General features: G+C 47.1%; 3 protein-coding genes across 4 annotated transcripts; all 3 read right to left on the bottom strand.

The window, feature by feature from the left end:
* Positions 1 to 221434: 221434 nt before the first annotated feature.
* PLXNA1 (plexin A1) lies at positions 221435 to 728771 on the bottom strand. Of its 2 annotated transcripts, XM_085624414.1 has the most exons (32): positions 727476 to 728771; positions 662356 to 662538; positions 490169 to 490309; positions 461030 to 461130; positions 452113 to 452236; positions 451325 to 451478; positions 449536 to 449635; positions 428912 to 429026; positions 400383 to 400583; positions 339842 to 339938; positions 338975 to 339165; positions 324875 to 325026; positions 317225 to 317351; positions 315444 to 315580; positions 314714 to 314881; positions 313920 to 314013; positions 313045 to 313284; positions 309120 to 309263; positions 307111 to 307345; positions 301038 to 301180; positions 286602 to 286858; positions 266192 to 266258; positions 256354 to 256500; positions 256094 to 256150; positions 247609 to 247768; positions 246599 to 246702; positions 245272 to 245368; positions 236920 to 237110; positions 232512 to 232681; positions 229346 to 229558; positions 227686 to 227836; positions 221435 to 222290 (listed from the first exon to the last, which is right to left on the bottom strand). In XM_085624414.1, exons 1-32 carry the CDS (start codon positions 728625 to 728627, stop codon positions 222195 to 222197), a joined length of 5709 nt encoding a protein of 1902 aa, XP_085480540.1. In that variant the 5' UTR covers positions 728628 to 728771; the 3' UTR covers positions 221435 to 222194. The 2 variants fall into 2 exon arrangements, with proteins under 2 accessions (XP_085480540.1, XP_085480541.1); XM_085624415.1 differs by lacking the exon at positions 256094 to 256150.
* A 107847-nt stretch (positions 728772 to 836618) lies between these two features.
* On the bottom strand, positions 836619 to 838052 carry LOC146797406 (zinc finger MYM-type protein 1-like). The gene has a single exon (XM_085627601.1). The coding sequence runs from the start codon at positions 838038 to 838040 to the stop codon at positions 836619 to 836621; it is 1422 nt and encodes a 473-aa protein (XP_085483727.1). The 5' UTR covers positions 838041 to 838052.
* A 156599-nt stretch (positions 838053 to 994651) lies between these two features.
* Positions 994652 to 998569, bottom strand: C9H10orf67 (chromosome 9 C10orf67 homolog). Its single transcript, XM_085624413.1, has one exon. It carries the CDS (start codon positions 997647 to 997649, stop codon positions 996036 to 996038), a length of 1614 nt encoding a protein of 537 aa, XP_085480539.1. The 5' UTR covers positions 997650 to 998569; the 3' UTR covers positions 994652 to 996035.
* Positions 998570 to 1153433: the final 154864 nt, after the last annotated feature.

Here is a 1153433-nt window from a genome sequence, read left to right as displayed (position 1 = left end):
AAACATGCTGTGGAGCTTGCCAGCTCCAAGTTGATCAATGAGCTCATCAGCTCGGGGGATGGGGTACGAGTCAGTCTTGGTGAGGGCCACGCTATAAGATGTAAGGACCACGCTACGGGTGCAGACGGATGCCGTTTACGAATTATGACTGGCTAACGCCTAAATCCCCCTAGGAGATCAATGATGAAAATCGGATCAAAAACAAATAGGGACATCAATACTTTGACTAAAACACCATTTTGAAACAATTGAGGACGCTGTTCTGGGAGGGAGTGACTGATCGCTGATGTTTACCTTGACAAATATAAAGAAGATTAGTTGATAATTTACTTGCCCTGAAGAAGTCCTTAGGGACGAAACGCTTTGGCTACGGTCGTGTGTTTTTTAAGAAGATTATGAATAAAGAACATTTATACAAGACCTGCTGAATGAATCTGAACTCTTGTTATACTAGACCTGTTTTGATATTGAGTGGAGTGCTGGATCATTTTGTTCTTGTCTAAAATTGGGGGATATTCCCTAGGAGGCTTAGGGGTATTGAGCCTCAGGTCCCTGGCACCCTGAGAGAAAGATTAACTATAACCCGATTGTATGATAGGTGCAGTCACTGTTGCCCCATACCCTGTTTTTCTCTGTGTTCATATAGTCTTGGTGAAGGCATTGAGCCCACGGTAGTCAAAAGAATCGTACTTCAGGTGTGACACCGGGCAGGGCAGCCTTGGGGACCAAAACCACTGGGCTGGACCAAGGACTGTTAAAGGGCTCAATCACCCCTAACTCCAGCATCTTAGAGACCTCCTCCTTGATGCTGTTCCTCACTCCATCAGACAACCTATAAGACTTGTGCTTAACAGGCAGGCTGTCCCCAGTGTCAATATTGTCAGTGCACAATTGGGTGACTCCAGGGATGAATGAGAACAGAGAGGCAACAGCCCCAGCAACTAACAACAGTCTCTCTGCTGTTCTAGGGTTAGAGTAGGACAGAGAATCACATCCTCTACGGACCCATCCTGCTGTTTGGAAGACAGGAGGTTGGGGAGAGGTTCACTCTCCTCTTCCACACACATCATCGATGACCAAGAGCACGGAAAACTCAGACTTCTCAAAATGTGATTTGAGGCTGTTCACGTGTAGGAGCCTCAAAAGATTCCTAGGAGTGTGCAAGTCCGCAAGGTAGGTGACATCACCCTTGCGCTCCTTCACCTCAAATGACCCAGACCAGAGGTCTTGCAGAGCACTGGGCTCTGCCGATACCCTCACCCACACTTTCTGGCCAGGCTGAAACTCAACCAGAGTGGTATTCTGGTCTTACCATCTTTTCATGTCCTCCTGGCTAGCTTCCACATTCTCCTGGGTGAGTTTCCGGAAGTTAGGTCCCAGAAGGCCAGCATGTAACTGAATGCATCCTAGGGTGGCTTCCTAGGAGCTTGCTCCCAGCCTTTCTTTACCAATCTAAGAGGTCCTCTCACAGGGTGCCCATAAAGAATATCAAAAGGGCCGAATCCTACCCCCTTCTGCGGTACCTCCCTATAGGCGAACACAAGGCGTGGTAAGAGGACATCCTACTTACACCTCATGGGTTTGAAGAGACCCATTATCATGCCCTTCAAGGTACAGGAATGGGCTTCCTCCAAAGGTCGTCTCCTGGGCCCATCAAGGATGGGGCCGCTCGGCCTTTCATGGTCATTTGTTCAGAGGTCAGTACCAGCAGTGGCTCAGGAAATAAAGATACGGTTCATCCTCCCTTCATCATCCAAGGCTAGCTGAGGAAGAACATAAAAAGAATCAACAGACTCATTTACAGGTGAGCTCTGGAGCACAAGTGATTCCATGTTAAGGGGACACCTTAGGGCAGTACAGATCGAGCTGATGAAAGTCATCTAAGGATGCCAGGGCTTTGAAATGGCAGCAGGGCTTCACTTAGAGTTCTGGGTCATACCAGGAAAGGCAAAAGCATCCACTTCCCATCAAGTTCTCTTGGGAAGAGCCCATGCAAGTGGATGCAGAAGTGAGAAGCTGGAGAAACAAGCATTTGCAATGCAATAGGTCTCGCATTTATGAGAGTTTGAGCTATTGGCATTGTAAATGACAATGCCTTTTATTTATGTGTTGTTTTTAAAATAGATTAATAAAAGGTATTGTCATTTACAATGCCAATAACAAACTCTCGCAAAAACCTGAAAACTGTTGGTAATCACAATATTTTACGGTTGCTAAGAGCCGGCCTTGGCATACAGGGAAGTATCAAACTGCATCCGCTCTTAACTCCAAGGCAGACATAGATTTCATTGTCCACTATCTGTTAATATCAATTCCTTTGACTGCACACTGAAGCATCCCAAAGCTGCATTGTCTAAGCACTCCTGTTCAACTTTAAGTGTATGCCCCTACTAGATCAGATCATATCCTTCAACTTTACCTGTTAAAATGTCACTGACGACATACAGTCCACGGTAAACCTAGAAAAACCAAAGAGCCCAAAATCATCAGGACTTGACCATAGTCTGCATGCCACAGATGAATGGATGCTGTGTAACCATCTAAACAGTTCCTCCAAAAATGAGATTTTAACCTGTGGGCAACAGGGAAACTTCCAACCTGCAACCATAAGCGCCAAGAAATTAGAGACCCCATCATCAAATGAAGAAAACAATTTCTGAATAGCCACAGATGCCAACCTTTCACTGATGCCTCTAGGAAATCAAGTGACAAGAAGCAACTGCACAATGTGTGCAAAGCAACGCATTGCCCCACACCTAGACTAGCTGCAGAGACCACAGGCCACTTTCACCCTTGTTATGTTGTGAGAAGACAATGCAAATTAACTGTACCAAGCAACTCAAAGGTGCTCAAGAGCATTACACAAGACAAAATCCTTTGAGCGGGTGCCCAGCCCGCTTCTACATTTATTTTAACTCTCGAGGGAGCCTACCCCTCTTGCCGCCGAGAAGCAATCACCGCTGCGGCCCTGTTCGGCAAAACCGGAAGTCAGGCGCCCTTGCCCGGGACGTGGGCGGGGCCTGCTCCGGCAAGAAGAGAAACCAGCGTGCCGTGCTAACGCGGGGCTCCCATGCTGAAGGGAGAGCCCCGCGGTGGCGGCCGGAGTGGAGAAAAGCCGTGGGTCCCAGGAGGAGGCCCTGGTGAAGAGTGCGGGCGGCCAAGGCTGCCCAAGGCAGCGCGGGGCTCCCAGGAGTGCAGGGAAGCCCCGCAAGAGAAGTGTTGCCGCCGCGAGGAGGAGCCCCCACCAGAAGAGAGCAGCCCGAGTGAAGAAGGGCTGGGGGGCTGCGTGTTGGCTATTGTTGGTGCATGAGCGAGGCACAGTGTCCTTTTCGCATTCTGAGCGGCCCGTCTTGCAGCGGGCCGCTCCACCCGGGATGGCATGTGGTCGGAAGGGGGACAGGAGATGTGCACATCGCGTGTGTGGACGTGCGTGTTCACATGTGCGTGCACAGGCACCAATCGCCCTGCAGGTGCCCATCTCCTGTCCCACTTCCGAGGCAAGTCAGCAACAATAGATCTCGCTGGCGACAGCGCTTTCACGCTGCGTTCGCCAGGCGAGACCTAAAAAGGATGAATGATTCGTGATCTACTCCATTACAAACAATTTCCAAGCCACCTTGTTGTGGTTAAGTAAATAGGATTAGAGAAGATGAGAACAGTCAAATCTGTGACACGTAAGCATAAGTATTCTTTATCAACACTTCAAAATGGAGAATGTGTACCCTGTTCAGAGACACAGCAATAAAAGATGTCTGGTTGGCGAGGCCGGACCTGATGTACCCGAGACCTGACAGTCCTGGAACCTCTTCACAGGCACTTGATTTGAACTATTTTCTCTTCCCGGGAGTTCACCAAGCTTCTCAAACCAGAGATAGCCTACCTCACGGACAGGGTATGAATATGATGATATACTTAGATGGCATTATCTTCATGATGGAGGAGAAGGGCATTTTCTACCAGCAAGTCTCTTTGGTCATATTCCTTTGGCAGGGTCTGGTTTTTGTGAGAGGTTAAGTGACGTCAGCAATTCTGTTGGTTCAGTGCTTGGTATTACTAGGGCCCGATTCACAGAGGTAAACTTACACTTTTGTGTAAGTTTATGCTTTTAAAGTATTCACAAAACTACATTTTAATAGTAAGTTCACATTTGACTAGACCCCGCAGGCAGGGCGGAGACCTCCATACGTAAAAAGATAGGACAGGCCTATATTTTTATGTTTGAAGTTCTCAGTGACCCTATTCTGTGCCACAGAAGGAACTGCGGCCTCCTCTCATTGGCTGACTCATATCAAGGTCAGCAGTGGGAGGAGATGGCAATGCTAATCCTCCAGGAACACCGAGGATACAGTTGACTGCTTTAAGCAGTACAGTGCAATAAATCTCCGACACCACTCTTATTAAATTCACTGCACTCCACTCCAACCCTAGTATACTCGGCACAATTGGACTTATTGTTCCATGGCCTTCTTACAGCTCTATAGGGCCTCAATAGCATAGCATGCCCCTACCCCAAATAAGTCTAGCAACTGCTTCCATAGCTCCATCGTGTTTAGTAATCTTTGATCACTTTGTGTTATAAACAAATTAATTTTTACTGCACTCTGTTAATACAGCATTCGGTAGATTATGGTACAAGCGCATTATTTCTATATCTATACAGAGAAAATTGCGGCCAATGAATTGCATAATTCCGGTGACCCTGACTATCGTATGTAAGAATAATTAGTATAACCTATGTACACAATCTTCAACACTATTTACAAATCTGAACTTAGGGCCAGATTTAGACCAGGTATATTTTAGATGTAGGTGTATTGGAGTACTAATATCCTGCCATACCGGGAGTCTGCCACCCTCCAAATTTAGGGCTTCATTTACAACATTTTGATGCCAGGCAGTGCTTCAAGGCTTCTTGCAGCACTGTCCTGCGTCAAAAGAAAAAGGCAGGAATACTCCGTATCTATGAGATTTGACATATTCCTGTCCTCTTTCACAGCGCTGACGCACAAATGGCTGCCTTGAGCCAACGCAGGCACCCTTGCATCATGGTACAAGGGTGCCTGCGTTGAAATCGGGTTGTGTTTGTGCAGGAAGTGACATCTTCCTTCACAAAACAACCAGTGCACCTGCCCTGGGGCGGCGCATGGTTTGGATGCATTTCCAGCTTTATGCTATGTTGTAAATCTGGGAATGTTTAAAAAACCATGGGCGTTGAGTGGGAACATCCACAGCAACCCCCATGGCATGCCTCCCCATGCAGTGTGAGGCAACACATGCAGTGTGAGGCAACGAGTGACTTGCGCTATGTTGCCTTACACCATTTCTATGAGGCCATGAAAAGCAACGCAGGGTGGCTTTCTGTGGTTTCGTAGATATGGGTAAGCACAGCGCGCCGCGGAAACGTCAAAAAAGTGGTGTTCTGTCGGCTCATTGGGCTTGTAAATAAGCTCCCTAAGATGTCTGTGGCCCAGCCGACATATCTTAACATTGGTAGGAACTGCTGTTGTGGTAGTTCCTGTCAATGTATTAAACGTTTGACAGGCAGCTCTGTCAAAAGGACAGTACCATCTGTCAAACTTTTAACATGTTTTTGAAAATACATAAACTAATGACCACTACACTATGGGAAATATCTCCCATGGCGCGGGGGTTATTTTGGCAGTACGGAGCAGTAAAAACGGGCAGTTCGACTGCCCACTCTAAATTGGGTGAGGGTCGAATCACCAAACCTACGACGGCCCTCACTTCCTCACTTCGGCGAAGGAGTATGTCAGTGATCAAGACAGAGAAGTCTCCGTTGCTGATATATTTGAGCTCTGCCTGTCCGTAAATCCGGCGGGCAGACATTCACTTTGGCAGAGGGGGAACATCGTCGCCGGTGTGATGGAGTACCGTCTTTGCCAAACCCTAAATCATCCACTTAGCCTCCACATCTTTTCCCAGTTCTATGGTAAATTGGCACTTGAAGGTTCTAATGGGAAACCAGAAAGTATATGTTGTGCAAGGTGTCATCTCACCCACAGGCATAACATCTGCCTAATGTCTATTTTTATATGTCACACCTCTCTGCAGGACCCTTGCTCTCCCCAGGTCGGTGACTGATGCTCACTGCACACTTTCCACATTCTGATGAGGAACCATCAACAACATCCCATAAAAGGCACAATATCATACGTCACCACTCACAATTTAGACAGGAGACTTCTGATTTCTGAAGCCAAAGAAATAATCAACTGCCTCCAACTTCTGACTTCGTGCACTTTTAATGCAAGCTCGTAGAGCACTTAAATGGTCCCTTGTTCTATAAATCTCTATTAAAGGCGCCCACGTGATGGCATGGATGCGCAGTGGCATAACACAAAATGGTGGGGCTCCCCTGCAGAATGGGATGAGGGTCCCTGAGTCTCATATATCTCAGAGATATTGATTGGCCTTGGGCTGAATGAGGGGGGCCTTGAAGGGTTGGGAGCCCCCTGGAGGATTGAGCCGCCCCCCCCCAACTACTGCGTCACAGGGGCTACAGGAGTTTCCATTTTGCCCCTATGAATGCTATATTTTCCCCAGTCATAATTCCACACCATACACAAGGGCTTATTTGGCAGTCCCTTGTGCTGCCGCTATGTCACTTTTTCCCAAATTAAAAGTGGCGCACCGGCAGCGCAAGAAGTTTGTAAATATGCCCTTCAGGGTGCACATCCCTTCCTGGCACTATACGTCACCCATAGGGAAGGAGGGTGGAGGCTCCTGCTTCACCAAGCACCTATCCACAATAACATATGGCTCACATCTGGAGAATAGGGTGAGGGTCCCCGAGTCTCACGTATCTCAGAGATATTCATTTGCCTTGGACTGACTTGGGGGGGGGGGCTTGAAGAGTTGGGAACCCCCTGGAGGGTTGAGGCCCACCCCCGACTGTGCCACAGGGGCGGCATCCATTATGACCCTGTGGATGCTATAATTTCACCAGTCATGATTCCAAGCCGCACTCAGGATGCACATCCCTTCCTGGCACTATACGTCACCCATAGGGAAGGAGGGTGGAGGCTCCTGTTTCACCAAGCACCTATCCACAGTAACATATGGCTCACATCTGGAGAATGCGGTCCCTAAGATGCTCTGCCCAGTTCTTTTCAGTGAACCCACACTTGATACCCAGGCAGTTGTGTGTGATTTTGATGCTGCTCACAAGCCCATGGCTGCAAACTCCGTGACTTGTATGTTTAGTAGGAATAGCGTTATAAAATTTGTCAAAAAAGCACAAACAATTTCAGATTAATTCTAAAACAGCCCCACAAAATTTCTTGTGAATGCTAATAATGCTTGAAGGAGCCGGGTTCCACGTTGTAGACTTACTCTGGAGCCCCTGGTGGATGGCTCTTTGTTGCCTGCTTGTAAGTGTGGAGGGGAGAGAAAATCATTAGCCAATTGTGCATTACTCTTACACATGATGGTAAAGGAACACAGACTCCTGAGCTAAATTTAGTAAATTTATTATAAAGCGCAGAAATGTTAGATATACAAACACCTCAAGACGAGACGGCCTGGTCACCCCCACGCTCCTGTGCCTGCTGCCGCTCCCGCTGCCCCAGCCTCCCGAGGGCCGCCGAGCCCACACCTGCTTTTCCCGCCGCCCCAGCCCGTGGCCCCGCCCCCGACAGCCGATTGGACCGCGCTCCCGCCTCCCCGCAGACCCTCCCGACCGGCTCCCTTCTTAAGGGGAGCCAGACCAAGATCTAGGGAGTGACCACAGCGCCTTCGGCCTGGTCACCCCCACGCTCCTGTGCCTGCTGCCGCTCCCCCAGCCTCCCGAGGGCCGCCGAGCCCACACCTGCTTTTCCCGCCGCCCCAGCCCGTGGCCCCGCCCCCGACAGCCGATTGGACCGCGCTCCTGCCTCCCCGCAGACCCTCCCAACCGGCTCCCTTCTTAAGGGGAGCCAGACCAAGATCTAGGGAGTGACCACAGCGCCTTCGGCCTGGTCACCCCCACGCTCCTGTGCCTGCTGCCGCTCCCCCAGCCTCCCGAGGGCCGCCGAGCCCACACCTGCTTTTCCCGCCGCCCCAGCCCGTGGCCCCGCCCCCGACAGCCGATTGGACCGCGCTCCCGCCTCCCCGCAGACCCTCCCGACCGGCTCCCTTCTTATGACGTCCCCAGAGCGACCGCGCAGCGGACGCGCGCAGCGGGAGCACCGATTGAGCGCCGAAGGTGCGCCAAAGGTAAGCCCGTCTGCGCCCGTCCGCGACCGGATCGCGCTCAGCGCCAGGACCCCTGGCCCACGAGGACCCCGACCGACCCGCCTGACGTACACCGCCGCCACCCTCATCGCACTCAACACCGGCCGATTCCCAGGATGCTACCGAGCCACACCACGACGCACCCACGGACCCTTCAGCTGCCACGCCTGCAAGTTCACCTGCATCCGGACCTGCCTCGCACCAGCACCCGCCAAGTCGAACACCAGCAGCACCCACCTCAAGTGCATCCTGCTCAACACCCGCTCCGTCCACAGACACGCCATCGAACTCTGGAACCTCCTAGACGCCACAGCCCCGGACGTTGCCTTCCTCACGGAGACTTGGATGAACGCCTCTTCAGCTCCCGACATCGCCATCGCCATCCCAGAGGGCTACAAGATCACCCGGAGGGATCGCACCGCCAACCAGATGGGAGGAGGCATCGCCATCATCCACAGGAACACCATCCGTCTCACGACCAGCACCGACAACACCCTGACCACTGCCGAACACCTGCATTTCCAGATCCACACCGACCCGAAGACCACCCTCAGAGGCACCCTGATCTACCGACCTCCGGGACCACGCACCCAATTCAGCGAGGACATCGCCGACTTCGTCAGCCCGCATGCCCTCCCCTCCGCTGACTACATCCTCCTGGGGGACCTCAACTTCCACCTGGAGAACAACAACGACCGCAACACCAGCACCCTGCTCGACAACCTCGCCAATCTTGGACTCAAGCAGCTGGTGTCCACCCCCACCCACCTCGCCGGACACACACTCGACGCAGTCTTCTCTTCCTGCACAGACATCGACTTCAGCCACGCCACAGAGCTTCAATGGACGGACCACAGCTGCGTCCACTTCACCTTCAAAAGAACGACGACCCACCACCACCAGCAACAGGCTGCCCGCAGAAGCTGGAACAAGATCACAGCCGACCAGCTCGCCACCTCCCTGAGCCAGCACCCTCCTGCCAGCTCAGCGAACCCCAGCCAGGCCGCCGACAACCTCACGAAGTGGATCAGCAACTGCGCGGACGAGCTCGCCCCGCTGAGGACCCCGCCCAGCAGACCCGGCAGCAAGAAAGCCCCATGGTTCACCGACGAACTCAAGAGCTCCAAGAAGAACTGCCGAGCCCTCGAGAAAGTCTGGAGAAGGGAACCTACACCGGACAACAGAACCTCCTTCAAGCTTGCCACCCGGAAGCACCACCAGCTGATCCGCGCCGCCAAGAAAACAGCATTCAAGGACCGGCTGGACAACAACGCACACAACTGCAAGGAACTCTTCAACATCGTGAAAGAGCTATCCAACCCCAGCGCAGGAAACAACGACATCACCCCATCGCAAGACCTCTGCAACTCCCTCGCCTCATACTTCCACAACAAGATCGCGGACATACACAACAGCTTCAACAACCAACCAACGCACACCACGACAGAACAACCACCCCCCACCACCACCCTCCACGCCTGGACCCCGATCAGCACCGAAGACACCATCCGCACGATGAACTCCATCCACTCCGGATCACCGACCGACCCCTGCCCTCACCACGTCTTCAACAAGGCCGACGCTGTCATCGCACCCCACCTGCGAGACATCATCAACACATCCTTCGACACCGCCACCTTCCCCGAGAGCTGGAAGCACGCCGAACTCAGCGCTCTACTCAAGAAACCCACAGCGGACCCCACCGAACTCAAGAACTACCGCCCCATCTCGCTCCTCCCGTTTCCAGCCAAAGTCATCGAGAAGACCGTCAACAAGCAGCTGGCCCCCTTCCTCGAGACGAATGGATCCCTCGACCCCTCACAGTCTGGCTTCCGAGCCAACCACAGCACCGAGACCGCCCTCATCGCCGCCACCGATGACATCCGAGCCCTGATGGACAACGGAGAAACAGCGGCCCTCATCCTCCTAGACCTCTCCGCGGCATTCGACACTGTCTGCCACCGCACCCTAGTACAGCGCCTCAGCAACGTCGGAATCCAGGACAAGGCTCTGGAATGGATCATCTCCTTCCTCGACGGAAGAACACAGAGAGTCCGCCTACCACCGTACAAGTCAGAGGCCACCGAAGTCATCTGTGGCGTCCCCCAAGGATCCTCGCTGAGCCCCACCCTCTTCAACGTCTACATGAGCCCCCTCGCGGCCATCGCACGCCAACACAACCTCAGCATAATCTCCTACGCCGACGACACCCAGCTGATCCTCTCCCTGACCAACGACCCCGCCGCCGCAAGAGCCAACCTGCACGAAGGGATGAAAGAGGTAGCCGAGTGGATGACGACCAGCCGCCTGAAACTGAACTCAGACAAGACGGAGGTCCTCATCCTGGGCTCTTCACCCTCCGCCTGGGACGACTCCTGGTGGCCTCCCGCCCTGGGCACCGCACCCAAACCGACAGACCATGCACGCAACCTGGGCTTCGTCCTGGACTCCTCCCTCTCCATGACCAGACAAGTCAACAACGTCTCCTCGGCGTGCTTCAACATCCTACGCATGCTACGGAAGATCTTCTGGTGGATCCCCACCGAGACCAGGAAGACAGTCACCCAGGCCCTCGTCACTAGCCGACTGGACTACGGCAACGCCCTCTACGCCGGTACCACCGCCAAGCTCCAGAAGAGACTCCAGCGGATCCAGAACGCCTCAGCCAGACTCATCCTCGACATCCCACGAACCAGCCACATCTCCGGACATCTGAGAGACCTACACTGGCTCCCCGTCAACAAAAGAATCACCTTCCGCCTCCTCACCCACGCACACAAAGCCCTACACGACCAAGGCCCGAGCTACCTCAACAGCCGAATCAACTTCTACGCTCCCAAACGCCACCTCCGTTCAGCCAACCACGCCCTCGCCGCGGTCCCCCGCATCCGAAGAGCGACTACAGGAGGAAGGTCCTTCTCCTACCTGGCCGCCAAGACCTGGAACTCCCTCCCGACCGACCTGCGCCTGACCCAAGACCACCTCTCCTTCAGGAAGAAGCTGAAGACCTGGCTGTTCGAGCAGTAGCGGCACCCCCCCTACCCCCAGCGCCTTGAGACCCTACGGGTATGTAGTGCGCTTTAGAAATGTCTTTGATTGATTGATTGATTAAAGGTACATGGGCACTGATACAAAACCTAATCTACGAGTGAAATTTAGGCGGGGCAACATACACAGAATGACCAATTCAAGAATCAGCACACAGCTAATTATTGCCTTCATTGAACGTTTGTAAACAAAAGCATTATTCTGTCCCTACATTACAGCTAGTATGACATCCCTACTTAAGATTTCCCCAGGCAAGTCCCCAGAAAGGTGTCAGCACGTGAAGTCTTCCTAAGAAGCACACTCACGTTGAATAGGTCGAGTAGCAAAAAAGCTTCAGTGCTTATTCTAAGATGCTCCATACTCTCCTGGTATAGCAGAAGACCCCGGACTCTGTCCCTAACCCCAGTACAAAAGTCGAAAATCACACCCCCAAACACATCACAAGACCACCTCATCTCTTCACCACGCCTTGTAGGTAACGTTCCATGAAGCAACGGTGCTTCCAAGCTCTTGCTCGATTACCTTGGTTCCCAGGTCTTCTCAGACGAGAAAGAACACCTCCTACATTATCAGAGCCGCTGTTCCAAGGTATCCTCTCCTCCCTATGTCTAACTCCTGAAACAGGCTCGTTATTCTGACTAACAAGGACAAATTCTTCCACCTGCAACAGAAACGTGAAAAGAGGAAAATTCCCCAAACACATGAATTCTAATAACAACCTTTAACATGAGAGCGAACAGGGAGAAATACAAGTTAGGCCTGTGAGTTCAGCCAACATAAGAACAGTACACAAGATTTAAAATACATGCATATATGGGTCATTAATATCAACACGATATTTATGAAAACGAATATCGAAAATGTTCATTAGTTATGACTATACTTTTACACGTTTAAACTTCATCTAAACACGTACAATTACAACGTTAATTCTTTGTCTTGCATGTAGAAAATACCTAACACTTCACTTACACGTTATTACAATACACGATCTAATAACCTAATGTTAATACAACAACAGGTTATATGTGGATGCGAACTATCTGTGATTATAATGCACCCCTACAATTGAAAGAGCAAAGTCATGCTCTATCATGCTCAAGGTTAAAAAAGGTAACACAAGGTCCCTCAATCATAATGTCACAAACTAAAACAAAAGCATTTGGTTGATGTGCCAGCTTTGGGCTTGATAGTCCAGCTGATATGCAACAAGCCGCCACATACAAGTGCAAATAGTCTCTGCTTAAGGGCTAGGTTGTAAAGGGCAATGAGCCATACCATATACTTCATCTCATGTGCAGTATCCCGACTCTTTCTATCATAACTCTGCCCTCTTTTTTCCCACTTGGAGCATTTGGTTCGCTCTCTCTGCACCTCTTAGCCTGGAGTTTTTGTTCCTTCACTGTCACCGTCATAAATGAACGTTCATTGGATAGAAGATAGTTGTGTGGGAGTAATAATCAATAAAGGACAGAAAACATTTGGAAACAGAGTGACTGGACGATTGTCTGTCATCAGTGGTGACCGGCACAGGTAACAGCAGTGAAGTGGGGCGGGGTTCGCGTGGTGGAAGTTGACCGACAACGGGATGGTAAAATTACATAAATAAATAAAACAACTCACCTTGTGCTCGCCCATCCCCAAGTCAGCAAGGAAAGTGGTTTTATTTATTTTTTATTTAACTTTACCTCACCGCTCTTACCTGTGCCGGCCAGCACTGTGTAGTGAATGAAAAGTTTTAGTTGTCACGTGTTGTGTCCCAGTTTTCATCTTACTTAATGCCGTTGCCACAACTTGTAGCATGATCTCTTGAGTAGAGAGCCTGATAGTGAAGGCACCTCTAAGTTTCCTACGAGTACTAACAACAACACTGGGCCAGTGGGTACTGCCCTCCGCACCACCCAGATGTGAGCAGGACCACAAATTCAATTAAACAATCAAACAGGACTTGTAGAGCGCGGCTAATCACCCGTGAGAGTGCCCAGGAGCTGAGGATTCTTGCTGCGGAGGTTCAGTCAAACAGCCAGGTGCTTTCCTGAACTCCAGCAATGAGGGTGAGGACCAGAGGTGAAGAGGAAGGTCGTTCCATGCCCTGGCTACAAGGTAGGAGAAGGAGCGACCACCGCTGTTTGTGCGAGGGGTGTCAGCGAGGTGAAGGTAGGTGAGGTGAAGGGAGGCAGAGCGCAGGAGTCTGGAGGGTTGGTGGAAGTTCATGCAGTGGTTTATGTGTGCTGTCCCTTGGTTGTGCAGTGCCCTGTATGTGTGGATCAGTATCTTGACGTGCATCTCTTCTGAATGGGGAGCCAGTGGGGCTTCCTCAGGTGGGGGTGATGTGGGTCTACTGGAGGTCGAAGATGAGTTTGGCCGCAGAGTTAGGTATGATCTGGAGTCTCTTCAGGAGGTGTGAGGTGATTCCTGCATAGAGTGTGTTGTCGTGGTCCAGCAGGCTGGTGACTAGGGCTTCGGTGATGGTACCAGGATGAAGCTGAGTTTACAAGCAGGTCTCTAGGTGTTGGTCAGGGTCCAAGATCTGAGGGCCACCAGGAATCGTTCCATAGGGAGGTGTTGTTCCTGTATTTCCGTATTTTCTGTATTGCTTTCAGGCAGTTGTCTTTCATCAAATTGGCAATGTTCATCATGCACCTGTGGAAGTTGGCCCTCATGGTGGAGGGCTCTTCTGACAGCGATAGGAGGTGCTGGGTGTCGTCTGCATAGGAAATGATGTTAATTTTGTGGGTCCTGATGATGTCGGCTAGGGGGGGGTCATGTAGGTGTAGATGTTGAACAGGGTGGGGCTGAGGGATGAGTCTTGAAGGACACAGCAGATTATGCTCTTGTGTTCAGAGGTGTAGGGAGGATGGTGGATTCGCTGGGTTCTTCTGATGTGGAAGGAGGCAATCCACCTGAGGCTGTCTCCTTGAATTCCGATGTGGTGGAGTCTCTTGATAAGGGTGTGGTGGGAAACGGTGTCAAAGGCTGCTGTCAAGTCGAAGAGGATCAAGGCCATTTTGCCTCAGTCCAGGCGGGCTTTGATGTCAACTGTGGCTTCGATGAGGGTGGTTTCAGTGCTGTGGTTAGCATGGAATCCAGACTAGGCCTCGTCCAGAAGGTTGTTTTTTTTCCAGGTGTTTGGTAAGGTGGTGGTTGATGGCTTTTGGGAGGACCTTGGCAGAGAAGGGGAGCAGAGATTTGGTATGGAAGTTCTTGAGTTTGCTGAGGTTGGCAGGTGGTTTTTTGAGGAGGGGTTTGGCTTCAGCATGTTTCCATTCATTTGGCAAGGTGGCTGTGGTGATGGATGCATTGAAGATGGCGGTGAGTTTGTTACATATTGTCTTGCTTCGAAGGTTGAAGATGTGGTGGGGACAGGGGTCCGTTGGTGCTCCTGAGTGGACAGAGTTCATGATGGCGGTGGTGCTTTGAGTGGTGAGTTGGTCCTAGGTGGTTAGCAGGTAGTCATGGTTTGCCTCTGTGGGGATGATGAGGCTAAGGATGTCGGCGGCAGTAAGTTGTGGATCGAAGATTTTGTAGATGCCAGAGATCTTGTTGTGGAAGAAATCCTCCAGGGTGTTACATAGATCCTGGGGGGGTGTGATGATGTTCTCAGATGCTGAGGGGTTATCGAACTCTTGGATGATGCTGAACAGTTCTTTATTGCGTTTGGCACTGGCCTCAATGCAGTTAGCAAATGCGCTCCTTTTTGTTTCTCTCAGGCGTTGGTAGTATTGGTTGAGCAACGCTTTGTAGGATGTTCAGTCTGTGGTTCCCTTACTGATACGCCAACTTCTCTCCAGTTGCTTGCAGTTGCGTTACATAGTTCTTAGTTCTGCGGTGTACCAGCTTGCCTGCTTGAAGGGGCTTTTTAGTTTAGTGGGTTTGATGGGGGCGACTTTGTCGGTGCAGTCGGTGATCCAGGCAGAGAAGTTCTTAGCAGCCTGTTCTAGGTTAGTGGTGGTGTCTGGATGGAAGGAGTTGAGGGTGTCGGTTTATTGGCTCTCTGATACTTTTTTCCAGCTTTGGTGAGAGGTGCTGGGTGGTTTGATGATGGGGCCAGGGGGACCTGTGATGGTGAAATAGACTATGGTGTGATCTATCCAAGTGAGTTTGGTGACATGGCTATACTTGACTCTGTCGATGGCCGTGAAGATGGGGTCAAGTTTGTGCTTGCGATGTGCCTGGGGTTGGTGACTAGTTGAGTGAGGCCTAAGGTGTTCATGCTTTCGAGGAGGTTGGTGGTATTGATGTCGTCAGGGTCAGTAATGTGGAAATTGAGGTCTCTGAGGAAGATGTAGTGCTTGGAGTTGATGGCATTTGATTTGTCAGGCACCAAGAAGTAACATGGAATTCCACAAGGAGCACACAGATGTACTGGTACGACTGGAAGTGACAGTCCGTTATCTTTGGGAAGACCACATCACTGTGGCCCTCCACCTGGGAGCCAACAGAGAGAGAACTGATACCCATCCCCACCACCCAAGCCAAAAACCTCAGGACCATCACTGACAGTAAATTCGACTTGACCGCTTAAATCAATGCTGACACCGTCTCAACGGTCCATAACCTAAAGAAGCTAGGGAGGATTTTCAAATGGCCCTCAATCAGCACCCGGAAAACCATCATGCACGCACTAGTCACAAGAAAGTTGGAGTATGGGAACAGCCTCTGTGCTGGAAACAACAAAAAACTCATCAGAAGGCTGCAGACCATTCAGAACTTCTATGACGCACTCACAGCACACCACACCTGAAGGAGCTCCACTGGTTCTCCATTCACAAATGAGCACAATTCAAACTCCTCACCCGTACTTTCACGGCACTACATAACACTTGACTAGCATACCTCAACAATGGCATCTGCTTTCACAAACCTCCCAAACACCTCTACTCCTCCGGACTCCAACTTGCACAAATCCCATCCATACAGAAAACACCCGATTCCTTATAAGGCGTACCCTTGATCTCCAATTTAGGAGAGGACTCAAAACTTCCTTCTCAAGCAACCTCTAATCTAGCACAACACGAACACCACCTAAGCCACAGTTAGGACATTTTATCTGGTCTCTACCCCTATTGACCCCACTTTAAACCCCAGTCTCTTATTAAAGGTAACAATCTAAAAACATCTCACCAACACTCCTCTCTTCTACGCCATGTATCATCATGCATTATGTACTGTTTCACTTTATTTTGTACCTTCTGTTCTCCCCTGCTTTTAAATCTAGTTTCATGCTCTTTAGACATCACTAATATAACACAAAACAATTAAATAAAGTCTGTAACGCTCAACATGTACATTTAGGTTCTAAACATTGGCCTTTCATTTACCTGTTACTCTGGTTTGTGCTTCTGCCATGTCTTACTGTGCCTGAGGAGACTACATATTGGTCCTATGGGGCTAAATAAATTGCATAAGTTATTAATGAGCGTGACTAAGAATGGACTGAGAAATTGGCAGGTGGGTTGAATATTCCAATGGGTTAGTACCTATGTTTTTTTGTTTGATATTAATATAAAATGTCTTAATTTGATTGAAAAATGTCCAGACACACAGAAGTGGATGATGACACCTAGAGATGGGATGACTGCTGAGCCATTAATGAGATTTAATATATGTCCAGGCATGGGTCTGCTGGGTATCCTCATGAGACATAAAATGTGCCTACTCCGGAGCTGGGGATCCGGGTTCGAGTCTCGGCGTCGGCGCAACATCCTGTGATAATCTCTTAATCTCCCCGTGCCCATGTACAGTGCCTGGATACCCTCACAGGTGATAAGCCACGCTATATAAATCGACAAACAAAGCAAATTTATAGACCAACATCTGAAGATGCATGTGGCAGGAGAGAAGCCTCAGTCTCTGTTTCCTTGTCCCCTTTGGATTCTTTGTCACTTTTTTAGCTTTTGAGATGAAGTGCTCTGCCAAAGAGTCACACGGTGCATGTGAGTGGGTGGCTCTGGAGACAGAGCATTCCATGCTGTGCCATACCTTGTCTGGTGAGTATATGTATACATTCTAAAAAGGCGCTGTTAAATGGTAGCGGCAATTTCAGTCGATAACCCTTCAAGTATTGCCCGGCGGTAATCGCCTCTCATACCACTCGATAATTTACCAATGAAAGAGGCAGCAGCCGGAGACTGGAAGGCAGGAAACAAAGTTTTATTCCGTCGGAGCAGAACACATCAGATCAGACAGCAAGGTATCGTCACGAGGTGCTCTAACTGCATCTCTGAGACCTGGTCTCTTATACACAGGTTTATTACTTTATTACATATGGTACATTCTTGTTGAGACTTTGATGTACGGAAAGACATTCCTTGGAACCCCCACTTCAAGCTCGTTCCCACACATATCTACAGTAGAAGTCCCCACCCCACCCACAGTAGGAGATGGCTATCACGCAGCTGGATATTCCGCCAATTCCCGGGGGTGTGTGCAACCGGTCGGGTCTCAGGGGGTAGGGGCTTTGATCCACCGTAATCCCTTTGATGTGGGGTGTTTCCCTTACAGTAGGGGCAATAAACTGCATCCGCAGGGCTAGGTGACGGCCTGTGATCAGTTCGGACAATGGGGCGCAGAGGAAGGGGGTTATCAAAGAGAGACATGACCATGTATGGGATGTCGGTCAGGCGTGGGATGTGGTTCCATGGCAGGGTCGCGCAGAAGGAGAAGGTTTATGGCCCATGTATGAGAGAGCGGGGGTGGCCGGTGCGCGGGGGATGCTTGCAGCGCCAGGGGAACGTGCTGGCGATTGACAATGAGCGGGAGAGAGAGTGGGGTGCCTAAAATGGCTGTCGTGTACTCGCTGTGCGTGGCGCTGAGGAGAGGCAAGATGGCGCAGATAATGTTCAGTTTGCAGGCTAAATTTCCACAGTCCTCCCTTTTAACATATCTCGCCAGCTTGCCTGGCCGACATTTACCTTCGTTAACCTTCAGCTATAATATCGTTAATGTCTTTCGTACATTCCTTAAAGATACAGAGTTTTTAGGGCAGGCAGGAGTAATCTGACACATTTGCTCATAGTTACATACAGGTGATAAAGTAGGCGAGGAGGTAGTACATACAAAGTTACATCAGCTGTGCCGCATGTCAGGCCCAGGGACAGGAGGAGGGGAGTTTGTTTGAGCACAAATAGGATACTGTAAAGCAAACAGGATGTTTCTGGCAAAACAAGGGATATTTCATACATTACTTAAGGCCCAGACTTCGTGTGGATCGAAAATAGTCAGTATAGTCGTGTACATGGCTGGTGTTGTATGAATGTCACTATACAAAGTTACATTTTTCTTAACTTCTCAGTGTACAGTCGGAAGTGATTGATGCAACATCATGAAAACTTGATAGGAAGATAGTTAATATAAAAAGGTGGTTGGGAGAGGATTTTCAACTTGACATGGGTTCTTCTTTCCAGTGTCCCTTTTTATAAAGAGCCATCACTGGTAAGCTCTTATTGTTGTTCTTCTTTCGTTGGCACTGTTGAGCACCGGCGGCGGAGCTAAGGTCCAGCTCAAATCCAATTTCTCACGTGGCAGGGTGTGACCATTCACTGTTCTCCGATCACAGCCCTGTTCCTTAACACAGTTCACCATAGGTACTTTGAGACAGGGTACCTGCTTTTTGTTCTTCTGTAGGTAAGTCAGATTCATAATCCATATAAAAGAGGGAGAGAGAGAGAAGGGTGTGACGTGCTTCGGGATGCCGAGGGAAGAGGGGGTGGAGTGGGATCGGATCAAAAATGCGGACCAAGGGGAGCAGAATCTTCCAGCACTGGGCCCATCAATCGGGCCCGACGGGTTGAGACTTCAGGCACGCTGGTCAGTGAGCAGGGGGCCTCGATGTAGCCCTTCGCGCTTATCATCCTGATAATGGTGTCTCGTCTCACGCCCTTTTTGCTTCGTAGCTTCCCCCTTGGTCGATGTCATAGATGTTCCATGGTCTGCAGCCAGGCTGTGCGTCACGTCCGACCCCTCCCTTCCGATGGCAGCACGTTATCTTTAAATGAGTACAAGAAACAAAAATCTTAGAGAGTTGGAAGGATGACATTTACATACCTCATCCTCTCTCCCAACCACCGAGTAGTTGCGGACATGCTTTTATCGGTTGCTGTATGATTGGTGTCTATTAACTCTGATGTTAGTGTGTGCGTTACTAATCTATTAATCATTGCTGTGGTGCAAGTTTCTGTGGGTGTCCCTGCCCATCGTCTGGCCCTCTAGGTGCCGATTCCTGCGCCCGATACTGGTTGCAGGAAGCCTGACATCTGTCAACCTTCTAGTCTATTAAAAATTCGAACCGGCTTCTCCGGCAGAGACTCGTTCGTCTCAACACAAGTTTTGTTAATACATATTTCCTTCCGAGGACTGCTAAGTTTATGAAAAGAAAGTGCGAGGTGCTACTGTCACGGGTTCACGAGTATCCATTTCGGGGAGGAACATAAGCTAAGCATTATTTTTGCTGGCGACAATAGGTAACCCTTTATCAGTTTAGGCGATGTATTATTAGTGAATAAGGTCATCAGCTGTTTCGTTCGAAATACTCTGAGGCGGCTAGTATAGGCTAGTATAGGGCTGGGGTTATTTTGGGAGAACGGGGTGCTTTAGACATTCTATTTCGGGGTAATTGGGCGGGGGTAATTCTGGGCGGTGGAGATGGTGTTGTTAAAGCTCTGAAAAAACGGAAACCACTGACATATAGTCCCCGTGATGAGGGCCAAATTGGGAGACATCAGTCGTCTTACCTGTCCTTTCTTTTCTCAGCCAATTAAGCTCAATATTTGTAGAAAGGAGAGGTAGTAACGTGGCAAAGTACGGTCGTTTTGTTTCAGTCAATTTGTTCGAACACCACCGTGCTCCAGGCCAATTATACACTTACCGAGGAGGTATGTGTCGTTAATTTATTCAAAAAGAAAGAGGGTAAGAAGGCTTTTTAGTGAGGGAGGGAGTGAGAGAGAGTGAGAGAGAGAGAGAGAGAGAGAGAGAGAGAGAGAGAGAGAGAGAGAGAGAGAGAGAGATGTGCATCAAGTAGGCTATTTGGCATACATACGACACAAAACGAGAGAGACATGGGTAAGATAATAGGCCACTTGGTGCACACACAACATGGAGTAGCATGGGTCTGTTCCATGTAAGAAAACACAAGCGGGGAAAAGACATAAATTCGGTGATCACGTACACACAAATGCCGGATAGGGTGTGACAGTACATGCATCAAGCGCAGAAACTTAAGACGGAGACTCAGGGCTACGTTGAGTATGGGGACCTCTCCTTTCCTGTCCTCTTTTCCTATGCATGCTGCGTACTTTCAATATTTTGTAGTTTATCCTAGGGGGTGTCGGACCCTTTATTCTCCTCCCTTTGATCGGTGGGCGAGCACTTCAATCATACAGTGACGCTCTCTTCAAGTGACCTAAGCATGAGATGTATACACATTCATACCGTATAATCATAGCACACACGCACAATCATGCCATACAGTTTCTCATGTTCTCAATGGTGGTCTGCACTTCACGCACTATCTCACAACGTTTGTCTATGTTTTCCCTGATATTGAACTCGGTGCGGTCCATGTCCACTTCATTCTTCAGTCGGAGCTTCGTCGTGACCTATAGAGGGGAAAAAAGAGGGGAGGGGATGTGCAGTATTCAAAAGTACCCTAGCGCGCGCAGACACGAAAAAGTTCTACTTACCACGTACCAGGCTAGTCGCAGGAATGGGTAATACCACAGACCTATTATTCATTTTGTCCGAGACAAAGATGCTCTAATTTATTCATTTCCTAAATTCGGGTTCCCTTGTCATACATGCATTTCTCAATCGGTCGTGTATTAAGGTGCAAGATACCGATACCTTGCGTTCGGCATATACCCTGAGCTATGGTTGACCATTGTTTAACAACTCTTGGAAAAAGATAGGTGTGATGGGTACAAATTCCGTTAATCAAAAAGATTCAGGCAAATGGGGACTGCATTATCTGTTTTCTATTGCTTGGGAGTAACAATCATTTATTCAAAAGAAGAAATCTTTATCAACCTATGTGATTAGTCATGACACTGATTCCGTAATTCTTTCAAGAGGCCTTTTATTTAAAACAATGTCAGTATACAAGATACGGGCCTACAACCGTTCAGGCCGGCCACGGTGTGAGAGGCGTCGAGTGTCATGAGCAACGCTACTACGGCATAAAATCGGTTCCCTCCCCGCCCCTCCCCGACCATCATGTGTGGAAGCATCGCATATATATATATATATATATATATATCTCTTTTTAACACAAATGTCACGTGACTGGAACGCCACAAGGGTTTGTAGGCCTCTCCTACATCGGCGCCATCTTGGGGCGAGGTCGGGCCAGAGTACAGTCTAAGTCTTTCCATGAATTAGCTGTTGGACCAGAATTCCTTTCGGTAGTTCGAGAACTTTCGTTAGAGTCAACTTTGCGTCAGCATGGCGTCACTGCGACCCCGTAGAAATGCCATGGTTCGTTCTTGGGGCGGGGCAGCAGGCGGGTTCTTCCGCCGACGCTTCGAACCAGTCTTTCTCACTGCACCAAGCGGAGGCAAGGTGGCTGCCGTCCGGGGCAAAGAGCAATGGCGGCGGTTTGTCCTTACCGGAAGTCCGTGGGAGTCGAGTGTCAAATGACTCCAGCCGATTCTGCAAAGCTGAGGGGAGCAATTTGTCAAGGGTGGGGCCCACGCCCAAGCAGACAAGCTTTCGAGTCCAGAATTGTCTCACGGTGGGCTTAGGCCTGGATCCGGAGGAGCCGACCGCCGGAGTCAAAAGGCAGCAGCAGTAGCAGCTCTTCGGTACAGCCACCGGGTGGGTCCCTTAGCAGCGACAGCAGAAGTTCGGATGGTATCGCCACCGGGATGATTCCAGTAGCAGCAACGACAGCAGTTTGGATGGTATCGCCACCGGGGTGGGTCCCCGATTACTTGGCTGCGGGGGCCCACTCCTCGCGTCGGGCGCTAGTGGCGATCCTGGTGAACCCGTGCTTGGGCGGTTGTCCGGTGGTCGCGTGCAGCGGCAGGGTGCAGCTCAGCTGGCCGGTGAGTCAAAGACGGTTGGTTGCAGCTTAGCTGGCCGGCGAGTCAAAGACGGTTGGGTGCAGCTTAGCTGGCCGGCGAGTCAAAGACGGTTGGGGTGCCCTCATCTGCTGGCGAGCCTCCACCTGGGGAGGTGGGGGAGGCCTGTCCGCGGCGCTTCCCCCGGCCAGGGCACCCCTCCGTTATTGAAGAAAGAAGAAAAGAATGGGAAGATCCACACGACGTGGCAGGGTGCGACTCAGCAGACCGATGAAAAAGACGGCTGGGGTGTCCTCATCTGCTGGTGAGCCTCCACCTGGGAAGGCGGGGGAGGCCCGTCCGCGTCGCTTCCCCCCTGCCAGGGCACCCTAGCCGTTATTGAAGAAAGAAGAAGAGAATAGGAAGATCCGCCTAGCGTGGCAGACTCCGCCTTGGCGCTGTCAGAGTTTTGGCGCTTCGTGTAGCCTCCGGCCTATTCGCACAACCGTCCGCCACTGCAGTCGATGGATTTTGCATGGTTTTTATAGCCCAGAGCTGACTAAAAGGACCGCCCAAAACAGGCCAATGTTGCAATTTCGAGGAAGGAGAGGCGAGGACGGTGTCACGTGGACGTTAAGGCTTTGGGATGGAGGTTGCAGCAGACTGTCATGTAAATAGTTGTTTTAAAACGTGTTTTAACCTGTTTACCCTGTTGGTGTGTTTGTTATATCTATAAGTTATTAAAATGTTATAACTATACTACTTCGTTGGAGCGTTTGTACATATTTGCAATCTGGCGATGAGCACAGGGATGTTACTGCGTAATCGGAAAAATAACATAGCCCAATTGTGCGCGATCTAGCCCTAGTTTGGTGACGTCGATGGTGGGTGTCAGCAGGCTTCCGTTTGTGCAGGATTTTGTCATGCTTATTGGGCGGGGTGGGCAGTGAGGCAGACATGTTTAGGTAGCGAGAGTAATGGAGTCGGGCTACCTTGTGGCTGTCTCGACCGTGAGCTTGGCTCCTTCCCTTGGTTTCATATTTCCCACAAAGGGCTATCTCCTAGCGTTACTTTAGTTTTTGTAAGGTCAAAAAGGACCCCACCAGTGCCTTTACTATTTTGTCGATTCCTGTTCGTTCATCCTTCGTTAGTCGATTCATTCTGGTGGACTCTTTCTTTCTCATCTCAGGGTCATCCAACGTTATTGCCGACGTTGTGTTCAGTACAGGAGGCTCGGCCGGCGCGGAGGCCGTGAGGACCGAGGCCCCTGTACTGCTTTCGCTCGTGTTTGGGGGTTGTGGGTGTCACACTATCGATTGGGAGGGTGCGTATGGAGGGGACATGTAAATGATCGGGGGACCTAATAGTAATTCATCATTCGTTCGCTGCTTAGAGGACAACTCAGGGTAGAGCAAAGAAGGGGTCCTAACAGCGTACTGGCCTGATGTTTCGGGCTCCTGTCTTAGTTTAGTTTCCCTTCTCTCCTTTATTTCTTCTTCTAACTTTCTAGCGGCAAGGTGAGCTGCTTTTCGTAATTCCTTTTCTGCTTTTACTTCTTCCCTCTTTTTCCGTTGCGTTGCTTCTTTGCGCCACATGCCGATACTGTCAAGCATAGTAGGCGTCGTCTTATTGCTACGCAGAGCTATTTCTAGCACTTCTATCTTATGGTCGTCGAAGGATCCCATCAGTGGCCACTGACTCTCGGGGTCCTTCTTTGTATATTTATGCCATAGCTTGGTATAAGCTACGGCGACTAGTCCATATTTAGTGAACATGTCCTTATTAGGGGTGCCTTCCAGTGGGGCCGGATGGTTCACCTCTAATAAGCGGTCCGGGCAGAACCAACTACCAATCAGTGGGGAGAAGATAGGCATGACGGGTTTCAATGGGGACAAAAGTCAGCACTACCTATCTTTTCACTGCTTGCAAAGACTAGACAGAATATCTCTATTCCTCGTTATTTGTAAGCAGAGAATACCTCCAAAAGAACCAATATCGAACAACTAGTGTTCGGACAATCAATCAATCAATCAATGGGGAGATAAAGATAGGCACGACGGGTTACAACGGGGACAAAAGTCTGCGTTACCTACCCTTCACTATTTGCAAAGACTAGACAGAATATTTCTATTCTACGTTATTTGCAAACAGAGAATATCTCAAAGAGCACTATTCTTCAAAAAAATCAATGTTCGGACAATCAATCAGTGGGGAGATAAAGATAGGCACGACGGGTTTCAACGGGGACAAAAGTCTGCGTTACCTACCCTTCACTATCTGCAAAGGGAGAGAGAGAGTATTTCTACTCCTCCCCGTTTGTAGACAGCGAATATCTCAAAGAGAACAATCAATGAGCACAATCAATGAACAATACTAGTATTCCAAAGTTTCAAACAATCAATCAATTATTTCGCAATTTGTCGTGTATCACGACCTTACCCGGACCGCGTGGACAGTTTCTCGTCTTCCGCCTCCAGCGCCCGATCGTCCTCTACTCTCCGTATTTGCCGCGGCACTCCTGATGGTTCTCAGTCAGGACCGTAGATCACTCGAGAGAGGTCTGCTCGGAACCAGTGAAGTTCGGATGATCGACTGCCAGACGAGGGTCTATTGGGCAGGAGCTCTCCCGATCGTTGCAGTCGTTCACTCTGTCGTCGGGACCTCTCCCACTGGATCCACGTGTCGCTGATGGGCCCCACGCTTGGGACGCCAATTGTTAAATGGTAGCGGCAATTTCAGTCGATAACCCTTCAAGTATTGCCCGGCGGTAATCGCCTCTCATACCACTCGATAATTTACCAATGAAAGAGGCAGGCGCCGGAGACTGGAAGGCAGGAAACAAAGTTTTATTCCGTCAGAGCAGAACACATCAGATCAGACAGCAAGGTATCGTCACGAGGTGCTCTAACTGCATCTCTGAGACCTGGTCTCTTATACACAGGTTTATTACTTTATTACATATGGTACATTCTTGTTGAGACTTTGATGTACGGAAAGACATTCCTTGGAACCCCCACTTCAAGCTCGTTCCCACACATATCTACAGTAGAAGTCCCCACCCCACCCACAGTAGGAGATGGCTATCACGCAGCTGGATATTCCGCCAATTCCCGGGGGTGTGTGCAACCGGTCGGGTCTCAGGGGGTAGGGGCTTTGATCCACCGTAATCCCTTTGATGTGGGGTGTTTCCCTTACAGTAGGGGCAATAAACTGCATCCGCAGGGCTAGGTGACGGCCTGTGATCAGTTCGGACAATGGGGCGCAGAGGAAGGGGGTTATCAAAGAGAGGCATGACCATGTATGGGATGTCGGTCAGGCGTGGGATGTGGTTCCATGGCAGGGTCGCGCAGAAGGAGAAGGTTTATGGCCCATGTATGAGAGAGCGGGGGTGGCCGGTGCGCGGGGGATGCTTGCAGCGCCAGGGGAACGTGCTGGCGATTGACAATGAGCGGGAGAGAGAGTGGGGTGCCTAAAATGGCTGTCGTGTACTCGCTGTGCGTGGCGCTGAGGAGAGGCAAGATGGCGCAGATAATGTTCAGTTTGCAGGCTAAATTTCCACAGCGCAACCCCATGATTCTCTATTGTGCCTCTTGACTCATAGTTCTATTTAAAGTGTTGACGACCCACATCTCCTAAATTTTATTGCCATTGATAAAAAACACAACGTGTCATCTGTCTTCGTTCTACACTGTTTGTAAATGTTTGTGGCTAGGTCGCATTTAATAATGTGTTAGTTGCCTCTTTAATAATTTAGAGGATGTTTTATTCAACATCAAATAAGGGGTGATTTAAAAAGAGTTTATGTTTCACTTTTACCCACCCTTAGGCCATAAAATCCCTCCTAACTCATTTTACCTCTACCTACGACTAACACCTAACATCACCCTAACCTCCCTTTAACTCTACCCACCCCTTAAGCCTAATATCACCCTTACCTCCCTTTTACCTCTATCCACCCCTTAACCCTAAAATTACCCTTACCTTCCTTTAACTCTACCCAGCCTTGATCCCTAAAATCACCCTTACCTCTGTTTAACTCTACTCATCCCCAAATCCTAAAATCACTCTTAACCGCCTATACTTCTACACACCCCTGAACCCTAAAATCTCTCTATCTACCCTTAACTCCACCCACCCCTGAACCCCAATTCACCCTCACCTCCCTTAACTCTACCCACCCCTGAGCCCTCATGTCACCCTCACCCCAAACCCTAAAATCAGCCTTACCAGTCATTACGTCTGCACACCCCTAAACCTTAAACTCTCTCTACCTCCCTTTAACTCTACCCACTACTAAATCCCAAATCATCCACACCTCACTTTACTTCAACCCACCCCTGGATCATCAAGTCATCTTCGCTCCCCTTTACCTCTAGTCACCCTGAGCCAAGGGTCACCCTCATCTCGCTTTAACTCTAACCACCCGAGCCCTCGTGTCACCCTCATCTCCCTTTACCCCTACCCACCTCTGTGCCCTCAGGTCACCCTCACCTCCCTTTACCTCTACCACCCCTGAACCCTCAAGTCACCCTCATCTAACGTTATCTCTTCCAACCCTTGAGCTCTACAGTCACCCTTACCTCCCATACCTCCACCCATTCCTAAACTCTAAAGTCATATTTTTTAAATAGAAAGTATACTATCTAAAAAAAAAACTTACCAGCGTGGCGAAGAACTGCATGGTAAATGTAGAAATACTCACCTTCGCCTCTTTTTCCCCTTTTCCCCCTTCACATGTTCCCTTTAGGCACTGGGACAGTCTTAGAGAAAGTGAGAGTCGTATTGAGACATTGGATGTGCAGTCGCTTGGGAGACATTTTTCTTTTACTTACAGAGGGTTTGAGGCTGCCCATTGCTTACCATTGGTCGGCTTCATCGTCACACTCATTTCCGTGCTTCTCTTTGGTCAGAGACCAAAGACTTCACTTCCTCTTTGAGTGTTTGTACCTACCGTGCAGCATGGCCCAATTACTGCCTCCCTTGCCCAGTGTCCTTCCACTGCTCACTGCTTTCAGAGGAACTTTTATTTCCTCTTTTTTGTATCCCTTCCTCCATCCTGCATTGTTGCCTGCCCTTCCCCTCCCAACCTCCTCCTGCATTGATGCGTGTCCGGTCCACTCTGTCTGCCCCACTGTTGTCGCTTGCCCTGCCACTCCCCACCGCCTCCTCTTTCATTACTTACCCCTCACGTCCAGTGAAAACGCCGCTCAAAGTCAAGCCAACAGGTTTCAAGATGCTGCAAAGATACAGACGACACTCAGTTGTCTGCTCTGTATGACTTTCTTGGTGCTGTCTTCACGTGGAGCCAACACAGCGAACTTCAGCTCAGACAGAAGATAATTAAACTTTTTTGTGAAGGCAGAGAATAATCCCACACGAAAAAAACGATCACACTGTCCCTCGCGGTCAGTGCTGGCTCTGTCATAGCATTTTTTTCTGATTTTCAGCCTTGCTGCGCCACATCAGTGCTGCTGTACAACATGACTAAAAGAAATTGAGTAAGTCAATCGCTCTTCCAGAGGAGCAACCTTTGGCTTTGCCAATGCTTGTTGCTCTTGGAGTATGTGTCACAGAATAACTGTTTTTTTTTAAACAAATACTGTCCTCATTCTTTAATGCCAGGCTTTTTGTAGAACAGTCAATGAATTTTATATTGCATTATGTTAATTTCTTTGCAATGTTTATTGAACTGTTTAGTGCTTAGTTCACATATATCTATGAATTAAAAAAAATTAAGTTGCCAGTTTAATGAGATGGGTTTACTGAATCCTTGCAAAAGAAGGATACTGAAAACAATGGGAAATGGCTAAAGAATGTGATTTCTTTGTTTTAAGGGGCGAGAAAATATTTAAGGAATAGGAGTACAGCGCCCTAATGGAACTCTTCAGGCACCCCATGCTCTACATTGGTAGGGTTTGATAAGAAGCTGGCATGCCTGTAGTGAAGCAGCTGGCACCCCCAGTCTCACCTACATCACCCAGCAGGGGATGAAGATTTGTTCACATATCATTCTTAGCTTAGGTATTCTCATGGAACTAACCCCAGGGAGCAGCAGAGTGTTTGCAGAGAACATTTTATCGCAGCGCGAATATCTGAACGTAGCGCCTCGATGCCGTCCAGAGGGGAAGCTGATGGTGCAGCATGGGATGTGCTGTTGGAATCTGTGCAGGCCTACCCGCAACCCACAACTTTTGGGTATGCACTGTTTCTGTTAATACACTGTGCATGCATGGTTTCAGTTTATTCATTGTGCATGCACTTTCATCTTATACATTGTGTGTGCACTTTTTCAGTTACTGCATCGTGCATGCACTGTTAGTTTATGCATCGTGCATGCACTGTTTCAGTTTATACAATGTGCAAGCACCATTTCAATTAATGCATTGTGCATGCATCGTTTCAGTTAATGCATTGTGCATGCACTGTTTCAGTTAATGCATTGTGCATGCACTGTTTCAGTTAATGCATTGTACATGCACTGTTTCAGTTAATGCATTGTGCATCCACCATTTCAGTTAATGCACTGTTTCAGTTAATGCATTGTGCATGCACTGTTTCAGGTAGTGCATTGTGCAAGCACTGTTTCAGTTTATGCATCGTGCATAAACTGTTTCAGTTAATGCATCATGCATGCCCTCTTTCAGTTCATGAATCGTGCATGCATCCTTTCAGTTAATGCATCCTGATTGGTATCTTATGCAATTTTGACTGAAGTGTACTGGATTCCTGCTGACCAGGTCCCCAGTGCCAGTGCTCTTTCCCTAAAACAAGGTAACTGTTCAATTGTTCCCCAAATGGCAACATGGCAAGACCCTTAGCACCTCGGTAAGTCCCTAGTAAACGTTACCCCTGGTACCTAGGACATTGGTAAAAGAGGGTTTAAGGGCTGCGGCATGTATTGTGTCACCCTAAGGGATCCAATACAAACTCATGTAGCCTGCCATTGCAGGCTACATGAAATGATGCACACGACATGGCACACACCCTGTGTGCCATGTCCCCAGACGCAGCACGAAATATATATGTCACCCTTACAGCAGGCCTTACAGCCCTAAGGCAGGGTGCATTATATTACAAGTGAGGACATATCTGCATGGGCAGATATGCCCCCTGTGCTGTGTAGTTCAATTACTAGATAGTACAAGTGAGCAGGGAAGCCATCTGAAGTACATTTACTGGGCACTTGTCATTACGAGTTCCCCAGCTTCATGATGGCTTCACTGAAACCTATGGTGTTTGGTATCAAACTCCCATGGTCTTGAAAATTCCATACTGATGCCATTAGTGCGTTTATTAAAACATGCACCCAGAGGGCACCTTAGAGGTACACCCTAAAAACCTACCATCCTCTTAGTGGGCTGGCTGACTGGTACAGTCCAGCCTGCCACCACAGATATGTTTCTGACCCCCTGCAGGTGAGAGCCTGCGCTCTCTGCGGTCAGAAACAATTCCTGCTCCAGAGGAAGGTGTTCACACCTCCTCCAGCAGGATGGCTAGTGAATCTGCATACCAAGGCCAGGGCCTTTGATATGCGATCCCGGCTTCCCCCAGACCTGAGAGATGCCACGCCCTGCCCTGAGGCCCATTTGGCACCAGAGCAGGTGGGAAATTAGCTATGCAAGGAGCCGTGGTGCAGTACCAGGCCAGTCACACCCCTAAGGTGGGCTGCCTGATGTGCCCTACCTAAGGAGGAATCCATCACCTTGATTTTGGTGGAATTAGGAACTTTGGGCCAGGGATATGCCCACTCCCCACAGGATGTAGTCAAATAGGGGGTGTAGTGACCCCAAGGACTCCACTGGCTACTACCCTTCACTCCCCTTAATGCCCATAAGTTCAGTATTTAAAAGGCCCCCTAACACCCGCAACTCAGATTCCTCTGACAAAAGAAGAAGGACCAAGAAGAGCCGAAGAAAAGAGCACTGCACACTGCTGGTGGACTTTGGCGCCAAACCCTCCCTGCTCCTGTCCTGACAAACGTGACATCCCGACTCGTTCTGCAGCTGTGCATCCTCCATAAGCATCAGAGGGCATTCAGCATCTCCTTTGAAGTGGAGGAACCACTTCCCTGCAGGCACTGACCAAAAATGTCCGGTCCACCGACGCAGCAGCCACCAAGGAGGAAGTCACCATGCTCCAGGAGGTCAGATCTGTCTTCACATTGAGTGTGAAGATGCCAAGACCGACCGGAGATGCCCTGCACCAATTCCCGGGTTATACGACCACTTGCAGCAACCAAAGCTTGTTTGAAGTCCAATTGAGACTCCAATGGCGAAACAACCGATCAGCCAATGAGGGACGTCAGCATCACAGAGGCCAGCGCCTAGAGTGGCCCAGCTGTCCTGTGTTGCCCCCCTTTGCAGGTGTAACCGAGAACCGTGAGTACCTTTGATGCACGGGTCCAACCGACCAAAATCCTATGCACCCGAGCTCCCTTGCATGGGTTCTTGACAACCGACTGTGCCTGCCTGCTCCCAGGACACTCACAAACAGAGCCCCCAGTTGGAAGATCCTGGGCTTTTACCCAAGTCCCCCTCTGCAGCCTGTTTCTAGGTGGCCACCTTCTTTACCTACGGTGTAGTGCGCACTCCACTTTACGCCACTTCACTCCATTCTATGTCACTCTACGCCACCCCACTCCATGACACTCTTTGCCACTCCACTCTACAACACTCTACTCCATTCTGTGCCCCTCCACCCTACGCCCCTCCACTCTATGTCCCTTCATTCTACACCACACCATTCTACACCATTCTATTCTATTCTACACCACTCTATTCCTCTCTACTCCAATCTAATCCACTCTCCTCTACTCCACAACACGCCACTCTACTCCACCGTATGACACACCCCCCTACAACACTTCACGGTACTCCACAACCATGCACACAACTGTACGCCAGTCCACAACACTCTATGCCACTCCACTCTACGACACTCTCTCTACTCCACAGTACTACGCTATAGCACACTCCTCTGTGCTACAATCTTTTAGCCATGCTGAACAGTAGCCACGCGTGTTGTGTACAACATGGCTAAACACAACTGCAAAGCCAACAGCTCCTGCACAGAAGAGACCTATTGGCTTTGCCAATGCTTCTTTGTTAATTGAGCTCATGGCTTCAGCCATGCACCCCTTTATTTATTAGCCGTTTCTGGGATGCAATGTCAGCTTCTCAGCCACAACACATCTCGCTCCTGACATACCGCCTCATTCTAAGTGCTGTGCAAAAGTCGTGTAAAAAAACTATCATGGAAATACCCTAGCGCACGTACCTAGACTAGGGGTGTACGAATTGTACAAGGAAGAGGGGAAGCACGGGGCTGTAGTGTAGACATAAGTCTTCTAACGAGAGGCTCAGATCTCTAAATACCCGCGTCCAGCCGGTGCTGCAGCGCGTGACCACAGAACAGACCTGGTGCCCTGGGCTTGCATTAAAAGGATCCATCCGTGTCACTTTATGTCCCTGGCGCGGCGGCGCGCGCCCCTCTCCTTGACACGATAAATGTGTTTTCTTTCGGAATTGTTTGTTTGCCTGACTCTGCGGGATCTCCACGGTGCCATCTGCCGTGACCCCTCCTTTTGGGGCTGTTCTGTATTCCATGGCAGCGAACTGTGCGCGCCCTCAGCGCTCACTAGCTGTCGTGTTGGCACCAGAGCTCCGGGAGGGACACTGGAGGGTCGGGGCACCCCGGGACCTGGCTGAGGGTCACTGCAGCATGAACCCTGCCGGTTCCCTACTATTCAATCCCACCAGACGGGTGGAATAGACAACCTCTGACCGAACCCTACTGGAGTTAATGCATCTCTATGGGAAGAGGTGTGTTCTGTCACGTCTCCTCTGCCACTGTTACACCGTGCGTCACAGAGCTTGCGCCCAGGGCACGTCACAGGTCTAATGGCATGGGGGGGGGGGGGGGGGGGGGCGGGGGGATTGTCCATTTACTCAAGCTGCCTAGTGCTGACTGGAGTGTTCACTGTTCAGCTTCTCGACATCTCCTATGTGCCAGTATTTGGGAACGCCTGCCTACCTAGACAGATTTGGAAAATAATCGAAAGGATTTAACGTTTCCGTTAACTTGAAGTGTAATGCAGGAATTTATAAGTGAAAAAAATGCTTTCTTTTTAAAAACATCCACCAGTACAATGTTTGAATAGTTTTTAGAGTCGACGCTTTAAATCCACCATTTTAGGCACCAAGCCCTGCCCTCAGAACAAGACACTTTGAGATTCTTGAAGAATTAAAAGAATGACTTTATTTTGAGGGGGGGATTTTTAAGTCCCACTTTTTTGAACCTCTGAAATGAAACTTGTAGGACTATGGGCCATATGCAGGAAGCCAAATACCGATCGGTAACGGCCGATTTTCGGTAAATATCCCGTTACCGACCGGTATTTAGGCATTTGCTATGTAGGGGGCATATTTCAGGATTCGGTAATTTACCGAATCGGTAAAATCACCGATTCGGTAAATACCGAATCCTGAAATGAGATGTAGGAAACACTCTAATTAGTGTTGTGTAGGAATTAGAATTCGGTATTTACCACCAAATATAGGTTGGTGATAAATACCGAATACATTGCAAAAAGCAATATTTTGCTGAAATAAGAGTGCCATGTGGCAGACATACATGCCCTTAGGGCATGTATGTCCGCCACATGTGCACACATGCAGGAATCAGGGGTGCAACAGGGTGTCAATGTGACACCCTGCCACCCTTGAATGTGCTCCCCCCATTATCGAATCGGTATTTACCGATTCGGTAATGAGGCATACCTTCCCATTGAATCCTATGGGCCTCCAGGGCCATAGGAATCAATGGGAAGTTATGCCTCATTACCGAATCGGTAAATACCGATTCGGTAATTACCGAATTTCTCCGATTCGGTAACATTTACCGAATTATTACCTACATACAATTTACCGATTCTTAAATACCAAGTCGGTAAAATTCGGTATTTAAGAATCGGTAAATTGTATGCCACCTACATATGGCCCTAAGTGAGGAAAAGGTCCCTTGGAATCCTACAGATTAGAGCCTTTTTTCCAGCGCCATTAATAACTAGCATTGGCATAGCCAATAGGTCTCGCTTTTGGGACCTTATAAGTATTTAGTTATGCAGCACAATAGCCTTGGTGCAACAACATCAACTGTTGCATGGGTAAACATTTATAAGGTCCCAAAAGCGAGACCTATTGGCCATGCCAATGCTTGGAAGCTGCCGACTACGCCAGTGTAGTATTCGCGGCTAGTAGCAAGAAGAGGAGTCCAGTCAGGTTGAGTTACAACGTGTAGTTTATTCTCCATAGAGGATCCCATCCACAACTCAGCAGCGTCCTCTATCAACTGCCAGTTTCTTCCCATCACATTCCAGTCCCCTCACTGACATGGTGAAGTTCCAATGACAACATTCCACCACGTCAGCAACAGCAAGCCAGAAAGCATAACAAGATACCACACAGTTGTCTGCATATAAAGTTCAAATGCTGCTGTCGACAGAAACGTTTTAAGGTACGCTTTCACCAGGTAAGGTTTTAAGGTACTCTATTAATCACTTATGTAAAGCACTCACATAGACTTTGTTCTCATGGATAAATGTAGACATCTAATCAATAGTTTAAATGTCAAGGTACAGAGCCGGCTAGATGTCATGTGCGATATCCTGGCCTTTTAACCAACATCATTTCGTATGTGACTCTTTGGTCAATACTTAGAATTCTGAGAAGCAAAATGTAGTAATCGCGCATACAAAGAATATTTATTCTTCCTGTATTCCTCCAAGTAGTTCTTTAGGTACTAGGATGTCTACAGCTGCAGCAGCTACTAATCACTAATGTAATAATAACATTCCGTACCACTGCTTTAATACAGAACCACACATTCTATTTTACATCATGAAGTTCTACATTTTTGCATAATACAATAAGGAATGGACGGATCATTTTCTGATCCCCTTCCTCTGGGCCATTGCACATAGCCCTTTTCCTTCTTCTACAGCTACTCGGAAGGAACGTGTTGGAAACAGCCCACTCCCACTCCGCAGGGTGGTGGTGGACTCCCCGAACACACTGTGGTAGCTTGGCTCGAGTGGTCAGGAAACAGGCACCGTGCTAAGCATACAATATACCCATACAATAACCATGCGTGCATCCGTTCCAAAAACGACTCTACACCGTAAAAATTATGAAAATATCTTTCTTTATCTTTTTCTCTTAGTTGCTGATTGGGAAAATAAATAAGTCAATCACAATATACAAATTTTAAATAGTGCAGGTCAAATAAATATTGTCTGAAGATTCAATAAATAGGGATGATCATAAATACAAGGGACATAAATATAAGTGCAGGTAATACAGGCAATTAAATATTCTGAGGCAATAAATACTGTACCCATAAATATTGTACACCAACAAGTCCTGTGGACCAATAAATATAGTGAAGCAATAAATAGGTAAAAACTCAATAAATACAGTGCCCCCAATAAATAATTAAAAGTATACAGCAACACTCATGTAATCAGATCACTTTTCAATTCTTAAGGGCTGATTTGGCCCAGGCACAGCTTGTAGGGTTGTGGAAGGCTTGAGGGGTTCTACTCCCTGGCTGGGACAAGGCTGAGGCCTAAACTGAGGTAGATCAAGGGGGGAATACCAGTGCCCTGGCTTTCTCTCTCCACACAACCTCTCTAGGTTAGTCCCAATTCACCCCTGGCACAGTCAGGTTGGTTCCAGCACCTCCCTAGCCCTTTTAGAGCAGTCTCTCAGGTCTCCACAGGGCCTTAGGCGCCCTCTACTCCACTTACTGCCCTTTTTCTGATGCTCCGACGCCGCTGGAGTCGTGTCGATGCCGTGAGGTGGTTCCGGTTCGATCTCGGCGGCCTCGGCACAATGTCAGTTCTTTGACGACGCCGGTAGGCGGTTCCGGTCCGATGTCGGCGGCCTCGGTTCGATCTCGACCTCCGATTCGACGGCGTCGGGCAGTCTCTACTCGATGTCGACTTCGGGCGGCTCCGGTCCGATGGCGCTCTCGGCTTCGATGACGTCGGCCGGCCTGGCCTCGATGTCGACTTCCGGCGACTCCGGGGTGCGATCCTCACCCCCGACCTCCGGTGCTCCTCCTCTCAGGTTCCGGGCGACTCCGGAGTGCGATCCTCACTCCCGACCTCCGGTACACTTCACCTCGGTCTCCGACGACTCCGGAGGGCGGACTTCACTCCTCCGATGACGCCGCTCACTCGACCTCGGTTAACTTCCTCCTCGACCTCTGGTGTTCCTCACGACCTCCGTCGGCGCCCTCTCACGACCTCAGGCGGCTCCGGGTACGACGTCTGCTTCTTCAGTCAGCGCCGCTTCTCCACCTCGGGCTCCAGGTCTCAGGCTACTCGACGCCGGACTCCAGGGAAACCAGCTTCCAGGTCAGGATCTTGCTGCTTTCTGCTTCTAAGGCCTGTTCCTGCTGTCCAGGTCCTTAGGATGAGTTTTTCTGGCTTCTTCCCACACAGGGCTACAGGCTGGGATCCATCAGTAGGGACAAGTATCAAGGGTGGGTTCATGGACCCCACTCCAGGCACAAGTTTCCACCCCTGCTGCTTCACTCCTTCCTCCTTCACTGTTGTGCTGCTCTCTCTTCACCAGTCAGGTGCCAACTGCCAGCTCCAACTGCCAACTCTGGCTTAGCTTCCCAACATTCCAAACCGCCTCCAACTGTCACAGAGTTCTGGAATCTTCTGGAATGTTCTGGAAGGTGCTGGTAGGTTCCAGTGGATGCTGGTGATGTCACAGGTGGCCACCATTTTGTGCTCCAGGCCCTCAGACAGAAGTTTCAGGGGTAGATAAAATGGCTCCCTGAATCTGCAGCAACACTAAAAAGTCTGGTGGTTCCCAAAAAGGAAAAATTCAAACAGGGTTTGAGGCAAAAGTGGGACAAAATAAATAATGATGAGGAGGGACCACCCAAAGGGCTGACAGGTCTAACACGCGTCCCCCCCAGCTGAAAGTGGGGAGAGCTACCCAACCCCTTGGGAGTTCTCATCACTAAGGCGGAAATACCTTGAGAGACCGTCTGCATTGGCGTGGTCCACTCCAGGCCGATGTTCCACCTGAAAGTCCATCCCCTGTAGGGAAATAGACCACCTCAACAACTTGGGATTTTCCCCCTTCATTTGCATCAGCCAACGAAGGGGTCTGTGGTCGGTCTGAACTAGGAAGTGCGAGCCAAACAGGTATGGCCGCAACTTCTTCAGAGCCCATACCACTGCAAAGGCTTCACGCTCTATTGCACTCCACTTCTGTTCCCTGGGAAGTAGTCTCCGGGATAGGAAGACCACGGGTTGATCCAGACCCTCTTCGTTGAGTTGCGATAACACTGCCCCAATGCCATGTTCTGATGCATCTGTCTGGACAATGAACTTCTTGGAAAAGTCTGGGGCCCTTAAGACCGGGGCCTCGCACATGGCTTTCTTCAATCTCACAAAGGCCTGCTGACAGGCCTCCGTCCAGACTACCCGTCGAGGTTGTTTCTTGGACGTGAGCTCCGTGAGGGGGGCTACGATGGTACCGTACCCCTTCACGAAGCGGCGGTAATATCCCGTGAGGCCCAAAAATGCTCGGACCTCAGTCTGTGTCTTGGGGGGTTCCCAGGCCATGATGGCCTCGATCTTCGCCTGGAGGGGTTGCACCGCTCCCCTACCCACCAAGTGTCCAAGGTACACTACCGACCCCTGCCCGATCTGGCACTTGCTGGCCTTGATCGTCAATCCAGCTTGTCTCAGGGCCTGGAGAACAGCTTGCAGGTGACGCAAGTGATCCTCCCAGCTGTTACTGAAGACGGCTATGTCATCCAGATAAGCAGCAGAGAAACTCTCCATTCCGGTGAGGATCTGGTTTACCAGGCGCTGAAACGTGGCAGGTGCGTTCTTGAGCCCAAAGGGCATCACACAGAACTGGTAGTGGCCATTGGGCGTGGAGAAGGCTGACCTTTCCCTTGCTCCATCAGTCAACGAGATCTGCCAGTACCCTGAAGTAAGGTCAAAGTTACTTAGATATTGGGCAGCTCCCAGCCGGTCAATCAATTCATCCGCCCTAGGGATCGGATGAGCATCAGTTTTTGTCACTGAATTCAGTCCCCGGAAGTCCACACAGAACCTCAGTTCCGGTTGGGCACCCGGTGGTGCAGCTTTTGGTACTAACACCACCGGACTGGACCAGGGGCTGCTAGAAGGTTCGATCACTCCTAGCTCCAGCATCTTAGTGACTTCACTATGAATGCTGGCCTTCACCTTGTCTGACATCCGGTAGATCTTGGACTTCACAGGTGGGCTGTCTCCTGTGTCCACGTCATGGACGCACAGGTGAGTCCTACCCGGGACAAGGGAGAACAACGAGGAGTACTGCCCCAGGACCTGGCGACAGTCCTCCTGCTGTTCAGGAGTTAGAGATGGGGAGAGAATCACTCCCTCCACCGACCCATCCTTCTCTTGAGACGCAAACAGATCAGGGAGTGGCTCGCTTTCCACGTCCTCTCCTCCGTCAGTCACCATCATCAAGATGACTTCGGGCCTCTCGTGGTGGGGTTTGAGGCGGTTGGCATGCAGCACCCTTAGGGGCTGACGAGGGGTCTTCAGGTCCACCAAGTAGGTAGCCTTACCCTTCTTCTCCAACACCTCAAAGGGTCCTGACCAGCGATCCTGGAGGGCACTAAGCTCTCCTGGTTCGATCACCCACACCTTCTGGCCAGGCTCCAACTCCACCGGGTGAGCATTGTGGTCATACCACGCCTTCATCACTGCTTGGCTGGCTTCCAAGTTGTCAGAAGCTTGCTTCCACAACTTAGCCATTTGGCTCCGGAAGGCCAGCATATAGCTCACCACATCCTGGGGAAGCTTTCTGGGAGTTCTTTCCCATCCGTCTCTCACCAGGTTGAGAGGTCCACGTACAGGGTGCCCATACAGAAGCTCGAAGGGGCTGAAGCCCACTCCCTTCTGTGGCACTTCCCTGTAGGAAAAAAGTAAACAGGGTAGGAGGACGTCCCATTTCCTCCGCAGGCTTTCAGGCAGACTTCTGATCATGCCCTTCAAGGTTTTATTAAACCTCTCCACCAGACCATTGGTCTGGGGGTGGTAAGGAGTTGTGAACCGGTAGGTCACTCCACACTCCTTCCACATCGCCCGCATATACGCTGACATGAAGTTGGTCCCCCTGTCGGACACAACCTCCTTGGGAAAACCCACTCGGGTAAAGATTCCCATCAGGGCCCTAGCCACAACAGGTGCTGTTATGGTCCTCAGAGGTATTGCCTCTGGGTACCGTGTGGCATGATCCACCAGGACCAGGATAAACCTGTGACCAGCTGATGTTGGCGGATCTAACGGACCCACAATGTCGATGCCCACCCTTTCAAAGGGGGTGCTAACGACAGGAAGTGGTTCCAGGGGAGCTTTCAGCTTCACCCCTGTTTTCCCACTGGCTTGGCAAGACACACAGGTCCGGCAGTAGGTATCGGACGACACTTTCATCTGAGGCCAATAAAAGTGTGGGACCAGACGGGCGAAGGTCTTGTCTTGCCCCAGGTGTCCTGCCAATGGTATCTCGTGAGCCAACTCCAGAAGGAAGGCTCGATAACGTTGAGGGACTACCAAGGCTCGCGACGATCCGTGTAGGGGTGCCTTGGGTTCACTGTAGAGGAGGCCATCCTCCCAGTAAACACTGTAGTTCCCTTCAACGTTCCCTGCTGCCTGGGCTTCGGCCTGCCGCCTCAGCCCCTCAAGGGTAGGGCACTCCCTCTGGCCCTGGCAGAATTCCTCCCTGGACGGGCCTCCCTCCACATGCCACTCGGCCGGGATGGGTAGGTCCTCCAGGTTGGTAACGTCCCCCACCGCAGACTCCTGGTCCACCACCTCCGGTGGCCTATCCGTCCTACGGGGTGGGGACGCCGAGGCAGGCTCCTCCTGTCCTCGGTTCTTCCCTTGACTGGCAGCTGGCTGGGCCTTTGTTCCAGGCTCCAGCCGAAATGAACTCCCTCTTCGGGTAGTCGTGGACCTTGTGCTAACACAGGCCCAGTCAGGTGTACCCAGCATCTCAGTGTGAGTCCGGTATTCCACCTCCTTCCAAGCGTTGTGCTCCATGTCATTCCCCAGCAGACAATCGACTGGCACGGCAGGGCTTACGGTAACTCGAAGTGAACCTGCAACCCCCCCCCCATTCAAAGGGAACCTCGGCCACGGGATAGTGGCCTGTTCTGCCGTCAGCCATCGCGGCTGGGTGGAGTACATCGGGAATCACCTGCTCTGGAGACACCAGTTGGCTACGCACCATAGTCATACTGGCTCCTGTGTCTCTCAGAGCCTCCCCTCTTTGGCCGTTGATGGTGACCCATTGCCCATACTTTGCGGTATTTGCGGGCACCTGGATCTTAGGAACCATCTCCCGTTCTCCCAGGGACACTAAAGTGACACCCGCCCACTCCCTTCCCTTAGTTAAGGGCATCTCCTCCCCGAGCACTGCACTAGCTACTCCGGGGGTCTTTCCTCCAGTGGGAGGGGGTGGTCGTTTCTGGCACTTCGGATCTCCTTTATAGTGTCCAACGCCACCGCACTCGTAGCAATGGACAACCCTTGGCTGCTGACTCTGGCCAGGATTAGGGTTTCTGGGTGGGTTAGCCTTAGAGGTGAATCCTGTTCCCTTCCCTTGGAAGTTATTTTGGGGGCCTTTGGAGAACTCCTTTTTCTTTTCCCCTCCCTCTTTCTTCTGGGGGGCGCCCTGTCCGGCCTTTTGAGTATCCCCTCCAGTCCCCCTTGTGGACACCCGGGTACTAGCCCAAATGTCCGCCTCCTCAGCAAGCTTCCGGGGACTGGTCAGCTTGCTATCCACCAGGTGTTGCCGCAGTTCAGGGAAACATTTCTCGAGCAGGTGTTCCTTCAGTACTAGGTCAAACAACTCCTCGTAGTTCCTCACTTCACTGCCCTGAATCCAACCTTCCAGTGCCTTCTTTGCATAGTCCAGGAAGTCCACCCAATTCTGTGTGCCCAGTTTGTGACTACCCCTGAACTTCTGTCTGTACTTTTCAGGTGTTAGTCCAAACTTTCTGATGAGCGCCAGTTTCATGGTGGGGTAGTGGGTCTGCTCATCCTCCTCGAGGGCCAATAAAGCATCCCTACCAGCTGGAGGCATGTACTTGTACAATCCCCCTCCCCAGTACTTCTCTGGATTCCCATGGGCCCTCAACGAGACCTCATAGGCCGCTAGCCACTTGGCGATATCGTCGCCCACCCCATAGCTAGCTACTATGTCCTTTGGCAGGTATGGTTTCCTGGTGATCTCTTGGGTTTGGCTGCCACCATTAGGAACAGGTTGTGCCCCGATTCTCAAGATCTGAAGATCTATCTCTTTCAGTCGCAATTCATGGGCCATCCTCTGCTCCTCCTTCTCCTTTTCCAGCCTTGCTAAGTCCCATGTGAGCTGTCTTTTCTCCCTCCGGTCCGTTAGCTCCACTTCAGACAAGCCACCGCTAGAGGCACTGCTGCCCTTCCTAGAAATGGTTCTGGGCCCTGCTGACAGGTTCCCCACCTCAGGTTGGTACATCTCAGCCCCCTCGGTGTCAGGCTCTCTATCCCTGTCCTCCTCCTCAGCCTTGCTTTCTCGGCGTGCCTCCCCCCAGGCCCTTAAGCTGGTTTGGAGTGCACCCTTCTTTGCTCCTGGGGGACAGTACACCCCCTCCCGCTGGCAAAACTCCCTGAGTTGGGCCACCGTGTACGTTTCTAGATTTTCTAGTACAAACTCCATCTCGCCCACTCAGGTTAGAGGACAGGTTTTTGTGCAGTAACTATGCAGGGGGGTACCTTTATTAATACCTCCTCCCACCACCAGAGTAAATTTGGAAAAAACAAAAACCCACAATTAGGAAGGCCGCTTTGAGAAAACTCCCGGTGTAGGCCTATGGACTACCCACAGTTATTGTTGAGTATACGTAGGCACAGCTCGATCCCACCACTGAACACCAATTTATGTTGGAAACAGCCCACTCCCACTCCGCAGGGTGGTGGTGGACTCCCCGAACACACTGTGGTAGCTTGGCTCGAGTGGTCAGGAAACAGGCACCGTGCTAAGCATACAATATACCCATACAATAACCATGCGTGCATCCGTTCCAAAAACGACTCTACACCGTAAAAATTATGAAAATATCTTTCTTTATCTTTTTCTCTTAGTTGCTGATTGGGAAAATAAATAAGTCAATCACAATATACAAATTTTAAATAGTGCAGGTCAAATAAATATTGTCTGAAGATTCAATAAATAGGGATGATCATAAATACAAGGGACATAAATATAAGTGCAGGTAATACAGGCAATTAAATATTCTGAGGCAATAAATACTGTACCCATAAATATTGTACACCAACAAGTCCTGTGGACCAATAAATATAGTGAAGCAATAAATAGGTAAAAACTCAATAAATACAGTGCCCCCAATAAATAATTAAAAGTATACAGCAACACTCATGTAATCAGATCACTTTTCAATTCTTAAGGGCTGATTTGGCCCAGGCACAGCTTGTAGGGTTGTGGAAGGCTTGAGGGGTTCTACTCCCTGGCTGGGACAAGGCTGAGGCCTAAACTGAGGTAGATCAAGGGGGGAATACCAGTGCCCTGGCTTTCTCTCTCCACACAACCTCTCTAGGTTAGTCCCAATTCACCCCTGGCACAGTCAGGTTGGTTCCAGCACCTCCCTAGCCCTTTTAGAGCAGTCTCTCAGGTCTCCACAGGGCCTTAGGCGCCCTCTACTCCACTTACTGCCCTTTTTCTGATGCTCCGACGCCGCTGGAGTCGTGTCGATGCCGTGAGGCGGTTCCGGTTCGATCTCGGCGGCCTCGGCACAATGTCAGTTCTTTGACGACGCCGGTAGGCGGTTCCGGTCCGATGTCGGCGGCCTCGGTTCGATCTCGACCTCCGATTCGACGGCGTCGGGCAGTCTCTACTCGATGTCGACTTCGGGCGGCTCCGGTCCGATGGCGCTCTCGGCTTCGATGACGTCGGCCGGCCTGGCCTCGATGTCGACTTCCGGCGACTCCGGGGTGCGATCCTCACTCCCGACCTCCGGTGCTCCTCCTCTCAGGTTCCGGGCGACTCCGGAGTGCGATCCTCACTCCCGACCTCCGGTACACTTCACCTCGGTCTCCGACGACTCCGGAGGGCGGACTTCACTCCTCCGATGACGCCGCTCACTCGACCTCGGTTAACTTCCTCCTCGACCTCTGGTGTTCCTCACGACCTCCGTCGGCGCCCTCTCACGACCTCAGGCGGCTCCGGGTACGACGTCTGCTTCTTCAGTCAGCGCCGCTTCTCCACCTCGGGCTCCAGGTCTCAGGCTACTCGACGCCGGACTCCAGGGAAACCAGCTTCCAGGTCAGGATCTTGCTGCTTTCTGCTTCTAAGGCCTGTTCCTGCTGTCCAGGTCCTTAGGATGAGTTTTTCTGGCTTCTTCCCACACAGGGCTACAGGCTGGGATCCATCAGTAGGGACAAGTATCAAGGGTGGGTTCATGGACCCCACTCCAGGCACAAGTTTCCACCCCTGCTGCTTCACTCCTTCCTCCTTCACTGTTGTGCTGCTCTCTCTTCACCAGTCAGGTGCCAACTGCCAGCTCCAACTGCCAACTCTGGCTTAGCTTCCCAACATTCCAAACCGCCTCCAACTGTCACAGAGTTCTGGAATCTTCTGGAATGTTCTGGAAGGTGCTGGTAGGTTCCAGTGGATGCTGGTGATGTCACAGGTGGCCACCATTTTGTGCTCCAGGCCCTCAGACAGAAGTTTCAGGGGTAGATAAAATGGCTCCCTGGATCTGCAGCAACACTAAAAAGTCTGGTGGTTCCCAAAAAGGAAAAATTCAAACAGGGTTTGAGGCAAAAGTGGGACAAAATAAATAATGATGAGGAGGGACCACCCAAAGGGCTGACAGGTCTAACAGAACGTAATTGGTCTAAACTCTCCCGGGCTGATTGGGCATTGACCCTTGAAGCGTCCAGGCCATCTTCTAACCCTGATCCCACCCGAGCCAACCGAAACTATAATAGATGGATTTTAAATTCTTTAGACTCTGTGCTCCCCATAAAGTGCATTAAACCCAAGCGTAGCACCAAGACTGCCCCCTGGTACTCCCAAGACTCGCGAGAAAGCAAGCGTCATTGCAAAAAACTGGAGAGGAAATGGCGTCTGGACTACTCACTCCCCAGGAAAATCGCATATAGAGCTGCGATAAAATCTTATGAAAATTAAATTATAACCTCGCAAGCTGCCTTTTTCGAAAAATAAGATTAACGCAGCAGCCTCCAAGCCTAGGGAAATCTATCAAATTGCAAAAACCCTTCTTAAACTCCCAGAAAAACCTCCTAACCCCCTCAATGCCCAATCCCGCTGCAATGACCTGGCAGAGTTCTTTTACAATAAAATTCAAACTATTTATACCTCCTTTCCTCACACCCAGACCCCCACATCGGCCGCTGAGCCTGTTGAGACAGAGCTTCATCCCTTAGCAACACTTGATAAAATCCCCTCTCTCGACTGTTCCATGTTACAGTCCATCATGCTTCAGGTCAAATCTGGTTCCCCCAACGATCCAGCACCCCCGCGCTCTCTGTTGTCAGTCACCTCACATATTCTACCCACTATTCTGGATCTGCTCAACGCTTCCCTAGCCACCGGTATAGTCCCGCTCCCCTGGAAACAGGTTATGGTTAAAGCTCTCTTAAAAAAACCAAACCTGGACAGAAATAACCCTGGGAACTATCGTCCAATTTCTTTACTACCCTGGCTCAGCAAGATCTTAGAGAAACACGTCAACAAGACATTGACTGAGTTTCTCGAGACCAATCACTTGCTTGACCCCTCCCAGACAGGATTTCGACCCTTGCACGGGATTGAGACCGCCCTTGGTACCGTGACTGAAGAGGCCAGGAGGATTATGGATCAGGGAGGGACTGTAGCCATCTTCCTCCTGGACCTTAGTGCCGCCTTTGACACTGTAAACCATAGCATTCTATTACAGAGGCTTATCAACATAGGAATCTCAACTAATGTTCTCAGATGGTTTGAATCCTTTCTGTCTGACCGCTCCTTCCAGGTCTTTGAGAGCGATGCCACCTCTCCCAGCAAACTGCTCGGATGTGGTGTGCCGCAGGGCTCTTCTTTGAGCCGTACTAACATTTATATGACCCCCCTGTCTGCGATCGTCCGCCCCTTTGGGATAAAAATTGTCACCTATGCGGACGATACCCAGTTAGTGGTAGCCCTAAATCAACCTCACATCCAGACAAACAACAACCTGAGGGACTGCTTAGAAGCAGTTACTTCTTGGATGACCTCTTCTTGTCTCAAACTAAACGGGGACAAGACAGAGCTGATGCTCCTAGGTAACTCCTCCAATACCATCATCAATTCCCTCTGGCCAGTGTGCCTTGGACCAACTCCCATTCCCAAGGACTCAATCAAGAGCCTGGGTATCTGGTCGGATAAATCTTTTAACTTCATCCACCAGGCAGCTAAACACTCAGCAACCTGTGTCGGCATACTTAGGCTCATCCGGAAAATTCTTCCCCTACTTCCCTTTAAAGCCAGACAAATCATGATCCAAGGCCTGACATTATCTCGTCTGGACTTTGGGAATGCCCTTTACCTGGGGGCTCCCCAGGCTACTCTAAATAAGCTCCAGGTCATCCAGAACTGTGCAGCACGAACTCTCCTTCATATTCCTCGCCATCTCTCGGTCAAATCTGAATTAAGGAAACTTCACTGGCTTCCAATTAGGGAAAGAATATCTTCAAGAGCCTATGTATCGCTCATCGCGCCTTTTGGAAAACAGGCTCCACTATCAACCACTCCCTGATTTCTCCCCACCTACCCACTAGACAACTCAGATCAGCTTCCATGTTTCTGACCACGGTGCCCAAAATCAAGAGAGCCAGATCCGGAGGCCGGTCGTTCTCCTACAACTCGGCCAAACTCTGGAACTCTCTTCCTCTACACTTACGCTCAGAATCTAATCATCTATCCTTTCGAAAGGGGCTAAAAACACTGCTGTATAATACCTCAGACTAGGCCCTCTCTCCGTCTATTCACACTCAACTTTACATAGCGCTGGGACGCCTCAGGGTAGCTATCGCGCTCTACAAATGCTCTTTCATTTCAATAAGACCCCATTACTACACAAAACTACAATTCCCAGAATACACAGTGCTGCATACCATCAAACCAGAACAGAACAAGCGTGTTACAAATTTTAAGAAAAACATCTGGCCAGGAAGCGACATATTGTACCGGCCCTAAAATCAGGAGAAGGGGGTAGTAAGCGCTATATAAATACAATTACAATTACTCACCCTCCGGCACCTATTTCAGACACCTCAACTCCTTCAATATCAACATCTGCTTCTTCTGCCATGGCAGGGTCGCCTTCCTTTACAACTCCTTTCGAGCGCGGAGAGGAGACAAGCTGGCCATGGATAAGACCACAGCGTAAGGGCAGCAAGTTACAGCACCACAAGCTGTTGTCAGAAAAAGCAGACATGCTTCCATTGCTCAGAGGCCGCAACAGACAGACGCAGGAAGTACAGCAAAGAACCAATAGGGTGCAAAACATTGCACTTCACAATAAACACAGAAGAAGAACGGTCTTACAGCCTCAAAGCAATAGAACGCTTTTAATGCACGCTGCATTTCTCTGGAGAACCCGATTCTGCGTCTTGAAGATGGATTTGGATTACTCATGTGCACGTTTATTAATACTGGACGTTACTTACAGTCTCTAAATATGCCGTATTTCGTGCACAACGCTGACCGCATTGTTACTTGTGGACTGTAGCAGCCCTCTTGGAATGCACAGTTAACTCCAACAATTGAAGGAAGTGTGCCAAAGTATGCCCCTAACGTCGGCATTAGCAAAAAAGTGGCGGCAGGAGTCTCCAATACAAAAAAAACAAGTGGGGGGAGTGCTGGCCGAGAGCAGGGACGCACAGCCTTTCCCTTGCGGGTGCGAGCGCGATAATTGCTACCATATGGCGCCGCTCGCTCCCGCAAGGGAATCGCCACACGTGCACACGTTGCCATTCTAAGCAATGCAACGCGTGCACGTTTTAGGGCAAAATCAGAATCGATTGCATGAGGTCCCCTCCTATGCAGCGCATGCGCGCTGCGTAGGCGCGACCTAAAAAGCTGCTTCCATCTGGAATTTGGGATATTTTTTTCAGTCCCTTGAAAGGAACACATTTTTTAGTCCCTGAGAGAGAATGTTTTTGGGCCCAAAAAAGGCAAGTGCTTTTTGTGTGTCCTAGACAAAAGTATTTATGATTCAAAGAGCGAAAGCACTTTTTAAGTCTCTAGAATGAAAGTAATTTTTGAGTTACAATGAGGAAAGCTCCTTTTGAGCCACTGGAAGGGAAACGCCTTTTCTGTTCCTAGCAGGAAATTGTGTTTTTATTTCTTACGGTAGAAAGGATTATAGGATCTATTGTGGTAAAGCTCCCTAGCAGTTCATGGGAGAAAAGTTTGTTCAGCTCCTTGAAATATCTTTATTTTCTGCGAGGAAAAACAAACACTTGTCATTCTATTTGAAATACCTTTTCTGTCCCCTAGAGAAATTCTGTAAGGAATTACCTTTTTGAACCTCAGATGAAAGTGCCTATATTATTCTTAGTGGAAAACACAATTTAGTAACAACTACTTTTACTCCCTGACCACCTAATCCTAACACTCTATGGAACTTGAAACATACACTTTTAAAACATCTCAATTCAGGAGCAGCTTCTGAGTCCACTGTGCACCAGGGCACTAGAACTTCAGCCACTGTTCAAGTGTCGGCTGCTGGATAAACAGCTCTTTTTTTATTTATTTTTTATTATTTTATTTTAACAGTTTCATATAAAGGAAAAACAATACATAGAACAAAACATCAAAGAAGATAACATATACATGTATGAGGCATTGTACTTCTGGGATTTAGTCATCCAGGCGGGTGGTTTACATAATGTGTATCTAATAATAATACTTTATTGCGTGATTAAAAATAACCATTGCAAGTGCAAAATTAAAATATCAAAAATTCATTTAAAATAGAACTAATTTAGTCCGGTAAAAGTAGGGATGTCGGGTGGCGCCTGCCAAAACATTATGCCGACGGAGGATCACTGACTGGGGGTCCCTCACAGAGTTTTTTTTCTGCGTGAGCCATGAACCTTACTAGGGCACAGTTTAATTTAGTGTTCTTAGGATCAAAGCAGGCCAAGACTGTTGCTCTACAAGTTCTAATCTTTTTTGTGTTCCAGTGGTGCTTAAGGAGGGCCCGTCTTTTAGTCAGTAATTTTGGGCATAGACATATGATGTGTATAATGTCTTCTTTATGATCCCCACAAAGTCGGCAGAGATCTCTTCCATGCTCTCTTTTCCATTTTGGCAAGTGAACCAACAAGTTAATGACACCCAGTCTCAATTTTAAGAAGCTTAGTTTTGTTCGTGCAGTAAAGGGTACAGTTAGGTACTGCTGTGGGATCAACGAGGCATAGGATTGCAGCGTCAGCCACCCGTGTCTTCTTTTGGCTAGACGAGCCTTGTCTTCCACTATTGAAAGTTGTTTTGTGCTTGTTTTCGCTAGCCGTTTGAATTCCTTCTGTCTTATGTGCATGCTCCAGAGATCGTTTAGGCCTAAAGTTGTTAAGCCTTTTGCCAAATAGTTGTGACCTGCTCGCCATGTGTTTGTGTCGAGACTGGCCCACAGGTGGTTGCCTAGACTTCCCTCCTTAGATGACCTTAGTTTGTGGCAGCACACGAGAAAAGACATAGCTCTGGCGAGTGGTTGCTGGCAGATTCCAAGTACCAATCTGATTTGTGCCGGTGATGTTTGGGTTGGTAACTTGAACACTGATCTGTAGATCTTTGAAATTATTTTGTCCAGTTGGCAGCTGTCTAGTCCTTTGAGGACTTCGCTGCCATAGGTTAGGATAGGGATGATTTTCGCCTGCGCGACCTGTAGTATAGGTGCGAGAGTTGGACCTTGTAGTTTCTTTTGGATTGAGCCAATTGCAAAAGCAAGTGCAGCACCCTTCCTTTTTTGTTCTTCTAAGTGGGATTTGTATTTGTCATTATTATTGTATATGACTCCAAGGTACTTGTGGCAGTTGGATTCGACGATGCTTTCCTTATTCAGGGTCCAGGACAATGTCTTGGCTTTCCCGGGACGAACCGCCAGGATTTTGGTCTTCTTGTTGTTGATCACAAGCTCGTTCTTATTTGAATATTCAAGAGTGGCGTCCAGAAGCCTTTGCATTCCGATCTTTGTTTTGCTCAGAAGGACCACGTCGTCGGCGTATAGAAGGTTTGACAACAACAGGCTGGTTACTTTGGGAGCATGAGAATTGACCTTATTTAGAGCTTCTGGGAGGTCGGATAGAAATAAGTTAAAGAGTGTCGGGGCCAGGACACAGCCCTGTTTTAAACCTTTTCCCGTTGGAATTGGGCGGGATAATCTTGAGCCGTCCCCGACCTTGATCCTGACCCATGTATCCTGATGTAAAAGTTGTATAGCTCTTAGGAGGTCGGCTGGAATGTTAAGGCTGGACAGCTTCTGCCAGAGCTTTGATCTGTTCACGTTGTCAAAGGCCGCTTGGAAGTCGATGAATCCCATATAAAGTGGGCAGGAGCTGAACTTAGCTTGGTCAATCAGACAGGAGAGGGTCATGAGATTGACTGATGTGCCTGTAGTGCTGTAAACCCTGTCTGATTCGGGGGAATAACAGAGTTGTCATCCGCCCATGCCCTGAGTGAGTTGAGCAACACTCCCGCAAAGTACTTAGCTTCGTTATCGATGAGGGCAATGAGGCGGTAATTCCTGGGGGATTGTTTTTCCCCACCTTTGGAGATTGGTACGAGAATTGATCCCCGCCAAGAGGGCGGTATGAAGTTATTCTGCCAAATTGAATTGAATAAGGTGCTTAGCTTCCCAGCCGAGAAAGATGCATCTTCCTTAAACAAGGCTTGGGGGATTCCTCCTGGACCTGGGGCCCCGTCCTTCCGTCCCTTTTTAATCAGTTTTTCAATATCTGCCTTAAGGATTGTTGTATTTTCAATGCTGCTTTGAGGTGGAGGGCTCTCTTTTGTTATTTTCATTTTTGGTTCATCGTTCCGGCATACTTTCATTGGCGGATTTGTGATATTCGGAACAAGTGCCTGGTCGGCAGCTTTATGTGCCGATTTGTCTTCGACTTGGAGCCTCTGATTTTGGATATTTGCATCCCGATCGTTGAAGTGGAGGTGGAGGAACTCCGCCCACTCTGACTCCAATATACTTGATGAAGCGACTTTCGATACGCGACCAGATGCACTATTGATTGTCCTCCAAAACCTTGCGGAGTTGTTTGTTTTAATGTCATGCTGTAGTTTTGCCCAGAACGAGTTCCATTGGTTACTGCGTAGCTCTCTTTTGGCTTTCTTAAGATAGCTGCGGGCCGCTCTCAATTTTGTTATTTTTATAGGGTCCGTTGGATCACTTTTTAGCGCCCGCCAAGTCCGGTTCATGGATCTTGTTGCAGCTTGTATCTCAAGATTCGAGCTGGGCGTCTGCTTCAGCCCAGTCTGGATCGCTTGCTTTACTGGTTGCGCGTATTTGTCGGTAAGATCAGTTGCAAATATTGACCAGTTGGAAATTGTGTCATCCGGGCATCTGCTGTGGCGCTCGATAAATCCTTTGGCCTCTATTGCTACTTGTTGGAGATTATTGAAGGAGCATTTGATTCGTTTTAGGTTGATTGTGAAGCTCTTGGATGGCAGTGCCCTTCCTTCATCGAGTTGCATGACACTGGTCCTCAGCGATATTTCTTGGGGACAATGGTCACTTTCAGTTCTGCTCCCTAGACTGAAGTCTATTATTTGATGGAAAAGAGAGAGACTGGTGAATGTGTAATCTATTAGTGAAGTGCCTTTTTTCGATATATAGGAGAAGCGAGGGGGCTTGTCTGAGGGAAAGCGTCCGTTGAGGGCTCTGAGGCCCAGATTTTCAAGATTGCCTTGAAATGAACGTCCCTTTAGATCGTTCTTGTGCCATCCTGGCCGGACCTGCGGTGGAATCTCCCAAGTGCTGTCATGTGATTTGGTGACCTCGTTTTTCTCTAAGTCTGACATTAGCCACATGTTGAAGTCACCGGTTAGGAAGATTTCTGGATCAAGAGGTCCAGTTTTCACTCTCACTACTGTCGCAATCGCTTCTTCTATAAAGGATTGCCTTGATGCTGTAGTTGGGTGGACATAGGCATTCATTAAGATCAAGATCCAGCGTTGACCTTTTCTAGGGGTGTAAGAAGTTCCCACACATTGGAGACAGTGTGGTGAGCCCAGAAGATCCCAAGAGGTAACTGCGTTTTTAGTTGATATGTAGATTGCGAGGCCGCCGCTTCCTCTTCCCGGCCGATTCAATTTATGGGCTGGAATGTGATGGGTTTTAAAACCTTCTATGTGCTGCGGTTCAAAGAGCCATCAGCCTCATGCATCAACGCAAAATCCAGTCGGTAAAATACCGAATCGCTAATAGCTCCCGGTATTAAGTTAAAAATACCCAATCCCAATGCATCAACCCAAAAGCAAAAATCGCTATTTAAGGAATCCTTAAATAGCGATTCTTTAAATAGGGATTCCTTAAATACCGATTCCTTAAATAGCGATTGCATTTAAGTAATCCCAAAGTGAGATTCCTTAAATGCAATGCATCAAAGTTAAAAAAATAGCGATTTCGCTAATAGGGGGAGCAAATTACCATGAGGATGAACTGCATGGTAATTTGCAAAAACTTTGAAAAATGCACTTTTTTGCATTTTTCAAAGTTTCATGTTGCGCACACACATGCCCTTAGAGCATGTGTGTGTGCAACATATGTGCACATATCATTTTCAGGGGTGCTATAGGGTGTCATTTTGACACCCTTGCACCCTTGAAATTGCATGAGCAATTTGCGAGAACCTACTGGTACTCGCTATTTGCTCATGCAATCTCCGATTCATTCCTATGGGCCTGGAGGCCCATAGGAATGATTGGGACGGCATTCCTTAATTGCTACTCGCTATTTGCTAGTAGCAATTAAGGAAAGTTAAGGAATCGCTATTTGAATAGCGATTCCTACATGCATAGCCTTTTGCTATTCCTTATTAGCGAATCCTTATTTTTCGCTAATAAGGAATCGCAAATGCTAATGTTGATGCATATGCCCCCATGTCTCTTGTAGTAGTAGTATGTCGAATTCCTGAAAGTAAGAGATTGTGGCATTATCCTCCAGTTTACTTGTTAGGCCATTGATGTTCCATGAACAGATCTTTAAGGGAGGTGTATCGTGGCGGTTTTCCCTGTTGGGCTGTCATCGTAAAAGTCGAGTTGTGTTCAGGGTGCCTGCCAACCATGACCATGTTCCGGCCTCTTCCAGATCCCTAAGTGGTGTAATTCCATCTTCTCTTGGTTCCCACTGTTTGTGAGCAAGAGTGGGGGTTTTGTTGCGAGCACCCCTGAGGACCGAATACACTGCACCCCTCCCTGGTCGTCGGTTTTCCTCGCCATGGCTTGCCTGCAGAATGTGTGGATAACCCGGTTCCCTGCCCGGTTTTATCTGTATACCCCATTGCTTAAAGGTGTCAGTTTGCCCTAGGATGATATTCATTGCCTCTACTGAGCTCCAGGTGACCTTTGTTGTTTCGTTTGTTTGGCCCTGACACGGTGGAATAAATTCTATCGATGTTATGTCTTGTGAGGTTATTAGATTTGACAGACCTGATGCTTGAATCAGCTTTATGATGTTGCCACGATTTAGGACGTCATGGCTGCCTTTTGACTGGTATTCTGGATAGAAGTAGGTAAAGCGGGCGTCCCCACTCATTGCTGTTCTTGACTTCCTTGAAGTTGCCTCTGTTCTTTGTGCGCTAGACGTGTGAGCTACTTTTGGCTGAGGGCCCGTGGCTTGGTCTTCATTCTGCGCTCCTACGAGCTTTTCATTTAGCCCTTGTCCCACAGTCCCTTTGCTACTAGCTGGAATTGCGCCCTGTTGGTTATTGGCGCGGCTAATTGTAGATGCCTGATTTGAGGTCATGGTACCACCGAGATGATTTGTCATGGGGCAGGGTGATTGGCTCTGGGTCGTGATGTTCTGCATAATAGGTGTGTTTGGGGGAGCCAGGTGGGTGCTTGTGGTTAGATCTTTTGTCCCACTGTGCGCCCTTTTTCCTGAAGGTGCCATTGCTGGGTCCTTTTCCGTTGTCGGAGGGCTGAAGCCACTCTTCCTTTTTACGCTATCTTGCGTAGTCGGTTGTTCTTCCCTTATGTTTAGTGGCACGGCAGAGTTTTTTGGATCATCGACCCCTGTGGCTGCCGGACGTCTAAAGGTGTTGAACATCGGGTAGAGGCTTAGGTCTTGTTTTCCCCTTCTCATTTTGTTTAGTCCTTTCCGCTTCCTTTGTCTTTTCCCCTTCCCCGAGGGGTCTCCCTGCTCTTGTTCTGTTGAAGTGAGGCAGGTAGAGTTTGCTCTGCTGTTGACCGGAGATGATTGCTGTTCCCTCTTGCGGCTCACGAGCCCAGATAGATCTTGGGGTTGAGGGGAGTTGGTCCCTTCAGCCCCTCTTGGCCTTGAGTTAGGAGCTGTTGTAACTTGAGGATCTTCGCATGGGTCTCCTAAGTCGACGTCACTGCCTTTTCCGGGGATGGGTTTGACTTTTGCTATTTCTTTAAGGTCTACCACTAGCTTTTCCATTATCCCTGGGAGTGAGCTGAGTTTCTCCACTATTGGTGTGCAGTCACATCCTTGTTGCGGGCGGTCTGCCGCTTCTTGGGCTCGTCTGATCAAGCTGTTTAAGTTTGAGATCCTGTCGTCAATTTTGACTACATACACGGCAAGCGTGTTTAGAAGGCTGATTTGGATATCCATTTTGTTCGCCTGATAAGTCATAGCGTCAGCTGACTTTTGAAGAATATCAAGGGCGGTAGCCCATGCCATCTCTTGTGAGGGGCCCGCACTTTTGTCCTGCCTTGGTGACGGTGGTGGCAGCGGATGTCCAAAGGTGGCGTTCCCGTATGAATGCAACATATTTTCCCATTCCTTTGACTCGAAGTAGGAGAGTTCTTTTGTGCTGCCATCTGCCTCAACTGCGTCCTCCGTAATTTCTGTGGGGTCCGGTTTCCTCACTCTATGTTGTTCCTGTTTAGCTGAGTCTATTGCGCCGTCCCCAAGGGTGGTGAAAACTCCTTCCGTCCTCGAAACCGTGGGGCTAGCCATTTTGAGGTAGTTTGAAAATTCGCCATTTTGGCTGCACGGAATGCTGAAACTGACTTTGTTTTGCAAATCGCCTGAGTCGTTTAAATCGTCTGAATTACTTATTTTTTCTCCAATTAGTTCTACTTGTAGGTCCAGTGGCTTATGTGCAGCGTTAGGTTTGGCGACGTAAGATGGTGCTGGGTTGTGTTGACGCACTTGCTCGATTAGAGAGGACTTGATTGCTTCCTCTGGTGGCTTAGTAGTGACGCTGACTGACGTGTAACTGCTTCGCGAGGTCCCCCCATTTGCCGCTGAGCTGCCCTTGATGACTGTTACTAGGGGACTTAGGGGGGTTGGAAGGCCAGCGATGTTCATGTTGCTTGAGAAGATCGCTGAGCCGGCGTCTTTTAAGTAGGTGAATTTTGACGTTATCTTGGGCTTGTTGCTGAAAGGTTTGCAGGCCTTACAGGTAGATTGGGGCGTGCTGTCAGTTGTGGGTTCAGGATGATACAACAGCAGATTGGCTCAGAGTCTGTGTTGACAATCGTTGTTTTCCCTCTGCTTTTCTTTTTCTTCTCGGGAGACCGGGTGTGGCAGGAGAGTGTGGCAGGAGGTGGGCGAGAGCACGGGACCCCCTACCCACACTTCAACTCTACTTCTGCTTCCTTTCTGCCGCTTGTTACAGGTCACAGCCACAGGTCACGGGTCGCAGGTGCTTGCTTCGCCGGCTGCACACCAGGCTAAGGTGCTGTGGGGAGCCGCGCGGGAGGTTAAACACCCTATTCACTTCCCTCGCCTCTTCACGTCTCCCCTCTCCACCAGCTGTAGTAGAGAGCACTGAGGTCACTGCGGCGGGAGGGGCAAGGGGAGGGGAGCGGTGGGACGCGGCTGAAGCTGCGGGCTCTGCAGTCTAGTGCAGTCTAGCGTGGTGAGGCGATGGGGCGGCAGAGCTCACTGCTAGCCCCCCCGCTGCTGTGCCCCACTTGCCCCACTCGTGGCCAGTCTAGTGCTGTCTAGTGTGGCACGGCGATGAGGCAGCAGAGCTCCCTGCAGGCACCTCACTGCTTTGTCCCACTGCAGTCGCCCACTCGTGGCCACCAGCTGTCGCCCTACCTCCTCCTCCTCCTCCTCCTCCACTGGCGTGGCCGTGACTGTGCTTGGACCCGGCAGTAGCTCGGACCTCCCTCGGACCTCCCTCGCCAGGCCGACAGCGCGGCACGGCACGGCTCTCCTCTGCTCCTCTCTGTGTCCTGCTTTGCTCACGGCTCTCACGGCACTCACAGAGACATACTCACAATAAAGAAGCTGCGAAGCACTGCCTCTGTACATAGGTTCTGTTTTCACACCAGAGGTTAAATGCTTTCCGCCTCTTTTACATGATGCTTTGATAACCTGGCAGTATTGAATGCTCCAAATAATGGCAACGCGTTTTACCAAAATGTCCAAGATGTTACTTGCATTGGCACAATGCACTCACACTCCCGCCTATTCCACAAAGCCCCACATTCTGGGTCCACGGGCTTTTAGAGGCGCTCTCCTTTGCCTGTGTATTCCAAATAAATCACACAGTGCATTCCGAAGGGTTCCTTCTTGTAAGCGAAAGACAGACTTGCTGCAGCCGTCAAGGATGCAGGGTGAGTTGGGCCGCCGCTTCCAAACACAATTCAGCTGTAGGAAGTCTCTCTTCCTTAACCACTTGTAGTATGCACTATACCGCTGCAGACCGCCGGGTATGATAACCTTCTATCTTCCTCCGCAAGCTTGCGGCAAGCTGGTCAGACCGAAGCAGGTACACAGGGAGACATCAATAGTACATACATGCAATATATGAAATTCGTTAACTCAAAAATAAAACAATAAAACATTATGGGCATAGCAATATTAGAATTATGAATGTATAACTGTGTTCTTAGGAGATCACAATTAGCAGGAGAAAGTGGTGTGCTGCAGTGCTATATCGCTTGTGTGGAGCTAGACGGCACAGGGGTTTATGATGAAACAATCAAGTGTAAAGAGAATTTCGACCCTTCACCCTTTGTATGTATCATCTACGCGCTAGCGTACGCGTTTGCGGACGCGCCTTAGAGCGCCGAAGAAGTGCCTAAGGAAATCCCATCTGTGCCCGTCCGTGCCAGGCCGGACTAGGTCGGGGTATAGGGCAACACCAATGGAATCCCCTCATCCAAATAGTCATGCTTATAATGCTGACCTGCTAAGGGCTCTTAGTGGTGTTGGGAGGCCCACTTGTCCGATAGAGGCCCTACCAGAAGACATAACTTCCTTCTCTCCCTATTGCAAGCCCTCTAAGCCAGGGACAGCTAATAATACCCGCTTTACTTTCGCCCTGTTAAATTGTAGATCTCTCCCGAGGCACGCCTTGGAGATCTATTTGATCCTAGAGGAACGTGGCCCTGATATACTCTTTTTAACTGAGACGTGGTTGACCGAGTCATCAGACCCGGATATAGTCCAGGCGCTCCCATCCAATTATTCGATCATCAGACAGGATCGTCTGATAGAGAGGGGAGGAGGTGTGGCAATTATATATAAGAACTCCTTTAGATGTAGAACCTTTGAGAGTCCTCTTATAGGGTGTGAGAGTCTGGGCTTTTCTATATCCTTCTCGCCTACATGTACCTTTTCAGGGATTCTGGTATACAGACCTCCAGGTGATCACCGCGATTTCTGTAATAATCTTCTAGATAAGATCTCTATCTCCATTAGCAGTACCCCTAACTTTTCCATCTTGGGTGACCTTAATATTCACCTTGATGAACGCGATGCAGCTGCATCACAATCTTTGCTCGATATCTTGGGATTAGTACACCTGGAACAAATTGTGACAAGCCCCACGCATATAGCCGGGCACCTACTTGATCATTGTTTCACTAACCTTGCGAACATTGCATGTGAACAGCCCCATTTTGTTCCCTGGTCAGACCACGCCCTACTCTCTTTTGTGTGGTCTCCTGAGATACAGAATCACAGGGTCACCCACTCAAAGAAAGTTGGCCGCATCTGGTCTAGGCTACCGGTCAGGGATTGGGAGGCTGCCCTGAAGAGGTGCCAACCTACTCCCCATGAGGACCCAGTGGCTGCTAATGAAGCCTTTGATAACTGGCTTAATTACACCCTAGATGCCACCCTCCCAAAAAAAGAGCCGAGGCATCGGGACGGTCACAATAAACAACCGTGGTATTCTGGAAAACTTAAGGAACATAAGCAACTGTGCAAATGCGCAGAAAGGAAGTGGAGAAAGGACTTTGCTCCTGTTGCAAAAACTGCAAGGACTGGCCCTTAAATGGCTTCACTCCTTTTTATCGGACAGATTTTTCTCCGTCTTTGAGGATGAGGTGTCATCGAGCCAGCTGCAATTGAGTCACGGCGTTCCCCAAGGATCATCGCTCAGCCCTACGTTGTTTAACATTTACATGAGACCTCTGGCTGAGGTGGTGCTTCCTTGGGGAATTCAGCTTGTCACCTATGCCGATGACACGCAGCTGGTTGTTTCTTTAGTAAGGGATGATGCCTTACCTCAGGGGACCAATAATCTGACCCCGTGTCTCACCAAAGTCCTTGAATGGATGACCTCGTCTTGTTTAAAGCTCAATGGAGCCAAAACGGATATTATGCTGTTGGGATATAAAGCTCCAATTAACCTTGATCCCTGGTGGCCGCATTGTTTGGGACTTCCCCCGAAGCCTAAGACCAAAATAAAAAGCCTGGGTGTCTGGCTGGACTCCGCCCTGAACTTCCAACATCAGGCTAATAAAGTGGCCGCGACCTGCTATGGTTTTTTGAGAGCTATAAAAAAAGTCCTAGACCTTCTTCCCTTTGAAGCTAGACGCGTTTTGGTCCAGTAGTTGATTCTTTCGCGACTGGACTATGCAAATGCTATCTATATGGGGACATCATCAGCTACCATAAAAACTCTGCAAGCTGTGCAGAATTGCGCAGCTCGCCTGCTTATGAAAGTCCCCAAATGATGCTCAGCAAAGGCCGCATTACGTTTCCTTCATTGGCTTCCAATTCAAGAAAGAATTGTGTTTAAGACTTTGTGCTTGGCACATAAGTCTATCCACAATGTTGGCCCGCCCATTCTGGACCCCCTGTTCTGCCGCCATCAATCGGTCAGATCCCTAAGATCCAACCAACGAAATTTGCTTGTAGTTCCTAGGGTGAAGTTGGCCCGGATGGGTGGCCGCCGGCTCTCGGTCCAAGTGGACAAAAGATGGAATAAACTCCCCGACAACATCAGGCATGAACCGAATCATATCGCTTTCAGGAAGCAACTAAAGACATTTCTGTTTCAATAATGTCTTCTAAACGTCTTCTCCGGTCTGAAAGCGCTGGGATGCTCCAGGGTAGCCATGCGCTTTATAAGAATGTACTCACTCACTCACTCACTCACTCATCTTTTTAACAAGGTATTTGTATGTATCATCTTTTTAACCTCAGCGACAAACTTTTTGTATTCTTTAAGTGTATACTTATTCTTTTAATTTATAGTTTTAATGCTGGTTTTTAATCTACTTTTATTGTCTTAAAATTGTGATGTTTGAACTTTTATGGCTAACAGCCGAAATAAAGTTTTCTGACTGACTGACTGACCTTCACTCTCCCACTCAAGAAGACAAGGAGACTATGACATCCTCATTGGTCTAGCTGTTCTGGTTTCTTCTGGTCCAGTAATCGCATTAACCATCTGAGCTTTCATAACGTAACATAATGAATTTATGGGGGTTTATCTCTTCTAGAGATCTACAGCCTAAAACCACCAGAATACCTCTGCAACAGCAGTCAACTTACTCCTATACACTCATCCTCATGCCAGCTCGATGTTCCGGCATCTTATCCGTTTACTACAGTTGCCTATCATGCTCCAGGGACATCCTAGCTTTATCACTTCTCCGTTCCTCTTCTTAATTCCATTCTGGAAAACGTATTCTCCGTGGTGGAAACTCAAAGACATGTCTGGCACTTGGGAAAATGTCTCCGACTCATAGAGTCATGGATAGAAACACTCACTGTAACTGTGCAGTGATAAGTGATACCAAAGATAATGCCAGTGCAGCAATGGCCCCACCCATTGTCACTTTCCAGACTTCATCAAGAACTGCAGCTTGGCTCTCTTTCCCTGGTCATACCAGTCATGGTTCTCCAATGTCCAGCCTGAGTTCCATTACCTGTCTGCAGGTCCACGCAGACAGTTCCTTAAATGTTACGGTCTCATAGAAACCATTCCAGGTTGGGTGCTTCCTGTCTATGGTATACATTCCATGCGTTTTATGGTCTACACAGCTTTAAAGGCATCCTCCATTTCACTTCACCTTTTCCAACCCATAGCCTAGGACTTAATCCAGGATTCAGTCTGCGGGTTTCTCATATTTCCAGGGTACTCGAAAGGGTCAACCCTACGAGCACTGATTCTTCATGCTCGTTCTTCTCCATCACCCGTCGGGGGTCCTTTGCTGTTAGCTCCTCCAGTCCTGCCTATAGGGAAGGCTCCCCATCGCACCTCGCACACAAATTCTCTCCGCTCTGCACCTCCTGCTGTGTTGATCAATAAATCAGTTGGCGCATCAGCCTTCAATGATTGCTGGGCCTCCACCGCGGCCCGACAATGTTCTCCACATCTTCATATAACATTTACCCTGCATTGTGGAGAAAAGTGGATTCCTGTTTTTGAGTCATCAAGACACTATAATTCAAAATACCACACTGTTTGCACTCATTCCTGGTCTCTGCCCCAGGTGGAGTTGCACTGATGGCACCAGCACAGGAGGGCTCAAGAAAGAATTCTGCCCTGTGCGGAGCTGGCACAGTCCTCTGGAAAGTGAAGAGCTTCCAGACCCTAAGAGGAAGAGGATTTTAGATTGTAGTGTTTTAAATCAACTGAAATAAGTTTGTGCGTTTGTATCCTTCATTCTTGGTGGTGCCCTGGGTTTTGCCTTCCTCTGGTTCAAGATCTGGGGGTGCGAGGGGATCTCTGTGGAGCCGCGTGAGTTCCTCCATCAAGGAGTAGACCACCAGAGCTGACACAGGCAATAAAACAATGCTAAAGGTGGTGTAGCTCTGTCTAATATTTGCAGCATCGCTGCCATTTTCACTTGAAACAGAGCAGCCAACCTCACTCCATCTCAGGAGCAAGTAAAGTGTGCCCTCCACTTCACCCCAATGAGTTGAGGTTGCATCTGAAAAGGTCCCCCAGCATCCCCGCGATGCTGCTTCTGCTAGATGCTACGTCTGCCCAGACTCCCTTCTTATTCCAGTGTCTACTTCAATTCCACACCTATGTCAGGAGAGGAAGCAAAAGACTGCATGCCTACAATCAAGTGTAAAGAGAATTTCGACCCTTCTCTCTCCCTCTCAAGAAGACAAGGAGACTATGACATCCTTACTGGTCTAGCTGTTCTGGTTTCTCCTGGTCCAGTAATCGCATTAAACACCTGAGGTGTCATAACCTAACAGAATGAATTTCCTATATTTTACTTTATCTTGCATTTATTTTTTCGTTTAAGGTGTGTATGTTATTTTGTATGCATTTACCTCAAAGTGAAAGGCCACCAAAATAGTTGCAGAATATTCTGTCCTTTTTTAGTCACATCTCTGGACCCACTGCACACGGATCGAAGTTCCATGTTTTTTAATGCACTTCGACCTATGGATGACCTGCAAAATACTTTGTATGAGGATGTCACTGAGACCCCTTGTGCCACACGGCTCAGCACACATCAGCTAAAGAATTGTATGTGTCCCGGAAGCTGCAGCAGCCCGTCGCGAGCCTGCATCTGTCACTCGCAGGGCGCAGGGATGCCTGCTCACAGGCATTACCATACATTCTTCCAGGCTGCCCCCAGCTATGTGTTCACAAGATGTTCCAAGCTGTCAGTCCAGGTGCAGCCATGCACACACATTGTATTTATCATTTATAGACATGGGAGACAGCTGCTGAGTGCCAGGGCAAGAACAGCGTAAAACATGGCAGGGTTGTAACCCCTCTCCACCATAGAATTAGGATTGGACTAAGGGGCACATTTACGAGGGCCTAGCGACATGCTCGCATGACGCAATGTGGTGCATGCACGACACAAACCTCGAAGTCACATTTATAAAGCCACGCAAAGCCCCTTTAAGGGACTTTGAAGGGCTACATAAATATGGAGTAATGCAACACAGCACAAATCGCTGCGTTGCATTGCTCTGTCAAGGAAGGTGTTCCATGGGCATTGCGCTGGGCGTTCCCATGCAAATCCCATTCTTTCTGATGCATTCCCTGATATAACCAACCCTGGTAAACCTAGGAATGGGCTAAAAAGATACGCCTCACCAGGTAAGGCGTAAAGAGGAAAATATGTGTATTTCTCCTCGTTTTTTCCTCTTTCTGCAGCACACAAAGAAAATGCATCTATGGATTGTTTTTGTGCAGGAAGGTGCCCCCTCCTGTTCAAAAACAATCCTGCCTACAAGACAGGTGCCCTTGCACTATGGTGTTGGCTCAGGGCTGCGAAACAGCGCCAGCGCAGGGGTAAAGGACAGGAGTGCACCGCGTTGGATAAATACAGTGCATTCCTGTCCTTTTCCTGTGACGCAGACCAGCGCAGCAAGATACCATGCTGCGCAGCCCTTCGCCACAATTCCCATATATATGCCCCTCTGGGTTTATGCCAACATTGGAGATGAGATAGTTGGGCTGTGTGTTTACAATACAGTCTTACTGTTGCCTAAATAGATAGAACGGTCCTGTGCACATCCCAGTGCAATCCAATACCAAACTTACCCGAAGATTTCTTAGCAGATTTTACACAATTTGTAAATTTCAGGTAAGTGTGTTACAGTTTTAAATTTCTGGCAGATTTTTAATATTTTGGAAGTATTCTGCAAATGGCCCGCCTCTTCTTCAATTCTGGGTCAGATAAAAAAGTGTGCAGATGGATCAGAAAGGAAGAAGAAATTTCTAGGGCTAAGAAGAAGGGTCAGAGGGGCCACTGTTCACATAAACTAGCAACACTGCCTGATGTAGGGACAGACTTTTTGTGGACGCTCAGCTGAGTTGCTAGAGTGTGGGCACCTGTACAGTAAGACTTTCTGGGAAGCCGACAAACCGTAATCATTCTGTCACCCATGCAGAGCTTAAATTGTAAATAACTAAGCGCCAGGGCTCAAGGTACTTCACAAGGGCCACTGAAGCTGGTACTACCGGCATGTCACTATAAACAGTGGTTTTAAGTTCCAGTTTTGTCATGTTTTTAAGATATCTTATATTGTTAAATGCTCCTCGAATGATTACTACTGAAAAATACACACACCTATCATGTGATGTATTCTCATAAACACATGTCAGTGTTTACAAATGAATACCAGTGCAGAGCACTGGCAAACACCGGCACAAATTAAGCACTGCACCCATAGAGTCGCTGGCTTACTTCCTATGATGAATGTGGCTTACACACTCAGGAATACAGGCACACAAGGGGGATATAAGACGAGGTGCTTGCGTAAGAGCAGCGAACCTGGCATCATGAGGCACGAGCCTGACGAGAGAAGTGTGAGATGAGAGCAGACACTGACACCAGGAGGCCTCAATAAGCTGAGGACAGATGTGTGCAAGAGGGACAGAGGCCTCATATTTCCAACTGGCACATGTAGGAATGCTGGACATAAATACATATGGCGAGGGCCGTTTTGGTGCACTATATTTAATTATTTTGTCATTAAATTGATAACCACTACATGACATGGGGAGTGTTTTATGTAAGAAAGAATTTCGTTTAGGAAACTACTGAAAACCCATCTATTCTAGAGACACACAGATATTCTTATTCAGAGCAAGGGTCTCACCAGGCCTAGGAGGTCCGTTGGGTAGCCACGCGCTATATAAATCCTGGCAATAGAAATAGAATCAAAGGTTTCTGGAATGAAGGGGTGAAAACTGTGAGTGAAATGACTCGTATGGCTGAGACGAGATCTATGAAACCATGACTGCTCTGTTTACTACTGAAACGGGAACATTGCAAAATAAGATTATGGATGTGGGCATTGGGGATGGTGTTAGCTAAAAAGGAGACTAGCTATACCTTGGGTTTCCCCAAATGCCCCTCAAGTGATGCACTGGAAGAAAGACTTAAGGAAGAGGTTGCATAATTGTGGCCTTTCTAGGCCTTCACTTGCTTCTTAGATAGTCATGCTAGAATGGTGATTCATTCAGTTTTGGTGGCTCTGGAGGTCAGTCATAGATCCCTCTATTGCCATTTACATTGATGAGTGGAGGCTCACCACACTTGCAACCGACTCTGGAACCTGGGGGCTCACGGTTCGATCCCCGGCTCCGATGGCAGATCAGCCCAGCACCATGTGACTCTGGGCAATAGCTCACTTAATCTTCCCAACGGCCTCCAGCGCCTTGCCACCCTCGGGTAATTGTTCACGTTTTACAAATACTGGGCATTTGGGATGGGGCACCTCCCCATTTCAGGTGAAACCACTAACCAGATATTTCAGGTAAAATCAGATAACCGTGCTGATAGTCCATCCTCCCATAGCCTCCACCGGATCTTCCCCCAGAAAACAAGAAGTGGATAGAAGCAGATAAAGAGGATAAAAGTGCAGACCAAAGACAAGAAACCAACCAACCTTAGACCCTGCTAACTTGCAGTGCTACTAGTAGATCTGTTACGGACTAGCAGAGTGGCCGACGCAGGACATATTGAATGAGGGCAGAACCTGTCTTATGGCCCTGATGCTTTGCCCTACCACTTCCTTGTTACCCTCACTTCTTGTGCGCTTCCCTAGCCTGTTAGTGCCCTATTGTCCTCATGTGTTGGAGTGCCTCTGTATCTAATGCTGTGTCCTACCATTTGAGGAGTATTTGAGGGGTGGAGAGGATTTAGGTGTGAATTAGTCAAGCGAAAGGGATCGGAGAGGGCAAATTAGAGTAGAGTCGAGCAGAGCCAGGAGAGACCAGGCAGAAGCTTTAGCTGACCTTTATTGGTGCTGCGGGCTGATAAGGGGCGTACAACAGGGCTTTATCAACATGCCATGCCTATAGCACCATTCATCCCGGCGTAAGTCTGGCTGTTGTTCTTAAGCACCAGATTAGATGTTGATGAGAGGAGAGCCCTTCTCCAATATTCTTTGATCAATGCCCTAGTCAAGTAGACTTCGATAGTGTACTATCTGGAGCAGTGTGGCTTTCAGGCCTATTTTCAGTGTTTGAGTACATCTTCTTCCAGAGCCTGGGTGCCTGGTCTCTCAAATCCTAACACAGAGATGTAAAGGCTTGTTGGATATCTGCCATTGCAAAACACAGTGAGGAGCACAGCGAGATGCAACATTTTATAGACAGACAACACGATTGCCAAATAGTCCTTGTGGGCTGCACAGAGATCATCGAACGTTATCAGTGCACACCCTGGGAGTCAGTGAAGTACTTGCACCGGTACTTTCAACGCCGCTTTTATGCGTTTGTGGGCCTGCAGCACTTCATGCATAACCTGACAGCCTGATTTTGAAGACATTGCAACCTAGCAATGATAGTGTATGACAGTCCTTGTCTAGTCAACAAAGGAATGTTGTTGCCCAAAAAAATTGACAACCACTAATGTACATTTTCACTGTTACTTTTGAAGATTTGTTAGGTGTTCTGTGAATTTGACCTTTTTTCTCCTCGGAAATTTGAACATACGCAGATTCTCACATATGTTTCCAAAGATTTGGGCTGCATCTTTTCCGTACAAGGACATTATCAAATACCCCCAAAAATGGCAATATGTCACCCTTTCTAAATATAACTCAATGCATCCAGATAAGAGAATAAGCTACTGCAGAATTTTTCATCTCCCTTGCCAGAATTAAAAAAAGAAAAACTTTTGAATGACTGAGTTCATATCAACCAACATCACCTTCTTCGGGCTCATCAGTGTGGGTTCGGTCCTGGGACAGCACTGAGACAGAGATCATCCAATCAATGCCGCCCTTTAAATCATAGGTTAATATTGAATCAATGAGTCCATATCAACTACCATCACCTTCTTCGGGGTCATCAGAGTGGGGTTTGACCCGGGGCAGAAGAGGGGAGCTGTTGTCCAATTGAAGAGTCCTGTGCCTGCTTGTCTATCTTGACCTATCAGTCATTCTCCAGACCCACCTCACAACCGTAGGCTCCTCTACAAGCATTGACCAAACACTCCTGAAATGGCTCCTGCGTTTGCTATCAAACACACAGCAATTTGTCATGATGGGGCCCTCCAGGCTCTCTCTTATTCTATCCTGCAGCTTCTTCCCGGTTTCCATCCTCTCACCAATAAGCACTGAGAATTCTGGTTTAGAGCACGGAAATCTACACATAGACAACATATGATTCTAGAGGTTGTGGAAAATGACACTCATTGATTAAGGATCACCAGCCTGTGACCTAGAGGAGAATTATGAGGGTCCCTTCAAAGTTTAGTGAGGGGACTCTTAAATCTCAATAAAGCTGGGAGACACTGATTTATAAAGGTATTCGCCAAATGCCTGCAGTGCGGCTAGAATTGCAGGGGCTGCAAAGCTCCTTTCCAAATCTCTCACCATCACCCAAGGATGTGAGCATCATTTACCAAAAACTGAACACTGCCAAAACACCTCAACCACCAGATCCCAACACTGCTGCATCACCTTGGATTACACAGTCGTAGACTATGTTAATAGGATGACAGACGTAAGCCAGCAACAACTGAACCTCCCCCTGGGCTGGCAGTGTCCCCTTACCAAAATGTCCCAATGTGTCCCTGCAGCTTTTAGATGGAAAGAGAAGACAAGATGTGAGGACTTCTGGCACAGCCCAAAAATACAGAACAGCATCCCTGTATAGATCCACCAAGTATAATCCATTGTCCACATCAGTAAAAACCTGGAGACGCTGCACTTCAATCAATATCTCATCACAGTGAAATTGTAACTCTATTTATTTAGTGCTTACTACCCCTGACGAGGCGCTGAAGCGTTGTAATGAAAGTAGCATGCTATGCCGGGAACCCAAGGATAGTGGTTAATCCAGTGGTTAGTTATAATTAATGTGATTAGTTATGTGTGCGCAACACAAATGACATGCATTTCCTCCAGTAACTTTTAATAGATTATATTAATACCACTTAGGTGCGATCATTAGTGAGGGCTGGGTGATTTCAGGTGAATGGTTGGTGAGATAGATCGGCTGTCGGAGATTAGATAGTGTTAGGTTGCTGGGGAAGGATTTTAAAGAAGGTGAGATGAGGTGAGGTGTCAGCCTAGTGCAGAATTACAATAAGAGTAATGCAGTCCCACCCCCAACCATGCCGACGCAGATGAGTACCATTCCCATCCCTCCCATCTCACTCCCGTGTATAGGTTCAACAACCCCAGTACGTACAGAGCTTTTACGCTTTACAACTAGATTTATACTGTACAAAGCCAACCTATGCACAGGCTCATGAACTACAAACTGCACAACTTAGAGTAAATCAGACACTACTGTGCTGTCAACCAGTAACCCCACAGTTGCATGCATACCTAGGAGTCTACCATCACTTGCTTAGCCCGCCCCGTGCCACTCGTCTGTCGAGCCCATTTTTCGTAAGCAAATTGTGTCATTGTCTTGACCAATCAAGAGACCCCTTGGAACGTCCACTTTTGGCCCGGATTGAGAACGCACATCAGCTTTATGGTTCAACCTAACAGAGGAGGCTCTTCCACTATGAAGGAGGCGCGTCACCCCTCCCCCGCCAGCGGTTAGAAACGCAAAAAATAAAACGATAATAAAATGGGTTAAATCCCCGTTTTATTGTTGTTTTATTTATTTTTTTGTGCCGAGTCTTGGGGCAGGGCCAGGCTGATGACAGGCACTGAGGGGGAGTGTTGAGTACTGCCTTCACTGTGCATGTGGGTTTGGCCGGCCACCTCTGGACGGCCAAACCCACACACGCAGTGAAGCTCTCTCCAACCCCAGCAGGCACAGGCTCCCAGTCTGTCCTGGAGCGCACATCAACGGCTCTAAAACCAATCCTGAAGCTGCTCTCATGCATGAGAACAGCTTCAGGATTGGCCACAAGGCAGTCGGAGAGCCTGTGCCTGCCGGCAGCGAAGAGGCGAGGAGCAGAACAGAGCGATGCTGAATGGCGCCAGGTAAGTTATTTTTTGTGTTTGTCTCCCTCGGCCCCCATACACCCCCCAACACTCCCGCCTCGCCTCTTTTCTTTAACTCCAGCAGCTCCTGTATCCTAACCAGATCCGTTCCTTACTTACAGCCTCTTCATGAACTTTCATCTATGGGACTTGATACCAGGCGCGCAAGGCCCATTCAGCTGAAAGGGCTTCAGCCGTCCCCATCGTGTGTCTCAGCCCGGGCAGCTGCAGGTGTGGCTGATGTGGCATCGGCTGGGCAGTGTCTGGAGTCTTAGCTCTGGCACGCCCGAGTTTTTCACAGGTCTTTAAAGACCATTTGCATATTTACATACTTTTATAAACTGGTTCCTGAGGCTGTTTTTTTCTGGTTCCAGTACCCCCTGGGCCCCCACTCTGCCTATTCCTTACATTTGGATTTTACTTTTACTGCCACAGAGGGAGAATGCATTTCAGTAGTGTGAGAATGAATTTCATGAAAAGGAATATAAATTAGGGTTGCCAAAAGAAAAATTCTAGCCATTTGTTGTTTAAAGAGTCTGCGAAGGCCTGGTATTGACACTAAATAGGGCTATAAATGAAATAGTATGTATTCATTTGTAACGTGACTTTTCAATCTTTGTTCCCTTTTCTGTCATGGATCATTTAGGCAGACCTAGAACACAATTAAAAATGATTTCTATTTATGTTTGCTGTTCCAAGGATGCACAGATAAGTGCTGAAAATAGGCTTTAGCTGACTGCTTATTTTTGTACGGTCTGGGACATCAATATAAAGAGCTGGCAACCGCGATCACAAGACTGGAAGTTTGTTGCAGGATGAGCACAATATTTATTTCAGCCACCCTCGATCCCTGGACCCTGAATAATGCCATAATAGCAATAGTTTAACTTATAACCGAAACCCTACGCCAGCCCCCAATAACATGCTGAGTTACTTCAAATGTCTGGGAGTGCACCCTGCATTCAGACAACTCATTCTCGCCCTTGACTTTCACACTCACCCTGCACTCACAGCGATCACAATGTACTCACACTGATCGCCATGCACTCACACCACCCGCTCACCTGCACTCACAGTGACCACACTGCAATTATGCCACTCGCCATGAACTCACACCGTTCTCCCTCCACTTACCCCATGGTCGTATGAGCACACCACTCACTCTGCACTCACAATGACCACACTGCAATTATGCCACTCGTCATGAACTCACACCGCTCTCCCTCCACTTACCCCATGGTCGTATGAGCACACCGCTCACCCTGCACTCACAGTGACCACACTGCAATTATGCCACTCGCCATGAACTCACACCGTTCTCCCTCCACTTACCCCATGGTCACATGAGCACACCGCTCACCCTGCACTCACAGTGACCACACTGCAATTATGCCACTCGTCATGAACTCACACCGCTCTCCCTCCACTTACCCCATGGTCGTATGAGCACACCGCTCACCCTGCACTCACAGTGACCACACTGCAATTATGCCACTCGCCATGAACTCACACCGTTCTCCCTCCACTTACCCCATGGTCACATGAGCACACCGCTCACCCTGCACTCACAGTGACCACACTGCAATTATGCCACTCGTCATGAACTCACACCGCTCTCCCTCCACTTACCCCATGGTCGTATGAGCACACCGCTCACCCTGCACTCACAGTGACCACACTGCAATTATGCCACTCGCCATGAACTCACACCGTTCTCCCTTCACTTACCCTGCGTTACATGAGCACACCGCTCACCCTGCACTCACAGTGACCACACTGCAATTATGCCACTCGCCATGAACTCACACCGTTCTCCCTTCACTTACCCCATGGTCACATGAGCACACCGCTCACCCTGCACTCACAGTGACCACACTGCAATTATGCCACTCGCCATGAACTCACACCGTTCTCCCTTCACTTACCCCATGGTCACATGAGCACACCGCTCACCCTGCACTCACAGTGACCACACTGCAATTATGCCACTCGCCATGAACTCACACCGTTCTCCCTTCACTTACCCCATGGTCACATGAGCACACCGCTCACCCTGCACTCACAGTGACCACACTGCAATTATGCCACTCGTCATGAACTCACACCGTTCTCCCTCCACTTACCCCATGGTCACATGAGCACACCGCTCACCCTGCACTCACAGTGATCACTCTGCATTCACAATGCACTAGTGCTGTTCTCCCTGTACCTCACCCTGCAGTCACACAAGCACACTACTCACCCAGCTCATGAGACACTTCACTCACCTATCCCCCTCACTGCTCACTCTGCAATCACACTCAAACAAACCCATCACTAAGCAAACATTCATTCGTCCCACTCTGCACTTGCATCCGCAACCAAATTCACCTCACTCACCCTACAGTCACTCCTCTCACGTTACTCTCACACTGTCACATTGCTCACCGTGCAGTCACATGGGCACTCCTGTCACCCACACAGCACAGAGGGCTAATGTGCCTGCTACAAAGAACATGTACCATTCAGATCGCAGAACTGAGTGTGAGTAAACTACGGTAGCCCTATAAAAAAGTGAAATGTTGGTCAGAAAGGAGCTATAGAGAGATGAGGTGATTGTTGGCGAGTGGTAGTGAGGGAATTCATGGAGGAGGAAATGGGAGAGGGGGCGCCAAAAAACACTGCTGCACCGTGCGCGACCAGTGTTAGGGCCAGCCCTGGCTGGGAATCTCAGCCGCCCCCCCCCCCCCCTCTCGAAGTTCGAGTCTAGTTGCGCTTCTGTTTGATACACACCTGTGCAGAAGCGTGTAGCACCTACCTGGAACACTATTGTTACATATAGCAATGCAGCAATATTTCTCAGCAGGTACATAGGTAGAAAGAGGCCACAAAACTCAGTATTAGACGCTGGCAAATATATTCTGCACAAACACTATAGCAATGTTTGCTACTAAAAATAAGGGTGGAAAAAAGAAATCTTCAAGTGACACTTGTATCATTGTTCAGGAGCAAGTGGGTGACGTCAACACGTGTTTAATAAGCAGATGCCATGTGAACTGAACAGTGACTGACTGTCCCTTATGAAAATTATAAAGACAGCATCGGCAAGAACAGCGGGACTGGAACTGTCCTTAATCAAATGAGCTATACATGGCATAGTATTTTGGGTTTATAGCAGGTGTACCTATCTTTATTACCCACATCGAGAAAGCCTCATTAAAAACTGGGCTTTAAGCCCGAGCTTTGTGCATTACAGTGAGTTTAACCGTTTGACTGGGAAGACTATTTAGGAAATAACCGCTTTAAAAAATTGGAAATAACTTAACTGGTGGTAACAAAGTTACTGCTTGGTAATTCCTCGTGTTCTAACAGTTCTTCAGCACAAGCCTTGGCGATAGTCAGTTATGGAATCACCGTGCGGTAATTCTGTGGCTGTTCACATCTGTGGGCTCAACAAAAACGTGCGTCAAGCCGATTAAAGGACATTTTTACCACTCCACTGCCCTATGGACACTAGGCTAGCTAAATACGGTGCGAATAGTAACAGTTGTAAAAATAAGCAGGACTCCGCCGTCAAAGGAGCTCGTGTCTTGCAATAACACCTATATCTGCAGCAGGAACCATAACCCACTGAGCTATCTTGGTAGTTATTTCGTCAGCTGGGCAGACGCTGTTTCTTAGATCTTTCTGCCGATGTGAGCGCCTAAATATGCTTTGACTCCCGTTCCTAGTGCCAAGGCTTCATTTACGTTTACTTGTCAGCCTCAGAAGGAGCTCACAACCTATTTGCAAACAACCAGCGAGGCCGCGTTGTACTTTTCAGCCTTAAACACCATTAGCGTCTCGGCTGTCGCTGCCGCTTTATTTCCGAAGGCTCGCGGGAGCACCCCGGTGAAGGCGCCCTGACAGCGCGTCTCTTGCAATAAGGCGGCCCCGCTGCACAAACATGGAAATGCACTCGCGCGGCCGGCCGAGCGCGCGCTCCGCGTTCCGTTGCGCCCCGCGCGACGCCCTGTCACGAGGCCTCCCTTCCTGTTTACTCCGTCACTCGTGGAAGGTTCCAGATGTTAGAGCAGAGAGCAAGGTCAAGTGAAAGCCACGAAAGGAAGCCATGGTGAACGTGCCATCTTTATTCCTTTCACTTTTTAAAAGCCTGTCTCACACGTGCCAACTTACCCGAACCAGCCGGGAGACTCCCGATTCGTAAAGCCCCAAAAGGCTTTCTTTTAGCTGTTGTAGTGTCGGTAGGCCGGAACAGATGACACCGACACACAGGTATTTTGGTGGGAGCTTTATTGCTATACTTCTGCCCTCGTACTTCTGCTCCTTACTGTCTTTTTCTAACTCCTCCCCTTCCTCCTCCCTGTGCCCTTCCCACATTACCCGTGCTGGGCCGGTCCTCGTGCTTCTCACATCCCACAACATTACATCTCCCCCTTCTTAACACAATTTGAAAACACCCTTGAGGTGTCTGTCCTTATCAAACTAAACAACAAAAGAAAGAAAACACCATTCTTACAATTCTTCAATGAGACAAACAGGTCTTCGATCAATTCGCTGGGGTCGGGGAGCCACCTCTTGAGTCGCCATCTCCCCTTCACCAGATGACGTGGAAGGCCGATGCTCACTTCCTATCTCCGGTGCATTCTCTTTCAGTGCATAATCAGGCACAGCCAACTTTTCTCTGACAGTGGGCGTGCATTTCTGAAAGTGCGACACATTCCTTTTTATCCTCTGATTCAGCTGTAACCATAGTTCATTTTTGTTTGCTCACTAGCAGTGGGCAAGCATGACAGCGACAGTCAGCTTTTCTTGATTGTTCTTGCCGTACCAGCACCCAATCTCCTTCCTGAATGGATGGCTGCGCGGCTTTCCTCCGACTGTCTGCATATTCTTTCATCGTCTCCTTGTTCAGTCTGTCTCTTGCGACTAATTCTTCGTGATCAGAATCTCGATGATTACCATTAGCTATGTCCTCCCAGGCTGGTATGCTTGTGCGCACTGTGCGTCCCAACATTAAGGTTGCGAGACATCTGTCTGTGGTCGTATGTGCTGTGGTTCGATATGCTTGTAATACCTAATTTAAAGCCACTTGAACATCACACTTTGAAAGTTCTGCTTGCTGGATGGATTTTTTTAGAGTGGCCATAAATCTTACTACCATCCCATTGGCCTGCGGCCACAGGGGGGGTGATCTTCCTGTGCCTAAAATTTAAATGACTGGCAAATGCAGCAAAGTCTTGTCCATTATCTGTATTCACCACCTTCGGTATGCCCCATGCTGCGAAGACCTCATCCAACACAGGTATGGTGACGGCAGCTTTGGTTGACGAAATGAGGTGTGCAATCGGGAACCATGAGTACTCATCCATTATGACTAAGGTGTACTTGCCAGACTGCATCAGACCAAAGAAGTCTACTGCGACATGTTGCCAGACACCATCCGGCAGTTCTGACATTTGTAAGGGCGCAGGTGGTTCCTCTCGACTTACTAGCTGACACTGCGGGCAGTCTTTTAGTGTGAGTTCAACCATTTGATCAAGCGTAGGAAACCAGACCCGCTCTCGCAGCGCTCTTTTCGTGGCTACAATACCTCTGTGCCTTACATGCTATAAGTTAATAACTCCTTGGTGCAGCTGTTTAGGAATGATGATTCTCTTGTCTCGTACTAAAAGACCATCTGAGGTAATGGAGAATTCATCCTTCACATGTCTAAAAGAGGACAGTTCATGACTGTCAATTTGTTTGCTCTGTCCGGGCTCTTCCAGATGTCTCCAGCTATTTGTCTGAATACGATGTTTGACATTTCGTAAGGTGGCATCCTCGTTGGTGGCTTAAGGATGGCCTCTAGAGGGACTGCAGGTGGTTTGGCTTGAGCCACTACAAAGTGAATGTATTCCTCCGCTACTGACGGATTTGATTTGAACGTTGACTTAGGATGTCTTGACATGTAGTCAGCAGGGTTTACAGCTTTTCCAGGTTTATGTAGAATGGTATAAGTATACTCTTGAAGACAGATGCTCCAACGCTCTATCCTGGGTGGCATTTTAGCTCAGGGATTTCCAAAAATGGTTAACAGGGCCTGGTGGTCCGTGATGAGCGTAAAGTGTTTGCCGTAGATGAAGATGGGAACATGTTTACAGGCCCAGACTACTGCCAAGCTTTCCTTCTCGGGTTGAAAGTACGCTCATTCTGTGTCAGTTAGGCTTCGGCTGGCATATGCTACGATGTTCCGTTGATCACCCTCTCCGTCATATTGAGCTAGTATAGCTCCAAGTTCCACGGGACACGCATCCACCGTGATTTCAGTTTTTCACCTTGGGTTGAAATAAGCAAGGTTATTGGCAGACTCAACAGAAGCTTTAATCGAGTGGAAGGCTTGATCACATCTCGTGGTCCACTGGAATGGGTGACCTTGTTTGGTCAGCTTTCTCAGAGGGTAACTGATAGTGGCGTAGTCCTTGATATAATGTGACCAATAGCTTGCCATGCCTAGAAACGAGCGCACATCCCCAGCATCTCGAGGTCTGGGAGTATCATTCAATGCTGTGATATTTTCAGGATCAGGTCTCATGCCCGCGCCTGAGAAAATGTGTCCAAAGAACTTCAATGTGGATTTGTGGAACTCACATTTGTCTTTATTTAATGTGAGGTTGGCGTCCAAAAGAGCATGACACACCCGGTCCAGCGCTTTGTCATGTTCTTGTATCCTTTCTCCATACACGAGAATGTCATCACTGTAATTGAGAGTCTTGGGAATGTGATGGATTACTCTTCTGATTGCCTCTTGAAAGATCTCCGCAGCAGATGAGACCCCAAAACTGAGCCTTTTGTATCTGAACAGTCCTTGGTGAGTCGAGAATGTGGTGATATATCTCGATTTCTCGTGAAGTTCAAGCTGATGATAGCCCTTGTTGAGGTCTAATTTGGAGAATATTTGCGCCCCATTGAGTGACGCAATCATGTCACTGATATGCGGTCCTGGGTGTCTCTCTATTTCGATGGCTGTATTGGGTGCTCTCATATCAACACAGAGACGCACTTCGCCAGGGGAGCCCTTTTTCGGTGCTACAACCACCGAAGAGACCCAGGGAGTGGGTCCTGATGTTCTCTCAATGATGTCAGCCAGGAGAAGATCCTGCAGTTCCTCCTCTACGGACTGTTGAAGATGAAATGGAATTTTCCTATGATGTTGCGCTACGGGTGTCACATGTTCATTTATGTGCAAGCAAACTTGACAATGAGCCCGTTTTCCGAGCCGGTGAATAGCTTTGGAAATTTGTGAACTATGTCAGGTTCGTCATCAACTCAGTACAATATTTCTACTAATTGAAGTCGTTCCGCCGTGGGCAGGCTAAGAAGACAATCTGCTTCAGGACCATCAATGACATGAATGCGAGCTGGAATGATCCTATCCTTGTATGTAAGATTAGTCTGGAATTGTCCTAGGCACGGTAAGTGTTCTTTTGACATCCATGTGTAAACTTGCATGGCAGCTTTGTGCAGGTGCGGTTGTAGATCCACTTTATTGTATTCTGCAACTGAAATGTAGTTGAGGGATGACCCACTGTCCAGTACAAATTTGGCCATGTGTGTATCCATTTGTAGATGGAGTCGCAAGTATTTCTTCAGCCTATCAGGATCTGCGACCATGCATACATATTCATCACTGTCTTGAGATATTGGGGATGGTATTCTCGACTCTTGAGATTGTGATCGTCGTGATTTGTATGTGCCATGAGAATGAAGGCTGGATCTTGAGGAGGCTGTCTCTGCGTTCCCACACCGCCTTGGCATGATGGCGAGTGTTGGATTGTCTGGATTGTCTGTAATTATCTCTGTGAGTGTCTTTGCGAGGTGCTTTGCAGACATTCTCAAAATGATTATCCCTGCCACACTTCCTACATCTTTGGTCTAGTGCAGGGAAAGTGTCCGTGTGAGGGAAATCATATCCACAGCGATAACATTTAAGTTGGCGCTCCCGTCGTTTGTCAGTCCGACTGTGAAGGCGACGACGATTTGTACGGTGAGACTGAGTTTTGGATCTCTAGGATCGTTGCTTTGCAGGGGAGTGCCTGTCAGTGGTACGAGATTGAAGCCGGAATGCCTGTTCTCATTTTTCGCCTCTTCCAGCTTCCATTCGCTTTGCATGTTCTTCCGCCTGATCGTGGACTCACGTCATTTCTTCAATCTCGTCAAGAGAGTAACTTTTCTTTAAGAGGCGTCTTCGTAATGACTCAGACTGGCATCCTTCTATGATTCACAGACGAAGAGTGTCTTCCGTCGTGAAATAATAAAACACAGTAATGAGCCAAACGTCTGAGGCACGTGATGAATGTCCTCATGGACTCATCCTTTTCTTGAGATGCCAGATTGAATGTGTACCTTTCATAATCAATGTTCTTCTTGTGAAGAAATTTCCTGTTTAGAGCATCACGCACATCACATTCCGACTGAGAGTGCGTAAGACGACGCACTCTCAGTCGGAAGTTCCTTTATAATCTGACCAACCTCTTCCCCAATTAAATTGCGTAGTGCAATGAGCTGCTGACCTTCATCAGTCACATATGAACCTTTCATGAAGTCCTCAAAATCTTCAAGCCATTCTTGCCAGCCAAGACCCATGCCACCCCCAGAGATGAGAACTAGGGGTTCCGGCAGACGCAGAAATGGGACTCCAATCATGGCGAGTCTGTGGCCTCCTGTCTGGGTTGTTGATGTAGGGGACTCCGTCCTGGTGCTGACGCCAGCAGAGGCATGACGCTGTATCGACGATGGAGACGCAGACATGGTGTATGGACGTGCAGTGCGCAGGTATGTAACGGCTGAGCACAGATATGTCTTACCACTGGAAACTGCGCAGCTCCTTGTCACTTGGCGCGGATGCAGTGAATTTTATAATGTCAATATTTGGAGAATCATGTGGAATCAGCAGCGAGGGACTTAAGAGTACATTAGTCCCAACAATTAAGAAACGTGGATCTGGCACTATTGACATGAATGTTCTTCAGATGTCTGCAGCAAAACTGTGTAGCCCACTCCACTATTGTAAATCAGTCTTTGTTTGCAGGCAAAAATATGCAAAAAGTACTTTAGGGGTGACTTAGAATGATTTTCAGCACTGGCCTGACTTCAATATGGCTGCCGTAACCTCCTCGCAGTGAATTGGTGGAGGCGCCTGACCTCAAGATGGCCACTGGGGGAAATCTCGCTCCTCGCAAGATTATGGGCCAGAATTGGAGTGCAGGCAACGCAGGAACAGGCAGACACCGGGGACTTACTGACATGCAGACGACCGGCTGCCTGATCCACCGCACATATCCCACACAGCCTCAGGAAGCATACGCAGGCACAGGGCAGCAACATAAGCACTGTCCAGCCAAAATCCTGCACGACCGGGGTGGGCTCCCGGGTCACGTCTATCAGTGGCACCGCAGGAGGCACACGCGACCGGGGTGAGCTCCCGGATCGCGTCTATCAATAGCACCGCAGGAGGCACACGCGACCGGGGTGAGCTCCCGGGCCGCGATATCGCACAAGAGCTCCTGGGCAGCGAGGCACTCACCAGCCCGGCAGGGCAGGAGCGGCAGACACGGACCGGGGTGGGCTCCCGGATCGTAGGACAACGCAGCAGTTCCAGGGCAGTGGAGCGCTCAGCGGGACACCCTGGCACCAGTCACTCACAGCCAGGGTCCACGACTACCTTCGTCGCCAGTTGTAGTGTCGGTAGGCCGGAGCAGTTGACACCAACACACAGGTATTTTGGTGGGAGCTTTATTGCTATACTTCTGCCCTTGTACTTCTCCTGCTCCTTATTGTCTTTTTCTAACTCCTCCCCTTCCTCCTCCCTGTGCCCTTCCCACATTATCCGTGCTGGGCCGGTCCTCGTGCTCATCACATCCCACAACAATACAGCTGTCTCCTACACATGGACGTTGATTCACTATAATGCAAGGGGTAGTGAAATTGACATTGCATGCCCTTTGACCTTCACTTTCACTCACACACACACACACACACATTCCCCCTTGGGAAACATCCATTACAACGCGGGCATTGCATCGCAATGCCTTTACATCGTGGTCATTACAACGCAAGTCGTTACAACGACTTGCGTTGGATGGAGCTCTAACCTAAGGAATAGTATGATTTACTATTCCAACAATTCCCTACTGAACGTAGACTGGAGTTGGAATAGTAAATCATACATTCTTAAATATCGCGCCCTACAGCGCAAGGTAACAAACATGATGTAAAATACTGCATTGTAAATGTATGCGTAGTAACGTCATACATTCTCCCCCCTTACATACACCACTCTCACATAAACACTCTCGCATGCAATCACACACACAACTTACATTTAAAATCATTTTTTTCTTACCTCAGCTGTCATGGAAGGTCTTATTCCAGCTACTTGTTCTATTTTCTATTCCACTAATAGTGAATATTCTATTGTTTACTATTGCCTCATAATCTATATTTTAATGGAGCAGGTGAATGTGCATATCTTCTCCGGAAACCTTTGAAAGTTTCTTCAGTTCCTCTTGGTGCCATGTATTAAGAGGCCCTGTGCTGCTATGATGAGGGCGCATCCAAGGTTCCAAGGGGCCAGTGAATCTGCTGAACATGTTGAGGGCCACAGCGGGGCATTAAGACCTCTTCATGCAAGGACACTATTCCCAAAAGCCTCCAGAACAGTTCTCTTGTTCACTGTAATCAATGCAATGCCATACCCCCATAATGAGCATGAACAAACTCTACAAAGGTCATTGTCACTTTATAGGCCTTAGTAAATTGCAATAAAATGCGAGAATGTGTCCTCATAATCACTCTAGTGAACATATTGCTCTTGACTATGAGGGAGACTGTTTACAAAGTTATTCTCAGCAGTAAAAATACGTTTACTGCAGAAAATACCTTGGGGCAGATTTATGAGGTTTTGCCGTAGGGAAGCGCAGCAGGCCTTCCTGCTGCGCTTCCCTACGGCAAAAGAAAAGGGCAGGGATGCGCCGTATCTATAAAATGCGGCGAATTCCTGTCCTTTTCCCCTGCGCCGGCGCACAATGGGCTGCCTGCGCCAACGCAGGCACCTCTGCACCATGGTGCAAGGGTGCCTACGTTGCGGAGATGAATATTTTTGCACAGGAAGGGAAACCTTTCTGTACAAAAATAATCACAAGAGGTTTTTCCTCTTTGTATGGGTGCTGCAGAATGCAGCACACATAGAAAAAGGAAAACACGAGGAGAAATAAAGATATTTCTCCCTGTTGCGCCTCCCTTACGCCTCCCCTGGGGAGGCGGAAGCTTTTGGCGCTGCCTCAGATTTACGATTTCTCGTAAATCTGGGGCAGTGTCAAAAGGCCATGGGTGTTGCTGGGAACGCCCCCAGCAACACCAATTGCATGCCCCTTTAACGCAGAACACTGCGTTAAAGGGACTGATATTTATGAGGCAGCATTAAGCCAAAAAAAGTGGCTCAGTGCTGCCTGATAAATATCACGCAGGCTTCTGCGCCACGGAACGTCACAAAAAGTGACGTTCCGATGGCGCAACGGGCCTCATAAATCTGCCCCCTTGTTTACACTTGACTGTGATTCACATTTACTACTGAGATTTTCTCCACCACGAGTGCAGAGAAATCAGTAACCGTAAATACTTCTCAAGGGGCGGAAACTGTGTGTTCCAACTCATGGTTTGCCTTGGAAGTTTGGGAATTCCCTCAAACACACGTGTAGGCTTTGCCAAAGTTATATGCAGCTTCTTCCCACCTTACAAATGGTCAGTTATTTACTCCACTAGCTCTGCACTAACTCCAAATCCAGGAATGGAAGGGGAACAGCTCCCCCCATATTTGCTGATGGTGATGGACAGCAGCTTTCATCCACACAGAGAAAGGGCATTTCCACTAGATGATCCAGTTCCCCCGTGAAGAATTCCACACTATGCAAAACTCTTCACAGGTGAAAAGGATTCCTTGGGACATGTCGCACAACATTCTGTACTATCCTGGAAACCTGCATTTGGTGACGCTTTCCAAGCATATTATGGGAATAATTGTGCATTGGAAAACATAAAAGTTCGTTCCTGCACAGATGGAAATCTCCACCTGTACTTATATGTTCTAATTCCTAACTGTGCCCCTATGTGACTACCTCTAGGTCCTATGCCAAAGCATGCACCAGAGATAACAAATGATGCAATGGGAGAGACTTACAGCCATTGCCTGCAAGAGTGATACTACAATAAGGAAATCGGAAAGCAGCGTTTTTGGTGGCTTTGATTGATGACAGCTTGATGTCATTGGTGATGTCATATGACATGTTGTGAGAGATATTATGGATGATGTCACTTGTGAGGCTATGTTTTCTCTGAGTATACAAAACAGTGATGGATGGAATGCTTGAATTAATCTCAGCCATTCGTAATCACTCTGGCTGCGTTGCAATCCACTGGACCCAGCTATATACAAATAGTCTTGACCCTGCTCCAATAGGAACAGCCCAGCCCGAACTGCCAAGCCAGGTCTTCCTTGAACCGGAACACAAGCATCCTAGGACCGGTTTCACCCTAGTTAAGTGCTCATGAGCCGGCACTCGGCTTGGTTCCAGTAACACAGTGTACATAGGATGTACGTCTGGGCATACCGTCAAACTTAGGGTGACACAATAAGTATACGAAACAGCGATGTAAGGAATGCTTGAATTAATCTCATCCACTGGTAATCACTCTGGCCAGAGGGTCAAGACTGAGTTGCATATAGCTGAGTCCAAACTGAGGTGACATTGTGAGTAAAAGAACAGTGGGTTGGGATGCTACCCTGAGCTATTGGTGGTTAGACTTATTGAAAGCAGCCTCCCATCACCTTTTGTGAGTTTCATGTTTTTTCTGAGTTATGAACAGTGGAATGGGGCAAAATTATAATAACTGCAGAACATCAAGGCCGTTGTGCTATATTGTACCGGTGAAGTTACTTGAACTGGAATGATTTCAAGGAAGTTGTGAGTTTTGTATTAGTCTTCTGCTCATTAGTGTATCTTAACTTCCAGTAAAGCTTTTTCAGTGAAGTTTGTGAGCTTACTTATGATATAGCAGAATGCATAAAAATTACACGTTTAGGTGCGATCCCCTGTTTACTACATGGACCTGGAATAGTAACAAATGGACAGTGGTTATTCTTTTGTGTTCTAGTTAGATAAGCCCAAGTATAGGCAAATCTTTCAGGTTCAGGCTCCCCAAGCAGAGCTCTACGTCTTGTGCTGTAGAATGCGCTTACTACACATGTTTGGTACTCACAGGGCATAGTCCTGAGACTACGACATGAGTGTAGCACCGAGGGTCTCAACTTTCAGCTGTACATGGTATTCAACTCTTGTGTGGGCTATACACTGGCCAAGGTAGGGCTTTGCAAAGTGTGAGCTCCACTTCCACCAAGGACTGGGAGGGGTGGGGTCAGTGCTTAATTTGAGCTGGTGGTTTCAGGTGCTCCGCACCAGCACATAATTGTCAACACCAGCACTTATTATGGTCTGCTACATGGTGGAGCTGTTTGTCTAAATTAGATATGAACACACCAACAGTTATTTATAAATTTAATATGTATTAAGAATGACTAAGACCTGCTGAACAAGCCATTCTTATAGTTTTGGGGGCCTGGAAAAGTCTGAATTGTCACACTTGTAGTGTGTGATGGTTAGTACTTGTGCTGGTTCTGTCATTGGTGGTGCCGGCAGGGGCAATGGGTGGTGCAAGCTGCAGTGGCCTCCTGACGAGGGCCCTGGCACTTATTGTTTTACAAATTAAGCACTGGCATGGTGTGGAAGGGTGAGGAGGTGGGCATACGGCTGCTGGCCAGGAAGAGCACCTAGGGGCTTATTTACAAGCCCCTTGCGCTGCCGGTGCGTCACTTTTAATAGCGGAAAAAGTGATGTACCAGCAGCACAAGGGGCTTGTAAATAAGCTGCTTCGTCTCTCCCGGGGGGATGCAGTCAAACATCACTCTAAACAACAGAGCGGTGATTCAGTGAAAGGAAACAGGGTACTATAACAGGCAATTTGTAACATCTTCTGACTGTCAAGGCCTGTTTATGAATTGGTGTCAAATATGGGCCCCAAATCACCCCAAAACTTCACTCCGTGTGTGTAAGGAAGTGGGTTTCTGTTGCAGTAACCCCCCCACGTTTTGCCTGATAACTGATGCACTTTTCCTTGGTGAGCCCTGGGCTCCTGCCAATCAGGTGCCCAGGGCCTGTGTTCCTTCCCTAAAAACTGCCTAACAGCCAAAACCCAATTGGCATCTCTGGTCACATGTCAGCCCCTGGTAAGTGGTACCCTAGGTACCAGGGCCTTGTGACCAGAGAAGGCCCCTTAGGGCAGCAGCACTTATTGTGCCACCCTTAGAGGCCCTGTACCCCGACACACACACACTGCCCTTGCAGGCTGAGTGTCTGGGTGCAGAACAAAACAGAGAGTCGACATGGCACACATCCCTGTGTGCCATGCCCACAACACACACTGCCCTGGCATACATCAGCTACCCCTCTAGCTGGGTGCCCTATGCCAGTGGTGTGGGTACAGGTGCATGAGCCCTGTGCCCCTACAGTACCAAGGTCCATTCCTGGGCACTGTAAGTGCAGTGCTGCCATTTAAGAGTATATGGTGCTTGGAGATCATCAACACGAACTCCACAGCACCATGATGGCAACACTGAAGACTGAGAAGTTTGGTATCAAACTTCTCAGCACATTAAACCCGCACTGATGCCAGTGTGGGATTTAATGTACAATGCACGACAGAGGGCATCTTAGAGATGCCCCCTGAACCTAACCTACAATCCACGTCTTGTCTGAGGGGCTGCCTAGGCTGTCACACAGCAGACATGTTGCTGGACCCCTGGGTAGAGAGCCATCCGCTCTCCTGGGCCTGCAACAATGCACATCCTGGGCGAGGTGCTAGATCTCCTCCCCCAGGATGGGCAGGGTAAGCTTCAAAGGCATGCCGCATTTGTGAGCTTCACCAGGCCACTTGCTGTACTCAGCAACTGGCGCTACCGGTTCTGACCCCCACTCTGGTGGGAAGACTGGCCTGAAACCCCAAGGAAGGAAAGGGGATGTGCCAGCCTCTGCCAACCCCACCCCTCAGGTGGGGGAGGCGAGGTGAAGCACATCTCCAGGCTCTTGCCATCTTGAAGATGGGAAGCCCTGCCCAATCAGGACTAGAGTACTGCCCCCCTCCCACAGGAAAGTGGCAGGATAGAGGGTGTGCCCACCCCAGGGAAGGGACCCATTGGTCCCTGCCCTTTACCTACCTGTAACACCCCTAAATTTAGTATTTAGGGGCACCCTGAACCTTCCTTCCTCAGATCCAGATTCCGAAACAAGAAAGAAGATCAAGGAACAAGAAGACCTGCCGTGCAGCTGCTAACAAGAGGAAGACACCAACTGATTTGGCCCCAGCCCTACCGGCCTGTTGACTCTCGAACCTGCTCCTGCTAAACCCCGGCATCTCCAGTGGTCAGCAACCTCAAAAACCCTGGAGGACCTGACTGCCTTGTGACTCTAACTACCTGGGACTCTCACGAGCAGTGGTACTGCTCCAAGTAAGTAACTGACCCCTGGCATCAGCCGGGAACCGCGAACCCTGCATACTCTGCACCCGCCAAGCTGGCCTGTGCTGAAGTGAACAAAGACCCTGAGGACATCCCCCCCGGCGACTGTGACCCCGAGTCCAGCACCCAAGGACCCACCTCGACGCTCCTGATGACGCCTGCAGCCTCAGAACCAGGGACCCCTCCAACCGCGACCAGCAGAGGGTAAGATTTCCCGACACCAAAAGGCACCCCTGCACCCGGTGCCCTGTGGCCCCCTGTGCCCAACTCCTGGGTGCCTACCTATCCTCCAACTACCCAACTTACCTCTCGAAGTGGTGGTCGCACCTGAAGAATCTTCGTCCCCGAGCTTGCAGCCTTTGTTCGTTCTTGGGCTTCTCCATTTAAATCTATTGAGCGCCCGATGGCTCAAAACCACCCTGCACCCAGCCGCCCGAGTGCCCCTGGCAGTGCAACTTCTACTCTAATCTACTTCCCCATTTGCCCTGAGCAAGTGACCAGGAGCCCAGCTCCCACAGCCGCGTGGCCTGCTAGCCAGCAATAAATGCACACTAGCCCCAGACTTGCTGGGGAAGGGAACTAGAGGCTCGCCAGGGTAATAGGAGACGGCCTGCCTCCAACACAAATTGTTAAACACAAATGGGGCCGCTCCTATTGGAATGACCTAAAGAGTGCTGAGTAGTGTTATGTGAATGTGAGTGTGGACATCTCACAAAAAGTTACGGACTGGCCTCACACACCACCTGGTGTCATGCTTCATCATTGGCCAGTCCTCGCTCTCTAAAAACTCGGGTTGATAGAGGGCGGGCATACACCTGACGACAGGGATACACTTCTACCTAAGTGGGGCCCAAAGTGAGTGAGTGAAGTTAAAAGCCATTATAGTAACCTCATTTACTTTTTAATGATCTAGGAGACTATATGGTATATAAAAACAAGTGCACGGCGAAATTGGGAGGGTTATTATCCCCTCGCCGTATGAAATTGGGTCTGAAATTGGGTCGACATGTTTCTGCCTTATGTCAACAGAGGTACTCGGCATTCATCAGGACCTTAGTACTTAAACAAATACAGGGCTCCACTCTTACCAACACTGTGGTTAGAGGAAATCTGCGGTGGAGTGACGTTAGTCACTCTCTGCTGTTTATATGGGTCAAAATTACCCTGCAAAAAAGGAAAAATAAATAACCAACACATACTCAGCAAACGTTAGGTATGGGGGTCATTCATGAAAAAACAAAAGCCACTACTCACATATTTAAGTGCGCGTGGTGCAAGTGTATAACACGTGACTGACATACGTGAATACACAAGTGAATAAAACAAAGGGGAAAATTACTTCCCACTTCTTACCTACAAACTTAACCCTATGTACTTCATGGGAGGGGAAGTAAAAGAGAACTCCTGTAGTCAAACTCTGGAGAGGTAAGCATATAAAGAACAATTTTAGGCAGCATGGTTGAGCCGAAATAAACAGAAAAAGACAGACTGACGTGAAAGGCATCCTACTATGCAGGCATCCAACATCCATTCATAGCCCATCGTCTTACTTCGTCAAGGTGCGTTCTCCGTAAGGGTGGGCGTAGTGGGGCTACGTGAAGCAGCACGTAGTGTGCCCAAATCTACGCACACTACGCGCTTTGCGTAGCCCCACTACGCGCCACCCGCCTCCCGCCCGCCCTCCTTTATAAAAGATAACATTAATTTATAATAAAGAAAATTAAACACCACTTACCTGAAGCGCGGCGTCTCCGGGGCTCCCTCTTCCTGGTTTCCAACTTTTCTGACAAATGCGCATGCGCGGGCATCCGCGCATGCGCATTTCTCTCAAGAAATGCGTATGCGCGGGCGTCCGCGCATGCGCATTTGTCAGAAAAGTTGGAAACCAGGAAGAGGGAGCCCCGGAGACGCCGCGCTTCAGGTAAGTGGTGTTTAATTTTCTTTATTATAAATTAATGTTATCTTTTATAAAGGAGGGCGGGTGGGAGGCGGGTGGTGGGCGGCAGGCAGCTACGCTTCGCCCTCGTGTGCGTAGGCGCTGCCTGCTTTGCCTACTTCGAAAACTGCGAAGCAGGCAGCGCTATGTACACTACGTGGGCGAAGCGTAGTTGTCAGCCCAGGGTTAGTTCTCCGCAGGATCACCTAGCTGTATACTGTGCTCCTCCCCGGTGACAAGTGAGTATGGGTAGGGAAAGTTATTAAATAGCGCCCTTAATTGGTAAAGTGCCGGGAGGGGCCTGCTTACATCGTTGATAAGGAACATCCGTGTGGAATCCGGTGTCCAAAATGCGCCCAGCAATCGTGTTGCCTGATCGGACCTGACTTCCGGGTAGTACGCATTACGGGTCCCCATGGGAACCAGTGTTCAATTACAACATGGTTACACTGGCAATATCTAGATACCGCTCACCCTATTTGTGCGTCGATCCCAATGGGCAGGCCTGTTGCATCTGGTGTATGTGCAAAATGAAGCCGCGTCTATAGAGAGGAATCGACGTCGGCGTCATCCTCTGCGCAGTGGAAACACCATTCAGCGCTATTACCACGAGGGAGTGGCCAACATCGGAAGACTCCGTCCCACTGAACAGAGGGGTCGGAAGTCAGGCAAGTGAGTAAGAAAAACCTTTCGTTAAATCAACTGACCAACTCGCATGTCGAGGAGAAAATAATAAACAGTATATCCGATGCATAGTAAAAGAGGAGTTCCTATATATATTACACATTGAAATATATATAAAGAGAAAAGGTATGTCGGTATTAGGTGCATAAGAGTCCTATATTAGCCAGCAGCCACCAACCAAAGGCCTCCTGCCTCCCATAGGATAACATTGGGCCTAACTCACTCTGCACCCGGCTGCCCCTGTGCCGCTGAGGGTGTAACAATTGTACCTACCTGACCCTGGGACACCCCTGAGTCTATGCCCAGAACCTTAACTCTGCCCGTCGAGTACTTACCCAAAAGCGGATAACTCACTTTTCTTCCATAGGGTAACATTGACTGGTTTCACTTGGAAGGTGTCGAGTTTTGAAACTTTAAAATATTCATCTAAAATCAGCCGAATTACGAAAACGAATTTACTCACCTGTTATCAGGAGAGATCCCAGTGCTGGATCTTGGTGCCCAGCACTGACCCTGAAAAGTAATTACAACCATACTTACCTATAACTTGATTTTCCTCTATAGGATAACATTGCCTGGTTTTCACCAGAAACTCTTCTGTCGATTTTGCAAACTTACAAATATTCGTTAAAAATCGCCTGTATAACAAAAACACATTCTTTCAACTGTTTACAGGAGATGCCCCAGTGCTGGATCCAGGGTCCAACACTGAGTTAGAAAAAGTAACAATAACCCCACTTACCTGCTAAGTGAATTTCCTCCCATAGGATAACATTGGTGATTCTATGTGAAAAAGTTTCAGTCAACTTTTAAAATACAATAACATTCCTTAAAAATCACAACTGTAACCAAAACGTTTTTACTCAACTGTTTACAGGAGATGTCCCAGGACTGAATCTAGGATCCAGTCCTGTGGTAAGAAAAGTAATCCAAAAAGTAATCAATTGCATTTAACTAGAAATTCCCATTGAGCTCAATGTTATATTGTGTTTGAAATTGTGTTGCCTATTGCAACAACTGTAACTATTGCATTCAAAAGTCTATTGCCTATTGAAAAGTATTTATCCAAAGCATCTCATTCTGAGAAAGTATATTTTGATACCTATTGTTGGTTCTAAAATAAAACAACTATATATTTGTATATACCAACCATTGGCCTAGAGTTCAGTTCTTGAGTGTGTGAGACAATTTGCTGACTGAGTGTGTACAACAAATGCTTTACACTGTCCTCTGATACTGCCTTACTGCTCGACCAAGCTACCACTTTAGAGAGTAAGGTTATATCTAACTTTAGCCTCTGCCAAACCTCTGGGGACTGTGGACTCTGTGCACACTGTATCTATTTGGGAAATGTATATACAGAGCCACTTTCTTACAGTGGGGCTCTCTACAAAAAAGACACAGTGGAGAGTATGGTCTGCGGCATCAAAGGGTTTTACTCATAATTGTGTCTATGCGGGAAAACGATCACACATAAGGTCCAAAATTCTTAGCGGGAGGGGCAGCTATGTCAGCACCAAGATGAGATCGCACCTCACCTAGAAAGGACTTTGGCAAGGACGGTGGACAAAATGACACTGAGTTGATCTCCGCCTCCCCCTTTCCTATACTTTGGTAAATTACACACAACTGAAACCAATGGCAGAAATGCACAGTTGTTTTCTTTAATGGGACCAGTGTAGAAACAGGAATGATGCCAGCAAGCAGCAACATGTTCTGAGACATCTTCTGAATACACGGACAACTTATGTCATGCTGTGACGTGTGTTGCATAAAACTTAAAAGTCCTGCACATCAGGCAGGTCATTATTAGGGTAACATTTCAAACCTGTTGGAGGAGGCTGTGCTCAAGATGTAAACAGAGACTCAGGGAAAAATGTGCCATTACCTCCTCGTCAGACCACCCCGCCACCGTCATTGCTACCCACTGCCAACTGGGGATCCGCCAATGTTCCTGCAATTCGCATGGACTCACAATGTGTGCATTACAACTTGCAATAACAAATGCAACTCTCAAGGGATTTTTATGTGCTGTGTTTTTCTCACTCACAAATATGACACATTTTCTCCCTCACAAACTCTTTTCCCCGTACATAATTTTCAAGGCCCAAAAACTGTCTTGCTAATCCTACATCAAACCTTACATTTCTCATTTGTGTAAATTGTGGAGTGCAAAAAATAAAGAAGCGGAGATTTAAGAAGCCAAGTTTTGCGCCGCACGGTACATTTCCAGTTTCTGTGCAACTTTGATGGACCACAAGCAAATGCCACTGATGGGGTTTCCTTTAAAGTGTTTCATAATGTCAATAACGCTATGAATAATTACCATAAAAGGTAAAGTAAACAGTGGCATATGGGTGAACAATGCCCATAGAGTCTTCACAATTTGGATCAGGAGTAACACTTTTAGCACCCCTGAGAACAATGCCTGAAGTAACACACCCCTAGGGCCCTTGATCTAAGATGCACAAGGCCCCCGCCCTAGAGTTTATATGCTACAACCCAATCACACCGACCCTTCCTACCTTCCTCTCCATCGCTGACCGAAGAAACTGTTGCTGTGCACCTGAAAGGTGTGTGTGTGTGTGCGAGTGTGTGCGAGAGTGTGCAAGAGTGTGTGTGTGTGTGTTGTCTCTGTGTCTAATCAACCTGCTGGTTCTTGTCCGAACTGCACCGAAGTAATTAAATGTACCACTTTCGTAAAGAAAGTAAAACAACAGACCAGATTTATCATAGTGTTGCGTTGCCCTTGTGTCCCTAAAGATAATGCAAGGGCAACGCAACGCTAAAGTCAGATTTACGAAGCCAAGCAAGGACACCTTGGGGCATATTTACAAGCTCCTATCGCCACAGGAACATGACTTTTTCTGACATTGTGGTGGCGATAGGGGCTTAGCCTTATTTACAAGGCTGTGTTAAGCCACCTAAAGTGGCTTAACGCTGCCTTGTAAACAATGAAAGGGGTGGGCAGTGGGTGTTGCGTTGAGCGTTCCACCGCAACACCCATTGAGTTTGACGCTGCCCCCTATGTACAAGGGCAGCGTACATAGGAGGCAACACCAAAATTAAGACCAGGGAAAACCTGGTCTTAAGTTGCCGAAATAAGGAGAAATGCCTTATTTCTCCTCGTTTTTGCTTTTTCCATGTGTGCCGCGTTGTGCAGCACACATAGAAACAGCAAAAGGCCATTGATTTTTCATGTACAGGAAGGTCAATAATAAGCAGCACACACAGAAGTGACAAAATAGCATTGAAAGATTGTTTAGGTACAGGAAGAGGGACCTTTCTGTACATAAACAATCTTCCCTGGCACGCAGATACCCTTGCTCTATGGCGCAAGGGTGCCTACATTGGCGCTACACTGCTAAGTATAGCACCAGCCCAGGAGGAAACGGAAGGCTGCAACATATCCTTGTAAATATGGTGCAGCCATGCGTTTCTGAAGTGGCAGAGTGAGGCGTTAAGCCAGGAAGGCTAATGCCTCACTCCATCACTTATTCATACGTATGCCCTTTGAGTGGCCCTGCGGTGCTTGGTAAATCTGGAATAAGTTGCTGCCTTGTGTTGCTCTGACCCAGGGAGGAGTTCCATGGGTGGAGCGTGGGTGTTCCCATGTATCTACCCATGGATTTTGGCGCAGTCCCAGATTTACCATCAGTGCTAGACCTGGGAATGTGTCAAAATGCTACGCCTTCCCAGACGAAGCGTAACAAGGAGAAATATATTTTTTTCTCCTTGTTTTTTCTTCTTTCTACGTGTGCTGGATTCTGCAGCTCACATAGAAATAGGAAAAAGCCGCCGAGGGTCGGTTAAGCAATCCTGCCTGTAATGCAGGCACTCTTGCTCTATAGTGAAAGGGTGCCTGCGTTGGCGCTAGGCAGCACGTAGTGTTTCAGCGCAAGGAGAGGACAGGAATGCACCATATAATGTTAAATGAGGTGCATTCCTGCTTTCTCCCTGTCACGCGACGCAGTGCAGCAAGGTGTGCTGGATTCTGAGGACACATAGAAATAGGAAAAAGCCTCAGAGGATTGTGTTTGTGCAGGAAGGTGTGCATTCCTGCACAAAAACAATCCTGCCTGCAACTCAGGCACCATTGCACCATCATTTCCTTCCTGTGTCTTTCATTTCCCACCTTAATCTCCCAATTTTTCTGCTGTCCCGTCCTATCCCTAGATCGCTTAACCATGAATCTGCTGTATACTGTCCCTCCTTTCTTCTCCTCCAGCCTTCATTCCATGACTTTCTCCTTCTCTCTCAATCCTTCTTCTAACCTTTTTGCGTTCCATATTCTCTTGCCCCATGTCCTTCCTCCTGCGCCTTCCACTTTCTTCCCTCATTTCCTATCCCATGTTATTCCCTCATGCTTATATTCTCTCCCTGTTCCCTTTTTCTCATTCTTCTTTTCTCCACCTTTTCTCTCCTCTTTCCTTTCTGAATATATCTCCTGTAAGACAGTGAATTAGAAATGTGGTGGATGTTAGTCCACCACAGGTAATGCCGTCACTAGCCTGTTAGGTTGAGGCAAAGGTTTAATTAAGTTAAGCCTGAGTTGTACCCTTAGTAGCTATGGCACAGAGCAGTGAGGCTTTACTTAGGAAAAATGCACAAAACATTTAGAAGTACCAAAACAGTAAAAAAGTCAAAAACAGAACATAATAAAAACCCCACTTCAAGTTATAAAAATTGAGAAACATTTAAAAAGCTAAATGACAACCAAATGACAAAAATATAGCAAGTGAAACGGAAGATATATATTTTTAGAGATTGAAGGCAAAAAGTGACAAGATATTGTAAAGCGCCAATCAATAATCACTATTTCCAGTTCACTGGGCTCTAGGCACGATTTTAGCACATCCACAACGGGGCGCAGGTTGGATACACCAAGCATGTTTGCCCAATCAAAATTTTTATCTTCTGAGTTTCTGAAATGAAAGTCGAAATCCTCCAACAGACAGGCGTTAAGCGAGCATCTGAAGCCACTGGTTCAAATTTTAATGAGATCAAATTTTAATGAGATTTCAGAATAATTATTTATTTTCACCACTATGGCTCTCACAATCTCAAGGACAGTACTAATGGGTCAGGACTTACCCCAGCAGAGGCTACCATCAAGGTCCAGTCCTCTTCCAGTTGCACCTGGTCACTGGTCACTTCAGGAAATATGCCTCTTGCATCTGGTTGTGAAACCGTAGCCACATAGGAGGCTAGCCAACGACCCTTGGAGTCCACTTCTTTGTCCTGGGAAGAAGTGGGAGTAGGTACAGCCCTTCAGTTCTCATCACAGGTCTCAAACAGATGGTGCAGTCATTCTCCAATCCTCCACTAAGCTAGAAAGTGTTCTGAGGAGCTGGTGGCGATGTCCATTTTTGTACAAACAATAGCTAGTGAGTAGGGTGTACACTCCCTAACCAATGGAAAAAAAGTTCCTGGGGGCAACCCTACCCACTTTTGCAGCACATCCTGTGTCCTTTACTCTAATCTGTCCCAGAATGCACTGTTCTATGAGGAATCCAAAATGGCACAGGAATGCTACCCTTGGAAGGAGCTTGTGTACCAGGCAGGGTTGTGTTTAGGGAAATGAGCAGCCCACTCCTCCTAAGCTTCCACAAACTGATCCTGGGACCAGCTCCCTTCTGACTCTATTTTTCTCAGAGGACAGCCAGAGCGTTCCACAGTGAAAATATAATTTGGGGGCTTGTCACTGCTGGTACATGGTAACAATAAATTTCTACATGTCCCACTTTTAAATACCATGCACCATACCTTGTTGGCTACAAGGTCTACATAACGACGAGTTGTTAATGTTCAAAACAATTGGTTATTTTTACAGGTATTGCTGCATATTTAAACTGCAACAGTCAGGCTACAATGGTAGGCCTGAAGTTATGTTCTCTTGTGTCATATTAATGGATGGCACAATAAGTGCTGCAGCACACAGGTGGAATTTAACTTTCCATGCCATGGGTGTAGTTTCGGCACAAAGTCCTATGTGCTTACAGGAGAGTTAAAAATACCAAGAAAGGACCAGCCACTTTTTGCATGTTTTAGGGGTCAGTGAATAAACACTGCATACCGTTGAGCAGTGCCCATTGTGCAGACTTAAAAAACAAGCAAAACCATTCAGCAAACAATGGAGGTGACCACACAAAACGAGGCATTTTCTCACATTTCTGTGTTCTCGATAAACATCAATATAAATCAATAGGAAGCAATAAAACTTGGCAAGGGCATCCATCTGAGTAGTGATGTTCTAGCTGCAGAAACATTGTATGACAAACTCCTCACAAAGATGCTCTGGCTCACAAGGTAGTTTATACCCAGATATCCAAGGTGGCTGCTGTCTCTCCAGAACACACAAGATTTCATAGCCTCCTTGGAATTGTAGTTCATTCTCGGAACCCTGCCACTTATGACATTTTCCACGTGCAGACAGCCTCAACCCAGACAGACCCGACACACTGTGATGACTGCCAGTCTTTCCTCACCTGAAAGAATAGTAGGGCAATGGAACTGGAGTATTCCCCATTCGCTCTCATCCTATACTAAGCAGGGTCTCCAGAGCTGCCTGGCTGCTAAGCACTGGGCATCTTGAAAGGAAGCCTGCAGCAACATTGGTTAATACCATCCTCCACAGAGTCCCCTCTCACCGATAGTCAAAGTTCTGCTTTGATTTATTCAACATCTTACTTATATTATTTAACATAACTGCCCACCTACGCTACACAAGCTGAAAGTAATCATGAAAATAAAACTATATCTACTACACACCTCAAGTGCATTGTTTACAAAATCACAGTTAAAAGCGAATAGGCCCTCGGTCCGGGTGACTAAGAAGTACCATATTATGTTATAAAAATGTATTAAGCGCACGAATCATCCCCGAGGGATCTCTCGACGCATGAGCAGCCAACATAGGTCTTAGTTTCATGATCACATTAGAGATTAAACAGCCATGTTTATAAATATTTCTTAAATGAAGATAGATCCCGAGAAAAGAGAAGCTGCAGGTGTAGCTGGTTCCAGTGTTTCTGGCCCAGAAAAGAGAAAGAGTGGCCCCAAGCCTGGCCGTACGAATACGTCTAGGACATAGCAGCAATAATTCACTGGATCTAAGGTAGTGAGCTGGAATGTATGGCACAGCTTGTTTTAAAGATAGCATTGGCCACTCCCTGGCAAGAATTTAAAACCCAGATAGAAAAGTTTAAAAGGGACATGCTTTTTTACAGGAAGCCAATGAAGAGATCTTAATATAGGTTGCAGATAGAGAGCGAGGAGGGAGGTTGCAGACTAGGCGGGCAGCCATGTTCTGAACAACCTGAAGTTTGAAAAAGTGGCCTTTGTTCATTGCGACCAATAAGGCATTCCCGTAGCCCAGGCGACTCACTATCAATACCTGGATGGAGTTTTCCTGGTGTTAGTGGTGAGGTTGCACACTACAGTATACTTCTGGAACATTCTCTGACGGATGGATCGTTGGTTCGTGATTGGCAGTGTAGAGGGAACATCTCACAACAACAATTTATGCAGCAATTTACGTGCCCAATAACTCATGACTCTGAAGAATCACAGACTCTGGATCTACGTTTCGTCTATTTATTACAAAGCCAAAAATAGTTGGACATACAAGCACCTCAAGTCGAGGTTGTAAAGATACATTGAAACTAATACAAAGGCAAACCTATGGACGAAGTTAACTCGATGTAGCATAAACATAATGACAAACTCAAGAACCAGAATGCAGGCAATGAGAGTCCCCACTTCATCTGAGGCTCAGAACTGAAAAGCATTAGTCTATCGCTACACTATCTCTAAGTAGAACCCCTACTTAACATTTTCCCAGGCAAGATCAGGAAAAAAGGTGTCAGCAAGTGAAGACTTTCTAAGCAGGAATCTATGTCATCATCCCGCAGTCTTTTTCCCCACAGGGAATCACAACGCGGTCGTTACAACAACCGCATTGTGATTCCGCATACCATTACTCCGCAAGTCGGAACAACGACTTGCGGAGGGGGGGCGCTGGATGGTGGAATAGTATAGTTTACTATTCCAACTCCAGTCTGTGCGGACACTAGGGAAGGTGTTGAATTTTAAATCCAACACCTCCCCCCCCGCAAGTCGTTGTTACGACTTGAGGAGTAATGGTACGCGGAATCACAATGCGGTCGTTGTAACGACTGCGTTGTGATTCCCTGCGGGGAAAAAGTTTTGCGGTAAACGTTGTTTACCCCTAAGAAGTACACTCACGTTGAATGGGTCAAGTAGCATAAGCTACGGAGCTCGTTTAAGATGCTCCTTCTGCTCTCAGTGTCTCCCCTCTTCTCTCTCTCTCATCCCCCGGGGCACTGTCCCTAACATCAGAGTCACAAAGCACGCCCATTCGGGTCTCCTGATCGCCTCATCCCAATGGACACCTTCTCATAGGTGAATTTCCACTCCCCCTCAGCACTCTCGGCACAATGACCTTGAGTCCCAGGCCTTCTCCAGCGAGAAAGAACACCAACTCCCGTTATCAGCTACTCATGGGCTCACTGTATCTTCTCCTCCCTAAGCCTAACTCCTAAAACAAAAGCTTTATTCTAACTAACAACGATGAATTCACCACCTGCAACAGAACGTGAGGCAGAACAAAATCAAACATGCACATGAAATTCAAACTAACATATTCAACCCCCCCCCCCCTTAGAGAGCATCCAGGGCGAAAAGCATTTCCAGGCCTACAGAAATCGGCCAACATAATAAAATGGCATACGAGCCTTATAACATTGAATATAAATGAATACTTTACCGAACATTTCTAAATCATCAAGTTACGTGAGCACATCAAATATGTCAATACGTGTAAGTGGCGTATACAAAATTCTACACGTTACTGCTTTCAAGCAAGCACAAATTATTCTGCAAAATTGATTTGTGCACATTATGTAAATACGACTTTAACACATAATTTCTATGTTATTACAAAACATTTCCAACCCCCTCATGTTAATAAAACAAAGAGTAAATGCAGGTGCGAACTACTCATGATTGATATGCACCCCTACAGATGGAAAGAGCACCACAGCTCTAGCACGGGTCTGGAGAGGAATCCAATAAAAGGCTTCCCTGAGCATGCACACCAGACCAAAACATGTGCCAGAGATTGAGTTGACATGCTCTTTTATGGAAAGGCTGCCATTAATAAGTACACCTACATTTTTTGCCATTTATTTAGGGGTTGGAGTAGGGCCCAGTTCAGACGGCCATCAGTCGTTAGACTAGACTGCATGTGCCGTCCCAAAAGCAAAATTTCCCTTTTACACAAATTTAACTGAAGAAAATGTTTTGTCATCCAGGAAGCCGCCTTTGTCATGCAGTCTCTAAATTTATATTTGGTGGATTTAGGGTTTCATTCAAACAGTCAGGGAATTGTGAAGCACGCTACTCACCCGTGAGGGTCTCAAGGCGCTGGGGGGGGTGCAGCTCTGGATAAGCAAAGAGCCAGGTCTTGAGGCTCGTCCTGAAGGTGTGCAGAGTAAGGGGGGTCTGATGTTGACCGGGAGCACAGTCCAGGCCTTGGCCGCACCGTAGGAGAAGGCTCTTCCACCCACTCTGGTTCTGCGGATGCGTGGGGTTTCGGCGAGGTCAGAGGAGCAGAGGTTTCTTTTGGGTACATGGAAGGAGACTCTTTTGTTGAGGTATTTGGGTCAGGTGTTGTGGAGAGATTTGTAGGTGTGGGTGAGTATCTTAAAGGTTACTCTCTTCTCGACGGGGAGCAAGTGGAGGTCTTGCAGGTGTTGGGGGATATGCTCATGTCGTGGGATGCCAAGGATGAGTCTCGCCACAGAATTCTGGATGGTCTGGAGTTTGCATAGCAGGGATTTGTTGATTCCAGCATAGAGAGCGTTTACGTAGTCCAGTCTGCTTGTTATGAGTGCATGGGTGACATTTTTTCTGGCTTGGGGGGATCCACTTGAAGGTATTGCGAAGGATGTGGAGGGTGTTGAAGCAGGTGGAGGAGACTGCGGTGATTTGGTGGGTCATGGTGAGGGAGGAGTTGAGTATGATGCTTAGGTTCCGGGCATGGTCCGTAGGAGGAGGGGGTTGCCCAGGGTGGTGGGCCACCAGGTGTTGTCCCAAGGTGAGGAGGTGGGTCCAAGGAGGACTTCTGTCTTCTCCGAGTTGAGCTTCAGACAGCTGCTGCTCATCGTGGCTGCGACGTCTTTCATTCCTTACTGGAAGCTGAGTCTGGTGGCTTTGGGGTCCTTCGTGAGAGAGAGGATGAGCTGGGTGTCATCGGCGTAGGATACTATGCTGAGTCTATGCTGTCTGACAATTGCGGCTAGGGGGGCCATGTAGATGTTGAAGAGCGTGGGACTGAGCGATGATATTTGGGGTACTACACAGTTCATCTCTGTGGGTTTGGAGAGGAAAGGCGGGAGTCTGATACTTTGGGTTCTGCCGGCGAGGAAGGAGCGGAGCCAGTCGAGGGCAGTTCCCTGTATGCCAACGTTGTGGTGTCTGGCTGCAAGAGTGCAGTGGGAGACGGTGTCAAAGGCTGCAGAGAGGTCTAGTAGGATGTGGGCCGCGGTGTGGCCTTGCTCGAGGAGCGTGCTGATGTCGTCTGTGGCGTCGAGGAGGGTGGTCTCGGTGCTGTGGTTACTGCCGAATCCAGATTGGGAAGAGTCAAGGATGGTGTTCTCTTCGATGAAGTTTGTCAGCTGGGCGTTGATGATCTTCTCGATGATTTTGGCTGCGAAGGGAAGGAGAGAGATGGGTCGGTAGTTTTTCAGGTCTGTCGGGTCTGCAGAAGATTTCTTGAGGAGGGGCTTGACTTCTGCGTGTTTCCAGTCGTCAGGGAAAGTGCCGGATTCACAGGTGGCATTGATGGTGCATCGTAGCTCGGGCGCTATGGCGGCTCTGTGGAAGATGTGCGGTGGGCAGGGGTCTGTGAGGGCTTCTGAGTGAGTGCTCTTCATGGTTGTGGAGGTCTCTTTGGTAGTGACCGGGGTCCAGGAGGTGATGGTGGGTTGGCAGTCGTTGCTGGAGGAAAAGGTGGTTTCTGGAGTCTGTTCGCTGAAGTTGTCATAGAGGCTCTTGATTTTCAGGTGGAAGTAGGAGCCAAGCATGTTGCAGAGGTCCTGGGAAGGTGTGGCGTCTGTGGCTTCACTGGGGAGTTTGGTGAATTGCTGGATGATGCTGAAGAGTTCCTTTGAGTTGCTGGATTTTGTTCCAGATGAAGGCCCTTCAGTGGTTTTTCTGTTCCTCCACCGTTTTTCGAGGCGACTGCAGGTGCGTCTGGATTCTTGGAGGTCGTTGGTAAACCAGGTGGCCATCAAGGGGTGTTGTCAGTCGGTGTTGGGGAGGGGTGTGAGCTTGTCTGCACAGTTGGTGATCCACCGGTGTAGTTCATTGGCCGCAGAGTTGGCGTCGGTCGAGGTGGGTGTGGGGGTCATGGATGAGGGTGGAGTTGAGGTGCTCCTCTGTGACCTTGCTCCAGTTACTTCGTGGTGGGCGTGGAGTGGGTTTGTGAGCAGTGACAGTGTTGAAGGAGAAGTGTACGCAGTGGTGGTCTGTCCAGTGGCGTGTTGCGGCTGAAGTGGACGTTGTTCCCTCCTGCGAAGATAGGGTTGAGGGTTTGGCCCTATGGAAATGACAAGATGAGTGTCATCTGCATATGAAATGACATACTATATATTCCGCACGCAAGATTACCAATATCATAGATATCAGTAATTCCGAGAAGTGGAAATACTGTGGCCTTCTGGGCTGCATCCTCAGCAGCCCCTAAGAAATGGGGAATTACCATAGGAAGAGGATTTTTCTCACCCACTCCTCATGGTAATGCCTCATTTTCCAGCCATTTTCCACGCAGATAATATGGTAGCTTTTGCTGCTGACATGTTCGGTGAGCAAAAAATCGAGAATGCAGCGCCTTAGTTGAAATTCCTGGTTCAGCAGATAGTGTGAGTTGCCATCCAAACCAGAAACTCCAGTTTCACATATAATGAGGGCCAAGATGCCTGAATCCAAATACAACATGGTTCACACGGTGCTCAACTCAAAGGATGCCATGTGTTATGCTACATGCAAAACAAAATATCAAATTCTGTTTGAGTCCAGTCCATAAACTCAAACTGTCTCTGTTGTGAGGCTTTGTTGGATTGACAGAAAATACAATGCACACGTTCTGCAATGAGTGCGTCTTTGGAATCGACACTGACTCCTTCCTCATATGGCAGTGAAGCACTAATCAGGAGGATACAAGGATGCTGTTGACATCATTTCTTTAGCCTCACAAAATGTTCACATCTTTGCACGTTAGGCGACCAAGACAAAATCACTTCTGAGCATTGAACCGAGCATGGCGGCCTGATGTTCGAACCAGGAAAACAGCTGCTTTACCTAGAAATGCATTAATTAAACAGCGAAGGGATGGGTCTTTGCATAGCAAGTTATGTGCTCCAGCCTACAGACACCTAAATAAAGGGTGTATGGTGACACAACCTTCATCAGGCTTACTCCACCTGCTTTGGTTGTGTTCTCAAACAGGCTAAGTGTGTGATGCTGTTAAAGCCTCACCATGTCACGTAGGGGTTTAGGATATGTGTGCATACTTGCGGGCAGTCTTGAATAAAAACGGAGTGAACACAATTTATCAGGACAGATGTGTTTTTAAGGATGCAGAATGGGTGTTTTTGAAAAGCAAAATGTAAATTTCAAGACATTATATTGACCAAAAAGAAACAAACCCTTTAGATCAAATAAGTTATCCATAGTTCAACCTTGGCACTTTAATTTTACATGGCCAGATAAAGGTTATCAAACCTGGAAAGAAGAAACAAAGGGGCATATTATCAAGAAACGGCGTTAAAATGATCCCTGCGAAACTGCCACTAAAGCGGCGATAATGGGCTTGATAATATGCTGCAGAGAATTCCCATAGAAGCCCATGTTCTGGTGTCAACATGGGCTTCTATTGGAATTCTCTGCGGCATATTATCAAGCCCATTATCGCCGCTTTAGCGGCAGTTTTCTGTCACTAACGCGGGGATAATTTTAACGTCGTTTCTTGATAATATGCCCCTACATTAGGTGTAACATTTGCCTGTAGCTTAATGCAACCATGTATACAGTTGCAGGGAGCTAACTCTACATTTAATGGCACTGACAGATTCTGGTGCCATCGTTAGCCACAAAACCGACAGTAGATTTGTCACTAGAACCCTGGAATGTCGTTATAGTGGTATAATTAGTTATGTATTAGTTAAAGTCAACTTGGGTTCTCCTGCAGTCACTGTCAATCAACCCAAAGATGTGAAATGTAACTTCCAGAACACTGGGGGATTTTTCTTCGGCCTTGATTGTCATTTGGGTACACTGCAGTCATGTATAACGTTCCTATCTCAAGCTTCAGTTCGCTCTATAGTTTCCAAAACTACCCACCTCCTGCTGCCTCATCTTTACTCTTATATTTTCTTCCCCATCATAGGATAATAACGCCCCCTAACATGTGTTACTGGGGTTGCAAGTGAACACTTTGTGCCATAACCAGACGTAAGAAAGAGGCTGAAAGCTGATTGATTTATAAGTTCACTTAACACCGGGTAAACAGAATTATCAATGTTATATATGGTAGGAGGTACTTCATTACATTTGTTAATAAATACTCCCCCCCCCTAATAGGGTGTAGCACCCCCTAACGTGTGTTAATGGGGTTGCAGTCAGCAAGCTGTGTATGAGCAGAGATGGAGAGGGGAGGAGATGGCCTAACGGCTAGGGCGTTCGACCTCGAATCTGTGGAACCAGGTTCAAGTCTCGGCACGCTGAACATTCTGTGATTCTGGGCAAATCACATGGGGGCATATGTATCAAGCCCTTTTCCCCTTTGTAAATGGGCCGATTCTGAGAATCGGCCCGTTTGCAAACGGCAAAAGGCCTTTTGGGATGTATCATCCCAAAATGGCATCGCAAATTAGAGAATCGCAAAATTTGCGATTCTCTATTTTGAGATTGCATTTAAGGAATCGCAAATTGTGATTCCTTAAATGCAATGTATGAAGCACAGAAAAAGTGCAATTTGGCCGTAAGGAATCGCAAATTACCACCAACTTCAAGTTGGTGGTAATTTGCGATTCCTTTGAAAAATGCACTTTTTTGCATTTTTCAAAGTGCCATGTGACGCACATGTGCACACATACATATTTCAGGGGTGCAACAGGGTGTCCTTTTAAAACCCTGGCACCCTTGAAATTGCATTCTCATTTTGCGATTCTCAAATTACGAATCGCAAATAGAGAATGTCTTCCCATTCATTCCTATGGGCTTCCTAGCCCATAGGAATGAATGGGAAGGTATTTCTTAATTGCGATTAGCAATTTGCTAATCGCAATTAAGGAATGCCAAGGAATCGCAAAACATTTGCGAATTATTTGTTACATCCCGTTTGCAATTCTCAAATAGCGATTCCCTAAAAATCGCTATTTGAGAATCACAATTACAGTATTTGGTTCATATGCCCCTTAATCTCCCCGTGCCTAACAAAAATGAATGTGTCCTCATGTAATGCAACTGGTGCCATGTAAAGCGCTCTGATACCCGATTCCGGGTCAAGTATGCGCTATATAAAACTCTGTGAAACAAAAAAAATGAGCAAACATAAGAAAGAGGTCGAACTTGCCTTATAGGCTCTCCAAACTTGATATATCTTTTTTACGTACGGTAGAACTTACTTTAGTCCTAATAATACAAGGTCACACAATACACCATCGCATCACTTGCTTTAAGTGACATGAGATATCTCCTGTCTCCAGGTATATATACAAATATGGACATGCAACATGGACATCATTGCAAACAAATATTTTAAGCACTTTATTTCAATTCACTTTTAAAGCTTGAGCGTAAATATATGCTGAGATCCAGAATCGTTCATGCGCCCCTATACTAAGGCAGGTTGCATAAATTGCTCAGGTCCCGGGGAGCGGTGTGGCGCAGCGGCCAGAGATGCTGACTCCGGTGCCGGGGCTCACGGTTCGATCGCTGGCGGCAGCTCAGCATCATGTGACTGTCGGTAATAGCTCACTTAATATCCATGACAGCCCCCAGCGCCTGGAGACCCCTAGTTTACAAATGTGGAATTATTTAAATATTGGACCAAATGACAGGTGCAAAGTGTCATTTTTACACTGGTCTATCAGTGCGCATGTCGTTTTTGCATGGGTCAGGCAATGTAAGTGTTGTTTTCCCACAAATCGTCCAGTACAAAGGTCAGTAAAAAGGTTGTACTGCACTAGTGCAAAATTCCTCAGCCCGGCTGCACTTTGTGTAATTGGGCCCAAGCAGTACCTATGCGATTTACAAAGGTGTCATCGCATTGGGTGTGGATTTTCTATTACCAATGACTGCAAATTGTCAGGAAAGTAGTTCAAAAGGAAAACATCTGTATGTAGCAAATATACTATGATTTTTTTTGTCAACATGTTCTGGCACTAATATCCTCAACTCAGAACTGAAACTTAGTAATTTGTGGGAACTTGGGAGTGATGTAATTTTCCTATTACAGATAAAAAGAAATGTGTGACACACTTCAGACGGAAGAAGTGCGCGATAGCGCCTCTCTTATTTTGCAGCCGCGTTTCTAGGGACATTGTGACATTTAAGGGACTTCTTAAGACCTGGCTCTTTAGATCTGCTCTCTAGTACCACCACTGTTATTTAGGAATCACACCTTCTACATAGCGCTGGAACACACTTTGAGTAGCTATCTCGCTCTACCATTCCTTCATAATAAAAAAAATAACGGGCACAATAAATACTTATGTTTATTCTTCATGCACGTATTGCAGGTTTCTATGTATTAGAATATTCGGGAAACAGCCTATACAACGAAGTCTTTACCTCGTTTGCCTTTACCACGCATTTTTTAGCATGCATATTTTTACCGCGAATATGCATTTAAAATGCATGCCAATACCACGCATTTAAGGTAAGTTGGGTGGGTGGGGGTCTCCCCCCACAAATACATTGTTTTTAAATCTAAAAACAATGTTTGGTATTGGCATGCGTTGTAAATGCCTATTCGTGGTAAAAACATGCGTGCTGACAAATGCGTGGCAAAGGCATACGATGCATTTACCTGCGTTGTACCGTTGTACAACCGAATATTTGAACCTTATGATATGCAGGTGTATGTTACAGACACAACCCAATATTTGAACTTGATGGTATGCAGGTGTACCTTACAGACTATGATTACCATAGAACCTAAAGGGTGCACTGTTTCTGAAAGTTTATTAAGTACAAGAAAACCTAATAGCCCATCTGGAATGGGTAGATATGACATCTCTTAAAAGGTGGTCGTTCGTAAGTTATTCTGTCATCACTTGTGAAAAACAAAGCAGAATTCTAGCGTGGCAGAAAATAAAAACCTGTTTTGTTTGTCAGAGATGGTTCACACCCACATACCTGTAGGACTTGTGTTCAATGTAAAAGCAGGGCCACCTATTCTTGCTGTGCGAGGCGAGCGTGACCGACAGGTCCAGCCAGCAAAGTCACAAAAGCTAAGGGAACGATTTATTTTTTGGCAGTCGGGCCGTCCTCTACCAGGGTGGCAAAATAAAATACTGGCGAAGGTCCAAGTGTCAAAATTAGAAATGTCCATCGGGCCGACGGACATTTCTAGCTTTTACTGGAATTGTCGTACGGCAAACTTTCCAAAGTTTTTTCATGTTCAAATACAAAAATCAAAAGAAACCCAATACTTCCTCACCATGGGAACAATCTCTTATGGTTAGGGGGGGTCATGTTTTGTTTTTAGGTCTCGCCTGACCCAGCGCATGCGCTGGTCTGGCGAGATTTATTGAGAGGGCTCCAAAAAGTGCTACCAGGCCAGCCTAGAGCTACAGTGCATGTGCGCGGGCGCGCGTGTCGCGCTTGACCGCGATTACTTTCACTTTCGCGGCCGCACGTCCGCTTTGATGTTTGATCGCAATCGCGATCACTTTCACGGCCGCGCGGCCTTTCATTGCCAATAAGTCTCGCTTTTGGGACCTTATAAGTATTTAGTTATGCAACTGTTGCATGGCTAAACACTTATAAGGTCCCAAAGGCGAGACCTATTGGCTATGCCAATGCTTGTTTACTGTCCCTTAGCGCCAGGGTTTCCCTGGTCGGTGATGGGCAGAAACAAATGGCTGTATGTCCGCACATCCTAATTGGGCAGATGCACACATAGCCAATTCTCCGACAGCCCTTAAGCCGTCAGGCTGTCGAAGTAGTTTGGCCATGGCGGGCATGGAGTAGGCTCTGCTGTGGTCAAACTATGGTCCGCCTGCTTTTAAGTTCGACGGGCAGACCATAATGTTGGCGGTGCGTACACTCTGTCGCTGTTGCGACGGAGTATGCCTATGGCCAACATTGAATCGGATTCTAGCGCCTCCACTATAGCCTTCAATTGTGATTGGTAATGTCCCGCTGTCGACTGGGGTGAAAGTCTCCTCTCTAAGTTCTCTTTCCTTGTGCTTGGCTTTTATAAAATAATTTCACTGTTATAGAAACACTCAGAATCAACAATAATCACAGAGGGATGTAATGCCCTTTCACTTGTTTTCCATCTGTGAAATGGTGTTCTTTCGAACAATAACAATAAACAAGACAGGTTGTTATCAACCTTCCAGAAACTCATCAGAAATCAATACAAATAACGCAGGGCAATGCAGTCAGCGCTTAGATTAAAAACTGTGAATATATTCAAACCATACTTGATTAGCGCGTTGCACAACATAGTAAGGTAAGATAAATACGCTTCCAATTAATCACACATATCCACTTTTAATTAATAGACACATGTAACCGAAGGAGGGCAATGCCCAGGAGACAAAAACATAATATTCATGACAACCGAACATCTGGAACGAGTTGCGGTGAGAGACCTGCCTACGCTTTAATTGCATATAAAATACTATTTTACAGAATCATAGCCCACTTCCACAGTGTAACTCTAGCTCCGAGAGTTTTCAATTGAGTTCACTTGCAAGAATTCCTTTGTATAGTTAACTGTTTCAACAAACTTATAAATACATAGATTAGTGCACGTAACATATTGTTGAGTCGTCTACATTGAAACAGTCTCAAGTTCACCCTAATTGGTGTAGCAGAAAATCATACATAAAATGTATGTACAAAAATAACTTTAGGAAAGCTCTCAGTAGGCAGGGGGCGCAACAGGTATGTACGCCCACCTTTTGCAACCATGGCACTTTGACATAACAGGAGGGGCTGAAGTCTTCGGTAATAACAGAACATACTTAAGAGCCGCATTATTGAGATAAGGAAGCTTTGATTATTCAGCCCCTATAGTTTCTGCAAGTTTATGGCTCTTACACTTACCTCTCAGGATCATATGGATGTCTGAGCAAACACAGTCAAGGAATAGTCAAGAAGTAAAGCCTGACTTGACAACTGATTCCAGATATACAGACATCGGCAAGAAGTAAATGACCATTTTCTAAATGCACAAAACACTATGCATTGTTTGTTCAAGCGATGACAAAACAAACCCCCCTTCTGAAACTGTTACTATGCACAGCTTCTGGAGGTGGGGGTATATTGGAAATATTGTATACAGAAATATGATCTGACACAAACATTATGGCATAAATATAATTTATAAAAATATTGTTCCATTGGATGTAGAGTGTCTTCTATTAAATTCAATGAGTGATATTTTGTAAAGGGTATTTAAGACACAATATTTACATCAGACGATATTGTTATAATAATATTCTGGCACAACACATCTGAAAGCACAACCGGGCCTTACAGATTATTGATCTAGGTTCGATACACATTCACATATCATCACATGTATTGCTCTAAGGGAAGTATGTGATTGCCACTTTAGAAAGAAGCTATTTCCCTGGACTGTTAGGCTTGGCGTATTTAGCTTCTAAGATCCTAGTTCTGCACATGTACAGATCTTTAGGGCTGTTCTGTATTTTCCCTGGTTAGACCCCTGTGCTGAACAGGAACAGTTCCCTTCATGTGCAGAGCCTGCCTCTGCTCCCCACAGACAGACAAGATGGCAGAGGGTGAACAGTGCAAGAGGGCTGTGGGGGAAGTAGCTGGCTGTAATGAGGCTCTTTCTTTTATGTCCATGAACTGTTCCCCTAGCCCAGCTCTGGTGCCACAAGCCTGACCCACACTTAGGGAAATCGCAAAGCCCTTCAGAAGTGTAATTGCAGAGATGACTTCACTGGGATGGCCTCCACCCCAGACTGCCAAAGGTCCACCTGTGGCTGAGGGCGAAAAATGCCAATTATACTAACTTTATACAGAATCTGTGCAGCATCTCACTGTCTTCACCATGAGGGTGGTGCTTGACAGACCGCATTTCTAATGGGGCACTGCAGAGTAGTGCAGATCAGTGTTGGCTCCAGAGTTGGTGTGAGGTTGTTGCAAGCAGCAGCAGTCCACTGTAAACTCTGCTGATTGTCCCATCAAAGTACAACAATTCAATAGCCACATCACATCAACACACACCCTTCAGATCAAGTGAGCAAATATATGACACATCCTTGAGCACAACATTGCATCTTAGGGCCATATGTATCAAGCCCTATTCCCGATTCTCAGAATCTGCCCGTTTGCGAATTGGAAAAAGCCTTTTGGGATGTATAATCCCAAAAGGCCATAGCAAAACAGAGAATTGCAAAATTTGCGATTCTCTATTTTGCGAATGCAATCAAGGAATTGCAAATTGCGATTCCTTAAATACAATTCTGGAAGCACCAGATATTTGCTATTTGGCCTTAAGGAATTGCAAATTATCACTAACTTCAAGTTGGTGGTAATTTGCGATTGTCTTTAAAAAAGCACTTTTTAAATGTTTTTGAAAACTGCCATGTGACGCACATATATGCCCTTAGGGCATGTATGAGCGCAAAATGTGCACACATGCATATTTCAAGGGTGCAACAGGGTGTCCTTTTGACACCCTTGCAACCTTGAAATTGCATTCTCAATTTGCGGTTCTCTCATTGGTAATCGCAAATTGAGAATGACTTCCCATTCATTCATTTGAGCCTCCTATCCCAGAGGAATGAATGGGAAGGTATTCCTGATTTACGAATCTCAATTTGCGATTCACAAATAAGGAATATGTAGGATTCGCAATTTTTTTATCAAATCCTACATACATTGCATTTTGCGATTCTCTAACTGCGATTTGCTAAAAATCGCAATTAGAGAATCGCAAAACTCTTTTTTGATACATATGGCCCTTAATCACTTACTGGGATTGTGGTACCCTAATAGGAACTGTTACTACGCCCCAGCAATGGGCAACCAAGTCCGATCCAAAGACAAAAATTAAAAAGTCCATCTGATCACTCATGAGCACATAGTAAATAACTACAAAGCCACATCACTAAGTAAACATCAAACAAATAGATACATTAAGAAATATTTTATTTGGTTCACAAACAAAAAAATTCTAAAAAGAAATTTTAGGTTTGACAAAAGTTTGGAGAGTTTCAAAATATAATTGTATTTTTAAAAGACGAAGCAATGTACTAGCTTCTAGATTATCACCTTGTGTTTTTTGCTTCTAACGCTGTCTTTTTTGCTACTAACGTACGCCCTTTTTTTGTCAGCACATACCAGTGCTTCAATAGACACTACAAACTGTTCATACTTATTTCTGTTTACTTTACTAGTGCTACTTTGACGAATCAAGATTCGGAAAGCAACTTAATTTTTATCCTCCTACTTCAAATTACTTTATATTTACAACGAATTTTAAATGTTACGTTTTCAATTTTGTTTGTTTTCTATGTATATGAAATGTATTAATCTGCTAATATGATTTAATGTTCTAAACCGTTGTGGACACCCTGAGTTGGTGTTGTTGCCCCAGGAGCGGATCCCATGTCAGGAAGCACTGCAGTGGGGGTCTCCATTGGCTAGGACTGGACTGTAGAGCTCTTGAGATGATACACACTCCCTCTGCAGGAAAGAATGGGAAACTGTGCCATCTGGAGCTCCTGCATTCTGCTCTATTGCCCCCAGGACAGGAGAGATAACATGGTTTCACAGAGGGAAGGTAACGGCGAGGCTCCTTGTGCCTGACTGGGAGATTCATAAAAACACACCAGAGAGCAGAATGTCACAAAAAATGTGCATATCAATATCTTGGCCAAATTTCACAATCATATTTTGATGAATTTACAAATGTGACCCATCATGAATGTAGCACAATGTCATCTGCATTACAATTGGCAATGAGAAAGTTGGAAGCTGTGAAAATATGTCATGTGAAGACAAAGATGACAGAGAAAAAGGAAATAAAAGTGTTGCTGAACTTCACAATTTTAATATGTGGTGGTTTGTAAAGTTTGCTTTTGGACATTGCCATTAGGGTTTCAATTATAAGGGTTACATTGCACATAGCATGCCAGATGGTCTCTGGTTCAAACCCACAAGAAAAAGTCCTAAGCCACAGAAACCAACCTGCGTCCCTATGATGTAAGAAGCTACAAGTTTGGAGAGCAGCAGCTCAGTGCTTAGGTCTGCATCTACACCCACCTAGAGTTTGAGGCACATTGGCAGATGGACAGTTTCGGACACCAAAGATGGCAGTGTGCAGCACTGGGGCACCTGGACTTTGCGCTGACCCGAATAGAGACAAAGGGACAAATTATGTTTCTGCAGACAGAGAGTGCTTCAACAATGAAAGGTGATAGGAGAGATGCAGTTACCAATGTAGTAGCAGAGAACAAACAAAGGGCCACATGTATGAAGACTTTTTGAGTTCACAAATCGGCCAATTCGCAGAATCAGCCCATTTGCAAATGCAAAAAAGACTTTTCACATGCATCAAACTCAAATTGCGATTCGGTAACCTGTTACTGAATCGCAATTTAGGTATGCGATTCGGTATTGGAAAGGGGCATTTTTAGGGTTTCCCTTCCTAATACCGAATCTCATCGGTATGTATGAATGTTTTGCGACCGAAGTGCAGTCGCAAAACATTTGTATTTTTCCACCTACTTCAATTAGGTGGTAACCCATTCGCAAATGGGAAGGGGTCCCCAAGTGACCCCTTTCACTTTGTGAATGTTTGCAAAAGCATTTTTTAAGAGCAGGCAGTGGTCCCACAGACCTCTGCCTGCTCTTAAAAAATGAAAGGAAAACTTTTCATTTTTCTTTTTGCAAAGCATCCCATTTTCCTTTAAAGAAAACGAGCTGCTTTAAAAAAAAATTGCTTTATTTAAAAGCAATCACAGACATGGTGTTCAGCACGCTTTCATACATGCCATTTTAAGATTTCCTAATTGCGAATAGCAAGGATTCGCAATTAGGGAATCGCAAAATGGCTTCTTCATACATCTGGCCCAATATCTACAGAGGTACACATTTTAATGTTAGGGAATGGTTATATATATATATATAATATATATATATATATATCATTGCTATTTCTTGAAGACCAAACTTGCTATTGTATTAGCTGCAAACCTTCCAGTGCCTCAGTAAGCCCAGGAGTCATTTTGTTCTGTGTTGTACATTGCACATTTTCAGTAAGTGTAACCTTGTTTTCAGACTTTACAAAGGGAAAAAGGATTTTGTAAGACTATTGAAGCTAGTGTATGAATAATACCTTTCCTTGAAAGGGGTCTTGCGCTTCCTTGAGGGGAGGACCCTGGCACTTGCACATTAGATTTGTTTTTTGCTGGCGAATAACACGTTTTTGACTGTGATCATGTAGAAAGATATGCATTGAGAGAAATTTGTATATATACCAAACAATTAAAAACTTTTTTGCAGATAGCTCCATGTGACTATTTTCCAGCGAGAGCCCTGGTCAGTTGAAATGGCAATTGGCGTTTGATCTTTGCTTTTTGTATTAAACGCTCGTTGCACTTTAGGCTTCTCGACATGCTTTGTTTTATTTTTAACACTGTGCAAATTTTGTTGCAGAATCTGAGTCTTACTTTCCTTCTGCCCATCAGTGTGTGGATGACATGTAAATAAAAATTGCAAATCCCATGTGTAGCAATTTGCAGAGGCCCTACAGAATTGAGATTCAAATGTTTTTCCTCAATCATTAACTATTACAGAGGAAAGGTAATAAACCCAATGCTGTCATGATCGCAAATTATGTGAAAGACGAATGGAGAGGTGGGCTCACTGTAATGAAGCTAGGTGCCAGACTACCTGTAGCTTTCCCCCCAGTAACTCTCAGGAGGCGCTCAGGAGGTTGCAGAAACCTTTATTACACTTTTATCTCAACTTGCCAAGAGAGCGCCGGGCAACACGCTCCGATCGCCGTCTCTAACTCGCGCGCTATGTCGCGCATGCGCAGTAGCGTCCTAACGGCCGCTACGCACATCGCCGTCTTCACGTAGTGCGCGCGTCAACTAGACCGCGACACTACACTCACAAACTGTAGTTAAAGGAAATTGCATCTTATGGCAACATTTCCTAACACTTTCTTTGCAGGAATTTTTTTGTAGTGATGCCTCATCCAAGATCGCGGTCGCTGTGGACAAATATGCCACAAAGTGAGAGTGAAACTAAAACATTATCACAAGACTTGGAAACTTCATCTTGCATGATTTTGTGGTAGCTGCCATTTTGAATCTTCTTTATAAATAGAGAGAGCAAAGCGAATGAAACAGCTTCCCAAAGTTGCCACCGCAGTCTTGGAAACCCTGGAGTTTCTGGAGCCACCCTTTGTTCTTCATGTTGACTTGAATGTCTGCCACTACTACTGGTCTTGGGGGGGTGATAGGATAGTGTACTTTCACCCATGCCTGTAGCTTCCTGAACAGTAATAATTCCTGCAGGGATTTGCTTATGACTCTACTCACACTATAGGATGAACATTGCTGAACTGGGGATCATTTTATGAGAAGACAAAGACTGAACTTTCTTCTTTTTTCCTGAACTTTATTGGGTTGTGAGTGCTGTTAACTCACCTCGTATGATTCTGTCAGGTTTCGTTTGCTTTTTTATAGAGCGTGCTAAAAGTAGGGTGAGTTCTTTAACACACATTTTTATTATCCTCTCCACAGAGTGTCAGCATGAAAAGTAATCACTGGGTTATTTTTTATTTATAGATATGCTTGCATGTTATAAGAAATTTAAAGAGAGTAGCTGAGAAAGAGGTGTTTGTGAACCAGGTTTCCATTTTGTTTAAAACAAAGTGATATTAGAATCTAGCTTATGATAGTAGTCAAAAGAAAAAGAATAAGTTACATTTTCTGTTGTAGAGCCAAATATGGAGTTGCGCTTACTGAAATCTGTCTGAGGTGAAGAAAGGATCCCACCAGCTATTTTTTCTTTCTTGTCCTGTTCCCAATCCCCCTCTCCCAAAAGGAACTCTAGGGTTGGGTATTTGTGATCCACATTGAATTAGTGTGAGCCTGGAGTGCCTTTTGGAAGAGCTGGAGCAAGCCTTGGTGTAGTCATGGTAATGCTGCAAGGCAAAGACTTCTGGGAAGTCTCCTGAGTTCATGACAAATGTATTTTTTTTAAAAAGACGTGTGCCTAGGCCCCTAATGAATGAACTGCGGATAATTCAATGGATGGCGCCATACGATATAACGCCTTCGATTATAAAAATGGCAGCATTTTTGTTGACAATTTATTATAAGATCTACAACACTGAATGGCAACGCACACGAGATATTAGGGGAAACTGCGTAAGATTTCCATTAGTTTCTCTACATTAAGCAAATAGAGGCAAATATTTAAGATATATCAAATGCATTTATGCACAGCTAGCAAATAATAATCAAATTAGTAGTTTTCTGAGTTCCATGTCCCTACACTGCAGCTACCTGTCACTGTGTATTGTATGCCAAAAAGGACATTTTTTTTACCTTTCTAGAGGAGCCTACAATGAGCACAATAATAAACAGGCATCAAACCCCTTCTCTGTAACACCTCTATTGGCAAAGGAGCATTTTTGCTGAAGCAGAAAAATGGGAACTGACTCAAGTTAATAACTAGTGTTGTGTCAGACTGTGTTCTCTCTTCCCCGTCCCACTCTTACATTCAGTATGAAAAGTAATTATGAATTTACAACAGGAGAAAACCAGCAGCCATGTAACTTTATACTTCCCTTCAAAACCTCCAAATATCAAATTGAAGAATTGCCTTCTGGTTCAATTTCACTCCGCGAATGAAAAGACAAATGCTATATGTGTTCCATCTGAAGGTACCCGGGACACCGGAACACCCATGGAGACAAAAATCCACAAATTGATTATATCAGTTCAATCTGACATTTTTGACATAGGCACATTAAAAAATCACGTTTTTATGACCATCAATACAGTATAAATATTATAGCTCCAGACAAGTGGCACATTCGTATGAGTTAAAGAAACCCCTGGCACAACCGAACCATAATATCCTGCGAGAAACCTACGGTACAAATAAGCAAATCCAGAAAAACTCCTCTTTTTTTCCTTTTTTTTTAGGGTGGTCCCTGGGGGGGGGACAATTATGAATATGGTTCATTGGAAGAAAGAAAAACATATGTATATGTGTTTCACTGTGTTTGAGAATTTGATTAGGCGGAGGGTGTAGCCAAGCAGAAAGATCACTTGTCATGCATAAGGATATCATTCTAAAACAATACCTGTCATTGAAGGTTGGTTGGGTCAAGGCGCTATTGCGATGTAAGCCAAGCTCAATATTCTGGAGGATGGGAACCAGGCTTTTGAGAGTTGTGAAAATGTAGCAGTTCTCTCGTGAATGCATTGGTACAATCAAGGGTGCTGCTGGAGGGATTTGCTAAAGCATAGAGAGAGATTTTAAAGGTCAGTAGACCACACAATGGCCACATTTTGATATTGTTGTTTACTCATGATTGTCACGTAGGCACATGTTTCAGAGAAATGTTGCTTTGAGGAGCAGGCTTCCTGAATAAAACATAGATCTGCCTGAGCACTTCCATGCTGTAGACTGTAAGGAAGAAGTCTAGAACTCCTACCTTTGCCGTGCAACATGGATTTGAACTTTGCGCTTGAGATGGTCCACTGGGCGATGCGCCATAGTAGTTTTTGAAGTCTTCAAGTTTCTCTTGAAGTCTAACATGCCTTCTCAAACTGATTTATTCAAAGATGCATTTTAGATAGTGACAGGTCCGGGTTATTTTTCTGTTGGTTGCCAATCAGATATGCTCATCACTCCATTTGGATGTTGGGGAACAGGCTGCATAATTGCGCCTTCTGTGTACTAAAATCAAGCAATGCATTTGAAGGGTCATGAACAAATAAACCATACAAAATACTAGACAACAGTATGAAATGGGGCAACTATCATGAGATGGTCTAATCACTCTGTCACAATAACTGGAGAAACATGCTGTAAAGGAGGGTAATAAATTCAAAAAGGAAATTCAATTGGACTATCAATTCTTAGACTCCTGATGAGCCTTGATCAGCAGTGGCCATAACAAGGGAACAGGGAAACTCTCCGGACCCATACACAGTGGAAAATCCTACAAAACCTGTGCAGGTCCAAAGCCAAAACGTGGACTAACCAAAGAAAAGTAAAAGGGCCCGTACGGTAGAGGCACGGGATGCACCCCCTCTATCGATACAAATGCCATCAACTGGATATATTTCATGATGCCCATTTTTTGGGTGAAACGGATCGCAATGACATGAAGGTGTTAGTGCTCACAGCAGGAAATGACAACAAATGTGGTTGGGATGGAGTCAGAAGGCGTACCCCTGAACTTTATTTTACCCCTTCTTAAGTTAAAGTGTCCTAAATAGTGGAACCCAAAATATGGCTGTGCCCATTGCCCAAAAACCGTAAACAACGCTGTTGACTAATCATCTCCCAGTAGGCATAGACAAATCTCTATATGCGTGTTTCATCGACTTTAAAAAGGTGATCGACTCCATCAACAGAAGATTGGTCTGGCCAAAACTGAACCAGTGGGGTATCTATAGCAACGTTTTAAAGCAATATTATAACTCTAATCCAGGCATTGATAAACAACATATTTGTAAACAGAGGATTGAAGCAAGGATGCATCTTGGCCCCAACTTTGTTTCATTTGTGTGGCCAATATAGAGAGGACACTACCTCACCCAAGAACATGCCTACGAAGATCACCGGCCATCTGCTACTTGCATTGCAATTTTCTGTTGACAGAGTTATTTTAGACTATAACTCTGTAGGCCTCCAGCACATTCTTAATAATCAGAGTACATATTGCAAAGCCAACAAACAGTAAACAAACCAAAGAAAGACCAAAGTGTTGACTTTCTCGCAGTGTGGCAGTACTAGACAAGCTTGGAAATTACAGTCTCACTTAATCTTCACTACCACATTTTATAAATACTTAGGGGTAGAATTCCCTCCTTCAGGGTGATATAAACTCCACATTCCAGCCCTTGAAAACATAGCAGCAGGGTTAAAATGTGTGTTTGCTAAATTATGAAAACATATGGCAGGCACTTCATGAGAGCCACTCTTCAAAGTAAGGAATACAAAATTCTTAACTTTCTACACTTACAGGTTTGGAGCTTTCCCTGAAAATCCAAATTGCTGGCTAAATCAGGCACAGAGCAAACTCTACAAACTAATATTTAGGTTCCTGAACTTAGCTAGTAAAGTTCAAAATCGACTTGAATTTAATTTACTTGAGCAAACACTGGTATCAAATGCGCCACTGCTAACATATTGGTTCAAATTAAAACATGCCAACAAGGACTCCTTTAAGGTCAAGAATTTGATAATGCAGAAAATACCTCATGGAAGTTAACTATAGACACCATACTGACAGAGCTGAAAATCACAACTCTTTGGGAGTGCAACCAGCCTTATTTAAGTTTTAAGAAAACACTGAACAAGGCTGTAAATGGCATATCCCGGCATATAGATCTGGAATATTTTAAAACAAAGCAACAAGCTAATTCTGAGAAGCCACGAAAGGCCAGAACTCAAGCTGCCTTAGATCTTGCATTTCTGTGGGAGATAAAAAATCATTTTCTACAATTTAGCTTTGGACTATTTGATGCAGAAGAGGTGTTACAAATGTGTAGACACAAAAGACAAAACAAAGGGCCTTGTTATGAGTTTGGCGGTGCGGGACCTCCCTACTCCCGCAGCCCGTGGTTGAACCACCCGACAGTTTAGGAGTTTTCTCCTGTCTGGCGGGCGGTTCTCTGGTGTTCCCACAGCGGTGCCTATGAAATAGGCATTGCAACGGAGATGTCAAAATCAGTATCTAAATCCTGAACATTCGAAGGTAGCCAGACAATAAAAATTTCACAAGCTCACACATGGCATCGTCATCCTTGTTGATTGAAGAGATCAGTGTGTGTGTATATATATATATATATATGACCAAGGGCTAAGCGGCCCGAAACGCGTTTTAAAGGAGCTTTGCACATAACTTGAATAAATAAAAGAAAATCTGGCACCAGCTTAAGAAGTTGTCCGTACCTGTTTTTGTGCGTCCAGTGCGCAACGGAGTGTAATTTGATATACATATATATATATATTTTCACTGAAGAGACCATAGGTTTCAGGGGCGTTATAGTTAGCTGGACTTTTCACTTGTACAAAACCATTGAAATTCCCCCGTTATAGTTAGTTCAGCTAACTATAACTCGCACGCCCGCAATCCACTGCTGATGACGTCACATATTACATCACACATGACATGGTCAGTGACATCACTGATTACATCACTGATGACATCTCAAATGACATCACTAATTTGCAGAGTGCTGCAAGGAGGGGGCGTGGCCTCCGGCACGATGCCTATCTTTTATTTATTTTATTTTTGTAAGAAGGAGGGCTCTGTGGCCCCCCTCCTTTTTCTAATTTATTGGCCCTGGGGACCCCATCTCCCAGGGCCTGCACCCTAATTTTTTTGTTGAAAAAAATTAATTTGGAAGGGGGCCCCCGGGTCATGGTCTTTTTTTTTTTTTATTCTTTAGGAGGGGGGCTGTGTTGCCCCCCTCCTCAGGCCACTTATGGCCCCGGGGACCCCATCCCCCGGGCCCGGCCTTTGTTTTTTATTATTTAAAAAATATATATATTTATAGAAACACCTAGGACATGCTGGACAAACCGTATGTACCTATCACCATGACAATTTGCGTGATATTCATTAAAAGGCGACTATGCATACAATGAATCCACGTGGAATGTATTTACACCGCTAGTGAAGCTCTGACGTGTCTGACGCCCTACCGTGCCTAATCCCGGCGCCCCCGCTGGTGGGTACTCTCCAAGTAGACACCCTTGTTGTTTATTTATACAAACATGGGTAGCTATTGACGGGCACATTTAATACACACGCACACCAAACCATTCAAAGGGGATTCGACAAAAATTCGACCAAGCTATGCAAGAGACCCCCCTCACGGTTAATAAAGCACACATCCACCGCCGGATGTGTAATTCTTTTTATTTTACTCTCTGGAAAGGAGACGAACCTCACTTGAGAGTCACAACGTGCTCCTGGCTGAGCCTAATTCTGTGTTACACCCACCAGTGCCCGCCGAGTGCCACACACCTCTGTGTTGTATTCCACCAGCTAGTGCGTATGCTATGACACTCTCTAGCCCATGTGCACTGTAACACCACCCCGTGAATATGTCATGCCCGACTTGCCTTCGCACGGGTTATATTGCCCCATCTAACGTGCCATCCTCGATACCTATGTTATAACGCACAGCGCTATGCCATACATATTACAATCTGAGATCCATATCTTTGTCACAGTGCATATGCAACGTTACACTCCCCAGCACATATTTTATATTACAACTTTAGAGACTAGTTAGGTTACACAACACTGCCCTGTGCATATTACACTCCAAGGCGCATATCGCATAGCACGCAGTAGTGCCTGTGCCATCTCGCTCTCTCCAATGAATCTGTAATTGCGCACAATGTATTGCATATTTTATTTCACGCCCGGTTCATCTTATATCACACTTTTTGGTGCATAGTTTATATCATATACTATATCTAGTTTTCATTTTCAATCGTGCTCTCAGGACTATGTTCTATATAACACTGCACACTGCGTCCACCTACCCTTTTCACGGGCATTACATTTTGCGATGGAGGGTGGAGGGTCAGGGGCTGTTTCTGCCAAGTGAGCCCGGAGTCACAGTCACAAACGTCCTCTTCTTCCTGAATAAAAGTGAGATTATGCTGCATACTTGTTCACATTTTAAGTAGTTCGGACAGACACACATTTTAAAAACAATAAAGTTCCTAATACCCACCTTCTCTGAACAGTTAGCTTGCTGCCCCATCCACCTCCTCCCTATCCTCTGTTGTCTGAATCCATGGACTAGCCTCCTCCCTCCTGCCATGATGGTCTGATGTGCTGCCACTGCCCTCCATTTAGCATGATGTACCAGTCCACTCCTCCTGCCCTCCATTGCCCAATTCTATGGCCCATAATTGACCTCGTGCTTAGCCTCTGTGCTTAGCTTGCTGCCCCTATTCTCCTTCCCCCCTGCCCTCCGATGTCTTTGTGCATGCCCCTGCTCCATCCTTTTTGCCCACCATGTTCTATGGACCTGACACTCCTATCTACTCGGAGTGTTCTGTTGAGCTGCCACTCCCCTCCCACCTGCCTAGCATTGTCAGATGCCTGTAACCTGTCCCTGCCACCTCCACCCTGCCTGTCCACATGCCATGCCCCTATTCCCTTCCTCCTTTCCTCCATGGTCCATTTTACTGCCACACCCTTCTGCCCTCCCTGGTCTGTTGTGCTGCAACTGCTCCTCCTGCCTGCGCCGCGCTGTCTGTTGTGAGGCCCCTTCCCCTGAACTCGCTTGTCTGTGCCCAGGTCCTGACCCTCCCTTCTATCCTCCATGGTCCTTTGTGCATGCCCCTGCACCCTCCTTCTTGCCCATCATAGTCATTGTGCTGCCACTAACCCTCCCGCTTGCCATGCATGGTCTTCTGTGCTGTCATGGCCCCTCCCACCTTCCCTGTGTGGTCAGCTAGCTGCCCCTGACCCCCTCCCACATTTCCTCCATGGTCTGTGTGTATGCCATCAGAGTCTCACTGTTGCTCTCCATGGTGTGTCTTGTTTCTAGTGCCCATCCTGCCTGACCAAAATGGTCATCTTGCTGCTCCTGCCCTGCCCCCTTGCCCCCAGCCCTCTGTTTCCATGTGCAGAACCCTATTCCCTCCCTCCTGGCTTGGCTGTTCCATTGTAATGCCCCTGATCCATCCCTCCTGCCCTTTATGGTCTGTTATGCTGTTATGCGTGGAGAAGTGTGGCTCAATGATTAGAGCAGCAGACCCTGATGCAGAGGTCTAGCCCGGGACCAGGGTTCAATTCCCCGCCTCGGCGGGTCTTGGGCTCAAATATTCCACGGACCTGATAATTCTTGCCTCGGTGCCTATTCCAATCATGGAGTCCCACTCTGCAACTCTGGGCAATAGCTTGCTTAATCTCCACAACGGCCCCCACAACGCTAAGGATGTCTGGCCTCCACCTTGGGGGTGCCCAGGAGTGGACGCCTCACAGGGAAAGCCAGGATGGGTTCCACAGCGGTATTCGTACAAGCGCCTTGAGATCCTTGCGGGTGAGTAGTGCGCTATACAAGTATCAAATTTACATTTATGCTGCAGCTTTCTCTCCTGTCTGTCCATTATGGTCAGCTAGCTACCATTGCCTCTTTCCCCTCTGCTCTCTGTTGTCCATGTGCATGGTTCTGTCCCCTCCCTATTGCTTTCTATGGATTGTTGTGCTGCACTCCCGTCCCGCATGCCCTGTGTGGTGTATTGTGCTGCTGAAAACCCTGATGCCTGCCCTGTAGGGTCAGTTTGGTGCACCTCTCCATGTCCCTCCTGTCCTCTGTTATCCGAGTCCATGTCCCTACCCCAATTCCTCCTGCCTACCATGATCCAATGTACCATACTTGCGAACATTTTGAACTTGGTAAGAGGGAGATTTTGAAAAAAAAAACTGGGGTATTGATTTTCCCCTTTGAGTTACATTGAAAAAGAGAAGATTGTAGACAGGAGACAGATCAAATAAAGCCCATTTGAGCTTAAAAACATTGGACGTTTCCTGGCTGAAACGGGTCTGTTGGCACGTATGGTTGTACTACCACTGCCTCTTCCTTCTGCCCACAATGGTCTATTATATTGCCACAGCCTCTCTTGCCAGTCCTGTATTGTTGGTTTGTTGCCCCTGCCCCCCTTTCCACTGCCCTCCATAGTCTGTTGTGCTGCCACTGCCCTTCCTGCCTGCCCAGTGTGGTCAAATTGTTGCCTCTGCACTCCCCTACCTGCCTTCAATGTTCAGAGTCCGTGCCCCTGGCCTCTGCCTCTCAACAGTATCCAAATGAACAACTAGATTGCTAACATTCTATATTTATTACAAAAGTGTGGAACGCCTGATGTCATCTTGATGTAATCAAAACTGTAATACCTAGAGCATTGCCTTTAGAAATTAAATATGTGAGAGGGTATTATTTGCATCAAAATTATGGTTAGTGCTCTAAAAATCTAAAATGAGGACATATTTTCTGAGTTTTCAAATAGCGACAAAGAACTTTTAAATTATTTGTAATCTTTATGTTTTTTTATCCAGTTGACCACTTGATTAAATGTTGCACTTAGGGAAAAGGATGTGGTGTTACTTCCAGAGCTGCAGACTTTGCAACTGGGGAACCAGGTTGGAGTTTCTGCTTCAGCTCAACATTCTGTGATTCTGGTCAAATCACTTAATCTCCCCATGTCTACAACCAAAATGAATTTGATCTTGTGTGATGTAACCAATGCTCATGTAAAGCACTCCAATACCTGACAAGTCTGCACTATATAAAACTGCAAATACACAAAAAATAAGTGTTTTGCACACTTCTGTCATTGGTCTACTTGTGGGCTACATCTGGGTGATATTTGGGCTACATTTGGGCTCTTTTGTCTCTGGTGGCCATTTTAGGAGATTTATTTGTTATGAAGTTTCCTAATTTCCTCATTTACTGCAGTCTCCTCCAGTAGGAAATGCTTTCAGTTTTTTACTTTGATTCCATCAAGAAGGTATTCAGATATGTCAAACATTTGCCATAAATTCTGAATGTTAGCACTCTAGTTGCTCATTAGATCACTGTAGTAAAGCTACTGCTCACCACGGAAGTCTGCTGCTGGTAATAAAAGTGCATGTTTCAGTCTGCATATCAGAATTTTTTAATGAAATAGAAGAGGATTTGAGAAGTCACTCAAAATGTGCCCTCATTTTTCTTTCTTCAGCACTAATCTTAATTTCTATGGCAAAATGAATCACCTCATTGTGTTCCTTTTTAAATTAAATGTTTTAAGAGTTACCACTTTATTCCAATCAAGATGGCTTCAGGTGCGCCATACTTTTGTCATAAGTAAGACAGTAAGCGCTCTAGTTGTTCTTAAGAACACTCTGGGACATTATGTCATTGGACTATACTTGGGCTACATCTCGGTGATATTTGGGCTACATTTGGGCTCTTTTGTCTCTGGTGGCCATCTTGGGAGATTTATTTGTTATGAAGTTTCCTAATTTCCTCATTTACTGCAGTCTCCTCAGTAGGAAATACTTTCAGTTTTTTACTTTGATTCCATCAAGAAGGCATTCAGATGTGTCACACATTTGCCATAAATTCTGAATGTTAGCACTCTAGTTGCTCATTAGATCACTGTAGTAAAGCTACTGCTCACCAGGGAAGTCTGCTGCTGGTATTCAAAGTGCATGTTTCAGTCTGCATGTCAGAATTATTTAATGAAATAGAAGAGGATTTGAGAAGTCACTCAAAATGTGCCCTAATTTTTCTGCAGCACTAATCATACTTTCTATGGCAAAATGAACCCCCTCATTTTGTTCCTTTTTAAAAGAAATGTTTTAAGAGTTACCACTTTATTCCAATCAAGATGGCTTCAGGTGTGCAATACGTTTGTCATAAGTAGGACTGTTAGCACTCTAGTTGTTCTTTAGAACACTCTGGGAAGCTGAAGTAGAACACAAAGGAATCAACTGACAGTCTCTGCCCTTGTTGGATGTACATGTTTTACTGAGAATGTCAGACTTCATTCTCACATGACTGAGAAAGATAATGTGAATTTACAGAAAATATGCTCTCAGTTTAGCTTATAGATCACCTTCAAAACCTCTGTGGGAAAAGCATGAGAAAATAGTTTTCTCTCAAACATGATTCATGATATCACAGCAGAAGGCTTTTTCACATGGTGAAATCACCTTAGAACACACCACAATTCCTAAAATGAGTATGGTACCATCAACAAATGATTTATAATGTAACTAAAGTCTTAAAACCTTCTATTAACTGCAATGCTTTTTAATGAGGTGCTATCATGTATATTGGTCCCAAGATGGCTGCCAACACTTCTTGGATGAAGTACTGACAGCCAATCAGATCTCACGATGAGATGTGTGGTTAGGCTCCGCCCAGATATATCTATCTTTTTAACTCAAATTTTCTCAGGAACTACTGAACGGATTTACACGATTTAAGCAAAAGGCACGAGTCTGAACTGTGGACTACCTCTTTGCCAAATTTGGTGTAATTCCGTTCAGCAGTCCGGGCTGTAGCTACGTCAACAGGTCCTATGGGAAAATGCATGGGGAAAATGCGTTTTGGGACCCCCCTTTTATCTCAGCCCCCACTTGACGAATCACCGTGAAATTTTCAGGATAGGAGCGGACCAGAGCTGGCCAAAAGTTTGGAAAACTTCGCGAAGATTCGTCAATTGGCGCCAACATTATTCCAAATAGAATGTTGCGGATTTCCTATGGAAAATAGGTCCTAACTATAACTACCTACTGGCGACTGCCAGTAGGTAATATATAGCCCCCCTCCTCTGGCCACTTTAAGGCCGCGGGGACCCCATCCCCTGGGGCGTGCCATTATTTTTTTTTATTATTTAATTTTTAATTTAATTTGGGAGGGGGGCTGCGTTGCCCCCCTCCCAGGCCACTTCTGGCCCCGGGGACCACATCCCCCGGGGCCTGGCCTCTCGTTGGAGATCGTGGGGGGGTCCTCAATCCCCCCACGGTCCCAGCCGGCTCCCTGCCTCCTGCGGGAGCCGGCATTGCTTCTCCACATGGGAAGCAGCTAACATGTGGATCGCTTCCTGATCTGGAGTGTTGGCAGCCAATTCGAATACAGCTTGTGCACGGCAGGGTGCGCGCTGGGTGCGGGGAGGGTGCGCGGATCCTCCCCGGCCATAGATAGCACTAACTTTTTTACCCTAATTTTCACTGTGCAAACGCGCCACGGGGCGCGTTTGCACAGTGGTGAAGATAGGGGGCGGGGCCTGAGGTGATACTGTGCAAACACGCCCTGTGGCGCGTTTTAAGTTGGGGAATTAATTCCTCTTCGATCCAGAGGTCCCCTAGGAGCCAACTAGCCCACCAGGTACCTCAAGGAAGCGCCACGGAGCTGCGTTGCAGAGTGCTGTAAAAAGGGGCGTGGCCTCTGAACACCTCTCTACAATGCAGCTCCCTGACGCATACTGGAGGTTCCTGGTGGGCTAGTTGGCCCCCAGGGGACCGCAGGATTGAAGAGGAATTAATTCTCCAACTTAAAACACGCCACAGGGCGTGTTTGCACACGTCACCTCAGGCCCCGCCCCCTTCCTTTACCACTGTACAAATATTCCTCTAAAATCAGCCGAACTACGAATTCTGATTTACTCACCTGTTATCAGGAGAGAACCCAGGGCTGCAGATTTTAGACCAGCACTGACCCTGAAAAGTAATGCTAAGCGTACTTACCAGTAACTTGTATTTCCTTCCATAGGAATCCAATGTGTGGTTGCTGGAGCAGGTAATGCTTAAATTTGTATACCCACCCCATTTTGCATGTTGTTTTACTAATTAGATTAATTAACTAATTATAATCGAATTAATGGTTTGGAGTGATGTAGAAAATACTTACCAACCTTACTAATATATGAATTACACGTGGGATTTGCATCTGCATGGCTTAATTAATACGTGAACTAAATTCTGTACGCATATTAATGATAGGCAATTAGAATTTTTCATGATATATGTCGCTTTTAATGTAATGATGTAATTGAGATTTGTGCTTTATTTAGTAAGTATAAACCGCACTGAGTGTTGCTTTTGCTAGATAAATACACACACATATGGGTATTAGCGAGGGAATAACATTTAATTAGTCATTTCTATGTATTAATTACATTTTGTGTTTCTTTGCTTAAGTTGACCTTTTCGAGTGGCCACAAAATGGCTGACTCCTGTACCCGATGAAATCGGCTCCATTGCTCAAGGTTCTGGGTGAAGTGCGCATGCGTCACCGCTAGCAACTGTGGCCTGGACCTGACCCCAGATGAACATGTACCTTCCAAGGACAGCCTGGGACATCGGACAAACATTCCGAACAAAGACTGTTGTGTGAACCGGAATTGACAAGGGTCATAACCCAAAAGACACTTTCGTGAGAACCTAAAAAGGATGATCCCTGATTGTCCAATCAGCGAACTCGGATGCCCAAATTTTGATACTTGTGAACATCAATTTTACCATAAATTATGGTAGAATAGAGAGGTAATTATCGCGTCGTTTTCCAATTTCCTGATGTTATGCTGACGGAGAGGACGGTGACACTGCAGGACAGCTGTTTCCCTGAATCTTTGACAGACTGATCGAATGCCCAATTTCCTGATGAACTGAACTTTCAAATTTGACGGGCATAGATTGTTGAGACTACTGGATTAATTTAGAAGACGATATTTATCCAGAATAGGTAAATATGATGGTCAGCTGCTTGAACAACTAATGAATTTATTTGCATTTAATTAGATAAAACATATTTGAGTCATTACAGAATTGAGTTGGTTTGTTTATTTATGAAAATGTATTAATGTGAAGGGAAAAGAGAATTAGGTAATCATTTAAACAGCAACTAGCAGATCCACCGCCAAGATTATGGGAGGAATACCAGAGATGGAATATAAGGCCTAAATGAGCAACAGTAGGTGGTGTAGACTTGTCACTCATTAGGGCAAAAGTGGTATTTCCTTCTCGTACCAGCGTTTGGAAGATAATCGCCTTCACACGGACTGATGGTGAGTGAATGTTGGTGTTATGGGCCCCACCAGTGAATGTATGGATAGTGTGTGTATGTGAGATCTTTGTTCTGTGATAGAGGGAGGGATTGTGCACTCCACGCTGGAGCAGTTTTTCTGGTAGCAGAATGATGGTTTGCTATTGTTTTGGTTTGATGATTTTTGCTTGTATATAGCTTATTGATTATTGATTGGTATTGATTTATGTACTAACACTCTATGTTGAGTTACGTCGAGTTTAATGTTGTTGGTACGGCTTCTGGGATGTAGGAAGTCGGAAGTTTGTAACGGTTCCGTAGTAGGGCAGAGGTAAGCGCTGCTCTCGGGAAAGACGGAATTGTTGTTGCCCTGTAGGTACACAGGGGAAGTGTGTGACAATTGAAGTTGCACGGCGCATTGTCTGGGTTTGATTCGGTAGCATCGTCGTGTGTTGCCATTAGAGACATTTTCTGTGTGAGAGAAGAGTGTATGATAGCAAAGGTTACCTGTGAAGTTCTGGTCTTAGGTACCAGGGATCCAACTGGCATTCCGATAACGCTTATCACTGGAAAGGTAATAGGTACTCTCTGAGCTTGTTAGAAGGACAAAGGAGAGGTAAGTGCTGCTTTGTTAACGTATGTCATAATTCTGTAGTAGAACAGACTGTTCGCTGTTCTCGGAAAAGACAGGATTCTGTGTGAATGTACTACATTTTCTTGTATGAACGAGCGTTAATGTAAAGGCATTCGGGTTGATTGCGAAACTCTAGGTTTACTTCTCAGGAGCATTGGGTCTCCAGCTATGTGTCTTAAATACTAGAGAAACAATTAGCTAATGCTTGTTAGAAGGGTGAAGTAGAGGGATGTGCTACTTTATCAACGGAAGTAATAATTCCGTAGTAGGGCAGAGGTAAGCGCTGCTCTCGGGAAAGACGGAATTCTCGTGAGAAAGGTCTTTTTGTTGTTCTTTGGTTAGCGAAGCGGACAATGGAGATGTTTTTATGTTGTTACTAACAGAAGTGTAGAAATTGAAACAAAAAAACTTGCTGAGCAGATTTGTAAAGGAGGGGTAGACAGAAGCAGGAGCAGGAGCTGCCGCAGCGGCTGCTGACGTCAGAACGACCGCGCTGGGATTGGACAGTCGGTCAGAACTGTGAAACGCCCCGGATTGGTGTGTTAGTGTATGCCGCGCTAGGAGTGGAGGAAAACAGGGTGACGTAGACGCTCCTTATTGGTGCATCAGTGTGAGTCGGGCTGGGATTTGAGGATTGTGACAGTGACGTGGACGCTCTGACTTGGTGCGTTAGTGTGAAGTCGCGCTGGGATTGGATAGACTAGCGGTACGGTTGTAAAAAGAGACTAGCTATACGCGGAAGGCAAGAAAATGTATTACGATCCACCAGAAAAAGAGAAGAAAACATGGTTAAGGAGAATCAAGAAGTGGTTTAAGAAGGACAAACCAATTAAAACTAGGGAAGGACAGTTACTTCCTCCACCGAAAACCCCTGCATCCTTTATGATTGCGAAATATGGGTATCATACTTTTATTTGGTTGGATAACTGGGTGAGATATACAAAGGACGACGGAGTATTGGCTTTTCCAGAGCATGGTTCATTTAATTTGGCTCTTTTGAGAAATTTGAGAGAAAAGATGATGAATTTAGAACCAAGACCTAGACCGATGCAGTTTGAGGCTTTGACGGAATGGGAAGACGAAATGCATGAACGAGAGAGACAAAGAAGTGGTAGAGGATATAGGTACTGGTTTGGAATACCGTACGGACATGAAACGCATAGTGATCGAATGGAAAGATGGCGGGATGTGAGTATGACTGAGGGTGTGTACCCTGTAAGAACTGTAGGAGAGAATGAAGGTCGAAAGTGTGTAGAAAAGAGGCATAATGTGGAGTCAAGAGGGTATGGAGCGAATGAGTCTGAGGATGATGTTCTTGATGATATGTTCTATAAAAATCCACCACCGTATCAACCAGAACCAGAAATATTAACTCCAAGTGCCCCAATGAGAGAAACGATGCAAATTATAAAATCGGAACCAGAACCCCTAAGTTTGAGTAAAAACAGTGCTACTAGGGAAGTAGAAAAGAGATCGGAAGAAAGAACAGATGGAGAAAATTCTGCAGAATTAGCGAAAACAACCCTGGAATTAACTGAGAAAAGAAGAGAATTGACTAAGAATCTAGAAGCGGTAACTGTTCCAGTAACGATAGGTCCAGTAATGCCTATTTTTGACAAACAGAAGGACAGTGAGCATTGTTTCGACAGTCCCTTATAGAAGTAATAAACCAGTAGAACAACCAAGAGTGAGTCAGAATGAGAATCCATGGAGGCAGACTATGAGTGTAATGGAACCGAGTTCTACAAACAATCCATTTGTAGATCAGAATTGTGCAGAGAGACGTATGACAATGATAGAGACAGTGTCAGAAACACAAAAAGATTTTGGACACGGAAGTATAGAAAAACCAGTAGGACCATCAACAGACGAGTTAAGTGAATGGTTAAGAAGCTTGCAGAGGAAAGACAAAGAATCCCAATCAATTGATGTGGCCAAGTTACGAATGGTATTGGAAGAATTAATAGTAGAGACTATCCCGACAGAAAAATGTAAAACCTATCAGGATGAAGAATTATTATTTTTGTGCAATAGTGTGACCTGGAGAGCAAAAAACTTACATGAAAGGTTAGAAGAAGTAGCAAATGAGATGGGCATTGAAATTGAAAAGGTAAAAGCCTTACAGAAACCATATCGAGTAGAATTCACTGAAAAGGACATTGAGAATATGAACACCACAGGACGAAAAGGTCAAATTAAGGACATAATCATTTTGCTGAGAAAATGGGGAGACGTGGATAAATGGAGAAGCAGGTGGTATAGAAAACGCACTGATGCCTCAGATAAGACATTTTCAGCCTTTCCTTTAAGAGAAAAGGAGACGGTAGTGACAGAGTGCCCTATGAGAGAAATTCCAGGAGGAGGATATGTACATGTCCCATGGACGAGACAGGATATTTTGTCTTTTACGAATGATTTCCCTCGACTACGTGAAAAGCCCGTCGTGTGGTACAGGCAGGTAGACAGATTTGTGAAATTGTCTAAAGTATTATGGATTGATTTGAATAGTTTGTTTGACATAATCGTACCAGCAGATCTATGGACAGAGTGCAAATTAATGATCAATTGGCCAACCAAGGAATACCCTAGGGATCCTAAAACAGGAGCTCCGGACCCCGAGGTAATGAAGAAATATGAGCAGGTTATGGTATTTCTGAAAAATAAAGTGCCCCCTAAAGAGACAGATTGGGTAAAAATTGATCGAACACACCAGGAAAGTAAAGAGTCAGTACATGCATATTACGAGAGGCTAATACAAGCTTTTAAGCAGTTTAGCGGAGATGAGAATCTGAGTGAAAAGGATTTGAGCCATTTTGTATACAGATTTGTATATGATTTACGTCCAGAAATTGGTGAGATGATTAAACAGCATACGGTAGATTGGCAAAACAAGAAAATAGATGAAGTATTGAGCTAAATACTTCAGTGATGAAATTGAAGCAAAACAGCGGAAGTTAAAAGAGAAGGCAATGTGGGCACAGGTAAAGGTAGCGGAGAGACAGGAAGCACAATTGGTGGAACAAGCAGGGTCAAAGCCTAAATTTAATACTGGGAAGTATAAAGGGAATATTGAAGAAGCTAAAAAGAAATTCCCGTGTCATAATTGCGGCAGGATAGGGCATTGGAAATCTGAGTGTAAGTTTCCCCCGAGTACTAACAATGAAAATTCATCATTGAATCCACAGGTGCAGCATGAGGTGAGTGGTCAACTGCAGCAACAGCATTAAGTTGTTCTCCCACAGAATCAGGTGCCAAAACCGCCTTTTCCACAGAGCAGAAACACAATGAATTATAGTAGTGAATCGGGATTCTACAATGAAGAACAGGTAAATAAGCCGCCACGCGCTAGCGCTGTCTCGCAGTATTGGCTGCAACGCGATGAGAGTGACGTAGAAGAGAGCTATTGACGGTGCCGAAGGGAGGAAGAAGAGTGCGTACTTGGTGCAACTCTAGAAGTAGACCAGAGAGGACCTTCTGTAGATGGGAGGGTTAATGATGAAAATATTACTTTCCTAGTGGATACTGGTGCTACTCGATCAACTGTTAGATCAGCTGATGTTAAGAATCTTCCTCTCTCGGATGAAACGATCCAAGTAGTTGGTGTGTCTAACAGACAGATTAAAACATATCTTACAGGCCCAGTGAAAGTTAGCATAGGGAAATTTTCAGAAATGCACCGCTTTGTGGTGTGTGACACCAGTCCTGTGAATTTATTAGGTAGGGACCTGTTGTGCAAAATGAATTGCACTATATTTTGTACTCCGGATGGAATAGCTTTTGAAACGCCAGATGATGATGTATTGTACAAGATGACCATAGCTAACAGAGAAAATGAAGTTACTGAAACATATGCTGTATTCAATCCTGATGAATTACCTAAAGAATTGAGACAATCTGTAAAAGCAGAAGTGTGGTATTTCACTGGAGAAGATGTAGGACTAATGAGAAATGTAGATCCAATCAAAATAACTGTAAAGGAAGGAGTGACATATCCAAATGTTCCGCAATACAAATTGACACCTGAAATAATTGAAGGTGTAACTCCTGTAATAGAGAAAATGATCAGGCAAGGAATTTTGAGAGAAATAATGAGTAGTCCATGTAATTCACCGATAATGGGACTGAAAAAGCCTAATGGGAAATTCAGGATAGTGCAAGATCTGAGAAAAGTGAATAAAATTTTGGTATCATGTTGTCCCATTGTACCAAATCCATCAGTGATTTTATATCAGATTCCCCATGATGCAGAATGGTATACAGTGATTGATCTGTGTCATGCTTTCTTTTCCATCCCATTGCATCAAAATGCAGCCAGTCAGCAAATTTTTGCATTTCGTTTTGGTGAGCGTATTTTGGCATGGTGCCGAATCCCACAGGGGTATACAGAAAGCCCCTCAATATTCAATCAGCTATTAAAGAAGTCTTTGGAGAGTCTAGAAATGCCAGAAAGCTCTGTATTGGTCCAATACATTGACGACCTTTTGGTGGCATCAAAAACACGTGAAGCCTGTGAGGTAGATACAATAGCCTTGCTGAATCATTTGGCAGATGGAGGACTTAAAGTGTCACCAGCGAAACTACAGTTTTGTAAGAAGGAAGTGCAGTATTTGGGACATAACATTGAGAAAGGACTAAGGAAAATAACCATAGACAGAATCAGAATAATAAAAGGAAGGAGAGCTCCCATGACTCAAAGAGAAGTGAGAATGTTTTTGGGAATGGTTGGATACTGTCGTCAGTGAATAAGCAACTTTTCCTTGATCGCAAAACCTTTGGTGCGATTAACGAGAAGTGATGTGAAAGATTCCATTGAATTAAACAAGGAAGAATTGGCAGCATTTAGACAATTGATAGATGGTTTGTGTGAAGCACCTGCGTTAGGTATGCCTGACTATGAGAAAGAATTCGAGTTGTATTGCAGTGAGAGAAATGGATGTGCACTTTCTGTGTTGATCCAGAAGCACGGAAAACTGAGAAGACCAATTGCATATTTTTCATCAATGCTATATCCAGTAGCTGTAGGTTTACCTGGATGTTTGAAAGCGGTGGCTGCAACATGTCGAAGTTTGGAGCAGGGTGAAGGAATTGTGATGGGATATCCATTGAAAGTGTTTGTACCCCATGATGTAGCAATTCTGTTGACAAGGAGTCGTACTCAGTATATGACACACAGTCGGCTGACTAAGTATGAAAAGGTCATATTGGGTGCAACTAATGTGAGTCTTGCAAGATGTTTGAATGTGAATCCTGCAACTTTGTTGCCTGATGCTGAGATTGTGGAAGTAAGAGATGACGTAGATCATGATTGTTTGGATGTACTTGATTTCTGTACAAAACCACGACCAGATATAAAAGATGCACCTTTGCCAGAAAGTGATTTTGTGATGTTCGTTGATGGGTCATGTTTGAGAACAGATGAAGGAGTGCTGAGTGCAGCGTATGCAGTATGCACAGTCGCAGCAGTAATAGAAGCATCATATCTGAAAGGAGTGAAATCAGCCCAAGTAGCAGAACTTGTGGCTTTGACTAGAGCATGCAAGATTGGGAAGAGTGTGAGAGTGACTGTGATAACTGACAGCCAGTATGGCTTTGGAGTCGTCCACGACTTTGGCCAACTATGGCTACAAAGAGGTTTCCTGACCTTGAGTGGAACTCCTATTAAGAATGCAGAAGTGGTTGGAAAGTTGCTTGAGGCGATACAGCTGCCTAGACAATTGACTGTTGTAAAATGTGCTGCTCATAGTCAAGGTGGTGATTATATCGCCACCGGGAACAGGTACGCCAACGACATGGCACAGTATTGTGCACGAAATCAGAATTCGGTCAATCGGGCTAAGGAAAGAGAAATGTCTTCTTGCTCATTGATGTTTACTAACATTGTGGGAACTTAGGAAGAGGTAAGACAATTGCAGGAAGAGGCAGGAGATGAGGAAATGAGACAGTGGGTAAAAGCAGGATGTGCCCCAAGGGAAAAGGATCATGTGTGGGTCTATCGAGATGGAAGACCAGTTATGCCTGATAGCATGATGTCTACCATGGCATGGATGTATCATGGCCAGGGACATATTGGGAGAGATGCCATGATCAGGCCATTTAAGCAGACCTGGTACAATGCAAAATTCAGACTTGTAGCAGAAAGTCTTTGTCAAAGATGCTTAATATGTCAGCAATACAATCCTGGAAGGAAGACAGTAGTGAGTCTAGGAACAATAGGTCGAGAAGGAGGGCCTTTCACCAGAATGCAAGTAGATTTCATTGAGATGCCTCCCTGTAACAGACTGAGGTATGTTTTGGTTGTGGTCTGCCTATTCTCTAGGTGGGTGGAAGCATTCCCAACAAGGAGAAATGATGGGTTGACAGTAGCCAAGCTACTGCTGAGAGAGTTCATCCCCAGGTTCGGGTTCCCAGTGACAATTGAGTCAGACCGAGGAGGACATTTCCATAATGAGATTGTAGGATTAATTTGTGAAGCATTGAATGTACAACAAAAACTACATTGTGCCTACCGACCAGAGGCTTCTGGTGTGGTTGAACAGATGAATGGTACTATCAAAATTAGAATAGGGAAAATGTGTTTGGCCACAGGTATGAAATGGCCTGATGTCTTACCTCTAGTACTCATGACAATTAGGTCAATTCCAGACAGAACTACAGGATTGAGTCCTCATGAAATAATCATGGGACGTGCTATGAGACATGTGTTTATACCAGTCAACAAGCTGATGACTATAACTGATGACATGGTGTTGGAATACTGTAAAGGCCTGGCTGACGCAGTTCATTCTGTGTTTCATCAGGTTGGAGCAGATGCCACCACACTTGAAAAGAAGCCAGCCCATGATCTGAGCCCAGGTGACTAGGTAAGGATAAAGGTCCACAGAAGAAGAAATTGTTTGGTCCTAAGGTGGAGAAAACCACGACAAGTCATTCTGACCACGACCACAGCTGTGAAGTGTGCTGGACTGAAAAACTGGATCCATGCAAGTCATACGTTGAGAATTCCGAATCCGGTGGACAGCACAGGAAAAGAATACTTTGATTAATCAGAATCAAGTACTGAGTCAGATGACAAAGGGTCAAAGACACAAGAAAACTCTGAAAGGGGGGAAACAGAACAAAGTTCAGCTTTGGTCCCCAGAAGTAGCTCTCTGAGAAGAAGATTGCAGATTTCTGAATCCAGCGATTCTGGAAACGAGCAAGAAGCGCAGGTTTCTAAAAAGGAACACAGAAAGAAAAAAGGAAAGAGTGCTGAAGACACAATAAGAGAAATTCGTGAAAAGGAAGTACCAGATGAGAGACTGAGAGAAATTCCACCTGAAATAACAAATTTAAGTGAACAAGGGACAGGTACAGAGAGAGAGGGACAGAATTCTGCGGAAGACCCCCGAGGAGGTGTAGGGAACTACAACATCCAGTTAGGTACAAGTAGCCAGCAGGAAGATTGCGTGTCGGAGATCCGAGGAGGGACAGAAGTAGGAAAAACAAAACAAGTGGTGGAAGAAGAAGTCGCTGAAAAGACAAAGCAAGTTGAGACAGAGTCTGAAGAGAGTGAAAATGAAATACCCGAAGGTCGAGTTCTAAGAAAGAGAGCTTGGAGGAATGAAAAGAATGACAAAGGGGGCAAAGTAAAAAGAGTTGCAAGAGATGATGTTTGGCCCAATAAAATAAGGAAACTGAGATATCGACTGACATGAGTGAATTCACCAAGAGCTGAACAGGTGAATGAAGTGACAAGTCAAGAAAAATCAAAAGAAGACGAATTAACTGAAGACAAAGAGAGTAAAAGAGCAAGGAAACCTAACCAGAAGTATAAGTCACCGAAATGGACATACGTGGCTCTGCCTGAAAAGGGAGAAGAGGCAGATAGTCAAGGAAATCCAGAGGAGGCTGTACTGAAAGTGGTTGAGGATGAAATAGAATCGAAAATCATGAGAGTTCTCTTGTCCGACATTGGAGAAGAAGAAACGGAAGTTCAGGAAAATCTGTATTTGGATGACGAGAGGAGAGTGAAGAATGATGAGATGCCAAACTGAATAAATCAAGAAAACTATTGATGAAGAAACAAGGTATTGAATTAAAAGCTAGAGACTGGTAGAACCAAATAGGTTTTAGAACCTTAGGTTAGAAAAACTAGTTGTGAAGTAAAAGAGGCTAAGTCAAAAGACACGGTCCATTTTCACAAAGATGGCTAACATAGAAAGTAGTAAAGGTAGATGTACATTCATGAAAAGATGGTGTAAAATGTGTTGTTGTTGTACAGGATTATTAATGCTTTTATGGAGCATCCTTGCTCTTGTCATTTCTTTTAAGGTCACTATAGATACATTAGAAGGAGGACATAGTGAGAACAAAACTAATATCGGGAAAATTCCAAAGGTAGTTCCAACTAGAATAGATAATAATTATTTGTATAAAGACAAGTCAATAACAGATTTTTCTAATAATGTGTAAATTATTTTATGAATATGTAAAGACCATGGATGTATGGGACTGCTACGTATGTATGCAGTTACCTGCATCTGTTTCTGAAGGAGTGACATCATCACCTCCCGGCAACGTATGGAATAACATGTAATGTAATAGCTAGTTTATTTTATCAGACAGGGAAATTAGAATATTAGTTTTCAGATGTAGATAACATTTTTGCGCAAGTGCCTTCTTATAATAAATTAAACAAAGTAAAACCTGCTAGGGTATTAGGTGAATTTTTCTTAGAAACTAAAGAACTAACATTAGAGTATATTTTTAGAAACAATTTGTCATGCAGTTTGAAGAAGGAGGAAAAGACATTCTTAGGCATGGTTGAAGAAAGGAGATTGAAAATGCAAAGAAAAGCAGCAGAAGGGAAAGTGGAGAAAACAGTTTGGGATATAGAGAAAGAAAAACATTTGAAAGGAGAAGCTAGTCCAACTATAGCTTTAGATTGGCCTCAGAAAGGGAAATTCTGCATTCGAAGGAATCAAACTGTGTATGATAATTATTTTCTAGGTAATAGTGAGTGCCATGATACAGATCGAATCATGGGAGTATGGGGATTCAAAGGTGGTAAAGATCCAGTCTTTCCTGGATTGTATTTTATTTGTGGTAACAGGGCATATTATCGTTTGCCAGACCATTGGTATGGCACATGTTACGTAGGCCTGGTCTTTCCGAAATGTTTTCATATTGATAGAGGAGAAGATGGTGTACATAGCTTAAGTAATCATTTTAGCCAGGACCAAGAGAGAATCTTGGGCAGAATTTGTAGGTGATATTTTTGAGGCATTGATACCAGCAGTGGGAATAACTCTGAATGCGAACAAAATTAGAAAATTATCAACAGTAGTGGATCGCTTGTCAACAAGCACCACTGGAGGATTTTTATTGGTTAACACTGAAATGGTTGCCATGCGTGCTATGGTAATGCAAAATCGACTTGCCCTTGATATATTATTGGCAAAAGAGGGTGGAGTCTGTGGAATGCTGAAAGTTCAACATTGTTGTACTTACATTCCTGACGAAAGCAAAGATCTGAAAATTTATATTAAGAATATTACTGAATTGCATGATGAACTTGCACCACTGGAGGTTGAAGGTGTTTGTGAAAGAATTGGAAAGAAAATAGCTGCTATTAAGAATTTCTTAGTGAAAATAGGTAGTACTCTTGTAGGTAAAATATTGTTTCCATTAACATGTGTAATTTGCATAATTTTAGTGATAAGATTAGGTTGTATTTGTTGTAAAAATAAGAAAAATAAGAAAAGAATAAAAAGCGAAAAATCAAAAAGAAAAGATAAGAAACAAGAAAGAGAAATTGAGGAAATAGAATTGGAGGAGTGGAAGGAGAGTATGTATGAATCAGCAAAAAGAGAAGACGTAGGTAAAACTGAATTATGATTAAGAGCAAGAAAACATTTTAAAGATTCCGTAAGACAGAAAAATTTTGGGTGGTTTGGTGATAAAATCACCAAAGGGGGGATTGCTGGAGCGGGTAATGCTTAAATTTGTATACCCACCCCATTTTGCATGTTGTTTTACTATTTAGATTAATTAACTAATTATAATCGAATTAATGGTTTGGAGTGATGTAGAAAATACTTACCAACCTTACTAATATATGAATTACACGTGGGATTTGCATCTGCATGGCTTAATTAATACGTGAACTAAATTCTGTACGCATATTAATGATAGACAATTAGAATTTTGCATGATATATGTCGCTTTTGTGATGTAATTGTGATTTGTGCTTTATTTAGTAAGTATAAACCGCACTGAGTGTTGCTTTTGCTAGATAAATACACACACATATGGGTATTAGCGAGGGAATAACATTTAATTAGTCAGTTCAGTTCAAAAATCTTTTATTCGGTTTGCATGACACAACCATATAAGCTATACAATATATCAACATTCATAAAATTCAAAATTAAAATATCTGTACTCCTCTTCATGTATATTTATTACAAACACAAGATTATCAATGTTCCTCCACCTCTATAATTATTATGACACATGTTCTTGGTAGAAACATCAAAGTGCATTGTGCTATAATGTGCCAAAATCCAGATGTACAAATGTCCATCTGACTAACTATTACAGTACATAAAACTGTGCAAATTTGCTATAAAATGACATATGCTTATGTGCAAATTTGCTATTTAAATCAGAATTTCATAGTACTATCGACTTTCTAGCAGCTCTGCATTTCATTATAAAATTGGCTACATAAAAACAGATATCTGGGCTCTCCAACTTACACAGTAATTTCATAGCATTTGCAGTTAGACGGGTATTATATTTTAAAAAAATCGGCTTTATATAACATTTCCTAAGTGATACATAAAATTTACAAAAAAGTAAAAAATGGCAGCAACTCTGGTTAGAAATATTATCATATGGGCACTTCACTTTGGAGCTTTTTCCCATAACCGGGAAGGCTACGAGATGGTGAGCGATTCCCAACCTAAGGCGTATTAATACAAATCGGTGCGAAGATCTTGACACATCTACCAAATACTGCTGAAGCCCACTTTTAAGTTCAAGTTGCCTATAAAACACAAGTGTTCTTTGGGTCCCAATTAATTTTTTAACTCGTTCCCCCCTCTGATAGTACATAAAAGAATCTTTTATCTCTTTTTTAGATAGTGTTATTGGGTATTCAGACTCATCAAGGATATTAAAATCAAATAAAAGGTTATACCGTGGTTGATGTAACTTATCCACGGTATACGGGTGCAAAAGTCCAACTTTAAGCAGTCCTTAATTATAGACTGTGTAAACTCAGTTTCACTCTTAGACCAAATAGAACGCCATAAAAGTAAGGGCCGCAAAGCAGCCAAATCAGAAATATAATTAAGACCAGTTTCCAGATGACTTAACTCAGTGGAGGCTGAGGCTGGTGCACACAGCAACCGTTTAAGAAAACTGTTTTTGTCTGATTGGACTTGGTCAGCGGGATAATGGCCCCATATTCCAGCCCCATATTCCAGCCCCATACAGGGCTGAAGAAATACATCTTGCATTATAAATGCTCACCATGTCCCTTATCCTCCTATCCCCTAGTTTAGCTGCAAACCTAAATATACCATTCGTATTCCTGATCATTTTATATCTGATATTTTCATGTTCTTTGGTCCATTTACCACTTCCAGCAAAAGTAATACCTAAATAAAAAAAGATGTGACTGCATGAATTTTAAAACCATCTAAAAAGAAGGACCTTGATGAGCTCGACTTTTTGCCACATGTCATAGTAAAAGTTTTTGATTTTTTAATTATGAGTTTCCTGCCTTTGATAAAATCTGTAAAATTATTGATGAGCCGTTGAAGGCCTATCGGGGTACGGGATAATAAAACAACATAGTCGGCATATAATAGTACTGGTAGTGCCTTTTTATCTATCATTGGTGCGTCTGCTGGGATCTGACTTAAAACCGTAGCTATTTGATTAATAAATAAAGAAAATAAAAGGGGGGCCAAAACACACCCCTGCCTGATACCTCTTCTTACATCGAAATAGGGGGTTCGTTCGCCGGTTGGCCCATATCGTACACTACAGGATAGTCTCCCATATACTCGTGCCAAAAAGAACACTATCTCTTTCGGGACCCCGGATTCAAGCAGTACGGTCCACAGAAGAGAGTGGTCCACAAAGGCGCTGCTTAAATCAGCAAAACATAAAAACGAGTTACCCCCTTTCACTGATGTATATTTATTAATTAACAAATCAAGGTTCACACATTGTTCAAGGGTACCTAGGCCTTTCCTAAATCCATATTGAACAGGAGTTAAAAACTTATAGTCCAAGGCCCAGATTTCCAATCTTTTTAAGAGGACCCTGCTCATAACCTTTGAAGAATCCAATAAAGATATTGGACGATAATTACAGGCTTCAGAGCGGGAACCCTTTTTATAAAGTGGAATAATTAAAGATTGACCCCAAGATATTGGGAAATTCCCTAAAGCCGCTATATTAAAAACCCTTGTAAGAAATGGGGCCCATAAATCCATTTCATTCTTATATAAATCGATTGGGACTCCGTCCGGACCTGGTGCTTTTCCCCCCTTACTATTAACTAGCCCTTCCAGTACTTCTTCCACTTCAATTAGCATGGGCAATGTAGGCCACGTAAAATCACCATTTGATAGTACAGTTGGGAGCACCCTATCTGGGTTAAAAATATTAGTAAAATGTTCAATCCATTCTGTACAATTCACGTGAGACGTTAATTCTGGGGTGCATTTGTCTTTTAAGAAAGGACTATTTACAGTTTCCCCAAAAAGTTTACTATTGTTGGTATTGGCTGCCAGACTTAGTTTGTCCCATGCATCCGCTTGAAGCTCTTTTTTGTGGGTCATTATAACTTGCTTATATTCAACATGCAACTCATGTATATACAATTGGTTTTGAGGTTTGGTCCCCAGCGCCAGTTTCAATTTCTGCAATGCAAGGGTACATTTTGAGTCGAACCACCTCGAGCCAGTTTTTTTCGGGTTTTTAGTGCTTTTAGTTAGTAAAGTCTTTATTGATCTGTTAATATCGGAAGGTATCGGGGAGGATCTCTTCACTTAGGCAGTAATCAATTCCTTTCCTACAATTTGTGACCACTTCCTTGAATTTTAATTCTCATGCCATTAGGCCTAACTGGGAGAATATCTGAGATACGATCCTCGGTATTCACCAATTTATTACCCCAGTCTAAAAGTACTATAGAAATGCTGTTGTGGTCACTTACCACCTGATATCCATAGATCAGTATAGAAACTATTTTTGGAAATTAAAATATGATCTATTTTACTGGAAGCATTTCGCCCAGTGAAAGTTGGACATTTAATATAGCCCTTTCTCATCGAACAGTCTAATAAGTCTAGATCGAATTTTGCCATTATCATATTTAAAGTCATACCATAGCTGCAGTGAGGAAAGTGTAACAAGTCATCATTATTCCCATTAATGTTACTATTTACTTTCATAAACCCACATGAATTAGTTTGTGTTGAAAGACATGCTCGTATATTAAAATCGCCTGCCCATAAAATAATGGCAAGTTTACCAGAGAGTGCCAATACCCTATCTATCTCTTTTTCCAGTGTGTCTAATAATCCTCCCCTATCATTGGTAAAGGTAGAATTATAATAGTTAATTAAAACCAAATCCTTGCCCTTTGGGAACTCAAATCTCAGTACTTGGCTATGATTATGTATAGATGAATAACTTATAATTTTGCACCCAAGTAATTTATTTGATATAAGCAGCAGCAAACCTCCCTTGGCTCTTCCTGCTATGGAAGGAGTCGCACTCAGGCAATATGATGAATATCCTTCAATTGCAACCGGGACTGTACTCCATGTTTCCTGTAGGCAAATGAAATCATTGCCACAGGAGATAAAGTCCTGCCAAAAAGGGGAATCTAATTTTTTACCAAGACCTGCAATATTCCATGTTATAAATGTATAGCCCCCTTGTATTATTGTTGGCATTCTTTGGCTAGTAATAGAATTTGTGGTTGCAGCTACATTCGCCGAGGTCTCTACATTCTGTAACCCAATTACTAATTCATTAACATTATTTATAACAACAGAGACGTTGCTCCCAATGCTATCATAAGCTATAACCGCCTGCTTGGGGTCTATATATGGGAGTTGTTCTTTACTGATTTCATTTCCCCCTTCGGTTGGTCTGTAGGCTACTCTCCTATCTATTTCATCAGTTGGGGATACATCCTCAAGTCTCTCACGTCAATCATTATCCTCCATAGGACTCAGGGGCTGGAATCTATTGTACACCGGGATAGAAAAACATGTAGGTCGAGATACTAATGGGGGCACTGGATTGGTGTTTGCGTAGTATGTCTTTTGATTAGCAACATAATCACTTGCTGGCAAATATCTATAAAAATAACCCAATGGCAATAGTGTTGTATTAAAATCCCAACATGAAGGCGGAGGAGCATTAAATAGGGATTTATACGCCCAACCTGGTGATCTAAAGTTAATTATTATACAGTCACCATCAACATTTTTGGGGAATGGGCCTATCCATCCAACTCTTTGGGTAAGTATAATCTGATCAGCCCCATTTGTGGGAAAGCCACAATTTTTGGATAACCAATACAGTGTTTTATTTTTTAGAGCTTCATTAGTTTCTAATTGTCCTTCCCGTAATTTGGGTACATTAGAGAGAACAGCAGACATATGCCCCGCATTCTGGTGGTAAATTAATGACTGCTGGTATATGAGTATTTTTAGGATTATCTATATTACATGTCCTTCTTACCTGCTCCAAAGTCTCTTTCCTTTGATTTCCTTTACCAATCGTTCGCGTAATTCTTTCCTCATAAGGTATTTTATTTAATTCCTCTAAATTTCTCCCATTATCTGAATTGCTGGCTGTAATTATACCTGTACTAGGGCCAGCCAATGCTATTTTTGGCGAGTTATTAGTTGCCAAATTAGTGGGGACTTTATTTGTTGTCACGTTAATCTGATCTCTTAGATTAACTATATTATCTTGCGATCTATGTTTATCCATGTACCCATCAAGTTTATGTACCTCTCTTGTCAAAATATCAATTTTCTCATGTAATGGCCGAATTAACTCGGTTATTTTCTCAATAAGAACCTCCATATTAAAAGAACACTTAAGTTGCTCGTTATTCAATGTAGCTTTCTGTTTTGTCAAAATCCCTCTTGTAACTATTTGCTTTCCTTTGGCTAACCTGCTATTTCCCTGGCCTGTGTTTCTCCTTTTACCCCCTTTAGTTGAATGCATGGCTTAATTAATACGTGAACTAAATTCTGTACGCATATTAATGATAGACAATTAGAATATTGCATGATACATGTCGCTTTTGTGATGTAATTGTGATTTGTGCTTTATTTAGTAAGTATAAACCGCACTGAGTGTTGCTTTTGCTAGATAAATACACACACATATGGGTATTAGCGAGGGAATAACATTTAATTAGTCATTTCTATGTATTAATTATGTTTTGTGTTTCTTTGCTTAAGTTGACCATTTCGAGTGGCCACAAAATGGCTGACTCCTATACCCGATGAAATCGGCTCCATTGCTCAAGGTTCTGGGTGAAGTGCGCATGCGTCACCGCTAGCAACTATGGCCTGGACCTGACCCCAGATGAACATGTACCTTCCAAGGACAGCCTGGGACATCGGCCAAATATTCCGAACAAAGACTGTTGTGTGAACCGGAACTGACAAGGGTCATAACCCAAAAGACACTTTCGTGAGAACCTAAAAAGGATGATCCCTGATTGTCCAATCAGCGAACTCGGATGCCCAAATTTTGATACTTGTTAACATCAATTTTACTATAAATTATGGTAGAATAGAGAGGTAATTATCGCGTCGTTTTCCAATTTCCTGATGTTATGCTGACGGAGAGGACGGTGACACTGCAGGACAGCTGTTTCCCTGAATCTTTGACAGACTGATAGAATGCCCAATTTCCTGATGAACTGAACTTTCAAATTTGACGGGCATAGATTGATGAGACTACTGGATTAATTTAGAAGACGATATTTAGCCAGAATAGGTAAATATGATGGTCAGCTGCTTGAACAACTAATGAATTTATTTGCATTTAATTAGATAAAACATATTTGAGTCATTACAGAATTGAGTTGGTTTGTTTATTTATGAAAATGTATTAATGTGATGGGAAAAGAGAATTAGGTAATCATTTAAACAGCAACTAGCAGATCCACCGCCAAGATTATGGGAGGAATACCAGAGATGGAATATAAGGCCTAAATGAGCAACAGTAGGTGGTGAAGACTTGTCACTCATTAGGGCAAAAGTGGCATTTCCTTCTCATACGAGCGTTTGGAAGATAATCGCCTCCACACGGACTGATGGTGAGTGAATGTTGGTGTTATGGGCCCCAACAGTGAATGTATGGATAGTGTGTGTATGTGAGATCTTTGTTCTGTGAAAGAGGGAGGGATTTTGCACTCCACGCTGGAACATGGTTTTCAGCATTTTCAGCAGAAAAGTTTCTAAGTGTCTATTTTCACAAACTAAAAATATTCCTCTCAAATCAGCCGAACTACGAATTCCGATTTACTCACCTGTCATCAAGAGAGAACCCAGGGCTGCATCTTTACCAGCACTGACTCTGAAAAGTAATTCTAAGCGTACTTACCAGTAACTTGTATTTCCTTCCATAAGAATCCTTTGTGTGGTTTTCACCAGAAAATGTTCTGTGTCCATTTTTGAAACGTACAAATATTCCTCTAAAACCAGCCGAACTACGAATTCCGATTTACTCCCCTGTTATCAGGAGAGAACCCAGGGCTGCATCTTTTAGCCCAGCACTGACCCTGAAAAGTAATTCTAAGCGTACTTACCAGTAACTTGTATTTCCTTCCATAGGAATCCATTATGAAAAGTTTCTAAGTGTCTATTTTCACAAACTAAAAATATTCCTAAAAAATCGTATGTATGACTTAAACACATTCTTTCAACTGTTTACAGGAGGTTGGCCAGTGCTGAATCCAGGATCCACCACTGAGTAAGAAAAAGTAACGATAACACTACTTACCTGCTAAGTGAATTTTCTGCCATAGGATAACATTGGTGATTCTATGGGAAAAAGTTTCTAAGTGTCAACTTTTAAAATACAATAATATTCCTTAAAAATTACTACTGTAACCAAAGTGCTTTTACTCAACTGTTTACAGGAGATTCTAAGATCCAGTCCTGTGGTTAGAAAAGTAATCCATAAAATAACTAATTGCATTTAATTAGAAATTCACATTGAGCTCAATGTTGCTTTGTGTTTGAAATTGTGTTGCCCACTGCAACAACTGTAACTACTGTACTTAAAAGTCTGTTGCCTATTTGCCAAGTATTTAAACTAAAGTAATTCATTCTGAGAAAGTATATTTTGTATTGTAATGTATAATGTAATGTATAATGTAATTATAAAAAATATATCTAAAATGAAATAGTTTTAAAAATGTAGTAAATCAGTATCATAAAAATCAGTATAACAGTTAATACATAAAAAATTGTCATTTACAAAACCTTTGAAATTGACTGAAAAAACCATAGGTTTCAGGCCTGATATAGTTAGGAATTAACATTTAAAAAACCTTTGAAATTCACTGAAAAAACCATAGGTTTCAGGGGCGTTATAGTTAGCTGGACATTTCCCTCGGACAAAACCCTAGAAATTCCCCGTTATAGTTAGTTCAGCTAACTATAACTCGCGCCCCCGCAATGCACTGCTGATGACGTCACATATTACATCACTCATGACATGGTCAGTGACATCACTGATGACATCACTGATGACATCTCAAATGACATCACTGATGACGTCATCCAGTGAGTCTGTGTTTCTGTAAAGTTTGAATATGTTTAATATATATAGGGAAAGGCCTGTTGAAGAATGAGTGGGTGTACAAGTGTGTGAATGGATGATTTTCTAGGTGCGTAACTGACTCTATAAGTGAGTCATTAAATGTATCTTACTGCAGACTAGTGACTACACTGTGTGTCTGTATGTGTCTGTGTGTTGGTGTATAAGTGGCTGCATGGTTTTGTGAATAGCTATATGAGTGTACTGTCTATATGGGTTATTGATTGGTTGTTTGAGTATCTGTATGGGTGCCTGAGTGTTTGTGTGGGTAGGGTGTGTGTGACTCTGTGCATAGATGTGTGAGTGGGTGTTTCTATGGGTGCATGGTTTTAAGAGTGCAACTATGATGGACTGTATGATTGGGTGAGTGCATGTATGGGTGTGTTAGTGATTGAATGTATATCTCAGTTGTACATGTGTCAGTAACTACATATGTGAAACGCAGTGTATATGTGTGTAATAGTATATAACTATCTATATGTGAGAGTGTGTGATTGCAGGAACGGCTGTATGGATGAGTGTGTGCTTGTATCAGTAATTGTATAAGAGCATCAGAATTGTTAGTATTTATATGAGTAAGTGAACTTGAGTGTGCTTAACTGTATAGGTGAGTAAATTGGACTGTGAATTATTATTTGCATGACTGACTAGGTGTGTCAGTACCTCAATTGATGATTGGCGGTGTGTGAGTGTCTATATAGGTGTATAAATGCATATGATAGTCCTGTACAGAGTGACTGTAAGTATGAGTGACTGTACAGGTGAGTGAGTGGAGATGTATGTAGACCTAAGAGTCAATGAGTGGGTATGTAGTTATTGGTATTGGAGTATCTATGGTTTTCAAAATGGCCGTCTGAAATTTTGAGTCGGTGTATCAAAGGGTATATTAGGGTGTGAGAAGATGCACTAATTTATCACATGGATGACGTCATCAGTGATGTCATCAGTGATGTCATTTGAGATGTCATCAGTGATGTCACTGACCATGTCATGAGTGATGTAATATGTGACGTCATCAGCAGTGCATTGCGGGGCGCAAGTTATAGTTAGCTGAACTAACTATAACGGGGGAATTTCTAGGGTTTTGTACGAGGGAAATGTCCAGCTAACTATAACGCCCCTGAAACCTATGTTTTTTTCAGTGAATATATATATATATATATATATATATATATATATATATATATATATATATATATATGTTCCAAATAAACAGATGTCGTGCGCTCTCAGGAACAAATGATCCAACACAGATGGCAGAACAAACGGGTGTTTATTCACAACGCGTTTCGACTTGAAAAGCCTTGCTCACGTGAGCAAGGCTTTTCAAGTCGAAACGCGTTGTGAATAAACACCTGTTTGTTCTGCCATCTGTGTTGGATCATTTGTTCCTGAGAGCGTACGACATCTGTTTATTTGGAACATTAAATTTCCGGCGTGCTCCGCCGGCGTGTGCGCCAGCTTTCTCGGGTCCCAGCAATCGGAAGGAGCACTGTCTTGGAGTATATATATATATATATATATAACTCCAACAAAGAAGTGCGCCAAAACCCGGTTCCTGGACAAATGTGCTTTATTTCAAATTGGAGTATGTCTTATGGTGTGGTATGTGATTAGGAACATCTGGGACATTGTACTTAAGAGGATACACCTTTGAAAAAAGCAACTGCTGAAACGCGTCAGGTGCCTCTGTCACGTGGTTGCCTGTGCCAATTGAAATAAAGCACCTTTGTCCAGGAACCAGGCTTTGGCGCACTTCATTGTTGGATTGTTTATTACGGAAATCGCTGTCTTCCGCATTTGCCATGACCGCCCTGCAGGGTTGGGGGCCCCCGACAACAGCATCTTTTTTCTGGTTGAATATGTATATATATATATATATATATTCACTGAAAAAACCATAGGTTTCACACATGTTATAGTTAGCTGGACATTTTACTCGTAAAAAACCATTGAAATTCCCCCGTTATAGTTAGTGCAGGCAACTATAACTCACGCGACCGCAATCCTCTGCTGATGCTAATACTGTATTTAGACACTTATTTGCCCAGGTCTTCTTCCATACATTTTTAGCTATACATATATTACAAATATTTTTTTTCATAAAGACACATATGTCATCAGCAGAAGATTGCGGTCGCGTGAGTTATAGTTGCCTGCACTAACTATAACGGGGGAATTTCAATGGTTTTTTACGAGTAAAATGTCCAGCTAACTATAACATGTGTGAAACCTATGGTTTTTTCAGTGAATTTGCAAGGTTTTTTAAATGCTAATTCCTAACTATAACGTGTGTGAAACCTATGGTTTTTTCAGTGAATTTGTACGGTTTTTTAAATGCTAAGTTACTTTACGCCATTTGTGGCGTGCGCGCCCACTTAACGCAGTTCGTTCCGTGCGCGCACGGTGCGCTTCGCGCACCGTGCGCGCACAGTGAGCGCACCGCGCGCCCACTTTACGCAGTTAGTGCCGTGCACGCACGGTGGGCACGCGGTGCGATGACAAAGCAAGAAAGCACGTCAACAAATCTGTTTCTGCTTTCCTCCGTGACTATGGTATGGGTGCCATTTACCACAACAACTTGCGTTATGACATGCAAGACATTTATAGAGGAGATGGTGTGCACTTCAATGATGAAGGGAACAGAGTCTTCCTCTTGAACCTTAGACTCTGCATCGGTACTTACTTGTAGGTACCACTAAAAAATCATTTCATAAACACAACGGCTCTTTTTAGAGCCCCCTAATATCTAAACACTTAAATCTGATTTTCATTTTTTTTTTTTTTCTACCGTACGCTTACCGTAAGCTTACCGTACGCGTACCCCGTGATTTTTTTTAAAATCAATAAATGTTTTCTTTGTACTTTACAGTCCTTCTTTGACCCCCTCACAAATGTAAGGGGGTCTGTAACTCTCCTCATTGCCCCCTTTTCTTGTTTTCACTCTTTTTTTTCTGAGTGAAATACACAAAATGGCGGCCGCCGCTTCCTGGTTTCTGCCGATTCGAATGTTTACTAAGATCTAAGAGCCAATCAGAATCGCGCTCGCGCACGCCACCGTACGCTTACGGTAAGCGTACGGTAAGCGTACCGTAAGCGGGCTCAGATATATATATTGATTTAAAGGCTATTTTCTCAGAATCTACTGAACAGATTTACACCAAACCTACAAAAGGCACTTCCTTGACCTAGGGACTACCTCTCTGCCAAATTTCGAGTAATTCTGTTCAGCCGTTCGGGCTGTAGCTCGTTCTAAAGGTCCTATGGAAAAATGCATGGGGAAAACGCGTTTTGGGACCCCCTTTTATCTCAGCCCCCGCTTGACGGATCCCCCCGAGACTTTCAGGGTAGGAGCGGAGCGTAGCGCCCCACCTATTTTGAGAAATTCGCGAGGATTCATCGACCGGCGCCAAAGTTATTCAAAATAGAATGTTGAGGTTTTCCTATGGAAAAGGGGTCCTAACTATAACTACCTACTGGCGACCGCCAGTAGGTAATATATATATATATATATATATATATATATATATATATATATATATATATATATATATATATATATATATACACAAACAGTTCAATCCAAAGGAAAGAGGCGGCACACAATCCGAGTGATGCGAGTGTTTTAATCACTTGTAAAACAACGCATTTCAGCCGTAAACGGCCTTTGTCAAGTTACCAGAGTGTATCACGGAAGTTGGTTAAATGTCATGACGTCACAATAGACGTAGAAAAGATACTTTGTAATGCCGGTTCCAACAAAGACAATACTTAAAATTAAACAATTTGAGATTTCAAATTCAATACCAATTGCGATTAAACTAAAAGTAAAACAGTGCTGTTAAACAATAATACAGAACTCTGACCCCTACTTCTCATATGACACAGGACACATAACGAATGGCATCATCTTTTACACCAAAAGGAGAGCACAATGGTGGAAAACCTTCCTCACCCTATTCTCAATTGGATCCACTAAGAAAACTGCTCATGGTCTTACACTATCTATTATTCCCTCCCCGTTCTACAAAGCGACTGCTACAATTTCCATTTATCATAATGGGATCATCCTCATGCAGACATCAGACCATAACCTTAATATACTGGACTACATCTTCCCGATCTTTACAGCAAAGGTTGCAAGACCCTCTCCCACCTCCCCAACAAACCGCTCTCCTAACCCTCTGACTGACTCCCTACCCGATGCCCCATCTAGTCATGCTCCCTTGGTATCCCATAACTCAAATACATCCACCCCAGGCCTAACCAACATACCACTAAATGGCATACATATCCATTATCCCGACTCCCCCCAGCACCACCACAATTTTTTACAACTTCTACTATACCCACCTCACCTCATCCTCGCATCACCTCACACCCAGCCTTCCCACACTTTCCCTCGCCCCCCACTTCTACTCCCCATCTCCACAACCACATCTTCGTCACCTCTTCAGATAGTTCACCCCTCCCACCTCCCCCATTAATTCCATTCCAGATGATACTCCAATCTCTCCTTACACAACTACTCCCAATAAGTCTGCAGTCCCATACTCTCCCCCTCCCTGCACTACGATTCTCACCGTCCCTCCTCCTACAACCCACACCAATACCCCCTCACATCCCCACTCTACTCTCTTTCCAGTGACTCCCACTCTGCATCAATGCCACATAATCAATCTAACACCCCTAAAGCACACTTCAATACCCCTTCACGTCCCCTCTCCACCCCGCCCGTCCCCACGGACTACCACCCTGAAAAACCACCATTCTTCGAACCAGTTCACGTCACACCCCGGGACACCACACAAGCCACAACCCCTCCTCAATTACACACAGGCCAGGCTATTAATATGATAACTTCTACATATGACCCCAGATTAGATGAGATATTACTATCCTTACAACAAATAAAAGAGGACATCCAAACTCTTCATGTCCTGATCCGGCAACAACCCAAATCACAAGCGAAACCCATTCAGCGGTCATGTACTAGCCCCTCGCCTCAGGTACTCCCCAGATGGAAGACGGTACCTTACCCCAATGCCTCATCCCGTCCAGTCAGGGAAAAGAGAACCCTATGACCTAATGATCTTACTTCCCTACTTCATTCCTACGAACCCCCTTCCCTACCCTCTAGACCTGCGCATACGGAGAATATTATTATTAGTATTAGGAGCTTATAAAGCGCACTTATACCCAAGGGTCTCCTGGCGCTGCACACTGAACTTCCCTGGAGAACGAGGGCTCAGTCCATAAATAACCAAGTCTTCAACCCCCTCCTAAAAGAGAGGAGCTCCTCAGCTTTCCTACTGTGCGCCGGCAGGCTGTTCCAAGCAATCGCCGCACCATAGGAAAACGTATTTCCTCCCCAGCTGGCCTTTTTTATCCGGGGCACAGCCACTAGTTTGCTTTCGGCGGAGCGCAGTGCTCTCCCTGGCACATACCACTTGAAACACTCATTCAAAAACTCTGGGACACTGCCCTTCAATGCTCTGAATACCGTGCACAGCGCCTTAAATTGAACTCGTCTGTATACCGGCAGCCAGTGCAGTTTCCGTATTCCTTCTCGGATGGGAGGCAAACTTGGGAGTGCCTGTTAGCAGTCTCGTCGCCGCGTTTTGTACCATCTGTAGTTTGTGCAGATGTTTGTTTTTCAGATTCAGGTACAGACTGTTACAGACTGTTACAGTAGTCCAAACGCGACAGAATAAGTGCTGAGACTGCTAACCTGAAACCATCCATAGGAAGAGACAGTTTTATTTTTCTCAATATCCTAAGGATATGGAAGCATGTTGAAACTACTCCACTAACCTGCTCCCCAAAATCCAGTTTCTAGTCCTACAAGCCTTGCGAGTAGGAACTGGTGGCTTCCCCAGAGGATCAGGCCACATATCCGGAGTCCAGATGTTAGGATTATTCCCGAATATCATGACCTCGGTCTTCCCTGCATTCAATTTAAGGCAGTTCGAGGCCATCCAGCCCGCAATGTCTTTCAGACAATCATGGCACCTCACAGCCATATCCACTTGTGACTCTCTTTGTATAGATAACACAACACAGAAACTGTCCTTAATCTAACGCATCCATTCCATTGCATCCAGAATTACAAGACACACTCCCAGAGGTATTGTTGAAAACAACCTAAGAAAAGTACCCATCTCCTACGACGAGAAAACCACTCCAACCAAGGCCCAGATAAAATGTATCCTACTAAACTGTAGATCGACAGCATGTCATGCTGCCGATATAGCTGACCTCATTATAACCAATGAACCCGACCTTATAATTTTAATGGAAACCTGTCCAAACGAATCATCCACGCCAATCCTAGACATACTAGTTCCCCCAAACTATCACATCACAAGACTAGATAGACCCAATAGGCTTGGTGGTGGTATTGCCTGCATCCATAGGAACAACCTCTCGGTGAACCGCTCCAACACCCCGGTGTACTCCTCCTGTGAATACCTTTGCCTACACATCACTAGCAATAACAAGCCAATATACTCAATACACTCTTTCTACCATCCTCCTGGTAACAACCTTACCTTCATCGAACAGATGATGGATATCTTAGCCACAAATGTCGGACAACAGAATACACACATCTTCCTGGGGGATTTCAACCTCCACTGGAATGATCCCGACGACCCAGAGGTCAATAGCCTCAAAACGTTCCTGTCCGACCTTAATTTGTCCCAAATCTGTGACACACGAAAAAGGCTCAATCCTGGATCTAGTAATTTCCAAAGCAGACTCTACCCAGCTGGAATCTATTCTCCCTTACGATTGGTCCGACCATTACATAATTACTTTCCATATCAGGGAAGTGGTTAAACTACTCTCTGTCCAACCATCGAGAACGAAAATCTGGAAGAGGAACCTGGAAAACATCAATCCTGCCGATCTCGCATCCACTAGTCACATCCTCACACCCCCACCGGATGGATCAAAGGATGTACAGGATATAACCACTCACTCAACTCCACAAATATCCAATATCACATGTACGCTGACGACACACAGCTCTACATTAAGGTACACTCTCCTGAAGACATCAAGTCCCTTAACTCAACGCTCCAAAAAACACAGACCTGGCTGGCTAGGAACCATTTAAAACTAAACACACTAAAGGCAGAATTCCTCTTAATCGCTCCCCCCAACCAAACAACTATTATCCGCAAGTGGATGAAGCATCTAACTGCACTCGACGGTCAACCTCTCATCATCGATTCCGCGAAATCCCTAGGAATAACCCTGGATAATAAACTAAATATGCAGAAGCACATCAACGCTGCAACTAAAGGAGCACATTTTCAGATAAACACCCTAAGAATATTGAAACCCTTTATACCCGCAAATGAATTTAAACAGGCAGTCCAAACTCTAGTAATTCCCAGAGTCGATTATGGGAGTGTAGCTCTTTGTGGCCTTCCTAAATCAACGACCGCTCCACTAAGAGCCTCAATTAATACAGCCGCTAGACACATCACTGGCAACAAAAGAAAATGCCACATTTCCCCTGACCTGCATGCCCTCAACTGGTTACCTTTTGAGGCCAGAATCCATTAAAAATCACCTGTATGACACATAAGGCATTCCAGCACAAAACCCCGAGGTACCTAGCGGAGAAACTAGTGCTATTGGGTGGTAACAGATCGATCAGGAGTTCTGATAATCTTCTACTTAAACCACAACGTTTCTCCAAGAAGAAAACATATAATCGTACCTTCTCAGGAATGGCTCCCAGGATTTGGAACGCCTTACCCCCAGGAACGAGACTTAATCCGTCCGCTGCTGTTTCTTATACACTCTTGTAGATATATTCTAACCTCTAATAGTTACCAGTACTGTATTCACATAATTCTTTGTATTTATTTGTAAATGTCATCCACCTATATTTGCCCTGTAAAGCGCTCTGATACCCACAAGGGTCTTGTTCGCGCTATACAAAACCGTCAAAATAAAAAATAAAATAAACACATATTTGAGACAGCCTGAATAGATTATAAGTGACTTCAACGGCATATGTGTCACGCAACCTTCTAAAACATCCAAATGTATGTAATCGTCAGCAAGAATTGCAAATACGGCCTGGTACTATTTTATTTCTATGGCACATAATTATCGTAAAACATACGTTTATGTAATGCAAATGCATCCTAAGGTATTTCCCAACCGATTGTAATAGCTCATTCAAATACATAGCGAAATCACAGTATCCTTTGATAAATAAGTCTTCGTAAGGATATACTCTGGAAAACAAATATGTGCCACCAATCAAATTCGTATTTACAAAGTATTTTTTCTATGTCTATTGTGACATCATGACATTTAACCACCTTCCGTGTTACACTCTAGTAACTTGACAAAGACCGTTTATGGCTGAAATGCGCTGTTTTACAAGTGATTAAAACACTCGCATCACTCGGATTGTGTGCCACCTCTTTCCTTTGGATTGAACTGTTTGTGCATATTAGTGGTTTCCACTACCACAGCTGGCCTGGGCACATATCTAGGCAGGCGTGCGGCTTTTGGCAGACACTTCCACTAGAATATATATATATATATATATATATATTCACTGAAAAAACCATAGGTTTCACACATGTTATAGTTAGCTGGACATTTTACTGATAAAAAACCAATGAAATTCCCCCGTTATAGTTAGTGCAGGCAACTATAACTCACGCGACCGCAATCCTCTGCTGATGCTAGTACTGTATTTAGACACTTATTTGCCCATGTCTTCTTCCATTAAATTTTAGCTATACATATATTACAAATATTTTTTTTTCATAAAGACACATATGTCATCAGCAGAGGATTGCGGTCGCGTGAGTTATAGTTGCCTGCACTAACTATAACGGGGGAATTTCATTGGTTTTTCATCAGTAAAATGTCCAGCTAACTATAACATGTGTGAAACCTATGGTTTTTTCAGTGAATTTGCAAGGTTTTTTAAATGCTAATTCCTAACTATAACGTGTGTGAAACCTATGGTTTTTTCAGTGAATTTGTACGTTTTTTTAAATGCTAAGTTACTTTACGCCATTCGTGGCGTGCGCGCCCACTTAACGCAGTTTGTTCCGTGCACGCACGGTGCGCTTTGCGCACCGTGCGCGCACAGTGAGCACGCGGTGCGCTTTGCGCACCGCGCACCCACTTTACGCAGTTAGTGCCGTGCACGCACGGTGGGCATGCGGTGCGCTACGCGCACCGCGTGCCCACGTTACGCTGGATGGGCCATGTACGCACATGGAGGACATATTATGCGCTTCGTTGTGAAAGGTAATCTTTTAAATTTTCATTAATTAATATATATATATATCGATGAAATGTCTCTTGAAATCTTCTCCATCAGAAAAAAGACAAAGCGAACCCAGGTATGGTGCAATTAATTTATTTTCATCCCGTGCCCCCAGCCATAACTCGTTTCAGCCCACGTGGGGCCTTGATCACATGACCGTATATTATATATATTTTTATTTTTATTTATTTTTTACTGAAAAAAACATAGGTTTCCGGAACATTATAGTTAGAAATTAGCATTTAAAAACCTTAGAAATTCACAGAAAAAAACATAGGTTTCAGGGACGTTATAGTTAGTTGGACATTTCACTCGTACAAAACCAGAGAAATTCGGCCGTCATTGATGACACATATTACATCACTCATGACATGGTCAGTGACATCACTGATGACATCATCCAGTGACTGTGTGTTTCTGTAAAGTTTAAATAAGTTTTATATATATATGCCAAGGTGTTTTGAAGAATGAGTGAGTGTATGAGTGCCTGCATGGATGATTTAGTAGGTGCGTGACTGACTGTATAAGTGAGTGATTAATCGTGTCTTACTGAATGCATGAGTTAGTGACTAAACTGTGTGAATTTCTGTATCAATCTGTCAGTTGGTGTGTAAGCGGCTGCATGGGTTGGTGAGGAGCTACATGAGTGTCTCTATGGGTTATTGATTGGTTGTATGTGTATCTGTATGGGTGTATGTGTGGGTGGGTGACTTTGTGCATATGTGTGTGAGTGGGTGATTCTCTGGGTGTATGGGTTCAAGAGTTCATCTATGAAGGGATGTATGGGTGAGTGAGTGTGTGTATGGGTGTTTTGGGGGGTGTTTAGATGTGTCAGTGGTACATGTGTGAGTAACTACATATGTGAAAGGCAGTATATGTGAGTGTTGAACTATATAAATGACTCTCTGTGAAAGTGAGTGATTGTGAGACTGGCTGTATGGATGAGTGTGTGCTTGTGTCAGTGATTGTATAACAGAGTAAGTATGTGTTAGTATCTGTATGAATAAGTGAGGTGGTGTGTGTATAATTGTGTAGGTGAGTAAATGGGAGTGTGATTGATTCTTTGCATGACTGACTGTGTGTGTGAGTAACTCTATGGGTGAGTGGTGGTGTGTGAGTGCCTGTATAGGAGTATGAGTGCATATGATTGTGCTATATTGATGAGTGACTGCATGTATGAGTGAATGAGTAGATGTGTATGTAGACCTAGGAATCAGTGAGTGGGTATGTAGTAACTGGTATTGGTGTGTCTTTGGTTTCGAAAATGGAAGTCTGCATTTTAGAGTGGGTGTATCAAAGGTTATATTAGGGTGTGAGGTGGTGCATCAGATTATCACGTGGCTGATGTCATCAGTGATGCCATTTGAGAGGTCATCAGTGATGTCACTGACCACGTCATGAGTGATGTAATATGTGACGTCATCAGCAGTGCATTACGGGGGCACGAGTTATAGTTACCTCAACTAACTATAACAGCCAAATTTCTCTGGTTTTGTACGAGTGAAATGTCCTACTAACTATAACATCCCTGAAACCTATGGTTTTTTCAGTGAATTTCATAGGTTTTTTAAATGCTAATTTCTAACTATAACGACCCTGAAACCTATGTTTTTTCAGTGACTGTCAAAGGTTTTTTAAATACTAATTTCTGAATATGCCTACATAGGTAGGACATATGCAGAAAGAGGAAGAAAGGTGCAGAGAGAAGCAAGAGATATGCAGAAAGAACCAACAGAGGTGCAGAAAGAAGCCTTGTTGCAAAGTCATCCTGTGCCTCCAACCTTTTGCTGATAGGTACTGGTGGTAACTGACTCTGACTAACCAGGCCTAGAGCCAGTGCTATGCTAAAAGACACTTAGAGTACAGTGAAAACACCTACATACAATAGTAACACTATGAGTTGGGGTGCCCCTGTGATTGGTATGACCTCCCCTGTAAGGCCCTAGTACATAATAGGGCAGGAGGATTACAACTACCTCTAAGTCAGATGTGCAGAAAGAAGCAAGAGAAGTACAGAAAGAAGTAACAGATGTGCTTAAAGAGACAAGAGGGGTGCAGAAAGAGGCAAGAGCAGCGCAGAAAGAAGCAAGAGAAGTACAGAAAGAAGAAAGAGAGGTAGAGAAATAGGGAAGAGGGGTGCAGAAAGAGGCATGAGGGATGCAGAAATTTGCAAAAGAGGTGCAGAAAGAAGCAAGAACAGTGCAAAAAGAACTAACAGCTGCAAAAAGAGGAAAGAGGGGTGCAGAAAGAGGTAGGAGAGATGCACAAATTGGCAAGAGAGATCTAGAAAGAGGCAGGAGGGGTGCAGAAAGAAGGAAGAGAAGTACAGAGAGAAGCAACAGAGGTGCTGAAATAGGCACGAAGGGTGCAGAAAGAGGCAAGAGAAGTGCAGAAAGAAACAACAAGGGTATAGAAAGAAGTAAGAGGTGTAGAAACAGGCAGGAAAGGTACAGAAAGAGGGAACAAGGGTGCAGAAAGAGGCAAGAGAGGTACAGAAAGAGGGAAGAGGGGTGCAGAAAGAGGCAAGAGGAGTGCAGAAAGAAGCAAGTAAGGTGCAGAAAGAGGCAACAGAGGTGCAGAAAGACGCAAGAGAAGTGCAGAAAGAGGCAAGAGGATTGCTGAAAGAAGTAACAGAGGTGTAGAAAGAAGCAAGAGAAGTGCAGAAAGAGGCAAGTGAGGTGCAGAAAGAAGCAATAGTATTGCAGAAAGAACCAACAGAGGTGCAAAAAGAGGCAATAAAGGTGCAGAAAGAGGTATGAAAGGTGCAGAAAGAGGCAAGAAAGGTACAGAAAGAGGCAGGAGGGGAGCAGAAAGAAGGAAGAGAAGTGCAGAAAGAGGCAAGAGAATTGCTGAAAAAAGCAACAGAGGTATGGAAAGAAGCAAGGGAAATGCAGAAAGAGGCAAGTAAGGTGCAGAAAGAAGCAAGAGCAGTGCAGAAAGAACCAACAGAGGTGCAAAAAGAGGCAATAGGGGTGCAGAAAAAGGTAGGAGATGTGCACAAAGAGGCAAGACAAGTACAGAAAGAGGCAGGAGGGGTGCAGAAAGAAGGAAGAGAAGTGCAGAAAGAAGCAACAGGTGCTGAAAGAGGTGCAAAGGGTGCAGAAAGAGCAAGAGAACTGAAGAAAGAAGCAACAGAGGTACAGAAAGAGGCAAGAGAGGTGCAGAAACAGGCAGGAAAGGTGCAGATAGAGGGAACAGGGCTGCATAAAGATGCAAGAGAGGTGCAGAAAGAAAAAGGGTGCAAAAATAGGCAAGAGGGGTGCAGAAAAAAGCAAGTGAGGTGCAGAAAGAAGCAAGAGAAGTGCAGAAAGAGGCAAGAGAATTGCTGAAATAAGCAACAGATGTGTGAACAGAAGCAAGAGAAGTGCAGAAAGAGGCAAGTGAGGTGCAGAAAGAGGCAAGAGAGGTGCAGAAAGAAGCAAGTACCGCCACCACGTTGGAACACGTGAAGCTGCATTTTTGGGAACATTTGAGCCATTTGAGCTAGAAACAAGGTTTTTTTTGTTCAAATCTGCAGATTAGGCCGCAGATGATGGAATATTTGGCAAATGCAGAAAATGTTTAATTATGTGAAAATTGGTGCAGCCGAACAGTCACATAATTCCAGTGGCCCTGCTCATCCCTCTGACTATGTCCAGAAGTGCTCCTCAGTGGTTCCTTCTGTTTTTTGTGTCTCATTGAGTTCATAATTTAGCTTCTATGGAAAAGAGGAAGCTGAGGTTACCACTCCACAACACAGACTACAATACCACATAATTATTCTCCAAAACCCCATAATTCCTATACACTAAATATCACATACTTTCTATTCACATAATTTCACTGCAAAACACACCACATAATTCCACTACACACAACGTACATCCACTCTACACCAAAAAAACATTAGTAAAAAACATTTACATTTACAATGCCAATAGCTCTACCACTCACAAATGCAAAACCTATTACATTGCAAATGCTTCTTTAACTAGTAGTCGCGTTTGCAGAGTGTAGAGAAAGGGTGCTGGGCTTCTGACCAGCGCTCATGAATTCCGCTGCATAGGATTTACAGGAGGTACCAGGAGGGCTTCTTGGTCCCCAAAATCCATCAGGATTAAAGTGGACTTCATTACCCATCCCGTAGTCTGCCAGGAGGTGCGTTTGCAGAGTGGTGAAGAAAGGGGGCGTGACCTCCGAAGATGTCTTAGCAATCCTACTGTGTGGGATTTACTGGAGGTAACAAGAGGGGTAGTTGACCCCCAAGGACATCTTTAGGGGGCAAATACCCCTTTTATTACCTCCAGTAAGTACCACACAGCAGTATTGCTAAGTTCTCATAACAGGCCTCGCCCTCTTTGCCCACCACTCTGCAAACGTGTTCCCTGGCACGTTCTTGGATGGGGATTGAAGCCCCCTTCGCTGCTGGGGGTCCTTAGGGGCCAACTAGCCTACTGCTTACCTCCAGTAAGCCCCACACAGTGGGATTGCTGAGAGGTGGACACAGGCCATGCCCCCTTTCTCCACCACTCTGCAGTCCCCTTTCCTTTCCTCATGAGGGTCCCTGGGGACCAACAAGCCCTCCTGTTACCTCCAGTAAGCCCCATACCACTGGTTGCTGAGAGTGCTCAAAGGCCGCGGCCCCTTTTTACACCACTCCGCAAACACAGCTCCAGGCAAACTGCTGCTCGGGGGATGAAGTCCACTTGTGTCCTGAGGTCCTCAGCACACAAGAGAACCTCAACGCCCCACCAGCAGACCACCAAGAGGCATGTTTGCAGAGTGGTGTAAAAAGGGGCGTGGCCTCGGACCAACTTTCAGCAATTCCACTGTGTGGGGCTTACTAGAGGTGCCTGGTGGGCTAGTTGACCCCATGGACCCTCATGAATGAAGGTGGCTTAATCCTCCAACTTAGAACGTGCCAGGGGGCGTTTGCAGAGTTGTGCAGGGAGAGGCGGGGCCTCCGGCAATATGCCAGGCTTTTTTAAAATCAGTTTTTTGGATGGGGTGCATGTGGCCCCCCCTTCTCTTTATTATTTTTGGGCCCCTATACCCGCGCAGTCCCTGCCGGCTCCCCGCCTCCTGCGGGAGCCGCCATTGCTTTTCGACAAGGGGAGCTGCTAACATGCAGCTCCCCTTTCCCAAAAGCAATTCTGCTTTGCTTCTTGGAAGCGAGAGCAGGTTTCCTGCTCTCGCTGCCACGAAGCAAAGCAGTGTTCGCTATGGCAGGGCGGGAGTTGTGCTCCCGCCCTGCCATAGCAAACGGCAATGTCCCGGGGGTGGGCACCCCAGGACATTACAGGAGCCAGCCCTGGGGGGTGGCGGTCCCCAGGGCCAAGGAGGGTTCCAGGAGGGGGCCCGCCTCCCATAGTATGCCAAGCTCCAGGGAGGTGGTGGTCCCTGGGGTCTGCAACGGACCCCATATTTAAATAATTAGTGCCCCGGGGAGGTGGTGGTCCCCAGGGCAGTGTAGGGGGCAGGAGCCCCCTCACACACTCCATAATTCTAATTTAAGCCCCAGGTGGTGGTCCCTGAGGCTTAGGGGGGCCAGCGTGGCCCCCCGCATATAATGAACAATGCCCCGGGGAGGTGTCGGTCCCTGGGGCAGCGAGGGGGGCAGAAGTCCCCCCACATATTTGTTTTACAAAGCCTGAGGAAGGTGGCTGTCCCCGGGGCTGCAGGGAGCCCGCTTGCCCCCTGCAAATAATTAGCATATAATTAGCATAGCCCGGGGAGGTGGCGGTCCCCAGATTCATGCACCCAGTTATAGTCACCTTACCTAACTATAACTTACACCCCTGCAATTCACTGCTTATGACTTCACATAGTACATCACTCATGACATGGTCAGTGGCATCACTCATGCCATCACTGATGACATCATTCAGTAAGTGTAAGTGTTTCGTAAACATTTCTGAGACTTAAAGATATATACTAAGCTATTGCATAGTATTCTTTCTGTACTCCTAATGAGTGATACTATTTCTGACATATGACATCTAAGTGGCTTTGTGACTGTCTGTATCAGTTTGTGAGTGAGGGTTTGAGTGGCTGTATGGGTGTGCGAGTGGTTGTATGGATCTGACAATGGGTGTGTGAGTGACTGTATAGATCTGCCAGTGGATATTTGAGTGGCTGTATGGGTTTATGAATAGGTTTGTGAGTAGTTTTCTGGGTGTGTGAGTGGTTGTATCGGTGTGCAAGTGGTTGTATGGGAGTGTGAGTAGGTGTCTAAGTAGCTATATGGGTGTGTGACTGGGTGTGTGAGTGGTTGTATGAGTGTGTGAGTGGTTGTGTGAGTGGTTTTATGGGTGTGTAAGTAGGTGTATGAATGATTGTATGGGTCTGTGACTCAGCAGTGTGAGTGCTTGTATGGGTCTGTGAGTGGGTGTGTGAGTGGTTGTGTGCATGTGTGAGTAGTTCTGAGGATGATATCACCAATGATGTCATTTGGGATGTTATCAGTGATCTCACTGACCATATCATGCGTGATGTAATATGTGAGGTCATAAGCAGTGAATTGCAGGGGAGCATGGTATAGTTAGCACAGGTAACTATATCTGCTGAATTTCTTTTTTTGTGCGTGTGAAATCTGAGTCTAACTATAACGTCCATTAACCTTTGTTTTTTTAAAGAATTTCTAAGGTTTTTTTCAATTCTATTTCCTAACTATAACGTCCCAGTAACCTTTGTTCATTCAGTGAATTTCCATGTTTTTTAATGCTATTTCCTAACAATAACATTCCTGTAACTTTAGTTTTTTTTACTGAATTTGGAAGGATTTTTAAATTTTATTTCCTAACTGTAACCCGTAACCTTTGAGAGTCTGCGTAAGAGTTGCTGTATAGGTCGGTGAGTAGTTGTATGGGTCTGTGAGTGGGCGGCTGTGTGGGCCTGTAAGTGGGTATGCAAGTAGTTTAATAGGTGTGTAAGTGGCTGTGTTAGTGGCTGTAGGGGCTGGTGAGTGAGTGTGTGAGTGGCTTTATTGGTGTGTGTGTGGGTGTGTGAGTGGCAGTATGGTCTGGAAGTGGATGTATGAGTAGCTGTATGGGTCAGTGACTGGGAGTGTGAGACTGTATGGGTCTGTGAGTGGGTGAGTGAATGTCTGTATGGGTGTATAAGTGGGTGTGTGAATAGTTGTGAGGGTATGTGAGTGGGTGTGTGAGCATATTTGTGAGTTGGTGAGTGGCTGTGTGAGTGGCTGTATTGGTCTGTATAGGTCTGTGAGTGGAGGTGTGAGTAGCTGTATGGGTGTGTTAGTGGGTTTGTAAGTGGCTGTGTGGGTGCATGAGTGGGTTTGTAAGTGTCTGTATGGGTTTGTGAGTATTTTTGTAGGTGTGTAAGTGACTGTAAGCATCATTAATGTTGTGTGTTCAAAGCCATGTGCCAAAAAGCCCTCAATACAATATTACACAAAATGCACACCCTGAAAAGAGAATTTATACAACTGACACCGACCAAACCACATGGGAAAATGCATGTTGCCTGAAAAAGAATACAAAAAAGTAATAGGAAGAAAAAAGAAATAGGAATGAGACATTCTGGGCAAAACTAATGTTTAGTGCAAGGCAAACCAGCTCAAGCACCTTCTGGGAAACAACAAATACCCTGAACAGGCCAGTGCATGTTATAAACTAAAAGGTCTGCAAACAAGATTGGGCTGAATTCCTGACCAGGAGGTTCATGGGGATACAACTCCAGAACCATCGTCTTCCTTGCAATCAGACACCACTAACCATCGAGATCAGGAGACAGGGAATAAAACAACAGTAAAGTCCAGCAATGAAAGAAACAGCACCCTCCCAGTAAAACAAAAAAACATAATGCGCTGACATACTCAGCAGAAGAGGTAACCAACATAATATGCAAAGGCAGAAGGGATGGTGCAACAGGACCCAATGCATTCCCCAGGCCATTTTCAAACATGTTCCGGCTTTTTGGAGCAACTGTTTATCTATTCTATTTAAAGAAGCAAAAATATTCAGGTCTATGCCACCCAGCTGGCAAGGCTCAATTATCACTCCAATCCATAAAGGTGGAGACAGAACGAACCCAGCAAACTACAGATTTATAGCATTATTAGATACTGAAGCAAAGTACTACACTTCCCTGAGCCTAGCAGACCTCATCGACTGGTCGGATAATCCCAACTTGATCCCACCCAATGAGATACACTTCGGAAAAGGGACAAGAATGATCGCAAACATTTTAGCACTCTCACTAATTGCAGAAAAGTGCAAGCCAAAAAAGCAAAAATTACATCCTTGCTTTATAGACCTAAAAGCGGCCTTTGACAGCGTAGATCGTCACATCCTGTGGAGAAAATTAAGAGATTGGAATTTCCATGGAAGAATACTGTAAGCAATAATGTTATGTTACTCCCACACTGGGATAAGAGTGAAGGTGGGTGACAGCTCCAGGATTTCAAGAAAGTTGATTACAAACACTAGCCTGAAACATGGATGTGTGCTGGCTAAACACCTTTTTAATCTGTTCATGTCTGATCAAACACCGTGGCTTAATCAGATCAACTCCCACCCGCCACACTTGGGAAAGAAAACCTTATCCCATTTTTCATATGCAGACAATGTGGTACTAATGAGCTTAACTAAAGTTGGTCCCCGGAGGTCACTTACTGAAATGCATGAATGTGTTATTGCTAACAAATTGGAAATTAATACATCAAAAACCAAAACCATGCTGATCAGCAACCACCCAAGCCCTCTACAGAAAATCTGGTTAGATGGGATACCGCTGGAAGAAGTAACCAGTTACAAGTACTTGGGAGCTAATATTGAATGCAGATTTAATCACCTTGAACAGAAGAACTACATGTCACAAAGAACCAGCGCACTAGCCTTCGCTTTCAGCACACTGGCCAAGAAACTGGAGGGTCCATTTTACAAACCACTGCTATCCGTAATAGCTGCAAAAATGTTACCAACGATATCCTACGCCAGCATCGTCTTACACGGAAAAGACTCTGCACTATTGAATAAGTTGCAGGTCACAACCTATAAACGGATCTTTCAACTACCTCAGAATGCATCACCCGTGCAGGTGCGCTTGGAATTTGGGTTAACAAATGAAACAGTAGGGAGAATGTACACCACAATAAAATGTTGGTTCAAAATAAAACAAAACTCTGTGCATTCCCCATCAACAAAGCTCTATGGTCAGAAGTTGAAAACAATAAAAAAAATCTATATACAATCAATATCTCTTTGAATCTTTAACAACCACTAACACAGTTGAGTTATGGAACAAGAATCAATTTTTTACAAACTTTAAACACATTTCAAATAAAGCTGCAAATATCCACTCCCTGTTGATAGTAAAAATAGCTTCAGCCACAGATCAAATGCTTGGATGATGATTAAAAACTATAAGACTTTAAAACCGGCACCTTACTTAAGTCTTACATTTCCGGTACACCTAAAAACCAACTGATGGCACTTCGCTTTGGCCAGCTACTGTCAACAGATGACCTACCGAGTTGGAAGTAAAACGGGCCCACAGCATGCAGACTTTGTGGCAACAAAAAAGAGGATTTTATTCACCTAATTTGTATATGCCCCTATCTGCATACAGCATGTGTCATTTTACTAAGAAATGTCTTTATCACTAAAGGAATAAGGACATGTAGAGAAGCTATCATACAAGGGCTTGACCCGTTAGATCCCCAATTGAACTGCAAATTGGTAAAATACCTTAAAATTCACAGTCCAGGAGGAACATTGATTTTACCATAAACAGAAAATTTCTATTTGACATTTTTTTTTTTATTATTATATTTGAGAAGACAATATATGACTTTCCATAATGACTGACTATTTACTAACTTACTAACTTACACATGCCAAGTCAGTCTTTGGATTTTTTGAATTCCTGAAGGACGCCTATAAAGTAACGATTAAGGATGCCTTGTCGATGCTTTACATCTACTTTTCAGGGTTCTCTCATATGGCACACTGCACATTTTTCATACTTTTGCATTTCAACCAGTGTTTAGCTAGCTATCTGGATTACTGGAAACACAAAATTGGAAAAGGCCCAACGTGATAGCCCTAGCCAGTACAATGCACTTTACACTCTTTCAATATGAAGAGTAACTGGCTCTTTTTTGCACATTTAATCAATATCTAGATCTTGTATTTATTATGACATGATTCGTGAATGAAGTCTGTGTTTATCTTGCTCATTTTGCACATTTAATTAATTTTTAGATGAAGTACTTATCATGCTTCAGTTTAAGAATTAAGCCTGCGGGATAGCTCAGCCAGCACAATGCACTTTACGCTCTTACAACATGAAGAGTTACTGGCCCTTTCTCGCACATTGAATCTATTTTTAGATGCAGTGTTTATTATGTCTCTACTCAAGGACGAAATCTGTATTTATCTTACTTATTTTTCACATTGAACTGACTTTTAGATGAAATGTTTATCATGTCTCAATTTAAGAATGGAACCTGCCTTTTCCAGCTCCTACTAGCTATGCACCGTACGCTTTTAAATTACGAATATCATTTGACCATTTCTATATAATGATTAATGTTAGACGAAGTGTTTATTAAGTCTCATTTCAACTATGAAGCTGTGTTTCAAACAAAAAGAAGCCTGAACAGCACACCCTTGTATTGATTTGTCAGTCCAACATTATTATATGCCGATTAACACATGCAAAAGCAAACATGTACTGATTGGTACATATGAAAGCGACAGAGGTCAATTCAATCAGTAAGTAATCTTCGTGTCCAACAGAAAATCCAAACTCAATCAATTTCGTAGATTCTCATCTTTATTGTTTTTAAAAGAATTCCCAGCACACGATCTAGCCGACACGTGTTTCGTCTGTTATCAGACTTTTTCAAGGCGATCAAAAATTAGAGAGCATCAATGATTGCTAGTCCCAACAACGGTGGAAGGAACCTCCAGTCAAGCCTGATGTAGAATGACCGGCGACACCTGCAAATCTACAAACAGAATGTCCACTGAGCAGGTGTCTTAATAATTCCATTAACGGGCATCTGAAATAACCTGTACGGTGCAGTACCGGAATGAATCTATAAATAATGAGTAGCTTCTAACACGTGTGCAGTCCGATTAGTGTACGGCAGCCTTCCAGCACGCTGTAAAAAATAGAAGTACATCTCCATGATACGAGTGTACCTGACTCTTCTTAAACGGTTCTTAAGAGCATCCGGTGGCACTACTGGCTTGCGGCAAAGTGAAAATGTGTTTATCTTGTTTCTTTTATGCCAAAATTGTTATGATTTTGATTAACTAAACAATAAAATGTACCTTACCTTGTGGGTGTGTGAGTGGCTGTATGGGTCTGTGCGTGGGAGTGTAAGTGGTTTTGTGTGTGTGTGAGTGAAGGTATGAGTGACTGTATGAGTGTGTGGGTGAGTTTGTGAATGGCTGTGTGGGTCTATAAGTGGATATGAGAGTGGCACAATTAGTGTGTGAGTGGGTATCTAAGTGTACGTGCGAGTGTGTCAGTCGCTGTGTAAGTGACCAGGCCAGAATGGAACCTCAACTGCCCCTTTATCCAACAAGAGTCCACAGTTTTGCACAAAATATCTACCCAACTGGGGTACTTTCTACTGGTTATTTAGTAAGTGGTAATTCGATGGGTAAATGCCAAGCGAATATTCTATGCTACAGCTGCGTAAAGGACCAGGAGGATATGTCTCCATTGAACTTCTGTGCGTTTAATTTTAGCACTGTGATTGTTCCTCAAGCGTCTTCTCCCAGAAATTTGTAATAACATGAATTCTCCTATAGAGAAGATGACGAGACTACAAAGAGGTGAATCTCCACCAGACAAGGATATTTCCTATGACTATATAAAGTAAGTTCTTCTTTGTTTGGTTGAGATGTCCTCGTATTCTTCAGCATCACGAAGGTGTCACCAAAATTGGTGGGAAATGCGTTGAGGGACCTTTCAGTAAGCTGCCCATCATACTGGCAAAAGGCGGGAAGACCTCTGCATACTACTAAGGTGGATGGGGTGGGGCCAAATGGGCGAGGCTTCCAGGTGATTTTGCATATTTTCATACTAATTTAAAGGGAGAACCATGGACTCTGCTCTCACCAGGAGAGGACAAGAAAGAACCCAATTGTCACACTCACTACAGATTATGCTCCCATAGATCTACGATACATCCACCTCCACCAAGGAGGTTCTTTAAAGAGAGGGAGGAAGGGCATGCAGCCCCTTTAACCAGGAAGAATTTGGCCCCGGAGACCACATCCTGGAGCCAAGCCAGGGTGCCCAGTGTGCAGTGTTTGGGACCTCGGGTGGCTTAATCTCCCTGTGGTCCCTGCCGGTTCCCTACCCCAGCGGGAGTCAGCATTGCTCCCACACACAGGGAGCAGCCAAAAATGCAGCTCCCTGCACGTGTGTCCGCTCCCAGCGAGCGAGAGCAGATTTCCTGCTCCCGCCCGCTGGGAGTGGACTTACTGTTTGCTCCCGCTTGTCAAAGCTCCTGCCAAGTGAGAGCAAGCATCTAGGTCCTGAGGATGAGCACCTCAGGAAATAGGGAGCCAGCCTGGGGCTGGCGGGAGCCAGCCTGGGGCTGGCAGTCCCCAGGGTTATTAATGGTTCCAGGAAGGGGTTTGTACAGCCCCCATCCTTCGTTATTATAGGGCGTGCCCCGGGGAGGTGGTAGTCCCCGGGACTGAAAACAGTCCAGGAGAGGGCCCATGCAGGCCTTCCCCTTTCCAAATATGGCCATGCCCTGGAAGGATGGTGGTCCCTGAGGCTGTAAAATACCCGGGAAGGGGGACATGTGGTCCCTCTCCCCCTTTAACATCAATCGGCCTGGCCCCGAGGAGGTGGTGGTCCCCAGGGCCATAAAAGGCCTACAGAAGGGGCTGCACGCCCAATCCTCTCAAATTTGCACATTGGCCTGGCCCCGGGGACATGGCAGTACCCAGGGCCCATATTGGCCAAGGTGAGGGGCCGAATGGGCCCCCCCCTGATATATATTTAAATGTGCCCCAGGGACCTGGCCCATCGGGGGTCTGAAATACAAACAAGCGATGGAGACCATGCTTTATTTTTAAAATAGTTTGCTTGATTTTGCAAATCCGCCTCAATGTTTGCTGCAGAACTTTTTTAAAAAAATGCTTTTTGGCTCAGACAGAGTTCCTGGGGGCCCCAGCGCCAGGTTAATGGGTCAGGGTATTTCTCCTCTGACCCCTTTTCTTTATTTTTTACTCTGCTTTGTTACTCAGCTGAGTCCAAGTCCTAAAAAGGTTGACAACACTTCCTGTTTGAAGTGTTGGCAGCTAGTCAGATCTCAGCATGAGATCGGTTGGATTAGTGGAGGGTCCCCGTCCCTAGCCATCTATATTTCATTTGCCTTTAATATCTCAAAAACTACTGAACAGATTTACACCAAATCACAAAAAGCACGCTTTCTGTGCCAAGATCAAGCTTTCTGCAGAATTTGGTGTAATTCTGTTCAGCAGTTCAGTCTGCAGTCATGTCTTAAATCTCTATGGGAATTAATATAGGAAATTCACTTTTTTTGACCCCCCTTTTTCTCAGCTCCTGCTTGACGGATCACCCCGAAACATTCAATGCACACCTAGAAGCATTAGTCCACTTTTTGAAAAAATAAATTGTGATGATTTGTCTAACGGCACCAAAGTTCTAAGCAAGTGAAAAAAAACCTTTTCTTATGGAAAATACGTCCTAACTATAACTATCTACTGACGGCCGCCGGTGGGCAGTATCTATAAATATCTATATATCTATCTATCTATCTATCTATCTATCTATCTATCTATCTATCTATATATATATATATATATATATATATATATATATATATATATATATTTACAGACAGAAATGTCTTAAAAATAAAAAATGCCATAAAACTGGAAGCCTCATGAATAAGTATGTGATTTTCAAACATATAAATGTATGGACAAACTATATGCTATTGAATAAGTAAGACGCAATCAAGAATGGTTTTAGTTGACCATCAATAAATTTGATTTTTTACTTTAGTCCTTTTCATCTCCCCTTTGTTAAATTCTGCTGCACAATCTTTACCACCCAGGCGCTTAAGGTCACTAGGCGGGAAACGTCAAACTCCAAATGTAAAATGTGTCTACTTTTAGCTGAAGATTACTTTGTTGCAGCTTTTGACATTTTGGGCTTTTGTCTCCACCGCTGCCTGCGCACCTGGGAGGGGAAAGCAAGCGTCATTCAGTGCGGCGCGCGGCCCTCTGGTCCTGCCGACGGGGGGGGTCCTTTGTGCAGGTGGTGGCAGCCCGCTCGCCTTCCCGCCTGCTAATGTGCGCCAACCTTTGCAACCATCCATCTCTTTTCCCGCACAACACTAATGTGGAGGGAAATAAGAAGGGAATGACATTTCTCTAAAGGCCGAAACCTAAGTGGAATGTCATTGAAAGTACAGCAATATCTGTTTTTTTATATATATTTGAGTGCTCTCTGGAATTGGCAATTTATATGCAGTTACAGCAAGACATGCTTTTGCTGAACACACTTTAGAACAATTTTATTACCTGGAGGTATTTTCTGCAGATGGATAAATTGCCTTTTTTGTCTGGGTGCAGGGATGTCAAGCTGAACCCCTCTGCAATGTATTCATCATTTAATAGTCAGAAAGACATATAGGAAGTACACATATGGTAGGCTGCTAAAATAAGGCGTTAACCTAAAACACTCACAGCATTGTCACTATCTGCTCCCCTAGGGTTGTCGGCTCACTGATTCCAGATGAACACACACTCTCTCTTCCCATAAGGATTCCCATCCGGCTATCCCAAAGAGTTGCACACCTACTACTCCCACTGATATGCATAGGCATTAAAACAGTGAAAACTTCTTTTTTGTATAGGGTGCCATAAAATATCCCTTTCTCTTTGCAAAACACGCAGGGGCATATTATCAAGGCGGCGCTATGAAATTATCGCCGCTTTTGCGTCCGTTTTCGGGCAAAAAGCGGCGATAATTTAATCGCCTTATCTGCAAAGAGACGCTAGCGCGTGTTTTGCTGACTTGGCGCCCGTTTCCAGCACGCCTAACTTTGCATCGTTAATGAGATGCAAAGTAGGCGTGGCTGTGAAACCAACCAGGGAAAATATCGCGAAGACAGCTTCGCAATATTAACAAGGAAGGGTAGCGATTTTTTTCATTTTAATTTAATTTTAAAAAATTTTACATTTTATCGATTACATTTTTTCATCGATATCCACACTATCTCTGGAATTTTTATCGCCTCGGCGATGCGCGTTGTTGATAATGCGCTAACCGGGCGATAAATTCCAGAGATAGCCAGCGATAGATATGCATGCGCTAAGCGCTCTTTGCGATATTTCTCGCGGGCCCTTGTTAATATGCCCCGCAAATAGCAGTTGTTATCATTACCCAATATAATGCTACATAAGTTATTATACTTAAGTTATTTTCTTTGGAAGGATGGAAGGCTGAGCTGGCCCTGCGGGGATGCTCTTAAGAACTATTGTCATTCATGAGAAAATTAAGTCTCTGAGCCATCTTGATGGCAATTGTCCCACAGTCAGAATTATTCTTACTAAAAGCTCTACTTGTTCCCAATGAAACCCATAGTTGTTGCCCCCAATAAGAGAGACATGTTTTAGGTTTTTATTTTATACTTATTCCCAGTAGTCATGAAGTGCTTATGCTACCAAATTTGAGGCAATTTGTGATTGTGATGAGGGCAGTGGTTAAAGTGTACAAAAAAGTATCTGAACTTTGAGCCTGAGAGCAATGTTTAGTTCTAAAGTCCTGGAAGCTCACATCGCACAGGAGGTGAGCTCTCATCTGTTTGACTCCAAATGTTTACACCCTTATCAAGCAGGGTTTCAACCAGACACAATACGGAAACAGTGAATCTATCAACTCTTGGTGATTTGAGAAGGGACCTGGATGATGGTCACACTCGAGTCTAGATCCTGCTCAAATTAGCTGCGGCTTTTGACGTGGTCAAGCACAAGATCTGATTGGGTCGGCTGTGAGCAGTAGGGTTTACAGGGAGCACTTTTAACTTGTTTGCCTCTTTTTTGTGGAGAATAGGATGTAGGCAGTTCAACTTACTCCATGAAGGGCATCAGATTTAAAGATTGATTGTGGTGTTCCACAAGGGTCTGCTCTCTCACCCTGTCTTTTTAACATCTATACCCATTCTCTAATAAGTGAGCTGTCAAACAGATCGTCAGATCTTTAACTATGCTGATAACTGTCAGCTCCGACTTCAGGTTGATGTCTCGCCCCCAGACCGGACAACTTCAAAGACATGATGTGCTTTGTCAATAGATGCTTGAGACATAATCACCAAAAACTGAATGCTGACAAGACCGAAAATGTGGTGTTAGATCATAATCCTTCAATATGGTCCAGCCACTATTGGCCGTAAGGGGCGGGGCGTGCTACCATCCCTGAAGAATCTGTAAAAAGCCTTGGAGTTCTAATAGACCAACATCTGTCCTTTAGATTTCAAATAAATGTGTTTGGGTCCTCGTTCAACCTCGAAATGGTTGAATCCAGAAGATTCAACCAGTTCTCTCTTTTCAAGCTATGAAGACTCTTATGGCAGCTGTTATCGGTCCAAAGCTGGACCATGCAAGCAGCAAACACTTTGGCCTCCCTAATTGTGATAAAAAAGGCTTCAAGTGATTCAGGATGCTGCGGACAGGTTGGTTTTTAGAATTCCTCGGAGAACAGCTTACCTGAAGCTCCTTCATTGGTTGCCAATCAGACGGTATATTAATTTAGAAAGTTGTTGCCTTATCTTCAAGGCAGTACAGGGTCTGGCCCCAGATTTCCTAAGTGACCACTTGGTTAGATATGTTCCAGTGAGAGCTCTCTGATCGGCTACTGCCAACTTTTTTGTGGTATCTAGATTTCGAAAATAAAGCACTGGAGGGAGCAGATTTCAACAAGGGCAACAAAGGAATATTATACTCTTCCAGCTGAGATTTGCTCAATTAAGGAACTGGCTCCGGTCCCTCAATTTTGAGAACCGGAAGTTAATTTTCAACCTTAAACTTTGACGCAAAGCAGAGAGAGAAAGGCAAAAGGGCGAGGGAAGTAAGAAGGTTAAGATAAGAAAACAGTGACAAAGGCAGGGAGCAAAATATAAAGGAATTGTAAGAGTAAGATAAGAGACAGGAAGTATAGGGTGGTGGAAGAAAGGGGCATCAGTGGGAATTAACACTAAGCAGCCTAGGTGTTCTGCAACCCTGGTTTTGGGCAGGGCCAGTTGTGGACCCCTAAGAAAAGCGTTTGCCCGCTTCCTTGATAATGTTTACAAATTAAGCAGTGACTATCCCACTTCTGCTGGTGCAATGTCTAAGAAGATGAGTGGTCCAGTTCTTGGTGCATCGTCATACCTAGCTATAGACAGACTGTAAGCAGTTCACTGATATCAGACAGAAAACTTCCCGGTCTATTCAAGGTGTGAGCTGCAACCACTGTTACATCTGGGGCTCAATGTTTTCTGCTGCAAAAATAAGGCTTTTCATGTTTCTCAGACACACTATCCCTCGCCAACGGATGACACTTTTGGCAATAAAGTGGTGACTCCTTTCTTCTCTCCTAGTGCAATACATTGTTCTGTACCAAGTAGAAGCTGATGTTAGCCACTTTTGACCTTCCGCCAGCATATAAATCCTTTGGAAACGCCCAACATCCAAACCCCCCCCCCTCGTTTTTTTCTATAAGGCTGTTTAAGTGACTAAGAGCTGAAACCCTCATTTGAGTTGAAATGTATGCTTCTCACGCTGTCGGTTGACGATGCTGACATAAAATATTGAATGGCGCCTTCAATGTTGTGCTGTCCACACTGAACCTGCAGCCAAAATCTCTCCCATCTCCCCTGGTGCCCCTACCTCAATCCTATCTACTGGGCTTGGGAGCTGGCAATTTACCCCCACACCTCTCTCCAGACTCGCCAGGGCTCTGTGACCATTCTCTGTGTCCAGTAAAACCTCTGGCATATCCTAACTCCCATCATGCACTTCACGGTGGAAAGTACTCCCTAGAGATGGAGCCACGCCCACTTCCCTTATTATAACGCTAAGTGAATGGAGACAAACCGCCCACCAGGCTGCTTTTAACAAGAGGCTCTCTTAGGGTGGGAGTCCTCTACAGACGTCACTAGCTACCGTATGGCCTCTTCACCCACAGCACCCTCAAATCTTACTCCCAGCATCATCCAGAGCCATATAAGATTACCAGAGAGCTGCCTGTTTCCAAACTTCACATCTAACGGTGTTTGGCTTCCCAGATTGTTTGCAGCCTCCTGGAAAGTGATAGAATGTCTTTGCTTCTCTTCTAATTGAAGGTTACACCAGACAAGAAGGTCCACATGTATTTTCTCTTCGTTCATTACATCTGTATTCGGCTTCACGATAGACCTTCACAAGGTCCAGGATGAGAGGTCCTGGAAAGACTGCAGCTCTGGCCTTACATTGTAATGTATCTCAGCTCTTCAGTAAATTTATTTCAGTTTAGCAAACATTCAGAACCTTAAGTTCTGGGCCAGAAGGGTTCTGAAATATTCTACCGACATTTTTAAGATTGTGATCCACCATTATTGAAGTGCCCCTTCTAATCTGCCAGCAGGGGGCATCCTTACCTCTCATGAAATGACAGAGATATGAGGATCTTGGAGCAATCCTGCTCTTCTTGTCAGAGGGTTAAGCCATTACTGAGCAGTTAATCCCCTGGACCCGGGGTCATCCCTGAAGCATTAATCGTAAACACTGGCAGTAGTAATGGTGCCTGCTCCATTAATGGCCCTTGGTTGACTGTCACTTCAACACCATTGCCTGGTGACAGGTACCTGTTTCTTCCCATGCTGATAGCCCTCCAAGCTACCTTACCCATGATACAGGACACACATCACACACCCCAGTCCTTTTCATTCTTCTGCAGGCCACCGCGGACATGTCCTCCACTGTCAACGTCTTCAGATGTTGTCACCCTTTCCTCCTGCTCACTGGTAGCGTGTGGGAGGATGGCACTCCCATTTTCCCACAACTACCATTCTACCACTCCTGGACCTACAGAATGACCACTGCAACTCACAGGCTGACCCACATTACAAGCTGCTGTTACTTTCCACCAGCAGGAGTCTCCAGTTTCCCTGGCCAAAACAAAAACATATGGATGTTGGGGGGCTCCATCACTAAACAGGCATTGCTCCATTCAAATCTCAAGCCATCTAGGACAAGGCTGTGGCCACCTCTTAGCATCACAACCATTACTGCAGGAAGTATTCTCATGTTGTTTGCTGCTGTTTTCAGTATGTTTTTTTCTCATGTCACTGGTGAAAGCACCTATTCTTTTATTTCCCCTCTGGAGGTCCAGGGCCTATTAATTCACCTGGTCCACAAAGTAGTCCATCATGGGCAGAGTGATGTATTGAGCTCAAAATTTAAAGAGGACAAGTAGACCACAGAGGGAGGAGGGTGATGGGATATCTATCAAAAACAGATAGTTGCCGTCTGCCTGTCCGCCTCTTGTTTGCCCCATGCCTCAGTAGTGGAGGGGGGGGGGAGCTGGTGTTACCGATGACCGAATCATTAGCAGGTCTGGTCACTGGAAACCACCTCATGATGAGCCAAACACCGGTGAGAAGTGATCAAAGGAGCAGCTCAAAGCAGGGTCACCCATTCGATGTACTTTCCATCAGCATCCAATGGTCGTGGGCAAATCCCTCCTGCCTCTGAGAGTAAACTCCTAGCACGTGGGATACATTACATACGTTATTCCAGAAGGTGGAACCCCACTGTGGAAATGGCATGAGAGTTGACAGATCTGCCATGCCACCATGGACCTGTTGGTATGGAACATTTTTCCCCTGAATCGGCTCCTGCCATGCATGCGGGAACCACTTTAGGGGAAAATGTCCACAAAGATCACAGATGTCTTTAATCTAGACCAGGAGGTACTGCCTCTGGCACACCAGCCGGGCTGGGCCGCCTAGCTTTAAGTCCAGTCATAAAAACTAAAACTGAGTTATCTATTCATAATGCTGATATGATAAAGATAATATCTGGCAATCTTAATTATTGACTGCTAGTAACTTCATTTCTTCTCACGAGCTGCAGTATACTTAAGATACACCTACTAAACATTATTCGAAATACATACAAAGAGTCTATGTTTTCTTTCTGCTGATGATGATTCCAATTTGGTACATCCTCATTGCCTCATAAAATATTCTTGCAGTATGTGTTGGCCTTTATGTATTACCCCCAAACGGATATGCCACGTTATTTTGCATGCGTATACAACGCATGCCATTACAACGCGGTCCTTACAACGACCACGTTGTTACATCGCATACCTTTACAACGCAAGTCGGAACAACGACTTGCTGTAGGGGGGCGCTGCATGTTGGAATAGTATAATTTACTTTTCCAACTTCTGTCTGTGCAACAGTAGGGAAGGTGTTGGATTTTAAATCCAACACCTTCTGCCCCCTACGGGAAGTCGTTGTTCCGACTTGCGTTGTAATGGTATGTGATGTAACAACACGGTCATTGTAACGACCGCGTTGTAATGGCATGCGTTGTCTTGCATGCGTCCTAAACAATGTTTACCCCTCACACAGTATCACAATAGAGAGTCTGGGTGTTGGCATGGTGAGACACTTTGGCTTAATGAGAGGTGGCAGAGCCGTCTCCTAGCACACTTGTACTTCAAAGGCACTGGCAGAGCACATTCAGAAAGGACTTCACATAGCCTATTGTTCCCCAACCAGACTGATAACAGGGCTAGGAGTCAGGTGATTCCAGACACCTCTGCAGGAGAAACTCTAGAAGCTTCTTCCACTTCAAAGTGGGCAAGAGGTATAAATATTCGACCTACAAACCCAACTCTTCAGATCACTTCTGGACCTGTTAAAGACTCACAAGATGTACTGCTTTGCTGCGCCGCTGTAAGAAGGTCTGCCCAGCTGCTCTGCTGAAAGGACTGCCCAGCTGCACTGCCTGCAAGAAGGACCCGCCTGCTGCCCTGCTGCCTGAGGAAGAAGGACTGGACCTGCACCTTGAACCCAGGAGTGCCAGAGTGACTCCAAGGGCTTCAAAACCCTTGAAGCCTGCACCTGGACTCTGCCTATTGTAAGTCCTACCCCCCTCTTACCCGAAAGTGGTGCCTCCCCAGTCCTGGACCATTGGAAGTGGGATAAAGGTGCTCTGCCAGCCCAGCTGTGGTTCTCGTCCGAACCGACTCAATATGATGTAACCCGACGTAGCTCCTTATTGAAACCAATGCAACTAGATGCAGGATTTCGCATCACAGCCCTAGCAGCTCCCTGTTGAAACAGACGTAGCATAACGCAACTCAGCGTACACCACACCTCTCAGCCCTCACAGCTCCTCATTGGAGCAGTGGGGTGCAATTTGATGCAGGACCCAGCATTGCTCCTCGAAAGCACCACAGTGCAGCACAACCTGCGGTATCCAGGACATAAGGTACAATTCTCAGTGAGTCTAACCTGGTCCCTGTATCTGGCCCATAGTCCATCGCAGTCAGCCTGAACTTGTGACTTTGTCTTGGTCCTGCACAACCAGATAACCACAGTTGGTACTTTCTGCTTCTAGTCACTATTTTGCCTATATCCTTAAAATTGCATATCTCCATTTCTACTGATTGGATTTTCATCATTTTGGAGTTATACAATTTATTGGTGTGGGATTTTCCTAGTGCTGTGTTTTCACTTTATTGCTGTTTGTTTGCATCATAAATACTTTACACATTGTCTCTGAGTTAAGACTTACTGCTTTTGTGCCATACTACCAGAGGGTTAAACACAGGTTTATTTAGTGACTTTTTATGGTTCTCCCTGAAAGAGATAATGGTTTTTGATTGAGAAGAGCTAACATCACCCCTCAACCGTTAACCCAATTTCTCACGGGACATAATAAATGAAATTCTTAGTTTAAAGTTACCTTTCTCTATTACAAATATATTTTCAGTTGCGATGAGTTTCCACCCAAATTTGAGTTGTAGAAAATGTTAAATTCATGCTCACCAACAATGTACTTCCTGTTAGAATGATAAACAACAACTATATTGTTATACATTGTGTAATTGTGTATTTTTCAGTCATAGGGTAGATATAGCCTCTGCTGTTTATGTTAACAATAAGATCACAAGAGATTTGTTCTGGCTTCCTTTCATACATTTTCTCATCATAGACTGTAGGAAAATAGTAGTGTATCATGTGTTGTGGTTACTAAGTCTCTACAAATGTTTACGTAGTTTGGGTATTAGTGTGTTAGAATTCAAACTAATATTTAGACCGTACAACTTTTTAATATTTTGTAATAATTCAAAAGAGGCAACCGTGTACATATTTATATGTATTTTAATCCTTTTTAATTCCTATTCTTTTCTGCCTTTCCAATTTTCTCTTCTTATATGGTATTCTAGATCCAATTAGGATATCTTTTGGCTTATAAGATTCTATCAGATTTATTATACATACATTAATAATTATAGTTATTTATACAATAAGTAAATTCCTAAATGAAATAGTTATTTATACAATGATCGCATTGAAAAATATATTCCAATTGTTTTATTTTTTTTATGGCTTTAATGGTCATTTTTGGAAAAATTGAATTGTAACTTATTGTATTCTGTTCCAATACTAATTAATTTATTATAAGTTTCTTGCCTTAGTTTTCAAAATCAAATAAAACATTTGTAATTTTTTTTTTTAAAAAGCCTCAGAATGACCCTTAAAGGCCACCCACTCTTTGTACCCAGTGTGTTCCCAACAGAACATCAGTAATCCAGGGGTACGGAGCTCATTACCTTGAATCCCCTCCGCCCCACAACACTCCATTCTCTTCATGATTTCCCTCTCTGCAGTAAAGCAATCAAAAAACAGATTCTCACCTGTCCGAAAATGCCAATAATGTTGTGTTATGTGCTATGGGTGCAGCATGTATGACATGGAAAGTGAGAGGTGGAACCCACTGGCCCTTGTTTTTCTACCCATGGGTGGTAAGTACAAAGTTATGTCAATCAGGTAAAATAACGTCATACTTTGGAGGTTTATTTTGACTAATTTGCACCAAACAAAAGTGTGAAAAGTATACTTGCATTGAGTGATTGGTGTGAAAATCCAGTTTCTGCACTGCATTGTGTGCCAGTGCAAACTTTGCTCTTCATATGTGCACAGTTGTGTAATCTGGCTCCAGGAAAAGGTCAAGAACAGGTCAATGGTCCTAGAAAACTATTCGCATGTCTGAGAACCACCTACTGCAGGAAATGAAGGAATATAAGAGGATAATCTACACATAAAGGAAGCAGAGAAAACACGTCATCATGAAGCGATATCAGCTATTTCGAGGAACGTTTACATCATCTGTGATAAATAGAAGTTCGTAAAAATTAAGAACTTGTTCCTAAGACGTTGTTATTTCTAGATAATACGATTTCCTTTGAACTATAAGGTTTACAAAATTGAGGGGCATATTTACAAGGAAATGGCACAGCACAGAGCTGCAGCAAATTTGGCAGCGCCACGCTTTGCCATTTCCAAGACGCATGGATGCACTGTATTTACGACAATACGCGCGCTCCTGTGCTTTGGCTTGCGCTAAAATTAGCTGCCTAGCACCAATGCCCACAGCAACGCCCCTTTCACGCAAAGTGATGTGTTTAAAATGGCCGCATTTACAATGCGGGATAAGATACTCAAAGTGGCTTAACTGCGCATTGAAAATATGGAGAAGGGCATCGCACCACCAGAATGTCGGTAAAAGTGACATTCTAGTGGCGGTATCCCCTTGTAAATATACCCCTGAGTTTGCAATTGGCATAAAATATTAGCAACAATTTGGTGAAGTCTACACTTTTATATAGGGGTGAGGAAGTGGGTGTGCACAGGGGTGTAACATGGGCCCCCGAAGCCCATGTTACACTAAGGCCAATGAATGTTTGTGAGATATGGGAGACTCAGGGGCAGAGCCCGCCTTGGGCATGGGCGAGCTGGGTTGGTGCCTAATATTCTCAGGGGCGCAGTAGGGACAGTGACGTAGCTAGCCTGTTGGCCGCCCGTGGTGGTCCCTGCATTTGCCGCCCCGTATTGAAGAGCAGAGGGGGTGCAGGCCAAATTCATTTCTCTGATGCCCCCGCGACCGGCCGCATTGAAGAGCGTTTCCCCGGTAGGCCGCCAGGGTGGGGGCCGGTTTCGGGCCCATGGGAGGCCGTTTTTGTTACTGGGGGCTGGCAATAACAAAATCGGCTGTAACCGGCCATAGAAAACAGCTCAGCCGCAACTGCCCCACCGGGGGCTGGCAGAGCAGTTTGCCAGAGCCAGTTTCAGTTCCAAGTCCGGCTTTGACGGCAGGTAACAGAGGGGGAGGCTGCTGCCCCCAAAACTCGTGCTGCCCGTGGCTGACCGTGCCCCCTCCCTCTGCTACGCCACTGAGCAGGGAGCTGCCTGACTTAATGTCATGTAAATAGCAGCTTGTCTATTCCACTTTGTCTCAATCGGGTCCCGTTAAAGACTTTGTAAACAGCCCTTAATGTACCTCAGCGTCATTGTTAGCACCCCATCAACCCCCTGCCCTCCTCCCATCTTCTTCACAACTCCTGTGGTCACATCACAACGCCAAACACCACCCACCACCCTCACCCTCTACACACACACAACAAACAAAACAATGCTGGGGCCAGCATCGGACATGCCGCAAGTATGGCGGTCGTGCCGGCTCCCGATGACGCCATGGGGAGGCGGGCCAGGCTGCGCACAATGTGACGTGATGGGCACGCCTCCCTGGTGATTGGTTGGGAGGCTCGTGAACCGGAAGTGATTGTGATCTCTTCCGGTGCACGCATTGGCCAAATGCTGGGAGTCGGTTAGAACCGGCTCCCGGCGTGGATTTCAGCATAAAAAGCGGGGCAGCGGAGAGATTGGCCTTTTTTGCTAGCCGCTCACGCAGAACTCCTCGCAGCCTCACTAGGAGGCTTAATCGAATTTTCTTCTTTGTTTTTACAGGTCAGCGCTCAGAACAGCTGGAGCTTCGGTTCGTTCGTTGGGGGGCAAGTTATTTCTCCTCGTCCTGCAGGGTTCCAGCCATCGAGGCAACAGAAGCAGCTGGAGCTTTGGTCCCAACGTGGCCAATTTTGTCTTTGTGCTGCAGGTTTTTCCGGAACACCACCAGGAGACTGTGGACAGTGTGTGCTGTTTTTCGAGGTGAAGTTACAGGCTCACAGCTTCAGAGAGAACAAAGGAGAGGAAAAGGACAGCACCAGCAGAAAGAAACAACAGGAGAGCTGGAGGTTTTTTCTTGGGCTACAGCGCTCGTGGTGAATTTAAGGGGACACAGACAGGCCTGCATTCTAGCGCTTCCGGGAGTCAGGCGGGTTTGAGAATACTCACCTGACCCACTGGATTAGCTGGTGGACATGGCTCTGGTTGCGTGGATGCTTGTGGCCGGTCTTGTACCCCCTTCAATTGCCAGGTAAGGGCCTGGGCAGTGTCCCAGGCCGGGTTGTGCTGTGGGGAGTGTTTCAGTGACTAGTATTGGTCTGTATAATTTGCAACAAGGGAGCCCTAGCTGTTTGGGGGGAACTAACAGATTGGTGTATTTGTTGGCGCATCTGTGCACGCGTGTGTCAGGCATTTTATCTATTTATAGGTGCTATGGCTTCTAAGGGAAAGCGTGGGAAGCAGCGCTCTTGCATGGAGAACTTCATGGAAGGGATGATGCAAAAAATGGTGGATATGGAGGATAGACTGAAAAACGTTGATGAAACGGGTCAAGCTATTGCGGATCTGAGGGATAGAGTTGATGGGCATGAAGAGGTGGAGGACAGGCTCAGAAGAACCGGGGTGGCTCCTAAGGCAGCATTCCCTCCCGTGCCCAAAAGGAGCAAGACCAAGAAAGGAGGGGCACCGAGATTAGGAGAGGGAGCGAATGGACCCATTGAGACAGTGGCCCCTGTGCCAGCACCGCAGGCAGTTGGGGGGGGGAGCTGGTGCCAGCTGAGGGAAGTACTCCACCAAGCAGTGGTGGGGGGATACTCCGTTACGCACAGGGGGGCAACCGGGACCGGCAGGTAGTGGCCCAATGACCCCAGGTGTCCCGACGGCTGAGGCCCCTTTGGGGGTTCCCCCAGTTCAGCAGGATTTGGTAGCCAGTTTGGCAGCGGTTCTCCCCTGGTTGGAGAAGGTGGGGAACTGGTCCCCTGCAGCTGGGATGTCTGGCAGTGGGGAGAACTTACTTGATAAGGCCAGGCAGATAGTGGCTAAGTTAGACGGGGTGTCAGGCGGTAAGCCAGGGGAAGGGCAGGGAGCTCCATACCCTGTCACTCCAGTGTGTGGGGCAGCCACCCTGGGGCCAGCAAAGAATTGCCAGCAGTCAGCACAAGCGTGGATGCAACAAAGGAGAAGACAGCAGTGCCAGCAGGGGCAGCCACACCAGGTAAGCGGCAGACATTGGCAGTGTTAGGTGTGGGTGAAACACACACGCCCAGGGAGAAGCCGGCAAGGCATGTGACCCAGGAAATGAAAGTAAAAGTTTGGAAAAGAAGTTATGTTAATATGTTTTCTTTGCTGCTTAATGAAACTGAAAGGGAGGAGGCCAAGAAAAAGAAAGATTGGATGCTCCTGAGGAAATGGGCAATTAAACTGCAGAAATATAGGATTGTGGAGTCTTTGATTCATTGGGTGAGGGGCTTCTCAGTTTATATGGCAGTTATGGCTGACCGGTTCCCAATCCTAGCAGCAGACATGGCGTGCGACCAGAGCAGAATTACTGGAGCACATGACAAATATGGTGGGGTCGGATGGAAAGAGTATGATGAGGATTTTAGAAGAGCGAAGGCTTCTGATCCTGACCTCACATGGGACCAGATTGACATGATTTTTGTGGTTAGACCACTTAGGGCATGAGGCGCAAGACAGTGCCAAGAGCCTGTCCTTTCGGTCATTTCCCCCCGCTAGCTCCAGTAGTGGGGGAGGGAAAAAAGGGGCATGTTGGGACTTCAACAGACGTACATGCACTAGGGCTGCAGGCACGTGGAAGTTCAAGCGCTCATGCTCTTTCTGGGGCAATACATCCCACCCCGAATCCAAGTGTTTTAAGAAATCAAAGGATAGGGGGGGAAGAAGCAGGATTGATGGTATTTCACCTACTAAAGCCCTTCTCCCATAATAACAAATGCCTTGATTCCATGGTTAAATAGATATAATTGTCCTTCATCTGCCAGGTTGTTTCCAGAAGGTTTCAGGGATGGTTTTAGGATTCCCGCTCCAGACTATGTAGGGGCACCTGAATGCAAGAATCAGCTCTCGTTGAGGGTCAACCCAGGGGTGGCAGCAGCAAAAATAGGGAAAGAGCTGCGCCTGGGCAGAATTGCAAGCCCATTTGACAGCGTTCCATTAAAAAATGTTGTCTGTTCTCCTCTGGGGGTGGTTCCTAAAAAAGAACCTGGGGAATTTAGGTTGATTCATAACCTGTCTGCACCTAGGGGGAAATCCTTGAATGATGCTATTGATGATGAGCTGTGCAGCGTCAAGTACTTATCCTTTGATCAGGCTGTTGAGATGATCAGGGGCTTGGGCCCTGGTGCGATGCTGGCAAAGTCAGGCATCGAGTCAGCTTTCCGCTTGTTGCCAGTCCGTCCTTTGGATTTTCATCTTCTGGGTTTCCAATTCCAGGGGAAGTACTACATGGATAAATGCATGCCTATGGGTTGCTCGGTCTCCTGCGCTTACTTTGAAAAATTCAGATCATTTTTGGAATGGGTTTTAAGACAGGTGACAGGGCACCAGTATGTTTTGCATTACCTTGATGACTTCCTTTTCCTGGGGGCCCCAGGCTCACAGGAGTGTGGGTGGGCACTGCAGGAATTCTGCGCGGTTATGCAGGTTTTTGGGGTACCACTGGCTCAAGGGAAGATGGTTGAGCCATCTACACTGATTGAATTCTTAGGGATAGAGATGGACTCGGCCCAGGGTTGCTCACCGCTACCCAAAGAGAAGACCACGAAGCTCAGGTCGGCTTTGCAGCAATGCTTGGCAAAAGAAAAGGTTACACTGCACCAGCTGCAGCAGACCGTGGGTCAGTTAAACTTTGCTTTGCGGGTCATCCCTATGGCACAACCATTTGAACGATCCATCTCATAAGCCATGTCAGGTCTCAAAGAATAGCACCATCACACCAGGCTGTCCGGCGAGGTTAAGCAGGATATGCGGATTTGGATAGCATTCGTGCGTGACTTCAACAGCACGGTTCTAAGGCCCGGTCCGCTCACGCCTTCCGCAGTCAGGTTTAATGACCGACTCTGCAGGTAGTGAGGGTTTTGGAGCTATACTAGGTACTGAGTGGGTGGCACAGCGCTGGCCGGCATGGTGGATTCAAGACGGGTTATCATGCAACATTGGGTTTTTAGAGTTGTTCCCCATCTTTGTGGCATTGACGGTGTGGCCAGAGCAACTGAGGAATCAATCGGTGGTCTTTTGGTCAGACAACATGACGGTAGTAGAACATATTAATCAACAGGCAGCACGGTGTAAGATGATCCAACGTCTGTTGAAGGAAATTATTTTGTTGTGCCTGAAATTGAATATGCAATTTACGGCTAAGGATGTCCCGGGGGTGTTAAATCACGCTGCTGATGCGCTCTCTCGATTTAAGATGCAGGTATTCAGGACACATCTCCCAGCAACGGCAGAGAACCCGACACCTTTCCCAGAACGCCTTTGGCAACTTGGTGCCCGCAACTACCAGACCTCGTGGCAGCCAACCTAGCGCCCAGAAACAGGACGGCGTACGAAGTGGCGTTTTGGGATTACTGTAACTTCTTGGGGACAGAATTGGGGGAGAGGTGGCATGACACAGGGGCAGTTCTCTCTTACCTGGGATCATTAAAAGCTGAGGGGAGCTCAGTAGCAGCAGCAAGCCGTCACGTAGCGGCTATCTCTCTCTTCGCAGAAGCAAGGGGGCGGAGGGACCCCACTAATACTTTTACAGTGAGGAAAGCTTTGAAGGGGTGGCAGCGCCTCCAAGGCTTACAGCTGGACACTAGGTGGCCAATAGGGGTTAACACCTTGGCCTCGATACTTGGGATTCTGGGTCAGGTTTGCAACACTGAGGCGGAAGTTTTCTTGTTCAGCGCCACTTTCTCACTGGCATTTTATGGCGCTTTTAGGATTGGGGAACTGGTGTCAAAGAACAAACAGGATAGGCAGGGAGGACTGCAGTTTAACCATGTCAGGAAACAAGGCTGCTCCTTGTTCATATCCATTCAGAGATCTAAGACCGATCAGGAGGCCCGGGGGGAGGGGGTGGTACTGCATTGGGCACAAGTGAACCCTTGCTGCGCCATCACCCACCTCAAGGCCTTCTTGGCGCGCAGGCCCAGAGGCGCAGGGGGGCCTTTGTTAATTCATTCTGATGGTACCCCACTCACGCGATTTCAATTTAAAAGGGTCATGGATATGGCTAAGCAGAAGGCAGGTAAACCCTAGCAGTTTTGGTACACACTCATTCAGGATAGGGGCTGCCACCGAAGCGGCGGCAAGGGTTTTCACTAAGAGCGAAGTTCAGAGGATCGGTAGGTGGTCCTCTAACTGCTATAAGCACTATGTGCGGCTGCATATGCTGTAAGATTGCACAGACGGGTTTTGCTGATGCTAAGTTTTTTTCTGTCATTTTACAGTTTCTCAAGCCTGTCACGCAGGAGGGAAACTGGCGGCGGCGCAGCAACAGTCTGGATCTACGCAGAAACAGGTGCACGCCTGGGACCAGGGAGCACGCAGTGTGTGGGTCATTGGTCATTCGTATGTGAAACGTTTGCACGCATTTTTTCTTTCAGGCAACTACGAGCAGAGGGCAAGGCAGGCTGGTTTTAGGGCATCCTTCCATGGGCAGGGTGGACTGCGCTTTGACCATTTCAGGGGTTTGGTGTTAGATGTGGTGGACAGGGAAGGGGCTCACCCTAGGGTGTTTATCCTACACTTGGGAGGGAATGATCTGGTACATCTGGGTAGGCGAGGTCTGGTTGAAACACTGATCACTAAGGTGGGTTGGTTGGCACGGCTATGTCCGGGACCGTCCTGGCGTGGTCACATATGATTCCAAGATTCCAGTGGCTGGGGGGTGGGGAGGGAGTCTGTGAGGGCATTCAACCACTCAGTGGAAAGGATAAATAACAAAATGGATAGGTTATTCCGAGCCCCACACTTACGGACGATCGCCCATGGGTGCATCAGGGGGGAGCCGTTCTTCTTAAAAGACGGCGTCCACTTGTCCAAATTGGGTAATGAACTCTTCATGGAGAACCTTCTGGCTTGGTTAGTTGGGTCAAAGTACAGGGCATGACCTTCATTTGAGTGATGGGGGGGCCTGATAGTCGGGCAACTATGCAGGCATGTGGCTGTAAGGTCATTATTGGTGAGCTTAAATTTAAGGTCCTTAGCGGGCAGTGCCATTCTTTAATGGGTTCGCCAAGGGGGAGGGACAAGTGGTCTCTCATGGAACTCCAGGGGCAGTTACAGCCGATTGGCTGGAAGGATGTGGGGGAAGGGGAGCTACGCTTTCCAGTGGGCTGGTTGGCCACCCAGCACGCGCACAAGGGCGCAAGTAAACTGCGCGTAACTGCAAGGGCCCCTTATGGAGATAATCTGTGACGCGTAAGGGGTGCTCGGGCGGGGGGGGAAGTACCCTTCCAGTGAACGGGCCCCATTGCGCATGCGCACTTCGGTTGGAGTGCGGGCATAGTTTGATCAGGATCTGGGGACCAGTCATTGACCTTGCCGTAGGCTCAAATAGGGATACGCAGAAAGATAATGTTATTTTGATTATTGAATGCTTAGCTACGGAAAGGATGTCTATGTATTAGAAATATGCTAAGGATAGCATACAAGACATATGTACCTATCAATGTAATCAATGTAATACACTGGACTTTCTGCATATTGTGTGCATAATGTATATAAATGTTTTGAATCTTAATTTTGAATGTCAATTTTAAAAAATACGGCCGGGGTTTATCGACCCCTAATCCAAAAATGCCTTGTGATGATTGACTTGACGCCTTAGGGGTAAATGGGAGGTGGGCAACTTTGGCACCGGGGAAGGGGCCATCACTAGGGGTTGTAAGGCAAAGGAAGAGGGGATCTAGGCCGTACCTGGCCATACCGAATTTTCTTTCCACCCAGGGCACTGTCACGGACAATCCTACATAGGGCGGGTTCTGCTCAAAGGCCCCTCTTCACTTCTGCAGGCTGGGGGGGGTCATTTTGCGTTACGTCACAAGTTTGGGTGGCACTGTAATGTTATAGAGGCTGTTTATCCCTTTAAAAACTGTCTTAATTTTTATTAAGATTTTGGATTATTATTCTGGCTGAGGGACTGTAATATATGGAATGTTTTTTCAATAAGGCAGCGCGTTGTAAAAAAAATAAATGTAAAAAAGCAGACAATTTCGGGGAAAATGAGGAGCCTGGGGGCTGGCGATCGAACACCGTCTCCGAGGCAAGTCTTTCCTCAGTAATTACTTTCATTTGTACCCGAACATTATGCTCAGTGGGTGATCCCGAGTTATAAACCAGCTGGAACCAAACTTCCGCTGATTAGTGCTAGAAAGTTGGAACAAGTGAGATGTGAGCTGCAACCCCAGAGGGATCAATTTAAGAGCAGACCAGATACAGGGCTGCTTGGCCAGGAGAGATCCGCGGTTCTATAAATACCTTCGGCGCTGTCACCTGTTGGCAAGCGCCTCGTAAATGCTCCTCAGGCGCTCCCCGGCTTGGCCCGGCGCGTGACGGAACGCGGTGAGGGACAGGAGGGTGGGAGGCGAGGTTGTGGGTGCGCAATACATTGTCCTGGCAACTTAATTAAGATAGCGAAAGCAATCAAGAAAAATAAAGATAGCCCAAAGTTAATGTCGACCATTTTGGACTGAATTGGTTGAGCTGGGCCTGTAAATCCATATGATTGTCGGTGGTTGTTATTTTTGAAAAATGTTTATTTAACAAGATACGTGGAGGCCTTTGCTATCCAGAGTTTAAGCCAGTGATAAGGAAGAAAGAGGGTACGTCTTGCTGTCTTATTTGCTGACGCCCAGCAGTTTTCTCAAACCTTTAATTAAATCTTTCGGCATTCATTTCCTTGTAAACGGAACTGCCATTAAATTATAAATAACAGGCTCCTGTGAAGCCAAAAGGATGTTTCAGCTACAATTTTTTTTTTCTTCGGCCCAAACAGTCATTTTTTTGCCTGGCCTTCTTCGGTATAGTTATCTGAATTCTGGTGAGGGTACAAATGCTTACAAAAACATACTAGAGGTCTTAACCTGTTCCCTTTCGTCAGTGACAATGTCTCTGGCGAGGGCGAGCCCAGGCTTTATTTGTGCAGGTGCTAAGTGGTTGTAGGTGGTGGCCAGGGCGCCCATTTATTGGACCTTGGGCCTATTTTTCACCATTAGACTTTGGCCCCGAGCAATAGCGAGAAAGGCTGAAGAGGGAGAAAGATTGGAAAACCAGTGACAAAGAGAAAGCAGGGATGGAAAAGAAACTGCAAGAGTGAGATAGAGTGACAGGAAATGTAGGGTGGTGGAAGAAAGAGGCACGAGGTGGAGTCAAGACTAGACAGATTGACTATTCAAGAACCTCAAATTAAGGAGGCACTCCTAAAAACAACTTTAGGCCCCTGCACTTAATTGTTTTTTTTTAGCTTTGCTTTTTTTTTTACACATTAAGCACTTGGAACCAGTACAAGCCTCGCGGGAGACGTAACGTTGCAGAAAGCCCTACAATAGCTCGTTCTAACAGTCGACATCACCACGTTTAACTACTCTGTGACTATAAGGCACGTATCTTCAGGGAGGAGTACAGGGTGGAACACCCCCCAAATAATGACTTAGTCAGTCTTGCCTGACAGTTTAAGTCGGATCGACTGTCTACAGCAGTGATTTCCAAACTTTTTAGAACCACAACACACTTTGTAGAACAGCAACATTTTGCGCCCTACGTAGCTTTAATGGACATTAGGAGGCAGATTTTTTTAATGTAACTAATGCATCGTGAGGTGGGTGGTGCATTGCCATTTACAGGCAGCACATTTGCCATTGAAATGGCCACTAAATTTGAGCAGACATGCAGTTGTACTGATAAAACTAGATTGCACACAAATTACAATGTAGAAATCAGGTTTCAGCGAATCTGCATCATTTGTGCGACACCAAGTAAAGTGTTTTGATTTGTTTTGATTTTAGTAAAAACTTTTCACATCATGCATCATAATTACAAAAATCTGTGCTTCAATTTTGCTTTCGTAAGTGCTGAATGTGTACAATTAATTTTCAGGTATTTATGTTTGTTGGCGTGTCACAAAAAATGACATCCTGCAGCTTTTCTCTTCACACACACCTGTACACCAACATGACACAACGAGACTCCTCCATGCTAACTAGTTACTCGACCCCCAGCCTAGATTGAATTCCTCCTGCTAGGTCGCCACACTGGTCGCCACCACGGGTCAGTATGTAGCATGTTCAGCTGCTTTTTACAATTCATGGTGACCTGAACACTAAGCAGCCGATTCCGATCCGGCCGCAAAAACTACGAGCCGTACGTGTGTTTTCCGCCCGACTCGTACTGCTGTACTAGCGAGCAAGTACGATGCGAGCTACGTGAAATTCACCGACCAAGTCGTTCCCGGGTCCGAACCACTCCGTAAGTCTCGGCCGTAAGCTAACCGTAGCGTGCAATGGATGCGATTTACGACCGAGCCAGTATGATGCACGCGCCGGACAGCTGGTGCGAGCCGGAGTGTCCGGCTCGCAAAACGTCCAGGAAGTTGTTTTTGGGGGTCCGCGTCGGACCCCCTGTCACTCGCAGCCCTACAACTCTGACACAGGGGGAGACCCAAGGGTCTCCCCAACACAGGCATGTACGGTGCGGATGGCACCGAGGAGTACCCACTGTAGGGGGCGCCCTTGTGCGAGACGTACCTATTCAGTCAATGAGAGCCCATGTACGTGTCATACGACCGGCTCCCATTGAATTCTATGGGAGTCCGACCGAACCGAGTCCGGCAACATACGGCCGCATCGTACTCGCTCGGTCGGACTGCAGGACTCCGGCTCGGTCGGAAAACACTCCGGATCCAGCTCGGTCGGAGAGCATTCCGACCCGGATCGGAATCGGCACCTAAGCATTTTGGTAATTAATTTCCCTCTTTAGGATTCCTCACTATCAGACTACCTAGGACTAGTTAGCTAATGCTGCAGTCTCTTCCTCAGGACCGCTGGCCACAAGGATCGTTATTTACTTTCGTATTCGCTACGTACCTTAGCGCTTCTTCTGGGGAGAGGAGTACGACTGGTATTCTTCCACAAGGTAATCACTCACTCTCGAGTAGAGGCCACATATGATACACGGTAACATTTTTCCTTTATGTTTAGGGGACTAAGTGACACCTCATCTATGATTCTGCCAATTACCAAACAATCTCCAAGCTTTATTTCCCCATACCATGCAAGTTTCGACTCAATCTCTCATACATCCCCTAACTGGCAGGTTCTTCTCCTACATAGTCTTATCTTGCTTTTATCAAAATTTTCAGATACTCTCCACTCTGGGCTCCCATCCTGATGATGACCTCAATTTAAACGAGGTCGAAACGCCATGGACAACAGACCTATACAGACTCTTACCAGATTGTTAAAATTGTGTACAAAATGAGTCATATGTCTTTTTAATAGTGACGTACTTTGTATTTTTTGCTTATCTCATCACCGCTCCCTGCACCCCTTCTTCACTAAAAGCATGAGAACCAGGTCCTTCCTGTGCAAACGAGTATACGTTGGATTTAAAACATGCAATGAATAAATTAATTAATTGCAAAAGAACACATCTCTCTAGTCTATTCTCAATATATGCCTTGGTATTTTAAATGTATACACTCTTGATCCTGGACTACGAGGAACGAGTTTATTTCACTATAGAGAGTCAAATCCTAGTGGACCATTGTTTATTTAACATATTGTTGGGAAGTCTCAGCCTCACACTCTCCTAACATTATTGACTAAGCTACGCCTTCGGTGACCATCTTTGCTAGGAGCTGACATTCCGAAAGACAGAACATTCCAGTTTGTTCTTGGTGTGATGTCACACTGTTCTGTTTGTTCTGGATTGCATGCTGTTGGGGCAGTTAATGTCTCCAAAGGTGTTTAACTTCATGAATCTTTATTCTTGTAATGGAAGTGCTCCCGGGAGATCAAGGCGTTTCAATGCATGGACACGTTTATTTAAAATATCTTGTGACAAGAATGGTGGCTCGGGCACAGACTTAGCCTCTCCCAAAAGTAGACACCACAACTCTGAGTTCACATGGCTGTGATATAAAGTTCAGCTTAAATGGCTGCCTTTAGGCAGACAGAGTGAATTTTAATTTAGTCACATCAATGCCTATTGTGCATTTTTTGTATGCAGTGCTTAATTTGGGCCGGTGGTTGCAAGTGGTCGGTACTGGCTCTGCTTTTTAGGGACAGACACTTATTTTCCATCAAAAAACTTTGATACAGAGTGAGAGAGAAGGGCACAAAAAGGGAGAAATAAGGGGGAAGAGAAAGATAGCAAAACAGTGACAAAGGCCCTTGACAGTATTATAGTAGGTTACATCACCCCGTTCGCCAATATGTTTCGAAGTTGTATTGAGGGACCGATGCTCTAATTCCACTGTAGGCATCATAGATGGATTCATTATCCCATGATCTAATCACACACTATGTATCAGACAGAGGTGGATTCATTGCCACATGCTCTATCTGCAAGAATATGTTTCACACGTGGAACACCACTCCATATTCTAATTACACAAGTTGTATCATCATTAAAATTAATGCACCATGCTCTAATCCAATAATGTACTTCAAAGATGCATTCACCAACCCATTCCCTAATCTGTACATCATAGCTGAATACATTGACCTGTATTGTAATCATCCAGTGCCTATTATACATAGATTTACAGCCTCTTTTTAGAATTGCACACAGTATGTGCCTGGTGTGTATTCAACGCTTCGAGCACTAATTACGGCGCAATGCATGTCCACAGCAGATTAATCTCGATCTTCTATATCGATTTTATATTTAATATATCCACATGCAATAATATACTACGCATAATACTGGTGAGCTTGCAATTCAATCTTGACTCAGACGTTATGCAATATGGCCCACATGTCATAAATGTATTACTAAGTAAAATACTGTGGCACAGAAGATTTATGCTAATTAATGACATATCTCATCAGTTCTCACAACAGACCTGGTCCATGGCATGTGATAACTCTCGTTCTCTCTGTCACATGGCACATTATTAAGTACATGTTTACGTTCCTGCAGGGACTGACGTGGTTGCAGGTTGATGGATGACTAGTTTGGTAAATTGATCTCTACCGTCTGGTCCTTATTTTTTTTTTATTACTCCCTAAAACACATTTGAAGCGTAATCAATGTCTGTTACTAATGGCCAAGAACAACTCCAGGGAAGGCATTTTACACACCATTAAATCCCAAGTAATTGAGAAAATGGAACGGTGAGGTGCATTCGTGCATGAAGCTGCCGCGAGCTGACGAGTCATTGCCATGCAGACATCCAAGGCCATGAACAAAAGGGGACATGGCTAAACTTTATGATCCGAGGGGTTTGAGGGCAGGTTCGCCCATCGATGACACCTGCACACCTTCCTGATGATTTCTCTTTGAGGCAGTCTGGGGGGCCATCTTTGATCCAGGCACCCTGGCAGGTATACCTGCACACCCTCCTGATTATTTCTCTTTGAGGCAGTGTTGGGGCCATCTTTGATCCAGGCACCCTGGCAGGTAGGTTTCTCAGCTGCAGCAATCAATGAAGCTTCGGTATCGATTGCCACACTTTGCATTGCTCGGCATTTCTACATTTAAAGATCTGAGATACATGCTGATCAATAGTCTGCTTTGTTTGGTTTCTGCTGGATCTCCAAGAAAGTGTGCTAACAGTTGAGCAAAAAAAATCCGAGCAAGCAACAGCTGTTGTGGCAAAAGTTTGTTTAATAAATAAACGTAACCAGACCGTCCTGTATTTTACCCTGCTTCAGAGTGATTTTTAAAAGAATGACCACATATGAGTGAGTTGTTAGTTTTCACCAAATCTACAAAAGAGGACACAGAATGAAGTAAGTTTATTAAAAAAAAAAATACAACGGACGTATGTACACCACATGAAGAGAGGAGAGTCGACGCCACAGATGCTCATCAAACATGACAGAAAGGTTTCTGGACGTCCTCAGGCTGATCACTGGTAGATTGTGCTGCTAGGGCAATTATTTATGTTTTATTATTTTACTTATTAAGGGACAACACATCTATTTCCTAAGACTGCATAACACGAATACAAAGTATCCCAACTATTATTAAGAAGAGCGCATGGACCAGTTGAAGGGGTAAATCTCCTTACGTTTTCAGGATAACCAAAATGCATATGCATGAGGAAAATTATCAATGGAACTTATTTGCATATTTATTTGTCGCACTGATACAGGTACTTAATTCTCCAACAAAGGCTTTACTACTTCCACACTAAATCATTGGATTTTTCTTTAGCACTCAACGCTGATTCAGTTCCAATGTCCTGACATTATTAAGGTCCCTCCAGGAGCCCAACATCATCTTTATTGCAGGATTTAACAAAGAAAGGAGTTTAGTGACGGCTCTACACATATTTGAGGCTGTGTAATGATCTTAGTAGGCAGATGAGGGGGGTGGGTGTGTCTGTATGTACAGTGCAGAGACACAGACACACAGATATACACAAATATATATATATATATATATTCAGTGAAAAAACAAAGGTTAAAGGGACGTTATAGTTAGGTGAAAATGTCAGTTAAAGCATACCATTTTAAATTGGGAGGGTGTAACTCCTGTAATTCTGTGTAGGGTATTCATGCAGAATTACCTAACAATTCCGCAAGATTACGTTTGCATTACAGGAGAAGAGTAATTCTCCAACACTTTTTTAGCAGAAAAATGCCCCCTCGTATCCAAAATAGATTCAAGGATGCTTTTTGTGGTAAGAAGTGGAGCTAAATACAACAGAACATGAATAGAGAGCACAAGCAGCTGCTCATGCTCGCCGTGTGTGCTCTGGGGGTAGGACTTTCCCCCAACTTACTACCAGCAATTAGTGCTATTTTCTTAATGTGAAAGACACCCTTGTATCGAAAATGGACGCATGGATGAATTACCAAAATTACTCTGATTACTTCGGCGTAATCAGAATTCTGCCCAAGCCTAGTCTTAAATGAACAAAACCAGTGAAATTCACCAGTTCTAGTTATCTTAAGTAACTATAGCTCATGCTCCCGTCATGCACCGTCTTGCCATCAATGATCTCATTTAAATGTTGCATTGATGTTGTCAATGATATCATCGACATGTCACAAGAAATGTAATAGGGCAGGTCATTAGCAGTGCATGGCGAGGGCGCCAATTATAGTTACTTTAGGGCACGAGCTATAGTACCAAACCAGAAAGTATCCATATAGCGCCCATTTTACCATTATTTTTTGACACTGTGCTTAAGAGGAAGGGGACATATGTGTCTCAAGGGCTCTCCTTTTCTGGATTAGGTTATGGTCAACCCCTGATTTAATGCCATACAGAAAAGCCCTAGGAGGGACTACTGACATTGATAAGTCACTTTCTTTACCCTTGATACGTCATAAAATATTGCTTCAAGATCTTAGGAATGGAAAGTATTTGGAGCGGCTCATTATCCATAAACAGGGGCATCCAGGTTGCCAAAAATACACTTTATGAAGTTATACAACAGAACAAGGTCATAGAAGTTTTGAACCAAACAGCTTGACAGATGGGTTCTTGAATCATAAACCATTTTCTGTTTTCAAACCTGCCGACACTATTACTCCTTTTCAAGCTAGAACTTTGTATATCAAATTCAGGTTGGGCACCTTGTTTCGTGGTGGGTTTATTTGTAAGTTGAAGCATTGAAGCACAACATGTGTATATATATATGTGTTCATTTTGTACAGATGTTATGGAGTATGTAGACCATCTGCTATTCTTCTGCACGCTCTACAAACGGGCAATAAGGAGATGGCTATGACTGCTCAGTTTGAGCTTTGGGATCAGGCATTAATAAGATGCTCCCAGGATACTACAAATGCACATACACAGTGTTGTTACAGTGGTGTCATTTCAGATGTCATTAGCGATGGCATCAATGTAGTCATTGATCATGACATGCGTGATGTAATATGTTAGGGTACGAGCAGTGCATGACGAGGTCCTGAGTTATACTTACTGTAGGGCACAACTTATAGTTATTTGTGATCACTATAACTGGTGAATTGTAGTGGATTTGTTAGTATAAGCATTATACTTTAACTGTATTTTTCACCTAACTATAACGTCCCTTTAACCTTTGTTTTTTTCAGTTATTATTTGAGTTTTTTTTTACATGTATAATAAGATATAATTACAATTTCTAACAACGTCCCTTTAACCTTTGTGATTTTTCAGTTACTAATCGAGTTTTAAAAAAATGTATAATAAGATAGAATTACAATTCCTAACTAAAATGTCACTTTAACTTTAGTTTTTTCAGTGAATTTCTATGTTTTTAACATTAAGAAAGATGTCCATCGCCGTGCATGGCATGGGGTTGGGCATCAATCCCCTCACTTTCTAAAGCTGCGTGCAGTGTCTGGTGGGGGGGGTGCAGGACCCCTCCAATGCGCCCAACACCCCATTTTTGTATTATATGTTGTGCCATGGATCTGCTGCAGTTCTCCAGGGGTCTGCACTAGTGATTCACTGAACCCCCAAAAACATTTTTACATTAGCCCTAGGGGGGAACCAGAGGTTCTACTTACCCATGGGGTCTGGGTGCCCCTACCCAGCCCACTTATATCTTATTTTCTTCTTTTTTAATCAGACTCCTGGACCGAGTCCCCATGTCCTAAGATTACAGCTGCAACTTTTCGTTCAGGTTGCAGCCAGCCATTCACAATGAGTAGATTTTGCAGATCTGCGGATTCACCAGGGTAGAACCTCAGTGTGAAATACACATATATTTTGAGCCTAAGGGCTTGATTTAGATCTTGGTGGCTCTACCGTCATCCCGCCAAGGCGGCGATTCCAAGTACTTTGTTGAGCTGATGGCATTCCGCCCACCTTATTTAGATGTGGCATCACCAGACTGCGGTCAGCTGGGTCACCAGTCTTCTCAGCTGCTTAACAGTACTTTGTTGCTATCAGGCTGGTGGGTTTGCACCAACCCCATTTAGATGTCCCGTTGTGCTGGCAGTGACCTGGAGATGGAGTCCTAATGGAGTGAGGCCATGGGGGGTGTGAAAGCAGGTAAGTACTACTCATCATTATCTCACTGCAAATATATGTTCAGTGACCTGGAGATGGAGTCCTGATGGAGTGAGGCAATGGGGGTGTGAAAGCAGGTAAGTACTACTCATCATTATCTCACTGCACATATATGTTGTGAAACTGTCAATATGTTAATGTAGGTACTGTGTAATGCCCTTTTTTGAAACATATAACATTGCACACCAACAACACACTGTTGATGTACACCCACAGATTCCAGCGACAAAGGTGGCTTAGCATCGTGGTCAAGTAGGATCACAGAAAGGATCTGGACAATGGAGTTCAAGATGTGAATCACGTCTTATGACCTCAGAAGGGTGTCACTTGGGCATAAGGGAAACTTGATCATGTGCACCCTACTAGACCGGTTTATGGCTAAGTCAATTCCAGGTGCCACCCTAGATTTTTGAGGCAGTAGGGGGGCACCTTGTCACAACAGTTATTCTGTTTACTGTCCAAAGCTCAGCACTTCTTGAATTGCCTGTGCTGATCCTATATACCCCCAGTCAGTCAGTTAAAAAAAAACACATGGGAAGCTCAGGGGCAGAGCAATGGCCTGGCCACCCAATCAGTAGCTGTTATTGCAGCAGCTTTGATTCACCCTCATAAATCCTGGCTTCTCTTGGCATCGGGTGGAGAGTTATCTAGGTGCTACCACTTGTGTTCTTTACCTGAGACTAAGAGTCTCAGATGAACAGATTGAAATTACTGATGCCCTAATTTTTTATGGCCATGCCGATTAGGTTTTTTTGCACCTTGTTAACCACTAGTGTTGTATCATTAATAAATTACCAAATATCACACAGTTCCATCCAGACCACGTGCATTCTAATTCTTGCTATGCACACCATTTTTCGAAAAACTTTTGTTTCTTGGCCATACAACTTTAACAACATCCAGCGTCTGGTTGCCATCCCTTGAGTTCAAAACATGATCTGCAACAATTGTTATCACTGCAACTTCTCGGTGTTGTAACAATTCTTTTTCAAAATGTTTCAAAGTGACAATCCATGGGTATGCTAAACCGTGAACACAATTTGACCCCGAAACAGAGTTTGATGCTAGGGCCTTCTTCAGGGTGAGTAAAATGTTTGTCCAGTAAGGGTTCTAAATCAAAATAGCCTAAAATCCAATTGGAGCGGATTATGAGGATAGAAGAAACATGCCCTTGCTCGCGTGCTAGTCCCTTTTGTGAGAAAATGCTTGTTACCCAGTGCAGAATTAGGCTTCTGTTTAGTAATGGAAATTGTGCAGAGGCATAAGAGGTCCCTGTTGCCTGATCTTGCATGGAAGAGAATGAAGCATTGCAAAGCAGCCATCTCATTCTAACAAACCAACTGCAGGTTCACAAGGGAGGAGTAAGGCAACAGGCATCTGACATAAACCAAGGGATGGCTTTCTGTCTCTGTTCTCTCCTGTCCCACCTCCTCTTCAGGACCACACCACTGATGAGTTGTGGCCGCCCCCAATACCACCAGCAGGCAGACTCTGCACCCTCCACAGCACTACATCACCGGGTACCCAAGACATCATGGCGCCACAGACCCTTGGGAATCAGACGCGAGGGTCTTATCCAGTTGTAGTCTTCTTTGTGTCCTGGGAAAATAAAACTACAAGTAAGTACCAGTCCGGAATGACTAAGCAGTGGACTGAATGGCCTGCTCTTGCTTAACGTGGAACATCAGATCATGTTTGTCTGCAGCCTGCATCTTCCGGAACCTGAAGGAACGCCTAGAATCCTAGTGCATTGAAACAGCACCCCACCTCCCCAGCCCTAAGGGGACACCCCATCCCATACCCTGCACGGATCCGAAAGTTACTCCAGCTGCCTACCTCCTATAAGACAGTCATAGTACTCGCCCCTCTACAAATTATCATGGTTATGTTATAGGTTGGTTGAGAATAATTTGAGAACAGGAATATTTTTAATGATGTCCCGAAGCCGATGAGAGAAGAGGCTGAGCAAAAATGTACAGGTAAAAATGTCCACTTCCTGGCGGCAGCAACTCAGCAGTTGCAATCGCCAAAGGAGATTGTTCTTGCTATAGGGATAGTTAAAAGGAACTGGTCATTAGACCTTATGTTATGACTGTGCTAGCTACATTTCAAAGCAATGAATTCTGAGAGGATGGATAAACAGCTCTGCGAACCATAACCACAGCCTTAAAAGCAATTTTGTGACGGAATTGAAGTCAATGTTGTTTCAAGAAGGAAGAAACGTGGTGACGTCAGGGCGCTACTCAAATCCATTGGGTTTCAATGTTTTGGACTCAATTGGAATTAATCAATTTATTTTACCGGCGCTGAAAGAGGAACTGAATTACCGCCGTCATGACGATATTGTATAAGTGCATTCATCATGGGAACGTGGAATATTTTGTCAAAGAACAGAAGGGTGTTAGAAAGTGTTTTTAGCTGGGAAAAACAGGAACTCAACACTTTCGCAACATGGAGGCCCAATGGGAGGTTAGATTCAGGAAGCACTTTGCGTGTGTGCGTGCGTGCGTGTGTGTGCAGATTGAGGCATTTTTTGGCTGTTTTGTTTGTTGTTATTATTGCTTTTCCTTTTTAGTGGTCGTTATTTGAGTTGTTGCACAATGGACATTATTTCTAATATTCTAATCTTGCCAGGTGTTTCTCATTTCAAGTCCTTCCTGATGTTTTTTTTTTAAATACTGCCTGTTGATCACTATTTAAAATCCTGCCCGTTTATCACGATTTTAAATCCTACCTGATATTTCTTATTTTAAATCTTATTTTAACAACTTTGTTTTGGTGTTGAAGCAAAAAACATGATTTTAAGTCTTAAAATAAGGTAATGACTATAGAACCTATGTGTTGGTGATGATTTTAAATCAAGTCTGCAACAGCAGCTGAGCCAATACATCACCAACTTCCACCTACTAGATGACTTCCAATCCGGTTTTAGGCCTGGGCACAGCACGGAAACCACCAGGCTCCACATCATGGAGGATGCACTCCAAACCCTTGACCAAGGCAAAATCTGTCTCCTAATCCTCCTAGATCTATCCTCGGCCTTCGACACGGTCAACCATGAAAAACTACTCGAACGCCTCAAACTCAGGCTCTGTTCTTGAATGGTTTAGGTCCTTCCTCCATAACCGGTCAAAAGGTAACCTGTCTGCTCCCTCTCAGGTCACGGTTGGAGTCCCCCAAGGATCAACCCTGTCCCCCACCCTCTTCAACCTTTACCTCGAACCGCTTGCCGAAGCACTACACACCGCAAATATCTCCTACCACATGTACGCTGACGGCACCCAGATCTACATCAAAATCTCCTCTCTCGAGGAAATTCTTTCCCTGAATGAAGCCTTGAAATTGACTGTCCAATGGCTGTCCTCCAATCAACTCAAACTCAATGTAAAGAAGACAGAATTTCTACTAATTTTCCCACCCAAAACCAACCCTGAGGCTCCGGTATGGATTAAGGCCATCACAGCCTTAAACTGCCCTTCGACCATCGTGGACCCGGCCAAATCTCTTGGAATAACCATTGACTGCAACTTGAACATGCGGGACCACATCAACTCGATGGCCAAATAAGCCAGATTCCACCTGACCTGCCTAAGGAAACTGAAACCCTTCCTTGATACTCCAGACCTAAAAATGGCAGTCCAGTCACTAGTCATCTCTAGACTGGAATATGGCTGTTCTGCCCTCTCGGGTTTACCAAAGATCTCCCTGACACCTTTAAAAGCCTGTCTCAACGCGGCCGCCAAACTACTAACAGGCTCAAGGAAATTCGACCACATTTCACCACATCTGAAAGCTCTGAACTGGCTTCCTCTACAGGCCAGAATCCAACTCAAATTGGCATGTATCACGCACATGGCATTATACTCAAACTCTCCTGCATATCTTGCCCAGAAACTCGAGATATCCGGAAGAACCAGAGATATCCGGAGGAACCAGAAACTCCCGGTCCACCAGAGACCTCTTGCTCGGAAAAAGAAAACTTGGATGCCAAAACCTTCCTAATGGGCAAATTCCTCGTGTAAATTTTGCCTTCTAATCACCCAGAGACCTTGCTCTACTTCCGTCTAATGCATCCCCCTGGAATACCCAGACACTATCCACCCGGCACCTCCAGGCATCCCACCATGGACCCTGGGACCTTCGTTTCTCGTAAAATGTAAATGTACTTACTTGTCCTTTTTATCCCTTATGTATCCAGCCACCCCTCCAAGTCTTTTGTATACTACTGCTGATGCCTGTAAAGCGCTCCGATACCCTAACGGGTCAAGTTTGCGCTCTATAAAAACTCAAAAATCAATTAAAACTGCTAACTCCCGGAGGAGCATTATTGCTATCCTAATCTTATGCATTATGGGGTCTTATTGCTACTCAACTCGAAACAGGGGGAAACCGCCTTTTCGACGCAACCGTTACAACGCATGCGATTACATTGCATGCCGTTGCAACGTAAAAGGTGTGCAGCAGTGGGTAGAAGGTGTTGGATTTAACTCCAACACCTTTCCTACTGTTGCACACACTGGAGTTGGAATAGAAAATGTATCTATTCCAACTTCCAGCGCTCCTCCGACAGAGAGTCGGGGTAAAGTTTTGCATTGCAACGGCATACGATGTAATCGCATGCGTTGTAACGTCACATATTACAAAACAGGCAATATTACTGTATAATAATCATTGTTTTTATCTTGCCTGGCACAATCATTATTCCGATTACTTTCCAAGAGTGAGCTTGTACCCTGCCACAGAAGGATGTTTCAATGCATGAACAGGAAAAAAAAAAACGATTTCTTCTCAATGTCTGTGAGGCTGGTGGCCTCTTTTGGGAAAATTCCAGTTATGTTTTTTGTGTCAAAATTACCATTTGCCAGGGGTGGCAGAATGTAGCACTGGCCTTGGTACCATGGGGCCCCCAAAACAAAGTAACATGATGTGCTTTGTATCCGCTTCCCGGCACAGCCAGTTGAGTCTCATCCGCTGGTGAGGTGGAAGAGGCCCTTCATGAAAGATTGTCAGTTTCAGAAACCCTAAAGTAAGATGTGTGTAACTGGCCTACATGAGATGGTGAGTTGTGCGGTTCATGGGTGGCAACCAAGGGTAAAGGATAGCTTGAGGAAAAACTGCAGCCAGCGCTGACTGCTGGGCTGTGCTGCCAGGCAGGGGTCACCAGCAGAGACGTACTTGGTCAAACTGACCACAGCCACAGAAGGGTTGTTCCTTTGATCCCTTAGAACATACCATTACCCCCTCATGGGTCCTCCGCATCCCAGTCTTTGCTATGTGAGGCAATCCTGCCACACGACAGTCAAATTAGCACGTTAGTGTTTCATTCACTTTTATTCGAAAAGCCCCTCCCACCCACCGCCATGCCTGTTATCAACAAGTCCAGACACAAACACAGCGGGAGGGATCAGAACTGGGACGAGGAGGACCCTAATCAGGGTAATGAAGATTACCGGTGAGTAACAAGACATTTCCTGCTAGCAAGTTGTGGTTGCCATGCCGAAGGCTCCAGAAAGATCTGCGGAATCACAGTACAAACGCGATCTCGGTGCGTAAGCTGTAAGTCACTCATGTATACGATTGACCACCAGTGTGATTAGAAACTCGATTGCATAGTATTGGAAAGATAATGGATAGTAAGGTAGTAAGGTGTCCTAATTGGATAGTGTGGGACAGAAAGAATTATACATCACAGGTGTTACCAAATCCATTTATAAAAACAAATAAGATTTTAGAATCATTAAGGCCTCTGGGCCCAGTTTATTTATCAAGCATTCCTCCTGTAGTCACAATTTCTGATCTTGCTACTTTAAGTATTGTCCCCCCTTGTTTATTTTTTGTTAGCAGAGTAGGAATGTGTGGACGGGCTCTGTTTTGCAATGCACCTCTTACAGCATCATTGGCTCTGGCACACAGAATGGCTCTCAGGCACACGGGTGTGGGCAACCTCTGGGGCTTTACTTCTTATGAAAGGCTTCCTTGAACCAGCAGAGGAGCTGCAGGGGTGGCAGTAAGACATGAGAAGCCGCCATACTTACTGGCAAATGTAGAGCCCTGGGGAGGGCAGGACTTGCCTTGCCCACTTACAGGAAACGGGGGGGGGGGCGCGTGGAAAATGGGAAGGTTGTTACCCTCTCATGCCCAGCCCACAAGAGAGGCTTGGCAGTAATTGGAACGAACACAGCCATGGGGAGGGCTGTCTAGGGGTTGAGGGGCAAGCAGCCGGTGCATTCCAGCAGTGGTCTGGGCCAGAATGAAACACGAGTCCGTTTACACTCTTTGGCTCTGCGTGGTGACGGTCCGGTGTGTTGAGTGCACAAGAAGAGATTGACATAAGGCGTGTGCATGCCCCCAACGCCAGCATTTTTACTTTTGTTATTTTTAAGCTTTTGATTTCTATTGCATAAGCTGGCACAAAAAAATATTAAGTGGAATGCTTCTGAAGGACAGATCCAGTGCTTAATTTGTAAATGAGTGCTGGTACCCACAGCCGTGCTCAGAAGCCCACAGCTGGCACTATCATATGTCGGCGGCAAGCACTATTAAATGTCAGCACACCGAAATCCAAGGCTGCGTAGTCTTCAATCCAACTCATGCCTCTTTAATTCACTACCAGACACTCCCTGTCCTTTATTCTCACTCTTGCAGGTCCCTACTTTCTCCCTTTGTGGCGGTTTTATTGGCTTTCTCTTCCTCCGTCGTTTCCATTTGTGTGTTTTCTCTCTTTTACTCTTGGCAAAACTCCACAAAACATAAGTGCCGGTGGCCTTCACCTGCTCACGTGAACCACTGGCCAGAAGTATTGGCTTTGCCAATGTTTATTTGAAATGGAGAGCCTCAGCACCAATACTATATATGAGAAATTGAATGGGTTTATTTATATGGTGGTGTTTTTATCAGTATTTAAGCAAGAGTGTTACATTTAAAAGAAGTAGACCCGATGCGCGGTTTTGAGGAGTTTGAATAATTCCGTTTACAACAGCTTTTTACGTTGAATTATAGATATATCGATGTTGTGGTTATGTTTTATGGACATGTGCCCAAATAAACATTTTAAGAACACAGATGGCGAGAGCAAGTCTAATTATGGTTGAGTTGCGACGGGCAGAGGAAAAGGACATTTTATTTTTGCTCATCACTGGCATGGGCGGACAAATATGACCATAACTCGCAGACACTTGACCTGTCCCTCTGGAGTTACTCGGTCGAATTGTGTATTGATCGGTCAGGGGATTTTGTGGCTGGACAAAGTTATTTGAGGAAACCTGTATCCTCATTACAAAAATGTGTTTGGTCTTTTTCATATATGGACTGTTACCAGGTAAATGTGACTCCACAGAGGATCCAAGACCAACAAATTAAAAAATATTTGCATCTGACTGGCTGAGCATTTCCTCCAATGAGTGACTTGGAGATCCATGGATCCCAGAGAGATCTGTGGACCTCAGTGAACTTACTGGCTAGTCATAACAAGCACACAGCAGCTCCCCAGCAAATGATACTGGGGATCTGTGGATATCAACAGATCCTACTTCAGCTGACCTTTGAGACAAATAAAGATGGCAAACAAAACAAGCATTGGCATAGCCAATAGGTCTCGCTTTTGGGACCTTATAAGTATTTAGTTATGCACCTCAATATCCTTGGTGCAAGTGGGGACAGAATTAAGTAAGTGTACGCCTGGCTAGTGACCATGAACCGTATTCACACTACAGGGAACGAAATGGTGGAACTGGACACAGAAATTGGGAGTTCAAATGGCCGGCGATCGACAAATGTAGATCTTCTAGCAAGTGCAACAAGCATTGGCGAGCGATGCGCTTAATGAGCATGAGGAGGAAAGCCTCTGCTTGTAAGCGCGCGCACATGCACTGGAGCTCTAGGGCGGCCATGGCAGCATTTTTTTGAGCCCTCACAAAAAGTCTCGCCAGACCAGCGCATGCGCTGTGTCAGGCGAGACCTAAAAAAACATAGAATGATGTAATTGGCCTCGAAAGCTCCCTAACCTTATCGGCCGGTTGAGCCCATGGGACAGAGCAAACTCATTGGCTGGCCGCAACATGAAAGAAAATGTTGCAGTCACAATTACAGGACATGGGAACTTGGTCCCTGTGTCCTGAATAGAATATGAATATATATATATATATATATATATATATTCACTTAAAAAACCATAGGTTTCACACATGTTATAGTTAGCTGGACATTTCACTCGTAAAAAACCAATGAAATTCCCCCGTTATAGTTAGTGCAGGCAACTATAACTCACGCGACCGCAATCCTCTGCTGATGACGTCCGGTATTACATCACTGTATTTAGACACTTATTTACCCATGTCTTCTTCCATTAATCTTTAGCAATACATATATTACAAATATTTATTTTTCATAAAGACACATATGTCATCAGTGATGTAATATCTGACGTCATCAGCAGAGGATTGCGGTCGCGTGAGTTATAGTTGCCTGCACTAACTATAACGGGGGAATTTCATTGTTTTTTTACGAGAGAAATGTCCAGCTAACTATATATAACATGTGTGAAACCTATGGTTTTTTAAGTGAATTTGCAAGGTTTTTTAAATGCTAATTCGTAACTATAACGTGTGTGAAACCTATGGTTTTTTCAGTGAATTTGTACGGTTTTTTAAATGCTAAGTTACGTATTTATTATTTTATTTTTTTCGGTTTTTCACCGTGCGCGCACCGTGCGTGCGCTGTGGGCGCTTCGCGCACCGAGCACCCACGGTTCGCAGTTTAAAAAAAAAAAAAAAAAATTGTTTTTTTCTCCCTTGGGGGTCCTTCTGTGACCCCCTGACCAAGGCTAGGGGGTCAGGAACTGTCCACTCTGCCCCCTTTTCACGTTCTCCGCCTTTTTTTTTCACCCCCTCAGACTGCGAGAGACAAAATGGCGGCCGACACTTCCTGGTTTCGACCGATTTGAATGTTTACCGACATCTAACAACCAATCAGAATTGCGCTCGCGCACGGCAGTGTGCGCGCACAGTGCGCGCACTGTGCGCGCGTATAGATATTGATATGCTTTTAAATGCTATTTTCTCAGGAAATACTGAACAGATTTACACCAGACCTGCAAAAGGCACTTCCTTGACCTTATGGCTACCTCTCTGCCAAATTTCACGTAATTCTGTTCAGCCGTTCGGGCTGTAGCTGCGACTAAAGGTCCTATGGAAAAATGCATGGGGAAAACACATTTTGGGACCCCCCCTTTTTCTCGGCCCCCGCTTGACGAATCACCCCGAGACTTTCAGGGTAGGAGCTGAACGGAGCGCCCCATTTGTTTTGAAAATTTCGCGAGAATCCGTCAACTGGCACCAAAGTTATTCAAAATAGAATTTTGAGATTTCCTATGGAAACTAGGTTGTAACTATAACTATCTACTGGCGACCGCCAGTAGATAATATACACACATCCCAATTTGTAAACAGATGAAACGCACTCTCAGGAGATAACGCCAAAATGTAGTTTAATCGGTTATGCGTTTCGACAGCGTAGCTGTCTTGCTATATATTAGGGGTGGAGTAGGGTTACCCTGACCTAACCCTTATGGCGGGTGTCCTAGAAACCCACGTCCCTACCGCAGCCAGTACGGATCCCTGTGCTCCTGTGGGACTGGAAACACTGTAAGAGCTAGAACCCCCCCCCCCCCCAAAAAAAGTAGACTAATATAATAGGGGGAGTGGGGGGGGGGGGGGAAGTCTATGGGCGGTTAGTCACCCGTATGGGGACAGTAGTGGGCTGATGGACTTCAGCTGTGTTCAACAGTGGTATGCCCAGCTGCTGGGGTTTGGTATGGTAATAAGTTGTTTACTTTAAATAAAATAACAAATAAAAATTGAAATTCACTGAAAAAACAAACATTAAAGTGATGTTATAGTTAGGTATGATAATAAGATCTTAATCTAAATTAAAAAACAAATCTTAGAAATTGACTAAAGAAACAAAGGTTAGACGTTCTAGTTAGGTGAAAACATCACTTTACACGAAGCTTAAGGGTAGCCTCAAGATATCATAGAAAATCTGGAAAACCCTAGAATCTTTTATTTGGGACCCGCGTCGTACATAAGACAAATATATGTGAATAATTGTTATGTTTGCCACTATTTGAGCTTGGTCCAACGGCTGCTATGCCTTCCGCTCTTTCTTTTCTCTATTCCCCTTTCTTTTTGCAGGTTTGTCTTTCTTCCTCCAGCTTGGTGGTAATCATTTGCAGTACTTTGGACCTGTGGAATGTCTATGCTCTTATATTATGTATGCAGGCGTTAGGTCTCTTCTGTCATTTATTTCTAGAACTCTTCAGCATTCGTTATATTACGTTATTTTATTCAGTACATTCGCTCAGTGGTTGCTGTATTTCCCCCTTGGTGCATGGTTTTCTAACTTGCTTGATTTCAAGCATCACTTTGTTCTACTTCTGTCTACACCCCTGTGCCAATCCCGTTTTAATTCTTCTGTATTGTTATGGGGTCGTTCCCAAAAATATAATGAAATAGGGAGAGAGGGGGGGAATCCTCGCTATCAAATCCACCATTACGAACTGAAACCTAACTCAAATATTTTAGATCATGGATCTAACAGAGACCACAAGCTGCGCAGAGAAACGAAACAGCCTCATTTTGGATGCAGAAGCAGGACTTCGAGTTAGATGTACAAGGTGGGCTACTGCCAATCGCAGACAGGGGGTGGGGTGGAGGAGACATGCCGGCAGCATCAATTATAGGGTTACTGAAATGGTCATTGACAGTTGACAAACTGCATTGCATGCTCATGAACGCCTGGCCTTTCGGGCTGGACTATTCTCATGAGGCCCTATGAGTTCCCAGGGTCAAAACTGATTTGCATCTGGCTGGGTCCAAACTGAGGTGGCTTGGGGGCAAAAAAACAAAACAAAACAAAAATACGATGGATAGGGATGCGGCCTAGATTCCAGGGGCTGAGATTAATTCAAGCATTCCACCCATCACCTTGTTGTTTTAGTCATAAGATTTCAGCAGTCACCAGGAGGGGGGGCTGTGACTTGTAGCTCCCATACACTTTCCTAGGATGCCAGGAAAAAGGGCATCAACGTTCTATGATCAAAGGAAACCATTTCACCCCATCTTAACTGTTTTATTGAGTGCCGGCTACTTCTGACACAACGCGTAAACTTTATCAGTGGGCTGTCATTCACTCAGCACGTGCTGCTTGCAGTTTTTATTTTTTAACAAAAGTAGTGGACTCCAGGGTCAGCCTTTACTCTTAACACACAAAACTATTTCCTTTTTAAGAAAACAAACAAGCAGCACAATGTGTTTACCTGGTGATGGGCGGAAGAGCACAGGTTAAGATGCTCACCAAGGTATCCTGCTGTTTGTGTTACAATGGTTTCTCTTTGAAGGGCCTCTAAGCGTCATCTTTTCCTAAAGAGGAACGAAATATATATGGTTTTATCAGCAGCAAAGTTCTGTGCTGGGCTCAGAGTACCCTTTCCTGTCAGGTAAGGGACACATCATCTCACTGTGCGATGGTGGTGTGGGATTTAGGGCTAGTGATGACCATTCACTGATTGCTCTCTGACCTCCATGCCTTGATGTTCCCACCACAACCAGTGCCAACACAGATCCTGCTGCTTTGCTGTCACAGAAATAGGTCTACCATATATCCAACAACCAAAGCAAGGAGGAGAGAGTACTCTTTTTAAGTCACCCCATTTTGTTTGTTGTGGTTTTACCTTGTTTCCTTTTGCTTGCCCTCTTATACTTACTTATTTCTGGTTATCTTTCTATACCCTAACTGCAGGTTTGTATCTTAGACTATAGATGGCATCGGATGTGATTTGGCTGCTGCCTGATGGTATTTGACTTATGCTGGTAGATGACGCGGTGATAGCTTCTTGCTCCCAGGTTGACCTGGATTTCCTACTGCACAAGTGCATTCTCAGTCCATGGGTGCTAAGGTGATCAGCCTCATTGTGACACGCGCAGTCACAGCGCTCGTTCTCCTTTGGCGGCTCAGCGCAGGACCATCCACCATCTTTGAGGTAGGGTCGGTCTACATCAGGCTAAATTAGCCGAGCTACGATCTTCCTGAAAATGAGTAAGTGGACATTCGTTATGAGTACAAGGGGTTTATCATCTCCTCCTGGCCATTAGGCTTGGCAGGAGGCAAAGTCTATCTGGCTACTTGGAACAGACCAACAAGAAAGGTCATATCAGTGCTTGCATTCTTCAGCCTGAGCAGCAATCGGATGGCCACAGAAGCATATTCAACGCATCAACCAGACGGCAATAAGCCTACTGCACTATTTTCAAAGAACACCTCAGACTAAGCTGACTTGTATGGTATCATCACGCCATGAAAAATTCAGAGAACTGGTGAAGAAGAAAAAATAGCACCTCATGGGTCACTGTAGTTCACCCTTTACACGAACAGTGCTTTGGGTGAAGGGTCAATAGGCATCACAAGCCTTTAATGTATTATTTTTTTAATTGAATTTTATAATTCTATAGAACTTTACTATCCACGACGAAGCATTGAAGCGCTTTGCGGAGAGTAGCATGCTACTGCAGAACCCAAGATTAAAGTTAAACAGTTAGTAGATTAGTAATTTGTGCTTTCTTTTTTCTTGTGGATTAGTTGTGGTAAATTTGTGCTCTTGAGTCCTTGTACGTTTAGCAGCATTTTGAGAAGGGATAGAATAATGGGAGTGGATTAGAAAAGGGAAGTTGTGAGTTGTAATTGGGAGTAATGGACATGTGCACCAGTTCGTTGGGGGGAATTGTCTAAAAAAAAGGAGTGAGTTTGGAAAGGACCATAAACGAGGCACAACAAATTGTGTTCTTCAGGTTTATCCCGATACATCACTCAGGTCCTCTCTAACCCGAATTATTATTCTTGTGAAGATGGTAGCCCATAGCTGCTATGGCTTTGACCATATTGTTATTCAATTTCAAACAGACACAACATAGGTATGGCACTTGCTCTGCGTATTTATGCCACTTGCTGCAGTGGAACTCCAGTGAGTGACGATGGTCTGTGTGGCAAGATAAAGTAATGGACAATAGGTTCAGCCAGTCACTGATGTGTGTCACATTCACCCCACTGGTGCCAGCACCGGCAGATTCTTGTAAACTTCTTGCCATGCATCACCATCCATTTGTGCCTCTGAAGGAGCCCCACTTACCACCATCAACCTCCCTTCCACCCCAGTCTCTGCTGAGATCAATGGAAAAACTCGAAAACCTTTATTTTAGAAGAAGTTCCTAGTAGGTCTACAAGGCCCACCTTCAATTTAAGTCCTTTGTACCGAAGTTTAACCCCATCAAAGACAAATGGCATATAAGTCTACAGTCGGGTAGCGAGATGCACCTTAGACCAGCAGGGCCACCAAACAACTTTTGGAAATTAACATCCTCCAACTTAAGTGTATAATAAGCAAAATGACCAGCAACAAAGGCATTCTTTTAGGCCAATCACAGTATATGAGCATGCAACCACGAGCACTTCATTGTGGCTTTGCATTTGGTTTGTGGTTACGACTCCTTCGTTTAGAGGAGTACAAAACTTGGACTCAAACCCTCTTTCATGAAAGATATTAGCAAGTTGGTTTAAGAGAGCTTGTGGCTCATTTGTGCACCTCTGTACCATTGTGCAGGCTTGAAATATTGTCATTGTGGACTAGACCAAGACAATACACTTACCTTTGATAACTGTCTTTCTGATGGATACTCGGTGTACCGGCAGATTAATAAACTATTGAATCCCCACTAGGTACCAGATTGCATCAGGACAAGTTACAGTAGCTCCCTTGCACCAACAGGTGGCGCCTAGACTCTGACTTGACTCTGGGATGCTCCTTAGATATGATGTCACAGAACTGCATATGGTGCCACCCAAGTGTGCCGACAACGGTTCCTCTAAAGTATACAAAAAAGCAATGGGTGGGATCCTTGAATTAATCTCTGTTAATTACTCGGGCCGCTTCACAGTCCATTGTTATTTTGCACACCATGCCATCTCGACACGGGCCAGACTGCCAACGAAGTCACTGTTTCACAGGGCCAAGATACCCTCCAGAGTGAGTCATGCACTCTACAAATACCCATAATGTAGCACCTCAGTTTGGACTCAGCCATATGTAAACCAATCTGGACTCTGCTCCAATTGGAACAGTCCAGCCTGACCTGCCCGGTGAGGTCCTACCAGAACACAAGCGAATGAAGACCAGTTGCGCCCTGAGTGTAACTCGTCAGTCGGGTGTAGCTGTGTTCCAGAGGCAGTGAGCATCAGACCCACATCGGGGCATACCAGTCACCCTTGCGGCATTGCACAGAAAAATAAGCACCTGTGTAAAGCCTGCCTTTGGCATGACCAACAGCCAAAGAGTGAACAAATGAGTCAAACTCATCTCAAAATGCATAACAAAATGAGGCTTGAGCAATGATATGCTGATGAAGTAAATAAAAGCCAAATCAGCCATCAAATGACCCTTACCAGCGCCAACGCAAAGACTTGCTGGTCCATAAATAGAAGAAAAGTGCAACATCACCTGAACGCACCGCGGCGGATATCATCTTTCTCATCAGGAACAAAGCATGAGAAACCTCCAAAATAAACAGTCTTAGTCTTGGGGCGTCAAGATGACATCCAGCACAGGCAGGTCAAACTAATTCTGTTTGTCCCACTCAGTCTTCAGGCGTGCGGGTGGAGTCTCAGTGGGAGGGGAAGGAGAAATCCTGTATCCAAATCCCCTATCAGGAGAGGTCCTCTGAAGTGGAAACACAATAGGTGGACAAAGGAATAGGTGGAGAAGAACTGAAGTGCCACAAATTTTTCAACCAGTCCTATGCGATGACGATTACTTGCAATCGATTCTAACACAATTGACTCGGAACCTGAGGGATAAGCGGGATGGGTGGGAACGCATGGCAATGTTTAAAGTCTAAGGGAGAAGACATCTCCCAGGGTTCCCTTCCAGCAGAAACAGGAAAGTGCAGAACATAGGGAGGTAAGAGCTCCTATGAGAGGTGAATAGGTCCAACAGAGGGGTGTTCAAGAGGGTGAAGTTGGACTGAACCACCTCTGGGCGGAGACTTCACTCTTGTTGGCAAGATGACTGATTGAGCTTGTATGCCTAGCTATTCAGGGATCCCGCCACATGAAGCATGACCAGCCACAGATGGTGAAACTCATCCCAAAAGCTTCAAAGCATCCAGGCACTGGGGGTGTGAGCCCACACCACCCTGTTGTTGGCATACCACATCATGGTCATGTTGTCTGTTAGAACCGGAGATCACCGACCTCAGATGGAGTGAGAAGGCTTTGAGGTCCAGGCAGATCCCCTGAAACTTGAGCAGGTTGATGTAGGACTGCAGCTCTGTGGGAGGGAACAAGCCACTGATCTCCAAAGATCACAATGACCGTCTCAGTTGAGGGAGGCGATGTTGGCCATCACAATGGCAACAGCTCACAGACTGTAGAAGGGCTAGTGATCTGTTATCCTTCACCACTGCCTCCAGAGAGACTTAAATGTTATCTGCCAGTGAGCCCACTGAAGGCAGAGGTACCACTGACGTGCTCACATGCCCACCAAGCGTGGGAACCAGGAAGATGCAAGAAGTCTACAAACTCATAAGGCACACGGCTGCCATGGCAGGAAGAAGTACCCACTCCAGACACATTGGGATCATAGTTTAAATGTCCCGAACTTGGTGGGTGGCCGAATTCCCTTGAGAGAAGCAAGTAGTGTCCAGCTACCCCCGATAAAGAAGAGATGCTGAGTGAAATAGAGCAGAGGCTTGGGGGTTAATGGAAACCCTCCGGGGTAAAAGAGCAGGGAGATTGTGGCCTGACACAAGCAACAATGCGCCAGCCTTCAGAAGCCTTTAGTCAACATTCAGGAATAGAAAAGATCACTGACCAGAGAAGATGAACCACGGCTACCGTCAGATCTTTCATACAGTCACGAGGTACTCATGTTGGCCTGAATGGGAGGACCACAAATTGACAGCGGGCAGAACGCACTATAAAACGCAGTTACCTACTGTGTGACTGCAGGATGTCTATATGAAAATATGCCTCATGCGAGCCAATGGAAACTCCAGCTCCAGAGCCAAAAAGGTACTGCTCAAAGTAAAGCATCTTGAATTCCTCCTTGCGAAGAACTAAGATCGAGATATGAAGATCCAGAATTGAACAGAGACCCCCATCGACCTTTAGAACAAGGCAACAGGAATACCACCTCTGCCTGATCTAACTCTTCACAACCAATGTAATTGCCCCCAATTTTCTCAATAGGACAAGAACCTCCTGCTGCACAACGCAGGCATGGTCAGCCGAGGTGACCGAGGGAACGGGTGGTGTGAGGAGGCAAGTCCTGGATGGGGAGAGTGCAGCGTGGCTCTACAATCTGGAGGTTTCCGATGGTCTGTAGTGATGGACTGCAAGTTTACCAAGCAAACGGGATACCTCCCGCCCTCCCCCCACAGCTGCAGGTGCACCCTTCAAGGTCAACTACAGCAGTTTTGCAGGAAGGGCTGGAGTGAAGGACAAAGCTGTTGCTGCCCTCAATGAATTTTTGAGCCAACATGCCCCCTGTAGCTGTGATAAAACGTGTTGGGCTGTTGCACTGGCTTTGAAGGCTGGCGTTGTCGAAAAGACTGGCGTTGTCGAAAAGGCAAGCAACTGAAATATCTTCTGAACTTGTGGTGCAGCTGGTAAAACTGGCACACAGAGTAAGACAGCCTCGAAGAGCGGGCCATGACACAACCCTGCTGTAAGTGCTCCAGGGTTGAATCAGCCTTCTCACTGGAAGGAGGGACTCCACAATCATGGAGGCAGGCAGCAGTACTTCCAGGACAAAGTTAGCTTTGTTTTCCTACACTGTTGAAGGCAATTCAACAACTTCAGCAGAATTTAGCAACATTGACAGAAACGCCCTAAAGTGCACTATATCCCCACCTCAGGGGAAGTACCAGGCCAGCGGCATTCTGCAGGGCCAAATAGGCAACCACATCTATGACAGAAAGTGGCAAAAGATTGTCTCGCTCCCTTCCTCCTGTCATCATCATCATCATGGTAGACTATGTTTGGCATTTTATGTGGTCCGAACCAGAGCCAAATGGCTCCTCGAGATGACTAATGACAAATTCTTGACAGGGGCGACACTGTAGTACTGCTGATGTTGGAACTCAGTGTGGCGTTCAACACTGTATATCATAACAGTAGGGAATGCACACCTATTTTATTTTAATCAATTATTTATCCAAATTACTGCGATGTTGCGTGCTCCTTGAAGAAAGCACCTTGCCCAAATGGCGTTTTAAGATAAGGTACTGTTATTTTTGGGGCAACTTTTGCCGCAATTCAAAGGCACAGTGTTGCTATTGCTTGTTTCTTGCATATTTCGAACCATTTTCTTCAATTTTGCACCATGTAATCATTCTCTTGTTCCATCACTGTATGACACAAACCTTTATGTGAACGGCTGTGGAGCGGAGGTGTTGGCTATAAGGCTTTGCAGTGGTTCACCTCTTTTTTGCAGGAACGCACCTTTCAGGTGTCACAAAAACCTTCCCACTCAGGCTTTTTCGCTGCAGCAGGGGGTGCCTCAGGGCTCTTCTTTGAGCCCTTCTTTATTCAATCTATATGTGTGCCCCCTCGTTAAAATCATCAAGCACCACGATTTTAACATATCGTACAACAATGCTACTCAGCTGATTGTCACCCTGTCACAGAACGCAGTCAGCATGGCTGCGTCACTGCGGACCGGTCTGTCGGAGGTCGGTCACTGGATGGATCTCAATTGCCTTAAATTAAATGCTGGGGAAACAGAGGTCCACATCCTAGGCAAGCAACCTTTAATCTAGTTACTTGGTGGCCAGACCCGCTCGGACCTTCCCCTTCCCCAAAGCGAAGAACCTATATGTTTTGTCGATGGAAAACTCGCCTTTGATAGCCAGATTATGGCTTTGGCAGGCAAATGTTTGTATTTTACAAACTCAAAAAAAAATAATCCTTTGCCTCCTGCCTGAATATGCTGGGAAAACAGTAGTCCAGGCACTTGTCACATCCAGGCAGGATTACTGCAACGTCCTGTACCTAGGAGTTTCACAATCCCGGCTGATGAGACTTCAGCGTGTGCAGAACGTTGCAGCCCATCTGCAGCTGAACCTACCTAGACGGACCGCCATGGGATCTGCGCTCTCAAAAGGACACTGGCTACCACTGAAGCAGCTCTTTTAATGCCTTGTGTTCTTGCTACAGGGTCTTTGCGACCCCCATTAGCGTCCCTTCATCAAGCCCTACTCTCTTGCAAAGAACCTTAGATCTGCAGGGGCCCTGCGGGCCTGCATCCCCACTGAAAGGAAATGGGTGCTTACATTAGGGGCTGCTCTTTCAGTTTTTTAGGTCTCGCCTGAGCCAGCGCTTTAGCGCTGCTCTGGCGAGACTTATAGTAAGCGCGTTTTGGAAGTGCAAACAGTGGCTTTGCAGGCCTCCAACTACAGTGCATGTGACCCGTCCGGGCGCGCGCACCATTTGGAGTCCTGAAACCACTCGTTTGCTTTCACTTTCGCCGTGATGGAAACCCTTCTCCAAGCCCTGCCAAACATACCCCGTGCACCTCCTTCCAGATCTGTCCTTGCTAATCACCCGAACGCACTCGGACAATTTAAAGCAGAGTTGTATTTTTTTATTATAAATGAGAGCAGTCTTTAGTTGTTAATTGTCCTCTTGGTTTGCTCCACACACGCTCCGTCCCTGCACCTCCTTCGAGATCGATTCTTGCTAATATAGCACTGTTAACACACACGCTCCGTCAGGGCACCTCCTTCCAAATCTGTTATTGCTAATCAAATGCATTTTCGTTTTTGCTTCCGTTTAAACAAAAAAAAAATATAACCATTTGGCAGCCTGCGTGCCCGCCTCCACTCCCCCCTTCCACTCCCCCCTCCCACTCCCCCCTCCCACTCCCTCTTCGTCAGCTTCAGAGCACGCTTGTTCAAAGTGCTGCCGTGGCCTAAAGCTACTGTGCACGTGAACGTGCACGCGCGCCCTCCGTTGCACGCGATCGTAATCGCGATTGCGATCACTTTCACTTTCGCGGCAGTTTCGCGGCCGCGGTGCCAAAGCTTGTTTAAATGTTGCTGACAGACCTTGTTCGCTTCACTTCTCCTCTCCTGTTATCTCTCTGCTGTCTCTCTCCTGTCTCACTCGCTCTCTATCAAACCCTCTTTCCCGTTACTACTTCTCTTTTCTTCCCTATGTTACTTTGCATTGTCCCTTCCCCCATTGTCCTCTTTCTTCTCTCTCACCTGCCTGCCATCTCTTTTCATGTTTTATCTCCTTGTCACCTCTCCCTGCGCCATGTCCCCTCCTCTCTTTTGAATGCATTAAGTTTACCTCTTCCTCCCGTACCTCTTTCCTTCGCTCCTCCCTTCTCTGTCCACGCGTTCGCTCTTCCTCTCACCCTGACCTGTCTTCCCTTTCATGTCTCACCTCCTGTCGGTCAGAGAGACTCTTTCTTAGACAGACTCCGGTTCACCGCAGAGACTGGCCCCGTCAGCCACAGATGCCCGGTACTGCTCGCAATATTGTTACAGCTGTAGAAACGAGGTTAGTAAGCGGGTGAATACAAATTCTGCCCCTCCACCCCCGCCCCATTAGGCATCGTATTGATCGAAGGTCATATAATTACTTGATAGCCTTTCTAATTTACCGAGTACCATCGTGGTTTTGAAAATTTGTAAAAAATGTGAGACATACATAACTGAAGCTTTTTTTTTTCGAATGCACAACCAACTGATCGTTCTAAAAGTAATCTAGAACATTCACTGAATGAATTGTAGACGAAAGCTTGAGTTTCCAAAGCTAAAACTGTTGCTTTTTTGTATCTATACAAGTGCTATACTTCTGTGCTTTGTCACAGCTGTGATTCGGTGTTTCCAAAACCTCATAAAAAGAGGATTTAAAGTGCTTTGAGTGGGCGCCGTGACTGTGGTGACTTTTTTCTGACCGACAGTTTTGCTCTTGCCTCGGGTTAATCCCGCATTTAAAAGGGAAACATGTTCATTGCCAGAAAACACTGTGGTGGGTCCAGTGCCTGCACTTAATTGCATTTAAAGTGCCTTTGTAATGTTATTGAGGTCTTGGGGAAGGGAGCTGGACAGCATATGAAAGGATAGTCCAGGTGTCATTGCTAAGGTATTTTTAGAGCCGTTCTGTATCGAGTTTCACTCGAGTAACTTTATTTATTGCTCAGCAGATTAGTGAACAGTTGGTTGTTCAATCAAAATCTAGATTGCCAGTTGTACTGCAGGCTGTATACATTATACCACGACGTATGTAGGATTTGAACTCTGCATAAGCACCTAGTTATTCAAGGCACTGAAAAGCCACCATTCTACCTTGTAGGGGACGATGCTGCTAAAATAAAGGTATCTCGGGTTGGAGGGGCTCTTTCGAAATTACATTACACAACACTTGTTTTAGGGATCCTAGACTATTTATCTGGTGCACACTGTGTGCTCATGGGGGTGATTAGTAATATGCGCAGGGGCTTGACCATATGGATGTAGAACTGATTGAGGCATTGTCAGTAAGCTGTGTACAAAGCACAGCCCTTGCGAGTACAACCCACGGTTTGCTCAAAATATTGTGTGTCAATAGCACCACTATTTCTTGGATTCGATAACCTTAATGTTGAGTCGATGTTTTTTCCTTTGAACCAGAGTGTACGCATGTAGACACAATTATTCTGTAGAGTAATCCCACGAAAAGTTTACTTTTTCAAAAGTAAAAAGTCCTAGATTATATTGTACTATTGACATTTGAAAAATGTGCATGCAGGGCTGGCCCAAGACCAGCTACCAACATATGGTACGCTCGTTTTTATTCATCTGTTACTTAAAATAGCATTTTGTTCTTGCTTGCTTTTTTGCCGCATCCAGATGCGGTTTTTCCTCTAGCATGGCTTCCTAGTGCTTTCGTCTGCTTGGGGATGACTCTCCAAATACTCCTTAGATTTGATCGCAGACTGGAACCTGGTTCCGCCTGTAGCTTTGTGGGTATGGTTTTGTGCTGTGAGACGCCTTTCTGCTTGGTGGTTCTGTTTTATTGATTGTACCGTAGATACATATTATGGCATGTGAGAGGTGAGTGTAGAAGGCCTCATTGATTTGCTTTCACATCTTCTAAGTTGGTAGATCTGCTCAGTGCTCATTGGGTTAAAACCAGCTGCCCTGTTGTAGTTGTGTTTGTGGCAGTCTGAGGTATAATAGATATGGGCGTGGTGTTGTAAATAGTGTTATTTATGTTTTGAGTTGTGTGTCGCACCACCTTAACGCCTCACATACTCCATCACTAATAACCCACCGTGATCACTAGACACTGGATATATGGGGGAGCCCTCAAGCATAGTTGAAGTGTGTGCACGCCTCTGCACCTTTCAGCAGGTAGAAATAATTCGTGGTCTATCGCTTATTCGTTTTCAGTTTCACGGACTCTAGATTTTATTTCTTGCTCCTGTACATTTCTTTGCTCTGCTTTTCGTCTGCTGAGTGAACTCGTGCATTTCCTGCCCCTCTGAGGTTAAAGTAGTTTGGGTAAAGGCTGCTCCAAGCCCTCTCCTCGCTGGCTGAGAGGTAATTGTTGGCATTCAGTTTTCACAGAGCTCGTCGCTCTGGTTCGCAAGCTTCCAGGGTATTTAACTGATCTGTTTTTCCAGGATCTTTGTATGGATAACTGTAGCATATTAAAAACAAGCATTTGCAATGCACTAGGTCTCGCATTTGCGAGAGTTTAAGCTATTGGCCTTGTAAATGACAATTCCTTTTATTGATGTTTTAAAAACCAACACATAAATAAAAGGCATTGTCATTTACAATGCCAATAGCTCAAACTCTCGCAAATGCGAGACCTATTGCATTGCAAATGCTTGTTTAGCATCCAAGCTGTGGAACTCCCTCCCCCTCCAACTAAGACGGGCAAAAGCGGAAACGCGGTTTCATAAAAACACAAAAAATTGGCTGTTCAGGTCGGCTTGATTCTGCCGTATTTCTCCGATCACCGGGAGCTAGACCTAGAGCGCTGGGACGCTTCATTAGAAGTAACTAACCACTCTACAAATTACATTATTATTATTAATATCAGGCAAGGGTGTCGGGGGAGATTATTACTCAATCCCCTGCTGCGCCTTGCGTGTAAACCTGATTGGAATGTCCTTTGTCTTCTGAGAGTTCATCCAATTTTGTAACTGATCCCAAGTCACCAGAGGTGTTGAGGGTACGCCGGCATTTGCCGAAGGAGGTGGAGCAATTGGCAAGACCTTCAGCAGCGCAAGAGGTACCGGCAGCTCCTTAGGGCCCGAAGACGCACCAGAGGGACCAAGAACAGTGTAGATGGTCAGCCTATCGTGATTGAAAGCTGCGGTCTGACCAGGGTCAGCACCAGGTACCAGAGACTCCAGAATGGGAGTAGGACGGCTACAGGGCCCCGGGCTAGCTGCATCTCCACCGGTACAGTCTCCAAGGACAATGTTGAGGGCAGAGTTTGTGAACAATGCTGCTAACTGAAATAATAAATCCATATTTGTAAAGCACGAACATATCACCCCTGAAGGTTTCAAGGCGCTGGGGGCCGTCAGAGAGATGAAGTGAGCTATTGCCCAGAGTCACATGATGCTGAGCTGCTACTGGCGATCGAACAGTGAGCCCCACGCTCCAGAGTCAGCCGCTCTGGCCGCTGCACCTCAGCTCTCACTGAAACACCTTCTCAAATGGGATAAACATTGAGATGCAGAAGAATTCCTGTTGCAGTGTCTTTGTGATGATTTATCCTTGGTAGCAGCCCGCTTCGAAGACTTACTTGTTAAAATAAGCTGAAGTGAGATCTGGAGTGGGACATGGGGTGACGACAGGCTCCGCATTCACCATGGGCATGGGCCAAGAAGAGCTTCACCTCTTGCTCCTCAACGGCCTTTGCATGCTTGCAGCTACACTTTTCACAAGGCTTGGAGTTGTACGAAGGGCCACAAGCCCCAGAGCAGCCACTGCTGCTTTCTGGAAGCAGCATGGGGTGGTGAGGGGGGGGGGGTGGAGGGATCACAAAAACAAAAATCACTTACCTCCCGGCCGGCCGCCGCCTCTCCTGCATCCTCTTCCTGGCTTCTTGTAGGAAACAGGAAGCACCAGGGCTCCCACGCTTCCCGCAGCCAATCACAACGCTGCAATACAAAGTTTTGATTGGCCCGAAAGCCGTGACGTGGCCCTCAGCCAGGGACTGTAGGGGTGGGCATGTTCTCCATGCAGGCTGTAATGCAGCCTGCATGGAGAAGGGGGAAAGTGTGCATGACTGGTTTGGGCGGCCCGGGAGGGTGGGCCAAACAGTCATTGCGCACTTAGGAGGATTGTACCACTCCTCCCCTGCTCTTCAGCCCCGCCTCCTCACGCAAGCTGCTGCAGCGAGAGGACAAAGTAAAATGATAATAACATTAGGTATAATTTTATCCTTTTCCTTTGTTTTGCTGCTCTGAGGCAGCCGGGCGACGCTCCTCTGCCTTAGCAGACCGCCATTGCACCAGAGACAGATGCTATGAGGTTCCAAGAGGGACCTAGGTTCGTGGCATGAATTATACTGTTCAAACCAGGGCCGGCTTTAGCGCTCGTAGCGCCTGGCAAGACAATTATTTTTTTTTCACCCCCACAGCTCTTAACCGCCTCCTTGGATTCTCTCACTACCACCGGGCAAAAGAGCCCCTCATCTCTGCAATCATAAGTTATTACTAAACACAGCGGCCCCCTGATGTCAGCGCCCCCCTCCACAGGTCAGCGCCTAGTGTGGCCGCACCTGTCGCACTGCCCTAATGCCGGCCCTGGTTTAAACTCAGAAATACACAGAAGAAAGCGCCACCTATTACACGAGACAATTCAACTTTTCCTGATGCAGTGCGGCTCCTGCAGGAGATTCACGAAGTGAGAAATCTGCAGGGAGAAGCATCAATCAGAAAGAACTCTACATTTTACAAAACTAGGTCTTTACAACTGGATCTTGGGTCTGCCCATCTGAGAGCACACAGCTGACCATGGAGGCATGCTACTCACGCTGCGGTGCACTATGGATTTACTTAAGCAGAAAACTTGCTAACTCTGTACCAGCAGCTCTGGTCATACAGCTGATCACACATCAGTGACAGAACTCAGCACATAATTGACTAGAACGCCTGTCAAACAATTCACCATAGCGGCCTGGAAACAGACACCTTAACAAAGAGCACATTCACTCTCTTTGTGCAGTCCAAAAGCTGTTACACATTCTTTAATCAAAACACTTAAAGGAGTGGGTCTTGTGTAAGAGAAGCCTATGGGCTCTTTCTCAATCAAGACCGATGGTTTATTTTTTCCCTGCTTGAACAGGATGCTTCCCCCTTGCATTGTGTGGCGTGGTGGTGGATTGTGGACGCGGGCTGAGGAGCATGTGGGCACTCTCCCCTGGTTCCGTTGTCTACACCGTGTCATGATGGTTTGATGGGGGTGAAATTAAGTACTCTTCAGCTGCTCTGAATAAGCCTTCATTGTATGGCGACGTGTCGAATGGTGGGCTAGTGCAGACCACCCTCTAGGTACCTACCACAATGTCTCTGCAGCATGGCGTCGTCTAGGCCTCTGCACATGATGGTGAAGCAAAATGCATGTTCCACCCAACAATGCAGTCCTGAGATTGAGGCTACTCCAAGACTATGCCTATTGAATATTTGGGAAAACACTGACCTGACTAGGCCGGAGCGACTGTGGGTCACCCTGGGTTGCATGGCCGCTAAGCGTAACATCGCGAGAACGTGGAAGGGGGGAGTTGACTTGAAATGCTCGTATTGGGAGTCCGATATGGACTGGTGTATGCAGGCTGAGAGAGCGGTGTATGAAAGCAAGGGTTGTCCGGGCAAGTGGACGAAAATGTGGGCCCCCTGGAACGAAAGTAGATGTTGGCTGTGCACTCCCTTTAACAATACCTCTCCGTTCGCTGTTGACAACGAATCACTGTAGTCCGTGTTCTTTGAAGTCAGACCCCAAATAGGATCTCTGGATTTCAGCTCCCGTGTAATGTGCCCCTTAGTGCCGTTTATGATTATTTGCTGGCCACATTTGATTTCATCCCAATTGTATAGTTTCATGACTACTTTTTTGTATTTGTGTTGTTTGCGATATTATTTGATCGGTCTTATTTTCTTAATAAAAATATTTTAAAAAACAATGCAGTCTTACAAAAACATAACACATGGTTGGACAGATCCGTGGGCTAGGGTATCCACTCTCCCCCCCCCAAAATGCCGTGTGGTCGGCTCCTGGTGATATGGTGATCATGAGACAACCATGAACTGCTACAACATGGCGGTCTCAGGGAGGGCGCGGACTCTCCGATAAAACCTTGAGGGGGGCGCCGACTCGCAGCAGTAAGCCCGCCTCATGCAGCAGAGCAGGCTGCCTGCAAGATGATCGACTCAGGAAGCACACACGATTATGACAGTCAGACCCAACATTGTGATTTGGTCAAACAAATCTCTGAATTAAAAAAACAAATCAAACAGGACAGGCAGGCTGGTATTATTTAGCAAAAATGTTTAATCTCTTCCTGATGCGCAGTTTTTTTCTTTTATTTACAAGTACTAAATCTGAGGAACATTAAAATAGGAAATAGCAGGATATTTACACAATTGATCGCACGGAAACGGCCAAACTGGCACCGATGCTTCAAGTTTGAAACAATCACAGAAGGAACGTCTCAGCACTCTTGACTTACTCGGTTACCGTTCTCTACCTTCTTGTAACTTGTGACGCGTCATTGATACGTCGAAAAAAAAAAGGAACTAATTTGAGTCCAACCTCCTGGCTCCTGCCCAGCCGCCTCCCATCTCTCTGCCCTTATGGCAGGGCATTAACATAGAAAACGTCCTAGGCAGGAGAAGCCTTTAGCATTATATCCCCTCTTGATACACAAAGAAAAAGCGGATGGCAACGTACGCATGGCATGAAGTGTTGGGCACCGGCAGAACAATCTTCCCTCCGGTGTTCGTAGCTTTGGCATTCACCTCTCAAACAGGTATCAACGCTGCCTTTGTGACATGTTTTTAGTGAAATGTGTGTGGCCAACAAAAGTAGGTTTCTGTTATTTCTTCCCACGAACATCTTACCCTGCTAAGTGTAGACTGAAATGTCTTTAACTATGACCTTCCGCCCAGCAGACCTGGATTGTCTTGTCTTTGTGCCACCCAGCAACAACTAGGTTTTTTTTAAATTCAAAATGGACGCCTGGCCACCAGGGGCGTAAAGCAGACAGAGGTGAAAGGGCGAAAATGCCAAGAATCCTTACAAGTCATGAGTGGCACTGCCAAGGGTGGGTATGGGGCTTAGGACATTCACAGTAACGGCAGTGGGCAGCAAAGTGGGCAGCAATGCAAGTGTGCGAAGGAGCTAGAAGTATTAGTGCAGTGTAATAACTCCGTGGCAAGGGAGGGGAACCCTACCAAACCAGCACATTCAGCGGACGGTCGCACGTGCTCACTATTTTAGTCTGTTGCATTCAGCACTATTTCTTAGCGCAAAATTCATCTGTGTGTCCATTTTGGACGCAAGGGTGCATTTTGTTCGAAGAAAAGAGCGTTAATGCTCGTTGGGGGGGGGGGGTATCCAACCCCAAGAGCATCTCATGCTTGCCATTCATGTTCTGTTCCATTTAGCACTCTCTCTTGGTGCAGAATGCACCCTCGTGTCCATTTTGAATGCAAGGGGGATATTTGGGCCATGAAATAGCACTAAACACAGAATTACTCTTCTCGCGGAATACTTAGGTAATTCAGCATGATTACGCTACACTGAATTAGAAGAGTTAGGCCCACCCCTACTCGAGGTCACACTGCTTCTAACAAATGACTTTGAATCTGCACTACCAAAATCTGGCACCTATCTTGGAGTTGTGTGAAAATCTCTGCCTCAAAACCAAGGAACCCAATTTCTCGAAAAATACACCATGAAAAACAGGATTACAAATTTTAGGGAAAGGGTGGCAGTGGCGCATACCGGACTAACACAAATATTTTGGGATGTTCGAGAGGGGAGTTTATCATTTCCACACCCCTCAAATAAAATGAGCAAGGATGACAATTTAAACAAGCAATGGCAAAGATAAACTGTCTATTCTGGGGGAGCCCACATTCTTTTTGCAAACTTGTGCAGTAGGCATCAAAAGTTTTTAAAAAAATGTAAAAGATGCAGCCATACATGGGTGGTGTGCATATATTTGTAAAGCTAAATAAATAAAACCCATCACCAAAATAAATAAAACAAATATAAAATGAAAAGCAAACATGAAAGCAGAGATATGTCCACCAACCTTGGCACTCAAGTAGGCTGCATTCTTTGGGTGGGTGCACACAAGCAAAATGGCATCACTTAAAATGAAGAGAGCCAGTGGCTGAAGTGGACTGATCCGTTGCCCCATGGTTTATGCTGTGGGGGATGGAGGGCAAAGGTAAATGACATAACAAAAGATGGAAGAGGTCTGACCAAAAGTCTCTTTTTTTTTATATATATGTATGTCTTTTTTTATGAATTTTGAAAAACAAGTGGCTGGCAAGATAGCCAAACTAGGCTCAATGCAACACCATAAAGTGTAGTCATGGTTTTGTGGTAATGTTGAAAAAATGTACATAAATTAATGCATAGCAAGAATCACCTGGTCCCCAGCTGCGTATTATAAAGAGCCCTAAATGGGATGCAGTGGGCCCCTCACACCTCAGTCACTGCACTAATAATGGCCACGCCCCAGGGTATGAAATGCTCTTTTACCTTACACTGATGCGGCATTAGAAGGGAATGTGGTGCCCGTGTCAAACTTTTATTGTGAAAATAACACTCTGAAACACGCCCTTGTGCAAGAGGATGGGACACTCAACAACCGCTGCACGCAAACTGATACCCAGAACAGAGGTGTTTGACCCACATGCTTGTTACACAAATTATAAAGATTTCCACTAGGTTTTCTTATTATTAAATTAGTGCAGTGACAGGAACCATACACATCACTGCAGATTTTAACAGCATGCTTGATGAAAAAAAACACACTGTGCCCCTCATGAACATGACCACTCATCAAAGCAGGCTGCTGCCCATTGACAAGTCCATGGCTGTAAGGAAACGTTTCCGAATTAATCGAATTCAGTAGTGAATTGCAAAGGTGAAATAACCACCAACATTCCCACTCCACTTTTTGCTCGGGGAACAGCAAAGCTACCAAATAAACTTTTTTTTATTGCTTAAACGCTTATGTCCAATTAATCTAGAAATTTAGAACACGTCAATGGATTAGTCGCGTCCTCCACAGATGTATAGGTTGTCTGTTCTATAGAGATTCTTCGACAGGCCGATGCATTTCAAAAGCCAGAAAAGTTTTGAAATAGTCATTGATCTCACACTGACTGCTTGGGAAATCTCCCATTTTTTAACAGGCCAGACGTGCGACTGCCTTGTCCCCACGTTACAACGCTTTCTACCACTTTCACATACACCAGAGCACACCAGCACCCGTCAGAAAGCCCCCAATTCAGTTCACCTCCCTGCACCTCTATAAACCAGGGAAGAGGAATGGCCATCAGGGATTACATTAAACAGAAATGGAATGGGGGTGAAGGATCTCAACGCATTCTATGTAGAGCTCTTTATACTACGCAACTGGGAATGTCCCTGACATGAGTGATAAGCCCTATACATATTTGGCACTTTTCTATTGACTACTTTGTTAATCAACAACTTCAATAAGGATGAACTGGTGCCAAATTGTGGACAAGTGTGGGCAGCAATGTGAATATATATGGTGTTTCTACCTTATTTCAGTTCACAGAGTACTGTATTTATCTGAGCTCTTTGTGCCTTTCAAGTGCTAATGGAGAGAACCACCATTTGCGTATAAGATGTGCTTTGGTTTTAAAAACAGACAAGCTTGTCATGATAAGACTACCCTTTGCTGTGGGAAACGGCATGGGGACAACGTTTGCTTCAATACGCTACAACTAAAAAAAAGGTGCAGACATCCACACCCTCTGACAAGTGTGAAGCATTATACCTTGAAGTAAAAATCTAGCAATGCGTACAAGACCTACCATGGAACGCACATCTGTGAGGCCATTTCATATCTAATGTAGGTGTTATTTTGGTAGTGCTGCATCTGCCTCTGATTAAAGGCAAAATAGAAGTAGCTTGAAAGGGTACACAGATGCCATCACTGATGGTCCTTTTAATAAGTTATCTGTATTATTTATACTGTGATAAGATGTCAATATGTTCTTCTCCGTTAACGAGACATCTCACTAGGGTCCCACATACTAACAAGTCAACTATAAGGCAGAAGGAAGAGTGGCTCGTAGAGGTCTTCAGAGCTCGAAAATGTCATTATGGGAACCAATTTGTTCCCTTGCTATGTAGTGTTTACATTCTGTGAAAAATAGTTCTTGGTAGGGACATTGAGACACAGTAAGATCAAGGGAATGGCCCAGGATCCATGATGATATTATAGGTTTTTAAATGATTTGTAAATCTAAAATAATTAAACATTTTCTAAAATGTATTTCAAATTTAGATAAGGGATGTATTAATTATAGTATCATGCCTTTACAAAAATCCAGGCAGAACTTATACCTCATAATGCATATGGCTGTCAAATTATAAGACTTCGCTTTAAGTTTTCATTTAGTGTTAAATTATTTAAGAGGGAACTTGGTATGTTTGCATAACTCCACTTTAGAGTTTCAACCTCTGTTATTAGGTTCCCAGAATTGCTTTCTTATTAACATTTAAACTAAGCGTAAAACACAGATCTAAGAAGTCTCTACCCACGCCAGATTTTCAGGCTAACAACTACAGAGTGGAACTCCATTTAGGTTAATGGTATCATGAACATATGGCCAGGACTCATCCGGCTTGGATCTATGTTGTTCCCTCTAGTTGTAAATAAACAGCTTGGTAAAAAAAAGGTTCAGTGCCATTAAATGTTCTTTAAAATTTGTAATTAATAGTAAAATATTCAGACTCTGTGCTCTAAAATTTTAACCTCTTTGGTGAGAAATATATCCATAGCTCTCCGTTTCCTTCAAATCAACGCAGCCAGGTCAGCTCCATTTGGGAACCAATTTCTAATATAATATTGGGGCAATTATACTGGCTTCCTTAGCTGTGAATGCCTTGAAACGGGGCAACTTTGCTTCGAACTTGAAGGATGGAAGGAAAAAAGTGGACAACTTAGGACATCTGAAAGACATGCAAACCAACAATACAGGAGGAACAAAGAGCATTGCACCTTGAGAAGCTCCATTCTCCCTACTTAAATCATCATTTGTTTGGTCACCCTTCCGCCCTACACCTACACCCACCAACAATGTGTTTTTGGCACACCTGAAGACCTGGTTGCGTAAGGCCCAGGCAACACCGTGGAGTACCAACGCAGACTTGACCCCTGGCATAGCCCTGCATTATGCGCCCTACTGTGGCACCAACCTGGGGGGTCAATATTTCTTTAACTCAGACACTTCAAAATGGGAATAAAAATTATGACAAAAAATGGTGTTAACCCGGTGGCCATGTTTAAAGTCCAAAGCAGAGTGTCCTGTGTGTTCCTGTCAGGATGACTTAAAATGTATAAATGCTGCTAAAGGGGTCAACAGAGGATATTAAAAAATAATATCAAATGAAACCTCATCTGGGGGGAAAGAAACCGCAGAAACTTATCTTCAAATGTGTATGTCTTAGACCTAAAAACCAGGAAAAAAGGCTTGAGAATATACGTCCATTCCATTAAGGTAACTTTTTTTGAGAACTCTGGTAGAATCACAAGCGACACCAGAGCTGTCCGGGACCATTTCTGTATTGCTGCTGTAATGATGGGTTCCTCCAAACCCCCTTCACTGCAGGTGCCTAGCTGTGCAAAGCATTGTGGGGTCTCTCCCCTCTGTACCATTATTCGTATTTGAAATCATGAGGAGGCACTGTGTGCGAAGGGGGGCTGGAGCGGCTGCCTTCATCCATGCTGTTCCCTCTTTAAAAGGAATGGAAAATGTAAAATAAAAATTGCTACTTTGTCATGAACTAGTTCAGCCTCCCCGCTCGCATCTCGGGGATCTGCAGGCAGTTAACCATTCCTATGCTGCAAAAGCTCCTTTGTTTTTGCTTGTAACCCTTATGCCGCAAGGCATGTAACATTTAAATAATAGCATATTTTTCCTAACAAAAATCATTTGTTCTTTTTTTCTCCACTAAACGACATTCAAATAAAACATGGCACAGGACACGTTCAATGAAATAGCAAAAACTTCGGGAACTTTGTCTTTTTTTTTTTCCAACAGTGGGAATTCTGTTTGTTCGCTTCATTGTTTCAAAATTAATCATTTTGTTCTCCTGTCCTCTTTTTTTCCTGTTAAAGTTCATTTTTTGATTTTTCTTAAAAACTTCTATTTTATGTAAATTGTGCAAATATAGCAGTAACACTAGTGGCAGGAGGCCAGAGAGAGAATGGGCAATCGAAGAGACTGGGGGGTGGGAGGGAAGGGAAAGGAAAAAATAAAAAAAACAATCCTAGAAGTCAGTGCAGTCTCAGCCGGCCTTCGTTATGTGAGCTGTGATGTCACATGAGTACGGGGGAAAACCAGCCCTGCTGCAATGCGCACACTTCCAGTTGCACCGCTGACATTCTTGGTGGTGGTTCTGTTTTTTGCATTCCATTTGAGATCTTAGCAACTACTTGTTCAGCAAAATGTCTCCTACGCCACTCCTTGAAATGGCCGACTAGGTCTTTTGTTTGTTTCTTTCCCATTTGTTTTGGAGGCCCACGTGAGATGAACTCCGTTGAGGGCGGGTCGGAGTGCGGCGGTCCAGTCGATCCATGGGATGCAGAGTATACTGCGGCTGTGCCGATCGCCCGCTGTCCTCTCTCAGTTATGCACTGCTAGAAATAAAATCCGTCCAAGGGGCAGAGCTGGTACTTCAACTGCTTAGCGCCATCGTGTCGATGACCTGCTCAAGTTTACTCCTCAGTCGCTGCCTCCGGGCTGACTCGTCCTTCTCCAAAGCCGTTAAAATCTAAGGGTTGAGAAGCAAAGAAAGGGAAGAGTTACTGAGGAGCAGAACAACCCAGAACAAGCAGCAGCCAAGACAAAATGGCTTCAGAAATAAATGAAGCCCGCGTGTGTGGGCTGCCAACTTAACTGTCTTATGTTAAGAGATCCTGCACAGTACCGGGTACAAGTACTAGTAAAAATGAAGACCTGAAGCATCTTTTTTTTTTTTTAGACAGACCTCCTGACCTTCCCAACATTTTTCGCTCTCAGTCTAATGGGAGGAAAACGGTGATTAAAAGCTTCTTGACACAATAGCAACTCTATAACATTTATTAACATGATATAAGCAAACTGCCCAAAGGTGAGGAGCGGGACGAGCACCGGAGGAAAAGGATTGGGAAAAAGACATGGATTGGTGCATGTTACCAGGAAAAAATGATCTATAATGGCAGAGGATGCCCCTGAACATTGGAAAAAATCTGGTCTCCCATGGTGGGAATTTCATGGGCTGGTGGGATAGACACTGGGTGGAAAGTGAATGCTGATTGGATGGTCCCAGTGGGCTTGTATGTGATTTGTTCCCTTTATCTGTCTGATGATTTGGTTTGATTGTACCTCATTGACCAGTCGAGATGTGTACTGCCCTAAACCTGCCATTGGTTCGTACAGTAATGCTTCTTTATGTTTTGAAAACTCAATAAAAAGATTATTTTAAAAGAATATTATGAGAAAAGTAAAAAGTTATAGGGAAGCACAGATTTACTATTCTCAACTTCAAACTTACCTTGACAATATAGTTGTAGTTGATAATCAATGCTGCAGATCGATATTTCACCCTCCTCCCCCTTAAATACGTACTTGGGGGGAGAAGACATCAAGACTTGTCTCACCGTCCCCTTCCAAAAGGAACCAGCCCACCCCCCATCCACCCTTTCATTATAAATTATTTAATAAGTAGCAAAGTCATACCGCTCTGAAGTACTCACAGTCTGAAGTACAAACAATTCCACCTTGCTTCCATCGGTGAAGGTGATGATTCTGGCGCATTAGACAACGTTGGGGTGCATAAAATTGAAAATTCTTTTCGTATCCTTATGCAAAATGTACTTAGTTGACATCATGGGTGAAAATGTACCAGTAGGGTTATACCCAGGAAGGAGGTTGATTTGAGCACAAAATATCCCGCGGCAGCAGATTTACCACTTCCGCAAGACAGTTACCACATGAAAAAGTCCCCGGTGAGTGAAGAGTTCAGAAACTTGGGGAAAACAAAATTGGAAACAATTCCCGAATTTCGTGCTCTGCGAAATACATTATTTTTGCGCGATATCACTCGTGTAATTAAAATACTGCCAGTCTTGTACACAAAGAAAACAGAGCAGAATACTGAAAGGGTAAACAGGCAAAAATAAAAAATTGACAAAAAGGGAGAGCTGGCCTTCTCCATCTCCAACGAGCAAAGCCTCGGTCAATAAAAATATATTAATATCAAGTCTGAAGGAACTGCCTTGGGGGCTATCTCTACCGAAATTCAATGTAGCAGAAGAACGAGCAAGAGAGAAAATTCAGACTCCAACAAGAGAGTGATTGATAAAAGGAAGTGGACTGTCTTCACCGAAAGAGACCTGGTCATTGAAAATAGTGAACAAAATAGGTGGAGTCTCTCTTCAGCAGAATGGACCTATCACATAAGCAGTATATAAGAAGTGTGTCTGTAGTGGGTGAGGACCTTTGATGACCAAGAACCAATAAACCTCTTACGGAGAGGAGGGATTATTGCACACCAAGAAGGACCTGGAGGCCAGACTTTCTGTAAGGAGGGACTATTCAATAATTAAAGAGCTGCAAAGGGGAATTCTCTCCAGGATAGGCCTAGACTATCTAAAGGTTTACAATGGAGATATTAAGTTTTATAGCTGAAATATAATGTGTTGGAACTCCCACGTGCCCCGGGGAGCGAAACGCGTCACTGCCTCTCGTACTAGGCCTGCCCCAAAGCCAAGAGTGAAGACATGTCTGTGTGTGCATTATAAATGAGAAGTAGGGAAATTAATGAGTTCTGAACAAAAGCTAGAGGGGACAATGCCCAAGACATGGCCACAATCATGCAATAAATAAGAGTGCTCGGCGGGGAATGGCGACTGCTGCGCGGCATCTCACCAGGGTGGCGACGGCTGATCAGTGTTTATTATTAGTTGCGGCGTCTAATCACGGGAGGCTCAAAGTCACTTTTCTTAGTAACAGCGCTAATCTGCATACCGCTCTGTGCAGGGCTGGAGAATGCTAAACAGCTCCAGAGCCATATTGGAGTGGGAAGTTTGATCTGGCTTGGAGGGGGTGGGGGAGGAGAAAAGGGACGGAGGTAGGCACGCCCCTGTTCCCTTCAGAAATCCGTTATATACAATCTAGGGATCAGCAACAGGAACCCTCATTCACCGCCAAGGGATCTTCTAAACACACAGCTTAAAAGTGTACCTTTCACATGAGTGCCGCATTTAAGAAACACTATTTGAGGCACTTTTCCCTTTACACACATACAGTACATTTAAAAAAGTATGAGGAATGGCAACACATTCAAATCTGCTTTTTTTTTACCATGAAATTGCATAAAGTTGGGATCACAGCCTCAAAAGAGAGACAAAAGGGGATTGGCTATTAACAATGCACACCACTAACAAAATACTAATAATTGTGCCAAACTGCCCACTTGTAATTTGTCAAACAAATTCTGTAAAACAAAGGTTAAAGCGCTATAATATAATTAAACCAATCATGCTTACTACTGCAAATCTGAAAAACCAACAAGCAATGGCCAAAATGTTGCTTTGAAAACGCTTACGCACCCGCGGGTAGCCAACTTTTAATGTTTTTGACATACGTTCTCATTGTTTTAGATGGCAGACACGTTTAGAAGCAGCACGATTATCTTGGAAAAGTTAAATAAAGTATTGGTAAGCCATTAAAAAAAAAGGCCTCAAATTAAAGCAGTGCCCGCATTCAACCAACGACTGAATATGTCTGGAGATCTCAGTAGCACCGCGGCGCCCTGAAGATAGTTGTGACAAGTGCCACGGCGTCTAAGCCTGGCTTTTAGCCAACAGCACTTTTGATGCCAGCAATGGCAACACTTACAATGTAAAAAGTGAAACTCCAGGCTACAGCTTCCAATTGGCTAGAAGACTTGTTCTAGAATGAGCTATTCCAGACCTGGCACTAGTTTCCAACTCTTCTTAGGTCTGCGTCAGATCAGAGAACTTTGATAGCACGTTGAACATACCACTGCATGGTATTTGGTACGCGGGCCTTGACTACGCGGTCTTAATACAAATGCTTCACAAACGCAGACAACAAAACTCTTGTAGTCTCCCAAGCGGCATTCATCCTCCATCAGATAATCAGGCGGTGAGCAACAAGCCGTTGGGAAATTTCCTCTTGTAAGCAGGTGAGTTTCCTGTCAAAGAAGTCTGGTACTTCGGAATCCGCAACCTGTTCTGCTGTGTTCTTATTAACGATCTTTTTATCTGGCGTCGCGTTGAAAAGTTACGCTAGCCCAGGAGGTCTACCAAGAACATAAAGGAGATAAACGCCTGTCGGGAAGGAAGGTGCGAGAACCCGCCATTACAGGGACTCAGGCACTCAAAGCAAAAATAAATTATGATTTTCATTCACAGCCAATGACAACATATTATTTCTTCTGAACAACAGGCAGGATTGTTCGCCCTCGCTCCTTGCCAGCGAGGTAGCAATCTCTTCTTTGTTACTGCGTTTAATGATTAGGAGAGGACAAAGGCACAGCTGCCATTCGTTAATCCCATTAGAGAGGAGAAAAGAGATCCACGAAAAGTTGTGAAAGGGAGAACGGGCTCCGCGCGTAAAGTGGCGGGAAAAGGGGAGGAGTTAGGAACACAGGGCGGGTAAGGAAAGAGGAGGGGCATGTTACGAAGGTAAGGAAGAGCGAGAAGGCGATGCAGCACGAAGATGGGAGTGCGGAGCGGAAACCGGTGAAGGATGGATGTTGAGTAGTATGGAGGGTGGGAGGGAAGGGGCAGGGCATGGGCAGGACATAGGTGAGTTTGAAAGAGGGAAGAGAGAGGGTGGGGCATCGAGGAGGTGTCTGAGACAGTGTGGCAGACCGCAGAGAGGAGATTTGTGGAAAAGGTAAGAAGGTGTTGAGATAGAAGGGTTTGAAAGATACATGACATAAAAAATGTGGTGTGGGAGAATGTCAAGTGAGTAAATTACATAAAGGGAGGCAACAGGTGTTGATACCAGAATAAAACAAAACAAGCGTCAGACAGGAAAAGACTCAAAGAGGCAAACTGGAAGCTAATTGTGGAAAGATGGGAGAAATATGCAGTGGAAGGGCAAGAGAAAAAAGGCAACTAATGTAGAAAGATATCTAAAATAAATAAATAATAATAAATCAAGGAAAGGGACGTGGATAGCGGATACAAAGCCAAACAAGATAGTAAAGAGTTAAATTGGGTCAGGAGAAAAGCGAAGAAAATGAGAATCGGAGTAGGAAAGAAGCGAGAAACATGGTGGTAGGAAGGAGCTGAATAGAAAATGAGGGGAAACAGTGGACAACCAAGAAGGAAAGAATAACAGAAAGAGGTGTATGGATGTTAATTCACCTAAATGCCATGGGTAGCAGCAGTGACATCATACAGTCAGACTACTGACACCACAGGTTTGATCCCCAGACCCTCACTTAAGCAGCCCCAGTTTTCTATTTGCTGCAGACTTAAGAGAAGGCAGCTATAGTAAACTAAAGCAAGTAAATAGAGAAATAAGATTCATTTGTTTCCTTTCTGCTCCTGCCGTTAGCTTCCATTGGCCCTTAGACCAGGTTCAGTAACAGCATTACAGAAGGTACCAAATGGCAGGAGAGGAGAAGCAGCTGCTGTGACTAATATTGATATCCAGGCAGGAGGCCCTTAAACATAGCCCGTCCACTCTAGCAGCCACAGGGCATGCACCACAGCCCTATTGCAGTACTTTGAGATGTTAGAGTAGTGACCCACTGATGCTCAAGAAACCAAAGGACTTCCCCACTCCTCCAGGAAGATCCAGAATTTGAGACATTTCACAGATTCTCCTTCGTACCACTTCGGGCCAAGAGTTGTCATCGATTTGTAGATGCGATGAAGCCTCCATTTCTTCAAAAGCATATGGAAAATCCATTGCGGCACCACACCCAGGGCTACTGATACATATGTGTACTTCATGCATCAAAGGACAACAGACCACGGTCTACGAAAGCCCACCTGCAGCTAAGGCAACCATGCACTGTGATAACCGAACAGCGGGTGGCGCTAGAGGAGTGGTAGACATATCAATGCTTCATAAACCAATGGAAAAAAAATAAAGCCCAACCTCAAATATTCCATAGTACACACGCAAGGGGGCGCACATACCTCATCTCTGTACTTTGTGATGTACGAGTAGATTTCATGCAGTGCGCTCATGCTGTTGAACTGGCTCAGGTGTAACCGTGACTGCTCGGCCAGGTACGCGCTCATATCCTGGTCACTGATCACAGGCATTTTTGCGATATCTGCATAATATCTGTAGATAGAAGAAACATTAACCGTTAGTAACATCTTTTGGGGACCTAGGGACTGACAAGCAAACAAATGTGGAGTAACCAGCCTCATCGAAGCAGACAGGCTTATTTTCCTCCCCTGGCGGCCCACCATATTGGGTAGATGATTTCAGGGTTAGCATATATTTCTGCTACTGACCCTCAGATCCCAGTAACCCCTTTACATCTGGCTTGTGATCTTGTAGGTAATGTGTACGGCAACTGTTCAACTTAAAGCACTCCAAACGCAAGTGAAGTTTGGTCCGTGCTTTGTCCTTATCACACAAGATGTGAAATGAGACGCAAGGCATCATGTTAACTCACCTCAGTCTGGCCCGGTCGTCTTCACAAAATATATGATTTCTCGATTTGTCATAGTCTTCAAGGCGCTCTAAGGAGCAAAATGGAGGGCTAGAACAGGGTTCTAAGTTCTTCATCTAACAGACTCTAAAGAGTGCTGGGTCTTAAGGAGGACCTTTCTATTAGTGTCTCAAAGATCCCAAATCCACCCCACAGCGGGCTTCATCTATGCTCCTGGTATGAACACCGGACCATCCTGAAATGGAATCACTTGCTGTCAATGAGAAGCTTTCTTACGGTGTCATCTAAATCTAGAATGAGCAAACAGAGTGCTTCTCTTCCAGGCTATAAAATGTCCCAAAATCATCCCAATCCTTGTAGGGACAAAGGGCTTCTTCAATGGGGCTGATAATTATAAAGTAAGTGGCCCATACAAAATACTGCACTCTATCTACACTATTTGCTTTTCTCTCCCAAATCTGACAAGCCCTTCCTGGCTGGTTCTCACCCACCATCCAAAGTGCTTTCTTTGTGTATTTAAAAAACAAAAATTATAATAATTTGGGGGTCAAAAGTTTTTTTTAGGAGAGCATTAGCCAATGCTGCAATTGCAGAATTCCAAGGCTGCCTAGTGTTGATTCCACCTCATGCTTATTTGTTCCACGTCCCTACTCTTGTCTTTTTATATCCCTCCTGCAATTTATTTTTCATATCCGCTTCCTCTATTTGTCACAATTATCCTATCTTTCTCTTACTTGTCAGTCTTTTTCTGTCTTGCTCTCGGTCAAAGTCTAATGATGAGAAACAAGTCCCCAAAAATGGGTGCTGGGGCCAACCACCGGGAAAAAATATTACGCACAGGCACCCCACTCATTCTCCTGAACAGGTTTTGAATGGATGTTCCCTTCCCACTAAGATTATGTTAGTTGTTTATTTCCATTAACATGTTTCGGCATTCACTCGAGATGCCAAGAACGCTGCTGTTCTCACATCCATTTTCATCAAAGGTTTGCCACCAAGAAGGCAGCATCCCAGTCAATTTTTCAAGTCTCGACATGAGATCTTTCCCATACAATGAGTCCAGGTGGAACTTATTTACACAGACAGCGGGGAAACTGATAATATGGTATTGGCTCATCACCACAGGACCTATGTCGGCCATCCCTGCCCATGACAGGCCTTGCTCGACTCACCTTTCCACCCAGCTCTTGTAGTTCGGGATGTCCTTCGCATACAGTAGTTTGTTGGAGGGGGAATCCTTGCCCAGCTTGTGCTCCGACGTCGAGCAGGAGTCCATGAACGTTTGCGCCACCACCGACAGGCAAGCGTCCGTAATACTGTTCTTGTGAATGTCGAAAACAAACTGAGGGTTTTTAATCACGTTTACCCAGAAACGAAGAGGTAGACTGAAAGAGAAAGCATTAAAAAAACAGTCAGATGTATTCGGATATGGCGGGCATCAAAATACCACCGACGGGCAATTGAGCACAAACAGCAGCAAACGCACTCTAGCTAAAATGGGACACGCATTTGGTAGGCAAGTCTTAAGGTTTCATCATAGCAGCCAGGCTCTTGTCCAGCTTCATAATACAGGGACCAAACCCCCAAGGATTCCATGTCACTGTTGGTGCAGCATTCATAGGAGGTACTGTTTACCGCTGGAGTGGTACAGGCGTGCATAGTACTGCACTTCAGTTCAACTGACCACAGGTACTCCCTGCGTAGTCACCGTTCTCGAAAGGCAGCAGGTCAAACAGGGAAGGCTTACTCCAAGAAGGTATGCTATGCTAAGAATCATTTAGTTTTGTTGGTTTCTTATACAAAGCAACTCGTCCTGTGCAAGCCACATTATTTCAAGCACTGTACGAATGGGTGCAAGCCTAAGCAAACAAAAACAAATTTAAATTTTTTTTTTTTTTTTAAACTGAACTTATGAAGCTATACCTCCACCGTTACAAAACAGATCTCAGGACAAGAGGACATTAATCTTTAAACTAGTTCAGAAAATTCTCTGTGGCAAGAAGGCTGGCACGAGACCACACAGCAACTCTCCAAACCCTCTCTAGACTGTGTGATTTTTGTTTTTAAAGATTTCCCCATTTCTACAAGATCTGATTATTTCTAACAAGCATACAGACACGGGAGAGTGGACACACACACAAGCATAGGCAGGTGGGAGCACTACAAACGTTGTATGCCCAGAAAAGGCATCGAATTCAGATAAAAACACATCCATGAAAAGATGGGAGACAAAAATAGTGAGGCATTCAGAAAGTCTGGGAAAAACAGGAGTGCAGGAATACTCCGGGAATGCATCAAGTGTTGGCAGTGAACGTGAAAATGGTAATGTAATTGCATTTATGAAGTGCTTACTACCCCTGACAAGGCCGGTGGGCTGCCAACATTGATCCTTTTCATTGGTTGCCTTGTGGCGGTATCTGAACTGCTGACGCGCACCTCACAAACATTTGGCTGATTCAATGGCTGCGTTTGGTTGTCTGCAACAAGACACCTTGTGACGCGCGAAGTTCCACCATCGCAGACGCCACAACGCATGCAAACACCTTCATATTTTATTCTCAGCATGGAAGGAATTAATTCCACAAAAGGGATTAACCCCCAGACAGATCTGCAATTTATCACTATGAAAGAAGGAGCATCGTTGAAGCCCCAGAGCGGCTTCCTACGCACCGCCCCTCGCCCCAGTGACCGTTCCGCTTATAAGACTGGAGCGGTGTCTCTTCGGCCACTCAAGTGTGCGCTTGTTCCTGCTGGAAGGGAGGCGTGTTGGACCACGATGCTCTACCAGGCTCCGAGTTGCTGGGCTGTGCATAAACATCTGGACAGCACAGCAGAACGTCAATGCAGGGCAAGGTCTCAGAGAGACAACACCACTGCAGGCTGAAGAATATGTAGCGAGGGCCGGGGTCGCTGGCATTTCATTGTTGATCTGAAAGGTGGGAGAAGGCAGGAGTAGAGTGGGGTTTGCATTTCCTTCCCTTCTAATCACTGAGCGATTAACCACTGTGCTGAACAGACAGCACATGCAAATTACCAATGTATAACAGGAGTGGTATACAAAGCATGTCAATCAAATGTCGGCCACCCAAGGCCCGCCACTCTCCAACATCAAAAAGCGCACATGCTATTCTACATAGACTGCACAATTCAAAGTCTAATATAGCGACACATACAATACACTCACACCCAGAGCAATTGCTTACTTCAAAATCCGTACATATCTGCTAACTTACATTCCCTAGGGACCCAACCATAATCCATGACCTCTTTTCCCACCAACCTCCTACCCACCCAGTCGTCTACCTGTGGGTTGCGCCACCCGCCGCCCCATATGCGTTCACTACAACACACTATAGCAAGAGTCACTACTGTATACACCCACATCAACCACACAGGCCAATGACCAAATGTACCCACACCAATAATTCAATACCTACTCTTAGTTACCTAACCAATCCAAGTCCCCAAGCTACACAACATGCAAACTACCAAACTTGTATTTCATCATCATCTTAAGACATTAGTGTGTCTGTCCCAAGGTATCCAACTGCCCACAAACAATAAGACATCAGCACTTACAGAATAAGTCTTCGGTCCCATTCTCACATCAAATCACCCTATCTGCACAAACATACAGACACTCAAATGTCCATGCCACCCATTCATGGACCAGACTTCGCTTCTGCACCTCTGCTGCTGCAGATAAAATTCAATGATTTTCCCAGGAGGACACCTGGAGAAAGCAAAGGAGTTTTCCAAGCTCAGGTGATGCCCTGCATCCGTGCGGAGAGGATTCTGCACATTTAAATCCTATCAACATGAACAACTTTCCCTGAACAATGCATGTTGGCTTTCATTAAAGTTCTTTTTATGTCTAGATGATCATCTAAGAGAAGGCGTCTAAAGCACAAACATTTTCTGAGAGGAGGTTCATTCCTAGGAAACCTTCCTCCCTTGGGTGGACAATGCATGTTACTTTCTTCCTACGCACTTGTGAGGCTGGAGTACAAGGAATGGTGCACAAGACACTGGCCAGTATTAAGTTATCTACCTGTAACACTAGTTCTCTGTCATGGACATTTTCCATAAAGTCACAAGTGGCACACTGTGACTATATGTGTCTTGAAATAAAACTCCAAAAACACCTTGTGTTGTAAGACTTGGTAGTTGACCAGCACCGTGCAGATCTAAACAAAATAGATTGACCAAAAAGGAAATGGACGGGCTATCACAAAAACAAAATCCACACTCTGGCAGTAAATCTGTTGGATTATTAGGAACGTTAGAGAAATTAACTGAAGATCCCTCTCTGGAGAAAGTCCATTTAATCCCACTTACCAGTTACTTTTCCATGTGTGCCGAACATCGTAATCCGTGATTGAATGTTTGTCTGCTTGTTCATCAAGGAAGTCGAACATATACTTGATGGCAAGCGGCAAGGCGCTACCACGGTGTGCAGTGCTGAATATCGTCTCAAATAAGTCATCTACAAACTTTTGTAAGGTACCCTGAAAAAAGAGGGGAAAAACAAAATGAGCCAAAGGGACATCAGGACGTACCAGGATCAGTAACAAACGACCGTATCAAACATTTCTTTCGCTTGTCTTTTTCTTCCTCATTTCGAGTGGGTTTAACTGAGTAACACGAAAGTAAGATGGTCGAAAGAGGCAACACGGAGTCTGTACATTCAAGATGGCCGCTCTGACTGTTCTAACTCTACGACTCAACACCACCTCCTGCACAGGCTGGGCTGAAAACCCTCCTCCAAAGAAGAAGTTTCATACACGCAAACACTGCCGGGTCAAGAAGGGGATCCCTCAGACATGGATTCACTTCTAATCCCAAAACTTTTATGTTCTTTGACTTGAGAGGCCCAGTAGCCATGGAAATGTATTCAGTATGAACATTTCAGCAAGCAGGAGACCATTACAGAAAACAGCCTTTTTATGCACAGTCCTTTCGCTACAATGTCTCTTGCAGTAAACAACAAACAGGACTAGAACTGTTTTCATCTCTGGCAATTATTTTATGGAAATGAACTTGGGGCGCTACTCTCGAGCCTGCGGCAGAGGGTTGTGTTTTGACGAACCCCCTGCCGTGCATGGCAGGAGGGTTGGCTTTACATGATAAAACATTACTTTATGTTGAAAAAAATAACCTAGAAATTCACTGAAAAAAAAATAATCAAAAGTTAGTGACGCAGTATAGTTAGGAATTATAACTATATCCTATTTTACATTTGTTTTAAAGTTTAGAAATCCATTGTAAAAACCAAAGGTTAAAGGGACGTTATAGTCAGCAATTTTAATTGTAGCCTATTTTACAGTTTAAAAAAATCTTAGAAATGCACAGAAAAAAAACAAAGTTAAAGGGATGATATAGTTAGGTAAAAATGTACGTTAAAACTTGGTGTTTTAAACAAACAAAAACAAAGAAATTCACCAGTTATACTTATCTCAAAGAACTAAAACTTGTGCCCTAAAGTAACTATTACTTGTGTCCTCGCCATGCATTGCTACCTATGACATCACTCATGACATGATCTATGACATCACTGATAACCTCGCTGAAACATCTGAAATTACAACATTGATGACAACACTGTGCATAGTGGGGGCGTGAGTTATAGTGCTTTGCCCTAAAATAACTATAACTGGTCAATTTCAGTGGCTTTGTTTGTTTAAAATAGCATTTTTTAACTGACCTTTTCATCTAAAGTCCCTTTAACCTTTGTTTTTTTTCCTCAGTGAATATATTAATTGCCATCGATGGCATTCGAGAATCCAGCCTGCAGCTCACACTCCAACCTCATCTGAGCGGTACGGACTCATGGCGCTATCTCATTAACTACCCTTTCTGACTAGGTGTTTTTGATGGGGAAAACGTTAAAAAACACCTGCCAGATTTACTAAAAGCTTAATTATGCTATAAATGGATTTTCAAATATGCTCCAAAGAATAATGAGTCACAGGAACACAAAGAAAATAATTTCAAAAGTGCACAATAATTAAACCTTCAAAAACTAAAAAGGACAAATGTACCCCCTCAATCCACAGGAACAACTGCTTTAATGACTGTTGCCATCTCGGTAATAGGAATAGAACCTTCACCCTAGACCAATCTTGGCTTCACCTTTCATGCTCTAACTGCTGATAAACTGCAGCGAAGCGTCGCAATTGCAGGTACGAAGTCGAACTACTGGCGTTTTTTCTAGATTTGGTTTCAGAAAGTATGGAATAAGCAAAAAACGTATAAAAATGAGTCCTTATTCAAAATGCATAACTAATAACGTTCTGCAATGAAAATGAAACCAATTATGCTAAATGGCGGACTTTCTTCCAACTCCATTAAACCTAGCAGGAGACACCGCTTACCCTATGCCCATGCATCGCAGTGGCCTTCTTGGCGCACTTTATGGAACAGAGCTATGTTATATAGAGAGCTTATAGCCATGTTTATAGGTTCCATAATTAATGTCAGTTTTCATATCCATGCAACAAGAACCAGGCTACTTCCTACCGGACGGGCGCGGACCTCCATTGAAGGCAGCCATTACAGAACAATAGCCGTTAATTTGGGTCGTCGCCCATCGATCGCTTGGCCTCTCCGGGTCTACTAGCGCTGACGGTGAGCTGCTGCTAAATTACTACGTCAATCACAGCGGGAGCCGGCAGCGCTAGGGAAATCATTTACTGCATTAACCGTAAAGCTGGGATACATTTTTTGCTTTGTCAACAGGACTTGGGCAAGAACAGGCTTTCACGCTGCTTTCACGGCGGGCAAGCTGATTTTTTTTCTCCAAAATTGCTTATTTAGATGAACACGCACTGAAGACAGAGGGGGTGGGGCTGGGCTTCCGTAAGGGTGTGCCACAGTAAGCAGCTAAAAGATGTGGCGCCCCCGGTGTATGTAACTGGTAATGCAGCCATCTATATATATATATATATATATATATATATATATAGCTTAGGGAAGTTGAGGAGAGAAGCAGCATGGCCAGAGTTACAACTCGACTCACCCAATGCTAAATGTCAGTGGCTTAAGCTGTAGGGCAATAGATGATCTCAATAAATGTCATGTGGCTTATCCATTCTTCTGCTCAATTGTGCATGCAACTTCTAAACACCTGAATAAAAAGGGCAAATATGATGTTTGTGACAAGTGCAAAATGAAGGAGTTCTACTCTTGTGGCAGTGCAGGATTTGCATGTGCCCACACAAAGGCAGGCAGGCAGGCACACACACACACACACACACACACACACCCACCCAACCACATCCACCCACCCACCCACCTCTCTTCTAAAACCCCAACAAGTTGGGCACTGCACAAATATGTACATCTCAAGACACTATGTTAGCATAAACTTCACTAGATGAAATCAAGCTTTGACCAGCAGGGGGCTTGGAGGAAATGGAAACTGCAATCTATTCGTTTATTAGAAGCGTTGTACACTTGTTACTAAGACACAGTTTGAAGGAGGTGAGAAAGAGCACATTCAACGCACACGGGTGTTACCCCGTGTGCACCATCAAACTGAAGACTAAGCAGTGTGGAAGGAAAAAAAGACAAGGCAGCAAGATATGTTTTCCATCAATGTACCCAGAATCTGGACCAATCCCCATGTCTATCGGGACCTCCCTAACGCGGCTGCAAATAAGGAAAGAGTTGAAAACTCACCACTTTAAAGAACACTACACCACAAGGCATTAACCGTAGACACCCTATCTGAATACATAAATAATTGGATACGCAAGGAGTCCAATTGGTAGAACCCCTGGGAGTGCTGCGATGAAGGGAGGTGCATTACAAGCCGGCCTTCTGGCTGTCGTTTGGCACCATCTGGCCAGCAGCGGCAAGCCAGATCTTGAGCATAAGGCCTCTAGGAGCTTCAGAGTAGAGAGAGGAGAGAGAAACCCGTCCCGACCATAAGAGCAGCAAAAGAGGAAGGGCTTCAATCTTCCGCAGGGTTGTAAAAGGTAGCTTTAGCGCCTCATGTGCAGCTTTCCATTGGGTACTTGACGACAGCTAAGCTTTTCCATTTCTGTTCAGTGGTCCACGAGTACCTTTTCTATGTCCTTTGCTTGAAGCAGAAAGGGGGCGTGTCCTGCGTTGCCTGGTGACAGTACATGACCTGCCTGCATCGGCAACCAACGCTTGCTGCTATGAACCGGGCGATGCCAGTGAGGCCTTTATGTCTGCCTGAACCCCTCTGACACGTCAGCCCGCTTCAGTTTTTCACTATCATTGACAATTCTCGTCATTCTAAGAGGTGGTGAATTCGATTTTTCAATCAAGCGAGGTTGGTCATAATGGATTGTATCCGGGAATAACTGCTTAGATACACTAGTGACATTAGAACAAACTGTGAGGCTCACTTCTGGTTTTTGTAAGAGCAGGGGTAAAGATTCTCTCTACTCTGCCAAAGCTGTGCCACCAAGAACTCTGCCTACGATTCAAGTGCCCAAGATCGCCACTGATACCAGACAGCAACTGCCCCTACTGGAACTTGGTACCACATTTTACAAAAAACAGGGCTGCCATGAAGTGCAGAGTGCGTAGGACTGCTGCACTATTCACTAGAGAAAAAGAGGAGTTGCAGAACACGTTGGCAGCTTGCTTCTAGAGTGAGTTGCTTGGATCCACCTTTCAAAGCCAATCAAGGAGCAACACACGAGGTACGTTCAGGACGGCTGACTACTCCGAGTACTTCTGCCTTCCACCTCTCAACTTCCTTTGATCTTACCTTGGTGGCCAGCAGACGCGTCAGATAAATCTCCGACACCATCTTGCTGCCTCGGTCTCCTTCCCGCTGGTCCAGGTGATCGTGGTTCTTCACCAGGTGCCAGAGTTTGGTGCCGCTCTCCAGGTCTGGCGTGATCATCGGCGTCCGGGACCGGAGACTGTCTGGGCTGCTGGCGGTTCGGAGCATGCTCTCTACAGGGGGATAAAACAAGAGAGGGCAGGCATCAGAAAAAGGATGAAGGGAGGGTGAACATCATCACAAGATGGCAGTTTGATGGCAAGGTTGTTCATTTGCCCCAGCCTAGAAGGGGTACTTCACTGGGATAAACACAGCCCCTCAAGACTCATTTTATGAAAAGCCATGAAACCTCACTTCTTTCATCACCAGCAATTTATGAGACCCAGCAGAGCTTACCCCACACTTCTGTCCCTCCACCAAGTGCCTCCTGCAACAAGCTTATGAACATATGAAAAGAAAAGAAAGACCCTGCAAGTGCAGTGCGCGATACACAAAGTAACACGATGCTACACAATTACTTGGATGTGCAGGTCCCCCATATCATGCCTTTTATTTTCTGGCCAACAGCCACCAGACAGCTCACACGCATTTATTGTGCAGCCAGTGTGATACAATCAATTTACAGAAACAGGTAAAAGGGTCAAACTCTTCGAGGTGTGGGTCTGGCTCTTGTTGGTCATATGTCCATTTAAATGGCAAGCGATAGACGACAGTCACCTCTGGTATGTGATGCGAGTGCGTGTATGGAGAGTGTATGGGCGTATTGTTGTGAGTGAGTATGGTGTATGCATGGGTTTACTGTTGTGTGTCTGTGTGCGGATTTGCAGTCTATGTATGGAGTGTGGTTTTGGTATTGAGTGTGCATGGAGTATACATGGTTTTGCTGTTGTGAGTCTATGTGTGACATGGTTATTTCTTTGTTGTGGGTCTCTGTATGGTCTGCCCTCTACAGCAAGTACAGTGTGTTTGTGCTTTGGTGAGTATCAAAGGTGCAGGCCGGTGTAATAAACACCACCTCTTTTGCGCACCTCATTCATGTGGAGTGCAGGGGAGGATCAGTCCCGAGAGTCTCCTTGAACAAGTGACTGACTCGTGCAGAGAGTATTTTCAAATGTTCACTGACCTTCAGAGAGACCCACCACTTGGACCGTGCACATAATTATGGACTGGGCACACTACCAGTCCTCCAACAGCAAATGTAAGTACCACTGTTTCCTCACCCTGCCCCATTGGCCACCAGTTTCGTTAAGTTTACTTTGGCTGGTGTTACTTTATTGCACATTGGTCTAGAGTCTAGACTGAATACTGTTGGGGTGGGGGTGGGGCACAGAGCTGAATTTAGCATTATTACATTTTTTCAGTAAATGCGAGTGCCTCCCCACATGCAGTGCACATATTAAAGAGACACAACCAGTGTGGCATACGTTTCTCTGGAGGAAGAACCACAGATGAACAAGAAAGTGAGTAAGTCTCCAAATCAAAGACAACACCTGTGTCCCTACCCTCTGCGAAAGGGTGCATGTGCCCATGCCTCCGGACAAGCACGCTACTACCAGCCTGAACCACTTGCAGAAGCTGCCTACATCTCCTTTACAAGGGCATTCCCACGTGAACGGGGCTCCTTTCCAGACACCGGCTCTTCCACGGCAGGGATCCTCCTGTACACCCTACTGAAGCTTTACTCTCGCAGCACACATTTTACACTTCCTGTTCCTACTCTTTAAAGTTCACTGAGCAGCCCTCCATGAGGCAACAACTCCCAGCTGTAAGGATGGAGTCAGGAACTACATTATTAATGACTTGCAGGCGTGGCCCCCCTGAAGGCTTCCTACAGAGAATCTTAAATTCACTGCCTGAATTTCATTACGAGACAACAGCAGGGTTAGATTCTTGGGGATAATTTATCAGACCGAAGCACAGTGCTGCCTGACTCCTCTGTAGTCATCACAGATTTTTGGGGTGCTTGTAGAGGGTATTAGGTCAGTGTGTTTTGAAAGCAGAGGCAATAAACGGAGGGTAAAGAATGCTGGTTGGGGGGGTGGGTGGGAGGGGCATCACTTGAGTAGAAGCTGCAACGCCAGACAAGTCTTACCCTCTGGCCACCATGTTTGTTCACGTTGTACGTACCTACAAGGTGCACATAGGTCAGAGTCCAGAAGAGCCCCAACGTTTCCCAGCTTTATTTTTTTACTACAGCTTTGGTGCCTGTACACAAGATGGGTCCCTGTCTGCTCAGTCTCCCAGAGGGCAGGGGTCGGTCTGTGGTGGTCATTCCTGCGACCTGTGCCCAAGGAACTCCATTACTCACACAAACAATACTCAAAGGATGCAGTGGGAACGTCAAGCAAGTGCTGCTCATAAAAAGCAAAATGGCTGCCGCATTAAAGAGCCCTTCTAGTGAATGATGTCACAACAGGTTTTAGACCCAAACAAAGAAAGACCGAGAACTGTTGGTTATTGTTGATGACGCCAAATTGGGTAAGAGAACAAGCATTTTTCTTTACACTGGATGCTGACGCGCCCATTAAAAGTGCCCATATCCTATGTGGCGGTCAAACCATGCTGCGTGGGACCAATGCAAAAGGAAACAGCCCATCTGGAGCTGGCATCCAGCTGAGCATCCTTCCCACCATGCACAGCGTTATTTAAATCCCACCAGGCACGTGGACTCGGGCCCCGGGACGCTGGCCTGCCGCAGTCATGACATTTTCAAGCCAATTATGATTCACATAATGAATTTCAGCATCACCATAAATTTCCCTTGATTTGAAATGAATTCCTCTGGTTTAATTAGAGACACTGAATAGAAAATGTATTTGACCTCAACACTGTCCTTTGAATGAAAGCAAACAACTGTCAGGCAACTTCTGAACACGGAGGGCATGTCAAGTGTGCACTAGGAGGATGGGAGAGCGCTGCTTCTGCTGAGGGCGCACACGGGGCGCAGACACGGCCGAGAGCAGCAGAGCCCGGGGCGCAGCCACGGCCGAGAGCAGCAGAGCCCGGGGCGCTGCCACGGCCCAGAGCAGAGCCCGGGGCGCAGCCACGGCCGAGAGCAGCAGAGCCCGGGGCACTCCCACTGCAGAGATCATTGTCCGGGGCGCTGCAGCTGCTGAGGGAATACTAGTTCGCTGGCTGCATTGACAACAGGGAGGGTGCCCCGATAGAGTGGGTGCCCCTGACTGAAGACAGGGCTGGAGCTGCCCCATTCAGCAGGCGGGGGCTTGTGGGGGCGGGCTGCCCCTAACAAAAGACGGAGCGGGGGCATTCCCCGCCCATGAGAGGAGAGGTCACGGCTGCCTCCGCTCCAAACATCAGACGCAGCAGAGGGGCTGCCTCCACCAACAGACCAAGCGGGGGCAGCCGCCACCCCTTAGAGAGCAGGCTGTTGGGAGTGGTTGTATGATTTTTTACAACGCATTCCGTTGTAAAGCATGCGTTTACCACGCATGCGTTACAACGAGAATGCCATTTAGTACGCATAACCTTTACCTCGAAAATGCCTTTAACACGCATGCTTTTACAATGTTTTTCGTTGTTAAACCATGCATGTTAATTGCATTTTCTTGCTAAAGGTTATCTCCGATCTCTTCCCCTTCTCCATATACCGCTCTGATCCCCACCCACAAACCCTTTTTTTTAAATACCCCTCCCTTTAACCCTATTTTACCCCTTCCCTACACAACCCCCTCATCCCTTTTTTTAAATTATAAATACAAATATCCCCTTACCTCTCCAAGTTCTTCTGATGTCAGTTCACACGTCGTAAAGAGGAACCGGAAGTGTCCTTCCGGTTCCTCTAACGACGCCGATTGCCTCCACATCGCGACTTCAACTGGTGAGTTTTTTTTGGGGGGGGCGGGGGGGGGGAGGGTGGTAACCCCCCCCAACCTCCCTTATTTTCTCCCGTTTTTGGGGGGGTGGAGACCCCCCCCAAGCCCCCTTACCTTTACCACACATGCCTTTACTACGTATCTCGTGGTAAAGGTATGCGTGGTAACCACGCATGCGTTGTAATGCATGCGTGGTTACTGTTCTGCGTGGAAACGGCCGCGTTGTAGTGACCGTTTCCCGTTGGGAGTCTGTCTTTGCAGAGTTGGGGGGGGGGACGGGGGACTGTCCTCACCACCGAGAGAGAAACTGGGGTGTCAGTGGCTGCCTCTGTGATGCTGACCACACAAGTGGGGGGTCTGTGCCCACCGCTGAGCGCACACAGGGGTAAGAGTCCGTGTCCACCGTCAAGCGCACATAGGGGAACGGACGGACGGACCAAACAAGGCCACTGCCTCTACTCCGAGTAGACAAACAGCTGTAAGGGCAGACCCCACTGCATTGAATCTCCTGAGAGCAAACAGCAGCCATACTGACCTGTCTCTACCAAAAGCAAACAGGGGACCTGTCTCAATAGATCAACTAAGAGCAGAGAGGTGCGCTGCCTTGCCTGGTATTACCACACCGCCTCTAAGAGTGCAGCACACGCGTCCAAGGTTTGTCCCTGGAGCACGGCCTCGACTGAGAGCAGACTGGGGCGATGTAAGGGCAGAGTCTGCTGCACTCAGTCTACCGAGAGGGGACAGAAGTGCTGCAAGGGCCGTCCCTGCCTCATCTGTTCATAAGAGTCAGGTACTGCAAGATCTGTCCCTGCTTCACTACCACTGAGAGCACAATGATGGGCAGTAAGGGCATAGCATCTTAGACACCATACACCATCCAAGGCCCGTCCCGGTTTCACTACCACGGACTGCACAGTGATGGGCAGAAGGTCTGTCGGTGCTTAGCATCTTCGCACCCATACACCATCCAAGGCCCGTCGATGCTTCACTACCACTGAGAGCACAATGATGGGCATAAAGGGCTTAGCATCGTAGACCCCATACACCATGCAAGGCCCGTCCCTGCTTCACTACCATTGGCTGCACAGTGATGGGCAGAAGGTCTGTCGGTGCTCAGCATCTTAGACCCCATACACCATGCAAGGCCTGTCCTTGCTGCCTCACAGCAGGGAGAGGCGCGACAAAGGTTGCTTCTTCCTCACTACCTTCGACAGCACAGAGGCTCTGCAAGGCCGGTCTGCGCTGCACCAAATATGCTTAGAGTTGACCGACGCGCCACACAAAACTGAACTTGTAATTCAGTGGTCCTGACAGCAGGCTCCTAAAATTTTTTAGGGCCTATGCACTTCTTTTTGTTTTAAAAAATGAAGCACCGCCTGCCATGGCTGTCACTTTTCAAAAGATTGCGAGACAACAGAATGCAATGCGACAGACTACAGGGGGTGTGCAAACATGGCAGACTTTCATAGCAATGGAAATGTCCTCTACTTTGAGGAAACATCAGTTTTGGGGCAGCACCTACTTACTCTATGCACGGTTTACTGATGCAACACGTTAGACCAGGAGTGCCCACACTGAAAGTACCAGCCTTAACAAGGGATGGCAGAGTGACGTCACCAATTCACAGGGTCCTGCTTGCCGCGACAACCCAATCAAACCTCACGACTCAAGACAAGTTGAATGCCTGGAGCCACAAAGCAAAGATCAATGATCCATGGAAGGCCCTGGTGATTGTAAAGATCCCAGTAAAGCCACATTTCAGTTACTGCAGTCACCTTTTTTTTACTCTGCATAACTTTTTACACCACCTAATTGACTCTTCTGGCCTTTTATAAAATATATTTTGAGTACTCTGAATATTCTGCTTCTCAAGGTTGCAAGTTGAATGGGGAAGACCTATTTCACCTAATTTAGCAGTGTCCAGTGAGCAGGACATTCAGTGAGGACATTGGGACAGGATTCCAAAGTGTTGATGGTGTTGGTCAAATGGTTGCTAAGGAACCAAAGGCATATAGGACAGGTGCTCTCGCACCAAAGGGAGGAGACACCAGGCATTAGCTTTCTCTAGGTTTGCTATCGTATTCCAAAACACGAACACCAATGGGCCAATCCTAAACAGGCACGCGGGCTCAAAGACGCACAAGAGTGGTTAATAGTGGTGGATATCCACTGATGAGGAGAAACTGATAGAAGATTGTAATGACCGGAGAGAGGTAGTTCGTTCACTGCTGTGTCCCCCAGACAGGAGACTACCCAAGACATATTAGGACATTAAACGCCCAATGTTGTACTAGGTTAGATGGTCATTGAATCTGCTGTTCTCCAATGCGTCTGAGGTTCGGTAACGGAGTCCTTCTTAACACTGCGTCCAGGGACCTTGGGATTTTATTGGGATGCTTCTACACTCACGTAAGTGAAAGATAGCTGGGTACCCGCAATTATGTCACTTCCTCCTACAAACTCTTGTTGTATCCATTCAATAAGTAGATTTAAAAAGTATAAGCATGGGACCTATGGGTCACACTTACACGCCTGTTTTGCAACACTTTATTTATGTGTTTTTATATAGCACAGACATTACCCAAAAGGGTCACAGTGCTTTACAATATAGTGAAGAACGTTACATGAGAAATTCAGAGGTGCAGGGTAGTAGGAGACAATACGTATAGCCACTACAGCTACTCATGCTGAGTTACATATTTACAAATTACATTTTCATTACAGATTATATAGTTAGAAAAGTTAAAGCGATTAAGGTTACACTGATCCATATTACATACTTCCAGTCAAAGCTGAAAGTTCTTCATAGCTCTTAAAGGTTTCATTTAACAGTCAGGCTCACAGACTGAATTTGATGCCGTATGCCTCATGGGGGAGCTTTGCTCTCCACTTTGGCAGAGAAATACAGACCCAGGAGTATTTCCATCCAAAGCTCATCTGCAGCCCTCCTGTTGTTACGGACACCAGTCCGTAGTAAGCGAAGTGGAAATCTGTGTAGCACATTCACAGCTACACAGGTTGGCAGGCGTTTTACAAGAGGGCCAGACAAACAGTCCTGAGCATTTAGGGAGCGCAACCCACTCCGCCCCCTGCTGCGGCCCGCCCCGCCCCTGACTACAATAGGAAAAATACAATGATAATAACGTTACGTTACTTTCATTGTATTTTTCCTTTTGAGCAGTGGGGCGACGCCCCTCAGCCTTTGCTGATGAGCCGCCACTGATGTCAATTAGGTAGATGAGGACCTTATAACTTCAAGATGCAGCAGGGTTGCACCTCTAGGGGCCATCGAGTGAATTATGTCGCAATACTTCTCAAAATCCAGCTGACATCAAAGCAACATACTAGATTGCCTATTATGATGCAGGACTAGCTAAAGAGAAGAAACAGTTACTACCCTTAGATGGCCTGTTTAATGTATACTTGAGAGGAAGCCAACTGAGTACGCCATTTTGGGAACAACTGGTTAGATTTCTACGCTCCCACAACTAGCCACCAGTAAAATGGAGATTGGCTTTCAATGTGGCTAGCTAGGGTCGAATAGTAAGATCAAAGGGGCGTCGCTATCATGGGCTTTTGGTGGGAAAACGAAGTCTGAGGCAGCGATCAAGGGACAAAGCTTCAAAAGGAAAAATTAGTGGCCCCTTATGGGATATACATTATTAGAATGGCTCTGGAGACACTGCCCTCAAGATTTGGAGGGGGATGTGCCTCACCGAAGGCCATATTTAGCAAATCGTATTCACGAGGACTTTGTCCAGATGTAGAAAGTTGAATTCACCTAATGTGGTTGTCTACCATTATTGCAAGCCGAGTGATCGAAATTACATTTCCCCTTGATCGACTATGCAAACGACCACACCCACAAACCCCACAGCACCTAATGAAGAACATATCCGCGTGCCACCTGGACTGAATTATCTCCTACACACACATCCCCTGGGTTTCCCGCTCTCACCAGGGCCAGAACCAAAGAGGAAGCATTTCAGAATACCTGGCAAGGTCCAAGCCCACCAAAGTAACACCAACTGAGCACGTGCAGCAGAGCCCTCCTTTGCCAAGAAAGTGCCATGGGTGACCCAAATGTGGCGTTCAACATTTTTTCCCTCTCTGTTCTCTTTTGTCTCTCTTCTAAGCGCTATAAATATAAGTAGTTATTTAGGGGGGGAGCAATATCATTTATGCAACGCATGGAGATTAACAGGCACCGGTGGCCAGGAATAAAAATAAATGAATAAAATACATTTTTTAGGCAAGGTCAGTGTACCCCGCTGAAATTAGGCACCCTGGGCCTTTGCCTTGCCGTCTTGGACCACAAATTTGTACTCAGCTGGTATCGAGTTATTGAAGAACAAAGCTTTTTCCACCAAAGTTACTGTTCTTAAAATCACTTTTATGTTACCCACGCCTAAACGCCCACACAACCAATGTGTGGACTCTTTTCCATAGTGCAAGCAAGCAGAAACCATGGCAGTACTGTGGCCAAGCGGCCTTCACTCACCGTATCTGCTGAGGGATTTGGTAAAGGTGGAGGAGTTGGAGATATTATATGCAGAGTTTTGTTTGGGTACCAGCGCCACGGAAGACCCATCCGCCACCTGAAAACAAAAGGGCACACAGCATGAGAATACAACAGAGAGCATGGTACACCACCATACAAGAAGCTGTCCCCGGCCCCATCATGATGGCTCAGAGGCAGCCCTGGTCCACAGAGTAGCCAAGGAGACGAGACACTTCATCACTCTGCAGCGCTCTCAAGGTGTCCTATGTTAGGTGTGAGGAGTTTATCCAATTCTGGTGTCGCTCTAAAGATTCTGGTGCTTGTACTTTTGATTTGCCCCATTTTCAACGCGGAATCAGACATCCATCATATCACGATACAAACAGGACTGGGTGAGCTTCCCGCACCCGACATGTTTTGGCTTGAGTTCTCTGCATAGCTGATTAACACAGCTACAGAAAGGCCAGATTTAGCATTTCATATATGAACCCTCAGCAAATGTTGCCCTCACGCCTCAAAGACTGCACAGGTCCTTCTATACCCATCTAACCTGACCTCTTGTAAACTTACTCTCACAACCTGTAAAGCACTCCGATACCCTTGAATCTAGCTAGGGCTATACAAGACTCAAAAATAAACTTGTATTATGCACGTGTAACATACCTGTTCCTTGGTCAGGCATCCTCTAGACTTTGACCAACATCCAATGACTAAAAAGACCAGTACCAAACTAGAACCTTACAGCCTCCTTAACTTACCCACTAGGGCATGTGTAGGAGGCGCTCTGTAGGCTTTTAACACTGATCACTGCCCCTATGCTGACACCGAGACAGCTGTACAAGATCCTGACTGTGATCCCCAGCACAGCGGCAACAGTTGGACCTCTGATGCGGTGGGGGCTACACTGTGCTCAAACAAGACCACACGGGAGGTGGATACCCACAGCCTGATCACTGAACTTACCCTAAGGCAGCCTAATGGTCAGTAACTATGACCAACACTACTCCATTTATGCAGCTCATTGCGTGCTGTTTCCAATCAATTTCTTGGCAAACATTTGCGCAAACGAGCATCTCTGTGCGTATTATTGGTTTTAGGATTGTTGGCAGGCAACGTTCTTGGGCGTTAATATTTTCACATCTGTGATCCTTGAGAGATGCTTAAGCCAACTTCCCAGGAAAGTTTCACAACACCTGACTAAGGCCAAGGGAGGCCGATAACCTCGGCAACGCTGCAATGGCGGAGCCACCGGGAGAAGTCTGCTTGTCGTGGTCACCAGGCAGATTGCGCCGCACCCTCCGTGCCCACCCAAAAAGAGCTTCCTCACCTGATAGTGGGCTAGGGTGTTGAGTCGTTTCCAGTCGTTGTCTATCTTGGTGGTAACATCTTCATCCTGCAGTATGATCCGTGCCATCCTCCCCTGTCGCCACTCTGTTGGCGATGCAGAACAAGAGAGAGAAAGCAACAGGTTACAAGTTGGAACACCGAGGCCAGCTCTAGATCCCCCAAAACCAGTGACTGACTGCTGAAGCTATACTGACACAGGATCTGGCTACATAAGAGCCCGCCTTGAGGCCACACCACATAATAAAAGTCTCAAAAAATACTCTATTTGGACAATATTAAGCTGGAATCAGAAGTGTACCTGACTGCCCAAAATTTGAATCTGTTCTCTCCTCCAAAAGAGTTAGGATTACGGTAGCAAAAAGACTGCATGTGGAGGAAATCAAGTTAACTCAAGGTAATTTGAACATATTAAGTGAATCTTGGCATGAGGCTGTGGTCGATTAAACCCACTCTGAAACCACAACATACATGAACCACAAAATTCCAACATTTAAAGATACATAAATACGAGCACAGGATCACAACAAACTGTAGTCACATGAAGGGGGGGGGGGGGCTCTAGATCATCAGACAGCAAAGCAACATGAAAAAGACAGGTTCGGACAACTCCAGGGCAGATGCTCTGAACCACAGCGCATGGTTGGTGGTCAGGGCTGAACGGCAGCGCAAGTGTCTGAACTTCAACGCAAAAGCAAAATTCTCAAATAATTCATGTAGAAATTGGATTTGAGGACCCCAAAGTAGATATGCTGGTAGTTGTAACTCATTAGTGAGCATGGAGAATGTGTGCTAGGAACAAGGTTGCTGGCTCAAGGTTAACAATTCGGTTAAAAGCAAGAGCGAGCAGCGCAGCTTGCCGTAATAAGCATGCTGGCCTCGACAGATAGTTCCCTGTAGTAAAAGGAGGCGTTGCACCAAGAAGATCCATCACATCGGCTGCCAGGGCTTGCATACCATGTGCTCCACCACATAAAGGCTCTGCCATCTCACCTAGGTCCATGTCGCTGGCTTTCGGTCGCTGCGAATACGGCACGCCTTTGTAGACCGCGTCCAAGAGCTTCTCCTTCACCTGCGTGATGGTGTCACAGTTCAGCACCTTGACTGGGATCTCCTGCCCGTTCTCATTTTCCGGGTTCACACAATTCAATGTCTGTTGGGGAAAGAAAGACATGAAGTTGAATAGTCTCCTTTACTTACCATCAAAATCTCAGTAGACCAACCACACTACACAAGGTGCAGAAATACAATCACTGCTACCTACCCTTCCGAGTATAGCATACGTTCACAGACTGCCCACTGCTAATATTTAATGCGATAAAGGTATCTTCCCACATACAGAGTGAATTATGGAGTGGGAGACGTTCTAGGCTCCTCAAGGAACGTGGACAGTTGGCACGGTCGGGGATAGGTGTGGAGTGGTCCACTTGCCCTGGGATCAGAAGTAGGGTTGGTAGGTGGACAAAGGTAGGTTGGAGTTTAAATATTTGCTGAGTCTAGTATGGTGGCGTCTCGGTTGCAGTTAAGATGCAAACTAAAGAAGACATTTCAGTTCCAAATGTTATACAGCAGTAGTGGATAATTCGTTTCCTTCTACTTTGTCAATGGAGTTCACGCATGCTGCCACAATGTTCTGAAAGAAAAGTTTCTTAGATTTGGAATCATTTGAAGTGTCAGAAGACAGAGTAGCACACATTTAACAATGGTTTTTCCACCGTGAACAGCATCAGCTTGGAATGACGCATCGAAGTTGTTTTTGTAAGTACTGGTCACGTTTTTTAGTTAGGCAGAGTACAGAGGGCTGGACTAGTTTTAGGGTAGACAGTGAATGACCAAGGAAGTTGGTCATTCGTTGCCTCGGGAGGAGTAGTAGGAGTAGGGGAGACTAGTGGATCATGAATGGTGAATGTAGGCAAGTCCTGTAAGAGAACAACCACCAGAATGTATACGATAGGACAGCATGGACCGGTAAACCCAGAAAGTCAATTAGGACTAGTAGATTCAAGACATGGAAGTATAGACTGATGAGTGGATTCAACATAGAGGGGGCCGCACATCTAAACTAGAGCCCCATGCATCACGGGTGCTGCGAAGTGGATGCTGGGAAAAGGCTGGCATTTTAAAATACATTTAAATAAGTATTCAGAGGGGCAGGGAGGTCTTGGGCTCAGAGGGTGTATATATTTTTTAAGATAGGGGTACAAAGTCTGATGCATCAATTTTCTGGTCGCGGTAGTTTATTTAAGATGAGATATCGCCAAGTGTAACTAATGATTTCGAAACAGCATCACAAAAGTTGACTTTTACACACAATGCTTAGGTCTCTCACAGGTTGTCCCATCTCACCAAACGAACTACTTACATCAGGATAACAAGGCCAAACATACACATGGAATACAAAGATATAGATCTGGGACGAATGGCAGAATAAAAGGTATTCTGCATTATAAACACTGCAGAATTGTTTATGTGGGGTTTTCAGAGCCATACAGCTGTGCTTGTTCTCCAGTAGGAGAATATACTAAAATGGACTTAATCTGGTATGTTATATAAACCTTCTAAATTATGACATCATCTTTAAAGGCTATCAAGAATACCTCAGTCTGGATTTACGCCAGAAGGACATCACTGCCTGCTAAACAAGGCTTTGACCTTGGTACCCAAAGAGAAGTTTTTGGGGAGGAAAAGGCTTTCCATACACAAGGAGACATTGAAACTAATTAACCAGATGCTGAAAACCGCTTTAATTAGTTGTCATTTCGATGTATGCGTTTGATATTTTACTCGTCCTACAGCACAGAGCGTGATATAAGCAATGTCGAAAATTTTCAGCACTGATCCATACTATCTTGATGTCGTTCATTTTCATAGAGGATCACATGGTGTTCAACATCCACACTGATAGCATCTACCCCGTTCGTTTTGCCGTGGAGATACCCACGAGTCAATTATCCCATTCGACTTGTCAGCAAAAGACAATTTTACAATAGTTTGCCGTTGCGGCATCAGTCTTGGAAAATATACATTTTTCCTGCTAGAGCTGGAAGGAAATTATGATGAGGAACTACTACTGCCATAGCTTTGAGCTGGTTAATGTGCAGTGCCACATACTGTGGAGAAGATAGTCCAACAGAGGAATTTATCCAGTGTGAGTATTTAAGAGAAGGAGAGATGCAGATCTATCCAAGCAGCGCCCCAGGAAGACTTAATACCCTTTAAGAGTGAAAGCGGTATGCCCTTTGTTGGATACAGGCAAGATTTGGGTTTGACAAACACCGCTCCCAAGAGCCTAAACCAAGAGGAAGAATTAAGAGGTGATCAGCGTTCATAAAAATGGTGGGCTGTGAGTTTAATCACACGCTCGCTTTGCGCACCTCAGGGCTCCTTTCCATGGCGAGAGCGGCAATCTTTTCAAGGGAAGATATCCCAGTATCATCACTTGGTAGTTGCTGATAACCAACGGAGTGGATTCAAGACAAAGTAAGATGCTGAATTGGTACTAATGGCCTCGAGTGGTATTTCTTAGTATTCTTGGGCAGTGTTGTGCCCATTACATTCAGTTCTTTACTAGATGGTGTTCACCCTCCAAGTGTTGGTATTCAAGCTTCTCTTCCTTTGTGTGCATTTAGAACGAAGGTCCTGGTCATTATAGAACGTCTAGCAGAAGACATTTTTCTGGGGAGGAAAACACCAAGTAAAAATATGGAGTTAGAAAAAAATTGAGGCACAGAGTCATACAGAAAGTTCTTCACTTCTACCACAATCCAAAAGCCGAGTGTGGGACACAACGGAAGTGGACTTAAGACTCAGGAATATCTCTGTGACCCCAAGCTCTCTTTATCTAACTGAGATGTGCATGGCTTTGTTCGTGCTGGTCACATAGGTTTGCACCACATCTGGCTTGTGGACCCAATATCCTCAAAGCTGCTGGATTTCCAAAGTCTTCGGCACATTAGCTGCTGCTTCTGTGTCTTTCAGCTGTCTGAACCAAGAGGGCGGGAGAGGCAAGCCCATGAAGGGAGTCACTTTGTACTTCAATCCCAAATCCTCAAATGTGTGGAGGGTTTGTCCCTGCCTGCAGAGGCCTACCGTGGATTTAGTGCATGACAGGTATACTTATAAAAAGCACATCAATGTCCTTGCAGCTTTTCATCTTGGTGGAACTCGAGAACATGACCCACGATGTCCCAAAGACTTTGAAGCTAACCTAAAAGGAGAGCCTGCTGAACTTGGGAGGTCTGAATAGCAAAAGGACCCTAGAGCAGGTTTTCCTTTCCAAGTGATAGTTTCACCTCGCTCCCTGTAACACAGGGTGAGTAGGCCCATGTATTGGTGGAGAAGTGGTGCTGAATCTTTACAACGGCATAATCCAGATCGAAGGCTCCGCACCATTCCCGTAGCCTCACAGGCAAGCCGGGGAGGACGGTGAGAAACAGAAAGAGAGGGACCTCATACGAATCAAGGGTACAAAGAGAAAACAGTAGTAGAGCTGAAACCTTCTCGAAACAATCTCTATACAAGGCCTTCACATCAGACCTACAGAGAGGTGGGAACCTCTTGCATGTTGAACATTCCCCATCAGAAGCTGAAGATGCTCAGTGTGCATCCCACGCCCTCTGAGGTTCCTCAGCATAGACACAGGTTCATGGCCCATGTTGGGTTTCCCTTAAGCTGTTTACCGTCAGTAAAATCCTCATACCTTTTGGGGTAGAACAGAAAAACAGTGGCTGGAAGAGAGAGCTCGAATCTCAGCAACAGCAGGCATCGCACATTTAATCAAAAGTAAAGTCAAACAAATAGAAGGCGGCCCCCGGCATTAAAGGTTAATGCAGAACCCTGCTGCTGCAAACTTTTGCCTACAGTGAACCAGTCTTGTGACAATTTAATTGGCGCAATATTTGAAAACCTTCACACTGATATCTGGCTCAATCTAATCAAATTCTCCAAAGCTCATGAATAAAAATTAGCACTACAGATATCCTCCGAGACAACTCCGCGTATTCCAATCCGGTAAAAGTTCCATGACTCTGAAAAGCCCCAGCCAGGTGAAAAAAACACCTTTGTTGTCATACCTACTGGCAAATATCAACTATAATTCAAAATGAAATGAGAACCATGCCATACGAGGTCCAGGAAGAATTGTAAACAAAGGCTGCCCTCAGGACATTCGCGGATTCAAATTCTGCACTTGCATTTGCCTCTAATACACATTCTCCTTTGCGGAGAAGCATGTACCTACTTTCAAAGACCTGCACGATACCAACCTTAGAGTGGCACAGAGCAGCTTTTTTTCCTGCAACTTTCAGGGGCGAGTAGGTCCTGGGAAAAAGCCTCGGAGAAAATGTGTTCCCCAATGGCTAAAAAGTCGTAAGACTTAAGAAAGGTGGCTTGCTCCCCCAAACAAATAAAATTCCCACCAGGTTTAGGGAGGTTATACGCAGGGCCACTGGAATTATGAGACTGATTTTTGCTTAATTAAAGATGTCACATAATCCATCATCTGCCGCATAATCTGCAGTTTTGAACAAAAATAATTTTGTTTCTAGCTCCAATGGTTCAAAAGTTACTGAAAATGCCGCGATGTGTGTTGCCACGCAGTGGAAGGGCCTTTGCAAAGCTGGAGTGTTCACCTTTCTGTTGGTCATTGCTATGTTTGAGTGCTATACTGGTGCTAACGAGGTGCAGCCAATGCCAAGACAGTGTTACCAAGTTTAAACATGACAAAATAATGAAGTACTACTACTACAAAATGTGCAGCATTATGCCGCATAATTTGCCTCTCTCCTGCCGCATAATTTTCTCAACCTTGATGCAAAATTTGCCCCTCTCCTGTCGCATAATTCAAGTGGCCCTGGTTGCGCGGCAGACAGAACATTCATTTGCTTCTTCGTCAGTGCCCATTTTTTATGAAGTCCGGAAAAATAAAGTGAAGTGAGTGGGCAAGAACAAAAATCAGAATACTAGACATTTAAAATAAATACGAAAATTAGAAATATAAAGTCAAAACGTATCCGAAAGTGTAGAAAATTCTAAGATGTCAAAAAGGTATAAAACGGAAAGTACAACTTAATGCCACTGTATGGTCCAAACGGACTCCAACATTATTACTAGGCCCATCTTTCATGGTAGAAAAACAATTCTAAAATGCTGCTGCCTTTTATAGATCTTTAGGTCTTCTGTTGACATCAAAGTTAGTGACTGAATAAAAGACCAAGCTTTTTCAATGCGGTCTCACAGAAAATTCGGAATACACTACACATGCAGGTCCAAAGATGACAACATTCCCTTCATTCGTCTGGTTGTTGTGTCATCCAAAGCAGAGTTGGTGCTAGTTTATGCCTCGGGGTTACCTCTGACCTGTGATGGATGTGAACGCGCAGCAAATTAACTTTACCACAGTTCAGAACATCCACCTAACAACAATGGAGCCCCAAATGGAGAGGACTTCTTAAACAATTGAGCAGTCTTAAAATAGGATTGCCTTAAAATCCATACCATATGGGAATACAAAGTACAAGCACCCAACATATTGTGCATGACTGCACCGCAAAAAAACACGGGATTACTACGTGATGCAGCATTTTTGTTTGGAAATACATCTTTAGATGGGGGAAATCGCAACACAGCGTACCACAGATCCAATGTTCTGACTGATTCCATACCTAAAGTCTACTTATACCTCTTTAGATCAAACGTATCCGACTAGAATATGTAGCATTGTGAACAACCTGTGCGACCGATACTTTGAACCCACCAAGCACTGGCTCAACCAAACGCGGACTGTACTGGAACCGGTAGCCTTTGAGTCCCACCTTAAACAAGAATCCCATCAAAGGACAGTGATTACAAATCGTGGCCAAGCCAAAAATTGGAGGAGAGATATTAAGTCTTTATTCAAAGAACTGAATTTGCTATGTTGGCGAAGCACCTCTTTATGTTATGCCAGACTTAACCTCTTCTGTGCCCATGACGAGATAGTCTCGTCATGGAGCACGGTCGCGCTGTGCCCATGACGAGACTATCTCGTCATGAAACCCGCCCACTAAGGAAACGCCCGGCACAGGAGGGGGAAAGGGCGTGGCACCGAAGGGGTTAAGGTCAAAGGACTCATCCCCGCACCAAACCTTGTGATACTTGATAAGTTTTCCCTCCCTGAAGTTACTGCTTAGAGAAATATTACATCGTGATAAAAATTAAAGGCGGGACTAGCGGTACACTAAATGCTGATACAACTCTTTCACGTTGCCTTCCTCATGGTGCACACAAAACAGTTCCTAGACTCTGATAGACTATTCCATGTGTGTGTTTCACACTTCAACATCATTTTTTATGTCAGTAAGATGCAGGGTTAATATAATATCACGGCAAATCGTGAAACGGCAGCATCAGTTTGTCCCTGAAACATCCACTATGGCCCACTGTTAGAAGAAGGGAGAACAGCAGTGAGAGGTCTAGCCTGGAGCGCAGAATATTTTTCCACGGGTTATGGGAAAATCTTAATCAGAAATCGTTTTTTGTTTTTTCAAACCAGGAATGGTATTTTACATCGTTTGCCCATCACCAACGTGCCAACCCTCCCCAACTCTTTAAGCTTCCATTAAATTTCCCGACCACTGTCATTCTCTTTCCTTATTAAATTAATTTAAGAATCTTTTCCTGCCCAAGGCTGATTTGGGTCCCAATCTTTCAAATTTCTTAAGCGCCATTTTAAAATATATCCATTCTGCATCATCTTATGGTCGATCGCTTTAATCTCAATTTTAAATTTCTTACCATAGCCATCTTAAAATCTTTACGTCTATCTCCCTTCAAATTTCTTCCTTTAGCACTACCTTGAAATCTTCAACATTAAGATTGTATTAAAATTCTTCCCTCTAATGCGATCTTAAAATCTCTTCCTTTACTACAATCCTATTTTTTCCCTTCTTTTCCAATCTTAAATTATTTTCCTTTAGTCCCATCTTAAAATCCTTCATACAAGCCCATCTGAAAGTCTTTACCTCTAGACCATTTTAAAATATATTGCTTAAGCCCCGCCTTAAACTCACCTCCTTTAACACCATAAAATGCTCCTTATTTAAATCCATCTTTAAACCCATTCCTTTGGTGACATGTTTAAGTCCATTTGACCACCCAGCCACTGTGCTCTTGCCCACTTTCCCCTCCACATTCTGTGACCTGCCCATTCTTAAAATACTGGCAGCCATTTTGTTCTCAATGGTTCCTAAACAAAATTAATTACTTAACAGAAATAAATAATTGCTATTTGTGAAAAGGGTCTGAAAATGATCTTGCACCAATAATAGAGCTTAATAAACAGGAGGGGGGACAATGATACACACAGATTTGTTTGATATGCCATTAAGTGTATACCACATATTATACCCTGGATCTTTGTAGCACATAATTAGAATATAATGCGACCGTGAGTGATAGTCCAGATGCAAGTACGGTCCAGATACAAATACGGTCACGGATGCTACAGAGGAGGACTACAAGGAGGCACTGTTGGATGGGCTGCAACATCTCTGCCTTCTTTGATAACATTGTAAATGTATTTGAAGACATTATTGCGGTCTGGTACAAGAGGCGAAAGGAGTACTCCGTGACAATGAAACATTCTTGAACCAATGTACTAAAAATTCAACAGGCCATAAAGTGACATTAACCGGGAAATTAATGTAATTCAATATTAATGTCGCTCACAAATGATGATTTTGCTTCAGTACAATATTATAAATATTTTTATTTGAAGAACACAACCTAAAACGTAAAAAAGAAACCCTACATTGAACTCCAAGCCTTCAATATTTTTTTCCACCAGACTCAATTTAACAGGTGTAGTGAAACGGTCAATGTTGCGGGCCAACCCAAGGAGTTACACCGCAATAAATAAATGTGTTGGAACTAGTGGCACAGGAACCACAATCACAGGAATTGTGAAATATTCAAATTTCTGATTGCTCAGATTAAACAAAATGTGAAATCTGTAGGATTCAGAAGCAAAATTTCCAACTACAAAATCAGAACTCCAATTTGTTAATTGGACATTCCAAATGCTCAGCTTTCACTACAATGCAAACTGCTGACTATCTGCAATTCTAAAAAAAGAATCTTTGTAGTATGGTTAGAGCAATGTCTTACTTTGTGATTAATAGTCAAATTCCAATACACACGCACAAAACTACAACTTTTTGATCCTCAACTAGAAGTATGTGCAACATGGCCATTCACTAAAGTCTCGTCAACCTATCCATGCCAAGTGGGTAAAGCAGAGATGCGCATGCGTACAACCATGAGGCATAAGGCCTAGGCAACTCAGCCGACTTTGGTACACAAAATGGATTGAAGAAACCAGCCACAACAATATCTTCGAAGAGTTCACTCTCAACCAGTCGGGAAAAGGACTAGCTCTAAGTCAACGGGCTCGGTTGTTTAAATTGTGTGCAGGAGCAAAAGGTGCTGCGAAGGAACTTACTTGAGGTGAACGGCAACATGGCTCGTCGCTGAGCGCGACTTCGTCAAGGCAAGGTTTCTTCAATCCATTAAGTGAGCAGGGCAGATTAGTGTTTGGTACGACAGATAGGGAGAGAAAGAAAGAGAGAGAGACACAAATGAAAAACACACTGCTCTCTGCTTAAGCACCTCAGCACTTTAAACACTTTGTTTAAAAAGCTGCACTTAGCGGCCCTGATTAAGGTATCAAGCCCTCCTCTTGTGAGGCTCTCTTGCACTAACCAGCATTTTGTAGTCAATTTGCTGCCGGATCAGCTTGTCTTCGCTGAGGGAGTAGCGGGCCTCGCCGGTAATGGCGTCGATGGGTCCCTTTTCCATCTGCTGCTTAATGGCACAGTACAGCATGAACAGCGGCTCGCCGGCACACTCCTGGTGAAAGAGTAAGTAGTAACAGGTCAATTGGAGTCAAAGTTTTGTGTGTTAGCAGATCCAAAGAATACAGCAAAAGTCAATGCTCATTCATAACCACACATCACAAAATGCAACAAAATTACACTATCAAATTCTGAATTGAAGAAATGAGCCTGCAGAAGCAGGAACACAGAGGTCAACTGCAAGTATAGCCAAGGCTAATTTATTCTGCACATCTGCCTACACCTCTGGCAGACAACACAACAGTATAGTGGCAAATCAGTGACTTCGGTAGCAGTTCACAAGCTGGATGCAATGTGGTAGACTGATAAAAATAAGCAGAGGCAGATAAGGTTTGTTTGGGGGTATGCAGTCTACATTTTATATCCAGCACTCAACTCTTTACTCGTGTCTCCCGCCCAACCCCATGTCAGCATAAAGAATCTAAAGATGGCAGACATGGACTGAGGGATTATGGGCCTGCAGTCTGTGTCATAGTGCAAAACATTAGCTCTGCGTATGAGAAACGTCCACAAATGTTTTGAAGAAGTTTTCTGGAGCTAACCAGTAAATGGTGGAAATGCATGTGAATCTAGAATAGATTCACACTGCAAAATGTATTTCTTGGTCACCTCAACAGCTGCTCTGAAAATGGATCCGCATGCGGAGTCTACAGTTGAAACAAGCCACTGAAGTCTAATACTCTCAGCAAGAAACATTTATTTATCAACGGTCTTTGGACTTTGCCTTATTTTTCCACCACACACATCCCTCGCCACATGTTGAATTCAGTCTTCTAAGTACCGATAAACTTAAAGCATATAATCACCTTGGATTTCTTTCAAAAACCATTCACCACTCAACACATCTCCACGAGCGCGCCAAATACCGATGACCGAGTAATAAACGCTTTAAAAAAGTACAAATGGTCTCCAAATCGGACTCTTGATGCACTTAATTTTGGAAGTATTGTTCAAACACAAAAACTTATTAAAAAAAAAAATTGCAGCACCAGTTAAATAAGTTTGACGCTGGTTAAGTCAGGGGGGCCCAAGACAGGTCCAGGTGGGCTGGATGCCTGCTAGAGTTCAAAATATCCATATAAGATTCATTTACAATATAGGATTCTACATTGCACTTTAGTCAATGGTTATCCTAGAAATCTGCCCCTCTATCTTGGACAGCACAGATTTTTATGCAGAAATACGGCCATGAGCCGATGAGAATATGGTCAGGGCTGTTATGACTGGCCATGTTATAACTAGGGAGGCAAGTAGAAAAATAACATTGCTAGCCATTTTGAAGGTGAGTACTTTGGGGGGCTGTCTATTAGGCCAGCGTGGCCTCTATAAACAATCAACTCTGAGTGGGAGGCACCCGCCATATTCTTCCAAAGATACAAAGTAAAAGCCCCAAAACATTAAGGGGTGTGACAGTCTACACGCCCCTTGATTTAAGGACATGAGACTGCCACTCAATGGGCTCTGGGATAGAGGTGAAATATTGAATATGGCCAAACCAGAGATCGAGAAACAAGGATAATAAATCCTACACGATATACCTTCAAGGCGAAAGTCGCCGGTCTATTGACCTCCTCCAAGTTGTAGAGGATGTTTGATTAACTTCTTGGTACCAAGATTCTGAAAATATTATGCCTGCCAGGCCAGTACATTTAGACGCAGTCATGGGAGATGGACGACTGATGTCTATACTGCATAGCTGCTGTGGTAACCTGGCGGATGCAAGTTGAATTCTGCCAGAACAGATGGTATTCTGCAAATCCGGTATTCCTGCAGAAATGCACCACGGGGGCTTGGTGGGCAATCAGACCAGTTCAACTTTTAACAGAGAACAGACGTGGGTCCACAGGTTTTCATTCTGCAAGCAACTGAATTTTTTTGTTCAAGATTTGTCCAGAGAATACATTTGGCTTTTGACTGGAATATTTCTAGGGGTTAAAAGGAATTACTAAGGGATCTGTTTGTTGGTCACAGACCATTTTAAGACTTTGGAATCTGTGAGTCAGCTTTTAATGAAGGACTCGATTGAAGTTTAACAAATGTGCCGCTCTGAAAAGCTGATCAGAAACCATTGCGTATAATGAACCAGGTGCAGTGACACAGCGGGTGACTGTCTAACTTCATCAATAGTTTCTTCGGGAGCTTAGCAAGTGTTCTTTGGAGTGGGCAAATCTACTGTTTCATATGCTAGCATGTGCTCTCTGGTTTGCCTTTTCCCTCCGTTTGTCCTTTTTTGTACACAATTTCGACAAGGCGAGTTGGGTGCAATGATTCATTTCCTATTCTTAATTGCTTCTTGAGGATAGGTGTATATTTTGTGATTGGCCAATCAGACGATGCACTTCCGAGTGAATACAGAAAATATTGCACAACAAGAGAAGGAAGGCATTTTTAATTTTTTTGCTGAACATGATAATTTTATTGTGTGTGGAAGATGCATGTTACAATCTCCAATCCTACAAACTTTGTCCTTGAAAGAAATATGCACATTCACTTTGAAGGGCGGTGGGGTGAAGGGCACAAGTGACTGTGCAGCTAATCTAGGCTGGGGGCTCTTGAATAGTTGTCATTTGAGAGGTTGATTTGAAATCATGTCCTGGATGGATGAAGTTGGCCTTTGGCTGGCTGTGGACTCGAAGTTCTATGAATGAACATCAGAGGTGAGGTGGGCATGAGTAACGAAGCTTCTTTGACTAAACACTTGCCTTTCTCGAATGAGTGCTTAAAAAACTTGACTTTTGGCTGGAGAATACCGGGGTCATGTGACAGAACACTTTTCCACTTAGTAAGGTTGGGGTTACACCGTAAAGGAAATGTACTAAGAGATTGGCCAATTCTCAACATAGGTGTGGTCTGATGAGTTCAGAGTTGACTTGTGCTCTATGGAGTACTGTGATTAATGACGTACACAGAAAGACATTACTTTGTGGGCGGACCAGCGGAGGGCGCTGGACGAGTTAGGGGGGAGTGCAGAACCTTTGACAGTTTGAGGTACCTGGAAGGATCAATGCTCAATGGACACTTTACATTTGGGGTGAACTCGTCAATTTTAATTTTGAAAAACAGGTGGCCATGTTTTCTGAAAAAGACAATATTTCGGATATTTAACTTCCCAGATTATCCTGTTTATAATTTTGAGATTGTCCAATTTAAGTACCTATGTGAAAACAGAAGAATAATCAAAAGTCAATGACAATGCAATCAAGTTTTGTTCATTGTACCTCCATCCCTGGAAAACCCGTCACAATAAACTAAAAGTCCACAGGATGATTGAAAACTGAGAAAAAAAAGCTTTTTCCCAAAGGAAATCTACCAGCTCTAAACGTGAGGAGGCAACATTTACAACTCAGATTATAGATGGTAATTGGGATTTCTATAGCGCATTATCACCTACTTTTAGATTACAAAGGTACGTCGTTCTTTCTGGTTCCAAAAAAAAAAAGTGTCTCTGACTGAAAGCTTATGCATTTTAAATCAATTTTAGAACCCGTTTTTAATTAATTAAAGAGAAAATAAATAGTTACATGCTGTCTATCGAGCCTTTTCAGCTGTCTGAGGACCTATGTCTAGTTACATCAGACTACATTTTTCCAGTTACTTTATACTTTTGCCTATGGAGTGAATCCCAATACAGAAATCTGCATTTTCATGTAAAGTAGAAATTGAAAAGGGGTGGGGGGGAGGTGGGGGGAGGGTTTCCATGTCAATTTTTCCCCCACCTCTTCCCATTTAAAAAAATAAATAAATTGTACTTTGGTGCAAAGAGCAAATGCTCTCCCTGTCACCATATGTTGTTAGCATCTCGTTAGCATCTGCAGTAATTAAAGAGACAGCTGCTAACGAGCAGGAGCGGGCATGCATCATCTCCAGACCTTCTGACAAGGCGCTTGTCTTTGAAATGATGTTTCATTTGCAAACTTGGCTTCATTAAGTCAGCTCGGGGACAGGGGAAGAGAGCGAGGGGGGAAGAAAAAGGATGGAGGGGAAGAAAGACGACCCAATTTGGCTGGAGCGGTGTTTATTAATAGCGGCTTCTCGTAACAGGAGGCGCGAGTGATGATCGCGAGGCAGCAACCCCGATCAGCGGTTGCATTTCATCAGGATGAGTCTGCCAGTGCATGAGGGAAGCAACGCTCTTGCAGGATCAGACCGCTCTTGTAGGATCAGACCGCTCTTGTAGGATCAGACCGCAAGGATCATGGATGGAGATGCCCTCGCGGCCTCATCTGAGTACCACCTGCCGCTCTCCTGGTGATAGCCTTGGAACGAGGATTGGGGGTCCACAGGGCAACTACTCATCCCGCATGACAATGCCAGGTTGAGAAAGAGGTACCAGGAAAGCAATGGATAGCGTGAGCTCTGCAGCAGACCAGGAAAGCAAAGGACAGCGTGAGCTCTGCAGAAGACCAGGAAAGCAATGGACAGCATGAGCTCTGCAGGAAGACCAGGAAAGCAACGGCCTACGTGAGCTCTGCAGAAGACCAGGAAAGCAATGGACAGCGTGAGCTCTGCAGAAGACCAGGAAAGCAATGGACAGCGTGAGCTCTGCAGAAGACCAGGAAAGCAATGGACAGCGTGAGCTCTGCAGAAGACCAGGAAAGCAATGGACAGCGTGAGCTCTGCAGAAGACCAGGAAAGCAATGGACAGTGTGAGCTCTGCAGAAGATTGATTGATTGATTGATTGATTGAGGTACTTATAGAGCGCAGCTATCACCCTACGGGCATCTTGGCGCTTGCATTGGGAACCCGTCCTGGTTTTTCCCTGTAAGATAACCCGTACTGGGCATCCCCAAGGTGAAAGCCAGGCATCCCGCCGCGGGGGGCCGTTGTGGAGATTAAGCAGGCTTGTTGCCCAGAGCTGCATAGTGTGAACTCGTGCTTAGAGTGGGCACCGAAGCGAGAATTATCGAGTCCGTGGACAATTGGGTTCTGGACCCTGCCGCGTCGGGAATCGAACCCAGGTCCCGGGTCTGATCTCTGCTTCAGGGTATGCCTCCTCTAACCAGTGAGCTACACTTCTCCACAAGACCAGGAAAGCAATGGACAGCGTGAGCTCTGCAGAAGACCAGGAAAGCAAAGGACAGCGTGAGCTCTGCAGAAGACCAGGAAAGCAATGGACAGCGTGAGTTCTGCAGAAGACCAGGAAAGCAATGGACAGCGTGAGCTCTGCAGAAGACCAGGAAAGCAATGGACAGCGTGAGCTCTGCAGAAGACCAGGAAAGCAATGGACAGCGTGAGCTCTGCAGAAGACCAGGAAAGCAAAGGACAGCGTGAGCTCTGCAGAAGACCAGGAAAGCAATGGGCAACGTGAGCTACGCAGCATACCAGGAAAGCAAAGGACAGCGTGAGCTCTGCAGAAGACCAGGAAGCAACGGACAGCGTGAGCTCTGCAGAAGACCAGGTAAGGAATGGGCAACGTGCGCTACGCAGCATACCAGGAAAGCAATGGCCAGCGTGAGCTACGCAGCATACCAGGAAAGCAACGGCCAGCGTGAGCTCTGCAGAAGATCAGGAAACCAACAGACAGCATGAGCTCTGCAGAAGATCAGGAAACCAACGGACAGAGTGAGCTCTGCAGAAGACCAGGAAAGCAATGGGCAACGTGAGCTACGCGGCAGACCAGGAAAGCAAAGGACAGCGTGAGCTTTGCAGAAGACCAGGAAAGCAAAGGACAGCGTGAGCTCTGCAGCAGACCAGGAAAGCAACGGCCAGCGTGAGCTCTGCAGAAGACCAGGAAAGCAATGGACAGCGTGAGTTCTGCAGAAGACCAAGAAAGCAACGGCCTACGTGAGCTCTGCAGCAGACCAGGAAGCAACAGCCAGCGTGAGCTCTGCAGAAGACCAAAAAAGCAATGGCTAGCGTGAGCTCTGTAAAAGACCAGGAAAGCAACAGCCAGCGTGAGCTCTGAAAAAGACCAGGAAAGCAACAGCTAGCATGAGCTCTGCAGGAGACCAGGAAAACAGTGGCCAGTGTGAGCTCTGCAGAAGACCAGGAAAGCAATGGACAGAGTGAGCTCTACAGAAGACCAGGAAAGCAACGCACAGCGTGAGCTCTGCCGAAGACCAGGAAAGCAACGCACAGTGTGAGGTATGCAGGAAACCAACGGACAGAGCGAGCTCAGCAGAAGACAAGGAAAGCAATGGACAGAGTGAGCTCTACAGAAGACCAGGAAAGCAACGCACAGCGTGAGCTCTACCGAAGACCAGGAAAGCAACGCACAGTGTGAGGTATGCAGGAAACCAGGAAAGCAACGGACAGAGCGAGCTCAGCAGAAGACAAGGGTAGCAATGGACAGCGTGAGCTCTGCTGAAGACCAAGAAACCAATGGCTAACGTGAGCTCTGAAGAAGACCAGAAAAACAATGGAAAACGTGAGCTCTGCAGGAAACCAAAAAAGCAATGGACAGTGTGAGCTTTGCAGAAAACCAGGAAAGCAACGGCCAGCGTGAGTTCTGCAGAAGGCCAGGAACGTAATGGACAGCGTGAGCTCTGCAGCAGACCAGGAAGGCAATGGACAGCGTGAGTTCTGCAGGAAGACCAGGAAAGCAATGGACAGCATGAGCTCTGCAGAAGACCAGGAAAGCAATGGACAGTGTGAGCTCTGCAGAAGACCAGGAAAGCAATGGACAGTGTGAGATCTGCAGAAGACCAGGAAAGCAATGGGCAACGTGAGCTACGCAGCATACCAGGAAAGCAATGGACAGCGTGAGCTCTGCAGCAGACCAGGAAAGCAACGGCCAGTGTGAGCTCTGCAGAAGACCAGGAAAGCAATGGACAGCGTGAGTTCTGCAGAAGACCAAGAAAGCAACGGCCTACGTGAGCTCTGCAGAAGACCAGGAAAGCAACGGCCAGCGTGAGCTCTGCAGAAGACCAGGAAAGCAATGGACAACGTGAGCTCTGCAGAAGACCAGGAAAGCAATGGACAGCGTGAGCTCTGCAGAAGACCAGGAAAGCAATGGACAGCGTGAGCTCTGCAGAAGACCAGGAAAGCAACGGCCAGCGTGAGCTCTGCAGCAGACCAGGAAAGCAATGGACAGCGTGAGTTCTGCAGAAGACCAGGAAAGCAACGGCCAACGTGAGCTCTGCAGAAGACCAGGAAAGCAACGGCCAACGTGAGCTCTGCAGAAGACCAGGAAAGCAGCAGAGCAGGACAACCCTCGCCGCTGTGGAGCAGGACAAGAGAGCATCAGTGACTGTGAGCTGTGCAGCTCAAGGGTCCTGGCCAGGGTGAACTCTGCAGCAGGAGAGAACTACTGGATGCGAGCTTTGCATCAGGACAAGAAACCCACTGCTGACGTGAGCTCTGAAGCAGAACTCGTTACTTCTAGGAACAGCCCCTTCCCCACCAGTCGCAGCCTAACACGCTGTGAACTGTCTTCTACTTCTCGCATCTACTCAATCCTACAATACTTTTGTTTTTCTTTTCCAAGATGTACATGTTCTAAATTAGTGGGAGGAGTAAAACACATTACAAAACACTTAGCCAAGTCAAAGTTCAGCTCCTCTATCCTCTCCAAGATCTGTCCCTGGTGGATCCCTTCCTAATCCCTAGGCAACAGACACGAGGGTGGTCAAAACCACTGCCTGGCCCGCTTCTCTGCACTGCCCGTGTGCGACTCAAGGTGTTGCCGCTCCCGTGGAGGACACAGGCCAATCAATTAAATGTCTGAGTTTGACGGCGCAGACTGCCTATTGGCAGGTTTGACTAACCAATGGGTGATCACAGAACTGTGCCCCTAAACTGCCCTGAAGAGTGTGGAAGCACAGGATTCAACACAGGCTAGAAAAGGCAATATTTCAGGGGCAGCACAATCTAGCGGGCAGGGATAACCATCTTCCCATTTTTGTCCTCAGGACCGGGGGAGGAGGTGGCAATGGAGAAACCCCAAAGTTCACAGGTCTTGGAGATCTGCGAAGTTAGGATCAGGTAGTAAACTGAGATGCTCACCCAGTGGCCAAAAATAGCAAAACTATATGTACCCTATTAAAAAAAAATCCTAGATTAAAAACGAAAATAATTCAGCAGGCCAGTTCTGGGCACTTGCTTCGCGTTATGTTCGCTTATTTTTTAAAACGTATGAACAGAACCAGCGACTGTTTATTTTTACCCAGAATTCAGAGCGTCCAAAATAACAAACACCACATTTTCGCTTCCATGAAAATGTCTGGTAATTACGATTCATAGAATCCAAGGGAGTCCTTGGCGTGCCCTCACACTGTGTGTGCAGAACTCGACTCGCAGACCATTACAGGAAATTATCAGTAAATACAATTGCGGAATTTGCATATCTGGGGGGTGAAAAAGATGTAAACGGCAGACTGAAGCCCTCCAAAGCGGTATGAAGAGAGCTGCTCCCATGCAAAGTGTCCTAGTGACACGCGCCAGCTCATCAGGCAGCTAATACAGTGAATTTTTCAACACTTGAGGTTTTTTTTTTCCCGCTTCTCATTCTCCTGCAATGTCTCATTAAGGGGTTGATAAATGCCACTGCAGGCCGCAGAAGGCGCTGGGCCTTGGATTTGATTTCCAGCCTGTCAGAGCCTCTTTCAAGGGGGAAAATGAAATCATTGCAAGGTTTTATTTTATCAGAGGCTGGAGATGGGAAGTGGTTTAGAGGCGGAACACGCAGGTGGGTGTTTCGACAGCACTAGGGCTTGGAGTTATCCCCAGATTGCATTAGGGACACTGAGTGCCATTACAATAACGCGTCTTGCCCTACGGCTACCGCCAGCTGAGCTGAACTCAGTGGGGGGGGAAAAAACAAATATAAAGAAGGCGGGAAAAACCTACAGCTGGCATACCTGGATGGAAACCTCATTTCTTAGGAGACAGGTATGACCATCTAAATTTGTTTCTCTAAGGTGTGGTCTGATGCAACCTCACTCATACGTCTCCACCTTCGCATAACACTTCATGTCGATCTAGACGAGTCTCACTGGTGCCTCACATAAACTTAAATACCCTCACGGGTGACAAGAGCTTTACAAATCTAATGATTGATTGACTCCATGGTCTCTCTCCAGCTATGCTGAGAAGCACCCCAAGAAGTCGCAAGGTATCTGCAAAAAGGTCCATGGATTTTCCATCAAGTGGGGTGTCCATGAACACGTCCAGAACTCTAGAAACGTACAAAATGATACAATGAGAGCCAGCGCAACGCCAGATGCAGGCCTGCCCATAGGGGTCCCTGTAGGAAGAATTTCCGTGTGAATTAATGTATTCAAATCTTAACCTGAATGAATGAGAAAAATTGACAAACTTTGACCCAAAATTTTGTTTTTCAGAAGCCATTGCAAATACTCGTGCATTGGTGGATAAGTTAAGTCATCTCCATGTCCTTGAGGATTTAATCCTTGGTGTTTTTATAAATATGGGTTAAGATCAAGATGGCAATTTAATTTTATGAGACATATTTACATCAACTGTATCCTAACTTGCGTCACAGTGGACCGGTCCAAGTGAGTTGAGATGCAGGGCGTCCACTGTACTTGTGATCGCAAGGATCTGAGATACTTCGCTAGCATCATTTTTTAACTTCTGCTAATGCAAGCCGTTAGTGTGCAGCTGATCACCGGTCCCTTTCTATCACATGTGCACAAGAGCATCACCATCACAACAATGTCAGCATCACATTGACAGATCCTCAACCCAGGCCCGCTTCCGGCAACAGACTGGTCACTGTACTTACCTTTAGGAACTTGTACAGAAGAAACGTGAACCAATTGGTCAGCATTTTCTCAGCCACCGACTCCGTTCTGCAAGAAAAAAATGTAAGGGATTATAAACAAATTTTTAAAAAGGCACAGTGAAGAAAATGTATCAAATTCAATCAAATTACTGCACGTGTACGACATATGTAATGGTGACAATAACAGTGTATAGAATTATTCCATTGCATGAGATACACATAGTCAGACAGAAGAATCCAGGAACAAAACGTCACACGTCCTTCTTTATAGAGAACAAAGATGAAAGAAAGGCCACACAATGCTGCTTATCTCACTGTAAGAGCAGCCACAGTCTACGCAGGCGGTAAAGCGTGCCATAACAAGAATTAGTGAGCTTGTTGTGCCGCAACAGTAACAAGCACTAAATCACAAACATTTCACAAGGAAATTCAACCTGGGATATTGGCCAAGTACTACGTGAAATGCGATTGGTGGTTTCAGCCCAGCTCTCTGAGTGGCTGGCAGGCATCTCAGGATGCTGAATAGAGCTAGGAGAGTTATTTCACCGTGTGTTTCTGAAGCACCCAAACTTTGACACTCCCCACTGGAAGAGGGGAAATAGGCATCTAGTCATTGCACTGCCGTACACTGGTCAGGTGCTCAGAGGTTGAGAGGGCCGCTGTGCCCATGAACTGCTAGCCACTGCCCTAGCCAAGAGCACTGAAGTTCCATGAGCCAGTTCGATTAGCAGAGGGCAGTATTTAAACGGTCAACTTTATTTCCCAGTTTCCAGTACAAGGATATCCGCGCAAGTACAAATGCACACAAGTTATTTTAGAAAAGGGATATCTTGTTAGCATTTCATTACATTAAAAACCCTCATGATGACTGGCAAATCCATTTCTGAAAATAAGACTCAAAGAACAAATTAGAGAAAATAGATCCCACCTGTGAAATATGGACCAAACTACCAAAACCTATCACCAAAACTACTCGTGCGTAACTTGCTGTAGCTCCCTTACAGGCAGAGGCGTAGCTAGAGCTTGTGGCGCCCGGGGCTATCCCTCAGATTGCCGCCCCTGGGGGAAGGGTGCTGGGGAAAAAGGACAGCAAGCACTTCAAAGAGGTCCGAGAGACACGTAGTATCGCCGCTAATTGTTTAACCCGATCATGCAAGTTACATGCACATACATGACACGTCCAAAACTACACAGTTGAAAACACCGGTTAGAAATGACTTGTCTCAATGGAAATCTCTACATGAAAGAGTCACAATATATGAAGTAAAAAAAAAATCTGAGACCTTGTCATTCTTTCATACACCTTGACTTCTTTGACCAAAAGAAATTATCAGAGCCAACGGTCGACTAACCCCTCGCCATGGATAAAAATACACTCCAAATTTCGAAAGGTTGTGTGAATTAATTTTGCATTAACTACTACTAAGGATGATGTACAGATAGCCATTTGGTTCCTACTCAGGGTTTTAGCCTGTATGTTACATTAGTAGATGTGCCAGTAAAAGTCAAGGTAAGTTTCTATTTTTGAATCACCAGGACTCTGACTGAAACAACCAGGCACCCAGTGAAAGACACCAACCAGGGCACAATTCCGGGGTGCACAGCATCCACCCACTATTTTCACAGGGTGAACGCCGTCCACACTACCAAGAAGTTGGGCCCCACAGAAATATGCTGAACTTGTCTAGGTGTCATTTTCAGACTCCTAGACACTTTCAGAAGCACCTGCACATTGTCTGCTTTTCATTCCCAGCAGCAAAGTGCAGGCAGCGAGGGGAGATTTTTTATATTCATCTCCAGCTGTACCAAAGATAAAGGCCAAGTTAAGGGGCCATTAGACCTCCTTTTGATCAAGTGGCCTGGAACCTCACACTTAAATATAAATACAACAAAGGGAAACGAAAGCACACAGCTTGTTATCTCTTCACAGGTACTTTAGAGAGGCATGCTTTTGACTTTGTGAGGTCCCTTTATGTAAGTGCACGAACTGTAAGTATCTCAGATGTGTTGGTCTGTCCCAGTACTTACCCACAACTTAAATAGCACTATTTTACTATCTTTTATAACGCTACACATCCCAATGCAGGGTGTCAGAGCGATTTACATAACATACAGATTGAAAATAAATCATGCAAGAGTGTAAATCAGTGTACAAGACGTGTTGCATGTGTCAATTAGGTTTAAAAGATGTAGCAGTGACATATCCTACATAGCTCACTGTGCTATATTAAAAGACTTACTATTTATGAACTGCAAGTAACAAAAGGATCTGTGTAGTAATCTTACCTAGCTACATTTAAAAAAATCTGTCATCTGCATTTTACATGATGTGCTTTGCAGGCACATTAACCTTCTATACGACAGATCTGGGACTATCTGAAAACAGAAATTTCTCCAACCCCTCCAGGGTTATCTCACCAATTATTATTCCCTGATAGTTACTGGGCACCTCTGCAGCAGATGTCTTAACCCTATAAAAATATTTGAAAATGCAGACTTTGTAACCAATTAAGCATAAAAGATCTAACATGCTTCTCCTTGTTGCCAATCTCTTTGTGGCGGGGTTTTAAAAAAAAAAGGTAAAATTAGTCGAGGCCCAGATTTTGCATCAGGATTGCGCCACTTTTTTAGCACAACCCAAAGCAAAATCTAATTTGGTAAATCTCATAATGGGCTTAAATGCACTCATGATATACCTAATAAAAAACAAATGTGTGCGACTGGCAGGCATTACATTACCAAACAAGCACACAAGAGGCCACAAGAGCCTGCTATTGAAAAGCAACAACTCAAGAAGATGTCAGGAGATTAATAAATAGGTCTTTCACAGTGATACTCGCACTACCTAAATCTGCGGGTCCAGAACAGCCTGGTATTGTGCGCATTCTTACTCACACAAGAAACACATCGTCCTATAATACGATACGATGCCCTACATAGGGATGAGTAGCACTACTAGGTGTGTAACTTGTCACTCGCTGTGTGACACTAGAGATATTTATGCCAGGACATCAGGGCAGGCTCTGGTTATGCTCATGGCACTACAAATCTGAATGCCTCACGTGCACCCAGTAATACCCCTTCTACATTGGTGGGGTCCAGTAAAAATCTGTGTTGTCTATTAAACTGTTGTCTTGTATTGTCAGTGGCTCTTATTGCACAGCTGCGCTCCAGTAGTTCTAGAGCCTAACCGCAGGTCCTTGCTCTTTTTGGTGTTAATTCTTAGCGGAGCCATGTGACCTACTTTCTAGATGTCCATAGCTGTAATTTTAATTATAGTCAGCTGCAGCAGGCATTTGCATCAGTGTTAGATCTTCTGAGAGTTTCTCGTTGCAGCAGTGCTAGATCTTCTTAGAGCTTCTCGTTGCTCAATTTATATTTATGTTTCCTCATCTTCATTGCTTGATTTTTGCTCGCAAGAAAGTGTCACTCATAGTGGTTGAAATGTCACTCATAACCACACTGAAATTATGAACATGTCAAACATAGCAATCTGAAACCTTGGCAGCTATGAATGGCATGTGCATGATGTAATTTACTTACTGCCTAACTTGGTTAGTCCCCCCACTTATTTTTAAAGGACTTGTGAACTGTCTGCCTCTCATTAAAGATCCTTTCCTCTAGTCCTGCCAAGTGCCACGCATCAGGCGTGACCCTAACGCATTTGAAGGCAAGGCCCCGCATCACCGCATTAAAATTAATTATCATGCATAATAGCCCTCCCTGTCCTCAGCTGTCAAGGCTGGAGGACTGCTGTATAATAATTTGCACTGCATGAGGAAAGCTGTCTGCGCCGGTCCGCGCTGGCTGTTAGGTGTGTCATACATTCAGCCGCACTGCGCAGCATTCTGAATCATGTGAGACACGTCAGGAGAGTGACTGAATCATTTGCCTAGTGGCTGTGCCGCTTAGACAGGACAGTGAAAGGTGGGCTGGGTTGGCGCTCTAGTGCTCGCACCGTTTCATCATTCTGTTGTGCTCCGATGTGGCAGTCATATGTACAAATTCCTTGTTAATGCCGCCACTCCGGGGGAACAGGGTGAAATAAACTCCTCAACAGTGAAGAGTGAAAGTACTTGGCCGATTTAGTTTGGAGCGATGTGGATAGTTACTACTGAAGGTGGGCAAGTAGTGGCATAGTTAGGGATTGGGGGTAGCAAATGGTATCGCTAGTGTCCTAATATTTAAAGTTCCTGCCCCCCCAGCCCTTGTGCCCCATCACCATGATTGAGAGCAAGGAAGTTCAGGCTAACGGAAGTGAGAATTTCTTATAGTGCCTGACAGGCGCGCAGCACAACGGCCGCGCGTGAGAGAGTGCCTGCAGCTATAACTCTTGAGAATGCGGCACGAATCCTTACCAGGGAGCAGCCATGTGGCTCAGCTCTGGCCTTTACAGTGGTGGTGCTCCAGCTCGCTCTGTCCTGTACATTAGTGTCAAGCTATTTAGCACCTATGACACACTTATGTTTTAAGAACTTAAGCCACTTAAGAACTTCATGCACCAGCTTCCCATGGGGTGATATTTTAAAACCCGGGACATGTATCGGGTCTAGAGATTATCAACAAGTACTTACTTGCACCCACTGGGGTGAGCCACTTAAGAACTTCATGCACCAGCTTCCCATGGGGCGACCCGGAGGAGGAGCTAGCGATGTGCGCTCCATTGCGGTTGTTTATAAAAAAGGCTCCCTCGAGCTTTGAGCTGACGAGCTCCTGGACGACGCACCTGCGTGCCTGTGTGGGCACTGAGGCCCTTGACGGTTGCTTGGCGGCCCTCTCTACCACCCCTAACTATTTCTCTACTGAGGAGGGAAGTTATCCCGAAACCCGAGCCATGTCTCGGGCGATATTTTAAAACCCGGGACGTGTATCGGGTCTAGAGATTATCAACAAGTACTTACTTGCACCCACTGGGGTGAGCCACTTAAGAACTTCATGCACCAGCTTCCCATGGGGCGACCCGGAGGAGGAGCTAGCGGTGTGCGCTCCATTGCGGTTGTTTATAAAAATGGCTCCCTCGAGCTTTGAGCTGACGAGCTCCTGGACGACGCACCTGCGTGCCTGTGTGGGCACTGAAGCCCTTGACGGTTGCTTGGCGGCCCTCTCTTCCACCCCTAACTATTTCTCTACTGAGGAGGGAAGTTATCCCGAAACCCGAGCCATGTCTCGGGCGATATTTTAAAACCCGGGACATGTATCGGGTCTAGAGATTATCAACAAGTACTTACTTGCACCCACTGGGGTGAGCCACTTAAGAACTTCATGCACCAGCTTCCCATGGGGCGACCCGGAGGAGGAGCTAGCGGTGTGCGCTCCATTGCGGTTGTTTACACTTATGTTTTAAATTTATATTTCCTGCTCGTCAGGCCCTTGAGTTAATTACACCTCCTGCGCGGAGTTATATAATTAAGGGAGGAGGCCCGTGTTCAGCCTGTCACCTCCAGACCCTTGACACTTGCTGCATGCTGAGATTCTATCATGGTGGGTTCTTTCCGGTCTGTGTGAGTCTGAGAGCAGGTGCTGAGTGTATTTAAAAGACACAGGGCGCGGCTCTCAAGACCGCGGTGCCACTTGACAGCTTGTCTCACCATCGTCAGTCTCTACGTGATGTATCCCAATTGCCAGCAGCTGTCTACAGCCAAGTAGAGTGACACTCCAAGAGACTACAGGGACCCAAGGCCAGCAGTCTCTGTCTTTATATCCCTAGCTGCCGCACTATGACTCACAGACTTGGCAAGTGTACAAAATGAAAGCTGCTGAGTGCTGACATTATAAATGTTCCTGCTAAGGTCGGAGTTTAAGTTTTAATATCATAATCATGGTTAGATATTTGTTTTACGATACGATTAGGTTACTAAGGCACTTCCGTTTCTCATGCTTTACAGCACTTTCAAAATCTTCTTGCAGTTTTTCATTGCTGAAATGAGTGTAAATTCTGATATATATATATATGTTTACCTCATATTCATTTTGTTTGCGTGAAAGTGTCACTCATAGTTGTTGAAGTATCGATCATAAATAAAAAAAAATATGAAAATGTCACACATAGCAATCTAAAACCTTGGCAGCTATGTTCCTTCCCTCTGAAAACCGTTTAGCTCTTACTTCACTCAGCCTCCAGCAACACTCCACAGTGGTGGCAGGCAGAGCCAGGGTCTCTATGGCAGGGGTTGGTTCCCTTCTGCTGCAGCAGCAAATCGCCCAGCACTGCCACTGCCCCAGACTCCACTCCTCATGAGAGCGTGTAGTAGTGAAGCGCGTGACGCGTCACTGCTATGTTCTTAGCGCGAGGGCTGGCCAAAATGATGCCCAGGGCCGTCATTGGTAGCGCTGGCACGCAACAAGATTGACGGCCCTGGAACGGACCCACAAGCAACTACAATAAGCGCAGTACATCGGGCAGCAATTATAATCACAGAGTAATGGGAAACGTTTACGAGCCAAAAATAATTGTACCGGGAGGTCAGTAGAGACATGATTGGCAGATTGAAAGCGAGAGGATATAGCAAGAGCACGATCAATAGGGCAGTTCACAGAGCTGATAACAGAAGGAGGGAGTGCATTCTATTGGGAAGAAAAAGGGTCGAAATCAGTTAGAAAGGTCAGACACCTAGGTTAGTAACAACATACAATAATGAACATCTATATGTTGGTAACAGCATGAGAAAATATTGGCACCTCATTAACAATGACCCAGTAATAAGACAGGATGCACCTAAGAACCCAATCATCACTTTCCGTAAAGCTAAGTCAGTGCGAGCCTATCTGGTTAGGAGTGACATGCCCAAGGAGAAGCCCAAGTGGATGTCATGAAGCTGGGATTTTATAAGTGCAGGGCCTGCAATGTATGTAAGCAAAGGTAATAAATTCAAAGCCTGCTGGTGCTTTACCAATACAGACCCTTTACGCGGGGCGCCTCTGTTCGACTGCCTGCACGGTGAGATGAATGCAACCATGGAATGAGAAGGGAGAACTATAGTAATGCAGATTACAAATAATTAGAAAAATACTTCATCATTCTCTTCTACGGCATTACATCAGGGAATACCTAAACATTATACATTCAGTCTCATTCCGTACACCAACATGAAGATGCACACCACATCATGAACTGCTTCTCACACTCCTTTGGCAATGACACACGAAACAACAATGGACAACAGGGGCAGTAATCTCTTATCACCAGCCTCCTACCAGTAGTGAGCGGCAGTCCTGGATAGCAGTGCAATGTATGTCAGGCAGGCAGGCAGCCTCATCCACTTCAACGCCCCCCTTCCCCCAGGCAGTCACACTCTAGCAGAAATGAGCTAGATAATTCTACCTGCACTCTGGCATGGGCCAGAGAATTTTTTTTTATCCCGCGTCGGTGCACCCTACGAAGGGGAGGGCTCGTCCACGGCTGGATCCGACCCTGAGCTGACAGAGCTCATTGGAGTCCTTCCCTCTATCCGCCATTCAGGTCACGCACCACGCGCACCACCACTACGCTACGTGGTTCTGGGTGCGTGCGCGCAGGATTCAGGAAGCAGTAGTTGCAAGGAGGGCGTGGCACTGGTGGCCCTTTGCGGCGGCCGTTCTAATTTATTTGGGGACACCGACACTACTGTAATGACTGACAGTAGTGTCAGTGAGTGTCCCAAATAAATTATAAAGGCCGCCGCAACGGGCCAACAGTGCCACGCGGCCGCCGCCCCCAGAATAGTGCCGCCTGGGGCGGACCGCCCCCACCGCCCCCCCCTAGCTACGCCGCTGCTTACAGGGCCTCAAGACGAAAGCAAGAGGGCAAAGTAGTGGCCCACATCATCAAACAGCAGGAACACCATGGAAGGTCCTCTCACCATCCTCTGTAGACATGACACCCAGCCCTGCTGAAGGCAGATGGCTCACTGCAAACCTGATGCCACATGCCCATGCTGCTGCTTGACTGTCACTCAGATCACCTATGCATGGCTTGCAGAACAGACTCAAGGGGGAGCTTCAACCGAGGCAAAGACCACCCCTTCTCAAGCTGAAGCCATTGACTGCACCAGAACCTCATCCCGAGAGGAGCTGCGATCACCACCAAAGATCAGAGTCTTGCAAGATGGACTCTGAGGACCAAAACAAGGCCTGAGATGAACAGCTGTGGGTCAGGCTTCCACTGCAGCATTCAGAACTGAACCCACAAGTGTGCCAAGACAGTAACCCAGGTTTTATAACCACACGTTTAGTGATGGAATGTGCTGTGCATCTCTAGAAGCGTGAATGCCTTCCTCACCATCACCAACAGGATCTCAAAAGCTTAGTTTTGTGTGCTTCTGTATAGGGCTGCCTTAAGGGCACTGATCACTCCTTTCTCTGAAACCCATACGCAGGGGTTTCAAACCTTTTCTGTACTGAGAGCTACTTATGTTCAATGAAACGCATTGAGAGCTGCTAATACTATTAGTGTTGTATAATTTCAATTTTTTTATATGTATAATAATTCAACCAAGCAAAAGCTTTCTAATTTAATAAGCTGGGCTGCACACAGGTTGCCACTCAGAGGTAGCTGGAGAGCTACAGTAGCTCATCAGCTACTGGTATGAGAGGAGACCCCTGCCATAGTGTTTTTTTATAAACTATCCTACATTTTACCTTTGACCCTATGCCACTTTCACTGGGATGGGGGGGGGGGGGGTGTAATGGGAGTGAAGTTGAGGATGGAAATGGTCAGTCCGAAGTAAAATGAATTCTATTTTGGGAAGTATGTACACAACAAATATATTACATTCAATCCAGATTAGCTAAATCCACAGAGAACTTTTACACAGGACTGCACAAAACAATATTTTCTTCCTCCATGGCGGGGCCAGCCACCCTTACACCCGCCACTTCCAGACACTGCTCGCAATAGCAGCACCGCCGAATGAACGACCTCCAGGAAGTCCCTAGAAAAGTAATTAAAAGACTCCTTAATTAACGGACCTTATTAGTTCTAATTTGGTAACCTCTTCATGAAATCCCATTAAGCGGCCTGGCTGCTTCCCCTCCATTGCGGGAAATGCGTCACCTGCGGAGTTCGGCTCCTATTCGGGCAGTCCTGGAAAAGCTTTATTTACAGCACAGCTTGGCAGGCACGGAGTCATGAAGCGGAATTTAAGATATGTGGGCCATCCAAACGGAGACTTGTGCCTCAGCGCTGCAGGTCACAAGAGTGACCACGAGAGTGGACTCACATGACTTGTGGTTCTTAAAGGGGGCGACTCTGCGAAAGAATGGCAGTGTCGGAGTTGATGGTGTGGCTTTCCGCTTTTGGGTCCGTACTGCCCTACACTTCAACATGCAAACAAGACGGAGTAAATTGCGCAAAGTGGTCGAGCTCAAAGTAGGCTGATATTTTACCCCGTGGCAGTCCGGAGACAGTACTCCGTACTCTATCAGATTTCCAACCCCAGGTAGGGTGCAAGCTCAACCAAAAAAGAGCTGATAGATTTGTGTTACAGCCTCGCCTGACAACAGGTCAGCATGACACTGTCCTCCATTAAGAGACGGAGGTCCCCGTCTCTCTTGGGTCAAGGTCTACAATCCTTAGGTCCATGCTTTGAATGTCTTTTTAATGAACACCATTGCCAAGACTATCCCAGGATGCCAACTTTGTGAAGTTCTTCAAAAACTTCCAATCTTTGCTAAGGCTGTATAGTTTAAATCTCAAGAACAAGTCCGTCAAAGTAGGATTAGCCAGAATAAATTGCAGCCCCAACTCACTTTTAATGTAGGAATTTACTTGTAAAAACATCTCCAGAGAAAAGTGATCCCACAAAAAAGTTTACAAAACTTTGGAACCTCAGTGAATCTTGTAGACTTAACTCAAAGTTTGCCCCTTCTACTGCCAACCACCATATAAATGCCCCCAAGATGAGGCAACAACAAGGGTTCCGTTAGAGACCACTTGCACTGTGGGAAGGAGTGAAAATTAAGAACTCTCTGCTGGAAACCTTTAAGGAAACACAGCTACACTGTGGTACTGATACTTTGAGTAGCGCAGTACCAAATGTTGCTAATCAGCAGGCCCTACTGTGGTAGGGTCAGGCACCTATTCAAGGAACACACAAAAGTGCCACCATAACCAACAGCATGCATTGCTCCTTCACAGTCCTCGCTTCGATGGTCGAGCGGCAAGCAGAGATTGCAAACCGGGTGTTGGTCCTTTTTCAAGTACTTGTGGTGGCAGTTTGAGCAGAATTTGAACGGAGTCTTGTCCATCACCGCGACCAGGGAGGCCCCTGTATGCGCATTCTCCTTCGAAAAAACGTTGAATTCTTTGATGTTCTCTAAACTGTTGTCAAGCTTCTTCCTTTCGTCAATTCTTCTCTCCAAAGTTCTTGGAGCTCCTTCCTGTTGATTCAGACCCAACGGTGGAAAAAAGAATCTGAAGATGGCGACCAATGGTGGGAGCTTCCGGAGGAAGCGCGTCCACGTCACGAAGGACACCAAATGGTGGTATGTCAAAAAAAAATAAAAAGAGAAGAAATACTACAATTCCGGACCCAACCACTAGATGGCGGAATAATGATGCACAGCATAGTGAATCTAGAAAGATTCACGCTGCAAAACCCCTGCATCTTTTGCCAACTGCTGTCTTCAGTATCCTCAGGAAGATTTCTGACAGTCTAATTAAGCCTTGTTGCTTCTCCAACTGCACAATGCACAGGGAAGCCTCCAGGATGGAGTCCAGTCAAATTACTTTCCAGAATTCGTCTGGCAAGAAGCTTTTTAAAGTATTTATCGGACAGATCTGAAAGATGTTCTGGCTGGCATAAAGGCTGATAAATCATGGCACAGACTGCAATGTTAGGCTAAAAACTAGGGTTACGGCCTAGGTTATCCTAAACGAGTAACTTACTGTTTGTCTCGTGGGACCTGTAGCGCCGCAATAAGGTCCAAAAACTCTATTCCACACTAGCTTTCTTTGGACTCTGCAGGAAGGGAAATCTTAGAGGGGATAAAGTGAAAAAAAATCTGTATGGATTTAACAAGATTGCTTCTTTTCAAAGCTTCTTTGGGTTTCCTCGTGTGCCAGGTTTCACTGCGGAAATTAAGTGAAAGCAAAGGACTCATGAAGTTTGCATACAAAATAATGCCTGGCAAAACTGCAGCGTGTTCATCGCTCTAACCCGTGACCGCTCAGTCCAAGCAATTGTGGGACTGTGTTTTTTCACAATTATTGTTACAACTTTTCATCTTACAAAGAGGTCGGTGAACAAACAGGATTTCCTGCTTGGAGAAACCTGGTAATGCCCAGCTCTTTACCAAGTAATGGCAGCCAGGCCCTTGCCACTGCAAGGACACCGCACGCGGTGACTTTCGCAGCTTCACCATTTAGTATAGAAAATAAGGATGAAGCAGATGTAGGCATGGAGTCAGAGATGGAATGTTTGTGCAAAGCAACACTTTGTCCATCAGCCTTACCAAGCAAACAGAAGAGACAAGGAAAGGAGAGGTAAAGAAGTAACATCAAATATTCCTAGTCATGAAAATTGCGTTATTTTCCCAGTGAGAGATAAAATAGCCTAACAGCCAGGATTAGAAGGCACAGATGAAGAACCTTTCCAAAAATTATAAAAGGGAAAAAACGTACAAACTATTTTCTTTTTTTTTCAATTTTCTAATTTCTTTTGAAATGTTCGTAGGGACATTTAGGGCACAATCGACACATGACCACCTAAAAGCATTTATCTTACAGTACAGAGTACTTTGGCTTCCAGTATATTTCCTACAATTTGCACCAAGAAGCATGCCAGACATAAAATGAGAAGTCCCCAACTTATGTAATTTCTTTTATCCGTTTTCCCCTATTATGAAACTATTTTTGAGGCGGTGGTCAAAATCTTCTCGATGCTAAAACAAAAAACATCTAAACTCAAAGGGCAAATGAACTACAAAAGCAATTCTCACATTTTTTGGGAAGAGTTAACCCTAAATGCCCCGTCTCACTGGATGAAAAGGCCATTTAAGGCTTAGCACCAAGTAGGCAGGCCCTCGGCACATAAGGGGTCTGCAGAGCCTGGTTCACATCAGAGAAGTCACACAGGGAGGGGGTCTGCTTCCCACCTCTGATCCGCAGAAAAGCTTTATTTACAGCACAGCTAGGCTGGCACGCAGCCCCAAAGCACAATTTATGTCAAGGCGGGTGATCAATAGAGAGAGGATGGGAAGATATCGAATCAACAGCAATAATGTATTTTTCAGCTGAATGCCGGCTCTCCAGCCTGAAAATCAATGCTGCGAGATGTAATTCTTTTCTCTGCCCTAAAACAGAAACACAGCCTATTCTGCTCGAAATGGATTTGTGCTTTCGCTGTAACCGCGCTTCTGGTGGTGGTGGTGGTGGTGGTGGCCGTAATCTTCGTCCGTGCCCAAGGGAAAGCGGATGAGCACATGACAATGTCAGTACAGCAGGCTAGCTGGTCCTGGCATTTGGAAAAAGGGTGGGGGAAATGACACAAAAGAGCAACCATCATAATTCTTTGCTGCATAGAAGGTGTGGGATGTCCACCTTTAAAAAGAAAAGAAAAAAAAAACTTCAACATTTCTAGGCAAGTGTGCAATGTTAATATTCAGTTTGACAATAGAATTGTTTTAGGGACTCCTGGTGAGATCTAATCTAGGTCAGAACTAACCATTCTAAAAAATCTTAATAGCCAAAATGTTTATCAGGAACACATGAAAATGCTTTTAAAATGTCATCTACAGTTTGCTTTTTCACAAACATGTTTCGTCACATCATGTTTTTTAAAATGGTCTCCAGCAAAAAACAACTTCAAGGAACAGGTCTTCCTCACCCAGTTGACCAGTCTTCTGCTGTCCACGCCCAGAGGTCAAGATGCCAAAGAGAGGTGACTGGACCCAGTGACCTAGAGTGAAGTTGGGATCACTATGGCCAGAACATATATTTGCTGGGGTGAGTAGACACCATGGTCTCAGTCAGGGATCTCTTACCTGGCGGCACATTCTTTTAGTCAGTATGGATAATTGTGGCTGCTCTTTGGTTAATGCCAGATAATTTAACGACATCATGTTGTGAGATCCCAGAGAAAAGGAATTTTTCCTGAATATTCAAGTGCTCTGTTTCCATACATATGCACCGACTCAGAGTGCACTGCTTGACATGGTTACCGACTGGTAAATAGGAATTAAATGGATCAGATTCTCAACGTAGGATCTTGCCTTGATGTTCCACACATCATGGGATCCATATTTGTTTTGCCTTCAAACGATCACAAATATTTCTCTGATGGGGTCATCAATGTTGATGCTTCTGCTGACAATGGCTGGACATGGTATGCTGTAGAAGCGAGCCCGAACTCTGCAACAGCGAGCACTGAAGGTTGAGAAAGATGCCGGAGGGCATCAAACTTATTGCCAACTCTCTGCTTTCCATCAGTGCTTCATCTGTAGACCTGTGTGCTAAACAGGGCTGCTAGAGGGACAGAAAACACGAAGTGCCGGCGCTGTGTCTGTACAATGGTGTAGTACAGAAATGGGTAAGAGGGGGCTTATCATTGCATAAAGAACCTTACCTTTCAAATCTTGAAAGTAAAGAGGCTTTGTAACATTAACACTACATGATGATCTACAAAAATAATATATACACACACACACAAACACACACACACGCCCCCCCCAACCACCAACCCTATATAACTAGTTCTCTCTGTAGTGCTTTACATATTAAGTCCTTTGCCTCCTCTAGTCCGCTTTATTTATTGCGACCGGTCAGAATATGCTACAGCGCCGCGCTCAGCGGCACCCCTAGGGAGGGACTTTATCACAGCAGACATGAGGCGAAGCTGGAAAAGCTACAATTTATGAATTGTTTTCCACTGGTTGTGTGGCTCGGCTCCCAGGATTTATCACAGAGCGGGACAGAGAAAGCATCAGAGCCATCTTAAAATATTGATGGGAGAGCTGTGTCTGCCGGGATCTGAGAGACTATCCTCACACCCCACTTGGCTACCTGCTGGCCTCCTAGCATGAACTTCATGCTCAGTTGCAATCTGATATGTCCTCCCTTAAATGTTTCATGCTTTAAGAGAGAAACGCAGGCTCACAAAACAAAGACAGGACTCGGAGTAAACAGTTCTTTCGGGGAGTAATTCTTTTGAGGTAGCAATTCTGTGAGGCCCGAGTTCTTGCAGAAAGCAAATCTTCGAGGGAGCGATACATGAGCTGTGATAGCTTCACACGGACTAAGGATGCTAACAGAATCCTACTACCCCCACTACATCGAAATCATGGGCTCAAAGAAGGTTGTATGATATTACAACGCATTCCGTTGCAACGCATGCCTTTACCACGCATGCGTTACAACGAAAATGCCATCAGTACGCATAACCTTTACCACGAAAAATGCCTTTAGCACGCATGCTTTTACAACGTTTTTCGTTGTTAAACCATGCATGCTAATGGCATGTTCTTGCTAAAGGTTATCTCCGATCCCATCCCCATTTCCATATACTGATCCGATTCCCACCCACAAACCCTTGCATTAAATACCCCTCCCTTTAACCCTAATATTTTACCCCTTCTCTATACAACCCCCTCATCCCTTATTTTTTTTTTTTAATACTAATATCCCCCTTACCTCTCCAAGCGCTCACCTCCAAGCTCTTCCGATGTCCTGTCGCACGTCGTAAAAAGGAACCCGAAGAGTCTTTCCGGTTCCGCTAACGACGCCGATTGCCTCCACATCGCAACTTCAACTGGTGAGTTCTTTGGGGGGGGGGGGTGGGGGGGGGGGAAGAGACCCCCCCCCAAGCCCCCTTACCACACATGCCTTTACTACATATCTCGTAGTAAAGGTATGCGTTGCCGTTTCCCCTCAAAGAAGCGACAGGACACATCCTTTGACTTTGTTCACATTAAAGAAACCGATAAAAGATGTTTACACCAAATGACTGGACAACTGGATTTTTTAAAGTAGCCCTACTGAAAACTAAAGTCTTATGGTTGTTAACAAACAATCATTGATCAAAAGCATAAATAAACAAGTTTCTCATCTAGGGTAATACTGCAGTATCCACCAGAAAAAGCACTACCGAAGGGAAGTTACCTATTTTGGATGGATATTTCGAACCAAAGATTCCTCACCTATAGAGTAGATACCAAAGCGGTAACACCCTAAGGTGGAGGGTCTGGGGAGTGACTGGGACCACAAAGTCCTGTAGAACCGAAAAGGAGAAATGTCCTTCACATCGGACCGGACTTGCAAGGCAGTAGTGCTTCATGAACATATGCACCGATGCCCACATCACAGCCTGGCAGATGTCAAGGACGGGCACTCACTGGTGGAATGGGCTCTCACCTTACGGACGCTGCTTTTTGGCAGAGCAGTTATTAATGTAGAAGACTAACAACCTCTTCTGCACAGCCTATCCTTCGCTTCGGAGAACCCCACAATAAGTGGACTGTCCACCCTATGGATCTTTGTATGACGGAAGCAAAAGCATAAAGTTCCTCTGGGGTCCAATCCATGGCGTGTCTCAACCCCTTTTGAGACCCAAGGATGGTGGAAGAGTGATGGATTGCCTAACATGGAAAGGAGTCACAATATTAGGCAGGAAGTCTGCCTGAGACCTCGGCACCAGTTTGTCGATATAAAAGTGGCGCAGTGGTTGCGCAGACAGTGCCTGAATTTACTCACATGGCTGGCTACAGTGATCACAATGAAGAAGACAGTCTGCAAGCTCAAAAGACGGAACGAGCAGCTGGCTCGAAGGGGGTAAATATGAGAAATGTCAAGACCAAGTTAAAATCCAACTGGGGCCTCACAAATCTTTTGGGGAAAAAATGGCATCTCAAACCTTTACTAAACCGTATCACAATAGGTGACTCAACACGAGGACACTAGGGGCCATATGTATCAACATCTCCCTTTGCGATTCTCAAATAGCGATATTTTGAGAATCGCTATTTGAGAATTGCAAAACAGGATGTATTTAAAAAAAATATATATATATATATATTAAATCGCACACATTTTGCGATTTCTTAAAATTCCTTAATTGCGATTAGCAAATTGCGATATCGCAATTAAGGAATACCTTCCCATTCATTCCTATGGGCCAGGAGGCCCATAGCAATGAATGGGAAGTCCTTCTCAATTTGCGAATCGCTATTTGCTAATCGCAAATTAAGAATATTTCAAAGGTGCAAGGGTGTCATGATGACACCCTGATGCACCCCTGAAATCAGCATGTGTGCACACATGGCACACATACATGCCCTAAGGGCATGTATGTGCACCACATGGCACTTTGAAACATGCAAAAAAGTGCATATTTCAAAGAAGTCGCAATTTACCACCAACTTGAAGTTGGTGGTAATTTGCGATTTCTTAAGGAGAAATCACACAACTTGGGTGCGTGTTACATTGCATTTAAGAAAATGCAATTTGAGATTTCTTAAATGCTTACGCAAACTTAAGAAATCGCAAATTTAGCGATTCCTTAAGATTGCGAGGCAGAAATGCCTCATACATCTCCTTTTGCCATTTTGTATTCGCAAACGCTGTTTTTTTTGCGATTCGCAGAGTTTGCGAATACAAAATCGTTTGATACATATGCCCCTAGGTCCTGTAAACTTAAAGGCTGAAAGGGCCAATAAATTCTCATACATAGTGCCAACTGCAAGACAAAGACAAATAATAGGCTATCCAACCGTTTTGCGTGTAAGGGGTCTATACTGCAAACTCCACGCCAGGTCACAGATCTGTCCCAGCGCTCGGCAAAGATTGACTTTGTGGAAGGGTACCCAGCGGCAAGAATGACATCCACTACTTCAGGAGGGACATCAAATACATTTAACTGCCACCGCTCAATCTCCACCCAGGTGTAGATTGTACATGTTTGGATAAAGGACCCTGGCATGACAGACGATGCTCTAGAAGTGGGAGCCTGGTGAGAGGGCAGATACTCATGTCCAGAAGGTCTGGGTTTCACACTCTCCCGGGCCCTAGTAGGAGCCACTAGAATGACCTAGGCCCGCATTCATGATCGTCTTCAGAAATCTGGGAAGGAAAAGCAGGGGCAGGAAGGCACACAGGAGTCTCATGGTCCAGTCCAGCCAGAACAAGTCTCCTAGGGAATCTTTTCATGGGAAATCCAATGTGCAAAACTGGTGAGACTGCACGTTTTCAACAGTGGCTAAAAGAACTAGCATGGCTCTCCTCATTGGTGGTAGATGCCCTGCGCCACCTTGGCAGGTAGAAGCCACTTTTGATCTGTTTGACATCGTCAAAACTGAGCTCGTCTTCTGTGGCATTCAGCCCGGAAAATGCCTGAACTCTCCTGTCCGCTCAGAAGGTACAGCGCCTCCTGGCACGGGATCTGGGAACCTACGCTGCCCTGCTAGTTGCAGCACTACATGGCTGTAGTACTGTTGGTAAGAACCTGCACCAACCATGAAGGACGGCTGGAAGGCCTTCAATGCCAGGCGAATGCCTCACAGCCTTAACAAAGTAATATGGAGCCGGCATTCGCCCTGAGCCCAGAGTCCGCAGACCTCCCCCTCCCACAGTTTACCAGTCCAAACCAGTCACTATCGTCGGCTCTGGATGGGGGAGCGAGAGGGGCCGGTTGTCTGATCAACTGTGTTTAAGGAGTCACCACCGCAGATCATGGGAAGTCCCTTCGGGAATCTGGATGGACTCTGCTAGGTTTCCACAGTTGGGTCCCACTCTGTGACATCAAATTCCATTGCTGAACCCTAGCGTGCCATCTGACACAGTTGACCACAAAAACAAGGAGGCTAAGAGGCCAAGAAGCCTCAGAGTTGCTCTAAGCAGGATCCAGCACAGAGGCTGAAACATCAGATCAAGATCATTGTCCGAATGTCCTGGACTTGCTGCAGTGGAGGGATGGCCTTGAATTGTACTGTGTCCAGGAAACCTCAAATGACAACCTCTTTGAGGAAGTCAGGTGGGATTTAGACTGGTTTGTGAACCTCAACAATGCCAGAGTTTCCGTCTGGGGGTGGCCTACAACTGGCTGTGGTGAGCCAGCCTTCAACAGTCAGTCATTAAGTTGGGGGGAAAACAAAGCACCCCGAAGGTGTGCTGTGAACACCTCCACAACTTTTGTGAATACCTGAGAGGCACTAGTGAGGCCTAAGGGAAGCAAAGCAAACTAAAAATTCCAAATTAACTAGAGCTGTAGAAGAGCATATCCTGGAGTGAAGCTTGCAAATCTCCTTGGTTTTGTTTGGAAACTATAAATCCAGCACTTGAGCTGCCCTGTGAACTACAACTGCGATTGACGTCCTTTCTTCAGTAGGTGGCCCAAGTGGCGAATCATCCCTTTATACGTGGAGCTGGGAAGGTATCAAGTGCACAGGCCTCTTGCATGGCAGTGTATAAGGTTCCATTAGCATAATGAAGAAGGAGCTCACCAACATCTCCTTCTGGAGTGCCTTGGTCAGAATCAGAACCAAAAAGATAACAGAGGCTCTTCTTGGTACAATCACCTTGGTAAAGGTGTCAGGGCAGAATCAGGCTGAATGACAAATGTTTGTGCATTTGCTATTTCGCAGCACAATGTCTGTCAAGATCGGGCTGAGGTCGGTTTGGGTTGGGCGTTGGAATCATGATGAAGTTATCTCAAGTCGGCACTGGGGACAGCCGCACCAACGTCAAGAATATGTGGCCCTGGGCAGGTGTAAGTGCCAAAGGCAATGTCAGTACCAAAGACAGTAAATAGTCCGAAACAGGTCCACTGGGGTCAGTGGGTGCCAGGGGAGGTCCTACTGGTGGAAACCCAATTGGAGGCTCCTCGATCTCTGCGGCCTAGAGGCGCGTATGGGAGGTGCATAAAAAATATATATATATATATGTGTTTTATATAACGCAAACTAGACCTGAAGAGATCAGGTATCAGAGCGCTTTAAATGAGCACCAGTTTCGCTACAGATGGACACAGTTATTTTTGTTGGGCACGGGAGATTAAGTGATTTGCCCATAATCACAGGATGTTTAGCGCCGTTGCAGAGACTCAAACCCAGTTCCCCAGCTTCGAGGTCGACCGCTCTAGCCGTAAGGCTACATCCTCTCTCTGCTTTTATGTGGCTTTCCTGCGTCACCTCTGGGGTGGTGCAGATCTGTTATGGATTCGCATGAGCCACCTCGTGGCACACAGGAGCATTACTGAGAGCTTTCCATATCCGGTCTGATGGCGGTAAAATATTCTAAAGGTGAGGAATCTGCGATTAGAAGTATCCATCAGAAACCCAGCTACTAAAGCTTGTAAAAACTAAGCACTGAATCAAAAAACGTGTCCACTTGCAACGACCTTCCCTTGACAATTTAAGATGCGCACTCCAAGAAAGGGTGAAAGAGGCACAATGTGTGCAAAGAACGGCTCTCATTTACCCTTGGGTGCAGATCTTTAAGGTAAAATAATGACCGAATATATAAATATTCTGCCACCGTAAACCATCTCTCACAAAAGCAACGAGTACCACCGCCCTCGTAGAGCACCAAATGCCACAATTGAGGAATATCACCAACACTGCTATTTTAAGGACCATCGGAGGAAATTACACCCTCCCTTAAGGTGCCATCAAACACTTTTTAATAAAGCAACAAAGCGGATATTAACAAACGCAAAAAAATAAACTCCGAAATCACCATACCGAGAAATACAGCACCCTGGTTTCTGGGTTTTCATACAAAATATACTTTAAGGTAAAATATCCAAGGGAAAAGCAAGCAGAGATATTTTACAATATTTATATTTTCAAGCGCCCATGCAGTCCACCTGTGTAACCCTCGCGTGCAGCACCTATAGATGCTATTTTGTCTCTGGCTTGGTTTTAGTTATACGTCATCTTGTAGGTGCATCGAGTCATTGAAGGTCTGATCCCTCCAGCTCCAAACTTTAAGGGGGTTTGGTCAGGTAAGCACTTCTGATGTAGGGGTGCATCCCCAAATGCAGCAAATGTTTTCCACACTTTGTGCAGCAACTTCAACCAGTTTACCAGCTTCTTCTCATTTGCTTACTTTGCAGTACGTTATTAAACTTATCATGCATCTATTCAGCGTGGACCTAGCCTAACCAAGTGTGTGACTTAAGAAAAATAAATTAAATGTTTTTTTATAACAGTAAGAGAAAAGGAGGGAGACTGAGATGAACTGGAAAAGAGTTCCATTTCGGAGGTACGGTGGTGCGGAGTGAACTGAGGGGAAAATGTGGTTGCTCGCAACATTAGATCTCTGTTCTAGCAAGCCCTAGAGAGATTGATTACTTGCCTTTGCAATAAGAAGGCTGCAACAGCTTCACTGTTATGATGGGGAAACCTGGAGGAGCATGCCACTTTTTACGTGCCCATACAAAACGCCCATGTTAGTTTTTACCCGTCGCCGCTGCAGATATTACTGCCGGGGACATGGACTCACCTTCGCAGCAGCAGCTTGGGGTGGTTCTTGCTCTCCAGGTTCTTCTCGATCAGGTCGGAGAGCAGCTGCTTCAGGACACCCGTGGCGTACTCCATCTCCCCCTGCAGCGCAGTCATGATCAGGGACGCCACGTTGCCTCTGTCGCGCATGGAGAAGCTGCGCTGAGCTTCCAGGGTGCGGATGAAGGTCAACAGGAAGTGCTTTTTGGTCAAGAGCTGTCCGAAGAGGGTCAGGGACTTCTCAACGTTGGCCTGGACCTGAAAAGTAAAAATAACACCACATTAGATGACACTGGTCCACAAAAGCACAATAAACTGAGTCAAAGCTACTTTTCGGGACACCCTTCGTCTCTCCCACTCAAACAGGAAGTGCCATGTCTCGTACTACCTGCATATGTGCTAAAAAGGGTGCCACAGAGTGAGCTTGATGTTTCATCTACTTCATTCTCAATTTTTCAGAAGCAGGGAGTCCACAAGCTCATAAAACAAGGAAGTCTATATTCTGCCCCTTCCCATGACTATTCACCGGCCTTTACCTCTCCTTAAAAGATCACTACCACCCTTCTTCATCTAGGTCCACGTCGCTATTCCCCAAACATCACTCATTTGACTCCAGAACTCAAATACGGCAGAATCAGAAATAAGTGATGTCAGAGGCACAAGGACATAGCTGAGCAGCTGTCAATTGGGACTGCTCTGCAGACACTGGGTTGAGTAACGCTTGTAGTCAATATTCCAACATTTGGGAAATTTATAACAAAAATATAAGATAACAATTCGGTGTTCTCGTTTCAGAGTTGGCCTATGGCTAGGGTGGTCGACTTCGAATCTGGGGAACTGGGTTCGAGTCTCCGCAATGACGCTGAACATCCTGTGATTCTGGGCAAATCACTTAATCTCCCTGTTCCTAACAAAAATGAATGTGTCCTAATGGAACGCAACTGGTGCTATGTAAAGCGCTCTGATGCCCGATCCAGGTCAAGTTCGCGCTATATAAAACTCCGTAAAATAAACAAAAAAAATAACAACAACTTCCATTCGATTGACCAAGCCCACTCCTGCTCTTCCATTTACCCCTGCAATGTCTGTATTGTTGTTTGGTTATAAGCGCCACTGTGTTTTTTTACTAATGTATTGAAATAGTGATCTTAATAGTAGGAGTTATTGATACCCAGCCGAACAGAATTTATTTTATTTTAAAAAAATAGGGAATATCTGAGACTGCGGAGCTGAAAAATCAAGCCAGAGGCTTGCAAGATAAACCTAGATCTTTTGGACAGCAGCAAAAAGGTGGAAAGTTTAGAGGTAGTTATTCTTAACTATAATTTCTTCATGTCCAATTCCTTAGTTTTTTGTTTTATCCAAATGCAAACAAGTCATCCAACCAAATTGATAAACAATAGTTTCGGTCAATGACAAATCCCATAGCACACAATAGTACCCTAAGAACCAAACAGTTTTGTAACTTCACTCCTCACGTCCATCACCCATGGCCAAAGCTTTGTTCAGAGTTTCTATCGATTGAACATGCTTGGGTCATGTATTCCGATCAGGACAGTAAAAATAGACTCTAAAGTGCTAAATGTCCAGTTTCAAGCCCTCTTGGGGTTTGCGGGCCCAATCATTCCCAATTTTTGCTGGCTGTTTCTGAGACACCCCCATTCTGCCTTTAGCCTTCTGGAGATATGTTCCCCAGAAATGGACCCAACAGTTCAGATGAGGCCTCAGTGTGGATGTGTAGAGGGCCACAGTTGCAACTGCGACAATAAAGTGGGGGTGGGCGACTTCTGCATTTGTCTAAGATCCGCTCTCCAGCAAGTTCTTTGATAAGAGGAGCAGCAAAGTATTCCAGGTTGTACACAACCTGCAATGCAAGAGCGCGGGAGAGAGTTGTAGCGTGAGAAGTTTTAAAAAACTAAGTTAATGGGCAGTTGAGATGGACACGGAATGTTAACACTGTTTAGTTAAAACTTAAAGACACATATAATTTACAAGCTAAGTTAGTAATTTAATAACCTTCAAAATTATATATTATAGATATATATATATATATATATACACATACATACATACATACACACACACATATACATATATCTTCGCCATAAGCAAACTCTTCGACAGACGAGGAGTTTAATATGGACCATTAACTTAAATAAAATGGGGAAGCCCCTCTCCCTGGGCATCCAGATGATAACCTTGAACATCTGTACTGCAGAGACGGCGAAGGCCTCTTTTGGAAACAAGCAGAGCATCATCAGGTAAACATCAAGTCACAGTTTGATATTCTGGCTCGAACCTCGGCTCTATTAAATTAGTTCAGATATTAGTTCTTCCCTAAGTGCTCTCCGCAGCTGAAGAACATCCACCTGGGATATTAATCACTGAAGTATTGATAATTAATTCGCCGGGAACGTTCGCAGCTCAGCGCAGGCGCGGATTTTTCCAAGTGCTTGGGACTATAAAAAGACTCTGGCATGTCTGCAGCAGCCATTGACTCAGAGAGCAGCCACCGCTGGCAGCAGACTAAGAGGAAGCTGGTGACACAGCAAGAAGTCCCTTTCAATCAAATGCATACAAAGAGAAGGGATTGGGGCTGTTTTAAGGTATGTTAAACATCATGGTACCCTCCTTGTACCTAAAGACGGTGGCCAATCGTGCCATAACTCACAGAACAAAGCCACAGATGCTTCGGTTTAATGTTACAAAAAGATTAACTAGTCTCCTCTGAGTTTGTGATCCATCCTCACCATATCCCCTTATGAGTGGGGGGGGCTCAAAGACATGGAGCTGCCACATTAGGTAACTTATAAGAGGGCTATGCCCCCCCCCCCCCCGTACTTGGCATCACCACAAACAAGCCAAATGGGCCTAAAACTGCCAAGGAACCCAAAACCATCTTCGCCCAGCAGTTCAAAACACCAATTTGCATTCATAGGCCCCATTCTGCTTCCTCTGGGAGGTAAATGAACAATGCGGAATTAAATATTTAATCAGGCGTGCTGTCGCACATGGGTGGGGGAGCCGAGGAGGGGGGGGCTCGGCGTTAATGATGTTCGTACTTGGCCTGGAATTACTGCTGGGGAAAGATTCATGTTCAAGTGTAATAGCTGTGGCGGCACTTGTTCTGATTAAAGAGCTGAATAAAAGACAACCTGATTAAACTTGTATTAGGCCCACAGCATTATATTGGTTTTATTTAATATTTCGTCTGCCGTACAACAATCGCTGCCCCCGTGTAGCTGTAATATCTTCAAATCCCATTAAGGGAGAAGCTCAAACTCAACACAGACAAGACGGAAGTAGCGATCTTCAGCAAAGACACCCAAGTCTGGAACTCTACCTTGTGGACTGTCGAACTCGTACCCAGAGCAACTAACGCAAAAGCACCTCGGAAGAATAATCGACAACTAACTCACCGTGGCCGGCCAAGTGAATGCAGTCTCAGCCTCCTGCTAACACAAACTCAAAATGCACAACAAGTTCTTCAAATGGTTCTTATCTCCCCTCCCCCCACCCCTCCAACACTTGCAGAAGCGTCACCCAAGCCCTCATCAGCAGAAAGCTGGACAACGGCAATGCGTTCTCCGCTGGTATCAACGCTCAACTGACCAGAGGACTCAAGACCATACAAAACTAAGTGGCCAGTCTCCTGTTAACTCCAAGCTAGCCGGAACCTACCCAGGATCCCTCAAGGCCGGTTGTGCTACCTAGGAACCTTCAACTACTGTACTCGCCTGTAATTCTGACGCCGGCTGCACCAGCCAGGAAGAATCAACTGTGGTACTCTCCAAGAACACTCAGGCCTCCCATGCTACCAAAGACCCCTCAACTGCTGCTCTGTACAGGACCCCTCAGTCCTGCTTCACCCTTCAAGAATCCCTGGGCCAGCTACAATCTTCAGCAATACTTGGGCCCACTGCATTCCAGTGAAGTGGGGATGCTCAGCCTATTGTACTCTCCACAGTGCAATGAAGCAGGGATGCTCAGCCTATTGTACGCTCCACAGTGCAATGAAGCAGGAATGCTCAGCCTATTGTACTCTCCACAGTGCAATGAAGCAGGAATGCTCAGCCTATTGTCCTCTCCACAGTGCAATGAAGCAGGGATGCTCAGTCTATTGTACTCTCCACAGTGCAATGAAGCAGGGATGCTCAGCCTATTGTACGCTCCACAGTGCAATGAAGCAGGGATGCTCCGTCTATTGTCCTCTCCACAGTGCAATGAAGCAGGGATGCTCAGCCTATTGTACGCTCCACAGTGCAATGAAGCAGGAATGCTCAGCCTATTGTACTCTCCACAGTGCAATGAAGCAGGAATGCTCAGCCTATTGTCCTCTCCACAGTGCAATGAAGCAGGGATGCTCAGTCTATTGTACTCTCCACAGTGCAATGAAGCAGGGATGCTCAGCCTATTGTACTCTCCACAGTGCAATGAAGCAGGGATGCTCCGTCTATTGTCGTGTCCACAGTGCAATGAAGCAGGGATGCTCCGCCTATTGTCCTCTCCACAGTGCAATGAAGCAGGGATGCTCAGCCTATTGTACTCTCCACAGTGCAATGAAGCAGGAATGCTCAGCCTATTGTACTCTCCACAGTGCAATGAACCAGGAATGCTCAGCCTATTGTCCTCTCCACAGTGCAATGAAGCAGGGACGCTCAGCCTATTGTACTCTCCACAGTGCAATGAAGCAGGGATGCTCCGTCTATTGTCCTCTCCACAGTGCAATGAAGCAGGGATGCTCCGCCTATTGTCCTCTCCACAGTGCAATGAAGCAGGGATGCTCCGCCTATTGTCCTCTCCACAGTGCAATGAAGCAGGGATGCTCCGCCTATTGTCCTCTCCACAGTGCAATGAAGCAGGGATGCTCCGCCTATTGTCCTCTCCACAGTGCAATGAAGCAGGGATGCTCAGCCTATTGTCCTCTCCACAGTGCAATGAAGCAGGGATGCTCAGCCTATTGCACTCTCCACAGTGCAATGAAGCAGGGATGCTCAGCCTATTGTACTCTCCACAGTGCAATGAAGCAGGGATGCTCAGCCTATTGTACTCTCCACAGTGCAATGAAGCAGGGATGCTCAGCCTATTGTACTCTCCACAGTGCAATGAAGCAGGGATGCTCAGCCTATTGTCCTCTCCACAGTGCAATGAAGCAGGGATGCTCAGCCTATTGTACTCTCCACAGTGCAATGAAGCAGGGATGCTCAGCCTATTGTACTCTCCACAGTGCAATGAAGCAGGGATGCTCCGTCTATTGTCCTCACCACAGTGCAATGAAGCAGGGATGCTCCGTCTATTGTCCTCACCACAGTGCAATGAAGCAGGGATGCTCAGCCTATTGTACTCGCCACAGTGCAATGAAGCAGGGATGCTCAGCCTATTGTACTCTCCACAGTACAATGAAGCAGGGATGCTCCGTCTATTGTCCTCTCCACAGTGCAATGAAGCAGGGATGCTCCGTCTATTGTCCTCTCCACAGTGCAATGAAGCAGGGATGCTCCGTCTATTGTCCTCACCACAGTGCAATGAAGCAGGGATGCTCAGTCTATTGTCCTCTCCACAGTGCAATGAAGCAGGGATGCTCCGCCTATTGTCCTCTCCACAGTGCAATGAAGCAGGGATGCTCCGCCTATTGTCCTCTCCACAGTGCAATGAAGCAGGGATGCTCCGTCTATTGTCCTCTCCACAGTGCAATGAAGCAGGGATGCTCCGTCTATTGTCCTCTCCACAGTGCAATGAAGCAGGGATGCTCCGTCTATTGTCCTCTCCACAGTGCAATGAAGCAGGGATGCTCAGCCTATTGTACTCTCCACAGTGCAATGAAGCAGGAATGCTCAGCCTATTGTACTCTCCACAGTGCAATGAAGCAGGGATGCTCAGCCTATTGTCCTCTCCACAATGCAATGAAGCAGGGATGCTCCGTCTATTGTACTCTCCACAGTGCAATGAAGCAGGGACGCTCCGTCTATTGTCCTCTCCACAGTGTAATGAAGCAGGGACGCTCCGTCTATTGTCCTCTCCACAGTGCAATGAAGCAGGGATGCTCCGTCTATTGTCCTCTCCACAGTGCAATGAAGCAGGGACGCTCAGCCTATTGTCCTCTCCACAGTGCAATGAAGCAGGGATGCTCCGCCTATTGTCCTCTCCACAGTGCAATGAAGCAGGGATGCTCCGTCTATTGTCCTCTCCACAGTGCAATGAAGCAGGGATGCTCCGTCTATTGTCCTCTCCACAGTGCAATGAAGCAGGGATGCTCCGCCTATTGTACTCTCCACAGTGCAATGAAGCAGGGATGCTCCGTCTATTGTCCTCTCCACAGTGCAATGAAGCAGGGATGCTCCGTCTATTGTCCTCTCCACAGTGCAATGAAGCAGGGATGCTCCGTCTATTGTCCTCTCCACAGTGCAATGAAGCAGGGACGCTCAGCCTATTGTCCTCTCCACAGTGCAATGAAGCAGGGATGCTCCGTCTATTGTCCTCTCCACAGTGCAATGAAGCAGGGATGCTCCGCCTATTGTCCTCTCCACAGTGCAATGAAGCAGGGATGCTCAGCCTATTGTACTCTCCACAGTGCAATGAAGCAGGGATGCTCAGCCTATTGTCCTCTCCACAGTGCAATGAAGCAGGGATGCTCAGCCTATTGTACTCTCCACAGTGCAATGAAGCAGGGATGCTCAGCCTATTGTACTCTCCACAGTGCAATGAAGCAGGGATGCTCCGTCTATTGTCCTCACCACAGTGCAATGAAGCAGGGATGCTCCGTCTATTGTCCTCACCACAGTGCAATGAAGCAGGGATGCTCAGCCTATTGTACTCGCCACAGTGCAATGAAGCAGGGATGCTCAGCCTATTGTACTCTCCACAGTACAATGAAGCAGGGATGCTCCGTCTATTGTCCTCTCCACAGTGCAATGAAGCAGGGATGCTCCGTCTATTGTCCTCTCCACAGTGCAATGAAGCAGGGATGCTCCGTCTATTGTCCTCACCACAGTGCAATGAAGCAGGGATGCTCAGTCTATTGTCCTCTCCACAGTGCAATGAAGCAGGGATGCTCCGCCTATTGTCCTCTCCACAGTGCAATGAAGCAGGGATGCTCCGCCTATTGTCCTCTCCACAGTGCAATGAAGCAGGGATGCTCCGTCTATTGTCCTCTCCACAGTGCAATGAAGCAGGGATGCTCCGTCTATTGTCCTCTCCACAGTGCAATGAAGCAGGGATGCTCCGTCTATTGTCCTCTCCACAGTGCAATGAAGCAGGGATGCTCAGCCTATTGTACTCTCCACAGTGCAATGAAGCAGGAATGCTCAGCCTATTGTACTCTCCACAGTGCAATGAAGCAGGGATGCTCAGCCTATTGTCCTCTCCACAATGCAATGAAGCAGGGATGCTCCGTCTATTGTACTCTCCACAGTGCAATGAAGCAGGGACGCTCCGTCTATTGTCCTCTCCACAGTGTAATGAAGCAGGGACGCTCCGTCTATTGTCCTCTCCACAGTGCAATGAAGCAGGGATGCTCCGTCTATTGTCCTCTCCACAGTGCAATGAAGCAGGGACGCTCAGCCTATTGTCCTCTCCACAGTGCAATGAAGCAGGGATGCTCCGCCTATTGTCCTCTCCACAGTGCAATGAAGCAGGGATGCTCCGTCTATTGTCCTCTCCACAGTGCAATGAAGCAGGGATGCTCCGTCTATTGTCCTCTCCACAGTGCAATGAAGCAGGGATGCTCCGCCTATTGTACTCTCCACAGTGCAATGAAGCAGGGATGCTCCGTCTATTGTCCTCTCCACAGTGCAATGAAGCAGGGATGCTCCGTCTATTGTCCTCTCCACAGTGCAATGAAGCAGGGATGCTCCGTCTATTGTCCTCTCCACAGTGCAATGAAGCAGGGACGCTCAGCCTATTGTCCTCTCCACAGTGCAATGAAGCAGGGATGCTCCGTCTATTGTCCTCTCCACAGTGCAATGAAGCAGGGATGCTCCGCCTATTGTCCTCTCCACAGTGCAATGAAGCAGGGATGCTCCGTCTATTGTCCTCTCCACAGTGCAATGAAGCAGGGATGCTCCGTTTATTGTACTCTCCACAGTGCAACGAAGCAGGGACGCTCCGTCTATTGTCCTCTCCACAGTGCAATGAAGCAGGGATGCTCAGCCTATTGTCCTCTCCACAGTGCAATGAAGCAGGGATGCTCCGCCTATTGTCCTCTCCACAGTGCAATGAAGCAGGGATGCTCCGACTATTGTCCTCTCCACAGTGCAATGAAGCAGGGATGCTCCGTCTATTGTCCTCTCCTCAGTGCAATGAAGCAGGGATGCTCAGCCTATTGTCCTCTCCACAGTGCAATGAAGCAGGGATGTTCCGTCTATTGTCCTCTCCACAGTGCAATGAAGCAGGGATGCTCAGCCTATTGTCCTCTCCACAGTGCAATGAAGCAGGGATGCTCAGCCTATTGTCCTCTCCACAGTGCAATGAAGCAGGGATGCTCAGCCTATTGTCCTCTCCACAGTGCAATGAAGCAGGGATGCTCCGCCTATTGTCCTCTCCACAGTGCAATGAAGCAGGGATGCTCAGCCTATTGTCCTCTCCACAGTGCAATGAAGCAGGGATGCTCCGCCTATTGTCCCCTCCACAGTGCAATGAAGCAGGGATGCTCCGCCTATTGTCCTCTCCACAGTGCAATGAAGCAGGGATGCTCCGTCTATTGTCCTCTCCACAGTGCAATGAAGCAGTGAAGCTCATTCTCTCCCGCATTGACTATGCCAATGCTTTGTACATTGGCATCCCTGGATATCTGTTAAAAAGCTGCAGACCATATAGAATGCCGCGGCTAGACTTCAGTTTAATATCTCTGAAGATCAAGCGTAAGACAGCATTTACGACATCTGCAGTGGCTTCCTGTGGCCCACAGAGTGCAATTTAAAGCCCTCACTCTGGCTGACAGAGCCCTGCACGGTCTTGGACCAATGTATATCAGGATGCGTTTTGCTTTCTATGTCCCCAGCAGATCTTTGCGCTCAGCCACCCAACGACGGATGGCGATCCCCCGATTTCGCAGGCCGCGGCTGGGGGGGTCAGTCCCTATCCGTTAAAGCAGCTATGGCATGGAACTCCCTTACCTTGGAATTACGGTATATCCAGGACTTCAGACTCTTCAAAAAACAACTTAAAACCTTCCTTTTTAATCAGCCGATTTAATTCTTCACTCCACTGGGTCACGGTTACTTTGTGCGCCAGGACACTCGAGTATTTGTGTGCGGTATAAATCCACTATAACATAACATAAGCCTCCTGATGAGGGCCCTGGCACTTATTTTGTTTTACAAATTAAGCACCGATTGAAACAGTAATGCTCGTTCATGCTGTATTCGGTATTGTAGTTAAACAGATACTATATTCTTCTTCATCAGGCCCAGTGAGGGTTAAATGACCCGTCCCACTGCACTCTCTAGTGTAGTAAACTTGGAGTACAGAGTCCCGCTGCAACAAGCACTCCTCGTCATTGGCCCTAGTGACACAGCAATGGCATTGTCTGCTGTACTGATTGCAAAGACCTTAGATTCAGTCCAAGTCACCAGTTTGGAGTGCTAGTGACTTGTGTGGGAGACCACAGCTGCCCTCCTCTCATCTCTGGCCATCACACTTCGGCCAGTGAGTGAGATGACTGCTTCGGATGTGGTCTGAGTTATGAACACTTGGGATTCAGAGTGAGGCAGATACTGCAGCCGGGACTCCAGCTCTCAGCCTACACATTCACAACTATCAAAGTGTAAACACAAAACATGGAAGTGTTAAAAAACGAAGCTCTTACATGCATGACAAGAGGTTACCATGGCTGAATTGTACAAAACACCTTACCATGCAAGTTAAAAAGAGGAATTTTGCAACTACGGGGTATCCGTTTCACATAGTAACTATTTTATCAAACGGTGGACCGGTCTACATAGAAAATGCAAAGATCCTCTCCAGGCTCCGTGATAAAGGACTGAAAGCCCTAGACCTAGTGGCATTTAGGGATTGCTGACCGGTCAAAACCTCAGATCCAACAGGCCAGTCCTCCCCTAACAGAAGTTGAATCAAGCTGTTACACTGTGTTTCTATCTTACGCTGCTTTTCTGTAACGCAAGGTTCACCAATTACTTGACCTTTTGGTGCTGGTGAAGCATCTATTGACCTCCACAGTAGTTGCTCTTAGCTTAGAGCCAAGCTGATAATGGCCTGTATCTAAATCAAGCAGACGAAAGGCTGGGAATACTTTGGGTTGTTGGTCTTTGCTTTGCGGGAGCAGCGAATTTGAGAAAACCAGGGCTCGTGTACGGTTGTTGGCTACCAAAGGGGGGAGCTTCTGGAGGAAGCCTGTCGACGTCACAGAAGGGCAGCAAATGGTACAACGTCGTCGACGCCCACCAAAAAAAAGACATATTACAATTCCGGACCCAACCACTAGATGGCGGAATAATGCATAGCATAGTGAATCCAGAAAAGATTCACGCTGCAAAACCAGAGAACGTGTAAGGCTGTTAGTGGATCGGAAGGGGAATGTGCGCAGTCATCTGCTCCAATGCATCAACTTTCTGAGAATAGATGTTACGAGGAGTCCGACAGGATGTGATCCAGGTGGTGAGGCGACTATGACTACAATCCTCTAAATCCAGGTAGCCATCTGTGGAACAAGTGGGCAAGTGAGGATGGTCTAGAGTGTCTGTGGTGTACTATACTGGAGGGATCCAGCATCTAGTCGGTGAGGCCAGAGGAGAGAACCTACCAGACGAGACAACTAGTAACTAATCTGAAAACAACAGGTTTGCAGATTTACTCTACTAAATTCATATGTTGTGCATATTATAGCGAGAAAGTGCAACATATTTTGTTAAAACTCAAACTTTTTAAGGTCTTAAAGCAAAGCTCTTTTGATTTTACTTGCGTATTATAGGGGCTTTCAGCCAGCCCTCTTCATTTAGCCATTGGCTAACTTCATTGTGAGTGATGGCATTCCGCCCTTTCACAAGGAGCACAATCAATCACAAAGTAGTTTCCTTAAGTGCCAGGGAGTACTATGGTAAAGTGTGCTTTTTAAAACCCCAAATAATTGTTGCTTTTAGCCAATTCTTTTTGTTTGGTTTCGACGAGAGCCTCTCAGCTGCCCCAATAGCCTTTTGCAGCAAAAAAAAAACATCCAGCATTGACAAAATCTCATTGACCAGACCTAGGATCACACCAGTATGGTATACCAGACGTACCAGCTTTGCCAATGCTTATTTTGATTCTAGAATTTATGTGGGAGAGGTTTGGCTTCACCGTGGCCAGTGGTTGTTACCCCAGAGTAAACCACCTTTGCTTGTCGGCAGTGGCCAAGCCTCCTGTCTCGACTTCAGCATCCTGCAAAGTCCGAATGCGTCATAACGGTCTGCACTGTTGCTGCGTTTCAGCTAGGAGTCTGTCCGGCTCCTAAAATTGATGGCAGACGTTCCTCTTTCACAGTTTAGGTTAACATTCTCTAGTTTTAAGACCACAAAATGGTTTGCATTTTCATGAACTCCTCCTATAAATCTCTGGTAACGTAACATATCAGGGCTTGGAGCCCATCACCTCTCACATCCCTTGTTCCAATGCAATTAGCCAATGCTAACCTGAGACAGCATAGCTCATCCTAAATACTGGCAAAGTGTGAAACACTACCATACACAAAAAGCCTTTGTGCAACAAGGGCATTTTGTATATGGTATTGATGCGGATTGGAGGGTGCCCTTGATGTCTGTTGTACCCTCTTTGTTGAATAAAAGTGTGATGAAAAACCCTGTGCGTGCACTTTGGTCACTTTCGCACCAGAAATTGCAGGGCAGTCGGAAGCCAACTAACAAGTGCCCCCAGTCACATCTTCGTGCACGTGCAAGGAGGAGAGCACCCACTTCCAATAGGAAAGCACAATAGAAATCCTAGTGTCGCAGGGAGGATCACAAAGATTGACAATCAGCAGGCCTATGGGCAGGCACTATGGAAGATTACGGACAGACCTCAGGTCCGCCCCTTTTGCATTCCATTGGATGTGAAGTTACTAGGCCTGGAAGAGTATTACAGGAATCATAAGGGGCCAGTAGCCTTCTTACATACAAAAAATGACAAATTTAAAAGATCCGCATTGGTTCATCCCTTGTCCTGGTGGTTGTCGTAACAGCAGCAAGGGTTAGGTGCCATAAACAGTCACACTGGGTCTGAAGGCGCAGTCTTCACGCACAGTAAAGAAAGGCCTCATCAGATGTACCACCAACAAAGGGAAATGTCCCTGCGTATCAACAATGTGGGAGTCTCCCCCAAACGACAACAGCCTCACCTCGCGTGGTAAGCATAGCGGATCCATAGATGCGCCTTTTTAAATGTGTAGATACCAGTTTCACAGATGTGCACGCCTAGGGATGCGGATTTAAAAAAAATTTAAAAAGCCAATTTATGCCATTAAAGTAGTATTAGTGAATAGTTTAACTTATCTTGAAAATCCGCTTGAAGGGCTACTTCTATCAATTTTCCAGAATCAAAATTGCTTTTTAATGACTTGCAAGCTGTATTGTATTGATTCCCACTCCACACTCGGGCTAGATTTGCTGCTGTTCCCAATGTGTGCATTAACTTTAATGTTCCAATATCATGTACATTTTAGCTATCGCTGGGGGTGTGGCTCAACAACAGCGTGCGGGAGGGAGGTGGCCTAGGAGGGGGCTCTACAGGGCCCCCCCCCCCATGTTGTGCAAAGAAGAGATGCAGGCAGATGTGGATGGACATCAACTTCTGACATGGCTGCCAGAGGCCCTCTAGTCGCAGTAATTAGCTGGGACCAAATTACTTATCGGAAGGAGCGCTGAAGCCCGCGTCAGGACGAATTAATCAGCGGGGTCAAATAGGTGGCCACGGCACGGGTCGCTAGCCAACTCTCCAATCACAGGCTGCAAAAAGCCAGCTAAGTGGAATTGGACTCCGATTAATGCAAGGACGCATGCACTAAATTAGGCAGATGAAGGCGCAATGAGTCACGGAGGGAAGCGGGCACAGCATCTAGGGTGGGGTGGGGGAGGGCGCAAAGTGGGAGACGACCCAAGACAAACCTACTGGAAACGAGTAACCAATCATGCAGCAAACAAAAGCAGTTGAATAAAGCAAGCGCAGTAGAAGATGATGGCCACGATACTAATATGACGACTGGTAATGATGTCAATGCACGCTGCCAAAGCGCACAGGCTTAATTCTTCCGAATCACACAAGGGCCCGAAGTGCAGCAAAACAAGAGGAGAAAGTTAGCATAAGATGGGGAAGAGTTAGAAGAGGGGTGACAACTAGAGCAGGAGAGAGGGATTTCAGCTAGACCAGGAAGTGCAGAGGAGGGTCAACTAGACCAAGAAGTGCCAGAGGAGGGGCAGCTAGGCCAGAGGAGGGGCAGCTGGGCCAGAGGAGGGGCAGCTGGGCCAGAGGAGGGGCAGCTGGGCCAGAGGAGGGGCAGCTGGGCCAGAGGAGGGGCAGCTGGGCCAGAGGAGGGGCAGCTGGGCCAGAGGAGGGGCAGCTGGGCCAGAGGAGGGGCAGCTGGGCCAGAGGAGGGGCAGCTGGGCCAGAGGAGGGGCAGCTGGGCCAGAGGAGGGGCAGCTGGGCCAGAGGAGGGGCAGCTGGGCCAGAGGAGGGGCAGCTGGGCCAGAGGAGGGGCAGCTGGGCCAGAGGAGGGGCAGCTGGGCCAGAGGAGGGGCAGCTGGGCCAGAGGAGGGGCATCTGGGCCAGAGGAGGGGCATCTGGGCCAGCAAGTGCAAGAGGAGAGGCATCTAGACCAGGGGGAGCCAGAAGTGGCGGGAAGTCTAGCAAGGGATGTCCAAGAATGGATGGCAAACAGACGGCAGCTAGAGCAGGAGAGGTGGCCTGGGGAGAATGACAAAGGATGGCACACACAGAGGGCACAAACAGATGGCGCCTATAGAAAGGAGGAGAAGCTGAAATGGCAGTCCGAGAAGTGGTTGTAGGACAGGTCGAGAGGTGGATGTATGACAGGTTGGATCGGGAAGAGGTTGGGGGTGGTATCGCGAGAGAGCAAAGTATGTCCACTGGAGCAAGAGGAAGAAAAAGGCTGTCCAGCCAGAAGCAGAGGCCAAGCATAGAATTAGAGAGGGGAGAAACCAAAGGATGGCAGCTCGTACAGGGAGTGAGGCCAGGAGACGGGCGCTCGAGCAGGACAGGGGGATGCCAGCTTGATTATGAGAGGACAGTAGGTGATGCATCCATAAGTGGGGTACAAAGAAAGGAGAATTGCACAGTTGATGGCAGATGGAGTGGGTTATCGATAGCATGTTTGAAGACACACTCGGCCTTAATCTACTTCTTGACAAAAGAGAACAGTTGCTGTGCAGAGCTACGTGAAAGCGCGTCGCACAGTACCGCGATCCCCTGCGTGTAGGTTTCATGCTCTCCTTACCTCCATCTCCTTCAGCACCGGGTGGTCTTCGATCCCTGGGAAGAGCACCCTCATGGCATAGGTGCGATAGTCCAAGAAGGGAATCCCAGCCCCGTCCAGGTCGTTGGTAAGCTCGTGAATGTCGGTCTGCAACTCAGCAAAGGCTGGAGAGGAAGGAAAAAAACAAATCAGGATGAGAGAGCAAACCGCAGTATTCATGCTGCAATATAACATACTACAGCAGAAAATGAGAGAAGACAAGGTTGTCTTTAATCATGTCTGACAGAATGCATCCAGTGCCACTTTAACTAAAGTTCAAGTTCAACGATAAAAAAAAAAAAAGGTTTACACTATAAAAAACTGGAAACGAAACCGTTCACGACAAACCTCAAACTCAGATTGAACCCAAAAAGGTGGGAAAATCAATAACTGTTCTTGAGATGTTATTGATGTCGTCCAGGTCAATGGAGGTCAATCATACGATTATAATTCCCCGACTCTTTAACAACAAGTATCAGGAAAACCCTGATCGAACCACCCCTATCACAGTCCAAGGTCAACAGACCACGACTGGACCTTCCATAGTTCAATGGAAGGCCAGTCTTGTGTAGAGTTGAGGGTCTCCAATTGCCCAAAGCCTCTTCCAACCGAAACTCACTATTGAAAAGGTATTCCTCTTCTGCCAGCCTTACAGTAGTCCGGTCGCTGTGCTTTGTGGTCCGAAGGTTCATGGATACACAAGCTGAAATAGCTCAGTGTTTTCCTACTGGCACCCTCAACAGTGCTCAGGTGGGAAAGCCGCAGCCGACCTGTAGGGTCGGCCACATTACTCCGCGTACTGCCTGCAGGTGAAGGACACTAGAGGACAAACGCCCTGCCCTCAGACAGAGGAATACACTGGTGTTTGGTTTTAATGGTGTGCACTCGCAACAATGGCCATGCAGGAATTCAGGAAACCTCTAAAGGTGCCACCATGAGGTGTACAGCGAACCTCGTGGTTTAAAGTAAACCTAGTAAAGGTCCAGTCGCAGACCTCCAACCTCCTTCGGTCTTTCTGCAAGTTAAATAGCTGACTCGCCCTCAACGGTTCGCTCCCCTTGCTGGCAGGGACCAGGCGGTTTAAGTGCAGAACACAGCAGTGACATCACTGTTTTATACCACCATTGAACTGTGTGACCATCTGCCAGGGTGAGGAGATTCTAAAGGGTTTGAGTAGACTGTGCACCTAGAGTGCAGTCAGTGTGTGCTACATTCAGCACAACATGCCACTGAACAGAGATTCAATCCAGACCACACCAGTAGTGGCAAACACCGCAGACAGCCAACGTGAGGCTCAACACTGTGTAGGAACCCGGGTGTTGCAAGACAGAAGGAATGGGTAGCTGCGACGGGTCTGGTGCACTGCATCTTGCATCGCCATCTAAGAAGCATGGTCAGAGATGTTCACTGTAGGTCTGGGTGTGCATGATCCATGCCAGATGTTTAGCATTACCAATAACTGTCAATTTTATTTAGTTTAAAAGGAGGCATGTTTTTAGGTCTCGCCTACCAGAGATTTGTCAGCTTTCATCCCCATCAAATCTTGGCACCCACCTCCCAGAGCTCTATTGCGCCCCCTACTTCCACGCTTGGTCGCCCCCTTATGTGCTGCTTTATGTTATATTCCACCTGCCCCCACCCCATGCGCTCTGTGTTGCTCCCTCACAAACCCCGCCGACCCCTCATCCACTGCTTCCTCCACCTTGAGCTTTTTTAATATTGTTTTATAAATTGCCCCCCAACCCCCTTCTCTCTTCATTGCGCCCCCACCACTTGTGGACATAAGCAAACAAATAAAGCACTGTTTTTTAATTGCCTGGCATCTGAAGTTTTCAGCTGGGCTGGGCTGTTCTGTGATTAAAAATGATGTTATTCACTGATCCAAGTGCTGTTCCCCTTCTTGGATTAATAAATTAAAAAAATTGAGATCAGGCCAATCAGTAAGTGCACACATTTGTCATCATGCATGCGCGGGCCTGCTGAACGACATAAGGTTAGTGACATCATGGTGCATAGCCTCACGTCATGGTGTATTTTTGCTTTTTTTTGGCAATGCTGCAAATCCTTCTCAAAAAGTATTTCCGAAGCCATTAGATCTCAAAGGTGAGAGCTCGTAGCTTTGACAATGCTTGTTCTTGCGTCGACCTCTTGAAAACTTGGCAGAGGGCAGGCCTTTCCGAAATACGTGCAAACCGCTGGTCGTGGCCCTTTACACCTTCTGATGCACACACTTGCTGCTGCTGGTCGTCACTGTCCACATTAATGGTACCCATTTCTTTTGTATTTAAATTGCTGAAGGCTTATCGCTCTGCAGGAATTTCCCACGGAAAAAAATGTGCCTTTAGCAGTGCTCAGTGAACCCTGACGCAGCCCTTTGTTACTTGCAAGAAATGAAAAGTCCCCGCGATGAGCGTGGTCTCCTCAATCTCGATTCATAAAAAAGTTATATTAAAATGCTGAGGGGGCAGAGGCAAGGGAAGGGGCTTCTGCACCAGACGCGCATAGCGGGGCAAAGGGAACGACATCTTAGCAGGGGGAAGGAGAGCGGTATCCAAGTCATCTTCGGTTTTAATTAAAAGTCCATTTGTTTGATCTCGCGGCTGCGGGGCGCTGGTCGCCTCTTGCTGACACGTGGCGCCTCTCGCGGCGCGCGCGGGCACGTTTCCCGCCCATGGGCAGGTCGGCGTTGGCAGGGTCGCGGCCCCGGGCCTTGGCTAGCAGCGATAATGGCCAATTAGGCCCATCTGCCGGAGCCGCAAAGCGCCCTCTCCAGGTTCACAGCAACCTCCCGCTTCTAATGAGCCGAGGGGGCCGCCTCTGCGCCTCTCTTCCCCGGGGGTGTTGGGAGAAGTAAAGGGATGTGGAGGAAGCGCAGAATTCCTCCTCTGTAGATGGCGTCAAGGCGGGGGTCCGTGGAGGCCAATAGACCCCCGCCCCCCCTTTCGAAGAATGGTAGGTGCCATGTCAGCGAGTGGCACAGGTGCTGGGCTACACCATGTGACCTGAGAGGGGACCATGCGTGCAGCCAATAAACAGACCGGGTCGATGCGAGCACAGCAAGAGGCGGTCCAGGGGTGTGCACTCAGTGCAGTAGCTGGACACAAACCATCACGATTTTTTCTACCCCTCTTCTCGCCTGCTTGATGGAAACCTACAAAGTAACAGGTATGAGGGCACGCTGCCCTCACTGCTAGTGGGCGTGCTGTCAGCCAGGGAACAGGTGGATAGATCCAAGCTTTGCGCTCGCCTGACCAAATTTTGAGCTCCTGAGCAGACGAAGATCTTTCCTGTGCCATGTGTGGCTTTAGACATGTGCTTCACGCTAGCTTGATGCACTATACATCTGGACATTCATGCATACGTGTAATGAGTACGTTCCGACCACGACTGCTCTGCTGTCCATTCCCTTAACTAACTCGCCGCTCGTTCTTGGTGAGTCTACGACCAAAACCACTGGAAATAGTGTTTTTCTAGCTCATTTTCCGAGGCTTTGAACTGCCGGCGTCCATTAATGGGCGTGGAAACACCCTAGCACACAGGCACCAGCTTCAACAAGCTTTTTGGGGGGGACTGGATGGGGTTCAAAAGTGCCTCACAGGTACTTTTCGGCACGAGACCCCGCCCCTTTCAAGGCCCGGCCCCATCTCACATGGCGGAGATGGTTTTTCAAGTTGGCAGGTATGGTACAGTGCTACTTCACCTTCACATTTAAAGACTGGCAGTGCATGTAACAATCCTCCCGGGTGGCACATGCCCAAATAGGTAAAGAGACTGGCTATAAAACACTTCAACACCAATTACAACATACATACACCTATGTACTGAGGTTAACCATTAAGTGCTGGTATGGAGCACCAGAAACCACCGTCTCAAATTAAGCACTGGAAGATGTACTGACAATCGCACAGAAGTGGGCGAAACTATACCCCTAGGGTGCCTCTTTGAAAGGGGGAAAAGGGCGGCCTCATAGTCGCCCACTGCAGTCGCCTGCAGGGAGATCTCGGTCACCTTTCAAATGCTGGACCGGTTTCCACCTGCACCGTGAAAGGCAGGCCAGTGTCTTCAAACAGTCAGTCCGACTTTCACTAATGCACTGCTCCCGGAGGAGGCACGCGGTTGCAGCTGAGCAGGGGACAGCACATTTACTGTGTTGCGGTCAGTGCTTTAGATGGGCAGGTACTGTCCGGTACGGAGTACCTGCACTTCTTGAATTTGGAAGGGAGAGTACCTGCACTTATCACCACTGCTGCAATACATTTAATGGGAGAGTACTGGCACTTGAAGAGCAAACAGGCACTCTAAAGCGCATGTGCAGTTCTATAGTTTAATTTAAAGGCACTAGTTAGGGCGCACTGACCAGTCTGCCCCCTGCGCACCCAGCTAAAGATGCACCCAGGCACAGATGACGACATGGCACCTTTTCTGGACTACGGGCCCTGCCTGGTCTGCAATGCTGAATTCAGAACCAGTGCAGAAGTGCTGACTGCTTCGAGGTCATACCAGTGGCAGAATTAATTCTAAACAAATAGTAACAAGATATATGTTGGGGGAAAAAAAAAAACTATCTGTGCACGTTAACCACCACAGTGATTCTTGCACTCCCAAGATGGCAATAGGACTCGGACTTGCAGTGTCAGCTTTTGACGTGTGTGACCTCCGACGCCCACCACTACCAGCAGAGTGAAAGCAACAGAGGAGACCGTGGTGAACATGGGAATGAACTATAGTCTCGCGGTGTGGACCGTGGGAGTAAAGGTGTTAGAAGGGCAGGAGTGTAAGTTCATGCCACGGAAGGAATTGAAAAACCTTATGGATTCTTCAGCCAAGTTACTGAAGATGGAATCCTTGGTTCATCGTTTAACAGCACTGTGTGACCCTGGGCAAATCACTGGCAGCCACAAGTGAAGGTGATTAAATGTAGGTGAACAGCAACATCAAATAAAAAGCAAACGTTTATACATAGTTGTCATAACAGATGAGCTCGTTCATATCGGAGTTCTTTCAGGTTTCTTCCCACAGATACATTGGCCTCTGGAGGCGGATATGTGAGGAATGTCAGTAAATATGATATAAATATTAGCAACAGCATCATTCATCTCTTGCAGTGCGCCCTATAGAGGGTTCGAATCCTGAACATGTGGGCGCCTCGGTCATGTCTATATGTGCACCTCTGTATACTACTATCAAGGCCATGTTTGCCGCTTCAGCACGCGGCGCTTCAAAAACAAGTGGTTTTACTTCGAGTTACTTTTAATTGTTGAATTTCCCTCATACCGGAATTACAAGAGAAAAATAAGTCGCAAAAACCAAGCCATTTTTGAAAATGCGAGGGCAGCAATAAATAGCTAGAAAAGTACAGCTTTCAGCATAACAGGGTGGGGTGACTCTTGACAATGGATGGGGGGGGTGATGAGCTGGTGGGGTAAACAAAGGACCAACCCAATAGGCCCAACGCGTGGCAACAATATCAAGCTTTACACGCATTTTTAAAGTACCATCCAGGCTGGGCATGGGGCAGAACCATGGCATGTGCTTGAGTGATGCAAGGAACTCTAAGAGACACACATCGCAAAGACACAGAAAGGGCAGAGTTTGGGGGAGTGGGCTGACTGGATGGGCATGGTAGACTTGTGTGCTGTTTCACTAGAAAGTATCTGTGCAATGTTGTAGGAAGGGCAGAGAGCCATGGGGAGCGGTATAACTTTCTTTTTATTGGGTCTAAATTTGTGGAGGAGCAACGGTAGGTTGTGGAGACCGAAAAGCTAACGTTCTAGAGAACTGCGATTGCGCTGTCCAAGCCATAGATTTTCTTTTGATGTCATCTGGCAGGCGCATGCGCCCACTGTGTGTTGAGTTCCGTTCCCTGTGGCAAGCTAATACCATCTACCACTCCCGCCAAAATGTGAACGAGCGAGCTTTACTCATACGTCCATTAGAAAAGTATGTACAATTACAATAAAGACACATTGACCTGAGCCCGGGGGGCCCATTCACAGGGGACCCCAGACCTCAGTCATGCCCCGCCCCAGGGGTGCGTCTCGTGGTGCCAACATACCTTCCTTACACTCCAAGGCTACGCGGGACTCCAGGTTGTCCATCTGCAGCTGTAGGCGTTTCAGGGTCCTGTCCGCGTCCCTCGACTTGCGCTTGTAGGCGATGAGAACGATGATGATGATGAGCAGCAGCAGGCCGCCACCCCCGCCGATCCCAATGATGGCGGGCAGTGTGAGCAAACTGTCCGAGTAGATCTGAAGCATCCCAGGAGAGTACTCGAAGCCGCCAACTTTGATCTGGGAGGGTAGACGCAAGTCATATTGAAGCATGCAATATTCCTTCCCCACACACTTATCCCACCCAAACGTCTCTGCCGCCCGCAATAGTTATGCCGTTGCAATCCTCCTAAACAGGAGTCCACTAAATTTGTATATTCTTTTTTACAACACTTAAAAACGGTTCTGAATTTACAATAATATGACTAAAAAGTAGTTTCCAACTGCAACTGATTAGTGAAGAGAAGACATGTCAGCAAATCAAAAAAAATTCCAATTTTCAATGCCACTCAGCAGCTCACTCCACCAGGCCACATCTTCACCACCTACCAGTTCCCCTGACATCAGAGCCTAAATCTTATTTTATTACTGGTGAGGTCGTAGGATTTCAGATTCTTGCTATTCAAACTAAGTAAATGTCATACTAAAAAAAAAAACCCACAAAAAACAACACAAATAGAAAAAAAAAAAAGGGGAGTCTGTAGCTAAAATTTAAAGTCATCTTCCAAGCAGCTACTAAAGGTTGAGACTTCTGGAGGATCAGAACCAGAAAATGTTCTGGTAGCAGTACAGAACACCGAGTAACTGGACTTAAGTAACACAACAGGCAATCTCCCAGCGCACATTAGTTTTGGGTCAAACCAATAGCTGATCCAGCATTTCAAAGGTGGCTCCAGCGGGAAGCCTCTCCTAGGCATGATCACAGGCACTGTGTACCCCATCGGCTCTGGTGACACTGACGGAGCCCCTCCTCAGCCAGCTTTTACAGGTAGTCCCATGTGTTCTCTCCATCATTCGAGGTAGGAAACCACCGCTAACCAAACCCCTAGAGGACCCACGGTAGGCAAACTGAGTTCTCAGATCCACCCAAGCCCGTCAAACTCTAGTAAGCCATCCCGGAAGAGAACTCTTTGAACTCTCACATTCACCAACATTTATTTTATATGGTCCCTAAAACAGACCACAACAGCTTAGTTGTGCCCAAGGGGACACGCAGCTTTGTCCTCTCACCCAACCTTCTATCCTCCAGAATCACTGACAATAAGGGTTCGGAAATGAGTCTCTGTTTGAAGACGTGTGGTTGGGCTATAAAACCTATTGTGACATCTTCAACTATTGGCCCTTTCACAGCTCATTACTTCACATGCCTTGAAAGCTGCAGAGTTACATTGGGCACTCGTGTTCAGCATGTCCTCTAGGAGGGCTGACCGCTGCTGGTCATGTCGTTTATACGGCTGCTCAAAGAGCACTTGCACTATGTAATAATACAGCATCAGCATTCCACATCATAGTCGCACAACGCCTTGTGCCCAAAGTTCTAGAAACCCAAACCGACCAAGAGCAGTGAACGCATGCACTACACCCGCGTAGCACCAAGACTAGCTTTAATCCAGCCATACAGAGAGCGGTCACTAACACATGCTTTTATCGCCTCTTAGTAATCCCTGCCTACAGATATCTCTCTCTCGATCTACCTGCCAACCTACCTACACACCCCAAAAAATAACGTCTCTTGTCCACTCACCAAATAAGCACAGTGCTCTGAGACAAGCTTAAAAAATGCTTAAAACAAAGGAAAGTGCTGGCCCAGTGAACTGAGAATCTTTGTAAACACTGATCATTCAATCATTCCTTCTCCCACTCATACTTGGATTTTGAACCAGTTAGTACTAAAGCTTATGCATTAATGGCCAAGATCAGTTTGAGGGTCCCTGTATATACTGAGTTCTGCTCTTATTCCAGACCACGACAATACAGTCCACTGACAATATTTTTAATTTTTATTCTCACTTACTGTCACTTTGTGCTGTCCGGTGAGGTTCGGCGACTCGCACAGCAGCTGGATCTCGGAAACAGTGAGGACACACGGGGTGTCGCCAATCAGCACCGTGTAGTTGAGGCGAGAGTTTCCAGGTGCAAGCGGCATCAAGTTCCGCCCCTTTAGACAACAGGGAGAAGAGACATTGTGACGGTTCATGCTGCCACTATCCAAAATCTCATATCCTAGGCTCGGTTGTGCCTCCTTACCATAAAATCACCAGGCAAACCCCTTCCACCTTGAACCAAATTGGCAAGTGTAACAAAAAAGATTTTATAATAAACCGCAACATTCCACCGATGCTTCTAAAATGTTTGCTATGTTCTGCATTACCACAGTTCTCACTTTATACCTCAGAAGGGTTAAATAATGACTCCAAACATAGGGCAGACTCTGCACATAGCAAATACCTTGATGCAACAAGGTGCGGAAGCTGTTGTTAACCAGAAAAGAACAAAGACACCCACTGGTTCCACCATGCTGCTATAGTATAAAATACCCTTTCCCCATTCCCCTAACATAAGCCTAAAATGTGGGCATTGGTATGTAAGGTGCAGTGGGGGCATGTGGAGATACATTATATGTATATTTTCTTTTATTAGATCGAAACCTGTGGTTTCATATCTACTATTTGCCTGAGAACACTTTCTCGTACTTTGCAGATGTGACAGTCCCATGTATTCTGGATTTAATCTAATGGGAGGCCTGGTCTCGGCCTGATTTCTCTCCGATGGGAAACAGACCCAATACAGTAAAAGGCTCAAGACCTGGCCCTTCGATTGAACAGATCACCACGAAGCAGTTAGCAACTCCAGCGCCTTGAGGCCATCACGGGCGATTTGCTGTGCTTTATAAATCCTTGATTGATTGAAACGATCCCAAGACCCATTGCTAGCTGTACCTTGCAGACAACAGCTTCAAAAACCTCATTTGCAAAAGCAGAATGCTCTTTTAACAAGGCAGGCCATTTTTTCACTAAAAAGCCACCTTCTAAACTCTACAAGTAGGAATGAGAAGTGAACAGTCTAAGCTAGTATTTCACTAAATGTTTGCAATATACTTTTCTCATTTAGAAAATAAGAATGTGTCCTGCTGATTGCAGCAAAACAAACATGCGATATGTAAAGCCCATCATGGGTGGCATGTATCCTGGCAAAACAGAGGCCTTTCTGTTGACCATCACAAACCACTAGCGATTGGACTTTGTTGTCTAGGTCACCAGGACTGCTCACTGGCACTATGGGCAAATGGGACATACTTACCAGTTCTGTATCTCTTCTCTGTTATATATATATATATACACACTGTATATGTTCAAATAAATGGAGCCCTCTGCTGGCAGTGGAACCAAAATGTGATTTCACGACATAATAAGACTATGATTAGATTACCAATCTAAAGCAGAAAAGTGAAATGTACAAAATGCCCAGAGCGTGCCCAAGTGCCTGCGGCAGGAATCCTGTCCTCCATTTTGTGACGGCAAATCCTCTCAGCTCTGGTTCTGCAGCCGGCAGTTACAAGGACACTGCCAAAGCATCTGATGGACGGGCACAGCTGCCGTTGATTTTAATTAAAATGTTAATGCCAAAATGTACATATAGGCAGCATTCAATAAGTAGCGGGCACAGACTGGGGTGTAAACTCAGAGATCGGTGCACTCTGTGATCAATTCCTTCTGTCTGCCGCCCAGCATACCTCAATCAAAAAGTCTGCCAATATTCATCGAACCCATGCATGTGGAGTCAACACAATCCCTCAGTTGGCTTGGAGTGCAGTTACCTTGTCTGGGGCAGCATGGGAAACTGCTTCATTTGTTTAAAACACGGCAGCCATATGCTGGCTGTTTTTCTCGTACTTCACAAAGGGAAAGCAAAAGGCATTGATTGTATCAGCGAAAAAGCCTCAAGCATCCTTCCTGCTGCCAACAAATCTGAGCATCGGCAGGCTGGACGCCGAGTGTGTGCGACAGTCGAGACCCTGTGATTTGGCTGCGTCAGAGTGTCCCAGGTGGCAAAAGGAGTCACCGAGCCCAGGCACCTGCGATGCCAAGGTTGGATGGTGCCAGGTACAGCTGTCACTACAAGAGTACATCAGAGATGCGTCCCTGTGTTCATTAGTTCATATTGTACAACACCCGGCAGCAAACCTAAGCGCTTTTCTAGGGGTTTAGAAATTCATGCGCTAAGTGGAAAAATCAAGCCCGCCGTTTGGCCCAGAAATAATCTATAAACAGGGAAACTCCAGCCATCCTTTACATGGACTGTTTGTTAATTGTTTAAAAAGCACCCCGACTGAACGTCATTGTTTCATTAACCTGAGGGCGGGACTTCCTGTACATAGCATCAGAACAGCCAGTCAGGAAGCCAGCCAGCTACCTTTTGTGTACCAATTATTTTATTGATAAAATTAAGAATTAGGAAATAACAGCAAACATAGTGGTATGCAAGTCCAGCGTATACCCATATAGAGATATAAAGATTGAATATGATACGTGCACCAATAGCAAACAATACTTATATATAATATTGAAGAGAGATAGAAGAGAGGGGTGAGAGACTAAGCAATAGAAGGAAGAAAGTAAAGAGGAACGAAAGGACAGAGAAAGAAGGGAAGAAAGTCGAATAGTACAATGCAGGGAAGAGAGAGGGGAAGGGGAGGTAGGGGTAGTGAGTGCAATGATGGTAATGAGGAAGAAGCAAGGCTAAGCGAACTTTGAGAGAAGGGGGGCATCTTGCAAAAAGGGGGACCATATAAGAAGAAAAGTAGCTGCTTTGTCCATTAAATTGTAAATGATCTTTTCATATGATGCGGTCTTGTACGTATCCGCAAGCCATTCGTCATGTGACGGCAATTGTAGAGAGCGCCAATATCGCAAAATACAGATTTTTGGCAGCTGTAAGGGCAGTGACGAGCAATCGGTGAGCATGGCACGTCAATTCGGGAATGACCGATAAGTCATGGAGGAGAACTATGGGGCCTGGAAGTGGCGAGGGCAAATCTGTAGCTTCCCGGATCGTAGACTCTACTTGCAGCCAGCTACATGAAGGGAAAGAGAAGGCTCAGGCATTACTTAAAATGTTCTTTCCACCGAGCACTGCCTGCCTACACAGGACTTTGAATGTAAAAAATGGGCATTAAAAGTTTAATTAAGGAAGGTCATGAGCTGACTCGTCGTACGTCAGCGAAAGACGAGCCTTGACTAGCACTTGTAACTGACTGCAAAGCTACATGACCAGCTCAAGTGAGCAAAGGAATCAGTCTGAGAAATGATTATGCCAACGAGTTAGTACCTAGGTCACAAGAGGGCTGCTACTACTACAAGTCTGAATGTAGGGGTATAGACACAGGCAATCTGGGGGGCAGGACCTCCAGGTCTTAAACAGAGATCGACTCTACATCAGGGTACAGGTAAACTGTATCTGAACCACCACGTCGGGTGATGCACGCCAGCCGCCAAGATTCACCGGGCACCCCTAAAACTTGATAGGTGCCTCCACAGGAAGCGGCTATCTTCAATAGTGATGGAAGGAACCATTAGCAAACCAGGATGATTCATTGCAAACGGGCAGGTGGGAAGATAGTTACTGCGGGTGTAAACACCATGGACGTATCTATGATCTTTAATTGCAATGTGTTTGAAACTGTCATGCTATATACTTCTCAATAAACACAAGGATCTTTAATACTATGAGCATTCATGTCAAAAGATGAGTGACATGCCCCCAAACATCACACAGTGCTCTTGCCCCTCAGAGAGTGAATTATGTGGATGGTACAGGTAGCAAAGGAACCAGGATTCGTGGCCGAATTGATGTCAGCGGCGGAGTGGGCAAAATCCACACATGTGAGACGGGGTTTAGTAATGACTCCCAGAGTGCAGATGTACAAGGGTCCACCTTACCTTGAGGATCAGTGGGGAGCTGGGCTTCAGCTCCAGGGTCCCCGTAAGGCTCAGCGGCTCAAAGACGGGGTCCGGGTAGTAGACGAAGCCGGTGTTGTTCATGATCAGCAGGGCCTGCACATTATCCATGATGAAGCCAATCTCATCTGGTCGGTCGCCCATCTCCGGAGGGATCCTGGTAGGATTGTCGATGGAAGGAGCAAGGCACACCATGGTGGTATCATTGTAAACAGTGCAGTTCTGGAGGGGTGAAGACATAACATGTGTATTTGTAAAGCGCACGTTCACCCAGGTGTATCTTGGCACTGAATTCCAGATGTTTATTGTTACCCAATTCAATGGAACTCATCAGGGTCCGTTCCAGCTCTTTACGACCCCTGATGCTAAGTAGGCTGAATTGTCAATGTTAGCTTATCATATTTTTCCCACATGCCCTTTAAATTTTTTGGCTCTAAAATGGCATTCTATAATTGGAGGACATTAGCCAGAAACCCAGAGAGCGAAGCAGCCACATAACTGAATGGAGACCTTGTTCAAAGAAGTGTTAACCAGACCCCTTTCAGATTACACCGGAGGCGTATCCCAGGATGGCACTTTGTTTGTTATGGCAGAGATTAAGGGTACTTTTCCTTATCTAAGCATTCGGGGAGCATTACAGCATGGTGGCTGAAGACCCAGGGGTAGACTAAGTGAGGAATGTCAATGTTGCACTTGCTTACTCTAGGGAGGGAGTACCACTGAAGGGAGTAAAGCTTTACCTGGGTGTCCCTTCCATCAGGCCTACCTATGCAGGAAAATCGACATCCCTCATTCTGCTCAAGGCAGACAGACATTTACGTAACATGCAAACTCCCCTTTTCAGCAGCGTCACTTACGTTCTCGCGCTCTGTGCTTCCGTACTTGGCTCGTATTCTGGGGTCCCTGATTGTACCCAAGTTGGTTCCAGTGACAGTCAGCGGGGTCCCTCCGCTGAAAGAGGACAATAAAGAGAAAACGATTGAACACTCGCGACTGAACTATAAACACACATGCACACAATGACCGAGCTTGCTGCAGTAAAGTGCAGGCTGCAACCCTAGACATGCGCACAAGCAGAGCGCCGGAGCCAGCGTTTCAATCACAGCATACAAAACAGCAAACAATACAAGCTGGGGGGGCACGTAGTGTTCGAATCCCTCCACTCAAGAAGTGACCACAATACGCTGGTCAGGTCTGAGAAACAAGCTATGAATACTAAAGGCAGAGGTTACATTACTGCTCAGAGTCTTACAGACCTACCTGGTGTAGTAACCTTGCTACCTCATGTCATGACTCTTACTCCACTTCCGGCTTGTGGAAGGTGCACCAATATAACCATAGAGCAGACTTTACGAAAGCTACCCCTGGTATTGAAAGAAAGCACTCACAACCTACATAAACATTACTTTGGGACCAACCACACAGGTACAGGGAGGAGCTTTCTTCTCATAGAGCAGAATAATGGCCGCCATTAAGGGGGCCACAAATCAAGCCCAGGGGAGGTTGTGGGTAAGTGGCCAGCTTCACTGAGATTAGGTGAAAAGGTGTTCCAACAAACCAAAACACAATTTGCGCAGTCCCCATTGGGTGGACATTTGGTTAGCTTTGCATCTCGATGTGGCGAAGAAGGTCACCTATCCAAGGGACCCACCTGTTGATGCTCCACTCGGGGTCCATCTTGAGGATGGTGGGATCTTCGGTGTAGTTGTACTTCACGGCGCCATTTGCAAGCACTGCGCGGTTTATAGTGATGATGATTGGTGCAGGGGCGGCCACCACGCCTGGCGGGGTTTTACAGCGGATCTCAGTGGCACTTCGCCTAGGACAGGAGAATAGAATAATGTATGTACTGAGGCTGGTAGTGCCACAGAGGCTAAGAAGGTGAGGGCGAAGGGAGGCAGAGATAGTTATAAGGCAGGGCAGGTCTCGGTGGCTGTCTCGGATGCCAAGAGACAAGCAAGGGCAGGAATTCTTCTAAAACCATCAAATATGGTCTCATGGACATTGGCAGCAGGGTGGCAAAATGTTATTTCATCAAGTGTACCAGAAATCCAAGCACTAGCCTGTATCACAAGGATGACAGGGCAAATAGGAACTAGAAGGGCAAGGGCGGGGAGGCAGGTGAAGGGCAAGCAGGGAAGGGTGATGGGGAAGGGTGATACGGAAGGGGGAATGGGAAGGATAGGTGGGAGGAGGAAAACAGGGAAGTGGGTACAAGCGGGCAGGTTGGTAAAAGAGGATAAACTGAAAATGAGGAGGATAAGGGGTAAACAAGGAGGGCAACGGGCATATATAAGGGCAGAGAGATTAAAGGTGGGCAGGGAGCATAAAAGAGAACAGAGAAAGGCACATCAAGTCAAGGCGACATCCAAATCGCTCACCTAGAAAACAGGCAAGGCCGCCCACCAATGGTGACGGCAACATCACTTCCCGCGTTCAGGTGGTTGCCATGGATGGTCACCCAGGTCCCTCCAGAGACCGGTCCACGGGATGGCGACATGTTCGAGAAGGAGGGCATCTGATTAAAAGAAGAAACAAGAGATAAACAAACCCATAGAAAACGCACCCACCGGTCGATCCCAAGGAGCTATGGATATTGGTCAGCGGAGGAAATCAGTGGCTGAGGGCAGGACCACCCTAGGAGCAGCAGGAGGCCACAGAGAATATCATAGGAGGAGAGGACAAGAGTACTGCCCATTAGCGGATATTCCTGATAATACAGCGCGCTTCATGGAAAGAGCACACCTCCACAGGAACCAAAAACAAGGTAGAAAAGCGTACACTGTCCCTGGAATTCAGTTCTCGCCTTCGCTCCGGTGTTAAGACGAGACCCGTAGCTCCTCAGGGATCAGACGAGACTGTACCCAAATGTTAAAGATATGTAAAAGGAGGTTAAAAAAAATAATAATAATAATAAACCCACCAAAACAAAGCAAACTGCTTCGGCTACCACAAAAACACATGAGGCTATTTGGCAGTATAGGAAGTCTGGCTATTACAAGGACTGCCCGGCTACATTACTGTGGACAATCTAGATAGGATTCTAAACATGGAGGTCCCACATACCTCACCCGAAACTTTCTATAGCTTCCCATGCTTTATCACATACATCTGTGTCTACCTCCTAGGGCAGCGGCACTTTATGTCTACCTCCTAGGACAGAGGCACTTTATGTCTCCTAGGACAGAGGCACTTTATCTGTGTCTCCCTCCTAGGACAGAGGCACTTTATCTGTGTCTCCCTCCTAGGACAGAGGCATTTTATCTGTGTCTCCCTCCTAGGACAGAGGCACTTTATCTGTGCCTACCTCTTAGGACAGAGGCACTTTAGAGGAATGTAATTAACAGACAGGAAACATTTGTTTTGTTCTTTTTATAAAAAGTGCACAATGAAGTTCAGATTATTTTTAAGAGCTCACAGTACACTGCAAATACAGCACAATTCGAGATTTCCCAAAGTCACAAGTGGCTTGAGTGGGAAAGGCCAAATTAAAACTTGGGGAACATGGTTCTTCCATTAACAGCGGAGCCCCTTAACTCCGCAAGTTCTGTCGGTCAAAAGCATATAGTGCCTTAAAACAGGAGTCTGCAGTCTCCTGCTTCACCGTGGACTTTAACTTGGAAAAAACATCTCAGTCTAGATTTGTTTACATAGTTTCCCTCTTAATTTTTAACATGCAATTAATATTTGTTATTTTAAATTTCTGCCAGGCTTCTAGAATCTCATTCAATTTGACGATAGCCATGAGGCTTGCAGTTTGCGTACAAAAGAGCACAGGTCTCAGAATAAACAAATCCATTGAACTTTTCAAAGCGTCTTCGTTGACTTTGAAAATGTGAAAAAAAAAATCTGAAATTTCAATATACAAAATTCATGAGGTCACATTTTCCTTCTACAGTTTAATTTTTCGATTCAAAGGTGGAGAATGAATTTGCCCCATGCCCAAACGCTTCCCTCCCCTTTCCTACTGGATTTCTTTTTAGTTTCTCCATCGCCTTGTTTTGAGATGCTCACAGCATAAGACCGTAGGACGGATAAACAGTAAAGGGCAGCTGCAATTCTTAATTGGTTCAAAGAATGACAGCAAAGGTTTTGAGTGGATATATCAAAAAGTAAACCAAGAAAAACTGGTAGATTAAAAAACATCTGTTTCATAACTTACCACAAAGGTGAAACCTTTGGGTGCGATGGCCTTGTAATCAGGGGAGCAGTCCCGTACGCACACTTCCACTGAGACAGACAACTCTTGGCTTCTGGTGCCACTAGCATCACTGATCTCGCAAACAATTCTAAAAAACAGAGGGGTGGGGGGGTAGTGAAAGAAGAAAAAGGTTTCAGCATGATGGTGAGTGGAAAACACAATAGTGTTCAAGATGGCCGCCTACAGCCCCTCAAGATGGCCGCCGACAGCCCCCTCAAGATGGCCACCGACAGCCCCCTCAAGATGGCCGCCGACAGCCCCGCAAGATGGCCCCGACAGCCCCTCAAGATGGCCCCCGACAGCCCCTCAAGATGGCCCCCGACAGCCCCTCAAGATGGCTGAGAGCCCTCCTATGCATCAAGTAAAAATAGTGGATTAATACAGAAAATGTATCTTCCAAAGAGTGCAGCACGCAACCCGGCCGCAGATTTGTAAAAATAATTTACACTAAAACGGACTTGAGCATCAAATCTTCATCACTGGGGCAAATTCCCTAAGGTTTTGGTGTTTCGCGAGATATTGTTGCTTAGACCCTTGTACCTAAAGGTTAAGGGTACCTTAGGGGGACCAGGATATAAATACAAAACCTGAAATGACTGCCCGTACATCAGTTAAGCTACTGTGGTAACATTATCTCCCACTATAATGTCTGAAAGGTGTGACAAGCAATACAATGATGGAAGAAAGGCTTGAATTCAGCTCAGACCACATTGTTTTTTCCCACTAGGTCATCCTAGACAGAGAACAGCGTTTGTAAATCAACCATGGTCCTGCTGCAGTGGGAACGGTCCTGCATGAACTGCCAGACCCAGTCCCCTCCAGATGGAAATTCAAGTAACCACAGAGCAGTTTAGGCCTTCTTGCGTCTCGTCAGTGAGGCAGGACATTAAATGTGAATGAGCGACTGCATGAACATGCTGCAGACTGAGTAGGTCTTCGGGTGATTACTGGAGCAAGGACCAAGAGAGATGAATTTTCAGCAGTAACTGTGTAATTGTTTAGGTGTACAGGAACGTATTTTTTTTAACAAACTGAGGCCACGATTAGTATGTTTTAGACATGATCGTAATGTGTTATTAAATTGGCCCTACATGATGATGTATAACGGCACTTTGTGTCTTGTAAGGAGATGTAACATTTTTGTTGTTCAAGAACGTGATAGTCCGTGTGTAATCATTACTGGGGTCATTAGCAATCCTGTACATTGTGCAATGTGGCACTGTGTGTAGAATCATGCTGCTACCCTTAAGAGCATATGGCAGGGTGGGAACAGAGCACAGTCTGGAATTACCGGTCACTCACTCTCAATTTAGAAATTCACCCCCGGCCTCAAGAGACTCCTAAAGTCTTCCACAGCAGCTCGTAAAAAAATTGTTAGTAACACCCAAAAGGTGCCAGGCTGCTCATCGCATTGACAAGGGGGGGGGCTGCATCCTTCAAGTCAACCTCAGCTGAGAGAGTCTCCACTCCCCTACATTTAACCAAGCTGCGGAACACTTCCGGTTAGTTCTTGGATGGAAGACTGCCTGGGACTACCAGGTGTTGTAGGCATGCCTATCCGCACGCCACTGTGGATGGGCCGGATATCGGAAGCCGGGTTGCATGAATACAATTTGAACCTCTGATTTACGATTTGTAGTAAAATCTCCATCGCAGAGCGATCTTACTAGGTGTAAGGTCGAAGGACTAACTGCAGAGATGCCAACCTCTCCTAACCCTTCCTACTCGGCCCTTTCCAACTCATACCTACAACAGCCTCACAAGGGTGCTTTGGCCTTACGCCCAAGTCTCCCTCTTCCTCGGCACAGGGATTGGACATTAAAATCGTCCATAACTGAACAAGCGTCCCCTGGCAGTCCTAGACCCTGGTTCCACTGCACCAACCTAACTACTGCCCTACCTAGACCCTGGTTCCACTGCACCAACCTAACTACGGCCCTACCTAGACCCTGGTTCCACTGCACCAACCTAACTACGGCCCTACCTAGACCCTGGTTCCACTGCACCAACATAACTACGGCCCTACCTAGACCCTGGTTCCACTGCACCAACACAACTACGGCCCTACCTAGACCCTGGTTCCACTGCACCAACACAACTACGGCCCTACCTAGACCCTGGTTCCACTGCACCAACACAACTACGGCCCTACCTAGACCCTGGTTCCACTGCACCAACACAACTACGGCCCTACCTAGACCCTGGTTCCACTGCACCAACACAACTACGGCCCTACCTAGACCCTGGTTCCACTGCACCAACACAACTACGGCCCTACCTAGACCCTGGTTCCACTGCACCAACACAACTATGGCCCTACCTAGACCCTGGTTCCACTGCACCAACACAACTACGGCCCTACCTTGACCCTGGTTCCACTGCACCAACACAACTACGGCCCTACCTAGACCCTGGTTCCACTGCACCAACACAACTACGGCCCTACCTAGACCCTGGTTCCACTGCACCAACACAACTACGGCCCTACCTAAACCCTGGTTCCACTGCACCAACACAACTACGGCCCTACCTAGACCCTGGTTCCACTGCACCAACGTAACTACGGCCCTAGTAATACTCGCACCAGTTCGGACTGCCAAGCTCATTTTCTTGAGGCCTCGTAAATACAAATATTTAACAAAATGTTTTCTGACTTTATAAGAAAGTGTCATTTAACCTTGGATTCATTGAGAGTTCGCAGCTGTGACCTCTATCTTGCCCCTTGTGACCCCTGACACTGTATTTGCAACCCCTTAACTCTAAGGTGGCAAAATCAGTGCCAGACACAGAGTGGGCACCTTGTTCTTATGGGCATCAGTTAGCGCGCCAATCTCCTTGTTTTTTGGGCATTTTGTTTATTACACTAATAGTGAATAACAGTATATTATTCACTATTATGGTGATACATTTTGGAGTACAATTCGCTAGAATATGACCCTTCCTAGCAGCTGAGGTGAGTAAAAAATGCTTTTAAATGTATATTATGTGAGTGTGTTTATGTGAGAAGAGTGTATGTATGTGTGGTTGTGTGTTTATGGGTAAGCATCTGTGTGTGTGAATGTATAGGTCAAATTGCGTGTGATGTCACTTCCCCTACCCCTGGCCTTTCGGTGAATTGAAGTTCATACATTTAACTGCAACCTTTAATCTTTTCAATTCGAACACAAAATCCAAAGAAATCGGTCATTTTTAGGTCGGGCGGAAGTGGTGTTTGGGTCAAGAGTCAGGACGCTCCGCTTCGACAGGGGACATGCTGCGGACGTCTAATGTTCCAGGTGAATGGCTGCCTCAAGCTCTAGGGCACGCGCACCGCCGCTGGAGATGCAAGACTGACGCATGCGCAGCGCCCCTCTTAACAGAGAGACGGGATCCTTGCACACCGCAAAGACTGGCGCTGAGTGAGAGCTCCCGCGGTCGCTTCTTTCACACGGACGAGCCAGTTATGGTCTAAATTCTGTGGTTCAGAAAATAAACACATACATCGCACTCGACAAGTGTGTGTGCGCCTCCGTTAGCAAGTTAAGACTTTGTAATGGTATTGGTGATTGATAATACATTCGCTCTTATGCAGATGAGATCGCTATGAACCCCAGCTTGTCGCTTGGTGCACCATTAACCGGTGTCACCGTAACACCAATCAAGGGTGGTCGTTGTACCTCAGAGGTGGAGTGGACATGTCCTACTGAGATCCAAACGTAGGACTTGCAGTTTACCAACTGATCTATGGAGCAGTGGAATTAACCCACTGAGCTGGCCTACAAAAGTGGTGGCCGCCACCGGCCTCCACTGGAGACGTAGCCTTCCACAGATGCCAACACAATGTTAGCGAAGAGGTTTATTACCACCCGCTGAACAGGCAGGAGCTCAGAACATAGTACGAGGGCAGCGCTGCCCGTGGTACTCCAGGGGGCCCGTGGTACTCCAGGGGGCCCGTGGTACTCCAGGGGGCCCGTGGTACTCCAGGGGGCCCGTGGTACTCCAGGGGGCCCGTGGTACTCCCCCACAAAATATAATACGCCTTCATCCTCCATTCACCAATCTTGTGGGGGGAAGCTGGAGCAAGCAAACACACAGCAACCACAGGTGGCGTCATTAGAGGAGAATACTTAACATCAGTAAACATGGGAGCGCTTCAACCAAAATGCCTGGGTATCTTGGCACCAAGTAGTGCCCTTGGTTGAGGTAATCGCGTCCAGGGAGGTGGAGGTGAAGCAATATCGCAGGACATGAGCCTCCCCTCCCTTCCCCAGGGGTAGAGATGGGCTGCACTGTGGTTGCTGGTGATGGGACACCAGCCTGGGCAGCAGACCTTAGGGCTGGGGGCAGAGAGGGCATTTAAGGATGCGTGCGCTGTACACTGGCAGTCCCTGGGTGGATACACAAGACAGCCGAGTGGGCATCTGCAGCAGGTAGAGTCCAGGAGGGAAAGGCAGACTGAAGCAAAGCAGAAATTTTCCAAATACTCGGATGAATTATCTCTGAAGACAGGAGGCCCCATCCCAGGGCAGATGGCTTTTCACTCCTGGAAGGAGGATGAAAGGGGGACCCCTTGGAGACCTCAGTACAAGGAAGGAAATAGGAAATGTCTTAAGTCTGCATGATCTGTAGCGACACGCATGCCGGATTCGTATGGCAGCATGTGGGGAGGGGGTGGGGTGGGTACAGGCCTCTGCTTTTCTACTGAAGCTGGGTAAATGAGTCATTCATCCCACTGCGATCTCTCAAGGCCCTGCCTTCCTCGGGCACCCTTCGGGCTTCTCTGTGGCAGGGTGAAGTACGTCTCGAGGCCTACGGAGGAGAAACACCACTTCTCCTCGGATGAAGCCGTTTAAGTATGCATGGACCCATCTGCTAGGCTTGGTATCAGCCATTGTTAAATTAATTTATTACATCCAATCCGCCTCTTGTTTTAACCCCACTACCCGAGCTTTATTTAGAGCGACTTGGCTGGTTCCCTGGGAGTGTGCGGTGAGTCCGGGGCTTGAGCTTGCCTGTTTGTGAAGGTAACACAGTGGGTTCCCTTTCCAAGATGGCACCTTCCCTAATACGGCATTCTAGTCTCTTTCCGGTGAGTGACCCGGAAGTCCTTATACCACTGCGCGCTTGCTCCGGTATATCACACGCCCACTGATAGCACAACATTGTGAATCCCGGACCGGCGACGTGGGGTAGGTCTACCGCCACCTCCGTTTTTGGAAACCCGTGCGTACTACCATTCTTTTTCCTCCCCCTTCGATGATTAGTTGTGCCGCGACCTCCCACATACTTGAGACCACTTTGTATAGGATCGCCGTTCGCACAACTTTGCGGCACTGACTCTACGACGGTTTAAAATAGCAATGCCCAGGAATAATTAACTCCACTGCATTGGCAACTGCGCGAGTCTCTGCGCGTATTGATTGGTTGATTGCTTCCATCATAATTATACGTTGTTTTTTAGTTGGAGACGCAGTTTGGCGTCCCCGTGTGAGGCACTGGCGGGCTATGTTTACAACCCTGTCCTCTCCCTTGTGGGACTGTGGGTGATATTCTTGCTTGCAGAGGCACCACGCGACGTCTCTCTGGTTTCATGAATATTGTTATCATACATTGTGTGCCTTACTATGGAGGCGTGGCACTGCTATGGTTTATTTTGAACCTTTAAGTTTCTTAAGTGACATTATGGGCCGCTGTGTCTTTTATGACCCCGGGCGTTTGGCACCGGGCTCTGCGCGCAATCCACGTGTATCAATCATGTCTCCCTTTGATTTTATTTTTCCAATATTATTAGGACACTACAACTTAGTGTCTCCACTAGCCGGATCTGAAACACCAATGCCATGACCCTAATGGGTGAGTGAATTTTCTTGTGTGCTTCTCTTGCTGCATTCATTTTTATTGTTCTCAGATTCACTACATAAAAGACACGTCATCATGCATGTCATGAACCTTGAAGAGCATGAGTTTTGCATCAAATTCACGTTGCATGTCCTGTCATGAAGTAGTGAATAATATATTGACTTGTATTGATAAATTTGTCAATCTGTTTTTTCCTTGCAGGTTATGTTTTTTGAGTTACAGGTACCACACTTGCTTTGGGTGCTGTAAGGGTGGTCAATTGTATACTTTACCTTAGACCATCACCACTTAAGTGTAGGTCGTTTTTCTGGTCCTGATGAATTGCCGTCTAATTGACTCCAAGGCAAGAAACATGTCGACCATTTGCAGACGCTACATACCAGTATCCTTGGAATTGGTTATAGCGTTGGTTTGTCTCATTATTTTTAATTAGGGTTGGGGCCACGTTCATTAAAAAAATTTCTGAGTGGACCACCTCCCCTATTTTAGATTCTTTACACACACATCATTATCACCTACACCAATTTTTAGGACCCTCACTTGCACTTCACCAATCGGCTTCTGGAAAAAAGATCTCCGTCAGGAAGGCCCCAATTCGGGTGCCGATCGGGGATTGCAGCGCCGCCCCGATAAGGAGCAGACCCGATGATGAAGCATGACACCTAGCTGGCTGGGTGTGTGAGGGTCTTATTCCAACAAGGAGAAGTTCCTTCTCCCCTCTCATACTCTAGGATTCACTAGAGTTCACTCTGCATACACATAGCCTGCCTGCATATTAGGAACTGCATACTTTCTTTGTTAGAGCTCTATTTACGGACCTGTATGCTGGACCTGGTTATCAATTGTCCGTTTATCCCCCCCTTTTGAAATAAGGCTTGGTATCGCTCACATCCCAAGAGGGAGCGCCAAGCAGCGTGGCCAGTGACCAAGGAAAGCGAGCTACTCCAGCCAGGATCTGCTGAGCCCACCTTGGGAAGCGCGCTTCTAGCCAAGGGCACGCTCTGCAGCTTTCCAGCGATGACCGAAGACATTAGGGACCCAACAAGGCACAGTGACCTTTCAGCATCCATGTCCCTTGTCTTAGTACAGTAAGGCCTAGTCTGGATCTGGGCATGGAATCTCTGGTAGAAGTCATACCTACCCAGGGGTTAATTCAGCCAGGTGGAACATGGCGAGGGGCCCAGAGACCCTCTCCGCTGATCTCCAGGCCCCTCTTCACCTTGGTGGTCCAGACGAAAGGTGATGATCTGGCCCGCTAGATCGCCATGGCACTTAAGGACAAAGGGGCAACAGTGAGTGGTGCTATCCAGACAGGTGGCAGGGCGCAAGGTTTCTGGCGCCATACAGGAAACAAAAGATTTTTAGTAGGATGGAGCTTGCACAAGGGACTAGGGCCTCTCCCACCACAAAGTACAGTACAATCCGCGCCTTACAGCCCCTCCTGGAGGCACACGTCAAAACCAACTGTGTACAAAATAAGACCAAAACAACAAACTAATATAACTCAAGAAACTCCCATCTGAAGCGCTGACATCACACTCTTTTGATGTACATAAGATTATAACTGAAGTTACAACACCAGCCCTTATGGGGTAGAAGAGACCCCATCGGAGTGTGTTTACCCACCCTCACAGTGTATGAGACCCCATTGAAGGGAGCTTACTACAGAGCCATACCCTACGCGTGCTGTACACCAGGCCCCTTTTGAGGCGTCTACACTCTAGAGAAACCCATCTCCACAAGGACATAAGTGGACACAGACTTTATACTCACTGCTCAGCGCTGATGTATTCGCTCTCTGTAGGCACACACATGACCCGTCCAACTCGCACCCCCAGGCGGATGTCCTCAAAGCGCAGGCCCAGGTTTTCACCGGCGATGGTCAAGCGGGTCCCCCCTTGCTTGGGGCCGGTCTCTGGAGACAACTGTAGGATCAAGGAGAAAAAAAGAATTAATAGTGGATAAGAGATTAACCTGCTGGGTGCAATCCTGCACTATGGATGGACGAGCCACGAGGGCCGTCCCGGTTCAGCTCCATTCTGGAGGACACACTCAGGAAGGAACGGATTCCTCTAATGAGATCAGAATTCACATCTACTCTACAACAAGGTTCACCAGTCACACCTACTCACCCACATCAAACTGGCATCATGACTGTCTCACCCAGAGCCGGGGCAGGACACTTAGCGGCTTGTATGGTTCATATGTATGAGTTGACCTATGGTCTACTTATATGAAGCGCAGAGTTCTTCCTCAGCAGGAGCGTCTCTTGGTGCGGTACAAACAGATGGCATACCAAGGTCGGTGACCCACCCCGAGCAGTATCCTGCCAAAAGCTAAGTTTTTCCCTTTCTGCTGAAATATAATAGATGCATGCATTCTTTCGAAGCATTAGACAGTAAACTTCAAATTTAGGACCCTTGGACTACGAAAGGCCTGACATGTGTCCCTCCACATCCCCAAAAAATGGCTAGTTTGAAAGACGGCATAACCATCTTGGGAATTGAACGAAGGTGGGCCTGCTAAGGACCGCATCGGAGGAAGCAGCCACGAAGATGGGAGAGCTGCTATAAAAGAGGCAGCGGACAAATCACACTGCTTCAGAAAGAATTCTGCAGCCTATGGGAATCCAGTGGAACATTTTAATTCCAGAGGAGATGGACTCAAACTTGCAATGTCCACAGGCGACCGTAGCGGTGGCGCTTTGTACACGTTGAATTCTGCCCAAGACTGGTTTGCGATGTGATAAACATGGAGGAGGGCTTTCACAACAGTCATGATAACTATTCCAATCAAGAAGGGGTCACGTGACCAAGGCATCTCACGTGGGAGAAGCACATTCAAGTAACTGACCAAACTTGGCCAGATAAAGAAGGGTCTGTGTCAAGGAGAACATGCAGATTCCGGACCTGAGAGGTGGGTGCAGGAGCATTGATCATTGGTGAAGCCCTGGACTTGGTGTACCAGTAGCCGATCAATTTTTTTTATTACAGAAAAAAATCTCCGGTTCAGATGAACTAAATCTTAGGCAATTGGCGAACATCAAACAATGATGCAGTTTCTTCCCAGATGGAGCCCCATGAAATTGACCACTTCATCCCCCCCACCAACCCCAATCTCCAGAATGTCCAACAACATATGTGCGTCATTCCGGTACAAGGACAGAGCCAAGTCTGGTCCATGCAGCAGGTGAACGAGAGGCGCTAGACAAATGAACAGGCAGAGCGCTGAGCTCTGGAGACCCCCAAAATGGCGGAAGACAGAAGAGAAAGTTCCCAGCTGTACTGCGACAGAAAGCATAAACTCCAGCGCACATTAGCGCCACTGATGTGAAAACCAGAGAGGCGCTACAGTAGAATGTGGCGCTCGACAATGTTGAATGCAAGGTAAGCCCGCTCACCACCCTTCAAGGATCTGTGAAGCTCGTCCAGTAAACAAAAGTCCACCGCCTGCCTCTACATGACGAACCAGGCTGAACGCACCCTTCTGAGGAGTAAGCGGGGTGTCTGTAGGCCGCAGGGTGTCTGTGGGCCGTGAACTCCTGCAGCTGACAAGTACATTTTTCATCAAATTCTCTGGGACGTAATAAAGCAGGGACATGGTTCTACAGTGAGCTGGCCCACCACCCTCTACAGAGAGCTTCTGCAAGAGGACGAGCTTAGAAGGACGTGTCCTAACGAGTAGGGGTCACTAACGACGCCCAGTAGAAGAGTGTCTACAGCCTCCTCAGTCTGGACAGGACTCCAGCCGGACAGACAGCACGGAGGCAGTCTTGCGCAATGTATTCTGCTGTGAACACAAGGGACGAGCGATGTAAACCCGGGCCGGTACTCGCACCATGAGCGCTCGACTGCCCCCCGAGTGCTCCAGACTGCATCCTCTGCTTTTAAACCCTGGTGAAGGCGACAATCCGACCACAGGCATTTAAGAAATAAACAGGTAAGTAAGCCTTTATCTTTTGCTAGTTTTAATGGCACCTGTCAGCAGATGCGGACGATTGACATGCTACAAACGAAGATGTTTGAGATTTTTTTTTAAATAAACATAAAAACAACACAAAGCCCATTTATCCAAGGTTTAAGCTGAATGGCAGGTGACAGGTGCTCTAAAGGTGCATATTGTCTATTACTATCCACATGACGTTCCTGAAATGACAAATTAATAGTAGCCGTGGAGAATCAGTCCAACAAGCAAATTCACATTCAGAGATGGAAAAGCAATAAAACGCGACCTTTCCGCGGGTGGGGCGGGGCAGTATTCCCCCCCCGGGGGGGGGGGCGTACCTGAAGTGTGACGAGCGTTCCCTCAAATCTGCACACGACAGAGCCAGTACGCCCTCCACCTTACTCGCTCTCTCAGGCGCATCTGGTAAGGACGGATATTTGGTAGCCACGCAACCGGTTGTGACATCACAAGCACTCACTGTTATATCATCTTGTCACGAGACTACGCTGGAGATTTTTAAAGGGCCCTCAGTCCTTTCCTTCGGTCTTGGACTTGTGATTTTCTTAGGGCTAGGAGTGTGCTCAGAATTACTGAATGTAAAATATGGGTGTTTCCCTGTGAGGCTCACAACTTCAATTGTGGCTGATTCCAGAGTTAAAGTGTTTGTTTAAATAAGAATACGGCATAGCCGACAAATTATCTCCTGCCAAATATTCAAAATGTCATGGCAAAGTCAAAAGTACACATTTTTCCTGTGAACTCCTAGGCCTCAAATGCAGTGGTGCCATGCACGGTGGTGGTGTGGGGAGAAACCGGATTTAAAAACATGTCCTGTTGCTGTGACAACGTTTAACAACTGCATTAAAAAATGGGTAATAATGCCACGGGGACAGACACCTCCCCGGGTAATTGTTGTAAATGAACGAACAGGTGGTATTTATTAAGATGGTAAGTTCAGGAGTAAAAGTACAGAGCCCCGCCAGGAGCAGCCTTCCTGCTGCTTAGCCCATGCGCCCACTGCCAATCTCACTCATCCAACATTCCGCTGCATCATCACGCTCCAACATTCCACACCGCATTCACGCTGGCTGAGCAGCAAGTACAACAGTAATCAAATGTTTTCATCTGCTGGGAGAGCCTAGGTTTTATTAAATGTATCGAATACGTTTGTTAATGACATGCACGTGCCAGTTTTGGGAGGTGGCAAAAAGTAATTTGCTCTCCCCGATCCCCTTCGCTCAGATGTGCCTTGGTGCAGCGCACAGCAAAGTCAGGGGTCATGGGGTGTCCTGGTCAGATTCTGAAAGGGAGACACGCTTCCCCCCCAGCATACGTTTCCAGACTGGTTAGCAGCCCACGTTAAGATGATTCTGGGTAAGGTTTACTTGACATTATAGTCCATTTTCCATCTTGATGTAGCCACGTCATTTTGTGCCTCTTGTTCACTGACAAATTATAGTCTAACTTCTATGTCACGCTCAGATTTTGGTTTCAAGAATCTGGTTAGAGAAATTGAAGTATTCATGAAGGCTTTGGACCCGAGTCACCCTTACTGGAAGAGAGCTATGCCAGTCCAAGCCCATCCCGTAGAAGCAGCAGCACCACCACCACCACGGCAACCACCACAATAGATGGTTTCACCCGCTACAGGAAAGGGTGAGCCCAAGTTGGGCTCTGCCACAAACTGTGCTACCTGTACGCTGGTGCTGCGGCCAGCTCCACCACCATTGCGATACAGTATTGGCGCAGAACAGGCCCTCCCACTACATGAATGGAGGTGGCCATATGGCCTTCGGTCCCAAATTGGGCTCCCTTGAGGCTGGTGCCGCCAGTACCACCCAGTACAGTAACAGAGGGCTGAAGTGGGGGTTCAGTGCCACGGTCCTCTTCCAGGCAGGTCAGAAGGTCTATCCACTACGGTAGAGAGGCGACCCCCAGTTAGACTTTGATCCCAACTTGTGCTTCCTGGACACAGGTGCTGCCAACCACAGCCAGCCTGGTATACCACTACCACAGTGACATGGTAAATACTGTTGCCGGGCAGCCCCACCCATGAGAGTAGTCGGGACTTCCAAATGAGCATCAGTCCCAGTATGTCCTCCATGGACGCAGACGCCACCAATCCTACTATGCCCAATGGAAACGCTACCCCAGGGCAGCGGGAAATACTGCAGCAGGGAAGGCACAGCTACCACACTAATGGAAGTGTCCAAGTGGATGTCAGTTCCATCTCTGGACACAGGTGCAACCAGCCTTAGCGAGCCAGGTCCATCCACCACCACCCTGTGACAAAGTAAATATTGCCACAGGGCAGGCCTTCCCACCGGAGTAACAGAGGAGCCCAAGCGGGCTTCGGTATCGGCACGTCTTCCCTGATCGTAGACTCCGCCAGCCCCAGCTTGAGTATCAAACGCCGCCATGGAGGGCAACGGTAAACATTGTCTCCAGGCAGGCCCACCCACTAGAGTAACAGAGGTGCCCGAGCGGGCTTCAGTCCCAGCACATCCTCCCTGGACGTCGACTACGCCTGTCCCAGCTTGAGTATCAGAAATCCCGCCATGGAGAGCAATGGTAAATACGGACGCCAGGCTGGTCCGCGCACCAAAGAAATAGAGGAGCCCAAGCAGGCTTCGTTCCCAGCATGTCCTCCCTGATCGTCAACTCCACCAGCCCCAACTTGAGCATCGGAAACGCTGCCATGGAGGGCAATTGTAAATGCTGCCCACTAGAGTAATAGAGAAACCCAAGCGGGCTTCAGGCCCAATAAGTCCTTCCAGGACGATGGCTCCACCTGTCCCAGCTTACGCAGCTGAAATGCCGCCAAGGAGGGCAATGGTAAACACTGCTGCTAGGCAGGTCCACCAAATAGAGTAACAGAGGTGCCCAAGAGGGCTTCAGTCCCAATACGTCCTTCCTGGACATAGGCTCCGCCAGCCCCAGCTTGCGTATCAGAAACGTTACCATGGAGGGCAATGGTACACTCTGCCGCCAGGCAGGCCCACCCACTAGAGTAACGGAGTTGCTCAAGCGGGATCAGTCCCAAAAGATCTTTCTTGGACGTAGGCTCCGCTAGTCCCCGCTTGCGTATCAGAAACGTTACCACGGAGGGCAATGGTACACTCTGCCGCCAGGCAGGCCCACCCACTAGAGTAACGGAGTTGCTCAAGCAGGATCAGTCCCAATAGATCCTTCCTGGACGTAGGCTCCGCCAGTCCCTGCTTGCGTATCAGAAACGTTACCACGGAGGGCAATGGTACACTCTGCCGCCAGGCAGGCCCCCCCACTAGAGTAACAGAGTTGCTCAAGCTGGATCAGTGCCAATAGATCCTTCTTGGACGTAGGCTCCGCCAGTCCCCGCTTGCGTATCAGAAACTTTACCACGGAGGGCAATGGTACACTATGCCGCCAGGCAGGCCCCCCCACTAGAGTATCGGAGCTGCTCAAGCGGGATCAGTCCCAATAGATCCTCTTGGACGTAGGCTCCGCCAGTCCCCGCTTGCACACCAGAGCCTGCAGAGGCTCGTTTAGCAGAATTATCTCCAATAAGGCGGGCAGGTGTGGCATGACAAAAGCCGTGCGCTGACGGATGAGCAGCAGAGAGGCGGCCCAGCAACACCAATAACGAGGAAATTATAGGCAATTTTACAGGAGCCTCCGACTGCCTCAAGCGCGGCCTGTCACACACCTGCAGGCGCTAAATTGAATTAATGTGTCCACAGGAAGAGCCTCGGCTCCTGATCATTAGCAACCATCTCAAACCTCCTAGGAGATAGGCCTGCATGGCTCGTGGAAGCCTCTGGAAGGAGGTGATTACCTCATGACTTGACGTATGACGGGCAAGAGCGGGCAGATGACGTCACAAGGCAAAATAGACATTTTTTAAAGGTCTATGGATCCTGCCCTGTGTCTACCTGCTACAGTGTTGCGGATTTCCAAGATTCCACTTTACATGGACTTTTCCATTGGTTTAATAATTTTTAGGTCTGGTTAGATACTACTTTGGTTTTAAGCAAAATATTGCACCGTAACAAACAAGCACTGTCAAAGTCAACAGGTCTGACAGTTATTTTTTCCTGTTTTTGATGCAAACACATGCCATGGATGTAAAAAGAAAAAAAAACATGCCAAAGATTAAATGTGGCAGCCAAATGCCTGCATTAAGAAATCCAATTAAAAAAAATAATCAATGTGTATAATTTTAACATACCAGTACGGATGCTTACTAGCAGGCAGGAAACATCTCTTTCTTTTTAATGCACATTTGTAGAAAACAGGATTCCTACTGGTGCAAAGAAAAGACACTTTTGGCTCTGAATTACTCTAACATGAAGAATAGTTTAAACACACAATGCTGGCAAAAAAAGGGACAGATAAAGGGACGGAAATAAAAAAGATTGAAAAAGTATACAATTGGTCTACCAACGCTGGCACTTTAGTGCACTATTTCTATTGGTGGATGTGCACGTGATCAGAAAGGACTGTAATCCCTCTCAATGTAAGAGGCATAATGGCTGCACGCTTTACGATGCGGCAGGTGGAAACAAGATGGTGCTTTCTGAGACCCAACACCTTTTGTTAATATACAATTGTAGGAAGAGCACCGTGACATCATCCGCTGCATATCCTACTATAGATTTACTAATGATAAACCAACATAGTCACAAAGTCCCATTTAGATGCAGACTACGTTTTATCGTGTATTAAGAGTTATTGGCCGATAAGCTATCTCACAAATCCCAAAACGGACATGCAGTGACCAGGAAAACAAGTTGTGGTCCACCTATAACTCTCAGGGTGGACTATGCCGCGGGCGCTGCCTCTTTCTAGAGTCAAAGGTACCATGTACGGCTGTGCTTCATGTGACCAAATGACTACATGTCACTGGGACATCAGTTGTCCAGTACTGGGCCTTCTTTTTACCAGGATTTACTGACCGGTGTATTGGTGCAATTGGCAGAATGGAATCAAAGTAGTCCTCTCCTACCCAGAATGCACTGGTTTTGACTCATCTGGTCACTCTAGCTGTTTGCTCTCTAAACTAATCCACTTCTACTATCAATAAAGTTCTAATTTTTCAGCTTTTACAGATAATAATAGTCAGAAAACAACGTGTTTCCTCTATTTTTAAAAGTGGGAAAATGCAGAAAATTGTGCTTGTGGGTGACTCTCCGTGCTGTCTTTCGTGATTTCCAGGACTACATCCGAGCAGCTAGACAGCACAGGAAGTTTAAGAAAACAAAAAAAAACAGGTAGAGATTTACCAAAATAACCTATTTGTACTATAATGCTGAAATTTACTTGTGAGTGTAATGTTTCGCTATATTTGGCAGCTTAACATTCTAAAACAAATCAGGTAGAAAAGTATGAGTGCATATTTAGCAGTTAAATAAATGTGGAAATACACCATTTTACGACTCCATTTATTCTGAAAAAAAAAAAAAAAAGATAACTCCCGATAAGATGGCAAAGAATAAATATAGATAAATACGGACACCCTTCTTGCTCCCTCCTTCAGGCCCGCTCCATAACCATGGTGCTCCGACGCAGTGAACAAGTCCGGCTTATTTTGATTCCGTGACCCCAACCGGTTTGTGGGCTCGTTGACTCAGACTTTTGTGGGTCCCCGGATGTACTATCTTCCATTGCCGCTATGCCTCACCGGATCCGTTTTCCAGCCTCTTGACTCAACCCCCTCCCCCACTACCTTCTATGCTCCATGGGACTTGTTTCTGTGTTATTCTATGCTCTGGTAACCTGATGTAGTTCTGTAAAACTGTTTTTCTTACGCCACGCTCATGTAAAGCGCTCTGATACCTCGGGTCTAGCCAGTGCTATATAAAGCTCCTCAAATAAATAAATAAAATAAATAAAATAAATAAATAAAATAAATGTTTAAAAAAATGAATACCATATTACCGGGAGCCTTAAATATAAGAATTTGCAATGCTACAATGTTCAGATACTCAGAATGGCACCCCTATCTTAAGGTGCCACTGTACAACTTAACTGGCTGAATTGATAATGCCCATGCAGCAGAAGCCAATATTTCCGAGTGACAGAAGACGTCACCAGAAGACCGTGCCTCCTGTACAGGGTTACTTCTGTGATGTTCAGTGCGACATGCAGAGGCGGAGAAGGAGCAAACAAGCTGCAGTGGTGAGGACATGAAAGAAACAAGAGCACAGATTAAATAAACTGATTCTGTGACTATCGATTTTAATAATCTTTAAGATTATGTTACAGAGATGTGTGAACAGTGTGATAGATCTTAATCAAAGCCACCACGCGGGCCACCGAGGCATCTAGATTCCCTGTGAGTGCAAAGGGCACAGTCATGGGGTGCATGTCCGCTCCACAAAAGGTCAAACTCTTGGCTGGGAGCACACCGCCACTCCCGCTTTTATGCAAAACGTACACAAAGCACGTAGCGCGGTTCCATCATTTTTAATTGGTTTCACCAGGGTACTTTTAAATAAAACAACAAAAGGCTCTTATGGAGAAAAATAAAGAAATACAAACGGCGCTCGGCCTTCAGATATGCAAAACTATTCTGAGAGAGAGGGGAGATCACAAGCTCCCAGAGTCTGGATTGATCTGGCTTCTGATCGCGTTTTAAGTCCTTTTTCTCTGCTTCTCATTGCAGCTGTGCCGCGTTCAGACACTGAGCGTATACAATAGTCAGTTTGGGAGCTCACTATCAAGCCCACTCTCAAACAGAGGAAGATACAGTGAGCAGCTGATAAAGACAAGGCGAAGGGAGGGTACCGTTGAGACAAACAACATGCCTCCATCATAATAATAGATAAAGAAAATGCTTTGCAATGCAGGAGTTTCACAAATATTAAAGCTGTAAAACACAAGTACTTGTCAACGACACTCGATGGCTAAACGCAGGCTCTCATTTAGGATTGCCTAAAATGTATCAGTCTCCATCACCACTCAACACGCCAACTTCCACACAAGTGCCGGCTTTAGCAGCGGATAAACAGGTCTTGTCCTAAACACTCCTATGGAGAGAGAGAGAGAGAGAAAGTCACACACACACACACACACACACAGAATCACCGAAAAGGTCTCCAAAAACTAACAAGCATTGGCAAAGCCAAAAGGTCTTGGTATGATGATCTAATGCATGCATCATTAGCACTAGAGTGTAAGACACAAAGGAGGGAGCCAAGCAGAGGAGATGTTGTAAAGTAGTCGCTCATGTATTTAAGTGCAAGGACTCAAGTGAAGGTGGAACAATACACCCAAACAGCCAACGGCTTTAGATGAGAGATCAATACTCCACGGGTAGGAACCAAGACGCGAGTGACAAAGACTCAAGACAGTGGATGAAAGAGACTGAAGCCAATAATCAACAGGGGTGGATCCAAAGTCCAATCTCTATATATTGTCAGCAAAAGGTCAATTTGACAGCAGTGCTATCAAAATCCAGACTTAAAAATAATAGAACCCAAAAGCTATAATATAAAGTACTCTCTGTTTAACACCTTCCATGAAGATGGAAAGGACTCCTTGGATTTTTTTTTTTAAATGCTAGTCATGCCATTTACTGCACTGTCACAGATTCCTAATGTGCGACCATGCACAATAGGAAGTCAAAAAAACACCTGAGACAATACTGTCAATTGAAGTAAATTTTATACGCTGAGAGCAAGGTATTCCCTATTTCCGCGAGGCTATATCCGAAATGTCATATTTGTAATTTGACATTTGTGGGATTTGCTATTCCCATTAGACTACCTTTAAAACCTCATCTGGGCCAAAAGGTATCGTGCCCCTTAGTGCGGCTTTCTTTGTGCATCAGGAAAGCACGATGAGGGAGGGCAGTGGCGTAACGAAACTTGAGGGTGGGGCCCCCCAGCAAAGTTCACAGAAGGGGCCCTCCACGCTCCGGTGCCCTGCCGTCGGACACCACAGGGGCTATTGTTATGCCAATGGGTCATGGGCCACAGGAACCTTTCAAGCCTTCTGAGATCTGTAATCCATAATAACCAGGTGGAAGAGGAACATACAAGGATAGTACATCTGATGATTAATTTACAATGGAGTGAAAACTGAACTATGTCAAGGGGAAGGGGTGAGCAAGGATGATATCTGTGCTTCTTTATATCCGCGATGTATTATACGCTCCGCCACAGTTAACCATGCCATGCCATGCTCTGGAATCCTGATGTGACGGGTGCGGCGACATTCTGGAGTCAATTGTGCTAGAGTAGACACAGGGATCTCCCACACCCTGAGAAGACGCATGTGGAACTTGAATAAATTACTTGAAACTTTAATTTGACATCAACACTCACTTTAGCAAGCTACCGGAGGCCCCAGCTTACACAGGAAGGCGAACGACAATGTACCACATGGCAACAGAATAGTGGTTGAAAACAAATCTGTGCCGACAGTGGTGAATACCGTGACAAATGCGGCAGGTTCACAAGTCGGTTTCAATTCACACAAAGGCAATTTATATTGTGGATAGTACGTCGTAAGATCTTGGGGCTCCTTCCGGAATCTGCAAGGAAGTCTGTAGTCCAGGGTCTTTTGGGGTCTAGACTGGACTACTGCAATGTACTCTACCTTGGGGTCTCCCAGGGCAGTGAGAGAAGGCTCCAGAGGGTACAGAACGCTGCCGCTAGGATGCTTTTGGACATCCCTACATGTACCTCCACTGGCACAGCCCTTGTAAAGCTTCGCTGGCTTCCACTTAAGGAAAGAGGATCTTTCAAAACACTCGTTTCTGTCATAAAATCCTAAATCGGCATGGTACTCGTTACCCCTTAACTTTAATCAAACCTTATCACCCTAATAGGAGTCTGAGATCTTCAGGGAGCGCTTTGATCCCGAAAATAAACCTAGCAGGAATGGGAGGTAGCGCCTTGAGCTGCTTCGCCTCTAAGTTTTGGAATTCACACCCTCTTGGCCCGAGAATGCAGCCTTCTGAAGTCATGTTTCGGCATAAACGTAAGAGCTGGTTTTTCAGACAAACCCAATTTATTAATTAGTGAAGGGCAGGTTCTTGGGGCCACTAGCGTTGGAATCTAGCGCGGGGACAGCCGAATGGAGTAACCAGGCGCTCTACACATTCGATAACATAACAAGGATATAAAAAAACTTACTGTTGTGTACTTTCAATAGAAAGTAATAATATTCCCTATTTTCTTGTGACTAAAGCCTTTTTGTGTGCCATTCTTTTGCAGAGGCGGTTTCTGATGCTTTTAATTACCAACTCAATTTATTCCGCAGCGTAAATATTATCCGGTTCTTCCGCGTCTTCACGGAAGACCTGCAGCAACATTTACATCAATTCATTTAAATCACTCATAACGCAATAGTCAATTAATGTGGAAGTGCTGTGGGGCTATTGTAAAGAAGTTAATTATTTAGGACTGGTCCTGCGTGCAGCTGATCTCCAGAACCACGCTGGTGTTCACAGAATATCCAGAATCCGCGAGACGATGCTTAGTAGGGAAGAAAAGTCTTACAGGGAGGCTGGGATGCAAATTCTGTCAACAAGATACTGGCTTTTGATGGACAGGGGATTAGGCAGTGTTTAGAAATGACATGTGCATAGAAGAAATCCCTCAGAAAGAAACCTTAAAGGAACTAAAGCATTTCATATGTATGACATATTTTTGCAAGCTCTTGAAAAAGGCATTTAGAGGGTTTATAAGATTGGAAGGCTTGATTAGGCTGAAGGGGGCTATAGAAATGGCTACCAACGGCTATGAAGAAATTCCTGGTCGCATTTCACCATACGAGAAACCGCATTACCGGAAAAGGTTACTTTTCTGTGACCAAAGTTTGCAGTTTGAAACTATTCTAGATTCCCATGCTGTGCACCATTCGGCCACCCAGTGACTGGATTGTGCCTTTTCTTTATTCTTCTGAAGTGAACTTTTTTGTGATTGGACAATTGAGTCAATGTGACTCAATGTTGACTGTGAATCGATACCTCCTCCCCCCCCCCCCCCCCCCCAAATGAACCAGACAGGGTCAACACTCAGTAATGGAGTAGGCAAGATTTTAGGTTCTCGTGTGGTCAGTAGTGAAGGGTGGAGGTATCTGAAAATTAAGCAGGACGTCTCACCCCCTGGGAAGCACCCCAAAAGACCTCTAATCACTATGTTTAATGTTAGGGCTAGCAACAAGGGCGGTGGCCACTTCCTTATATGAACTTCTAAACACTGCAACAAGAAAAACTGTACCGGGATGTGTGCGCGCCAAATATTTGTAATATAAGTATCCCGCGAGTTCAACAAGGAGAATAGTGAAATGGTCTCACCCTTGAAGAATGCAGGGGAGGGGTATGGAAGACCATGGAGGGGTGGGTGCCCAAAATCCACTCCTATCGAGGCCAAGAGGCTATCAGTTACAGCGAGCACGTGGCTCTGTTCCAGGCCCTGTAACTCATAGGCCCCTGTCCAGGGGAGTCTGGCCCACAATCCTTTGCTGCATGCATCCTTTCAGAGAGACCCCGCCCCCATCTCAGCTGATGCAATCAGAGGCGAGCCCAACAGGCATGTTCACATTTATATACGTGGGCTGAAGAGAAGGTCGGGGAGGCATGAGAACAGAAGACCCTGCAGGGGCAGAAGGATCTCCGCCCACACGGATGTCCTTAAAAATGCGCAACAGAACAGACTCGTAAACAGGCCACCACCAACAATCTCCAAATACAAGGGGCATTTCAGGGACACCCTATGGCTTTATTTGGACTTCATCGATATCGGTTCCTGATTGGAGGGATGCACCTTACTGTTGTGTACTCAAGAACATGCTTTAGGAATAGGAAGACAACTTTTATTCTGGCATCCACGGGCACAGAAATCTTTCACATGGCATCTTTGTGGCTTTCACACGCGGATTAGTTCCGCTTCATCCTGACTACTTTTTATGACGAAAAACAAGACAGTGCCTATGCTTTTAGTACACACATGCAAGCCTTCATGCACGGATAGGGCTCGTGAACATTCCTTCTCATATGCTAGTGAACACACACACACTGGCTGGCACGTTGTCAAGAATAGTGCTCTTGCGAACAATCCCTCTCACGTGCTAGTAAACACACACACACACTGGCTGGCACGTTCAGTCAAGAATAATGCTCTTGTGAACAATCCCTCTCACGTCTAATGAACACACTCAGGCTGTGCACAGTCACAGATAGTGCTCGTGAACAATCCTTCTCACGTACTAGTGAACACACGTGCAGGCTGTGCACATTCGGACATGGATAGTGCTCTTGCGAACAATCCCTCTCACGCGCTAGTGAACACACACTGACTGGCACGTTCAGTCAAGAATAGTGCTCTTGGGAACAATCTCTCACGTGCTAGTGAACACACACTGACTGGCACGTTCAGTCAAGAATAGTGCTCTTGGGAACAATCGCTCACGTGCTAGTGAACACACACTGACTGGCACGTTCAGTCAAGAATAGTGCTCTTGGGAACAATCTCTCACGTGCTAGTGAACACACACTGACTGGCACGTTCAGTCAAAAATAGTGCTCTTGCGAACAATCCTTCTCATATGCTAGTGAACACACATGCAGGCTCACATTCGGACATGGATAGTGCTCTTGCGAACAATCCCTCTTACGTGCTAGTGAACACACACACTGACTGGGCACATTCAGTCAAGAATAATGTTCTTGTGAAAAATCCCTCACGTCTAATGAACACACTCAGGATGTGCACAGTCACAGAACAGATAGTGCTCGTGAACAATCCTTCTCATATGCTAGTGAGCACACGTGCAGGCTGTGCACATTCGGACATGGATAGTGCTATTGCGAACATTTCATCTCATATTGCTAGTGAACAACCCCACACACAAGGTCGCCTGGTCTTGCACATGCAGGCTTGTGCCCAAGCACGAGCACCCAGCCCACGCGAGCCCCTCCCCTCATGACGCTCCGCTTACCTTGAGGATCTTGGGGTCCGTGCAGCGGCTGTTGCCATAGCTGGCGTGCATCCAGCTGTTGTCATTGGACGGGCAGTGCTGACGTAGAGTGCACTTCTTCTCCGTCACACACCAGCCACATTCGAAGTGGGGGTCCGCCTTCAGGCACAGGCCGCAGCTGCTGCGCATCGCGGAGCACTTGTACAGGTGAGCTGGCGGGAAAAGAAGGTCACTGGTCAGCCTGATCTGCTGGAGGGAGGGGAATCCACTGTGCCAGGGGCACTGAGCAAATCGAACTACACCCCCCAGAAGGCATCACGGATGCGGAAGTGCACTGAGAGCACAGTCCAGGACATGCGCAGTCCCACAGTCCTGGGCATGCGCACTCTCACCAGGGTCCCTACTGCTTGTGTTGTTGAAGTTGGAAAATCATTTGTCCCGCCAAAATGTGCTTGTGAAATAACCCTGCTAGCAAAGTTGAGCGTGGCACGTCAAGGATGCTTTGTGCAGTACGTGATACGCAGGTGTGTGTGAGCAGATTAATTCCACACACTAATCTAGAGTTCAGGTGTACATTACCGTCGCGTGCAGAATGAAATAAAGGCTTGCAGTACGTGTCGGTAGCAGGATTCTGCCACAGGTAAAGTACATGTTATCTGTGCACATAGGGTGTGTTTAATGCATGCAAAGGAGTAAAGCGTGCATTACCGTGTGCGCCATCTGCAAATCCTGTATATGCCAGGCACTGGTAGCAAACCTCAAGTACGTCAAATTAAAGAAGTAAGGCACATGTTACATGCACATGTCCACAACTTGATATGTGCACATGCTACCCATGTTCAGCTGAAGTGCAGGGAACAACGCAGGACCAACACCCAAACCACATACCTTGGATATTCTGGGGGTTGTCGATGACGAAGTTCCCATTCCACACCACCGACAGGTTCACCGGGAGGTCGCTGATGTCATCACCGTCATATGAGTACTGCAAAGACAAGGGCAGAACTGGGCTTACTCACATGTATGAATACCACTCGGGCATAAAAGGACTCACGCGCACTGATATGCAGTAGGCAAAAAACAAAACGGGTTTACTGAGATGCACAACTGTGTGCCTACCACAAGTACCGAAACTAAACAACCTGGATTACTGAGATGTGCAATACATGATAAAAATAACTAACAGCCATGCTAATTTAGATGTGGCACAGTGCGCATGTTGTACAGTTTATGTCTGTATCACATAGCATAGATAAAAAGTGTATCTGTTGTCAGGGATGAGGATCGGACAAAAGTCCCCCCCACGCCCCCGCCACAACCATCAATCGCCCCAAAGAAACATTTGCATCCCGTCTGACTTTCAATGAGTGAGAACATTGAACAATACCTGAAAAGGTAGGATTTTAGCAAAAGGTCTTAACTTTTCTGGAGAGAAGGTGAAAACCTTTGATTCAAGAGGACTAGTATGATCAATAAATTCAGACAAAAACTACATCATAGTGCAAAAAATAATCTGCGCCAGATAAGGTGACAGGTTAAAATTACCAGATGTTTACAAAAATAAATAAAAATGCCATTCCTTTACGTATCTTGTTCAAAACAAAGAAGTCAGTGTGTGGTGCCATTTTGAATGATCTTCCAATAGACCTTTGGGGAGTGATGGAATCGTGGCTAGATCTTAGAGGTATGCAGGTAGTTTAACCAGGAGGAGTCTTTCCTGCAGCCTGCAACACCACCTCCAGAACTTCAAGGCCACGCTTTGGAGCTCTGTCTATGACATCTCAGTACCCAAAATGCAACAGAGATCCATTAGCAGTGGTTCTAAACAGGGTTTCTACCTACGTTTCCAATTCTGAACCCTAGAAAGATAAAAACAAGAGCATTTAAAAAAATAAGATAGTCATTAGTTGATTGGAGCATTTTCCTCAAACTGAAAAGCACCTTTAAGACCCCAATATGTCACTGAAGGAGTGGGGAGGAGAAGATTTGGCTGCCCCTCCTCACTCAAACCTTAGTATGGTATGTAAGATCAATACTCATGCGGTGGGTGCTCCGCGGGGCCGGAGGGTCAATCAATAGGGAAACAGGAGAGACAGTCAGAACTTTCCCTGACACGTAGTGACCTCTTTCGGAGAAATCCCCCTCTCGCTTCTCTTGAGAAAGACAGACACGCAATGAGTGATATGAGGGAGAATCCAGTGCCCTCTCTAGTTGGTTTGGGAGCCGCAGCGGCCATGACCACAGCCACGGAGGCTAGGAACCAGTTATCTCTTCGCCCCTTAATGGACTCAAAGCCATGATGGGCAGAGCGGGGAACATGGCTGAGGTTCTGAGACAAGCTTTTGCTTCCTCTCTGGGGTTACCTCCAGAGTCAGTCGCATTGGATCTTAGCTTCTAAGTGCCTTTTCTGCTGGCTGAAGAATAACAAGCATTGGCAATGTCAACAGGTCTGGCATTCAAAGAATGTTGTACTGTAATGAGAAGCATTACAAGTAAATACCACAGGAATAAATATATATTTGTGTGGAAGCAAAGAACTGTAGAATGATATTGGTGTAGGTTAAAAGGTCAAGTGAAAGTTGCACTACTAAGCCAGACCTAAAAATCCTTGTAAGTTATGGACTGCTCTCCTCCCATCTGCCAGGGAAAAACAACACATTGTTTAGTTATCTAAGACACTTTAATAGCATTACAATGTCATGTGTGCGTCCCTGAAATTTCACGCCCAGGCAACTGGATAAACAACATAATCACATCTGTGAGAAAGGAAAGCACTTCTTTGTGGAAGCACACAACTTCTGTCCAAGCGAAACATGTACTCCTGGCTCCCAACACGTGGGCAGAGCCGAAGCCCTTTCCTAATAATGCTCACATAATGGTCTGGCGACAGTTGTGCTGTCACGTCGGGTCATAACAATGAACTGCTGCTACTCAGCAGTGTAAGATGGGTCAACTGAAGATTAGCGCCGGAGGTGGGCGACTGAGCATCTAACAGGACATCGGAATGACAGGATTATGAAGCCAGAGAGAGGAGAGGAGAGCCAGCAGGAAGTTCAGCTGGGCAGTGGTGTAGGAAGTCGGAACTGGAAACGGGTGTCATCAAGAGTGTCCAGATAAAAACATATAGACAGTATAAAAAAATCAAATTCAAACTTTCGAAAGTTGTGATGAGGGAGAGACTTTCCTTTTTTTTAAATTTTTTTTTATTTGTCAATGATTAGGTAATACATAGTACAATCAAATACATCATAACAGTATCAATGCCGCATACCGCCAATATAAAAAAATTATATCACAGATAAGGTATAAAACTAGGAGCACATAGGAAGAGATCAGTACCGAGATATATTCTAGAACCTCACCCTCTTATTTACACCACATTAAGTATCCTAGAGTTTCCAAGAGGCTATCTAAAGCCAAGACCCCCATATTTTATTACATTTAACAACTGAGCGTATGCCTCTTGACTTAGCCAGTGCCTGTTCCATATCATGTGTCTGTTGGACCAAGAGCCACCAATCCATCACATTTGGAGGGTTTGGCGATATCCATTCTCGAGCAATGATCAGCCTTGGAGAGACTTTCCAATGGTAATCAAATCCTAAAAAATGATGGTTTAAAGAGGACAGGCTTAGAAAAAGAAGACCCAGTAAAAGGTATCGCAAGTCAGACATTTTCTCCTAATTCAACAATACGAAGAATTCTGCACACTTGCAGCTCTATATAAACATCCTTTCTCTATAATATTAGCAGCTGAGGAAAGCAGGCAAACACTTGACTTTAAATGAATCTACTAAAAAATACTGACAATCTCCGCAACTCAAATGTCTACAAGCATCTAAACCCGCTGCTCAGGAGTTGCCACCGAATATCCAAGGCTGGGTATAGGGCATATAATCTCCAGACTCACAGTATGTTGGGAGTGAGTTTGGCTGGAAATAAGAATATAAAATAGTCTGTCCTTTTAGTAGGGGGTGTTTTTTTGAAGGTGGAAATGTTGGCAGTCTCTATTCTGAGTAGATGTTGGACGGACGTTGTTACTTCAAACAATGTTTTACAAAGAATTGTAGGCGCCTAAATAGGACTAAAACAAGTGTGCGGCAAGGTTCAAAGTGAACTATTTATATAACACAGTGGCGTGAAGTCAGCTTCTCTCTCATTTGCATGACTTCCCATACCATTTCTTACATCTTGCTTCATCTAGCACACATGTTAACTTCGAATCTTCATTCCCTCATCTTGTAGCTCCTTCATTTCTGGCTAGTCGGCATCTGCGCATGTCCGCCAGAGGTTGGCTTGCCAGTGGCTACGCTGGGCTTTTAGTATAGAACTGGAATATAATTCCGAGTTCAGGGTGTTCTAGAGACCTGCTACGGGTCCTCTCGGATTGTTCTATATATTAATGTATTTATATAGATGATGAGGTCAGAGGGTGCAGCTGAGTTCCTAGCCAATGTTTTTTGTCGAGGCATTTAAAAGATAAGTGATGCACTATACGTGTTCGGCGTATCACATGTTTCAATATGCGGAGTCCAAGACCCCCTGAAGTCATGTGAACCCAAGATGAACTCTTGGTCTGACTCCATCCCACAGGAAGTGCTTAACCTCACGATCAATTGATGTTAACCCGTCCCAGGGAACCATCAAAGCGTGCTCAGGACTTAATCGAAACGTGGGTCAATCATTGTAAGTTTGATGGCTTGTACTTGACCCAGAACAATAAGTTTAATGGCTTCCAACTTTGGAAGCCAAGTTTTATTTAACGCTGTAAATGAGAAATGATCGACTTCCACATACTTCAAGCCCAGCGTTCAACAGGACTCCCAAGCATTTAAGATTATGTGTGACCCATCTAAAGTTGTATGATCTAATGATTGAACTGCCTCTCTTGTGGTGTCGAGAGACTTGGGGACAGATGTACACTTCGAAATCGATGAGATTTCATCGTTGGTTAATGTCATCTTCTTAAACTAGAACTTTAGCCTCTCCTGCTGACGTCTGAATTCCAGTTATGGTTGGAGTCGGTCTTAAGGCCATTGCTAATCGTCTAGTACTAGAAGAGACACCAGGTGTTTAAGGGATGCAGCCGTCTAGTTTTTCAGAAATTAATCAGATAAGAACCCACCACAGGTCGCTTGTGCTATTGGGCTATAACAGAGCCGAAGAACCTTCAATGTGAAGCGACCGCTTATGTTCAACCTGTCAAGGGATCTGAATAGATAATCCCACCCCACTCGGTTGAAGGATCAAGGGAATCTTATCTCCGTGATAAATGAGAGAGTGTTGGGAGATGGTGTCTCGAATGTCTACCTGGGACAAAAACTACTTTTGGGTCGTGCATCAGTGTGGGAATGACTTTACTTCATCTGCTGGCCAGTATTTTTGCCAGGATGTCCACGTTTGATTATTGAAATGGGTTGATGGTGATTTTTATTTGGTTTGGGTATCACCCTTATTATTGCTCTATGACCGAAAGAGTGGAACCGTCCCATGTCTTGGGCGTCCTTAAAAGCCGATGTGGAGCATTGGAATGATTTCACTGCTCGCAATTTTGTAAAATTCCCCCGAGTATCCATCTTTCCCAGGTGATTTGTTACTGGGAAGAACAGATATTGCCTCTCTAATTTCCTGAATGAAAATTTCACCATCAAGCATAGTTTTCCTCCATTCGATGATCAGCTGTGATACGGACATCCCAAGTTTTCCAAAGTGTTGACAATATCCTGCGTGTGTCAGAAGAAGGGTGCCATTCTCATCACAGAAGGCATGAAGTGCCGTTTGGGAATACCTCTGTATCATATGGAAAGCCATTAGTATGCCCACTTTCTCGTACTGTTCATAGCAGCAGTAGCACAGTACGTATATCGCTTATTCTGCTTTGTCTGTGTACAAAGAGCCTAGGGCCATTTTTTCCTTGATCGGGTGGTGCCTTCATTCCTTCGTGGGATGGGATTTTTATTTCTGTGTGAGGAACCTATTTGACTACTCAAGCGGTCAGTCTTAAAGTGCCGTTTTTGCAAGCTAGGGCACTTTCTCTCATTGGGGAGACTTTCAAGGCAGCTTTACCACCGGCCCAAAGGGACTGCGTTATGGCCACAGAATCAATATATTGCTGACGGAGGTCATATAGTTTATCTTCCAATAATTTATGTCTAGAAGTATTCAGACTCTAAATGAGCAGGCTGGGATGATGCACCCTGTATCTATGTGCAGCGTAATATGGGCATGACCAGATTTTCTTGGTCTAAGGTGCACCAGCTTGAAAAAGCAAATAGGTCAATGTCAGATAAAATGTTATTTGCAGATGTTGCAGTATTTTTTTTAGCTTGATGTCCTCTTCCAGTTTTAGCAAATTTTGTTTTTGTTACACCTGCACTATATATCTGGCATTATGGAAGTGGCAATCTGGGCCGGACTGGGAACAGCAACCAGCCCTGGCAGATTGCTGCTCCCCCAGAAGCACCGCTCCCGCTTTTGTTACAGGGGGCCGATTTTGCAGCACTGCTGCAAAACCGGCCCCCACGGGCGCAAAACCAGCCCACACCCTCTGGCCCACTGTGGAAATGCCCTGTGCCCGCTACGGCCAGTCCAGCCCTGAAGACAATAGGCAACAACGTGGAGCAAGGGAACATGGGGAAATACTGCTGTCCAGAATGAGTTTACCCTTTCCCTGTTTTTTTTACGCTACTCTTGCACTTTTAGCGCACCTTGCGCTGTCATGTTTGCACTACATATCCGGTTTTAGGGACACGTCATTGTCAGATAAAATGTTAATTGCAGATGTTACAGTACGATGGCTGTTGAGAAAATGTTTTTTAGCTCGATATCTTTTTCTTCCAGTTTTAGCAAATTTTGTCTGGTCATATCTGCACTTTATATCTGGTATTATGGACGGGAAATGGAAGAAGAGGAGAAGGGTGATACTGTTGCCTAGAAATGAGTTAACCCTTTCACGGTTTCTCTTTTATGCCACTCTTGCTCTTTAAACGCAAATTGTGCAGTCACATTTGCACTGTATTTTCGGTTTTATTAAAGATATTGCAAGATGCAATGTGAACAAGATAATACGGGATGATATTGGCCCCCTGAAAGAGGTTATTGTTTTAATTTTCTGTGAACTTTAATTCTTCTTTTCTGATGAGTAAACTTATGGTTTCAATTAACAAAAATAAAATTGACTTCCTTGGTCTAGGATTTCATAATTCGGGATCTTGGAATATAGCAAGCCTGAGGTCAGAAAGTAAACCCCTCTAGAGCTCGCCCAATGGACACCCAAGAGAAAGGTGTCATCTCTCTTTTTGCGGTAGAAGACACCAAGTATCTATGAATGCTTGGTTTTGTACAACATCATCTAATAATGCCTTTTTGGAATAATTATTTCTCTCAGGGGGCCCTGTTCCTGGGGGCAAGAGAGAAGTTCCAGTCCCCAATTATTCCATGTCTGGTTTTGCTGAATTCCATCAGCAGGCAGATCAATGGTTTTGTAAAAAGGGACTATTGAAAATTTGGGTGCGTATCCTGATCCAATGATCAGCACGTCATTAGCTACCTTCATCTTGACAAATACACAGCGGCCAAATGGATCCTTCCAGGTTAATCTTTTAAGATTAATTGATTATGGAAGGGGATCACAACACCACAGTATACTGTGTTACTATTGCTCGACTGAGATGCCGTTCATGGTCGTCAGTATAGCAACTACCATACCCATCCACTCTATTTACTTTATCTGTTTCAAAGGTACGTTTCTTGCATGAGAGCGATCTATGCGCTTTGCGGTCAAATTAAGTATTTTTGTCGTTTTTCTGCAATGCAAAACACCTCTGACATTTAATGAAAAGATCTTCTACGGGTTAGGTTTTTTTTCCCGCGTGTTGAGATGTCGTCCCATAGTCGCTCTGATAACAGTGTAGGCTGTGGTCACACTCTAGGCATGGCACTGTTCTTGTGGTTATTATGAAGACACTCTTCCCCAGAGAGAAGAGGATGCCAAGTAGAGGAGGAGTAAGTTGAAAGGTCAGCCTCCAAAATCTCACATGGCAAAACTCTTAAACCGGTGGGCTAAACTTCCCTTCTGGGGGGCACTGACCCTTCAGTTCTTGGCATACAGCTGGGCACTTCGAACGTAGTTCAAAGAAAGCTGGATCCATGGTTTCGTAAACTAATCACATTTATAACGCAAGATCTATGGGGTGTTTTGGGTCCGATAATTTCTAGGATTTTATGCAGCCAACGGAGCAAATGCAAGAATGCTATTCTAGAAGAGCCTTCCAAGCTCTGATGCAAGATGAAGCACAAATGGATGCGCCGTAACTAAATAAACGTGATTCACCCCCTCTCACCAGAGCATATTAAAAATGTTCATACTGGGCAATAATTTCAACTCTTGAGACAAAGGAAAGTGAACTGTAGGCGCTCGGTAAGAAAGGCCTTGCAGAAGGGCATAAGACCCTCAACCAGCACAATGACGCTGCATAGGCCTGAAGTGCTTGTGTGATGCTTTGGTCCAAAGCTCTTCACAGGGCATCCAAACAAAGATGAGGGAAGACTGCTGAATACTGGACCTTCAACAAGAAATCTCAGGGTATTAGACTATGTTCCAGTGGGTTTTAGAAGTTCAAATGGAGCCCTTTGAGCAATCTTTGGTCCCGTTGTAAGATGACATTGTGTTGTGTCGACTAAGGCTGTAACCTTGCGGGAGAGCAATAGGCAGACAATTCAAGACCATCCATCTGCATGAGAAAAGTAAAAGACGAAAGAAAGAAACAGAAGCAAGATTTAGCTGTGATGAGCCGAGCGTGGCGCCCTAAGTGAAACTGGCATTTCCAATTTGTTCTCCGACACGTCTCATTTGGGACCCCGGCATCTTCTCAACACAACCCAGCCTGTAGCTGTCCGAAGACGGTATTCACATCTAGCGGCCGGGTGCCTCGATCAGTCGCTTGAGGATGGAGGGAGGGACCTAACTGCTTATAATCCGGCAGCTGAGAAGGAGAGATCTAATGCTGAACACGACTGGGGAGCTCTTCAACATGCAAGGTCAGGATCAAAACACGACACATCAAACCATTCAAAATAACCTCATTGCGGTCAAATGTTGCTCTCGCAACAAAGGTCGGGCAGGTGTTTCTAAGGACTTTCATCTGTATCGAAGGGAGCGAATCAGCGTCTTCCTGTTTGCATTGAATTTAGGTACCATTGGATAGTAGTCGTGGACAAGTGCCAAGACCCATCCATCGCCCGATAGCTGTGGTTTCACAAGATAGTAACGGTGACGTGAACAACAAGCGCCTCGCAAATCCCAAACAACCTTTATCAAGTTCTGCAGTGAAATTTTTAGCATTTAACACTTCGTTATCAAAGGATCACAGTTGATCGGGTTGGCACTTTAGAATATTTTTTTATTCTAGTTTGTTTAGTGTACTTTACTGGTGCTTTAAGAGCCAAGCCAGGAATGGCTGTCACATTATTATACAAATATTGACAATTGTACTAATTTGTTGCCTTATGTCCCCGGAATGTTGGCGACCATGTGAAAGTCTAGGACCATAAAATAGCAGGGCAAAGTGGAGTCCACCTATGGAATTATAGCGAAAGAGTTACTCCAAATGGAAGTGGGTCGATGATTTAGTCCCTTATATCCCTGTGGTGCAGCGAGAGCTGCAGGGGGCGGTGCGTGCAGCCAGCAGAAGACCAACGCGGGCCCACGTGAGCTTTAGAGCCTTATACATTGGCTCCTTTTGAAAAGAAGGTATAGGGAAAGTCTAAAGTCCGCCCCAAAACATATAGACGGCAGATTGTGGAATACTACAGCTCCGCCAACCGCAGCCAAGAACGCCCATTATAGTTAAGGGGTTCGGTGTACCTAGTATATAAAGGGATCTCTCACCATAATGTAGGAAAACACTTCAAATCGACTATGCATTATTTTTTTGTACCCGACAGATCTAGTTCTCTCAACCAAGCCTACACCCTCCATTCAGAACAAAAGTTAACCATAATATTCAATTTTACATACAATGTACCTGATATTTTCAATGCATATATTTACATATCCATATAATTGGATGTTCCACACCTTTATAAGTATGTAGGTTTATATCTATCGAAAATACACAGATATTGACCATTCTAACAGAATTAAAATCGTAAATATTAAACAAAATATAAAAACAAAGAGAACTTGTGTTGTGCAGTGGGAGGGTCACTGGACCAGCTGCTGAAACACTCATCGCGGAATCCTGTGCCCTTGTTTGGTGCCAGCCTGATCCTTCGTCATTCTACGCAGATAACCTTTCGAATGACAGGGTATTCCTAAACAGACCCATACTAACCCCAATTCTGCACACAAAAAAAAAACCTCAGCATTCCTTATACCCCAATTATGATATCACTTGTATAGGGGAGTCGGCCATTTGCTTGACGTCAGTGTCCCCGTAGCAGTCGGGTGTATTGCCCAAACATTTCCCTTAAGAGTCTGGTCGCTTTCTTCTGTATTTTAGACATGGGCAGGACAAGCAAGGGCCAGACGTGGGACAGATGTCTGAATTGCTCGTGTCTCATAAGGACGGGCTCCAAAATACAGTCATGACAAGCACTTTCAATCTTTAAATGTACAACAGATGAGCTGATATATAAAATCTGCTTTTATCACACACCACACCTCACGTGTCCCCTGGAGGCTTGTATCCCAGACCACCACCTTTGGAAATCACGAGGCTGCTTTGCTAAAATATTCTATCTGGTGGCACTGAGGTGTTGATCCTAACACCAGTCTGTATTTGTAATGTCAGTAGAAGGCATGACATTAACTTTGTGCCCCGCCCTTGTGTGTTAAGCCCTCCCCCACGCTTTGCAAGGTAAGGCACCAAATTAGCAGGAGAACTGTTCAGGAACCTGGGTGCATTCAATAGCCTTAAGCTCCGCCCACAGCCACATGGACAAGATAATGGTATAAATATTAAACACTCTACGAGTTCCCTTCCTGTTACCTCTGAGCGAGTCTTGACCTATGGGTCGGCTGTGTTTGAGCGCCCCCTACAGCTGACCCTGGCTCTTGTTCATCAGCTTTAGTGGTATGATGAGCATGGCGGTGGTGTTTTAAGTCACCTGTGACGACAGGTGGTGGATGGTTGGCCAACAGACCTTGTTAGCGGGATGTGGGGCAGTATATAACATCACGTGTATTTGTAAAGCGCTTGTTCACCCGAAGGCATCTTGGTGCTGAATAACAGATGTTTATCGTTACCCAACTCAATGGTACTCATTTTATGGACCTCAGATGGATGAAAGGCTGAGTGGACCAGCCAGAATTTGAACCTGTGACCATGAGGTCGAACAAAGGCCCCTGCAGTGGATGTATTAGTCCACTGAGCCACCAGACCCGGCATATATAGAGTAGCAGCCTTTCGGAAGGCCAGGGTTGCTTTCTATTCGGCCTCGTTAGAGACCCAGGAGGTCAGGTTTTTTCTGGACTCAACTGCATAGCCGCTCTCGATAAATTGGAAGGAATAACAGCCAATATATTCGCTAACAAAGGTCACAAGTTTATAATTACTCAGCCAAGCACCCTAGACCGATGCATTATGAGCATGCTCCGCCATCTTAACCCCCATCTGCCCATCAATGTTTCGGTACAGCATAGGATGCGTTTCCGATATGCCCTCAAAGAATTCATACACAAGTTACGGCTGACAAACACTCAATCCTAAATAAGCAGAAGAGTACCACGTGTTCCGGTACCCCGTATATCTGGCAAGGCTCGTCGCCAACGTCCAAGTCATCGCGACACCATCGTCCCAAACGTTTGGCCTTCATTTGACAGCCTAACAGGTTTGCTTCCATTGACCCAACTGGACGGGCAACTGTTTGCAGTGATCTACAATACATAAGCCCATGACCTCAGACCTGCTGCCCCACCAACATGGCGTGAGGTGGCAGCACGCGTCTGTCTGCCTGGCGGGCGATCACCCATCCGAGAGGAGGCGGCGGCAGCGTCGCATTGTCAAGGAAAACTTTACAAATAGAGCTCGTTATGGCACTTTGTGTGCAATCTCCCTCTCGTTCTGGCTTCCATTGATTAGGGAAAATATGTTCTTTTTTGTCTCTTTATGTTCTAGTCAATGCCTCCCTGAATTTCTTTATATGTGCTTTGCTATTGATTATTCAATAACAGTACAGAACGCAGAATGGTCGGCAGTGAGTAGTTGGGGACGCGCTGCGGATGCTAACAATCCAACGCTGGTGCGGGCTGGAATACAATAGCACGACAAACTATCCAGCCGATTCGCTGTTTTTCATCTGGTCGGAAGTAATTCGATGCACAGCAGTTCAATCAATGGATTTGAAGCTGGGAGCTGCCAGTTACCAGCTCTACCAGTGGGCATCGATCTTGAGCAAGTTCATCTCTACCCGAGTTACAGATCTGCGCTGCAGGAGCGCAGGCGCTGTATCAAACATGAGAAAATACAAGAGGGTGCTCTGAACAAGACTATGTGCTGTGTTATGAGGGTGGTCATTGGCAGCTTACTGGGTACTGATAAGTACATTTCGGTTTTTCAACAGAAAAGAATGTATTTATATATATATATATATATATATATATATATATATATATATATATATATTCACTTAAAAAACCATAGGTTTCACACATGTTATAGTTAGGTGGATATTACATTTAAAAAAATGAAATTCCCCCGTTATAGTTAGTTCAGATAACTATAACTCGCGCGACCCCAGACCACTGCTGATAAAGTCACATATTACATCACTCATGACATGGTCAGTGGCATCACTCATGACATCACTGATGACATCATCCTTGTGATAGAGTGGCGGCCGCGCAAGTTATAGTTATCAGCTCCTACCCTGAAAGTCTCAGGGCGATTCGTCAAGCGGGGGCCGAGAAAAAAGGGGGGTCCCAAAACGCGTTTTCCCCATGCATTTTCCCATAGGACCTTTAGTCGAAGGTACAGCGCGAACGGCTTAACAGAATTACTTGAAATTTGGCAGAGAGGTAGTCCTCAGGTCAGGGATGTGCCTTTTGCATATATGGAGTCAATCTGTTCAGTAGTTCCTGAGAAAATTGCATTTAAAAGCACATATATATCTATAGTCACGCACCGTGCGCGCACCCTAACGTGCGCGAGCGTAATTCTGATTGGTTGTTACATGTCGGTCAACGTTCGAATCGGTCGAAATCAGTAAGTGTCGGCCGCCATTTTGTTTGTTTTCAGTGCGAGAGTGGAAAAGGAAGGTGGCGAATGTGAAAAGGGGGCAGGGTAGAGAGTTCCTGACCCCCCTAGCCTTGGTCAGGGGGACCCTGAAGGACCCCGAAGGCAGAAAAAAACATTAAATCTTTTTTTTTTTTTTTTAAATCGCGGGGTTGCGTGCACCGTGCGCGCACGGTGAAAAACCATTTAAAATTTTTTTTTTAAAATTTAATACGTAGTTTATTGAAAAATAAATATATTTAAAAAAATACATACATAACTTAGCATTTAAAAAAACGTACAAATTCACTGAAAAAAACATAGGTTTCACACACGTTATAGTTAGGAATTAGCATTTAAAAAACCTTGAAAATTCACTTAAAAAACCATAGGTTTCACACATCTTCTAGTTAGGTGGATATTTCACTCGTAAAAAACCAATGAAATTCCCCTGTTATAGTTAGTTGAGATAACTATAACTCGCGCGACCGCCACTCTATCACAAGGATGATGTCATGAGTGATGCCACTGACCATGTCATGAGTGATGCCACTGACCAGGTCATGAATGATGTAATATGTGACGTCATGAGCAGAGGATTGCGGGTGCGCGAGTTATAGTTATCTGAACTAACTATAACGGGGGAATTTCATTGGTTTTTTACGAGTGAAATATCCACCTAACTATAACGTGTGAAACCTATGGTTTTTTAAGTGAATATATATATATATATATATATTCACTGAAAAAACCATAGGTTTCACACATGTTATAGTTAGCGGAAATTTTACTGATAAAAAACCAGTGAAATTCCCCCGTTATAGTTAGTGCAGGCAACTATAACTCACGCGACCGCAATCCTCTGCTGATGCTAATACTGTATTTAGACACTTATTTGCCCATGTCTTCTTCCATACATTTTTAGCTATACATATATTACAAATATTTTTTTTTCATAAAGACACATATGTCATCAGCAGAAGATTGCGGTCGCGTGAGTTATAGTTGCCTGCACTAACTATAACGGGGGAATTTCACTGGTTTTTTATCAGTAAAATTTCCGCTAACTATAACATGTGTGAAACCTATGGTTTTTTCAGTGAATTTGCAAGGTTTTTTAAATGCTAATTCCTAACTATAACGTGTGTGAAACCTATGGTTTTTTCAGTGAATTTGTACGGTTTTTTAAATGCTAAGTTACTTTACGCCATTCGTGGCGTGCGCGCCCACTTAACGCCACCAAAAGCACAGGGGGTGGGGTCAATGTGGATAGTGGTTTTTTATTTCGATTTTATATTTTTATTTTTATTTAATGCAATTTTTTTTTTTTCCATTTTTTGTAAGCCTTTTTTTAATAATTTATGTACTATATCCTGCATTATCGAAAGGTTTTTTTTATGCATTTTTTTCCGTGCGCGTACGGTAAGCTGACGCTACGCGCTTGTAAAATACGCGTACGGTAAGCTGACGCTACGCGCTCTGGACGTAATTAGTGCAGCGCGCCTACGTGATACGTGCGTGCCGTACGCGTATACCCGGAAGCAACGTCGCGGTTATGCAGGGGCGTGTAATGCGCATGCGCGATACGTGATACGTGCGTGCCGTACGCGTACACCCGGAAGCAACGTCGCGGTTACGCAGGGGCGTGTAATGCGCATGCGCGAAAGTGACGTAAGCGCTGCGTAAGCGCACCGTAAGCGTCACGTGCGCGCACGGTAGGCCATGTGACTTACAAAGAACACTTTTTATTGGTTGAAATTACTTTCACTTCCAGAAACTTCCCACACCACACCCATTCCCCTCTTTACTGCTTGAAAGAACACTTTTCATTGGTTGATACTACTTTCAGTTCCAGATTCTTCCCACACCACACCCATTCCCCTCATTTCTGCTTGTGATTCTCTAGGAGCAGGAGCTGGATTGACATTGGGATACAATGGCAGAACAGCAGAGCTCTTCTGAGAGTGAGGCCAGCAGCACCACCATGATCCAGAGAAGGAGGAAACAAAAGACTTCTTTTGTATGGGAGTATTTCACTTTTCCAGAGGGGGAGAAAAAGGTCAATGCTCCAAAGGTCACTTGCATACTTTGTGATCGTGTTTTATCAAGAGGAAATCCAAGTAGGAAATATTCCTTTGGAAATCACTCTATGATGAGACACCTTCAGGACAAACACCCAAGGACCTTTGCTCGACATACTGGAGAAAACTCTTCAGTAAGTCACCAGAGCCCAGCCTCAGATGCTCAGCCGAGTACATCATCGGCAGCTCAGCTGAGCCCTTCCTCTGTTGTTGGAGCATCACCTTCTTCTTTTCCTTTGGACATCAACCCTCGATTTGCGAGTGTTGAAATGAGGTGTACAAAATGTGGTGGTCTTATTGTTTTTGGGGAGGTCAGTCTTCCCCTTATTAACAATAAGATAGACCAGCATGTTTGTAGACGCTCATAATACTCCCATTCTTTCTTTCCTCCATCCCTGTATGAACCCAACGGCTCTTATAAGAGCCAACCTTACCTCACAATTTTTTTTATTTTTTTTTAAGCTTCCCTTTTCGCAAAATTTTTTTTACGCGCATACGGCGATTTTTCGAAAAATAATTTTTTTTTATTTTTGCCCTTGAGGGTCCTTCTGGGACCCCCTGACCAAGGCTAGGGGGTCAGGAACTGTCGAGCCTGCCCCCTTTTCACATTATCCACCTTTTTTATTCACCCCCCTGACAGTTCGAGAGAGAAAATGGCGGCCGCCGCTTCCTGGTTTCGACCGATTCGAATGTTTACCAAGATCTAACAGCCAATCAGAATCGCGCTCGCGCCGCCACCGTACGCGTACGGTAAGCTTACGGTAAGCTTACGGTAAGCGCACCGTAAGCTTCCACAGATATATATATTGATTTAAAGGCTATTTTCTCAGGATCTACTGAACAGATTTACACCAAACCTACAAAAGGCACTTCCTTGACCTGAGGACTACCTCTCTGCCAAATTTCTAGTAATTCTGTTCAGCCGTTCGGGCTGTAGCTCGTTCTAAAGGTCCTATGGAAAAATGCATGGGAAAAACGCGTTTTGGGACCCCCCTTTTATCTCAGCCCCCGCTTGACGAATCCCCCCGAGACTTTCAGGGTAGGAGCGGAGCGTAGCGCCCCACCTATTTTGAGAAATTCGCGAGGATTCGTCGACCGGCGCCAAAGTTATTCAAAATAGAATGTTGAGGTTTTCCTATGGAAAAGGGGTCCTAACTATAACTACCTACTGGCGACCGCCAGTAGGTAATATATATATATACACACATACATATGTTACATTTATTCTAAGCACACCTATATATACACATTACATTTATTCAAAGCAAAAAATCTTCCAGTCGGCGACCCACTACAGGAAGCCGCAACTAGCGTGGATCCAAAGGGGCGTGCTTGGGTGGGGTCGCATCATGGCAGCCCATTCTACTTCGAACGCAGCACCACAACCTACAGCCCATCGGGGAAGAGCCAGAATGGCCAGTCCGGAATGCACTTATCTCTTCATTTTCTGTTACGAGTAATGTCCGGAGACTCCAATTTGAAGAGCAATGCTATTGCAAATTAACTCCTAAGGGATTGAGGGCGAGTATACAGACACATGTCCATCGCAACAGTCGTTCTGTGGGATATGAAGGGAGAGTGGGAAGTTCCACTGGGGCAAGGGCCCAAAAGATTTGCAAAAAGGCACAGGGGTGTGGAATCCTACTCAAAGGCCAACCCAAGGCCGATTCGATTCTTCAAGGTTTTTTTTGTGTTAGTTCAATTAGCAGCAAATTAGAAACTCCTTATTTATTCAAGTACACTATCGGTTTTTAACAATTCCCGCACTTTCTGAATGCTCTGCGTTTGTGGGGTTGATGGGTGGCCCGAGTGAGAATGACCCCTTCAAGATATTAGTGTGACTCTGTGACACGGATGTAGGTTTGTTTTTATGCTGGCCACCCCTTCACGTATGTCCATCACGTCATCCCCATGAGCATCACAGGCTGCCTCCAATGGCGTTTTCTCAGGTTTGCAAAACTTCCTGCCCCGAAAACCGCATGCATGTGTCCAAGGTAAGCAGCCATCTTGCCTTCACATCACGTGCGACGCCGACCTCAGGTGTCAAGAACGGTCTACGTCAGCTGTCTGTGCTGGCGCAAGGAGCAGGGCTGCGGAGAGCATGGCAGCCCCCGAGCCTTCGCAGTCATCACTCACTCTCGCTGGGCTTCCAACAAGCTGACATCCGAACAGCCCATCACGGCTCGCCATCTCCTGCCTGTAATGGGAAAACTTGGTCCAGCGAAGGCGCCCAGGTAAGAAGCGATCCATCATCCCCGCATCCAGGGCCCTCCAGGGGCAGCTGGACAGCTCAGACTCTCCCCCGCCGCCCCTTCCACCTTCCCGACCCCGCGGGCCTGCATTAGGTTCCAAGATTGCAAGCGGCCGGCAAAATAACACACTTCGCGAATGCACCTTTCGGACGCCATCTTGCTGACAGCTGCTTTCACGCACCATTTGATGGTGACTTTATGAGCGTTGCTGCTGGAGAGCGGCCAGACGCTTCCATTTCTCACTGGGAGGGACGCACTGTGGTTTGTTTGTTTAATGGTCCTGCGGTGTTCATAGTTACACCCGGGTCACCTTCCGGGGCACGGTGGGTCAAGCCCCATGCTGCCACCAAGCAGCTGCGTCACGAGCCAGCAGGCCTGCGTAAACGACAACACATTCAAACGTACCACTCGCGGAACAGAACCGGAAGCAATGGGCTGACCCCGAAATTACTACAATCGCAGCTTTTCTCTGGACTCCCACCCACAGGGAAGGAAGCAGAATTACGCGAGCAGAGTTTGTAAGCCTTAGGTCACATCGAAGTCTGGTGGAAATTACTACAATCGCAGCTTTTCTCTGGACTCCCACCCACAGGGAAGTAAGCAGAATTACGCGAGCAGAGTTTGTAAGCCTTAGGTCACATCGAAGTCTGGTGGACTTTTCTGTGTTGCTACAAGATAATACATCTCTTGGAGAAAGGGCTGACAGAAGGTTTACACCCTTTTACTTGACAAAAAATGGAATATATAAACGAGAGCATCCAATACCAGTCTGGTAGTAGTTTACAATTTGTACTTCTTTATAACTGAGATACAATACTCGCGTTATTTTTCTTTGGGGGGTAAAATCAGTTATGTGCACCGCCTCCATGCTGGAAACCTCTGTACAGGAGGTGGTGTTTCATAGTGGATTCAGCCATGCTGGATATATTTTTGTTCTATACAATGGCAACTTTCCAGGGCGCGTGGCCATGTGTAAGATGCATGCACATGTGTACTGTACAACAACTGAGATTTACCTACTGGAGGGTGAAATGGCTGTAGTATAACAAGGTGCCCCCAGTGACACGGTTATCGTACAAGTAGCACGTCTGGTAGAAGGCGCTAGAATACACCTGAGACCACACAAAGGTGGCCCCACCCTCTCGCGCATGGGCACGTATAGGTGGAGTCCCTCTTTGGAGACCAGGCACTGTGGTGGCACACCAGAGTACACGCACGACAACGAGCCACAGACCGTGTTCCCTGGAGGAAGACGGGTCTTGGTGGTCCACACCCATTTGTGGCTAGAAGGTCAATAAAGAGCGGCCCCTGGGATTCGATGAGGCCGTTACTTACCTGTAACAATAGAGATGAAGCTTGAATTTCCTAGATTCACACGTTGGGCGTCTTTTCCGCCATCTAGTAAGGTGCCAAATCAACCACTCGGGGATATATAACATGTCTCCGATGAGAATACAGATAAGGCTCCCCAAGTAAACCTGGTACCATTGCCTCGCCCTTAATTTGGCCCAAAAAAATAATAGTTCACCAGGTCTTATTATTTCTACACACACTGTTATTCATAGCAAGTGGAATGATGCAATAAATAATGAGAAAGAAAATCAGGATCATGTGATGAGGGCAGAAGAAAATGGTACACGGTGTGATGCACACAAGTAATACAAAGGAAGTGATGTGGGCAGGTGGCAATTACAGAGAAAGTGCTCTATATGGAAGAGTATGATACAGGATGTAATGTAGACACAAGGGAATGATGCGGGATAGATGCAGACGGATAAGAATAACTCAGGAAGGGATGTAGCTGGGAGAAAATACTGGAATTGATGCAGAATAATCAAAAATGATGCAGGAAGGGATGTAAATGGAAGGGAATTATATGGGAAATGATGGATATGGAAGGGAATGATACAAGAAGTGATGAGGAAGGAACAGACTAAACGGAATGATGCAGAATGCAAACTAGACAAAATGGAGACTATGGGAAGTGATGTTTCCAGAAAGGGTTAAATAGCGTCGTGTGGGAGGGAGCAGAACAAGAAGTAAAGAGAAAGGACAGATTAAGACAAGACGTGATTTAAGGCAGTAAATGATGCAGAAAACTATGAAGGAAGAAGGGAAAACTGGAAGGGACGAGGTTGTAAAAGTTTAAGACAGGCACAGATATCAGCAAAAAACAATGCTGTGGGAACAAAGGTAGACAAAAGGCAAGTGATGTAGGCAGATGTATATTGTAAGAATATTTGTAGGCAGAAGTGATTAATAGAAGTCATGTCGGCAGAAGGAAAAATAAATTATACAGATGGAAGCAAATGTCGTAGGACGTGGATGTAGGTAAGGCGAGGAAGGCGTAGGAAGAGAAGTACACAGAAAGGAATATTGCAGCTTGTGATGTCCATAAAACATATCATATATTTACAGCTCGGACTCCACCTCATAGTTCCGGACTCAGTGCCTCAAACACTGTAAAGAAGGGAGTTGTGAGCTATATCACCACAGCAGAGGAAACCAATGGTAGAGGAAACAGACTAGGGTAGAGCAGCAACTCCGCACAGAAGCTGCAAGGCTAAAGCCCTGTCGGCAGGGACGTAGCGGTAACGGGATCTGGATCCAAGTCGTGGACTCGGTGCCTCAAGCAAAGTATGCCATAACACTACGGCAGAGCAAACCAATGGATTAGGACCCGACTAGGGTAGAGCGGCCACTCCGTAGGGAAGCTGCAAGGCTGAAGCCCTGTCGGCAGGGACACAGCGGTAACGGGGTCTGGCTCCAAGTCCCGGACTCAGTGCCCCAAGCAAAGAATACCATAACACCACAGTAGAGCAAACCAATGGCAGAGAAGACAAGGGTAGAATGGTCGCTCCATTGGGAAGTTGCAAGAACAGTCGGCTGGGATGCAGCAGTAAGGGAAATGGGGAGGCTATTTGACTATTGAAGTCCTTCTTAAACAACTAAACCACACACTGAAATATTTTAAAAAACCAGCAACGCACATGCTGACGTATGTAGTCTTCGTAGGCCTGCTATGTGCCGCCAAGTTGCTTCAGAAAGTAGTCGACAGCCGGGGAGAACTTCCACACACTAGCTAAAGGGGATACAGAACTCAAACACACGGCGACTCCGCTGTACGGCTCATTTTTTTATTTAGAGGAAACAATCATAAAACAACTCATTAAAATGTTTCTAGAAGTTCACAGTTGGAGGCAGAAAAAAAATATTATGGAGAATCAGAAGAGAGAATGATACTGGAAATCTTACAAATCAGGAGCACTAGCAGCGATGAGAAGGGATGACTGTAGCACAGAAGAATTCATCCCTCCTACACAGACGAAGTTGGCTGGACTGCGAGAGGTAAGTTGGGTAGCAGTCTGCATCACGACCAATTCCTGAAGATGGATGCGCGTGGGTACGAGCTCTTATTTCTCTCGGTGAGTGGCTTAATCCCACTTGAATCAGGGTGAGAAGGAACTACACTAGACTTATGCAAATATCTACATCTCCATTTCATTTCTAGGAAAAAAGGCTCGATAGTTCATAGGTTGGCCAACTCATGCCATGTCATCAGGGCCACCATGTTTCTAGTGCGAACCCTTCACTTGACAACCTAATGCTCTTCGCATGCTGTAATGTTGGCGTGCCCCCCCCCCCCTCCACTAATTAGACTCACACACCTGGGAGCAATGATTTAAAAATAAAAAAAACAAGACTGGAAACGCAGTCCTCATCGCATGGTCTGAAGCGGCCAACCCTAGTGCATTAACACTCGGCCAATGGTGAGTGTGCAAGCAGACGGAAACTTAAGAAGGCCAAGACATAATTTACCTGCACTAACTGTAAGGTGGTTTGCTTTTATATATTTGCATTCTCGCCATTACAATATAAAACTGAAAGACCACTGAAATTCCTAAGATACGCTCAACTCTGCAACCCGGAACTCGCTCAAGAGCCATGCAGACCTGAGCCGGCACAGTAAACACAACGCTGATGACATCAGCCTTGACGTGACCGGCCAATCACAAATGACAGACTCTGGTACAGGTGAGATTAGGTATCACTTACACCAACACCATCTATGTGTCGACTAGGGCTACGGTATTAATTACTGGATTCAGTATGTCATGTTAAGCAATGATGCTGGATTTTGAGGGGTTCCTTATTAGTATACATTTTGTGATGTCATAAGCATTGCATTTGGTACGCGAGTTACTGTTTGCACGGCTGTTGTACACGTTGACCTTAACTGGAAAATGTTGCAGTTTTTTCAGTTTTAATTCACAACCACAATTACTTTAACTGAGTTTTAGTGATATATATTTTTTTCAGTATGTGAGATATTATATATTATAGGGTGAGGTGTGAGTGTGAGGGTGAGGGTGAGGGTGAGGGTGTGTGTGTGTGGGTGTGTGTGTGTGTCGAAAAAAATATAAAGCTTAAAGGGGCGGTAAAGTTAGGAGAAAATGACAGTTAAAATGTTTTATTCTAACAAAACCACTGAAATTCACCAGTTCTATTCATCTCAACTAACTAGAACTTGTGCCTTAAAGTAACCATAGCTTGTGTCCCTGCCTCAACAGTGTTATCAATAATGCCATTTCAGATGTCATCAGGGATGTTATCAATAGGACCATGTCATGAGTGATGTAATATGTGAGGGTACAAGCGGTGGAGGGCGAGAGTCCGAGGTGTAGTTACCTTAGGGCATCTGGGGACCTGTTTCGCGCATTAGTCCCATGACCTCTCAGAAGGGCGACGAGCGGGGCCCTAACTGGGAGAGAATATGCAGAGTTGGGGCGGTATTCATTATTTCTAAAGTTTCAAACTCGGCCTTGAGGCTGTGCGCATGGATCGGATTGGTTGTTTGAGGGAGCAACGTGCTGTATCAGTTGTGCCTTTCCTCATCCACCCCACCCCTGTGCTGTTTGGAAAGTTTTTTGCAGACCTCACCCGCCTCCCTGGATTCAAAGCACAAAAACAACTAAGAGAAAATGCATTTTTGGTGGGTCTTTGGCAGCTTTACTCTTACTTGTAAACAGTCCCGTTCGCTCATGGATACACATTTATCCTGATGAGATTATGCGCTCCCTCCGTTAACTCACTCCGCGCAGCGCAGCAGTTGCGCGCCTCGCGCAGCGCTTGCTGCTCAGTGCCTGCACTTAGTGGCGCTGCAGGAAAAGGCCAAAAGTCTGTTTGAAACCGAAACCAATCAAATACCCCGGCGAACGACTGCAGTCTGTCCGCGCGTAATGATGGAGCTCTTTGTGCAGCCGCCAGGCCCTGGCGGGAGACTCGCAATCAAATGTATTTACACAAAGCAGGGTAGATGTGAAAATAGAGCGCAAGATGTATAGAGTGAAAGGTGTATTCATTAGGGCAGCCCGAAGCAATGCGTCTCTCCATCAAAGGCGCAGAAGCCCTGTGAGGAGAGTTGTCGGCTGGGCGACTCCAGGACAACCTGTCCGCCAGCGCTGCACCCCGCAGAGGCTGCAAGAACCCCAGGCTGATGACCCAGCGGGCAACTGGCCCTCTGATCTTCCAAAAATTACAATACAGGCTGGAGCCGGGGTTAAAGTGAAAGGCAAGCTGCTTAGAGCTTAAAATGGCGGCGCTCACATTCCAACAGGGAGGGATTAAACTATTTCATGTGCTTGGCCTTGTGCAGCGCCCTTCAGGGCAGCACTTTCTGCAATGTAAAATTAATACTTTTCAACCCATTTGTAAAATACTTGGTGAATTATTACATTTCTCAGAAATATTCCAGGATTGGAGTTAGAATAGTTAAGATGCCCCCTTGCCTTTTTGGGGGACAGTAGTACGTTCCCCAAATATTCGAAGGCTGGGGTTAGACTAATAAATGTAACCTTCCAGTGTTTTCTACATATACTGCTGTCCTGAGGCAAGAAACCTGGTTGGGAAGAGCGAAGGGCGCCACAAAGTCTACGCTGTATGCTTCAGGAGCGTTAAAGCAAAAGGTCTTGAAGTGGATGGTCATACATGTACACACATGTCAACGTGGTCCTGTGGCGGAAGAAATAAGGCTGGAGAGTGGGTGAAGGAGATAGTCTGATGCGAAAATCACAAACTCACAAATGGCGCGACCAGGGCCATACAACCATAGTAAGGCAACAGTGAAGTTAGTTCCACCTCGCTTAATGCCACAACACATCAAGCCACACACGAAGGACTCCCAACTCTGTAGTTTTCCACACGCCGACTCCACTAACGCAGCAAGCTCATTGGGTAGCCCGACCCAGAGACTGGTCCTTTGTCCATACTACCTCTTAGCAACGTACCCGATACTACAGCCTTGAATAGAAATACCGACGACTAGTTCGACGACAAGGAGGCATCTTACACTGCAAGTTCTGGGATGCACAGGTCTATGGACAATGACAGGTGACCGCTTGGGCCTTGAGTCCTAGTGGTGCACTCAGACCCCGCCTTGTGCTGGCGGTCTTCACTCCCCACTCACCAGAGACTCCTGTGAGGTTGAAGGAATGGCCATTACACGTATGACAAGTCCAAGACATCGCTAAGGCGGTTTATAGTACTCTCTCTGGAGGACTTTGCTGGGCAGTACCATTGTTACCCAAGAATCTCGCTCACTAAGTAAATGTTCAAGCTTCTGAAAGTTGACGCATCAATTGGCAAAGCTTCTCAGCACATGCAGTTTCTCATTGTGGCGTTTCTGGTTGACAGAGCACCACTGAGCGGCGAGAAAAGACTACGCTCATTTACAGTGTCTCAAAGCCACCCTACATCGGTATTTGATCTACTTCTGTATAAAACAAGTTCCTGTGTTCATTATTTTTGAAGACTTGATAGCTTAGTCAAGAACATCTCATGTGTGGTGTTCGCGTTTAAAAAGGTTAGATTAGGAGCTTCACAACCTGGGGAAAGGACTGGCCCCTTAAAAGCTTGGGCTGCACACTAAGCATATGCAAAGGAAAAGGCCTTCAAAATGCCTTAAAATGAATTTTGATGGTTTTACAACTTGCAGAACCTTAGGCTACTGTATGCAAGATTTCACGCCGGCTGCTACCTGTGATGCAATAATATCAAGTCCTGCACTGAAGCAGCTTCCAAATCCCAGGAGCAAGGAAACTTGACCGCACAATGTGGAGTTAACTGGGGTGGCACGGCGAGCACACAAATGATGGGCTAAATCCAGATCTGTGACTAGGGGGGGAATGTTTGCATTGTTTAGTATCCATCCATCATCTATTCTTTTTTGCTTCTGTCGCGCTAAGTGCGCCGGGTATGCCCAGAAGTAGGTCCCGTGCTCGCTGTGCCACTGGAGTGAAGCTAGCCTGGCTGGTGAGGGGCGATACTTCAAAACCGGCCCTAGGATGCTTGTTTCTGGTCCAGGGAGGACCTGGACAAGCAGTTCGGGCTAGACTGTTCCCATTGGGAGCAGGGTCAAGACTGATTTGCATATGGCTGGGTCCAAACTGGGGCGACGTGGAGAGCAAAAAAATGCTGGATTAATCCCAGATCTGCGACTGGGGGTGAATGTTTGCATTGTTCAGCATTCTGTCCATCATTTGTTCTTTTTTCCCTTAAAATCTAGGTCTGCACGCCAAACACATGCAAAAGAAAAGGCCTTCAAAAGGTCTTAAAATTACTTTTAATGGTTTTACAACTTGCAGAACATGACTATGCATGATCTCACGCCGGCTGCTACTTGTGATGCAAGAGCATAAAGTCTTGCACCGAAGCAGCTCTCAAATCCCAGGAGTCAGGAAAGTTGACCGTACAACATTGAGCAAGGCCAAGCTGCCGCTCCTGAGCCCAGCAAGTGGTACACGGCTAAGCTTGTATGCTAATATCCTCCCATTTGACCTCATTACGCCGTCTTCACCACAGCCTGATCTTTGGGGGTCACCGCATCTCGGGGCCAAAAAGCCTTGCCGACCATGCTATCAAAGGCCGAACAAGCCAGCCATGTTCCACTTGCGTAAGGTCTCCTGGTGTTGGGTCGCGCTCTCTGTAAACAACGCTCCGCTTTCTAGCGGAGGACCTTTTTTAATGAGAGCCCGGGGGCATTTCGGCGAGGCAGCTCTCTGGTAAAGAGCAACATGTACGGAGCTTCTTCATCGCAAGGCCATCCCATGAGGTTCTCCTCCAGGATCCAGCTCGCTTCTCTCCACCTGAAGCCACGCAACACCATTGCGCAAATTCTCACGTATGCACCGCCACATCACCCCTTTATCTATCCCTCTTCTGATTGCATTTCTGCAGCATGGGTACCTCCACAGCTGCGTCCCATTTTTCCTGCAGTTGACGACCTCACCTTCTTCTTTGGCGTGCTGGGGGGACGGCGGGTAATGCACATGGCGTCTCGACGGAGCCCGGCTGCAATTCATCATCATTTTATCTGCAGCAATTTAATTGGATCCTATCAGAGTCTCCCGATACTCCCTTCGCACTTTAAACACTGCTGCAGGGAAGATAAATGCGGGCCGCGCTCGGGGAGGGGGGGAGCGGGAGAGCCAGAGGCGCGCTCCCTCAATGCGCATTCCGTGTATTGTAGGATTCAATTTTCATTTACATGGCCGTATAATTACAGAATACATGGAGGTGGGCGCTCACAACGACGTAGGTTGATTTATGTTCAACTGTAAACGTAGCATGCAGCACTTTCAGCGACGCAGGCGCGCCAGTGCTTGTGCTATGCAGGCCGTACTGGTTCTTAAATTTATAAAGATCTATAACCTGCTGTTTGAGAGCCTAGACCAATTTGGAATGGTCAGATGGAATACCACCAACAAGCACAGCGACACTATTTCACCTTCGTGGCAGATAAAGTCACACCCGCCATCTCCTTGCTCCCACTAAGCCCATAAAACCACTGCCTTCCTCAGTCTGAGCCCCCTAACACCCAGACGTTGGCTGTGGGGTCTACACACACCCCACAGCTACTCAAATAATGGACTCACCATCCATAGATACAAACACACACAGAGTTCAACCTGCGTCACAAACTCCCGACTCGTCGCGCATTACCATTCGAGCACTCATCGATCGTCGCAGCTCCTAGCGCTAGCGGCGTCACCTCGGATCACGACGATTGGCTGCTGCATTTCCTGTATTGGTTTCTGGCTGACATGGCCATTACTCAAGCCCCATGTGAGACAGAAAATGAACTGGCGACAAAATCCATTTTCCTAGCCTTTCCGCCTCTTCCTTCAAAACCTTAAATGTTCTGCGGGTAGCGAAGCGAGGCTTTCGACCCCTTCAGAGATATACTGGGTATATTTACAGCGTCCTCCGAGGAGACGCTCCCAGAGCCTCTACTGCTGGGGTAGTTGGTACGTTTAAGAATAGTGACTGAGCGACTAACGAGGCACGGCTTCCAAACCCTCAATGCACCTTCCATGGCACGGTCTGATACTACTACAGCTGGACAAATTCCATCCTTGGACCAACTCCTCTAGCTGAACACCACCACATCACACCTGACCGCAGGTTACGAGACTGCAGGTATAGGCAGCGCATGACATGTTATCAAGCGTGGTCTGATAACAGAGAGGCTCCTAAGAAAGACACTAGGTAAACTCAAAACGAGCAAAGGTGCAATCGTAAGGCCGGTTGGGAACATCAACGAAGACCACCCATTGGACGGTATGAACAAGAGTCTCGTGAAATTTAGTAGCATGGTTTGAGGGTGACGGTATGACTTGGTCAGAGCCCACTGCTTGGTCAGTCACTTGGAGGTCACTGGCAAGTATATTTAGCGAACTCGCACCTTCAGTCAGTAGAACAGGTATCGCAACATGCAGAGACCCCAGGAGACCATTCCAAAATCTGGTCCATTTGCTCGTGAGTGCGCCTTCCCACCCACCCCAGGTGATCAGCCCAACACATACAGGGTCTTGATTCCTCATGCACCCCAGTAACCCTTTCCCACATGTCTACTGATTCCATCATTGCCAAAGCTCGTTTTTGGACTGTACCGTACCGAGATCCTGGACTGTCTACCCTGTGTGGACCATAGAGCGATTTAAAGGAGGTTGTCGAAAGGAAAGGGATCCAAACAATGCTCCTTGGATTTAGGGCTGTGTGGTGGCTTAGTGGACTAATGCGTCCACTGTAGGGACCTGTGTTTGACCTAATGGTCACAGGTTCAAATCCGGGCAGGTCCACTCAGCCTTTCATCCTTCTGAGGTCGATAAAATGAACAACAATGAGCTGGGTAAAAACAAACATCTGTTAATTTAGCGCCAAGATACCCTTGGGTGAATGAGCGCTTTACAAAGACATGGTATGTTATGACATGGTTTAATTGACCAAATCCTACCAGCATTCGGGGAAACTCACCATTTTTCGCCACATTCACGGGAATGACCTATGCTCTATGCTCAGAAACCGGGTTTACAGAACCGCACACACTAGCAGACATGGCGAGAGGGAAACGTTAATCTAAAGTACGTACAAAGTTTGAAAAGGGAACACCACCAGGGATTTGGAATGTGCCATCCCATGTCTAGGGGGCACTCATGACCAGGGTGTCCCAATAATGACAGATTAACCTCCCCCGCTTAAGGATAACAGACTGTCCAGTGCATAGTAAGGAGCTTCTGGAGACTTCTCAGAGGAACATCTTCACCCACATTTTTATTTTTATCTCTCGGATGTGGACATGCCACAATGGGAGATCTGAACCCCCAAACATCCACCTCCTAGAAAGACAGCCAGTCTATGGGGGTGACTGGCAGTGCAGGATGTCAGGGTCACACTCATGGAATGCACACCCACATTCCTCTAGAGTTTCCCCAGGAAGAACATTTAACACATCTGAAGATGGAGTAAGTGTGCTGGACAAGAGGTGCGTGTGAGTTCTTTGTCCATCTTATACAGATGTTCACCAAGCACATGTAAGAGCACTCAAGGATCAAGGGTGTTCCACTTGAGTGTGCGGTCACTTGAACAAGCTTCTATCTGGTACAGATGTTCACCAGGCCCAGTGCATGATCAGCCAAGACCCTGTAAGATATTTTTTGTGTGCGTGTGGTCACTTGCTGCATACTAGTTCTTCACATACAGATGTTCAAGACATCTGTGCTTTACCAGCAAGTAAAGTCACTGCTTGGAGGGGGCTCCTTGGAGGTATCCACCACGAGATATATCTGGAGTACCAATGCTTAATTTGAGCTGGTGGTTTCTGGTGCTTAGTATCAACACTTAACACCTGCGCTTTTCATGAGCACCAGTTAAGGACATTCATTTACGAGGAAATTGAGAGATTTGCTCAGAATGTTGAGCTTGACGCTGAGACTCGAACCTGGTTGTCTAGCTCCGAAGCTGGCAGCTCTGGCCATTACCCCTGTTTTAGGCGGTGCCAACAGGAGAAATGGACTGGTGCAAGCTGCCTCCTGACAATAGCCCCGGCACTGTTTTTTTTCTTTTTACACATTAACCACTGTGGAGTACCAACACTGGTGCACCTTACTTCCTGGCTGGCACTTGAATGACCCCTTTAAGAGGGCAGCTGCATTCTCATTGGCTGGCCTGAAACCTACCGATGCCTGACACAAAGGAGGGCAGGTCCAGATGGGGCTGAGGCTGCCAAACCACAGGTTCTTTCACAATCAGCACCAGGGCTTACGTTCTCCAGAGGAATTGGGCCAACCGAGTGCACCTGCTGAGTCACAGGACATCCCGCCATATAAAATATGACAATCCTGTATAAAAGCGACAGAATACGCAAACATCTATCGAGAACAGAGTACGCGCACAGTGTGGGAGGGGATACTTGGGAGGGCTTTTTAGGTCGTCAAAACAGTCGCATTCGGGGCATAAAAAAGTATGAAAATGTGTGAGGGCTTCTGCAGGGGCCAGAACTGTGAATATTATTTATTTCCTCAGCAAGACTTTCCAGTCGTTTCTTGTGGTTTCCACTTACAGTTTGAGGGGGACAGGGTTCATCAACAGTCCTCCGTGTTCATTTCTTTAGATGTTCCTACTGGGGCGTAGTCTGCTTCTAAGAGCTGGCGTGCGAAGAGAACAGAGCTGGGGCACTTCAAGTTAACACTGGTTGCCCAGGATCACACAATCTGGTCATAACGGGCAAGCAGATTTACAACTCCAGAGAACAGTTTTGCCAGCAAGGCCCTTTACCATCAGAACCTGCTGGCATGAGGGCTTAGTTTGAGCCGGGGGTCGTAGGTGGGCCCACCGGCGCTGATTTACGGGGACTGGGACTTATTTTTTATTATCAGACATTGACAAAAACGAGAGAGAATTTTTTTTTTTTTTTAAAGTAGAGTAAAGCATCAACACAGGAAAGGAGGAGTAAGAGAGGGAGAAACGGTGCCAAATGAGTAAAGCAAGGATGAAAATGAACGTGCCAAAGTGAATTAAAACGGCAAGGAGAGTATGCCAGTGAGTAAACGAGGCAAGGAATTGAATCAAGTACGAGATCGAGGACGGCAGGCTGCTAAAGAACACTTAGGGCACCGGCACTTCTCTCTTTACAAATTAAGCACTGTCATGCGGCAGTGTTTATCCTTTAGACCGCCTTCACAAACACCGGAGCCATGACGGCCGGCGGTACTACGCCGCGCGGAACCTGCTGAACGCTGACGGAGATCCTGCGCGAGAGGATGGGGGGCGAGAGGGTGAACAGCCTGGCACCCGGGGGGAGAGCGCGCGGTGCCACGGCCTGTCGCCAGGAGCCTCCGCGAGAACCACGCACTTCATCTTGATAAACTCCCGCGCCGGAGCGGAACCAATTCTGCAAAACTCGTTTGTCTTCCTTTATGATTGCTTAAATGTTTATTGCTTCTGAAATTGAGAGGCTGGTGGAACAGGCAGGCACCGCCGGCAGGGGAGAAGGCTCGACAGACATCAACCCCGCACCCCCAAGGGCCAGTCAACAAACAGTCATCACGAGATGCCAAGCCGTGCCAGCCAGGCCGCTCTGGGCAGGAGAGGGTGTGGTCTCACAGCTAGACTGCCGACTTTGGAGCTGGGAAAGTCGTCTCCACATCCTGCGATTCTGGGCAAATCACTTAATCTCCCCATGCCTACCAAAAATGAATGTCCTTGTGTAACGTAACTGGTGCTCATAAATGTAAAGCGCTCCAATACCTTCGGGTCCAGTTCGCGCTATATAAAACTGCAAAAAAAAAAAAAAATTCAAATGTGGAAGGCTGAAAAACCTGAACCAGGCAGGGTGGGTAGGAGCCACACGTCACCGTACACAAACTGAGGTGATGCATCTAATGGTGGCCAACACAAATACACAACCAGTTCTCTCAGCGGGCACTTTGATGCCAGGCATGTTTAATACCCATAAAATGGGTAACAGTACAACTATTGTGCCAGATCTTTTCTGCTGTGCCCTCTAAGCTCCAAGGAACCCCATGCGCATCTACCTCTTGCCCGCAACATACCCCCACCTTGTTTTAGAAACACAACCGGGGCTTTAAGTGGGCCGGGTCTCACCGGTGCTGAGCACCGGCAGTTTTTTAAAGGGGGCCTCGAAACGGGTCTCTATCGGGCTCTGTTTTGTGCCCTGGCACAGGCGGTCCGTTTTTTCCGGACTACAGTGACAGCAGGCACATCGATGTGCACTGCTCACACTTCTCACTAGTGGAGAAGTTACGGCATGACGTCATGCCAGGTGAGCCTTGATGGGGAAGGGAAATCCTTTAAAGAGAGTCATGGTCTCTCTGGAGTTCCCTTCTCTGTTTTAAACTCAGGAGCAGCAACATTGTTGTGGTGTCACCAGGGCTTTAAGTGAGAGTTTTTTCAATATTATTTACAAGCCTTAGTTGCTGCTTATTTATCTTGTGCAACTAACAACCATTGACAAAGCCAATAGCCCTGACTTGTTGTAGGTATGATGCTACTTGTATCATAAATCTGGATGCAATGACAAACAGCAAAATACAAGTCCGGCGGCACACTATGCTAGGCACAGATTTATAGCAAATGTGTTTTTAAGCCACGCCCCATTGAGACCCCCCCCCCCCCCCCCCCAAGTTTTTTCATGTCACTTAAAGCCCTTAACACAACCACGGTGGAATATGAGCAGTGCATCTCCTCGATGGTATTTTTACCACTGAGGAGTTTTCAGCAACTACCCTGGGCAATTTCTGAGCATGGACAGGTGCTTAAGATGAATGGTGGGTGAGACTGCGGGGCAAAGGTTGAAACCAAAGTTTACCATTTAGTCACCAGCATCACCAAGCAACACTTGGGGACTTTGAAGATTTAAAATAAAGGTTTTCTTTAGTTATCTACTCTGCCCATGTCCACAAGACAGGTGGAACCCACCAGCCCTTCAGACCTTCATGGATGGCTGAGTGGATGAGCGAGTATGCTTCTGTAATATATTGAACCAACGAGGATGGTGGCTGGTGAGGTTCAAACATCTCCACAGAGGTCCAGGGGACCAGCTATCCTAAGTGGTAGAGTTCTTATACAGCGCAGTAGCCGCCATTTCCTACATCACTTGGTGCAGGTTACTTTGGTACCTCCGTGGCACCAGCTCTAGAAGCCAGAAGGGCTAAGTGTGCCTCCCACCCCTTGTGAAATAACAGAAAGGCATCCCTGCAGAGAGCAGGGTCCGTCACACAGAAGGCTCTTACGCCAATCCCATGAAGAGCATCCGACCACCCCTGATACCAGTAACATCGGCTAAGAAGCCTCCCAAAATCCTGCCAGCTTTGTCCGCTACCAGTGGTCTGAGAGCATCTGATGCTAAAATGTTTGCCATCCTGCTATGGGACTGGCGAGGAAGCGCCATGGGGGTAGGTTCATGTCATGGAGCCCAAATGGAGGATCCTGGTCTGACCAGACGAGGGGGTCTTTCGGTGAGTAATCTGGGATCTCAATTTTGATGGCCAATAAGAGGCCAACTAGGCATTCTGCTCAGCCTCTTTATGCAAAGAGACGATTCTGGCCGTGCCATATCACCATATATGAAGTGAGCTGAGAAACAGGAGCATTGTTTACTTCTAATGTGCTAGGATGCAGGAGTTAAGTGAAGAACTACCCCATCTTCAGATCAAATAAAGCGTTCTCTACTAGAACAAGTAGGGAAAATCTCTTCATTTTCTTGTGGTAAAAAAAAACATCTAGTTACCTCCTTTGTGGACTGGAGTAAAAGAGCAAAACTGACCCTTGACCCTTTTGTTATGATGCAAATAAGCAAAAAACATTAAATTAACCGAGTTTTGCTATATAGCTTGCCTTCTGGTACATTTCGATCCCGGGAACAGCAGTCACTACTCCTGTTTATTTTATCGTCCTCTGCAGGATGAGAAGCGCACTGGGGGTTTGATGACCTACGGGCGACATCACGTTTACTCACTGAGTTTTCTTTGTAACAAAGGGATTCGCTGGCTCTCGCCTAGGGATGCGATGGAAACCAGTAGACGGGCCCCAACTCCTACCACTGGATTGGCGTCTTCTCCTCAGAGTACACCATGTAGATAAAAACACCACAGGCCCCCAAATTACAATCCTACCCGTCTGGAGGCTTTTTTCACCATCCTGTTTCGAGGTCTCCCCTGTAGATGTCAACTTGGCGGTCCTGAGGGCTGTCAGAGGCTTGAGAAGAAAGCGGACAGCGGGAAATAACTGCTAGAAGCCATGAGCCGCATAACGGACACCCCAGGAGTTGATCCCGCCATTGTCCAACACAACGTATCAAAGTCGCCATGGAGGCTTCGAACACCTCCAGCAGCCCAATACAGCAGACCGCGGAGAGCAAAGAACCCTGGGAGGTAGGCCAACAGCCCAGACGCCCTTCATCACAAGCCGCCTCCTCAAAGACCATAGCGGCGGCATCTCCATTCCTGTGTCCCATCTGTAGGAACGGCGATGGCATGGGGAGAAACACGAGCCCATGCTCCCTTCCAAGCCTTAATTAATATCATGAGCCCGGGGGCCATTAAAGAGAAGCTTGGAGCTTACCCGCTCCCACTGGCCCAGAGGACACGGACTAACATGGCCATTAAATGCATGAGACTATTATGGCTGCGAGGTGGCTCACTCGGGCCAGGCTTCCAGCACTAATGCCGGTACTGCATAGGACACCCGCGGCAGCGACAGCATCAATAATGCAGGTGTCGCATCCTAGAAGGTCCTGCAGGTGGGAGCGGGGCTCCGTAACACTCAAAGTGAGAAAAGTCTTCAAGGGGACAACCTAGTCCTAACCCACTGCTTACACGGCCAATGCGCTGCCACTGGTGGCCGCAACTGCCCCTGTGCAGGGACATCATTTGTATAGTTGAGTTAGGTCAGCTCTATATCTGCCCCTCAAACTTCCCTAATAACCTGGCGCCTTCCAGCTCCCCGTCAGTGAAACAAGTTCTTCTAACAGAGCGATCGTTTTTCATTGTATCTACTTTGGGGCTCACTTGAGCTTCAAACACCTAGCCCACGCTAGCTCACGCGTGTCCAATGAAGGAACAGAGAAGCTAAATCCATGCACTATCTTCAAGTTAACCTCAGACTTCGCAAATGTGTCCCACATGCAGTCAAATAAACACATTTTAGAGACCGAAAAGGGCGAGAAACAAAGAGGAATGGAAAAGGAGGTTTACTAGGTGGTTTTTATAGGGAGTCAATCGTGTTCAAGCAGCGTTAGGGACCAGGAACAGCAAAGGCGGGATATTAGGGCTTCATATTCAAAATTACATGAGCAGCGCGCCTCACATGCACCCCCCCCCCCCCCCCCCACCCAACCAGCAACCTGGCCAGGCTCCCATGTACCACCCTCAAACCTGTCCCTAGGGCCACCGACATAAAAGCGTGCAAGCACTCATCCCCGGCCCCACCTACTTCTGGACCGTCACTCAAACCATCATATGCCTTTTTCTGTTTTACTACAAACTAGACAAATTCTGACCTCCAGGCCAACAAATCAAAAAAGCAAAAAACATGTTCATGGCTGTCAAATGAATATGCAAACGGCTCGCATCCCTGATCAATAGTATGCAAATCTGGCACATGAATATTCATTTGGATACAGTGAAAACAACAGTGGCTTGTTGCTAGCAAGGCTCAGAGTGGAATGAACGGGGAAATCTAGCGCCCATCTGAACCGTTCACTGGGGGTCCAGGCCGCAGCCGGGGGGCCCCTTCTGGGCAGCCCCGGCTTGTCCTGCAATAGCCTCAGAGCAGTTCTTTCCATCCCCGTCGAGCGACCCCTGCAGGTGAACAGCAAGCACCTCAAAAGTCTTTGCATCTGTCTCTATGAAGGGACAGAGACTGCGCAGTCAGCAAGTCACGAGGCCGTCAACGTCACCGTCTCCTCTACAAGCAGCAGACGGACCACTGGCCAGGTTATCAGTCAGCTGTGTAGGAAGAGGCAGACGGACAGACAGACAGACTCTGCTTGGAAAGAAGTGAGAACCTTTTATATAAATATCAGTGTTAATAATTGTGTTCCAACAATTTACTAATGGATTAGGACCGATTAGAGGATTATTGGTAAACTGCGTTTGTTTAATTTAACCTCAAACTATCCACACAAAAAAAGGGTAGGGGCAACATTTTGTTATAATGTTTAATTGTCATACTGATGTTACCCATGTCCGCTTTTCTCCTGGCAAAATAAAACAGAAAATATGATACAGCCATGTAATCACTTGCAATAACATTCACTCACAGATATAGCTTAAGGCCAATAGGTCTTTTTTTGGTAAAAGGCAATATAGGGCAGTTTGAGGTGGGCGTGGGGGGGGGCGGGGTCAAGACCCCTAATAAGGCTTTTCCACTTAATAGGGTGCAGATGCAGCCATGGTTTTAGAAGGCTTACGTGGTGACACGCCACAGTTCAAATAGCGTGGGTAGATAGGAGCAGGGCCAGCAAATTATGCGAGTTGGCGGCCATTGCGTTTTCCCCATAATTATGGATTTGCCACATAACCTGACTGCTGCATAATCTGCAGATTTTAACAACAAAAAAATGGTTTCTAGGTCAAACGGATCAAAAGTTACCGAAATCACGGCGACCCGTGTGGCCGTGCAGTCGAAGGGCCTTTGCAAAAGTTTGACCGGTCATCTTTTAGTTGTTTATTAACTGTGTTTGGATATTAAACTGGTACTGATGAGGTGAAAACTTAACTCAGTCAGCCGTAACATGTGAAGAAAAAAGTCAATGACAAACTAGAACTTCTGCAAAGTGTGCCGAATAAGGATGCAGGATTTACCTTCTCTTGAGGCCCACTTTAGCCAACCCTGTTGGGTACTTCCAGGGGCCCTGGCTATGGGCAATGCCAAGATATACTGGGGGTGATTGGTAAACTCCTGCCTAGACCCCGACACCTTCGAGTCGGAGTTCCGTAGCTTTGCTTGCAAGGTGCCACAAGAAGGGATATCAAAGTATTAAGCAGGTCTGCCCTGTCTCCTAGTTTCTCAGTCGCGCAAAAGGGACAACTGAGCGGGTCTGTGCTCCAGCAGCAGAGAATCTACCAACTATGTCACAAAAGCAAAAATAACAAAATGGTTTCTGCACGAACACCTGCACGCAAAATGAACTACTAATTTACACCTGATGCCAAAGGATTACTTCCGAGTGCACAACGGGATAGTCCAAAGTCAAAGGTACCCGACCTGGAGGCTACCAGGATCTGGTAGTGGGCGGCATGGCGTCACGGCCAGATACAGCTCCTACTTTTCATCCAAGTCCAAAGGACGTGGTAGGAGCTATTAATCATTCTGGAAACTTATATTAGCGCCCGCAGTAACACGCTCTTTCCCCTCCTAAAGGGTAATATAATTTAGGGACTTGAAACCAGGGCTTTAAGTCGGCCGGGTCCTGCCGGTGCTCAGTTCTTATCGGGGTCTCCATTTTTACCTGGGGGGGGGGGGGGGGGGGGGGGGGGGGAAGCTGAACTCTGCAATAGTAGCACCGGTCACTGCTTTTTATTTAACTTCAAAGAGACTCGTCTTCCACTTTTATATAGTGCAAACGTGGAGCAAACATGAGCACAAGTTACATTACACAAGGACACATTCATGTTTTGAATCACAGGATGTTGAGCCGATATGAGGCTCAAACCGGCTTTCTTAGCTCGAAAGTCGGCAGCTCTAGCCTTAGCCACAACCTCACCCACAAGAACGGAAGCATTTTCAATAATATATACAACAAAGTCATAGTTGTTGCTTATTTGTCTTATGCACTTTACAACCATTGACAAAGCCAATAGTCCTGGCTTGTTGTAGGTGTAATGTTTACTTGTGTTATATATATGGATGAATGGTCACAGTCTGACACCAAAGGGTCTGAGAAGCAGAAAAAGAGGTGGTTGAAACCGTGTGGCACCAGGGCGACCGCAGCATTCCTACACCAAGGCCCATATTGAAATGGAAAAATACTTTGCACCCCCACTCCAGGGGTGAAGCTGAGGTGACGTGGCCGCCTACAGTCAGAGATAGTCCTGATGGGGGAGGGGCGTGAATGCCCACCTCACCTGCCCTCACAGAACATCACATGCAGGCAGGGCTTTAAGTGGGCCGGGTCTGTCTGGGTCTGAGCACCGGCAGTTTTTTAAAGGGGGCCTCGAAACGGGTCGCTATCGGGCTCTGTTTTGTGCCCTGGCACAGGCGGTCCTTTTTTTTCTAGACTGCAGTGACAGCAGTCTGCTGTCACTGCAGTGCGTAAAAAAGTGTCAAGGCTCAAGACAGAGCCCTATAGAGACCCGTTTCGAGACAGCAGGCACATCGATGTGCACCTGCTCACACAGCTCACTTCTCACCAATGGCGAAGATACCGCATGACCTCATGCCAGGTGGGCCTTGTAGGAGATGGGGAAATCCTCATTGAGAGTCATTTTCTTTCTGGATTTCCCTTCTCTTTTTGAAACTTAGGAGCAGCAACATCGTTGTGATGTCACCAAGGCTGTAAGTGGAAGCTTTTTCAATAGTATATACAAGCCATAGCTGCTGCTTATTTCTCTTATGCAACTAACAACCATTGACAAAGCCAATAGTTTTGGCTTGCTGTAGGTATGATGTTACTTGTATCATATTTCGGATGCAATGACAGAAACAGCAAAATACAAGTCGGGCGGCACACTATGCTATACACAGATTTTTAGCGTTCGTGTTTTAAGCCACGCCCTTAATTACATTGGCCACGCCCCTTTGAGAAACCCTCCAGTTTTTTTATCCCACTTCATCACACTCTTGCTACACCAGTTGTGCTGTGGCCAGCTCGGCTGCAAAGTCCTTGTGACCTGGTGCGGGTCACCACGCCAGGCCATGCTGCCAGGGCCAGACTGGGAACGCAAACCGGCCTTGGCAATTGAGTCAAATCGATGGAGGGTGAGATGGGGGGCTGGGGGGGGTGTGGAGGAGGTAGGGAGAGATGAGGTGGGAGCAGGATATGAGCGTGGAAAACACTGCGGCAGCTTTTATTACAGGGGGCCGATATTGCAGCTATGTCCCGTAACAAAAACGGCCTCCACCCTGACGGTCCACCAGGGAGACGCCCAGTGCCCGCTACGGCTAGTCTGCTTGCTGCTAACTGTCCTGGGTAGAGGTTCGCCCCTACACGCGCTGATAAATATATCTTTCTTTCCACTCAAATACGTATCACAATCACAGCTTCCTCCAGGTATCCACCAGCCTGGGGAAAACAGGAACTTCCGGGATCCTGGTCTGACGTCATGCCGTGTAGTGCAGCTGCTCCAAAAGAGCAGATGAAAACAACTTACTAACCAGCAGGATGGCTCAGTGAGATGAATGCTTGCTGTCGGAACTGGTGAATACAAGAGGCACTTCGACGGTTTGTGCGCGGCACAGCGCATAAAAGGGTCTGTGCGTCTCCTTTCGCGTCTTAACTGCATACTTGACGAACACCTCCAAGTTACTGCAGGGGCTGCGATTGCGCACAGCAGACCTCGGACACCGGGCTGCAATTGCCGCTTTGTGCTTCCGAGCTCTGCTATCAGCAAACTGACTTACATACTTTAAGTTAATGTATACGTTGCCAGCGCATGTAAGAAACGCACAGACCCCTCCTGCTCATCGCAGAAAACTGGCTGATGATACCACCCAGGGCATTACTTTAAATCCATATAAAAGGCCATCTTCCCCTTCTCTCCTCCTGCAGGCCGGTACACGAGTCCTATTACACAGGGTAACAGAAGCAACTGTTCTTTCCAGCACTAACTTGGCCTTCTCTCTTTCCGTAGATCAGTACGCCGAGTACCATTACATTGGTAACAGAGAAACTTATGTGGTGACAGAGGCGGCGAGTGACTAGGTTGCACAGAGCCCGATTTGGTTGAAGCAAAGGCCAACATAGGCTTGCAGAACCATATAACCAGCCCTTTTAATATATTCTATGGTCAGCGAGTGCAAAAAGAACAACTGATGGACAGAATGCAGAACAATGTCATACATTCCCCCCAGTACAGAGATCTGGGCCTAAATCCATCGTTTTATTGCTCCCCATGCCATTCCAGTTTGAACCCAGCCATAGGCAAATCAGTCTTGACCCTGTGCCAAATGGGAACAGTCCAGCCCGAACTGCCAAGCCAGATCCTCCCTGGACTGGAAACAAGCATCCTAGGACCGGTTTCGGGGTTTCACCCCTCATCAGCCAGGATAGCTTGACTCCAATGGCATGGAGAGCACGGGACCCACGTCTGGGCATACCCTTCCCACTTGGTATGCCCAGACTTCCTTGCACCCAGGTTTAGGCCAGTCTGCACACTGTCTCGTGCAGCAAAGTGTTAACTCCTGAGCTGCTGTCAGCGCTCGGATGTGGTCTCAAGCACACCAGCCCTTCAAAAGAGCCAAGTTACCGCAAGAAGACGCGACAGGTAGCTTCATCTCGCATGCAGGTGCCTCCGCGCTGTCATTCCCTCGCGCAGAGGGACGTCTTCACGACACTCTCGGCAGGCCGCGAGACTGACAGCTCCAAGCTGTCATTTAAACCCTCTCAGTCCAGACTTTCAAAACCCTAGAATCCTAAGAGATGGAACAGCAGGGGGGATCTGCTCACAAAACCACCCAAGCATGACAGCAAGACAAGTCAAGACTTCATAAAGTGCTGCAGAAAGCTATACAAGGACAGCCATCGCCGCCCCTCCCCCTTACTAGCACCCTGCTCGCTTGCGACAGCGCTACCTTAAACAGGCGGGGATCTGCAGGCCCAATAAGGCCCCACTGGCAAATTACTTCTCCAGATGCATCACTGACCCAAAATAAACTCCAAAACCCTCATAGACATCACCCAACTCGAAAGGAAGCCATAACGAGTGTTGACCAAGTGGTTAAGAACATACAAGCAAAATCATGGCATAGCTCCTCCTCATGCGAGCTATGGCAACAGGCAACTGGGAGCTGGAAGAGACTTCAACCTTAGCCTCAAGAGTGATGGTGAGAAAGGAGAAGTACATTCTTCGCACAGCCCATCAGCATTACCCTACTAACAAACATCATGCAGGGGCGTAACACAGGACCCCGCATCCCCCGCAGTGCGGGGGGGGGGCCCCGATCTGCAGGAGGCCCCCTCAGCACAGTACTCTGGCCTTAGCGCTCCGGATTAAATCCGGAGCGGGGCCCCTCCGTGTCCATTGCAGGGGGACCCCTTGAATTTTCGTTATGCCACTGACATCATGGTTAAACAAGCACTGAGAAAGTCAACAGGTTTAGCCTGCAGACTTTTGCCTTGTCTTGTCATTATTTTTGAAAAACCTTATTACTGGGGTAGCTGCCACTCTCTCGTCGATCCAAAGAAAAAAATAGCTAAAACCAAACATATTTTAGTGTCAAATATCACACATTTCCATAGTAGTCCCTGCCCCTTAGGGGACTAATTTGTGTCTGGATGTAGACCTTGTAAAAAGGGGGGAATGTAGTCACTGGCAGGGAATTTAGATGGTACGCGCCTTCAGTGGGCCGACTCATTGCTTTGTGTTGTAGAAGAAAGTGAACGATGCAATAATCGGCCAATGTATGAAGAGGGCAGGTCCAAAGCTCCTATAATTTTTTCTTAAATATACTTCGGATAATAAAAGGTTTTGGCTAACGCCAGACCTAAAAACAGTTCTACAGACAACGGTGTGAAATTTACTTAAACGTTTGAGATTCTGCTGTGCATTCCATTGACTATCCGCGAGTCTAACCGCAATCAAGGTTGTCAGGGGCCTTGTCGTCCCACTGTCCCACCCCTACTGACCGAGCCATACATTTAGGGGTCTTAGATGACAATTATTTAACCCTAAAATCCCAGATCTCTGCTATAGTCAAAGAATTCTTTATTTCGGCCACGGAGGCCATATAAGCACAAGTAAAAGTACAGTAAGATTCATGCATTTAAATTTCCCGAATATAAAGTGCATGTGCATTACAATTTCAGTAATTCCGAATACATTTTTCAAAATGTAATAAATATATATAAATACACATATGTAACATTAAAATGTGAGAAAATTAGGTTAGAAGAAATTAGTCATCACAGAAATGGGCTGAAATGATCGAATTAGGCAAAGCTTTAACATGGCTCGACGTGCACACCACATAGAAAATAAATACCGGGACACTGAGTACACAATAGGCATCAGCGCATCATATTTCAGTATCCTATAGGCCTCTGCACAGTGATTTGTTCCGAGGTTTCTACATAACTGTAGTAACCATCGGTGTCTCGCCTTCTTGTATGCCGAGCAAAAGAATAACACGTGTTGATCCGTCGCCGATATGTTATTGCAGACCGGACAACCCCGAGTCGGAATGCTCCCCCCCCAGTTGTTTATAAAGGCACGTAGTGGCAATACTCCGTGCCTAAATTGAAGATGGAGCTTTTTGGCAAGGGCAGGCTGGATGACCTCAAGGGCAGGTTCTAACCTGTTTTGCTCTTTAACCTCAATGAAGGTTGCAGTCAATATACCAGTCGCAGTTTCCCTCTTTATCCGATTGAGTCTGTATTCCCTGAACATCTTTGACAGGGCCTTCCTGGACATTACAGGAAGCTTCCTTCAGCATTAGCCCATAGGTCGCCCAACCCCATTGCTTCTAGAGAATTCTGGATATAGACCAGCCATGGGATTTTACTAGCTCCCTGTAAATTTAGCGCTTCCTTCAGCTCTGCTCTAAAAACTGCTAATTCTGGGGTACTTCATAAACATCGCCAATGTAAGAGGGGTCTGAGGGCAACTTCCTCTGCAATTGGGCCACCCCTAAGATCCATTCGTAGTGGCGCTAGTGGTGTACTTTTGGGAAGACCTAAGAGTTGCAAAGGAATTCTCATTCTTGGCTAGAGGGTCGGATGGCCCCAGATTTCTGCCCCGTACAAGGCCGCCCCCCCTACCTTGAACTTTATAAATTTCCATCACTGGTCCAACCATTTTATAAGTGCACTTCCTGAGCATCTTTGCTAACCCTCCCGTTGTCTGGGCGTTCTTGATTTGTGCACCCCACTCCATTTGCTCAGTGAGTGTTATTCCCAAGTGTTTGAAGACGGTCACTTTCTCTAATGGTTTCCCATCTAACTGAGGATTTGGTTGTGTGATATTTCATGCATTAAAAGCCATGTAATTGGTTTTCTGTGAGTTTATCTCTAAACCCCTGCTTTTACAGAATGAATAAAAAATGTCTAAGGCCCTCTGTATTGCCATAGGGGACTTAGATAGTAGGAGGGTGTCAACGGCGAACATTAAGGAAGGTAACTTGAGGTTCGCCAGCCTAGGAGCATCTATGTCCCTCCCTGCAATCAAGACCTCCACAAGGCCATTAATAAATAAACAGAAACGGGTCGGGGCCAACACACACCCTTGTCGTACCCCTCTATCTATAGATATGGAGTCAGTGAGCTCACCGTTTTTCCCGTGCCCGATTTGGGCAAAATTACATTAATGGAGCCGTTTCATCTGATGGCAAAGATACGGAGGGGCCACCAGATCTAGTAGAATGGTCCACAATTTGTCCCTGGGGACCAGATCAAATGGCGATTTTAGGACCACAAAGATCAAATAGAGGCTGCCACCCTCCAAAAACACTGTCTTCCAGTACAGTAGTTGCAGCCTAAGAATGTGATCTATACTCCTCCATCCAGCTCTCTAATCGACCCAACAGCACTCGTGCATATATCTTCTGGGTGACATCTATAAGGCTGATTGGGCGATAGTTAGCAGTGAGCCCTTTTTATAAATTTGGATAATTTCCACTCCCAGCCAGGTCTTGGGAATCGACATTCCCTGCATGAAAGCGTTAAACAGGGTCCATATGTATGGAGCCCAAATATTTGGCTCATTACGGAAGAGGTCGTCTGGGATCTTGTCTGTCTTAGTCAAACGTTTGTGCCGGATACTTCGATTGTTGAGGAAATGTATCAAACCGTTACCTTGGCATGCTCAAACAAACGTGGTCCAGAACGGACTACGCAAATGTGCGACACAGAGGACTCAGACTACCTGTTGCATAGACTACAAAACGTCCAGAACATGGCCATTTGACTATTATTTAAGCTCCCAAAACACAGCTAGGTCAGTCACTACCGTAAACCGTTACAGTGGTTACCGGTGACTATCATCTTCAAAGCATTAACAGTGGCACACTCAGCTTTTTATAAAACGGACCCTGCCTGCCTGCTAGATAGATTGACCAACTTCTGCCCGCAGAGACCTGCGTTGGCAGTCCGCTCATTCACTATCCATCCCACGCACAAAAAAGAAAAGGTGGGGTGGCTCAACCTGCTCACTGCTGGCGGTCAAACTCCGGAATCATCTGCCTTTTACCCTCAGACGTCTACCTGACAAAAAACTGTTCTGTAAGCACCTGAAAACCCACCTGTTTAATGAATAGATGGTCCCGGACCTGAATATCTGCCACTTGCCTAGCGCCGGGACACTCGTGGAGTTGCCACGCACGCACTAAAAATTCTTTCAATCATTCATTCAATTCGGGCGAGATTGTGCCCACTGTGCACAATCTGCACTTTGTGCATGTACACAAGGGCGACATGCTGGGCTGGTGTATGTACAGGAATGTGGCGTTATGCATTAATAGTTATTCCTCCTGACATTTAGTGAGAAGTTGCCGAGTTTTTAAAAAATATTTCAAGTGGACATTTGAGAGATAAATCTTGTGGCCATGCAGAGACTTTTTAAAATTATTAACCCCGATAGCAGAGGCATTGCAGCTGTGGTGGTTACATATTACCCATGTAGATGTATTCCAAATTGATAAAACGTTTTTACATTACTGCTGGCGACCCTGCCGGAAGCAATGAAGTGATCGCTACTGGTAATCTTGCTTATGGTCGCCACTAGTGTAATTCTGTCTGATATGGTTACTCCTACAACACTAATATTAGTAGCTTAAAAGGATTTTAATTTAAGATACGAAGCTCTTATTACAGAAAAGGTTGGCGACCCCTGTCCTAGTCTAACAGAAAGCGGCTTCACTGATGACACCCTACACCACAGGCCGCGCCACACATAATGACAACTAGAAGACACTGCATGGAAAAGACTATGACGGCTGCTAAATCCCACACTGACGCAGGGTGCGGGTACAACCAGGAGTAAAACATGTGAGGAGCATATATGGAACAAATTGGTGAAAAACAAAGTCTGGCTGATAGAAGAGACTAACGCTAGGGAAAGGAAGCAACAAGGGAAGAAAGAATAAAGGAGGTAGAGCGAATAAAAGAATGCGAGAAAACCAGGAAGGTTCGTGGGCAGAATAAAGAGCAAAGAAACTGATTCCAAGGAAACGTAGAGTCTGGAGAGACGATGGAATACACCAGCATTCAAGTGCACAGAAGCTCAGAATGTTTTTCCTTAATATGCATGTATGAATGAATGTATATGCTATTTCCATTGCACAAAGGCAGAAAAGCGCTCTATGTGAACAAAAAGAAAAAAGTCTACGAGTAACAGAAGGAGTAGAGTAGTGGACATCTGATGCGTTGTGATGTAGAGTTCTTTAAAGGGTAGGGTCTTCAAGTCTTTCCTAAGTTGTTCTAGATCCTGGGCAGGGGCGTAACACAGGCCTCCGCATCCCCCGCGGTGCGGGGAGGCCCCCAAGCTCCAGGGGGCCCCCTCCACACAGTACTCCGTCCTGAGAGCTCCTGACTGAGCTCGGAGGAGGACCCTCCATTTACCTTGCAGGGGGGCCCTTCAAGTTTCGTTAGCCACTGATCCTGGGTGATCCATCATAAACTAATATTTCTAACTTTGAATTCCAGCGAGTAAGCCGGAGCTTCTCCCGTCTGAGGTGTAGGCTCAACATTGCCTCAACCATCCACAGCCAGCTCAAGATCTTCCGAGGAGCGTTTCACTCCGTCAGGAAGAACCCGGAAGTAGACGGAGCGCGAGGGACAGCCGTGGCGTGGCGGTCCTCCCACGAGACGGCTGGATCATCAATACATCAGATCGGTTTCTCTCTCGGCTGGAAAGCTCTGCAAACAGCATTAATCCACCAAGATCTGGAGCAATGAACTTCCTTCATGGATTTCATGGCCCAATCGACCCGGCTCAGCTTCACGCACTTGTGCGCCACCCGCTAACGCTCAGCACGCCTCCTCCAGGGACTCCGCTCTGGCAGGAGCTAAGCTACTTGACATGAAAGAGAAATGGGCAGGCTCCAGAAACTGTCACCGAGCGCACGACTGCCGGGCCCAGTGACCCCGGGCACACATTGCTGCATTGCACCAGGGAGAGGCCGGGACACAGGCCAAGTTGGTGCGATCTCGGCTGATTAAGGCAGATTTAAGCCCATCTTGCTTGACAGTTCCTTCTGCTACTATACTGGACATGACAGAGCTGTGGAGTTGCAAATCTCCTGGGGGACGGGGTCACGTCTGACACTGGATAAAGCGCTCTAGTTCTCCGCGCCACTGAGGCAGAACAGTTCTTTGTCACTTTGTCTCTGGTGTAGCCACACACACTCTTTCCGCCTCCCAGGCACTAACAGACTTGCACGAGCCTAAGCAGCGGGGTCTCCAAATAACTCTGTACCAGGGACGTTGCACGATAACAAAACCTCAGCAAGCAGAGGGCAGATGTCGATTTTTCAAAATCCAATTTCACAAGATCAACCGGTGCCAATTTCCGTGTGGACTCCTTTCCAGATAGAAGCCGCTCCTTGCAGGGTTCGGCCCTCCTGACTTTACGGAGGATGCGGACACTGCAACTGGTGACCAGATATCACCATTCCAGGGACCCCAGAAGGAAGGGACCAACTTCCAGGACCCGAACGAGGATCACGGCGTACTGTTCCAGATATCAGAGAGAAGAAGGTACTAGACTGCCAGAGATCCCCACAAGGGTCTACCTTCCAGGGATCCCACAAGGGACCACCTTCCAGGGATCCGAGAAGGAGGCACGGAGTAACGTCTCAAACATCTGAGACAGGAGTAGGGACTACACTTCCAGATATATCTCAGCAGGGACTACATTCCAGGGATCCGAGAGGGGAGCAAAGGGTACTCTTTCAGACAGCTAAGACGGGAGTAGGGGCTATACTTCCAGGGATCTCGGAGGCGGTTTCCCATCTCAAAACCACGCAAGGTTTCCTTTCCCTTTCTTGATGAACAACTGTTCTTAAGATTCCAGTGGGAGCCTCTCCTCCAACCCAACTCGTTTCTGGTGGATGCTGCTGGCAGAAAAGGGACCAACCAGAGCGCCCTCTGCGTGAAGTAACCACCTACAACTAGCCATTTCAGCCCACATCACCCTGGATGACTAAAAGGGCTCTGAAAATGACAAAAAGCACTTGGTTCGCTTTGCCTGGCCGACATATAGTAACTGTTAATGCAGCGCCTGTCTCAGGTGTGTGTTTTTTCTCTGAATGGCCTAAAAATGAGCCCATTATACATTTTCCTAGGTTGTAGTTAAGTTATGGATACAAAACAAAACCTAAAATCCAGCCGCGGCTGCTAAAAATCCCTGAAATTCACCCGATAGGGTGAGCTCCACAGTAAAAACCTTGCGCAACAGCCAGGCAAACCATAACACGCACACCAAATGGAATACTCGTGACCTCACCCTTGATGTCATAGGTCAGATTATCAAAGTCACAAATGATCCTACAGGTCAGATTACATATCACACCACCTACCACTAATGTGATGATTCTAACCATATTATGTGTTGGTTTTAATATGTGCTGTTAAGGACACTGCGATTTTAGATGCTATTTATTTCTATAAATGTGTGAGCTCACAAATATAGCATTTGCTGTGCGCGTTCTGGTTTGCTTGGCTGTCGGTCGAGTCATAAATCGTGGAGATAGCCATAAGTGGGGCACTTCAATGGTTTTCAGGTAACTGCTGTGACCCGCAACTCATGAGTCTAAATCCCAGTACAGCCAACTCAGCCCCTCATTCTTCCAATGTCGGTAAATATAGTATGGTATAATTAAGGAACACTAATATGGACAGCCACAGCCCTTCGGAAGTACACAATTGAGTCATGAACTGCTCTATAAAAAGCAAGTTATATTTTAATTTCAGGAATATTTCGGAAATCTCATTAATTTCTGCGTGCGGATGGCAGACTTGGCTTGCAGCCAGGGCTTAGAGACACTGCCTTTTAGTCCAGAGATGCCATTAGCAGGTGCCCTTGGTGCATATCGTCTTTAACCAATCGCAGGAAGGCAGCTACAACTAACAGGGCCGCGTCCATTGCGCCCCCAGATGCGGACCAGGCGCACATTAGCCCCCCGCCTCCAGAAGGCCCCGCAGGCCGACAACAAACCCCACAGCGTGCACTGGGAGCGAAAGCCGAGTAATTGGGAGCCATTTTGCCCTTTCATCTGAGCTTGTCTTTTCATGACAATCCCACGGAGCCGCGCGCAGCCGTCGCCTTGATCTGCGCCTCCTGACAATGTTCAAAGAGGCGGATTACGGGGGTTTATTTTAAACAAAGTCACTTTTCAACTTCCTTCACCCGTCTGATTTTTCAAGCCAGCCAGCCCCCCAAAACTGAAGCTCATTAGCTTTTGTGTGTTGCCGTCTCGCGGAGGAGGGATGGAACCCTGGCAGAAGGCAGGTCCTATTCTCGTAATCCGAGTAATTAGGTATTTCCAGCTCGCCTGGCTGTGTGTGCAGGTCTGTCCATGGAGCGATCATGGGCGCGCATCCAAGGTTTCAGCAGGAAGGTCCAAAGATGCTCCCCTAGGTAGGATCCGTGGCAGATGTTCAGGATGTCCACATAGGACTCTTTACAGGCAATTAGTCTACAGAATCCTCTATGAAGTCACTGGTTCTCCTGAAACTCTGACGTGGAGGGAGTCCTCCTTGGCGACCCCAGGGCAATCCTGCTTCACAGAAACAAACACCGGTGGTGCACCGGTCTTCCCTCTATCAAAGCGTTGGGCTTTAAGTGTTGGAGAACGAAGGCTGTGTGGACACAGAGGAGATTACCTCTTCCATGGATTATCGTTTGACCGCCTGCCGGAGCGGTCGACAGTGGTCATGTCTTTTGAGGATAAGGGCGCTTCTCTCGATAGGTTCAGAAGAGATTCCAGTGCTGGCTATACCAAACGAGCTATGGTATAGAGAACTTTTTCAGATATCACAATCTTTAGATACACAAGAGAGCAGGGTTTGCGTAAAGTTGTGCTAAAGGGTTCAAGAGTATTTTTCAGAGCATCACACTGCGTAACCTCCAAAATGTCCTTCACTGTAGAAACCTAGTGTCCGGATGATGGAAACTCATTCTTCTGGGGGAAGGCTCTCACTTGAGTGTGTAGAACAATCCTTTTTGTCGAATCCGGAACCTTCCTGTATCTCACTAAATTTTGTCACTGATGGCACACACCTGGCATCGCTGAGGGCATCACAGATCTTCATGCCATGTAGTCATTAGCACCCAAGATGTTATAAAATGGAAACATCTCCATACCCTTGAACTCCGCAGATAAATTGTGTGCTATGCCAGCGAACATGTAAGAACAACATCCTGAAGTCCCGGCCTTCGGTTTTGCACATTATTTTCATGCATGTTTGTGCAACTAGATCGTGTGCGAACAATGACTACAACTCCCAGAATGCATTTGCAGTGAAACAAAAACCAGAGTGGAGCACTGTTATCCTTGGTGACCTGGAATTACCAAGAACACTCAAACCTCAATCTTCATGCGACTGGCCTCTTGGTGGGGTCTAGAAATGTAAAATCCTGACGAGAGTGAACGCACGCCCGCTTTGTCTCAAGGCAGGAATATCTGCTGTGAAGCATCTAGGAATGCTCTCTTTTTAAAAAATGTCTTTGCAATGGGTAGGCTGGAGACTGCTCATATAGGTTTTCTTGTAGCACTAGTAAAAGTTGCAAATTTGGGCAGCCTAGCCTACTGCAGGAGTGACGTTTCACTTAAGGGAAAGTTTTTAGATTATGTGAGACTCTGAAGTGGGTGGCGGCTTGAGAAAATATTCTGGAAGTGACATCTCAGCATCAGACTGCAAATCAAACACTACTTTAAAATATAAAGATACGGCACAAAGACTAAAGAGGGTATACGGTTGGTTGTCTGCCAATAAGGAATTGGGGATCATGTAACGAGTTTATGTACTGTATACCAACATGTCGAGTGTGACATAACGTACATGGTGCGATAATGCCAGTCAACAACATGGAGTGTGGAAGCCCGGCCTTTAAACTTCAATGATGTATAGAGAGTGGTTCTGAGGTGTACAAACAGAAATATTTGATTGACTGTCTACTTCTAAATAGTTTTGGTCTGCCCTTTGCAAGATTTGCGCATTTCCTCTGCTGTGTGCTTCAACTCCCACTCATGTCCTGGGGAGATTTGTGGCGGGGTCCTCAGATGGTCTAATCCCAATAAACCCCAAGGCCGTCTCCTGTTGATGATCTCATTAAAACATCACAAAATAAAATGATGGACGGAGTGTTGAACGTTTTCAAACACTTACCCCCCGTCAGCACGTCACTTCAGTTGGGACCCAGCCATATGCAAATCAGTCTTGACCCTGCTCCCCATGGGAACAGTCCAGCCCAAACTGCCAAGGCAGGTCCTCCCTGGACCAGAAACAAGCATCCTGGGACCAGTTTCAGGGTATCACCCCTCGTCAGCCAGGCTAGCTTGAATCAAGTGGCGTAGTGAGCACGGGACCCACGTCTGGGCATACCCTTCCCACTTAGGGTGCACATAGCAACATCACAAAATGAAATGATGGATGGAATGTTGAAACTTTTCAAAGATTCACTCCCAGTCAGATCTGGGTTTAAACCATTGTTATTTTGCTTGCCACGTCACCCCAGTTTGGACCCAGCCATATGCAAATCAGTCTTGATCTGTCCCCAGGATGCTTGTTTCTGGTCCAGGGAGGACCTGGCTTGGCAGTTCAGGCTGTACCGTTCCCTGAGGAGCAGGGTCAAGACTGATTTGCATATGGCTGGGTCTACACTGGGGTGGCGTGGTGGCCAAAAAACGATGGATCAAACCCAGATCTGTTGACTGGGGGTGAATTTTTGCATTGTTCGGCATTCCGCCCATCATCTGTTCTTTCTGATGATCGCATAACTACAGGGCTTTCTGGGTAATAGTGGCATGTAATGCGGACTCTCAGCGCTCAAAATCCATATCTATTACAAGGAGGCAGAAACAATTGCCCACCTTGGACACCATTCCAAATCAGACCACTACCAAGTTAGGACTGAGAGGGCCCAGATTACCCCAAAATGAAATGTCAGTGACTGGAATCTGGGGTGGCCAGAGAAACTGATCTTGTGATCCGGTTTATGGTCCAATTTTTTCTCCTATATCGGGTATCAGAAAAACAGCCAAAGATTAATGAATGAAAACACTGGCACACCGTGACGCCCTCTTTCCCGCTGAGAAATAACTGCATTACAGGGCATGCAACGTACCGCTGTCGTGGAAAATCCTAAGGCGCGCTGAACAAAAAAAATGAAAAAACACCACCGAAAATATCCCTACAACTTTGTCAATTGGCTGATTAACCCCAAATTTTGCAAAAATTGAGCATAGGCCTGCAAATTTTATCAAGCTTATTGAAACTTGTTGAGAGGCCAAATGTACAGCCCCCAAAGTATTATTTGGTGGGGGACTGACGTGCAGCACTGTCCAATTGCAGATGCCAAAAATACATGCACACATACCACTATTTACTGTTACTATATTCACAATTATCAAATTAGTGATAATGGTGAGGTAAAATGTAATCTGACATATAAAATAATCTATGACATCGGTACCCTGATCTGCAATATCAATATTTAATCAAATAAATGAGGCACAGGGGTGTCATGGTTAAATTATGAAACATAATAACTTTTGAAATTGCCCCTTAGGGCAGAAATGCAAACATAGCATATGTCACAGCAATGGGTGTCAGAAGCACTACTAACATATGTGTCCCCTCTGCAGAGAGCGCGCCCCTGGGACAGAGGCCTGTTCACTACTCTCTACCTACTTCAAGGTGTCTGACTCCTCCCCCAGAGGACTCATCTCAGTAGCGGAGAGAGCGCTCACCCAGTCCTCCTCCAGTAGGCCAGCTCCCCCACCTGTCAGCACCCCTCATCTCCAGCCTCCAAGAGTGCGGTACACCACAAGCAGGCTTAAAACCACAAAGGAGGCCGGCATTTAGCAATGTATGGACCACTGCTGTGAAAGAGCCCCATTGACAAAACCTATCACCACGCAAGGCTCAGAGCAAACCTTTTCAGAAACTCAGCGAGCCCACAACACCAAGCCAGGAGGCGCTGGGGAATATTCAACCTGCAGAGTTGTAGATTTACAAGTGCATTCAATTGCTGGTTTAATCCACTGGTGTCGAACATAGGACGAGGGGGCGGGTGGGGGGTAGTTGAACACCAGAGTTTGTATATTTGCAGAAGAGATAGTAGAAAATACCCCGAACCATACATACAGTATAAGAAGAATATGGAAAGTTGCTGAGAAGTTTGGAGACAATATTATAGAAACACTGGACCACAGGTCAATCACCTTTATATGGCCACAGTACTGTGAGGGGGCTTGTAACATACTTTTAATATAACATTGGGGGTATTTTATTCCATATATTACATGACCACATTACTTACTAGACCTAGAGTTCTCCCACACTATTACTATTGACCCCAAGTCTGTGTTGTTTGGAGACAGTCTGCCAGTCGTACGTTTTGTAAATAGCACTTTGGGATTTCTGAGCCCAAATTTACAATTTAAACATCTCAACTACCTACAAGGTCCAAAATGTAACGTTTTCTTGGATAGGAACCTAAGATTGACAGGAAGTGCTAACTTGGACATGTGTGTCTTAGTAACAGTGGGGCAGCTTTTCAAAATACAAATGTTAAGCCTGATTTGCATACAGCGGCCATGTTGTTTTTTGATTAAGTTAGCAGAGGAACATACTAACACTAGTCACGGCTATCACATGTGGAGCTGAGCTCTGAATGCTGTTGCATCGACCTGTGCTCTGACGCAGGGCTGCTGCCGGCGAGACTGCTCTCCACAAGGTGTCCGTGCTAACGGGCAATTACTGCTAAGCAGCCCAAGCTGCAGACGTCTGCACTCACTTTCCTCAGACGCTGTGAGGAAAATGGTGCGCAAACACCAAGCCCAGTCTCTGTACTTCATGACACGTAGGAGTTTACATTTTCATGTCTCGCCTGCAACAGCAAATGCGCTTTCGCTTGCGAGAGATATTGTATACAAGGGGCTTTCAACGCGTCCATTGCTTAACATTCGCTGGTTTCATTGTTACTCTTATTTGCTGATTTCTAATTGGCCAGTGCATGCTGGCTTCATTTCCTCTTCTTTCGGCTGGAGCACAGACCAAGTACCAATTCAACTTGATTGCTCTCCTTCCGCAGATCTTGCTGTGACTGAGGCACTACTTTTATTTTTTCTTCTTCCCGGTCATCCCTGTTGAACCTCTTGCTATTTGTAGCTAAGTTTTACTACAGCACACACACTTCAAAGAAAGCCTTCTCTCCTTTGAAAAGTATGTTTATTGTGGAAGCAGATCACATCTGTTGTCAAATATATTTTCACTAAGATATGGGTGCAATTGCTATTTCTATGTGGTAGGATTTTTGTAAAATGCCATTTTTTTTTCTTTTCCACAAATAGGGAGATTAACTGATTTGCTCATTATCACAGGGGTGTTCTGTCGAGACCCAACAAGCATTGGCAAAGCCAATAGGTTTCACTTTTGAGACTATTAACTGTGCCACTGTCTTATTTGCATGTTGTACACCATGGTCAGTCCTGACTTTGCCAATGATTTGTAGCCCTGCAGTATAGCAGCGCGGCAGCTGTGCAACATGGCTAAAAATAATAATAAATAGGACTATGATGTATCCAATACTAACGCACTTAACCCTGGCTGTGTCATAGCGTTTTTTCACAATTGTTTTAGCCACACTGCAAAGCATCCGCGCTGCTGTACAGCATGGCTATATTGCCAATAGTTCTCATAGGCAAGACCTATTGACTTTGCCAATGCTTGTTCTCGCTGGCTTTCCGTGCACAGAGAATGTACTTGAGCGCCAGCTCTGTGTTGTCCTCTAGGGCAGGTTAATGTGATTTCACTACTCGCTTGTAATAAGAAAATGACAAGCAAGTAGCAATGTGATTTTCTCACAGTAGAAATATTCTGAGATGAGAATGCAAATGTAATATGTTAAAAACTAGGAGCTTAGTAAAACCAGAGTGTCTTGTGCACTCTGTAAATATGCACACCACCGGGCACAGAGCATGTGCCCTTTTCCAGCTGACCACATTAACTCACCATCCACGGCTTTTATAACAGGTTCCACAGCTGTGCCTACTCTTATCCTCTCCGGAACACCTACAGTGGCTTCAAACATTATGCACTGCACGCAGCGGTTCACACTACACCCATTTCAATCATGCATTCAAGGAGCGCCCTGGAAGCCAGTGCAAATCTAAGCGCTACATGAGGTTGTTAGGACCTGGAAGTGCTACATAAAGCGACGCTAGGTACTCAAAAACCCAGAATGCCCTTTAGTCCTCACTTCTGAAGGAGACTCAAGAACCGGCTCTTCGACAGAGACACAGCGCCCAGATACCCCTGGGGGGGGGGGTTGTGTTGCGCTTCACAAAGGCTGTTGATTGCATGCTCATAAGGGGTAGAAAATGTAACTTCTTTCCCTACCCAGGGGCTATCCTTAAAATCAAGCATTGGAGCAGGCCCTCCCAGACCATGGTGGCCATCCCTAGTTTGAAGAAGTCCTGGGCCGCTTCGGAGACCCCCTCGGTGGAGCGATGCAATGGAGTTAGGGGCTAAGGCAGAGGACATTGACCAGACCCTCCAGCTTTTCGCAATTAACAAAATTATCGCAAAATCAGCTGAAGAGCGCGATGACCGCAATATTGACCTTTTGGGCCGAGAAAAAGGTCTCCGGCAGGCAGCCAAAAAGATGGTGACATCTTATTGCCTGTACGCGCACACGTCACTACGTGGCGCAGTACAGCTGCAATAGCTGCCTGATTACTCCTGCGGGATGAAGGCATCTGTGTCCGTGGCCCGTGCACTTTGGATGAAGAAGAGGCGAGTCTCTGACTAATAACCTTGCAGAAATGTGAGAGGGGTGAAACGAAATAACCCTTTTTAATCAAACTTCAGAGAGAAGCGGGATTGCACCTTCCAAACCCCCCTTCTTCGACCTCTCGTGTCCGGTCTGACTTCAGGACCAACCCTGCCTCTTCCGAAGTGTTGCGCCTAGGTCCATTTTCACCACCCGTCGCCACCTCTCTTTTTCTGTGTCTATCCCTTCTCCATCTCAACTCCGACACAGTTTCTGTCTGTCTGCTTTCTGCGTATCTCGCTCTTTATCTCTCTAGATACCCCCCCCTTGCCGTCTCTTGCTCACATTGCACTCTTTCCCATCATGTCTCTCCACTTTCTGTTTCTAGAAGACAGACGGATATGAAGAGATATGTTGGCGTGAAGAGACAGCATTGATACAAGACAGCTGTACGCATAAGTGAATAGATAATACAATGGTTTCTGGGTGCAGGGGAGCAGCTTGGTCAGTGAGATGGGGGGGGGGGTGGTTGTGCTTTAGATTTTCAGAAAGTCAAGCTGGCATTTAATGTTAAGGTGCATGAGGGTTGCGTAAGAGGCAGTGGAAAGGGAGAGGATCAGTGGGGTTGCTAAGTAAGAGAAAACAATATTTTATAAAAATAACCAACATTTTTGAAGACTTTCAAAAGTGAGTGTGTGTGTGTGGGTGGGTGCGGTTATGTCTCCTTACAACTCTTGGATGACCACTATTGCTACTTGAATGGGGCTGTGCCAGTGAGGTAGCTTAGGAGGTTAAAGCGCCCGCAGCAGAAATCTGCTTGCAAGATTCAAGATAGGTTTGTATAAAGTAATACTTAATTTTAGCTAGAGTTTACTTGCGTATTTTTGCAATTTCTTAGCACTGTATCTATTGGGTGTTTTACCCTGCCATATAGCACTCGATTAACCCAACTACAAAATCTATATGAAAGTCTGTGTCAGCACTGCCAGGACTAAACCTGGTCTGCACAAGGATCTCTGAACTGGGTGTTTTCTCGCTGCAGTATTTTACACAACAGTGACCACATCCAGGGCTGGCTTTAGCGCTGGTGGGTGCCTGATGCCACAGTTCTTTTGCCGCCCCCTCATTGACGTCTTTTTGCACAAATTCCTTTACTACCACCCAGTGCTTCATTCGTGAAAAAAAAAAAAGATAAGTGCCAGGGCCCTCTTCAGGTGGCCACCGCAGCTTGCATCTCCCACTGCCTCTGCCAGCTGCGCCAATGACCGAACCAACACAACTCCCAAACATCACACCCTACAAGTGAGACTGTTCAGATTATTACAAACCCCCAAATCTATAGGATTGGCTCGGGCGGCTGGTATTGGTCCCTTTTAAGGAATATTGAATGAATAAACACTATTGCTGTGTTCATCATGAAATCAGAAATACAGCAGCACTATGTGGCAGACTGTCATCAGTGCAGATATTGACAATTAGGTGACAGTGCAGAGCAAAAATTAAGCCCTGCTACTACCCTCCAACTGTACCCCTCATACCTCCGTAGCCCCTCTCTGACATGCATTTCATTTTTATAGCGCTACTCATAGTTCACTCACACTCAGTTCTACCATCTCCATCGTACACGTTCTTTGCCGCAGGCCATGCACCTCCACCAACTACCATCCTACGCCCTAGGGCGCTTGATGAAGAGGTATCACGCCTCATGGGTCCAGGTGGCAGCAGTGCCCCAGCAAGGGTGCATACATGGGCACTAAATCATTTCCAGGGAGAAATAGGGCCCCCTCTCGCGAAGTTAGGATTAGAGCTGTGCTTCTGTAGAGTTGCAGGCACTTTAAACATGTCTATTCCACAGTGGAATACTCTGCTACTACGGTTTCCATGGATTTAAGGCTGAAAAAGAATGATAACGAGTTAAACAAAGAGCCGCAATAATGCCGCTAAATTTCCATTTTTGTGCCACTAAATTTCCATAATAATCTGGGGGTCCGATTGACCAAAAGAGTAAATTAAATGAGTACCATTAGATTGGACATCTTTGTGTAAAAGATGTCCAATCTAATGGTACTCATTTAATTTACAGCGCTAAGACACTAGAGCAAGGTAAAGGAGCTATAATAAAGACAGTCCCCACATGATGTAATTTTGTCCTGTGTCCACCAGTCCTTATAGAGGCTGGCCCTTCAGTGCACCTGGAGACTGGCACATGGCGGTCTGCGTGGCGCGCGCTCCCTAGCCTCGCACCAGTATTCATTCTACATATTGAATGGAATGTTATTAGTGGCCTATCGGCGTAGCAATATTTATGTGGAAAGCGCTAACATGGTCCAAGAGGAAGGACCACCGGGGAAATGAGCTCCCGGCATTCATCCATCACGCGGCGTCTGCGGAGGGCGCACGCGCTGCAGTGCGCGAGACAGCAAATCAATCCATGGGCCCGGACTGAGCCAGGTAAGCAGCACTGAGCTGGGATCAACCTCGCGCGCCTTCTCCTGGCACGCGCTTGCGCAGCTCCACGCACACCGGCGACACCCCAGGCGCACACCTACCCCCTCTACAGGAGGGGGTAGGTCACCATTACTCAGAGAATCATTGAGGGACAACTAGAAACTAAGAAATGCAAACGTATGGGGTGATTTATAAAGGAAGCCAACTGCCAGCTTTTTATGTGGTAATTATTTTCAGGGACTCTGTTCGGAACAACTTTCGATTTTATGACCCATTTTGCTAAATTATGCCCCGTGATGTCAAACAATATTGAATATGTTAAAGTTTCAATTTGAGATACATAATTAAGATGGGGGCGGGGGAGAGAGAGGGAGGGGTGGGAGGGGGGCGCCCCCCTTCCCCCCCCAAACACACAAAATAAAGAAAAGTGAGTGCCCTGGGCAAGCTTGGATCAGGACATCTTCAATGACTCCTCAGTTCGACAGACAACGGAGAAACTGAAAATGTTAGATTTGCCGAGGGTCACATCATGTGTTCTAGTGAGGAAGACTGGCAGGGCTTAGAATCGACGAATTGCGTCATGTTATGTGAGGGCTTAGTGCCCGGCCTCTGTACCAAGCAAACACCCCATGAGTCTGCAGAAGAGAGCATCACTTATAGATGCCACGAGACACTGCACATCGCTGCAAATATTGAAAACTGTGGACGACGAGGAACATTTATTGACGATACCAGGGGTGGTGTAGTCTACTACGCGCAAAAAACGATCACATGACGTTTGCACAACAACCGAAAAAGGCCTGTCAGTGTGCGTGCAGCCCGCTGTCCCACGACGCCTCGGAGGTACACCGTGGGTAGAAACCAATATACAGTGACTTGAGCAGAGTGTCTCCTCTCTGGCGCCATCCAGTGGCAACAAAATACAGAAAAGCAGAGCTTAACAATTTACTGTGCAAACTGTACACGAGGCACCCTCTCTCAGTGGGAAGCCGTTCAAGTCAGGTCTGTCCTATTTATTACTGCAACACACCAGCGTCACAAACCAACGCAATTGTCATGCGTGACTTACCACTCGTGTACATTTGTCACAAAAGATGTCAAATTAATCATTTCATTTACAAAAAAAAACATATAAACAGAAGCTAACTTACAATTCATGGGTTGTGTTAGACGTGCGAGGGCCCAAAAAACGAAAACAATCTTTTCGAACAAGGGTTTCCCAACCACCCAAGAAGTGCGGGAATGGACACCGGAGGGCCAACGCAAGGGAAAATGGAAAGAACCTTGCTAAATAAAACAAATAAATGCCAATCCTTTGTTTTTCTCAAAGCAGTGTCCAATTGTTGAGACTGGCAAAAACCCCAAGAATGAAAGCAAAGCAGGATTGTGTAGGAGGCGATAGAAATGTGACCAAAATGTGGGACGACCCAACCAGGAACAACTGTAGTTCCCAAAAAAGAAATGCATTGATAAATAAATCAAGATAATTCTAAATTCATTTGTTTCTTGCCAGTGGACAGACTAGCTTTTCAACAAAGAGTTACATTTGTAAAGTCGCAATGCGGACACATCACACTGCTCAATGCCAAGGACGTGTATAGTTCACCCTGTCTTGGCTTTCAGCCTGCAATCTGGAACCCTTAAGCCTTACTTGGAACATCTTAAACGCATATATCTGTGGAAATACCAGTGAACCAGTTATGAATGGGTTCTACTCGATTCAGTTGCTGCAACGCCTGGTCTGGTGTGCAGGGTTCAGCTTTGTCTAGGGACGGTTTACTGCATCTAAATTATATTTTCAGATCTCATTTTAACCAACAGAACTTCACTTCCCCCACTGCACACAATGTAATAATGTTTATAAACCTTTGAGCCATGCCTGGACTCCTCTCCTGGAATCACACAGTGAGATGCGCGGAGCTTCCAAATCCCTTGCGATATCCAGTGTCGCGTAGCGACACCAGGGCCCTTTTGCCATTATTTAACGTGGAAACTGTGATTCCACCTCACTTTAAGGCTTAGCCCCCACCTGACTATCTTCATACCTGTAGGATCTCTAACTTCTGGTCCCAATTAATGGTTTGGATCAAACATTCTCCGTCCTGATGATGACCCAACATTACTAACTGGCCGAAACGGTGTCAATTATTGTGTTACATGCTTCTATAGGTTACATTTGTCTTTACACTGTGGGATCACTGAGCACTTTGTATTATAAATTAAATATGTATTTTTGAGGCAGACAAGTTTGTTACTTATTTCAAACAGCTGATTTGATAGTTGATTTTTTTTATATCAGAAAATTAATGATAAACATTGCAAGCAAGAGATGATGGTTATTCCACATTGATCGATTAAGTGAGATACCTCTTCCACTTGGAACCATTGTTTCGTGTCATGTAGACTGCCTCGGGTCTTGGGCGGCTTTCCGTAAGCAGCCCCTGTTTTCTATAAATTGAGGAAGTGAACACCATATTTAACTAGTCAAGTTGAATTCACACGATGATAAAGAGCATGCCATTGGCATGCCGTCTCTCACCAGCTCTCATGCGTAATCTGCCTCTCTACATTGGAGGGCGACACCTCACCAACAAGTGCCTCATGGATGTTCAGCTCTTACAAGAACACGGAGTTCCTCCAGGGTGACAGACCTACTCACTCCCAGAAAGAGTTAAAAGGACCATACCACACAAATATGTCGTCCTAATGCTCAATTAAAAGGATCATACCAAATAAGTCCTCCTGATGGTCAAATAGCATCTTCATATTACATCACATGAGGCCACACAGGGAGTCTGTTCTCCGTACATGTCGCGGAATCAACGAAAGAGCCGAAACTTTGTGTGTAGGGTAAGGTCAGCCTCACAAGTGCAGCCCCAATGCTTGTTGGAGGGTCTCAACCCCTGCGCAGGCCTGGGGTGCAATGTCAACAACCTAAGAGCTCGGCCACGTTACAACATGCCTGTGATCTTGCACTAAAAGTGTAACACCACTAATTACCCCACATGGCATAATTTCAGGAATTTAGCATAACATGAAATTAAGCGACATTTGGGCATCGTAATGGAAGTGTCGCCCAGGCCTATTTTTAACCTGGGATTGCCTCAAAAGACAATATGCAGCTGCCCTAGGAATGGAACCTGGGCATGTCAAGACCTCGTCTCGCCATCACACACTTTCAGAACATTCAATTGCTGGTCACATGATGAATAATGGGTTAAAAAAGCAACCTAGAGAAAGAAAAGTATACTTAAATAAACAGCAATGGGATACGTGCTCTCGGTTGCAAAGTTGGCAGCTGTTAAGAGTTCTTTGGTCGACAAGACCTTTAAACAAAACATGTCTATGATCACACAACATACATCAGCAATTACATTCGGGTCTAAAACAAACTGGTATGCAAATATTTGAAATGCAACCTTTAAAAAAACCAAATATAATATAAACTACTTAATATACTCTGTACACATTCTGGTGAACTTTATTGGACCCCCAAAACACTGATCGGCACCCTGAAATGAAAGAAGCAACCCGACCCAGAGTGCCAACCAAATTACAATTCCAAGAGGTCTCCTGGCAGGGGAACATTGGCATCAGCCAGATGGCGCACATAGGGATGACCAGAGAACCCATGGGCACGCGCACCGCAGCTTGTGCCCCACACTACACTCAGAGGCCACAAGGACAAGTCACAAAAAAATATAATCACAAGTGTGTCCAGAGTGCAGCGCACAGGCTGCTCTGACGTCGCTACTAGTGCTGGGAACTCTCCATTGCCTCACGGCCGCATTAATGCCACAGGCTATGTCTTCACTGACATTGTACAGAGATAAATGGCGCAGGCCAAAGGTTAAAAGGTCACGGGGGCCCCAGAGAAGTGGTCTTCAAAGGTTTTTTTTGTTTTAATTCCAAAGTACTTTATGGATAAGTTGCCATGATGCAGCAACGCAGAACACATGTTGGAAAAGGCAGGTAAAGTGAATTAATCTCTTGTACAAAAATGCTTAATGTAGTATAAGGGAACGAAGGCAAGAACTAAGCATAAAACAAAGCATAAGGTAAAACAAATCCTGAGAGTCATATAAAACATAAGAAAAAAAACCAAGTCAAGATAATACAATAGTAGACATGGCAATCCAGGAACTGAAAGTGGCAGCAAACCCATTTTCGTAGAGACAACACTCTAGAGACGGGCAAGAGAGAGTTTAGTGGAGCGTAATAACTATGAGACCACTTCATGGCGTGTTGAGGGATCCATGGTGGTTTGGTATTGGCGAAATAGTGATCGAGTGTCTTCCACACAGTTCTGGCTGGGGCCTCCAAGGGGGAAACTAGACGCTTAGACCTGACCAGTGCCTACTAAACGACCCCTGTTAAATCTGAGCTCCTACGAGCCCCATCATTCCATAAGAGATGCCGGCCTACAAGCAAGGCTGACACGCCAGCATCCCTCAAGACCATGCTTTATTTGGTTACTTTCCAGAGGCCCCCGCAGTGGTACAGAACATGTCTACCCTGGAGCCAGTATCACCGGCTAAGAAAAAAGCATCCGATTCTACCCATCACTGCCAAGGCCACACACAGCCCCAGGAAGGACAAGACGACCCATGCCAAAATCGAGTCAATGCCAGCAACGACAAGCAGCCCCTGGCATAGGTGCCTCGGATGAATCTTCCTGGAGTAGACCTGAGAAAGTAGGCACTAGTCATGGTCCTCAAGGGATCGAGCTGAGCGGCTGGTGAGGCAGAGGCGGTCACCCCCAGGCCGAGCCCCTCTGACCATCTCCTGCTAACATTCGCTTTCATAGGTGCCGGGCCGCAAGGACCTCCTATCGCCCCTTGAAACCAGTGTGCCACAGACCAATCACTACAGATAAAAACAAACCGTACAGCAACTAGAGCAGATTGGAACAAAGTGAGAAAGGCGCGCACGGCCCCAGGAAGAGGATGGCGGAGCAAGCCGCGCAATGGGCTCAGACCTACCGACGTGTTCTGGCACTGGATGCTGCTGCTGTTGAAGCGCAGGGCGGTCACCTTGGCTGGCTCGTTGGGGATGTGGAAGATACACTCGTAGTTGCGCTGGCCCGACTGTGGCTGTGGCAGGTTCTTGGCGGTCAGGGTGATCGGCTTTACCACATCCACTGGGATATAGATCTGGGTAGAGGGCAGGATCTGGGGGCAGTCCTAGAAGAAAAGAGGATGAGAATCAAAACACGGACCGTAATTCTAGCGCACAAAAACAAACTGAAGTCTTTTGGCACTTAGATGCGTCCATATTACAGCCCAATTCTATGGTACACCAGTTACTGACCTCAGGAGTCAATAGGCTAGTTAGAATTCAAACACAAGACCTGGGGATAAGTATATATATAAAGTTTGTTCACACATTAACCCATCGTACAACAGAAGGCATTCCCCAAGGTTGATAAGGGTATGTGCCCATCCTTCACAGGTTTCAGGGGTACAGAGCACACACAAAGTATATATTGCCTTTTGCATAAGTAGTGACAATGAATATGGCCAAACTGAGGGTAAGCTGCTAAATGGAGCAATAGCAGAGCAAGGACGCCGTGGGTACCCTCGAGTGCCAAAAACAACAGTCCAAGTCTTGGTTGGTGTGGATACTTGTTTATTTAATCATTTCACCACTCTAGCCAACATGTGTTTCATCTTGTTAAAATACTTCCTCAGGGCACAACAGTAAAGTCAATCTTCACCTTCCAAGTAAAGATCAAGATAATAGTCGCAAAATGTGAGAGCCGTTACCAATTCGTTTGCGAGTGCTCTTTGTATTGACTCTTTAGGCCCTATGAACTTTCTCACTCTGAAATAGAGATGCCACTGCATAGACCACTCTCTAATGAATTGGTAATGACTAACCGATGAGATTATCTTGCAGCTTTACTTACTAGGAAGGTGAAGATTGACTTTACTATTGTGCCCTGAGGAAGTCTTTTAACAAGACGAAACGTGTTGCCTAGAGTGGTGGAATTATGAAATAAACAAGTATCAACACCGACAAAGACTTGGGCTGTTGTTTTTGGTGCTCGAGAGTATCTGTTGCTTAATTTGAAACATTTCCGTCATTGAGAAGATTGCACAGTGCTTTCCTACGGCATAAATGGGGATGTGAACGTACAGTTTATTCTCCTAGTCGCCACATTAGTATTGAAGGACGCCATGGTCCCCGGTACAAGCAAGGAAACTGGCCCTTTTAGCTGCTGTGGGGGTTGTACAATACAGCAATTATCACGGTTCAATGGGCACCTTCGGGCTCTGGGCCCCGGTGCCACGGCATCAGCTGCACCAATAGTAGCCTCACCCCTGAAAAAGAGAACCAGAGCATCCAAGTTACTCCCCCAGTACCAACAAGGAGAAATGTATTATGGATTTCTAATTTACTATAATATGTGATCCTGGGTACAGCACCGTCTTCGAGCTTCCACGTCCTTATCAGCCAACACTGAAAGCATCTAACAAGTGGGCGACCCTAGTATTAGGCTGTATAGATGTACATTAGGACTAAATTATTCTGTCTCAAGAAGACATCATTTCCACCTAGAATTGTAAACAAGTCAAATAAGGTTTACAGGAGCACCCATTTCATTTTTTCTGCGGGCTCCCAACACTGGCCATGTCAGCAGCGGGGCAGGTACACGGTACGTCCATCACTTTGTTGTTCACTGTTAGTGGAGCCATCAGGAGGCACAGGATTGCCCTGGGTCTACATTAGCTCGGGGAGAAGATGCAATAGTGAATGCCACAGAGCACACTGTAGCTGCTCAGACCCCTATGCCACATGTCTCTGAGGGAGGCAGGAGAAACGATGGCTTCAGGATCTCCATTTGGAAATGAGACACCCCCACCACCTGCCCGTTATTCTATCGGCGTTATGAGCATTTTTGTAACCTGTCCATCACATTCTGCTCCTGGCGGTGTAAATGGATGGGAAAGGGCGGTCCAATACATGCCCATCTCATCTGCATTACACCTCTGCATCAAATGCTGGCGCATATGACGTCCTTCCGTCACCAGGATCCGGACGGGCAGCTTCACCCCATCCACCTTGATATCACAATAACTCACAAACACCTCAAAGTGCTGCAAGATAAAGGTGCATCGAATGAAACGCAACAGCATCCTTTAAAGATGTCCTTTAGAGATGCTTACAATGGCAAGAAGCAGCTGTAATGTTCAGGGAACCGCAGAACTGTCTCACAAAGTACATGATCCTTGTACAGTGAATAAGGCAGAGGCGCAAGGCCACAGCCCTCAGCGTAGAACATGCGGTCGCCATAGTGATATGCATCCTTGACACCGAATGGATTCAGCACCAAGGCCCTCCATGAACAGACAGATCATTGCTACAGAAGTTACAATGCACGTCAAGGTTAACATATTAACTAGAAAAGCATAAGAGACGCGGATTCCAACGCATCCGGAGGCGACATCATGGGTGAAGGCCAGATTCAACCCCAGGTCCCATCCAGAACCACCAAACCATAGAAACATAAGGGCTTTGGTCATCGCAAAGACAAGACGTAGAATATTGGTACAAGAGGAACAGATAACTGGTTGGATATCATGAAACATAAGGCTTACGTTGTCGCAAAGACAAGACTGAGTTTGGCAACGACATCAACAGATAACTGGGTGTATATTGTGCCAGGTAGTAGTGTCGTTGAGAAGACTGTCTTCATCGGATGGAAGACCGGGAGTTCGTTCAGCGACATCTAGGGCTCACTTCGAGAATTTTAAGACCCACTCCAACAAAAGCTCCCTCGTGAATAAACGGAAAAATGTTTTTTTATCACCACTCGTTTGAAACTCTCCCTCTAATTTTGACTTGTTTAGACCCTGCCTAAGCAAGCAAGCTGTGCTTTATTGACATATTACCATCATAAGGAAGGGGCTGCGGTACTAACCAAAGGACAATGGAGGAGATACATTTGCAGCCAACCAAACAGCACCACCATAGAGTAAATAAAAAAGAAAGCAACACAGCCAATGAGCTGATGCTCTAGCTTGAGAGCTGTGCGGGGCGTACGCAACAGACCTGTTACAAGAACTTCAATGTCAGAGACCCATGTGCACCCAATAGAGAAATGACGTCCAGGCAGGACAATACCTCATCAATGACTATGAGGATCACAAGTGTTCCTCCCGCCTCAGTCACGCAGGGAGGATCCGCTGACTAGGTCTGTAATCCATGGGCCAGTGGAAGGGAGCAAGAGATGAAAGGCTGGTCTGTGGACAGCCACAGACACCAGCTCTGTGGAAAGTAGCGTCACCAGTATCAGCCATATTGTGGAAAGACACCTCATCGACCGATGGTGAAACTGGATGTCTTGGTTGGGTCGCCTCACATCTGCAACCTCCCATGGAGACAGCTGCTAGATTAAATGCAGGTCTCATCGAAGCCGGCGTGTGTGCGTTACTTATCAAAGTTATGAGATAATTTTCCAGATGTCTTTGTTCTATGCATTTGTAAAGCGCACTTCTACCGCAAGCTTCTTGGGGAATTCAAGAAGAGGTTCTGATGTGCAGTGTGATGTCGTTCCACACTTGAGGAGCGATGTAAGAGAATGCCCGTCTCTGATCTTGTTCTGTGTATGCGTGGGATGTGCAGGAGTAGGGAGTCCTGCAGAGCAGAGGCATGTGGGTGGTTAGTGGGAGGAGATGTGACAATTCAAGTAGGTGGGACCCAAGCTGTATAGTACCTTGTATGTGTGTGTGAGTAGTCTGAAATAAGAGAGTCTGTTTGTCGGGAGCCAGGTGAGTTCCCCGAGGTGTGGTAGGATGAGAGTTCTCCGTGAGAGGTTGAGGATTAGTCTGGATGCCAAGTTCAGGATGGTTTGTAGTCTTTTGGGAGGTTGCTTGGCTATTCCGGTGTAGAGTGTGCTCCCCGTAGTCCAACTTGCTGGTGTTTGGGCCGCGAGTGCCTTTTCGGTTTTGCTTGGGACCTATTTGAAGATCTTCCTCTGCATCTTTGGGGTGTAGAAGCGCTATGCAGTGATGGCATGGACTTGTGCGGTCATGTCCAATTTGCTGTTGATGATGAATCGGTGGTTCCTGGCATGGGTGTGGGTCAGAGTCAGCCGGACAACCCTTGGACTCCCACTGCGAGTTGTTTCTGCCTAAAGTTACTACTGTCTTGTCCGAATTGAGCTGGAGACATTTGGATTTCATCCAGTTGGCGACTAAGCTCATGCAAGCGGGCAACGTGCTTGTTGTGCTTTGGGGGTCTGGTCTGAGAGGAAAAGTACGAGGTGCGTGCTGTCAGCACGGGAGAGGATGACGATGTCTTCCAGCTTCTTTATGTGAGGCCTCACTGCACTTCCATCGAGACGCCCCCAACTTAGAAGGTATACATCACTTCCATCCTGGAGATGAAAATAAAAAAAAAAAAAGATACCTAATAAACTATGGGTGAGGATTCAATAAAAGTCCAAAAATGATACCATGACACGGCGCCTTTAAGAACAATTTATTTTTGCAGAATACACATCCTGTTAGCATATGCCAAGACCACCTACGTCTAGGGACTGCTAATTCTGCCCACAGGCTGCCAATGTGCCAGGCAGAACTAAGCAGCCAGTGACGCAGTGATGCCGGGAGCCTTGACACAGGAACGCAATGCTCCGCTCTGCAGGACAAGGAGCTGGCACAGGAAAGGGCCATGCAGACCCTGGCAGCGAGCTTATGTCAATCATTTTGTAGGAGCCAAAGAAACTCAGCAATGACGCAACCATTGAGGAGCAAAAAATAAACAAGCGTTCAAGGAAAGCCTGAAAGGCACTGAAGAGAACGGAAGATTTGACACAAAGTTGCCGCTTTCACCACTCCTAGACCAGAAATCGCCCAAAGCCCACTGGCGGCCTTCATTATCGGCTTGTAGGCTGTGTGAAACGGGGCGATGCTCTCAGCCAGGTTTGCAGTGGGCAGACGTCTAACAGGGTCGGACTAGGACAAAAAATAGGCCCGGACACCAAAATAAAAGCGGGCGACATTAGCGAAGCACATAGCTAAAAAGTGGCAATACCAGGGAGATCAACAGAAAAGACGGGCCCACTTGGCCATAAACCAGCTCACAACTGCTAAAAAAAAAAAAAAAAAAAAAAAACAGCCCAAGCACTGATCTGTCAGACCAGCCCATTGGGCACTGCCTGATTGCCCTATAGGACAGTCTAACCCTGGTGTCTACTATCCAAAGGCCATCACAACCTGTGTCTGATAAGTCAGCCCACACTTCACTTCCTGACAGAACAAACCATGCCCCCTCTCAGGAGAGAAGTATCGAACATGCCAGTCAGATGCGTTTTGCCAGAGGGAAAAGATAAGTGCTAAATAAAACGGGCAATAGTGAAGGGCCCTGGTGCACATTATGGTTTAAGGTGATGCTGGGAGAAAAAAAGGGGCAACCTCACCCCAAAAGTAGTTTGTAGAAGTCCCCTACCGCTCTTGAAATTGGACCTGCAAGAGGAAAGGTCCTGGGCTCCAGACACCACCATCAAAGTGGGTGAGCTGGACAACAGCGAGCGTATGTACAAGTGTTTGCCTTCGCTACTCAGCAGGTAATGACCTATGGTACAATCAGTCACGATTTAACATGTCCCGGAGATTCATCATGAACTCAAATAATGAACACCTGAACCTCAGTGGTTCAAATGACGACATGGCCTTGTGTGGCAACAGATACCCATGCAAACCCAACGCTTACTTCTGCCATGAGGGCTCCCTCCCCATAGCACCGACCACCACAGCTTTACTTCCCATCCCCTCAGACCTTGGGTCCCACTACAGGATGGGGGACCCTCTGATGTGGACTCCTCCAGTGAATACAGTGTGCGATGTGTCCACCCTCTGAGGTGTATTGTGCCGCCTTGTCAGAGGGTCAGCTTCCACTCTGAATGTAGATACCGCTGTCCCATCCTACCAACCTCTTCGAGCCAAAGAACGCTGCTGACGTGCAGTGCAAACACCTCGAGCCGCCCGTCCCACTTCATGCATGGCACTGCCATCCAACCTTCCTGAAGTCTTTGCCTGTGGGTGAAATGTAGCCGTGTAGGAGACACCAGAAGCCGGGAAGCCCATTTGATGCACGATGCAATCATCCCACCTTCCCAACTTTGGGCACTCTGCAGCCACCGAGGAGGCACACCAGGAACATGGAGCCCTTCTCAGTGGTTGGCATGATCGTGCCACCTTCCCAACCGTGGACCCTCTGCAGCCACCGAGGAGGCACACTAGGAACCTGGAGCCCTTCTCAGTGGTTGGCATGATCGTTTCCACCTTCCCAACCGTGGTCACTCGGCAGCCACCGAGGAGGCACACGAGGAACATGGAGCCCTTCTCAGTGGTTTGCATGACCGCGCCACTTTCCCAACCGTGGACCCTCTGCAGTCACGGAGGAGGCACCAGGAACCTGGAGTCCCTCCCAGTGGCTGGCATGATCATGCCACCTTCTCAACCGTGGGCCCTCTGCAGCCACGGAGGAGGCACCAGGAACCTGGAGTCCCTCTCAGTGGTTGGCATGACCATGCCACCTACGCAACGTGGGCCCTCTGCAGCCACAGAGGAGGCACCACGAAACCTGGGGTACCTTTCAGTGGTTGGCATGATCATGCCACCTTCTCAACCGTGGACCCTCTGCAACCACAGAGGAGGCTCCAGGAACCTGGAGTTCTTCTCAGTGGTTGGCATAATTGTGCCACCTTCCTAACCGTGGGCAGGCACTCTGCAGCCACAGAGGAGGCACACCAGGAACATGGAGACTCCCTCAGTGGTTGGCATGATCATGTCACTTTCTCCACTGTGGGCACACTGCAGTCATGCAGTAGAGACAGGAAGGCGGGAGTCCAACAATGCGAGACATGAAGATCCCGCCTTCCCAACCTCTTAGATAGAGGGTGCACCACAGCACACAGGGGACGTGTCACGATACAGATATCCTGGTGCAAGTAACACAATAACTCCACCATCCTCGCCTTGCGAAGCGTGAGATAAACAAGTAAGCTGGAGTTCTATGCAAGCATGGCTCAACGTCCACACCTTTTCTACCTCTTGGGTCGACAGGCCACGCAGCTATGCAGGAGGTGTGCCCGCTCGGACCCTCGTGACCCATGCAAGATCCAGGACAATTATCCCATCTTCCAACCACTGGGACCCCGGGCACAGTACAGCCTGCTGGAGACAGATGGGGAGCCTGCTGGGGTTCCATGAATTCATGGCACAAGCCTTCTAAAGTCTAGACTCGGCATACTGGAGCCATGCAGAAGATGTGCAGGGCATGGATTCCTGGCACAGTCCTTCCAACTCTAGCCTCTGATCGGACAGAAGCCATGCTGTTGATGTGCAGGGCACCTGGAGTGGCACGGATTTATGGCACAGTCCTAACTCTATATCCTGGGTGCACAGCAGCCATGCTGGAGATGTGCAGGGCACCTGGAGTGGGACGGATTCATGGCACAGTCCTAACTCTATACCCTGGGTGCACAGCAGCCATGCTGGAGATGTGCAGGGCACCTGGAGTGGCACGGAATCATGGCACAATCCTCCTAAACATTTTTTTTTTTTTTGCAGAGTTTTATATAGCGCGAACTTGACCCAAATCGGGTATCAGAGCGCTTTACATAGCACCAGTTGCACCCTACAGCCGATGCAGTAGATATGCAGGGCACCCGGTGTGGCATGGATCCATGGCACACTCCTCCTGAACTCTAGGCACACTGCAGCACTGCACGAGACCCGCCAGGGAGCCCGGCTGGATTGCTCCTGTGAACCAGGGATGGCTCGTTCGTCGCTATTCACCACCTGCTCCAACAGATCCAGCTCTCTGCAGAGCAGATCTGTGCAGATCCCGAGAGACCGGGGCCGTGCCAGAAGAAGCTAAAATAAACACTTCAAAGTGAAAAACAGGGCAACTCCCTCAAGGGCCTGTATTTCTGCGCGGCCTGATGCAACGCAGACGCCTGCCTTGCAGGAGGCCGTGCTGGGAGGCTTCCGAGGAATGCATCGCCCCCATGTGCTCCAGGTGAGGGGGCGTGGGCGCTGGGGCAAGGCAGCGCCAGGAGCAGGAATAATAGCATGTTTTTGAGTGTAGCCGCCTCAAGGCGCTGGACGGCATGAGGCTCACGCCGCAGACTGGGCGCGTCCCTGGACGATACCGTGGGATCACTGTAAACAGCAACAGGGTGGTGGCATCAGGTGCCAACCCAAGTGCCCCTCACTGGGGAGGGATGGGAGAAGCGGTGCCAGGGAAACTCGGCCTGCTCTGCAATGCCCGTCATGTCTTCGAGAGCTGATGCCCTGCAGAAAGGCGGAGCGAGCAGCGTCAAGGACGCTGCTATGGAGTCAAGTTTTACACGGAGACCGGGCTCGCTGAATAACCAGGGGTTATTAGCTGAATAAATTAATGAATGAATGGCTGGATGTGCGGGTCCAGCATTCACCTGCACCTGGGCATTCATGGCCGCTGCAGCTAACGACAGCTGTGAGTTCCTTGTGGAGTCGGCTCACGGCTTGCAAAGGCCGCCCCGGTGTTTTGTCTGTTTTAGGCCCCGTCTGTTAAGCCACATTTCTGTGAACTAGCCCCTTGGCACCCAGAACATTGTTCCCTTTGAATCCTGCTGCATCGAAGGACTGCGAGGTTCTGACTTTCTGATTCCTAGGACCGTGTTTTGAACGTAGAATCGGGGGTCACTGGAAATATATTTTAACTGGGAGTATTTGTGAGGGGTTTAGTTTAATCACCACTGCAACCCTAGTGACAAGAGGCGAGAATAAACAAACTTCAAAGCGCACAGAGGGAGCTGCGGCGCGTGAGCCCGGAGAGATGACGCAGGCAGGATGCTAAGAGCTTCCCACACCAGTTGGCATTCGGCAACAGGAAAGTGCCCAGTGGAGTTGCGAACAGCAAGGGTAGGCGCTGGTGACGCGCTGGGTTCAGGATGAAATGCTGAGCGCGAAAGGAAGGCGAGTGCGTGACCGCAGTGACAGAGGGTTGAGGCTAAAGGTGAAAATAGACAGGAGAAGGGCAAGAAGGACTGTAACCAGAGTAAGAGACAGCTGCAGTGAGGATACAAGGGAATGTCTCAGTTCACGTGGAATGTGTGTGTGACAGAGGTGTGGGGACAAGGGACCAGGGGGTGAAAGGTAAAATATGTGCTGGGTGCAAGGAGCAGTGTGGTCAGAGCAAGAGGTGGAGAGTTCATACAGCCACAAACAGACAGTGAGAGAGGTGCAGTGGAGATACAAGGGAATGTCTCAGTTCACATGACGTGAAAGGAAGGGTAACAGAGGTATGGATACCGGAGCGTGAGGGTGAAAGGTAAAACACGAGCTGGGTGCAAGGAGCAGTGTAGGAGCGTTCATACAGCCACAGAGGTGCAGTGGGGATACAAGGGAATGTCTCCGTTCAGAATCTATAAGGGTAACAGAGGTGTGGATACCAGAGCGCGGCGCCTTAGGTACAGGTAGAATCTGGCCTGGGTGAGGGTGACGGGGGGGGGGGGGGGTGAAGGACTTCGGAGCTATCTCTGGAGAGCGGGAGGACCGTGCAAGGAGTGAGAAATGGGGATCTGAGAAGTGAGCCGCAGGTTTGTTCATCTGATATGAAATACTGTGCTATGGAGTATGGAATGTCGGCATTGAGCAGGAGAACCAACATTCCCTCGTCCACTCATGAAGAACTGGCCTGTGTTGGAGGAACGCTCCTCGAGGAGCGCGGAGATTGGAACCCGTCCTCTAGCATAGGACTGGGTCATTTTGTGAACGGGGGACCATTCGAGATCAATTTTGCAATCCAGGGATCCACGTGGAGGAGAGCTCGCGAGCAGCCTCCCCGCAGGTTCTCTGGAGGTCACAAGGATGGGCTTTGGGCGCTTTGGACAACTGATCTGTAGCTCACTAGAAGGTCGCGTTGTAGGATCTTCCAATCTTTACCCGTAGCAGGGGTGTTTAACGAAGAGCCGGGGGAGGGATCTTCCCCACGACACATTTTCAGGATATCCACACAAGATAAATTTACCTGCAATGAACCTAAATGGAACTCAGACACATTCAAGGTTCATCCCAAACATCTGGACAGGATCTGGCACTGCTGGAGCTATGCTGGACACCTCTGATCGACAGCATTTATAATCCAAACACACACTATCAGAAGCGCCTTTCTAGTTGGCCTTTCAGATCAATAAAAATATTATTTTATCTCTCTAGGAGCATCGTGACTGGCTTTAGTGCTTGTGCAAAAAAGAGGGGCTACTGGTGACCACAAACCCTGCCATGTGTTGTCAACACTGAGAAGGTGGAATGGCTGAGAGTTCAAAGGTCGACGCTGCTGCCATTTTGAGGCGGCTGTGGAAGAGTTTAGGATTCGATGACTGAGGGTATCCCATGAAAGACCTGCTCCACACAAAGCAAATCGAAAATGAAGTTGTGTGCCTATGAAGGAGATGTGGGCTTGCAGCTGATTTGGAATCTGGGTCCCGGCTCTGGTACTTGACTGCAAGTCCTGTGACCCTGGGAACACCACTCGCTCTCCTTGCTCCCAAAACTAAGTATGTATGAAACATAATGCCATTATGAAATACAAACGAGTAAACCTGCAGCTGATGCCAGAGTTCTGTTGCTGGGGTGCTATATGCTTCAATATGGAGCCTTCAAGCCCAAATCAACAAATACCAACAGGTAACACAAACAGAATGAAAAAGCGCACCTTCGCTAAAACAGAAGTGCCTGAACAAGGGGGGCTAACTCGCCAACGAGCATCTACAACCTGGCCGAAGAATGCTTCACATTTTGGTCATTTACAACGAAACGTAAGCACCTGCTCTCTCGAGTTATTCTCAACCTCGTGTCCTTCTTAAGAATTCTCCCCTGACCTTTCCACGAGCTGAAATAAATACCATGTTTCTTAAAATACGGGACCCTCGCAACCTGGCCAGGCTGCTGCTGTCAGCACGGAGCAGGCCTGCGGGGATGGGGCGGCGGGCGGCCGTGGCTAGCACTTGGGCTAACATGTTGCTCTGTAATGCAACCAGGCCAGCTGACATTTAACTGGCCTCGCGTAGGGGCGGGGGAAGGGGGGCCCTTGAGACTGAGCGCGCGTCCGCCAGGCCCCGGGACCTGCCCAGTGCCCATGAGATGTGATGGGTTAGAGTTGTACGGTATCTAGTAGATGCTGGAAAAAACACACTTTTAGAAATGAAACATTGTCTAACCTCTTAAGCCATGAGAATGAAGTGTGGGGCCGGGGAGGAAGAAGGGGGGCTGAAGTGTAGGGAGGAGGGTTATGAGCGACTAGTCTCCTGCCTCGCCCATGCTCTCTTGCATGGGGGGGGGCAGAAGAAGGGAAATGAGAGGGCAGGAGGAGACAGGGTGGTGGCAGGAGGAGAGAGGGAGGGCAGAGAGGGAGGAGGGAGGAGAGAGGGAGGGCAGAGAGGGATTGCAGAGAGGGAGGAGGGAGGAGGGAGGAGAGAGTGAGGGCAGAGAGGGAGGGCAGAGAGGGAGGAGGGAGGAGAGAGGGAGGGGGTGGGGGCAGGAGGAGGGAGAGGGTGGGGCAGGAGGAGGGAGAGAGAAGAGGCGGCAGGAGAAGGGAAGGGCGGCTGCAGGAAGAAGGTAGGGGGGCAGAGAAGGCCGAGAGCAGAGAAGGAAGAGTGAAGGGGGACAGAAGGGAGGGGGAAATGGAAAGAATGGAGGACAGGAGGAGGGGGGACTTTAAGTAGGCGGAGGGCACTTCGTGGGATGGTTACACAAGGCCATTGCTCATTCACAAGCTTCCTCTGCATAAGCAAACATACGTCGTGACTGCCAGCAAGACCAAGGTTGGCACGGACACACCCCCTTTGGTGGCCCGTAACACTCCTCTAGTCTCGTTCCACTCTTGGGGTACCACAGGGCACCATCCTTTAGCCAGTTTGAACCCGCTCCTTTTTTCACAGGTCCGTGAGCTGAGACAATCTTCAGGCATGTATGTGGAAGGCGCCCAGAAGACCTGCGGTGGGTTTTAACGAGGAGCTGGGCCCCTGGGAGATTAAATATGGATAGTTGTGGCCGGCCCTAACCAGTGGTTAACCAGGATTAAGGAGTGAGATCAACTTAGTCATCAGACTAACAACCCCCGCTCTGACTCTCACCTCCTCGCGTTATGTTATGTTATTTTAATTTATTCAGCGCACAGCTACTCGGAAGTGTCCTGGCGCTAAAGACCGCTGGGGAATCCCAGCTAAGGGAAGCCGCAGGGGTGAGCACTCACCTCTCTTGCAAGGTAAATAGGTGGGGGTATAACGGGCCGTCTCCGGTGTCAATGAAACTCATTTGGAATCTGTATATACACCTTGAATTCTAGAATAGACAAGTGTTTTTTTTGTTGTTTTTTTGAATGATGGTTACATGGACTTCTCTTTCCATCATTCTTATCCCTTCCATCTTGCTACCCCTCCAACTCAAACAAAGAATTGTGATGAAAGTGAACAAGTGTGTTTTCACTGACCCCATAGGACGCCGCCCACAAAACACGTCCTCTGGAGGCAGATGTGGACTGTGATGTTCAAGAAAACCACTTGTTTAATTGCTTCTTTTGGTACCCAAACACCTCCTGTTCTCTAGATTTTCACTTCTCTGCCTGGTACCACTATTCCCTTTTAGGTTTTATTAATACAAAAGGTCCTAGTCAACACCCTCCAAACTGTTCATTGGTGGTTTGACTATCAGTGGCTCTGGGTCCCTGGACATACATACCCACATGACCTTTGGACTTTTGGACTTGTGCACAGTCCGACCAAAAATCTGAAATGCCTGCGTCCAAGGAGCTGGTAAACTGACCAGCGAGGCTGTACACACCTGCTCTCAGGGTGGTCGGTCGTCTCTGCTGGTCAAGAGAGGACAGGAGTAGACAGGTAGAGAGAAAAATGTTACCTGCCGACGAGGCTGTGGCCACACTGGTGCCTTTTATCGTATTGTTTGGGATTGCCTGGTAGTGCCTGGTGTCTGGGTGGCGGTGACTGAGTGAGGTATGCGGGGCATCCCTCACCGCCTCGGCGGGGTCTCCTAAATGTTTGGGAGGAAACGGATTGGCTCCATATGGAACATATATGGATTGCCCTGGGGTTGGCTGTAGCTAAACTGAATGTTGCTAAAATGCAGGGTATGGAACAGGCGCCACAATTGGAGGACTGGAAACGTGATATGGACTGGTGTATGCTGGCTGAGAGGGTGATATATGAAGGCCTGGGTCAGCCCCAAAAGTGGGCAAAAGTTTGGGGACATTGGAATGACTTTAGAGGTAACATATGTGATAGCCTAAACAATAGAGTGGTGGCACGGTTGTATGCATGTTCAAACCTCATGCGTGCCCTATCTCAAACATGCCACATATTTACTCAGTGCTACAAAGGATAAAGGGCGGCCACCACTCCCTTCTGATATCAGGAGAAGCATTTCCTGAAAACAAATCTACAGTTTCCTGAGCACCTTTGTATTAAATAAATGTCTAGTCCTTTAGTTGCCCACAGTATGTAATTTCCTTTTCTTTTTGTTATTCAGTTCCAAAACCGTCTTGACAGGTGCAAACAATTATAGAAATAGCCATATGTGATAACCTAGCCCCCCCATCTCCTTTGGTGACTGGATGCTTAAGGCAGTTCCATTGAGCAATGCTGCAGGTTGTGTTGAGGGATGGGGTGGGTGGGACAGAGTGGTATGATGAGCTATGGAGAGGATCTAAATGAATAAAACAGTGCGCAGTTTCGTTTTGTATGTATTTTTAATTACAATTGTCAATAATAAGATTTGTGTTAGAAGGTGGTTCTGACGCTATGGGCCGCCCGGATTTTTTGCTTTTTGAGCACCTGATTGTTGAGCTTTTACTGTGGGGGAGCCTCATAAGTTGAGACTCACCCACAGTGAACTCACGGTGTAAGAGACTGCATGGGGATTTTACTAGTGTCCCCCTGGCTTGACCAGGCTGCTGCGCAGCAGCTGGAGTATGGGGCACCGGGCTGGTTACATGCAGACACATGTGTACATGCGTGTGCACACGTGTACGGGCTGCGCAGGGGAGATTCCTAGCGTGCGCAGTCCAGGAGCAGCTACAAAGTGAATGGTGTGGCAGGACTTATGCAGTATTGGGTGGTGACATGGAATAGGCTTTATACCCTGGAAAGAAACATGCCAGGGTAAGGCAGTGTGTCTTACTGTTTTTTTACTTCATTATTCCCCTATGGGAATGTGGAGCCTATGGGCTAGACTAACTTCCATTAGGCCTACAGATTCCAGACACGCGCTTAAGTCCACTGTAGCGGATGTGAAAATAAGTATTCTGCAGAGTCCAAAGTCATATTTGTACTGCTTTTGGGTCATCCAGAACTGTCATATTTCTCTGAGTCAGCCATGACCAGACCCAGGCTGAGGGCTGACCTCAGCTGGATGGATTGATAACCTTTCTTCCACAAGCGAGGGCTTCCTCTCCATGAAGAGATGCTGGGTGGGGCTACAGGCTCATCCATCACTAGGTGCCAGGCACCAGGCTGCACCAAGGAGGGAAGGAGTTGGGTTTCAGGGGCCATCTGGCCAGAGACACTGGACCACGGCATTTTAAACAAACCCAGAGGCTGGACAAAGAGGGAGCAGGGGCAGGGAAATGATGTGTCGCTGTTTGATAGGACCAACAGGGACTTCCTGCCAGCCCCCTACTCAACTTTTAAAAAGTGCTTGCACAGGAAGAGAAGTTCTCTCTGGGGTGTGGTCTGCTGAGGCTGAAGGTGCTGGAGCCTGGCGCAATGGGCAGTTGGAAGGAGAGACCCCCTGACTGCCCCCAGGATCCTACCCGCGCCAGAAGAAGAGCCCAGGACCGGTGCTCAGAAGCAGGGGCCTCTGCGCAGGGAGAAGAGAGGCCCAGGAAGAGAGCCAGGTGAAAGGCTGGTGCAGGGAGCCAGTGAAGACCGCTCCCTGCAGAAGGCACCCTCTTGGAGACCCGGAGGAGGAAGGAGAGTGCTCCCAGTGGCTGGGTGACGCCACCAGGAGCAAGAAGACACGAATATGTGGCAGATCGGACCCCCAGAGGCTGATATATGGCCCCCAGAAGGTAGGCGACCTTTGACCCCTAAGAAGACCGATGACAAAGAGCGTGGGGCTCCGCTGCTGGTCTCAGAGATGCCCCCGGGGTGGGTCAGGTCCCGGGAGCTGCCCCCAAGGAGAAGTAAAGATGGGGAGCGCCGCCGCGAAGTTGCCCTGCATGGGGGCTAGGAGCCCCCCCTGGCCCCCACCAAAAATGGAGGCGGGGAGCGCCGTCGCGCCCCCCCCCAGTGAAGAGGGAAGCCAGGGAGCGCCGTCGCGCTGCCCGTGAAAATGCCCCCACAGGGTGCCAGGCGACCACCCTGGCCCCCAACAAAGATGGTGATGGGGTGCACCGTCGCCCAACCCCGTCAGGAGGAGGAGGAGGGGCCCGGGACCCCATCTCTGGGCCCCGAAGTGCAGACGGGGGAGTGCAGTCGCACTCCCCTGCAGCCAGCGTGAGCCTCGGTGTCTGCCCACCGGAGCGGGCAGACCTGACCTGCAGCGCCGGCTCCCGCGGCAGCACGCAAGGGTGCTGGCCGGCGGGGGGAGCCGGGGGTGGGCTCCCCAGGCTGCCCTCCAACGGGAAGTCCTGCGGGGGTCCCGGGTGGGACCTGGACCCCGAGAAGACCCAGAACAGGTGCCAGGGGCCCGGGTGGGACCGGGCCCCCCAACCAAGACTGACAAAGCGGCGAAGCGCTAGCACCACCAGCGCGGCTCTCCCCGGCACAGCGGGAGAGCCGCTCATCTATTATCCACGAAAAGGCGCACGAAGCGCCCCACAATGCCTTGCCAGGCATTTGGAAATCTGCGGTTTTGGTGCTCGTGGCCCCTAGAAGAGGGGGGGGGATCACCTTCAAGTGAGAAAAGGTGCTGGGGGAGCTGCTGGAGAAGCGCAGTCCCCCCCCCCCCCCCTGTCCTGGGAACTTGAAAGAATAACCCCTCAAGGGCACAACCATCATTAGAATATCTCTTGGGCTGGAACATTGGTTCTACAGCTAGGGATGTTGTAAAAAATGCACTAAGGAATGAAGGGCTGAGTTGGGGCTGTCTGGAGAAGGGCATCCCCTGGAGGCGAAGAGGTGTAATTGCACAAGTAGCTCTGAAGGTCTCATGGGTAAAGTGAAGTACTGGTGTAAGGTGATGTCATAAGCAAAAGGGGGGTTATGTGACCAGACATTCCTGCTAGGGTGTATGGCTGTATAGGCATAATCCTGTGATTTCATCTGTGATGCCTTTAGGGGCTGTAATTGCAATGCATTCTAAAGATCCACAAATGTGCTGAGTACTGTCATTCTAAAGTGTGCGTAAACATGGATTCTTGCTGCTGCGCTTAGGTGAAGACCCCAGACTGCCAGCCCTTAAGTTATAGAGGTGCATACTTTATGGTCAGCAGGAGATGCTCAGTCAGGGTCATGTGTCACCAAGGCAGGTTTACCCCTTTTTTAATGCTTGTTGAGGTAATGGGGTGGGTCGCCACTGGGATGGTGCCAGTGCGCAGGGCCCTCGCTCCAGGTCATGTTCAACTTACTGCATTGGGGGCAAGATGACATGCATACATGGGAGTGGTGGTACTAGACCCCACCCCCCCCTGCGTGAGGGGTGGAGAGGTTATGCAATGTCACAAAGTAATTCCAACAGCTTATGTTTATTTGTAAATTTGTGCACAGTATTGAGTGGTGTGTGTGTTTAATAAATGTACTCTTACTTTTATAAAGCAAAGTACAGACTGGACAATCAATTATTGAGTGTTATTTTTGTGCGCCTGCAAATGGCGATAACTAGCCCACACCACCTCCCTTGAGTAAGCCTCAGACTGCTCTGCAACACTACCCTCTCAGAGTCAGGCGCTACAATTGGGTGTTTGGCTCCCGGTGAAGGACAAATGTAGTCATGTTATTTGTGCAGGCCTCACAGATGCTGCCTCGCTTTCTAGCATTTTTTTTTTTTAAACACAAAGAAGGAGGACAGGAGGAATAGGCAGGGGGTTGACCATTTACACAACAGCCTTCCTCACTGTGACAAATATATGGGTAAAAAGGCTACACCGAGCGCATAGTACCGTTTCTGTTTCCTACAGGCATGCTCTGTTGGTAAATTCAGTAGAAGGAACACATTGATGCATCGTTCATATGGGTGCCCTGTGCTGGCTGGCCTGACTCTGGGTGCCAAGTGTGCCCCCGCACCTTCACAGCCAGCCGCCTGGAGTGCTAAATGCCATGTTTGCCTCTGAATATTAGGAGACCTCTCGATGATTCTTCAGCGTGACACGTGTCCCTGAACTCTCGCGCCTTTCTCATCCCATTCACACCGAAGAGCCTTCCACCAATCAGAGCCCGTCGGCTAATCTCCTCAGCTCAGGCTCTTTATTAAAAGATAATTCATTTTTAATTGTACATTTTGGTCTTGCTCCCTTACCCCTCTAGCAGCTAGCTGCTGCTAATGGCCTGCCTGGTCCCCTGGTAGGGCTCCGTCTGCAGAATAACACCACTGCTCCTCTGCCCTTGTTCACAGTTTTGCAAAAGGCAGGAAAGGTCAGAGAAATGAAAGGAAAACACAGGCGAGCTGTGGGTCCGCCTAAAGGCTGCGATGAAGACCACTCCAAAGAGCATTGTTACTTGAGAAAACAGGGCACGAGTGAGGTGGAAGATTAGGGAAGGCAGTGGGTGACCCTAGCAAAGAGTTGGGTGCAAGAAATGGGAAATAACCAAGGGCAGTGGAAAAGAATGCGGGAGTACTCCAAAGACAAAAATAAAATGGGAATTAGCCACACGAGAGCAGCAAAAAAAACAAAATGGTGAACTCCAAAAAGATGCAATAAGGTGACCCACAGAAATAGAAGCAAGAAATGAGATGGCCACATGTGACAGAAGTAAGCCATGGGGTAACCCCAAGAAAAGGCAGAACAAATATGTCACCCTAGGGCTTAGAAGCAGGAATTGGGGTGACCTCCAAGAAAGAGAAGTAAGACATAGGGTGAGCAAAAAAAGATGGTGCAGGGAACGGTCTCGGAGATGGGTGCACGGGATTGGGTGACCTAAATTGGCATGAGAAAGAAATGGAATGATGGCAAGAGACGACAGCAAGACGTGTTGAATCTATGGGCCAGGACAAGTTTCTTCAGACAGGACCATGAAATGGATTAATCCAGTCACACTTGCAAAAAGTGCGCTGATCACGGCATGGGGGGCTGCTCGTGATGGTTTGGTCAGTGGTGCAGCTAGTTCTGAAGAAGGTGCAGGTCTGCAAAGGGAGCCAGTGCCCCTCCATTAGGGTGGAAATGAGGCGAATAGAATTCTTCAGCCCGGGATGAGAGACGCTGTAGCATGCAGGCCCCCTTTAGGCCTGAAAAGTAGTTCTAAAGGGACTTTCTGGAAGAAATGGTGTCACTTTCTTTAGAAGAGAGCTGTTATCAGGCATTTTATTTTTTGTTTGTGGCAATGTGTCCCTTGAGGGTGAGGGGTTCAGAACGCAGCAGCAAGGTTCGTTGCTAATGCCCCTAGGCGCTCCTCTGGAACCACGATCAGGAAACACCTTCACTGGCTACCGGTGTATGCCAGGATAAAATTTAAAACCCTGATCCTTATCCATCGGGCTCTTCACGATGCAGGGGCCGAGGGCATTAGGTCTCTGTTGTCCTATTACACCCCAGGCAGGGCCCTGCGATCCACCAGTCTGAAGTTGTTAATCGTCCCCCCCGTTGCGAAAGCAAGGTGGGGAGGCAGGGCCTTCTTCGCCCTTGACCCTAGACTTTGGAACGAGCTTCCCCCTGACCTTAGGAATCAGGATTCTCTTATTCTGTTTCGTCGAGCACTTAAAACTTTGCTCTTCTCTGAAGCCTATCCCTAATGTCCTTTTTCCTGCGAATTGGCTGATTGTTTCCATCAGTTGCGCCTTGACGTCCTTGGGCAAAGTTGCACATTACAAACAGGACTACCGCAGGCGTAGACACAAGACATGGGTCTTGCTGAAGAGACAATGAGGGAAAGGCGAGTTTACAAGCGCTGGGAAAGGAAGACACTCACTAGGAGTGTGAGGAAGAGACTACTCTGTCTAACAGGATGGGAAAGATGAGAGAATGCCCCATCTGTAGGATGGGAGACAAGCTGCCACCCTGAACCTCTGTCTCCTGACCTACAAAAAACAGAAGGGACCTTCCCTTTAGGAAAAGAAGCCGCACATCCTCCTAAAATCTTGGCACTCCAGCAAAGACCCCAGAGTAGGTAGAGGCATGGCCCTCCATCTGTGCAATGCTAGGCCATGGAGGCAGCGACCTATCACCCCTCACGGTTAGAGTTCTGCATCTTTCCTAAGCTAAGAGATGGGCAGCCCCTCTCATGCCCATCTGTAAGCTGGGAGAAAGGCAGTAACTTCACCTTCACCCAGGCAGGGGGAGGCTGTGACTTCCCTTCAGGTGTAACAGGACCACAGTACATGGTTACTAGTCAAGTACCCGCTGCAAACCTTAAGAGTGACTGACTATGTTAAAGTAGGCTGAAACAGAGTAGAAACCTTCCTAGCTGGATCCGCGTCTAAAATCTAAACATCAAGGCCAAGAGAGGATGCAGACAGCAAAACACTGGCCCCTTGCTTCCGAAGGTCCTGGTGTACGGACGTAGACCTTTCCTATCGGCCAGGCATTCTGTGCAGAGGTCTCACTTAGGGTAATAAGGTAGGGGCTTGCTCCTATGTACACACTCAACGGCACCCCTGCTGTGATGTTAGTCCATCGTGAATGCGGACGGTCTGAAGGCAGTAGTAGACTGATTTTGAGGTGCAGGAGTACAAAGCCATAAGGTTGGAAAATGTTCAAACAACACTGGAATGTTGAAAGATTCCACTACCCTGGTACTTGCAGTGCATTCATGACAGTGCTTAATTTGAGACAGTGGTTTCCGGGGCTTGGCACCAGCACTCAATAGCCAACACCAGCACTTAAGGCAGTCAGCCACATTGTGGCGCCGTTTGTCCAATTTAGGGATGTGCACAATCACAGTTTAATAATTCAATATACATTGAAAATGAGCATTACCTGCCGCCCGACCCATTCTTATAGCTTTGGGGGCCCGTAGTAGTCTCAATTGTCACTTTTAAGGGTGTGATGGTTAGTAGTTGCGTTGGTACAAACATTGGCAGTGCTGGTTGGGGCAACGCGTAGTGCAACCTACAGTGGCCACCTGAGGGCGGCCCTGGCAAATTTTTATTTTTCTCACAAATTAAGCACCAATGGATTATAGTATGGGGCTTGATTTAGGAAGGAGGGCGACAATTCGCATACAGCAACTAATCCCTACATAAATAAAACTACACAAAAGAAGAAAAGAGAAACATTAGGGCATAGGCGAGGGCAAACATGAACAGGGCTGTAGGAAAGAGCGCGGCTTCCCAGCAGGCAGGGACCTCTGAAAGCACAGTACCACTGAGGCGTGTGTACATGCACCAGTCTGATGCCAATGTCAGTGCAACCCTGGTCCTTCTCTAGGAAGGGAAAGTAACTGTTGGAAACCACTGGAGGCGGCTAAAGCGAGCCCAGGAAAGTTTTAGGAAGTGGGAACATCTGTGGCACAGAGGGAGCTCAGAAAAACAAAGACACAGGAATATGAAACAATATAAAGAGGCAAGTGGAGCTGGCTAGAAATGCCTCGCTAAGAAGGAGACCAGCGACGGAAGAAACACAAGAATGCAGCAAAATCAAAGCAGACAAAAACCCAAAGATAGGAACTCCAGACGGAAGGAGCGGCAGCTAGATTTGGATGTGGGCAGAAGAGTGCGACGTCTGCCTGATCCGCGGATTAATATTTTATTCAAAAAGCCTCATTACGCGCAGCCCGCGCCACTAATTACCGAGGAAGGCGTAGAGCAGCCAGGAGCCCCATCAGGCACATCACAGCGATGCGGCTCTGGGTGCAGACGGCACATCCAGGCGCTGCGACAAGACTTCTATCGCTCGCAGCCGAGGCTCAGAAAAACACATCCCTTCCTGGTCCATTTATCCCCAGGAATGGCTCATTTCTATCCAGAGCAAAGAAACATTCCGTTCTTTCAGCACGCACTCTCCGGTGGCTGTATATATCAGGGGGGTCCAACATGTGTCCGGGAGGGCCGGATCTATAATTACTTCCACAAAAGACACATTTACAGTGCATCTACATGGAACTCATTGACGGTAAGTGGGTACCTGGAAACACCCCTCAAAGCTGCGTTTGACACCCCTGCCGAGAGTCTAACTTCAGACGGCTGATATCACTACATACAGATTGTACACCTTACATCGACCTTGTTTCACACCTCATGCACATCTGCACTGCGCACGACAAGTGACATCAACACATACATATTTATACTGTACCTCACAGACAAATGTTTACCTTGCAAGAACAGTAGTGCGCCTCACAGATGCATACCTTACAGGACCAGAGGCATCCACACATACATCTGTGCCCATTGCATGTACCATCAATACTGGCGTACGCCTTTCATGGCCATGGGTGCACCACACCTACATTTGTACACCTTACATGTACAGAGGCGTCCCTTACATACACATTCATACCTTACTGGAACAGTACTGCACCTCAAATAAAGACCTCACGCATACCTCATACCGACTTGTATACCTTACATGAGCAGTGATGTATCTAACATACTTAATTTCACAGTGCAAAAACAGTGTCTCGCATGAACAATGGTACCCCTCACATAGCTGTGCATGCCTTACCTGAAAAGTGGTGACCTCACATACACCTTACGTCAATGCATCGGTATACATTACACTAGCAGTGGTTCGGCTCACAAAGACCTCTTTGCCATACATGTACAGTGATGCACTAAATGCATATGTGTACATTACATGACAATGGTACCCCTCACATAGCTGTGTATGCCTTACATGAAAAGTGGTGGACCGCACATACACCTTACGTCAATAGCGGTGTACCTAACATGCATCAGTGTACATTACACTAACAGTGATTCGGCTCGCATACAGTTCTTTACCATACATGTACAGTGATGCACCACATGCATCTGTGTACCTCATATGAGCAGCTGTGCAGCTCACATACATCTGTATAGCTTATGTGAACAGTGATGGGGAAGAGGTGTGGCGCTGCGGCTAGGGCGACTGACGCTGGAATCTGGGGCTCAAGGTTCGATCATCGGCGGCAGGACAGCCCAGCACCATGTGACTCTGGGCAATAGCTTGCTCAATCTTCCCGGCGGTCCCCAGCACCGGGATGCCTTCGGGTAGCTGTTTGCGCTTTACAAATAGTGGACGTAACTTACACACATTTATATAGCTTGCATGAACAGTGATGAACTTCACATACATCTGAACACCTTACAGAAACAGTGGTATATGTCACACAGATGTGTACGAGACATGAACAGAGATGTAGCTTACATACACCTGTAAACCTATTCTGAGCTTATAAACCTTAACTGAACTCTGCTGCACCTCATAACCCCACACACACTGTACATAAACAATGCATTGCCTCATACATGGGTATAGCTTAGATGAACAGTGGTGGCCCTCGCACATACCTGTGCACCAAACGTGAGCACCAGTGTGCCTCGAACTTGTTAAATTCACAAGAGAAGAGAGTCGCACTTATGTACATTCCACTATCCTGCACGGCGCACACCTCGAGACACAATATTCAGCGCCCCTGGAAATACGAAACTCTGCGGCATAGGAGTTTTCCGCAAAATGATGGACGAGCAGCATTTGCCACGGAATCCACAGTCTGCAGATTTTAACAATAGATTAAATGGTTTGCATCTGAAACGGATCAAAAGTTTCTAAAAATGCAGTAACACGTGCTGCTGCGCACAGGAAGCCCCTTCACAAGGACTGGGTGTTCAACATTCAGCTGCTGAGTCTTGTTTTGAGAGTTAACCTGATACAAATGATGTGAAATCTTTGCCCATACAGTGTTAGCGTGAGTAAAAATAACAAAATATTGTAGTAATACCATCATAAAAATGCCACGTCACGCCACATAATTTGCCTTTTCTTGATGCAAAACAGTCAACCCTGCCTCATACTTGGGTCCTCCCTGGCTGCATAATTCCAGTGGCCCAGACTACATTCCTCACATGTGCAGCGCACAGGTTGTAAAATATTTCAAGTCAGTATGGACATTACAAACAACAGGTTAACAAATAAAACCTGTAACTGAACCATTAAAGGGAGTCATTAAGGCAGCAGGAACCAGAGCTGTTCAGAATGCATGCACGTGGTCACCTTATGTTGGGGTGTAAATACATTCACCTCGCATACACCTGGACACTGCTCGGCAACAACCTCCACAGACAACAAGTATCACTTCATAACCTGTGCTCTGCTCAGCAGCAACACCCAGACACAAGCATCACGTCATGCACCTGGACTCATCGCTCAGCAGCAACACCTAGAGACAAGCATCACTTCATAACCTGGGCTCTGCTCAGCAGCAACACCCAGAGACAAGCATCGAGTCATACACCTGGACTCTGCTCAGCAGCAACACCCAGAGACTAGCATCGCGTCATACACCTGGACTCTGCTCAGAAGCAACACCCAGAGACGAGCATCACGTCATACACCCGACTCACCGCTCAGCAGCAACACCTAGAGACAAGCATCACTTCATAACCTGGGCTCTGCTCAGCAGCAACACCCAGAGACAAGCATCGAGTCATACACCTGGACTCTGCTCAGCAGCAACACCCAGAGACTAGCATCGCGTCATACACCTGGACTCTGCTCAGAAGCAACACCCAGAGACGAGCATCGCGTCATACACCTGGACTCTGCTCAGAAGCAACACCCAGAGACGAGCATCACGTCATACACCCGACTCACCGCTCAGCAGCTACACCCAGAGACAAACATCACTTGATAACCTGGGCTCTGCTCAGCAGCAACACCCAGGCACAAGCATCACTTCATAACCTGGGCTCTGCTCACCAGCAACACCCAGAGACAAGCATCGCGTCATACACCTGGGCTCTGCTCAGCAGCAACACCCAGAGACTAGCATCACTTCATAACCTGGGCTCTGCTCAGCAGCAACACCCAGAGACAAGCATCGCGTCATACACCTGGGCTCTGCTCAGCAGCTACACCCAGAGATGAGCATCGCGTCATGCACCTGGACTCTGCTCAGAAGCAACACCCAGAGACAAGCATCACGTCATACACCTGGACTCACCGCTCAGCAGCAACACCCAGAGAAAAGCATCACTTCATAACCTGGGCTCTGCTCAGCAGCAACACCCAGGCACAAGCATCACTTCATAACCTGGGCTATGCTCAGCAGCAACACCCAGAGACAAGCATCGCGTCATACACCTGGGCTCTGCTCAGCAGCAACACCCAGAGACAAGCATCGCGTCATACACCTGGGCTCTGCTCAGAAGCAAAACTTAGAGACCAGCATCACGACCTATACCCCGACTCACCGCTCAGCAGCTACACCCAGAGACTAGCATCACGTAATGCACCTGGGCTCTGCTCAGAAGCTACACCCAGAGAGGAGCATCACGTCATACACCCGGACTCTGCTCAGTAGCAACACCCACAGACAAGCATCACATCATACACCTGGACTCTCTGCTCGGCAGCAACACCCAGAGACAAGCATCACTTCATAACCCAGACTCTGCTCAGCAGCAACACCCAGAGACCAGCATTTTGTCATACACCTGGACACGCTTCTCAGCAGCAACACCCACACACAAGCATCACGTCATACACCCGGACTCACTGCTCAGCAGTGTAGTGCTAGAGGCACTCTTGTGGTTTGACACCCAGTGATGACCTTTGACTACCATTATTTTAACTGACTTTAGTGTGTTATTTCATTCTAGCCTGGATGTACGACGGTCCTGCATATGCTTGCTTCTCTTACAAGTTTCTTTCTTGAAATCTTGCAGTCTTTCAGTGGGAGCTGTCACGGAGTAGACAGCCTTGCCAAGAATGGAACGTGTGGGATGTGCATTTGAAAGATTGAAAGGGAGAGAGAGGTGTGGAATGTGCTCTTTGGTTTCAAAGTGCAGTGTTGTGGTCAGTGATGCACACATATGCTCGGTGTTGTACATTGAGAGATGAAGTGTGTGAATCTATAAGCAGTTGTGCAAAGTTGTGCATTATGTTGTACATTAATGAGAATTATGAAGTGCTTACTATTGGCTTTGACATGTCCTCATGTCATCCTTTTCTCCTGGCTTTGCCTTGCTTCAGCTTTTCTGTGTGCACAGAAGTGCTTGCAAGTTGCTTGGGTTAATCACGTTCAATGTCTTTCTGTTTTTGTGAGGGATTGTTTATGTATTCTGAAAGGCTTTGTGAGCTTCGTCAAGATAGAGGCTGGAACATGGGAGATTTGGAGAATAGGACATTAGAACTCTTTCCTGCCATGGGAATGCTTTCTTGGAACCTGGCCAGTTCTGGTAAGATTCCTCTGGCCCTGGGGAAGGTCTTTCTCGAACCTTCTAGTGTGTTTAAAGCTGAGGGTTGCTGATTCGGAAACCGGGAGTTTGGAATCTGAGTGGGGGCGGACGCATCTACCTCAGAGAGTGGACCCTGGTTGCTGAGGCTCTCAATCACGGCTGTTTACTTCCACAGTCTGAGATGCAGTGTTTTGCACCAGGTGATGTATTGAGTTTTGGTTATTGCCATTGTGATGTTTGGCCAGTGGGCTTTGATCATTGGAGGTGTTTTCTTTGTGATGTAGGAGTGATATATATATATATATCTTTCTTATCTCTTGCAGGACGTCCAGTATATTTGCTTGAGTCTTATTTCATATTATTTGCTGCCTGTTTATTCATCAGTATTAATCATGCATTATATTTACCAAGTGTGTTATTACTGCTTGCATATAAACATATATATCTCTTTGTGTATTTGAATCTTGTGCATTTGACATCTGGGAAAGCCTTTCTGTTAGAGAGCATTGTGTAAAATAAAACCACAAGCCTTATTCTAAGAAAGAGAGTCTTTGCATTTTGTAAAGTAAAACCCTTTTCTAAAGGTGCTGTGTTAAAGTCTTTGGCTGCGCCGGGTGTTGGGCTACCGTGTGGAAGATTCTGTATTATCTGATAGGCACAATCAAGGCAAGCAGCTACACAAAAAGACAAGCATTACGTCATACATCTGGACCCAATGCTCAGCAGCAACACCCACAGACTAGCATTACGTCATACACCTGGACTCACTGCTCAGCAGCTACACCCACATACGAGCATCACGTCATACACCTGGAGACTCTGCTCAGAAACAACACCCAGAGAGGAGCATAACATACGCCCGGACTCAATGCTCGGCAGCAACACCCACAGACGAGCATCAAGTCATACACCTGGACACTGCTCAGCAGCAACACACACAGACCAACATCACGTCATACAACCAGACTCACGACTCAGCAGCTACACCCAGAGACAAGCATCACGTCACAAACCTGGACACTCTGCTCAGCAGCAACACCCAGAGACTAGCGTCACACCACACACCTGGACTCACTGCTCAGCAGCCACACCCAGAGCAGAGCATCACGTCATGCACCCCGGCTGTAAGAGTGCTCCTAGCTGCTCATTAATAGAGGGCAAATTAGAAATCTGAAGAAACCATGCCCCACACAAAGAACAATTAGTTACAAGCAAGATGGAAGGGCTAAAGCCAAGTGCAACAGGACCTCCAAGATGGCAGCAAGGAGACAGGAGTAGCTGCACATCGAACAGAAGGTAGCGCTCTAGCTTCTATAACCTACTTAAGGGAAGAGGTGCCACTGGACACCAGGAAACAGGAAGCCATCACCCAACAAGTTAAAGCAATTCTAAAGCTTGAACTAAAGGTACCTTTCTCGCAAATGTTACGCAGAAAATTTCTAATATAATATGATTTTAACAAAATTTGTAATACCTTACCGACAAAAAATAATATTATAAATGTTGAAATAAGCAGTATGTAGTGTGGAGTGTATAAGTAAATGCAAATAAAGATATACATAAAAAAAAAAAGAGTCATTAGTTGTTAGGAATCATGAACTAAGTTCATAATAACAATTACAATAGCAATAAATGTCTCATCTTGAACTAAAATCACGGACTAGTGAACACCAACCACTGTTCATGTAATCGCAAAGGGCGCCACAGCTCTATAGATAAAAATCCAAAGTTCCACTAGTCATGAAAAACGAAACCTAAGGACCCACACTACAAACAAAGAGCTAAGGACACACTAGACATAGTAAACGAGATCTAGGAGCCTACAGAGCAACCAATAACTAAGGGTCCGTAAGAACTATGGTAACATTAAGCGTAGGAACCACTGGCTACTCCATATCAATAAGTAGGGTAACAAAATATACTGTAGACCTAGGCTAGGGGTCCAACCAGCTACTCTATACCAAGCATAACAGTAAAAAAAAAAAAGATACTGTAAACATAGGGTCGAGAACGCCAGCTAGTATGCATCAAGAAGTGTCGCAGTCACAACCATATGACCCAGGGCTCAACAGCTACTCCATACCGCGAGTAGCAGAACAAAACTACTGTAAACATGTGGACAGGCACCCACCAGCTAATCTGTACCAGCAAGGTACCAAAAGCTACTGTTAACAGAGCCAGGGCCCCACTAATAGCAGTGAGTCCAGGTGTGACTTGATGCTCGTCTCTGGGTGTAGCTAATAGCAACTGTATTTAATCTAGCGCTTACTACCCCTGACAAGGAGTCAATGTGCTTTTCGGTGACGATTACGCTAGTTTGGAACCCAAAGGATTAATGGTGGAATATTATAGGGAAATATAACAAGTTGTTGATTCGAGCAGTGGACATGAGAGTCTGTTCGTTGGATTGAAAAGGATAAAGGAGGGAAGAGTTTAGAAACTGTTATTTTTGAGATCTGATTAGTTAGAGGAGGTTTGGAATGAGTCAAAGGAGGGATAGAGGAGGGAAGAGTCCAGAAAGTGATATTTGGGTAATCAGATTAGTAAAATGAGGTTTGGGATGAGTCAAAGGAGGGATATAGGAGGGAACGAGAGCTAAGGAACCACACTGTGAACAAGAGTGAAGTCTCCTAGACGACTGCAGATTAAGAGAAAAAGCAACTCTAGCCACTGCACAGAAAGAGCCTAGGTGAGACTGGTATTATAAACGTAGCGCTGCCGGTCCGCTGGCTACCATTCACTTGCAACAGTTGTTTCAATAAAGTGAGTTGCGAGATCCCCCTTGAATGAAGGGACCGGTTCCACAATCCTAGGGACTGAGAAGAACGGCAGGAATTCTTCAGAGACCGGCAAATTAGGTAGCATCATAGAGTGCACCTCATATCTAAACCAACAGCACCCGGAAGCCTCCCCCCCCTCCCACCAACCCCCATCCCCCCCATCCATCAACAGTCTTAAGCATACAGAAGCAAGAACCTGCAACACAGAAGGTCCTCCCATCCCAACTTCTCTTTCCAAGGACTTACCTCCGATATGTTGACTCGTCCCTCCTGAAACGAGCAGTCGGCGACGTTGTGCGTGCACACGTGCCTGTACTTGCACCAGTGGCACGGGAAGGAGCCGTTCACGCAGGACAGGCACCTGCAGGGAACCAGAGAGAGAGAGAACTGTTAGGCTCGGGAGCAACAGGGCACAGCTTCATTGCAGAAACGGAGTCGCTTGCGTTCAAGAAAACCATCCGCAGGACTCTCCTGAGGAAGGCTAGCATGAAACAATTTGCAAGCCGCAACCTCATCGACTCCAAGAAAATGGGACTTCTAAACTGTGACCTCCTCAGAGACAATTAACTGGATTCATGCACAAATTAATTACACAGCAGTTCTTAGACATTATGCCAATTAACACATTGAGCAGTCAACATAAGCACAGGCACTGGATGACGAGACGTGCAGTGGCTTCTGTGTGCGCGGGCCTGGGTGTGCAGGGGCCTGGGTGTGCAGGGGCCTGGGTGGGCAGGGGCCTGGGTGGGCAGGGGCCTGGGTGGGCAGGGGCCTGGGTGGGCAGGGGCCTGGGTGGGCAGGGGCCTGGGTGGGCAGGGGCCTGGGTGGGCAGGTATCTGTAGCAGCTCTGCTTTGAAGGAAGGATACTCCGGGAGCACGGGGGTACTTAAAGACCACCCTTTCCACCCTGCACCTGCGGAGCAGGTTTAAAAGCACCTATGTAGGCCTACAGTGTTATAGCCGCACACCGTATGCAGAAAAAGGAAAACGGAAGGAGAACGTGTAAAATTAAATTTAAAAATAGAAAAAGGTTAGGAAAGATAAAAATAAAACCTCTAAATAGCAACCACCAAACAAGTGCTCTCCCGCAACGAATGCCTACAAACATCCCCACAAAACATACGAAAGTCAGGGCAGAAAATGTACTCAAACAGAGGCAACAAGAGCCATTTTAAAATAGACCAGCTCTCTAGGACCAGGGAAAGGCCTGTACTTTCAAGAAGAGCAGGATAATGTGGGAACCTCTTACAGATGAGATGAAAGTGACCAGGCGGAGATGGCTGACCAGGACACCTCAAAACAATGACAACGAATATACAAGTAGGACTCCCGAGCATGACAGCCTCAAGGGGCGCGCAAATTCACAACCAGTTCTGTAAAAATATTGTTTATCAGGCGTAGCTCTTTAATCATTGGAACAGCATTTGTCAGAAAAAATACAATTATCTAGTTTTGTAGCGTTTTTTGCTACGCCCGGGTGTCGTTTCTCGGCTCTCAAACGTTTTACAGATAAGAAAAAAATAGGGAGGAAAAGTGGTTTGTCCAAGATCATATGCCTTTGACAAGACTACCGAAGTCTAATATCTCGGTTTAGCAGTTTAGCTTCAAGGGTATCCATTCTATGAATAGTGACTAAGTTCAATTTATTTTAATTTGTGATAATGTAGTCTTGTGTACGTGCAGAAGTCCTGTTTTAATATTCCCCATACCTATCGGACTACTCTCATTGTTTCAATTTAAAAAAAAATCTTTGGGTGAGTTGAAGGTCACATAATGTCAATCTGGGTGATCCGTGTCAAAAGAACACAGGCTGCACTCTTTCTCTCACGTCATAGAACTCTGCTGAGCCTTGTCAGAACAGCCAGGGGTTACATTCTGTGGACTTCACGGATTTTGTTTTAGTTACTGTGATTTTTTGAGAGAAAAAATAAAGCCATATTTTATCAGAGGAATAGGCGACTTCAATGTGGAATGCATTAATTAAAAAAAGAATACAAAAGAAAATTATGGCATTCTGCCAACATAATCCCGTTTTGCACCAGGCCATGTCTTTTCAGTTAAGCAAACCCACGGAGAGGAAATTAAACACAAACCCGACCCTGAAATATTTTTGACTTAAAGGTCCTTCTAAACTCAACTTTTGTCACCTTAAAACTAAACCATAAAGGCAACTGTTTGATACGGTTTTTTAAGTGCCTCGTCTCGTACATGAATGTTGTTCGCAGGCGCCATTTTAGGCGCCTGATTTCGGATGTTTTAGTGGCAAAAGTGTACAGACAGGTGAGCAGACGTCACAGAAGGGCCAATACACCTCAGTACAAAAGCTGAGGCAGCGACGGAGGAGGCAGAAACTGGTCCCCGAAATGTGCAATACCATTTAGATTTTAAAGACTGCATTTTATTGTATGCTAGCTTGTGTTTAGTGCCTCTTAGCTGAAACAAGCCTCACAGCACTTTGGGCGGGCAAGTAAAAGGATACGATTGGGCTGTGCTTGGTTATTCGAGTGCTGATTTATAATGTCTGCTGCTGTACAGGAAGCCAGTCTTAAATAATGCACACAGCTCCAAGACAAGCGCTTGATGGAGATTTGTATTACATGACGAGCATCTCGGAGATGACGTGTAAAAATAAGTTATGGGATCTGCTTAAGACCAGGCTGCTGGAACCAGAATGTGGTGGATGCAAGGGAGAACATTTCTTGGGACAGTATTTCAAAGTACACTTGGGTGTAGCCATCATTGGTGCAGCAGGTGCAGTAGCACCAGGGCACACGTGTGCATCTCCTACTGATGGCTCTTTTAGGCCTTGTTTAAGACAGTGCATGCAGTGTTTGTTCCGAGACATTTTGTTAGCTTACAGTGGGCTTAGAGCCAAGCCTTTATTAACCAGTTTGGCTTCAGTGTCACTTTATGTGCTTGCTTCTATTTCGTTAGTGTGTGTAGGCTTCACAACCTATTTTTGGGTTTGTCCCTTACCTGGAGCATGGACCCATTTCTTCTGTCCTTCTACTGCTCCCTTTTCAAGTGCTACTTGTTTTTAGGTCTCGCCTGACCCAGCGCATGCGCTGGTCTGGCGAGACTTATTGAGAGGGCTCCAAAAAGTGCTACCAGGCCAGCCTAGAGCTACAGTGCATGTGCGTAGGCGCGCGCGCCGCGTTTTGCCGCGATTACTTTCACTTTCGGCCGCAGGGCCACTTTGATGTTTGATCGCGATCACTTTCACTTTTGCATAGCCAATAGGTCTCGCTTTTGGGACCTTATAAGTATTTAGTTACGCAACTGTTGCATGGCTAAACACTTATAAGGTCCCAAAGGCGAGACCTATTGGCTATGCCAATGCTTGTTCTTTTTGTTTTAGCACTGTAGGAGAGTTTGTTTTCCGGATGTCTCACTCGTATGCTCTCTTGTTCATTATCTCCCCTCATGTTCCTCTCGCTCTCTCTCTCTCTCTCTCTCAATTTTCTCCCCACTAAGTCTCATCTGCTCTCCATGTTGCTTCATCTCACCCCCACCTCTGTGAGGTTTTGAGCACACCCTCCTCTTACTACATCCCTCTGTGTTACTTCCCCTGTTCCTCCCCCCACTCACACTACGTTTTTTTTTGTTTGCCAATCCACCCATGGGTCAGCAAACAAAAACAAACCACTGGAGTCCTTTGGTAGGTGCGAGCATGCTTGGTGCGCATGTCCAAAAAATGCGAGCCCAGCTGTGTATGGCTTTTTTTTCTTTTCAAAAGTCATGCTGCACAGCATCAGGAAAGGCAAGACTTATTGGCTTTGCCAATGCATGTTTTACTACTTAACAGCGTTGAGAAGGAGCTCAATCTGCCCAGTTTGCTTTTGTGATGGTCCCTAGTTCCCTTGTCACCCATAAGCTCTTTGTTGCCCAGTGGCCAAGTATGAGCTACGCATTTAAATTAAAAAAACAAAAACCATATACAATCCTCATTGTAAGGCTAACCACTCACCATGTATAAGAGCTCAACTCAGATTCACTACACGTATGTTTATATTAAGCTGTCCCCATGTAAATATGGCACAAATGTGGCAACGGGGCCCACATTGGACGCTGAACACACCTTTGCTCAACCTACAATTCAACAATCCACTCCTTGGACCATGGAGAGTCGATGCACATGGATATTAGGAAAGTTGCCTGGACTATTCTGGAGAAGGGAGGAAGTTCTGGAGAACTGAGAAAGCTCTGGAGAAGGGAGAAAGTTCTGGAGCAGGGAGGAAGTTCTGGAGAAGGGAGGAAGTTCTGGAGAAAAGAGAAAGTTCTGGAGAAGGGAGAAAGTTCTGGAGAAGGGAGAAAGTTCTGGAGAAGGGAGAAAGTTCTGGAGAAGGGAGAAACTTCTGGAGAAGGGAGAAACTTCTGGAGAAGGGAGAAAGTTCTGGAGAAGGGAGAAAGTTCTGGAGAAGGGAGAAAGTTCTGGAGAAGGGAGAAAGTTCTGGAGAAGGGAGAAAGTTCTGGAGAAGGGAGAAAGTTCTGGAGAAGGGAGAAACTTCTGGAGAAGGGAGAAACTTCTGGAGAAGGGAGAAAGTTCTGGAGAAGGGAGAAAGTTCTGGAGAAGGGAGAAAGTTCTGGAGAAGGGAGAAAGTTCTGGAGAAGGGAGAAAGTTCTGGAGAAGGGAGAAAGTTCTGGAGAAGGGAGAAAGTTCGGGAGAAGGGAGAAAGTTCGGGAGAAGGGAGAAAGTTCGGGAGAAGGGAGAAAGTTCTGGACTACTATGGAGAAGGGAGGAACTTCTGGAGTAGTCAGAAAGCTCTGGACTGTTCTGGAGGAGGGAGGAAGTTTGGTAGATGTGAGGAAGTTCTGGGCTATTCTGGAGAAAGGAGGAATTTGTGGAATATTCTGGAGAAGAAAGGATTTTCTGGAGCAGTGAGGAAGTTCTAGACTACTATGGAGAAGGGAGGAAGTCCTGGAATATTCTGGAGATGAGAGGAAGCTCTGGAGCAGTGAGGAAGTTCTGAACTACTCTAGAGAATGGAAGAAGTTCTGGACTGTTCCGCATAAGTGAGGAGGTTCTGGACTGTTCTGGAGAAGGGAGCAAGTTCTGGAGCAGTGAGGACGTTCCGTAGCACTGAGGAACTTCTGGGCTGTCCAGGAGAAGGGAGGAAGTTCTGTAGTAGTGTGAAAGTTCTGGACTATTCTGGAGAAGGGAGGGAGTTCTGGACTACTCTTGAGAAGGGAGCGAGTTCTGGAGCAGCGAGGAAGCTCTGGACTGGTCTGGAGAAGTGAGGAAGTTTAGGACTATTCTGGAGAAGGGAGGGAGTTCTGGAGTATTATGGAGAAGGGAGGGAGTTATTTATGGAGCAGTGAGGAAGCTCTGGACTGGTCTGGAGAAGTGAGGATATTCTTGACTATTCTGGAGAAGAGAGGGAGTTCCATAGCAGTGTGGAAGTTTTGGGCTATTCTGGAGAAAGGAGGGAGTTATGGACTAATCTTAAGAAGGGAGGGAGTCCTGGAGAAGGGAGGGAGTCCTGGACTAATCTTAAGAAGGGAGGGAGTTCTGGAGCAGCGAGGAAGCTCTGGACTGGTCTGGAGAAGTGAGGAAGTTTAGGACTCTTCTGGAGAAGGGAGGGCATTCTGGACTAATCTTGAGAAGGGAGGGAGTTCTGGACTAATCTTGAGAAGGGAGGGAGTTCTGGACTAATCTTAAGAAGGGAGGGAGTTCTGAAGAAGGGAGGGAGTTCTGGACTAATCTTGAGAAGGGAAGGAGTTCTGGAGAAGGGAGGGAGTTCTGGAGCTGTAAGGAAGTCAGCATTAGAACTCCGATCTTACGATTCCAAAGCCAGCAACTCATGTCTGAACAAGCAGAGGTCTCTGGAAGAAATGGCCGTCAGGCAACAGTACACAACAATCGTCCCAGATACGGGGGTTTATAATAATAAAATGAAAAGACGGCATAGAAGTGCTGCCGCATAGGTCAGCCCCCGCCTCTCGGAGATGCTCTGTCCTCACACGGCCTAAACTTGTCCATTGTTCCCGGCCTACACCGGGCTGGTGAATGGAGCACTTTGTGATCAGCTTAAGGCAGAAACCCCTTCTGCTAATTGAACAAGGGCACCCACAGCACTTAAATCCCTGCATTAATTCAGAATCATTCATATGAAAATTAAAGGTTGAAAAAAATTAACATTTCCGCCGTGCATCGGTTTTCTTCCCTTCACAATGAAGTGCGTGCGCAGGCCTCTCGCTCACGCACTTTTTTTCAAATATCGGTCGAAAATGTGTTTGCAATAATTTGATTTAATGAGCTGCGCCGGAGGCTTTGAAGTTTTTAGTGTCACAGAGGAGCGGAGGCAGTTTATGAGGAGAAAGAGGCCTTTGTGCTCAGGGCGGGGCGGCCGGGCCTATTGTCGCCAGGAAAAGAATGAAATCTTTCGCATCTTTGTGTGAAATGTTTTTTTTGCTTTGCTTTTAAGTGAGCACCCTGGCGCAAGTTAATGCGGGCCTGTGGCACAGCGAGTACCTCCAACTGCATCTAATGCGAAAACAGATCTGTTAAACTGGGCAGGGGCGGCCAGTAACTTTACCATGGAGGGGGCGGGGCCGCACGCACACTCACACCCAAGCATTCACACCAAATGTAGCAAATGCACGAAGGAGCCCCGCTCACCCAGAAAATCTCACCAGCAGATATTTTCTTCTCGAACCACACTTCTGTCAGTCTCACTTCTTTATGCAAAGTCGGAGTTTAGATTAAAAAAAAAAAAAGTCAGGCGAGATACCGGCAAACAATATATCACTCTAAAACCATCATTTTGCTTTTTAAAGTAATTGGCAAAACTGTGGGAACAAAATATGGGACTTCCTAAACTCCTATGGGGTGGTGGTGGGAGTACAAACTCTGCAAGAGGCCCTTATCACTACGGCTTCCTACCCAGAGGTGTTGTCCATCTGTCTGTCCTCTGGGGAAGACAGTGAGCAGGGCCTCTCGCCTCCTTTCCACCAAGTGCTCAGACCCTGGGACATGTCGAATGACAGTTTCCAGGGCCTACAAAAGAGCTGGTTACGTCATAGAAATGATAATATGGAAGGAATGGGGTGTGGCAGATAAAATCCCCCAATAACATGTCCTTCATGACCGCATTTTCCAAAACAGATCGGGTTCAGCAGTGGGCTATGACGTGCCAGTTTCAGAAATGAAAACACATTTTATTTCACCTCCTTCAAGTATGGTACATTCCAATGACATAGCACTCACTTTAAGAGGCTGCTGGGGACCACAGGCCTTCAGAAAACCTCATGTCCCTCTAGCCCAATCCGCTTTCGCTTATTTTTCTTGCGCGGCTGGCCAACAGTTAAAACCATGAATTTACAGTATTTCAGAACTGAAAAGGAGGTTGGCTGACTTTCCAAAAGACCAGCCAAACTTCAAAATAAACTCAAAGCGCATTTGTAAAATTTAGGGATTCTGAAATTTGTGACCGCGTATCTCACAGCTCCATGATGCACTGAAAGTCCCAGCAGTAAACTTAAAATGCCAAAATGATCAGTGAAAGGGTCCGAGGATTAGAAACATAAGTTGTCAGTTAAAGCAAATGTATATTTTGCAGTTAGCTTAGTGGTAAAAAATACAATTTTAAAAATAATAAAATTCCCTACATGATGCCCTATTTCTAGAGCCAGGTGCCTATTCAAAGGATCCAGAGACCTTTCGAATTCCTTTTTGTAGAGAAAGGGGTTGGCAGTCCCCATAAAAAACAACTCCTTATGTAAGTACTCTCCTGTGAAGCTACAATTCAAAGCCGGAGTTGTGTTGACCACAAAGTCCGGGGAACAAACTCGCCCTGCACCCCCGAACATCATCCTCTCTCCCTGAATTCAGAAAAGGACTCTAGACCTGGCTCTTCGGCTGATCCCAACAAGAACCCGGCACCCGGACTCCCTCACAGGTGATAAGTCTCGCTCTACAAATCCGAGCTGATTGCTTGTTGGGGCAGTAGGAAGGGACTGTTCGCTGATTCTTAATTAAAAGCTGTCATAGTTAAAAACGTTTCACAGACCTCTCTCCAACAGGGCGAGACATGCAATGTTGCCTCTCCAATGCGTCAGAGTGCAGCTCCCACTGTGACCCTCGCAGCACAAATACCACAGTTTTTCAAGCATTACAGAAGAGAGAAGGGACAAAACTTTAAGGGTTGGTTTTGCAATGGAGTTAAAATAATGCAGTCTAAGCCGAAGACCTTCTCAGCAGTAATGGGGCCTCCGTGGCGGACCCTAGTGGGCGGGAGAGATCTGGATTAAATGCAGCCATGGGAGCCTCGCTCCTAGTTTGGCTACGCATAATTTGACCCCCCCCCCCTCTTCTAGTTCTCACAGCTGCATAAGGAGAAAGAGAGACTAGAAGATACCTGTATGGACCCCTGAAGGGTAGTGAAGAAGGCTCAGTGGGGTACTGCACCTGCCACCACGGTCTATGTGAAGCCTGAGCGCTAAATTTACAAATCCCACAGCAGGAAACTCACCAGTCTTATTCTTTTTAGGGGAGATAACGTTAGTACAGCTGAATTATGAACGAATAATATGGCAGGGTTCAAGAACTACATAAAAAAACACAATACTTATTATAAAGCAGTCCATCTATTGGAGAACGAAGGAGTACTTTATTCAGGCATGCAATCGAATGCCAGGAAGCTAAACTCAGAAGAGTATTTTGGGGAACCACTGGCACCCAGATAATGGAGGGGTGTCAGAAGAAGAAAAGATCTCAAGTTGTCCTATATAATATGCAAGGCCACTGGAATTATGCAGCAGGGGAGCACCAAATGATGCTGCAGGGTTGAGTAAATCAGCTGCAAGGAAAGGCAAATTATGCGGCACCTTTTTTTGATACCATTACTTCATTATTTTGTCATTTTTACACATGGCAATAGTATCCGGGCATGATTTCACTTCATTAGTACCAGTTTAACAACCAAATACAGAAAAAAAACAACCAAAAGATGAGCAATGAACCCCTGCAAAGGGACTTCTACTGCGCACAAACCCACATCATCACGTTTTTAGGAACTTTAGAGATGTATGAGCTCAAATTAATATTTTTTGTTTAAATCTGCAGATTATGCAGCAGTAGATGGATTATTTGCCAAATGCAGCAAATCAATCAAGGGAAATTGTGGCATCACATAATTCAAATGACCCTGATTATATGCAAGTATCACATTTGGTTTTTTCTCTTTGCATTCTTGGACTTGTAGTTTGATGCTTGTAATAGCAAAAGAAAAACAGCAAGTAACAAAATACAAATAGAACAAGCATTTGCAACGTCAACAGGTCTTGCTTTAATCTGACAATAACACAGGCATGACTACATGTTTTGCATGCATACATGTTATTTACCACATTAATGGAAGGTCTATTGACTTCTCCAGTGCTAGGAATAATGTAGGGATGGCTTTCTGTATGGACGGTTATAGATGCTAATGAATGGAACATTACAAACAGTTTCATGACTGAGTGCGCATTTCTAGTGGACGAACTTCCTAGAAAGCAGAATACACCATGCAGTCAACTGCATATGGTGAGTGAAATACTGCTCTAGGCCGATGTAAAGCCAACTCTACATAGATCGTAAAACACACCCAATATGGCGGACGTTGGGAGCCTTGGCAATGGGATCAAAGTCACCAATCCTACACATCTCATGATGTGCTGCAGATCACCTGGGAAGCAAACTCCTTATGGGAACTACTCTCTGTGCGGCAATAGCGTAATTTGTCCAAAGTCATAGGACTAGCAGAAGTTACATGATAGGCACTTTAAACCATTGCGAACACCACTGAAGTGTCAAAACAGGACTTTCGACACCGATGACACCACAGGTAGTGGATCCAAACATCTCACTTTAAGTGTGATGCTAACAAATGCCTTCAGCATCTGAGAAGCATAGAAAAGAAGGGTGTAAAATAAAGGGAACCTTCGGGGTCCATTTTAAAACCGTGGATTAGCGGACTAATGCGTCCACAGTAGGGACAAGCTATGTTCAACCTCATGGTCACAGGTTCAAATCTGTGGGTCCACTCAGCCTTTCATCCATTTGAGGTTGATAAAATGAGTACCATTGAGTTGGGTAATAATAAACATCTGTTATTCAGCACCAAGATACCCTTGGGTGAATGTGCACTTTACAAATACACGTTATGTTACAAATACACAATTTAAAGTGTGTTGGTTCCTGTGGGTATGTACCCACCCACAGTTCCGCTCTTGTGCCAATCAGACACAGCTAAGTGGCCCACCTAAAAGCTGGGTCTCGGAAGCCAGAGGGGGTTTGAGGCATAAAAATAGGGTCGCCATTGCACCCCGCGGAACAGCTAAACAGCGCTATGTGAGGAATAAGGGGGTGAAGTAAAAGAAGAAATCTTTCAGAGAGGATGTCCGACTCAAGCCTTTGAGGCACACTTTGTGTTTAAACCCAGATTCTCCAATGAGTAGCTCGTGAGCTACTGGTAGCTCTCCAGCGACCTGTACGTAGCTCTCGTGTGCATCCCAGCCTACTTAATGTTAAGATTTCGCTTGCAGGAATTAATATATGCAAACCAGAAATGAGAGTATATATTTGAGATGTTTGGAGAAAAATGGCTGAAATTCCAAAATATATTTAATGCTTGTATTTGAGGGAGTCATAAATCAAGTGATGTTAGGGAGACCTGTTTATACTATTACATTGGACCTATGGGCATTGAAGTCAGGGCTGTTGTGTATTACCTATGTAGAGGCATTCCAATGTGACAATTCCATGTTTACATTAATGTCACCAGTCCTACTTAGTGTACTGCGGTGATCACTGCTGGCAAAACCTGCACATGGGGTTCACTAATGTAATCTTATCTGGTGTGGTCACTATCATAAAACCAATAATATTATGAGTCCTGGATTATTTTCATTGATCAAAAGTGGCTCTTGTTACAGAAAAGGTTGGCGAAACTTTGTATGAATTTTGCTAAGTGTAGAAACCCTACTAGACAAAAAATGTCAAATCTGTTAACAAAACTGAGTTGAAAGAATAAGTTAAGACTGATTTAAAATAAACAGCCAGAGAGCGACAGGCCTTGCCCGCCTGTCTGAAGTCGGTGGGGTGCTGTACATTCATGCGCATTTGAATACAGAGGCGCGGTTAGTCATTTTCAGAGACAGATCGACGGATATAATTTTATTTACGCTGGAGAGTAACTAAACAAATGGCCCTGGCATTCAGCGAGCGCATTCATTTAGCAGATTTACAGTTCTAATTAAATAAAGTGAACGGGGACAGGGACACAGGCATTCAGCATGGCAAGCGACTGACGGCGCCCCCTGCGACAGGCTGGTAGATTACCGTCTCTCAGACCTCACAGGAAACTGGGATAAAGACCAGTCTTCTCAGGTGAATTTCCATAGCAAGAGAAATGCAAACGAGAGCTTGTGCGGACTACCAGGAAGACCGAAAGAAGACAGCACCCCGGGTATGCAGTCTTTGCCAACGAGTATAGGAGACACGTCATGATGTGCTTGTGCTGTCTCTGCCAACAAGTATAGGAGACATGTCCCGGTGTGCTTGTGCAGTCTCTGCCAACAAGTATAGGAGACATGTCCCGGTGTGCTTGTGCTGTCTCTGCCAACAAGTAGAGGAGACACGTCCCTGTGTGCTTGTTCTGTCTCTGCCGAGTAGAGGAGAGACATCCCTGTGTGCTTGTGCTGTCTCTGCCAACAAGTAGAGGAGACCAGTCCCTGTGTCCTTGTGCTGACTCTGCCAACAAGTATAGAAGACATGTCCCGGTGTGCTTGTGCTGTCTGCCAACCAGTATAGGAGACATGTCGCGGTGTTCTTGTGCGGTCTCTTCCACCATGTAGAGAAGACACGTCACGGTATGTTTGTGCTGTCTCTGCCAACAAGTAGAGGAGACATGTCCCGGTGTGCTTGTGCTGTCTCTGCCACCATGTAGAGGAGACCATCGCCGTGTGCTTGTGCTGTCTCTGCCAACAAGTAGAGGAGACACGTCCCTGTGTGCTTGTGCTGTCTCTGCCAACAAGTATAGCAGACATGTCCCGGTGTGCTTGTGCTGTCTATGCCACCATGTAGAGGAGTCACGGCACAGTGTGCTAGTGCAGTCTATGCCAACAAGTATAGGAGACACTCCCCCTTGTGCTGTCACTGCCAACAAGTAGGAGAGTGATCTCCCAGTGTGGTTATGCTGTCTCTACCAACAAGTATAAGAGACATGTCACAGTGCGCTTGTGCGTTCTCTACCAACTAGTTGGAGACATATCCCGGTGTGTTTTTGCTGTCTCTGCAAAGAAATATAGGAGACACGTCATGGTGTACTTGTGATGTCTCTGCCAGCAGGTCGGATAAACACCAAAAAGCTTGTGTTGTGTCTCACAGCAAGTTAAACACACACATACACACGTCTGTGTACATGCGTCTCTGACAACCAATAGGAAATACACGGTAGTCTAATTGTGCTGTCTCTACCGACAGGTAGCATACACATACCATAGTCTACATGTGCTGTCTCTGCCAGCAATTCCCACCTCTATTGCTCACATTAGAGTGCAGCGCAAACCTTCAAGCTTTTACTACATGCACGTCTCCAAAAAAGTCCCCCCATCCTCCATTTTGGATGTCTAGTACTGATGGACACAAGCTTAAAGTGGGATAATGAAAACACAGTGGCGTGCGCGGTCCTCTAAAAGGGGCAGGGCAGTAATTAATTATTTTTTATAAAGAGTGGCCAAGGCCCTTTGGGTGTCGGAGTGCTGTACGTGGTCAATAAACAGATAAGTAGATAAAAACTGAAACAGGGCAAAGGAAAAAGTGGACCGTTCCTACGCAGAGGGATTTGAACAGAGCAAGGGGACAAAAAGTGCCTATCGGAAACAAAAAGCAGCACAGCAGTTATGTGCAGACGGACCGATAGCTATATCTATATCTCTGTGTATGTGTTTATACACACACACACACATATATATATATATACACACACACACACACACACACACACACACACACATATATATATACATCTCCTCCTTTGCTTGTGTAGCAGCTGCCGCACTCCAGAACAGAGGGCGCGTCGTTCTAACGGACCACCCAAGCACGGTCCGAACAATTGCAAACACTTCCTCGACCACCAAGGAATAACAACGTGGTGTTTTGACAAATTCAGGGTTCATTTGTTAGCTATATATGTGTGTCTACCTTGTGAGAATGGAAACTAACGTTGAGCCTTTACGCCAGAACCTCAATGGCCCTAGGAGCTGAAGCAATCCCACCTGAAGGCTGACAGATGCTGCACGAAGCCTTATAAACAGACTCAAACTGAGGCTCCAGAACATTCTATAGAGCTAGCTCCTCTTCCAGTCTGCTGTTTTAGTACTGCCTCACCTGCTCTTCTCAGCCTAGCTGATGAGGTGATGGAATGCCAGAGAATGACTGACTACGGGGCTTCGTCGGCAGCTAGAGAGTGGCCCAAGCAGAGTCCTCTAGATCAGGGTGTTTTAAGTAATCAATAACCACCCCCAACCCATACCAGGTTCAAAATTCTGGTTAGTTTGCTTTTTTTTTTTTTTTTTAATATGCCGATAGTAGCAGCTCATTCTTTCTAGGGAAGTGTACGATTGTTTCGATAAATGCTTTCAAAACGTTTTATCTTACTACTATGATCTCTCAAATAACACCTTCTGGACTCTTTCCTCTTCCATTCCTCCATTATCTTATTCAATCTAAACAGACTTGCATGTCCGCGGCTCAAATTAACTCTTATTTCCCTAGAATAATCCACCACTAAACCTTTTAGGTTCCGGAGTAGCGTGCTACTTGTCGAAAAGTAATTTGACGCCTCGTCAGGGGTAGTAAGTGCTCTATAAATACAATTAAAGTATGTGTGGTTAATACGGAACTGGCGGAGGGGGGTGAAGTTGCCTCAACGGAAGCCCACAGAGCATGCGCCTTTGGGACATTCTAGCACTGGAACGCATTCCAAAGTCTCAAACTAATCAAGATAAAGACATTAAAAAGGAGTGGGCTACTGTGTTTACTTACTGAACACCAGGGCCACTAAAAAGTAACTAACCTGTTCCTCAGACAGAAGTCAATGAACCTCTTTACATACAGAAATGTAAGTAGAAGTCGAACTTTGGAAACTGTTGGTGGGGGGTGGGTGATAGCCCAGCTTACGCAACTGCAGTGAGCATTAAATATTTGTTCCAGTGCTTAGAAGATTGAATTTCACCTTCAGGCACAATTTAGAGACAATGTACAGGGGAGGTTAGGAATCTTTTTTGGGTGGGGGTGGTGAGGCGGAGGGGGATGGGAGAGCCGAGACTGAAGGCCTCTACATCTGTACTGAAAATGTATTTTATTCTTTGGAGCTACTTTCTATGTCGACCACCAAGTTACTAATCTTGAATTTTGATCATAACAATAAAAATGTTTGGAGGGAAAAACATACATTATCCGTGTCCGTGAAAGAGTAGACAATCAAACCGGTAGACATGACCTCTTATAAACAACTCCATAACAGATAGTATCATTCCAATCAGGAGTTGCAGGGTTTTGAGGGGGGGTTATATTATCAATGAAAAACAAAGAATATAGTAGAAAAATTACATCTCACGCATTATTATAGTACAAAACAAAAGGGAATCCTACCGGAGACTAATGCCTTCCCCATCAGCTGCCCTGGCAATGCCAGCGGCTTTACCACGCCTTCGTTTTGTGGCAGAGACAGGACCTGGGTGCCACTCTGATTTAACAGCGGAAACTCCTTTGGCTGGACTCTGTCCGTCTGTCCTGCTCTAGAGGCTTGGTCTGTCATATAGGGTGTGGCCCGAAGTATGTGAACAAGGATCCAGCGCTTGGCACAGTATGCCATCTGACCGGTATTTGGTTGGCTCTATGCATGCATCCTCTGATTGCAACCAATCAGATCACAAAACAACAAACATATAGGCCTCCCTAAAACAAGACAGGCCTATGTCTCTGTCACCGCTTGCTATTCTGTATCAAATGAGGAACAGTGGTATTTTTGCAAAGTATTCAACATAAAAATGTTTCGATTCTGAAAAAGACGTGAATAAAAAAATTACATCAGGCTGTGCCATTGATACTAGTTTAATTGCAACCAGCAATTAGCACTGGCAGTACCCAATGCTCTTAAAGGAGTGCTTAATTTGTGCCGGTGCTTTCCAGGGCTCAGCACCAGCACTTAATTGCCAGCACCAGGGCTTATGACTGTCTGCCACATGGTAGGGCTGTCTGCCAATTTAGGTCCGAGCACAACAACTTCTGTTTATTATTTCAATTTAAATTTAGAATTATTAGTATTTGCCTCCACAGCCATTTTTATAGCTTTGGGGGCCTGTAATAGTATGAATGGTCACACTTTTAAGAGTGTGATGCTTAGTAGTGTGTTGGTGCGGTCATTGGAAGTGCTACCAGGGGCAACGGGTGGTGCAAGCACTAGTGTCCGCCTGTCGAGAGCCCTGGCACTAAGTATTTTACAAATTAAGCAATGTCTTAAAGCCTTGATAGACCCCAGATGTCCAGTCCCAGCACAGAGGACCCCCACCTAAATCCTTAGTCTCTTTTCTATTTCAAGTTGCCAGTACAGAAAGCAACTCTTGTCGGGGGTGCCCACTACAACCCAACTGCTACCAGCTTAAGCCATCTACTCTCTGCAGATGTTCCAATCTCTGCAGGGGGTGCTAGGGATTTGCTTGGTACCACCAAACCTCAAACAAAAATAATCCTGCTTCAGTGTTCGAGCAAGACACCCTCCTGAAGGTAACACCGGAAAGATGGAGGCCACAAGCACTTTCCACAGACCTGCATGGTGCTGCCAGGTGTTGCACGGTATTTCAAACTTCACAAGATCACACAGTTAAGACGCATAGAATAATAAGGTGAGTTGGAAAGAATTTTCTAGGATAGGTTGCTGCAAGCTGGTGTGGTGGTTCCAAAGTGTCAGAACCATTCCAGGTTTTGCAACCTCCCTAAAAGTGGAGGCAGTTCAGGCCCCTTTGTGATGATGGCAAGTGCAGGTGTGACCCAAGGTAACACGTGAAAACGCTAGCCGGGTCTAAGGAATGGCCATCTCTGGTTGACATGAATCTGGGAGCGATCTCCGGGGTGACGACAGCACTTCTAACATCTCTCCAGCCTCTACAACCACTCCTCTGCTTCTAGGAGCTTCCCGTAACAATGTTTACAAGGTTGTAAGGTCTGTTTCTGCAAGAGATTATGGACTATGGATTTATGGGTTTCGCCACTCCAGGCCCACTGAATAAATGGGATTTGGGGCGTAAATTCTTCAGGATGCTAAACAGATGTAGATGTCAACAGTTTGGGTGAGGAGCCCTTCTAAATGAACCCCGGCGGCTGAATACAATGTGTGTACTACTCATAGAGGATAGGTGCTTTCGAGTCATGTCAGTATGGCCATTCATCGAACCTCCTTCCTAGTAACCATGGATCCCGGTGCCATGTTTCCCCCATGAAAATCCATGTCAGGTGTGTACCACACCTGCTCTCAGCACCCTCATCCAGTTATCAAGAGCCTGCGAAATACCGCTCAACGTCCTAATTAAACGGCAGCCGACCCTCCATTAGCTCCGCGTCAATTAGATCGCGTGACTGCACAGAAGGTTGCATTCTGCTACAAATGCTACAATGTTACAAAGTATTTGTTTACACTGCATGCAGGCTAACGGCGAATAAACCATTAGTAACAATCTAAATACTGAAAATCTGCAAGCTACCTGGATTTTCTTGGGTAAATCTCTCAGTACACACCCCTGTGCCTCCTGGGTTGTTAAACGGTGGTCCAATCCCGTTCTCCGCTTCAGCACACTCCAGTGTTCTTCAAGGGGTCTCGTGTAGGCCATGCCGCGCGCAAAACAGTCAACAAGCAGCCTTTAAGGGGGAATACAGCGTCAGGGTTTGTAGTGGAAATTATTCAGTTATGAAAAAAAGGGGGAAAAGACAGCAACCGCTCTGTGGAAGCCAAAACTCCGCCTACAACACGCGCAAAGCATTCCGTGCCATGGTGGTCATCACAAATGAGATGCTTTACTGAACTATGATGGAGTTGTCTTCATATGTAAATGGGCTGTCGCAAAGCACTTGACCTCTGACCCATATGGACTCAAAAGGCGCGAGTCATCGACCCAAGTACAAGTGCCCTGTTTGTAAGAGGCATTATGCAGCACAATGAGGTAATCATTCTGTTGGGGCCATTTAAATGTATAAGGGAACATACAATAAAGGGTCATACCGTCTAAAGTCATCCACGTAATGTCCGCTAAGAGCCAAGCCAAGATCTACCGATAAGACAACAGTCGGAATTCACAGAATAAGTGATCTGAACATCGGTCACGAGGTCTAAACTCTCGCCCTCTGGAGCAACGAGCCATAATGGGAGTCTTGTCAGAAGATACCAGCCGAAGAGCTTGTGGCGCGTGGCGCGTGGACGGGCACCAAGTATGGCAGAGTTTGGAGGTCCCGTGCCCTCAAGAACTACGCCTCTGGTTTGGCCTTTTCGAATGCAGTTGGTGAACATCGGATTGTTACTCAACTCAGGCGGGCAACTAGAGCCACATTTCGGGGGTGGGGGGGGGAGAGAGGGGGGGGGGGGCTGAAAAAGATTTCGGGGGAGGGGGTGCTAAGTCTTCCAGCCATAGGCAGAGTGGCTGTAAAGAAGGGGTGAAAACACAACAAAAGCCTCATTAACGAGTAAATGGTCTTTTAAAGACCCGTGAAGTACTCGGGTCCAGCTGCAATTAGAGGGACGCCAGCCCGCGAGGCTGTCTCAGCCGGGCTGACACACATGACGGAGGGGAGGGTGGGTTAAAGCCCGGTGAGCCCAATGGGTGTTGCGCGCCTGACTCAACTGATGGCCTTGAGCATCGACTGAACCCCAAGGAGTGGGTCTAAAGTGGGGTAGTGAGCGTTCTTTTCATGTCAAAGCTGAGCCTCCGCGTTTGTTTTTGCATCAATTGATTTTCGTGGTCGGTGGAGCATGTTGCCTAGTCTGGGTGTGCAATGACCGGTGCTCTGGGGACCGCAATAAATGGTTGAAACATATACAGCTACATACAGGCGTGTACACACACACAGCTAGATGTATAGACCTAAACACGCATATGCACCTCTACAAATACGTGCACACCTATTAATATGTACTTGCAAAAACAATAAAGTCCATCACGTCATAGAATTGTTTGCACGTGAACGGATCGGATGCAGTAAAAGTTTGCACGAACAGGAAAGGAAACCAATGTACGTAGGGACACGCGTGCACATGCACGTACAGAAACGCACGCACATATAGCCCCAGAGGCATTCAGGAACCAATCAGAACCGGTGTCGGCCCTCTGCTCGAGGTTTCACCACCCGCCGCACAGTAAATCAAGGCGCCTTCATCTTGGCGACGAGACATCCCAGATCGTTTGTTCTTGGCAGGGGTCCCAGATCCCTGGGGTTAGAAACCTACTCCCTGGGGATTCCCACGCCACCCAGGGAGAAGCTCCCCCAGTTCATGGAACGAACATTCTCTCGAGCCAGACTGATCTGGGAGGGAAAGCCGTGCCGCACCCCACAATCTGAGGCGTATCGGGCAACAGGGGCGTAATGAGACTTCCAGGCACAGGGTGCCTCTGGAAGTCTGGGGCGGGACCACTCCGGGCAGGCGCACGCGACATGCAACCGACACTCGCCCCGAGGTGTGCACGCGCGTCTATGGTGACTCAGACTTTCATCCTTCTGAGACTTCCTCATTCACATTAGTTAATGACGTGCTTTGCTACCCAAAAGTTTAACATTTAAAAGGGAAACGTGGATACTTTAATAATGTTTCCATTAAACATCCGAACTCGTATTGTTACTAAGCGACCAAACCCTGATCTATCCACAAGTTATAACACATCTCACCACCGTTTTAGGCACTTTACCAACCACTGCCCCCCCATCCGAGGACGTCCCCCCCGCAAAGCCACCTGCACTGGCAGAGCGCCTACATTTCTACTGTGCATCAAGCGCGGTCAGAAAACCTTACCGTAGATACGTTATCAGCAACGTATGACCCACGTGAAACATGCAACTGTCATCTATGCACCCCCCACATATTTAAGATGTCATTGTTCCATCGAAATTAGCACCCCTCTTCAGTTGCCCCCTGCCTAGTTCGCCTATATGGAAAGACCACCACAGCCAACCACCCTTCTGCAATCTATAGCGCTCTCGAAGAAAGCCACAGAGACCAGGCTCTCCGGCAGGATACTCGCGTATCCCTGAAAAAGAAACCCTGGAAGGAGCCATGAATATTGATAGAATATATATTTCTACGCAGAGACGCGCGCGGTGCCATCCAGGTACCCGCGCCCCCAAGGAACAGGAGCACCCGGGGCCTTCCTGCCTGGAACAAGCAGAGCCCAGAGGGATCCGACGCCTCTTCCATATAGATTTTTCATTTTTTTAATGTAAAAAACACAGCATTGAGGAAATATTTAATTACACAGCTATCAAAGAACCTTGAAGTCATTCCAGAGTTCTTTTCCCCTTCAATATGAAAAGCCTTTTAGATTTACCCACAAACAAGTTAATTGAGCTGCTCTCTATGCAAATGTATGCAATGGTATTTCAGAGGCGGATATTAATTTGAAAGTGCGCGCTTCCTTCCCTCTCCGCTGGGTTTTGAAGGAGGGTAATGAGAAATTCAGGATGGCGGCTGATGTCACTCGCCCGAGCGCCAACAGGGATGGGGGCTTGGAAGCGTATCACCAAGCCAACATCCGCGTGGCCAGCGTGTGCACAAGGCGGCCATCTATGGAGAGCGGCGGGTCCAAGGTGGGGCAGAGGTAACCAGGACCAAAGAGTCTTAGGTTAATCTTTCAGCCATCTTGTAGTGACTGAAGGCACGCTAGAATCCCAAATCATTGTCTGCTTCACTAAGTACTGTGCCCGTACGGTGATGACGCTGTGACCGCGTACTTCCTTGGGGGCCAAGGACAAGCCGGCAATATGGGCGATTATACAATAGGGGCAGTGATGAGGCTGTATTAATCCTAAGAAATCGACATATGTCTAGTTCACAATACTGGAACTTACATAAGACAAAACACTTTCTCTGGAGTGCCATGCAAATTCACAAATTCTCAATTTATCGATCCAAAAGAAATTTGAGATCTAAGGATCAATTTTTGCTCTGCCCATGCCGTATTCGCACAGTCCGACATGGCGGTCGATCCTTCTCTTACCTGGGCCCTTTTCATTGGGACAGGCTTCTGCCTTACAGTCACGTCTACTCTGAATTTGTCGGCTTCAAAAAGCTACTTAAAACCTGGCTGTTTTGACCAGATTTCTTCTTTTCTCCTCTGAGACTGCGCTTCAGCGCCAAGATATCCCTGCGGGGGTGATTTGCTGCGCTATATTAAGTTTCGATAACGTAACACAGTAAATAACGATTGTATAACAGAGGTATAGAACACAACAACAGACTTGACACTCACTTCATCATCCGGGATGCATGACATGAGGAGCGGATCCTGCCTTAATTCAAACTTGTTGCCAGCAATTTACAGAAATCTCAGCCGTAATCCTGCGTAACTGCACAATCCCTACAGACAATTTTATATTAAAACACTGGGAAAGTATAAAACCAAAACGAAAATCTCCTAAAGCACTACGTGGGAGTCATCAGATAATGTAAGAAAACAGCCTCCCTGAGAAACACATGAACCATTACAGCAAGTCCAAGACCATCACGATGGACGTCGTCAGAGTGATACGGCAAATCAGACATGTCAATTGTTCTTCGCACGGCTGCCTTAGAGTAATACGGCATCTCAACATGTCTATGTTTAGAGTTATAAGGAAAGCAACTTACGACTGATGAACACTGCAGTTGTAGAAGACAAAGTCCACACTGGCAAATTTCTTCCCCGTCTCCTTCGATTTCAGGTAGAGTTTCACCACCCTCTTGTCTCCTACGAAAAGTAAAAACACTAGTTAAACTCTGCAATCTAACAGGTCAGACTAATCCTTTGGACACAATACACGTCTTTACCAGAGATCCCCCGGAAGGTCTGGATAGGAGATGGCCGCATTGGGATATTGAGAAACGCAGATGTGCTGCAGGTTGACTCTGAGGTCAGACACCGTGGACGGCTGGTGTCTCACCTTGAATCAACTCCAAATGGCATTTACACGAATGGCATAAGTCTGGTTGTCGTGCGGAGATGCATATCTAATTAAGATCTGAAGTTCAGAAGCACCATCTATTTAACCTGCGGTCCAACTCTGCAGGAAGCTGCAACCGGGGAGTGCAACAGTTTTGCCTTGTGGATTTTTTTCTCACAAAGCCTATATTTTGAATTTGAGAAAATGAGCAAAACTTGTCGTGGAAGATTCTAATGACAACCCCCTCCACACCCATCTCGATCAAGAATTTCCATAGTAACATTATTTCGGGCAAGGGTCAAACGCAAGAGCGCAACGCCTGCACAGAGCCAGACTGTGCTCAAAATCATGACAGCCAAAGAGAAGACATGCAAGTGGCAGCGCAGAGCAGGCAAATTATGCGCTGTGAAGACTAATGAGAGAAAACAACTTGGTTATTTGGAACGCCCCCTGCTCTGTGAGGAGGAGAGGGGAGTATTAATAGATCTCGTCAGCCTGGGTGGAGAGCAGAGGTGGCAGCGATTCAGCCTGAGGGCTGGACTGGCGAAGAAATAAGATGGCGCTTATAGGGGCGGAACTGCTACCTCTTCTCATCCCAGCCGCCCACTGAGCACAGGCCACATTAATAGAGTGCACCTCTGCCTACTGTCTACTAGAATACTTCACTCTACTCTCATGCGACTCTACTGCTAGCATGTGAGAACAGACTCCAAAACATCTCTTGCAGCAACAAACTGCAGAACAGGCCACCGAAACCTCAAGCTTCTGTAAATAAGAAAGTAGGAAGCTGCACCCAACATTGACCCCCAACTATGCTAGGGCATGCGATAGAATAGAAAGTGACCCCATATAAAATAAGCAGGACCTGGGTCTGCTGGACTGAATATTTATTAAACAGGTTGCAATTTTTAAATGGAGAGAATGTGGCCTAACAGCTAGGGCAGACGACCTCGGAGCTGGGGAACCAGGTTCGAGTCTCGGCAGGGATGCTCAACATTCTTGGCAAATCACTTAATCTCAACAAAATACAAAAATGAATGTTTCCTTCTGTAACGTAACTAGTGCTCATGTAAAGTGTTCGGATACCTTCGGGTCTCGTTGGCGCTATATAAAACTCCACACCCAAAAAAAAAAAATTAAGGTCGAGATTTTATCTGTTGTAGGTGTCTATGCTTAGGCAAAATACATTTTTGTAGCCTATTTTACCATAGACCCGGCCTACTACACAACTACTCTTGCCACTGGATGGTTCTGATATTTTTTTATAGTCATCCAATGGGCAGGAAGTAAAATTAATTCAATGAATGGGAATTTATCCGTTCAGTCACAGCACTCACCATTCCACATAAAGGTGAGGGGATCCTGTTGGGGTCTTAGTCAAGTCAGCCTCGTACTCACCTCTCCGTGATACAAGAGGGCCTAGCGTGTTAGAAAATAGATACCACCCTCTGCCCTAGAAGCGCGTGTGCCAGATGAGTGACAACCACGGTACTCACCTTGGCCCCTGGTGATCGGAATGATGTCCTTTGCCGATGGGGAGCTGCAGTAGATGCTGCCGTCGCTGATCCGACCTTCCGACTCCGTAAAATCTTCAAAGGAGCAGTTCACCCCCAGGGACAGATCGGGGACGTTCCAGGCCTGGAGAACCAGCTGCAAAGTACAAGATAGGAAGATTGGAAACAAGGACAAAAATCAAATGTCTCAAAGATGGAACCACCACCAGATCCAACCTAATATCCTCCGACAATCCACCCTCCCCCTCAGAACCCACAAGCACCCTCCTAGGACAATGAAGGACGTCTGATAGGCCAACACGCTCCAGGAGGTTTCATGGTACCTCTTAAGCGAGTGTGTTGACCAGTCGTGGCCACTTTTGTTGAATGTTAAATGACCAAATAGTGCAATGCCCTCATCACAGCTCAGGACGTCCAAGAGAGACAAGACTTTCAGATTCAGACGATGACTTAAGAATAAGTCTACATGTTGATGGTCAAATAGTCATATGGCCCATCTTTAGCAGAGCAAATACTACCAACGAGCTATGAAAACCCCTCATGTTGAGAATATGGTCGTGAAGTAGCCCCCATTTCAGTACAAACTTTTACTAAAAACCATTGTTGAGAACTCCAGCCGAGTTTGACAACTTTGGTGTTCAAGGCCAAGATGTGGAGATGGGGCCTGTGGAGGTCCCGGACAAGTCAGTCCGCACAATGCAATACTCATTAGCCAAGGGGTGTGGAAAAGACCAGGCTGGGCAGATTCTTAGTACTCTGCCTCCACCTACCGGGACCTCGGACATGGTGACCGAGATGTTCTTGGGCTGGACGGACAGCTGTACACACTGACGCACGTCTGACGCAAACCGCTGGGGCTCGTCCGCACGTTCACACCGGTCCTTCCGGGAACATCTGAAAGAAGAGACAAATTCTCATCACAACTAGCAGCAACCAAGTACACCCACCTTTGAACATTGTACGCCTGCACCCACTAAGTAACCCAAAAAAACAAAGAAAGAAATATAATGCATGAAATAAATGGTTGGATTCTGCCCTGCCAAAACAGCTAACATTGGGGACATTTGAAAAGCCACATTTACACCAAAAGGAACCTTTCAGAGAAACCCTTGACCCTCGCTGTAAAATTGCTTTTCATGAGGACCACACACAAGAAAAGAGGCAAAAACCTGCAACGGATTCTCACCCTTGCAAGAACATTTTCTTACAAACCCCAGTTGCAGGCCGGTGCAGGCAGGTCAGACTGATTTGCATATGGCCATGTCTGAACTGGGGTGGCAGAGTGGGCTAAAGAACGGTGGTGGATTTAACCCAGATCAGTTGACTGGGGGTGAGTGCTTGCAATGTTCAACACTCCGTCCATCATTTCCTTTGGTTTTTGCTTTGTTCGTCATACGTTGGCAGGATATGCTCAGACGCGAGTCCCTTGCTCACTTTGCCACTGGATTCAAGCAAGCCTGGCTAAAGACGGCTGAAATGCCAGAAACCAGTCCTAGGAAGCTTGTTTCCGGTCCAGGGAAGGCATGGCTCGGCAGTTCGGGCTGGACTGTTCCCATGAGGCACAGGGTCAGACTGATTTGCATATGGCCATGTCTGAACTGGGGTGGCGGAGTGGGCTAAAGAAGGGTGATGGATTAAACCCAGATCGGTTGACTGGGGGTGAGTGCTTGCAATGTTCAACACTCCGTCCATCATTTCCTTTGGTTCCGCGGCCTTTCCTATTGTGTGTTCTGCAAACTAGCTGGTCTTTGACAGCTACGATGCAGGAGGGGTCACAAAAGTACAGCAGAATGACTTCCATGGCCTACCAAGCTCCGTTATGCAACGCATTCAGGGTAGGACATTAATGAGTGCAGTAAATTTAATCACAGGGCGATCTGGGACATGCACGAAGAGTCCAAGTCATACAAATAGAAGATGCAAAGTGTGCAGGCTTGCTCAGCAGAGCAGTGCACATGTAAGCACAGGGCCTGCCCAGACGCATGGGTTGAGTGCAGGGACACGCACCCAGGATCCAATGTTTGCAAGGTGGCCCATCTCTGACCAGTTAGGGGATGTCCCCAGGTGCAGGGCCTAGCATTAACGAGCACCGCAGATTCTATCCAAGTGTCCAGCTGGGAGTGCACAGAACAGATTTACATGCAGCGCCTAACTAGGAGTACGTGCCAAATGTACCAACCGCTGGTTTATAGAGGAGGATTCAGGGACTCCGGACCCGTAAATTGGACTCTCCTCTCTAACAGAATGACATGCTCCAGCAGTTACAGATAAGAATGAAAGCATCTCGAGACAAAGGACAGGGCTTGGGAAAAGTCTCCTGTAGAACGAATAAGGAAAAAAATATGCAACTGACCTTGAAAGTCCCAGAATTAAAAATACCGAAGGGAGTAAATTGTGGAGGTTTGTCCATAGTGGCGCCAGGGAGCTGCCCTGCCAACATAAAGCCCATTTCCTGCTCCAGCTACCAGCTGGACATTACAGCTGTGGCAAGTAAACAATCCCACAATCCTTTGTTTATCGGTAATGGGGTAAGTGAAAGGTGTCAACCATGACCACTTACGCTTCCACCTCGTTGTGCGCTGTTTGCGGAGTCGAGGATCGTGTCACAACCAGAAGGCGCCAAAGTCACAACAGAAGACTTACACTGGGGTACACAATGATTGTAATTCTACTATTTTGTCTCCATTTTAGGAACTACTAGGGCATTGCATGACCCCTTGTCGTGGCGCTCCGATGTCCACGCTGCCTCATAAGACAAAGATGTTTCCACCATGGACAGAAGGGGTGCAAGGGGCACTTTTCTTGCCATCGTCACTCGAGAGCAGGTGACACCAATGAGGGGCCGTGCAGTCAGGGTAGAGTTTAACATCTTGTAATGGGAAAGATACTTTCTTCCTGTTGAAGACCACATTGTTAATGACGTTTCTGGTACAGGGGCTGCATAGGCAGCGCCCTCAAGAGTCCCACAAAGACAAGAAAACATTCTATACGAATGCTACTTTTCAGCAGCTTCGAGTGAACAGCCAGTTTGTGAACCCAAGACTAAAGCAGGAAGATGGGGGATCAAACCAGGCAGGGGTCTGGTGTTTATTTGACCAATCGGCAGTGATGTGGAGAAGCGGAACGTGCTGAGCATCAAAGGCCGCCTTTGTGCTAGTATATTTTTTCAACCTGGCTTTGCACGGTTCGCCTTTCAAAGGGTGAGATACTGATCAGAAATAGGAAGGACTATGTTTGTGAGAAGAAATAGCACTTCCTTTGAGCAGCAACAATATCCGGGGTACCACCTTCTTCAGAGAAGGGACTGCTGTGTTTTCTCGGTACAATGTTCATTTGGGAAATGGTCCTGCAGAAGCCGTAATGTGTTACATATGGGTAACCCATTGTATGCGTTTGGTGGGTGCGATTATGACTTGGGGGCTGCGGGTCATTTTCAAAACAGGAATTATGCCTGTGGCATCTTTTAAGTTGCTTCTAGTTTCTTTTCTTTAAATTTATGCTTCAGAATTTAACCCCTCCACACCAAACCTCTTTCAGTGCCGACACATTCCAGTTCGAATTTTTACGTTGCGTCTCACTTCTTTTGTAATCCAACAGCCGCCACTCAGTAAAAGGCGGGAGACTTGTTACATGTTCCTGCTGAAATACATAGTGTTTAGGCAAGACAGAGTACGAGTTTGGCTCAGTGCTGTAAACATCTACCATCATTCGGCAGCTAGGTGAGGAGTGGGGTGTACCTTATTTAGGGGTACATTATAGCAGTATGCTGTATTCCAGCTTGCTACAAGAGTAGCATAGTTTGAGGGAAGCATACTTAGAAAGGTCATTCCTAAAATACGAAGAGAGTAAGAGGCACTGAAGCTTTGCTGGGCTCGCTTCACCTGGTCGCCAAGCCTCCATTAGAACCAGAATGATGCCCAAGTGGCAGGTGAAGAGACGGGATCAAAGGCTGCGCGCGGGATAGCTCAGGGTATTTGTCGCAGTATACCAGCAGGGGTGTGCTATAAACTGCATCTTACATGGTATTCTGTAGAGTGCGGTCTGGAGCCCTAACAAGGCTAAACCTCTCTCATGGCTTTTGTTTCACCACCCAACGCATTCTGGGAGCTGTAGTCCTGGTTCACCACAACTGGAGTTTGAGATTACAGGGAACACTTGACTGGATTGTGGAGCCCCCTCTCCTATGCAGCCATCTGGTACCCTGGGTGGGGCTAGGAAGGATCCAGGGTTGCAGCATCATCAGAGCAGGAGGTCCATTGGAATCGCTGCTTGGGGCCACTACACGCCTTTCCAACCCAGGGGCCGTTTTCTTTGATTACATTAGGGGCTCATTGCTGAGATACTGGAAGGGGATCACCATCACACCTTAGCCCCAGACCGAGGAAAACACCCCATTAGGCTTGAGACACACTGGTGAGTAGTTATGACACATGATGTAAAATCAAAGGTGGTCGGCATTGCTTTTAAAAGTACAGGAGCGATTAGTGGTAAGCAAGGACCCCTGGTCTACACTCCACACGTACTTAACACAATGATACGAGGGCAGCAGCCCATCGCCAACTGGAAGGCAGGTACCACAACCTCCAACATATCTGTTGGACACATGTGTGAGCATGCCATTGGCCCATATGGAAGGAAAGCTCTTCTTGCAACAGGAAGTCCCACCTTAAAAATAATGGTTGCAACTTAAGCTCCATGTTCGCTTAGTGCTAAAAACTCAAAGAACAAGTCTTTTATTACTAGCCAAGTAAAACATTGTGTAGCCCGAAAGAGCTTCTCCTAACCATCCAAAAAGTGATAAATTAAGGACGACAAGAGGATTGCGTTCTGCTTAAGAGGGGCTCTCTGGAACAGGCATTGGCCTCTCCAAGCTGAGGACTCTCCAAGTTCCTCTCCATGGAAACTGATAGAAGAATTGGACAACGCCCAATGGGGAGTCCTCAAATATTTGTGCGACTATTTTGAAATGGTGCAGTTGTGGTGAAGCTTTTTCAGCTGCAAGAGTGACTGTGGCTCTGGGGCCACTGACAGGACCCAAACGTGTCACCAGTCCCGACTGGAAGGTGACCGTTAGCGGTAGAGTCCAGGGGTGTAAAGGTAGTCTCTGCAGTACAGAGGGGTGCGGGTGGGGGGTGGAGCACCTCTTCAGAGGTTCCCCATTGAGCCCAAGACGAATGAATATCTGAGAGACGTGAGAGATAGCGGCTCATCGTGTTCTGCAGGTTGGCCCATCATTTTCTCTTGCACCACTGCTGGAACGAACCAAGTCTTTAAGTTGAGATGTTTCTGGCATCATAAGAGTTGGAAGGAAGGTTCAAACATTTCCAGAATTAGAACAACCTGCTGCCACACCCAATGTGACTACATCGAAGTGATTAAGATCTCTTTATACCTCTGAGGCTAGAAAAGGGCTGGAACATGCACACTTAAGGTACAGGTCAAGGATAGGATGAAGAAAACAAGAAAGCTTCTCTGAAGTGCCAAGGGGATTTTCTGGAGTTGCTTTTGGCACTCACCAGTTTCACTGTAAGGAACTCATGACGCCTACACGTTTCGGTCTGTTGAGGTGCTCTCCATGCAGGTCTTCAGCTGGAATTCGTTCTTCACTACTCTGGTAAGTTCAGCTTCCCTTCTTCTGGTAAGTGGCCATGCAGTCATTCTCCAGGCTCCATGGCTTATCCCCGGGCTTACGGAGGACCATCAGCCCCAAAGGTTTTGATCGCTGGCAAATGTCATCTCACATCGATGTGCAGAGCCTGCCGACTGTCCAGATATAAATGCAATTCTCATCAACTGAGAATTTTGTACATCTCATTCTGAAGACATCGAGAGGGAGATGGTGAATGCCCAAGACCTTGCATAGTGTAAATTTAGAAATTGTCCTTCAGTCGTGGGGAAGCATCTCATACATATTTGTCCCGCCCAAAAAAATGGTGATATGAATCCAGATCGGTGCAGCTGATGAGCTTAAGTTTCGAGGTGACAGGAAAGAACAACGAAAGCGCTGGGAGATGGAGCAGTCGGCCTGTGCTAAGAGGACACCTAGCTTCATAACATGAGCCAGGGTTTCTCCACTAACCCACAACATGACTCCAGCCTTGGGATGAGGTTGAGAACAAGGCAACAGGTAGCTTGACAAGTCCATCAAGAGACAAAAAGCCTGCAGAGAGACCATCACTTTGCACAGAGATGCACTCCGTGCCCCAAACGGGCACCCCACATTCCTATTCACCACAAGGAAGCACACACAGTTGCAAGTTACAGGGTTTTGGGTGCAACTTTACAAGGGAGGGGCATGTAAGCTTTCTCCACATCATGGGCGCAGGTAGGAAAGCCTGTACACCTGGATCATAACCATAACTGCTCTCACCATCAGACAAAGCATCGCCTGGTACCCGGAGGCAGGTGCCTCCACTGTGGTTTGAGACACACTTGGAAGCATATCTTTCAACAGTCAAACCTCTCTTGTTGAAAGATGAATCGCCTGCAAATGGCTCCCAGATTGTCGAGTCCACTAGAGGAAAAACAAAGCTGGTCTGGAAAATGGACAAGGAGGGCGAACTCGCCCATCCAGTACCTGCAGATAACATCCTCTCATGAGTCCTGGTGGCTCAGGCATGAATTTACACGTAGGACTGATCTAGCACAAGGACTTAGCAGTACGGAGAGAGAGAACTGATGGTGTGAAGTGCAGGGACATTCGGCTCATCGACTTGTCACTCTAACAGCTCTGCCTGGGCATGGAATAGAATGCGTGTGGATCGATAACTAAACACAAGCAGCACGCAAGCAGCGCGCAAGAGCAAACACAGTCGCATCTGATCGTTTGCACTCTACGGTAGACGGAGCAAGCGGAGTAATCCTTGGGGGGAGTGTAAGTGAATTTCTCTCAAACAATCATGTACATCATTTCAATAATTCATTTAGAGGCGAAAGCATTAAAAGTAAGTGCATTTGAGGCTTCAGAGGCCATTTTTATATTTTTAAACTTCTATCAACATAAATCTAGGATTTGAATGAAGATGAGAAATGCCTGCCCAGTCTAAATCAGTCATTTCTTGCCTTTGCCCAACACAAGAGGGTCTGCATGGTTCCCACTTAAATCCTGCTTTCGCAAGACTGTCTGCTATTCCTAATGTTACCTTTGAGTGGCCACGCCTCCTGCCACTAACATAACTTGATCTTGCTGGTGGTCAAGTACAAGTCTATGAACAGAGTTAAATACAAGTAGATTGCACGTCTCGAATAAGCAGAGGCTAGATACAATCCGTTTTAAGTGAAAATCTGCGTCTATAGGAAATGCGTCGGGTTCCGGAGAGGAGTAAACACGGCTGGGGAGTGCATTGTGGGGCAACACATTGTTGGATGAGCAGTACACTGCTCTAGAAGGGACAGTCACTACATGGGAGGACAGTGGAAGTATGCACAGTGACGTAGTGTGGGCGGGGCCACAGGGCGGTTGCTCGGACGTAAATTCTTAGGGGCATTCTTAGGGGAGCACAATTTTAAAAGTTAAGTGGAAGGATCCTTGCCTTGCCCTAGGCACTGGCAGTCCATATAAACATGAGCATTACGCACTGCAGAAAAGGCAGAGCTGAGGGTAGAGTGAAAGGTGAGCGAGCAGGAGGCAGAGCTCAACGGCAGCGCTAAGGCAGATGAAGAACAGGGTGGAGGGTGGACGCCTTCCCTTTCATGAACCTTTTCCATGCTCTGCGTGTAGATGGTGGAGCTGCTCCAAACACGGGTCAGTGGTGGATGTGAGGCACCCAAGAAGGAAACGAGTGATAGAACTAGCTAGCACGCCAATCCCTGGGCCAATGGTGAATTAGCTGCACCTTTTCTTATGCGACGTGGTGGAGAGTGCTGCAGAATGGGAGTTTGCAGTCTGAAGCGACGACTCCCAATATGCTGTGGAATTCTGGTATAGAACGCAAAGCTGCACTCTTAGATGGTGAGCTAGTGTGTACTCGGTCACCCTAATTGACCTGGAGGTGTCTAGAGTCGTGTGAGCCATTGAGATTTAAAATTTGAGGCGTGCACCCACCAAGTGCCCGCTAGATTTTTTATGGTTGTTCAATAGGATTCTGGTTGCTTTGCATAGCAGGAACCCTGGAGGTCACTTGAGATGGGAGCCCTAAGCACAGGCATTAGCACAGCCCAGCCGTGTAATCACCACCACCCACATCAGGGGATAACGCTGAGGAACAGAAGCCGCCACATTATGGGGCTCACCAAATTGAGGTGGTGGTTACAGTTCCTCAGCCACTGACTTGTTTGGGATTATAGCCAAGGAGTCTGTTTTGATACCAATGGCGCAAGTGGAATCCCATGTGGCGGGTGCTACCTCTCCGGCGTCGGCATACTGGAAGTCAGTGGGAAGGAGTTGGGCCTCCACCAATGAGGGACAGGTTGTTGCCTGTTATTACGCTGAGGCATGGAGCGGTGATGGAATGCATGGTGGAGGAAGATAGATCAGGTGCCACTTGGAGAAGATCCAGTTAATTAACCACGATGGTACACCCCCGACCCATCAACATCCGCCACATGAGGATGTAGCGATGCCGACTTATTATAGATGCTGTCAATTTAGGATGATGTCAAAAAAGACGCTCAATCAGTTTAGCGCGCACCACTGAAAAATACAATGACCTGCTGGTCACAACTATGAATCCTGGCAAGGTCAGCTCAGCTGTCTGCTTTTTCCCCCCTTAACCTTAGAAACATTATATTAAGTAATAACATAGTGCTTACAAGTCACTGACGTATGATATTGAGCGCTATATGAAAACAACCATTGGCAAAGCATCAGATGCTTGTTTTGCTACAGTTCTTTCAAAACGTAATTTTTGTGGAGTCTGCTGGACTCTCGTCAATCTACACCAAACAGCTAATCACAAGAATATCTCAGACTCAAAAATCACCTATTGCCATTACAGTAAGGGGACTACTTTGTAGGTGGATGTGCTCCTTGTGAAAGGGCAGAATGCAGCCAGTCACAGTGAAGTTAGCCAATGGCTGAAGTGGGCGGACCCACTGGGCCCCGCTCTAATGGGTGGAAGAAAACTGTGAATGACATTAACAGACCAATGGGTGAGGAGGGCTGGCGAGAGACATAGGAAAGTAGCCATTTTATACATATAACTTTAGTAAAAGCAAAAAATCTTGATCAATCCTAGACCTAAAATAGACCTTACTGACGAAAGGAGACTGGATTAAGTAGAAAATGTCTTTCAGGGACTGTGAAACTGATATGTGCCATGGCCCAAAGAGATTTTCTGCTAACAAGTTACCTACTGGTATCTTGTGTGATTTTTATTTGCTTGATACTGATAGGTGTAGAATTTTCAAGTGATATACTGCCCACAGGCATTTCGGGTAATTTCACTTAAAGTCTAATTTTAAAAAAACACATAAAGGGAGAGTTCACACATTTGCCAACAGCTAAAATGTGCATAGCTCTACAGACCTTAATAACCTTCTCATTTTAAAAGCATCAGCTTGTCTACACTGCAAACAGCTCCCCTTTCATTGCCCCCCCCCACCTCTCAAGGTGCGCGCAGCTAAGAAGCATTCTCCAGGTGCAGCCAGTGCCTATTTTTAGTGTAAGAGTAAGTACCACTGTCAGCAGATGCCGAGCTGTGCGTCTTTCTGCGCCCCAGGGGTGCCCCGCGACCGCCAGGTACTCACGTGTTATGTAGGACACACCAGCCGCAGTGTGGGTCTTTGGACCCCAGACATGCCCCACAGGTCACGTACTGCTCACAGCTCTCCACCGGGACCCTCGTCACCTGAGGAAGAGAAGCGGGAAAAGAGAATTATGGCCCATTCCTCCAACTCACCATCAACCGCAATGCCCTTGAGCACGTGCAAAGTGAGACAATATGTTAGGACACACATCTCACAGCCCAATCACAGCCCACTGCACACGAAATGTCGAACGTTAATGAGATTGCAAGGTGAGCTGAAACATGTCATGGGGGCACAACATTTTATGTTTTTAGACATACACCCGAAGCTTCCTGAAGGTTCACAGAATGCGTAGCAATAGATAGAATTACTAACAGGGAAAGGCGAAATAAAAACCACAAAAAATACCATCAATCCAATACAGCAACACATAGAGGGCATTAAATTAGGGGAAAAGGGGGTCAAAAACCCTTCCAAGTGAAACCAAGTACAAAGAATGTCCCCAGAAACAGGTATGGGTGGCAAATCTCTTTTAAAGGTGAAAGTGTTGGAGCTAGACTGAGGGAGAGGCGGGCTTCCAAAATCTGGGAATGTCAACTGAAGGAACGGGATCAGCAGTATGTGGTTTTTAATGATTTGATGATTTTTTTTATTTTTACTTTTTTTATTTTTTTTTTCCAAACGTGAAAACTCCAGTTGGCCACTAACCAGTGGCTTGTACCGGGGAGATTTATTTGGTGGCAAGTTTTTGGGACAGCAACTGCTATGGAAAGCCTTCCAGCTGCTTCACTGCTGTTTATTCGGGGCCACTAGTTTAAGCAATTACTACTAGTAAACAGTAGGATTACAAGGTTTTTGCTGCTGGGCATACGCAGTGCATCCAACCCCCCTATTCCAACCCGGAAAAAAATCTGGAATAAACCAAGTCTAGTCAGAACTATGGTCGTTTTCTCCACTGCCCTGACACGCTGGGTGGGGAATGTTTAAGTCTCTGAATCTATCCCCAGGCCCCACCGCAGTCAGGTGGTCTACAAACCCATTATGCTTGTCGACCACACAAACAGACCTGAACTCAACACAGCATATAACCTGCACCAAGCCGCCTCTGCCGACCTACCCCGCAGCCCTGGCCCACGCAAGCCCCTCGCCTGCAGCTTTGGTCTGCACCTGCCGCATCTGCCAAGTTGCCGACAACACCTCCCCTCTCTTGCAGCTACAGTCCTTGCCACTGTGTTTCCAGACAGTGGAGACTGAAGGATGAACTTCAGTGGTGGAAACGGGTCAGACGACCTCCATACCTACCTCTAATGGCCAAGCATCCAGGACCAGGATTGCTAGTCCAGGCTCCAGCACCATCTGGAGCGGAGCCTCCAAGAAGGCTTAGGTTGCCCTGGGCAGTGAAACTCCTCGGTGGATGCAGTGTCCATCACGTGGACTGGCAAGGAGTATGCCTGGACCTGCAGCTCAAGAATCCCAAATGCAAGCTAAAAACTCACTTATTCTATGTGACCCCAGCCCTGCACACCGCACCTCAGGGACACTCCATTAAAACCAACATCTTAAGACAAATTTGACAGTAAAATGAACAAATTGATATCACAAGTCTTGTTTGTTGACGGGCGCGCAACAGCAGCAAATCTAGTCTCTGCCTCTCCCTAAATGCGCTTGACACCATGCCCAGCCTTTTGCCTCTGAGAACCGTAACACCACGCGCACCCACCGTGTACTCACACCATGCCCAACTCGTTGACTTTCGATGCCCTCACAGTAACGCCAATCCAGCATCCCCTAACCATGCCAGCACCAAAACCATGCCTCCGTACGTCCATCTTTAGGAACACAGCAACAGCCGGGGCTATCCGTGCCCTCTCAGTGCCGGGTCCCTCCGCCTATGCCTGTGATGTCACACCATGCACGATGCCTCTGATGTCCATGACTGCAGAGACACCATCACTGGCCACTTTGTCTCCCCTAGACTAGCATAACGCCTGGCTCCAAGGTCTCCCTGTGCACATACAGTGATATCATGATCCCTCCTTTGTTTATGCGCCAGCGGGGACACCAAGCCGCTAGTTCTTTGTGCCTATAGAGCGACACCAGGCCCACCCCATGTCTCTGTGCACGCATGCCGACACCAGGACCGCCCAACATCTCTGTGCATGCATACCAACACCAGGGCCACACTACGTCTCTGTGCATGCATACCAACACCAAGAGCGCCCCAAGTCTCCATGCATGCATACTACACTGCACCCACCTTTCTCGGTGGATGCGCACTGACATCATGCTCACCCAACATCCCGGTGTGTGCATATGGACACCGTGCCCACCCTTCTCTGTGCATGCATACCAACACTAGGCCCTCCGCACATCTCTGTGCACACATACAGACAGCAGGCACATCCTACTTCTCTCTGCATGTATATTGACACATGCCCATCCTTCTCTGTGCACGCATACCAACACCAGTCCCACCCCACGTCTCTGTGCGAGCATCAGGCACTCAAACATGAGCCTTGGCCCTGGCAATGAATCTTCCACCAATGTACAACAACAATAAAAAATGTTTAGATAACTGGTGATTTATGATCCTGCTGGAGAGCAATCATTTGTCTGTTGGTAGTTTTTAAATGCAGATAAACAATGTTATGTTGATAGTACAGTGGGTTACTGCTATTCTCAGAGAACCTCGTGTTACTTGCAGTTCAGAAGTTACAATCCTAATAAAGGACAGTGCCCTATGAACTGTCATCAAAGAGCTGCATACAAACTTCGCTTTTTTGTGTTGTGATATAGTTAGAACTTCTCCAGTCTTTCATTATTCTAATGTTGGTGAAAATGTAATGTAATGTAGTGTGAACTTGTATAGCGCGGCTACCACTCCAAGGAGTATCTTGGCGCTAATCCAACCAGATGAAGTAGTTGGCAGAGGCGGACACATTCACGCTAAACGCTAAATATCTACACCATTGCTGAGCAAGCTGCATCAGTAAGGGAAAAAAACCATGTTTTTAGAACCCTCCTAAACTGAGTTTCCTGAGACAAGGATCGTATAGAAAGAGGAAGCTTATTCCAGGCCTTAGCCCCAAATACAAAAAGAGATTTACCACCTTTTGTGGCTAGCTTGAATCTGGGCAGTTTATTTGGGCAGTTTTACATTTTTATCAGTAAAGCTGACCCCCAACTACTGGAGTACTCTTTAAATCCTGAGTTTGTGCTTCTCCAGACCAAACCCTCGTAAAATACACTGCCCACCAGTATGGATGACATGTGATTTCTACACCTTGTAATCCTCATAGGCTTATGTGACATTCCCCGTAGACTGATTTATCGTCTCTGTATAATGTGTGCGCGATGTAAAGTACTGTGACACCCCATGATATGAGTAGCGCCACACAACAAATGAAAAGCATATGAGAGCGGGGCAACGGAGAGATGAGGGGCACTAGTGGAGGGTGGCAGTGAGGGAAGCCGAGGAGGTGGTCATGGGGTGGGGGTGGAGCTATGGAGAGATGAGGGGCACTAGTGTAGGGTGGCAGTGAGGGAAGCCGAGGAGGAGGAGGTCATGGGGTGGGGGGGGCTACGGAGCGATGAGGGGCACGGGTGGAGGGTGGCAGTGAGGGAATCCGAGCAGGAGGTCATGGGGAAGGGGGGCTGTGGAGAAATGAGGGGCACTAGTGGAGGGTGGCAGTGAGGGAAGCCAAGGAGGAGGTCATGGTGTGCGGGGCGGGCTACGGAGAAATGAGGGGCACTAGTGGAGGGTGGCAGTGAGGGAAGCCGAGGAGGAGGTCATGGGGTAGGGGGGGAACTACGGAGAGAAGAGGGGCACTAGTGGAGGGTGGCAGTGAGGCAAGCTGAGGAGGAGGTCATGGGCTGGGGGGAGCTACGGAGAATGAGGGGCACTAGTGGAGGGTGGTGGCAGTGAGAGAATCCAAGGTGAGGTCATGGGGGTACAGAGAAATGAGGGGCACTAGTGGCGGGTGGTAGTGATGGAGTCTGAGGAGGAGGTCTTGAGGGGGAGGGGCTACAGAGAGACACTTTTGGAGGGTGGTAGTAAAGGTATCTACAGAGAAAGAGGTCATTGTTGGTGTCCCAAAAAAGACTTTTGCACCTGCACTAAAGCCAGCCCTGTCATGGCATTTCTGTTTTCGTTTAGTTAATTAACATTTGGGTGATTAGGAAAACTGTGGAGCATACTTTAAAGTGCGTGCTAATTACATTTACTGCTAAATTCAATGTTTCAAGTTTGAAGGTCATTTTACTAATTTTTTTACCAGGAATAATGAAAGTGGAACCAGATGGTGGCTGATATGGGGCTGGGGCCCAAGGTCAGCTGTGAGATAAGATGCACTGAAGAGGGGTGGCAGAAAAGTGGATAATCAAGTCTGTAAGGAAGCGTGCTGCAGAGTCTGGGGTCAGGTGGAGGTAGTAATGAAGAGGGATTCTCCCTGAGGGAGCTCGAGTAGTGTCACTTGCCCGATACTCCCATCTTAGGAATCGCCTCTTCCCATCAATGGGACATTACATGGAAAAAGAACACTTTTTGAGAGTGATAACATTTAGAAAGATTTGGAAAAGAGTGCGTTTTACTGGGCCTTGTAAGACTAAGAAGAGATAAAGGAGGGCCCGGAAGCAGGCCTTGATAGATATACAAGTGACAAATTGGGCAAGCAGTGGCCCACCAGAATGCACCCTTGGCCCACTCAAATAAAAGTTCCTGGAGCCGGGCCTGGCGCGCATACTGACACCTTGCCCACCCCATGCCTCTGTACATGTATACTGTCACGTGCCCACCCTCTCTGTGCATGCCCACTGACACTTTGCACACGCTCTGTGCACGCTGCACGCTTACTCGCACCATGCCCAGCATGCCACAAGCAGTGACACCACGGTGCCACCATCTCTCTATAACTACAGCGTCACACAATGAACAAACCACATTTTCCGCCTCGCTATGCCCGCGCAGTGCCCATCACACTCACTCACGCACCTGCAGTATGAGCTCTCCTGCCCCTCACCCTGCCGCGAGCCGAGCCCACTCTTCACACTGTCACCTTCGATGATGAATACCTCCCAGGCTTTACCTACCGGCTGCGGGCACAGCGTCGCCAACAAATGACTGTCACACTCCGGCACGGCGCTACGCCGCTGCCTACCTCAGCAAGTCAGGCCCTCGTCATCAATCACAGGCAGAGAAAGTAAAGACTCCGAGGAAAGGCCGACTGTCACCACTCGGCTCCTCCAGCAACATACAAGGCGGCAAATAACACAAAACAGGCGGCAAAACCGACATGGCGCCCCCGAGCCACGTGCGCGGGCCTGCATCTCACGCGCCAGCCGAACTGCTCAAGCGTAATTGCTGCAGGGCGCGGGCCAGGCAGCCAATCGCCACGCTCCGCTTCGCATACTAATGTCCGCACCTGCGGTGCACGCTCTCTTGTCATTTTCTCCTTTATTTGGCGCAAACTAAAAAATGTATCCACGGTTATAAATCATGACAGGCGGTGAGGACTCCTCGAGATGGCAGGCGCTGTCAGCAGGCAGGTACCGCGCACCTTCTGTGTAATAAAGGACCCATCGCAGGTCCTCGGCGGAATTTAAAGGTATCCTGGCCCTGGCAGAACGCTGACAGGTTCGAAATGGATTCTATAAGATCCATTTGGCAGCGTTTTGTTTCAAGTCTCCTCGCTTACAATGATGGTAAATGCCACTGACTGAAGGCTTTGGCGTCTATGACACCAGCGTCCTTTGTACATGTATTCAAAAGTCCCAAAATCCCCTATGTCACAACTGATTCTAAAAGAAACCATCTACAACTGGTCAAAAGGAATTCTAGCCATTGGCCGCGAGTGTAATCATTAAGCACAGGCCGCCTGCATCATCCGATGTACTGACCGTTATTTTTGCATTTACTATCAGCTTAGCCAGGGCTTCGGATGGCTGTTTTCTAAGTCGGGGATGCTGTGAGGTACAAAGCATTGGTCACTTACAGAAGACATGCTGTGCTCTCTCCAGTGTTGCCCTAATGTATCGGGGGCCGCCCTCAGCCAAGGTGCACATCTGATCTACTGCAGACGCAGCACAAACCAGGGCAGAGGTGCAGAGGGGAGGCCATATATGACGACATTCGCAGACACAGGCAGAAGGGCCCTAAGGCTATTAGAACATTCCACCCATTAAAGATCCAACTAACAGCCTGTTTGGGGTTGAAAAATGTAAGGAGGACCTCGGGTGCCAAGAGTTGGGGTATATAACAGAGAGGCAGAAAGGGCACTTCCTGTCCGTAATGGGCAAGAAAACTTATCCTGGCTGCCCCGGTAGCAGGGCGCGATCAAGCGGGATAATAACGCGGTTATGAGAAAATAGGAGGCGATAAATAGATGTTTACAGTTGTAAAGGGTAGAGGAAGGGAAGGGCAGAGGGCAGCACAGGAGAGAGATGAGACGCTGTAGGTCACGGGAGAGAGATGAGATGCTGCGGGTCAGTCAGAAATATTGCTTTGCGCAAAGGGTAATTGGACCGCGCAGCCAGGACCGCACAGCCAGTGGTAAAGTCTGAGGCTGTGTGAGAGGTGGGCCGTGCTGTCAGCGACGCGGGAATGGTGGCAGGAGCAGACCAACGCTGCAGGAGAGGGGCTGGCGCAGACCAACGCTGCAGGAGAGGGGCTGGCGCAGACCAACGCTGTGGGAAGGTGGCTGGCGAAGATGAACGCTGTGGGAGAGGGGCTGGTGTAAACCAAAGCTTCAGGAGAGATGCAGGCATGGGCCAGGGCTACGGGGAGGTCGGCTGTGTGAGGGGTGGCCTGCTGCAGGCAAGTGACACAGGGGAGGTGGTATGACATGGGAAAGTCCTGCGGGACAAGTGGGCCGCACTGCCAGTGGCATCGCAGAGGTGGGCTGGTGCAGGCCAGGCCTTCAGGAGAGGTGGACTATCTGCCAACATCACACACGAGGTGGGCTGGCACAGGCGGAGTGCTGCAAGAGGTGGGGCTGGCACAGGCGGAGTGCTTCAAGAGGTGGGGCTGGCACAGGCGGAGTGCTTCAAGAGGTGGGGCTGGCACAGGCGGAGTGCTTCAAGAGGTGGGCTGGCACAGGCGGAGTGCAAGAGGTGGGCTGGCACAGGCGGAGTGTAAGAGGTGGGCTGGCACAGGCGGAGTGTAAGAGGTGGGCTGGCACAGGCGGAGTGCTGCAAGAGGTGGGGCTGGCACAGGCGGAGTGCTGCAAGAGGTGGGGCTGGCACAGGCGGAGTGCTGCAAGAGGTGGGGCTGGCACAGGCGGAGTGCTGCAAGAGGTGGGGCTGGCACAGGCGGAGTGCTGCAAGAGGTGGGGCTGGCACAGGCGGAGTGCTGCAAGAGGTGGGGCTGGCACAGGCGGAGTGCTTCAAGAGGTGGGCTGGCACAGGCGGAGTGCTTCAAGAGGTGGGCTGGCACAGGCGGAGTGCAAGAGGTGGGCTGGCACAGGCGGAGTGTAAGAGGTGGGCTGGCACAGGCGGAGTGCTGCAAGAGGTGGGCTGGCACAGGCAGAGTGCAAGAGGTGGGCTGGCACAGGCAGAGTGCAAGAGGTGGGCTGGCACAGGCAGAGTGCAAGAGGTGGGCTGGCACAGGCAGAGTGCAAGAGGTGGGCTGGCACAGGCAGAGTGCAAGAGGTGGGCTGGCACAGGCAGAGTGCAAGAGGTGGGCTGGCACAGGCAGAGTGCAAGAGGTGGGCTGGCACAGGCAGAGTGCAAGAGGTGGGCTGGCACAGGCAGAGTGCAAGAGGTGGGCTGGCACAGGCAGAGTGCAAGAGGTGGGCTGGCACAGGCGGAGTGCTTCAAGAGGTGGGCTGGCACAGGCGGAGTGCAAGAGGTGGGCTGGCACAGGCGGAGTGTAAGAGGTGGGCTGGCACAGGCGGAGTGCTGCAGGAGAGGTCAACTGGGCCTCCACGTGAGGCAGCCCGGACGCAAGGCGCCATCTCATGGCGAGACTCGAGCAGCGGATGGGGTTGGGGCTCATACTGAACTCATTCCTCACTGCTCAGCACTTGGGCGAGATGATGCGACCACAACAGACTCACTCAACGGTGTGGACAAGGCTTCCTAATTCAGCTTATGATAAACTATTTTTCCACAAACATCTGCTTATTGTTTTGAAAGACCGTTTGGTACCTCCTGCTGACCAAATAATTTCCCTCTGCACCAAGATTACCGTTTCTCTAGCTGATAAAGTAACCATATCTAGAGATGAACACCAGATTAGGAGCTCCAACATCAGCAGATTAGAGACAAAATACTGCAGGAAGGAGACAAGAAGACAGCGCGTCCCAGACTAGGTCCCCAGAATCTGGGAGAAGATCCCCTCAGACATGAGAACAGCACCACCGCCCCCACAACTCGGAGAGGAAACTGAAAACTCAAGTTTTCCAGGAACACAACCTCAGAGCGGCCTTCTGTAGCGCTCCTCCCTCCTTCTGCCGCCCCGTGTGCCCTGCTGGGACCGGCCACTCGTCCAGCGCATTGTTGCTAGCCAGCGAGGTTTGCTCTTTAAAAATACCAAACCTGTAGGAATTACTTTAGGTTCAGTATCCCTCCCACTTCATCCTTCGGCATAACCATGCTAATTTTTTTATGCTTTTTAAGAAAGTGAGATGTATTTATTTGTTTGGTAATGCTGTGGACCAAAAGGCCTAAAATGACCCATGGGTGAGCACTACCTCAAGCCACTGGTACCAGAAACAACACTTCAAGACAAAACGCACCCCACGTGCAAAGCCGACTGCAAATGGACCAATGATGCTTTAGAGACGGGGCGCTGCGAGGGTCAACCCATCCTTATAGGCAAAATAGTCAATCACCTCGAGTGCACGGCCAACCGGAGGTCCAAATTCCAAAGAAAATAATAATCATTTTCTTTTAAAATGAAAAAAAAAATGAGGGTGCCAGTTGCTGGCAGTTAGTTTAGGGCCAGGGATACCCCTGCTGAACATATGGTAACCCACCGATAGGTAAACTTGTAAGAAGGACTAGCTTGGCACCTAGGGCCCGTCAGTAACCTGGTCCATGATGCCCTGCGCAGCTGGGAAGGAAGCCCGGATACTGGGATACAAGGCTTTCTTTAGGAATTCTTTGTTTATACTGAGTGAGACTTGCAAAGTGGTGGTAATTCAATGCTACACAGCAACTAATCGCCATTACGGTCACCAGCTCCATGACAATAATGTTAATGACGTCAGGAGGTACACAAGTAGGACATAGGCTCTACCAGCGCCTCTTGTCCATCTGTGATCTGCATACAGATCTGTACCACAGGGGCTTTAACTCACGGAGCTATCTTGCTGCCCTGTAAGCATACACGTTATTAAGGAAACAGCTCTATGTCCAGCATCTTAGTGTTCAGATGTTCTGATTGTCCAAGATTCTGCAAGTAACGGGCATCTCACATACTACACAGGTGCAGCATACAGTGTTCAGATTTCTAAGCATTCAGCTTGTTAAGAAATGCTAAGATCTGAATCTTGGTACCCAAAGAATTGTTGCCAAGAGGGGGTGCACGCCTGTGACGTGTGTGGCCAAATATAGAGTCATCCCAAGGTCCATCTGGGTTAACAGAAGATTGTCCCTGGATCTAACGTATTGAAACTAAAACTAATTCATGTGACTTCTAACCACGCCTGGGCATGCAAGACGTTGTTTTAATGATAGCCTGGCTGCTCGAGACACTCACGTCAGCCTCGGCTTACACTATAAAAGGAACAGCTGATTCGTTATTGCTACAAGATTTATTCGGCAGAATAAGGATTTTTTTTCTACAACGTGTATCCCAGGGTTTGCAAGTTCATGTCTGAAAACCAGAGAAATTAGGTCCGAGGGTGCTAGGATAAGGGGATGTGGACGGCACAGAAAAATATTTTAGCTGTTTGTAATATAATATGCAAATGTTACCTTTGCTAACTAACAGAATTGCAAAGTAAGTGCAGCTATTCAACAACCGAATAAGCAAACCTCTTTTGGCATTGAACTGTGTAACCAACACAATTTGTAGAGCACGAAACGTCATCCTGACCACTCCAGACTGACTGCTGGTGCAATTTTAGATAATAGTAATTAAGGGTGGACCCACAGTAACCGCCAGGATGGAGGTAAGATCAGTGTCTGGATCAAGATGATGCCTACCAACAGATGCCTAATGATGAGTACAATGGATTTAACCACAGGGATGGCTACCAATGGCTGGCTGATAAAGGCCATCTCTGGTTGGACCTCGCAAGGGGCACCCAAGAGCTTACTGGCGATTCCCATCAATGGCTGCTCCACCAAGATGTTCACCGATGGCTGGCCAAAGGTAGTCTTGAACAGCTGAATCCTGGTGACACCAACCAAAGGACCGCAATAATGGCAGCCATGTTTGCAGCACAATGACGTCAACAAATGGCTGACTAATGATGGAACCACAAAGATGTCTACCAGTGGACGCAGAATGAAGGCAAACAAACAAACATTGGCAGCCCATTACCTTTGCTAACACCCCATCACTTCATCTTTCACAAATCCAAGACCACCACCAGTTTGGTCTGCGTCTGCGCTTCAGTTTGGAATTTACGGTCTACAAAGGTAATCCCCAAACTTTTGGGTGAAAAAAATATTCAATCATGAAAAATATGTGATGACGTGGCGCCCCCGGCCTCCCCTAGCCCCAGCATAATTGGTTGTTGACCCGCCTAAACCGGAAGCACTTCTAGTGCTTTCCGGTTTGCGCGTACAGTCAACGTAGGGCAAGCCGGTCCAAACTTCTCTTTTCGCCGCTCCCCAGCCTTTGCAGACTAAACGACGGGTCAAGGCCTCAGTCGGAGGCCCCCAACGATTCTTTTTCCCCGCCCGCCATCCCCTAAGGCAGACATTTTGGGATTTTGTATGTTTTATCTTTTTCCATTTCAGGAGGAGTAATGTAATGAAGTCTATTTGATTGAGTTGTCGTAATGTTAAAATAAAAGTGTTTTCTTAACTAATTTTTCAATGTTCAGGACATATGTTTTGTCCTATTTTATATGTGTTTTCCTTGGTCAAGCGGGAAGGTCATGATAGGTTAGTATTGTTTTCGGTCCTTAGCGGGCAGCACCATTGTCAAATGGGGACGCCCGAGGGGGAGACAGAGGGTCTCTCATGGAACTCCAGGGGCAGTTACAGCCGGAAGGGTGCGGGCGGAAGGGAAGTCTCGCTTCCAGTAGGCTGGTTGGCCAATCCCCGCACGCCCATGAGCTCAAGGGCACAAGGATGCATAATTGCAGCGCCCCCTTTATGGAGTTAATGTTGAGGGCGTAGGGGGGGCCCCGGGGGAGGTATCCATCTGGTAAGCTGGGCCCTCCTGCGCAACGTCACTCCTGTAGGAGTTTTTTGGGACTTCGCTTGATCTGGGGCCGCCACTCACTGACCTTGACGTAGCCTCGAACAGGGATACGCAGAAAGAAATGATCTTCATTGCTTCGCTTACGATAGGAATGGTGATGTATTAGAAACATGTTCAGGTTAGCCAATTGACATCTTGTACCCATCAATGTATTGGACTTTCTGCGTATTGTGTACATAATGTAAATAATATTAATTTTAATGTTTGAATATTTTATGTAATAAAATACGGCCAGGGTTTACGGCCCTTAATCCAAACAGTGGTGGTGATTGAATTGTTTGATTGTTGCCTGGGGGAAAGGGTGGCGGTGAGCCCCACGTGAGCGGGAGCCGGGAGGGTCCCCACCCCAAGGGTCTTTTGGTTAATGGGAGGAGGGGGATTTAGGAAGTACCAGACCATATAACATTAGCATATATAAAGCCATGAAGGGAATGTGGTCGTATGTAACCAAACTTCTTTTTTGAGCATAAGGAATTTGACTGCTACAGAAAAAAAGATAAAACTGGACTATAGGTAACCTGTGGGCATTATGTTTTTTCTGTGGAAGGAATAAAGCACACGGCTGTAAACTTATAGGAAACTTCCACATGGAGCATGGATGCAGGGCATTGCTGTGTGTTTTCCATCCGCAGCGGCAGTCTTCCTGCAGGCTGTCTGCACAGCTTACTGATATTGTATTTTTAAATTAGTCCTCGCTGCCAGCCTCACAGCTCTGTAAATAGGTGCTCTATTACCAGACGCAATACTGCTCAATATTCAACGCTGAAATGATGAACGGGTGAGCAAGCATCCTGGGCTTCGAGCCTGGGCGATGCGCGTGCTGGACAGAGATCTCGGCAGCAGGTGCATTAACCCGATCAGCTCTCACTGACTTTGAGGCTCCGATTACATGCACTGCTCGCTAAAGCCCATATGCTATCATTCCCGTGCTTGGCGTAATCCAACCCCACCGGGGGGGACCTGGAAACCCCGCGCCAAAGACCCCCGGACCAGAGCCAAGGAGGTGGCGGCGCAGAATGGCGTCCCGGTGCCAACTTCAGCACATGTAGCACCTGAAAGGACGCGGGCCTCCTCGGCAAGCCCAGGGGGACCGCAAACAAGCAGCAGGCGCAGCAGGAACAGATGCCTTCAAAATGGCGTGGAGTGGAAAAAAATATCAAAGCGCCGCATTCGTAGTGCTAAGAGCCAGAGCGCTAGCCACGCGGCCAAAGGACGCCGTCCAAATCATATACGGCGGTGAAAAAACATTACACATATCGACCTTTGAAGTGGTGCAGAGTATGAAGTGTATTGTTTGCTAAATCTATTAAGAGATTGTACATACAACTGACATTTGCATCGCTTTCGAAAGAATTAAAGGGTCTTGGTACAAGAGAGGTGGACGCTTTCTCCCCCAGCTAAATCTTCACTAGGGGCAGCTGGGCGCTGGCCGCTGGGCGCACCACCGAAGATCTTGGAGGAGGGAGCGCTGTCTGTGGGGGGAGAGTCTCCAAAAATATTATAAGTTTAGAGAACATTGTACTGAGATATGCGCTCCTGGGACTCGAGCGATGAAGGGAGCTCGCTGGGGTGTCACAGGTGAACCAATGGCAAGTCACGGGGAAGCGTGTTCCTATGACGTTTTAAAGCACTTACAGCGTTCAGTGGTACTTCAAAGCACACACACACATCAGAGCACTTTTCGGTATAAAAAATTAACAACATCGGAATATGCCATGTCCCAGAATTATTGCTGAAAAGAGGAGCATCTCTTAGGGGCAGCAGTTACTCCCACTGGCAGTGGTGGCTGGTGACATTTGAAAGTGGTGGGACGTAAAATTATTGCCGTACTGCACCGCGGCGAGCGAGCGCAGCGAGCGAGTTCGAACAACCTACGGGTGGTTTGGGGGATCTCCCCCGAGAAAATTTTGAAAAAGAGAGTGGTTAAATGGTGCATTTTCAAGCAAATTTGAGGAAGCAGGAAAGTTAATAGAGCAATACGAGCTCTTAGAATATCTGCCCCCATCCATGACTTTCTGAACCATGACAGCTTGTTTCAAATCTGCCTGCACCCACTGCTTGGTTAAGTAGGCAGCTGTCACAATCCCATGTGCAGTCATATTTTTTTTCATTTCCCAAAGTTATGGCATATCGTTGGGAAATGAAAAAAAATATGACTGCTCTGCTATGGTAAATTGATAAAAATTCCACACAATAAAAACAACAGAATACGCGATCAAGCCTAGCTAACAAGCAGATGTTTCTAGATTGCATTACGTCTGATAAACAAGGCACAGCAGGAGAACTTTGACCTTCCAAAACAAAATGTTATGAATTTAGGTAATCATTTGCCTTTGTGACTAGCATACACGGTACATTGCAAGAGTTAACAAAGCGCTGGGCAAAAAGAGCCTCAAGGCGCACACATCCGTCCAACATCTTAAAAGGTAAAGGTTTATCATTTAAAGCAGAATGCAGCGAATAAAATGACATTTTAACATCTAACATGCAGTTCTAGGTACCTGTCAGTGCACTGCCCAATGTACTTTACTGATTTCCACGCAAACCACTAAGATATATTGCTCTGTTCAAACTCACCCCCCCATGTTATCGCAACAGCAGAAATCTCTGGCAAGCCACAAACAAATGTATTCTCAGCACAGCAGCTCTTCAGGTAGAAGCATAAAATAGCACTATATTTTTAACATTTCGACAGTCTAAAACCTTATATAAAAAGTAATAATATACGTTAGGTTGAGAAAGAGATGCATGAGGGTGCAAGGGGTGGAGGGACTGAGGGTTGTCACCCGGAGCGACTAGTGATGCACGCTAAGTCACTCAAGTTCTCACCGCCAACTGTGTTATGGGAGAATATGTTATTATTACAGGGAGGGGCTGTGCTTTTTGATTTGGGAAGTTCTTTTTTTGCGCCTTTAAATCATTTGGACAGCAGTAGATGAGAAAGGCAGAAGGGTGTCTGCACACAAGCTTTTCAATAATTTCTATCCAGGACAGTATCATTTTTTCCCATATGTGAGATTGTGATATTACCTTTACCTGCTTGTGAAGAGATGCTCGACTTTGAGCTATAACTGTACATAAGATAATGTAGCTTTCACTAAGGGCTTTTTATGTTTGTGTAGTAATATTATTGTACCTTTACTAGACCATCGAAGTTGTTGTGTATCGGAGAGTGTACTACAGTGCCTTTGAAAGATAATCCCCATAGGTAATGCACAGAAAGGTTTAATGACGCAAACTCCTTGTTCTTTTGCGCTGACACATGCAAACACTGTAATAGACCCTAACTGCGTGTTCCTCCTCCTATCACCAGATTACATTAGCAACCCTTGACTTCATCAGTCCGACGCAAAACGTGTCATGTCTGCTCTCCACTTCACATTTACAACTGACCTGTCCTCTGCATTTTGACAAAGCAGCAATAATTCAAAAACACAAAGGCACACAGATTTTGCCAGAAGTAACATAAACATTCACACCAGTTAATAGCCCCTTTACCAGTCAGTCAGGTCCTACGTGTATGCCGTTTTGACAGTATAGGCTGCGCTGCATTGGTAAATGGAAACACAGTGAACGCTATGCTTACCCACTTCACCTTTGGAATGTAATACAATTATTTCTTGCAGGCTTTTTGCAGCCTGATTACAGACACTAGACAGGGAATGAAAACGTAGTTGAAAATGATTGACGAGACACCACAGATATAAAGAAGTGACGTTCATTTCACGTATATCGGACTTCACTGGAGACAGATAATCACAAAAGCAGTCCGAACAAAGAAAATCAGTGTTGCCTGTGGTTGCAGTCAGCTAAATGATGATTGCATTTTTACCCTAATGTTTAAATTTCACTGAAATTAGATTACGTATTTGTGATTTTCCTTGTTTGCATTTATGGCTCTGTACTTGAGCCCCGCCCCCTCTCACCGCTTGAGCATCACCTAACTGAATATCTACCTCAATTTAAATGAACACACCAGGACAGGTTTCTTTGCTGAACAAGAGGCGTCCAACCTGCATCCCGGAGCGCCCTCCACCATATTACTGCTGCCCTCCAACTAATGAAGTGTTTAAGGGTGGGGGTGAACTATGCCCATAGTTTTAGCATATTATGTTTGTGAGGGATTGGTGATGGGGCAGGGGCGTGTGGAAGGTGGGAGGTACTACATTCGAAAAAGCTTTCTGGATATAAACCGATTTAAGCAGTTGTTACTGAGTCGCGTGTTTCTCGCCAGTGCTGGTGCTTTCTCATTGTGCGGTCCTGTTTTAAAGGGGGTCAGTCTTCCTCGTTGCCTGTATGCTCGAGGGAGGAAGGGGGGGGGGGGAATCACGGAGGGGGGGGGGGATTAAACAATTTAAAGACAGTAAAACTTACCTGAGTGCCTGGTACCGCCTCCGCTGCTGGCCGGTCACGACTCACGCTGTACTGGTCGGCGTGTTCCTGCTGCAGGAACCGGAAGCAGCCAGCTTCCCTCCCTACGCAAGCCAATCGTCGTGATTGTAGGCGCAGGAGGAAAGCGCCCCAGCCGGGACATTTTATCTGGATAGAGAACAATGGAGCGTGGGCGGTCCTGCTCGAGGGCAGGGGGGAGTGGCTTGTCCACTGTTGTGGGTACTGATCGTTTGGTCAGCCCTGGAGCCGGCCAAACGATCAGTACCCACAACAGTGGGTAAGCCACTCCCCCCCTGCCCTCGACCAAGACCGCCCACCCCCAACCAGGCACAGAGGCACTTCTGCTTTCACGCAATGCGAGAAGGCAGAAACATAATGGTAGTTTTTACCGTTTATTTTTCTGCCTTCTCGCACCGCGAGAAAAAAGCAGTGGGGCGACGCCCCCACGCCCAAATGGGGGAGCCGCCACTGCCCACTGGCTATTTGCACCGCTTGTGACAAAGTCTATAGTCGGTAGTGGAATGTCTGTCTCGCTGTCAGTTTGCATTAGCCAGCTTTCTGTTAAGATGGCTTAAAAACCAAACAAAACATACACACACACCCACACACTTCACAGCAATCATCTGACATCACTTCCTGTGATGTCACAGGACTGAAGAGCATGGGATGTGACTTCTACCATCATACATCCAGGAGTTACCCACGCATCCCATCAGTGCCATAGGTCAAGACTCCCACATCTTCAGAGAGTTAGGCCAAGCTTCTCATCCATGACGATAGACCAGGAGTCTTTCACTTTAGAGAGCTACACAAGCCTGTGTTTCCTGAGAAGAGGGCAAGACTTCTACAATGTCAGCGCTACCCAAGCAAATCTTCCATGAAGATACCTCATGAATCTAATATCTTCAGAGAGTTATGCCAAGCTTCCCTCCATTAGGATAGGGCAACTGCCACATCTTCTGAGAGTTAAGTAGAGCTTCCCCTTCATGAAGACTAGACATGACTTCAATACTGTCAGATTTACCCAATCTTCCTCCCAATGAGGATCGAACATGACTCCTTTACCTTCTGAGGGATAAGAAAAGCTTCCCATCCATGAGAATAGGACATGATTTCCATACTTTCAGAGTTACCTAAGCTTTCCCTCCATGAGGATCAGACATGACTCCCATACCTTCAGTTACCCAAGCTTCTCTTCCATGACGCCCATGACTCCTGCTACTCAAGCTTCCTTCTATGAGGATATGACGTGGCTGCTGTATACTCAAGAGTTACAAAAAGGTTCCCTTTATGAAGATAGGCCAAGAGTCCCATGTGTTCAGAGTGAGTTCAAGCTTCCTTTTGATAAGAGGAGACCAAGAGAAATGGGGAAAGTTTTCGTTAGACGCCACAGGTGAGGATTTGAAAAGTTCACTGAGCCGGAGCTTCTCCTCCATGCCATAGGCCAGTGATTGCAAACCTCCAGAGTACTGAGACAAGCTTCCCTTCTTGGAGGATAGGTCAAAGCTTGCATGCTTTCAAGAAGTTACCCAAGCTTCCCTTCCATGAAGTTGTGGAATAAGTATGTCGTACCACGCGAGTTAGCCCCAAGCTTCCATTATTTGACAACCCCTTAAAGGCTTTCTGAGCCTGAATCTCACACATATGTACGCTTGAGATTGGCTAGAATTTACAAACATCGGTACAAAGCTGCCGCTATGAACCTTGCTTAGTTTAACGTTGTTATACTGAGGAATAAGAACCTGTATATATCCTTTGAAAGGCAGCAGCAGGGAGCGATTGAAAGGGTGTGGAGATAGAGCTCACTTAATAAGCATGAGGTCAAGCAAGTGTTCGTTCCAACTGCAAGAAAACTTAATTTGATGGCTCGGATTGTTCGGTCTTGGAATACTGCTGGCAAAGAATGTGGGTCCGAGGTGGCTGGAACTGGGTAAACCCAAGAAGGGACTCTCAATGGAATGCAGCCCTCGCGGTTTTAGCAGAGATTGTTCACTCCGGTCAGGTTAAGCTGTGCATTCTGGGACTTGTAGTTCTGTTTATTCACTTATAACATCATGGATACGGGTCACAGAACAAAAGCAAAAAAAACTGGACCAAATGAGCGCGAGTAATTTGAGATTACCGCACTGCGTGCCCCAGGGCAGATTTCTACGAACCCACCCGCCGGGGGTCCGCCATCTCACACCGGCTCAGCATGCCACACGCCTCGCTGTCGCATGGCTGAGCAGAGCCCCTGCTCCCACCTCCAGCCCACAAACCCTGCCTCATTAGCATCAGGATCCGGCGCGCTGCAGACGCACATCCATCACCGTATCCTGCTGCCCTCGCCTAGCAACCGCATCCTCGCGCGGCGGCGGGCGCCAGGGGTCAGAGGTCGCTGCTGCTCTATTGGCTAAGCCGACTGTGGACGCCGGGTGGGAGGTGGTCCTGACGCAGCGTTTCTCCCACGGTGAATCCCGAGCGTGGCTGGGGAGGTCCCAAGGACCCCACGCAGCAATCAACGTGTCCAGCCCGCGTTTACTGCTAGGGAAGAGGGGGAACAAAGGCACGTGCCACTATGGGGAGGACAGGGAATGCCACTCACACTCGAGGCTGCACGTGACATCACATTTGTTGGTGGCTATAACAGAAATATAACACGGCTGGTGGCTATAACAGGGATATAGTATGGGCTGGTGGCTAGAACAGGGATGTAGTATGGGTTGATGGCTATAACGGATATAGTATGGGCTGGTGGCTAGAACAGGGATAAAGTATGGGCTGGTGGCTAGAAGAAGGTTATAGTATGGACTGCTGGCCATAACATGGTTATGGTATGGGTGTGTGGCTAGAACATGGGTATAATATGGGCTGGTGGCTATAAGATGGATATAGCATGGAATGGAGGCTTTACAAATGACAGTATCCGATGGAGCCTGTACACACAATCTCACATAGGCACGTGGCTGTACAGTGGCTATATGTAATGAGGAACATCCCTGGACACAAACTGCTTGAATAGTTACACATTCATTGAAAAAGTATGAAGCCCTGCGTATAACTCTAAATAACTCAATACAACACTCTAGTATGGACCGGAGCTGGTATACAAAATGTTTTATGTGATGTACAGCAGCAACTTGTAATGGTTGGTATGCACGCACAATATCACATGGGCAGGTGACTGTACAATTGATAAATTATATCCTGGTGGGTGTACACACAATAGCACATGGGCAGGGCCATTAGGGTGGGCTGGTGCCTTTATAATGCAGAGGGTGTCTGGTGTGGCCGGCACAATGTCACGGACGCTGGTGTCTGTACAATGAATACAATATGGGATGGCGACTATGCACACCATATCCCTTTGGGGGATGGTGGTACCATGGATATAGTATGGCCTTGTGACTATACACACAGTATGGGCTGGTGATAGTACAATGCCCACACTACGGACTAGTGGCTGTACAACAAATATACTACGGATGGAGGCCCCACACGCACAATAGTGCATCAGCGGTTAGCTGCACAGTGGACACTGTATGGGCTGGTTGCTGCACACAAAGTATCACGGAGGCCGACAGGTGTACAAGGGCTAGAGCATGGGCTTGTGAGTATGCACTTTACATGGGCTGGTGGGTATGCACTTTACATGGGCTGAGGGTATGCACTTTACATGAGCCGGTGGGTATGCACTTTACATGAGCCGGTGGGTATGCACTTTACATGAGCCGGTGGGTATGCACTTTACAAGGGCCGGTGGGTGCCTCACAGATGGAGTTTGGGCCTGTGGCTATACACACAATCTCACAGGGCTTGGTACAATGGATATACTGTGGGCTGGCGATTGCCCAATCAATAACCACGTTATAGTGGCTATAAGCAGAATATTCCATTAGCGGGTCACTGTGCAATCAATGTAGTATGGACCGGTTGCTGCAGACACAAGAACACATAGGCTGGTGGGTGTACAATAAGAGGCTTGTGGCTATACACACAATATCACATAAGCTGGTACCATGGATATAGTATGTGTTGGTAGCTGTATACAAACTATCACGGAGGCGGACAGGTGTACAAGGGCTTTAGAATGGGCTTGCGGCTATACACTTCACAGGCGCTGGCAGGTGCACAATGGATGTAGTATTGCCTTGTGGGTATACACACAATATCATATGGGATGGAAGGATTAATTGTGAGCTTGTGGCTTTACACATAACATAACATGGTCTAGTGTCTGTAGAATGGCCAAATAACGGGCTGCTGGCTATTCAGATATCACATGGCCTGGTACAATCGAAATACAATGGGCTGGCGACTGTAAAAACAATATCTCACGGGCTTATAAGTATAAGCACATTATCCCACCGGTGTATGACTGTACAGTCAATGTAGTGTGGACTGGTTCCTGTAGTGTAGACAATATCACATAGGCTAGTAGGTGTACAATGCACATAGTATGGCCTTTTCGGTATAAACACAGTATCACATGAGCTGGTACAAAGAATATAGTATGGGCTGGTGACTTTATAGGCAATATCACATGGTCTGGCAAATCGACACAAGAAACACATGGGATGATGGACGTACCCAAGCTATCTCCGGTGCGCACGCTAAGGTGACAGTGCAGTACAAGGGGTATCAAATTTGTGGCTGTGCACAAGATATTGTAGGTGCTTGTATAAGGGCCTACGGGTCTACACATGATTAAATAGTGGGAGACTGCACAGTTTCACAAGAGCCACACTGCAACCTCCATTTAAATCACACTGCACTTATTTTTGCCCCCTGTAGTGCTCCCATGCTAAACACGCCCTTTTCTGGCAGCACGCGAGCAAAGCATACAATGGACAGCAAAAGCAGATGGAATGCAAGGGGCAATCAGAGCATCTTTCCTCTGCAATAGTAACAAAAGGTCTTCCCCGAGACTAAGCTCTCTTCAGCTAGACCTAAAAAGTGACAACGCACAGGACATTGTTCGCTTATTTTTGCAGCTGTGACATACGAAGAGGACAGACTTCTCAGAAAGGCATTTCCTTAGGTTGCCGGATGTTTGCCCAGTGTAGATAAACAGGACACGCCGGACAATGAGCTTGTTAATGCTTCTGTGTCGGTAGTCCGTGTCCTTCAGTGTGGCCAAAATGGACCTTTAAAACCAGTGGCGCATGAAAAGCAGGAAATCTGGCAGACATACAGACTGGAGCCTGCCTTAAAGAAGTTCAGTGCACACCTCTGGTGGCGACAAGAAGGCCTACTTACGCCATGCGTGGCCTTGGGCAAGACGCTCATCTACGCCAAGGCAGAGCTGCACAGTGTGCTGGGCCTGAGAGATACTCCTGGAACATCACTATGTGCTTAAAAGCCACAGATTGCACTGGGGGGGGAAAAAAACTAATAATGTAGAGTACCTCACAGCAGAGAAAAATGCAAAACACTCACCAAACAGACAGACTATAAAAACCTGGCCGCTCAAGTCATACCCAAGAGTGTAGAATTTGACTTGGAAGAGACTGAAAGGCACCTTTGCCTACGAAGAGATAGACCAAGCTCCCCATCAATGCCATAGGCCACGACTCCCAGCCTACAAAGACGACACCTACTTTGCCAGAGTTACAGAGAAGGAAGTCTTTGCTAGTACAGCTAAAGAAAAGCTGTGTCATCAAAGGACACCTGCCAGAAGCCGCAGCGTGGGCAGCAAAATGTGTATTGCGCTACCTAAAAACACAGTGAATAAGAGTTACCTACACTACAGCCTAGAAACTGGAAAGGCAAGAGAGTGGAATAGTTCTGGTTCTTCACAGATTACTCCGATAACTCCGGTCTTGCCAATAAAGTACTCTGCAGTTCACTACACTGCAAGCAAATCAGGAGCGAGGGTCTGTTTCCATGCTCGGGAGGCACAGACATGGGCACAAGGTTTGTACTCCCACCGGAGTCCCCTCTGCTGCGATCAACATAACGTGGACAGCACTACAGAGCCTAATGCCGTGCACAAGAAGTGTTCAACGGAACAAAGGTCACGGCTCAAGGATCTCTGCATTAGAGCTGGTCGCTGGCAGCAGGGTGCTGCAACAGGTGACAAGTACAGACAGCCACACTGGAAAATGAGAACATGCGTCTTAACGTTCTGTGTCATTTGTATAGCGCCTCGTGTCACTGGTGAGGGCACACAGCTCTCCAGCAGACTAGAGACCTTTCCATTCATTGCATATGGTTAGTAGAGTGGCTTAACAGTGTGACAAATGTGGGAAGAGTTTTGGGGTCCTGTAAAAGGCTCGGAGGAGGGGCAGTGGTTAGAAGTAGGCGTTTACTATCCAAGTGCTGGTGTTCCTCAACTGCAACGAATACCGCTGCGCTTAGAAGTGCAGTCTTCTAGCACCCAACTCGGAGCTGCTCAACATGGAGGCAAATTGTAGACGCGTGTGAGCCACGCAGAGGCATTGTGCCTACAATTACCATTTGCAGGCGGGAGCCTGCCCCGTATGCTGTGCGTCGCTGATAGGGAGTAAAGGAGAACACGCCCCTCGTGGGCAGTAGCTTTCCACCATACAGTGTTCAGGGGTGGAAAGGGGGTGTAAAGGTGTTCCCGACACGAATAGAGTTATCAACATACTACAAGGCCTCACATTGCCACCGAGATGTGCGCTGGACAGGTGTATACACTTTGGCTGACTGGTATATAGCTCAGTTGGCTAAAGCACCTGTTGATATACACAGACAAGCTCAATGACTCGATGTGCTCGAAACTGCCTATGTGCACATGCCTACTTTAAGAGCGTGTGCACCCATATAGCACAGACTCTGCAACTAAAACAGTTTCAAGGCGCTTCCTGGTAATACGGTGAGAACGTGGCTGCAGAGCATGAAATCTGGAAATGTACGTCCGTCTTTAAATTGCTCCACAGACCGGGGTGGAGACCGGACACAGACCGCTAACCTGGGTGGAATCTCGAGTACTCATGTAACCCAGGCATTATTAGGTACCCTACTGGTAGATACATGGCAAGGGTGACTGCAGGTCTCAGCCATCCTCCCGTGTCATCGGGCGTCAACCGATTGACCCGCAGAACCAAGACCCACTGACAAAGGGGCCACCCCATAAAGGCATTGGTCATCGTCACATTCACTGAGTCTGCGATTAACAATTGGTGCAGTCCAAAGGTGGCCTAGAATGATTTGTCAAGGGCGGACAACAGGAACATTCTCGGAACGATGCAAAAGCTGGGGGTATACCATAGAGACCTAACCTGTGGAGTTAAAGACTACACACAACTCTACAACTGGGGCATTGATCTACTGAACTACCTTCCTGGATTACTCTGGGCTGGTGTGGCGGGCAGGCGGCACTTCACTGGAGGTGCACCCGCTATTGGCCTCTGGAGGCCGTTGACAAATGCAAGTCTTTATTTATAGAAGGGGGCTGTGCGCAGTCAACAAGAGTTATTTTGTTGTGTGTGTGTATGAGTTTAAGTGAGCGAGAACCTTACCTCCGCTGCTCAAGAGAAGGAAGACGAGGTAGTCTGAGCTACAGACCTGGACAGGGACTAATTCAGAAGTAGGTGCGCGGCTTGTAGGTGGCAGCAGGAAAATAAACAAGAGAACCTCCAAGTATCAATACTATATTGTGTTTTTTTTTGTTTTGTTTTTTATACGCAGTATAATATCCCCTTGAAGTAGCTTCGGGGTGCTTTGAGCAGATATACAAGTAAAGGGGGAGAAAGTTCCAATATTGATGGCTAGAAACAGCTAGTCGCGTCTGCTGGTAGAAGCCTTCCTCCGATATTCTGAGGTAGGAATACAAAGTCTTAGATGGTTCTGTGATGCTCCGGAAGTCTGAGTTAGTGAAGGCAGTGGCCGGCCTTGGCGTCTGACCTGCAGAACAACCGAACCAGGTGAGTACATGTAGCGAGACAGTATTACCCTCTGCAACAGATTTAGGAATATATTTTAGGACCCTCTGAATTTCAGAAATTAATTTATAGCCGGAGAGCTCTCTCCGTATGCAGCACCTGGCACCCAGGCCGAGCTCCTGCAGGCCACCTGCCCGCTTCCAGGCGCTCTCAAAGGGGTGATTACGAGTAATCGTTCCGAGTGGCCGGGCTGAGGGCTTCTCACTGCAGCCTGAAGTGCGGATGGATCCGCAACGAGTGCGGAAGGACAATCAGTCTTTGGACTCCATTTCGAGGCCTGGTCCTCGACGAGGGCGGGCTGGCTGGAGCTCAGCCGGGCGCACGGCACTTACACGGCTCTCCAGCGAGTAGTGCCCTCGTTGGCACATCTGCCGTATGGGGCGGTGAGACCTAGCGCGTAAGGATGGCAGCCGGGGGTCATTAAACCTCCATTGTCTGTGAGGGGGGGGGCAAGACCTGTCTGCGCCAACCGGGGGGTACTGCGATACAAGGCTGCCGCGAGAGAAAACGTGCCCTGGCACCCACCAATGATGCAAGCTGCATTGGCACAGCCCGGTGCCAAACCCACGACATCCTGAATGCGGGAGAGCGGTGCCAAGCTAAGAGCTGAGGACAGCACAATGTGGCAGCCATCACGCAGCATACCCCACGGGCGCACTCTCAAACTCTGGTGCAAAGTGAAAATCAAGTGCACGTGCAGGGCTGAGCTAGTAGTGTAACCCTACCCCAAATTAAGCACCTTTCACCAGGTACTTTCTTCTGCCCTCTACTGCCTGTAACGCTCACGTGCCTGTTCGTCTCTGTCATCTCTTCAGTGCCCCTCTTCTTTCAGACTCAACAACCTCCTAGGATATCCAGACGATTCTCACTTTCGTGCCTCTAGAATCCTCCGCTTCGTCACTCCTTTCACGCTTCAGACATTGCTCTCCTCTGGTCCTCCTCCATTTATAGCTCAATCCTACTAACCCTTCAGCTTCTCTTTGTTTCCATCCGACTTTAGACTCCGCGTTCCTCGCGCTTCTATGACCACCCTTCCTACCTTCTGCTGCCTTCATTTTCATCGATTATTCTCACTTCCTACGTATTGTTTTTAAATGTACCCATTCTCTTGCCCTCCCCCACAACCCCATCTGTTTTGACTCGAGGTTTCCATCTACTCTCTTCTTACGGAACCCGAGGCCCACCCCTTTCACCGGTCTGCACCCCCAGATTCTATCCACATTGGTGGGTGCACTTACCCACCCTAGCCGAGGGCCTAGGCATCCAATGAGACTCCCCGGACCCCATCAGACTGTGCAGAGGGCAAGCACCTGGCAAACCACGGTCCCCCCAGGATCCATGGCTCGGTGCCAGCTTTGGACAATCTATTCTACAACCTGTGGTTGTCAATATTAGGATTACAAGTGTTTTGGGGATGCAACCCAACTCAAACTACCCCACTCTCTTAAAGACTGTCCCTCAGGTGCCCCCCACCTTAACTCAGAACCATTGTCCCTAGACGGCTACACCAACGTGGCCCAAGCGACACGACCCTAAAGTCTCAAGAAGTACCTAATGGTAAGAGGGAGTCAGCCAAAGTCCAACTGGGTCAAGACGCAGTCCCCCGAATACTGGTCGAACCTAAAATGCGCATCTGCTCACATCTCACGAATGGTAGGGCTGGAGACAACCACCATTTCTCTCAGCTTTGTACCCTATAATCAGTTTATGGTGTTTAATAAAGTGTTATTGCTTCCCAATAAATAACACTGGTGTGACAATATTTCATAGGTGCTTAATAATTCTGTTATCATGAATTGGCATTCATCTGTGAACTGTCTCCCATGAACGAGGCTCGACTACTCGATCAACCAATCCCAGTGAAACACGAAAGCCAACACAATCCTATTCATATAGAATATATAAAATGAATATTCAGAAAATAAGAAGAGCTGAATCCTTAATGATCCTCAGAAAAAATGAACTTTTCTCTTCAAACAATATCTGACCGAATACTGTTCTCCTCGAGACATCAACTTATCTTCAGTTGAAGATCCCGCCTCCAGCATCTCTTTTCTTGCATAGCCGATGTTACTCCTCACCTACAGGCACTTAAGAGTCGATCATCATCCCTCGGAATATATCTTAGGTTGCTCCATCTCGTTCTTTGTAATGAAGTACAGCGGCTTCACATTGTTGGACATACAGTCCACAAATACCCTCGGCTACATTTAATATCATTTGGGGTTTCCTCAAGCTGCAAAGATCTGGGGTCAGCCTCAAGAGTGCGCGACACCATAAAGGTGGTCTTGGTACACTCAATCGTTTGCACTTCCTGCACATCATGGGAGAGGCTCTCCTCCCGGACCACCTCATCGATGCAAAAGTTGCTAGCTCTTGAGACCTCAACAAACTGGATCCTTCCCAACTCCACCAGCTCGGTCTCCATTCTGGACCACAACCTGCGGCCGATTATGGATATGGGTAAAGCGCGCTATCACTGCAAGGGTCTTCTGGTGCGGAGTAGGTGCGTGCGCCTACCCCTGGTTAATGGAAAAGCCAGGCCTTCAACTTCTTGTGGGATTCAAGAAGAGAGGAGGAGGCTCTGATGTGGCGTGGGAGGTCGTTCCGCGCTTTACGAGCGATGTAAGAGATTGGCGTCCTCCTGATATGCTTCTGTGTATGTGTGGGATGTGTGAGAGTAGGTGTCCTGAGGAGTGGCGGTCTCTGAGTGGACGGTGGAAGAAGATGAGACTGTTCAGGTAGGTGAGGCCCGAGTGGCGTAGTGCCTTGAATGTGCGTGTCAGGAGTTTGAATTAAGCACGTTTGTGTATCGGGAGCCAGTGATGCTCTCGGAGGTGTGATGCGAGCTCTGTGCGAAAGGTTGAGGAGGACTCCGGCTGATGAGTTCTGGATGGTTTGCAGTCTTCAAGTGAGTTGCTTGTTGATCCCGGCGTAGAGGGCGTTTAGCCCCCCTACCTGCCCCAGGGTCCCCTTCTACCCCATACCACCCAATGATGCCCTGCCTAGCGACAACGGTGACGCTGCCGGCATCGCTGCTGGTTCGAAGGTCAAGTTGCCCGCGCGCGCTGCTCATGGAGGGTAATGAGAAGGAGGCAATTACGGCGAGAGGCTTTTGACAGCCCCGTCAGCGGCTTGCTGAGGAAATGATGAATACGGCAAGCAGCTACTTACCAGAAATGAAATGACTGGCATGATTTTATTATTTTTAGTTACTCTGGGCTCTCGGGCCAGAGTCCACGCGCAGGCGACTTCTGCCTTCATTTTCTCAGAGACCTCAATCAGTCGCAGCAGGAGAATATTATTTCTCATTTAAATACCTGTTAATAGATGTTATTCAGCCTGGAGAGTAAAACACTTCAAGGGTAAACAGCAGAGAGCTGGTGGAGGTGTGGAGAGAGGCAGTCAGCTGCAAGTGGCGGCTGCGACGCTGGGCGACGGGGCTTTCTAATAATGTAGTGTATTTACATCGCTTAAGCTGCCAGCTGTATTGCTTCTAGGCACTCATTTCAACTACAGACTCCAGTTCAAAGGTCTTGTTAATACCACACAATACTCCTATCCTACACCTCTGTGTCAGCTCTAAAATACTTATGTTACTTGGGGAATTGTGCAGCACACACAAAGCGCATTGTCATTTCATAAATCCCACAGTGCGACAGCACCCATTTACAGAGAGGGATTCACGAAAGTAGAAGTCCATCTTGTCAGGACTAGGATACAGGACCTGCAGGTAAAATGCAACTATTTACAGCAGGCGCACAACCACATGGACTGTTTTAGTGGAAAAGGGATTGTGATGCGAATCAAAACGCACCACAGTGTAGTCTTTGCCTTCACCCTCCCATGGTTCTTCACTCCTCTTCCGAGATGCAATGTTCCACAGCTGAGCCCCGACGGGAAGGGTTCTGGGCTTACACCGGCCGCAGACCCCAGCATCGGATGGCCAGGTCTGAAGCGGCCGCATGGAGAAGATGGACTCCGCACGGTCTGCAGCTCAGAGTCGCTGGATCCAGAAAAGTGCCATCACCCAAACATTCACTAGGCCTTAGATAGCCGGACGTGGATGATGGGAGGAAAAGCATGTCACTGACCTAGCCCCAGCCCTACCAGTCTGCTATGTAACCTCCCAGTGGGGCAGCCTGACTCTGGACACCCACATCAATGGTCACTGACTATCTTATAAGGGTTATTCAAATGTTTACTCCTTGTTGTAGGGGCTCAGTCAATACGGTGACAGGTTCTACTTGCTTCTTTATCCTATGTACATACACACATATGAACAAGCATGTAAGCTTCAGGGGCCTGAGATGCATTAACTGCTTCATCCTTTCTGGACTTGGACGCCCCCCAAGAGAGAGATAGACAAAGGATACATTTTCCCGACCACATTTCCCTCAGCTTTGCATTCAATTTGAATGAATTTGCTTGTACAGTTTCCTAGTTGAAATGTGTGTCGACAGCTCTTGCCTTTGGTAGGTGGTGGTCTGCTCATGTTTTTTCACATGGTGTCTTTAAAAAATATATATATTTTCTTTGCCCACTGCTTCCAAACCATCTCTCTATGGGAGAGTGGGGGCCAAGTCAACACAGCAATGGAGCAGGTTTTTCATGCTTCTTAGTTGATTGACAGCACGTCACCCTTAAGCTAATGTTTCATTTTAACTATTGGTGTAGCACTTGTTCTGTTGTAGCTTCGCATGCGATGCCCTCTGTCGCCATCTAGTGCTAGGCCCGCAGTACTACAAGCTGGTATCTACCCTCTCCACACCATATATTCAGAGGTTCGTCCTGCCCTCGCCTACAGTTTTAGGGTATCTGATAAACGTTCCTCTGCAGGCCCAGCTTGTACTAATATGGGGTGTGCTCTCCGCTTCTGAAGGTGATCTCCTGCTGCATGTGTGCGCGAGTGTGACGCAGTCATGGATTGGCCTGGCCCATTTGTCCTACAGAGGTGCTGCCCTGGTGCACCAGTGCCCCTCACACTGATGCCTTATCAGCATCAAGGAACGTCTTATTTCACCCTGCATTTTATTTCTACCTTTTTCGACTTCTTAAGCACTCTTAACAGTGCCCCGTGGATCACATGCTGAGATAATGCACCATCACCACTAGTGTCCGTCCTCTCACGGAAGTTGGTGCCCCTCTAGTATTCAAGAAATCTACCCTTATGGAAAAGACCCTCACGAGATTTCTATCCAGAGAGTGATGCAACTTCCTGTGATGAGAGTCAAAGGTCATGTCATTGTAGGGACAAAGATGGATTGTGATGGGCATTCCGCAGCCCCTTGCACTATAGTGAATTAAGTGCACACCAGCCAACACCATCGCTAACCTTATGTCATCTCTGGCTTTGGCTGACGACTAGGCGCCCCTGATCTGAACCTTCTGAACCCCAATAACCCAGAGCGTAAACCACACCACCATCCATTCCAAAGATCTGGACCACTCATGACTTCCGAGCAGTACCCCAGTGCCTACCTGCTTCTCCGTCATGGCGTACAGGTACTGGCGATCGGGGCTGAGCACCAGGTCGCGGAGGATGGGACTGCCCTCGTGCACCACCACATTCTCATACTGAAAGGTCTGAGGCTCCCTGGGGTTCGACAAATTCACCAGGATCTGAAAAGGAGAAGAAAGCACACATTAGGGACACGTATGAAGAACAGATTATATACAGATTTATAACCATGCATTGTATTAATATACAGCTAAACATGTATACGAGGCCGACATTCACCAGACAATGCATGGATCAAGAGGACAACGTTCCTTTTAAGTGCGTGAGAATGTTGTGCAGCTGAGGTGTACCCCATGACCCATATACACATTTCCATGCACTATAGACGTCTATATGAATATGTATTGCTCGACCAACTGCTATATATTTACAAGCAAGCTTGTCTTCCCCTTCAAACCAACAGATGCCAAAAGCTGCTGAGATGACAATCTTTGGTTTCCGCGCGGAAACCGGAGTTTAAAACAGGGCCGCTGACCCCCACGTCACACCACTGGTTGCATCTAAGTATCAACAGCTGGGTTACTTCCCTACCTACGGCAGACACAAACTACATTGTAGGCATGCTCCTACAGGCACGTGCGTACATATTAACGAGCTGTTCATGAGAAATATTTTCACGATCCTTTCAGAAGGCCAGACAATGTTATTTTGATTTTATTGGGTACCTCACATCCTCTAATCTAATGCTTCGAGCTGGGGTGTCCAACAAGTGTCAAGTTGGGCCAGCTCCATGCCCGATTTTCAGGATAACCTGTGTGCAATTAAACTGCACTTAATTGTGTGACGTTTTTTAAACTATCCTTTTTCAAATCAAAATAAACTCACATGTCCACTGCTCAAAATTAACTTCATATCTCCCTATAATAATTCACCACTAATCCTCTGTGTTCGAGCAGCGTACTCATCTGAAAAAGCGCTTGGACGCCTGCTCAGGGGTAGTAAGCGCCACATAAATGTAATTACAATTATCTCACACCCATAGCCTGAAAATCTGGCGCGGGCCTGTCTCCCCTCGACCTAGGCTGGACGTGCATGGCTTAGACAAATATGACGCATGCGCTCTGCACATGCCCTGGCGGGCGCGCGCCAAGGACTGGTGAGATACGGCCTCTATCGCCCATAGTGCTCTTAAAGTTAAGGCAGTAAAGCTGCCACGGCGTGCCATGCTGACACCAGGCTCTGCATCCGCCCGCGGGGATGGGGCGCGGTTGCCACGGCAACGCCATGCAATATGTAGCACCTTCGCATCCAATGGCAGGCACGTGGGGAGGCGCTGGGAGCGCGTTTATCAGTGATCAAAGGAAGAAAACATGTTTACCAAGGCCGGATCCCCCTCGAGTGGAGTTCTGTTCAGAAGTAATTAGAAATGCTTCATATTATAGCCCTCGACGTCGAAGGACGCGCGCGATCCGCGCCGTGGTACCCGAGACGCCACCGCAAGCTGCACCGTGAACCGGGCCTGACATCTGAGACGTCGTGGAGTGAAGACCCCTGGAGCCAACAAATCACACGGCTGCTGACTGTACAACGAGGGGCTGTTCTGGAGCAGTGCTCTGACGCCGAAGGACAGTCTAGAGGGGTGACGAAACAGTGAAGGGTATGAGGGAAGTCCACATAGAAACAGTACAGTATTATGTTTCCAATTTTGGGTGTTTATAGCGCTGCGCCGGGCAATAACTTGGCCTTCTAACGCTATGTGCAGACTCCGGACTGTGGTTTCGATTCATCCAGTGGAGGCTCTCGACAGGGGGCCTTAGTCTCTACTGCTTAATCAATGAAGATGGTTCGGAGGGTGTAACTGACCCCTCTAGAATGTGGAGTGGGTAGTGGCTGTCTCTGGGCGCTATTATGCAGGGGTCCCGATCTGATGCGGAGGGGGGGATGAGGGGGCTGAGTCACGTGCTGCAGTGAGAGACGGTGTCTTATATGGGACATATTCAGAGGAAGCAGATTGACAGCCAGAGTTCATGTAATAAGTTTGAACTTAAGGGGGTGCACGAGAAAGACACCGGAGAACAGTAGTGAAAACACAAGGATGACACTGTACACCACGAGGGTCTGTATACAGAGTAGACTAAAGCAGGTCCAGTGATTATTTAAAGTCACATGCTGCCTTCGGAGGTGTCCCTGCATGGATGAATTCTGTTAGCGCCTCCTAGTGGCTGCACTCAAACGCAGCTCAAAACACTGGGCCTACCAGAGGGTCTCACTGCAGCTCTTCTGCAGCCGACGCATGCAGGGAGGTTCCTGCTCCTATTATCAGGGGTCAGTAGAAGCCTGGTGTCCTAGGCTAGAGTCCGGACAGGGACTCCATGCCTTTCATTCTCCAGGAGGTAAACAGATCCGACAGAGTTTCTGCCTCTCATGCTTACAGAGGTGATCAGATCCGGAGGTGTGTCTCTGCCTCTCATGCCTCCAGACAGAGGTAATCAGACCCGGCAGGGTGTGTCTGCCATTCAAGATTCCAGAGGTGATCAGATCCAGAGGTGTCTCTTTGCCTCTCATGCCTCTAGATAAAGGCAATCAGACTTGGCGGGGTGTCTCTGCCTCTCATGCTTCCAGAGGTGATCAGATCCGAAGGTGTCTCTCTGGAGAGACAGCTGTTAGCCTCAGAGAGCCGTCAGTGAAACTCGCACACTAAAGAGACAGCGCTGAGGATAAGAGCGGTCAGTGAACCACGCTCTATGGAGAGAGAGCTCCGAGCATAAGAGCTGTCCGTGTACCTCGAACTCCGGAGAGACAGCTGTGTGAGCATCAGAGAGCGGTCAATGAAGCTCGCTCTCTGCAGAAGACGGCGGGTTCACCGAAGGTTCACGAAAAGGTGTCTCCAATGGCAGCGTCTTAACTTGCAGCACGGGGCCATGCCTCCTAGGATGAAAATCGCGTTAAGCGCTGCTAAATACACTCCCGCTACATCATGGCGCTGTAACCGAGTTAAGAGCCCCCCGGTAACGAGGACAAGAGCCGGGAGGCCACATGCTTACCGGATAATTCCATAACACAATTGACACCCCCAGCCCACGACACACATCTCTCGGATAATGCAATATTCTGCGAGCCTAGTACAGCCCCGCAGCCGCCTCGCCAGCAAGCGTGCTCGGCACCCCGGGGAGGCTGCCTGGGGGTGTGTGAAACAATAGAAAAGGGGAAAACACGACCTGTGTTATTAACTTAGTGTTGTGTCCTGCTGGACACAGTCTAGTGTTCCTGCCAGCCACTCCCCCGAGGGCTGGCCCACACACACCCCCTCACCCATCCAACACGGGTGTCACCGGTCAGGTGACCCCGCTAATAAAAGGGCCCGAGTGCACGTGCTCGCGGCTAGTCATCCGTACCACCTATCCATGTGTCTGTGTGGTCGTTCATCTTTTATGTGGGCCTAGGGCCCAGAACATAACACTGGCGACGAGCGGGTTTTTCCCGCGTGTGCAGCCGCCGTTTGTGAAGGTGGCGTGCTGCCTGTGTATCGGGCGACCCCTGCAGCTGGCACAGATCAGCTGACGATCCGCGGGGTGTGCACAGAGCCCTGGTGTGCACGTGCGGCGATCGGGAGCCCGCCACGTGCTTGCAGTGGCCGTCAATGCATGGCGGCACCTAAACCGCACGATTGCTGACCCTCCGGTGCGGCGAGAGAGGAGCCGGTGGCGAGCCCTGCCGCCAATTTGCTGAGCCCCCAACAGAGGCACGAGCTGAGCGGAGCCCACCCGCATCGGCCGGGATGACCCAGCGGCCGCAAGGTGAGCCTCCTGTGACACGAGGGAGAAGGGAGTAGCCGCCCGCCTCAGCGAGGAAAAGACATTGTGCCCACAAGGGGCCAGCCGTCTGCGGTGCCTACTCAAGCCCCGGCGTAGCGCATGCATGAGAGAGGCTGCTGGGCGGGGAGAGACAGGAGGAGACAGCGGCCGGCAGAAAATGAAAAGAGGCCCCCATCGGAGTACACCGACATTGGATGTAGGGCTGCGTGAGCGGCCGTAATGCCGGAAGGGCGCGGCCGGTCCGTGGTGTGGTAAGGACCCTGCTCATCAGGAATACATGGAGGATCCACTTAAAAAAAAAAAACCAAAGAACAATAAAGACAGAAAGAGATTGCTAAACCTTACCGCGCTGTGCACAATGCCTGTGGAGCCATAGGAACTGCCGGTGCGGTACACTGGGACCCGAGGACGTCCGGGGGTGTCTGCACCTCGAGGGACATCGGCCGGTGTAGAGGGGAACGCTCCGTGCGAGTTGCCTGTTGGTTCTTGCCTGCAGAGACGCGACGTGCTGCAGAAACAAGTAACCGATCAAGGTTCCAGGGTGAAAGTAGACTGCGGGGGACAGCGTTAATAAGCCAGCAGCACCGCCTAGTAGTCTGAAGTGGTACCGCACCGAAAGGACCTACCTGGAATTTGACGGCAGACAGCGCTAGGACCTACCTGGAATTTGACGGCAGACAGCGCTAAAAGCAGTCACTGCGGTGAGAAGGAGAAGGCTGCTGTCTGCCCCATAGCATTTTCACTGTTTTGGCCTCTGCACTGGCATCCCCAGCCCGCGCAGCTCAGTCATAGAGAAATAGCTGCAGCGAAAACTAAAGGAGCGCCACCTAGCACCTACTGGTGGCACCGCACCCAGACACACACCGGTGCAGAAAAGAACCAAAGAAACTAAATTTCTGAAAACTCAGGCCCGTTTAAACGAGTCCCAAACTCAAACTCCAGCGAGGCCCGTATGTATGCCCCCCTTACAGAGCGGATGTCACTGACAGAGCTACGCCAGTCCCGCACCCTCACTCGCCTGTTATGCAGCATGTATGAAGGAGATGTGGTAAGCGCTGCTGTCCAAAGCCTCTGAATATCCGTAGCAGCACCCCCCTGGCAGGGGAGAAGACCAAAGCTACACCTGCTCCCAGTGCCACCCCTCCTGCACATCTTTTCTCGGTGAGGCCCACAATCCTCAAGGAAACTTGCCGTGGCTGGAAGGAGTGGTGGCTGCGGCGCCACCTGGCGGTCATGGGATACACTGCCATCGGCCCGAGTACTGAGGACGTGGCCCGGCCGCGAGTGTCACAACGATGCAACTAAATCAAACGGACACCCATCAGAAGGCATGTTGTTGAAAACTGGCACTGTGTCCCTACCTGCATGTCAGCCGGAATTCATCCTTTCATGCTGCCCACTTTTGTTCCTCTCACCAGTTTTCTGTATTTTTTCCTGCTGCCAAGCCTTCTGCCCTAGTGTGGTACGCCTCCACCGTGCCACCTATCAGCTACCTAGCACACGGCATCCTGGCCTGCCCTGCGTGACTGCCCGTAGTGCACCTTCACTCAAGAAGAATCCCAGGGGAAGTGGGAGAAATGCTGAAAGCCATAGGCCCATCCTGTAAGGAGGAGGGGAAGAGTCCTTCGTCTCAGTTCTCATAGCACTGACAAGAGTGTCTGCAGTGCTACCTACAGTTTGACTGAGCCATTGCACCAGAGTCCAGCACACTGCAAATAAACAGCCCCAATTACACATTGATGCTGTGCTCAAAAGTTTCCCTGTTTGCCCTGATCACCAAACAGCCTGCCGTGTCCGGTGACATCGCCAAGGGCAGCCAAAATAGCGGCTACTGCTGCGTGCAGAGACCAACCCAAAGAGATGTTTGCACTACGCCCCCATCCCCTGGGGATGCCCGTCTGCCACCGCATGCAGCCCAGGCAAAGACGGAAAGTACTGCATGGCCCCTAGTGGCAAGCCACAGCAAGGGTGATGATACAGGCAGACAGGGTGTCAGCAGAGAACGCCCTGGAAGAGACTGTGCATGAGCACCACGGGTATTCCTCTGAAACAAGGAAGGAGTTCAGTGCTCCACAGAGGCGATACAGCAATTTTTCCGATTGTCAGTGGCAGGAAATACAAGAGAGGAGCGGCAACCGTGCACACGGCACAAGACAGACTGAGTGTCCACCCGTTTGGGCGCGCAGGAAATGATGGGCTGTACAAAGTAGTCTGTGCCAGCCAGCTGCCAGGCACCGAAAGGCCACCATTGGCTCATCAAGGAGAATTTCACAAGGAGTTACCAACCCTGCCAAGCATGAAGAAACCAAGGCAGGATTCAATGGCATTACGGCGCATTCTCAAGGTGCAAGAGCAATGCCCTCAAGCGAAGAGTAGGTGGAAGGGACATTACCCGCCATCTGAAAGTACAGAGGAGAGAGGTGCCCCGTGTGGCCTGAACGCAGGAAGGAGAGAGATCGTAGTCAACCTACCTGCACCAACATCATCCAGCAGTGGGCCAGAAACTATTCAGAGTGCCTCCGATACTGCCTTAAGACTGTGGTGTGCAGCAGTTCTCTACAGGCATGAGGAGACTCCTGCACTCCAAGTGGCGCGCCGCCACAACTGACGCAAGAGAAGGGAGATACATACCTCCCAAGCGATCCGAAATTACAGCGGGAATACTCTGTCAAGGAGAGGAAGGGTATGGAAGGTATTACACAACGGATCCATCAAAACTCATCTACCTCCACTGCCGTCCCTGAAATGGCTGACGCACCTGAGAAGCACAGGTGTGGAAGCACGATGCTACTGCAACACAATGCCATTGCAGCATGACGCTACTGCAACACGATGCCACTGCAACACAATGTCATTGCAGCAAGATGCCACTGCAACACGATGTCATTGCAGCAAGAAGCGACCTGCATTACGTGGTCTGTTGACACATTCTAGAGAAGATAAGGAGTGGCGAGATATAGGACAGTGAAAGTCCTATTCCAGGAAAACGGACGACAACAAGCGAACAGTGGGAATCAACAAAAGGGGACTAGAACAAGTACTCGCACGATGACCTGAGTGCACCTTCTAAGATACGACAGCCACTGGGGTGGGGTGACATCATTCTTCATAGTGACCGTCATCCCAGTGGCTGTCGTATCTTAGAAGGTGCACTCAGGTGATCGTGCGAGTACTTGTTCTAGTCCCCTTTTGCGCATGTTTCTGATCCTGGTAGCGAGAGCATGTTTTCTGACCAAGACACCTCCACCCCTGAGGTTTGCACGAGTGACGAGGCAGTGGCTCCAGAGTCAGAGCCCATATGCAGTCCCAGGGCAACACATCCAAGGGGCCTCCCAGAGCGTGAGAGCTGGACCTTACTGTGCCCCACCAATGGATTCCAGGAAGTAGCCAGGTCATCTAACCGAGAATTTCAACAGGTCACGGAATGCCAAGTCTGTCGTCAAAGGATCAAGCGACGCAATCGTCCGGTGTGGCAGTGGACTCATCCATACGCTCCTGATGCACCCATGTTGAACAATAAGCACTAATCGCCTCGCAGCAAGAGTATGCTGGACTGATTAACATCTCGTAGGTGGACCGTTCCTCAACTGAAGCGAAGCTGAAAGGTCCGGATATCATCAGCACTGTGTTCGTCCCCAGATATGCCTGGTTAAAGTATGGACATGTGCCAAGATGTCTTGATGCTCACAGCTGCACCTGTCCACCGCTGTCCTGCGAACTACATCTCTGAACTGTGAGGTTTTTCCTTTTTTTTTCCATTTTCTTTTAGTTTGTTTTTCTCATTTTCTTTCCATAGGTTGGACGTTTTTGTTTGTTGTCTTTTTTTCGTTTTATTAAAATTTGGGAGCAATGTTGTGTCCTGCTGGACACAGTCTAGTGTTCCTGCCAGCCACTCCCCCGAGGGCTGGCCCACACACACCCCCTCACCCATCCAACACGGGTGTCACCGGTCAGGTGACCCCGCTAATAAAAGGGCCCGAGTGCACGTGCTCGCGGCTAGTCATCCGTACCACCTATCCATGTGTCTGTGTGGTCGTTCATCTTTTATGTGGGCCTAGGGCCCAGAACATAACACTTAGGAGAAAGGATGGACAAGGCGGGCCTCACTTCGGGGGGCGTGCACCACTGGCCAAAGAGCGCGCGCAGAGCCACCAGGCACCTGCTAGGGAAACAAGCGTTTGCAATGCAATAGGGCAATAGGTCTCCGATTTACGTGAGACCTACTGCATTGCAAATGTTTGGCAACTTGACATCACGGACAAGGGGAGGGAAGGGGAGGGAGGGCGGGGGATTGAGAAGGCACGGACATGGGGGGGGATTGAGAAGGCACGGACAACGGGAGGGCGGGGGAGGAGAGAAGGCACGGACAGTAGGGAGGTGGGGGAGGAGAGAAGGCACAGACAACAGGAGGGAGGGTAGGAGGCACCAAAACATGTAAGCAGCAGCTTCTCGTCGGCAGCCCCCCAAACTCCATCCCAGCTCGGCCGAGGGGAGGAAGCGGTCCACCACTGGCATGCCACCCACCAGGCGCCCCTGCTGGAGCATTATCCAGGCTGTTTCAAAAGTGAAAGTGGACGTGGCCGCTAAATGTAAGCCAAGTATGTCGTCCCCCTAATGGAGAAACTTAAGGCAATAGTACACGCCCGTGTAACAACCAAGTAAAGGGGCCAGTAGCCATGGGAGGATACAAATGACAACATGGCTGTACTAAGGAGGGATTAACAAGCCTCAAAGAATCAGAAGGCAGCACTTACAAAGGACAATCACACAAGCCAATGAAAAATAAGGGCGGGGGAGTGGGCGAAGCTTCTCTCCGTACTGAACTACCACAGCTCTTCGCAGAGCAGCACTTGCGCGCTAGCTCACGCTCAACCTAAAAAAGAGCAAGCCAATCACTTTTCATTATCATTCATGTGGGACTAGGCGATGCTGGCAGGGTGTGGGATGTGAGCTCGAGAGAGCAGCAGGTCAGCGAGGCTGGTGGACCTCTAAAGGCAAGGCCAAGGCCCACCACCACAAAGATGGCCAGCAGCGGTAGTACGTAGACCAAACCAATCACGCATGCCAGACATCTGCTTTTGGTGCGAACCCCATCCCCAGGGGGGTGCTTTATTGCAACACCTGCTTGTTGGAAGGAAGAAATGGGCCCATGTCCATCTCAGTAGCAGTCGGCAGAGCGCTCCACCTGGTAAATCAATCAAAAAGTATTTGTATAGCGCCGCACTGACATTACTAGGGTTATCTGGGCGCTGAGGAAGTCCTGTCCTTGTAGAACAGCCAGGTCTTGAGTCTCTTTCTGAAGTCCGCCAGGGAGGATGCAGTATGGAGTCGAAAGGGCAGGTCGCTCCAGGTCTCTGCGGCAATGTAGGAGAAGGAACGACCACTGCTGCGGATGCTTCGGATGCAGGGAATGTGCGCGAGGGCGAGAGATGACGAATGAATGCATCACTTGTATCTCAAAGGCAATGGGTGAATGTGCCTCTCCTCACCATTACCGCTCAAAATCACAACATTTTCCAAGGAAGCAGTGAATTTTATTTACTCACTGAAAAGTGGGTGTTTTAAATATACTTAGCAAGGTAAAAAGGCAATGTGTTTTCACTTTCAGTGAATTCCGAGCTCAGTAGTGGGTAAAGTGAACAAGGGTAGAAAATGGCAATAGATTGGCTTGTGTAGGCCGTGTGCCCGCGAGGGAGAGAGGAGGGTGAGGGGCGCACAATGGTAGTTTCACCAGGGAAGCAAAAACTCTAGTGCCAGTCACGGCAGAAGTGCATAATTTATCAAAACGGTTGAATACATTAATATATTACCGATAATATAATTGTGGGCAAGGGCCAAAGGCTAGATTTCACCTCACAACTGCTTCTTACACCACTATACACTTCTTGTGACTGCTTCTTACACTACTCTGCACTTCTCAACTGCTTCTTACACCACTATACACTTCTTGTGACTGCTTCTTACACTACTCTGCACTTCTCAACTGCTTCTTACACTACTCTGCACTTCTCAACTGCTTCTTACACTACTCTGCACTTCTCAACTGCTTACTCTGCACTTCTTACACTACTCTGCACTTCTCAACTGCTTCTTACACTACTCTGCACTTCTCAACTGCTTCTTACACTACTCTGCACTTCTCAACTGCTTACTCTGCACTTCTTACACTACTCTGCACTTCTCAACTGCTTCTTACACTACTCTGCACTTCTCAACTGCTTACTCTGCACTTCTTACACCACTCTGCACTTCTCAACTGCTTACTCTGCACTTCTCAACTGCTTACTCTGCACTTCTCAACTGCTTACTCTGCACTTCTCAACTGCTTACTCTGCACTTCTCAACTGCTTACTCTGCACTTCTCACACCACTCTGCACTTCTTACACCACTCTGCACTTCTTACACCACTCTGCACTTCTTACACCACTCTGCACTTCTTACACCACTCTGCACTTCTTACACCACTCTGCACTTCTTACACCACTCTGCACTTCTTACACCACTCTGCACTTCTTACACCACTCTGCACTTCTTACACCACTCTGCACTTCTTACACCACTCTGCACTTCTTACACCACTCTGCACTTCTTACACCACTCTGCACTTCTTACACCACTCTGCACTTCTTACACCACTCTGCACTTCTTACACCACTCTGCACTTCTTACACCACTCTGCACTTCTTACACCACGCGACTGCTTCTTACACCACTATACACTTCTTGTGACTGCTTCTTACACCACTATACACTTCTTGTGACTGCTTCTTACACCACTATACACTTCTTGTGACTGCTTCTTACACCACTATACACTTCTTGTGACTGCTTCTTACACTACTCTGCACTTCTCAACTGCTTCTTACACCACTATACACTTCTTGTGACTGCTTCTTACACTACTCTGCACTTCTCAACTGCTTCTTACACTACTCTGCACTTCTCAACTGCTTACTCTGCACTTCTTACACCACTCTGCACTTCTCAACTGCTTACTCTGCACTTCTTACACCACTCTGCACTTCTCACTCTGCACTTCTTACACCACTCTGCACTTCTTACACCACTCTGCACTTCTTACACCACTCTGCACTTCTTACACCACTCTGCACTTCTTACACCACTCTGCACTTCTTACACCACTCTGCACTTCTTACACCACTCTGCACTTCTTACACCACTCTGCACTTCTTACACCACTCCGCACTTCTTGCGACTGCTTCTTACACCACTACACTTGTCGCTACGGCTTCTTACACCACTCTACACTTCTCACGACTGCTTCTTACACCACTATACACCACTTTGTGTCCGTTTAGCTCACTCTTGCCGGTTTTATTTCATCTAAGTTTTCATGCTTTGTCACTGTTTTTACATCTCATTCTCTCTCTCATCAGACTTGGACAGACAGTCCAAGCCCCTGGAAATGACTGCCGGTACCCATCACTTGGAACCAGCGGCACTAATTAAGCAATGCCTGGCAGGAAAGAGGAGGCAGTAAGCTAGAGCAAAAGAGATCAAAGGGCATAGAATGAGGGGCAATTAAACAAAAGATCATGTGAACGATGATAGAAATTAAAGGGGCAACAGGAACAGGAGGGCTGGAGACAAAGGGGCCTGGAAACCTTGTCCACCTTGAAGACTGCCACCAGGGGCACCAACCCGTGCCAGTTCCACGGGGTAGGTGGGCAAGCTGCGATGGGGCAGCACAGTGCTGGGTTGCCTATGCAGTCAACCACAGAGACTGAACTCCTGGGACAGCCTGACTGAACCAAGTGTGATCTGCGGATCATTCCTTGGAGCCAGTGTGAGGAGAGGAGACCCCGAAAGCACCAGGGGTCTGGCAGGTCCCAGCTCTCCGGCGCAGCTGCACCGCTCTGCTTCCCTCCCCCTTTCCCCGAGTGTTTTCTCCTGCTTTTGCCTCTTTTTTTGCTGCTTTCTTCCTTTCACTCGGTTTCTCAGAGTGCTTTCTCCTTTCTCACTGCAAAGCAGCTTGCAGCTGCAGCACCTTGAGGCCCTCACGGGTGATTGGCAGCGCTTTATAAATTGATTGATGGGTCTGTGGAGTGGGCAGAATATACCACCCAGACCCCTAAACAATAACGTTCCAGTCAGCAACCCTCCGCCACACCCTACTGTGCCGCCCCGTGTGGCCTGTGTCAGAACAGTCTTCAACAAATCTTCCCTTTGTCTCTTGCTCACGTCCCACTCTGTTTCTCTGAGACCGTGCTGTGCCAGCATGAGAGTCCAATGCCCCCTTCTCCCCGCCTCCCTGGTAAGGCACAGAGCCGCAGATGCCATCGCCAGCGGCACAGATGCTCAAAACTTGCAGGCAGCGCGTCTTCCATGTCCAGCGATGCGCGTCCTGTGGCGCGCGCTGGTTCCAGACTCCAGCCTGGGGCTCTTCCCTTGGATGTCTTCCCCGCCTTATGTACTCGGCTCAGGCATCGCAGCAGAGTGGCTTCTAGGCGCAGGTGCCTCCGCTCGAAGCCCTGGCACACGGATGCTGGTCTGAGTATAGCATAAGGGCCGCCGCCCTCCACGACGAATGCATTGTTGTAATTCAGACACCTATGCGGGCACTCTCTGGACATCAGCCAACCAGTGGCCTTGATGGAGTCCGCAAGATAGCTCAGTGTGTTAATGCACCTACTGCAGAAGCTACGCCCATGTGTAACCTTGAGCATACCGATTTAATTATCCAGTGAACTGGCACGGCCTTTTATCCTTCCTAAGTAGATGAAATGAATACTGTTGAATTTCTACAACCACAGAGTTCAAAGGCCAGAGGCTGCAAGTGATATATAAAAACAAGCATTGGAAAAGCCAATAGGTCTCCCCTATGTGAAAGCTATTGGCTTTGTCACTGTTTTATTGTACAGCAAAGTTAGAAAAAAAAAGTTCTATGACGCGGTCAGCGCTGGGCGCATCATAAGATTTCTTTTTGTTATGGCAGGCCGGGGTGGACAAAATGGACAACGGGAGAATGGGTCATAATGGGCAACAAGGACAAGTGGAGGGTGGTACGTAACAGCAAAAGGACGCTAAAAAGGCGCAATGACACGGCTAGGACTGGACGCATACCAGCACCTGCACAGTCGGGGTCAAGTCGCCGGCCATCTGCGCAGCCTTCCTTCCAAGCCATGAAATGCACGTGGTGGCAGAGCCCACATCTGGGCCCTTTCCTAGGGCATAGCCACAGAAGTACACAAATCCTAAAATCTATTTTCCAACACCAAGCACACTGAAGTGTTTTACCAACCAATGTGAACGCGCTATAAAAGAGATCAATTACATTATTGGAGCATTTAAAAGACCTGCAGACTATTTACTTAACAGATTGAAAACTTTCTACAGTACAAAGATTCAAGCGCAAAAAAAGGCAAATGGATGAAGGTCAGAAAGCGTACCCCCTGTGGAGGTGCAGGACAGAAGAAACAAACTAAAACCTTGATTTTCAAGGCAGGAGCTTGAAGATAGGGTTTGCAATTCTCTGAGAGGCTCGAGGGCTGACGTAGTTAAACATCCTAACATTGGGGAACTTTTTATCACGTGGGCAAAGTTCATGCAAATCCAGATTGTTGAGATTGTTGGCCTGCGGTTAGTTCGCTGACTTTCCTGTTTGTTACAAGTCACGACCATGGCAAAGTTTTTCTAAGCAAGCAGGCAATGTTTGCTTAGGAGTGCTAGCTGGCACCGAGGTGTGTGCCACTTTCTAAAAAAAGGCAAGTTTAAAACTGTGTGGATTGCTAGTTTCAAATAGGATGCCATGTGCAGCCTTTTCTTTTTCCTCGAAAGAATGTTAAGTTTGCGGATTTCCGAATTTGCATGTCAACCATGTGTCATTATCGTAGTATGTACGGCAATCACAGGAGGTTTGTGAAAGAGAAACAGACATTTCTTACAATTCTATGCGGAGTAAACAAAGATCCATTCATTGTGGTGCTTACTAAAGGCAAGTTAAATATTATTCGTCAGAAGTGGCCAAAATTAGATGGGTGAAGTAAAATCTGGGCCAGAGACCAGAGCATGTGAAAAGAAGCTAGCCACATTGAGGGCTCCAGGGTTTACAGACCCAACTAGCCGGCCTCAAGTGTGATGAAGGACTGTTCTCCAGGGGTAGCAGCCATGCCAGATTTAAGGGATCTCCTCTTAGGATACATTTGCATAGAAATGTTCTAAATGGTAATCGCAACCTGTGGCTATCTAGAAAACCTGGTGCCACTGCAGCCCATGTGGACCGGAGCTGGACCCCTGTCCCTCCCCCCCCCCCCGTTGACAGGAGCTGGACACCCCCTGTTGACAGGAGCTGGACATCTCTTGCCCCGGTGCTACCACAATTTACACTTTAATATGGCAATGAGTGCCCCTAGGCTGGGACCTCACAAGGCCTAAGGGCAGTCCAGTCATGACCGCTCAGAAAGCAATTTAACATTGTACACTGGGCTCGAAAATGCAGTGGAAATTGATTATTGATTCAGCGTAAAGGATCGAAATGAGATGTTATTAAACTGAACATTCGTTTTATTAAGTGGGAGTATGAGGTCAAAACCACCCAAAAATTTAATGGTATACTTTGGAATAAAACATTTTTAAAAAAGTGCAAAGAAACACCAGAAAAAGGAGGTAAACCCCCACTCTAGTAAAGTTGGGACTGAAAGTATTTGCATGTGGTGCAGGTCTGTGCCACTGCACTTTGCCAGGTATGAAAACACAACGCTTGCAAACCTAATTAATGAACCTGGCTTACCAACCCAACTCAACGCATGAATGTGTGGACCTACTGTTGATTGGCCCACTATGCGATAACAGACAATCAGGCTGACCAATCCGCAGCCTCTAATTACACTGTGCCTGGGCCTTCACTCAGCAGGGACTGCTGCCTTTTGACCAGTACCTAAAGTAGGAAACGTGTGTGCAAAAGGATCTTCACCACTGACTGTACTTTAACTTTCTAGCAAATATTACAATAATATAAATACGCGACTTCAGTGCACTACATTTATGAAGCACGTGGGTGATGGCTGTTACAAACTCGCCATCCAGCATGCGACCTAGCCAGAGACATAGGACATGAGTTGGCTTTCAAGCAGTAAGCATCCTTAATTCTGCTGCAGTAATATACAGCAACGGTGAGACTAAAATCAAGCATTGTCAAAGGCAAAAGGTTTGATGCTGGCAGTCATTCCCTGAGAAAAATCAATAAAATAAGCTTACTGCAGTGCAAAACAATTAAAAAACACTTTATTTGTATATATACAGGTGAATAAGTAAAATTAAATGTGTGATGGATTCCTACGGAGACGAAATGAAACACACAGATACCATTAGAAAGAAGGTGAGATGTTGGAGGGCTGATGCAATATGTGATTGACAATGTCTCAAGCCAATGTCAGAAGACACCAGTGCTAAAGATATCCAATGGCTGAAGGAGAGTGAATCGCAGCTCCGTAGAGCATGCTTGGAACACAGCCGGTCCCATGAACAGTGCATGCACCATTACAAACCGAACCACAGACGTGTGGAATCTCAGGGGTGGGGTGGGGGTGGGGGGGGGGATGGGGGAGATCTAGGAGATGAGCTACTGTGTAGAGAGGAGCCGGGTCCCTAATCCCGGCTTGCTCTTTGACCAGATGAAGTGATCTGGGGCTCCTTATGTTTCATAGTCATGATCTACAATCGACTTCAATGTGCTACATGAAACGGGGCAGTTACACTAATTAAACACGCCCTCCCTCACTGCTGATAAATCCGAGTTTGGGAGATGGACAAAGACTGAAGCCTCAGTAGGGGTCGGGGCAGCTCCTGGGTTATATCTCAAAGAAAGGGTCGGTAAATGTCCAGAATCTTCCAGCTCGCAGTACTAGGAGCGGTTATGAGCTTCAGACTCCGCCCACTGCCCCCATCCTTCCGGACCTCTCCACACAGAGCCGTGCGAGACTCGTGCGTGCAAGGACAGCCTCAATGACAAGCGCCGACCCACTTAAGAGCGGCTGATGAAGCGGGGCTCCTAGCCCCAAAGCCGAGTAACTGGAGCGCAGCCTCGGCAGAGTGGCCCTGGAGGCGACCAAGTGCAGCTGGTCCTAAAAATACCAAACCCCAAAACAGCCGCTGTCCGCTCTGTCCTTGAGGCCAGAGGTCGGCGTTCCTCAAGCTGGCTTCCGGGTGGAACATTTACTGCGCTTTCCAGAACCCGGGGCTGTGTGTGGAGAAACAGACGACGGACTGACTGCTGTGTGGTTTACAAAACATTAATCGGAAATAAATCCTCTGGGCTGAATTACGAAGCTAATGAACGGATGCACAGTGTGCAAAACATAAGCATGTCCTAAGCATGACATGTGGTAAACCCAAGAACTCACTTTATCAGCACCATCAGATCGTCACTTCCTTTGGGAGAAAAGGTTTTACTTCCAGCAGGAAAAAAAAAGGCAACGGTGTGCTTAGTAGAGACTTCCAGGCGCGACCGTAGTAGATACGGTAGCCAAAGCAGAGCGAGAGATGGGGAGCACTTCCTGCCCAGGATCACACAAGGCGATCACTAGTGAAATCCAGTTTCATAACTCGGGTCTTCTTGCATCCGGGGTCCTCAGCTTAACCCCCTTCAAAGGTTTAACACAAGCCGAAATGTCTTGTGAATAGACTGGTTTCAATGTGACTTAAGACACTGCTGGATAAAAGGCAGGAATACAACTTGAGTACTCAGACAAGCCTTCTCGAAAACAAACACATTTACGAAAAACATTTTTTTTATTTGAAAAAGTAAATAAGGGGCAGGTGGGTGAGAGGGTAATTCCAGCAACCACATCGGGCTCCAGTGACAAGTGCAGGCAATAGCACAGGCGACGCAGAAGGACTAAAAAAATAATGCTGGTATGCAGCTGCAGAATCGAGGAGAAACAGGGACTCAAGGCACACAACAGGTAGGAACGTCTTATTTAAAGAGAAATATTTTTTCAAGCCTTGCGAAAAGTTAGAGAAGTATAAAGAAAAAAAGTAATTAATGGAGAAACACAGCATCTCTTTAAGGAAAGACAGGTGATCAGGGACTGATTTTGGAAATACAGATTTGAGGTATAATTAATTATTCCATGTTGTTGCAGCAGCGATCAGCAAATTACTGGCCAGAAGGCAAGTTTGGCCTAAGAAAATTACCATTTGGGTGGCACAGCCAGGTTTGAAAATAATCCTATAATGAAAAGGTAGCAATTCCAAAGGGGAAAAAAGAGACTAATTTAAATTTCAAGTGTCAAGGATGAGACGCAGAGGAGAGTTAGGAGTAAAACCCATTGTACTATTCATCATCCTCCGATTTGTAACTTACATTTAGTGGTCTCGTACATGATTTTTCTGTGTCTGTGAGGTAAACAATTTCCAAATACACTTGGACTTGTACTTCATTGTATATACTCGCAATATTAATGGATTGCTTTGGATTTTTTTTTTCTCCAATTTTCATAGGTTGCTTCCTCTATATTTTTTGTCCTGATGAAGACCTGTTAAGTTACTTGAGGAGCCGAAACACCGACTTATTCAATTCGATTCAAATCACTTTATTTGATTAATAAAATATCAATCATAAAAGTACAAAAATGCATCACAGTTGATAATCAAAAGACCAGAAAAATTCATATCAGCAAATGGTCAGTTTTCTTGTTCTCTTAGATGGATGTAAAAAGAAAACAACAAAACTAAAAACAAAGCTAAAAATAGAACAAGCCATGGATAATACATACATAAAAACCACATAGCAGTATAATTAAAAACCCATCCAGAACAAGAGAGCTCGGTAGACAAAACTCACAACAGTTTATTAAGCTAATTTTCCCTTAACGAGCCTTTGCCTTATCCTCCAAGCATGTCCTAAAAACTTTGCTGTACCACAGGTAACACTTGGGATTAGCGTCTCATAAATTAAAATGCGTAAGGCCACCCGATGGGATGAACAGCCCAAATTAGAACAAACTGGTTTTAGCCACCTGGACCTCACTTGGCTGTATGCCCTACAAGCAAAGATAAAATGTGCTGTAGATTCCGTAGGGCAAGCACAGCCCGGGCAGCCCTCATTATTTCCCGATTGGCCGCTCCAACCATTCTGGAAATCTCGGAGGGGGAGTGTGCCATACCTGAATTTCAGGTAGAGCACTCTGTCCCCCGGGGACTCAATGAGGTCAAGGAAGGGTTCCAATCTTAGGGTGGGCTTAACATCCAAGAATCTCTCCGACAGAATGCCATTATGATTTTTATTGGTCATGGCGGAAATCCAGTCCCAGTAAAGCCTTTTCACTAGGGGTTTGGGCGGGGGCATCTGGCTCTCCCAAGCCTGGTCCAGACCAATTTCGACCACTAATTTCTTCAAGTTGGACACCCAACCAACCTTATGGCATGCGCCCAAACTTATCAGTTCTTTTAGACCGGATGCATAATGGCATAGGTCAGAAGATCTCATAAGCCGGGTCCAGTATAACAGAGGGCGCAGCCTCGCCACTTCATTAATTGGGTGTCTCCCAAGGTCGTAACGGAGAGGAGTTAGAGGGGTGGATGGGGGGAGCGAGACTAGGTCACGAAAAAATTTGTTTTCTGATTTTACTAATTCAGAAAGATTATCAAACCCCCAGAGTTCCGCCCCGTATAGGCACCCAGGCAAAGCCTTACCCCTCATATACTTTAATAGCTGGGGCTACAGGTCGACTGTAGGAGAGTCTCTGGTGCCTCGCTATGGCCCCAGAAATCCGTTTGTGGTTCAGGACCATTTTGGTCAGGTGGGGTGACCATTTTAGTTTATTGTTCATCCTTACCCCAAGATAATCAAAGGCCTCTACTAACTCCAGCGGGCTGTCATTCAAGTTAAATTTGTTTCTGAACCTTTTAGATGGTGCCAAAGCCATTCGCTTGGTTTTAGCTATGTTGATAACCAAGCCTCTGGCTACGCAGAACGAGGTGAAGCGATCAAGGAGTTTTTGCAGGCCCATAGGGCTCTTGGAGACCAGAAGGGTGTCGTCCGCAAATAAAAGAGTTGGTATTTTTTCCCCGCACAGGGTTGGGGCATCGGCCGCGTCCTCACTCAAATGGTCCGCCACCCCATTTATATAGAGAGAGAACAGGGTCGGCGCCAAAACGCAACCCTGGCGTACTCCTCTCTGGACAACTATTTTCTCGGTGAGCTGGCCCTGCCCCCCCCACCTTACTCTGGCGAAGTTGTCTTCATGCAGGCGCTTAACAAGAGACAAGATCAAGGGAGGAATTCCAAGATCGAGCAAGACTTGCCAGAGCTTGGAGCGGGGGACCAGATCGAAGGCTGTTTTTAAGTCTATAAAGGCCAAATACAGGCTACCCTTCTCGATGGTTACTGTTTTCCAATGGATCAGGCAGAGTCTAAATACCTGATCCATTGTGCCAACACCACATCTAAATCCAGCCTGGAAGTGGGACAAAACACCCTCCTCATCCATCCATCCCTTCATCCGTGTTAAGAGGACCCTGCCAACTATTTTTTGAATGACATCGATCAAACTAATCGGTCTGTAATTGGCAGGATCCTCTCTATCCCCCTTCTTGTAGATGGTCACCACCTCGGCCCCTTTCCATGATTCAGGTACAGGATGGCCAATTGCTATGAGGTTTAGTGATCTACAGATAAATTGTGCCCAAAGGTTTCTCTCGTGGATCATGAGATCACCCGGGAAGCCGTCCGGACCAGCTGCTTTACCGGGCGCAATTGAAGCAATAGCTGTGAGAACCTCATTGAGGCCAAAATGCTCGTTCACAGATGGGGCCGATGGGGGTTCTAAATCATACCCTTGCTCGTGCGGGGTGCACTCTGGATCACCCATGTATAATTTCTGAAAATGCTCGAACCAGTCTCGCCCCGAGATATGGTTCGGTAATGGATCAGCCCCCCTCCTTGTGCCAACATTAATAAGATCCCAAAATAATGTTGCGTCCTTCAGCTGGGCAGCAGATTTAAGTTATTATTAACTTTTTGGCTGCCAAATAGCGAGTTACCCAAAATGTACTCAAATTCGGAGTCCTTTACTTTGGAAATTGTTTCACTACTCAGTTGACTATGTTGATAGACTTTCCTTTGTAAATTGCACCCGCACACCAGCATTCACCACTGTCACTAATCACTTTCACTGCGCCGTTTAATGGAGCACCTATTGCATTTCATTGAACTGATAATACTGGACAGTAATTCAATTTTGCTGTTTAATCTCTTATAGATGAGTCGTACATCTTGTTTTTACACTTTAGAATTTCAGGCTCAAACTCTCCCTAGGAAACCATTGTTGTCTTTTGTATGTGATGATGCAAAGTTTCCAGGGGTACCATGTGGCCCCATAGTACTTGAAGGCAAATCAGTATTGAGCCCCAAGAGAGCCCATAGGGCATGGAGGAGTATCCGGAGGGCAAATCTGAACCAACTGGGAACAGCCAGACGAGGGAAGCCGCCCTCCAGGTCAATGCAACCACGGTCAATGGGAGGTACACAATGGTTAACAATGTACCTCATGATAAGCCATAACAAAGGCCTTTGAGCGCTGGAGGCAAACTAGACAACAAGTGCCACCAATGCCCATCACAGAGAGCACAAACTACCACATTAATGGTACCAGAGTGAGTGCTGCCACAAAGAGAGAAGCCAGGTTGATACGCTTGAAAAGATGGCGAGGATAGAGGTGATATTACGTACACACACTATTTCAGGAGATCAACTGGAAAAGGTGCACCAGTAATAGGGTAGATCATGGGCGGAGAAAGGGTCATATATTCAGAAAGACTTGTCCAGATTAACAGGTTTCAGGAAGGTTCCAGTTTAACATAGAAAACTGAAAGTTACCAACAGCGCTGGGAAGATTGACTGAGCGCTCAAGAAAAGGGGGCGCAGAGATTAGGAGCTGGGTTTCACCAGGGACCCAAAAAGACTTTTCACTTCAGAAATTGTCGCAAACTTAATCAAACTCATACCAGGCAGGAATTTTACAGAATGTTGGAGAGGCAAAAAAAAGTGGACAGGGGCAGATGATTAGCATGAATATTAAAAAATAAATAAATAATAATAATAAAAAAAGAGTGGCTTGAATTCTTGAGGCAAAGAAATTGATAAGCTCAAATTTGAATGGTGAACGAGAAATAAAAGTGAGTTGGTACCCTGCCTGCTCAACAGAAAAAGAACGACTGAAAACCCCAAGGGTGAGACAGAAGACCGGTGAACCCATCCAGTAACGTCTGAAGTCCTTGAATCTAGTGGATTTGCTCCAACTTTTAGGAACAGGTAATTTCAATCCAGGCGGCGAGGCTAAAGCGATTTTCTTATGGGAGAAAAATAAATCTAATAATGAACCATGTGATGCCAGCTCTCTTAGAAATGTGGTTCTAACCAATTATTAAGGGATATGGTTTTGAAAGATTAACTATCTTTTTTTTAAAATTGACACATTTTTTACATACTTTGGGATTCGATGTAGTTTGTGACGGGCAGTGGTCTGTGCTGAAAGGGAAAGGCGGTAACAAGGAATTAAATGTTGGCAAACACAATGGCATTCAGTTAATCGATTCCTGAATGATAAAACACTGACTCTGTATTTTTAATTTACAGCAGTGACCAATAATTTCTGCAGATATCTCCTCAGCGGGTGCATCAACCTACCGAACTACCTTACAAGATGTTCTCAGCACTGGGAAACAAGTAAAACGGATGCGATAAGGGAAGCCCTTCACATCCAGAATACCCTTCGTTGCCTCCCATCACGCTTTCCACAGCTTGCCTATTTACTTGTTACAATAAAAACATTAACAAATTTGCATATCCTACAATTAGGCTAAGAGCGGAAAAAGCAAAAACCAATAAAAACTGGCAGCGCAGGGTGAGATCGCTGCGCATCCGTCGCTGGGGCTGATTAGGATGGAAATGTATGCGGGATTACCAACAAATGGCGCCTGCGTTTAATTAGAACACCGCTCTGATTCACCGCCAGCGTCAAGATATCATCGGAAGATTATTTTTAGGCACTTTTAGAAAGCAAATGTACTTAAAACCTACACCTTGTGCTGGTTCCTAGAGATTCAAGAATTATCTGCAAGCTCCCAGCAGCCCCTGCTGCACAGTAAGGCGTTTTGCTTTTATCTGGGGTAGCGCCGACGGTTGTGAGAGATATCTGGCAAAATATAAATTTTCCTCCCCTGCCTAAGTATCCAGATGTGCGATAGACCCTCAGTGAAGCCTAGTCAAAGGGATCGCCATGGATCCCAATCTAAGGGGGCAGACGGAGACTTGCGCCTTCCAGAAGACACCTTTTTACACGTGCTTTCCCGTAGTGGTGCTTTGTATATTCTGTTTATTGTTTATTGATTTTGATAGGCGCCTTGATACCTTCGGGTTTAGTCTGCGCGTTATAAGTTGCATAATAAATAAATAAATAAATAAACTCCTTCTGAAGTTTCAAGCCAACAGAAAGTTTAGCATCCAATGTGTGAAGATCTACAGAAGCGATAAGAAAGCACCAACAGGCGGATGAGCCCCATCTTTGTTGAAGCTCCAACAGATATTGAGACCCTACAAATGTTCCTTACAAGGCCCTCTCGCTGGATGATCACATCCGCTCTGAAAAACTTAGCCCAAAAGACATTTAAAAAACAGTTTTTACTTCTCCATGCACTCAACACCCTCTTAAGTCTAAGACTGGATCGTACACCTACATGAAGTAGGCTATCCCCCCCTCCCCCCCCCCTGCCCCCCCAACTTCATGTAAAAAAAACAAACAAAAAAATCACTATGACCGAGCACGTCTTCAAGTTGGCAAAATTGGTCTATCACGTAAGGAAACTGAACCCACACATCAATCGGGCCCAGCCCCCTCTCCACACACCTCTCCTGAAGATTTCACAACCATGGTACAATGCATGGATCCTCTTACATCTAGATGGAGTAAAGTAACACTTGCAGTTATGCCCCGAAATACATGTGTTCCAATCCAAGCCAAACTGCAGTACGACTGGTCAGATGGGCAACGAAATTGGACAACCTCCGTCTCACACTTAGAAGTCTCCACCGGCTACCTCTACAAGACAGAATCTAATTCAAGGGGGCGTGCTTGAACTTCAGAGCCCTCCACTGGGGACATCCTAACCACCTTAAACAGAAATTAAGATCCAACAAGAGAAAGGATCACCTGGAACAAGTGGCAACCTATACTGCCGATCCCAAAGTCAGAAAACCAACTTTGAGCTTTGCCATCTCTGGGCCGCCTCCCTGGCTTCGGAACACCCTTTGTGATGTCAGATGACTGGAATCCCACCATCCTGGAAAACAAGCCCTAAGACCTTCCTAATAAAATTGCTTCTCTAGACCACAATGTTGTCTATGGTCTTTTAGCTAGTAATAACAAGATTGGGGAGTGTAGAAGGGGGGGCCCTACGCGGGCACTGAGGTGGATACGTCCTCCACTAAGAATTAATTATTAAACATAAGGATCCACCTCTGGAGAAAGAGGTACAAAGAGACTGGGTATAATATAATGGGGTAATGGCAAGCGTGAGTGCCAATATGGTTGGGCACACACAGTGTTGTTTAAATACCCCTCACACACCAAAAATGGCCCATGGTGTCATACTTCATCATAGGGGTCTTCCCGCCCTGCTGCGGGACGGGGCGTGCTACGACCTACGACTACGCGGGAGCACTAATGATAAAGTGCTATGTGTGATGCAAAGGGAGGGTCTGGTGTAATTGTAAGTATGTGTTATTAAAAAGCACCTGGCCCCTTAAGACAGAAAAACTTTAATGTGTCCAGGGAGGCTGGTACTACTAAAAAAGTGGTGCGGAGTTTGCCTACGTAATGTGTGGTTACTCCTCGTGAGTCAACATGTTTCGATGCGGAGCATCTTCATCAGGACAGGGAAAGATCCCTCCAGAATAGAAAGCATTAGCTTAATCATATGACTATAAGTAAAAGTGAAAATGCAGTCAATGATGCGTTTATATACAATACCTAATCGTATGTATGGGTATCTGTAAAAAAGAATAAGAAATTTTGGACACATTCAGTGTCCCTGGAAACAGAGCGTAGTACCTGTAAATACAATTAATGCGCCACAATGTGATCAATACGTGAACATTTAGCTATAAATCTAGCTTTAGCAGGAAAAAGGTGCAGTGACCTGTAAAGAAAAGGCCAGTACAAGACACTACAAACAAAAAATCTTTTTTCAACCACCTGGAATTTCCATACTCCCAGGAATTTGGTTATGGAATGCATCACCTTAGCCCTTAAGAAATTTTTTTTCTTGTACCAGGATGTTCACTACCTACAGAGACACGGTACTAGCATGGGGAGTACCTTTGCGCCGAGTCTAGCGGGCCTGTATGTCCATCATCTGGAATCACAGAAAATACTTCTAGAGCGCAACCCATTTTTCAATAACACACATAGCACTTTATCATTAGTGCTCCCGCGTAGTCGTAGTTCGTAGCACGCCCCGTCCCGCAGCGGGGCGGGAAGACCCCCATGATGAAGCATGACACCATGGGCCATTTTTGGTGTGTGAGGGGTATTTAAACACTGTGCGTGCCCAACCATATTGGGACTTACGCTTGCCATTACCCCATTATATTATACCCAGTCTCTTTGTACCTCTTTCTCCAGAGGTGGATCCTTATGTTTAATAATTAATATGGTCTTTTAGCTGCAGACTGTTGCCTACTACAAACGTGATGTAGGGAAAGTATCCCATGATAACGGTAGAGCGCTCCGCTGTCCAGATAACCTGGATCATGCTAGATGCATATGCAGAATACATGAAAATGAGACAAAAATATATTTTGTGGGTGTGAAATGTGGTGTGTTGGTGGAAGAGGAATGGATAAGAGATGTACCCTAAAAAGGTATGCGAAGGTTTGGGTGAGGAAAGATATTGCAGTGGTGACGATACAAACGAACACAATTGTGGTAATGGTTTCTTTTTAATGAGGTTGATTTAATATCGCTCTTAAATGTTCACGTGGATTTCGCATGAACTTCTATGGGTTGTATCTACGTTACTACGAGTTGCAATGACAAGTTTATTTCGGTTAATTAAAATCATAAATTTACACATCACGAAGCAATGGATTAAAAAGATTCACAGAAACGTAAAACAATTAACTTCTTTCAGGGGAGCAGTATCTCCCCGTACGGGTGGCTTCTTTCCGCCCCCGCGCTCTAGGTCACCTGTTCTAAGACGGGAGGTGGTAAAGGGGCACACAGTCGCAGGATCTGCTCCACCACCACCACCACCACCACCACCTCGTCCACATTTTACCAGGAGTTGATCTTAAGTCTGAAAGCTACCACAGACTCTGAAAGACGACACTGGGCAGGAGGGAGGGCCCCGCAGGAAGCGCTTCCTGGGTATCCTGAATATTTACAAGGCAACAATGTCATCTGCGAAAGGGCAGCGATCTAAACCAATGGTTGTTATGGGGGCCCATGTTGTGGGCAAATCCCCTGTGGAGAATACAAATGCAGGGCTGCCTCGAATAAAGATAGGACTACAAATAACCCTTTTATTGCCAGGGTTTTCTATAGCAAGTACATTGTTGACATTTGGGTATTTCCACCTCAAATAAAAGTCAGATTTCTAGATTGAAATTAATTAGCAACAAGGGGTTTAATTTATACATTTGAGAAAATATTCTACTACAAAGATTTAGAAACAAAATGTGTACATTTGCCTGCATTATAGACTTGTTGAGATGGACCCAGCAGGCATAGATATCTCTGACAGCGGAAACTCAACACAGCATGTGTATCAATAACACCCCGAATCTACCTGAACAAACAAAGGGGAACGAAGAGGGATCGTTTTTAGTATAGGAACAAGGAGGGAGTGGTTTATAAGCCTCAGCCACCCTCAAAGGACTGTCTGGCCAGTTATCCACTAAACGCAACCGGTCCAAAACATGGCCGCCTAGGAACCACCCAATGCGTCCCTCCACCACCCCGTAACCCTAAAACACATGCATAGCTTATCACACAAATCCCCCCCCCCCCCGCACGGCGCACACATTGAGGTGCATCAAGGCTGCAGCGTCATACTGTGCATCAGCCTACCCACACATACCACAGATACACCTACCCAGCTGTACCACGCATAACCCTATCCAGACATACTACCACGCATAACCCTATCCAGACCTACTACCACGCATAACCCTATCCAGACATACTACCATGCATAACCCTATCCAGACCTACTACCACACAACCCTATCCAGACATACTACCACACAAACCTGTCCAGACATACTACCACGCATAACCCTATCCAGACATACTACCACGCATAACCCTATCCAGACCTACTACCACGCATAACCCTATCCAGACATACTACCACGCATAACCCTATCCAGACATACCACGCATAACCCTATCCAGACCTACTACCACGCATAACCCTATCCAGACATACTACCACACAACCCTATCCAGACATACTACCACACAACCCTATCCAGACATACTACCACACAACCCTATCCAGACATACTACCACACAAACCTGTCCAGACATACTACCACGCATAACCCTATCCAGACATACTACCATGCATAAACGTATCCAGTTATACCACGCATAAAACCTTCCTAGACGTACCACACATAATCCTACTCAAATCATCTTTAGGATTGACTTCCACACCTTCCATTGAAATTGTCATAATTTTTCATTATCCTTTTTTCATTTCTTTTTTATTTAGTCTGAAGTAATACTCTGATTCTTTCAACACATTACATATGTCCTGACTCCTCAGTCTGGTCAACTAAGATTTTCTGCAGGATGTCGATCTGGTAATTACTCAAGGGAGGAAGAGGAGAAGCAAAGTTAATACCTAGACTCCATTTCTGAAGTAAATACTCTAAGACTTTGGAAAACAAAGTAAAATAATAATCTAGAAATTGATCAGCAGAGACTTCTCAGTCTGAATTGACCTCAGATTTACACATTAACCCCCGACATCTACCCTGCGAACAGGCCTTTTATTTTTTTACTGCCCGCACCCACCCCTGTTTTTCCTTTTCGCTGCATAGGTTCCTCTTAACTCCAATCCGCTGACGTGGCGCTTGTCCACGACAGACGTAAATATATATTCAGTGGCTGTACAGGTGCCATCTTGGGCCGGGGCCTCTTCGAAGTCTCAAGCCACCAGAAGGAGGCCACGCTTTGGGCGCCTCTCGTCGCCATGATAGTTTCCGCCCCCTCCCCTCGATTGAACCCTCGATCGATCGCCCCCTCCCGCACAGCGCCCCGAACGCGCCAGAATCGGTAAACGAGCCCGGCTGCCGGGGCGGCAGCGTTTATTGGATCGATAGCACGCGCCGCACTCCCAGAATACTTTAAATGCTAATCGGAAATCAACCCTCGGGTCAGCGGTGACACAGACGGATTTATTTGGGATTTTTTTCCCGTCTAATTACAGCGCGGATCAGATCGGGCAGCCACACATCTACAAAGGGGTGATTTTTTACTTTCTTCGCGCTCAAGTTCTGTCGCATTCCACAGTAATTGCATAATTACTTTCTCACACAGACAACTGCAGAAAACAAACGGCTATTCTTTGAAACAAATGTGCTAGTTAGGAAAATATATATAAATATCTATCACGAGTAATGGGATTAGAGTTTATTTTATTTCGTGTTTACCAAGGTTTCACATTCTTTCCTAAAATAAGTAAAGCGGGGGCGTGGCCGGAAGTCGGTTTGTATTCGTCAGTTTAACACGATAGACTACCATTCATTAAAACGCCAGGGGCACCGGAAATGACCTTGTGGCCCTCCTGGCTGCCCCTTAAGTGCGCCCTCCCATTTGCTACTGAGGGGCCGAGGGAGGGGAATTGAGTGGAAGATACAGGAAGTGAACGGGGCTCCGAAAGTCTTGCGCACATCCTGTTCCTGATACTGCCTTCACGAGACCTGGAGTAGCAAACAACGGTAAATGCTACCCCATGCAACATCGAGAACCCCCCGCCCCACGGAGGACATTAAAGTAGGCCGAGGTGTACTAGAATTTCAACAGGGTTCCTGTTCTGGTTGAGACCCAGCCTCTGTAAGCTTTTCACGGATGGCTTCTAAGATTCCAAGGCCGTCATAGCTCTGATAATATCAAACAAGCATTTGCAATGCAATCAGTCTCGCCTTTGGGACCTTATATGTTTTTAGCTATGCAGCACCTTAGCCTGGGTGCTGAAACATCTACTGTTCTTTAACATGGAGGAAAAGTAGGCACCAAACTGTGTGACACGCCAGGTATGGGAAAGCATGGCGAGAAATATTGCCTTTCAGCGGGAAATGGTATAGTCCAAAGCTCTGTTTTTAATATAAAATCAGGGCCTTCGGTGGACATAACAAAATACAAGATTTAAAAAAATGATTTTCTATGGGGGCTCGTGGAGGACAATTTCAATGGACTGGAATCCAGGGAATTCTAAAGGGATTCTGGTATTACTGACCTCTGCTGGTCAATTTCTATCAAGAAAGTTAAATAGAGGCAGTTGCCAGAAAAACAAAAAAGTCCCTCAGCAGAAAGCAATTCTGGCATTTTACTGACCTCTTCTGGTGGTTTTCTATCAAGACAGTTAAATGGAGGCAGTTGAACAAGCAGAAAGAAATTCTGGTATTTTACTGACCTCTACTGGTCGTTTTCTAACAAGACAGTTGAACAAGGAGAAAGCAATTCTGGTATTTTACTGACCTCTGCTGGTTGTTTTAAATAGAGGCAGTTGAACAGAAAAAAAAGTCCCTACGCGGAAGCAGACAAGTCCTAGGGCTGATCTCCAATGCCCACAAAGTACATACACATATAAGTATATACAAGAGGTCTTGAATGCTCGACCTAAAAATGTTAAAGTGGTAAGATTACAAAACAAGGTCACATTGTCCAACATGTGGCAGTTGATCATTAACCACTCGACCTTCAGTCTCGGGGCTCATCATGCCCTTGGGGTGAGGTGAAAGGCCTTAACTGCTCTTTCCTGATCCCCTTTTTAACAACCAATGGGGTAACCCAGTATCCCTTAGAACCTGGGCAAACTTATATAAAAAACACAAAGGTTCTGTCGGGTAAAAAATGTCTTACTAAACACACAGCAAAAGTCTAAGTAAGTCATAGGTGACACAAGAAACAGAAACCGAATTTTCTAGTATTTTTAGTTTTTATATTAATTCAAATCCTGATCCCCAGCAGCTTCCCTCAGGCCCAGGCCACCTACCTGTGGTCTACCCATGCTTTGCTTCTGATGAGCTCCAACAACAGGTGAATCCTGAGCGTGCCCATTGTAGGTGCAAACAATGCGGTACTAACACTAGAATGGGGTGCTGGGCAACAGGTTGAGTACAGGGTACTGCCAATGGGTTAAACGAAGGAAAGGGGCTAGCCAGCAGGTTGGAAGAAGGGGGAGGGAAGTTAGAAGCAAGGCACAGATAAGCGTCAGGTTGGATGCAGAGGGAAGCTAACAGGCAAGGCACACAGGAGGGAAGCTTGTAAGTAAGGCATCAGGTTGGACTTAAAGTTGGGCATAGGGTAAGGCAGGTTGGACGCAGGGAATGGGCATCAGCTGGGTGCAGCAGGATGGAAGTTACAAGGCAAGGCACAAGTAAGGCATCATGGCTGGGCGCAGGGGCCAGCCATCAGTTTGGGGGAATGTGGGATTGAAAGGCAAGCAGCACCTGCAATCGATGCGGACAAGGGATGTCGAAGTGTATATGGAGTGACAGTGGAAGACAGGTAGACGAGCATAGACCACCTGCCTCACAGTAAACACTTGGACACCCAAATGATGGACAGAATCAGGGCCGGATTGGCCATAGCGGGCACCGGCACTTCCCCAGTGGGCCGCAAGGGTGGGGGGCAGTTTTTTGTTACAGGGCCGTTTTTGCAGCATAGCTGCAATATCAGCCCCTGTAACAAAATCGACCAAACCTGGCCCTAGCAAACAGCTCGGCCGCACCCCCAACGCCCCCGGGGGGCCAGCCGAGCACTTTGCCAGGGCCGGTTTTTGTTCCCAGTCCGGCCCTGGATGGAATGCAGAGCAAATCAAACATTCACCCCCAGTTAGTAGGTCTGGGTTAAATCCATCATTCTTTTGCTCACCATGCCACCCCAGTTTAGACTCAGCCATATACAAATCAGTCTTGACTCTGTGCCTCATGGGAACAGTCCAGCTTCCAAACGGTCAAGCCAGGTCCCCCTGGACCACAAACAAGCATCCTGGGACCGGTTTCAGAGCAGCACCCCTCATCAGCCAGGATATCTTGACTCCAGAGGCACAGTGAGCCCGGGACCCACGTCTGGGCATACCCGGCGCACTTAGGCCACAGTAACCACAGGCACTGAATTAACCAGTCCTAAGCTCCAGAATGGACAGCAGACCAGGGGCAGAATGGACAGCGGAGCAGGGAGTGAGCATGGAAGGACGTCCAACACGGAGCAGGCCGAAGAGAGCAGGTGGCACTCCCAGCATTAGACGGGCAGCTGCACTCTCCAGAACCCGCCATGTCACCCGACATTAACACTCGCCTTCGGTTCCAACAAATGAAACCAGACATTAATGGCGAATTTACTCCGGGGCCAGGAGTACAAGGCTCCCGCTGAGAAGTGCCACATCGGTGCCAGCAGCATGGTCCAATGCACACTGGCAGGCTCAAGCTCTGAATGATGGCACAGCAGGTGCACGTGGGGACAGGAGGGCTGTGGGTACCACTCAGGCCATCAACCAGATGAGGCAGATTCGACTTAACATGGGAACAGCTAAAGAGATGGTTATATCAAAGGAGGGGTTAATCCTACAAACATGGAGGGGTGTGCAGAGTGCCACGCAGAGCCCCGGAAGGGCACAACACTGTGTGGTGCGGTGTTTAGGCTTTAAGATCTGTTGTAGGACAACGCCAGTGTCAAAAGGGTGGAGACAGAGGGCTTGCGCTTTTCAAGAAACTTAGAGTTGGTGGCTGTGAACTACAGACCGTCTTGGAGAAAATCATACAATCCAATTCAACAAACCCTTTTGGTGTCTCACAGCCAACATTTGACGCAAAATGGTGCGGTCGAAAAAAATCATTAACATGAAAGAAACGCTCATGGCTTCCTAGCTTATGCAAATCCATCTCAAAATCAGGTTTTGAGTAGAAGGCGTAGTCCTTCGCTAAAAACTGTTAAGTTTTAACTGATAAGGATCCCCTTAAAGTTTGTTTTCTGAAGTAATGAAACTAGATTTGAATTTTTTTTTAAATTCAAAGTGAATCCATGTAATGTGCATCGCCTTGAAGCTTAGCTACTATGAGCCGTTGAATGTTAGAACTGGCTTTTAACACTAGAACTTTGTCTATAGTTAGGGTCACTGGAATTATGTGGGTCTGCGGCTTTTTTTTTTTGCTTAATTATGGATATCCCACATTTGCCACATAATCCATCATCTGCTGCGTAATCCTCTACTTAAAAAAAAGAAAGTCATTTTTTGCTCAAAAGGATAGAAAGTTACTAAAAAATAGTGGCAACTTTTTTGCGCATAGTGAAGGGCCCTTTGTAAACGTTATCTAGTCATCTTTTACTTGCTTAATTCTGCATTTGGTTATTAAACTGGTACTAATTAGGAGAAATCTTTCTCCAGACGGTATTACTATGTGTACATTTATAATGAAGTATTACTATAAAAAAAAAAATGTGCCACATTATGCTGCATAGTTTGCCTTTCCTTCCTGCATAATTTAGGAAACCATGCCGCATAATTTGGTGCTCCCCTGACAATTCCAGTGGCCCCGTCTATGCAATTGTTACACTATGTTAATGTGTAAATGATTACGCGGTGGCTGTTCCATTGGCGTTGATGTTGAAACAGACTGTCCGTTTTTAGGTTGCGTAGCTATGGAGTATTAAAATGGCAAACCTGCCTGCGAAAAGGAACATTACATCTGAAAACCCCATATAAGCTAAGAAGCCATGTCTATGAATCTCCAATCAAACCACGGAGCTGTGTATGTACCCCAATGAGCCGCGTGTGTACCCCAAGGAGCCGCGTGTGTACCCCAAGGAGCCGCGTGTGTACCCCAAGGAGCCCTCACACCTCCGGTCCTGTGGACAGTGCAACTTTGGTAAACCACCCAAAGGTCCCCGACCACTCCCCTCTGGCATGAAGCATCTAGAAACCATTTTAATTTTAATTTTTTTCTTTTTTTACTCCACCCGATTACGCATTATTTCCAATCTTGGAAACCACTACTAATACAAGTCATTTATCACAGAGTCGTTTTGACCATTGTAATTAGCTCGGCTTCGAGACTCAGCCAAGTGTCCAGCCAGGCCCAAATGAAATATTAGAGGCGGTATTTGAGCAGGTCGGCCAACTGATGACCCCACTTGAGGTATGGGCGCTGGCGGGGGGTGTTTAAAGCATAGGAGGAGGTCGACAAGAGTAGTCACACTTTCCATCACTTACACTGCTTTATAAATTCTACACAGATCTTGACCTGAAATTCCGCCAATCAGCAGCTATCGGCAGTAAAATGGAAAACCTAAGACCCCAGTTTACGATTCCCTTTAGGCCCGAGATCCTGGAGCCCCGGATAGATTTTATTTGTAGAAGGCAGAGCTGCTGGACAGGGATAGCCCTCCTCAAACATCCCCCCAACAAGGCCAAACGTCTATGATAATCCGAGTGACTGCCGGTAGAGATGTCCAAAGGGCCTTGAAACTGGCTACGCCCCTTCCTGTAATGTGTGCGCCTAAAAAGGGTCCATTCTAGACACACAATTGCACTCCGTATGGATTGTGGCTGGACAGGGATGAAGGCTACGGTACCAAGAGCACACTGAGTAGACTGGACAGACCATCTTCAAGAGTTTCAGAGATTGAAGGACACAACCCTTCACCTAGGAGGCCATTTAAATACCTTGAAGTATCCGCTAAGGCGACCACAAGGTTCCAGTATGAGCGGGCGAGTTACTTGTCCTCCAATACTTAAGAGATTCAGAAGACACCCCAGAGCTCAGAAGACCCTGCTGGACTCAAGGCCTCTGAGCACGTGCCAGAGTGGACATTTGAGGTGCGAATCGCAGAGGCCCATGACAACAATCTTAGCGGGCGAAAACATTTTGTGTTACACCAGTGGGTGGCGCTACAGTTGGGAGATTTACTCCGACACGCTTTAGGGTCTTGGAGTACTGTGGCAAAAGGAAGGCTTGGAGTGGTCTTTCAAGGCCAATGGGATGCATTGTTTCTAGTCTTTTCCTTATGTGAGATGCCTCTTTAAATACCAAATGCATCGAGCTCTCTGATTGGGGGAAGATTCTCTGGGCTCCTGGAACCGTGTGTTGAAGGATAGAGAGATTTTGGCCTGTGGTTATCGATTCTGCATTTGATGTAATGTACTGTGCAAGCCGCAGTACACTTTAACTCCTTTTCACAGAGAGCTCGTCTAAATGTGCACTCTTGCATGGTGCCAATGACTTCAAATCCAAGGCTGGTGCTATCGACGACTAAAGGCAGGCTGGCAAGGTAGGGAACATGCGACTCTCCGCGGACTGTTCTGAAGCGAAGGTTAGATGTGTTTGGAGGGGGGGTAGGAGATCAGGAACCACGGGAGTGCCCTCAGGGATCGGATCTGCAGGGTAAGTGAGATGTGCCCTGGGTGTTGGTCCACAGGTAGGTCAGATGTGCCCTCGAGATGTTGTCACCCTCTGTGCTTAATTTGAGCAGGTGGTTTGCGGTGCTGGGCACCGGCACTTACTTGTCAGCACTAGCATTTATGATAGTGTGCCACATGGTGGTGCTGTTCGTCTAGTTTAGAGATGCAGACAGTTGTTTATTGATTCAAAGCACATTAGAGCCTGGAATAGACTGAATCGTCACACTTAGAGTGTGGTAGTAGCTGTGTTGATACTGTTAATGGTGGCGCTGGCATGGGCAATCGGTGGTGCAAGTGGCAGTGGCCTCCTGGCACTTATTTTACAAATTAAGCACTGCACATCACCTCTCGGTCGGGAGGATAAATGCCCTTCCAGGACCCCAAAACACACACATCTGCAAGGCATTACAAGGGCCTGGTCTAATTCAATTCCAAGATTTAGACGAACAAGAAATGAAAATATTTAAAACCAGAGACCAAGAATGGCCAGAGCAGGGAAAGCACAACCTGTCCCTGTGGGCCAGCGACACAAAGCTGTCGGCCATCTGGTAGTGCGGAGATCTGCACGTGGTGTGGACTCTTACTGAAATTACAATGCGCATTTTAAAACTAGTAATGTATACCTCCTGACGGAGTTGGGGGAAAAGCTTTGCTAGTGAGTTAATGCGCCCCCTCTTCTCCGCTCCACCTGGTACGTTCCCAATCCACCCCCGCCGGCACAGGTGCGCAACACTCGTGGTACTGACCCTCCCCCACGTCCCAGCTCTGAAACGAGCGGGGTCCCCTCTCCTGCCTCAGCATCCTGCGCCTGGCTCCCGTTGCCATGGCGACAGCATGTGTCCCAGCAGGCCTGGAACAGCTGGGGAAGGGGGATTAAAAAGAATTAATAACGGAGTATGACAGGAAGGGATGTTAGGACCGTTGGCAAACTTTGAAAACTTTAAAGGGTAAATAAAGGCGGCCCGTGCGCCAGGCAGGCTGGCGCAGAACAAACAGGGCCGGCGCCCCGGGGCACCGGAAGCCGCTGGCATCCATCCCCGCTCCAACATGCTGTTTGCATTACTCAGCCACGTCATTTGTTTGAAACGCTGCTATTTATTTAACAATGAAGTCGAAAAATTAAAGGCAAATAAACAACCCTGTTGCGGTCACGGTCACCGGAGGACTCTGTCTTCAGCCGAGCTAAGGAAAGACCGCTTGGGTGGGGGAGGTGGAGACGCACTATTGCCCATTTCACCGTGTGGTGCGCGTGCTACCCATCCCTCGGAGTGGTGCACGTGAACTCCTTCCCTTTGGTATGGAGCACTATTAAGCCCCTCCCCAGGTGAGGGGCACGAGTAGCTCTTTCCCCATGTATGGAGCACGTGAAGTCTCCCCCCTCACTCCCGTGGAGTGCACGTGCGGCCCAACACCCCTCCCCGCCCCTCCTTGAAGGCTCTCTCACGGTAAGGTGAATTCGGCCCGCCTCCCCTAAGCACTTTGATTCAACCATGACGTTTCTATACTCACGCGTGCGTGACCTCTTGAACCTCCACTGATGACGCAATATTTTTAACTGCTGAAGCCCTTACGATGCACACAAAAAAAATATTGGTGTTTACAGTCCACGTGCATGCAGTGAGCACATATTACGCATCACAGTGGCTGCCGGGTGTTAATTTACACAAGCAGCCGAAAAGTTTACAGTCCGAATGCCTGAAGTGAGCACGTAATACTAAAAGTCCAATGTACGCAGGCATTGTACACATGTAAACGCAATGAAAGAGCCCAGTGTTTACACTGTGTGCGCACCCAAGCTGAGCACATAACATTAGCAGTGCAATACTTCCAGTCCGACTGCATAGAAGAAGCGCATAATACAACAGCGCCATGTTTACAGTCGGTGTGTCTACACAGAGCTCTTAACTCACACAGTCCAGTATGAACAGCCCTCTGTGTGCCCACACAGAGCTCTTTGTACAAACAGTTCCGCATGAACAGTCCGTGTGCAATTAAGAAGCACATAATAAAACAGCGCAGTTTTCAGTCTACACCAAGCTTTTAATACAGTCCCTGTGAACAGCCCTTTGTGTGTCTACACCATCTCTGAGTGCAAACAGTTAAATGTGAACAGTCGACGTGTACACAAACAGCACATAATAAAACAACGCAATGTTTACAGTTTGTGTGTCTATACCAAGCTCGTAATATAAACATGTCAATGGGAACAGTCCACGTGTTTATAAGAAACACATAATAAAATAGTACAGTCTGTGTGTCTACACCGAACTCTTTATACAAACAGTTCAATGTGAACAATCCATATGTGTATAATTAGAACATAATGAAACAGTCCAGAGTTTGCAGTCTGTGTGCGCCAACACTCGGCACGTAACCCCGACAGTGCACTGTTTGCAGCCTGGGTGCAGATATGAACATAATGGACACTGCAGTGTTTACATCCCTTCTGTGCCTACCCAGAGTACGGAAGAACAGTCCAAGGTTAACAATGTATGTGTAAATACGATACATATAACATTGTCCTATGTGTGGAGTAGGTGTCTCTATGTAGAGTGCATAATACAGTGTCATGTGTACTGTGTGTGCATAGACACAACCTAGTAACGTGTACAGTCTGTGTACACAGTATATCATGGTGTCCTTTTACATCTACAAGTTTTACATTCTATACATTTACACAAATAGTGTACAAGTTTTACAGTCTACGCCTGCCTACAAACAGCACAAAGCCAACAGTTTTGTGCTAACACGGCGCCTTCGTACACAAACTAATCCCACGGTGTAGCAGCTTACTAGATAATCGAGAAAGCGCTTGGGCCCCACAAGGGGTAGAAAGGCGCTGTGTAAATACCCATACTGTTGAGTAGGCACGATCAGAACAGGATTGGCGCAAAGCGCAATATACTATTCTGACTGTTAATGTGTGTGTCTGAGAAACCACTTCATGTGTCTGCGTAATATATAATAGAAAACCCGCTGTTCACAATACTTGTGCATACAATAACCACGTGACACAAACAGTGCAACACAACCGGTGTCTACACAATAAGTGCTATACAAAAACAGGCATCGTGTATTGTGATTGTCTGTACAAAGGTCAAGATACATATAGTGCCGCATTTACAGTGCGTCCGCCTGCATCAGGCACAAGATATGAATAGCGCCTATTCTCAGATTTATCCTGCACACTTTAGGCGCTTGACAGGGGAGGAGACAGCAGCAGCTGGACCCTTGGCTTGACGTGGATGCTGGCAGAGGAGGCAGGCCATACGCAGAGGCAGCCTTGCATCATGGCTGCCTTGTGGTCAACCACAAATGGCCAAAAGATGATGCCAGATTCCAACAAATTGCCATAAAGAAGGCCATGGGTCAGAGGTGAAGAGAGCGTCTGAACTTCAAAATGTCATTTTTACAGGAGCTCCGGAAATCTTTGCGTCAGGGTGATGTGCAACCACTGAAATGCTAACCTGTAACCCAGAAACTAAGCAGGAACATGTAATGGGGTACCAGCCCACCAACACACTCATTGCAGGCCTAAAATCAGTTTAAAAAAGAAAGACGCACACAACCCCTCCCTATCTTTAGGCATTACCTTCCACGGTACAACGACCTGGCAGCTAAAGAAGAGATGTTCTGCCAATACTGACCTTTCGGGACAGAAGTGTCTCTTCTGGAAATTGTAGGTTTTTTGTTTGTTTACTTCCAGTATCTCAATTCTTTATTGATTTTTCAAAAGAGGAAAATAATATAATAAACTGCGTGTAGATGTCATTAATTCTGGGTTTTTATTGTACAAAACGTCTGACCCTAATTACTATGAGCGGGTTCGATTCAAGATAGTTAGGGACATTACGAAGGTTTGGCATGACATTGGTAAGGAGTATACACTACCAGATTTGCATATATACATTGCAATATGGGGAAACCCCTGCTGCATAACATATTTCACGGCTATGTTGGGAAAGAGTCGCAGCGCCAGGGTATAGTACAGCTCGGCCAACTGTGTGATGGACCGGGATTTCGATCAATTTTATCGCTGAAAGAAGATTTTGGGTTGTTACAGACCCATTTTTATAAGTATTTGCAAGGAAGGGATTTTTTCATTTGTAGTTGGGGCCTATTAGAGCTATCTAATCCCTCTGAGGTACCATCTGTATTTTGTCGTACTTAAAGGCCGAGGAACTATTGGCAATCTTATAGAAACAGAAACTTATAGCAGCTGTTCGTGATGATGGCATACAGATAGCAGCTAAGCTCAATCGGATCTTCAATTTTAATATAACCAAAGAGGAGGTGCAGGAATCTGTAGAAACTATAGATTCTGCAGTGATCTCAGTTAATTTGAAACTTCAGCAACATAGAATTATATTTATGCTTTATTAAAACCCAGAGCGAATCTCTAAGTGGGCTAACACTCAATCCGCTGCGAAGTCACGTTGTCCGAAGTGTCAGGAATATGCTGCAGACCCGCGTCACATGTTTATCACGTGTCCAATGCCGGATACACTTCGGTCCGATGCAACCCTTGCAACATTGGCTGGCCACGATAACCAGATTTCAGAGAAGGAGATAGTAGTTTTGGAGTGGGGTGGTCTTCCGAAATCATTTGCTTCAATCATTTTGGTTTGCGCCCGTTTATGTATCGCTCGATTTTGGATTCAAAGAGCGAGTCCAAATATTAATGAATTTTGGGTCTTACTAAGGGAAATTTACGAAATGGCATTAGCTAAAGCCAGAGGTCCGCATTGTTGGTTAAAATTTAGAAGGGTGTGGTCTAGTCTTCAATGGGACTAAGAATCATTGGTAATATATATATTTTTTTATAATGGTCTGCTCTCATCCTATATGTGTGGTAACTGTTAAAGGGCATGTTTAGTATTTTGTTCCACTCTGTTCTCATGCGCTCTGATGATGATCATTGGTACTTTATTTACCGTCTTTTTTTTTTTTTGCTTTAATGTATTTATGCATGTGGCTGAAAAAATATGAATAAAATCTAAATATATATATATATATATATCTTTCATTCATCATTGCATAGACTTGAAGTATAAGTATGTGATGTGCACTGAAAGGTTAAGACTGGCTGTTGGGGGGGGGGGGGTGGAGGGGGGCGGGGTCTCATATCACCCTCCCTGCTACAAAAAAATCGTTAACTGCACTAGTTGAGAAGTAGTTGTGAAGCTATTAGTTGTAGAGTCGGGGTCCATGTGCACTGAACTTCAGTACCCTGCTTGACGACACAATGATCTTGGGCGGGTCAAACCTTGATAGCGCCTAGAAACAGGCAGAACGCAGCATCAAGCGCTACATAGGGCCAAAAGACATGTCGAGGCCCACTAGGCGCACGTCAGTGTCCCAGAGCACAATGGACCTTTCACTTCACGTCTTTCAGTCCCAGCAGTGGTTGGGGAGTGACTGAGGACAGGCAGACGGGAGCAGAGCCCACATGGCAGGGCTCAGCGCCGAGCAGGCCCCGTGACGGGGCCTCCAGTCACGTCCGCCGGCTTGTGATGTGGTGAATGCCAGGAATGCAGCAGCGTCCGGTTCTTATCACACACGGAGCGGGTATCCAGGGAGGTGATGAGAGGCAGCAGAGGGGCAGGCCAGATGGGAGCACATCGCGGCGCGCGCATGCGCGCAGTCACGGGGTGCACTACTGAAGAGTCTGGAAACACTGTCCATATGGGGGAAGCACACCCAGGCTCACACATGCGTGCATTAATGGGGTGCACTGTTCAAGGGTATTGAAACACTATCCATACGGTCCGGAACACACCGCGGCGCACGCATGCGTGCATTTATGGGGGGCACTGCTGAAGGGGCTGGAAACACTGTCTATATTGGGAACACACCACGGTGCACGCATATGTGCATTCATCGTGTGCACTGCTTAAGGGCCTGGAAACACTGTTCATATGGTGCACGCATATGTGCATTCACCGTGTGCACTGCTGAAGGGTGTCGAAGCGCGGATCATTCTGTAAACACCGCATGCATGCATTAATAGGGGTGCACGGTTTGTTTAGGGTCTTGGGGAACATACCAAACCATGCACGTAGATTAATTGAGTCGCTGTGCTTTTTTGAGGGTCCCGTACTGCTGGTTGAAACATGGCCCATATGGGGAACACATCAAACTGCGTACATAAATTAATGGGGGGCCTTCTGTTTAACGGTAATGAAACAGTGTCCACGTATGGACACATTTCCCCGCATACGAGTGTCGTCGAAACACTGCCCATATGGAGTAACAGTGGCACCCATCAAACCGTCTCCGTGCATTAATTGTGGGGGTGCGCATGTTTGACGGTATCGGGTGCAACACAGGCATAATGGGGGAAAACAAACCTATGTATATGCATTAATGGGGGGCTCCGTTTAACGTTGTCTCTATGGGAAAGATCACACCGCATGCATGCATTAATGGAGGAAGCTCTGTTTAAGGGTGTGAAAGCCCTGCCCATATGGAGCACAGTGGAACACTATACGTTAATGGGGGTGCTGCCTTGTTTAAGGGTCTAGGGTGAAATGGTGTCCCCATCAGCACAGAGCTCGACTCTTGGTGATGCTGGAAATGCTGCTGCCCGAAATGTTTAAGGTTCAGTGCCACTCACGGATTCCAGATGCACCCACGAGACTCGTCAGACTCTGGAACAGGCCTCAGGTGGTCACTGCATGGCCGGGCATCACCCGGCAGCAGGGGATGGGTGCAGCTGCCGAGAAGCGCCAGCAGAGGGGGCTGCTGCCCCAAGCGATGTCTGCCGCACCACACACACAGTAATGTAGCGCCCGCAGCCCCTCTCCAGCGGCACATACCTTTAAAAGAATGTTTTCTACTCGTCAGTGTCCCAGGGAGACACGCCAGCGCACACCAGGGACTTTTAAGGGCATTAAAGACCGCCTGGCAGTGCCACCCAGGCACGCGGCTCGCCTTTCTACCACCATGCGCAGAAACAACGTTCTCCAGGAAATGGAATGAGGCCCGCGTGCCAAACAGTGTTTGCGCACATTCCTGGCTCCGGAGGTACGGCCACCTGGATGTCAGCTAGGATTATTATGGGATAGTGCAGGGGCGCGCACTGCCTCATGGGAGGTGCATGCTCTCTGACGAACCCCAGATTCCCTGATCTGTTGCAGCGTTAAGACTCATGTCTCACTCTTGAGTGTCACACCTTGCAGCACAGTCTCACCGATGGGTGTCTTCCCTGGAATGGATGTGGCGTAAGGCCAGAGCTGTCAACTTTGGAACCGAGGAACCTGGTTCGATTCTCAGCTCAACATCCTGTGATTCTGGGCAAATCACTTAATCTCTCTGTGCCTACAGATGAAAAAAAGGCAGTGTCCTTGTGTAATGTAACTGGCGCTGCTCATGACAAGGCCCCAATACCTTAGGGTCGAGTTCATGCTATATAAAACTGAAAAAAGACACCTCCCCATAATATCAGTAAGGTGCTGTCGAGCCCTTACTTGTCACAAACACCGCACATGCGCAGTCGGTTCACCAGCCTCAGGTTTGTCACACAGCTCATCACTATGCACTAAAACACTGAATAAACCAATCACAGCCTTCGTTCTTGCATAGCTTAGGATGTTCACTAAAGCATTACTAGGCCTTACTAATATTAGAGTTGAAGGGCCTGTATGTGTATGATGTCACAATACATCTAAAACCCCAGCAGACCTCATCAGCATTCTAGAATGCCGATTGTCGGGGGTTGTTTGCAGGGCTGGGTAAAAACAAAGGGTTCTATTCTTAAACATGGAATCTTTAAGGAAGGCAAATTGTCACACGCAGCAGAAGTGTGTGAGGGAAATTCACAAGTAATGAAAACGCTGCAGCTTTTCGGGCATTGGTTGCGGTCCAGACGCTGCTCTCTCTGGGCCGCTCTCACCGAGCAACCCTTGAAGAGACTGCCGACCATGCAGATTGATGCTGCCAGACATCCTCAACACACATCAATACCCCATCCCAAGAAGGGCCCCTGGTTCCCAGAGCAGAAAAGATGCCAATTCAAGATGCTGAGCCACACCCACAAAGCCCTACACAACCAAGGACCAAGGTACATCAACCACCAGCTGAACTTCCACCAACCCTCCACACATCTGGCTCCGCCTCATCCTCCTTGGTCACACCCCCCATCAACCGTGGAGGACGCTCCTTCTCCTACCTCGCTGCCAGGTCCAGAAACAACCCTCCCCTTCACCTACGTACCTCATCCTCTCTGCTGGATAGGTCCTGGCTGTTCAAGGGAACCCTGCCCCGCAGCAGGGTTTTCCCTGCGCCTCGATACCCTCAGGGGCAACAAGTTGCACAAGTACTGCTTGAGTGAAACTGCAGCAGCTACATCTATGCAGGTACTCGCTCGCCAACAGATCTGGGGGTGCAACAGATCGGGGTTCACGGGTGCTGCACACGAGCTCCCAGGCCGTACTTACTCAGACTCACGCGCTGAGATGCAGCTCTACCAGCACTCTACGACCACTCTGCCGCCTCCACTCAACATCCAGATCACAAAACAAATAGTAGGATTTTTAAAAATATTTTCTGACATTTCTCTTCTAAATGTATTTTATCCAATACGTTGGAATAGCCTAGGCCTGTAATCTCTACTCTCAGATTTACAAGGGCCGACACCCCCATCACAAAGGTGGGTTAAAAGAAAGGATATGGGGTGAATATCCAGAGGCTGGGGGGAAGTGCGCGCCACAGTTGCAAAGAATCCATTGCGTCACTGATCCTTTGCGTGACGCGTAAATAATGCGTCAGCTCTTCAGTGTAGGCACTTAAAGACGTCGAGATTACGTGGCAGTGTTTTATTAAGTGTTTGGTCATCGCACACGGTGGGGGCACAGTCCGTGACAAATATTCCGTTTTAGATGGTTATTGTGGCCGTGCTGTCCCTCGCGCCAAGAAAAACATGCTCATATTACGTCTCAGGATATGACAACCCTGCTCCCTGCAGGGACCGTGACAGATCTTCCTCCAGTGATACAAAGCAGCTATTTATGAGACATTGTTAAACAATGGGCGTGTAACCTTTAGCACACTCATCGGAATGTGGAGAATGCCACAGCCAATCAGATCGCTGGGATTGCAGTCGTGATTTACCTGAAGCGGACACGGCTGAAGCTTTCCAACGCGAGGCAAATGAATGGGAGGAAATCTTGGCGCATACTGGAGGGCCAATCACTGACGTGTCAATCTCTGAAGCGCCAATCACTGAGTCACCCCGGAAGCTGGCCAATAATGCTGTTTATTTTCCATTATTGTTGTCAAGATTCACAACGGCGGACTCCTAGTTCTGCACCTCACGCTAGTTCCAGTAAGTCTTGTTCCTGCGCAAACAACCCCAGCGGCAGCCGTTACGTGACGCCTATGTGCTCCAGATCCAAGATGGATTACAACGAATGGTGGGTGCGCCAAGTAATGAAGTCCAGTAGGCCGCGAGTAGTGTAAAAAAGTTCTTTATTTCAATTTCATAAATCAATTCAGTAATACGCAAAGCTCAGCCAACGCGTTTTATTCCCTCGAGGGGATCTTCATCAGGGCTTGTACGTCAATTCTGATAGTGTTCAAAAGATCAATTGGTCGTTGAGAAAGTTCAATTCCAGTGTATTGCTTTGAGTGCTCACAGGCATAATAAGCAGGGCTCGAGTCGGGGTACAACGCGGGTGGACGGCGTCCCCCCACTTATTTTACCGGGTTTTAGCGGGTGGACGCCGTCCACCCTGCCCAAAAGATGGAGCCGGTACCCGAGCCTGCGCGCGCGCTCAGCACTCACCAAACCTAACCTTCTATTGTCGAGAGAGGGCGAACAGAGCTCTTTAAGTTGTTTCACGTTGATGGAGCCGTTCAGTATGACAGACGGGCGCTCGTGGCCGTATATATGAAGAGGTCAGTATGTGTTTATGCATTTCAGACGGAGACCGGCAAATAACATTCTCCTTTTCCCTTTGAACCTGCCCCCATGCCTTCTAACCTTTGTTAATTAGTGGGGACTCCATCTCATGACGTCACTTCCGGCTGTGAGGTCACTTCCGGTGACACCACCTAACTTGGAGCGTCCCCCCACTTCTTTTTTTAGGACTTGTGCCCTGATAATAAGGCCTGCATTAAGAGACCGACAAACGTGCTTGTCCGGTCAACACTCCAAAAGAGTTTTCGGAGAATTGACCGGACGAGCACCTTTGTTGGTCTCTTAACGACCAATTGAGCTTTTGAATCCTCCAAACTTTCAATGAATTCTTTGTCATAGTACAAGTGTCACGTGCCTATCACTTTAGACCAAGCGAAGGATGTGTTCGAGAGGTATCCCGAAGAGGTTCTAGGCCCCCCGTGCACTACTGATGCCAGCTGGGGTCTCCTCTAATGTCCTTGAAGAGCTTGGTTACCTTCACTTCCAGGCCCGAAGGAGGCCTGTGCAATGACCATACCTGTCCTCGTGATGCTAGTAAACGCCACACACTTAAGGGTATAGAGAATTTATTTTAGGATTCAGAGGGGGTCTCGACATGAAATGGATTTTGCGAAATGTAACTCGAGGCGAAATCTGAAGGCATGAAAGCGAAGGCCGCCCTATTAAAAGAACTATCTCTTGGGACTGGTCTCACTCGCATACGTTTAAGATGCTGAAATCCCAAACTCTGAATTTAAACAACCCCAAGAAGGAAGCAATCACCAACACTTGGCATCTCGAATCATCCCAGAGAGACACTTGGTGGAAAGAGACAGCTGTCAAAACATTTTCCGCCCACCCCCAACTTTTCATTGGGCGAGATGGAACAGCAGGAGACAATCTGTTATAGATTCACACACAGTGCACTACTCTGCCATCTAGTGGTTAGGTTTGGAAGTGCAGCCAAGAATGAATGTTTTCTTGACTCTGGACATCGACGAGGCGGAGTTTATACCATCAATGTGATGTCAACTGTAGACACACAATGCATCCATATTTGACCTCCATTTTGTTTTTTGTTTTATCTCCCACGAGTCATTGTTTCTGTAAACTCGTCACAAAGTTATCATATACAGATGTTTTTAAGTTTGGAGTGTGAACACGCCCCTCTCGGAGATTAGGTGAACACAACAATTTAAAGGCCCAGAAAACAAAACAAGCCATCAGGTTGTAGGAATACAGTCTCCGTGGTTTTACAGGGCGGCCAGAACCCTGACGGCGAGAATCGTCACAAGCAGTGAGTCAGGCCTGGGTGAAAAGAGCCCTTGAGCGTGAACGCCTTTTCACCAATAATGATTTGATCTCTTAACTTAAGCCTTGTCGACAAGTCCTTACCGCGCTGATCTATTCTCACCAAAACCCCCTTTTTGACCAGATCCAAGGTGGTACTTTACCGCCTGCAGCAGAGTCGGCACTATGTGTCGAGGGAGGGAGGCTTGGGCTGAGGCGACTCTCTTCCTGCCACGTGACTAAAGCAATAATGCTCAGACTGATCGTCTGTGTGCATTTAATAAAATGCTGGTTTTCTTAACGCTTAAAACTTGGAAAACCACCTTTCCTTTTAGTCACAGCTGAAATCGCGCCTTCGGTGGTCTCCCTCCTAGCACTTATCCCACCCCTCGCCTTCACGTCCAGTGATAGATTTAGAAGTAGCTAGGAGTGGGCCAGGAAGGACGGAGGACGCGCCGTCTTCTGAATAACTGGTAATAATTCGCATTTAATAAAGACGGATATAAACCGAATCTCAGCGCTGGACCCGGTGTCGCCGCAAGCGAGACGAGATTGGAGCTTTAATTAGATCAGCGTAATAAAGCGAAAACAGGGAGCCGCTTCATCTAAATCAATGTTCATAATGCCAAGGAACGGCGGCCATTTACAAGCTCTGACGGGCCTGGCACCGTTTAATCGGAGCCAGTCCAGCCTGAGCGGTATTAATGGGCCCTTGCCGCACGCTGGCAGATGACTCCGCTCCTGCGGCAGGGCGTGCGCGCCCCCCTTGTGTGTCTGGTTCCGCAGTCGTGCGCGTCTCACCGCGCAAATACGAGAGGATGTGGCGTGGTGGACAGAGCTGCCGGCTTAGGAGCTGTGGAACCAGGCTCGAGTCCCGGCGTCTGCACAACATCCTGTGATTCTGGGCATATCACTTAATCTCCCAGTGCCTACCAAAAATGAATGTGTCCTTGTGTAAAACTGGCGCTCATGTAAAGCGCTCGGATACCTTCAGATTCGCGACATATAAAACTGCGACAACGAAAGAAAAAAAAGAACCGGTGAGAGTGGGTGGTAGTGGTGCACGGGCCGCAGGTCTGTGGAAGTGTGCACAAGGCAGTAGAGGTGTGTGTAGGCAGTGGAGAAGTACTTGCCAGTGGCGCTGGGTGGGCCTAGGAGGTGGAGCACGATGTGCTCATATATTATCACAAACAGCAGGAAATAAAGAGATAGTGAACCCTCACACGTGTCTGCGTCGTACCTCCGCCGACACTACAGGGTCCATTTGCACAAAGGATTCAGTGCCTGTAAGCGTTTTTTCAAACAGGGCAAAGAGGAGAATTCCGGCAGAGAAACTGGTCCTGAAACGATCACCTGCAGAGGCTGACATGCATCCTTGCATAAACTGAGTTTACACTCATGATGCAGACCACCTAAACATATACACCAGGAGACCGCAGGAGGAGGAACGCGCACCAAGGACCTTGCACTTTGCACTTTCTCCAGAGGCCCTGACCTAAAGGCACCCAGCACTTTGACCCTGGTCCCTGGGCGGCAGTGAAATTGACGGCGGCGGTCCCGCTTCGCGGGAGACCGCAGGAGGAGGAACGCGCACTAAGGACCTTGCACTTTGCACTTTCTCCAGAGGCCCTGACCTAAAGGCACCCAGCACTTTGACCCTGGTCCCTGGGCGGCAGTGAAATTGACGGCGGCGGTCCCGCTTCGCGGGAGACCGCAGGAGGAGGAACGCGCACTAAGGACCTTGCACTTTGCACTTTCTCCAGAGGCCCTGACCTAAAGGCACCCAGCACTTTGACCCTGGTCCCTGGGCGGCAGTGAAATTGACGGCGGCGGTCCCGCTTCGCGGGAGACCGCAGGAGGAGGAACGCGCACTAAGGACCTTGCACTTTGCACTTTCTCCAGAGGCCCTGACCTAAAGGCACCCAGCACTTTGACCCTGGTCCCTGGGCGGCAGTGAAATTGACGGCGGCGGTCCCGCTTCGCGGGAGACCGCAGGAGGAGGAACGCGCACTAAGGACCTTGCACTTTGCACTTTCTCCAGAGGCCCTGACCTAAAGGCACCCAGCACTTTCACCCTGGTCCCTGGGCGGCAGTGAAATTGACGGCGGCGGTCCCGCTTCGCGGGAGACCGCAGGAGGAGGAACGCGCACTAAGGACCTTGCACTTTGCACTTTCTCCAGAGGCCCTGACCTAAAGGCACCCAGCACTTTGACCCTGGTCCCTGGGCGGCAGTGAAATTGACGGCGGCGGTCCCGCTTCGCGGGACGCGCGCGGGCGCGCCCGTGCGAAGACCGGGCCAAGACGGGCCCGTCTTAGCCCGTCTTAGCCAGGCATAGACCGGGCTGGGCCTAAGACTTTGGTTTTTGGTGTTTTGGCCCTTCTACCTTTGAACATCCTTGTCTTACCAGCTAAGTGGTTATTATACTGCTTTTTATAGTTTATCTGAGTTACTACCCTGTGGTATTCCTCTTTCTTATTGTCTGTTTTATCATACTTTAGCCTTTTAGTCTTCCCTATTTAGATTTCACACAATGACTAAGAGAAAAGCTGTAAGTTCCCAGTCTAAGAAACAGACAAAAGCGGGGGAGGGACCCTGCGCCTCTATTTTAAATTATCTAACCGGCGCAATGGGAGCCTTGGAGGAGCAAATAGTGTCGGTTGAAGAAGCCATCTCTCGTGATGGCACGGTTGTTACAGTCTGCTCAGGGGACTTACCGGCGAACCATAGTAATCAATCGGTGGCTGACCATATTGTGACGAGTAATGGGTGTGTACAAGACACTCCAGATCATATATCCTTTTCTGAACAGGACGCTGAACTACAACCACCCTCTAAACGTTCAAAACACCCAATTACAAACGCACGTTTAGCGGTAGATTCAACCCCGAGGGCTAAAGTCAATCTACCTAAACCCGGTCCCAAAGGAACTAACAAGCCCCCTGCAAAAAAATCTAAAAAAGCATCGTGTGATTTGGAATTTACCTCGTCCCATAAACCACCCCAGGCTAGTTTATCAGCTATTCAAACCAAGTTAGAGGCACTGGATACCTTTATTAGGGATTCCCTCAGTAACATCTCCACTAGGCTTGGTGTAATCGAAGAGGTTATACTTGAATATCCCGAGCACGTTATTACTTCCGAAGTGCCGACATCCAACTCTATCGTACCTATAAACCGGCCAAATAAAGACAAAGCTGAGATCGCATTTAGATCTACCAACACACAGTCGAACAACACCAGACATCCTGGTGTGCGTTCACTCACATCGCAGGGTAGTACCTCAAATTGCTTACATCAAAGGCAAACCCTGCCAGACCACAACATTGGTGACGTCAGTAGACACAATATGGTACCAGCTGCAAGCCCTGTGCCTGCACAAACTGCCCCTTTCCTCGACCTACCGCCCCCCGCGACACCCTACACTGTGATTCTAACCAACGTACCAAAACTCAGAGTTGACCAGAACGAACCCTGGCAGGAGTTAAGAAATAAATCCTTGGCGTGGCTGGGTTCTAGGATCGGTGAAACAGGCAGATTGTTTGCGGAATTTAAAATGGTAAGAAGGGTGGGCTGGGTGGGAAGAGATTCTAAAAATTTGCAAGGTGATTGTGTGGTTTTGAGCTTTAAGACACCTCAATTTGTTCAATGGATCTTGGGCTCTATGGAATATCACTCACTGATCCCAGGCAACATTGGTGTGGTTCCCCTGGGTTTCTTTTATAAGCCCGGTGCCTCAGGAAAAAGAGCTCCAAACAAAGACTTTGGCCATTCATATCCTATACATACATATAACCGATTTGAGTCCTTGCCCCCTCTAGAAGATGTAGACTGACATAGTAGACTGGTCAAGCAAGGGGACATTTTGGACCAAACACCTGGGGCGGCGCCATCGCCTAGTACAGATGAAATCTGCATGCCACTTCTCGATAATAATGTACGGCGAAGTGACATGGCTTGTATTATACCTCTCCGTCCGGACTTAGTGGGAAGTTCAAGCTTAGATTCTATAATTCCCAAAACTACCCTAGCACCTGACTTCACGACCATGGGTCCCCAAACTTGTATGTCCCAGTTGTCACCTATGGAAATTGTGGTTCATGACTGTGAGGGGGAGAATGCAAGAGTTAGTCCTAAAGGTCTTCAAATTGCTTACTGGAATGTAGCAGGACTGAAATCGAAATTGTCAAATGGTATCTGGCTGGACTTTATACGGATTTTCGATATTCTTTGCCTACAGGAAACTTGGCTAGTGGAAACTGTTCACCTGGCTGGTTTCAGAACCTTTTTTACACCAGCAGTTCCATCCTTTTCCGGTAGAGCAAAGGGTGGCCTTTGTGTTTATATTTCCAATTTATTGAACTTTGATAAATGTAACTTCTTTGATGGCCCCTATTACCAAATTATCGGCCTTACTTGTGATCGTCATTTGAAATTGATAGTAGTAAACTTTTATAATAATGTTCCTCAGCCACTATTTGTGAGCACTCTAAAAACCCTTCTAGAAAAGCTGGAGTGGATTCAGGATTCCCAGAATAAGGATGCAGTCCTTTTGTGGGGGGGAGACTTTAATTGCCCATTATGTGAACATACAGGTAAAGGGCTATGTGGCTTAACTCACGATTATAATGACGAAGATTGTCTGCCACATTTTGCACACACAATCCAAGGAGAGTTACTTAATGATGTTTTATCAACACTGGATTTGGGCTTTTGTAACATGTTAACTACCCCTCCAACTGCGTTCTCTCCAACATTTAATGGTCGTGGTGCCTCTTCCACAATAGATTTTATATTGTCACATAACAGGCACTCTTCTAGAGTTATGAATTTTTATACACATGACCTAGCCTTAAGTGACCATTTCCCACAAAGTACATGCATGATGATGAAGTCCCATCCATCTGGCAAGAGGGGCAGAGATCTCAACAATATTGATAACATCAAACTCACCAGACAGAATGGATACGTACTAAGTTGGGAACGAGTTAATCCTGAAGAATTTCTGGGTACATTAGTCAGAGATTGTTATAGTAACATTGTAAACTGTCTACAAGATCCAGGTGATTATAGAGCCATTTTGGAGAATTTCTTAATAATAGGAAAATCTATTAAAAAGGCTCTTTTTGTTGAATCTAATAAAAGTAAGGCTACAAAGTCTGGGTGGTTTGACCACATATGCACTAAAGCATATTCAAAGCTGAAGCAAGTGCTACATGCCAATCCCAAAAACCCAATCGATGTTTCCAATGCTAGGAGGGAATATAAAATCGCTTTGAAAAATAGGAAATTGGAAGTAAAAAAGATATTGTGGTCCACTCTTCAGGAAGCGGCCTTATCGAAAGACTCGGCGGCCTTCTGGAAAGCCGTCAATGCTCCATTCCTAATTAACCAGAATAGGGCCACCATTGAGATTGCAATACCTGAAAAAGAATGGATTAGTCATTATATGCAGCTTTATAGTTGTCCTATTGACACTGAAAACGCCCCAGGCCTAGTGGATTTTGAGAAGCCCCCGCCGGGTGCAGAATCCGCAACTCATCTGGTATTTGAGCCCCATGAGGTAAATGAGGCCATTTTGGCTTGCCAACGGGGCAAGGCACCAGGTCCGGATGGCATCCCTGCGGACCTTTTTAAATGTAATCCTGATTTATGGGGACCTCTTTTAACCTTACTTTTTAATGCTTCTAGTGCGTTAAGTCTTCCTCCTACCTGGTTAGTCTCTATTTTAGTTCCCATTTTTAAAAAAGGCGATAGAGCTAACCCGGCATGCTATCGTCCAATTTCCCTGTTAGACTCTTCGATGAAAATTGCTGGTCGAGTGGTTTTAAACAGATTACAAGAATGGGCTGAAGACACTGGGATTTTAAGTGACACTCAATATGGATTTCGCAAGGGTATGGGGACAGTGGATCAGAGCCTTAATTTAAATCTTTTAATTAATAAGTATACGACAGCGAAAAGGGGCAATTTATACTTAGCCTTCGTCGATTTATCTTCAGCATTCGACTGTGTCGTCCATGATAAGCTATGGGCAATCCTAGAAGACTTAGGCGTGGATATTCCCCTAATTTCTTTTCTCAAACAGCTCTACGCAGGGGCCAAGGCAAGGGTGAGGTACGGGACTGAGGGTCAATGTACTACTGATTTTAGGATAGGTAAGGGAGTGAGACAGGGTTGTGTTCTCGCTCCCTTCCTTTTTAATCTTTATATTAATGGTTTAGGTAAACACTTAGTACTTAATTGTATTGACCTTCCTCAAATAGATTCTAGACCCATTCCGGCTTTACTATATGCTGATGACGCCGTGTTAATGGCCCGTACTCCCCTTGCCCTACAACGTGTTGTCACTGCTTTTGAGAATTTTATGACCAATTTGGGACTCACTATTAATGTTACCAAAACATTTGCTATGTCTTGCGGTACTAGACAGAGTAGAACCCCTAAGACCATGTTTGTATACGACAAACCTATAGAGTACACCAAATCATTTGCATACTTGGGCATTTTATTTGATAATAAATTGAGTTGGCATCAAGCTGTGAAAGCTAGGAGGATCCTGTTCGTTAGAACAGTGACTGCCCTACATAATTTTAGCAAAAAGTTGGGCAAAAGGCCCCCCTACGAATTGTTAAAAATATATAACGCAAAATGCGTCTCTGTTGCTACTTATGGAGCAGGTGTCTGGGGGGTCGTTGATGTCACTACCTTACAGACGGTGGAAAATAAATTTTTAAGGTTTTTTATTGGCGGTTCCAGAGTCCACCTCAACTTACTCATGCCACGTAGAATTAGGAATTGGTTATTTAGAAGACATTATCAAAACACAACCAATACTCGAGTGGCACAGGATTTGGACCTCGGATAATCTGGCTCTGAACCGCTCTATAATCCTTGACCTTTTAAAATTGGAAGGGGTCTTAAAGATTAGATGGCTAACATACGTCAAATCATTCTGTGGCAAATTAGATCATTGTGAGTTTTACGATAACCCCACAACCTTGGCCGGGATAGCGAGAAAAGATCTGAAAAAAATGTGTTTGGATTACCTAAATGATCACAGATTGGCCATTGAACTGAGGAAAACATCAGTCCAGAGCCACCAGTTGATTTCTACTCATTTATCAATTCAACCATATATAAAACTAGTAGATGGTGACTTTAATAGGTTTCTGTTAGTTCGATTTCGCCTGGGAATTATTCACAGGCTATTAAGTTTCCCGGAACGGAACGACTGGTCCAAACAATTATGCAATTGTCCCTGCGACGATATCTCGACTCAATCGACGTTGCATGTTGTTCTTCTGTGTAAATTCTATTCCATTCCTAGGAAAAGATGGATTTTGCCAGTCTTGAAATTGTTTGGCCTCAGGCACTGTCGACCTGCACTTATTGCTCTACAAATGTTAGATACTGTCTTTGCTGTAGCTTCAGTCAATGCTTTTTTAAAATTTATCTTCAAATCAAGGAACCAGTTGTTAATGTAGTCATATTTGTTTGTGTTTTTAACTTGAACTGTGATATCCATGCTTTTATGATTATTGATTTTAATCGAATAAAGCTGTATTTGATTTTGATTTTTGATTGATCACAAACAGCCCCCCTACTTTTGTCAAAAGACATTCTGACAGCTGAGATGCCTCTGCTAACGTAGAGGGAGAACGTCTCCTGCAGCGGCGGCTCCTCCACTAAGGCGCAGGAGCTTTGTCCCAGTGCTTTTCAGCAGTGGGAAAAGGAAAAATGAAATGATAACTCTCGGTTATCATCATTTATTTTTCCCTGCTGAAGTTAGATTTTTGGGGGGGGGGGGGGGGGAGAAGAGGGGTGGGCTTGACTGTCATCAGCGGGTGGAGAAGTCGTTGGGGCACCTAAGAGTGTATGACGTTTTGGGCCGGCCAAACAGTCATGCACACTTCGCATCTTCTCCACCAGGCTCTACTGCACAGCCTGGGTGGAGAACATGCACAGGCTCGCAGTCCCAGTCTGAGCGACGAACCTCGGTGCTCGGACCAATCACGACACTGCTGTCATTGTGATTGGCTTACGGGAGCCTGCGTGCTTTCTGAGAGAGGAACTGAGGAGAGACTACGTAGGAGAGACGGCTTGCAGAGGTAAGTGAATTTTATTATTTTCCCTCCATCCCCTGCCGCCCCCATTCCGCACCAGCCGCCACTGGTCTCCTGTGCTGTGAAGCCAGGAGAGGGACGGACAGCTAAACAAGAAGCAAGCCTTCCTGCCAGGCTACCTGCTGACAGAAAGAAATGTAAATGTGTGCAACTGTTGAATCTACAAATGTAAAGGCTGCTTGGGAGCCATTAGCTTTAATTGATGGAGTCCCTTGAAACTTTGGGATAACAGATCTTTTTGAGGTTTATTGTAGGGGTGCTACCAGTGGAACTGTGTGCGTGCTTTAAAGGACAGTCATAAAAAAAAGAAGTTTGCTCTAGTTACAGTCTAAGTATTAGTAAAACCTATATCTTTGAAACTTTTTTATATTAAACGTCAATCTTTTTGCGCTGTTTGTGGTGGCCCATCTTGAACTGTGTGTAATGTAAGGTTTATAGAATGACTTGCACACCCATAGTGCTCTGTCACAAGCTGGTACCTCCTGGCACTGAAAGTGCACAGTTCACTATTCCCCACTTCACCAGCCTGTATTCAAGTCTGTGGCTCTCTGGCTAGGCACGCACACACCTGCAGCGATCACATTAAGAAAGAGATTTCATAACATAAAATTGTGCATATCCCACCTGTTGGTTAAGCTTCAATTTATTTTCCATTTAAAGCGCGCATGATTTTCTTTGAAGTTACCTGGAGGTGAAAGACCAACAAAAGAGTCACAGAATATTTTGTTGGTTTCAACGTGCCTTTGACCACGCCCCCAAGCTCACTGACCCCGCCCCAATTGCCCTCAGGATCACAGTTTCCATACCCTTTTTAGTGCACTTCAACCACTGGGTGGGCTTGTGCAGGGCAGTGGCGTTCAAATGAAGAACAATGGTTTTGTTTGATAGCGTGGAAAGTAGCAGGCAACCAACCACTGTATGGTGGAGGTGCTTGGAGTATAGGTGTGTGGTGCTGGCATGTGAATATAGTGGGGAGGTGCATAGGAGAGGTATGCAGAGGTGTGGTTTTGGGAGCTACAACTATTTTGGACAACACAAAGTAAGTGGAAGTGAGCCACCGAACCCGCTTTCCTTGGGAAATACTGTGGTTGTTGATTTCTGCTTCTACCACCACCAGTGCTGGGGTTAAGCCTTTAAGCTCGGCCAGCGCTACCACTGGTGAGCCAAAGCAGCTTTCTAGGCCTCAGCCAGTAAACACCTGGTTTGGGGCCCTGCAGGCCGAGCTAAAGCACGTCAAACCTCTCAATGCTGCTATAACTGCTTGGTTCACACACACCAACTACCATGCAGCACACAACCACTCTGGCTGCCCCCTCGCCTTCCATGAGATTTCAGAAGCACGGATTAGTGAGTTTCTGGACAAACTTTCAAATCTCAAAACACATTACTCCTTTAGACTCCTGGATTACGAGATCTGTGAGTGAACACATTCACTAAGATCCTGGAAGGCCCAAAAACCAGCACGGCAGAAGGTGCCTTTCCAGGTAAGGGGTGTGGAGACGACACAAGGAAGCGCCTCCTTTCACTCACCCTCATTCCCTGCATCCGCAAAAGCAAAACTGGAGGTCACTCTTTCTCCTACATCACACCCAAGACATGGAATGGCCTCCCTCAACACATCAGAGCCTCCACCTCACTTATTGAGTTCCACAAGAAGATGAAGTCTTGGCTCTTCGTACGAGCAACTTGAGCACCTCACACTTACCAAGTGCCTGGATACCCTCTCTGGTGATTAGTGCGCTTTACAAAATAACATAACATAACTCGTTCATTGAGATCAGACTGGGTGAACCCCACTAGTAATCGGATCTGTAACATTCAGGTTGATAAACATGCCCCACCTGCCAATCAGGTTGACAAACATGTCCACGCCTGACATTTGGCGCCCTTAGCTACCTCACCGACTCACCCAGAGGCACAATGAGCACGTTGTCTTGTATATGAAAGTTGTTTCTACTCAGAGGATCCAGACTCCAGAACCTTTTATGGCTAATCACGCTTCGAGGTCTGTTCAGCCTGTCCTGCCTAGTGACAGCTCTTGCAACTAGAACTCCACAAAAATTCCGATTTAGCTACAGATACATTCTCTCCCCCCCCCCCCCCCTCCAATTCTTCACTCTCTTGTAATGCTCGAGGTTTGCTCCTTCGCACCCACTGGAACTCTCTAGAAAGGATTTGGAAGTCCGGGCATTTCAAGAAGCATATTCAAAGCTACCCTAAAAGGTAAAGATGTCAGGTGTATTTTTGGACAAAAAATGCCCTCGTCGGGTGAAGTGGCGTCTTCTGTACAGTTCGCATATAGTTGTGGAGGGCAATGTCTACAGTCTGTCATTCCAACAGCACTTAATAGCGGGTCTTAACCCGTTTCTAAGCACTCCCGCTGCTGCAGATATGGTCCCCTGAAACAACGCGAGATTAACTTGTATTCCCAGGATCAGAGATGTGGCTAACGAAGGGAAGCGGAGAGTCGCCGCCTTAGCCACCAGACCACAGCTGAATTCAGTGTTTGAGGTCTGTAGCGCCGCGCGGCAAGCGCTACGGGAAACTAGAACAAGTCATTGAAACCGCCAGTCACCCTGAAGATTAGACTGCGGTGAGAGGTGAAGGAGACGCTTCTAAACCCTCACCAAATCAGGTCTGGAGTTTCCGAGGCAAGGCAGTTGTACTAGGGCGTCACCCAGACCAGTGGCAGTGCCCAAAAATAGCCTTTGTGTGTCTGGGGACCGGTACTGGTCGGTAATTTTATTTGGCCTGCAAATATGAAAAAAAAACAAGCATATCGTTCCTTCCTTTACGGAGAGCTTGGCTCCAGTCCCGTTCTTTCAGCCAACAGCCAATGCATTCTGGGAGTGGTAGTCTTTATTCGCTTCAATTAACAAATCGGACCAGACTGAAATAGCTTGGAAAATGAAAGGTCGGCCTGGAAATCAGGTGCCCCAGCAGGTAGAGGGCAGTCCAAAGAGCCCACTCTGAACGTGATCCCACTCACGGTCTGAGGAAACCATAAAGCGCCTTGTCACATTTCAGACTTTAGGCACTATGTCTGGTTTTACTCACAATATATGAAGTCTCGCCTAGGTCCCTCGCGTTTCTGTCTCTGGCGGTATTTTATCTATAATCCCCCTCCCCAAGCGACAGCCCCAGGCCCACCCCTGCCAGAGCCCATGCCAGCTGGACCCTGAAGTAACTCTGCTTGGTCAAGGTTTCAGACGACGTGCTGATGCAGGCCTGGGCACCGTGCCAGCCACCTCCCATTGTGCGCCCTGCACACAAGACGTGTCCGCATTCTTGTGCAGGCGGCTTGTTGGAAGCGGTCTCCCTGCAAACACCCACCCTATCTCCCTCCCGCAGAGAGGAGCAGCACCCAGACAAAGCCCTCCTTGTTCCCGGGTCTCACGTGCAGGCCTCATCCCACCCATTGGAAAGCGCTGCCACCCGAGCAGAAGACAACACGGGCCTGGAGGGCCTCGCCAGACGCACCAGAAAACACAGTGTCTAACAGGAGGAGGCAATCTCCCCCCCCCCCTTTACTGCAGCCGTCCACGTGCGGGTATTAACACCCCCAAACACCGCGTGTGCCCTGCAGGGGCGTGCACCCCATTACACACAGCGCATGCTCATCAAAGCGCATTAACGATCGCTCAGCGAGTTAATGCAGCTGCAGCAGATTAGTGCTTGCATTTTTTTGCTGCAGGTTCGAAATCATGCACGAGGACAGTCTTTCAACCAGTCGATGCAGATAAAATGAGTGACGCCCGAGCAAGGTGTTAGCAAACACAACAGGATGATGGACAGAGCGCTGTAATTTTTCAACCACTCATCCTTAGTCACAGATCTGGGCTGAATCCATCATCGTTCTTTCGCTCACTTCGCCACCCCAGTTTGGACCCAGCCATATGCAAATCAGTCTTGACCCTGTGCCCCATGGGAACAGTCCAGCCCGAACTGCCAAGCCAGGTCTTCCCTGGACTGGAAACAAGCATCCTGGGACCAATTTCTGGGTATATCACCCAGGCTAGCTGAATCTGGTTGCACAGTGAGCATGGGACCCATGTCTGGGCATACACTTGGCCACTTAGTGTGTACATAGCAAATGCAACAAGATGATGGACAGAGTGCTGAAACCTTTCAACCACTCACCCCCCAGGCATGGGCCCCTTGCTCACGGTCTCACTGAATTCACACTATCCTGGCTGATGAGTGATACCCCGAAACTGGTCCTAGGATGCTTGTTTCGGTCCAGATTGGACCTGGCTTGGCAGTTCGGGCTGGACTGTTCCCATGAGGACCAGGGTCAAGACTGATTTGCATATGGCTGGTCCACACAAGTGGTATAATGAAACCTGACAGGGCTCCCCTGCAAAGTGCATGCAGCCCCCCCCCCCCACCAGATACTAAGGAGCTCTCAGACCAGGGCACTGTGCTGAGAGGGCCCCTGGAGCTCGGAGCCCCCCACCCCGCACTGCAGTGGCCCTTGATACGTCATTCGCTCGAACTGGGGGCGACGTATAAAAGGCAAAATAATGCTGGATTAAACCCAGATCTGTGACTGGGGGGGAATGTTTGAGATGATGTCCCCTGTGTTAACAGCAGGCTGGAGCCAAGAGACTGGATGCAGGTGGGACGTACACGTCATTTCCTGCCTGAAATTTGTATTGCACCCCCTGCCAGGGACCTCATGCTCGGTCTTCACTTGTTTGCATACTGGCAATACATAGATAGTACTTTACACATAGCAGAGCGCTGCATACATTTACATTACGTGTATTAAAATGCGAGGCTGATGGAGAAGCCATTGTGCCCAGGATCACACTATTACTGCTCAAGTACAGATTTTTAGGTTAAGCAGTACACCACCAGACACCATATTCTCCCTGAACCTTCAGCAGAGTAAGGTTTTAAAGCAGCCGAGGGTAAGTCACTGTCCAGTGGGTAGATATATTTCTGCCCTCTCCCCCCTTCTTAAACTCCAGCAGGAAACTACATGAGCAATGTCCGATACATAGCTCCTTCTCTGATAACAAGGACTTGGTGGGTAAGGCTGGTTGTGCGGCTCTGGGAGATCTGCCACTGCAGAACTATATGGCGACTTGGCCTAGAGTTCAAATCAATTTCAATGCGCCTCATTTTTATCAACATTAGAAGGATGAAATCCAGAATAGTGCCTAGCTGGGTAGGAAGCAAGCAGTGGTCACTGTAGCCCACTTTATGTGGCCTTTCTTAAAAGAAAATCATACTTCTTTGTGTAATCTTTATCAAGCTTTGGCCTCTCTTAAAAAAGGTACCATGCTATATTATCTTATCACGCAAGCAGTGTACACAGTTTGTTTTATTACTTTGTTATCGCTGTTCACTGTGTAAACATTTTATCACAGACAACCGTATAATTGTTTGATCTTCTTTTCAGCCTTCTACAAAAGTTTTTAATCCAACTATCCTTTAGTCTGTCACTTAGAACTCCGTATCTTAATTGCAAGCTATTCATTTTACTTTGTTTTTACACAGCACATACTACCACCGAGGAGGATCGTGAGAAACCTGCTACTCCAGAACCCAATATTGGATTCAAAGTTAAATAGTTAGTAGATTAGTAATATGTGCTTTCTTGGCTTACTCTGGATTCGTCGTGGTAAATTTGTTACGTTGTTGAGTTATCATGCATTTAGGAGAGCTTTTAGTAGGGACAGATTGAAGGAATTGGACTAGAAAAGGTAAGTTGTCTGTTGTCATCGGGAATAGTGGACAGATGTGCAAGTTCAGTCAATTATGTGAAAAGGGGGAGGAAGTTTGAGGAGGACGTTTGGAAGTTCATAGTAGTCAGAAAAGAGGAGTCCGAGAGAGGCGGTTGGGACAAAGGTTGAAGGGAATAGATTTCTTCAAACAAAGAACTGAAATTAACGTGTAAATCTATAGAGACATACCCACACATCTGAATATGTAGTGAAATCCATACATACATAAAAGTGTATACATACGTCACTTAGTAACGTTTTATTAACAGGCATAATCTCCTCTATATATACACCCATATGTACATAGAAGCAGAAATATGTATTCCATTAACCCTTGAGCGCACTATAAAAGTTATTATATTGGCTATCGGGAAAGTATGAATATTGTTGTATACTTTATTGGTAATTCCAACCCCTGTTAAAAAGCAACCCATGCCCCCTCAAGATGGAACAGGTAAAGCTGCATATGTTAACAGAAGAGGCTACTTATGAAAGCATAAAATAAACTGCTGCATTTTAAATAACATTACAACATGGGATTTAGATTGAGGTACACTTTATGCTAAAGAACGAATTAGATAAAAATCAGATATTAAAAAAAAGTTAGTATTCGCCGGCTGGTAGAGGCTGCCATTGTTATCCGCCATGTGACAGATGAGACAGACATCCTAATTGTAGTAAATTATACATCTCTACCACCAGCAAAAGACATGAATGTGAATCCTTCAGGAAGCGCAGAAAACCTGATAAGATCACAAAGTGAAAACGCATGGAAGTAAGAAGCGGTCCCACATGCGCGGCAGCGGAATGTCCACAACACAAAGTGGAGACGTCTTTCTTTCAACTGACCCGCTACATCAGTGAACGAGACCCACGGCGCAACATTAACAAATCAGTATTGGCTAATAGTCGTGAAAATAGGTCAAATTCAGGTATCTTGTTAGCGGACTCCTGAAAAACCTAGTGCCGGGTTGTACCACAAACCCAGAACTTTTCAATGGAGTCTGTGATTTTTATGGACAATGTAATCACCAAAATTTGCTCCTGAATAGATAACCCGATTACAAACCTAAGGTCAATCAACTTTACGCTAACTGGTAACAGGGAGACCACATAAAACGGTGGGTTAACACTGTGTATAAATGCAACATGAACTCGCCCAGCCTTCCATCCTCTAGGAGAAACATGGGAACTAATCTAGTCATCAAGCTATTTACTCCAAACCAACAATCTTTGGACCAACAAAGACAGCCATGCAAGAAGGAACAATATCCCGCAAGTCCCACATGGAAAAGCACAAAACCTACATCTAGTGACACGCGAGACAAGTGACTCGTCAAGGACCAACCCAACAATGCCAGACTAGAAACCAAAGCGCACTGTAGACCTGATAAATGACCTGCTGTCAGCCAAGGAAGGTGATAAAAAATGACACCACTCACAAGTTACGTATTCAACCGTGGTCAAAGGCCCTCTTTGCTGCTCATTGGATGATGCCTCCAGTTCATCCTCTGCTTTCGAAGCAGTGGTCCTCGCTTCAGGGATCTGCATTTCCCTAGTACAGGATGGAGGTGATTTTTTAGGGATGGGTTTTGTAGCCCACATCAGGTCTTCAGATCCACACACACAGCTGTCCATTGACTGTAAATGGCAACACTGCCCATCTCTTGAAAGAGTTCTTGGCCACCAGGAGCCAGCATGCACCTTTTCCGAGCACACGGCTAACTGGTGCACAGAGCCACATCTGAACCTCATTCTGGGCTGTAGCTGAAATACAAGGCACAGCAAAGCAACACAAAACATCACAAGGTATCACAAGACACTATAAGCCAGAGGTCATTGTTGGCCAATGAGCGCTGGAGCCAAGCCGCGCTTTCAGGAAATCCAACACCAGCTAAATTTACAGAAATTAATTGTTTACATGGTCTTCTATGTGGTTAGATTGAAAAATGTGGCACAGAGCCAACCATTGTGAAACATCGGTGAACAACCCCGCCATATAACAAGGACAAGTTCTTATTCGGAGAGCTTTCCCAACTATATTTTAATTCACATGTCAAAGTCTCACGAAAGAAGCAATTAATGTAAATACAGTCCTGAATTATCAACTAGATTGCGTTCCAGATGCCATTTCACAATTATGTTCACTATATTATCATTCTGAAATGGTCCAGCCCCGAGAATTAATATAGGCGCAGCAGCGGCCTGCTTTGAGTACCTGGCGGGAAGATGGACAGCGCCTACCTTGGCCAGTGAGACAAGACTAAAGCGCTAGGTGAAGATAGCTGGGGTGTCTGCATAAAAAATGCTTTATGCTCCATCAATGTGTTAAACCCAAGTCTTGTGAATAAACAAGACTGAAAGGACAATTAAAACTATAGCAGTGATTCTGACCCTAGGGTCTCTGGCACCTAGTGAGGGGCGCGACGGCAACCGGTTAGAAAAGTAAATAATGGCAAAATAAAACGTAAATAAATAAAAAATTTAAAAACCGATAGGACAACTGGTGTCCTAAATTGAAGTAACAGCATACGCTGTGGAACAGATTCTACATTCGGAGCACAAACATAAATTGATATGCTATTTTCTCGTATATTACTCTGTGTTTTACAGAAAAAGCCACATTCTTAAAAGCTCCATGCTACCCATTACATTTCGATTTTTGTAGTACGAGTGAAAAAGAACTGTCAGAATGTGTGTATGTTTAAAAACCAGCTCGAAAGACACTTAATTTTAAAGAATCCAAATTTAATTAAAAACTGTGGAGAGGACAGCGGTTTACCTCATTGAAAAAGTTCGTTTTTAAAGAGATTTTATTTGAAATATGTGCGCCATGTAATGGTCGGACCTCCAGTCGAGGGTCTGCGGATGCCCATGCACTTGGAGTTAGGTGGTTCTCTACACACACACACAGACAATCTGATTCCCGGAAGCCGATATCCAGTCCCTTCCACATAGCTCCTTGCGGCCTCTCCCACAAGAAGCAGGCGTTTTGTTTGCAGTGAATAACAGGAAGTGGTAATGGGCCTCTGAGCGGTCTATTTTTGGAGACGGTCTCACCAGAGGGCCGGAAAGGTCTCTATGTCCGCCCTGGAGCAGGGCCCCGGGAGCCTTGGTTTACAGGGCTCTCTTTCTCTGCCCACCTCAGGGCACAGCTCGGGTTCCGTCTCACAGATAAACATCTTCGCTCGGATGCTGACGGGAGCTTCCTTCCCAAGCAGTGTCAAGATCCAGAGGGCTGGCGGTCACCAGTGTGGAGGTACACACTGCATTATATGAAAAGAAGACTGCCACAAATGTAAAGCCCGGGGCATAGTGACATTTATAATAGAGGATGAGGCGTAAGTGCCAGAACTGCTGACTTTAGAGCTGGGGAGCCAGGCCCGAGTCTCGGCTTCGGCTCAACATCCTGTGATTCTGGGCAAATCACAAGCTCCCGGTGTCTACCAAAAATGAATGTGTCATTGTGTAACGGATGCTTATGTAAAGCTCTTCGAAACCTTGGCGGTAGAGTTCGCTCTACATAAAATTGCAAAACAACAAACACACAGTGAAGTGGGCTTTCATACTGGTTCTTTAATTATCATACCAGGCTAAATGGTACTTCCGTTAATAGCCCGAAGTGTAAAAGGATGCTGCGAGCAGACAGATGTGTGCATGTCTCCGCAGCAGGCACTCAACCCACCTAGGAACTTTACCTGTGGTTAACTCCAAGCTTCTTTTGCAGACCACCGCCGTCTGCTTTCACATTTCTCACGAGTTTATCTCAAATATCTGCAAGGGTGGGGCTCTCTTGGGCCTATTTTGGACACCCTCTACCACCCTTTAGAGTTAGCTTGTCCAGATACCGGGGATTCGAAGAGCTCTACCAGATGTCAGTGTTACGTCGCCAGCTCCCGCGGCCTTGGGTATTCAGTGCGTCCGTGGACATAATGAAATCACAGCAGCGACTGGCCGCTATAATTAAAACTAGAATTATCGCCATTCCCTGCCCTTTGCCTCCGTAAATACCCCGAAGGCGGGTGCAGGGCAGGCCTCTCCATTTACCTCCCTGAACCCCTTAACGCCAGGCTGATGGGTGGGAAAGAGGGAAAATGTTTTGAAAAGTAGTTTGTTTTCCTTTAAAAGCAATTAATCAGAAAATAAGGCTCGGCGAGGGCTGCCATTTAACCCCTTGCGGGTCTGCTTGGTCCAGGCAACCTCGACCCCTGGACATCTGGCAAAGTTTACAAGAAATTACACAGGCGCCTATCCCAATTCTCACCAGTCCAGCAGCGCCAAAAGGCGGGAAACTTATTAGTGGGCACTATATCCTTTACTACACCCGCACACAAGCATGCCAATGGTGCCAGCCAGGACATAACCTAGGTACCACAAATGAGAGCATTTGGGGGCGATTTTTTACACGCGGCTGCCCCACCCCTTTCCTTCTAGGAGCGAGGGACACCACAGAGAAACCTCAACTTGCAAACTGGGCCTCTTGTGCAGAAGGATGCGTCACGCGCGGCACACGTGCACGAGCACTTGTAAGCAGGGCTTTAAGTGGGATGAAAAAAGTGGGCAACGGTAACCCCGCCCTCTCCTACAACCAAAGAGGAAACCAACCCTATAATAGTAAACAACACCTATTGGGCACAAGAAAAACTAAATCCATGAAAATGTCCCCGCAAAACAAGCAGTTAAAGGGACGGGGGGGGGGGGGGGATCATTCACAGCAGCTGTCAGGACTGGAGGGGGGCGAGAGGGCTAGTAAAGAGAGGGAAGTCCAGTCCCTCTAGCCTCCACAGCACTCTGCATCCCTGACGGTGAGAGAGACGGTGCTTTCTGGGTGTTGGAGTCTCCTGTGCTTCCAATAAACTGATTAGATTAACACACCTGAAATCAATGACTTGTGAGTGAAACGTTCAGCACTGGAGACCGTGTCTGTTGTGACCCCAGGGGGTAGTCAGGACAGCAACAGACACCCCGGAGGACTTGCTTCCGGTGCAACCTGCTGCACTCCGATGCGCTAAAACTGCACACAGCACAAGAGCAGAGAGACTGGACTCCAAACGACGAACACGCTGCGCTGGGCCCACCTAACTGTACCACTGCAATGCCCACCCACCATGCTTCTGGCATTTGGTTGACAGTGTGGGTGGGTAGGGGCTGTACTCCCGGAGGTTCCCAATCCAATGGCCCAGAATAAAACCCATCAGCTCTCACATGCAAGGCGTGATTGCCCAGTGGAATATGGCAGTCAACGAGTTAAAAGACTTGGGTCTTTTTACAATTATTTTCAGTTGTTTAGTTCCACTGGATCAACGGAAGAGAATCTGAACTACAAGCCCCAGAATGCAATAGGTTGCAAACTAAAATGCGGAAGTGGAGTCAACTGCTAACCCTACTTACGGATTTTGGGCTGCTGGGAACGTTACTCGACATCGAGTGACGATCACACACACGTGGTAAGACACCTCCCGCGCCTGCGCCACGCACCTCCGAAACATACTCCCACCTCCGCATGCGCAGCATTTCACCCATGCAATTTCCCAGGCACGCGCGCTAAACTCTTGAACTCGCGCAGGCACTGAAAGGGGTTATTAAAAAACAATTTCGAAAAGGTATCCGTTTAAAAAAACCAATAAAAATAAAAGGCAAAGGTTTTGAAATTAGACTCCCGGTCCCTTACGTCAAATAAAGGGAATACAAATTGTAAATGAGACATAATTACCTTGACAAGGTTGAAGCGGGCGCGCGCCTTTTGCGGCGCTACAATGCAAGCTAATCACGCATGGATCAGCAACATTACTTATAATTAGCAGTCTGGATTTAAAAACACATAAAGACGACCGTGCAGTGTGGGGGGAGGCGGGTTATGGCTCCGGGCGGGCCCATCCTCACAGTAGCGTGGCAGCGCTTGTATGGCAGCTCGAGGCGCTGGAACCGGCCTCTGAGCACCGAGGAAGGCCCAGTGCTGGGGAAACCCGGTTAGGCAAACACCCCCCTCCCCCACCACCCACTGTTATCAAGAGGAGCAAAGTATACAATGGGGCGGGATTTGGGAAGGTCCAGTGCTGGGGGCACGCGGGCCCCTGGTACCACCAAGAGTAATAAACGATATCGGGTGAGGCCTGGACCCATGCCTGGAGCTGCAAGCACCGATAAAAGCCCAGAGTTGGGGCACCAGGCCAGGAAGGAGATCAGAGCGTCTCACACCCCCGTACCACCAAAAAGGGAGATGGAGGGTCCCAGATCTATTCTAAGTAATAGCCCCTGCGCCTCTAAGAGTGGACCTGGGGGTACAGAAGGCGGTCCAGAGCTGGGAGGACTTCCGGGCTGGCATGGCGGTGAATTCCACTGACCACATTAGGAAAAGGGACTACCTAATGCGGGCCCGGATCAGAGTAACACACCGCCTGAAGCGGGCACCGCGGCGACCAGGCCTGGGGGCATGCATGAAGCACCGAGAGCAGGAGGTGCCCAGTCCGGCATGACATAGATGAATCTGTATCTGCCAGAGAGACCCCCTCGCCACCCCTCAACAGAGAAGAAAAGACCCAACGAGGCCCCACATTCATGGGGCAGCTGGAACCTTTCCGACCAGCGAGCCCTGAATCCATCTACCCACCCGGGATCAATTACTTGGAACGACAAAACCGACTGTTTTTCCCATACTTGGTTTTTTCTTCTTGAGCAACCCTCCCCCTCCCCCCCCCCCCCTTTTAATAATTGTAAATCCCAACACATGTATGTCTGGGTCTTTATGATTTTAAACTGGCAAGCCAGAATCGGCTTTTCCATTAAATAGTCACACGGTGGTAATGCCCTCTTAACTATCAGGCAGGGAACGGGCCACACAAAGGCCAGTGGCTCTGGGCATCTCCAGCAGCGAGTCATCAGTCACAGGAACAGCATTGGTCACAAGTCCTATAAAAAAAAGTGGGGGGACTGACCAAGTAAGACAATATGCAATTGACCTCATGACGCCACGACGTAGCGCTATAAAATAAATAAAATAGTGCTATTTAAATTATTTGTGTAAATACTGGGACAGTCAAACCCATCTGACAGTCTTACAGTGTCTGCATTTATATACAAGGACAGAACAAAGGCGCATGACTCTCTTAAGTACCTTTGCAGAGAAGGCAAGCGGTGTGCCTTTGTTTCCCTCTGTGGCATTGGCATTTAAATTTAAGGTTCCAGGCGCCCCCCCAGTAAGCATTTGCAAACAAAAGGAGGCCGGATGGCCCCTTAACTTCGGCTCAGCTGAAGGTGAAAAAAGGCTCCCATGCAGGTGGCTGAAAATTACACCGGGATAAGTTCAGCATATTTCTGTGGGGCGCATCTTCTTGGCAAGGGGGGACGGCGTCCACCCTGTGAAAACTGTGGGGGTACCTGGATGTACCCCCGACTCGAGCCCTGGTCTTGGGGTTCCATCTTTAGAGAGGCAGGGGCCCGAGGGTGAGGGTACAGGGGCCCGAGGGTGAGGGTACAGGGGGCCAGAGGGTGAGGGTACAGGGGGCCAGAGGGTGAGGGTACAGGGGGCCAGAGGGTGAGGGTACAGGGGGCCAGAGGGTGAGGGTACAGGGGGCCAGAGGGTGAGGGTACAGGGGGCCAGAGGGTGAGGGTACAGGGGGCCAGAGGGTGAGGGTACAGGGGGCCAGAGGGTGAGGGTACAGGGGGCCAGAGGGTGAGGGTACAGGGGGCCAGAGGGTGAGGGTACAGGGGGCCAGAGGGTGAGGGTTCAGGGGGCCAGAGGGTGAGGGTTCAGGGGCCGGAGGGTGAGGGTTCAGGGGCCGGATGCTGCCACAACACACGGGCTTCCCATCTAAGTTCTGCCTGGGCTCTAGGGACAGACGCAGGGGCAGGAAGGTGACAGTCCAACTCCTGCTTTCAGGGCCATAAGAGGAAGAGGCTGGCTTGTGTCACCGCCTTGTGACTTGTGACAGTTTCTCATGGACTAAGTCACCACATCTTCCTCTTCATGACGTCAGATTAAAAATAGTAGGAAAATGTGCCCGTGGGAGACTCTTCAACACCCCGCCCCCCGCATTACAGTTGAATACTACGGCCAATGCATGCAGGTCTATGCCACACCCTCATGCCAGCTTTCCACCAGCCGCCTTCAGCCCCCAGACCAATCCTTCCTGAATACATAAGTGCCCTCACACACATGGAGGGTGGCACAGGACAGATGCCCAACGCCTTGGCATCGCATTAACGCATCTCCCCAGCACCAAGGCCTCCTACCTTATTCCCACTGGACCACAGGTGTTTATCTGTTAACCACATAAGGCCCTGTATCACAACTCACCTTTACTAGCACGGATAGTAAACATTCTAGGAGAAACAATCTCTGCAAAATCAAAGAACAGACTCTTGAAATTCAAGCAACAAAAACCCTCAACCAATCCTTTCCTGGGGCTGCTCCAAGGATCTGGAAGAGAAACCCTTACAAGAGCCGTCAAGAAAGGGGTGGACGAGTTTTTATCAGGTTCAGCATGGCACGAGGGAGGCAGCACTCTATGGACTTTATACCTTATGTCACAGTTGGCCAAGCTCAGTCACCATAGCTTAGAGTCACTGGTGGGCAAATAATTAATATGAAAAACCAGAGCTAGTAATCTCTGCTCATTAATGCCACGAGGCTGTCACCTTCCTGTTAGGTAGGGATGCAGTGCATGTATTGGGTGGTCATGCATCCTGGCCGCATGATGTTGCCATTTATTGGATCCCGGCGCATGTCGCTGAAAAGCGCTCTTTGTACTCTTGGCTGTATATACCAGTGTAGTCAAGAGTGCTATAAGATAGTCGACACTATATAAAAATACACAATATATACAGGTTCTATACTATTCCCTCCGAAACGGCCTTATACAGTGAAACTACAACTTTTTTTTTCCGACGTGGGAGTTGGTGGGGTGGTATTGGCAAGAGGACTGTCTATTGTGTGCTCGAGTGGGATGTTGAAATCCCCTGCCACAATCGTGAGTTCGTCTTGAGGGAGTGTGTCTAGCGTGTCTGATACTTCAGTCCAGAACGTAGGGTCATCTGTATTAGGGCCATATATGTTCGCTACGTGGAACCGTTCCTCCCTTCTCGTCAGGTGTGTCATTAGGAGTCTGTCCTCCTTGTCGTGGGAATGGGAGTCTATTGAAATTTTCGATCTTTTGGATACTAGGGTCAGGCCCCCCTGCTTATTTTTGTCGGCTGGTGAGCAAGCAGTTTGCGCTATCCACTTGACTCTGACTAGCTTGGCATCTTCCTCGGCTAATTTGGTTTCCTGTAGCAGGATTATATCGCCTTTGGTCTTTGCTAGGTAGTCCACTATCTTTCTGCGATTAATGGGATGGTTTAGACCCTTGACATTGAGGGATATTATATTGAGGTCAGAAGTCAGGGTGAGTGTTTTGTTAAGAGCCATCAGGTGTGGTGTGGTGTGGTGCGGCGGTTTTGTGAGCCCAACACTAAAGATTCTCTGGTGTTGTCTGTATTTCTGTATCCCTATGTGGACCCCTTCCATTATGTATTGATTTGAAGGGTTTGTCAGATAACGTGTGCAAGAAGGTGTGAAAAGAAGAAAAGACTGGAAAATAAAGAGGACAGAAAACTGAGAGACCCTAGTGCGGCTCTCCCCCCCCCCCCCCCTTACCCCCCTCCACCCCACCTCACCCTATGTGTACTATCTCCCCACTACATACTGGACACAAGCTCTCCACAACGCCCTCCATAACCACACATTATGCTTTTCCCATTTTCCCAGACAGCCTCCATACTATGTTCTGTAAAACACTTCTGCGTCATGGCTGCCACAAAGCCCGAAAACGGTTCCCTATTAGGCTTCATAAGGATGCAACTTCATGCACACGTGTATTGCAACACCATACACTACTAATAATGCATACCTCACGTCCTTGTAGTAGGCACTCAGCATATAAGTCCCTACAGCATGCCTACAGATGCATTTCCTCTGTGCTGCAGCAGGTGGACTTCTGAAGGCCTCTAAATTGGGATAAATGGCCTGCCGGAAGGCTGGGAGGAGTTACTGTTCTGGAAGTGGCAGACTGAGGCCTGGGGTGAGATTTCTAAAGGCTGGTCGGATGGAGTGGCCTGGTTTCTGGAGTCCTCTAGATTGTGCCGATTCAGGCTGGTGGGCAGGGTGTTTTTCTAGAGGCTGGGGGTGGGGGGGGGTTATTTCCTGGATGCTGGGGATTGAGCTGTTTTTCTAGAGGGTGGGTTGAGTTATGTTCTGGATGGTGGAGGGAAGAGAGTCATTTTTCCTGGGAGGGGCGAAGGGAGTTGTTTTGTGGAGACTGGTGGGCAGTTTCCTGAAAGCTGGCAGTTTTGGGGAGTGGGTTCTGAAGGGCAGCCGATGAGGGCGGAGACAGCAGTTGTATTCAGGAAGCAGGTAGGGAGGAGTTGTGTCAAGGCCAGCTCTTAAGTTGAGCTGGTGTTTTCCGGTGCTCGGGCACTTAATTGTCAGCACTGGCGCTTGTGACAGTGTCACAAGGTGGCACTGTCTAGCTAATTTAGAGATGACCACAACAACAGGTCATTAATACTTCAATATATATTAAAAATGATATTACCTGCCATCCAAGCCATTCTTATAGCCTTGGAGGCCTGAAATAGTCTGAATTGTCACTCTAGTTGGAGTGTGATGGTTAGTAGTTGTGTTGTTACTATCACTGGCAGCGCTGGCAGGGGTGATGTGTGGTGCAAGCTGCAGTGGCCTCCTGACCAGAGCCATGACCCTTACGTTTGACAAATTAAGCACTGGTCAAGGCTGGTGAGCTGCATCGAGTTGTGTCCTGGACGTCCGCACATTGAGCTGAGCTGGTTTTCTCGAGTGTGGGGGTTTCGAAGAGTTGCTTTGGCGAGACTGGTCTGACGTGTATTGGGGTACATTTATTGGCAGTTCACGAGTGGACGGGATGGTATCTGTTAGCCTAGATGTCGGGGTGAGTTTCTGGAACCCGTCAGGCCATAGAGAAGGTTTTCTGTCGAACAGTAGGTTATGGGGAGTGTTTTTGCCTGGAGGCCGGTAGGTTTGTCCACGTTGTTTTTTGTGTTCAGAATATTTTATTGAATTTTTTGATCAAATACAACTAAAAGAAAGACAACACAAAATATTATGATTGAGCAATAATACCTAGATAACATTGTATATCATAATCAAAATCATAGAAAAAATTATCTTAGGTAATGAAAAAAATACATATTCAAAAGATACAAAAAGGGCGGAAAGAAGGAGGGGGAGGGAAGCAACAAATATAACAATTAACGTAGAAGATGCAAACAGAGCTACTATATATTCAAGGCTGGCAGGTTAGGGTGAAGAGTTATCAGGAGGACACTTAAGAGGGTTGTTTTTGCACCTCTTCAGATAAAAGGGAGGTCTGGCTGTTGAATGCGGATTGGTTTTTCAGCTGTGGACGATTTATGGGTGTTTTTCAGGCGGTTTCCAGGGTTTGCTTTGACAGGTCGCGTCACAGAAGCAGTTACCAGCAGAGCTTCCGCAGAGTTGCGGTCCAACACTTCACCCACTATACAACAATACACAGAGGAACCCTAGGAAACCCCACGGCCTCTGTCCTACTGTCCTTGACAAAAGGAACCCACCTACAGGCCCTCTATGAGATAATTGCGACCACCTCACAGGGAGAAGCCCCCCACTCCCTGCCAGGGCCAAGTAAACACAGTTCTCTAAACACCTCTCATTCCTTTCCTCATCCAAAACCATTTGCCACTTTTTGAAGACGCGAAAAAAGAAATAATTCTCAATTATCCTCGCGCAATGTGTTTAGTTAAGCTCTGGCTTGCTTCCCGCCTGGCCGCTCCGAATCCCCAGACACTTTTACAAAGCTTCAAAACTTCATAACAAATTCAAGAGAACGACTTCCAAGATTCCGGAACGCTGCCAAACGCCCCCATCCCCCCATCCTGCTCCCTTTTCCAGTTAATGGCTCGTTAACATTAATCTACGTTTTCTCCCAGGAGTTCTCCCTTCCAAACTCAACGAAGACCAGAAGTTGCCTCAACTGTGATGGCGCCCGCCCCGCTGCCATGGCAACAAAACCAGGGAATCAACACAAAAGCAGGGCCAAGTACCGCACGCATTCCTCGACCCTCGAAAAGTTATGAAAAATTGGTTCCCTTCTTCCAAGCGCCAAACTAAAGAACTGAAGGGAAAAACATTGTAATATTGTAAAGAATGTAGTTAGCTGAAAAATAAGGCCACTTTTCGGGGGTCTAAGTCATTCTGTAGCTTAAGAAAAAAAAAAGCAAAGCGGATATGTCGTGCCCCTAAAATGTGCATCAACTGGCTTTACCAATACCTTTTCCTCAATCCTATGCGAAGTTATGATGCCTGACCCGCGGCAGCCAGTATGATGCCTGACCCGCGGCAGCCATTTTTAATTTACCAAAGTAACATGGCAGATGGCCATTTTCGAACAGGAAATTGTAGTGAACAAATAAAACTAAAACAAGTCATGCACAGCACAAATAAGTACATAGATTTTATTTGAACTCCGGATGGGGAGTGAGGCAGGCAGGACTGAAGAGAGCAGGTGGTGGGCATGGAATGAAAGAGCAGGTGACTGGCCATCATAGAAAATACACTAAATACAACTAATTGCATGTATGCTGTTTTTATCTACTGTTCATAGTGATAATTACACTTAAAAAATGTTTTTTTTAAAATGTTTTTTTTTTTAAGGTGGATAATGAAAATGAACTAAATTCGAAGTCAATCATTGTGAACCTTCAGCGACTCAATTTAAAATTGGATTTGCGATATAAAAAAGTTTTGCAAGTATTTCTATTACCCAAAATATGTTACGGATGGCTAGATCTGCCTTACCTAGATTGGAACTTATGACCTCCAGAGCACCCCATTTGTCAAAATGTGGAACCCTTGTTAATGGCTCACCACTGTGCGCGCAGCAGTGCCATCTGGGGTGCATCACCCCAATACAGCGCCCAACAAGCTGAGTATGAGCCAAGGAACAAAGACCTTCCCGCCTCCAGCATTCGTCATCTTCAGCCGACAAAAACAGAGCTCTGGGAGGTCCATGAAGACACTGGAAGCCTGGACTGCAAAATACAGTAAGGATTGTGAGGGCAAGAACAAATGATGCTTCACTGGACTTAGTTCATGACAGCCAAAATGTAACTCACTCGAGGCACTAACTCGGCTTCCATTTTAAAAAGTGCTCTTTCATTTATCTACCTTTCATTCAATTATATTGGGGTGCCCATTATTTACTCATCTGATGACATCTTCAAATGTTATCGGAGTAAACAACTAAGGCTTCTGGCTGGCATCCTCACAGCCCAATTCTACTCTGGGTTTATTTTGTGCAGAGCGTCCAACCAGGCCATGACCTGAGGACCCCCCCGAGCACAATCAGACCACGGTGAAGTTCATCGGGAACCCACCAGATCAAGGCTGGGTGTCATCACCGACCACAGCCTAAGGTCATCGAATACAGTAAGTCCACGAGCTAACATGGCCTAAGGCAAGAGGTTCTTAACTTGTGGTCTGGGGACCCCCTGGGGTCTGTGAATGCGAATATTAAAAGATTGTATGTACAGTGTGTATAAATAAAGAAGCAAAATGTAAAACTGAAAACATTTTAATGTTCTGTAAATGTGAAGGAAAGGAATGTGAAATCGGAGGCCAAAATTAAGTTGGGGTCCGCAGATTGAATCGTGGGAGCATGGCGAGTCCATCAAAGAAGGGTATTTATTCCTCGAACGATGCCAGGCCTCAAATGAATTTAGAAAAGCTCAGATCTTCCTAATAAAATGATGATTTTTTAAATATGGGTTTGTGAATTTAAACCGTTTCATCATTTGTGTATTTGTCTGATGAACACTTGTGCCTGTATTTTTCTGTATTGTTTTGATTTTCAAATCATCAAAGCTGCTTAGCCCGGGGTTCACGGCTTCCAGCAATGACTCAATGGGGGTCCCTGGATTCTAATAATGATTCAGGTGCGGTCCATGGATTCCAGTGATGCTTTAATTAGGGGTCCACGGTAGTTAGAGGGTTAAGAGCCACTGGTCCAAGGTCATCGCACTATAATGAGACCATGGCCTGAGGTCTTCAGAATCCATCAGACATGGATGAGGGTCCTCAGAATACAGGACCACCATGAGTTGAATGTCATCAGAAGACCAGGAGACCATTCACGGAGGCAATTAGAATACAATCAATGCATGGCCAGAAGTCATCAGGGTACAATCACACTATAGATTTCGGTCATTTTGACACAATTAGTCCATGGACCGAGGTGATCAGGATTAAAAACAGCCAATGGACGACGAGTCATCCGGATACATTCATACAATGGATTGACGTCATCAAGATACAGACGATGGACAGAGATGGTCTGAGGTCACCAGACTATAATAAGGCCATAATATGAGGTCTTTGGAATACAAGTAGACCACGGGCAGTTGGCCTCAGAAGGCAAAACCAGCATGGATTATTCAAATTACAGTACAAGCAGCAGACCATACACGGGGGTCATTAGAATACAAGCACACCATGCATGGGGGTCATTCGAATACAAGCAGATGGTACACGGAGGTCATTTGAATACAAGCAGACAGTACACGGAGGTCATTAGAGTAGAAGCAGACCGTACACTGAGGTCATTCAAATACAAGCAGACCATACACATAGGTCATTAGAATACAAGCAAGCCGTACACTGAGGTCATTAGAATACAAGCAGACCGTACATGGAAGGTCATTTGAATACAAGCAGACCGTACACTGAGGTCATTCGAATACAAGCAAGCTGTACACTGAGGTCATTCGAATACAAGCAAGCCGTACACTGAGGTCATTCGAATACAAGCAAGCCGTACACTGAGGTCATTCGAATACAAGCAAGCCGTACACTGAGGTCATTCGAATACAAGCAGACCGTACATAGAAGGTCATTTGAATACAAGCAGACTGTACACAGAGGTCATTAGAATACAAGCAGACCGTACACAGAGGTCATTAGAATACAAGCAGACCGTACACAGAGGTCATTAGAATACAAGCAGACCGTACACGGAGGTCAATAGAGTAGAAAAAGACCGTACACAGAGGTCATTAGAGTAGAAGCAGACCGTACACAGAGGTCATTGGAATACAAGCAGACCATGGATGTAGGTCATCGGGATAAACAGCCCATGGACTCGGGTCGATCGGCTACAACCAGACCATGGACAGAGGTCAAGAAGATATAATCAGTCCATAGCTGGAGGTTCTCCAAAGATAATCAAAACCATGGCCCGAGGTTGGGGTACAATAACACCATGGACTACGGTCTTAGTTAGGATCGACCAGACTACGGACTGAGGTTGTTTGAACAAAATGACTCCATCCTATCGAATTCATCACTCCGTAGGTGACGTTCATCCATGCACAGTCAGTCAATGACTGGAGTTCATGAGAATCCAATAAGACCATGGCCGGAAGTCACTAAGTCACTGTGAACGGTAAGCGCACACACCCATGAAGAAGGCTCAAATCTTCTGTGATTTCTCAAACCCAGAGCCCACTGCTGCAGTTAGTTTACACCTACAATTGTGGCTGGAAAGCTGGCCAGATGGATGAGTGAATTAATGCTCACCACTTACATCTGTTGAGATCTGAAGGTCACCAGTTTGAGTCTCAGCCAGGCTTAAACAGCCTTCCATCTTTCCAAGGTCGATAGATCACACAACAATGAATTGGGCAACAGGTAGAGCACTTATTTACAGCCCTACATAAACAAGTTATTATTACAGAAATGATAAAGGTGGCTCAGTGTGTTGGGTCTTCTAGAGATTGTGCGTAACCCGCAGGTCAGAAGCTGGAATCCCTGCATGGCTGACTCTGTCCTTTAACCTTCCAATGGCTGCGACGATCAGTGGGCTAAGTTTGTATGTATGTATCCATCCATCCATCTTAGCGCCCTATATGAAATTTTAATTAGGGCATTGTGTGCCCGCCGCCAACCTCAGTTATTGAAAAGGGCTTTTACTAGCCGGTAATATTCGCAGGGAAAGGTACTAATCGGTATAAGATAAAGGAAAACCCCTTGTGGTGGGCGCAATTTAAATCAAATATTATATTTGAAAAATAGCTCGGCCGTCTTAACAAAAATGGTCACTCTCGGCTGAATAGAACAGTTCATAACTTAGAGAAATAGGAGTAAATTCAAGGCAATGTACAAAAAACCTGCTCAGGTGTCAAACGTGTTGCACGCCAATTTGCTTTCTGTAATGGTCAACTGGCAGCTATGATAGAACACAACAATTTTGCACAAAAATAAGTATTTTAAAAATGTATATCTGTAAAGCTACGGGCAATGTTTATGTAAAACCAAAAATGTGAGCGCACGGAGGCTTACAGCTCCCTCGGTGGCGGCTTGCTCTATCCAATGCTAAGCCCGGAGGGGAGAGGGCAGGAATTTGAGTGCATTCAATTCTTAAAATGGAAAAAGCTAGCGCACGTTATTCTTTTAATATGGAAACAAAATTGAACCCACCAGGAAAGCGGGGGCAGGCGCTCGGGCAAAACAAGGTGATTTCCAAGGAAATAAAGATGTAATATAAAAGGGTGGGGAGTAAAGAATGGAGACATGGCGCAGACTGCCGGAGAATGCAAGTCACCACTGTGACTTCATGAAGCAGTTATGTGCTATACTGTGAAAGTAACATCAACTAGTACTTTTTATAGGCCTTAAAAGAATAAATGTTTGAGTCTGCCCCTCAGGACTTTGGGGTGCCAGATTTAATGGTTTCGTGGACTAACTCCTCGGACCTGTGTTTAACCCCAAGGTCACCAGATTGAACCCCCGAACGTCCACTCAATATTTCATCCATCCAAAGTCAATGAAATGAGTGGCACCGAGTTTGAAAATGATAACCGCATAGTAACTTGGCGAGCAAATAGACATCAAATTCTGGCCTAGGCATGTCCCTGCAGGGAAGTGATGGAAGGAATTCTTGAAACAATCACAGCCACTCACAATGGGTGGGTGAGTGACACTACAGCCATTTGCAACTCTGCTTTGGCCCTGCCACTGCCTCAACTTCCAGGCCACGTAACTTACATATGCAAACACAAGCAACCCTGGGCCAGATGTTGGCCTGCTCACGCCGTGTGAGGCATGGCTCGAGTTCTGTAGCGCAATGAGGCTCTGGACATGGCCATCACACTTAAGGTGTCCACTGCAGCTAAGTTTGCTGCTTGGATTAGTTTCTGCCGCTGGCAATCACTTTTTGACGCATTTCATTCTATTTTTAGCCCAATTAGTCATTTTTCAGAGAGACGAGCAACAGGGACCAGTCTCTTAGTTCGGACTGGACGGTTCCGACAGGTGGCAAGACTGCCATATGGGTGGTCTCTGTCTAGAGTGCACAGGGTCATCAAATGATGGAATGGAATGCTCCCCGAGCAAGTGTCCATCACTTCAATAGGAGGGCTGCTCTCAGCATCTCCAAAGTGAGTGCACCTGCTCTTCGACACCTCTGACCACTCCAGTCACGTGCCCAGTTCTCATTCCTCAGCATGGCCAGATTAAGGTTTGTTTTATCTGTATTCCTAGCAGTCACGCCTGCCACCCAGGGGGTCAAGCCCGCTTTCTGTCGCTGCCACTATTTCCATCTCGCCAGTCACAGCCTCCATCACTACCATAGCACTTTAAGCATCCACTCACGCCCTCTGCGCAGGAAAGGACACCCGACTCCACAGGGTACTTTCACATTTTGTGCACTGGCACGGTGAGGGGTCATCGCCTCACCACTACCCTCAGCATGCCTAAAGTACAGCCACTATCACTGCTTTTACAACACCCCCTCCCCCACACTTTTCCACATCTGCTTTGTAAGGAGTCGTCTCCTTTCCAGAATGCTCCCCCATTTGCGTCGCCAACTTTGTCTGAAGGCCCCGTCGTCTTCGCATCTTCATCCTCACCTCCCCTTTAGCCGGGGAACCCGCCAATCTTCCCGCCCCGAGCACGAGGCTGCCGGGGGCCAGGGGGCATTATTCCCAGACACGGCGGGGGCACAACGGCACAGGCGAGGCTGGTTACCGCCGGCGCGGCCTAGGAGATGGTGGAAGCCGCAGCCTCGCTTCGTGCAGCAGGCCGGGGAAGCCATGCGGAACACCTGGGCTGAGCGCGGGAATCCGAGGGGAACAATTATCCCGAGCGAGGGGTTAGCCAAGGAAGCAGAAAATTGCAGCGCGCCGACCCTGAAGGGGGGGACGTGGGCCCGATGCGTTCCTGTAATGTGAGATTACTAGAAGAAAGAGAGAAAGAGTCCTTGTGCTGTCGGTGCAGGAGACATGCGGGATGCGGCAAAGTGCGTCATCAGAACTGGCAGAGAAGTTGTTCAACACAGGATGCGTGAATTTAAGAGACGGGTTCGCAGGGCACAAGTCCTAAAAAAAGAAGTGGGGGGACGCTGTCACCGGAAGTGACGTCACAACAGGAATCTCATGAAAAGAAGTGGGGGGACGCTGTCACCGGAAGTGACGTCACAACAGGAATCTCATGAAAAGAAGTGGGGGGACACTGTCACCGGAAGTGACGTCACAACAGGAATCTCATGAGTATTCATATGCCTTTAGATGACGGGGCATTTCACAGCACGGCTACCCCTGGTCTGTTCCTCGATGTCCTTTGCAACCCCCCCTCCCCCCCCACTCCCCCGAGGGGGTGCCCCAGTTCCAAGCGTTAACCGCCAACGCCTGCTCGCTCCGCCTCCCAATCACTCCAGCCTGCACACACCACCGGTGCCTCTTAAAGTCTCCAATTACAAAAATTAACATATCTTTGGTAATTTACGGGAAACTTCCCTCCCACCCGGGCTCTCTGCTCACACAATGCTGTCCAGCTTTTGGGCAGGGGGGACGGCGTCCACCCGGAAAAACCTGGTAAAATAAGTGGGGGGACGCCGTCCACCCGCGTGGTACCCCGACTCGAGCCCTGCGGGTTCGTCTCTAGCATCCCACGGGGGTCCCGAACAACTCAGTGTCATGCAGTGCCCCTGTGTGACCGACAGGAGGCAGATGAATGTATATCGGTAGAAGCATAAGGATGAAGGCAGGCAGGGAATTATGCGGCAGAGGAAGACTAAATCATAAGCCAAGATTGGCTAGACTTAAAAGGACACTTATTTTTGCACAATTCACCACATTTCGTGGTAGTATTTACAATTTTGTCATTTTTTTACACTCTTACACTGCCTGGGCAAAAGGTTTCACTTCATAATTGTCAGTTTAACACCTACATTCAGCAACTGTAAGTGACCAGGTAGACTTTGCAAAGGGCATTCGACTGCCTAAGGCTCTAGAAACAATTTTTTTGTTAATATCTGGATATTATTCACCAGATTATTCATCATGTGGCAAATATGGCGAATCCATACGTATGCAGAAAATGTTGTGGCCACAGAACCGCATCACTCCAGTAGCACTGGAAAAAAGTGGCTTGGAGGGTTTGTGGGAATGTGTGTGGGGCAGATAGATAAGGTGGGGACCAGGCAGACTACAGCACATGCGCCTCACTTAGAGGTATGTCCCATTTCTTCGAGAAGGCACAGTGACTGTTGCCTCAGAAGGAGGAACGGCACAACGCAAGCACATCACTCATACCTGGCTCCCCCATTCACAAGCGCATCCAATTCAAACTTCACGCACACATACAAAACCCTACACAACACAGGACCAGAATACCTGAACAGCCACAAACACTCACCAACACACCCTCTCACTCGCACCCACTACCCGTATCCACAAAACCGGAGGTCGCTCATTCAGCTACATCACAACCAAGACATTAAATGACCTTCCTCGACACATCCGAGCCTCTTCCCAACTGCTTGAGTTCCGCAAGAAGCTGAAGGCCCGGCTGTTCGTATAAGCACCTTGGGGACCATACACTTGCATACCTGCACAAGTGCCTGGATACTCTCTCTGGTGATTAGTGCGCTATACAAATCAACAAAGTTATCAGTGAATAGGTTCATAAAGGAGCCATGGTGACCGGCGGCTCAGATGCGAGGGCAGCAGTGTACAGAGTCACTGCATTAACCGTAAGACCAAGTAAAAAAAATCAAAGCGGCGCAGTGACGGGCAGCTGAGATGGGAGCTTGTGACAGATACCACGGACTGCACGTACGATGAAGTGTGGTGTGGGTAGGTCAGATGAAGTGCCGCACTTGGGTAAACTTAAGTTACCAATGCATAGGTCTATATTCACAAAAGACAGGTAGCTCAGATGGAAGAAAGGCACACATTTATAGTACTTAAACTGAAACTATGTTTGTAGGTGGGCTTAAAGCCCCAGTGGCTCTGATGGAAGCCCGGCTCAAAGTTACAACAGATACCAAAGGCTAGATTCACAAAAGACACATGGGGTTCGGTAACTCAGATGGAGGCCCGACACAGTGTAACAGATACAAAAGGCTGGATTCATCCACAGACATCATGGATAGCTCCGATGGAAGGATGGCACAAGGGTACAAAACTGATACCACTGGCTATGTTTACAAACATGGCCATCGCAACACGTACATCAGAAGCCTGGCAAAGGTACAATAGATCCCAAAGGCTAGATACACAGGTCATGCATGGGGTTGGCTAGCTCAGATGGAAACATAGCTGCCTCAATATCTCACGCAATCACCGTCACTGCCTCAAATCAGGAAAGACCTTAAGATTAGGCTCTTCGACTGAACCAGGGATCTCCCCTCCCCACAGCGCCTTGAGACCCTAACGGGTGAGTAGTTGCACTTTAGAAGAAACCGGATTATTTGCAGATGGGAAAAATGCCGGGCAGCTCATAGAAATGTAACGGCGCTATTGAACCTTCACATTTATATCTACCAAGTGGTGCCTTGCCACACCCACGGTGACCGCTGAGTCACATTGTGGCTTGGCAGAGATCCCTATGAAACACGGGGGCGGACAAAAGTTTCAAAATCAGTTTTCGGCTACTTGACATTGTGAAGTGCGATAAGCCACATATTCCAGAGTGGAAATAAGCGCTATCACATGCTCCCGGATGTCAGCAAAGGCTGGGTTTAGGCCACAGACTGCGGTCAAGTGCAGCGATAACCCCGCCAGGTCACTTTCTCAACATAAAGGCAGCCCATTGATACAGGGCCTCGCCTACATACTGCAAACAGTCCAGGCACAAAAGGCCCTTGTGAAGAACTAGTATAGACTGAAACATATCAACATTCATTAAAAAAAAAAACTTAAATAAGCAACACCACCATGCTCTTAATGGCAGGAATTTAAAGAGACCGCCAAGGTTAGTCAAAGCAACTGATACCAAATCTTCCAAATTGGGAAACATGGGTTCTTGGGTCGCCAGAACAAGAAGGCCCGCAAGGGAGTGAGTAATAATTAAAGTGTGGTGCAGGGGCCAATGGGAGCTCACTGGAGGGCACGGAGCATGCACTTTTTAAGCAACTCCTGCACGGTACCCCAGTACCAGCCATTCAGACTGTCTCAGACACAAAGGGGCATATCAACAAAAGTATTTTTGATTGTGTAAGGAACTCCTGTAGCACTCTTTTACATACTCTTACTCCTACATGAATTGGCCCAAACACATCGTAAATTAGATTAAAATAGGAACATTTTTATCATATTCATAATCACTTGGTAAAAGTAGAAAGAAAGGTAATCTCTTTGCACTCTTAGTAACATGGAGTTTGGCATTTCGGGGTAAATTCACAAAGGCGTGTAGGAGTATGTAAAAGAGTACTCCTGTAGTACTACTACCCATACCATGCATGTTATTATTTATCAACCACTAAGAGAAGGCATTTTACCGCCCGTCCTACTGACTGGTAAAGGGTGAACTGCAGACACAAGTGTATAATCGGGGACACTAGAATTATGCAGCAGGTGTACCTGGGTTTCTATCCCAGCTCTAGCACTTGGCTGTTAATTGTGTGATTCTGGACACATCACTTAATCTCCCTCCGCCTTTTTATGCCCAAATGGAGATTGCCAAATATGATCATATATACTACCCCAAACTCCTTGATAATGCAAGACGCTCCATGGTTTACCAGCTAGGATCTTTTACACGAACACCAACACGTACATTCAAAACACTGAAACTCTATTGTGCTTAAGGAAAAGTGTAATTCATGCATATGTCAATAGTGATTCATCGACCTTGGGAGGATAAAGTGTTCATTCGAACAGGCAGGTTACAAAGAAAGAGATGCAACAGGCACTGGACGCACCGGGCTATCTTCAGAGATGTGCAAAAACAGAGCTCCGAGGCTCGCAGCAGGGAATTCCCTCGTGGGAGCAGATGAGAGATAGCAATTACATCCTGCAGAAAAGAAACATGCCCACGCCTGCCAAGCAGAGGGTTATGTTACCAGAAACAAGTTCACTGCAGAAAATGTGGACTAACTTTATATTGATTTTTTAAAATTCAATTTACTATGTATCATTGTGTGCACCGTTTAAAGGGCACAGAGCTGGTGAGAGACCTGGAATGACTGCACGTCAATAGCAGAAGCCTGTGGCTTATCAGTGCAATCCCCACGCCAAAAGCCTTTCATCCTTCCAAGGTCAATAAAGGCCTTCGCTGGCGTTTGCGATGTTTCTGCTATGGACAGCGCGGAACTCTAGGGATCGCTGTTGCAGCCGTCGATAGCAGTCTGCACGCGTCTCCTACAAGAGTGATGGACGTAAACATCGCATAAGCCAAATAAACAGGGGTGGTGTGATGCAGACTGCCTCCGCTCCCATGGACAGTAGAAATAGGTCTAGGGTGCCACAAAAGGACACATTTGAACCTTGGAAAACAGCGAGTGCGCTGTGAACTAAAAGCTAAGGCAAAGGAAACTAGTTTGGTGGGCTATCAATTTGTATCCTTGTGCCAGGACCGGACTGGGAAGCCATAGCAGCCCTGGCAGTTTTCTTGGACCAGCCCCTGCCTGGCCCTGGGAGGCTGGATGCTTGCTTGCTGCTTTCTATACTGTCTGATATTGCAGCACAGCTGCAAAGCCCCATAACAAAACCGGCCCCCACCGCCGCAAATCCGGCCCCCATCCCTCGAGCCTCCCGGGAAAACTCCCAATGCACAGTATGGCCAGTCTGGCCGATTTGACATGGCACTACTACACTATGAAACCTCACGGTTAGTCAACAGATAAAGAACTGGTTTAGTATGATTCTAAAACCAGGACCAGACAATGGGAATACTGTTATGAAACAAAAACCAGAGTCATAGAAATAGGACTATATTAATTGCAAAACAAGTTCATTGAACTAGGACAAGTATACAATGAACTGAAACCCTTCGGGAGAGGAGTTGGCCTAACGGCTAGGGCGCTTGACCTCAGACCTGGAGGAACTAGGTTCGAGTCTCGGTAACGACACTAAAACATCCTGTGATTCTGGGCAAATAACTTAATCTCCCCGTGCCTAACAAAAAAACAAAAAAAAAATGAATGTGTGTCCTCATGTAAGGTAACTGGTGCCATGTACAGCGCTCTGATACCGGATTGGATTTGGGTCAAGTTTGCGCTATATAAAACTCTGCAAAAAAAAAAAAAACAGCACTATGGCCAATGAATCGAAAGCAGGGACCATAGACATGGGACTGATTCTAGTAATCAAAATCCAGAGACATGGAAATAGGACAAAAACTCATAATCAAACATTAGGACCACAGAAATGGGAATAGAAAACGAATCAGAAACCAAGGCAACAGGACTTAATGCACAATGAATTTTAAAAAACAGGGCCACAGAAATAGGACTACGGTATACTGTCAACAGAGTGTCAACCACAGAAAAAGTACAGGGTGCTACACATTCACAACCGAGTAGCATACTGTGAATGAAAAGCTAAGACCAGAGGCAGGTTTGCTGTGCCAAAAACTGGCAACTTTAGGACGTACTGCTGTACTCTGAGCATGCAATGTTGAGCCACAGAAATAGGACCAGTGTAGTATGAATCACAGAGGACTAAAGTATTATGGATAAAAAAATATACAGTCCTGGGGGATCGGTTCAGACATTCACAACTCTGCTCCTGCAAATACTTGTAAGGTGTGACTCCGCAGCCTGAGGCCTAGGACTAGTCGAGTGAATAAAAACTGTTTTAAATGCACTGCTAGGGAGTATAATGGCCGTGATTAGTCTATTAGGAATCCGCCCATGGGCCTCAGAGTGGGACAAGAGGCCAGGGCTGCTATGCTATTTAATTTTCGACATGAACCAGATCGCCGGCTCGCAAAGAAACGTGCCCATTACCGGGCTACAAGAAAAAGGGGGTAGGGGGTTACACACATTCAGAGCATCTATCTGCCCTAGCATCATGGATTCTTATAATGTAGCCTCATGGCCTTCTGCCGAGGGCTACGCCAGAAGTCAAGTTAATGGTCCGAGCCATAGGCAAGGGCCTATAACAAGGGTGAGGGCCTATAACAAGGGTGAGGGCCTATAACAAGGGTGAGGGCCTATAACAAGGGTGAGGGCCTATAACAAGGGTGAGAGCCTTGAACAACGGGTACCGCCTGAGGCAGAAGGGCTGTAAGGCTATTAGAACATTCCAGCCACTAGGGGTAGAATGTTCTAAATTAAAAAGGGAAGAACATTTAGACAAACATTGGAAGATGGCCATTAGAAGCCCGGAGCACTCCATTGTCTTCAATGGCGCTCTCAACATTCCAAAGCTCTAATGCTTATTCAAGCAAGACTGGGCCGTCAGCTGCTCGTACCTGAACGTGCAATCACCGCAGAGGGCGCCACTCCTAGGAGTCTGTCCAGACGTAGCCCACATTCGGGAAAGAATATCTCCAATCTCGTCAGAATCCCCAGGAGACAGGTTGGCATTAGCCAATCGTAATCAGCGCATGTTTGACGCCCAGATATAGCGCCTCGGTCCCACAGTGCCTTTGCGGCCATCTTTAATGATAACGAGGCAGGTGACGCGGCATGCACGCCCATTCCAGGAAAGAGACAGTTAATTTGATTCTGCACTGAAAACAGTTGCCTGTGCGGGTGGATATGAAAATGATATTTCCCTGAGTGCCAAGCGCTTGGTGCCAAGCAGCCTTCGCGGCGGTGCTGCCTGGCATATCTTTTATCCCCTAATTAAACCCCCGAGTGCCGTGCCAGATGGAGGCGCCGCCTGCAATGGGAGGCTGCATAGTGCTTCCCGTAAGGCAGCCCAGGGAGTGGCGGCAGGGGGTCTTGCAGGGGGAGACGAGGCTGCCCCTGCTAGATGCAGGCACGGCCAAGCACCCATTCCTGCTAGAGACACGGCCACTGAGTGTGCCACTCCCGGAGGCTACTGCAGAGGTAACGAGTGAGTCGCAGGGGAGTGAGCGCCCTGTATGAAGTAATGGTGGGAGGGAAAGAGAGAACTGGAACTGAGGCAGAGAAGGGGGGAGGTCAGTGAAAGAGGGCCAAGAAAGAGCAAAATGTTGGAGAGATTAGAGGGCGGCTGAGAGGGCAGCGAGAGAAAGACGAGAGGGTGGTAAAAAGAGAGAATGAATTGCGGGAGGGCGTCGTGGGGGAACGAATGGAGGGGGTGTCGAAAGAGAACGAACAGCGAGGGGGGGGGGGGGCGAAACTAGAGAGATAAAACAGCGAGAGGGATCAAAAGAGGACCCTTAATTGTAGACCACCATGAGGCAGACAGCCCACCCTACCCAACTAGGTGCCCAACTGAGCGGGGCTAGCGCTAGAAGAGCCCCAGGCAGGGCATCAAGGCTCAGTGAGAAAGTAATTGAAAATCTAGACCCTGGCACCCAACACCAGCACCAGCCCATTGACTGGCAGTCCCAGGTGTGAAAGGGAAGGGTGTGAGAGAAAGGGAAGGGTGTGAGGGAAAGGGAAGGGGGTGAGGGAAGGGAAAGGGAAGGGGGTGAGGGAAAGGGAAGGGGGTGAGAGAAAGGGAAGGGGGTGAGGGAAAGGGAAGGGGGTGAGGGAAAGGGAAGGGGTCAATGGCAGTCCCAGGTGTGAAAGGGAAGGGTGTGAGAGAAAGGGAAGGGTGTGAGGGAAAGGGAAGGGTGTGAGGGAAAGGGAAGGGGGTGAGGGAAAGGGAAGGGGGTGAGGGAAAGGGAAGGGGGTGAGGGAAAGGGAATGGGGTGAGGGAAAGGGAAGAGGGTGAGGGAAAGGGAAGAGGGTGAGAGAAAGGGGAGGGGGTGAGGGAAGGGGGTGACAGAAAGGGAAGGGGGTGACAGAAAGGGAAGGGGGTGACAGAAAGGGAAGGGGGTGACAGAAAGGGGTGCTGCGTAACCCCTGACAGTACAGTGATGAGGGGAGGACTCAACTGTGCTGGCAGAATCAAGGCTACAGTAAAAAGAACTTTTTTTTTTTTCTTTTTACTATATCTGATCAGGCCATGATTCGGATACGGGCCCGATATGGTCTGGTACTGCCTAAGACCCCCTCCCTTACATAGGACATATACCCTTGGTGAAATGAGGGACCCCAACCCCAACTCCCTTGGAGGCTTGTTGCCCCTCACTTTCCCCCAAGGCAAACAATGCAAACATCACAACTGTTTGGATTAGGGGTCGTAGTAACCCCGGCCGTATTTATTACATAAATTCTTTAAACATTAATAATCATTTTTATTTACATTATATACAATACCCAGAAAGTCCAAAACACTGCCGATTTAGCAATAAACAACTCCTATTAAGTAACAAGATACCCCTGAACGTGCATTTTTACAAATGCACATAGTATGAAAAGCTATCTCCACTGAGCAGAGCAAGAATGCACTTGTTTGCATTTCACGACACATATCGGGTTGTGTAGGGTAAACCGTGAAGTTCAAAGTTCCTTCTACAGTCAGCATTATAAAGCTGTCTCCCTTAGGTGTTTATGCATCACATCGCGCACCTGATTATTTGATGTGTCACTTTTATTTACCTCACACTCATGTTTACTACACTATGCCTCAGTGAAGCTCTCCGCCTCTGGCACTAAATAAAAACAAATTAACTGACGTGCCAGAACAGAAACCCATAAACACAAGACGAATCAGACGTCATTCTGTGATGTAACCCCGGAGTCTTCTTCACAGCCGGCCCCCCCTTACAGCCAAATGCATTACGATTCTATCTATATCAGCGATAGAACAGGAGCCATACCGATCCCAATAACACGTTGTCGGTCTATATAGGTCGGTTCCACCAGTACGCCATACCCTTTAACCAGGAGCACACAACCTGCATCGGCAGGTGCGCCGGGACTCGAGTGCCCGTATTTTACAGTCAACAACGTGCGCACTAGACCAGGTCTCCTCCCATAACATGGAGCTTTGTTTCCAAAACAAGGCGCCGAGGCAGCCCTGAGAGCTGGAAGCCGCTAGTGATTTATAGAGCCGAAAGCAGCACTTAATGAGCGCTAAACAATCGAAATATGTCTTGGAAACGTTTCCGCACAAGCAATGAAAAATTATGAGTTGTGAGCAGAGCAGCTCTTTTTTCTACTCTAAGTACTTTTAATGATTTAGAACAAAAAAACAATCAATTTAGGCCTTCGCTTAGATGGCAGTGCCGAGCTGCACTCCACGGGAGGACCTGGGTGTAAATACCCAGGGTGACCACTGGGAGCACGATTCCGGGCCCCGTGAACACAGGTCCCTACCTACACAAGATGGCGGCCATGACAGTGATGGGGGCTTTAAGGAAGTGCCGAGCCGCACTCCACAGGAGTAGCTGGGTTTAAATATCCAGAGTGGCCACTGGGAGCGCAATGCAAGGGCCCCGTGAACCCAAGTCCCTACCTACACAAGATGGCGGCCATGAGAGTGCTGGGGGCTTGAAGGCAGTGCCGAGCTCCACTCCACAGGAGTACCTGGGTTTAAATACCCAGAGTGGCCACTGGGAGCGCAATGCATGGGCCCCGTGAACACAAGTCCCTACCTACACAAGATGGCGGCTATGATAGTGCTGGGGGCTTGCTGGAGAATAGCATCTGCTATTTTTTGTGAAGTGGGTAGAGCACGACGAGAGGTGGGCTGTGGAGGACGTTCAACGCCCAGGACAGGAGCAGAGGAGACATTTGTGGAGGGCTGGGGGGGGGCTTAGCTGTGCCTCATGATACGGAGGGGGACTTACCAATGTGTTATACACCTGAAAGACAGCTCAGTGGACTAATGCATCAGTTGTAAAGATCCACCTATAACCTGAAGGTTCGACCCAGGACGGGAAACCTCCTTTACCACGAAGGCTTTACAATGCGGTACGTTTACTACAGTACACTTACCACGTAAACGTCTTCACCGCGCGTTCTCCTTCCACAATCGTCTTTGCCACGCAAGTATCTTCATCCATCTTCATCGTCTTCTATGTTCCTACGTCCTGCGCGTACGTCATTCGAGTAGTCCTTTTTTGATTTTTACTGTCTTCTTAGGTGTGTTTTCACGCTTGCTTCAGTGGTTGGTGGAAGTAAAGGCTGCTGGTACAAGGCGTGCAGGTGAATATTGAATATAAAAATAAAAAAAAATCACTGCAGAAAGGGGGCTTGAGGGGGCTTGGGGGGTCTCCCCCCCCCCCCCCCCCCCAAAAGAAAGAAAATGTAAAAACGAAGGGAAGTGGTGACATATTGAATGCGTGGTAGAATGCTCCGAAGTGAAAAGCTGCGTGGTAATGCCACTTACGATGTAAAATTTGCGTGGTAATGCCATGCGTGCTACTTGATTGCGATGTAAAATCATATATTCACCCAGGACAGCACCTCTCCGTATTTCATCCTTCTGAGGTCGATCAAGTGAGTAGCATCGAGAGGGTTATTAATATTTATTAATAGCGCATAGACACCAAATGAATAGAAGCACTCATGAAAGGTGTAGCAATTGTTAATTGGTCACATTTGAATAATATTAGCCCACATGGGCGTAGCATTAAGCACAGCCCTGAAAAGAGCGATTTAACCTTTTTTTTTTTCCCCCAACTGTTTTGCTAAATTTGGTTTACAGTGGCAGGGGCATGTTTGCTACGCCGTACAGTTCAGTCAAGTGAGAAAGCTTTAACTAAACCCTGCTCTCCAGGTTTCAAAACGAAGCTCACCTTTCAGACCACATCTTTAAGGCGCTGGACACACGTGCACATGGAATGTTTGTGCACTACTGGAGGCAATGCAGTCCGGCCTCTTTCCTACTCGTTTGTGCTCACTTACACTCCTGTAGCTTCGCCTCTTCTTGTATAGCGCTCTATTGCTTGGTAACTAGGTTGGCACTAGATAAAATGGCACGCATATTGAGATCTGAACACTCTGGTGTCACACATCAGGTCATGTTAAATTCTCACAGCGAGTCTGTCCCCAACTACTGCCCTGGCAGAACCAGGCATAAGCTTCCCCCAGATAAGTGGTGACTGGCTCCTCATACAGGGAGCAGTGCTTAAGGCCGACCCTATGTATCAGGAGCTATAAAAACAAGCATTGACAATGCATCGGTTTCGCCTATGTAATGAATAAAGAGCTGTTTTCACCAATCATCGTTTGGCAGAAGGAAAGAGCTCCCTGACAGATAACACGGGAGTGGAGAGGATGTGGCACAGAGGCAAGAGCTGCTGAATCTAGAGTGGGGATCCCGGTTTGAGTCTTGGTGGCACCGCCGTGAAACATCCTGCGATTCTATGGAAATCACTTAATCTTTCCAGGTGATAAATTGTAATGTAAATATGGTGCAAGAGTAAAAGGCAAATCTTTATGAAAATATAGTTCCACCAAAGCGGATGTTAACAGTATTGCGGCAGGAAACTGATAAGAGAAGCAGACGAGGAAAACAAGCCTGGTGAATGCAGGAAAATATGCTCCAGCCAATAGAAATGGAGGTAAGGTAAATGGCACTCACAGGGACCAATGAGAAGCTAGGAAAGAGAGAAGGAGGGATGTAAATCCCTTTTAAGTTTATATTAAAAACAATAGATTTGTCAAGCAGATCGCAAAGGCTGTGCAAGCAAAACCTAAAAAGAGGGCTGCTTTGAGGGTCAAGAGCCCTGGAACGGAATCGGCAGCTTCATGAAAATTTTATTAAAAAGAATTCTCCACTGAAAGTGGATCAATAAGTCGTTCTTTGCCCGAGAGGAAACAATTTTAAGGATCAGCCAGTCTGAAGATCCCAGTTGAATGCGTAAATTAACTGTATTATCGAGAGGTGGTATGATTGACAGGTAGTGTCGGTAACATGACTGTCATGGATGCCACCGGCGGGCCTGTGATGCTTGGGGTCACTGAAGGAAAACGCCAAACTGCTTCAAAACTGGCCCCATTTATGACCCTCTATAGACCTCTGGGGTGCTGGCCACAGGGTCCCTGCTGGAGATCCTGCGAGGGGGGGGAAGGTTTACAGAAGGGCCCATCACCAGTGGGTGCTCCAGAACCAGGGGTGGGCTCATCTGGAAAGGACTTTCAGAATTATGTGGCACAACTTTGACCCCGCTGACCTCTGAAAGACATCAGTTTAAGTCTGAGTTCTAGATGCTTCAAAGTAGTATTGAAGATCACCAAAATGACACCGTCAAAGGAATGAACTCTTGGTGGGGTTGAGGGAGACCCTCTGTAGGGTCTATGCTGTGCATTTAATAAGCGGAAGGGATGTCTACACAAAGTCAAGGCACTACAGATGAGGGCGCGTGGCAGCTAGGGCCTACTTTTAGGTGCGATTAAGAGATCAATAAGCGAACCCCCTGCACCGGGGGCTCTGCTCTCTCAAGACTTTCAAGTAGCCCCCCCCCCCCCGCCCATATTATGTGATTCCGAGATAAACACAGAATTTCCAATCCTTGGTTCTCAGACCTTCAAACCTAGAAGTTACTATTCGTGATCCAATCCCTAAAATTAAGCAAAATATTGAAAGTGGACTTTAATATTCAGCATAATATAGGGCGGTGATTCTTTGACAGGGTAGACTTTAAAGTCAATGTGCAGCTCCGAATGCTCCTAGATTTCTTGACCGTGTCATGTAGGCACTAGAGTCCAACAAAATAAACTTCTACCATGCTGGTTAAGGTTCATCCATGTCTCATAGCCTTGAAACTGGACAGACAAACGTCAACAACTTAGAATCGACAGAAAAGAGTTTTTAGCCTCTGAATTACTCAGAATATTGCCTTGGATACACTTCCAGGAAAACCTTATCAGCTGTCCGCCCTCCAGTAGGAAAGTATGTTTCTTTCACAGCGATCGCTGCTGGACTTGTCGCCTAAACTCTTGTGAAGCCTGCGAGACAGGGGGCCGGGAGATATCAATATCCTTTGAACCCCAAAAAGGTGGTGGGAGATGGGCCTGTAGCCGACACTAACGCGTGTCTGGAGGCTCCTAGTCGTGGTTCCATTTGTGGGCCCCGACATTGCAAGGACGTGAGTGACCAACACGCAAGGGGCTTTGATAACCGAGCACAATGGTGCACAACCGGTCCACCCGCCATCTAAAGACGCCAAGAAATCCAAAGCGCCATGAAGTGCTACCTTCAAGGAGAACATACAAGTTACACAGGGGTTGGCTCTACCCATGGCTTGTTCGCCTTCCAGACTCAAACTCTGTGCGCCCCTCCACCACACAGAGCAGAATTTTCCAACCTAAAAATGCACATGACGTTTGCTCGCCATGCACAAAAAATGGCGGCTGCAGGAGACTCCCAGCCCCCAACACATCCTTCCGCACTTGAAATCGCAACAACTCTAGCGCTGTATAAACTTTAATAAAATTATTGGCTCACTGTAAACTGTCTCATATCACTTTTAGTATGTGTTGCTCCGTCAACAAACACATGTTTGGTTGCTGCCCACTTACAGCACGTCCGCCATTACTGTATTCCGCCGCACTAGGATACGTGAGCTGAGATGCAGAGAGGTCAAAGAAAGTTCTAAAGATGCCCCCAGGTGTCCATAGGGTCAGCAGGGATAAGAAGCTGGCCTCCTTGACGGACGTTTGACAACTTAAACACCAGGCCACATGTGTACCATACAATGAGTACCATTGAATTGGGTAACAATAAACATCTGTTATTCAGTGCCAAGATACCCTCCTTGGGTGAACGTGCGCTTTACAAATTCACATGTTATGTTATGTAGGTTACCTTAGCATAGCTGTTGCTTATACCATTCACACAAGGCCTCTGGGTATTACGTAAAGTGCTGTGCGTAGTTACAACTCCGCAATAAAGAACCCATTTAGTGATTACAGGTGTGGTGCTAAATGGAGTCTGCGCAAACCCTCGGATAGGACTCGCTGGACACTTCTCTAGGGAAAAATCAGTCCATTTAAACAGAGAAAAGTGAACTAAAAAAAGTGACTGTACAAATGAAGGAACAGAGGACTTGGAATCCACACTTCACAACCTCCGTCCACGGGGAAAAAAAAACACAAATATAATTTGATGATAAAACCCTGAGCTGGCTGTTCAAGGAACACATTTTTCGCCGGGGAGGAGATTAGAAGCAATAACCCGGGAAGCTGTTCGATAGTCAGCCGGCATTAATATCAGGAGTCCTCGCCAAAGCCGCCATAAGGACTCGCTAAAGCACGCACAAACCCTACATCCGTGGAACGCCGCACCGGCCGCCGCGCGGAACGCGGCCTCTAATACCGGCAGCTTATCCGAACAAAGGCCAGATCCAGCCCGCGCACCAGCGATTAGCAGAGTGGCGGTTCACGATTATTAAAAAATGTTGGAAATAAAAGAAAAATTTAATTAAATCCACCTCTAAGTCCTAGGAACAGTTTCTGTCTGCGGATAATGGAAAAACCGAGGCTCTTTGGAGACTGACCGCATGTTCCTAATGTATTTCCTTTATTTCTATGAATATATATGCGCGCGCCCGCAGGCCTGGATGCGCTTGTATCTGATATTATGCCAGTGAGAGTAAGCCATGGGAGAGGTGTACGGAGTAATTCCAAAGTGAGTGAGCTATGGGTGAAATACTATTAAGGATAATAAATGACGTCGAGGTATCGAGAAAGTACGTCATGAAACTCCAGTGAGGTGAGGAGTAAACATGCTCTGAGTTGTGCATGCCGCTTTGCTGCTGCTGCAGGCAGGCCCAGTGCCTTAAGTAGGAACAAAAGGGTGGGGGGGGGGGGTCTTTAAAAGTGGCCTGGTCAAAGAAAGAGGACTAGAATTCATATGCAGAAGGTGTGGTCTATGTAAAAATGGGCGTGGACTAAACCATATAAATTCTGTATTTACCACTGCATGGTTTCTGGCGAGTAGCTGGTTGCCTCGGTTTTCTGCTAGTGTATCCAAATACATCACATAACTGCAAACACATACCTAAAACATGCTAGACCTATTGCCCTTGCCTATGCTTGTTAGCACAGGTTTTATAGAATATCAGATAAATGATTAAAAGTTATAATTTTTCCCTTAACTTTCGTCTGTAATCCTTCTTTTCTTTACTCTTAGTCCCTTTATCACCACACACCGCACTTTCTCAAGTTCTCAAGTTCCTCTAGCTGCACGTCTCCTGTATTTTCTCCCACTATGTGCCTTTGCATGTACTTTTTTTGTCACCTTCTATTCACACCCCCTCTCTCACACACATTGCCTGTGCTTTCAAAGACAGAGGTCAAATGTCAGGCTCTCTCTTCCAGGGAGCTTGGTGTTTATTTTTCTTTCTCTAACTTCAAAGTGAGAGAATTTATGCAACAATCCTGCTGAGTGCCCATGTAAGAGGAGGAGGGGTAGGCTTTTTTTTCTGGCATACAACAAAAAAAATATGAACTGTGATGATGTTTCCGAATACCTCAGAATTAGTACAAATGAAGCACTTTTTAGGGAATTCTGAAGTGTTGTGGAAACCTATTTGAATATGATCAAAACAATACACTGGTTGATATTTGCACACTTGTTTGTGTGCAGTGAAAACCGTATTTTGGTGCAAATTTAATGGTCATTTCAATTGAAAATGTGTTGTCTGTAATGACGATGCACTACCACACCATGTATACTCAACACTACACCACTCCACTCCATGCCCTCCCACTCTTAGGCACTCTGCGACACGCCATACCGCACGATTCAACAAAACTTACGGCACTCCACTCTACCCCATAGCAATCTATCCTGTTCCACACAATGAACCCCAATCTACCCCACCCCACTTCACTACAATCTATCTACTCCACTCCAATACACCCACCCTCCAATACACCCCACCCACTCTGATCTTCTCCATAACCCTTCCCAATCTACCCTACCCCACTACAATCTACCCTTATCTACTCCACTCCAACACCCCCCAATACACCCCACCCACACCAATCTTCCCCATAACCCCTCCCTAATCTACACCACTCTGCCCCTGCCCACCCACTCCATTTCAATCCACTCCAATGCACCCCAGTCTGCCATGCACCACCCCAAACTCCCACGATCCACCCAAATCTACCCTGCTACACTAACTTCTACCACAACCCACTAAAATCCACCCCACGCGAAGCCAATCCACCCCACCCGAGCCAATCCACCCCCACCCGAGCCAATCCACCCCCACTCAACCACTAAGTGGAAACCAGCGATACAAGGAAACGCGAACGTCTTGGACTTCATTAATAGACAGTGGTACTGGGAAAAAGGTGACAGTGGTGAGGTGCGGAGGGCTGTAGTGAAGTCACCGAAGTCTCCAAGAACATATTCCCAAGGCCTGTAGGTCACGTGCTCATTGACCGTCCAAATAAACCGTCATCACCTCATGAGCAAACGCTCCGGGAGCACACGCAACGCATCTGCGAAAGCCAAGAAATCTAAACAAAAGTGAAAAAAAAAGACGAAGCTGCTATCAGCTGCTTCGGTTTGAGGAGGAGGGCAGGGCGGGCTCTGAAAACAAACAAAATAACTCTGCCTCGACTGCTCGATAGAGAGAAAACAGATGCCTCCGCCAGGAATACACTCCTTGTCAAGGCTGGCCTGGAGGGCACCCCTGGGTGGCGTGGGGCAGGAGTGTGTGTGTGGGTCGGGCGGGCACTAGTACAGAACAAACCCATAAAAGCCGCCCTACCGCACACTGACTGCTATTGTTGTACAGTAGGGCGCAAAGTTAACACTGCACAGGCCGGGAAAAGTCACCTCGAGTCTTGCACAAGACGTTCTCCTAATGGCCTGAGGGTGGGTGCGCGGGGGTGGGGGGGGGGGGGGGGGAGAGGGTGCGGGGGGGGGGGGACCACTGGCATGAAGCATTTTTGGCAAAGTTGTTGTAGCCCCCCACCCCCCATAGGGGAGACTCTCATTGTACGACTGCAGAGTGTAAGACTCTTTCAGGAGAGTCCCAGGACACGCTTGATTCCTGGTGAGCGAGACGCCTACGATGTAGTCATACATAGGCCTTACGACACTCAGCGGATGATACACTGCCTATAAAACAAGCACTGACAAAGACAAACGGTCTGGTGCTAAAGCATGCAAACTGCCTTTGTACACGTCTGTTTTTCCATGTCTTACAACGTTAAAGTCAGAGCACCTGTGGGCTCAGCCAATGCTGATTTTTATTTTAAGCACCTGAATTATGCACCCTTATTGAGGAGTGTGTTTGCATAAACGCGTGCAAAAAGTATTAATTTTTGTAGAAAATTGAGGTATGATTTTAATAATTTAACATGCACGGATTCAGCGTACTTTGAGAAGCAAACTAGTCCGGCAACGCAAGCACTCCTTCGTAAGCAGATGATTCACCTAACAGCCAATAGCAGCAGGGATATAACACCTGGGAGGGTGAGGGGGCGCAAAGCCTTAGAGGGGGCCATTCTGACCATGGCCTATGTATATCTGAGATGGGGAAGGCTGAGGGGCCCTCATCATACTCTGCAGAGGGGCCACATTATTTTGCATTACACCACTGAATAGCACGAGGTGACAGAAATGCTGCTGTGGGCAGAGCCAAAGGCGATCAACCATTTGTATTTTTTAGATCTCAACACTGAGCTAGTGAGAGGTTCGTTGTTAAGCAAGACCTAAAAAGCAGGTGTCCCAAAAGGTGGTGCTCTTTTAGAAAAAAATGACTTTGTTCAAATCATACACACCTTTTTTTATTGAGTAGTCCCATTCAAAGCACTCTAAGATGGACTCTCGATGAGACTGCTACCCAGAGTGAAGATCTGTTACTGGGTAGGACCAACGTGCCACTTTTCTTTGGTAAGGCTCTTTCTGGTGGATACTCTCACCCAGTGCTTAATTTGAGCCAGTGGTTTCCGGTGCTCAGCACCAGCGCTTAATTGTCAATAACAGCATTTGTGAGAGTCTGCCACAAGGTGGCGCTGTCTGGCTAATTTAAAGAGGACCACAACAACAGATAATTATTAATTCAATATACATTAGAACTGACTATTCCCTGCCACACAGGCCTTTCTTATAGCTTTGGGGGCCTGAAATAATCTGAATGGTCACACTTGTAAAAGTGTGATGGTTTAGTAGTAGTGTTGTTACTATCATTGGCAGCATGGCAGGGGCAATGCGTGGTGCAAGCTGCAGTGGCCGCCTGACGAGACACCTGGCACTTTTTGATACCATCTACGGAGAAGAGTTGGAGGAGGGAGGCTCGTCATCTTGACCGCATTTAAAATAGATGCTGTGGCCGACATTGGCCTGAGAAATTTGATTAAGAATAAAACTTACCTTGGAATGAATGGACCATTTGAAATGCTTTACCCTCTGATGCAGAACAAGACTCCTTGCCTATAAATTATAGAGCTTAAACACCAGTACATATGGACAATACCTGTTCGAGCCCTGAAGAAGTCCTATAAAAGGACGAAACACGTTGGCTACCTGTGAAGATTAAAAGAATAAAGGATCTTTTAAAATTCCATCGCATATGTCCAAGAATATTTTTTCTTTGTAAATTCTGCTTAATGAATTAGTGTGTGCTAATCAATTTCTGGCAAAAAGCACTTCTTTTTGTTTGTTTACAAATGACATACTGCTCTAACTGCAGATTCCTCACCTTTAGAATATTTCCAGACCCAGATGTAATGCGAAAACTCAAAAGCAGTGCTCCTGCACACCAGTAGGTGGTGGCCTGCGATTTCGCACCAACCTCGTTCTAATCCAGAGGTGAGGAGTGGAGCAACAAGTAAGCACTGTCAACGTGCCAGGCGTCTGCACCATTGAGTTTAGAGATTCCCTTCCTGTACATGCCCCAATTGAGGGCTCTAAGTGGGATGAAAAAACTAAGGAGGGGGAGGGTCTCTCAAAGGGGCGTGGACGATGTAATTAGGGTGTGGCCTAAAACAAGTAAGTTAAAAATCTGTGCTTAGCACAGTGTGCCGCTCGACTGGTAGGTTGCTGCTTCGGTCATTGCACCCAGATATATGATACAACAAGTAACAACACCTGCAGTGAAGGGCGGTACTGCGGCAGAGTTAAGGATTGTTTTTTCATCCTGATAGGAACCCATCTCTACGCCTGCTTTTTAGAACTGCAGGTGCTGAGTACCGGCAGGACCCGGCCCACTTAAAGCCCTGCCATGAATCCTCCGGCACCACCAGCCAATGGCCGGCCTACAATGCCCATGCTGGGCTCAGCACACTGCCCTAAAATCCTCTTCCCTTCTTGAAAACCCCACTCGCAGCCAATCCCCTTTATTGAAGCACTGAGGGTGAGAAAGGGGGTCAACATTGTGTAGTCATCAGGGGAAGAGAGTTCAATATGTGCATGACGTCACCAACGCTAACCCCGACAGTTTGGTGAATATGCGTACACTTTCACAACCAACTTCTAATAATGTGAATTATTTTTAAGAGCCCGTCGGTTAAATTCGTGAGTATTATCAGGTCTGTCCTGTTTGTCAAGTGCAGTCTAATGTAAAGCACAGTGTCGATAAATTAATCAGACAACAGGTTCGAGTTTAGAATCCACCTGATCCGTTGGGAACTTCACCAGAGGGCTTCTAAGCACCCTAGACTCCAAGGACACACCCATCCGTCCATGCAGTAGAATTACAGGCACGCCTGCGGTTGAAGCATCTGTTATGATGTCATCCTCGAGCGAAGCCTCGGCTGCAACCGCATAATTACCATCCACCACCTCCGGTACCCACACGCGCCCCTGAGCACACCTGAACCGTCAGTCATAGGACAGACTACTACTTAATGTCAGACCTGTGGGGGAGGGGAGGAGGAGGGGCTATGGGGTTGGGGGGGTCCTTGCCGCAGAGGGGTGCACACTCACTGCTCAAGCCCCGGGGGCACCCTTGCACTATGGATTAAAGGCCGGCGCTCCTCCACCCGCATGATTATGGGCCGCGCGTCATCACTCGCCCACTCTTCTGAAGTCTAAATCTCAACATTTCATTTCCAAGGGGCTCCCAGGACCCCCAGCCCCCCCCCCCCCCCCTCCCGCCGCCCGTTATTGCTCGCTTGATTTATGATCCTTCCCGGTTGCACTGTTTGAACCCAACGTACAACGCTCCAACCGCATGCAGTTGCCATAGAAACCGCGGAGGTCACGCCACGGGGGACCAGGCTGTGGTGGTCCTACCCGACCACTAATATCTAATAATTCCTTGCACGTGGTGAGGCGTTGAGTGCCGCGGTTAGAGGCATTCCTGGGCAGCAGAGAGGTGTGTGAGAGAGGGGTGAGAGGGAGGGGTGAGAGGGAGGGGGGACACGGGGGCGGGGCGTCTGCAGCAATACCAAGTGAACCTGCTCCTGCAAGGACCCCGGTCTTCTAGGACAGGGTGGGACGAGTTGGGAGTTTGATAAGGACATTTCGCTCCGTCCCTCTCCTGACCCCACCGTCATTACGTCAGCATTTATGTAGCGCACTTCTATAATCTGTATGGCCTTGTAGAACTTTCACGACCTGGGAGCCCGGTCTATACGGTTGTGAGAATTCTTATAGGCTGCATTCGTGGGGGCCTGCTGCCTGTGTGGAGGTTTACTACGATGTAATGGCAGGTACCCCTTTTCTTTGAGAGATTCACCTTTGCCCTGGTTCCCCTTTCCCGCCTGATGGGGTTTAAAATAAACGGTGGATTTTACGCAGAGGGTAATCTCTGCCCTTTGTTAACAACGCATATTGCGCTCTCTGCCCTCTACAATGGTAGTAAACAGCATATCACGCTCTGCTGCATATACGGTTACACTATGCGGTGATACTCAAATGCATTCCTGAACACACCGTGAGGTCGAATGTCATTTTATAAGCCTTGTGAGCTTGGTTTCCTCTGTAACGCAAGTAACAGGACATCTGGTACCGGCTTCACCACTCAAGTTTGCACCAGTGCAATAATGGGTATTTGCCCCTCGACCTGTAGTGATACGTGTTTGTTTGAATGAATGAATGATTATTGGTCTTTTTCAAATAGTAATTTTTAAAGGGCAACATTTTTTAAGATGTCCATGAATGTGCCAACATAATCAGCCCCATCATCTAAGCAATGCAGCAGAGTGCAGATAGGTGGCGCTGCGGTGACTGCCCACCCACAGTACAGAATTTCCCCCCCCCGCCCCCCCCCCCCCCCATCCTCAGAGTCTGGAACGTCACAGGTTCGCCGGCTCCTCACTGACCCCCTACAACGTCACAAAATAGGTCATATTCGTCCCTGTAACTACTTTGAGAAATAAGAGGTCGGTGAAACAATTAAGTGTAGATGTACCCAGGAAAGTAAGTAGGACATGAAGTCGAGGCTGGAACAAGGAGACCCGACGAAAAAAAAACATCAACGAAAAGCACGGATAGCTTGCTTCTAAGATGAGAGTTTGGTTTACAACAGCTCGCTCTCATGTTAACGTTAGGTTTTGTTACCGGCGCAGGTTTACCTCTCTTCTGCCATTTCATTGGTCTTGTAGCAGTCTGTGAGTCATGTGCCCTCTACGGGTCTTGGATTCTCATTGGCTGGAATCGAGGTAGGCAGTGGTGGTGTTTGGATGAAGGTGTGAGTGTCTGTGTTGCGTGTGGGTGTTTGGACTTAGAAGTTGGCACGCATGATTGGCCATCGCCCAACCAAAGGATGTTCCTCTGTTAAAACGCTTCCTAAGCCGATGATAAGGCCACGGCGTCATGTTGTGTGGCAGCGGGTGCCACAGTTTTGCGCAAGGTGGTTTAGAACGGGTCTGACGTGCTCTTACGTGAGATAATGTAACCCTTACGTCACCACCCCATGTAACCTAGACGCAGAGCACAGCGGCGAGGTGCGTCACACATACATTAGATCTTTACCTCCCAAAGCCCACGATCATGACACGTTCTCTCCTGTCGAGCGTTATCCCATCAAGGGCCTTTCTTTGTCCCAGTGAAAAGCCCAGATTAGTCGAGGATCTTAACAGGCGCGCGGCCAGGAGGGGATGGTCGCCCATGCGTGTCCGCGTGCACATTTCCATGTCAATGGCCTGGAAGCAGGCCGCTCCTAAACCTCAACCGGGCAATTAGAGACGGTTCTTTGGATGCCCCCAGCAGGGGTCCGACTCCTTCCCCTGACCAGCACGGGATTGCAATCTGCGCTGAGTGACAGCCAGTGCGCACTAAGGCGATTCTCCATCGCCCAAGAAGCTAAAGCAAGCGAGGTCAACCTGGCGCTTCGACGTCAGATGGGACCGGCGCGGGCAAAGAGTCCAACAACGGGAATAGGGTTACATTGCATGCACAGGCATCACCAGGCAAGAAGAGCTAGTGCCAAGAAGCTTACAGCATTAATGCCCCATACCAAGCAGCAAACACCTGTGCCAAGCAGTGGATACAGGCAAGACTCGGCATGTTTATTTACTTTAAGTTTTTATATAGCGCCTTGATGCCCGAGATGAATGAAGGCACTTCACATGGAAGAGAACATTTTACAGGAGTAGGTCAAGGTGCACCAAGCACGGAGGGGAGATGTGCACGGGGCCGTGGGGGGTGCAAGGGGTGGTAGGATGGAATAAGGCGTGTCAAAAACATTAAACAGCTGAATATAGGTCATGTAGTCACTTCCGGTATGACTAAGACAATACATGCAGTTGACGAACGTTGTTCACCATCTGCTGAATAATCTGCACAATTTCCTAAAAAAAATATTTGTAGCTCAAATGATTATAAAGTTAATAAAAGGGCAGCGACAAATGTTGCTGCGCCATAGAAGGCCCTTTAAAAAGGTTGAATGGTCACCTTTCTGTTGCTTATTGCTATATTTCGGTGTTAAACTGGCACTGTGGTGCAAACAATGCCCAGGCAGTGTGAAGTGTCAAAATGACAACAAAAAAGTAAAACTATAAAAATAAAAAGTGCCGCATAATTTGTCTTTTCTTGCCACATAATTTACCCAGCCTTGTCATTTAATTTGGCGTGCTGCATAATTCCAGTGGGTCTGTGTATAGATAAGAATTGAAGAGGGTATGACTCTGAACACCTAGCACCAGGCCATATAGAGCTGATCAAACCATGATGCTTACTACATAAGGCATCACTAGGCAGTGGGGCCAGCCAATGACAAGACACAGCAGACAGGTCTAGCACCGAACAGCCAATGCTGGGCAGAAAATAAAAACAAGGCGACATTACGGACACTGAGCACATCCAATCCCAGGCCACAGAAGTGGCTAGAATCGGGCAGCTGATAACAGGGAACAAACACTAGGTCACCTGCAGAAGAAACGGTAAAGCTAGCGACCCCTGGCGGTGTAATGTGGTGGAACCGTGCACTCTGGGGTCATTCTGCCGGACACTCCACATACAAGACTGAAGCACATTCCTCTGAGAGCAAATCCTCGCTGAACGTGATCCCCATTCATTCACTTTCTGGTGAAAGCAGGTGGAGGGCGGGACTTAATCAATGACGAGGCCTGTCATTAAAATGGGACCAATCCTCCAGTTGTCTCCTCCACTCTGCCCCAAAAGAAAACCACCCTGGCAGAGACATCCTTAAAATGGAACAATCCGAAACAAGTGGCAGCCTTGCGAGGGACGTGCTGCCCGCGGTAGTGTCCTGCAGGACACGGTCTAGTGTTCAGCAGGAAGCTGTACTCCCAGCCACTCCCTCGAGAGCTGGACACTTGCACCCCCACACCCATCCATCACGGGTGTCACGAGTGACGTGGCCCCACCACAGTTACTGCACCACAATACCTAGTGTCTGTATCCATCATTTCTGGTCATGGGGGCCTGAGGCCCGAAACCACACCTGCTAGGTCTGGAGAGTACCCAGTGCGCCTGGTGTCCTGCGCGGGGTTTCAGCACGTACGCAGTCTCTGGGACAAGCCTTGGAAATGCATGCCGGTTGCTGCACAACATTCTACCGAGGAGCACGAGGCTGGCACGTGGTAGTGTCTGCTGGGTCCGGACTCCGGCATATACACCTCCTACAGTCAGAGGCTGCCCAGCCCCAGCAGTGCGGGGTGGGGGAAGCGTTTCTGGTTTTGGAGGGGGCCCAGGGGCATAACACAGGCTCCCGCAGCCCCCACGGTGCGGGGGCGTGGCCCGAGCTGCAGGGGGGCCCCCTCAGCACTGTACTCAGTCATGAGAGCTCCATAGTAAATACGGAGTGGGGGGGCCCTCACTGGGGGGGGGCCCTCAACTTTCGTTATGCCAGTGAGGGGGCCCCCTCACCCTCTAGGCCATACCATTGCATGACTTGCAGAACGGTGCAATGGCATGGAGTAAGAAATCGCTAAACAATGGGGAACGCCAGTCTTTTTTTTTACAGAGCAGACCCCTGTAGTATGGGGGGTAGAGGGTAACCATTCAGGGGGCCGGCCCCCACTGAGACCAAGACCTATGAATAACCTGTGCGATCTGTGAGACACGGGGTCCCTCATCACATTCTGCGGGGGGGGGGGTGCATCATTTTGCGTCTCGGTGGCAGACTCACCACAATGGGGAACCCCTGTCCACCAACACTCCGCCACGCCGGAGCACGCGGTGCCAAACCCACCCTTTTTCAAGCATGCGCACAAACACAAAGCCCCAAGTGATGGGCTATGTTGGCATACTGTGGCCTTCAGAGCCCCGTTTCTTTAGAATTAGGGAGGCTGCCTCCGAGGCCTGCAGCACACGTGGAATCAACGCTATACCATCTGTGAAAAACGGCGCATGCGCGGTGCAGACGTGGACAGGGCGGGACTCTGCTTCGCAGATGATCTTCCATGTAAAATATTTCGACGATTTCCGGCTTTAATCACAAGTTACACACTGCAGGCTCAAATATATGTATTATCCAGGGAGGGGACGTGATCCTCTTCCACATGGCGCCGCGCTCTCGGAGATTTGTATATGTTGGCCCCGCCCCTCCCACTCCAAAGATTGCCAAGCCGGCCGATGACCTCTGACCCCTATCACTGCATCTATGGAAGGGTCTGCATGTTAACACCACCCTCCTGCGTCAGAGATGACCAGGAGCGCTTGGCAGGGGGCAGGTAGGCCACGCCAGGACTCTACAAGTAGACTCCATGGTGACGACAATAACACGTTGGCCAGTGAGAGGCCCCTTAGCCTGGCTACAAACACACCGGGCGCTTTAGCCACTGCATAACGAGACCTAACCATGTCCTGTGCTCAGGGAAAGTTATTCCGTGGGAGCCTTTTTGGAAAATGCACTTTATTGGCGCACTTTGAATCGCTTTTTAGGTTGTATTTATTGTTAAGCGATTGCACTGCCTTGTTTATGATAACTTGTATTACGTTTGATTGTGTTTTTCCTTTCTTAAATCAATGTCCTAGTATTTTATATTCATTTTTTTAGATGAAGTTACCGATGGTTGTAACACTATTTTATAAATATTTGCCTGGACTTTTATGATTATATCTTTATAATCAAATAAATAACCATTGATTGATTGGGCATGTGTTCAGTAAGCCCGCAGGCCCGTGCTGTTGGCATGTGCTGCGTAAACCACTGTCCCACGCCGCTGGCATATGTTGAGTAACCCTATGCCCCTGAGCTGTCGGCATGCAATGGGGGAACCCACTGGTGTGATGTAGGCAGGGTAACTGGAATTATGCGGCAGAATAGGGCCAAATTATGTGGCATGGTTAAGTAAATTATGCAGCAAGAAAAGGCCAATTATGCCGTCTAATGCTGTACATTTTGTAGTCGTAATACTTAATTATAGTAATTTTTAAACTTGGCAACACTGTCTGGGCATTGGTTGCATCTAATTAGTAGCAGTTTAACACCCAAACACAGCAATAAGCAACGGAGAAGTGACCAGTACAGCTTTGCAATGGGCCTTACCCTGCGCTGCAACATGTGTCGATGCATTTTTAGTAACTTTTGAACAGTTTGAGCTACAAACAAACTTTTTTAATTAAAATCTGAAGATTATGCAGCAGGTGATGGATTATGTGGCAAATGCGGCAAATCTATGATTATGCGAAGTTCGCCGCGGCCGCACAATCGCATAATTCCAGTGGTCCAGGCTGTAGGCAAGCGTTGGTTAGACTAAAAGCCTTAGTCTGTGGTCATGAGTTGGGTAACCCCACGGCTCTGTGATGCTGGCATCTATTGGTAAGCACATGGTACTGCGGGCACGAGCTCAGAATACTAGGGGGCAGATCTATGTTGCAGATGCGCCACTTTTACGCCGCCGTTGCGTCACTTTTGTGACGCAGCGGCGGCATAAACCCTGCGCCGCGTTGCGCCCAATTTACATCGTGACGCATCTATGGAGATGCGTCACGGTGTAAAGCCCTGCGCCACGTAAAACCTGCGTCAGGTTTCACGTGGGCGTGTCGACAGAGGGGGGGGCGTTCCGTCGCAGGAACGCCCCTGAAAAGTGATTCAGTCAAATCTATAAGATTTGACTGAGTCACTTTCCCAACGCTGATGCGCCAAAACCCTGCGCCTGCTTGAAGCAGGCGTAAGGCTTGACGCACCATGTTAGGGATAGGGTAGGTTGGAACAGTGCTGGAGTTGCGTCGCGCTTGCGACGCAACTGAAGCACTGCGCCAACCTTACGCCATCGGATGCGTCACGCATCTGTTTATTCCTGCGCCATGATGCGCCGCATTGTAAATGCGGCGCATCATGTGTGGCGCAAGGGTAAACTTGCGTGACGCATCATTCCTGGCGCATCCTTGCTGATTTGCAGGGATGCGCCAGGCAACATAAATCTGCCCCTAGGTGTATTCCAAGGAAAACGATAGCCCTGCGCGGTCAGCATATTTTAGGCTGGAGTATGCATTAGAGGTGCTTACGAGAAGGTGTGCTTTGCACAACACCTCCCAGCAACTGTAGCCCCGCCCACTGTAGGCGGTTGTAGGGGAGCTGAGCCTCCCGCATTAGTATTCAGCGCTTTGTACACAGTTCACTTTAGTGAATTAATAATTATGATTTCTTTTTATGCAGCGCTTAAAACAGCAGTTTTGCTCTTTCAAAGCGCTGTAAATAACAGGCGTTAGTTATTGTTACCTAGCTTAAAAGGTACTTTCTTTGCGTCAGCTTTGGGAGGATGAACGGATCAGTGGGCCGTGGTGGGATTCAAGCTCGTGACCGACAGGTCACCCCAGAGGTCCCCAATAAACGCCTTGAGAATCAGGCGAAGGGGACCCCGAGAAACCGCAGGTGGACACCCCCCTGGGGTGCACTGCGGATGAAGTGCTCTGATCCTACTGCGAGGTGTGGGCGGGGGGAAGCGACGAGGAGGGAACCTCGATAGAGAGTATTTATGAGGCATGGCTTGTTCTGCGGGGCTTCAAGGGTGCGGCAAAGTTATGCGGAAACTGGCCCTTTTGTATCTGGCCCACTTAAACCGTCTGTTGGACTGGGTGTAATGCAGGGCTCGAGTCGGGGTACCACGCGGGTGGACGGCGTCCCCCCACTTATTTTACCAGGTTTTTCCGGGTGGACGCCGTCCCCCCTGCCCAAAAGCTGGACAGCATTGTGTGAGCAGAGAGCCCGGGTGGGAGGGAAGTTTCCCGTAAATTACCAAAGATATGCTAATATTTGTAATTGGAGACTTTAAGAGGCACCGGTGGTGTGTGCAGGCTGGAGTGATTGGGAGGCGGAGCGAGCAGGCGTTGGCGGTTAACGCTTGGAATGTGTGTCCTTCTGTATCTTGTGCACTTTTGAGCACTTCGTTGTGCAACTGGGGCACCCCCTCGGGGGAGTGGGGGGGGGAGGGGGGGTTGCAAAGGACATCGAGGAACAGACCAGGGGTAGCAGTGCTGTGAAATGCCCCGTCATCTAAAGGCATATGAATACTCATGAGATTCCTGTTGTGACGTCACTTCCGGTGACAGCGTCCCCCCACTTCTTTTCATGAGATTCCTGTTGTGACGTCACTTCCGGTGACAGCGTCCCCCCACTTCTTTTTTTAGGACTTGTGCCCTGGTGTAATGCCTCAATCTTTGACTCATTCCATGTTAACCACAACCCTAAAAGTTTGTTACCACCCATATCCATCCCTCCATTGGACAAGATGCCCTCAGCAAGCGGTACATCGGCCTGGCTGCGCCGTACGTGGCCCGTCTGACCCGGGTGCCACTCCAGGCCGAGGCCTGGGGCTGCAGTGTACAGCTGTCAAAACACGCTCCCCCCTCCCTCGACCCCGCTACACATTCCCAGCCTGGCCCATTCATGCACGCTTATTAAATGGGGGGTTTAATTGGACTAATGTACAAAACGAGTCTCCTGGGGCCTGCCCCTTAACTCGCCGGGGTTTTAAAAGCGCCTTAGAGGGACTGCGGACATATTTACACCCCGGCTCCTAGTGACACGTTTCTGTATTGTGTAAGTTTGTACACTGGCATATAATGCTTATTAAAGAACGTCCCAGACGTGAAGTGGGGCAGCGTGCACGTGCCAGGCAGTCTACACAACTCTATGGGGCGCTTCTATTCTGAACAATTCGGCATACTTCGGCGGTCATCATATTTTCGTGTCTCGTGCTTTACAGCGCGCGCGCGCTGTTTTTAAAACGCATTTCAATATAGTAAAGCTCGGCCTTTGTTTTCTATTTGTACGGAAAATCTCATCCAACCAGTTAACCACATCCTACAGCGCATAGTAGTTTTAGTGAAAGGGGATTGTAATCACCCGTCTCCAAAAATTAAGCAGACAACGTGGAATATTGCATGTCTGGCTGATTTTAAAGTACAAAAACATTTTTAAAAATGCATTTCACAGGAACCTCCACAACATATGTGACTTATTGTGCATAATTACTAGACATGACGCAAATCCCGTGTGTTGTGAATTCCATCCAATGGAAGGTCTCCTTTCAAACGGAGCTCCTTGCCGTCAGCTAATCAGTCTGGAACCAGGACTACTCGGTGCTTTTAGTAATGACAGACTCAAACCACACAAAAAGTAAACAAAACTAGCATTGTAATTTGGAATAGTGACTCGCTGTTCACTGCACCCTGCAAACAGCAGCTTAAAAACTCTTCTAGAAACAAAGGGGCATATCAACAACAACTGGCGATAATTATCGCTCAGCGCTCTTAGCGTGAGGATAATTATCGCCGGCTAGCGTGAATTTTTATCGCTGAGATAGCGTGCTATTAGCAATGCTTATCTCAATAGCGATAAAAATCTACACGCTAACAGGCTAACGTGAGATTATCGCTGGAAACCCAGCGATAATCACACGTTACCTTGTTGATAGGGACAGGCAAACTTAGCCATGATATCCTCCTTCCATAGGATATCATGGCTAAGTCTGAAAATTAGCAGACGTAAAAAAGCAGCGTTAACCGCGGTTAGCGCTGCTTTTTTTGTCTCTAACAGGGTTAGCGACATTCTTGATAATAGGAGAAATGTCGCTTAGCGACATTTCTCCTATTATTTTACTCTGGAACGCCCCCTTTGCATCTCATTAGAGATGCAAGGGGAAGCGTAGAGTAAAAGGGTGCTAACATGCAAATTTGCGTGTTAGCACCCTGTTGTTGATAGGGTGCTAGTTTTATCTTTTAAAGCCAAAAAAGCAGAGATAAAGCCCTTGTTGATATGCCCCAAAGTGCTGCTTCCTAACGCAGCAGAGAGTTTACTAGAGCTAAACTTATCAAAAACTGAATATTTTACTGTTTTTCCCCCCCACTGTAAGCATCTGAAGAGTATAGTCAAGTATTTGATTATTTTCAAAAAAAATTCTTCTTTGAAAGACACTTAGTTCATGCAAACTATATCAAAATTAACAAGGAACATAAAAAAAAAAACGTAAGCAAACCACTGCTTTCCGCCTCCTGCAGTCCTGGGCAATCAAACTGAAACACAAGCCCCCAAGATCTGCCTCGTGCTTGCTTTTGAGACGCCCACAGTTCTCTCCTCCTTGAGTGCAACGGCAGCGGTCCTCAAAGGTATGTGGCAAAGGGCTATTCCCTCATCAAATCCTGGGAAACCACAGAAGCAAGAGTATTGACCCCCCTAGAGTGGTTCGTGGAGCCCTAGGGGTCTGTGAGGCCTACTCAGAGGGCCAGTGACTCTTACAAAATTAAATAATATTAAAATAAATAAAGTATATACACATAAGGAAGCACAATTGGAAATATGAAAACGTTGTCTACATTTAAGGACAAATTAAAACAAAAAGGTTACATTGGGTTTGATGGAGGTATACCTGACTTTGTTTTTTTGTGTATTGCTTTGAAGTTCAAATCATAGAAAATACTTAGGCCGGGAGCCCCCAGCACCCAATAAGTGGGGTTCCCCGGATTCCAATACAGATTCCGTGGGGGTCCACAGAAGTCTGCAGGCTCTTTTCTGCTTCAGTCTTGGAGGAAAAGCTGGCGATAGAAGCAGAAGTCTTTCCCTAGGTGAGGTCAGTCTTTCATGCAAAGGGTTAATGTTGTTTTCACTGCAGCCCCCACTGCTGAAGCCCTTAGTGGAGCAGCAGGGCAAGGGCACGTTAGCCAGGGTCTCAAACAAGCCCCAACTTTTACGGTGCATCCAAGCCGCCACCGGGTCCTCCATGCTGTTGCACCAGCACTTGTCACGTCCACCCGTGCTTCCGTCTTCTAATCTACACCATCCTCTCTCATTTTGTATTACATTCCTTCTTTTTGTTTTTCAATCCTTTTTCCCAAAATGGCATTTGTTCTGATTTCTGTTTTAGGTCTGGCTTCACAGTTCAGTTGTCTCAAGATCTATTGTTACGTCTTTAAAATATGCTAAGAGCAGCAGGCTGTTGCTCCTTCCAGAGGAGTAATTCACCCTCACCTCATGCTAAGGGCTGTTTGGTGCATCATTACACCTCTTTTCAAATGCTTCCATTGAAATACGAGGGAATTCTTCACAAAATACAATTGTCACACACACTATTTATCTTGTTAATTCACTGGATACAGCATGCTACACTCTTGTAATTTTCACTGCAGTATGCTTTCTAACGCTTTTGTCACCACCATTACCACTGTCACCAGTGCCATGACCAACCAAGGCAAATGTGCATGCTTATGTTTGCATTTAAGCCAACCCTGCTGGCTTTGCCAATGCTTTTTTTTAAATTGATTCTCCCACATCCCCATTTCTTTTAATACGTTTTTGCAATTCTGCTTTTGCTTTTTTTATTAAACCTTTTCACCAATTTCTCTGTTTATTGTACATGTCTGCTGCAATTTTTCTTTTCGATTCATTCTTTAACCCCTTCCCTGCTCATGACGGAACCACTCCGTCATGAGCCACGGTCGCGCTGTGCTCATGACGGAGTGGTTCCGTCATGTCGCGGCCGTTGGCTGGCGCTCCGCCCTCGCGGCGCCTTTTCCCCGCCTGTGCGGGCGTCTAACGTAAGTGGGCGACGCCGTGACGGAACCACTCCGTCATGAGCACAGCTCGCCCGTGACTCATGACGGCGTGGTTCCGTCATGAGCATGGCGGCACCGCGCTCACCGAAAAAAACCCCAGCGCCGCGGCGGAATTCGCGCCGCGGCGAAGGGGTTTAAAAAACCTAGTTGATATTTAGACTATGCACTCAAGACAACAGATGAAGCGACAGGGGTGACTCCAACGAAGAAAAGCACTGGCAAACAAACCCAATGGGTCTAGCTTTAGCTGCAACATTTGAGCATTGTCCATGCTTGTTTTGTTTGACATGGTTTTTGTAAAACTTTGTTGGGAGAGCTGCAAGGTTCTTGAGAATATATAGAAAAAAATTGGCTATAAAAAAAAAAAAAAGGTTTTGATCTAAAAAGCCCACTTCCATGGTAGTATCAGTGGCACTGAAGGGAACTACTTTTTGTTTGGCCGTGCTTCTGTGAAAGAGCAGAATGCCGTCACTCACAAGTGAAGTTTGCCAAAGGTCTAACTAGGCTGACCCACTGCCCCATGCTCCTTACGATAAAGGGTGGAAGGAAAATGTGGACGACAAGAGACCGATTGATGCAGAGGGCTGAGTGAAGGCCCATAGAAGTAAGTATATTTCATATAAATATATTTTTAAGAAAGTCAACAGGTCCTGGCTAATGCCAGACCTAAACTGGCCAAACATTTTGGCTTTGCTGAGGCTTGTTTTGCCATGTTTTGTGAATTGTTGGTGGAACCACTGAGCCCTCCAGCAGGACTTTTGTTTTTGGTTTCAAAAAGTACATATTGCCCCTGTAGTCCCCTGGCATTGAATGGAACTACTTTGTGCGTGGAGGTGCTCTTTGTGAAAGGGCAGAATGCTGTCACTCACAGTGAAGTTAGCCAATGGATGAAAAGGGCTGGTCTACTGCCCCATGCTGTAGTAGGTGCAAGATAAATGCAAATGACCCAACAGAACGAATTGACTTGGAGTGCTGGCTGAAAGCCCCTAAAAGGAAGAGTGTGTGGGTGTGAGTGCGCGTGCGTGTGTGTTTTTTTTATCCCTCATGGAGCCAGGCTGGCTTGCTGCTCCTGGCTAGGTATGGAGCGGATTTTAAATCCCTTTTCAAATGCGCCTTTAACTCCAAATTCGGTCCTGGCCAACACCAGAGTTAGAAACAGGGATTGTCTGTAAAGGAATGTAACAGATGGACATTAGCAAGGGCATATAAAAAAAAAAAAAAAAAGAGTAGAAAAGATGTAGAAGCGGACAAGCAAGAGAGAAAATGAGATGCTGTGAACAAAATATGGAAAAATAACAAGAACACATTAAAATAAAGGGGTTAGAGAAAGGCCTAAAAGAAAGGGAAAAAGTGAGGGGAAGAAAAGTTAAGAAATAATGAGGAAGAAAAGAGCATAGAAGGAGCAGAAATGGAGGAGGAGGTAAAGAGAAAGGAGTAACAGGAGGGCGGATTCGAGCAGAGAACATGGAGGGAGAGGCAGCTAAAACAAAGGCCCTTTGTAGAGCAGACAGCTGTGTTAGTGCAACCCCACCGGCTCCTGGGCCCGGCTCCCCTCCCTGCTCACACAGGGAGCCCTGGCATGGAAGGCATGCTTTTCACGTGACCCCATCTGACACCCCTCTGGGCCGGGCCTCGCAGAGCACGAGGCTGTGTACACGGCTGACAGCCTCAGACGTGCACTGTGTACGGGCGGGGTGTGGGAGATCTCTGTTCTGTGTTCTCTCACCAAGAGCCTTGAACTCACCCCTTCTGCAGCCCCCCCCCCCTAGGAATGTCGTTAACTAGCGCCTTATCTGCGCTCCCCCAGGGCTCCCGTTCACCCTTCGCTTCTACCTTCTTCATGCCTGTCCCCCTCGCCTCATCTTTTCCCCTTCGAAGCTCTTGGGCTACCCTTCCCTACGCCTCACAACTTTATCAGCCTGGTCCCCGAACTCCCCCTCCTCCCCCTGTCGAGCTCTCGCCTGTCCCTTACCTTCCTTCTGGTATTTTTTCTATGCCTGACACCTCCCCACCCTGCTGCACGCCTTTCTGACCCCCTTCCCCAGGCCTGCACACTTGTAACTCTTCTCCGTACTAAACAGACTCGCCCCTCTTTCCTGCTCTCTGCTGGCAGCCCCCCCCCTCCCAATCTCTCCCTTCTGGTCTCCTGTCCTAGACTGACACGGACCGACCCCACACGCACTTCTGTACTCTTCCTCACCCCCCCCCCCCTCCCCCAGGCGGTCATCCCCTGCCCTCCTCAGCCCTCTCCAGGCAGGCCTCCAAACCACCATCTCTCCCACTCCCTCCTCTGTCCATGCTAGGTGTGGGGGGGGGAGGGGTCTCCAGGCCGGTCCACCCCCGCTGTTCGACCCCCTCAGGAATGCACCGCACAACCCCCGCTGGGAGGTGCCCCACTGTGACGTCATGACACCGCCTGACTCAACAGACTCAAACCACACACAAGGACATCATGTCCCAGAACATACCAACAAACCTTTCACCCCCAGCCCCCCTCAAACTCCCCTGGGAGGCTGCAGCCAGGTCCGTGGACTGAGGCCTCGGAATACCTGCACTGTTCTTCGCACTTCCCACACCGTGAAAATCACATTTACAGAAAGATTATCACACCTTGTATCCCTTTCATGGAAGGTATGCGTCATCCACTGCCTATATTATCTACTCCATGTCATTAAAAGCAGGACTTCCTACCCATAAGCGGTGCCAGCCGCCACCCCCACCCTCCACCCCACATAACATACATCTGGTGCTAAACCTCGCTACACACATTTATGGAACCCGGGAGGATAAAAGGCCGAGACGGTAAATCTGCGTGATTGTGACAGCATCCACAGCTCTCCGCCAGGCACTCAACCCACCGAGCTCCCTTACCAGCCACCATGGCGCGGTAAACTTTTCCACAGGAAATGGATGGAATGGCGCGTGCTGGTTGCTAGGGCAAACCCATGGAATGCATTAGCGCAGCAGCGCAGTAACTGGCGGTTCTATTTCTGCACAGGAAGTCTGGAGACCCACGGAAAGTTCTCTTAGATGGATGGGGTGGGTAAAGGGGTCAATACCCGTGCCCCTTCAAGAACTCACTTGTGGTCGCGAGACCCGCTGTATTCCTGGCACAGACTGGCAAAAACTTAATTAGCCACAAAAACACTACGTTTCATGCAGTACAGAGCGCCACTGGGGTGTCCCTGAGCACGACAGCAGCAGGGCAGAAACTACAAAGGGGTGTACTCCCCCCCCCCCCCTCAACACATCAGAGCAAGAAGCTAAAGACCCGGCTCTTCCTACAAGCACCACGTGGACTACACACTTGCACCCCCATGCCCAAGCGCCTGGATACCCTCTCGAGTGACTAGTGCGCTATACAAATCAACATAATAGAACATACTCAGAGTAGGTCTTCCGTGCAGAGGAATGTAACTATTCCCCCCCCCCCCCCCCTCTCCCCACTCATCCCAGTGCAGAGCATAGTGTCATCCTGGTTTTGTCGCTTTTTCACTACTGTGCCACAAAATTAGTTTAAGATCTGTCCAGAGCCTGTACCATCTATGCAGGGTTTCAGAGCGCTATAAAGATGAGTACTGGGGTCAAGTACGCTCTATTGCTGTGTAATGTAACACGCCAGTTCTCAGAATATAAAGTAGTAAGGCTCCCATCCGATGGGGTACCCTGAAACACCACAGAGCTTTGGAAAGGCGCTTACCCCAGAATCGAGCACATCTCACTGTCGATGGCACGGTCAGCACAACAGCTGGACAGGTCTATATCTTACTAGCTTCTAGGCGCTGGAGAGAGGCGTCGAGGGGATTTCATGCAAGGAGGCAGTTGAGTTTGCAAAGCTCTCTCCATCAGAGAGTGACATACAATGTACGGCAGCGGTTTAACACCTTCTGGGATAGGAGTGTCAGCTGCATGCAGACACTACAGAAACGTGTAGCTACTTACACACACACACATATACATACAACGATGTAATATGGCAAGGTACCGTGGTCAGGCTCACCAGCCTCTAAGAGGCACAAATTTAATTTAAGACAGTCCGGTTGGAGGCGCCATCATGAAAGAGAAGTTCGATTCTGTCCTGCCCTCTAACAACTTTTAGAAGGTACATGTGACTTACTGGCCCCACCCCATTGTCCTCTAAGAGGCCTCAGAACTGAGGAAAAACCTAGGCAATTAAACAATGCAAAATAGCACACAAGAATGATATATAAACTGACTCAGTGTACAAGAGATACTTAAAGTAAAATATACATTTTATTTGTTATTAATTTTTATATAAATTCATAAAAAAGATAAAGAAATTGCTGATGATGGAAATTGATACATATGACATCATAATAACAAATATATATTACAGACAAAGCATAAATGAGAATACAATACATAAATATCAAACAGAAAGACATATAACCAGAAATACATTGTTGCTGGTTGAAATTCAGAGTGGCTGAATCATAAGACAAGTTCATACTAATGTGTCTACACGCGTTTCGGCGTGAGAGAACGCCTTCTTCAGGACGGCCACAGCAACCTAAAATATGTCTTTATAGAGAACCAACGATAATTAATGACCCGGAGGTAACTCAATTGCTGTTGAAGGATAGATCAACACACTTGAAGCTGAATGAAGATGACACATTTTCAATGAAGAAAAATTATCAGACACAGGGAGTCCACAATAATAGCAATATTCAGTGGGGCGAAAAAGTTTCCAGCTAGAATGTTACCAGTGCATTTTCAGAAAAATCAGAAAATTCAGAAATGGCTGATCACGATGTCTCCACAAAATGAACAGGGGGGGGCGTAAGGGCGCTTTTTGAAAGAGGTCCAGCTATGTGTGCCCTCAGAAAGTACAACAACAATAACAGAGCTGTTCCTGTAAGTGAAGAAAGGGACAAGGGGAAGGAATGTATTCACGGACACTTAAAATATTGGATATTGAGGCCCTCACACAAACTCAAGGGTATCGTAACTCACGTTACCCCTTCGAATGTATTGCATCATCATCGGGCTGCTCCTGCGTCGAGTCGGCTGGTGCAATACCCGACGGGCTCTTGTTTAAGGAGCACTTTTATGGAGATCTTTTTAATCCAATGAAGCCGGTGGATGCATGAGTGTGTGGGGCTCTGAAGTGATGTAGATGAAATGCGTAGGTGGTTAAAAATAGGGGTCGAAGTACTTGCTCAACTAATTTATTAGGAAGTCTTCTCCCCTAGTTAAAAAATTCTGAGGTCAAGTGTTATTAACCTAGAGTTATCAACTAAGTTATATACACTCCCTCAGTTAGGTCGACATGTTTCTCGCTCTATTTAGAGAAGTACTCTGGCGATTCTTCAGGACCAAAAAGATGTTTGTCTATCTACATCTAAAATTTAACATAATATCTAAATAAACAATATGCATTCTCTGTCACAAATGTGGTGTTACCTGCAGCTCGGTCTACCTGTAGGGGAATAAAGGCCAAGGAGGTTACAGAAAGCATGGTATAGTCACTGACTGTTTACATTAAATATCTCGTGAACCATTGAGTGCAAATGTGGTGAAAGTGCACTCTAAACGTGAAGGGTGAAAAGAACTAGGTGAAACTGAACCCTGTGAAGTGACTTCTACTATACATGGTGGTGGTGAAATTAATAAATGGACTTACCCTAACAATTCATAAGGATAGTCCACTGCAGTTCCTGGTAGATGAACGCAAGGAGTTCCTCGCGTTCTGTAATCATATATGGACACAGCTAGAGGAACGGGGGTGGTTAAAAATGACAAACTCCAGGGTCATGGTAACCCCTTCTCTTATTGTTGTAGGTACATCGTGAACTTGGCAAATATGCTTAAAAAACACATTTTTTCTGATTTAAAAACACTCCCTTCTCCATAATCGTGAAGGAATGGATGGATCGTATTTTAACAGAGAATTATATTCGATAAAAGCTATGACTATAACCCTAATGTCTGGTGATAGTGGTGTCCCTAGTCTCTTACTTAATAAATGTGTTTAAATGATGTCAAAATGGCTGCCCCAACCTTTTTAACAGGGTAGCTGTGTGCTGTGATTACATTGAAAAGGACACATGATAAAGCAACACGCAGACTGGACTAGCGTATAGTGGTATCTCGTTAGAGGCTGACTCTCATAGTCAAAGCTTGCTGCTGTTGGTGTGAAGCCCAGGGATAAATATCACATTTAATGTAAATCTTTAAGCTTTGGGGGGGTCGCGGTAAACGATCCAATCGCGTCCTCGTTAAAGTGTTCTACCTTAACTCTACAAGGTTCCCATCTATTAGTTGACACAGTGGGTCCCGTATTATAAAGTTAAATCATCTATTGCCCCATCTTTGTTTTCAAGAATTAAAACACTAGGGATCAAAGATTAAAAGGAAGTCTACTTACTGACACGCCGAGTCCGTGTCGCGTACACACCTACCCCGTTCTACCAGGACTGGGCGGCGGTGTGTAGAGTCTCTTTGCAGTATTTCAAAGCGGCGTTTGTTAGACGTAGACCCGGAAGTGACAGGGACACTAGGGCTTGCATGGCTCAACAGCGATCGGTGGTGAATACGGTCGCCATCTTGAGTGAGGGTCAAGGTATGTTGATTATATGTCGTACAACTGCTCTTAAAGTGCAGTAGTTCTGATTTTATAATCGGTTGTGTGTATCGCCCCTGGGACCCGGGTATATTTTACCAGTCTGCTTAATTTCATTGTTGTTATAAATTCCTGAAAAAGCAACATATCATTTCAAAAAATCGATTGATGTTACAAGTATATTTAGAGGCCACCATCACAAGTTGCATAGTCTGTATTGTGGGTCTGCTCTGTTGACCACTCAAACCTCTATATCAGTATAGGAGAGTGCAGTGTGTCAAGAGATAGTGTTAATGAAGGCGTGATTCAAGGAGGTTTAATGGAAGCCCACGGAATGGCGTCATTTAATCCTGTCACATGAGTGCCCAACCTGTACACCCACCTCTGTTCTTTTGCAAGTAAAGCCTCCTTGGTGATATTGGAAAACGATTCCAAAATGAGCCAGGTGAATGACTCTGGGAGATGTCCTTTTTCTAGAAAGTGGGTACACATTCTAGCGGTGATTTTTTTGCAGCGAAAATTGCTGCGGTGTTCAGTCATGCGTATTTTAATGGGGCGGGTGGTCATGCCAACATATTGCAGTCTACAGGGGCATGTGATAAGATATATGCAATTCGCTGTGTTGCAATTTGTGTGGCGACGTAGCTCCCATTTAAAATTCTTGTCAAAGAGGACAGACTTGCGTGTTGTGGTCATGGGACACACTGAGCACGAGCCACAAGGGTAATGTCCCGTAACAGGTGGCAAATCCCATAATTGTCTTTGGATTGTTTGCCCCTGTGGGCATGGACGAGTGTGAATCAAGGTGTCTTTTAAGTTTTTTGTGCGTTTGAATGCAAATCTAGGTATTTCAAGTTGCATGGTACCTGTGTTCAAAATGTTCCAATGTTTTTTGATTGTCTTAGTGATCTGATTTGACAATGGGGTAAATGATGTGACACAGGTCAGGGTTTCGTTTGGAGCTGTCATTTTGGGTTCCAGAAGGGCTTCACGATTGTTGTTTCGGGCTCTCTTACTGGCTAAGGCTATCTGTTTGGCAGGATAATTACGTGCCCGGAGGTTATTAGCCAATTTCTTCGCTTCTACTCTATAGTCTGATAAGTCACTACAATTTCGTCTTACCCTAAGGAACTGTCCGATGGGTAAATTGTCCCTCAGACTGCGGGGATGATGACTTGTGTATAGTAGTAGACTATTACGATCTGTTGGTTTCTTGTATAGGGAGGTAGATAACGTGCCCCTATGTAGACTGATGTTGAGATCTAGGAAAGGAATGATGTTATCGGACACTGTCTGTGAAAACTTGAGGTGTGGGTCAAGGGTGTTGATCCAATTACAGAATTCAGTACAGGTCGACATATCCCCCTTCCAAAGGATGAGTATGTCGTCAATAAACCTCTTCCAAAGGTATATGTCCGTGCTGAAAGGGTTGGAGTCGTGATAGATGTACCGGGTCTCGAAATCAGACATATACAGGCAAGCCAGACTAGGAGCAACCGTGCTCCCCATGCAAGTTCCTTGTGTCTGTTTATAAATCTGGCCTTTGAATTCAAAGAAGTTCTCTGTCAGTGTTAGGGTGGCACATTCCATGATGAAACCAGTGGGGGTGTTGTGTTCCCAAACTCCCTGATTCAGGACTTCTTCTACCACATTCAAAGTAGCCCTCTGTGGTATATTTGTGTACAGTGCTTGTACATCTAGGGTCACCAATAGTGTGATCTCATTTGTGGATGGTAGTTCATTCAAGAGTCTTAATAAGTCTGAGGTGTCTTGTATATAAGACGCAGTCTTCTTGACCAGAGGTTGCAGAAAGTAGTCACAGAATTGGGACAACGGTTCTAAGACTGAGTCTATCCCTGATACGATGGGCCTTCCAGGGACAGGTGAAATACCCTTATGGATTTTTGGTAGGGTATAAAAATATGGAGTGCGTGGATTCTTCTTCACCAGAAATATGGCTTCCTTCTTGCTAATCCAGCCTTCACTCTCAGCCGAGAAAACTAAGGCTGTGATGGTAGCAAGTAGGTTTTGGGTGGGGTTGACGGAAATAGGAGTGTAGTAGGTTCTGTCACTCAGTTGTCGTCTGCATTCCAGATCATATTCTGATGTATCCATTATTACCGTGGCCCCTCCTTTATCTGCTTGCTTTATGGTTATTGATAAACGTGAGACAAGCTCTTGATAGCCTCAATCTCCACTTTAGACATGTTGCTATATTTCCTAGGTTTGGTTATGTTGGCGAGGTCTTTTAATACGGCTTGTTCGAAAGTCAATACTTCTGGTGGGATCATTGACATATTCGGAGTGAAGGAAGACTTTGTGTGCAAACCACTGTCTGTTCGTTCTGTGGTTTCGGTTCCATCAAAAAAGGATCTTAACCTAATTTTGCGGAAAAATTGTTGAATTTCGCACTGCTGTTTAAATTCATCGATCTGAGGTGTTGGTACGAAGCCCAACCCTTTTTGAAGTACTCTGTGTTCGACTTCAGTGAGAGTTCTTTGAGAAAGATTGACAACTAGGTCTTCTTCCTGGTGTTGGTATGGCTCCGGGTTTCCATTGTTCTCGGTGTGTCTTCCCACTGGACTCTGGTTCCTTGTTGGATTTGTTGATTGTTTCCTCTTCTTCGCCCGCGCCCTCTGCCCCAACCTCTGCCTAAAAAAGGCTGGTTGTATACCGGGGGGTAGAGCTGTGGCGGGCCCTGTGGTGGTATCGGATATTGAGGTTGGCCATGCAAATTCATAGGGTATTGCCAAAAGGTTGGATATTGAAAGGCAGCTGGTTGGAAAGTAGGGTAGGTTTGACGATTCCCCTTACGTGAAGTACCATAGTTAGTTGAGTCAGTGCTCGAGTTGCTGTTGCTCGAGGAGCCTCTTCTAGTGGAGTTGGAATTTGTATCAGAATCTCCAGAATTGTTGGAGCTTGGAGGTACAAAATCTTCTTTTAAATAGGGGTACATTTTCTCTTTGTTGAAGTTGTTCACATCTTTTTGTAACTTCTTAACCTTTTGTCGCATTAAATATTCGCGATGTTCCGCGATCTCATTATTGATTTCTGACAACTTCGATTTAAAAAGAGTCGTAGATGTCGCACTTTTCAACGTGCTTTCTGCCAATTGGATCCTTGCCAAGAGAGTATCTGCTAGTCTTTTGGCTGTCTTAATAATCAATATGAGGAGATCTCTGGTGCATTTCCATGACACCTGTGACCAATCGGTCTTGAATGTTCCGTCCTCTAGGAAAATACGGGGGAAGATTTTCACTATTAAACCATTGGGGGCGATGTTTGCCCTCAGGTATTCTGTCATCAGGGCGCCATGGAGTGTGATGTCGCCATAGTTTTGAGGGAGGAGAAACCTTCAATAGGAATTGCAGGTAACCAAACCTCTACAAAGTCCAGTTAGTCAAGATACAGATGAAGCCGTGAGTAAAGATGAACTTGCTGGAAAGGGTCAGAGTCACGGCCCGTAGATCGATTGGCGTCTCCTGTGCAGGTTTCTTCTCCCTCAAAATTATGGCGACATCGTGATCAGCCATTTCTGAAGTTTCTGATTTTTCTGAAAATGCACTGGTAACATTCTAGCTGGAAACTGTTTCGCACCACTGAATATTGCTATTATTGTGGAGTCCCTGTGTCTGATTATTTTTCTTCATTGAAAATTTGTCATCTTCATTCAGCTTCAAGTGTGTTGATATATCCTTCAACAGCAATTGAGTTACCTCCGGGTCATTAATTATCGTTGGTTCTCTATACAGACATATTTTAGGTTGCTGTGGCCGTCCTGAAGAAGGCGTTCTCTCACGCCGAAACGCGCGTAGACACATTAGTATGAACTGGTCTTAAGATTTAGCCACTCTGAATTTCAACCAGCAACAATGTATTTCTGGTTATATGTCTTTCGGTTTCATATTTATGTATTGTATTCTCATTTATGCTTTGTCTGTAATATATATATTTGTTATTATGATGTCATATGTATCAATTTCCATCATCAGCAATTTCTTTATCTTTTTTATGAATTTATATAAAAATTAATAACAAATAAAATGTATATTTTACTTTAAGTATCTCTTGTACACTGAGTCAGTTTATATATCATTCTTGTGTGCTATTTAACATTGTTTAAATGCCTAGGTTTTTCCTCAGTTCTTAATACCCTACCCTAGGACTTCTCATAATTTGCAGGGGGTCCCTTTCTTTCTCTCCTTTAAGAGGCCTCAGCCAGGCCTAATCCGCTCGCATCCAGCCTTGGGACCCCTTCATGTGTACGGGCTACCAGAGTTGAAAGCGAAGGTGACTGGCTCTACCCCAAGCCTACCTGTCCTTCATAGCAAAGCTACCCGTGTTACTGACTTACCCCCATCCCTACTGCCCCATCCCTACTGCCCCATCCCTACTGAAATTGCAGAAGTTAAAAAGACACGTCTGTCTCTACCCATAGGATACTTGTCCACCACATAAAAGCTGGATATGTGACTGACTCCGCCGGTGCCCTACTGAACTTACACAAAGAGGCCAGTTAGACCCCAGCATTTGTCTGCTTCTCACCCCCATCCTTCCTGAAGCTGGTGAAAAGAATAGCCAGTGGAAGGGGTCAATATACAACGCTGTGAATTTCTATACACGGCGATTCTGAGAGAGAGATTTTTGTCATCAAAGAACGTAAAGGGACAAAATATTGCTTTTTTCTGTAATCCGAAGAGCAAACTGGAAGAGGGTAAATGTGGTGGTTCGGCTAAAGCCTCAAACCCAGTAAAATTCACAACAAATTAAAATATCTCTGCAAATCACCCACCCATCCCTGCTTCATTTCAAGCACAAATGCATCCTTTCATCTTTCCTTTGACTATTAAGGCCAAGCAGGCAATACAGGGCTGCTTAAGAAAGATGTGGGATCAGCAACTTGGGCCGCCAACCCAGAATGCACTGCGAGCTTCAGAGTGTCAGCACAGACTATTAACATGATTCACGGTTCACAATAAAACCCAGCTTTTGTACAGCACCTAATCCGCGGCTCGGGTTCTGAGTATTGTAGTTAAATATTTGATCAACTGCATTTGTCACCTTCACCAAGAGCAAAAGGCAACGGAGTTTACATCACACGTGTTAGTCGTACATGGTAGGAATGCACTGATCTCTGACATGTCTCAGAAGAAAAACGCTTTCCAGAGAAAACATACCCTGCATCAAACACCGAGTCTACCCTTTTATGAGGTCACTGAGAAGGGCATAAACTCGTCCAGTCTCCTCCCCTTTTATGACGCCACTAAGAAGGGTCACAGCTTGGCCAGTCTCCTCTCCTTTTATGACGCCACTAAGAACGGTCGGAGCTTGGCCAGTCTCCTCTCCTTTTATGACGTCACTAAGAGGGGTCGGAGCTTGGCCAGTCTCCTCTCCTTTTATGACGTCACTAAGAGGGGTCGGAGCTTGGCCAGTCGCCTCCCCTTTTATGACGTCACTAAGAGGGGTCGGAGCTTGGCCAGTCTCCTCCCCTTTATGACGCCACTAAGAGGGTTCGGAGCTTGGCCAGTCTCCTCCCCTTTATGACGCCACTAAGAGGGATCGGAGCTTGGCCAGTTTCCTCCCCTTTTATGTCGTCACTGAGTAGGGAAGAAGCTTAGCCTGTCTCCTCCCCTTTTATGAGATCACAAAGAAGGAGCAATTGCGTTTTTTTGTGGTTGTTTATTTCCATTCAAGTAACAAGCAGTGTCCTGCAGTCACGGCTGAGATTCACTGGCAGTTTAAAAAGTGAGTGTGTGCTGTAGTTGGAGGGCAGGGTCTTGAACCAAGAGTGTGGAGCCAATCAGATAGGTTCTTTATTACATGGTGGGCCCTTAGTTAAAAGTAAAGGCGGGTGGGTCCTCTCAGGCCTCCACCCACTCTCTAACTGTCCCTCTTTCCTACCTTCCACCCCACCCCAACCACAAACATTTTGTGACACCATCAAGGGTCAGCATTCCAGACACGGGCTGGGATGTATGGTGAATGGACACAGGATGCTACACACCTCACTTTCTTACAAACAAACCAAAAATCAGTTATCCCAGCATATACAATACAGGGATGATAATTAACTTAGTCACTCAATCACCAGAATGTCAAGTTTCCACAATAACCCAGCAACAACTTCTTGTTAAATTCTCTGGTACCCAAACACAACAAACAGCACTAAAAGAAACTGTGTGACAGGAGGCTCCCCACACACTCATGTCAGACAAAGGCATTTGACAACAACTAGGTTGCGACTACCACTGTACAAAGACGCGCACGCCTTGAAACCTCTTCACTGTGCCACTGGATTTAAGCTATCCTGGCTGAAGAGGTGAAACCCCGAAATCCGGTCCTAGGATGCTCGTTTTTGGTCCGGGGAGGACCTGGCATAGCAGTTCGGGCTGGACTGTTCCCATGAGCACAGGGTCAAGACTGATTTGCATATGGCCAGGTCTAAACTGGGGTGGCATGGTGAGCAAAAGAATGATGGATTTAACCCAGATCTCTTGACTGGGGGTGAATGTTTTGACTTGTACTGCATTCCGTCCATCAATTGGGTTTCTTTTGTTTTCTCATCGTAAGTGCGCCAGGTATGCCCAGACGTGGGTCCCGGGCTCACTGTGCCACTGCATTCAAGCTATCCTGGCTGAAGAGGGGGGAAAACCCTGAAATCCGGTCCTAGGATGCTTGTTTCCGGTCCAGGGAGGACCTGGCTTGGCAGCTCGGGCTGGACTGTTCCCATGAGGCACAGGGTCAAGACTGATTTGCAAAAGGCCAGGTCGAAACTGGGGAGTCATGGTGAGCAACAGAATGATGGATTTAAGCCAGATCTCCTGAATGGGGTGAATGTTTTGATTTGTTCTGCATTCCGACAGCCAGGGCGCAGAACCCATTGGTTTTCTTAGACATGGGGTTTCCCTGTTATCCAGAAGTCTACATATTCAAGGAAAAAAAAACATGGATATTTTAAGCATCTAACCTTCACTCATACTCCCTGCACCAGAGTCCAACACACAACCTGTATTCACAATAACACTTGTGTACAGAGTCCTCAAGCACCCTCATCACACTGCTAAAGAAAGCACGCATGAACTTTCACATGTTCTCCATCTCCCACCAGCACCACATGACCCCAGACGGACAACACACTTCAAAATATATATATATATATATATATATATATATATATATATATATATATATATATACACACACACAAACAGACCTGAACTCCAACACACCACACAGTCACACTAGCTGCCCAGTCAAACCTTCGGAAGGGCCAAAGAAAACACAATCTGCACCAAGTACCAAGTCCCCTGGAAACTGCACCAGAAAAAGTTGGGTCATCCTGCAAACATAATGATGACAAAAATACCGAAACATTGACAACACAATCAAAACATAGACCACCCCAGCAGGTAAGGAAGTACTCGCCACAACACACTAGAGCAGGGTTCTCTAAAGTCGGATCCACGCCAGATTTTTAAGATAACTACATTAATCTAAATGGGGATATGCGTAAAATCTGGCATGGATCCGGCCCTCCAGGACCGACTTTGGAGAACCCTGCACTAGAGCCGTATCAAACAATACCACTCCTACGCAATTCAGTTTTGTGTGTGTGTGTGTGGCTTGACAAAGGCAACATAGTTCTGCCCTCTCCCCATAACACGCACACATGCCAAGGGGCCACAGGACACTTTATAACCTTCAAACATGTGTAAGGCTGTGCTGTGTGTACTTCCGTGCCAGCAACTACGATTGACTCCCAACCGCTTCCAATTATCGACAAGGAAATATTTAACCAGTAACCCCATGAGGGGCCCGGCTCTCTAAACAGCGATTATTGGCGCTTTTTTGATCGATGCGTGGCAGGTGTCACTGAACTACTTCTGCCCCAGCGGGTTCATTTAACAGTGACGGCAGTGAGCAGGAATGAGGGTACTGAGAGGTACAAGCAGGGGCGGCTCATCCACTAAGGCGGAGGAGCGTTGCCCCACTACTTTCTTGCGGTTCGAGAAGCAGAAACATAAAATGGTAAAACTACGATTTTATGTTTCGGCTTCTCGCACTGCGAGAAAGCAGAAGTGTCCGGTCGGGGTCAGGTGGGTCTGTTCTAGGGCAGGGGAAGAGTTGCTTGCCCGCCGCTGACTGTTTGATTATAACCAGTCATGCACACTCTGCCCTTTCTCCATGTAGGCTGCATTGCAGCCTGCATGGAGAAAATGGCCTCCCCATAGGTGCCTGGCTGGTCGGCGCCTCGACCAATCACAATGCTGCCATTGCAGCATTGGCTTAGGTGAAGGGAGGGAGGCTGCCTGCTTCCTGTTCCAGCACAAGAGCAGGTCAGGAGCAGAGACTATGCGGGACCCGGGATGGTAAGTTTTTTTTTGATTTTAAAATTGAACTCCCCCACCGCGAGGACCCCACCGCGTGAACCCCCTCACCCACCACCTGCGAGTCATGCCGGCCGCGACTGGGTACAAGCACGCTTAAAAGCTCTACCCAGCCCCCACCTCGCTAAAAATCACCAACAGACATGCTAGAATGCCGCTGTTTGGGACGTCTTCAGGGCTTTTATACGTATTGTGACATCACTCACTGGACAGCCCCTTAACCCCTTCGGTGCCCGCCCCTTTCCCCGCCCTGTGCCGGCCGTTACATTAGCGGGCGGGGTTTGTGACTAGCTGGACTCGTCATGGGCACAGCGCCACCGCGGCCCATGACGAGTCCAGCTCGTCACGGGCACCGAAGAGGTTAAGACGAGACTTTTCACACCAACAAACATTCAACGAAGACCACCTTCTACCTCTGCCAAACACACGTGCCATCCTGGTTTCCAATTAAGTGCCCCATTGACCTCTGAAGTCAATGCCAGGTGCACCGCACACCTGCACCCCCCCAAACCACAGCACCCGGCTCAAACCGCCCGGAAGTCCCTCTTCACAGTGGTACAATCCTCTTCACATATGGACCTCACACCTAGTGGGCCCACCCACCTGCACCTCCCACACACAATATGCCCCAACCACCTGGATATGTCCAACCAGGTAACCAGTGCCTCACCTGCCCAGGTCACCAGGGCCAAGTGCCCGGACACTGATGTGGGTGGCTTCCGGGCTGAGATTTCGGATCACAGAGCTGCACAGTCCGGATTCAGACTCCGGGGGGGCTGGCCTCCATGCTTGTTCAGTTTCAAGACCTGTGTTGGTGCCAATGCTCGGTTGGGAGCACAGTGAAGGACCAGTGCGGTTTACGCGTAAACACTCATAACACGTTTCGAAGGAAACCTACTGTTGGCAGATAAGGGGACATTTATATATAGCAACTTGACCAGGATCACACAATGTGGTTAAATAGGAGAGGGGGTGGAGCCTGAAATAGGATTGTTTGGTTTTGCTGCATCAACGCTCAAGAACAACCCCCTTCCCTCTAGCCTTAAAATCAGTAGGCGTCTGCCTTCAAAAAGAGGCATATTAGCTCCAAAAAAGTGGGGAAAATCGCCTCTTGAAATACGAGGAATCTCATTTAACACTGTGGGGGCAGGAGGCGGCTGGAAGTTGGCAGGAATCCAAGCCTGGCATCTTTGAAGTCACAATTAAGCCTCAGACAGCCCTCGGCTGCCTGTCTGCCCATAAAAGTGAATTCTAAAGCACCCAGGCCCCGGTGACTGGCGGCTGCTTTGTTAAACAGGGTTTTAATACCCAGCACTGCCCCCGGGCAAGACAACATCAGGACACGGCTCAGAAAATGTCAGACACCCGGCCCCTCCCCCAGATATCACTATCTGGTGAGCTTTGGAAGGATTGGAGGGGGGCGGCGTTGGCATCTTTTTTGGTCTGAAGCCAAGGTAGGAGTGTAAAGAACGCACTGGGCCTGGCCCGCTTAAAAACACATTAAGACTTTTGTGCTTACAGGAAATAACCCCCTCAGTAGATCAAACCGTTTCAAAGAGACCTGAGAGGGTAAAGCTGCAGACTGAAGACACAACGGGGCAGATTATTCAATTTTTTCTGATAAAAATGCAAATTTCTGTGCAGCGCGCATTGGCGATTCAATTTAACCTGGGACACTTTCTATTTAAAATAAATCGCTTGTAACTGCACATCTCACTCAGCTATGCAAATTAGTCTACAGTTGTGGGAAGTGGGTTTTCCTGAGGCAATGATACTTGTGGCCTTACACAAACACACTGAACGCCTTCCCCACACATCATGGACCTGAAACGACTTCTATTCCAAAGACCCACCCGGAAGTGACTCGTTATTAACTGCTTGAGATTCCGAACCTGGATCAGGGAGGCGCCAAGTGCGTAAATAGATGGGGGCTGCACGCGCTTTACATACTGCCTCCAGCACTGACCTTTACAGCGGCTGATTTCATTTCTAGCGGCTTCAGGGCACTGTGTGTAAAACAGGGACGCCTATTGGTGTAAGTCGCACTCTAAACAGACAAACCCCGGCAGGTAGTTGGTTTTCGCCGCATCCCTGGATCGATGGTGGTGACCGCAACTCAAGGTGAGGCTGGGCCTTTGTTTTCGATGGGTGAGGGCTCGGCTGGCTGGAGTGCCCGACGAGACTTGGTCCAGGTGTGGACCTGGAGTTCGCTTGAGGTTCTCGCCCAGGCTTGAGAGGCCTGCACTGCACCCTCACCCCCCTGAAGGCACAGCAGATACTGTAAAAAAAACGGTTGGTGGGGCCCTGACCACTTGTGATTTAGGAGATACACTGCTAGAAATGTTTTACACTGCAGTTAATATGGCACTTTAAAGTTTAGTGTATATACTGCATATAATTATATGATAACTACCTCCCTGCCTTATGCTTGATTCTGGACTGTGCCTCGGCATTTCTTCTTCGGCCTGAGTCCTGATTGTATCTCGGAATTTCGAACGTTCAACCATGCGCCCACCTTACCCCACCCGGAACGCGAATCTTGTGCGCTACGGATCAAACTCTTGGTCCATTAACTACCCAGACAAAATGACCAGTAATGCAAAAAAGAACTTCAAGCACAGTACTCTAAAACAACACCCGGAAACACTCATTGTAGATAACTACCACACAGCCAACAACGGCAACACGAAAACTAACTTCATTTTCTACACAAATCGCCCGGCTAAATGAAAAACCACCTTCTCTCTTCACCTTCAAGTCGCCAAGTCAGGAATCATTCCCTATGGTGAAAAATCCACTACCATCTCCCCGACCTTCAAAGGGGAACTCACCTTCTCCATCTACAGAACTGGAACCATTCTCATACAGGCCACCGACCCGCACCTCACCACTTTTGACCGCCACTTCCCCACACTTCTTTCCTCGTTAACTCAACTGAGCCGTCAAACCATATCTCCTCAACCCACCATCACCCTTACTAATAACGTGGAACTGATACAATCTCCCTGCCCTGAGGAACCTCTCTTCAACTCATGGACATCCACCATCACTCACTATAATCACACTACCCCTATCATTAGTCTCTGCCGCCAAACACACACAACTATTACATCTACTGAACAGACCAGGAACAACAAACACCACAAGACCGATCTAGATCTTGACAGCTCGGACTCTAACCTCTTCCCTCCCGTGACCAAAATCCCCACAGACACTCTCCGCTCGACCCCTGATAATCTGAACCCTCCCTCACAAACTACCTCTTCCTCCAACACAGACCCTTTTCCCCGACCCTTACTTGCCCCATGTCTAACGTTATCTCCAATCCAGTGGTCTCTCTCTCCCCTCTACTACCACTGCACACTCCCCCCGCCGATGTCCCACATCCACAGACACAACCGGTCTACACCGATTACCTCACTGACAACCCCCGCGACATCCCCATGGCCAACGTCGTCACCAATCCTTTAAACTCGTCCCCCCCCTATTATCACTACAAGCTCCCCCTCCGCCGTCGCACACCCACATAACACAACCTACCTCCACTGCTAATCTTATTGACATTACCCAGAACTCTGACTTCTTACCTAGAATTTCTCTCCCTCCTCACTTGGACAGTAGACCCTCGACTCCTCCTTTGAACCCCTTGAATGGGAGCATTACTAATCCGGCTCCCCGCGTCCAACCTCTCCCCCTCCTAACCCCACTGATTCCGTCCAATCCCCGACCCCTGTTCACTCTCCCTCCAAAGACCCAAGTCATTCTCGGCCCCTGCCTAAAACCTTAAACTTTTTCAGCTCAATAGCACAGCAACTGAACAGAATAGAGCCGAAAATTGACTCCCTTGCTGCTGATTTCCTATACTTACAACAAGATCTTCTCAACAGGACCAAGCCGCCGTGCTCCCTATCACCGGGTAGATTTCCTCCCACCCCACTCAATACCACTCCCTTGGCCCCTCAGTGCACCCCTCGTCCCTCCAGTCCGTCAGCGAGTCATGCACTTCGACCCAACCGGAATCGCCAGCCCTTTTCGATACTGAAACCTGATGAGACCAACGACTCTTACCTCACTTTGAGCCAGCTGTCAGCCCCTTTCCCCATCCCTGTTATTATCGGCACTAACAGAATCCCTAAAAATGTCCACTCGCCTAGACCTCCTGCTCAATACTCCTCTATCCACCTTACTCCCCCCATCATCGAGGCTCCCCGTCCTCTCTCTTGCATGCTCCTCAACTGCAGATCAGCAGTACAACACGGCACAGACATTGATGAAGCTCTACTCGCTAAAGAAATTGACATCGCTTTCCTCACTGAATCCTGGCTCAATGTCCACTCCACACCCATTCTTGACATTCTCACCCCTCCAGGGTACACCACCATCAGACAAGACAGACCGATCAAAACAGGGGGAGGACTAGCCATCATCCACAAGGCAGGAATACAGATTACCAAACTTAAACCTGCAGAATACCTATCGTTTGAATACCTGGGTGTCGAACTTAATGCCAAGGGCACCTCACCCATCAAATTCCACACCATCTACCATCCTCCTGGAGAGCGTACCCTTTTCCCCGAAGAACTAACAGACCTAATATCACGGGTCTCCATGACAGACACTAAAGACGTGTTCCTGGGTGACCTCAATATCCACTGGAACGACCCTGAAGACTCCACTGCCCAGAACCTATCCAACCTACTTGAAATATCTAACCTCAAACAACTCTGCAATAAACCAACTCACATCAAAGGTGCAACACTGGATGCGATCATTACCAACAATGATCTGGTCTCTCTGACAGCGATTTCCCCCATTGACTGGTCCGACCACCACCTCATTCTGTTAAAGATTGATGCACTTGCAGGCGCGGTGCGTCCATTGGGGCAAGGGGGCGTTGCCCCCCCGCCCCCGCGCACCCACCCGCGCCCGCAGCTCCCTCGGTGTCTCTGAACTTAGTTTACTTAAGTTCAGAGACACCGAGGGTGGGGAGAACTGACAATGCATGTCAGTCAGCATGACGTCGGACCGTGGGCGGTTTGGCGTCATGTTGACTGACATGCATTGTCCGACCAGGCAGCACTGCAGCACAAGTGCGCATGAGTGGGCATGGTGAGCTAATTTTTAGCCCGTGCCGAGTCATGAGCACTTGTGTTTTCACGGATTTGCGCATGCCCATTAGGAGCCCCTCGGTCTCCTAATGAGCAGGCGGCGGGCGAGGAGTAGGCTGTGCCCTCAGCCAATCCTGGTGCTGCAGCAGCGCCAGGATTGGCTGAGGGGTTGCTACTGCAGTGCTGACGTGACGTGCTGTTCCATCCAGTTTGAAGAGGGCAGAGGCGCCAACGCGGACCAGGAGCAGAGGCGGTCAGGTAAGTTTTCCTTTCAAATTTAATAGTATTCTCCTGTGCGACCCCCCTGCGCGTGACCCCACCCTCGCGACTGCTCACACGTTCATTTGCCTATTCTCCCGTGCGACCCCCCCCTCGCGACTGCTCACACTTGTTTGCTTCCTTTGAAATCATTTTACGCCTCGCCACTTTCAAATGTCACCAGCCGCCCCTTTGCACTTGTCTCCCACCAACCTATTTGTGATGACAAACTTAAACACTGGACCAGAAATATCAAAGCAATCCCTTTATCCGAACTCAAATCCAAGATTCATGCCCATCTTCAACTCCAACCCTCATCATCATCGACGGCCGATGACCTCACTACACACTTTAACTCAAAAATGACAGAGGTTCTAGACCAAGTAGCTCCTCTCAAACTCAAACAATTGAGGCAAACCAAATCTAAACCCTGGTTTAACGTGGATCTGAAGGAGGAAAGGCGTCAACTCAGACAAACGGAAAGGTCTTGGAGACTAAACCCCTCGACCTTACACCTAGCGCAACTTAGATCTGCTCAGCAAGCATACAAAAAACATATTTTCAGTGAAAAGGCGTCTTTCTTCCGCAGCCAACTAGATCTGGCGAAAAACAGACCGAGAGAACTCTTCAACATCCTCAAAAGCCAAACAAACTGCACTCCCTCTCAAGAAATCAAAGCCACCAATGAGCGTTGAGAAGAAATTGCCTCCTCCACAAATAAAGTCTTGAAAATTGATCAATCCTTCATCCAAACCTCTTACCCTCCTTCCCTCTTAACCTGCCCCACTATAACCACCCCTGATCATTCAGAAAGAGTTATTGCCAAGGACAATCAGCTCTGCCTCCAGCTAAAAAACAATGCGCATTGGTCCGACGTTGAGCTAATATCGGAAAATGAGGTTTTCAGTATAATTTCTAACCTAAAACCTTCCTCCCACACTATGGACCCCATCCCATCCACAATCATAAAAGAACTTAACCACACCATTTCCCCTTTCTGGACAAAAATCATCAACGCCTCTCTCACCTCAGGCTGTGTCCCAGACTCCCTTCAACTTGAACAAATCACACCCATTCTCAAAAAACCAGGGGCCAACCCTAATAACCTCAACAACCTCAGACCTATCTCCAACCTCCCATTCCTGGCAAAAACATTGGAGAAATGCGTTCTCCACCAACTCAACAAACACATTGATGAGTTCAACCTCCTCGACACCTTTCAATCAGGATTCAGGAAAGGCTGTAGCACGGAAACAGCTATGCTCAACGTCTCGGACGATATTCACAAGGCTTTAGATGAAGGTGATGCCTGCCTACTCATCCTTATTGACCTATCTGCGGCATTCGACACAGTAAATCATCCCGCACTTCTGGAGACCATGTCGAAGCGCTCCAGCATCAGTGGCACAGTACTAAAATGGTTCACCTCCTTCCTTCAACACCGCTCGCAACAAATTGAAATCAACTCCTGCCTCTCGAAGCCAACAAAAGTCACACTTGGGGTCCCGCAAGGCTCGATCCTCTCCCCGGCCCTCTTCAATCTTTTCATGGAGCCCCTCACAATCATCTTGAAAAAAGCTGGAGTGAATTACCACCTTTACGCTGATGACACCCAAATCTATTTCAAAATCAAGTTTCCCAGTGACATCCAACACCTCAATGCCACTCTAACCGAGATCCAAACTTGATTCAACGCTAACCACTTAAAACTCAATCCAGATAAAACAGAACTAATCCTATTCTCACCAAAAGGCAACCATCGTCCAATCCAAGAGTGGTTCAAGAATCTGGTCGCCCTAAACTGCCCCATCGTCCTAACCGACTCAGTTAAGTCTCTAGGCATCACCCTTGAGAAGAACTTATCTTTGGAGGCCCACATCAAAAACTCTGCAAAAAGTGCTCTTTTCTCTCTAAAACACCTCAAGAAATTGAAACCTTTTCTTCCCCATGATGACCTCAAGACAGTAATGCAATCCCTAGTTCTCTCTAAAATCGACTACGGGAACGCCATCCTAACAGGGACTCCAAAAGCTCACCTAGCCCCTCTAAGGGCAGAGTTGAACATGGCCGCTCGACTCGTATCTGGAGTAAAAAGATTTGATCACATCACTCCAGCTCTCAACTCTCTCAACTGGCTTCCCATGGAAGGGAGGTGTATTTACAAACTGGCCTGCATCACACACAAAACCCTTCACTCTACGGCCCCTAACTACCTGAACAACAACCTGGTAAGAGCAGGTCAATCCAGATCGCTGAGAAGCTCCAACTCACTCCTTCTTATTCCTCCGAAACTGAATAAGAAAATCACACAATACCGATCGTTCTCTGGCAACGCTCCCAGGATGTGGAATGCTCTCCCTAGAGTCCTCAGATGCAACCCCTCCTTCTCCTGTTTCAAAAGGTACCTGAAAATCCATCTCCTTAACAAATACTTTCCTGAGCAACGTCAACTAACCTAGACTTTAATATCCGAGTTTACTCCTCTCTCTTGACATCCAGGGATAGTTGGTGACCGGACTGTGTTAACCACCTTATCTTCCGTATTTTTTGTTTTTTATCCCTGATTTTGCTTCCTTACTGCCTGCCTACTATGTAATACAATTTCTGTCTGTTTTTCTTTACAGTATGTATGTAAAGCGCTCTGATATCTACGTGTCAAGCTAGCGCTATATAAAACTTTTAAAATAAATAATATAAAATAAACAAACTAACCTGCTCTAGGTATCGTGCCTCTACACTGGCAGCGAGGGGTGGTAGCACCCTATTTTTGTGGGGGCTTACAGAAGAGGAGTTGTCACGTTAAATTAGATTTTACATACGAAAAAAAAATATATGTAACTGGTATTTCAAAGTGACCACAATTTAGAAGATGGTTTTAATGCGGCCATTCTGTAAAGAAACCTCCTAAAATGTTAGTTTTCCAGGTGTTCACATGGGGGTCTTGGTTCGGGTAAAGGCGAGGGATGTCTGTAAATCGAGGTAGAATTCCTTCAGTGCGTTTTTAATAGGTAGGCCCATAAATGGGCGGGCACATGTGCCCAGTTGTGCGGGGAGGGAGAGTGGCACATTCAATGCAACAAATTAACAGCAATCATTTCAAGTGAAGCATGCGTCCTCGGAGCGCCCAGGTTTCCAGGGGCCACAGTTCGCCCAATCAAGGTTTTTCACCTGCATTGTAGGGCCAAGCAAGGTCGCCCAACAATTATGCGATTATCACTAAACAGGAGCTTTAGCCCCACCCACATGTTGGGAACCTTGAGTACATGGTTTGATTGGGCAGATGTGCGGTTCCAACACAAAAAGTGCTTGCCCGCCACGCAACTGGTTATGGTCTGGCTTGACATCCCAGCTGTCACCAGACAATTATGTGAGAATCACCAGGAGGGGGACTTGGAACCGCCCACATGTTGGGAGCCTGGAATACCTGTTTTATTAGGGAGAAGTTGACCAGAGACGGTAGTCGAACTGGACCCTTCTAAGAGGGCATATATTCGAAAGACCAGGTTTAAATATTCCCTACCCGCAGCCCCGTACCACCTCGACTGGCAGCGCGGTTCAGGCACAGATCTATTCGAAGATGCTAAAACATTTTGCGATTCTGCCCCCACAGAACCGTGCAGAAAATATCCCTACGTTCCAGTGAGATTTCTAAAAGGCTTGTGTGAAAATCTGACCTTGAAGTCCGTCCAGTTTATTCCGCCATCGTACGGCATTAACGGGTCCCTAGCCAGCTCCGCCACGGAGCTCTGGCCACTTCCCATAAAAGCGCTTCCAGGAGGCACTAGGCCGAAGTCGGAGAGAACAACACGCGGGGGAGACAGTTTATTGGGGCACGAATAAGACGAGAGGCCGCTGTTAAAAGCCCTGACATTTATGGCGCGGAGCTGTGTGCTCCGTGAAGGTCTTAAAAGGACGCGGGGCGCTTGGGACCGGCCGCTGGCGCAGCTTTTACGACGCCAAATGCGATATAAAGCGGTTTTCATGGATCAATTAATAGGCGATAACATTTATGCTAAAAACAAATTCCAGCCATTGACTGTAATAAACATAATGCAGTGTTATCAAACGAGCAAAATGCGCTGGTCGGGCGGGGCCAGCAAAGGGTAAAGACAACGTGACGGACATTCTCTAGGGGACATGGAGAACAAAAAAGTACTTCTAAAATATGAAATACACACGGTCTTTTGTTATATCGTGCTTAATAAATTTCCTAGTAGTAATGTGGAAAGTGACATTTAAATGAATTGCAGAAGATCACACAATTTGGTCAAATGCAGACACTGACATGTTGGGTGGGGTCATCTTCCATGACGTTGTGGGATCTCAATTCAAACGCACTTCAGTGCCCCTCCACCTCAAGAAGGCTATGACTGGACCACTGTTATACAAATTAGAAAAAAAAAATTAAGAACTCCCTCGGCGTAGTCCAACCCGAGGTTGAGTCCACCCTGGAGGTGTCATTCTACCAGGGTGAGATGAGGTGGCCTATGATGAAGCAAGTCACATTACGGAAGTGAGCCCACCTCGCCCAATTCTTGGCATTAGCTTCCTCAATAGGAGACCACAAAACATTACACAGGTCTGTGTACAATAAAACATTGAATTCACTTCCCCAGACCTGGGATTCCTCCTATCCTAAGGTCTTTCTGATGTAGCTACCACACCTAATTTTTGTGTTCTCAAAGCTCAGTCTGCCTCGATCAGACAAAGGAACATTCTGGAAGGACTACTGTCGTGCTAGCGATGCAGGTCTCGGTAAAGAGAAAGGGTTATTCCCTCTACGCCTTGTGATGTTTAGTCTGCGTCTGTCAGTCCACTGCAAGAGGAACTGAACTGGACAGGTGCGGTGGGCGGGAGTACAACTGCACATGGAAAGCCTCGAGTTGCACCATTCATCCTTTTCGCGCCATTCATCCTTCTCCGGGAAATTGTTCATGTTGCAGAGATGTCAAACACCTTTCTGAACAGGTATACATTTTTTAAATACTTTACTTGCACAGGCAACTGAAACCATTACAATCAATATATTAAAATAAAGACCTAAAAAGCAAACTCCCATCACGTGGTGTGTGAGCGAGTTATCACTTTATCCAGTTATGCAGAGATTGGAGTGATGGGGCAGTGCAGCGTTTGAGCTCAGCCGCCAATAGAGGCACAGTATGTCAATTGTTCTTTTTTTTGCATTTGTCACCCCAAGTAGGATGGGGGATGCCCAGACGTGGGACCCTCGCTTGCCTTGCCACTGGATTCAAGCTATCCTGGCTGATATGGGGTGATACCCCGAAACCAGTCTCAGGATGCTCGTTTCCTGTCCAGGGAGGATGTAGCCTGGCAGTTCGGGCTGGATTGGTGACAGGAGGAGCAGGTTCAGGACTGATTTGCATATGGCTTGGTCCAAACTGGGGTTTGCCAAAAAACGGGGTTAACCACCGGCCTTGCCCCTTGGCAAATTCTGCCGTGGGGGAGGCATATTTAAGAAAGTAGGGGAACAGACTCAAGCACTGACTTACGACAGAGCACATCTCGAGGGGGGGGGGACGGGGGGGCGGCGAGGGGGGGTGGCGAAGGGGGGGGTGGCAAAGGGGGGGGTGGCAAAGGGGGGGGTGGCAAAGGGGGGGGTGGCAAAGGGGGGGGTGGCAAAGGGGGGGGTGGCAAAGGGGGGGGTGGCAAAGGGGGGGGTGGCAAAGGGGGGGGTGGCAAAGGGGGGGGTGGCGAGTGTGGGGGTGTGGCGCGAGGGGGGAGTGTCGCAGGGGGGGGGTCGCAAGGGGGGTGGGCCAAGGGTGAATAAAATTTAGAAAAAAACTTACCTGACCGTGTCTGCTCCTGGTCCGCGTTGGCGCCTCTGCCCTCTTCAAACAGGAACAGCAAATCAGCACTGGAGTGGCAAGGGCACAGCTTACTCTTTGCCCGCCGCCTGCCCATTAGGAGACCAAGGGGCTCCTAATGGGCATGCGCAAGTCCGTGAAAACATAAGTTCGCATGACTGGGCACAGGCTAAAAATTACTCTCCATGCCCACTCATGCGCACTTGTGCTGCAGTGCTGCCTGTCCCTGCCTGGTCGGACAATGCATGTCAGTCAACATGACCCAGACCACCCACGGTCCGACGTCATGCTGACTGACATGCATTGTCAGTTCTCCCCACCCTCGGCGTCTATGAACTTAAGTAAACTAAGTTCAGAGACGCCGAGGGAGCTGCAGGCGTGGGGGCAATGCCCCAACGCCCCAATGGACGCACCGCGCCTGCCTTTTTATCTAAAATAGCAACTCAAAAGTTATTCCGGTGACGAATACTGGGTTTAACTTGAGCATAACGTGACTTCACTTTGAGAGGAATTCTAGTCGACTGCTCGTTAGTTATCATTAAGTGGCTGTCAAAGCACAACAAACTGTAGAATTTATACCTATTGAGCACCATGCAGTAAAAAACATCGCAGCTCATGTCTTCAATGCACTGTTAAGTATATACCCAAATGTATTTACAGCAATTTTCATGTTATAGATTTCAATGGAGATGATATCGTGAATCAACTAATGTGACTAGGACATGATATCACGGTTATGAAAGGTACATATTGTAATTACCGTCCAATTAATTAATTCTGTGGCTCCTCTCACCACTCTTGGAATTGGCTTCACAATTTCGGGTGGCCCTTCTGTCAGCTGCATCTACAGAGTTCAGGGCTAGCATCATCTGCGTCATTATCTTTTATTAATAATGCACTCAATACTAGCACCAGAATATAACATCAACAGCTTTTTCCAAAAAGATATTTTGCGCAGAAAGAGTACTGTTAACATCTCTCGATTTTTATCTTTAATCTTTGGATCAACTCTTAATTACCACTATATATACACATTTCACTACACGGATAGATGAAATAGTGCACAATATCTAACTTCTAAGACAGTTCACCAACTACACAACTTTATGGTGAAGTGTTTCCCTCCTGTTTTCTCTCTTTCATATCTTCTCTCACCCTCGGTTTCTCTTTTCCCCATCCTTTAAAAAATATTATAGACATTGTGGTCTGATCTTTTATTTCAGCCTTGAAAAAGCCCTGGTCTGACTGACATTGACGGGCGAAACACGTGTCGGCTGTGCGGGATCTTTTCATGAATTTGGTATTATATTCTGGATATTGGATTTATAAGAAAATATATCAATAAAGAATGATTTTTGAAAATTACCATCCAGTATGAAGAATGACTTCTGTGAATAAATAATATGCAGGAGGCACGTCTCACATAGAAGCAGTGCACACTACGACTGCGCCACCTGGTACCACCGGAGGAGGTTTAGGCATGCAGAAACCACCACTCAAGACAGCCCGGGCAGGTCTATATTGTGAGAGGTACACCATCAATGCCCAGATGTGTAAGGCCCAATAGTGGTCCCTGGGTACCACATGAGCTATGAACAACCATAGCGCACATACCTGCCTCTAGGCACAAGTCACTCTGTTGGGTCTTGATTCAGAGTAATCTTTCTTTCATGTTTAATTTCAAAGAAATGTGGAATAGAGAACATGTGGGAATGTAGGATTTGGAAGGTTAGTTTACAAGCTGTGTGTGAACAGTGGATTTTGAGCCGGTCTCTATGAAAATAAAAGCTGACATTCCTAGCTAGTGTCCTGGTCGTTTCAAGGTCCGGCATGTCTTCTTGGATATATCACGCGACAAGGACCCTATAAAAAATTCTGAGCTTCGATAGACCAGTGCTCACGTGTGGAAAGGCCACCAGACCAACATCTTTGTTTTGGGAGTTACAAAGGGCCTTCACGACTGATTCAAGGGCACGAGGCAGCATTGCAGACTACTGCTCCGGTGTGGTCAAGCTACACGTAGACCGTACATAGACCACCGGCATCTATCAGGTGTGGACAGTTTAGACCACCCATCAGGTATGGCCACGCTTCATTTCTGCCCATGTGTAGTCCACTGATCAGGAATGGACAGGTTGAATCTCACTCCAAATGTAGTCCACCTTTGAGGTGTGGCCAGGCTGCATGTCGGCCCATGTGTAGTCAACCCATCACGTATGGCCAGGTCGAATCTCACCCCATATGTAGACCGCTGATCAGGTGTGGCTAGGCTGTATGTCGTCGGCCCATATGTAGACCACCCATCAGGTATGACCAGGCTGCACGTTGGCCAGTATGTAGAAAACCAGGGTTTCTCCTATACACAGTATTAGGACTTATTCAGGCTGGACAGAAACGGGGCACACAGCAAGAGCATCCCGGAGACCACTGCAGGAACGCGGGGTACAAGACCTGGAAGAGCAGGCAGCATTCTTTGCAGGGCACCAGGACACTGGCAGGTGGGCTCTGGGTTCGAGGGCATCAACAGTCAATGCCTAGGGGCACTACACTGGGTTTGAATCGCAGCGATGCCACCAGACAGTGCTCTGTGGACAAGCAATATGGCCTCAATGCGTGAACCAACAGCAGGCAGATAGCATGGACACCAAGATGTGAATCATTAGTAGTTAGCGGCAGCAATATTGTTTTACAAAACACAGACATCCATATCCCCCCCCCCCCCCCCAACCCCTTCCACCTACCCCCTCTACGGCCGGGGTAAAGCCCGTGGAGGGGAGTAAGGATTGAAGGGGGTGAATTCCAGCAAAAGTCCATTCATCCTCGGGAGGGCTGGTCTGCGCACGCGCACGTCCGGCACATAGAAGCCCATAGATAGACCAGTGATGTCCGCCGCAATGAAGGAGCCCTTCACAGCTGTGTGCTCACGTGGAACACCGCGGCCCACGGGGGCGGCAGGAATGTGCACTGAAATGCCAAGCACTCCGGGAACGTGAAGTTCACAAGCCCCGGCTAGCACGGCCGGCCAGGGGCGAGCAGGGAGGGGCGACAGGAGGAAGCGAGGGGTGAGAGGAAGGAGCTACCTGGCAGCAATGAGGCTCTTGTGTACATACCACTGAGGGGTCGCGCCCAAGGTCACAAGGAGCGACGCTAGCAGGAAGGCTATACGTAACTGGCGCCCAACTCCAGCAAAGAGCCAACAAACCAGCTGGGCGCTCACCGTTCCACCCATCAACATGTGTGACCCATCAAAGCACTCAACGCTTCTAAGCACATAACATAATAAAATAAAGATAACACAAACGTTTAAAAGGACGACTAATGTTAAAAGGTCTCACATAGCGCGCTGCTAAACCAGTCCCTCTAAACATTGAAACTCTGCAGGCGGTGTACATTTTATAGGAATTACAGAAAATTAAAAGCATTAAATGGTAAAAGGCACGTATTTTCATAATCTGCGATTCGGAAGGAGCGCGCACCAACTCGGCTGTACCATCTGCTCATTGGAGTTTTTTTTACTGGCAATTAAATTATCACTAACTGGAGAGAGTTCATATGCAAACTTAAAATATAATTTTATCTTGCAACCGCACCTGCTTTGTTTGTTTTCTAGGCATGCCATAAGAAAATGGAACAAATGTACAATTATTAACACATTCTCGCCACAATTTATAATTAGGGTTGTCACGAGAGCTGAATTTGGGGATAAAAGCGCATTTGAAAAGAGATTTAAGATGAGCTCCGTACCGAGCCAAGAGCAGCGAGCGAGTCTGGCGCCATGAGGGATATACATACATATGTGTGTGTGTATATATGTATGTACATAGATCTGTGTATGTGGTGTGGGTGGGGGGGCTAGAGAGTTGCGATTCTCTTAGCAAGATTATTTTTAAATAAGAAATGTGGGGCAGGTCTTACAGTGTGCTCAGAGGACACATCCATTAAATATTACCATATTGAAGGATTTGACAAGTTATAGCTTAGAGAATCTATAAACAAATGTGTGCATTGCCCTCGAACATCTTTACGAGGACTATTGCCTGGGCACTACAACCACGACTCTCGCCCACAATATATTGTGCCACGCGGTCTGTCAAACCCTGGTTGGCACCTTTCTGAGACAAAACTACCAACTGGGTCTTTTGAGAGGCAGAGTTTGTTGATACCTGTACTAGGGGGGGGGGGGGGTCAGTGATTAATAACAGGTAAATAGGTTATACTTATTTAAACTACTCAGTCATTGGTTTAAGAGATTTGACAATCACATCTTGGATCATTCCATAGGAAAATTTATGTCGCTTTACTGGCTGTATCTTTCCACCCCCCTTGAAATGCAGAAGGGACTATTTTATATTTGAAAAGTACACTCTTATCATACATTTATTTAAGCCTTTCCCAGCCACCCTCAACAATACCCTGCCAAGGAAAGTGCTAAAATGAACAAGTTACCCACCGTAACTAAAGCACTTTCGGATGGATACTCGGACCACAGATTCCGAACCTTTAGACTATCGCCAGGCATCAGACTTGCTCTGGAAGATTTAACAGCTGTGTTCCCACAAGCCATTAGTTCTGCTTAGGAAGTGACGAAGCAGAGTCACATAGAAGCGCACTCGTGCACGCTGACGTCAGTTTCTTTCTTGAACCTTTCCAACAATTAAGAACACCTGGGTGCAGTTCTCTAGATTGGGACCTTTTTGGATGGAAGGGGAAATAATTCCAGTGAACGCGGAGCAGGGCGGCCGCTGAGGACTCTGCGGTTAGACCAGTGCTTAATTTCTTGACATTAAAGTGCGAGGGCCCTCATCAGTAGGGCACTTCACCCATTGCCAGCGCCGACACTGACCGAACCAACTACTAAACATTCCCCCCTACAAATGTGAGAATTCTGACTATTCGAGGCTCCCAAACCTATAAGAATGGCTTGGGCAGCAAGTATTACTCAATTTTAATATATATTGAATTAAAAAACAACTGTTGTGTTCATCTCTAACCTAGACAAACAGTGCTACCATAAGTGCCGGTGTTGACAAGTGCTGATGCTAAGCACCGGAAACCACGGGCTCAAATTAAGCACTTGGTTAGACTATCCACCAGAAAGCGCTTGACCAAAGGTAAGTAGTGTGTGAACACCAGCAGGTGAACTATTTGCAAGCACTCCTCCCATCACCTTTTGTGTGTTGGGTTTTACCTCCATTATTTGCAATGAGAAGGTGTTGCAGTACCAGTGAGTGGCCATGTGTGATGCTGGACTTACTATGGTTTCCGGTCGTTTTTACCTTAGCAACTTTAAAAGCTCAGTTTGTGAATAGGAAAGGGCTTAGCTCTTTAGTGGACGAGTGACTCCCCCCTTCAGTCGGGGCAGAGAGCTCTGTCAGGCTAGACATCTCCCAGCAGAAGATAAGAGGGCAGAGGCCTCCCAAGCATTTTGTAGTACCCGAGTGGACTACTGTAGTACAACTAAACATACTACTAAAGGTGGTTTGTGAATAGACCCCAAAGTGTGCCCCAGTCACTCCCTCCTGCTGGCCCACCCACACACCCCTACCCTCTCCCCTACACCTTATCTAAAAATTATTATTATTTTTTTTTTAAAAGTCGCTCACGAGATTCCACCATAGCAATGGCAAACTAGGCCCCTCCCACCGACCCCTCTTCCAGCAACATCTTGGCACCCACAGGACTCAAGCGGGAAGAACAGAGGACACGCCCACACCACCAGAGTGGTAATGCCCTTACAGCAGCAGAAGCAGGTCTGAGCTTGACAAAGGCAGGGACCACCAAGAGAGAATAATGAAAAAGAGGATTCATGATCAGGTCACAGAACTGTAGGCTTTTTTTTTTTTTAAATAATGTTTTGCACAGCAGCAGAGTTTTTTATTGCCAGATTCAGTGCTCAATTGCCAGAGTCAAACCTATTGGCTTTGATATGGCTTTTTCCCCGTAGCCTTCAAATTAAGACAACAAAAGTCTGTGCCTGTGTTTAATCTCCTCCTCCCATGGTGAACCCGGACCAAGGCACCCGTCTTTTCCTGGAGAGGTTGTTGTCTAACACATGGTGTTCACATCACTTCCAACCAATAGGGTCTCCGTCAATGTTGCATCACTTACTGTTGTCCTAGCTAGCTCTTTGAGGGCCCCTGAGAATAACAAACTAGTAAGTAAGAAAATCTGTCTAATTACTGCTTTAAAGGACAGGGCCAAACTATTAACTCCGATTTAAACATGCTGCCAAGCCTAGTCCGGGCCCTAAACACACACTAATAGCATTTTTTGGTGTTGCCGTATCCAGATGTTCGCATTCACAAGGTTACTCCTGGCTCCACCTAAGGGAGGCGAGTATCTCACTGCAGTTAAAGTCACGTTTCAGACTACAGTCTTGTGACCCTCTAGAGCAGGCACCAATGCTTAATTTGTCAAAAAAATAAAAAAATAAGTGCAAGGGCCATCATCAGGAGGTCGCTGTAGCTTGCACCACCCATCGCTCCGGATATCGCTGCCAATGACAGTATCGCCACGACTACAAGCCACCACACTCCTACAAGTGTAGTATTAAAGGCCCCCAAAGCTACAGTAATAGCTTAGACGCAGGTATTAGTAATTTCTAATGTATATTGTAATAATAAACAACTGTAAATTTGGCAAACAGCGCCACTGTGTGGTAGACTGTCATAAGTGCCGGTGTTGACAATAATGTGCCGGTGCCCAGCACCGGAAACCACTGGCTCATATTAAGCACTGTGGAGCACATGCCTGTCCTGAGCTATAGAGGGATTGGGGGCGGGGGAACCTATAGCCAAGCATAAAGGGCTGAAAGATCTTACCCGTGCCCAAAGGGGTGACTGCCCTGGCAAAAACAAATATATAAACTAGTCCGATGTAATACCAAGCCATAGAAACATCAGCCCATTGCCATGACAAACAAGTATTGACAAAGACAAGCGGTATCGCCTATGTGAGTGTTATTGATTTGACATGTTGCAGAGTAGCTGCTGTACAGCATGGCTAAAACTTTTTTTTTTTTTTTTTTTTTTAAAGTGTTGTAGGCAGGAACAGGAAGTAAAAAGAAAAAAAGTGCTATGATGCGGCAAGCGCTTGTCATAGCATTTTTTTTTTTCTCATGGCACGTGGTGGAGGGGTGCAAGACCAAACGGGAGAGAGGGGGGGTTGTGGCAATAAAAGAGGCAACACGGACAGGTAAATGGAGGTGGGGGATGGGAGGGGAGAAGCAATAATGACAACAGCAGTAGCTAGAAAGGAACACAAGAACCTCGATCACAGCCCCAGCAGTGGAAGGACCCTAATCAAGATAAAGCAATCAGTACTTGGTCCATGCTCCACATGAAAGAAGAGGAAGCAAAGCGGACGTGCGGCACAATTAGGAGGCAGCAAACAAGTAACAATGAAGCCCACAAACGATAAGCTATGGACGCAAAAGGGCCTTGTAGAAAACAATCTCTCTCTGAAGCCCGAGGGGGGACACAACCATCATGGAGACCCCGGGCTCGGGACCGGGCCCACACCTTGTTTTCAAGGTTCGAGTCTTTCCCATCCACAAAGGACTCGACCCTACATTACCGATGCCCACACTGCAGCATTTCTGCCACCGTATCCGGTCTCCCACGTTTTAGGGATTTTTCACTCCCATCCTGAAAGTTCTGTTTCCAGTGTAAAATGACTTTTTGAAAGCAGGCACTGATTACTGTATGACAGTTGATGTATTTGTTAAGGTTTATAGCTCAATAAAAAACGACTATAAATTAACTTCTCTGCAAGGAGGTGCGGGGCTGGAGAACAGCTTCGCCCAGGATCTGCTGTGCATCCTCCCAGTTAAGGTAGAGCCGAGGCGCTCACAGCCACGTGCTCCACACCCAGGTCCCAGCCACCCAAAACCCATTGAAAACAAAAGGCTAAATCTTACTGTCTGTCTTCATAAATGCACAAAGGTGTCCCTTTTACCAGGACTTCATTTAGGCAGGCCCCAGAGCCCAAGAAAGCGGCTAAAAACCTTGGCGCCCTAACCGATGACTCCCTCCCAATGCAGGAGCAGGTCAACGCCACATATGGCAAGGGCTCTGGACTACTCAAGCCCCTACGGAATCTATTTCGATGGATTTCCATTGACTGGCGCAGAACCGTAGTCCAGGTTCTAAATAAGAGTCGACTGGACTACGGAAATGCCCTCCGATGATACAAAATGCGGCTGCTAAACTCATCTGCATGAAGATCTATAGGTTTAGCTCCGCTTCGTCAGGCCGTACAACTTTACACTGGCTCCCAATGCGCAAAAGAGCCAAATCCGAACGTTTGAGCAATGTACATAACGCGCTTTACAAAAGATGGACCTGAAATTCGACATTCTAAGGTGGAATTCTACAAACCAACACAAAACCCGAGATCGTCCAACCTGGCGTTAGCCAAAGCTAAACGTGTCAAAAAAGTCAGAATGGGTGACCGCTCCTTTACCACCCTGTCAACTGCCCATTGGGGTATCCTGCCCTTGGACATGCCCCTCACTTCCGACCAGGTCAGGTTCAGAAAGTCTAAAAACCTGGCTCTTCTCAGGCTAAGCCCAATGCACAATCTCTTAGGAAAAGCTGCAGTCTTGCGCCGTGATATCCCTTTGCGGATGAGTGTCGCGCTCTACAAATACCGTAAATAAATAATAGGGGGCAGTACACCTCACCCGTGGCTCCTGCACCTCTAAATGGTGAATTGACTGCCACCAGAAAAGACTAGGAATGGGGTCCAGGCTGATTGATACCCCTTAAGACGCACAGGGGCATACCCCGCACTCGGGGCAACAAGAGTGTTCATGGGAAGCACTAGACTAGAGCTGTTTAGGGGTCCCTTGGAGTAAGTGTTCCTGGAACATAGCTAAAAAAAAAAATCAAAAAATCAAGAGGAACTTCGGAAGACAAAAATGAAAAGAATGCCGGATGGAACTGCTGGTACCCAGAGAATCAGACTTTCATCCTAGAATTTGCATACAGGAAATTGTCTGAGTTTCATTTTGGATGAAACTGGACACCACCATTTGCAGATCTGGGGCCAACAAATAGATTCCTCAAATGACTCAATATTTGGGGACAAAGTCATGGTTGGGGTTCACTCGAGGTTTGTCATTAAGATGTGATCTTGGCATAGAAGGAGTCAAAAACCTGAAAACTGAAATATCAATTGATTTTCTATTCGCTTTCAGGACTCAATTTTGTGATCAAGATCGAGTTTGATCCATTAACAGCTTTACGATTTAGCAAACCACCCACAGACTGGGCTGCAACATATTGGAAAAACAAAATGTTTTCTTATGCCTCAAATCAGAATTTACGGTATTCCGGTGCGCAATGCTTTGCTGGAGAGAAGACATGGCCTCTCTGCTCACGGACGTCTCAATGGGTGTAAAGTCATAGTTTCATGAAGTGCCAACCACTGATGTCGGGAGGGGTGGGTGAAGTGAGGGAGACGATCCACTGAAGTGGGCAGAGGCTTGAGTGGCCGAACATGTCCTTGAAGGACGCCAATAGAGGTTCGCATCTAAGTTAAATATTGTCGACAGATGTGCGAATGCAAGACCAGCGCAGGGCAGCGGTCTCACAACCCTCAGAAAATTGATGGTGCTCCAGCCAACCACAGTTCGAAAACATCTTTACAGACCCCAAAAGTAACAGAACAAACGTATATTTAATGTTTTGGAACATTTGTTTAGTATCCAAGTTTCTTGAAGTTGCAAATAATAATTGCTAAGATTAACAGGACAAAGATGCTACTTTTGTCGACCTCAGAAGGATGAAAGGCAGAAGAGTTCAAATTTGATTCAGGATTGCAACTCCGTGCTGAATACAGGTTAACTAATCCTTTAAGCGTGCTGCCAATCTGATTTTCCTACCTAAAGCATAGGGCCCATTTTTGGTAAGAAAATGTAAGGACTCATTAAATCTAGTATTACGAGACTTGGGATCCAAATGCTAGGCGCCTCTACCCAACGGAACGAAAATAAATAAATCCATTCTAAGGCAGAGCCTGGCCATCATGTTCCCTCTTGTCATGGATGCCCAGTGTAAGGAACCCTCAGAGCCCTGGGGGCATTGTCCAAACTTTCAGAGCTGTGCTTACAACGTCTACAGAAGCAGAGAAGTCACAGACTTTAAATTGCTCATCTTTTTCAGAACCACACCTCCCCTTCCCAATGGCCTCCAGGCCACTGAAGAGTTCCCCTATAGGACTGTAGCCTGTCAAGAGGCGAGTTTGAGGTGTTCATCTCATTTTGGTGAGCATGTTCGACGGCGGCCATCTTGGATTTACCCAGTCAAATGGTACATTATTTCAAATAAATTGACAAATATTCCAAGTTGTCTTTTCAGCTCGTTGCCAGCTTTGGAGACATGTCTCGGGCGATATTTTAAAACCCGGGACATGTATCGGGTCTAGAGATCATCAGTTCAACAAGTACTTACTTGCACCCACTGGGGTGAACCACTCACGAACTTCATCAGAGATCATCAGTTCAACAAGTACTTACTTGCACCCACTGGGGTGAACCACTCAAGAACTTCATGTACCAGCTTCCCTTGGGGCGACCCGGAGGAGGGGCTAGCGGAGTGCGGTCCATTGCGGTTGTTTCTAAAAATGGCTCCCTCGAGCTTTGAGCTGACGAGCTCCTGGACGACGCACCTGCGTGCCTGTGCGGGCACTGAGGCCTTTGACGGTTGCTTGGCGGCCCTCTCTTCCACCCCTAACTATTTTCTCTACTGATGAGGGAAGTTATCCCGAAACCCGAGCCATGTCTCGGGCGATATTTTAAAACCCGGGACATGTATCGGGTCTAGAGATCATCAGTTCAACAAGTACTTACTTGCACCCACTGGGGTGAACCACTCACGAACTTCATCAGAGATCATCAGTTCAACAAGTACTTACTTGCACCCACTGGGGTGAACCACTCAAGAACTTCATGTACCAGCTTCCCTTGGGGCGACCCGGAGGAGGGGCTAGCGGAGTGCGGTCCATTGCGGTTGTTTCCATTTTGGTGAGCATGTTCGACGGCGGCCATCTTGGATTTACCCAGTCAAATGGTACTTTATTTCAAATAAATTGACAAATATTCCAAGTTGTCTTTTCAGCTCGTTGCCAGCTTTGGAGACAGCGGGTGAACCTCCCCTGCCATCCATGGAGACGTGAGGCCTACCAGCGGGGTGTGTCTGCAGTGCCACAGGGCCAAACAGGACCTCGCGAGCAGGGCGAAACCAAAACAGGTTCGGTAGCGTCTTCCGAGGCAAGTAAACCATACTCAACAAATAAAGACATTTGTCAGGATTAATTTCTCAACGAGCCAAGTCGTTAGCCGCTTTCTGTGCATCCTTACAAAGGATCCTTATATTACATCCGCTCCTGACCCCCTCCCTCAGTCACCGCGGGTCAAAGCAGTCCTCTCGCGGTGCAAACTTTACTGGCAAAAATAACAAAAAAGCTAATAACACCGCCACGGGCTTGTCTCTTCCAAACGCTGTAATTAACAAGAGTTACCTCAACAACTGTACTCATATTGTCTAGCTTGGGGGATAAAAGGCGGAGTTAGCCCTGCAGGGGTCGCATATGTGATTTGCAGAGGAGTGGCTGCCAGAATACATTAGTGTAGCGCAAAGTTCTAAACAATCGTTTTTAGGCGCTTCCTGACTAAACAGCGAAGTCCTGGTTTTTTTCCCCTCGGTGCTTAATCCAACCTGTTGGTTTGCTTTCTCAGTTTTGCCAAACATGCTAAAGATTATAGTAAAAGAAAGGATGATGCGAGAAAAAACACAAAATGTTGTCCTGCGCACCAGGCCATCATTAAAACCCAAGTTTAGTGGCTTCAGCCTTCAGCGACTTAAGCACTAAACCGCATCTCTTCCATTCGAGGTCACATACATATCTCAGCAGCAGGTGGTTAACCGACTGATGTCTCGCAACGCAGTTGAATACCAGAGTTCTAACCATAGCTACCCTCACATGAATAAATGAACGGTGTGATCGTAGGCAAATGACAGTGCGGGAGCCTCGCTTAACTCTATTTACAAACCGTGAGCTCTTAAAACACACTAAAAGCTGGTAATGTTGGCTACAATAAAATCCGACATGTGCCCGGCTCCCCCCAGCCGCTCGTCCTCTGAAGACGACACTTCAGCGCGGGTTCTCAAAGCCGAGCGCGCGCTGTTGACCCAAGCCCGGCGTCCCTGATAAATCCTCGGCGCGGAGGGCCTGCACACAGCATTCATGCGCTGATAAGGCCTGTGTGAAGAAGGAACAAATATGCATTTCCCCTGGAACAGAAATCTGGCGCACACTCCATTTACAAACTGAAGGACAGGCTGGACTAAGTAAAAACCCCGCGGCGGGAGGTCAGCGCCGCACAATGAATTTCATCTGATGGGAGCGGCGCTTCAATGCAGGCGGCAGCAAAGTGCCTGGCGAGGAGCTTAAAAATAGAGCGCTGTGGAAAGTACTGGCAGCCGGGCCGGCGTGACCCCGGTTCACACCTGCGCTGGGCCCCGGGATGCTAACCACGGGTGGGGGTTCAGGAGGGAGCAGCTGGGGGTGTTTGGGGGGCAGGTGTGGCTTTTGTTTTTAAATAAGTCAGGAAATGGAATATATATATTCTTTCCATTTCTCTGTTTAGTTTACTAATTATGGTACCGAAAGATGCAGTTTCAGACTTCAGCTCACTTTACCCGCCCGTTGACCTCCCGCAGGGTCCGTCTTGTGGCCCCTGCCCCTACCAGTTATGGGTGTTTCATGCCCCATCCCCCTGCTTTTAAGCCACCCATGAGGACCTGTTCACGAGGAGATAAGGCCCCACCCCCTTCTAATGGAACCTTTCTCCAATGACTCCACCCTCCAATGTTCAAACAGTGCCCACCTCTTCCCCCTCCCCCAACAAAAGCTTCAAGAGCGGCTGAAATCTGGCTGGCCTGTCCACAGGGACAAACACGTGACGTCATTGTACCTAGAAAAAACCTTTTCGTTGTGCATACTTAGGTCAACAAAAAAGAAACAAAAAGGTTCTACATTTTAGATCTCAGCTCAGAGGGCAACTTAACTTCTAGACGGGCTGCTTAGCACCAAGACAACGGACCACCTTTGCTTGGAGTTTGAGAAAGTATTTAATGACAAAGCGAGAAGCCGGCTCGTGTGTACACTACCCGGGAGAGGCCTTCTGAGTCAACCAGGGCGACTAGTCACGAGTTCAGGGGTAACGCGCATGCCAGGAGCGCTTCCTCAATTACAGCGCCGACGTCCTATAAACACACACGACGGGCCCCATCCTCGCCACCGTGAGCAAGCACTATGCAAAGTCACGCAGGCAGCGCTTTGAGGGGTTCCAGTTCACAGGCACGCGCTATAAAGCCGTCCTCAGTGCCCAGGACCGGAGCGCTGCAGGATAGCCGCACACAACACGCCAAGGGAAAGGAGGGTTTCTCACCGAGTGCAGCGGCCAGGGAGGCTGGGGGTATCCGATGGCGCAGGGCTCCCCAGGACTATCGGATATCTGCTGAAGCAGCACTCACCCCGCCCCCTCACTAGAAGCGCCAGTTGTTTCTTGCAGCTCAACACAACTTCCCAGTGCGGTGTCATCACAATGAGGGCACTGCAAAGCAGCATTATCCAGAAGCCACTACGGGGGGCACGTCATCAGCGGCTCGTACACGTTTAACAAGCCAGTTGAATGTACCTGCTACAATAGCAGCCACACAGTCAGGGCCACAGGAAGTATGCAGCAGTTATGTGGCAGAGGACGACCAAATTATGCGCCAGAGTGGACTACATTGTGCAGCATTTTATCAGTACCCATTCGATTCTCAAATGCAGCAATAAAAATAAAGACTTGCAATCAACCTTTACAAAGGGCCTTCCACCGTGCGGCAATACGTTACCGCATTTTTTGTAACTTTATCAGTTTGCCCTATAATGTTTTTGTTTGTTACAGTCTGCATATTATGCAACAGATGATTATGTGGCAAATCCATCATGAAGCATAAAGTGCAGAAGCTGTATAATCACATAATTCCAGTGGCCCTGCAAACAGCCCGCACAACTCTTCATGCGAACAGAGTAAAGTACAGGTTTCCCTCAAAGCAAGAAGTCTAGAAAGAACCTCAGACAAAGTGGGCCAGTTGGCTAGTAAGGGCCCATCAGACACCACCCTAAAACATTTACCCTTCACAGGGATGCCACGACACGCCCACCTCTATGGATCACAAGGGCACGGGAGACCCAGCTTACAACACAACCCTCGTTTAACTGGGCGTGGTCTGGCCACGGAAGTCACATGGGTCGTCCCGCTTTGACAAACAAACAACTTAAACCCATACCTCTGTAACCAAAAGCACCAAGAGGACAACAAATTGGAAGACGTGCAATAAATGCAAGCCCTAGGATGCTTGTGTCCGGTCCAGGGAGGACCTGGCTTGGCAGTTCAGGCTGGACTGTTCTCTGAGGAGCAGGGTCACAAGTGATTTGCATATGGCTGCGTCCAAACTGGGGTGGCACGGTGAGCAAAAGAGTGATGGATTAAAACCAGATCTTTGTGACTGGGGGTGAATGTTTGCATTGTTCAACATTCCGTCCATCATTTGTTCTTTTTGCTTTTGTTGCCCTAAGTGGGATGGGTATGCCCAGACGTAGGTCCCATCCACATTGTACCACTGGATTCAAGCTAACCTGGCTGATGAGGGGTGATGCCACAAAAATGGTCCCAGGATGCTTGTTTACCATCCAGGGAGGGCAGCTTGGACTGGATTGTTCCAGCCCAAACTGTTCCCATGAGGAGCAGGGTCAAGACCGATTTGATTAAGGCTGGGTCCAAACTGGGGTGGTGTGGTGATCAAAAGAACGATGGAGTAAACCCAGATTTTTGTGACTGGGGGTGAATGCTTGCATTGTTCAGCATTCGGTCCATCATTTGTTCTTTTTACTATAAATGCAAACTTTGGCAAAGTCAATACGTCTGGCCTGCAATTATGGAGCAGTGATTAAAACATTACTGAAATACTGTTGCTAAGGAAACTAAACCATCACTTTGTCTACAATGCACCTTCGAGATATATATTGGGTGTTAATTTGATGTACATTGAGGTGCAACACTGACCCTTGTGCATTTCATTGTAAGCATTCAACAGAAGGTGGAATGCTTCACAAAGCATGAAGTTAAGAGGGGAAACTGCACTAGGGGACACCAAAGTTCACTTTATGAATATTTTAGAGAATTGGTGATCGCTGGAAACAATAGGTAGGCAGGTAGCTGTGAATCATGCCAGACCTAAGCGCTGCATAAGATATCATAACATAGCAAGAACAGACTCCTAACGACCCACGCCAAGAACACGCCGGATCATTACTGAGAGCAAACTCAACATGGCCGCCCAATATAGTGCCGTCACCGTCTCATGCTTCCAATACCTGAAGATGCTGAGGAAGATTTTCAATGGCTCACATTCAGCATCCAAAAAATGGTCATGGGTGCCCCAATTACAAGCAAGTTGGACCACGGGAACACCCTCTATTCCGGGATCAACAGAAAACTCACCAGAAGACTGCAAGCAATTCAGAACTCGGTGGAAACAATCACTCTCAACCTCTCACGCTGCACTCGCATCACACCACACCTGAAGCACCTCCACTGCTTCTCATTCACAAATGAGCAGAAGTCAAACCCCTGCACCCACACTTTCAAGGCACTACATAACACTGGCCCAGTAAACCTCAACAATCACATCAGATTTTACAAAACTTCAAGACACCTCGGCTCATCCAGACTCCTACTTGCACACACCCCAGGGTTACAAAAAAAAAAAGATTGTGGAATGACCTACGACCTGCCACTATACATAGGAGTCTCCTTTTCATGGTTTGGATTTTCCGAGAAGCTGAAGACCTGGCTTTTCGACTAGTCCTACTAGGCCCCAAGTGTGGCTAGACGCACACCTGCTCATCGCTAGGATACCCTCCCAGGTGACGGTGCGCTCTACAAATCTGCATAACATAACATTGACCAACGTGAATCCAAGATCAGAAAAGGTACCCTGCAGCTCACAACTTAAAATAGGATCAGCAAAATATAGTCATTGAACCCATGGCTCACCCATAGAGTGGTGCTCAGCAGCAGAAGGTTCCTGCAGTACCAAATGGTTTAAAACCCCAGTGAATTAGCTAAACAAACTGGTGAAAAACTGTATGTAGAACGGCCCTTAGCGAGCATCTTCGGACTAAGGAGATTGGTCACAAAAAGCAAAACACACAAGATGATGGACGGAATGTTGCACATTGGCAAAACATTCACCCCCAGTCACAGATCTGGGTTTAATCTATCGTTATTTTGCTCACCACGCCACCCCAGTTCAGACATGGCCATATGCAAATCAGTCTTGACCCTGTGCCTCATGGGAACAGTCCAGCCCGAAATGCCAAGCCATGTCTTCCCTGGACCAGTATCAAGCATCCTAGGACCGGTTTCGGGGTTTCACCCCTCTTCAGCCGGGATAGCTTGACTCCAGTGGCGTAGTGAGCATGGGATCTGTGACTGGGGGTGAATGTTTTGCCAAATTGCAACATTCCGTCCATCATCTTGTGTGTTTTGATTGGTCACTAACACCAGCTTTTGTAGAGCCGCAGTCAATGCAGGATGTTGTCTTTTCTTCAGAAACCTATGTGAACCTCCAGAAGCGCAAACGTAAATCTCCCGAGACAAGGGCGCTGCAGAATCTAGGTATGGGCCATGACGGACCCCTAATTTGATGGTTGATCTGTGACACGATGCAAATGTTTTCACCTACAGATCACTGTTTTCAAGTGTGTTTGTCTACTTGGTTCAATGGAAGCAAAACAAGATCACAGCTGCAATAAAGCATTTGGTTAGGACACAAAAATCAAGGACAGGAAACCGTGTCCAGAGTCACTCAAGGGGAGGGGGTCGGTCACACTACCGACAACTGACCCGAGTCCAGTACTATAGTGGAGCGAACGGAAGAGTAAGGAAGCGGGTGTCGCGCAATGCAGGCAACTTAACAGTGAATAACAAAAAAAGTGCTTCAAGCACTAGCCTGGGTGATGAGCAACAGAAAGGTCAACATGACCCGAAGTTGGCAACTCACACCCATGCTTGGCACGGTCCAAGAATCTCAGCAAAACAGGGCACAGGGTGTTAGCGATATGCATGCAGCGCTTGTAACTCTTGAGTGTGAAATTGTGGCCCTAGGGGGACGTTTTACACAAAAGGTAAAACTAAAGATGACGCAAGAGTAAAAAAAGAAGAAAAAAAAGGAACCTTGAATGATTTATTAGTGTGGATGTCAATAAGGAGTCGTTTTTCTAGGTTATATAGGGTGTGTGCTTAAAGTATATGTAAAAGGCACCCGACTATCTCTAGTTGCCGTTAGGTTACCTCACTGTACATTTAAGGGCACAAGCGTGTCTCCTTCATTCCTTCGCTATAAGGAAACCTTGCATATCCAACGAACATAACCGCTCATTCCACAGAAACAACAAGTCCTGCCCTTCTAGAAGTACCTGATATTTTATGACAAACCCATCAAGCAGGCCCCCTGGGTGAGAAGCATCCAATCAAGGGGGGGGGGGGGGGGGGGGGGAACAGAACCACAAAGCACTTCCAGAACAGGCCCAAGTCATCACCCTGGGGCAACCAGGCAATGGGTTTCTCATCTGCCATCCCTCATCGGGCCAACAAAAGCCCAGGACAACGCCAGGCAGACACCCGACTCATGTGCTAGGTCACTGTGCAATGGTCCAAGCAGACACCCCGCTCATGTGCTAGGTCACTGTGTGATGGTCCAAGCAGACACACCGCTCATGTGCTAGGTCACTGTGTGATGGTCCAAGCAGACACACCGCTCATGTGCTAGGTCACTGTGTGATGGTCCAAGCAGACACCCTGCTCATGTGCTAGGTCACTAAGCCATGGTCCAAGCAGACACCCTACTCATGTGCTAGGTCACTGTGCCATGGTCCAAGCAGTCACCCTACTCATGTGCTAGGTCACTGTGTGATGGTCCAAGCAGACACCCCACTCATGTGCTAGGTCACTAAGCCATGGTCCAAGCAGTCACCCTACTCATGTGCTAGGTCACTAAGCCATGGTCCAAGCAGACACCCTACTCATGTGCTAGGTCACTGTGCCATGGTCCAAGCAGTCACCCTACTCATGTGCTAGGTCACTATGCTATGGTCCAGCAAGACACCCTACTCATGTGCTAGGTCACTAAGCCATGGTCCAAGCAGACACCCCACTCATGTGCTAGGTCACTATGCTATGGTCCAGCAAGACACCCTACTCATGTGCTAGGTCACTGTGTGATGGTCCAAGCAGACACACTGCTCATGTGCTAGGTCACTAAGCCATGGTCCAAGCAGACACCCCACTCATGTGCTAGGTCACTAAGCCATGGTCCAAGCAGTCACCCTACTCATGTGCTAGGTCACTGTGTGATGGTCCAAGCAGACACACTGCTCATGTGCTAGGTCACTGTGCCATGGTCCAAGCAGACACCCCGCTCATGTGCTAGGTCACTAAGCCATGGTCCAAGCAGACACCCTACTCATGTGCTAGGTCACTGTGCCATGGTCCAAGCAGTCACCCTACTCATGTGCTAGGTCACTATGCTATGGTCCAGCAAGACACCCTACTCATGTGCTAGGTCACTAAGCCATGGTCCAAGCAGACACCCCACTCATGTGCTAGGTCACTATGCTATGGTCCAGCAAGACACCCTACTCATGTGCTAGGTCACTGTGTGATGGTCCAAGCAGACACACTGCTCATGTGCTAGGTCACTAAGCCATGGTCCAAGCAGACACCCCACTCATGTGCTAGGTCACTAAGCCATGGTCCAAGCATTCACCCTACTCATGTGCTAGGTCACTAAGCCATGGTCCAAGCAGACACCCCACTCATGTGCTAGGTCACTAAGCCATGGTCCAAGCAGTCACCCTACTCATGTGCTAGGTCACTGTGTGATGGTCCAAGCAGACACACTGCTCATGTGCTAGGTCACTGTGCCATGGTCCAAGCAGACACCCCACTCATGTGCTAGGTCACTATGCTATGGTCCAGCAAGACACCCTACTCATGTGCTAGGTCACTGTGTGATGGTCCAAGCAGACACACTGCTCATGTGCTAGGTCACCAAGCCATGGTCCAAGCATTCACCCTACTCATGTGCTAGGTCACTAAGCCATGGTCCAAGCATTCACCCTACTCATGTGCTAGGTCACTAAGCCATGGTCCCAAGTAGTCACCCTACTCATGTGCTAGGTCACTGTGTGATGGTCCAAGCAAACACCCTGCTCATGTGCGAGGTCACTAAGCCATGGTCCAAGCAGACACCCTACTCATGTGCTAGGTTACTAAGCCATGGTCGAAATAGACACTATTCATGTGCTATGTTACTGGCCATGGTCCAAGCAGACACCCTACTCATGTGCTAGGTCACTGTGTGATGGTCCAAGCAGACACCCTACTCATGTGCTAGGTCACTAAGCCATGGTCCAAGCAGACACCCTACTCATGTGCGAGGTCACTGTGTGATGGTCCAAGCAGACACCACTGATGTGCGAGGTCACAATGCCATGATCCAAGCAGACAACTAATCGCTGCTCTCCTAGGTGACAAATTCATTGTAGATCACCTCCAGGACGCCCCGCCTCCTAGTGAAGGAACTATCCTCCGATGATTAAGCTCCTTATGCTCCCCTACCTAGCAGCCTCAAGTCTGGAGGGGGTCTCTGCCTCCTACACCACGTGAGCCCCCAATGAGGCCTAAAGCTCTGATGCAGTGGGAGCACTTTAAAGTCCAGACTAGAAAGAAGCCTCCAGCTTACTGGCTCGGCCTGGCGTCAGGCACTCTAGTGCCCTCCTCCTTCGCAGTTTTAAGTTTATCCGTAAAATACAGGTGTTTCTTAGCACTATAATCCACGCCTTTATGTGCACCCAACTCAACGGGCCTCATTTTGTTGACCCCGGGCAGATGAGAGTGAGCAGACAACAGATATTCCAACCTATGACAGATCTCAGTGGCGGTGCAATGAACCACTGAACATCAAACCCATTTCTAACCTCTACTCCAACCTTGAGTTGTGTAAATGTAGTGCAGCCACCTATGGGACCAGAGGGGGTCGTCTTACACTCCCCAGAGGTATGGCTGTTTTGTGGCACAGCGTATGTCCACCGTCCAACCCTAGCACACTTCCATCAAGGTCTTCCACAGATGTAACTAGGGCCATCTAAACCCCCGGCCACACGTCACTGTCGCTCTCCAGCTCAAGAAGCGGAAGTAAACCTAGCTTGGACCACTGTTTGCGTAGGGGTTCAAAAATGGCGATTTAAGTGGTTGAAATGTGGATTTCAGAAATAAATTTTTGCCAGGCAACATGATCTAAAGATCTACACCAGAATTAGGAGTCCGAGCTTCCCCTGCCCATCGAACACGTTTTGTGATCCTGGTCAAATTCCCGCATTTCCCTCCGTTTCAATACTGACAAAACTGGTACCATTCGCAAGCCGCCTGAGTCGGATACCGAGCGCGGATACCAACGGGGCAACTGCCGGAGTGAAATCTGGAAGGAAGGTATTAAAAGTCAAGGAGATGCAGCAGCGAAGGGGGGCGAGATCGGAGGGTCTTGAGAAGACCCAGTCAATTTGTCACTCTTTCTGCTCGTCTCACAATTCAGGCAGCGGCTTCGTGTTACTGCTTTGTGTTGTGGGGCCACCTGCGCTTATGGAAGCCCTCGCTGCATGCCCCGGCGCCGCAGTAAGACACCACACTCCGTTTACCGGTCTCGGCGCGTAACTGCCCTCGCAGGCCGCGCCCCTTTATTTATATAGGCAGGCGTACGCCACGCTCGTGGCGTACGTATTGCGTATTAACATTATGCGCTCTAGCGTCTAACGCTAGAGCGCTAACTGTAACATCCCTCTCCAACTTGGACAAAAAAATAAACCAAAGTCCATAACAGTCACTCACTTGCATGGCAGGCAAAGTCTTTAAGGCGGCTGCTGGGCGTGGGGTTCGCTCTCAGACCATACCTGGCTGTGGCACGAGTGCCGGAGCTGGGTGGGAGGTTATTCGGGGCTTCACCTTCCGGGGGGGCATGATGGCTCTGCTCTGGAGCGCCGCAGGCTCCACTGGATGTTAGTTCTGGTCCCACCTCTGGGGTGGAGATCTCTTCCGCCACTCCGCCCAGTCCCCGTTGGTTGCAGTCGGTGACCTCCGGAATGCGTTTGAACCACGAGATGTTCCTGGTGGCCGACTCCCCTCCTCTTTCTGCTGTGACCATTGTCCCCCGCCTTTGTGCCACGGTCCAGCTGCCTTGTTCATACCGGGGTCTGAACTTTCCTCCTGGTCTTCTGTCTTTCACGAGGACACTGTCCCCTGGTCTGATGTCGCGGTCTCGGCCCGGCTGACTTGTTGGTTGCGGTGCGCTCGCCTTTGGAAGGCCTCCTCCGCCTCGAACGGTGGGGGCGCCCACCCAGGGACTGCGGGTAGCCCATCGCGGCGAGGCCCGTTGAGCATGAGGGACCACGGGGCTTGTTTTGTGGAGCAGTGGGGCGTGCTCCGATACTCTCCCAGGAATCGCTGGATTTCCCTCTCGGGGTCTAGTTGCTCCACTCCGGCTATTCGAATTACTTTATTCAGGGTCCTCATGAATCGCTCTACTTCTCCGTTGGCTTGCGGCCACTGAGGAGTGATTCGCCGAGGTTGTATTCCCTGATGCTGAAGGAACTCCCGGAATTCATGACCGTGGAAGGGTGGCCCGTTGTCACTCTTCACCTCTGAGGGGCGCCCAAACATGGCAAACATTTTCTCCAGCGCTGGTCCCACGAACGTGAAGGCTGTAGATGGTAAGACTTCCACAATGGGATACTTCGAGAAATTGTCCATGACTACCAGCGACACTTTTCCGTTTGGGAGACTCCCAAAGTCTATACTAATCTTGTCCCACGGGTACCTTCCTGGTTCTTCGGTTACGATGGGGGCCGGAGGCTCCGGGCCGCTCGTCACCTGGCACAGCCTCTTACCACCTCATCCACCATGCCGTCTAGGCCGGGGAACCATATCTTCGCCCTCATCCTGGTCTTCATCTTCTCCGTCCCTTGATGGCCTTCGTGGGCGATGGCTGTGGCTTGACGGCGTAGTGCGGCGGGCATGACGATTCTACACCCTCGCAGGATGACACCATCGCGGGTCATACTTAGTTCATTCCGCACTCGCCACATCTGCTGCAAGTCCTTCTTGTCCTCGTCCGCCCACGAGTTGGCGGTGTGCAGGAAATCAGCCCAGGACCCCTTCTGAAGAGCCCCCCGTGTCCTTGCCAGCACGGCGTCGTGCTCCCCGGCACGTATGATCTCTTGGATTGTTAAGATCCGAGGGCAAGTTAGAGCAGCTAAGAGGTCGATGTGCGCTTCAGTTTCCTCTTCCTCTTCTTTCCCGACCGGGGACGTCACCCCGTTTTCCGGGTGCCGTGACAGAAAGTCTGCCGGGTTCTTCGCACCTGGCCGGTATGTCACCTCCATCTGATATTGCTGTAGACCGATTGCCCACCTCTCGATCCTCGGGGGGGGGTGGGGCGCTGTCCCCTTGAACAGGGGCACCAACGGTTGGTGGTCTGTCACCACAGTGAACGGATGCCCGCAGACATATAGGTGGAAATGCCGGCAACCCCAGCGGATGGCGAGCGCTTCTCGTTCAATCTGAGAATACCTCTGTTCAGTTGGGGTGAGCGCCTTGCTTGCGTACGCCAGGGTGGCCCATGTGCCTGGTTCTTGCTCTTGCGTGAGGACTGCGCCCAGTCCTACCGGGCTGGCGTCGACAAGCAGCTCTGTCTTCCTGGTCGGATCAAAGTAGACTAGAGTGGCCTGCTCCAGCAGCGTGGTTTTGATCGCACGGAATGCATCTTCTTCCTCTTGCCCCCAGCGCCACAGGGTGTCTGTCTTCGTGAGGCGTCGGAGGGGTTCCGCTGTGGTGGCTAGGTTGGGGATGAACCGCCCACAGTACGTGGCCATCCCAAGAAAACTGCGGACCTCTGATGTCGGTGCAGGGGCGTTCTTGATGGCCTGGGATTTTCTTGGATCCACTTGAATGCCCTGGTTGGTGAACGTGTACCCGAAGAATTCGATGCTTTGTTGAAAGAACTGGCACTTCTCCTTGTGCAATGTGACCCCAAACTCTCTCAGTCTCATCAGAGTGGATCGGACTCGCCGGTAGTGTTCATCCACTGTTGTGGCGTGTATCAATATGTCATCACTGACATTCAGTACTCCTGGTAGCCCTTGCAAGATGTCTCTGATAGTGTTCTGAAATATTTCTGCTGCCGAGGAGATGCCAAAGTTAAGGCGTCGGTACCTGCGTAGCCCCATGTGCGTGCTGAAAGTAGTGATGTACCTGCTCTCTTCGGCTAGCGTTAGCTGGTGGTACCCCGCGTTGAGGTCCAGTTTGGAGAACCACCGGGCTCCGTTAAGGTCTGCGATTATATCATCCATCGTGGGCGTGTTGTGCCTCTCCCTTTTGATGGCCTTGTTGGGCAGCCTCATGTCGATGCATACTCGAATCTTGCCAGGTTGCCGGGGTTTTTCCGCTATCACCATGGGTGACACCCAGGGGGTGGGTCCAGTTACTGTCTCTATGACACCTTGCTCTTCCAACCTCCTCAACTCCTCTTCTACCAGCGGGCGTAGGTGGAAAGGAATCCTCCTGTGCTTTAGCGCCGTGGGCGTGACTGAGCGGTCAATATGGAGCTTGACTGGTGGTCGTCGGATGTTCCCCAGACCGGCGAACAGCTCCGGAAACTGGTCCAGCAGAGTAGTCGTTTGGGAGTCTTGCACCTTCCGGAGGAACGCGATCAGCCCGAGGTCTTCAGCCGCGTGCCCGCTGAGGAGGGTGTCTGCCTCTTGATTGATCACATGTATGTCAATGGTGATCTCTGCATCATCTGACTTCACTGGTACCGTCATCTTTCCTGCCAACGGTAGTGGCGTGTCACTTCCATAGGCATAGATCTGTGCTTTAGACCGTCGGAGTTCAGGCCTGGGTCGGAGGCGGTTGTATTGTTGCACTCCCATCACTGTGACTGACGCCCCTGTGTCGATCACTGCGTTGATCCTGGACCCAGCGACTAAGATGTCGCACCTCGGTTGCGGCCTTCTCGAGCTCTTCAGGGCTCTGGTGAATGAGATCAGGTACGTCTCCCCTTCGTCATCATCGGACTCCATCGCATCTTCCTGCAGGGCTTGAGCCTGCTTTCGCCCTGTGGACAGCGACAACTGGGATAGTTGTCTCACCATGGCTTTCTCCGGCCTCTTTCCTCTCCGATTCCGTTGTGAGGCCCGTTTGCGACAAACAGACGCAAAGTGGTTCATTACGCCGCAGTTGTCACACGCCTTTCCTTTCGCGGGGCATGTTCTGCCTTCGTGTTCATCATACCCGCAGTACCCACACGGGGCTGCAGGCTTCTTTGCCGCCGGCCGGCGGGAGGCTTCGCGCGTCTGGAGTGCGTCGGCCCGCTCTGTTTTGACCGTTACTCCTGATCCGGCGCCTCGCGTCAGCGCCACCTCCATCTCCTCCGCGCGGGCATCGGATAGATCATGGGACCGTGCCAGCACTAAAATGTCCGCCATCGGGATGTTCGGTTGGCGGAGGATGAGTGTCCGCAGCTTCTTGCTGCGTATGCCGCATATTATCTGGGCTCTGATCTCTTCTTTGGCTCTGTCTCCCACGAGGTGCGTGTCAGCCAGCACCCTCAGTCGAGCGTGGAATGCATCCACCGATTCCCCTTCTTTTTGCCTCGCTTGGCGCAGTTTGAAATGTTCAAAGTCCGGGTTCAGTTGGGGGTCGAAGTGTGCATTGAGGGCTCTCACGGCCGCGTCGTAGTCATCCGCGTTCCCTGTGTTGGGGAGGTGCTTAAATAAGAGATAGACCTCTTCTCCTGCATAGTGGAGTAGTAGGGACCTTTTCACGGTGCCATCCGTCTCCCTGGTGCCCGCAAAATAGTTGTCCAGTCGGCCAATCCATGTCTGCCAGCGTGGGGCGGCAGTGGCGGGGTCAGCCGCTTCACTGAACGGCGGCAGGACGCCGGAAGCGGGGTGCAGAGGCATTGCCTGGGCGGGGCGCTCATCATCCCCCATGGCTCCCTGGGGCACAGCACAGCAGGATGGAGGGCAGCGGGCGGAAGAGGCCGCAGAGATAGGAAATGTTCACACTAGGTGCCACAGGTGGACGTCAGGGCGCAGCTGGGGTATAGCAGGCAAACTGGGGCCGAGGGCTTCAGCACCCAGCCAGAGCACAGCAGGGGCACAGAGCTTGACAGTCCAGAGGCAGATTCGACAGTGCAGAGGCAGGGATGTTCATCTGCCAAGACAGGCTGTGTTTGGTGCACACGTGCACTCACCGTAGGGCAGAGGGGCCTTGTTGCACTATTCGCGTGAGGCTGAGCACATTCCAGCCGGCTCGACAGGAACACGTGCGCGCGCGCGGGACTGCCGCGGAGCGCGTCTTTCAGCTGGGGCACACGTGGTAGTTCGTCGCTCTCGTCGCCAGTGTTGTGGGGCCACCTGCGCTTATGGAAGCCCTCGCTGCATGCCCCGGCGCCGCAGTAAGACACCACACTCCGTTTACCGGTCTCGGCGCGTAACTGCCCTCGCAGGCCGCGCCCCTTTATTTATATAGGCAGGCGTACGCCACGCTCGTGGCGTACGTATTGCGTATTAACATTATGCGCTCTAGCGTCTAACGCTAGAGCGCTAACTGTAACACTTTGCATCAGAGACGCCGTGTACAGTGCCTTCTGCGCCGGGCAAAGTGATCGCAGCGCCCCCACCGCCCCCTTCTCGGCGCTCCGCTGGGAAAAATGAACTGACTAATGCCATTGGCTGGTTGGAACAATCCATCCACAAACTGTAGGAGACGGGTCAGACGGAGACCCGCCCCCAACACACACACAAGCCGCCCTCCGTGATTGTTGGAAAATCTTAAGCTCACCCCACCCGATTTTACCAACCAAGCTACGCCCCTGGAAGCTTCCGAAAAGACTATTGGCTGCCACTCGAACCATTCTTATAGCTCTGGGGGCCTGGAAAAGTCTGAATTGTCAGATGTAGGGTGTGATGTTATTAGTTGTGCTGTCTGGCAGGGGCAATGGGGGCAATTAAGCACTGGCATGGACCGCTGTGAGGAAGGCGAGCAGGTGGCCGGGCAAGACGCACTCAGGGCACCACCTTCAATAAAGGGCAGTGCCCACGGAGTCCCTGACGAAGCCACCACAGGTGTGCACCATGGTGGCAAAAGACCAGGTGTCCCACCGCAAGGGGAAGGCCACGGAGCAGGCTATCCGTCATGGAGGACAGGTCCTACTCCGTGCGAGGCCACCTGGTGAGGGGACGGAGGTAAGGAGTGCAAGGGGGTGAGGACAGGGCTGGAGGAGGGCAAACGAAAAGTCACGTGCTGGAGTGACAGGCCACTTGGAATGAAGACAGGGGGCGGGAGGTGAGAAAAGGAAGCCTTTTAAGTTCTTGCAACAAACATGGAATGCCACATAGCGGCAGTATATGAATTCATATTCCAGTGAATAACACGCCTAGCAAGCAGCGCACCACATCTGGCGGAAAGACCACCCAGACAAAAGAGCAGGAACCATGAAGACACCCAGGGACCCGCCCATGAGGCGACCAGGCGGCAGTGCCACGGAGAGCGGAGAGCAGGCGGCAGTGCCGCGGAGAGCAGGCAGTGCCACAGAGAGCGCCTCGCAGGAGGCAGTGCCACATAGAGCGCCTCGCAGGAGGCAGTGCCACAGAGAGCGCCTCGCAGGTGGCAGTGCCACAGAGAGCGCCTCGCAGGTGGCAGTGCCACAGAGAGCGCCTCGCAGGTGGCAGTGCCACAGAGCGCCTCGCAGGAGGAGCAGGCGCTAGTGTCACAGAGAAGGAAGAAGGACAGCCTGGTGCGCCGGTGAGGAATCTGCCAGACAAAAAGCAATCATCGGGTTTTAGGGCTAAATAATTGGCGGTATCATCTCGCCCTCTCCTGCAGCATCGATTTCCTCCCACTCTCTGCCTCCGAAGCTCAGCCGCGCCACAGGCCTATTTAAAAACCTGCAATTTGTAGTTCAACAGCAGCCGAAAGATTCACTGCAATGTGATATCAGACGCGGCTTGTCACTTCAGATCACCTATCGATCCGTGCCCCGCCTGCACGTCCTCGACGCCTTCCCCGGGAAGAGTCGGGTTTCCTCCAGAATGCAATAACAGCGCTTTATTGCTCTGAGGGATGGAGGGAGGCGTGACGAGAGGTGCTTCGATGCCCTGCCTCTCAGCTCGGGGGTACCTGTGCAGGGCTTCTCCGGAAGCTCACCGGGCGCGTGCGAGTCCGACTTTACACAGGCTGCCTGGTGAGGTCTGCGCGCGTCGTCACAGTCACTAGCCATTGTGGCCACTGAAATCTCCCAATTTCCACTGGATTTAGAGACATGGTTACCATTACACTTGAGAATGGATCATTCTACCAAGAGCCCATAGAGAAAACAAAATAATGTCTTTAAGCAACTGAAGAGAGTTCGAACGCACCTCCCCACATCCAAGTCGACATATTGGCTGTACCCAAGATGGCGACGAGGCTTCCCACTTGTACAACTCAAGGCGCTCGATTAAAGGAGGCACATATTCACAGATGCACTAAAAGGCTGACCTGCTACTTTTAAAGATTTGGTGAAAAATAATGTGATTTGTTACTATTCGTCCTGCATTCATGCAATAGTAATTTACTTCTCTTCAAACAATTGAGAACGCTTGGAAACCAGCAGGACGCTGCTGTATTAAACCCGTGTAAAAAGAAAAGTAAGAAACTGAACCAAGTCCCTCCGTATCCAAAAAGTGATGCAGCTAGAACAGCCGCAGGATATGGTGTGGTGACCTTTGGAAAGGAACTAGTCCCTGAGCAAGCTATTAAAAGATTTAATTTTTATAGTGTCCTTAAACAACAAAATCAAATTAAGGGCAGGCCAGAGAGCTGTCCACGTGTCTGTGGGAATTACTGCTCCCTCTCTCGGGAACAGGACAATCCTTTCAGGTGATTAAACAGTCACTGCAGCAATCAGCAAGGGCGGTCCCCCTGGGGGACGACCAGTGCCGTGTGACGGCATCTCCGGCAAGTCACAAGGACATGCGACAATCACGCACCGGGCACTTCAGGGATGGAGGAGACGAGGTGGCAACGGAGGAGACGGGGGGCAACAGAGGAGACGGGGGGCAACAGAGGAGACGAGGGGCAACAGAGGAGACGAGGGGCAACAGAGGAGACGAGGGGCAACAGAGGAGACGAGGGGCAACAGAGGAGACGAGGGGCAACAGAGGAGACGAGGGGGCAACAGAGGAGACTAGGGGGCAACAGAGGAGACGAGGGGCAACAGAGGAGACGAGGGGCAACAGAGGAGACGAGGGGCAACAGAGGAGACGAGGGGCAACAGAGGAGACGAGGGGCAACAGAGGAGACGAGGGGCAACAGAGGAGACGAGGGGCAACAGAGGAGACGAGGGGCAACAGAGGAGACGAGGGGCAACAGAGGAGACGAGGGGCAACAGAGGAGACGAGGGGGCAACGGAGGAGACGAGGGGGCAAGGGAGGAGACGAGGGGGCAAGGGAGGAGACGAGGGGGCAAGGGAGGAGACGAGGGGGCAAGGGAGGAGACGAGGGGGCAAGGGAGGAGACGAGGGGGCAAGGGAGGAGACGGGGGGGCAAGGGAGGAGACGAGGGGGCAAGGGAGGAGACGGGGGGGCAAGGGAGGAGACGGGGGGGCAAGGGAGGAGACGAGGGGGCAAGGGAGGAGACGGGGGGGCAAGGGAGGAGACGGGGGGGCAAGGGAGGAGACCGGTGCTCCATCAGGGGAGACGGTGCTCCATCAGGGGAGACGGTGCTCCATCAGGGGAGACGGTGCTCCATCAGGGGAGACGGGGGGCCGAGACGGGGGGCCATCAGGGGAGACGGGGGGCCATCAGGGGAGACGGGGGGCCATCAGGGGAGACGGGGGGCCATCAGGGGAGACGGGGGGCCATCAGGGGAGACGGGGGGCCATCAGGGGAGACGGGGGGCCATCAGGGGAGACGGGGGGCCATCAGGGGAGACGGGGGGCCATCAGGGGAGACGGGGGGCCATCAGGGGAGACGGGGGGCCATCAGGAGACGGGGGGCAACAGAGGAGACGGGGGGCAACAGAGGAGACGGGGGGCAACAGAGGAGACGGGGGGCAACAGAGGAGACGGGGGGCAACAGAGGAGACGGGGGGCAACAGAGGAGACGGGGGGCAACAGAGGAGACGGGGGGCAACAGAGGAGACGGGGGGCAACAGAGGAGACGAGGGGCAACAGAGGAGACGAGGGGCAACAGAGGAGACGAGGGGCAACAGAGGAGACGAGGGGCAACAGAGGAGACGAGGGGCAACAGAGGAGACGAGGGGCAACAGAGGAGACGAGGGGCAACAGAGGAGACGAGGGGCAACAGAGGAGACGAGGGGCAACAGAGGAGACGAGGGGCAACAGAGGAGACGAGGGGCAACAGAGGAGACGAGGGGCAACAGAGGAGACGAGGGGCAACAGAGGAGACGAGGGGCAACAGAGGAGACGAGGGGCAACAGAGGAGACGAGGGGCAACAGAGGAGACGAGGGGCAACAGAGGAGACGAGGGGCAACAGAGGAGACGAGGGGCAACAGAGGAGACGAGGGGCAACAGAGGAGACGAGGGGCAACAGAGGAGACGAGGGCCACCTTTGTGTTTGCTGCGGGTAGGGAGGCTGTACACAGAAGACGGAGACTAGGACAAAAAAAATATGAAAAGCACTTCTGCAAAGGACATTACTCATATGCTCATGGTGCCCTCTTATGTAATGCAGGAGTAAATCGGGAAAAGGAGTGGCGCAGACAACCACAGCTGCATAAGAACTGAAATACTCAAACGCCACAATATTCACTCAGCGTGACACACAGCAATGTACACCTTCTGCACCAGGGTCAACAAATGTGCTGCATTAGACTTGTCATTGAAAGGCGGACATATTAATCAACATATCCCGCTGGTTCCCAGTGGGCTAAGGCCTGAAAAATGCAGTGACATTCGCCAATGCTCGTTCGAGCCAGCACAGTGCCAAAGAACAAACCCTGTAGGGTCCAATCCTCAGGATAATCATATGAACTACATATCAGGGGGACACGCCTAGAGACGCGAAGCTTCGGCAGACGATATATTCTAAACCACTTCTTTTCTGGCCCAGGGATCCTCAGCGCACTGCCAACTGAACTCCGACCATTGCCTCCCCTCCCTCCCGTTCTCAAGAGAACTGAAAACTCGCCTTGTTTAAAATTCCATCACAAAGGAGCACGCTCCTTCAAAATAGCCTGCCCCCTTTCGGAAAATTCTGCCAAGTCATGTTAAGCTGGCTTGCTCGCCGCCAAAGTGTCGTAGGAGCCCCGTGACAACTATACAGCCCAGAGTCGTTTATTTTCTGTGTGTGCATAATGAGTCCCTTTTTTTACAATCGGGTTTCAGGCCAAAATACAGCATGGAATCGCCGTTATTGGGTTTTCCCAATATATATAGATCACATTAAATGGAGGTAAGAACCCTGCCCACATCCCTTTCGATTAGTCAGCGGCTTTCAAGACGGTTTCTCATTCTCTTCTTTTGCAAAGACTTTCAGCAATGGGTATTTGCGGTCAAGCATTACCATGATTTCAATCTATTCTGAGTGATGGACATCAAACAGGAACAATGTCTCGCTTTTAGTCAGGAACTTAAAGGCCCCAGTTTGGTGTTCCTCAGGGATCTTCAGCGAGCCCTACTGTATTCAATGCTACATGGCTCCATGGCAACAGTGATAGAGACTTTTAGAATTAAAGTAGTGTTGTACGCTGAAGACACGCAGTGGATTTTATCCGTTGGATAAAACTGCGTATGGCTCAGAAAATTCCTTCAAAAGGGGTTTATCCAAGGTTATTGATCGGATGCAGTAGGGTTAACTTAAAGTGTAATCGTGGACAAAACTGAGATTCTGGTCTTCAGGAAAGCCAATAAATGTAATACCAGTGACTGGTGGCGTGAATCTTTGCGCGTCACTCCTGTGCCAACTCTGGTAGTTAGAAATCTGTGAATATAATTTGATAAACTTACTTTCAGACAACAAATTCTCAGTAACACATGAATGTGCTTCTCTTGAATACAGACTTTTAAGACGTTTTGGAGGCCTGGAAAATAGTGGTGGTAAGGCGTCTGTCGGATTTCACCTGGGATTTTAAATTCCCACCCAGACCAAAAAAAATAATCTTGTGTTTTGAAGGTCTTAAGAAAATGGGTATTTTACAAAATACTGTGTTTTGAGTACTCCTCACAATTCTCACGCCTTTCCCTTTCCATTGGCCCTTAAGCCCCCCTCAAGCGCTGCTTCCCATCTAATAATTAACATGATATGCCACGGCGTGATTGTCGGATGATGCGAAGATCAAACATTTCCCCCCGCCTCCCTCCAGTCTTTCTGACCAAGCTACGCCCCAGCTGTTTGCGCTCTATAAATAAATAAATTCATTGTTGAAGGTACTACCTTGGTTCCAGGCAATTCATTTTGAACCTAAATGACACCTACGTCAAGGCGTCACAATTGGCGTCTCAGACCTCCTTCGGTTGTAACAGAATCTCTTTACGTCTTCATTCGTAGACACATTAGACCAGGCACTCTGTTGTACCTTTTAGAGTCTTGTCAGATTCGGATGCCTACTACTGCCCCCCCCCCCCCAATAAGTAAAGTCTCAGCTTTTAGAGCCCAGTTTCACACTTTGATAGTATACGCCAAGCCCCTTTGCCCCGCCCCCTCTCAGACCATCATCTGACTATAGATCAAGTTATCGCCTCCTTTCACCCCCCCCCCCCCCCCCAACGGAAGGATCTGGTTGTGTCGCAATCTGACACTGGAAGCGAGCCACTCTGCACCTCCCTAGCACATTTTCTTTACCCCTTCTGGTCTGGCGTGCTCCTATACCCTCTGCAACATTGGCACCATGTATCCTATTTTTAGTTTATACATGCATACTCCGCGTGCTACTTTTTAGAGCTCCGACGCCCACTATCGCCTGAAATGTAGTGTAAAAACTACAAAATAGATTAAAATAAACAAAGGTGCAATGACGTAGAATGCATGGCTAGGTCGCTCAATACTCCAAGGATTACCAGTCCCTGTAGAACCCACAGATATACTGACCAGAGGCGAGCCGGCTCCTCTGTTGGTGTGGAGGCCCGTTGCCCCACTTAAAAGCCCCCCTAGGTCTTTGTGGCCGTCTGTCTTGTGACAGCCAACCACACATCTGCACTTTAAACATCTCTAGCCCAGCTGTTTTAAGACAGCAAAAAGCCTCCACAGCGCTGTGGAGCGCAGAGTGAAGCCGCTCCACCAATCCCATCGCTGCTGTCATACTGGTGAGAGCCGCGCCAGGAGTGGCCAAGGGAGAAGTTGCATCCAGTTCCAGTGAAAGAAGGTCCGGACCTTAGGACGTAGTGTACTGTAAGGGAAGTGTTTTTCTTTTAATGTATTATTTGCGCGTTTTTAAAATATATATTATATATTGTTTGCGCGCCCACCCCCCCTCTCGCTGTAGAGGCCAGCCGCCACTGATTTCTAACATTAACCCCTCCCTATGGGAAACGTGGTGAAATTAAGGAAAATCCATAACCCGTGGCAAGGAGACAGCCCCGTGCACGAGGACATGACAAAGCAGTCGTGGTCTGGCCGGTGCTTTACAGCAGCATGTACCCGTTCCCCAACACCCCAGCAGTGCACGAGCAGGGCACGAGGTCAGTTCTTTCCTCAATGGCGGGTAAGAATGAATGACCACATCTACTCCCCAGCCTCCCCCAGAAACGCCAAGGGGCAGCAGGAAGCAGCATTTCAACAATCACCGACACCCCTGCCGTCCCTCATCACAACACGCTTCATGCTCGTTTCAAGGCAGAAGTGCGAGGCACAGCGCTATGAACACTGCCAAACATCTGTGGCTTTCCTTTGTTATTTCCAACTAAAAGCTCAGAAAGGGATGAGGACTCCGCAGTACGCAGAGTCAACCCTGTGGCAAGCGTCGGCCGCCATCTTGATTTGAAGCCACTGATGCACGTGGCTGCCCTGGATACGGTGTGGCGGGAAAAAGACAAGCACGTGACACCGGGCATGTGACGTCAGCCCGTTCCGCCATCTCCCTCGTTGGCTTCTGCTGTCGCTCACAAGTCCAAAGGACGCACAGCCTTGCGTCAACTTCGACTACCCGTCGCACAGATATTTCACGCGCTCCCTGCATGCCAAGAAGCCACAGATGCGGGCCCAGGGTGCTCGACGACCACTCGTGACGCAGTGAGGGTACAGAGGTACCAACTTCACAGCACTATAGTTCCTACAATACTTCTGAACACAGAAAGTAGGGATGGACCAAGGTTAAGTGAAAAGTAACTGCGTTTATGGCATGGACGGTATTCTTCATATGAGGTTATTATAATTGTGCAAGTTAGACAAACTACAAAAGTGATTCTATAATCGAATTTAAAAAAAACATGCAAAGTAATTTATTTATGTCTGAGAGGAGACTTTCTGCGCTGCCACAGATAGCAATACTTTTTCAAAGTGTCCCATGATCACAGTGCAAGAGGAAACAGTCTATAGTGCACCTGGGAAAAACATAGGAACGCTACACAAGACTTGCATTGTGTGTGCCACAGCTGTTCGTGTGCAGCACATACCCTCGCAAACAGTTTATAAGCTATAATTAAATAGTGCAAGACGCACAGTCCGCCGCAGCTGCCGTCTGCATCAGTTATTTATAACTGTCCCTTTAAACCGAGCTGCAGTCTTACAGGTTTTCGCATCATGCTCTCCCTCCTAAGAAGCATGCACAAGAAATAATATTTTTTAGTTAAGGAATGCATCGAATTCCAGGGAGTGGTGCAGCAAAGGGATAGACAAAATCCAACAGAAATGGAGTCGGCACACCCAATTTTTCCTGTCCCTTTTCATTAGCAAACGGCATTTAACAACAGAGCTCAACCAAACTACAGCCGGACCTAAAAAGCAACATGCCCGAATTTTCCCCACTAAACAAATCCGCTCGGTCAGCCACCTAAACACTCCAAGGCAAGGTGCGGAGGGACTGTGCATAACTTACCCCATCTGGTCAGGAGTTATGAAAACCATGCCCAGATAATTCCGCAACACCAGTACATTTATGTTTTTATAAACTTTTGTCTCATATCTGGATTTTTTTTTTTAACAAAGCCAAATAGATTTATATTTTGACTTACTCTGGCAAATAGGTTTTTCTCTGTACTGTATTATTGAAAGGCATTCTTTTTGTCGAGTAAGCGCCATAAAGCCGCCTGCTGCCAGCGGCACATGTGGGGCTTCACAGATCCAATAATCCAGCATTAGCTTTAAAAAGCGTCTGATCAGACAATTTCCACGTGCTGTACAATTCCTTTACTTCCAAGACACCCTCGCCCACTTCATAGAGAACTCCCAACCAGCACTGGCACCTACAGGTAAACAAAACATATATAACGGCTCTGAAGAGAACTCATTTACATAGTCAGTGCTTATCCTGAAAATCTGGCATAGATAGAATTTTCATGGGCCAATGTTGGACACCCATGCACTAGAAACGCCTGGAAGAGCCACCCTTGCGGCACCAAAACACGGATATATCCGCCATTTTATTCTTATTTCATGAGCTACAAAAAACATTTCTACCAAGACGAGGTCCACTGATCAGGAGTGGAAATTTGTATTTATTTTGTGTGGAAATGTTTTCAGACATGTTCAAGAACGGCCAGAGATGCCAACCAATGGTCACCCATGTAAGAACGCATCGGAAATGGCCCAAAGACCATCTCCATGGCCGGAGGCTCCAGGACTGCCCAAGGCCATTCCAGCCAGCTTCAGAAGAGTTCACGTGGACAGCATGCCTTGTGATCCTGCCTGTGAGACTATATTACTTCTAAAGTGTGAAGCACCTGGAGCGTATCCCACATACAACAAAAAGCGCTATATGAAAAATGCGCAACGTTCAACAAATCCAGTTGATGGTTGAGGCCACATTAGCAACTGCGCTAATTTAAGGACATTAAAAGGAGGAGAGAAGAAAGTGGACAGCATATTTTTTGCCGTGAAGACAATACCTTAAAACCAATTGAAAACAATGAAGAACGTCACCAGTGCTCCGGGTGCAACAGCTCCTCGAGGTGTGTCGGAAGGGGGAGGAGAAAGTGATGGTGGATGTCTGGACATTTTTACCAAGGGCAGCAATAAATCCAGGACCAGCCCCACCAGAGCCACCATTTTTTGGGGGGGGGGGGGGGGTGTAAGGGACACAGTATGCCCTACAATGACAACAGAGTTTGTAAACCTGAATTTAATGTCTAGGCTGAGCAGGCAAATACGCAATAAACCAAATCCAGGCCTAGGGTCCATCGCTCAGTGCACTTTAAATCAAACATCACATTCAAGAACAGTTCGCTCTAGCCACAGCAAGGTTGGGCACGGGCCATCTGTCAGGACACAGCTGACCTACTAGCGTTAGAAACATGCTTAGAGACAGTGGCTACTAGCGTTTTGGACCGGTCACATTTTGTGTGTCGCTTTTAATATTTGAAATACGTTAACTTCCTGCACATGCGATTATTTTCAAGGCACAAAACAATACAGGACTTCAACAAAAAGATATGAACCAACACACAAAACCCACCTCGAGTGTCTAGAGTGCGCACACTGGTAAACCCACGCACCTTTTACAAAATTCTCCTCTCCAGCGGATGCTCACCTACACAGTACGCCTTACGAACATTCACCAGTACCACAGGCCGGATATACTGTCTCAGCCAGACAGGTGGGTATATGCAAAATGATAAAGCCGCCACCTTCACAAACATTCGTCTGCACATAAAATTTACAGTAGAAATTAGGTTTCATGAGAAGGCTAAAAAAAAAAAAACTCCCGCAAAGTAGTAGATCCTACAAAACCTTCTACTCTTCACGCACTACAAATTTTATACTTCATCAAGATTTGATTATTTGGTGAACTTGAACTTCTAGATAAAACGTGCATTTAAAAAGAAGTACAAAATTCCGTAAATCAAATTGTGAAACTTTGAGAAAAAAATTCAAGTGGGTCTAAAGGAATGTCAGTCAAAGGGAGAAAGTGGTCTCTCCAGGAGAGGGTTCGCGAACCAATCTCCCACCAAGGTTATGTATGGATGAGGTCTTTGTGACAAATGTACCGTGTTTTTTGCAAATTCTCATGTTACTCTCAACTACAACTCCTTTCTCAAGGGAGTCAAGCCTCCCATTCACACCCATATTCTCTGTTTAAATCCAGCACGAATTACACAGACCATGAGCCGCCAGCAAGAGTTACTTCAATTGACATGTCTGAAGTTTTGTTCAATTCCCAACGCACATTTTGTTTTGCAGTTTCCCTTTCAGTTCTGCATAATGGTGGAAGCATTGGAACTCACTATTTTCATATTGATTATTTAAACACATTCACTGTGTTGCCAAGGACCAGTCTCTGGGCAACTTGCTTTTTAAGTGCTTTTTTTTTTTTTTAAAACCGTCGTGGTGCCAAAAAAAGAAAAATGTAAATAAAAAAAAAACACCAAAACAGGCACTACTTATAGAAATGAACACAGCTTATACACATCAGCAAAAGCAGCGCTGAAACTGTAGCAACAACTTGAACACAGGCAGACATAACGTAAGTATGCTGCACTAGGTAACAAATCACCCAAGCTGCGAATCAACAACCATTTCCAGCTGCAAAGGACAGGAGAGCATCCTGGACATGCGGAAGCCAAGACTGACTAACAAGTGCCTGTGGTCCCAACAGCAAAGCACCGCGAGGGCTTAAGAACACCTCACAGGACAAAGACTGGTGTTGCCTCTTGGTCAAAGGCATAGGAGTAAGATTTTACGTTTGCAAAGACTGCGTAAGTGCTCCAAGGGCACAGTGCCTCTTAGTAGAGCAAGCATGTATTACAGTGCCGCCAATGCGGCTCAGGATGACAAAGGCCCCTTTTTCATATTCAAAAAAATATTGTGACTCTATAGGGCACATGACAGTGAAATTGTTCATTAATCAACCTAATGAAAAGCCTTAGGCAACTTGAGCAACTTGAGCACAACAAAACTAGACACATTATATGCAGCTGAGAATAAGCATCATTTAATAAAAATGACACTTCTAAAATCAGCTCTGAGCCCTGTATAAGGCAAACGGTCTTAGATCACCGCCAACGCATTATGCACTGAAAACTTTTATTTTTTTTAGAAACTGTTGTCATTTCTGGAGTCTTTCCTTTTATTTCGGTTTTAACCTTTGGATCATTCAGGGGTGCCGGGTTTCCTCAATGCTTTGGTGGAGATGCTTTTAACTCAATGTAGTCAAATTAAACCACCAACAATGTAAGCAATTACCAAACAACCGTTGAACCGGAGAAAATCGCAGTTGCACAATCAATGAGAAACAAGCCTTGACTTTGTATCTTCCATGTGTTCAGAAATCTGAACACAAACTGCAAAAAAAGGTTGTCCACATCAGAAGCCACGTGCTCTCAAAACAGGTGATCACTCTTCGTAGCAGAAGTCCCACTTCGGTTAACTCACTCACAAGTCTCTAACCCTGTCCCACGGCCCTCATCTTCGGCGTGTACACCATAACTCGAACAAAGAAACACAGTCTTGTGAGGACCATGGCATCTCAACAGCAGGCTTCTGGCTCTGCCCTCCTCTTTCAGACCTCCTGAAGGGTCAGGAAAAAGACAGTCTCCCACCAACAAACCACTCCCATGGTCTCCTACCTTCTTGATCTTTCCGCTCCTCGTGCCGGCGAAGACGACGGTGTGTCCCCGGTAGTCGTAGGCTGCCACAGAGGTCATGCCATCCTCTTTGTCCAAGAACAGCGGCATCCCATCGATTGTGACCGTGCCACCCAAGGGTTGGTTGAAATCCTGCCCACAAAAGTTGCTGTCTATCTGCAGGGGCTGTGAAGAGAGAGGAAAATCAATGAAACCAACTGACCAATGGATCAATCACAGGGCTGAGTGATCTTACAATCAAGAGTACAGGCAACAAACAGCAGCAAACTATAAACAGTAATCAGGAAAATGATGATGATTGTTCAAGACAACCATTTGTTTTTTTGCACTTGACTTAAGACATCTAATTCTGGGGGAAACACTTCATGTTTTTCATCGTCCAGCTTTACGTCTGTATGTCCTTGCTTCTACAATGCTGCTTTGGAATCTGGAAAAGCACTATTTTGTTTAAGTCTGGCCATACATAACTTTAGCGGTCCTTCACTTTATGTAATTTAAAAAAAAAACGTATTACAAATACGTACATATACATTCAAAGAGGGTGATCCAAGTTTATTGCCCTGCGCACTCAGAGGAACAATTTCTGCCATTCAAAATTACTACTTTTCAACCTTTCCTAAAAATATTTGGGAAATGTATAAATTTCCAGATTTTAACATACAAAAAGTTTCTGGCTCACATGATTAAACGTTACTAAAAATGAAGCACCATGGGTTGCAGTGCAGTGGAAGGCCCTTCCTGGAAGTAGATTGGTCACGATTCAGGAGCTTATTGCTGCATTTGAGTGTTCAAATGGTGCAAATGAGGTGAAACGTTTGCTAAAACATTGTAAACGAGTGTTAAATTTACAAAATAATTAAGTGAAACGGTCACAAAATGTGCCACAATAGGTTGCATAATTTGCCTTTTCTTTCCGCATTACTTAGTAAACTACCACATAATTTGGTCCACTCCTGATGTATAAAGCTAGTGGCCCTGGTTAAAAAGCTTTGCTCAGGATGGCGCATGCAGTCAAGTGGGGGAGCCGAGATTTGAACTTCTGCAGTCTGAAACTTTGCCACAAACCGCATCTTCCTCTTTAACCTGTGGTTATGTAACCTTTTTCCATGAACCTGGGCTTCTGAAAGACTGTCTATACTTCACTGGATAAGTGCCACTTTATCACACATGAACTAGCCCAACACCCCACAAGCCAACTATGCAAATACAACACAATTATTTGCCACCTTTCAAACAATAAACGCATAATGCATCTAGTTTTTGTGCATAGTGCGTGTTTATGCACACCCACATACAACAATTCAATTATGTAATCCTTCTGCTCTGTTAGACATTTCCTCAAAATCTGAATTTCACTGACTGGATGTCACCACTGCAAGGGATTCCAAGCCACTGATGAATATGAAATGCAAGTCATGAGACCAAACGGTTAGTGGTTAAAAAATATTGTTTCACTATTATACAGCTTTGTGGTCCTGGCACATGCTATTGTAGATCACGGGTTCTAGTGATTTACTCACGTCACCAGAGCCCCTCAATAGCATGATATAATATGTCACAAACTGCGGCCACAGACAGCAGCACAACTCTCAAGAGGCTAGTGCGCAGTAAACAGCATTATGGGAGATGTAGTCCATTCTCATTTCAGTCTTCAGTAATGTGTTAATGTTGGCCGCTACTGCGGTGTTCTGCTTTCATTAAGCCGTTACCACAGTTCAGTGTTCGAGGTCACCGGATGACCTGACGTTTCACTTATATTACAGCTCTTCAGAGGTGGCCACGCCATGTTTGGTGGCGTGGATTTTAAAAACCTGCAGAAATTTACATTTTTATTTGCTGGAATAAACAAACACGGAAGCGCACACATAAAATGGCTGCCACTTTTCAACCACGTGATCCAACTCCGAGGGTGCGGGCGCCCTAATTAATACGGGGTTCTTTTCTGCCGCCTCCCAGGCACGGAAAGGAAGGCGGCGGCGCAGGTGAGCGTCAAGGTTTGCGCAGAGGGTCAGGGACGCGCTGCACACGGCGCCACCTCCCCAAGGCCCAGGGGGACCCGGCTGAGCCGGGTGATGGATGGGCCCATCACTTGGCAGCCTCCGAGCCCAGAAAGAGCGGGAAACAATGTACTGCAGCTCCTCTGGCATGCCCGGCACGGCCCTGGCTCAATCGAGCAGCCTCCATCTTCCAGCACAGAACACAAATATTAAAAGGACAAAGGGCAAACGCAGGCGCCCAGAAACAGAAGCAAGCGCTTAATGCGTCGCGACAGCAGCCGTGGCCCCAGCGCACCCAGGATAAGACCCTTGCAGCAAAAATGTAGTCTATCCATAGAAATGAAGCGGTCAGCAAACCGTGACCACAGCTGGGCACTGAAGGACTGTCACCGCACAAAAACAGTATCTGCGGGGCACAGTTAAAGGGTGTCTGGGGGGGCCGCCGCCGCCCCTGTGCTAGTGTGTGGGAAGAGTCCCTTCGGTCCTAGTACAAGTCAGGGTATTGGACCTTCTGGACTCCTCCGGCGGTAGCAAAACGATCCACATTTTAGGAGGGGAGGGGTGGGGGCGCGCCCCTCACACCTCGGTGCTGCTGCGCGCGCACCACCAGTGACCGCTCCGGCCCAGCTCCACGCAGTGCACTAGCTCGGAGCTGACAGTGGTGAAATGGGCCCGGGCCACGTGGCGTCGACTTTTAAGGGCTCACAAACGCATCACCCCTGCTCAGGTGGTGAGGTGTTCACAGACACTCGATGAGCGTACGCTCCTCAGCGGAAAAGACAAGCATGACAGACAATGTTGTGCCTGTTGTAATGGAGGTTTTGTGGGATGATAGCATCTTAATTAAAAAAAAAAAAAAAAGAACTGCGTTGATGCGCCCGTAAAACCCATAAAAAACATCAGGTCCTTCACAGGGCTGCAGAACAAAGGGGTTGGTGTGAAATTCACAAGAGGCCCACCCGTCGGCCAGTTCTGCTCCTGAGGCAGCATTATTCCCAGTCAAATCCACAGCTGCCTTGGGCCACCTTCTGTTTTGGGAACCTGGATTTTATGGGAGCGGCGGGGCAGCCGAAGGGAGGGGCGACGCAGCCAAGGGGCGGGGCACCACAGCCAACCCAGGTAATTCAAACATGGGGTAAGACAATGGGACTGGTCTGGCTCGCATTGTCAGTTGCAAGCAAAACCTACTGCTTTTACAAAGCTACCAGGCCCATTAATTATGTATTTCAGCAGCGGACCAATGCGGAGACAGATTTGGAACAGTGTTTCCCACACTGTGGGTCGTGTAGTGACGTGCAGGTCAATGGTCTAGTCTTTCAGTTGTACCAGCCACTCCCATAGGCTGGCTTACACCCCACATTACACAGGCATCACAGGACATGTGACCCTGTTAATAAAAGGGGGCGGGCTCATATGCCCTGGGCCAGTCCTACGACTATTCCAGTGTCTGTGTCCTGCTTATTAATGCATGGGGGCCTAGAGCCCCGACGCATTACAGGTCGCAATAGTCCTAGCGATAAATAAAGAAGACTGCACCAGCCCATGTGCGCCGCTCTCTCAGCAGCCTGCTCCAGCTCATGTGTGCCGTTCGCTCAGCAGCCTGGACCAGCCCATGTGTGCTGCTCTCTCAGCAGCCTACAGCAGCCCATGTGTGCAGCTCTCTCAGCAGCCTACAGCAGCCCATGTGTGCAGCTCTCTCGGCAACCTACAGCAGCCCATGTGTGCAGCTCTCTCAGCAGCCTGCACCAGCCCATGTGTGTTGCTCTCAGCAGCCTGCAGCAGCCCATGTGTGCCGCTCTCTGAGCAGCCTGCACCAGCCCATGTGTGCTGCTCTCTTAGCAGCCTGCACCAGCCCATGTGTGTCGCTCTCTTAGCAGCCTACACCAGCCCATGTGTGCTGCTCTCTTAGCAGCCTGCACCAGCCCATGTGTGTCGCTCTCTTAGCAGCCTACACCAGCCCATGTGTGTCGCTCTCTTAGCAGCCTGCTCCAGCCCATGTGTGCCGCTCTCTCAGTAGCCTGCTCCAGCGCATGTGTGTCGCGCTCTCAGTAGCCTGCTCTAGCTCATGTGTGCTGTTCTCTCAGCAGCCTGCTCCAGCCCATGTGTGCCGCGCTCTCAGCAGCCTGCTCCAGCCCATGTGTGCCGCGCTCTCAGCAGCCTGCTCCAGCCCATGTGTGCCGCGCTCTCAGCAGCCTGCTCCAGCCCATGTGTGCCACGCTCTCAGCAGCCTGCACCAGGTGATGAGACACCCTCAGCTATGTACATGCCTTCTTGGGTATCGTACTGAGATTTAAAAAAATCTCTACTCTGGCACAGTTTGAAGAGTCTGTGGCTTTTACATGGTGATAATGCCAATGTCGAATGTTTATATAAGAGAAAAACTACATTTGTGGCTTCAAACAAAAGCCTAGCAACATACATAAAACATCCAGAAAGTTTTCCAGCAAATTTCCTGTAACTGGTTAGATTTCTTACACTCATGAAAATACCAGCCAATGCCACCACACCCGGCAAACCTGATGTGGCCGCAAGAAGCAGAAAAGTAAGGTTTACAGGCTTGTGAAATTGGTTACTTATGTCTCTGTGGAAAGTGAGGCGTGCTAACTTCAAATTACGTTCTTTTATTGAAAAAATATGTGGTCTTAAGAGGTACCTACATACTTATGGGCATTCAGAGTGTGGACAGCCACAGACCAACGGAGCGATGTACGAAGGTGGCGGGAGAGTGGAGAAGCAGAGGAGGGGATGCAGAAAGGTCTAGGGACATCCGCAGAGTGATGACAGGTCAAGGGTTCCAAAAACGTGGGTGCGCCGCTGCTTGGAGAAGGGCGCTTTCGGTTCTCATTCGAACCCAAGATGGATTAATGCGGTGCACGCTAGAAAAGGCAAGAGAGCTTCCCTCACAAGCAGAAATAGACCACTGGAAGCCGATTGTTACGCATGGCTCTCATGGGCCGCCATGAGCGTGACTACCGGATTCTGACATAGGAATGGTGGGTAACAAAACTTCCAGATCACAGATGCCAAGTCCAGACTGCTCTGCAGGGCTCTCTGCAAGCCTGGCATGGCAGTGCTGGGGAGCAAAGAAGGGAGCTTCTGGAGGGGAGGGAAAGGCACGGAGAGTGGTGGCTGTTGGTGGCAAGGAAGGGAGGACGTCATGTTATTCCTCCTACCCCCCAGCACCCACTTACTCTTCCAGTTGAAAGCAATGGCAGCTAGTTTTGGGGGCCATACATAACACACAGTTATATGTGGGCAAACCTTGAAATAAGGGGATGTTTTTACCCACAGGGTTCTGAGTCACAGACACCCGAGCTTAGCTCTCTTTGAAGCTCTCGGTGAAAACCTTCCTTGTAATTCCCAGTTACCCATCAGTGGTTCTATATGTTCATCACGCTAGTCTAAAATCCGGCTGCCCCCACTCCCTCTGAGGTCCAGAGTCATCACCGAGGGCAGCTCTGAAAACCACCAAACCACTGCAGTTTCTTAAAAACTGCCCTGGGCTGCTGGCACGGAGGAACTCAACCCTACTTCAAGCCGGTCAGCCTCTTCGAACTGCGGGGGGGGGGGGGGGGGGGGAAAGAGTCCCAAACCAGGCTGAATTCCAGACTCGCTAGGAACATCTATGACACCCATCTTGCATTACGAAACTGGAGGCCTAACAGCAGCAGTTCACAGAACTCTCAGCCATCACCCTTGCCTCTTAAGGACAGCCAATCATGGGTCTCCCTGCAGCTGTGAAGGGCCATCAGCCCGGACACAACGCAGTTGTGTAGCCCTATATACATGCCCCATTCATTCACAAGCGCACATGCACAGCGAGACAGCCTCTATCCCAGGGTGACTGGACACAGTTTGAGAACACACCACACACTGTGGCACCTAGACAATGTAATCGACAAAGCACTGGCAACTCACAGGCACTGAACCCGGTATCACACCAACATACACCCTAGAAGCATGCATACAACAAAAAAAAACACAACCACAGCACTGCAGCGCAGCTAAACCGCTTCCTAGGGATGCAGAAAGCAGGCTGCATGGGACCAGTCGTAGACAGTCACCCAGGTGAAGCAAACAACGGCCTTCAGCACACCCAACCCCACACACACTACGAAGATCTTTAGCACAACCCAACTCATTTTACTTTCACACTAGCCAACAAGAACCATCACAAAACGACACTTGATAAATCTCTATCAAATCAAGCATGCCGAAGACTGATGGAAGCCAGAGGAACATATGAAGAAAGTGCCCAGAATACAAAAAGCACCAGGGTGCAGTAGGAACTGTTAATAGTACTATACAAGGGTTAAGGCCCACCCACAAAAGCCTCATTAACTTAGACGACCTACGCTAACTTCTTTAATGGTGTGCAAAGACACGAGTCCAAACATCAATCTAAACCCACTGCTACTCCTTTCACAGTCCACACCGGCATAAAGTACCACAGGGCAGCCTTCACCCAACCCCAAATACCTTAATCCATTCCCACAGGCAGGCTGAAAGTCACCTTGGACACATTTCTCTGGTTTAGCCATGCTCACCTCCCACATGCCACGGTAACAGTATCCAACTGCCAGCCACCTGGCATAGGGGTGCCCAACTGCCAGCCACCGGGCAGGATGGTGCCCACCCACCTGGCTCACTAGTGTCCACCTGCTTGGCAGGCCAATGGCCACTGGTCAGTCCTCTGGCACAGCTGTTCCCACATTCCAGGGGTGCCATGTCCATGTGCCCCTAATTTAAGAGTAACACGAGGGGTGTTTCAGCATCTGGCTGAAATGGCAGTTTAGAAGGGATTCGAATATCGTTTAAAAAGGAACAGGTAAATTGAAGATTACGGAATAGTGGAAGGTTATACAGTTAAGTTTTAAGGGCACAGGGTTTGGTGTTTTTACAGGGTGGACTGTAGAGAGTAGAGTTTGGGTTTAGCATTCAGTTTATGTTCATAGTAGCAGGGATGTTCCGTTTTTACTTAGAAACGCGGGCATATTGGTAGGTGTAATATCGAGGATGGAGAGGGGGAGGTTAGCGCGTTTAGTAGGCTCTAAACAATGCTAGAATTTCATTTAGAGTGTGGGGTTTGGGTAGCCTGGGGTTTGGGTAATTGTTTAATCTGTAAGGGTAGGACTGTCATAACATTACCGCAAAGTTATTGTTAAAATGTGCATCTGTGTAAAAATACTTCATTAAGTCAGTACGGAAGATTAACATGGGCTATCATTTTAATATTTTAACAGCTTCCCCTGACGAAGGGGAAAATGAATGCCCGAAATGCATTGGGACTAAGATTATTAGCTGTAGCACATGAATTAATGTTCCGACGTGACGTAGTACGAGGCCTGGATTGGCACAACTACCTTATGTGAAACAAAGGGGCGTTTGGACAGTTTTATCGTGTAGAAACAAGTCAAGCTGGATGAAACATGAAAACTATGGAATAAAATGAACTCGACAAGTTTGCAAAGTATTCTTGTAGAAGCTCTGCGACAGGTTTGCAGCAACGTGTATCTGCAATTCTTGCTTCAATTCCCCTGATTTAAGAGCCATCCTTCGATGTATACAGCATATACACTGCAGTGGACAATATAGATAAAAGGCAAAAAAAAACCCGAGAAGAAAACAAAACGCAGACAACGTAAAGGACAGATAGAAACCTAGTTATGATGTACAAAGTGTCATTAAAAAATACCTAGCAAAGGAGTTCAAAGGTCATCTTTGCATTCGGCTGCACAAACTCGCGACTGGCACCCCATTAAAGTCTTTTATAAATGAAAACCAAGTGTTAATTCCACTTCCTCAAAATCTAGAAAGGATAGATGACCTGGAAAAAACTTTATCGATTGTTATGAATCCTGAGGAGCAGGCTTGTCATTCAAAAAGGCAACAATCCATGTTGAAGGAGAGTTTGCTCAGTGGGTCAAGCGCCTGCTGCATAGATCTTTGTGTAACCCAGAGGGCAGAGACTAGTACACCGTGCAAGAAAAGCCTGCCTTCCATCCTTCAGAGGCCGACAAAAGACGACCAGTGAGTTGGGAAGTAACTCTTTCTGAACACTAGGGTGTGCTGTGCGATATATCAAGTGCATCCATAATCTATTTATTGGCTTGTATGACGTCAATGAGTGAAATGTGCAATAGGCTACCTTTTGGTATAAATCCCGCCCATCCTTTGTGGTACCCTTCTGCCTACTGGCGTGCCAAATAGGAAGCAAGGGTATTGGATTCAGTTTGGAATAAAAATAAAAGCAAAAACAAAGTAGATACAACGGGATTAGCGCCAGACCACGTTTATTCTTAAACCACTGCTGAGCTCTGCCCTTTGTTGCAGAGAAAGTAACTTCCAGTGAAGCTAACAGCACCCTTTATATTATTGTTATTCTTTTTTAAAGTACATAAAAAATATTTTGTGACACTTTCTAGTTGGTAAAGCCCAATTACTGTAGGCCAATGAATAAAACGCCATGTCAAAGGGTGGACTGCACCTAGAGGGTCTGGTCCAAGGTTTCGTTAATTAATAGATCATAATTCACTGTTTAAAATATGTGATAAAAATGTCAGGATATTTAGTCTATTGTCAAAGATGGGTAACCATGGTGATGTTCGTTTCTGTTGAGGGAATTTTTTTGGCAGTCAAAGATTAGTAAACCTTCCAAAAAGCCGTCCAACTACATTCAAATAACGCAATCACTGCCACAAAGTATTGGAATCCACGTAAATACACAAACATTCCAAAGGGAGTACTCGAACTCAAAGTTTGCAAGTAGAGTGCAAATTGTGAAGATCTTTAAAAATTGGGGAATTCTTGATTATCTCAGAATGGAAACCTCCGCGCCCTCGGAACAGGTGGCGCGCGCTTGATTTCCAAATGTGGCGCAGCTGCGGCTTTCGAGGTTTTCCTTCTGTTGTAGCGATGACGCTAAAACTCGTGATCAAAACAGAAGCTGCCTCAACAGATCCTCCGAACACAGCCCCGCCAAAGCATGCTAAAATATGGCACTACCAATATGGGCTGCATCAAAACAGCTTTCGGCACGTATGCAGTGCAATGAACACGCAGAGGTCCTACATGGCGTGACGGCTGAGGCGGAAGGATGGAAAGTGGGATTACGTCAAAGCTTCTCTTGGAGGACGACACAGCAACAACACACTTTAATTTTTTTTAAAAAAACTCAGTCGGGGTACTACAAATGTAATACCCAATTTCCCCAGCAAGACTAAATCAGCTAGTCACCATGTGCATCAGACTCCGATTTCTTACTACATAAAGGAATGTTTACAAACAATTAGTTAGTAATACAAATCTGCATAATACATTGCAGACAGACACAAGACAAGGCTCTCACCGTTGCATGATGCTTGGTTTACTCAACTAGCTGGCGCCCAGTGAGAAAGAAAAGTACATGAAATGCAGGAGAGTTCTGGGTTCAAGACATTTCTGCTATGATGCTGCTATGTTTGCGCCACAGCCAGGACTTAACTTGTGAAAATAAACATATAAAAAGAGTACATAGTCCCAAAATTATTCTTGGGAGTCTGTGACCACGACTGCTGAATGCCAGGATTAGTGAACACCCAGGCTGCATCTGCTCGATTCCACCTGGTGCCTACTTCTTTCACCCCCTATCCTTCCTGCCTCTGCTTTTTCCCCTTTGTACCCATTTTCCTTTTAATTTTTCCGTCTTTTCCTTTGGGTGAAATGCGGATGCTAAAAAAATAGTTGCTTTAGCCAAAAACTGGTTTTGCTGCCCACCACCTGCAACCACCGACCCAAATTAAGCACTGGTTCACGTCCCTCACTTCGGTACACCGAGAGGAAGAAACATGAAGTGATCAAAAAATGTTCTAGGATTTGAGTAACATCCCCCCCCTCCCCCGTCCCAACCATGATGCGATGCAGCCAGGCGTGGGCCATTGGCCCTCACATCTAGCTTCGCTCAGGCTGGTCTCATTCCTACCAGAAGTGATTGTGACTTAGCATCAGTGCAAGGCTGGATGAAGCCCACTCCCTCTCTCTGCCCCTCCCTCGATGCCACGGTGCCAGAGCTGGAGGAAGGAGGCACTGCTCGCACGCACAGACCAGCACAGCAGCCGGGGGCACGAGCCGTGTCACAAAGGACAAGACACTTTCGAAGAAGAGTGACAAACCGGAGGCTAATCGGGATCTGATGAGGATTAAAAACATGCACAGGCCCCTGGCTGCTGCTATTAAACATGGCGTCTGCTGACAAACATGGCGCCGGTTGACAAACAGAGCCAAGGGGTCGTGGAGAAAGAGCCCTGCTGCAGAACAGATGTGAGCGCGAACTTCATGGTAATTCTGTAGAAGGGTGTTGTGTGTGCCATGATGGCGAGTGACCCTGGGCACGGGTGACAAATACTGACTGCCGGGAAGATGAGGCAGGACCTCGACTTACACGACACCAAGCCCGAATGGCTTTGAAAAGGGAAACATGTTTTAAGGGGGGGCTGTTGTGCAGGTCTCGTCAGCTGTCATTACTTCAGTGACATTAGCAAGGGCAAACTCAAACTGATGACTTTACATTTGACCAGTTTACAGAGGATTAACTGAAAACGAAGAGTGAGGAGGGTGGAAGACTAAGGGAAGTTATCCAAGATCACACACCGAGTCAATATGTAAATAAAGCACAGAACGTCCAGGCGACCAAAATATGAGACTTCGCAGCTAGGTGCTGTGCCCAGACTCTTGGAACTTACTGCACAGTTCGGCATTTAGCATTGGGGTATTTTTTGGGAATCAAGTTTTGTGGGAGCCTTACTGTAGTGTTCGACTTATTTTTCACGATTAAAAAAAACATCCTGGGCCTGATGGCTCTGCTGGTCTCGTTTCCCAGGATGCACTGCGAATTGGTTCACTAAACGTGTGCACACCCATGTAAAACCTCGGTTCCTTAACGCACAGAATTTGAGGTCACACATCAAAATGCTGATCACAGAGTAATAATTTGGTAGTTTTTCCCCACAAATTCAACTTGTAAAAATCTCTCAGTAGGGCGGCTTTCCACAAGCGCAAGTTTGCCTTTACTGGTGCAGTCGGTACACCTTAGCAGTGGTAGCCGCTGGAAGTGTAAACACACAGAAATGTATAGCTATTCACGAACCATTACCGTATTTTATCACATTTAGTCTCCACAACGTGTACCTCTCCGAGCACTCGTCGAGTTTATACACGTCTTTGACTCGTCCAGCGCTCCGCTGCGTTCTGGCTGTGTTCGTGCTATAGAAATACCTTATACATACGTAATCTGAACACGCAGGTTTCAGTGACCCACCCACTCCTTAACTCAGCTGCACAGAAAACCCCACATAAAATACAACAGAAGTGTCACGACCTCAGGCAGGGTCTGTCCACAGGCGAGCCTGCAGGCAAACGCACAATTTCTGGTGTGCTAAGGGGCTAAGAAACTGGTGGACGTGTGTGAACACACCCAAGTGCAGCATAACAAAACCTGCCATTAAGACTGCAAGATGTATATTGTATATGAAACGAACCAAACAACCCCAATTTCAAACATTTGTAGGAGGAAGGGATTTCTCCACCTGAAAATAATATTTTTCAGGTGATGGAAAATAAACAAGCACCCATTTCAATTAGCTGCCCTGGTGGCATGTGTGTGCAGTGCTGCGGACAATCTCCAAGGAACAAGAGTGGCAGCAGCAGACACATGGATGGAGGTAGCAGATTTAGGTGCATTTAAAGTTTACTGTGGATGCTGACAAATTCCACAAATGTGCATGAATTTTCATAATTCATAGATGCAAGCCTACGATCCCTAGAGCACTCCAAACATATGAGCAACCCCCAGCAGGCCTGAGAGGGCCCAGGACTTCTGCTGGTGAAGTCTAAGTACAGGAGTAGGCCCGGGACCCAGACGTGCCTGGGCAGCACTTTCAGGCATGCAGGCAGTGTCTCGCCCTTCACCCCACCAAAGATATCCAAGGGGCACGGAGGCTTTCGAGAAGGTGTCCCCTGCAGCCCTACACCCGTCACTAGCCCCAGCTACTCTGCTTGCCTTTAACCCCTAAACTAAGGTATGAGGTTTGAAGAAAAAGCGAGGCTGTCCATAGAGCTGTCAATCACATATCAACCCGCTTACACTCCTTGCCACTCACTACTCGTACACACCTTCCTTCTCACTTCCCGCACGAACAATGGATAAAAATTACATATATATTACATATGTGCTCTAAAGCTAGGCTTCAACATGGAGGGGAGGGGCCGGTACTTTACATGCATGTAGTGCCACGAAGGAAGGGCTGCAGTCCTACCCTAAATAAAACCAGTTTACCTGGCTTGAGCCAGCCCAGTGCAGGGACTCGCACTTTAGTAACAGCAGCATGGAGTGTGGTAGTAACGTCAAAGCACAACTCAAAATCTTGGTTTGACCCCAAACTCCAAGAATAAAAAAAAAAAACACCTAAATTTATGGCTAATATCTAAATCCTATACACTGAAATATCCGAATCTGTATTCCTGATACAGCCAGAAGGGATGGCGGAAGATACCACTTCTATATATTTTAGGAGTTGTAGCTTGCATTTTATACATAAACACACACAAAACTATCAACAACCTATACAGAAGAGGAGAGTATAGAAAAATAGCATTGCTGCGGACTTCGCAACATTCTCACTGGCCCACAAGACATATGTAATACAAACTGTTCCCACTTCCACCAGCATCCACCCGAACCAAGGTCTACATTATGGTATGTAAGGGCACGCGGGCTTCGCTTCTTGGTGCTCTAGATTCAACAAGTTAGCACAAAATAAAAATCAACATCAAGCAGAAAAATTGTATCTACTGGCAATATAAGAAAAGGGAAATTAACTAATTAAAAAGCCAGAATTCAAATTATTTCCTAAACCTGATATTTGCCGCCACAGCATGTGAGAAGAGGGGGTGCAGGAGTGCAGCTGGTCCAAAACCAAACTCTTGGTGGAAGGAAGGGGGTGGAGTTTTCAGCCCGGCCATGCCCAACCACTTCCTGCTTGGAGGTATCCTCTTAAAGGAAAGTCACCATAATTCTGTGTAGGATTTCGTTCTAGGCAGTTCTATGGTTTTCAGACTTCGGTAGTTTGTGAAGTGAGCAGAGCGGTCTGCAAAGCATGGAGGTTGGCATCAGCCTTGGGCACAAGGCTGCGGACACAAGGGGCAGTGTTGGTTCCATGCATATCCATCTCAGAACTTGTCACATTTTTTCGACTTTGCCCAATTAATATAAAGGGGGCTCTTGGAAAGCAGGGGCGTCTTTTGCCAGAGACACCAAGGGTCCAACTGTTCTGCAGTCAGTCTACCGTGCCTGGCGGACACTACTTTCATTTAGGACCGAAACGCGTTTACTATTGCGACCTCACTAATCCCAGATCCATCACATGGAAATGGGAAGAATCGAGCAACCCCTCCCAGCAGACTGCGGCACCGACGAACCCATCACTTACCGGAGGAGGAGCATCGGCTAAAGGGAGAGCCCACCAATCCAAATACTTCAAAGGAATACTGGATCCAGAGTCAACAATGGGAGGTGGCCTCAACACCCTCTGAAACCCATCCCTCTTGGTGCAACCTCAAAGCCTTTGGGCTTCAAGATGAGCCATCGCCTGCATCACCAGCCCAAGCGGGAGTGGAGAGATCGGCCATTACGATGGAGATCTCTGCCCAAAAAACACTAGCACGGAAACTAGGACTGGCGAAGTAACCAAAGTAAAGGACAACAATTAGAGGTCACAGCAGGACGCAAATGCGCCCCCTGTGCTCTCACCTTGTAACTTCTAGGACTTTGAGGTACCCTATGCCACGTGGGAGACTGTCTGCACCACCTAGGACTTCACAGAAAGGAGATTCAGTGATTGAAGCCTCTCTCTCCCTACTTAGAAATCCAGGTTACTCTACCTATGCCAGACCTACCCCGATAGTACATAGAACAGTCCCAATAAAAACGCCCAATGATCACGTCCTTCCCACCAAGCAAGCTCCTGAGCTCTTCTACTTGCACCACAAGCAATAAGTGCATAACCCACCCAACTCACCTGAGGCACAATGCGGGCGGGTTCTATGCCCGTCCGGGACGGTTCTATCAACAGACTCAACCCTGCCCGATAACAGTCCGCTTTGCTCTGCGCATTAGGTATGACAGACGCAGACATTACTACTTGTTCTTGGAGTTGTACCTGGTACTTTCAGAACGCACTTGTTCCAGCCTGTTTTTAACATACTGTAGATGTCCAACGTCGGTTTAACATACTGCAGATGTTCAGGATATTAAACTAACAATGACGAATCGAACTGGCGAACATTCAGACAGCGCCGGATCATCCAAAAATGTGGCCCCAGTAGAGCCCTTATGCACAAACATGTTACACTCTTGGTGTACAAGATACATTTCAGTAGAATCAAACACGAATTTAAACCAGCAATTTACATTTTAAGTCAGTTACCAAACCAATCAAGCATTGGCAAAGCCAAACTGTCTCACCTTTACGACTTATTAGTTTTGCCAATGTTTTTTGGTCAATGCAGAGGAGCAGGTCTAAAGGTTTTTTTTGTTTTTAAATTAAAAAATGAATAAAAGTTTTGACCCAGCTGCCCTCAACTTTTTGTAGACATGCGTACCACAGGTGTGCAAAAGAAATGACATCAACAAAGATTAAGAATAGGTAATTGCTTTCTAATGATTTCCTTGTTTTCCTTCAGGTATACCCACCAAAACCATGAGGGAATACTGGGTAGCCCTTGTGATAAAAGCGTCTTTTGTGTTTTGTGTTTTTTAGTACGCGGGATTGGGAACAGAAACAACAGTGGGCAAAAGCAACATGTGGCAGAGTGGAGGAATGGGGGAAGGGCCTGGGCACACCAAAACAATACAGAATGTGAAAATAACAAGGCGGAGGTAAGCAACACAAGGCGGGGGGAGGGGACAACGGGAAGAGAGGAGGGCCCGGGTGGAGGGAAGCAACAGAGAGGCAATGGGGAGAAGCTGCTTCGTGGACGTTGGGGCAGGAAGAAGCATTTGGGTGACAGAGAGCAACACGGAGTGCAGAAGGAGAGAGGTACGCGATGCCAACAGATCGAACACACATGCACTCTCCTGGAGCGCATAACACAAAAAGTAGTTCTGGAAAAGTAAGCAGTGAAAACTGAGATGCCAGCCAATCAAAGCGAGGGTAAAGAGTCACAGTTCCATGGGAGGGACAACCACAAGATTAACAAGATGGGACAGGAATAAGAAGCGGGCAAATGAGTGACAGGACAGCCAGCCAATGGTAAGCAACTAGGGGCTCCAAGCCGCTGTGTGTTCTTGGTAAGCCACAATATGCCTTGCAACTGACGGAGCATGCGCTGTTTCGTGGACTCAACCTAAAAATATGCAATACAAAATAAGCACACCTAACAACCACGGTTCCATGGCCTTACTATTGCGAGGGAGGGCATATCTGGACGTGGCGAAGTTCCTGCCCTGTGAAACTCCTTTTGCCAGGATGCTGGTTTCCGGTTCAGGGAAGACCAGGTTTGGTAGTTCGGGCTGGACTGTTCCCATGAGGCACAGGGTCAAGACTGATTTACATATAGCTAGTCTAAATTGAGGTGGCGAAGTGAGCTAAAGAAGATGGATTCAACCCAGATCTGTGACTGGGGGTGAGTTTCTGAAAAGTTTCAGCGCTCCGTTCATCATCTCCTTGTGTTAGTTTTGTTTGCTCTAAGTTGGCAGGGTATGCCAACTTGCTCACTTTGCCACTGGATTCAAGCTAGCCTGGCTGATGAGGGGTGTTACCCCGAAACCGGTCCCAGGATGCTTGTTTCTGGTTAAGGGAAGACCTGGCTCGGCAGTTCGGGCTGGACTGTTCCCATGAGGCACAGGGTCAAGACTGATTTGCATATGGCTGGGTCTGGGGTGGGGAAGTGAGCTAAAGAAAGATGATGGATTCAACCCAGATCTGTGGCTGGGGGTTGAGTGTCTGAAAATTTTCAGCACTCGGACTACCAAATGAGGCACGGTGTCACTGACCTGTTTGCTGGTGGAATTTTTTTTTTTTTATCAACCACAAATCCTTTACAGAAGGACTTTGCAGACATCTGTGAGATAGTTTTTTCTAATAATGTACAAAAGATGCATGTCTTTTAATCAAAAACAATGCAGAAATGTAGGAAAATGGAAATCGCTACTAAAATGTAATAAACGGTCTTCATATTAAAACGAAGCAAGGAACCCAGCCCAGAGGAATAGGCAGTTTAATGTATGTATTTTTAAAGAGGGGTCCGGGTGGGGCCTGCAGAAGGCTGCAAGAGCCGACAGTCCGGGGAGAGCGATACGTTTAAGTGCTCGCCGCTTTGGGGATACGAGTACGACTGGGAGGCAGTAAAACGCACATCTGGCGCAACCTTTACAGAACATCCCGGGGCGAGGGGTGGGGGCGAGGGGCCTCCTGAGGGTGCCTGGGTAGGGAGAGCGCTTTGCCAAATGTTACGAACGCTTGATAAATCAAGCTTCAGTACCCCCCCCCCCCCCCCCCACCCCGCTGGGCAGGAACAGAGCTCAAACACTGCCCTGGACCAGCCCCCCTGCACTACCCGGCCTGCTTTAGTGCAAGGGTCACAAGGCAGTCAGCAGGCCTCGGACGCGGAATACCAAGCGGGCAGCCACGTGAGAGCAGGCCGCGGAGGGGCGGGTACCACTGAAAGATGCCAAGATCCGCGAAGAGGTCCGGACAACTGATTGATGCCCCCAGCCGGCCAGAGCATCCATGCAGGGATGGACTCACCATGAGCCCAGTACGGTCATGATCGGATGGGCCGCGCTGTGAAGAGCTCCGGACAACTGCTCGAAGCCCCCAGCAGCAGGCCAGGCCTCGCCAGAGCATCCAGGCAGGGGCGGCCATGTTCACAAAAACACTGGATGGGCCGCGCTGCATGGAAAGGCCGCCCGCTTGCTCACACTCGTCTTTATTAACACATCTAAAGGTAAATGGGTTTCAAGAGCTGCGTTGCAAACCCCCGCCCCCTTCCCCCAATTTACTGTGTAATGAAAAACACGGGACCCTTCCAGCAGGGAGCTCACACAAGCCCCTGCGGCGCTTAGGAGCGGGGCAAGGGGGATTAGCTCCTTATTTGCCCTCCTATCCCTTGAGGGGGAGGGGGGCATGCAGGACAACGCCAATGGTAATCTGTGAACTAGGCTAGACTCATATCCCCTTATCACATTCGGCAGTGGGGCCCCATCATTTTGGGGCACACCACTGCATCCCTGGCCTACCTGCACATTCAGAGTGCATGGTCATTGGAAGGAAGCCCAACTAGGTACTTTAAAGGGACCTCTCGATGCTCTTTTGAGCCCACACCTGCTTCCAAGCCTCGTTAGCAGCTATGTCCTCCTCCATAAATAAACACAAGCTCAGACCCTCAGATTAAATTATTTTGAGTCGTAGGAGACCCTCTGGTAGAGAGGCAACTTGCCCACAGACCGAACTTGCATGCAAGCTCGGGTACCAAGAGTCACTCATCACGGGTGAGACTCACACATGCAAAGGTTGGTTCTTTCACAACAGGCAGTGGGGGCTAGCATGTTACCTCAAGATCTGACTTTGCTCAGAGCACGGCTGAGTGTAGAGCGGGCTGGACAGCTGAAGACTACCTGAATTTCACCGATCACTAGGTGGCCCCTATTGCAGCCCAAATAAGGGAGTAGCATCTCTGCACACAGCAGAGCTCTACTGGCCCAAGCCAATTACTCTAGCAAATTGCATACATTATTCCTTCCTGCATGTGTGGAGAATGTATGCTTATGAGGCGTGCTTGGGGATACTGTATTCATTTTGGAATGTTTAGGTCTTAATTCAGGTCACACTTCCTGTGGTGTTAGTTGCTGTCAAAAAATTGTAATGTCAAATATGCGAACTAGTTCTCCTCTTCAGGAATTTTAAAAACTTGAGTCTTGCACAGGCCAAATGTCCCTGGCTCACTGCCCCGGCTCAGTGTCAAACCAAGAGGCACAGATCCAACGCTATCCACCAGGCAGGCCCCAGTGGCCGCTCCTCCACTAAGGCGGAGGAGCATTGCTCCACCGCAATTATAACAGTGAAAGAGGGGAATATAACATAACTGAAAGTTATTATTTGATTTTGGGTTACTGCAGGGCTTGGTTAGGGCGGGCGGGGCTGGTGGCTCGGGGAGGAGGAGTGGACTACGCACACTAAGCACACCGTTTCAGCCGGCCAAACAGTCATGCGCACTTTGCAGATAGCAAATATGCAAAGTGCTCATGACTGCATGTAATGGAGAGCCTGGTAGGGAATATGCACAGGCTCCCTGTCCCGATCTGAGCATCGATCCACGGCGCGGACCAATCAGAACGCTGCATTGCAGCACTGCGATTGGGTCCGGGGAGCCTGTGTGCCGGGTGCTTCCGGCAGCTTCTTTCGGACTGGAGCACGGAAGAGCAGAGAAGCGTCGAGGAGACGCGACTGTCGGAAAAGTGGAGTTTAAAAATAAAATAAAAAATTGCAAACACTACTTCCCCCATACCCCAACCCCCCCCCCCCATCATCCTCCCCTTACCCGGTCATCCTCACACCCCCTCTCCACCCCACCACCCCCATTCCCTACTATCCACCACTGCGCGGCGTTGGAAGAAAGCCCAACCACACTTTCCTTTACATTTTCCTTTACATCCTACACAATTTTGTAAATGTCAATGGATGCCTACGATGTCCTTGTGCATCCACAGGACTTTAGTCATGCTTAAACCAGAATGCCCAGGCCTACTTTGGCAGGGACAATAAACAGCCGGTAATGGACCCCTGACTCACATACCTGAAGCAGGTCCAACCTACAAAACCGATGTACCCCGCACACAGGCCCAGTACCACGGAGGCAGCAGCGACAGATCAATTCCTCCCTTCAGTAGCTGGCTCCTGACCCAGCATTATCGGGAAATGGGCCTGGGTGGTGAGAGGAGGAGCTTGGGAAGACTGGGTGGTGAGAGGAGGAGCTTGGGACTGGGTGGTGAGAGGAGGAGCTGGGGAAGACTGGGTGGTGAGAGGAGGAGCTTAGGACTGGGTGGTGAGAGGAGGAGCTTGGGTAGACTGGGTGGTGGTGAGGAGGAGCTTGGGAGTGGGTGGTGAGAGGAGGAGCTTGGGAGAAGGGTGGTGAGAGGAGGAGCTTGGAACTGGGTGGTGAGAGGAGGCGCTTGGGACTGGGTGGTGAGAGGAGGAGCTTGGGACTGGGTGGTGAGAGGAGGAGCTTGGGACTGGGTGGTGAGAGGAGGAGGAGCTTGGGACTGGGTGGTGAGAGGGACATGGGACAGGAATCTGGAGGGGGTTGTGGAGTGTTTCTTTCTAGACCAATTACCAACCACAATGAGTCGGCATAACTATGTATTTATTGCCAGGCACCCACACTCATCAGCACCTTCCAGTCAACCCCTTCTTTGAAGGATGACACCGAAACTGGTTTGCCGAAGATCACACCGTGTGTTCGTGTAGTTCTGGGCTTAACATTTCTACTCGCTACTCGAGTCTTCTGTGATTGGCATCCACCTCTGGGGCTTGTGCCACAAGCTGATGGAGTATTTCCTTGCTTTAGCCAGCGGCTGGGTCTCCTCGGCGCTGGCACGTGTGTCAGTGTCTCGCAACCCTCCCCTCGGGGTGGAAAGTCTGAGCACGGCCACCCTGAATCCCCAGCCTCCCGTCTCCTTGGCAGCAGGCACGGCCTTGCAATGCAGATGCGAGCCCGGGCATGGTACCAGGAGGCCTGGCACCGCCGCCATTCAGCCCCCTTACGGCTGTGTTAATATTTGTACACAGTCCTTCGGACGCGGCCCCGGCCGGCAGCTCCACTGACACCCCTCACCTCTGTTCTCTCAGGCAGAAAAATCAGAGTGCCTGGACTCGATGCCAACCTTACCCAAGCGGAGGAAAATCCACTCTCATCGCCCCGATGACCTACGCTCTTCCACGTCGTTAAAATTAAATATTAAAGGGGCCTGCGAGCCCGGCACACAGTGTGTGCGCGCCAGCGTGGAGGCCGCGGTGTCTGATAAAGGACTGCTGGACGCCTCTGAGTGGGTAAAACCTACCAGCTGGGTTCGGGACATCACTGAAGTATAGAGAAAGGTGCACGACACGCAAATCATACAAATAAAGGGGCGTGGGGGTCCCCAGAAGGAAAGAATAAGCAAGGGGGCTCTCCACTCACACATGCCAAATTCAAATCACTACTCCTGCACCTTGCATTGGCATCAACTAGTCATAAAACTATACCAATAATTCAATAGTGCAAACTGGCAGGGGTTTCAGCCTGGCAAGTGTTGAGCTCAGTAGAGCACTGTAGGCTTACCTATTGCACCGGTGAACTGCGGTGACGTCAATCAATCCATCAGTAGATATGTAGAGCGCTTCTTTTCACCTGTGAGGGTATCCAGGCACTGGCAGGGTCCAGTTGATTAGCCGAATAGCCAGGTCTTCATGGACTTTCGGAACTCTGGAAGAGACGGGGAGCTCCGGAGATGAAATGGTAGCTCATTCCAAGTCTTCACTGCTTGGTAGGAGAAGGAGTGACGGCCGCATCTGCTACGTCAGATGTGAAGGGGGGGGGGGGGGGGGGGGGTTAGGGTTGGAGAAAGGGACGCAGAACACAGGTGTCTGGTGGGCTGATGGAAGTTCAGATGGTGGTTCATGCAGGTGGCCATGAAGTGTCATTACAGGGCACTAGCTGCTAATCAGATGCGCGTGCTCTTCTGTATGCAAGGCTGAGGAAACTATCTATACAGACTACAGTCAACCCAGCTAGGTTACTAAAATATTTGGAATTTTTGCCAAACCCGGGTGGTCCAGCCCAGTCCCTACTAGACCTGTGCGGTAAATTCCGTTCCGCTCGTGGAATTTGGGTAATTGCACGTTCCGCGGAGAACGCAGGATTGCCCAAAATTCTGCGTTCCGTGGCTTCGCGGAATTTTTTGCTTGTTCGCGTTCTCAAAACGCGTGTTCGCAAGATATTTCCCCCTGAGCACGCAAACAGCGATCGCGAACACTAAAAAAGCATCGCGAACAAGCAATTCTGCGTGATTGCAGAATTTCTACGTGTTTGCAGAGATTTTTTTACCATTTCGCAGAGTTTTGCGTAGAGCGACTATGCAAATTCCGCCCACCCCTAGTTCCTACATCTGTAACAGTCCTCTGTTAATCCAGACATTCACAGTTCTGCCGTCTTGTGTATTGTGAAAAATGTGTCCAAGATGTCTTATGTTCTTTGAGTCAGGTAACTTGAAGCATAGTTAAAAACATTTGTGCATGTTACAACCGGTTATGTCTGGCCAACATATTTGATTTCCTCTGGAATCACAAAATTCACCAGACCAAAGGACCATCTTATCATCTGGGGTACACCGCAGACCACGTGCCCTCTTAAGTGATAGCCTACTAGCGGGTCAGAGTTATCTTCTTGATAAGCTCCCTGCGGCGGGAGGAGGTAGATGAAGAGGTGCTATTCCCCACCATGACTAGGAAAACCAAATACAGAACCGCCCTTTGTCGATCGGCATGTCCCCGTCCCCCCCAACTTCATTACTCAGAAGGTGGCAATTGGCTCTTGCTACCAAAGCCATGTGTGGCGATCCTCAACGCTCCGCCCTCTCACCCTACTTATCCGTGTTGGACTTGCTACAGCTCTACATGTTCTCAAAGTCTGTAATCCCTTTATCATTGATGACGGCAGTCAATCGTCCTTGAGACTTGGTCGCCGCTCCCAAAAAATGATGTCTCTCTTCAGAACGGTCTATGCCTTTCAGAAATGTGAGAATGGATGGTGACACTGCTTAAATCCGAACACGGAGGACACGAATTTCGGATAGCTGGAGAACGATTTGACCTCTTGCACTCCAGCCTTTGGCCGCACAACTTTAGCTCACGCCCCAAACCTGCTCAATCAGCGAAAAACCTAGAGGTAAAACTGGACTCCTTTCTCCAAACGGAACTCCGGTTGTGGATGTCTTTCCTTCCTGAAACTCTTATACAAGGTAAATCCGTATCATTTTCCCTTTGTTTTCTGAAGATGGTCTGTGGGTCACCCATCTGGCACTGTCCACTTTTAGACTAGATTAACACTACAAGACTTGATTCAGGATCAATTTCTTTCCCACGCAACACCTGCAGTCGATTCAACACCAAGCCTTGTTTCGTTGTCTCCTTGGGTTTGCAGATCACTCCAATTCTTAAATCCTTGCGAGGCTACGTGTTCAAGTTCGAATCTCCTTCAATATACTTTGCATTACTCATCGCTCTATAGACGGGGCCGAACTCAAATATTCTCACGTTGCTCGATTCTATATTCCCCGGCTCCAGAACTGTGCGTTCTTCCAATCCGTTACTTCAACATACACAAAAACACAGGCCAGCAAGAACTGGAGGTCGGTCCACCTCGGCGATAGCTCCAACACTCAGTTCAAGATCCATCGCCTCATACCCGAGCGTTCGACAGGAACTGAAAACCTTAATAATCGTTCAAAACTTGTCACACACAAGCGGCTTCTCCCGTCTTCCTGGTTCTTCTTTCAGCACCAAGACACACAGCAGGTGGTGCGCGGTTTACAAATTCATAATAAAATAACATTACTGACATCTCCATATCTATATAGCGCTTTCTACTCCGAGTGGCCTTCTATTGTCTCTGTCCGTTAATCCACTCACAAACTAGTACAACAAGTGTCTGCAGAGGAACCAGTCCCCGCCAAGCATGAGAGATCTGCCATCAAACTGGTCTGTCTAGGCATGAGATGCTTAAGCTACACCAAGCAAGCCAAAACATTTATTTTTGCAAAACCCTAGAATTTGTTTGTACCACTGGAAGTGGAACATGCACTTCCGCATTTTTCTAAACTTACTTGAAGACGGCACACAGAAAGGTATCCTGGTTTGATGGTATTTAATTGACGTTTTCTGTCTATACTTATCCAATTTTTTCCCTCACCTGACGTACTTATCCATATTTATTTTAGTGTGCTGGGAAATAATGGAGTTTGGCTAGCATATTTCCACATTTATTTAATTGATGAATGTTAAGTCGTACTTGGACTCATGTAAGATATTACTGCTAGAAGGAACCATATAAAATGGCAATGCCCACTTGAAAATATTAGCATTCTTATTTAAACATGAGCAACCTATCTCTGGTCAGGAGTGACTCCGGGATGGACCAGGAAAGACACCTGCAGGGGGTCGGGAGTGTCACCTTAATGATTTTTGGTGCTTTTGGCAAGACAGATTTTGGACCCCTGGTTCAGAACAACTTTGAATTTTACCTATGTTCTGCTCATTCAAGATTGCACAATACTGATTTAAACCTTAAATTAGTAGGTCTTGGCTGGAACGTCAAAATACTCAAAATGAAACTAGTGGGAGAGAGACAAAATCTGAGGTGAGGGGTAATAAGACTGACGGAAGGAGAGTAAGAAATAAGCGACCTGGAGAAGCAAACCACTTTCACAGGGGCCCTTGAAAGATGGGGGGACCTGGGTATTCACCCACTTTGCCCATGCCTTAAAACGTTTTGGACCTAAAGGGGGTCAGAAGAGGCACTTGGAGGAGGTGTCTGGAGAGACAAAGAGGATGTCAGGTGAGAGACAGTCAGGAAAGACATCATAAGACTGGCCGCAGACACACCAAGAGACATAAATAGACAGTCCGGAGATAGATCATTGGATGACCCTAAGAGACACTAGGATATGGCAGGGAAGGACATCTGCTGGCAGTCAGAAGACATCAACAGAGGTCCAAGAGAGAATGAAGAGACAGTCAACGAAACATCAAGAGATATCAACTGACGGTCAGGAGGGACACCAGCCATCACAAAAGTACTCATCGTGCACTTCTTCACAGGTCACATTTTTGTATCCACGGCCATTATTAAAAGTGCACCCATTGTCGACCGAGAAGACCCAGGTTCTAATCCCGTCTTCGGCGCTTGACTGAACCACGTACGAGTCTGGACAAATCTCCTCCTCTCCCTGTACGCAATGTTCTAAAGACGACGAAGACCCCATATCTGTATCGGATTATCCCACTCACCACTGGCCGGCATAACCCATACAGTGCCCTTGAACTAATGTGTTTCCTTACTACTAAATTAAGTGTTACTACATGACAAGCATAAGTTACAAATAAATAGATTTATAAACAATAAACAAAGCATGCACACAACATTCGAGGGTGGTGGCGCACCCTCCCCGTGTAACGTTTCTCACAGTTAGGGACTGGTTAACGTGGATATCAAGGAGTGACTAATTCAATTTGGGCTTATAAATGGCTTTATTATTTTGAAAATTGAGTCAACGGGGTCACAGGATTCTCAAACATGGATAATTGACAAAGTGGAATTACGTCAATCGATACTTTGTTGCGTAGAGGCGGTCATGGTCTGGTGTAAGAGGTGGTGTGTGGGAAATATGTTTCAATTCTTTCTAAGGCAGAAGTTGCAGACCATTTAATAGGTAAGCAACTGAAGTGTAACACGTCCACACAGTGGTCTGTTTTACCATTTACAACCAAGACTCTGACGTGGTCATTCGCTCAGTGGCAGCGAGTCTGGACATTCATAAGTGCCATGAAGGCTCCCACGTCATGCTACAGGCGCTTTGTGGACTGCGTAGAATTTCAGGAAGCATGCACGCATTTTGTTTACGCTTGTGAATTCCGGGCTCTTTGCATCCATCACGTCGATGCACAAAAGAGTAAACACTGCTCATGGTTTAAAAACGGGGAAAAGGCTCAAATACATGCCTTATCCTCTCTTGTGCCCATGTGGTGCCCACTGCCCCCAACTAGGAACTACTTTTTAAGATCGGCGCCAACATGCTGAAAGGGAGAACTAAAGTGACGGTCTCCAGGTGAAGCAGACATGCAACCACAGCCTCAGGTGAACCCGTAACCACTCAGTGATGGCACAGGAGGGCTGCTGTCCTTTGGGCCAGTAGGTACGGAGACCAGCGTTGTCAAGACATCACAAAAAGCACCCGCCATGTTACATGGGATATGTTGTGAAAACAGCAGCAAACGATTAAGCCCCAGAGGTAAAACAATGACCCGTGGTGCAGGCCACTGAATATCCACAGTGGCATCTCTATGCCAAAAATTGCAAATGTTAGCAATAGGTATAGCCGCCACTTCCGTTAAGGAACAGACATATACGCTTGAGGCATTCTAAATAAAGGAATAATAGACACTCCTACACCCCTAGACGGATGTCAAACCCAAGTTCTTCCCACTTCAACTTTTCCAGAATGGTGATGCGAGTTGGTGGCCAAGCTGCTGAAGCCACTGACATGAGTTTTCGTTCTAAACCCGGGTTCCCGCGAGAGCTAAAACCATGTAAGCAAAAAAAACAGGAAAGAACTACTTCTCCCATGAGGCCCAGCTTAAAGCAGCCTGACCGCCACTGGTAATTAAGAGCCATGTACATTGACTGACGATGTCGCTTCAGTACAGGTTTTCACAGACCATACGAGGACTCAGTCCCTTCTCCCCACTCAGGGACCTGAGTCACCCAACTCTCCACCACACACACCCATCCAATCACTGCTAAGAAGGAATGACAGCAATGGAGCCGGCAGCCGGGAAGCGCCACGAACCGTGAAATCACTTCATATCAGCGCCTAGGCAGGATGGTACCGTCGCCCTGGCAACCGCTGGCTCAGCATCCCACCCAACATGCCGGCTTCTGGCTGGAAATTTGGAGAATTAGGTAAATAAACCTGCGAGGTGGCCTGGAAAGAGCCAGGCCTTAAAGAAGGGGGTGGATGCGTTGGCCCCACCAGGCGAGGGGTGGCAACGGCTTATTTCACGACTGCTGGAGCGAAGGTATTTCTGCATCAAGCGCCCTAGAAGTACCGCGCATTCTAATGTCATCGGAATGTGACTGCGCATTAGTATGAAGGCGGCCATCTGCTTACCACCTCATTAAGATTCATACCGGGTGACCCCGTGAATGCACAGCCCTGCTATTAATTTTTCTTTTTGACTTTAACAGCTTTATTCGTCTATCAAGTGTTCATTAAACGGGTTTGTTTTTGCCCATAATCGGATTCAGCTAACTGGCACTGGCGCGCGCAGCTGGCTCCACCACTTAGCAGGTTCGGGCTGCTGAAGGAATGGCCTAATCGGATTGGACAGGCCATAGTGGCAGGGGGGTGGGCGATGGTGGCACGTGTGGGTAGAGGGGAGCGACAGAGTGGTACAGATTGGCCACAACAGGAAGTTTTTCAACCACTTCATCGAATACTACTTATTGCACAAAACGTGACATGCATTGCCCAATCAGAAGCACGAGACTCTACAAATACCTGCAGTTATAACCAATAAAGTTCTCCTATTCAGTCTCGATCGTCCCATACTATATATTCCTATAGGTGCAGCTGAGGCCCCCCCCAAAAACAAACAAGGCAACAGTTCACCACAATTAATCAACAGTGGGAGGAGCTTAACAGCAGAAACCCAAACAATGGTAAAAGTTCAAGCCAAAATAAAGGACTGAGGGGAAAAGCTAGACATCAATGACGGACTAGAAGAGATGGGGTGGCTAGAGCGACAGATTGGGGATAGTGCAGAGGTCCCAAATAACAAGTATGGGAGGACCGAAGAACCAATAGTTGTCTGGGATGAGGACACAGACAAACTCGATTGACAAGGAGGGCTCAACTAGAGTAATAGAGGCTGAAGACGGACTACAGAGAACGGAAGTCCCACGAAAATAATTCAAGCTGGGATACATGCCCGGTAGTTGAGTGAGGGTGATGGCGGTCAAAGCTGGGGATGAAGCAGCCTTCTCCTAGTAAACGGGAGCACCAACACGGAGGCAGCCTAGCAATCAATATGCGGTTTCTTTTTTAAACCTTTTTTCAGTTTTGGGGGGTTTGTGTTCACACTGTGGGTCTTTCCAAGTAACTCTAAGGAGTATCTTACTGTTCATCTATATCACGCTCAAGTGTCTTACTAGGTGGCTTTCCTGTATTTAAAACAAACCCTAAGACGCAACATGTTTGGGATTCTTTGAGTGCCCTCTTGAACTAAGTGCAGCTGTGAGAAGAAAGTCTGAAATAGTTTTCTTTCACCAGTGTTTAGGTGACGTTAACATGAATTTGCATGAGTACTGAAACACACCATTTTTATGTCAAAGGAGAACTCGTTTTCCCGTCTATTCCAGTTTCTTTCAAGTAAGCGAGGGTTTTGTATCCCGATGCAAACAATAGACCTTTCAGTGTCCATAGGGGGAATGTAAACACTGTCTAGGCAAAACTGTTACGTATTTCAGTGTCCGATGACAAAAATTACCAGCTAAAATGTGACTAGTTAAATACTGCAGTGTGTCTGGTTCCGCCTCGCACCCGCCCTTTATAGTTCATTTGGTTTGTTGTTAAAAATACAAGTTATGCAGCAGAGTGAATCGTATATCAAGAATGACGAACTCCCCCTCCGTGAGAAGCCCCCCAGCTGCAGAATTTCGTAATTCCAGTGCCGCCACCCCCTCTATACTCTTCGGCATCCTCTCAGAAACAGACCAAATACCTTAGCAGCGCCAAGATCTGTCCTGGGAAAGTCTTGGCACCTTATCTTTGTATGTTACTCGTCACGTACACGCAGAGCTTGCTTGACAGGGGCCTGGCGCCATTCTGCTCGAGACATAATGATGGTCACTTTTAAACAACAAGCCATGTGTTAACACTTTTCTAAGGCTACTGTGGGGTGGTATCAGATATGCGAAGGGAGCAGGTCCAACTTTACTCACCTGGACGGCGGTGGAACCTCTGAGCAGGACCCGTATCGGCCAAGTTCTCTCCCAGCCGGACGTGGGTCAGCAAAGCATTCTGATTAGTGAGTTCCGAAAGGGTTACCCACAAGTGGGGCCACTGGAATTATGCGGCAAGAAAGGGCCAAATTGTGCAGCAGGGTTGAGAAAATTATACAGCAAGAAAGGGCAAGTTATGCGGCATAATGCGGCACATTTTGCAATAGTATTTAATTATTTTTAAACTTTGTAACACTGTCTGGGTATTGGTTGTACATCATTAGTACCCGAATAGCACCCAAATGTAGCAATAAGCAGCATAAAGGTGATGAGTGCAGCTTTGATAAAGGGCCTTCCACTGCGCGGCAACACGTTTCGCTGCATTTTAGTAACTATTGAACCATTTGAGGTAGAAATAATTTTTGGGTTGTTAAAATCTGCATATTATGAGGCAGATGATGCATTATGTGGCAAATGGAGCAAATCTATAACTATTCGAAAATCGCAGCACAATTACATATTTCCAGTGCCCATGCTCACAGACCAGCTAGCACAGCTATGTTGAATTTATCCGGCCCAAGGAACAGCACCTCACCTGTCTCATGTCACACCAGCCCACCCACCTCATGTCACACCAGCCCATCCAGCTGTGGGGGACCACCAACGGACTAGCCTGGATCTATACACCTGGCTCTTGGGACTGCCAGCGAACACTAGCCTACTATCCCACCTGGCCTGAGGAACAGCATCCTATCCGCCTCAGGTTACACCAGCCCATCCAGCTATGGGGGATGGACCACCACCAGACTCCCATGGATCTATCCACCTAGCTCCTGGCACTGCCAAATGCCACTGGATTCAAGCTAGCCTGGCTGATGAGGGGTGTTACCATGAAACCGGTCCCAGGATGCTTGTTTCCGGTTCATCTAAGACCGGACTTGGCAGTTCGGGATGGACTGTTCCCATGAGGCACATGGTGAAGACTGATTTGCATACGGCTGGGTCTTAACTGTGGTGGCAAAGTGAGCTAAGGAATGATGATGGATTCAACCCAGATCTCTAACTGGGGCGAGAGTCTGAAAAGTTTCAGCGCTCCGTCCATCATCTCCTTGCGTTAGCTGAGTAACCCCAGCCTACCAACCCACCCCGCTCATGGAGCTAGTCAGTCTTTCAATGCAACTGGTCAAAGCCTCAAACAGCTCGCCTCCGCCTGGCAAGGTGCATCAACACTTCCATCTGCTGTGGGTGGTGAAAGACCTAAGCTACCTCAGACTGCAAGAATCCGCCAATGACATGCCGTGCCAGGGTTTCACACCACAACGTCTCACTGCTCTCAGACTCCTCTATGAAGCACGCAGGTCACTCACCTTCCTCCGATGCCAAACTAGAGAGAAGACATGGTCAACTAATCAAGCAGCCACTATGGAATCTGGTAACAGGAAATCTAATCCTGGCTTGTCCATCTGGCCATTGTATGATCTTGAGCAAACCACTAGTGCAATTTTCTATGCGCATTTGGGCCCCTGGAAACTATACAAATGCATGTCCTCGCTAATTAGTTTCCACATTGTTGAATAGTGCCGAAACATCTAATTTCGCCACTTCAAGCTGTTATTGTAGCGACACAGTATAGTACCTTAGAAGTGGAACAGTGACCTTTTTTTGCTAAATGAAGGGAAGTTACCCTGCCCGTTCAGCCGTTGGAAGCCACGTGTACACATTAAGTGTGCCCCCCCCAGCTCAGTTTGAGTCATGTTTTTCTGCTCCGACACCTGGTTTATCAGCAGTTTGTGGTTTTAGATCCGACAGGCCAGGCCGTAGGTTTCATTAGTATCTTTTATAGACCCTTTAGGAAGTAATTAACAATTGCATTGTAGATTGTTTGAGTGCAGGGTACCAGTTGGAACCTGGATACATTACCCTTTTGAACTGTTTAACTAAGTATGACTCAACAAATCCCTTGTAGACCGCAGGTGAGGAACCACAGGGTCGCAGACGAATGGGCGGACATCTCACAGATGTACTTGGAACTTGCAGGAAAATACACTTTTCCCCCCACAGTGCCCCTTATTTTTCTCCGTCACATTCCACTGGCGAATCTGCCCCGTGAGAGTTCACTAACCGGGTCCTCGGTGGGTTCCTTTAAAACAGGAAGCCAGACTGAAAGACTCCGGTCACGTGCAAGAGGGCCTCTACTTACCTGCAACTGCACTGAATTTCTTGCCAGCAGCAGGTGCACGAACCTGCCTATCTTACATAAACATAACGAGTATTTGTAAAGCGCACGTTCACCCCTAACAAGGTATCTTGGCGCTGAATAACAGATGTTTGTTACCCAACTCAATGGTATTAATTTTATCGACCTCAGAAGGATGAAAGTCTGAGTAGACTCGCTGGGATTTGAACCTGTGACCATGAGGTCTAACACAGGCCCCTGCAGTGGAAGCATTAGTCCACTGAGCCACCAGACCCGGCTCTTTCGCACGGAGGCAGCATCTCAGAGTGCTGAGGAGAGGAAGAGCTGCCAAGACAAGATAGGAGAGCGTGAGAGGGGCTGGGACAGAGGGGCTGGGCCAGCTGGGCGCCCATGGCTTTCAAACATGGCTTTGCAGGGGCTAACCCATATGGCACAGGTAGGGGTCAAGGAAAGACCGGCAGCACAGCACAGCTTTACCCTGGGAGGGAACACATGTTTTTTACCCTTAGGAATTGTTGAACCTTGAAAAGCTTCAAACTGACCACTGACTTTGCAGAGTTTTACCCCTATGTGTGTAACATATAACCAACAAGGGAGGGGTTATCTGCACAATATTAGTGACAGTTCGAAACAAGCGGATTGGCCGCCATGTTTTCCGGGCTCCAGCAGAGGGGGCTCGGCTCCAAGGTCAGCAATCCTGGCCAGGAAACCATGGGGGAGAAGGCACCTTGAGGAGGCCTATAGCACTGCGGGTGTGAGTTGGTGAACTAGGCCAGTGCAGGCCCAGAACATTGCAGACGCAAGTTGGCAAGACTAGGCCAGTGCAGGCACAGAACATTGCAGACGCAAGTTGGTGACACTAGGCCAGTGCAGGCACAGAACATTGCAGACGCAAGTTGGTGACACTAGGCCAGTGCAGGCACAGAACATTGCAAACGCAAGTTGGTGAGACTAGGTCAGTGCAGGCACAGAACATTGCAGACGCACGTTGGCGACACTAGGCCAGTGCAGGCACAGAACATTGCAGACGCACGTTGGCGACACTAGGCCAGTGCAGGCACAGAACATTGCAGACGCAAGTTGGTGAGACTAGGTCAGTGCAGGCACAGAACATTGCAGACGCAAGTTGGTGACACTAGGCCAGTGCAGGCACAGAACATTGCAGACGCAAGTTGGTGAGACTAGGCCAGTGCAGGCACAGAACATTGCAAACGCAAGTTGGTGAGACTAGGCCAGTGCAGGCACAGAACATTGCAGACGCAAGTTGGTGACACTAGGCCAGTGCAGGCACAGAACATTGCAGATGCAAGTTGGTGAGACTAGGCCAGTGCAGGCACAGGCCATTGCAGACGCAAGTTGGCGAGACTAGGCCAGTGCAGGCACAGAACATTGCAGACGCAAGTTGGTGAGACTAGGCCAGTGCAGGCACAGGCCATTGCAGACGCAAGTTGGTGAGACTAGGCCAGTGCAGGCACAGGCCATTGCAAACGCAAGTTGGTGAGACTAGGCCAGTGCAGGCACAGAACATTGCAAACGCAAGTTGGTGAGACTAGGCCAGTGCAGGCACAGGCCATTGCAGACGCAAGTTGGTGAGACTAGGCCAGTGCAGGCACAGAACATTGCAAACGCAAGTTGGTGAGACTAGGCCAGTGCAGGCACAGGCCATTGCAGACGCAAGTTGGTGAGACTAGGCCAGTGCAGGCACAGGCCATTGCAGACGCAAGTTGGCGAGACTAGGCCAGTGCAGACACAGAACATTGCAGACGCAAGTTGGTGACACTAGGCCAGTGCAGACACAGAACATTGCAGACGCAAGTTGGTGACACTAGGCCAGTGCAGGCACAGGACATTGCAGACGCAAGTTGGCGACACTAGGTCAGTGCAAGCACAGAACATTGCAGACGCAAGTTGGCGAGACTAGGCCAGTGCAGGCACAGAACATTGCAGACGCAAGTTGGCGACACTAGGCCAGTGCAGACACAGAACATTGCAGACGCAAGTTGGTGAGACTAGGCCAGTGCAGGCACAGAACATTGCAAACGCAAGTTGGTGAGACTAGGCCAGTGCAGGCACAGGCCATTGCAGACGCAAGTTGGTGAGACTAGGCCAGTGCAGGCACAGGCCATTGCAGACGCAAGTTGGTGAGACTAGGCCAGTGCAAGCACAGAACATTGCAGACGCAAGTTGGCAAGACTAGGCCAGTGCAGGCACAGAACATTGCAGACGCAAGTTGGCGAGACTAGGCCAGTGCAGGCACAGAACATTGCAGACGCAAGTTGGTGAGACTAGGCCAGTGCAGGCACAGAACATTGCAGACGCAAGTTGGTGAGACTAGGCCAGTGCAGGCACAGAACATTGCAGACGCAAGTTGGTGACACTAGGCCAGTGCAGGTAGAGAACATTGCAGACGCAAGTTGGCGAGACTAGGCCAGTGCAGGCACAGAAGATTGCAGACGCAAGTTGGCGAGACTAGGCCAGTGCAGGCACAGAACATTGCAGACGTAAGTTGGCGAGACTAGGCCAGTGCAGGCACAGAACATTGCAGACGCAAGTTGGCGAGACTAGGCCAGTGCAGGCACAGAACATTGCAGACGCAAGTTGGCGAGACTAGGCCAGTGCAGGCACAGAACATGGCAGACGCAAGTTGGCGAGACTAGGCCAGTGCAGGCACAGAACATGGCAGACGCAAGTTGGTGAGACTAGGCCAGTGCAGGCACAGAACATTGCAGACGCAAGTTGGTGACACTAGGCCAGTGCAGGCACAGAACATTGCAGACGCAAGTTGGTGAGACTAGGCCAGTGCAAGCACAGAACATTGCAGATGCAAGTTGGTGAGACTAGGCCAGTGCAAGCACAGAACATTGCAGACGCAAGTTGGCAAGACTAGGCCAGTGCAGGCACAGGCCATTGCAGACGCAAGTTGGTGAGACTAGGCCAGTGCAAGCACAGAACATTGCAGACGCAAGTTAGCGACACTAGGCCAGTGCAGGCACAGAACATTGCAGACGCATGTTGGCGAGACTAGGCCAGTGCAGGCACAGAACATTGCAGACGCAAGTTGGTGACACTAGGTCAGTGCAGGCACAGAACATTGCAGACGCACGTTGGCGACACTAGGCCAGTGCAGGCACAGGCCATTGCAGACGCAAGTTGGTGACACTAGGCCAGTGCAGGCACAGAACATTGCAGACGCAAGTTGGCGAGACTAGGCCAGTGCAGGCACAGGCCATTGCAGACGCAAGTTGGAGAGACTAGGCCAGTGCAAGCAAAGAACATTGCAGACGCAAGTTGGTGACACTAGGCCAGTGCAGGCACAGGCCATTGCAGACGCAAGTTGGTGAGACTAGGCCAGTGCAGGCACAGGCCATTGCAGACGCAAGTTGGTGAGACTAGGCCAGTGCAAGCACAGGCCATTGCAGACGCAAGTTGGTGAGACTAGGCCAGTGCAAGCACAGAACATTGCAGACGCAAGTTGGTGACACTAGGCCAGTGCAAGCACAGAACATTGCAGACGCAAGTTGGCAAGACTAGGCCAGTGCAGGCACAGGCCATTGCAGACGCAAGTTGGTGAGACTAGGCCAGTGCAAGCACAGAACATTGCAGACGCAAGTTGGCAAGACTAGGCCAGTGCAGGCACAGAAGATTGCAGACGCAAGTTAGCGACACTAGGCCAGTGCAGGCACAGAACATTGCAGACGCAAGTTGGCAAGACTAGGCCAGTGCAGGCACAGGCCATTGCAGACGCAAGTTGGTGAGACTAGGCCAGTGCAAGCACAGAACATTGCAGACGCAAGTTGGCAAGACTAGGCCAGTGCAGGCACAGAAGATTGCAGACGCAAGTTAGCGACACTAGGCCAGTGCAGGCACAGAACATTGCAGACGCAAGTTGGCGAGACTAGGCCAGTGCAGGCACAGAACATTGCAGACGCAAGTTGGCGAGACTAGGTCAGTGCAGGCACAGAACATTGCAGACGTAAGTTTATAACACTAGGCCAGTGCAAGCACAAAACATGGCAGACGCAAGTTGGTGAGACTAGGTCAGTGCAGGCACAGAACATTGCAGACGCACGTTGGCGAGACTAGGCCAGTGCAGGCACAGAACATTGCAGACGCAAGTTGGCGAGACTAGGCCAGTGCAGGCACATAACATTGCAGACGCACGTTGGCGACACTAGGCCAGTGCAAGCACTGAGCATGCAACAATGGTGAAATCCATTAGAAGTGCAAAGCAGGAGTCCCTGAATTAAATACCATCAGGACGCGCCGCGTAAACAATAATTAACCAGACTTCAATGAATGCCACAGAGGCCAAGAGACCTTGTTTGAAGATGGCCATCAGGGCGCCATTTTACTTCCAGAACCGTATTTAGCGTAAGCACAGGGGACTCACTTTTTTTTTTAATTCCCTGGAATGGACAAGGGCAGCAAACAATCAAAGGCTATATTGACTTTGAGACGATTTATCCAGGAGCCGCGTTTTAGGATCTAACCACTGAAGAGAAAGCGCTCAACAGACTGTGGCCAGTGAAGACCGTGCAGAACTCAAGTGTGTGACTTCCAGAAGGCCGCAGAGCATTGTGGTAGATGTAGTCCTTACATTTCTAAATTTTCATTTAAATCAGATGAACAGTGGTCAATTATCTTCTTTAACGTCAAACACTTGAGTTCAACTTCCATAGAGTTAATCTCATGATGCAATTATGTTATGGGACGAGACATGTCAAGGCCTTCAGCAACAAGGCCACAGAAATAAAAGGTAACCCCTCCCCCCCCCTTCCTCCTTACAAAATTCCCCACACTTCAACCCCACCAAAACAGCCAGAGACCACACCTTTAGAGATTTAACAATCTCCGGCCTTAGAGATTTAACGATCTCCGGCCTTAGTTATTAAAATATCTCAAAACCTAGCAAACCGTAAGCAACATCACAGAGGAACAATTCAAAAACGTTACTCGAGCTTTACATTCTCTCCTCCAAGTTTAACAGTCAGCTATACATCGAGTTATCTAAATCCCTCTACAACCACAGCTACCGACTTCTGTGAACTAATGGCTGGCCGGTACCCGGATCACCTCATGCCCAATTCTGGATTATCGCTCTTACGCAATGATGCTCATGCTTCTCCTTTCAAATCTATTTACACCAAATAGTGCAACTTATCTCCATGACGGAGGCCTGCTCACCGCCGGGTGACCCAACCTGGGGCACACAACCCTGGAGAGACATTCTGGGCAACCGGGCCACGCCTTGGTCTCCTGGCATAGACCGTATCCTCCAACCCCCAAAGGGCCAATGCCACCGGGTGCCAATGCGCATGAGTAAGGCTAGGCAAAGGGGCTGCGGAAGCAGCTGCCCCAACTCCGCCAATAGAATCTTCTCTAACAAATGCTGCAAGCACCTTCCTTTGACACTGACTTGGTGAGTGTATTATTTGTGAAATTGCACGGGGTGATCCTGAAAAGTTCCAGCCAACCGTGAACCTACCCCGCCCCAGTACGACAAAAGGCATCTGGATACTTGAAAGAACCTACGAGGCAAAAATGGAAGTCAGGGACAGCACAACTAAAAGAAAGAGCACCCCTGCCCCCCAAACACCAACAGAAAGCACGCCATATTTTCCACAACATGAAGTTGGTGGGTGGGGAAAAGCAGAGGCTCTGCCGCAGTTTTCATTAAGCATCAGTTGAGGCGCTACGGAGGCAGCCCTTGGGAGAGATGAGGCAGCCAAAAGGCCACGCCTCAATCTCCGCTCCCTTTTAAAGGCCACCTTCCCTTGGCCCTCCCCCTCGCTGCAGCGGCGAGACCCACTAACCACGGGGACAAGGCCCTACAATATGCAGGCCACAACCCTCAACAGAAGGGTGGCTTATCTGGAGGTCCGCCATCTTGTAAGGGTGTCCGGTCCCGCCGTGACTCTATACAAATCGGATTGTCCCAGTTGGGGCGCCTCGTGGCATTTGTTCCTTTAATTCTCATCAGGTGGTGCCGACTAGGACTTTTGCAGAAAAGACGTTCAGAAGGACAAAGGGACAGAGCTTTTTAATTTCTCCAAGCCGTGCAATCTACCACCACCCATAGTTCAGGTCCAAGAGCGGGCGATGGGCAAGGCAAGGAGAAGGCACTTTATCTACCGACTGTGCCTCCCTGACCAGAAGTCCTACAAAAGAGCGACCCAAAGGAACTCACTGATCATGTGAAGGTCCCTTAGGGCAAGTAGAGGGTCGAATGCTCTGACCATCTCTGGGAGGTCCAGTGCAGCAGGTACAATGACATTTCGCCTTTTTGTGCTCCCATTTCACCAGCAGCAGGGCCATGTGTTGCAATATGGCGCACCCTGTAGTAGCACCTTAAGAAAACTGTGCGCTACTGTCAGCACCAAAGCTAGCGTCCGATCACAGATGTGGACAGAAACAGAAACCACATTTCTGCTCTGGTTTCTCATTTCCACGGTAGTTGGATAGTGACGCAACTAAAAGGCGGCCCTTTTTTCCCCTGCTGTAATAACCGGGAGTCTCCCGCCCGAATCTGCCGTGTTATGTATGTGACGTTTGAGGAGGAAGTGGTGTCCAAATGTCGCTACACCTGTGGAGGCAAGAAGTCACAGCCTGGGACCTGTCATCACCGTGGAATCTGCACTTCAATGTCCAAGGCAGGGCAGCCTACGCGATTGGGAGGGGGTCTGTTTGATTTGGAGAGCCGCGCACTTTCCCCTTCGAAAACAGACTTCATCATCGCCACGAGATGTAGAAATAAAAATACTGCACACGCTGCCTTTTTCTGGACAAACTGGATGTGTAAGCGGTTTTAGACCGACCGCATGCGAGGAGAAGGCGATTCTACGGAAGCCTGTCAGGACCATATATGTAAACAGCAATGCAGAAAAGAGCCCTTCACCCCCACCTCAAAGTACCAGACATCCTGGTTTACAGTTGTTGAAACAAGTGAGCAACATCGTAGGTGCCACCTTCAGCAGCCATCTCTTTATGGCACTGAGTTACTTGCTTTGCACTGAACCTGCAGTCCACCTCTGCTGAGCTTGCCACATTGTTCACTTACATGACCACAAACCCTGCTAACAAGGCTATGCTCCGAATTTCAGTCTTCATGTGACAACCATGTTACACAGTTACCATTTCCAAAAAATGCTTTTATTTCACAATACCTCAGGATCTGGGTGGAAATTAGCATTGCTTTGTTCCTAGTCCTGAATTTTGGGCAAGTAGTGACTTAATTCCCACAGGAAGATGTCCTCACAAAGTTCAATTGTTAACTTAATCCAAAAAACGTAGAGAAAGTTTGGGCCTCAAGGTTAGAAAACAAACGTCATTGTTGTGATATTCGGATAGTTTGGGGCAGGCGCATTTTTACGCATAATTTTCCACAGCTCTTGAATCCTACAATAGCAAAGGTCCGTGCACAGACAAAAGACGACCAAACACTTAATTTTCCTCGCACCTCCTATAAATCAAAACGCGATGACAACACATTACTTTAAATTAAGACTCCTAAACAAAACTTTCCTAACTCGCACACATATGCATTTCTAATCCTTTGCACATTTGTCATTAAATAAATTCTTAAACCAAACATACTTTTATAATACACACCATTTACATTCAATCCATTCTGCTTCTGAAAATTAGAAGCTAAACAACAGTCTCCTCTCATTTCAAAACACACAATCAATATTTAATTATTATTCTGATAATAAAATGCCAACTTATCTGTTCAGGAGCAGCATTTAAAAGAGGATGAGCATTCTGTGCAGGAGGCATTTATTGGACTACGAGTGGTTCTAATTCTGGATTGTTTGTAATTTGTATTCTTTAAGGAGGTGCTCAGGAGGGGCATTAAAAGAATGTATGCATAATGTTAGCCTCCTGTCTTGTAATGAAATTCCTAAAGCCAAGTTCTCTAGTAAACGGTGATATTTAATGTAAAGACAACACAAACATACTTAATTGTAGACAGCTAAAAATCATCACAGAAACACTTCTGGCTACAAAATACTGGCATGAACTTAATTAACCCTTACATCAGTCTATATTTTAGAAGTCTGGGGACATCAAATAGCTTCCTTTTTCTTAAACCGGGTTATATGGGCTCTCTTATACTGGGTTATCGGGGCTCTCTTTGACCCCATCTTAACTCTGATTTTGTTTCTTGGGAAGGCTCCCTCAGAAAAGGCTTTGCAAAATCGGAAAATCGTCCGCCTCAAGCCAGGCTTCGGATCCAAGATGGCTGGCCCTCATAAACAAGACCCTGCTTCCAAGCCTCAGGGAAGAAGGCAGCACTCCAGAGGCAAAGGGAATTCCAGTTCCACCCTGAAACTGGCTCGAAATCCAGCAGAGGTGTTTCCAAGCTGGCACCCGGTGCCACCTTGCCACATCGTGCCAAGGCAATCGCATACGCAGCGGCCCACTTGCTCTCAGCAGTTCAATTTGCGGCTTTCTTCGGGCTCTTCATCTGCTCCTGAATATGCAGGAGGATAAATGTTTATGGTGTTTACTCTACTCTGCTTTGTCTCAACAAACTCGCTATGAAACGACAAATACAGCTGCGCGCCGGTCGCCCGCGACAGCCACGCTCCAGCAGCACCGTGGCGCAGCAAGCGCCTTCCCTGGCGTCGATAAATAATTACGCTGACAATTAGCTCATTAACATCAAACTACCTCGTTAGCGATTCTCAAACGAAGCACTTCCTGGAAGGGTGAGAGAAGCTCAATCCATAATAAGGTTTGCCAAGGATTGTGGTGCAACCTTGAACCCTTGGTTGGTGAAGCCTCATCCACTAGGCCTCGCTGCCACAAGTCCACCAGCCACATGGGTCTGTAACGTTTTTAGTTGGTGCCATGCCACTAGAGGCAACTTAAGAGCTGGATCGACTGTCAGCGGTCCAGGATTGGTCGATGTTGGTTCATGCCATGGCCGGCCATCAAGCTATTTATGCACAAGATGAATCCGAATAGATCTAATGTATCTCAACGGCAATATTTTACAAGGCGAGTGGTCATCATGGAAACGTAGGATGGTTGTGGCCTCGTGAACCCCTAGAGACAGTCTCACCACCTTCCATCCCTCAGTCGGACAACACTTCAGGAGCCCTACTCATTCAACCACCGACCACTACATGTCAATCTTCTCAGAATGGGGAAGAACCCACTTATAGTGTCACCAGGAGTATCTCATGGCGGATGCGCTAATCCACACTTTTTGGATTGGACAAAACAATCAGACTAGGCTTTCCTGCAGGCCACCCGGAATCATCTATAACCAATGCTCCTCACACAGGAAGACACTCCAAGCGGGGACCACCTTCTAGACCACTTTGAACAAAGTGTTTATTCAGTGCCTTTGGCTGCACAACAAACACAATAGAAACCCTAGGGCTGGGCTCATGGGTCCAACTACACCTGTGAACATTGAAGAGGGGAGGCGAGCCCGGAGAAGAAGAGAGAATGACATCAAAGAGTACCAACATCAGCAGAAGAGTGTGGTACCCTGAAGAAGTCAAGCTGTTCCAAGAAAGACAACTGACCTAGGAGTTGAACGTAGAGGGAGGCTCTCACTACAACTTTGCTAAGAGCCCAGACACATATCCTAATGGTAGGAGGAGGTGGCCAACCACTACACATAATGGAATAGAAGTGCGTCAGTGGAGTGGTCAACATTACAGGTCTACAACGTGCCCATCACGTTAGCTCGACAGATTTGTTTAGTGGTGTGTAGCCTTAGTATAGCCTTGCACTGCGATTGGAGTCCGGATACCTTCACGCCCCGGTTTCTATCACTAACTGGGGTTTCATAGGATCAGCAGCAGTGTGGGTGCGGTGAATTTTTTGCATAAGGTTGGTTGCAAGCACGGTGTAATGGTGGACTTTTTTTGCAGTGCAGCTGGATGGCCATACGTATAAAACACATTCGCTCCATTCCAAACAGTCTGTGGTGGTAGAAGAACGTCAGAAGTCGAGAGATTACATAAAAGGGATGGACTGATTGAGTCCATATGGAGAACGAGTGGAGCCAAGAAAAAGGCCAACTTATGTTTTTGAGAGTTCTTGCTGTTCTTGGCCAGGGTAAAGAACAAGACTGGATGCCGGAGACGTGTGGGAGAGGCGGAGCTGTCAAGACCTGCCCAAGGATTCAAAAACACCAATAAGACCACTCCGAAACAGGACATCAACGTCTCCATAGAAACTGCACATCGTTCAGCTACGTGACACCACATTCAAGCACCTCCCAGGTGTCACTTACACAGACTTCGAAACACATGAAGGTTTCAACCAGAAGCAAGCCGGTCGTGTGAGGAATGACAAACTAAAGTAAACCTATAGTATTTATAGGTGCAACTAGAGTAGGAGAGGGGACAGAGCCCTTCCATGCAGGTGCAAAACGAGGGCTTGACTCTACATGCAAGTGGAAATGGAAGATACACCCCTGTACCTGTAATTGCAGAGAAAGGAAAAAAGAGGGAACCCACCCCCCCTCTTCCTGTTGGACTATAACAAGAAGAACAAAAAGACCCAATTTTCCTGTAGGTGGAGGCAGGTGAAGACAATAGGACACGCCCCTATACATCACCTGTAGGTGCATGTGGACAAGGAACGAGGGTATGGCTCACATGGTGGTGCAAAAAGATGAGAGGGGCGGTTCTACCCATGGGGGTAGATAGAGGAAGGAGGACCACCACTACCTGTCGGTATTGGCACAGAAGGAAGTTGGATCCCACACTACCCGTAAGAGAAGAAGCAAGGAAAAACCTATGCTTCACAAGCGTGCAGGTGGAGATGGAACGAAGATGCCAAAACTCTACCTCTACGCGGAGAGGATGGAAGTTCCCTCTCTTCTCATTGCAGGAGGTGCAGAAAGGTGGACCATCGCTACCTGTGGATGTAAGGGATGAAGGAACGAGGTTCCGCCCTCATGTCTGCATGCAGACTGACCACATCTGGGTTCAACAACTGCATCAGTAATGCACACATCCACATGGAATAGACAGCAAAATTATCACACTGACAGCCATCTCAATGAAGGAGCGCTTAGAGCCCCAATGAAGGCTGCTCGAAGACACACCAACTCCAAACATACCCGCAACCTATCGGAAGGAAGAAAGGAGGCAAAACTAAAAGAAGACTTGCTCAATTCTAAGAGGTGGGTAATTGAATTTGCAATTCAGCTGCAAAACTGATTACCGCCCTTAAAAGGGAGCAGGACGTGCGTTAGAAATAGACTCTAGGGGGCTGACAGAGCGACAGGGCTCCCTGGCAAGCGCAGTCTGATTCTGCGTCTCATTGACTCCTCAGTTACCCAGAGTTAACTCCACAGTGATGGAGGTGAGAGGCAAAACGGATGATTCATAACGCTCCGCTTCGTTAACAGACTAGAAATCCACTCAGTCTCATTACTAACGCAACAGAATGGGCAACTCCTGAATCAAATTTTCAACTGTGCACTGTACCCTTATATTACCCACCTCCCTACTCACAGAATTAAACATACCAGGTAAGTGGTCCCTCCCATCAGGTAATGCAATAATGTCCACCCCTTTATTGATGACCTGAGAAGGAGATTTCTGGCGCTTGGATCTTCACCACATGGCAATGAATTTATAATTTCAGAGGGATGCTCTGAAAAGGCAGGGGCATGTCTGCACCGGACACCTTGTGGCCACTTTCCATACAGAGTGGCCAAATGATGGCGGGATGAGGGGAGAAGAAATTAAAAAAGAAATGTCACCAGCCAATGCTGGGAGCATTAGCACTTACTAGACAATTATCTGGTCTGATGATAGGTAAAAGAAAACGCGGGTGAACATTAATTACTTGGGTGAAATATTGTGTTGGCTTCCACTCTAAGCTTCCGGTATGCACCTTTATTGCGGGAAGCAGAAGTTCCTGAGATGAGGTAAGGCAACTATTGCCACTCAAGTACGCCCAACCAATGCCCATAACCACAGTTAATGGTGTCCGGGCTATGTGAGCAGCACACTGCCATGCCAATTGAAGAATTTGATCTGAAGGAAACAAGGTAATTCAGAATGTGAAACAATTTGGAAAGGCTAAAGAAATTATTTACAAATGTAAACACTTTAAGTCTGGAACATTTGTTTAATCCTTTTTAAACAAATGCCGGCTGATGAAGTGAATCAAACAATCCCAAAACAAGTATAGAAATTGTATTTGATGCAAAGAAATTATCTGTGTAAATCCAATATACAATAGAATGACTTTAGAATTAAAGTAAAGAGCCTTTGCTAATTCTAGAAACCACGTGCTGGGGGTAGGGGGTCTCCTGCCAGAGTTGACAGCTTTGCTGGATAATCCATGGCCAGCTCCTAAAAAAACGACTTCATCTTATGAAAATTAAACAAAGCAAATGCTGTCTCTTTCAGCGTTTGATGGAGTCTCATCAGGAGACCGAATTGGGTGGAAAGCGACAGCATTGTTACATTCTAAAATCTAAAATATCCATTTCCTGGATTCTTTGAAAACTGCAGTGAGGCTGGTTTAGCTGAAGTCTCTCTGATTCACATGTCAAACTCAAACAAGGAGCTTGAGGTGGTCTCCAAGGTATGAGGGGGGTACAACAAAACATGGCCTAATGTATCCATCATTTCCATCTTCTTCAGCCCGTTGGCCGCGGTAAGGGGTCTGGGAACAGCAGCAGCTTTGCATGCCCGTTTGGTCCCAGACACCTTGACTCAACACAGTCTTCGAGAGGTCTATACGAGCAAGCGCTTCCATGTGTGGATCTTGGGGTCTCAGATCTCTCCCGCCAAGACTTTCGGTTGTGAGGGGGTGCCGAGATCATCATTTTGCCAGTGCTCAAGGATCTCCCAGATACCGACAGACTCTGGTATAAAGGCCGTTGCAAACTCGCCCACTGTAGTACGACAATTCTGTACACGAGTGTGCGCGCACAGTCAACCCAGAGCGAGTCACAAATGTATACATCCAAATTTTTGCCTAGAGCCTGCAAATTTCTAATGTACTTCTCTATGCCCGGAGCGTACTTCCTTTCCGAAATGGAGGCCTGTGGAGTAGAAGCTGTTCCCATTTTTTTTTCCCCGGGTGTCAATTTGTAAATCACTCTTGCAGGCTGTTATTTTCATATTTTGTGCGCAGCTGTTGAATGGGATAGACTCAACTGCTCAGGCGCGAAGTATACAGAAAACAGAGACAATTAACACTAAAATTGACTGACCAATCGGCATAACCCTGGGTCTCTGAAAAAGAAGAGCCGAAGTGCCGCGCATCCCTGCTGGGACGCACGCTGAGCAGAGACAAGGGATAGCAGAGCGCGCATGGGTCATAGAGGCCCTGCCTGATGTCCAAAGAACCAGAACTCACTCCGAGAATCTCCAGATAGCCCTAGGAAGCCGGAGTAGTGAACCTTGTCAGGAAACCTGAATACTAGAGGTTGCAAGCCGAATGCATCGCCGCGGTCCTGAATCTTCCAGTCCTTACAACTCAGTTGACTCACAGCAGTTGTCACTTCAGCAAACAATGTTGTGCACACCAAACCCCCTCCCTCCCTCCCCCCCCAGGTTTCCCAGCTACAGAAGCTTATGTACCATTCTTCCAGATGCCTTCCTACACTCAACAACCAAACCTCTACCATGACTAGAACCATAAAGTTGAATTCCCTTGGACGAAGAAGCAGAAGGCCCTTGGCCTCCATCTAAGGCAAAAAGTTATCCAGCCCAATTACCACAAAACACCTTCAACCTCCCACTCGCATTCCCAATACTGTTTGACAAAGCCCCAACGAATAGCCAACCCAAATATTAGCAGTTGTCTCCATTCCTAATGCTGCATCTGCAAGTATGAGCACTTTATGAACCATACACAAAAACAGTCACCATCATTTCCTACTTCAACCAACTTCCATGAAATTGGCTCATTCAGGAGGTACCCTGGATGACCCGAGGATGACCTTGTTCTCCCTTCTGACATGTGATGGTAGGACCGCTCAGGCACTCACTTTCCTCATGTGTTCCACTGTTTTACCACTTGTGCACGATAAAGGAAACCGACAACTACTGACCGAAGGCAGAACATCAAAACCATTCCTCCGCAGTCCCTGCTGCAATGACGCTCAACCCATTACGACTCCTTCAATCCTCTTAGGCCCAAATAATCTCACGCTGGCTCCGCTCCAATCCAGAGGCCGACTCTGCAACAACGTGATTTCCACGGTCGCCATGCCCGACTGGCAAGAGACCACCAACCCCGTCTCCAGCGCATATTGACTCAGCGAGCTAATGATGCCGCAGGGACGGAGGCCTCCTTGCAAGGCTGATGTCAATGTTGAACGCTTTCCAATGCATAGCAAACACATCAGACCAGCTCGCGGCCACGATGAAGTGCCCCCAGACAGACATTTCAATCTCTCCGGTAAACACGACTAGTCTTTGGAAGTCCCTTTTCAAGAGTCATTGGACGACAGCGACAGCTGCCCGCGACGGATGCCAAACAATGGCTTGGATAAAGAAATCCAAGAATGCGCTGTGTGCCATAGGGCTATGAACCCCCATGGGGGCGTGCCTGAACTAATGCCTCTCTTCAGCAGGGGAGCTTGCTGCTTGGATGTGTAGAAACTGAGTCAAACTCATGGTCGGTGCAATGAGCCTCGCACTGGCCATTTGGTTACCCCCCCCCCCACCTTTGTAATAAAATAGACTACATTATTTGTTTCTGGGAGTTGTTATGGGATAGGTTTACCATTTACAAAAATGCAAGGTTAAAATCAGAGGCCAGCTTTGTATGGTACAAATAAATTGAATAGAACATATGGATGGGTCGACAAGATGTGACACGCAAAGACTCCGGTGCAACAAGAACTGTGTTTGGGCGAGTGCACAAACCACCCTTAAACTCAAGAACCCTGTGAGGGTGACCACACACGGCCAAACTGAAGCTCTAAACATCAAGATGCAGACACCCCCCTCAAGCCCCACGTGCCTTAAATGTGAGAAACAAGCAGTACTCATGGAATCAGTCAAGCCTTTTTTGGAACCCAAAATCCACCCGGCCCAAACACAGAACGAAAATGGTCTACAAATAACGTACCTTCTACTGCCCTAGGAGCAGTGTTTACATGCACAAACATGGAAAGATGCACCCCTAGTGCAGCTACCCAACACATAAAAGGGTGGTACCCCAAAAACCAATTCTGTGAACCACAGTCTCTGTGCTGAACACTATGCACCTAACTTAAAGAGCCGGGAGGATAGTAAACAGGCTCTATGGGGTCTTATTTTCCACATGACCTTTTGTGAGGGGAGTCGTGTAGGGAAGGGGGTTATAGCAGGTGGCAAACCGCTAAGTGTCCCAAATCTCGACCTTTTAACCTCAAGCTCCACTACCCCACAGGACAACCTCCGAGTTGCCAGCTTCAGCCCAGTAGCACCCATAATTACCACGCTACAAGTATCGACCATCACTTGACCACACTGAAGCCGAACCTTCCACGCCCTGGTGTATCCTTCCTACAAAGCTCTGTATTTTGGAGCCCACATGTTGCAGGACATTAAGTAAGAGTAAATAACGTTTTACCTCAACAAAACGCACCATGTCTTGCTCCTACTGATGTGATGTAGGGTAATGTGAATTTGTAGAGCCCTGCTTGTCACCCGTGAGGGTATCCTAGCGCAGTGATCACCTGGCACCACCTGCTCTGGTGGCAGCCCATACACCCGCTAGTCAAGTTATTAGTAAGCACGCTCAGTGGATCAAAGCCTTCAGAATCTATGCAGGGTCTTTCTTCCTCCCAGCCAGTCATCTCCTGAACAAACATTTGTTTGTATTGTAGCATTTGTACAGCACTTTCCTACCCCTCAAGAAGCCCCTGGGCTTTCCTCAAATACGTGTCACACAGAGGTCAGATTGTGGCAGGCTGGTTACATGGACTCCAATACTGCGGGGCTCACGCACCCCTTCATCCCTTCAAGGCCGGCAAAAGGGAGACAACTAATACCACAGTCAACATGTAACACAAAAACTAACCTCTCTTAACACATCACAATAAGCCACAATCTTCTAGCAGGAAGAGCATCACAACTTCTGCATCAAAGCACATATGGGTGCCACTGTTGCATGAAAATGAGGGTAAACCAAAGTGTAACCCTTGGACACTTGTCTCCGGGAAAACGTAACACTGATTTCTGACACTTTCTGTGGAAGGACTATGATCAAGGTGTGACAATTTGGGACATTTAATGGCAAACTACAAAGACAAAAAATATCAGGTTTTTTTATATAGCGCGAACTAGACCCGAGACATCAGAGCGCGTTACATGAGCACCAGTTTAGTTACACATCAACACATTAATTTTTGTTAGGCACGGGGTGATTAAGTGATTTGCCCAGAATCACAGGATGCTGAGCGCAGTTGCAGAGACTCGAACCCGGTTCCCCAGCTTCAAATTCGACCGCTCCAGCCGTAAGGCTACATCCTCTCCGAGACGGTGCACTATGCAATATTTGGGAAGACTTTAGAAGCCCAAAAAACGATAATTGGTAAGCTCTGCAGTTTAAAAGTATTTTTAAGTTTGAATGATTTGTTTATGTACTCACTAGGACTACTTTTATCTCTGAATCAAAGTGGCTGTTTGGAAGCAGACGTCTCTCCAATGCACAAAACCTACTTCAAGGAGACATTAGGGGGTATACAGACGTAACATATCTCTGGAGCAGCATCAGGTATTTTAGGGGTCTTACCATTGTCCTTACACATTACGTTAAAATGAATGCATGTCCCGTAGTTGGGAGTGAGGGTTATAGGAGTGTGCAGACTAGTGAAAGGTTGTGTAAGCTCACATTTACCTCTCGTTATACACAGTATACCAAAAATTGAAGTTATTAAATTGTTTTATGGCGTTACCTGTTGTGCTGCCTCCCCTGGTTCAGGAAGTATTAAAAAGCCATGAACAATGCTCCAGGACAAGTCTGCCAAAGGCAAGGCCGCCCTCTCTTTGGACTTCATTGAAACACGGTTAAGCGAGAAGGGTTATTTCATTAACAAATATTTGCACTTTTCCTCAACCAGCTTTTAAGAGCTTGGCACCATTTTAGATTAAATAATGAAGAGAAAAGGGAGTCTGTTTTTTATTTTTGTTTCATGTTGCGAGATGCAAATAATTCACTCTACGTTGACATATGTATTTCTTTACCATCTTGGCTCGCAGAAGCACAAATTATAGTTTAGACAGCTTTTTGTTATAATATACTCTATTTTCTTGTGTTTGAAGTTTGGTTTGTTTCTTTAGAAAAGCAGGATGTTTATGGTATTTCTATGCTGTGGCGTGAAGAATGCCTCTAAGGGGGGCCAGTGTGGAGTCTGGGAGGGAAAAGAGTAGGGCATTACCACCATCCAGATGTGAGAGTAAAATGGCTTTAACAGCAGTTCCCAAGTCACTTTGTGGAAGAAAGGCTTTGACTTTCTTTAAAGGAGAGTGTTGGTACCAGGCTGTCTGGGTTTAATTTGTTTTGCAATGTGTTCCTGCCTGGAGGGAGAGGTTGGTGTCCTGGGTGAATCCACATGACGTGACATTCAGTGGGAGTTGGAGTCAGTCAAGCTTCATCGAGCCAGGTTTATACAGTATCTTGTTTGTTGTTCTAGGCAAATAACAGGAATTCTGTCTTGGTTGGGTTGAGCTTTAGGTGGGCGCTGGACATCCAGGTCTGGATGACGTGCGAGCAGTGTCGAGGCCTTGGGTATCGGAAGGGGAGGAGACCTTCAAGTAGAGTTGTGAGTCATTGGGATATTGATAAATCTTGATGTTGAATGCAACTAAAACCGTACTATGAGGGATCGAAATGTATGACACGGGATCCCAATTATTTTTTGGGGGTGCTTCCAAAGCCTTCCCAAATGTGGCAAAGTGCACAGCCGCTTAACAAATGGTCTTTTTTTTTTTCATTCTGGTTTGCCCTAAAAAGTCCATGGATATGCAACGTCGTGCCTCTACATAGGTGGCTATTTTCCTTTGTTGTCTTTCCTTGTCCGAGGTTGGGTCAACTTTTATTCCTGCTTCTATGTTTATGGCCAGCCCTGCTTTTTGATTTTGAAATCATGGTCACCAAAAGTTAAAAACGAGGGCATTCCTGGTCAGCTTTGCTCTCTGGAAGCTTTGGTATGTCTGCCACCCCTGCCCATCCCCTGTGTGTCTCTAGATTTGAACTGCTACAGCCCTTTAACCCCGGTGTTAACAGACACAGTCTTTGGGGTTTACCATTAATGCTCTGAATGCTAGAAGATGAGTTCCACAGACTTCCAGGGTAATCTGGCGGCACAGCATGCCCGTTCTAGACACCTTGTTTAAGTTACTCAGGGCTCCCTTCAGTGAACCCACAGACCCCTGAAATCCATAGAATATCTATTGTGAGTACACATGATGTCAAACTGAAGTTTAAGATAACAGAGAACCCCCAGCACCACTTCCGCCTCTTCCTCTGTGCCCTCCCATTAAAACTGTCCCTTCTGCTATGGTGGCCGAAGCTGACAAACTAAAAATGGGGAGGTGATGCTAACGGGAAGCAGTTTAAAATAATCCATTCTCCGCTTGTTTCAACGAAGGCAAGCACAACCAGACGAAACCACATCACTGTACTCCACCTTAACTGCAGAAGGGAACGTGGGTCAAGGGTCGCCCGGATACCCAGTCTAAAGATCAGGTGGACCGGCTCGCCCTACTGTCTCATCTAGCACCAGGTTTCATGGTCCTCACTGCCAGATCTCAAATACTTGTTTTTATACACATTGGCAAAGGGAAGGAAACTTACAAATGAAAGGAAACATAATAAAAATGGCATCTCGCCAATTTCAAGCCCTAATACAATTACACAAAAATATGCATGGTCACAAACTGGAAATGCATATAATTTTAGAGCTCAAAATTCGTAATGAGATCAGAAATGGCCTACCTCAGAACTATTTCTCACAAATGAGCTAAAGTCGGAATTAAAGTTGTAACAAAACACTAGCAGAAACCCCACTGGCAGAATCACAAATAGTTAATGCCGGTATTTTTGGTGCAAGGCTATTCGGTGCATGTCTGCATTATTGCAAGATATTTTTGGATCTGCGTTTGTGTTCTAGAGATGAATCTCATTTTTTGGACTTGAAACATCTGGAAGGCAGAGGAGAAATGATCTGTCGCTAGAACAAGCACAAGAAACATTCTGCGAGGCATCTGGGCGAGAAGAAACACACAGTTGTAGCACAGAACCGAAAACCACAGATCGGAAAAACTGAGGAATCCATGGTGGCCCCGGAGTCCTGCAACGCACAGCTGGATTCAGCAGCTATGAAAACTGTTGTCCTCACTGGAGGTTCCAGGCCCCTCCCCCGCAAGCAATGTTTACTTTCACATTTCTTTGGGGCGGTGCGGAGTGTTCAGGCCGGAAGTGCAATCCTGTAGTGCTCTGAAGGCCAGAGGCGCGCCTCCGAGGAGCTGCACGTGGCCTTTGGAGCACTACAGAATTACACTGGCAGACATTATAAAACCGAGACAGTCCTGTTTCGAGAGATCTTTTGAAAATGCTAATGGAAGCGGAATGAGGGAGACATGAGCGTTGATTGTCAGCCAAGAAGACATTCATCTAGGCGGAGAGTGGCTTAAAATAGCCAGATTCACTAGCCACTCACAGCATGTGAGCAAAAAATATATCAAGATGAAATCTCGAGTGGCTGATTACAAAATTATGCAGCCTCGGTGCCGCCTGGTTTTAAAATAACTGACCTCTACGAGAATCACCCATGCACCATTAGAGGCGTGGCTTGTTAAAAAGTGATAACATCTGTCCAGGTCTCGGGGCCTCAGATTTTCCATCGCCAGCTCAGGGGACGAGATCCTCACAGCCGTGCCCTAGCTCGTGCTTTCACGTGATAGTGGCCTGGCTCACTATTTCACACACTGCTGTCCTTGACGTAGGATTCCAAATAATGGTGCCACGGCTCATACCAACAAAACGTGTCTGGGCTCATGATGTCCAATAATGCTCCTAGTGCACCGGCTCATGATTCCACGCGATAGAGCTTTGGCGCATACATTCACACCAATGCATGTGGACTCCCGGGTTCACATAAAGGAGTCCAGCTCATGGCTTCACAAAATGGCGCCCTAGTCCATGCCATTCCACAACTAGCATGGCTCATCTTTTAGCAATTGTGTCGTCTGTCATTTCAATGATGCGCGCCCTGGCTCAACCAGCATCCTCATCCAGCAATGTTCTTGATTTTCCCTCCATTTAACACTGGCTAGACGTACTCAAGACATGGGCTCTGGTTACCTGGACCCTGCCGTAGTGCCAGTTCTGACGTGTGCCATTGAAACCCTGGACTGCGGCAAACAGAGTGAATGGTGTGGAAATCCTCCACCAAGGAAGTACCATCGACTGAGCCCCTGGTGCGGAGTACCATCGACTGAGCAAATACGAAGTAGGTCGCACACTGCTCGTCTTACCAGCAAATAGCCCCATAGAACTCTGGATAATGTAGTGGCAGCGGTGAGTATGCCTATGCCACGAGTATGTCACTATTATGCCATCCCTGGACACGTGTTTCGAGGTAATTGCCTCTCGTCAGCAGGGAGCAGGTAAGTATGTGGGGTGCCGAATAGACTGCCAAAATATCAAAGGTATAGTACCTCTCACGGCGCGCAGGTGCGGAACCAAGGCTCGTCAGCCCAAGTCGCTCGAGAGAGCTTAAATGCAAATACGAAGTAGGTCGCACACTGCTCGTCTTACCAGCAAATAGCCCCATAGAACTCTGGATAATGTAGTGATTTTCCCTCCATTTAACACTGGCTAGACGTACTCAAGACATGAGCTCTGGTTACCTGGACCCTGCCGTAGTGCCAGTTCTGACGTGTGCCATTGAAGCCCTGGACTGCGGCAAACAGAGTGAATGGTATGTAAATCCTCCACCAAGAAAGTACCATCGACTGAACCCCTGGTGCGGAGTACCATCGACTGAGCCCCTGGTGCGGAGTACCATCGACTGAGCCCCTGGTGCGGAGTACCATCGACTGAGCCCCTGGTGCGGAGTACCATCGACTGAGCCCCTGGTGCGGAGTACCATCGACTGAGCCCCTGGTGCGGAGTACCATCGACTGAGCCCCTGGTGCGGAGGCTATAGAACTAGGGGGCAGTATAACATTTAAGGGCAAAGCCAACCATATAACCTCAACGAGCAAGGCCTACTGCTCCCAAAGCTCATCCATGTAGCCCCCTCACAAATAGATACGGCCTTCGCCCCCCTGCTCCACCGTCCATAGGATCATAATGAAGATGGTGCCTCCTCTACAGGGCTGGTGATGTGACGTTCAAAAGGTCACCTCTAGGGAACGCGGATCTGTTGCACACTGTCCGCTCCACAGAGGGACAGCGGAACCAACCATACCCAAATAAGGAGTTCTTTCTCACCACCTGGATCAGGCTGCATGGAGTACACAAAATTCTCACCAAGCGGGCTTACTCCAGACGGTCTAGGAAGAAACAAGCAAGAGGACCTGACAAGACTGCTCGTGTGTCCACCCAGGACGGTGCCCACTTCCTTTTCCATCCTGGAACAAAATAGAGAGCACCCTACCCCACAGACTGACACCCTTCAACCTGAACTAATTCATCCACACCTTCGCCCACGGAGGAGATAGTGAAATCCAGGCCCCGTCTCCCTAAGTTCTTGGCGCTAGCCTTGAAGCCAGGAAGGGCAAGCGAAAGAGGAAACTGAGCAGCTAGAGATAGCAGCGACAACGCACTGACCCATGAGAGGGGTGATCCAGGGTGGCCGGCTCACATCACCAACACAGGACTAGTCACTCAAGAGTAGTGACCCAGCGTAATGGGTGAACGTTCACCTCGGCCCTTGCACCCACCACCCCCTTAAAGAGACCTCCCGGACAACAACCTTCAAGTCGGCTTCAACGAGCTATGCCTCAACCCCTCTACAAAAGTAGCGTAGAGTTAAAAATCATCAAGCCGCGTCTTACCACATCACTCCTGGCGTTCACAGTCCTGGGCAACATGACAAAATGTGCGAAACCTCTAGGCGCTTTCTTCAGAAAAAGCCAGGCACATGTGTCTTTGCGGAGCAGCGCCAGGACGGAGGACTTTCTATAATTTGCCAATTTCCCATAATGCGGTCAGCGGCCATGAACTGGACAGTCCAGGCCGGTCATCATTTCGGGTCACTTCTACCACGCATTCGCATTCCAGTTCTGTCTGAAAACTGACAACAAGGTCAAAGAATTAAGCCGAGACTTTTTCACAATTCTAATAATGCTGTGAAAGAAACATAAAAACACACATTCAACTGCATAAGGAAAAAGATACTGTTGCACTACAAACCAGCTGAGGGTGGAGTTTCCCCACATGTGACCTACAGGTTGTGAAGATGAACTTTCTAAGCCACTTAGTGGCTATTTCCACAGGACCAAGCACTCTGCACTGTAGAAAAAGAAGCATCGTCAAAAATCTAATATTTACATAAAGATTATTTTTTTTTTTTTAATTTTGAAAATCTTCAGATATCCTTCTAAAGCAATGGCAGAATTCCTAGAAAAGTCAGAAACGCTCGCTTTAAATTGTGGTGTGTGCACATTATCTTTAGGGGTTGGGAGACCATACCTTGATAAGGTCACGTACTGCATCACATCCTGCCGCCGCGCCATCTTTTTGCCTGTCCTTTTATCTGGATGTGGTTTCCATATTCGTCTATCCTCAAGCGGATCATGTTTACGCTTTACAGGACTTACACCCAATGGTATTCTTTTTGATAAAATTGAAACCCAAATAAAATATTGCAAAACTATGGTATATTTCCAGGTTCCAATTCGGACCAATGGTAAAGCGGTAAATACTCTGCTCGGCTGCCTCGCCACATTTTTTTGTTCAATGGAAAATAACTTCGATAAAGAGGCCCAAAACATCTGGATTTTTTGGCGCTGCGTACAGTTGCCGGTGGCGCCGCGCTCTATAAATGACAGGATGGTAGCTCCCAGTTTGTCCAACAGGATAGAGGAAGCGCTTGGAATGTCTTTGATCAGTTTAGACTACCCGGAGCCAAGATGTTCAGTTGCTCAGCCGTCAGTAAAGATCCGCCAAACATCTTCTAGGGCGGCGGCCAAGTTTAGCAGGCCGCCCGCCTTCCCTGGGCTCCATCGGCCATGGAGTTGGACAGGTTGCGCCGGTGTCTTCCAACAGTTCGGGATGCTAGGAGCCATGTTTGCTGCCTTGTTAGAACAATACTGAACCTAACAAAATATAGGGGCCAGAGTGATTGTTACTCAATGTAGATATCTCAACTCTATTAACCAAGAGAGGACCTGGGAGCAAAATGTGCCCTTGAGTAAGTATGGAGGAGTCTGGGTTTGGAGGGCAGATGGGGTCAGGAGGAAGTTAAGACTACAAAAAGCGAAGCAAGGAGGTGAACAATGAGCTACAGAAGAGTAGAGAGGGAGCTAGGTAGATGAAGAGTCAGACCTCAAAGGAGAGATGACCAAAAGAAGACAGAGGGAAAGGGAATAAAGGCAGCTAAGGAGGGGAGGGTTACGAGTTTACTAAGTATGTGGGATGGAGAACAGGTCCATCACAAGATGGAACATTGAAAAGGAGTGCGAGTCGGCCAAGGGAGTAGAAGAAATGGAGGGGGAAACAATAAGCCGATGTGAGGGAGAGTAAAATGGCAACTGGAAATGGAAAAGATGGAAAACAAACCAAGAGATGAAGGACACGGAAGTAGGAAGTTAATATAGGAAACAAGGTGGGGAGACAGGAGCAGAGAAGCAGTGAAAATGGAGAGAAAACAGGACGTGAGGAGGAGGAGAAAGGGAAGATGAGAGTTAAGAACTGATGTGGCTATGCTATTATTGAATAAGCAGGCAAAGGAAAGAGAAGAAAGCCGACCAGTGATAATCCAAGGGCTGACGCAAAGACCACTAGGAGTATTGCTATTGTCCACAAAAGGTCTTTGACAACACAGAGATAAAGCTATCTGTAGGCAAGACTTAAAAACGATGATGGCGAGGGAACAGAAAGGAACAAAGGGATGAAAGAACAGAAGCAAAAAGGAATGAGGGAAGGTAAAAGAGTACTGTGGGCAGGAAGTGACGAGAATGACGGATAAGGTGGTTCATGGGGTGAGAGGTAATCAAGGCTATAGAGAAAGGAGAGTGAGGAAGAACCTAGGGAGAGAGTGGTTCGAGCCAGGCTACCTTGAATTCAGTGGCACAGCGAGAAGGGTACCCATGTCTGGGAGTAAATACTCTTGGCCACTTAAGGTGGCATAGCAAACAACTATTGATGGAAGGAATGCTGAATAAATCATACATTCACCTTCAGTCAAGAGATCTGGGGTTAATCCATCATTTTGCTCACCACGCCAACCCAGTTTGGAGCCAGCCATTGGCAAATCAGTCTTGACCCTGTTGCTCATTGGAACGGTCCAGGCCGACCTTGGACCAGATCAAGCATCCTGGGACCGGTTTAGGGGTATCATCTCTCATCAGCCAGGCTAGCTTGAATCCAGTGGCATGGAGAGCATGGGACCCACGTATGGGTATACCCAGCCAACGCAGGCTGAATGAAGCAAACACAAGATGATGGACGGAGTGCTAAAACATTTCAAACACTGACCCCAGTCATCAGTTCTTTTTGCACCTGTCGCCCTAAGTGCGCCGGGTGTGCCCAGACGTGGGTCCTTTGCTCGCTGCGCCACCAGATTTAAACTAGCCTGGCTGATGAATGGTGATACCCCAAAACTGGTCCAAGGATGCTGGTTTCCGGTCTAGGTAGGACCGGGCCCTTTCCCAGGGAGAGCAGGATCAAGACTGATTTGCATATGGCTGGGAATAAAACAAACTGGAATGGCGCAGTGAGCAAAAAAACGATGGATTTAACCCAGATCCGTGACTGGGGGTTGAATGTTTGATTTGTTCCGCATTCCGTCCATCATCTTTTGCAATACTCTTAAAATACCAGCAACAATACCCCTCCCCCACCGCTTATTAGACATCACTAATCCGCCTTCGGTCCTGCTGTCCCACCCCCCCAGGACCCACAGTAGGAGAAGGGTCCAAGACAGCCCTCCAAAGACCATCACCTTCCCAGCATGCCACCTGCCCGCTCCTCAAGAGCTCCCACATTAGTCATTCCTGAACACGGCTCCCCGCTTTCGCTAATTTCCCTGGGGGGCGCCCGTCGCGCGACGACCGCATGTTAATAAATGACAATTAAGAGCAGAAGGCAGCACTGGAGGCAGCGGGACCTCCCCGCCAAAAGTCCCGCTAATGACGGTCCGGCGGGAAGAGGCCTCTCCCCGGGGGCACCATTAGCGGCCCCCCTACTGCCAACTGCACCTACCCTGGAGATGCTACCCGACTCCGGGGTGGAGGCCTCTGGCAGACGTGCCTGCGTTACCTAGCGCCTCAACTCATTGGAATATGTGTGGGGGCTGGGAGGAGGGAGATCTAGGTTAAAATAGCACTGCATTGAATGTTTGAATGAATCAAAGGCGGACACTGCTCTGTGGTTTATAACCACTAGAATTGCCCCGAGTTTCCCTAGGATGGGGGCTAAAGACTCGACAAAATCTGCAAGCGGCAAGCGGCCTCGTGCCCTGCAAAAACCCTTCAAAAGCAGACCTGGCTTTTTGCCATCGCAGCGTGCATTCTGGGACATGTAGTCCACTCTTGGAATAGCATGCATGTCACACCATGAAACCCGCCGCACGCTAAGAAGCCAGGACTGGTGGAAACGTGGCACATGCCACGGGTGTTTGACACCTATGGAAGCGGCGCAGCGACCGCCCAGATTAGGCCGGGGCAGTAACTGGCCACTCAAACTTCAGCAACAGCGCAAACTGTCCGAAGGGTTTAATAGTGCCTGAAATCAGAGTTTTCCAGCCGTATCACAAGTCACATTGTGTGGGATTCTTACCCACAGAGCGCGAGGCACGGGGTAGTCTGTACCCAAGTGGGCATGCTGCACTTCAACCACACAGACCTGGGCAGCGGAACAACCACTGCCCCACGGCAGCACGCGAGCCCAGCACCCACTCAAACCTAGGTAGCAGGCCCTGCACAAAGTCATGCCTCGAAGGACGGAAACCCTGATCCGACGCTCCAGTGCGGGCCTACACCCCTGGAGACCTGTGCAGTGGACACTCCGCTCTGCCCCTACGCCGAGATAGGGGTACCTGGATGTAGGCCATGCTACCACTCAAACCTGAGCAGTGTGCGCTGCACACACCCAGATCCCGACAGTGGTACCCCAAGCGCACAGACCAGACTGGCGCAGAGGACACTGAACCCTCTTAGACCTGAGCACTGTGCCTACAGCCCCGCACCTACATAGCGGGGCAGCTCCTGTTGTAGGAAACCCAACGAGATCCTGGCAGTAGTGTGAGGGGAAGCAGCCAAGCAGAACTACCCAAACCCAGGCGAACCGGTTCCTTGGCCCGGCTCAGAAACAACCGGCCTTTCTTCCGCTCTCTTTGTTAGAGTAATCCTGCTGCGGTTGCAAAACTGGACGGGGGGAGGGAGGAGAAGAGTAAGGAGGGGCATGTAAGGGGGGGGAGGGGAAGAGAGGGAGAAGAGAGGGAGAAGAAGGAGAGAAGGCAGGGTGGAGGAGAAGAGAAACAAGGCGGGGCGGGGTGGGGTGACAGAGCAACAGGGGGGAAACGGGACCGGCAGAAATCCAGGGAGGATTGAAGCCGGAAGTAGAGGCGAGCTCATCAGGGAAGACGGGGGATAGGACCGGAAGTGAGAGAAGGAAAACATGATGGAGAGCAAAAGGTGGACAAGAGGAAGGGGGTAGCAGGGGCAAGGATGGGAAGCAGACGGAGAGGGCGCAGGAGCGAAAGAGAAGAAAGACTGGTGAGAGTGAAAATCTGCAGCCCAGGAAAAGAAGAAGGGAAGAGAAGCAGGTAAAAGAGACATGGAAGGGCGACGGACGAGCAAACTAAATGAGGAGGAGGGGGATAGGGAGATGATGAATGGCAAAGAGGGAGGGAGGGACAGGCATGACTGAGAAGACGAGGCAGTGCGTATAGCAACACAAAACAATAAGACTGAGTGAATGGCGGAATTTAGACAGAAAAGAAGGACTAACCGCAAGACGAAAAGAGCGAGGTAACTGAGAGAAGGAAGAAAGGGGACGGAATAATCAAGAAAGGAATGCCAAAGTGAATCACATGGAAGGAAGGAAAGAGAAGCCAAGAAATAAGGAAGGTGAACGTTATAGAGAGTGGGAAGGGCAGCTGTAGATTAAGGAAACTGAAGCCGATTAAGCAACAAAAGGGTAAGAACGTAGAAAAGAGGAGAGAAGAAAGGAGGGAATGGAAGAAAACGTGTAAAGGGGAGTGTGGAGAGGGGAGAACAGTATGCAGTGGTGAGGGCAGGAGAGTATGTTGAGGCCTGAAAGGAAAAGGAAGTGTGGAAAGAAAAGCAGAGGAGACGGAAGGTGTTGAAAGGAGTGTATGGGGCAGGAACTAAGGTCTGCAAAAGAGCTGGGTGCTGTAACAGGTGGAGTGGAAATAAATAAGAGGTGCAAGGAAAGAGGGTGAAAAGGCGAGGTAAAGTGTACAGGATGAACGAACTTTTGAAAAGGGGAGAGCAGAAATACGGAACAAGCAGTGGCAAAGCCAAAAGGTCTGAGTTTAATGTGCCATCACCTGAAAATCCAAATTTGCAGAAATACGGTTAAGCATGTTAAAGCCTACTGGTTTTGAGAATACTCGGGGGGGGGGGGGAGGGGGAGATAGTAAAAAAAAAATGCTGTCTGTATAAAACGTGCATAAAATGAATAATGGAAACGTTTCCTGGAAGGCTGATGCTCCAGTCAACTGCATGAAGTAAGAGATGAAAACTCTTCTGGGAGGAACCGAAGCCCACTTTATGTATATTTTAAAGAACTGGTGACAACGGACAAGTGCAGACCGCCGCGTGGCCAAGTCAGACCCAGAGAGTGAATGTAAGAGGTGTGGTGGGTGGATGGGAGGGCAAGAGTGGAGAGGAAGAGAGAGAACGTGAGGTCGAAAAAAGCATGAGGGAGAAAAGTGATAAAATGAGAGTGTGAGGTGGCGCTCATTGGCAAAGAGAAAGACCGTGTGGGTGACAAGTGACCGGAAGAAAAGTACCGGGGCAGCCAATGAGCGCATAAAAAAGGACAGTGTGTGAGGCTGATAAGCAAAGTTATTTCGCTTCACACCAGCACGGAAGTGTGCCCCCCACAGAGGGCAAACGAGAAATACGAAGCAGTGCTATAATAATCAAAACTAAGAGGGGAGTTACCCCAATGAAAAACACAAAGGGACGGGGGTATCAGGAATCAAAACACAAAAGTCCCAGTCATTAAAGAGGCCTACGGTATCGTCCTCAGCCAAGTGTCAAATGTTCACAGACTCGATAAGTTATCTCAGAAAAGGGGCTATTGTTACATATTTGTCTATTTACTGGAAAGATTTGCCCTGCGATCTATCGTCAAAATACCCTATATTGTATATGCACTAAAAAACCTTTTGAGAAACTTATTAATTAAAATCAAGATCATTTATATAATAGACACTCATGACAGCAGGGCACTAGTTATAAGCAGCTTTGGCTCCCCTTCCGACACAATGTGTTCTATTGGGCACATTCTTAAGTCTCCGAGCTCTAGCGTCGACACGTTCACAGTACCCTCCGACTGGTGCGCACCTGGCTGCGGAAAAACTGCCCTTTCCTTCATGTCACAGTTCTTCTCTGTTGCCTTATGTAATATAAATTATTTCTAATATTGTCTTCTTCTCGTCTCATTTCACTACCCACATTAGGCGTTGATTTTTTTTTTTTTTTTTTTTTAAAGCATGAGGTTTTTTTTTTTTTTTTTAAAGACATCTGCATTAGCCAATCATGTATTACTGCGTAGCAGATGCCACTTCTGTGGCCCTTCTACTAACTGGAAACGTCTGTATTTCCTCTCCAAGTCACAAATGAATTCTCTATTTTTCCAGCATAAGGCACTCATTTTGAACTAGCAACATCTGGCCAGTCCAATTTCACCATAATTAGCAGGGGTACCTGCACTACTGTCGTTTGAAGGGTAGAGTACCAGCACTTCTCAGCAGGGGTGCAGTACCTTTAATGGGAGAGTACCAGTATTTCTCACTAGCAAACAGGTCCCCTGGTATAGTGAGTACTAGCACTGGCTTCATCAGGAAGGGAACAGTACCAGCGCTTCTCAGCAGGGGTGCTGTACATTTAATAGGAGAACCCCGGCAGTTCAGCTGCAAACATATACTCAGCTGGTGAGTGTGAGCACTTCTATTATGTCAATTTCAAGTGATACCAGTGCTAAGGACAACAAGTACAGCAGTCCGCTAGCAGAAACATTCTGCTGTTCAGCCGAGGTGACTCGCGGAGGCGGTATAGAACCTACGTTCAATTCACGAGCTTCATTTAGCGCTAAGAGACGAGACTGCGGCCCCCAGGGGAAGTGAGGTCGACAGACCAGTCTTCCCCTGGGGGTATTCGCGCGAGACACAGGACAGGGTTTGGTTAGTTTAGGGGGTGGGGTTTTAGGTAAGGTTTTAAAAGGGGGCAGGAGAGGAGGTTCCTCCTCTTTCTGTCCCCAGCGCCGTTAGGGAAGGGTTAGGGAATACGTTTTGACCACCCTACTTGTTTTAGGAGTGGGAAAGGGTTTGGTTTTGAATAAAGCGTGCCAGTTTAGGACGGGTTGAAGTGGTGTGTCGGCGGTACTTGGGAGGGGGGAGTCCATGACTGGCATACTCATCCTTCCGGGGAGGGGATGCAGGTGCAAGGTGGGGTTGAGGCATGCAGGAGTGCGATGGCTGGAGATGCTGTAGGAGGTTGAAAGAAGTGAGGAAGCGAATGGTGTAAGTGAAGAGGTCACTGGGTTTTCTATCTGGTTGTCAACCCGGTCCTAATAAATGGCCTTTTACGCTAACTAACAGCGTGGAGTGGTTATTGCGCTATATGGCTAGATCAGAGTAAAGCATACATGTACAGACAATACGTTTTGCTTTGGGAGCCTTAGGGTACTTGCTGTACAGTTTCGCAGGGCCCACCCTGGCCTCCCATCCTTGCGAGCTCCTGTGGAGGTTTGTTAAGGACCTTATTCGGTTCCAAAAGGCTCTGCATTAGGGACAGCCTATCGGACTGAAGTATGCATCTAGAACACGGGCGTTAGGAGTCATTTGATACAGTTTGGTGTCTCGAGTACATTTCAAATACAAACAAAAATAAAAACTTTTAGAAACACTTTTCCGCACGGCCACCAGACTAAATGAACCAGCCTATGTTAGAGGTCTCGGATGCCATACTGGTGGAAATTCCAGCTGACCAGCTGCAAATGAGATTTGTCCCAGGCTAAACATAGGTTTTTTAAAACTGAACTACATAGACGAAAAGGAAAAAAACAGAAAGGGCCATCTACCGATTTAAATTGCACAGTTAAAACTAACAAAAGGAAGACAAGACGCAGAAATCAATTGGAACGTGCACATCAAACTGAATGCTATATGCCGCACAGCAGTTCACGAACAGTCCAAGACCCCATCTGCCGGCCACTGGATCCAGCTGAAACTATTCGTAACTAAACAATGGGAGTTTCCAACAGGATCAGGCCCGTTTCCAGGCGCCCGCCATCCTCTCCGACGTCACTCAGATCCTTGGGCGCGCGACGTCGCAGAGGGGGCGCGCGCGCAGCGGGCGCGCGGACTAAGCAGCAGCATCAGGAATCCCTCCTCATGATTCCATCATTTTCGACTAGAATTGAATTAGTTTGAGAACAAAATCAGATCTGAAGACCAAAGCTCCTGGCACGGCCCTTAGTGTCAGCCAGATGTTACCCGTCTGTCCACAGGCGCCCAACAGGGTGACGACAGGGGGGAGGGCGTGGTAGGAGGGCAGCAGGTGGAGGGCACCGCCATGTTGGTGGGAATGTGGGGGGGTGGGAGGAGGCAAGGCCAGCAGACACAGAGGGAAGTGAGAAAAGGAGCAGTTGTGGAGGATGGGGGGTGTAAGAGGGTAGCAGGAAGAGGAGGGGAGGTGGACATTCGATGTAATGTTTTGTGGAGGGAGGAGGAAGTGACGAGGTAGGAGACCCACCTGGTGGCTCAGTGGCTGGCTAGTGTAGCAGATGAGGGGGCACTAAAGGTGGACACATTCTAAACCATCAATTCTCGTTTAAGTTTATGCTTGAATTAATTTCAGCCACACTCTAGTCCACCATCGTAATCTCCTCACTGTGCCAATGTCGACAGAGGCCAACTTTATGCCACTCAAGCTCGGTCTGGCTCCAGCAGGAACAATGCAGCATAAACTGCAGGCAGGTCCCCTCTGCACGGGAAGGACGGGCTCCGTTCTTGGGCATCATCTGGGCGGTACTGCTTGTATCCCAGGGGACAATGAGCACAGGACCAATGTCTGGGCACACCGGGCGCATTTAGGGCAGGGGGCAAGACTGCCCCTTAAGGTGTCTGACAGGGAACAAGACACCACACTGAACCAGCACAAGATGGCAGCAATTCACTGTATGAGTGCAGGGAAAAGGAGGGCACAGAACAACCACCTTCATGCCAGGTGAGGGCTACTAACAGTGCTTAATTTGAGCCGGTGGATTCCAGTGCTCGGCACCGGAACTGAATTGTTCACACCAGCATTTGGACAATCAGCCACAAGATGGCACTGTCCAGCTAATTTAGATAGGACCACAACAACAGTTCACTATTAATTCAATAAACATAAAAAAAATTCTATTACCTGCCTCCCAAGCCTTTTTTTTTTTATAGCTTTATCACTTTTGCAGGAGTGTGATGGTTCGTACTGGTGTTACTGGCACAGGCTGCACTGGTAGGGGCAATGGGTGGTGCAAGCTACAAGGGCCGCCTGATTAAAACCATGGCACTTTTTTTTTTTTTTACACAAATTAAGCACAAGATCAGTTCAGTACCATTATCTGGAAAAGACAACAAAAGATATTTGAAGAAAAAAACTAAAGTGAAAGAGTCGATGACTGATTTTTCAACAACTTGCCTCCGCCGCTCAAGATACAATACTGAGATTAGACGCAGGCGGCTGTGAAGAGGATAAATGTCGCCTTCTCATCGAACGTGTAATCTAACCCGCCTTTAATCCAGGTACTGCACGCCGGGCCCTCCGAGCATGCTATTACTGCCATCTGCAAAGAGATTATCTCGCCGATAACTCCGCGGAGAATTAAGGCAAGTCGCACCATCGCGGAAATATAACTGGTGTGCAATTAATAACGCTCAGTTCCTTCAGGGAGGCGGGGAGAAAGCATTTCTGGCAATCACCCCCGCCCTGGGTCGAGGTGGTGGAACCCACAACCCACCCAGGTCAAAACTAGAGCAGCTTTTAGGATACTCTGTTTAGGAGACTATTCAGCGTCGTAATGAGAACTTTACCGTGTTCATCGATTAAAATGAGGGTATCCCAAGGGTTGTATGAGGTTACAACGCATGCCGTTACAACGCATACCTTTACCCCGACTTGCTGTCAGGGGTGCGCTGAAAGTTGGAATAGTATAATTTACTATTCTAACTCCAGTGTGTGCAAAAGTAGGGAAGTTGTTGGAGTTAACTCCAACACCTTCTACCCCCTGCAACAAGCCTTTCGCGTTGTAATGACACGCATTGCGTTGCAACGCTTCTGTTGTAAAGGCTGTTTCCCATCCCAAGTGACGGAGTACCAACCACTACTCTCACCAAACTTACTGGTGCTTGTTTTAAGACCGTGCTGGCCTCACATGGCTTAGAACCTGTGACCTGCGGCCACAGCAAATGGACTGACCTACCATGCCAGCTAACCAGCTGCAAACACCCAGGAATACCTCCAAACCAGATGAATGTCCTGGGACACAGAACTAGAAAGAGTGATTTTCAATTCACCTTTCAAAAGAGTCACCTACTGAAAAATAAACTAATTTTACAAGACCTTGTTTATTATTTTTATTCCAATTTATTTTTTATTGTGTGTAAACCGGGCTCAAGCAAACACTAGGGAGCTTTTAAATAATTTCCTATTTTGTTGACAATGAGAACAATAGCACAATTACGATTATTTTTAAATCATTTTTCATGCTGGACTGAATGCGGACAAATTCGTGGTTTTATAATTCTCCACAATTCTTTCGTAGACTTTTTTTTTAAAGTTACATACACTAAATGAATATATTGTACCGCTTTTTGCTGACTCAGTTTTGTGTGTTTTAACCTACAGTCACACACTGTACATTCCCGGCTCCTCTCGAGCTCAGGTCCTTAGCAATAATGCAGGACGCCAACTCATAGCCACGTGATGACGTCAGAGGTTAGACTTCCCATCTCAAGGTCATGAAACAGAATCGTAACACAAGTTGCACAAGGATGACATCATAAATGATTTCCCAGAGTTCAATAGACAATGAAGCAATACTACTAGTGTCACTGAGTGATGTAATTTGTCACATTTCCTCCTTACCAATGTTCCCTGGGAAAAGCCCGAGCTTGTTATCTCAGAACACAAGGTCCACTGTCGCCTACTAATGACGTCATACAAACATATGCAGTCGACAAATGTTCACTGAAGGCAAAAGTCCTCTAATGCATGGAGTGCATTGTAAGGGGGGGGGGGGGGGGGGGGGGGGGATAAACGACCAAATGGAGCCACATCGGACTAGTGGCCGTTCTGAATCTCTGGTCCTGCAGAAGGTCGTTTGGCTAGCACAGGCCGTCTATCTTCTCAACACGCAGTATTCACCAGGGGAAAGTTAAATACCCCCGGCATGCACTAACTTCAAACTGGAAACCTAACAGATTAGTCAAAAAAGTCCAGGATCACCAACTTTCACAACTCCAAAGTTGGGCCTGTTCTACTACTTCACCCAAAGTAAGCCACCTTTTGCTTGTGGTGATGGTGATTTGCAGTGGTGAAGGAACCACTGACGGCCAGTGGCTATTTTATGTATAGTGGAATCAGGTCTCGTGTAGACTAAATTGTGTGATCTTGGACAACTAACCATCTCACCGTGTCTCAACGGCACCCAGGCGTAGACTAATCCCTAGACAAAAATCAGACTTGTACAGAGATTCTAATAAGTGCTCTCCAGTGCCACCCTCCATCACCTCAGACTGTCTCTTCAGCCCTCCAGGCAAACAAGGCAGTGAAGGCGGTGAGCGGGACAAACCACTGGAGAGGGTGAGGATTCATTGACGGCTTTGGGCCACAGCACTTTAGCAGAGTAGCTCTCTCTTACCTTTCCTGCCATTCCCTTGAAATATTTGCGTATTACTTTCAATCCTCCCCACCCCACTCAGGTCTCCTACATTGACCTCTTAATCCACAATTAAACAGACACGCGTCAAATCCCATAACATGACCACCGCCCCTCGGTGGTCGCCACACGGACAGAACATGGAAACACTTCCCTCATAAGCTTAACGCAAATACACACACACTTCCAACCACACGCCCACATGGTGTCGTTTGCTACGTGTATAGATAAGCGCTTAAGTGCCCCACAAGGTCCCTCAAGGACCCTATCAAGGTAAACATTCACTCAAACAGCACATCTGGCAGCTGACATTACTGTGCAAAATCAAGACCTTCCATTCCGTCACCATCAGCCCACGATTCAGGCTACGTACATTTTACACATAATTTACTTCATTAATTTCTGGAAACACGTACCTCTCCCACGCATGTACAACACTAGGTCTAAGCATACAAACTTCAATATCTGGACGATTAAAAGGATTTAGCCAGGAAGACACAATTTGGGGTAGCTAGGGAGCCGGGATTTGCAGCTGTTCTGATTGATCAACAAGAAATAAAACGATAGATACAATACTTGTGTATATCATAACCACTGATATTACTCAGAGTAGCATTCCATTCCACTGTTTTTTTTGTTCTGGATGACTCTTAAGAGCCAAGCCCAAACATAGGCTGGTTCACCAGTGAACACTGCAGACACCAACCACAATGCCTCACCGGACTTTACACGAGGAGGTCTCTAGAAAGCAATCTGCAAGTGGACGTTATTGGAACATACAGAAGCATACCACAGACTTATACCTCGACTGAATAAAATGTACCTGAATGGTAACTTACCGAGTTGATGCAGCCCAGCTCCTTGTTCAGGAGCCAAGGCAGGGACAGCTTGCCTTCCCCTCTGTAGCAGGACTGTATCCGCTCTTTGATCTTTTCCTTGATCTTCTTCAGGGTGAAGAGGCAGAGGACGGACTCCTTGGGTGGCTTGACACGGTTCTTCTGGCCCTGGGAGAAAACCGTAAAGAGAATATCTTCCTTTTCAGAAATGCCCAGCTCCCTGGCCAGCCGCTTCCCCGGCTTGCTCAGGTACGCATCCTGGATCAGGCGGTATTCGATGTTATCCTTGACGCAACCAATGGGGAACTCCACGTACGAGTAGAACTTGGGGTCATCCACACACAGTCGGACAATCTTGGAGGTGAAAAACTGCTCCCCGGTGGAGTCCGGGGAGGTGAGCTGCGTGTCGAGCTGCAGCGTCAGGTAGTAGACAAACTGCTCGCTGCTGAAGCTGTAAATGTAGTAGATGTCAAAAGACGGGAACTTGGAGAGCGTGTCGGAGGGGATTTTGAGCTGGGAGGAAACAAATTCATCCTGGTAGACAAAGCCAAACATCTCTGCATCCTCGTTGTCGGCCATGAGCTTGCGGCTGGACAGTGTGGGAAAGTACTCAGACTTCCCATCAATGGGTGTTCCAATGAAGAGCTTGTTGTTGCCGCTCGGCACCTCGATAATGACTCCCGACATGGTGCTCGACTCATTGACGCTGGAGAAGTAGTGTTCTTTGCGGTGGTGGGGCTCGCCCAGCTTGAATAGGTCATCCAGGCGCACAAACTGGCAGATCCCCTGCGAGGCGCTGCCGCAGGCGATCAGCCGGTTCCCAGAATAGTCTACCAGTAGCAACTTGTTGACATTGTTGGTGCTTACCAGCCCATGCGGGCAGGACTGGACACTCGGCGGCGGGTAGCACTTCTCGTTGTCCTCCACAGGCCCAGTCACGTGGGTGCCCAAAAGAGTGAGGTTGTTGGAAAGTTTGTAAATCCGGTTGACGGCCCCCAGGTACACCTCCCCAGTTTTATTGTGCACCACCAAGTGCGTAAGGCTCCAGTCGTGGACTGTGTAAGTTGAGAAGGGTTTTGGAGTCCCCTTCACCGACTGTACGCGTGCAGTACCCAACACGAGGAGGGGCCAGAAGTACTCTATTAGAAGCCACATCTCCACGGATGCACCCCCAAGACTGCACCCCAGTGCACCAAAATAAATATATCACTCCAGAAAATAAAAGAGGACAGGCCCACATCCACCAGCGCCTCGTGTTCGGAGCTCTTCGTTTAGGGCATGGTCAACAAGAGTTGTGCGATAATCCTGGAAGAGAGAAGAGAGAATCAGATCACAGCACTGGTTCAATAACAAAATAAGAATCCACATGCAAACAGGTACCAAAAGCCACAAGAGTTTTTTTTTTCTTCAGAAACTGTCCAGACTCGGCCAAATGGAACAGAATCTTATATCCCCACCTACAACTCCCCTACAACATTGCATAAAGCCAACACTCTCACGGTAGATGTAACAATTTTAGTAAAAATGTGGCTGTTTAAAGAACCTCAGAGAATAAAAAAAAATAAAGCAAATTTAAAAACCGCAACTCTGTTCCAAACCACACTTTAATAGAAAAATATCCCCTTTCCAATTTTCTTTCAAAAAACATTTAGCAAAGTAATCACTGAAATTCCAAAAAAATGAACTTTCAAACTAAGAACATGCCACTACATAGCAAGCTTGGCCATTTACATCCTTCTTCGTTGGGGACGAGGCCAACGAGAGCTGGGGGTGGGGTGGATCGGCCTCGGGGGGGGGGGGGGGGTGGAGGGAGGAAGAGCGGAGCAATGGATGATTAATTGCAAGCTATTTTGTTGATGGCGAAGCCATCTGGTTCTTGTTTTTTTCTGAATAGCAATTTTGCTAGATACAGTGAAAGAAAGCTATGGATTTAAGTGGAAACTCATTAAAATGGGAACAAGGAAGTAACGGAAAGAGAAAAAATACTACCCTTGTTAAAGTTGAAGAGAGACAACAATAGTTGGTCGTGAACATGAACTGAAAAAGTAATCGAGATGGTGCTCCCCCCGGTCTGAGGGGTGGTATTTCTTAGGAAAGATGAGACAAAAAGAGAGGCACCAAGACGCAGTATAAAGTGGAAGGTCTCATGTCAGGGTCGTGGCAGGAGACAGGTTGGGCGCGCGGTGGTTAGGGGTGATGCCTGCTCACACCTGTGATGACTTGGCAGGACTGCAGAGGAGTCTGTAACCTTCACACTCATTTCATAAAAATGCACAGCAATTAGCTTCCTGATTGATGAAATAAAAAACGATTAAGGTTGCACTTTTAAACATTAAGTGCCGTCAGGTTCTCGCGTTCTGTAGCCGCCTCTCCATAATGCTTGGGATAAAACCACCCGTCACCAGTCGGCGTAACTTCAGGTGCCACCCCTGGCTTGCCCTTGGTACCCTTGGCACTGCGATGCTACTCTTGGGATCTCTGGTCCTGACAACAGCGGGGGGAACTACAAATACAGAGTTCTGACAGCAGTTTCCTCTCCCTCTCTCTCTCCCCCCCCCCTCCCCTTAGTCAAGTCAAAGGTACTTATATCGCGCACATATCACTCTTGCGAGTCTCATGGCGCTTGCAGAAACGAAATTAGCAATAACGAAAAGCCAGCTCAGGGTCTACGGGTGGGACAGAGGCTCAACGCAAGTGTTCTTGGACTCACTTCCGCATATCATGGCGTTTGAGAAAATGGATTCCATAAAATTCTAGGTTCTTTGACCAATTTATTTATTTGAGATTTTTATATAGTGCTGGCTAGATCCGGAGGTATCAGAGCGCTTTACAGACATGCGAGCAGAGACCACGGCATTAATACAAGCTTCGCGGTTAACATATCCAGAGGAAATAATAACTTAAAAAAAAAAAAGTGCAGCATTATATATGTATACCAAAAAGTATCAAATAATACAACATTATCCATCAGGCATTAGTGATCAAATAAACGCCCAGTTGGGTCTGGCGGCCGTGTCGAATGGTCCTGATGGTGTACCAAGCACAGGGGGGCCGGTTAAAGACTGATGTCAACTCAAATATCCCCCGCCCCACAAAGGGAAGGCGTTGCATCCCAAACTCCTGTTCACACTGCACCGGTCCACAGAGTGGCAGAATTATATACCCATGGGGACAAAAGCTGTATGCCTTGTTTGACCAAAGCGACGCGGGCACTATATCACCGACGCAAGAGGAGCACTATACAACCAAGAGCAGCGACACCATGCACCTAGTGAAACAGCAGCACTACACAAAGGACAGAGCCACAACACAACCACGAAGACCACGGCTCTACATACGACCAACGAGTGTGGCCGTTTATAACAAAGTGTCGCTGTCTACACAAGAGAACAGTGGCGCTGTTTCACCTATAGACAATTACTCCATGCACCCAAGAAGACTATCACACCACACACAATGACTTTTGCACGAAAACTCTCTACAACAATACTGCATTACGGTGCATCCAGGCCAGTGAGGAAACTGTCGGATCACAAGGGTTCTTTTTGGACCATCTGAAACTAGAAGTGCCCCTCAACTCCCCCACCAAAGGGGCATTTTAACAGCTGCGGCTCCTACAAGATATTTAATCCCTTCATTTAAGAAAAGGATTTTAAAAAAGTGCACTGGGAGTGTAGGCAAACACCTGACGTCACTACCGACGAAGGACACTAGAACAGTGGACTGGACGGGCTTAGGGGAATGAGAAGCCTTTTATTTAGAGGCAATTTCTGCTGTGTAGAGAGAGACGGGTGTACAACGTAGGTCCAGGCAGGCCAGGGCCAGGTCTGGTTTTCAGGATGCCGCCGACTATATAAATTAGTGCACACACATTCATGCTACAGCTGGGAACACTCACAAGCAAGACTGACCGCGCTTTGTGCCCGGGCATTTCAGAAGCATTTTGGCATCACAGACCCCTTGAATAAAAAAATAAACCAGTCCTGGTACATCATCGGGCGCACTCACAGGTGATTACTGAAAGCATCTCAATGCAACAGATTGGTCAGTGTGTTAAACGCACCTTGGAGGTGCGAGAAACCTGGAAGTCAAAAGTTTAAATACTTTACACAGCACAGAAGTGAAAGTCTACACCACCAATAATTACTCCTGGCACGCTCCGTTCCACCCCGTTTAGCTAATCTGTGTTTCTACGCAGTGACAACGAGGCCTAGTAGTACAGGCAGGAGGGCCTGTCTTTTCTGGAAGCTAAAATTTCAAAGAATGCTAACTAGAAAAAACAGGATACAAATGGCAAATAATTTTAGCATTCCAAATCATTTTCAGGTTGCTTTTAATTTAATCCTAAAAGGGACTTACACCCCCTCCTCCTCTCTTTCCTGGCTTCTCAGTGGTCCCTGTGCGTTTCACTTACCTATCCTCCATTTCTATTGGCTGTAGCTTATTTTCCTGCATTTACCAATGCTTGTTCCTCATCTGCGTCTCTTATCAGTGTACCGTTGCCGAAATACTATTAACATCTGCTTTGGTGAAACTATATTTTGATAAAGTTTTGCCTTTTACTCTTGCAGCATATTTATATAGCAATTTATCACCCAGAGAGATTAAGTGGTTTGCTTGTAATCACAGGATTTTGTGGGGCGCCGCCGAGACTCGAACCAGGATCCCCAGTTCTCTAGTCCGCAGATCTGGCCACTGCGCTCCATCCTCTCCAATCCCATGTTATCTGTCATGGAGCTCTTTTCTTCTCTCAGACGATGATTGATGAAAACAGCTCTTCTTTATTCATTCTATAGGCGAAACCGGTGCATTACCAATGCTTGTTTTTTCTCCCAAGGGTCTACATCTATCAAGGTCTTTTAGCTGACTGAGGTTTAAGGGAGTTCCACAAACTTGGGGTAACACCACCACCTATTTAGAGAACCTCAAAGCGGCAAGGTTATTGCAGATTGTACTATTTAAAAATGGCGCTGTGCTTTATTTAATATTGAGCGATAGATTATAAACTGATGATACAAGGAAATATCGCCATCAATGTGGAATTCAGATTTTGACCCTTAAGGGAGGTTGATCAAAGAAAAAAAAGAATGAAGCAGCAAAATATATACATACAAATCTGCTCTGTAGTGCATCTTGGGAATCTGCTTTTTCCACACATTACATTTAATATCTCAGTTATGTAACATGTTCCTGGAAGCTCGGGACAACATTTTAGTAAAGAAGCCAAACACCAGGTATATAAGCTCTTATTTTTGAGGTCTTTGTTGACCACTTGACCAAACAGCACAACCATCCTGGTCAGTAACAGAACAGGGCACAAACGCCAGAATATTCTAATTTTCTGCACTCCAGGTAGATATATGGCTTGTGTGTAAAAGGCCCCAAGGCTGCCCGATCTTTTAAGCAAAGCTCTTTTGATTTTACTGAAACTATACACACACTATACACACATTATACTCATCGTGGCTTTCAGCCAGCCATCTTCATCCATTGCAGAAGACCACCCCCCCCTCGAGCATCTAAATGTATATCAAGTTCAGTCAAAGTCCGAAGTCTTTTATATAAACGGAGGTCAAACAAACTCGCTCCGTATTTCCGCGCCATGTTGCTGGAAAGTAAAGGTAAGGGTATGCTCCCGTATGATCAGCGATTATATACAAGGACGGCAAGCCCAGGTCCAGCTGTGCCTCTTATAGGTCAATCTCACTGCTTAACGTGGAACCAAAGGTCATAGCGAAATTGTTGGCAACGCGTTTGATCAAAGTAATCGGCACATTGGTTCACCCTGACCAATCTGGCTTCATGCCCCGGCGCAATACCGCTCTAAATCTGCACTGTCTGCATGGAGTGCTCAGCAGAGCCTGTACTATACTAGAACCGGCAGTGGTGGTGTCATTGGATGCGACTATGGCGTTCGACATGGTCGACTGGCCCTACTTATTCGCGTTCCTCAATAAGCTGGGGTTCGGCCCAGAGTTCGTGGGCTGGATTCGTCCTTTTTACTCCACCCGATGGCTCGAGTGGTGGTCAACAACCGTAAATCCTCAGACTTCCAATTGAGATGGGGCACTCGCCAGGGTTGCCCTCGGTCTCCGCTCCTCTTTGCTTTGGCGGTGGAACCGTTAGCGGCCTGGATTAGGCAGGATCAAGTCATCCGGGGAATGAGGTGGTCCTTAGACTGGGAGGATAAGGTATCCCTATATGCAGATGATATCCTTCTCTATATGACTTCCCCGAGGGCTTCATTGATTGGTCTCCTCGATATACTGGCGATATTCGGGAGATACTCCGGATTCTCCGTCAATTGGTCCAACTCCGTATTATACGTTGTCCAGGGGGACACACCTTGGATTCCCCCGACTTGCCCGATCCAGATAGCGACAGAGAGATTCCGATACCTTGGTATTTATGAGACGCTAGATCCCAAAATACGATTTGCCCGTAATCTAGAACCCCCGCTACAAAGGCTCAAGAGAGATGTTGCACATTGGAGATCCCTTCCCCTGTCCATGCTGGGGAGAGCAGTACTTTTTAAAATGATGGCCCTCCCTCGTTTTCTGTATGCGCTTCAGAATACAATGGACCCGGTCCCAGCCTCCTATTTCAGGGAGGTGGAGTGTCTCCAAAGGGAACTTCTCTGGGACGGTAGATCCCGCATAGCATTCACTAAGCTAACTCTCAACTGTTATGACGGAGGGATCAGCCTCCCCGATCTAAGGAAATATTACTGGGCTGCACAACTAGCGGCCATTAATCATGGAATCTATGGCCGCCCGGATGACCCCGGATATACTATGGACAGGTGGCTACTTCCGGGTGGAGACTATAACAGAGCCTTATATGCCAAGCCCCGGACCTTCAGCGCATGCCGTCCATACTTGGCATGCAGTTAACAAATGTTTACAATGGGACAACAAGCTAACTTTGGCCACACCATTGTGGAGCTCTGAGAGACTTGGGAGCCTCTGGAAATGTAAAGGGTTTGATAAGTGGGACCTTATAGGAATCTCGCGTATCAGAGACATCTGGGGCGAGGGGACAGTCCTTCCATTCACTTCACTCCAAACTCATTACAGCTTGGCAGAGTCGGAGCACTATAGCTATCTCCAAATCCGACATGCTCTGCGTGCTCAGACTCCAAGTAACACGAGGCCCCCGGACGCCTCCCCCCTGGAGGATAGGTTATTGGATGGTCATCTGCCAGTTAAAACCATCTCCCTTATATACAAGAAACTTATCAATCACATGGCGGATCCATTGCAGGCCCTTAAGGGGGAATGGTGCAGTGATGGGCTGGAACTAGACGAAGAGGACTGGCAAGCGGCGGTATCATCCCCGCGAGAGGTCGCAATTCAGGCTCGGCTGCGTTTAGTGCAACTCAAAATACTCCACAGGACATATATCACGGGGCCCTGCTTGGTCCAGATGGGAAAGGTGGAGAGTGTAGACTAGGGTGTGGGGAGGTAGGATCCTTTTTTCATATCCTGTGGGAATGTCCTCATGTGCAATCATACTGGAGGGAAATACATCACACGCTGCGAGAGGTATTAGGGGTAAGCATCCAGCCGGAGGCCCGTCGGTGTCTCCTGAACGTCTGGGAGCCCACATATCTTAACACCTATACAACACAATGGGCAACTCTGGCTTACATGATCGCCAAACAGAACATAGCGCAGCAGTGGGGTGCAGTCGAGCCGCCCCAATTGAGGAGATGGGAAGAAGACCTAGACGGGTGCATGTTCAGAGGAAAATCAGTCTATGTGGCCAGAGGCTGTCCCGGGAAATGGGGGAGGGTAAGGGGTGCCTGGAATCACTACAGAGGAGACATCTGTACACCGCCTGGTCGACCAAGCGAATCTGGAACTCTTGACACCCCTTAACATAATCTGTTAAATAATCATGATATCTATCGGAAGTCAATGTTGATAATGTGTAATGATAAGGTCGCTCGCCTGTATTGGATGGATGTACTGTCATTGAAATGTTTAATAAAAAGAAACATAAAAAAATAAAATAAAAAGTCCGAAGTCTTCTGTGATTCTATATTTCAGTCTTCAAACCAGTTCCAAACACATCTTGTGGTCAAGCCAACACACGTTTCGGCATTATGGTAAGTACACCTATGGCTTCTTCAGGGCTAGAATTGAAGACAACATGAAGACGCTTGAATATGAAATGTCAAGTGAAGAGGAAAGTCCCAGGTCCTATTGCTATCAACTACCAGGCCAATTCACACATGTGGTATTTCTTGGAGTACTCTTATTTGCGTTACTGAGCATGGATGGTTTCTCATAACAATAGGAAGAAAAACAAAAAAGAAGCACGGACAAAGTCAAAAGACTGCTGTCAACGCCTGAACTATGCTAGTTTACCAGGAGTATAGGCCTCAGGTGTCCAGAACGTCAGCTAAGGTGGCGGCCCCGCAGGGACCAAGGAGCACATGCCCCAGATATCCAGGGCACCAACAAAGGTGGCTCATGCAGCCAGGGACCAGAATGAACAGGCCTCAGGTGCCCAAGTGGCCACAAAGGTAGTGATGGCTGCCCAGCCAGGGAACGAGGGAGCACAGGTGAGGCCCTTTTGTTCTCACCTTTTGACGGAGCCGTGATTAACCAACATGACACATCGAGCCGCCCCACTTCCGTCTTAGCTTTCATGCCCTGGGCGACAAGGCACGTTTGAAGCCTTCTCCACTTGCAAGCGACACACCCGCCATCTTGGCTGCGGCAGGTGAACCTGGGTGTAGCTGTATTGTCTGTCACCAGAGACTCGCCTAGCAGACAGCTGGCGACAGAGATACTCAGCCCTGAAACCCATACTCTCCTTGGATCCGTAGCGGCCTGTGGTGGGAGTGCTGCTTGGCGAGGACGTGGGGGAGGGGTAGTAAACTACGGATTACGGCCGATTAGACACAAGTAAACATATGAATAAAACAAATTTCGTTGCACGCGCTGCATCGCATTGGCGATGCAGCGAGCACAACGAAATTCATGCAGTCTCCCATACCTTGCAAATTACTTATACAGCGTATCTTAAGTTCAAACCTGCGCGAATTGCTAACATGGGCCACTTTTATTATTATTTTTGTTAAACTATTTAATTCACTAATGAGGGACACTTTTATTTTGGTGCCTGAGCCTATTTTCTGTCCCAGACCAATGCCGGTTGCATCACCGAACCCAATTGTATTCATTGCGCTGACATTCAAAGAGAACATGGGGAGCCCCTGACCACAAACAACCCCCAGATACAAATGTGTAAAATCACAGGTTTCTGTAGGATGTGGTTTAACCCACAGAGCTATCACACACAATGGAAGCCGCTCTATATTGCCAAGAGGGCTGCCAGTGAGGCGTTAATGCGGCAGGGTTCACAAAACAGACCGTTCTTAAACTGCACCACCAGCGCCGACACTACACGATACACCCAAAGCGTTGCCCTGCATCCCACTCATATTTGCACCCAAAGCGTGACCCCGTGTCCCACTCATAGATGCACCCAAAGTGTGACCCTCAGTCCCACTCGTAGACGCACCCAATGCGTAACCCTGCACCCCACTTGTAGGGGCACCCAATGAGTGACCCTGCGTCCCACACATAGATGCACCCAAAGTGTGACCCTGCATCCTACTCATGGATGCACCCAAAGCGTTGCCATGCATCCCACTCGCAGATGCACCCAAGGCGCGACCCTATGTCCCACTCATAGATGCACCACACGCGTGACCCTGCTTCCCACTCATAGATGCATACAAAGCAGGACTCTCCAACCTACTCATGGATGCACCCAAAGCGTTGCCATGCATCCCACTCGTAGATGCACCCAACGCGCGACCCTATGTCCCACTCATAGATGCACCACACGCGTGACCCTGCTTCCCACTCATAGATGCATACATAGCGGGACTCTCCAACCCACTCGTGGATGCACCCAATATGTGACCCTGCACTTGTGTATGCCCCCAACGCGTGACCCTGCGTCCCACTGGAAGATGCATACAAAGCGGGACTCTCCACCCCACTCGCGGATGCACCCAATGTGTGACCCTGCACCCCACTCAACTATGCACCCAAAGCCAGGTCCTGCACCCCACTCGTCGATGCACCCGAAGTGTGACCCTGCACTCGTCGATGCACCCAAAGCATGCCCCTACTCTCGTCGATGACCCTGCACTCCACTTGTCGATGCACCCAAAGCGTGAACCAGCACTCATTGATGCAACCAAAGCGTGACCTTGCACCCCACTCAACGATGCACCCAAAGCTTGACCCTGCACCCCACTCGTCAATACACCCAGCTCTATGTTGTCAAGAGGGCGGCCAGTAAGGCATTAGGCGGCAGGGTTCACAAAACAGACCATTCTTAAACTGCACCAACACTACACGACGCACCCAAAGCGTGACCCTGCTTCCCACTCGTCGATGCACCCAAAGCGTGACCCTGCACCCCACTCGTCAATGCACCCAAAGCGTGACCCTGCACCCCACTCGTCAATGCACCCAAAGCATGACCCTGCACCCCACTCGTCAATGCACACAAAGCGTGACTGCGTCGCACTCGTCGATGCACACAAAGCGTGACTCTGCGTCGCACTCGTCGATGCACCCAAAGAGTCACCCTTGACTCGATGCACTCAATGCTTGACCCTGCACTCGTCGATTCACCCAATGCTTGACCCTGCACTCGTCGATGCACCCAATGCTTGACCCTGCACTCGTCGATGCACACAAAGCGTGACCCTGCACTCGTCGATGCACCCAATGCTTGACCCTGCACTCGTCGATGTACCCAATGCTTGACCCTGCACTTGTTGATGCACCCAATTCATGACCCTGCACCCCACTCGTCAATGCACACAAAGCGTGACTCTGCTTCGCACTCGTGGACGCACCCAAAGCGTGACCCTGCACCCTACTCGTCAATGCACACAAAGCGTGACTCTGCGTCGCACTCTATGCACCCAAAGCGTGACCCTGCACTTGATGCACCCAATGCTTGACCCTGCACTTTTTGATGCACCCAATGCATGACCCTACAACCCCCACGTCGATGCACACAAAGCGCGACCCTGCGTCCCACTCGTGGACGCACCCAAAGCGGGACCCTGCACCCCACTCGTCAGTGCACACAAAGCGTGACCCTGCGTCCCACTCGTGGACGCACCCAAAGCGTGACCCTGCACCCCACTCGTCAATGCACACAAAGCGTGACTCTGCGTCGCACTCGTCGATGCACCCAAAGAGTCACCCTTGACTCGTCGATGCACTCAATGCTTGACCCTGCACTCGTCGATTCACCCAATGCTTGACCCTGCACTCGTCGATGCACCCAATGCTTGACCCTGCACTCGTCGATGCACACAAAGCGTGACCCTGCACTCGTCGATGCACCCAATGCTTGACCCTGCACTCGTCGATGTACCCAATGCTTGACCCTGCACTTGTTGATGCACCCAATTCATGACCCTGCACCCCACTCGTCAATGCACACAAAGCGTGACTCTGCTTCGCACTCGTGGACGCACCCAAAGCGTGACCCTGCACCCTACTCGTCAATGCACACAAAGCGTGACTCTGCGTCGCACTCGATGCACCCAAAGCGTGACCCTGCACTTGATGCACCCAATGCTTGACCCTGCACTTTTTGATGCACCCAATGCATGACCCTACAACCCCCACGTCGATGCACACAAAGCGCGACCCTGCGTCCCACTCGTGGACGCACCCAAAGCGGGACCCTGCACCCCACTCGTCAGTGCACACAAAGCGTGACCCTGCGTCCCACTCGTGGACGCACCCAAAGCGTGACCCTGCACCCCACTCGTCAATGCACACAAAGCGTGACTCTGCGCCGCACTCGATGCACCCAAAGCGTGACCCTGCACTTGTTGATGCACCCAATGAGTGAGCCTGTACCCCACTCGTCAATGCACACAAAGCGTGACCCTGCACTCGTCGATGCACCCAATGCGTGACCCTGTGCTGAGGTGCAGCACGTTAAAATACTGGCACTGTCACGTTAGATAGGTATCACACCTAGGTGCAGCAGGTGCAGTGGCACCGGGGCCCAGAGTGGGGCACTGTATTTGATCATTAAACCAGCAGCCAGGGCTGGCCCATTTCCGTCCTTGAATTAGAGCCCATGACACTCCCTACGCGACTGGGCACACCTGTAGGCGGGACTCTCCTCTGGTTACAGATGCAGATGTAGTCATTTAGTAGTCGGAACGGACGGGGCTCCACCTACCAGAACACACATGAACAAATTAAAATCAATCTTGCGCACAATGACTGGGCCTGAAACTATGCTGCACAGGAACAATGGAGACATAACCTCACATATCCAACAGCCGAGCTGCTGAGATCTAAACTAAAGTGAGCGTAGGTGGTGCTTTCAATCCCTGTCTTTGTCCTCAAAGAGGGAACGGTGCATCCTTTGAGGCCGCACTGTAATGTACTGTATAATTTACATAGCGCTTTATACCACCGACAAGCCCATAAAGCGCTCCCATTCACACCGGGCTCGTGTGAATGCTCTCGAGCAGAACGAGGGTGATAGGGCGTTAGCAGCAGTCAGGAGTCGAAGGACGGCGTCGAGGACGGTGCGAGGTTCAGACATGTGCCTTAAACCTAGCGCTGCGAGCTGATAGCTGCTCAAAAGCAAGAGGCGCTGTAGAAAAGTGTGAGAAGAGGCGAATACTCCACCCCTCCCCCATTTTTTAAGAGCGGTCCGCGTCAATTCTGTAAGTGGGAGGAGCCATGCATTTATTCCTCTCCAGATCTTAAGGTGATTGTCAATTACTCTTATCGAAGGCAGAATCGATTTCTGTATCTTAGCTGCCTGAACTGTCACCGCTGAGAGATTGTTTGAAGGAAGTACTCGACAACAGCGGGTGCACGACTATTATACAATTTAATAAGACGACAAATAATTTTTAGAAAAGCAGTACATAATTTGTGGTCATGTAGCTCACGGTTACTCCCAGAAACGTCTAGGCGCTCCACAATGGGTTAGCTTGTTCATGGACGGGTAAGAAAGGGGGTCTAGGGTCCGAAACAAAGGAGTCTGGGCCCCCTCGATCTGCACAGCGCTTCCTTAATAGGTCTGTGTTTTACAAATACAAAACTCACATAAATCGGGGGCTTTTTATAAGCCCCATCCTTTGCTGTATAAAAGCCCCGATCCTACCTGAGGGTTTCTTCCTGCAACGGATGCGTCATATGTACGGATGGTTCGAGGTAGCAGGGTCGGTTCACCGAAGCCTCCCAGAAACCGCAGTGTGCTGTGGCACGCGGGGATTGGGAAGGGGGCTCCCTCGGCAGGAACTCTTACGAAGGAGCCACGCCCTCACACACGGGAAACATCTGCTCCAAAACTGCAAAAGAATGCTGTGGTCAAGCGGCTGGGACACATGTTCACATCCAAGACCTTTTTCCCGCCAAAACAGGGTCACATCAGTTCATCCGTGTGTGAAAATGAAAGCACAGCTTTAAGGAAAAACCGCCCATCTCGTCTGCCTGTACACTCAAAGGAGGCATTTAATATTTACATTTTAGATATCACACTAGATCCGCATCCTGCCCATTAATATTGTCACTTCCTGTTTCAAGGGTCGAAGGAAGATTCTCAAAATGGAAGACAGTCCAAGTAAAACAACTGTTCACAAACGAGCTAATTTCCCCAAGTCTTAACCGCCTATTCTGGGAAAACTTAAAATAAATAAAGAAAGTCAAAACATTTGATGTTCCAAAACGGTGGTGGTCTCGTACCGTATTTCGTAAACGCGCTGCTTACGTCCATTCGTAGGCTACCATGACGTCATGTTTTCCAGTTACAAAATTACAACCTCCAGACGTTTTCCGAGTCTGAGGGAGTTCCCGTCGATGGAAAGCATGCCTGCCGAAGACACTTCCCTCCTGAGGGTGTTTTTACTGAGGTCTGCACCCACGCAAACCAGAAACAACATCAGCTGCGCCAGACATTTCACAACAGTGCGCACTAAAGCTCGCTGGCCACCAACACACATCACAGCTCAGGGTCCACGTGGGAGTCTTGTAGCGCCAACTAGCAATGCCGGATGGTTCTAAGCGCTGGCACGCAGGTAGGCCTGTGCGAAAATTTCGTTCCGTTCGCGAGCCGCAACAATGCAGAAATTCTCGCGAACATGCGGGAAAAAAACTTCCGCATCTTCGTGATATTTCCTCGTGGTTGCGATAATTTTTTAACATTTTCACGATAATTTGCTAAAGTGGATTTTCGCAAATTACTCCCACCTCTACACGCAGGCCCCTTGTGTTTCGCGGAGTTAGCCATTAAAAAGACAAGAGCCAGGTTTAAAATGATTCAAAACAAAGTAAATGAATGAATGAATAGGGCAATGCCAGAGCAGGAGGACAGACCGCGCAGCTTAATACACAAAAGATGTCACTGTAACACTCAGCGTCCAGTCAGTGTTGGAAACGAAGCCTGGGCGAAATGTAAATGACAATGCGTAATGCGCCTGCGTTCGGGAATTTCGAGTCACTCTGCTTACACGAAATTATGCCACTTTGCTCAATTATTCGTAAAATGTGGTAAAAAGTTTCCGCAAATGGCGCAGTTCGCTGTAAAATGTACTTTGTGCGCACAGGAACCCAAGCAGCTGCTCTCATTGAAATGCTCCCACGCACCAAAAATTGACATGAGGATGCATTTCCTGCTGAAATATAGCACAAAATGACAGAGGATTTTATGGTAATTTTGCATCATTATGCAAAAGAGAGCTATGCGGATTTCACAAACTCCTAAGGAGACCTCAGCATCATGGGAGAAGGCCACCCACAGAGCGCTACAAGGCTATACCAGTGGATTCTTGAGCACGATGCAAACACCACTAACAACATTAAATGTGATGAGGCAGGACCAGGCAAGTGAGACACGCGCCCATGTGCCCAGAGAAACCCAAGTAACATACTTCAAAACTCCAGACACTTAACCGCCCTTGTGTCTGCTATTCTTTTTGCATTTGTTGCCCTAAGTAGGAATTGTGCGTCCCATGCTCGCTACACCACCAAATTCCTGAAACCGGTCCTAGGATGCTTGATTCCGGTCCAGGGAAGACCTGGCTTTGCAGTTCGGGCTGGACTGTTCCCATGAGGCACAGGGTCAAGACTGATTTGCATAAAACTGAAGTGGCGTGGCGTGCATAAACAAGATGAATTTAACCCAGATGTGTGACTGGGGTAAATGTTTGATTTGTACAGCATTCCGTCCATCAGCTGTTCTTTTTGCATTGGTCGCCCTAAGTGGGAAGGGTATGCCCAGAAGTGGGACCCGTGCTCGCTGCGCCACAAGATTCAAACTAGCCTGTCTAGTAAGGGGGTGATACGCTGAAACCAGTCCCAGGATGCGTGTTTCTCATCCAGGGTGAATGATTTGTTCAGCATTCCGTCCGTCCATCCATCCATCTGTTCTTTTTGAACAATAGAAGGGCAGTTCAGACTTTCATGCTCTTAAAGTTGATAAAACGAGAACCGTTGCCTTATTTATAAGAACTAATAGTAGGCACAAGTGAGTTTGTGGCATGCGCCATATGGCAGACATGAGATCTCGTATGACCACTGCAAGTATACGCGACATCAACTACATGGCCACTTATATAACCATAGGCGGGCATATAGCAGGTCAGATTGCATAAGTGATATTATCAAAGATTGTGACAACTTTATAAAACAATTTGCACGACAAAGCGCGAGGCAGATAGCTTACAATCCGTGTGACAACTACGTGAGAAACAGTAGTATGCTTCTCACTTCATGTGCAAGACTAGTGCACCAACATTGTAAGCATCCAGGGAGCAGCGTGCAAAGAGCTTCAGCGCTTCCACCCGAGTAGAAGGCGCTATACGTGGGCTCCTACAAAGCAAAGCTTCAGGGACAAACTACATTAGCTGCAGGTTTCACAACCTTCGGGGCGCACAAGCCATTTTGTTGAAGACAATTGGAGGGGAATAGAGTTTTGGGGAAGGGTTAGGAATTCTGCAAAAGTCGTGGTAATAAAATAGAAGGGTACAAGTATTAAGCCCCTCCCCAAAATAGTGGTTTACTCACTGGGGTGGCAAGCAACAGAAACTTCGGAGGCAAAGAAACAATGATGAGGACACATATCTCATGGGGGGAGGGGACACGTCTCGGGGAGGGGACACGTCTCGGGGGGGGGGAGGGGGGAGGGGACACGTCTCATGGGGGGGAGGGGACACGTCTCATGGGGGGGAGGGGACACGTCTCATGGGGGGGAGGGGACACGTCTCATGGGGGGGAGGGGACACGTCTCATGGGGGGGAGGGGACACGTCTATGGGGGGGAGGGGACACGTCTCATGGGGGGGAGGGGACACGTCTCATGGGGGGGGGAGGGGACACGTCTCATGGGGGGGAGGGGACACGTCTCATGGGGGGGGGAGGGGACACGTCTCATGGGGGGGGGAGGGGACACGTCTCATGGGGGGGGGGGGGGGGGGGGACACGTCTCATGGGGGGGGGGGGGGGAGGGGACACGTCTCATGGGGGAGAGGGCACATATCTAATGGGGTGCTGGAGGATCTCCAATGCTCCTGTCCTTTTGGCAGTACGGCTCCATCCACCACAGGTAAAAATTAATGTGCAAAAAGCGACTTTAACGCGACTGGCCTGTGATAGGAAGGCTGTGGCATTTTAAAGCCCACCGTGAACACAAAGTTAGCGCGCACAATCTATGAATACCTTGATCGTGGCAAAAACATAGCCGTGTGGCCCATGCACCATCCTGGCTAATATACAGCTAGTGAATGTTTCTCATGACCACCTCTGACCCCCACATGAACATGTTTATACTTCCAGCAAAAACACAGCACAATTACTTAGTTACACAAACATTGCGCAGTCATGACCGCAGTTAATCCGCGTTTATCTGCACATTTTTAGTGAACCCAACTTTGTTTATTTGAGGCTCATACTTGAAGCTGTAGACGGAGGACTTGAAAAACAAATGTTGCCCGGGCTGGCGAAGGAAGCGGGGGAATTCCGTGTGCCTGAAGCAACCGCTGCTTACAGCCGAGTGTGAATCAACGACCCCGATACATTAGGGCCACGGTGGGCAGCTACTAGAAATGGCCACAAAACGGGGGAGGATTGCAACAAATGGCCGCCTTGGCAAGGGAGCACCCAAAGGGTAAAATACAAACCGGCCTGTGGCTCAAAAGATCCATGCACCGGCTCTAGAGCCGCCAAGGGACAGACTGGTGCCCAGCTAACCTTTGATGCCAACATGGTGAGGTCTGCACATTCAAAACCCATAGTGCACATGGAAAGCGCTCACAAGACATGGACCCAGCTCGGCACGGCGCAGTCTGGTGTTATGGTGTTGCCAACAGTAGCCTTAAGGGAGAAGGCACTGCACCCAATGAGTGTAAAGGTTATCTACGCCATGTTGGTTCGGGATGGTTATGTAATACCCATTTGTAGAGCGCACATAACACCTGGAAGGGTTTCCAGGTGCTAGATAAGAAGGACATTGCATTGGCCGAGTCTGAGAACTAATTCAAAGAGCCAGGCTTGAAGTTCATTCTTGTGGGATTCAAGGACTGAGTGGGTGGCACTGATGCCAGGTATGGAGGTCGTTCCATGCCTTGGGTACGAGATGGTACCATTGATGGCAGGCCTCAATGAGTAGCAGTTACTCTAAAGATGCAACAAAAGGAGGAAAAAAGGGCAAGGAAAAGTTTAATTACAAGCTACAAAATAAGTGTAGGTGAAGAGTGGTGGTGCCCACACTTCAGCGAGACACGGCCGGGACCCGGTCAATTCGGATTACGCAGGTTACCGGACTGATCGGAGTTAGGACTTTGGCTGATTATATCACAATTGGGGAATACTCGGTGCAGTAGAACAATGGATCCCATATACATTGCGGCAGATCAAACCTGCCCATCTTTATCGGAGGAATAATGCCTGTACATACCGGCGCATGCAGATTATGGGGCGACAAGCAATTTATTCCCAATTTTGGGGGGAAACTCGAAATGGGTACTATTCATTGCACTCGATAAATATCGATCCCCATGGCATTATTTACCAGGTGTGATAATTATTGCATATAACACAGCCACCGAATTGAGGGTTTTAGTTAAAAAAAAAAGGAGATCAGAACAAGGCAAACATTGAAAAAAGGCCCAGAGAGGACTCACCAGGACCAGAACTCTCCAACTATTCCCAAACACTAAACCAGACATAAGAGAGTTCCTCCTCTTCACACCACAAATTACCCCTTGGCACCCAGTCTCAACTTTGACTCACTCTCTTGGTAACAAGCCAGCGGTTGCAAAAGCAGAATCCGAGTTTTACTCCGGACGATGCACACATTTCATGGTCACACAAGCTAAATATTACAGAATTCTCAGTAGCCACCAGGTACCTCACACAACCTGGATTACTCACGCCCAACTCCAGACCGTGGCCTAGTTCCTGGTTCTGCACCGACTGGACAACAGGACTACACTTCACAGGTCCCCCGCCCCCCAGCCCCTGAACTCAAAAGGTGAAGACGGGCTCTACTACAAGGAAGACTAGTGGCATGTCAGCCAGGGAGGGGTGTAGTTACCACTGGTGCAGCAGGTGCTGTGGCACACAGCCCTGAGAGGGCAATTGACCCCTGAAAACCTTGTAGATTACTACTCAGCAGCACTCAATGGGGTCATTTATTTACCTTGCTCGCCCCTGGGCCCATTGCATGCTTGGTTTAGAAGTTCTAAAATCGAATCTAAAAGTGGCTTCCAGTTGACAGAACCTACGCTTCGAACCATGTGCATCACTTACATAACCATAACCGATATACAGGGCCAGAAATTAAACATCGGAGGAGCTTAGAACGCAAACCAAAGCGCTTTAGAGACCCTGAAATTCAAGAGGCAAAACTGTTCAGCCAACCCTTCTCTAGATTTGCTCCACGAACCCAACACCTCGAAGAACAACTGCGTCAATGCCTGTAACACTTCGGAGGACAACCACCTCATGCAATGGCGAACAGCACTGAGACCAAACACCTCATACAAAGTCTAACCGCACCAAAAACAGACACCACATACAGTGTCTGTAAAAGCGCCGAGAACCACCTCACGCAATGCCTTCAAGAAAGGTATGAAAGGATTCATGACAAACATTACACTTGGTTTAGTGACAATCACCTCCCGAATTGCATACAACCCGCATAATTTTCAAGAACATACATAGCGCACGAATGGAAAAACTCCCTCCTCCTACAGTAATCACGTCGGGTTTCATGACCTAAAGAAACACTCAGAAGAAACAGGTGTTAAACTGTCATTTTCACTTCTTTTGTGTACATACGTGTGTACACACACACGTTCCCAAGTATACATTTTATGTTTACAACCTGTGTAAAACGCACTGACCCGCGTAATAACGTGGCCCACGTGATATTGAACACAAAGGCATGAGACTAATTCCAACACAATCTAATGCTATAGCATCTTCTCAACGTGCAATTCCTATATGGTCTGCGTGAAACGATTTGCCCAAGATCACACAGGGAATCGAGGCACGAACAGGTTGTTTGAGACTCTAACATCCTGGTTCTGAAGTGCAGTTTCTTAATGGCTGGAGCTCACCTCGTGCCCAGGGCAGGCTAAAGCCGGGAACAAGAAGTCCTGGCTCGTCAGGCGGTGCAGTTTCTAAGAGCCACGCATTCAGCGCTTTTAGGGTCATTAATGCATAATGCAGCAGTACAGCTCGTTCACCATTAAGGCGTACCCAGCGCCGCACTTCGCACTCTCACCACAGCACCTCCAGGGCTCGCCAGGCGCCATCTGCGCCGAGCTGGAGACCGCAGAGTGTGCCTAAGAGTTGGCATCCATCAGCGCCAGCACTTCCCTGAGTCAGACATTAGGACATCACGAGGGAATCTCCGGGGCGGATTAACAACTGGATGTAAACAAAAAGTATCTCAACTTCAGCAACTGCTCAAGTGCAACTTTCGAGTCGCGAATTCTATTCACGACCTGGTGGGGTAGCTGGGCCTTTTAACCTCGCGAGGTCGATAGCGATGGTTATTCGATTAGACATTTCTTCGTGGAGACCAACATGCTTTTTGCAGTAGCTGATATACCTTTTAAATATACTTCTCGGGGGAGGCGGCCGCACGGTCCACTCACTGCCTCGACAATCTCTACCTTGCCCATGAGCGCCTTGGAATGTGCGAGAGACATAGCGCCTTCAGCCGTGCACAAACCAGTGAATGATGTCCGCAGTCGTCAGTGAGTAGCAGCTGGCACCCTGTACCCTTGCCACACACGGTATGTACCAGATGTAGATGCGCGCAGTGTTCCAATATGCACGAGACATAACTATCGGAGGGCCTGGTGCTGCTGACGTGTTCGTGAGCCGATCCACTTCCTCAGACCAGGAAGTACAAGCTCACGTCACCGGAAGTAAGTGGGTGAACTGGACCAACTTAAGATAATGCAGCCAAAACTCACACGGTCATTGGATGGCCTCTAACAGGAGACTTATTTCTAAGAATAGGAAGTGGGGGAAGGAACTTCGGATTTGTGGAGGATGAAAACTGAACATTTCACAATGTGTTATTATAAACTAACCCCCACTCAGCTGCCCCCAGGGCACAAGGGAGCATATGGTGATGACTTGGCAACTACATCACAAAAGTTTCCTCGAGTTGTATTGGTTCCTGTTTTTTCTCTGACCTCCACTACATGAATCTGAACCAAACTGTTCTCTGTGTGACCCGAATGACAAAGCAAGGGCTACAGAGTACGCCCAGCACGGTCACGACACTCACTTCAATGGTGTTAATATCTCCAGGTACACCTCACAGCATTGTGCTGCTTCCTAGAAGACCACACACCACGTCACGAGGGTGAGCTTCAATGACCACACACCACGTCACGAGGGTGAGCTTCAATGACCACACACCACGTCACGAGGGTGAGCTTCAATGACCACACACCACGTCACGAGGGTGAGCTTCAATGACCACACACCACGTCACGAGGGTGAGTTTCGATGACCACACACCACGTCACGAGGGTGAGCTTCGAAGACCACACACCACGTCACGAGGATGAGCTTCGAAGACCACACACCACATCACGAGGGTGAGCTTCGAAGACCACACACCACATCACGAGGGTGAGCTTCGATGACCACACACCACGTCACGAGGGTGAGCTTCGATGACCACACACCACGTCACGAGGGTGAGCTTCGAAGGCCACACACCACGTCACGAGGGTGAGCTTCGATGACCACACACCACGTCACAAGGGTGAGCTTCGATGACCACACACCACGTCACGAGGGTGAGCTTCGGGCACTGCTGGATTTTCAGCCAATAGCACTGGGCTAGGTAGGGGTTTGCAGACCCAAACTCGGAACAGGTTAAGTGGGACGAGAGACTGGACTCAACACTGCAACTGGTGAGGAACTACTACTTCTAGGCGCTTCAAGTTAGGCGGTCCAAGTCAGAATGGCCCAGAACTGTTAGTGGCAATCAGGTTTATTCATTTAGCCTCATCAGAGTGTCAGGACACCAAGCACAGGGTTCCAGGCCACCTTACAGAAACGAATACTGTAAGAACAGTGACAAGAAGAAGAAGAAAACAAAATACATAAAAGGACAAGGGTTTGTGTCAAGAAAGATATTGCTATCTTTGTAGGGGAGGTTTGCGGGGGGCAGATACAATAGGGTGCGGATAAGAAGAGGTCTGTTAACAAGTGCTGTTAAAGGCTCTTTTTAAAAGTGGGAACAGCGTCAGGAGGCAGAGAAGTGATTTCCTACAGATAATATATTCTTTGGGTCAAGCCGTAAACTAGTATGAAGACCCAGGATCTAAGGCAACAGACTGCACCTGGCCACATGCCACTGTTTACTGTGCTGTTCTGGATAAACACGATATATGGATGAACAGAACCTTTCTTTAGGGTGTTTCGAGGCTTTCACAAGGACTTTCCATGTGAGTGAATTGTGTGATCCTGGGCAAATCGCCTCATCCGAAGGTATGTGAAAAAAAAGTGATAGACGTGATAATTAGGTACGTAAGTGATACAAACCGATCTTATTTGGGTAGGGGTGTGAGACAGGAGTGGAGACTCACTAAGGTTTATGGTGTTGCAGGAGCCAATCACCCGCGCCTGGTGGCCTGTATATGGCGTCGGTAGCTGCAGTTAAGGTTCAAGTGGTTTCAATGTTGCGTAAATGCGGATTCTCTGCTCAGTCTGTATTTCGAGCGCCCAAAGGTGTTTACAAGAGGCACTACTGCTCCCAGTTCATCACTCCTTTAAGTTAAGGCCCCGGTAACCAGGGTCAGATGCTGGAAAGCATCCTCCAGCGAGGAACTGGCATCTCTGGTCATCACCTCTGTTGAAATGGATGGGGCATCTGTGGGCCAACGTAATGGGTTGGCATCTGTGGGGTTACATCCATGCAAGGGATTGGCGGCCATGAGCCTCATCCTTTTCTGCTCAGTATGCTTCGATAAACTACAAAATGGCCGTCTTCTCAACGCTCGTTCGTGCCAGCTGTACAACACTTCACATGCAGAGTAATTGTAACTGCTGGTGACGTGAGGTTAGAGGTCACCTGTAAAAATTCTAACCCCATGGTAGAGCTGGGATCGAACTAGTGGCTTCCAAGTCTGGTTTTTACCTGAAATGAACAACTTCCCTGCAAAGGCCAAGATCAGGATCGGACTGGCCCTTACGGGCATCGGGCGTTTCCCCGGGAGGTTGGAAGGTTTGGAGCCGGTTTTGTCACTGAGGGCCGGTGGGGCAGCAGTGCTGCAAGATCAGCCTTCAGTGACAGACTGTATGCAGCGGCAAGACAAGACTACAGCTCGTCTGCCCTACACATCTCCCGATTGAATCTACATTGAATTAAGAGCAATCCTCGCTTGGGCCCGCACTGAACCTTCCGCGAATGGCCCCCGACCTCGGCCAGGACACTGTACGGCCCATCTAAGGCTGTCACCGTCCCCTCCCCGATCCCCCGCCCTGTCCTGATGAAGACCCTGCGTGACCACCAAATGGGGCACACAACGGGTTGAAACGTCGACGATTACTCAAGGCTCAGACTAACCAAGACTCCACACATAACAAAAGGAGATGATCAGTGGAAAGAGTCATTGGTGTTAAAGCATCATCTGGCCTATCCAGCCTATATCACCTGTATATAAAACCTCAACCGCCGTGTATATATCGTACACCTCTTGAGCACTGAGCATCTATGTCACATGATCACTTTTTCATGTAAATATTTATTTTATGCTGCCAGCCGCTGATTACCGATATTATCTATGAATGAATTAATTCTGATAAATAGAAACAGTGCAAAGCATCTAGATTTCAGTTTCAAATTCCTCACTGAATAAATGTTTTACTTAACAGGCGCGTGTGAAAAGGTTGCTATCTAATTCTAATTCGGGCATTCAGTGCACCACTAAGTAACCTACCTTCTACCCGACAGAACCGTTCCGTGTTTATTTACTTATACCCACGTTCTGAGGGACACAGGGTTACCCCATAATTGTTTAACCTTCAGTAACAATGCAGCAAGCAAGCGTTTCCAGCCTCCTGGGTCCAAGCAGTGCTTCGCAGAGGCGGATCTGTGAAAAATGTCAGGGCTGCTTCGGGTTCCCCGTCTAGGCCTGGCCAAGCTTCTCAGTGTAAACGTACTGTGCAACCTATAGACTGGCAAACATGGTCTCCTACTAAAGCGGAGATTAGAGGCTCTGGAGAAACACTGGAGCAAAAACAAAAGCCATGAACCCAGAAATTGGTTTATTTGTCGAAAGGACCAATTGTAGAAAGATTGCCAGAGGTAAAGACAACACCAAAAGGCAACAGTACCCATCACAAGGCGCTGGAAGGACGAGGAGTACTAAAGATGGGCAATGTCCGAGGCGCAGGTAGATGAGCTGGAATTGCCCAAGATCACACAACTGTCATGAAGGAACTAGGATCTAACGTTCAGTCCCTGAGCTACACTCTTGTACACAGGAGCTCAGCTGCACTTCCTACCCCAGAGGTAAGCAAGGGCATTTGTTGATGGCACCAACATGTGATGCCAACTCTTGGTTACAATGGGGCACTAGGACCCGGCGGGTACAGTCACACCTCCTTTCAGCCATTTCTTGGCCGCTGTAACGCTATCCCTGCTGGACTCGCAGTGGACTGCTCGCCAACAGGATGGTGATGCGATTCTACACAACATGGCCGCTGCAGGCGAGCTGGAGGGGGTCACTGGTCCGAGGACACCCTGGAGACAAGCTCGGGCCGACATGCATGTTTGGGGAGAAAAAAATAAATAAAAAACAACGCCAACGCAGAGAGGAATCTAAACACGGCTATAAATAAGTGCCATTCTTCTGGCGTGACGTGGGAAGGGACAATGTACAACTTCCTGTGAAAGGAAAAGCCTCGTGCTCTGGGACAACGTGGACAAGTCAAGGACGGAAGAGGTGAAGATAAGCTCTCCTCGTGGTGAGGACACCCGAGGAAGGAGCCAGCGCGTGGGGACAAACTGCAGCGGAAGGGGCGGGACAAGCAGGCCTGCCAGACCGCTAGGGAAAAAACAAATTATTACACCAAGTTGCAGCTGCAAAGTTCAGTGTTACAGGTGCGGGCCACTAATAAATACCCAAAATATAAACCCTTTTTTAAAAAAAAGCATTCCATCCTCCAATATCGGTTCAGTTGTGCGCAACTAAAGACCCTGCACCATTTCCCAGAGGGAGATTACAGGAAACTGCAGACTGTTTTTATGTCGAGCATTCGAGACCTCTTGTGTATACCTCAGTACATACTTATATGTGCATGTACTTTGTGGGCTCTGGAGATCAGCCCTAGAACTTGTCTGCTTCCGCTTAGGGACTTTTTTTTTCCCTGTTCAACTGCTTCCATTTAACTGTCTTGATAGAAAACGACCAGTACAGGTCAGTAAAATACCAGAATTGTCTTCTGCTGAGGGACTTTTTTTTTTTTTTTTTTTAAATCTTTCTGGCAACTGCTCTATTTAACTTTCTTGATAGAAAACGACCAGCAGAGGTCAGTAAAATACCAGAATCACTTTCGCATTCTCTAGATTCCAGTCCATAGAAATGGTCTTCCACGAGCACCCGTAGACAATATTTTTTTCAAATCTTGTATTTTCAGTGATATGACCACCGAAGACCACGATTTTATATTAAAAACAGAGCTTTGGACTATACCATTTCCCGCTGAAAGGCAATATTTCTCTCCATGTGTTCCCATACCTGGCGTGTCACGCAGTTTGGTGCTTACTTTCCCTCCATGTTAAAGAACAGTAGATGTTTCAGCACCGAGGCTAATGCGCTGCATAGCTAAATACATATAAGGTCCCAAAGGCGAGACCAATTGCATTGCAAATGCTTGTTTTTCTAGGAGTACTCAGGAAACATGGAACAGTAAATCATTTTTTCCTCCAGCAGGCTGTACGGGTAGGTTTGTTCACCCATTCACTGTTGAAGGCTTCCCACGGCCATGTTGGTTGCCCATCAATTGAGCATCGATTTACTTGGGTTAATTGTGTGCATGTGTGCCTATAATAAAATTATATATATATATATATATATATATATATATATATATAGATGCACCATTTCTACATGTATTATTATGCTCTGTTCCATTGAAGTTATTTTATGTAACTTTTACTTTAGTTTGTGCTATTAACAATGTTAAGTTGTGAAAATGTTTTTCCTTTCCATGTCTGACATGGTTGCCATGACAATAAAAACAATTCCGTCAATGGTGCCATGACAATAAAAACAATTCCGTCAATGGCGCCGAGCGATGTGAGCAAGGTGGTTAATCACAGAAACGCGTCAGGAGCGTTTCTGTTCAATGAATTAAGATTTTCACCCAGTGTGTCAGTGGCTGTTTCGAAGTGAAGCGGGATTGGAGCGGATATGGATATATACACACACACGCATATACACACATGCATGCATATACACACATGCATGCATATACACACATGCATATGCATATACACACATGCATATACACACACATGCATATACACACACATGCATATACACACACACACACACACGCGCATATACACACATGCATGCATATACACAGAGAGAGAACGAGGGAAAAAGTAAGCAAGAGAGAGAAAAAAAAAAAAAAAAGAAGAAAGATAGCAAGTAGGCCCCAGGCTGGTGCGCCACACTGTCTGGAACACTAGGCCGTCCAATCAAACACTTCATTCTTACATCATTAACCCTTGGATATTAGGTAACAAGTAACCCTCCTGCACAACAGATATTTACATATCTGAAAGAAAAAAATGATTGGGTACTTATCTAGCTCTCCATATCGGAGACGTTAAAAAGCAGGCTTCTTAAACTCCAGTGTTTAAATATCCCACAATTTGCGATTACGATTCCATCTTGTTTTTTTAAAACTAAGTTGTACTTTTTGTTCTACTTTCAGCAATATTGGTTGGACGAAGACTTTAAAACCAAAATACTTGAATGAAGCATCTATCGTTTCTTCTTTCACTTTTCAGGAGTGGAGAGACGGTGGAACAGTGGCAGTGGCGTGCAGGTCTCGGTGCTGTGTCTGGTAGCGGTCGCACCGCAGCACTATATTGACAAGAAGCGAGTGGGAATTACAAACCGACAGGGTCTGCAGACTGGTAAAGTAAGTTAGATTTTAAAAATATTCAGAGAAACACATTAAATGATCAAGGGGCCTCTTTGACCTCAAGTGACCCCCGATAGTAGTGAGCACGAGACACGATTCCAAATGACCAAAAGAGTTTGGAAGATGGAAGGCTAAACCGCCATTCGGGAATTCAGAGATCGCTAAAACGGGAAACCATTATTTACAGCGCTTAGAAATGGCAGAAAGGGGAATGAAGCACTGCAAGGAAACGTTAGTGAACCGACCCAAGAATGCTCTTTTATGGGTGGGTTGCACCATTCAACTCTTCGCCGTGTACTGCGGGACCCCTCCCCCTCCTGCAGCTAAGGAGCTCCCAGGGTGGTCGGAGCCCTCCAAGGCCCCCGTGTCCAGCTGGACCGTCCCCTGGGGAGTCAAGAACTATTCTTGTCCGCCGTGGGAACGGAAAGAGGACGCGCTGGGCCAGGCCGGGATGTGGCTTTTAGCCTCGGCTTGGGTCGTCGCCATGCGGAAACAAAGTTCAAGAGTGCATTACCTCCGGTGACGTAGGAGCCGAGAGCTCACATGTGAAGGTGCTTACACCACTGTCGTGAAACACAAACGGTGTAGGGCACTCAAGAGGAAGATCAGGTCCAGCTGCGTGCCCATTCATACCATGGCCTCTCTGAAGACCGCCCTCTCTTGGCACCAACTGTAATGCATGGATACCTTCTTCAATGATTAATTCACTTTGCACGCTGGCAAGTGCCGTGGTTCACCTCCTATCTGGCCAACTACCAACAGTTCAGACTGAAATACCCCTTCTCCTGTGGGGGCCACAGGTTTACATCCTTTCTCCATCAGCTTTCACGTCGACAACTGAGGTCAGGAGCCACCCATTTTATCTTTCAATTCACCTTAAAGTATTTTCACCAAATGGCACCCAGTGACATCGAATCGGCCTTGAATGAATCCGGACTTAAATATCAAATACCCCACTAAAACTTCAGCCAATGACGGCTAACTAGCCTGAACCCAGGCAGGCAGCTGGACCAGTGATATGACAGTTCAGGCTGAATCTCTGGGATTCATACTCAAACGAGAATACACCTTCAGAAAACACACTGCAGTGGAAACTAAGGAAGCTCCCCCCCCAAAAAAGGGAAAAAACAAGCCTTGGTAAGGCAGTATTTCAGAACAGTGCGAGCCCTGGTCCGTTCACACTTGGACTGTGCAACACTCTGGGCAAGGTAAGTAACTAAGTTTGATATTTGTGCAGATTTGGCAAAACAAACTATCAACATACCCACAAAGTTTAAATTCATTTTCTGTCCCCAAATAAATGCACTATATATATATATATATATATATATATATATATATATATATATATATATATATATATATATATATAAAAAATACCCTTTCAGGCATAGAGTGACGAATAAATTATGCAAAAAAGAAGCAGAGACCTCTGGGTAGTTCTCAAGTTTAGGTGGAAAGCAGCTCCTGTACAGAGGACTCTCAACACCAGCAACAACCAGCTCACGTGGGCAGCGCCCTACCGGAGACACAAAATCCCTACGCCGGTAAATAAATGTGCCAGAACAAAACAAAAAACACAACAGAAGTCACGCCTTCTCGGTGTAGGCTCCAATGATACGGAAAAAGATCCCGAAAGATACCACAAGTGCGCCAACCTTTTTGTTATGTAAACTTGTAGAGCGTATTACCGGGAGGGTATCCCGGCACCGAGCCGGGATGAGCGTAGGCAAAACCAAGGCTGGGAGTGACTACTCGAAAAGCCAGGTCTTCGGTAATTCAGAAGCTTCTGAAGGCATCGCTTCAAGGAACTAGATAAGCTTACATTGGTACTTACCTGCCACCTGCGCCCCGTCAGAGTCATACCTCTAGGCCGCACCAGTTGTTCAGACCCATCGCTCTCTGGCTAGATTTACTCTCTATAAAACACTTTCCTATACAGAAGCAGGTGTTCCTCGATGAGGACCAAGATGGGTCTTCTGGTGACGGCACCAGGGAGTAAGGGAGCCTCTCACTTACACAATCACCGGTGCTTGCATTTGAGGAACCTCAAATTAAGACAAGAAACGGTGGCTTTGAAGTCTCTGGCCCGCGGGCAGGTCTTGATTCCAAGCAGGGCCATGGAAGCATCAGCACACACCATGCCCTGGTCATATCCTGGACCCGGGCAAAGCTACAGATGTCCAGTCACAAAAATCCAGGGGTATCAGAAGCGACATCATGGTATGGGAAGTGACATCATGGTATGGGAAGTGACATCATGTACCATTTCACCCCGAAAGACTTCAAGGTGGACTTCTTGTCTGCCCCATCGGGTACGCTGTCCATTATCTGCTGAAGGGCTAGCAAGCGGGAAAGCGCACAAAATAAATAAAGTAAACAAGGAGCAACGTTTTTAGGTCCGGCTCACAGCAGACCTATATGCATGACCTTTATGTTAATATATATATGTCTTTGGCTAGGACTTCTCTCACCTCTTCGGTTTCTCTGTGTGGCATCATTTCACCTCCTTTGGACAGCTTCCTTTACAATGCCCGAGTAACTACTTTACATCTCAAAAGTACTCTGAATCACACACAATATTTAACTCGTAGATTCTTTGTAGACAGAAAACAATCGTTTTTTGTTTCGATGTTTCACTGCACCAGGCTATTTCAATATTTTAGTAGGGGTTCTAAATGCAAGTCAGGGTTTCTTATTCCTACTGGGTCATGTCTGACCCCAGGGTCCCAGAGGACAGGATAGGGGGGTTAACATGGGTAGAAGCTGTGAGCCCTGGGTCCTAAGTGACGCCCAAGGGGCCGCGTCAGGCCCGAGTTCTGCCCGCGGCATTGGAGGCATGTCTGGGCGCCTCTCCCCCGTGTACATCTGTTCGAACCAAGCGTTCACTTTCTACAGCAGGGAGGTGGCACACATTAACATGCAAATGCAGCGCGTGTGAGGTGTTTACATGTTCCGCCCGCTCCGGAACACAGCTGGGCTCGCTGAACGTAGGCACGCAGCTGGGTTACAACAGTGGCATCATCTGCTCGGCTCAGGAGCGGTGGCTCCGCGAGTGGAGGGCAGGTGGGCAGTGCCTGGCGGTCAGGCTCATGCTAGACTGCAGACCTGGGTAGAATGAGGCAGAAATGGGCACTGCCAGACAGTGAGGCTGACGCTAGACTGCAGCTCTGGTAGAATGAGGAAGAGGTGGGCAGTGCCAGGCGGTCAGGCTCACGCTAGACTGCAGATCTTGGTAGAATGAGGCAGAGGTGGGCAGTGCCAGGCGGTCAGGCTCACGCTAGACTGCAGATCTTGGTAGAATGAGGCAGAGGTGGGCAGTGCCAGGCGGTCAGGCTCACACTAGACTACAGACCTGGGTAGAATGAGGCAGAGGTGGGCAGTGCCAGGTGGTCAGGCTCACGCTAGACTGCAGATCTTGGTAGAATGAGGCAGAGGTGGGCAGTGCCAGGTGGTCAGGCTCACACTAGACTACAGACCTGGGTAGAATGAGGCAGAGGTGGGCAGTGCCGGGCAGTATGGCTCATGCTAGACTGCAGCCCTGGTAGAATGAGGAAGAGGTGAGCAGTGCCAGGCAGTCAGGCTCACCCTAGACTGCAGACCTGGGTAGAATGAGGCAGAGGTGGGCAGTGCCAGGCGGACAGGCTCACACTAGACTGCAGACCTTGGTAGAATGAGGCAGAGGTGGGCAGTGCCAGGCGGACAGGCTCACACTAGACTGCAGACCTTGGTAAAATGAGGCAGAGGTGGGCAGTGCCAGGCAGACAGGCTCACGCTAGACTGCAGACCTGGGTAGAATGAGGCAGAGCTGGGCAGTGCCAGGCAGTCAGGCTCACCCTAGATTGCAGACCTGGGTAGAATGAGGCAGAGGTGGGCAGTGCCAGGCGGACAGGCTCACACTAGACTGCAGACCTTGGTAAAATGAGGCAGAGGTGGGCAGTGCCAGGCAGACAGGCTCACGCTAGACTGCAGACCTGGGTAGAATGAGGCAGAGGTGGACAGTGCTAGGAGGCCAAGATGCTAGACCGCAGACCTCGTAGAATGAGGCAAAGGTGGACGCGCCAGGCAGCCAGGCTCACGCTAGACTGCAGCCCTGGTAGAATGAGGCAGAGCTGGGCAGTGCCAGGCAGTATAGCTCATGCTAGACTGCAGCCCTGGTAGAATGAGGCAGAGATGGGCAGTGGAAGTCAATCAGGCTCACACTAGACTGCATTACTCGATAGAAAAATGGGGCAGAGCAGGGCAGGTGAGAAGTGTCAGGAAATAACGCTCACACTAGACTGCATCCTTGGGTAGAATTGGGCCGAGTTATGTAGGTGGGCAGTATCAGGCAATCATAAGAGTGGAGCAGAGCTGGGTTGGTGGGCAGTGGCCGGTGATGAGATTACAGTAGACTGCAGTCCAAGAAACAAGAATGGGGCAGAGGCGGACAGTGGAAGGCAACAGGCTCTGGGTAGAATGGGGCAGGTGTGCAGTGGCAGGCACTATTCCTCCATGCGAAGGTTACCCATAATGGTTCCGCTTTATCTTAACAAGAATTATGTTCACACTTGTGTTTTCAGGTGCTCCTCAGCCAGCTCACTAGTGAAAGCTAAAGAAAGCACTGGAGCCCGGACCCCTCAGGCTGCTCCCAGCCCCGCTCCCACGGAACCCGCACATCAATACCTGAATCAAGTTGTGGGTAAAACGGCCATGTTTATTTCACACTATCACACAAACATGACAAATTAAAATTACTTATTTACATTTCTGCAGCTGACCTAATGAATTGATCACTAAATCAATATTTACACTTTCAACTTAGCGTAGCGATCCATCAGCCTAACGGACAATTATCTACACACAATAAATTGTTCCAGCCCCAAGGGGCCCTCCGGCTCCCGTCCCCCAACAGACCCAGCCAGCTCACTAGTGAAAGCTAAAGAGAGCGCGAGTGCACACAGATCAATAATACTGCAGTTCCTCCTTTATTTAGAAACCGCTTCGCCGTTTGAAGTCTACCTTCCGCCACAAACTAGCAACGAGCAACACATGGGCTTCGACGAGTCACCCGAAGACGCAGTCACACCTCCACCACTGACCCGTGGTGTGATCGTGGGCAACTGGTGGCTTCACAATTACCGTAGCCGGGATTAAGAGCGGGGTTTCCAACAAAACAGTAACTAGCTTTGCTTACCCCCTCCCTCCCCACCACGACATAAGGCGGCAGTTAATGCTGTATAGGGCAGACGGCCAGGGGCACAGAAGACCACTGCAGACTCCAGGTGCAAGGCTGCGCCCCCCCCCCCCCCCAACCATTCAACAAGGGCTGCACTTAGCTTAAGGTGAATGAAGAACGGCGATATGAGAGACTTGGGGTCGAGGGGTGAGGGGCTCCATCATTTTTGTCACACCAAGGGCCTCTCCAAAAGTCGGCATCACCCTCCCTCCCACTCCCTCAAAGAAGTGAACATTTCCAGAACTCCCCCTGGTGAGACTCGATAGTTTACCCACATGCCTTGAATTCCATCCAGGAAAATGAAAAAAGATGGCCTTTCTAGCGCCTTTCTCGCCCCTCCCCCACCTATTGTGCACTGAAAAGGGAACACCCCTCGAGGTCAAAGTTCCATCACAAAGGACACGCCACCCCCGGGACAGCTTACCCACCACGCTCCTGTGCTTGCTGCGCGGTACGTACAGCCTCCTGTTAAAAACACGGCTGTATCACCTTTGTGCCCGGCCAAGCAGAGGTCCAGCTGCCCCGTTGCAGGACCTGCTGGTTCGATAACCGGAGGATGCTCGGTATGCAAGCAGCGCGCCGTCGTCAGTTTCAACCCTCGTATGTGCCGCTCTTTAGTATTCGTTGTGGGCATCGGCCAGAAAAAAGTGCACCGTTTAGCACGACGCTTCTGCGAATAAAACAATGCAGACCGCAGCTGCGAAGGCAGGTGTCCCTCGAATGCTATTTTCTTGCACAGCTTGTGAGGCAGTTACATTTGCTCGCAAAATTGCAAGGCGGCACGTGCTCAGAACATTGTAAAAACAAAAAGACTGCAACGTCACATCCTTTTCTCATGTTAATACCCACTGCCACAAGCCGGCGTAGGCCTCACACTCTTACGCTCGCTCTCACGCCGTAGATTTGATTATCACCATTAAACACAATAGACATTATAAGCATTATACAAGCCCTGGCAAAGCCAATAGACATAAGGGAATTAATAGGAAAATTGATCTAAACATAGGCATTCATAAATGCCGCTTATCACATTAAAGAAACCCTGCTGATTGACCACGTGCTGGGAGAAAGTAGGACAGGACAGGATTGTTTTCTGTATGTAAATGAAGGCAGGCGATATTAGGTAAACAATGGAATGTGACAACAGTGTTGTGACAGAACATACTTTTGAGATTTAAAATAGTCCCTTGTACATTGCAATGTAATTAATCTATGGGAGGCGGAAGGATACACCACAAGCGCCTGATACCAGTGTGATCTTGTCTGAAGTGGGGTTTGACAGGGAGTTTTACCTTTACCTTCAATTTCTGATTTCACTCATTTACAGGGATTGTCCAAATTATAAAGCCAATAAACAGGAAGTGTCACGTCTCAGGTCTATTTTGTTTGTGTGTTTTGTTTTCAAAAGCAAATATACCCTAGAAATAAATGTAACACCCAAAGGAAGCAGTTGGTAGGTCATTAAAATAACAGCAATTTTGAAGTGGTGCCCACCCGAACGTCATGGCACTCCACCGTGTATTACTGTAACCTTTGAACTTTCACTTTAACATGTCAGTCACGTAAAAAGTGGGGCGCTCTGAGTAGTCGAGGTGCACTGCACAAAAAGACCCAAAGGAAAGCAGAGTAATTTCCAGTCTCAGCAGAGGGGCCAGTGACTGAATGGGCACAGAGCGCGGAAAACCAACCCCCTATTCCTATTCCGCAGGTCCTTCAAGAGCCGGGGTGAGGCATGTGACTCCCCAAGGGTAATGCAGCCCCTCAACATGAGATTATACACATAAAGGGACCGCGCATCTATCAGACGATAAAGCATAAATAATGCAGGTAGCCATCCTCCGAGGAGAATGGCCTCTCTGGCACTATTGACACATTTCACTGTCGGAGGCGAGAGCAGGAGTCGGACGTTGGAAGCCAAGGAGCTGTTAAATATTTGATATTAACTGCACAATGCGACCGCTCGAGGGCCAGCGAAGGGAGGGGGGAGGGCATTTACTAGCCGGCTCGCTCAAAAAGAGAAATTTTACCAAATCCAAGTGAAAGGACGGCGAAGGCGCCCTACACCAGCCACTAGCTCATTGCGGCTCTGATGGATTAAACCCAGATCAGTTGACTGGGGGTGAGTGTTTGATTTGCTCAAACGCTCCATCCATCATCCCCTTTGGTATCGCTTGGTTTGCCCTAAGTTGGCAGGGTATGCCCAGACGTGGGTCCCTTGCTCACTTTGCCACTGGATTCAAGCTAGCCTGGCTGATGAGGGTTATGAACCCGAAACCGGTCCCAGGATGCTTGTTTCCAGTCCAGGGAAGACCTGGCTTGGCAGTTCGGGCTGGACTGTTCCCATGAGGCACAGGGTCAGACTGATTTGCATATGGCCATGTCTGAACTGGGGTGGCGGAGTGAGCTAAAGAATGATGATGGATTAAACCCAGATCAGTTGACTGGGGGTGAGTGTTAGATTTGCTCAAACGCTCCGTCCATCATCCCCTTTGGTATCTCATTGCGGCTCTTGGACTGGTACGAGGAAGGTTCAACAGCGCTAATCTTGCCCATATAGCTCCCAACATATGGATGCAGCACGTAGAGGAGCTCTACGACTTGCAGCGCATGCATACCACCCTGGGTGCGAGAAATGTGTGTAATTTGCTTTCACGTATTTGCACATAATGTAAATATAAATAAGAACAACAAGAGAGCGAGGAAAAGCAAGACTTGTCCTCTTCCCCAGAGCAATATGGTCAAACAAAATGGACAAGTTTCATGACTTAAAGCAAACTTTTTTCGCTGTCATTGTGGGAAAACAAATTAGAAAGGAGAGAGAGCACAACTGCTGTGTAGGAAACCCCTCACCCACCTACCTAGTAGGTGGCATGCTTCATCATCGGGGCCCAACTGGATTGTCTAGCACAATCCAGTTGTGCTACAACGCCTGAGATACAGCGGAGCAGGGTTATGAGCAGTGAGTGAAGTGCTATGTGCAGTGATATAAGAGTTAAAAAAGTCTCAGGGAAATGCCCTTTTGAAAAAACTTTAATTTTAAGGGTCCCAGGACTAATGTAAAAAGAGAGAAGGGGATAGCATTAGGAATGTTATTTTCCTGGTATCCCTGGAAACTAAGGTCAACTAGTTTCAGCCTTCGTTATATTTCTAGAGGCTTTCGTCAGGACCAATTGAAATAGAAGAAAAATAAATTTAGGTGAATGGCCGTAAAAATTACATGTAGGCCAAGTGTAATTATCAGCACACACCCTAAAGTGTGCTGTGAGTGTAGTGGTGATATACTCACAGTAACTTCGTTCGAGGTTACATGAGTAGAGAGGTTGTGAATCCTCTGGAGTTAGAACGCCGTGTGAATCTCCGCTTGCAGTTTGAAGGGAGAACAGGTCCGAAGTACCTAGGACGGCGCTCGGTTCCGCTTGTTAATTATCAGCACACACCCTAAAGTGTGCTGTGAGTGTAGTGATGATATACTCACAGTAACTTCGTTCGAGGTTACATGAGTAGAGAGGTTGTGAATCCTCTGGAGTTAGAACGCCGTGTGAATCTCCGCTTGCAGTTTGAAGGGAGAACAGGTCCGAAGTACCTAGGACGGCGCTCGGTTCCGCTTGTTCAGCTGAACAAGCGGAACCGAGCGCCGTCCTAGGTACTTCGGACCTGTTCTCCCTTCAAACTGCAAGCGGAGATTCACACGGCGTTCTAACTCCAGAGGATTCACAACCTCTCTACTCATGTAACCTCGAACGAAGTTACTGTGAGTATATCATCACTACACTCACAGCACACTTTAGGGTGTGTGCTGATAATTACACTTGGCCTACATGTAATTTTTACGGCCATTCACCTAAATTTATTTTTCTTCTATTTCAATTGGTCCTGACGAAAGCCTCTAGAAATATAACGAAGGCTGAAACTAGTTGACCTTAGTTTCCAGGGATACCAGGAAAATAACATTCCTAATGCTATCCCCTTCTCTCTTTTTACATTAGTCCTGGGACCCTTAAAATTAAAGTTTTTTCAAAAGGGCATTTCCCTGAGACTTTTTTAACTCTTATATCACTGCACATAGCACTTCACTCACTGCTCATAACCCTGCTCCGCTGTATCTCAGGCGTTGTAGCACAACTGGATTGTGCTAGACAATCCAGTTGGGCCCCGATGATGAAGCATGCCACCTACTAGGTAGGTGGGTGAGGGGTTTCCTACACAGCAGTTGTGCTCTCTCTCCTTTCTAATTTGTTTTCCCACAATGACAGCGAAAAAAGTTTGCTTTAAGTCATGAAACTTGTCCATTTTGTTTGACCATAATGTAAATATGTCATTTACGGCTATATTTTAGCGTGAAATGAGTCCTTATGTCAATGTTTGAAGGGAGGGGGCATTTCACACTTAAAATGTATGTGCATTGTTTCAGCCCGCCACGATTTCATTTTGCAGAGAATTACTGCATATTTACGCGATAGTGTGTAACGCCAATTTTACGCAACAGCCGCATGTGGCCTTCCCGGAATTATGCGAATTATGCCAGCGTGATTGAAATTACTCCTGCGCCTAGCTATAATATTGAGCAAATCTTCTGGACGGGAGTTGGGCAGCCCTCAGGATGCATTACAGAAGGAGAACAGCCCTCAGGGAGAGCTCATTTCTGAGCTTAAGTTGCGCAAATACTCAGGCATCCTGGAAGTTAAATATATGCAACACTGAAGTACAACACAATAAAATCAATATCTCTGCACACAATGCAGAATCAAACACCAGAACACGAATCTCGCCAACAACTCGAATTAAACAAACATTTAAAGAGTGAGTGTGGATGGAACAAAGGCGCCACCATCTCATAGTAAGCCAGCAAAATAGCTCAGTCGGTTAACGCACCCATTAAGAGCAGTAGTTTTGCTGGTTTCAACAGATGCCAAAATGTGTCGCTCTAACTAACTGGAAATACACCACCACCCATTCACAAACAGAGAACACACTACCACTCGTATGCGCCAAGAGGCCTGCCAGAGAGAGCGGTCGACTTTGGAATTTAGGAACCAGGTTCGAGTCTCGGCATCAGCTCAACATCCTGTGATTCTGGGCAGATCACTTAAAGTCCCCGGGTTTAAAAAAAACTGATACTGATGTAAAAGGCTTTAATGCTCGTGAGGCATGTTTGCAAAATAAAAAAGTTGCATTACCTCTTAAACCGAAAACGCGCTACTACCAATATGTGAGGAGGACACACTACCAATTCTAATAAACAGAAACAAACACCAACGCTCGCATTTAAACATAAAATACACTCCCGCTTGAGAGCAAATAGAAAACACATAAGCTAATACAGCACTTCCACTTATACACTACAGCTTGTATGTATCCAGAACACACACTACCACTCGATTGTAAACAGAAAGCGCACAACCACCAGAACGTAAAACAGAAAGCGCACAACCACCAGAACGTAAAACAGAAAGCGCACAACCACCAGAACGTAAAACAGAACACGCACAACCACCAGAACGTAAAACAGAACACGCACAACCACCAGAACGTAAAACAGAACACACACAACCACCAGAACGTAAAACAGAAAGCACACAACCACCAGAACGTAAAACAGAAAGCGCACAACCACCAGAACGTAAAACAGAAAGCGCACAACCACCAGAACGTAAAACAGAAAGCACACAAGCACCAGATTGTAAAACAGGAAGCACACAAGCACCAGAATGTAAAACAGGAAGCACACAAGCACCAGAATGTAAAACAGAAAGCACACAACCACCAGAATGTAAAACAGAAAGCACACAACCACCAGAATGTAAAACAGAAAGCACACAACCACCAGAATGTAAAACTGAAAGCACACAACCACCAGATTGTACAACAGAAAGCACACAACCACCAGAATGTAAAACTGAAAGCACACAACCACCAGAATGTAAAACAGAAAGCACACAACCACCAGAATGTAAAACAGGAAGCACACAAGCACTTCTATGTAAACAGAATAAATACTGCCCATTGCGCCTCAACAGAAGACAGTACCACGTGACTGTGAACAGAACACACTCCCTTGCACGTAAATAGAGAAAACACTACCAGTGGCACCAAAATACAGACAACACTGCATCTCGCTTGTATGCCAACAGCAATCCTGAAAGCCCCAGGATTAAAGGTGCCAAGTGAGGCGCTCCAGGGGTGCCCAGGCTGAGCAGTGACACATCTTTAATAATACAGCTCCTCTCCGGGTACAGGGAGATGTAGGCGATAGTGAGCACACTCGGGAAATACCGGCCGCGCAGGGGATTAAAACCCGTGCAAAAGCGGACAATGCGAGCAGGCTGAGTGCAGAGGCGCCTGCTGCGAACCGAGCCGCTTCAGGGAGCGCTGCTCGCCCCAGGTCTAAGAGCGCACTTCTTCTCTGGAGCCGTCACATGTCACCGACACTGCACGGGGTGAAGAAACATTCAAATAAAAACAATGGGGACCCCAGGGCCAGCAGCAGGCGAGTCATACTTGGGGGGCCTCGAGCTATAGAGCGGCAAATCGGATTGGAAGCCCTATTGTCCAATAGGTCAAGAAGCTTCGCATAGGGAGAGGGGGCGAACCCTTCACAGTGAGAGGTTAGGTAGGGCGGGGGGTGTCAGGGTTTTAGAGTCAGCCCCTGCACCCCCCGACAGGCATAAACGAACTTAATTTGGATGCGCCTCATTTCAACAGTGAGTGGCCGCATTTCAGCCGTTTTGACACATACCAACTGGAGTGGCCTTCCCTGATTGGTGCCCCCAGCAGGGGTAGCCTTGGAAAGCACGTGCATGCAGACTGTTACTGGATTGCTGTATTACATTTACATAGCGCTTACGCATTTCAAACGACCCGTTTGAAATGCACATGCAATCAGCTCGTATTAACTTGTTTGAAGGGTACTTGACTGTCCAGTTCAACGGAGAAGAAGCCAGAAAATGTCTAATTACCCCACTTGGAACCCCCCCCCCCCTCCTCCAATCACACCGTGCAAACAAGGGAACCCAGCCCTCCACTGTAGGGTCCAGGGTAGGACTGGGACAGAAAACACAGGGCACCAAAATACAAGTGTCCCCCCATAACTTAATTAACCCATAACTTAATTAAATTGTTAAAAAAGTGAACACTTTTGCAAATTGGGGCAGTTTTGAAGTTGTAAAGACGCGCGGTACAGGGTGAGTAAGTAAGACGCGCGGTACAGGGGGTTTGCAAGGTATAGAAGGTTGCATAGATTGGGGATTGGCGTAGGCAACGTTTGTGGCACTATTAGGGGATTCGGAAGTAAAAACCGACCCAGCAGGCCCTAAAACAGTCCCAGAAACGCCCAAAAAACCCAACCTCACACTGACCCCCTCTGACGGGTCTGATTGCCCTGTAAGCAGGGCCACTGGAATTATGTGGGAGGAGAGAGAGACAAATTAAGTGGCAAAGTGGAGTAAACGATAAGGCAAACAAAGCAAATTATGCGGTAGAACGCAGCACATTTTGTAATTGTATTAATTCATTATTTCATAACTTTTTTAAAACTTGGTAACATTGCCTGGGCAATGGTTGCACCTCATTAGTACCAAAATATAGCATTAAGCAACCGAAAGGTGCCCAGTCCAGCTTCACAAAGGGTGTCACTGCATTTATAGTAACTTTTAAACCATTTGAGCTAGAAGCCACATTTTAATTAAAATCTTGAGATTAGGATTGTGTGACAAATGCGGCAAAGCTATCATTATGTGAAAATCACATAATTCCAGTGCCCCGGTCAATAGTCCAGTCCAACGCTGGGACGCTCCTCTTCACCCTTTAACATGTGGACCCAGTGGTATTCCCCGCTTACGCCTTAGGAGGACACTCAAGTAGGCCAGGGCGGAGTTTGTGAAGTTATGCTATGCGGAACTCCACGAAGTGACCAAAAAACCCACCCCTCTGCAGAGTTCAGCTGAATTGTGTTACTGCCCCTCCGGTGTCTGCAGACAGATGTTACCAACACTGCTGGGAGGCTGTGCAAAGGGCAGAAAGCACGGTCTTGTGTGCAGCCCCTGGATGCAGCAAATAGAAGTGAACAGAAGGTTGGTGGAGCAGAGGTGTCTGTTCAGGTAGGCGGGCATGTGATGCGGGTGTTCAGGTAGGCGGGCATGTGATGCGGGTGTTCAGGTAGGCGGGGCCTTGCTTGTGTAGTGCTCGTAAGTGAGGGTGAGGAGTCCGCAGAGGGCGCATGTGTGTGGGAGCCAGTGGAGGTCTCGGAGGTGTTTGGATACGAGAGTGCCGAGTTGGGGTGACAGAGTCCTGCTGTCACATTTTGAATGACCTGCAGTCTTTTGGTGAGTAGCATATTGAATGCGATGTAGCGGGGGACCAGTGGAGAGAGGACTCAGTCACCCCTGTCCACCTTGATGTACATTCCCAGGCTGCTTTGACCTATTTAAGCGCCAACACATTCACACGTCTCAGCAGGACTACAACATTTTGAAGGGGGCACTACCACCTCCAGCCCTTAGCACAGACACCCCACAAAGGTCTGTGGGCTGGATCCGTGCCAAGTTTTCCAGAGAACCACCGTGACTAAGTAGATGAGATTCATTCAGATTCACGGTGTTTACATGTAGCTCACTGGATTGTACATCCATTTATACAGCGCTGTCTGCCCTGGTGAGTTACTGAAGCGCACAAGCAAGGAGTGGCCGAGTGGTACTGTGTCTGGCTGGAAGGGTGGCCATCAGTGTGAAATATACAGGAAGGGTTCACTGCCTTGTGTTATGACTAGTAGAATGTCTTGTGTCACTGCGAGCTTCACTAATTCCTGATACTCTGACATGGATCATGCCCTTTTATGGCTCGCTTGGACACCCCTTCATTGGAACAGTCCCAGTTCTTCTCCAACGGAAGCAAATGGCATGAATCCAGCCTTTCTGGGTCTCTTATGGGCATCCCTTTTCACTTGAAGAGTCTCAGTACGTCTCTTAAGAAAAGCACGTGGCCATCAGGCCCCCATTACCCGCCCCCCCCCCCTCACCCAACGTCCAAGGCCTCATCCATCTGTTACGGACGTCATTCACTGAGTGCCAATAATGAATTCTACAATCGCATCCACTCCACGTCTGGATCAATACACCCCACCCGGCCTCCCCGCCTCCCGCCGGGGCAGGCCAGGACCTGGGAAGATTAAACAGGCCGCTCTAGTCGGGACGGACTGACAGATAGTCGTTCAGGCTAGGGACCTACTGCACCCCTGGGCTTACAGCCAAATATCCCATGGTGGCTGTGACGAAGCGCAATCGGGCATCGGGGTGAAGGGGCTATGCTGACAGACTATACTGCGCATGAGCAGAGGAAGGACTGTACATCCAAAATGCACACTGGGAATGTGTGCCCTAGACTAGGGGAGAGATCACGCTGAAGAAGTAATCTGCTTCACCGGGGATAAGATGAGTACCAAATCAATCGGTTAATTTCATTGGCTGATCAAGTAGGCAGTGATCGTTACCGCTGCCCAAGCGGTTGGTGGGCAACTTCTGGACTAAAATTTAGAATGGCAGATTTTATGGTCACACCACCAGCAGCATTTTCCTTTTGTTAAAATGGTTACTAAACCACTACTAACCCACCATAAACCAGGGGACAGTCGTTCTTAAATGTCACCAGCGCCCAGAACACATCACCCATTATATTTGTTTTACATTACGTGTTTATTTGGGTAGCTTGCGTCATTACAGGCGTACGGAAGGTCTCCCTCCATCTTCTCTGACTTACTTTTTCCCCATCAACCCATTGGTAATGAACATTCAATCTGGCGAGGCCCCCTGTACTGTCTGTGACCCCCAAATAATGCACCGCCTTCCAGTGCTTCAGCTTAACCCTTGGTTGCAGGGGGGGCCCACCGACAACCAAAGAACAAGCATTTCCAATGCAATAGGTCTCGCATTTACACAAGTTTAAGCTATTGGCATTGTAAATGACAGAGTTTTATTTATGTTTCAAAAACCAAAACATAAATAAAAGGCACTGTCATTTACAATACCAATAGCTCGAGACCTGTTGCATTGCAAATGCTTGTTTGCCTGTGCAACACTGAACTGATGCGGACCGTGCTGCAAATTAATTAAAGCACCGCGGCCCCTAAAGTGAAAGCGGTCTGCGCTGGAATAAGGAAAGACCATTAAAGAAAATAGTGCTCACCCACTAAATAACAGAGACCGTGTAACGAGCAAAGTAAAAGGTCCAGTCGTTATAGGAGGTAACAAATGGAGACAAGGCGGCACCCAGGAGGGACTAACCAGCCTCATAATGAATCAGAATTCAGCTTTTATGAAAGACAATGACACCAGCCAATTAAAAATATGGGCGGAGTGTGGGCGGGGCTTCCACTACATACTATTACAGCATGCCACAAAGAGCGAGCAGCGCATGCGCGCTGCCGCTAGGCTTGACCTAAAAACGGTTACAGATAGAAAGCAGAGATGAGGAACCTGGCGGAGTGAGAGAGGTGCATAGACATCTGGTGGAGTGAGATATAGGTGCGGCAGGACCTGGTGGAGTAAGACAGAGGTGAGGCGGAAGTCTGGTGATGGGCGAAAGAGGCGCGCTGGGGATTCAAGACTACACTTCTTTTCTCACAAAAAGTAATGGGATGCTAATTTAAAATACGGACCCCGGTATATCTATAAACCATGGAAAAATCAACAAGAAAAACGGGAGAAGGGAATCTTTAGTTATAAAGACGAGAACCCTCACTCACCCAAGGGTGACATGCTTCATCATTAGGTCCCCTCTTACACACTGCAACCGCAAGGTATACAGTGTGGGCTACAACTCTCAAAAAAGGAGAGGAGCGTGAGGTGTTTTATAAGGTTACCAATTTAGGCAATGGGAGTGAGGGGCAGAGTGCAAATAAAGAGCAAAAAGTGTATTAAAAATAGCTCCTGGGTGACACAGACCAGTTTAATAGATGTCCCCAAGGGCTAAGATTAAAAAGAAAGTGATAAAGGACTGAAATAATGTCCTAATCGTCAATGGTCAACATGTTTCTGCCAAATGACTGAGTTTGCGGCATTCATCAGGACCTCCAACGTTGTCACTCTGCTACAAATTAGTGACTACACACCATGGGATTATTTACCAGGACTCTCCTTTCCACGCCAGTCCGAGCTCTCTGCTTTATCTTTTCTACATGTCCTGCTATTACTGCTACCCAGTTCCTTTCTCGTATGTCCTCGTGTTTATTAGTGTTATCAACATGAATACTCTGCAGTTTGGCAGTTTTGGGTAAAGGTAGCTTCTGCGGAGAGCACAAACGTACAGAGGATCAATGCATCACGCGGTGGTTAAAAACAACAGTTGTGCTGTAGAAAGCACAAAAAACCCTATAAACACAGAAGGGCCAGAACTGCAACCTCGCTGCCACCACGCACTACTCGGTTGGTAGTTCCTCTGCCTGCACGCAATGTCCACCATGAACGTCACTGAGCAAGGGTGCACCAGCGTTCTGCTGCCTGGGTTTGGCTCACGACCCCATTGGCAAGAAAAGTCTAAAATTCACTCCATGGCTCTTCTATGAACGGGGTCTTCTACCAGAGTTCCATAAAGCGTGTTTAGCTCATGCCCCCATTGGAAGGAGTAGTCTCCACTTCACACCTTGGATTTAAGCGTGTTTCGCTCATGACCCCATGGGAACAGCCTCCTAGACGCGCCTCACCATGTGTTTTCTATGAAAAGGACCTTTTTGCAGAGTTCCATTAAGCAGGTGAAGGCTCATGACCCCCATTAAGTGGGTCGCACACCGCTCGTCATACTAGCAAGTTGCCCCATAGGATTCTGGACAATGAAGTAGCAGCGGCGAGTACACCTATGCTACGAGTGTTAAGTAAATGCCATCCCTGGACACGTGTTTCGAGGTAGTTGCCTCTCGTCAGCAGGGAGCAGGTCTGTATGTGGGGTGCCGGTAGACTGCCAAGTATACAAGGTCAAAGGCTCATGACCCCATTGGCAGGAGAAGCTTTAACTCCACGTCATGGATTTTCTCGGAACAAGACCTTCTACCAGAGTTCCACTGAGAGTGTTTCGCTACAGACCCCATTAGAACGGAGCCTCCTGTACAACACACCATGGGTTTTCTATGAAGAACCGGGTCTTCTACCAGACTAAGCGTGTTCAGATCATGACCCCATTGGAGAGCTTCTCAGACTCCTCCCCGTGTGTTTTATTGGAACTAGAGCTTCTACCAGAGTTCCATTAAGCGTGTTTAGCGCACGACCCCATTGGAACAGAGCCCCCTGGACTCCTCACCATGAGTTTTCTTGGAGCTAGACTTACCAGAATTCCACTGAGTGTGTTTAGCTCATGATCCCTATGGCAGGAGCAGACTGGACTCCTCGCCGTGGGTGTTCTAGGAAGGGGGCATATACCAGAGTTCTGCTAACTGTGTTTAGCTCAAGACCCTTTTGGGGCCTCATAGGACATGTCTCATTAAGAGTAAAAATTCGAAGAATTGACCAAGAGAGGTCAGTCTTTTGGCGAACGACTTGTATCTCGCTCAAAGTCAGCCTATCTTGACCAAGTAGTGTGCGCATCTTAAAATAGGACCTCATTGCTATCTGCAGCACATATCCGTGCTTACGGCAGGCAGGCAGGCCTGCTGCGGCGGCGTCTAATGCACCAGACCATTACCAGCTCCGCAAGGCGACTCTTAGCAAAGCATGAATCACTCAACGCATATCGCTGCAAAACAGCCCTGCAATTAACAGGGAGCTTTTATTCAGGGTATAATTATACATATCTTAATGCAATTACCGGCCTATATTTTGTGCATTAAATAGTGGGCTGCCATGGGGAGAGAGATTTTAATTCCTTGGCCGAGCATTCCCGAAAACAATACGACTTTAATACTAAAAGCCGCCCCGCCCTGGGAAAAAAAGTTCTTTCTGTAGACATGTACTCTTTCAGACACAGCTTGAAGATCTACGTAGAAAAGAGGTAATGTATATTTAATTAGCCTTATACACTAATGTGTGAAAATGAATTTGTCACTATTAGAGCTAGTGGTGCATATGGAATTATACATAACGACGGGCACTGTGCAGTTTAGTGGGAGAAGTGAGGTTCACAAAAAAACATTCAGTGAGTTATATTTATTTATGGAGCACAAACAAATGTCCGAGACCAGGCTTCTAGGCGCAGCAATCAAATAAAACAATCAATTCAGATGGTGAACAAGGCTGCAGTTATGTCCTTGGCAATAGGGTGTAGCACGTCTGTGGCCTGCCACCCTCAAACCCTTTGTTCAACTTCCATTCAACTGTTGCTTAAGCACAACATACAATACAGTTAAACTTCTAGGCGCTAGAGGATATAAAGCCACGTGCCAGATTAACCCCAGGAAACAAACGACATCAATAATAATGCTGGAGGAAATAATTAAAGTGCAAGGCTTTCCACATTTGTCACCGGGTCATTTTCGGACCTCCCCAGACACTCATCAGACACCAAGCAGGGTGGCTCTACGCCAGACACCACTACCAACTGAAAGTCAGAGACCACCCTGGGACCTACCAGCACCTTTTCTATGGTGTGCACAACCACGTAGAATCTACCCAGCAACCGGTCTACCCACGTGCAAGTCAACGCTCGAGGCTCAGCAGTCTACCACGGATACCCCTTCCAGCCAGGCTCCTACCCACCCCCAAAGGAATGCCCTAACGAACACTCCATAGCGCCTCTCAAGCTGCATGGAAGCGCTATCTGTTGATACGCTGTACATCCGCCTACGTCGCGTACAACCTCGGACTGCTATTCAACTGCCTCACCGATCAGAACCACCAACCACTTTGTTGCAACGCGCAGCACTTTCGCTGCAAGAGGTACCCAGACAAGTCTTTCGCCGCACGATCACCCTATATTTTCAGATTACAAATGTATGTCCGCCCAATACTCATGTTTCTACATGGATGGGGAGTGACCACCGATTATCGTGTCCCAACCACCCCTATACAATGACCATCGCACTAGTGGAACACAAGAACTTGAACCCACATCATAAAGGATGTAGAACGGCATAAACCAGGACATGGGGAGTGGGGGGGGCGGGGGGGGGGGGGGGGGTACAGTAGGCATGCTGTGCAGGGGTCAGCAGAGGAGGTGGGAGGTAGGTAGTGGTAGGAGAGCAGAGTGTAAACTGTCCTACGTAAAACAAGTAGTATCAGAAAGGAGGAATTTAACGTGGGACTGGATACCCGACACCCTAATATGACATAGGAGGATGAGGTTGACAGCGGGGTCAGCATTGTAGGGTACATGGGGGTGAGGGAGGTGCATGACAAGTGGTGGATAGGATGAAGGGCTGTCTCAAAAACCCTTCCTGCTTCCCTGCACACCTGTCAGTTGAGTCCTATTGTCATTGGCCGGAGCCAGTGCCCAGACACCATGGAAATGTTGCGAGAGCTCTTAAAAATACCGATAAACAAACATAAAATGGAAAATTAGGCTCGTCTTCCCCTCAGAGCCCATAACTCCAACTGATTCCTGGAAACAGAGCTCATACTGTACCAGAACAGGCACAGCCCATCGCTCGCGTGCGGCCACAGCAGTGATTTCCAGCACTGGAGCAAGAGCTGCGCAGGTCAAGATCTCATGTCCGCTACTTAGAACTGCCATGGTCAGGCGTTAACCCCCCCCCCCCCCCAGTCTCTTCACCAACATATGCCTACCCTAACTTTGCAACAGGTTCCACCTTCTGCGACTGTACCACTCATGTGTTCCCGCTTGGTCTTGGGGTTCCTGTGCCAGCTGTCCAGCAGGGACCACCTCCTAGGCATGGCTGCAGGATCCAGTTTCAGTGGGCATATCGACCTCAGCCTGGCAGCGGCGACCTCCAATCCCACAAGGGGGCGATCACCTGTTCTGTGGGATCATGGCGGGTCGGAGGTCACCGCAGCGAGACCCCACTACAGTAACATAGTCCAGTCCCCTTCCCCCCCCCCCCCCAAACTTGGGTTCTATTCAAGACATGAAACCCTCGGTTGTACCGTCTGTGTTCAACAATAAACAATATTGAAGCCATGAGAAGTTAGATCTTTTCGGAGACTAATCCCTTATGAATCGTAAAACAAAGCACCAGCTCACCCCAATTACACCTTCTAGTAGCAAAAACACCCATATAATATTCAATTAATAAAATGGCGTATATCCGGGACAATGCTCGGCGCCTCTTAACTGTATTTTTCCACAAAAGAATGGTCCCCTAGCAGTGGTTGGGAGGGTGAAGGGTTATCTCGAGAAGACACACAGTTACCATGTTACATACTGCGTGTGCACCCTGCACACCCACGTGGTCAAAAAGGCACAGACAAGATGGCGGAACGTGACATGGGGACTGGGGCTCTCTCCTGCTAATACAGCAGCTTCGTTTCCCTGCCTCCTCACAGAGCCAGAGTGGTACCCAGCGCTGCAAAGTGCAGTCTGAGTCGCCAAATTGGATTACTGCAGTTCCTCGGTGGCCCATGCCAACTTGGCCCGCAACACGAAGGAGACGCGAGAGCTGACGAGGTGGAAAGGAAGTCTGCGGGCTGCTTGCGCGCGATCTGTCCAAGCCCGCAAGCCATACGGCGAGTTAAGCAGCTTCAAAAAGGTTGTAAGCTGGGCACATGCGGGGCTTTAAGAAAATTTCTTTTAATCAGTCAGTACGAAAAATACGCAGTGGATATTTTCAAGGAAGTAGCCCATGTGCACCGGTCTGTCCTGGTGGATAAGAAGCCATCAGAGAGACAAAAAACGTTTTGTAACACTCAGCTTTTACTGGGCTAGTTCTTTTTTCAGTTCACGCACTTGGTAACTCATTAGCACAGTTATTTTATTAATCATTTTCGATAGATGATTTGCCACATTTAGTAGTTACGGAAACAATAGTGTTGCCAGGGAAAAACAAATTTATGATAAGAAGTAAAGACCCTACCAAAGATGCCTTCTTCGGTCCTAGAGGGATAACGTTGAAGCAGGAGACCAAAGTCATCAATGCGCTGGGCAAGCCCAGATGGTCTTTGATTCCAACTCAAGCGGAAGAAGGGCTGAAGAAAGCCACATCCTTTTAGAAGACCATTTCACTTTCTCTTCTAGCGACAATCCATGCACTGGACTCTCACCAGAAAGTATTTGGTATTTCCATGTAAAACGAAGACCCAGAATCTTGGCCAAGAGTCTGCGCCCACCAGGGTAGGGTGGCAATGGCGGAGTTTCAATCTCAACATGAACGAAGTCCACAGTTTCCCTCGAACTCCAAACAGCCTTCCAAATTCAGGCATCTTCCGAACCGCACCAGTCTCAGTTGGACCACCTAGGCACTGAAAGGAGTTCACCACCAGTTATTCAACAAGGAAGGTCGTGCTCAGAAGATGGACTGTGCAAAAGGAACTCGCCCTCTGCTTTCGGGTGAGGGTGTTGCGATCGTTCCGCCACACCTTTCCACCCAAGCCCCAGATGTGGAACGACTGGATGAAGGAATGCCTTGGGTAGATCCCACCTTCACGTCAGACACCCAACTCGAGCCACTGCTCTCTAGAGCGCAGCACTTACAGGGGTCCCCACGATCTGTTCAGAGCCTTCCACAACTGCACTGTTCACACCGACACGTGTCCTGGACAGCAGGGCGTTCCGGTCTCTCGTTTATCAAAGGGGAAAGTCCAGGGAAGAGAATCAACCGTCCCCCCTGCCCAGTCCTGTGTCACATTCTAGAATGTGCTTTTGGAGTCAGTATGGGTTCGGGAACATATTGTGATGTCATTGACTAGATTGGCCCTTTAAGGAGATTCAATAGGAGTCGGGACGCCCTATCAGTATCTTATGGATCTATTCGAAATATGGCGTTGCGCAACATGGTGTGATCGGTCCATCACAGGATCCAGATCTGACCTGCGCGCTCCAGGGCTTTTGTTGTAAGACTTGGGCAGGCCACAAAGAAAGGTTGTTGTGGAAATCGCACTTGTACAGACACCTCCCACTTGAGTAGTAATAGAAAGGATTCCCTTCAGACTACAATAGTTCCCTTCAAATCACGTGATGGATACAAACTGATCACATGACCGTCAGAGGTTGCGCTCAGAGCACCGTGCTACTAGATGGGCCAGGGCAACCCCAGTAGGCATCTAGAACCTTCTTAAGGTAGTCCTACTACGATACAGCACCGTACAAGCCATGCACCCAACTCGGACTTCATGGCAGTCAAAAGCCGGACCACATTAGCCTGAACACAAAGTTTCACTGAAGCAGCGAGCCTGTGGTGGCCAAATTAAAACATTTTCTGTGAAGGTACATGGTGACATCCCTTCAACACCGCCTGAAGGCTGGTCCCGCTCGATTGTAGACACGCGGCTTCGTAAATCAACAACTGATCCGCATGAGTTATTGTGTAAATGAACAGAGCTCACCACTGGCGTTACAGGTGTGCACTAGTGTCCCATGTGCACGTTCTGCTCCCAGGAGGGCACCAACACTCAAACATTAGCACTTAAAGAGAGACCCCCTAGAACAATCAGGCACTCTGCCTACCATTGGCAAAGATAGATGCCTTGGGCACCAAGGGATCGACAGATGCTCTTAAATGCCCAGCAGCACGCATCTCTCACCGCACCTGAAGCGGTCCGAAATGGTAACCTCTTTTGCACAGCTGACAAAGCTCTAGGGAGGAGTTATCAGGGGAGAAGGGCCACACGAAACAGTGATGACTACATAACTCGGTCTTCTGTATAGACTACCATAGTGCTCTTTTCAGCAGAGGACACTCCCTAATTTTTAGGTCTCGCCTGACCCAGTGCATGCGCTGGGCTGGCGAGACTTATTGAGAGTGCTCCAAAAAGTGCTACCCGGCCAGCCTAGACCTACAGTGCATGTGCGCAGCCGCGTGTGCCGCACTTGACGCGAGTACTTTCACTTTCACGGCCGCTTTGATGTTTGATCGCGATCGCAACTGTTGCATGGCTAAACACTTATAAGGTCCCAAAGGCGAGACCTATTGGCTATGCCAATGCTTGTTCACCATTTCTTTCACAACTAGAAAGTGATGCCCCCTCCATTACAATCCAAGCACCCTGGCCAGTCCGTGTAAAGAGTGGAATAAAAACAGGGACCAGCAAGTTTTTAAGAGTAATCCGTTTTGGGCAGCCAAGGGAAACAAGGTGCAGAGAAATAAAAGCAATGTGCTCAAGATCACACATTTAGAAAAGATGGGATTAGTACTTCAGAATGGTTTTTCCGCATCATACTCAGCCACTTGACTCGCTCAAATTCAATATTTTTTAAATTGAAGGGCAACATCAAAGCAAATGTCATCCTCCCTCTACTACTCTCATAACCAGGTGTCTGCCTGCAGAGCGCCCTTCCAAAGCCGACCAGGCGCCTGCTGTTCACCTTCCCGAAGGACAACAAACCTCATGTGCCTCTATTTACCCCACACCTCTAAAGGGCACAAAAAGGTGTAACGTCACAGGGGAGGTCCACTGGTCTTCAAACTCCGCAATCCTACATCGAGCTCACGATTATCCCAAGTTTGACGCTTTCACGTTGCTTCCGTTTCTGATTTACTGAAAACTATTCAGAAGTTAAGAGTAAAATGAATAAGACACAACTAAAGTATACAAGGTCATAGCAGCCATGTGGAACATTCCATACACAAAATCTTGACATTCCACTACAACACCATCTTGGAAATACTTATCCCTGCACTACATTAGGATAAAATATACTAACGCCATCCTGGAAATACTTATTCCTTAACTACATTACACACAAAATGTATTAACGCCTAATACGAAAATTAAATGTGTTATCATCTACGTTTCAACAAACACTCCTAGACTAGCAATGCTTAAATCTCATTTCAATGGCAGTACAATGGACTCAGAGACGAGTGCTGAACAGCTTTTCATGCACTACATAGGCATCGGTGACCAGTTCTCCTTTATAGCGGGGCGGCAGCTACTCAACACTGCACCTTTTGTATAGAACATCAGTTTTCAGATACTGGTTCCGCCCCCTTCACCGGAAGCACCTAAAACAGCCTACTCTCCACGGGGTGTTCCCAGGAAGGGCGGCTCCATCGGAGGGTTCATTTAGTTATATTGTATGTAAATGGATTGAAGATCTGGTTGGGATCCGGCTCTCCTGGTTCTGCGTTGGACACCTGATCTAGACAATTGTCTATTTATGGACAAAGCCTCCCTGTTTTATATTCCACTTGAACCCCGCCGGCTTCTTGATTAAGAGCACACACATATTTTACTATTAATAAGGGTGGTGATCGCTCCCTGTATCCCAGGAAGCAGAGATGGCTCCAAGCTTGCAACAAAACTGGTTAGACGGGATTAAATCCTCTCCGTTTATGGATCGCAAAGGCGAGGTTGCCCAAGACCAGAACTTACAAGGGGACGGAGGACACGTCCCCTTACCTCCGTTATATTAAGTCTCACTGCTCCTCATTTTATACATTTTCGTGACCACATCATACATACCTGGTCTAAGAGCACGCAATGACGCCATGGATGGGTGAATGTTGGGGGGGGGCGGGGGGGGGGGGTAAAGTTAAAGTAGCCATTAACGTCAGAGACAGTCCTTACTGCTCAGTCGATCGTCTACTTTTCCTTCCTGAAACCCAAATATCTATTGACTATCTTTCTGGTAAACGTCAAGCACGACCCCACATTTCTTTTTCCCGTTCTGCACCCCAGTAGTAACACTGTCATGTAAGATCTCCCCGAGGCCCGCGTAATCATTCCTTATGCGGAAACAGTAGTTGAATGTGGCTACCCGCTCCAACGGGGTTTGTTTGCCCGTTTGTTACATGACTCGCATTAAAATACAAGCATTGGGGAATTAAGAGTAAAATACTTTTTTTTTTTTTTTTAAATGGAGTAAAAATTACAATTGTTTGAAATTGGTAAGTATGACATGCACATGTGCAAAAGAAAAAGCAAAAAAAATGAGATCTCTCAAAAACAAAATAAAACATGAAAAGAAAGCAGAAATGAAAGCACAGACTGTGGTACCAACCTAGGCAATAAAGTGAACTATTTTCTAAGAGGATATTCACATGTCCACGTGCAAGAGCAAAATGCCATCACTCACAGCCAAAGAGCCAATGGCGGAGGAGGGCTGACCCACTGCTCCATGTTAGGCAGAACAAAACACGAGTGATACGTGAACTGACCAATGAAGGAAGAGGGGGGTGGAGGGGGAACTGAAGCCCCTTTACGCATAAAGGTATTTTTATTAAGATGTTTTGGAAAACATTATGCAGGCAAGACAAGTGGTCTCATGGACAGACCCAATATCTGCACACGGTCCTCGCTGTTACTAAGCGGTTTCATTGGACATGGAAGTTTAGAAGTTACAAAAACTGTACTGCAATGCAATATTAGGGCGCTCTACCTCACACGTTGGAAGGAGAAAGGCTATATAAAAAAAGAGAAAAATAAATAAAAGTCCTGCCCTCATAAAACGCAAAGCTAGACTACATTTCTGAAAAGTTTGATCGATAATAATATGCTTTTACCAAGTAAAACCACTACTTTCGCCAAACCCTACAAAATAAGTCAGTATGTAGCTTGCTGGTGGGCCAGTGGCTGCTTGGAAAACCCCGCTGTAGACGGGGAGGGGGAACTCCAACCGTTAATAGTGTGTTTGTTTTCAAAGCATTCCCCACACTTGAAATAAAAGATATTAAAAATGAAATAAATTGCTTGATTGAAAGCACTGTGATCATCTTTGCTTATAAATCATAACTGATTTCATGAAAAAAAAAGTCTAAATTAGGAGCCGCATTTAAAGAACTGGAGCAGAAAATAAAACATAATAAAAAGGACTTCGGTGCAAACCAACCCAAATGTCGCACTTTGTGCACGTGGGCATCTCCCCAGGTGTGTAACTTGAAACTAATGCCAGTGAAAGCAGGACAGGCCAGAATGAACACACATACGGGTCGGTGCCACCAGTGTGGAGCAGGGAGCACACCTCAGGCAGGGGGGGGGGGCAGCGTTCTATCCAGAAATTAAACGCAGTACTCCAATGCAATAATTCAGTCACGACTTCCTTTTGCAGATACAAAGTCTCGCATTCCAAATTCTAATACAAGGAGTTACATTTTGTTTCCCCATGTGTTAATGTAGGATTAAATGTTGGATTTCGTAATCTAGCTCAGGAGTTCAGCCTTGCATTTTGTATTTCAGTGCAACAATTGGTTATGCATTTAGTATCCCTGTTTAGGTATTTAGTCATGGATTTTGTACACCAGTACACCCACTTAGCGTTGCATTTATTATCCAAGTGTATCCATTTAGTCTTGGATTTCGCATCCTCCTTCAGGTATTTATTCTTGCATTTAGTATCCAAGTGCATCCACTTACTCTTGGATTTCGTATCCCAGTACATCCAATTTAGTGTTGCATTTCACATCTCAGTGCATTCATTAACTCGTGGATTTCATATCCTACTTCAGGTATTTATTCTTGGATTTTGTATCCCGGTGCATCCACTTAGTCTTAGATTTCGTATCCGAGTGTTTGTATTTAGTGTTTGATTTCACATCCCAGTGCAGCCATTAAATTCCGGGGTTCAGATCCCAGTGCATCCATTTAGTCCTGGGTTTCGAATCCCAGTTCACCCATTAAATTCTGGGTTTCTTATCCCAGTGCATTTATTACATTCTGGGTTTCTTATCCTAGTGTATGCATTTTTTCCTGGGTTTCGTATCTCAGTGCATCCATTTTGTCCTGGGTTTCGTATCTCAGTGCATCCATTTGGTCCTGGGTTTCGTATCTCAGTGCATCCATTTGGTCCTGGGTTTCGTATCTCAGTGCATCCATTTGGGCCTGTATTTCGTATCCTAGTACTTGTATTTAGTCCTGGATTTCACATTCAGTGCTTCCACTTAAGTCTTGGATTTCGTGTATATTTAGTGTTGCATTTCACATCTCGGTGCATCCACTTAGTCTTAGATTTCATATCCAAGTGTTTGTATTTAGCGTTAGATTCCACATCCCAGTGCATCTATTTAGTCTTGGATTTCATATCCTCCTTTAGGTATTTGTTTTTAGATTTCACATCCCAGTGCATCCAGCAAGTCCTGGGTTTCCTATCCCAGTGCATCCAGCAAGTCCTGGGTTTCCTATCCCAGCGCATCCATTAAGTCCTGGGTTTCGTAGCCCAGTGCATCCATTTAGTCCTGTGTTTCGTACCCCAGTGCATCCATTAAGTCCTGGGTTTCGTAGCCCAGTGCATCCATTTAGTCCTGTGTTTCGTACCCCAGTGCATCCATTAAGTCCTGGGTTTCGTGGCGCAGGGCATCCATTTAGTCCTGTGTTTCGTGGCGCAGGGCATCCATTTAGTCCTGTGTTTCGTAGCCCAGGGCATCCATTTAGTCCGGTGTTTCGTATCCCAGGGCATCCATTAAGTCCTGGGTTTCGTAGCCCAGTGCATCCATTAAGTCCTGGGTTTCGTAGCCCAGTGCATCCATTAAGTCCTGGGTTTCGTAGCCCAGGGCATCCATTTAGTCCTGTGTTTCGTAGCCCAGGGCATCCATTTAGTCCTGGGTTTCCTATCCTAGTGCATCCATTTAGTCCTGGGTTTCGTATCCTCATGCAGATAATTTAGTCCTGGATTTCACATTCAGTGCATCCATTTAGTCTTGGATTTCGTATCCTAGTCCTTGTTTTTAGTCCGGGATTTTGTATCCTAGTGCTTGTATTTAGTCCTGGATTTTGTATCGTAGTCCTTGTTTTTAGTCCGGGATTTCGTATCCTAGTGCTTGTATTTAGTCCTGGATTTCGTATCCTAGTGCTTGTATTTAGTCCTGGATTTCGTATCCTAGTGCTTGTATATAGTCCTGGATTTCACGTTCAGTGCTTCCACTTAGTCTTGGATTTCGTACACATTTAGTGTTGCATTTCACATCTCAGTGCATCCATTCAGTCTTGGATTTCACATCCCAGTGCATCCATTTAGACCTGGGTTTCGTATCCTACTGCAGGCATTTATTCTTGATTTTGTATCCCAGTGCATCCATTTAGTCCTGGGTTTCGTATCCTACTGCAGGCATTTATTCTTGATTTTGTATCCCAGTGCATCCATTTAGTCCTGGGTTTCGTATCCTACTGCAGGCATTTATTCTTGATTTTGTATCCCAGTGCATCCATTTAGTCTTGGATTTCGAATCCTCATGCAGATAATTTAGTCCTGGATTTCACATTCCGGTGCTTCGATTTCAACTTTGTTTCCCAGCGAAGGTATTTAATCTTGGACCCGCCATGCCAACGCGGGAATTTAGTCTCGACTTACAAAGACTAATGCATTACTTAGGGAAGCCAGACTAGTGTGCCATATTTTATTGTAGTTATTAAATCTAGGAATTCGTATTCTAATGGTAGAAATGGGTCTTGCATTTCATATAGTGCAAAAATTCTTCCTGTATTTCATATTACAGGGCCAACATTTATTCTTGGATTTCATGCCATGCTGCCAGAAAGTAATAATTTATTTCACCTTCCTGTTAAGACATTCAGACTTTAGCCTGGCGTTTCAGTGCATGAAATTAGCTTTGAATGTGAAAGTCTAATGCAGGAATGTATTCTTGCATTGCAAATTTGAATGTAGGAATTTAGATTCCATTTTACAACCGGAATTTCACATTTATTTAGGGATACATTTAACGTTTTAAAGGAAATAGGTATTTGGTTCTTTGTCCTCAAACCCATAACAGAAAGCGGACTTAATAGACATTCTAAAAGCCTCATCTATACGATCATTGCTTGGCCCGGCGCATGAGGGATGTCTGTACACAGATACATGTCCTGCAAACTACGCTGCCCGTCCAGGATTATTCACAGTTTCTTATGCTGCCTTTTTTTCCATAGATTGTAGCCCCATTAAAGGATTCAGTACCTGCAGCAGTCCCCAACAGCAACACGCTATCGGCCGCCACAACTTTTCTGTTGTATGTGAACCACATAAAAGACCAATAATTATGCACTGAAAACATGTTTAATCTGGCACTCATTGTTAAACTCAACAAAAATTCAGTAGTTACCCGTCATGGGTATCAATTCCTGTATGTGACGTCACACGCCTAGACTAATGCCTAGTGCAAGGGTCTCACTGCTCTGCAAGCCCCCACACAACCACCCTGCTCTCAGTCTCCTGTCATAAACCAGTTTAAACCTGGCCTTCGGGTGATCTCTCGATGTAGTCCATGTGGGCAGAACGGACCCCGTCCCTCCAGCCCCAGTGCATGAAACAACAGTTTGTGAGCAACACTCAGCCATTGGCCACAAGATCCACTTAGATACAGCTAAACAAACATGATTCCCACTGAACAGCACACACTCCCTTCTGCAGCACTTGGTAATTGTTTTGCACCAAAAATCAAGAAACAGCTGCTGTGAAATGTATTTTTCCCCCCAAAGTGGGTGTTCTTCACTGAACATTTGCATATCCACAGCTATGCTCGCGCTTTGATTCTGGGTTGAATCCATTGCATAAAAGACTTGGGGGGGGGGGGGGCTACTGGTGTGAACATGATCTTAGGGGGAGATTATTTTCCATTGAACTCTAAAAATTAGTTCTTTGCAAGTATCTTTCTTTGTGAAGGCTGAATATTTTACTGCTACCTGCTCAGGGCGAGAGAGTAATTTATAATATGCCTTTTCAAACCACTGCATCTAATTTTCAGAAAATGAGAAGCAACTTTTGGTCACCGCCTCAGAAGAGCAGCGTTCTAGTAATCTATTAGCCGCCATTTTACCATTTTTATTCTGCAATGGATTGCTCAAAAGGGACTGGTCATCGCAGATAAACCCATATCAGATCTTTAAAGGACTGCAAGGCAAAGACCCCAAGCAACTGGGGACAGGATGGAAACAATCCTATCAAAAGAGTAGCTTATGTTTTAGGAGAGAGTCCAGTCTGTCTTCGTCACAGCCAAAATCAGACCATTTACACACATTTTACAGGAAGGATGTTGTGCAGTGGGCAACAAACGTAGAACTCGGTACGTGAGAATTTAAAGCCGTCCCCTGTACAGACTTAGGATTTCAACATCTCCTGTGAGATGGTCTGTACTGGATTCTATGGGTCAAAGGGAGATTTAAGGGGGCATTCACTCAAGAGGAAAAAAACCTCTTTAACCCTGCCTCACGAGAAATTAGGGCTCCAGGATGTTTTTCTAACAAGGTCTGCTTTGGTTTCAAGACCCCTTGTGAGATTATTCATTCGATGGTCTATGTGTCCAATCCTGTATCGCTAATTATAGGATCAGAAACAGCTTTGTGAATTCTGAGTCCATTGTGACACCGGGACTAAGTGGTCTCCTATGTAATCCCGTGTGGCCCACAATTGGGGCAGCAGAAGGTCACGGCATTCGAAGAGCCCTAGTTGGACACTGGATACACACAGTGACGTCTTTCCTTAGAGGTTCCGTTTATCAATCACGTATCACCACTAATGGTTCTTTGAAGGATGGCGTTGGAGTTCGTTTTGAAACCCATCGTGGCGTCACTCACTAGATTGTTCCGTAACCAGAGGGCATCGGAGGGTGGCTTTGCCTGATCAGGTCCGGTTCGATGAGGGAGACCAATGATGACGTCATCCAGTTCTTGGTCTGTTAACCATTCATGTACCAACAATGAGGTCAGGGTTGCTTTGTTTGATCGGGTCTAGTGCCACAAGAGGCCCATTATGACATCACCCACTACTTGTTCCATTAACCATTGATGCGCCAACAATGTCGTCATCACAATGTTCCTTTATTTGATCAGGTCAGATTAGACTATCGAGCCTCATTGTGACATCATCCACTACTAGGGCTGTTAACCATTCACGTACCGCCAACAATAGAGGTGTCAGAATGTCACTTTGATTAATGCCTGGCTGTCTTCACTCACTACAGAGCCACTTTCATTAATAGGGCCCGCGTGCGCAGCTCGTTTCACAGATTGGCCTGTCTGGTCTTCCGGCATTTTACCGATCACACACCTCAGCAGGCCGTGGCTGGGTCAACTGCCACGTTTTACAGGGGGGGGAAAGATGGACATTTAATTTACCGTACATGTAGCAGCATAAATGTATAATATATATGTCACCACATGTATGCTAATGGTAAACATGCAAAGCTGTTTCAAATGAAAACTTATGTTTGGTGGGGGGGGAAGAGGGGGCTGTAGGCTAAAGTATAAATACAGCACAAGGGGAACCAAGATCTTTCCCGACAGGAACAACTTGGAACAGAGTACCTCCTCGAAGCTTTGTAGCCCGCGGACACAGTGCTTCGAGTATCAGATATTCATAGCTGTCAATTGCCTTCACCCAATTAAAATTAATCAAGAAGGAAAATGGATACATTTCGCGCCTTTTCGGCAGCTTTTCATTAATTTTTCAAACTCGTCTTTCATTTTAACTGGCATTGTGAAATGATTCGGTCAGAGCCTCGGGCCGGGAGGCGTCCCTGTGATCGGATGTAACGTGCCGACAGTATTAAGGCCCCTTCTATGAAATGGGGTCCCTGGACTCAACCCCACCGCTCCGTACTCTCCAGGGCTCGAGCGCTCGTACACAGGAGACCAGAACCACAGGGCAGGGTTAGCCAGGGTCACTCACATGACCCGGTAAGGCGGGAGAGCCGGGGGTAGGTAGGCCGTCTATGCATCCAGCAGCGTGACCCCGCCCCCTCTCTGGAGCAGACAGCAGAACTGCAGGCTCCCCCACGCCAGGCTGCCTTCAGTTACGCAGACGTGTCATCACCCACGCCGCAGGAGCCATCACAGTCCTTGCACGTGCGTTGTCACTTATACAGCACTTAACATATTACCCGTAAGAACCGCAGCTTTTAACACGCGTGGCAACTGCGAGCGAGCTGGAACTGGGAGTAGAAACCATAACCCTGGTTCCCTTCACCTGGGCACCCGAAATCTCTACTGACCTGGGTTAATCCTAGTCAGCCACAAAATGGGGCTCCGACAACTGCATAACCAGTCCAAGATAACACAGTGTGGTAAAGTACGTGCGCTGCCACTAGAAACCAGGACCACGGGTTCCATCCAAGCGTGCACCTGCAGTCTCTACTGACAGGGGTTAATCCGAGTCACCCACACGCAGAGGTTCCGACAACCGCGTAACCAAACATCACACAGTGTGGTACAGTAGGTGCACTGGCACCAGAAACCAGGCCCGCTGGTTCCACCCAAGCGGCGTCCGAACCCGCTACTAACCTGGGTTAATCACCCATTGAGGTTCCGTCAACTGCATAACCAGTCCAAGGTCACACAGTGTGGTGAAGCTGGTCATCTTAGTAGCCTGGATACGTGGGACACCAGGGCCCGCCCAAGAAGGGCCCCGAATTCAGCCATATACTCCCGCCTCGTGTACGGATCCGAACAATTCCAACTTCCGACCCTTCTGCGAAGCGCCTGGGTGGCTACAAAAAGTACCCTCCTCCGGACTAGCCATAGCGGGAACCGGTCATTTTCCTGGTGGACCGGAAGGGTGGGGGACGCCAAGAACCAGAAGCATGCCCAGAAGAAATGAATGCTTGGCAGCGACCCTCCAGGACCAATGCCCAGCAGACCCCAGTGTATGGCAGAGATCCTCTGGGAACCATGCCCAGGAGACCCCAGGGCATCGCACAGACCCTCTGGAACCATGCCCAGCAGATCCCAACAGATAGCTCAGACCCCCCCCCCCCCCCCCCCCTCAGGAAATCTCAATTCATGGCACAAACAATCCGGGTTCCAGAAGATCTCAGCCCTGCTGGGTCCTACCCAGGTACCATGCCCACGGACGAGATGTCCAGAAGGATAGTGCATGGCTCTGCTCCTTCGTGGGTGCCCAAGTGCCATACACAGCAGAGCTGGTTGATCCCCAGCTGCCAAAGCATGGCAGTCTCTGTGACCTGGTGAAGCCTGCCAGGCAATGGGTCCCAAGCCCGGCAAATTACACTGCATGATTCAGGCAATCGTGCCCTACGTACCGTGCCAAGCAGAACCCAAGCCACTGCACAGGCACTCCGGGTCCCATGTGCCACACCATGCCCTACCTAGTAGGGTCTCACGGTGTCACCTTTCCTAAGTCCATTAGAGCCCCACCGGCCTCGGGCTGTGATGCCCAAGAGGGTTACATTGTGCCAGCTGTCGAAAGCTGTGCAGAGCTCGGCAGTGCCGAACAGCACAGCGTGGCGTCAGACCCATCCATCCAGTCCCCCGCGGTTCAGGGGTACTGTGTCAATCTCGGCTCCTTTGTTAGCCAGATGTACAGCACCGTGCCCAGTGAAACACTGCGGTGCCCAGCAGTGACCTGAGCACCATAGTCTGCAGTGCACAGCTCTCCTGGGCGTCATTGGCAGTACTGCACAGCTCTCCTGGGCTCCATAGCTAGCAGTGCACAGCTCTCCTGGGCGTCATAGGCAGTACTGCACAGCTCTCCTGGGCTCCATAGCTAGCAGTGCACAGCTCTCCTGGCTGAACACCATACCCAGCAGTGCGCAGCACCAAAGCTCTCGGGAAACATATCCAACATTGCACAGCTCTCCTGAAAACCATATTCAGCAATGCACAGCTCTCCTCAGAACCATACCCAGCAAAGCACAACCACACAGCTCTCGGGTACCATACCCAGCAGTGCACATCTCTCCCGAGAACCATATCCAGCAGTGTGCAGCTCTCTTGAGAACCATATCCAGCAGTGTGCAGCTCTCTTGAGAACCATATCCAGCAGCGCGCAGCCCTCTGTAGAACCATATCCAGCAGCGCGCAGCCCTCTGGTACCATATCCAGCAGCGCGCAGCCCTCTGGTACCATATCCAGCAGCGCGCAGCCCTCTGGTACCATATCCAGCAGCGCGCAGCCCTCTGTAGAACCATATCCAGCAGCGCGCAGCCCTCTGGTACCATATCCAGCAGCGCGCAGCCCTCTGTAGACCCATATCCAGCAGTGCACAGCTCTCGGGTACCATATACAGCAGTGCACAACTCTCGGGTACCATATCCAGCAGTGCACAGCTCTCGGGTACCATATCCAGCAGTGCACAACTCTCGGGTACCATATCCAGCAGTGCACAACTCTCGGGTACCATATCCAGCAGTGCACAGCTCTCGGGTACCATATCCAGCAGTGCACAGCTCTCTTGAGAAACATACCCAGCAGTGTGCAGCTCTCCTGGGAACCATACCCAGCAGTGCACAGCTCTCCTGGGAACCATACCTAGCAATGCGTGGCTGCACAGCTCTCCGGTGAACCATACCCAGCAGTGCACAGTTCTCCTGGAAACCATACCCAGCAGTGCACAGTTCTCCTGGAAACCATACCCAGCAGTGCACAGCTCTCCTGGCAACCATACCCAGCAGTGCACAGCTCTCCTGGGAACCATACCCAACAGTGCACAGCTCTCCTGGGAACCATACCCAGCAGTGCACAGCTCTCCTGGGAACCATACCCAGCAGTACACAGCTCTCCTGGGAACCATACCCAGAAGTGCACAGCTCTCCTGAGAACCATACCCAGCAGCACGCAGCTCTACGGCTTTCCTGGGAACCCAACCCTGCAGTGCACAGCTCTCCTGAGAACCATACCCATCAGTGCACAGCTCCACAGCTCTCCTGAAAATGCAAAACCTCATTACATTACAAAACCCCATGCCTAACAAAGCCCCACTGTACCAGGGCACCAAGTACATGAAAGACTAAATCTGTCCCAAGACCGTACCAAGGCACCATGAATGACCTTTATCGGACCCCCCCCCCCCCCCCCCCCCCCGGTGCCAATCTTGGCAAAGCCAGAGCACCTTACCCGGCAGAGCCTCGTCGTGTCTGGCTTAAAACTGGGGAGGCTGCGGTCTCCGGTACCCCAAGTATCACCAGGGAGCGGACCCTACCCCCAGGGGTGCTGCCAAGGTCCCTACAGCCTCTCCAAAGCTCGGCCCACCCCAATACCTGAGGTCATTCACCCCGGAGACGCAACAGCCGCTCATCTCAGTGGAGGAGGCGTCGGGCGGAGGACGGGCTCGCTACAAACAACCACCGAGAGATACAAGCATTCACCCCACAGGGGTCACAACTAACCCACAAACTTCCAGCGCAGAGAGGAGCGCGAGGGTGTGACTCCACGGACACGAACTACTGCTGTATCAGACGCAGTGCCAGCCTGCCTGCAGGACCACAGGGTGGTGCAGGGAATGCATGCCCACTGCACGCAGCCCTGCAGGACCGACGCACCCTGTGAAGGAGGCAAGGTAGGAGATGTTCTTTAACCAAAAGACTAGTGTCAGTGAGACCTACCAAAGAGGGAGAGACCTCCCCAGGACTGAGAGCACCCCCTCCTCCCCCCTCCCCATGAATACATGGAGGTGCAGAAATGGCAAGCCCATCGCACGCAGCCCTGCAGTACCGACAAGGGAGGCGAGGCAGAGAGTCGCCTTAAACCAAAGGACTAATGTCAGGGACACACCCCCACCAAAGAGGGAGATACACTACACCCCCCCCCCCCCCCCACGGACCGATTACAGACGGGCAGAAAAAGCATGCCCCTGCACGCAGCTCTGCAGACTGCAAGCAAGACAGGCGACCAGCGAAGGGAGATAGGAAACATACACCAACGGGTCAGTGATGGGGGGGGGGGGGGGGGGGGGTCTGGTACCCACCAAGTAAGAAAAGACCCCCAACCCCCTCCGAATGATTACATGGAGGTGCATAAACGGCAAGCCCACCGCACGCAGCCCTGCAGTACCGACAAGGGAGGCGAGGCAGAGAAGGACTAGTGTCAGGGACACACCCCCACCAAAGTGGGAGATACACTACACCCCCCCCCCCTCCCCACACACACTCACCACCACGGAACGATTACAGGCGGCCAGAAAAAGCATGCCCCCTGCAGGCAGCCCTACGGCCAGCGAGGCACGATAGTCAAGGGGTACCCACAGCATGCAGCCCTGCGGCCAGAAAGGGAGGGCAGTCTGGGGGTGCCCACTGCACGCAGCCGACACAGACAGGCAAAAAGGGGAGAACCACTGGGTATGCACCAAAGGGTTAGTGCCGGGGCAGATACTCACCAGGGAAAGCGAGCCGCCCTCCCCTTCCCCCCGTAAGAATACACGGGGGTGCAGATAAAGCATACCCCTGCCACCTAGAGGAATACGGCAAGGGAGGCGGCATGGTCCAAAGGGCTGGTGCCCGGGGGAGGTGAGTGCGAGAACACCCATGAAGGCCTGCCATCCGCTCCCACCCTCGCCCCCCGTGAATAAAAAGCACTGCGGTGTAGGACAGGTATGCACGCTGCATGCGTGCACCCAGCAAGGTAGGTGACTCTGGGGACATGCTCAAAGGACTGGTGCCCGGGGGTGCTGGGTGCGAGAAACGCCCACCACGGAAGGAGACCACCCCTCACCCCTCGTATGCCCGCTGCATGCATGCACGTAGCCGGCAGCTCCCGGCAAGGGAGGAGACATGGTCAAGGTGCTAGAATCGGGGAGAGACATTCACCAAAGTAAGCGAGCACCCCTGGAAAGAATAATACTTGGGGTGCAGGGAAAGCATGCCTACTACATGCCGTGCCCAGCTCCCTCTCAGCAGAGCACAGACCAGGGAGACCCGCCATGCAGAGGCCAATAAAGACATACTCCAACGCAAGAAATAGCAATTAATAAAAATCCAGACTACCCGTGGAGAAAAAAAAAAATCAACACAGCCGCACAAGTTGTGTCAGTTTCCTCGCGTGCGTACAGATTTGCACTAATTGCCTGGCATTGCTCTGGAGTTGTAGCCGACTCCCTGTCTGCGTTAAACAGCCACGGGCAAAAGGCGACTGGAAACGCATCCGTGTACTGAGCTGCGCAACATTGACCTCAGAAAAAAAAGAGTGGGGGGCACCAGACCCAAGAGATGTACCTATAACACCTTTCCTCTCACAGTCCATTTACATTTCAGGTTTGTGCAAAGCGCCTCGTGTGAATCCGAGCCCGGCCCCCGTTCAGTTGCTCGGCCACAGAAAGGGTTGCCCGGGCTCCAGGTTCTCTCTCCCCGCTGCATCGCTTCTCTGCCTGAGCTGCAGCGAGAGAGTTTCTGCCTCCCCCTTCCTGCGATGTGTCAGACAATGAGGGGCGGGGGCACATTTTTCAGCTCCCAAATCCAGCCGTGCGGTTTGCGAGCTCGTGGTTTTACACACCAGCAGCGCGCATCCTCCCCCACTCCGAGGCGCCTCGGTTCCCACACTCCCGGGGAGGCACAACAACAAGAAGTGCAGAACATGGGAACACGGCGCTATGTCCGCGGATCCGAGGCAGGAGCCGCGGAGCACTTTAGAAATCACAGTCTACTCAAGTGTGAATCTTTTATCCGCATTAAATCAGTGATGTAATAACACAGCCCAGCGATAGACTTCAATGCGCTATAAACAAACAGAACGTGCAGGGGGGGGGGGGGGGGAAAGCGCTTCACATTTTTACTCTTAAAATCCCACCGGAGGGTTAGGGGATGCAGGCTGTGGAGCCAAGGGGAAGTAAGGAGGGTGGGTGCCGGAGTGTATCAGATCTGGGTGTTTCAGGAATACAGACACGAAACAGGGTTCAAGGAATGAAAGCGATCGAGGGAAGGAGGATGTCAGGAAACTGAGCAATGAAGGAAGCAGGGACTTGATGATAGGGGTGAGTGGAATAAAGGGGCGACATGGGGTATAAGTATAGAGTGGGGGTCCAGCAGGAGTTAATGGGGTAAGTCAGCCCAGGGGTGGAACAGGGGAGTGGGATGTGACGGAAACATGAGATGTTGAAGGGTCGGGACGATGCGGGGATCTTTGGAGGGAGGAGGTTCATACTAAAGGGAAGGTGTTCACAAATCATAAAAAAGTGTCGGGGTGAAAAGAACGGCGTAATTACAGAAGGGGGGGGGGCTAAATCAGGGCAGTGGAAGAAGAGGCTCAGACGGACCATGGAAGGGAGGTGGTCAGCAGGCTGGGGGGCGGAGGTGGTCAGCAGGCTGGGGGGTGGGGGTGGTGTTAAAACGAGGGTGGGGTGTAGTACAGGAGAGAATGCAGGAGACCGGCTCGGGTGTGAAATAAGGGTCGGCGGTGTGAAATAGGCAGAGGGTGGGATCAGAGAAACACGGGGCAGCAAGTAAACATGTGGCAAGAGAGGTTGGAGCCGGGGCGCGGGTTGGAGGCAAAAAGAGGAGCTATTGAGGATGAACAAACGGGGTCTGTGGGTGATCACGGACCGCCCTACACACGATCTCCCCAAACACCCTGGGGGCTGCCGAGGAATCAACGAGTAGGGACCTGGAAGAGGGCACGGGCAGGATCTGCGCCCGCAGTCCAGGGACACGAGGGGCCGGACACTGCCTGCGCCCCGGGATCGTGGGTTCAGAGGGGCTCTACTCACAGCTGCAGCCCGGGGACGGTGCTCCTGCGCCCGCTGCCATCCTCCTGCGCTCCCCTCCTGCTCCCGCCGCCGCCTCTCGCTACAATGTAGCAGCTCAGCATGAATGGAACGGAATGCGGCGCAGCGCGGGGTTCCAATGGAACGCCAGCCTCGATCTGACTCCCAGCAGGAGAGAGAGCGAAGGAGGGGGCTGCGTCTCTCCCCTCGCGCCGCCAGGTGGCGCTCGCGCAGAGAGCGCCAGGCACCCAGCTCTTAAAAGGGCACGTCCTGCTTCCCCTTCTTAAAAGGGCGATGCCACGGTTTTATAATGCGAAACTATTTCGTTTTGTTTGTTTGTTTTTTAAATGGCATTACCGAAGCCGATGCCACACATTACACAACGAACAGATTATATATATATCCTATATCTTCCATCAAACATTTTAACAGAGCTCATCCCCGTTTACTCGTGTTCCTGTGTGAACGAGGCACCATTTTTCGAAACGAAACATCGTTTAGTTGTACATAGGTGTGAACATGAATGGCAGCGTTAGGTATTTATATAGCACTTCTGTGCAGGTGTTTCGTCGGTTTCCAAGTATTCTGAATGTAACTGAGTTAAAAAAACATCAGTTATTAAAATCTATAAACGAAGGGGTTTTGTGTGACTATCTAGCAAAATGAGAAATGAAGTAAGGGGATTTGACTACGATTACACATTTTGGTGAAGCAGGGAAAGCAGGCTTTAGTTTGAACCAGGCTGTTCTGGTAGCACATAGTGTAACTCCGCCGCAGGGCTGATATCTTATTTTCTTGCTGGTTTAAGTCAAAAGAGTAGTTCTTTGTGGTAAAGTCTATCAGAAGCTAATAGTCTAATCCGTTAAATATAAACACCGATGTTAACTCAATCTGACATAACCTGTCTTTAAATTGGAAAGTTCAGTTAAGGGAAGTCGAGGCACTGTGTTATTACCAACTGTCTCCCTATGTTAACAAAGAGAATGATTTCAGAAGCAGCTCAATACTTAGTGGAGGCATATCACTCACAATTCCAAAACAAAGTGGTGTAAAATGGTATAATATTTAAGTCATATATATCATGCTATATATATATTCACTTAAAAAACCACACATGTTGTAGTTAGGTGGATATTTCACTCGTAAAAAAACAATGAAATTCCCCCGTTATAGTTAGTTCAGATAACTATAACTCGCGCGCCCGCAATCCTGCTCATGACGTCACATATTACATCACTCATGACATGGTCAGTGGCATCAGTCATGACATAACTGATGACATCATCCTTGTGATAGAGTGGCGGTCGCGCGAGTTATAGTTATCTGAACTAACTATAACGGGGGAATTTCATTGTTTTTTTACGAGTGAAATATCCACCTAACTATAACATGTGTGAAACCTATGATTTTTTACGTGAATTTGCAAGGTTTTTGAAATGCTAATTCCTAACTATAACGTGTGTGAACCTATGTTTTTTTCAGTGAATTTGTAAGTTTTTTAAAATGCTAAGTTATGTATGTATTATTTTTTATATATATATTTATTTTTCAATAAACTACGTATTAAAATTATTAAAATATATTTTGGTGCGCGGCTATAGATATGTATGTGCTTTTAACTGCAATTTTCTCAGGAACTACTGAACAGATTGACTCCATATATGCAAAAGGCACATCCATGACCTGAGGACTACCTCTCTGCCAAATTTCAAGTAATTCTGTTCAGCCGTTCGGGCTGTACCTTCGACTAAAGGTTCTATGGGAAAATGCATGGGGAAAACGCATTTTGGGACCCCCCTTTTTTCTCGGCCCCCGCTTGACGAATCCCCCCAAGACTTTCAGGGTAGGAGCTGAGCGGAGCGCCCCATTAGTTTTGAAAATTTCGCGAAGATTCGTCAACCGGCGCCAAAGTTTCCTATGGAAACACGGTCCTAGCTATAACTATCTACTGGCGACCGCCAGTAGATAATATATATCCAAGAAAGAAGTGACTCAAACAGATAGATTCACCAAAGAACAAAAATATATTTCCACTACAACGTTTCAGCTTCCGCCTTCCTCAGGTAGTACAAGATGGTTTGCTCTGTGGCTGCACAGATGACACAGCTGGATTTTCAAAAAGCATCATGAGTGAAGATTCCATTTGGAATGTGGAATCAATGCAGTCCTGAGAGCTCTTGAGATATGCAGGAATCAGGTTGTGTTGTCAGTAATGTTCATCTTCAAGTATGCTATATATATATATATATATATGATTTAAAAATTTCCAAACCACTTGCATATATAACTCTTGAAGGTGCATAGATGGCGAGCCGAGAATTGCCAATCTGTACGTTCCCACATATACTTATCTTCACAGTATTTGGTTGTCAATATTCTGTCTACAATATTTTTCTAGCCTAATGTTTTTCCATTTTATATTCTGACATGCAACCCTTCTGCGTTCCATGTAGCTTTCCGCTTACTCTAAGTCTTCAGGGAGACATGCGGCGGTAACGCGGACCAGGGCTACAGACAGTCTCACGTATGTGTTTTTGAACTGCCAGAAAAGTTCACTCTGAAATGCACACTTTGGGTTTTATGTTTGCGCTCACGTGTCCCCTGCTTAGCAGTTTTGTGCTAAAAAAAAAAGCAGCATTAGGGATGGAAAAGGGGGCTGCATGGGGCTCCAGCCTGTGTGTGTTTTATAGCATGTCTTCATAGTCAAGGGTATATACTGCCAGGAGACAAGGACTTGCGCACTCTGAAGACGGTCACCTCTGCAGCCGACACCAGCCGGGCAGGGGTGTAACACAGGCCCCTACACCCTCTGCGTCGCAGGGTGGCCTGCCAACCGTCCACAAACCCTTCAGAGGGGCCCCATTCCACCCAAGGTCTATGCATATCTGTGAGCTATGGGAGACTCAGGTTGCCCTCTTCACATTCTGCAGGGGGGACCCCATCACTTTAGGTTGTGTCACTGCAGCTCTGGGAGTGGGTGGGGACCATGGAGAGGGCGCCTGGCATCCACTTTCATAGGTAAATGTCCATTGTTGGACAGAACATCTGCAAATGAAAACACTACGCAGAAATGAAAAACACTGTTCTTACTTCAGTAAAGCTCATCGTCTAACAAACATTTCTGGGATAGGGACAGGTGGCGGCGCAGTGTAGAACTCCCTTGTACTCTGCCCTGACTTCTGCTTTTTGTGGTTTGTGGCTCTTATATGGACAGGTCCCTCCCTGCGTCCTAGGGGCTGAGTAGGTCAGAGAGTTCAGGTATGTCCCATTTACTGCCCTAGTCTTTGTAGGTACAGGGATAATGGCTGCATCTTCTAGGCGGTCCCATTTCCTCCTAATGTGCTTGCACAGGAACACATTTCTTATCACCCTTGCCCCATTTTCAGCAAAACTATGCCATCTACAACCCACATGGAGCGCCCGTAGTGCTTTCTGAATTTTGCTTCTGGGTGCGGATTTATCGGGATGCAGGGCGACAAGTACCACTTTTCGTCATGTCAGGTACGTGTGTGAGGCTGTAGTACCTTAAAATCGTGTACACAGAAGGCCTCCCACTAACACAAAGACTTGCAGTCAGGGCAAGAGTGGTCACCAACAGGTTTCAAGCTATGGGTGCATTCGCCGCACAGTAGAACTTAGGCTGTAAACTACATTTCCCAGTGGGCCATGGACTTTTGTGCCTCTAGAGAGATGGTGGCTATCTTAACTCTTCAGGTATAACTTTTCACGTTATGCTTGGCATCTTTGCTGGACAATGTTTCCTACGATGTTGCTGCAGCCAGACCTCATTACATGGGTGTTGGTTTCCAAGCGTCAAGACCTCTTGCTCTATAAGGATTGGATTTTGGATATTTTGGGCTCTCAGAGAAGTAACCTGAAGTCGTGTGTAATTTCAAACTAAACTTCTGAAAAGGCTGGGCCCATAAGTGCGGCACCTATTCTAGAATCTCAATCCGATGGTTCTTTTTAGCAGCATGTAAGCGTAGAGGAGAGAAAGTCGTTATTATTGCCAATCGATTTTACAGGAAATTCTCTTGACACATAGTAACCACAGACAACAACATACGGTTAGTTAATTTATTACAAAGCCAAAAATAACTGGACATAAAGACACCTCAAGATGAGAGTGCAGAAATACACCGGAATCAGCTCAGAGCCAAGCCTCCGCATCCAGTTTAAACGATGCGGCATAAACAAAACGATTAACCAAGAAGCAGGATACAGAGGACCAAAAAGTATGAGTCCAAGTTTCCCTGCATCGAGGGTTGGTGAGTAAAAAGCATTAATCTATCCCTACTCGAACATTAACCCCTTCGATGCGAGTGACGGAGCGGTTCCGTCATGCTCGTCGGTTGCGCTGTGCGCATGACGGAACCGCTCCGTCACGGCCCCGCCCGAGCACGGAGCCCTCAGTTAAGCATCTTCAGGGAAAAGAAACAAAAAGGTGTCAGCATGTGGAGTCTGCTTAAGACGTCTCTCCACCATCGATGGGTCGGATAACATAAAGTCGATGAGTCAATGCAGATCTCTATTACAGAGGTGTGTGCCTTCGTGCACGCAATGTTCAAAGTGAGACGTATAAATTCTCTTCGATCCATTTATTTTGAAAATTCTTATTTTATTCAATAGTTCCATTTACAATTGTTTAGGTCATTTCATATCCAAGTGATCATCTGTTATTACATCATAACATTTGATTATTTATGGCTGGCCATTTAACACTGCCCAATGCATTTCGGGCGAGAAGCCCTTTCTCAGGGGCTCCGTAGCTGTAATATTAAGAAAATTTCAGGTTCAGTACAGAGCTAACACATTGGTTGGTAATACATCACTACATTCAAAAACCCACCTTCGTGATGTGTGTAATCAAATTTGAGAGAGTGATTCGAAAACCCAGTGATGTCATCATGTGTATTGAAAATTATCGGCATATTTCTCCATACTGAATTCATTCGGATAACATAAAGCCATTGAGACAGAGCTCCTTCTAAGGTGCTATCTATCCGAGTGGGCACTTTCCCTACTGCCAACAATACAATATTGAAGAGAACTTTTCCAAGATCCTTTGCAGGTCACGCCATCCGCTCTGGCACTGTCCTAAAGGTAGGTTTCCATGGGACAACGGTATTCTTCTTCTCCCCACAGTTGGTTTGGTTCCCAAGCCTTCTCCTGTGCGAAGGACAACGGCCTTCGTTTATCGATTCAGACCGTACAATGTAACTTTTTCTCTCCTTGCCTGACTCATAAAATAAAGAAAGTATTCTAGCTAACAGGAGCATTTCTTTCACCTGCAACACAACATGTGAGAAAGAACAAATTCCACAGCACACATGAAATTCAAACTGTTAATTCTAAAGCGAGATCTTCCTGGGAAAATGCGTTTCAGGCCTACAAAATTCGTCTAACGTAAGAAAATGGCATATGAGCTTTGCGAGGTTGCATAGGAAAATAAGGCACATTCAATTAATGTATTTACGTACATGTAGACAACAAATTAATAAACACAATTAATAAATGAATGATTGTCAGTTACACAACACAAACTCTTCACGTTGATGTTGCGGCGAGTCACATTCACGTTCTACATTAATTATCCAGGTTACTATTCAATGGCTTAAACACATCACGTCTCGTGTTATTACATTTCCAAATTCTAACACTTCCCGTTAATACAACAAAGGATTATATGCGGGTGCGCTCTACACGTGTCATTATAATGCACCCCTACAAATAAACTTTGATTTCCTCTACATCACTTCCAACTATTTAGCAAATTTTTTGGTACTCTAAATCCTTGAGGTTATTCGCTCTTCTAAAGTTTCTGTGACGGAAAAGGACTGAATGTTAACGGACACGTGTATAGTGTGTTAGAATTGCAGTCTGCATATATATTGATAAGTGTAGGGAATCTGAGGATGCTAAGGATGTTCTCAACTTTTCGGTTCACAGCAGAAACAATGGAAACAATATCCAACTTCCACGATAGAGCGTATAGTGACACAGCTTGAGGCACTTTTGCTAACGTAGGGAGAGGCGTGTATGTATACAATATTTGCCTTTCTTTATGTGGAGCATTCAGGAATTCACAGTTGCCCTGTCATAGCATACAGAGTTCAGACATCTTACCAACCTGCATCATTTCTCGATTGCCTTTATGTTTATTTTTTTCAGATGTCTCTTTGTCCTGCCCAAATCTGCTGCCCCCTGCAGCCTTCCTTGACCCCAGAAGTGACGAGGCAGAGAGTGGAGTCTTGTATCTCTGTTTTACCTTTCCTCACTTCTGCCACTGGCTCACATGTTCCGGGATACATGGTCACTGGTCGACACAGTAGTGAGAGACGGAAAAGAACATTGCTTCCATTCGATTTTGCGGACACAAATAGTGCAAAAACTGACAAGGTCTTGCAGTAAAACCCAATCTCCTAACCCACTGTTGACAGTACGGCACCACTCGGAGCACTCACCCTGCAATTGTTTTTGCACATACGCGGTTTGTTTTCTTCTGCAGTGGAAATGGTAGAAGACCACCCTTCATCTGTTGGCATCGCATCATTGATCGCATACCCAAAGATCTTAAATGCCAAAACACTGTCGCTTGCACAATATGTCCAGCGACTTCTCTTCAGTGGCGGTCGGGCAGGAGCGTCTGCGTACCAGGCAGTCATACAGAGGGTGCACCTGGTGACCAGGATTTCAACTGGTTTGGAAATGAGAACTTCGATCTGAGCCTGGCTTTCGTCTTGACCATGGTTGTGAAGCTGCGCGGTGCAGGGCATTGCTGATGTGAGTATCGATAAATAGTTTCCTTTAGAAGGCCTGCTCCTAGCTGCAGGCGTGCACCCTACGCACAAGCTCCCTTGCTTTCTGTCAATCAAAGCACCACATTGTAGCATCAGGCATGATGGCATCTTCTGTGGCTTGAAAAGTCACTGAGTTCACTTAGTCCAGACCCTTTCTTATTCTTTGTCAAGAGTCTTTGTGGATTTGTGATTGCGGCTAGGTTTTCGATCAGCCGCCGGCAGTGCTCTCTGTCCACAGGAAACAGCCGATGGAAGAGACACTCTCTGGGGGTTTCACCAAATGCCCTGCACCATTTTCAGTTTACCTTTACCCCTTGCTTGAGAAGATGTAAACAAAGAAACTTAGCATGTCCTTTAGGAACTCACGCTGGTTCCTATGAACGATAAGCCCACATGCCGGGCTTCCCCCTCACCCTATCTCCTCCGCAGTCGATTGCAAGGGCTCTTATATGTAGCCCCGCGGAACATGCTGGTTCCTTTTTGAAATCTCTGGGCAGCACGTTAGCCTCATGGGCACTTAGATATGCCCACTTTATTGCCCTCCATATGGGCAAACCATCAGATTGTGAGGTTTCCTCTCTCTTGGGTACCATGACATCCCTTGGTCTTGATCAAGAGTTATACGCACCAACACATCAAGCTGGCCACACATTAGGGGAGAGGATGTGGTCTGATGGCTAGATTGCCGACCTTGGTGCTGGAAACCAAGGTTCGAGCCTCAGGGTCGCATCCACATCCTGTGATTCTGGGCAAATCACTCAATCTCCCCGTGCCTGAATATGTAATGTAAATACGGTGCTGTCAGGTGCCCCACAATGCTTACCTCTGCCTGTGGAGCAAGTCCGCAGAGACGACAGGAGCGCCCACCCCTGTACCCACCTGACCCGTGTGGACAGTAGAACCCAGCAAGGATGAGATGGACGCAGGGAAGGGAGCCAGAATGAAAGCAGGGGGTTGAGGTGAAGGGTGTCTCGGAGCCAACTGAGAGACAAAGAGACCCAGATCAGTGAAGGACCCAACTCCCGCGTTGCAAGATACGCCAAACACACACAGAAAAGCCCTGTTCCCAACCTAGAACTCACCAGTGGCTGCAACTATTGAACCCTGAAATACAGCTTCAAGGAAGGTTCAGTTGTGACGAGATGGCAGCGTTAGGCTATCAAGAACTAAAGGAATAGCGCTCCTGCGCGTCAGTTCCACGTGTCTGGGCTTAACAAAATACTGGCATCCCTGGAAAGCAAATAGTGGAAACCCAGGGAGAACGAACAAGAACAAAATAACCCTAAGCGCTCCTGCGCGGATCTAACAAAATCATCAAAAGGCGCTCTTGCGCGGTCAAAATCAATAACTCTAAGCGCTCCTGCGCGGATCTAACAAAATCATCAAAAGGCGCTCTTGCGCGGTCAAAATCAATAACTCTAAGCGCTCCTGCGCGGATCTAACAAAATCATCAAAAGGCGCTCTTGCGCGGTCAAAATCAATAACTCTAAGCGCTCCTGCGCGGATCTACTTCTGATCACCCATAACGCAGCCGCGTTACGGTGACTCACCCAGAATGAAACGAAAGTACCTTATTGTTCCCCAGAGGGATTACGAAGACCACAGCGGGGCTCCAGTCAGGAAGGCACAGCCCGCTTCCAAGGTCTTCCGTGCAGCAGAAACAGCGTCTCGTGTCGTTCAGCACATCTAGCGAAATCCGAAGCACAGAGCCGGCGGGAAACGCGGTGTTTAAGCGTTTCCCCCGGAAGTGCTTCCGTGAACTGCTATGCTTGTCTAAAGACTAGACCGTGACTCATCTCCCAGCCGGAAGTGAGTCTCTCGGTCGTTTCTGTGTGTGGTAGCGGGGAAGCGGGGGAGCGGGGAAAACGGCAGGCGCCGTGAACATGACAGTACCCCCCCCCCAAAACAGGTCCCCCCTCAACCCCGCCAGAACCTTAAATGGGGGATACAGGACGAGGACTGAGCGGATGGCTCAGATGAAAGGCACGAACCAGTATGGGAGCATGGCGAACATGGGACAATGGCTCCCAAGAACGCTCGTCCGGCCCGTACCCCTTCCAGTCAACCAGGTAGAAGAGCTTACCCTTAGTACGACGAGAACCCAGAATGGCCTTGACCTCATACTCGACATGGTCCTCCACCACCACCGGAGAAGGAGGAGAGGGAAGAGAGTCACCAGAACGGACCGGTTGCAGCAGCGAGACATGGAAGACCGGGTGAATCTTCATGTGTGGAGGGAGTGAGAGTCTCATAGCCACGGGATTAACCACCCGCTCGACCTCAAACGGACCCACAAAACGGGGCAACAGTTTCTTGGGACCGTGCACATTGAGGTGCCGAATGGACAGCCACACCCGATCACCCACACCGTACTTGGGCTCCTTCTGTCTGTGTGCATCGGCCTGTGCTTTGTAGGTGTCCTTAGCCTTGGCCAACTCAAAACGGGCTTGTTGCCAGATGCGGCGCAAGGATTCGTGATATGACCGGACTGTGGGTAACCTGCTGTCGGGGGGACCCTCCCATGCGGAGGTGCGGGGATGACGGCCATGAAGACAAAAGAAAGGAGACATTCCAATGGCCGAATGTTTACTGTTGTTATAGGCGTACTCCGCCATCCATAACACCTCGGACCATTCCTTTTCAACCATAAGCAGTAAACAACGGAGGTACTGCTCCATGGTGTGGTTGGTTCTTTCGGCCTGACCGTCGGTCTGAGGGTGGTACGCCGAGGACAGGCGCACGTCCAGTTCGAGGATCCTGCATACTTCCTTCCAGAAGCGGGAGATGAATTGCGATCCCCGGTCCGTGATCACCACCGATGGAATTCCATGGAGGCGAACCACCTCGTGTACAAAGATCAAAGCCAGTTCCGCAGCCGTGGGTAGTTTCACCAAAGGCAAGAAATGAGCCATCTTGGAGAGATGATCCACTATGGTGAGAATGGTGGTGTGCCCCGTCTTGGTGAGAGGGAGTTCCACCACGAAGTCCATGGAAATGGTGTGCCACGGATACGGTGGCACCGGGATGGGACGTAGAAGACCCCTAGGAGGCTCGGATTTGTTCTTCCCTAAGAGACAGATGGTGCAGCTCGCCACATAGTTCTTGGTATCCGTCACCAGCGATGGCCACCAAAACTGTCGTTGTACGAGCTCAAGCGTCTTGTGGTACCCCGGATGGCCGGATAGAACATGGTCATGGCACAGGCAGACTGCCTTTTGCTGACTGGTCAACCCCGGTAAATACAATTGTTGTCCATGGAACAGCAACCCATCTGCGCACGTTACCCCTCCTTGTCCGTCCGCCAGAACCTCCAGGTCGGACTGCTTCGTGTCTTTTTGTACCTGAAGCATGAAGTCTGAGGATGCTACAACGCCCTGGAAGCGTGTCTCAGCGATGATGGGGACAGGCTCGGTGTTTTCTGCCTCCTCGTCGGATTCTCCTAGCCGTGATAGGGCATCGGCCTTGGCGTTGTCCTTCCCAGGTCGAAATGTGATCACGAAATTGTATTCATTAAAGAATAGAGTCCATCGAAGCTGTCGGGCGGTAAGGGCACGGGCTGACCTCAGGAATTGGAGATTCCTGTGGTCCGTGTAGATGGTAACCGTGTGCTTAGCGTCTTTCAGGAAGTGGCGCCATTCCTCGAATGCGGTCTTGATAGCGAGAAGTTCTCTGTCAGACACGGTGTAGTTGCGTTCGGCTGGTTGCAGTTTCTTGGAGTAGAAAGCCACCGGATGCAGCTGTCCTGTGCTAGTACTCCTTTGAGATAACACCCCTCCAATGGCGTGTTCAGATGCGTCTGCCTCTACAATGAAGGGCTGTTCTGTGTCTGGGTGCACCAGGACCGGGGCTATGGTAAAACGCCTCTTTAGTTCCTGAAAAGCGTCGTCTGCTGTCTGATTCCACTCAAACCGTACTCCTTTCCGCAACAAGCGGGTGATAGGAGCTACCATCCCGGAGAATCCGGTGATGAATCTCCGGTAGTAGTTGGCAAACCCCAGGAACCGTTGAACCCCTTTTACGGACTCCGGAGGAGGCCAGGACAGAATGGCGTCCACCTTCTTGCTGTCCATTTGTATGCCTGCCGGAGTGATGATGTGACCCAGAAACTCCACCGAGGTAACGTGAAAAACGCTCTTTTCCAGTTTCACGTACAAGCGATGTTTACTCAGCTGTCGTAGGATGGAACGCACATGCTGCACGTGTTCGGTGATGGATTGCGAATATATCAAGATGTCGTCTATGTAGACGATACAGAAGACGTCTAGGTAGTCCCGTAACACCTCGTCTATAAAGAACTGAAACGCCGCGGGGGCGTTACAGAGTCCGAAAGGCATGACCTGGTATTCGAACAGACCGAATTTCGTCCGAAAGGCGGTCTTCCATTCGTCACCCTTTCGGACTCTGACGAGATGGTAAGCCCCACGGAGGTCGAGCTTGGTGTATACGGAGGCGTTCTTTACCTGATCCAGAAGGTTGGTGATTAACGGCAGGGGGTAACGGTTTTTTACGGTGATGGCATTCATAGCTCGAAAGTCTATGCATGTCCTTAGATCACCTTCCTTCTTAGATACGAAGAAAAGAGGAGAGGAAACCGGAGACCTGGAATGACGTATAAAGCCGTTGTCCAGATACTCATCCAAATAGGAGCGAAGGTGGATGTTCTCCTTTTCCGTGAGCGAATAAATTCTGCTACAAGGCAAGGTGGAGCCTGGAACGAGGTCTATACGGCAGTCGAACGACCGATGCGGTGGCAAGGTGTTAGCCCCCTTCTTGTCGAACACCTCGGCTAGGTCCTGGTATTCCTCTGGTATGGCTGGTGTAGTTACCTGGGAGACTATCCCCATTCCTCGGAGAGGAAGCGATTGTGCTTGTATAGCATGACTCCCCAGGAGATCGTCCTTCGCATAACAGGTTTCACTGCAGTATTCCGAATTCAGGTGTACTATTCTCGACACCCAATCGATGTGGGGATTGTGTTTCACCAACCATGGTAATCCCAATATCACCTTGAATTGAGGGGCATCGATAACATCAAAGCTGATTGATTCGGCGTGGTGATTAACAAAAGACATGATCAGGCTCTCTGTTTGATGCCGGATAGGACCGGAGGTGAGATCCGTACCATCAACAGCCTTGACGGTTTCAGGTTGGTCTTTTGGCACTGTAGCCATGCCCAGGGCACAGGAAAAAGCAGTATCGATAAAACTGCCTGTAGCACCGGAGTCTAACATAGCTGTCACCTGCCAGGTCCTGCCTGCCTGGTTCCGTAAGGACACTTCCATTCCTACGTGGTGACTGCCGTCAAATACCGCAGGGATCGCTAAGGTGCGAGTCGAAGAACCCAGAGGACGGATCCCCTTGTCTACTGGGTGTTTTCGTTTCCCGCCTTGTCCGTCTTGGTGATGGGCACTGCGAAAGGTTTTCTGCCCCGGGGTTTCGTTGGCTTCACCGGACATTCTCTGACGAAGTGGCCGCTTTTCCCGCAGTACAGGCATTGATTCTGCCTCCTTCGCCTTTCCCTTTCTTGACTTGTTAAGGGCCCCCTGATGCCCCCGATCTGCATTGGTTCGGTTGTCTCGCCTTGGGAAGCGGAAGCAGGGTCCTCTCTGGCTTTTTCTACACTTTTGTCCCCGAAGGATAAGAAACGGTTTTCACTGCCTTTCCCTTTCTCGGTCCTTCGTTCCTGTAATCGGAAATTCATTTTCACCACTAGATCGATGAAAGGACCTATCTCCTCCGGTGGGTTGGGTAATTGCGCTATGAGATCCTTCAGATCATCGCGCAATCCTCGATAGAACACAGACACCTTTTTGTCTTCAGGCCAATGGGATTCGATAACAAGCCTGCTGAACGTGGTGATATAATGAAGGAGGTCCTGGCTGCCTTGCTTGAGGTTGAGCAGCTCGTTGTCCGCTGCTTGCACAAAGGTGTGACGAGCGAACATACGCCGCATGGACTCCTGAAAGGTGGGCAAGTGGTGTAGCATGGGATCGTCGTTTTCTACCAACGCAATAGACCACTGGGCGGCGTCTCCGCCCATGTAGGACAGGATGTAAGCCACCTTGGCTGCGTCGTCGGGAAAAGCCGTGTGTCTGGCCATGAAATGCAGGTGGCATTGGTGCATGAAAATACCATACTTGGTACTGTCCCCATAGAAGCGTTCAGGTGGTGCCAACTGGACTGAATGAGGGGCGATGACTTGGATGGCTGTATTCGGAGTGGTGGCAGCGGAGGACCCCCCAAAGGTAAAAATAGGTGGTCTCAAAAGACCCTCCTGACTGACCCTGGGGCTCGGGTTGGTTCCCCAAGGACTGGTGACTCCAGCTGACATCTGGCCCTGTAGGGCGGTTATGTCATGGCGCAGACTGTGGTTCTCTGCCTGCATGGCAGCCAGCATGACTGCGATGTCTTGTAAGGTAACCTCCGGGTCGCCCATGTCGTCTAGGTGGACTGATAAACGTGGGCTTCGGATTCTGTCAGGTGCCCCACAATGCTTACCTCTGCCTGTGGAGCAAGTCCGCAGAGACGACAGGAGCGCCCACCCCTGTACCCACCTGACCCGTGTGGACAGTAGAACCCAGCAAGGATGAGATGGACGCAGGGAAGGGAGCCAGAATGAAAGCAGGGGGTTGAGGTGAAGGGTGTCTCGGAGCCAACTGAGAGACAAAGAGACCCAGATCAGTGAAGGACCCAACTCCCGCGTTGCAAGATACGCCAAACACACACAGAAAAGCCCTGTTCCCAACCTAGAACTCACCAGTGGCTGCAACTATTGAACCCTGAAATACAGCTTCAAGGAAGGTTCAGTTGTGACGAGATGGCAGCGTTAGGCTATCAAGAACTAAAGGAATAGCGCTCCTGCGCGTCAGTTCCACGTGTCTGGGCTTAACAAAATACTGGCATCCCTGGAAAGCAAATAGTGGAAACCCAGGGAGAACGAACAAGAACAAAATAACCCTAAGCGCTCCTGCGCGGATCTAACAAAATCATCAAAAGGCGCTCTTGCGCGGTCAAAATCAATAACTCTAAGCGCTCCTGCGCGGATCTAACAAAATCATCAAAAGGCGCTCTTGCGCGGTCAAAATCAATAACTCTAAGCGCTCCTGCGCGGATCTAACAAAATCATCAAAAGGCGCTCTTGCGCGGTCAAAATCAATAACTCTAAGCGCTCCTGCGCGGATCTACTTCTGATCACCCATAACGCAGCCGCGTTACGGTGACTCACCCAGAATGAAACGAAAGTACCTTATTTTTCCCCAGAGGGATTACGAAGACCACAGCGGGGCTCCAGTCAGGAAGGCACAGCCCGCTTCCAAGGTCTTCCGTGCAGCAGAAACAGCGTCTCGTGTCGTTCAGCACATCTAGCGAAATCCGAAGCACAGAGCCGGCGGGAAACGCGGTGTTTAAGCGTTTCCCCCGGAAGTGCTTCCGTGAACTGCTATGCTTGTCTAAAGACTAGACCGTGACTCATCTCCCAGCCGGAAGTGAGTCTCTCGGTCGTTTCTGTGTGTGGTAGCGGGGAAGCGGGGGAGCGGGGAAAACGGCAGGCGCCGTGAACATGACAGGTGCTCATGTAAAGTGCTCCAATACCTTCGGGTCGAGTTTGCGCTATATAAATCTGCATAAAAAAAACCATACATTAGATCAGGTTTTTTCTAATATGAAACTGTTCGTATCCAATTCAGTACCTCTTGAATGGTCAGACCACCATTTGATTCAGTTTAAATCGCAAACATTGTCAAAGGCCCATTCCACCACAGCAAACATTTGCACTGAATCACACGCTTTGCATAAATTGGATCTCACTGATTTGCTCCGTTCAACGGAAGAGAACGCCCCACTTCTTTCAGGAACATTTGAATCTGATGCTGTGTACCTGGATGTTTGGACTCAAGGTACCTTTAATGAGTTAGCCCCAATCTCTGCACGCCTTTCACAAAGAACTAAACCAACAGCTCCGTGATTTAATGATGAGATAAGATTGGGAAAGAAACACTGCAAACATCTTGAATGGCAATGGAAGCAACCCCATAACTTTGAGGACAATATTTCCTACAAATTTGCACGGAAGAATTATTATGCAAAGGTTCGTCTAGCAAAAAAAAAAATGATTTCTTCGAGACCAGGATAGCCCATGCTGGTAACAAAACCAAAGAGACCTTTAAAATTGTAAAATCCTTTATGAGTCCCGAGGTCGCCTCGAGAGATCTTCAACCTTCAGCTGAATCGCGTGAATCGCTGGCATCGTTTTTCCATAATAACATTTCTGCTATTCAGGCAAATTCTCACTGGCGTGCAATCAGGAGGCATCTCGCCTGAAATAGATAAGGCTACTAGGACCACTCCTGAAATGGCAACTCTGCTGATGGCTCTAGAAGACTCCTTCACCATCACCAAGAGCCTGAAGTCAGGCTCTCCATCCGACCAATGCCCTCCCCTGGTACCGGCTAGAGCAATCCATGTCATCCATCCAACTGTAAACAGAGTGTTGAACGCTTCTCTGTCTTCAGGCATGATTCTGGCAAATTGGAAAGCGGCTAAAGTCTGCCACTAATTTAAAAAACTACAGCGGTCCCAAAAGCACTCACAAATTATAGACCTATCTCCCCGCTTTTTCAGAAGTGCATGAGAAATTTGTCAACTCGCTGCTTTCCCAATTTTTGGAGGAGAAGAATCTTCTGCACCCTAGCCAGTCGGCTGTAGACCTCAATTCAGCGCTGAGATGGCCCTATTAGATATTACTGAATATGTAGGGGGGTGCCCTTGACATAGGAGGAAAGGCCATCTTGATTATGTTGGACTTATCAGGGGCTTTCGATACTGTCGAGCTCAAGGATACAGCTCTGAATTGGCCTTTTCCTTGTCGAAGGGAAGAAGCCAAGAGTTTCCGATGCCCCCTTTTTCTTCCAAAGCCCGTGAGCTGACAGTAGGAGTACCTCAGAGTTCGTCACTCAGCCCTACTTTGCTCAATGTATACCTCACACCCTTGGTGAGGTTGGCAGGGTTTCTGGAAACCAAGGTAATCTCTTATGTCGACAACACCCAGCTTCTCTTCTCCTGGGGGAAGGAAGAAGATTCAGCTGGAGAAGTTATTAAAAACTGCGTTTTCAAGGTGGCCTTCAACCAATTGAAATGTAACCTGGTCAAAACTGAGATTGTCAATCAATCAATCAGGTTTTTGTATAGCACGAGTCGCTAGGTTAAGGGGGCTGCTGGTCAGACTGGGTGGGGGATTATTCAAAGATTCAGGCCATGAGTTCCTTCCTGAATTGGGTCAGCGACACGGATTGCCTTCGATTCTGGTTTTGTGGGTTCTAGGGATAGAGGCAAGGGCGAATTGGGAGGATTGGAGTTGTCTGGCGGGTACGTGGAATGTGAGGCGTTGGTTCAGGTACGCTGGTCCTTCATCGTGGAGAGCTTTGTAGGCATGTGTGAAGAGCTTGAAGGTGATTCTCTTGTTGACTGGGAGCCATTGGAGATGTCGGAGGTGTTGCGTGATGTGGCTGTGGTGAGGGATGTCGAGTACCAATATGGCTGCCGTGTTTTGGACGTTGTGCAGTTTCTTGAGCTATTTCTGGGCGATGCAGGCATAGAGTGCATTGCCATAGTCGAGTCTGCTGGTGATGAGTGCGTGGGCGACCATCTTTCTGGATTCTGTGGGGATCCATCTGAATGTCTTTCGAAGCAGGTGGAGATTGTGTTCTTGGGGCCATCCTCACCAGTTACATGGAGATCCTTTTGGCCAAAGGGCGCCCCCCCACCGGGCCCTCAATTGTGTACTGTAAAAAACCTGGGTATTAAGTTCGACAATGCCCTCTCTTTCCATTCACAGATTCAGGCTCTGACAGGCTTTTGTTTTGGGCTGTTACGGACTCTGAAAACATTTCTACCTCTGCTTTCTGAGGATTCCAAGAGTACAGTATGTCAAGCATTAATAACCTTCAAATTGGATTATGGGAATGCTCTTTAACAGGGTCCCCCTGATTACCTCCTGGGTAGAGTCCAGGTGGTGCAGAATTCAGCCGCACGGATTTTCCCTAATCATCCCCCGAGAACACATTTGTCCTCGCATCTGAGAGCTCTTCACTGGCTTCTCATAAAACAAGCATTGGCATGGCCAATGGGTCTCACCTTTGGGACCTGATAAGTGTTTAGCCATGCAACAGTTAATGTTGTTGCTCCAAGGATATTATGGTGCATAACTAAATACTTATAAGGTCCCAAAAGCGAGACCTATTGGCTATGCCAATGCTTTAAAAAAAAATGTTTTATAGTGATTGGGGCAGAGGAACTGCGGCAGAGATGTGTTTTTTTTTCTTCTGCAGATTTATATAGCGCAAACTCGACCCGAAGGTATTGGAGCGCTATACATGAGCACCAGTTACGTTACACAAGGACACATTCATTATTTGGTAGGCGCTAGGAGATGAAGCAATTTGCCCAGAATCAAAGGATGCTGAGCCGACGCCGACGCTCGAACCTGGTTCGCCAGCTCCAAAGTCAGCAGCTCTAGCCCTAAGGCTACATCCTCTCCTCTGTTGAACAATGTAGTTTTAGAAACAGTAACATTTACAGTTGCTGAAAAGGAGCTCTTCGCACAAGGGGTGCGTCCCGGAGGCTGGAGCCAGTCTGCTGGCAAGAATGGCATATGTCGGAGGGTGTAAATGGCCGGACTGCCTATAGTTGGAGCTGGGTAAGGCATTGAAAGCTTGAGCCTGGCCCGAGGGGTTGCCTGGCTCCCCATGGACCCTGAGCCAAGATGGGCCGAGCTGAGCAGTGGTATTTACAGTATCACGAGCCGCGCGGTGGTGCTGCGGAGGAGGGTCTGCACGGCAAAGGAGCGCATCACTCTTGAAAGGTGCGAGCCCGGAGCGCGTTAGTTTTGAAAGGCGCGAGTCCACAGTGCGGTGTTCATGTTCGTAAGGTGCTTAGATTGCATGATCATTGCCAAACTTGTGCCCTGCCTCTGCGGAGTGCGGGGCGTGCATACACAATCATCCGAGGACCTAGCAAGAGACGATATGACTAGTGCTATACAAATGTGAGCCAAACACTTAGGGACCCCTTATGGTATTAACAAGATAAAATCATTTCTCCTATCAGGTGACTGGTTCGTTCAGGCTTTGTGCATGGTTTCTCAAGGGTTATTAGGATAAAATAGCAACATTGTCTCCACAATGCTTCCAGTCTGCTGGTCGCATAACACAATTGAACACCGCCGTTGTCATGTGTAATACTCTGACAAATAGAAACAAACTTATTAGTAAAGGTTTTTTCTACATGATATAATCGGGATTGCCGCTGTATTCATTCTCAGGCTGCTGTGCGATAGCACCTGTAATGTGGGCCATGGGGTTAAACCTGATTAATTAGTTTGCAAACAGAAATTCTCCCTTTAGCCGCAGTGCAGTGCATGGGACCTGTACCACATATAATAATGAATTTGATATGTGTGTGTATAAAAGGTTTCCTCATGGAGGGGTGTGTCAGCTGGCACGAGAGTGCTGTGTATTGCGTTTCTGCTCCGTGCCCGGTGGAGCCCCTGGTGTCAACAGGCGTGCCGCACGCGCTCGGCGCTGCCGCCCCTTGTTGTCGCTGCCTGTGCCGGAGTGCCGGCGGCTGACCTCTGTGTGGAGCCGCGGCGAGCTGGGCCGACTGCCATTGGTCACGAGCCGAGCTCAACCTCTTTCTGGTCCGCACTGGTGCATATTCATGAGGCCTACCTCGGTGAGAGGGGCCTGCCGTCTCTCTGGGAAGGAGGGCTCCACTGCTGTCAGCGCTGAGGCCCCTCCAGGCGATGGCCATGTCTGTCAGTGCTGATGACGAGGAGTATGATTCAGAGCAAGAGCAGGTGAGAGGCGGCCATGCGCCGGGGGCTCTTTGTCGCCGAGCTGTGAGAGAATGCGCTGCCGGCGGGGTGTTGCTAAAAAGCTGCCGGGTCGTGTGAGAGAGGGGTCGTAGGGACACGTGAGGCACCGTTTCATGTCTTCATTACCTGCCTGTGCGGGATACTACAGAGAGAAATGGCTGCCTTCTGACCAGAAGCCCCGCATGGGCGAGGCAGCATTCAATCAGCAGCTCTGGTAACCATGTGTGCACCCACGGCGGAGCCTCGCTGAGCTATGAGCCCTCGGATTGTGTATCATGCAGGCTCCTTAACCTGAAGGATTTAGCTTCATTGAGTGCACCAGGCATGTGCCACTGTGCATTGTTTACAAACGAAGCGGTCGAATGGGATGAAGTTGCGTAGGCTTCAGCGCTGGAAAAGAGTGAGATAGATAACAAGCAGGCGAGTGGTGCGTGCGCGCGCGCCACAGCGAGACATCTGTTTTCTATTATCGCGCTCGCGTCTGTGCACGATAATTGCAAACAGATGTCGCCGATGTGGGTAACCACAAGCAATAGGCCGTGGGCGGAGCAAAGGCGGACATGCACCCGCCTTTGCCCAATTGCTTGCTGTCTTTCTTAGAAAGACGCACAAAAGCCCAATAGCCTGTGAAAAAAACAAAAACACACGCACAAGCGTGTGGTGAGCTTGGTGAGCTTTCTGAAGCCCCTTACCAAACGTCTTGCAAGCAGCACATGCGCGCTGCCCTGGCTCGACCTAAAAAGGATCCTTTTTAAGTCAACAGTCCTTGTTCACAAAGGTTTGCATGCTTCAGGAGCCGGATACCTGAGAGAGAGAGAGGATTCATGAATATGTCCCTTCCAGATATCTGTGCTCCTCCTATAAGCTTTTGGCGAGAGTTCCCAAAATTTAGCGGCCCAGAACAGGAGACAGATCCTTTTCCTATCTTGGGCTGTCACATGGAATAAACTTCCCCTGGAACTGTGTTTCATAATCGATCTTCCCTGCTTTAAGAAAAAATTAAAGACATGGCTCTTTCAACAATCCATATAAAACAACCATTACGGGTGCAGGCTGTCGGACCTAGTCCCTGGACACTCTCTGAGTAGTTGTGCGCTGTCATAAATTCCGTTAACGTTAACAACATTCTGATATGCACACTTTTGTACTTTCAGGCAGGCATGTTGTTCATGGATGATGGTGGTGTATATCAATATATCATCAATGACATTCATCACGTCCGGCAGTGAAGGTTTCTCATTGATACATCCTGAAATTCAGCCTATTGGAATGTCTCAGTCCTGTGTGCGTTTAGAAGGCAGATCTGTATCAATTTGGTTTGTCCAGTTGTAACAAGCAATAAGTGGCCTTTCAGTCAAGTTTTGAAAACGTTTGCAGGTCTTCAAAGAGGTCATGTATGGTAGTTGTAATGTGTTTTTCTCTTTTCGGTGTGAATGTGGAAAGGGACCGTCCCTGCTGAAGTGCAACAAATGTAATGTGGGATCATTCTATCGTTGTACCTACTCTGTCTTGAGGTGCTAGCGGCATGTGAGACAGTGGGCCAGATTCACAAAGGGCCTCCGCATCCGTTGAGGAGGACCCGCAGTCTTCCCGGGGGAGCCCACACTCGTGGAGGGGGCCCCACAATGGGTAACTGCAGTACGGAAGTCCCGCCATGACTACAGGGCCTCCATCATGAGTGCGTAGTCCCTTTGTGAATCAGGCCCAGTATTTGTACTCATATAAAGGATGACTTTTCTCGCAGATCCGTACGTGCGATGCGGAGTGTATCAGCTCGATGTGGAGTATATCAGCTTCGTGGCAGCTCATGAGAACTTTCCAAATTCTCTTTCTCTACCAAGCTGCTAGGTGACCTCATAAGTGGCATTCAGAGCTAAGGACTCTATTCCCCTCTAGATGTATATCTGAATACTGGTTCTGGATGGTTGTACGTACGGTTTCAGATATAAATATTGTGCTTTGTTCATCACATTGATTGAGGCTCCTGGGTCGGTGAGAGCCACCGACGCCAGCCCAGGACCATCCTTTACATTTTATTTTTGACTTCACACAGAACAGGAACACCATAGACAGAAACACTGCATGCTTTCCTCTCACACAAAACATACTCAGTAGAGACACAGCAGTGCAAGCTTCCCTCACCCACAGGAAGGGTACAACATAAACAGCCCGAGTACACAGTTACTAACACACAGAGCAAGTACAACAGAGGCAACACTGTGTGACACTGACAGAGCACTGCAAGCTTCCCTCACCCACAGAACAGGTGCAACATAAACAGCCCAAGTATATACTCACTAACACACAGAGCAAGTACAACAGAGACAGCAGCAAGCTTCACTCACACAAAAACATATGAAACATGACAGAGCAGAGCAAGCTTCCCTCACCCACTGAACAGGTACAGGATAGACAGCCCGAGTACAAGCTCACTCACACAGAAAATATACATGATACACAACAACATGCTTCACTCACAGACAAAACGTATGACATAGATAGCAGCAGTACAAGCTTCGCTCACACATAGAATAAGTACAACATGGACAGCAGCAGAGTGTGCACATAAACACACACATACACACACCAGGCACATCAGCAGCAGAGCAAGATTGCCTTACACATAAGTACAACATGGACAGCAGTAGTACACACTTACTCCACTCAGTGAATAGGTATAATACAGACACTCTAGGAGATGTGAGTGACACGGTGGTGGGTGGGTCACAGACAGTAAGGCACAGCTAAAGGAAGTAGTAGGCACGGGTTGTGGGTGGCAATGGGGCGGAGAGTGTAGCAGGGAGAACAAAAGTAGCAGATAGGAGAGACACAAGAAAGGGACAAACGAGGAAACAAAGAAAGTCCATGGCAACTTTGGCAACACAGACATGAAGTACAGAGAAAGCCGAGGGTCAAGAAAGAGCGGACAGGACAGACAAGTAGATATCACTCTGGAGACTTCTGTAAATCGTCATTCGTAAATTTGTATTCAAAACTCCAACGCCTTGATTACGAGTTTAGGTGCTACTTATCACACCTGATAAATATCGCTACCACGTGGTACATTTTTATAGGGTGCAATAAATAACACGTATTATGAGTTTGTGGGGAATAACATGCGTATTTTGGTGTTTAACACACCAAAATCCACATGGTACGGTAAATGCGTGCTTTTACCCCTTAACGTTAATGTTAGTTGAGGTATTTAACTATCGGATACGTTAAATAATACTCAACTTTTAATTCAGACCCCTTGTGCAAACAGCGGTTATGTAGGAGTCGGAAAATAACGACCCACTCGTAATGACGTCCCAAATCTTTCATCCTTCAGAAAAGAGGCCAAGGAACAACTGGACTAGGCTTTAGGAACAGTAAGCACGCAAAAAGGTGTGTGGGAGGTAAAGGCACATGGAATGAAGGCCTGGTGGTACCAGGGGGTAGGGGACCAGTAATTGCAAGTGGGTGGAAGGGGAAGGGGTATGCAAGGTACAGGCGGCTAGGAATGCACAAGGAAGGCATATGAAATACAAGTACCACCGGAAAAGTGTAGAGGGAATCCGAAGCACGGGGTGCACGGGTGCACAGAAGGCACTAAGCAGTGCTCCGGAGGTATCAGCATGGTACTCTTGGCACATGGGTAGGCACAGCAAGGCACATAAAGACAATGGGAGATGAATGTGTTAGGTAGGAAGGCCTAAACTGGCACAAGAGGGACATAGGAGGAGAGGAAAAAAGGACCATGTAGGCCCCCGCTCCAGAAGGAAGCAGCAGGGAGGCCCAGTGGGAAGGGAGGTGTGAGGGCATGCAAGGAGGCAAGGGTGCAAAAGAGTAGAGAGGATGGACATGTGAGGCACCAAGGTGGGTGGGCAGTGGCCCCGGACAAGAGAGGTGGCATGTGTAGAGTGAACAATACGTGTGGCGCAGGCACAGAAGGATAGCGCAGGCTGGAATGGGACAGGCAAGGAACAACGCTATGGGGAACGCGGGAGGGCAAGGTGGCAGGGAAAGAGTTGTGTTCAGGTCTAAGGTCCTGATCTGTTTAGGGTCCTCTCATACTTCTCTTCTTTACATCCACCCTGGTAAATGTTAGTTTACAGCCTAATGCTTTGACCCAATCTGCTATTTTACTGCTATTGGAAACTGAAACCGGCACAGTTGGGTGGCCACCTGACAGTCCTTCCCAGCTGGTTCTTGGGACTTAATGTGGGGGTGTTGGTACTCAACTTTTAGGATTGTTGTAGCAGCTGCCTTCTGGTCGGTGGCATTTGCAGGCTCTTCTTATATGGCTGAGGCCTCCGCTACCACTTGTCTTTCATGACCGCTCCAAGATGTTCCGGCTCGTGGGGGTTTCCTGCTGCTTGGCACCTGCTTAGATGGGTATCAGTTCTTTCCTCCGGCAGCAGTGCATTTGGTTGTGCTGGCCTTCTCTCAGACAGTTGCCCTGTACTGGTGGTTTTCCTCTTCTCACTGCCCATGTAATTTGCCAGTTCTTCTTCACGTGTGCTGTGCGTGGTGGCTGCAGTGACGGCCCTGCTGCACCTTTGGGACTTTTTGCTTCTTTGTGCACTTTCAGGTTGAAGGGGTCATGCTGTTCTACCCAGGGGCTCCAGTGATCAACTTTCTGGGTGGTTTGCGATTGTACTGAAGGGCTGACACTTTCTGCTGCCGTCCTTCTCTGGGGTTGGTCTGTGATTTGGGTCCTGTCTCAAGTTCCCCCTGGATCTTTCTCTGGTTCTGATGGCTCTGCAACTCTCCCCTTTGGAAACCTTTGAGGCCGTTCTTCGAAAGGTCTCTTTTGAGGTTCTGTGTATCTCAGGTGTGTCTTCTATTGCCCTGTTTGGTCACCGGGGTTCAATAAATGCGTGCTGCCTCTTCTTCGGGTGTTTCCTGGCAGAGGGTTCTTAGCTCAGTTACTCCTTTCAGTTCCCTCATGGCAAGACCTGGGTGAGGTCATTGCTAATCCTGTCTCGCATTTGGGGTCTCTTTTCCTGGTTGCGTACAGGACAGTTGCCTTCCCCATGTCTGGGATGACCGGGTGCCACCCTTGTGTTTTCCTATTTGACAAGTTTGGGGCCTCCTGGAAGGATTTTCTCTTGTTTGTGTCTTCTCCAAACTGATGAGGTCGAGTCTGTGAGGGCTTCTGCTGCTGTCGCTTTGGGTGTTCTCAGTGGTCGAAGTGGGGAAAAAAAAGTAGGGGAACTGTGGGCGGAGCATCAGGAGGCGGGAATGACAGAGGATTTGTTCAGTGGGCGGAGTCAGAGGTGTGGCTAAAAAGAGCAAAACATACCAATTTTTAGTATGTTTGGCATTTCGCTGACCAGTTACAGCTTATAACGTTATTTAATACAATCAATGGATACACGTTTATTTGAGGTTTAAAATATGAGTCAATGGTATTAAAATACATTTACAATGTGGGATACCTTTTCCATCACAGAATGTCCCAAATACGCTTAGATGTGGAACCAGACACCATTTGTCTATGAGCAATGCAGTTTCTTTCATCAACCCCTCTCCCTTTTTCTAACCATTTCTGAACATAAAATGTGGGTATAAATTCTATGACCGGAGTCCCGACGCGTTGGGAAGCACTGTTGATTACATCAGTCTGAGCCCCTCGGTCAATGCTAAATTGTAGTCCTACATTTTTTATGTGCTTCACGCAACATGTCATGAAGCCAGCATTAGTTGCCTCCTGGTTTCTTGTTATTGTATCTAGAAATAGCACTCAAAAATTAATATATACACCTAAAACAACCCAGACTTGTTGGTTTTGCAGATGCTTTTAGCAATATCAGATGAAAGAGAAACAAGTATTATATCAGTAGTTTGTGAAATTACTACTTAAGTTAGTTAGCAATGAGACTTGCAAATGTATAAATTCTGATATGAGACTCAAGCAGTGGTAGAGTCAGAAATAGGTAGTGGACCTCAGATTATCTCAATCCGTTATTTACTCTCCTTCAGACTAATATCCTCTGCAGTCACTATTAGCCAACTTCATCCTTTGCCTCTCCACAAGCACTGTAGGTGTCTAGAAATACCACCTAACAGAGACTGCATGAGGAAGTTCAAACATGAATGACAAATATCCTAGTTTGCAAATGTTTTACACATAATTATAGCTCTGCCATATTTGCCACATAATACATCATCCGTTGCATAATCTGATGGTTTTAACTAAAAAATTGTTTATAGCTCAAATGGATCAAAACACGTGACTTGTGTTGCTGTGAAGCAGAAGGCCCTTTAGAAAGGTTGACTGGTCACCACTGTCCCTGCTGCACTTGTACGTTAAACTGGTATTAAATACGCAAAAGCTTTGCAGAGACCGTTAGTATGTGTAAAATAGTCAGAATAATAAAGTATCCGAAAATGTACCACGCATTACGCTGCAGCCTTTCTTTGCTGCATAATTTAGTCAACACTGCAACGTAATTTTGTACTCCATTGCTGTATAATTGCAGTGGCCCCAAAGCAGGCTGCACATGTTAAAGGTGCTTGTGCAAGAAGCAGAGAGACCGTGAAGTTTGCGAACTTAGAGGCATATATACAGGAATGGTGGCGCAGGGCAGCGCAGCAAGTTTTATTTTGCTATGCTGCCCTGTGTCACAGGGAAAGGGCAGGAATGCACCGTATTTATCCAATACGGTCCATTTCTGTCTTTTCCCCCAGTGCTGGCGCCGTTTCTTAAGCCTAGCGCCAATGCAGGCACCCTGTTGCATGCAGGATTGTTTTTGTGCAGGAAGCGGCACCTTCCTGCACAAAAAACAATCCTGAGAGGCTTTTTCCTCTTTCTATGTGTGCTGCACATATAGAAAGAGAAAAAAACAGGGAGAAATAAAGAAATTTCTCCTTGTTGTGCCCCCCTTGGGGAGGCGTAAGATTTCGATACATTCCCAGGTTTACAAGTCCTTGTAAATCTAGGAATGCATCAAAAACCATGAGAGTTGCATGGGAACACCCACCACAACGCGTCCCTTTTGCAGAGGAAGGCAAAGCGGCAAATTGCGCTGTGTCGCATTACTCCATATTTATGAAATCATTCAAAGAAATGAAAAGTGGCTATGAGTGGCTTCATAATTATGACTTAGAGATATGCGTTGTGCATTTACCACGTTGCGTGGTGCAAACATGATGCAAGGTCCTTGTAAATATGCCCCTTGGTTTGGGGTGCATGCATATCCTGCATTGTCCATCCCTGGTGAGTTTCACTACTACTGCTAGAACAAAGACAATGGAGGCACCACTGGGTGAGGCGGACTGGCCTCAAGGGTCCTTTGACCTCAGTGACAAAGTCTCGGTTTATCTAGGGCAGAGGTCTTCAAACTGTGGGGCGCGCCCCCCTGGGGGTCCGTGACTGCATTCCCAGGGGGTCGCAAATGCCTCAGCAAAGAATTGTAAATGAAGATCGCCTGGAAGTGCGACCTTCTTTATTTGGCGCATTTCCAGGCCGTTTTCATTTACAAACAGACTTGAAGTGTAAAGTATAGAAACCCCGTGCTATGGGGGCTAGGGTCATTGAGTGTGGTGGCAGGGTCACAGAGGTGGCTAGGAAGAACAAACGATTCTGTAAGGATGTTGTCATTTTATATGCAGTTACAAAGGCGATAAAGTAACCAACACACAATGAAATAAAAAATGAATGCAAGTTAAACATCCTGTTTTTCTGGGCAAATCACTTAAGCTCCCGTGCCTACAAACGAACGTGACCTTGTGTAATGTAATTTGTGCTCATGTAAAGTGCTGCAACATCTCGGGTCAAATTTGCGCTACATAAAACTACCACAAAAAAAGTAATCTCATTGTGCCAAATGCGACATCTCAATTGGTTAATGTGATCACTGTAGATGTGTGTTTGTGTGTGTGTAGGCGAGACCAGACAGGCACAGAATTGTATCTTAGTTGGCGCAGTGTAAAATACTGACTTGTGTATTTATAGTGCTACAAGGTCCCAGCCTGTGACAGAAAGCACTGTGAATATGTAAGTCATTATTAATTAGTAATGACAGAGGAGAAACTCAAAAGGAACAAGATCCATGGGTAGTGACAAAGATATGGCTCAGAAAAAGGGGCGCTATGTGGGGGGCTCATTTTTTCATTTACAAATGAACAGAGACGACTTCCTCAGAGAGATGCCCCTTAGGAAGGGTGTGGTATAAAGGGGCTTTTTTTTTTTTTTTTTTTTTAAAAGGTCCATCACAATCATTAGTGTAACAGGTACTGAGGCAAGGGTGTAAGTGACCCTTGTCCCACAATTAGGTCTTCCTTACTAGGAAAAAGGGGCTGTGGGGGCCCAGTGTCCTTGCTAGCATTAGAGCTCCGGTCACCCTTGCTGCTTTTTTTTCTCACACTCGAGGGCAGAAAGTACGGTTGGTGCTGCAGGTAGAGTGGCACCAAGGCCCCATGGCATGAGGAGCCAAGTAAACCCCAATCATGGCAGTTTTACCACCCTCCTTGGCTTGCATTAGGGCCCAATGCACACTTGTATGTCAGTATTTCATCCTCGGAGCAATGGCTCAAGGTAGGGGAAAATTGAAGCAGAGGCGACACCTTAGATTAGCCTCCGAGATGGTAGTGAGGGGGTCCTGTTTTTAACAAATGGCAGAGGCGATAGCCCGCTTTGCATGGCAGAAGCTATCAGTAGGTTCAGCAGTCCAGGGTTCTGAGGGGCACACTGCATCACAGTTATCACTTTCACTTTAAAAAGGGGTCAAGAGGACTTATTGTCATATGTAACATTGGGGCACCCTTGCAGAATAAAAGAGGGCTATCTATCCTGTGGGAGCTTCTGTTTTTACTTTAAAGGGACAGAGAGCCTGTTGCAAGGTTGGCATGATGGTTAAGCAAGGTGGGGAAGAGGTGAGAGCAGCAGAGGTGAGAGCCTGCTTTGCAGGGCCTCAGTTATCATTGGTGCAGCAGGGACAGTTGCATTGGGGCCCAGGAGTGTGAGGAGTTCACAACACCACAATTATGTGGAGCAGTATTTTTGGGTCAATTAGTGGTTTTGTTCGATGTATTTGCTGTTTTATAAGTCTCACATTCAGTGTGGACTGTGAACTACAGTACCACTGAAATTATCTCATAAGTCTTGCCCCCTGTGCTCAGCCCGTCGCTACCGCTCCCCCAATCCTTCTCATAATGTTTTGGAGGGGGGGCCTGACTTCATAACAACTTGCTTAGGGGGGGCTCAAAGCAAAAATGTTTGAAGACCTCTGATCTAGGGTGTGCTGCTTTGTAGGCCTGTCTGCAAGACTGGAGGTGAACTTCAGTATGGATTGTGGTGGACAGGGCTTCAAGGCTAACCCACACTTGCCACCGGATGGGTCCACCTGCTGGTGCTAAGAAACTAGGGCTTCTAAGGCCTAGCAAGGCCTTCTATGGTCTAGTAGGGGGATGTGAAACTATTTGTAATTAATAGAAGGGCAGTGAAGCAGTTCAGTTCAATAACCGCTGATCACGTGTCTGTGATTGTTTTTTCAGGGCAGATTTTGTACATTGCTTCATGAGTAGGCTTATAAGGGTCGGTGCAGTGGGACAGAGATCATAATAATTTGCATGGGAGCACCTCGTGTTCTCTGCACATTGTAAGTTCTTGCTTTGTTTGCTGTTTTTACTTGTATCCTGTGATTTTCTTTGTATGTGCTTTTTTAACTGCGAATTTACTAAACAGCGTTCGGTATACAAGTTTGTCAAAGTTTGCTCTTCACAAACATAAACAAGCATTTACAGTGGAAAAGCTATTGGCATTGTAAATGACAAACCTTTTATCTGTGTTGGTTTTGAAAACAGATAAATAAAAGACATTGGCATTTACAATGTCAATAGCTTAAAAATTTTGCAAATGTGAGACCTATTGCGTTGCAAATGCTTATTTTTGAAAGCGCCAAGGTTTGGGCACAGTCTGCCATGAATTCAACACTGGAGTGCTCTTCCTTTGCTTGTGGCTTTGTCAGTCTGGGTGAACCCCAAAATAACGGGCAGGTGAGGTCAAGGGTGGGGCTGCCTATGTATCCTGGTGTGTCCATTGTTTTGGTCACAGTGGGGGCAGGCAGGGGGCCTAGTCGCGAAATGAGGACGAAATCACACTGTAGCTGCAGGGGCACCAAAGGAGGCCGTTTTCGCTGCTGATTGATTGTTCCTACAGTGAAACACTTCTCCTACAGTGTTGATGGGCAGGCTCCTGGCCTCAGACACAGAGGGGAAGGAGGAGGATAATGTGGCGACTTAAGAGGCATTCCTCAATGTGCATCACACAGGGCTGGACGATCACGCAATACTTTTTACATTTGGACCATTCCTGCCGTCCTGGGATGCATTTTTCAAATAAAGAAGTAGGGGAACGGACTGGGTTAAATTAAAAAAGTAGGGGCACGCCGTGCCCTTCCGATCCCGCCCACTTCGACCACTGGGTGTTCTAGACTCTTGGTTTCGTTTCTGGGGGGAAAGTCATGGAAGCTATCTACCTCTTAGGTGGAGGGTACTGTTAATGTGAATTTTGGTTCCAAGGTGCTGTCGTCTACATCCATGAATGGATTCTCTACAGTTTTCCATGGCATAGAAATGGCACACGTGATTGCAGCCTTTGTGGTATTGCGTGATATCTCCTGCTGCGTCTTTGTGTCCGGTCAGCGGCAGTGGCTGGTTATATAACCGCATGGGAAGGGATGAGGAATTGGCTCCGGGTGATAATGACCCGATTACTTCCCAGTAATCGTCATTACTCCACCACACTCTTCGTCGACCTAGTGCTTAATTTTAGCCAGTGGTTTCCAGTGCAAGACACCTGCACTCAGTTGTCAACACCGGCACTTATGACATTCTGCCACATGGTGGCGCTGTTTGTCTAATTTAGAGGTGGGCACAACAAAAGTTTATTAATTCAAAATACATTGCAAATGACTAAAACTGCTGCCCAAGCTGTTCTTGTAGTTTTGGGAGCCTGGAATGCTCTGATTTGTCACAGTTTCAGGAGTGTGATGGTTAGTAGTTGTGTTGGTACTGTCATTGGCAACGCTGGCAGAGGCAGTGGGTGGTGCAAGCTGCAGTGGCCTCCTGACAAGGGCCCTGGCACTTCTACTTTTTACAAATTAAGCACTGCAATATTCGGGCCATTTGACTGCTAAGAGAGCAAGTTATATCAAAAACAGATATGACACTATTTGGGAGACATTACATGTTCCTTCAGCAAATAAACAAAACAAGAAATAGGCAAACACTGTAAGCAATAAAAGTTAATATTTATCCAGAGGGAAGGGCACTTTAAGGAAGTGTTGTGCTGCTGGCAACCAACGGAAATCGTTTATTAATTAGAAACAATATGCAAACATTTACAGAACACTTCACAATGGGAAGAAGTACATATTGCAGACTCATTCAGGGCAGTGCTTAGGTGGTGTGGCTGTGGCACCCGCCGGTGGGCAGCACAGTATGTGACTACCTACGCTCAGGGGTGCAGCCTTAGATTAATGCAGCCACAACCTAGGAAAAGCTTCAGAGGCGAGGGGCGCAAAGCTTGTCTCTGGCGTGTGGGTTAGGGAGTAGCAGCCGGGCACCATTTATTAGGGTCTGTTACCAGCAGCAGTCACCAGCATTAACGTGAATAGCAGGGGTAACTGACAGCAGTGTGGGGGCAGTGAGGGTTGTGTGAGAGTAGGAGCGGGTAGCAATATGAGTGTAGTTGGAGTAGTAGTTTGGCAGTACTGTAGGGTTGTAAAGCATACGTCTTCTGTCATTAGTGGTGTCTTTAGAGCAGCAGTCTGGAAGAAGCGTGGGGCTGTGGGAATAGTAGTCTGCCAGCAGAGTGGGGTTGTGGGAGCAGCAGGATCCTCTCTCAGCCCCACCCTCATCCTCTCCCTCACCAAGGAACCCGGCATCACCAGGCACAACTTCCAAGCGGGGATGAAAGGCGTCACAACCTGGATGGAGAACAGCTGCGTGAAACTCAACTCAGAGAAAACAGAAGTCCTCATCCTCGGCTCCACCCACTCTGCACGGGATGACACTTGGTGGCGACAACGCCCTCGGAAACCCACCCACCCCGACAGACCATGCACGCAACCTCAGCATCATACTGGACTCATCGCTCACTATGAATCGCCCGATAAACGCCATCTCCTCCGCATGCTTCAACACCCTCAGCATGTATACTATGCAAAACACTCAAATGGATACCCCTGACTCCAGGAAACCGGTCACTCACGCCCTCATCACCAGCAGACTGGACTACGGCAATTTTCTCTACGCCGGAATCAACAAAAAACTCCTCCGCAAACTCCACACCATCCAGAACGCCGCAGCCAGACTAATCCTTGATATCCCACGGCACAACCACATCACCCAACACCTCTGCGACCTTCACTGGCTCCCTGTTGAAAGAAGAATAACTTTCAAGCTGCTCACGCACGCCTACAAGGCCCTCCCTAACATCGAACCTCAATACCTCAACAACTGCCTATTCTTCTACGCCCCCAAGAGAAACTTCCGCTCAGCCGACCTCTCCCTAGTCACCGTCCCACGCCTCTAAAGGAGCAGAGCGGGGGGGGGGCCTTCTCATACCTCGCAGCAAAGACCTGGAATGATCTTCCCCTCCACCTCCGGCGAAGCCCGACACTGCACCGATTCACAAAAGACCTCAAGACCTGGCTCTTCGAATTACCTCAACAGATCCGCACACTCTCCCACCCACCGCCGCCTTGAGACCCCTACGGGTGAGTAGTGTGGTTACAAATCTCTGATTGATTGATTGAGTCTGGCAGCAGTGTGGGGTTGGGGAAGCATCAGTATAGAAGCAGTGTGTGGGAGCAGCAGTCTTGCAGCAGTGTGGGGTTGTGGGAGCAGCAGTCTAGGGTTGTGGGAACAGCAGTCTGGGCAGTGGCGGCTTCTCTGCTATGGCAGAGGAGCTTCACCCCACTGCTTTTAAGCAGTGCCAAGAAGAAACATTAAATGATAATATCTTGGAGTTATTATCATTTATTGTTTCCTGCTACTTTTGCGCTCGGTGGGTGGGCGCGGCTGCTCTGCTCTAGGAGCAGGGCAGGGGCGGAGTGGTTTGTCCATTCCTGAGTGCACATGACTGTTTGGCCGGCCCTCTCGGGCCACCCAAACATTCATGCGCACTTTCCCTGTTCTCCATGCAGGCTGCATTACAGCCTGCGTGGAGAACATGCCAGGGCCCCCATTCCCTGGCTGAGCGTCAACCCAGGACGCTCAGACCAATCACAACTCTGCACTGCAGCGTTGTGATTGGTATGGGGAGCCTGGGTGCTTACCAATCACAATGCTGCATTGCAGCGTTGTGATTGGTCAGTGGGGCCTGCTTCCTGTTCCTCGAGTTCAACGAGGAGAGCAGGAGCAGAGACATGGGCGACATGGTAAGTTAACTTTTTTTTAAATGTTTTTTATATTCGCACCATGTGCAACCCCTCCGCAGCGCGACATTCCCCACCCCCGTCACCCTCGTCACCCCCGCCACCCATGAGCCATGCTGGCTGCCACTGCGTGTGGGGTTGTGAGAGCAGCAGTCTGGCAGCAGTGTGTGGGAGCAGCAGTCTGGCAGCAGTGTGGGGTTGTGTGAGTAGCCGTCTGGCAGGAGTGTGGGGTTGTGTGAGCAGCAGTATGGCAGCAGTCTGAGGATGTGGGAGTGGCATTCTGGGAGCAGTCTGGGGTTGTGGGAGTAGCAGTCTGGCAGCAGTGTGGAGTTGTGAGAGTAGCAGTCTGGCAGCAGTCTGGGTTGTGAGAGTAGCAGTCTGGCAGCAGTGTGGGGTTGTGAGAGTAGCAGTCTGGCAGCAGTGTGTGGTTGTAGGACCAGCAGTATTGCAGCAGTGTGGGGTTGTGGGAGCAGCTGTCTGGCATCAGTGTGTGGTTGTGGGAGTAGCAGTGTGTGGTTGTAGAAGCAGCAGTATTGCAACCTTGTGGGGTTGTGGGAGCAGCAGTCTGGCTGCAGTGTTGGGTTGTGTGAGAAGCAGTCTGGCAGCAGTGTAGAGTTGTGTGAGCAGCAGTCTGGCTGCAGTGTGGGGTTGTGGGAGTATCAGTGTGGTAGCAGTCTGGGGTTGTGGGAGTGGCAGTCTGGCAGCAGTGTGGGGCTGTGGGAGCAGCCGTTTGGCAGCAGTGTGGGCATAGAAAGAGTTGCAGTCTATTGGTGGTGTGGGGTTGTGAGAGCTGCAGTCTGGTAGCAGTGTTGGAGTGTGTGAGTATCAGTCTGACAGCAGTGTGGGGTTGTGTGAGTAGCAGTCTGGCAGTAATGTGGCGTTGAGGGAGCAGCAGTCTGGAAGTAGTGTGGGGTTGTGTGAGTAGCAGTATGGCAGTAGTGTGGGGTTGTGGGAGCAGCAGTCTGGAATTGGTGTGGGGTTGTGTGAGTAGCAGTCTGGCAGTAGTGTGGGGTTGTGGGAGCAGCAGTCTGGAAGTAGTGTGGGGTTGTGTCAGTAGCGGTCTGGCAGTAGCGTGGGGTTGTGGGAGCAGCAGTCTGGAAGTAGTGTGGGGTTATGTGAGTAGCAGTGTGTCGGCAGTGTGGGGTTGTGTGAGAAGCAGTCTGGCAGCAGTGTGGGTGTAGACAGAGTTGTAGTCTGGTGGTGGTGTGTGGTTGTGGGAGCAGCAGCCTGGCAGCAGTGTGTGTTTAGAGGGAGTAGTAGTGTGTCGTCAGTGTGGGGTTGTGTGAGCAGCAGTCTGGCAGCAGTATGGGTGTAGACAGAGTTGTAGTCTGGCGGTGGTGTGTGGTTGTGGGAGCAACAGCCTGGAAGCAGTGTGGGTTTAGAGGGAGTAGCAGTGTGTCGGCAGTGTGGGGGGGTGTGAGCAGCAGTCTGGCAGCAGTGTGGGTGTAGACAGAGTTGTAGTCTGGTGGTGGTGTGTGGTTGTGGGAGCAGCAGCCTGGCAGCAGTGTGTGTTTAGAGGGAGTAGCAGTGTGTCTGCAGTGTGGGGTTGTGTGAGCAGTAGTGTGGCAGCAGTGTGGGTTTAGAGGGAGTAGCAGTGTGTCGGCAGTGTGGGGGTTTGTGAGCAGCAGTGTGGGTGTAGACAGAGTTGTAGTCTGGCGGTGGTGTGTGGCTGTGGGAGCAGCAGCCTGGTAGCAGTGTGTGTTTAGAGGGAGTAGCATTGTGTCAGCAGTGTGGGGTTGTGTGAGCAGCAGTCTGGCAGCAGTGTGGGTGTAGACAGAGTTGTAGTCTGGCGGTGGTGTGTGGTTGTGGGAGCAGCAGCCTGGCAGCAGTGTGGGTTTAGAGGGAGTGGCAGTGTGTCGGCAGTGTGGGGGTTGTGTGAACAGCAGTCTGGCAGCAGTGTGGGTGTAGACAGAGTTGTAGTCTGGCGGTGGTGTGTGGTTGTGGGAGCAGCAGCCTGGCAGCAGTGTGTGTTTAGAGGGAGTAGCAGTGTGTCGGCAGTGTGGGGTTGTGTGAGCAGCAGTCTGGCAGCAGTGTGGGTGTAGACAGAGTTGTAGTCTGGCAGTGGTGTGTGGTTGTGGGAGCAGCAGCCTGGCAGCAGTGTGGGTGTAGAAAGAGTTGCAGTCTATTGGTGGTGTGGGGTTGTGAGAGCTGCAGTCTGGTAGCAGTGTTGGAGTGTGTGAGCATCAGTCTGACAGCAGTGTGGGGTTGTGTGAGTAGCAGTCTGGCAATAGTGTGGGGTTGAGGGAGCAGCAGTCTGGAAGTAGTGTGGGGTTGTGTGAGTAGCAGTATGGCAGTAGTGTGGGGTTGTGGGAGCAGCAGTCTGGAATTGGTGTGGGGTTGTGTGAGTAGCAGTCTGGCAGTAGTGTGGGGTTGTGGGAGCAGCAGTCTGGAAGTAGTGTGGGGTTGTGTCAGTAGCGGTCTGGCAGTAGCGTGGGGTTGTGGGAGCAGCAGTCTGGAAGTAGCGTGGGGTTATGTGAGTAGCAGTGTGTCGGCAGTGTGGGGTTGTGTGAGCAGCAGTCTGGCAGCAGTGTGGGTGTAGACAGAGTTGTAGTCTGGTGGTGGTGTGTGGTTGTGGGAGCAGCAGCCTGGCAGCAGTGTGTGTTTAGAGGGAGTAGTAGTGTGTCGTCAGTGTGGGGTTGTGTGAGCAGCAGTCTGGCAGCAGTATGGGTGTAGACAGAGTTGTAGTCTGGCGGTGGTGTGTGGTTGTGGGAGCAACAGCCTGGAAGCAGTGTGGGTTTAGAGGGAGTAGCAGTGTGTCGGCAGTGTGGGGGTGTGAGCAGCAGTCTGGCAGCAGTGTGGGTGTAGACAGAGTTGTAGTCTGGTGGTGGTGTGTGGTTGTGGGAGCAGCAGCCTGGCAGCAGTGTGTGTTTAGAGCGAGTAGCAGTGTGACTGCAGTGTGGGGTTGTGTGAGCAGTAGTCTGGCAGCAGTGTGGGTTTAGAGGGAGTAGCAGTGTGTCGGCAGTGTGGGGGTGTGTGAGCAGCAGTCTGGCAGCAGTGTCGGTGTAGACAGAGTTGTAGTCTGGTGGTGGTGTGTGGTTGTGGGAGCAGCAGCCTGGCAGCAGTGTGTGTTTAGAGGGAGTAGCAGTGTGTCTGCAGTGTGGGGTTGTGTGAGCAGCAGTCTGGCAGCAGTGTGGGTTTAGAGGGAGTAGCAGTGTGCCGGCAGTGTGGGGGTTTGTGAGCAGCAGTCTGGCAGCAGTGTGGGTGTAGACAGAGTTGTAGTCTGGCGGTGGTGTGTGGTTGTGGGAGCAGCAGCCTGGCAGCAGTGTGTGTTTAGAGGGAGTAGCATTGTGTCAGCAGTGTGGGGTTGTGTGAGTAGCTGTATGGCAATAGTGTGGGGTTGAGGGAGCAGCAGTCTGGAAGTAGTGTGGGGTTGTGTGAGTAGCAGTATGGCAGTAGTGTGGGGTTGTGGGAGCAGCAGTCTGGAATTGGTGTGGGGTTGTGTGAGTAGCAGTCTGGCAGTAGTGTGGGGTTGTGGGAGCAGCAGTCTGGAAGTAGTGTGGGGTTGTGTCAGTAGCGGTCTGGCAGTAGCGTGGGGTTGTGGGAGCAGCAGTCTGGAAGTAGTGTGGGGTTATGTGAGTAGCAGTGTGTCAGCAGTGTGGGGTTGTGTGAGCAGCAGTCTGGCAGCAGTATGGGTGTAGACAGAGTTGTAGTCTGGCGGTGGTGTGTGGTTGTGGGAGCAACAGCCTGGAAGCAGTGTGGGTTTAGAGGGAGTAGCAGTGTGTCGGCAGTGTGGGGGTGTGTGAGCAGCAGTCTGGCAGCAGTGTGGGTGTAGACAGAGTTGTAGTCTGGTGGTGGTGTGTGGTTGTGGGAGCAGCAGCCTGGCAGCAGTGTGTGTTTAGAGGGAGTAGCAGTGTGTCTGCAGTGTGGGGTTGTGTGAGCAGCAGTCTGGCAGCAGTGTGGGTTTAGAGGGAGTAGCAGTGTGCCGGCAGTGTGGGGGTTTGTGAGCAGCAGTCTGGCAGCAGTGTGGGTGTAGACAGAGTTGTAGTCTGGCGGTGGTGTGTGGTTGTGGGAGCAGCAGCCTGGTAGCAGTGTGGGTTTATAGGGAGTGGCAGTGTGTCGGCAGTGTGGGGGTTGTGTGAACAGCAGTCTGGTAGCAGTGTGGGTGTAGACAGAGTGTAGTCTGGCGGAGGTGTGTGGTTGTGGGAGCAGCAGCCTGGCAGCAGTGTGGGTGTAGAGTTGTAGTCTGGCAGTGGTGTGTGGTTGTGGGAGCAGCAGCCTGGTAGCAGTGTGGGTTTAGAGGGAGTAGCAGTGTGTCGGCAGTGTGGGGTTGTGTGAGCAGCAGTCTGGCAGCAGTGGGGGTGTAGACAGAGTTGTAGTCTGGCGGTGGTGTGGGGTCGTGTGAGCAGCATTCTGGCAGCAGTGTGGGTGTAGACAGAGTTGTAGTCTGGCGGTGGTGTGTGGTTGTGGGAGCAGCAGCCTGGCAGCAGTGTGTGTTTAGAGGGTGTAGCAGTGTGTCAGCAGTGTGGGGTTATGTGAGCAGCAGTCTGGCAGCAGTGTGGGTGTAGACAGAGTTGTAGTCTGGCGGTGGTGTGTGGTTGTGGGAGCAGCAGCCTGGCAGCAGTGTGAGTTTAGAGGGAGTAGCAGTGTGTCGGCAGTGTGGGGTTGTGTGAGCAGCAGTCTGGCAGCAGTGTGGGTGTAGACAGAGTTGTAGTCTGGCGGTGGTGTGGGGTTGTGTGCAGCAGTCTGGCAGCAGTGTGGGTGTAGACAGAGTTGTAGTCTGGCGGTGGTGTGTGGTTGTGGGAGCAGCAGCCTGGCAGCAGTGTGTGTTTAGAGGGAGTAGCAGTGTGTCGGCAGTGTGGGGTTATGTGAGCAGCAGTCTGGCAGCAGTGTGGGTGTAGACAGAGTTGTAGTCTGGCGGTGGTGGGTGGTTGTGGGAGCAGCAGCCTGGCAGCAGTGTGTGTTTAGAGGGAGTAGCAGTGTGTCGGCAGTGTGGGGTTGTGTGAGCAGCAGTCTGGCAGCAGTGTGGGTGTAGACAGAGTTGTAGTCTGGCAGTGGTGTGGGGTTGGGTGAGCTGCAGTCTGGTAGCAGTGTTGGAGTGTGTGAGCATCAGTCTGACAACAGTGTGGGGTTGTGTGAGTAGCAGTCTGGCAGTAGTGTGGGGTTGTGGGAGTAGCAGTCTGGAAGTAGTGTGGGGTTGTGTGAATAGCGGTCTGGCAGTAGTTTGGGGTTGTGGGAGCAGCAGTCTGGAAGAAGTGTGGGGTTGTGTGAGTAGCAGTGTGTCGGCAGTGTGGGGTTGTGTGAGCAGCAGTCTGGCAGCAGTGTGGGTGTAGACAGAGTTGTAGTCTGGTGGTGGTGTGTGATTGTGGGAGCAGCAGCCTGGCAGTAGTGTGTGTTTAGAGGGAGTAGTAGTGTGTCGTCGGCAGTGTGGGGTTGTGTGAGCAGCAGTCTGGCAGCAGTATGGGTGTAGACAGAGTTGTAGTCTGGTGGTGGTGTGTGGTTGTGGGAGCAACAGCCTGGAAGCAGTGTGGGTTTAGAGGGAGTAGCAGTGTGTCGGCAGTTTGGGGGTGTGTGAGCAGCAGTCTGGCAGCAGTGTGGGTGTAGACAGAGTTGTAGTCTGGCGGTGGTGTGTGGTTGTGGGAGCAGCAGCCTGGCAGCAGTGTGTGTTTAGAGGGAGTGGCAGTGTGTCGGCAGTGTGGGGTTGTGTGAGCAGCAGTCTGGCAGCAGTGTGGGTTTAGAGGGAGTAGCAGTGTGTCGGAAGTCTGGGCGTTTGTGAGCAGCAGTCTGGCAGCAGTGTGGGTGTAGACAGAGTTGTAGTCTGGCAGTGGTGTGTGGTTGTGGGAGCAGCAGTCTGGCAGCCGTGTGTGTTTAGAGGGAGTAGCAGTGTGTCGGCAGTGTGGGGTTGTATGAGCAGCAGTCTGGCAGCAGTGTGAGTGCAGACAGAGTTGTAGTCTGGCGGTGGTGTGGGGTTGTGTGAGCAGCAGTCTGGCAGCAGTGTGGGTGTAGACAGAGTTGTAGTCTGGCGGTGGTGTGTGGTTGTGGGAGCAGCAGCCTGGCAGCAGTGTGTGTTTAGAGGGAGTAGCAATGTGTCGGCAGTGTGGGGTTGTGGGAGCAGCAGTGTGGGGGTTGTGGGAGCCGGAGCAGCAGTCTTGCAGCAGTGTGGGGTTGTGTGAGCAGCAGTCTTGCAGCAGTGTGGGGTTGTGTGAGCAGCAGTCTGGTAGCAGTGTGCGGGTAGACAGAGTTGTAGTCTAGCGGTGCTGTGGGGTTGTGGGAGCAGCAGTCCAACACATGGTGCGATTTTGGGCATGGGCTTCATTTATCAGTAGCCAGGGGCCGCTGCCATGACCCTTGGCTCGCCTCTTGTGACCCGGCACTGACTCTTTGACCTTTGGCCTCAGAGGTTGCAAAAGCAGAGCCAGGGACAGACGGTAAACAGTGTTCTGATGATTCCTGTTAGTGTCTGCAGCTCCCGCTGGAAGTATACGCTTAATTCAGAAGGGCCACGGCCCAGGGCGCTCTTGAGAATGCACAGTGAGATTAGACAAGTTGAAAAACATCCACATTATGGACTTGTCGCCACGTTCCATTGTTGTGGACACTTGAAATATGTGTTTGAACATAACCTTCACTTCTCTGCTTCACAAGTGTGATAGTCCTTTACAAATGATCATACATCAAAATGTTTTGACAATGATAAGGAGTAAATCAGTCTATCGTTCATATTCAGTCACTATCAGTGTGTCTAGCCACTTTTTGCTAAACAAAAATCGGTTTTCGTGCATTTTTTTTCTTGTACGCATACGCTAGGCTGCAGCGATGTCAATTATTGTGAGTTCATCAGGATCCAGGTCCGTGGCATCACTTCCTGGCATTCTGGGTCAACGTTCATTTGACGTCACGTCCTGTGATGTCACTGACGTCAAAGTGTGTGTGATGTCTGGCCCACTACCCCTGGGATTTGGTGATCTGACCTGCATGGTTGGTGGAGCAGCTTTCTGGGAGCAGTATGGGAGTTGTGAGCTCAGGAGGCTGCCAGCAATGTGGGGTGGAGGGGCGGAGGGGGGTGGGGGTGGGGGGGGCTCCGGGTCAGCAATGGGGCGGACTTATGGGGGGAGAAATTGCTTGCACAAGGGGGGCGTTGTAGTAATAGAAGCAATTCAGAGAATGGGAGTTCTGGGAGCAGCAATATTGGGGTACCCTGGTCAGAGGAAGGGCACGTGGGCACAGTCGGGCAGCACATTGGAGAGGGCAGCAGTCTGGCGTCACTGAAGCAGTCGGATGCCCAGGTGAAATACTCCAAGTGCAGGACTGGCAACAGACGTAAAAGTAAGATTGGTAACGAGTGTAATCTACCCATATTAGGACTAGTAACTGCTGTAATCCGCCCATAGTAGGACGGAGAGCGAATAAACTCTACACGTCTTCCAGTCGGTAACAATGGTACAATGCCCAGAGACAAAAGGTTAACTAGTTTAGGCTACCTAGAGTAAAACAACTAACCAGGGTAACCCACTCAGAGTATAACAGTATTCAGAGTCATTTATCCATAGGAAGTCATGGGAATCTGTAACACCCCACCCCACCCCCCCCTCCCCCCCGGAAGAAGAACTGCTAACTATCACCATGTGTCAAGGATGTGTCAAGGGGTGCACTGCAGCTCAAAGAAACCTACCCAGCAGAGGGGTTATTTAACTAGTGTTTGGTAACCAGCGCAGGACTAGTTATCAATGAAATTTACTCAGAGTAGAAAGGGTAACCAGCATATTCTACATACAGAAGGAATAGTAACTAGAACAATTTACTCACAGTGCTCCAGATGTCATCTCCCTGAGTAAGATAGGCAACTAGTGTAATATTCCCAAATGTAAACAGGTAACCAGCATAAACTACCTCAAGTAAAGTCAGGAACCACTTCAACCAATGGAAAATACGGCTGGTAACCAAGGTTTCTGAATTACTAACCAATGTACTTCAGCCATAATTGGAACAGATGTCATTGTAAACTTCCCAGTCTAGGGTTGGTAAACTGTGTTACCCTCCCCAGAATGGGCTGCTAACCACAGCCCTTTCTGTGTAGTAGGGCTCATAACCACTCTATTCTACCCAGAGTAGAACTGGTACCTGGAATCACCTAGATTAGTTATGATGTTGGTAACCTGTAACTCTGTCCAGGTAAGACTGGTAACTATTGTTACCAGTATAACCTACTCAGAGTAGGATTGGAAGCCATAGACATGTACGCAGAGTGGCACTGTTCACCAATAAAATCTAGTCACACTAGGACGGGTAATCGTGGTAAACTACCCACAGTAGAACTCGTAACCAAAATTATCTAGAAAAGGATTCTTAACTGGTACAAAGTACCCAGAATATGACATAAAGTTATCACATAGTGCCTGAAAACAACAGGTAGCTGGTGCAGGCATGTTTTAATCCTGAGGAAGTTGTCACAGACCGGAGGCCATTTCGTGACCATTTGAGTTGGGTTGTCAGCAGGGCGGGGCAGTTAATACACTGCGTTCATGCATATGATTGGCTCATGTGTGTTGCAGTGGGAAGTGTTTTTGCTATATATGGGCGGAGGTCTTTACCTATTCAGATCCACCTGGGAGGATTGGTGGGAACATTTCCAGGCTTGTAGTATGTGTCGGAGGTAATTGAGAGTAGGCGTCTTGTTGGGTCCCCGTATCCACAAAACCCAGAGTAGTGGCTCCTCTGATCGACCACATTGTTCATGATGAAGCGTGTGTTGTCATGAGCGTGGTGATGTCAAACTATGTAATCCTCTAAGTTGTGTTGATATGTCTGCATTGTTCTGACTAATGAGTTCTGTTGGGGTTGTGATTGTTGATGTGTTGTTATGGTTGGTGCTGTTGAATTTTTTAATTTATTGTTATGTTTTTCAGCTCGGTGATTTACAGCTATTGGTAACATATGGACCGTACAGCTTGTGTGCTCAGTGTTCTCTTTAATGTGGTCTGGTAGATCTTGTGTGTTGATTTACAGTGGAAAGTGTTGTTGTGTCCACATTGATTTCTAAGAAACTCTCCTATCTGCATAGCTCTGCACTCATTCGTTGTTGGTGTTAACTGCCACTTGATTAGCCCATTATCTGCAATTGGCAAGGCATAGTGGCACTCCAGCTGTAACTACATTATCTCTTAAATTCAAAATAGGTTATTAAATATTTTATAATTAAACAATAAATATGTGCAATTAGATTTTTTTAGATTTTTTTAACATTAATTTATCTTAATTTATATTTGTAATAATTTTACCTAATGTTAGTTATTTTAACATTATTTCCTGTGCGCTTTTATTTTAAATCCCTACCTCCATTATTTTCTATGGGAGGGTGTTACAGTATCGGTGGTTGGCCTTGTGTAGTGCTGGACTTACTAAAAAAGTTAAGTTACTACAAAAGGGTAAGTTAGTTTTCTGAACGAGGCCCATTGTTTTTACACAAACCAGTGGTGCCCAAAATAATAGGACATCGGGGTGGCCCTACGGTATTTTTATTTAATATATTAAAATAATTCAATATTCAAAGTGCTCTCTCTGTTGGGGTCGAGCCCACTCTAGTTTATAGGGAATAGGATGACGTCCAATGATGAACCATGACAATGAAAGAGCGGGCGGGGTTCTTAAAAACCAAGAATTCCAGTCACATACAGGTGTCAGTTTTCAAACATTTAAAACGATTTCTCAGGAGTCCACTGCAGCTGGCACTGCCCACAGCTCCTACCTCGGCTGCCAAAAGTCAGTTGCAGCAGCACCTGTGTCCTCCTTTTAGCAGAGAATTAAAAAGTGTATTAAATAGTTAAATTTGCCACTGACTGATTCTGCTAAATAAATAAAGTAAACACACAGCACCACCATGTGGGGAAATATGTGCTGGTGTTTGGAAATACCTGTCTGTGCCGCACACCAGCAAACACAGGCAAAAATTAAGCACTGGTTTTATTCCCTCTATATAAGGGTGGTGCAGCCCAAAGAGTAAGTACGTGGCACCGTGCTTGGGTCTATGTGACGCAGGCCAGAAGTGTTGTTGGCACAAGTCAATGAAATACACAGACAGCACACGTCACCACAGCTGGGGGTTTATGGGATCCGCTGAGAGTCGAAGAAGGTGAAGACCATCTCCTGCCTTTGGTGAATGTGTGAGTGCTAGGGGTGTAGATGGACCTCACAGCCTTCCTATTGTTTTACGGGTATTTAGTACCATGTCTTAAAGTTAAATAAAAATGGAAACATTTAAAAATGTGTTGGGCACAGAAACTCCTGTCTACAAGTCACTCGAGCAAACTCTAAATAGTAGGAAATAAAACAAATGACTTAGCCTATTACATGTGGTAGTAAGAGAAGAAATAGAAAAAACACAGCTCTGCACATGTGAAAGTGAAAGACAATCATTGTAGGAAAGCTAATTTGAATAAACTACCCAAACCCGACTGTTAATCTGTGTCATCTAACCAGAGTCTGACTGGGAATCGATGCTATCTACCAAGATTAGAACCGACAGCCAGTGTAATCTGCAAGCAACAGGACAGGTTACCAGGGCAATTTGACCTGAGTACAATTAGTAACCAGTGTATTTATCCGGAGTACAATTAGTAACCAGTGTAATTTATCCGGAGTACAATTAGTGACCAGTATGTTCTACCTAGAGCAGGGGGTCCCAAACTTTTTAGAACCACAACTCATTTTTCGAATATCAGCGTTTCGCGGCCCACCTACCTTTAATGGACATGAGGGGGGATTTTTAATGTAACTAATGCATTGTGTGGTAGCGCACTGTCACTTAAAGACAGCACATTTTTCATTGAAATGGCCACTCACGCTGGACAGACGTGCAGTTTTACTCATAAAATTTAGCAGCATACAGGACGCAAGCGATAATGTGTGAAAATGAGGTTTCTGTAAATATTTATCATTTGTGCATCACTAATTAAAGTGGCTTTGTTTTGGTCATATTAAAATCTCTAGGGCATATTCACAATCCCCTATCGCCACGGGAACATCACTTTTTTACGTTCCCGTGGCGATAGGGCCATAGCCTTATTCTCAAGGCAGCGTTAACTCACTTAACTTGGCTTAAAGCCACGTTAAGTGGCTTAACGCTGCCTTGAGACTAGGGCCCCTTTCAGGGCCGTTTCTAGGTGTTTTGCCGCCCTAGGCAAGAATTGAAAAATGCCGCCCCCTCCCTTTTACTACCATCACTCTCTTCCCCTGTCATCCAGGCTAGAAGAATTAATGCATTAGATATAAAAGAACTTGTATTCAACATTAAACAAAAAACACATCAAACATTAAATAACTAAATAAACACTGTTCATGACATTTTATTCCATTTTTAATTTTCTCCCTTCTAACTTCAATAGTCTTTTGGGTTCTTTCTCATAACCCCTTCAGTGCCACGCCCTTTCCCCGCCCTGTGCCGGGCGTTACATTAGCGGGCGGGGTTCATGACGAGATAGTCTCGTCATGGGCACAGCGCAACCGTGCTCCATGACGAGACTATCTCGTCATGGGCACTGAAGAGGTTAATCCAATGATACCTTCCTTGCCTTTATTTCAGCAAAGTCTTTAACAAGATCTCTAATGTCAAGCTGGTAAGCCATGTCTTTTTCTACTGAAATTGTGGCTAGTCCTATGAGTCTCTCGTGGCTCATGGAACTGCACAGATAGGTTTTTATTAATTTGAGTTTTGAGAAACTCCTCTCCGCACTTGCCACTGATATCGGTAAAGTCAAAAGGATACGAAGAGCTACGGACAAATTAGGAAAACCATTTTCTAACTTGTTTTGGCACAGATAGTTCAGCACATATTCGGGTTTCAAATTTTTTTGTATTCAATTACTTATTCCTGAAAGTTCAGAGCAGAGAGATGCCGCGTCAATGTCCTTTAGAAAAGATATGGTTTCTCCAGGTCTACGCTGGGTTAGAGCTGTTTCCAATTTGATACACAAATCCATGAGTTCTTTTGAAGTTTTCATCTTGAGGTCACTTATATTATACAAAAAAACAAATATTCTTGCAATTAAATTCAACTGTGTGAATCGTTCTTTTACAGAACTAATTGCTGTGTCCAATATTGCAAAATAGTAATTTACTCTGAACTTCTCTTTGGGGTCAGCGATGAGTTCATCTTCTGATTCGTAAGCAAACATTTTCCTTTTCCTTCTTCTCATCTCTGGCTGAAAAATTGGCTCAATATTGATTTCTTCAGCCAGCTCTCGAGCATCAACCAAAACTCGCTCAAATTCCATGTCACTCCTCATGTTTTTTAAATACTCCTCTGTATTTTTAAGCTCATTTACTGTTTTCTCAATAGTAAAGTGCTTCTCTTGCAGCAGCTTACTGGTCAAATCGATTTGAAATAATATACTTTGCCATGTTACAACTGCCACAACAAACTTAAATGAAGATATGCTGTTCAGAGGACCTTCAGCTTCAACCTTAGTCATGGTACCAGAAGAGCCTTTGAGAGTCGAATCTTCAGTAATTTCAAACAACGCACCATACACATGTGGTAACTGGTACCTGATGGGAGTTAAGGCATCGATCCTGCTTGACCACCGAGTATCACTCAGAGGTTTTATAGTCAAATATGGTATATGGTGTTTCAGTATATCCCATCGACGTGGAGACGCAGAAAAGAATACATACAATCTTTGTATAACATCAAAAAAGGCTGTTGCTTCAGTGCAACACGAAGCAGCATCATTTACCATTAGGTTCAGGGTGTGGGAACTGCAGGGGACATAGAAGGCACACGGGTTAATATCCAGAATTTTCTTCTGCAGACCTATTTCCTTGCCCTTCATATTGCTCCCGTTATCATAACCCTGACCTCGTAGGTCTTCAATTGACAATGACAAGCTTTTGAGCTGATTTCTCAGAACATGACTCATCGATTCACCTGTGGTGTCGGTTAGTGGCACAAATCCCAAAAAGTGTTCTTTTATTTGCACAAGGCTGCTTTCTTGGAATTCTTCATCTGAAGACCGAAATGACTCTGTTCCTGAAGATTGCACGATGTCCACAAATCTTATGATCATGGTCATTTGTTCCGTGCGGCTGATATCTGGGGTGCAATCAAGAATGATTGAAAAATACTTTGCCTTTTTAACCAATGAAATGATTTTCTCTTTGATACCGTTTGATAGCACTTGGATCAGTTCATTTTGAATAATGTTTCCTAAATAGTGAGCATGTCTTCTACCCTTATTTTGCATTCTCCTGAGATGTTCATTCATAGTAGGATCAAACATGGCGAGCAATTCCACAATTTTAAGAAAATTGCCATCGTCATGAGCATGAAGTTTATCACTGCTGCCACGGAAGGCCAAATTTTGTGCACCTAGAACTCTTACAAGAGATATTACACGCTCTAAGATCTGATGCCAGTACTTTTCTTCTTCTTTAAGCTTTTTTGTATTAGCACTATCTATAGTTGAGTCTTATTTTAGACTTGTATACAGGCACTTCCAGTTATGGAAGTTGGTAATATGTTCAACACTCTTTTCGTGTGAAGACAGAATTGCTGATATGTTATGCCAATCGATGCATCTATTCTGAGTGAGACTTGTACTTGAGCTTGAATTTCCGCCAAATACATTGCAGCAAAAACAGAAAACCTTATCGGTTGATGCTGAATACTGGAGGTATTCACGGTAAACTTCTTCTCCATTTGGAAGTTTTCTTTTATAATGTACAGCTGAAAACTTCCTTTTTTTCTCATCTAAAGGAAATTTTTTGCTCACTTGTTTTGGCCCATTTTCAACCAAAAGACTTCTTAATTTGTCTCTACTTAGTGGTAAGTTTTCCCAGGAAGCAGGCTCTGAATAATCTATTTTAACGCTTTCTTCAGTTATTTTCGGGCGTTTACTTTGATCACCATCTTCATTTTCAAGGTTATCCTTTGCAGTATCCACTACAACGTGTTCTTTTGCTCTCGGCTGTTAACTTCTATGTCCCTGTCTGGTAGGCCTATATCGTCTTCTTTTTCTGAGGTTGAAGTTGATGCACAAGCAACTTCAAGAGAACTCTTTGGAGGATGTAGACATTTTTCAATAGACCTGTCCAATTTGGATAGTTCTATTTCTCTAGCCGCTTTTCTTTTTCTGTACTGAGCACCTGAGAGTTTTTTCCTGTTTGCCATTTTTGATCCTTTCTATTCTACCTGAAAAATAGAGGGGAATAATAGTTCTGAATATTGTATATAATAATTCTGTGTATTGCATTAGAAAATTGTAACAACATTATTACCGAAAGATTTAAGAAGCCAGTAACATTAATGGAAACGATTTTCGTAAATCTATTTTAAGATCAATTTAATGATTTCAGCAAGCTACTCCGAGACCCATAGATGATTAGTGTTGAATTAGTATAGTGAAATATGAAAGTAATTTAAGTGGTGTATAGGTTAGTCAGTTATTTGGATTCGGAAGGATAGAAGAGGAAAAAAGGTTTGTATTTATATAGCGCTAGTTACCCCATATGTTTTCCCAGGTCGAATTTGCCCAGAGGTGAAACGCAGATTTGTTCAGTGCTCACAAACCACTACTACCACTCACTTGCCAAGGCCCATGTTCCGATGGCCAAGAAATAGGCTCTGGTAGTCCCACTCTTCAAGAAACCTTATTTGCCTTCTTAGATTCCCAGTAACTATAATCCGGTCTCCTCACTCCCCCTTCAATTCTTAAGTTCTAGAAAAACTGCCCCCTCTACTTTTAGAGGCTATTTCAGCTATATTTCAGCATGCTCTTCCACTGCTACCTGGTAGCCAAAAACTCTGGAATACTCTCCCACCTTCCCTTAGGCACAGCACTAACCTTCACTACTTCTGTAAATCTTTGAAAAATTTTCTCTCTTCAGTTTCATGAGTCTATTTTTTACTTATTTGAGCGGTGTGTTTTTTTAGTTTTTCTCTGTAGCGCTAGGACACCCTTTGGGTAATCGTGAGCATTCCTAAACCCAGAGGGTTCAACCTCAAAATCATGCATTGTCAAGAAATATGGTAGTACCTAGCATAACAATTCATACATAAAGCAAAAAATAGGGCAAGATAGCTGGATGCCAAAATCAAGAAGGACTTTCAACTCAAATACTTACCTGGCCTATTGCCAAACTATTATGCAACAGCCAACAGAGAATACGTTTTCGAATGCCGAATTCCTGAAAATCAGTTGTCACTCCAATTTCCACCTTTTGCCCTTATCTCCAGTATTTCACACTAGGTTTTAGTATGCCCTCCTAAAAAACTGGGCCTCAGTTTCAATAGGCCCAGTAACTGCCGTCACTAGACCCGCAGGAATGCACCGGGCAATCAAAATTATGGCCTAAATGGGAGAACTATTACAGAAGACCTACACAAGAGCCACTGACTGTCAAAATCAGTGTTTTGGAAGTGCAAACACCAGAGCAACCTCATAAAATATTGGGTCATTTCTGAAACAACAATACTGATCACCCAATGAAAGATGCGCAGACTGCAAATTACCTTTTTTCAATCCCAGCAGGGCTCCTTGGATGTAATTAGGCACAAAGGCAGGTCTAAACAGCTTAAGGTTTTCCTGCCATTACATAAACACTAAAGTTTAGATACATTTAAATAAGGGGCAGCATAGGATGCAAACATCTATGAGCAATACATTTGATTAACATGTTTAATTCTGCTATCTAAGTGTCAGCTGTCCTGGATGAAGGATTTTTTTAACAAAGTGTTATATAATGAGTAAGTCGTTTCAATTCGTGAAATACATATTTTATAATGACTGCAGTAGCACAAGGTTGTAGACACAACCCTCCAGGCATACGGCTGTAGAAAACAGAACCTACAGCATTCCTCAACCACCGCGCCGGATAAAAACATGGGCTGCTAATCCCCTAAAATCGGTCCGGCGGCAGCGCCTTTGCAAAAGGATGAGACCAATTAGTGGCCTTACTTGCACATACTCTTTGCCACATAAAGAACACACTTTCCTTTCCTCGATGTGAAAGACTTCCCCCTCCATCATCCATCCCCACTCAAACATGAAGTCACTCAGAGACCACTTCCCCCCTCACCAAAGGGCATTCTCCCCTCCCCCTTTTAACTTGAGTCCAAGCCACTGGGAGGGCCCCAGTTGAAACTCTTCCCTAGAACCTTTAAGCAGGCAGCAGTATACGACGACCATTGATGCACATCTGCAATAATGGGTAATAACTTATAGGTACTGTCGAACATCAGGCATGCCAAGCTTCGCCTCTCATGGCGCCGGCGGTACCACTTCATAATCCCGTCCGATTCCATGTGTAAAACCTGGGCTCCATCCATACACCTGATCCTCACATTTCACCAACAGCATCTGCCATGACACATCGCAAAAAACAACCCCGCCCCCACAAGTAATATGGAGGATGCCATCTATCTCCAGGTCATAGGACACTAAGGAAGCCACTAGCCACACCCGACCCTTTCTATTAATCTACGGTCTAAATATATTATGCACAGAACCTTACACTGCTGCTGCAGGGTCAATGGCCGAGGCCAGACACACAGCGCTACGGCTGCCTGGATGAAGATCAGATCACCAAGAACAGAGAGTTGAGTAAAGTAAGTTTTGCCACCCCCACCCGAGTATCTGTAAGAGTACTAGATTAGTGCCCTTCAATTTCTGGTACTGTGCAGTACGTTTAAAATCTTTTTAGTGTTTCTCGTTGCTGAAATTAGTGCATTTTCTGATATTTATGTGCTTCCCTCATCTTTATGTTGCTTGCCAGAAAGTGTCACTCATAGTCCCTGAAACGTCACTCATAATTACACTGAAATTATGCACGTCACATCACACATAGCATTAACAAGAAATCAGCCATCCCAGGTATAAAATGATGTCTAATTATCTCTGCAATTAGTGTAATCCTAATATATTAACTCTATTATAGCCCTTTTATCATCGTAACTGATTGAACCACGTTAGCCCCTAGGCATAAAAATAACAGAAAAATACGGGCAGATATTTACATCTCCAGCTAAAAGAACTTTTCTTTTTATTCACAAACGTTCCCATAGGTATGCTTAAAAAGCTGCCCCAGACAGAGATTTCCGTGCATCCTGGGAACTCATGATACATATCCCAAGGGCTCCTCTTCCACCTGTGCACAACTCCTTTTGCCTTAGAGTTTTGGCAGCTATGGTTTAGTGGCGTGCCTGGAATGAGTCTGCCCTGCACGCACTTCAAACCCCCCTTCGCTCCAGGCAGACACGACCGCTCAACTTTCTGCTTGCTTACTTTAGTTAGTTAATAGTTAGCCTGGGCCAGGTTATAACTAACTGACCAGGCCTTTAACCCCCTAAACATTTTTTTTACATCTACCTGCCTGCCGCAGGCTGCCGACCTGGATGGATCCCACCGCTGTCTCCCCCGGTACCTGATAGGCAAGCCTGCAGGCCGCAGCGGGAACTCTCTCTCTCTGCCTCTTGGCTCTTGCCGGCCGCGCGCGCACAGCCTCCGCCCATGGTGCCGAACATGACGTCAGGTTACGTCACGTCGATGGTGGAATTGAAGGAGCTACGTTACCTGGCCTCACAGTAACTACACTGGGATTGCAAAGTCATGGATGCAAGGGCGCTGCGATCAAGGATCGCAGCTAATTTTTTATGATATGGGGAGAAAGCACACCTGCCCAGCCTCGACCGATCACACTGATTTTTAGGGCTGATTATGCGTTACTGAATTTGAGCTTCAACTCGGGCACGCACCAGCTTTATTAGTACTTCCTGACTGTTGACGTTTAATTTTTTTGCAGCGGCCGCTGGCCGCCCTTCACCTTTTGCCGCCCTAGGCAGCCGCCTAGGCCTGCCTAGTGGTAGAAACGGCCCTGGCCCCTTTCACGCTAAACTTAGCGTGAAAAGGGGCGTGCAGTGGTTGTTGCGGTGGGCGCACCACCGCAACACCCATTGAGTTTGACGCTACCGCCTATTATCAAGGGCAGCGATAATAGGTGGCAGCGCCAAACGTAAGACCTAGAAAAATCAGGTCTTAATGTGGCTAAACGAGGAGAAAAGCTTTATTTCTCCTCGTTTTTGCTTTTTCAATGTGTGCTGCATGTAGCAGCACACATGGAAAAAGCAAACTGGCATTTTCGGTTTGTTAATGTACAGGAAGGGACACCTTCCTGTGCATTAACAAACCTCCCTGCCCGCAGATACCCTTGCGCTCTGGTGCAAGGGTGCCTGTCTTGGCGTTAAGTCGTGAGACTTGGCGCCAACGATGGGGGAAACGTCATGCTGCACCACATTCTTGTGGATAGGGTGCAGACTGGCTTTTCTGAAGTGGCGGTGAGAGGCGTTAAGCCAAGGAGGCTAACGCCTCTCACCGCCACTTCTTTGTGAATATGCCCCTCTGTTTCCTGCACACTTCAGAAATTACAAAAAAAATTTACTTCATTTATTTTGTGTTTTATAGAGCGCAAACTTGACCCGTTAGGGTATCAGAGCGCTTTACAGGAATCATAACAACGTACAATACGCTTGGAATCACGATAAAATACAAAACATAAAGAGGGGCAGGGTGCAGGATATATAAAGGATAGCGGACACATATGTACAGTTTGCATATTATAGTTACTCAAGACCAAGTCCCCAGGTTTCTAGGAGCGGTGACTAGGTAATCCGAGGGGAGGCACTAGTCAGGAGTTGATCAGGGTCTCTGTGCTGGTAGAAGGCAACATTTAACTGAGGAATTTACCCATTAGGACGGTTTTGGCCTCCTTCTTGAAGCGTTCCAGAGAAGGGATTCTTCTGATGGTGGGCGGGAGAGAGTTCCATATTCTTGGGGCGGCCCCCTAGGAGGCCCGATTGTAGGTTTTTCTTTTCCAGAAGTGTGCAGGTTGAAGCAGGAGGTCTCTGGCGGATAGGGAGTTTCTGATTCCTCCGGATACCACCAATTTCTGTGCAAGATAAGCAGGGGAGTTTGAGTATAAGGCCTTGTGTGTGATGCAGGCCAGTTTAAGCCATATTCTAGTCTCAAGAGGAAGCCATTTCAAAGCTTTCAGGTTGAGGAGAAATGTGGTTGAATTTTCTTGAGCTGGTAAGAAGTCTGGCGGCAGTGTTGAAGCAGGCTTTTAGAGGTGCCAGGGAGACCTTAAGTAAACCCGAGAGGGTAGAGCAGCCGTATTCCAGTCTGGAGATGACAAGTGCTTGGACTGTAATTTTTAGGTCGGCAGTGAAGAGTTTCAGTCTTCTGAGGTAGCTCAGGTGGAATCTGGCTGATTTGGCCATCACGTTGATGTGGTCCCGCATGTTCAAATTTCTGTCCAGGGTAATTCCCAGAGATTTGGCTGAGTCCACGATGGTAGGTGGGCAATCTAAGGCTTTGATAGCCTTAATCCATGTCTGCATCTCGGGATTGGTTTTTGGGGGGAAATTAGGAGAAATTCTGTTTTCTTTGCATTGAGTTTGAGTTGAGGCGAGCCATTGGACAGTCTCTTTCAGGGCCTCATTCAGGGAGAGAATCTCCTTGAGGGATGAGGTTTTGATGTAGATCTGAGTGTCGTCAACGTACATATGGTAGGTGATATTCGCTGTCCGTAGGACTTCGGCAAGAGGTTCAGGGTAGAGGTTGAACAGGGTAGGGGACAGGGCTGATCCTTGAGGGACACCAACGATGACCGGAGAAGGAGCAGATAGGTTGCCATTGATTAGGAATCTCTGTGATCGGTTTTGGAGGAAGGACCTGAACCATTCAAGCACGGAGCCATCCAATCCCATTCTGAGATTGAAGCGTTCGAGTATTTTTACATGGTTGACCGTGTCGAAGGCCAGGGATAGGTCTAGAAGGATTAGGAGGCAGGTTTTCCCTTGGTCAAGTGCTTGGATGGCATCGTCAACAATGTGAAGCATGGTTGTTTCGGTGCTGTGCCCAGGTCTAAATCCAGATTGGAAGTCATCAAGTGGGTGGAAGTTGTTGATATGTTGACTTAGTTGCTGTTGTACACATTTCTCCAACACTTTAGCTAAGAGGGGGATGTTGGAGATAGGTCTGAAGTTATCGGGTGAGGCTGGATCAAGCAATGGCTTTTTCAAAATGGGGAGGACTTGGCCGGTTTTGAGAGAGTCAGGAATGGATCCCTGCCACAGAGAGTCTTCGCCATAGAGTTTGAAATCGGTCTAGAGTGCTTGCTCTTTAGGTGAAGTCAGTGGGGGCAGCGCCGGAGGAGGAGGCAGGTCCGGAAGGAGTAGAGAGTGTGTGCCGGCACTAAGTTCGTTTCCTAAGACTGTGGCTTTGTCAGCGAAGAAGGAGGAGAATTCATCGGATGATATTAAAGACTTGGGGGTTTCTTTGGCGGTTTTGGCCAGTTTATTGGATTGGTGTTTGACCAGTTCGAAGTGCTTACGGGGTCTGTTCTTGGCGTTCCCCAGTTCGGATCTGAAGAATTCTTTTTTTGAGTTGATGATGTTCCTCTTGTAGGCATTTCTGGCCTGACGAAGAAGTTTTAGATGTGCTACAGAGGGGTGCTGTCTCCAGAGTCTTTCGGATTGTCGGAGGGCTCTCCCCTCATTGTTGAGGGATCCAGTGAACCAGGGGTTCCTGTTTTTGATTTGGGTTCTCTTTAGTTTTAGTGGGGCTAAGTCATCCAGAATGTCCGATATAGTTGTAGAGTAGTGATCGTTGAGGTCACTGACCATTGTGATATGCGAGGGGGGGAGGTCTGATTTGCAGCGAGCCTCCAATTCCCTGTGGTCCAGGTTTTTAGTGTTTCTGACCCAGTGTTTAGGAATCACTGGTTGCGGTGCCCTTGACTTGCGGGTGCCAGGTAGTAGGAAGGCGATGGCGTGGTGGTCGGACCAGTCGCACGGGTCTATAGAGATAAGCTTGACTGTTGATTCCTTAGAGATGGTCCAGTCTAGAGTGGCCCCTTTCGAGTATGTTGGGAGTGAGCAGGCTTGGGTCAGGGCTTGATCGGCCAGGAGGTCTTTAATGGCTTTGGCATGAGGATCCTTGGGGTCGTTCCAGTGCAGGTTGAAATCACCAAGGAAAATATCTTTAGCGTTGGACGAGGTCTTAGCTGTAATGAGTTCCATAAGGTGATCGGTGAAGGAGTCGTTCGTACCTGGGGGGTGGTAAAAGATGGGCAAGTTACACAGTTGGGTGGAGTTGCTGCAAATGGAGAGGGCGAGGTATTCGCAGGAGTCGGTGGAATCCGCCAGAAGTTCAGTGACAAGGAGGTTGGAGCGGTAGATACATGTTTGCTTTCTTAACTGCTGATGCACACAGTTCATGTACAGGTATTTACATTTTGTTGTTTGTAGCAAAAAATGGCTTTCTAAAATTGTCACATTATTCACTTTAAAAAGTCCTCTCACTTTGCAATTAGGGGAAAAAAAGTAAACACCAATACCCATGCTAAAAGAGGAAGCAGCAACTTGTCAGAAGACATGGCCTGATATTTGGCCTCTGTTTTTTAAGCACCTTAAGCACCGCAAATGGCAAGATAAACACAGAATTAAAAGGCATCTTAATTTATTGCACAGACTTTGCCAAACCACCAAAATTTAGGTCGTGGCCCTGAGCCCGATTCACAGAACTAACTTAAGACAAAATCCTAAACTTACCACCATTTTGGTATTCACAGAAGGCACTTACTCATTTCGGTATTCACAGAAGTTAGGAGTCCTAACTTTAGGACTCCTAAATGCCTTCTGTGAATACCGAAAGTCTTAAAATTAGGATTTTTCTCAGTTTAGGAGAAGTAAAGTTAGGACTCCTAACTTTAGGACTCCTAAACTGAGAAAAATCCTAACTTTAAGACTTTCGGTATTCACAGAAGGCATTTAGGAGTCCTAAAGTTAGGACTCCTAACTTTACTACTCCTAAACTGAGAAAAATCCTAACTTTAAGGCTTTCGGTATTCACAGAAGGCATTTCGGAGCCCTAACTTTAGGAAACACTGATCGAGAATAGTAGACAACCAAGGGAAACCCAAAATATTATTTCTAGGTTGGCGAGAGTGGTAATAAAATCTTCAAACAACAAACACTCCATCTCAACCTGCATTTATTGTACCTCGGTAGACATCTCTATGATCTATGACACATATCACACTACAATTTGATATTATTCCGTTTTTTTTAATTAAAAAATATCATAACCATGTTTTCACAACTTGATTTGGTTATGTATTATATATTTTGTTGTTGCTAAGAATTGCCACAGGAAAACATTATTTATTTTTTCCAAAAATGAATTTACTCAAACCCATTAAACTCTGCACCCTCCCAACATCAATCCACACATTCACACCCTATCTTTCTGTAAATAAAAACAATGGTTCCTGGATTTCACCCACAGTATCCAGCATATGCAATGGTGTGCTTCATATCTTTGTTGGTCCCAAACCTGATGAACCTAAACAAGGATGGTCAACGCACGTTTCGGTGGCCACTATTCCTTTCCTGCTACCTTCTTCAGGACTAACATACATTAAAGTTTATAAATTCACGCTTGGGCTCAGGAATTTTCTTCTCTACGAAACAGAAAATCAACATTATATTTGCATAAAAGCTTTTTTTCATAGATTGTTGTTTCACATGTGCTACATTAGTTCTACAAATTCACAACATGAAGCTTCAGAAGAATAGCCTATGTTCCTGTGCCACTATAACGCCGCACTCTAATGGGCAGATTTACCAACGTTTTGTGCTGTATTTGTATCACAAAAGTGACGCAAACCAGCACAAATGTTTTTTAATGATTTACTTTCCGGTGCAAGCTTCTTTTGCGATGGAAAATGCCTAAAAATAATGCAAAGTAGCGTAAAGGGGTGCCTTGCATTACTTTGGGGCAAATTTGCGCCCCTATCATTACCACAGCATCACTTTGCAGGACGTTGTGGTGGCAATATGGGCTTCACCTTATTTACAAGGCAGTGTTAAGCCACTTAATGTGGCTTAACACTGCCTTGTAAATAAGGCCCCCTTTCACAATATACTTAGCGCGAAAGGGGAGAGCAATGAGTGTTGCGGTGGGCGTTCCACCACAACACCCAGTGATTTTGATGCTGCCCCATATTTACAAGTGTGGTGTAAATATGGGGCAGTGCCAAAATGAAGACCAAAATAAACCTGCTCTTAACATGGCGCAACAAGGAGAAATGCTTTATTTCTCCTCGATTTTGCTGTTTCTATGTGGGCTGCATTGTGCAGCACACATTGAAACAGCAAAATGCCTTGCATGATTGTTTATGTGAATGTATGACGTTACAACGCAATCATTTACAACGCATGCCTTTACAATGCAGTTTTTACATCGTACCATCCATTACAACGCATGTTTTTACAACGCATGCCATCACAACGCATTTTTAGAAACTACATTTACAATGCATTCCATTACAACGCATACCATTACAAAGTATATCATTAAAATACATATTACTTTTAGGGCAATAGTAGGGTTAGTGTTGGATAGTGTAGGGATAAAAATTACTATTCCCACTCCACTAAGTGCAACAGTAGGGTAAGTGTTGGATAGTGTAGGGCTAAAAATGACTATTCCCCATTTCTTACCTTATAATGCATTGTAATGGCATGCGTTGTAGTGACATGCATTGTATGACATGCGTTGTAGTGACATGCGATGTAATGGCTGCGTTGTAATGGCATGCGATGTAAAGGATGTTGCATTGTAATGACTGTGTTGTACAGGTTGTTTCCCGTGCTGCACAAAGCTGCTGACCTAGAAGTTACAACTCACCATTTAAGATTGTTTTTATGTGCAGGACAATCATTCCCACAATGTAGACATCATTACACTAAGGTGCAAGGGTGCCTGCATTGGCGCTAGGCAGCTGTAATTAGCACCAGCACAGGGAGAAACACTGGGCTGCACAGTATTGTTGTAAATGTGGTGCAGCCCTGCGTTACAAAAGTGGTGGATCGCAGCATTAACCCAAGAAGGCTAATGCCGTGCTCCGTCACGTTTCTATATATTAATATACCCCTTAGTGTCAAGGGGGCGTTACATGGGCGTTCCTATGCAACTACCCATGCTTTTGACACAAAACCCTAACTCCCAAAAACCAGAGAAAGGGTTTTGCGTCAACACCTTTAGAAAGCAGGTGTTAAAAGGAGAAATGTTTTCATCTCGTCTTTCATTTCTGACTTTGCATGTTTGCTCCACTCTGCATCAAAAACACACAGTAGGAAGAGTTTAAAGCTTGTCTGGGCATAGCATTTTGTACTGGAGTCAAACCCCTACAGTAAAAAACCTATGCTAGACTGTCGCACAAAACTTGCACTATGGCGCAAAGGTGTGTGCGAGGCGCACAGCAGCAGAATTCTTCACCGGCGGTATGTAGAGAGGAGGACAGTGCCATATCGCTTTAGAAATCGCCCTCCCTCCCTCCCTGTCGCACAATACAGCGCAGCATTTCTGCTGCTGCGCTGCTTTAAGTGACAGTTTGATAAATCCTGCCCGGTGTATGCATAAAACGAATGAGAAACGAATAAAACCTCCACCACATGCATAGCAGAAATAGCATCTATACCACGTGGCACCTTACAACCACATTCTACGTGTACAAAGAAGAATTTGAGCAGAATAAAGTCTCCAACACCAAAAGTGACAAGAATATAAAGCGTAAGTATGATAGACTCAAACCCATACGGTGTTCACTACAATACTTACTCCTATTGCAAATATGTTCATATGTAAGTTTCCTCACCACATGTTCATTACGAAGATGCTCAAAGATCAGACACTATATAGTGCTACCTCCGGCATGTGAGAACATACTTAGTCAAAAGTATGAGGTTGCAATATAACCACCAGGTTTGGGGCTTTCTATATGGTAATATTTAGGGCAATGTCAAAATGTTTATTAAGCTTACAAAAATTGTAAATCAATTTTACATATTTACCTTAAATGTGAAACAAACTAAAAAATGGCAAAGTACTATAATTTAATTCTGGATTAAATTTTTAATAACATTTACTATATTAAATTATCATTTCTTAAATAATTTATTAAAACATCCCACCTAAAGTAAAATGTTTATCACTAGTAATTATGTATTAAAATTTACAAAAAGGTATATATAGAATTAATTTAAATAATTTAATGATTTGTTAAAACAATAATGCTACATTTATTCTCAGGTTTAAAAAGTAATTAAAATATTTTATATTGTATGTGTGTGTATATATATATATCTGTCTGTGTCTATATGTGTGTGCCTGTGTGTGTCTATTTACATATTTTATGAGTGTGCAAACATTTTTTTAAAAGTCAAAACAAATTAATTTAAGTTGACATTATTTCCTATGGATTCTAATTTAGGTTCCTGCCTCCATTATTTCCTAATGGGGCGTGTTGCAGTATCATTGGTTGGCCATGTGTGGTGCTGGACTTATTACTACTCCTTTTCTGCAGCAGTAACTTATACTCATAAATTTGGCTCCTCCGCATGCTTCACGGCGTTGGAGACATGTAAGTCTACCCTTTGTAGTAACTTTACACTTGTAAATAGTGAATAACCCAAAGTAGTGAAGTTACTCAGTGTAAAAGTAAACTTACACATGTATCTTACTCATAAGTGTAAGTTAACAATGCATATAGCCCTGGTAGGTTTGTGAATTGCATTTTGTAATACGTAAGTAGTACTACTGCATTGCCACACAATGTAACCTGCTAACCTGACCCCTAGAGCATGGCAGGCTTGTAGTAGAACTGTTAACCACCGTACTTTACCCAGAAATAATGGATATCCTTACATTCTTGTAATTACAGTTCACATTTCCCCCCACAATTTTAATCTGCATTTCCTAGCAGTGGTTGCAGTTGTATTAGGAGATTACTAGATTCTGGACCCTAACGTGACCTCTAACATTTCCCCTCCAGAGTGGGTGGTGCCAGTGGCGGCTGCTCCTCTAAGGCGGAGAAGCGTCGCCTCGCTGCTGCTTTCCAGCAGTGAAAGTAAGGAAATATAAAATGATGTTACCTTGATGTTATTATCATTTTATTTGCCCCTGCCGGGCAGCATGGGGGCGGGGCGGGGCTGCTCTGCTCACGGAGCACGGCAGGGGAAGAGTGATGGGCACACTGAAGTGCACAAGATGCTTTGGCTGCCTCGGGCCGGCCAAACATTCATGCGCTTTTAGCATGTTCTTCACCCAGGCTGCATTACAGCCTGGGTGGAGAACGTGCCCATGCCCCCAGTCCCTTTTTGAGGGCTGAATTAAAGCACTGAGACAAATCACAATGCTGCATTGCAGCGTTGTAATTGGCTTAGGGGAGCCAATCACAATGTTGCATTGCAGTGTTGTGATTGGCTCAGGGGAACCTTGCTCCTTCCTGTTCGGCCGATGTAGAGGAGAGACGACGTGGGAGAGAGCGGCAAGGAGGTAGTGTCTTTTTCTTTTTTTTACACCCCCTTGCCCCCTCGCCCCCCGCCCCGCCACCACAGATCCGTGCCGGCCACCACTGGGTGGTGCCTCAGTGAAGGCTAGGCGTCCCAAGGACAAGACTAACAATGTACTGATCTGTGAAGAGGAAAGGAAGTGCCACTGGTCAAATTGATAAAGAAAAGTATGGGAACTGTCACCCTGGGTACAATGGGGGTGTGGTCAGTGAGTCTTGGGTTGTGTGTCAGACATACGTCCGTTGCGCCTTCCAAAATGTTAGCGGACTACATGTCCCAGAAGGCCGAGTCCCGAGGAAAGGGATTTAAGGGCCAGAGGCGCGCGAGACGTTGCGCGTAATTAACGACTCCAGGAACTCTCGCGGCGGCGAGAGCGAGAGGAATACGACATCCGAAGTTGCCAGATTCGGGAGAGACTTCGGAGGCTCCTTATCCCGACCCCCGTTGCACGGAGAAGATTCCTTCGAGGGATTCGGCGGTGATTTCAACCACGGGTCCCGTATCCTTGAGCAGACGGCGAGTCTGCGAGACATTCGGTGGCCGTGTCCACGTAAGGTAAAGCCTTGTATTCCTAAGGGGCTGCTCAGCCCAATCACTCAGCACTAGCAACTGGTCACGGAAGCGATCTCCTCCCGAGCGCTGCCACGCTCAGATCTTGTGCTCACAACAGGATGCTGATATTTGACTACTAGGAGGCGGCGGAATACAGCGGTGGTCACAACCACGTATTTACCGAGCGCCCTGGCGATCTCCGCATTATTTTACTTGTCTTCGTTGTTTTTGCTTTCGCTCCTCAAGACTGAACTTGTGTGAGGAGCCTAGAAACTCTGGATTATTAACCTGTTTACTTAGCGACATTGTGCTAACTATTGAACACTGCCATGGATTGCTGGTGAATTGTTTCCCCCGGTCTTTGAAGTCTCTGAGCAGAGGTGGAGTTAACCTTATTCAGAGAAAGAGGCTACTGCTGGTCCTTGGATGCCCATCAACCCCGGCCTCATCTCGGGGAAGGGTAATAGTGATGTCTTGTAGAGGGAGCGGAAAGATATATCGTTTGTTATGGAAGGAAGGTTAATCATGTGGTGATGCTTGTGTGTTCTGTCCTTCCAGGTGTATGCTTACAGGTGCGTGCAGGAATAGACATCAGGACTCCGGACATCCTTTTACAGGTAGAGGCATTGCATCGATAGCGAGAAGGGTGTAGAGTAGTTAGAAGTTCCTGTATTGACTCTGTTGTCTTTGTCGTTTCAGGTTTCCCTTTCCCCGCTGTCCCTTCCCTTTCCCTTCCCTCGCCTGATAATTCGAAGGCCCTGTCTAGTTAAACATTCGGGGACTTGGTAATATCAGGAGGTGGACACTTTAATCTACACAACTGAATCCTGCGGAGCCGGGCCTGACATTGTGGTCGGTGACAAAAGAGCAAAATATTCTGTAGCTTTTTTGTTGGCCTTTTGCCTGTAGGTAAAGTTATATAAAATATGATGCACACACGGTAAATAAAGAAATAAATGCAACTTAAATATATTTGTGGGAAATGCTTTTTTTTGTAGGGCAGCCAGACGTCACTGATCCAAATTCTGGTCGGTGCACTGGGGATATAGTGATGAGTATTTATAGAGCTAAGAGTTCCAAGTACGTGTCAAAAGCACTGTTAATAAGGAAGTCATTAGTTTAAAACATGTATTACATACAGTATGTTAGGCTGCACACAGTGTAGGAAGGTGGTCACAAAATGCGCAAACAGATTTTGTTTAAATGATTACAGTGCTTAGAAAAGTTATGCGTTTAATTTTTTTTTGCAGAGTTTTATATAGCGGGAACTTGACCCGAATCCAATCGGGTATCAGAGCGCTTTACATAGCACCAGTTACGTTACATGAGGACACACATTCATTTTTTTTGTTAGGTACTGGGGAGATTGAGTGATTTGCCCAGAATCACAGGATGTTCAGTGTCATTACCGAGACTCGAACCCAGGTTCCCAGGTCCGAGGTCAAGCGCCCTAGCCGTTAGGCCAACTCTATGCTGATTGTACTCAGGTGCGGTGCGTCCATTGGGGCGTTGGGGCGTTGCCCCCCCCGCCCACGCCCGCAGCTCCCTCGGCGTCTCTGAACTTAGTTTACTTAAGTTCAGAGACGCCGAGGGAGAACTGACAATGCATGTCAGTCAGCATGACGTCGGACCGTGGGCGGTCCGGTGTCATGTTGCCTGACATGCATTGTCAGACCAGGCTGGGACAGGCAGCACTGTAGCACAAGTGCGCATGAGTGGGGACGGTGCGCAAAGTTTTCGCCCGTGCCCAGTCATGCGCACTTGTGTTTTCACTGACTTGCGCATGCCCATTAGGAGCCCGTCGGTCTCCTAATGGGCAGGCTGCGGGTGAAGAGTAAGCTGTGCCCTCAGCCGATCCTGGCGCTGCTGCAGCGCCAGGATTGGCTGAGGGGTTGCCACTCCAGTGCTGTTGAACTCAAGAGGCGCCATTGCCAACGCGGAGCAGAGGCGGTCAGGTAAGTTTTTGTCTTAATTTTATTCTCCCTCGGCCCCCCACTCCCGCGCGACCCCCCCAACCTTCGGAGATGTGCTCTGTCATAAGTCACTGCTTGAGTCCGTTCCCCTACTTTCTTAAACATGCCTCCCCCACGGCGGAATTTGCCAAGGGGCAAGGCCGATGGTTAAGGCTCGGCCTTTGGGGACGGGCGAAACGGGCAGAGGAGGAAAAGAACTCTGTTTTTTCCTTCGTGCCCAAAGAAGACAAGGACAGTGTCCAGTTCTCCCGCTGCTGGCAGCTGGCCCCCCCTCCTTTGTTCCCCCTCTTCCCTCTCTGTCTCGCTCCTCCTCATGTAGTAAAAACTGGTCGGAGACTTCAAGAAACAGGTATTACCTTCTCTTTCCTCCTTTCGTTTATTTGCTTCCTTGTGAAATGGATCCAAAAAAGAAAAACTCTTGCTGGAAACGTCGTCTTTTGCTGACATTTTTCAATTTCTATATGCAGCCTCAGGGTAGAGAGAAATAAAACATTCAAAATATGAAAAATAACTAACTAACTAAAGCAAGGTGGCCATATTGATTTATTCACACCTAAACACATTAGCGCCACATTACAGAGTTTGCCAGTAAAGCCCTACTTTTGTCGCCTCCTCGCTCTTTGAACAACCATGTTTTCCCTGGGTGGGAAAGCACACTATACCTGGAGGTACTGAAATACCTGCTTGTTGGGTGCGTGCATTGGAAAACAAAATGCATACTGCAGCTCTGTGTTCACAAACGTGGTCTTTTGAAACCATTCTGCTTTCGTTTTGTAATGATAAAAGCAATGGGTATTAGGTCAGCTCCGGTACTCTCACACGTTCTTTTCTGCACCCTCGTTCCCTCATGTCACTGTTTCCTTCTCTTTCTATTCCCCGGTTAACTGACTTTTCTCTCTTGCTCTGGGGGTGAAGGCCGATGATGAGATATACGCCCGGACCGAACGCCGGACCTTAAAAGAGTGGCAGCGCTAAGAACCCACCACCTGCAATCACCAGTACATATTAGGCGCTATAGTAGAGTCTAGAGATAGTTCATCCGATTCTTGTGTGAGATGTGCTCTGTCGTAACTACTTGTCATTTGCTATGACGGGGGAATGGAGGTGCGGAGACAGAGAAAGAGACGAGGGAGGAAGGGATACTGAGATGTAGGGAGGGATAGCAAGCAAGATGGATGTGACAGCAACAAGATAGGAAGAGATAGCAAGATAGAATGAGGACACAAGATAGGGAGAGGAGAGCGTGGGGGGTTGCGAGACAATGGAAGGGGCAGAAAGAGAGAGTCACCGGGCAGTGTCAGCAGCACCCAGCCAGTGACAGAGATGGGTAGATGCTGAGATAGCGAAAGAGATAAGGTAGGAAGGGATACTTAGATGATGGGAAAGTGAGAGTGTCACTGGAAGAGAGTGACGCTGATAGAGCAGCTCGCAGCTACTTACAGGTGAAGGTGGTGAATTCTGGGAGAGAGATAGGTAAAGAGAAAAGTGATAGTTCACAGAGGCACTTTCACAATTGCTTTATTAACCTTCCTGCTTTCTCAAATTTGCTTGAAAATGCACCATTTTACTTCTCTTTTTTTCAAAATTTTCACGGGAAGAGAACCCCCTTATGGTGGTTCGGGCTCGCTCGCTACGCTCGCTCGCTCGCAAGGTGCAGTATGCCAATCATTTTACGCCCCACCACTTTCAAATGTCACCAGCCACCCCTGATTGTACCTAGTGCAACCCTTTTATTGGTTTCCATTCAATAAAAGGACAAAGTCCAGTTTCTAGCCATTAAAGCCTGTACTTGCTCCCAAGCAGCCTTTAGAGTAGTTGATTAACTAATTGCACACAAATAAATTTCTTTCAGGTGGCAGCCGGGCACTCTGAAGAGAAGGCTTGTTTCTTCATTAGCCGTCTCATCCTTCTCTCACTTCTTGGTAAAAAAATACCTTCCTCTTCCCTTTCAACCTGTGGCAACTCAACTGTTCAGGGATGCTATTTCTGGGGTTTTTGTGATGAAGAGCATGGGAACTGTTTTGATCAAATTAATAGAGCTTGGGTACATCATTCCCTGTTCCCTCTGCCCACTTTGATCTTTGAGCACAGCCCGTATCTGATATTCCTCGATGGCAACGCCAACCTGTGACAAGTTACATAAAAAGCAAGTCTGTACGATTAGTATTCCAGAGTTTCCTGGATCACAAAGTTGTAGGGTTTGGATCTGATTAATCGGTTGAGGGCATTGTGCCATCTGGCACCTGTACTCCCTTTCCTTTTTAATTTTTTTTTATTAGCCACAAGGTACATCATCAAACACAAAGGATATTAAACATTTGAGTTCCATCATTATATTCCATTGAAGTCGAAAAGCAGCAACTAGAAAATAATAAATTGAAAATTGAAAACAACTATCGACCTATAGGCTTCCATTTCCAGTGATATCTGATTATATCGAAAGACAACAAGCATTGGCATAGCTAATAGGTCTCGCCTTTGGGACCTTATAAGTGTTTAGCCATGCAACACTTGATGTTGTTGCACCAGGGATATTGTGCTGGATAACTAAACACTTATAAGGTCCCAAAGGCGAGACCTATTGGCTATGCCAATGCTTGTTGATACATACCACCATCCAGTTTTAAAGTCTTCTTAGAGTTTCTCATTGTCCAAATGGGTTCAATTACTGTTATGTATATATATATATGTTTCCCTCATATTCATTGCTTGAGTTTTGCTCGCAAAAAAAGTGTCACTCATAGTTGTTGAAATGTCACTCATAATTACACTTTAAATATGAAAATGTAACACATAGCAATCTGAAGCCTTGGCAGCTATGGGTATCACAAACGAACGCTCACAGCACGTACATCAGGCTGGGGTACAAAGGCATGCTGCAAGGTTACAAAGACATACAGCAGGAGTACACAGCAGGTACTAGCTGGCTCTGTACCGTCTGTGTTGCAAGTCCCTCCAGAACAGCTCCTGATACCGCGGTTCTTCCTAAGCAGTAAGGAGCTGTGCAGTGAGGAACTCAGTGGCTGCAGATTGGAACCCATTGTGCTGCTCTGCCCAGGCCTAGCTCTAAAGAAGACTGGCATCCATTGTCCGGAGGTGGGCGCCCACTCTCGCATTGGCTGGTAGAAGATTAGTGCCAGTGACATCACTGAGAGGGCCGTGCATCACCGTGCGGACTGAGCCTGCCCCCCCCCCCCCTGGAAGTGGGAGGAGCGAAGGAAGTCTAGAAACTGTGCGTTGAGGACTGAGGAGCCTCCTCTCGGGTGCACGCGCGTCTCACTCCAAATTGACTTGCCGGTAGAAAGGCCTGGTGCGACCGATGAGAGCGCCAGGGGGTTGAAAACTGCCTAAAATGGGCGCACATGAGATTCCGCTCATTAATAAAAAACTGCTGCGCATACAGCGGGAGGGAGGGTGAACGCAGAGAAATCCATGGTCGGGTATCATAGTGGAAAAGGCAAGGGGGAAATGAGGGCGGCACAGCGGGAGATGAGGGTAAGAGAAGCCGAGTGCAGCCTGGACAGGGAGAGGCAGCGTAGAGGTGAGACGAGTTTAGAGGTTGGGAGGAAAGGCAGGCTTGAAGAGGCACGGGCAGGGAGACAGTGAGATTAAACAAAAAGCTGACGTAACTCAGAGCGAAAGATGGGAATGAAAGTGCACAGATGAGAAAGAGCCCACAGCTAAAAGTGTAACAGCAGCTGGTTTCAGGGGAGAGAGCTGTGCACGAGGGCATGACTAATGCAGCTGTTTTCAAGCACACTCGTGCTTGTGGCACCATCCGCCTTGCGGGAGCGAGCAAAAGCCAATTAGCATGCGTGCCGCTGCTCGCACCCGCAAGGTGGATGCCGCCACAAACACGAGTGTGTGCTTGAAAATTAGCAGAGCGACGGCTAAAGGCCCTCCTATGCAGCGCATGCACACTGCGTAGGGGAGACCTAAAAACGGCACGATCAACAAAACATAAAGAAAAGGGAGGCAGAGAGTACAAAATTCATACCAGAATAAACATAGAACAAAAAGCAAACTAGCCGATTCCTGCCCTGTTTGATGGCTCCCCGTATCTATTTTTTAGCCAGTTGGTCATAGGTGCCCAAATCCCACCCCATTTCTCTCTTGCCCGCCATCCCTTGTTCTTATACAGAGCCATTTCCAGGACATGTATGCTCAATAAACGTTGAAGCCAAGCAGTATATATAGGAGGTTCAGAATCCTTCCAGGCTGTGGCTATCAATAATCGAGCTACTGCTATTGTAATGAATACAAAATCCCTGTGTGTTGTTGATAGTTCTGCTCGGTTATCATAACCAAATAACATCATCGGTGGGCTGATAGTAATCACACACCTGAAGGATTCTTGCCAAAGTTTCTATATACGCTTTTTTAGCGGGGTCAGGGATTTGCATTCACAAAACATATGTATACTGTCGGCGGGTCTATGATGACATCTTGGACATTCGTCGGTTTCTCGTTTCCCCCAGCCGAATAGTTTTGCTGGGGTATAATACAAATTAAACAAAGTCTTATAGTGTTTTGCTTTCAGGTTCGCCGCCAGAAAGATGTTTTCTCCAATTCCAATGACATGTCTAGATCCATCTCATCATCTCCTATGTTATCCACCAATGTCGTTTCTGTTTTTTCTAAGTCCTCTGGTATAGTTTCCATCAGTATATTATAAAAGTCCCCGATCCGGCCATCCCCCCCGATATATCTTATCTAATAGGGGTATTGGTCCAAACTTACCATATCCACTAGAACAATTTTTTAGACGCCCCTTTATTTGGATATATTTTAAATTTGACCGGCTGTCGATCCCAAATTTCTGACCTAGTTCCAAGAAGGGTATTAGCTCTAATTTATCATTGTATAAGCTCGCCACCCGATGAATGCCAGCCTGTTCCCACTCTCTAGCGAAGCCATCGGTTACCTCAGCTGGAAAAAGTGAAGATCCCCATAAAGGGGTATATCTGTTAACTTTAGGAATCTTTAGTATTTTACTAGCTTTTATCCATGCCGTTCTAGCTGCTTTTAAACACTTAAAGCAGATTTTTTTGTAATAGCTGGGCTCCAGCTGTCTGAGAAAAAGTCCTGTTGCTTTCTCACCGATGGCTAAATGGTATGTAGAAGATAAGCCATCCTCCCTAGCAGATCTATCCGCTACCAGTAGGACACCCATCTGTTGCAGACAAGCTGCCCATGTAGGTTCGGGCAGCCCATCCACCTCTCTCTCGCGGGAGGGTTAATGTTCTCAAACGCCGTCCTGTTTTTAGATAGCTCCATATGAAGTTCGAGAAGATTACATTCATTTTTTGAAATGCGTTAGGGGATACTTTAAGGGGGATGGAACGAAATAGATATAATATTCTAGGAAAGATTTTCATTTTCAGGACATTGATCCTACCTACTATAGTTATATGCAGTTTATCCAGCCACCGAAGTTCAGTCCGAATATCCTCCAACACTGGATCGAGGTTGTTTTCCCATAATACCTCCAAATCGAATCCTATCCTTACCTCCAAATACATAACGAATTCAACCTGTTGCTGATCTTATAAAGTGCATTGTCTTGTACAGATTATCTGCGTCTTTCCCTTGTTAGGGCGATAGCCTGACCGCCTCCTAAATTCTTCCGCCATATCCTCAATCTCTATAATTGCCGTTTCTGGCTTAGATGTAACAATGGCAATGTTATCTGCGTAAGCTAGCACCTTGCTCTCATAGCCATTTGTCCTAAAAGGTTCTATCGCAGAGTTCAGAATTAACTGATTAATAAAAGGATCTAAATATATGGCGAAGAGAATTGGGGAGCACAGACATCCCTGCCTGGTACCCCTTGCCACCAAAATTGGGTCTGAAGTGTTCCCCATCACCTGTAATCTTGCATATGGATTGTGGTACATCGCCTGGATAGCTGTAATCAATCTAGGGCCAAACCCTCTCTCTGCTAAAGATTCCCACAGATACTGCCATGACACCCGATCGAAAGCCTTCTCGGCTTCTAAGAGGATCACATCCAAACCATCGCTTTTAACTCCAGCAATATCCATTAGAGAGATCACCCGCCGGTTATGGTCTGTGGTTCCTCTACCGGGTAGAAATCCATGTTGCCATGGCGAGACTAGTTTGGCTATGACCCTCTGAAGCCGATTGGCCAAGATTTTAGAATACATTTTCACATCAGAATTCATCAGTGAGATGGGACGGTATGAGCCAGGCAGCTCTGGTGGTTTCCCCTTCTTGTGGAATATTACTATAACTGTTTCCTGCCAGGACCCGGGAGGGATCCCACGGTATTGCACATCTAGGAAGAGATCATACAGTATTGGAGCCAGATCAGATTGGAGTAATTTATACAGCTCGACTGGAATTTTATCTGGGCCAGATGCTTTCTCAGAAGATAAGGAGTTTAGAGCTATCACTGTTTCTTCCAGTGTGACCTCTCCTTCCAGCTCTGAACATACCTCTGCATCGAGTTTACTGAGCTCTGGGTAATTCCTTCCAATAGCTGGTTGTGTAAGATCAGTGTGATCTGGTTGATACAGTTTTTTATAAAACTGTTCAAACACACCCATAATCTTAGCAGAGGTAGTTTCGAGCTGCCCTCTGGGGTTCTTTATTTCAGTTATGTTATTCCGAGAAGCCTTTTGTCTAATCCTAAGGGCCAAAAGTCTACTAGCCGTCTCCCCATACTCATACATCTCTCTTTGATGTGACTGATACGCCTCGGCATCTTGTATCTGAAAAAAACTATTCAGTTCTGTTTTGACAATTGCTATTTTGTTCTTTACCTCACTTAATCTCTCCGGTTCCCCCTGACATAACAAATTAGTATGTTCTGTCTCCAATTGTGCCAACCGAGTCATAAGGGAAGCAATCTGATTCCTACGCACCTTCCGCTGCTGGCCAACATAGCTTATTACGGGAAGCACTATACCGATTTATGTCAAAAAATTCTCTAGACCAACTTTTGATATATTTGATAAAATCCTCATCAGCTAGCAATTTCAAAAGACTAAGAGCGAGATTTCCCTTCCATACCATGGCTAGTTATTTCCAGCAAAAGTGGGTTATGATCTGAGAAAATTTGAGGCAATTTGGTAATCTCCACCTCACCAAGGATCAAGGACCAGAAAATATTCCAGACAAACATATTTTTGGTGAGGGCATGAAAAATATGTATAGCCTGGATCTCTGTTGTTTTTAGCTGCCCAAACGTCTACCAATCTATAGCTAGCCTTAAGGGTATTCAGTGCCCGATTGACCTGCGGTTTCCTCCCATTGTATTTCAACCCAGCCTCGCGTGAGATACCAAGATGGATATTAAAATCTCCACATAATATTAGTGGGGTTGGCCATGAGGCGAGTTCCACCTCAAGTTTTTCCCAGATTTCCGGGTCATCCTGATTTGAGGCATAAATCGTTACAATTGTCACCCCCGTACTTAATGTAACAATTGCCCATCGACCCCATTTGTTCACCAAGGTGCGCTTACTAATACCAGCTTGATGCTTAATAAATATCGCTACTCCCCTTATCATAGAGGTCTGTGAGGAACAAGCTACCATCCCATAACCATTTATTTTGAGGACGCCCCTATTGCTTCACGGAATATGAGTCTCTTGTATACAAATAGCTTTGGGGTTGATATAGCGCAAGATCTCATATATCTTAGCTCTTTTTGCTCTATCGTTCAACCCTGCCACATTGACTGAGCAAATCCGTAGTTTATCCATACCCTACTCCTTGAGATACCCGTCTAGCTTGCCTACCGTTCCATTTCTTAGCTATTTCTTCTATTTCCTCTGTTCTTACCCTTTTAATGCACCTTGCCTGGCTTTTTCTCCCCTTACTTCCCATCCTCCTCCCCTTCCCCTCTTCGGCCCCCAAACTCCTCCTTCCCCCAACCCCTCACCCTTCACATGGAAGCTGCTAGACCGAAGGTCTAGTAGGAGATGAAGCAGCGTTGCGACATGATCCGTGAGCCCCCTCCTTTTACATCAATATATCCATACATCAATACATCCTAACACCTCAAGCCATTTTGAACCTCCTTAAGCTAATTATAGTTCAACCCACACCCTGGTGCCAAACAAAAACCACCCCATATCCCCCCTACCAACACCCACTACCCCTCAAACACAAAGGGGAATACTGAGAGCCCAAACATAGATCGTGGACTTAAAGAGACATAGAGGAAATGCATAGACGAACAATAAGAAGAAAGAGAGAGAGAAAAAAACAACCTCTATGACCAACTCTATTACCCCTCCCTCCACCTCGGCTCTCTTTTTCTAACCTTTGCTAGTATCTAAAGATCCATCAATTTCTTTCACCCTCCAAAAGACCAAGAGGCATATCTACAAGGACGGCGATAAATAGACGCAAAGTGCGCTTAGCGCTTATCTATTTATCGCCGTCTATCGCTTGAATTTATCGCCCTGTTAGCGCGTTATTTACAACGCGTTTCCCCAGGGTGATATAATTACCAGCGATAGCGGGGAGGTCGCCATTTTGCAGGGAACATCGCTGGTTTTCCAGCGAGGTTCCCTGCAAAACAGCGATAACCTTGCTGATACGACCCACGGGGTCGTATCAGCACAATCCACCAACATTATAGGTATGCCTAAGTCTGCATTTTAGCAGACGTTAGTTTTTGGGGAAAACAGCGGTTTTCTCCAAAAACGAACGTGTGCTAAAATGCTGGGGCAGCCTTGTAAATATCGCGATGTGGGCATCAGCGATATTTACAAGGTTGTCCTGCCCAGTGACGCCCACTTTGCATCTCATTAGAGATGCAAAGGGAGGAGTTGGGTAAAAGGGTGCTAACATGCGCTAATGCATGTTAGCACCCTCTTGTTAATAGGGCAATATTTTTATCTCCGCTTTTTTGGCTTTAACAGCCAAAAAAGCGGAGATAAAGCCCTTGTAAATATGCCCCCAAGTCTCCTTAGCTCTTTCTATATAGCTCATCCAAAAATTCTTTAGCTTTAATTTCCGATGAAAAGTAGCGAACATTGTCCCCAATTACAACTTTCAATTTTGCAGGATTCAAGAGATATGCCTGTGCTCCTTTTGCTTGAAAACGATTTATCATCTGTCGTAGCCTCCAGCGCCTTTTGACTGTTATATGACAAAAATCTGGTTGTGTAAAAAACTCTATATCATCTAGCTTTTTGTTTAACGTTCTGGTCTGGCCTTTTCAAAGATTGTTTGCCGAAGAAGAAAATTCACAAAGTAAACAAGCACAGCTCGGGGTCTAGCATCTGCACCTGCCTGATGTTTTACAGTCTGGGGAACCCGGTGTGCTCGTTGGACTTCTTGGGCCCAATTCCAACCTTCTACCTCGGGAAATGCCTTAGTTAAAAGATCTACCATATAGAGACGAAAATCCTTTGTCCTCAGGAATGCCCAGGAATTGCAGATTATTTCTCCGTTGGCGATTCTCCTGGTCTTCCAACTTCCACTGCACGTCTATGAGCCTAGCCTCGTGTGATGCTGTTTGTAGCTGAGATGACACCATATCAGTCTCAATATTTCCGGTTCTTGTCTCCAGCTCAGTTAACCGATCCGAGATCTCATTACATACTTTGACTATTTTCCACACTGAGCCCTGGACTTTCCGAATAGCCGCTTGAGATCGCCTGTTATCTTGTCTGGACTCTTCTAGATGAGCCATGACTGTTGTAAAATTGCATCCAAAGTTGTAATGGGCAGAGATCGATAAATCCGCCAGCAGGTAAGGGCCAGCTCTTGCTGTTTATCTGCTATTTCAGGTGTCAAAACGCAGTTATTTATCCTTTCTTCCAATACCTCAAGCAAGAATTTCAGCAAGGACAAGCTCATCCTCATTAGATCACCAGGGCGGCATATTCCTCGGAGGGACTCACTGGATCATGCCGGTCACGCTGCAAGCGACAGCGTAGCCTGCCGCCATCTTGATCCCCTCAAGTCGTTTTAACAACTTGCGTGGTAAAGGAATGTGTGTTAACGTTGCAGTCGGGGTAGTGACTGCGGTGTGAAGGCACATCGTAGGCGCCTGTATTCCCAGGGATCTGCCTCTAGATTTCACCCCCTCAAATGATTGTTAATGGATCAGGTGCATGGTTGCTGACCAAAGGGTTCTGGCTGGGATGTTGTCTGCAGGTGATTTGAGCACTTGCCCCAGTAAGCTTTAAGTACAGGATAGAGAACCCTGAGCAAAGAACTTTATTTTGTGGTTGCAGAGATTTAACAGACTTTGGATGCCTTATTCTGTAGCCTTTATAATCTGCTGGTGGGTAGGAGCCCAGCGTAAATGTTCTGGTCTTGTTGTGCCATGGCAAGGGTTCTTGTCAACTTCACATGGTGGTCGGTTTGGAGAAGTGGACGTATTTTATGATGTACCAACATTGACACCTTTGATGACCGCGTTGATGGGATGGCCACGGGAGCAAACAGAGTTTCAAAGTCAAGGAGTATCCAGAGTCCTGGCTTTGTATGTAGTTGAAAATGGATATCTACACCTTTCGGCCAGGTAGTAGGCAGTGGGACAGGCTCAGGGTCTTTCATTACTACAATCTTAGTTTTGACTCCAGTTATGCAGAAGAAGCTCTCATTGATCTAATACGGCTGCAGGGATAAGAAAAAGGTGTTTGTTGTTGGATGTGTTGGATGCTTGTCTGGCTGGAAGTGAATCTGTAGGTCAGTAACATGCATTTGGTAGATCTCCTAGCTCGGTTTGAGTAACTGAGCCCCTAGGCTCCGGCAAGAGATGGATACTTCTAGGGAAATGGCAGCGGCAGTGGACATATGGACAACGCAACAGACATGATCTCACCCTGTTAAGAAAGAGTCACACCAGCTACCAAAGTGTCCTTAAGCAACTGCAAGTCACATAATCGGGGCAAACAATACCAGGCATTGTACACTCTTGGCAATATGAGCCTAATAACACTGCAGAGGAAAGAATAACAGCAGTCCTCATCTCGACCCAGCAAGAAGGCACGCATTCGAGGTACAGCATCAGTTCAGCTATACATACATCATTGACTACAACATTCCCAACTAGTTGGATCCATCCAAAGGATGCCCTTCCTTCCCCTCTGTCCGAGAACGTTGTTGGTCACAGAGGTTGGGAGTCGTGTTGGAGATATGAGAGGCCCGGAAGATGGCGTAGGGTGGTCTTGCTGGTTACAACGGCTTGCAGATGGGGCAAGCTTGCCAAATCGCCTTACAGGAGGAGCACTTTGTGACCATTCACATGATGGCCACAGCAGCAATGAATAAGCAATAGCGATTACTTCACAATGGGCTGCAGAAAGCTTGGCCCCAGGGCGTTCTTGTGACTCTTGGAGCTGGTGATCATTTTGCTGTTCCAAAACTCGAGCCAAATCCTCTGGCTCTGTAGAAGGTCAAAAGTAATTTTATGGATTGTGTTCCAGTGTCGTGCCGCCTCCTGTACAGAGCCCTGTTTGAGGAACCAGCAGTGATGGAATTAGTGTGCTCTAGTTTCCTGTCACGTCGGGGCACCGGGTGACCATGAGTGGTCGCATCATCCGTGGACACCCCTTAGAAGGCTTGCAGTGACCATCGCGGACCTATCAAGACTCACCTCCAAATACAGTTTCAGGTCTGTCCTCGTCAGCGCAGACTAAACAGAATGCAGGGGCCATGTCAACAAGTTATTTTATGCCCTCCCCTTCCTCCCATGGCACTCATGAGCCTTCACAGGGAAGAGGTAAAGCACCTAAGTTAATAGAACATCAAGCTCCTGGTCCTAGACAAGAAAACTTCCTTCAGTGCAGGAAAGATCCTGGCAGGTCATCTGACCACATGACCTCCCATCCCAGTAGAGGTCAAGCAGCCAGTCCTTCTTTTCTTCCTGACCATGCTCAGCAGCAGGGGGGGCTAGCAATTCCTGGGCCCTCCACATTCGGACCTCAATTAATCTTAGACCCACCCAGGAAACTGCGTTACCCAAACACAGAGGGCATGGACCTCCCGCTGCCACTATAAGTTGGCCCGCTGTCTCGTCCGAGGCATCTACAACGGGGGGATGTTGATAGTTTGTGATGGGGCAACTGTTTCGGCCCCACTGGCATACATAGAGCCAAGGGCAGGTCACAACCCGGGACAGAGTGAATTGGCAGTCCTCTTACTGTCAAGTAAATGGCCACGAAGTAGGACCCCCTGTGTTGTCGCTCGAAACCCTGTGGGAAAGATTTACGAGGAAGTGCCCCAGCGCGGCACTGCAAGCCCTTTGGCTGTGCCATGCTGCGGCACTTCCAAAGCACAGGTATGCAACATATTTACAACAATATGTCGCATTCCTCTGCTCTCCCCTGTGCTGGTGCACAAACAGCTGCCATGCGCCGGCACAGGCACCCTTGCACCATGGTGCAAGAATACCTGCGTCATGGGGAGAATGTTTTTGTGCAAGAAGGGGTACCTTCTTGCACAAAACAATCACTACAGGCATTTTCCTCTTTCAATGCGTGCTGTAGAAAGCAGCATGCATTGAAAGAGGAAAAAAGGAGGAGAAATGAAAACATTTCTCCTCGTTGCGGCTCGCTACGCCACCCCTGGGGAGGCGTAGCATTCACACGCATTTCCAGGTTTACGATTCCTCGTAAATCTGGAAATGTGTCTCATTCCATGGGTGTTGCGTGGGGACACCCACAGCAAGACCCATGGAACGCCCCTTTCACGCAAAGTGCTGCGTGTAAAAGGGCCATATTTAGAAGGACAGGAAAAGTCACGCAGGGTGGCTTTTCCTGTCCTTGTAAATATGGAGCAGTAAAATACGCCACCAGTACATCACAAAAAGTGACGTACTGGTGGCGCAGGGGGCTTGTAAATCTGCCCCTCTGTGTTTCCAATCATCCATAAGTTATCTGTTTAAAATGGACAACCACAGCCTGCTCCGTGGTTGTATGCCAGAATACCCGGACAGAAATGTCATCACACATAAATATTGCGGGTAAAATATCGAGTATGAAAATATTTAAGTATATGTAAGTAAGTATATATGTGTTACTCTTAACTATCTATACTGTCACAATACATATATGTGGTGTTACATATAGTAAACCTGTACCTACCTATATGCTGCCCTCACAATGCTTTGTTCATGCTTTGAACCCTATTTGTGTTACTTTTGTAACACAAACACAATGCTAAGTCTTATGCTGGCATTTACTATCTAATGCAAATCTGGGTTTGCAATTAATAGTTTCCCCGAGTATTAAAAAGTTGCGTTATGCGCTGCTTTGTAATACTTTGCGTCAAGGGGGTGTTCCATGGGTGGTATATGGGTGTTCACATGCAACAACCCATGTTTTTTTTACGCAAACATTCGTAACTGAGATTCGTGCCAAAATCTTACGCCTCCTTGAGGTAGGCGTAACGACAGGAAATGTTTTCATTTCTCCTTGTTTTTCCTATTTTGCATGCGTGCTGTGTTGTACAGCACACACACACGAAGAAGAAAACGTGGCAAAGGATAGTTTTTGTACTGAAAGCCCCCGTTCCAGTCCGAAAAACATTCCTTACAGAATGCACACATCTTTGTACTATGGTGTGAGGGTGTGGGCATTGGGACACGCTGGACCGGTGTGCAGAGGGACCTTTCATATCATCCCAGAGATGGCTCCCCATCCAAGGGTGTGAAAGCAGCTATTGATGGTTTACTCTCTGAAGTTCTCTTTGGCTGACGTCTTCTTGCGTATAACCTGTGCTGGCACTGATGCCCATGGGAGGAGCCGAGTGCATGACAAGAGGATAAGTGCACGACAAGAGGAGAAGTGCACAACAAAAATTTGCGATTCCCTAAATGCAATGTAAGACGCATTTTGAAAATGCTACTTTGTATTAAGGAATCGGAAATTACCATCAACTTTAAGTTGATGGTAATATGCAAATCCTTAAAAAAAATGCACAAAATTGCATTTTTCTAAGTGCCATGTGGCGCATACACATGCCCTTTGGGCATGTGTATGCACCGCATGTGCACACTTCACTGTTTTGGGGGAGCATCAGGGGGGCCTTAGGCCCCCTAGTATTATTGCAATTGCATTCACAATTTGCGATTACCTATTTGGTAATCGCAAATTGCAAATGCTTTCCCATTCATTCTTATGGGTCCCTAGGCCCATAGAAATGAATAGGAAAGCATTCCCTAATAGCAAATCGCAAAATGCGATTCGCTATTAGGGAATTGTGTAGGAATCGCTATTTTTTTTGCGATTCCTACATCCATAAGGAGTTGTAAGTCCTAAATAGTGATTCTTTAAAAATCACTATTAAGGAATCGCAATTCCTTATCATAATGTATTTAATTTATTTAGGGGTTATACAACGCCCCACATGTCACTTGGTGACCGCTGCAGAGAGCACTATGAAACGTACTTGAGTATTTTCCAAGGTGTGCACCAGATTAGAAACTGGTCTGTTAAGAGGAGCTTATCTTTGTGCCTTTATGAAGGTGTACCCTTGAGTGCTGGTTCACCAGTTTGCAGAATAACACCCAGGGCCACCGGAATTATGTGATTTTGTGGCCATTGCATTTTCCACATAATTAGGGATGTGTCGCACATGCCACATAATCCAACACCTACTACAGAATTTGCAGATTTCAATAATTAAATGTTGTTTTTCATTCAAACTGATAAAAAGTTACTTTAAAAAGTGCTACACATGATGTCACACAGTGGCAGCCCTATGAAAAGACTAACTGGCCACTTTCCAGCAGGTGATTGCTGTATTCAAGGGTTAAATTGGTACTAATGAGGTAAAAATGTTACCCACAGTGTGTTAATATGTGTTCAAAAGACATTAGAGTAACTAATTCTGCAACAAAATGTGCAGCACTAAGTCGCATAGCTTTCCTTTTTTTGCTACATAATTTAGTCATTCAGATGCATAATTTTGCCCTCCACTGCCGCATAATTCCAGTGGCTCTGATAATAACTCATCATGACACACAGTGCACATCCACGGGCTGGAAATCTGTAGCAAGTCTCTTAGCACCAGTGTTTCGCAGACTTTGCCTTTCATCACAAGTAATGATCTCTTTAACTTTCTCCAGCTGGTGCCCAGTCACGCGACTTTATCAATCGGGGGTGGTAACCAGTGTGTTCTACCCAGAGAACAACCGATCAGTAAAATGTGCCCAGAGCGGAACAGGTAACTAGGGTCACCTACTTAAAATGTACCCATCGTAGAACAGGTAATTATGACGCTAGTGTAAACTAGCCAGAGTACAATAGGCAACTAGTGTGGTCTGACCAGCAATGGACTGGTAACCAGTGTGTTCTGCCAAGGGTAGCACTGGTCAGTGTAATGCGCCCAGAGCGGAACAGGTAACTAGGGTCACCTACTTAGAATGTACCCATCGTAGAACAGGTAATTATGACGCTAGTGTAAACTAGCCAGAGTACAATAGGCAACTAGTGTGGTCTGACCAGCAATGGACTGGTAACCAGTGTGTTCTGCCAAGAGTAGCACTTGTCAGTGTAATGTGCCCAGAGCGGAACAGGTAACTAGGGTCACCTACTTAGAATGTACCCATCGTAGAACAGGTAATCATGACGCTAGTGTAAACTAGCCAGAGTACAATAGGCAACTAGTGTGGTCTAACCAGCAATGGACTGGTAACCAGTGTGTTCTGCCAAGAGTAGCACTGGTCAGTGTAATGTGCCCAGAGTGGATTAGGTAACTAGGGTCACCTCCTAAGAATGTACCCATCGTAGAACAGGTAATTATGACGCTAGTGTAAACTAGCCAGCGTACAATAGGCAACTAGTGTGGTCTAACCAGCAATGGACTGGTAACCAGTGTGTTCTGCCAAGAGTAGCACTGGTCAGTGTAATGTGCCCGGAGGGGATTAGGTAACTAGGGCCACCTCCTAAGAATGTACCCATCGTAGAACAGGTAATTATGATGCTAGTGTAAACTAGCCAGAGTACAATAGGCAACTAGTGTGGTCTGACCAGCAATGGACTGGTAACCAGTGTGTTCTGCCAAGAGTAGCACTGGTCAGTGTAATGTGCCCAGAGCGGAACAGGTAACTAGGGTCACCTACTTAGAATGTACCCATCGTAGAACAGGTAATCATGACGCTAGTGTAAACTAGCCAGAGTACAATAGGCAACTAGTGTGGTCTAACCAGCTATGGACTGGTAACCAGTTTGTTCTGCCAAGAGTAGCACTGGTCAGTGTAATGTGCCAAGAGCAGAACAGGTAACTAGGGTCACCTACTTAGAATGTACCCATCGTAGAACAGGTAATCATGATGCTAGTGTAAACTAGCCAGAGTACAATAGGCAACTAGTGTGGTCTAACCAGCTATGGACTGGTAACCAGTTTGTTCTGCCAAGAGTAGCACTGGTCAGTGTAATGTGCCCAGAGCGGAACAGGTAACTAGGGTCACCTACTTAGAATGTACCCATCGTAGAACAGGTAATCATGACGCTAGTGTAAACTAGCCAGAGTACAATAGGCAACTAGTGTGGTCTAACCAGCTATGGACTGGTAACCAGTTTGTTCTGCCAAGAGTAGCACTGGTCAGTGTAATGTGCCAAGAGCGGAACAGGTAACTAGGGTCACCTACTTAGAATGTACTCATCGTAGGACAAGTAACCATGACACTAGTGTAAACTAGCCAGAGTACAATAGGCAACTAGTGTGGTCTAACCAGCTATGGACTGGTAACCAGTTTGTTCTGCCAAGAGTAGCACTGGTCAGTGTAATGTGCCCAGAGCGGAACAGGTAACTAGGGTCACCTACTTAGAATGTACCCATCGTAGAACAGGTAATCATGACGCTAGTGTAAACTAGCCAGAGTACAATAGGCAACTAGTGTGGTCTAACCAGCTATGGACTGGTAACCAATTTGTTCTGCCAAGAGTAGCACTGGTCAGTGTAATGTGCCAAGAGCGGAACAGGTAACTAGGGTCACCTACTTAGAATGTACTCATCGTAGGACAAGTAACCATGACACTAGTGTAAACTAGCAGAGTACAATATGCAACTAATGTGGTCTATACAGCAGTGGACTGGTAACCAGTGTGTTCTGCCCAGGGTAGGAATGGTCGGTGTATTATGGCTGAAATGGGACAGATAACTAGTATAACCTTTCAAGAAACTACGCATCATAGAACTTGTAACCATTACACCATTGTAAACTAAAGTGTACAAAAAGTGACGGATAGAATGCTTACATGAATCTCAGTTACGCATGTTGCGCCTCCCAGTCCATCGCTATTTTGAGCACCATGCCACCTCAGTTTCGACCCAGCCATTTGCAAATCAGTCTTGACCCTGCCTCATGGGAACAGTCCAGCCCGAACTGCCTAGTCCTGTCCTCACTGATCTGTCTTTGGAACCAAGCTATACCTGGTTGATGATCATGAACTAGGCGTGCAAAATAACACAGGACTGTGATGTGGCCCGACTAACTACCAGTGGCTGAGATTCATTTAAGCATTCCATCCATCACTTTTGTGTGCACTTTGCTAGTGTAAACCCGCCAGAGTACAATTTTCAACTAGTATGATCTACCAAGCAATGGATTAGTAACCAGTGTTCTGCACAGAGAAGGACTGGTCAGTATTACCTGCCGAAAGCAGGAGAGATAACTAGCGTAACTCACTCAGAAACTACCCATCGTAGGTCTGCGAACCATGGGGCGTATCAACAAGGGCTTTATCTCTGCTTTTTTGGCTTTAAAAGCCAAAAAAGCAGAGATAAAACTAGCACCCTATCAACAACAGGGTGCTAACACGCAAATTTGCATGTTAGCACCCTTTTACTCTACGCTTCCCCTTGCATCTCTAATGAGATGCAAAGGGGGCGTTCCAGAGTAAAATAATAGGAGAAATGTCGCTAAGCGACATTTCTCCTATTATCAAGAATATCGCTAACCCTGTTAGAGACAAAAAAAGCAGCGCTAACCGCGGTTAACGCTGCTTTTTTACGTCTGGTATTTTTCTGACTTAGCCATGATATCCTATGGAAGGAGGATATCATGGCTAAGTTTGTCTGTTCCTATCAACAAGCTAACTGGAGATTATCGCTGGGTTTCCAGCAATAATCTCACGTTAGCCACTTAGCGTGAGGATTTTTATCGCTATTGAGATAAGCGTTGCTAATAGCACGCTATCTCAGTGATAAAAATCAACGCTAGCCGGCGATAATTATCCTCACGCTAAGAGCGCTGAGCGATAATTACCGCCGGGTGTTGCTGATATGCCCCATGAAAGTAGATTAAAGTAATCGGAGTAGGATATGCAACTAGAGTAGTCTATCCAGCAGTGGACTGGTAACCAGGGTTTTCTACACAGTGTATAACTGGTCAATGTAGTCTGTGCATACTAGGACTAGTAACTTGCACAACCTATCGAGGGTAAAAGCACGACCTTTCCAATGCATGCTGGTAAATGTGAAACTAATGTGAAGGGGGTGGAGTAGCACCTGCAAGCAGTCTAACCTTCCCGGGTATACCAGGTAATCGATGCAATATACCCACTGACGTATGCAAAGCCCCCCAAAAAGCCTCCCTAGAGACCCCCCAGTGCCTGCAGCCGATGGGACCGCAGTGTTTTCAACTCTTGGCGACTTCGCCTTTGAAATACAAACTCGACAGGAAGCTGGCCATCACAAGACCTGACTTTACTCGCTTTATCCATTTATAAACTCTTTCACAGACTAAGCCGGTTAGTCACGCGATAATATATTATGCAAACAGTAACAAAGCCGGGCCCTGTCCGCTAGCAAAATCTGGGTAAACTCTGAAATTCGAAAAATGTGTGCAGCGTGGGAGGAGTTCCACTAAAGGGTCAGCAATAGTGGGGCGCGATGTCACGCGCCCTTTGACCACGGGGTGACGTCACAAGACGTCTAACCCTGGTGCCACGCTCCCTACAAGAGCCTTCTACCTGCTTCTCATGGGCCATGGGGCGAAAGCCCTGTCATCCATGCCTGATCACTGTTTACTTGGTAATTCTGCCCCAGCCTTCTAGACCCCTGGGACTGGGGTCGGCTAGGGCAGTGCCCGGGGCCACCAAATGGCAAGTTAGAGAAGCAGTCACTACCCCTGGCGATCACTAATTGACATTCAGGGTGTGAAACACAGGATTTACAGCGATTTGAATGCTCTACGCAAAAAGTGCAAATCCAGAATTTTTACAAACGAATTATTAATTGTTTTTCTGGCCAACATCTCTGATTTTATATGTAAAATGCCTCTATTTTTCACATTTTTGGTGATAAGTCCAATTTAAATTAAAAAGAAGGTTAGTGAGTCAAATGTTGTGGGTAGATATGTCAACAATTAACAAGCTGTGTGTGCCCAACGTGTACATGTTTGCCAGGTCGAGTGCAGGGCTGTCGGGGTCGAAGAATGGCCGCAAGGAGGCCCTGGGGGTGGGGGAGGGGGGTATTTCCGCTTGCCCCCATGCCTTCTCATGGCCTGGCCCTCGTTTTGCAGAATGTATTTACAACCACACCGTGACCTTGTTATGTGCCATGAGGTTTCCTAGCCAACAGAGCCATGCCACTAGATGGCGCCAGACACTGCAGGCATGTTTTGTTTTTCTTTGGAGGGTATATAATTCCAATTACAAACAGTTGCTTGCGCTTTGTGGGGCCCGCGTGGTATTTTTGACCTGGGCTCCATAAAAACTTCTGACATGCCAGATGAAATGTGTTGAACATTATAAACCATTATGAAAAACAGGAAAAATGAGTTGAAATCACAGGTGGGCACACCATGACATATAGACACTGTACCTGACAACATGGCCACTAGCTCCCGCACCCCCCACTTTCCAACCCCGTAAGATGCCCTTGTTTAGCAACGAGGATGGTCATCTTAATAATGTAGCTCGGCCTCTGTATGGGGCATATTTACAAGGGCCATATTTCCGCTTTTTTGGGGTTAAAAGCCAAAAAAGCGGAGATATGGCCCTTGTAAATATGCCCCTATGTGTCTCTGCCTCCTTCCTACATGCGCCTCAGTTCCTTTCTCCGTGCGTCTCAGCTTCTTTCTCCATTCGTCTTAACCTCCTTTCTCCATGTGTCACAGTCTCCTTTCTCCTTGCGTCACAGCCTCCTTTCTCCATGCATCACAGCCTCCTTTCTCCATGTGCCTCAACTCCTTCCTCCATGCGTCTCAGCCTCCTTTCTCCATGCGTCTCAGCCTCCTTTCTCCATGCGTCACAGCCTCCTTTCTCCACGCATCTCAGCTCCTTCCTCCAAGCGTCTCAGCCTCCTCTTTCCATGTGTCACAACCTCCATTTTCCATGCTTCTTAGTTCCTTTCTCCATAAGTCCCATCTCCTTTCCTCATGCAGCTCAGCCTCCTTTCTCCATGCATCTCAGCTCCTTCCTCCATGCGTCTCAGCTCCTTTCTTCATACGTCTCAGCTCCTTCCTCCATGCGTCTCAGCTCCTTCCTCCATGCGTCTCAGCTCCTTTCTTCATGCATCTCAGCTCCTTTCTCCATGCGTCTCAGCTCCTTTCTCCATGTGTCTCAGCCTCCTTTCTCCATGCTTCACAGCTTCTTTCTCCATGCGTCTCAGCCTCCTTTCTCCGTGCGTCTCAGCTTCTTTCACCATGCATCTCAGCTCCTTTCTCCATGCGTCTCAGCTCCTTTCTCCATGCGTCTCAGCCTCCTTTCTCCATGCTGCACAGCTTCTTTCTCCATGCGTCTCAGCCTCCTTTCTCCGTGCGTCTCAGCTTCTTTCACCATGCATCTCAGCCTCCTTTCCCCATGCGTCACAGCCTCCTTTCTCCATGCGTCACAGCCTCCTTTCTCCATGCGTCACAGCCTCCTTTCTCCATGCGTCTCAGCTCCTTTCCCCATTCGTCTCAGCCTCCTTTCTCCTTGTGTTTTAGCTTCTTTCTCCATGTGTCTCAGCTCCTTCCTCCATGCGTCTCAGCTCCTTTCTTCATGCATCTCAGCTCCTTTCTCCATGCGTCTCAGCTCCTTTCTCCATGTGTCTCAGCCTCCTTTCTCCATGCTTCACAGCTTCTTTCTCCATGCGTCTCAGCCTCCTTTCTCCGTGCGTCTCAGCTTCTTTCACCATGCATCTCAGCTCCTTTCTCCATGCGTCTCAGCTCCTTTCTCCATGCGTCTCAGCCTCCTTTCTCCATGCTGCACAGCTTCTTTCTCCATGCGTCTCAGCCTCCTTTCTCCGTGCGTCTCAGCTTCTTTCACCATGCATCTCAGCCTCCTTTCCCCATGCGTCACAGCCTCCTTTCTCCATGCGTCACAGCCTCCTTTCTCCATGCGTCACAGCCTCCTTTCTCCTTCTGTTTTAGCTTCTTTCTCCATGAGTCTCAGCCTCCTTTCTCCATGTGTCTCAGCTCCTTTCTCCATGCGTCTGTAAGTAGTTGCATGCTGTGTTCACACATTTGGCTCCTTACCCCACAGAAAAGTCGTCATTGCAACACTTTTCGCCTCTCCGTGCATCCTCACCCCCAACAGTGTGCCTGGGGAACCCTGTTTGGTCCTCTCAGTGAAGAAGTCTATAGTAGTCCGTTGCCTTGAATGGGCAGGTACTGTCAAGTACTGTGGACCTGCACTTTAATTTGAACAGGAGAGTACCAGCACGTCTCAGATTCTCAAAATAGCTCCACTACATAGAATATGAGAATTGAATTAGTCTCAGCCATTGGTGATCGCTTAACCGTATTCCAGAACGTTGATTTTGCCTACAAGACCACTCTATAATAATAATACTCGGATTTGTATAGCGCAGCTAATCACCCGTGAGGGTCTCTAGGTGCTGTTTCTAGGCACGGGGAGATTAAGTGATTTGCCCAGAATCACAGGCTGTTGAGCCGACACCGAGACTCAAACCTGGTTTACCAGCTGCAAAGTGGCAGCTCAGGCCGTTACGCCATACCCTCTCCCCTCAAGACAAAGTCCTACCATATGCAAATCAATGTTGGTCCTGCTTTTGGTTTTTAGACTATTTGCAATCGTTCCTAACAGCACCTTTTGTGTGTTTAATGTCACACATGAAGTGAAGGCCAAGTTTATGCCCATATGTGGTTCTCTTGCTCGACGTGCCGCCGTATCCAAGCTATAGTCACTGATGAGGCCTAATAGTGCTGAACCCAATCCGGGGGTGCCTCTGTTTCCTTCTGGAGGGGGCCTTGCTTGATAGTCCAGGATGGAATATTCCCAAGAGGGTGCCACAGTGGGCAAAGTGCAGTGGGTTGGACGGCTACCCAGAGCGACTGCCAGCGGGTTCGGCCATTTGCAAGGATTCCTCCAATCACTTTTTGGGCGTTTGACTTCTCAGAAGCAAACAGGTGCCCAGGATAGTGAGTGCCAGCGATTCTATAATCCAGTTTAAAGCACTAGATAGTCTTGACAGGATCTCAACAGAATGGGTAGACGAGGGATCACCAGGCTGTGCAGGGCCATTCATTACTTAATTTGTGATAGTGGTTGCAGGTGGTGGGCAGCAGCACTCATTTTTGGGGACAGGAGCATGTTTTCCATCATCAAACTTTCATCTAGAACAAGAGAAAGAAAGGCCGAAGACAGAGAGGGGGGAGAGAAAGACAGAAAAGGATTAACAAAAGGGTGGAAGCAGAGATGCAAAATAACCTGCAAGGGTGAGATAAAGGGAGAAGACAGGTAGGGTGGTGGGAGAAAGAGGCATGAGGTGGACTCATGACATGGATGCTTTTGGTATTTGGCAACACTGAGTCATTGGCCTCAGGACTAAGGAAAACATAGGGGCTGATTCACAGAACTAATTTAAGACAAAATCCTAAACTTACTACTTTTGGTATTCACAGAAGTTAGGATTTTATCTTAAGTTTGTCTTAAGACAGACTTGAGACAGACTTAAGACAAACTTAAGACAAAATCCTAACTTAAGTCTGTCTTAAGTCTGTCTTAAGTTTGTCTTAAGACAAACTTAAGACAACATCACAAACTTAAGACAACATCCTAACTTCTGTGAATACCAAAAGTAGTAAGTTTAGGATTTTGTCTTAAATTAGTTCTGTGAATCAGGCCCAACGGGCCTTGAACCTATTTTGTTTTCACATTTTGCACTTTGCAACATATAGCAAGTGTAAATGCAGATGGTGCGCACTTGTGAGTGACCGAGAACATGTCTCTTCACACTACATAGAATAGGGGTCTTGGCACGGTACAGAAAGAGCTACACGTGCAGGACGGATCTGAGAATTCTTAAACCAGTACTATAACCAGTCCCTCCACACTGCCTGGGGATGAAATAAACCAAGAGAAGAAAAAAAACTGTTGAATTGTAGTGTGTACATGTAAGCCCCACACTGGCACCCTCTGACCTGCTGCATTACTCACATGCTCTGTAAAGACTGCCCTCACCCACAACAAGTTGTGGCATGCTTCATCATCGGGCTGCTACTAACGCCTCTGCGCAGACCAACGCTAGAGGCGGAGCAATAGGGAGGGGTAAACAATACAACAATGATACGAACAAACAAAAAGGCATGCACGCACGCATCACGTGACATGACAGCAAAAGAGAAAAGGCGAAGGGGATGGTGACGAGAGGAAACTACACGGCACCAGGAGAGACGGATTACGTTGGTGGCGCACCACTCTTGACGAAGTAAGGGGGATACAGCTAGGGACTAACGGGAGCTCTTTTATATTACACTTCTTCCGAGGACGTAACCCTAATACTCGAAGGTGTAATTTTACAAGATAACTCGTAGCATAAGGAGTAGTCCTGCCAGTCCTACATGGTGGAAATATATGCGCCTCTCTCTCCATTAAGGGGGCAGATACACTCGTTTGACCACACTGGTAACTACGGGTGTTTAAAAACTTTTGTTGAGTGGTTATACTTGGGAACTCTTCGTATACTAAGGGTTAAGATCTCTGTGGGCGCTTGTGATAGTGGAACGTGAATGTAAAGATGGTGTACATTTATGTGTTTCCCCTCACAGTGTTTGACTACAGAGGGTCGCCCTCTACTCCGATGCCAGTTCCAGTGTCTTACATAATAAACTCTGGTAAGAATTGGGCTGAAGGAAACATCTTGGGCCCTTTGTGATTTAAAAATGGAAATCCTTGATTAAGCAATGGGGAGTAGTACCCAGTATGTTTTTAACAGCACCATGACACTTTGAGGAGTGGCTTCTCACGTTTTGCAGCGCGTTCGTCTCTTTTTTGTTTATCTGTGAAGAATTTGTATGAATGGATATGAAGCACAAATTATGTGCTCGAGGATATACCATTACGAGGGCCAGTGCTTGCCCGCTGATTGATGAAGGTGAATTTTGCACCTCATATGTTGTAATGTAGGGTCACACCAAATGGGGGCTTGGCATTTGATTTTGTTGGTCTGGGAGCACACATCATAAAAAATTGTTTGTCTGTATTTTGTTGTGACGACAAGAGTCACTGTTGTGTCTTTTGCCTTTCAGTTCCCATTGAGAAAGAGTAAGAGACATCACAGACTACAAACTCACAGGTGGAGTATTAACCCACAACTGTGGGGAGTAAGAGGGGTTGTAAAAAAGGCATAGGGTTCTGACTTGTCCTGAGGAATGCCGGAAAATTGATCTAGAACCGGCAGAAACATGTTGACCGCTATGCAGATGGAGGGGTGGTGAGCACCTTAATACACTCATTCCACCACTATCCATTGGGTGTATATATGTCTCTTTATATATACCTTTTTAGTCTGACTAGGGAATCCAGGAATACAATTATTATAGTGATATCCCTGGGTCAGTTTTAACATTTATTATTTCTGCACTTAAGGATCCTGCCTTTTTGTTTGTTCGTATCATTGTTGTATTGTTTACCCCTCCCTATTGCTCCGCCTCTAGCGTTGGTCTGCGCAGAGGCGTTAGTAGCAGCCCGATGATGAAGCATGCCACAACTTGTTGTGGGTGAGGGCAGTCTTTACAGAGCATGTGTGCTTCCCTCAATCAACTAAGCAAATGCTAAACATTTAATTGACCGTTTCTCTACCTCCTAGTTTGTGGGTTACTGTAATTTAGAGGAGGATGAGGTAGGGATTTTTTCCTTCTCCCCCTTCTTTTTGTTGTGAAAATTCTGCTGCATTACTCAACAGGCTCCTTCTGCAGAAAAGCCAGGCAGCCAGCAGTGTGTTGGTGGGTGACCTACATGCCAGCCAGGATGTGGGTAGTGCAGTTGCATCATTGTTAGCTTGCGGTCATGTTTTAAGTTCACGGCCTCAGTTTCAGTCCTTGAGACAACACTAGTTAGGAGCTGGGCCCTTGCGGACTTACCCAAGTGGGGTCGGTTGAGTGTTGAGACGTGAATAACTGTAGAGGTTGGCTTTGAAAGGGGCAACTCTCTTGCACATGTGAAGTGTGAGACTTGTAACGTACTACTAGGTGTAAAAGTCCTGGGTAGCTAAAGTGGATCACTCCTGCAAATGAGTGATATATTTTGTGAGGTTCTCAAGCCTCGCTCTGACCTGGGTCCCTCTACCTAGAGGGTGCAGCTTCCTGCCTCACGCGCAGTGCAGGGGTAAGTCCAGCGTCAGGTGGGAACGCGTTCTTCTCATCTTTTGAGAACCTTTAATAGTTCAGAACCAGTAGTGAGGGATGCTTCACCTGTGAGTGCTTCGCAGTCACTAAACATCACCTCCTCATCCATCTTCCTCGCCACAGTAATGACACAATGAGCTTTAGCCTCTCACAGAAACTCCAAAAGTTAAAGTCAACATATCAGCTTTCCATCCCTCCAATATGGCCGACGCCTTCATCTACCAATGACATAAAAGGAACAGCCTCCCCACATAGCACCCTGTAAGCAAAGCAACAAGAAAGATGAAGGCCCCACACAAAACAGGGCCAGGAGGGATAGACTACTATACTGTGGCGAGGAAGACTAGGACTCGGAGTAATGAAGATTACCGGTAAGTAACTGGGGCATTCGCTTGAAAAGGCACAGTTCCTTTGCACTATAGCATGTGCCACTGCGTCCTAAACTGGGCACATCGAGGTGGCACTGTGAGAAGTTAGGGGAGAAACGCCTGGAGGTGGCAGGACGCACGGAGGAAAACCACTTCTTCAACTTTATCCTGTATTCATCTAATGTAAAGCGCTCTGATACCCGCTAGGGTCATGTTCGCGCTATACAAAACTTTATAAATAAATAAATAAATAAAACCTTCTTTGCACTACCTTTATTAACAAGTGTTGCAGGTTCATGCAGGCCAGGCTTCGCTTGTGCTGATTGTGGTTGGGTTGTTCAGTTTGTGTCTCTGTTTCTATCCTTGTATTGTTTATTAATTTGTAGTGTTTGGTCATGGATGACGCCCTGAAGCTAGGCTAAGTCCTGGCACCTGTTTGTGTTCTGTAAATGGAATGGACAAACAACCAAGCTTGACTGCTTGCAGATTTGGAGGTTTGTTTCACCATTGGTCACTGATGAACAATGCAGCTTCCATGACGCCAACCCACAGCTCGGTTGCCATTGGTCCACAGTACCAAGTGTGGGCTCTGGGCCCTGGGTGCAGCACTGTGCGACGAGCCAGGCAGATGCAGGGACTGACTGAAGCCATTCACCTTTGTTCCTGGTAAGGCAGTCTGCCATCAGTCCATCAATCACGCTTCCAGTAGAGCGGCAGCTGGTAGGTGTCTAATAGGGTATTGTTACTCGACAGCCAGGCGCGGTGGATTTCTGGACCACTCCTACAGTTTTCTGTCAAAGTTCTAAGAAACATCAACCCCTTGCAGGTTCACCTCCTGAGCTCTGACAGCGCCAACTGCTTCATTCATCGGCCTCTTTCCAAAAGCAGCATTCAGTCTGCTTTGAAATGGGTTCTATGCAGCCTGACTGAAAATCACAAAATTCCCAAATTATTCCCAATCCAAACTGCAGGCTCCAGCGTAAACATTAGTGTTCGCGAATGCACTACACGTGCAATACACAGATATCTAAATTAACAATTACATTCATTACTGATGTCTGTACAACACTCAGTGCTTAATTTCTAAAAATAAAATAAAATAATAAAAATAAAATAAAAAGTGCCAGGGCCCAATGTATTACCTAGGATGAAACTGCAGCATCCACCCTATCCCTGCCAAAGACTGCAAAATGGCACTACCAATGACCTGGACACACTGCTATTATCTTTTAATGTATAATGAATGGTAAACTGATGTGCTTTGCTGAAAATGCGTAGACAGTGTCCTCATCTGGTGGACTCTGGTAAACAAGTCCCAGTGGTAACAATTAAATGCTGGTGCTGAGAACTGGTAAACACCAGTGTAAATTAAGCACTGGTTCCACTGTACCTAATAAGACATTTTACACTGTTAGTAAATATTGAGAATGCTAACAAGGTGTCCAGTCAAATCATGTCAAAGCATTACTGTAATTGGAATTTTCAAGTAATAATATATCTGTACATTTTAGAGCACACGCTATGATGATAATAATGCATATTCATTGGTTGCGAGTGCATCCATTTCAAGAAGTCTTCATCCTCACATTTCAACCGTGGGTCAAACAGTCATCCATTTAATGTTAAAAAATGCTTGAAGTACATGACACATCTCAGTTCACAAACAATGCTACATCTGGCTTCTTACCTTTGCAACCTATTTGCAAACTCACCCATGTCAAGTCCTAGCCCTGCCCCGTCACCTAAAGTGCCACCCTTTTAGGCTCAATGGCCACCCACTCTTTTGCCTGAATCTGCGTCAGTCACACCTGAGATAACCAGTCTCCCTCCCTTGCTCCCTCACCGCCCCTTTTTATTTACCAGTTAAATTAAGTGGTACTCCTTCCTTTTCATGGACTTAGAGGTACTTACTCTTGGACCTAGCATTCTTCTCTCAAGCTGTCTCCTCGACCTACTGTGTTTAGTCACAGGCTCAACCTGCTGGTCATCCATCCGCCGTCTTGGAGCTATCGGTCCTGCTACCTTCCAGGACCTGCAAGGTGCTCTAGTCCATTATGGCTCAATGACCTAACACCCACTTGGCTAGCCTCACCGCACGTAATGGCTTCTTTCTGCTTTTCCTGGACCAACTTACCATCCAGAGCCCAATAGTTATACGTTTCATGTGCCCAAGGCTAGCCTCACCGCACGTAATGGCTTCTTTCTGCTTTTCCTGGACCAACTTACCATCCAGAGCCCAATATTTATACGCTTCACGTGCCCAAGGCTAGCCTCACCCCACATAATGGCTTCTTTCTGCTTTTCCTGGACCAAGTTGCCTTCCAGACCCCAATAGTTACACACTTCACACGCCCATGGCTAGCCTGTCCACCATAAAAAAATAGGCCACACTTTGCTGCCCGGCCCCCTCTTGAAGAACCAATACCGACGATTTTCACCCATGACAACATACTCAGTGCCCTGCCTGGAATACATTATAAAAATGAAAGGGTGCAGGTATTAAAGAACCTCCAGGCTGGGGTCTAATACATATCATAAAAATTAAAGCCCCCCCAGTCGACCATTTCAGAAATGAGAACTAATAAACAACACCGAAACACAAGACAATCAAAGGATTTGTGTTGTGTGGAGGGAACATAAGAAAAGAAGATGAGAGAACACCAAACCTCCCAAACCAGCTGCGACAGACACATAGTGGTGAAGCAGGAATTCCTCCCACACAATGATACATTGTTGCAATGCAGATTTCAATAGATCTATTGTCCCACCGGAGAGGTTGAAACAAAACTGTTGGACAATAGAACCCTGAGTAGCATTTTTTGAAATTATGGAAGAAAGTAAAGCCTTACAGGGATGTTTATTTGAAAATATAAAAGGAAGACAGACTCCTTCAAAGAACTGGTGTTTTCCTGTGGGGCTGATTGACTCACAATCTACGAATTGAGCCTTTGTTTTAATTATTTTTTTAACCAGTGGGTCTTTTAATTGTCTTGTGTTCCAATGCTATTCATTAAACTTTCCCTAATATCGAGTGTAGTCTAAAAAAGTGTGACAATATCTGTTTTTGATGGTATATCTGGTTAATCAATGGAAATTTCTATTAACGACAACAAAGATACACAAAAGGCTGCTGGGGAGCTGAGATGAGTGTATGTTTCCTGATTCGGTGTCGTAAGTATAAAGCGTGCTGAATGTAACAGACAGGGGCAGATTTACAAGAACCGACGCATCTCTGCATATCAGCAGTGATGCGACAGTTATTTTGCATCACGGTGGAAACCCCTTGTGCCACCATGGATGCACCGCATTTCAATGCGCTGCACCGTGGCGCAAGGATAGACAGATGCGTGACACATCTGACAGCGTAAAGGTGACACAGTGCTGGAGTTGTGTCGCAAGCACGACGAGACTCCAGCACTGCTCAGGGGCGCCTTATACTTGCTGTGCTGCATCACTCCTTACGCCTGCTACAAGCAGGCGTAAGGTTTTGACGAAGCGGGGACGTAAAAGTGACTCAGTGAAATCTTGTAGATTTCACGTCGTCACTTTTATGGGCCTTCCTTGCGATGGAACGCCCACCCTGCATACATTCTACCTGACGAAGGTATAATGTAGCGCAGGGCTTTACAACGTGACGCATCTCACTAGATGCGTCACGTTGTAAATATGTTGCATAGTGGTGCATTGTTTACGCCGCCGCTGCGTCACAAAAGTGATGCAACGGCGGTGTAAAAGTGTCGCAAGGGGCTTGTAAATCTGCCCCACAGAGTCTGATGGTCGTGTTACATGAGAAATGTTGGATGTTTAAGTGCAGTGCTGTGATGAAACTTGGTGAAGTAACCCGGATGCAAGAACTTGACTGTGACGCAGCGGCAGCTCCGGAGCGTTGCCCCGCTGCTCTGTAAGCAGTGCAAAAATGAAAATAATGCAATGTTATTATCATTTTATTTTCCCGCCCTTGCTCAGCTGGTTTGCATTTTAGCTGCGGGCGGGGCAGAGCTGGTTTGTCACAGGGCAGGGTGCGGTTGGCACTCTCTTAAGTGCGTACGACGGTCTGGCCGGCCGTCTTGGGCCGTCTAAAGAGTCATGCACACTTACCATGTTCTCCACCCGGCAGTATTGCACAGCCTGTGTGGAGACAATGCACACGCTCATAGTCCCCATCTGAGCGCCAAACCACCTTGCTCAGACCAATCATGATGCTGCTGTCATTCTGGTGACAGCGGCGTAGTGATTGGCTAAAGGAGTCTGGGAGTCTGTGTGCTTCCTGCTTCTGGAGTCGACCGTAGAGGACCGAGAGGCGACGGTCGGCCTGCAGGTAAGTGATTTTTTTTATCCCCCCACCTCAAACACCCTCGTTAAGTAGCAGCCACCACTGTGTGACTACGACTTGACTTTTAAGTTGAGCATATAAATAAGGGATGCCAAGTGAAGACGGTGTAGTTAGATGCTCGGCCCTGGACCCTCTGGTTTGAATTAATCTCAGTCACTGATAGATGCTCGGGTGCCATTCCAGTCCAATGTTTTTTGCCGACTGTGTCACTACAAATGGAGACTAGCCGTGTGCAAATGTGTCTTGGTTCTTCTCCAATAGGAAGAGTCCAGCCCAACATGCCAGGTCAGGTCCCTTTCAGATGAGAAGACACGTCACTCCAGAGCAGGTTCATCCTTTTGGGTCCCATCAGTGAAGAACAGCTTGATTACTGTGGCCCGGTGACCAGAGGGCATATATCTGGGCATACCCATCACACTCACTTAAAGTATCACCTGGAGGATTCCGCTTTTTTAATTTTTACAAACATAAAAACAAGCACAAGTGACGTCACGGTGCATTTAAGCGTGGCAGACCCAGAGACAATTTTTACTGCTGTTTAAAAATGTTGAAATGTAGGAGGAGCCTAGCGCGCATCCAAGATCCTGACTTTATCCTGACTTTGTTGATGTAATCTGGAAGACGAATGCTGGCTGAACACTAAACTCCTTTCCGAAATCAAATCGGACCTGGCAATCCGGAGTTATGGTGGTTTGAACTTTTGAGGCCCACCCGATGGCTGTGCCCGATGCGAGGGTGATCTGTGGAGCCGGGGCGTAGTTGAACAACAACGGCAGCGGGGTTGTGCCAGTGGCCGTCACATCACTTTCGGTTTCACTTTTGGTCTTTGAGGGACTGGACAGTGGACTTGCTTGGTGCGACTGAGCTTTCACTTTGCCTTCGCTTGATGCCTGTGTCTTCGCCTGCTGCCAGTGTGCTCATCGACGGAGGTCCCTTCGCTCCGCCACATTGTGGCCTCTGGTGCGGACCGCGTCTGCCTGGCCTGTGCCACCTCGACGCTTCCTCGGTGGTCCCCTTCGGCGATCGAGGTTCTCATGGGAGGCAAGGGAGACCCCGAGAGGCGTAAGACCAAAACATCCCTGCGTGGGGGACCGGTCCAGACGAACAACATGGACCGCTACACACAGGGTAAAGGATCCCCTGGGACGGCCAATGTCCCCCCGGAGGACGCCAGTGGTGGCCCGTCCGTTTCTCCGGAACTGTCCTTGCAGGACATCATGGGCGCCATTAAGGGCATCAGGGAGACCATCGCTACGCAGTACGAGGCCTTGGCCCGTAAAATCGACACGGTGGCCATTGATATTACGCTAATCCGGGCGGATCTCTCTAAGACCAACGAGAGGGTTCAATCGCTGGATGTGCGGACGTCCTCCCTTGGTACGGACGTGTCGGACCTGCAGGCCACTCTCGGCGATCTCAAGTCGGCCAACGATCTGATGGCTCGGCGGCTGGAGGACTTCGAGGGACGGGCCCGACGCAATAACATCCGCGTCATAGGCGTTCCGGAGACCTCCGATAACCGCCCGGTTGATCTCCTGGTCGAGGAGCTCATCCTCGAACATCTTGCTCCCACTGGCCTGAGTAAGTTTTTCGCTGTGGAGCGGGCCCATCGAGTCCCAGGTGGCCGGCCGCGGCCGGGGGCCACCCCGAGGCCTATCGTTGCGAGACTTTTCCATTACAGAGACCGAGACGCGATTCTGCAGGCCTCACGGGTCCATGGCCCGGTCCGACATGAGAACTCGTCCATTAACTTTTTCCCGGACTTCACCCAACTTGTCCAGAAACAGCGGATGGGCTTCCAGGGGGTGAAGCGGCGTCTCTGGGACCTCGGTCTCAAGTACTCTATGCTTTTTCCTGCAAGGCTCCGAGTGGAACATGAAGATCGGACTACCTTTTTTGACTCTCCTGCGACTGTGAGTGACTGGCTGGATTCGCTGCCGGACCGGGGTGACCGGACTGGGCCCTCTGCCGGTACCGAGGGTGGCGGGTCTCCTTCGGAGTGACTGATGGTCCCTGACTCTGCCATGTTGTACTGTTCGGCTGGGTTCTACTTCTTTTGTGCATTTTGTTTCATTATGTTGTGTGTGGGGGGCGGGCGGGGACGGGTCCCTTCCCTCCTCCGGGGTCTTTTCGTAGAATGGGGTTTGTAGGGCGACAGGCACACTGCAAGTTGGGGTGGTTTTCTGAACCGCAGGGGTGCAGGTTGGGGGGTGTTGGAGTTGGGGGGGGGTTGGTGGGTGGGTGGGGTTGTTTGGATTTGTGTTTTTTGTTTTCAAGGCGAAGTATTGGCTATGGTTCATCCTTGGGTGTTGCGCTCTTTGCTAGGGGGCCCTTGATCTACTGGAGGGGATGGGGGGGGACGGGTTGAGATTGATGTCTTGGAACGTCAATGGATTGGGGGACCGTATCAAACGGGATGTTGTGCTGCAATATCTGCGTCGTCTAACTCCTGATGTGGTGTTCTTACAGGAGACGCATCTGGTTGGCAATGTTTGTCAGGCCATGAACAGGGGGGGATATCGACTCGTGGCACACTCTGGTTTCACCACTGGTTCGAGAGGGGTAGGCATTCTCTTGCGAGCTTCACTTCCGTTGGAGATCACCAGGGTGGTCCTAGACGATAGAGGGCGCTATGTGGCTCTGACTGGGAGGTGGGAGGGGCAATCCCTTTCCTTGATCTCGGTCTATGTTCCCCCGGGCCTCCAGAACTCCACCTTCTCAGACTTGGGTCGTATGTTGCTTGGGCTTCCTGACGGTCTTTTGCTTATGGGTGGGGACTTTAATTCGGTTGTCTCGGGCGACCTGGATCGTCATCCGCCCGGGGCCCTCCCTGCTGCCCAGGCATGGCTTGGCGGACTCCTGGATACCTTCGGTCTGGTGGACTGTTGGAGGTTAATGCATCCGACACAGTGTCAGTACACCTTTCACTCTGGGGCCCATGGGAGTCTCTCCAGATTGGATTATTTCCTTATGCCCGCGGCCCAGGCTACTCGGATTCGAGAGGTCAAACACCTGGCCCGGGGTATCTCTGATCACTCCCCACTGTGGTTGCTTTTTGACACCGGGTCGCGGTCCGCTGGGCGGATCGCTCCTATTAACTCTTGGTACCTGCGAGACCCCAAGATCCGTGATAGCCTGATTAAGTCGATTGATCAATATTTTCTTGAGAATGAGGGGTCGGTGTTGTCCTCGGTGTCCCTGTGGGAAGCTTTTAAAGCAGTGCTCCGCGGGCATGCCCTGTCCCAGATAGTGGAGGCTAAGATGGTTAAGAGAGAGGCGGTGGTGACACTGGAGACTGAAATATCGGGACTGGAGGCAGCCTTGGAGGCGGGTGTCACCCCGGATGGGCTGCACGCCCTCAGCCTGAAGCAGTTTGAATATAAGTCTCTCGTCACTGATGCTGCCAAGACTATGTATAGGGAGCAGCAGGGTAGGTTGTATGACGCTGGAGACAAGGCGGGTAAGCTGATTGCCTGGTTGGACAAGAAGGAGAGAGTGAATCGTGTGGTCCCGGAGCTTCGGGTTTCGGATGGAGTGTGTGTGACTGAGCCTGGTGAGATTGTGGAGTGTTTTGCTGACCACCTCCGGGCAGTGTACTCCCCGGTGTCTGATAGAGACGAGGACGACTCTCGTCTTCTGCTTCGGGATATTGCCCTGCCCGGCTTATCCGTCGAAGACCGCGAGCTGATGGATGCCCCTTTGTCTGTCGAAGAGATTGCTACTGCGATTCGCTCCCTCCGCTCGGGCAAGGCTATGGGCCCCAACGGCCTGCCGATTGAACTATATAAGTTGCGCCCGGATAAAATCGCGCCTTTCCTCCGTCATATGTTTCAGGAATCGCTCGAGAGGGGTTCCCTTCCCGACGACCAGCGTCTGGCTACTATAGTGGTGATTCCCAAGGAGGGTAAGCCACGTGACCGCTGTGCCTCATATAGGCCTATTTCCCTGCTAAATGCCGAACCCAAAATCCTTGCTAAGGTCCTCGCCAATCGCCTGCTTAGCGTTATATGTGACTTGATACATCCGGATCAATGTGGCTTCATCCCACATCGTAATACCGCTCTCAACATACGGCGTCTGCACGGCGTCCTCGCTAGGGCTGAGTACTTCGCTGAACCGGCCATATTGGCTTCCTTAGACGCCACGATGGCCTTTGATACCATTGAATGGCCATTCCTTTGGGCCGTCTTGGCGAAGTTTGGCTTTGGGGAAGGGTTCCTTAGCTGGGTGAAGCTCCTTTATGCTGGACCAATGGCTCAGGTTGTTGTCAATGGGCGGGTTTCTTGGCCTTTCGCTCTCGGGAGGGGAACTAGGCAGGGGTGCCCGTTGTCCCCGCTGCTCTTTGGTCTCGCCCTGGAACCGCTCGCTGCCTGGCTCCGTTGGGAGCCCTCGATTAGGGGGCTCCGGTGGGCCCCGGGCTTCGAGGATCGGGTCTCATTGTACGCGGATGATATTCTCTTGTATCTCACCTCACCGCGGAAGTCGCTCAATGTTCTCTTTGATGTCCTTACTTCCTTCGGGAAAAACTCGGGTCTGATAATGAATTGGTCCAAATCTTGTGTGTATCCTATCTCTGGTGGTCTTCCTCTCTTGCCGCCTCGGCTTCCGCTCCAAATATCTCAGTCCGGCTTTAAATACCTGGGGGTGTACGTTTCGTTGGATCCGGCGGTCCGCTATGAGCAGAATCTCCTGTCTCCACTCCGGCGTTTGAGGGCAGATACGGCTCGGTGGTGTAAGCTACCCTTGTCTCCACTTGGTCGCGCGGCGCTGTTTAAAATGATGTCCCTTCCCAGATTCCTTTATGCACTCCAGAACTCCTTCGATGTCATTCCTGCGGCCTACTTTAGGGAGGTGGAGAGTTTGCAGAGGAGACTGGTTTGGGACGGGCGATCGCGTATCGCTTTGGCCAAGCTGACTCTTCCCTGGTATGACGGGGGCATCGCGCTTCCTGATATTAGACGGTACTATTGGGCCTCCCAGCTGTCTGCCATTAATCATGCTACGTATGCTCCTGGTTTGAACCCGGCATATGAGATGGATAAATTCCTGCTTCCCGGCGGTAACTATAACAGAGCGCTTTACTCTCGATCCGCTGGTAGGACCCTTACGGGCCCTACCAGGATTGCGGTACGTGTGTGGAAGGCGGCTAACGTAGCGATGGGCTGGAGTGAGCGTTTAACGTGCGCCACTCCTTTATGCGCCTCGGACCGCTTGGGAAGCCTCTGGACAACGAAAGGCTTCGAGCGCTGGGATACGATTGGCATCAGCAGAGTGGGGGACCTGTGGGTTAAAGGTGCAGTTAAATCCTTCGCGGCGCTCCAGCGCGAGCACGAGCTTAGTGAAAGAGAGTTCTTCCGTTATACACAGGTTCGGCACGCCCTGCTCTCGGTCTTTGGAGAGGGGACCACGGTCCCCTCTTCTTCGCCTCTCGAGGACCGCATACTCGATGGTCACGTCCCCGACAGTACTATCTCCTTGATCTACAAAAAACTGATAAACAATCGGGCTGACCTCTTGGTGCGTCGTCGGGAGGCATGGACGGGAGATGGGGTGGAACTGGACGACGAGGACTGGCAGACTGCACTGTCATCCCCTAAGGAGGTAGCCATCCCGGCCCGTCTCCGCCTGGTCCAGCTTAAGATTCTCCATCGCGTATATGTGACGGGCCCCCGCTTGGTCTCGATGGGGTTTTCTGACGACGGACTCTGTAAGCGTGGCTGCGGGCTCAGTGCCACTTTTCTCCATATCCTATGGGAATGCCGCGAGGTGGCGGAATACTGGCGCCGGGTGCATGATGTTATGAGACGAGTCACCGGGGTCGCTCTGCTGCCGGAGGTGCGTCGTTGTGTGCTGAATGTATGGGAGCCCAATGACTACAATGCGGCTCAGGCTCGGTGGGCGGCCTTGGGGAACATGATTGCAAAGAGAGATATAGCGCAGCTTTGGGGTTCCCAGCGGCCTCCCACCGTGTCCGTATGGAAGGAGAACATGGACTGGTGCATGTTCAGGGAGAAAACTGTGTATGTGGCTCGTGGTAAACCGGGGGCTTGGGGTAGAATTTGGGGGCAGTGGAACGTGTATCGTGGGTCTATCTGTGCTCCCCCTTTGGTGGATACGTCTGGGGTTGCCTCGTCCCCCTGATCCTTGAGGGTTCCTTGTGTATCTCGTACTTTGGAGTACAGATTTGGTTCTCCCGTGGCCCCCCCTCCCTCTCAGGCCTTCTTTTATTGACCGCCCTCGGGTGGTGGGGTGTGGACTCCCCCGGCTGTGGTTCGCCGCCCATTTCAAGTCGTTTCGCCTTGCTTTTCGTATTTTTATTTTTGTTGTTATTTATATTAAAAGTGTGTATTCTGATTTCCCTTATGTGCAGTCTGATCTACTGTGATATAGCGGAGCCCCTGTGGGCCAGTCATTGTTTTCTGATCTGCTGGAACACTTCAATTACTAGCGGCCGGACCTGGTGGTTGTAGGCCCGTGTTTGTAACCCTTTCTATGCACAATAAAATTTTCTCAAAAAAAAAAATGTTGAAATGTGTACAGGATAGGCGGAAGCAGAACCCCTGGAACCACAAGGAGGCCCTTTTACGAGAGGTAGAATGCCCCTGATTTTTTTTTAATGCAGATTTATATGGCGCAAACTCGACCCAAAGGTATTGGAGCACTTTACACGAGCACCGGTTACGTTACACAAGGACACATTCAGGCATTCAGGAACGAGGAGATTAGGGGCATATGTATCAAGTTCCGTTTTTGCAATTCTCAAATAGCGATTTTTAGGGAATCGCTATTTGAGAATTGCAAAACGGGATGTAATAAAAAATTCGCAAATGTTTTGCGATTCCTTGGCATTCCTTGATTGCGATTAGCAAATTGCTAATTGCAATTAAGGAAAACCTTCCCATTCATTCCTATGGGCTAGGAGGCCCATAGGAATGAATTGACATTCTCATTTTGCGATTCGCAATTTGAGAATCGCAAAATGAGAATGCAATTTCAAGGGTGCTAGGGTGTCAAAAGGACACCCTGTTGCACCCCTGAAATATGTATGTATGCATATGTGGCGCACACACATGGCCTAAGGGCATGTCTGTGCGTCACACGGCACTTTGAAAAATGCCAAAAAGTGCATTTTTCAATGAAATCGCAAATTAACACCAACTTGAAGTTGGTGGTAATTTGCGATTTCTTACGGCCAAATAGCAATTTTTCTAGGCCTCATACATTGCATTTAAGGAATCGCAATTTGCGATTCCTTAAATGCAATCGCAAAATAGAGAATCGCAAATTTTGCGATTCTCTAGTTTGCGATGTCCTTTTGGGATGATACATCCCAAAAGGCCTTGTCCCGTTCGCAAACGGGCCGATTCTGAGAATCGGCCCGTTTGCGAACGGGAAAAGGGTTTGATACATATGCCCCTAGGTGATTTGCCCAGAATCACAGGATGTGGAGGCGACCCCGAGGATCGAACCCTGGTTTCCAGCACCAAAGTCGGCAGTCTAGCAGTCAGACCACATCCTCTTCCCTGATTGGTGAGGGAGCCCGGATCACGGAGTAATACAAGTAAATGGGATTATAGTTCGAGAGGCTGAGCGCCTGCTGCAGGCCACTGGTTCGAAACCTGTAACGCCTTTCATTCTTCTGATGCTGATAAAAGAAGCACCACTGAGTTGGGCGTAGTGAAGCCCCCACCACATCAGCTGCCAAGGGGGCAGGAAATAGGGTTTTATGGCTCTTCCTAACTTTGATCCAGGGCTCGCAGGTCATCAGAGGATAGAAGAAGAAGAAGAAACTAAGAGACACTGCGCGAATAATCACCGTTTAACATCTGTGGGGTCATGGGTGGGGGCTCAAAGGGTTCCCAAGTCGCCAAAAACGGGGACACAAAATGAAATTATCAAAATGGTAAAGCAAAAAGAATTGCGAGGCAAATGGAGTGAGAAAGCAAAGGAAAAACAATAGAATGCAAATAAGGAAAGAAAGATGGAAAGGCAGAGGAAGAAGTAACAAATGGATGGAAAGCAAAGAAAAAGGATGGCAGGGAGGGGAAAAGGAAGGACAAGAGGACGCTGAAAAGAAAGAACCGAAAAAGGATGTAAGAATGTGAATAAGGAAACAGAGAAAGGAAATGAAATGGGAATATAAAGAAGAACAGACAGAAACAATGCAGGACGAAATGAAAGGATGGGCAGACAGAAAGATGGAAAGAGAAATGAAACGAGAATGGGAAGAAGAAAGAATAGAAAGTAGAGAAGAAAGATGCATAGAAAGGAGGGCAGGAAAAAAAACCATAAGGTAAAAGATGAAAGGAAGAAAATAATGGACAAAAGATGTAAATTCAGGTAAATGGAATTTTGAACACTATCTATCATGCTGTAAAATACATAATGTCACACTATTCCATGCAAATGTTCATCAGGGGAACAATAGTCACCGGCTTCCAAAGGAAAGCTCAGGTCCGCGTGCTTTGCTCCGTTATGTAGTGCCATACGAAGTGTAGGGTATCTCATTATCCTGGTTACTCCCTTGCTCAGGCCCAGTGCCTAGAGGCCTTTCAGCTTGTGGTGAGCGCTACGTAAGTGGCCAATAATAAAAAACGTCAGGAGAACCCCAAGCCTCCCCCTGACCTGCTCACTGCAGAGGGTTCCTCGAAGCCCCCCAGGCCAGAGGGGCCCACATAAGCAATTCTTTAAAAGCCCTGCCGAATTCCACCAGAAGTAAATCATTTGCTTTGTTTGCGCCATAAATTGCAGTTTACTTCTGCAACGGAGTCCCTTTAATAAGCAGAGAGCATAATTTAATGGAAAAAACACATCAAGCAACCCATGCAATTACTGAATTACAAGGCAAGCCTCCCCCACCCACCCTCCCACCAGGAGAAAGCACAATTAATTCCTCTTTATTGCTCTCCCTGCTGTGGTTTTCAGTCCCAACCGTGTACTTACCTGATTTGTCTGCAAATACTCGAACACAGGACGGCGCGCGCCATTGTCGGCCTCAAATGAGCCTGGTTTGTCGCAGAAGTCACGTGGCGATGTTTTACTCTCTTACCCAAAGCACGTCTTGGGTTGGCGCTTTTTTACTGTAACCTTTGTGTGGATTGGCCCCCTGTGGTGGCCCGCCGTGACGTGGTTGTATATAAAACGTGTAAATAGAAGTAACCACCCACCCGCTGGGCACTACTGTATTGGGTTTATAGGTCTACAGGCGCTCGAATGGATATCACTAACAAAATAATAGAATGTCAAATTTAGTTTCTAGCAGTGCCTTCAGATAGGGGAGATACACCGTACTTCCCCCAATTATCAATACAAGATTGAAATAAACAATTTACAAGATTCGAAGCACAGGCTCCTCAAATCAAATTACAGTATGATACACTATATAAAAAGTATCATGACACAACACAACGACTTCTGTATCTTCTCATGCGCTTTTTATTCCATCTACTTCTCTTAGTCACTTCTTTTAGCCAACATGTTTCGTCTCAATAGGGCAATACCCTTACGACTTCCTCAGGGCTTAAATTTCAATAATATCCAGCACTTTGTACCTCCTAAAATCATATTCGTTTTTGGAGGTCAATTCCAAGATTTCTTCATAAAAATAATGTCCTCGTTTTGGCCATGGACTTTCCAGTATTATACCCAATATAATAAGTTGTTTGTCTCACAATTTATAGTTTACGTACCCAAGGCGAGTTGATCTATATTCAGGCCCCAGAACGGAGTTACCTGTTTCCCTGCAGCTGCTGGCAGTCGCATTGCACCGCTACCCGATTACAGGTTATCCTAACCTGTAATCGGGTAACGGTACCCACCCGCTGGGGGCAGTCCCTCACACACGCCCCCCCCCACCCACACGACATGGGTTGCAATGCTGCATATTGATGTATATTATGGTGGTGTTACACCTAACCATGTCTGGAGCTGGTAAGATAGCTCAGTGGGTTGACTGCTCTCTGCCGCAAGTCGCTGATTTCATTCCTAGTCAAGCAAGCTCAGCTTTTCATTCTTTCAAGGTTTATATTGGACGTTGGAAAACAATACAATAATTAATATAGCTAATGGAGGGTTACATATTTGAATCGCACAATTACATTACATATATTTACAGTTACATTACAGTTGATATATAGTTTAAATAGTAGGGGTACGATTTTTGCACAATTGCTGATGGCGCGATTATACCCAAGGCCACTGGAATTATGTGGAATTAAAAGATTACGTTATGTATCCGATTTAACTAAATTATGCAGCAAGAAAAAACAAATTATGCGCAGTAATGTGGCATATTGTGTGGCAGTATTACTTCATTTTTTTTTTTTTCAATGTTAACACTGTCTGAGCAGAGGTAAACTGCATGGAAAGGGTCTCTCATACATGACACAATTTTTAATAAATCTGGTTCTGTTTGAGCTGGAAATATTAATTGTTAAAATTTGCCAATTATGCAGAAGAAAATGGATTATGCAGCAAGTGCGGCAAATCTATAACTATGCGTAAAATCCTGTGGCTGCAAAATCGCATAATTCCAGTGGCACTGATGATAAGACCCCCTCCTCACTTGTCTGCACCTTTACTGTATTTACTGTATTTCTGTGGTGTTCTGTTACCGCAGTACTCTTGTTTACCCGTTTATCCTGCCCTGTTGGATTGTTGTTCTTGTCATTATGTGAAGCGCTCTGATACCCGCTAGGGTCACGTTCACGCTATATAAAACTTTATAAATAAATAAATAAATAAATAACCCATGTTCTCAGCAGTTCACTCCTTGATCCGTGATCCACCCGTGGCTACACGCGTTTGCTGAGTAATAACTGTGACGTCAGCCTCTCTAGCCTACAACGTGGATCTGGATTCCATGAGCACATTAAGGTTCCCCATTAATTACTATAAGTGCAATCAAGGCAGCACCGATAGTGCTCCAGCATGGGAGACTAATTACACACACGTGGCCAATTGAACCCCATAAAAAACAATTGAGGATCCTTGCAGGCAGAGCTTAATTTGTAAAATAATAGTTGCCAGGGCCCTGACCAGGAAGTCACTGCAGCTTGCACCACCCATCGCCCCTGTCATCGCTGCCAAAACAACTACAGACCCTCTCTCTCGCCTGTAAATGTGAAAGTTCAGATTATTCCAGGTCCCCAAAGCTAAAGGAATGGCTGGGGAGGCAAGTATTAATGATTGTTAATGTATATTGTATTCGTAAACAACCAGGGCTTTAAGTGGGATGAAAAAACTGGGGGGGTCTATCAAAGGGGCATGGACAATGTAATTAAGGGCGTGGCTTAAAAACACCTAAGCTAAAAATCTGTGCTTAGCATAGTGTGCCACCGACTTGTATTTTGCTGTTTCTGTCATTGCATCCAGAGGGGTAACAAGTGCTATATAAATACAAACCGTTGTCCCTCTTCTATCCCTCTGCTACCCTTCTCAATCCAAATAACTGGCTAACATATCCACCACTCAAATTACTTTTATATTTCACTATACTAATTCACCACTAATCCTTTAATGAGTTCCGGAGTAGCGTGCTACTCACCAAAAAAGCGCTTCAACACCCCATTAGGGGTAACAAGCGCTACATAAATGCAAACCTTTTTTCCCTCTGCTATCCTTCGCAATCCAAATAACTGACTAATACCCACCACTCAAATTACTTCCATATTTCACTATACTAATTCACCACTAAACCTTTATGGGTTCCGGAGTAGGGTGCTACTCGCCAAAAAAGAGCTTCAACACCCATCAGGGGAAACAAGTGCTATATAAATGCAAACCCTTTTCCCGCTTCCATCCCTCCAGTATCCTTCTGAATCCAAATAACTGATTAACCTATCCACCACTCAAATTACTTTCATATTTCACTATACTAATTCAACACTAATCCTTTATGGGTTCCGGAGTAGCATGCTACTCGCTGAAAAAGTGATTTGACACCTCGTCAGGGGTAGTAAGCGCTATATAAATACAATTACAATACAATACAATATATGATACAACACATAACATCATGCCTACAACAAGTCCGGACTATTGACTTTGTCAATGGTTGTTAGTTGCATAAGATAAATAAGCAGCAACTATGGGTTGTATATGATATTGAAAAAGCTTCCATTTCAAGCCCTGGTAACACCAAGACGATGTTGCTGCTCCTGAGTTTCAAAAAGAGAAGGGAAATCCAGAGAGAAAATGACTCTCTTTAAAGGATTTCCCTTCCCCTACAACACTCACCTGGCATGACGTCATGCCGTAACTTCTCCACTAGAGAGATGTGAGCAGTGTGAGCACGTGCACATCGATGTGCCTGCTGTCACTGCTACCCGTGAATAAACTGACCGCCTGTGCCAGGGCACAAAACAGGGACCGATAGAGACCCGTTTCGAGGCCCCCTTTAAAAAACTACCAGTGCTCAGCACCGGTGCAGACCCGATCCACTTAAAGCTCTGTAAACAACCGTTTTCTGCTCATCTCTAAATTAGATGAGCAGCGCGATCATGTGGCAGACTGTCCTAAGTGTGGTGTTGAAAATTAAGTGCCGGTGCCGAGCACCAGAAACCAATTAAGTGCCAGTGCTGAGCATCTGAAACCAGAGGCTCAAATTAAGCACTGCTTGCAGGAGACACCTTGGGTGGATTATAACTCAAAGACATGCTCTTGTACCAGTGGCAGATATCCATGGAAGGTGCTGTGATGGGGCTGCTTGCACCATTCTCACTTTACGCACTGTAGGTGCGTGCACCAGGATCTACTGATCAGTCACAGACATGAAGTTGGGGGCAAGACGCCCAGGAACAGATGCACAAGGAAGCAATCTCCTCACATGCTTGTTTCTCTCCACAAGCCCTCACTCCCCTTCACCAGACCTCCCAGCTTCTCACCAAGGTTTTCCATCAGACAACTGCACACCCTAGGTACTGCGGGAGGTAGGAGCGGAGGTATTGATGGACTGCTGCTGGAACTCTAGTGTGCCAGCCATCCACCTAGAGCAGCCGGTTGACCAAAAAAGGCTGCCCATGGGTACCGGTGACAAATGTGGAATGCCTGAAATATCCAATCAGTAGCCAAAAGCCAACCACAGGCTGATCAGAGTAGCACCCAACACACTTTGGTACTTACTATGTGAGAAACTGGGTTGACCTAAGGGAGGGACGTAAGGGTCTGGTGGGTGGAACCAAGCAGGGTCGGACTGGGGCAGAACATAGATCCGGCCATAAAAATAAAAGTGGCCCCTATTAGAAAATCAGATAGCTGAAAAGTGACCCACATTAGCAAATTGGGGCCATTTTGAACTTGTAAAGACACACTGTAGAGATGTTATGTAAGGTATGTGGGATAACCCTGGGCGTAGTCCGCGTAGGCTACGCGGAGGGTCACAGAATTGGAAACCAACTCCGTGGAAATCCGTGGAGCTCCGCTACGCCGCCCGCCTCCTCTCCCCTATTAAGATATAAGCCACAAGTAATTAAAAAAAAGTAAAAACCACTTACCTGTTTACCGCGGCGTCCCCGGGCTGGCCTCCTCCTCTTCCTCACCATATGGGTACTGCTCGAGAGAACTGCGCATGCGCGCGTGACCATGCATGCACATTTCTTGCGCCAGCGCATGCGCATCTCTGCAGTATGTGATGACACTTTCATGTGAATTACACTTTCATGTAAATGACACAGCAACCATTGTAAGGGGTCTAATCTATTGCCCTTCCCTCAGGCTATTGTTCATTGATGGTATAAACACTGGGAAGACCTAAAGATGTCGCTAGCCAGACTTAAGAACACTCAAAACTCACCTTTGCCAGCAAGTGATCAACAATCAATTAGCTTGGATTTGTAGAGTGCAGCCAATCACCCATAAGTGTGTCCAGGAATGATGCTCTTGCTACGATCAGTCAAAAAGCCTGGTCTTCAGTCCCTTTCTGAATTCCGGGAGAGAGGATGTTGTTCAGGTGAAGGCGAAGGTCGTCCCAGGACTTGGCAGTAGGGGAAGGAATGTCCTACACTGTAGCTTTGACCGATGTGGGGAGTGTGCACGAGGGAGGCGGAGCGCAGGTGTCTGGTGGGTTGGTGGAGTTCAGTCGGTGATTGATGTATGTTGGTCCTTGGGTATCGAGGCCCTTGTAGGCGTATATCCGGATCTTGAATGGGCATCTTTTCTGGATGAGGAGCCAGTGGACGATCTTTAGGGGGGGGTGATGTGGGTCCATTTTGGGAGGTCAAGGATGAGTCTTGCTGCTGAGTTCTGTATGGCCTGGAGTCTCTTCAAGAGTTGGGTGGTGATTCCTATGTAGAGTGTGTTGCCATAACCCAGCCGGCTGGTGACTACGGCATGAGTGACAGTTTTCCTGGTGTTGACAGGGAGCCATCTGAAGGTTCTTCGGAACATGCGGAGGGTGTGGAAGCAGGCGGCGGAGACTGCGTTGATTGCATTGACTTTGTTGATCAACACTATGATGAGTTTCCACAACTACACATCAGACTGCTTTTACAAAGATCTGGTACCTTACCCTGCAGCAACATGCACCCCACCCCATGACAAGCAAGTGCTGAGAGTCCTTATCAGAGACCGCAAACAGTTTGAAGATTGTAGTTTTTCAAATATGAAGCTTATCAAGTCAATGAATTGCACAGACCCTAATGTAGCCAATGAACATACTCAGTTTTATAGTTCTCAATATAGTTGAAAAAAGTATCTTATTTGTAGATCTTAATGTAACAAACGAAGGCTAGTAACTTTACTGCTCTCAAAGCATGTAGTTCTTAATATAGCGAAAAAGATGGTTACATGTATAATTTTTAATGTAGTTATAAGATGTGACTTGTGCAGTTCTTTATTCTTTTTAAAATATTATTACAGTTAAAGTAAGTAATACAATCACTACTAAAAAATACGTAATGCATATCAGCCCATAAAAAAACAAGAAAAAAATCAATGAGAAAAGCAACACCGTGTTGAAATAGAATAATCATTCTAAAAATAATAAAACAGACAATAACTTGTATAAGCAAATACAATAGCAGATTGTGGACAGTCAAAGGGAGTTTACATTTTTAAATTAAGGGTTACCACTTATTATATGACTAAGGAGTTTGTATCATTTGACTCAGCAGAAGTCTAGTCATTAACCCCAAATCTCCGCAAACATACTGAATTAATTGTTTTACACAACTGTATTCTCTCAAGGCAGCGTGATTCAATATTGCGCGAAATCATGTATCCGTACACAGTTTTGATTTATTTCTCCAATTCCTAAGAATATGTAACGTACTCACTATTAATCCTCTCAGGAATCATTTTTTGTCCACCTTCTGCTTTTGTTTATCTAGACTTTCATTCAAAATAATAACATTCTTATCTTTTTATTTCAGGCTCTTGACAGTAACTATATTACCCCTGTGAAAAACATGAATCCCACAACTTCTCTGCCTGACCGTGCATGAACATATTTATTTATCCTGCACAATTAACACCACAGTTCTACCAGCATGACGAGTAATTTAGTTATATTACTCAGGGGCCAGCACAGTCTCAGAGCTATCGTTTGGTGCACAAGTTATAATCTTATATCTGGTGAGAAGTGTTCACACCTTACATCAATCAAACCACTCATGGCAATCCTATTATCCTATGGGAGGAGCTGTCCCTTACAGAGGCTCATAAATGAACAACATTGCATTTAATGAACTGTTACCACCTACCAAATTTATGACTGTATGATCTCGAATTAACAATTGTGAATTATTTCCCCATATTTAGATTCTGGAGCATTCCCAAGCAGTAAATAATTCCATATTTCACTCTTACTGAGCCCATAGCGGCATCTCAAACAACAGCATTTTCTTTATCCCTTGAATCTTTTCAATGGTCCAAACTCCTTCCTTCTGCCAAGTCATCATAAGCACTTCTATCTTTTATTCTTTTAATTGTGAAATACCCCAAAAAAGCGGCCTTCAATTTAAGATCAAAATGAAATCCATTGCCTGCAGGAATTCCCCTCAACATCTTGTAAAAAAGAGACCCTTATTTCCTTTGTTCTACTCACTACAACCACGTAGAGTTGTTGCTGTAAATGACAATTATTTGCGACCTCTTTCCTCCTCTGCCCATTTTGGTGTTTCTATAAGAATTGGAGATAAGAAAACTGCCATCTTCTGCAATGTTGTGTTGCTTTGCAATGCCAGTGTTTCATTATTAGATTACTGCACAACTAGGTCAATTGGGGAAAGATGGTCATTTTAATTGGTTTCACTTTTTCCTCAAAGTTTAACTTATACTATCTTGTCCTTTTCGAGTGATTTTAAACCAATGAGCAGCATTTATTTTAAGTATCTTAGACATATCTCTTGGAATATCAATTAACAGAAACTTGGCCCACCCATTTTTCAACCCAAACCCCAGTTAGTGAAGATCTCTCTTAATTGAACTTTCTGAGAAAGATGTACCGCAGCACCTTTCTGATTGACAATGTACTCAGATATTGAATCTAACTCTGAAACTTTGTGTTCATTCACCCCTATTTTTTTACCTTTGATATTCTCATCTATATTTACAGCCTTCAGTAGCTCATTTGCAATATTAAAAAGCTAGCGTAACAATGGAAATCCCTGTTCTCTGTCTTTACATGTTTACCAGTCTGGGCATTTTTCCATTGAGAAACATCCGCGCCACAGAAGTTTCACAAGATGCTTGTAACTCTCAAAATTCATTTGATCTAAGACCTTCTATTCTGTACAAAGTGATAAAATGCCTTCTCTGTGTCTGTATTATGCTAATCCTGGGGAGGTATATTCATAAACGTTAATTTACATATGTAGTTTTGCTCATGTGTAAATGTACAACTGCATCTAGTAACTTTACACTTTTTAGCTATTCACTGTTTCCGAAGGTAAATTTACTACTAGTCACGGACTTACATGTAAAATTGTAGGTGGAGCCTGCTAGAACAGGATTAATACATGTAAAGCTACAACTAATAGCTTTTCAAATGTAGGCGGAGGTCTCCGCCACCAAGGAGAGGTCTCTGTATGGTAAAGTATTGGGAAAAATAATTAATATGGTATAATTATTATAAAATGTATAAAACATATTTCAGTGCAAAATAAAATGTAAGTTAACTTAATTATTATTAAGCTACAACAAAAAATACAACAGCACATTATCCTAATAAAATATATGTCTAAATAAATACTTAGATACATAACATATATTAACTTCATCTACAATTACTGATATTTAAAATAATTTTCAAAACGCACCTTCTAATTTTTATTTATTATTATTTAGTAAATTGAATTAAAATCTATTTGTTTAATGAATTTTAATTAAGTTAATATTTCTATTAAAAAGTTTAAAAGTTGTATTTATTTATATTTCAACAAAAAGTTAAATTACACATTTGCAAAAATAACTAGAATACATATTTTTAGATAACTTAAAATTCAAAATAATTTATTTTATTTATCCTTATTTCTTATGAGATGTTATTTAAAGTCCCTCCTTCCATTATTTTCTATGGGAGTGTGTTGCAGCACCAATGACTGGCCACGTGTGGTGCTGGACTTACTCCAAGGCTTGGCTGAAGTAGATTTACTATTGTTTTAAGTAGTTTTTGGCTACAGTACCCTTACAAGTACACTTTGTGAATAGCAATTTCCTTATTTTTTTGTGGGTGTGTGTTTGTATTGGTATGTGGGGCTTGGTTAGAGGTGACATCAATACATTATATTCGACACTAAGGGCCCGATTCCGATCTCCCTAGTAAAGCATTCTGGGTTACTCGGATCCGTAGGGCTTTACGAGCGAATCGTGCTGCTGGAGTCCGGATGAGGGAGTATGATACATCCATATGCTTATGGACTGGCTTCGCTCGGAGTCCCATTGAACTTTATGGGAGCTTCCATACTGGACGCGTCCACAGGCTCCCATAGCAAAAAGGAGTAGGTGGGGAAAAGCGTACACCCTGTGGCGGGCACCCCATGTTGCCCGCCACACTCTGCATGCTTGGATCGGGGGGGCCCATGGGCACCCCCCTGTGACATATTCGTAGGGCCGCGGGTGAAGGGGGGCCTGCTATGGCCCCCCGAAGTACGATTTCAACAGCCATTTCGTCTCGCTGAGACCGAGTTGATGCGGCTGTCCAAATCATATATATATATATATATATATATATATATATATATATATATATATAATTACTACAACAAAAGCATAGGCGAGCGAGCCAGAGAAATCACACCTCATCCTTGTTCACAATATGTTTCAAAAAGATGTTAGTTCACCAAATGCATCCACTACCCAAGAACGCAACCATATGGTCAAATGTATTCAAAGCACAACTCGTGATGAACCACAAACATTTTTTATCCCAATCAGATACCAAAAACAGCTTTCTCAGTTCTTCTTTTTTAATTAATTTTCACTTGTAAAAGCATCCAATGATTACAGCACAAAACAGCCAATGCTCTTTGTCCAAAGATTGGACTTTTTCAGGGCTGTAACATAATCAAGCAAACAATACATAAATGTGATGTGTTTAGACAAACAACACATAAATGAGATTGTCCTCACAAATTAGACAAACAATAGATAGATCTCTTTACAAACTACGGGTTTAACATTTAAACAGATACTAACAATGATATACATGTGGCATCACATAATGCGTTTTATATTGGAACATGTAAATATTCTAAAATCAAGTACAAATGACATCCCCGATATGTGCAATATACACAAAAAGTCCCCATCATATGTTATGTACTTGTGCTAAAAACCTACTGGCACATTAAAAAAAAAAAAAACATACACATACATGACATTGAAAGATCTGCAAGAGACGTGACCATGGCCACTGCTATCGATGTAAACAACAGAGTTGTAAATGTCACAATTATATACATAGATGTATGACAGAAAGAAGGGGGGAGAGACAGACAATCGTAGAACTCTAGTATATCGATTTATGATGTATACATTAGTTTTAAAACGAAGGGTATATATCTTTCGTATCTCTCATTTTCTAGTTGTGTAAAAATCTCAGAATAAGTGTAGAATACCACTGGCACCATTATCTTTGTGTATAGCGTGAATTAGATTTCTATCTTTTTTGATGCAAAAATAGTTAGCTAAAAGTTTTTCTGACTTGTTTGCATTAAAAGCAAATGTAGCATTCTGATTTACAAATTAAATACTGTCTCTTTTGCTTAGCATTAAATTATATTCATATCTGAGTTTTTGCAATGTGGTTTTAATGTGGTTCCCATATTTTGGGAAGATATAAATCATTGTTCAAATTTTGCAATCTGTTTTTCTAAATGTAATCATTTGGTGTTAAATGTCTTATTTTCATGGGCCATTATAGAAAAACCACCCCTCTTAAGTATGCTTAAAGGCATCCCATTTTATAATTGGGCAGGTAACACCATCAGGATTATGTGAGAAATACTATTGAATAGCTGTTAAAATTGTGTCTTGATGAACATCTTGAAGGACAACATACACATTCATGCGCCAACGGGAATGAGAGACAGAGAAATGATTAACTTGTAAATGAAATGAAATAATTGCGTGGTCTGAAAATTCAATATTTTCAATGGAAGGTTGACTAATAGACTTCACCAAATCTCTAGACTCTAACAAATAAACTAAGCATGAGTGAGAGTTATGGGGATTGCAGAAAAAGGTGAATTCTTTCTGAGTGGGGAAATGTAGTCTCCAGCTGTCAACAAGCTTAGTATTTTTAAATAAAGTTCTGAGGGAGTGTCACGCTTTGGGAGGTGTAAATTTGGTCGAGGATAGTCTATCTAAAAGGGGATCACTTATCAAATTAAAATCTCCACCCACAATCAAGGAAACTTTCCCAAGTTGAAGAATTTCAGTGGTAATACGGGACCAGAAATTAGGGTCATCTGCCGTTGGTCCATAAATATTGATTAAATGTAAAATCGTATTACCAAGTTTCACTTTAATGAAAAGAAATTGTCCCTCAGAGTCAGATTGTTTATCTAGAATTTGCAACTGAAGATTTTTTGAAAAAAGAATAGCCACACCATTCTTTTTACCTAATGCTGGGGAACAGATAATCTGACCAACCCATTTCCTTTGCATGTATGCTAAGAAGTTGTCATCAACATGTCTTTCTCTTGCAATAAACAAATATCAGCTTTTTGCCTATATAGATAATCTAAAATCTTCAAACGTTTAACTGGATGTCTTAAACCCTTAACATTCATAGAAACAATTTTAATTTTGTGAGCAATATCCATATACAAAGAAGTAAAGAGGAAAGATAGCACACACGCCCTCGTCAGCACACACGCCCTCGCCTCCACGGACTACATCCTCCTCGGGGACCTGAACCTACACCTCGAGAACAAAAACGACACCTACTCCACCACCCTGATCGACAACCTAGCCAACCTCGGACTCAGACAACTCGTCACAACACCCACCCATGCCGCCGGCCACACACTTGACCCCATCTTCTCCGCAAGCCCCCACGTCTCCGTCAACCACACCACCGAACTCCACTGGACCGACCATCGCTGCATCCACTTCACCTTCAAGAAGCCCACCACGCACCACCGCACCCAACAGATGCCTCGCCGCTGCTGGAGCAAAGTCACCGAAGACCAGGTAACCACAACCCTCGCCCAGAGCCCACCCGCCGACCCCACCAACACCGCCGCACGCAACCTCAGGCAGTGGATCGACGACTGCGCCAACACCCTCGCCCCGCTCAAGAAACCCTCCAACAGTCACACCAGCAAGAAAGCCAGCTGGTTCACTGAAGACCTCCAGGCCTTCAAGCAAACCTGCCGAAAACTGGAGAAGAACTGGCTCTGTGAACGAACACCGGACAGCTACGCAGCCCACAAGAACGCCACCCGCAGACACCATCACCTCATCAGATCCAACAAAAGGGCCTCCTTCAAAGACCGCCTAGACAACAATGTACACAACAGCAAAGAGCTCTTCAACATCGTGAAGGAACTCTCCAACCCCAGCTCCAACACCAATGACATCCCACCTTCACAAGACCTGTGCGACTCGCTGGTCACCTTCTTCCACCGCAAGATCGTAGACATCTACAACAGCTTCAACGCCACGACCGCCCCGACAATCACTGAGACCTCCGCCCCCACGACCACCATTCGCACCAATCGCCTGCTCTCCTGGACCAACATCAACGACTATGACACCATCAAGATCATGAAGACCGGCAACAAACAACTGACCCACTACCTCAAGGAGAACAGCAACCTGGACCCTTCCCAGTCCGGGTTCCGCAGCAACAACAGCACCGAAACTGCCCTCATCGCCGCCACCGATGACATCAGGACCCTGCTAGACAACGGAGAAACAGCGGCCCTCATCCTCCTGGACCTGTCAGCCGCCTTCGACACGGTCTGCCACCGCACACTACGATCACGTCTCCATGACGCCGGGATCCAAGAGAAGGCCCTGGACTGGACCACCTCCTTCCTCTCCGGCGTACCCCAGGGCTCATCCCTCAGGCCAACTCTGTTTAAAATCTACATGGCACCTCTCGCCATCGTCGCCCGACTGCACGACCTCAACATCATCTCCTATGCCGATGACACCCAGCTGATCCTCTCCCTCACCAAAGAACCCCACACTGCCAAAACCAACCTCCAAGAAGGTATTAAGGGCGTCGCCGAATGGATGAGGAACAGCCAACTGAAGCTGAACTCAGACAAGAAGGGGGTCCTCATCCTCGGATCCACCCCTTCGGCCTGGGACGACTCCTGGTGGCCGACCGCACTGCGAACTGCTCCAACACCCACCGACCACGCACGCAACCTAGGGGTCATTCTCGACACCACCCTCTCCATGACAAAGCAGGTCAACGCCGTCTCTTCCTCCTGCTTCAACACCCTCCGCATGCTCCGCAGGATCTACAAGTGGATCCCCACTGAAACGAGAAGACATTCACCCAGGCCCTCGTCAGCAGCAGGTTGGACTACGGAAACGCCCTCTACGCAGGAGCCTCGGCCAAACTCCTGAGACGGCTGCAACGCATCCAGAATGCCTCGGCACGCCTGATCCTCGGCATCCCTCGCAGTGCCACATCACACCCCACCTGAGAGACCTGCACTTGCTCCCCGTCAACAAGAGGATAACCTTCAAGCTCCTCACCCACGCACACAAGGCACTCCACAACACCGGACCAGCGTATCTCAACAGACGACTCAGCTTCTACACCCCCACCCACCAGCTCCGCTCCGCCAGCCTCGCACTCGCCACAGTCCCCCGCATCCGAAGAGCGACCTCCGGCGGCAGATCTTTCTCCCACCTCGCTGCCAAGAACTGGAACACCCTCCCCACCCACCTACAGCAGACCTGCTGACCTTCAGAAGACTCCTCAAGACCTGGCTTTTCGAGCAGTAGCAGCATTCCCCACCCCCAGCGCCTTGAGACCCTCACGGGTAAGTAGTGCGCTTTACAAATTATATGATTGATTGATTGATTGAGAAAAGAGTGAAGAGATATATAAGATCTGAAAGAAGCAGCAGGAGAGACCAAAGAAGTAGCCGTGGAAACAAAATAAAACATAAAATATTAAACACATCTGCATATAAAACAGTGAAGAACATACATACATAGATATTAATGAGACACACGTGCATTTAAGTAGAAGAAAACAGAGGCGAGAGATGTACACTTAAAAGAATATTAAATATAGTAACAAGAATAGTAAAGACCTAAAATACATGCCATATATGAACTCTCATTTAAGTAATTAAGATAATAAGCTATAATACAGTCAAAACATTTTCAACTTGATGAGTCATGTGCATCCATTGAGAGAGTTGAGTAATTATCAAGAAAAGCTTGAAGGTCTTCCAGATGGTGAAAGGATTAGGAAATGTCGTCTTTCCTGATATGCATGGTGGATGGATCAAAGAGTCCATATTTGAAGCCAGAGTTTTCCATTTGTGGTCTCAAAGCTGCAAAGTCTAGTCATATGGCAACAGTCTCCTTAGCAAAATCTAGATGAATGAAGATTTTAGTGCCATTAACCAGGAGAGAGGGAATTTCTTGAGCTGCTTTCCGGATAAGGATGAGATGGTGATGGCGATGAACATTAAAAATGACTTGAGGAGGTTTAGTTTGGCCTGGTTTACGATGAGATGGAATGCGATGTGCTTTATCAATCTCAAATGTTTCTGAAAACTTCAAGTTTCCTAAATTAGGCAATAGATTCTCAAGGTAGTGTCTACAGTCATTCCCTTCTATATCTTCAGGCAAATTAAAAATGTGGAACTTATATTGCCAATTTCTATTTTCTAACGCAAGCAGTCTAGTACTGATGGATTTTTTTTGTAACAAGCGGTATTAGCTTATCTGTTTTTGTTATAATGTCATTTATTTTAATCTCATTATCCGTAACCTTCATTGGCAGACCAGCCATATCTCTTCGTATATTTTTAATTTCCATGGCAATACTATCTGTATTTGATCTAACGGCCTGCAATTCTCACAATACTAGTAAGGGAATGTTCTGATGTATCTACCATTTTTTACATAACAGGTGGAGGAGATACTGTCTGCTTACGTTTATATGTTGATAAAGTTGAAGCTTTGCTATCCATATTCAACAAAATTGTGTAAATATAGGTAAAATGGTAAATGAAAAGCAGAAATGTAGATAAATATGCCAAACCAGTGTGGTAGAGAAATGTCCAGGTGCAGCAGCTAAAACCAGCAGTGGAAGAAAACCAAGGCTGAAGCCGCGCCCTTTCTGGACACAAAACTCCACCTACCTGACAGGAACTCCGAAGCCAAAGCTGAGGGATGCCTCGGTGAAGAAAAGCTGGGAGTCAGAGGAGTCCAAAAGCCGTTCGTGCCATCAATAACCTGTAAAAAGCACTTTTTTATAAGCAGGAAATGGTCCACAACAACAGGAATTAAATTATTCGTTTGAAATCGGCTAAAAAAATCCTCGTTATTAGGTCTGGTGTGCCTTAGAATCTGCAGCGAGCCGCCATCTTGAATCGCGTGCTTGCATGTCTGAACACTGTAATTCTTAAACTATCCATGGAAATAAACAGTGTACTCCTTCAACTACCCATGGAAATAAACACTGTAGTCCTTAATGAAGCAATGAAAATAAACACTGTACTTCTTAAACTACCGATGGAAATAAACACTGTAGTCCTTAAACTACCCATGGAAATAAACACTGAAGTCCTTAAACTACCCATGGAAATAAACACTGTAGTCCTTAAACTACCTATGGAAATAAACACTGTAGTCCTTAAACTACCCATGGAAATAAACACTGTAGTCCTTAAACTACCCATGGAAATAAACACTGAAGTCCTTAAACTACCCATGGAAATAAACACTGTAGTCCTTAAACTACCTATGGAAATAAATGCTGTAGTCCTTAATTAAGCCATGGAAATAAACACTGTAGTCCTTATACTACCTATGGAAATAAACACTGTATTCCTTAAACTACCCATGGAAATAAACACTGAAGTCCTTAAACTACCCATGGAAATAAACACTGTAGTCCTTAAACTACCTATGGAAATAAACACTGAAGTCCTTAAACTACCCATGGAAATAAACACTGTAGTCCTTAAACTACCTATGGAAATAAACGCTGTAGTCCTTAATGAAGCCATGGAAATAAACACTGAAGTCCTTAAACTACCCATGGAAATAAACACTGTAGTCCTTAAACTACCTATGGAAATAAACACTGAAGTCCTTAAACTACCCATGGAAATAAACACTGTAGTCCTTAAACTACCTATGGAAATAAACACTGTAGTCCTTAAACTACCCATGGAAATAAACACTGAAGTCCTTAAACTACCCATGGAAATAAACACTGTAGTCCTTAAACTACCTATGGAAATAAACGCTGTAGTCCTTAATGAAGCCATGGAAATAAACACTGAAGTCCTTAAACTACCCATGGAAATAAACACTGTAGTCCTTAAACTACCTATGGAAATAAATGCTGTAGTCCTTAATTAAGCCATGGAAATAAACACTGTAGTCCTTAAACTACCTATGGAAATAAACACTGTATTCCTTAAACTACCCATGGAAATAAACACTGAAGTCCTTAAACTACCCATGGAAATAAACACTGTAGTCCTTAAACTACCTATGGAAATAAACGCTGTAGTCTTTAATGAAGCCATGGAGATAAACACTGAAGTCCTTAAACTACCCATGGAAATAAACACTGTATTCCTTAAACTATCCATGGAAATAAACACTGAAGCCCTTAAACTATTCATGGAAATAAACACTGAAGTCCTTAAACTACCCGTGGAAATAAACACGGTAGTCCTTAAACTACCTATGGAAATAAACTCTGTAGTCCATAAACTACCCATGGAAATAAACACTGTAGTCCTTAAACTACCTATGGAAATAAACACTGTCGTCCTTAAACTACCCATGGAAATAAACACTGTAGTCCTTAAACTACCCATGGAAATAAACACTGAAGTCCTTAAACTACCCATGGAAATAAACACTGTAGTCCTTAAACTACCTATGGAAATAAACGCTGTAGTCCTTAACCCCTTCGCTGCGGCGGAAATTCCGCCGCAGCGCTAGGGGGTGCGGGGGGGCAGCGCGGTGGTGCTGTGCTCATGACGGAGCCACTCCGTCATGAGCCACGGTTGAGCTGTGCTCATGACGGAGTGGTTCCGTCATGACTCCGCCCAGTTGCTTTGTCCCCCCGCACAGGCGGGGAAACAGCGCCGCGTGGGCGGAGCGGCCGCCAACGGTCGTGGCATGACGGAACCGCTCCGTCATGAGCACACGGCAACCGTGGCTCATGACGGAGCGGTTTCGTCATGAGCGGGGAAGGGGTTAATGAAGCCATGGAAATAAACACTGAAGTCCTTCAACTACCCATGGAAATAAACACTGTAGTCCTTAAACTATCCATGAAAATAAACACTGAAGTCCTTAAACTACCCATGGAAATAAACACTGTAGTCCTTAAACTACCTATGGAAATAAACGCTGTAGTCCTTAACCCCTTCGCTGCGGCGGGAATTCCGCCGCAGCGCTGGGGGGTGAGGGGGGGCAGCGCGGTGGCGCTGTGCTCATGACGGAGCCACTCCGTCATGAGCCACGGTTGAGCTGTGCTCATGACGGAGTGGTTCCGTCATGACTCCGCCCAGTTGCGTTGTCCCCCCGCACAGGCGGGGAAACAGCGCCGCATGGGCGGAGCGGCCACCAACGGTCGTGGCATGACGGAACCGCTCCGTCATGAGCACACGGCCACCGTGGCTCATGACGGAGCGGTTCCGTCATGAGCGGGGAAGGGGTTAATGAAGCGATGGAAATAAACAATGTGGTCCTTAAACTACCTATGGAAATAGACGCTGTAGTCCTTAATGAAGCCATGGAAATAAACACTGTAGTCCTTAAACTACCTATGAAAATAAACGCTGTAGTCCTTAATGAAGCCATGGAAATAAACACTGTAGTCCTTAAACTACCTATGGAAATAAACATTGTAGGGGCATATCATCAAGGCCATGCGATAATTATCGCTCAGCGCTCTTAGTGCGAGGATAATTATCGCCGGCCAACTCTGAATTTTATCACGGAGATAGCGTGCTATCAGCAACACTTATCTCCAAAGTGATAAAATTCAGAGCGCAAGCTGCCAATTGTGCGATTGTCGCTGGAAATACAGCGATAATCGCACAAGGTTTGGCGAAAGCTTGCTGATAGGGCAAGCCATACTTAGCCATGATATCCACCTTACATAGGATATCATGGCTAAGTCAGTTTTGAAGCAGGCGTAAGGAAAGTAGCGATAAATCGCTACTTTGCTTGGCGCTCTGCAGGTTAGCGTGCCCATTGATAATTGGAGAAATGTCGCTTAGCGACATTTCTCCAGTTATGTCAGGGCAGGAACGCCCACTTTGCATCTCATTAGAGATGCAAAGATGGGCATTGGGGAAAAGGCGATAATGCAAGGATTCCCGCAATAGCGTGACCTTGCTGATTAGGCGATAAAATTATCGCCGCTTTCCGTCCGAAAACGGACGCTAAAGCGGCGATAATTTTATCTCCGGGGCTTGATGATATGCCCCCTAGTTCTTAACCCCTTCAGCGCGGCGCGGATTACCACGCTGTGCTGAAGGTTCCGTGCGCGGGTGGGGCCGTGACGAAGCGGTTCCGTCATGTGCACAGCGCGACCGACGTGCATGACGGAACAGCTCCGTCACACGCATCGAAGGGGTTAAACTATCCATGGAAATAAACACTGTAGTCCTTAATGTAGCAAAATAAATAAATACTACAGCCCTTAAAGTAGCGAAGAAAATAGAGTCTGTAATCAGTGAAGCCATGGAAAAAAGAAACATTGTTGTTGTTTAATGTAGCGAAAGAAATAAAGACTTTGATCCTCAGTGAAGCCACAGAAATAAACACCGAAGCTCTTACCGTAGCTTGTACATGAAATGATCACGCTTTACCAGTGCAGCTAGTGAAGGTAATGAAAGTTGTGCTGCTTAATGTAGTTAATTAAATATTAATTAAATGGTTGATCGTATTTTATCATTATCTGGCAATATTCTGCGCTCAGGACTCTGGGTCAACCTCTCCCCCTCCCCTCACTGAACAATGGAATCCTTCAATCCTCAGCTCTTAATTAAAGAGATAATGTGATTAGTAATGAATAATTAAACGGATGGATTACTTTGTGTTGTTTGTCATTCTGGTAAATACCAGCACCCTTTTTTGTTTGATTATTGGCTGCAACTCTGGTTGATTTATGACCTTCATATTTTTAATGGCTTTGGAAATAAACAAGTCTAAGGTGGGCAGGGAGAGAGCGCGCTTGACCCTCAGGGCGATGTGTAAAAATGGATGAATGAAGATGCGTGGAAGCAGCGGTGCATGCGCCTCATGGACTGAGCCCTACTGGGGGCAGCGTACCCCTTACGCTTCAGGTGGCAACACCAATAGCGGCGACCCATGCATGTGCTACGCTGGACCACTGCAGCCACGTGCCTTTCTGACTCCACCAATGCCCTCCATGCCTGGAGCCCAGAAGGTGGTGGGGTCTATATCTCACCGCAGGGGCACGGTAGACCGGAGGCCATGTGCCCTGCTTTAGTCTCGGTGAAAGGTGGCTCTTTACATGTCCAGAGCAGTAGAGTGAGGTAGGAGAGACGGGGTAGAAAGAAAAGTGACAGGGAGCTGGTCTGAGGGAGGAAGGGCATGGAGGTATAGTGCAGCTGGTGCATTCTATGCAGGAGTCCCACAATGCCTCTCCCCTCCTTCTCCTGTTGACCCTGCTTACCTTGTTTCCACTCTCCCCTCTTCCATAATAATGCACCAGTTTGTGAGTGGTACTCCCGCTGCCTGCCTTATACTTTAAAGTTCTACGTGTCTCAAGTGAAATAGTAATCCCATGTGGCCACACACACCTGTCTTTGGCTGAAGCGGGATTACAAGTTTCTAGGAGTGGTAAAACCCAAGCATAGTTCCACCTGCCAAAAACAGGTGGGAATAATGCTCAGTAAATGGTCAATTAGTGGGGAAATCATGCGGTGGTCCCTGCGCTTGTTGCATATCCCTTAATGTCTTCCAGATTCCTAGGACGCTTGGAACTGCACTGTATAGCGGTGAATTACAGCTGTGCCCACCTATGCCCAGCCATCATCCTTTGACTTGCGGTCTGCCCCTTCCTTCAAAATGGGTATATAAATGTTGTCATGGCCATTGCAGTTTGCATTGATTACGTTGGTCTGTCGTTGCTACAGGCCACTGTGGTTTCCAGGACACGAGTGGGGGCCAATGACTCAAGCCGGGATGGCTGGAAGGGTCCCAACCAGGGCACGATCCCTAAAAAAAGAAGCGGGGGGACTAACCAAGTTAGGCAGTATGCAAGTGAAATCATGACATGTGACATCACAAAGTGTGACATTGCACGTGGCTTTGCAGGATGTGACATCACAGGAAGTGGCATCAGAACCCATGACCTCCCAGGAAGTGGCATCCTAAGAAATTACATTAGATTTTAAGACCTCACACATACGTTTAGCAGGTCTATCATGAGTACATTTGAATGCATTACGATATTTAACAAATTAGACTTTGCGTCGGATTGTGCCAAAAAAGCAATGCAACCTGGCCCCGAAATCTGGACCTCAACTTATACATTTATGTTTTTTTAAACTCTGCCACAAATAAATGGCAACAAGCAGAAACGCAGCATTAAATCGGTTCTGTTCAATTGTTTGCAAACACTGCATTGTAAAATATCTTACAGGGTTTAGGAACCTGCTGTAGAGATCTTTGTGTGCCCAGAAAATCTCAGAGAATAATAATAATGGAAAGATAACTCCTGCGGTTGTTTTAGTCCCAGTTTTTAATCAAAGTAGCATAGAGTGTTAACATGTCTCCTGCAAAGTACATCATGCACTAATATGCAGATGACAGATTTTTGTTTTATGTAGGTAGGTAAGTGGACTTCTATTTTTAACACCGAGATCCTTTTCTTACTTGCAGCTCATAAATTGTAATTCTTCTAATACAGCACAGTGAGCTGTGAAGGACACGTGACTACTACACCTTGTAACCCTCACAGTTTACTGCAACACATACTGTACTTTGATTTACACACTTTCATGATTTATTGTCATTAGATTATGTGTATGTGTGATGTAAAGCGCTCTGACACCCTGCATCCACATGAGTAGCACTATAAAAGAAATAGTGGTATTTAAATTGCTATTTGTGTAAATACGGTGACAAACCAGAATATCTGACGTTCTTATAGAGCATGCATATCTCTTACATTCTGGGACTGAATAAAGTCAAAGCATACCACTCTTAAGTACTTTTTGAAGTAATAACAAGTTGTGCGCATTTTTCCCTTCACTCTGTTTGCATTTAAGTGTGAGACTCCAGAAAGCTTTCAGGCAAGATACTCCAAGAAAAGGAGGATTGAGGCCCCTTAACTTCGGCCTTTGTAATGGGTCTGTTACAATTTTATTTTTGATGTTATTGAGGTTTGATCTGTTAATACTTTTCAACATGTTAATATGTGCCATGTGTGCTTTTCCTAGATGAGCGTTTCAGGGGTCATGCCTCCATGCAATATGTTTTACTTTGGTGTGCGTTTTGGGGAGTCATGTACCCCATGCTGTAAGTTTTACCTTGGTGTGCGTTGGGGAGTCATGTACCCCGTGTGCTGGGGAGTCATATATCCCATGCTATATGTTTTACTTTGGTGTGCGTTTCGGGGAGTCATGTACCCCGTGCGCTGGGGAGTCATGTTCCCCATGCTACATGTTTTGCTTTGGTGTGCGTTTTGGGGAGTCATGTACCCCATGCAGTGTGTTCTACCCTGGTGTGCGTTCTAAGGAGTCTTACACCCCGTTTTGTGTACTGTGTTGTGTGTTGCTTAGCTGAGAACTGCTGCGCTCCTGCTTTTGTTATTCCTTGGGGCGCCATTTCTTTTTAGCTTCAGTTCCCTGTTTATTGCTTTTCGTGCCAGTCTGGCCGACTGACATGATCAGTGATATCCAGGGTTTGGTTTGTGATGAAGGATGGTGCAGCTGACATTTGTAATCATCCATCTATTTCCTGTTGAACTGCTTATTTGGAAATTCTAACCTTGTCATCGTCATGGCATACTGTATTTGTTCTCTCTTGCTTTCTTTTGTTTTCATTGTTTTGAAGGAGGGAGATGTGTTGTATTCTGGTCTTATCCTTCCCTGCTGCTCAGCCTGTTCGTGAATGCATGGTTTGAACGAGTGGTCAGTTTGAGTGAGTGGGGCTGAGCAGCAGAGCCTTCTTTACCATCTTACTTATAACTAAAAAACCTACTTAACTACACCTTCAGCTACTGGATTACTTACCTACAAGAGCATTTTCTTCGATGCAAAAGGGTCCATCTGGAATCTGATAACCTCCCTCCCCGCCTGCAGGTTGCTGATCAGAATGAAAACATGCACAATGTGCCATCCGCTGTGGGACCGCCAAACCTGTGGTGAACCACCTGCCAGATCAGGAGTCAAATCCTGGTCTGGCGGACAGTCCTGCGAAGAGCCTGACATGAAGACCGCAGCTCCTAGAGCACCGACAGCACCTTCCTGCATGATGTGGCATATATGCCACACAGTGAGGGGGCACTAAATGTGCCCCCCGCATGTACCCCCAGACACAGAGGCAGCAGGGGGCCCTATTAGGGCCCCCTTAGTTGCCTCACTGTACCCCTTTCATGGTGGGCTCATCGCCATGAAAAGGGTGATGGTGAGGCAACTTGTAATATGCTCGGCGGTGCTGCAGCAGCACCGCGTGCATATTGCTGCTTCAACCCGCACCGCCACCGCCGCACGGGATCCTTGATCCAGGCAGTGCTGGCAGTCTCATGGCAGTCCGACCGCCACAGTCGAAATACTGCAAGTGGTCCTGCAGTGCAGCGGTGGTCAGACAGCCACCACGGGTTTGGCGGCCCTATGGACCACCAAACTCGTAATCAGCCCCTAACTAGCAAGACCACAATTATGAGGCTATAAAAAATATAGAAGCCCTAATACTGACACTCAAAATATCAACAACCCTACACTTATAATTAAAATAACCAAACTATTGAATCCGAAATATTGTTATACAAAACTATCCAAAGTTTAAAAATACCAAAACCCAAAACAGATATTACAGTAATATAGACTTTTAAAAATAACATTAAAATTAATAATATATTTTAAACCTAACTATAGACTTAAAAACTACATGTCTTTAAAAAATAAATATATTTGATTAAAACTAATTTTAAACTTCTAAAATTACAAACATCTTCATAAAGTATATTATATATTTAAAATAAATTATTACATAATAAATACAAGAAAACATATTTCAAAATTTACAAAAAAGAAATAGAATATTTTATAAAAAGAATCTACGTATATTTTACAAATATAGTCACAATTCTACTTATGTATTAAAAATGAAATATTATGTATTTAAACTATACATTTTTATTTTTTTTCCATAAATAAAATGTATTTAGGTGGGAAATATCATTGCCTGTGTGGGAATAATTCTGAATTAGACAAAATTATATATATATTTCTATTTTAAGAATTATCCCCCACCGATATCTCTGAAACCTAAAACAATGCTCACCTCTGGGTCATAACAACTCCTTGCTTCCACTATCATCTACCCAGCCCTGAGCCCTCAAACCTCCTTACTACTCCTATTCTCTACCCATCTCTGCGCCCCAAAAGCTAATCAGTAACCCGGAGAAAAAACCTATTCCTATGTGCTTAAAACCAACCAGTTACTAGGTGCAACACACATACCTGAGCCCCAAAACCTAATCACTAACTCGGTGCAATGCTCATCACTGCGCCATAACAAATAAGTATTAAAACAAGGCAACTTCCATCAATCAACCTCAATAAAACCTAAAAAGACAAAACAAAAAGTTACTTATTTAATATTTTAAAGAAGAAATATAATTTAAAAAATGTATTAATGCACTTTAGTGCACTAGCCAAAACAACCCTAAAACCAAACAACTCAATGACAAAATAGCATAAATATCATATAAAAAATAATAAAAACTGAAATAAAATGTAAGTTAAAAAATAATATTTACAAATCTAAATAGAATTAAAAATGTTATATGTTACCCACCCACATCCCTATAAAACTAAGAAACCTGAACTATAAATAACATAGGGGGTCATTACGATGGGGGACGGACTTCAGTCTGTCCGCCATTGTCCCGGGGATGGGGACTGCCCGCCTATAAGGCGGCAGTCCCGCAAATGAAATTAGGATGCGACCGCCATCACGGCAGCTGCAAATGGCATGCTTAACATTACGGCGGGAGCTGCTGGCTGCAGCACCCACGCAATGTTAAAACACCACCATTTACATTTCCCGGCACTACGTGGCAGGCACCATGCGGTGCCTGTCACATGGTGCAGGGAAATGTAGGGGGACACCATAGGTGCCTCCCAAGTCCACACACCAACTGCCCCTGCCGAAGGGAGGCCCACAACGGGCCCCCAAAGTACATCCCCACCAGCCTTTCCATGGCGATTGAACCGCCATGGAAAGGCTGGCGGGGATCCAGCATCCTGATCTGGCGAACGGTGCCTGCTAGACACCGCTACCATTCTGTGGATGCGGGGCGGTCCGACAGGCAATCGCAACGATTGCCTCTATCGGACCAGTGACAGACGGGCTTTCCACCTGCCAGGCACACCGTCAGCCATCCTAATCTGGCTAGCGGTAATTGGCCTTACGATGGTGGTGAACCCGCCATCGTAATCAGCCCCATAATTATGTATTTAGTGTAATAATTATATTGAATACACTACCCACCCTAAACCTCTACAATATCCAGCCCACCGAACCAAAACACAGCTTTTTTTTTCTTTACATTACAGTAACGATATCTATCTATCTATCTATCTATCTATCTATCTATCTATCTATCTATCTATCTATCTATCTATATATATATATATATATATATATATATATATATATATATATATATATATATATATATATATATATATTCACTGAAAAAACCATAGGTTTCACACATGTTATAGTTAGTGGAAATTTTACTGATAAAAAACCAATGAAATTGCCCCGTTATAGTTAGCGCAGGCAACTATAACTCACGCGACCGCAATCCTCTGCTGATGCTAATACTGTATTTAGACACTTATTTGCCCATGTCTTCTTCCATACATTTTTAGCTATACATATATTACAAATTTTTTTTTTTCATAAAGACACATATGTCATCAGCAGAGGATTGCGGTCGCGTGAGTTATAGTTGCCTGCGCTAACTATAACGGGGCAATTTCATTGGTTTTTTATCAGTAAAATTTCCACTAACTATAACATGTGTGAAACCTATGGTTTTTTCAGTGAATTTGCAAGGTTTTTTAAATGCTAATTCCTAACTATAACGTGTGTGAAACCTATGGTTTTTTCAGTGAATTAGTACGGTTTTTTAAATGCTAAGTTTTTTTCCCTTATAATAAGCCCTGTACATTTGGTGGCCTACGGCCACCAAAAGCACAGGGGGTGGGGTAAGTGTGGATAGTGTTTTTTTCCATTGTAATAAGCCCAGCACATTTGGTGGCCTTCGGCCACCAAAAGCACAGGGGGTGGGGTAAGTGTGGATAGTGTTTTTTTTATTTTTATTTTTTTACCGTACGCTTACCGTAAGCGTACGGTAAGCGTACCCCGTGAAATTGCCGAAAAAAAAATAAAACCGTTTTTGCACTTGGGGGATGTTTGGGGACTCCCTCCACATGACTATGTGGGAGGGAGTTGTCAAAACAGCCCCTTTACATGTTTTTTGGCTTCCTTTTTTTAAAAATCTCTCTCAGTGCGAGAGACAAAATGGCGGCCGCCGCTTCCTGGTTTCGGCCGATTCGAATGTTTACTAAGATCTAAGAGCCAATCAGAATCGCGCTCGCGCACGCCACCGTACGCTTACCGTAAGCGTACGGTAAGCGTACCGTAAGCTGGCTCAGATATATATATTGATTTAAAGGCTATTTTCTCAGAATCTACTGAACAGATTTACACCAAACCTACAAAAGGCACTTCCTTGACCTAGGGACTACCTCTCTGCCAAATTTTGAGTAATTTTGTTCAGCCATTCGGGCTGTAGCTCGTTCTAAAGGTCCTATGGAAAAATGCATGGGAAAAACGCGTTTTGGGACCCCCCTTTTATCTCAGCCCCCGCTTGACGAATCCCCCCGAGACTTTCAGGGTAGGAGCGGAGCGTAGCGCCCCACCTATTTTGAGAAATTCGCGAGGATTCGTCGACCGGCGCCAAAGTTATTCAAAATAGAATGTTGAGGTTTTCCTATGGAAACGTGGTCCTAACTATAACTACCTACTGGCTATCGCCAGTAGGTAATATATATATATTATCTACTGGCGGTCGCCAGTAGATAGTTATAGTTAGGACCGAGTTCCCATAGGAAATCTGAAAATTCTATTTTGAATAACTTTGGCGCCATTTGACTTATCTTCGTGAAATTTTCAAAACTAATGGGGCGCTCCGCTCAGCTCCTACCCTGAAAGTCTCGGGGTGATTCGTCAAGCGGGGGCTGAGAAAAAAGGGGAGTCCCAAAACGCGTTTTCCCCATGCATTTTCCCATAGGACCTTTAGTCGAAGGTACAGCACGAACGGCTGAACAGAATTACTTGAAATTTGGCAAAGAGGTAGTCCTCAAGTCAGGCATGTGCCTTTTGCATATATGGTGTCAATCTGTTCAGTAGTTCCTGAGAAAATCAAAAGTAAAATCACCTATATATCTGGGCGGAGCCTAACTACACATCTCATCGTGAGATCTGATTGGCTGTCAGCACTTCATCCAAGAAGTGTTGGCAACCATCTTGGGACCAATATACATGATAGCACCTCATTAAAAAGCATTGCAGTTAATAGAAGGTTTTAAGACTTTAGTTACATTATAAATCATTTGTTGATGGTACCATACTCATTTTAGGTATTGTGGTGTGTTCTAAGGTGATTTTACCATGTGAAAAAGCCTTCTGCTGCGATATCATGAATCATGTTTGAGAGAAAACTATTTTCTCATGCTTTTCCCACAGAGGTTTGGAAGGTGATCTATAAGCTAAACTGAGAGCATATTTTCTGTAAATTCACAGTATCTTTCTCAGTCACGTGAGAATGAAGTCTGACATTCTCAATAAAACATGTACATCCAACAAGGGCAGAGGCTGTCAGTTGAATCCTTTGTGTTCTACTGCAGCTTCCCAGAGTGTTCTAAAGAACAACTAGAGCGCTAACAGTCCTACTTATGACAAACGTATGGCACAACTGAAGCCATCTTGGTTGGAATAAAGTGGTAACTCTTAAAACATTTAATTTAAAAAGGAACAAAATGAGGGGGTTCATTTTGCCATAGAAAGTATGATTCGTGCTGCAGAAAGAAAAATTAGGGCACATTTTGAGTGACTTTTCAAATCCTCTTCTATTTCATTAAAAAATTCTGACATGCAGACTGAAACATGCACTTTCAATACCAGCAGCAGACTTCCCTGGTGAGCAGTAGCTTTACTACAGTGATCTAATAAGCAACTAGTGTGCTAACATTCTGAATTTATGGCAAATGTGTGACACATCTGAATGCCTTCTTAATGAAATCAAAGTAAAAAACTGAAAGTTTTTCCTACTGAGGAGACTAGTAAATGAGGAAATTAGGAAACATCATAACAAATAAGTCTCCAAAAATGGCCACCAGAGACAAAAGAGCCCAAATGTAGCCCAAATATCACCAAGATGTAGCCCAAGTATAACCCAATGACAGAATATCCCAGAGTGTTCTAACGAACAACTAGAGCGCTAACAGTCTTACTTATGACAAAAGTATGGCACACCTGAAGCCATCTTGATTGGAATAAAGTGGTAACACTTAAAACATTTAATTTACAAAGGAACAAAATGAGGGGGTTCATTTGGCCATAGATATTATGATTAGTGCTGCAGAAAAAAAAATTAGGGCACATTTTGACTTCTCAAATCCTCTTCTATTTCATAAACAAATTCTGACATGCAGACTGACACATGCACTTTGAATACCAGCAGCAGACTTCCCTGGTGAGCAGTAGTTTTACTACAGTGATCTAATGAGCAACTAGAGTGCCAACATTCAGAATTTATGGCAAATGTGTGACACATCTGAATGCCTTCTTGATGGAACCAAAATAAAAAAACTGAAAGTATTCCCACTGAGGAGACTGCAGTAAATGAGGAAATTAGGAAACTTCATAACAAATAAATCTCCCAAGATGGCCACCAGAGACAAAAGAGCCCAAATGTAGCCCAAATATCACCCAGATGTAGCCCAAGTATAGCCCGATGACAGAATGTCCCAGAGTGTTCATAAGAACAACTAGAGCGCTTACTGTCTTACTTATGACAAAAGTATGGTGCACCTGAAGCCATCTTGATTGGAATAAACTGGTAACACTTAAAACTTCATAACAAATAAATCTCCCAAGTTGGCCACCAGAGACAAAATGCAGCACAAATATCACCCAGATGTAGCCCACATGTAGCCCAATGACAGAAGTGTGCAAAACACTTATTTTTTGTGTATTTGCAGTTTTATATAGTGCAGACTTGTCAGGTATTGGAGTGCTTTACATGAGCATTGGTTACATCACACAAGATCAAATTCATTTTGATTGTAGACATGGGGAGATCAAGTGATTTGACCAGAATCACAGAATGTTGAGCTGAAGCAGAAACTCCAACCTGGTTCCCCAGTTGCAAAGTCTGCAGCTCAGGAAGTAACACCACATCCTCTCCCCTAGGTGCAACATTTAATCAAGTGGTCAACTGGATAAAAAAACATAAAGATTTCAAATAATTTAAAAGTTCTTTGTCGCTATTTGAAAACTCAGAAAATATGTCCCCATTTTAGTTTTTTAGAGCACTAACCATAATTTTGATGCAAAAAAGACCCTCTTATATATGTAATTTCTAAAGGAAATACTCTAGGTATTACAGTTTTGATTACATCAAGATGACGTCAGGCGTTCCACACTTTTGTAATAAATATAGAATGTTAGCAATCTAGTTGTTCATTGGGATACTGTTGAGAGGCAGAGGCCAGGGGCACGGACTCTGAAAATTGAAGGCAGGTAGGAGAGTGCAGAGGCAACAATTTTACCACACTGGGCAGGCAGGAAGGGCAATGGCAGCACAACAGACTATGGAGGGCAGTGGAAAGGGGGGCAGGGGCAACAAACCAACAATACAGGACTGGCAAGAGAGGCTGTGGCAATATAATAGACCATTGTGGGCAGAAGGAAGAGGCAGTGGTAGTACAACCATACATGCCAACAGACCCGTTTCAGCCAGGAAACGTCCAATGTTTTTAAGCTCAAATGGGCTTTATTTGATCTGTCTCCTGTCTACAATCTCTTCTTTTTCAATGTAACTCAAAGGGGAAAATCAATACCCCAGTTTTTTACAAAATCTCCCTCTTACAAAGTTCAAAATGTTCGCAAGTATGGTACATTGGATCATGGTAGGCAGGAGGAGTTGGGGTAGGGACATGGATTCGGATAACAGAGGACAGGAGGGACATGGAGAGGTGCACCAAACCGACCCTACAGGGCAGGCATCAGGGTTTGCAGCAGCACAATACACCACACAGCGCATGCGGGACGGGAGTGCAGCACAACAATCCATAGAAAGCAATAGGGAGGGGACAGGACCATGCACATGGACAACAGAGAACAGAGGGGAAAGAGGCAATGGTAGCTAGCTGACCATAATGGACAGACAGGAGAGAAAGCTGCAGCATAACAGACCATAAATGGCGGAGGGACGGATCAGGGGCATTACAATGGAACAGACAAGCCAGAAGGGAGGGAATAGGGGTCTGCACATGGAAACAGAGGGCTGGGGGCAAGGGGGCAGGGCAGGAGCAGCAGGATGACCATGGAGGTCAGGCAGCATGGGCACTAGAAACAAGACACACCATGGAGAGCAACAATGAGACTATGATGGCATACACACAGACCATGGAGGGAAGGTGGGAGGGGGTCTGGGGCAGCTAGCTGACCACACAGGGAAGGTGGGAGGGGCCATGGCAGCACAGAAGACCATGCATGGCAAGCGGGAGGGAGCACTGGCTCTAGGACTGGTTAGTCAGACTCAGTTACCACCAGTATCCGTCTGAAAAAGTTGAGGGTACAGGATGATTTTGCAACAAGGCTTCTTTCTGCTCTTCTGTTTGTTCTTTCTGCACGTTATCCTTCTTCCTGCACTTTTCTTCGTCTTTGAGGACTTCTGTTGCTTCTTTCTGCATTTCTTTTTTTTCTTTCTGTGCGTTTTTTCTTCTTTCTTCACATGTCCTATCTCTGTAGGCATAGTTAGAAATTAGCATTTAAAAAACCTTTGAAATTCACTGGAAAAACCATAGGTTTTAGGCACGCTATAGTTAGGAATTAGCATTTAAAAAACCTTAGAAATTCACTGAAAAAACCATAGGTTTCAGGGGCGTTATAGTTAGCTGGACTTTTCACTCGTACAAAACCATTGAAATTCCCCCGTTATAGTTAGTTCAGCTAACTATAACTCGCGCGCCCGCAATGCACTGCTGATGACGTCACATATTACATCACTCATGACATGGTCAGTGACATCACTCATGACATCACTGATGACATATCAAATTACATCACTAAAGACATCATCCTTGTGATAGAGTGGCAGACCTCCTCTCCCCCTAATATAACCTTTGATACACACATTCAAAAATAGAAACTAAAATTTTCAAAACAATTGACATACCAATATCAGTTACAACAACCTATTCAGTAATTCTAAGATCCACATACACATCCACTCATTCACCAACAGTCCTATACAGTCACTCATACATGTACTCACTCATCATATGTACTCATACACCTATACATCCTGTTACACAACGCCACTCATCCATAAAGTTACTCACACACATAGTCACTCATGCTAATAAAGAATCAAACATCCATTTACTTGCATATACAGTTATACACACACCACCACACTTACTTCTACAGAAACTTACACATGCTTAGTCTTTTAAACAATCACTTATAGAAACACATACTTATTCATACAGGAACTCTTTCAATCTCTCACTCTCACATATACTCACTTATATACACCAATAGTCACATATACTAGTTTAAAACATATGTAGTTACTCATAAAGACACTATTGAGACAGTCATTCACTCACTAACACACCCATGCACACACTCATCCACCCATACAGTCCTGCACACATGCTGTCTTCAACACATACAAACAGTGAGTCACTCATTCATACACCTATGCACTATGTAATACCCCCCACCGAACCATACAGACACTCAGAAACTCATACTGATACTCAAAAAACCAACTAATAACCTATATAGACACTCATGTAGCTACTCACCAACCCATGCAGCCACTTATACACAAAGTGAGAGACTGATACAGATATTTACATATTTAAACATTACTCACTAAGCCATGTATTCACTAAGATACACTTAGTCAGTTATACTATCAATTTTTCAAAAACAAATCATCCATTTGGACACTTATATACCCATTTATTCTTCCATCGACCTTGAGATATACATATATAAAACATATGTAATTTTCAGAAAAACACACATTCACTGGATGATGTCATCAGTGATGTCATCAGTAGTGTCATTTGAGATGTCATCAGTGATGTCATGAGCGATGTCACTGACCATGTCATGAGTGATGTAATATGTGACGTCATCAGCAGTGCATTGCGGGCGCATGAGTTATAGTTAGCTGAACTAACTATAACAGGGGAATTTCAATGGTTTTGTACGAGTGAAAAGTCCAGCTAACTATAACGCCCCTGAAACCTATGGTTTTTTCAGTGAATATATATACATATAAATATATTATAAGAAACATTTCAAAATATGTAAGCACATTTAACATTCAAACAAACATTATAAACTTAATATATAACTCAAACATTAAAAACACTTTAAAATGATATTATTATATGTACAACAATATTTAAGTTTTAGATATTTAAAACTTCAATATAATTGAAAAAACTTGAAAAATTAGATACTTAACAACGATATTACTTATGTGTATATAATATTATTCTTGATATTCTGACCTGGATATTAAGGGCGCACACCGTTCTTGTTGCCTTACACTGCCTCACGTAGTCTGAGGAGCTGCATGAATTGTATTTTTAAGATTATCTCTTCCCTGCTGATTCACTCTGTGTTTTCTCCAGCTCATGCCCACGTGCATCCAATTCGCCCACTGTGAACATGTGGTCACTTGCACACCTGTGTCCTTCAGAGAGTTCTATTGCACATTCCTAAGAAGAACCAAATACACTAGTTGGATTGTTTCCCATGACAGGTGTTACCCTCGTTCATTGTCCCCATTCATTCTCCAAACAGCGAGTTAATGCCATAATTACAAGTTTGGCGGTCCATCAGAGCGCCAAGCCCCCGTGGTGGTACGATGGTGGTTGGGGACCGCCGCACCGGTGGCCCGACAACCATATTACGACTATGGCAGTCAGACTGAGGCCGCAATATGCTTGGCACGCCGCTGCTGCACCGTCAAGTATAATACGAGTTTCCTCACCGCCAGCGGTCTCATGGCTTTGCTCACGCCATGAAAATGTTGGCGGTGAGGAAACTCGTAATCAGCCCCTTAGTATACTTTCTTTTGATAGGTGTAATGTAATATTGTCATATTGTGTGACACATATTGTGCTTTCTCATCTTACCCTTCAAAAGTCTCTATGTTGGTGTCCTTAATTTGCTAAAAATACATATATATATATATGTGTGTGCAGGGGGGCATAGTTATCCTTAGGAGCAGGCCGTCGGTGCAGTCACTTGTAAGGGTTGCTGGTAACCAAGGTAGCCGTACCATCCACCTTATGCCTCTTTCTTCCACTACCCTACACTTTATATCTCTTCATTACACTATTTCTGTGTATTTTTTCTCCCTGCTTTCTCCCTTTGTCACAGTTTCCTTTGTTTCTTTTTCTATTCTTTCTCCTACAGTTCTCCTTTTTTCACAAATGATTTGAGGAATCCAAATGCAATAAAAATGTGGAAAACAGACATCTGTATAGGAAGTCATTTATTTAAATGTATGTAGTGATTCTGGGGTATAAAGGGGCATAAAAGTATGAAGTAACAAGCATTGGCATAGCCAATAGGTCTCGCCTTTGGGACCTTATAAGTGTTTAACCATGCAATAGTTGCATAACTAAATACTTATAAGGTCCCAAAAGCGAGACCTATTGGCTATGCAAAGCGGACGTGAAAGTGATCGCGATCATGATGAAACATCAAAGCGGCCGTGCGGCCGCTAAAATGAAAGTAATCGCGGAAAAGCGTGGCGCACGCGCCCGCGCGCATGCACTGTAGCTCCAGGCTGGCCTGGTAGCACTTTTTGGAGCCCTCTCAATAAGTCTTCCCAGACCAGGGCATGCGCTGGGTCAGGCGAGACCTAAAAAAGAACACAATGTGGGACTCTGCAACACCCCTAGGCCCAACTGTGATTCATCATGACTGCACTCCTGCACATGCACACACACACAGGTGCTCAGCCCTGTATATGGACAGCTGTTCAAATGAACCGAGGCTCCTCCTGTTGTCCATGTACTTCTGAGAAGCACTTTGCATGCATTTAAATCAGAATGGATAAAAAGTGTGTTGACTAAACTCTTACATGCAGACAAGCTGGAAAGCTGTCACTCATTCGGTATGAAGTTCAACTATCTAGGGGATACACATGGGTGTCCCCCTTACTAGGGACATCCTCAGCCCATTGGTCCAAGAACCAACAAAATCTGCAACCTGCATTCCTCAAAGTCCTCAGTAATGTCCTGGAGCTAAGGGCCTCATACTTCTACACTGCTTTCTTTGTTGGTTTAACTATACTTCCTAAGGCCACAGGTCAGCTGAGACGCCATTCTTAAGATGTCACTAGGAGAAGGCCACATATTGGCATTCTGGAAGGCCTCCTTCCTCTTCCGTGTTGGCTCTACTGATAGCAAGCACTGATAAGCTGCCTCGATGGTTTCTAGCCTCAAACAGGACCTAACATAAATGCTACCTTTTGAGGCCAGGAACCACCTGAAAATCACCTGTATGACACACAAAGCATTGCGTCACAATACCCCGAAATACCTAGCGGAGAAATTGGAACTATCGGTTGGTAACAGAAACACTAGGAGCGCCTCCAATCTTCTACTGAAACCTCAACGATTTACTAAGAAGAAAACTTACGACCGTACCTTTTGAGGAATGGCTCCCAGGATTTGGAATGCCTTGCCCGTAGAAACGAGACAAAACCCATCCGCGGCTTTTTTTTTTAAAGAAGTGAAAGCGATTCTCATGGCCAAATTCACTTGAACTCTTCATAGTCACTTATATATTTGCGAGCCTGTAAATTATATTATTCTTATGTATATGTTTTATCAACTAACTCTCACTCGAATTTTTTTTGTTTTTTTTGTTACACAGCCGCGTATATATCTGCCATCCTGTAACTGCATCAAAATAGTTTCCACTTATGTATTAGTACACCTTATATGATTTCTTTGTTTATGTCCATAACCTACAATTACCTTGTAAAACTCTCAGATATCCGCAAGGGTCTTGTTCGCGCTATACAAAACCTTAAAAATAAATAAATAAAGTATACATAGTGATGACTTGTTTATAGTGTGGGATGGTGATGTTGAAAGTGCAACAGCTTTTATTGAGTTATTGAAAAACAATTCGTTTCATCTTCCTTTTACATCTGATATAAGCAAGGAGATGGTCACATTTCAGGATGTGCAAGTCCAGATATTGAATAATAGGTTATCCACTGCCCTCTATAGAAAACCTTCGGCGGGCAATACATTACTTCATGCCTCCAGTGCACATCCGCCTCATCTTATCAAAAGCAGCCCATATGGGGAGATGCTTCGCATCAGACAGATATGCAGTGAGGAGGATGATTGTAATTTAAAACAGAAGGAAAGCCAAGCCAGGTTTCTAGATAGGGGATATAGCTCTGATGCGATTGAGTCAGCAATTGCCAAGTCCCAGTCTTTGGTCAGACAAGATTTGTTAAAATATAAGAATATACAAGATGGCCAAGATGGAGGAGAGGAACCCATAAGGTTGATCCTTGGGTTTTCACGCCAGGAAAAACAAATTAGGGCAATAGTGAGGAAGAACTGGCCCATTGTAAAGGGTGACCCAGTAATCGGGGGATTTTTACCCAATAATCCATCAGTCACCTTTAGGAAAACGAATAGCATGGGCATGTCCTTAGTTAAAAGCAACCTTGAGGTGAAAGGAAAGGGTTTGTGGCTTACCGCAAGGAGGGGGTTCTTTAAATGCTCATCGTGCAAGGCATGCCAGTATGGAATCAACACCAAGACCTATATAACAGCATTTGGCTCTAAAATATGTGAAATTGGGCAATATCTTACATGCAAATCTGATTTTGCAGTATATGTGCTAATCTGCAGCTGCAATCTGAAATATGTAGGAAGCACAAAGCTGCCTGTGCACAAAAGAATCCTTCAACATATCCAGGCTATTTGCAACAATGATGAAAATTACCCTGTTGCAAGACATTTTAAGATTAAACATAACAGTGACCCAAAGTTTTTGAAGTATTATGTTATAGATACTGTAACCCCCCAAAAAGGAGGCGGTGATAGGGAATCAAAATTGAGGAGGTTGGAAACAACTTATATCCTGCAATTCGATTCCAAATACCCCAGGGGTTTAAATAACAGTAAAGATTTATACACATTCTTCTGATAATTGTGAGTTTTATGAACATCATAGATGGAGCCTTTTGCAATATGTGATAGGGCTGATGATTTTCGCTTATATTTCTTGTCTTTTGATGAGATGTTCGCTATTAAGTTCCACCGCACATGAATTTTTAGATGGCAAATTTTAGGATAGTATTTATATATTTATGATGTTTTAGGATTGATTTTAGGAATCAGTATTGGAAAGCATATTTTTATGCTTCCATATATATTGTATGATTTCTAGTTGGATCTACCTTTTATATTAGTCATATTTATTGTTGTCCTGAAAACTCTTGCACTTTAATAATTTATGCTGTTTGCACAACCTCTAAACTCACAGTGGAGATGGAATTCGCCACATATGCTACTTTGATGTAATAATCGTAGCACTTTTGTGATTTAACATGTGAGTCTGAGTAGGGGTGGAGACCTCAGGCGGTCACCTTGCTGGAAACCGGAACTATTTAGTGTTTATACATTTCCTTTTTTTTGTATAAGGTTTATTAGAAACAGCACTTTATGAATTTTGTTAAGCACTTTATACGGTTTCACGGTAAGGGCATAGTGAGAAACAAAATTGACTTATGCATTTATGCTGCTATCAGTAATTGTTTATTCAAACAAATGTAAAAAAACAATTTTCAACCTTGCAGTAATTTTGGAAGGATTTAAATGTATATATATATGTATTTTGTAATGGTCTAGATTTTACATTTATGTAATTATCTATGAGCATTTCTGATATATCTTGATATATTGCAGTGTTTTCACTATGTCCACGATTTTAGCCATTGCACTTGCACTTTAAAAAGCGTGGTATACAGCCAAGAGTTGTCATGTGATCAAGGGCGGGATCGCCCGAAACGCATAATGGCAGAGTTGGCTAAATAAAATTTGCACAAGAATTTCAGGGTCCACGCTTGTTTGTTCTCAAGAAAGGAGGAGTGAAGGCCAGTTGTAGCAGGATATATATATATATATATATATGTATATATATATATATATATATGAAGAAATCCACACTCCTGGATTGCCGCTGTCACGTCAAGAATCAGGTACGGACCACAGCGTGCTTTAGTTGCTTAAAGTGCGTTTATTGCAAGGTTATCAGCTTTCATTCATTACGGCAAGTGCCCAGCATTACGCGTTTCGACAGTGAAACACTGTCTTGATCACATATAGTTAAACCTACAAAGAAAGCAGTGCAGAAGTATGAGGCCCTTGGCTCCAGGACATTACTGAGGACTTTGAGGAATGCAGGTTGCAGATGTTGAGTGCAGTGTGTTGGTTCTTGGACCAATGGGCTGAGGATCTCCTTAGTAAGGGGGACACCCATGTGTATTCCCTAGATAGTTGAACTTCATACCGAATAAGTGACAGCTTTCTGGCGTGTTTGCACACTTGTTATATCAGGCCCCACCACCTCCCTGCACCACTGTGCAAATTCACCCCTTGGCACGTTGTGGGATTAAGTCCCCTTGAATCCTAAGGGCCCTTGGGGGCCAAATAGCCCACCAGGTATCTCCAGTTTGCGCCACAGAGCTGCGTTGCAGAGTGGTGTAAAAATGGGGCGTGGCCTCAGACCACCTCTCTGCAACGTAGCTCTGTGGTGCAAACTGAAGGTACCTGGTGGGCTAGTTGGCCCCCAGGGACCCTCAGTATTCAAGGGGAATTAATTCCCCAACTAACAAAGTGCCAGGGGGCACGTTTGAAGTGTGATGGAGAAAGGGGGCGTGGCTTCCAGCTAGATGCCGGCTTTTTGTAAATTTTTTGTTTTACAAGCGGGCTGTGTGGCCCCCGTTCTTTTACATTTTTGGGGCCCTGGGGACCCAATGCCCCGAGGCATGGCCAGTCGTATTTTTACATTTTTTATTTAATTCTTTTGAGGGGGGCCGTGTGCCCCCACTCCTTGGGACAATTATGGCCCCGAGGACCCCATCCCCAGGGCCAGCCTTACCTTTTTTTTTCTTCACAGGGGAGGGGGGGCCCCGTGGCCCCCCTCCCAGGCTACTTCTGGCCCCAGGGACCCCATCTCCCAGGGCCTGGCCGCTCCGTTGGGGACCGTGGGGGAGAATCAATGCCCCCACAGTCCCGCCGGCTCCCCGCCTCCTGCGGGAGCCGGCATTGCTTTTGAGCAAGGGAGCTGCTAACATGCAGCTCCCCTTGCTCAACAGCAATCCTGCTTTGCTTCATTAGCCCGCCCTGCCATAGCAAACGGCAATGTGGGCACCCTGGGACATTGCAGGAGCCGGCCCTGGGGGGTGGCGGTCCCCAGGGCCATCAAGGGCTCCTGGAGGGGGGTGGCGGTCCCCGGGGCTTGGGGGGGCCTGGGAGGCCCTCCCGCATATAATTTACTTAGCCCCTGGAGGTCGCGGTCCCTGTGGCTCCCACAGATTAAAAAACAAGCCCCGGGGAGGTGGTGGTCCCTGGGGCTGCAGGGGCCCCGCGGGCCCCCGCAATATAATTTTGGCATTCCCCTGGGACCTGGCCCACCCGGGGGCACATTTAATTGAAGCGCGGAATCCCACGTTTCATTCTTTTTAATTTTCTTGGCCGGATTCGCGACCCCAGCGCGAATTCGGGCGATTTTTTATAAAGAAAATGTTTTTTTGGGCCCTGGGGGTCCTTGTGGGACCCCCTGAGCAGGCCTAGGGTGTCAGGGTGTTTGTACCTTGCCCCCTTTTCTTGTGTTTTAACTTCTTTTCACTGTTTTCTTGTGACTCGGTTCTACCGAGTCACAAGATGGCTGCCAACACTTCCTAGTTTGGAGTGTTGGCAGCCAGAGTGAAGCTCGTGCCAGGGAGGGTTTGCGAACCCTCCTCAGTGCTCAGATATCGATATTTTTCTTTTTTACATTTCTCAGGAACTACTGAATGGATTTACACCATTTAACAAAAAGGACGCAGTCTAAACCAAGACCTACCTTTTTGCCACATATGGTGTAATTCTGTTCAGCAGCTCGGGCTGTAGCCTGTAATAAAGTTCTGATGGAAATTAACATGGAGAAAACTGCCTTTGGGACCCCCCTATTTTCTCGGTCCCCACTTGACGAATCACCCCGACACTTTCAACACACAAACTGAGCCGTCCAACCCTGTTGTTTGGAAAATTTCACGAAGATTCGTCAAACAGCGCCAAAGATATTGGCAAATCAAAAAATGCTTTTCCTATGGTAACTAGGTCCTAACTATAACTACCTACTGGCGACCGCCAGTAGGTAATATATATATGTACATTATTACAACTTAAAAACATAAACTACAAAAGTACAGAAGGGTGTGTTTTTGAAACTATTGAAATATCAACGTTAAATGTACAACTAGTGCTCAAAAGATCTCTGATGCCCCTTCAGTCTGTGTTGGCACCTCTCCCTCAGCCCTGAACACCTTGTCTCCTCCGTCTCTCCCTCCTGCCAGGCTCCATGTGCAGACCACATACCTAAGGCGCTATAATTTAACATGTCTGAAAAAAGTGGATCTTGGGGTAATATTGAGGTGGAATGTAGATTGAAGCAGCTAGAGAAGTTGTGGAGAACGAACAGCGCTAGGTTGTGCCAAATGGGTGAGGAAAGGGGAGGAGACCGCCTCATGCCACCGCATCCTGTAGCTGTAAGACAACCAGAAGTGTACTGGGCCCTGACTTGGACATGTTCCAAAAAGTGCACGCGTCGCGACAGATGCTGTGCCCTGGGGACATTTCAAAGAAACGTGTGTAGTACAATCTAGTTCTGGCCCTAATCAAACGATATGCATGCTAATTGGAATAATGGATTCCTGAGTTTGCCTCTGGCTCGCAGCAGTGGGAACCTGGCATAGCGCCTCGTTCTTGTAGGGCCGAGAGAATAAGGCTGAAGAGTACCCTTGAAGAGCAGGATCCATGCACCAATCAGACTCACTGGCTCATGTCCCGCTTGCGCCCTTAGCATGTCTCCTCGTGGTTGAATGAAGAAACGTGACGTCACTGTGGAGATGAATGAGGAACAAAATAATGAGACATCCCAGGCAAGCACTGACCGCCAACTCATACAAGAGAGCGCAAGTATTGTAGTGTCACTCTGGAAGAATACATGTCTGTGACGTCTGATGTCATGCCACTACTCCCACAGGTTCCTTGCTTGTACTCACTTCCTGCTACTGATAGCTGCAGTCACACCGCTCTCTTTGCTGGTGCCCTGCAACCTATGACAGATCCCCACTTTTAGGTTTTCATTCCCAAGTGCTGGGGTGGCACGTGGGTGCTGGCGTTCAGCCTCACTTGGGGCCATATTATCAAGCTCGGCGTTAAAATTATCGCCGCTTTAGCGGCAGAAAACTGCGATAATGGGCTTGATAATATGCCGCAGAGAATTCCCATAGAAGCCCAGGTTGACACCAGAACATGGGCTTCTATGGGAATTCTTAAGGGCATATTACCAAGCCCATTATCGCCGCTTTAGCGGCAGTTTTCTGGCGCTAAAGCGGCGATAATTATAACGTCTTTTCTTGATAATATGCCCCCAAGCTCTTCTGACATTCAACCAGGGTTTGGCACATTTAATCATCTGGAGAAAGGGGGCTGGGCTGGCATGTGAGGCCGTGTAGGACCTGTAGGTGGTGCCATATGTTTAGGGCTTGAAGGGAAAATTCTTGTATCATTCCATGGGGGCATAACCTTCATGGTCTTATAACTTCCATTTTTAAAATCCCAATTAAACAGTGGCGTAGCAAGCAGGAGGCGGGGGGTGGGATGGCATGAGTTTTGGGGGCGACGGCCTCCCACCCTGCTCTTACCTGTGGCTGTTGTGGGACGGCAAACACAGGAATCGCCAGCAAACCCCTCCATCTTATATGGGGCCACCATGGGTCTGCAAAAGCAGGGACGGCCACGGGCAGCCAAATGTCTGACTATGCTCCTGCAATCAGGGCCGGCTTTAGGGCAGTGCAACAGGTGCGACGGCACTGGGCGCTGACCTGTTGAGGGGGTGCTGACCTCAGGGAGGGTGCTATTTTTAGCAATAACTCATCATTGGAGAAATAAGGGGCACTTTTGCCTGGTGGTAGTGAAGCGTTGATTTGGTGAGGGGGAGTGAAAAATGATTGTCGCAGAGGGCGCCACCAGCGCTAAAGCCGGCCCTGGCTGCAATTAAAGATGGCTGCCACTATTTCCAGCATATTTGTTCCCAATCCATTGTGGCCACTTCTTCTGTTTGTTCTTCTTGGTGGTCACATCTTTTTCTGCCCAATGAATCTGCCTTACAGACGGAGGGGCTTGTTCAAAAACTGCATTTTGTTGTACCTTATTATCACTGCAATATTAATACTAAAGTACTAAATTTACAAACCGAGTGTAAATCCCCACCTCCACATCTCCTATCTTTCCTGCGGGAGGACCCTTACACATTGTTTTCTACTGTAGCAGTAAATGTGGGAAGGTTTAGGGCGAGTGTCCGAAAAAGGAGTGCTACTAACTACTAAATGGGAGAAGTTTAGGGAGGGGTGAGGAGAAGTTTAGGAAGGGTTAGGGAAGGGTTTAGGAAGGGCCATCCAACCCACCCACGGAAGTGTAAGCCCATTGCTATTCTCAAACTGCAATTTTAAAGCTATTGCACACAGAAAGTGACCCAAAACAATAGCAAATTACTCCAGCACAGACCTCGAGTAAGTCTAGCACATCACAAGGCCAAGCACAGGCACCACAACACCCTTCCTTAGAAAATAATGGTGGTAATGACGTAACATAAAACCCCATTGGAAATTACGCTACATACATTTTCTTTTTAAATAGCTAAACATATAAATACAAATAATATAATGTTTGAAAAAATCTACAATCTACAAAATAACATCTTTTTATTTAATTGGAATACATTTGAACAATTTTAGAATTTATTAACTTATGCAACATTAATTTTATTAAAGTATAATTAAATTACATTTCATTAATTTTAAACATCACTTTTAAAATTATTAATGCATAGTAAAAAATAATATTTGTACTTTAGGAAGCTAATGCATGTTTGAGTTTAAACGTATTTAAGATGTAATTGAAGATTAGATAGTGTTGCAGGTTTTTTACATACAGATTATACATTTAAAATAAATACATAAAATTAATTTACATAAATACTAAAAATACTTTTACCTTTTTTTTTAAATAAACCTTTTCACGTTTCCCTATATTTGACTCTAGGGAGACTCCATATTTGGGGTGAAGACCCCTCTATGGTAAAGTTAAGGGTACATTAAAAATGTTTGTTAAACTTATGATGAATTAGTAAAACTATTTCTATGTAAAATATTACTGTAAATTAATTTTAAATATTTATTTTTAATTTAAAAAAAATATAAACAAACTACATCAATATTAACGTAATTTGAATAAAATCTTTAATAAATTGTAATATATTAAATGAAAGTATTTTGCTGAAGTTTAAATTTAAAAAATTGATTCCCACCAAATCTGTAAAAACATTTTATATGCATTGATAATGATTAGAAATTATGTACAGAATTATTTCAAACTAATTTAATTATATTTTATCGAAATGTAGTCTAACACTCATTTTCAAAATAAGGTTATTTGAATATTCTATAATTAAATAGCAAAAATAAAATATTTTATATGTTTAACATTAACTAAAATGTATTTATATTTTTAACTATTTTAAATAATTTAATTACATTTAACATTATTTCCTATTGGGTTTTATTTTTAGTTCCTACCTCCAGTATTTTCTATGGGAGGGTGTAGCAGTATCAGTGGTTGTCCATGTGTGATGCTGGACTTACTAATGTTTCTTTTTGGCAGTAGTTTCTTAGGGCCTAATCATGAGTCTGTTGGTCTGCAGTGGTGCAGCATTGGAGGTCCTGTGGCTGCCATATTTGCAGTCGGCCATTGGGACCGTCCACCGCTACACCGGCTGTGCCAGAGAAGCACTGTTCCCTGGTGGAGGCGCACTGCAGAGGGCTATATAATATGCAAGGCTGGACCGCCGTGGTCTGCCAAGCATGTTATGAGTTTCCCCTCCATCAGCCATTTTATAGCGGACTCACCGTCATGAAAAGGCTGGCAGATGGGCAACAAAGGGGGGCTTACAGGGAATCCAGGGCCCCCATTGCCCGATCGCCATGGAGATGCACATGTGCCCCCTGTTTGCTTGCACACCAAGTTCCAGCATGGCATGGACTTCACAACATAAACAGGCTTGGTACTCCAGAGAACGGAGAAATGGAAACTAGGAAGGCCAGTAGCGGTTGGTGTCAGGGCAGAGTGGCGGGATGGGAGCGGGGATTGGGGCAGAGGGCGCGACGATGAGGAATATACATAAAAAGATAGAAAAAAAAGAACTTACCTGCCGTCCGCCGCATCGATGCTCTTCTGCTCCTGATTGCAGCACAAGCTCCCAGACTTCCCTACGCCCAATCCTGATGCTGCTCTCATGCATGAGAGCAGGGTCAGGTTTGGTCTGAGTGGCCTGTATGTATGCTCCCAGGGAGACTGGGAGCCTGTGCCTGCTGTCTCCAACGCAGCTCGGGTTGGAGACAGCTCAGTGCGCATGTCGGTTTGGCCCTCCTAAGACGGCCGGCCAAACCGGCATGCGCACTGATAGCAGTGCCCAGAGCGTCCCCTCCCTGACTACCCCTATGATGGCCCCACCCCCAAGACTCGGCACTTAGAAGTTGAAAAATAAAATGAGAATAAACCCGTTTTATTATGATTTTATTTTCCAACTTTTGAGGCTGCTGTCACGGTGGTGACGCTCCTCTGCCACAGGGGAGGAGTCGCCGCTGATGAAGGCTCTTTCGACTGGGGCTGCAAAGCTCAGGCCGGATGGGTCAGCTACTGGTTTCCCTTTCAGTTTATGAGACGCGGTTAAAAGATCAGCGGGCATGGAGGACTGTGCTTGGCAACAGCGGCTGTTGGACTTCATCCGCTTTCGACCCAATTTGCACCCACTTGATGTTCCCACATGTTTGTTGTGCCTTCCCTTCCCATCGTTCTCTGTAGTTAGCTCCCTTTTACGCAGGGCGCTACCAGTCCTTCCTTTTCCCTCTGTTCCCCTGCAGTCCCGGAATACTTACCAGTTTGCGTTCATCCATCGTTTAGTGGTCACTTACCGAAACCTCCGCGACCATAGCTCCGCTGGGCCGATGCTTCTCACTCTTTTGGTTCTCTGGCTGTATCCTTGTACCGGGGGACTAGTTACAGAGCTTCCTGTACTCGACTATGGTAAGCACCATATTGAGCCTAAACTGTGGATTGATACCCGCTTGGAAACCCGAAGTTCTAGCGAGTGTTTGTGAATTCCAGAGAAGTACTGAGCCGTCTTACCATCAAACCTCACCTTTCTCTCTCTTTGTCCCCTGAACCCTCTTTTCCCCAGGTAGATTTATCTTCAGGTGTGTTACTTGTCATGCTGAAAGTCTGCTGCGCAGGGAGAGAGGTGGATTGTCTCCGCTCCTGAGAAACCACAATTAGTCTCAAATTCTGACATTAGTGTACTGGTTGCTGGCTACTTCAGCGATCTGTCTTGGCTCCCACCTTTTTGGAATTGTATTCCCTTCTGAATCAGTGCCTGCCCTGCATTCTACTTCCACTCCTAGGGACTTATTAAGATGGTGGTCGGTCAGACTGCCGACTGCCATTGTTTTGGGCAGGAACCACCTGTCCTTTCAGAATATGACCGCCAAGCCGGCGGTCATAAAATGCTGTTTTCTACTGCAGCTTGTGCTGTAGCCCAGGAAAAGGACCACAGCACAAGCTGCAGTAGAAGAAGGCACTTTGTAAACATCCATGTACTGTGTGCCAGGCACCATCTGGTGCCTGGCTCACAGTGCATGGATGCTTGAGAGGGCATCTACATATGCCCACAGGCCACTTAGGAGTGGCCCACAGGGACAGTTGCCCTGCTTGGGCCCCCAAAGTACATTTCTGTCTGCTTTTTCATGGCGGTGGGACCGACATGAAAATAGGCAGGCGGAAAGGAACATCCTAATCCCTATGGCGGTGACTGCGCAGGCAATGCTCCCACTGTAGGGATAGGAGTCCGACTGCTGTCCCGGCCGGATCTTGGATCCTGTCGGAAGGGGCGGTTTTACCCCCAACATTATCACTCCAACCGCCTGCATTGTGATGCGGAGGTCGGACCGATTCCCTGTATGTCGGCGGACCACCACCGATGGTCTGTCAGTGTCAGTCCGTCCAACATCATAATGAGGGCCCAAGTTTGGAGTTTATTTCTGACTTCTGCTTTTTCCTCCTGTGGCTCCTTTCCAAGATGGCCTCCCTGTTTACACTGCTATCCTCTTGAAAGGCAAAGTGGCTCCATAGAGGGGCTGCCCGTAACTTGGTTTCCTGAAAGAGAGGGACTGTATTGTCTGTTGCATACATCCATCAATAACAAAGGACTTGGTTGCAGCTGTGGACAAATAGTCCATGAAAATTAATTTCTATTTGTCACAAGTACCACACACTTCCTCTGTGCACAACCCAACAGCCTGACCGTGCCTGGGAGACAAAGCGCATCATTTCCAGATTACGGCCATGGCCTGGAAAAAGTTTCAGAGAGAGAGACTACAGATGTGGTTATACTGCATGGGTTAAAATCACAAACTGCACATGTGATTTCAGTCTATACCCACAAAACTCACATTAGAGGGATTTGATTCTATTTTGCTCCTTGTAAACTGCAATGTTTACGGAAGTTGACTTTTAGGAGCTAAGAAAATTTGACATGATGAAGGTAGTGGCTATCACAACTGTGCCAACAACATAGGCAGGTCTTTAGAGCATTTCTGAAGGTAAAATGATACCCCGTCTGACATCTGACATAGCTTCAATTGCTGGACTTTAATAACCCAAGAAACCATCCTCTCTCACTGGCAAGTTTCATCTTGAGAACCTGAAGCAGTGGATGGATTTCAGAATGAGCAACCCTAACTGGAGGACAGGGGCGAAACACGTGCCAAACTGGATTGGTTGAATAAAGCGTTTTATGCATTAAGCAATATCCATGTTTTCTGCAACTCGCACCCGTGCAGACAGTTCCCAGCCTGGAGGACATCATTGAACCTTTTCAAGTGACAAGTGATGCTGGAACAATCTTCAGAGTGGGGGTGCTGCCATTAATAAAACATCACTGAAGTCATAGGGATTGTGAAAAATCCAAGCGTCACATATAGAAAAAGAATAGCAAATGAGACACGCCCATTTAGCAGGACAGCGGTAAGATTGTGGTATGTAGCAGTGGTGCATTTTGGGGCACCCTGTCACAAATATATTACTAATGCATGGTGTGAAAGCCCACTGTAATTTATCGATAGCATGTTTTTCATTGAAATTGTCACAGAATGTGCACTGACATACAAATAAAACTATATAGCACACAATAAATGTGTGGAAATCGGGCTTCAGCAAATTTATCATTTGCACATTACCAAGTAAAGTGACTTGATTTGTTTTGTTTCTAATTAAACTTTTGTGTCCATCAGATTTCAGCATTACATAAAAATTTAGTTTATTTATGCTTTCCGAACTGCTGATATACGTTGAAATATTTGTTAAGCGCATTTACTGGTATTTAAATGTTGTTGGGTGTTAAAAAAAACTGACATCCTATGGCCTTTCGTTTCACACTCTCTGTGCACCAGAAAGATTGACACTTAGCTCACTTCTGAAAACTCTTTAACTTTGAATCTTCTAACTTTGTAATCTCCATGTTAAAAGAATAAGCAGCAATTTCTTGGTGGACATAGCCTGACATTGAACTCACAGCAAATGTGACAAGATAAAAAGAAAATGTAAAGGCATCTTTATTGGTAATTCATCTTCTGAACTCCATCATGGTTATTTTGGGGGTGCTGCAGCACCCTTCCCCCGCACCCTTACATCCAGCTCCTATGCAAGGGACCATCTAACCACACTGCTGCATTTTGAACTCTGCAGTTTCTATTGAGCATGAGCAGGAAGACTCGAGTAAAGGCTGTTGCAATAGTCCAGCTTGGTGAAGATGCAGATACCAGTGGCTAGCACATAAAGCACCGGGGGGTGATAAGGGAGAGCCTCCCGAAGGTGGCGCAAGGAATTGAAGTTAGCAGGGTCGGCATCTCGACGTAGGCGGAGGAGTGTCGCCCCATTGCTTTCTCGCAGTGCGAGAAGCAGAAACATAAAATGGTATTTTAAATACCATTTTATGTTTCTGCTTCTCGCACTGTGAGAAATAGGAAGGCAGGGTTTGGTTGGGGCCAGGCGGGTGTGCGTTCCTGCTCCAGGCAGGGGACGAGTGTTTTGCCCACTGTTGTGGGCACTGACTGTTTTGTCGGCCCCAGGGCACACTCTGCATTTTCTCTAAGTAGGCTGTATACAGCCTACATAGAGAAAATGGCCTCCTCATGGACGTCTGTGGGGTCGGCGTCCGAGCAAATCACAAAGCTGCCATTGCAGCATGTGATTGGCTTAGGGGAGGAGAGGGAGGCTGCCTGCTTCCTGTAGAAGCAGAGAGAGGAGCCGCGACGTGACACAGGACCGGAGGTCAAGGTAAGTTTAAATTATTATATATTTTTTTAATTCACCCCCTCTCCCCGCGCGAGCCCCCCCCTCCAGCCCTCCAACCCGCAACTCATGCCGGCTGCGACTGGAAGTTAGTGCTGCACGCTACACTTCTCTGGTTGCTGGCATCTTGATTCATAATAACATGCAGTTATCAAAGCTTAGCTGCAAGGCACAGGACACCTTCCTGTCAGTCAGGCAGGGTTGGACTGGCCTATTGGACAATCTGACAGTGCCAGAAGGGCTGGCCTGACCGATGAGTGTGTGGGATGTTTTTGGCTATTTGTGTGCCTGTTTTGTGGTCTGGTGGACCATTTCTTTACTGTCCCTGATATAACCACAAACATTGCCTGCAGCAAGCACAAATGCGAGCAATCTCCCATACCTTATAAAGACACATACCACATCACTTTATAGGATCAAAACTGCCACGATTTCCGAATGTGTGTCACTTTTTTTAGATATCTGATGCACTAATGGGCACCACTTTTATTTTGTTGCCAGGGCCTATTTTCTTTCCCTGTCTGACCCTCTAATCATTCCATACAGTGCTGTTCCTTTGCCCTCTATTACTCCTGTGTCGTACAGCCGCCTGACAATTATGAAGTGACGAAGAGAGTTCAGAGCATGCTAGTCCAATTGGATAACAAATTTCTCCAGCTGTGAATTACCCTCCAGAAGGGATGTCACCTGGTGTACATCTTTTCCCATCACCCTGATTTACTGTAAACGCTAAGCAAGTCTGGCCTGGTCCATTCTGTCAAATGCAGAAGACAGGTCCAGTGGGCCTGCCCTCCCATGTGGTTTAGAAGAGGGTGGAGGCAGTAATTATCTGTTCTCGCTGCTGGTGAACTTAACAGTGATTTGACAATTGCCAGGTACCATGCTAGCGGAACCTCTCCGGCACCGTGATCCAATCCACAGAGATCAGGAAGTATCCCTGCCAGAAATGGTGCTGGTGCACCCGCCCAGCCTACAAGGCTGGCCCGCCACCATGCCTACCAGAGCTTCTGCTGTGAAATTGTGGGACATATTTTCAATACCTCATCGCCACCAGAACATCACTTTTTCCAACGTTCTGGTGGCGATAATCTCTTCGCCTTATTTAGAAGGCGATGTTAAGCCACTAAACGTGGCTCTAAATGTGGCTTAACGACGCCTTTTAAATAAGGCCCCTTTCACGCAGCACTTAGCGTGAAAAGGGCATGCAACGGGTGTTGCAGTGGGTGTTACGCCACAACACCCATTGATTTTGACGCTGCCCCCTATTTACAAGACTGGCGTAAATATGGGGCAGCGCCCAAAATAAGACCATGGAAAACCTTGTCTTAACCTGGCGCAACAAGGAGAAATGACTAATTTCTCCTTGTTTTTGCTGTTGCTGTGTGTGCTGCGTTCTCCAGCACACACAGAGAGAGCAAACCGCCCGAAAAGAAGGTTCATGTGCAGGAAGGGGCACATTCCTACACATGAACAATCATTAGATAAATCGCTACTAGTGATTGTTCATGTGCAGACAGGGGCACCATCCTGCACACGAACAATCATTTTCTGCAACGCAGGCGCCCTCTCACTATGGTGCAAGGGTGCCCGCGTTGGCGCCAGACAGCTAAATTTAGCGCCAGCGCTAGGGAAAACGCAGAGGTGCGCAGCATTCTTGTAAATACAGCAATTTTGGCTTAACACCGCACTCTCACAGTTTCCTTGTAAATATGCCCCTGTGTTGTGTGGCAGTCTTCACAGAATGGTGACCAAGGTGCCCTTCTTGTGGTAGACAATACCCTCCAGCCTATTTAGGAGAACAGATTTGCGGGCCTCTACCTAAGGGCAGGGGGGCATTTCCCAGCACCTACATTTGGCCCTTGGGACCAGTGGTCTGCAGTAGGGGAGTGAGTACTCAGATGTCCCCTAAAATGTTGTGCCGCATTCGAAGTCAGCGCCTCCTATAACTATAAGGGTTGTTAGGCTCCTCTGAAGAGCGTTATTGAAAGTGAAACGTCAGCATGTCAGGGCATCACTGCGGTGAAACTGTTCAGCATTAACTGCTTATATGAAGATTGAAAAACGAAATGAAAAATCAGGGACTACATCTCTCATAATTCCCTGGGACTTTCTCGAAGGCACTCATCTGTGATGCGTTGTGTAATGATTAAATTGTTGTGCAGCCACAATCCGTGCTTATTAAAAAAAAAATCTTCATAGTAATCAGCTTATTGGGGCTGATTCACAGAACTAACTTAAGACAAAATCCTAAAATTACTACTTTTGGTATTCACAGAAGTTAGGATTTTGTCTTAAATTTGTCTTAAGACAAACTTAAGACAGACTTAAGACAGACTTAAGACAGACTTAAGACAAACTTAAGACAAACTTAAGACAGACTTAAGACAAACTTAAGACAAAATCCTAACTTAAGTCTGTCTTAAGTTTGTCTTAAGACAAATTAAGACAAAATCCTAACTTCTGTGAATACCAAAAGTAGTAAGTTTAGGATTTTGTCTTAAGTTAGTTCTGTGAATCAGGCCCATTGTGTCTCACATTTTACGCCGAGGGCATTAAGTTTGGAACAGATCTATTCTGTCAGATCTATTCACGAGCATGGAAGGTTCTGATGTCTTTGTGCAGTTTGCACCCTGTTTTATACTTACATCCTTGCTTTAAGCACATTTCGGCGTTAGCTTATTTCCTTTTTCTTTTTAAATGGGCATGCTCTGATGCCAACTTGTCCGTATTTCCTTTTATGAAGGTTTTCTTGTCGGCATTGAACGGCACGGTTGAATCCAGAGCTTTGAATAAGATTGTTTTAATAATATTCTCTAAATTACTGTGCCGGTCACTTTCTTAGCACGGGGGAGTAGACCACGGCCAGGCAGTCTAGCCTTTTTTTTTTTTAATTTAAACCTTTTCACATTTTTGTGGTTGGAAAAAATATCTTTGGTATTCCCCACAAGTTGTATTTTGTTAAAATGTGTCGAAGCATGTTGTTGGGCTGTTGGACCAGTCAGTGCATTTGGCTTCGGAACCACTTCGACAGCCAGACGCTTTCAAATGTCTATATTTTCCAGTGGATCCAGGAATCCTTTGCTCACTGGTAACCTGTGCTGTAAACACGAGTAGTACAGACCCTTGACACAGAACTATTTCCTGTTTTTGACATGTAATCTTTGCAGATGCTTTCAGACAGGGTACGATTGGTGAGCTAAAGTCTGTCAGGCGATGGTGCACCGCCACGGTCAATGATGTTCGGTCGTATATCACACGTCGCTCTGCTAAGTGATCACACGCGCCGTGATTAGGAAGCTCGGTTTCAGAGCACAAGTGGTTTTGTGAGTGCATTCAAGTGCTGCATTACACATGACTCATTACTTATTTAAGAGGGGCTGCGTTACAAATTACTTGTTATTGATTTCAGAAGAGTTGTGTTACAAAGTCGTGATTTTACAAGGGCATTGTTGCCCCCCACCCCCTCCCCCAGAGTGGCCTTCAGACATTTCTCTACGGACGAGGCATCTACCAGTTTGGCTGTGTCGGACTCAGGACCCACGACCGACCCACAACATCCCTAGTCTTTCGGGGCACTGGCCTGTGTGGGCCTCTGCCGACTTCCCCTCGACCCATCTGCGTGTGCACTTGTGTTCAGAATTAGAATGTCAAAGTGCATGTACTGGCACAAGTGAAAGGAAGTACCGGGTCTCAGACAGGAAGTCGACAGGTACCTCAATGTTTGTTGTCCCATCATGCTCCTCTTCACCGTACCTATGGCTAAGTCCAGTGGTCTTCAAACTTTTTTATGCTGTTCCTACCAGAGCACAAAAATAAAAAAATCATCTCCCGCCCTCAATTTTTTTTTACAATTATTTTATTAAACTGCCAATGTTTAAATATGTCTAGACTTATTTAAACAATGCAGGTAAGTGTTGCTACCGTTTAAAAAAAATGCAGACTAATACATGATTGCCAAACATACTATTCTGGTCAGGCAGGCCTTACTAACGTGTAAAAGTATCCGCAGTGTGACTACTAGAAGTGGGGGTGGTGGGCTCGAAGAATATTTGGAGTCTGTTCCCTTGTGACACCTTCTCCCAGCCAGGATATCAATGATAAAAGATGCTAGTGCTGCTGGCCCCTCACAGGGCGGCTTACTGCTGCTCATGTTTTTCCGCTGAAAACAAAGCACTGTTATCAGAGTAATACTTCTTTTGGATAGAGGCTGGTGCCCCTGCCACCCATCACTTGAGGCCCCCCTGGGGGCCTGCCTCCACCCCCCCCAGTATTAGCTTAGGCCTTCACAGTTTGCCAGATCCTACCTCTTCAGCAAGGATTAGTACTACCAGCGACGGTCTGTGTAGGTAAGCGCAGTGGGGCGGGGGGGGGGTGTAAGTCAACATTTGACAGAATAGGGAAAATTAAATAAATGAATAAATCCTATTCCTTCGTCTGTCGACTCCCCCCCTTCCCCCCGACCCCACCCCACTGCGCTTACCTGCATGGACCGTGGCTGAGTATTACCTGCTCAAAGGAAACGTACCTGCTAGCGAAGCAGGTCTGCGTACCAAGTACAGCGAGAACGAGCCATGCTTTACCCTTGTTTGCCCGTCAGTCTCACTTCCCTGTCCGCGTCACCAACTACTGCAGACCAGCTCTACCTCAAACCCTCTCTTCTTATGCACTCATTGGAGCAGACATTCTTCGACCAACTCAAACTTCCATCGCCTATCATCAGTATGGATTCCTCTATCATTTCTCTCAACCAAGTGATCTTGTGCAGTTTATGTTTTTTTGTAGCTGCGGGGCAATAGTCATCAGCTACCGCTGGACCCCACAAAGCCTCTTAAGTGGGTCATGAGGTACTCCGGTCAACATGAGATTCAACACTTGGGTGATTTCGGATGGTTTTGTGGAGCTGTGAGTGAAAAATGTTGTCGTTACCTATGTATGTTACAATAAAAAAACTTTATCTAAGAAAACCTATACTATGGAGAAAGGGAAAACACATTTTTGGCATCATCTGGTAGTTTTATGGCATCAGCTGCATTACGAATTAAGAGGTCAAGCCTGCCCTGTTTTTTAGGTCGAGCCTGGGCCGCGCATGCGCTGCCCTGAAAGGCATGCTGTATTCAGGTGGGGACTCAAAGCCCCGCCCACTCTTCGCCCATATTTTTCATTGGCTTGTGTCATTGTCCACTGTAAACTGTGGCTGTTCATTGGTCAAAAGGCTTAGTAGTCCCTTCTTACTATCGCCTTGTCTCATTTGGCAACCTCCCATGGCGACATCCCCTGTTACGTGTGTTGTTACTCTGTAGACTTTAATTACAGCTTCCAAGCACTATTTTCTCAAATAGCTTTGTCATGACTGCTGTTGCAGGCAGGTCAAGCTCTCTCCTAACGCTTTTTAAAACATTTTTATAGCACGGGCGCTGGCATTTAGAATGCAATAGGCCTCGCATTTGCAAGAGTTTAAGCAATGGGCATTGTAAATGACAATGCCTTTTATTTATATGTTTTAAAAACAACACATAAATAAAAGACATTGTCATTTACAATGCCAATAGCTCAAACTGTCATAAATGAGAGACCTAATGCATTGCAAATGCTTGTTTTGTATTATTTTAATTATGTTAACAAGTTTTATAAGAGGAGCACAGGGCACTCGTTAAGAGCTGTGAAAGGGGGTAAAAGCTCCTACTGCCACCCCCTGGTGACGGCTCTAATGATAACTGACCGCTTTCATCGAAGAGAACTCCATCTTAGACGCCTCCCAGTCTGGATTCCGCAGAAACCACTGCACCGAGACTGCCCTCCTCACCGCCAATGACGACATCCGCATGCTACTCGACCACGGACACACTGCGGCCCTCATCCTCCTAGACCACTCTGCAGCCTTCGACACCGTTTCACACCGCACGCTCGCAGGCAGATTCCACGACGCGGGGATACAAGGAGCCACCCTCGACTGGATCCAATCCTTTTTTGCCGGCAGAACCCAGAGGATCAGACTCCCTCCCTTCCTCTCTGAACCCACCAACATCAACTGCGGAGTACCCCAAGGATCATCCCTCAGCCCCACGGTCTTCAACATCTACATGGCCCCCCTCGCTGCCATCGTCAGACAGCATGGGCTCAGCATTGTATCCTATGCCGATGACACCCAACTCATCCTCTCACTCACAAAGAATCCTGAAGGCACCAGACTCCGCTTCCAGGAAGGAATGAAGAACGTGGCAGCCTGGATGAAAGACAGCTGTGTGAAGCTCAACTCAGAAAAGACCGAGGTCCTCATCCTCGGACCCTGCACATCCGCCTGGGACAACACCTGGTGGTCCTCCGCCCTCGGGAATCCACCCACCCCTACAGATTACGCGCGAAACCTCAGCATCATCCTCGACTCCTCCCTCTACATGATCCGCTAGATCAACGCCGTCACCTCCACCCGTTTCAACTGCCTGTGCTTCCTCAGCAAGACCTTCAAATGGATCCCCACCCCAATTGCAGAAGGACTGTCACCCACGCGCTCATAACCAGCAGACTGGACTACGGAAACACCCTATACGCCGGAATGAACAGAACTCTTCTGCACAGACTCCAGACCATCCAGAACGCCGCGGCTAGGCTCGTCCTCGGGGCACCGCGTCACGAACACATGACCCCAACACCTACGAGACCTCCACTGGCTCCCCGTTGAGAAGAGGATCACCTTTAAACTCCTCACCCACACCTACAAATCCCTCAACAACATCGGACCCAAATACCTCAACAAGAGAGTCTCCTTCCACGCACCCAAGAGGAACCTCCGCTCCGCCCATCTCGTCCTGGCAGACATCCCTCGCATCTGCAGACACAGAACAGGCGGGAGATCCTTCTCCTACATCGCAGCCAAGACCTGGAACGAGCTCCCAGTCAACATCAGATGCTCCCCGACCCTGCACACGTTCAGGAAGGTCCTCAAAACCTGGCTTTTTGACTGATCCAGAGCTGCTCCCCCCCCCCAGCGCCTTGAGACCCTCACGGGTGAGTAGCGCACTTTATAAACCAATGATTGATTGATTGATTGAATGATAGATTGGGCTCACTTCTTCCTATAGCACAGACCCCAGCACGTGATGGCCCATGTCTGACTCCAAGTCACATCCTGTCTTCTCTTAGATCCACCCTTTCCCCAGCCTGCGTCCACTTTAAAGAGATGGACCAATCAGAACATCACAATTCTGACAGTTTCCGTATGGTATCCTGGCAACCATTTGGTACCTCTTGCAATTAACCACTAGAAATATGATATGTTCTAGGAATGACAGGCCTTGGTAGTGGTTCCAGGTGTTAAATTCGGATCAATCAATCATTAGGAAATGATTATTGGCCAAGTAATCACGCGGTGATTAATTTTTTTGCAGTCATTTTTTTGTATTTATTTTTATTGCAAAAGTCTCAGATTTTCGATTCCCCTGAAACTCTAATTCCCTTTACTAGGGATATTCTCCATTCCTTTTTCATTTCCCCTTCTCATGTCTCTTACCACACCCTATGACCCTTTTCCCGTTCCACTACAGTTTAGCTGTATCCTTCCTGTTCTTGTGGTCTGTGTGTCTGTCATCCGCAGCGTCAGTATCTCGAGGTCACCTTGGCATCCACTGTAACGCTATTGGTTATTGCTCTGTATAAACCAACCTGGCTGTTTTCTAATCCATTTTTATGCATGCTTGTTTGATATAAGTTTTATTTCCTCAGTACCCTCTGATGACACCCCCATCCCTCCTTCCGGCCTGTTTGCACTTGTCCCCACCAGGAGAGGTCATAGTCAACAGACTCTGCCCTCTGGTTATTAGTAACAAACATCCTGCGGGCTGTCGTCCTTCCCCTGGGGGTGAAGGGTGGTTGGTGCGAGGTGAAATGAAAGCTACAGGGTGACTCAGAAGAGCATTGGTGGACTGGCACTTTTAGTGATTGGTCGCATTTTGCCATGGTGTGACTGTCAGGGGCTAACTGATGGAAAGCTGGCAAGCCCCAGGCAGGCTGGCATCCACAGGGTGGCATACACTGCTTAAAATGGAAATACAGAAGTGATGGACCTCAGTACTTGTTTGATCCTGAGAAGTGCAGGTACTCTCCCATTATTAGCATTGCAACAGTGCTTAGAAGTGCCGGTACTCTCCCATTATAAGCATTGCAGCAGTGCTGAGAAGTGCCGGTACTCTCCCATTATAAGCACTGTGTGCTGGTACTCTCCCATTATAAGCATTGCAGCAGTGCTGAGAAGTGCAGGTACCCTCCCATTATAAGCATTGCAGCAGTGCTGAGAAGTGCCGGTAGTCTCCCATTATAGGCATTGCAGCAGTCCTGAGAAGTGCTGGTATTCTACCATTAAAATAAGTATTGCAGCAGCCTGAGACGTGCTGGTACTCTACCATTATAGGCATTGCAGCAGTGCTGCAAAGTGTTGGTACTCTCCCATTATAGGCATTGCAGCAGCGCTGAGAAGTGCCGGTACTCTACCATTATAGGCATTGCAGCAGCGCTGAGAAGTGCGGTACTCTCCCATTATAAGCATTGCAGCAGTGCTTAGAAGTGCCGGTACTCTCCCATTATAAGCATTGGAGCAGTGCTGAGAAGTGCCGGTACTCTCCCATTATAAGCACTGCAGCAGCGCTAAGTGCCGGTACTCTCCCATTATAAGCATTGCAGCAACGCTGAGAAGTGCTGGTACTCTTCCATGATAAGCACTGCAGCAGTGCTGAGAATTGCCGGTACCCTCCCATTATAAGCATTACAGCAGCGCTGAGAAGTGCCGGTACTCTCCCATTATAAGCATTGCAGCAGTGCTGAGAAGTGCAGGTACTCTCCCATTATAAGCATTGCAGCAGTCCTATGATGTGCAGGTACACTCCCATTATAAGCATTGCAGCAGTCCTAAACTGTGCAGGTACTCTCCCATTATAAGCATTGCAGCAGTGCTGAGAAGTGCCGGTACTCTCCCATTATAAGCACTGTGTGCTGGTACTCGCCCATTATAAGCATTGCAGCAGCGCTTAGAAGTGCAGGTACTCTCCCATTATAAGCATTGCAGCGGTGCTGAGAAGTGCAGGTACCCTCCCATTATAAGCATTGCAGCAGTGCTGAGAAGTGCCGGTACTCTCCCATTATAGGCATTGCAGCAGTCCTGAGAAGTGCTGGTACTCTACCATTAAAATAATTATTGCAGCAGCCTGAGAAGTGCTGGTACTCTACCATTATAGGCATTGCAGCAGTGCTGCGAAGTGTTGGTACTCTCCCATTATAGGCATTGCAGCAGCGCTGAGAAGTGCCGGTACTCTACCATTATAGGCATTGCAGCAGCGCTGAGAAGTGCGGTACTCTCCCATTATAAGCATTGCAGCAGTGCTGAAAAGTGCCGGTACTCTACCATTATAGGCATTGCACCAATGCTGAGAAGTGCCGGTACTCTCCCATTATAAATATTGCAGCAGTGCTGAGAAGTGCCGGTACTCTCCCATTATAAGCACTGCAGCAGCGCTAAGTGCCGGTACTCTCCCATTATAAGCATTGCAGCAATGCTGAGAAGTGCTGGTACTTTTCCATGATAAGCACTGCAGCAGTGCTGAGAATTGCCGGTACCCTCCCATTATAAGCATTACAGCAGCACTGAGAAGTGCCGGTACTCTCCCACTATAAGCATTGCAGCAGTGCTGAGAAGTGCAGGTATTCTCCCATTATAAGCATTGCAGCAGTCCTAAGATGTGCAGGTACACTCCCATTATAAGCATTGCAGCAGTCCTAAGCTGTGCAGGTACTCTCCCATTATTAGCATTGCAGCAGTGCTGAGAGGTGCCGGTACTCTCCCATTATAAGCATTGCAGCAGTGCTCAGAAGTGCAGGTACCCTCCCATTATAAGCATTGCAGCAGTGCTGAGAAGTGCCGGTACTCTACCATTAAAAGCATTGCAGCAGTGCTGAAAAGTGCCGGTACTCTACCATTATAGGCATTGCAGCAGTGCTGAGAAGTGCCGGTACTCTCCCATTATAGGCATTGCAGCAGTGCTGAGAAGGGCCGGTACTCTCCCATTATAAGCGTTGCAGCAGTACTGAGAAGTGCCGGTACTCTCCCATTATAAGCACTGCAGCAGCATTAAGTGCCGGTACTCTCCCATTATAAGCATTGCAGCAGTGCTCAGAAGTGCAGGTACCCTCCCATTATAAGCATTGCAGCAGTGCTGAGAAGTGCCGGTACTCTACCATTAAAAGCATTGCAGCAGTGCTGAAAAGTGCCGGTACTCTACCATTATAGGCATTGCAGCAGTGCTGAGAAGTGCCGGTACTCTCCCATTATAGGCATTGCAGCAGTGCTGAGAAGGGCCGGTACTCTCCCATTATAAGCATTGCAGCAGTACTGAGAAGTGCCGGTACTCTCCCATTATAAGCACTGCAGCAGCGTTAAGTGCCGGTACTCTCCCATTATAAGCATTGCAGCAACGCTGAGAAGTGCCGGTACTCTCCCATTATAAGCACTGCAGCAGTGCTGAGAATTGCCGGTACCCTCCCATTATAAGCATTGCAGCAGCGCTGAGAAGTGCCGGTACTCTCCAATTATAAGCACTGCAGCAACCCTGAGGAGTGCTGGTACTCTCTCATTATAAGCATTGCAGCAGCGCTGAGAAGTGCTGGTACTCTTCCATTATTGGCATTGCAGCAGCGCTAAGAAGTGTGGTACTCTCCCATTATAAGCACTGTGTGCTGGTACTCTCCCATTATAAGCATTGCAGCAGCGCTTAGAAGTGCAGGTACTCTCCCATTATAAGCACTGCAGCTGCGCTGAGAAGTGCTGGTACTCTCCCATTATATGCATTGCAGCAGCGCTGAGAAGTGCGGTACTCTCCCATTATAAGCATTGCATGCCGGTACTCTCCCATTATAAGCATTGCAGCCGCGCTTAGAAGTGCAGGTACTCTCCCATTATAAGCATTGCAGCAGCGCTTAGAAGTGCAGGTACTCTCCCATTATAAGCACTGCAGCAGCGCTGAGAAGTGCCGGAACCCTCCCATTATAAGCATTGAGCAGCGCTGAGAAGTGCAGGTACTCTCCCATTATAGGCGTTGCAGCAGTCCTGAGAAGTGCCGGTACTCTACCTTTAAAAGCAATGCAGCAGCGCTGAGAAGTGCTAGTACTCTACCATTATAGGCATTGCAGCAGCGCAGAGAAGTGTCGGTACTCTCCCATTATAAGCATTGCAGCAGCGCTGAGAAGTGCAGGTACTCTCCCATTATAAGTATTGCAGCAGCGCTTAGAAGTGCAGGTACTCTCCCATTATAAGCACTGCAGCAGCGCTGAGAAGTGCTGGTACTCACCCATTATAAGAACTGCAGCAGCGCTGAGAAGTGCCGGTACTCTCCCATTATAAGCATTGCAGCAGCGCTGAGAAGTGCGGTACTCTCCCATTATAAGCATTGCGTGTCGGTACTCTCCCATTATAAGCATTGCAGCAGCGCTTAGAAGTGCAGGTACTCTCCCATTATAAGCATTGCAGCAGTGCTTAGAAGTGCAGGTACTCTCCCATTATAAGCACTGCAGCAGCGCTGAGAAGTGCCGGAACCCTCCCATTATAAGCATTGAGCAGTGCTGAGAAGTGCCAGTACTTTCCCATTATAGGCATTGCAGCAGTCCTGAGAAGTGCCGGTACTCTACCATTAAAAGCATTTTAGCAGCGCTGAGAAGTGCTGGTACTCTACCATTATAAGCTTTGCGTGTCGCTACTCTCCCATTATAAGCATTGCGTGTCGGTACTCTCCCATTATAAGCATTGCAGCAGTGCTTAGAAGTGCAGGTACTCTTCCATTATAAGCATTGCAGCAGCGCTGAGAAGTGAAGGTACTCTCCCATTATAGGCATTGCAGCAGTGCTGAGAAGTGCTGGTACTCTCCCATTATAAGCATTGCGTGTCGGTACTCTTCCATTATAAGCATTGCAGCAGCGCTTAGAAGTGCAGGTACTCTCCCATTATAAGCACTGCAGCAGCGCTGAGAAGTGCCGGAACCCTCCCTTTATAAGCATTGAGCAGGGCTGAGAAGTGCCGGTACTCTCCCATTATAGGCATTGCAGCAGTCCTGTGAAGTGCCGGTACTCTACCATTAAAAGCATTGCAGCAGCGCTGAGAAGTGCTGGTACTCTACCATTATAAGCATTGCGTGTCGGTACTCTCCCATTATAAGCATTGCATGTCGGTACTCTCCCATTATAAGCATTGCGTGTCGGTACTCTCCCATTATAAGCATTGCAGCAGTGCTTAGAAGTGCAGGTACTCTGCCTTTATAAGCACTGCAGCAGCGCTGAGAAATGCTGGTACTCACCCATTATGGGCATTGCAGCAGCGCTGAGAAGTGTCGGTACTCTCCCATTATAATCATTGCAGCAGCGCTGAGAAGTGCAGGTACTCTCCCATTATAAGCATTGCAGCAGTGTATAGAAGTGCAGGTACTCTCCCTTTATAAGCACTGCAGCAGCGCTGAGAAGTGCCGGTACTCTCCCATTATAAGCATTGCAGCAGCGCTGAGAAGTGCGGTACTCTCCCATTATAAGCATTGCGTGTAGGTACTCTCCCATTTTAAGCATTGCAGCAGCGCTTAGAAATGCAGGTACTCTCCCAATATAAGCACTGCAGCAGCGCTGAGAAGTGCCGGAGCCCTCCCATTATAAGCATTGAGCAGCGCTGAGAAGTGCCGGAACCCTCCCATTATAAGCATTGCAGCAGTCCTGAGAAGTGCTGGTACTCTCCCATTATAAGCATTGCGTGTCGGTACTCTCCCATTATAAGCATTGCGTGTCGGTACTCTCCCATTATAAGCATTGCAGCAGTGCTTAGAAGTGCAGGTACTCTCCCATTATAAGCATTGCAGCAGCGCTTAGAAGTGCATGTACTCTCCCATTATAAGCATTGCAGCAGCGCTTAGAAGTGCAGGTACTCTCCCATTATAAGCATTGCAGCAGCACTTAGAAGTGCTGGTACTCTCCCATTATAAGCATTGCAGCAGTGCTCAGAAGTGCAGGTACTTTGCTTTCAAAATAAAGTCGTGCAGGTACTCAGTACCTGACAGTACCTCCGCATTTAAAGCACTGCGGCAGGATGTTATGGCCAGTGATGGGCCGTTGCACTGTGAACTCTCGCCTACAACCTTTCTGGATGATGTTGGTCAGCGCTAGGTCCACGTTGTAGATGTTGTGGTCAGTCAGGCCTTCCCTAATTTCTTTTTGAGGGCCCTAGCCTCGGGACTGCTACCAATCCCCTTCTCAGCCTCAAGAGAGAGGCCCTCCAGAGGCCTGTCGTGAGACTGTTGTACACACTGCGTGGTATGACAACAGGCCCCGCTACACATTGCGGTCTTCGCCTTTGTACCCAGATGGTTGTTCTTGAGTCGCTCTTAAATAAATGTGAAAGAAACAGGTCCTCTGTTTTATTGGTTCTTGAACTTCTGTGGGGACTTGGTCCTACACTACCTTGCAGTAGGCCCAGTGTGCCACTCCCCTAACTTCCTGTCCAGTTCTTGGACTGAAAGTGGTGTTCAATGTCTCTGCTGTGCTCCTGGGAAGATTCCTGGCTGTAGGGTCCTAGCATCCCCCTTGCGCCACGGCAAAGTCATTGCACCCACATCAAGGGAGACAGTGTAACTTGTTCACTGTTTGGTTAAAATGTACTGAGCGGAGGCAAGGCTTGTTTTATTACCGCAGAGAAGCCAGTGTGGGTGCTGGATGCGATGGAAAGCCAGAGGCAGCCACCTGGTGATAGGACACTTACGGAAGGCGGGAACGCTGAGGAACAAACGCTGGTCTGAGGACTACCATCCATCAAATGAGTCATCCACAGTGATCCAAGTATCTATAGTGGCTGCAGAGATGTGGTGGTGCCCAGTGTGTTGTTATAAAGTATGTTTTATTGTGTTGATGGAGCGCACAGTGCATACATGCCTCTTGGTGCTGAAATTCCATATTGCTTCTGAGTAGAGAAAACATCTAGAAAGGGCAAGAATAAGACCATAACTACTTCTCTGATTTCTTCTGGCAAAAATTTCAGAATTTTGGGACCAAGAATGAGAAGCCTTACCTCACTCCAAGTCTCTGTGTCCGGCATCTAGTCATAGCCCCCCGTCTTTCTCCCACCGGCCTCAATGGTTGTTGAGGAGGAGGCAACCATAAGATGGATGCTGTTCGCTTACGCTGGCATGGGGCATGCGCAGTGGAGTACTGATGAGGGCAGGAGCATCACCATGGTGACTGCACTGTGACATGACATATTTACAGTCGAGCTCTTTAAAAGGGAAAGACCTTGCCCAGTATAATTGCCTTGTAATGTGGCAACTGCCTACATCAAGTTGTCCTACGCGTTGCTGATTGGACCTTGCTTAACTTCTGCTTCCAAGAACATTCTCTTTGACAGAAAAGGCTTAAATGTATCTTTCTTTAAACAGATGGCTCAGAAGCCACATTTGAGTGACAGCTGCCAATCATTTAGATCCACCATCATGATGTATTTAAACGTAAAGGGCCTTGAACCCTCACAACTTAATACCTTTCCCTCTGTAACTTGGTGTGTATTTCTATAGAAAAGTTCTGAAGGTGTATTTGCCTTGTCTTTTTGGGGTCATCATCCTCTTCGGCCACTCAACTCGAAAGGAGTTTCATCCTTAATCGCAGTGGTGTGTTGCTTTTACCTTGAACCCTACTTAGAAGCACAATCTGGGATCACCCGGGCTTAGGGACACTTTCTCAACTCAGTACATGGACAATGGGGTCTGTGTGACTCAACCTACATCTGAAACAGAGCACATGGGAACTGCAACGACTCTTAATTCCTTTCAATAACAATTTTACAAAAATGTAGAGGAAAAGTTGAGATGCCTGAGATATCAGATTAGGCAGAACCCAAACTGCACCCCATGGGAACCCACCCGGAATGCACATTTCTTCACACAAGACAATATCCAGGGTGTCTTGTTCAGAACTTCGCTCATTTCCCATTGCCAGAGTTTTTCTCACTCTTCTTTTTCAATGTTGACAGAAATTTGTAGCGTGATTCAGGCTTTGGGCAGGATGGTTTTTTATCTGAGATAGCAACGGAACATCTTTCACATTTAGAGATATTCAAAGAGGAGGCAAAGCCTTGTCCACCTAAGTGGCTGTATCCATCATTGGAGGACTCTGTTTGATGAAGAAACAGTCTGGTGGAAAATCCATCAGTATTCACCACTGCTAACAGAATCTCCAGAAAAGGTGGGAAAGTATCACCTACGTCAGGGACATTGTCATCACAACATATCTAGGCTCTTCTCATGATAGGGTGTTTCTTAGCATGTTTCAGGCTCTGTACTTACCATGAGGTGAAAGTCCACCACCCGCACACTGTGGTGGATCAGAAACTCTAGATCGGGGTGGACCTACCCCCATTCCTGGCAACCTCATCTTCATACACTAAGGGGACAAATCTGTAAGAATGTCTGCTGGCAAGAACCCTGCCACACATCTAAGACCCCTGCCACCCATCTAAGACCCCTGCCACCCATCCAAGACCCCTGCCACCCATCAAAGACCCCTGTTACCCATCTAAGACCCCTGACAGCCAACTAAGACCCCTGCCACCCATCTAAGACCCCTGCCATCCATCTAAGAACCTCTGCCACCCATCCAAGACCCCTTCCACCTAAGAACCCCTGCCACCCATCCAAGACCCCTGCCACCCATCCAAGACCCCTGCCACCCATCTAAGACCCCTGCCATCCATCTAAGACCCCTGCCAAAGACCTCTGCCACCCATCCAAGACCCGTGCCACCCATCTAAGACCCCTGCCACCCATCCAAGACCCCTGCCACCCATCTGACTACACACAGGAGGAATGCATCTCCAGGTGCACTTATGGTGGCTTCACCTGCTAGTGCTAGATAGTTCATTATCGCTCTCCTAAAAATATTGTGAAATTAGTAAAAAAAGGTAAGTATAGGATTATTGTTCTTGCGTACCTTGAAGATGTCTGAACATCAAAATAGACATATGGAGTTAAGAATACTTACCCATATATACCTACAATGCCAATATTCTGTAGTTGATTTTTAAGCCACTATATTTTTTTGTACATCAATTCTGCCCCCTGAATTCTGAAAGCAAAGCAGCGGCCGGCATGACTCGCAAGTTGGGTGGCGCGGGGTCACGCGGGGAGGGAGGGGAGATAATTTTTTTTTTTTTTTTATTAAAACTTACCTTCTCCTTCGGTCCCGCGTCGTGTCTCCTCTCTCTGCTCACAGGAAGCAGAGACAGGCAGCCTTCCTCTCCTCCCCTAAGCCAAACACAACGCTGCCATTGCAGTATTGCGATTGGCTGGGACGCCGACCCCTACTGGCGTCTATGGGGAGGCCGTTTTCTCCATGTAGGCTGCATGCAGCCTCCATGAAGAAAAAGGAGAGTGCCATGACTGGTTTGGTCGGCCCTGTTGCCAACCAAACAGTCAGCGCCCGCAACATTGGGCTAGCCACTCCTCCCCCACCCGCCCGCCCCCAACTAAACCCTTCTTCTGCTTTTTTCGCAGTGCGAGAAGCAGAAACATAAAATGGTATTTATACCATTTTGCGAGAAAGTAGTGGGGCGACGCTCCTCCACCCACGTGGAGGAGCCGCCCCTGGAAGCAAACCACATCCGGTCTCGAGTCCTTGTGCTAGCAGACCACGCTGTTCATGGATTGGATTGATCCCGCTGATTAGCCCTTACCTATTACATGGACTGTTGTGTTATTATAAACTCTGGTGAGAGCATTATTGTTTTTTGCTTTATTAGCTGAATACATTATTTTTTTAATTTACACATCTGATATTTCAGTATTTTATTCTGTTGGAACTCTGGTGTTGTTTAACTTTTGCTGCTTCACTTCTGCAAGGAAGCCTTATACATGCCCCACCACAGAACGCAAGGTTTACCCACTTCGAGAAACTACTGTTCTTTATTGGTGCATGAGGACCAGAGCCGAATGGGCCTTTAACTCCATCGGGCATTTCCCCAGTGGACTGGACACCCTGGACGGTGGTGGGTATGAAAGGTCGTGGCTGTTGCTGGTGCCTCTGACACTCTCCCCAGCTCCTCGAGATTAATTGCAGCAGGCACAGGGAGCATGATCAGAGAGGGAGAAGAGGGAGAGAGGGAGATAATAGAGATAATAGAGATAGGGAGAAGGGAGAGAAACAGAGGGGGAGAAACAGAGAGATCAGAGACGGAGAAGGGGGAGAGAGGAAGAGAATAGAGAGGGAGAAGGGGGAGAAACAGAGAGATCAGAGACGGAGAAGGGGGAGAGAGGGAGAGGAACAACGGGGAGAGATCGGAGATGGAGAAGGGGGAGGGAGAGGGAGAGATCAGAAAGAGAGAAGGGGGAGAGAGAGGGAGGGATTAGAGAGGGAGAAGGGAGAGAGAGGGAGATATCGGAGAGGAAGAAGGGGAGAGACAGAGAGATCAGAGAGGAACAAAGGGGAGAGATCCGAGATGGAGAAGGGGGAAGGAGAGGGAGAGATCAGAGATGTAGAAGAGGGAGGGTGAGGGAGTGATCAGAGAGGGAGAAGGGCGAGGGAGAGGGAGAGGGAGAGATCAGAGATCAGAGATGGAGAAGGGAGATAGAAGGAGAGATCAGTGAGGGAGAAGGCTGAGAGAGGGAGAGATCAGAGAGGAGCAAAGGGGAAAGATCAGAGAGGGATAAGGGGGAGAGCCGGAGAGATCAGAGAGGTAGAAGGGGGAGGGAGAGATTAGAGATGGAGAAGGGGGAGGTAGAGGGAGAGGGAGAGATCAGAGATCAGAGATGGAGAAGGGGGATAGAGAGGGAGAGATCGGAAAGGGAGAATGGGGAGAAAGAGAGGTAGAGATCAGAGACGGAGAAGGGGGAACGGAGAGGGAGAGGGAGAGATCGAAGAGGGAGAAGGGTGAGAGAGAGAGAGAGAGAGAGAGAGATCAGAGAGGGAGAAGGGGGATAGAGGGAGAGATCAGAAAGGGAGAAGGAGGAGAGAGGGAGAGATCAGAGAGGGAGAAGGGAGAGAGAGGGAGAGATCAGAGAGGGAGAAGGGGGAGAGAGAGGGAGAGATCAGAGAGGGAGAAGGGGAGAGACGGAGCGATCAGAGAGGGAGAAGGGGGAGAAAGGGAGAGATCAGAGAGGGAGAAGGGGGAGAGAGGGAGAAGGGGGAAGACGGTGAGATCAGAGAGGAACAAAGGGGAGAGATCAGAGAGGGAGAAGGGGGACAGAGGTGGAATCAGAGAGGGAGAAGAGAGGAGAGACACAATTGATGGATGGCAAGAGAGATAGAGCTAGGAGGAGAAGATGGGAGCAGGGCTGGTTTGAGCATTGTTGCCAGGGCTGCTTTTGGTTGCCCAGTCACGCCCTGATGAGTACTTATGGCTAACATGCATAAACAAAGAAACTAATTTGCAGGCAGCAAAGGATAGAGAAGGAGAAGGCCAGAAGTGCCTGCATTTATAAAAACCTGGCTCCACCTAGACAGAGGGACTAAGGGGCAGATTTACAAGAAAGTGATGCATCTGTAGAGATGCGTCACATTCCCTGCGCCACCCTGAGAAACCCTTGCTCCACCATGGATGCACCTATACGTATGTACAATACGGCGCACCATGGCACAAGGATTGACAGATGCCTCAGAAATGTTGACGCATCTGTTGGGGCAAAAGTCACGCATTGCTGGAGTCGTGTCGCAAGCACGGCGCAACTCTAGCAATGCATGTTGAGGCCTATCCTCATTGTGCTGTGTCACTCCTTAGGCCTGCTTCAAGCAGGCGTAATGTTTTGACGCAGTGGCGTCCTAGAAGTGGCGCAGTAAAATCTTATGGATTACACTGCGTCACTTTTACAAGGCTTTCCTGCATGGGAACGCCCACCCTGCATACATTATACCTGATGCAGGTATAATGTGGAGCAGACTTTAGAATGTGACGCATCTCCCTAGATGCGTCACATTGTAAATGGTCCGCATTTTTACGCCATTGCTGCATCACAAACATGATGCAACGGCGGCGCAAAAATGGATCTGCCCCAAAGTTCAAAGTTCTCTGCACCATACTCAAACCTGGCCCAGCAAGAGGCAGACACTGGTACCCATCACACACAAGCCAGAAGGATGCATTGGTCACCAGTCTGCCCAATCACACCCAAGACTTAGTAGACCTATTTTGGCTCCCGCCCATCTTGCCTCTGTCCACCTCTGGCTCTTGAAAGAAGAGCACAGCCTCAGGACACCTTCTCTTCTCCCCAACCCTCTTCCAATCACCCCTTCCTTGCTCTGTCCAGCACTTACTTCTGAGAACTGCCCTAGGCCTCCACAATCATGTAACTTACAGTCTCTCTGGTTTGTACGCATGTTCTACCATAACCCTGTAGTTTAAATATAGACCTGCATTTGCATCGACTTCACGGTACATAGATGTGGAGTTGAGAATAGTAACTCTGTACTTTGCGAGGCATGATATATTGGTAGTTGATACTGTGGAGTCCATATGAAGGCAAGCTGAAGGTTTTGATATTGTGACAAACAGCCACTGTAAATGGAGCTCATGAGAAAATACATCAAATTTGACCCCTGTCTCTGCTGAGGTCCTGGATGCAACATCTGACCAACCTGGTGAATGCATTTCATATATCTCTACAAGAATGCACAATGCATGTCTGTGCGTCATATAATAATTCCCCTACATTTTAAAGTGCCCAGACGTTCTTTTCGACATTGTCTGTACTTTAAAACACCTCAATATATAAATAAAGTCAACTCTTAACACATGGTCACTACTAAACACCATTGAGAAAAGGGACAATGGCTGATAACCAAAGACAGCAGTCCCTTCCATGACCCAGCTTGAACTCTAGCTCCTTTCACCATTGTCCACTGCAGGATCTCAATTGACCAGACAAATGCACTGAAGTGCCCGAAAGCCTTTATAAAACTACTAAATAAGTAACACATAAGTGAGTGCTTTGTGTTCAGGGTACACCAGCGACCCTATTTGTCTACCAGTTAAGAACACTCATTGCAGAAATAAGGGGTTCATTCCAACTCTATGCAACCCTCGATGTAGGTGCGAGCTCTCATTTGCACTTAAATCAGGATTACAGTATGGGCACAGTTAGCACGATTTGTGTTGGCAAAAAGTGCACATTCCGAGTCTGCGTACCTTGGCATAGGGGAAGCCGCTCTTGGTGTATTATCCTCCTTTCGGAGAGACAAACCTCTGAATGATGCATCCAGGGGCATAGCTATGAACAGCGCAGAAGGTGCAGGAGCACCAGGACAGAGGGGCCCGCTGCACCCTAATTATGGCTTCAGTTTACTACTCAACTAACGGTAATAGGGGCCAATTTTCTTTCTTTGCCTTGGGGCCCATGGGTGTGCCCCCGGAATACCGTGGAAGGAATCTCGATGGCGCCAAATATTGTGAAGAAAGTACTAAAGGACAAAGTATCTATTACCTGCCGCCCACTCCATTCTTGCAGCTTGGGGGCCCCTAAGAGCAAAAACAGAGATTTTGAGAATGGATGGTCTTAGCAGCCTTTTTCTGCTCAGGACTGCAGAGGAGGCTACAGGCCTGGATCTTGTGAGAATGGATGGTCCTAGCAGCCTTTGTCTGGTCAGGACTGCAGAGGTGGTTACAGGCCTGGATCTTGTGAGAATGGATGGTCCTAGCAGCCTTTGTCTGCCCAGGACTGCAGAGGAGGCTACAGGCCTGGATCTTGTGAGAATGGATGGTCCTAGCAGCCTTTGTCTGCCCAGGACTGCAGAGGAGGCTACAGGCCTGGATCTTGTGAGAAAGGATGGTCCTAGCAGCCTTTGTCTGCCCAGGACTGCAGAGGAGGCTACAGGCCTGGATCTTGTGAGAATGGATGGTCCTAGCAGCCTTCGTCTGCTCAGGACTGCAGAGAAGGCTACAGGCCTGGATCGTGTGAGAATGGATGGTCCTAGCAGCCTTTGTCTGCCCAGGACTGCAGAGGAAGCTACAGGCCTGGATCTTGTGAGAATGGATGGTCCTAGCAGCCTTCGTCTGCTCAGGACTGCAGAGAAGGCTACAGGCCTGGATCGTATGAGAATGGATGGTCCTAGCAGCCTTTGTCTGCACAGGACTGCAGAGGAGGCTACAGGCCTGGATCTTGTGAGAATGGATGGTCCTAGCATCTTTTGTCTGCCCAAGACTGCAGAGGAGGCTACAGGCCTGGATCTTGTGAGAATGGATGGTCCTAGCAGCCTTTGTCTGCCCAGGACTGCAGAGGAGGCTACAGGCCTGGATCTTGTGAGAATGGATGGTCCTAGCAGCCTTTCTCTGCCCAGGACTGCAGAGGAGGCTACCAGCCTGGATCTTGTGAGAATGGATGGTCTGAGCAGCCTTTGTCTGCCCAGGACTGCAGAGGAGGCTACAGGCCTGGATCTTGTGGGAATGGATGGTCCTAGCAGCCTTTGTCTGCTCAGGACTGCAGAGGAGGCTCCATACCTGGATCTTGTGAGAATGGATGGTCCTAGCAGCCTTTCTCTGCCCAGGACTGCAGAGGAGGCTACAGGCCTGGATCTTGTGAGAATGGATGGTCCTAGCAGCCTTTCTCTGCCCAGGACTGCAGAGGGGGCTACAGGACTGGATCTTGTGAGAATGGATGGTCCTAGCAGCCTTTCTCTGTCCAGGACTGCAGAGGAGGCTACCAACCTGGATCTTGTGAGAATGGATGGACCCAGCAGCCTTTGTCAGCCCAGGACTGCAGAGGTGGCCACAGCCCTGGATCTTGTGAGAATGGATGGTCCCAGCAGCCGTTGTCTGCTCAGGACTGCAGAGGAGGCTACAGGCCTGGATCTTGTGAGAATGGATGGTCGTTGCAGCCTTTCTCTGCCCAGGACTGCATAGGAGGCTACCGGCCTGGATCTTGTGAGAATGGATGGTCCTAGCAGCCTTTGTCTGCCCAGGACTGCAGAGGAGGCTACAGGCCTGGATCTGGCAGACAATGCTGAATGACAGGAATTTTGTTTCTCCGCGTTTGATGGATTTTCTGCCCAGGGCTTAAAAGGGAACAAAAAGAGACCAGATAAGATTAAAAACTGTCCTGTTCCGAAGAGCAGATGGGATTTTATAAATGATGCTGCCTGAGTTATGGATAGAAATATAAGTGCTGAGCACACATCTTCTCTGACTACCATGCGTCATGTCTGCTCACTTTAGCAGGCAAAACAAGCTATTTTTTTCCACTTTCTTCCCTGATAACTGCTTCACACATTATCAGGGAGAATAATCATAGCAGAAGCAAAAATGCTTTCCTGCTGCCTGTCTTCCTCTGATGGTGATGTATGAAGCAGGCACACGCCTTTCCCTTTTCACCATGCTGGCTGTACTGGCAGCAAGCACACTCGGGAGCTACCTGGACGCTGGAGAGCATGCTGACCCCATGTCCGGTGGCCCGAGGGACTAGTGAGTCTACTTACAGGGATATGGCTTTGACCCCATGGTCACAGGTTCAAGTCTCAGGAGGTTGCATTAACCTTCCATCCTTATGAGAGCGATTACACGAGAACCACTGAACTGGGTAACAATGAACATCTGTTACCTGACGAGAGCACCCTCTACTGGTTCAGGCACACACTAGGCACAGGAATTTAGGTGGAGGTGGGGTTGATGATGAAACAAACGTTGCAAAGACAACTAGGGACACCTTTTCTGACCCAGGATCTTGTAAAAGGTGTCCAGGGCACGGCAAAAACCGACCCTGGCACAGAATTGCTTTAAACTGAAAGAATTCTCGACAGATCTCTGCCTCTGAAAGGCTGGTATTGTTTGGGAAAGGCTCAGACTGACTCTTGCCCAGCCCCTGCAGCCCAACAAGTCAATGGTTCCGATTTTGCACAAATAGCTGTTCACTGATCTCTTCCTGAATCCTGATTGGATTTATGTTAAGCTGGTACCCAATGTCGGGGGTGAGTGTTTCGTGCAGGGGCAGCGCAATTAAGGGACACATACACGCATGGCTGGTTAGTGTGGGCCGGAAGTCACGAGCGACCCCGGCCCGTTTATTTATGCCCTCTGGCCACGCCTGGCCAGAAGGTGATACAAAGTGTGTGTATGGTTCCGGGTGGGGTCTCGGGGACGGATAGCTGCGAATAACTAGACTGCTACATCCTATCCCCAATCAGTTCAAAATAAAACAACACAAAATAATAATTAACACACAAAATCAGCAAGTCTTTGACTCGGCTTTGGGTTAGGCCTCAGGTCATACTGGTGTTGACTAGGGCTACCCCTCTGGCTGGCGAATCCTGCTGTGCCGGGTAAGTCTCTTGGTCTGGTGTCACCAGGTACAGCTGCCTCCGCTGGGTTTAGAGCCGGATCTTCAGCCGCGCTCGGGATTACTTCTTCAATCACTCCTTCACCACTACAGCGTGCCTCGGGCCTTGGTCTTTCATTTTCTGGATTGGGGACTCTCTTGAACCATGAGACATTCCGAGTAATAACTTCTCCGTTCTTTTCAGCGGTGACAGCTGTCCCTCTGACAGCCTTGACGAGCCATAGTCCTGGTTCGTAAGGTGTTCGGAATTTCCCACCGCTGCGATGGCTTCTCACCAGGACAGCACATCCTGGCGTCACCGGCCGGACCCGTGCTCTCCATCACCGGCTTGCCTTCTCATTGGTCGCTGACCTCCGGGCTTGAGCACTCACGGGGTCGTATGGTTCTGGTTTCCATCCTTCGGCTACTGGGATGGTGTCCTGCCGGTGTCCAGAAAACATCAGTGACCACGGGGATCTCTGGGTGGTGCAGTGTGGGGTGCTCCGGTATTCCCGCAGGAAATACTGGAGCGTGACCTCCGGGTCCGACTATCCAGCTGCGGCTATGCGTAATATTTTGTTCAGGGTCCGCATGAATCGTTCAGCCTCGCCGTTGGCTTGAGGCCATTGTGACGTGATGCGGTTGTGCCTTATTCCCAGCCGGGACAGGAATTCCTTGAACTCGTTCCCTTGGAATGGTGGTCCATTGTCTGTCTTAATTACGTGTGGTAACCCAAAAAGTGCAAAAGTCTTTTCCAGCATTGGTCGGAGGTGGTGGAATGCTGTGGAAGGCAGTACTTCCACGACTGGGTACTTCACGTAGCTGTCTACCAGGACGGCAGTGACTCGTCCGTCTGGAAAACTCCCGAAATCAAGGCTCACCCATGTCCAGGACGATGGGGCCGGGTCATCCGTTATTACAGGAGCTGGTGATTCAGGGCCGCCAGTGAGTTGACATGCTTGGCACCCACGCACGAAGTCATCTACGGCTTCTTCCAGACCAGGGAACCACACATTTTCTCTCATCCTGGCTTTCATTCTTCTCGTGCCTTGGTGGCCTTCATGTGCCAATGCAGTTGATCGTTCTTGAAGGCTCAGGGGCATAACAATACTTGAGCCTCTCAATACTATGCCATTTGTTGTGGCGCTCAGCTCCTCATGGATTCTCCAGACTTTCCCTAGACGGGATCGGTCGGATTCGTTCTATCCGTTGATGTCGTGGAGAAACCCAGTCCACGAGCCCTTCTGAAGTGCTTCTAGCACTTTCCTTAGAACTGTGTCTTTTTGTGTGTGCGCTTCGATTTCTACGATAGTGAGGGCTATTGGGCACGCACCTTGGGCGACCATGTTGATGAAATCTTCCTTCTGCGTCTCCTGATCAGAGACTTCTTCTGCGAGGGTGGCTGGATGGCGCGACAAGAAATCAGCTGGGTTTTTGGGGCCCGGCCGGTAGACCAGTTCTAGCTGATAGTGTTGGAGTTGGATCGCCCACCTCTCGATCCTGCGCGGCGGATGAGGGGCAGTTCCTTTAAACAGCGGGATAAGTGATTGATGGTCCGTTACCACCCGGAACGGGTGTCCACTGAGATATAAATGAAAGTGATTGCAGGCCCACTTGATGGCGAGTGCTTCACGTTCAATTTGTGAATATCGGGTCTTTGTTGCCGTTAGTGATTTGCTCGCGAAAACCAGCGGGACCCACTTCCCTGGTTCGGTTTCTTGCGTCAGCAATGCTCCCAGCCCCACCGGACTGGCATCCACTATTAGCTCCGTTGGTCGTGAGGTGTCGAAGTAGGCCATGGTTATTTTTTCCAATAGGGCCGACTTCACATTGCGGAAGGCGTCTTCTTCAGCCGGGCCCCATGTCCACCCGGCATCAGGTTACGCAAGGGCTCCGCGATGGTTGAGAGGTTGGGTATGAACCTCCCGCAATATGTCGCCATGCCTAGGAAGCTCCGTACTTTTGACGCTGTCGCAGGAGCCGGGGCAAGCTGGATGGCTTGTGATTTTTGGGGATCTACCTTCACGCCGTCCTGGCTGAAGACGTACCCAAAAAACTCAATGGATTTCTTGAACAATTGGCACTTCTCTTTGTGGAGGGTCAACCCGTGCTCAGTGAGGCATTGGAGAGGGGTGCGGAGCTGGCGGTGATGGTCCTCGAGTGTCGCTGAATGTATTAGAATGTCGTCGCTGACATTTAGTACTCCTTGAAGTCTGGACAATATCTCTCTCACTGCGTTCTGGAATATCTTGGCAGCTGACGATATACCAAAATTCTGTCCCTTATAGCGCCTGAGCCCCAGGTGTGTTGAGAAGGTGGTGATGTACCTGCTTTCTTCAGCTAACCTCAACTGGTGGTATCCTGCATTGAGGTCCAGTTTGGAGAACCACCTGGACCCATTAAGGTCCGCTAGGATGTCGTCCACCGTGGGTGTCAGGTGCCTTTCCCTTCATATCGCCTGGTTGGGCATTCGCATGTCTATGCAGAGTCTGATTTGTCCGGGCTGTTTTGGCTTTTCTGCTATAACCATGGGGGACACCGATGGAGTTGGTCTTGTTACTTTCTCTATTACTCCTTGTTGCTCTAGTTTTAGTAACTCTTGTTCTACTAGCAGCCTCAAGTGAAATGGGACCCTCCGGTTTCGCAGAGCAACGGGCTTTACTGATGTGTCGATGTGTAGTCGTACAGGAAGTCGCTTCATGCTCCCCAATCCTTTGAATAGTTTTGGAAATAATTCTAGAATGTCTTCTGTCTGTAAGGTCTTCACGGCGTTTGCGAACGTTACCAGGCTTAGGTCCTCCGCGGTGTGACATCCTACGAGGATGTCTGCCTCCCTGTCGACTACATGAAATGTTGTCGTGACTTTGTGACCTTCTGACTGTAGGAGAGTAGGGTCTGCTATCCTATGGTCACCCCAAATTTTTGCTTTTTGCTTCACTGGTTTTTGACATATTGAGGCTGTGGGCCTGCCAATCAGACCCCCAGCCTGCTGTTCTCTCTACTAAATTTACACTATGCACCCTAGGTGCATAACCAATTGGAAGTGGATCACCCTGTGAGCCCCTGTACCAGTGTACACTAGGTACCCAGGGCATTGGTGTATCTAAGGCCTGCCAGGGGCTGAAGCCTGTATTATGCCACCCCAGGCTTGGCCTAACAAATTTGACACAACTGGCTGATCACTCAGCTGGGGTAAGTTGGTGTAACCACCTCTTACTTAGGTGTAGTATACCTATACCTAACCTTAAATGGGACACATGTTAACCTATAAGTCACTCCTATGGCAGGCCTTAACAATCCTGAAGGCAGAGTGCTTGGTTCCATGTGAGATGGTGCTCTGGCATGAGCTGAGCCTGTCTGCAGTGGTCGGAACAACTTCCTTCTACTGTTTCCAGATATCGTCATACCATATACTCTTAAGTGCATTATGAACCTCGCGGTTAAATGCTAACTTTGGTTTGGCTTTATCAAAACATGTCGAGTAAGGTGTCATACGAATTGGAATACTAACCCCTCGCCAATTCTGGCGACGGGGTTAGCATTCCACCCTTCTAGAGGGACACAACATGTACAGTACCTGAAACCCGGGTAAAATCAGACATAGCCTCAGCTCCACAAAATGGATGCTGCCACCACAGACACAAGTCTGCCCTCTTGCTGCTGGGAGTCCTTCCAGCTTGGGAGGTGTGGACAAAGGGTTTCCTGCCAGGGGAGGTGCGTGCACCACCCCAGACAGGATTTTGTGTATTGGTCAGGTAGGGCTTGAAAGAAACCAGACATGCCTGAGGCTCACAAGGAGCCTCGGTGCATATGCCAGTTCAATCCGGTCCTGGGGCACACCAGTCCCGGGCCTGGGGCGAGCTGGACAAAGGATTGGGGGTGTAACCACCCCCCTTCCTGGTCCCACCCTTAGGGAGGGACCTAGCAGGTAGTCCGGCCCCTAGAATCCGCTTAAAGGTAGGAGCTGTGTCCTAAGACTTCAGACATCCTGGAATCAACTTAACTACAAGAAGAAGACGGGAACTTCGACGCTCTGCCGCACAGAGGACTGAAGCCAATCTCCCCTGTGGTCAGGGAGTGACCACCTTGCTAACGCAAGCACCATCCAGCGAATCAATGTCTACTTTGCCGCCGCCTCCCGCCGGAGCCCGAGCCCAGAGACTGACAAGACCTGGACCTCCAGACCTCTCACCGCCCGATCCACAGTCCCTGAAAAGAAGAGACCCGTGGAGGCACCGAGACACGTGGAGCCAGCCATCTTGAAAAGACCACGACAAGCTGCAAGCGCAACAACCGAGGCTCCCTCCAAGTTGTGCTTTGGGATCTGAGAAGCCCAACATCCGAGCAGCATCTGCACCAAAGGTGAGCCCTCCAGCATCTCCACGATCTGCGTGGGGCCCTTCTGCATTTTGCCACTCGACGCGCCTAACCGGTTGCTGGCCCGCTGGCTAGTGGCCATCTTGGCGACGAACTTCAAGAACTACACTGCTGGTCTGGTTGCTCCCGACTGGCCCTTTCTCCCCTCCAAAGGAGCAGTCCCTCTGACCTTGCTGGTCAGAACCATCAGCTTATTTCATTTTCCACAACAATTGCTTTTGCCAATGCTTGTTTGCTTCGATCAAGTCGCCAACACCGCCGACAGCGAGAGCCTGCATGGGACAGCTCGTGAACCGACTCCTGGATGTCGTCAACCTTCAGGGACCACGTGGCTGCAGAGACAAGCTACACCTTCCTTCCTGTTTGCACCCGACATCGCCTGGTACCCACCTGGTGCCACGCTGGTCACTGGCTAGTGACTGTGAACACTGTCCCGTCTGCTTACAGGTCTTCTACAACTCCGATCCACCCTTGGATCCACTGCATCTCTTCTGGACCGATCGCCTGCAGCATCTTTGTCCACAGGCTCCATTGAACAGATAGAAGAAACCCGACGCACTTCGAGACCTATGCACCCGCTTCCTGTGGGTGAGGTAAAGCTGGCACTCCGGTGCCCAAGTGTAGAGTATCATCTCTAGTGTCTGTGTTTCGAATCTTAAGTTCATAGTCCATCCGGAAGGTCCTCTTTGCAGTAACTTTGTAACTTTTACGCACCCATTGAAAACCTATGGGAGCTTGCGTGTGACTATTTGCTCTGCACACGCAACCCGTGGACCTCCTGGTCACTAACTGAAGTTAGCTCCTTGTAGGCCCAGCGATTCTAGAGGCCCTAGGCCTTTTCCCTTTTCTGTTCGTGGTACTTATACCACTATTTTAGTATATGGTTTGAGCGGCCACCAGGGCCTATCCATATAAAGTGCAACTTCTGTGTATTCTAACGTATTCTTGTTTAACGATTTGTGCTCCTGTGCTCATAAAGAGTCTAGGGGTTACTTTGAGAAATAAATACATATATATTTTCAATATATATCTGTGTGGTGTCCTTTCATTGGTATAAAAGGGGGTTACATTTGGTAAAACAGCCTGCTTAACACGCTTCACGAGTTTAGCCTCAAAGACTGCTTAGCCTACGCTACCACTAGGGCAGCTAGTCCGAAAAGGTTGACTTACAACCACACCATAAGGGTTGCTTGGCATGGTACAAGGTGGTCACTTTAACTAGTGAACATCATATACCAGGCCAACTTCTCACATTGGTGAGCAGCGGTTGGATTTGAGCTTGCTGTGTTTTACCATTGTAATCTCTTGGTTACCAATTGAAAGATCACATAGGTACCTGTAGGTACATATAAAACAAGATTAGATATACTTAAGTTCTACTGAACTTAGTGTTGTAGAGCAAAGGGAGTAGCACACCCTGACTACAACTACTAGATAGGTTTAGTAGGTAAACCCAAGTGTAGGTAGATTGCAACACATCCACCCACACTTAAGAGCAATGGCTGGGGCAGAGGGGTCCAATGTACCCATCTCTGTTGAGAGTGACCCCCAGAGGGCACCATCCATCTTTGCTACCCTTAATCAAAATGAGCTCAGGCAGTTGGCAAATATCAGGGGCCTTAAGCAGCCCAAGAATCCTACTTCTGCTGAACTCAGAGAGCTTTTACAGGCTGATGAAGATCAGAAAGCTCTCAGGAAAGCCTCCCAGTTAGCCCCCTTAGGGACAGGAACAGGAGGCCTCCCTTCTGAAGATGCTACTGAAGTACCCCTTTCCAATAGTCATCCCTTAGATGAGAATCATACTACAGAGGAGGAAAGTGGTGGGGATACAGAAGGTAGTGAGGATGAAGGGAGAACTAGCCCAGTGCCAAGTGTTATACGTGGCCCAGCTAACTTAAGGTTATTGGGGACTGACAATGGGATCATCCCATTGGATCTCCCCAGTGGACTTAACCAGGGGTCTGGGAGGCAAAGGAATCACTCAGGTGAATCTAATGCTCCTCATACCTCTAGAGGCTCTCAAGGTCACTCCAGGAGAAGGATGACCACCCCTCAGAGGAGGGAGCATGAGGCCAGAATGCAGGAAGCCCAGCTGAGGATCAGGAAGCAGGAGCTAGAGGTAGCCCTGATGGAAGAGAAACTGAACAAGGCTAGGCAACATAGAGAGAGTGGGTCTATACCCACTGGTGGCAGCATTGTCCCTAGGGACAAAGATAGAGTCTTTGATAATAGGAATATGTCCAAGGTTGTGCCCCCCTACAAAAGTGGGGATGACATCCACAAATGGATGACTGCTCTTGAGAGAGCCTGCAAAGTGCAGCTGGTTCCTGAAGACCAGTGGGCAGCAATCTTATGGCTCTCCTTTGAGGGGAGAGGCAGAGATAGACTCCTCACTGTTAGAGAAGAGGATGTCAGAAATTACAGAGTCCTGAAGAGTGTCCTAGTTGATGGGTTAGGCTTAACCACTGAACAGTACAGGTTAATGTTCAGAGACACCCAGAAGACACAGACTCAGGACTGGTCTGAATACATTGAATGTGCCACTAAGGCTTTGGAGGGTTGGTTGCTGGGAAGTAAGGTATCTGATTATACAGGATTGTACAATTTGATGATGAGAGAACAGATTTTAAATAACTGTCTGAACCAGCAACTGCATCAACACTTGGTTGACTCAGATCTGACCTCTCCCCAAGAATTGGGAAAGAAGGCAGACAAATGGGTCAGAACCAGGGTTAAGCAAAAGAACCAGAACCAGGGCCAAGGGGGTGATCAGTAGAAAACAGACCAAAAGGGTGGAGATCAGAAATCTAAAGACCAGAAGTCTTCAACAGGGCCCCAAACTAATGCTAAAGAGGGTGGGTCCCAGCCTAAAGGGAAGAAGAAAGAAGGTCAAAAGAAACCCTGGTGCAACTCTTGCAAGAATACAACTCACTGGACTAGTGATTGTAAAAAGGGTGGAGCCCCCAACACTGTTTCCCCTAAGGCACCTGCTCCCAGTACTACTGTTAGCAGTGTTGGTCCCCAGACAAAGGGTGTAGTGGGAATCACTATGGGAACTGAAGGAGATTCTGACTTAGACAGAACCCTGACACAGGCAGTCCTGATCTGTGATGGGGACATAGATTTGTCCCTGACTGTGAGCCCCAGTAACCTGGGCAAGTACAGATAGACTAGACTCCTTTAATTAATGAAAAAGTGGCTCAGGCCTACAGGGACACATGTGCCAGTGTCACTATGGTGACACCAGGCTTTGTGGACCCTGGACAGTACATACCAGGTGAGAATTACCTGGTGACCAATGCCAGCAATGCCACTACTTCACATAGTGTGGCAGTTGTTAACTTCTCATGGGGAGGGGTAACTGGCCTCAAAAGGGTTGTGGTTAGTGCAGACCTCCCAGTAGAATGTTTGTTGGGCAATGACCTAGAGAGTTCTCTATGGTCTGAAGTGGAGTACAGGACACATGCATAGATGCTAGGTATATCACCACATGTCCTTGCTGTGACCAGGTCACAGGCCAAAAAGTGCCTTACTGAACCTCAGGTCTTGGATCCTGGAACAATGGACCAAGCACCTACCAAGAAGAAGAACAGGAGGGTCAAGGCTGTGCCTTCCCCCCTGCCTCAGAGTGATGATCAACCTTCCCAGGAAGCTCATCTAGAGAACCCTGAAGGAACTGTCCCTGAAGAGCTTGAACCTGATCAGGTTGAGTTTCTGGGGACAGGGGGACCTTCAAGGGCTGACTTGAGGCAGGCTCAGTTATCATGTCCCTCTCTTGAACCCCTCAGACAGCTGGCTGCTGCTGAGGCTGCTGGGAATGCTCAAGGTACCCATAAAGTGTATTGGGATGATGGGCTCCTTTATTCAGAGGCTAGAGACCCCAAGCCTGGTGCAACTAGGAGGTTGGTTATACCTCTGCAATTTAGGGGCTTCCTTCTTACCTTGGCCCATGATATTCCTTTAGCAGGACACTTAGGCCAGAACAAGACTTGGGACAGGCTTGTCCCTCACTTTCACTGGCCTCACATGAATGAAGATACAAAGGAGTTTTGTCGCTCCTGTGTGACCTGCCAAGCCAGTGGCAAATCAGGTGGCACAACAAAGGCCCCCCTAATACCACTACCTGTGGTGGGGGTCCCCTTTGAAAGAGTGGGAATAGATATAGTGGGTCCCATGGATCCTCCCACTGCGTCTGGGCACAGATTTATACTGGTGGTAGTGGATCATGCCACCAGGTATCCAGAGGCAATTCCCCTTAGGACCACTACAGCTCCTGTTGTGGCCAGGGCCCTGCTAGGAGTATTCTCCAGAGTGGGGTTTCCTAAGGAGGTAGTTTCTGACAGAGGTACCAACTTCATGTCAGGATACTTGACAGCTATGTGGAAGGAGTGTGGTGTCAACTACAAGTTCACCACCCCTTATCACCCACAATGCAATGGGCGTGTTGAGAGATTCAACAAGACCCTAAAGGGTATGATCAAAGGATTACCTGAAAAGCTCAGGCGAAGATGGGACATCCTTCTACCCTGCCTTCTGTTTGCTTACAGAGAGGTCCCACATAAAGGGGTTGGCTACAGCCCCTTTGAATTGTTGTTTGGGCACCCTGTGAGAGGCCCACTGTGTTTAGTGAAGGAAGGATGGGAGTTACCTCTCAAAAAGCCTAAACAAGACATAGTGGACTATGTACTTGGTCTCCGCTCCAGGATGGCTGAGTATATGGAGAAGGCATCCAAAAACCTTGAGGCAAGCCAGGCCTTACAGAAAGCTTGGCATGACCAAAAGGCTGTCTGGGTTGAGTTTCAGCCAGGACAGAAGGTATGGGTGTTGGAGCCAGTGGCCCCAGCAGCACTCCAAGACAAATGGTCTGGACCCCATACAATCCTGGAAAAGAAGGGAGAGGTCACCTACTTGGTGGACCTAGGAACTCCCAGGAGTCCCCACAGGGTACTCCATGTTAACAGGTTAAAAGCATATGTTGACAGGGCAGACATGGGCTTGCTCATGGCTACAGATGAGGGACAGGAGGAAGAGAGTGACCCTCTCCCAGACCTGTTGTCTCAGAACCCTGAAGATGGCTCAGTTGAAGGAGTGACCCTTGGAGGCAACCTCACTGCCCATCAACAGACTGAATGTAGACAAGTTCTACAATCATTTCAACATCTGTTTTCCCTAATACCTAGCCAAACTGACTGGTGTACCCATGTGGTGGACACTGGTGACAGTCTGCCTGTAAAGAACAAGCTTTACAGACAACCTGACCACGTCAGGGACTGTATAAAGGCTGAGGTACACAAAATGCTGGAATTAGGTGTCATTGAACCCTCAGACAGCCCCTGGGCTAGCCCAGTGGTTCTGGTCCCCGAACCTCACACCAAAGATGGCAAGAGAGAGATGAGGTTCTGTGTGGATTACAGGGGTCTCAATGCTTTCACCAGGACAGATGCACACCCTATTCCAAGGGCAGATGAGCTCATAGACAAACTAGCTTCTGCTAAGTTTTTGAGCACATTTGACTTGACAGCTGGCTATTGGCAAATCAGATTAGCTGAGGAGTCTAAGGCCAAAACAGCATTCTCAACCCCAGGTGGGCACTACCAATTTGTGGTGATGCCCTTTGGTCTGAAGAATGCACCTGCCACCTTCCAAAGGCTGGTGAACCAAGTCCTTACTGGGTTGGATGACTTTTGTGCAGCATATCTTGATGACATTGCTGTCTTTAGCTCCACCTGGGAGGATCACCTGATCCACCTGAAGAAGGCTCTTGAGGCTCTGCAAAGGGCAGGCCTCACTATCAAGGCTACTAAGTGCCAGATAGGGCAGAGTAAGGTTGTGTATTTGGGCCACCTTGTAGGTGGAGGCCAAGTTCAACCACTGGAGAGTACGATACAATCCATCAAGGACTGGTCCCCTCCAACCACCCAGACTCAAGTTCGAGCTTTCTTGGGCTTGACTGGGTACTACAGGAAGTTTGTTAAGAACTATGGGTCCATTGTGACTCCTCTTAATGATCTGACATCCAAGAAGATGCCCAAAAAGGTTCAGTGGACAGTAAGCTGTCAAAAGGCATTTGATGACCTGAAGGAGGCCATGTGCTCTGCACCTATCCTGAAAAGTCCTGACTACTCCAAAGAGTTTATTGTCCAAACAGATGCTTCTGAGTTGGGTGTGGGAGCTGTGCTGTCACAACTTAATGTAGATGGTCAAGACCAACCCATTGCTTTTATTAGCAGAAGGTTGACCCCCAGAGAGAAGAATTGGTCAGCTATTGAGAGGGAGGCCTTTGCTGTGGTGTGGGCCCTGAAGAAGCTGAGGCCATACTTGTTTGGCACTCACTTCAAGATTCAGACCGACCATAAGCCCCTCTTGTGGCTAAATCAGATGAAGGGTGAAAACCCCAAACTGCTTAGGTGGTCCATTTCCCTACAGGGGATGGACTTTACAGTGGAGCACCGGCCAGGTACTGACCATTGGAATGCAGATGGTCTCTCCAGGTACTTCCACTTAGGACATGAAGACGAGACTGGTCAAGGCTAGTTTAATGTCCCTGCGTTTGGGGGGGGTTGTGTAGGAGAGTAGGGTCTGCTATCCTATGGTCACCCCAAATTTTTGCTTTTTGCTTCACTGGTTTTTGACATATTGAGGCTGTGGGCCTGCCAATCAGACCCCCAGCCTGCTGTTCTCTCTACTAAATTTACACTATGCACCCTAGGTGCATAACCAATTGGAAGTGGATCACCCTGTGAGCCCCTGTACCAGTGTACACTAGGTACCCAGGGCATTGGTGTATCTAAGGCCTGCCAGGGGCTGAAGCATGTATTATGCCACCCCAGGCTTGGCCTAACAAATTTGACACAACTGGCTGATCACTCAGCTGGGGTAAGTTGGTGTAACCACCTCTTACTTAGGTGTAGTATACCTATACCTAACCTTAAATGGGACACATGTTAACCTATAAGTCACTCCTATGGCAGGCCTTAACAATCCTGAAGGCAGAGTGCTTGGTTCCATGTGAGATGGTGCTCTGGCATGAGCTGAGCCTGTCTGCAGTGGTCGGAACAACTTCCTTCTACTGTTTCCAGATATCGTCATACCATATACTCTTATGTGCATTATGAACCTCGCGGTTAAATGCTAACTTTGGTTTGGCTTTATCAAAACATGTCGAGTAAGGTGTCATACGAATTGGAATACTAACCCCTCGCCAATTCTGGCGACGGGGTTAGCATTCCACCCTTCTAGAGGGACACGACATGTACAGTACCTGAAACCCGGGTAAAATCAGACATAGCCTCAGCTCCACAAAATGGATGCTGCCACCACAGACACAAGTCTGCCCTCCTGCTGCTGGGAGTCCTTCCAGCTTGGGAGGTGTGGACAAAGGGTTTCCTGCCAGGGGAGGTGCGTGCACCACCCCAGACAGGATTTTGTGTATTGGTCAGGTAGAGCTTGAAAGAAACCAGACATGCCTGAGGCTCACAAGGAGCCTCGGTGCATATGCCAGTTCAATCCGGTCCTGGGGCACACCAGTCCCGGGCCTGGGGCGAGCTGGACAAAGGATTGGGGGTGTAACCACCCCCCTTCCTGGTCCCACCCTTAGGGAGGGACCTAGCAGGTAGTCCGGCCCCTAGAATCCGCTTAAAGGCAGGAGCTGTGTCCTAAGACTTCAGACATCCTGGAATCAACTTAACTACAAGAAGAAGACGGGAACTTCGACGCTCTGCCGCACAGAGGACTGAAGCCAATCTCCCCTGTGGTCAGGGAGTGACCACCTTGCTAACGCAAGCACCATCCAGCGAATCAACGTCTGCTTTGCCGCCGCCTCCCGCCGGAGCCCGAGCCCAGAGACTGACAAGACCTAGACCTCCAGACCTCTCACCACCCGATCCACAGTCCCTGAAAAGAGGAGACCCGTGGAGGCACCGAGACACGTGGAGCCAGCCATCTTGAAAAGACCACGACAAGCTGCAAGCGCAACAACCGAGGCTCCATCCAAGTTGTGCTTTGGGATCTGAGAAGCCCAACATCCGAGCAGCATCTGCACCAAAGGTGAGCCCTCCAGCATCTCCACGGTCTGCGTGGGGCCCTTCTGCATTTTGCCACTCGACGCGCCTAACCGGTTGCTGGCCCGCTGGCTAGTGGCCATCTTGGCGACGAACTTCAAGAACTACACTGCTGGTCTGGTTGCTCCAGACTGGCCCTTGCTCCCCTCCAAAGGAGCAGTCCCTCTGACCTTGCTGGTCAGAACCATCAGCTTATTTCGTTTTCCACAACAATTGCTTTTGCCAAGGCTTGTTTGCTTCGATCAAGTCGCCGATACTGCCGACAGCGAGAGCCTGCGTGGGACAGCTCGTGAACCGACTCCTGGACGTCGTCGACCTTCAGGGACCACGTGGCTGCAGAGACAAGCTACACCTTCCTTCCTGTTTGCACCCGACATCGCCTGGTACCCACCTGGTGCCACGCTGGTCACTGGCTAGTGACTGTGAACACTGTCCCCTCTGCTTACAGGTCTTCTACAACTCCGATCCACCCTTGGATCCACCGCATCTCTTCCGGACCGATCGCCTGCAGCATCTTTGTCCACAGGCTCCATTGAACAGATAGAAGAAACCCGACGCACTACGAGACCTATGCACCCGCTTCCTGTGGGTGAGGTAAAGCTGGCACTCCGGTGCCCAAGTGTAGAGTATCATCTCTAGTGTCTGTGTTTCGAATCTTAAGTTCATAGTCCATCCGGAAGGTCCTCTTTGCAGTAACTTTGTAACTTTTACGCACCCATTGAAAACCTATGGGAGCTCGCGTGTGACTATTTGCTCTGCACACGCAACCCGTGGACCTCCTGGTCACTAACTGAAGTTAGCTCCTTGTAGGCCCAGCGATTCTAGAGGCCCTAGGCCTTTTCCCTTTTCTGTTCGTGGTACTTATACCACTATTTTAGTATATGGTTTGAGCGGCCACCAGGGCCTATCCATATAAAGTGCAACTTCTGTGTATTCTAACGTATTCTTGTTTAACGATTTGTGCTCCTGTGCTCATAAAGAGTCTAGGGGTTACTTTGAGAAATAAATACATATATATTTTCAATATATATCTGTGTGGTGTCCTTTCATTGGTATAAAAGGGGGTTACATTTGGTAAAACAGCCTGCTTAACACGCTTCACGAGTTTAGCCTCAAAGACTGCTTAGCCTACGCTACCACTAGGGCAGCTAGTCCGAAAAGGTTGACTTACAACCACACCATAAGGGTTGCTTGGCATGGTACAAGGTGGTCACTTTAACTAGTGAACATCATATACCAGGCCAACTTCTCACACTGACTTTACATGTACAGTCATGTTTCCTTTGAGGGGAAGTGGTGTTTGGCTGCCATATGTGAGGGTCCGAACTTTGGATGGCGTGAGTGCTGGCTTAGGATTTAATTTCTTGTAGTGTTTACTTCCCATGACATTCACCAATGCTCCGGTGTCGATGAGGGCTGTGACTGGGGACCCTGCGATTTCAATGGCACACGTCGGTTGAGGACGCCGTCTTCGTTTGAGATCGCTTACAAATGATATAAGAAAACATTCCTCTTCTTCGTCGGTGGAAGGGTCCTCGAGGTACGACCTATACTGCGAAGGTGCTCTCGGCGTCCGAGCCATGTCCGGCTCATCTAGCAACAGGTGTCTCACAGACCTAGCTGGTGGTTTTCGTCCTGAGGTTCCTCTGCACCGCGCTCCTCCGCGGCAGATGCTCGAAAAGTGTTTGGGGATCCCACACATTGAGCAGGTCTTGCCTCTCGCTGGGCAGTCATTCAAGCATGTTCCTCTGTGCCACAGTATCCGCATTGTGGCTGACGCGGTCTTCGGGTGGGCCACCGTCCTCGGCCGCTGTGGGCTGGGGTGCGGGCTGCGTCCACTCGCTCCGTCTTGACTGTCACTGTTTGATCAGTGGTGGTAGTGGGAGCCGCTTCCATGGCCGTGGATCTGACTTCGGACAGGTCGTGTGATCGTGCCAATACTAGCATGTCTTCTAAAGTAATCCGGAGTTGTCGGAGAATAAGTGTCCTCGGGGTTTTGTTTCGACACCCTTGGATGAGCTGCGCCCGTACCTCTTTGGCTTGATCATCCTCGGTGCATGTGCTTGCTAGCTCTCTCAGGCGCGCATGGAAAGCATCCATAGATTTGCCCTCCCTCTGCCTGGCTTGACGCAGCTTGAATCGCTCGTAATCTGGGTTGAGTTGAGGGCCGAAATGGGCGTTGAGCGCTCTGACCGCCGTGTCGTAGTCTGTGGGGGGTCCCGTGTTTGGTAGATGTGCGAACAATTTATAGATTTCATCACCTGCGAAGTGTAACAGCAGCGACCTCTTGACTGCCCCGTCTGTTTCTCTGGTGACGATAAAGTAATTGTCTAAACGGCCGACCCACACGGACCACCTGGGGGATGCGGTGGCAGGGGCAATTAGTTCACTGAATGGGGGTAGTGCACTAACTTGAGAATGAACATGTGCCACTGGACCCGCGGGGCTGCTGCTTGTGGTGCTACTGCTGCCTGGTCAGTCATGGCGGGTTAAGTACCAACGGTCTTCTTGGGTTAGAGATGCCTGTGCCTGGTGCCCTGGTGTGTGTCTTCGCAGCGCCCCTGTGCCAGTGCTTGTTCTTCCTGAGACAGTGGACGTAGCCAGTGCAAGCCGTTTTGCGCTTCGCCTATGCTGGGGTGATTTAAACAGGCCTTGTCAATGCTTGCCTAGTCAAGACGGTGCATTTGCCAATGCTTGATGGGTTTGCAGTCTTTGCTTGATGCTGCACGTGTCTTCCAGCGTTGCCTTTGCCAATGCTTTATGGCACCATCGTTTATTTTTGCTATTTTGCCTTTCTCCTGTGTTCACTCATTGAATTGCCCAATGCTTGATGGGCGCTGCGTGATGCTTTGGGTAGGGCGCTTCTGCAAATGCGCGCTCACTCTCCCTTGCACGGGCTTCTGTGCCTGCAGGCCGAATGCTTGGTGCTTTTTAACGCGCATGCGCGTGCTTCGCTGCCTTGCGCGGGCTCCACCGGAGTTTCTACCGGAAGCACCAGCGCGTTGCAGTCTGTGCCAGGCGCGGCCTCTGACTTGGGCACGGGGTGGCGGTACGTCACGCCACCGACAGTGGCTGTTATCTCTTGCACCGATCCTTCTCAGGGCCTTCGCGCTGACGCACCAACGAGGTAGGGCTGAGCCTCCGTCACTCTTCTCATCCGGCCGACGGGCCAGGCTGGACAGCTCACGCCGGTTGAGGTGCTTGGTGGGCCTTCTGGATCCCACCTTCGTCGCCAGTGTCGGGGGTGAGTGTTTCGTGCAGGGGTAGCGCAATTAAGGGACACATACACGCATGGCTGGTTAGTGTGGGCCGGAAGTCACGAGCAACCCTGGCCCGTTTATTTATGCCCTCTGGCCACGCCTGGCCAGAAGGTGATACAAAGTGTGTGTATGGTTCCGGGTGGGGTCTCGGGGACGGATAGCTGCGAACAACTAGACTGCTACACCCAACAAAGCCACCTTCGCCTTTGGGGAAAGTAAGCGGGTGCCCTAATGGAGCAGGAACATCAATACATTATGGGACAGAAGTATGGGGTCTAAAAGCAACCAGGGCATGCAGAATGGGCAAATATTACAGAAAACTCTCCCCTCTGCCAGTTCTGCCCAGAATGTGTCCAGATCAAGTCAAGGGTACACAAAGGGAAGGCCCAGTCTGCTGTGGAGTTAAAACTGCTAAATAAACCCACACCTTTGCAGAAATCTCCCATGGCGAGGGAATCATTGATTTTTTTTCCTGATCGAAAGTCTTCCTTTGAGATTTTCTTTTTGAAAATAACTAAAAAGTTGAAAGTTTGACATCCAGCTCTGTCATGTTGACGGAGCCATTCATCAAACTTTCTATGCATTTACAGGAACCGCCATCACAGCGGTTCTTGTAGATGCAAGAGATGTCTGCTGGGCCAGCAGACATCCCTAAGTTTGGCGGGTAGGTACTCACTCAGGGCGATGGGGTACTTAACTCTGTTGCCCTGAGTACATTCCCGTCCGCCAAACTATAAATTTGGCCCAGAATTCTTACACATATAAGAACTGAGTTTGTGGATCTGTCTGTGCACTCCTGTACATCCTCCTTGTGCCAGTCCTTTGAAACGATGACCTTTAACATTAGAAGCAGGGGCAGCTCCTCCACGTGGGCGGAGGAGCGTCGCCCCACTGCTTACTCGCAGAGCGAGAAGCAGAAACATGAACTGATATAGATACCATTTTATGTTGTTGCTTCTCGCCCTGCGAGAAAGCAGAAGATGGGTTTGGTTGAGGGCGGGCGGGTCGAGAAGGAGTGGCTAGCCCATTGTTGTGGGCGCTGACTGTCATTCACACATTCCCGTTTTCTCCATATGGGCTGCATGCAGCCTGCATGGAGAAAACGGCCTGTGTGGTTGGCGTCCCAGCCAATCACAATGCTGCCATTGCAGCGTTGTGATCGGCTTAGGGGAGGATGCCTGCTTCTGCTTCCTGTGAGCTGAGAGAGGAGGCGCGATGCAGGTCCAGAGGCGAAGGTAAGTTTTAATTTAATTTTTTTTAAATTAAATTAACCACCCCCTCTCCCCACGCGACCCCCTCCCTGCGCGACCCCCCGCGCCCTCTGCCACGAGTCATGACGGCCGCGACTGATTAGCAAGTTTAAATCATGCTTGCCTCTATCTTCAGAGGGTTTAATTCCTGCTTCCTTTTATTTGCCAATTATTCAAACACACACCAATATGTAGAGCATATTGTGCAGACAGCACTGCAAGTTCTTTCATCCCAAAGCTTTCACATCTCTGAGTCGACCTTCACATTTAAGGGACTATATACCTCATTTAGGCTGTAGAGGACTATCTCCTGTCCCAGCGAACTTACGGTTTGCCTGCCTCGTTTAGAGGTGAGCGAAAGGCCGGTTTTCCAGACTTATCTGGCTCCACCACGGGAAACATTAGACTGGTCCCCCAATAGGCACAGTGCCATTTTGTGTCTAAAGCTGCCCTTTTTAGGTCCTTTCGACAAATATTTTTTTGGGTCAGGATCTCAAACAATACAAGTGGCTCCCATGTGCTAGGAGAAAACTCTCAGGGGTATATTCACAAGGACTTATCTCCGATTTATCACCAACTAACCCTAATGAGATGCAGAGTAGGCGTTCCCGAAAAAACCACAACACCACTTTCACAACGAACTGCCAGATCCGCGATGCGAGTCAAAACCACGCGATGAGCCGCAGTAGCAGCAGGTATTTAACACCTGCCTCCTGCAGGTGTAAAGTCGGACGACTACCTGCAGTAGGCAACGGAGCCCCGCAACAGCCCCACCCGAAGAACAAACAACGCCATGGAGCTACTCATCATGCAGGTCAGAGTCGCAACAGGGCCACAACACCCAACGCCACCTCCCCCAAGACCGCAACCACCCCCAGGACCCAGACCCGCCCCCCCACCCCCAGACCACCACAGAGGCAGCGCAGAGTAAGCCAGTGGACCTACCGAAAACGCACCAGTCTCACAGACCTAACACCTGAGGAAGTCTTTGCCCAATACAGGCTCAAAGGGTCAACCATCATCCGCATCATGACCCACATCGGCCACAGGTTGACGGTCCCAACACAGCGGCGATTCAACGTACCTCCGCAAACAAAGCTGCTGGCTGTGCTGCGCCTGTTGGCCTCTGGTACCGTCCAATCAACAACTGCCAGAGTCGGAGGGGTCTCACAGCCAGCCGTATCCAAGTTCCTCAATCCTGTCCTGGATCCCATCATCAGCCTGGTACCCAAGTACCTATACTTCCCACACACTGCGCAGGAACAGCAGGAGACCAAGCAAGGCTTCTACGCCATAGCTGGCCATTTTGGGGGCAATAGACTGCACACATGTCCCACTTGTGCCCCTTGCGGATACTGCACACCACTACTGCAACAGAAAGCACACGCATTCAATCAATGTGCAGGCAATAGTGGACCACCGGGGAATGTTCACCGATGCCGTCGCAAACTACCCCGGCAGTGTGCACGATTCCTACATCTTCCGACAGTCCATCATCAACCAGCGCTTTCAGGATGGCACATATGGAACTGGACTGCTCGTTGGTAAGTGCCAAATCAACACACCACACACCTCAAAGTCACCATCACACAACGCACAACTGTGGGAATGCACACGTGACCAAACCACATACAACATGCCAATCAACATGCCCACCTATACAACACGACAACACTACTCCATGGTGATACCGGGCTACCCCTGCACACAATACATCTATATCATGGCACCACAGCCACACAAGAGCTGAACGTGTGTAGATGCGGAATGCAGCCATCTGCGAAGGATGCAAGTGACCCGTGAATGGGAATGTACACAACAACAAGTGAGGCATGGATGTGCAGGACAGACATGGGTATGCAAACCACAGATATGTCCATGCAGACCACAACTGCTGGTGACTGGAGAGTAGTGAAAAGTGGACGCAACCATGTCACCCCAGGCCGTGGGTCAGATAGTGGAAATGTTGCTTGCTTTGTTCCCCCCGTGTGCGTGAGCGTAGTGGGTTGGCCCAGAGTACACCAGGGCTGCGCAGGGGTGTGAACAAAAACCCCGTGGCGCAGAGTGTGGTTCTCTCCCGGAAAGGCCAACGTCACTGACAGGGTGGTGCCTCGCAGTCTGCCACGAGGCCGACGCCGTGAGCAGCGGTGCCTGCGACCCTGTGCGCCTGTTGCACCCCTGGACACTGATACCCAGACCAGGCCTGCCCGCCCCACGGCTGCACTGCTCACCTGCCGACAACGTCGTGTGCCAAGAGGGCCCACCACGTGGCAGGGCAAGCTCCAGGCCCCAGTCTCGCGACCTCTGCACCCTCCACAGACCATCGCTGTCACCCACGACGCTGGCCCACATCACTCCTTTCTTATTGACATACTCCACCGGCATCCTCTTTGCACCAGTAGGTCCCACATGTGGAACTGTGTCCTGAGTCCTGAATGGCAGTGACCCCAAGTCCGTGGCAGCGGCCACAGCACCAGACTCCCTATAATCAGTGAGGCATAATTCCATATCGCAGGCCTGCGACATGTGGTGCCACTAACCCTGTTCAATGAAAGCCTGCGACACGTGGTGCCACTAACCCTGTTCAACGCAAGCCTGCAAAACGTGGTGCCACTAACCCTGTGCGCCGTGTGTGACTGTCAGCCTCCGGCGGAACATCGTTGGTGTCTGAGCCTGTGGCCTGGGGGTTGTCCTCAGCAACGGGCAGGAACGGACTTGGTGGCATGTGCCCTCTGCATCATGCCCTGGGGTAGACCTCCTATTCTCCCCCGTGACACTCCACGGAAGGCACCTATGACACATACGAGACTCTGCTCTGCCCTCACGACCCTACCTCAGTCTCCCGCAGGTCAGCGTCCTGTGTCGGTGTGCCGGTGTCGGCCGCTGTGCATCCGGGGCCACTAACCCTGTGCGACTCAAGTCATCCCCCCTTGTTGTTCTGACATTGCATTTCTGTGTGCCTGATGACTGTTGGAGTTGTTGGTGGCACCAGCTACTCACTGAGGGCTGGCTTGCACTCACCCCACACACAGCCAGCACAGGCGTCACTGGATTAGTGGGCCTGCCATCACATCCTGCCTACCCAAGTATTGACTCTTTTCTCCCTGCACTGTCACAGGTGATAAAGGATATGCACTCTGCCCTTGGATGATGACACCCCTCCGAGACCCAAACCCACCCGCCCAGAGGCAGTACAATGCGGCCCACATACGCACCAGGGGCATCGTTAAATGCGCATTTGGCGTGTTGAAGTCACGTTTAAGGTGCCTGGACGGCACAGGTGGAAAGCTCCTGTACAGCCCAGACATCGTGTGCAAGATGATCGTTGCAGGCTGTGTGTTGCACAACATCTGTGTACGTACTAATGCCCCATGGATCCCAGTTCCAGAAGTACCGGATGATGATGGAGACGATGGGACAGGTGGCCCCCATCCCACTGCAGCTGCGGCAGGAATGGCCCGTAGGAACACCATCATTGACAATTACTTCTCATGAGCACGTGACAATGTGGCTGTCCCTGGCAATCATAGGACAGTACTAAATGTCCATAAGCACAGCATGTGTGAATAAAACATATTTGCAGGTTACAGGTTGTACTTGTACATTGTCATGTCACAGTTTCCTGCTGTGCCAGATGTGATTTGCCATGTTGTGCACATTTGCTGCACCAGTTGTGTCCTGTATTCCGTTGTGGAGGTGTTGCTGTTTGTACCGGGATGTTGTCAATGTCGAGGTGCACTTATACTTATGTGCGTATTCTGCACCGTGGGTGATTCGCTCCTGCGGCTCTGATTTGTCTGCCACTGGTCCCTTTCATGTGGTGTGCCTGTCAGTTGTCCCACGTACACCATGTGCCCAAAGGGGCACCCACACAACACATCAACAAGCACACAACCAACACATGCACACGTGCGAAACACAGCAAACATGCATATGCGTCAGCCACACTGACAATGCAAGAGACAGGACATGACGAGTAGCATGGCTGCAGTCCAATCACCATGACAATGTACACGGCATGACACTGAGGTAGCTGAGTGCGGACCACAACCACAAAGGAGCAGGTCACACTCGGACACAACCACCTGCACAAACAACGCCTGATGTCAACGACGCATCTGTGGACAAACCATGCTAAGGGTCACAACTCGACAAAGAGCACAAGTGAGCCAAGTCTGCAACACCTCAGTGCCGTGGAAGCACAAAACCTGGTGTTTGTGTGTGTACTGAAGTGTTCCCGTGGGATCAGGGACATGATCCTGAGTCATTGTAGGTGTGCAGTGTGCTCTGCTTAATTGTGCATGTGTGCCATTGGGCCCATCTCCCCCCGTCCACCCACTCCCTGGTCGGAGCGCACCCTGTTGATGTGGTGTCGGGTCATGTTGGACTGTGTCCGGATCCCCGACTCCTGTCACCGTCTCCCGACTGGTGACTGTGGCCACCATATTCTCCATGTCATTCAGCTCCTGGTGTTTTGCTGGCACCCCTCCTCCGGGGTGCGTTGCTGCTTTCATGTTGGCAGCGAGTTTCTGCTCGGTTTTGCCATTCACATCAGTCCAGGGCGTCTTGTGCTCTTCCATTGTCCTCCTCTGCCATGTGGCGGCATTCACATTGTCCGCGGTGGTGTGCCATCTTTGCCTCTTTGTTGCTAATGACACCTTGGTGGTGATGTGCAGTTGGTGGTGGTGTTCTGGCTCATCCGTGGTGATAATCGGGTTTTCCTGGCGACTATACCCCATCTTCCTCTTCTCATTGGCCTTCCACGGGCCCTGTATTCCTGGGTGTTCCTCCGTGGGGATTGTGGGGTTCATGTTGTCCTCTGCAGTCGGTCAGGGTGCATCCGTGGTACTCCGCAGTTGATGTCTTTTTTTAGTGGCATTTTCCGTATGCTGTTCCTGTGCTTTTTCCCGCATTACGCATGGGTATTGCTGGCCTCTCGCTGGTTGTCACTGTTTTCTTATCGCGTTTGGGCACATCGCATGTTTTTTTGCGTTGAGGTTTGTGATTTTATCTCCATCGAGGTGGTTGTATCGCGGACATTGGCCGCATTTTCGGCGGACTATCGCACGGTACCGCCGTGTTGTGAATTCCACGTTGACACGGGGTTATTTTCTCGCGATAGGCTGCGATGTGTAAAGTTGCTTTAACATTTTTTAGAGATGTTTAGCACACGTTCTTGTGAATATACCCCTCAGTGTGTCAAGGCAATGTGCTCCCTCCTGAACAACAGTCCCTGACTTTAGGGATATGTTTATGCCGCCAAAACATTTTGCAAAGGGGGCTAAGTCGAATTCTAAGATTTTTAAAGCGTGAACTACTCACCCCTGGGGTCTCAAGGTGCCGGGGGCTGTCGGGGAGAATAACTGAGCTATTGCCCAGAGTCACTTAGTGCTGAGCTGAGCTGCCGCCGGTGATCGAACCGTGAGCCCTGCGCTCCAGAGTCAGCCACCCTGGCCGCTGAGCCACACCTCTCCCTAACAACAGGGAAACAACACGGTACCTGATCAGCATACTTCTCCGCCCTCTTTGCAAACACCACATCAGAGGACCACAGAAGGCAGTGAGATACCTGCCAGGTGCGAAGGCATCTCATAATACGGCAAGAGGTCCTCGACCAGCGAAGCAGCTGCCATAGCTTCTGCTGACATGGCGGGCTGGCGAGCCGCCTGCTGGGGTTTAATGGACCTCATAAGCTTTTTAATCACAACATTTTTCAGAGGATTCCTTAGAAACATGGAAGCTAAAGCCCAGGCCTTCAAATGGTGTTGCTTCTTCTACATTGATAATGGGGGGAAATCAATTGATTACTTTCCTATAACGGTGATTGGCTAGCATATATTAAAGTTCCCTATAGCAATCCTGCAAAGAAAAAAGTTACAAAGACTCAAAAAACACAATTCAGAGTGTAGAACAATATAAAGAAGTTTATACTAAAAAACAGTGGTAAATGCATGAAGCTACATTCTTACACATTAGGTAAAATATTTACAAATATTTAAAAGGCAAATGAAATTCACAGGGGAGTAAATATAGTTTGTGAACAAATACTTCACTAGAGACAAATGTGGTAACTGGAACTCTCCGGTAATGATGCACAATGTGGAAAAGTAATTTGTGTGACGTATTATTTATTCCACTGTTCACCATTGCAAACTGTTCCAGATATTAACGGAAGAGACTTCCTAAAGAAATAAAAAGAACATTACAGCAGGGGATGATGGCGGCACTTGGAAATCACAACTGGTAATCTTTTCAGGCACAGAATACGCATACTCAAGAACTAATTAGCCCTCTTATATTCTGTTCTTGTACACACAATGATCGTGCAATAAACATCAGTTAAATGTTATATGACACACCTTACATTATTTATATGAAAATCCTCAAATGCCTTTTGATACCGGGGAATAGTGACATATGGAAGTATCATTGCTACTACCAGTTAATCCCCATTTCTAGGTCTGATCTTTGAGACTGCCAGATTATTGTCTTTTTATAATCATATATAAAATACATAAATAGAGGGGCTTTAATGTTGGCAGCCCTCATTCATTAATCTGTTAAATTGTCATTCAAATTTTGCTTCCACCAACCACAGCAATCAGCATGGGTCACTGGGTCAGCCCACTTTTCCCATTGGGTCACTTAAACTTGTGAAGATTGTTCACATCAACATAACAATAGTTTATTTCTCTTCAATGACAAAAGTGCTTTTAATTTTTATTTTATATGAACTTTAAATACCAGCTATTTATGCTGCTTGTAGTTTGCAGGCCCAGTTAGATTTCGATTATTTTCCATCTCTCTTTTTTTCAAAGCTGACACTTTAAAGTCTTCAGGTGACATTGTGGCTACCTGAAATTTGAATTCTTGGTCTAGCGATCATTTATTCTTGTCTCTTCACAGATAAAAATGATAAAATAAATGGCACAACTGAAAAGTTTGCTATTTAAAAATCATCACTAGTAAAATAGAGGCATCATTGACTTTTTGAATGCAAACTTTTTATTTATAACCACATGGCAGCCGGGCTTAGGGTGGGGCTCTTTGTCTTTCTGTTTTTATTTATCACAAAAAAATAACCATCTCACCAGCTGGCCAAGGCCAGACCTTGTCAATGCTTGTTCTAGCTGCATTCAAATATGGCAAAAATGGCTTCCGGTGATGCTAGTACAGGCCAGCCATTTCCGCCTTGATTTCCTCGCAAGCTCCGAACTAGGGCCTAAAGAGAGCTTGCGGATCCTGTGGCTAGCAGCTGAATGGGTAGACAAGTCAGCCAGACCGACCTATCTTCTTACAATGTTTATGTAGCTAGCAGAGGCATACAACAAAATAATAGGACACCCTTGCCGAATGTGATGTGTGGCCATGTGTGGCCCCAGAGCCTCCCATATCTCACGGATATCGATTAGGACACTTTACCCCGCATACTTTTACTCCACGTGCCATTGCCCCGCAGTTTTTACACCGCAAAATCTTTTACAACGCAGGGCTTTACACCGCAAACTATTACAACGCGTTCCCATTATAACACAATTTACTATTCTAACTCCACCATGGCGTTGTAATGGGGAATGTGTTTTAATAGTTTGCAGTGGAAAGCCCTGCATTGTAAAAGATTTTACGGTGTAAAGCCCTGCCTTGTAAAAGCTTTTGCAGTGTAAAAACTGCAGGATAATGGAACTGCGGAGTAAAGCATGCTGGGTAAAGTATGTTTCCTACAGATATATCAAGACTTCTTGCTGAATGGGCTCCTCTAAATTGTTGGGGGACTCCCTTCACTGCAAGGGCTGAGGGGCCTATGGTACACCCTTGGTAGCTATGCATCTGTATACAGGGTGTTTCTCTGTAAGTACTGTCACAGCACTTTGGTGTCAGAAAGCATAGGTTTTGACAAACCAATCATGTTATTAGTTACATATATGTCCGACTGGTGGGCATATGCTTTGTTATTGTAGACTTGATTTGGAGTTTGGTGGACGGAGTTTACTCTGCCTGGATGGCCGAGGGCGATGCCTCTGCCATCCCGCGGGACACCTGCCCACCAAATTTAAAGTTGTCCACTGGCCCAGCATACAACTCTCTACAATGAAAGAAACCCCGGTCATGATGATTCCCGTCAATGTAGGAAAAGTTTGACGGATGGTACTGTGGGCCATGATAGGCGGCCATCAAAGTTTCCTAAAGTTTTTTGTTTTCCAAAAACAAACTCCCAAGCGGGGGTATGTGTTTGAAAAACAAAAAAAACTATTGCTCCCCACCCGGGAGTTGCCTCACTGGGTGTGGGGTTCAGTATTTTATTTTCCTGTATCTTAACACCAGGCTTTTTATAGCAGTGACAGAAAATAACAAAAATGACTTACACCACCCCCTGAATAGGGCGGGTGTTATGAATTCCTTCCTCTGGTGATCCCTACTCTGTCGAACCGTCAGAGAAAGTATTACGTCGATGCAACCAATGGGCGTGCCGTTAGCAGAATACTCATGGTCCACCCGACTGTGAATTAGGTGGGTAGCCCGAGAACAGAATCCACATCATGTTTACGATAGAGTACCCTGTCCACCCAACTCTAAAGCAGGCCATATGTCTCTAAATAAAACATGCAACCTATTTAACTAACCTAATTTTTAATGATCCTTTATTGCCTGTAGATGGAACAATAATCTGGTCCTAAGCGGTTCTTGCATAGGCTTATTCTATGCATGAAAATATTTCCAGCTGTGTTTTCCACGTGCTGCTGTCATCACCTATTGTAATGGTCTGTGTGTTTCTGTGAGAGGTGTTCCACCAGAATATTGACTACAAAAGATCATGGGTCAAAAATACTGAGGCCTAAATCTGGAGGACCTAAGTGTCAGGAAGGTTTACTATATCAATATATTACTTCATATATATATGTATCTTAGCAGCATATATATCTTCAAGGTATGTATATTTGCAGTTAGAAATACAAATGCACTTACTTCTTCAATATTTGGGGGCCCTGGTTTTTTTTTCATCTGTATTCTGACACACAACCTTCTAAAGCTATTTAGGCGGCGAGGAGGCCTGGCCGATTGCGGTAAGGGGAGGACAGTGGCAGTGTCTCCCGACCCCGCTTGGTGTCAGGTAACTTCCAGAGCGGAGCACTTTGAGCAACTAGCATATGAAGTGTGTCACTGTGGATTAGAATTGGAGATTTTAAAATCACTTGCGGTGTAATTTTTAAAATTGCACATTGAAGCATAATCTTCCTCACTGTGTGTTGTATTGCATTGATAATCAACTGCCTATCTGTTACTTTTTAATTGATTGCACACTGACGATCTTACCTCTACTGTAGGGGTTTTAGGGGCCAGGTTCTGTCTCTGCTCAGTGTTCCAGCCTACCCGCCCTGGTCCGACTCGGTATCCAATACCGTTGAGCGGAGGGCGGGTGGACAAGAGCAAGACACGCCCACTAACCCCGGAACAGTTGAGCGGTTAGCGCTCTAACAGCACTACACACAGGCTATTTAGCCCCTCGTCAGCCAAAGCGCGCAGCGGTTGCGCGCAGAAGGGCGCCATTGACAGCGCCGAAGACAAGCCAAAGACCTGCCCGTCTGCGCCCGTCCGCGACAGGACGGGGCCAGGGGCCATGGGGACTGTCAAGACCTACACGCAAAGGCATCCACCGGTGAGGCTTACTTATAGCTCTCAGGTATTGAAGGGATATAATTTACAATCGTTAAAGGGTGGCGGGGCAATTGAACACCCTGAGGTAGAAGGGCCTTTTTCATGCCAACATCGACGCACTGAGAGCACCATATTTTCCCGAGATGCGACTGATATTGATCGTTCCATGACAGTCGACCCAGATATCAGTTTGGCTTCGGGAAGTAACCATACCCTATTAGGGAGGAAGAACATCCTGTGTAACATTAGGTCACTCTCTAAACACAGTGCTGAAGTTTGGGACTTAATCTCCTCTAAACAACCCGATCTGTGCTACCTCACGGAAACGTGGTTAAAACCACATTCCACTCCTGCTATAACCTTGGGAGTCCCTAGTGACTATAAAATAGTTAGACTGGATCGCCCCACTAAGACTGGTGGTGGGATCGCTATTGTACATAAACAGGAAATTAGTATATCTGTTTTAGAAGAAATAAGTTACCCAGAAATTGAATTATTGATTTTTAAAATAATACTGCCCTCTAATGATAACCAAAAGGGTGCATTGGTATATCGACCCCCTGGACCGTGCAATAACTTCTCTAGCTTAATGATTGAGCTACTTGCCCCATATGTCAACAATGACAGCGACTTTATTTTAGTCGGAGATTTTAATGTACACAGTGATAAGTCGGATTGTTGCGAGGCTCAATCCTTATTACTTGACCTGTCCTCATTAGGCCTTATGAAACGTAACTCTGGGCCCACACATCAGGCGGGTCATACCCTTGACTTGATATTTTCTAATTTTATGCTGGTCTCCTGTCCGCCTGCAAGACAGGTTAACTGGACAGACCACTATATTGTGGAATTCCTTACTCCCTACTCTAAACGTATCTCCTCACGACCTAAGCAATTACCGAGGATACGTAGACAGTGGCACAAAATTACCGACACTATTTTTAAAAATAATTTTTATTATCGCCCTATCGTTCCTCACGAAAATATTGATATGGCCGTTAAAAATTTTGAAAAAGCCATTATGGAAACTATTGACAAGATTGCCCCTCTCAAACAATTTAAACCCAGACCAGCAAAGAAACAAGAAATTTGGTTTACTGATCAACTTAGGACGTTAAAACTACATGCCAGGAAACTAGAAAAGAGATAGAGAATCTCTCATTTGGTCGAGGATAAAAATAAATATTGGGACTCACTATCTACATACCATAAAGCCATTCGCGTCGCCCGTAAAACCTACATTGCATCGCAAATTACAGCTGCAGGGAATTCTTCAAGGGTTTTGTATCAAGTTTTACAAACCTTTGTTAAACCGGCAGCATGTGAATCCTCGGAACTTGCCTCCCAACAGCTGTGTGACGACATCTCATGCTTTTTTACGAATAAAATAGACATAATCTATGATAAAATAGTTTGCACTAATAATAAACTGACCACAGATATGGCACCTCTGAAAACAGATCCTGATCCCAAACTGCATAAATATCTGTTAAACTCTTTTCCACCCATCTCTTTACAAGAGACATCTGCACTAATATCACGGATTAAAAGTGGCAGTCCTGATGATATCATCCCGGCCAGGATTATGCCTGTCCTGACTGAACAGCTCTGCCCCATGATCCAAAGGTTGGTGAATCTCTCTCTGGGCTCAGGCACTGTCCCAAGAGAGTGGAAACGTGCTCTTATCAGGCCTATTAGGAAGAATACTGCTATCCCGTGGTCCGATTTAACAAATCTCAGGCCCATATCCCTATTACCATTCTTAGGGAAACTGATCGAAAAATATGTTAACTGTCATCTGTCCAATCACATTGAACATGTTGGCGGCCTGGACTACTCGCAGTCAGGGTTCAGGCCGAAACACAGCACGGAGTCTACCCTGCTGTCTGTTATGGATGACTTATATATGTACCAGGACAAGGGCTTCTCAGTGATCCTAGTCCTTTTAGATCTTTCAGCAGCGTTCAACACCGTGTCACATACCATTCTTATTGACCGGTTGTCGAATGCTGGCATTGAGGAGAAAGCCATTGATTGGCTAAAGAGCTTTTTATCTGGTCGTTCCCAGAGAGTCATCATGGATACGTACCGATCAGCGGAGGTGGAGATATCTAAAGGGGTGCCACAGGGCTCTTGTTTAAGCCCAACATTGTTTAACATCTATGTGGCACCCCTGGCAAGAGTGATGCGCAGTTATGGATTTATCCCAGTATCATATGCTGATGATACTCAGCTCCTCTTCCCTTTTAAGACCATGTCCGCTGAAACTAAAGGCTCTTCTTCTGCGGGCATGAAGGTGGTGGCTCATTGGATGTCTTCCAACTTCCTTCAGTGCAATGTCAGCAAAACGGAACTAATGTTGTTTGGTGAAGCCAAATTATTATGGACCCCTGATTGGTGGCCTCCCGATCTGGGAGTAGTTCCGGAACCTAAACAGGTCGTGAAGAGTTTAGGGATTCGTTTGGATCAAGACCTGTTATTTGGACAGCATGTCAACCACATTGCTGGAATATGTTTCCATACTATTAGCCTGCTACGCAGAGTTTTTCCTTTACTACCGGACTCTTTTAGGAGAACTCTGGTCCAAACATTGGTTTTGAGTCGTATTGACTATTGTAATGGCCTGTTGCTTTCTGCCAACGAAGGCGTACTGGCTAAGCTTCAGGTCATTCAAAACACTGCGGCTCGTCTTGTCCTTAATGCCCCTCCGAGAACTGCGTCCAAACCTCTTCTGGAGCAATTACACTGGCTTTCTATTCACCAGAGATCAAAATTCAAGATATGCTGCTTGATTCACAAATGTTTAAATGGACAAGGGCCTACTTATCTTCAGAACAAATTTGTTCCTTATGTTCCAATTCGTTCACTTAGGTCCAGTAACAATCTTCTTTTGGTGACTCCCCGTGCAAAAACATCTAGACACGGTAGTAAAGCACTATCAATCTCGGGCCCTACTCTGTGGAATAGACTTCCCCTTTCTCTGAGACAGTGTAAAGAACATCTCACTTTTAGAAAACTCCTGAAAACTGTGTTGTTCAGAAATGAGATCTAGCTCCTTTTATTCCTCTGTTTTACCGGCTCCATAAAGCGCAGAGATACTCCAGTTGGAGTCGATTCTAGCGCTATATAAACCTACAAATAAATAAATAAATAAATAAAGCTCCCTCCAGTCAGTTGCTCTTCCTGGATGTGAACCGAACATACATGAGACCAGCCTGCCATAAGACAGCTAAACATCTGGAATAGTTTCTTGTCTTTAGCATTAGTTTGATAATGCTGAACACATTAGTGTTTCTATTGTATTTTAACGAATATATGATTCTTCAGCTCTGCTATGGGCGTTATACAAAAAACAATGAGAAAAAATGATGAGACTATTTTATTGGACCTCTCGTTTCTGCTTTTAGAACTTTAATAATTCAACTGTAATGAAATAAGAGTGTGATAGACCGTATTACTGCAGCTGTACAAATGCACAGTACTGTAGACTGAGTTACAGAATGATGCGAAGCATCGCGAACAGTGCAATTTCCAATAATACAGGGTAATGTGAAGGGTGCACTGCAGTGTAAACACAGGACAACACAGAACTGTCTTCATGTTCTTTAACGCCAAGCCACGACCCATATATCCAGACCAGAACCTGGACCCATAATCTAGAACAAACACAATGGTGCTCTGGGTCAAATTCGGCCATGGACCCACTAACCAAATTAAATCAATCACATAGGGGTGTTGTAGTACAACATTCACTGATCCACAAGGTCCTCTTTAATTTGAAATGTAGTGCATGGTTCCATCAATTAGGCTGGGTCTGGTGGCTTAGTGGACTAAAGCATCCACTGTAGAGGTCTGTGTTTGACCTTATGGTCATAGGTTTAAATCACAGTGGGTCTTACTCACCCTTTTTTTCTCCGGAGGTTGATAAAACTAGTACCATTGAGTTCGGTAACAATAAACATCTGTTATTTAGCGCCAAGATGCCCTTCTGGGTGAGCGTGCACTTTGCAGATACACATGTAATGTTATCAACAAAATACAGCAGGGATCCCTGAGAGGAGTTATTCGAAAACACTGTATCCACAGTGCCCGCGCTCTTAGATAGTGCTTGCAACTTTGTATCCAAAATACAAACCAGGAATAACAATGTGCGCAATGAATAGTGTCACTTGGTAGCTCAGTGGACTAACATGTCCAGTTTAGGGGCCTGTGTTCAACCTCATGGTCCCAAGTTCAAATTGCAGCGGGGCCACTCAGCCTTTCATCCTTCTGAGGTCCGTAAAATGAGTACCATTGAGTTGGGTAACAATAAACACCTGTTATTCAGCGCCAAGATACCTCTGGGTGAACGTGCGCTCTACAAATACACGTTATGTTGTTGTGTCACACATGTTATATTATGTTTCATAAGACATTATTTTCAATCAAGGACATTAGATAGATGGCGCTGTCATGAAGAGACCCGCGGCTTTATTCCATATGGGTTGAAATGCCGACATACTCTCAGGGATGTACTTTACACCTGAGTTAAAACTATGATCTAGGTAAGTGGAAAATATGTATATATCCTGAGTTGGTTGTGTGTATGTTTCTATAAATGAAATGATATATCATGCACTCAGCACTGTATGCACCTTGTGCCCTCTACACTTGACCGTACATGCGCTGTATTTTGTTGATGGAACAATATACTACGTTTGCAACACTACTACAGCTTTCTGTGATTCATCTGATTGGGTTAGTAGATCCTTGGATAAAATTGACCCACGGGACCAGTGTGTTTGTTCTTCATGTTCTTTAGCGCTTAAAAAGGTTTTTTTAATAGACAAAAAAGCACTGGAACCTCATTTTTACTCTCTCGTTATAGATTGCTTTTTTTGGTCACCAGCCAGGGTCTGAAAATGGTAATTTACCCAAGAAAATTATTTTTTAAGAAAATACGTTTTAATATGGTGAATTTAGAAAGTGGCAATTACACACGCGGCAGACTTATCTTATTATGAGAACGTCAATGTCTGATATGCATTATTAGACACCTTACGATGAAATTACACATTCCTCTCCGCTCCTGCAGCTCTGAATTGTCCATATGGACTGGGCGCTTCGGTGTCGAGTCCTTCTTGATGCGATGTCCAGGAGCAGGGAGTGGTGCAGTCCCTTCCAGTGATTCCTTCGGACTGTGGTACTCATGAGCTGCAGGATGGTGCTGGACCACAAATGATACAAGGGCTGATAATTCCTGACCCATCTAAAGGCTTTTGGAAACCACAAAGCTGCCAGAACCAGGAACTTCTATCAGTGCTTGTGTCACTAACGCCCTACTGTAATGTGTTCATATGCCTAATTTTTACTTTATTTTATTCTGCTGCACCTGGCTTCCCACCCTATTGGTTTAAGGGGCCAATGAATCACTCCCATTTGCAAACAAGGGTTGTGCAATTTATACATCGTATGGTTTGCGAACAGGAATGCAGTTTACAATGAGACCGATGTACTGTTGGGTCTCATCACAAATCTATTCACAGGGGTCCGCCATATGACCTGCTTAATGAATATTAATTAGGTAAGCCATCATTTGAGACCATCTGTGAATGGCTGCCAAAACAGGGACAGAGGCCTGTAAGGGACCACAGACCTTTGTTCCTGCATTTGCTTTCCGAAACGGGAAACACTTTTTTTTACTGTAGTTTGTGTCTACTAAAAGCTCAGGTGCTGCTTTTTTTTTTTTTATGTTTCCTGTTTGAGAAGACATCTGAGGTCTAGAAAAAAACTACCTGCTCGCGTGAGCTAACAGACTTGATTCACAAAGGGGGAGGAGTTACAAGGGGCACGTTTCGCTTTTGTGAATCAGGTACCACCCCAAATTGGAGGGTGGTAACTCATAAATTGATTGCAAACCATTGATACGTTCCTTTTCAAATCAATAAATAGAAGGGGGAAGTCCATTTCATTACAACTCCTATCCACGAGTCGGAATGGATTGCAATTTTCTGACTCATATAAGTGCTTTCGAATTTTAAGAAAAGCCCTTATGCCGCTGCAAACCCAGTAATTTTGTGAATTACAGGGTTTGCAAGCGCAAAAGGATTTTTACATCGGTCCCTCACTATTTACTTCAACAGTAGCTCCATAAAATGTTCAAGTAAATTTTCTACCCATGATTTGGTCGATGTACACTCGCCTTTTCACAGCCATTGGGAAATCAAATCTGTAAATTACCCTTACACCAGTACTGCCCACAGGAAATGTTCTCAAAGTCACCATCGTTTTACCGTAGATTGAACATCTCTTGTCATACTAATGGAGTTATGCTTCAGTCATGTGATGAAGAGGTGTTACAGGGGTCTGTCTACGGCTGGTCGGTGGTGACGGCAGAAGGGGCGCTCCATCCAGGTCCTCTTCATTGTCAGACACCACCTGTAACTCATCCGCATGAAAGCTGTAGCCCTGAGACACAGGTCTGACATCGACTGCTCTTTCCACTTGAGGAACAGACTGCGACCCAATTCCAGGCAAAGGTACTGCAGGAAAAGGGAAACCGTTCCCTGATGCATCCATGTGTCCATATGCGTGGCTCGGTCCAAGGGAGCCCTCGACGGCATAGGTGACAGACACCCGATGAAGGCTAGCAGCTTGGCGTTGCAGTGACTGCCGCAGAAACATCTCATCCTTTATCGCGTGCAGGCTCTGTCTCAGGATCGCAATTTTCTTTTCCCAAATCTTATTATTTTGCTCCAGCTGGTTTCTGAGAATGTTGATTGTTTTCCTCTGTACTTCGATGGTTTTCTGCAGTTTCTGTAGCTGAGTGGCCATTTTCTGCTGCTCTGCGATCCTTGCCTCATTGTCCAGAGAAAAGGACTTCTGCAGCTGCTCCTTTTGCTGTTGCTGCAATAGAAGCAATTGTTGTCGTTCTAGCTGCAGCATTTCTTTCTCCCTTTCAGCAGCTAATTGTTTTCTCGCTTCGATCTCCTTTTGAGCACGAAGCTCTTCCTCATTGACTTTCATCTTCTCATTCATTACTTTCTCCATATCTTCCTTCTGTTTCTGCAACATTGCTACTGATGAAGACTTTTCCTTCTCTAGCTCAGCCTTCGTTGCTTCTAGGTCTGCCGCCATCTTGTCAAAGGCCCCCAGCCTCTTGTCCATCTTCTCTTTCATTTGCTTTGCTTCTGCTACCAAGCCTCGGTTCTCCTTCTCTTTTGTTTCCAAGTCGCCCTCCAGCTCCGCGATTGTATTTTTCAGAACATCAATTTCCTCTCTAAGTCCTTTATTTTCCTCCAAGATTTTCTCCTTCTCTGGATCTTCTTCTGTTTCATAAATGATCTGTTTCGCTGGTTCGCTTTCTTCGCACTCCAGGAGTTGAGCTTCCAAAGACTCAATCTTCGACTGCTTTACTTGTAGTTTATGCACCAACTGTTGGATCTTGGCGCTCAGAGATTCTTTGGTGTCCGACAACGGATCTCCATCACCTAAGTAATATTTCTCATACTTGACCTTCATGACGGCGAGAGCATCAGCTAGCTGCTGCTGGAAGCTCCGTCGGGCCACCTCCAGCTTCTCTTGGTGAACGGCTTCGAGATTCCTCAGCGTCTCATTCATTTTCAGGTGGAGTCGCCGGGCTTGTTCTTGGATTCGCTCCTCGTGGTCTGCCTGGAGAACAGTTTTCTGGAAAACCAGATCTTTCTTGAGCAGGTCAACGGAGACGGACAATCCTTGAGTTGCTTCCGTCAGTTCCTTCAACTCAAGTATGTCACTGGTGTCGGTCTGGGTGGCGCTGTCTGTGCCGTAGGACCACACCCTCAATTTGCTGGAAATAGATGGCCACGGCTCGAGGGCGCCGGCGATGTCGGCCTCCAACTCTCGCAGATCCTCAGGGCAGAGGGGCGCAGACCGCACGAGGGCCTGACTGCCCACCTCCATGTCGTTGGTTGGAAGTAGGCTGACCAGAGAGCGCAATAGATGAACGTGCTCCTGTGCAGAACTGTGCAAAGCCGAGGGTCACACGTTTGGAACTTGAAAACACTGACTCTGTTAGGTTCTTTTTGCGCCCGATTACATGAGTGTGTCAAGTGGGCAACACGTATATCTGTTTTAGAATGATTGCAGTGAGACAGTGTTGAATAAAAGAGACATGGTCAGTCCTTCCTGCTGAGGTTTGCTGTTGCACAGTCACTCGCATGAACGTTTCTGCTGCTGCTTCCTGGAGTCCTGAACAGGTCGTTATAAGTGCCAAATGTCTAGTTTATTGTTCTTTGTGGTGTGTATTTACAGATCGTCGACCTAATGTCATTGTCTCTGGGGTCCATCTCTGTAGGTTTCTCCGTTGCTGTCACTGCTTTTTCCTTTAACTTCTCTGTTTTGTCTTCCTCCCCTTTCACTTGCTTCTGTTGAGCTTTTTCCTTGGCTACCACCTTCTTCCCACTGTCTTTTCAGCCTGTTCTACTTTATTCTCTGCCTCGGTTGTGCGTTTTGGAACTTCTGGGGGCTTTTTCTTACCACTGTCTTTCTCTTCCCAGTCCAACTGTTTTCTCAGCTTCTTTCTTGCTTCCCCCTCTGCCTTCCTTCTGCTTTCTCCTTCGGCTGTGCTCTCGTCTTCAATTTCCCTTCTGCTTCTTTTCTGCTCTTCTCTCTGCAGTCTGCTGCGTTTCACTTCTCTCTTCTCTGGTTTGACTTTCCCACGCCCCCTTTCTTTCCGCTTTTCCAATGTTACTTTCCCGACTTTGAAAGCTTTCGGAGCATCGACTGTGAGAATTTAATATGATGCCGAGCAGAGTAGCTTGTTTCGGGATTTCGATAATCTGTGTTTTCACTCCTTGTCAGCGGCGTTGCCAAGAGCCGCCGTGAAAACAAGCACAACAGAGTGTCAAAAGAAGGACAGCCAAAAAAAGGAGTCTAAAAGAAGGCTAGTGCACATAACGACGACACCGAGCTACAAAGTGAATTGTCCACCCTGAAATTATGTCACCCTTCTCTCGTCGTTTTCATCGAGCTCCTTCAAGCTTCCCTGCCCATCATTTCTTTCCACCGACTTTAATTTTTAAGGTCCTCGTATTTTTTTTTTTAACACGCCATCTGTTTTATTTTTATTTTTTTTACTCTACATTACATGTTGAAATATTGTACATAAAACTACAAATAATTCTTTTGTGAATCTAGAAACATCTGTAGGCAGGGCTTTACGTGAGGATGTGCCCTGTGAGGTCTCAGACCTGGTAGTAATTAATCACTGACTTTGAACCTGCTCTTTATTGGACTCCATATTAATGTCCTCACATTGACGGGTAAGAAGACATCACTGATCGATTCCTCAAGAAAGTCTGAAAGAAAACCCTTAAAGTATTCCATGTAAGCGATGCAATCCTTGTTCACATTTCACATTTTTTACTTAATCTTACATTATAGATTGTTTGCTTTTTTTGAAGACGTTGTGTTTCTATAGTGTTTTCCTGCAATACATGCAGGGCCAGAAAGGCCTTTCATTCTACTGGGCATTTCCCCAGTGGGCTGGAGCCCTTGGAGGCCGGTTTTGAAATCCCAGGGTGAATGCTGGGGTCTCTGTCACCTCTCCCATCTCTCCGAGATTAACCTCAGCAGGCACGGGGAGATTTCAAGTGAGAGAGCAGGAGAGAGAGGGAAAGGGAAGGTAGAGAGAAAGTGATCTGCGAGGGAGAAGAGAAAGAGGACAGAGAGAGAATGGGTGGATGAAAGAGAGAGGTCGCGTGAGGAGAGGACGGGAGCGAGGCTGGTTTGAGCATTTTATGCCAGGGCCCCGGTGAATATAGGATTCTTGCATAGTATACATTTTGACGAGAGCTACCTTCACATGTCTGAGTGAGTTCAGGTTGCCGATGGGTGTTTATGACGGCGCACAAGAAGGAACTCGGATGTTGAAGCAGCAGGTAGTTCCAGTTTCTCACAGTGCCTCTCTGCAGGCCACAAGGGTGCATACCAACAACCAATCCATGGCCTCTCTGCAGAGCGTGCAGAGCGCACATAGCGATGTTAACATATGTGCCAATTCTAAGTGTGGGAAAGTGTGAGATAAGCAAATGGACATATTCAGAACTATGTGGGGAGAAAAAGGGAGTAAGTTGTCTTACAGAGTGTAATGCACTTATCACCCATGGGTATCAAGGCGCTGAATAACAGATATTTATTGTTACCCAACTCAATGGTACTCATTTTATCGACCTCAGATGGATGAAAGGCTGAATGGACCCGCAGATTTGAACCTGTGACCATGAGGTTGCACACAGGCCCCTGCAGAGGATGCATTAGTCCACTAAGCCACCAGACCTTAAAATTGTTTAAATCACAGTCTCAAATTTTAAGAATTGGAACATTTTCAATTCTAATTATTCACAACAAAATCAATCTTATTTGCTAACAAGTACTGGCAAAGCCAACAGATCAGCTTGCTTTAGGTATATTTGCTGGTCATTGTGTGACATGTCTAATGCAAGTACAGAAAACTCACAGAGAGGAACCAAAATATAGGCCAAGTGAAACACTGTGTAAAGCATAGATATTTAGGGGCCGATTATGATGTTGGTCGGAGTTGCCTCCAACCAACATCGTCACGGAATTGGGACTGACTGACCTCCGGTCGGTGGTCCCGACTGCAGAATTACGATGCGACTGCACATGGTGTGGTCGCATACTCTCATTTCCCTATGGAAGCTTATGCTATGGCCGTAAACCAGTCCTAGCACAAGCTCCCATAGAGAAATGGGAGAGTGTATTCTTCCCTGCACCGCGTGGGAGGTACCGTCACGGTGCAGGGATGAACAAGGGGGCACCATAGGTGCCCACTTGGCCCGAACCGGAGGCTGCAAAGAGAAAGGGGGCCCAGCTACGGACCCCAAATTCGCTTTCCGACAGGCTTTCCATGTCAGAAAGCCCGGCATGGGAAGCCTGTGGGAAACCGAGCATCGTAATCCTAATGGCAGAAACGCCGTCCATTGGGATTACGGGCCGGTCTCCGACTGGCCGACGAGCTCCTTGAGCCCATCGGAATCCAGCCGGAATGACCGGCCAGTTTCAATTCCAACTGCCTACATTGTTATTAGGCGGTCGGAATTGAAACCAACAATGTCGGACAGAAAGCCTCTGACCAGAGTTCGGAGGCTTGAGGTCGGAAGCTTTCTGACTGACATCGTAATTGGCCCTTTAGTTTGCATGTTTTCAGCCACATCTATTGGAAAGGTTTCTTAGTTACATTCCTTTGACCACTCCCCTTTCCAAGACCCCACCTTTTTATCTCACTTAAAGCACAATATGTATGTAAATAATGTGTACTATACAACCACACATACACATACCCATTTGACTTCCTATAGCTCTGTTATAGCCACAGCTCTTTAAAAAAAAAAAATTTTAATGAATACAATTTTTGAAATGGTTACAAGGTGAAACCAGCACAAAGAGAGAGAAAGGACTAGAAGAGAAAACAAGATAAGCAGATGAGATGAATGAAATGGCATTATTACAACTAAACAACAGACATGACGCATACACTAACAAAATGGCTACAGTAACATAAAGTCACTGTACAATGTCCCAGAAACCCCCCTGAAGTGAAGGCAGGGATGTCACATTCCAGTGACTTCCAAAATTGAATGCAGATGAAATGAGACTTGGAGGAAGCCACGCCTGGGCCCAACCAAAGCCACAGGCAATGAACCAGTCAACAAGATGGAGAAGGGTGCGGTGGGAGAAGACACAACGCCTCAAGCAGTCTCCAGATGTTCCAAGGGCTCCTGACATCTACAGGCCCAGGCTCCTCTGACAAAGGATGCCCTCCCACCCTCCTCACCAAAGACCTCACCCCGAAGCAGGAAATGTACAGGGTCCAAATAGGGTCGACTGCTGTATACGACCAATTTGGTTGCTGTTACCTTTTTATCAAACCTAGAGGTGGACATGAGGACTTAGCCTGGCAAGAATCTGAAAAGTAGATTGATACAAAAAAGGAATATGTTTTATTTTGGACATTGCGCCTCAAACATTTTAAACATTGCAAAAATCAACATATGCGCACAGATATTGCTCTTGTCTTTGCTTCTCATAGTCTTCTAAATGCCAGAACTTTTTGTTTATTTAATTTTTATTTTAAGAATATTTCATAGTGCTGGCTAGACCTGAAGGTATCGGAGCGCTTTGCAACAGTGAATGTTCACAACTTCACATCAAAGATAACAAGTCTATACAGGGCTGCTGAGTCAGGGCGCTATACAACTGTAAGTGTTCACATCAAAAATAGCAAGTATATACAGAACAGCTGAGTCAGAGCGCTTTACAACAGAAAATGTTTTCATCACAGAAAACAAGTATATACAGAGCAGCAGAGTCATATCAGACCAAATCAGTGGTTGAGCACGAGGGAGGAAAGATAGCAGGAAAGGGGTATTGGGAGGGTTGGGGGGTAGAGAGCCTGTCCAATTGGAAGATAGATACCCGCTAGTTGAGATGCCAGTATAGGAGGAAGCCCTTCAGATGTCTATTGAAGCTCAGTAAGGAAGGGTTCGTTCTGAACTGGGATAGAGATGCGGATTTTAGGGGCATTGCTCAGGAAAGAGCATGCCAATGTTTTTTGTTTTTTGGGCTTTAGTCAGAAAGAGTAGGGTGTTTGTGCTTCTTAGGTTTCTCGTCTGACCAGCCTTTTTAGGTCTCGCCTCACCCAGCGCATGCGCTGATCTGGCGAGACTTATTGAGAGGGCTCCAAAAAGTGCTACCATGGCCAGCCTAGAGCTACAGTGCATGTCGCGGGGGCGCGCGCCGCGCTTGACCACGATTACTTTCACTTTCGCGGCCACTTTGATGTTTGATCGCGATCACTTTCGCGGCCGCACGGCGGCTTGGCGTAGCCAATAGGTCTCACTTTTGGGACCTTATAGGTATTTAGTTATGCAACTGTTGCATGGCTAAACACTTATAAGGTCCCAAAGGCGAGACCTATTGGCTATGCCAATGCTTGTTTAGTTTTGAGGAGAGGTAAGCTGGTTTTCCAGTGTGTAGGGCTCTGTGAGTAAGACAAGCCATTCTGAAGCTGCAGCGAGCTTCAATCGGGAGCCACTTCAGTTCTTTCAGGGCGGGGTTATGTGGTCATATTTGTTTATTCTTGTGACCATTCTGGCTGCTGCATTGAGGGCGGTTCTAAGGGATGCGAGGTGGAATTTAGCCGAGCCTGTGAGGGTGGCGTTCCTGTAGTCCAATCTAGACAGCACCATCTCTTGAGTGGCAGATTTAAGATCATTTGGAGGTAAGTAGGGTTTGATTTTGTTTTGTAGTTTCAGGTTGTGGAAGGCGCTCTTCGCGGTATTCTTTATATGATCTTTCATGATCACTTTGGGGTCCAGTGGGATTCCTGGAGATTTGACCGAGTCAGCTAGGGTTAGATTGCAGTTGAGAGCATCTATGGAGTTTATCCATTCTTGCATCTGTGGAAAATGTTCTGTCTTAAATTCTGAAATAATTTCATCATATGGTTCCTCGACTCATGTATGACAATGCCCTGTATCGTCTTGAATCCCAGATGGGGGTAGTTCGCTCTATAAAATACTATAAATAAATTGCATATCACACAAACGTGCATGCAAGTGCAAAAATCGACACCATTTAAAAGTGAAAATAAATAAAAAAGGTAAATCTATGTAATCATAAATACACATAATTTCATAGTTAATCCAAATCATTTTGTTAGTTCAATTGTGCATATGAATAAGATCCGGAGTGACTCCGATGACCTTGACCAGCATCTGTTACTTGGATCTGTCCTGCACTCAGAGACTGTCACTTCTGTGCCAAGAGCTTCATGAAGCTTGTACAAGGAGAGAGAAAGATTGTGTTTTTATTGTGCACTCAGGTGACTTATTGTAGGATGCTGTGCTCAGTGCCTGTAAGGGCATCTGCACGGCCTGGGTCTGTGCTGCCCAATCTGTACCCACAGTCACCCCAGTGCTTAATTTGTAAAAAAAAAAAAACATAAGTGCCAGGGCACTCATCAGGAGGCCACTGCAACTTGTCACTTCTGTGCCAAGAGTTTATGGCACCCTGTACAAGGAGATAGAAAGATTGTGCTTGTATCACATATACTAAGATGGCTTATTATGGGATGGTGTGCTCAGTGCCTGTAAGGGCATCTCCATGGCCTGAGCCTGTGCAAAACGATTCTGCAGCTGCAGTAACCCAGAGGGGTGTGCCGTGACCAGCGGAAAGTAAGTATACATTAGAAAAGGCTGTAGCAGAGCAGCAGAGTGGGGTCGGACGGGCAAGCAACAACACAGAGAGAATGGGAGGGACAAGCAACAACAAAGAGAGGGATGGAAGGGGGCAAGCAGCAACATAAAGAGGGACAGGTGTAGAGGGACATGAGAGAGACACCTGCAAACACATGCCCCCTTGTGGACTGCTTAAACTAAAAGAAAAGGGTAACTCCAGAAGTTCAAGCAGTGGAAGGACACAAGTACTTGGGCCATTCTCCAGGGGAGGAACAAACATGCATAGAGAAAGTGAAGTCGACACACGCTGACCAAAGAGAAGCAAGGAAATTAGAGTGATGATGAAGCCAATCAATGTTAAGCAGAGGGCGGGCTCTAAGCCACTTTAAGCAAACAAAATGTTTTGCAAGTGGAGAGGAAGATCCATGATTGCGCCTTCAGATTATTTGCTCCCAGCTGAGACTATTTTAGCATTCAGGTATACATACTTCTGACAAGACACTACGAGGGTAACAGGCCACAGTCTCAGACTCAGTCACGGTCTGACTCTTTTTGTTTTAATCTTAAATATTATTTGCACCGCTCACCTGCACTGCTCGGAGTCTCCCCTGGTCCGCCGCGGCTTGTGCCGATTGTGCGGAGGGGCCCGACTCCGCCATTTCTCCCTCACAATCCCAGTGTGAGGTTAGCGCTCCAGAGACTGCGGCAGTCCCGCCCACTTCCTTGCAGCCAAAAGGGAGTGCGCCGAGGGGATGCGCACAGTGGCGCACCAAGGATATTCCAAAGGCAAGCCCGTCTGCGCCCGTCCGCGCATGACCGCCGCCAGACGTCAGCCACTCTGCCCATTTTAGACGCCATCATCCCCTCTACCTCCCATTAAGTACCAAGGATGACTATCATCCAATACACTAGTCGGGAGCTTCACTCCTTCAATAAAGCATACACCCTGGAAACAATCGTCATCTCTTCCTCAATCGCCAGGATTCCCAGTACTCAAGAGTGTCTACCCATCACAAAGCAAGTCTTATCAATTGTGAATAACACCCTACACTCACAGCCCACCCATGAAAAACCAGAGTCGGAGTACTTAGTGGGTCTCTATTGTAATGCACGTTCCCTCCCCAAACATGCACTTGATATCTGGTACCTACTGGACTCAGAGAACCCGGACCTCTGCTTCTGCCCTGAAACAGGGCTACATGAGTCCTCACAACCCAACTTAGCTATAGCATTATCCCACGATTACCAGCTGATCAGACATGATAGGAAAGACAGGAAAGGAGGAGGCATAGCCATTGCTTTCAAATCGAACATCAAAACACACACCATAGAGGCCATCCAGGCTGATTGGGGCAAAATCTATATTTTTACAATAGAGAGCACAAGGAAAGAAACATTGAAAGGCGCGCTTCTATACAGACCCGGGGAAATAAAACCCATTTCTCAAACAATTTAACTCAATCCATCGCACCCCACGTCCTGGCGGCTGATTACTTCATGCTTCTAGGAGATTTTAATTGTCATGCTGAGCTCAAAACTGACCCCCACACACTAGACCTTATCGCACACCTGGACTCACTGGGTTTAAAGCAACTGATAATAGGCCCCGCCCATACCGCCGGTCACACATTAGATCTGCTATTTACCAATTCACAGTATATAAAGGTCAACCAAATTCTCCCTATCCTATGGTCCAACCACCACTTAATAAGTTTTCATATGGGCCAATTAGTAACCCAACCAGGTCCAAAGAAAGAACAAAAGCTAAGCAGGTCATGGAACCAGATAAACCTTGAATCATTCTCTACAACCTTTGTCCCCCTCTCCCCCTCTGAAATGACTAATGTTATCAAGGCAGCTATAAATTTTGAGACGGCAATTGTCACATCTTTAGATATAATTGCCCCGAAGAAGAAAACTAATTGCCCCGAAAAAACTAACCCCCTGGTTCACTCCAGACTTAAAAAGCGTTAAACTCGCCCTCAGGAAGGCACAGCGCAAATGGAGACTCACTAAAAGCACAACGGATAGGCATCAGTATAAAAACCTACACGACCGATACATGGATAACATAGCCATGGCCAAAATATCCTACCTAGGAGGCAGACTCAGTCAAGCCTCCAATTCCCATAAGGAACTATACAAGATCGTGAAGGAATTCACTAACCCCCCCTCCGGCATACCGACATATATTGCCTCGCAGGAGTGGGTGGATTCCCTCTCAGCTTTCTTTGTAAACAAGATAAATGATATCCACAAACTCTTCCCCCAAGTTATAAATACCCCGCATGGATCGGATGAAACCCTCCCTCGGAACACCAACTCTTAAAGAATTTAGAAAACTTACAGAGGAAGACACTTCAGCCATACTAAGTAGGATGAAATCCGGCTCGCCAACTGATCCCGCGTCCACCCAGATCCTAACCAAAATTGGCCCAGCACTCACCTCCAACATACCCTATATCTTGAACCTTTCACTTTCACAATCCACTGTACCTGCACATTGGAAGGAAGCTATTGTCAGACCTATTCGGAAAAAGCCAACAGCTAACCCCAAACAACTCGCCAATTACAGAACAATCGCTCTCCAACCTCTGTTTGGCAAAGTAATGGAAGCGGCAGTTAACCACCAACTGTCCATATACTTAGAAAGTAACAACCTGTTAGACTCATCGCAATCAGGCTTCCGGTCTTATCATAGCACCGAGACGGCTCTAGTCGAAATCATCGCTAACATCAGGCTCTCTCTTGATGTCAGACAGTCCGCCATCCTTATCCTGCTCGACTTGTCGGCTGCCTTCGACACCATCTCTCATGGCATCCTCTTGGAGCGTCTATGGGAGTTTGGTGTCGAGGGCCCGGCTCTGCAATGGCTCAAGAGCTACTTGACGGAACGGTCCGCTAAGGTACAAATAGGGGGTTTCTGCTCCAAAAGCCTACCCATTGACAAGGGAGTTCCCCAGGGATCAATTTTGAGTCCCACGCTCTTTAACCTTTACGTGTCGCCGCTGGCCAAAATAATCAGAGCCTATGGCTTTGATACAGTTTCCTACGCCGATGACACGCAATTGTTGATCACTCTTGATCCAGATCCCACTAACACACAACGTAGATTTAAACTGTGCATGTCATCGGTTAATGAATGGATGTCAACTAATCACTTACAGCTCAATGCGAGCAAGTCAGAAATCATGCTCTTTGGAGACGTGCAACACATATGGACCACTGACTGGTGGCCTTCCTCCCTAGGGCCATGCCCACCGCCCAAAACTGCGGTCCGAAATCTGGGAGTCATTATGGACAATAAACTTTCCATGACTGACCACATCAACTCCGTGGTCCGCACCAGCTATGGCTTAATGCGCTCCCTCAGGAAAATCTTTAAATGGATTCCCCTCTGCTCCCGGATGCCCCTTGTGCAGGGACTAATCCTCAATCGCTTGGACTATGGCAATGCACTGTTCGCATCCATTAATGAAAGACTCCTGTCTAAGCTTCGAGTGCTTCAGAACACCGCGGCGAGACTGCTCTTGAATCTCCACCCCGCTCACCATCGGCTTCCAGCCTGAAGACCCTCCACTGGCTACCTACAAGAAAGTGGGTCACCTTTAAATGATGTTGCTTGGTACACAAAACCTTGAACAATAAGGGGCCTGCCTATTTAGAAAAGAAACTGACCAAACATCAGCCAGTGCGAACCCTCCTCTCGTCCAACAAATATCTCTTAACGATCCCCAAGGTTCACACTGTTAAAAACGGTGACAGGTCCTTTTCCATAACTGCACCTGAGCTATGGAACTCACTGCCGTTACGGCTACGCCTGGAAACTGACCACAAAAAATTCCGTAACGTTCTTAAAACATGGCTATTTTAACCCCTGGTCTTGCCCCTTCCTAGTTTCCTGTGTTTGGCTACTACATGGTAAGGTATGTTATTGTATGGTATGGTATGTTATGGTATGGTAAGGTATGGTAAGGTATGATATGGTACGGTATGGTATGTTATGGTATGGTATGTTATAGTATGGTATGGTATGGTTTGTTTTACGGTATGGTAAGGTATGGTATTGTGGAAATTTAGCTTGCAAACTGAACATTATCTGCGCCATCTTGCCTCTCCCCAGCGCCACGCACTGCGAATGCACGGCCGCCATTTTAGGCACCCCACTCTCTCCCCACTCATTGTCAATCGCCAGCGCGGTCCCCTTGGCGCTGCGAGCATCCCCCGCGCGCTGGCCACCCCCGCTCTCTCATACAGGCCATAAACCCTCTCTTTCTGCGCGACCCTGCTACGGAACCACTTCCGACCGACAACCCATACATGGTCATGCCTCTCCTTTGATAACCCCCTTCCTCTGCGCCCCATTGTCTGAACTGGTCCCAGGCCATCACCTAGCCCTGCGGATGCAGTTTATTGCTCCTACTGTAAGGGAAACACCCCACATCAAAGGGATTACAGTAGATCAAAGCCCCTACTCCCTGAGACCCGACCGGTCACACACCCCCCCAGGAATTGGCGGAATACCCTGCTGCGCAATAGCCATCTCCTACTGTGGGTGGGGTGGGAACTCCTACTGTATCTATGTGTGGGATCGGATCTGAACCGGGGCTTCAGGGGATATTCCCCCCGTACATCAAGGGAATCTCAAGAATGTACTATGTGTAATAAAGCAATAAACCAGTGTATAAGAGACCAGGTCTCAGAGATGCAGTTAGAGCACCTCGTGACGATACCTTGCTGTCTGATCTGATGTGTTCTGCTCCGACGGAATAAAACTTTGTTTCCTGCCTTCCAGTCTCCGGCGCCTTCCTCTTTTATTGGTAAATTATCGAGTGGTATGAGAGGCGATTACCGCCGGGCAAATACTTGAAAGGTTATCGACTGAAACTGCCGCTACCATTTAACAATTGGCGTCCCAAACGTGGGGCCCATCAGCGACACGTGGATCCAGTGGGAGAGGTCCCGACGACAGAGTGAACGACTGCAACGATCGGGAGAGCTCCTGCCCAATAGACCCTCGTCTGGCAGCCGATCATCCGAACTTCACTGGTTCCGAGCAGACCTCTCTCGAGTGATCTACGGTCCTGACTGGGAACCATCAGGAGTGCCGCGGCAAATACGGAGAGTAGAGGACGATCGGGCGCTGGAGGCGGAAGACGAGAAACTGTCCACGCGGTCCGGGTAAGGTCGTGATACACGACAAATTGAGAAATAATTGATTGATTGTTTGATGCTTTGGAAATACTAGTATTGCTCATTGATTGTTCTTTTTGAGATATTCGCTGTCTACAAACGGGGAGGAGTAGAAATACTCTCTCTCTCTCTCCCTTTGCAGATAGTGAAGGGTAGGTAACGCAGACTTTTGTCCCCGTTGAAACCCGTCGTGCCTATCTTTATCTCCCCATTGATTGATTGTCCGAACATTGATTGTTTTGAAGAATAGTGCTTTTTGAGATATTCTCTGTTTGCAAATAACGTAGAATAGGAATATTCTGTCTAGTCTTTGCAAATAGTGAAGGGTAGGTAACGCAGACTTTTGTCCCCGTTGAAACCCGTCGTGCCTATCTTTATCTCCCCATTGATTGATTGATTGATTGTCCGAACACTAGTTGTTCGATATTGGTTCTTTGGAGGTATTCTCTGCTTACAAATAACGAAGAATAGAGATATTCTGTCTAGTCTTTGCAAGCAGTGAAAAGATAGGTAGTGCTGACTTTTGTCCCCGTTGAAACCCGTCATGCCTATCTTCTCCCCACTGATTGGTAGTTGGTTCTGCCCGGACCGCTTATTAGAGGTGAACCACCCGGCTCCACTGGAAGGCACCCCTAATAAGGACATGTTCACTAAATATGGACTAGTCGCCGTAGCTTATAGCAAGCTGTGGCATAAATATACCAAGAAGGACCCCGAAAGTCAGTGGCCACTGATAGGATCCTTCGACGACCATAAGATAGAAGCGCTAGAAATAGCTCTGCGTAGCAACAAGACGACGCCTACTATGCTTGACAGTATCGGCATGTGGCGCAAAGAAGCGACGCAACGGAAAAAGAGGGAAGAAGTAAAAGCAGAAAAGGAATTACGAAAGGCAGCTCACCTTGCCGCTAGAAAGTTAGACGAAGACATAAAGGAGAGAAGGGAAACTAAACTAAGACAGGAGCCCGAAACCTCAGGCCAGTACGCTGTTAGGACCCCTTCTTTGCTCTACCCTGAGTTGTCCTCCAAGCAGCGAACAAATGACGAGATACTGTTAGGTTCCCCGATCATTTACATGCCCCCTCCGTATGCACCCTCCCAATCAATAGTGCAACACCCACAACCCCCGAACACGAGCGAAAGCAGTACAGGGGCCTCGGCCCTCACGGCCTCCGCGCCGGCTGAGCCTCTTGTGCCGAACCCAACGTCGACTACAACGCTAGACGACCATGAGATAGGAAAGAAAGAGTCCACCAGAATGAATCGATTAACTAAGGATGAACGAGCAGGAATTGACAAGATAGTAGGGACGCTGGTGGAACGAAAAGAAAGTGAGGAGTATATAACAGACGTGTATAACTCGTACGCCGACAGCCGCAGACGACACTTCGTCGTACGGCTCTGTTATCACGCCCTGAATGCATATGAGGATAGGTACCACGATAAAGGTCCCGAAGGCTTAGCGGCCCTATATAGGAAGGTAGACATTGGGGAAGAAAGAGAGGGCGATGTAGCGAACCTCTTCACTCGTACACTCGAGGTCTACCGACACCTTAAAGAACATGGACAGACCACCAAAACAGAAACCCCCATAGCAACTAAGCCCCAGGGAGGAAGGCCCGATGCCATGATGCCCATTAAAGAAGCTGCCCCCTACTGGGTCCCCCCACGGGGTCAGGGAACACACAACGACATCAACCACCAAGATGCGAAGGGAAGGGTTGTATATAACTGGGTCTACCAGCCGTGGGACCGGCAAGATATTTTGACCTTTAGAAAGACTCTACCCGACTTGAGAAAGAACCCGACTGCCTTCTACACTGAATTGGGTACAGCCTTAGGCTCAACGATAATGACGTTAGCAGATATCGACTTGTTCTTTGGGCTATGCCTGCCGGCTGATGTGTGGAAACAAATCCGGAAAGTTGACCACGCTGAGCCGTTCGGATATACCTGGGTACAACTCGATACCATAGATAAACAGCGAGAACCAGGACAGAAACCCCCGAAGGCCATCTTAGAGCTCCCAGACAAGATTGTACTAAAACTGAAGACTCTAATCCCAGAAAGAAAGGTAGACTGGTCGATAGTGACGGCTTGCCGCCAGAAACCCCAGGAGGATGTGTCTGAATACTTCTCCCGATTCGAGACTGTGTTTTCCGATTACAGTGGCCAAGACATGACCACCGCAACCGGACATCACCTCTTTGTCCAGAATTATGTAAAGGGTGTGTCGCCAGAAGTTTCCCAGAAACTACAGACCAGCGAGAGTAGTTGGGCAGCCTCCAAACCCGCAGCAATTCTCCAGATGGCCCAGTACTACGAAAACCAGAAGAACGAGAACGATAGGGCATCAGAGAAGAAGAAAAAGGAATTAAAGGAGAGGGTGATGATAGCACAGTTGCAAGGGGTGACCATAGGAAGGGAACCCCCAAAAGAGAATTACCACCCAACCGCCCCTAGAAAGCTACCCCCTAGAGACCATACACCTACACCCTACAACGGACGGAGAGACTTAGATGGGAATCAATGTGCGTTCTGTAGAGGGTTCGGACACTGGAAGTCCCAGTGCCCGGCCCTTCTGGAAATGAACAAGAATAGGGACCCCAGAGACACAGCCTACGACCCCAGAAATAGAGGACAGGGACGAGGGCACACGAACAACACCATCAACGACAGGCCAGGCAGACCGAACACCTTTGATCGCCCCCGACAAAACCAGTATCAGCAGTCTGACTACGAGAGCACCCAGGACTTCGCATAGGACCGCCAGGGACAAGGGAGGGATCCAGTCGAACTCCGTGTTGACCAGCAAGGTCCTTACGTCACCGCTAAGGTCTTGGGCACAAAATCTCCATTCCTGGTAGATACTGGGGCGACACGTAGTGCGTTATCTAAACGACTGATTCCTAGGGCACCCTTGTCTGGCTCACACGTAACCTCAATAGGCTTTGACGGAACGCCCTCCACTAGCCCCTTATCAGCACCAATCTCCTTTGACTTAGAAGATAACACCACTGACACGACCTTTCTGCTCTCCTCCAACACCCCCGATGCTATTATGGGGCTCGATTTGCTAAAACATTTTCGAGCCACCATCAGATGCTCCCCAGACGGAGTTCGAGTCATCCTACACGATAACCCAGATCTATCCAGACCCTGTCACACACGACGTATGCTCTCTATAACCGATGCTGATACGTCCCTACTCGACACATTACCTTCACATCTATGGGCTAAAACCGACTCAGATGTAGGGCGCATGGTGATCGACCCGGTACACATAACCGTCCGACCGGATGCAGTGCTCCCAAAGCTTCCACAGTATCGGATATCACCCGAAGGCGAGAAGGCATTGGTGGAAATCATCGAGTCCCTGGTCGAGGCAGGAGTGGTAGAAGAAGTAGTCAGTAATGTTTGCAACAGCCCTATCCTACCCATTGTAAAGAAGCAAGGCGAGGGGGATGAGAAAGCCTACCGTTTCATTGTTGACTTGCGAGAGGTTAACAAAGTAGTCATACCCCAGTACCCCGTAGTCTCAGACATCACCACCATCCTCACCCTGATTCCATCTACTGCCACCATCTTTACTGTTATTGACCTCAAGAACGCATTCTTTTCCATCCCCATCCACCCAGACAGCCGCTACCTGTTCGGCTTCACCTTAAAAGCCCGTTCGTACAGATTCTGCAGGGCACCCCAAGGCTACACTGAGAGTCCCAGTATTTACAGCCAAGCCCTCAAGAGACAACTGGATGCAGTCCAACTACCCGATGGAGTGGTGTTGATACAGTACGTCGATGACATTCTTTTGGCGGCCGACACCACTCCTCTTGCCGTCACAGCCACCATTCACCTCCTCCGCTTCCTTGCGGAGAACGGTCACAAGGTCTCCAGAAAGAAATTGCAATTCTGCCAGCCCCAGGTAACGTATCTAGGCCACCTACTATCCAAAGACGGGAGGAAACTTACCCCTGACCAAATTCAAACCATCCTAGAAACCCCCGTTCCCAAAACTCAGAAGCAAGTACGATCCCTAGTGGGCCTCACCTCCTTTTGTCGACAGTGGTTGCCAAACTTCAGTCTTACCATAAAGCCTCTGCTTTCCCTGCTGGCTAAGGATGTCCCCTTCCCCCTCCCCTGGACACCTGAATGTCAATCCTCCTTCAAAGAATTACGAGACGCCCTCTGCTCGGCCCCAGTCCTAGGAACCCCAGACTACACTAAACCTTTCTCCCTCTACACCCACGAAAGGGAGGGGTGTGCGTTGTCCGTCCTAACCCAGTCCATAGGCCCTAAGCAACGCCCTTGTGCCTACTTCTCTGCCACTCTCGACCCCGTAGCCAGAGCTTTGCCCGCCTGTCTTCGAGCAGTAGCCGCCGCTGCTGTCTCTATCCGACAAAGTGAGGGGATCGTGCTCTCGAACCCCCTCACGGTATTGGTACCCCATGCTGTTGACACCCTCCTGAACCAAACCAAGACTCAACACCTGACTAGCGCACGACTGACCGGTTATGAACTGACTCTGCTTGCACCCCACATCACATTGAAACGATGCACCACTCTGAATCCAGCTACACTACTGCCTCTCCCTGACGCTGACCCCAATGCATCCCCTATACATGATTGCGTGACCCTCACCGACGAACAAACCAAGAGTAGGGTTGACCTCCGGGATACTGCCTTCCCGGACCCTGACGGAGAACTGTGGGTGGATGGCTCATGCATCAAGCTCCCCGATGGCACCACCTCGGCTGCCTATGCAGTCACCACAGCCCGAACAGTTGTTGAGACAGCCCGCATCACACAGCGATCCGCACAGGCGGCGGAACTAATTGCTCTTACACGAGCTTGCATCCTGGCAGCAGGGACAACCGCAAACATTTACACAGACAGTCAGTATGCCTTCGGGGTAGTTCACCACTTTGGGCTCTTATGGAAAGAGAGGGGATTCTTGACTTCTCATGGCACACCCATCCTGCATGGAGATCTAGTCTCTGCCCTGACCGAAGCAGTCCTCCTCCCCACACGGTTAGCTGTGATCAAATGCCAGGCACACAAGAAGGTGACAGACATTATAGGACAGGGAAATGCACTAGCTGACATTACTGCCCGGACCACAGCCGAGAATAGGTCCACGACCCATATGTACGTGACCAGGTCACAAACTGAGAAATGGAAGGATGCTAGGGAAACAATTAGGGATATCCAACTAGCCAGCACACCACACGAGTTAACTGAATGGGCCCGGGTGGGATTGAAGGACGATGACGGTTGCTGGCGAACCAAAGACTTGAACAAATGGTTGTTACCAGATTCATACTTGATCCCCATGCTGACCATGGCTCACTCCCCCGCACACATAGGGTCTGCCCCCATGATCGAACTCATCTCTAAAGTCTGGCACAACGACAAAATACCAGACTCGGCCAAACGTCTAGTCCAACAATGCCTAGTATGCCTCCAACACAACCCTGGGAAAGGAACTGCTGTACCCCGGGGAGGGTTTGGGGTCCCCAATCACCCCTTTGAAGTCCTACAAATGGACTATGTCCAGCTAGAAAGGTGCCAAGGTTTGAAGTATGTACTCGTCATTGTGTGTGCCTTCAGCAAGTGGGTGGAAGCCTACCCAACCCATGACAACACCGCTATGACTACCGCAAAGGTACTACTGAAGGAATTCTTCCCCCGATACGGCCTTTGTCGAATTTTGTGGAGCGACAATGGCCCCCACTTCGTAGCCGAAGTTATCCAACTCATCTTAAAAGGGTTGGGTGTAAAACAGAAGTTCCATGCGGTTTTCCATCCCCAATCTGCAGGCCTGGTTGAACGACACAATGCCACATTGAAGCTTAAGATAGCAAAAATAGTCGCCACCACAGGGCTAAGATGGCCAGACGCTCTCCCACTAGCCTTGCTATCAATGCGTTCCACCCCCACTAAACACCACTTAACCCCCTACGAGGTCGTCTTCGGGCGGCCCATGAACCTTTGGACTGCACCAAAACCAACATCCATCCACGACGTCCCGGACGTCCTCATGTCTGATTATCTGTACAATCTAACTAAAACGTTGTCTATCATCCATCAGCAGGTGCTGCACGCCATTCCCGATGTTTCCAGGGGCCCCGGGCACGACATCCAACCAGGTGACTTCGTCTTAGTGCGTAACTTCCAGCGCACCAAGAGTCTGGAGCCCCGGTGGACGGGCCCCCTGCAAGTCCTGATCACCACCCGAACAGCTCTTCGAGTGGAGGGGAAACGCAATTGGCTGCATGCACACCACTGCAAGAAGATATCACCGACCCTGACAACCACGGACAACGTCACCGCCCAAGAGGAACTCCTGAACAAAGACCGACCATCCCTGAGCCGCTGCCCGGATACAGAGACACTTGAATTGATTGAATATCCCGATCCCACTGTGCCATCCAAAGAGGGGTATAACTTGCGACGAAAGGAGAGAACTTCGGCTAAGCAGACCACAGGCTAAGTGGAAATCTCAGAGCGGTAGCCTAGTCACTTCAAAGGCCATCAGGAGAGAAACTAAGCAAAGTCTGTGGTTCTGCCCGCTACCGAGTCTCTCGAAGGTGATGGAAGCGCCCGACATGAAGGTGATGGAAGCAACCGGACGTCCGAAGATCCCCTACAGAAACCCAAAGACTGACCGAATGCACAGCTTTAAGACTATACCACTTTTTATTACCCTTCTCTTTTGCCTTCTCCTCATGGTCACCTTCTGGATCATGGAGGAGAACACACCCGCTCATAAGACATTGCTGACCACCGTTCAACCTACCACCACAAAGGAGCACCATCTGATCTCACTTTCACCCCAACTCCGAGAAAGGCGTAAGGAGTTCTGGAATAACTCTTTTGTGCAGTTGCTCCACCAACACAATCTTGCCACCAACGCCACTAACTGCTGGATCTGTGGATTGCTACCGCATGCCACTGGGCACTCAATCCCTTTCATCCCTTCACCTTTTTCTGTCCATGGTTCCTGCCTCGCCTGGCTGATCCTTCTGCAGGAGAGCTACAAGGACAATGCCACTTCCGGCAGAACCATGTCACACTTCTACCATGGGTTCTGGATGAACAAAACTGGTAGAACTTCCGCCCTCTTCTGCCCTCTGAGATCGAACACTTCCTTTCACATGGACATCCCTGCCAAAGAACGAGTTGAAATGCAAGTGTTCAACAATCCAGCCAGACCCACCTTCTCTTACCTCCGAAAACGGACGGCCGCCACCCTAACAGTGGCCCTGTCCGTCATCAACATCACTGGATCTGTATGCCTCGAAGGCCTGGGGGCACAGCTGGTGGGCCACAGCTCCTGCCTCATCACCCGAACATTGGATTCAGTTGACCCACCCTCCTTTGTTGCCTCCCCGAATATGTACTTCGTCTGTGGTACTAAGGCCTACACCTGGCTCCCGAGAGGTTGGGGAGGCACTTGCTACATCGCCTTTGTCCTTCCTCCGACGTATGTGGCCCCAGCAAACCATCACCGACAGAAACGGGCCAAAGACATTGTACAGGCCGACTCCACCGGAGCACAGTTCATGGACGCAGTCAAAGGCCTTGTTCCACTCTTGGGCCCAATGGCAAACAGCCGTGCCATCCGCCACTTAACCCAGGCAGTCGAAACGGCAATGAACATTACGGCTGGCGCCCTCGCCAACAACACCGCCGAGCTCCAGGCCGTCCGCTTAGTGGCCCTTCAGAACCGCCTCGTTCTAGATGTGGTTCTGGCTGATCGTGGAGGAGCATGCCGCATCATTGGATCCAGCTGTTGTACCTACGTACCAGACAACTCACCCTCAGTCTACAAAGCAATTGAACACCTCCACAGACTATCCACAGAGGTCCATCAAGAGCAAGAAGAATGGTCGCTGGGAAGTTGGTTTTGGGACGCTATTAAAAGTTGGGGATGGAGGCTGTTTTCATTTATCCTAATACCGATTGTGATACTATGTGGATGTTGCTTGGGGATTCAGTGTCTGCCACCTTTATGTTCGCTTTTTATGAACTGCATCTGCCCTAAGACTTTGAACTTTGAAACAGAGTTGATGAAAGCCCTTTATGAGGTGGAGGTCCGTAGCATTATGGGGATAAATCCGAACTAGACAAGCTGGCGAGATATGTTAAAAGGGAGGACTGTGGAAATTTAGCTTGCAAACTGAACATTATCTGCGCCATCTTGCCTCTCCCCAGCGCCACGCACAGCGAATGCACGGCCGCCATTTTAGGCACCCCACTCTCTCCCCACTCATTGTCAATCGCCAGCGCGGTCCCCTTGGCGCTGCGAGCATCCCCCGCGCGCTGGCCACCCCCGCTCTCTCATACAGGCCATAAACCCTCTCTTTCTGCGCGACCCTGCTACGGAACCACTTCCGACCGACAACCCATACATGGTCATGCCTCTCCTTTGATAACCCCCTTCCTCTGCGCCCCATTGTCTGAACTGGTCCCAGGCCATCACCTAGCCCTGCGGATGCAGTTTATTGCTCCTACTGTAAGGGAAACACCCCACATCAAAGGGATTACAGTAGATCAAAGCCCCTACTCCCTGAGACCCGACCGGTCACACACCCCCCCAGGAATTGGCGGAATACCCTGCTGCGCAATAGCCATCTCCTACTGTGGGTGGGGTGGGAACTCCTACTGTATCTATGTGTGGGATCGGATCTGAACCGGGGCTTCAGGGGATATTCCCCCCGTACATCAAGGGAATCTCAAGAATGTACTATGTGTAATAAAGCAATAAACCAGTGTATAAGAGACCAGGTCTCAGAGATGCAGTTAGAGCACCTCGTGACGATACCTTGCTGTTTGATCTGATGTGTTCTGCTCCGACGGAATAAAACTTTGTTTCCTGCCTTCCAGTCTCCGGCGCCTGCCTCTTTTATTGGTAAATTATCGAGTGGTATGAGAGGCGATTACCGCCGGGCAAATACTTGAAAGGTTATCGACTGAAACTGCCGCTACCATTTAACAGTATGTTATGGTATGGTATGTTATGGTATGGTACGGTATGGTATGGTATGGTATGGTATGGTATGTTATGGTATGGTATGTTATGGTGTGTAATGGTATGGTAAGGTATGGTATGATAAGGTATGGTATGGTATGTTTTGGTATGGTATGGTATGTTATGTTATGGTATGGTAAGGTATGGTATGGTATGTTATGGTATGTTATGGTATGGTATGGTATGGTATGTTATGGTATGGTATGGTATGGTAAGGTGTGGCATGGTATGTATGGTATGTTATGGTATAGTAAGGTATGGTATGGTAAGGTATGGTATGTTATGGTATGGTAAGGTATGGTACGGTATAGTATGGTATGTTATGGTATGGTAAGGTATGGTATGGTATGGTAAGGTATGGTACGGTACGGTATAGTATGGTATGTTATGGTATGGTTTGGTATAGTATGGTATGGTATGGTAAGGTATGGTATGGTATGTTATGGTATGGTTAGGTGGAGTTCCTTATCCTTTTTATGGGGGGACGGCACCACCAGTATTCAGATGGACAGTGGTTTAAAATATAAACATTTTGGACAGTGATGCTATGATCACTGTTTCATTTTATCCTTAGAACAAATTGCCCCACATTCACTGGTTTTCAACCAAGGATATTTGGCACCAGCCCACGAGCCACAAATTGTGGGAAAGTGTCTGGTGTGATGCAGAATAGCTGAGCTCTGTGGTTTTTCCTTTGCTTCATGTGGCCGCAAGTACATTTTCAACTCCTGAACTTGGATACAGGACTAACTGTTCGCATTCAGGTTCTGACCAACTCTTTTTTACCACGGTGGGCATTCTATGAAAGAAGGATTATTTGCATCACCAAAAAACTTCAAAAGCCATAAACATATTAAAGCCAAAGTAGTTCCGTGGAGGCTTTCGCCCAGCAGTCTAGGTGGGGCCTGGGGCTGGTCATCGTCGCAAGATGTAGTATTGATTGGAAAATAATAATAAATGCAAATAGTCAGTGGGCAACACTGGTCAGATTACCCACGCCTTTAGCCAATGGCTGATGTTTGTTTTATGACCAAACAAAGCTGAGCATGCTGAGTGGACCCTTTCAGACCTTGGGCTTGCCAATCAGAGCATGGTCAGGAAATCGGTACAGGATTGTGCCACCATACAGGGCTCTGCCATCAGAACAGGGCTGTGCCATTAGTATATGATTTGACCATCTATATATTTGTATGGCATCGGTACATGGTTCGGCCATTAGTAAATAGTTGTGTCCTCACAATATGGTTTTACCACCAGTACATGCTTAAAGGTTAACAACTTTGAACACTGGCAGCTGGGAGGAAGAAAAGAGAGATATGTTATGACAGCAGTATGTCGGAGGAAGGCCATTCCCATATTCCAACAAGGCCGAAACATGTTGTGTTCCTCTTCATGGAACAGGACGGGAGGGTCTTTGACTAACTGGCCCCTGCCTTTAATGGCACGGTAATCCCCAAAAAAACAATGGAATGGAGTGTTTACATAATAAGGGCTCATCTGTATTATGCAAAGTTTATCTAATGTAGAACCATTTTGTTGGTGTTAAATAATACAAGCCTTCGCCAGTTGTCAGAAGAGTCACGATTTTCACACGTGTGACAAAGGGACCAACTTTATTTAGACACCAAATTGTCCTACAGTCCATTGTGAACTTTGGGAAATTATACCTTCCCAGCATCGCCCTCCCCCCACCCCCACCCTTAACACAGGGCTGTGACATCCAATTTTTCCTCAGCAGACAGACACTAAACGTTGGCCCGCTCTGCTGAGCTAAGTGTTTTTGAGGATAATTCTGAGGCCCTTTAAAGCTGCAGCGCGTGGCCTCTGCAGTGTGTTTTATTGCCCAAATATCGCTGACTCGTGTCTCTCACTGGGAGCATCGCCTCTTATTGGTTAGAAGTCCTTTGATCGCCAGTACAGATATAAGCTTCCATCTCCCAATGGAAACGTGTCGATGAAACAATAAAACCTAACAATAAAACAATGGAAGTTAAAGGGCCTTCCTGCCGCCTTGTAATTGCGGCGCGAGCTCCGGCAGCGTCAGACGCTGAGGGGAGCGCTGCTGACGGCACCGCTCTGCTGCTGATACAGCTCCTGTGGAACAGAGGCTGCGTGGAGAAGGGAGCCCCAGCGAGGAGGGGTCTGTCTGTAGTCTGATCCCCCACTTTCTAGAAAAGCAGACTTTGTGACAGCCTAGCCGAGGGTAACGGTTGTGTTGTATTGCACATGCATTTACTCTTGCATTGCTGTTAATAATGTCCCTGTTACGCCACCGTAAATGGCTCGAATTCTAACTTTTCTGTATGGTTCCAGAGGGCAATAATGTTGGGTGGTCAGATGCTGGAGGACAGAGCAGGAGAGAGACTGGCCGCAAGAAATGACACAGTATACTTCTCCGTGAGGTGTATGCAAGAGCAAAAAAAAAGAGGCTACTGCTCGCGTAGAATATCTACGCGAGGCTGCAAATCTACTTGAGTGGCGGCCCTCCGACTGTGACCGTTCGTGAACGCCAGCGACCGCCTGCGTTCGAAAATCGTGCTAGGGGACGACAAATCTCGCTCACGCTCGCCAGCTCGCATATTCCAGAGCCTTATGGGAGAAAGATTCTGCCACACGGTGATTGGTGGAAATAAGCAAGAATTCCACTTTAAAGAGTAACACAGAGTGGCCAAAATTCCACCAATTCCGCAGGCGGAATGAACATTCTGCCCCTCCCTAATTTTCTGTGCAAACAGGCAACTGAGCTCTGCCATGCTCCTTGCTCTGATTTCCAATCTAGTTTTTGTCTTTTTCAGCTGTTTGTAAATCTGCCCCTTGCCGCTCCTCCCCCCTCTCCATCGGGTGTCAGGAATAATAATAATATCCACATTTGTAAAGCGCGAACACTCACCCTTAAGGGTCTCTAGGCGCTGGGGGCCGTCGGGAGGATTAAGCAACCTATTGCCCAGAGTCACATGGTGCTGGGCTAATCTGCCACCGACGCCGAGGATGTCAAGAGGAGGGGTAGACAAGGGTAGTAGCCTCTACCTAGGGTTTCCACCTTTGGAAGAGAAAACATATCTGCCATTTGTTGTGGCTTTCAGAGTCTGCAAAGGCCTGGGCGTGACACTAAATAGGACTTTAAATAAAAAAGTATTCATTTGTAACATGACTTTTCTAACTTTGTTTAGTCATTAGTCATGGATAATGAACACAGCTCTAGAATACATATAAAAGTCCTTTCTCAGCATGTTTGCTGTTTGAATTAAGTACCGATAGAGACTAAAAAATGTACCAGTTTTAGGTGGCAACCTTCCCTCCACCCCTGCTTTGCTCTTGGCACCAATGGCACTGCCCTGGCTGCTCCTGGTCACAGGGGTCTCGGCGGCAGAGTCCATGTTCATGGGGCATACGATTTTGTTTCTTAGTTTATGATAAATTCCACCCAGTCTCAATACAAAGCTGCCTTTTTTTCTGAATATTCCTCCCCTTCTCGTGCCCTTAGAAAATGAACAGAGCCTTTCATATTCCTTGGTGCCGCACGAGCTGCTACGATGTCATTCATCACCCCCCCCCCACCCCCCATCCCCCCGCATCCTCCCCCTCCCTCCTCCGATCACGGATAGTCCATAAAGGGAGGGGTGGGCATTGATAAGGCAACAGTGAATGAATTCCCAGCAGTCAATCAGAAGGGTTGAACCGCTGGGACCACGCCTCCTGTCCTGGGCAAACACATTCTACACTTGCATGGCAGGCCCAGTTCTAGGGGGTGGGCCAGGCTCACCCAAAGATGAGCCTAACCCACCCAAACATGAGCCTGGCCCATCCAGACAACAGGTACAACAATAAAAAAAATCAGATAACTGGAGATTTATGATCCTGCTGGAGAGCAGTCATTTATCTGTTGGTAGTTTTTAAGTGCAGATAAACTGTATTTTATCTGGATAGCTCAGTGGGCTACTGCCTTTGTCACAGGGATTCTTGTGTTACTTGCAGTTCAGAAGTTACAATCCTAAAATAGGACAGTGAACTCTGAACTGTCATCAAAGAGCTGCATACAAACATAGTTTTTTTTGTGTTGTGATATAGTTAGACTTTCCCTGGTCTTTCATTATTCTAATGTTGCTAAAGGGAGTTTGTTTTGGCAGATATACATTTGTATCAGTAAAGCCAATCCGCAACCACTGGAGTACTCTTTAAATCCTGAGTTTGTGCTTCTCCAGACCAAACCCCCTTAAAATATATTGCTCACCAGCATAGATGACATGTGATTCCTCCACCTTGTAATCCTCATTGGCTTATGTGACACTCCCTGTAGACTAATTTACATGCTTGCATGATTGATTGTCTCCGCATAATGTGTGCGTGATGTAAAGTACTGTGACACCCTATACTAATATGAGTAACGCTATACAACAAATAAAATGTATATGCAAGAGGGGCTACGGAGAGATGAAGGGCACTGGTGGCGGGTGACAGTGAGGGAATCCGAGGAGGAGGTCAATGGGGAGCGGGAGCTACGGAGAGATGAGGTGCACTGGTGCAGGGTGGCAGTGAGGGAATCCAAGGAGGAGGTAATGGGGGAGAGTGGCTTTGGAGAGATGAGGGGCACTGGAGGAGGGTGGCAGTGAGGGAGTCTGAGAAGGTGGTCATGAGGGGGAGGGGCTATGGAGCGATGAGGAGCGCTGGTGGAGGGAGGCATTGAAGGAGTCTGAAGAGGTGGTCATGAGGGGGTGGGGCTATGGAGAGATGAGGGGCACTGGTGGAGGGTGGCAATGAGGGAATCAGAGGAGGAGTTAATCGGGGCTAAGGAGAGATGGGGGACACTGGAGGAGGGTAGCAGTGAGGGAATCAGTGGAGGAGGTCATGAGGGGGAGGGGCTATGGAGAGATTAGGGTCACTGGCGGAGGGTGGCAGTGAGGGAATCCGTGGAGGAGGTAATGAGGGGGAGGGGCTATGGAGAGATGAGGGGCACTGGCGGAGGGTGGCAGTGAGGGAATCCGAGAAGGAGGACAATAGGGGGAGGGGCTATGGAGAGATGAGGGGCACTGGCGAAGGGTGGCAGTGAGGGAATCCGAGGAAGACAATAGGGGGAGGGGCTATGAGAGATGAGGGGCACTGGCGGAGGGTGGGAGTGAGGGAATCCAAGAAGGATAATAGGGGGAGGGGCTATGGAGAGATGAGGGGCACTGGCGAAGGGTGGCAGTGAGGGAATCCGAGAAGGAGAACAATAGGGGGGGGCTATGGAGAGATGAGGGGCACTGGCGGAGGGTGGCAGTGAGGAAATCTGAGAAGGACAATAGGGGGAAGGGCTATGGAGAGATGAGGGGCACAGGAGGAGGGTGTCAGTGAGGGAATCCGAGAAGGAGTACAATAGGGGGAGGGGCTATGGAAAGATGAGGGGCACTGGCGAAGGGTGGCAGTGAGGGAATTCGAAGAGGAGGTCATGGGGTGGTGGGGGCTACGGAGAGATGAAGTGCACTGTTGGAGGGTGGTAGTAAAGGTATCTGCGGAGAAAGAAATAATTGGTGGGGTGCCAAAAAAGACTTTCGCACCAGCACTAAAGCCAGCCTTTCAGTTTTTGATTATTTAATTAATAGTTGGGTCATTAGGGCGACTGTGGAACATACTTTAAAGTACGTGCTAATTACATTTACTGCTATATTCAATGTTTCAAGTTTGAAGGTGATTTTACTAATGTTTTTCCGGGAACAATGATAGTGGAGCCGGATGGTGGCTGTATGGGGCTGGAGCCCAAGGTCAGCTGTGAGATAAGGTGCACTGGAGAGGGGTGGCAGAAAAGTGGATAATCAGGCCTGGAAGGGAGTGCGGGGTCAGGTGGAGGTAGTAATGAAGAGGGATCCTCCCTGAAGGCTCGCACAGAGGGAGCCCGAGTAGTGTCACTTGCCTGATACTCCCACCTCAGAAACCTCCTCTTCCCATCAAAGGGACATTACATAGAAAAAAAACACTTTTTGAGAGTGATAATATTTAGAAAGAGATTTGGAAAACAGTGCATTTTACTGGGCTTTGTAAGACTAAGAAGAGATAAAGGAGGGCTGTGAAGCAGGCCTGGCTAAACATATATTCGACAAATCGGGCCTGCAGTGGCCCACCCGAATGCACCCTTGGCCCACCCAAATAAAAATTCCTGTCGCCGGGCCTGTTGCATGGTATCACACATTTCAACCAGCGCCTCACCAACCTCTCATCCATGACCTGTGTTTGTGTTCACAGCCTATTCCGTCTCCTTGTTTCCGCTCTCTGTGGCATTCTTAGTTTCATGCAGGATTGCCCACTCTTGCTGCACGCTTTTCATTGTCTCCTTCTATCACTTACCTATCTTACGTTACTGGTTGTGCTGAAGTCCTTGACTCACCGGTCGATAGCATCAGGTTGAATGACCACCCGGCCCGGCCGACAGCTGGGGGCTCAGGAGCACGATCACCATTATGTTTTCATTCCTGCCGATGTCCCCCCCCCCCCCCCCCCCCCCCCCACGCCCACCACCCTCCCCGATCTCTGCACTTCAAACTCTTGCTTTCTTGGGGTTGTGTCTCCTCCAAGGCGTCTTTCCTTATCCCATTCCCTGGAACACGAAGAGATAGAGACGGACAGACGGGTAAGTGGGTGGGTGGATACGGACTGGCCAGCAGAGAGTTAGATGGATAGATAGACAGGCAAGCAGACAGATACAGACAAACAGACAGATACAGACAGGCCAGCAGATAGTTAGATAGATAGCTAGACAGACTGATAGATATAGATACAGACAGACAGACAGATGTCAGCAGATAGTTTGATAGATAGATAGATAGATAGATAGATAGATAGATAGATAGATAGATAGATAGATAGATAGATAGATAGATAGATAGATGCCAGCAGATAGTTTGATAGATAGGTAGATAGATAGACAGACAGACAGGTAGATATAGATAGATAGATATTGAACAGAGAGATAGAGACAGTGTGATGAAGAAGAGAGGACTGCAGGACAAGGGCGATAGAGGAAGAACGGTGAACGGGGAGCGCAGGCGTCAGAGGCAGAGAGGCAGCATTCATACTCCGCAAGGCCCAGAAGGTGCAGTCCCCGCCGCCTCTGTCTCTCGTGTAAGTATTCCAGTTCGGTGGATTTACACATGAAGCGCGCGCAGCCCCACAATTTTCATAGGTTGTAATCCCGAGGCACACTCGGGTGTCTCTTATGTGCCTCCTCGGCTCTCAGATGTCTCCAGCACACGCCCAGTCTGTCAGATCCCATCCCTGCAGCAGCTTGGCACCCTGCTCAAACAGCGCCTCGTGATCGATTACAGCCTATTTGGTAGTAATCATGAGGCACTATTTCTGTTGCTCAGACATAAATCAAGATGAATCTTCCACAGAGATTTTATTTAAGTAAAATGAATTAGCTGCTGTTCTGGCAGGCGCTCGAGCCACGTGTCTGAGGCGGGAGGCGTCTGTCTGGTAGCTCGCGGTGCTGTGTGTGGGGCAGCCCCACGGCCGGGAACCGAGTGGGGGGCGGAGAGCCTGCCACGATTCACCCGATGAATCAACTGGAAGTCATAAACAGGGCTGTCCTAAAGAGCACGTGGGGGCCGTGGATTCTGTTATTAAATCAAAGAAATTGCAGGTGTGGCCTGCTCTTTCCTGGTACGGCGAATCCAACTTCACCACTTGGTGGCTCCAAATACCGCGTTTTCTCTTTCCCCAGTAGGAGTGTTTTCGCTTAGTTAACACTGGAGGGCCCTATAAAAGTTTTTACCTCAGACCCCACAAAAGCTTACGACAAGACTGGTCCTCAATAACTTAGGTCCTGATTTAGACTTTGGCGGATGGAATGCTCCATCACGTTGGTGACGGACTATTTCATCCCCCATGGTCTAAAGTGATGTAGTATCCCATCCGCCAAATCACGTTTGTGACGGAGTATCCCATCCTCCAAGTCACGTTTGTGACGGAGTATTCCATCCGCCAAGTCACATTTGTGACGGAGTGTCCCATCTTCCAAGTCACGTTTGTGATGGAGTATCCCATTCACCAAGTCACGTTTGTGACAGAGTATCCCATCCTACAAGTCATGTTTGTGGAGGAGAATTCCATCCTCCAAGTCAGGTTTGTGGAGGAGTATTCCATCCTCCAAGTCAGGTTTGTGGAGGAGTATCCCATCCTCCAAGTCACGTTTGTGAAGGAGTATCCCATCCACCAAGTCACGTTTGTGATGGAGTATCCCATCTGCCAAGTCACGTTTGTGATGGAGTATCCCATCTTCCAAGTCACGTTTGTGATGGAATATCCCATCTACCAAGTCACGTTTGTGACGGAGTATGCCATCCACCAAGTCAAGTTTGTGAAGGAGTATCCCATCCGCCAAGTCAGGTTTGTGATGGGGTATCCCATCCGCCAAGTCACGTTTGTGACTGAGTATCCCAACTTTCAAGAAACGTTTGTGACGGAGTATACCATCCTCCAAGTCACGTTTGTGACGGAGTATTCCATCTTTCAAGTCACGTTTGTGACGGAGTAGCCCATCCTCCATGTCACGTTTATGACGGAGTATCCCATTTGACAAATCCGCTTGTGACGGAGTATCCCATCTACCAAGTCACGTTTGTGACAGAGTATTCCATCCGCCAAATCACGTTGGTGAGGGAGTATCCCATCTTCCAAGTCATGTTTGTGACGGAGTATCCCATCTTCCAACTCACGTTTGTGACGGAGTAGCCCATCTTCCAAATCACATTTGTGGAGGAGTATCCCATCCTCCAAGTCAGGTTTGTGATGGAGTATCCCATCTTCCAAGTCATGTTTGTGATGGAGTATCCCATCCTCCAAGTCAGGTTTGTGATGGGGTATCCCATCCTCCAAGTCACGTTTGTGATTGAGTACCCCATCTTCCAACTCACGTTTGTGACGGAGTATCCCATCTTCCAAATCACGTTTGTGATGAAGTAACCCATCTGCCAAGACAAGTTTGTGATGGAATATAACATCTTTCAAGTCATGTATGTGACGGAGTATCCCATCTTCCAAGTCATGTTTGATCATGTTTGTGATGAAGTATCCGATCCGGCAAGTCACGTTTGTAATGGAGTATCCCATCTTCCAAGTCATGTTAGTGATGGAGTATCCCATCTTCCAAGTCACGTTTGTGATAGAGTAGCCCATCCTCCAAGTAGCTTTTGTGATGGAGTATCCCATCTTCCAAGTCACGTTTGTGACGGAGTATCCAATCCGGCAAGTCACATTTGGGGTGGAGTAACCCATCTTCCAAGTCACGTTTGTGGGGGAGTATCCCATCTTCCAAGTCACGTTTGTGAAGGAGTATCCCATCTTCCAAGTCACATTTGTGATGGAGTATCACATCCTCCAAGTCACGTTTGTTATGGAGTATCCCATCTTCCAAGTCACGTTTGTGATGGAGTATGCCATCCACCAAGTCACTTTTGTGACGGAGTATCTCATTTTCCAAGTCGAGGTTTGTGATGGAGTCTCCCATCCGCCAAGCCACGTTTGTGATGGAGTATCCCATCCGGCAAGTCACGTTTGTGACGTAGTATTGCATCTTCCAAGTCACGTTTCTGACGGAGCATCCCATCTGCCGAGTCACGTTTGTGACGGAGTATCCCATCCACCAAGTCATGTTTGTGATGGAGTATCCCATCTTCCAAGTCACGTTTGTGATGGAGTATCCCATTCGCCAAGTCACATTTGTGAAGAAGTATCTCATCTTCTAAGTCAGTTTTGTGAAGGAGTACCCCATCTTCCAAGTCACGTTTGTGATGGAGTATCCCATCTTCCAAGTCACGTTTGTGTTCGAGCATCACATCTTCCAAGTCACGTTTGTGATGGAGTAGCCCATCCACCAAGTCACTTTTGTGACGTGTATCCCATTCGCGAAATCACGTTTGTGACAGAGTATCCCATCCACCAAGTCACTTTTGTGGCGGTGTATCCCATTCGTCAAATCACGTTTGTGACAGAGTATCCCATCCACCAAGTCACTTTTGTGATGGCGTATCCCATTCGCCAAAGTCTAAATCAGGCCTTGTTGAAAATGGAGGTAACAGGCTCACAAGCAAAAACTCAGCCCCCAGAGTGATGTCAAAATAAACTTTAAGAAACATTTGCCTAGAGTTTGGAGACAGTAAATGCAGCTCTGTCTTCAGACCTATCTTTGCAGTGTCCTAGGGAGGAATTCCAAAGCACGTGTGGAGATGGCTCCTATTATAGTGAGCCATCATTGACTGTTTGGTGCTCAGCAGCAACCCATAGCTAAGTACACCTTGTACTTCAAACTCCAAGTATCTGGCATCTTCCTCCTCTCTCTGTGCCATAAATGCTGCCTTTCGTGCCAACACCATACGAATTCTGGCAATAGGTGGAACGATGGCCGGTCTGGGAACCAAAACCAGCCCTGGCAAACAGCTCGGTTGGCCCCCGGGGAGGGATGCTAGTTGGAAGCACTACTTCCGTCTAACCCCTGCCGCTTTTGTTACAGGGGGCCGATATTCCAGCTATGCTGCAAAACCGGCCTGCCGTAACAAAAATGCCCTCCCCGGGGTCCAAATCCAGCCCCCATCCTGGCAAGGAACTAAAATAATAAAACAAAACCAACCCGAAAATGTCTGATCTTTAGTCAATCCTCAGTAAAAATACTCCTGCTGCTGTTCTTCTATGGATGACAAATACAAAAACAATAAATTGATGGATGAAATGCTTGAATTAATCTCAGCCACTGCCTAACACTCAGGCTGCATCACAGTCCATTGAATTTGCCTTCCATGCCACCTCAGTTTGGACCCAGCCATATGCAAATCAGTCTTGATCCTGTTCCTCATGGAAACAAGCTCAGCCCGAACTGCCAGGCCAGGTCCTCCCTGAACCGGAACACAAGCAACCTAGGACCGGTTTCGCACTAGTTAGGGCTCTTTAGCCGGGTATATGATTGGTGCCAGGGATCCACGTCTGGCCATACCCAGCACACTTAGGGCATCAAATGCAAAAACAGGGAGCAACAATGCACATGCATTGACTTGGAGTGCTCAAAGAAAAAGAAAAAAGTAGTTCCCTGATGTAACCTATGGGAGGATACAAATCAATCTATCAAAAGGATGGTAAAAAGCTATGCTCTTGGAGAGGGGCATGTAAAGAAGAGAGAAGGGTACAAGAAGAGGACAGAAAGCCACTCATTCCAAATAATAAGCAATGGGCTGAACCAAAGCCCTCTAAGTATTAGTATTGTCCACATGAACCCTCCACAACAGACTTCAAAAAGCTGTCGGCAGGCGATACATAAACAACCCGTCCAGCATCCTTGAAGATTAGAATGGTGTGATAAGATGATTTGGTATGTTTTGAGGTTTTATTTGGGGAATGGTGTTCTTGGTGCATTAATCAGTAGTACGAATAATGAAATATGATTCATATGTGTCTTCTAATGTAAAAAAAAATGTGCATCTTCATATTTGGCAATAATTAAAAACAAATTAAAGTGACTTCATGAGAAAGGTTGCTTTTTTCTGTGGATTCGGTATTAGGTCTAACTGCAGAGCTCATGCAGTGCACCAATGGAGATATTCTCTTAAAAACATTGGGTGTTCTAAAGTGAACATCAAGGCCTTTTTGTTTGAAATATAGATTTATGGAAGGTTTGCAGATACTAAAGACTAGACTTTGGAAGCACAGAAGAAATTCTTGAAGTAGATGCAATATACTTGCTAAAATGATGGTTGGTAATGCAGAGATCGAATTTTTTTTTAGCAGTTAGTAGCACAAGCTAGACCCAAAGGTATTGGAGCACTTTACATAAGAATCAGTTACAATACCGAAGGTCACATGTATTAAAGTTGGGCTGGTCTCATTTTGTATGTATGTAGTATTTCTGTGGAGCGAATCTAGCCACAAGAAAGAGAAGCACTATACATTTCTTTAGGGAGTTTTATATATCTCAAACTCGATCCGAAGATATCAGGTATCAGAGCGCTTTACATAGCACCAGTTTTTGTTACAGATGGACATGCGCTGGTCTGGCGAGACTTATTGAGAGGGCTCCAAAAAGTGCTACCAGGCCAGCCTAGAGCTACAGTGCATGTGCGCGGGCGCGTGCGCCGCGCATTACCGCAATTACTTTCACTTTGATGTTTGATCGCGATCGCAATCACTTTCGCAACCGCTTGGCAAAGCCAATAGGTCTCGCTTTTGGGACCTTATAAGTATTTAGTTATGCAACTGTTGCATGGCTAAACACTTATAAGGTCCCAAAGGCGAGACCTATTGGCTATGCCAATGCTTGTTTTTTTAGGCACAGGGAGATTAGAAGGTAAAATAGGAGCCCCCAACCTAAATTTCTATTTTACTTTAATAAGAATGCATTAAGTACAGATTGTATGTAAATGTAAATGTCCAGTATTTGTAAAGCGCACAGCTACCTCTGGAGAGGTGTCCCGGCGCTGGGGGCCGTCGGGAAGATTAAGCGAGCTATTGCCCAGAGTCACATGGTGCTGGGCTGATCTGCTGCCGGTACCGGGGATTGAACTGTGACCCCGAGTATCCAGGGGCAGTCGCCCTGGCCACTGCGCCACACCTCTTCCACAGAAAATGTATGTAAAGGAACCTATGAAGCTCAATCCTTGCTCAGGAGCACCATAGCACTGCATAAGGCACAGAAGTGGTGGCTCTTTAAAGAACATGTTTCAATATTTCATAAAAGGCTAAAGTGGGTAAGATACAGTGTGCCCCAGAAGCGCTGGTGTTTGTTAAAGCCAATGATAATATGTGCCAACGGAGGACCTAACAATGCAGAAGGGTTAACTAAATTATACAGCACAGAATAGGATATTATGTGGCATAATGAGCCATATTCATTGGGTGTATTATTTCAATGTTTTGTACTTTTATCACAAATTAAAACAGCCTGGGCAAAAGTTTTTCCTCATCACTGCCGGCTTACCACCTAGATAGAGAAATCAACAACTATGTTAACCTTTGTAAATTGTCTCTGCAACATATTTGGCACTTTTTAATTAACTTTTGTTGCTAATGAGCTCGAAACATTTGTTTTTTCTTTGAAGTCAGTAAATCATGCAGCAGATGGGAGCTCATGCAGCAGGTTCAGTAAATGTATAACTATGTGGAGAATGCTGCAGCCACAGAGTGGCACAAATCCTGTGACTCTAATGGGTGGATCAGAGGCGTCTTTCAGAGAAGTGTCCTCAGCTCTCTGGTCATCTGCAGGAGCCATGGGGGCAGGCTTGAGGTGTGATGGGATGTTGTTCGATATTCACAGTGCTCATTTATAGGTCGAGCCTGGGCAGCGCATGCGCTGCTCTGCGAACCATGCTGTATTGGAGTATGGACTTGAAGCCCCGCCCAATCCCCACCCATATTTGTCATTGGCTTGTGCCGTTGTCCTTCGTATATGCTGGCTTCTGATTCGTTTATAGGTTTGTTAGTCCCTCCTTAGTACCGCCTTGTCCTCATTTGTAACCTCCCATGAGGACTGGCCCTTTTACTTCTGTTGTTACATGGTATGTCTTATTTAGTCTGTAAGCACTATTTTCTTTAATGCATTTCTCCTACTGCAGGCACGACATGCTTTCCTGTAACATTCAACGCGCCATGCACGCTTTCGTTTTCCAAGCAGCCCGGGACAATGGCGGCCGCTTCTTTGAAATGAAATAGGTCTCGCATTTACAAGAGTTTGAGCTATTGGCATTGTAAATGACAATGCCTTTTATTTATGAGTTAATTATCAAAACAGATCAATGAAAGGCATTGTCATTTACAATGCTAATAGTTTAAACTCTCGCAAATGCGAGACCCACTGCATTGCAAATGCTCGTTAGTGTAGTTAACAGGATTACTATCACCCATACCAAGTCTACTAAGGCTGAAACAGAGGGTGGATGGATAAACGGGTTCCTTCTTATAAGACGTGAACCTGCCCCTGCAGGGTGCATTCAGACCTCCGCAAGGGATGCGCTGACTCGACCCACTGAGCTATGAAAGAGCGTCTGCCTGCTCTGCTCTGAGGGGGTAGCAGTATGTTTATGAGGGAATGCCATATTCAAGCAGCATCTTCTTATTTAGGAGTGCCTTGAAAGATAGATTTGAATGTGGCACTATATCAAAAGGTCAGCATAACATTAGAGCGTCACCAACAAATATGTATAGTGCCGTCTGAATTAAATAGCTAATTTCTGAGCTATAATGTGAAGGATTGTAAGAGGGACAAACATCCACTTCAGCCACACCACGCAGCCCCTCTGGACAGACCACCACTGCTTACACCTCACCTTCAACACTACCACCGCACTCAAACTCACCCACGCCCACCACGAAGAAACTGGAGTAAGATCACAGAGGAACACCTGAACACCACCCTCCTACATGACTCCCCCCCCCCCCTCCACCATGACCGACGCCAACTCCGCAGCCAAAGAACTACACCGCTGGATCTCCAGCAGCACAGACAAGCTTGCACCCCTCCGCAACCCTGTCAAACAACGCCCCCTGAAGGCTGCCTGGTTCACCATCGATCTACAAGAAGCCAGGCGATGCTTCAGACGACTCGAGAAACTCTGGGGGTACAGGAAAACCACCGAGGACCAGAACACCTACAGGAACGCCATACATCACAGCAAAGAACTGGAACGAGCTCCTAATCAACATCGGACGCTCCCCTACTCTAGTCTGCACACCTCCAGGAAGAGCCTCAAGACCTGGCTCTTCAACTGATTCGGAGCTGCGCCCCCCCCCCAAGCGCCTTGAGATGCTTACGGGTGAGTAGCGAGCTATATAAAACCCTGATTGATTGATTGATTGATTGCAATTTTGATTCTATTACTCGCAGTCCATTTCCTCATTGAATGGGGACTGACTGGCAACAAGGACAATGACCTCTGACCTGGCCGGCAGTAGTTTATGGCAGGCCAGAGTTCAGAGGCCGTTCATCTGGTACATAGACAGAGCAGGAGATTGTCCTAGTACACTCATGCTTGGATTAGAGGGGGGTGCATGCTGGAAATATTTGGATTTGTTGGGGTGGGGCGGGATGGTCATTCTCTGAGCATGGGAACACAGTTATAATTTTGGGTGTGGCGGGGGCAAAAGGTGGTTAGAAAATCTGGTAATATTTGCATGGGTGGGTGAGTATGCACCAGACTGGGAACCAGTTGCGTAACGCAAACTGATGCCCCCCGCCCCGCAGAATGGACTCAATGGGGGCCCCCAGAACGGTTGCCCCCTACACTACAGGGGCCTTCTGGGTAAAGCAGAGTGGGCTTCCTGAATATTTTACTATTTCTTATTCCATGCCATTGCACACATTCTGAGATGCATGGAATGGCATGGCTTAGAGGGCGAGGGGGCCCCCTCCAAAATAAGAAACCCCGGGGGCCCCTGCACCACAGGGGCTGTGGGGGCCTACGTTACGCCGCTGGTATGAACCCTTGGGGCCACTTGAGAGTGTTCAATGGTTCTTAAAGAATGAAGGGGGTGACTTAGATTGCAGAGAACTGTATTTACTCCTTCAGGGTGATGGAGTGAAATACTCTGTCGGCCTGTCCGAGTAACATTACTCCGGGTTTAGAGATGCCCACCACCCCAGCAGGCATCTCTTACATTGACAGGAGCCCCTGTCACGGCGGTTCCTGTCAAGGCATTGGGTGCCCTACAGTTCTCTCAACATGACACTGCCGTGCCGCACACTTGCAATATCTTTTTTCATTTTCAAAAACAAAATCCCAAAGAAAGATTTTCTTTTTCAAAATAAAAAAAACACAGATCTCTTTGCCGTGTGAGTTTTCTCCTAAGGCATGGGGGAAGTAAAATGTTTTTGCTTTCACTTACCACCACGTGGTGTGAAAGTAAAAACTTATAATTTCTCTGACAAATCTAAGCAGGGCGGGTGGACAATAGAAGACCCTTAGTCCTTCGGGTCATCGCAGCAGCAGCAGAGAAGAGTTGTCTCTGTCTCCGACATACTTACGTTCTGCCCGACTCTAAGGGGCATATCAGCAACGAGGCGATAGAAAATTATCGCCGCTTTTGTGGCCGTTATTGGCCGAAAAGCGGCGATAATTTGATCGCCTAATTAGCAAGGTCATGCTAACGCGTGAAACCTTGCTTTAGCGTTCGAAATATTAACGCCCAGCTTTGCATCTCTAATGAGATGCAAAGTGGCGTTCCTGACCTAACATGACAGAAGAAATGTCGCTAAGCGACATTTCTCCTATCATCAAGCCCCACGCTATGAAGCATAGCGGCAAGAAAAGTAGCGATAACCCCTGTCATCGCTACTTTCCTTACGCCTGCTTCAGGACTGACTTAGCCATGATATCCTATGGAAGGTGGATATCATGGCTAAGTTTGTGAGTCCCTATCAGCAAGCTAACGCCACATTGCGTGAGATTATCACTGGGTTTCCAGCGATAATCTCAAGTTAGGCAGTTAGCGTGAGGATTTTTATCGCTTTTGAGATAAGCGTTGCTGATAGCACGCTATCTCAGCGATCAAAATCCACGCTAGCCGGCAATAATTATCCTAGTGCTAAGTGCGCTTAGCGATAATTATCGCCGGTTGTTGCTGATATGCCCCCAAGTGAGGTGGGCAGAACGAGTTTGGCAAGTACCCTCTCCATTAAATTCTAAATCAGTCTCAAAGTACCCCCAACCGTACTATGATGGGGCATGTACGCAACATTTACTATACTGCATCCAACCCCTCGCCCAAAACCACCTTACAACACTTGCAAGCATTTGCAAAGCCACGTAAAACACAAATATACATGAAATCATTTCACCACCAACGATTTGCAGATCGAAGGGCTACCAATAAGTGTGTTATTACTTCAAAAATACCCATTTTTATACACTTTAGGAGGATGGTAAACTTAAGAGTCTAGAAAGGTTCAAAGATGTGGTTAAATACAAATCTGACCACCATGCGCTTAGCTCACTGAGCAATCTCACCAGCATGTCTACAATCAAGATATTGAAAGTCCTTCTGTAGATTCATTACCTTAAAAGGTCTAATGGCGCATGTGATCACAAGCTCATTAGAGGGCTCGGTTTCAGCATTTCGTTAATAACATTAACGATAATTACTTTCTTTTTAATTGTGTGGAAATAATGCACGTGAAAAAATATTGCATGGCAATATTTTAATGTAATTCGAATTCATATATGTGAAAAAATCGGGCGAATGCATTTAAGGACTTTAGGACCGTTATAATAGGCAATTTCCCAAGCGAGCAAAATGTACAGTTATTAAGGTACCTAAAGTGGAGCCCTCTACCCACCAACTCCACTAAGTGTTATGCATTGACCTGCCACAATAAGGGGAAATCATACCCTCCAACTTCAAAACTATTTCAGAGACGCCTTCTAGGCTCACAATTATACCCACACTCACACTTCTCACCTCACTAAAGTCCCCCCACATTACACGCCGTTGGTGGCACGCCCACCCTTGCTCTAGCAGGTGCAGCCGCAGACATTTTTTAAACATTAATTCGTTTTATTTTTCCCCCTTAAATTTGGCGCCCCAGCTGTGTTCTGGGCGACTTGACTACACGCCAGACACACCCAGACATCACTCACTTGCGAACCTCATGCATCACACATTATACACTGGTGAACCCTGGTACATCTCACACTATACACCACACTCCTGGAAGCTGGGACACCCACTATACAAAGCGTCGCGCGCTCTTCACTCACTTCTAGGCGCCAGGCAAAATGTATACTTACAATTAGACAAATATAATGTACAGCCCTCACAGTCCACCTGACCCCTAACCCTCACCCTCAGACGTGTCACGGCTCTCCCTTAAATCCCACAATGTGTATGAGATACGTTCATACACCACACACAAGATCCCTGTTTAGAATAATTTTACATACATCATCTGAACAGAAACATATTCCAGTGTTTCCTAAAATGCACACTTCGACTTCCGCATTATTAAAATACTTCTTCTGATATTAAAAAAAACTTGACTACTAAAATAACCGTTAAGTTTGGTAGCATCAGTTGACATTAAAACACGGTTTGCAGTTCCTAAAATAGCGATCTGATGGCAACAGTTTCCAATGTTGTTTTAAGTGCAACCCTATAAAATGTAAGTGCTTTGTGCTTTCTGATGACACATTATCACACGAACAACAAGCTTTTGCAATGCAAAAGGTCTCGCTTGACTGATAGTTTGCGGTATTGGCGTTGCAAATAATAATGCAATGCCAATAGCTCATATTTTTAGTAATGCGAGACCTAGTGCATTGCAAATGCTTGTGCAGTGATCCAGGAACCAGCATCATATGTCTCAGTGCAGTACCGCAAGCTGCTCCTAGAGGTCCCTAGTGAGCAAGGCATCAGCACTGCATGCGTAGGTGCAGTACTGCAAGCTGCTCTTAGAGGTCCCTAGTGAGCAAGGCACCAGCACTGCATGTCTAGGTGCAGTAACGCAAGCTGCCCCTAGAGGTCCTTAGTGAGCAAGGCACCAGCACTGCATGTCTAGGTGCAGTTTTGCAAGCTGCTCCTAGAGGTTCCTAGAGCAATGCACCAGCACTGCATGTCTACAAAGTTGGAGTTATTGGCATTACAAATGGCAATGTTTTTTACCAAGCTATGTTGCAGGGTACCGTACCATATGTGGCCAAACGGGGACCTCTTTTGGTCACATATGGTACTGCACCCTGCAGAAGCTATGGTAAATCCACCTTACCCATAATGCATTGCATGCAAGACAGTACTAGGAGTACATTCAAATTGCTATGTCCATATATCTGATTAGTAGCTTTGAAATGTGAAAACAAATTATTACATTAATTTCCGACTAGGTTGTACTCTGTGTGGAGCTGATGATGGGACATTTATAGACGGTCTCATATAAATGTGAGATGTTCTAGTGAGTGAAGTAACCACTGCCAGCCTAGCTTCAGACCAAGTGTGTCGTGCCTGAAGCCTTATAAGAAAATAGTGCCTTGAGACTGTAATTAAAACCTAAGGTGTAATAACACATGTGACAGGGGGTGTCCTCATGGGAGTTTACAAGAAAAGTACTAAGGAGGGATTACTAAGCCAATTGACCAATGACAAGCCACCATTTACAAATGGGACAGGAGCCAATTAAAAAGATGGGTGGAAAGTGGACGGAGCTTTATGCCTATATACTGAATAAAGAATGTCTTGAAGAGACAGCGCAAGCGTTGCCTAGGCAAGACCTAAAAACTACTACAATAGACAGCATAAGAAGTATTCACCAATAAAAATTCTGAAATCATTCTCACTCAGAAATGATTATACACATATCTTGCCTAGTGGTTTTAATCCATGTGCACGAACGCTGTACTGTTAGCAAATACTCACGCTTTTTGGAAGAGTCACACATACTACACGGCCAAGCGAAGGCCAGGATAAATAGAACCAGGTCTTCAGGATTTAAAGTATTTGTGTTAAAAGAGACAAGTGACATCACTAGGCCTTCAGGTTTTATAGGATTTGTGTTTTTAATATTTCCTTCAATATTGATGCATATTTCATTCTCTTAGGATTTATTATTTCTTCAGTGAAGAAAAATAAACTGCAACTAATATGTTTCCATATTTATTAAACTGATACATGCACCCTTACCCTTCATGGACTGTGGGTGTCTGAGGTCTCCTATAGAATTTGGCAGACAGGATACTCCATAAAACAGCTAGCAGATGTCCCTCATGCCAAACCTGTGATTTCCTTGCTGTATCTTGAGTTGATGGCCATGTTTCCAACGTCAGTGCCCACCCTGGCTCCACCAGCAGAAACCTTGGTCCGACGGTCTGTTGGATAGTGATCATAGGTGTGGGTGCCTCAAACCGTCCCTCTGATTTTGGCCCTCATTAGGATGTTGGTCGGAAAGCCTCCGACCGACATCCTTGGTTTAAATTCCGACCACCGTATTAGGATTACGATGGTCGGAAATCAACCCGGCCGGTCATTCTGGCTAACTTCCGATGAGCTCATGGAGCCTGTCGGAAACCAAACATAATCCTGTGTGGACGGCATTTCCGCCATTGGGATTATGATGTTGGTTTCCAACAGGTTTTCCATGTCGGGCTTTTTGACTTGGAAAGCCTGTCGGAAAGCGACTTTGGGGGTCCCTAGCACGGCCCCCCTCTCTCTGTGGCCTCCGCTTGGGGGCCAAAGGGGTACTTATGGTCCCCCCTCTGTAAATCCCTGTAATCCCTGTAAATCCTGCACCGTGTGGCAGGCACCTTAAGGTATTTGCCACACAGTGCAGGGAATTACGGTGACTCCTTTTTCTCAATGGGAGTGTGTGCTGCGGCCGGTTTCTGACCACCTCACAAGCTGACATAGGGAAATGGGAGTCTGCGACCGCACCATGTACAGTCGCATCGTAATTGCGGTTTCACACTGCCAACCCGAGGTCGATAGGTCTCGAAACCGCAGGGATGTCGGTAAACTCCGACTGACATCCTAATCAGCCCCTTAGTGTGAACGTTCCAACACGTGTTCAGGACGGTCAGGTAAAGCCTGGTGGTTGCAAACGGCAAACTAAAGAAATATCCCCCGTGTGCTGGGAACAAACTCTGAGCCTGTCAGGGATATTTTTCTTTTTGTTTTTCAGTGACAAACCCCTGCTTTGACAGTTGGTATTGAAGATTAAAAGACTTTGCTGAGCAGGTGCATTAAACATGGCGTCCACTCAGCAAAGGTTTGGTGCCTTAAACAAAGCTACCATGACGTTGGCTCTGCTAACGGCACGAAGGGCTCACTGACAGAATATCGGAAACAGAAATATCGTGCGGACTTAATATTGTTTAAAAAATGTTGAGGACCAAAGTATTGAGAAGGTAAGTGCAAACAGGTAAGATTAGATTTACTCTTCTTAACTGCACATCTATGTACCTTGAAGATATATATATCATCAAGGTACATAGATGTGGAGTTCTGTATCGCAAAACTTTACTTACCTATAGAAACTTACCTTCACAATATTTTTCTCCTCGATATTCTTGACCCCGTATTTTGTCCCAAGATATTTCTGTTTCCGATATTCTGTCTAAATAGCAGCACAAAGATCTCCAACAGTTCAGCAGAGATCTCTTAGAATGGTGGGCAGTTTTCTGCCAGAACAACATAGCACATCCCTCTGCTACCATGGCGGGTTAGTGAACCTGCCACCGTCATGTAAAGAAGGCCCATAGCCCCTAAGTAGTACGATAAAGTGTGGCCCAATGGTTAGAGCAGCAGACCCTGATGCAGAGGTCTGGCCTGGGACCAGGGTTCAATTCCCCACCTCGGTGGGTCTTGGGGTCAAAATTCCACGGAACTGACAATTCTCACCTTGGTGCCTATTCCAATCATGGAGTCCCACTCTGCAACTCTGGGCAATAGCTTGCTTAATCTCCACAACGGCCCCCACAACGCTAAGGATGCCTGGCCTCCACCTTGGGGGTGCCCAGGAGTGGACACCTCACAGAGAAAGCCAGGATGGGTTCCACAGCGGTATTCGTACAAGCGCCTTGAGACCCTTGCGGGTGAGTAGTGCGCTATACAAGTATCAATTTACATTTACATAAAACCATGCACCCATCTCAAACCTCATAGTTGTAGTACTAATACTTGTAAGACTCTAAAGCTATTTACTCTTCATTAAGAAATCATATTTTTTTTAACTCCCTTGAGTCTCTATGTGATTATCTATTGGACTCGTGCTCTTCACGCCCCGCATGGGGAGACACTCAAGGGAAGAGTCACTGTCTGAATTTTTCAGCTGGGATCATCTAGGTGGCTTTTTACATTCACTCTAATGTGCTTCACACCTGCTAAAATAATTACAGTTTTTTTAATTTACCCCCAATATTTGTAGGGAGAATTTAATTTCTGTGAGATATTTTTGGGTTATCATAAAAAGTGGCCTTGAGTAGAGCTCTGGCACCTCCATCAGGTGGTCATCCCATCATGTGAGAACCCTAATCACAATTTCCTTCATTAAAAAATGTTGTTATTGCTCTATTTTAGAAATATTGGTTTCTGATAGGACACAAATCCCCAGTTTCGAAATATCTTATTAGATTTAGCTGTCCCATTAATCGAATGGTCCTTGATCAATTTCAAACCTGATTTTATTTGGGACGAGGGCTTTAAGTGGGCCGGATCCCTCCCGGTCTGGGACATGGTAGTAATTAAAAACCCTTGTTGAAATGGGACCCTATTGGGCCCTGTGTTACTGTCCTTAACTCTTACTGGCAAAACATTTATTGATTCCTGAACAATGAATGTGAAAACAGTTCAGGTAATCCATGTCAGCATTCTTGTTCCTGTTTATATTTCGCAATTTAAGTAATCTTGCATTCTTTGAGAGTGTTAGCTATTCCCAGGATATTATGTTATGGTTTTTTTTATGCAGAATATTTCTCTTGTATGGTGCATACTTTGAACGGAGTGTTTATAGGGCCACAGTGGAGAGCTCTGGAGTTGAGGCAGAAGGCAGCTCATGTTTGTCACAGAGCCTATGAGGGGGTCAAAAAGATGCTCTGACCACATGCAAATCCAACCGGTGTGAAAAGAGTTGGCTGAAGAGGAAAGACATGAGGTTTAAGATATCCAGATGAAAGAGATGTGGAGAGAAAAGGAGCGTACAAGTCTAATAGAAAGTTATCATCATAGAAGTGATTGAGACACTTTGAAGACCATTACTCTTTCCACGAGCCTCAGTAGTCTCACAATTGCACAATTGAAAGTATTTAAATATAATTTACGACAAAATAATTGTTGTCACTCATCTATCTTAAACAGAAAACAACCATTGACAAAACCAATAGTCCTGGCTGAGTTGAGGTGTATGACAGTGGCTGTGTTACATATCTGGGTGCAATAACAGAATGCTTAGGGAACAACCAAAATATTGGTCGGGTGGCACACTATGGGCACCACAGAAATTTAGTTTATGTGCTTAAGCCACGCCCTCAACTACAAGTCCACATCCGGTTTAAAGACCCCTACTTTTTTCATTCCTCTGACAAAAGCCCTCCAAGGAACTTAGGGGCATATCAGCAAGGGCCGGCGATAATTATCGCTCAGTGCTCCTAGCGTGAGGATAATTATCGCCGACCAACTCTGAATTTTATTGCGGAGATAGCGTGCTATTAGCAACGCTTATCTCCAAAGCGATAAAATTCAGAGCGCTAACAGCCAAAAGTGAGAAAAATATTGCCCGTTGTTCTTGAAAGAGTCATCCAAGGCCTGGCTGTGATACTGAATAGGACTGTACATAAAATTGTATGCGTTCATTTGTAACATGACTTTTCTGTCTTTGTTTACTTTAATTATTAGTCATGGCTCATTAATACAGCTCTAGAACACATTTAAAAGTACTTTCTATTTATATGTGCTGTTTGAAGTATACACAGATAAGGGCTAAAAATACCGGCTTTAGGCGCTTTTTGTACTGGCCGGGATATCAAAATACCGGTGGTGACGGTAGAAATCTGGTCAGCTGGCAACCCTAATCACGAGATTTGTTTTTGCTGCAGAATCAGCAAATTATTTATTTCCTCCACCCTCCAGACCTGATTGATACCATACTAGCAATATTTTAATTCATATGTGGAACCCTACTCGCCAACCAATAATAAAATGCTGAGTTACTCTAAGTGTCTGGGCATATATCCTGCATTCAAACAGCTCACTCCTCGCTCTCACCGATCACGCTCACTCCGGCCACTCGCCATGAACTACTGCTCACCCTGCAATCCTACTCAAACAAGCACATCACTCACTATCAGGGCCGGACTGGGAACGGAAACTGGCCCTGGCAAACTGTTCGGCCGGCCCCCCCTGGGGTGAGGTGGGTGCAGCCGAGCAGTTTGCCAGGGCCGGTTTCGGCCAATTTTGTTACAAGGGGACGATATTGCTGATCCCCGGTAAAAAAAAGCCCCCCAGGGGCCCAAAACCCACCCCCACCCTAGCAGCCCACCTGGGAAACGCCCGGTGCCCGCTACGGCCAGTCCGGCCCTGCTCAACCTGCATTCATTCCTCCTACTCTGCACTTTCATCTGCACCCAAACTCATTTGGTCACATCACTCAAGCTGCAGTCACTCCTGTCACCGTACTCTCATTCTGGCACGTCACTCACTGTGCACTCACATAAGCACTCCCACAGCTAACCTTTCACCATGCACTCACAGCACGCAAACAAGCACATCACTCACCCTGGAGTAACACCACTCACCCTGCACTCCCTCCTCTCACTCTGCCTGCACACATCAACACACCTCTAAGCCTGCCCTCATACAAGCCCTCTGTTCACCCTGCCTGCACACAGGCACAATAGTCTGCCGAAACTCATAGGGACACACCACTCACCCTGCGCCAACCTTTCTCACTATGCACGCACTAGTCAGTCTCACAGTTCCCACTTCACTCGTGCCGCTCACCCTGCACTCACACACAGGCGCACCACTCACCCTGCATTTACACTTCTCCTTTTGGACCCCTCACAGACCCCTTAAGGAGACCTCTGTCTACTCAATCAACTGCTCCAGAGCTGCGTTATATTCTACTTTATTGAAAATTGTCAGCTTTCGACACCAGTCGCCTGAGATGAATCTTGCACATTTTCTGTCCTTGAACCATTTCCAACCATGAACTGCTTACTAGATGCAAGCGGGAGAGCTTGGACACCATCAGTAGGGGAAACCAAGGGAGATGGATAGGACCCACCACCAGAAGAGAACCATACTCGATTACAAGAACAATTCACAGGACCCCAGAAGACAAACAGAAGAAAGGCAGGCCAAAGAACACCTGAAGGTGAACTGTGGAAAAAGAAATAAAAAAAATAAAAAACAACAGCTGGGGCGCCGTACAGAACTTTGCACAGGAAAGACAGAAGTGAAGGTCCTTCTTTGCCGCTCCACGTGCCAGTCGGCATAGTGAGCAGTAAGTAAGTATTGAAGACAGTGAAATGTTTCACCAATGCCAAGAAACTAGCAAGACCTTCATTGGATAAGGTGTGGCGGTGTTCCCTCACATTAAAAAAAGCTGCAACGTTCCTCTTCCTGGAGGAAACCCAAGTGCCTATGTCTGGCAGCACTTTGCCTTACACTAGCCTATGATGGCTCTGGGCCCGATTCACAGAACTAACTTAAGACAAAATCCTAAACTTACTACCATTTTGGTATTCACAGAAGGCACTTACTCATTTTGGTATTCACAGAAGGCACTTACTCATTTCGGTATTCACAAAAGTTAGGAGTCCTAACTCTACTACTCCTAAACTGAGAAAAATCCTAACTTTAAGACTTTCGGTATTCACAGAAGGCATTTAGGAGTCCTAAAGTTAGGAGTCCTAACTTTACTACTCCTAAACTGAGAAGAATTCTAACTTTAAGACTTTCGGTATTCACAGAAGGCATTTAGGAGTCCTAAAGTTAGGAGTCCTAACTTCTGTGAATACCAAAATGAGTAAGTGCCTTCTGTGAATACCAAAATGGTAGTAAGTTTAGGATATTGTCTTAAGTTAGTTCTGTGAATCGGGCCCTTAGTTTTCAATAATCTTGGCCAGCAGAGGGCTCTCAACAATGGGGTGACAGGCTGTGGAGTCCTTGATATCAAGTGATGGTGTCTTCAAAAGTGGGGTAATCCAGGATTTTTTCTAGCACTTTGAACGAACATTTTCAGCCAATGGAGTATTGATGTGTCTAACTATAGTTGGAGTTGCAGTCTAGGAAGCGTTGAGAAACCTTGCACTGTTCCTCCTCAGCTCTCCTTCATTGTGCCTGTGATGCCAAATCCTTTGTTCACTATATATAAACAATTGAGAGTGCTTGGAAAGAGATTGACCCCCGCACTGAGGGGCACATTATTAAGCACGGCGTTAAAATTATCGCCGCTTTAGCGGCAGAAAACCGCCGCTAAAGCGGCGATAATGGGCTTGATAATATGCCCTTGAGAATTCCCATAGAAGCCCATGTTGACACCAGAACATGGGCTTCTATGGGAATTCTCAAGGGCATATTATCAAGCCCATTATCGCCGCTTTAGCGGCAGTTTTCTGCCGCTAAAGCGGCGATAATTTTAACGCTGTTTCTTGATAATATGCCCCTGAGTGCTTAATAAAACACAAAATTTCCTTTGCTAGCTCTTTCTTATTGTATGAAAATACAGGGGTTCAGTCCCATTCTGCATGTTGTCTGAGTTCAGAAGAGCTTCGTTGACGTGGCAAAGCCATCTTACACTAAACCATGCAGTTATTCTCGCACATAAACCCATGAACGAGGTATTACATGCCACATATTGGTGTATTTGTTTATTTCATTAAATATTTTATAGTGCATTGTGCCTGTTAGAGTGTCAGCGTCCTTCACATCAAAGGCTGAAAGGCTATACCTACCTGAAATAATAACTGAAGTGGGTAACAACCACCCCTGTCTACCAACCACGAGACAGTGGTCCTGTTCACAAACTGCATTTTGACGTACAATTTGTAGTATAACGGTGGTAATACAAAAGTTCTACAAAATGGTATTCACAAACATGTGCAGAGGAAATGCCACCACCTCTCTTACCTTTTTCTGTGTGAAGTTCTTTGCCCTGATGGTGGATTCTCCGCCCAAGTAAGAGTATGTTTTAATAGTCATTGTGGGAGGGACAGCCAGAGTGGCTGGAAAATGGGAAATACGTATGACTACAGGGAAGAGTATTAAGGAGAAGTAAGGAGGGATTTAGGGAGGGTAGAGAGGAGTTTAGGGATGGACACGCACAGGGTCAGACTGGCCTATAGAGCAATCAGGCAGTGCCCCAAGGGATAGTCTGAGAGGTCAGTGTGTAGGCTTTTTTATACCTATCTGTTGGCTTGTTTTATGGTGTGTTGGGCTGAAGTTTACTGTTGATTTCCCTGACGTTAAAACAAACATTGCCTGCATCAAGCTCAAATCCATGCTCTCTTCCATACCTTGAAAAACACTTTAAGAGAGTGTCTTTGCCCAAATTTCCAAACATGGACCACATTCTTAGCTATTAGGCTTATTTCGGGTTGTGTGACAGAAGCTTGCATGGCTAAACCACACATGCTTCAACAACGCTGTCACAACTACGACTGCATCTTAACAATGCATCCATGTACAGTGGATGCCTTTACAACACATTTCATTGTAAAGGCAAGCTTGATAAAGTTATATGCGTAGTAAAGTTCCCACCCCTGCCCCACTGCCCTGAGCACTAAAAACCAGCTCCAGCACTGCAATCCCCCCTGCCCCAGCCCTAAAAACTACCCCAAACCCTGCCCTGAGCCCTAAAACCTGGCCCCCAGCCTTGCAATGCACCCCAGTCCAGCCCCAAAAACTACCCTGACCCCCCATCCTAAAACCCGGCCCCCAACCCAAAAAATGACCCTGACTCTGACCCAGCACCCCGCCCTGAGCCCTAAAACGGCCCACAGCCTAAAAAACTGCCCTGACCCCGGCCCCCTCCCTAAACCCTAAAATGGCCCCACCCCCTAAAACTACCCCGACCCAGCCCCTGCCTGAGCCCTAAAATTGTCCCAGCCCAAAAACCTACCCTGACCCCAGCCCCCCGCCCTGAGCCCTAAAACAGCCCCAGTCTTGAAAACGGCCCCTTACACCTGCCCTGAGTCCTAAAACTACCCCCACTGAAAACTACCCCTCATACCCTGAAAACAGCCCCTTTCCCCTATTTTGTGTCCCAGTCTGACCCTAAACTTACTTTAAAAGTACAACAGCCAAGAATGGACCAAAAACAGTAAATTGCTCCAGTTAAGAGCTATACTAAGTCCAGCACCACACATGGCTAACCACCGGTACTGCAACAAACTCCCATGGACAATAATGTAAGTAGGGACTGAAATAATGTTAAATTAAATTATTTAAAATAGTTAATATATAAAGAAATATAATTTAATGTAAACAAATAATATAAAAATAAAACATATTTATTATTTCATTATAAAATATCTGGGCAATCTTTTTTAATTTAAGAGTTAATGTAAGATTGCATTTTAATAAAATATTATTAAATTACATTTAATTAATTGTATAGTGTATACACCACTTTTAATAATCATTAATTCATAGTAAGAAAATATTACATTTACTTTAGGTAGGTAGGAACATATTTTTTATGGATCTGTATTGATGCTTTATTGACTTTGTTGGATTTTCTGTAGAAACGAAGAAAACATATATATTGGTGATGCGAAAGAGCCAGAAAATTAGGAGGATCAGACATTACTTCAATTTCTTCCACAGTCTAGCTCGAGCATCAGCCTTTCTGAAATATACCTCTTTTTAACGTGTGCTTTTTCCCCACAGGGAATTACAATGCGGTTGTTACAACGACCGCGATGTAACCATGCATACCATTACCCCGCAAGTCGTAGCAACGACTTGCGGAGGGGGGGGGCGCTGGATGTTGGAATAGTATAATTTACTATTCCAACTTCTGTATGTGCAACAGTAGGGAGGGTGTTGTATTTTAAATCCAACACCTTCTGCCCACTCCGCAAGTCGTTGTTCAGACATGAGGAGTAATGGTATGCGTGGTTACAACGTAATTCCCTGCTGGCAAATGTTTTCGTGGTAAACGATGTTTACCGCCTTTCTGTATTATTTGCCGGGTGTGCATGTGAGTTAATGGGCAGAACCTGAAAAGAGCAATGACCTGTGAATGTATCTCACATTCACACTTTTATTGATGTTAGAATAGACTGAATGTTATAGGCTGTTCAAACAGTAATGTTATCAGTGGCCCCCCCAAAAGGTAACATTCATTACCTTGTGGGTTCTTTATTGCTTGAAGTTCACAGGGTTCTTTATTGCTTGAAGTTCACAGTTATATATGGTTTGGTTTCATTTGGAACATGATTAGGCTGTGGAACAGAAGGTGACAGAATGAAGGGCGTCAGGTTCTGAAAGCCATATCTTGTTTTTTTTCCCCAATGGGAAGGTGCTTAATGGGTGCAATAATCACTGAAAGATCCTGTCTAAAATGTCTGTGCAATTAGAAAAACTGACAAATCTCTGCATCATTTGGATATTTGAAGGATGAGGTCGATCAAGAACAGCTTTCACCTTATTGGTATCAAAGCTAATACTGTTGCCTGAATTCTGGAATCCTAAAATGGGCATTTCCAAGACATTGAACAGAGGGCAAATTACGAGCTTGTCAGTCTTCCCGTCGGGCAACCAACGCGGCGGTCCCAGGAAGACATACATGCCTGTGGTCTCTCGTCCGCCGGATTACGAATGTAATGCAGGGCTGGTGGTGCGGCAGTGGTGGTGTCAATGTGGTGGTATGTTTGGCCCATAGGAGAGCCTTACAAGCATACCACCGCCATGACAGCACCTCTAGGTCATCCCTGCATGGTGTGGCATGCACCACTGTGCACTTTTGGTGAGGCACATCATGTCCTCCCCCAATCAATCAATCAATCAGTCACAACATTTGTAAAGCTCACTACTTGCCCGTGAGGGTCTCAAGGTGCTGGGGGCGGGGGGGGCAGTGGCGGTGCATCCATTAAGGGCGCTGGGGCGTTGCCCCACAAGCCGCCAGCACCGGCAGCTCCCTCTGCGTCAATCATGTCAGTCACAGTCAGCAGACAGCATGAACTCGGACTGCCCACCCCCTTCAGATTCTGAAGTGGGAGGGCGGTCCGACGTCATGCTGCTGAGTGACTGACAATACATGCAGCAGACCAGGGGAGGGGCAGAGCGCACAGCAGGCAGCAGTGCGCATGCTGGGTGAAGGAGGCGAATTTTTGCTCCGTGCCCAGTCATGCGCACTACTGTCTACTGTGGCTGGCGCATGCCCATTAGGAGAGCGAGGGTTGAGCAAAGGCTCAAACCTCGGTCTCCTAATGGGAAGGCGGGCGGTGAGTAACCCTGCTCTAAGCCAATGCTGGCGCTGCTGGAGCAGCGTCAGTATTGGCTTAGAGGGGTTGCCAACCAGTGCTGTTGCCTGTTCCTAAGTTAGAAGAGGCGCCAACAGGACCCGGCCGAGAAGCAGAGAGGCGCCTCGCGGTCCGGACCTGGTCTGGTAAGCTAAAGTTTAGCTTTCTTTTTTAAATTGTAATCCCCCCACCCCCGGCGACCTCCTCCCCTCTCCCGCTAGTATTGCGAGTAGTAGTGAAGTTGTATAGTTGTATTGTCAAGCTGACTGTGTTTACATTGCCATTCGTGAGAGATACTGCCGAGTCAAGAAACATGGACATTGAGATGTTAAGAATGCTGAATTATTCCCAGAACTGATCTCTGATCTACGTGGAGTTCTTAGAGAAGGTGCAGTAACACTGCACTCCAAGCATTTTTCGTTTGGATCTGGAAAACGCAATAGCTTATTTGTCGAGTTTAGAATATTGAGCAAACAATCGGGGAAGTTCGAAAGTTTGTTTTCCCGAAGTCGGATGACTGAAACTGCGTTTATCATGCGATTGAAAGCAGCGCCAAAATAAATACACTTAATGTCAATTAAGAGAGACTTGTCAGTAGGGCTGGAGAACTCACGCATACAGAAACCAAAAAGACAATGTTCTGGGCAGGTTCTTTTACCCCTGCGCATGGCCAGCTAGCAACCTGTCATTTTTTTACAATGCATAGCATTACAGTATCGAAATATACTTCCATCAATCCTATGTCTCTTCATATCTACCCCGGCAAACCAATACTTTGTTTGCCATTGCATAGGGAACTATTGTTTCATCTAAGGGATAGCTTAATGAAATATTTGATTTCACTTAATTTATATAATTCCAAATTTCACACTGGTTATGATTAAATCCCCTTTTTTTCAAATTTAATGTATTATTATAATTATTTGCCAGTGTCTAGAGTTAGCATTAGGGTAAGAGTTCCTTACTTTATAAAATGTTGCTGGGGATATTGTGAGAGGTGGGTTAGGATTTTGCGAGTAGTGAAGTTGTATAGTTGTACAGTTTATTTCCTAGGCTGATTTTAGGCTTATTTGTGAAGGAAAGGATGTCTGGGTAGACCGCTTTTTTAATAAATTGTTTCCTTAGTCAACCAGTCTATAATTTATGAGAGAGAAGACACATTGTTTTAACACTGCATAATCTTCTGCTGTATGGAATTTCCTTCCCTTAAATCGCTTTCTGTTTAGAATACACCAAGGTCTGGACGAGGTGCCTGTAAATCGTCTGCAGTATTATCTCTTCTGTAAAAAGGAACGTGTCAGCCGCATAGGGCACAATGTAAACACGCTGCTTTTAGGGTTGTGTGTGATGCGTGTGTATGAGTGCGTTCGGTTATATGCTCGTGTGCGCGTCTGTGGCGAGTGTGTGAATGCAGGCCTCTCGAAGCTTAGAACTTTTTCAGCTTGTCTGTAATTGTATGTGTATCTGTGAGGGAACTGGGTTTCAGTCTGTGTTTTTATTTCTGTACCATTCAATGTGCATGTATTTTTTCCAATCGTTTGTGTTTGGACTGCAATTAATGGTTGTTTTTATGTCATCTATTTTTTTACTTTATTTAAAATGGCTGGTTTAGATCGGCTGTTTCCAAAGAACATGGAGAGTTTTATATATTAAACATGAAGTGTTTACACTGTAAGATTGTTGTGATATCTTACTGATACATGATTTTAGAAACCTTGATTTGACTGGGAGTGGGGGAGGGATCATATAAGTATTACTTTACTGAATGGCGCACTGAGCAAATTGGTTTTACACTACTACATTAAATTACATCACACAATCACTGTTAAATAACATTAGGCATATTTCAGTGGTGTAGCCCGTGCCACAGGCCCTCATGTCCCAGAAGAGAAGAGCGTGCCCACACCCTCTACTCCCGCTGACCACTGGCTGCGCAGTAAAATGCACCAATAATCAGGCAGCCGCCGTTCCCCAGACCAACGTGCCCCAGCGCCAATGCTCCTGCTGTCTCATTGAAAAGCTATGCCAATGCAGTAATAGTTCTGAGACAGTGATATGTAGTGATTTGTCTGAATCGCGCATTTTTTATAACAAACTTCCAAAGCAGGAAATGGCGCGGAAGTGTCGCGGGTCAAATGGCAGGGTTGTCACCAAGCAACCTTTCTACTCTATGGTACGCATGCATGCACGTATTTTGCAGCTGCACAATTCTCCAGTGACAAGAGCACAGGTGTGTTGGAAGTGTGATGGAGTGTGTGTGCATGCACTAATGGTGTGCGTGTGTGTGTATGTGAAGTGGGCTGCGTATCTGTCATTAACCCCTTGTGTGCCCATGACGAGCTGGACTCATCATGGGCCGCGGTTGCGCTGTGCCCATGACGAGTCCAGCTCGTCATGAACCCCGCCCGCTAATTCAACGGCCGGCACAGGGCGGGGAAAGGGCGTGGCACACAAGGGGTTAAAACAAGAAACTGCAGTTTGCCATAACCTGTTAGCAGAATATTTCAAAGCCATTCACCAAATCACGCTTGAAGCTCAGCAGTCGAAACACAACGGGAAAGTACTTAACAGCCTTTCATTTTCTCATTTCGCTCGTTATGAAGAAAATAGCTGATCTATTGCAGCCAACCCCTGTAGGTTTTTCGGGCTCGCCCGCTACGCTCGCTCGCCTCAGTGCAGTACCACGATAACTTTCCGCCTCACCACTTTCAAATGTCACCAGCCGCCACTGGGGGGGGTGCTGCTACTGCTCGAATAGCCAGGTCTTGAGGAGTCTTCTGAAGGTTAGCAGGTCCTGGGTCTGCCGCAAAAGGATGGGGAGGGTGTTCCAGGTCTTCACGGCGAGGTGGGAGAACGATCTGCCGCCGTAGGTCGCTCTTCGGATGCGGGCGACTGGCGAGGTCGGCGGAGCGGAGCTGGCAGTTGGGGGTGTAGAAGCTGAGTCGTCTGTTGAGGTATGCTGGTCCGCTGTTGTGGAGTGCCTTGTGTGCGTGGATGAGGAGCTTGAAGGTGATCCTCTTGTTGACGGGGAGCCAGTGCAGGTCTCTCAGGTGGGGTGTGATGTGGCTGCGGCGAGGGATGTCGACGATCAGGCGTGCAGATGAGTTCTGGATGCGTTGAAGTCATTTCAGGAGTTTGGCCGAGGCTCCTGCGTAGAGGGCGCTTCCATAGTCCAACCTGCTGCTGACGATGGCCTGGGTAACTGTTCTTCTTGTTTTGGTGGGGATCCACCTGTAGATCTTGCGGAGCATTCGGAGGGTGTTGAAGCAGGAGTATAAGACAGCATTGACCTGCTTTGTCATGGAGAGGGTGGAGTCGAGGATGAACCCTAGGTTGCGTGCATGGTCGGTGGGTGGTGGAGATGTTTCCAGTGCGGTCGGCCACCAGGAGTCATCCCAGGCCGAGGGGGTGGATCCGAGGATGAGGACTTCCGTCTTGTCTGAGTTTAGCTTTAGTCGGCTGGTCTTCATCCACTCGGCGATGGCTTTCGTTCCTTCGTTTAGGGTGGTTTTGACGGTGTGGGGGTCCTTGGTGAGGGAGAGGATCAGCTGGGTGTCGTCGGCATAGGAGATGATGTTGAGGTCGTGCAGTCGGGCAACATGGGCGAGTGGTGCCATGTAGATGTTGAACAGTGTTGGGCTGAGGGATGAGCCCTGGGGTACGCCGCAGATGATCTCGGTGGCTTCAGAGCGTAAAGGGGGAGGCGGACGCTCATGCACTCCCATGGGGAGATTCGGCCAGGGGCCCTGTTGGACAACCCTTTACATGCCTTTCTGCCAAGCATTTCATGGCAGGGTTACCACCATGAAATGTTTGGAGGAAAGGTAGCTCGTAATCTGTCCTGTCGGGATCCAGGATCCTGGTGTTGGCTGCGGTCTTCTGTCGGCTGCTGACAGTCCCACTGCCACCATCGCAATATGGCGGATGGACCGCCGGGCTGGTGGCGGTTGGACCGCCACCACGAGTGTGGCAGTCCTAGGACCGCCGTACTCGTAATAAGGTCTAGAGTATTTTTTTGGCTTTATTATATAAGGAATCTACCTGAGTAATTTCAGTACTTTCTTTCCCTAGTCCCGATATTGATGGAGCATATCTGAGAACATCAAGATATCCTCTAAATACAACACTATGAAGGTATCCAGCATATGGTGTAAGATGTCACTCACAGAAAGTTGAAACAGACCAGCATAATTACAAAGACCAAAGGACATCGCCAGGTATTCGTAATGTCTATACTATGGGCCTGATTCTGATGCGGTTAGGAAGGCCTCCTAACGGCATTTGCTCAGTCCAGATGGGATCGGGAACGTGTCTTTCCAACCGACTCGGAAAGGCTTCCGACCGAGTATGATGCGAGTTAGGAGTTAGGAATATCCCAATCCGAACCCGATGGCATTTGGAATGACCGAGCCGTACAGAGCAGAATTGTACATCTCTACGGGCCGCGTTTCCAAACGACGGAGTATGAAGCTGGATTTGGACAGCCTTTTTGATTCGTGCCGTCTGCTCAAATCTGCAGTCAGAATCAAACTTTGGGGGCCCGTAGCGGGCCCCCTGCACCCGGAGGCTTCCCAATTGGGTCCGTTGGAGTACCCATGGGTCCCCCCTTGCCAGCCATGCACAGAGTGGCAGGCACCGGGGGTGCCCGCCACAGAGTGCCAAATTTTCCCCAGCCACCCCTTTCTTCAATGGGAACCTATGCATTTGGTCGGAACAAAGGCTCCCATTGAAGACAATAGGAGTGCAACCTAATCGTATCTGGAAGCATCCGGTTGCATCGTACTAGGTCAGTTGGACTTTCCTGATCCGATTTGGTCGGAAGCCATTCCCAAACCTGTTTGGTCGGGAAACTTTCCAAACCGCATCAGAATCAGGCCCTATGTGTTTAGAGCTCATTTCCAAACCAGATTGCTGACCACTCTCAAGCCCAACTTTGAAAACTGTTTTGCCATTTTTATCTGGTCTAATAAAACAGAACTGAGAGAAGGAGACCATCTATTTTGGACAGTGATCTTATGCAAGTCATGATACTCAATACATGGTCTATAATCCACATTTGGTTTGGAATGATAAATATTGGAGCCATGATGGCGAGGTCAAATGTCAAATAAAACGTTTTTACCAGGTGTTCTTGAGAGTACTGGTGTAATGTTTCATCCTACTTGAGAGTGAACAGATACATCCTCTCATGTGGAATAACTGGGCCAGGAAACAAGTCGATAGTGCAATCGTACTTTTGATAGGAATCTAACTTGTCTCCCAGTTTCTTGCTAGAAACATCAAGAACATTTGTGTAGACTGCTGGAACTCTTCAAATGTTATTTTCCTTCCTGTCAAGAGTATCTGAATATCAGACATTACAATGGAAGCCTTTACATTGTGGTGAATTACAATGTGTTCATTACGACGCATAAACCAAGGGGATGGTCATGAATGCAACTCACCAATCAGTCACAGAAGTGTTTAATCCTGGAGGTTCCAAGCACATTGGGAAAAGTTGGGGAATCAATCATGTTGAATTCGACTTTTTCAGCATGCCCAGTGCCAGTGACCATTAGCACTGGTAATGTTTCCCATACTGGAGGTAAGCGGTGTTCCTTCAATGCCATTGGGCAGTCCTTTCTCTGTATCAGGTACTGTCTTTACTTTTGGAATTCATGAACCATGAGCAACCCGAGACCAGGAATCTATCAAAGTCTTTACGGTCAGAGAGCCCAATGGCATTGTCACCATTATTGGGAAATGGAAATGGGCCTTAATCTTGACAGATGTGGAAATAGTACTCTGTCTGTCTGTCTGTCTGTCTGTCTGTCTGTCTGTCTGTCTGTCTGTCTGTCTGTCTGTCTTCTAGGAACGAGCAGCCGTGTTTTCTGGCTTCCTAAGGCATTGATCTAAAACAATTGTCAACACAGCCATAATACAAAGTTTTACTTTACGCTGTCTTTCCCTCTCTCTCTCACTCATCTTCACGTGATGGGATGGCAATCTCTGTGACAATGACCCCGCATTTCTGATGAGTGTTCTTTTTATTGTGCAACATTCCACATCATTGAATCTATGGGGGCTTTCAGAATAGTGGGTCTATTCACAACTAATAATAGGGAATTCTTCAATTCATTTCACAATCCCTGGTAAATAGCTATTACTATGGCCTCATCAGTCCAAGTGGCTTTGGCTACTAGTTACTGAAAGTGACTGATGTATGGAGTGAGCTCGCTTTGATCTCTTCATAATGTGAAGAACAGTGCATGTGCCATCTGCTGGGATGAAATCTGATGACCAGGGACTTTAATTTACTTGAGTGGCATGGCCTAAATCAGAGCATCTGTTGTTAAGCACAATAACAAAAACTTATTTCAGAGTGACTGTAAAAGTGTGTAAGGGCCTTGAAAGAAAGTGCAACTGGCACTGGGCAATAAAGGGTTGGAACATTAATGCGTTAATGGATAGTCTGTGTATTGCCATGGTAGTGCCAAGGAAGCAGGAGTGGATGTGGTCAACTGCCAATGGAGAGTGATGTAAAAACAACAGTTGATGGACAGAATGCAGAACAATGTCATACATTCACCCTAGTAGAGAGATCTGGGTCTAAATCCATCGTTTTTTTGCTCACCATGCCGTTCCAGTTTGAACCCAGCCATATGCAAATCAGTCTTGACCCTGTGCCTCATGGGTACAGTCCAGCCCGAACTGCCAAGCCAGATCCTCCCTGGACTGGAAACAAGCATCCTAGAACCGGTTTCAGCCCTCTTCAGCCAGGATAGCTTGATTCCAGTGGCATGGAGAGCATGGGACCCACGTCTGGGCATACCCTTCCCACTCGGTGTGACAAATTCAAAAACAACAGTTGATGTACAGAATGCAGAACAATGTCATACATTCACCCCAGTACAGAGATCTGAGCCTAAATCCATCGTGTTTTTGCTCACCATGCAATTCCAGTTTGAACCCAGCCATATGCAAATCAGTCTTGACCCTGTGCCTCATGGGAACGGTCCAGTCCGAACTGCCAAGCCAGGACCTCCCTGGACTGAAAACGAGCATCCTAGGACCGGTTTCGGGGTTTCACCCCTCTTCAGCCAGGTTAGCTTGATTCCAGTGGCATGGAGAGCACGGGACCCACGTCTGGGCATACCCTTCCCACTCGGGCTGACAAATGCATGCATTTTGTATCGCTTTGTTCGCCCTAAGTTGGCAGGGTATGCCCAGACGTGGGTCCCTTGCTCACTTTGCCACTGGATTCAAGATAGCCTGGCTGATGAGGGTTATGAACCCGAAACCGGTCCCAGGATGCTTGTTTCCGGTCCAGGGAAGACATGGCCTGGCAGTTCGGGCTGGACTGCTCCCATGATGCACAGGGTCAGACTGATTTGCATATGGCCATGTCTGAACTGGGGTGGTGGAGTGAGCTAAAGAATGATGATGGATTAAACCCATATCAGTTGACTGGGGGTGAGTGTTTGATTTGCTCAAACGCTCCGTCCATCATCCCCTTTGGTATCGCAATGGAGAGTGATGGAGCACCATCCCCTATAGAAGTCCCAGTATTGACATAACCATACTGGTAATGATCAAAGTACCCACTGAGGCTGCCAAAACCTATTTGATCTAGCCTTTGAGTAACTATGGTCATTCCTATTTTGGCGTACCAAGGTCATTTTGAGTGTTTGTAGTCACTTGTACCATAGTTTCCAAGGGATTCTCAGCAAGATCCATATCTAAAGTGCCAACGTTTCCAATGGAGTCTCATCAAGATCCATATCTAAAGTGCCAACGTTTCCAATGGAGTCTCATCAAGATCCATATACAAAGTGCCATAGTTTCCAAGAGACTCTCAGCAAGATCAATATCCAAAGTGCCATAGTTTCCAAGGGACTCTCAGCAAGATCCACATCCAAAGTGCCATAGTTTCCAAGGGACTCTCAGCAAGATCCATATCCAAAGTGCCATAGTTTCCAAGGGACTCTCAGCAAGATCCATATCCAAAGTGCCATAGTTTCCAGGGGACTGTCAGCAAGATCCATCTCCAAAGTGTCCTAGTTTCCAAGGGACTCTCAGCAAGATCCATATCCAAAGTGCCATAGTTTCCAGGGGACTGTCAGCAAGATCCATATCCAAAGTGCCATAGTTTCCAATGGAGTATCATCAAGATCCATATCCAAAGTGCCATAGTTTCCAATGGAGTATCATCAAGATCCATATCCAAAGTGTCATAGTTTCCAATGGAGTCTCATCAAGATCCCATATCCAAAGTGTCATAGTTTCCAATGGAGTCTCATCAAGATCCCATATCCAAAGTGGCCTAGTTTCCAAGGGATTCTCGGCAAGATGTAGAGCCTGTCAAACTGTTAAGTGAATTAAAAAGATATAGATCTGTTGCGAGTCACAAACATTGCACTCATTCTCAGAAAAGGCGTTCTGTCAATGACCAAACTTTAAACAACATTCATAAGCAGGATCCTTCTTTGAGAAAGACATGTTATTCAGCTGAATGACTTGGGGGCTCCCGGAGCTTCAGTATATTGTCTGACAAAAACTCTAAGCACAAGTCGCTATATCCTGTCCGGCAATGGAAATGTACTCAACGGTTCAGGTTTCAGGCATGGAAAACAGATGAGAATTCATTATACCTGTAATATCTTCTGTCTGGTTCATTCATAGCATGTGGTACACAGCACACTCTTACCACTGCAGCTGCAACCTTGAGAGGCACTTGTAAAAGCCTGACCGAGAACATCATATCTCACTCCCTAGTCTTCCAATGTCATTCAGAGCTGAGCAAAATACCTTCAATTATTAGTCGTTGAAGCTCATTCGCGTATTGGTGCTCTAGCAATGCGCTCACTTGACACAAGCAAGATGGAGTCGGTTTCATTTTTGCATTTGCGACCTAGGTGGCAACATTCTACTAGGAAACCCCTAGCTCAGATGCAGGGAGAAAGAAATGGGAAAATGAAAGAGACACAGGGGCCAGATATAAGCATGGGTAAGTTCAGTTGCAAGGCATTCATATATGTGGCCCTCAGTGCCTTTGTTGCCCGCAAAGAGAAATATAGCGCCATTGTAAGAAAGAGTAAGTATTAGTCCTGTACATATTACACTAGAGACAGTTTTTGTGACTTACCAAGCAAGGCAAGTGAGGCACTGATGAGCTCTGAGAAACGGTGGACTGCGTCAGGGCACCGAGGAGTGGTGAAGGCAGCAGAACAAGGATTTCAGCAGGAACAACACAAAAAAACAACGAAAACCCTACTAGCTACTAAACTAAGGACTCAAGGGAACTGGGAAAGAAGGAAAACACCAACACGGAAGGATGGATATCAGTGTGATGAATAAACCAGCACGCAAACAATACAAATAAATAAGAATACAAATAAGGGAATTGTTGCCAGGCAGCTTCATTGCTGAGATTAGGGGATTAAAATACTTATGTTTGCTATGTCATTGTATGTAGTTCTTTTCATGATTCATGAGAGAAGGTAGTGAATGACTTTGGCAATATATGAGTTCACATTAAACGATATATAAATATTTAATCATCTGCATAGCATGAGATAATGAACAAATGTCCTTACCTGATATGCAATTAAATATAAACCAAGCAAGGCAGGAATTGTTTTGAGATGCTGGGCTCTCTTGGGTTGTTATCATTAATACTTTACACTCAAGTCAATGTCATGACGCGTAACTCAAAGCCAATTATTTGTGCTGATTAGAAAATAAGATTCGGGATCAAGTTGCTTTTATTAATGCTCCAAAGTGGTCTTCTAACTGAATGAGCGATGCATGGAAAAAACATAAATTAAATAGATTTTATATAGACGCAGAAGGAAAGTTAACAAGCATTGGCATAGCCAATAGGACTCGCTTTTGGGACCTTCTAAGTATTTAGTTATGCACCACAATATCCTTGATGCAACCACATCAACTGTTGCGTGACTAAACACTTATAAGGTCCCAAAGGCAGACCAATTGGCTATGCCAATGCTTGGTGTGGTTGTGTGTGTGGTTGTGTGTGTGGTTGTGTGTGGTTGCGTGTGTGTGTGTGTGGTTGTGTGTGTGTGTGTGGTTGTGTGTGTGTGTGTGTGGTTGTGTGTGTGTGGTTGTGTGTGTGTGTGGTTGTGTGTGTGTTTGTGTGTGTGTGTGTGGTTGTGTGTGTGTGGTTGTGTGTGTGTGGTTGTGTGTGTGGTTGTGTGTGTGGGTGTGGGTGCGGTTGTGGGTGCGGGTGCAGGTGCAGGTGTGGCTGTGGGTGTGTGTGTGGATGTGTGGTTGGGTGTGGTTGTGTGTGTGGTTGTGTGTGGTTGTGGTTGTGTGTGCTGTGTGTGTGGTTGTGTGTGTGGTTGTGTGTGTGTGGATGGATGTGGTTGTGTGTGTGTGTGGTTGTGTCTATGGTTGTGGTTGTGTGTGTGTGGTTGTGTGTGTGGTTGTGTGTGTGGTTGTGTGTGTGTTTGTGGTTGTGTGTGTGGTTGTGGTTGTGTGTGGGTGCAGGTGTGGGTGTGGTTGTGGGTGTGTGTGTGGATGTGTGGTTGTGTGTGGTTGTGTGTGAGGTTGTGGTTGTATATGTGTGTGTGTGTGGTTGTGTGTGTGTGTGTGTGGTTGTGTGTGTGTGTGGTTGTGTGTGTGTGTGTGGTTGTGTGTGTGGTTGTGTGTGTGTGTGGTTGTGTGTGTGGGTGTGTGTGTGGTTGTGTGTGTGGTTGTGTGTGTGGTTGTGTGTGTATGTGTGTGGTTGTGTGTGTGGTTGTGGTTGTGTGTGTGGTTGTGTGTGTGTGGTTGTGTGTGTGTGGTTGTGTGTATGGTTGTGGTTTTGTGTGTGGTTGTGTGTGTGGCTGTGGTTGTGTGTGTGTGTGGTTGTGTGTGTGGTTGTTTGTGTGGTTATGTGTAGTTGTGTGTGTGTCTGTGTGGTTGTGTGTGTGGTTGTGGTTGTGTGTGTGTGGTTGTTGTGTGTGGTTGTGTGTGTGGTTGTGGTTATGTGTGTGGTTGTGTGTGTGGTTGTGTGTGTGGTTGTGTGTGTGGTTGTGTGTGTGTGTGTGGTTGTGGTTGTGTGGTTGTGTGTGTATGGTTGTGTGTGTTGTATGTGTGGTTGTGGTTGGGGTTGTGTGTGTGATTGTGTGTGTGGTTGTGGTTGTGTGTGTGGTTGTGTGTGTGTGGTTGTGTGTGTGTGGTTGTGTGTATGGTTGTGGTTTTGTGTGTGGTTGTGTGTGTGGCTGTGGTTGTGTGTGTGTGTGGTTGTGTGTGTGGTTGTGTGTGTGGTTGTGTCTGTGTGGTTGTGTGTGGTTGTGTGTGTGTCTGTGTGGTTGTGTGTGTGGTTGTGGTTGTGTGTGTGTGGTTGTTGTGTGTGGTTGTGTGTGTGGTTGTGGTTATGTGTGTGGTTGTGTGTGTGGTTGTGTGTGTGGTTGTGTGTGTGGTTGTGTGTGTGTGTGTGGTTGTGGTTGTGTGGTTGTGTGTGTATGGTTGTGTGTGTTGTATGTGTGGTTGTGGTTGGGGTTGTGTGTGTGATTGTGTGTGTGATTGTGTGTGTGGTTCTGTGTGTGCGGTTGTGTGTGGTTGTGTGTGTGTGGGGTTGTGGTTGTGTGTTTGTGGTTGTGTGTGTGTGGTTGTGTGTGTGTGGTTGTGTGCGTGTGGTTGTGTGTGTTGTGTGTGTGGTTGTGGTTGTGGTTGTGTGTGTGGTTGTGTGTGCGGTTGTGTGTGGTTGTGTGTGTGTGTGGTTGTGTGTGGTTGTGTGTGTGGTTGTGTGTGTGTTTGTGTGTGGTTGTGTGTATGGTTGTGTGTGTGGTTGTGTGTGTGGTTGTGTGTGGTTGTGTGTGTGTGTGGTTGTGGGTGTGGTTGTGTGTGTGTGGTTGTAGGTGTGGTTGTGTGAAGTTGTGGTTATGTGTGTGTGGTTGTGTGGGTGTGGTTGTGTGTGTGGCTGTGTGTGTGGTTGTGTGTGGTTGTGTGTGTGGTTGTGTGTGTGGGACTGTGTGTGGTTCTGTGTTTGGTTGTGTGTGGTTGTTTGTGTGTGTGTGATTGTGTGTGTGGTTGGGTGTGGTTGTGTGTGGTTGTGTGTGTGGTTGTGTGTGTGTGGTTGTGTGTGTGGTTGTGGTTGTGTGTGTGGTTGTGTGCGTGGTTGTGTGTGTGGTTGTGTGTGTGGTTGTGGTTCTGTGTGTGGTTGTGTGTGTGTGTGTGTGTGTGGTTGTGTGTGTGGTTGTGTGTGTTGTGTGTGGTTGTGGTTGTGTGTGTGGTTGTGGTTGTGTGTGTGTGGTTGTGTGTGTGTGTGTGCATGTGGTTGTCTGTGTGTGGTTGTGGGTGTGGTTGGATGTGGTTGTGGTTGTGTGTGTGGTTGTGGGTGTGGTTGTGGGTGTGGTTGTGTGTGTGTGGTTGTTTGTGTGGTTGTGTGTGTGTGGTTGTGGTTGTGTGGTTGTGTGTGTGGTTGTGTGTGTGTGTGTGGTTGTGTGTGTTTGTGTGTGTGGTTGTGTGTGTGGTTGTGTGGTTGTGGTTGTGTGTGTGGTTGGGTGTGTGGGGTTGTGTGTGGGGTTGTGTGTGGGGTTGTGTGTGGCGTTGTGTGTGGTTGTGTGTGTGGTTGTGTGTGTGGTTGTGTGGTTGTGTGTGTGTGTGTTTGTTTGGTTGTGTGTGTGTGCGGTTGTATGTGTGGTTGTGTGTGTGTGTGGTTGTGGTTGTGTGTGTGTGGTTGTGTGGTTGTGCATGTGGTTGTGTGTGTGGTTGTGGTTGTGTGTGTGGTTGTGTGTGTGGTTGTGGTTGTGTGTGTGACAGTAATACTAAAAGCATCTCAAAATAAACGGACACAAACATCGAGTTTGTGGAAAGAGAAAGCACATTGTAAGTCAAACGGGCGCAGCAAAGCATTAACACAACAACAAAACAAACAAGATCACTTAGCAAAGACTGAGTGCTGATAATGGATACACACAGCCCATCATCTTAAGAGTTTGATTGTAGCCAATGTGCACTCAAACCTGCCCCCTCCTTGTGAGTTGCACCCCATATTTCATGAGTTGTAACTGCTGCACCCACCATAGCGCTTTGAGATCTAAAGCGCTACATAGGTCTAATCAATTAACTAGTCGCCAACATGCTGTGCTGTTAAAGAAAATGTGCCAAAAGGTTCCAGCTTCCTCATCATGTCCTCATGAAAGCGCCAACGAAAGGAATCCCTGAATGGTGCAACGGACATGAAGCAGCCGCTGCGATCAGAAATAAAGACTCTGAACGTTGTCCAGTTTCACAGTAACATTTCCTTTATGTTCTTTAAGTCACAAAACAGTAATACTAAAAGCATCTCAAAATAAAGGAACACAAACATCGAGTTTGTGGAAAGAGAAAGCACATTGTAAGTCAAACGGGCACAGCAAAGCATTAACACAACAACATGTTCTTTGATGTTAGTTCTTTGAACGAGAACATCAGAGGGGTGCCGCGAAAGTGATCGCAGGCGAAAGGGAAAGTGATCACGGGCGTTTAATGAGCATGACGAGGTTTGCCAGCCTCTGCACCTAAGCAGGCGCGCGCACATGCGCTGTAGCTCTAGGCTGGCAATGGTAGCATTTTTTGAGCCCTCACAAAAAGTCTCGCCAGTCTAGCACATGCGCTGAGTCAGGCGAGACCTAATAAAAATGTGCTTTACTTTTTGCAAATCGTGTATATGTTCCACGTATAAAGAGGTAATTAAGCTTACAATGGCTCAAAAATCAGCAATTCAAACAAACGAGTAGAACTGTGCAGGTAGTTTCAAAAAGGCAGATTTACTGAGTAAATACATTTTTTGGTTGGGCGGAATTTGCGTAGTCGCGCAACGCAAAGCTCCGCGAAACGGTAAAAAATCTCCGCAAGCACGCAGAAATTCCGCAAACATGCGGAATTGCTTGTTTGCGATGCTTTTTTCCTGTTCGCGGACGCTCTTTGCATGCTCGGGGAGAAATATCTTGCAAACACATATTTTGAGAATGCGCACAAGCAACAAATTCCGTGAAGCCGCAGAACGCATTATTTTGGGCAATTCCCCGTTCTACGCGGAATGCGAAATTCCGCAAGTGGAACGAAATTTACCGCCCAGGCCTAGTTTTGTATGAAAGTGATATTTGATTGGTGTTGTTTCCAGGGTTATATTACCTTTCTAGGTGGGTAATTCAACAGGAGAAACCCAGTACACTCGATCACACAGACACACACAAACAGTACCCATTAGAAGGGTCACTCCAACTGCATCTAACACAGCTGGGTTATGCTCCATTTATGTTTTTATTTTTTTTACAGTGTTTTATATAGCGCGAACATGACCCGAATGGGGTATCAGAGCGCTTTACATAGCACCAGTTGCATTACATGAGGACACATTTATTTTTGTTAGGCACGGGAGATTAAGTGATTTGCCCAGAATCACAGGATGCTCAGTGTCATTGCCGAGACTGGAACCCAGTTCCCCAGATTCGAGGTCCACCGCCCTAGCCGTTAGGCCAACTCCTCTCCCCAACCTCATAGCATTCTCACACCAAAGTAGAACAATCAATGGAGATGGCGCATGGATGCAGAGTCGCCTGTGCCGGGGTGGTACTCGAATTCTTTGAGTCACAGTGAGATCCCCTATGGACCGCGGGGTGTACCAGTTGGGTTGATTCCACATGGTCACGTGCAAGGCTAGGTGTCAGACATTTTGATCGAGGTCATTCATTGGATGGTGCTGTACTGAAGAGACCAGGGGACTGGTTCCTTTATGGGTCGAAATGTCAACATTATCACAGGGTCTCCCTGTGGACATTGCTTTGTATACGGATATGTTCAGAATTGATCTGTTATCAGATGTGGAAACCCTATACTGTAACGATGTGTATATATCTAGAATTATTTTTTTTTTACACACAGAGCAAATCTTGCACCACGTGCCATTTACATTGACTGTTCTACTTTGCTATGAGCCTGCTATGAGATTATATACCACACGGACGAATATTTTGGGCCCTTTGTCTCATTCATTCGTTCATTCATTTGACATACGATCATTCCCACTGTGGAATTCATGCCATGAGTATGATAGGTCTTGTTTAAGTGTTACCCACGGGACCGTTGTCTTTGTTCTGTATAACTGACCCGGGCTCCATTCTGGGTATAAGGGTCGGGCATTCTTGTTTGATATTTGACCAATGTAAAAAAAGCACCTATCCTCAGCAGAGCACTGCTTAATTTGTAAAATCATAAGGGCCAGGGCTCTTGTCAGGAGGCCCCTGCAGCTTGCACCACACATTGCCCCTGCCATGCTGCCAATGACACTGACAACAAAACTACTAACCATCACACTCCTACAAGTGTAACAATTCAGACTCTTCCAGGCCCCAGCAACTACAAGACTGTCTTGGGTGGCATTTATTAGTCGTTTTCGATGTACATTGAATTCATAAACAACTGCTGTGCCCATCTCTAAATTGCACAAACTGCGCCACCCTGTGGCAGACTGTCTTAAGTGCCGGTGTTAAACAATTATATGCGGGGGGCCGAGCACCGGAACCCACCGTCTCAAATTAAGCACTGCAGCACAGCATCCCAGACAAGCAGGGCTCGAGTCGGGGTACCACGCGGGTGGACGGCGTCCCCCCACTTATTTTACCAGGTTTTTAACGGGTGGATGCCGTCCCCCCTGCCCAAAAGCTGGACTTTACTCTTTGGCCTCTCTGGAGCGAGATCAGAGCTTATTCAGAACGTCTGTCTACCTGCATTCACTGCGGGGGGATTAAACGCAGCCTCCGCGAGGTAGGGTGCAGACCACCTTTCATCTAAAGGCATATGAATACCCATGAGATTCCTGTTGTGACGTCACTTCCGGTGACAGCGTCCCCCCACTTCTCGTCACTTCCGGTGACAGCGTCCCCCCACTTCTTTTTTTAGGACTTGTGCCCTGCAGACAAGCCAGCTCACACACTCCAAATCAGCCCCAAAATATCAAGCAGCCGCAATAACGCACCTAGTTAATATCTAATCTCTGGACAAAGGGCATCTACATGTTTTAGGCAATCTACAATCTTTCGGTAAAATCACAAACCCACGGTTCATACAGTGTCAACCAATCAGAGACGATCCAGAATCTGCCCAGGGCACAGCATCACTGGACCATACAGATCGCAGTCTGTGATTGAAACCCTGGAATCACCTGCAGAGCCCTCGCCCGAAGACCCCATGCAATACGAGGCCATAACAGTGGCAGGCTGTGCGCTGTAGAAGTACTTGCAAAGAGCAACACATGTATGGAAGGAATGTTAGAATTATTTCTCAGTGACTATCTCATGGATGAAGAACTGATGTAGAGCCAAGCTTTGACCGTAAATATGTGTATGTTTATGATTTTGTTTGATTACATGACTCTAGCAAGCCGATCAAAGGTGTGCCTCCGCCAGACCTAAAAATGCGGAAGCCGAAATCATGGTCTGGTGCAACAGGCTTCTTCAGTACGGCAGGCTCAACGCCGCTCCGCGGAACCGCGCATGCGCACTCGCTTGTACTAGGCGTCTATTTTCAGAGGTCCCTGGGGATGCAGCGCTGATTTAAACACACTATTTATAGCAATAAAGTTTGTTGCCTTGTGTTTTTTATGCTCATAAGCAGTTTGCTGGCGAGCGGCGCGTTAGCGAAGGAAGAGTGGCCGCCCCCCTGCTGTGCTTATGTGCCTTGTAATGCAGAGTTTTCTATTAGAAGCCTTGGCGGGCAGTCCGCGGCACCGTTAATTACATTCCTCGCGCTTTCCTACCCTCGTGCATAGCTATGGAGCAAATGAAAGAGGCAGACGGACGGCTCGCGGTCTCCGCGGGGCGCGGGGCCGCGGGCCCGTTCAAAGGGCTTAAGTGCAGAGTACTGGAGAGAGGCCAAAATGTCTCCATTAGGCCTTTTCATGTGAAATAACGCCGCCATATTAAGCAAAATGTCATGAATATATAATTAATTGCATTTAGCACCACAAGGGAAAGCGAGAAAGTGGGTAGTAATTTGTTCAATGTAGGTATTGCATGATACCTCTCCGAAAAGGCGCTTTGTGTCTCCACAATAGAGTTTGAAGCGCTATACAAATGCTATAATACAATTAATTTCAAGAGACTACATAAAGTGGCCATTTAGAGAAAGATGAAAACTAAACATTTGTCAAAGATTGGCGGATGCCTTTTCCATCTGCCTCTTGGTTCCACCTCCTCACTTGGTGGTAAAGGTAATGTGGGTGTCTGGACAGCAGGATAACGCTTGTCACAGACCTGGCACCCATGCAAAGGGCAGTAACTCCTACATTACACCTGCTGCCAGTCATGGCTGCTCCCACGAAGCAGTGGTGGGAGGGGAATGGGGTAAGTGGGGAAGGGAGGGGGAAAAAAACAAAAAAAACAAGATCACTTACCTACTGGCCGGCCGGCTCACGGCCACCGCCTCTCTTCCGTCCTCTCCGTCTTCTTACTGGCTTCTGCTCGAACAGGTAGCAGGATGGACTCCCCTAAGCCAATCACAACGCTGCATTGCAGCCTTGTGAGTGGTCTGAGCGCTGTGGTTTGGCACTCAGACAGGTCATGGGAGTCTGGGCATGTTCTCCATGCAAGCTGTAATGCAACCTGGGTAGACAACATGCAAAGTGTGCATGAATGTTTGCCGGCCCAAGAAGGCTAGGAGGGTGCCCCTACTCCTAGCCCGTCCCACAAAACTGCCTCAGCACAGAAACATAAAATGATAATAACATTGCGCTATTTTTATTTTATTTTTTCCTTGTGTGCCGAGCTGAAAGGCGGTGGAGCGACAGTCTTCCGCCTTAACGGAGGAGCCGCCCCTGCCTGCTGGCAATTGTTCTGTTTGGATTGGCCATGTCAAGAACGTAGATTCCGAAAAGAAAAAGCACCCTAAATCCAGCTCCCCTCCATGCTGCCAAAAATCCTTCCAGCACATGGGGGTCATGACCTCCACATAGACGGTCTCAGACCCGCCTCACACAGTGCTATTACGTGGCACACGATTTCCGCTCCCTTCACACGGTCACCCGCCGTGGAGCCAATATCACACTATGGCAGGGAAACTGAGCTGGAAACCGCAGCAAAGAGTGGATTTCCAGTTCGTCTTTCGAGATGTTGAACAGCCGATGTCTATCAAGGGGTGTGATAACACGCAAAGACTTCGCCACCAGCCTCGGCAAGCAATTTTGTTTAGAGGACAACGAGTGGGTTTGGTGGGGTGGGATGTTTTTAAAAGTACCCCATGGGCAGTTCTCAGCACAAAACTCGGCCCTCTGCGAGGCCTCGCACCGTGCAGTTTCATTTTTGTAGTTGGCAGGTCTGTGGTCTGTCTTCTGAAAAACATAAGTGATGGCAGGTCCACTGAGCCGCCATGTCGTGGCACACCCATTATCATGATTTTAGTTCCTCATGTAGTGGCACTCGCTGTAGGTATGGCAACATCTTTGATTGAAAAACATTGACAAAACCATGCCTATTTCCAAAATGCGTGTGCTGGTGACATGCCTCATTTACTGTAAGCTAGTGAGCTCTCTATGGCAGTATGGAGGAATTACCACCTCAAACGGGGGGTGACTATAGAAAATTCCCCTTAACTCGAGTGTTCCACCAGTGTTAGTAGTGGAACTTTACCAAAGAGGATCGTAATGTAATACGAGGAGCAATTGTAGGGCACAAAAAATGGGGATCAAAGCACAGACACCTGCACCAGTCCTAACGTCCCTAATAGTTGCACCGAGTAAAAAGAGGTGCGACGGGCTTGGGACACAACCCCCTAGGTCCCAAATAGAGAAACAAGAGAAAGAAAAAAAGGGAAATGTTGTTCTTTTTCTTTATCACTCTGACATAGTAAAGACAAATTAGCCCCGCACACTACTGTATGTTAAATACACATATCAGTCATTATTAGACCATATTCACAATGGAATACAATTACATTCAGCAATTGTTTTCCCAAGAGAAAAAGTCAGAAGAGATCTTGGATTGTTACAGCTCATTCTTTATTCATTTTCTTTTAAAATTTCGAAACTGCCAACGCGTTTCGTCCTCAATTGGACTTCTTCAGGGCTTGAAATGTGCAGGTACTCGTTCATAAAGGTAGTTGTCAGAGTGTACACCCAAAAAGATTTAGAAACTATGGGGCATATCAGCAACAACCGGCGATAATTATCGCTAAGCGCACTTAGCGCTAGGATAAATATCGCCGGCTAGCGTGGATTTTTATCGCTGAGATAGCGTGCTATTAGCAACGCTTATCTCAAAAGCGATAAAAATCCTCACGCTAACTGCCTAACATGAGATTATCGCTGGAAACCCAGCGATAATCTCACGCAATGTGGCGTTAGCTTGATGATAGGGACTCACAAACTTAGTAGCCATGATATCCACCTTCCATAGGATATCATGGCTAAGTCAGTCCTGAAGCAGGTGTAAGGAAAGTAGCGAGGGTTATCGCTACTTTTCTTGCCGCTATGCTTCATAGCGTGGGGCTTGATGATAGGAGAAATGTTGCTTAGCGACATTTCTCCTGTCATGTCAGGTCAGGAACGCCCACTTTGCATCTCATTAGAGATGCAAAGCTGGGCGTTAGGAATTCCTACGCTAACGCAAGTTTTCACGCGTCAGCGTGAGCTTGCTAATTAGGCGATAAAATTATCGCCGCTTTTCGGCCGAAAACGGCCGCAAAAGCGGCGATAATTCTATCGCCTCGCCTTGCTGATATGCCCCTTTATATGTTCAAGTATGGGTGTCATATCAGTTCAGAACCCTCTTAATTTAGGTAGGTGTGTCAGCGAATGTAACGCCCGTCTCCATGCGGTCATCTGGTTCGATAAAGAGCTCAACCTGCAATTGTAGGAAGGAAACCAATTGCAGAAAATCCACCAAAGTCTATCACTGGCGATGGAAAGTCAATCACCTAATGTGGAAATAAAATTGTATCTCCGGAGTCAGGCATTTTCCTTTAATGGAGATGGACCTTTGCTTTACATTGGACCGTCAGGCTTTCCAGAATGTCCTCGGGAACAAGCCACACCAATGACTCTAGACGTAACACTCTTTCATTAGCACTCTTCCAACAAATCACACGCAGGGCCCCTCAAGGGACCACACACCCAAGGAACGCTAACACCCAAGCTAACACCCAGCACCAAGCAGATGAGGCAACTTTGTTAAATGGACTTGGGGATGCCTGGTTACAAATTTATTGCCTGGGAGGGGAGGACTACACCTCCCAGGCTCTTCTATGGTTCACATTGCTGTCCAGGAGGAGGAGGGGGTGAGTGGACCTCCCACAGCTCTTTATAGTGCCACTTGTACTCCAGTCTGGGGCACCTAGACAGAAAATGGGAGGACTACACCTCCGCAGCTCCTTTGTGGGGAACCCAAGGACCTGGGTGAACCTCCCACAGAACTTTATAACATGATCGTAAATCATGCTGTGAGGAATTACCACAGCCATGCCAGGGCAGTGACCAGAGACAACCAGACCTAGACTGTGCCCATTACAGGCTGGGCTGGTCCCCTCTCTGATCCCCGCTTGCCAGTGGACATACAGTTTTTTACATCTATAGGAAAAGTAATTTCACTACTTCAACGGGTGAGAAATCTACTCTGACTACTTCAATTGTGAACTTTCTTTCGAGTGAAATGAGAGCCCAAAAAGAAGAGAATGACCCTGTAGAATTGAGACTGGTAACTATCATCGACTCTCGCCGGGGAATTTCTATACCAGAAAAAGTGACTGCCCCTGAGGCTCTGATTGGTGTATGTCACAATCCGTGTGTTTCCAACAACACTTTAGGAATAGTGGTGGATGTTCATACAACGTATCATGGTGAAACTCAAGCAAAGACCACAAGTTCTTCAGAGGGTCCTGGATTTCTAACATCAGCCTCCACTACTTGTAAAACCAGAAATGGGCCAAGTATTAATAACTCTGCACTTTTACCCTTGTACGCTGAAATAATGTTTAAAGGTTTATTTGACAATATTTTCACACAACCCACCACTGTTGAAGACTCAGTTTTAAAGTTGGATCATCAGTCTAAGGAGCCTCTTTCAGTCGCACCATGTGGAACTTGACGTGTGAGGCAGTGCAGCCTTCTTTGGGAACACAGGAGACATCAGCGAGTACTTTGCTTGTGGCCTTCAGCCTCAATGCCATGCACACAATGACCACCCTGTTTCCCATACTGTTCCCTCTTCTCCTAGCTTGGCCAACATGGATGTTATTTCCTCTGTAAATACCCTACCTCTAATTCATCTTCCTCCAGAAGTCACACCACATGTTATTGTCTTGACCGATATCTCTCCTCTAGTTCAAAAATAAACGTAAGCACTAGTTCGATACCCAATTTCTACAATTCTCAGCGGTATGTTTAGTGAGTTACATGTTATCCCACTCTCAGGCCAATGTAGTAAGATCAAAGTAATGCCCCACGGCTTTTGTATGTGATCTAACCCGTCTACTCTCCTACTTCAACCAGCAACAGGCTTGCACCATCAAACAATCAGGTCACCTTTAATCCCGCTCTTGCATCCTTCACAATTTCTCCTAGTTTTACAGATCACGTAAACTTCTGGTCCTGGAATATTGCAGAGTGAATAGATGATCATGATTGGTTTACATTTTTAGATAATATCATTCTGTTGCAAGAAAGACAGGCTACGTCTACTCCATTTATAGATGGTTATGCTACTCATCCTACCCCAGCCGCTCACTCATGCTTTGGTCTTACCCACTATTTTCATGCCTATAACCTTAAATTGCAAGGTAGTAACATTGGTAACCAACTCACCAAACATGCAGCCAGGATTGATTACTTTTGGAACCACAAACAACATTTTGGCGGTTAACTTTTGCAACAACATCTTTGATAAGCAGAATTAAACATTGTGTCACTTTTTTTAGAGTCTATTGTGGACTCAGGAGATCAAATATACTATTCACCTCTAGCAGGGAATTTCAACTTACATTAGTGTCCTAGGGTTAGTTTATGTTTTCTGGGTCTTTTTGATAACTTTGCTGATGCATTTTTCACTTTAAGCACGACCCTCAAGGAGGTGCTCTGAACGACCTGATTTTCTCACTAAATTTATTTTACGCTCATCAGTTATTAGCGTCAGACTCTCTCAAAATCTCCCCCTTAAAGGGTCGAGGGACTCACAGTATAATCGATTACTCTGCTGTTTCTCAGAATATAAGGTATTGTATAATTAAAAGCTCCAGTACCCATAATTCTCTTTTCTCTCATTAGTTATTAATTGTAGAGATGTTACACCTATTTTAGCATCTCCTAGAATTGAATCCAATAAAGACAAAGGATTAAGATTAAAGCACTGTTCAATTAACTAAGAACAATGTATAAGTCATTTCGGCACGCAAAGGTTACGTGATTTCTCTTGTTGTCTGGATGTCCAAGCTGATTCATCTTCTATTTTGCCATCCTTTGCCCAAATGTGTTGCCATTTAAAGAATCCCTTACCATCACTTGTGGGCGGAATCCGGTCAAGGTATTGAAGTGGTTTGATAAATCCTGTATGAAGGGGCATTCCCATTTTATAGGAGCTTTAAAGCAAAACCCTTGCAATTACATTTCTTGAAGTAGCGGCTTGCAGAACTGTCTATACCAATTCTTTGGATGCAAGGAAATCCATCTTACGCGTGGATGCGTGAGATGACTTGCAAAAGACGCGCGTCACTAAAGACCATGTCCCCTTCTAGAAGATTATTAATACCACTTTTCTTGGGAATAACTCCAATTCAAACAGGATAATACGGGCAGAGGCGTAACACAGGCCCCCGTATCCCTCGCGGTGCGGGGGGCCCTGAGCTGCAGGGGGGCCCCCTCAGCAGAGTACTCAAGCCTGCAAGCTTCGGATTAAATCCGGAGCGGGGGCCCCTCTGTGTACATTGCAGGGAGGCCCCTTAAACTTTCGTTACGCCACTGAATACAGGCCGATGTTTGGGTATCTCACTTTAAAAATATCTATTCTGTATCTTGGGCCACAACAGCAAGTGATTTACCAAATATTTCTGTATGTTTAAACCCTATTGTCTTAGATGTTTAAGTAGTTAAAGTTGCAAAAAATTGAAGTTGAAACGGTAAGGCCCCTGGTCCCAATGGAGTCCCTACGGATCTTTAAATGTGAATTTATTGGCTGCTTCTTATAAATGTCCATCAACAGGCCTGTAGTTCCAACCTCCCTGAGTCTTGGTCCACCTCAGTCATCATACCTGTTTTAACGAAGGGTGCTAAAGATGACCCCAATGCTACAGGGGCGTAACAAACACCCCTGCAGCCCCCGCAGTGCGGGGGGGGCCCAGTCTTCAGTAGGTGAAGGGGGCCCCCTCAGCTCTTCGGTAGAGAGCTATGTGTCTCACTCTCTAAAGCAGCTGCATGTACAGTCTGCTCTGAGCTCCTGCACTGACCCAGGACTGAAGAGAAACAAAGTAACAAGTTACATCGCGCAAAAACAGACCACGCTGGTAACTTTTCAGCGTAAAAGGCCATTTATGAGGACCAGGCTGCACAACACAATCAATAATCATCATAGTCTTTATTCAAATTAAAAAGAATAATTCATACAAGACTCAAACAATAACACTATTATAAAATGTCACAATTACATAAAATCTTTCCAATAAATAGATAAAAATTATGGATAAGAGAAGAATTAAACATTAAAGCAGACGAAATGATGAACCATACACATCAATGATAAAAACCGTAATTAGAAAGGGGGTGACAAACAAATGGTAGGGAAATTTAAGGGCCTACCTAGATGCCTTCTCAGTGCAACGAAGGGCTTTTAGTCTAAGAGACCATGCCCACCCCAGGTATTTGCTAGGCCTATTGAATGGACTGGTAGGGTGCTTGTATGTAGGATTCTGATAGCAACAACAGAACTCCTTGTGCCCAGTAGTTTGCATAAAGGAGAGAGCCAATGACGTCTGGGAGCAGCGTATGCAGGGCAGACGAACAAGAAATGGCCAATGGTTTCTTCTTTGGCACCACAAACAGGGCAGATACATGTGCTTTCACCAAACCACCCACAAGTTAGGGCCCTAAGTGGGAGGGAGCCTGCTCTAAGTTGGAAATAGAGTTTCCTATGATTTGGTGATGTAATCAAATCCCAAAAAGGTTCCAGAAGGGGTGTGACCTTTGCCTCTAAAAAGCGGCTGGTCATCGAGGGGGGAGTGGAAGCACCCCACACCCTGTAATTTACCTGTTCCCAATAAAGTGTTTTCAATAGCTTTTTGGCAGGAAACTCAACGACGACTGGGTCGTTCCATAAGCCTTCCAACCCCAAAGCTTTTAGGGATTCTCGGAGGTTCCTTAACCACTTAATTTTATGAAACTTATCGACCTGAATTACGTCCATGATACCCATTGCGTAAGATCGGAGCTCCGGTGTGGTCCATAGTCTCCTCCAGTATAATACTGGGCGGAGATTGGCCAAATCTTTGATGGCCTTTCTGCCTAGATCATAACGCAATGGGACCATTGGCGTACTTTGTGGTAAGCCTATAATAGAACGAAAAAATTTGTTCTCAACAACAGTGAGGGATGTTAGTGTGTCAAAACCCCAAAGCTCTGCTCCATACAGGACTGAGTTTAGGGCCTTTGCCTCATAAACTTGTAACACTGGTTTGACAGGTTTGGTGAGGGATTTTTTATACTCTTTAACCAGCGTTCCCGTAATCTGAGTGAGTTTCAACGTGGACAGTTCCAAATGTCTGTTCCACCGGTTGTTATGGGACACTTGAATGCCCAGATATGTAAAGTCTGTTACCTCCTCCAACAACCACAACAATCCCAACAACCCCCCAACCTCATTCGTCATCCATTCACTCTCTTTCCCCACTCCGAGCTCACTTCTACCACTCCATGCCCCAATCCATTCTTCCTCCATTTCACCGATCTTGTATCATCCCCCGCTACCACCGGGCATTCCCCTCATACCTCCATACCCCCCCGCCATTCACTCCTCCATTTCCCCCCCAGGGATTGGTGCGCCCGCTATTGACTCCCCCACCCCACCCCTCCCCAGTATCGCCTACCCAGCAGCCTGTCCTAAACTGGCACGCTACCAACCCTACCCCCAAACCCTAGTAACTGCTGGGTGGTCTTTCTTTCTGCCCTCCCGATGGTGCTGAGAACGCAGGAAGAGGAAGTTGCCTTCCTCCCCTGCGTTCTTATACCCCACCCCCTAATCCCAACCCCTAACCCTGCCTGGTCCTCCCCCGCGCGAACGACCCCGGGGGAAGACTAGTCTGCGACTCTACTTCCCCCGGGGCCCACCATTGTTTTTCTTCAGTCAGCACCTGATGGATGGGGGCCCTCAGAGTTACAGGCCTGGGATGTGCATTTAGAGGGATCTCTGCAAGTAGGCTGTTAACCCAGTGATCAGGGACATCTTAAGGAATTTGGGGGCCCATGGCCAAATGGATTTTGGGGGCCCCTGTTCAGAAGTTTTGAATTTCTGATCCCGTTTCAGCTCTATTCTGCCATCTTTGGCCAGGTCACTGAAAATGCACAGACTCACTCATCCAAATTCTAAATGTGTTTATTTCTACAATTCAGGGACAGTGATGTGTGTTTTCAATATTGTAACACAGCAGCAGCTCACCAATATTACTGCAAATAATCTCTTGAGCCCCCCTCCCGTTTCTCATACATGGGGTCTGGTTTTGATCTAAAAGAAAAATATTTATGGATGTTTGATGAAACCTAAACACGACATTTGTCTTCAAAATGCCCGTAATAGACTCTCACACATCACCCACATTAAAAATAAATTAAAGGTAAACTGTATTTAAAAGAATTTGTTTAAAAATTAGTCAAAGTCATCAGGGCAAGACTCTGCAGAACAGAACTGGCTCTGTAAGGGGGCCACTTGAAAGGCTGGGGCCCTGTGCCAGAGCCCACTTTGCCCATGCGTTAAACTTCTCTGCCAGTGATCTTTCTGCTTGGGGTGGAGGCAGGTGGAGGGAGGAGGGGTTTGAGGGGGGACCAACTTTGAGGCTGGAGTTCGGTGTAGTTTCGCTGTAGCTGCTGTAGTCTTGTAAACATGGAAGCATATAATGTTGGATGAAAACGACACAAATAAAAAAAAATTATCGCATTGATTGTTAGACCTAATAGTCGGGGCCGCTAGAGTTATCTCGAAGTAGAAGACTGATTATGCGCAAGGTTTCACTCCGTTCTGCGTCAACACAGGGCAAGTTATTCTCCAGGGTGCCGGCCATTCTGCTGAAGTATTATTTTGCAATTTTAACGCAGAGTGCTTTAACAAATGTGGTGCTTTTTTGTAACTTTTCACTTACACGAGCTAGTACATTTTTTGCTGAAATCAGCAAATTATTCAGCAGATGGTAGTTTATGTGACAAGTACGGTAAATGGATAATTACGCGGGATACACATAATTCCGGTGACCTTGATAAAAATTCTTCTTGTAAAATAAAACACTAAAATATGCGTATGGTGAATGCGAGAGCACTGCACATGTAAGTATTTTCTTTTCCGATTCCTTTCTAGTACTCGGTTCGGCGAGGCTGCTTGGGAAACTGTGCGTCAGAGTGCCTTCTGAATAACGTTTGCAGTCCTCTGTTAGTAAATACATTAATTGCCATTTCAGACGGCGCCACTAGGGCAGCAAAGGGTTAAGCGGAGTTGTTTATTCGCACCGCTGGGGCCCACAGTCTCAGCTTTGTCGAGGCTTTCAGAAGTTCAACACTACAGTCCCCCGTGGAGGCACGAGTCTGGCCCTTCAAATCATGCAGCTTCACTGGTAAACAGGGCTGTGCTTCCTGCAGACTGCACATGACAAAGCATGCTCCGTTGCCCCCGCGTCCATGCACACCCCGCGCCCACCCACCCCCTGGTGCCAGCACAGCCTGGCAGGCCTCGGACCCTGCACATCAGAGCCCTCCCCTATTGCAAGCACAACCTGACAGGCCTCGGACCCTGCCCACACCGACTTCAGGAGGCCCACCGGCAGGACCCATCACTTCGCACCAGCTGAGCTGCTTCAGAGCACTGGAGGGTGAGGGGGAGTTGGCAGTAGATGAGAGGATAAGCAGATGGCAGAAGAGAGAAAAGTTTGAGTGTAAAGTAGACACGCCCCCTTCCCTCTCTAATACCTAGCAAGCCCTCCCGACCCTGGCTTTTCGGTGCTCTCTGTAAAACCAGAGGCACAACTAATTCAAATCATGCACACACGTGCCCCAGCTTTGCACAAACCTGCATGCACACATGTGAACCCCTACCTTCATATACCCCCGTGTCCAACCCATGAAACCCTACCTGCATGTACCCATGTCTCCCAGCCGTGCACCTACTTGCATACATCCACGTGTCCCACCCATGCACCTACCTGCATGCACCTGTGTGTAGCATCCGTGCACCTACCTGCATGTACCCACGTGTCCCACCCATGAACCCCTAACTGTGACTGCACCCCCAGGCCACCACCTCTGGTTCAAATGTATGGTGTGTCCCCTGCCTACAGGGAGCAGGTGACACTCTGTGCGCCCCAGGCATAGCTCCACCCTCACTCTCGGGTGAGAGAGGTGCTACCCACGCACCCTATGCAGGGCCTTATCAGTAACTAGGAAGTGCCTTTGAGGAAAAACGGAAGACGGCCAGGCACCAGCTGCAGGGGCACCAGCCGATCACTCCTCCTCAACATCCACTCGGTTTAATAATCCTACGACCTTCCTGTTACTGGGTCGAAAAAGTTGTTCAGAAGACAGCCATCCAATCGTTGGCCTCTCTGTAGAGTGTAAATAAATAACACAAGGAACTGGGGGTCTCGTGATAATTTAAAGAAGCAAGTGGAAAAAGTGAAAAAGTGAAAGAACAGGCGTATTATGAAAAAAGCAAAACAAAGAACCCTTGAGCAGAGCTTGGATTCCCATCAATTCTTTCCGTGATCAGTATTATCATCCGGTCATCCACCCAACTGAAGGATATGCCTCTTGATCATAGAGACTATCTTTTTGGGAAACACTCTCTCACTCAGGTAAACAAGGGGAGCTGGACTCAGAGACCAAGAAAAACGTTTGTTTCTATAATCAGTGATCACAAAGAACTTGTGCAGTGCAGAAAATAGTGGGTGCAATATTTAAAAAGAGTTGTTTGGAGAAAAACAAGGGGAATATTATCAACAAATGGCGTTAAAATTATCGCCGCTTTAGCGCCAGAAAACTGCAGCTAAAGCAGCGATAATGGGCTTGATAATATGCCCTTGAAAATTCCCATAGAAGCCCATGTTCTGGTGTCAACATGGGCTTCTATTGGAATTCTCTGCGGCATATTATCAAGACCATTATCTCCGCTAAAGTGGCGATAATTTTATCGCCGTGCTTGATAATATGCCCCTAAATTTTTTATTTCAAACAATCCCCTCACACTCTCATTAAAAACAGTGCAAATAGCAGTGTTACCAAATAACTGCTAGCTATAAGGTCGACATGTTTCAGCCATACGGGTACAGTACCCAAGGCTTTCTTCAGGACCTACGTTTGTCAGAGATTTGCTACTGCGTCGCTATACCAAAGCAAAACCAAATAAAGTGTCAAAAGTAAAAAGTATAATAAGTGTTATCACAAAAAGGTTGGAATCAATACAACCTTACTTAGTTCAGATCCTCCGCTTCAAGGGGTGCAGATGACACCTGAATAAAACAAAACATTGATCACCAATAGTCCTAGTTTCATTCGCTTACAAACAGGACCAACAGGCCTCTACATTCTTTTATAAACCTGGACTTTCCAGCTACTTAACCAGTAATGCCAGAGAACATATAAGCATATTTTGCTTACCCGTCTTGATCGGGGACTAGACCTCACCTCACCTGGAACCTTTCTCGGGAATATGAGGCCCCGCTCTGAAAAACGGAGGGTGATAAAAAGGGTCCTTAATACAATTAGTACCCCCTTCACCCACAAACTCCCTCCTTCTGTTCTGATATATTCAATCTTTGTGTCCTAAAGATACACACCATAGTTATGCAGAACCTATCCTCCCTTTCAACATATTTAAAAACGTTTTTTTTTTAAAACGCAAAAAATATTGCTCAGTATCTTCCTTTTGAACAGTCTATCTTTTACTGGATAGCGGATTAACCGTAGACGATTCTGGTGTTAACATGTTATCCTGCCAAAACCAACAGTGGCAATGTCACATAGACCACGCTAACTTAGCCTCAAACTCCCAAATAGAGTACTAGTTGTTAATGACAAGGAGTTAAATTGCAACCATTGGGTTCATCCTATGCCTATGCCCTGAACATAAAGCAAAAGGCAGAAAACCACCCGCTAAGCCTCCTGAGGATACTAGATGAGACCGGCGTGTGCCTACCTGTCCGTCTTTGCCTCCGGCGTCTTCCGAGTCAGGGATGGAGGTAACGAACGGTACAGGAGCCCTACTTAAATACCTCATACGGACACACCTGTTGCCCATGAACAGCCGACCGGCTCATTTCGATGTCGTCACAATCACTGACCTCATCTTCCTGAAAGCTGTAGTTCTATTGGTTAGAATAGCCCTCGCCTGATTGGTTGAAATGGCGCTGCTTACGTGAACTACGCCATGATGTTCTGACACTCCCGACACCCAAAAACTACAAGGTGATGTCATGGCAGTCGAAATAGTAATTCTTTCAATAAGCTTGGTCCTCCCTTTGCAGGTCCGACCCAGTTGCCTATTCATTACGCATGGCCAACATTGTTGTTAACGTTGTTGTCTCTGTAGAGTGCACAAAGCAATTGGTCACTATTCCAGTTGCCATTTTGTGTAATGTTTGCATTGGAGATACACAGCTGTCTAAAGGCTGATAAGGCAAAATAAAATACAGTGGGGCAGATTTATGTTTCCTGGCGCATCCCTGCAAATCAGTAAGGATGCGCCAGGAATGATGCGTCACGCAAGTTTACCCTTGCGCCACACATGATGCGCCGCATTTACAATGCGGCTCATCATGGCGCAGGAATAAACAGATGCGTGACGCATCCGATGGCGTAAGGTTGGCGCAGTGCTTCAGTTGCGTCGCAAGCGCGACGCAACTCCAGCACTGTTCCAACCTACCCTATCCCTAACATGGTGCGTCAAGCCTTACGCCTGCTTCAAGCAGGCGCAGGGTTTTGGCGCATCAGCGTTGGGAAAGTGACTCAGTCAAATCTTATAGATTTGACTGAGTCACTTTTCAGGGGCGTTCCTGCGACGGAACGCCCCCCCCTCTGTCGACACGCCCACGTGAAACCTGACGCAGGTTTTACGTGGCGCAGGGCTTTACATCGTGACGCATCTCCATAGATGCGTCACGATGTAAATATGGCACAACGTGGCGCAGGGTTTACACCGCCGCTGCGTCACAAAAGTGACGCAACGGCGGCGTAAAAGTGGCGCATCTCCAATATAGATCTGCCCCAGTGTTTATAGGTAAGTGGGTGCGTTGTGTGTTTGAGCGATTAAAACACTCTGAAGATCACTTCAGCTTCCACAGGTCCCACAATTTCAGAATTTAAAAAAATGAACAGTAATTATTTACAGCAAAATAATAGCTGTTACTTGCTAACGATCATTGATAAAGCCAATAGTCCTGGCTGATTTTAGGTTGTCAGTTGTGTTATATATCTGGATACAAGTACAGAAAGAGAGGAACCAAAATACCGATTGGTTGGCACACTATCAGAATCACAGAAATTTAGTTTACTTCTTTAAGTCACACCCTTAATTACATAGACCACCCCCGTTTCAGAGACCCCCGCTTTTTTGCATCCCACTTAAAGCCCTTGTCAGTGGCGTCAAGAAGGCTCCGCATGGGACTGGCTGTATCATTCTGTATTGGGCCGGTCCCTACACATTCTTCTGCTGTACCTCGATTATTGTACGTGAAGTCTTTTATAGCGCCTCACAACCCACTTAATCGGCTCTAGTTAGGGTGACCAACTGGCATGGGTGCAAATTCAGGACAGTGAGTGTAAAAATTCAGGACAAAGGGTCAAAATTCAGGACAAAAATTCAGGACAGGAAATCGAAATTCAGGACAAAAGGTACGTTTTACAGCCACATCAGAGGAGGTTGCGCAAAAGTATATCAGTAAGTAAATAGACAACCACTTAAGTACAAGTGAAAATAAGTTTATATTAGGTTGAGCCAATTGTGCACTTCATGGTTTTTCAGTATGCGTGCAGCTTGAAGCAAATGTGCAGGTCTTTTTGTGGTAACAAAACCGCCCCCACCCCACCTTTCCCGCCTCCCAGGCAAACGCATGATGCCTGGACCGGCCAGTCCGGCCTTGCTACCACCCTCCAATGGTGCCCCCAATGGCGCCCCTCATCTTCACATAGACCCTCTCTCATGTGTATTTAATTTCTTTTATAGTGCTACTCATCCCAAGTAAGTAGGACAGGGTGTTGGGTGCGTTACAACACACACATATTACATAGAGACAATGACTCATACAAATGTGAAAGTCAATCTATAGGAAATGTTACTTAAGATAATAAGGGTTACAAGGTGTAATAATTCTTTCATCCATCATTCAATCTTTCACCATTCATTCTGTCCTTCCATCTGTGTGCCCATCCATATCTATATTCAACCATTTGCAAACCTCTCCATCCTCCATCCTTCCATCCATCCATCATTCCACTCATCTATCCCTCCATCCACCCTTTCACTCATCCATCCCTCCATTCATCCTTTCACCCTATCCAGTCGTACACTCATCCATCCACTCTTCCACTCATCCATCCATTCACTCATCCATCTAGCCATTTAACCTTTTACCCATCCAGCCATACTTTCACTTACTCATTCATCCACCCAGTCACTCATCCATCCACCCATTCACCCTTTGTCATCCATCCATCCTCCCTTTCTCTCTCCATCCCCTTTTACTTAGTCATCCACCCTTCCATCCACCCATCCATCTACTCATCCACTCATGAATCCATCCATTGACCCTATCACTCATCCATCCTTTCACTCCTCCATCCATCCATCCTTTCTCTTATCCATCCACCATTTCACTCCGTCACTCATCCATCCATCCTTTCTCTCATCCATCCATCCATCCTTTCACTTATCAATTCATCAATCCTCCCATCAGTTCACTCATCCATCTACCCATTCACTCGCCTATCATCCACCCTTTCACTCATCCATCCACTCATCCATCCATTTACCCGTCCATCTACCCTTACACCCATACATACATGTATTTACCTTCTCTCATCCATCCGTCCACTCACTTATCCGTCCATCCTTTCTCTCATTATCCATTCATTCACCCTTTCATTCATCCATTCACCCTTTCACTAATCCATCCAGCCATCCACCCATCACTGCACTTACTCACTTTTTCATGTTAATTATGAGCTCAGCCTTTGTCTGCAGAGTTGCAGACGGAAAAGGCCCATCAAGTGCTTCACCCCTGCTGTAGTTCCTAAAGCAAGGGGTGGGATGGGGGAGGGCTCACTATACCCCTGTACATAGGCAATCCAAAAAAGTGGAAGTCATGAGTCATGCATGAAGCACAGTGCCACGGTGACATGGTGTTGTTTTCTGGGCTTTGAGTGGGATGAAAGAACTGTGGGGTCTCTCCAAAAAGGGGGGTGTTCGATGTAACTAAGGGCATGGCTTAACACAACTAAGCTAAAAATCTGTGCTTTGCATAGTGTGCCGCCCGAATGGTAATTTGCTGCTTCTTTCATTGCATCCAGATTTATAACACAACAAGTAGAGTTACACCTACAAGCCAGAACTATTGGCTTTGTCAATGGTTGTCAGTTGCATAAAATAAAAAATCAGCAACCATGGCTTTGTTGAATATAACACTGAGAATGCGTCCGTTTTTTTTTAAACTTGTTTCACCGCCTTCTTTTCATGAACCTGATTCTTGTGTAGCAGCATTGGTGTTTTTGTGCATTTTTTCCACCTGACTGAATGCCCTGCCCTAGACCGAGGCTGCAGGAGGCTCACCACATGCATTAAGAGTACAGACTGTCCCATTGTCATTCTGTATGTGGCAATCAGCCCCATACAGAATGACAATGGGCGGATGGGGCTTGCCTTGCGCTCAGTGTGCTCAGAGGATGAGTGCGTGGCGGCCCCATCAGCGAGGTGAGGCTTCTGGCAGGGGAACAGTGATGTTCCCCAATGCCCAAAACTACGGACAAAAGGCGTCCGTAAAAGGGATCGTCACGGACAACGGACGTGAGATCCAAATTACGGATGGTCCGTGAAGTTTACGGACGGTTGGTCACCCTAGCTCTAGTTGAGTCAAGCGGATCACGTTTCTCTGAGAGAAGTATATGCATTCTCTTTTTTTACAGAGCACAAAATGCAAAGCCAACCTGTGAAATGTATATAGATTTAGTCATTTTTTTGTAAAACGCAAGCACCCAGCCGGTCTGCTTTTAGTTATTTAGACTCCGGTCTGCTTTTAGTTATTTAGGCTCTCTCAAAACAAAGAAGGGTGTTTGTTGTATTTCTTCACTAGCTCTGATATATGGTGCCGTTTTGATAAAATTCCTAATTGATTTTGTAACTGCACTAGATTGTACCGACTCTGTTTAGGGAAATGAATAACATCTCCAAAAATGCGACATGCTATTGGCTCGAAGGTCAGGACAGTCTGGAGTTTGTCAAACCTGGCATAACTGACTTGGCGGGGGTGTCACATAATTTATTTTTTAAAAGTTTTTATAATGGCAAAGTTTGGCTCTGTTCTCAATATCTATCAGATATACAATCTCCTCTTCATCAGGCCCTTAGGCTGGTATTAATGTATAGTTAGTTTACCAGATAGGTCATATCACCAGGGGCACCCTTTTCAGGGCCATCTATTCCTTTTACAAAGCATTGTAATTTGGAATCTATCTATCTGGCCAGAATAGAGAAATAAGGCTTTACATTTTAAGGATCGTATATTGTATTAATCTTTGCAATCAAGACAGCCGAGGAAAGTTTTTCAGAGCGTAAATTGCCAGGATGAATATATTTATTTCACAAAACAGAAAGCGGCTGACACAAGAACGAGACGTTTCTGAAAGTAAACAGTTCTTATCGGCATCCTGTTTGCCTTCTGCTCTTCATTTTGATCTACCTGCCATGGGTCGCAAGGGGAGTGCCATGGGTCGCAAGGAGAGTGCTATGGGTCGCAAGGGGAGTGCCATGGTTCGCAAGGGGAGTGCCATTGGTAGCAAGGTGTCGCAGTTGCGATCCTTGGCGACTTCTAAATGATAGTCCATGGCTGCATCCTTCCTCTAGGTACTTTTCATTGGCTCCTGCCTCTGCTGCAGGGCCTCACAAGGAGCCCCTGCCTCGCAGCTAGCACTGCCTACTAGAGAAGAGCGCAAGCCACCAACCTCTGGAGGGCCTAGGACAGGGCCGGACTGGGAACCAAAACCGGCCCTGGCAAAGTGCTCGGCTGGCCCCCCGGGTGCTTGGGGGTACCGCCGAGCTCTTTGCCAGGGCCGGTTTTCGGCCGATGTTGTCACAGGGCCGATTTTGCAACTATGCTGCAAAAACGGCCCAGTAACAAAACCGTCCCCGACCCGTGCGGCGCACCGGGGGATTGCCCGGTGCCCGCTACAGCCAGTCCGGCCCTGGCCTTGGATGACTAGGTGTCCTGGATTGGCCAGGACAGTCCAGGTTTTTAACCAGCTATCCCATTAGATTTCGACAATTTTAGCACATGTCCTGGTTTTCAGAGAGGGTCGACTAAAGACATAGGGAGGCACGTTTTTATATGTGTTTCATGGGCAGTATGGCGGGTCGCTGGCTTGAGAGCTCTTGACTGGCACGGAGAATGGGGGGCCTCCTCCATGTACTTTGCAGGGGGGCCCCCTCAAGTTTCGCTACGCCACTGCAATGCTATTTGCCTATTTCTCTCATTGACTCAATTGAGAACGTTACCGGAAGGGTTATTATGAATAGACTGTTTCCGCGTCTTAATATGTAGTTATTGTTGAATATGTCCACAGTGGCTAAACAAGGAGCTGTTAATCTCACTTTATTGGATCTGGACTCAGCATTTGACTCTGATTTATAGTACAAGCGGAACACCAGGGATTATCAGGGACTTGGGGTATGAGTAATATTGCAAATCACAGTGGCCCTATGATAACCTACTCCCTGCTGACGAGAGGCAACTACCTCGAAACACGTGTCCAGGGATGGCTAACGCGACACTCATTTTCATTTTAAACTTTTGGCATAGGCGTACCCGCCGACGCTACTTCATGGACCACAATGCTTTGGGGTAACACGCTGGTAGGACGAGCAGAGTGCGGCCAATCGGATTTTAGTAATATTGTGAGCAGTGGGAGATGGCAATTTCATATGTTAAGCGAGGGTCACGCAATGCCCGCCTTAAGTTCACACATTGTAACTACCTACACCGGGCCTACCTCACACCTCACCGAGTGCATAAAATGTTCTCACACTCGTCGCATGAATGCCCGCATTGCAGACATCCTCATACAACATTTCTACATATGGTGTGGGGATGCCCGGTGCTAACACAGCTGTGGGTGAGAGTAATGGAGGTTACACCTGAAGTGGTTGGGGCACCGCTGGCCCCAACCCCCAACTGTGTTTAATGGGGGGTAACTGTTAGGACATAAAAAAAATACTTCATGAAGTTCGTGGGTTTAGCCATGATTTTATTTCAACATCAGATAACGATGTCCTGGAAGGCGGCCACTTCACCGCTGGAGAAGTCTGGGTCAGAATAGTCCACAAATGGTCAGTGGCGTTGGTTGATGCCCTGTCCCGGGATGTTCACAGAGGATGCGGGGCTGGCGCCGACAGCATCTGAGATACTCAAGTACTCAAGCTGCAGGACAGGCAAGGGGCCCCAGACGCTGGAGACCGGCCCTAGGCAGAGGGTGAAAGCCCAGTCATTGGTGACGCTTTTGGGCCCTCTGGTCTTCCCTCTCCCATCCCGCACTCCGACACAACTCCTGTGGCATCATCAAATTGATATGGTACCCCGGCGACAGAGGTGTTGCTCCCACTGCAAATGTTCTTTGTTGAGGTTGAATTTTCATTCATATGTCTGGATGTCTTTCCCGGCCCCCACGGGTACCTGGTCTCCTGCAGGGCACGCTAGGTGCCGTTCATTGGTACTGACGGGCACAGCCGGTATGGGAGATGATAGGTGCCATGCTTGCGTGGCACTACTTCTTGATGCGTGCCATGTTACTTTATGTGTTTCGCTGTTTTGTTTACGGTGATGGTCCATGTATGAAAATGCAGTGAAGATAGATTATTCAAATAAATAGTAATAATGTAAGGTAAACAGATCGTATGTATTCAAAAACTTTTTAAATACAAATTAGAACATACATAGAAACAGACAAAATCTCTGTGGAATTTGTATAGGGCGAGAAAACCGTGCTCTGTGCTAAAACAATTGTGATATTTATGTGCAAAGTATGGATATTTATGTATCACAAGTGCAGCTACGGCCGCATGTCACAAATTAATAACATAATGTTGGGTCTGTATTATAGGTCAATGGGGCTTTGATCCACATTACAAATGGAAAGTCAACATCAGGACGTAAATCTGTGTAAGCCTGAGAAGTTACAAAGGGAATGGGGAAACACCAAAAAGAGAAGAAAGAACAATTAAAAACATAAAAATCGACAATTAGGCATGAAAGTTAAGCAATGTCTTTTGACACATTGAGGGTAAGTACGAAGGCAGCATTACTTACATATAGTAGAGGTCACGAGTGCAGAATTAGAATTACATCTGAATGAAACAAGAAGAGGAAAGAACCGTCAGGAAAAGGTAAACAGAAGATAAAGAAGGGGTGGTATCTACCCTGGGGGGGCTATGGAAATAGAACAGGCTTACCGGTCAATGACGGGACACCTGAAGCCACTGTGAGCCCTGTTTCTGCAGGTTCAAGGACAGCGGAAGGTCACAAGACCCTATCACTGGAGCACCTTCCACTGGGACAACCTGCAACACACCGCACAGTCACACCAATCCAACCAGCACACATGACACAGAGGCGGCAGGCTGCACCACAAATATTATGGGACTTATTTATGTCACTTTTACGCCGCTGCCGGTGCGCCACTTTTTGTGATGCACCAGCAGCGTAAAAATGTGCCTTGTTACACAATATTTACAAGGTGACACATCTAGGTAGATGCGTCACTTTGTAAATCCCTGCGCCACATTATACCTGCGCCAGGTATAATGTATGCAGGGCGGGGTGTTCTGACACAAGAAAGGGTCATAGAAGTGACGCAGTGAAATCTATAAGATCTCGCTGCGCCACTTTTAGAACGCAAATGCGTCAATATCTTACACCTGCCTTATGGCAGGCGTAAGACTGGCGCAGGCCCTTTCACATGGGACTTGCCCATGTGTAATGACCCATTGCTGGAGTTGCGTCACTTTTGTGACACACTACCACAATGCGTCATTTTTGCGCCTACAGATACGTCAGAAATACTGACGTATCTGTAACTCCTTGCGACATGATGCGTCATACTGTAAATATGATGCATCATCGGTCTCGCAAGGAGGGCACAATGAAAAGTGACGCATCGCTGTTTTCTCACAGCAATGCGTCACTTTTCATAAATGAGGACCTATGTATTTATTTGAGAGTTTTATATAGCGCTGGCTAGACCCATGGGTATCAGAGCGCTTTGCAGACATGCGAGCAGAGACCATGGCATGAATTCTAGGATTTACGGTTGGCATATTATATCCAGGGAGAATAGAATAAACAGTGCAACATGATATACGTACACCAAAAAGGATCACATAACACATTATCCATCAGAGGCATTAGTGACAGATTAAACGCTGAGTTGGGTCTGGCCACTGTATTGAATAATCCTGTTGGTGTTGCAAGCTAAGGGGAGCGGGTTAACGAATAATGCAGTTGTCAACTCATTCTTATAGAAATATTACAATGTGTCAGGAGAAGGCCTGGTGAAGCATGCGTCTCGCAGCCACCACCACAGCGGCGTCAACAGATCAAAGAGTTTGTGAATGCACGCTAGACCGAAACTGAGTCACATAACAGAGTCCAACACAACGCACCGCCACGGGGATCAGTTTTTTGTTTAGACTGCGCGCATGCGCGGTGTTTGCCGCGTTGTTCCCGCCTTCGGCCGGTGCTCCAGACCTGCAGATATCTGCATTTCCGTGCATTGTGACTGAGGCTGGGTTTCAGTGCACTCTCAAGTAATGAGAGGCCTGGCTGCCCGGGCTCTGAAGTGCCGGCACGAGGACGCCACGTGCCGGAGTTTCAGGGCTCGTCTCCTGTGCTCAGACTGCGAGCTATGCAAATGCTCCCTCCCGGAGGGGGTGCTCGTGCCAGCCCAGGGTGAGGTGACATTTAAGGACAATCTTCAGCTCTTCTGTGTATTTAGAAAGTTCAACCACATATAATTTTCTTGTCTTCCTTTCTCCCTGCACGAGTGAACTGTAAATGTGTTGAGTTGTGAGGCCCGTGGATACACCACCCCAAAGGAGGGAATTAAAACTCAGTCAGGGGGGGCTGGGGTTGGTGTCTTTGCTCTTTTATTTGTTACTACTTAAGGTAATTACCATCTGATGGTGTAAAGCGCCAAAGGAGACACATGCAATTAACAGAGTGCGCTTCTCAACAACTTAATCAGGCAATTGAGTGTTGTAGTTTCAGATGGAGTCTCGTGCGCGATGTACCCTTAGACAGTGTTGTGTGAATTAATTTAGTAGGATGGCCCTTGTATTCTGAGGTGCACTCTCGTTTGCATTATCAGGGTGGGTCTTGTGCTCTCAGGTTCAGTATCGTTTGAATTATCAGGGTAGGTCTTGTAGTCTCAGGTGCAGTATCGTGTGCATTATTCAGATGGGTCTTGCAGTCTAAGGTGAGTACTCATGTGTAAAATTAGGGTGGATCTTGTAGTCTCAGCTGGAGTATCGTGTGCATTATCAGGGTGGGTCTTGCAGTCTCAGGTGGAGTCTCGTGTGCATTATTCGGGTGAGTCTTGTAGTCTCAGCTGGAGTATCGTGTGCATTATCAGGGTGGGTCTTGCAGTCTCAGGTGGAGTCTCGTGTGCATTATTCGGGTGGGTCTTGAAGTCTCAGGTGGAGTCTCGTGTGCATTATCAGGGTGGGTCTTGCAGTCTCAGGTGGAGTCTCGTGTGCATTATTCGGGTGGGTCTTGTAGTCTCAGGTGCAGTATAGTGTGCATAATCAGGGTAGGTCATGTAGTCCCAGGTGCAGTATCGTGTGCATTATTCGGGTGGATCTTCTATTCTCAGGTGGAGTCTCATGTGCATTGTCAGGGTGGGTCTTGTAATCTCAGGTGGAGTCTTGTGTGCATTATCAGGGTGGGTCTTGTAGTCTCAGATGGAGTCTCATGTGCATTATTCGGGTGGGTCTTGTAGTCTCAGGTTCAGTATCGTTTGCATTATCAGGGTAGGTCTTGTAGTCTCAGGTGCAGTATTGTGTGCATTATTCGGGTGCGTCTTCTAGTCTCAGGTGGAGTCTCATGTGCATTGTCAGGGTGAGTCTTGTAGTCTCAGGTGGAGTCTCATGTTCATTGTCAGGGTGGGTCTTGTAGTCGCAGGTAGAGTTTTGTGTGCATTATCAGGGTGGGTCTTGCAGTCTCAGGTGGAGTCTCGTGTGCATTATTCGAGTGAGTCTTGTAGTCTCAGCTGGAGTATCGTGTGCATTATCAGGGTGGGTCTTGCAGTCTCAGGTGGAGTCTCGTGTCCATTATTTGAGTGAGTCTTGTAGTCTCAGATGGGGTACAGTGTGCATTATTCGGATGGGTCTTTCAGTCTAGGGTGAGTTCTCATGTGTAAAATCAGGGTAGTTCTTGTCATTTCAGATGGAGTATCAAGAGCATTATCAGGGTGGGTCTTGCAGTCTCAGCTGAAGTCTAGTCTTCATTATCAGGTCTTCTAGTCTCAGGTGGAGTCTCGTGTGTATTATCAGGGTGGGTCTTATAGTCTCAGGTGGAGTCTCGTGTGCATTATTTGGGTGGGTCTTGTAGTCTCAGGTGCAGTATAGTGTGCATAATCAGGGTAGGTCATGTAGTTCCAAGTGCAGTATTGTGTGCATTATTCAGGTGGGTCTTCTATTCTCAGGTGGAGTCTCATGTGCATTGTCAGGGTGGGTCTTGTAATCTCAGGTGGAGTCTTGTGTGCATTATCAGGGTGGGTCTTGTAGTCTCAGGTGGAGTCTTGTGTGCATTATTCGGGTGGGTCTTGTAGTCTCAGGTTCAGTATCGTTTGCATTATCAGGGTAGGTCTTGTAGTCTCAGGTGCAGTATTGTGTGCATTATTCGGGTGCGTCTTCTAGTCTCAGGTGGAGTCTCATGTGCATTGTCAGGGTGGGTCTTGTAGTCTCAGGTGGTGTCTCATGTTCATTGTCAGGGTGGGTCTTGTAGTCTCAGGTGGAGTTTTGTGTGCATTATCAGGGTGGGTCTTGCAGTCTCAGGTGGAATCTCATGTGCATTGTCAGGGTGGGTCTTGTAGTCACAGGTGGAGTCTCATGTTCATTGTCAGGGTGGGTCTTGTAGTCTCAGGTGGAGTCTCGTGTGCATTATCAGGGTGGATCTTGTACTCTCTGGTGGAGTCTCATGTGCATTATCAGGGTGAGTCTTGTACTCTCTGGTGGAGTCTCATGTGCATTATCGGGTGGGTCTTGAAGTCTCAGGTGGAGTCTCATGTGCATTATCAGGGTGGATCTTGGACTCTCTGGTGGAGTATCATGTGCATTATCGGGTGGGTCTTGAAATCTCAGGTGGAGTCTCATGTGCATTATCAGAGTGGGTCTTGAAGTCTCAGGTGGAGTCTCATGTTTTATCAAGGTGGATCTTGTACTCTCTGGTAGAGTCTCATGTGCATTATCGGGTGGGTCTTGTAGTCTCAGGTGGAGTCTCATGTGCATTATCAGGGTGGGTCCTGGAGTCTCAGGTGCAGTCTCATGTGCATTATCATTGTGGGCCCTGGAGTCTCAGATGGGGTATCGACTGCATTAGTCTGAAAATCAAACGAGAGTAAGTCCCGACATACAGAAATGGGCTGTTTAAAAGGACTCTCACTCACCAAGTGTCACAGAACACCCCGATACCTGAGTATCGTGGGGGGCTCTTTGATGAAGAATGTCACGAAATAAATGTTTGGTGAGTGAGAGCCCTTTTAAATAAAAGGTGCGCCTTTGGCCTATCAGGCAGTCAACTCAATTCATGCAGAGACTTACTCTCCTTTGATTTTCAGGCTAAGGCCCTATTTACGACTTAGGCGGTGTGGGGGCGGTACGCAACGCCACCGCCCAGCTCCCACATTGCCAAAGTCATCCACTCACCTCCCACCAGATTAGGAGTTTCCTCCTGGTCTGGTGGGCGGTGCTTTGGTGGTCCCAAGGCGGTGTCGTGCTGAGGCTCAATGGTGAGCCTTAGCAAAGCAGAACCATGAGAGCGCCAAAGACCGTTCCTGCACGGCATGGACTGGTGCAGTCCATGCTGTGCAGGAACTGGGGTGCATGCACACCGGGGGGCACAACATGTGTCCCCCTGCATGCACTCCATGGCCCTGCGGCAACAGGAGACACAGTAGGACCCTCTTAGTTTCCCCATTGCCACAGTTTTCATGGCAGGCTCACCGCCATGAAAACTGTGGCTGTGAGGAAACTCAGAATATGCTTGGCCGTGCCGCAGCGGCATCATCAGCATATTGCGGGGCCAGACCGCCGTGCCACCACAGATGGATCACGGATTCACAGCGGTTGTGGCGGCCCTGTGGTGGTGAGACTGCCACACTCGTAATGCGATGGTCGGATTGCCAGTGCGGTGGTTCCTGCCACGCCACCGCAAGTTTGCCGGTCTGATGGACCACCAAACTCATAATCAGCCACTTAGTCACTTCTGGGAGGTGCATTATCAGGGTGGGTCTTGCAGTCTCAGATGGAGTATCAAGTGAATTATCGGGTAGGGTCTTCTAGTCTCATGTACATTATCAGGGTAGATCTTGTAATTTTTAGCTGGAGTATTGAGTGCATTATCAGGGTGGGTCTTGTAGTCTCAATTGGAGTATTGCATGTATTATCAGGTCTTCTAGTCTAAGTTGTAGTATCCTGTGCATTATCAGGGTGGGTCTTTGAAGTCTCAGGTGGAGTCTCGTGTGCATTATCAGGGTGGATCTTGTACTCTCTGGTGGAGTCTCATGTGCATTATCAGGGTGGGTCTTGTACTCTCTGGTGGAGTCTCATGTGCATTATCGGGTGGGTCTTGAAGTCTCAGGTGGAGTCTCATGTGCATTATTAGGGTCGATCTTGTACTCTCTGGTGGAGTTTCATGTGCATTATCGGGTGGGTCTTGAAGTCTCAGGTGGAGTCTCATGTGCATTATCAGGGTGGGTCTTGTAGTCTCAGGTGGAGTCTCATGTGCATTATCAGGGTGGGTCTTGAAGTCTCAGGTGGAGTCTCATGTGCATTATCGGGTGGGTCTTGAAGTCTCAGGTGGAGTCTCATGTGCATTATTAGGGTCGATCTTGTACTCTCTGGTGGAGTTTCATGTGCATTATCGGGTGGGTCTTGAAGTCTCAGGTGGAGTCTCATGTGCATTATCAGGGTGGGTCTTGAAGTCTCAGGTGGAGTCTCAAGTGCATTATCAGGGTGGCTCTTGTACTCTCTTATGGAGCCTCATGTGCATTATCGGGTGGGTCTTGTACTCTCAGGTGCAGTCTAGTGTGCATTATCAGGGTGAATCTTGTGGTCTCAGGTGGAGCCTCAAGTGCACTATTGGGGTGGGTTTTGTAGTCTTAGATGGAGTCTCATGCGCAATATCAAGGTAGGTCTTGTAGTCCCAGTGGGAGTATTGGCTGCATTATTAGGCTGAATCTTATTGTCTCAGATGGACTCTCAAGTACATTGTCAGGATGGGTCCTGTAGTCTAAGGTGTAGTATCCTTTGCATCATCAGGATGGGTCTTGTAGTCTCAGAAGGAGTCTTGTATTCATTATAAGGGTAGGTCTTGTACTCTCAGGTGCAGTCTAATGTGCATTTTCAGGGTGGGTCTTCTAGTCTCAGATGTAGTCTCATGTGCATTATCAGGGTGGGTCTTGTGGACTCAGATGGAGTCTCATGTGCATTATCCGGGCGCGTCTTGTACTCTCAGGTGGAGTCTCATGTGCATTATCAGAGTGGTTCTTGTAGTCTCAGCTGGAATATCGTGTGCATCATGAGGGCGTGATTGTAATCTCAGATAGCATGTCATGTACATCATGATGGAGTTGTAGACTCAGATAGAGTCCTCATGGGGGTGTAGTCTCAGAAAGTGTCTCATGTACATCATGAGGATGGGGGTTGTAGCCTTGCATTGAGTGCCCTACCCATTCTGGTATGTTATGTTTGTTGGTACAGTATGCATTTTGCCAATGGCATGGCTTCAAAGTGCCAATTAGGTTCCACACCTTCTTGCTCTGATTATGAGGAGTCCATCACAGACCAGAGTCTGGTGCTGTATGTCAGGGGTCCTTATAGTGGTGTAAAATTAGCGCCCCCGCAGTACCCGTGGTGCGGGGGCATCACATGCTCCATGAGACCCCCTCCTCACTGTGCACTAGCGGCGGGCCTCTGGCCTGAGAGCTCCTGACTGGGTCTGGAGCGTGGGGACCCCCTACATGCACTTTGCAGGGAGGGGCACCCTCAGGTTTCGTTACGCCACTGGGTCCTAAGTATTTAAGGACCCCTTTTTAGGTTTTGCCTGAGACAGCGCGCATGCGCTGCTTGTGAAGTCTTTTGTTAACAAAAAAAAGCTTAAAATGGCTTCAGAGCCTGCCCATTAATTATCAATGGTTGGCCTCCACATCACTCTTGTTTCCTTGCTTCCTAATGGTCAGCAACTCCTGCTTCCACATTGGGCTTCAGTGTTTGTCCCTGCTGTGGAGCATGGACCTAGTACAACTTCCTGTTTGTGGCCAGTGTCCTTTTACTCAGCACATGCAAATGTTCCCTCCCAGAGTACTGACAAGTCCTTTTCGCCATGCACTCAATAAGAATGGTTGGCACTCTCCAGTCTGCCTCCCTCTCTTCTGTTGCTTGCCCCCCCCTGTCCTCATGCTGTTCATTGATACTGCTTCCTCACTCCTCCCCCACAGTTCCCTTGTGTTGTTTGCCACACCCACTTCCTCCTTCTGCTGTCCATTACTGCTCCCTCCTCCCATGCACCCACCTGGTGTTGCTTTTCTCCGCCTTCCTCCCGATGTCTGGTGTTTCTGGTCCCTCCATCTTCCCCAGCACCTCCGTGTTGGTCGCCCTCCCATCGAGCTTTTTAGACGTATTTCACACCAGCATGGGCTGCTGTGCAACATAGCTTAAAGAAAAAAAAACACTATGATGCGGTCAGCACTGGCTGCATCTTAGCTCTTTTTTCCCCCTTTACTTTAGCCCGAACTGCTGTTCAATATGCCTAAAAAAATTGACAGAGCCAATAGATCTTGAATACACAAAACTATTGGCTCTGCCAATGCTTGTTGATAACTAGATTTGTTATTAGTTTGTTGTGGTTAGCCAGAAAATTAGAAGAGTTGAGTTTGTTGTGCGTGGGTTTGCTGGTGGTTGCCCTCTAGGAGCTAACACCATGGAGTGGGGGTTGAAGGAGCACACGCAATGTGGTCAAGAGGGGAAACTGCGAAACAAATCTGAGGTTTCTTGCTTTCACATTTGGCAACCTCCTCCCTGGACAACACCTTTGAGATACCAAGGGTCCGCCCATGAATAAACTACACCAATGAAAAGTCCTGCTATCGAAAATACCTCCACGTAGACATCTTTGCATCCATAACCACCTCATCTTCTTTCCAACCCACCATGAATCCAAAGCGTATCAAGAAGTCATAGAAGAGTTACGTCACGTGTCTGGTCTATACCACACACTGGACACAGCAATATGCACTGGGGAGGATGTGGCGCAGCGGCCAGCGCAGCCAACTCGAGAGCTGGGGATCCGGGTTTGAGCTTCGGCGCAACATCCTGTTATTCTGGGCAAATCATCTAATCTCCCCGTGCCCATGCACAGTGCCTGGATACCTTCACGGGTGATAAGCCGAGGTATATAAATCCACAAACTTTAACACTGAAGAACATGGACAGACCACAGAAAACATGCAGGCTCTCACCTGAGAGACCTACAAGCAGCTTTGCTTCTAACTGTAGATCTCCACGTTGGGTTTGCAGCAGCAGACTGCAGTTGGCAGCATGGCCGCACCATGGCCCTGCCTTACATGCGCACGCACCTCATGGACTTACGCAAAAGTGTATACAGAAACAAAAACCACCACAAACATCAACCACCCACCAGAATTGACATATTTTTCATGCAACAAGTAAGCTGATGGAGTACAATTGTCTGCTGATTTTGTGGTCACACACGACCATCTTGATGTGGATCCTGCCTGTGTTGTCATCTGAGGTTTTGAACAGGGTCATCCCCACCCCCACCCCAGCCATTGGCAACAGGTGTTTGACGCATCCAGAGTTTTGTGAAAGCCTGAAGCAGAGACATGAAGCTGACAGGGACATCTTCCATGTTGGTTTGCCTCTAAGGGGCGAGTACTGTGGAATGGGTGGACCTATTGTTCATACACCAATGGGCAGTTATACATGTTAATTGCCCTGCCGCGTCATTATGCACCCTTGCCTTGACTCGGGACCAAGGTCAGAGTTATATCTTCCGGTGGATGTCCTGCCCTCATAATAGATTAATGTTTGGGTTGGATCTGTGTCCACCTTGTCTGTTCCAGGTGTAAACTGCAATCAGAAGCACAGCTTAGAATTGTCTTTGTGAAATCTGCATGTGTTTCTTTTTTTTTTTTTTTGACATTTTTTTTATTTTTTATTAATTGTGAACAACAGATGTAAATTTGCACGTTTCACAGTAACAATGTAAATTGCAATCATATTCCAAAAATCCAAGGACTTTGTCAGAGTGACTGATCATCAATGAATTCTTCAGTGGTGATTACCTTACTACCATTATTGTATGTGTTTCTTAGGAGCATCTCCTTTAATGCATTGTAAGGAAGGGATCCCTTGGGCCGGGTGGAAATCTAACCAGCTATAAACCATGAAACAGCCACATTTTAAAAATATGCTTCTTGCTCTTTCTGGTGAGAGGGAAATGGTTTTCACTTCTATCTTTCATTTGATCCACTGCTATCGCTACTTTTTCTATTTTTTATTTTATTGTTACAATAATTTACAAAACAATACACAAGCAGCATAACAATAACGCACAGATTGAAAATTGTCAGAAGCAAATAAATACTTTTACATATAAAGCAAAAATTCTTGAAGAAATAGTTAAACAATGATTCGCTTTGAGTAGTACTTAAATTCTAAAAAACTCGATTTGAAAACAGTTTAATATCATTACAGAAAATTAATGTCTCTAAATTTTTAAATTATGTGTTGAATCTGATAAAATAATTTTTGACAGAATTGATCATGTTTTACACATTAGAATTCAAGAAGAATTAACTAGCAGGGCAATTTAAAGAATTGATTTGAAAGCCCACAATGGGGCTGATTTACTACCATTTTGTGCCAAGTTTGCATCACAAAAGGGATGCACACTGGTGGAAGATTTGTATTTGGGATTTGCTTTTCAGTGTAAAACTTTATTTGTGCCGGGAATCAGCCTCCAAGTTGCACAAAGTAGGGCTAGTGCGTTCACATGCAACCACCCTGATCTTTGTGACGCAAAGCTCTATCTACCAACACTTGTAGACAGGGTTTTGCACCAAAAATTCCACCTCTTTAAGGCTGGCGTTAAAAAGGAGAAATCTTTTTATTTCTCCAAACTTTTCTGACTTTGCATGTGTGTGGCACTGTACAGCATAAATTTCAAGTGGTAAAATGTAAGGTTTGTCTAAACACAGTATACTAAAAGGCTTCCCTTCCAGTATAAAACCTATGCTAGACAGCTTTGCACCATGGTGCAAAGGTGTGTACATGCGCTAGGCAGCCTGATTGTGCGCTAGAGAAGAGAAAAGGAGCGCCCTATGTTAGTAGATATGGTGCTGTCCTGCTGTCTCCCTTTAGTCCAAAGCAAAATGAAGTAATGTTTTCCAATATTGTTCGCGAAAACGATATGAGATACCAAACCTGTATCGGTGGATTGAACAAGGGGCTAAATACAGCACAGAGCCCTATCTACAGAGACTGGTCTGGCGCTGCTGCCATCCCTTGTGTAGGGGCTTCCAACAATGCTGCTTGTACGATGCACAACTTTGCTCAGTGGTGCACAGGTGTGCTCTGTCTAGCATAGAATTTGCCCAGGCTATACGCCCTTCAAATATAAATGCCGATGCCTAGACAAACTCAGAAAGGTCTCAAACATTGGGTTGTGCTGTGTACTGCAGCAATGCATTGCTTTTTGGCTAAATGAACACATTTCCCCTTGTTTATGCCTGATTCACTTGGGTGTTCGTTTTTAATGCAAAGCCTACACTGGCTATGTTTGTTTGCGTTTTTCATCAAAAACTATAGGTGTTTGCGCTGCTCCACCCCAGTAAAGCACACTTGATGCAAAGCAGCGTGAAGCAATTTTTGCGCTGAGAAAATGGCACCTTAGCAGCACAAAACACCTTTGGTTCTTGATAGTAAATAGCATGCGCCTCTTTGCATCACTTTCCGTCACTTTGTGCAGACGCAAAGCCTTAGTAATCCTGAGCCTAATTCTTTACTCCCAGTCAGTGCCCGATCACGTCTCCCCGCCCCCTCTTTGCCTTTGTTACTGCAAAATGCAGGCCACATAATAAGAAGAAAGACAGCTTTGATTAATGCCATAATATTCCTAAAAGAGACAAGGTGACATGGCATCGGCCTTCTTTTTACAGCCCAACTTCACACCCTGCTTTGGTCGAGCACTGCCTTATTTGCACCTCTAAGGCCACCACTTTCCCTGTCCTGCAGATTGTGGTGGCTGCACATAGATGCCTCCCAGTGCAAGTGAGGTACTACTCCCACTTCTGAGAAACTTCTCTCTGTGACTCAAGATCTTAGTTTCTTTCAGTAAGCAAGCAGAATTTGGGTATCCTGGGGGCCAGGCAATTGCAAGCCTAGACCTTGCTCGGTCCTGGCCAGTAGCTTCTATCTAGCAGGACCACGACAAACAGATCTTCTGCATAAATGTTCATAAGAAATCTTGGAGTCTGGTGGCCGACCGCACTGGGAACAGCTCCAACACCCACCAACCATGCACTCAACCTAGGGTTCATCCTCAACTCTACCCTCTCCATGTCAAAGCAGGTCAACGCTGTCTCGTCCTCCTGCTTCAACACCCTCCGCATGCTCCGCAAGATCTGCAAGTGGATCCCCACCGAAATGAGAAGAACGGTCACCCAGGCCCTCGTCAGCAGCAGGTTGGACTACGGAAACGCCCTCTACGCAGGAGCCTCGGCCAAACTCCTGAAACGACTTCAACGCATTCAGAACACCTCCGCACGCCTGATCCTCAACATCCATCGCCGCAGCCACATCACACCCCACCTGAGAGACCTGCACTGGCTCCCTGTCAACAAGAGGATCACATTCAAGCTCCTTACCCACACACACAAGGCACTCCACAACACCGGACCAGCGTACCTCAACAGACGACTCAGCTTCTACACCCCCACCCACTAGCTCGGCTCCGCCGACCTCGCCCTCGCCCTCGCCACAGTCCCCTGCATCCAAAGAGTGACCTCCGGCGGCAGATCATTTTCCCACCTCACCACCAAGACCTGGAACACCCTCCCCATCCACCTACGGCAGACCCAAGACCTGCTCCAGAAGACTCCTCAAGACCTGGCTTTTCGAGCAGTAGCAGCATTACCCCCCCTCCCCCCGCCAGTGCCTTGAGACCCTCACGGGTAGGTAGTGTGCTTTACAAATGCCCTGATTGATTGATTGATTGGTGTCACTACATAAAACAGGTTATGCTTGTTGTTGTATTCCAGCTACTTCTGTGGGGAGAGGACGTCCCTCAGGAGGCCTGATTGTTTGGGTAAATATTGCCCTATGTTGTCGTGTTCTCATGCACCCATTTTTAAGTCATGCTATCATGAGAATGACTATCAGGGGCCCAAAAGGTGGGGTCACATTGGACCTGTTTAATTTCTATAGCAGAGGAACTAAGGGGGGCAACCAATCACCCACCATCACGCTTCTAGAACAGGCAATATCCAGCTGTCCGTCGGGCAATCGTATTATGATAGCAGGTGATTTTAACTGCACTTTTGAGCCTTTGAGCTCAGATGATGTGCTGGAGTATGATAGGGCTGATGTTAAATGGGCAGTCCCTCGACTTAATTTACCCCCCATTAAAAAATGGACCAGTTTAGCCATTCAACTCAACGCTCTGGCCACAGAGTTTGATCTTAGGGCAACCAATGGAAGAACTCCCTCAGACATACAGGGGGGAAACACCTTTAACAGAGTTGGCTGTCCTTCACGAATTGATTATATTCTACTGGATGTAAATTTGTGGGATGAGATGACTGACATGTTTGTGGGTACTACGACTGACAGTGACCACAATCCTTTATGTATGACTATGACGAACCCGTGGGTTCTTCCACCACATCCCACGACCAGTAGGACAGCAACCTGTATTACCAATACCATCCCCTCTAATTGTAAAAGGCATCTTAAGTGGGACAAGGTCTCTCTGCATGAAAGAAATCTATTGGCTATTCGCAAAACATTGTCCGAGAGAACAGCAGAACTTTGTGTTGTGGCTACAGATAAATCTAAGTGTGATATGATTTCTGAAGTCCATTCCAGAACTGTAGAGACACTAAGCTTGTATTTCCAGGCTCCATGCAAGGATAAGACTATGCGTGCTCACCAAAAAGGCAACATCCGTGGTACACCGTAGACTGCAAGCTTAAAAGACAATCATTGACCATAGCAATCAGAACCAAAAACTGCTCTAGGGTGAAAATGGCAAGGAAAGACTACAAGGTAGCTTTACATAAAGCGAAGATTGAGTGGGATGAACAATATTGGTTAGAGCTGAAGGACGCAAGTCTGGGAAAGAACAAGAATCTCTTCTGGTCCCTAGTGAGTCGGGGAAAAAATAGGGACTCAAATGTTATACCTAATCATATAACCGGCCATGAATGGCACAATCACTTTACGAAGCTATATTCCTCTATAGAGGACGGATGTCTGGAGGAGCTATGCGGTACCGTAGGGGCAGATTCACAGAACTAAATTAAGTCACAATCCTAAACTTACTACTTTTGGTATTCACAGAAGTTAGGATTTTGTCTTAAGTTTGTCTTAAGACAAACTTAAGACAGACTTAAGACAGACTTAAGACAGACTTAAGACAAACTTAAGACAAACTTAAGACAGACTTAAGACAGACTTAAGACAGGCTTAAGACAAACTTAAGACAAAATCCTACCTTAAGTCTGTCTTAAGTCTGTCTTAAGTCTGTCTTAAGTTTGTCTTAAGTCTGTCTTAAGTCTGTCTTAAGTTTGTCTTAAGACAAACTTAAGACAAAATCCTAACTTCTGTGAATACCAAAAGTAGTAAGTTTAGGATTTTGTCTTAAGTTAGTTCTGTGAATCGGGCCCTCAGACATTCATCCTATAGGGAATGATAGTGATCCTTTTTCGCGGGCTGAAATAGAGTCTGCGATTTTGAAATTAGTCCCCGCTAAAGCATCAGGACCAGATGGTTTGCCAGGAGATTTATTTTTGTCTGACTCTAGAGGGTGGTCGTGCTATTTCTACCTATTGTTTAATGCCATAGCTGCAGGATGTCCAGTTCCAGACTCTTGGAAAGGCGTAGATGTAGTTCCCATCTATAAAAAAGGTGATAAGGAAGACACCTCAAATTATAGGCCCATAAGTTTGACTGATGTAATGCAAAAGGTGTTAGGTAGGGTCCTCCTGCAGATAATTCAATCATGGTCTGAAGAGGAGGACATCCTTTCACAATACCAGGCGGGCTTAAGGGCTAATACCGGGACGATCGATCAGGTTTTTAGGTTAATGCTTATATACTGGAAAGTTGTTTTAATTGGGAAAGGTAGCCTCTATATGGCATTTATTGATCTAAAAACAGCGTTCGATCTGGTACCCAGGGCCAAATTGTGGCAGATTTTAAACGAAATGGGCATTCGACCGTTAATTCTTAACCTACTAATTCGTCTTCATGAGGGTAATTATGCCCAGGTGAGATGGGTGTCCAAGGTCAGTTGACGGAGCAGATTCCTGTTGGCAAGGGAGTGCGCCAGGGTTGTGTGATGGCTGCCACCCTGTTCTCCTTGTATGTGAACAGGGTGGTGAAGTTTCTGCAAGAAGACCCAGCCGACACACCTATTTTAGTGAGCGACAAAGTGCCAACACTTCTGTTCACTGACGACACCTTGTTGGTGTCAAAGACTCCAGTTGGGCTTCAAAAATTGTTGTACAGATACCAATCCTTCTGTGATGCACGGGGCTTAGTTATTAATACCACGAAGACAAAGCGTATGGCTTTTAACTCCCCCAGATCTTTTAGGCACAACTTTACACTAAATGGTACTCCCCTGGAGAGAGTCGGGGACTTCGAATACCTTGGTATACGACTCTCGGATAAAATGCTCTGAAGGCCCCATATATCTAAAATGCTTTTGAACCATAAACGCGTGACCGGGGCACTAAGCAAAGAACATCGCTCCTCGTATAATAGGCCAGTTGCCCCAGCGCTCGTAGTTTATGAAGCAAAGGCAGTTAGCTCGGCTCTGTATGGAGCCGAGCTATGGGGGTTTGAAAACGTGGATGAAATAAGTAGGTCTCAGCACAAATTTCTGAGGGATTTGGTGATGCGACCCCGCAACACCCCATTAACACCTTTAATGTATGACATGGGTAGGCGTCCGTTTAGAGCAATTGCTAGGCTACGACCACTGCTTTTTTGAGCTCGCCTGCGGCGTACTGAAGAGCTTACCAACTACGCCTCAGCTCTAACGGAGGTAATGAATCTGGATGTGACCCATAAGGTCAAGTGGCTATCATATGTGAAGAAAACTATGATGCAACTTGGCCTAAAAGATTCATGGGATACCCAGGCTCCCCCTAGTAAAGTGGAACTCAAGCGATATTATTGGGATTGGATTGACAGGCAAGAACTCTGTAAGCCAATGTTGGGTAGATTGACAGAGGAGTTCTTCTTGTTTAAGCAAACTAGAAGCTTGGAGCTATACCTAGATGTGATCCAGGTCCCACGAGATAGGACTCTGTATATCCAGTTTAGGTTCGGCACGCTCCCTGTTAATAAACGATTGGCTAAGTGGCATACAGACGAGAACATGACAGAGAGCTGCCCGTGCTGTGGAGCCTCGGTTGAGTGTGTTGCTCATGCCCTGTTTGCTTGCCCTGCTTACAATAAAGCTAGGAGCAAATGGCTAAAACCAATATGCAGTGACATGGGCACCCGCGATCACCGGTTTGCTCTGCGCATTTTAAAATCTGATCCCAGTGTCCTGTTTTCATCTGGAGTGGCCAAGTTTTTAGGCCATGCTTGGTTATTTAGAATCAGAGCCCTACGAGGTGTGACTCCAACGTAGATATTCACGATTTATTATATGTGATTAGATCATATATTATACTGGCCTGTTCCATAACTTCTGTACACTGTTTATATGATAGAGATAGCACTAGCTTGAGGGCTGACACTCATTGTAACCCACGATTCTATCTTGTGTTTTAGCGGGCTCTCCCGCGTTTTTGTGAACAATTTGAGATGTTATGACTGTCCTTGGCTGCTGCTGCGTAATTTGCACATTTTAAAATCATTCTTTGATCCGATCGTTTTTATCTGTCTATTTGATGCTCCTGCTGCTATTCTTGAAACTTGCTGTATGTTTCATTGCACAAACCCTTATTTGCGTTATTTTGCACACTCTGTCAGATGACAGATTGAATTGGGCTTCGTACATCTCCAATTCTCGTAGTGAGAGTCCCCCCTCACTTCCGGTGGCATAGAGATAGGCGCCATTTTGTTTTGTATGCGCTCTAGTCTCTAGCCCACCGGCACTATTTCAATGGACGCTGCGCGTTCGCGCAGCGGATGAGCGCAGCGGGCGCACCGCTGGCGCGCCGAAGGCACGCCTAAGGCAAGCCCGTCTGCGCCCGTCAGCGGCACGTCGGGGGCCAGGGCCAGTTACGCTGCCCGTTTTGGTGCCTATGATTCGCGCCGCAGTCCATACTCTAGTGAGCAGCTTCTTCAGTTGCGTGGTCTCTGCTGTGATCATCGGATTTTTCCTGATCTCCAAGGGGTACGTGACTTTGTATGTTCTGCTTGTGGCTTTCGGCTGCAGCTGGGTCCTACTGTGGTGACTTCTACATTTAATGATGATTTTGTCTTCTCGGCGGCGTTGCTTAACGTCCGCTCTTTGAAAAAGCATCACACGGATGTATTTGATCTTTTGGACGACAAGTCACTGGACTTTCTTTTTGTAACAGAGACTTGGCTTGACAATTCCTCCGACCCGATTATATCCCTGGCTGTCCCGTCGGGTTATAAAATCTCCAGGCTAGACCGGATAACAGGGCGTGATGGGGGGCTGGCTGTCATCTTTAAAGAGAAGTGGGAGCTGCACAAGGGTTCCCTCAGTTCGTGGGGTGGCTGTGAAGCACTTGATTTTACTATCCGTTGCTCTGCCCACTTCTTTCTGGGCGGCTCTCTGATCTATCGCCCTCCAGGGGCGGCACACACATTTCTTCAGGCATGTGCGGAGGCGATTTCTTCGAGAGCCTTGCAGTTTTCTCACTATCTGCTTTTAGGTGATTTTAACATTCATTTCGACCTGAAAAACGCAAGGGACACATGTGAGATCATGGATATCTGCCAGTCGGCTCTCCTCTAACAATGGGTGGATCAGCCGACCCACCTGGGAGGTCATACTCTTGATCCTATCTTCTCTAATTTCCCCCTTTCCATCAAAACCCCGCTCCCGGTTTCCTGGTCTGACCATCACCTAATTGGCTTCTCGTGGGTCGTTTCTTCTCCTAATACTAGATCTGCCGTTGGCCACAAACCAGCGTGTAAAAAGGTTGATCCTATCCTCTATGCTAAGACGCTGGAGGCCCATAGGCCATCACTGCCTCATGAGCTGGATAAGTCTTTAGCTGCCTTCTCCAACTGGCTCCAAGACTCCCTGGCGTTAATCGCCACGCCAACCTCGGCCAGACAAACTAGGGTTTCACCTTCTAAAACTTGGTTTACGGAGGACCTCTACCTGCTGAAGCAGGGATGTAAGAAATTGGAACGGTCTTGGCGTGTCGGGAACTACTGTCCGGTGGCTAAGGCTAATCTCAGACAGGGTCAGAAAATTTACTACAAAGCCATCTTCTTGGCAAAAAAGGCCTTTTTCTCCAGCCGGATTGTTCAGGCTCAGAATAATTCCAAGGAGATTTTCTCTATCGTCCAGAGTTTCATGTCCCTTGTGGCGCAGAGCAGTGTTCTTCCGGTGACAGTTGACTGGTGCGAATCACTCTCCACTTTTTTCCGGGATAAGATTTTAAAGATACAGAGTAGCTTCTCTATCCCTGTTGTGTTAGATGGACCCACGGCCCCTCTGGATTCACTGCCCATTGCTACCGGCGCCCTGCCTCTTGAGCATTCCCTTTCGAATTTCACACCGGTGGACTTGTCCTGCACCTTAAGAATTTTGCAGGGCCCTAAGTCCGGCTCGCCGGACGACCCGTGCCCAGCAAGACTCTTGGCATCTGTTGCTGAGACGGTGAATGGGGAGGTTAATCACATCATTAACCTATCCCTACAGCTGGCCAGGGTCCCGTCCGGTTGGAAGCAGGCTAAAGTTCTCCCCTTGCTAAAGAAGCCTAGTCTTGACCCCTCAACGCCCGGGAACTACAGGCCTATCTCTCTTCTCCCTAGCCTTTCGAAGGTATGTGAGAAGATTGTGAGCAGACAGTTATCGGATTTTGTAGAGGGAGCGGGTCTTTTTCACCCAGCCCAATCTGGCTTCCGTTCCTCGTTTAGCACGGAAGGTGCTCTGGTAGAAGTCTCAGAGGCCATTCGGGAGTGTCTGGACGCCGGTGGGAAGGCAGCCCTTGTGCTGCTTGACCTGTCGGCGGCCTTTGACACTGTCCCCCACATATTGCTCCTGCGAAGACTGTCTGAGATCGGGGTGTCCAACCTTGCTTGGGACTGGATTCAGTCTTTCTTGGAGGGCCGGCTCCAACAAGTCTGGATACCTCCTTGTGTTTCGTCACCTCTACAAGTGAGCACGGGGGTCCCTCAGGGCTCCTCCCTTAGCCCCCTTTTGTTCAACATCTACCTCACTCCCTTGGTGGCTTTAGCAGAGAGGTTGGGGGCTAAGGTTATTGCTTACGCTGACGACACCCAACTTCTGTTCACGTGGGAGAAGCAGGGGGCCTCGGTAGACTTCGTGCAGAGGTGTCTTTCCTCGGTTTTCAAGTGGCTGGCAGTTGCCCAGTTAAAGTGTAATGAGGACAAATCCGAGGTTTTATTGTTTGGTGACTTCCCCCTCGGATTTAGAGAGTCGCTCTGGCCTCTACGAGTCAGACGGTTGAGAACTTAGGGGTTTATTTTGATTGTAACCTCTCCTTTGCTAGTCAGGTTAAGCGTCTGACCGGCTGTTGTTTCGGCCTCCTCAGAATCCTGAGAAGATTTCTTCCGCTGCTTCCGCAGGCTGCCAAGGAAGCGGTGGTTCGGGCTCTGATCTTATCCAGACTTGATTATGCCAACGCTCTTTATGCTGGGATCCCTGCCTACTCTCTTAACAAGCTTCAGGTGACCCAGAATGCGGCGGTCCGCCTGTTGGGGGGTTTGGCGCCCAGGCAGAGCGTGAATGAGTACCGCCGTTCCCTTCATTGGCTACCGGTCGGGGCTCGTGTAGTATTCAAAGCCCTCACTATGGCCCATCGTGCTCTACATGGTCAAGGCCCCGGTTACCTGCAGAGACGTTTTTCATTCTATGCGCCGGGGAGAGCCTTACGCTCCGCTTCATTAAGGCTGATGAAGATACCTAGATTTCAGCGTCATAGGCATGGTGGCTCCTCCTTGGTTGTGTTCGCTGGGCGCGCCTGGAATGCGCTTCCTCTTTCGCTTCGCTGTTCTGATGACCTTGGAGTTTTTAAGAAACTTTTGAAAACACATCTCTTCGCGTAAGGTCTGGTTATGATGTTGTCTCCTCTTGCGCCGCGCCGGGACACTCTTCGGAGTAGCCGCGCGCGTTATAAATGCAGATAACATAACATAACATAACTAGCACATTATACATTGCTTACCGCGATGGATTATGCCCTTTTATGTATATAGTGTCCTAGATTTAACGCCCTTATGAAATTTGTTTTATTTTTTTATTCTGACATGCTGCTATTCATTTTATCTTAAGATACTTTTAAACGATTTTCTGTATTGTGAGATCTTTTTATTACTGAACAGATACTGTTTTATTGTATAGATGTTAATTGATGCTTTTATGATACTTGGTGTCGAATGAAGCTATTTGAACGGAACTGAACTCATACGAAATCACTCAATTAACAAACCCCAGCCTTGTGCACAATCACCTGTATCCCCTGTATATAGAGAGGTTGGAGGAACTGTCGATTCAGATCATCTTAAATGCAGTAATAATAATCCAGAGCCCAACAAACCACCCCAAAGGGATTTATAATTAAAATAAATTCACAACAGAAACCATATACTTATGGAAAACACATGCAGATATTTATTGCAAATGGAAAAGCAAGAACAAGTGAAAGGTGCAGTCATTTACACCCAGCACACCCACACTTTCCAAGAGAATGCAAAGCTCAAGTCAACACTTCAGGCACCCAACACAAAGACAGGCGCATTGCTGTTTTTGGACTATTGCAATCCCACCGTTGAGAAGTGCTGCGCTCGTGGAAATGCAAACACATCTGGCACACAATCTTATAAAAAAACATCAGGAAAAGTGATGATCTCACAGGCCCAGTGTGAGACTATCTAAAGAGATAGCCCTCAGCAAAAGGCCTCTTCATGTGGTTTATCACCACGAGACCAAAGGAAAGCACAGCTCACTTCATAGATTCATGCAAGCAGAGACAGAACTGCTGTGCACGCTGAGAAAAGATGCTGCTGGTCCCCCCTCAGAACATAAATCTACAAAGAGCTCTGGCAAGTCACAGATGGACTCAGACATGTGCACGTGACATCACAATGGATGCAGCAAAACCAGAGCAATGTCTCTGAAACAAGTGGCTTGCAGTCTGGGGGCTTTTCACCGTACCCACCTCGCATCACACAGCTTATTACCTCCCCTTTACGTCCAGAATAACACAGACGTCAACAATCAGCAGGTTTGTGCCGCCTTTCTATGCCTCAAAGCAGACGCCAAACACCTCCCTGCCAGTGGCATGATGCTGCGTCCTGGACGTCACTGGACGCTCCTGATGGACTCTATGATACAGACAAAGGGCCTTTGAAGTCCTGTATGAGTCACACTCTCGCGCACACAAAACAGCGCGCATGCGCGGAGACACTGGCAGCCACTCATGACGACCTTCATTCACCAAACGTTGACGACGGCGGTTTGTGTAGACATTGTTTAAGCTGAGAACAGAGGTGATATAGTATGCACACTTCACGTCCACCTGGTGCGCCACGTGGGGTGCAAAGGGCACACGCAGGGGACGTACTGCCAGATTGCTCATATGCTGCTAAAAATTGCAATAACTAAACGACGTCCAGTCCTGGACGCCAACTGTCATCACCTCCCAGGGCCACCACAACAACGAGGCAAGGCGCTGTGAGGCAAACACCGTAGCACTAGCATGCCGGAAGTGTTAGGGCTCTGAGCAGGACAGTGTCGGGCCCCATGGGTAGTGGAGGTCACAGACCAGTCTATCCCAGGGGATCTTCGTACGGGCCGGAAGGACAAGGTGGGGAGGCGGTCAAGGGGTGGGGTTAAGGGAGGGATTAGGGTGGGCTATAAATGTGCCAGGAGAGGAGGTCCCAGCCTCTTCCTGACACCTGGCACCACAGGGGAGGGAGGTTTAATTTAGTGGTAGGGGGTCTGAAGGGCCAAGTGTTGCGCGGGCTAACAGTTTTATTGCAGTTTGAAACGCCTTACCTGCAAGGAATCGGCAGGGATGGCGGCGCTCGATCATGACGCGGTGCGAGCCGTGCTGCTGGTGCAGGCGGGTTGTGAGGACCTCCTGAAGCCAAGGGTTTTGGACCAGGCGTGGGTTGGCATGGTCCAACCCCCGCGGTCCGCTTCAGCGGGAGTTGCAGCATCGGTAGCGACATGTAAAGAAGAGCCACCACACGCCAAGAAAGCAGGAGGCATGGACAACACAAACAGCAGACGCCCAAGGGCGGAGGCCGGAGGCAGTGCCTGCCCGCGCGGTTGCAGGACGAGGTCAATGCGACGGTGAGCAGGGGGTGGGGCTGCCATTACTTGAACCGGGCCAGTGTAGAGCTGGCACCGGTGTGGAAATGAGGGAGGATGAGCTCCAGGGAGAGGATGCCCCTATAGACCTCAAGTGGAGGCCTCTCCCTGGGAGCCAATTAAATAAGGCAAAGGTTGGCCTGGGCCCCGTTTTAAAGAAATCCAAATGGGCGGGGGCCCAGGTACATACACACATGGCAGGGCCCATTATCAGGGAGGGGGGGACAGCCTCCTTGTGGTGGGGTGGGTGGAGGGGGACTTCCCCCCCCCCCCACACTTTAGCCAGGTGAAAGGGTTTGGATCTTGAGGCCAAAATTAAAGAACAACGCTGAATAATTAGAGAGACAGAAGAAAAATGGGACATGATGTGTGTGGCCAGGGAGAGGGAGGGGCAGGAGGCTCCCGGGTGGGGGTCGGGTCCCCTTAAGTGGGAAGTGGAGACAGCAAAGGTGCAGGACCCTGAGGAGGAGGCTGGGGGAGGCAGGTGGGTTTCTGTCGGGGACAAGCAGCAGACAGGGATGGGAAAAGGGACAGCCGGCACAGCTGGGAGGCCCGGTGGTGCTGGGGACCCTCCAGGTTGGAGCAACCTGGGGGGGGGCAAAAATGGCAGGTGAGGCCGGTAAGAGCCAGTGGTGCCAGCGGGGCACAAAACGGCCTCAGAACAATGGGCCGAAGCAATAGGAGGGTCCGTGGTGGCCTACCCTCCCCAAGGGATCGGGCAGCAATGGTGACCACGGAGGAGTGCGCCGGTTTGCGTGGAAAGAATCTGAAAGCACAGAAGAGAGCAGTGCACGAGGAGGTGTGGATGTTAACAGAGAATGAGGCAGAGATACTGCTGGATTACAGGAATGAGAGTGACGAGTGGGAAGAGGGTGAGCTGCGTGATGAGGAGGATGTGATCGCAGGGGGGTCCGGAGCACCGGAGAATTGAAACAAGTAAAGTTGGGGTGTCTTACAGGAGGCAAGTGCGGCCAAGGACAAGTCGAAGCTGTTGGGGCTGAAGAAGGCCTTCAAGCGGATCAAGGAAAAAGAGGTCCACAGAGACTTCTCAGGTAATGGGGAATGGTGGGCGGGGTGGGAAGGGGTACCCAAGGCTGCACAGACAAAATCCTGCTGGTCAGTGGGTGTGGGTGACGGGTCAGTAAGAGACTCGTCAGCGAATACAGGTGCAGGTCCTACTCCTGCTTTGGGCGCAGATCACAGCGGGCCGAAGGTGGTAGTTGACGAGAGTGTCCACACGGACAAGGTGGATGGGAGTGAAGGGAGAGAGAACAAATGGGACGATAAACACCACAAAAAACTGCCATACATGGGACTAACGATGCTGTTGGGCTCGCCACCGTCTGACAAAATAAAAAATAGGATATGGAAAGATGAATACGTCGATGCGTTCAAATTGCTCCATAGGGAGATTCAGGCAAAAGAGTGATCAAAGGAAGAGGAGTGGGAGCTGACGAGGAGACCAAGGGTACCCATTAATATGGAGAACTGGACCTCAGCTTTCCTAATCTATGCTAGCATTTATTGTGAGAAGCATTTGGATAGGGCGATTGCCTGACTGAAGTATATGGATATTTTACAGAAGGCACAGATGGTTTTCGGGGGATTCGCCTGTTGAGTTACGATGAGGAGTTTAGAGCTAGAATCAGCGTCAACCCAGAAAAACCATGGGGGGAAGTGGATCAGGAATTGTGGATGCAGTTGATGTTATCCACACAATCCTCAGCATCCAAGCATACGGCCAGCGGCCCACCAGTGACCTACCGGTCCTTTCCGGCATGTCCCGCTCTTCCAGGGGTGGGAGGGACTAGCTTTGGGGCGGGAGGATCAGGAGTCCCACCAAAGCCGGGGGGAGTCACCACGGGGACATGCTGGAATTTCTATAAGGGATTCTGTGCCAGGCACCCATGAAGTTTAAACATGAGTGCTCCAAATGCGGTGGACTGCAACTGCTAACCCAGTGCCTTACCTTGTCCACCCCGGCTGAACAGAGGAGAGCCACTAAGGGACGGGGACAGTCTGGGTCGAAGGGCTCCTACCCCAGTTAGGATCAAGGCCATGGGCCCGTGGCTCTCAATTTATCCTGACAGAGAGGCGGCACAACGAATACAGTGGGGTTTCATCGAGGGTTTCCGGGTGGGATACCAAGGTCCCAGAGAAAGAAGATGGGGGGCAACGTGAAATCAGCTAGAGAATTGGCAGAGGTAGTGGCAGCAAAACTGAACAGGTAAGTTGAGGAAGGGAGCATAGCGGGCCCATTCACAGATTGGCCCGTGGAGGGCTTGATTATATCACCTCTAGAGGTGGTGCCTAAAAAAGAACCAGGAGAGTACAGGATGATTTACCACCTATCCTGGCCTGAAGGGAGGCCTGTTAATGATTTAATCGCAGAGGGTGCTGTACGCCTCAGTGGATGATGCGGCCCGCCTGGTGAGGTGGTGTGGGCAGGGAGCATGATGTAAAATCTGCTTTTCACTTGCTACACCCAGTGCATTTCCCTCTACTGGGGATGCAGTCTGTGGGCGCCATCTACGTGGAAAAAGTCCTGCCGATGGGATGTGCGATTTCTTGTGCACTTTTCAAGATGTTCAGCACTTTCCTACAGTGGGTTTTCGAGCAGCAACGGTCACCGGTAAGTGTCTCATTACCTGGGTGATTTTTTGTTATTAGGGAAATTAACATCGGGAGACTGCGGGAGGGCGCTGCATCACTTTCAAGACCTGTTACGGACATTTGGGGTCCCTTTGGCGCTGGGAAAAACGCCTGGCCCCAGCTGTAAACTTACTTTTTTGGGCATTGAACTGGACTCGGTCCAATGGGTAGCGAGGCTGTCTAGCGACAAGGTGGCGGACATCCAGGTTTTTCTGATATGGGTGGTGGGTGAGAAGAAGATTGACCTGAGAGCAGTACAACAACTGCTGGCTTTTCTGAATTTTGCATGACGGCTGGTGAGAGCGGGGAGAACGTTTTGCCAGTGCCTCGGCATGGCCATGTCTGAGGCACACCACACCACAGGGTGAGGATTTAGATGGGGGTGAGGTCAGATCTGAGAGTTTGGCAGACGTGTTTGGCTGATTTCAATGGGGTGTCTTTGGATTTCGTGGAGGACAATACAATCTGGCAGGTTCAAATCTTTTCAGATGTGGAAGGTGCGTTAGGTTTTGGATTTTTTTGGGATGGACATTAGTGCGCTGAGCCATGGCGCGCACACTGATTGAGGCAAGGAAGGAGCATCGCATTTTTGGAGTTTTTTCCACTGTTGGTGGCTTTGGCGGTGTGGGGTGATGAACTGCAGAATAGAATTGATGTTTTTTCACATGGACAACATGACTGTGGTGGAGCTGGTGAACAGGCAGAAGGCGAGGGACTCGAGGGTCTTGCGGCTGTTGCAAAGGTTCATGCTGAGGTGTTTAAGGCTGAATGTGGTTTTTCGTGCAAAACACGTCCCAGGGGCGAGCAATGACGTTGCGGGTGCTTTGTCTCATTTGCAGTGATGGCGAATTCGAAGACTGGCCCCCGTAGCGGAAGAATGCAAGACAGAGATGCCGGACGACATCTGGGCCTGGGGGGAGTGAGAGTGATAGGCCTGGTCAAGAGGTCCTTGGCGGAATCCACAAGATGGAGCTACAGACTGGCATGGTCTGAATTTGGAGATTTCATGGGACATTCCATAGCGGCATTGAGCATGGGGAGTCAGGACACTGAGCTGGGAGTGTTGCATTTTGTTTTACGATGTATTGACAAGGATCTGTCACAGACGACAATAGCAGGAACATTGGCAGGGATATCTTTTTACAGCAAATAATATTTAGGTTTTGATTCCGCCAAAGACGAGATTCTGAGCAGAATGTTGAAAGGCTGGGGGTGTGAATGAAAGGGCAGGGGGGTAGTTCCGAGGGAGGCCATAACATTTCAATTGTTGAAATGCTTGTTGGGGGTGTTGCCGGAGTGTTGTTACGACACATTTGGTTATGTATGATTTGGATGTTTTTCCGGGCTTTCCGGGTCTATGAGTTGTTGGGAATGGTCCAGCAGACGGGGATGTCCTATGAGGGGGTGAGACTGGATCAGGGCCGACTGGGGATTTGGCTGAGTCACTCTAAGACCGATCAGGCTGGCAGGGGTTGAATGAGACTGGTTGCAGAGGTGGGTGCCCAGCACAAGAATGGCAGGATTATTTATCAAGACCAGGACGGTCTTTGTCAGGAATTTTTTACCATTTGTCAGGAGGTCGGGTGACGGCTTTTCAGCTGCTGGCTGTCTTGCGCATGGTGTTACGCTACTTGGCTAGGGACCCAGCCAGATTTGGAGTGCATTCCTTCCGCGTTGGCGCTGCTACAGCGGTGGCGCATTTAGGATGGTCTTGGGGCAAAATCCACCAGAAAGGTAGATGGAGGTCTAGGTGCTGCAAGAGATATGTGCGCAAATAAGGGATGCAGAGCCATGGGGGGGCTGGAGCAGGAAGGGCTAGTGCACGGGGGAAGGGAGGAATTTTTCTTCTTTAAACACTAATCTATTCCTTTTTGTCGCAGGTTGCTTGAACGGCCCAGGAACCAAGACGGTTACCTGGATCCTGGGACATTCTTTCGTGCATTGGGCAGCCAAATACACAAACCGGCAGGTGTATGGTCGTAACCTAGGTTTGAGGAGCAGCAACCACAAAGTATTCTGGTGGGGAAACGTGGTGGTGGGTACGTTTCATGTAACAGCATGGAGTGTAGTTATTGGGCTATAGCAGTTCGGGGCTACATTGGTGTGATGCAAACAGACAGGTAAGGGGAGTACGCATGCAAGTCAGACCTTTTGTAGGACTAGGAGTTGTGTCGTTCCTTTGAACTACTCTGGCTGACACCTGCACATGCGAAATTCATACCAAAGCTGTGTCTGTTCACCGTGACTCTAGGTCCAGTCAGGGTCAGATTGGTTAGGCAGGCACTCAGGCAATGGCCGAGGGGCCGGTATCCGAGTTTCAGCTGTGGGCTGCTTTTTTGGGCAGCCTCGGGGCTGATTTGGCCGGTATCTGTGCTGTTCGGATGCCACCAGTGGGTGCCTGAGTGGCCTTTCTGGAGGCAGATGGGCCTCTATTACCTCCCTTTTACCCACAAGATAGAGGTGTCACTCCCTCTCTCTCGCTGGGCAGGACCATTAGTGTATGCAGATTGAGCGGGGGTAGGGGGCTTGAGCAGAAGTGGCCTCACTTGTATTCAGGTGTAGTTCACCAGTGTGAACTAATCCGTGCCTTTTTTTTATCCATGTGAATTTAGAAAAACATGCCTCTGTCAGAGACACCCCCCTCCCCCCCCCTCTTTTCATTAAACTTCCCCAAAGCAGTGTTTTGCAGAAAGGCAATCTGCAAATATGAGCCACTTTTTTTAGCGTGCCCGGGCAGATTTTTTATCCCAATCCAACCCTTGATCCAGTTGCACATCACCACGAACACTGTGACCTTCACAAGCATGGGAGAGAGAGTAGGGCAGGTGGAGGACACACGCGAGCAGTCATTCCACCAGAAGAACTACTGTGTGAGCAGTTATGGGAGGTGAGAGGAGTTCACAGCTGTAACAGAATGCACAGAGGAGGGGGTGAAGAATGTATGGACACATGGCTGCACTGGGTGAGCAAGCACATCGCAGGACGTGTTACCGAGAACAACCTATTTTCAGACTCCCAGCGGCAAAGGACAGAGCATAAGCCGTCAATATTCTGCTTGGGAGACATGCCGCTTGATGAAGAGACTGGGCCACAATCACATGATTATGTGCATGGGTGTGGCATTTACACAACAGGCTGCTGGTGTTAAACAAAAAACACCTCCTTTAGTTCTTCCGGACTCTGCCTTTGCAATTCCATTGCCCTTTAATCAGCCGTGTGTTGGTCCTCTCTGCCATTTGCATCCGACAGAGCTCCCTCTCATTGGTGCTCAGTGAAGCTCTGACGTCAGTGCAAGGATGCCCACTCCTGCCGCACCTCTTCCCTTCCCAATCCTGGTGATCCGCTAGGACAAGCTACTAGAGTCTACCTTCATGCTGCAAGCTCCCTATTGGTTGGTTTATGCCTGGCTCCAACCATTCCTCTACATTTCACCTGGCCACCAATAGGAGATTATGTCCTCACAGGTGTCCCGTACTCCCCTAACATGTGCTTCAGCGCCATGGTCCCACTGCAGATCTGAGGGGCATATCAGCAACACCCAGCGATAATTATTGCTCAGCGCTCTTAGCGAGAGGATAATCATCACCGGCTAACGTGGATTTTTAGCGCTGAGATAGCGTGCTATTGGCAACGCTTATCTCCTAAGCGATAAAAATCCTCGCGCTAATTGCCTAATGTGAGATTGTTGCTGGAAACCCAGCGATAATCTCACGCAATGTGGCGTTAGCTTGCTGATAGGGACTCACAAACTTAGCCATGATATCCACCTTCCATAGGATATCATGGCTAAGTCAGTCCTGAAGCAGGCGTAAGGAAAGTAGCGATAACAGGGGTTATCGCTACTTTTCCTGCCGCTATGCTTCATAGCGTGGGGCTTGATGATAGGAGAAATGTCGCTTAGCAACGTTTCTCCTGTCATGTCAGGTCAGGAACGCCCACTTTGCATCTCATTAGAGATGCGAAACTGGGCGTTAGGAATCCCCATGCTAAAGCAAGGTTTCATGCGTTAGCGTGGCCTTCCTAATTAGGCGATAAAATTATCGCCGCTTTTCGGCAGAAAACGGCCGCAAAAGCGGCGATAATTTTTTATCGCCAGCTTGTAAATATGCCCCTGAGTGTGGTTTGTGCATCTGCCCAGGTTGTCCCTCAAGCACATGCCTGTCCTCTGATGGATTCAAACCCACATCCCCTCCACTACCCAGCATGCACTGCTCTCCAGCTCCAGCATGAATATTCCTCAGGTTGCCATCTCCCATGTTTACTAGCTCCTCATCAGAAATGCCTGCCTCCTTGGCACTCTGTGGCTTTCCGTCATCAGATGATACGGATGCGTCTACTGCATTTGTCCTGGCTGCTAATGTTACACCGGCCAGCAGCCCTTCTGCACACCCAGACAGATGCAGATGTTGGGGACGCTATGAGAAGTGGCTCCAGAGTAAGAGGTGACATGAAGACATCTGGCCTGTCCTTTGTCAAGAGAGGATATACTGCCTTATGTGACCTTCACTCTTAGGGGCAGATTTATGTTTCCTGGCGCATCCCTGCAAATCAGCATGGATGCGCCAGGGAAGATGCGTCACGCAAGTTTGCCCTTGCGCCACCGCAGATGCGCCGCATTTATAATGCGGTGCATCGTGGCGCAAGGACAAGCAGATACGTGACGCATCTGCCGGCGTAAGGTTGGCGCAGTGCTGAAGTTGCGTCGCAAGCGCTACGCAACTCCAGCACTGTTCTAACATGGTGCATCAAGCCTTACGCCTGCTTCAAGCAGGCGCAGGGTTTTGACGCATCAGCGTTGGGAAAGTGACTCAGTGAAATCTTATAGATTTCACTGAGTCACTTTTCAGGGGCGTTCCTGCAATGGAACGCCCCCCCTGAGTAGAAACGCCCACATGAAACCTGACGCAGGTTTCATGTGGCGCAGGGCTTTACACCGTGACGCATCTCCATAGATGCGTCACGATGTAAATGGGGCGCAACATGGCGCAGGGTTTACGCCGCCGCTGCGTCACAAAAGTGACGCAACGGGCGTAAAAGTGGCGCAAGTCAGATATAAATCTGCCCCTTAGTACGTAGTGCTTGTTGAAAGTAGAACTGTGTAAGGGTCATTGAAATGATTGCTGTGAGGCCAGGCATAATTTCAATGTTCTCAGCACGTGCCATTATTGGCACTTGCACATGCCATTACTGACATTATTGAAAGTGGTGCACTGTCTTGATATCATGTCTGGACCCCATCAGTCACATGACATGCAGAGAATAGTAAGGGCAGTGTTCCACGTAGAAAAGTATGTAAAGAATATTTGCTTTGCTAATGCATGGACATAATTATATGCCGAAAGAGATGTTTACAGTTCATTATTGGAAAATATGAACATGTGCAGCCTTGAATAATGTCCCTTATCTTTTTAATGTCTCATTGTACATTTGATTGCTAGCTTTTATAAATGGCTCCGGCCTTGAGTCCTGAAGATGACCCCTATTCAGTTTATGACGCATGGGGTCGAAACGTCTGCTGCTGTATACTGACGGATTCTGAATTTCCTCTAATTAGCACACTGCATTGGCAATTGTTGTTTGAACCTTTCAAAAATGATGTGTGCCGCAGTCTTCTAAGTGTATACATTTATTTCAGCAGCTCTACACTCTGAAAATGGTCACACATTTTCATAAATACCCATTGAGGGAAGGTAAAAGTCTTTTTCGACATATAAATATGTGAAAGCATAAACACATCAAATATCCTTTAAATGGTATTCCAAGTAGAACTCTACTTGCTCTATATATAGGTGTGACTACAAACCCCTATTATACATCAGGACCTACAAGACTAATGGAAATGCGGACTGGAATAATGAAGGATCTACCAACTGAAGTCCTGACTGAATGTGCTGCGAACTGATGTCAAATTACTGTACTGAAGACAATGTGAACTCGAATTAAACAGGAGTACTAAAGGGACTGTGAAGTGCAGTACTACTTAAAGGATCCTGCAAACAAAATTAAATAAATGCAATTAAATATGGGTGTCTTAAATTTGCATAATTTGCATTTGTGTAATTACATAAAATTACGGGTACATTCTATAAAGTTACTAGTAATTGTGTGAAATGCAAAACCGATATTTGGCGCTATATTTTAGGAAAACACATTTTGTCCTAAAAAACTGCTCAAAAACACAAGCACCGCAAACAAGCAGCTGCTTTCATTTTGGTCACTGGTGTTATTCAGATGAACCCCGGGCGGAGCTGGCGTAGTGAGACTACATGGAGGTCCACAGAGTTGGGGAAAAACTCAGTGGAACTCCGCTCCGTTCCGCCACCTGCCTCCAACCCCCTAATAAAAAACAGTTACACATTAATTTAAAATGAAATAAAAACACACTTACCTGTACTGCGGCATCCCTGGGCTGCCCTCCTCCTCCTCATCTCTCTCCTACGTGGGGCATACATCTTGAGGGGGGGTGGAGGCGGGAAACCTATTGCAGTGGGGGCGGGCTGGCTAACTCGGCTCCGCTGCGGAGTTGGAGTTTTGCCCTATACTCCGCGTTCCCAGCAGAGCGCGGAGTGGGCAAATCTCCACACACTCCGCTGGCGTAGCGGAGTTTACGCCCAGGGTTAGTTCAGATGCACTCTTCCTAAAATTTGGGATTTTAGAAAATCTACTCGAGCAACCAGGGACATCTTAAGGATTTTGGGGGCCTGGACCGATTACATTTTGGGGACCCTTGTTCAGAACAGTTTTGAATTTATGATCCATTTTCTGCGCCCTTATGCCCTCCGTGGCCAGGTGACTGACAGTGCTCATCCAAATTCTAAAGTTATTACATCTAATATTCATGGATACTGATGCATGTTTTCAATATTGTAACACAGCGGCAGCTCACTAATATTACTACAAATAATCTCTGTGACACCCTTCCAATTCTCATATGTGAGGTCCTGTTTTGATCTAAGAAAACTTTTTGATGGATGTTGCATGAAACAAACACAACATTTCTCTGTAAAATGTCTGTAAAAGACTTTCACACATCACTCACATCAAAAATAAATAAAAGAGAAACAGTATTCAAAATAATCTGTTGAAGAATTATTCAAGTTCATCGGGGCAAGCCTGTGCAGAACAGAGCTGGCTCTATCAGGAGGCCCCTGAAAGGCTGGGACCCTGGATCAGAGCCCAATTTGCCAATGCCTTAAAACGTCTCTGCGAACAGCAGCAAATTCAACTCAAGAACCTGTGCACTCTGGCGCACTGTGTGGTGTTGTTCCTACTGATTTTTCAATGTGGAACGAGCTCCCGGAGCTAAATCACAGCACAGGCAGCGCGACACGCCTATCGCCGCTCATTCGCAGAATTCTGTGGAATTGCATAGTTTTTTTGTGACCCTGAAGAATTCTCTGTGAGTTCTGCCCAGGTCTACTGGGCTATTATGTAGATACTCAGATCCAGTAATCGATGGATACCAGCCTGAAACCAGTGGGCCTGCTGAACGCTCTTAGATTCCTTTGAATAGTGCCTTTTCTTTCACTGGGCCTTGTTGTGATGCCGGTTGGTGGTTTTGGTAGTGGACACGCCACGCATGTCTGGTGGCAGTTTGGGCGCAGATAAAGTGCCCATTAGATGTTTGCAAGTGGTTCAAAATTCGGCTGCCAGGAGGTTTTAAAGACTTCCGAAAAAATGTATCGGTTTCATCTGTTCACCGCAAGCTTTATTGGCTCAAAGTAGCGAAACGGATTCAATTCAAAGCCCTGTGCTACGTGCACAGTGCAAGAGCAGAGCTTGATGACCGCTGTCTCCTGGAACGGGCTTGACCATATCAGCCGGTTCACCCCCTACGTTTCAGTGGCCTTTCGCCGTGCTCTGTTCCCAGCGTTAAACGGACACACATTGGAAGGCGGTCCTCTGCATACCTGGGTCCAGAGCTCTGCAATGCCTTACCAGGACACCTGAGAAACTGCACCTCGCTGACCACTTTGGGAAAAACATTTAAAGACCTGGATGTTTTGAGTCGGCAGGAGCCAACTAGTCTCTCACCAGCACAGATCAGGCTCGAGTTCGGTGTCCGGAAACAGACCCTTGCAAGGCAAGGCGCAACAGTCATCTTTTGGGACAAAGTACGAAAATCTAAACCAAGAACATTAAATTGGTACTTGTGGTTAGAACTAAAACATAAAAAAACATCACCTGCCGCAAAACATCTACTAACAAGTCTGACCACCCTGGGTCTCATCAAACTCTGGTTACCACCTATCAGTCACTGCTTTTTAAAAACAACAGCAAAGAAAACAGTAAAGCGTCTATCCAGGACTGAGGACAAAGCAGCCCTATCCAAGAGGTCGCACGGTTGGATGACTTTGAGCACCTACTCCTCCCCGGCTGCCCAAAAATATCTAGCCTTGGGGTTTGCTAGATCAACCAAAATCCAATTCCTAAAGCACCGACTTGGGCTGCTACCATGCACAAAGCACTTTCCGCACTTGCTGAAAAACCAATTTGAGTCCACCTGCCGCTTGTGCGGCACGGCGCAGGAAGACATGCTGCACCTTCTCTGCATCTGTAAAGAACTGATACAAGAACGGAAACAGCTTTTAATGCCACTTTTTAATCACAGAGGCATCCTCACACGTAGACAAGCACGGCTGGCCTGCTTTGCACCTGAGAACACGCAGCTGAACTGTCACCTGGTAAAATTTTTGAGACAGGTGGAGAAGAAAATGCCACAATAGTAACAGGCAGATCTCAGCACCATCTTCGGATAGAACAATTTTACTGCCAAAATGAAAAAAGTCAAAAGCTGCTAAGTTAATGAACTAATTATGATGTCTTATACAGATCTACTGGCTTGAACCGGTTTTAACTGATTTTTAGTAAATTCCTTTTGTACCGTACTTTTAAAAAATTGCAATTTATAATAGAAATTTTATGAAATACTGTGTAGCAATGGTTTTAAGTAACTATGCTAATAAAATAATTTGAAGCTTGAAACTAGAGTCGGCAGGATCTGGCTAAACCGTATCTGTCGCTGGAGCATCAGGAGACCCCGTGTGGGTAGCTGAGCGCTATACAAGATCTCCTAATAATAATAATGATTACTGACTCATATATGTATGTAGATAGTATTTGTATAGTGCAAACCTAGCCAAAGGCAGCATAGTGCTGCAGATGGGCAAAGGCAAAGATACAAATAGGTGGTACTGGGAAGGGGGGGCGCTGGATTCTTCGAGAAGATGTGGACTTTTATTACGTTGAGATGTTCGCCTTCAGTTCTTTCCCATATGGAGGAGGGTTGGGGCAGTCTTGATGGATAGGGGCATCCAGAGCTGTATCGAAAAACCAAAACCAGCCCGACAAAATCTGCAAAACAGCCCCGCCCTGCAACAGGCCATGACTGCAATGGGTGTGGTTGGGTCATGGCAGCCCGTCCAGCTTTGAAAACAGCCCCCCAGTCTGCAGCCCACTTAGAAAATGCCAGATGGCAGAATGGCCAGTCCTGTCTTGCGGGCATCACATGTGATCATTATTATTTCTGTTTGGTAAGTATGATGTGCCCTTCGTTTTTTGTTGTTAAACGTATACATTCCGTGTATCATGTTTCTAGGGGAGACGCATGTTATTCCTTGACTTATGTCTGCCCTGTGTACTTGTGTCCCAAAATCTCCACTATGGGCCTCTCATTTACTTTTTTAATTTTTATGTGTGTTCGTGTGTGTATGTGTGTCTGTGTTAATGTGTGTGGGTGCACACGTATGTGTGTGTGTGTTTGTGTGTGTGCATGCATGTGTGCTTCTTCTTCTGCCATGTCCTTCAGAGCCCTCCATCTATGGTGTTGAAGGCTCGTCCTCCTGGTTCTGCCCTTCCCACTTTGGGCATGGCTCTGTAGGCATTTATAGCCAGGCAGGAGCGCTCTGCGGGGCTGGTAAAAAGGTTACTTTGACTTTCATGTGGTCGGGGGACAGTCTATGCAGGGCTTTATGGACCACGGTCAATAACGTCAACTTTACTCTGACTTTGATGTAAAGTCTGTTTTAGAGGCCACAATTGAATGTCTGACCATTGCTATCCACTTTGACCCACATTGCCTTGCTCACAAACCAGGGTTGATAAACAAGAGAGTGTTTGCAGATCACCCAACAATAATGACAGCGTGACCGATAGGGATATTAGATTTCCTGTCCCAGCATTTGTCCAGGGCAGAGCCGGTCACCGTTCTTCTGGTTCTTAAGGTTTTTATTTGGTGAAGTGTTGTCATTTTTCTCAAGTCACTTTTCCTTCCCGGGTCCCAGTGTAGGATGTTTTATCTCACCTTGGCTCCTCCTGGCCAAGGAGACAGAGACACTTGAACAGGATAAAAGATGGCCGCCACAGAAGACAACTGCTGGAACCAGACTGTCCGCCGCCAGCCCATACTCAAACCCATGACGTGTCAACGAGCAGTGGAGCCGCCTCACCAGAGGACCAATCAATGGGAGGAAGCAGGGGGTGTCTTTTGGATTTTAGAGGCCTAATGTACAATATAAAACAATGCACTCACCTGAAAAAAGAATAGTATTGTCACACTGGAGATAATAGTCCTTTTACTTCCAACCACTTATCGTGCCAGTATGCAGAGCTACCAACTTGCTAGGTTATGTTAAGTGTTTTTGTGCAGCACGTTGTTACCATGGTGCTCAAAGGTTTCTGAATATTCTCGCTTTTTACGGTTCCGGGGTTCTCGCTGACCAGTGTCACAGAGGTCTGTTGATTGATCTCGTTTTAAGTTGCTTTTTGTATTGTTTAGAGATGAGTCATGTTGGACTGGAGTAAACTGAGGGTTACTTAGAGATGGATTGTATTAAACAGTGTCCATTAAGGGCCTCTTATGGATCTGAGTGCATCATAATTATTATTATTATTTATTTTTTTTTTTAAAAGATTTTATTGTGCATAAAAAGGGTTACAAACACGGGCCTACAACCACCAGGGCCGGCCGCTAGTAGTCGAAGTGTTCCAGCCTATCAGAAAACAATGACTGGCCCACAGGGGCTCCGCACTATCACAGTAGATCAGACTGCACATAAAGGAAATCAGAATACACACTTTTAATATAAATAACAACAAAAAAGAAAAATACAAAAATACAACAAACAAGGCGAAACGACTTATGAAGGGCGGCGAACACCAGCCGGGGGAGTCAACACCCAACCACCCGAGGGCGGTCAATAAAAGAAGACCTGAGAGGGAGGGGGGGGCCACGAGAGAACCAAATCTGTACTCCAAAGTAAGAGATGCACAAGGAACCCTCAAGGATCAGGGGGACGAGGGAGTACATCATAATTGACAGGATGCAGAGACACTCAAAAGAAGATCCCATTTCTGTACTTTCGAAACACACCTAGGACAATAGATGATTTATATCTCAAATTATGTGTAACACAGTGGAGAAATATTTAACCTAAGCCGGCTAAATCTCTACCTTACTCGCCCCTCACTCTCCCTGCGTGTTCTCAAACCATGAACTCATGTGCCCACGCACGCTGAGGGTGGTGGGGACTAGTTGTGGTGACTTTTGCATCCATGATCCAACATGGGGGACGTCAGATAAATAAAGCTCATATCTTATTTTCTATGGTGCCACGAGGAAAACGCCCTTCGACAAAGGGACATCCGTCAAGAACCCTATCGCATTACCTTTCCTTCTCTCCAAGCTTCCAGCAGAGATGATAGCTTGTGTTTATTTCATCTTTGGCCCTGGTTCACCAGCTTCTTCCTGCTGCCCATTAGAGCTCAGAAGTGCTGACTACATGAAAAGGGTAGCCTGCTATGCCAAGCCCGATGACAGCCTGTAGGTTGATTAATTATGTTCTGTGACCGAGATGGTCTGTGCCAGCTTTGCATTCTCTGTCTAGTTCACAGAGGTGGGTTAGCACTTTGGAAAACATGTAGAATTTGTGACAGATGAAGGGCTGAAGCAGACTCAAGTAACTCAATAACGTCAGTCAGTCTGTGTTGCTGTGTTACACCCTGTTTGACCTGACACCCTTGGCATGTTATTCCCCCGACGTTTTGTCTTCCATCCTCCTGTGTTTGCTGACTTCATTTCTGCTGCCTTCAGGACTCTGCACACTTTGCCACTGCTAACCAGTGCTAAAGTGCGTCTGCTCTCTCCCTTAAATATGGCAAAATTGACTTACACCCAGTTGGCAAATTTCATGTACTTTCAAGTCCCTGATAAAGTGGTACTACAAGTACCCATGACCTGTAAATTAAATGCTACTTGTGGGCCTGCAACACTGATTGTGCCACTCACCTAAGTAGCCCTTTATATATGTCTCAGGCTTGCCACTGCAGACTGCGTGAGCAGTCGAAACTGCCATTTCGATCTGGCAAAATAAACCTTTTCCAGGCCTAATTCTTCCTTTTGAACACATATAAGTCACTACTAAGGAAGTCCTTAAACAGCTCAGAGGGCAAGGTGCAGTTTATTAAAAAAAATGGACATGTACTTTTAACTCTTACATGTCCTGGTAGTAAAAAAACTATTACATTTTGTTTTTTACTACTGCAAGACCTACCTTTCTCATGGGGTAACATTGAGTTTACCTATTACATTCAATAAATGCTCACTTTCAATTGGGAGCAAGTAGGAATATTGAGTTTGGTGTCTAAAGATGTGTAATTTACAACCCTCTTTAATGGTAAAGTCGATTATTAATCTCATTTCTGAAAATGCCACTTTTTAAAAGTTGACATTTTTCTGTTTTAGTCATTTGGTGCCTGCAGCCTGTATCCTGGGTTACCTGACTAAGTGTAGCTGTCAGTTGGTCCTTGTGTATTGCTCCCAGATAGTGAGACAAAGGTGGAATAGTTGTTGGCAGGATGGAACATCTCTGACTTGATGAGGAGAAGGAGCTGTCACCTACCACACTTGCACATCACAAAGCCTCTGCCTGAGCAATCTCACAAAAGGTTTGAAACTAGTCTTTTGTGACCCCAGACAAGCTGGGGGCAGGGCAGGAAGGCAGCACATCTGGGGTGGAAGCCTCTACAAACGTCTCCTACTTCAAAGTGGGCACCAGGTATAAATATTGAACCCTCAGACCCAACACTTCAGTACACCTCTTGACCTCTGAATGACCTTAGAAGAAATGCTGTAGCCAGACCTCACAAAGGTGCAGCTAATTCCGTAGCAATAAGTGTAGAAAAACATGAAAACTGGTTCACATTGAAAGGTAAAATTGCATTAATACTATGATCATTGAATAAGTAATTCAATTACCAATGGACGGTCTTACCTCAATTCTCTTAAATGGGGCCAATGTGGAAATAAGTTGCTTTAAGGCAAATATTTAGTAATTGTAATTGCATTTATATAGTGCTCACTACCCCTGACGAGGCATCAAAGCGCTTTTTTGGTGAGTAGCACGCAACTCCAGAACCCATAAAGCATTAGCGTTGAATTAGTATAGTGAAATATGAAAGTAATTTGAGTGGTGGATATGTTAGTCAGTTATTTGGATTAAGAAAGCTAGTGGAGGGATAGAAGAAGGAATAGGTTTGCATTTATATATAGCGCTTGATGGGGTGTTGATGTGCTTTTTTGGCGAGTGACATGCTACTTCAGAACCCACCAAGGATTAGTGGTGAATTAGTATAGTGAAAATATGAAAGTAATGTGAGTGGTGGATTTGTTAGTCAGTTATTTGGATTGAGAAGGCTAGTGGAGGGATAGAGAAGGGAAAAAAGGTTTGCATTTATATAGCGCTTGCTACCCCTGATGAGGTGTTGAAATGCTTTTTCGGCGAGTAGCACGCTACTCTGGAACCCGGAAGTAGTCCGTTTTTCAGGGATAAATCCTTGTGGTGCTGTCCAAGGTGCTGATCTACGGCTCTGTAGTGGGCCTGAACACTCAATGCTGGCAAAGTGGTTCTGCAGTGGCTTTCATCTGAAGTATTTGGGGCCCACCCCAGCTGGTAGAGCCAGTGGGCCTAGGAAGTTGCAAAGTCCCCAGAAGGTAGCACTGCCTGCTCCCAGCTGAGAAGATTGGGGGCTTGGTTGGCCATGCACCATAGCCTCCAGGGTCTGGATCGGGGCAGACCCTAACACTCCTACTGGGAACCCACCCTCAGGCCCTCCAGGGTACGGCTCTTAGCGCTGCATCAGAGGGGGTTCACTCCCCCCAATGCCAGAGGTGTACATCTCATTTGATTCTTCCGATGAGGAGGAGGTACCTGGTCTCAAAAATCAGGAGCAGAGATACAGACACTTTTAAGAATCAAGGAGCCAGCAGGCAGCCTTTACGCAGGACAAGTCCACGTACATCCTTTAAAGCAGTGGGGTATCTGGAATTAGTGATGTGGCTTAACTCTAGAGAGGACCATGTGGGACTCGATCAAGACATGGAGGACAGACGGGTACCTAGATAGCTGTCTTAAGTTTCTGAAAAACACTAGCTCCATTCCTCTGTGACTAATTTGTAAACATTTGTCTTAGGATTCCACACGCTGACGAATGTCGGGGTGCCCCCTACCAAGACTGCCATTTTTTTATTTTACTGCATGCTCTTGCTTCTACCACCCTACATTTCCTCTTTCTTTATCTCACTCTTACGAGTTCTTTTCCATCCCTGCTCTCTCCCTTCGTCACTGTTTTCCATCCATTCTCTTCCTCCTTCCTTCCTTCCCCCTTTCCTGCCTTTCTCTCTTCTGGTCTGGTTCAAAGAATAATGATAAAAATTAAACCTCAGTCCCCAAAAACGAGATCCGGTGCGCACCACCGGCAGCCACCCACACGATGTAAACACTGCTACTGCTCCATCAGAGATCTAGCAGTGGAATGGTCAAGCCCAAAGCTCCACATGACAACATCTGGGGAGTTAGTAGGTCCCTCCTGGGCGTCTTGGTGGGGTCAAGTACTGACTCCAACTCAGAGCAACTTATGGGGCCAGGAGTTATTGTCACACACTTATAGGCACAATTAAGAAGGGGTTCACTTTGTATTCGAAATGGAAACTGCTTACAGGTCATGATGGGGTGCCAGGCCGGACAGGCCATTTGTTCCACCTGGCTTTTCCCCAGTGGGCTGGTGCCTTGGAAGGTTGCCTCTGTCACTTTCCCCTGCTCACCAAGGTTAATCGCAGCAGGCACATGGAGGCTGGAGGCTGAGAGAAAGAGAGAGAGAGACAGAGAGAGAGAGAGAGGTCATATAGGCAGAAGAGAGAGTGTAGAGGAGGAGAGAGGGAGACTGGATGGATAAAAAGCAAGAGATTGCACGAGTAGACGAAGGAAGCGGGCTGTTTTTAGCAATTTTGCAAGGACTGCTTTCGGTTCCCTGTCTGGTCCTAGTAGGTTGAGTGGAAGCTGGGAGTCCGCCTTCTGGCCCAGCTTGTACGATTTGTACCTCTAGAAAAGACCTTCGCAAACCTTCCACAAAAGCAACCCCTTCATGCACCCAGCGTGTTCCAGACCGTCTCCAAACATTTATCCCAATAGGCGGAAACCTTTGAATGCACCTTCTGAAAAAGGGTGCAAGGTAAATGCAAGCCCATCTGTTACCGGCAAAGTGTGCAATAAAAGTATGCAATGGAAAAAAGGCTGCATGCACCGACCCAGGGAGATGAAATGCAAAGTACATCTCACAGCGCCTAGAGCAGTGCTTAATTTGAGCACATGCTTTCTGGTGCTCAGCACCGGCACCTTGATTCTCAGCACCGGTGCTTATAGCACCAGATAAGGACACACTCATTTGGAAGGCATGTGATTTTCCACAGAATCAGAGGATGTTGAGCCACGCAGAGACTCGAACCCTGTTCCCCAGATCCGAAATCGGCGGCTCTAGAAATTAGGCCAAGTCCTCTCCTGAATAATAAGTGCCGGGGCGCTAGTCAGGAGGCACTTTGCACCAGCACATTTCTCCTGTTAGCACTGCCGCCTGAAGAGAGCCCAGGCACTTCTTATTTTACAAATTAACCGCTGGCCTAGAGGCTAAAAAGAAACAACAAGACGGAACATTAAATCGCAGTTACTGACAGGTCTAGGTGGCAATCTCCTTTCACCGGCAGCCATTTAACAAATTACCAAAAGCTTCAAAGAAAACCGGAGCTCTGGGACACAGACACCGCCTATGAGTACTTTGCAATTTGCACTGCATAAATAAGCAACGGAATCAACAAACAAACGAACAAATGTTGTTCAATTAGTGCATGCTGTGAATGAACAACGAGCATGTGAAGTGTATGCTGTCGTGGCCTGTATTCTTAAAATCACATTACAGTGGTGCCTTGGTGCAGTTCCCAGCATTGCTACAACAAACCAGACCCAATCTGCTACTACGGTAAACCGTTAAGAGCTTTGTGTGTGGGACTGAGAAGTATTATTTTTCTTTCTCTTTTCCCTTCCTCTATACCACTCTCCACCAATTACGTATGCTAGAGTGGTCCCAAATTCATAAGACACCGTAATTATGTTAAAAAACACAAGAACCTTGTCCAAAAGCAACAGTCACTGTGTTCCAAAAACAAATTCTTAAACATACCCTGTGAAATCACAGATGTAGAAAGACCACCACCATGTGGTAATCAGTGAAAAATATGTGCAAAACAAGATGGCACCTCACGTGAGCAACACCAAAGCGGGCTTTGCTGATTAAAGTATTGCCAGTTATGCCACGTTTATCATCATAGGTTGCTATCTTGGAAAACAAAAATATAAAACTGAAAAAGTGTGTGCCAGAAAAAAATGTGAATTAGGTGAACATATGTGACAACATCACACACTTCAGCCCCAATTTAAATTGGGATAAATTCACAGCAACCGTACTTTATTCTCAGCTCGTGGATCTATTCAAAAATAAAAACGTGCTGTATATTAACAGACCAATTAACGTTGGGCCGACATGTTTCATTGCCTTTCTCTCATGGCAATTTCTTCAGGGCACCAGGACTTCGTCCACCTTATCTGGACACTTGTTGCGAACTATCAGTGACTCACAAAGCTCTTAATGGTTTACCGTAGTAGCAGATTGGGTCTGGTTTGTTGTAGCATTGATTTGAGTGGGGGGCGACCCAATCTGTTTTCTTCCCCCTTGAGCTCCTTGTTGATTTGACGCAGTTCCCAGCATTCCCTGCTCAGCTTCGGTGTTAGGAAGTGGCTTTGGCATTTTGATGTTGCTCACAGGCTCAGATGTATGATGGAAAGCCGGTGAGGTGGAGGGGGTGATCCAGCTCCTTGAGTTGGCATCTTCCTTTAACCTACTGCAATAATCCTGATTTTAACAATATTGCACCTACAGAGTCTACCTTGGCATTCTTTCCAGCGAGACAAAACCTCAATTAGAACATTGGCGACGAGGATGTTGCTACAGGCAAATGAACGCTGTAACTTAAACGGTGCCACGTTTTCACAAAAGTACTTTTTGTGAAAATGTATGAAATTATTATTGCGCTGTTCATAAAAGCTGCCACTCAGGCTAGAAACATTCTACTTTTAGGGTCAAAGTTGAAGAGAGTTTAGTGAGACAAAAAATATCCATTCCACCATTTGAAAGTGATTTATTCTACATCCTTAAGTGCCACACTGGTAGTATCTAACTTCCTCTGCTCATCAGTCTTTCCCTCCGTTCTTCAGGACCAGAAAAAGCCGGAATATTACTCATTTTCTCACATTCCTTGTTTCTTGATCTCTCTCTTGCTCGTTTTCTGTCATCCATTCTTTATTTCTCTCTCTCTCTCTGCCTCTACCCAACCACCCCCAACAGTAAGGACTGTGTGAAAATGTTCCAGTGCAGCTGTTACCTGAAAACTATGTCCCAAAAATCAAATCCCTCGGCTCTCTGAGGTTACGTGCAGCTCCCCCGTTGTGTATTGTTATTCCAGAAATCCTCAAGGGAGGGTGCCATATAGTATTATTTTTAGACCCTGGTCATTATCTAGGAAAGCAGGTATTCACTTCGATCAGACTTATCTTCTTCCAGAGAACTCTGTTGGCCTCTTCCACGTCTGTAGTTCACATACATCTCTGTGCTTCTCCTCGTAGGAGGATAACTTGCACCAGGTAGTGTGGACACTTTCTTGATTTACTCAAGTGAGGTGTAAATACAAGCATTGCTAATGATGGGGAAAGGAGAGGTTGAGGGGACAGGGCAGCTCTCACATTGCAGACTTCCATTCCACTGGCTGCCTGAAGTGTACAGCGTCTGCTTAATTTGGGATGAAGTCCCCAGAAATATGAAGGGCGCTCATGCTCCTAAAGTGCCTGGGGACCCTACAAATAATGAGAAAGCGCTATACAAATGCACTTAATGGAACATAGGATAACATTTACCCTAATCATCACAGTTATTTTTTCTTCACTACATCATTTAGGCTTTTTAAGAGTTACTAAGGCAAGCACGCAGGCATATGCCCCTTTTTATTATTATTACTGAATATGGTTATTTGTTGAGTGCACACTCACTCAGAGCGAGTCTCTTGACACTGCAGCGCACGGAGGCAATGCCAGACAAGGCATGGGTATCAGCAGCTTTTGTTGTTAAAAAGCCAAATTTCCGGTTGTGTCCGGAAGTTCAGAGGTAGGAAGATGAAATGGTTTCCCAGGGGATATTCTTCCAAAGTTGGGAGTTTCTGTGCTCAATTCTCTGCCATCCTATGTTTGGAATTCGAATTTAGGAGTTGCTAAAATCATGGCAGAAGATGAATGAAGGTTCCTTATTGGGGTGGATTTGGAATATTTTGGGGGGAGGAAGCTGGGACCTCTTTGCTGGACGGCTCTGTTTACTATGCATGCTGCTTTGCCTTTAACCAGCACTGTTTTCCTTATTGGGAGTCGGTGCAGTTTCCACAACTTTTCAGACATGATCACATTTCTTCAGGTATTGCAGCATTTACCGGCTGTATTTTAAATATTGTGTAATCAATTAACATTACTTGCTGACATACCAAGAAAGATGGCGTTGCTCTCATCCATTCTTGAATAAAGACAATTACAGTTGATACTTCTGAGAGAAGTTTAGGAAAGGGAAGGTTATGCTCAAACTTTATAAGTGGAAAGAGCAGCACTTGGTAACTTAGGGCACATACGTCCAGTGTGAGGTCTAAGTTAATCATGACTCCGATGGTTCAAATCTCATGGACTTGGTCGGGGGCGGGTCCCATGGAATTTGGCCAAAGTTCTGAATCTCAAATGTTAAGATTGTTATTTACCAATAGGATTTATGGTTTTATTGTATTTGATTTTAAGTAGTTGAAGTAAATCCATGTTGGTGCTTCTTGTAAAACGTGAGTAAAATTTCTTTACCCTTCTCTTTCTTAAGTGGAACCGTTAAAAATGGATTGTGTTTCGTCTGCATATAAGTAACACTAATGTAATTGTGATGGTTTGCAGCTGCAAGCAGTCATCCTTTTTGGTGTTAATGGGGGTCCAGTCTTCTGGCACAAAAGGTCTTTGGAGCAGGTACATGGCATAGGGCAAGGCTCTCATCCTGCCAGTTGATTCTACTATGATTCTTGGAGCTCCTTGAGATGGGCATCACCCATGAAGAGATGACCTGCTGCGTCCTTCTTCCAGCTCCAGTACCATATTGAAGACAGAATGGATGACGGAGAAAGCATTCAAGCACACTGAAGAAACCATCTGCTCCTCTCGAGGAAAGACATGGATTGTAGAAAAAAACCTCAGCAGGACAGAGGCAGGTCAGGAAGGCTGGACTGGAATCTAGACTGCAGAAGGAAACAGGAACAGGAGCGAGCATCAACTGAGGTGAGACGTTGAGACGCACCCAAGGCATCAAACTGTCTCCTTTTAGAGATAGGAAGCTGGGAGATTAAGTCACAGAAACAGGCATGCAAGTTTCAAGAAGCAACTGAAAAACAAACCTAATGAAAGATCTCTACCAGCAAACATTTGTGGATTACTGAGGAGAAAAACAATGCTTCATATGCGCTCTCCTCCAACATGAGGCCAGTGGAACACAAAATGAACACTCCAAAAATCAAGACAATCCAAGACTGACCACTTTCATGGCTTAGAGAGGATCAGGAACAACACCTGCTATTCGAGGCTCGGTCCCAACCCACCTTGTCGCCAGTTAACAAAAACAACATGGCATCCCCATGCACCCATAAACACCACCGCTTCACCTCAGCACCCCACCAACGGCGATGTAGGGGGCAACGCATCTCTGGATAAGTCGAGAAATGACACATGAACACACTAGTCTACCACACATTGCAGTAAGGCAGCAGCACCCACCCTTGGCCCCCATTATTTGCTATGGCCTCCGAATAACAGACACGTTATTGCCAATAGTACCATGTCAACTTCCCAAGATCTACTTCTATCTTTTACTGCCTGCATCCACCAGCAGTGCCAATAGAGGTCTCTGTACAAGTTCCTCACTCTAGTATCCGATTACCCATATTGGGTAGCTCCGCTTCTACCTCGCCCACTCTCCCCAGGCAATTAGGAGTGCCCTTTGTAAGAACAACCCCATCACTGCCTAACCACTCATGAACACCATGTGTACCTCCTTCGGACTCCGGTCTTTCTCACTTCTGGCACCATTACACTGGAACACCTTCTTCTTGTACAGAAGACCTGCCAGTACCACCAGCACCTTCAAAATTGCCCTCAAATGCTGATGGCTTATACAGGACATCGTATGCTGAGTTGCATTTAATGAGACAATGTGGTCACTGTAGGGAACTGTGGTAAGGATTTCACTTACGTGTGGGTCAGATGTGCATGTGTAGGTGTAATTGTAGTATCGATCAATGTGTGTATTTGTCTCTTTCTTTCATTGCTTGGCTTTCAGAAAACATTAATCTATGAATTATATCATAAATGTTCATATAGTGTGATTGATTTTTTCCGTTGTGTTTGTCGATTGTATGTATTTTGTCTTGTTACATTATACCTTTATCTTTCTACTGTACTTATGATCTTTTTGTGTGTACGGTCTCTTCAGTGGTATTTATAAAGTGTGCGTTTCCTATAACATCATGGCACTAGAGAAAGTAGAAGGTTGGGCTCAGTTCTGACGTGCAGAGCAAGAGTGTTCCAAGTCTTATGTTATGTTTTTATGTGCATTTGTAAAGTGCACTGTTACCCGTACAGGTCTCCTGGCACTGAGTAGATGTGTGTGCCTAGGCCTGCCTCTAGTCAATTGACCAATTGAAAAGCCGGGTCTTCATCTTCTTGCGGACTTGAAGAAGATAGAAGGAGGCTCTGGTGTGGAGTGGAAGGTCCTTTCACGCTTTAGGAGTGATGTAACCGAACACCCGTCCTTCTGATCTGGTTCTGTCAATGCGTGGGATGTGTGCAAGTTGAGTCCTGTGAAGTGGAGGGGTCTGGGTGGTTGGTGGTGTTCAGGTAGGTGGGGCCAGATTTGTGTAGTGACTTCAATGTGTGTGTGAGAAATCTAAATTGAGCATGTTTGTGTATTGGGAGCCAGTGTAGTTGCCTACGGTGTTGTCTGATAAGAGTTTTGTGTGGGAGGTTGAGAATGAGTTTGGCGAGTGAATTCTGGATGGTTTTGAGCCTTCTAGTGAGTTGCTTGGTGATTCAAGTGCAGAAGGTGTTCTCATAGTCCAACTTGCTGGTGGCCAGAGTGAGTGAAATATTTTCTAGTGCTGCTTGGGAGGCATCATGAGCGGTGAACGTTGTGGCACACTGCAGATGAGTTTGCAGGCTCTGAGGAGTAAGGTGCCAGGCTGACAACTTGTGATCTATCTGTTAAGAAAGAGCAGGTCCAGCAGAGAGCTGAACCCTGTAGGCCAATCTCTTGCCGGAGGCTGGTAAGGATGGGGTGTGAGACCGTGTCAAATGCTGCAGAGAGGTCCAGGAGAATGAGAGCTGCTGTGTCTCCTCTGTCAAGGATTATGCGGATTTCATCTGTGGCGGCGATGAGTGCTGTTTCTTTGCTGTCGTTGGGTCTGAGTCCAGACTGCATGGCATCGAGGGGCTGGTCGCTGCTGAGGTGGTCGGTGAGATGTTGGTTGATTAGTTTTTCTAAGACCTCTTCCAAGTATGGTCGGAGGGAGATGGGTTTGTAGTTGGAAAGCGTGGCTGGGTCAGCAGATTGTTTCTTGAGCACGGGCATGACGGTGGCAGGTTCCCAAGTGTTTAAAAATGTGGCTGAGTTGATGGTTGTGTTGTGGGTGGATATAAGCGCTTCACTGATCAGTAGAAGCTCTTTGGTGAAGGCATCATGGGGGCAAGAGTCAGATGGAGCCCCCGAGTGGATGGTCTTCATGGATGCAGCGATATCAACGATGGTGATGGCAGTCTATGAGGTAAGTAGTCATTCATTGGCCGTGATGGGAAGTAAAGTTGCAATGGTGACGGAGTTCAATTGAGGGTCGAAGGTGTTGTATATGGAGGTGATTTTGTTACCAAAGAATTCCAAGAGCTTGTTGCAAAGGTCTTGTGGGGGGGTGATGTTGCTGCAGTTGGCAGGCAGAGAGGCGAAATGTTTAATAATGGCGAAAATTCCCTTGCCGCTGTTTTTGTTGGTGTTGATGCAATGTGCAAGAGCTGTACGCTAGTGTTCCATATCTGCCAGCGGTAACGTCTTAAGCTTGAATTAAATATGTCTTTATCTGTTCTGTCCTGACTTGTTCTCCATTTGTGCTTCAGTTGCTTGTAAGGCTTAGTGACTGCATTGAAGAAGGCCAGCTAGGTAGCCATAAGGGTTTTTTGAGTTTTGTTTTCAATTTTATGTAGCACAAACTTGGAACAAAGACATCAAAGCGCTGTACATGAACACCAGATTAAATTACTGTAAGAAGGGGACTGAGGAGCCAGAAGAGGAGGAGGACTTAGCAGTGCTTCCTCGCTGGAAAGCGGACCCGCTGTTGCCTAGGAAAGAAAACAACCTGGTTAACTAGAGAAAGAACAAAACCGGGACACACGACAAAACATAGAAGACAGACTTTTTTCCTCACCAGGAGGATCCATCATATAAAGACAGAGAAGACAGACAAAAGAGAGAGGAGGAGGCGTGACCAAGAGAAGAAGGAAGAGCATGTGGCATAAAGAGGAGACAGCTGAAAAGGAGATGCAAAACCTTCTAATGGCGCAGACACAGAAACAATGGCAGTAAGCCAGGAGGTTGCGGCTTTTGCCGAAGCGCCTCTTTCAGAAGAATCCTTCCGGAAAGGCCCGTGCTCCTGGAGGGGCGTGGCTTGCCCACGTCAGTGCTTGGGTACTCAGATGGCGGGTGAGGGGTGGGGAAGGTAGGTCTTCCTGCATGGGCAACGGCAAATAGAGTTAAAGAGAGAAAAGAGTGAAATAATAGACCCTCTTCAAGAATATTTATTTTAGTTAAATTAACTGTCAGCCCAGAAAGACAATTTATTTTGGAACCAGGAGAACCTGGAGTGTATTTTTTCCTCTGAGTAACGAGTATTTTGGTTATATTAAGAGAGTGGAATAATTTTGGGGACTTAAAATTCCAGTTGGCTACCCATTTAGGCTCTTATTTTTTAAGAACTATGAAGCCATTGAAATGAGGCAACTGTCACACGAAGTATAAAAGCAGAAGATATGGAGAAGCTTAATTGAAGTAAAGGAAGAAAGTCCAGAAAGAGAATTACCAGCAGTCATAAGAAGACAATTACACAGGTCAGATTTTGTTTTAGGCATGGGGGTAGTGATTTTCCAAGAATCACAGGACGGTGAGCTGAAGCTAGGACTTAAAACTGGTTTCCCCGTCCCAGGGTCGGCTACTCAGGCCATTAGGCCACAGGGTTCTAGTAACCGCAACAAAGGATTGTTGCACTGAGCTGAGAGTTTGCTTGTGGCGGTAGAATGTGAACTTGTTCACTAAAAAGTCAGGGGATCCCTTGTGGAACATTTTGAACAGTGTAGGACCTGTCTGCACATGCTATACCTGCCTGCAAACAACTAGACCGGTGAGTGGAAAAGGAAAGATGGACGCCGTACCAGGATCGGCCGAAGACAAAAGTAAAGGGGGTAAAAGTGAGAATTACCTACAATGAATCACTGGCTCAGAAGAGTTTTCCTGTTCAGAAGAATAGCAGGAACAAGTTAGGGATCACAATGTACAGAGTAGGGGACCCACACAGTAAAACAATACAAAACAAGTGTTAAAACGCAAAAGAAATCGATTTACATCAATGATATGCCTGCTAAATGGGCGCAATCCTAGACTGGAATTACTCTTGCGTCCTTACAGATGGGGGCAAATCCACTGGCAGAGGGGCAGAGAGAGGTGGGCGTGAAGGCTTGACGCGAGAGAGGGTGCACAAATGATCAAACCTTTCTAAAACATCAAAAATAAATCCATATAGATAACGTCATTCCAAGATAAATCAATATACTAATCTGCTCAGGAGCAGCAAACAAAAGAGAGATGAGACTGGAATGCTATGGACTTTTAATATGTCGTATGTTCTAGTGTTTTGTGACTTCATATTGTTCTATTGGAAGCTTTTAAGTGCTGCTCAGAAGTGGTGAATAAAGGGTTATGCTTAATGCTAGTCTCATGTCATAAAACCACTCTTGCATCCTTATAGATGGGGGTAAATACACTGGCATAGAGGCAGAGAGAGGTGGGTGTGAAGGCTTGAAGCAAGAGAGGGTGTGAACAGGATGTTAAGGTGGCATGTACGGGTGTAGCTACCATTGGCGTAGCTGGTGGAATGCACTGTGGCTCAGAGGAGTGAGGGTGCCCAACTACAGCCGCACCTCGAGCCCTCGGAGGGCACCTAAATAACCATGCTGGAGTTCCTAAGCTGAGCAGGGTTAAAGGAGACTTTACATTGTGTTTTATCCTGTCATATTTGCTGTGTGTTCAAAGTCAGAGGTCAAATGTCAGTCTAGTTTTCTGAAATTACTGCTTAGTCTTTTCAAATGGAGACTGGAGTTGACTTTTCTGTATGTTTTTTTTAAAGTGAACTATGCTACACTCTTGCTGGTGTGAAAGGAAAGACAGCATTATGCTGGTTTCTTCTAACACAACATTAAATACAAATATTTCAAAATAAATAAACACTTAGGAAAGCAGAAACAAAGTGCTTTTTTTCAAACTCTGAAGTGTAATGGAAACAAAGATTTTAATGGGAGCAAAACAAATCAAGACGCTTTATTTGGTGATGCACAAATGACAAATATTCTCTGAAACCCAATAGTCACACATTATTGTTTGTGGGTTGTACAGTTTTGTCAGCAAAACTGTATGTCTGTTGAAGGAAGTGACCCGAATAGGGTCACTCGGGTTACTAAACCACCTCTCGGCCTTACCTATATTATTGAAGAGTCGATCAGCCAGCAGAGAATGCAAACAAGCAGTTTATTAATAATATTCTGCAGAGGAGCCCAAATACAACAAGCCGCATGCGATGCTTGCTACTGGACTGAATCAATAATCGTGCGCAGCATAGTATAATGCATCAAATACGTCATGAACCTCTAAAGCACGCGTACAAGGGAAAGTTATGGGTTTGGGGATCCGTATTCTAGGCAGGCAGAGGGGCGTATATCACCAGCCTGAGACGGGTACACGGTATCTCTTAGCCAAGGTCGCCCTGGCCGCTGCGCCACACCTCTATAAATTATCGGTATGGGCATGACCTCACTATCTGGGATATTTCTCTCATGGAAGGATCTAAAATACTCTGTGATATTAAACCCTTGGAACTCCATCATCTCACCTTTTTCCCAGGAAGTGTTGCTCTTCGCTCATAGACATTCATACAGGCATCTGGATGCAAAGTACCTGCCTTCCCTCCTTTTCCCGGAGTGTAACCCTGGTGCATTACTATATATTCAAACACCGCTTCATAATCTTCTTTAGTCAGTTTGGCAGTATCTGCGTGTGAGTGGGTATACACTACAGTAAGGAGCTGAAACCATGCTTCACCACTTCCCAGATATGACAGAGGCAAAGATATCATAAGGAGATCATTCTTATGAGTCATAGAAGGGACTAAACCACGGATCCAACACTTTGTCGCATTTGTCATTTGGTGTACCTCATGGAGCATCTGAAAAAAAGCATTTCCAAAATATGTGTGCCTATGTCTTTCTTTATGTGGCGCTAGGGAAACAAACGAACGCTCAGGCGGATCATGAGTAGTCCCTATCAGAACATGCATTGGGTGCTTGTCTTCTAAATAAAATATCACACCAAACAATATAATTAATATAATGAAAATTCAAAATAATACCACAACTTTGGTTTTAGTGGTCCAACTAGGCCATCCAGGATCATTTTGACCTAGGGGCGGGGCAGCCAGAGGCTGCTCCTCTTGCGCGACTAATCGCCCAAACGGAAACATATCTAAAACCTACTTTTTACAATAGTAATGGAGTCACTTGCGACCTTCTTCAATCATTAGGCAACAACGCCAAAGTCCGTTCTAAGCCTCTTTGGTAGGCTTCTATTGTCCATCAAACTGTAACAGATTTCTTCCTCCGCGTGGGGCTGCACAGTCTAGGCCTTCTCATAGAACCAGTCCTTCTTAGTATCTGTGGGAGTGCCCTCCTGGCAACACTCACAGCTCACTCGAAAGTCTAAGTGTTCAAAGCAATGCACCAGTGTCTGTCTTTCTGGCAGGCACTACAGATATCGTGCTCTTACCATAAACTTAAATCCATGACTCTCTATTTCCCTCTGGTGCTCTTCGTTTGTCGTGGGCGTAGGTCATATCGTGCAGACCCAGGCACTGTTTGATCAGGAAAAAACAACGGAGTTTTAGGCTCAACAACACTCCCAGACTCCAACACTCGTTGTTCAGTGTCAGAGGACGCTCGGGCTGCCCTTATTTCAAGGGGGACAGTTTCCAGCAGCACGTCGTCGTGCTCCTTTTCTGTCTCCGTCCAGGTCAGCCGGGCATCCGAAAAGAGGACAAACTGTGGTGCGTGCTCACATTCCTGATATCCGATTCCTTCTTGGACCCACCGGTCATAAGGGAGTGGCAGTGGTACCCGTTTGGTGTGGTGAGCAAGATTGTTAGTTAAATCATACAGGTAATATACCATCATCGGATACTCGATCTCACTGAATCTTTTTGGTCTAGTGACACCTCAGATATTGGCAGGGCGACCAAAAACTACCTCATAAGGAGATAGACCTGTCCTCTTATGTGCAGTCATTCTTGTTGATAAAAGGGCTAATGGTAACGCATCCGGCCACTTCAGGCCTGTGCTCTCCTGTATTTTTGCCAACTTCAATTTTATCGTTTCATTATATTACTCCACAAGACCTGCAGATTGGGGGTGATTTGAGGCATGAAATTTCTGGTTTATATGCAACCCTTCACACACCAACTGCATAAATCGGGAATTAAAATGGCTGCCGTTGTCACTCCAGATTACCCGAGGCAATCCGTATCGAGGAAAGTACTCTTTAATGAGTGCTTTCGCAGTTGCACTAGCAGTATTTTCCTTCACAGGGTACGCCTCCACGCACTTACGGAAAGTACACACCACCACTAGGACATACTTCAAATTGTTCACTCGGTCTAACTCAATGAAGTCCATTTGGAGAACCTCAAAGGGAAATGAGGGTGTTGCAAAATTCCCAGGAGGCACAGGAGTACCTTTCCCAGGATTATGCTTCAAGCAAATCATACAAGTCTTCACTAACTGTGCAACTACCTCGGGAATGAGATCATTTCGCCACACTGGATCTAACAATTTACAGATCTCTTTTGCGCTAATATGAGCGGGACCGTGAGCCATAGTAACAACTGGGAAAACATATGCATTGGGCAGCAGCCATCTCCAACTGTCGGACAAATCAGTCCAGCACCCATCTTCATCTAGAGTGCCTGTCTGTTCCTGCCATTCAGCCACTTCATCTGTTGTGGCCTCATTCTGTATGTCCTTAATACTGTCTGCAGTGTTCTCGTACATCGCATTATCAGGTACCCACCTAGCAGGTCCTGCCACAAAGGTCTTACTCATCTCCGATCTAGCAGTTTCTCTCACCGTTTGGTCCGCAAATGCATTGCCCCTACCCACGTCATCTGTAACTACCTTGTGGGTGCTGCATTTTATTATTGCCAGCTTTTCAGGTAACATCAAAGCCGACAGCAATCTATGGACCAACGGGCCATGCTGTATCTTCAACCCATGGGATGTCAGGAACCCCCTCTCCGCCCAGAGCCACCCACAATTATGAGCGACTCCGAACGCGTACTGGCTGTCAGTGTAAATATTAACAGCCATTCCCTCACTTAACTCACAAGCTCTGAACAGGGCTACTAACTCAGCAGCCTGGGCAGATTGATATGGGACGCGAAAGTCTCGAGGACTGTTCGCAATGTGGTGATCGCATATGCGGCAGAAGTAGTGCCATCTGGTAGCTTAAGGCAGGAGCCATCGACATATAGTTCCCCTTGGGGTTCAGATAAGGGAACATCAGTCATGTCTACCCGTCCCTTTGTTTCTTCCTCTGTCCTGTACATACAGTCATGTGCATCAGCATCATGACTCATCGAAGGGAGGGGTAGTAATGTGGCTGGATTCAGAGTGACACATCATTTAATGGTGACATGTGGAGCAAACAAAGTTAGCTCATATCCAGTCAGACGCGCACTGGTAAGGTGCTGTGTCTGCGTTCTATTCAATAGAATGTCTACAGAATGGGGTACCATGACCGTTAGGTCAGTGTCAAGAAAGAGTCCTGCCGATTGTCTGATTGAAATTGCCACCACAGCAGCAGCTCTCAGACAGCTTGGAAGCGCTCTAGCCACATTGTCAAGTATAGCAGAAAAATAAGCACAGGGTCGGTATTTACCACTGAAAGCCTGTGTCAACCTACTCAACACGCAACCTTCCACTTCATGGACATACAATACAAAGGGCTTCCTATAGTCAGGAGTACCAAGGACAGGAGCAGAATAAAGCGCATGCTTCAGCTGTTCGAAGGCATGTTTACACTCAAGCGTCCACGGCAAGGGTTCACACACATCTTTCATGGTTAAAGAAAGGAGGAGTTTCACAATCAAAGAATAATTAGGGATCCAATGTCGACAATATGAGGTAATTTTAATAAAAGCTCGCACTTCTCTCTGTGTCTTTGGCACGCTCATATTATTGATTGCATAAAGGCGTTCAGGTGTCAATCTTCTACTCTCCTTCGATAGGAGGTGACCTAAATAGGTAACCTCCTGTCGACAATACTGAAACTTTGAAAGGGACGCTTTATGTCCATTTTGTGCCAAATGCATTAACAATTTAACCTTGACTTCCTTACATCCTTCTTCAGTACCAGAGGCCACGAGGAGATCGTCAACATATTGTAACAGTACATTACCAGCCGTAAGTACTAGCGAGTCCAATTGCGCTTTCAATGCTTGACTATATATACTAGGACTTTCAGTATACCCCTGAGGAGCGTGACAGAAGACAAAGCTTCTCCCAGATAAATTGAAACCGAAAAGATACCTGGAATCTGGATGATACGGAATGCTGAAAAACTCATTCTTCAAATCTATCACCGAAAAATACTGAGCTGTAGGAGGGATCATAGTCAAAACCGAAGTAATATCGGGAACAACAGGAAATTGTGGTACTACTATTTTATTTATTTCCCGAAGATCAATAATAAATCGGTACACATCTAAATTGGCATCAGTAGAATCTGTCGGGACCTTCTTAACAATCATAAGAATAGGGCTGTTGCACACATCTGTTTCCTCTACTACTCCAGATGCAATTAAATCATTTATTATTTTCAACAAAGCAGTCTCTCCTGCTTGCGATATTTTATACTGTGGAATACGAGGCAGAGGAACATTGGGCCCGATTCACAGAACTAACTTATGACAAAATCCTAAACTTACTACCATTTTGGTATTCACAGAAGGCACTTACTCATTTCGGTATTCACAGAAGTTAGGAGTCCTAACTTTAGGACTCCTAAATGCCTTCTGTGAATACCGAAAGTCTTAAAATTAGGATTTTTCTCAATTTAGTAGTAGTAAAGTTAGGACTCCTAACTTTAGGACTCCTAAATGCCTTCTGTGAATACCGAAAGCCTTAAAATTAGGATTTTTCTCAGTTTAGCAGTAGTATAGTTAGGACTCCTAACTTTAGGACTCCTAAATGCCTTCTGCGAATACCGAAAGTCTTAAAATTAGGATTTTTCTCAGTTTAGTAGTAGTAAAGTTAGGAGTCTTAACTTTAGGACTCCTAAACTGAGAAAAATCCTAATTTTAAGACTTTCTGTATTCACAGAAGGCATTTAGGAGTCCTAAAGTTAGAACTCCTAACTTCTGTGAATACCGAAGTGAGTAAGTGCCTTCTGTGAATACCAAAATGAGTAAGTGCCTTCTGTGAATACCAAAATGGTAGTAAGTTTAGGATTTTGTCTTAAGTTAGTTCTGTGAATCGGGCCCATTGTCCTTAACCTGAATGGACACTGGCGGTACCTGTAACAGTCCTACGTCCGTGTCACCTGTAGCCCACAACGTACTAGGCACGCCCTTGAACTCATCGGGTAGAGGGGCGCCTTTGGCAAGGTGGTGTTTCGCCCGCACCACATCAGGTCCAATCGTCATGTAAACACCGTCTGGGGAACAGAAAATCATTGCATGCAGCTTTTTCAACAAGTCAAACCCCAATACATTTTCCCCACAATTTGAAGTCAAAAGATTTCACTGAAAACGGACCAATTGTCAAAGCAAGGGGCTTAGAGATGGGACTAACAACCGGCATGCCTGAAAATCCCACCAAAACTTTATTTGTGCCAGACAGAGCTGCCCCAGGAACCAGCGAATGGGAAATGAAGCTGTTCATAGCACCTGTGTCAACTAAAACCTTTTGAAAGGTACCAAGCAAACCTGCAGCAACATAGGGTCCGCTTTGATCTACATTCACCGAAACTGGTCCCACACCCTGTCCGTCGCTGTCCTAGCTGTTAATGGACCTCCCTGTTCCGTCATCTACATCATAATCCTCACGACAATACTGTCGTCCTCTAGGATCATCGAAGTAATTCTGATCCTTTTCAACATTCTCAAATCGTCCTGGTCTTCTTTCACCCTGTCCTCCTGTTCCTCTACCTCGTCCCCGAAAACCTCCTCCTCTAGAGATCCCACCATTATGTAACAATTCAGGGCACTCATGTCGCCAATGCCCCTCCTTTTTACAATACGCACATTGATTAGGTCCCACAGATACATATGGAGCACTCGTTCCACCACCTCGTGGTACGGACCATCGCTATTGCGTTTGCGGCTGACCCCTTCCTCTTCCACTACTTCCCTGCGCCTGCTGTAATAACACCTTTGTATTCAATTCCTTCCCTTTCTTCTCTGCACTCTGTTTCTGTTCGTTCTCTCGATGTTCATAATATTGAGCCATACTCAATATTCCAGAGGGAGTGGATGTGGACCAGGTGCTTTCCGCTGCCTTCATCCTGGCTGCAATCTCAGGAAGCAAATTATTAACAAACCTGTTGACAAACAGCCAGACTCCACCATCCACTGACAAATCCTGTCCACTGAAATGCAAAAACACTCCCTCATATCTAGTAAAGAAATCTGACACGTTCTCATCTTTCTTTTGAAAACAGGCCATAAGTTTATCCCAATCTACTTTCTTTGGAGCAATAAATGAATGCATGTATGAAATAATTTGGCCAGGTAAAGCTAACACTTCCACTCTTGGCTCCTCACCTGGCTTACGTTCTTGATCCTATAGCTTTATCTGATCCCATGTCGCTCCTAACTCTAACACGTGATCCACCAAGTGCATCTATCTCCATATATCAGTCGGCACCAGGAGCCCAAAAAACAACATAATGTCAGCTAACGTCATGACCGCCGAATCGGCCGCCTCAGTCAATTCTTTATAGTAAGCAGTCAGAATCTTTCTAGGATCTGGCAACTGATTTTTAAGAGAAAGTACTTTGCTTCTCTTCCAGGGGGTATACACCCATTGATCTTGAAACCGTGCCCCTACCCGGGGCTGAACAATGTCACCTGCTACATTTATTTCTGCTGGTGTCTCGGGGTGATATATGGGGTGAACTTCTCTCATAGGCAACTGTGCTAATTCTGTGGAACTCTCTTTAAGCATCCTACCTCGATATTTTAACAAAGTAGTAACTTTATTCAACACAGCAGCAGGATCCATACCATAACCATACACGTCATCTTGTATCTCAGAAATCTCCCTTGGGACCTCAGCATTAAAACACTGCTCCCACAATCTCATCAACACGACACATAAGCTGAAGCGCAAGTTGCTGCATAAGCGGTTCATACTGTCTCATCACATCCCACACTTCCTCAACTGTATAGATCGGATTTCGAATCAACTGTGCAGCCTGATCCGCCACCATTTCCTTTTCTCGGTCACTTACTGCAAAACGCACCAACACCCTACTCACACGGTCTTGCGCATTCACTCGACTTCCCGGAGACATTCCACTCACAGGCGTTCTGTCAAATTGCATCATGGGAGGTGAAACATCCCCCGGTGAAAGAGTGGATGAAGAGACAGGTATCATCGACAACCGATCTTGACTAGAGGGAGTAAAGAAAGTCGAACCAGAACGTTCAGAAGCAGGTGCCACAGATGGAGGGCCACCCTCCAACCTGGGCATCGATAAAGTGGTATAATACCCAGAAGGTGTCAACTGCAAACTCGGAATGTTAGCAGGGGGAGGATCAATGGGGCCAAGAACCGGAGCCAGAGCCCCTAAAGCCGGGGCCTGGGAAGCTGGAATAGTAGGATATATCCTCGCAGGAGCATAAGGTGGTGGGGGTTGGGTGTCTAACAAATCTTCAACAAACGCATCACTCTCATTTTGAACGACATAACTTCTCAACTTGCAGCAGAAACGCCCTATCTGTGCACTCAATGCCTTTGTTTATTGTTGCTTTATCATAAGCCATGGCTTTCTGCGCGATTGTCTGTGCCTGCCTTTTCCTCACATTTTTCTCCTCTCTAATGCGCCGCTGCTTTGCCTCCTTCTGCCAAACCATTAACATCTCAAACATTGACTGCCTACTCTTCTTAGCAAACAGCTTTCTTTCTAAAAAATGCAACTTCTGTTCATCGAACGAGCCATCGAGTGGCCACTGCAAATCAGCATTGTCCTTTGTCTATTTATGCCATAAGGTGCTAAACATAATAAGGCAAATGCCATGCTTTATGTACATATCATAATTTGGGGTACCCTCTGGAGGAGCGGGTTGTCTTTCCTCCAATCTATCACTTGAGCAACAACAACATCGACATGCAAAACATCCAAATTTACTAAAACTCAGCATCTTAATATAAGATACAAAGCAGTTTCCACTGCACAAGCGCAAAACAAATCCACTTCTCTTGTCCAAAAATCGTACACAAAATACAATCAAAAATCAGCACGGACAAACCTCTTAGGCGCGCAACACCACATGGCTCAAACAGCCTTTCACTAAGCACCACCTAAGAACCTCTGTTACGTGTATGGATAGCCCAGCTCGATCCTATTGCATCTTGACACGAGCTAAAGCCTATCTCACATCTTGTAGCTCGTAGAGCCATTAACAACTCTCAAACCACTATGAGATTCAGCCCCAGGAATCTGCCATACCATTCAGATCAAACTCGCTCTTAGAGCACAGCCCAAAAGCTTGTCTCACATTAGAGTACAACTCAGGGTCTGCCTCGCAAGGCGTGGTCCGGCGCTGCCCGTGAGGTACACCGCTAAGGCTCGTCTCACCCGTGGTTCCAGACCACTAAGATACAGCTCGATGGGCACCCTCACCCACACAGCCCGGCACCACTATCGGAGCACAGACCGATCGGTTCGGTCTCCCTCAAGTCAGTAGTGTGGCTCCGTCCACGAAACACGCCCCGGAGGACCTGCCCCTCCCGGTGCTACCCAAGAACTGCCATGAGACGGGTCTTAAGAGCCCGAATCACCCGGAGCAGCTCAAGTTCACACCAAAAGGCGGATGTCAACAGTCTGCCTCGCACGGTTCAGTCCAACACTACCTCAAGACTGGCGCCAATACATTTCTAGGTACTAAAACGTACACAAGTTCACTCACCTCATTTCCCGGCAAGGTTTCACACGTGATTCTCTACCGCCGACTCTCCAAACCAACCTGGTCAGCTCCAAGGTCTCACCGTCTCTGGACTCCGGCGTATCACCACTAGGCAGGGCACCCTCGATCAGGCGGGTGGGGCAAGTCACACAGAGACAGAGGTCTATCTTGTGGGGAGCCCCCGATCCGCCCACCTGACCAGCCAGAACCCCAACCTCACAACCCGTTTGCGGGTGTGATGGGTGATATCGCGGAGTCCCTGTTCGTGCGCCAACTGAAGGAAGTGACCCGAACAGTGCCACTCGGGTTACTAAACCACCTCTTGGCCTTACCTATATTATTGAAGAGTCAGTCAGCCAGTACAGAATGCAAACAAGCAGTTTATTAATAATACTCTGCAGAGGAGCCCAAATACAACAAGCCGCATGTGATGCTTGCTACTGGACTGAATCAATCATCATGCGCAGCATAGAATAATACATCAAATACATCATGAACCTCTAAAGCACGCCTACAAGGGAAAGTTACAGGTTTGGGGATGCGTATTCTAGGGAGGCAGAGGGGCGTACATCACCAGCCCGAGACGAGCACACGGTATCTCTTAGCCAAGGTCAACCAGCTGCATCCCTGCTCCTCCCCACGTAGGAGAGGTGCTGCGGATAGCACATTGCTTACAAACACAGAAAGGGCCTATTCATAAGCGAGGGAGCTCCCCTTATTCAATACAGAAACGAAACTGGGCGTATTCTTATTAGGTGAACAACAAGTGTCATGGCGCAACTATCTGGGCCTACCTCGTTCGCAGTTTGGAGCTCACTGCGTGCTTTGTATATAACCAAAATATAAAATGGCGGCCGGCATACAAAATGGATGCCACCCGTCCAAGACTATCCTATACTGTAAAACATCATCCCTATTATTATAGCTCAGTGGGTTGTAAATAGAGATACTTACCACTGCTATATTTAGCTATATAAGGCTAATCTAAATAGCATAGCATAAGGGGTATAGCCCTATGATTATTTTGAAACCTACACTGTGTGAATTTAACAGTCATTTCAATGGAAAAAGTTTGTCTGTTAAAGACAGTGGCTACCACACCGTGCTTTAGTAAAATATTACATAATACACGCTTACTACTATCATGCTGAATGGGCGGGGCTCCTTTGTGACCCTTGTTCCTTGTGTGATGCTTGTTTTTTTTTCAGAATCCCCATGAGTTCAGTGATGTAACATTGATGGCAGCACCACTAGTCTGAAAAGTGTTTCCAGCACAGGAGCTCTTACAGCTCGATAATGGGCAATCAGTAGTAAAGCTTTCCTCACTCATGTCCTGGCTGGGAGTAGACGTCAAAGCTGGGATGAGGGAGTTGGGGAGGTCTTTCCCCTATTTCTGATAAAGAATAAGACTGAGGATACTTTTTTAGTTTTCGGGAGACCTGGCTGCAAATAGAAGGCTTACAATCATGTATTTTATTGCATTTTTTAAAGAGACAACTGACCATAACTGCAATATTTGACTTTAAAATATGTTCTGAGCTGCCAATTTCATAGAACAATTGTGAGAAAAATATATTTGCCTTTCTTTGAAGACTCAATAATTTTTTGTTTTTAATGGAGAGGAGAGTGACTTTTAAAAGTTGAAGACCATTGTTCTATATCAAAACCAACTGGGGTGTGCAGAATCTTCAAACCTGGCACAGAAAGGCATAATCTGGCCCAGACAAAAATAAATGTATGTGAAGCGCACGCGGTCTAGTGTTCACACCGCTTCCTCCCATTACACGCGCAGGCGCAGCATCCTATGAGAACGGCACCACTCAGGTAACTCACCGAAGACACCAAACCGCTTCCCACGTGGGCCTCACTGTGATGTCATCTTACAGCCTACCCCTCCCCAACGGTGCAGTGTGCTAGCCGCCCACTACTGCACGTCAGCATCTCAGGAGTACAAGCCACTATACAGATGGGACTACAATAACATTTGCTGACTTTTTTTTTTACATTTTAAAACTTTTGCCAACGCATGAAGCCTTATATTCTCCCTTCTCTTCTGCGTTTTCGCTGGAAATGCCACCCGCTGGTCAAGTGCTGCACAGCTGACACTTTCTGAAGTCTCAATGTTTTGCACTTTCAAGAAACTTTGCAAACCAAATTATAATTTTGCACAATCCTTAAAAAAAACAAATAACCAATGGAATAAATATTGCAAATGTATAACAATCAGCAAACAACTGTATGGAGATACTTTTCAAACAAGCACTGGCAAAGCCTACAGGTCTTGCCTTTGAGACCCAGATGCTTTGCCGGTGGTTTTAGCGATACTGTACAGCATGGATCAATAAGAGTAAAGAGAAGGCCTATGTAGCCGCCGTCCACGTCATTTAGTAGGCACATGCGTGTGCCTACAAAATGGAAAACGGTGCTATTTTTCCTTTTTGTTCACTGTTCTCAGTTGTGTTGGCAAACATTTTTTTTTTTTAATACACAAAAGCGGGTGGGGAAAGCAACATGGGGGATGGAAGCATCAAAGAGGGGAAGAAACAGCATGGGAAGTAAGGAGGGCAAAGCAACACTGGGGGGCGCCAGTGGGCTGGAACAAAACAAAGGTGGTATAGTGAAAGCCATACAGACTGGTGGGGGAACAACACAGAGTGGTGAAGAAAAGAAAATTGGTGAGAGAGCACGGCGAGGGAAAGCCAACGAGTGAGAGAGCAACGTGTATCAGTGGGGAGAAGCCCACAGGTGAGAAATCAAAGGGGAGGAATAAAAAGCATTGGCATAGCCAATAGGTCTCGCCTTTGGGACCTTATAAGTGTTTAGTCATGCAACAGTTGCATAACTAAATACTTATAAGGTCCCAAAAGCGAGACCTATTGGCTTTGCCAAGCGGCCGTGCGGCCACGAAAGTGAAAGTAATCGCGGTTGTGAGCGGCGCGCGCGCCCGCGCACATGCACTGTAGCTCTAGGCTGACCTGGTAGGACTTTTTGGAGCCCTCTCAAAAAGTCTCGCCAGACCAGCGCATGCGCTGGGTCAGGCGAGACCTAAAAATGAGGCTAGTGTATCACGGAAGGGGGCGCGTAGAAACACACGGGCAGAAAGGAGCAACATGGAGCGAGGTGGAGACGAGAAGACAGGCACACTGGGGAGGCAGCTGGAAAACACATGCACTCTTGTGAAGTGCTTAAGATACATGTAAAAAAGTAGTTCTTTAAGATTGCACAGTAGTAAGGCACAAGTAAATTGGTAATGTTCTTGGTGAGGGGCAGCCACAAGATGGACAAGGCAAGCTATCGTATAGAAGGCAGTCAAATGACAGCAACAGTAAAGGCAACCAATGATAACCCACTGGGCGGGATGCTAGGTTCTTGGTAAGCCCACAATAGGTATTTCGCGAGCAGACAGCTGCACTGTGGGGCAGGCTCGACCTAAAAAGATAATAACACAAAATTATTTGACTGAGCTTTTAAAAAAGTGTAACATACGGATTAACATTTTTATTTTTGCAAAATGCCAGTGAGCTATTTAAAGACTTTTCCCAGGACTGTTTACTGAGAACATTGCAGCCCGCGGTACAGCATACAGATTCTGCTAGAGTGACAGCTCATGGGGTTTTGTGCCAGAGTGTTTCCACATACCGCAGGGAGCAGTCGCTTTTCACTCATGCCTAGGGGACCGAGGCACAGCGCCTGCACAAGGAGGAGGGCGACAGGAGCACGCAGGCGTCCAGAAACCAGCCACAAGTAAAGAGACTCAAGCGACAGATGTCACTTGGTAAAAATGAGACCTCCAGGCTGCCTTTGTGCGGCTGCTCGGTGACTTCCAGAGCTAAATTGCTCCATTAGCTCTTAGCAGCAGAGGGGCGGCCTGGAAACACACATCTCTCCCTGGCCACATCCTTCCCTCTCCTTATGATGGGCAATGTGTGTATTTCATACTGAATTGGGTGTTAGTTGCCAGGTTTTGGAGAAATAAACAATGGAGTCATCACACCACCCTATGATATTATTATTGTAATAATTACTGTAAACTGTGCTTGTATAAAACGCTTCCTACCACAATTCACCCGTTTTGTAGAGCTGTAAATATCAGGTGTTCCTGCCACCTCATTTAGGGGCCCACCACAGGCATCTTTAACTGTGAGGGGGTTACAATTCCTCCCCATTACATGTTTTGGGGGAATAACATGCAGGAAGCGGTGTTTTCACACTGTTTCCCACATGTTTTGGCTGGTATTTCACTGGGGTACTTTGCCTGTTTTCAGCAGATAAAAGACCCGATTCACGAAGAAAAGTATACAAAATACATGTGGAGTTTTGCGACTCCACCTGAGCGCGCTTTGCACTTTTTCAATTCACAAACCGGTGTAATGCAGTAACGGCTGCTATGGGGCAGTAGAGGTGGGTGGGCCGGGGAGGGGGGTAAAAAAGGTAAAATCCACTTACCTGTAAGCCGCCTCCTCTCCTCCGTCCGATGCAGGAAAACAGGAAACTGAAAGCTACCCTATCCAATCACGACTCTGTTGTCACCACCTTGTCAGCAGCGTCGTGATTGGTCTGAGCGCCATGGTTCGGCCCTCAGACAGGGACTGGGAGGCTGTGCATGTTCTCTACCCAGGCTGTGCATTACAGCTGGGTGGGGAACTAAGTGCACATGACTGTTTGGCCGGCCCAAGACGGACAGTCAAAAAGTCATGCGCACTTAGAAAGTGCTCACCACACGTGGTGTTATTATCATTTTGTTTTTCTTGTGAGGCAACGCTCCTCTGCCTTAGTGGAGCAATGGTACCTGTAAAGCCCCCTCAGGTGCAAGTGTCTGTGTAGATAACAGCACTTGTAATGTGGCTTTTTAAAGTGTCTCTCCCCCCTGTGGAATTGTACACTACGTATAATTCTGCATAGTGAAAAGGACAGTACAACGTGCAAAAGCACATCTTTTTTCGCCTTGGCAGGAAAATATTTTAGAAGAAAGTCTGATGGTACATCCTCAGCAAATCGCGTAGTGATTACTTGACCCTCCTATCCTGCAAAGGCACTTACTTCAGCTCTTGGTGGGAAAGTGAGGATTAGTGTTTGTGAATGCCCCTAAATAGGCACGTTTTTCAGCGTCCACACACTTAAAAAGGTAAAACCCCACTTTCTAACCCTTGCACGGGATTTACTACCATGGATTTCTCTACACTCACTGGAGAGAAGTCTGCAGTGGTGAATCGATTTACAGTTGCCCGGAATCATTGAATGAATTTCTGCCAGGTATAAGGGAAACATTAATGGCTGTAACCATGTTTATAGCCAATCACTTTTGCGATTTTGGCCCAATCCGTGTGAAAAACACCAGACAACGGTGTTCCTGCTGGTCGTGCAGTGCTTAATTTGTGCTGGTGCTTTCCGGTGCTTAGCCCCGGCACTTATTTAACAGGGCCGGGGCTACAGCATTGTTCTCACTCGTGCGATGGGCCAAGTGATTATTCAAAATAACCAACCTGTACTGCTTCGGTTCGGATGCATGTTTGCCTGGTATGTCGAAATGATGGCCCACCCAGGTCCAGGCATGATGACTGCATCACGTTAGTGATATCAGTAGTGCACGCCTGCCTGAGTACGTCCCTCCCATTGGTTTATTATGGTTGAGGGCGACACGGGCAGGCTGATAGGTGCCGGTCCGTGACCTGGGATCGAGGCAGGCTGGGTTCTGGAATGTTTAGGTCTGTAACATTTATTTATTTATTGTATTTTATTTAATTTATTTAAAGATCACATGATTACAATGCACGTTTTATTTATTTATAGTGGGCAGGATCGGCAGGGCACGGCGTGCCCCTATTTCTATAATTCATTGGATCCCGTGCCCCTACTTTTCTCGTTTTAATAATGCGTCCCAGGAGGGCAGAAATCGCCAAGGCCTGCAGAGAAGGTTCGTGGTTCCCGTCGTTCGGGGATGGGCGGTGTGCAGAGAAGGAAAAGGACTCTGTCTTTTCTTTCTTGCCAGAGAAGACAAGGACAGTGTCCACTTCTGCTCCTTCGCTGGCAGCTGATCCCCCCCTCCCTATCTTCCTCTTGAAATCCGTGACTTCAAGAAAGGGTTCTCATCCTCTCTTTCCTCCTTTCGTGTATTTGTTCCCCTGTGAAATGGATCCAAAAAAGAAAAATACTTTTGCTGCAAGTGTTGTCTTTTTCTGACATTATTCTATTCCAGAGTACAGCTTCGGGACGGAGAGAAATGAATGGTTCAAAATATGAAAAATAAAGAAAAAACTAAATAAAGCAGGACAGTGTTCACAAAGCGGCCAGATTGAGTTTCCCAGTGAAGCGCTACTTTTTTTTAATCTTTTCTTTGAAAAAGCCTTGTTTTCCCTGAATGAGGATGTGCACCATTCCTGGAGATACTGCAATGCCGGATTGATGGGTGGATTGGAAAACAAAATGTGTACCGTGGCTAGGTGTTCATGGATGTGGTCTTTTTACCATACTGCTTGCGTTTTGTTAGGACATAAGCAATGGACATTGAAGCAGGTCCCTTCCGGGCCCTGTAGTCATGTCCTTAACTTTTCAGGCACAATCACTCACTGATTTTTGAATAGTGAGTGTAAATGCTTTAAGTTATCCATGTTGTTCCTGCTTACATTTCACATGCTTTACTTAATCTTCCATTTCCTATGAGTGTTTGCTTTTTTCAGGATGTTGTTACGTTTTTTAGGCAGCATATTGCTCTTGTCTAGTGCGTAATTTGCACTGAGTCACATCCAGGTATTTATAGCAGGGCACAACTGGGTTGCAGTTGAAGGCCATGCAAGTTTCTCTCAGTGGAGCAGTATGGTGTTCAGTGGGGGAGAGGATGTGGTACTATGGTCAGATCTGCCTAATTGGAATTGGGGAACCAGGTTCAGCCTGCATGACCAGTCCACCAGACCACTCTCCTGAGTGAGCACATTCCCATGCTAGGCCTAAAAAGGCCCCGCAAGACCATAGAAGCCCTGGTGTCTTAGCACCAGCAGGTTTACCCTAGTGGGGGCAAGTGTGGGTTAACCTTGGAGGCCTGTCCCCTCCAATCCATACTGAAGTTCATCTCTAGTGTTGCGGGCAGGCTTATGAAGCAGCACACCCTGGAGCGAGGTCACAGGACCCTTGAGAAGTGCCACCTCTAGGGCGGTGCGACCAGTGCGTTCCCACCAGGTGCTGACTTTAGGTGGCCCTTTTGTCTTCTGTAACATTTCCTATATAGTGATTTACACACGTATTATTGATTGTCTCTGTGTAGTGTGTGTGATGTAAAGTGCTCTGAAACCCTGCACTGGTATGAGTGGCGCTGTGAATCAAATTAAATGCATCTGAGAGAGAGTGTGGTTATGGAGACATTCGGGCCACTGTTAAAGGGTGGAATTGAGGGAATCTGTGGTGGAGGTGGTCATTGGAGGCACCAACAACATTGTTGCACAGGGCGCCACCAGCGCTAAAGCCGGCCCTGCCTTTGAGGCCAGTCCGCCTCACCCATTGGTACCTCCATTGGCCTTGTTTCAGCAGTAGTAGCTGCAACTCACCAGGGATTGGCAAAGCAGGATTTGCATGCACACCAAACTATGTTCGCAAACTTCACAGTCTCTCTGTTTCATGCTCAAGCACTTTTAAGACATGCGGCCTGCTTTGGGGCCACTGGAATTATGCAGCAAAAGAAGACAAAATTACGTCGCATTGTTGACTAGATTATGCAGCAAAAAAAGGCTGCAACATAAGCAGTATATTTTCTGACACTATTATTTTGACATTTTTACATTTGCTAACAGTCTCTGGAAAGATTTTGCCTCATTAGTACCAGTTTAACAAACAAATGCAGCAGTGAGAAAGGTGATCAGTCAACCTTTGCAAAGGGCCGTCCTCTTCGCAGCAACATAAGTCACATTTTTTTAGTAACTTTTCATCCGTTTGAGCTACAAACAATTTATTAGTTAAAATTGTCAGATAATGTAGCAGATATTGTATTATGTGGCAAATATGTAGAGCCATAATTATATAGAAAACTTTTGCAAAATAGAATATTTTGCCATCTATGTTTGAACTGCTGTTGTGGAAAAAGGGAGAAGTGCTGGTGACAGAAACTCCATGGACCAGAGACAAATGGTTTGTGCTTCCACTTGTAAGCGTATTTGGGACATTCTGTGATTGGAAACATATCCCACTTTGTGATTGTATTTTAATGTCAGTAACTCATATTAAACCGTATATAATTATGTGTATCCATTCATTGAATTAAATAACATAATAAGCTGTAACTGGTCAGTGAAATGTCCAACAAATACTAAAAATTGGGAGGTTTTGCGCATTCTGACCACACCTCTGACTCCACCCACTAATCCAGTTCTCGGGTTATTCCTGCCCTCTGATTCTCCACCCACAGTTCCCCTACTTTTTTTACCCCACTTCGACCACTGGACTAGAGTGTGTCATGCACAGTCAGTGTAAACTGCATGTGCATCGAGCCACACTTGGCGAGATTGGCCGCCGCGCCAGAGATTGTTTTCATCTCAGTGTTGCCGTGCTTTGTAACTGCCCGGCACACTTAGTTGGCAAGATTGTTCATGCCTGCTGCAGGGTTGAATGCGAGGGACGGGGAGGATCGCTCGAGGATGTCACAGTCACTCTGTGAATCCTCGAGTTCTCATCTTTCTGAACGCGTGTATTACACAAAACTACAGGATCAGGCCCCGTGATGTTAAGTGATGTTGTGTACAAAGCCAGGAGTGATTAAACATGTCAGACAAAACATCGAGCCTCCTAGCTGCATTCAAATTGACACTCACGCTACTTGTACAAATGATGGGAGAAGGCTCTAGTTTTAGTAAGGACAGATCAGAGACATCTTAAGATTTTTGGGGGCCCAGACCGAACTTATTTTGTGGGCTCCTTTTTTGGAACAGGTTTGAAGTTATGATCCAGTTTCAGTTCTTTTAGGCCCTCCTCAGCCAGGTCACTGACAGGGCACAGGCCTACTCTCCAAATTTTAATGTGTTTTCATCTAATATTCAGGGATAGTGAGGTGTGTTTTCAATATTTTAATTGCCGCGGCTGACTAATATTATTGTAAATAATCTCAGTGACCCTTTTCTGTTTTGAATATGTGAGGTCTTGTTTTGATCTAAGAGAAACTTTATGGATGTTGTATGGTGTGTACGATCAAAGTCTCACAGGGCCGAGGACCCCGTGATTAATCCCTCTGGTAAAGGTCTTGTGGTAAGACACACACGTTGTAAAAGCTGACAAATGCCAGAGTGGTAAAGCTCCCAGTGGAAGGATTAAGTTCTGTTAGTGTGGTAAAGTACCCGGCGTGTGGCAAATGTCTGTGTGGTAAAGTAAGTCACTCGGTTAAGATGATCCTGCATTGTGATTGTGTGTTAAACGTCCGAGTACTGTGTATTAAAAATGTTGTGTGTGATGCATGGTTCCTTCCATGTGGTAAATGTTCATGTGGATAAAAGATCCCCCTTATGTTGTAGGGTCCCACTTGGTAAAAGTGTGTTCCGAGCGTAGTAAAGTGTTACTTACTGTCCATCAGACAGACTGGTGTTGAATCACCACATGTGGTTCAAGGCCCTGGGAACCACTCTATCTGTGCAGTGGTATTACATCAGGCTTTTAGCAGTCCCAGTTGAGGATGTGAGTGGAGCCGATAACGTGAGTGGGTGGAGCCAATGGAGAAAGTGGGTGGAGCCTGGGAAGTGGGTGTGGCCCACCTGGACTTAATACTTTACAAATTAAGCACTGTGGTCGTGTAATGCAGATAAGGCAGAGGAGCATCTCCCCACTGCTCACTGAGCGGTTAAAAAAGGAAAAATGAAATGAGAACAACGCAATGTTATTATCATTGGATTTTTCCGGACTGGATTAGGTGCGGACTGAGGCTGTTCTGGCCAGAGCAGGGGAAGGAGTGGTGGGCACCCTCTATGTGCCCATGACGGTTTGTCGGCCGTCTTGGGCCTGCCAAACAGTCATGTGCACTTAGCATGTTCTCCTCCTGGCTATATTGCAAAGCCTGGGTGGAGAACATGCGCTGGCTCCCACTCCCTGTCTGAGCGCCTAACCAGGGCGCTCAGACCAATCACGCACTACTGTCATGCTGGTGACTGCAGTGTCGTGATTGGCTAGGGGAGTCTGGGAGCCTTTGTGCTTCCGTTCTGCTGGGAGTCAGAAAAGAAGAGTATGGAGGAAAGTACCTCAGGTAAGTGCTATAAAAAAAATCTTTAGTCCTCCCACCCCCACACCCCCCCCCACACCACCGCCATTTGGTAGCAGCCGCCACTGGTGTAATGTCAATGAGGC

This window comes from Triturus cristatus, chromosome 9, assembly GCF_964204655.1.
Source record: "Triturus cristatus chromosome 9, aTriCri1.1, whole genome shotgun sequence".
In the NCBI taxonomy this organism is placed as follows: domain Eukaryota; kingdom Metazoa; phylum Chordata; class Amphibia; order Caudata; family Salamandridae; genus Triturus; species Triturus cristatus.
Note: the sequence above shows the minus strand (reverse complement) of the source record. Positions and strands in the feature narration are given on the sequence as shown.

Coding starts and splice junctions, on each gene's coding strand:
- PLXNA1 (XM_085624414.1), bottom strand. CDS start 728,627: ATGTGGCTTCTAATAGAGTACTTCTGGCCCCTCCTCGTGTTGGGTACT. Junction 315,581..317,224: donor CCAAAGGTTTCACCTTTGTG/GTAAGTTATGAA, acceptor TCTTTTAATCAG/ATGCCCTCCTTCTCGAACAT. Junction 246,703..247,608: donor AGCCAGCGACATGGACCTAG/GTGAGATGGCAG, acceptor CATCGCCAACAG/AGTGGCGACAGGGGAGGATG.
- LOC146797406 (XM_085627601.1), bottom strand. CDS start 838,040: ATGTTTGATCCTACTATGAATGAACATCTCAGGAGAATGCAAAATAAG.
- C9H10orf67 (XM_085624413.1), bottom strand. CDS start 997,649: ATGGAGGTGGGCAGTCAGGCCCTCGTGCGGTCTGCGCCCCTCTGCCCT.